This window comes from Erpetoichthys calabaricus, chromosome 17 (genome assembly GCF_900747795.2).
Source record: "Erpetoichthys calabaricus chromosome 17, fErpCal1.3, whole genome shotgun sequence".
Taxonomy (NCBI): Eukaryota; Metazoa; Chordata; class Cladistia; order Polypteriformes; family Polypteridae; genus Erpetoichthys; species Erpetoichthys calabaricus.
The window spans coordinates 94,603,749-95,530,661 of NC_041410.2; the positions used below are offsets into that span (position 1 = coordinate 94,603,749).

Genomic DNA, 926,913 nt, shown 5'->3' on the forward strand with positions numbered 1-926,913 from the left:
TGTGTGCCAATTCTTTTCGTCTGAATCTGAAATCACAACAGCATGGTGTTAGAAAACATGATGCCCACAAGCCTGTTGCCGCTGAGTCTACATCAGATGGGCATGGAGAAGGTCTAAATGGGCAAATATTTGCATAAAATACAGCACTGTGTTTAAAGGTTTGTGCCTTTGAGATTTGTGTTGCCCCCCCACTGCCAGTTATACTGGGTATTTTCTGACTGAGCGTTCAAGTTACCCACCTTAAAGTGAAAAATGGCACAGCAGCCTAACAGGGATGCCACTGCTGTGCCCACTCCTGCTGCTCACAAGGCTGGCATCATCTAGTTGGGGGTGATTGTAGGGCACTAAGCTAAATCTTATTTCAAGGAGTGTGCAAGAATGCCCAAACGCCCGACTGTGTTTCTAATAATAAGGAAAAAATTCCCCATCGTTGGCTAGTTGTCCTGTGTTGTTTAAATATGGCTGGTTTGTTGTGGGCATTTAACTAAGCTTCGCCATGAACTCCTTCATGCCCACATCATAATGAATAGAAAGTGATTCTTGCTGAATTGTGATGCCATATGCTGCCAAGGTATCCTGTGTGAGGCAGGGCATCATTCAGTGCTTAGGTGGGGATGGTGCCACAAGATCAACCCTGAAAACAAAACAATTACAGCAAAGATTATCCAGGTAAAAGGCAAAACTGCCAGGGGAGATTAATGCTTCAAGCTGGCATAGTGTCCTGTGATAGGGATATCATGACTGGGTACTGAAGTGCCAAGAATGGACAGTAGAGGGCATAGCCCGAAGCTTCAACATCAGTGTCTTTGTTTCTGTTACAAACTAAGCCACACATGGCAGGCATTGTGGTGCCACTTGCTGCCAATGAGATCACCATCCCTCAAATAGGTAGGAGGGAGGAGCAGGTGTGTGAGCTACAGAGTTAATGCCATCTTAAGGTGGTATAATGATGTCCAGGCTCTGTAGCAATCCCTTTACTGTCCTCCTGCTTTTGGCACAACACCCTGTCAAGCCTCTCTGGTAGGTGGCAGCACACATTGCTAGGGTATGACTGAGCTGTAACTTATGCCCCAATCCAAAGATGATGCAGCAAAGCATAGGTGCCTGATGTGCAGAAAGCCAAAACCTGGTAGGATGCCACTATGCTACTATTAGTGTGCCCTGACACTAAAGTGCTGTAGATGGGGTGAGTGTTGGCACTAGACCTCAACATTATAGTCTTCTTTTCCATTGCAGGTAGACATTTTGTGTGCCCCCTGGTGGATGGCATCACTCTACACTTTTGTAGGGGGTGGAGCAGGTGCCTGAGCTAAAGCCCTGGCACAAACCGCACGGCGCCCAGGTACTCCACTACAGGACTTATTCCTTGTTCTGGCAGAGGGTACCCTGTCTTCATTCTCTGTTTTTACAGCAATAACTGAGCTACAAGGGCAGCAGCCCCCTTTTAGATTTAAACAAGTCCATTACATTCCTTGCACCTGACGGGCAAATATGTCTTTGCTTATACCGATGAGTGATGCCAGGAGCTGGCAGGGCGCCCTGTGATATTTTCACTGCTGCTATCAGAATAGCATCCTGAAGAGTGTGAGGGGCATGAAGGGGAGCAGACAGCTGAGCTTCGCCAGTAGTGTGCCCATTGCCTTCTCAAAGCTGAGACATGGCAGACCTTGCAGCTGAACAGTGCTGCCAGTGTGTGTGTTATGGCACATTGTCCATGGGTTTGTCTCAATTGAATATCTAAAGGCAGAATGTCTTTGCTGAGGGATGGAGGATGGCAGATACTCCTTCATCAGGATGCTGCATTTCTGTGGTGGCAGTGGTGGTCAGAGCCGTAATTTGGGGGCAAATTACTACCCCTCAGTGAGTGTCACAGTGTGTCTGAAGGGAGCCCACAGTGACTGATGTTATAAAATAAATGAAGGTTAATATGGTCATCTAAAAGTACGTGCCATTAAAATGAGTGGACTGCAGATGTTTAGAAAGATATTGTGCCTGACTATCACTAGTGCCTTCAAGCAAGTCCTCCTTTCTTCATGCTGTGACATATTCTAAATCTTATTGACCCCTTATCTGGGTCTGCCTTGTCCAACTGGGGGTCACTTAGTGGGTGCCAACCCCAGACAAGGCACCAGCTCATCAAAGGGTTGTGACACCAAGCTAGTCTGAGCAACGCCACCTCGGATGTGGGCGGGGTCAGATGTCAGTCTTTTCTGTGGGACAAAAGGTGGGAGGAGTCATATCAGGCTCCTACCATATATGGAGGTGGCAGTGGATTATTTATGCTCAATGTCTTTTTGACACAACATGGGGGTCTGCATCCCTGAAAATAAATTTTAAAATCATTTTATGGTGTTAGAAGTCCCTCAGTTTCTGTTTCTGGGTTTGCAGGGAAATGAGCTTTAAATTTAGAAGATCCCTATTGGAGTGTTTTCTGGATTTTAACCTGCTGTACTCTCAACTTTAAATCCCCCACTTTACAGTAGCAAAGAATATCGACTGTGTGGGTGAGGTGAAGTCGAGTGGGCATGGGCGTGGTGACTACGTTAGAAAGGATACGGAGAAACAAGGCTGTCAACTCCACCATGAAGCTGCGCTTAATGACGGCCTTGGTGAGTCGATTTAAAGTGTTTGTATTTATTGTTCATGAAGTCCACACACATCTAACATGGACATGGCAAGGGTCTGCAATCCAACTCCTCCCACATCTGACTCCGCCCCATCTGATGACCATGAAAAGGGTCTGAAAAGGTGGCTGTAGCTCTCATCTGCTGATGGCAGTCATGACCCATTTTTGAGAGGAGTGCGGAGATCAAACGATTTAGTAAGAAGCCATGGGAAGGAATGAAGTGATGTCAGCCTGCCATACAACTGGAAAAGAAGAAGAGGAGGAGGAGGAAGAAGTGAGTCACAATGTGGCCGTGGTGATCGTTATCACAACTCAACTTAATTGTACTTGATTTATCCATCAAAGAAAAAAAGACCACCGACATTTGGAGGCGTAACATGGCTAACGTTGTAGGTGCCGCGGACTGCGGTTATACAGCGAGGGAGATGTGATGGCAGTCCACTGTACCTAAATGTCACTAACGACACCCCCATTCCAAGGTGTAAGGCTGGATTAAGACCCCCTACAGGCCCCTCAACAGAGAGTTGATCAGCACACGGACTGAGTCGTTTAGTGCAGTGCGGCATTTCTCACTTTTGATTTTGGCACAAGACTTGATCGTCCCCCCCCAACTACGCCCCCACCCCTTGGTCATTTCAACTTGAGGGTTTGATCATTTCAGTGTGCAGATACGGGGGGGTTTCAATGGACTGAAAAGAAAAGGCCGTCACAGGTCACTAGCCTTGCCACCAGAATGCCCTGATGATAGATGCACTCCCCCCACAGAGTACTTGGTGCAGCGTTCCCTTGAACATCCTGATACTGCACCCGCTGTAAAGATGCCATCATTTAATTATGCCGACAGCCAGCGGAGGTTGATTTTACTCTTTCTGTAACTCTATGTGGCAGTAGATGGCGCTATGCCAGTGCTCAGACTGACACGGGAGGCTCTGATAAAAACACAAATGTTCTTTATTTATTCTTTGCTCGTCTGAAACATCTTCCCCGTCCCAAAGCACAAAACACACCCCAATTCTTAGTTCTCTTCGCTCTACCTCCACCTCTCCTCTCCGGCAAGCTTCATCCACTGCCACCCGACTCTGGCCCCTTATACTGGTCACCCAGAAGTGCTCCAGGTGCTCGTTGACCTACATCTGGCAGCACTTCCTGGTCCCACACGGGCTCAGGAATAGTTGCAGCACACCCTGGCAGTGCCACCCAGATCCCAACAAACTCCATTTCCCATGAAGCCCTGCGGATGTCCAAGGGACTGCTGCCATCTAGCGTTCCGTGAGAGGTGCTCCCCCGGTGTTTCCAAGGTAGAGCCATCCTGGCCGGGCAAGGGCCCCGGCCATCGATGACATCTGTCACGTTGATCGTTCTTTCTTTGATCGATAAATTGATTGCAGTTCTGACAAAAATCACAACTGACATTAAATAGATGGGTCGAGAGGGACATCTGTGGACCTGAGTTGCAGGGGACCCTGAATGTGGGGTGGGCCAGATGGGCAACTCCTGCCACACAGGAAAGGTTTTACAGCAGGCAGTGTGGTGTGGGGCTTTGGATTTGAGGCTGTGGGTTCGAATCCCACTCCTGCCATGGTGTGACCCTGAGTGAGTTACTTTAACTGCCTGCGATCCAAATGGAGAAACAAAAAGAAATGCAAGCAATTGCACCTCTCATGTGTTGTAAGTCACCTTGGGTGAAGGTGTTGGCCAAATCCTAATTAATAATAATAGATGGGTGTGGTTACCACCCTTTAGTCTTAAATCGCTAGTAATGATGTTGTTCATTGGCTCAGTTCACTAGTAATTCTATTGTCTGATTATTCGACCATCTTTAACATAACATTACTGCACCAGCATGATGCGGTTGGTCTCATTTTTTGCTAACAGCCTGACTTCTGGCTTTTCCATCAGCGCACCTCGGGCCTTGTGTAGAATTCCCACTAAAACATGGCGTACCGACAAATCCAGAAATGTGCGTATGCACAAAAAACTTCAGATGCATAAAACTGTGCATTACGTAAAGTTCTACGCGGTTTCCTCTTAAAAATCCCAGTCAACGTGAATTTTAACGCACATGCACGCTCCTCCCAGAATTACACTTATGTGAATATGCAAGTCAAGACAGTGTTCAGGGTTTTGTTAAAAGGCAATGGCAGAAGCCCCATTGTAACTGGAACAGCACGTTAAATGCTTCGTATTCTGAGTGCTCCCTGAACCAGTCGTTAATCGCTCTGTGCTTCTTAAGCGGCTTTCTCTTTTACCAACCCAACAGGAGTGCACAGGCAGTGACCGCCTCACAGAATACGTTTGTGAGATTACAGCTCTCTGGACATTTGAGAATACTAAGACGTGTACTCGATATGAGTTTATCAATGAAATGCATTAAAGCATGTATTAAACACGTGGGGGTTCAGTGGCGCCCCATCCTGGGATTGTTCCTGCCTCGCTCTCAATGCATGCTGGGACCCGTGTGACCCTGACTGGAATCATCTCGTGCCGTAGTACTGTCTCAGTCAAACGTACTAACCCACAAGTCCCCTCCTTCTGTTTTCTTTCTCCAATAAGCGTCTAATAAATGAAAAATCAGCTGTAAGTTTAGGTTGCCAGTTCTTCAAAACATTTAAGGAACATTGAAAAGTCCTTGTTATACACGTTTAATTATTCCATCCATCCATCCAGGGTCGTGCGAATCCCAGCAAGCATCGAGCGCAAGGCAGAAGCCCTCCCAGGACGGGGCGCCAGCTCATCGCAGGGTGAATGTGAGCAACACACATACACCAAATCACCTAACCTGTGTGTCTTTGGAAGGAAGCCCACCAGGAAAACATGCAAACTCCGGGCAGGGGATACCCCCGATGTGACCCCCTTACTGCAAGGCGGCAGTTAAGTTAACAACTGATCTGTAAAATGTAGTATACTGTACATCTTTTAATGCATTTCACCATGAGAATGATATCAAGCACACATCCTAGTACTGTAACAGCACCAAGAGGATAACTCTTGGAGATCAAAATCGACTTAGAAGCCGTCATCATCGGTAAACGTGTGCTCTTCTGATTCTTCCATTTGTGATGTCTTCTAACAGCGCTAATGCAGCTATGGTAGTTGGAATAGTCTGGCCATTCCGTGCACCATTGTATTGTTATGATTACAATCAAGTGAATTACATTTGTAAAGGACATGCAGTTCATTTCAGTGTATTTGATAAAGCCCACATCATGGATGCTAATCTAAAAAGAAAGACAAACTGCACAGAAAAAGTGGCACTGCTCTGACGCAAGGCGCTGCCCATATACAAAACCAAGCAGAAACGTGCGTACGTAAGGTGTGAGGCTGCCGTGTAAATGTGTGTTAGTTTTTACACATCTCGGACCGGGCGTACGCATCATTTATACGTGAGGCCCCAGGCCTTTTATGCTAATGCTCTGACTCCACCCACTGCTGACCCCGCCCCACCTTTTCTCTGCAAATGCATTTCTTCCCCTTGAGATCTCAGCCTCCAACATGCTGCATCTGCGCCGCTGTGACCACATGACAACGACAGCAGCCCACGGGTCAATGAGCGGGGTCTCCACTCGTTCTTCATCAAGTCCATGCACTCTCTCGTGTAACGCCTTACTTATCTGGCAGGGGTCTGCCATCTGACTCTGGGCCATCCTGTGGCCACTGCGTGATGTGCTTCTCCAAAGTTGCCCTTTAGAATAATCGATGCCTTTCATGAGTAAACATGCCCAGTGCTAGGACACTGGCGGTCCCTGTGCACACACACACACACACCCATCGTGTTCCCTCCTCACTCGGTTTGTTTAAACGCCGGCCCACAAGGGTTAAACAGAACTGAAATAGCCCTGGCTGGCCGCTTATTCCCAGAGCTGCGCCGCACTCTCCATCTGGTTTGTGTTAGCGCAGCCGAGATCGGCTCTGTCACTGGAGATCAAGGGGGTCCCGTGACTCACGGCTCTCATCGGCTAGGCCTGGAAGTTTCCATCCCCTGACTCATTCCGCATGTCCGCCTCCCAGTTTAGTATGTCATGTCCTGCCCTGTGCCCACTGCGCCACATGCTTTATACACATAAACACGCTGTGCCCAAAGTGCAGCCACTTAACTCTTTGCATGCCAGCACTCCTGTAATTTCTATTCTGGGCAGCAGGGTCAGTCAGACTTCAATGTGCAAAAGATATCAATGAAATGGTGCCTTAAAAATATTAAAAGACCCCCAACTGCATCACACCCTCCAGAACACAGAAGAGCTGCCCCTTGAGCCTGGTCATTTGCAGCGTCTGGGGGAATCGGCCATGAGTGGTGATGGCGACGAAGGCCTGAACAGAAACATTAAAACTGTAATTGAGGGACACATTCCTGCCATTCCTCCATATTCCAAATCCCATTTTATTGTTTTTTTTTTCTAATGTAGAATTCCAAGGGCCATTGCAAAACCTGGCAACAAAGGGCACAAGGCAGTAACCGGTTGGCACAGGGCACACCCATGGTCACTAGCACTGGTCCACTCATTCATCCATCTATCCAGATTTTACGCCTTTATTAAGTTCAGGGATGTTGGCAGCAATTTATGGAAGGTGAACACCAGCCCAGGATGAGGTGCCAGTTCTGAGCAGGGCACATTCATGCCCACAATGTCCCATTCACCATTGAACCTAACAACATGTCTTGTGGAAGTGGGGAGAACGACACCAACACAAAACAAAAGGGGGGGGGGGATCCGCATTGGTGGTGCCAAAGCCCAGGATTTGAACCCAGAAACACTGGAGCTGGTAGGTGGCAGCACTAGCCACCAAATTCCGTTGATTTGTAGGTGGAAACAGGTGGTTGCTAAGGAAAACCACATGGTTACAGTTAAATCGGGGGTCCTCAGGTGATGAGACGTTGTGGTCACAGGGAGGTAAAGCCTTTCCTGGCAGCAGCTGGAGGAGCCCACCCTGAGTGGGATGCCAGTGCCAAGTTGACTTTTCTAATCTGCCTAACATATGGTGGGATGTACAAGTACCGTATCACCCAGGGCTGGCCCAAGAATTGAGCCCAAGTCCTGGGGCAGTAAGGCAGCAGCACTAACCACTGTGCCCACAAGCCGCCTGCCTTCCAAAACGGAGGACTGGCAAAGGGCCCACGTGATTTCTGCCCCCTCCGCCATTGCTGAACTCTCCATGGTGACATTTATTTCTCCGTTGCTTTGTTGCCTCTTGATGAGCCCTGCTGCTTTTGTTTTTTTATAATGATGTTGTTCTGTTAATGTCACATCCTGTCACATTGATAAAGCCACATCATTCTAATTCAGGGTCACGGGGGTCCGAAACTGTCCTGGCAGCATTGGTCACAAGGCAGGACCAGTGCACTCTCACACAGCGAGTTAACTTAACCTGCACGTCTCTCTACCCAAAGTACCCGTCAACAACCCACATGGGGAGAACATGCAAACTAACCACTGCGTCACTGTGCCACCCTCTTGGGAAGCTTCTGGATAAACACTGCAACAGTTAGAAAGGAGCTGCATAAAATAAGTGGAGACCACCATGACAGCTGAACCACATAAACAGAGTGGTCACTTCTTTATTTGTGCTGCACCCTAAATATGTAGGATATCTCGCTCTATAAAAGGCACTATACATAAGTAGGTTTGTTTTTATTTCTTATCAAAGTCTAAAGTCCATCGTTTCCTAAGTCCGTTCAGGGTCTCGGTGAGCTGGCGCCTCCATCAGCACTACTGGCCTACTGGCTGCAATGCAGGAACCAGCCCTGGATGGGACGCCAGCCTATTGCAAATGTCAAATTCTTAATAATAATAATTCTTTGCCTTAATGGTGGTACTGGTCTTATGAAGGGCACTATAATGGATTGATGGCTTCTGTGAAGCGAAACTGCTGAGGTGCCATCACTCTTTACAACTGGCAAAACCCAAAAAAAACCAACTAAACAGGACAGCCTTGGCCCCAGTAAGCGGGCACGGCGGGTGGGAGACAAATGTGAAATAAGACACCAGCATTGGGGTGGCAGCTGCCCATCGCTGGGGTTCAAGGAGCAAAGACAGATGGCATAAACTAAAAGAACATGAAAATGCCCACCATCTTAGGCAGTGGGCCAGTAAAAGGACTGGGCTGTAGATGCTTGACAAGATAGTTTACTTTCCTGTCGTTATCGTCCTCTCCCTCCTGTACAATTTGGCACGTCAGTTTATTATCTGGGCCTGCTCTTTAGAACCTGAGCCCGTCCCAGCAGGAGCCCACCCTGGACAGCAGAGGGGGGCACACACACACCGCCAGTCTTGGAGGTGCCAGTGAACCCTGCATGCAGCTCACGGGTTGCATTATTAGGACTGACGTTTTATTTCATTTTTAGCCTGAAAAAGAAGATCATCATCTTGGCACCGTTTCCAGGACAAGAAGCAAACACCCTGCAGGTCCTCAGCTGGCATCTTCTTCAAATACGCGTCAAATGCCAGGGAAAGGACGACTCTAGGACGCTGGCCTTGGTTGTAGAGTTTCAAACAAACAAGCCATATCTGAAAGAGGCAAACAGAAATAGAAAGATTAAAATGGGCAAAAGAACACAGAGAGTGGAGAGAAGAGGGCCGCGGGCGTACAGTACGCTGGAGTTTGGTGTGTGTGCAAGACAACTGAGGACCTGTAAGGCATTTGTTTCTCCCACTGCACACTCCACTCTCCTTCTCCTTGTATGCAGTTGTCCATCTGCGTCTTCCCCTTTCTTTTCTACCCTGGTCAGATCCCAATTGCTCCCCAGACAGTGAAAGACACCTTCTATGAAATCTTCAGGTATTTGGCAATCAGTCCCATGGCAGGGCCTTCATTGTGCCAACCAAACAACAGACGAACATGTTTCTTACATAAGCCGTTTCATTTTGGCCATTTTTGAACCCAGAGCTGACCTTTAGGATTGTCAGGACCTTGTAATCCAACTGAACAGAGTGACATATCTCAGATGTGCGAATGCCATGACAGAGGTTTCTCTAATAACCAATTGGCAATTCAAGTGACAAATTAAGGATAAGCTGAGGGACACTGAAGCGCCGGCTGCTGAAAATGGGGCGTGGTCCTCACATGTGAGTAATAAATTAAAAATCAGCCATGTCCGGCGCTAATAGCCATTAGTAACGCTAGTAACGTCTTGGCTGTGTTTTCAAATCAATGAGCATTTCTGGGCGTGTCCAGACTTCCAGGCGAATTATTAAGTTCGTTAAATTCAAAACCTAGCAGTCAGTCTATTAGGGGTGTCAGCGCTCACCTTTATACAGTTATGGAGGTCTGTCCAGCACAGGAAATAGCCCAAAAACTTCAAGTTAGCCACCAGGATGCAGAATAACAAGAAAAAATCGCCTCCAAGCTGGGCTCGCCTTGCGCCTTCTCGGCGGTGAGCCGTTGCCCTTTTAAGAGCGCGGAGGGGGCGGGGCCATGCTGTGTTTGTTTGTGCCTGGGCGCGGGTGGGCGCTCTCTCGCGCAGGCTAGCTCGGGCACGCGCTGTCAGTGAGCGGCGGACGGGCTGCTGGATCCGTGGAGCTCGGGACAGGAGCAGGAGTGCAGGTAGGGCTCATCTGCTTATTTAATCGATTTCAGTGTTACTTTTTGTAAGAAAAAAAATAAACGAAATTAAAAATGATAACCTCCTGCGCTTGGCGAGGAGCTGCCTTTATATCCACGGGGAAGCGATGGAGTGGTCGCGCGTCTGCCCAGGGTGGGAATGAGTGAGGGAAGCACGAGCGTGAGAAGCAAAGCAATGTCCTGGAGCCCGAGTGTAGCGGACGAGTGATAGATGGTGTGCTACAATGCGCTCACTCCCCGACGCCGCACGAGTTTGTTTTATGCGCTCCGTGTAGCTGTGAAGGCGCGCGCTCTAGTGGACGGGCGCGCGCCGTCCTTTTGTTACATTCTCCGTGTTTTGTACTTTTCACGTTGCAAACTCTTTGAGCCCAATCGGGTGAAGTGAAACATGAAATCTCCGATCGGGACTGGATCGGTGCAAACTCCAGTTTTAAAAATGCATCTGAAAAGCCAGCGGCGCGCAGGGGACCGCGGCTCATTATCGACGTCGGAAAGACCGTTACATTGTCGGCTCGCCCCCCGACTAGACGCTGCCCCAGATTGTCTCATCAAATGGCGAACGGGGTGGCCCGCGTTTGGAGTTTTGGTGTGAAAACTGCAGGCGCTGTTTAAACGAGACCAGATGTGATGTGATGGACCTCGGAAGAAATTGAAAATAAAAAGAAAAAAGGGCGCAGCGAATGAAGCGCAAAGCTGCTTCGACACTTTCTGTAACACCAATAAGCGGGCGTCATCTCGCTTGGGTCTGCTCGGGGGGAAACGCCGGGCTCTCTGGGACCCCGAGTCACGCGCTGAACACTCCCACCCCACCCCCCCACGTCCACAACCGCTCAGATTGAACGACCTCGTTGGGACAGTTTGGGAAAAGTGGGCGAGCGGTGATCTTTGTGCAGACTGTTTAAACAGCTTTTCAAGGCTGAACACTGCGGGGTGTGTGTGTGTCCGATACAGATGTTTATCATTAGCCATCCCGCCGGTCCGGGGCAGGCTGTGCCCACCCGCCCCCTGTACCGGCTCCAGCCCGCCCTCTTCCTCTTCGTTTGGTGATGCTTACTCCTAATTACCAGCGAGGTCGCCCACACGAGTCTGCCTGTCCTGCTCGGGGAACATGAAAATGAATCGTGACGTTGGACTTCATCGGCTCATTCATCCCTCCGTCCGTTTGGTGACCCGCGTGTCCGCTACGTTGGTTTGTGTTTCGATCGACTGAGCTCGGGACCCTCTGCTGCGAGGCGCTCGGGATGTCTGGACCCTTGGACATCAGTTTACTTTTGATGGCAATAGATCGATGGAAATACTGAAGTTTAAAAACAAGAGAATTTTAGAGAATAAAGAAAAAAGGTGGAGGGGAGGAGAAATAGAGAAGTCGCGTGAGAAGGATGAATGAGAACAGGTGGGCCAAAGGCCGGGGAGACCTGCTGGAGGAAGAGTGGGGTGGACTGAAACACCCAGGAACGTTTAAGAGAAGCACAAGAGTATCCAGGAGGTAACCGAGAAAAATGGAGAGAATCGTGTAACTCGGTGGGGCCTCAGTTTAAGACGAGCCCAGAGTTACGAATGAAGAAAATGAAAAGTAATCGAGTTTGGGGACAAGAGAATCCTGTGGCCGTCACGATGGAGAACCGGCACCGCGATTTAGAATAACTGAGAAGAAAAAAAAACACATTCATAAACCCGAGAGCTGCCAGAGCTACACACATGGACAGCAGGACCCCCAGAAACTGATGCACAATGTGGCACCTGCCTGTGGGAAAGGTAACGAGGAGCTGCGGAGTGAAGTGGTGGGAGCGAAAAGGGGCGAGGACGGATGGGCCGAGCGATATTTCCGAATGTGTGCAAAGAAATCTGTTATATAGCGCCTTACACTTACCTGTTATATGGAATCTTTATTTAATTATTTTATAGGTCATTGCATTTCTTTCTATTATATAACGCCTTCCTCTCTCTCCTTGTGTCTCTGTCTACATGTACTGCATATATGAATTTCGTTTCATGTCCGGGAATCGCATCCCTCGGTTTATATAACTGATAGGCCAGCTTCGTACGATGACGTCACTATACAGCAGAGGAGCATCAGAGAAGGTGTCCGTCGTCTGTCTGCACATGGAGAAGGCCGCCTAGCACTCCGACCCTCCGCCATCTCGAAATTGTATTAAGGGAGTCCAGAGGCTGGAAGAATGGATGGACCGACAGGCAGATGGTGTCGCCGTCTGGTGTCTAAGACCTTGAACTACCATTAACAAAACAAATGTATGTGGCAGTAAAGCCGCTTGGCTTGAGACAGATGCAGACAGATGGATTATCAATATGGGTATCCGTGTGTGTGTAGCGTTTTCTTCAGTGCTGTTCATCAACATTAATAACACAACCTTAAACGTATGCTTATGATTTCTATTTCAGATATTGTCCCGTTAGACTCTAAAGGGGAGGGTTGACAGTTCAGTCAGACGTTATAAAGCGCCTTTCGCAGTGCGCACCTCAAGTGGAGGCCTGAAGAAGTTAAGCGAGCAGCCCGATGGACATAAGAACTGAGCGGGGAACCTCGTAGTTTATTCATTAATGTTCTTCTTCTTATTATTATTATTTATTATTATTATTACTGTATTAACAAGCTCTTTTCAAAGCCATTTCATGCAGTTATGAGCTGTGAGGACCTACAGAGCCTGCAGGGCTGAACACTAAGAGAGGCGATGACGATGATGAATATTAATATTATTATTATGGTCAGAGTACACACCCTGAATGTAATTATTATTAATAGTAGTATTAGTATGACAATTATTAACAAACGTATTTCATTCAGTTGTGGTTGGAGGGCACAAAACCCGTCGCAGCAGCAGTGAGCACCGCAGCAGTACCGTTATTATTATTGTTGTTATGATTATTATTATTATTATTAAGTGGCTAGCGAATCAGTCAAGTGGGTAACTTTGTGACGATGGCTAATTTATTATTATGATTATGAGCGTTGTCTTTTCAAACCCACTTTATTCAGGTGTGGGTTGCCAGAGCCTACCCCAGCCGCATTGGACACTACGATCAGCAGCAGTGTTATTATTATTATTATTATTATTATTATTATTGTTGTTTTTATCTATTCTTATAATAATGGATTTTTCTGATGTCTTTTATGCAATGCCGTGCTTATGAGCTCCAGCTGTTCTGGTGTCACGCAGGCAGATAAAGCGCCTTGCTCAGGTCACACTGGGCTCCAGTTGAACTCGTACACTTGTGGTGGTCCCGTGCCAGCGGTCACTCAGCTGAATTCAGTTTAGTCTTCTGTGTCTGCACACGGTGTGGTTAGGTGTAATTGCTAATGGGTGGGTGCGTGTCATTTAGGGTCTCGGGCACCTCTGAGATGCCACGTATTGTGCTCACTTTAAAAGGGTCCGAGCTGAGTGACCCCGGACTCTTGGCCTGCTACTACTGGACCCCTCAACAGCACCTTTGTGATGACTGAATGGTCAGCCAGTTGCATTGCAACACTTTTAAAGGGGCAGAGTGACTGGGGATGGGGGGGGGGGGTTTATTCACAGAGATGCTTGCTGGATGCTCTCCGCCCTTTGCCAGCGATCTGGGGGGTCTTGACGTTCAGCACCAAGGAGGGACTTTTGGTTTGAGTGACAAGCCCAAGCAGCACCTGTGTCACCTACAGAGATGTGATGCCCACTGTGGTGCGTCAGGTGTAACCAGGGACCACTCGTAGGGGTCTGCATTCATGATCAGGTGGGCCTTCATCACTGGCCACCACTGGTGTTGAGTGCTGATGCAGAAGGGCGCAGGGTCTTTGTTAGTGACAAGCTCCCTTCATTCTTAGGAGTAATGACCCCCTGATTATTTTTTATTTTATTTCGCCTTATGTAATTTCTTGTATTAGGAATTTGTTAGTTTTCGCATACCCCTTGAGGTCAGGGCGCAGGGTCAGCCATCGTACAGCGAGCGCCCCTGGAGCAATTACAGGTTAAGGGTCTTGCTCAAGGGCCCAGCAGAGTAGGATCTCTTTTGGCCGTGACGGCGACAGGGGTGCAGTCCAGATTCAGTATAGCAGGACCCTCGCCCCACAGATGAGGAGATCCTGTCACCCGTTATGTGACCTTTTTTGGCAGGCCTGGACTAACAAACAGCCCCTCAGAACACGTGTGGCCCTTGCTAGGACCCCAGTGACACTTTTTGCTCTGTTGCCTGTGTGGCGCGTCACCTCCGCAGGGGAGCAGATGCACAATGTGTGTGTCTGGAGGGGCCACAGGACAGCGAGTGGTCTGCACCTGTCTGACCCCACGGGTTCAGTTCATTCAGGCACAAGTCATTCCATTTGGGGGTTCTGTCGTCTGAGCCAAAGGAGAAGTCCGCAGAGGGCCGGGGGGCTAATCAGGCTTCTGTTCCTCACTGTGGGCTCCTTCCACATGTATCGCCCACCATTGGAGTTTGCTTGATACCAATGACCTCTGTGGCTTCTGGACCACTATGTGTTGTCTATCTGCTTATCCATCTCCAGTGGTTTCAGAAAGTATTGAGACCCCCCTTATTTTCTGCACACTTTGCTGTGTAATGGGTTTCATTTTAAATGAATACGTTTCACATCTTTGCCCATCAGTCCACGTCTCGGTAAGCCCTAATGACTCGGTGACAACTCCTTTAACAATCGAAACAGAAATCTCTACTTCAGAGGAGAATTCAGACCCTACTTTGTAGCTTGAGGTCTGCTCGGTAAGTCTCTACGAGCTTCGCACCCCTCCATCTTCCTGGCAGATCCCCTCAGGCTCCGCTCCATTGGGTGGGAAGAGTCTGAACTTCAGGTGTCTCCTCACATCTTCAATGGGGTTCAAGTCTGGGCCCCTCGAGGACACTCGGATCGGACCCTTGTCCCAACGCCACTCCTGTGCTGCCTTGGCCGTACCCTTCAGGGCCCCATTCTGAGGGGGGTGCACTCCGGAGCAGGTGGGCCACATTCTGACCAGTCTCCCTGTACCCCCCCCCCCCAGACCCCATGCATGCTTCATTATAGGGGTGGGATTGGGCAGACATGCCTGGTCTTCACCAGACGTTGTGTGTAAAGCTCACCGTTCATCTCGTCAGACCACAGAGTCTTTGTCCCTCCTGCCCTTGTCATCCTTCCTTTACTCGAGAGGGGCTCCCGTCCGGCCCCCCTACCACAGACGCCTGATTGGTGGAGTGCGGCTCAGCTTGTTGTACTTCTGACGGGTTCTCCCATCTCGGCAGAGGACCCCCGAGTGACTGTTAGGCCTTTTGGCTACTCGGTTTGGCCAGGTAGCCAGCACTATGAGGGGTCCCGATGGTTTCCCAATCCTCAAGGCCCCCGATGGTTTGGTCCCCTCGCCCTCATTGATGTCTCACCATTGTGGCCGTCAACAGAGAGTCCCTCTGCCTTTTTAGCTTGTGTGTTGTCCCGGTATGCAGAGTGAATTGTGGATCTCTCTCTCCTCGGGTCCTCGTACCCCCTTTCTAAACGACAATGTGCAGTCCATTCAACGGGCCACAGGTGGGTTCCTGAAGTTCTAGAAACATCTCAAAGAATCGGGAGGCGCCTGAGCACAAAATCTGGAGGGCAAAAGCCGAGAGGGTCTGAATTAGGGATGAGAGATTTCAGATTGTGATTTTTAATAAACGTGCAAACCTGTCTGAAAACGCGTCACTTTGTCACTGTCTGTCACGGAGTGTGACTCGATGGGCAAAAATGTCAAATGTGATTCATTTAAACTGAAATCCACAACACAGTAAAGGGGTCTCAAGCCTCTCTAGACAGACAGAAACCACACAGTGGTCCAGACACATGGAGGTCATTAGTATCAAGTAAACTCCAGTGGTGGGTGATGCACGTGAGACCACCTTGTGACAAACTGAAGAAGCCCCTGGTTACTCAGCGGACTTCTCCGTGGCCTCAGATTTGGTTAATTGCCTCAGTTGCTCAGATGCAGTTTGCACTGCAGGACCCCCCAGATGGAATGACTTGAATGAACTGAACCCGTGGGGTCAGACAGGTGCAGACTGCTGTCCTGTGGCCCCCTCCAGACACACGATGTGCATCTGCTCCCCTGTAGAGATGACACACCACAACGACAACAGAGCAAAAGTGTCACTGGGGTCCTAGCGTGGGCCACACAAGTTCTGTTAGAGTGTGCTGTAACACTGTCCATCTTGTATATAGCGCCGTTCATATGTACCTGCCTGTCTGTCTGTCTTATATAGTGCCTTTGCTACGTGTCTGTCTGCCTCTGCCGCACATCACACGGACATTCGCACACACCGACGCCCTTCTCCCTTTCTTTCACCTTGCTAATGTGTTACAGACCGTGGCGGGCGATGTTAATTTTAGTAGCCTAATTACTGGTGACGAGAGTCATTTGCTTTTGTTAAAGACTCTTTGCGACTTCGACACTGACGAGCGCGCGGGGGTCCCCGCATCAATTCTGCGGCCTTTTCCACGCACACGTGCCTTTTTTTTTCCATTGCGGCCTGAATTTGAGCGCTCAGGTGCGGCGCGCCGCCGCCGGCTGTCGTGCGTCTGGGAGACAAAGCGGCCGTCTAGGGGCCTGGCGCGCGCTCCCGCGTTCGCCGCTCCACTCCACACCTCTGCGCGCCGCCGATCGGGGCGCCTCGTCTGCTCCTTCATTTTCTTTTCGGCGGCTGGCGAGGCTGGCGAGGTGGGTTAAACCGCTGGGTCACATCAGCGCGGCTTGGCTGGGCTGCTGAAATGAAACGCCGCCTAAAGTGCACAAAGTAACGGCGCTTCACTGTCCCCCTCGTTTTGGTGGCGTTGTAATCATCACAATGCCCGGGATGCGCGTCGCTTTCAGGATGGGGAGCTGAATTTCGAAGACCCCCTCGTTATAAATTAATCCCACACCCAGCCTGCCGAAAGAAACGAGTTGGGGTAACGCGGAGATGATGCACTTCAGAGAGCCCTAAGCACACGACTTTGGACGAGCTGCATTTTTTCCATGTACTGTAAATAGAAATTGTTCTTCCTTTTTATTTTTGGCAGCCTTGTTGGGTTACTTTGGGACTTTCTGCTGAGAAAGTGGAGAATCCTACTGGACTTCTGCCAGACCCCTGTGCGACACAGCTGGGCCAGCAGTCGAGTGGGAGCCTCTGGATGTTAGTGGCCGGTCAAGGGGGTCGACAGTCAGCTGCTCGGTTGGAGTAACGCTGTGCAGTGCGCGGTGTTCGCCAGCAGGCGGGGCTGCTCTTGTTCCAATATAAAGGTCGCAACCGTCGGGGTCGGCAGGGAAGCGGGGCACGACACTGGACGGGACGCCAATTTAAGATCGCAGGCTGGCCGCGTTGCCATTGATATTTTATGAACTAATGTAGCGCCTTTCAGAAGGAGCTGCTTTATGGGTGTTACACATTCACTTGGGCAAGAAGACGGCGACGAGATCGTCAAGTCTGACACGTCCTGTGACCAAAAGTCGTGTAATGCGACATTGGCTTTAAATGTCCCAGCCGAGTTCAAATGGGGAATCAGCAGCGGCGTTACGTTTTTCTGTATTTTTATTTAGGGCCTTTTATCACAGGGTGTGTAATGAAGTGTCACAGTGTGGCACCTCATCAGAATAACTTAAAGCCACACACACTTCCCGCTCTGAAGGAGAGAAATCGGGAAAAGATAAAGGAATTAGACCTTAAAAATAAACGAGATGGACATTCAGAGTATTGACTTTGAACTTCACCACCTCTGACGTGGCTTTACGTAACACTGTTGGCATTTGGTGCCATATCAGCTTCTTGGGTATTATGGTAAAAGGCACTACAGGTATATAAAGTGACAAAAGTAAAACCTCACATACCGGGGGCGAGGCATGGGGTGCCACTCGTCAACACGCACGTATAGCCAGTAAGTAAATGACGTGTAACGATTGATAATATGAAGGGGAAAAGTCGACGGAATGGAATAAAAAAAATCGTGTCTCAATAGTAGCAATTAATAAAGTCTATCTATCTATCTATCTAATCCTGCCAACTACGCTAATCTATCTATCTATCTATCTAATCCTGCCAACTACGCTAATCTATCTATCTATCATTATATAGTACCTTTCACATCTATCTATCTATCTAATCCTGCCAACTACGCTAATCTATCTATCTATCTATCATTATATAGTACCTTTCACATCTATCTATCTATCTATCTAATCCTGCCAACTACACTAATCTATCTATCTATCATTATATAGTACCTTTCACATCTATCTATCTATCTATCTATCTAATCCTGCCAACTACACTAATCTATCTATCATTATATAGTACCTTTCACATCTATCTATCTATCTATCTAATCCTGCCAACTACACTAATCTATCTATCTATCTATCATTATATAGTACCTTTCACATATATCTATCTATCTATCTAATCCTGCCAACTACGCTAATCTATCTATCTATCTATTGCCAGTCATACTACACGAGCATACATGAAGAGTGGCACAAAGGTTGGAATCCAGGCAGGTGTGCTTCCTGTGATGATGATAGCATAGGATAAGACCCCTCAGTGGTGTTTACTTCAGGGGCACCTGGGGGGGCTGCAGCCTATAGATTAGATTAGTCAGTCAGTCATTGTCTAACCCGCTTAGTCCTGAACAGGGTCATGGAGGTCTGCTGGAGCCCCTCTCAGCGGGCATAGGGGGCAGACCCTAGACAAGGTGCCAGTCCATCGCAGGACGCACACACCTGGGCCAGTTTAGGATCACCAGTCACCTAACCTGCATGTCTTCGGACTGTGGGAGGAAATCCACGCAGACACATGAAGAACATGCAGACTCCATACGGGGGGGGGGCGCAAACTCTGGTCTGCTTACTGTGGGGCAGCAGTGTAACTACTGCGCCACTGTGCCACCCCCTAGATTAGAGCAGATACACTTTATTAAACTGATGGGGACATTCAGATGCATACAGCAGGAGAAACATAACATAAAGTCGCAGGACAAATAATAACAGCCGATTAATCAATCAATAGATAAACTTAACGAGAACATCGGGTGTAAGCACTGAGTTTTCTGATAGCATTGGGCAAAAAAAAAGACCCCCAGAGGCGCTTCTTAGCACACTGTGGTGGAATGAGCCTGTGGCTAAAGGAGCTGTAAGAGACAGCGCCCCCTGGAGTAGCAGCCGTTGGGTGTAAGGCAGAAAGGAGCCCCCCGGATGCACTGCCAGCTCATAACCCCCCATATCTATCTATAATATATATCGACTAGTGGTGTCCTGTGAGGGGCTTGTCATGCCATCATCACCGTGATCACACCATACAGTGTGCTATTGGGGGGCACTGACACAGACAGAGGGTTTGTCTTGTAAGTAATCGGCTCCAGCTGGCACACCTGAAGGAATTGATGGCATCAACATTCAAGGCTTCGTGAAGTTCCACTGCTGCAGAAAGGCTTTAAGCTGTTAATCCGTTACGTGTTCCCTTTTTGTATAATCAGTAAAACGATTTTATTTTTTAGTTTTGGTAACCTAAACACGTTTTTTGACCCTCTGGCAGTTGTTCGCTTTTCTCTTAAGGTTATTCACAGGACTTGAACTGCTTACATTTCAATTAAAAAGGAACAAAATGCAGGTGTTCAAAAAGTGGACTTCCTGCGGCAGCCTCTGCTACTCGGCACGGGGATGCTGGGCGTAAGCGGGCACCGTGTGGGCTGGGCACTGTGTGGGCCAGGCACCATGGCGTAATGTTGAGTGTGACCACCATGTGTCGTGGTGTTAGCAGGACGGTAGCTGCAGTCAGACCACCAGGTGGTGCACACGTTAGCTCATATTCTGCGTTGGCACAGAGTGCGGGAGGCAGCACATTTAATAAGAAATTGGCAGCACAAGTCTGAGATTAGAGCGACTGGCACCCCCCTTTCTCTGAACCTGCCACGTTTCTGCCTTCATCAACAATGGGGTCCTTCGGTGTGCCACACAATCCAATGCCAAAGGCTGCCCCCTGCATCCCACCCATCAGCTCTGTGTAGGGGATGCACAAAACCTGTTGGGGAAAGGGGGGGGGTGTGTGTTTGGGGGGATGCAACCAACCTGGCAGAAGAAAGCCCCTGTAGTGCAGAAGTGTGTGAAACAGTGGAAGAGGAGCAGGTTTGGAAGTTCTCCTGTAAGTCTAAATGAGGGCCCACTGCATACGGACCCCCTGTGCCGTCACCATTTTATATTCCTGCCCATGCTAACATGCAGGGGAGCTTCTTGGCAATAAAAGGCGCTCTATATAATATATATATCAATATATAAATGCAGACGTGCTGCAGTAATGGAGTAATGTGGCATGAGGGGGCCTGAAACAGAAAACTCGAGCTAGTTGAACACCCCCACCCCTCCCCCCCGGGTATTTGGTTTTATTTCCAGAGTGCAATCCCAATTCACACGTGTCACCGTTTACATGTCACACGAGTGGCTCTTTGGAAATGGGGACACAGACTTTTCATGGAGGGAGGCGGGCAGATGGCGCCTTTCATTTCAGGATGAAGAGCTGCTGTCAGGCTGGCATCACTCCTCTCCGCCGGTGTAGCTGAGATTCCAGATGTGCAGGGCATCCCTTCAAAAGCTGATGCTCTTCTCTCCCTGACTGCCTTCGCCTCCCCCCCCCCATCCCATAAGGAGTTTGCCTGGGGACCAGAACGGTGACAGTATGATAGCAAGTCCTGCGTGATTTGATTAATGACCCGATGCGAAGCCGCAAATGTCAACCTGACTGGTGCTGGTGGTGAAAAGAGGGGCCGGCGAGCACAAAGCAAACCATGCTGCGTGGAGTGAAGGACATGGTGGGCAAATACAATTTTTAGGTTAGTACAGCCATAGTGGGGTTTGGTGACAGTGGGACAATGCTGGATCTTGCAGTCCCCTGATGCTGAGCAGTCGAAGCAGAAATGCCTGGATGGTGACAAACCACTGAGGCTCAGACTGCAACCCCATTGGCTGGGAAGTCTGCCAATGTCCGATTAGGAAGACGGCTGGAAGGCCCGCCTCCACTGTAAGAGGAGGAGGTGCCATTTTTGGCTTCCGTGATTGGTGGATTTCTCACCCAGCATGCCACCTTTGAATCTGTGGTCCTCATATTAACAGCTGGATGACAGTTTGTCCCCTTCTTTCTTATGGGGACCCCGAAGAATTTCGGTGGGCGTGTGCTGGACGTCACCACCAGTGCTGCACAGAGGCTCGTTCTGCTTTTAGAATCTGCTGTCTTCTTTCTCTCACTGGCTTTAATACACACAGTATCTAAGACACACACACACACACACATTGAAAAAGCAAACGATTGTGTCCGTCTGCCACCCGATTCCTTGTCAACCACATGACGTTTGATCCTGGTCTTGAGTCACAAGTTTATGACAAGACGCGCAATGGTGCAGCACAAAACAAACGTGACAGACGGCAATCTTGGTGAAGTCCGCGCCTTTCTTCTGCCAAACCCATCAATATGGTGACGGGGTGAAAATGAAAAAGGGCAGCGACGTCTGCTGAGCACGAGGCAACTTGCAGAAGCCAATTAGGTGACAGAAAGAAGAACAGCAGCCTTGTCATCTGGTGCTCGTCACCCACCTGAGGCGTGGCAACCTGCTGGGGCAGCAGTGGAGGTCTGCAGTATTTGTGACAGGGATGGGTGTTGCCCCTTTTCTTAGTCGGAATTCCTGGGGGACGTGTGTTCTACCAGTATGCTGGGTGGGAGTATCCCTGTGGTGGAGGTGGGTCTCCCATTTGTCTTCCCACAGTGCAGCATGGGAGCCGTAGTTCTGATGGGTGGCCCTGCTGGGGTACTTGGGTGTCACCATGGGGATGTAGCAGGGAAGACCACTTGACCCAGAAAGGCTTCCTGGTGGTAATGTTGTTGTTGTTGCAGCAGAACTCCCAGGCCCAGGATAAAAAGGCAGGCGTCGCTGCTCCTCCATCCACAGGCGAGTTGGCATCAGAAGAGGACAAAAGAAAAGAGGAAGAAGCAGCCTGGCTGTGGGGGCATTTTGACAAATAAAATAGTCATTTGAACCCAGGACTTGGGTTTGGGGGCTCTCTTAGCCCCCTACTGGCTACTATATGCATACTGTGTGTGTGTAGATGGACAGATATGTACAGAACAGGCAGGAACAGATTTATTACCCTTCTTGATGCCCCCCAGGCCAGTAATGGGCACAGGGTGTGAGATCTGCAGGAGTTTTAGGGACGGCAGACAGTCTGGACCTCCCCAGTCACACTCTGTGGTATTGGGGGGTCTGACGTTGGCACTAGGAGCTCCTCGGGGGTCCCTGCAGACCTTTGAGTGCTGGCCAGCTAACCCAGAAGGCCTCTCTGTAAACGGTTTCCTAATTCTGTCCGTGTACAGGGGGCTTGGAGTTGGGAGGAAGCGGCGGGGGGGCAAACTACTTAAGGTGTAAATAGGAAGGCCTGGAGGCTTTGATTTTTGTTATTTTCAACCCCTGTGGGTATTTGCTTTGATTTTTCCACCACAAGCGCCCCCCCATAGTCCGTGATACACACACGTATGTGTATTGGGCAGACCACCCTGATTAGCTGGCCACTATAATGGAAGGACTAAGCTTTGTATTCCCGGGCCACAGGGGGGCAGCACCTTTTGGGCTCCCACAGGGGTGCCTGGGAATTGCAGTTCAGACAGCCGATCTTGTCAGGGAGCTTTGAGTGTTTTGTCAGGACCCCCCAAACCCCTTGCCCCCGTGATTCCATGTTACGCTCCTGGCACTTTTATTTTTGAGCCACCGTGACTCGAGTAGAGGAGTTTGCAGTGGTAAGCACTCGCCTGACAGTCTGGCCGACTTTGGTCTCGTGCAGTTGTGTGTGAGAGCCCCCCCTTAACATGAATGCTTTTTCTACCCAGCATTTCCAGTTCAGCTCCTGTCCTGGTAACACCGGGCACAAGGAAATGGACCAGCTCTGGGTGGGCTTACCAGTGCATCGCAGGACCCGCTCACACAAGCGTCCACACTCTCACGCTGGCGGCCACTGAAGCGGACATTCCTCGTCTCCAATAGCAGACTCACTGGGGAGGCTAAATAAAAAGCCACTAAGAGGGTCTCTAATCCGGGCCTTCGAGTGCCCAAGACCCCTTTAGCTTGGGGTTAATTCCACCATTTAATAAACTGCAGCTTGACATCTGGCTGACCTGACCTACTGAGGCCAGATGTGGCCGTCCACCAAGGCCTGCTAAATGTCTTGCAGATTCCTCCGGAATGCGCACTCGTTCTGCACCCTTTGATTTCGAGGACTGGAGTTGGGACCCCCCCCCCCCCCCCGACCAAGACAGTAACTGGCTGTGCCGCCCCTCATCTTCGGTTGTTTCACCAAAGTGGACAATGAAATTCTAGAGACGCGTGTTTAGAATGAGAGGCAGGCAGGCAGGGTGCTGTTGGTGATGCCAGGCCATCACAGGTCTCCTCATCTGCTGTGCCAGCTCTGCCAAAGCCACCAGGAGCGGAGGCCAGGTGCCCCTCCCCATGTGACACACGAGCTGTGCAAAAGGACCGCAGCCGTAAAGGCACCGGATTTAGGTTACCCATTGAATTCATTTGAGCCTCTGGCTGCTCGTTCGGTGGTTGGTGCGTCGGCAGTTGGAATGGCACTGCACTTTGGGTACTGCGAGAGTGCCACCGTGCTTGGGTAGCATATTTAGCAAGGAGACCGTCGCTGCACAGGTTTGCACGTCTCCTTTGTCTCTCATATGCAAGCCGTGTATTCACACCGGCACAGCGCTGGGCAGACTCTGCACAACTCGGCTAAAGCGACTTTTCTAACAGGTGGAGCCGCAGGAGTGCGCAGAATCAGCTCATCTCCTGGCTGCCCAAAGTCCCCAGCTTGGTCACCCTCACCAGGTGATGTTTATCAGGACCCTCGTATCGTTTCACATCATGTACCGTCTATCCTAATGACCCGGGGGGGGGGTTTCAGAGAGCCACTTTACCCCGACTGCTGGCGAGTGGCCCTTAAATGGACCTCCCTCCACTCACACAGGGTCAGAGTTAACCCATATGCTACAAAATCCCCACCCAGAGGCACCATGGGCCGACCCGAGGCCGAGGTCCACATGTGAGTTTCTCTGGGAGACACGTCTGAAGTGGCCCAAGTGCTGAGGTTCAGTGCTGGCCACACGTAAGGGTCAGTGGGCTTCAGCAGTAGGGAGATGCATCTGAAGTGCTGGGACGGCACCTCCCAGCCCCCTTTCGAGCTCGTGGGACTGCTTTATGGTTGGCTTCTCCTGGTATCTCTGCCTATTCTCACAGTCTGTGGCCACCCGTTAGGTCTAAACCTCGGAGCACCGCACAAACTCCATCTACCAGGACATTTTGAGGAGTCTGCCCTGCTTGAAGCGAGCCATTGTACGTGTGATCAAGGGGCCCACCAGTGTTACTGCATTGGGTCGACAATCGGTTGTTCTTCTCCCAAACCCATACTGTAGATCTGGACCACCTGAGGAGTGCCCCCCTTCTCGGGTCCACAACAAGATCGATCTGAAAGTGGCCAGAGCTGTCATTTATTTTAGCACTGCACAGCTAGATGAACTTGCTTGTGCCTCTTCATGCTTCAATGCCAGAGCCAAAGTCCCCCATCATGCCTAAACATTCAGTTAAACTGGAGACTTAAACTGGCGCAATGGGCACATTGGTTGGCATTCGCCTCAAGATGCAGTGGTGTCCCGAGGGTTCGGGATGGATGAAGTCACAAGACTGAGGAAAAGAGAAATGTCATGAAAAACTGGCACCCTCATTCCTCCTTACTGGACAGTTGGCACTGCAGAGGAGCCGCCGGCCCACCCGATCTCTCAATGCTTGTCAAGCTTGAATCTCCTTGTGCTTGAAATCCCGCTCTGTAACGCAGCTGGTGATGGTGTGATTGGTGCCACTCGTTAAGCGCAGCCACCCTGGCAGAGGCGCAGTGACCCTAATGAAAGGGTTAAACCTTCATGTTAAAACGCACAGGGGAACAGCCCACCTCTTTAAGCGCCTCGGCTGCTAAACTTCAGCAGCAGAGGTGACGCCCGCGACGGCACTTCCACGGATGTGTGATCTCCGCCGTGGCACTGCCATCTCGCCATCACTACACGTCTCGTACCCCACCCAGCCCCCTCGCTGCTGCTGCTGCTGCTGCCGCCGCCCGCCTCTCGCTTCACATCGCGGGTATTTTTGTCTCTTGGCTCGCGAACTGAGTGGCTGAAACGAGAAGAAAGCCTCGGCTCCCGGGGCCCAAGCCAGACCCACCCACTGGCCGCTCTTAATTTAGCCCGAGGGAAAGCGCTCTTGTTTATGTCCTCGATGTCTCTGGCGCCGGCCAGCGTGACTTACTGCTTGCGTTTCCTGACTTTCTCTCGAGCGATGCTGGCCGAGTCGGCTTTACATTCCAGAACGGAATCGGCCGCAGCATGTGTGTGAAAAGACCCCACTGAGGACATTTTAATAAAGCCACGGGGTCGGGGGGTCTCCGCCGCTAATGGAGCTCACAATTCATTTCTTTTAGCTTTTTTTTTCTGAAAGGAAGCGGGGGGGGGGGGGGGGAAATGGGGGCAAAGTTCAATGCAGCGCTCCGTCTGGAAGCAGTGCAGCGTGAAAGGCGCTATATCAAACAAAGATGGCGCAGCGATGCTCCACTTCTCGGCTCGCTGTGTTTCAGTCCCCAGGGTTATTCCAGTGATGTCCTGACTGCTTTGTGTCAGCCGCTTAAAGACCTTCATGTATGATGCATCTACAGAGCGGATTGGGGGGGCGACAACACGTGGCATGTCATCGAGCTGCTCGGGTTGATTTCAGATGGCCTGAGCTGGCATCACGTTGGAGCAGGGGGGCTCACCGCCTCCATCAGAGCGAGTAACTTTATACGCATTCTTATTGATATTACATAGAGAGTGGCGGGTTGGGGGGTGTCTGTATGGGTGTGGGTGGGTGCCATGCTATAAGAAGACCAGGGGGCTCATATCCTGCCAGTGTGGAGTTGGCGTCTCCCCCCCCCCCCAGTCCAAAGTCATGCAGGCTAAGTGGGTGGGCATTTCTAACGTGGCCCCTGGTGTGTGTGGTGGTTGGGTGGTTTTGACTGGCACCCCATCCAGGGTTTGCTCCTGCCTTGCACTGTATGCTCTCTGTGATGGCTTCAGCTGCCCTCCAACTCCGCTTAGGGTAAGGCAGGTTTAGAAAATGGATGGATGTGTGTGTCTCCACCATGAAAGGCGCTATAAAAACAGATACTAATTACAGTGGCGTACCTGGGGGGGGGGGGCAAGGGGGGACATCTGTCCCCGGGCGCAGCATCCCGAGTTGCGCCGAATTGATGTTCCCCATTGCATTTTGCCAAACAGGAGGGGGCGCAAAATCTTCAGTTGTCCCCGGGCGCTGAAAACCCAAACTACTCCTCTGAGTAATTAATCCTTGGCCCGTGAGAATCTTAACGCACTGGACTCGATTTGTGTTCTCCCCAGCCCCCCCAAAAACACACCAAGTCGCCTATCGTGCCAAATAAGTTTACTAAATTAAGCCGTCTTTGTTGCCTTGAGATAAAATGATTCAATGGCGCCCTTTGTGTTAAACGTCGTCCTATGCAATCGCGTTTTGATTCTTTCGCTTTGTGACTGTGACCAGGTCACGGAATCCATCAGTCCTTATCGTCAACATTAAAACAGGTCTGTTTATATAGCGCCTTTCATGTTGGGCTGGGCTAAAAAAGAGATGAAGTCCTTCTTTGACTGACTGAGTCCCTGAGCAAATCAGTAAATGTGTCCGAGTCCAGATGTGTGTGTGTATAGCGCCTTTCAAGTTCAACAGCACAAAATAAAATTAGAATGAACGAATGAACTGTTACCTGAGTCACTAGATGTTCTTTTTTTGGCTCCATGTTAAAATGTCTCTGCTGATATAAAGAAGCATATATAGCGCCTTTAGTGTTGAGAGGGACTAACTAAAGATGAATCCACTCTTCAACTGGCCCCCGAGTTAATGTACTCAACTCTAAAAACTTAAAAGGTTTTATTATGAAGGGAGATCTTTAAAATAAAGCTTAGATCACTGAGTAAGTCGTCCCATTCATCATTAAAATGGCCTCCGTTCATGTAGGGGGTGTACGGCACCCTTCAGTGTGAGTGATATGAAGGAGAAGAAAGCAGTGGGCCGTGCGGCGGTGGGCCTTTTCACTCCATGCTAGCAGTCACATAAAGATGGCAAGACGAAGCAAAGTGAAAATCGGTTCGTTTATCACTGAATGCTTACGGAGCAATTAAACCTCCGCCCAGTTCCAATGAGCAAGTGTATATAGCGCCTTTCGTGGTGAGCAGCACTTCATATGATAATCGTTCATTTATCGACTGTGTGGCCGACAGCCTGTCACTGAATCTGTCTGACTAGCGCTGACGATCGTCTCTGTGCTGGTCACATGTATCGGCTGTCCTGAAAGGCGCTATACAACACCACCATGGCTGATCTGGCCTAGCTTTGCCGCCCTCAGGATGTCACCTGCTCTTCCTTTTCCCAAAGCAATCTGCCATGCCTTTTAATTATTGTTTTCACGTGACACAGCGATTACGTTTGGGACCTGTCACCAAACACCCCCCCCAAGCCCCCTGCCAGTTGGTTTCCCATTCAAATTCACAACAAGGATGGGATGTCCGGAAGTTTTTCATTTCACATCCTCTGAGAATGTCAAGATTGCTGCCTTTTCCGTTAACTCCTGAGCCTGTGCTAAGCACCGTGCCGCACGACCCCCCCCCCCCCTCTCTGGGGGGCACTCGGCACTCTCTTCGGTTATCACACACACACACACGTCGGCGCAGACTGTGACGAAGCGCAGCTGACGTGTGGGCTGCTGGCAAGTGTGACATGTCATCAGCATTCCTGCACTCTGATAAATGTGCAAACACTTTCAAAGCCGTGACCCCCCCACCACCCCCCTCCGCTTTGGCAACCCCCCCCCCACCACCTTACTCGACCCCTGGCACTTTTCTGCTACCCCATCTCTGCTGAGAAGGCCATGACAGAGATGTTTATCAGCCATTTGAGGTGTTCGGGCCTGCGGCGCTCATGTCATAGAGAGGACGAGTGATGTGCCACTGCTCTCCAATGCCTTGTCCTGTGCCGTGTGCGACACACCTGTGGCCCATCCTTGTGAATTCGATTGCAAATCTATGACTTTGTGTTTTATATTCACTAACGGAGAGAGAGAATCGGTTTACAAATATTTGACATGTCCTGCCCCGCCTGTACCCTCCTGTACTGTTCCTCGCTACCTCAACCTCTCCTGCCTGGCACCTCCCCTCTCAATTGCGTTCCTGTTAAGCCCGCTGCTCGTACTCTCATTTTGAGGTGCTTTGCCCGCCTCCTCTCCACGTTCTGGCTGCCCCCAATGGTAGACAGATCCTAACGTTAACGTTTGGTGTGCACCGTTTGTTTGGAATGCATGTAGTAATAAAATGCATTGCACTTGTCATTCCAAAATATTGGGGCATCAGAAATGTTTGTAGTCATAAAATACATGACTACAAATGTTTGTGATGCACCATCTGTTGGAATGATAGAAACACAGCAACTGGACAGAGACACAGACGGATGTTCTTTAATTAAGATATATTGATTGACACACACAACAATAATCTACCGTACAACACGTCTCCGCTCTCTGGTGCCATGATTAGTGGCATGATTAGAACCCCACCTTCAAACTTGCCTTGTCTTTCTTGCCCGAACAATCTCTGCATATATTTGTTGATAAAAGACAAACTTTATATTACAGCTGGAGTGTTTTGTAATCGTATCTGGAATGCCGTGCGTAGTGCTGGCCTCCATCTCACCAGGGTCAGGGGTGTGGGCACCTGTTGTGGGCAGCCTACAAATAGGCTGAACTTTAAATGGCCCGTCCACTGCGCAGCGCTCTCGTCTCTGCTCCCATTTCTCTCCACCATGTGTCATGAATGCCAAAGCTTCTTGCGTCCATCAAGATTACAGCAATGGCAACACGCCAGCTTCTTCACTCTGCACTCTTACTCCAGCCCGCTTTTTTTTTTTTTTTCCATGAGGGGCAGCGCCAGGGAGTTCTTGTTGGGTTTTGGCAGACGCTGCCCTGTGGCAGAGAAGAAAGTGGACTTAATCCATTCCCACGGTTCCTCTGCAGCATTTCCTGGCCACAGCGTGAAGGTTGCCAGTCACTGACGGCTCTCCTCTGCCTCAGTTACTTACCCTCTTGAAGAGGTCCTGCTGGCCGGGGGCCACACACAAAGCCCAAGGGATAACAGGTGCCAGTTGGCCCGCCCGTTCTCACGAATGTCCTTGAACCAGCAAGCTCGTTTGGACACACGGCCAGGCCAGCCCCCCAACAGTGGCCAAGATCAATCAAGTCTTTTATTAACTTTATATAAAAAAAAAAAAAGTCCAGTACACGGCAGGTTCTAGAGTGCCAAATAATTGAACATACTTGCCAACGTCACAACTCAAACGATTAGTACATAACCACAAGTCTGTGAGAGTCCGCTATGTGCCGACGACCATCTGCCTGCTGAAAGTCGTGGCACACTGCCCGGTGGGCAGCCCTAGCGATGCTTCATATGCTTTCTGTGGCCCCACACTTCAAGTGGACAGCTCACATGACACGTCGGAGGAGGTGGCCCACATGGGCATTACCCAACATGCCAAGATGTTTAATGAGCGTAAAGACCCTTGCTCCGCGGGTGGGAGTGTCAGTGCATAACATGGCAGGGCTTAGAGCTTTTACTGCTTTGAACCAAATACGTCGGGTGGGTAGCATTGCTGATCATTAACATCACAGGAGCTGGGCATTGGTAAGGAGATGGATACCCGCAAGTGGGCTGTATGGGCATTAGTGAATATGTCCAGGTATTTAGAAGAGGCAGTGATACACCTTGGGTGGGCAGCACAGGAAATATACAAGGACTGCAGGGCTTAATCACACACTTTCATGGGCATTAAGTGAACATGCCAAAAGTCTTTAAAAATCGTAACAACTCCCCAGCAAGTGGGCACCTGTGGCAAGGCAGTGCAAAACATGCCAACACTTTGAGTTTTTTTGGTCAGAATCCAGTAAGTGATGGTAAATGTCAGGGATGATGTGCTGCACTACAAGTGGGCACCATTTCCCTAATTTGTATAGAGGAATATTACAAAGTAGGCTTTGTGCCCTCGGAACCAACTTACCCAAACTCTTCTAGAACACACACACACACACACACACACACACCACGGTCATTCTTTACTGCTCTGATGCTGATCTTTCTGATCATAAAGCAGATCATTACGATAACATCTGACAAGGAGAATTCATCATTAATTGCAGAATTCCGGTATTTGAGGGTTCCTGTAGAGCACCCCAAAAACTAATTGGCACATCGTCCTCTCATAACAGGCTTCAGTTTCAAGACTGGTGTTTTTTCCGTCCAACCATTTTAGCTTTAAGACCGTCCTCAAGGAACTGTGACACTCGGACAGACCCCCGCTGTCATTGAGATTTCAGGGGACCCTAAAACGCTGAGGTCCATTGAAAACCGGAGATTTAAATTTTTGACGAGTCTACGGCTTTCGTTCCTCCTCCATAGCTGACAGGTTACAGTGGCTGAGGGTGCAAAGCAAAAATGTGCAAATAAGTAAATGCAAAGTGAAAAGTGACAACCAATATATAATAACAAAGTGAAGTGCAGGCATAAATTATAACCTGTCTTGTGGAATATGTCTTTGCTGCTTATTTCTTTATGTATTTATTTCATTACGTCTTCATTTATTCCCGTAAACATCTACTCCGTTGGGCCCCATTTGTAAGGCCCTTAACCTGCAACCGTGTCGTCCGGGGTGAGACGTTAATCTGCAAGCAGGTCCTCCAATTTAAAGGGAACACCTGGGGGTTGGTGGCAGGATTGGCATTCCAGTCCGGTGTGGCACTGAGGTGTCACCTGCTGCACTCGGGTCCCAATCCGGGTGGTTCATCGTGTGGTGGGTGCAGTAATGTGCCATCAGTCAGTGCTCCCCACCACTGCGTTTATTTCAGTGACGCTGCACTCAACACAAAATAAAACTGTCAGTCAGAACTGAGAGGGCGGGCTCTAGGGAGTGCTGTGTTTTGATTGGTGAATCATCAGTAGATCTTTGGCCATCAGGGGTCACACTAACAGCTAACACTTTAGGTGTGGACTCCGGATGATGAATTCACAGCTTTCTGAACTGAAGTAGCCGATTGGTGCAGAAATTCTGGGCGTCTTGTTTTTGCATTATATCGGCCACTTTGTAGCGGTCCAGTGCCGCTAAGATTCACACCGTCAAGAAGATGGGGATTTATTTATTTTTATGGAGGAGATCCCAGGGACGCTCCCAGCCTTGGCCCGACCCGTACACACTCACAAACAGAGACAAAATAATGCACACTGGAATCAAACAACAATTAAAGAATATAATGAAATAAATGAAAACAATACCACACCTGTATCCCTACAGCGATATTACATTAAACACACAAACAACCCCCCACAGCAACCGCAGCGGATTTAATGAAATGATGACGATAATAAGTCCAGAGATCTACGTTGAAAGGGAATGAAAAAAACAGTCCTACCGTTAGTCCCTGAAAAAGTGAAGACAGGTGGACGGTTCAGGAGCTCCTTTTCTTGCTGGAAGGCCATGAATCCACTGTCCGTCCTCCGCACACAGGTAGATGGAAGACAATCCAGACCCCAACAACGAAACAATCCAGGACACGACGACTAAATACGGTTAATCCGACAGACAGGCACACAGAACACAGTTTACAAAAAAAAAAAAAACACTCTTCCTCTTTTTGGACACCGGCCCTCATTTTAAGAGCCACTCTGGCCACCTTTGACCCCAACAGCCCCTGCACCCCAGACAGAAGACCAATTGCAGCAGGGACTGCTGGGAGATGCAGTTTTAACTTCTAGCAGCACTGCTACAACTTTTGCATGTGCTTTACTGACACTTCACCAAATAAAAACCCGGCAGTCGCCAGAGCCAATGTTGATGCCTGTAAATGACAGATTTCATTTCAGGACATATTGCAATTTGCATGTGTGTCACTGGAGTAAATACATAGCGGAATAAGCAACTAAAATGTGTTTCCAGACAAATGTAACCATGTATGATAATTTGCTTTATCGACACACTTCACAATGCATGCACTTGCATGTTTATTGAATTCATTCCCCCCCCCCCACCAGATATTCCTCCATATTTTTGAACAAGCCCAGGTCTTCAGTGGTGGCTCTGAGTTAGGGGTCTGCACTGGTACTCGGAAGGTTGCCAGTTCAAATCCCCGTAAACTCCAGAAGTGACTCTGCTCCTATTGGGCCCCTGATTGAGGCCCTTAACCTGCAATTGCTCCATCCTGGGTAGGACGTTAATCTGCATCCAGCCCTGCAAGTAGGCCAACCTGGGGGTTGGTGGCAGGATTGGCACTCCAGCCACCGTGTAAAACCTCATACTGTTCCTCACACCATTCCACCTGAACTAGTGTGGTGCTAAGGTGTCACCCGTTGCATGGCTGCACTCGGCTCCTAATCTGGGATCCTGAGTTGGTTTGTCATGTGGTGGGTGCGCCAATGTGCTGTATCAGCGCCTGCTCCTAACCCCTCTGTCTCTCCAGGTCTTCACTACAGTCAATGACACCTCCAGGGAGGCAGCACTTTACACTACCCAGTGTGCCAGGGATGGGGGGGGGCTCAGGTGATACTTAATTGCAGGGGTCTTGGCTGTCATGAATTGTCTGCCCAGGCCTAATGGACTTTGTCAACGTTCTTAATGATTAGAACAACTTCCCCAGACGGGCAGCACTAGCCATGTTTATATGTGCCACGCATTTTGACTCCACCACAATTGGTGATACGAGTCGTCCAGGTGTTTCCTGTCACCCCCAGGCGGGCAGCATTTAAGATGTGCCACAGCTTGCACTTCACAATTGTAGACCTGACGCGTCTCCCTGTGCGCCGTGTCCAGCTTTACCGCCATATGGAGCCTTGACTTGTTTGGAATGAGTTTTTAAAGCACTGCAGCTCATCCGACCAGCCCTTCCAAGATCATTTTCTTACCCGTTGATCCAACTTAAGGTCACAGGCAGCAACTTGAGCAGCACGAGTTTGCTAGAACAGAAGCACTGACGGGTAAAGTAACTTGCACAGGGTCACACAGCGAGTCGGCAGTGGTCACCCACTGCGCCCGACAGTCACTTCAGTTGCTGCCTTTGTCGTATTTCGCAGTTGAAGCGGCTCACAGATGGGCACAGCCGGTGAGGATTTTCAATTGAATTCTGATTCATGTGCTTCTTCATCCCTCCCTGAAGTGAATCCCAGCACTCACGCCTGATTGTACACCATAAGGATGTATGTGACTTAATATAGCGTCTTTCATAGTGAAAACTTCCCTTTAATTGTTTCCATTTGCTAAGATGCAAGGACTAGCAGGTCACTCTGGGTTACACTGCAAGTAATGTGACATCTTTAAATATTAATATAGTGTCTTTCATAACGGACGTCATCCCATATGTGCAAAATGTTTTCATGTTGCTTCAACGTGATAAAAATCGGGGGCAATGAATGAATGAATGAACCTGTGATTTATATAGTGCACACTTACTCAAGTCACAGGATTCCTACAGTATAACACATCACTCTACTCCCGGTCTATAATAATTGGAATGGGGGGGGGGGGGGGGGGGGGTGTTCGGGGGGGGTATGGATGAGACCCAACCAGAAGCATTGTGGTTTGCAGTGTGGACACTTTAGCCACGTAGGGGGGCCATACTGCCCTGCCTCTTGAAAGCCTCAAACCTCCAATCTGGCAGAAGTAGTGGTGCTGTGGTTAGCAAAAAAAAAATGTCTGCTGATTGTAGAGAGCTGCACCCCCCCATTCATGGTGCTGTGATCCAGCTTTCCAAAATGCACAGCTTCCCAGAAATCCAGCAGTGCTGCTGGTTAACACTCCCACGGAGGAGAGCGTGATTCAGTCCTACCCTGGTGGTCTGGTTGCTCACATGATAAAGGCAGCGTGCCCACCTTTGCCAGCATGCTTGTTTATTTCATACTCCTTTCTCGTCTGGACTGTTTTAGCTCTCTGGAAGAGAAACAGGGGAGGATGGTGGTCCCTCCTGTCAAATGTGTCTCCTCTGAGGGATCTTTGTCGGGGGTGGGGGGGGGAAGTAGTAACAGTTCATGGACACCATGTACAAGCCAGCTGTGTCAGGCCAAAGTAATATGAAAGCTGTGATTGCGTTCAGGATTCTGATTTAGGCCTTTAGAGGTGAGGTAATGAGGATCGGTCAGTTCCGAGTTTCCATGTTGTCACCGACGGGAGTCACTCGGGGGGGCCTCCGCCTCCTCGGTTTTGTGGAACCAGCAGCTTATGCAGTTAACGGGAATCGACTCAACGTGATACCAGAACATTGCAGCCAGCTGCTCTGGGCAATCATTCAAACTGGAGAGCGGGACTTCTCCTTGACGACACAATTACATATTGTGTAGTGCCTTTATGAACCACACCTCAAACAGTTTCTCTCAAACCATATGGTGCAGCGCTCTGATTGATTAATCTGCCCATTTCCTTCTCTTCCAGGAAAGCATCCATTCACTGCTTATGAAACCCCGGGCAATGGAAGTGTGAGGCAGCAGAGCTAATGCCTGCGCCGCCATGCCACCCTCATCATACTACATCAAATAAAGAATATTAGAGGTGCTTTTGGCAGACAGAGAGGGCACATGCTCATTCTGACCTGATGAGACATTTCTTGCTCTCAGGTATTTTAACAGTCTGCCTTTGGCTTGTCTGAATGGATGCCACAGTCTGACTTTGTCAAATGCCGACCCCGACTTCAAGGGGTCACTCACTGCTCTGAGAAGATCCGTTTGACGTTTCTGCCTCCTATTGTCTGATATTATGTTACAGTTATGCCCTGAAGAGGGCATCTTTTAACTGAAGAGATATTCTGGTCTTCACCCTCAAGACGGCAGCGGTTTTATAAACTGCTACCTGTATTTCGATTCCACCCCCCAAGAGGGCACCACTTGTATAAAAGCTATTCCAGACTCGCCCTCAGGAGGGTGCCTCTTATATAAAAGCTCGTCCAGTCTGACTCTAAAGAGAGCATCTCGGATATAAAAGCCCTTCCAGTCTTCTACAGTTCACGCGGGTTCTTCATTTAAAGATACACTTGTCTGAAATAGCAGAACAGCTGCACAACTGGTATCCCATTTCTGCCCAGAAGGGGGTGCCAATAGCCTAAAGGGACCCTGCAGTCTACCACTTTGTATCTGAAGGTTACAAGGACATTGCAGTCTTGTCCTGAAGGGGGGGGGGGGGGGTCACTTCTCTATCCATCCACCCAAACTTCTATCAAACTCCATAAATCAATTTCACAGGCTACCATGGCAGCACTGGGCACAAGGCTTGACTGGGCATAATGGGTGCTGGTCATGCTTACATACACTAGTCTAAGAGTCTCCATTAGTCCTAAACTGCATGTAAGCACAGACAGAAAGTGCAAACTCCACATAGTCCTGGGTTCAAATCATGAACTGGTGACACCTCCCCATTCTTCATACTGTTTTAACAAATTCTTTAATATGATTTTTCACCAACACTTTAAGGTGCGTCTGTACTTTGCAGACTTTAATAACGCACCATCAATGTGAGAAGGGGATCCCCCTGACCCCCCCACCGGGAGGCACCATGTTTAGTTCAAATGCAAACACATCGGCCCGGGACTTTGCCTTCTTTAGACAAAGCTGGCCAACTGCTTGGCTGTGAGCAGGACTCCTGCTTTATGTCAAGTAGACAGATTTGAGGGGCTGCCAGCCGCTTCCCTCTTATCTGGGGCGACATGGATGAGAGCGAAAGGCTGTGGGGGGGGGGCTGTCATCTGAGGTTTGGGGTGGTGATTGAAAGCAAAATGTTAAAATGGCCATATTGTTGAAGTGAAATACCAGCAAAAATTAGTTCAGATCCCACTCCTGACACCCTATAATGCATCACCTTGTCTGATTCTAATCATCAAAGACACCGGATTTATGCACACTTTGGGGCAGTGGTCACAATGACAGGGGCTACGTATATTAGCACAATCAAGTACAAGATGTGGGCTGAGCATTTGTGGTTTTCTTGCACTTGTATGAGCAGAAGGTGAGCACTGCCCTAAAGAATCTTAAACTTGGTGCTGCAGTCGCTGAATATCAGCCCAGCCAGCTTATTCATTTGAAGCCAAGTGAACTTGTCACTTAATGTGATGACGGCTGTAGCCCTGTGTATATTTCATAGTTTCCATTTCTGTACGTGAGAGTCTCCTCACTCTTGATTCTGCCTGCTCCAGTACGCTGACTCATTCAGGTTCTGAACCGTAAATGATTTGTCACGTTTACGCCTATACTGTAACAAGTTGGCAGCAAGCAGCAATCCTTCATTCAATCCTTTTAATTTCATGCGCCATCATCACCCAGTGCGGATGAAATTTCTGAGGTGCTAATTAAACTGGCAATAAATCACAAAGATTGTTTGCTGAAAAAGCTAAGCGCCCATTTTTATGAGATGTAAACAAAACAATCATCCAGGTGACCACTCAGATATTGGCAGGATCTAATTGACACACACATGAAGTTACACAAGTGGCCACAAGAGGGCGCGCAAGAAACTCCGGAAGTTCCTGACGTGACACTCGAAACGACATAAACCCGCCAAAATCTTGCTAGCGGATCAGGGCGAAATGCACCGCTAAAGAGGGGGATTCTTCCAAAAAAAAAAAAAAAAAACACGGCCCCAAAAACCCCCCCCCCCCCCCCCCCCCCCCCAAAAAAAACACGGCCCCCAATATCCTCCAGCTAGCGCCACTGAAAACGCAAGAGAAGCAACCTCTTAATGAAGGGCTTAAACGCAACATTGAGGGTAACGTTTCAAAATGGAGGTGTCAAGTGCAACAATCGATTCAGTGTTGTGGTCAGCTTAAATTCTGGTATGACATGTTTGACTTTTACAATTGTTGTTTGTTTATTTAACTTTCAATTAGTAATGTTCACTTACTTTAGTTATTCGGTTAGACTTGCAGTCTGAACTTGGAATCGTTTTGGCCTCTTCAGTTCTTCATTCAGTGTCCGCGTCGTTAGAGAAGTTTAATATTACGGGTGTACTGAATTAAGAAATCGGCATCTTCGGTGGTTCTTCGTTATCATGTCGCTCAAAGGGACGTTTTTTTCCAGCCTCATTTTAATTGCGCGTGACAGCACCGCGGTTATTTTAAAGGAAAATTCTAGAGCTTTTTTTCCCCGAGCAAAGTGCCCTCCAGTTCTTTAACCCGCGCTTTATTCGGATTGGCTCGTCGTAGTCTCGCGAGGTCAGACGCGATTCTTGCACGAAAAAAAACAGTCTGGGACAACACGCTAAAACTGCTTTCAAATACAAGGAGCGGATATTGTGAGTTGTAAAAGTAATAATGAGCCTTTAAGGGCGTTATTAAAAGATGATCGTTTTCTTGCTGTTACAGGATATTGGAATTTGTTATTTGGAAAACAAATTGATTGGTAATAATGCTGAAGATACCCATTAAGTGCAGTATACTAATAAAAGTTTGAAGCGGTCACAGAGAGTCTATGTCATAGACGATCTTTCATCGAATGTATGCAACAAATACTCGAGTTGTTCAGCGATTTAAAATTAATGTAGATGATAAGTATACTTTTTGTGACAGTATTCTTGAAACTATTCTACGTTTACAAACTTACATTGAAAAAGAGGTTAATGTGGATATCAGCTTTGAAGAAATAGATAGATAGATAGATAGATACTTTATTAATCCCAATGGGAAATTCACATTCTTCAGCAGCAGCATACTGATACAATAAATAATATTAAATTAAAGAATGATAATAATACAGGTGAAAAAAACAGACAATAACTATGTATAATGTTAAATATTAACGTTTACCCCCCCCTGGTGGAATTAAAGAGTCGCATAGTTTGGGGGAGGAACGATCTCCTCAATCTGTCTGTGGAGCAGGACAGTGACAGCAGTCTGTCGCTGAAGCTGCTCTTCTGTCTGGAGATGACATTATTTAGTGGATGCAGTGGATTCCCCATAATTGATAGGAGCCTGCTGAGCGCCCTTCGCTCTGCCACAGATGTTAAACTGTCCAGCTCCATGCCAACAATAGAGCCTGCCTTCCTCACCAGTTTGTCCAGGCGTGAGGCGTCTTTCCTCTTAATGCTGCCTCCCCAGCACACCACTGCGTAGAAGAGGGCGCTCGCCACAACTGTTTGATAGAACATCTGCAGCATCTTATTGCAGATGTTGAAGGAAGCCAGCCTTCTAAGGAAGTATAACCGGCTTTGTCCTTTCTTGCACAGCGCTTCAGTATTGGCAGTCCAGTCTAATTTATCATCCAGCTGCACTCCCAGATATTTATAGGTCTGCACCATCTGCACACAGTCACCTTTGATGATCACTGGGTCTATGAGGGGTCTGGGCCTCCTAAAATCCACCACCAGCTCCTTGGTTTTGCTGGTGTTCAGGTGCAGGTGGTTTGAGTCGGACCATTTAACAAAGTCATTGATTAGGTCCCTATACTCCTCCTCCAGCCCATTCCTGATACAGCCCACGATAGCAGTGTCATCAGCGAACTTTTGCACATGGCAGGACTCCGAGTTGTATTGGAAGTCCGATGTATATAGGCTGAACAGGACCGGAGAAAGTACAGTCCCTTGTGGCGCTCCTGTGTTGCTGACCACAATGTCAGACGTGCAGTTCCCAAGACGCACATACTGAGGTCTGTCTTTAAGATAGTCCACGATCCATGCCACTAGGTATGAATCTAATCCCATCTCTGTCAGCTTGTCCCTAAGGAGCAGAGTTGGATTGTGTTGAAGGCGCTAGAGAAGTCTAGAAACATAATTCTTACAGCACCACTGCCTCTGTCCAAGTGAGAGAGGGGATCGGTGTAGCATATAGATGATGGCATCTTCCGCTCCCACCTTCTCCTGATATGCAAACTGCAGAGGGTCAAGGGCGTGTTGAACCTGTGGCCTAAGGTGGTGAAGCAGCAGCCTCTCCATGGTCTTCATCACATGTGATGTCAGAGCAACAGGCCGAAAGTCATTCGGCTCACTAGGACGTGATACCTTTGGGACTGGGGTGATACAAGATGTTTTCCAAAGCCTCGGGACTCTCCCCTGTTCCAGGCTCAGGTTGAAGATGCGCTGTAGAGGACCCCCCAGCTCCAATGCACAGACCTTCAGCAGTCGTGGCGATACTCCATCTGGACCCGCTGCTTTGCTGGCACGAAGTCTCCTCAGCTCTCTGCTCTATGCGCTGTTGTTATTATGGGTGGGGATGTTTTTCCTATGCTGGTATCAGCAGAAGGATGTGTGGAGGGTGCAGTACTCCGAGGTGAGAGTGAGAGTGGGTTAGGGTGGTCAAACCTGTTAAAAAAGTTGTTCATTTGGTTTGCTCTCTCACGTCTCTCTCAATGGTGGTACCCCCGCTTCGAGCTGCAGCCAGTGATGATCTTCATCCCATCCCACACTTCCTTCATGCTGTTATTCTGCAACTTCTGCTCCAGCTTTCTCCTGTACTGCTCCTTCGCCGCCCTGAGTTGGACTCGGAGTTCCTTCTGCACGCGCTTGAGCTCATGCTGATCACCGTCTTTAAAAGCCCTTTTCTTCTGATTCAAAAGGCCCTTGATGTCACTTGTAATCCATGGCTTGTTGTTAGCATAGCAGCGTACTGTTCTTACTGGAACTACAATGTCCATACAGAAGTTGATGTAGTCAGTAGTGCAGTCAACAACTTCCTCAATGTTCTCATTATGAGATCCCTGCAGGATATCCCAGTCTGTAGTTCCAAAAACATTGTCTCAGAGCATTCTCAGCCTCCGGGGTCCACTTCCTGAATGATCGTGTGGTTACAGGTAGGACTCTAACTTTTGGTTTATAGTGAGGCTGAAGCTGAATCAGGTTATGATCTCCTTTCCCAAGTGCAGGCAGTGGGGTGGCGCTGTATGCGTCTTTAACGTTTGCATAAAGTAAATCAATAGTCTTATTTCCCCGGGTGTTACAGTCTACATACTGGGAGAATGCAGGTAATGTTTTGTCCAGCGTCACATGGTTAAAGTCTCCAGCGATTAGCACAAGCGCCTCAGGGTGCTGCGTTTGTAACTTAGCAACAGCGGAATGGATGATGTCACTCGCTGACTCCACGTCTGCCCAAGGAGGAATGTATACAATAACAACAGAATGACATGGATATAACAATGACAATAGATATAATGTTAAACAACAACCCCACTGAAAATAATGAAAAAATGTAATTAACTTTATTATTAAAGTGGCAAGTTATTATATACATTAAACGAAATAGCCTGAAATAAATCTAGTGTGGGAATATTTTAAAATGGATGTAAAAGTGGAAAATAAGTCGTTGACACTTTTCATCAGCTGTATTTGTTTTTATTCTGTGCCTCTGATGGTTTTTTGTTTGGAGGTGACCTGTGATGTGAGCTCCTGTTTGGATTTTATTTGTTGTTGTTCATTTTTTGAGTAAGTATAATATTATTGATAGTAATAATAATAAAAAAAATTTGCTAAAATTTGACTTGAAATATCAAGTTCTGATATGATTTATATAAATGGTTATACAAAAATAATTCTTACCTTGGCAGTTTCTCTAGATTTTCTATTAGTTTTGGTTTTAGGTTAGAAAACAAGCAAGACAACCTTTTTGATTAATGTTATTATTATGTTAGGTAATTTTTGTTTTAATCATAAATGTTCTCCTTATTGCTCAATTTTCCGAAATGACTTGAATGATTCTTTCTGTGCCTTCAAGTATGTAAAGAAAGGAACTGCTGAAAGACTGGCACATTTAATCTTGGAATACAGTCTGATAGATTTTTAATAGTTCTTTTGATTTATTGTAGTTTTTGATTCATTCATTCACATTCCTTAGTCTTAATAATAATTCATTACATTTATATAGCGCTTTTCTCAATGCTCAAAGCGCTATCCACACAGGGAGGAACCGGGAAGCGAACCCACAATCTTCCACAGTCTCCTTACTGCAAAGCAGCAGCGCTACCACTGCGCCACCTGTGAGGACAGTCTTGCGCTTTATATTTAAGTTAGGCCTGCATCTTTCATTATTATAATTTAAGATGGTAAATTATATTGAAAGCTGTGCATCACTGGTTGTATGTCAATATAAAAATGTTAAAACAACAAAACCCCCACTGAAAAGGCTCCTCCCACAGGGCTTCCTCCTGTACACTCGCTCCGCCCCCATTGTCCTCCAGTCCGTGCACTTTACATATTCGCGTTTGCAGTGTCTCATTTCTATTGGAAAAATACTTTAAGTATAAAAAGACAGGGGAGATAGAAAAGAAACTGATCAAAACATTTAACACTAAGAGAAAATAGAAAGGTAAAATCACTGTTTTCAGTTCTGGAGCTCAGTAGTACACGATAACTGATGCTTAATAATTAATGAGCACGAGGACAGAAGAGGGAGACGGACACACGTGTGGACCGCTAGAAGTGCTTCTGTCTGCTATGATATCGGTTTGTCATTTTGACTGTTACATCTTAGAGAAGCGTTGTGGTCTGCTAATATGCTATGCATTAAAACACATTCAAGCATGGCATACTGGCATTTCCAATTATTACACGGTAATGTTAACTCTCTTTACTCATTCATTTAAATGTGTAGTTCGGGAGAATAATGGTAGGTTGCTGAGATCCATTTCAGGTACTAGGGGCCTTCGCCCCCTGCTTGCTTCACTCGCCAAACCCCTCCAGCCTGCGCTACACACCAGCCACTTCACGTCTCTGCCGCTCGCGTATGTGGATTTCACTTTCACCAAACAACAAATCTTTAAATTCTCTTCATTGTGATAAAACACTAGTTTTCCCAAATGGCAACACAAATTAGACGATCTACAAGTCTCCGTCTTAAAGTTTAAACCCAAACGATACATTCAATCTCTTTTTGCTGTTCCGTTATTTCACCGAGTAACAATTTCTGTTTGTTAGTGCTAATGCGATCTTTACTATGTTTTTTGAGACTTTCGAATTTTAGTACTTTCATAATTTCTAACCTGCTCTGCATGTGTACCACGCCAACGTTTTTGAACCTCTTTATGACGTTCTACTTTGTCTTCTATGCTTTGTGTTTTATTTCTGACACTACTTGGAGCTGAGAGTGCAGGAACTGTCTGATAATAGCATTCACATGAATGAGAAGTGATTGGACTGTGGGTGTGGCCGTAAATGTTTGAGAGGAGGGCAGAACTTGTCAGAATCTCTTGGCCAAAAGTCTCGTCTCGCGGGACCTGAAATTATCTCAGAGAAAGTCTTGTCCCAGGATTTCCCTTTATCATAGAGAGATATTATTAAATAAATAACTGCTGCATTGTTGTTCCAATAAACACTCTGTATTTTCAACTTTCTTTCTCACTGTATACAGCATGTTTAGCTGTCTTTTGGAGATCCTCAGAAATCTCAAAATCATAGCAGTATGTTTGCTGATTAATTTATATGACGCGCTTGCTGACATCTGAATTCTGAGTTCACTTGAAAGGGCAGGTTGGGCTCTACTATAAGAGACGTCAACTGCGCCTCTGCTCAGTCGCTTTTTGTTTCAGACTTTCCTGTTGCTGTGCTGTTAAGAAACACATTGAAAAGTCCTTACAGCCCTCCCTGCGCCTCGCCTCCCTAATATGATGTGGTCGCCGAAAGAAAAAAAATAATCCTGCATTTCACTAAATTGTACTGCAGTTTTTATTCATAATGTTGCAATGGATTAAAACTTATTTTTTCCATTTCTGCTAGCAATCATTTTAGCCAGAATATGGAATTAATTTGGTTTCATTCATCTCAGAAATACTCCTGCCTATTTACACATTTATTTTAAGTAACTATACCTGTATATACTGTACATATAACAGTGCAGCAAGCTAATTTAATGTTATGAGCAGGTATGAGGGTACAACTTTGTACTCTGAACAGTTAGTTTTGTGTTTCTCTTTTTTTAAAGGAGCTCCTCTGTTTCGTCGTGAGGTTTATACGAATGTTGGAAAACTGCTGCAATTCGGATGTTGATACGTGGTATGGGTATAAAGAAAGGACTTTCCACAAAGGTGTTGTTCAATAGTGGAAATGTTAAAAGATTTCTTTTCTTGTACCAGGGAATTGTCAAAATAATTGGAAGGAAGAGGGATTTCCCAGAGATTGGGATGTCTGCTACTGCTGGACTGCTATCAGTGTCATTAGGCACATTTACTGCATTGGGCATTTTGAGTATTGAAATCTCATCAGATCTCTTAATGGGAGTCCTTTTCACAAGGAATGACACACAGTTTAGCATCTAAACTGGGGGGGGGGGGGGGGGAATGGGGGGGTGTTTGGAGATCCTTTTTGACTGGTTGTCCTAGCTAGGAGGGGTCACTGTTAGTTGCATCTTCACCAGCCTCTTTCATCAGTTGTAGGGGGGAAAATGTCTTGCTGCTGGGGCCGGTCTGGTTTGGCTCTTTCCTTCAGCATGCATTTCTGCTGTGTAAGGTCCGTTTCCCTGTTCCTTCTTCTCCTTCCAGGTTGTCTTTGATAGAGTAGTCTCTCAGCAGGTTAAGGACACATCTGTGGCATCCGCAATTGTCCTTTTTTTTTTTTTTTTTTTTTTTTTTTTTTTTTAACCACATTAGCATGAGGAAGGGAAGTTCCTGGTGACCCAAAGGGTGTGTTTCACACATCACATGAGATGACAGGAATATTATGTTTATCTATTCATCACCATACAAGGTAAATACTGACCTCTACTGTACCAGAATGTAGGGTAGGTCTCTTTATATGCTAACAGGGCAGCATCTAACCCGTCAGAAACACACAGTCTTGTATAGTAACGCTTGGATCTCCAACTCCATCCCATCCCGCATTCCACGGTGAAGAACTCTCCGCTCTGTCCCACACATCCTGCTCCACCCCATTCAGCTGGCTGCAGCTAGGACCATCTGTCTGTCCCAGCATATGACACTGCTGATTCTTCTACACAATGGGACTTGGGTTTGGAGATGCTGTCCTCTAGTGGCCTCACCTTCCACCTCCAAGCTCACAGTGCCTAGTTATTCAGATAATAGGACAAGCCCCCTTGGTCCCAACACTCTCTTTGCGGGGTGCGGGCACCCCCACCTTCTGCTCTTGAAATGTCCAGTTGTGCATAGAAACAGACACTCTTACTTCAATCCCAACCCTGCCCCTTCTTCTCCCACTCACTAATGTCCAAACCATTTGCTTTGGCGGTAGAAGCATTGTATTACTCATTAGCAAGCGTTCCTTATTGTAGAAAAGAGAGAAAAAAAAGCCACCCCCCAAAAGAAAGGTCAGGTGCCACCTAGTTTACATCTTAAGTGCCAACCAGTGTACTGAACATGTCCCTTTTGCTCTTCTTCTTAGGACTTTACTCGACCCTGATGGGCTTCTCCCACCTCTACACTCGCAGCATACCATTTGGAACCACTGGGATGGTGGTGAGAGTGGCCCTGGGGGGGCGTTTGGTCTTTCTCGCTTGCCTTGGATGACCAGGGGTCTCACAATGAGTGAGGTGCCACATTACTTAGGCTTTAGCCCCCGAAATCCATATTTTGATGGGCTGGTTGGATGGCAGCCTCCTTGGTCACATTTCACGCAGGATCACTTCCCTTCCGAGTTCTCTCCTCTTTTGGCCGTGTTCACATGACAGTGCTTGAGTGATGAGCCTGGGTCTGTGACTCACTTTTGGCACGACACGAGTATTTGCAATATGTGTGGCTTTCCCATCCACCAGCCTGCCAGCTCCAACTCTGTGACTGTTTTCCGGAGTATACATGACATGATGGCTGCTTGTTCTCGCTTCCAGCTCGACTCTCCCAAGCTGCTGGCTCCATCGCCGATGCACAGCTTGCTCTTTTCAGGCCAGGCTTCTATTAATTTTTTTTTTTTTTCGCCTTCCTCTCTGAAGCACTCGGGCTCCTCGCCGCTGGACCCTGCTACTTCACAGACGGGCCTCACTCATCAAGTCCTGCAGGAATTCCTCTGAAGTTCCTTTACGATTTGAAACAGCTGCTGGGTGTTTGATTGCACGGTGGCCCATCTCCCTCTGCAGACAGGTGCCTTTCCACCAGGATGCAGCCCCTTTTGCACCCGTGGATTGGGTGCCGTTTAGCCAGCCAGGTCACTTCTGATATTTCTGATGGCTTTGTGTGGAGGACATGCTCGTGGCCAAGTGTTCAGATGCGAAATCTGCACTCCCAGTGTAAAATATCGAGATACGGTTGATATTAGAATAATGAGTATTTGTTTCACAATAAACCTGATTCTGTCTGTGGCCTATGGATTTGTCCTGAAGGAGTCTGATCCTGACTGTTGTCTTAGGCCCTGTACCCTGGTGCCAAATAATCTGTGTTTTATGTTATGGCTTTATCACAGAATGCCCTTAAGATTGTTTAGTACTTCAGATTTAAAATCAGCGAGTCTGATATGGACTGGTAGTTCAAAGTGTGAAGCTTTGATTCAGAGGAATCCTTATCCCGCCTGTTGTGGCCATTTTAACTTGGTGTCAAATGATCTCAAATTTGGATGGCCGTAAGTTGCTTGTTAAATTCATGGAGCCTGATATGCCCTGTTTGTTAAGGTGCGGGGGTTTGATTTAGAGAAGCCTGATCCCGCCTGTTGTCTTGGGCAGTCTAACTTGGTGTGAAATTTATCTCAGATCTGGGTGTCCGTAGGTTGCTTGTTAAAATCAGAAAGCCTGATATGGTGTGATTGTTAAGGCATGAGTGTTTGATTCAGAAGAGTCTGATCCTGCCTGTTGTCCTAAGAAACTTGAGTTTTAGTATCAAATAATCTCAGATGTGGGCAACCATAGGTTGCTTTTTGTTTTGTAAAAAGAGGGCCCTCATTTGGTTTAAAGCTTCTGATTTTGTTTTAGAGGAGTTTGACCTTGCCAAATCACAGTAGTTTGCAAACGGGTGAAGGAGCCCGATCATGCTTCTTCACGTACACACTGCTCTTCATCCTGGCGTCTAACAATCTGAATTTTGGATTACTTCATGTGATCGTGACTTTGTCACGGAGGGTGCTTAGTATTGGCTTAGTATTAGTCGGGATACTAAGACTTCATTTAGAGAAGCCTGATCGTGTCTGTTGTCTTGGACTGCCTAACTTGGTGTCCGATAACTTGGATTACCTCAAGTGCTTATGGCTTTGTCACAGAGGATCTTTAGTATTGTTTAGTGCTTTAAATTTAAATTTAAAATTGTAATGCTTTAAGTCACTTCACAGGAGGTCCTGATCTTACTTGGTGAGTTTCTGGTTCATCTGGCTTTGTGGTGATTTTGGCTTTAAGGAGTCTGATCCCGTCTGAATGTTAATGCTTACATATCTGACCTGGAGGTGCCTGATTCTGCATGGTAATTTGAACCTGCATACGTTTCTGTCAGGTAATTCAGAGTCTGGCACATTTATATAAAAAGAGTATTTCCTGTACTGGGGATGTGACTCTTTATAAGCCAACCAATGCTGACGCTGTGTGGTAATCGAGACACGGGTGTGTGTTGGGGACGCTCATTCTGACTGATAATTCAGAAACTCTCATTTAATGTTAGAGAGGCCTAGTAATTCAAACACAGGGACCTGAGTGTCAGAGGCGCATGGTCCTGTCTGATAATTCAGATCCTGATGCACTTCTATCAAGAGTGCTAAATGCCATATGAGCTGTGATTCTTCTACTGTATATCCGAGCACTTTTAATGTTAATGCTGGGTGATACTGATAACAAAAGTGTGTGAGGAGCCTGATCCTGTCAGATAATTCAGAAACTCTCAATTTGTATCCGAGGAGGCTAATAATTCAAGCACAGATACAGACGTGTCCGAGGATCGTGACTAGTGATTCAGACGCTGGTGCGTTGGTATCAAAAGTCCTGGATTCATCAATGAGCTGTAACTCTTATACTGGATATCTGGTCAAGTTTAATGTTGGTCCTGTCTGATAATTCAGAAACCCCCAGTTTGATAATCCAAATCACCGGAGCCTGATCCTGCCTGAAAATTCATACGCTGGCACGTGTGTAGCTAGTCAGTTACTCTTTTACGTCTGAGGGACTGGCACAGATGTCAGAGTAACCTGATCCCGACTGTATCTTCATCTGACAAGTGACAAATATTGTGACCTGAGGCTTGCAGTTGTGTTTTTAAACATCAAATGATGCCAATTCTGTTTAAGAGGAGCTTGGTCTGGCCTGATCTCTCCACCAGCTTGAGTATACCTCACAAAATTCATATTATACCATACAGGATGATATTTGACACGCCATAAGTCTGATCCCGTATGGCATATGAAGTTTGCACCGAGTCTTCTGAGGGGTCTGCTTACATTGCACCTTTCCTGAGTCTGACCTTGTGTGTCTGCTGCCGTTTCCAGTGAGCCTGATTCTGTCTGACGTCTGACTTCCTCGGTCTCTCCACTGTCTGATGTCTGTAAATCTCGGTTCCTTCTACCGATCTAGCCTTATCTCTGAGATGTGATGTTTACGGCTTTCTCCCAGAGGGGCTCTTCCTGTTTTCTTTTGACCCTACCCCCCCACCCCCCACCCCCCCCAAAAGTCATAGGAGGAGAATCTGATCCAGTCTTAGGAATCAAAGAAGCCCGATTCCTTCAAAGAGTCTGACTTTGTGATCCTGTATGATGGCAGGATCGTGTCTTATGTGATCGGCAATGTGTGGAAATTGGCTTAGAGACGCCTGATCCCAACTGAGCCGTGATGCTTGTAGCCTTTTTCCCAATTTCTCAACAGCAGTGGAGTCTTTTTTTATTTTTATTTTTTTAAGCTGGGTCTGCTTCTGCTCACACACTTCCCGTTTTGCCCTCAAGGTGCCACATCCCTTCTGATCACAGATGCTTACTTGTCACATTCTGGGTGCCCTCGGAATCCCACTGATTGTTCTCCGCTGTAGAAGCCCAGATGGTAACTTTCAGGATAATAAGGCCTGTTAACCCAAGCACTCTGGATGCATTCCAGGAACATCTGGAAGTAAAAATTCCCGTAAAGTGCAATTCAGCAGTTTGTACGATTTCTGGTGGGACACAAGAGACTTGACATGGAGAGAACACGATGTAGGAGTTGGGAATCATTATATTCTGTTGAAGAAAGGAGGGAAACACCCTGGAATTTACACAGAGATGTCTGCGAGCGATTGATCCTGGAGATTCCAGACTCCATGAAATCAAAAAATGCCAAGCAGCTGTGCTGCCTTCATCTTTCATTAGGATATCCCATCCCCGGTGCCTAATAACAATAATGCAGAGCCTTTATTTGAAGGTGATTTCATAAGTGCAGACCGTAAGCCGTGGACCTGCCGTCTTGTAACATTTAGTTAATAGTGCATAGAGTGCCTTTCATTCGCCGTTTACACTACTAAGCTAATGCAACTACAGTCATATGAAAAAGTTTGGGAACCCCTCTTAATTCTTTGGATTTTTGTTTCTCATTGGCTGAGCTTTCAGAGTAGCAACTTCCTTTTAATATCTGACATGCCTTATGGAAACAGTAGGATTTCAGCAGTGACGTTAAGTTTATTAGATTAACAGAAAATATGCAATATGCATAATAACAAAATTAGACAGGTGCATAAATGTGGGCATCCCAACAGAGATATGACATCAATTCTTAGTTGAGTCTCCTTTTGCAAATCTAACAGCCTCTCGACGCTGTCCTCCTATAGCCTTTGATGAGTGTCTGGATTCTGGATGGAGGTATTGTTCACCATTCGTCCATACCAAATCTCTCCAGTTCAGCTCAATTTCATTGACAGCCTGCTTCAAATCATCCCATAGATTTTCGATGATATTCAAGTCAGGGGACTGTGACGGCCATTCCAGAACATTCTACTTCTCCCTCTGCATGAATGCCTTTGTAGATTTCCAACTGTGTTTTGGGTCATTGTCTTGTTGGAATATCCAACCCCTGCGTAACTTCAACTTTGTGACTGATGCTTGAACATTATCCTGAAGAATTTGTTGATATTGGGTTGAATTCATCCAACCCTCGACTTTCACAAGGGCCCCAGTCCCTGAACTAGCCACACAGCCCCACAGCATGATGGGACCGCCACCAAATTTGACAGTAGGTAGCAGGTGTTTTTCTTGGAATGTGGTGTTCTTCTTCTGCCATGCAAAGCGCTTTTTGTTTTGACCAAATAACTCAATTTTTGTCTCATCAGTCCAAAGCACTTTGTTCCAAAATGAGTCTGGCTTGTCTAAATGAGCATTTGCATACAACAAGCGACTCTGTTTGTGGTGTGAGTGCAGAAAGGGCTTCTTTCTCATCACCCTGCCATACAGATGTTCTTTGTGCAAACTGCGCTGAATTGTAGAACGATGTACAGATACACCATCTGCAGCGATGTTCTTGCAGGTCTTTGGAGGTGATCTGTGGGTTGTCTGTAACCATTCTCACAATCCTGCTCATATGCCGCTCCTGTATTTTTCTTGGCCTGCCAGACCTGCTGGGTTTAACAGCAACTGTGCCTGTGGCCTTCCATTTCCTGATTCCATTCCTTACAGTTGAAACTGACAGTTTAAACCTCCGAGATGGCTTTTTGTAGCCTTCCCCTAAATCAGGAGACTCAACAATCTTTGTTTTCAGATCTTTGGAGAGTTGCTTTGAGGATCCCATGCTGTCACTCTTCAGAGGAGAGTCAAAGGGAAGGAAGCACAACTTGTAATTGACCACCTTAAATACCTTTATATCTCATGATTGGACACACCGGTCTATGAAGTTCAAGGCTTAATGAGCTCATCCAACCAATTTGGTGTTGCAAGTAATCAGCATTGAGCAGTGACAGGCATTCAAATCAGCAAAATTACAAGGGGACCTACATTTGTGCACAGCCACTTTTTCAAATTTGATTTAATTTCATACAACTAAATTCTGCTTCACTAAAAATCTTGGTTTGGAAAACACCCCAGTACTCAGATGTTCCTAGGAAATGAAAGACATACCACTGTTATCTGTTTTTGTTGAAAGGAGAGTCAATTTTTATGCAGGCTGAGAGGGGTTCCCAAACCTTTTCATATGACTGTACATACACAGCGAATTAAAATGTATCTTCAGATGGCGCCAGTAAATGACGAAGCGGTTTGAAGCAAAGCACTGTACTTTCAGTTGATCGGGCTTTATTGTACAATATGCAATACAATGCAATTTATTTTTATATTGCACAAGAAGTGCCGCAATGGGCTTTAACAGGCCCTGCCTTTTGACAGCCCCCAGCCTTGACTCTCTAAGAAGACAAGGAAAACTCCCAAAAAAAAAAAAAATGGAAGAAATCTCGGGCAAGCAAGGCAGTTCAAAGAGAGACCCCTATCCAGGTAGGCTGGGCGTGCAGTGGGTGTCAAAAAAAAGGAAGACAATATATACAATACACAGAACAGAACACAAGTAATCCTCAATACAATGTAATAGTAAAATAAAAATATTGCAAGTATAGAGCTGACTTTAACAGGAGATGATATCCCATAATACAATTTTGGATTTGTTTAGAGTCCTGGAGACTTCGGCCATTAAGCTGCCTTCCCCCTATTGGGCATTCCACAGCTGAAATAGCGCTGGGCCAGCCAATCCAATGAAAGGACTTACCTACCTGCCGATTCCTGTGAACCTCCATCAGAGATGACGTTACCTCAGGCAAGCAAAACAACTTGACAGGTGGGCCGTGGCACCAGTATATAGTGCCTTTCATACACTTAAACAGACTTCTAATTTCAGTGACTTGGTCTTTGTTGTACACTATATAGTGCCTTTCATATGCCTGCATAAACTGTACATCGTGACTCACTCAGATTAAAGGCGCACACACAAAAAAAGGAAAATTGTTAGAAATAGAGCATTGTACTTTCAGTCCATTGGTCCTTATTGTATATAGTGCCTTACATAGTGCCACTCATACACCTTAATGAACACCATAGCACATTACAGTCAGGCTAATTGCACACAAAGAAATAGAGAGCTGCCTTTGAGTCACATGGCCTTTACTGTACGGTATATAGTGCCTTTCACACACCTGCATGAACTGCCTTAAAGCTGCATATTCATACAGTCTGATTTAATGGCGCACCCAAAGAAATGAAGGCTGATTATTGGGTTTTCGGTCATTTTGTCGTTATTGTATATAGCGCCTTCACACACCCACTACACTGTTGTGTCAGAGCTGGAATGACTCTGAACAACGCTGTGTTGGGCTATCCCAGGTAGCAGTGGTGGGATTTTCCCTCGTGTACCTTCAGTTATTTAGAATGCCATCAGTTGTAAACTCCCAACATACCCCAAACCCCCAATTCCCAATCGCTTTTGGGCTCCTTAAGGTTCAGGCGCAGACAGGATGTGCAGCTCCTCCTGGTGTTAGCCACTTTAAAATCTTTATGCATGGAGAACCAGTTCATGCTAAATGGCAGGCAGTATGGTGGGGTGGTTAAGACTTTGGAGTTCAAGCCTTGAGGTTTTGTCTTCAGATCCCACCGCTGACGCTGTGTGACCCCAAGCAAGTCACTTCACCTGCCTGTGCTCCAGCTGGGAAAAACAAAAGAAGTGGAACCCATTGTGTCTTAAATAGTGCAAGTCGCTTTAGATAAAGGTGTCAGTCAGATGAGGTAATAATAATTAAAATTCATATACCCCGGGTTATAAGTCACACTCCTGGGGGTCACATTGCCCCTTGCAGCTTTAGGTTATTTACGCAATATTTTGTATAGTGCCTTTCATAGTAAGATGCATTCAAGGATGGATGACTCATTGGGTTCACTTTGGGTGTCAGCAGTGGGATTTCAACTTGAGGTCTTATTTTCTAAATGAGGATTTATTTTATAAAGCAGTCAAACGCCACCCCAGAGAGATCTCGGGTGGTCTCAGGTAACTGGTGGTCCTCTGAAGTAGCGCACTCACAGATGTTTGCACTGGACTTTGAGTTTCCCTATCCAGCTGGACTAGAACTCTGATGGCTTCTAGTCTCATTACAGATGCCATCCTAAATCAGCCCACATGATCGGCTAGGCAGGTCTGATATCGCCAGCATTGTGTTATTACTGTAAAGGTGTGTGAAAATGGGTGTCTTCATGCCAGCGGTGCCCACTTTGTGATGTTGGAGACACCAATTGGCTGCTTTGTAAAGAGACCCTTGATGTGGCTCCAAGAACAGCAGAAACTCGACGACATCAAAGCCACCTAATCGGCACTGTGTCTGGATGGCTCAGGGTCCAGATGGGACAGGGCTTCACACGCTCTCCCACATTTCACAACAAGCATCCTCGTCAGCCCCTAGTCGTTAAGACCACTCAGCTTGACTGGGTGTTGCTACCCAATTCACTTCTCAGTCTTTATGTAATACAGTGCCTACTATACAATACTTTAGAAACATTGGAACCATGCAAGGCCCTATATAAAATAAGATGTGATCAGCAGTCACTGCAGCAGTGTAAAATGAATGAACAGTAAGTAGTGTGATATGCACATAAGATGTACTTTAGCAACATGCGAAAAGGTGCTATATTAAATTAAACTTAATTTACCGTCTGACCGTCAGTGAGTCACTGCAGCAGTATAAATGCAACAAAAATTATAAAATGTTGAGAGTCACACATAGGATACAAGATAACCTAGCAACATGGAGTGCCATGAAAGGCGCTATACAAAATAAAACTTGACTTACTCTTGTGATTATCGGTGAGCCACTGCAGCAGCATAAAAGTGCCCACTAAAGTGGCCCCCAAAGTACTCTCCACACACAGTGGGGGCACTGCCAGTCAGAGTCACTCACTGGCCTTAAACTGCAGGTTTGGCTTACTGACATTTGTGCCACACAGCCACCCAGAGCTAGTAAAGGAATAAGAGCTAAGGAGGTGTAGTCTGCCCCCTTGTGGCCAGCAGAGGGATCACATTTGCTTTGTTTTTCTTTTGGCGCCATTTTGCTCTTCTTCCTGCCTTGTTTGTTTCAAAAGCCATTGATGATTGCTGGCATGGTCTCCAGATGCCCCCTGACACTGCCCTGGGTAAGCAGGTTAGAAAAATGAATGAATTAACTTTTCATTGTTTCTTCAGCCTGGTTCAGCCATCCATTATTTATTTTTTTTTCTTTCATTTTTTCATCTCATTCCCATCTCTGCAGCGTTCAACACAAAGATGGACCCAAACGCCTGGCTGGACACCAGTCCATCATTGTGGGGCTCATTCATGCCCATGCCCTTCCCATGCCCAGGCTCACGCTCGCCCATTTATGGAGAATTTGAGCTCCTAAAGCTTCCTCAAGGTGGCGCTTGGATGATTCAGAATAGGGGGGGGTTCTGTTCAGATGAAGGGTGAGCAGCAGCAGAATGGCAGGGTCCTGTGACAGAGGGTTAGTAGGGTCCATTTGTTCGGTAGGATGGGTCACTTGGCATGCAGGTATGGGTTTTACTGTTTAAAAGTCTGTGCTGCTTGTCCACGAATGAAGACGTTTCCTGATTCCCTAGAAAGACTTGTTTGGGATGCAAGTTTGGCACCGGAGTTGGGAGTGGGGAATTAAAAATGAAAAAAAAAAAAAAATTTTACATAAAAATAACGTTCTGGCAAAAGCGGAGTCACACGGCCTGCATTCCTCTTCACTGACATTTAAATCCAAAACCTGAGCTGCGTTTTTCTTTTTCTTTTTTTTCTTTTATTTGTTTTGGATTTCTGCCCGCTGAGCCATGTGGTCTTTTTAGGTACTGCTGTGGACACCAAGGCGCTATATTGGCTGTTGGTGTATGGTGGACTGAGCCAACAGCTGACTTTTCAGAAGAAGGTGAACCCACCCCCAAACCAGCATGAGCTCACCCAACCAGCACCCCCCCCCCCCCCACCTCAAAGCCTGGCCTGCCAATAGCAAATCCATAGAATGCGTGTGATGTCGCTGCCAGCGTCTCCCGCCATTGGCTACGCCCTTTCCCTTTCTCTTATTAAAACCAGCTGCCTCCCTCTCGACGGGTATAAATGCCTCTTTGTGACTTAAGGCCGCATTCCGCGCCTGGCATTTTTTTTCTTTCCAGCTGTTTTCCTCTGCTTGCTTCTTCCTCTGGAGAAATCAAATGGGCTGACTGCACTTTGGAGAGCAAAGAAAAGAACAGAGAAAAACAAGGGGCTGGAGCATACAGAGTCTGACCAGGGGTCTGGGATTAGTCGTGGAGTGGTGGGTTGAGCATTTCTGCCCCCTTAACAAAAACAATTTAGGAAATGTGGCTATTCTGGTAATGGATGGGTGCCATTTAAAAAGTCAAAGACCGGGAAAGGCACTATAAAGGTGTGACTGATCACTAAACACTCAGCATGGCAAATTTCTTCCTAAACTGTAAGGACCGGTGCCCTCTTGTGCACAAGTCTTGTGCTTTTCTTTCATTTTCACTATAAAAGGTGCTATATAATTGACTCCATTTAATACTGGCACTTCTTACTCTAGCAGATGATGCAGATTTTGGTACTTTGGAATGGTGGGAACATTAAAGGGCACTATAATCAACTCTAAGAGTATGTTTTACTAGGGTGGCATGGTGGTAGTGCTGCTGCCTCACACCAAAAAGAACAGGGTTTGAGTCCTGGGTGTTTCCCGTGCCCATGAAGGTTTCCTCCCACAGCTCAAAGATTTGCAGGTTAGGTTAACTAGCCGTCGTGTGTGTGTGTGTTCACACTGAACTATTTAAGGCGCAATATTAAATTAAAGTTGACTAACCATGTGGCCATGAATAAGCATTTTGTAAAATCTGATACTGCCACATGTACATAAGCTACAGTACTTTGGCCAGCTAAGCACCATGTAAGGCGCTATATAATGTAAACCTAATGAGTCAGTTCAGCAACATATTCCTTCTGGATTGTAACAAAATGTAGTCTGCACTAAAATGTCCAAGCCAGATATCTTCGGCTATCATGAACCTGGTAATATGCACTATGAAGTGAAGGATAATGATGGGCACACAAAGGTGCTATATGACATTAAGCTTAATTAGCAGTGAGAACGTGGAAAATCCATGCAGTGTCTCGACTGGGATTTGAACCCAGGGCTCTCACACCATAAAGTAGGAATAAATACTTTGTAATACCTTGCTGTACACGTAGGATAGCAGTACTTTAGCAAGATGGTGCTGTGAAAGGTGCAATGTAAAATAAAGTATAATTGACGACATGGCCTTTAGTGAGTCACTGCAACAGCATACAATGTGTATTAATAAAGTGCTGTGATACACACATAAGACATACAGTACTTCAGTAACGGGGGGCACTGTGAAAAGCACTATATAAAATAAGAATTGATTACTTGGACCAACAGTGAGTCAATGCAACAACATACAGTGTGTAAGAATAAAGTGCTGTGGCACACACGAGATACTATATACACTACTTTAGCAACAGGGGCGCCATGAAAGGCGCTATATTAAATAAAACTGGATTAACCACGTGAGTCACTGCAGAAAATTACGTCGTGTGAGACATGCGGGCCATGAAAGACGCTATAATTGATAAAACTCACGTGATTATCAGTCAGTCTCTGCAGCAGCGTAAACTGCCTCCAAAGTAAGTGCAGTGAGACACACATAAAACATAACGACTTTAGCAACACTGACGTCATGAAAGGCGCTATATAGAATGAGACTTGATTAACTGTGTCATCGTCAGTGAGTTATGTGAGGCCAAGACGAAGAAGTATTTTGTAATATTTGGTTCTGACACACGCACACATAAGCTGCAGGACTTTGGCAAGATAAGCGTCATGTAAGGCGCTATATGATGTGAATCTAGTTTTAGTAAAATCAGAAATTCTGAACTGTAAATAAATATTGGCTGCATTACAATTTCCAAGTCAGATGTATTTAGATGATGTGAACCTGGAAGATAGTACATCAAATAAAGGGTAATGATGGGTACCCACAAGGCGCTATATAAGGCATTAAATTTAGTCAATAGCGTGATTGTTTCGGAGTTTATGAATTTGTATTCTCCTCGCTTATCTTGGTCCTGTGTGAGTGTGTCAGTGGCTCTGGTGGGCTGCCGCCCCGTCTAGGGTGGGTTCCTGCTTAGCTCCCCGTCAGAACGAGAGCGGGGCTGACTTGTAAATCGCCCTAAAAGGCGCGCGCTGGTCCGCCGCGGACGCCGAGCCAACAACTGATGGAAAACATTAACTAAACAAAGCGGCCGCCGGCTTCACTCGTCTGTTCCGCGTTGCCTCCTCGCTGCTCCCACGTTGCCGTGCACCTTGCCCGATTTCTTTTTTTGGTAAGAACTTCACTAAACGATGTGATTCTTGGTGAGGCTGCCAAGTCCGCTGCCAAACAGCATTAAGCAAAGGAGAGTTAAGAAAAAAGCAAGACGGCGCTGGACGCTGGCCAGCGATGTTAAAGGAGAAGCTGATCTCCGGAAAAGACGGGCGCACAACGGAAAAGGCAAACTCTGAAGTCTTACAGCAGCGGCTGGCCGTGTCTGAGCCCCGCTGAATTCTCCTTCGGGATGTCCAGAGTGACCCCTGTGGAAACCCGGACATCTCCTAAACCTGACTAGGCGCCTGCAGGATCAACTGTGTGGTGACTCTGGTGGTCAAACCCCGACTGAAGCCTTCGAAATGACTCTGTTCTTCATTCTGAATGAAGTTTTGAAAATGTGCGAGACCTTTGGTCAGTTGTCATTGAGCATCTTGAAACAAACACGAGTGACCTTTTACAATCTAAAAATCTTACGCTTCATCTCTGTTGTCACTCAGATGTCCCCCACTCTATATGAAACCCCACATAATACAACCTTAAATTGAATTTCTGTGGCCACGTAGACTGTTCAACATAACCTCTGGTTATCCAGACTGTCCAGTCAGAGAATTGTGTGGCTATTCAGACAGCCCATTAGATTCAAAGGATGTCACTTAGGCTGAACGCTTAACACTTGACTCCTGCAGTCACTCGGACTACCCACTGGACTTCGAAAACTTCAAACCTGATATTTATCATCAGGCCGTCTGCTGCTGGACAATGGCCAGCTTTGAGACTAAACCTTCTGGTCATCCAGGGTTCCCACTAGTCTCAAGTCTCCCAGACATTAAAACCTACAAGCACCCATAAGTACCCTGCATTCTTTGGTCATACTGACTACCCACCAAATACTAAAAACTTAAAATCTGATTTTTGTGGTCACTCACTTCAACTCACACAATTTCAAGTAAGGCACACTGCCAACTTAGATCCGGTGGTCATTCGGTCTATTCAACACTATGAAACAATCCTTATGGTCACCTAACACTCCTGCTGGACCTCCTTTTGGCAACGCAAACCTGTCAAGAAACTTCTAGAAAACTTCAGCCTGATTCTTGTGGTGACTCGGGCTGCTTGCCACAAACCAACTCCAGCAAATGCACATTCGGCATCTTCAGCTTGATCCATACGGTCGCGCAGACTTTTGCTGGACACTAAACACAGAACACGTGATCTTCATGGTCAATCAAACTGGCCCACGTATGCCTAAGAAACAGCCCCGTGGTCACTCGGGCTACTTGCAGGCACTGAGCAACTTCAGTTTGAACTTTGTGGTGATCAGCTGCACGTGTTATGCAAAAAAACTTCAAACCAACCGCTGTGGTCACTCAAGCAAGCTGCCCGTCGGACCAAGAACCGTGAATTTGGTCTCTGCGGTGATCTGACGGCCCATCTTGTACTATAAATCTTCAATCTCTCGGAGGTCATTCTGGCTGCCCGTCGGATCACGCATCATAAAATTTGTCCCTGTAGTGACCCAGACTGTTCCTCCTGGTCCTGTGGGTCCCGGTTGTGCCTTACCGGCCATGACCTCTTTTCACGCTGATTTCCTCGGTCATTGTCCGCGCAGACAGCCTCTCCAGCTGCTGCCGTGCGGTGTGCCCGAGCCTCTGCCAGTTTTCGCAGCCGCTGGTTGCCCTGGTTAAGTAAACACTCCGCCTGCTGCAGGGCGTCCGCTGCACCTCGTCGCGTGTCGGCCTTGAGATGTGACAGCGGTCGTCTGCGGAGCGCCGACAGAAGGGCAGCACATGTGTGTGTGTGCGCGCGCGCCCGAGTTAGCCGTTTGTAGAACGTGCTCGTGCATGTTTTTGTCTGCTGCACTCCCTCGGGGGAAAAATAAATACCCCAAAACCAAGAGGTCTGCCAGCCCATAGTGAAGGGGACAAGGTGGGAAGCAACTGCAGGTCTCAATTATACTGCTGTGTTAAAGTGTTTAAATATTAAAGGCCAGTCGTGCATTTTTATAGTGACTTTTATTCTGCACTGACCTACACAGTGACAGGGACTGAGGAGCACTTCGACAGACTAATATAGGGAGACTTGGACTGTCACCAGAGAAGACAGCAAACCGGTGAAAACCTGAGCTAGGGGGCGCTATTGTGCACGGCAACGGAACTTCACGAGTTGATCCCAATAAATTCATTCTTAATAAAAACACGACTTATAAATCTGCTTTCAATCATTTTTTGAGTGTTTTTTTTAATTTGGACTGCTTGCGATCTCTTTAGTTTATCTCTCGTGTGCAGGGCGACTTCAGCCAACGGTTGTGTTTTACTGGCGTAAACTTTACCGAGCCGAGTGGTCCGCTTAATCATCCGTGTGAAGGGACCCCCCAGGTTCAATAAACAGCCTGAAGTGTAAAGAAACGGTGAAGTGAAGCGCGGGGCTATACGGGTGGGCTACTCGGCCCAATGTCTGTGTGAACGCTTTACGCCATCCACGTGTCCTCTTATCCTTGTGACTTGTCTCTGTGTTCACACTTTTTCGAATATATACATATTTAGTTTTTTGACAAATGTATAAAGTTGTCCTGGCGGGGATGTGGCTGTCTGTAACGGGCTTATAATAGTAGCGTGGCTTCGGAAAATCGGGAGTCTTTTCAGAATAACCACCACCAGACGAGGCAATTTCTTTTTTATTTTCTGTTCTTCAACTGCAGAAGAATCCATTGCCAATTACTCCATATAGCATCTTATGTGTTCAATACTTTACAAATGAACGAGAGCAGGCAATCCATCCATCCATTTTCCAACCCGCTGAATGCGAACACAGGGTCACGGGGGTCTGCTGGAGCCAATCCCAGCCAACACAGGGCACAAGGCAGGAAACAATCCTGGGCAGGATGCCAACCCATCGCAGGCAATAACGGTTTGATATAACGTCTTTTATTGCAATTGTTTCTAAAAGGAAGACGTTTTATTTATAACACTATTTAGAGTCTTTTAAAAAAGTACTGTCGCCTTCTGTATCGCACATTTAATCTTTGGCTTTTTCTTAAGTCGTCAAGGATGAGTAAATTCTAGCGTACGTTCTTCGTAACACTTTTCCAGCAGCACGATGGTGTCTCCTACTCCTAAAAAGCAGTAAAAATGAACAATACTTTGTATAGTGTCTTTCACAGACAGCGTTTCTGGGTCAGCAGAAGTTTTATTTACAGTTAACTTTTTGAGTATCTCGAGTACCACAGAGCGTCTTTCAGCTCCAGTGCTTTGTAAAGAAGGCAAAAACAATCAGCCTTTGTCTGATAATATGCAGCCGGCTTACACAATCAGGAAACATTGAAAGGACAATCTACTTTATAGCGCCTTTCACTGTCTGGGCATACCAAGGGCAGTTATTTTATTTGCAGCGCCATTCTAGCTTCGTGACTTTAATGAATAAAAAACCGTCAATCTACTATATAGCGCCTTTCATTATCAATGTTTCTGTGCAATTTATTTACGCATTTAATGGTTTATGTCCAGTTCCATTACTACACAGTGTTCAGGCAAAGCAATGAAATACGCTATATGGTCTGTATAACACGTTTCATTTTAATTTTTTATTAAAAGCAATTCAAGATTGCTAATATTATTTATTTATATCACTTTTCATTTCTTGGTGTTTCTGTAACGTAATTCAAATGACCAATATTTTACATAGTGTTTTTCATTTTCAGTGTTTCCAAAAAATCAAGAATGAGCAATCTTGCCTCCTATGTTGTATACTGTATAGCGCCTTTCGTTGTCGGCATGTCCTATAAATTTGGGGCGGACTCGTCTTATTCATCCACTGTTTTTCATTCTCAGTGTTTCCGAAGTGCAGCCAAGATCATTAATGATTTATATAACTTTATTTCTGCCCTGCGATGGACTGGCGCCACGCCCACTGTTCTTTCTGTCCAGCGCTATTTCGATAGGCCCCGCCCCCATGCCGATGAACTGGATTTAGCAGGTTTGAGAATATTGGATTGTAACTGAGTAGAAAATTCATAAGTCACATGTACAAGTATTAGTATTATTTTGATATATAGTACCTTTCATCACAGGCACTGTACCTTTATTTGACTCTCCAGTGTTCCCTAACCGTAATATTAATAATAATAATACATTTTATTTATTTGTAGACACCTTTCTAAACACTCAAGGACACCAATAGATAAAACACAGATTATAAACAAAACTAAAATACAAAAATTAAAATCAGACAGAGCAATTGTAATCAAAGAGAAAAAGCAGTCTTTAACAAATGAGTTTTAAGTTTAGATCTGAAATGTGAAAATTATTCAGTATTTCTAAGCTCAGATGGTAGTGAGTTCCAGAGCTTGGGAGTAGAGTAACTGAATGCTCTGCTCCCCATGGTGGTAAGACAGGTGAAGGGGACAGTCAAGTGGATGGAGGGAGAGGATCTAAGGGTACAGGAGGGAATGGCAACATAGAGGAGGTCAGACAGATATGGAGGGGCGAGGGTGTGGAGAGAGTTACAAGTTAACAGAAGAATTTTGAATTGAATTCGGAACTGAACTGGAAGCCAGTGAAGCTGCTGTAAGACAGGAGTAATATGGTGAATAGAAAGGGTTCTAGTAATGATGCAGGCAGACAGCTGAATTCTGGACCAGTTGGAGCTTATAAAGAGATTTGCGAGAAAACCCAAAGAAAGGGGAATTGCAATAATCCAGACGAGAAGTAACGAGGCTATGAACAAGGATAGCAGTGGTGTGAGGAGTGAGGGAGAGGCGAATACGATTAATGTTACGCAAGTGGAAATAAGCAGACCGGGAGATGTTATTGATGTGGGACTGAAAGGATAAAGTACTGTCAAGGATGACACCCAGACTCTTAACCTGTGGGGAAGGGGAGACAGGGGAATTATAAATAACAAATGAGAAATGATCAGTTTTGGATAATGTTGATTTTGTACCAATGAGGAGAACCTCAGTTTTGTCACTATTTAATTTAAGAAAATTTGAAGAAAACCAGGATTTGATTTCTGCTATGCAATCAATAAGTGAGGAGGGTGGAAAGAAAACAGTAGGTTTGCTAGTGAGATAGAGCTGGGTGTCCTCAGCATAACAGTGGAAGCTAATGTTATATTAACGAAAGATATTACCAAGGGGAAGGAGGTAAATAATGAAAAGGAGGGGCCCCAGGACAGAGCCCACCTGAAGTAACAGCGGTGGGTTGGGATGTGAAAGTTTTAAGTACAACTGAGAGGCAGAGCTGCAGCTCCATATTCAGCTTCACGCATTTCTTGGACTTTTGATGTGAATGTGACAGATCCCCCTTGTGTGCCAAGGAGTACACCTCTGCTGGGCATGGGTGGGCACCTCATTTGTAGTTAACTGCCTCTCTGCCGGTCGGGTCAGCGCAGCCATGAGTGTCCATCCAAGGGTAAAGTAAAGCACTTCTCTCTCTCTGCTTCTGTCTTTTAGGTTCATTACTGGGTTTGAAAGAGCGTGAAGCCTGCATGAGACTGGAGATTTAATGGTGTGGTTCTGCTGGACAGCCTTGTGTTACAAAACGTGAATTGCCATCGGGACTTGTGGAAACAGGTAAGTTGGTACCACTGTGGGATTGTGGCTCACCTGTCAAGTAGAATGGAAATATCCGAGGCCATCTGCTTTAAGTATCACACAGTGCTGAACCCTGTGAGTAATGTTGGGGTCAGTAGTGGGATTTCACACAATTCCTGCATTGAAATCCTGTATCTTCTAATCATCCCAGACATGCCATGAGTGGGATGTGGGAGAACCACAAGACAACACAGAGAAAAACCCACACAGACACAGGGAGAACAACCACACTGCACAAAGGTGACGACTGAACCGGGATGAGGAATTAGGAAAGAAATCAAGAAAACCTGCTTAAGGCTGTCAAGGTGGTTTAGATGGATTAACATGAAAGGAATTATAAAAGAGAGGATGAATAACATTAGATAGAAAAGGCACAATTTAATACAAGAATATATGTAGTACTAGGGTGTTGTACCGTGTTAGCCATTATGAATGTAGAGAAAAGCCAAGCAAAATGACACCTTTTATTGGCTAACTAGAAAGATTACAATATGCAAGTTTTCGAGGCAACTCAGGCCCCTTCTTCAGGCAAGATGCCTGAAGAAGGGGCCTGAGTTGCCTCGAAAACTTGCATATTGTAATCTTTCTAGTTAGCCAATAAAAGGTGTCATTTTGCTTGGCTTTTCTCTACATACAAGAATATACAGACAGATGTGTAAGGCAGTATATAAGAAATAGATAAATGTAAGGCACTATGGAATAGATGGAAATACAGACAGATATGAGACACTATAGAACAGATAGACATGAAAGACATTTTATACAAACATGAAAGGTGCTATATGATAAATATAGAATATATTATTATAGAATAGATAGATATGCAAGGCACAACATATGATCAATTAGACTGATGCAAGGCCCTACATGATAGATGTGGAAGACATTAAATAATAAACATGAAAGGAGCTATATGATAGATATGTAAGGCAATATATAATCCATTCGCTAAATAGACAGATATGCAAGACACCATATATTATGTAGATGAATGTGGAATACAATATGTAATAACCACAAAATGTGCTCTATGATAAGAAAAAGGCAATATATCACATTAGAAGAGTCAAGTTTGATTATTTTTTATTTCTTTATTTTTATGTTGATTAAGTTGAGTTCGCCGGGTGGTCATTTTTTCATTTTCCGGCCCGATCCTTGTGGACGGCATTCTTGTCATCAGCACTTTCTTCCTGTTGTACCTTCTTGTCTCTGCTGGAAGGTCACCCACCATTCTTGTTGCTGGCGGACAGGATGGCCGGTCAGGCGATTCCTTCCGTTTTTCAGGATGGCTAGAATTTCGATACGAGGGGATTTTTTGACTCGGGAGATGTCAGGCTAAAGGGAAAAAAAGAAAGCCCAGACAGTCCGATCCTGATTTTGGTATCCTGACTGACCCCCTGATTATCTTACCGGACTTGGAAAACAGCAGCCGGCCGGTGACCTCCAGCAGACCTCGCGAAAAACCTGAGCCAAGTGCAGACAAACAAGAACTTGAATCATGTCCATCAGATGAATGCGTCCGAGCACGAGATCCTTTTGGGGGGATGTGGGAGGTGGCAGTCACAAGCCAGACATTGACTTCCGCCAGGCTGAGTCTGGAATTTAGCGGCCGGCAGCGAGGAGTGCGGGAGGCCGTCTGACACAACGTCTGGGGCGTCATGTCCAGAAGCAGAGCTCGACGCTCTCGGGGGGACCACAACGGTCAAGAGGAGGACAGCGTGCCTTTCGTATTAGCGGAGCTCCGCTTAGGGCAGAAACAAAGCGGGGGATGCTCAGGTCATTCCACCAAACGGCTTTAAAACGCCTCAAGAACCGGAAAGATTTGGGGGTCAGGTGCTACATGGCTGGGATTGCACCGCGGCGCCGCGACTTTCTGAAACAGCACTTCATATCAAGCCGCTTTAATAAATGACCCGCCCTCCTATAAAGCTCGAGCAGTAATTGGACGGTTTGCATTTCAATCAAAGCCGAACTGCTGGCTGATTGGTTGAATGCTTTAGCTTGGCTCAAAGACTATCCAATCAGCTCTTTCACGCAATTTGGTGCGTACCTGCATGTCCAGCGTTATACTGAGCTTAGCGGAACTCAAAAAAAAAAATAAACGATTCAAAGTGGCCAAAAGCTAAGGATCTTTTTTATTTTTTCGAAAAAATACTTAGGATGGTAAGGCATCCGAAGTTCAACGGCATGCCAGAACACAAAGAATTAGAAACCTCTTCCCCGGCGGGTGACTCCCTTTGCCGTCTTGTCACTGTACACACTTTCAATAAAGACTGAGGGGAGCTTTTCATTTAGTATACGCCCTTTTATATAGTGCCTTTCACTAGTAAAGTTTGAGTTATATCATGGAATGCTTATTACTTTGCACATCGTTTTGTCTGTCAATTCTATAGTGCCCATCATATCTATCAATCTACTTATCGTGTATATCATATAGTGCATTTTAACCCTATGCTGATTGGTCTGTTTGTGTCCTAATGGTTCTGTTCCTGTGTTCCGTATACCCGGTATGTGATGATGATGATTATAAACTGATATTTCTGAGGATGGATAGATTGCAGTCCCCTCTCCTCTCTTCTATTTTTTTCTCTTCTTTTCCTGCCCCCCTTTAACCTTTTCATTAATCAGTCGACATTCTGCGGTGTCACAATAATAAACATTTTCATAAGGAAAAAGGTGCATTCCATTCTGGCGGACTTGACAGAGGGCTTGTGTTTCCTGGCGGGCTGCCCGTAACAACTTCGGCACATCCTCCAGGGGTGCGCTGCATTGTCGACCCTGAAGGTGGGCTTTTCATACCCCCACTGGGATCCAAGAGCAGAACGGCATGTTCTCGATGGTTCCACTTGCCAGACCCTACCCCCACAGAACCCCACCTACACTCCCCCTCCCCCCAAATCAACCACCATCTCGGTTAATTCTGTTGATTTCTGCTCATTTCAATGACGACTTCCTCCAGTTAAAATAACAGAAGGAGCTCAGCAGCTCATGCAGCTCACCAGCTGTTATATTTTAGGTCATCTCAACTCTCAAGCGCCCCCTCCTGGTTAAGAATTGATTCTATTGAAGGCGTTCCTAAATAAACACTTGAGTTTCATACCCTCAACAATCTGAATGCCCACCCACCTCCAAGTGCTTTCTGATCTACCAGACAAAACAGGAAGAGGAGCATCCAGTTGCAGAAGTGTGCCCCCCATTAATGTCACACAGCCTCAGTCGCACCTCTTATTATGACCGTGCCCACTAGGTGGCTCTTCTTGTTGGCATATATTCCAAGTTGATTTTGTGGTTTCCCTCCTCTAGTTGGTGGCTTTTTCTCTTTGATCTGTTGTCCTTTGGATTGGTGTTGGTTTGACTGGCAGCATTAATCGTCCATTAAGTAAATCTGTAGTTGAAAATAAGATGATAATATAAAAGAATGAATAATAATCTGAAATGCCAAGTGAATGAGGGGATAAACTAATAATAAAATGAATCAATTCATCCAAAAATAATGTATAGGTTTACAAAGGTCATACTGTCAAACATCTAGTCCAGTGAAATTCTTCATCTTGTGTCCACTATCTAGCGTCATTATTAGTGAGGGTATTGATCAATAATTAATACACTTAGTATGAATGAATGAATTTGTCAAGTAAATTCAACAATATGGCTCTGGAAAGGAAGCAAAGAGAGGAGTGAGTGTGGGAGTGAGCGAGTGTGCTCTGAAGTTGACTGGTATCCTGTCCTGAGTCTTCTGCTACTGCAGTGGGCACCAGCTACCCGTGAGCCTGTAATGGGAGGAGTGTGTTTACTGAAGAATAAATGAATGGGTGGATTTATTAGCTGATTTTTCAGATGCTTTAATCCGTACAAACACAGTGAATGATCGTATATCCTTACCATGTCATCTTCTAAGCCCGCTTAATCCTGAGCAGGGTCCTGGAGATCTGGAGCCGATCCCAGCAAACATCCAATGCAAGGCAGGAACAACATTGGAATAGGGTACCAGTCCATCGGTGGCTGAACACATTCCCACCACACACCCATATTTCAGGGGACATGTTAGTGTCGCCAGTCCACCTAAACTGCGTCATTTTGGACTGTTGGAGGACAACGGACTGCCTCGAGAAAACCTGGACACAGGAAGAACATGCAAACTCCACACAGGGAGGGTCCGGGACACGAACCTGGGTCTCTTTACTATGAGGCAGCAGTGTTACCACTGTGCCACCATGCAGCTTGTGACTGCATTTTGTGTGAATTAATTCATTTCTTAGACTGCTTTTTATTATTTATAAGTTTATAGAGTTGTTATTGTAATTAAGCAATAAAGCGTTCAATTCATATTCCATTTTCATGGCTTTCTTTCCATCCATTTTTCAAACCAACTTAATCTGATTTATAGATGAGAGGGTCCAGCAGCATTACATAAAAACCAGAAACCTACCCTGGGTGGGACGCCAGCCCATCACACAGCACACTTGCCAGCTCTGGGGCAGATTACAGTAAACGGCTACACCAGTGTGGAGTCAGAGGAGCAGTGAAGGAGCAGGCGAGAAAAGCAACAGGGACACGGGGAGAAGACGAAAAAGCCACAAAGCAGGAGCGGAGCCTGAGAGAGTATGGGGAGGGGGGGCAACACTGGACCACCCAGAGGATGAGGACCATGATGATGATGAGTATAAACTGTGCACATTTTAGATAGAAGAATTTAAAGTAATAATGACAATAAAAAAATATGATGATTATTATTAGTATTATAAACTGAACTTATTTTATAGCAAAGGATTCAATATAATAACAATGCAAATGTGACTATTATAAAATGAGCCCATTTTAGATCAAAGTATTTAAAGTAATAATTAAAAGCAAATTACTTAATAATATTATTATAAAATGAACACATTTCACATTTTAGATCGAAAGATTCAATTCAGTAATAATAATAAACAAATATATCATTCATAATAAAATGAGCCCATTTTAGATCAAAAGATTCAATGTAGTAATAACAATAAACAAATACAGTATATCTTATTTAATTATTCTAATAGCAGGGGCCCATTTTAGATCAGACTCTTCAATGTTATAATACTCAATAATAACAAGCATGACTGCGGCTCTACCACTGTGCACCACTGAGGCTCCGCCTTCTCTGTCCTGTTACCCACAAGTCCAGGCTTGGGCGCCCTCTGCTGGCCAGGCACTTCTCAGGCTCAGCTGTGCTCTTTCTTTTGCAGTGACCCCTGTCAGTGTCCAATATTGGTGAGGACAACAGCCCAAAGTGTAGACTATACCTGCTAACCCCCCATGGTTAATTTTAACAAGTATTAGAGCCCCCTGTTCTGGTCTGTAGCTGGGCAGTCCCCTTCCTTCCTTCCCCTATTAATGTCCTTCTAGGGTTCCCATTCACCGAGTTCCATCCTCTAGACTCTAGAGTTTCACATTACCTGCTTCCCCTAGTGAGTTCAATGAAGTCAAATGCTGACTTCAAGCCGCTCCATGATGCACTGTCATAAACATGCAGTATGCCTCAGGGGTCAACGGCGAGTTCAGAAAGTCAGACTATTTACCAAACTACACCCTGACCATCTGACTGCTCGTCACACTAGTGGACTGCTGGTGGACAAAGAGTTGACCTTAAAGAAGCACCAGCACCCAAACCCTGCCCACTGTAGCACCCTCATGTGTTTCATTTAGATGGAAGTGTCCGCCCTGAAAGGCACTATATGCATGAGAGTGTCTTCAGAATGAGGTCAGTGGTCCCCTCCTCTGAGTCGCTGCCCTTTCCCTAACCGTGGGTGTGTTTGTAAACAGCATGAGCGCATTCCGCTCTGGGCGCGGTGTGTGTATTTTGCAGTCACTCCTAATTGAGGCCAGAAGCTTTTTTTATTTATTTCTTTATTTTTTTTTGGGATTTGCACGCCCATCCGCTCTTCACCCCAGGGGATCATGGGAGGAGGCTGAGTCAGGTTCAGCCAGCTGTGCTGCATGCATTCCCGGAGCAGCAAGGCCACTCGCCATCACCACCACCAGCAGCTTGTAAACAGAATCTGGAGTATCAATAAATGTACTTTAGGCACTTTATAATGCCTTCTAATATTTCAAAGCAATTGTCCCCAAATTCTCTTCACTCGTGTGGCACTCCTTTCACAGGTCGTCCCTACTGGGCTGTGAGGACATGAACTTGGGTCCGCAGCCCACAAGGACCAGCTGGTCCAGCAGAACTCGGCCTGCCCAAGTGGCTGATACAGCTGGGGTCTGTGAGGGCGTCTCCTAAAATGGCTGCACAGCTGAACTTTATTTTATATAGTGCCTTTCACAGGGACAGCCATTTCTTTTATACAGGACTTTCTGCATTCAGCTCTAACAGGCTGCTCTTTACAGAGAACTCCGTAACGCTTTATATAAATATTAAAGTTTGAAACACATTTTGTAGAAAGCTACACTATATAGTGCCTTTCATGGTGACCTCAGACATCAAGCACTGACCTTCACTTAATAGAAGGTCTGTTTACTGAGCTCTTAGCCCACGCCTGGACGTTGCCTGTGTGCAGTCTGCATGTTCTTCCTGTGTCTGAGAGGGCTCTCCTCACCCATCCCCAAAGAATAGCAGGTTAAGTTGACTCCAGATTGGCTACAGGTGGGCCCTGAGGTGGTCTGGCTACCCAGCCACAATTGGTCCCATCCCATTTCTCTGAATTTGATTAAGTTGGTTGGAGAGTTTGAACTTCTGGATGGACAGTGGCCACCTCAGGCGCTGGACCCTAGGGCTGAGAGGTGTCTGCACTAGGCGCTGTGCCAGATGTTTCCCCCAGTATTTCTAGAATATTCCTAAGATGCTCCCATAGTAGTCATTCTTGGCTTTTTGAAAGTGTTGAGGCAGCCCAGTGGCAGAGGAGTGGGACCAGTGGCCACTAGGGGACAGACTCAAAGCCATCTTCTCCTGCTGGCCTTGCAACCCACAGCTATTGGCTCATATGGACTCAATCTGGGCTTTAACTGCTCATGAGATGTTCTTTGTAATGCGCCATTTAGCAAAATCAGACTAATTAGATACTGAAGCAGGGGCAGTCGGGGTCTCTGTTCAGTTGCATTACTGGTTTTCTTCCAGTGTGCCCATTAATTCACTTTGACCAGGAGAATGCAGAGCCCAAAGATCTGAAGGCCTCAGCAGGAAATGCGTTCCAGCGGCCACCACCCTTCCTCCTGCCTTATCAATTTTTCATCTTGGGTTGTGGAAGGATACAATCCCCCCCCCCCCCCAAAATGGAGCCATTGGGTGGGACCACCCTCAGAGGGGGGAGGTCAGAGGTCACTGCTTGAAGCCTTTCTCAAACAATGTGCGCTTTCATTAGCTGCTGTGTGGCCACGGGGGCTCCCGCGCCAGCTTCCGAAACACAAACCGCGGTGTGGTGGGGATGTTTATACGAGACCACATTACTGATCCGACCCCGCTGAAATTGTTGGAATGGGACTGCTCTTGGGCCGGAAAAAGGCGGGCTGCACCTCTCCTTGGCTGACTTGAGCATTTAAGTAGTGTTACACCTTTAGCTTTGTGCTGGGAGCAAATAAGCTCTCTTGAGCAGGAAGCCCCCCAAAAATCAAACCATTGACCTTGAATGTGACGTTAATTGACTTATGAGCTCCCTGTGCTGCATCCCTGGGGTAACTGCGACTGATGTCTGTAACAAGAAGATGTGGTGCAGCTCTAGCTCTGTCTATCTGACTCCATTCTGAAGGTCTGAGAGTACCCCGTAAGTATAGCCAGGGCAGCACTTCAGATTGTCTATGCACAGCATCCAGAAAGACCACCATGCAGCGTGTGGGAGTTTGGGTCATTGGGCTAACCCCCCCAACCCCCCCCCCCCAATTTTATTTGTCTGAATGCTTGTTTGTGTGAGTATGGAGACAAAAGGGCCCCCTCTATTGTGTGTGCTTGCAGTAGTGTTGTGAAAGAGGAAATGTGGTACACCAGTGGAAGGAAAGGGTGGGGTTAGGAGACCCCCTGCTGTTTGTAATTAGAGCTCCCTCTGCTGTATGTGTGTGGTAGTGCAAAGGAGACTGATGAGCGCCTCAAGTACCCCTCTCTACGGGACAGAGGATGTGGTGCGGTTTTAAGGTATATGTATTCAATTCTCTAGTAATGATGTTGTTTAATCATTTATCAGCACATTCTGCCCCCCTTTTGTATAAGAGGGCAGGGGGAGGCCTCATTATATACCAACAGTCTGCCATCTTCTCCCAACTCATGTCTGTCAGCTGTCGCCTTATCTTATATGTAACACTTGGACATCCCACTCTGCCCATCCCATGTCCCGCAGTGAGGACCCTCTCCAGTAGCACATGGTGTGTGCATTTTACAATTAGGGACATACAGTGTGGTGCTCCCTCTAGTGATTGTGCTATAAAAGAATACATCTCTCAAAATGCTGGGTAGAAATGGGAAAGACTGGTGTTTGAATGGACATCCCCACCATAAAGTGTGAGAACACCTCCTAGTGTACACCTGTGGTACTTCTGAACAATTCTCTGGTCTTGTAAAATGAGGAGTCCTAAGAGCTCCCTCTAGTGGCTGCCTGTCACAATCCTTCCTATGAATAAGATTACCTGAGAGCTCCCTCTAGTGTGCAGCAGAGGGGGTGCTGAAATTGAATAAATGTGCCTCTCACATTTGGGGTATGGAGGCTTGAGTTGCAGCCCTCCACAGAGCAGTGTGGTGAAGAGCAGACTTTAGGGACCTTTAGATCTTGACTTGATGTTACAGTAATCTGAACAATCTCAGTGAATAAGATGGATAAGCTTATTGCACTCCGTCTAGTGGATGCCTCTCACAGTCCTTTCTATCGTGGAAAATAAAGGCCCAACAAGTTCTCTAAAGTCCTGCTGTCCACCACCCTACTCTGTGGTGGGCTGCAACTCAAGCCACTCAACCCACATCCTCCGCTTTGGCTAAACCACCACAAAGTGTCAAACTCTTACTGAGCAGAAGCAGGGTCAGTCCGAGGTGGCCGAGTACCCCACCATACTTACAGGATCCCAGATGAGTTGTGCTGGCAGGTCATTAGAACCTCGAGGACCCCTTAAGTATGGTGTGAGTGACCACTCCATAGTTAATGAGTGAAAGATCATCCTTGCTCCGCCCATTACCCTAACTCCTCCCCCGACTTACAGGACCGCTGAGGGTTTTAAATGACTCTGGGATCTAAAGAATGCTGCACATCTGGAAACCTCACTCTGCCTTCATTAACTCTGAGCCCTCCTGAGACCCGGAATGTAAAAGCCTTGAAAAAGTCGGGGGAAGAGGCGCCATAGCATCAACCGAGCAATCAGCCGCAGGGACATCAAAGGAAAATCGTGTTGGCCGAACTGAACTCGTGGCCACCGAGCGCAATCCTCGACTCTCCCCTCTCCTCTCCAAGCATGCATAGCTGGTTATTCATGGCTGTATGAAAGGCACTATATGGAGCGACTGTAATCTACGTCAGCCTCCCATATAAAGATAAAAACCATCAGGGATTAATCATTTCCCCCGGTCAGGTCAGGTCAGGCTGGGTGCTGCGTGTTATGAAACGTGGCTTTGGCTCTTGTGATTGACCCTCCAGCGCTCACATGGCTGGAAAAAAAGGACAGGGAGCAGCACGTCGGAGGTCAGCTGATGCCACCTGCTGATCAGCTGAGAGCGCGGGCAATGCCTCATCACACAAACACACAAGGGGCTTTGCCGTTAACCCCCTCACTCCCAAGATCCTCCACCAGACCAGTCTTTTATGTGGCACCCATCCAGACTGGGCTTGAAGGAGGGCTGTCACACAACTTCAGGCAGGCATGCAGTGGGTCACCTCAAGCTCGTCACCTCTTCCCTGCGCTATGTGACCTCCTGTAGGCGACCCTCTCATCTGCCACGTGTGGTGCCCTTTTCTTTAAACATTTTCACATTTTTACCAGTGTGATGCCCAGAAGAAGCATCCCATTATGACAATCAGGTTGGACTTTACTCCTTAGTGTTGTCACTGTGAGCTCCCTCTAGTGTGTGGCTGAGAAAGTGCTGACATTGAATAAAGGTGCCTGTCAAATTTGGGGCTAGGGGGGCTTCGGTTGCTACCCTCCCTGAAGTAGTGTGGTGGGGAGTAGGACTTTAGGGATCTCGGTTTGTTGTTTGCTGAATCTGAGGTCGGCTAGTTGGGGCTGACTGTCTGCATGTGTGACCCGCTCTTAATGAGGTATGAGGGCGCCCTCTAGTGGATGCCTGCCACAGTTCTTTCAGTCAGTGAGCTCCCTCCAGTGTGCTGCTGCAGAAGCACAAATAATTCTCTCCACCTGGTAAGGTTATATAATGGATGGGTTAGACTGGTGGCTCTTCCCAGAGGGTCCCATAATTCCGCATGTTAGCAGTGCCCATTATGAGGTAGGACAGCACCCCCTAGTGGATGTCTATGCGTGTTCAGGGGACCTTTATTGTGTGGCATTCCCTTCAAGGACAACGATTAAGAGCTCCCTCTAGTGGATGTCTGGATTACTGCCAAAAAAAGGCCTTCATGGCACACTTAGTGGCACCCCACTCTCCAGGCCAGAGTTAGCATTGAGAGCCCACAGCAGGAGTGCCAATGGCCCCTGTTCTAGGTGTGGAGAGCTTCTGGGAGCACCTGCTACTGTAGGCCTGCTGGATTTCTTGCACTGCTTATGCGGAGTTGTAGATCAGAGTGACAGCTTCTCTTTTCTGTGGCGTGGGAGTTTGAATGGTCACTAAGATCTGGTGACAGTACCCTCTATATTTATGTTGGGTAGTGGTGAGCAGGTGTGGGGGACCCCTACACTCTATGCAGGGTCCAGGGTTATTCGGGAAGTAAAGCAGCCCCTGTGTTCATACTGGCAGGCTAATGTTGAGAGCGCCCTCTGTTGGTGCACTTGGGGTATTGTGGGGAGCATTTTCAAGATCTTGGTGAATCTGTGCAGAGAGCAGGCAGGCAGGTTCTGTTGTGTGCCTGCTGTCGTGTCTTTTGTAACACCAACCTGCTCATGGATGCCATATCTCCTCGATCAATACAGATTGGGCTTTTGTCTCTTATTGTCCTCACTGTGTGTGTGCCCTGGGATTGTGGAAGACACTGATTAATGCTTGCAGCTGCCTATTGCTTCCTCCAAATTTCTGCCAACTCCCCCTCGTGTCAGGTTCAACGACGTGTGTAGGGATGTCCAAAAATAAACTCTGGAAAAAAAGTCCCACCCGAGTACTTTGGCCCAGTCATCTGCGCACAATGCGAGTCTCGAAGCTCGCCTGCTCTTTGCACTTTTCTTTGTCTCGTTGCTGCCCTCTTGTGGTCAGCTGTGTTATTGCACAATATCTCCAGATAGATGGATACTTTATTAATCCCAAGGGGAAATTCACATACTCCAGCAGCAGCATACTGATAAAAAAACAATATTACATTAAAGAGTGATAACAATGTAGGTATAACAGACAGTAACTTTGTATAATGTTAACGTTTACCCCCCCGGGTGGAATTGAAGAGTCACATAGTGTGGGGGAGGAACGATCTCCTCAGTCTGTCAGTGGAGCAGGACGGTGACAGCAGTCTGTCGCTGAAGCTGCTCCTCTGTCTGGAGATGATCCTGTTCAGTGGATGCAGTGGATTCTCCATGATAGACAGGAGTCTGCTCAGCGCCCGTCGTTCTGCCACAGATGTCAAACTGTCCAACTCCGTGCCTACAATAGAGCCTGCCTTCCTCACCAGTTTGTCCAGGTGTGAGGCGTCCCTCTTCTTTATGCTGCCTCCCCAGCACACCACCGCGTAGAAGAGGGTGCTCACCACAACCGTCTGATAGAACATCTGCAGCATCTTATTGCAAATGTTGAAGGATGCCAGCCTTCAATTTCAATCCGATAGTTTCCTTCCATGCCTCGTCCTTTTGTGGGGTCCCATACTGCCCAGTTGGGTCACTGCATAGCGTGTCATTCTCTGTTGCCTCTCTGCATCACTGTGCTTTGTCTGCAGGTCTGGGGGTCTCACTCTCCACCAGCTGTATTGCTGCCCAGCAAATCTGGTGCCTCACTCCATCCAATAGTTTAAGTTTTGTGCCACTTCTTTCCAAGGTCTCTTACTCATCCGTCTATTTCAATGCACACCTTGACAGCAGATTGTCTTATGGTGTGTCCCACCATCAAGTTGTTTCATTCCACACAGTGTCATTATTGCCACGTGACTCTTGGATGTGCTGTTCCACATGCTAATCCGCAGACCCTCTCAAGCTCTGTCAGGCTGGATGGAGACCGCCGGTGGACGGTGATATTCAGGTCTCTCCAGAGATGCTGCGTGCAGGGGCTCGAGCTGGCTGCTCAAGGACATTCCCAGAGTTGTCTCTAAGCTACTCCCGTGTTGTCCAGTAGGAAGGTAAAGCTTTGGTCCAGTCTGAGGTCCAGAGCACATCTTCATGAAGGGCACCTTTGGACTTTGCTCCATTCAGCTGCCACTCAACGCTGACTTGCCTCCCAGTCCCTGGTAGTGCACAGGTGACGGACGATGCCTGACTTCCTCCAGACATGACGTCAAGCTTGGTTTCATCAGACAGGACAGTCTTCTTCCTCACAGTCAGAAAGTCCTTGAGGTGCCTTTTTTGCAAACACCAGGTGAGCTTTCGTGCGTCTTTTACCGAGGAGAAGCTTCCGACTGGCCACCTCTGTCATGAAGTCCAGGAGGCCAGTGGAGTGCTGCAGTGATGGTTGTCCTTCTGTGGAAGTTTCTCCCATCTCCACACAGGCTCAATGGCCCTCAGCCTCAGTGACTATGGGGTTGTTGGTCTTCTCCCTTACTGAGACCCTTCTCCCAGGATTGCTCAATTTGGCTGGTTGTTCCAAACTTCTCCTCCATCGTCTGCTCCATCTTTGCACATCCTGTGTGTCTTCCCACATCCAGCTGTCTCCTGTCCTGAAGTGTCACAGTGGGATGGGGGTCTTACTCTCCCAGCTGTGTCACTGTCACTTCATCCATTTCATTCCATATCCCACCATCTCCTAGTACCTCGCACCATCCATCTGTCAAATTGCATGCCACATGGTGTGTCACTCCATCCAGGTGTTTTATTTTGTACCGCTTCTCTACGTGGCCTCTTACCGTGTCCTTCTGTTTCATTGAGAAGGGTCCATCTGCAGACCACCCACAGCTGTGTGATTCGGCCAGTCAGAGTGCATGTTTATGATATTTTTGATTTACTTGACGATTGTCATTATTTGAGCCAGATGACCCTCTCACAACCTTAATCTTAACCATAATGCAACTGGGTGTTCTCAATGGAGTGGCGCTCTGAAGGTCTGCAGCTGGACTTGTCACTGCCTTCTCACTTCTCTGGTTTTCTTCGTTGTGCGCCGTCTGGCAGTGTCATCCCACGTCACATCTTTTCCCAGCCTGTCACTCCATCCAGCTATGACATTTCACAGCACGTCGTCCCCCGGTGTGTCACTCCATCCAGCTGTTTCCCTGAAGTGGTTGTCCTCTCTGCTGCCCTCTTGTGGCCGTCTGTGTTATGGAGTCCAACTGTTACGCACGCTCCATCGTATGTTTCTCTTTTAAATTCCTCTCGGTTTTTCTAAGTTTATTAGCCTGGGTATTTTCTTTTTCCACTTGACTCTTGAATTTCTTTAAAAGGGAAAATAATAAAACAAAATGACAAAGGCAGCGCCCGCCGCCTAGCTGTGTGATGGCTTGATGCCATGTGGTGGTTTGGGTCTGGCAGCCACCCTTCATGGAAACAAAATGAAAAAGTAAAATTAACAACAACAGCAGCAAAGCAAAGCAAGGCAAGGCACTGTGCTCCACCCTCACTTGAGTACTGGGGGGTTTTCTAATATTCAGATCCCCCCGCCAAAAAAATCCTCTTATCTGCTGTATTCAGATTCCCCTTCCTAGTCTGACCTCAAACAGGCGAGGCCATACACGTGTCCTGCCATTGTAGCCCCCCAATCCACCCCCCCCCCTCCACTACCACCACAGAATGGCCTTCACAGACAAGCAGATTTCAAGCTGGTCACTTGCCCATAGTAAGGGGGGGCTCACTTTCCGGCTGTCTCTGTCTCTAAAAATCACTGAAACCCACCCAGTCCACTACATTTCAGTAATTTCACATTCATTCTCCAGATCTGAAGTGTTTATTTATTTGTTTATTTATTTTTTTATTTTTGGGGATTCCTACTAGCTGATACGGGGCGCCCTCTGGTGGTCAGCCTTCAAGCACATCCTGATTTTTAACTCATTGACTGCCAACTATGAGAGTTTTCTGTTCCGTTCACTGGAATAGATTACTGCGAGGTGGCCACCATGCCACCACCGATGTAAAGTGTTATGCCTGAATAACACTCAGGACAGTATTCTGCTGCCATCTAGTGGACAAAATAACATCATGCTGCTAAAAAAAATCATGAATATTTTTATGTGTTTTACCACATTAAGGTAATTCGTTAATATTCATGAGTGGGGCAGAGCCTGGCATTTAAACAGAAAGCTGTAATGCCCGTTTTAGAACAAACTGAAATTTGAGGCAAGCAATTGCAGTGACAAAGTGAATTGGTCATCAAACATTGACATGGATAGTGAAGTGATGCATACGGCACTGTACCACCAAACCGCCGTGATATGCCTGGTAAATTCGGCTACCATGGTGCAAGTAACTGCGTGGAAAAAATGTAAAATGACTGCAATCAAGGTGGCACGGTGGTGCAGTGGTAGCGCTGCTGCCTCGCAGTAAGGAGACCTGAGGTTCGCTTCCCGGGTCTTCCCTGCGTGGAGTTTGCATGTTCTCCTCATGCCTGCGCGGGTTTCCTCCCACAGTCTAAAGACATGCAGGTTAGGTGCATTGGCAATCCTAAATTGTCCCTAGTGTGTGTGTGTGGGGGTGTGTGTATGTGTGTGCCCTGCGGTGAGCTGGTGCCCTGCCAGGGGATTTGTTCCTGCCTTACGCCCTGTGTTGGCTGGGATTGGCTCCAGCAGACCCCCGTGACCCTGTGTTTGGATATAGCGGGTTGAATAATGACTGACTGCGATCAAGTGGAAGGACAAGAAAGACATTAGCCCCACTAAGTACCTGTTAACAATGCGAGCAACTGTCAATGTTCTTGTGTGCGAGTCAGTAGGCCTGGCACTGTGGTATAACACAAGGGGCGCGTCGATCATGCGGGTCAGGCACTGGCATTCTGCCCTCTCAAGTTCAAATGTAAGAAAAGTGTGCAAGGAAACTCTCTGGTCTACGGTTCTGATTGTCACGTCGGGCTGTGCGTTGGTGACACACATGTCACACTAAGGACGAGTACTAAATCAGCATCACTACAGCAGTGGACACCAGACGGACCCTTCCTACTGGGCTCATGTCAACATTTTGGTATTTGCACATTTCTAGTATGTGTAATGTTTTTTCTTGTTGAAACAAAATCCAACATTTTCTGGCTCGTTTTTTCCGGGGGTAAACATCCATCCATTAAATGGGGTGAGCCATTCAAGTCATGTGACAGGAGCCACCAATCTGAGATCAAAAGGATAAACAAGTCACATGTCAATTGCAATAAAACAAATCGACATATACACAAAATACAGTGTCTACAATTTAAATTATGCAGCACCGCTACGCGATGCCTGGTTAACGCCTGGGCGAGTAAAGGACTGGAAGGCAGGGGACGATTTCGTCATGTCAATCAAATTTTAAGTTTGAGTCATTTTTTTTTCCCCAGGTTGCCATTTAGCATTTCTTCAAGTGTCCAAGCGTGATCCTTTGCTTTGTTCCTCATTCCAGGGCCCAGAAGAGACCGCTGCAAGAGTCGAAAGTGAAGCAGGAGCTGATGACCAGAGACCCTCAAGATGGCACAAGTGCTTCACATGGACCACAGCTTTGCAGGTAGCGTCTTTTGTGATTTCTGTTCGGAGATCTCCTAACGGTTTCCTTTTAGCGAATGCTGCTGGTGGTGGTCTTGGCGTGGTAGCCGGCAGAGGTAGTCATCCTCCGGTTATGACCAGGTTCTGATTTGGTTGTAAGGCTTGTGCTCAGCCCTGTCAATCATTAACCATCAGTTATTATTAACCGGAAGGCATTTTGAAGTCCTAACAAAATTTTAGGCTCAAAGTGGAAATGTCATAGCAAAGTCAGCAGCTCCCAAAGATGATGATGACATCTAAAGTGTTGACTTTCGAAATACCTGCCTGAATATGTAAATCTGATTTTTCCATTTTTAGTAAAGTTAGTTAGTGAGCACATTTCTGAACCCATGTATTAGTTGTCAGGTAATCACATTAGTCAATACTCTGAAGTAAGGATTTCCACCTCCTCTTTAATGGTGCTTTCAGCTTTTTTTACTTTGAGGGAAACCAATAATTTCGAGTGGTAGACGGTGGGGGGAACACTCAGATTGCACAAAGTGTCTTCATCATCCTCTCTTTCTCTATCCAACCTTTTAGGGAAATCCAACCCAACGTCCCCCACTGCTTTAAGAGCCAAAGAGCAGGACCTCCCTTACTCCGTGGAGACTCCGTATGGCTACCGGCTGGATCTCGATTTTCTAAAATATGTCAATGACATCGAGAAAGGAAACACAATCAAGAAGGTCCCGATTCACCGGCGGCCCAGGTACAGCTCGCTGCCGAGGGGCTATGGCTACACGGGCTCCTGGTGGACATCCACCGAGTCGCTCTGCTCGAATGCCAGTATGGACAGCCGGCACTCTTCTTTCTCCTTCTGTGCTCCGGGCTATTATGGCTCCTACCGGCCCGAAAGCCGACCCCAGTTCTTAGCCGGAGGTTTCAATCCACGGGTGGAGAAAACTCTCTTGGATGCTCGGAAAAAACTGGAAGAAGATCAGACCGACTCTAGTGGGAGGCAGCGAACGTTCTCCAACTTGGGAAGCCTGCATGGAAGTGTGTCAGGGTCTACGAGCTCCTTGGTGGGCTCCAGTCTGAACCAGTCATTCTCCAAATCTCAGAACGGTTCCCAGTGTACAGGAGGACAGTTCACACCCATGAGCTCCGGTCTCTCAACCCCGGTGTCTCCCACTCCAGCTCACCTACAACACGTACGGGAGCAGATGGCATCCGCCTTGAGGAAGATCCGCGAGTTGGAGGAGCAGGTCAAAATGATTCCTGTCCTTCAGGTCAAAATTTCTGTCCTCCAGGAAGAAAAACGACAGCTGAGCGTTCAGCTCAAGAGTCAGAAATTTTTGGGACACCCCATGGGATTTGGGAAGGCCCGGCCAAGGGGAGAGCTTTATATCGATATTCCTGAAGAAGAGCACGGGCCAAAGAGCGGGGATGTCACCTCGCCCACATTAGCAGAAGGTTCTCGACAGGATTCGGGCTGTGAGATTGAAGACACGGTCATCGTTGGAAGTGACCGGCCGCGGGTTGGTGCAAAGGAAGTGAGGTCTATTGGGGTGGGAACAGACAATGAGGGCAACGAAGGTGCAAAGGTCAGAGGAAGTTCAGAGAAGGTCGGAGCATTGCTGCGGCATGCGAATATCTCTGTGACGGAGGAAGACTTGGGGTTGTCGTGCGCAGCAACGGAAGCGGAAGTGGAACGTCTGAAGGAAAACACGGATGGCCTGAAGAGGAAAATGACCGTGCTGGAGACGCAACTGAAGAAAGCTCTTCAGGAACTCCAGACGGCCCAGCAAAGGATCGAGCAGCAGGGGAAGCAGATAACTGAAAAGGAGCGGGACGCCAAGTCGTCGGTGGCGGATGCTGTCATCATGACCAGCATTGGATGGCAGGACCTCCAGGAGTCCAGCAATAATTCTGGGGAGGCGGCGAGGCTCCAGACTGTTGTTTCATTTAACCAGCCGCCACAGAAAAAGGAGCAAAGGACGGTGGGCATTCAGGTGTACACCCTGGAGCAACCCATGGTGGTCGGGGTGCGGAAATGCCAAGAAGTCGCACTTAAAGGTAACATAGCTGAGTTCATCCCACAGGCCATGAAAGCAGAGGACGTTGCGGGCCTCTGCTCGTATGCATCCGGGACGAGCCTTTCATCTGAGCAAGCGAGGACTCCATCCGAAAGGGAGATGGCGTCGGCCGTCGAGGTGCCATATGTCACTTACAGGTGCAGCGAACCCCCAGACACGGGGTCAGCCAGCAGCGGGCAGAAGGTGGGTGACCAGGAAACGAAGGTGGCGGGAGACGGCACTGAAGAGAACAAGAGGAATTCTGGAGGAGGTCACTCTGTCGGAGGTGAGGTGCCTGGGGTTGGTTTGTGTTGCTTGGTCCTCAGTGTTCTCACCCACTGAACAAAACTGCCGCCGTGTTTTCCTTTAAGCACTCATTCTTTTAACAGGCACTTGTCGCTTTCTCTTCTCACATTTGAAAATTCAGTTAGTTTCAGGGGTCTCAATGATATTTCTGTGGGTATCAAAAAACTTTCCATTGGCACCCCAAAGGGGGATTTCATTTCTGGTTTAGGAATACACTAAAGTAATGGAGCTCTCGCCTCCTAGTTGTAGCACGCACAGGCCAATCGCCGTCAAGGACCACTGTAATGCAGTGCGCCCTCTGGTGGCATTTCTTCTACTTGGTCGACTACCAGGAAACTTCACCTTTTACTAGTCTGACATTTTACTCCAAATTAGTGGACTTCTTTCCAGTCTTCAAGTTGACAACCCAACCTAATGACACGAGTGCAAATCACGTCATAAGCATTTGACTCAGAGCAAACTTAAGGGGCTAACCCCAGTGGTTCACGAGCAATCGCGTGAAAGATGGACAGGCCTTACCATTTCCATATACAGTATATATATATACAATATATACTAGGGGGCTTCACCCACTGCTTGCTTCGCTCACCCACCCCCTATCCCAAGGGCCTGCATTACGCGCCAGCCACTTCGCATCTCTATGCCACTCATGTTGTGAAGAGGGGGGTTGAACGCACCCCAAGGAGATGCGGTCGCTCCTCTGAAACCCCCTGTTAAACGGTGATACAATGGGAAACACATACAATTTTTTTTTTACCTCCTCTTTGCTCGATCAGCTGCTGGATTGTTGCTGCTGCCGTGTCTTCATCTCACACAGCGCACTTCTGTTATATCACCTATGTCCTTATGTTCGATCTCTTTTCGCTTTTACCTTTTCGCCAATATCGCATTGAATTTCGATTCCATATTTGGAATTACATCATGACAAGACAACGTATAACTGCCCGTGAGTGAATATCGTTTCTTTCTCTCTACACTAACTGTGTCTGACAATAGCATTCACACAAATGAGAAATGATTGAACCGTGTGTGTGGTTATGTGGGTGGGACTTTTTCAAATGTCTCTGCATAAAGTCTTGAAATTTTCTCTCGCGAGATTTCACTTTCACCAAACAGCGAATATTTTAATTCTCACGGATACGCCTCTTCATTGGGAGGCAACACGAATTTGATAATCTACATGTCTCTGACTTAAAGTTTAAATCCGAACAATATATTTAATCTCTTTTCGCTGTTTTTTGAGACTTTTGAATTTTCGAACTTCCATTATCTCTAACCTGCTCTCCATGTGTATAGCGCCAACGTTTTTTAATTCTTTATGACGTTCTACTTTGTCATCTACTCTGTCTTTTATTTCTGGCTCCGGGCCTGGTTAATCTCTTGGCACAAAGTCTCGTCTCACGGGATGTGAAAGTGTCTCTCTGAGAAAGTCATGTCTCGTCTCCTTCCAACCTTCCAAGATTTTTTCTTATATGTATATAATATATGTGTGTGTATGTATGTATGTATGTATGTATGTATGTATGTATGTATGTATGTATGTATGTATGTAAATATACAGTATATATGAAATTCATCCATTTTGAATAATTGCAGTGTTGCAATGATAATAATTTGAATAATAACAAAAATAACATAGTAATAATACAGTAATCATCATCATCATCATTAAAACTGCCCATCTTCTTTTAACGTTTAATGTGCCTTCTAGAAGTGAGCACATGACCAAACATGGGAGTGAGTGATTCTGTCCACTTTATAAACCCACACAAGTAATAATACTGTGATAATAAAAACATCATCTTTCAAACTTACAAGATCAACTGCTGCTCATTTAAAATGTCAGTAGTGCTTTATGTGTTTTTTTAAGAATTATTTAAGAATTTTTTAGAATTAATATTTATGATTGAATTAGTCTATCCATTTTATGAACCTGCTAATTCCATTCCCAATTTCCAAATATTATTATTATTATTATTATTATTATTATTATCCATCCATCCATTTTCCAACCCGCTGAATCCGAACACAGGGTCACGGGGGTCTGCTGGAGCCAATCCCAGCCAACACAGGGCACAAGGCAGGAACCAATCCTGGGCAGGGTGCCAACCCACTGCAGGACACACACACAAACACACCCACACACCAAGCACACACTAGGGCCAATTTAGAATCGCCAATCCACCTAACCTGCATGTCTTTGGAATGTGGGAGGAAACCGGAGCGCCCGGAGGAAACCCACGCAGACACGGGGAGAACATGCAAACTCCACACAGGGAGGACCCGGGAATCGAACCCAGGTCCCCAGGTGTCCCAACTGCGAGGCAGCAGCGCTACCCACTGCGCCACCGTGCCGCCCCTATTATTATTATTATTATTATTATTATTATTATTATGTGAAGGGCTCACAGAAATGAAAGGAGTTCACCCCGTTGGCTTCAGCTCTCTCTCTGTCCTTTTCAAGGATGAATGGCAGAGTGAATGACTGGCACTTTGACGATTCCCCACTAGGTGGCACTCCTCCAGCCCCTACACAGCACTAATGACCTTTTTGATCTTCTGATTTTCCCACAGACAGCACCCGGGAGCTCCCCATTGCCGTCTCTTCAAAGGAGGTGCGCGAGGTCCTCCAGAGGTGCGAGGTGTCCTCCTCGGTCCCCGTTTCCAGCTTGCCTGTGGTCATGGATGCCGTTGGGGCAGTGCAGCTGGTATCCCAACAGCCAGTTCCGTTGTGCCAAAGGCTAAGGGAGGGTTCTGTATTGCCCAGCGTTTGTGCCAGTGAAGAGCAACAGGAAATTGGTAAGAAACTGGATTTTTTTCCTTGATGGTAGGTTGGCATAATCTGGTTTGAATAGAAAAGCTGGTAGTGCCGGCAAGTGGCACTTTCTGAATATATGAACATCTTTTTTGGAGTCTTGATGTTTATTCTTTAACAGCAATGCACACTCAAAGCCTTTACTGTCTCGGAATTCTGCTTTTACTCTTATATTAATTTTGGGGGGAAAGAATTTTTAGAGTTTGCTAATGTTGCTTAATTAATATTGGGGATAGTCGGCTATTTTTATTACCACCCTGTTAGAAATGCTGGCATCAGTTTGTGGCAAAGTGGATTACGTGCTCATTTGACACTGTTGCTTGCATTGGGGTCATTTTACATGTAGGCCACTGTCACGCGGAGCTCAGGTCTACCGGGCACAGAGCCCACCACATGGCACTCATGCTGCATGCCAGCCTTAAAACAGGTTTGTACTATTTAGAAATTGATAACAAAATGGCCATAAATGTACACTATGCAAGGAAGCTTGTCTGTAGCAGCATCCAAATAAAACCTCAGGAATACAACATCACATTTGTAAAAGTGATGAGGGCACATCTGCGGTGTTTATGACAAGTTGGCGCCCATGATATTATCTAACATTGTAAAACACAAAGGTGGCATTTCAGCAAGCAGCCAGCTGACCCCAAACCTCCTGGGTGTTCGAGATCAACTGTCATGTTCTGCCCACCCGGGCACCCCTGAATTTAAGCTCTCAGAGATCCCAGATGCTCTGATGTTTTCACACTCCAGTGCTGATTTCCTTCCTGTCTCTTCCAGCATCACCAGCAGACCCCTTGAAATTGACCATCACGAAAGATGAAGAGGAGTCCCCGGGCAGCTCGGAGGCCACTGTGAAGAACGTGCACTTTGTGGGAGTCAATGGCGGGTATGTTGAGGTGGACCTGGCCCTGGTTTCCATTTTGTGGTCAAGGTTACAGAGTCCTTGTTCTTTTTGTCATGGTGGTCATGTGAAGTGCACTTCACCAGCCCCCTTGGCTGCCTCAAGCAGAGGAGTTTAAGGATTTCAGATTCTTGTTCACGAGTGAGGCAGGAAGGGACCAGGAGACTGGCAGGCAGATCAGAGCGGCGTCCACAGTCAGTCAGTCACTCGGTCACAGTGAAGTTTCTGCTCAGCTCTTGGTTTATGTTCCTATCCTCACTAAGATGACGAATGCCAGTGTGAGTGTAATGAACTGGCATCTCATCAAGGTCATCCCAAGATCCTGAAATGGGAACAGCAGATTTGGGAGGTGGGTTGATGTTAAGGAGCAAACAGCTGCATGTTTACACCCGTGTCTCTGCCCGACAGTTACGAGAGCACGTCCTCCGAATCGAGCTCGACGAGCTCCGAGAATGACAGCTCCGAGAGTGAGTACCACGAAGCCAACGAGAGGCTGCCCGAGTCCCAGCAGTCGGCCGTCAGCGACGAGCCACCAGTACAAGAGCCATCGGCCGCCGGGGCCCCTCAACCGGAGGGGGTCCCCTCTACAGCACAGAGCCCCCCGGAGCAGGCGGAGGCGACGGCAGAAAGCGTGGACAACAGGTACACACGACGAGGGCTGGTAACGCCACCTTGTGGGCAGGGCCGTCTTAACAGCGTTATAGGCCCGCTGGGCAAAGCAGTGCACTGGGGCCCCCTACCTGCACAACCACTCTGTAAGGAGATTAGCGTGGGGCCCATGCATTAAGACGCCCCCTAACTGGCTTGTACTGTTAAGTCGAGGACTGCATGAAACTAACGCAGTGAGCTCTGGACTGAAGGCTGCAGATATGAATCCTGAGAGGGCGACATCACCTACCAGCTCGTATGCCTGTGTTCTTTATACAAAGACCCCAATGTTTCTGCTCAAATCTGTGCTTGTGTAGCACCTTTCATATGGCATTTCTAGAATAATCCACATAACAGGATGGGGGGGGGTGTTTAGCTTGGCAGTGTGTGCCCAGGTGTCCAGCTGCGATGGACAATTCAAGACGGGACCAGTTAGACACCCCACTTCAGCCTGTGCCTGCTCTTTGCAGATTGCCGTACTTTACTTTATCATCTAATTATAAGCTGCTCCCCCAAAGCAGCCTCTGATGAAGAAGTCAGCAGTCCGCACTCATGGGCTCCTCAGGACGGGCCTCGGCCGAGAGGTGATGACAGTATGAACGCTCACCCCAAACCCTTTGTGCTTCTCTTCCCCATCTGTAGGTTCGAGCTCAGTGAGGGTCTGATTGCCGCTTGCATGACGCTACAGAAGTCCCTCGGGGTGCCCAACGCCTTCGGCCAGCAGGACGTGGTAAGAACTGTGCCAACCCAAACGTATCTGTATTCCTTGATAACCACACAGCGGGTACTGCTGCCTTCAGCACTCTTTTTCCCAGCAGCACCCCCTAGAGGACAAAGCCTGCAGAACATTTCCATTGCCCAGCACGGTCTGTGACGAGGTCCACCAACGCTGTGCCACACGAGGCTTTTTCATGAACGGTGCAGCTGGGTGACCTTTGGTTTTGTGACCCAACACAAAAGCAGTCACGATGAAAGGCGCTATATAAAAGCTGTTTATGTTACGTAGATGAGAACAATCAGCTTTAACTGGGCAGCTTTTAAGCATTTAAGGATTTTTTTTTGGTGTGCTCCCCACATACGGGTCCTGAAATGCTGTTTTATATAGCGCCTTTCATTCACAAATTGCCCTTTTAACACACGATGTGGACTTTCAGAGTGAACTGATTTATTTCGGATCACCTGATCAGTACAAGGTGGTCTTCACAAAGGTGAACTTACAGCTGGAATTATTTTATGGTGTCTTTAATTATGGACACTAACTCAAAGGGCTGATCATATATACATTATCACGTTTCTATTTGTAGTGTTAGGGGTCTCCGAGTCCCTCAAGGCCAAGCAGCAAAGGGAGGGGCAAGTTTAGCCCTGCTGGTTTTTTGGTTTTAGTGACCCTTTAAATTATATAGCGCCTTGTATTGCCCAGCACCATCCCACTGCACATTTCACACAGACTGCAGAGCTAACACTGAGCCGTCTTGTAGTTTTCAGTTTACTTCAATCTGATATAGCACCTTCCATAGATGACCCATCCCGGACATTTCATATGTCACTTGTCATTTTAAAGTTACGTTGCCTGTTTGTGCTCCCCCAGTAAAGTTAAAGGGTCTGTTGGTTACCTTGCCAGCTCGTGGTCTTCTTCTAGTTTTCATTTTCTAGAGTATAGTGCCTTTCACAGTGAACACCAAACCAAAACACTTCACGTTACGTTGCCTGTCCATCCATTACCAGCAATTCAGAGTCCTGGGAGGCTGAGGCCCAAGGCAGGAGCCCACCCTGGGTGGGACGCCAGTTTAGGGTGGCACTCTGACATGGCCATCCTCTCTATGGGATGTGGCAGCAAATCAGAGTACCCAGTGAAGAACCGACATAGACACGGGGGGAACAGGCAGACACCTCACGGGACTCCGACGTGGGGCTTTGCAGCAGCAGCAGCATAATGTGGAACTGGTGAAAGCGGATCTTGAGAATTTATCACTTTAATACAATGCATTATATAGCGCCTTTCATGAAGGTTGTCACGCTAACATACTGTGCACTCATATTTTAGCATTACACAGTGAGACATCAACAGGCACTTGAACCTTCAAGCATGGGGGTTTCATATAGATAGATAGATAGATAGATAGATAGATAGATAGATAGATAGATAGATAGATAGATAGATAGATAGATAGATAGATAGATAGATACTTTATTAATCCCTAAGGGGAAATTCCCATACTCCAGCAGCAGCATACTGATAAAAAACAATATTAAATTAAAGAGTAATAACAATGCAGGTATACAGACAGACAGTAACTTTGTATAATGTTAACGTTTACCCCCCCCCGAGTGGAATTTAAGAGTTGCATAGTTTGGGGAGGAACGATCTCCTCAGTCTGTGAGTGGAGCAGGACGGTGACAGCAGTCTGTCGCTGAAGCTGCTCTTCTGTCTGGAGATGATCCTGTTCAGTGGATGCAGTGGATTCTCCATGATTGACAGGAGTCTGCTCAGCGCCCGTCGCTCTGCCACAGATGTCAAACTGTCCAGCTCCATGCCCACAATAGAGCCTGCCTTCTTCACCAGTTTGTCCAGGCATGAGGCGTCCCTCTTCTTTATGCTGCCTCCCCAGCACACCACGGCGTAGAAGAGGGCGCTCGCCACAATCGTCTGATAGAACATCTGCAGCATCGTATTGCAGATGTTGAAGGACGCCAGCCTTCTAAGGAAGTATAGTCGGCTCTGTCTTCTCTTGCACAGAGCATCAGTATTGGCAGTCCAGTCCAGTTTATCATCCAGCTGCACTCCCAGGTATTTATAGGTCTGTACCCTCTGCACACAGTCACCTCTGATGATCACGGGGTCCATGAGGGGCCTGGTTCTCCTGAAATCCACCACCAGCTCCTTGGTTTTGCTGGTGTTCAGTTGTAGGTGATTTGAGTCACACCATTTAACAAAGTCTTTGATTAGGTTCCTATACTCCTCCTAAAGCCCACTCCTGATGCAGCCCACCATAGCAGTGTCGTCAGCGAACTTTTGCACGTGGCAGGACTCCGAGTTGTATTGGAAGTCTGATGTATGTTGGCTGAACAGGACCGGAGAAAGTACAGTCCCCTGCGGCGCTCCTGTGCTGCTAACCACAATGTCAGACCTGCAGTTCCCGAGACTTTTAGCTGATATGATAACACGTTGTGCTTCACCTAGTCAGGATTTGATACGGTGCCTTTGAAAACTGCAACAGCGTTTTCCATGTAAGTCACACGTGACGTCCAACAAGGGCACCGATTCATCAAGGAGCCTCCTTGGCATTGCCAAGGAAGATCAGGTGGATTTCTTTGATTTGCATTTGATATAGCACCTTTCACAGTCAAATGATCACCACATACGTCCGCTTTTTTCTATAAAGAAACAACTTACTGTGAGGGTCACACTGGGAGATGGAAGTACAGTACATGTGTGACCCGAGCTTTCAGCCGATCATGTAGCGCCTTTCATAGCGGCCACTGTCCAGCGTGAAAGCACAAAGAGAGAGACTCACTTCTCGCCACGCGGTCTGATTTTTATATCTGATACTAGGGGGGTTGCCCGCTGCTCCCTTCGCTCGCCAAAATATAACCCCCCCGGGCACTTCGCATCTCTGCCACTCGCGTTGTGAAGAGGGGGGCTGAACGCACCCCAAGGAGACGCAGTTGCTCCTGCGAAACCCCCTCTTACACGGTGATACAATGGGAAACAACAGTTTCTTTTGTTTGTTTTCCTCCTCTTTGCTCGATCAGCTGCTGGTGCTGCCGTGCCACGTGATCTTCATCTCGAACATTTCAAAGCCTGTACAGCAGCTGTCCTACTCTTTGTCTTTTATTTCCGGCCCCGGGTGGGCATGGTTAAATCTCTTTGCACAAAGTCTTGTTTCGCCGGGCGTGAGTTCTTGATATTTTTTAGTTTATACTTTAAAAACAGAATAAGAATCTGAAAATCTAACAACATCACATTAAAGTTCGATAAATTCTGAGAAGAATGATACCAGACATATATATGTAGGTTTTAAAGTAAGCCAGCTTTAACGTGACAAAAATGTGACATAAAATCGTTGCACAAAATTGTTGCACTTTCAGGCTTAGGATTTTATATCTAGAGAGTAGATAAACAGCCTTCATTTAATATAGCGCCTTTCTATAGGCACTGCTACAGAGGGGACTTCCTTCTAATGCCCTTTTTTTGCAGCTTGGCTTCTCACCCAGGGAAGCATCTGTGGGAACAGAACTGGCACAGTTTGAAGCCATATCGTAACACCAGACATGTCATTTTATAATCGGGGTCACTCAGTGACATTTGACCCATAGGTGGTCCCACTCAGTTTAGAGGGTCTGTTTGGTTGTTCCTCCCACATGCGCTTTGGCTCACTGTAGGTAAGGATGCCCAGCACTAGACTGGCGCCCCTCACATGACCCCATATTGGATAAGGAGGTTCAGAAATTTAACAGATTTCCGGTTTTGGGACTCAGCAGCCAAGCCGTGAACATGTCTGTCTTTTTATTGTTCCCCCCCCCTTAGAGACTGGCTTACACTACGGTGCTACAGGAGTGGCTGCGGGTCTCCTGTCACAAGGCGGCCGACCCCAAGGTGGTGTGCCACTACATGACGGTTTTCAAGGCCATGTCGCCACAGCTGCTGGAGTTCATCGTCAACATGGCTGACGGCAACGGCAACACAGCTCTGCACTACACGGTGTCGCACTCCAACTTTCCCATCGTCAAGCTGCTGCTGGACACAGGTAACTGGTGGGCGTCTTGTCGGGAGGATCATTCACAGTCGTGTCCATTTGGTCCTTTGCTGAAAAAAAGGAAAGTGTCCACAAGGGACGTCATCAGCAAGCATCACCACCAATGATGCCACACACTGCCACCTGTCTGTGTGGCTGACTCTCCCAGTGAGAGAATAAGAGAACGTGTATGAGCTCACTGCTGCCCCACCGTGGATGTAGCGGGTATTACAGGACTTGCATACCCATCGCCTGCTCACAGATTGCCACCCTGCTTCTTTCCTCAGGCCTCTGCACGGCAGACAAGCAGAACAAGGCCGGCTACACCCCCATCATGCTGACAGCACTGGCCGCCTTCCGCTCGGACAGCGACCTCGAAACGGTCATGCAGCTTCTGAGGATGGGGGAGGTCAACGCGAAGGCCAGTCAGGTGACATATCCTGCCGCCCACCTCCGCCATTGCCTGGCATTTGAGTCTCTACATTGACCACCGATCGTCTTCTCTTCTGTTTCTCTGTAGGCCGGACAGACAGCTCTGATGCTAGCGGTCAGTCATGGCCGCATTGACATGGTCCGCGCCCTGCTGGCCTGTGGCGCAGACGTCAACCTACAGGACGATGATGGCTCCACTGCCCTGATGTGTGCCTGTGAGCACGGCCACGTGGAGATTGTCAAGCTTCTCCTGGCCGTGCCAGGCTGCGATGCCACTCTCACAGACAACGTAAGTGTTACATGCAGCAGACTGTCAGGGCTCAGCGGTATGAGGGGACGTCAAGTGACCACCCGTTATGGTAGCGGTGTGACGACTGTAGTAATGGTCATTTAGAGTCAAAGGACAGCACCAGCGCTTCATTAGTCACGGTGGTCATTGTGGTCAAGTCCAGTTTGCCATTGGTGTGTATGGTCAGCATCAATCTGTGACTGCAGTCAATGGTCATTTCGAGTTCACGGGCTGGCATCAGCGCTTCATTAGTGACAGTGGGCATCTGAAGCTGCCCACTGTGGTCCGCACTAGCTGGCCATTATGGCAAATGTTTGGTAACAAATGACAACCTGTGGGTCACCAGAGTTGCCCCTTATTGTTAGTAGACCATCATTACAGTGGGCGACCTTCATTAGTTTGCTATTACAGCTGGTGTTTGAGTCCAGAGTATGGAGGTCAACACCACCAGTGGTCAGTACTGGTCAAACATAATTGTCACATTAATTAAGTGGGCCTAGCCCACCATTCTGGTCACTGGTCAGCTCTCATCTTCCATTATGGCCAGTGGACAGTGAGCAGCTTTTGACAGTCCACCCAGCTGTAAGTACTGGTCAGCCCTCATAGTCAGCGGTCAGTCAGTGGCCATCAGCAGGAAGTGATCGGTGCCAGTTGACTGTAAGACCCGTTAACCACAACAAACAATGTGCCAGCACAGGCAGTGGTCAGCAGTAGCCCACCATTCCAGTCAGTTCAGCTTGCTGAGTCAATCATTGTGCCCGTTATACTTGGTGCCCCTTTGCCAGTCACTGACTCAGATAGAGGGCAGGGGGCACCAGGCACAGAGTGGAGTGTGTGACCGAGGGGGATAGAGAGAGAGAGAGAGAGAGATGGGGGGGGGGGCACGCTACTGTTAAGGTCCAGAGTGGACTTGTCACTGACCTCTCCTCTGTCCATCTTGTCTCTAGGATGGCAGCACTGCTCTCTCCATCGCCCTGGAGGCCAGCCAGAATGACATCGCTGTCCTGCTTTACGCCCATCTCAACTTCGCTAAGCCACCGTCTCCGGTAAGTTGGCATCGCCATGGCCGCTTCTAATGGACGGGATAAGCAGTTTGTGGTGGGGGGGGGGCAGGGTGGGCTTTTTTTTTGTGATGTGGTTGTTCCACCAGAAACTGCAGGTGTGACTTCCGACATGTGGCCCGGCCCCCTCCGCTCTGTGCCTTCACCTTTCATTTATAGCGCCTTTGCATCACACTGCTGCCCTCTTCTGGTTCTGTGCATGTTGTGGGGTGGTCTATCTCAGCACACGGGGGGGGGGGAGGGATGGGGTGGAACAGGGATTTTGAGGTAAGGCGTGAAGTGCTCATTTATACTGGCGCCAAAGAGAGGCGACGTGTCGCGTGTTGATTAACGCTGGCAAGTAAGAAGTTCATTGAACTCTAAAAGTGACACAAAACACTCAATATACCTACGAATGGCTAATTTACACCCAAAGGGACACGAGAGCTTTGACAGGGCCAATGCTGCACCGCAGGGGAGACGGTTTTCACTGGGCGAAGCGGGGGTCCATGTCCAGCTACGGCCATTTAACATTCGAACCAGGTCTAACCAGACTAACCCGTCCATCCTAACACTGCACTCGCTTTATGGTTACTGGTGCTCTCCGAATACGACACGGTGGCATTCTGGGACAGCCGGAGATGGCATTTACTGCACCTTCAAAGGCGAAGAAAAAAGAATAATTCATACGATTAACACACGATGGGAGAAATCAAAAAGTGAATGACACACGTGCTTTTATATGATGACATCACTGAATGGGGAGGGGCTGACGGCTGGCCACGCCCACACACGTCCCTACCCCTTCAGGCATTCCACAGCAAGTCCTGAGTGGAGGCAAAGCCATTGACCTGTTTAGGTGGGCCATTGCCCCCTGAAAACACACACAGTGCGCTGAATACACTGAAGATTTTCTTAATCCTTCTGAAAGTCAAATAAATAAACAAATAAATATTAAGTTTCTGGGAAAAGCCAAATAAAGTGCTATTGATTTTATAGTGCCTTTCATATCTGTCTAGCTAGTCTTATTTTATACAGTGCCTTTCATATCTATCATCTATACTACCTTACATGTCTGTTATATAGTGCCTTTCCTAACTATCTACTTATTGTATAGTGCCTTTTCTATCTATCTGTTATATAGCGTCTTTCACTACTACCTCTCTCTCTTTCTGTTTTTGAGCTGCTGCTGCCTTTGGGCCGAGTTCTCCCCGTGGGGTCTCCAGCTTGCCATTTTATCTTCTGTGTACCACCTGAGGTGTTTGTGCAGCCCACTGCTCTCCGACATTTCTGGTGGTCCACTTCCTATTCTCTGCTCAGTACTGACACAGGCCCAGGTGTCCCGAGATGTGCTGGCTGCCCGGCTCTGTGGCTGCCACCTTCTTCTTCTTCTTCACAGACTCTAAAACGTTTTTGTAACGTCACAGGCAGCTCCTGGTGTTTTGGGGTGGGTGGGGGGGGGCTCTCGGATTGGTTACTATTATGGGATGGTCATCTCCTGTTGACCTGTTCAGCATTTGAGGGTTTGGTCTTCATGCCCCTCTCTGTCCCTCTCTTTGTATTTTATTGCTGTGTTGATGTTGTTTAGCTACAGTAAGTACTTGGCAGCCTTTGTGGTTATAAAGCCCCCGCACTGAACTTAATGTCTCAGATCCCCCTGAATGCGTTACAGAGGGTGACCTTTGGAGAGGGTCCAAGATAAAAGAAACAGCGGCAGACATCACAAGACCCCAATCTGGAAGCGAGGATTCATTTTTAACTGTAAGATTGTGGACCCTCTGAGTTTCAAGTGTCCCCCTTCTTCTTCTTCTTTCAGCTGCTCCCGTTAGGGGGTGCCACAGCGGATCATCTTCTTCCATATCTTCCTGTCCTCTCCATGTTGCTCTGTCACCCCCATCACCTGCATGTCCTCTCTCACCACATCCATAAACCTTCTCTTAGGCCTTCCTCTTCTCCTCTTGCCAGACAGCTCTATTCTTAGCATCCTTTTCCCAATATACCCAGCATCTCTCCTCTGCACATGTCCAAACCAACGCAATCTCACCTCTCTGACTTTGTCTCCCAACCGTCCAACTTGAGCTGACCCTCTAATGTTCTCATTTCTATTCCTGTCCATCCTCGTCACACCCAATGCAAATCTTAACATCTTTAACTCTGCCACCTCCACCTCCGTCTCCTGTGCCACCTTCTCCAGCCCATTTTACACAGCTGGTCTCAGTGCCGTCCTGTAGACCTTCCCTTTCACTCTCGCTGATACCCATCAGTCACAAATCACTCCTGACACTCTTCTCCACCCACTCCACCCTGCCTGCACTCTCTTCTTCACCTCTCTTCCACAATCCCCATTACTCTGTACTGTTGATCCCAAGTATTTCAACTCATCCACCTTCACCAACTCTACTCCTTACATCCTCACCATTCCACTGACCTCCCTCTCATTTACACACATGTATTCTGTCTTGGTGGTCCTACTGACCTTCATTCCTCTCCTCTCATATCTCCACCTCTCCAGGGTCTCCTCAACTTGCTCCCTACTCTCACTACAGATCACAATGTCATCAGCAAACATCACAGTCCATGGGGACTCCTGTCTAATCTCGTCTGTTAACCTGTCCATCACCATTGCAAATAAGAAAGGGCTCAGAGCCGATCCCTGATGTAATCCCACCTCCGTCGTTAATACCACAGACCTCACCACAGTCACACTTCCCTCGTACATATCCTGTACCACTCTTATGTACTTCTCTGCCACTCCCGACTTCCTCATACAATACCAGCAGCTGCTCTCGAACCCCCCTGTCATATGCTTTCTCCAGGTCCACAAAGATGCAATGCAACTCCTTCTGGCCTTCTCTAAACTTCTCCATCAACACCCTCAGAGCAAACATTGCATCTGTGGTGCTCTTTCTTAGCATGAAACCATCCTGCTGCTCACTAATCATCACCTCACTTCTTAACTGAGCCTCCACTACTCTTTTCCATAACTTCATGCTGTGGCTCATCAGTTTTATCCCCCTGTAGTTACTGCAGTCCTACACATCCCCCTTATTCTTAAATATCGGCACCAGTACACTTCTTCTCTACTCCTCAGGCATCCTGTCACTTTCCGAGATTCCATTAAACAATCTAGTCAGAAACTCCACTGCCATCTCTCCTAAACACCTCCATGCTTCCACAGGTATGTCATCTGGACCAACAGCTTTTCCATTCTTCATCCTCTTCATCGCTGTCCTTACTTCCTCCTTGCTAATCCGTTGCACTTCCTGATTCGCTATCTCCACATCATCCAGCCTCTTCTCTGTCTCGTTCTCTTCATTCATCAGCCTCTCAAAGTCCTCTTTCCATCTGCTCAACACACTCTCCTCGCTTGTGAGTATGTTTCCATCTTTATCCTTTATCACCCTAACCTGCTGCATATCTTTCCCACCTCGGCCCCCCTCTGTGTAGCCCACTGGTCCTCCCTCTTTAGTGTCCAACCTCTCATACAACTCATCATATGGCTTTTCTTTAGCCTTCACCACCTCTCTCTTCACCTTACGCCTTATCTCCTTGTACTCTTGTCTACTTTCTGCATCTCTCTGACTATCCCACTTCTTCTTTACCATCCTCTTCCTCTGTATATCCTCTCCTGTACTTACCCATTCCACCACCAGGTTTCCTTTTCCTCCTTCCTCTGTCCAGATATCACGCCAAGCACCCTTCATGCTGTCACCCTTACTACATCTGCTGTAGTTTCCCAACTGTCTGGTAACTCTTCATTGCCACCCAGTTCCCGTCTCACCTCCTCCCTAAACTCAACCTTGCCGTCTTCCTTTTTCAACTTCCACCATTTGATCCTTGGCTCTGCCCTCACTCTCTTCCTCTTCTTGATCATTCTACAGACCACCATCCTATGTTGCTTAACTACACTTTCCCCTGCCACTACTTTGCAGTCTTCAATCTCCTTCAGATTGACTCTTCTGCATAGGATGTCATCTACCTGTGTGCATCTTCCTCCACTCTTGTACGTCACCCTATGTTCCTCCCTCTTCTTAAAATACGTATTCACCACAGCCGTGTCCATCCTTTTGGAAAAATCCACTATCCTCTGACCTTCTTCATTCCTCTCCTTGACACCATACCTACCCATCACCTCCTCGTGTCTTCTGTTCCCATCACCAACATGTCCATTGAAATCCTCTCCAGTCACCACTTTCTGTCCCTTGGGTACGCTGTTCATCACTTCATCCAACTCACTCCAAAAATCTTCTTTCTCACCCATTGCACACCCAGCCTGTGGTGCATACACACTAACAACATTCATCATCACACCTCCAATTTCCAGCTTCAGAATCCTCACTCTGCCTGACACTCTTGTCACCCCCAGGACACTCTTGACATGCTGTTCCTTCAGAATAACTTCTACTCCATTTCTCCTCCCATCCACACCATGACAGGACAATTTGAACCCCCTTCCGATCCACTCGCATAAAGAGACAAATAATAACTGACGTGGTGGTGGTCCTGAGGTGCACGAGGGTCGTGTGTCACTATGTGTGTTTGATGCAGCGGTGGTCTCTGCCATAGGAAGGTTCAGTGGTCACTGTGCAGTTAATGGGCTCACTGCTTTGCCACTCTTCAGCCTGGTAGTGCGGGGCATGCGGGGCTCTGAAGTGGCTACCAGAGGGCAGAGGAGTAGAAACGCGGTGGCCGAGGTGGACTGCAGTAGGTGACGGTGGCGGTGGCTGAGCACCAGGGACTCTCTGAGCCGTTCTGGTGACACGCTGGGGGGTCTTCCTGTTCTGAGAGGTGCAGCCCCTCTGTGACGCGATGACAGACTCTGTTGGGGGAGTCGCGCCATCTTCAGGCTCCTTTCTCGGCCATCGCTGCCGTGTTTGTTGCACGCTTCACACCCACAGCCGACAACCTCAGCATCGGCAGTTAGCCCAACAAATCACATGAAGACCACCGAGAGAATAGAAACTGGGGGTCCGAGTCCTAATCCTGCCCACTGCATTATAAAATGTCACAAGAACCTTTTTCTTTTTTTTTTTTTTTCTTTAAGGTAACCCAGAAAGCCATCCAGTTCGGGACATCCCCCCCATCAGACTCCAAGTGAGCAGCCATCGGCCCCTGAAGACGGACCCTGCTGCGCTGCCCACTCGCCTCACTTGCACGACGTCTGCTCAGCAGCTTCACCACATTTCCTTCATAACTGCCTCGGTGACCCGACCACCAGCAGAGACCACCGACACACGTGGGCACAGCAATAACACACGGAGAAACCGAAGCCAGGATGCCCACCGCAGTGTTGCTCATGCCAGCCTCCCGTTACACTTCGGTCTGTCGGGGGGCGCCCCATTCTGTCGGTCCGTCTTCATTCTAAATGACCCCTCAGACAGGCGGCACCTTAACAAGTCGTCCATCACTTCGGGCTTTGCCTGGGTCGGCCAACCGGCCTGGGCGCCTCGTGTGAGCTGTAACAGCCCCCCCCAAACCCCCACCTCTTTGGTTTCAAGAATGTACTCGAGAAGAAATCCTACAGCAGTAGATTAATAAGACGATGTCTGCTTTGTTTTATTGTGTTAAACGCAAATCCACAATCTTGTTTTCTATAACTTTTGAGATGCAATCCTCCGACGTTTTCTACGAATGCCAGTCCGCGTATTTTGAGATTGGGACGCCTGTGTAATCGGATCACTTTATATTTGGATTATTTAACTCTCTCTATATTTTTAGCATGTTATTAAGTTTTTAATATATATCAATTATATAAATATATATGTTACACAAACTGTGTTGGTATTTGTTGTATAATTTTGATGTGTTATTGCAATTTTTACTTAGAGGGTCTTCCAAAATGAACCTGCAGAAGCGCCTTTCAGAAACACGAGATGACCTGGCAGATTCACTTTGCTTGTTCGTAATATAAACTCACAGTCCCAACATAAAGCCCACCTACAGAAACACACAGGTGGGCACTGCCACCACGTTCTGCCATTTGATTTTTTTTTTTGTCCCTGCGCAGCACCAGCTCCACCCAATCACAAATGGCGGCCGTTTGCCCGTCACAAGCTGCAGCTCCTCAGTGTCGCCCCTGATGCCCCATCTGTGCCCCTCAGCTCCTGTGCCCCTAGGAAGGCTTCGCTTCTGTAATCGACTTCCCAGTTAAAACTAAGCCTTTAATTGAGAGGCGACCCGTTGGTCAACTGCAGGAATGGGTTCGTTTAGCTCAGGGTCCTGGCTCTTTAGAGTAAACGCGGTCATTGATGCTTAAAACAGGACGGCATGGGACGGGAGTGCAAAACAAAACAGCCCTAAAGAGTCTCATCCTGCGGGTGAATCGACACAGCCACAAACATTTAAAGCTGGCACGACGGGCTTCCAAATAAAACCAAACGCGTCATCCCCGGTGTTCTGTGGGCCGTTGTGGACACTCGCGATTCGAGCCTCTCGGCATCAGGAGTCACGTCACTGCGGGGAGCTCGGGTCTCCACCTTCTGCTCCATCACACTGGACATCGAGTCAGAACCTGCAGGCAGTGAGCATCCAGCACACAGAGGTCATCCACATCTGCACTGACATCTAATATCTAAATCTCAACATATTTATACAAATAGTTTTAGAAAAAAGGAAAGTCAATATGCAAATGAAAAACCTCCAACGCTGGATCTGTGTAAATGCTGCCCTCTTGTGGTCTCATAGACAATTTCAATGAAACCTTTTCTTAAATTTTTGAATCCTTTTCCAGTCTTTTTCAACATGGAGGCTGTTAAGGCTCATTTCAGGCAATCGTAGCCTCTGCTGTTTGCGTTTCCATGTGCTGATTTTCTCTTGAAGAGATTTGGCTGGCTGGTGAGGGGGGCACCACGGTGGTATGGGACATGAGAAGGACCTGTCATGAGGTGTGGAGAGGTCGGTGGTGGCGCACCTGGCAATGAGAGGTTATTGTCATACAGCAGTCTGAACAGACAGTGACCACTAGGGGCAGTAGATCATGTTCTGTTAGTTATTTTCAAGAAGATATATGTATTATTATGGGATTTCATCATAATGTATTGCTTTTTATTAACTTGGGGTTCCATTTAGTATGTAATATCAATTGGTTATAGAGGACTGAGGGCGCGTTAATTTCATTTCTAAGTATATCACAATTCTGAAAACAAAACCTCCAAATATTATCCCAATACAAACAATTTGTACAATTCAAAAACAGTGTAGTTTATTTATGAGAGGGCGCTGAGCCGTCACCTATGGCCATGAACTGTGTTTATTGACCGAAGCAGTAGATCGCAGATACGAGCGGTGAAAACGAGTTTCAGGGTTTCTGGGCTCAGCCTTCCAGAAGGGGTGAGGAGCGCAGACGAGGATGCCTTCTGGACGCCGGCCTGGGGAGATGTTTCTGCCAACCAGGAGGGGACCTCGGGTTAGACCAAGGCTGGGTGGGAATGAGTCGGGGTCCCCCTGGGGGATTTGGAGCAGGTGGCAGGAAAAGAGAATTCTGGGTGTATTTGCTTAGACTGTTGCCCCAATGACCCAGACCAGATTCGCTGCAGAAAATCAAAGAGCGGGTGGATAATTTTACCCCGTTATTTCTCAGTGATCACATGTAGGCTACGTAGTGTAGTAACCACTGACATACGACATTGATTGCTGTGCTCTGATGACTAACAAACACACACTGGGGCTAACGTAGAGTCGACAGTTCACCTAACCTGTACGTCTTTGGACATTGGGAGGAAACCGCAGCTCCAGGACTACCAGAAGCAAACTACGCAGGTCACGGGAAGAACAAGCAAATTAGTGGGAGGCAGCAGCGCAACCACTGCGCCGGCGTGCTGTCTTGTCAGCCCGGATGTCACATTTTAAAATGCTGATATCACAATTAGGAAACTTAATATCAATTTTTAAAACGCCGATATCTTGTCATTATCAAATTTCAAAGACCTACAATATCAGAAATTTGAATTTTGATGTCAAGAAAGACGATTCAATTCTGAAAAGGCTTCCCATACGCGAATCCCGTTGTCTACCCAACGGCAGATAACAGGCAGATTTCTCCACCTCCTCTAAATCCTATTGGATAGTCTTAGCAGCCTATCGGGTTCTAGTACTGGGCGGTGTAGTCCCGCCTCCTCTTCGCCCATTGGGTGCAGTCAGATTATGTGGAAAATTAGTGGAAAACGGGCTCACCTGTGCGGGGGGCGCCGCCTTCGACCTTTCACGCTGGCCGGTCAGACGAAACGCTAGGAGTTGTTTTGTTTTTGTTATGAACGTTAGTGGTTTTACAAAATTATTAAAGTTTAGTTGAGGAGAGGCGGCTGGGACCTGCTTATTTTTTCTAATTTTTAAACCTAACCCAGAAGAAAGAAGAATTCGGGTCACGTCAGCAACGCGAAACAGGTAATTGTTGTTATTATTATTATTATTATTTGTATTATTACAGTAAGTGCGCCTGTGCTACTGTGGTTGTTGAAGCTAACAGAAGGCGCTCATCCGAATGAGCCGTCAGCACGGAAGGTTAGGTGACAGGTGACAGGTGACAACACACGCAGAGCTGCAACTGAGCAGAAAAATGTAAAACTGGAACAAGTGGACAAATGTCGAGTCTTCTGACTGGCACGCATTGTTTCATTTACTTTGACGTGTGTGATGTGCATGTCGTTTAGTTTTGAGGTGAGGTATCTGCGTACCCATTGTGTTAGTAAGGAAGGCTTCTATTTGGTAACGAAGCCGAAGTTTTAAATTCAAAGTTATAATCGTGATGACGCTGCCAAGAAGACAGGTGTGTGACACACTGACACAGTGGACAGGTCGAGCTGTTAGATCTCGAGTTGTATTTCTGAAGTGATCTTTCCAGATTCCAGTAACCCTGCTGTGCTCTGCGAGACACTTAAGGCGGGTTTCTACCCACAGTTCCCAATTTGGTATACAGGGGCAGAGGCCGAGGTCACTTACTGACTTAAAACTGTAGTTCATTTATTGTTACAAGGTAATAATCCAATCGACATGCGACATCTCCCGTTTTGAGGCCCCACACCGAAGGGGAGGCCAGTCACCACGAACTGGGACTCCTCGATTGAGCTCACCGCTCGTCTTTAGATTTGTGAAGCACAACACCAAGTTAAAGGAAGGACGTGTGGACTGCACTCGAATCACACGGTGTGTTCGAGTCAAGGCCCCCATGAGCTCTGCCTCCTTCGAGATGCACTGGACTTGTTTCTGTTCAGGTTGCTTCGCCGCGTTAGGAGCCTTAAATAACGGGACTGTTTAGAATGTGAATATGTTTAAGTGACTGTTTTATTTGAATGGGTCTCATGGATGGGAAACAATGTTTAAAATGCTGCACATTCGTGATAAAACCGCTGTTGACGTAAATAACCATTTTATAGCCCACTCCCCCCACATGCTCTAGTGCCTTTGTTCGTTCGTGCGTGCCAGTGGCCCGGAAAACGTAACAGTATGGTACACTCATGCGCTAGCCCGTCTATGACTTCGGCTTCAGTTGTTCCCCTCCTAAGGTTAGTTCAGCAGGGGGCGTTTCTATGTCAAAGTTTAATTGGAAGTTAGCGCAGAAAGGGGCGTTTCTGTACGTCTATCTGCGAAGCCTATTGGAGATTCTAGTAACAGGCGTTTCTTTCCGTTCGCTTCTAAATTCTATTGGATATTTGACTAATGGGCGTTTCTGCTCCGCCTCTTTTAGCTGTCAGTAAAACGCTGACTGCGCCACCTCCCACATGCTCTTAAGCGGGGAATGAAAAGGCGAAAAAGAGCGAAACGCTAGGATTTAAGCAAATGTTTGAATCGGGCTGCTGCTGCTGTTTGTTTTACAAAAACATTATAATGACTAAGTAAAGAAGGAGGAGATGATTAACAAGTAGTGAGCTGGAGGTCCTGTATTGTCAATTAATCATAAATCATATTGAAGAGAAGAACAAGAAATTTGACAAACGAGAGAACACTCAGTCCATCAAGCGCATTTGTTTAGGTTTTCCAGTACTGTATATATATTTATTTAGTGTTTTATGTGGATATAATTTTGTATCTAAGATTGTATATTCCCTGTTGCTTTTTCTGAATTCCTTTAAACGCTCTTTGAACATGGGAAAGGCGCTACATAATTAAAATGTACTATTATAATTTTTATAGTTTTTATTTACCCCACTTTACAAATGCATAATGCTCAGTTTTCATATTATGACTGACTATTAAAAGTAAGTGTTGGTTTCTGTTTTTCCTTCTTTTGCAGGTCATATTTTCTGAGGATGGTAAGAAGGGGGATTCGAACCCGCTGCCCGTTTTATCTCGGCTGCTGGATCTGAAGGCGTTTATCGTAAAGAGCTACTCTGTGAGGCCGTTTCGCGGCGGAGTTTCAGCACTTTTAACAACTCGCCTCTCCGTTCACCTGTCAAATAAAATGGTCTTTCTGGTCTTCATTCATCTGAGTGGGTCCTCCTCGACTCGGGGCGCCCCTTCTGTGGTCGGTCTCGATCGCGGGGCCGACTCGGTGTTGGCTCTTGGGGTCGTTTGCTTATCTCGCTAGGCCACCACGGGGGTCCCCTTTAGGAGAAGGGTCTAGAAATCATTTATACCGTTAATTCTCCGGTGGCCACGCAAATATAAAGAGGCTGTTTCCTATTTCAGTTGCTGCTATGATTTGGGGGGCAGACTCGAACCCGCACTCTTCTACGTTGCATGAGCGGTCTAACGGGTTGAGCTACCGAGTCTGCTTGGCGAGTACGCCGACCAGACGCATTTAATGTTAGCGAGAGGCCTGCGGACCCGTTAAATAAATGGCACGGCCCCTTATCCCTGCTGGAGAGGACGGTGCTCGAACCCTGCACCTTCTCCCGAGAGATCTGAATCGGCTCGTTTAGCTCGGTGAGCTAACTCTCCTGTTGTGTGACTCACGAAATCTCCTATATCATTGACAGAGTGGAGGGCGCTAGAAATAAACGGACATTTTGCACTTTCGGCGGTTGGTCGTCTCGATCGCGGGGCCGACTGGGTCTTGGCTGCTGGAGTCGCCGGTTTGTTTCGCTAGGCCACCACGGGGGTCCCCTTTAGGAGAAGAGTATAGAAATCTTTTATACCGTTAACTCGTCGGTGGCCACAGCAAATAAAGAGACGGCTTTTTATTGTAGTTGCTGCTATGATTTGGAGACAGACTCGGACTCGAACCCGCACTCTTCTACGTTACATGAGCGGTCCAACGGGTTGAGCTACCGAGTCAGCTTAGTGAGTACGCCGACCAGACGCATTTAATGTTAGCGACAGGCCTGCGGGCCCCTTAAATAAATGGCGTGGCCCCTTAATACGTTTGGAGAGGACGGCGCTCGAACCCTGAGCCTCCGCTTGTAGGCTGACTCGGCTCGTCTATCTCGGTGAGCTAACCCACCGGGGTGGACGTCATCAGAAATCTGTTAGATCATTGACAGAATTGGGGGGGGCGCTGCAAATAAATGGACACTTTACATGTTATGTCAGGTGAATCCTACGGGCCGCCTTCGGCTCGGATCTGCCCCTTTAACCGGGGTGGTCGCTCTCTTTTCACTATAAACTAATTTTATTGCCAACCCCTTCTAATAAAGAGACCGCATTCTCTATTAACACCCGGGCTGGGATCCGAACTCGCGCACCGGTGGGTTATATCAACGGTCTACCCGGTTGAGCTACCGCAACGGAGTCGGCAATCTGACGGTCAGTCGTACTTTATACCAGCGACTGGTCAGCGGACCCCTTAAATACATGAGACTGGCCGGTGTTGTAGTGGGTGGGTTGAATTAGCCCGTTTACCGGGGGGAGCTCATTCACTGTTGCGATGTCTTTAATATCATTGGAAGTCGGAGTGCACTGCATGTAAACTGGCAATTAAGAAATAATTTGAAGTATGGGGGCTTGCCTTTCGAAAGGGGGCGCTTATCCTCCTGAGCTCCTCGCCCACATCTCCTAAGTGACGGGCGACACCGGACGACTCAAAGGGCGCTCGTTACGATTTGTTCATGTAAACCGAACAGCGACGGCAGACAGAGGTACACATCTTTCAAATCCTAACGTTTTGCTTTTTAAAGGGGTCAGTCAAATAATAACTAATAATACGCCCCCCTTACAGAACCCCAGTTTGATATTCCATCCCTGCGAGCGCAAATCCCCCCCACCAGGTCCGGATTTGAGTTTTCATCGCCCCTAGGTAATATTCGTCTGGCGCCCCTTTTTTATCATCCATCCATTTTCCAACCCGCTGAATCCGAACACAGGGTCACGGGGGTCTGCTGGAGCCAATCCCAGCCAACACAGGGCACAAGGCAGGAACCAATCCTGGGCAGGGTGCCAACCCACCGCAGGACACACACAAACACACCAAGCCCAATTTAGAATCGCCAATCCAGCTAACCTGCATGTCTTTGGACTGTGGGAGGAAACCCACGCAGACACGGGGAGAACATGCGGACTCCACACAGGGAGGACCCGGGAAGCGAACCTCAGGTCTCCTTACTGTGAGGCAGCAGCGCTACCCACTGCACCACCGTGCCGCCCTTTTTATTATTTATTACTATAAAAATGAAATTCAAGCGAAATCACATTACTTAAATAATAAAAAAAAATGTTTTTGTCTAAACTGTGGCGCCCTGAGGCGATGGCGTAGGTTGGCCTCTTTGTAAATCCGGCGCTGCCCCCCCACTAATACAGTGGGACCCTCAGCGACTGAATTCAAGTAACTGGGCTGCAACTAAGGACTTGTGACTCGCCTTGTGTGAAGAGTTCATGAATATTAATAATTAATTATAAATAATTTAGCTCTTCACTGATGAAGTCTGATTGAAGAACAGGAGCCTGGCGCGTCTGTTTTTAATCCATTGTTCATCTTTGTGTTTCATATATTTATGTTTATTTGGTGTTTGATGTGGATGTTGTTTTGTATCCCATTTTATTTATTTCCTGTTATTTATTTTGTAAAGCACTCTCAGCCTGGGAAAGGCACTACATAAATAAAATGTATTATTAATATTATTACATTTGTGAAATTGATAGCATTTGCTTCCCTTTAGAAATGCAAAGTAGCCCGTTTTCTTTATTATTATTACTAGGGGGCTCCGCCCCCTGCTCGCTTCGCTCGCCAACCCCTGGCGTTGGGACATGAGAAAGAGTCAGATGTATGAATTAGATATAGAATAGTGTGCAGCTTTGGATGATGCCCATAGAAAGAACAAATAGAGTGTTTGTCATATATTAATGTTTTATTGGAATATTTCTTTGTATACAACATTAGCAGTAAAGATGGTGTCTTGTCCTTGAATGAGTCTTCCTTGGCATGGATTATTTATAATTTTAACTTTAACGTCAGATGAACGGCGAACACGTGAGAAGGCAACATAAAGTTGTCCATGTCCAAAAACGGGTTCAGAGAGGTAGATGCCAACCTTGTCCATGGTTTGTCCTTGTGATTTGTTGATGGTCATGGCAAATGCAGGTTTAATGGGGAACTGTCGGCGTTTCAATGTAAAAGGTAATTCTAGCTCAGAACTTGTAAGGTCAATTCTAGGAATGAGAACAGTATTGTTAGCATGTGATCCTGTAAGAACTGTCGCTTGAATAACATTGCGTGTCATGGTGTTGACGACTAACCGTGTGCCATTGCATAAACCCTGTTTTGTGTTAAGGTTTCTTAATAGCATGATTATTGTTCCGTTTTTAAGGGCAAGGTCGTGTTGTGGTAATCCGGCTGGGTTAATAGTGTTCAAATATTCTAAGGGGAAATTTATATGTTCATTGTCGTCATCAGAGTCAACTTTGTCTGAGCTTAGAAAGATCTGTGTCTCTCCAGGAAGTAATGAAATGACTTGGTTATTAATGTGATTAACATTAATATTTTTTGGACATAATATAGTGCGTTGTGTTAACAGGGGTATTTGGTCTAATGTGATTGCTGTTCCAAATATCTCTTTTACTAAGTCGTCTGAGATAAAGGATTGTGGAATGGAAATAATATCTGGGTGAAGTCCATCTGTATTTGTGAGTGTACCATTTCCCAGTTGTGGGGGGTGGTGAGGATTGTTGTTGCGCGAGCGTCTTCTTTCTTTTTGTGTTCCTGTGTCTTGTTTGAATCCCCCTCTTTGTGTGTGTCCCGTCCGTTGCTTGTAGGGTCTGTGGGGTGGTCTTCGCTCGCCAACCCCTGGTGTTGGGAATGACAAAGAGCGTGATGTATGAATGAGATATAGAATAGTGTGACGGTGTAGATGATGCAAAGAGAAAGCAAACAATAAAGTGTGTGGCACAGTGTAAAGGTTTATTTGAAAATTTCTTTGTACACGCCGTTTAAGTGTAAAAGGTAATTCCAGCTCAGAACTTGTAAGGTCATTTAAGATGGTTATTGTTGTGATCAGAGTCAAGTTTGTCAGAGCTTAGAAAGAGTTGTGTCTCTCCAGGAAGAAATGGAATGACTTGGGTATTTATGTTTTCCACATTAATATTTTTTGGACATAATATAGTGCGTTGTGTTAAAAGGGGCATTTGGTCTAATGAGATTGCTGTTCCAAATGTCTCTGTAACTAAGTCGTCGCAGATAAAGGCTTGAGGAATTGTAATAACATGTGTCTGAAGTCCATCTGTATTGGTGAATGTACCATCTCTCAGTTGTAATAAGCAATTGTTATGATCTGGTTCTGGACATCGTATCTTTTTTACTAACTGTATCTTTTGAAAGTAATGCCAATTGTCTGCGTATTTTAAGGTGCACTGAACAATAGCTGAGTGCATGGCATCTGGAAGAATAGCTAATCACTGTCTAAAATCTCCTCCTCATAAAAGTACCTTTCCTCCAAATCGAATATTATTATTCATAAACGTTTGTAGAAGTTTATGAATGGTGTTGAGTAAGTGACTTCATGCCATTGAACATTCATCAATAAACAACATTTTTTCAAGACGGATGTCACGTGCAGTGCCACCGTTAATGTTCACAGTGGATACCGATTTGTAGGATCTAATGTAGTTGATAAAGATTTAACTTTCAGGTACATCGTCAGTTATAAGCTTCTGTAGATATTCAGTATATGAATGTAAAGAAGGCAGTCTAATTTGACCCTTTTGACAACAACGTGTAAATGTATAACTTGTATTGCCAGTTGTTTCTTCAGGGAAGTGAACTGAATGACAATGACTGCAAATGACATTCATTAATCCGAATGAATTTTCCCGGTGTATGTTTTGCTTGTGCCGTTTGAGAGGCGCGTTGTTGCATGTGTAGTATTTAGGACGTGTTGTTTTGGAGCTGTAATCGATTTGCCTGTGCTGTGTGAGAAGCCCGTTGTAGCCTTCGCTGCCATTAACGTATGTCTGAGACGGGAGGTGTTTCGTTTTGAATCCGTGCCTGTTGCGATGCAGCACTTTGATTGATAGTTTGCGTCATGTGGATCTAGGATGTAGATTTGTGCATATTTGCGTTGTTGATTTGTTTCAGGGTGCACTGTTCCAATGCGATGCAGTATTTGTGCACATATGCGAAAGCAGTATGGGCCATTGCCTTTTGGTGGCCTGATATTTACTAAAAGCAAATGAACTATTGTAGGATCTAACGCAGTTCATAAAGTTTTTACTTTTAGGTACATCGTTAGTTAGAAGCTTTAGTTGAGCTTTGCGTTTTTGGAGTCGAGACATTTTTTCTTATGGATGTGTGGGGGGGATCGTTGTTGCGCGAGCGTTTTGTTTCTTTATGTGTTCCTGTGTCTTGTTTGAATCCCCCTCTTTGTGTGTGTCCCGTCCCTTGCTTGTAGGGTCTGTAGGGTGGTTTTGTGTTCTTTTTTTTGGTCTTCCATGGGCTTGTTGAATCCCCCTCTTGGTGTGTGTCCCGTCCCGTCCCGTGCCTGTAGGGTGGGGGGGGGGGGGGGGGGGGGGGGGGGGGGGTATGGTCGTGCCTTGCTATTGTGCGCTCGTCTGTTCTTTTTTTTTTGTTGTGTTTAGTTTCGTGTGCAATGTGTTTCGTGCTTTCCCCTCGTTTGAGTACTCTGTAATGTTTTTTTTCCTTATTTTGGTGCTTGTTGAGCCTCACTTTTGTGACTCCTTTCTGTATGTGCTCACTCCTGTCTTCTGTGCTCTTGTCGGACTCTTTTTGCGCCTGCGTCTCTCGCGGACCCTCATCCACCTCTCTCGCCCTCTTTTGTCCGCCTTTCTCGGGTCCTCAGCCGACTCTCGCGGACTGTTTGTTGCGCCGGCGCAGTACGTCTTTTTGCAGCTACGGCCCATGGCCGGATGTGCCTGCGTCCATCATCCGGTTTAGCATTCTCGGTTAGTAATATGGATTATTATTATTATTAATAAAAGTAAGCAATTGGTGTCTGTTCTTTCTTCCAATAAAGGACGAAAAGCAGCTTTTCTTTTAATGAGGCTAAGAGGTGAGATTTGAGCTCCTGGCTGGTGGTCTGGTGCAGAGCTGCTTCTTGGACCCCCGTTACACTGGAGCTGCAACACTTTTAAGAACCAGTCTGTCTGTTGACGCTGCAAATAAAAGAGAGTAATGCTCACCATCGCTCTTCTGGACCCCCTTCGTCTCGAGCTCCATTGCAGGTCCACTTCATTCTCGGGGGTCGTTCTGTCAAAGCCTTAACTCCTCCGCCAGCATATCCGAGCTAAACCCGCGGAAAGACAGTCGGCTGAATTCGGGTCTCCTTTTAGATGATGCAGTCTGGGCCGGCCGGCAGGGGGTGTCACTTCAGGTGGACCCCCCAGGACCATCTTCTTTTAACCTGGGCACTCAGGGTTCAGACAAACACCTAACCTGCATGTCTTTGGACTGTGGGAGGAAACCCACGCGGACACGGGGAGAACATGCAGACTCCACGCTGGGAGGACCCGGGAAGCGAACCCAAGTCTCCATACTGCGCCACCGTGCCGCCTCCAAGTAATTAGTTAATTTTTTTATTTGATTATATATATATACACACTGCAGGTTAGTGCATTGGCGATCCTAAATTGCCCCGTGTGTGTGTGCGCTGCGGTGGGCTGGCGGCCTGCCCGGCGTCTGTTCCTGCCCTGCGCCCTGTGCTGGCTGGGATTGGCTCCAGCAGACCCCCGTGACCCTGTAGTTAGGATATAGAGGGTTAGATAATGACTGACTGACTGATTAATTAATTGTATAAATGTATGTGATTAATCACGAGTAATCGCATCTAACATTAAAACCTGTAGTTACAAAATTAATACATAAAGTAAATACACACCGAAAAACAAAAGTAATGTAGAATCAACACAATGAAATTAAAAATAAAATAATGGCATGGTTTAAACTGAAATTCCTTCTTCTTTCAGCTGCTCCCATTAGGGGTGCCACAGCAGATCATCTTCTTCCATATTTTTCTGTCCTCTCCATCTTGCTCTGTTACCCCCATCACCTGCATGTCCTCTCTCACCACGTCCATAAACCTTCTCTTAGGCCTTCCTCTTCTCCCCTTCTTTATCAGCTCTGTCCTTAGCACCCTTCTCCCAGTATACCCCTCATCTCTCCTCTGCACAAGACCAAACCAACACAACCTCGCCCTCAATGCACCCTATAACATGTTTTCCCCAGGTCCATAAAGGCACAATGCAACTCCTTCTGGCCTTCTCTAAACTTCTCCATCAACATCCTCAGAGCAAACATCACGTCTGTGGTGCTCTTTCTTGGCATGAAACCATCCTGCTGCTCACTGATCATCACCTCACTTCTTAACTGAGCCTCCACTACTCTTTCCCATAACTTCATGCTGTGGCTCATCAGTTTTATCCCCCTGTAGTTACTGCAGTCCTGCACACCCCCTTATTCTTAAATGTTGATAGTCTGACTGTCCACCACACTACTTGGTCTCTTATTCCAAGTGTCTGTCGTTTTTTGTGTAACACTTCCTAATGTTTGTGCGAAATTTCCCCTTCACAAGTTTCCAACTGTGTCCCCGTGTTCTTGTTGAACTCATTTTAAAGTCACCGTCTCAATCCACTGCACTAATTCCCTTCATCATTTTAAACACTTCACTCAGGTCTCCTCTTCATCTCCTTAAGGCTCAGCTGTTTTAATCTTTCCTCATCACTCATCCCTTGTAGCCCTGAATCAGCCCAGTTGCTCTTCTCTGGACCTTCTCTTGTGCTGTTATGTCCTTTTTGTAGCCTGGAGACCCAAACTGCCCCAGGACTCCAGATGAGGCCTCACCAGTGTGTTATACAGCTTAGCAGAACCTCCTGTGACTTGTACTCCACACATCAAGGCGCTATATAACCTGACATTCTGTTAGTGTTCAGAAGGCTGTTGGGAAGTCGATAGCTTAGAGTCCACTATGACTCCTAAATCCTTCTCATAAGGTGGACTCTCGATTATCTGACCACCCATTGTGCATTCAAACCTCACATTTTTACTTCCTATGTGTAATTCTTTACATTTACTGACATTAAATTTCATCTCCCATAAATCTGCCCAGGCCTGTCTGCTATCCAAGTCCTTCTGTGATGATATAACGGATTCCAAATTATCTGCTAATCCACCTATCTTGGCATCATCTGCAAACTTAACCAGCTTGTTACTTATATTCCTATCTAAATCATTTATAGATATTAGAAATAGCAGCAGCCCCCCAGCACTGCCCCCTGCTGGTCACCACTCTTAACGCTGGCCAATTCTGATGAGGGTCCTCACACCATCACCCTCTGCTTCCTGTGTCTGAGCCAATTCTGCACCCATCTAAAAACATCACACCCTGAACTGCCACTTCTTTTAATTTGATGCCCACCTCTCATGTGGCACCTCATCAAATGCTTTCTGAAAGTCCACATCAATAACTTCATGAGCTCCACTCTAATCGTATCCTTTTGTTTCCTCCTCATAGAATCCCAGCCTGTTAGTAAAACATGACCTCCCTCTTGTGACGCCACGCTGACTGCTCACTAACACTCCTGTCCTTGCCAGGCGTTGCTCAGGCTTATCTTTATATATAATTCGCCAGTCTCCTCACTCACTCACGTCCGTCCGAAGCCGAATGCGCAGTCGCCTTCTGTGCAGCTGCCCGAAAAACCTTACGAGACCGACATCACAGCAGGCGGCGCATTTACGGCCGCGAAAATTCAAAGAGAAAGGCGACTTCGATTAAAGCTCTGGAGGCCTGAAAGGCGATTATGACTACAGCTTGAGACCTAATTACACATTCATTCAATACACCGATATCAGGTTTGTGGTGCTTATACTTACTACTATTACACTCGTGCCAGTTTTATCTTACGTTGTCGAAACGGACTCCTTGTCTAGTCCTTAATCATTCCTTCCATTAATGTTCCTGTGATGTTTCATGTTAAGCTTACTGGCCTCTAGTTGCTCTGATCTGCCCTGTCTCCCTTTTTCTATAACGGGATGATATTTGCCATTTTCCAGTCCTTCAGAATCTCTCCAGTGCGCAGTGACTCCCTAAACATAAGTGTCAAGGGTTTATATCTGAACTCATGGGCCTCCTTAAGAACTCGAGGGTAAATATGATCTGGTCCTGGTGATTTGTTTGATTTCAGTTTATTTAATCTGAGCAGCTCTCCTTCCTCTATAATTTCCAAATCCCTCAGTACCTCCTTAGTAGTCCCTGTTACCACTCTGAGGTTATCCACTTGCTGACTTGTGAACACCTCAGACATATGTAAGTTTAGGGCACCTGCTATTTCATTGTCTGTGTCTTTTAATTCCCTTTTACTATTTCTGATGCACTTCACCTCCTCCTTGACTTTTCTTTTACTACTAAAATACTGAAAGAATCTCTGAGGGTCATCTGTCTCCTTCTCTGCTCTGTTCCTCTTTTAGCCTCCCTGATATCCTTCTTGACGGTTGTCCTCATGTTCTCATACGCTCTACGATTCACTTTGCAGTCATTAGTCTTATATGCCTTATAAAGCAGCTTTTTCCTTTGCAACTTTTTAAAATGTTTATTAATCCACTGTGGAGGTTTTTTTTTCATTTCCTATTAATTCCAACTTTAGGTCTGTATCTGTCCTGCATTACAAGTAAAACATTTTTAAACTTGTCCCACTGCTCCTCGACGGTCTCCACACTTAACAGCTTATCCCAGTGTATCCTACTTAGACTGTCGCATCTGCTCAAAATTAGCCCTACCAAAGTTCAACTTAACAATTTTAGTCTTTGTATCTGCACTCTTACAAAATACGGAATTGTATTACATTATGGTCACGTGACCCTAGTGGTCCAATCACCTCTACACCCTCAATTCTATCCGGATTATTACAAAATACTAAATCCAGACAGGCTTCACCCCGTGTCGGTGCTTTACATACAGAGTTAAAAAACAGTCACTGAGTACCTCTAAAAACTCCTGCTCTTGTGCTCCTCCACCTGCAAGGTTATCCCAGTTCATATTTGGATAATTAAAGTCCCCCATGACTATAATATCCCCCTGTAAACTTGCCTTTTTGATATTACTAAAAAGGTGTGTGTTGAAATGACTGTCTGCTTTGGGTGGTCTATAACACACTCCTAAAGTAAGACCTCTTTCCCTAATAATTTCCAGGCAAAGCCACACGTCCTAACTAAGATGGGGCTCATCATCCAACTGAAGAGGACTTACATTTAAATCCTGTTTGGCATAAACAGCCACCCCACCTCCTTCTGTCCTTCCTACTAAATGTGTATCCCTCTATGTTACACTCATCCCCATCTTTGTTATTTAGCCAGATTTCTGTTATCTCTATAATATTGTAATTATGCTCTGCTACATACGACTCAAGCTCACTTACCTTATTTTTGATACTTCTAGCATTAAGGGAAGCTGTTTTTAATGTGTTACTCTTTCTACATTTAAATGTTTGCGCAGAATTTACATTACTACGCATTTTTATTTCTAAGCCTGGCCTGTCCTAAACTCCCTGTCTCTCCCCCTAAACCTCGCCCTTTAAAGCAGGCACAACTGGCTTCAAAATAAAACCAAACGCGTCATCCCCGGTGTTTCGTGAGCAGTAGAGCAACAGACCCTCGCGTTTCAAGTCTCGCAGCACTTCTCCCTCACACACTTCTAGGAAGGCTCCGCTTCTGTAATCGACTTCACAGTTCGAACTAAGCCTTTAATTGAGAGGAGACGCGCTGCTTTTGTTGAGTCAGACAGCGCCCTCTAGCGACAAAGACCCCGACACTACAGAGACTTGAATCTTTTTATTGATTGCACATCAACGAGCTGTCCCCGTCTTTGAAGACGGCTGTCACATGGAAGGACACAGGGCGACAATAACAAATAAGCGCTACAAACAAGACCACCGCGAGGAGACCCCGCAGGTCAAGGCAACAATCAGGCACAACAGTGGCCATCGTCGAAAGGATTAGGAATTAAAAGAAAAAAGTGTTCCAGATGGCAGAGCGACCACCAGAGCCGTCGGGTCAAAGCCGACCACGCGCTCCACGCCGTCACACGGACCCCCCCGCGACACTCCGCAGCTTCAGGGCACCGGCCGAGGGCGACTCCCGCTTGAGATGAAGGGACGAGCCGAACGCCTGCCATCTCTCCGCCTCGCTGGACATCTCGCACTTGCACTCGTAGACCAGCGTCACCCGCCGCTCAAGGACCCTCCTGCCGTCCAGGCAGCGCAGCGGGATGCTGACCACCCGGGTCTTGATGGGGGCGCAGCGGGAGCAGGTGGTGGCGCTCGCCTCCTGGGCCTCGGGGACGTACAGGGAGCTGCAGCGGCCGAAGCACAGCTTGTTCCGCAGGGTCACCGCGTCACATCCAGGAGCGGAAAGGCGCTGCAACGACAAGAAAAGTGGACTTGGTGAGTGGTCGGCGGGGGGCGCTGAGGTGGAGCTTGTGTTTAAATAAAGCCAACTCGATTTTTGTTTTAAGTTTTAAGAATTCTTCACCTTCAGAAAGAGCCCAGTGAACTCCGGACCCCGGCACAGACCGTCATGTCGGCCTCATTCCGCAAACACCCCGCTTTATGGCGCCGCACTTCTCTCTTTTGTTTAAGTTAAAACCAAAAAACACAAAGAAGGCCCCTTTAATATTTCAGGATAATTAAGAGTAGAAATAAATAATAATAAAAAAAAAACATGGACTGCCACAGGATTTCACCCACCTAACTTCAGTTTCCTGGAATTCCAATTCAGGTGGAATTCTGGCGTTTATGTAAACTGCAAACCCAATTCGTCAGATGGCTTAGAAACGAGGAGCACCTCAGCTGGGCTCGCCACCATTAAAATGACAAAGGCGGTGTATGAAGACCCCGGGGACAAATAAAGTCCATCTCTTATAGTGCCTTTCATATCTATCATATATCTATTGTCTATTATATAGTGCCTTTCACATCTATCTATCCATATATATCTGTCTATCGTATACTATCTCTTATTATTATAACTTTACCCTTGCACTCTATGTGGGAGAAACTGGACAAACACTCTGCCAGAGAATGAATTTACACAGGTTCCACATTAAACATGGCAACACAGATGTTCCTGTAGCGGCACACTTCAACAGCCATGGACACTGTGAGATGGACTTTAAAGTCACAGGGCTTATGGGCAACTTCAACACACAGCAAGAAGAGAAAAGAATGGGAAGTTAAACTCATGCTAAAATTTAATACATTACAACATGGTTTGAATAGAGACAAGAGTTTTATGGCCAGATATGAGGATTGTTTGCATCTCTCAGACTGACACAGACAACCTGTCTACAGACCCATATTGTTTTGAAAAACTCATCAGAAACTTCAAAAGACTTTTTTGGACAGTTATCTTATCCAAAGATTTTGACCATACATTGTTCTCTTTCTTGTTAAATGAACCCTAGCCTGAAGGAATCTATTAATTTTTTACATTTAAGATTTCTCACTTAAAGATTTATCAATGTTGTTTCTTGTCCTAGTGTGTATATAAACACGGGGAACTCCAGTTTCTGTATTACATGTTGCCTGAAGAAGGGGCCTGAGTTGCCTTGAAAGTTTGCATATTGTAATCTTTTTAGTTAACCAATAGATAGATAGATAGATAGATAGATAGATATTTTATTAATCCCAATGGGAAATTCACATTCTTCAGCAGCAGCATACTGATACAATAAATAATATTAAAGAATGATAATAATGCAGGTGAAAAACAGACAATAACTTTGTATAATGTTAAATGTTAACGTTTACCCCCCCGGGTGGAATTGAACAGTCACATAGTTTGGTGGGAGGATCTCCTCAGTCTGTCAGTGGAGCAGGACGGTGACAGCAGTCTGTCGCTGAAGCTGCTCTTCTGTCTGGAGATGATCCTGTTCAGTGGATGCAGTGGATTCTCCATAATTAATAGGAGCCTGCTGAGTGCCCTTAAAATGGGGCAGAGTGGTGGCTCTGAGGCTAAGGATCTGCACTGGTATCCCGAAGGTTGCCAGTTCTAATCCCTACTCTGCTGGGCCCTTGAACAAGACCCTTAACCTGTAATTGCTCTAGGGGCGCTCGCTGTACAATGGCTGACCCTGCGCTCTGACCCCAAGGGGTATGCGAAAACTAACAAATTCCTAATACAAGAAATTGTATAAGGCGAAATAAAGAACAAAAACCAGGGTGTCATTTTGCTTGCCCCCCCCCCCCCCCCTTTGGATTAATCATTTATTTAACCTGTTAGGCAGCCCATAGGACGAGTGGTTTGCATGTTCACATGTATGTGTGGTCTTTGCATGTTCTCCCAGTCTGCCTTGGGGTCTCTGATGCCAGTCCTTGCCAGGTTGGCCGACTCTTTTTTTTTTTATTCACCTGCCATGCTGCCCACAGCTGCCTGTTACACACCTCATGTACCCCCCAACCCCACACAGACGCGTCAGCTCACCTGTGAGAAGGAGATGGCAGTGCAGCCCCCCTCGGTCGTTTCTTGCTCCTTTAAGTCCACAGGGGCCGTAAAGAGGTCTTTTTTGATGGCTGCCTTCCACATTTCCAGGCCTTTTCTTTGCTTCTCTCCAGGTTCTTCGATGGCGGGTGCCAACGGCTTGTTTAACTGAGACAGAGCAGGTCCTGGTCTACCCAGGGCTAAAAATGGTGGCAGCGGACCCCTGCCCAGCGCCCGGGGCCTGTCGTCAAGTCGCCTTGTGAAAAGAGGAGACATCTTCAGGAGAGCAGAACTGGCCTGGACGACTCTCACTGTGCCTTGCAAGGGCTCGTCGTAATTGCTGCCAGTGCCTGAGGACACCATGTCTTCTTCATGGGCAGCAGTGTGCCCCCCAGGCGAGTGGGCACCGCTTAGGACTGCCATGAAAAGCAGCTGGACAAAGAGGAGCGCCATCTCTATGCTTCTGTCTTTTTCTACAATAAAGTCGTTCCTTTTCTGTGTAGCAAGCTTCCTAATAATTTAATCGTCAATAAATACTAAAGTTCAAGGCTGCTTACGGCAACCCTGCAGTCGTCTGTCTGCTGTTGTAGGTTCAAGGACCCCCTTTTATAAGGCTGCAGACAGGCCAGAGTGTCAAATCTGCCTCCTCTGCAACTGTCCTGTCAGCGGCACCTGCTTAGCAGCCGGCACTTTGAATTGTAAAGTCCAGCAGAGCAGGATGTGTATTGAGATGAGGGTCCTAAAGGGGGCTGGGGCCCACTACGCGAGATCAAGGAGCTCACACGCTCTTCACACAAGCCTGACATAAAAGACTTGGCCGTGCCAACTAATGAAGCATCAAAAGGTGACCCTCCAGCTGGGCACACCATTATCGGAGCAGCCAAACGCGGGACGAGCCACAGGACAGAAGAACGAGGCCACGTGGCGGTCACTGGAGCCAGAGAGAGGACAGCCGGACCCCCAGAGCACCGGACACACTTGAGAACCAAAACGCACTCGGAGTCGCTGAACCACAACCAGGAAATCAGTCGATACTCAGGAGCGGAGGAGAGCATCGGATAATGAAGTGAACCGTAAAGTCAAGTAAAGAAGAAAACAACAACGTGGGCAGTGAGCCACAACAAGAACAAGGACCCTCAGGAATGGGGGACATCACATTGGGAGACAAGCTCACCTCCGAGGTCAGGGGGCAACCATGGTGCACCCTTAAAAAGGAAATCACAGCCACTGACCCAACAAGCTATCAGTGACTGATAGATGGATAAGGCGCTATATAAGAGACAGAGATAGGGGAAGACACTATATAATAGATACATACGGTAGAGAGAAAGCTATGGAAAGGCACTATAGAATATACAGAAATAGGAAAGGCACTATATAAGAGATACAAATGTTCTACAAAATACGTATGTACAGTAGATATTGGAAGACACAATAGAACAGGCAGAACAGCAAGAAAGAACTAATACATAGGGAATGGCGCTATATAAATCAACAGAGTAACAGGCAAGACATCATCATATAACATATACTGTATGAAGGCCCTATGAGACAGATATTGATGTGGGAAGACATTATATAATAGTTAGGCAGAACAGCATAGATAGATAGAAGTTTATTTGTCCCCAGGGTGGAATTTGGCTTTTTACATATGTTCTTTAAATAAATAAATAGATAGATAGAAATTAAAATGCACTATATAACTAATACATGGAATAATCAGATATGGAAAAACATTTTATAATTGATCAATAGCTATGGAAAGGCACTACATAACTGATAGACATATAGATAAGGCACTATATATCTATCTCCATTATACTGTATAGTGCCGTTATGCCTGACTGCTTTACGGTATTTCCCATATCTACAGTATCTGCCCCGTACGGTCTTCATATCTGTTAGACATATAGATTTGGAAAGGGACTATACAACAGATGTACAGATAGATGGAGCTCTGTGGTTGTCACTAACAAAGACAATCAGAACGCACATGTTGATATCTCAGATGATTTCGTTTTTTTTTTTTTTGTTTCATTCTGTCATTTACTGGTCAGTTTAAACGTTTAATTACATTTTTGTTATGCCTTATTGCGCTTTGGATTAATAACTACAATGTATTGTGCTGCTGCTGCTGATGATGAGGATCTCACAAACCTGACCGGACTTGACGCACGTGATCGTGTCAGGTTTGCGTTGCTATGGTGACTTGCTCTGCCACCCATTACATGTCCTGTTGATATTCCCTAAGCAGAACCGATGAGCAGGACAGCTGTCCCTAAAAAGATGCCAAGAAAAAAAGGAAACGGAGTAGCAACGATTTTACCAAAAAGGACTGAATCATTACCACTTTACAGTTTGGCTTTGTACGCTCCCATCGTGCGAGATGTATAAACAGGCAACCGTGTAGTCCCCCTTCTCTTTTTAGGACCCAAGACAGACTGCCAAAATGGCGGCCTCCGTAGTTGGTCGGAGTGCGCTATGGACACGGGGTTTTGTCAAACGACTTCGACTTTTACCGTCGATTCCCAGCCCTTTAGCAGCTTGCGGTACGATACTCAGGGTGGCATTCTATAACCCCAGACCTCTGAAACTAAACCTCAAAACCCCCTATATACCAGACCGGGATAGTGAGCGCACTCCGGAGTGGCAGAAGAGCCGCGAATTTGACCGTAAACTGTACGGGCGACATGGCTCACTGTCCGGTGTCGATGCCGCCGTGCTGTGGCCAACTCCGGAGAAACTGGAGGAGATCGAAGCGGAGGAGCGGGAGTGGCACCCGACGCTAGAGGCGATGCAGAAAAACATCGAGCTGAGGGAAAGGGAGCTGGAGAAGAAACGCCAGGCCAGGTAGGGGCAGAAATCGGGCAATATGGAGGAACACGTCGGACAAAATTAAATAATCACACAAAATATAGAAGTACTGTGAAATGTGACAAAAAATAAATAAGAAATGCGAGTATAAATAATTGTCACGATATATACTTTTCTTACGTATTTGATGCATTTACTCCGTTTGGACATTTTGTGTCATTAATAAAATACATTAGTAAAACCATTTATCCATTAACATTAAAAAATAAAAACAATATACGCACGAGAGTCACATCAGCTAAACCATTCAGTACAAGAAGGATCCAGAGATTAACATTAGAAACTGGTAAGAGAAAGATAGGTAGAGCCGAGAACCTTTCGTTTTTATTGCCTGTGTTTTTTCAAAGTGCCATTTTAATGACCAAGAGGAAGATGTAATAGAAGTTCTAACATTCTGCAGTTTAGGCACATGTGTGTAATATTTACCATGTAAAGATAGCACATTTACAATATTTTATATCTCTTTAAACTACATTTAAACAAACTGGGAAAAGTTTGTCGATCATTCTAAAAAGTAATAGAAATGTCATCCCAAAATATAATAAAACAAGTGCAGAAGTAAGAGGGCTGTGAGAGGGCGTCATCTTCGGCTTTACAAAAATTACACTTGGGGGATATATTAATAGTACACTTATGAATTAGTTGATTAGCTGAGTAAAATATCTTTAATCAGTTAAACAAAATATATATATGGTACACACCAGGCCGTTTTCCAAATTATGTTCACAATAGTGGAACTCAGTTTAATGGGGACAGAGAATAAATTATCCAATGTGCGTTGCATTTTTGATCTGACAGTTATTGCATTTGCGGTCTGAAAATGGAACCCTATTTATTGAAAGAATCTGAGCCTGTTTTCAATCAGATAAGTAACATGAGTTTATAAGTAATACAAAATTTACTGGGAATTGCATAAATAACCTTAAAAAAAAACTACGCTTAGAACAATCCAGATGAGAACAGGCCATTCAACCCAACAAAGCTCACCAGTCCTGTCCATTAATAACATCAAGTCACCCTTTGAAGGTCCTTGCAGGCCTACTGCCCACCACACTACTTGGTCACTTTTTCCAGTTGACTGTGGTTCTCCCTGTGTAAGCAAACACTTCCTATTGTTTGTGTGAAATTTACCCTCAAGTTTCCAACTGTCTTCTTGATGAACTCATTTTAAAGTTGGTCCATTGAACTAATCCCCTTCATAATTTTAAACACTTCAGTCAGGTCTCCTCTTAATCTTCTTTTGCTTAAATTGAAATGGCTCAGCTCTTTTAATCTTTCTTCATAACTCATCCCCTGTACCCCTGCAATCAGCCCAGTTGCTCTTCTCTGGACCTTCTCTAGTGCTGCTATGTCCTTTTTGTAGCCTGGAGGCCAAAACTGCACACAGGACTCCAGATGAGGCCTCACCAGTGTGTTATAAAGCTTGAGCAGAACCTCCTGGGACTCCACACATCAAGGTGCTATATAACCTGATATTCTGTTAACCTTCTTAATGGTTTCTGAACACTGCTGATCAGCAAGTTCTTGGCAAGAGTATAACTGACATTATAAAGGTCAGACACAAAGCATATCCCTTTATCATACCATTGTTGTATGAAAATAAATTTCCAGATACAATTTATTGATTATTCGCGATGAAAGCTGAGAAGTTGTGCTTGCAAGTAATTTCTCAAAAGTCTAAGGCTTATTTTATTCTCTCTTCATTTCTTTATTTCAGTGACACAACATGAAATAAGCCCTGAAATGAGAATCATCACTGCCACTCATCAAAGAGGGTGGGATCTAGCAAGTAGTGCTTTTTGATTGGTGAATCATTCCACAGAGTGGACGCATGTGTTTTGCTTGACTTGGGAATGTTGTGGCTGTGCACTGCGGATACAAGTGCAAGAAAAAGATGCCCAAAATCATTGTGCGAAGCAGCGATTTTAATTCAAGAACCTCCAGATTCATCATCAGCAGTGTGTGTCTGGAGTGTCTGCTGTAAATTTGGCATTTACATCCTTGCTACCAACAAGTCACCAGTCAAAAGACAGTACTTACTGTAGCCTGCCTTCACTACTTTGGCGAGTGGCAGTTTACTTTCAGGGATTAGTTCATGTTGTGTGCGGTGTCACTGAAATTAATAAATGATTACATTTGTAAAGAAATAAGAAAAAAATATATTTCATAACTCATTTAATTATTTACATTCACATTGTACAGTACTTTTACTTATTTGCATATTTCATTTCACCTTTTGTCACGTTTTACAGTACTTTTGTTTGCATATTTGTTTATTTACTTTTGCCTGAAGTATTTGTCAGTAGTGCTAAAGTCATACTGCACCCCTTCTTCAGTGTGTTGCTGTGTCAGAAAGATGACAGCAGCAGCAGTATGGCACTTCTTAACATGGGAGGGTTGCTGTCTCTCGGCCTCTGCTGTGCCCTCCTGTTACAGGGTGTCCAACTAGTAAGAGTAATTTTTAAGTATTTTGAAAATGGTGGTATTCTGCTGTTCCATTTGTTCAGCAAATTTAGTGCATCACTGTCATTATGAGTTTTAAGACTCCTGAAATGGTGGTCCAGGGTGTCCATCAAATCTTATTTTCATTGACCCTACTCCTTGGGGACAGTGACGTGTTCCCTTCATGACAGTATTACAGTTGTTTGAAGCTTTCTGTGTATTGTGAAAATGCTTTTTATTTAGGCCATTCAATGTAAAAATGGATAAAACAAATGACAAATCCAAGAAAATGAAAAGAGTACAGGTGCCAGTCATAAAATTAGAATATCATGACAAAGTTGATTTATTTCAGTAATTCCATTCAAAAAGTGAAACTTGCATATTAGATTCATTCATTACACACAGACTGATGTATTTCAAAAGTTTATTTCTTTTAATGTTGATGATTATAACTGACAACTAATGAAAGTCCCAAATTCAGTATCTCAGAAAATTAGAATATCAATTAAGACCAATGCAAAAAAAGGATTTTTAGAAATGTTGGCCAACTGAAAGGTATGAACATGAAAAGTATGAGCATGTACAGCACTCAATATTTAGTTGGGGCTCCTTTGGCCTGGAGTACTGCAGCAATGCGGCGTGGCATGGAGTCGATCAGTCTGTGGCACTGCTCAGGTGTTATGAGAGCCCATGTTGAATGAATCTAATATACAAGTTTCACTTTTTGAATGGATTTACTGAAATAAATCAACTTTGTCATGATATTCTAATTTTATGATCAGCACCTGGAATAGTGCTCAGCGTTAATCTCAAGGAGTACTAGCATGGCAGTAAATTCACTAGTCCAGCAGATTTAGCCCATTTAACTCATTTCATCCACCTTTCCTCACGGTTTCCCTTAAGTGCCCTTCAGCATCACTATTATGGTTTCTTAGTTAACCTTCCTGAAGAGTTTGTCCCTCTTACTTGTCACTCCAATGGATTATTTTGGGTGCATTGCCATTTTCCTTTTTGAGACAGAGCAGAAGACAAACCTCATTCTATGCCTTCTGCAACTGCACTCTGATTAAATACAGTGGATTTAGTACGCGTGCAAACTGCCCATCGTTTTCCGCACTCATTTTTGTGTTGTAGACTTAATTTTAAATGGAGAGGTTTTGCCTTTTTGTCCGCCAACTCATAATGACAAAGTGAAATGTTTTCAGGAAGGTTGGCAAATCTATTAAAAATTGAAATCTCTCAACAAATTCAGCACATTGTAGAAGCCCCTTTGGCAGCAATCCCAGCTTCAAGTGTTCCTGGCAGGTCTCTACGAGCTTTGCACACCTGCATTTGGGAAGTTTATCCCATTCTTCCTGGCAGGTCCTCTCAAGCTCCATTAGATTGGATGGGAAGTGTCCGTAAACTGCCATCTTCAGGTCTCTCCAGACATGTTCTATGGCAGGGGTTCTCAAACTCAGTCCTGGGGGACCCTCTGTGGCTGCAGGCTTTTGTTCCAACCAGATTCACAATCAGTGATAATAACTGATCTCATTTAATTACCTAGTCTTTTTTCTCTTCCCTTAATCTACATACAGAAAAGCACAACTGTACGAGTTTTAAATTTCTAAAATTATTTTTTTTAGCATCTTTAAATGATCAAGTCATTTGTTCTGTTACTTTGACCTTTTTCCGTTGTATCCTAATAATAATTAAAATGAAGCAGACACCTGGGAGAACAACGCTGAATGATGAAAGGCTGTAAGTATGTTAGCGTCAGACCTACTACTTTGTAAATAATGGATTAAACAACATCTTTGGAAAGAACAATGAAAATACTGTTTAAAAAAACTACACAAGTGCTTAGTACATTTTAATAAAAAATTACCAAGCTTAGCTTCATAATTTTTCATTACTCCAAAACATAGATATTGGGTAATAACAGATCACTTCATTAGGCTAGTAGTCCAATTAAAAACAGAAGTTGGTTGGAACAGAACCCTGCAGCCACAGTGGGTCCCCAGGACCGAGATTGAGAACCCCTGCTTTAGGGGGCTTAAATCTAGGCCACCCAGACTTGTCCTGAAGTCACTCCAGCATCACTTTGGCTGTATGTTTTAGGTCCTTGTCGTGCTGAAAGCTGAACCATCACCCCACTCTGGGATGGTGTGCACTCTTCTTCGAGGACCTCGATGTATTTCAGTGCATTCATCCTTCTGTCAGTTCTGACCAGTCTCCCTGTCCAATGCACCTCCATGCTTGACCATAGGGATGGTATTAAGCAGGTGATGAGCAGCGTCTGGTCTTCATCCAGATACTCCTCAGATTTCTGCCCAAAAACTTAATTTTTGTCTCATTAGACCAAAGAATCTTTTTTTCTCTCCTTATACTTTGAGTTGAAGCGGGCTATCCTATTCATTTTACTCAAAAGTGGCTTCCATCCAGCCATTCTCCGATAACACTTAACTGATGGGAGTGCCGCTGAGATGGTCAACCTCCAGTCCCGGCAGAGGACTAGTCCTAGTGGTCTCAAAAGGTGGAATACAGGATACAGTCAAGTTCTCATTACGTCTCAAGGATGTCTCTGAGCACATTTTGGAGTGCTGCAGCAAAGGGTCTGAATTCTTCTGTGAAGAAGAAATTTTAGTTTTCGGTTTTTAAAAAAATTGCAAACTTTTCTGAATATGTTTTTACTTTGTCATTATGGGTTATTGAGTTCAGATTGATGGTCAAAGATGTCACATTTATCCATTTAAAATTAAATCTACAACACAGTAAAATGTACATAAAGTGAAGAGGTTTGGATACTTTCTGAAGCCATTGTACATCGATTTAATTTACCCTGCTACTACACTTTTATCTTTACATTTTGTTAAGTCTAACGCCAGTAGCTCAGACTATCCTCTTTTTGTTTCTTACACTACATTTTGACTTTCAGAGAAAAATTAATTGCTGCAAACATGGAAAAAATGCCAAAAATGGTAGAAGACTGGCGCCAGGAGGCCCGCAAATTGAAGGCTAAGCAGCGCGAGGAGAAGGCCCGTCGGGAGCGTCTGCTGGCAGAAGCTAAGGAACGGTTTGGTTATGCTCTTGACCCTCGAAGCCCGAAGTTCCAGGAGATGGTGAAGGAGATAGAAAAGGAAGAGAAAAGGAAAAAGAAACTGCTCAAAAGAATGAAGGGAAATTCCAAGGGTGAAGCGGCATCGACTGACGTTAAGCAGGCCGTGCAATCCACATAGAGAGAGCGCGGCTCACTCCTCGCCCATCGGAGCTGTGAGCATCGAGGTTTGCACTGCCATCTTGGTGCCTGCTGTTATCACTCAGATGTTAGGGACACATGTTTGCAGTGTACCGCTGGACTGTAGTGCACTCTTGCAGATTAATTTGGAAAGACCATTTGGATTGTAATGTCTTGCAATGCCACATTCTGCTTTCTGTACTTTTACTATAGCACACAAGATAACTTTATTTAAATACCTTTTATCCTTGTGATGTACAGACACTACGAGTGTTGACAAGTCTAGCTGACCTCATTCTGTGTACAGTCTCTGTAAGAGGAGTGGGCATTTTTTTCTGCCTCATATGTTGTGGGTTTATTTATACTGTATATAAACAGAGAATATGGTAACCTGGTCCATTCACGTGTTTGTTTTCCTTGCTTGCATGCTTAACTCTGAACTGAAATATTAAAAAAATCAGTATTACTTCACTTTTCCAACATGAACCATTGTGAAAGAAATGCACTTTTATTCTGAAAAAGTGTTCACGAAGGCACGCTAAAGCCTAAGGTTCTTTTTATATTAGTGGACAAGTGCTTGAATTATTAGCCTTGATTTACATGTACACACCACAGTACTACAAGGCTGGTACTTTAGGCATTTACTGTATTAACATTTTCACCAACACAAAACACAAAACTGTAGAAGCTAAAGTGCTTATTGTGAACACTTCTTCACGATAAAGCAGTTATTAGTAAGAACATTTTAGTTAAACAAGATGAGCTGTAACATAACTAACAGTCAAGTTTGTGTTCTAAACATATGGTAATTCAGTCCGTATCCCTAAAGCCAGCAGTACATCACACAACTCCTAGCTGAAGAGGATGTCACACTTGCAAACAGCAGTTGCTGGGTCTCCTTGAGAGTACACAACTAGGAATTGCAGAGGATGACAAGTTACAAGACTCCATAATGTCTTTCCAGCTCAATACATTATGACAGCAAAGTAACCCTTTTCAGCTCGACAAACTTTTTGTTCTGGGAGGTGTCATCAAAGGGTAAAGTCCCAATAATGGCGGACTCATGAAACAAGAACTTATGTAATAAGGTTCTGTGTTCAAAGTCAAAACAAAAATGTTACCTGATTCTTCACAATGGTTCTGACAGATGAAACACAGTGTTTTGACAGCTTCAATTCATTTTTTCCTCTAAGGACCAAATTGTTACACATTTTTGGTACTATGCATATTTGTAGTTGGTGATGAGAATATGCATTTATATACAGTGTGTACTTTGATGCTGTGCCGAGACCTATTAACTGGAACAACTTCAGTTTCCTACCAACACAGAAATCAGCTTTTTGAATGGAGTTGTCTTAGGAGAGTCTGCACTGATGGAAAACAGCACACTGGGTGTCTTCACAATGACACACAGTTCTGCGGTGGCACTAACTCCTGTTTAGTATACACAACTTAGCCTAAATTTAGTGACATTCATTTTTTATGACTTATTAATTTCTTTTATGATTTAACAATATGAACTAAGTTTAAACCAAAACCTAATGCTGTATGTTTGTGCAAAGACTTGAAAAACGGAAACATTACTGTCAAATATACCTTTTTGGTCTCACAGTTACATTCTTTTAAGTGCTGCACTCTGCACATATGCTTCTAAATTGACCATGTTGATGTATTCTAGGGTGGCATGAAGGGTGCAGTTGCTTTATGCCTCTATGTGGTCCTGGGTTTATACATCTCTAATGTGGAGTCTGTACATTCTCCCTTTGTGGGTTTTCCTGTTGCATGTTGCTTACACATGCAAAGCAAGGACTTAACTGTACTCTGCACAAGAGATAATAAACGTGAACATCCCAAAAGACATGCAGGTTAGGTTGTTTGCTGGCTCAAAGTTTGCCCTGAGTGTAGGTTCAGGTATTCTAGTGTTCCCTGGACTACCTGCCCAATACTGCCAGTGTAAGGGTTGACCTCCAATGATGCTGGACTGGTACAAGTGTGTTCAAAAATTAATTTGTTTATACAAGGATAAATCAAAAAGTAAAGGCAATTTGAAAGTTACACAGTAACCGCAACAGATAGAAGTAGACACACTACAACATGTTCACAATGGCTTAGTTGGTAGTTTAAACAAGCACATAATATCGCTCTGGCATTAATCTAAATGAGACCAAGGTCAAATGAACATGGACGCTCCACTGGGGATCGCACTGTTGTTGGAACCATGTGTCGTAGTGACATATCTTTGGACAGAGGGAGTGGAAGCTGCTGAAATTCACAGAAGGATGCTGGCTCAGTATGCAAGTGAAAGCAGCAGGACTCAAAGCAAAGTTTATGATTAGGTATAGAGATTTTTAAAGTGGAAAGAACTCCCAAGTGTAACCAACAAAACTCCATCTGGTCAATTATAAACATTACACACACAAGCCCACGTCAACATGGCCAATGCCTTCATCTCAGAAAATCGACAAACTACACTGTTGTTGTTGCAAATTTCGGTATCAACTTTGGCTTATACCATTAGCTTCAACCTGAGCATTTTAAAACAACCCATAAGCCATCGTGAATTTGTTGTATTGTGTCATCTTCTATCAGTTAGTGGTTACCACGTAATTTTCAAATTGCCTTTACTTTTTGATTTACCCTCGTAGTATAAGACACAATGGAAAGATGAACAAAACAAAATGTCCAAAGAATGATCAAATGCTCAAAAATCCTAAGAGGGAATAAATATCCAAAAGAAAAAATACTGAAGACATTTGGACATTTCAAGTGCTGAACCTGATTTTAAAAAGGACCCAAGGCAATATAAAAAAACAAGTTTAAAAAAACCTAAAATGATAAATAGCTTTACTGTCTCCTGTTGTTAAAATCAATTATATTTAAACTGGAGCAAAGCTACTGTTACAATCAATATGAGTAACTCATTCTGCACAATAAGAGGTGTATATCTACTTTACGCCTCTGACACTAAAGGCATGTAAAAGGAAAAAGATTCTTTGTAAGATTTATTTTATGAATTAATTACAGAAGGTCAAAAATAGAAGGCTCAAAAATTTGATGAGGCTTAATAAATTAAACATATACAAGATTATTCACAAATATTTGCACTTGGCCAAATTTTCTTAAGGTGTAAACACACATACATACACACATACATACATTCACACACATACAAACACACATCAATAAAATCTGCAATTTCAATGCCCAATAATCCTGTTACCTTCTAAATATCTTCTGTGCACCCCAGTATCTTGGGAATAATTAAATAAATGTAAATGTCTGACCCCGGATTGTACAGGATGCAGGATTTATTCTTTTAACAATCAAGCCCCAGGTCTGGGGCAGTTGTGAGGAAGTTCTCATTCATAACATTTCACAACGGATGTCAGAGTTGGCACTTTCAGTTACACAGAGGCTAGACAGTGCAGTTATGTTTGCAAAGGGCGTATTACTTTGCCTCTAAGGACCTCAGAAGAGGTCTAATAATGGTTTCATTTACAATCTAAAACAGATTTCAAATACTGTGCATAATACACCAACAGATGTCAGGTTTCTGTTGGTTGATGCAGATCAGTGATGCCTTAAAAAAAGTCATTGTGAGCTCCAGGCTCCCTCTATCAAGGAGTAATGATAAGACCTCTGTGTGATACAAATAAGGTAGGAAATCTACAGTAACTGTAAAACATAATAAAAAGTCGGAATCCTTGAATGTGTATGACAAGAATTAAGGGCTCTCCTTAAGCTTTTGCGCCTGTTAATTAGGTGAAAGCCATGTAGCCTCTCACTTGCCCATGTGAACCTTAAGACCGAGGGTGGTGAAAGCAAGTGACAGAAGAATTGTGCACCCCTTTTTCTTCCCACCCCTTTTCCGTTATTTTTTTCCTCGACTGCTACTATGTGCAGAAGTCCTCCTAGGAAAGTGTGACAACTGTTCCTTTACAGTTCGCTGCTGGGGCCCTCTCCATTCTCGTGGGGCTCAGCTTTTAATTTGGAAAGTGCTGCATGAATACGAAACAATGTCCGAGATTCCATTGAGTAGTCCTTGTAGTTACTCCTGGCCAAAAACAAAAGAAATAAAAACAGTGTTGTCAGAGCTTGCTGTCATTATTAGAGTACAAGGGGAAAAGTATGTAGAAAATGATTAGGAAGAACTACTTCAAAGTAGCTGCCTTTTTTTAAAGAATTCTTCTAAAACTTAAACCAGTTTAAAAAAAAAAAAAAACTTCTGGTTTAGCAGACTTTTTCAGAACCTTTGTTTATTTTAGCTTCTGGTCCGACTCTATCCTTCTGTAAAGGTTTCCATCACTTGGAACAGGACCAGGGGACCTGACCTTGTTTCTTCAGTTTTAACACACAGTCTATTAAGTATTCTAAACTGGTTTCTGCATATGTTCTGCAAAAGTCATATGAAAATAAAGAGTATGCCAGACCAAGAAGCTGCTGCATGGGCCCAGACTTGAGAAGAACGTCAATGACTCTAAGACACACCATGGAAGCTTTAATCCAGGACTGTCATTTTCTCATTTTGCCTTTTTCTTTTCTGTTATAAATTGATCCCATTCATCCAATGTACCAAAGTATCATATTGTCGAACACTTTCTGATAGTATTCACAAGAAAGGTGCTACAGCATATACAACAGATTAAAACTAAATATTACTGACAAAATTAATTATCAGATTACTCACTTGGCTCGCTGCAAACTTTTAATTGCCTCTTCCTTACGTCCCTGTTTGATACGCAGCAGACTTAGTTCAAGCATAGCATTGGGAACCAGATAATGGTCAAACCGAATCTTTTTCTCACTGTTGGGGGTTAAAAAAAATGTTAGTATGTGTAGGGGGTATAGATTAGAGAATGTTTCAGCAGTGCCTGGCTATGGGGTACATGGCATAGCAGAATGTGTATCACAGGAAAGATTTCAGAATACAACATGGCTTCATTCTTAAAATGTACTGAAAAATGGGAAATTGTAAAGAACTATTGGTATACAGTTATGCCAAGTATCTGAGCTTCTACAAACAGATTTTTAAAAATTTAAACACATTTCAATTAACAGTATTTGTTTTTTTTAATTTAAAAACACAACCCAATCAAGTGTACATAGTATAATATTACAGAAAATGAACCTACGTTAAAATCCTAGTTAACATTTAACCACCCACCTTACCTATTTTGAGAGCTAGTATGTCCAAAAACTGTTATGAGACAATTCCTCATTTATATCAGACCCCAAAAACATAACAAGAGAGAGACAGAGGCCAGGACGGCTATTTTAAAAGGACATTTATGTGCAAACTCATTAATTGGGCAAGACACGGTTTTCCCATTGAGTTATGGACTGTAAGCAGTTTAACATATGAAAAAAAACAAGTATATTGACATTGACCATCCAGTAGTTGTTGTTTTTTTTTTTTTTTGAAAAATAAATGTTGACGCCTTTACTGTGTGGCATGAATACTACTTACTGTATGAAGCATGCCCGTTAATAGAAAACAATTGTAGCCATAGATGTCTGAAGGTGATTACAATGTTGCAAGACTGATGTTTACAGGTACAGCAATTTAAAAAAATAAGAAGAAACTAACTTGCCTCTGAATAACAGAAGAGAAACACTTTTCTGCCTGGCTGATATCACCTTGGTGTTTTAAGCAGAGTCCTTTCAACAGAGTGATAACACAGCTGTCGTCAACTGAATATTCATTAGCTGTGGAGCAGAAGACAAAACTCATGTGGAAGACTTCAGAATAAAAACAAAAGTTTCTATATATACATTCAAACATTCATATGTCATACTGAACATTTTAGTACTTTTTTTTTAATATATGTCACTATTAGGGTTGGGAATTGTCAGGAAACCGACAATATACTATCACTTTGTTATTTGGGTCACAATTCAATAATATTGTGATTATGTTTTGTAATATATTGAAGTATTGTGATTCAATTCTGCAATTAATGGCAACTTACTCCCTTTTTTAAAACTGTCTAACTGAAGGCAAAAGAGAAACTGCATCCCATCCATCCATTTTTCAAACCATTTTACCCAGTGAACAGTCACATCCCAATAGGCAAAAATATCAGTCTGTTACACTTAATCAGAGAAAATTCTTAACCCAATCCATATGACTTAATCTCATTTTTCACAGTGGAAATCAGTGTCAAGTGTCCCAGCAATCTCCATTGTAAGATTAGGAATATTCAGTTACAGTACTTAAGACACTCACATTGGCACATAATCTGATGACCGAGGCTTATGAGATGAGCCCTTATGCACATAGTACAGCTCATACCAGCTAGAAATGGACATTCGAACATATCCTATTTAAAATATTGTCTTAACATGCAGTATACAGATGTGAATTTAAAATTCTTAGGGGGTCGATGCTTTTCATTTTCTTGGTAAATTACTTATATATAAACACAACATATATTCAACATTTGACTGTTCCCAAATACTAAAACAGTTCCATGTTACTCATGGGGAAAAAGTCATGTAATGCTTCCTATCAAATTAGTTTTTATCCTTTGCCAGTCAACATGGTGATGCATTTTAACCAGTCAGGACCAATGCACACAAAACCTCCATCAAAATCTGCAAACGTGTAAACTGATGTAGTTTCAACTCATCAGGTTGTGAATTCTACAAAAAATGATATCATATAATTCAGCCTTCAGGTCCAGATGACACAGTGTACTTGACTTTAATATGCTTACAAACTGCATGTTTCAGGTTAAACTCTTTTTTTCACTTTAATATTGTGAAAACCAAAATTAACTCAAACACACAACTCAAATAGTACTGGAGTATTTTGGCATATAAAAGATGTGAACAGTAAAGGCTGGTGGTGTGTAATGGGCATGGGGAATGTTCTTTGATCTCATTAGATTTCTCAATATTAAGTAAGCATCCATTGAATGCCAGGGTACTTAAACATTATTTTTTTTAATTTAATTGATTTTATTGTAGAAACAACAAACATTATTGATCACACGCATCATTCTATTGACATAGTCTATCCACTTTTCAAATGGATACTTCCAGAAAGGAAAATTTGCCAGTGTGATTTCAAGTTACATCAATGAATGCCTTTACATTCCTCAGGGCCTAAATCCAACAAAGTACCCTTTGGAATTAGGTGGAATGGGAAATATATAGGTAGGAAACAGGTGATGTTATGGAGTCAGCATGGATCAAAACCCTCAAGGAGGGTTTCCAACACCTCACTGAATCCATGCCTTGAATTCAGAACATTATGTGGGCAAAAGGAGGCCCTATCGTCTTTAATAAAATCCCTGTGTGCGTCCAGGTGTCCGTGTGTGTGTGTGTGTCTTCTGGTGAAGTGCGCATGCGCGGGGCATGGTGCGATGCGTGATATTACTGTCAGAGAAAGTTTCAGGCGTTTTATGGAACTATAAACCAGTATTACTGCAAGAGGAAATTAAAGGTACACAATACAGTGACGCATACTACAGCCACATACAAGCCAGTATTGCTGTCAGAGAAAAATAAAGGCATATTACCGACGCACACGCCTGTATTACCGCCAGAGAAAATTAAAGGTATATTACGGACGTACAAGACAGTATTACTGTCACAGAAAATTAAAGACACACAATACACAGTGGCAGCCCACGAAGGACGGTCAGCTCAGCAAGTAAACATCAACAAAAGAAAGAATGAAAGAAAGAAAAATACGACCAACAAAAAGAATGAAGTCAAAGTCCCTTGCCATTTAATATAGACTGTTCCTACTAATGTTTATGCACTACTGTTCTAGCGCCCGTTATTGTAACGGGCTTAATGACTAGTTTAGTAATATATTGGTGTGGCTAATAACGTGGTTGCTGTAATTTGCAGCAGCTAGAGGACATATAAGAATTGAAATGGTACAAACTAAAGAAGCCCAACTGAAGACATTGTGCTGTCCAAAAATGTATTACTACGGCCAGAGGTGCTAGGCTTTCCTATGAGCAACATTTCTGCACATACAAATGGCAGCAGACCTCACCCTGGAAAGTCAGATTTAAGAAATATGTGCTTTTTTTGAGTCTACGTAGAGGTCAGATCACAGTAAATGATCACTAATCGGAGCACAAAATTCTACAGTATTAAAGAAAAAATTGCCAGATCAGCATGCAGTGCTGCAGACACAGTGCCATGGCGTGAGATTCCTCCAATGCACACTAAAAACTCTCGTCTCCTTAGTTTGGTATACCTGAACAGCCCTACTCTATTCTTATTGCATCTTTAAATTTCTCAAATTTCAAACACACATATTAACATTTAAATTGATTTATTTGGCTGACACCTTTATCTAAGGTGACTTGCAACACTGAAATACAATTGGTTTTATTTCTTTAGTTTTTCCAAGTGGGACATAGGCAGGTGAAGTGACTTGCTCATGGTCAAACAGTGTGTCAATTGTGGGATTTGAACCCACAGCCTCAGGGTTTGAAGTCCAAAGCCTTAAATATGACAACACACTACCTTTCCAATCATTCATGAGTTACCAATTTCAACACACAAGTTGAAAAGACAAATCTTTGCACATTATGGAAAATATCTCATGGTCAAGATATTCGCAAAATACACAAGCTTACATAAATTAAGCCAGATGGAAAGATTACTTAGTATAAAATGGAAGACAGGTCATGTCTAACATTGTGTGTAAAGAATTTTTTCAAAATACATGATTAAATAAATTTCAAACACATTTTCTTTTTCATCCCAGTCATATGATGAGCAATGAGACAAAATAAAATGCTCAGTAAAAATGTATCAGAAGTGAGCTGGAATTTATGGTACTCTATTTTTCTGATGTTAAATATTACCTTGAGTGCCTCTCATTCACATAGTCCATAAGTTCACTTAGCCTTATGCTTGGTATTCACTTTATTATTTATTAATTCTGGTGTATTTGCATAAGACTGAATATTTTACAACAACAAAGTATTTGGGAACTGGGAAGACCAAATTATCACAGTTAAAATGAATAAAAACCTCATAAATTAATACATTCTGTTCACAAAAAAAAGAGAGGTCATACAGATATTTTATAATGATGCCTACCTGGTGTACTCTGCAGCAGACGTTCTGCATCCAGCAGCGTCTCCAAAATACCATCTGTCAAGACCCTACATTTCCCAACCATGGTGAAACCATTCCATATATACATCATCTCCTGAAAAAAATCCATATATCCATTTCATTCAGTAAAACTCACAAATTCTTCAATACCCAATTAAGCAGACATATTATAACACATTCTTACTAAAAACAAGAAAACACAAGCCAACTCACATTCTTTTTCTCCCAAGTGTTTATGAATTTCTTGTAATATATTTTGTAGGCTCAAAATGTCACTATTATATGCACATATTCCTTTGGATAATATTGGGAAAACCAAAGTATATATCAGCATTGACAACAAACTGTTCCAAGTGTATAAATGTCCTGAAGTTTGTGCCCTACTGGTATTTTTTTTTGTTTGTTTGTACAAAGTAGCATTAGAAAACATCAGACGCATATGTATGAAGCTGCTGCTGTGTGATTTTAGGACTATGCATACTGTCACACACGTGCGCAAGGTAAACAGATTATGTGCTCAAATGTCGGACCTGGGGTTGGTGCTGCCTTCTAACTCTTTCTCCTTTTGTCCCGCTGACCAACACAAAGATACCTCAGCATAATTCCTCTTCCAGTCCTCAGAAGCCCCTTTCCAATATCATTACTTCCTCTTCTACTCCTCAAGGTCCCACCGTACCATGACGTCATTTCCTCTTCTGGTCCCCAGGATTCCACCATTCCATTTTGAACTTGGTCTGGAGAAGACCTAGTATTAATCTTTTCTTTTTTTTTTTTTGCTTGTGTGGCAAGCATACAGGGTGGAATCCCCAAATCTTTATGGTCTCTTGTGTCTCTATATTTTACAGTAGTTAATTTTTAACATATCTGTTGCCTTACATTAGCTTAAAAAACATCAAAAGAGCAATTTTATTTAACTTCATACAACATGGTGTAATGCAGGGTTGAAATATATTTTGGCTCTCTGTACACCTCACCAGATCTAGTCAGTTTAGCGTTAGGTACTTCTTGAGGTTGGGTCTTTCAATAAAAACTAATAGACTAAAAAGAATAGTGAGTGCAATGGTTAATATTCCATTAGGGGCTGAAACACAGAGCACAATTAGATCATAGCAAGGTGAGTACATCAGAAAGCAGGCCTAAGGCCAAAAAAAACCCAGAAAATGCACAAAAGACAAGGCTGCAAACTCGAACTGAAATGATATTAAAAATGAGCTCTTACTATGAACAGGGTGCTTAAACAGCACTCACGATTACAAATAACTGTAGTATGTGAAGTTCTAGCTTGGTGGACAAAGAATTGTGGCATGAAAATAACTCAAAGCTAATGTTAGCAATCAAATATGATTACAAAAAAAGCAATAGCAATTGCTACTAGATTCTATCAATGTAACCATAGTTACAAAGACCTATACATTTGTATGTTCAAAATGTCTTTCACCTACAGCCAGCTGAATCTGGCAGATTCAAGACATGAGGATGATCAGATATTGCGTTATTTTTATTTTATTTGATTTGCTTAAATCCTAATAATGCTAAACTTACAAGAACTGCAACTACATACTTCAAATCTGCATTTGTGTATTTACAAAAATGCTACCACTGCAATTTTTATTTACAATATGAAGTTTATATATATTGTTTTAAAAAACCTTATTAGCCCACGTTGCCTCTTAAAAATATCATTATAAGAACTAATGGAATATTGAGCCTACTGTAATAATCTTTTCTCCACCTGGAGTAATTCACTTAATAGTTATTACGGGAATGAATGAACCATTATAAAGCCCTTCTAAAGTAAAGTAGTTACATGAATGAACCAAGGAAGAGAGCCTTCTTTATGATTTAATTAATTTTCTAACAGGAAAACAAAAACAGACAAAAACAAAACAGCGATGATTTTAAGTCGTTTTTTGTGCATTAAGGCACCATAATTATATGACAAAGGCAGGGAGAGCAGACTGAATGGAAAGGATGACATACGAATCAGCAGAATACATATCCATAAACAGATTGTATTCTGTTCTGTACATTTCACAAAGGACAAAATATGAGCATGAAAAGAGGTCAGCATCAAAAACTATCAAAGCTATCAAGGTAGGCTGTGGTTCACATTAACTGTAATGGACAAAGAAAGTTCATGAAATGCATTAATACATGTAAACAACGCTATGATGGAAAAAGAAAAGACTACTCCAGACTTAAACAAAGGCAGAGAATTAATAAATAGTCAAACTGATATACAGAGAAATTAGTTCATATGAATTTTCCAAAGACATAGTATTTTTATTTTCTAAACAAATGTATATGAAAATGCATTAAACACAGATACATATTATTAAACACAAGCACCTTTTAAAATCTATACACATTTTCAGGTCTTATTTGAAATAGTAAAACGTAGCATTGCAGTTTCTGGTGTTTGATGTTCAGGGAGGTAAAAGGCATTCCAGAGATGTTTCTGAGACCCATGATTAACAGACTTCCTACTTCACATCTTATCAGAGGGGCTAACACTCTACAAAGGCGAGTGACTCACCAACACAGGCACTGGAAGTTTCACAGGAGAACTTGCTTTGTAGCGCCGTGCTTTGCGAATTGCAAACTTTTCAGTAGGAGGGGACTTGCCAGCAATCTTCTGTTTGAATGTAGGCACCTGTCTAGGAGAGTGGTGAGAATGGCATAAAATATGGTAGATGTAACAGACAGCACAGAAACAAAGCAGCTGTGAGCAGTTGATAATGATGTATATTTATAAAACTGAAAGTGTGATGCCTCATATATTAAACAGACATTTATATCCAATTAATTCTTAAAATTTTAGAAGAAAATTAAAGATGACAGTAAAATTCAGAATGTAATGCACACTGTTCCAGTAATTGGTTGACACTGTGACATGAGTTATGTCTTGCTCAAGTAACAAGGATTAGTAAACATTTGTCAAAGTCTCTCTAAGCTTCCTTCCAGGACAATTCAGGTGAGCAGCACCACATTACACTAGTTGACACCTCCATGAGTTTTTCCTACTGAGATTTATATGGAAGTGCTACATTATAGTGGGCTTTAGTGTAAGATGATCATACAATTAAGTGTTGTTTTCTTAGGGCTTATGCAATAGTGCATACTTTAAAAAGCATTTTATTAAAGAGACTGAATAATTCCTTCATAAAATGTGCTGTGATAGTGATCAATTTGAAAAACACTTTACAAAATAATAATTTACTGACCGAAGAATACGTATTTATCATTTTATTCCTTTCTACAATCCAGTTTTCCTACCTGAAGAGTTCAACCTCATCTTCTCCAAAAGGTCTTGCTTCATTTGGTGGCAACATGCTTAAGTAGGCTGCTTTCATATACACATACATAGCCTAAAAACCAGAAAGTGGACAAGTGAGAAACTACTACAGCTACCGGCACGAAGAAACAATAGCTACCTCTGTATACTGCAGTATTTAAAAGTAAACTGCTTAATAAAAATACCTTGGACCATCGGCTCTCCTTGCTAAGTAAATCTGCATAGAAGTAGGCCATCCTCCAGTTCTGCTTGAAGCTGTAACACCACATCAGCTCCCAGAAACTCATGTGATGGAACTGCTTCCAGGCCTGCTGGGCAGCACAGCCATCTTCAAAGCGGGCAATTGCCTGCAAGAGACAGCAGTCATATTTCTGAGCACTTCTAATACCAAAACGTACCATAAGGAATAACTGACAAAATAATTTAAACACTATTTGAAAGATTAAAGATTAATGATTAACATTTAGCAGCAGTGTTTACCATGAAATCAGTAACCTGGTAATGGCCACCTAACTAAAAATGATAAAAGAAGCACAAGTCTGCCAAAATAACAATTAACAGTTAAAAAGGCAAGCTCATATATCTGAATTGTCAAACGCATGTAAAGCTTAAGGTAATGTAACCTATCTTGTGAGAAGACTCACTATGAAAGAGATTATAAAAAGGAGTCCTCTAAAACGTGAACATTGTTTGGTCAAACACTCTGCAGGTACACATCAATCTGAAAGAATATCCTGTCCTTTATAACAATGCAATGAAGTGAAAGCTTTCATTCAACTGAAAATTTTGCATCTCAGAGAAAAACAAACATGAGAGCAAAACCAGAAACATGCACCTCACATTCAAGGAGTATGTTTTAACAGAACACCCACCAAATCTGAAACACCTGCTGGATGAATATGAAAGGGTTTGAAAGCACACATAAAACACTATCAGTAAATGAAGGGGGGGGGGGGGGGTATATGTTTGCTGTCATAATGGCTAAAGTGTGTCCTACCACATACTTAATTTCAATGCTCTCTTTACAGCATAATCCAAATTCTTAATTACTTTCTTTTTCTACTGCATAAATTAGATCCTCTGAACAGTTCAACAATATAAGGATATTAACTCCTTCCTTAATGTCAGAACTAGCTTTTATTAAGCAATAACTTTAGTTTTATTATATTTTACTTATGGAACAATTACTACACAGATGAGGTCTAAAAATTAAATCTTTTATTTGTTTATGTACCAGGTTATTTTATTCCCAATCCTTAATCCTTATCCAGATTATCTTCCCAAATATCTAGGTATTTACTGTGTATATTCTCAAATACTTTATATATCAGGCTCCAACGACTTCAAACATTTGCTATACTATTTAACTCATGACTTAGTCTTCCGGCAACAAAAGATATTTACATTTTTTTTATTTTCAAAATGTTTTACTTTTACGTCTCACATTTCTTTTATTCACTGCAATAAAGGCATTTCCCATGAGTAAATATTAAATAAAGAGAGAAATAAGAAAATCAAAGGCAAGTCCAGACCCAAATAAATGTATTGACAAGTAACAATGAAAGAACAACATTAAAATACCCTGAAGCACAATAAAGTGTATTATAAAGGAAATGGAGAATACAGCATGTGAATATGGCCAGCGTGAGTCTCTTCTATTTTGGCATTTAGGCTAAAGAATGGCAGAGACAGCCATTGATAAACCCCTGAAAATAAGAATGATATGAAAACGTGCAAGTAGAAAAGAAGGTTTGAGATGAAAAGAAGATACAAAGTAAAGTAACACAGAAGAAAAGAAGGCCAGAAAGAGGAATGTAAAAGAATTAGGAACATTTTAGGCATGAAGTAAGTCCTTGGCTTCTGACACAGGCAGATGTAATTTATTTGAGCTATTCTGGAACAGAAAATTTCTGAGGTTTTATTTTCACACTGTTAAGTCTTTAAAACCTTCCAAAGATACATTTATAGAAAATATATTTTCCAATAACCCTCACAAAGTTATGACTCAAATGACAAACTGATAGATTAAAGCTATGAATAAAAATTCTGAAAGTTATGGTATGAAAAATATCTTGCATTAATTCTGCAAAGTTTTTAAGGCTCTGGATTTAGCTACAAATTATATTAAATTGGATACCATAGTGTTTTTTTTTTTTTTTTAAAACAAGATTAAACTCTTGTATTCTTTTTTTTGACCACAGACAAAAATACAAATATAAATACGTAACATTTTTTAAGCACCTGCTAAACACACACTTTACACGTATTACATTTTAATAACAGTGTGCTCTTTCACTGCTGTTTATATCTCTCGGTTTAATTTAAAGCCATCCAATTAACAACAAACAAAGGGGATCAACGGGTAGCATGGCAGCACTAAGCTCGGCCGCCTAACAACTCCAGCCAGATTAATCCACATCTTGGCTCAGTTGCTATCTGTGTGAAGTCTGCAATAATTTACTGGATGTTTCGTTAGGGTATATTCTGGTTTTACTTCCATATCCAAAACACATGTACAGTATGTAACTATAACAGGTGACTATTTCTGGGGTTTGGAGTGGAAGTAATTTTATTGTACTTCCACCCCATCCGATAATGGTTATTGCCTTGCATACAATATTGCTGGGTTGAAGTTTGGCTCATCATTGCCCTATAATTATATTATGTGGGTTCTGAAAAATCGATGGAACAGAAAGAGAGCAGATGTAAGAATTTCAGTATTTAATAATTCTACTTAGTACAACTCAACAAAAGGGCAGAATGAAGTAATTAAAGGAGCAGCAATAACAATGGACCTATAGTGGTGGTCAAGGTTAGTCTTTTTATTACCCAGAGCCACAAGGATTCAACAGGCTTGAAAACAAATTAAACTAATACCTGATCCTATTAAATTATGCACATAAAAACTCTTAACTGAACTGCACTGAGAAAGTTCATGTCCCTGAGCAAAAGTAACATCAGAAAGACACACAAAAAGATTTCTAAGATAATCACTCCCATGGCCCCAGAACCAAACATTTTGTGGCTATTTTTTCTTACCTCATTAATGTTACCTTTAATTTCCTGCAGTCTGCCAGAAAAGAACAGGAATATGGCCCCCTACAAAGGTAGAATACCAAAGAACACAGGCATGATTACTAGTCAGGCCTTTTTTTATTTTATTTTAAATTTGTCAAAATAAAGGCATGTGGACATGTCTTGGTTTTCTTTATAATAAACTTTTCAGTTTTCCTATTTAATCAAAAAAATACAGATTGAATAAAAATTGCAAAAAGATGGCTATATATTTTCAGATGTTCCAGTACACATTAACTATAGCAGTATCACTAAAAAGCCTAGGTTCTAACATGGTTTGTATCATAAAACCAGATGAGTAACACACCGTTCAGTAATATATTTTCAAGGTTTAACATGTTGTATGCCTCCTTATAAAATAAATGTTTTTACTATACTTATATAATTAAACCTTTAGAACCTTTACAACTTAACACAGAATTTTGTTATATGTAATGCAGCATACAATGAGTCTATAGAAGTACCTTTAAAATGATACCAGCTGTTCCTAGATAAGATTTTTACACATGTTAAGTAAAATTAAAACTCCACCCTTTGCTGGCACTTATTAAACACCACTTGACATGTTCAGGACTTCATAGTGATGGGTTTTATTTTATTGCTTTAGCAACTATGTGTGAGTATCTTCACAAGGACCCCATTTACGGTATACATTACATTTGAGGTGAACACAATAAGATACGTATTATACAGGCACATGGTGCCATTTTTTCATGAGTCAGGAATGCTATTTTATAAAATTCTTAACAAAATAATAAACACATATATGAAAAATACATAGATTCGTGTAAAAAAAAAAAAAAAACAAGGTGAAGGTAGATCCGATGTTCTTCCTGTATTAGCTTACTTTGGGATAATGGCTCAAGTAGGGCTTGATTAGATTCTCTGCCTCTAATGTGTCATCCTCCCCTGTCCCTGCAAAAAAGAAAAAAATTAAAAATAAACAGATAAAACTGGTAGCATATGATGAAATTTTAAAAAACGCACTTGGATCAATCATGTCAGCAGCCAAGCAAGCCTGTGCTATTTACGGAAATTGACCTCGGAATAAGTAGGCAGCACCCTATCAAATTCTTTTAGAATTGGTAGTATAAAAATCTGAAAGACTGGCCTGGCACATCTCCGAACTTTGACTAACTATCCTTTCGCACACAACACACTGTTATGAGCCCAGTGACTAGCACATATCTGGATTCACAGTGAAACTTGGGAGTTTTGCTTAGCAAAAAATTCACAATGAAACAGTGTTTCACAATAAGTGAAATTCATTCAATTAGCATAAATATTATCATCTTACCTGCTATCTCTTTCAATTTTGTGCAAAAGTACGGCAACATTTATTGCGGTGTACAGTGTTGAAAGGGGACCTCAGCTAGAGAGTACTTAACCTGCAAGTACTTTGGTGGTGCTTCTCTGCTGCTAAATTCCCTGGGCCAGGGTAAATTGCCACCAGTGAGCTGCCAGAATGTTCCTGGCTTGGATCGGCTTACAAATGTGGGGAAAGTGAGCACAGATACTATTGCCTCTGACCCCAAATGCAACGCAGAGGTGGCAGTACGAATGTGCAGGCAAGCAGTGCACAAGGCAGATGAGACTGCCTGGAGTCAGATGGAAGGAGTCATGAAAGACTGGGGTGGCACTGGATGGCAGCTAAGGAAGGAGATAGCAGTTTTGGCTGCAGAATAACCCTTATGGAGCAATATTACTTCTTTATCACCCCAAAAACTTAAAACCCACAATCCTCATTGCAGTTAATTTTATGTTTCCCAATTGCGAAACCTCATGCAAAAATAATTTTACAGGAAATTTCACAAAAAGAAACTTGTTCTGTTCATCTCTAATCACAATTCAGGGCTTTATATCCTAACTTCATCTACTTGACATTCGAGCTGTATGAGGAATATATACACAATATGCTTGGAAAAAATGTTTCCATACCAAGAATGAAGGTGATGTAAGTGTAATAGCAGAGCAGGAGCATGGTGCACAACAAGGAACGCAGGTTTATGGAGCTGGCTCCTTCATGTAGTTGAGACAGACCATATTCCTGCATAAAAGACAGCACAAAATAATCAACCACACTGCATGACCAACTTAGGAATCTTCTGACGATATTTTTACTGTAAACTGTCAGAAAAACAGCACTTTTCAGTCAATTGATTGTACCCTCCCATGTAAGTATGTATTTGGATGCTTTCTTTTGTATTCAGAGTAAATTTTACAATAAAGAAAATAATTTAAAATTAAAACTACAGTGTTAGAGAGTCTCAACAACTCTTATCAAAATAATCTAGTGGGAGATATTCACAGCCAGCCAGTCATTAGCTCTTCTCAAATGATGATGAAAAGGAACACACTTGGTCAGTGTAAGAGAAAAACTTGCCATAGCAAAAAATAGACAAAATATCATTGGAGGTTAACATACAGTAGGCTATGTGCAGTTCATCTTGGACAGAACGAAAGTCACCATATCATTGATTTCGTTTAATTACTTGCTCACAAAATTCCAGTTGGTGAATACTGATACAGTACTGCCCTTTTGAGAGTAGTAATAAACAATCAATAACTGTTTGTTTTTCTTTCAATAAAGACCATGCTTAAAAATGCAGAACTATCGATTATTAAAGCAGGCAATGTTACTATACCTTACTCCCAGAAAATCCAGCAAACTCTAGAAGCTTTAATATTCGAGGAGGAAAAAGAGACAGGGTCTGAAAGTGACGAAAACAAAATGTAAGAACAGCATTTAATTAATAAACTTAGTCAAAATTATCGTGTATACCGTAACCAAGAGGCAGAAATTAATCAAATCCCGATTTAAAAAACAACCTATTTTAAAATACACAGTGAACAGCCACTTTATTACACTTACATAAGCAAATAGCCTTTCATTCATTCTTGCAACAGTTTGAATTCATCAGGTCATGGACTCAACATTGTGTGGCACAGTAATGCAAGCTCATGTCAGATCTAATATTAGCACAGTAGCCAGTGATTGTTCTTCACTCCAAAATAGCCCATTCCATTTCACTTCATCAATCTGACTGAGAACTGATGACTTGGCAATCCACTGCATTAAGATGAATTTATACTACCTGGACACTGTTACACAACTTTCCTAGCCTTTCTGGTAGAAAAGTATATTTGCATACACAACTGCCTCAGAGAGGTAAATGAATTGTAAACTATCATGACAGGCTAGATGTATTATGGTTCTTTTGGGTAGTTTTACCATGGTTTGGTTTCTGTCCTACTATTCCACTCTGTTCTTTACCTAAAAAAAAAAATAAAAGAAGACTCTTCAAAAAAGAAAATGTCTTTTGATGACAATTTTGTGAAGCACTCGTGAGTTCTGGTTTGCCTTTTTGTGGTTTCTGTATCAAGAAGCTTAATTTGCACTATAAAACAAGCTCCATACTATTGCACTATCAAAACAAGTTTGCATCAGTCCTGGCAGGATTAATACATTACTTCAAAAGGCTTTTGCAATATTATTGTCCTTTCATCAGGATATATCGACAGAAACTGAAAATTTCAGACTAGACAGACATATCTTCCAGTGCCGTGTTTGTGTTCTTTAGCCTACTTGCTTAATTACTAATGTTTTTATTGCTGACATTAAAAGGCAAACCCATTGGGTTATGCATTCTGATGTTCCTCTTTCAGCACTCCATCTGTACTTGGTTGTTAGCTGATCAACTGTAGCATGCCTGGTGCTCCCCTCAAGTCTTACTCCAATGTCCCATTTCTTTAAAGGTTAGTTTCTTACTATAGGATTCATGTTTATCAGAGATGGCAAATTCTGGATATACAGAATGAGTGAAAAACTCCACTAGCGTAACTTTTCCTGATACAGTTCATGCTGGAATGTCTAAAACACACTACTACATCAAATATAAAGCCACAAGTACACACACTCTCACAAACAAAAAAGTACACACACACACACAATTAATAACTTCCTATCTGCTTTGTGTGCACATTCAGAACAATTCTGTCAACGGGCTGAACAGTCAATTACACTTGAGGGGCAGGCATACTTAATAAACCTGAACAAAATATTTAACTGATTTATGAATAAAAAATTAATACACTAGATAAAAATAAATTTAACTGAACTGAATTCTCACCATGAAAACACAAGAAGAAGAAAAACAAAGCTTCCACAGACTCTAGCTTAGCCTACATGCAGGACAGTGATATTACTATATTTTAATATACCTAAATATTTCAAATGGATGCTTGGGTGCCATGCATAGCTAATTTCAGGAAAGAGTGAAAATGTGGCACACATCTGGTTAGACATTGGAAAATGTGCAGTGAATTTGAGCAGAGGGTTCTTTCAAAAGGATTTTGGTCCACCTATTTTTCAAAACTCACACCTGTTCAGTTTTTCTTAAGGGCTATGCTAAAGTTGAAAAGTGTATGCAGATACAACTTAAACTATATACATCCTAAAAACTGTTCCTATGCCCTTTTCATTACTCGTTACAACATACATTATTGTGATATACCTTTTGAGCAAGATACTTGACAAATGAAAGGAGACTATTCAGTTCATTCAAGATAAGGTATGCTCATTTTTTGATTTAGCCACCAATACAGTCTAATCCATTCAATTTCACCAGCTGCAATTAATTTGCAATCACATCAGGATCACCGTATATTTAAGAAAATAATGGCAGCAATCAGCTATCTTTATCTGTTGTCTCAGTCAAACATTGAAAAACTTACCATCTATCTCTTTTTTGGCACCATCATAATATACATACATGTTCTATTTACAACATATATAATGCATACAGTACACAAACATGTATCTCAAATACACACATGCACACACAATTTGCAAGGAACAGTTTACTTTTTTCTCTGCATCTTAATGCTTTATGTAGATGTTTTTAAACTACTTGTGTAACACTAATAAAGCACTTAAATTAAGTACTTTTAATTTATGTAATTAGTTTTTCTTTGATTTAGAAAAAGACATACCAAATTAAAAGCCCCAATCCCCAATGACACCCCTCCTTGCAAGTGTATGTGGCTAGCTCCTTGTTGGAAATTCTGGAACTGAAAAAAATTATGGAGTTCCCTGGAGGAAAAAAAAAACAAACAAAAAAAAACAAACAAACAAACAAACAAAACAGCACAAGATTATGAATGACGATGTCTTAATAAGAAAAAACAATAGACAGGAAACCAAAGGTCACTGTGTTTTACATTACATTTGCATCCCGGTTATACTAATGACAAGCAGTTTTCTACAAACATATTAGCTTTAGTCCTGCTTGCTTAGTCTTTAAAAAACTGTACTGGTAAAGTTTCTTAAAGTATAAAAAAAGTTTTTAAATTGCATGATTTATTCATTATGCACTAATGGTTTGCCACATACCATTAGGTCAATTTAAGTTAATGGCAGAGTTACTTTGTAAAAGTTTTGATCTGAAGCTCTAAAACTATACTGTACACTTTTTTTTTTTTTTTTACTTTTTTTATTTTATTATCTTAAGGATTTTGTTATAATGCACATTTTACGGACCAGTAAAACAAACAGTATTATACTTTATCCAGATAAAATGCCACCTTTCCTGGCAGTATGCATTAAACAGTAAAACAAGGGAGAAAACAAAGAGCCACAGAATTAATAGAAACAGGTTATCTTCAAAATCACACAATAAGTGTGTTTTCAAAATGCTCTCTCTCAAATAATCACATTCCCTTTGTTTTTCTGTTCCACTCTGGTGTCTCTTGCATTACAATTTTAATTTCCTATTTCACTGATCCATCCCCCATACCATTACACTTTAAATCAATGTAATTATGATTAACTCATACTTACTTGTATATCATGTAACTGTTACGCACTTTAATTCCACCCTTGATAAAGCTCACCATATTTTCATCCTTAAGAAATTTTAAGAACACAGAATTATTAACTTAAAACTACAAGCTGCTGTTACTGTGCACAGTTTGCAACTCTTACCTGTAGAAAAGTAAGTGCTGCTCTCTGAAGCAAACATTCAGCATAGCAAACTTCAGCATGCAGTTCCTCTGTGATAACAAAAACATGTAAGTATTTGCACTTTTAGCATTTGCTGTAATAAATTACCTCTGACAATTCTTAACAGTTAAAACACAGAATATTACACATACTGTAGGTGTTCATTGTGCTGTTCTCAATTGCAAAGTAAGTGGAAGTTTAATAAAGATAAAATTATGTTTTCAGCCTTTACAGGGGAAAATAGATAAACATATATGGAAATTTAGAAGTACAATGAGACTAAGACACTTAACTCTATGTCTACTTACATGCAAAAACTCAGTGGGATGGGTGTCTGGTTTGGAGAAATTTGCATACTACAGCATGAGCTCTGTAAAGTCAGTCACCACTTTATTAGGTATAACTGCTAATTCTCTGAATGGGACCTTGCAACAGAAAGGCCATAGCAACTTAAGACAAAGTTGGTTTCCACTCTTATCAGCTAAAAAAAATAGGAAGGTGTGGCTACAATGGGTAAGGAATCATCAAATCGAGATAAAAAATGTCTTCAGTTAACAAACTAAGGTATGGAGATGGTAGAGTCAGAGCTTAGTGAGGCCAGTATGAAACCATGGAGACATCTTGCTTTGTGCCAATGGTACAGGCTAGTAATAATAGTTTGTCTAACTTGTAATAGAAGCTGGTTCTTCATCTTGTCTTTTACAATTATTTCAGTTAATCTGCCTGTGGTGCAAACCAGCCTATAACTTGCTAGACTTAGGCCTAAATATTTTTATTATTTAGCTGGACAACACTTGGAAAAAAAAATGTAAAAGTTTGTATTTACCAGTTTTTAAAAATTATGTACCGATTGCTCATCTCTACTGTCAGCATTAGGGACAAGTTACTGGTAATCAACATCATCAAGAGTTATAATTTGTTTTTGTGTCCAGTAATACACTCTTATACTAAATTATTTTTTTTAGAAACAATGTCAGTAAAAGAATACTTTATAAGAATGATTATTATTTGAAGACAATGCAACACCAAGGCTTAAGGAAAGCAAAGGTGTTATACATTTTTTTAAATGTTGGTGCAAGTCAGGAGAATTTGAGGTTAAAAAGCACAAAGTTCCAGCTAAAATGGAAACTTTTAGTGAGATTGTCTCAGCTTATACCTTCTTCTAGTCACTTATACTTAGACAACATGATTTTATTACCCTATATTCTAATTAAGGCCAAAGCATAAATAACTGCAAACTTTTGTAGAAATGGGTTCAATAGTTTTCACAAGATACTCTTAACGGACAGGGTGAACAATGTGTGCATATATATATATATATATATATATATATATATATATATATATACAGTGGTGTGAAAAACTATTTGCCCCCTTCCTGATTTCTTATTCTTTTGCATGTTTGTCACACAAAATGTTTCTGATCATCAAACACATTTAACCATTAGTCAAATATAACACAAGTAAACACAAAATGCAGTTTTTAAATGATGGTGTTTATTATTTAGGGAGAAAAAAAATCCAAACCTACATGGCCCTGTGTGAAAAAGTAATTGTCCCCTTGTTAAAAAATAACCTAACTGTGGTGTATCACACCTGAGTTCAATTTCCGTAGCCACCCCCAGGCCTGATTACTGCCACACCTGTTTCAATCAAGAAATCACTTAAATAGGAGCTGCCTGACACAGAGAAGTAGACCAAAAGCACCTCAAAAGTTAGACATCATGCCAAGATCCAAAGAAATTCAGGAACAAATGAGAACAGAAGTAATTGAGATCTATCAGTCTGGTAAAGGTTATAAAGCCATTTCTAAAGCTTTGGGACTCCAGCGAACCACAGTGAGAGCCATTATCCACAAATGGCAAAAACATGGAACAGTGGTGAACCTTCCCAGGAGTGGCCGGGCCGACCAAAATTACCCCAAGAGCGCAGAGACGACTCATCCGAGAGGTCACAAAAGACCCCAGGACAACGTCTAAAGAACTGCAGGCCTCACTTGCCTCAATTAAGGTCAGTGTTCACGACTCCACCATAAGAAAGAGACTGGGCAAAAACGGCCTGCATAGCAGATTTCCAAGACGCAAACCACTGTTAAGCAAAAAGAACATTAGGGCTCGTCTCAATTTTGCTAAGAAACATCTCAATGATTGCCAAGACGTTTGGGAAAATACCTTGTGGACTGATGAGACAAAAGTTGAACTTTTTGGAAGGCAAATGTCCCGTTACATCTGGCGTAAAAGGAACACAGCATTTCAGAAAAAGAACATCATACCAACAGTAAAATATGGTGGTGGTAGTGTGATGGTCTGGGGTTGTTTTGCTGCTTCAGGACCTGGAAGGCTTGCTGTGATAGATGGAACCATGAATTCTACTGTCTACCAAAAAATCCTGAAGGAGAATGTCCGGCCATCTGTTCGTCAACTCAAGCTGAAGCGATCTTGGGTGCTGCAACAGGACAATGACCCAAAACACACCAGCAAATCCACCTCTGAATGGCTGAAGAAAAACAAAATGAAGACTTTGGAGTGGCCTAGTCAAAGTCCTGACCTGAATCCAATTGAGATGCTATGGCATGACCTTAAAAAGGTGGTTCATGCTAGAAAACCCTCAAATAAAGCTGAATTACAACAATTTTGCAAAGATGAGTGGGCCAAAATTCCTCCAGAGCACTGTAAAAGACTCATTGCAAGTTATCGCAAACGCTTGATTGCAGTTATTGCTGCTAAGGGTGGCCCAACCAGTTATTAGGTTCAGGGGGCAATTACTTTTTCACACAGGGCCATGTAGGTTTGGATTTTTTTTTCTCCCTAAATAATAAAAACCACCATTTACAAACTGCATTTTGTGTTTACTTGTGTTATATTTGACTAATGGTTAAATGTGTTTGATGATCAGAAACATTTTGTGTGACAAACATGCAAAAGAATAAGAAATCAGGAAGGGGGCAAATAGTTTTTCACACCACTGTATATATTATATATACATATATACACAGTACTGTGCAAAAGTTTTAGGCAGGTGTGAAAAAATGCTGTAAACAAAGAATGCTTTCAAAAATGGAAGTGTTAAGTGTTAATCATTTATTTTCAATCAACAAAATGCAGTGAATGAACAAAAGAGAAATCTAAATCAAATCATTATTTGGTGTGACCACCCTTTGCCTTCAAAACAGCATCAATTCTTCTAGGTACACTTGCACACAGTTTCTGAAGGAACTCGGCTGGTGGTTGTTCCAAACATCTTGGAGAACTAACCACAGATCTTCTGTGGATGTAGGCCTCCTCACATCCTCCTGTCTCTTCACATAATCCCAGACACACTTGATGATGTTGAGATCAGGGCCCTTCCAGGACTTCTTGTTATTCTTTACGCTGAAGATAGTACTTAATGACTTTGGCTGTATGTTTGGGGTTGTTGTCCTGCTGCAGAATAAATTTGGGGCCAATCATACACCTCCCTGATGGTACTACATGATGGATAAGTATCTGCCTGTATTTCTCAGCATTGACAACACCATTAATCCTGACCAAATCTCCAACTCCATTTGCAGAAATGCAGCCCCAAACGTTCAAGGAACCTCCACCGTGCTTCACTGTTGCCTGCAGACACTCATTATTGTACTGCTCTCCAGCCCTTCGACGAACAAACTGCCTTCTGCTACAGCCGAATATTTCAAATTTTGACTCATCAGTCCAGAGCACCTGCTGCCATTTTTCTGTACCCCAGTTCCTATGTTTTCGTGCATACTTGAGTCGCTTGGCCTTGTTTCCACATCAGAGGTATGGCTTTTTGGCTGCAACTCTTCCATGAAGACCACTTCTAGCCAGACTTCTCCGGACAGTAGTTGGGTGTACCTGGGTCCCACTGGTTTCTGCCAATTCTGAGCTGATGGCACTGCTGGACAACTTAAGATTTTGAAGGGTAATAAGCTTGATGTGTCTTTCATCTGCTGCACTAAGTTTCCTTGGCCGACCACTGCGTCTACGATCCTCAACGTTGCCCGTTTCTTTGTGCTTCTTCAAAAGAGCTTGAACAGCACATCTTGAAACCCCAGTCTGCTTTGAAATCTTTGTCTGGGAGAGACCTTGCTGATGCAGTAGAACTACCTTGTGTCTTGTTGCTGTGCTCAATTTTGCCATGACATGAAACTGTCTTCCACAACCTCACCTTGGTAGCAGAGTTTGGCTGTTCCTCACCCAGTTTTAATCCTCCTACACAGCTGTTTCTGTTTCAGTTAATGACTGTGTTTCAACCTACGTGTGACATTGATGATCATTAGCACCTGTTTGGTAGAATTGGTTGATCAGACACCTGACTAGAATCCTACAAAATCCCTGACTTTGTGCAAGTGTACCTATAAGAATTGATGCTGGTTTGAAGGCAAAAGGTAGTAACACCAAATAGTAATTTGATTTAGATTTTTCTTTTGTTCGCTCACTTTGCATTTTGTAAATTGATAACAATAAACAATCATTATTTATATTTTTGAAAGCATTCTTTGTTTACAGCATTTTTTCACACCTGCCTAAAACGTTTGCACAGTACTGTAATATACATATATACATATACACACACACATACATATATATACATACATATATACACACACACATATATATACATACATACATATATATATATATATAAACATACATATATACACACACACACACACACACATACAGTCATATGAAAAAGTTTGGGAACCCCTCTAATTCTTTGGATTTTTCTTTATCATTGGCTGAGCTTTCAAAGTAGCAACTTCCTTTTAATATATGACATGCCTTATGGAAACAGTAGTATTTCATCAGTGACATTAAGTTTATTGGATTAACAGAAAATATGCATCATAACAAAATTAGACAGGTGCATAAATTTGGGCACCCCAACAGAGATATTAACATCAATACTTAGTTGAGCCTCCTTTTGCAAATATAACAGCCTCTAGACGCTTCCGATAGCTTTTGATGAGTGTCTGGATTCTGGATGGAGGTATTTTTGACCATTCTTCCATACAAAATCTCTCCAGTTCAGTTAAATTTGATTGCTGCCGAGCATGGACAACCTGCTTCAAATCATCCCAAAGATTTTCAATGATATTCAAGTCAGGGGACTGTGACGGCCATTCCAGAACATTGTACTTCTCCCTCTGCATGAATGCCTTTGTAGATTTCGAACTGTGTTTTGGGTCATTGTCTTGTTGGAATATCCAACCCCTGCGTAACTTGAACTTTGTGACTGATGCTTGAACATTATTCTGAAGAATTTGTTGATATTGGGTTCAACTCATCCGACCCTCGACTTTAACAAGAGCCCCAGTCCCTGAAGTAGCCACACAGCCGCACAGCATGATGGAACCTCCACCAAATTTGACAGTAGGTAGCAGGTGTTTTTCTTGGAATGCGGTGTTCTTCTTCCGCCATGCAAAGCACTTTTTGTCATGACCAAATAACTCATCTATCCAAAGCACTTTGTTCTAAAATGAGTCTGGCTTGTCTAAATGTGCATTTGCACACAACAAGCAACTCTGTTTGTGACGTGAGTGCAGAAAGGGCTCCTTTCTCATCACCCTGCCATACAGATGTTCTACAATTCAGCGCAATTTGTACAAAGAATGATGTACAGATACACCATCTGCAGCAAGATGTTCTTGCAGGTCTTTGGAGGTGATCTGTGGGTTGTCTGTAACCATTCTCACAATCCTGCGCATATACCGCTCCTGTATTTTTCTTGGCCTGCCAGACATGCTGGGTTTAACAGCAACTGTGCCTGTGGCCTTCCATTTCCTGATTCCATTCCTTACAGTTGAAACTGACAGTTTAAACCTCTGAGATATCTTTCTGTAGCCTTCCCCTAAACCATGAGACTCAACAATCTTTGTTTTCAGATCTTTTGAGAGCTGCTTTGAGGATCCCATGCTGTCACTCTTCAGAGGAGAGTCAAAGGGAAGCACAACTTGCAATTGACCACCTTAAATACCTTTATATCTCATGATTGGACACAACTGTTTATGAAGTTCAAGGCGTAACAAGCTCATCCAACCAATTTGGTGTTGTAAGTAATCAGCATTGAGCAGTGACAGGCATTCAAATCAGCAAAATTACAAGAGGACCCACATTTGTACACAGCCAGTTTTCAGATTTGATTTAATTTCATACAACTAAATACTGCTTCACTAAAAATCTTTGTTTGGAAAACACCCCAGTACTCAGATATTCCTAGAAAATGAAAGACATACCACTGTTATCTTTTTTTGTTGAAAGGAGAGTAAATTATTATGCAGGCTGAGAGGGGTTCCCAAACTTTTTCATATGACTGTATGTATGTATGATATATATATATATTTTATATAATTATATATATATAAACCATATTTAAATGAAGGCCATCCTGGACTGGGTGCCACTCCATCACAATACTGTAAAATAATATTTTTTTTACATTTATATAGTGCTTTTCTCTACTCAAAGCACTTTTCATAATGAGTGGGGAGCCAATTCAAGTACCAGTAATGTGTAGCATCCATCTGGATGATGTGACGGACGGTGGCCATTTGTACCAGTACGCTCACCACACATGAGCTATTAGGTAGGGAAGTGGTGACAGAGATAGCCAATTCGATACAGGGAATGATTTGGGGGCCAGAATGACTAGACAATGGTGGGCAATTTAGCCAGGGCATCGGTATACACCCTGCTCTTTACAAAGGATGCCCATGGATTTTTTTTTATGACCACAGAGAGTCAGGACCTCGGTTTTACGTGTCATCTGAAAGACAGCTTCATTTCTACAGCACAGTGTCCTTGTCACTGCACTGGGGCATTGTTATCCACATTCAGACCACAGGGTAAGCACCCCCTGCTGGCCTTGCCGACACCTCTTCCAGCAGCAACCCACGTTTTTCCAAGATGGTCTTCCATCCAAGTACTAGCTGGGCCCAAACAGGCTTATCATTAGGTGCATGTGGTGTGGATGCTCATGTCATGCTGATAAAGTATATTCTAAATAAAGTAATATACAAAAATATAAAGCAAAATAAAAACCACAGGTCATTTTCTTACATGAAAACAATAACATCATAACTGACAATTAAAGCCTATGTTACATTAAATGTCCTTTCCAGCAATTTTCAGTGGTAGCCTTTTTTTTTAGGGCACACTCCCATGAAGCTGATCGCATAATGTGACTCACTATGATAAAATCAGAAAGGTTTGATTATGTCTATAGTTGGAGGGGTGGGTTGTGTGTGTGCAGGGGAGCTGACAACCAATGAAGGCTCATCCGGAAATGGAATGTATAGAAGGCAGCGACGAAAAATAAGAAACATAGGAGTTTTGAACTTCGCAAAGAGAAGAGAAGCTCATCTGTCTGATGTCTCTTATTTATGTATTAAAACAGAATGGAAAAAAGAAAATTAGTGCAGAGACTGGGGCTACACTTGCTGTACCAGCTAAATCTTTCGTACAGCGCTACTTTCGCTTCACCAGTCAATACAAGGGCTTTGGTCCTCACAAACAGAGGAGAGGCTCATCTGTCTGATGTCCTGTGTTTTACATATCATAACAAAATGGAAAAAAGAAATAAAGGACCAGGATAGCTGCTGAAGTAGCCACAGCTATTATCCCCTTACACAGTGCCAGTTCTGTCAGGCTGTACGCTAATGGCTGTCACAATGGCCAGTTGATTAAGTGTGAAATAGGTAGCGATTTTCAAAAGTTTAAATTGACATGGACTGGCAACGAGGTCAGCGACTGTGGGGGGAAATCTGAATGCCCAACAACAAGAAGTCATGTAATGCGACATTAGCTTATACAAAACACAAACCCCTGTGCTCAACAGAGGAAATGTAGCCTTTTTATCCTTTATATTGTTGGTATAAATTAATATTCAAATGTTTTCCCCAAAACCAGTCAAAGAATGGTGCAATGAATGAAGACTTGGTGTGACAAACCGTGAAAAATGGTGTCCTGTTCCTAAACACAAACATGTGTATACATTGTGTGGTAGTAGAAAAGTTTCACATATGCCACAGTAGTCCTGCTCGACCAGAATGACAATTAGTGTTTATAGAAAGAAAAACTCAGACTTACCTTCTGTATATGTTTCTCCTGTGTTTTTATTTACTAGGCTTGTAATCGACCCAACCATAGAGGACTTCTTTCTGAACCTTGGCACATTTACAAAAAAAAACAAAAAACAAAAAACTGCCTAAATATTCAATCAGGTGGCTTGTCCATATTTTATTAAAAGGAAAAACTACTGTATTATTATATTTAGCTGAAGAGAGCATAGTGTGCAGTTAAATCATGTGCATATCACAAATACCCCAGCTTCACTCTCACTATCTGTTTCTATTACAATGAAAAGTCTTTGAAAGGGATAAGGAAAATAGCATATTATTGCAGGCTCTGTTAAACAAAGTTCTCCATTTTACCCTAGGAACTGATATATCTATGCTTGCTTACATGCTTGTCAAATTGCTTCCCTAGATGACTCAATTTATCAAATTCAGGAAAAATTAGAGCGGCCAGATGTTTGGTCAAGTGTGAGTTATGTGCCACTTTAACATGGCCTCCAGAGAGGTATAGGGATGAAACATCCAGGTGGAAACAGTAATGGTTTTCAGCCATCATCGAATTATTTTTCTAACACCTTTGATGATTAACACTGTTTCAAAGTTCTATACATTTATTGTGTAGGATAACATTTCTTAACTGGCTTAGTCAAAGAGACCCAGTGGGAATTACACCTGCAACACTGAGTGAGGATTCCAGTCCAGTTCCTCAACCAGCATACAGTATCACCCTAGTGCTTCCACTATTCATGTACAGTATAAAAAAAAAAAGAAAATACAAAATTAGTGATCAATTCAGTGGCTGGGGAGCTGGGATGACACATGGCAAAAGCATCTCGGATAAAAAGTGCAAGACCCCAAATAGCACTAACACAAGAAAAGTAACTTCAAAGATGTCTCATATACTACAAATGAGTTAATGATAAAGGACACAAGCCTCTTTTCCAATTAGCTTACTTATGACAATTTAACTTCAAAAATGCCTCCATCACCCTCTACTCATATCTAAAACTCTGCCATAGCATCTGCTTTCATGCAGTCGAGAATGACAAACGTTTCAGACATGCTAATTCTTCAGCCAATCACCCTCCACTCAGCCTTCATCTGTTATGTCAGATGAATGCAATTGGTGGTGTGATGTTCCAGGTTAAGAGCGGTAAGAATAATTGTATATTGCAAATTATACTTCGGTCTCCTCAGGAACAGTGAGATAGAGTCATTTATGTCTGATGTGAAAATATTGACACTTGATCTCTTCCACAATTAAGCTAGGCCACCCAAGTTAACACCTCACAAGGAATTCTCAAGTCAGATTATCTCTAACAAGGACAATCTGCCATGGCAACATGACTTGACCTTTACACGAGAAGAACCCATCATTGGGACTAAAGTTCTAATTACCACCCTTTTAAGATTAATAACAAAGTGACACTTTGAAGATAATCAGGACCCTCTGTGAAGACGCATTTTATGATAGCTATTCAAAAGAGCATAAAGGAAACCTGTTAGTTAAAAGAGAGGTAAATGATGCACTATGATCAAGGAAAAAAACAGAGTACTAGAAAGTTACAAGTAAACATGACCTGACCACAAAGAATATGAAAGCATGATGCATATAATTATATACTATTTCAGGTCTGAACATTACAAAATTTTGAAAAAAATGAGTAAATATTAAACAACAATTACAGATTTCAATTCAAAGTGACAAGATTAAGTTGAATTTTAGGGCTATCCACTTTTGACATCTTTTTGTTTTATTGTTTCTTTCTTATTGCCCAAGAATTAGTAACCCTAAATATATCAGTGCTAAATAAAATAAGAAACTAATGTATGTGTTTAGATTGATTATAAGCAAATGAAAAATACTATTCCTAATAGTTTTACTTATGAAAGTTGACAGAATCTAAAATGAATGAATAAATGATCTTTTTCAAAGCAAGATGGAGTATTTTAAGTGGCATGAAGCACCACTTTAATATGCCGCTACTTTTTAACTTATGGGTTGTGTTTTTATTTTAATTTTAGATTTTATTTATTTACCTCAGTCCAACAATTGTTTTTTTCTGTAAGTGCTCTCCTGGTAGCAGGAGAATAGGAAGCATCATTTAACATTATAGTTGAGAACATACAATTACAAACTGCACAATTAAAATACAGTGCACTGTACTAATGGCATAGCATTTGCTTTCATTCAGCCTTGTAAATGCAAGTTATACACACCAGACTTTGCTTATTGTTGTAAACATAGCAATAAAGAACATTATATTCACTACACAAAACTTCATATTATATACACAAAGCTCATTCTCCCCAAAATCTTACTGAGATGGATTGTTGTGACTAATGAGTTTTATTTTCACTTAATTCTTCTAATTTTATAGAGCAGATTACAGATATGTAAAACTGACTTGGCACATGTTTTCAAACAATTAAGTTAAAAAAAAGCAGTTCTCTGCTTTCTGTGTAATTCTAATAATGTAACCATGGAAACTAAGAACTATATTTATGCCAGTTTAAAACAAATTAGTACTTCAGAAATTGCTTATACAGTAGATAACAATGTCTGCTCCAAGAAAAACTTGCAAGAGATAGATTACTGCATCCTGTTGCAGTAAGTTTTACTTTCACTTAATTATCACTAGTATAATTGTGAAGATTGTGAAACAGCAACATATGCTTGCATTTATACTGGGCTGTGTGTGCTTTTACAGGCAGCTGTACAAACAAACCATGAGCTCAACACTTCTTTATCATAAACTAGATCCACGGGAAACAGGCAAAGTAATTCAATTTATCTATTAATAAATCCAAAAGTTGGGACAAACGGAACAATCCAAACCAGAACAATGCTAGTTGGTTTCTGTTTATTTCCTTTCCATTATTGATAGTGAGGATGGGGAATAGGGAAGAATAGGCTGGTGGCAGAGGTGTCTTCTAAATAAAATTATCTTAAAATTCACAGGAAGATGGTAATCTGGTCACAATAAACCCTGGTGTGCTATGACAATCTAAATATAAATGCAACTACCAGACAGCAATGCACTGAAATCACTAGAAACAGAGCAGACCACACTAGGAAAGTCCAAAAAGCCACAGACTTATTAAAATGTCCAATAGAAATATGTATGGACATTTATTTCTACATACATTTCAGTGATAAAGAACTTGCATATCTGGAAAGCCTCTGGAGGCTGAGGTTATTATAAAGGTTTCTTAATCTTTTATTTTTTTTAAAGTAATAAATTGTTTATTAAGCAGTGTACCAGTAAGAGTTATCTCAGACAGAGCTGTTACAGGAATTATGATTACTGTGATTCAAAACCAATAAATGATCAAAGATTTTAGTACAATAATATCTGAACAAGATACATTCCCAAAACATGTAACCCAGTCACCAAGATGCCCGATGATTTCACTAACAATTCAGATCTTGACTCGGGTATATTTTGTAATTTGTAACTGTAGAGAAATGAGAATGTTGAGACGAATGTGGGGAATACAAAACAGAATAAAAAAAATGAGGCAATCAGAGGTACAACAAAACTGGGAGAGACATCTAAGAAAGTACAAGAAAAAAGTAAGTTGAAGTTATATATATTTGTGATAAAGAGGGGCAATGAAAATTTGGGGAAAGAGGGATGGAAACCGAAGTACAAGGGAAAGAAAAAGCTAGAAAATCCAAAGTGGAGATGAATGGATAAAATAAAAAGATTTTCAAGGTAAAGGTTCAACTGGGGAGGAGTTGCAGGACCATGCTGTACGGAGAATATCACAGAAGTGGGAAAAGATGAAGAAGATTAACTTGAGAAAGATGTACAATTTTGAGTTTTAATAGGCCAGGTTTCATACAAACTAATAAAGAGTGGATTTTACAATGGATTGACCTTAATTGATTTTTTGAAAATGTGATTGAAAGGCCCTGTTCTTAATGTTGCCTAAGATCGTCTCCTGGTACACTGTTGTAAAAGCACTGGTATAGCTAGGAGATACCTACAGATCATTGTCACAGCTAGAAAAGTATAATTTCTACATTAGATACTGAGGCAATATCAGGAAAGTAGACCAGGTTTTCTTATGACAGTATTAGTAATCCGTAATGTCATTTTAGATAGCTACAGGGAGGCAAGACTCTTTCTATGTTTATTTACTGAATTCTTCAGTTTAATTTGATTTAAAGTGTAAGCATGCTAATAACAAGACAAAATGCTGGGGTAAAAAGTTTTATGAAAATATTTTAAAATTCTCTTAATTAACCCATATACATAAAAAGATGCTTGGTCACAAGGGCATTGCTCATAAATTTTACAACATTTGCCCAAAGGCATTTGACACAGGTTGCTTGTTTACCTTCTGAAATATGTGGTTACTGACAAGCAAACTAAAATGAAAAGCCCCACGCTTTGAAGTGTAAATTCTAAATGCACACTAAATTGCCTCCATGAGTGGGTATGGTTGTCTGCACGAGTGTGTCCTGTGATGGGCAGCATCCAGTGCTGATAGAAATAACCTCTGTTCCCAGCAACCTTAAACCAGCTAAGCAAGTTTGGGATTTTAAGATAAAATAATGCTTAAAATGAGGAAGAATTACTTCCAACCCAACTAAGAAACATATACACACTTGATAATAAAGGACTGTAAGAGTTTGGCTGGTCTGTGAAATCCTAATTAATGATGATTGGACTTAATGGGCAGACTGTCAAAATACCCATAACTTTATTGAATCCACTTGTCCATCATCAACAATGCAGGCTGTAGGTGGCAGTGTAATGGTGTAGTTTTTGTTTTCATGATACAAATTGGATCCTACATAAAAAGCAGAACAAATCTTAAATGCCACAGGATTCCAGAAGACTACTACTGACAAGGTGCATCCCTTCATACAACAGTGTCCCTAGCTTGTGAGTGGGTTTTTCAGTAGGAATAATGCTCCACACCACTATGTTAGGAAAGCTATGGCATGGTTCATGATCAATAAAACTTATTCAGGCTGAAAAAAAAAAAAAAATCTCGCCAGTGACCACAGCGCCATTTAAAAAACAAAGTATCTTTGGGTTTAAAGAGACGTGCTGTTGGAAATCAAGATCCACCATTTAGGAAGACGTTTGAGAATCCCTCAGGAAGTTACAGGATAAGAAATTCAACACTTGATTATTTACATGATGTGCTGGAAAGAAGCCACATGACCTCCTGACCACTAGAAAAGACAAAATTCCTCTTTTTAAAGAGCATGGATATTTTCATTTAAGAAAACAGGCAGCTAATAAGCTGTTGCAGAAACCAGGCCTTTTAAAGATTACACTGCGTTGGGCCAAGGGAGGGGGTGGTTGGTACATGGACAAATGGAACAACTACAGTCAATTTTAGTCTGGTGTTTCTATAGCCAAAACAGGGCTGTCTATAACCACAGAGGCAATTCAGATTGTTGCTTAGAGAGAGAGTCGCAAAGCTACCTTAGAGGCCAGTGGTCTCACTGAGTAAAGTAAAAAGGAGTATTGGGGTGAAGTGATCAGAGTGCAGTGAAAAGGCCCAGGCTTTAAGAGAGAGAGAGAGAGAGAGAGAATAGACAGGAGGTGATTTTTTGGGGTAAGAGAAATACAATACAATTTATTTTTGTATAGCCCAAAAATCACACAAGAAGTGCCACAACGGGCTTTAATGGGCCCTGCCTTGTGGGTAATTGGGAAAGCCACCCTTTTTTTGACAGACAGACATTTGGTAAAGGGAGGTCCAGATGGATACCAAAGTTTTGATTCATTATCAGTTGCAGTTTGTTCTCTCCCTGTATACCCCTCTTTTATGTTCCGTTTCATTTAACATACAGCAAATACAACATGTTTAATTACTTTTGGCTGTCTCAAGAGCGTCATATGTTGCAACTCTTGTCACACAGTATGTACTTAATAATAATCATTCAAAATATGTTCTTTGAATCAGGATAAGGAACACTACATACAAGACTGAAATCCAGCAGAGTTTCTGTGACATTTACTGTAGTGAATCGATATAAAATATTTTCAAGCACTGACAGGAGCTTTGGGATAACTTCCAGTTTGAAAATTCACAATCCACATAAGGTTTCTCTCTTGGAGTTTTACATTTTATTTTCTGTCCTTTAATTTTGTAACCTCAACTAACAAATCATGACAAACAGGCCCATAGTGGCTAAGCTTATATGAGCGCATTTCAGTGTAGCAATTTCCTTTATGACCTTTGCTATTTTTTTAGTTAAGGCCATCTCTTATATACCGAGTTCACTCTTAAGCAACATATTCTTCACACTTTTAAGCTCTCCTTCATAAATCAAAACAGAAGTAAAGCAGCAGTAGTTTAGTTCCACTCCTAGGCTCAATTTCATTTCTGCAGTACTTGCAACATACCTCTGACACACATCCTGTGCTTCCTTCATGACACTGCCTGCAGTAATGATGTCAGAGTGCTCAAATGTCATCATGGCTTGCATTTCCAAAATGATGGCATAGACAAGGGCATGATACATGCTTTGTTTAATCCTGTAGGAAGAGGAAACAAGAAGTCTAGACAGAGGTCCAAAAACATTGGTTATGATCAGGTTATAAGCATTTCGAGCCAATGATTTTTGTAAGTATGTCTCTATAAACAAAATGCTTTATTAAAATTTTCTTATACATTTTGAGTCCAAACCAGAGCTGAAGCCAATCTTTGCAGATAAAAACAACTACTACCGTCCTAGTAATTTTGAGTAAAATATTCAAAAATAGCCATTTTCATACAGAATTATTATAAAGTTAATTGATTAACATTTATATTTATTGTGCCTTGAGTCAGAGACAAACAGTACGGTAAGTATAGAGTTAGAGCTTCTGACGTTGAGCATTCAGTCAATCTTGATTATTCATAATAACTTTTGCAACAAGGTGCCATCTCACAAAATGTAGCTTTTAGAAATAAATATTAAGGTACCACATAGACTCTGACAGATAAAGTGACTCAGTCTAGGTCACACAGTAAGGATCTACACATGCAACATTGTGATTTCAAATACAACAGTCATCACTGCACTTTACACTACAGACAGGTAAAAGCGGTATGTCAGGGACATATTACAAAACTAGCAGGAATTAAACTTAGCCACTTGCAGCCAAAATTTGGTAACTTTCAAGGTGACAACAATTCAATACAATTTAAAGATAGCCAATTTAAGTACCAGGTATATAACCACCTTAAGATATCACAAAAAAATTAGAAGTGGTATTTCACCCAAACACTCTGTGGCTTCTAGTTTGTATCTTTAAACACACTGCCAAATTACATTTCTGGTCCCCAAGAGATCTGACGACAAATAAAAATGATTCCGTTTTCATGCTCCTGCTACAACAATGCACGCTTAGATAAATTACAGCTGATACACTTTAATGAAGTCCAAATGTGCCTGGAACAGAACACACCTCTAATAACTCAGCTGTATTTTGTAAATGACAACAGCATAATAAAAGTCATCTCATTTTAGTAAGTGGGGAACTGAGTGTAAAGGTAGAAATTTTCTCTTTTACACTCCTATCAGTGTATACTTCTTAGGATATAACCTGTTGTAATCTGTGAATCTTGCTCTGCACTCTCTGAAAAGTCAAAAGGACAGGACTTTGCAGTCCCACCCATATTTACCTCCTTGCAGGCAATCACTGCTGTGGGGTGTAACCTAAGCAAACAGAACTGTATCCTGGTTAGAGCACATGACAAAACTTCATTCCTGATGCTCATTTTCTTTCAGATGCACGAGTCATGTCTTCAGGTGTTCAATATAACATTACCTTCAGATTAGTTAGCTGGACTACTCTGTTGGTACTTTCAGTAAATCACAGAGAGAAAAGTCAAGCAAAATGACACCTTTTATTGGTTAACTAAAAAGATTACAATATGCAAACTTTCAAGGCAACTCAGGCCCCTTCTTCAGGCAAGATGTAATACAGAAACTGGAGTTCCCCGTGTTTATATACACACTAGGACAAGAAACAACATTGGTAAATCTTTAAGTGAGAAATCTTAAATGTAAAAAATTAATAGATTCCTTCAGGCTAGGGTTCATTTAACAAGAAAGAGAACAATGTATGGTCAAAATCTTTGGATAAGATAACTGTCCAAAAAAGTCTTTTGAAGTTTCTGATGAGTTTTTCAAAACAATATGGGTCTGTAGACAGGTTGTCTGTGTCAGTCTGAGAGATGCAAACAATCCTCATATCTGGCCATAAAACTCTTGTCTCTATTCAAACCATGTTGTAATGTATTAAATTTTAGCATGAGTTTAACTTCCCATTCTTTTCTCTTCTTGCTGTGTGTTGAAGTTGCCCATAAGCACTGTGACTTTAAAGTCCCTCTCACAGTGTCCATGGCTGTTGAAGTGGTCCACAATAGGAATATCTGTGTTGCCACGTTTAATGTAGAACCTGTGTAAATTCATTCTCTGGCAGAGTGTTTGTCCAGTTTATCCCACAGAGTGCAGTGTCAGGACATTTCATGCAGAGAATTAGGTAGACCACATTAGATGATCTGCAGGAAAATTATCCCTTTATGTGATGTGCTAGTCGGCAGTGTGGTATAACTATACGGTCTGTATTATAAATGTGGGCACATGTTTTACATCTTTTCTGTAGGCAGGGAGATGTGCCATTTTCTGTTGGTTCACTTAGGGAGCTTCGGACAACTAGTTGCTTAAGGTTTGGTGGTTGTCTGTATGTCAGGAGGGGAGGTTCAGGAAATACATTTTTCAAAGTCAAAAGTCAAAGTGAACTTTATTGTCATCTCAACTATATGCAAGTATACAGATAGACGAAATTGCGAAGCTCAGGGTCCACAGTGTAACAACATGACGTGCAAATAATAATTTAAAAATAGAATTAAAATTTAAATTAAAATTAAAACACAAACAAGACAAGACATTGCACAAAGACAAGACAAAGACAAAGAAGTAGCAGCAATATTGATGTGAAAGATATGTAATATAATAAATAAATAATAAATAATAGATAATACAGAAATTATCAGTGTATGATAATTGTTGTTTAAGATATGTGTAAACAATGACAGGTCAGAATGTTTCACAGCAGAAGGATAACAAGAGTGTCAAAATACTTAAAGGTCAGTAGGAGATTTTCAGTTCTTCTCTACTTGCACACTCATCTTTGCAGGACAGTGGTTCACATGTATAAAAGTTCTGTTTTTAGAGGTGGTTGAGGCTGTGTGGAAGGTCCCAGGGGGCAGCCTGGTGTTAAGGAGTCTAACAGCTTGGGGGTAAAAACTCATCTGCAGCCTGGCAGATCTGGCTTTGATGCTGCAGTATCTTCTCTTGGATGGCAGTAGTGTGAAAAGTCCATGTGAGGGGTGTAAGTCAGTGTTTGGTCCTGAGTTGCCTCGAAAGCTTGCATATTGTAAATTTTTTAGTTAGCCAATAAAAGGTGTCATTTTGCTTGACTTTTCTCTACATTCATAATGGCTAACACGGTACAACATCCCAGTACTACAGTAAAGCACATGGAATTAAAGCAATTCAATTAAGTACACGGAATGGATAGCAATGGTCAGCCATTTTTGAGAAGATAAAAGGAATGCACAATGTTATAAAAGACAGCATGCTTAAACAAAGATGTATGAACAAGACACACAACACAAAAGGAGCATGTAATCAATCACACAATTAACATTTTCTTTGATGTTTTGCACTAAGTCCCCAGAAATCATGTGTTATACACTATGGTTTATTTTGAATATCCTGCATTAATTACTATAGTCCAGTCCCATAATAAAAAGATGACACTCTGTGGGTGAAAACTCTTGCAACACTGTGCATTAAAAGGAAAAAAAGAAACAATTTCTTTTAAATTGTGGACAAGGTCATCAGACTGTCTTATTTGATATTACTATGCTAATCCCCAAGTTGAAATTATCTTGTTTTTCTTTTTTGTTCTTTATTTCACCTTATACAATTTCTTGTATTAGGAATTTGTTAGTTTTCGCATATACCCCTTGGGGTCAGAGCACAGGGTCAGCCATTGTACAGCGCCCCTGGAGCAATTACAGGTTAAGGGTCTTGCTCAAGGGCCCAGCAGAGTAGGATCTCTTTTGGCAGTGACGGGGATTGGAACCAGCAACATTCTGGATACCAGCACAGATCCTTAGCCTCAGAGCCATCACTCCGCCCCAATAACACCTTTTGGCATTATCTTTGGGAAACAGATGAATGATATCAACAGTTTAGTTGCAATAAGCACTAGAATTAAAATTATTTTTTGGTTTCATTAATATAATCAGTATAATTTAACTCTATGTTTATTTACATACTAGCAAAATACCCGCGCTTCGCAGCGGAGAAGTAGTATGTTAAAGAGGTTATGAAAAAAAAAGGAAACATTTTAAAAATAACGTAACATGATTGTCAATGTAATTGTGTTGTCATTGTTATAACTGTTGCTGTCTTTTATATATATATATATATATTATATATATAATATACACACACACATAAACATTTATATACATATACATATATATACATATCTACATATACACATCTACATATATATACACACATACATAAACACACACAAGACTTACTGACTGAAACGGGCTTTCATTGACAATCATGTTACGTTATTTTTAAAATGTTTCCTTTTTTTTTGATAACCTCTTTAACACACTACTTCTCCGCTGCGAAGCGCGGGTATTTTGCTAGTATATATATATATATATATATATATATACACATATACACACATACATGCAGTTTTAATAACACAGAAATCAATATAAACATTAACATCATTATCATATGAGAATATGAAGTAATATATAAGAAGCACTTTTCATATAAATATAAATTATTAAACAGTAAAATCTTCTTCTGTAATTTGCTACCGTGGCAATTTGTGTGTCTGTCCAGGATTTTAAATGACCTGTAGCTCGCAAACCGTTTCACCTATACACTTGAAATGTGGTACACATATAGTACGTCACGTCTACTATCCGCTTTATGGGTGATGATTGTTTTACTCTTTTTATGTTTATTTTATTTTATTGTAGAATCAACTCCTATCTGCGCAGAGCAGGGCAGCCGTGGGCGGATGCGTATGGTGTATTCACTCCATGTTATCGTGCATTGCGCTGTCAGTGGTATTTTGATAAAAGAATTTGAACAACATATAAGAAGCGTATAAATTATTAAACAGTAAAACATTAACATTTAAGAAGTAAAGTTACATTAAGTACTACTGCAGTGCCTTTGGGTATACCTCATTTTTTGTTTGCCCATTACATGCTTAAATGTATACATTTTTTGGTGCACCTACCCGAGAACACGCGACATATAACCGAGCGTGGGAGAAGCATGGATTTTAAACACGCGTTGAGTTCATCTGCTGGTCTCCCTCGTGGAATAACTGGTAATGTTTGAGTAAAATGTACAGCGAGTAAAACGACATTACCTCCTATTTTTTTTTTTACGATCTCTGAGATCTTGCTTTTTTCGGTTCAAGGCTTCATAAGTTCTTTTATGTTGTATGGTGTACTTATCCCAAACCATCATCTTTGAATGTTGCAAGACTTTCACCTTGTATGTAGATCGGGGTAATTACATTCATTGCATTCCTAGTCTGAATCACAATCTGATTGTATGGGTGGTTACCTGCCAGTGTAGGGTTGCCACCCGTCCTTTGAAATACGGAATCGTGCCGCGTTTGAGAATGAAATTGCACGTCCCGTTTTGAATCAATACTGGACGGGATTTATCCCGTATTTTTTTTATCATTTTTTTTTTAAAGCAGCGTCTCATGCAAATCATCCCACACGCATTTTATGAAGATGCCTCCTTTCCTACTTTTGATTGGGTAATACTTGATGTCATCGTTAGTTTGATTGGTGTTTTTAACTGTCCAGTGAGGAGGGCGTGTCTTTTAAGTACAGTCTGCAAAGTGTTGGCACTGAGATGTGGCGTCAGCGCCATAGTTGAAGCCCCTAACGTTGCGGTCAGCAAGTCGGCTAACATCCGCCATGTGCCGTCTTTCAGTTGCGAGAAGCAGATCATAGAATGGTTGAAACTGTTGCCCCTAACGTTGTGCCACGGCGTGTGGTTCGTTTATACCTCGTGTCCTCTCATTAAACTTTTATCTCGCGAATATGTTATCGCAATCCGCAGCGGGAGCGTTTCTATAAACTTAATTTAAACTTACGTTTTACACCGTGCTTTGTTTCCCTTATGAACATGCTTGTATGCTTAACTCGCTCCGTTCTCAATTGTTTAATTAATTTTTTGCTCTTCGCTGTTTGCGGCTCTTCCTCCATTTCCCCCTACTTCGTTCTTTTATCTTGCGAATATGTTATTGCAATCCTTAACGGGAGCGTTTCAATAAACTGATTGAAAATAGTTTTGCATTTACCTTTTTAGTAAAAGGCGAGCTTTTAAGCCTGAGAAATCACCCCGTAAATGCACACGTTTAATTGGACATGTGTTAATATGTATGGTTACACAGTATTAAAAGACAGTGAACAACGTCAGTTACCTTTCTTCCTGCGTTTGATAAAAGGTGAGCTTTTAAGCCTGAGAAATCACCCCGTAAATGCACACGTTTAATTGCACATGTGTTAATATGTATGCTTACACAGTATTAAAAGACAGTCAAAAATTAACGTCATTTACCTTCGTTCCCGCGTGTGACTCGTGCTGTAAATGTCTTCCTTGTTTTTAGTTCACGTGATTACGTAGGAGGCGTGATGACGCGATACGTGACTCCGCCTCCTCCATTACAGTGTATGGACAAAAAATATGTTCCAGTTATGACCATTACGCTTTGAATTTCGAAATGAAACCTGCCTAACTTTTGTAAGTAAGCTATAAGGAATGAGCCTGCCAAATTTCAGCCTTCCACCTACACGGGAAGTTGGAGAATTAGTGATGAGTGAGTGAGTCAGTCAGTCAGTCAGTCAGTCAGTCAGTGAGTGAGTGAGTGAGTGAGTGAGTGAGTCAGTCAGTCAGTCAGTCAGTGAGGGCTTTGCCTTTTATTATTATAGATATTAATAAAAATAAAAAAACTGAAATTCAGCTCATACAAATTATATGCATACATGAAAATTCTTATGAAGCAAATATGAAAAATTCAAAATGGCTTATTTTATCAATTCGGAAGGAAAAGTGGGAACCACTGTCTACAAGCCACCAAGTCATAGTGTATGTGAAGAAGCAACCTCTTAACTCACTCTGGCATTTAGTCTGTACAGTGCTTTCTCTTTCTCACCACAAAAGGTACAGGATTAGAATTTTAGAATGTTAAAAAGTGCCATCCATTTATCAGTAAAGCTGAATAGTTTTCATCTGATCTTGTGCATTCTATTTAGTATCCTATGTTTCTTTCATATAGTCATGTTAGCTGCTTTAACTCCTAAGCAATAATATGCAGTAAGAAAATGGGTGTATAAAATATAACATCTGAAGTACAATGAATGCATAAAAAACTTTTTTCTTCAATGGGCACCACACTATATTATCCAATTTTAGTTCATTTAACCTCTCATCAGAATAAACACACTGCATAACCATTGGTGCTCTAGTCAAAAATGGTTAAGGTATCAGCTATCTTGTACTTGTGCAGTTAAATAAAGATTTCACAGTTCTCTTTTGTTATCAAGAAAGATGTTCATTTTAAATCTTCTGTTAAGAGAGACCTAGAAAATTGCCTCTTAATTTGACACAAATCATAAAGTATTGAATAGACAATTGCTTGAAGCAAAGAAAGATACAAGCCATGCAACAAAAGCTCACCTTGGAAACAGCTTTGCTAAGCTTTCATCAAACTGGTTGTTAAGAAAGAGATCCAGAGCTTCCATGCATTCTTGAATGCTGGACTGAAGGTTTGGGGTAATAATGCTGCAGAATAAACAGAAAATGTCACGATTTTTTTTAAAAAAAAGCTCATTCTTATACTTTGCATATAAATGATAGAGTCTGGCTAAATAGAAACTTCATATTTAATTAAAGAATCACTAGCCTACAGATTTTCAATTCAAATTGCATTTTACAACATACTTCTTAACAGCAGTGTATTGGCCTTGATTTGTATAATCATATGGAACACTTCTTAAGCATTAGCATCTAACATTTTTGTATTTCCATGTTTGTCAAATTACATTCTTTACCTTACAAATGCTGACATCATGGACAACCGCTTGTGGGGAAAAAAAAAAAACAAAAAAGGTGACAGCATGGGTGATTACACAAACGTATGTTAAAGATTAAACAAATGACTGAATAGGTTTTGATTGGTCTGGTGCTATCCATGAGCAAATACTATGAAAGATAAAGAGCTTTTATGGACAGCTTCTAAGAATAGGGAACAGCCAGAATTTTTCCCCTTATGGTATTAATAAGAAGTCTGATGTGCACTACGAATACAGACCGCATTATACAATATATAGCATAGCATTATTATAACTACTTGCAACCATTAACATAATATATAAAAATATACACTGTCTAAAATGATATTTACATGACAGGATGGCACTCACTTTAAACTTGACTAGTAACAAGCTGAATAAAAAACACAAGAGAAAATATCTTAAATAGTTCAGAGCAACAAAAAAGAAAATGAGTTGAACAGAGTTACGTATGCATTTCTAGGTTTTCTGAAGATATGCTTATCCCCAGAGATTTGAAGGTCTGATTAATTGGGGACTCTACAATGGCCCAAGTGTCTGATTTGGACTGACAGCGTGTTCAGGGAGGATTTCAGCCTTTGTATCAATTGCAACCAGCTCATTCCACTTTTAATGATGTAATAGAAAATTGGGGTTAAAAAAATTAATGAAGTGCAGTGGATCCCAAGTTCAGTCTTACTTAAGGGGCCCTGTGGCTGTGAATTTGTGTTCCAACCAATTCCACAATCAGTCCATTTTTACCTTCAACAGATCTCATTGTTTAGTGAGCTATTATTTATTATTTCCTTATTCTAAGAAATTCAGTAATTAGGGAATCAGTAATCAGGATCCAATTAGGGAAGGGCTACATAATAAGCACAAACAAATCAGAGTACCATTAACAGTCTGCATTTTTAAAGGTCCACATTGCAATGCTGAGCGGATGTTTTCAGAAGTATCCGACTCTGGAGAGCGTTTTCAAAAGTCTCAGTTTTCAAGTGGTTCACAAAAGGTGAAAACAAAGACTAATGTTTGTGTTTTTAAAAGAAAACATGGTTGTGTGGATGTAGTTTAAGTATGGATTGCCCTTTTATCTATCAGAGAGGAGAGTGTGCATATGTCTCTGTGAATGGTGTAAGCATTTCCTTGAACATCCTAACTTACAATTAAGAGATGTTCAAATTGGAAAGAAAAAAAAATTAGAATACTTCAATACAGTATCTACTTTGAAAGGTGCTACCTGTATATATAGTTACCTGGACAGGTTCACTGTTATTAACTATATGAATACTGTATTTTTGTTTCCCAACAAAGCATTTAGGCAAACAAGAAACACAATAATGTTGGTAATCTAATATATTAAATTATTTTTTCAAGGTTACTGGTCTAATTAAAAAAAAATATACATGTATTTACTTGCAGCTAATGCTAATCATCCCATGTAGAAGATACCCCTGTATAAGTAAAGACCCATCAAAGGAATTGGGAAAACAAACACTACTAGTATTTTCAGTTATCACACAAAGATAATACAACTTCTGTGGTGGGCTGGCGCCCTGCCCGGGGTTTGTTTCCTGCTTTGCGCCCTGTGTTGGCTGGGATTGGCTCCAGCAGACCCCCATGACCCTGTAGTTACGATATAGCGGGTTGGATAATGGATGGATAACACAACTTCCATATACCCTAGGAAATTTCCAGATGCTGTGGTAATTAAGACTTTTAGATATCCAATAGCATTAGCTCCTGCACAAATATGAGTAAATGTCTTCTTCAATGAAGAACCATAGATATAGTTACCTCAGTAACATTTTGGTAAAACTGGGTGAATAGGAGATGATAACGTGTTAGGTGGAACGGCTTTTTAAAGATATTCTGTTTATTTTAGATATTAAGTCAGTATGAAACAACAAATTATGGCCAAATGACCTGTTGCTCTTATCAAAACTGTTCTGTAAATGTGATTTTTTTTAGATAACCAAGTTTCAAAATATTTATAAATAAATCATTGTGATTGCCTAAAATGTTTAAATGAGGAACAGAGTTTGGTCCAACTCTGCTTTTATAGAGACGGAGGGTTTATAAGGAATCAACAAAGGTTGGGACACGTGTAGGACTTGCCTGCCTCAACCTTCAAGGCTTAATTATTATCTTCCAGTGATGCCGAAAAGTTAGTTGTTAGCTCATTACTTGTTCCCTGCAGAAGGCCTTTTTGTGTTATTCTGAAAATGACATTATTTTTCCAGTTTTTGGGAACTTTTTTTTTTTTTTTTTTTAAATATCTGACAGTTTTACTGCTTACCTTTTTACTATTTCATGTACTGGATTCAAACTGCATACATTTCAATAAAAAACTGGAAAAATGGGGGCATTCTAAAATTGTTAGCCAGCAGTGTAAATATTTAGTTTATGCCTGTAGAAAGTGAATTAGGGGTTTGGAAGGAATACACTTCCTAGGGACTACATGCAAGAGCCTCTTAGGTCCCAGTGGCATCTGATGCGTATTGCAAATGAAAATGTTAAAAGGTAGCTAGATGGAGAAAATAAATCTGAGATTGGACAAAATGTGAAATGAGACAAAAATAGCTATGGTGGAATCATTAATATAAGAAGGTGAATGATAAGACATGTATCAAGGTTGAGTCTAATTAATGAAGAACAATATTAAAACAAACACAATTCACTGATGGTGTTAGACTTTATGAGTCCCCCGATCTTGAGATCAGCCATCTCTTCACAACAGCCGGAGAGTCAACATCCTGACTAGCAAGTTGCTCCTACCTGATAACACCTTGGTTAGCATGACAACAAAGAGAATGTTTCTCTGTTCAGTTTTGAAGAAATGTGTTAATTGGAAAAAATAATCTTTTTCTCACACGCAAAAATATTAATCTTAAAAGTACATTAGCTAATGTCATCAATGCTTAATGCCAAGTTAATCTGTGGGTTGGTAAGATATCTGCATTCCATGACTTTGTTGTATTGCACCCTATTCTGAACAGCTTTTCATGCTTTTCCAAATAACATGCCAATGAGATTAATTTTTAAATTGTTCTAAGCATTTCTCAAATAACATTAGGGGACCAACAGGGCAGCTGTCAGACTATTTCTTCCAGGTTTTGCAATTACTGTATATATGCTATATGGGCCACTACTGTCATGCCAGTCAAAAGACTGGTTGGGATATTTGAAGCTCATAAAAATTCAGTTTTATCCACCTTGATTCGAAAGTTCCGTGTACACCATATAAAACCAAAAAACATTTAAGTAGTTGCCTTTAAACACTGATTGTTACAGAAAAAAAAAATACTTTAAATATTTCTCCTCAATCCTTTCTCACATCTTCTTCAGTTTTTTACAACAATTATGTTTATGGTGCGTCAAACAAACACATCTGTTAGAATTGCCCGTTTTGAGCTAGTGACTGTATAAAAGACATGTGGATTATTTAACACGAGTTACGCAAGTTTTTTTTTTTGGTTTTTCCGTGGATGTTTTTCATAGTATTTGCCTCTGTCCAGTGTTGGTCACCTATCGATCCTGTGTGATGACAATCTCTCTTACATACTTTCTCCAAGAAAGCACGAGATTAAAAAGTTTTCTCAGGCACTACTACAAAATACATGGAGTACACCACTGGTCAAAAGTTTTAGAACACCCCCATTTTTTCAGTTTTTATGAAAATGCATGCAGTTTAAATGTATTAATGTTTCATTAAATCAAGAATGGCAAACAAAAAATAAATCAAGCAATCATTTGGCATACAAAATTGTATTCAAATTTTTGATTCACCAAAGTAGCCACCTTTTACTGATATAACAGCCAAACTGTGGTAACCTTTTTGATTCAGAACGCAAGTCACCAACTCTGTCTGCTTCCAGCAAAAGAACACCAGACCATCACACTTCCTCCTCCATGCTTGACAGTTGGTGTCACACATTGAGGAGCCATCCTTTCACCAACTTGACGGCATACAAACGCCCTGAGTGATGGAGATTTCACATTTTGATTCATCGGTCTGTGCAACTTTCTTCCAGTCTGCAGGTGCTGAGGAGGCTCCTGTCAATCATGGAGAATCCACTGAACAGGATCATCTCCAGACAGAGGAGCAGCATCAGTGACAGACTGCTGTCACCGTCCTGCTCCACTGACAGACTGAGGAGATCGTTCCTCCCCCAAACTATGCGACTCTTCAATTCCACCCGGGGGGGGTAAACGTTAACATTATACAAGATTATTGTCTGTTATACCTGCCTTGCACTCTCCACCTTGCTTTTTTTTAATTTGCACTCTATTTTTATCACTCTTTAATGTAATATTGTTATTATCAGTATGCTGCTGCTGGAGTATGTGAATTTCCCTTTGGGGATTAATAAAGTATCTATCTATCTATCTATCTATCTAGTCCACAGCCAGTATTTCAAGGCCCTATTTTCTCCTTTAAGGAATGGCTTTCTCACTGCCACTCGCCCTGTCAAAACTGCAGGATAGAGTCTCCTCTTCACAGTTGAAACCGAGACTTGCTTTTCTTAATCACAGTTAAACTGAGCTTAAAGCTGTTGTGCTGTGAGGCACCTACTGAGCAACCTGGTGACCCTCAGAAATTGTCTTATGATTGGGTTGTGACTTAGGGTCTGCCAGATCTCTTCCAGTTTTCAATTGCCTTTGGATTGTGTAGGACACCACGCTACTCACTGACACTTTTGATTTTTTTTTTTTTTTTTTGCAGTTTCTCTAAATGAAAGGCCTTCACTTATAAAAGTAATAATGCTCTGTCTCATTTAATTTGTTAATTGCTGTTTTCTTGCCATTATCACTGGAATTCACAACTTTCTACAGTGTACTATAATCCAAGTAGTACTTCAGAGAGAGTAGAAACACAGTCTGTTCCAACTCTGATTTAAGAAAGACAGAGGGGTTTTAAGTAATCAACAGAAGTTGGGACACTTGTGCAAATTGTTTGCTTCAACTTGCAAGGCTTAATTTACCTTAATTGCTGCAGAACATCTGCAGGTTGCAACCTATTAATTGATTGCTGAAGAAAACCCTTTTGTAATATTCTGAAATTTCACTTTTTTCAGTTTTTGCTAGCCCAGCAGCTTACAGCTTACCTTTTCACCATTTTAGGTCATTCATTGCATTTCATATAAAGAAAAACTGCGGTGTTCTAAAACTTTTGTCCAGTAGCATATGTAACATATAAACAAAAAGAAAAAATTTTTGGGAGGAGTATTACTTTAAGGATATGATTTGTTCTCAGCCTAAACCTGTGAAAGATTTCCAGCATTTGGTCCCAGCAGATCTGCACTGCCAATGCAGCATTTATAATTCATGTTCTATTTACCTGTATCTACCACTTTATATTTGTCTAATTTAAAATTCAATTTTTCTAAGAGTCTGCCTAGTATTGAAGATTATCTAGGGCTTTCTGAACTGTTTTTGTCCCTGTTCCAAATAGGGGTGTTGACAAATTTCACAGGTTTCTGTACATATAGGTTTGCAGGATCATTATTGACATATCAGAATTTACTTCATGTGATTAACATAGTATATTCTAAAAGAGTCAAGAGTCCTGCTAAGTTACTTACATATGAATGATTTCACTAGCATTCTTGTCCCACGTGGAATGTTTTGTCTTTGTATTTCTTTTTGAATCGTGCCAATGAACCTGCTAGGAATCCAATTTCATAACACTGACACTAAAGCTTCTACCTTCATGATTCAGAGTCTATTATTTTTAAGTTTCTTGTGCCTAAGAAATATGAAACTCAATCTTTAAACATTTTAAATTGCTTTTTACAATGTTATGCAAACTACTACAAACCAAGGAAGTTTTTGTTATTCAAGCAGATTCTGAAAGGATCTTTTTTTCTTGTTACCACAAGTTAATGCTAACAATTTTATGTGAAACAATATCACATTCCAAAGCTGTAGTGTTACTTTATACCTTCCAGAAAAAAAAAAACTCCAAAAAGTATTTCTTAACATGCAAAATGGGAGTGTCAGGTGTAAAAGATCATTCAGTTTATTTGCTTAACTCCCTGTGAAAAATTAAAAGTGGATGCATTCATGTACTCGCAACATATGTGATAGGAGGAGGTCATCGTGCCAGTCCTCCATATCCAGCACATAAAACAAGAGACAAAAGGCACAAAAATATGGAAACTTGTTTAACTAAGTAACACAGATGGAAACAAAAAGGGAGAACACAAAGTAACGGAAGATCAAGAATAAACCCCGCTAGTTTTCTGGGCCCTCTGAAGCTGAACTTGAATCTCGGTCTATTTGGTTGGGTCTTCTTTTATTCTGTCCTGACCTAGGCCTCTCTTTTTGATATTATTTCAGTGAGTGTTTACCCTGCTCTCCTCCTGATTCTGCCCTCAGGTGGCCTCTGACTCAAAGGTGGATGTATACCCCCTATCAAGGTCACTTCTGTTCAGGGGTAGCCTGCTATTTGCTCCAGGCGTCTCTGCACCCTTAAGTGAGGTCTCAAGACAACACAAAAATCTGCTCGTACTACCTGATGAGCAGCATGGTCCCACAGACTCCCTCATTTTCTCCACACCCTCACACTCTCTGAAAAGAAGAGTTAGACAAACCAGGAAACTGCCAGGTCATCTGCCATTCTGGGTGAAAAGTACATGCCTTGCTCCATGCCGCTTCACATTTTTTCACATTGGTGCTCCTGACTATCACTCTTCTGGGGCATAATAGATAGATAGATAGATAGATAGATAGATAGATAGATAGATAGATAGATAGATAGATAGATAGATAGATAGATAGATAGATACTTTATTAATCCCAATGGGAAATTCACGTACAAACTAGGGGCAATCCACTCTCAGCAATGTTTTTGTGGCCCCATTCACATATGCAGAACCCTTTCTGCTGAAAGTGTAGCTCTGTCTTACTCTCTTCTGGAGGCTATCAGTAGGTTTTTGATATCTTTTCAATCTCTGTTGTTGCCCTTACCCATGAATCCCTCGTGCCAGCTGAGCACCTCCTTACAAGTAATCTAAACAACATTACTATAAAGCATCTTAAATACACACAAATCCTTAACACCACATGGCGATCAAAATCAATACAAAAGGATGATTGATAAATTCCTGCAGTGCAAAGAAGATAGCGGCAAGTGGTACCTCAACCTTCCAAATCTATGAAAAGATAATCAATTGAAATAATCAAGAAATTGATATTTATACTAAAATTAAAAATCAGGCTATAAGATCTACCTGCCCAGTATGTGCACGCCTAACACAGCAATTTTGGACAGTTTCCACACTTCATAGAAGTAAAAATGTCCTCAGAATATCTGTGTTGCTGTAAAGCAGCCTAGTGCTTATTTTTATTTATTTATAGTTATATAACTTTCTTTTATATAAATATTGAATATGATTATTAAGCCAATAAGGTATTTTTTGAATTTGTTTGCACACACACATCAATTCCAATACACATCAATCGGTTTTCTAAATCTCAATTTTTAGGGTTGATGCAGAGCCCAAAAATGACAGAAACTTATTATAAACAGCACATCAGTCCAGTTTACAAGCTCATGCCACAAGTCTCACAATGGTCCAATTTTGATTTGCCATTTAACTACCAGCACACTACTGTGGGAAAACGATTTTGCAAAACACCTGAACGTGAAGAAAAGTGTGCCAAACCAGATGCAAATACAGAGCAGCAGCAAAAAGTGTTTACTCATTTATTTAACCCACTTAATCCAAAAGCCTATTCCAGCTTCAACAGACTGATGCAAGGCAGGAGAAATGCTGGATATAGTGTCAGTCCAGGGCAAAGCACACTTGTGCATATAGCCACATGTCTACTGAGATGGGACAGAAGAAGAATGAACAAATTCCATAAAGGCAGCAATTTAAACCCCATCACCTGGAATTCTGATAACCACTGCCAACTTTTTTTTTTTTTTTTTTTACAGATCATAATTGTATCCAAAAATCTAAAGTGCATGCCAATGTCATGTCCATATTTTTTTCTGATGCAAGTTGGGGGCCACACTGTAAGTAAGTGGGTTGGAGTGAACTGGCCTCCTTTTGCTTTATAATCCTTTACCATTATCATTAAGATGCCACACTGCACACATCAACTACTGTACGTTTTCTCACTGAACAGCACAACCTGAAAGTCCTTTACAGGTATAGTTTAATTGTTTCCGTTTCTAAAAATGGAACTTGCTTGTTACCTGATTCAAGCAGCATCACTGTGAATCAACTGTAGAGATTGATCATCAGCCTAGTGCTTTACTTGTCACTTATAAAAAAGTGATTTACCATTTATTTTTCTATATGTGGGAGGCAAAGTCTATCCTAACAGTAGTCAACCCTGGATGGAGCACCACTTCACTGTTTGTCACACCCACACTTATGATAAATCCAAACCATGCCGATGTACCTAAAAGTATGGCAAGTCTATTGTTAAAAAAGCATCCAGACAGTGAGAGAACATACAAATTCTAAAGAGGAGGCACTGATAAATCTTCTACTGCCATTTCCTGAACTTTCTTGCATTCAGGGCATGAAAATTAAACACAAGACTGGCAAAATCCTGAATGGAAGACTTCCCAGTTAGAGCCCACATATTGATACTATGGGGAATTTCATTAAATACTCTGGGTGTTGTCCTAATTAAACTGTCAATTCCAAGAGTACAAATTACATGTAAATGACACCATGCTATTCAAGTGGCTCAAACTTTGCCTGATTCAGAGGGTAGTTTTACCTACAGGGAAGCTGGGCCCCATTAACTGTAATACACCAGATGCTAGCAGTCACGACACTATAATATGAACATCTATCTTTACAGGATATTACAAAGTACTCCGCCACGTCATGATATACACACGATATAAGAGCGCACACGCATGTATGTGTATACATCTAGCAGATGAAAAAATTCGTTTTTCCATATACAATGGCTACGTTAAACGTAACCGCAAGAAACAAATCAGACATAATGAGAACACACACCTTGACCGAACAAGCTATAATCTGAAAGGTATAAGTAATTAAAAAAGACAAGTTGGGGACACAGCTCCCGTCATATGGGCCCGTACCTGTCCGCAGCAGGTGACTCTCGGCAGTTGCTGGACATCTTTCGTCGTCTTTAAAAGTAGGGAAATCTTTTTGACGAGGTAGGAATCCCATACGTCGGGATTGCCTCCTCCGGGCCAGCGTCACTAAATAATGATTTCTTGTTTTTTCGACGTTTTCTTGTTTATTGTGTTTTCACTTCTTTCTTTCTTGTGCAATTATCTTCTTTTACTGAGCTGACAAACCACCTGCGACGCCGTCTCTAATGGAACTCCGAGAATCTCGAGAACTGCAGCTTGCTGGCACGAGCGCGAGAGCGGCATCGAAAGAGGGCGCGCGCGCGCACGCCTGAGCAGGCTATTGGCAAGCTGCGCGTGCGCACAAGTGAATAAGTGAGAGACCGGCGCGTCGACCACGAGCGAGTGATTCATCTTTTGACATACGCTTCGCTTTCGTCCTAACTTTTCTACACAATTTGATAAACTTCGCAGTCAGTAAGACCGCATCATGATTGTATTAACACTAAAAAAATGTCTGTAATTGTAATATGCCCTTGTACAACAAAAATAACTAATCTCACTCTAATAACTCGTGTCTTTATTTTTAACGGGACATGTGTTTTATTTTTATAAGCCTCATTTATAAAAACGAGTTGAACTGCAACACAAAAGACTATGCAATTAAACACAAAAATTAGTTCAGTATATCTATATAATCCTAAATGCTGATTTCTTTGGTACTTCAAGTTCCTAAAATTAATAACATAAATAGTAATTCAATATGAACATATAATGTCATGTATACATACACTGATGAGGAGGAGGAGGTCGGCAGCGTGTGCTGATACAGTAACTGCAGAAATTATTGGGAACACCTGTACACTTGCTTATCTGTGCAATGATCTAATTAACCAATCATGGGCACCAGCACCATGTAGAAAATACAGCAGATGTAGGCCGGGAGCTTCAGTTAATGTTCATATCAAACACCAGAATGGGGAAAATGTGATCTTAGTGATTTCAAACACAGCGTGATTGTTGATGCAATATGGGCTGGTTTGTGAATCTACATAGCTGCTGGTCTTCTGGTATTTTCACACAACAGTTTGTGGAGTTTACCCAAAATGGTGCGAAAAACCAAAAACATCCAGTGAGCAGATGCAAATGCCTGCTTAATGAGAGCGGTCAGAGGAGAATGGCCAGACTGGTTCAAGCTGACAGAAAGGGTACAGTAACTCTGATAACCATTTTGCACAGCTTTGTTGATTAGAAAAGCATCTCAGACTTCACAACACATCCAACCTTCAGGTGGATGGGCTACCACAGCAGAAGATCATTTCGGGTTCCACTTCTGTCAGCCAAAAACAAAAAGCTGAGGCTTCAGTGAGCACTGGCTCACCACAACTGAACGGCTGAAGACTGGAAAAACGTAGCCTGGTCTGAAGAATCTCAATTTCTTCTGAGGCTCACAGATGGTAGGATCAGAATTTGGCACCAAGAACATGAATCTATGCACGCATACTGCCTTGTATCAACACTCCAGAATGGTGATGATGGTGGTGGTGGTGTAATGGTGTGGGGAATGTTTTCTTGGCATGCATTAGGCCCATTAATAACAATCAATCACAGCTTGAATGCCACGGCCCATCTGAGTATTGTTGCTGACCATATGCATCCCTTCATGGCCACAATTTGCCCATCTTCTAATGGGCACTTCCAGCATGACAATGCACTATGTCACAAGGCATACTGGTTTCATGAAAGTGACAATGAGTTCAGTGTCCTTTGGCGGCCATGCCATTCACCGGATCTGAATCCAGTAGAACGGAGATTCACCGCATGATTGTACAGACGACAAATCTGCAGGAATTGTATGATGCAATTATGTCAACATGGACCAGAATCTCAAAGGAATGTTTCCAACATCTTGTGGATTCCTGTTTTGAGTGTAAAATGGATGCCTACCCAGTATTAGTATAGTGGTCCTAAGATTTGCATAGTTAGTGTATAAAACAAAACATTATTAAAGAGTATGATCTTTATGAAGCAGGATTCTCTCTTAAATACTAAACACTGCCAAAAGAGATCCTACTCTGCTGGGCCCTTGAGCAAGGCCCTTAACCTGTAATTGCTCCAGGGGCGCTGTACAATGGCTGACCCTGCGCTCTGACCCCAAGGGGTATGCAAAAACTAACAAATTCCTAATATAAGAAATTGTATAAGGTGAAATAAAGAACAAAAAAAAAATAACACTTTATCTCAGCTTTCTTCACAGGCTTGAAATAACACCCTGGAAAAACAGTAAAAATAAGAACACAGAAATCACAGAGGACTGTATAAGAATTTCAAACCACAACTCCATGTAACAGTAAATCAGAGAATCTACTGTGGATGAAATTTAGCACCTATAGCAACTTGTACAATGGTAGATAGTCTTAGAATATTATCAGTCTTATACCATTCTTGGACTTCTTCAGAAATATGCAGGAGAGTTTGGTATTTGATTAATAGAGAGGGTTTAGGAATGGGGTGGTGGGGAGCATTATATTGGAGGGGCAACAAGGAATAACAGCTTTAGGTTAGCAAGAACCCAAGGGATGAAAAGCAAGCCAACATAACCATAGGGTGTTAGACACAATATTGAGAAACTAAAAGAACCAAAATTAGAGGGAAACTAGGATCCTAATGAGGAGGTGAGAGTATCAATTTAAAATATAGGAGACTTCAGTGTGGATGTGACCAGCAAGGCTCATTAGATTATTCTAAGCGTCAGTATAGGTGTAGCACTTGGACCTCACCACAGTGAAGCTAACTTATTGGGCAACAAAGAGCACATCTAAGGCCATGCGGTGCCCTGCCTTATTTATTTCATGAGCAGCTTCTGTGTCATGTTAGAAACTGCCTGTGCCGCAGGTATTTTCTTTTGTTCTTTGGCCAGGTGTCCATCTCCATACATAAGGAAAGCAATTATAAAAGAAACATAAAGTATAGTTTTAGGGTTTATGTTTAAAAGGAGCAGAAAAGACAGGAGTAGTGAAGGGTGACGTAAGGAACAACTCAGACAAGAATGTAATAATTAGACTAGCACATACGGGACTGAGAATAAACATACAAGCCACAGATAACATTTTGAGCTACTGGGGGAGGATACAATACATAGCAAAGGGAAGATGAGGAGGAAATAGAAGTAGGAGGGGGAAATGTCAAAACATCACCATTCTTATTGTTATAAATATAAAATACTCCTGTGTTGTGTTCCTGGGTAAAGCAACTGGCACAACAGTTTTGTTGAACAGCGTTGTCTCCAAATATATATTTTTTAACCACCTGTGAGTGTTCATTAGTGATTTCTTCCACAGAACAAGAAACTCAGCTTGTTGTTTAAAAGGTACATCAATGCACAACTTCACTTTCAAGATCAGGAATCTGAGGTACTGCAGTAGCAAATAGTTTGAAACAAATGGCAGAAGATTTAGACATTTCCTGTTATTGTAACTGAAATATGGAAAGTGTTGCAATATTTTTTGGGCAACCTTCTTAAGATGCAAAAAAAAACATCAATACAAAGAATGAGAGAGGTCTTTGTGTGAAGGAATGCATTTAAATCAGGCAAACTCTTCCTCTATTAGTGCTGGATGGGCAGGGTGAACTAGTGGGTAAAGTCCAGTGCAGGTTCAATACCCCACCCTTGACTCATTGTGTGATCTGAATAAGTCATGAATTAACCTACCTGTGCACATACTAGAGAGACACAGAGGTGTGTGGGGTCATTAGCATCACATCTATACAAGTTTAGTCTATCCTGATCTTGAATAATGACATCACACAAATGAAAAATAAAAATGAATAATTTCTTCTGCAAGAACTCACATCCCATACCTTTAATACGAGTCAAGGATTCTGTGTTTTGCAGAGTTTGGTATCATTAACTGCATTTAGGCGACTTTAGAGTACAGTAGTTATTATTAGGTGTGGTGATAATAATAAAATCATTTCAAAATTAAAATCAAATCAGCTATGATTTGTCCAAGGGGAACGGAGTGGAGTTATAAGGAAACTCTGCAGACACCGACCGACACTGAGCAGACGTGAGCACCGCCGTCACTGATCAGTGTTTCTCAAAGTATTAGCTTACTCCCACCCAAGGGTGCATCAAAGTGATTAACAAGAGGACTTGCAAACAACTGTTAGGCTTTCTATGAATACGCAAGGTCCAACTTCTCATGTAAATGTTGCATATTAGTCTTGTTAGTACTTTTTAAATAATAATAATAATACATTTTACTTTATACGGTACCTTCCCCATGCTCAAAGGGCAAAACAAATGTTCAAAAGAATTGAAATGCATTAAAAAGTCCCACAAATAACATTAGACAGCAGCTAATAGAAGAAGCCAGTCAGTCATTTTCCAACCCGCTATATCCTAACACAGGGTCACGGGGGTCTGCTGGAGCCAATCCCAGCCAGCACAGGGCACAAGGCAGGAACAAATCCCAGGCAGGGTGCCAGCCCACCGCAGGGCACACACACACAAGGGACAATTTAGGATTGCCTGTGCACCTAACCTGCATGTCTTTGGACTGCGAGAGGATACCCACGCAGACACGGGGAGAACATGCAAACTCCACACAGGGAGGACCCAGGAAGTGAACCCGGGTCTCCTTACTGCGAGGCAGCAGCACTACCCACCGTGCCACCCATAATAGAAGAAGCTGATTAATAAAACAAGTCTCAATTAAAAACATTCAGTGCTGCTGTTCAAGACTAAAAGGGGCAGTTAGGGTTTGTAAATCTTAACAAGTAATTTTAATTAGGATGCAACAGAAACCTGCCAACACTGCAGTCCTACAGGACCAAACCTGAAGGCCCCAACTCTTATTTCCTTAATGGATGCCAAGCAACTGAAAAGCATGGAGGTCACAAAGGCTCTTGTATCCCAATTTTTACATTAAAATAAAGACTTTTCCACAAATTTTTTGTTAGGAATTTTAGCTTTCCAGTTCAAGAACTTTCCTGACCACAATTCTTGCTTTGCCCTTCTTGATTTTTAAATAAAACTTTCAATGATTGACTGACTATCGCTAGTCATTTGGTTTTGATTCCTAGTTTATGTTTACCACCTCCGCCACTCACACTTTGAAAATAACTGACCTAAAATGTTCTTTATTTTCCTTTTTTTTTGTCCTCCCAAAGAGATACAGGCCTCGGTTTATTCAGTGGCACACTCTAAAGCCCTGAACAAATTGCTTTACCGGCTTCTTTTACTTTACATTGTGAGTGTTTTGTTAAACTGTTCATTGTGAAACATGTTATGCAGGAAACAAAGGCTGAGCAGGTGAAGGACTGGCCGGGCTGCTTGCTTACACATTGTTTGAGGTGCAAGAGTTGCTAATTTTTGAAAAAGGAAAACATGCAAATTTCTACCAGGGAATCTGGTAGAACTTGATGTGCTGGTTTCTTATCTTTGTGTTCACGTCTTTTATAGACTTTAAAACAATATCATATCAAGTGTTCAAAACTGAAAGAAAAACAATCAAAACATACATGGTTGCAGTAGCATGTCTAATGTATGAAAAGTGGAAAAAAATGAAAAGGCTGCTGCTAAACTGCCTTAATGAACAATGCTGACAGTAACACATCTCTCTATATATAAAATCCAATGTCGGGTTGTCTGTCTGTCTGCTTTCATGAGGGAACTACTTAACAGATTGAGATCGGGTTTTTTTCAATAATTTGCTTGAACATTCCAGTTGATTTTGCGACTTCTGTCATCGCACTAAGTAGCACAGTTCACTCGCAGGAGCGATTTATTTGCGTTAATCTGAGAGAGAGGCTGTTTGGGGAGCGTGACGTCAGGAGTGGGGGCCCTCTTCACTCACGCGCCAGCCTCCGTTCGAATTGGTCTACCTCTGGCCGCGTTTTAGAGCACACCTTGCCTCCGCTTAGCTAGTGATACCAATTTGTTTATTGATTTTTAAAGTTTGTCATGTTTCACTATTATGCGGGTGGTGCAGCAGGGGACAGCTAGTATCCTCTTTAATAAAATCCCTGTGTGCGTCCATGTGTCCGTGTCTTCTGGTGAAGTGCGCATGCGCGGGGCAGTCTTTAATAAAGGACATCATTGCTGGGGAGAGTGCTGATTGGGTACTCACGGCCACGCACATAAAATCCGTTGCTGGGGAGACGCCACACATACAATAATCAGCTGCACGCCAGCACAGATTAAAATACTTGCTGGGGAACTGCACAGTACTTGGTGGAGAGACGCTACAGCCACGATTATCAGCTGCACGCCAAACATTACATCAGTTCCTGGGGAGACTCTGCTGATTGCCCACTGTTGTGACAGAAAATCAAATGCATATTACGGACAAGGCGGAAGTACAGGAAAGGGCGGAATGAGTGGCAGAGTCACCAGCCTCTAGCAGATGCTTCAAAGGCTGCCTGACGCGTCACACAAGACAGAGAGGGTGGGACCTATAAAATATCGTGCGGCCGATCCAATTGGATTTCGGGAAATGAGGGAGCACCTAAAACATAAGGCACGAAAAATCCAATCGGGTACTGATACGCGGAGACCAGCTTCCCCAAAGACGTGGGATTAGTGTGTGTTGTTGTGCAAGTGTTCACTCTGAGGATGTCACATTTGCGATTAAAAAGCTTGGCCCGGTAAAGTGTCCGTCGTTGAAGGGGTTTTCCTAAATATACGAATTTTCATGATATTACAATAGGATGACTTTTAAAAGTAGATTTATTTTCGCGCACATAAAATCCGTTGCTGGGGAGATGCCACACATACAATAATCAGCTCCACGCCAGCACAGATTAAAATACTTGCTGGGGAACTGCACAGTACTTGCTGGAGAGACGCCACAGCAAGCTAAAATAAAGAGAGGCAGGATAGGAGATCTTCAAACAGACACAACACATCAATCAACTGCCACAGAGGAGAGGATAAATGTAATATTAATTATACTTACTGTATTGTCATATACATATCTATTTTATTTTTATTATTTTACTTTAGGCTTCTTGCAAAAATATTTTTGACAAAAAAAAATTAAGACAAGAAACAGAATGAGGTCAAGGTCCCTTGCCATTTAATATAGACTGTTCCTACTAATGTTTATGCACTACTGTTCTAGCGCCCATTATTGTAACGGACTTAATGTCTAGTAATATAAATAAAATCATAAGCTGTTTGTATTCATTTGTTTGCTCATCAATCACACAAAAACAGCTGAACCAATTTTAACGAAGTTTTGCATGTGTGTTGCCGTTGGTCCAACTTAAAATTGAGGATACAGTATACGGCATATTGGGGTAAGGAGTTGTAATGGGAGGCAGGAAACTGAAAAACCAGTGCTGACCAGTGGGATCAACAGTAGCAGAAGTGCACTAGAGTTGATGGCAGGACGCTGTCATCAATGACCACAAAGTTTCACAGCAACCAAAGCACAATCTCATCTAAGACCACAAGTACAGCATTTTCTTCTCTCAATTAATCTGGGACACGATTTCATTGTCTCACTGGATTACAGTTTTTGTCTCATCATGGGTTATGTTTAGTCATGTTGAATTTCCAAATGACATTTTTTTTCCCCATTTATTTATATCCAGACAATGCTGGGTACTTCAACTAGCGTTTTAAAAAATGGGCCGAAACATCAAATATGACAACTACCCCAAATGATCTGTATGGACTCTTTTAAGTATGTTCTCGGTATGAACTGCACTTGATCACTATGCCTAACACTGGTGTGGATAAGCCGCGTCTGTCTATCACGCACTTTTTAACCTCCTGGTGCCAAAATGAATGTTGACTAGCACATGCAAGTAAGAATTTCACTGTGATAATACCAACACTATTAAGCTATAGGACTATAAAAGCCATGCAGCTTGTGTTGTGAAAGTACAAAATGATGCTGAAAAGATTTGGGCTTGAAAAATACAAGACAGTATGTTTATAACTAACTGACTATATTGTTAATATGCAATATACTACATATTGCGATGGAGCAGTTGGCTGGCAAAGGGTTACTACAGTAAAAAGTAAATATAAAAGGAGGGCAGTTATATGGAAGATCTTCTGGAGGAGAAGATGACACACACACTGACATGGAGAACATACCTCCTTATACCAATGTAGGCAGACTGGAGCCACAGGACCTGTGGAGGATCTACCATCTGGTGTTCCAGGTGCAATGCCCAGGGGGTCCGTGATTGCAAATTGCCTTTTACCAATACACCCCCCATCTCATTGAAAGTATTGATTATCTGTGTGCCAAAATGACCATGGAAGAAATCATTCGATGACGAGCAGAAATAAAGACTGAGAAATACTGCACTACATTAAACAACCCAGTGCGTGTGTGCTGAATTTTTAAAAGTATGATTACTTTTAGCTCTCCATTAAGGAGTGAAGTCACTCCCGTGGTGGTCTTAATCTGGTCTTGCTCAGGACTGACACCTTAACAGGCATTAGGGAGTTGGAGAAAGAGAGATCAAGGGGGAAGCAAGAACCCAGAAGGCCTCAGACAGGCAGGTGACAGAGTAGGGTCTCTAGTTAGGAAAGTTGGCACCAATATGAACCATGAGGAACAATGGAGGTGTAGCGAGAGGCCTCAACATAGATGGCAAATTGTGACAGAGGAATGGAATGGAAGTTACTGTGTTGCCTAATGAAGAAGAGGAGAGGCAAGAGAACAGCTGCCCAGGAGATGTGGCCTTTTTAAGGTTACTAAGGGCTTGGGTAATGACACTTAGGGACAGCTAAAGAAAATCTTGCCTCTTGTCCTTGAATCATCAATTGGCCTTGAAGTGACTTGAAGCCAGTGTCAAGCAAACAAACTCATTATATAAATCAACCTAACTTTTTTAGCAAGATCTAATTTTATGTTTTGGTCATTTCCAATACAGAAAAAATAAAAACATGAACAAGCCCCTTTTTTGTTAGAGAGGGTTTTACCTTACAATAATTAACCACGCACTTAAACAGGTAAGAATTGTTCTCTCTAGATCTCAAATTACCACACTTTGTCAGTCAAATATCACCAGCTCCAATTGATCAAACAGGTGACCAAACCAGTTAGAACCGGTTAATCGTGTTCGTGGTGTCAACACTCCCATCTGTCTGTTGCTGCTACTGTGGGATACGTATACATACCAAGACAACCAGGACTTGACTTGTCAGTTACCGGCAGGCTTTTACATCACTGGGATTCATATTACTTAAATATTTTATGACACTGATGCCTGGTTAATACCCGGCTGGTCCACAAGCCTAATGCCACCGATATACACTCACCGGCCACTTTATTAGGTACACCCTGCTAATCTCAGGTTGGACCCCCTTTTGCCTTCAGAACCGCCGTAATTCTTCATGGCACAGATTCAACAAGGTGCTGAAAACGCTCCTCAGGGATTTTGGTCCATATTGACATGATAGCATCACACTGTTGCTACAGATTTGTCAGCTGCACATCTACGATGCCAATCTTCCATTGCACTGGTGGATAGAGATCTGGTGACTGTGGAGGCCATCCGAGTGCAGTGAACTCATTGTCATGTTCAAGAAACCAGTTAGAGATGACTTGAGCTTTGTGACACGGCGTTTTATCCTGCTGGAAGGAGCCATGGATGGGTACACTGCAGTAATAAAGGGATGGATGGACATGGTCAGCAACAATACTCAGGTAGGTTGTGGCATTTAAGCAACGCTCAGTTTGCACTTAGGAGCTTTGTGACACAGCGTTTTATCCTGCTGGAAGGAGCCATGGATGGGTACACTGCAGTAATAAAGGGATGGATGGACATGGTCAGCAACAATACTCAGGTAGGTTGTGGCATTTAAGCAACGCTCAGTTGGCACTTAGGAGCCCAAAGTTTACCAAGAAAATATCCCCCACACCATTACACCACCACCACCAGCCATAACTGTTAATACAAGGCTTGACGGATCCATTCTTTCATGTTGTTGACACCAAATTCTGACCCGACCATCTAAATATCACAACAGAAATCAATACTCATCAGACCAGGCAATGTTTTTCCAACCTTCTGTTTTCCATTTTTGAAGAGCCCTTGTGAACTATAGCCTCTGATGCCTGTTCTTACCTGACTGGAGTGGCACCCGGTGTGGTCTCCTGTTCCTGTAGCCCACCTGCTTCAAGGTTCGACGTGCTGTCCGTTCAGAGATGCTCTTCTGCATACCTCAGTTGTAAAGAGTGCTTATTTAAGTTACCAGTCTGGCCATTCTCCTCTGACCTCTGCCATCAATAAGGCATTTTTGTCCAGAGAGCTGCTGCTCACTTGATTTTTTTCCCATATTCTGTAAACCCTAGAGATGGTTGTGCGTGATAATCGCAATAGATCAGCAGTTTCTGAAATACTCACACCAGCCCATCTGGCACCAACAACCATGCCACGTTCAAAGTCACTTCAATCACCTTTCTTCCCCATTCTGCTGCTCGGTTTGAACTTCAGCACGTTGTCTTGATAATGTCTACAGGCTGAAATGCATCAAGTTGCTGCCATGTGATTGGCTGATTAGATACTCAAGTTAACAAGAAGATGAACAGGTGTACCTAATAAAGTGACAAGAGAATTACTGTCTACACCCAAAAATCAGCTTGTGTTGTTTTAATAACACTTACAAAAGTAGTTAGATGTTTATTCATTCTTAACATTTGCCACAAATCCTTTGATCCCCATTTCAGGAAAGAATAATTAACTTCCAGTGATTACTAGCTAAACTCACTCCACCTCCAGAGATCAGGAAACAACAGAAAGCCATGAAAAGAGGCATCAAGTGTTAAAACCCTGGCTGGAGTACGTTTGAGAAAATGAAAGACCTGAATAATACTTAGCAACACTCCTACCTGAATTTAGTCAGAGAAATGCATGTTTGTGGCCTGTGGAGTAGAGGCAGGTGTTTTACTGACTTCTATAGTGTTATCTTACGCCCACTACAGGGAATGGAAATTCTCAAAGATAATTTATATTCTAATGTGAGGTAGCCGTAACTGTTAGCAGGTCTTCTATATTTACGATCAAGATTTAATTTATTTCATAAATCATAAGTTAGGCATCATTCTTTGTACACACCATAGACTAAAGCTCAAACTTAAAATTTGCCATTATCATGTGGTGCTCTACAATTTACTTAGGAAGAGTAGTGGAGTCTTCTGGGTCTTTGTTTGGCCATTCATTGTAACATGAAAATTCAAACACAATCCTCTTATACTGTACATTTATCGGAGCCGGACTTCTTAAAATATGCGGCACATACAAGGGCCCCTCTGCTACCTGCATACACAGTGGATTGAGAAAGGCTTCAGACCCCTTCACTTTCTGCACACTTTATTGTGTTGTAGATTTAATTTGAAATGGAGTGATTGTCCTTTTTAGTCCATCAATCTACACTCAATAACCAATATGACAGGGGTGGAAACATGTTTTCTGAAAGGTTTGCAAATTTATTAATCAAAAACTGAAATTCTTATTCAAAGAAGTACTCAGACCCTCTGCTGTGGCCTCCCAAAATATGCTCAGGGCTATCCAGTTTTCTTTAATTCTCCTTGAGATGCGTCTAGGAGATGACTGGAGTACACCTGTGGCACACTGAATTGACTGGACAGCATTTAGAAAGGCACCCTCGTTCCTGTGTATAGAAGGTCCTACAATTCACACTGCATGTCAGGACAAAAACCCAGCCATGATGTTCAAGGAACTCTCTGTAGATGTGTGGGATTAAATTGTGGTGAGTTAAAGATCATGGCAAGGAGATAAAGTCTCAAGTGTTCAAAGGAGCAGAGTGGCTTATGGGTTACTGAGTGTAGATTGACTTGCAACAATGGCCAGTTTATCCAATTAAAATTAAATTTACAATACAAAAAAGTGTGCAGAAACTGAAGGGCTAGGAATACTTTTCTGACTACAAAATCGATATAATTCTTGTTCAAATATTGCCTGTCAAAATCTTTTCCTGGTCATAATTACATTTTTGGAACATACATATTATTTATGGGCTTTGTACTTTTGGTGCTACTTTTAGTATTATAACTATTTATTGATATTGATGTTTTGGCATTGCCATTTTGTGTCCTTATGAACATGGCTATGGCCATATTATTGTTAACGATGATGACTGTTGCTAGCCGCATGATTCTAATTTGATATGGTACACAACATTCTCACAATACTGCTCTTAAACAGAGTCTCGCACACCTCACAGTGTCCAATAAACAAGCTCACGTACACTGCCTGCCCAAAAAAAAAGTCACCACCTGTATTTAACTAAGCAAATAGGTACGAGCCTCCTATTGGATAATTACTGCATGGGCGATTATCTTTCAGCTGGCAACAAGTTATTTAACCCCAACAGGTGCAATGAGTTGCTTCTCATTTCTTAAACAACCGTGTCGAAAGACACATCTCGTGGTCGTGGAAAAGACGTTAGTCTGTTTGAGAAGGGTCAAATCATTGGCATGCATCAAGCAGAGAAAACATCTAAGGAGATTGCAGAAACTACCAAAATTGGGTTAAGAACTGTCCAACGCATTATTTAAAACTGGAAGGATAGTGGGGACCCATCGTCTTTGAGGAAGAAATGTGGCTGGAAAAAAATCCTGAATGATCGTGATCGGCGATCACTTAAACGTTTGGTGAAATCAAATCGAAGAAAAACAACAGTAGAACTCAGGTCTGTGCTTAATAGTGAAAGTAAGAGCATTTCCACACGCACAATGCAAAGGGAACTAAAGGGCTTGGGACTGAACAGCTGTGTAGCCGTAAGAAAACCACTAATCAGTGAGGCAAACCGGGAAAAAAGGCTTCAATTTGCTAGGGAGCATAAAGATTGGACTCTGGAGCAATGGAAGAAGGTCATGTGGTCTGAGTCCAGATTTACCCTGTTCCAGAGTGATGGGCGCATCAGGGTATGAAGAGAGGCAGATGAAGTGATGCACCCATCATGCAAGATCTTGGTGAAAAATTAATGCAACACTGGATGGAACTAAATCTTGTGACACTGCAGAAGCTTATCGAAACAATGCCACAGCGAATGCGTGCCGTAATCAAAGCTAAAGGCGGTCCAACGAAATATTAGAGTGTGTGACCTTTTTTTTTGGTGGCGACTTTTTTTTTGGCCAGGCAGTGTATATGCTTAGTCTTCATTTCCTGGTTCACCAGACAAATATGCAGTAGTTCATTCGGATGAGCAGTTCCATCCACTCATTACATTCACCCATTTCCAAATATCCAGCAAGAAGAACTTAAGCAACTGAGCTGAATGAAGGCTCTTTAGAAAGGTGTTGGAGGTACGGCAAGATCAGTTAAGTCCACTGCCTAGCTGACCATTTGCGTTGCCTTCTCTCTAGGACGTAGTCCTATTCCTCTCACAATAGTTGTCAAATATGAACCCTCAGAGATTGTTAATAGGAAACACTTTTCAAACATTAGTGCATCTATCTTTGTGTAAGAATGTGGACAGCGCCCACCACTTTGGTTTTATCAGTTTGCTTTATCATCCAAACCAAGCAGTGGAATTTTTCTTTTGAAACAGTATACTTCAGCACTCATTACAAACACATCATTAAAAGTACAGACTTTGGCAAAGGGAAAACCCTCAAGACAAACAGATAAGCAGCTGACAAACTATTGACAGCATTCCATCAAGGGAGATTGCTTCTCAGAGGTCATCTAATGCAGTATTGGTGTTCAATCATACAACATTTTCCAGAAAGACAATAAAGATAGCTTTTACAGTGTCCACATTAGATGGTCAAGTGTACCTCTACATTTACAGTCCCCTTCACAATTATTGGCACCCCAGGGTAAGGTGAGTAAGAAGAGGGAAAATATGATCATACTGAAAAAAATGATAGAAATCCAACGTTTACCTGAAGTAAATTTATTCTAAGAAAAAGAAATAAGTTTATTCATCCATCCATTTTCTGCCACTTTCCCATTCCGGGTCTCTGAGACAGCAGTCTAACCAAAAACACGAAATAGCTATTATGAACAAAACCACCTGTGCCATGAATATTGGCACCCCTTGAAATTCTTATGTACAAAGGGTAACTGAAGCAGGTTTTCCATTTATATCTGACGTTTGTGAGAAGTCAAGAAAAATGGCACCTTTTATTGGCTAACTAAAAAAAAAAGATTACAATATGCAAGCTTTCGAGGCAACTCAGGCCCCATCTTCAGGGGTCATTTGGCTTGACTTCTCACCACATTCATAATGGCTAACACGGTACAACAGCCTAGTACTTATCTGACCTTTCTAAGTTTATCAGAGTGTGTAGAAACTTTCAAGCAGCAATCCGTGACTTGCTGTGTCACTGGGGTGGCAATGAGGTGACACATAGGCCAAATTCCCTTATTCATTCGTCAACAGGGGGAAAAGATAGAAGAACACACAATTCAAATGAGGGAAAAGCATTCTGATGTTAATAAATCAGGGAATGGCTATTAAAAAAAACAGCTCCTTGTCTGAAATGCCCATATCTATAGTTAGGGCAATAATTAAGAAGTTTACATCAACTTGAACTGTCACAAACTTGTCTTGAAGAGTACTCAGGTTTATTTTGCCTCCACACACAGTGAGCAGGATGGTAAGAGAGGTTAAAAAAAAAAAAATCCTCAAGGATGACTGTTGGAGAAATACAGAAAAAAAATTGGCATCTCAAAGTCACCAAGTCTCCCAAAACTAACATCAGACGTTACCCTCCATGCCAACAGATATCTTGGAAGGCAAGCCAGAAAAAAAGCTTTTCCTCATTTAACCACAAATGTCAGCTCCTGGAGTTTGCTAAATGCTACTGGAACATTGATTGGAATTGTCTTCTATGGTTGCATGAAACAAAAATGTAGGCTTTTGGCAACAAATACTTGGTTAACATCCTGGTACTTTGGGTTTGTTAGTTTTCCTGACTTTTGATTTTGTGCTGTTTGCAGTGTTTTGAGTTTGCCATTATATCTCCTGATTCTGACAAATAATGTGTTTCTGTTTACTAATGGCAGTAAAGCTATTTGTTCTTATTTAGTGGTTTTCAAGTTCAGGGCCCTCATGGCTACAGGTGTTGTTCAAACTAATCTCACAATCAGTGCTTCATTCTTATTTACAGTAATTGCTCTCATTGTTTAGCTACCTGGCCTACCAGCATTTCAAAGAAATTCATAAATATCTGTATTCTTGTATATAGGTTTACATGCCTACACTTCTTTTTTTCCCATTTTACCCTTTCTGTAAAGTTTGCTCCCTTAATTATATCCAGTTGCTGATGATTAGAACATAAAAAAGTCTGAACAATGACAGAATGACATTCAGTCTTTTTGTTGTTTGTTTGTTTAGCTAATAGCTAAGCTGTCTCAATGTTTCTTCCAGCTCCTTCTCAAAGGTTGTCAAGGCTTCTGCTTCAACGCCATGGCTTGGTAGTTTGTTCCAGATACCCACAATCCTTTGCATAAGAGAGAGCTTCCTGGCTTCAGTCCTAAATTCACTTCCCCATAACTTCCACTGATGTCCTCAAATATATTATTCACAGTTAAATGAGTTAGTAAGCCAAACTTCGATCATCTTCGACACTGCGTCCCTGCCTGTTAGAAAGCAACCACCACTTCCCTCTATCCTGTGTCACTTCCTTCAGGTATCTCCCTCTTGCTTCCACTATCACCATTATCTTTCCACCTCTTTTTTTGGCCTTCCTGATTTTCTCATTCCTACCAGAATCCATCTTTTCGCTCTTCTTGCCGTCTGTGATTTGTCCATGCACCATATATGTCCTGCCCATCTTTATCATTCTCGATAGGTCTATTTCAATCAGATCCATTTGATCTGTCTTTTCTCTCAAACCCTCTTTACTAATTGTTCTTGGCCATCTTATTCCCATAATCCGTCTAAAGCATCTTCAGTCAAACACATCCAGCCTTCTCTTAATTGTGTAGCTAAATGTTCAGTTTGCAGCTCCACCCAAGTCCACCAGCACTACTAGTGTGGTACAGACTCTTAATTTTGTCCACAGTTTGATGTCTCTGCGCCTCCAAAGTCTTCATTCTACCAATCCTAATCTCTTTGTCGTGTTCATCCCATGGCCGCCTTTCATCTTGATCTCACTTCCCAAATATGCGAATGTCTCTATTCTTTCCAGCTCTTGACCTTTATATTCCAATCTGTGCATTTCTTCTTGTTCATCCATTTTGTGTTGGCTAAGCTTATATTTAATTCCAGCTTCTCAAATACTCTCAACAGCTCTACTAATTCCATTACGCTCACTGCAAGAAGTGCTGCATTGTATGCATATTCAAGACCCCTCAACGATGCTCTGGAGATATTTAGTCCACCCGCCACTATCATCTATTTCATCAAACTCTCTGAAGACACAGTCCAACGCCAAGGTGAACAAACATGACAACAGAATACATTCTCGTCTTACTCCTGCTCCTGATCCCAAACCACAGTTTCACAGTTCAAGGTTACTTTATCAATGATGGTTAGCAATGACAAGCCCAGACATGGGTGCGCACAACACTGAATGCTAAAAGGGAGCAATGACTTCACTGCTGTTTTCGCTTTCCTGCTCATTAAGAAACCTTTTCTTAAACCATTAGCAGAGAAATGAATGTAGTCATTGCTCCATTTTAGGACTCAGTATTGGCCACATTTGGATTAAAGAAAAGGAGCAAAATGTATATAAAAAGGATGAATTAAAAAGGAAAAGAAATCTAAGCATTTAAAGCTTTGGTAAAAATATAAATAGTTTAGAATTTCTTAGAATAAGGCAAAAAAAAAAAAAGGATGATTTGGAGTTCGGTTGAGAAGCGCAGACATCCGGGAGAGGCACGGAGTAAAGAACTTTCTGCATCAAGTGGAGCCAATTGAGGTGGTTTGGGCCAACTGAATGCCACCTTGTGGGAGGAGACCCTGGGGAAGACCCAGGATTCACTGGGAGGATTACACCTCCCAGATGGGCTGGGAAGGCTTCAGGATCTCACAGTGTGAGCTGGTTAGTGTGGCTGGGGAAAGGGACACATGGGCCTCACTGCTAAGACTGTTGCCCCCACAACCCCTTTTCTGATGAGCGGGGTGGAAAAAGAATGAATGAATGAATTACAATGGCACCATTTAAATGTAAGAATGATGCACCGATTGTGACATTTATTGGAATGAAACCCTAAAGCCTCAGAGGTCCCCCAGGACAAAACATAAAGAACCATCGTGCTAGTCTTGTGTATTTGCTCTTACGCATATTTGTTACAAACTGAAAATCCTGTGGGTTTTTTTTGTATTTTAATCACATTATGACCCCCCCCCCCCCCCCCCCCAAGTGCTGAATTTGTTCTGCCGCCAATTCTGTTTTGTTTTTATCCCCACCAACTTCTGCTTTTAATTTGACTTCATTACGTTGGCTGTTGTTTCAGAGTTTGTTTAGTGTCAATCCAAAAATTGGAAATTTGGGTTTGCTAGATTTTTATTGGAATGCATCAAACATTTGTGTGTGTTAAATTGGCATACTTTAGCGTTTTAAGATTTTTATGCTTTTCATTACAATTTCCAGGTGTTCTGGTTATCTAAGCCGTTATTTACGTAAAAGCAATTAGTGAGTTTGGCACTCAAGTAGTCACAACCTTTTCACTATCGTCTACCCCCCATGTCTACTGTGTTCGTCCTCAATTGTCATTGCTAATTATTTTTCCCCAGAAAAAGACAAAAGACCGTTAAACAATTAAAGTTGTAACAAAAATTTAAATATTTCAAAATTTCTTAACAATATAAATCTCAAACGACTGCACGTTTCTGAATGCAGAATAACAAAAGCAAAACTAATTTAACAATGAGATCAGTTAGAGGTAAAATAAACTCACTGAATGAGAAGTGGGTTGGGAGAAAAGCCTGCGGCCACCATGGGGGGCACACAGGGCTGAACTTGAGAGCCACTCATTTAACTGTTTCTGTGTCTACTCGTGGCGGATGTTTTTTTTAACAAGTGTCACTGAAAAGGGGTGAATGTTTAAGCAGCTGGTTATTACCTGCCTTGAAGTAACCAAGAAAAATCTGTGTCTCTCTGCATGAAAATAAAAGACAAAAAATAAAAATATCTGGATAAGCCAGGAGAGCTTTAAAAAGGAATTTACATTTTTGTACTATTGTTATAGTTTTGGCTCTCTTTCTCAAGGATGGGGCTTTATTTGTTTCAAGTCTAGTTTTGTTAAATTTGACTTGCTTGTATGGAATGTTGTTTGATTCTAATAAAATAAAATGTTAAAAAAAAATCAATAAATAAATAAAAGGAATGTGTGTAAGCACCTTTACCACCGTAACATTACGAAAAGTGTTGTGATTGACTTCAACACAAACATGACTCACAAACTGGTTTTTGCACATTATTAAATCGAAGTACACAAACGCACATTCCTTTCAGTGCCATGCCTTCTTTTATTTAACAGAGGCTAGCCACGGGTTCTTTCTTTGTATTGTTCCTCTGTCTCGCAGAGCTTGCTGAACGGGAAAAACACTCATTCCTGAATCCTGTCTTGAGATTCCAAACCATTCCTGAAAGGCCTCCCCTAACTCATTTTGCCTAAACTATGAGCTTTCTCAATTACCTTGCACACCAAACAAATGGGCTCCCCTGAGACAGAAGAATGCTGCATGTTAAAGTCTCAATCTTTCTTTGCAATTTTAGGTTAGGTAGACTTTATTATCCCAGAGGGAAATCTGTTTGCAGGCAGCAAAGTACAAAACATAAGGCAAAGAAAATAAGCCAAGACACAAGTGACGACTAGTGGTATCATAAGTACACACACTCAGAATTAGTACAAAGAAAAATAATTACCTTTAACAGACTGTAGAATAATAATCCAGAATTCAACAGCATCCTTACAGGTCACCAGGGCTGTGGAGTTGGAAGCAATTATTGGGTTACTGGAGTTGGTAAAAATGTGTCATCTCCGACTAAATCTAAAATCTTTATATAGAATACGCTACCATGGTTGTCTGTTTGTCTGTCCAGGATTTTAAATCACCTGTTGCTCGTAAACCGTTTGAACTATTGGCCTGAAATTTGGTACACATATACTAAGTGACGTCTACTATCTGCTTTTAGGGTGATGATTGACCGCCATGGTTATTCACTCTTTTCATTTTATTGTATAATCAACTCTTGGCAGTGGGCAGCAGGGTGGCCATGCGGCACATGCGTATGGGCGCCGTTATCATCTCTACCACCTTCGCTGTCACTTCTCCTACCTCTTCGTATCTTAAATCATTTTTGAGGCAGATTGAAGACTTAAGCTCCAGCTTAAGTGAAAAATTAAGGAAAACGTACTAAGTAATTGCAACACAAACACTGACTTAATCAGTTTTAAGGTGAAAAGATGCCGATGGAAGAAGAGTATAAGCGGGCCGCTAGGGTGGAGAAAAGAAAAAGAGCTGCTCAGGAAGCAGCAAGCGCATCAACCTCTGAACAAACGAATGATAAACGTACAGAGAAAGAGGATGAAAACTAGGAATGATCAAGTCAAGCGTATTCACTGCACGTTATCAAGCAGTGCGCCGTTACTGGTTGTAATATAATGTGTTAAAATTTCTAATTTTTGATTAAAACTATTTTTTTCTTTTCAGGATACATTTTAATTTACGTTGAAGACTGATTTCTACTTTTTTCCAAATTTGAAAATATGACAGATTTATGGCAGTTTAAACCCCATGCACAAATTCACACTGGCAAAAAGAGTTATAAAAAAAGTTGCCAGATTTTAAACACTTCACAATCACAACTCATGGGAAATGTTATCTGTTGTCCATGCATTGTACAAAACAATTTATAAAAAAATATGTGATACAAAGATCATCCGAAATGATGGCACCGACTGTACAAGAGCTCCAAATTTAAAAAGACAGACACTCGCAGCGTTCTCATCCAACAAAAGTGTTAGAAGTTGTACCTGGCAATGATGAAATGAAAATGCCTTGGATCTCAAATGTTGTGTGCTTTCAATCAACACAGTAAACATTTTAGTCAAATTACAAATGGAGAAGTCAGAGTTGAAAGTTTTGTGCACCGACTCCATAGTCCTGCAAGTAACCAAAATCCAAAATGCGTATAGCTCTGGGAATAAAAAGAATTCTTCAATCTGCTGTTCTTCACATTTAGGAACCTAAGTCTGCAGTCCGAGGACAACCACTGAAATTTAGGAAAAAGAAAGAGGATGGCTACTGTCTAACAGAAAGCTCTGCTGCAAACCAACCGCTACTTCTTTACAATGCTGTTAATATTCTTAATAATGAGCTTGCCAAGCCAACATTTAAGAGCAAATGTACAAACATATTCAACATTAGTGTCATTATGGTTTTGTGCACTTTAGAGGAGTTGAGTTTCTTAAGACAGCATAGCAATTTCTGCTCCTTCCTACAAATGTCCTTCATGTTGAATTGCGGACACTGAGCAGCAATAGACTTCAGAAGTAACATCTCCCCCGAGACACAAACGAACGAACTCTGTAATGACATTTCGGGTAGAATGGCTTGTGCTGACATTTAGATGCCCCAACAGCCTCATGACTGATTACTTTAGTCAATGTAGTAATATTATTATCACGTGTATAGAGTACACTTGTATGTCTGACCAGCATGTTTGTCAATTTGCCGCTTTTCAGCACGACTGTGAAAACATAAGGCCTAACACGCACAGTATTCAGTGACAGCTGCTGTAAGCAAAGTGGCGCCCTTAACTGCGTCCATCCTTCTGTTTTGTTTTCACCAGGCAGTCCAGAGGTGGCCTTCATCAGTTCAAGGTTTTAAAGGGTGACATGGCAAGCACAAATTCACAGTAGGAAGTGAGTAACACTTCAGGACATCTCACTGTAGAAAGTGGAGGAAATGAGTACCAAGAGAGAAGTGCAACTGGGCCAGGAATCAACTAACAACCATTATTCCACCCTCTTGACGACTACCTGGTACTTGCTGTATGTCATTATACTGTATGTTAGGTTTGCGTATTCGTTACTTATGTTGATTGTTGTGCAGCAACCTACTCTTTAGGGCACACGAGACCAGTGCTTTCCATTTTAGATTTACATTTATTTTCTTTGCAGGACTGAGCAGATCAGCAGCTGTTGTGCTCCAGTGTGTCTGGTGTCAAGCAGCTGTGGGTGCTCAAAATGCCAGGGTGTGCGAACACTTTTTATAAAATGGGTTTATTTCATTTATTAAAGTTATCCTAATCTGTAACTAGGAGTTCTGTCCCTCCTTTTCTACAAGTTTCTGTTAAACACAAAACTCTCTCAGCAGAGCCCAAGAAATTCTCTCTCATGGATTTCCACATGTTGACCACCCTCCTCCATTCTCCTCTGTTGTATACTTCTTCACCCGATAGCCCTTTCTCCATTAGTTCCCACCTCACACAGTCCATCCACTCCATTCTCCTCTGTCCCAACACCTCCATATCCACGATTCTTCTCCTCATGTCGTTTCCCCTCTCTTCCAATTAAACGCTCATACCACACTAACCGTCATTCCTCTATTTTCTTTGAAATTTCCCCAACATTACGTAATCTCGAATTCTGTCATGCCTGGTCTTATCAAGCTTTGTTACTCCACACATCCATCTCAACATCCCTATTTCTGTAGCATCCAGTTTCCTTTCCTGTACCTTTTTTAACTGCTCAGGCTTCCAATCCATACCATAAGGCTGGTCTGTCCACTGTTTTATATACTTTACCCTTCACTCTGGCACTAATTCTTCACTTACATATCACACTTGACATTTCTTTCCAATTTTTCCAACCTGATTGCATTCCATGGTTTATTTCTTGATCTAACCCTCTCTCTCAGTTATTGTCAATTAGAGATATTTGAACGTCTCCACCCTTTTACACTCGTCTCCATCTCATTCTTGTCCCCTAAATCTTCTGGCTTTTTCCTATTAATATTAAAGTCTCTCCTTCATAGCATCTCCATTTCCCTTCTCACAGTATTCTTAATGATGCTTCAACAATGTCTTTCACAAATATTATGCACCTTGCAGCCTGGTCTACTATAACATCCATAACCAGAGTAAAAAGATAAGATCTTAATGATAATTCTTGGTGTAATCCACCCCTAACTGTTATCTCTACACCGCTCCGGATTGTATGGATGGGACATGTATAAGGACAAATCAAATGCCACATCCTATTTGTTGCATTACTGCATGGTTTTCCACAGTGAACGTTTCCAGATCTTTAATCAAAACCTATTATTAGGGGGAAAAAGACCTTATGAGAACAAATCACACAATTTATTGATGCACAAACGTCAGTCATTCTCCAACCCACGGTCACAGGGGTCTGCTGGAGCCAATCTCAGCCAGCACAGGGCATGAACAAACCCCGGGCAGCCCACCGCAGGACACGCACACACTAGGGACAATTTAGGATCACCAATGCACCTAACCTGCATGTCTTTGGACTGTGGGAAGAAGCCCACGCAGACACGGGGAGAACATGCAAACTCCACGCAGGGAGGACCCGGGAAGCGAACCCGGGTCTCCTTACTGCGAGGCAGCAGTGCTACCACAGCACCACCGTGCCGCCCTGGACAAACATTTTGCTGATTAAGCAATTGCCCCCTTAGACTGACTAACTGATGGACATTTCCTCTCATTACTACTCATAGCTCTGTGGAAGGATTTGGGTCCACTGTGACTTTCAGAAATGCTTTCCCTTTGTAACGTTCTTTAACATTCTGCTACATGTAGGCCCCCTCACACACATCTTTAACTATCCTCCTCAGGTACTCCCTTCTCTCTCATACATTTCCACATTTCTTTCCGGGATCTCTATCATGTGTTTTCTCGAGAAAAGCCAAGCAAAATGACACCTTTTATTGGCTAACTAGAAAGATTACAATATGCAAGCTTTCGAGGCAACTCAGGCCCCTTCTTCAGGCAAGATGTAATGTGTTATGTGTTTTCTCTAAATCTATAAAATCCCAAAGGTGCTCCTCTCAGTTTCTCTATTTTTCCATAGTACTAGGGTGTTGTACTGTGTTAGCCATTATGGATGAAGTGAGAAGTTAAGCAAAATTACACTTTTTATTGGCTAACTATAAAGATTACAATATGCAAGTTTTCGTGGCAAATCAGGCCCCTTCTTCATGATTACATCTTGCCTGAAGAAGGGGCCTGAGTTGCCTCAAAAGCTTGCATATTGTAATCTTTATAGTTAGCCAATAAAAAGTGTCATTTTGCTTAACTTCTCACTACACCTATTTTTCCATAATCTGTTTTAAGATGAAAATCACATCCATTGTAAATCCAAACTCCTCTTCTCCTCTCATCACCTCTATTTTCATCTTTTTATCCATTCCTATATTTTCATTGTATTTGACATCCCCTCACTATGTCTATAACTTCCCCAAACCTGGAGGTCTCCCTTCTTCTTATACAGAGACACACGAATGACAGTGATAATGAGAATTAAATATGCATGACCAGTGTGGATTTATAGGAGTGCAAAGCTGACCACAGTGATGCACTGAAAATCAATAATCCTTATTGCTGCCTACTACGCCAGAGGACTCTATGTCTAAGCATAAAGTCTGAGGAGCTCAAGATGTCTGTACAAAGTCAATGAAAAGTGAAGGCAAAGGAAGTCACCCACTCGGTGCCTTGCAACTTGCACATGTGACAAACTCGGCACACAATCTGGAATCACTGATGAGTCTGCCATGCACACACAAACACAAACCAGAGAAGCTGAAGGACACAGGAAGAACACGCAAACTCCACAGTGACAACCACCACCAGGACCTTAGTGACTGGGTCTGGGAGACATCAATGCTACCCCCTGTGCCAACATACCAACCTGCAGACTTTCAGTCAAATAACCTTAAACAACTTAAGCTGAACACTGATGGAACACAAACTTTGTGATCTCCACCAGGATGGAAGCATACAGCACTCACTTAAGGCTAAGACTGCTTCGTTCATGGGACTGCATAAAGCATGGGTGGTGTCCCTCCCATTTATTTAATAAATACTAAAGGGGCTTCTTCTTAGCCAAAGTCCATTGCTCTACCATGTGACAAAGGCGGACGTCAGGAATCTGATGAATCAGTGGGAAAGCCCATGAATTTTGCAAACCAGGAGGAACGCGAGGGGAGTTGGCGATAACTCATGGAGTGTGACTCGACCACAATCAGAACGCTGACTAGAAAAAAAATAATAAAATAAAATGTGGTTTGTGGATTTGTCTTATACACGTTAACTCTTTGCTCGCCAGCTCAGAAGTCAGAACACAATTGTGAGCCCGTTAAAATATTTGCATTTCTGGATTAACTTGACTTAATGACCAACTCTTTTGGTGGCACGGTGGGGTGGGATGGTTGGGGGTGGGGGACACCGCAGTTATCAATCTCTGCTGCCTCATAGTTTTAGAATATGGAGTTTGAATCCTGTGCAGGTTTTCAAGTACGTGTGTGTGTGTGTGTGTCAGTGAGCCCATAAAAGACTACTAGGACAAGCTTCAGCCTTTTAAAATATTAGCAGGGTTTGTTAAAGTTAGAAGATTTGATTTTTAAGATACACATTTTTTTTATTTCATCCTTCATGTTTAAATTTGTATGGGACATGCATAAGGAAAAAGCAAACACCACGTCCAATCTGTTGCATTACTGCATGGTTTTCCATAGTGAATGTTTCCAGATCTTTAATCAAAACCTATTATTAGGGGGATGGGACCCTATGAGAACAAATCATACAAGGTTTTGGTCATTACTTTAGTTATGCACAAATGTTTTGCTGATTAAGTATTTGCCCCCTTGAAATGACTAACTGATGGACATTTCCTCTTATTACTACTACACAGAGTCACTGTAGAGAAATTTGGGCCCACTGCTGCTTTCAGAAATGTGTTAACTTTGCAGCTTTCTTTAAGATACTGCTACATGTCAAAGGGGTTTATGCAATGTCTTGACGTTTTTTTAATTCAGCTCTTTTGGTGTTAACTGGCTTGGGTGTGCTCCAATTTCAGCTCATGGACAGAGAGCCTGGCATTATTTTAAAGAATCCCCTAATCGAGAACAGTGTGCATACTCCCTTCAATAAGGGCCCATCATGCTGGTCCATACATAAAGAGGGCAATGTTAAGTCATTGGCCCAATGAGGCCACAGAATCATCTACTTGTATTCTGTAAGACTTCAGGCCATTGCTCATCTTCATATTAGTAACCAGTAGTTTTCACTGGTGCACTGACAAGAGTGTGGTGACAAATGTGAAAAATAATGCTAAATAAATTTTAAAAATTTAAGGTAAATTAAAGCTGTCCATTGGTAATAATTTCTCTATTCTGTATACAGTAGACATACAAATGTAAATTTATTTAAGAAATAAGTCTCAACTTTAACACATTAAAAGGGCTTTGCTCAAAGTCATGTCAGTGCCACCATCTAGGAAACAAAAGGCGATATGTTGACCCAAATTAATTTTAGTCTTTTTTTACTTCAGTTAAAATTTATGAATATTTTATTCATACCATTTGCAAGTTTAAAAACTACGACTAAGTTAAAATTGTGTACCAAACACAAGGCTGCTTTTCATGGCATTGGCTTGTGGATATGAATTACGATTCAATCAAAGGTGACTTGTGGGAATTGACACAAATTCTGAGGTCAGGAACATGGGACACTGAAGGGGGCACAGGAAGACAAACAAAACTCAAGGAGGGCACCAACAAGCAACTACAGGCCTGACGTTCAAGTTTTTCAGGATAAAAACACAAGTGTAGGGCGCCAAAAAGGAAACCACTGGTCTGGTACAACACTGTCGTCCATTTGCCACATGACACAGACATCAACCTCACCTATGCAACTAGTTAATGAAATGGAAGGAAAACACCACACCTGTGGCCCTCCACTATTGGAATTTGACACCCCTGCCATTGGACTGCTACCTGGCAATCCAATAATAGGGATATGAAGCACTTTAGCATATGCAAGAGAGTTTATATGGCAGAAACAAAAACACAAGAAAAACATCCATCCCTGCCTTTATACACAATGGAGCATGCAATTTAAAATCACAGATAGAATAATGGAGTCAGGATGTACCAGCAAATTCTACAACGCATCAGGATATGAAGTCGAATTTGTATCATGCAATGCAAAGCAGTTTTAACTAAACAAGTAGACATACACCAGAACTGGCACTCTGTCCAGGTGTTGCTCCTGCAGTGTGCCACATTGCTTGCTGTGAAAGGCTCCAGCAGCTCCGATACTGTGCCCTGGATAAGCAGGTTAAGAAAATGAATGGATGGAAGGATGGATGTACACTTGAACGGCTGAAGATAAAACAACTTTGTGTTTTAGAAAACGCAAGTTAAAAATTCTGCCAATAACACATTTAAGATTTGGTGGCATGGCTTGATGTGAACAGCTCAAATATGACAAGCCAAGACCATCAACTGAGTTAATGCAGTCCTGTAAACAAAAATATGACCCATGTGCTGAACTAAACAAATGACCTCAGTCCTTAACGGTAATGGAGATACCACCTCCTACACCATCTGAAAGGTCCAATCTTTGTTCAGTGAGAGTTGATGTGTTTAAAGAAGGCATAAAAAGACTTATAATCACATGTGCCGTTTAAATCTTTTTACCAGAACCTAGATGAAGTTTAATTCACATTTTAGCTCAGTTTAATTATGCAATATACAAAATTGTAAGGGGATGGCAAACCTTTTCTCCCTTCTGTATGAAATGTTCAATCCCACTTCGGCGACATGCACTGTACTGTGCTCCTTTCAGACCTAAATCATAATACAAGAATTCAGACACACATGTAAGCTCCATGGATTAGGACAGCTCAGTGACATTACAAAATCAAACACTAATCTCCACACCCCTCCTGCTAGTTATTTATAACATCTCTCTGCACTTGGGTGTGCTTTGATGAAAACACAACACTCGCATGTAAATAATGACTTGCAGTTCTCCAGAGCCAGTCCTTAAATTACTCATTCATCATTCCCTTCGGCAACAATAGAAGAGGCATGAACAAGTGATTATGGAAGCACTTCTCCCCAGTCACATTTTAAGTTGCCCTGCACATTCTGTAAATGATCAAAGGTTGGCAATGGGCGCCTGATGGAGAGCTCCAGCTATTAAACACCCATATTTTGTTTACTCTAGCAGCCAGATTAACCCTTATGGTAAGCAAAGTGCAGGATAGCAGGCCCCTCAAGCAGAGGGCTGAACACCAGGCACAAATATAAAAAAGCACTTCTGGCATTTTGTTTAAAATCTAATTACACTGAACAACAACTCTTTTCAAAAATGTTTTGCATCCTGAAACATTTTTGGTGATTATGATAGCCAGCTTCAAGCTGAACACAAACATAATTTCAGATTGACTCTGTCAAACTGGAATTTAAAGAAACTTGAAATAAACCATTTTGAATTTAGTGTGTTTAACCACTTAATGATGCTGACGAGTTGCATTATTCAATAAAGCTGAAAACAATTAATAATTCTTTGCATTTATATAGCGCTTTTCTCACTACTCTAAGCGCTCAGCAATTGCAGGTTAAGGGCCTTGCTCAAGGGCCCAACAGAGCAGAGTCCCTATTGGCATTTACGGGATCTGAACCACAACCTTCCGATTGCCGTGCAGATCTCTAGCCTCAGAGCCACCACTCCGCACTCGGCATCTTCCACTTATATCTTTGTCCAGCACTGATGAACCCCTCTTTACCACCTTTGCAACGTCCTGGTAAAACCTTTCACCATGTCTGTCACTGAACTGCACCACGATTAGCTGGTAAGAAGTCCGAGTTGTGAATGCAGAAACCGCAACTTTATCAACGTGCTGCACTTATTGATTTTGTATGCTTGAAGCATGTTGTCAACCAGCCTGATGGAGTTTGGTGCCCTATAGTCACCAAGGAACTTCTCAACATCATCCTTGAATGGCTTCTATGTGATTTCAACTGGCCTGACTAGCAGGTCTTTAAACCGCTTGACCTTGATGACATGTCTGACTTGTGGATGAACAAAAATGCCTTCCTTCATATTGTCATCAGTTATTTGTGGAAAAATCTGTCTGAAATGTCAAAATACCATCCATGTTCCATTGCTTTAATAAACTTTTTCCTCATTTTTAAATGAACTGGGGGCCAAAAATGTCTTAGTTGGGTCAACAAGTGGTTTATCTACCCTGAAACCGAATTCTTCTAGACCAGAAATTTCGTTTAAATGTAATGACACTCTTTGTCACGGCTGTCCCATTCACAGTAATTGGGGTTTCTGAGCTGCAGGGTCACAATGTTTAGATCAGCACAGATGTTCCAGTTGTTGCTGTACGCTTCGATAAAGTTTTCATGTTTTGTAGGCTTCTCTCATATGTACTGCATTGCCAATGGGTATTGTGCTAAAACACAGGGGCTTAATAGTAACAAATCAATAAAAAGATGTCACTTTTGTTGGTCCCACCCACAATCCAAAGCTGCAACTGGACTAAAAAAAGTGCTTACTTTGTGGGCAACATATTAGTAGATTTAAAATAGAAATGGAAGTCATAGAAATATAAAATTGCAAAAAAATAAAAAAATTATGTGGTAATAAATTCTAAAGGTTATTTTTGTGATTGATACCCCCAAAAGTGTACAGGAAGCAAAATCGGTGTTGTCCAGTGTTTATGCCACTCACTTAATTCTAGACAATGAGAATGATGTATTGAGAAGTGGAGAATCCTTCGCAGTTCAAATGTATAGCAGTAATGAAAGGTTACCGAGAATCCAAGAAAGCAGCAGGAAACACAGACCAAGTGAGCCAGGAGAGATTTATTTTTTTACAACACCTGACCAAGACTGGGTAATTCTAACAAATTTGTTTTTCTTTGTGTTCCAATAGGGGTTTCTCTTATCTTTCTATTGGCTAATTTTTGATAAAATATCCCCTTCCTCAGGTGAAGAATGCAAAGACCACTTGTATGCCTTTTACACCATTTCAAAAAGCCTGTGGAAAATTTAATGAATAGTAATAAGACAAGGCAAACGTAAAGGCCAGCAAAGATACCACAAGACAGCAGTACAGCTGGGTGAGAAAAAAACATTTACTGAAAATGAAAGCTAAGGAATTTGGGGGTTTGGGAGAAATGATCCATTGAGAAACCTGAAGAAAACAGAAGCATGCAAAATACACAAAAAGCAGAAAAAAGAAACATTGGATAGATTGCAAAAATTAACAAAATCCCTGAATTGATTTTTTGAACAGCGTCTGGTTCATTTTAAATAAGTGGCTTGTAAATTAACAGGCAAAACAATGTATTTTTCACAAGAATTTGTACATTTCCTCAGTACCAAATGTGTTCTAGCCCCTTACAAAAGTAGAATTATTTTCAGCTGAGTTTTCTTTTTTTTTTTTACAAAAAAAAAAAAAAAAAAAAAAAAAAAAGTCCAGTTTGAATCCACATTTTCTCATCAGAAGTTTTTCCTGAATGCCTTCTAATTATCAAAAATGTCAATTATTTCACATAAACCTAGGTGGGACAGATTAAGGATTTACGCTATGTAGGTTAAACAGTGGCCCTTCTGAAAATTGCTCCGTATGTAGAAATGATGTTGTCAGAAGTGCCGACAGAATGAATGGAGTATTGGAATTTAGCAGAATGTAATGGCTAACATGACATCTAGTGGATACTACGTGTCACTGACATATTTTCAACTTAAAATTCCTTTAAATTCAACTTTAACTATAAACCAGGAATGTCAAAGTCTGATCCAGTTTTTCAGTTCAGCCATTTTCTTAATTAATAGCCAAGTACTGCTGCTAATTGAACAGACTTTTTTTGCCTTTAACTATAACTGATTTACTTTTTAAAACTCAAAACCCTTAATTGCTTTTCTTAACAAGAAGCCAACAATAATGAAATGAAGAGCGAACTGAAAGATAACCAACTAACTTGATCCCATTAGCACTTCTCTGTCCATCGTGTGACATCTGTTTTAAAAAGAATATAGGAAAAGAAAAAGTGAAGGTCTGCAAAAAATAACTGATCTGCTGAGTTCCACAAAACATTTAGATGGGGCTCTCAAAGAAAAAAAAAAAACAAAACAAAATCAACCTATTTCAAAATGTCTAGTTTCAGTGTGAGAGTACTAATGATCTATAGAATTAAAGTGCATCATTAACAGCAACAAGTGGCTTCTAATTAAGAAATTGAGTGAAGTAAAAAATGATGGCCCTCCATTCCAGAAACTGAGTTTAAGATCCCTGGGTTAGCTGCAAATCTGCTTAAGGAAACAGAAAAAATGAAGGATTCTAAATCTTAAAAAGCAAATCAATTAAAATTAAAGGCACATGAAGTAGGTGTCATTAGTAATGAGAACTGGCTACTAAAGAATCAAAAGCTTCAGCCACTACAGCCCTCCAGAATCCGAGCTTGACACCCCTGCTCTAAAAGTTCTTGTTCTATTACGGAACTGCAGGATGTACCGCTGCAATCAAGATCAACCCTTGACAAGCTGCCAGTCATGTCACAAAATGGCTAATCCCTAATATATAATATTCTATGGCTCATAAAAGTGTAATTATCCTTATCTAAATTAAAATACATAAACAACCTGAGGTATTTGTAAAAGAAAAGCAGATTTCCTATCAGAGAAAGCAGGTGTGTGCTATGTGGACGGCTTCATATTATACAGTTCAACATATTTAATCCCACTATCACGGTAGGTGTAAAGTGTGTGCCGGAGTGCTAAAAGGAATCAATCATAGTTAATAATTTCAAGACTGGCATATAAAATAGGGCGTGGCCAAAACAGACGGCCAAGACTAACACTCCTTACATGTAATAAAACAATGTACAGTGGCAACACTTGTTAAACATCATTTAGGAACAAGCTTATTGTAAATTTGTTTTTTTTATTTACTGTTAACAGATGTAGGAAATAGCCGTGTGTGAAATAAATTATAGAAAATCCACAAAATAGTGTGTCCCATTTTAAAATGCAATAGAACCTCTATATTAAAAGTATAACACAGAAGACTGGCATATTTAAAAACAAAATGAAGCCTTCAGCGATTTCATGAATACATTAAGGCACTCCCAAGGTGGGGAGATCTGCAGATCAGAGTATTGGCATCAAATCCAAAAAAAACAAGCATACAGAAGTGCAGGCGAGGACAAAGGAGTTCATAAGCTTCGAGGCAGCAATCCACTTAAGACAACAAACTTCAAAACAACTGCAGTTAACAAAGCTTTAGTATGTAAATGATATGCCATGTACATCTCATTCTGTCATTTCTTAGAAGATGGCAGAAACATAGTGAGTTTTAAACTGCTATATCCTCACCATTTTACTAATCCTTTCTCATTTTAGTGTACGTACATCATCACATTCATTGTGTCCCCTCCTAGCCATTTTTTAACCTGTGACTGTAATGTATGTATAAACCTAGGTTTTCAGTGCGGCAGAAAGTTTGACTGGACTGATATTACAGTCCAGACACCTCAGCCTTGGCATGTTTGAGGATAAAGTACTTTTTCATGGAATATCTACTCATAAATTACTATTTATTAAAGTCATAAAATGTTAAGAGAAAATCAGATTGTTCATTGAACAAAAAAATGTTCTTTCAGACCATTTATACTGTATTAGAATGGTATGAGAATCTATAGATACTGCATAAAAAGAAAAACACAGCACTGTTTTGCTAAGACAATTCACAGGTTTGCACAATCACCTTAAATGCTGTAAACCCAAATTTAACAGACCAATGAAGTATGACAAAAGAGGGAGATTGATTTACACCTGAACGATTTGAAATTTACAGATGTTTTACTTCAATGTCCTTAAATTTTGTCTAGTGGCAACAGAAGGATCATGATAAGCATATACAAATAACAGAAAAAAAACCTTATGAATACTTAAAGATGAATATTAAGGCTCGTTTCCATGTCCTTTCAACATGTGAAAAACACTAGGGCCATTCTAATCTTAATGGACTCCAATGTCGGATTACTGGAGAGCTTGAAGCATCAATCCTTTGCTTTTCCATTCAATTCTTGTTCAGCGATGTCAACGATAAATTTAAATTCTCTCCAAACAATATAGGGTAATGGCCATAAACCCATTTTATATGAAATGCAGTAAAGGAACCTGAAGTGTCCACAATTTCCTAGGATTTCTCTTTTTCCCTTTTTAGCCAAGATTTCAGTCAAAAAATTCCAAAGCTGAAAAATGTTCAGGGCTTCTAAAAATGATAAAAATGTGGGGGAAACTAATTTAATCTTCACATACAGCAGACTATGAAAGATTTTCATTTGTAGATATTACTAAAAAGTGTTGCCCTCTCCTATTACAGTTTTATAATTTTAATTTATTCTATTTTTGCTTTTTAAATAAATGTAACCTTTGATAAAAAAATAAATGTGGGATTTTTCTCATTCATCATCCAAGTTCTGATTCAAAAGAAAGTTAGCAGCAAGGTTTTCATTCTTCTCACAGGCAAAGTAGGCTTGGATCACCAAATTTTCAGGGAAGCCAAGGGCTTTTAACTGTAAAACAAAGAAAACGAACACAGTGAAAACTATTTTTTTTAACCAATCTCTCTTACCATTCTGGGCTTTCTGCACAGAAAGGACTTGCATTAAAAGGCATGACAGTTCATCGTATATTTTATACAGATATTTCTATTTTCTCATGAAGTAAACTTTTGTTCATGGTTAAGATCAATGCAATGTGCTTAATGCAAGCAGGAACTCTCATCTATCTATTAGGCTATCCCTGTTTTATTTCCTCTGCTCTTTCAAATTTTTGACACCAAATGTTATGTTCTAAACAAAAATCTAATACTAGATAAAGGGTACCTACCAACTTATGCTGTTTATTACACTAACAAATTCATCCGAAGGTCTGTAAAACATTGCCCTCTAGCAGTGAATAGCTGTTGCGGCACTTTTAGCTGCGATGACTCCAATCCAGCCTTCCTCCAACTCAAAATCAGTCACATACATAACTGTGGAGAACTTTTAGCTCTCTGTTCCTTGCAGACACACTGGTAGGTTGTTGAGCATAAACTGCTCATTTCAAGTCCTGCTACTGCATCTCTATTGGGTTTAGGTCTGCAGTGTGACTGGGCCAGTCCAAAACTTTAATTATGCTACTTTTCAGCTGCTCACATATTTGATTTGCCATTGTGCTTTAAATAGCTGTCTTGCTGCATGATCCACCTACACTTTGGCTATAGCCCATGGGCAGATGACCAGACATTCTGTTTAAAAAATTTCAGATAAAGAGCTGATTTCATGGCTTCTTTAATTATGGCATGTTACTCATGTCCTGAAGCAGCACCTCACCACCACCATGTTCAACTGCCAATGTGACATTCTCACAGTGTAATGCTGCAATTGCCCTATGCTGGACACAATGGAACCCATGTCTGAAAATATCCACTTTTCCCTCATCTGCACAGAAAACATTCTGCCAAAAGCATTGATCATCTAGGTGCTTCCTGATAAATGAGAGATAAGCATGTACATATCTTCTTGGTTAATAGTGATTTCTAACCTTACTATGCTTCAATCAATCCTATTTTTGTCCCATCATAAATACTGACCTATGCTTGGGCAACAGAAGCTTGCTGTTCTTTGGAGGTGTTTTTAGGATCCTTTATGACTTCCTGGGTGATTTTAAGCTATGTCCTTGGGTTTAATTGTGACAGGCTAGTAACTGCTAAAAAGATTCCCTTCTCTTCCAAGTGATTTTGATTCAGAGATAGCTGAACTGCAGTGAAAACTGTTAAGTACCAGTTCTTTAGAAATGGATTTGTTACCGTGTAGAGAGTGATTGACATCAGTATCTTCATTATCGTTTTCAAAAAATTTATTTCGATGTTGGCATCACGTGCCCATAAAGGTTTTGTGCCGACAACTTGTCTCTCATGGTAAAAACCAAACCAAGTAGGGTTTACGTTGCGCAAATCTGGCTGTGTTCAATCGTCTCACTCTAATTATCCCTTTGGTTTGGTTGGCTAGAAAATAGGGCAATTAAGTTTACATGAGATAAATGAAATAAGTAAAAAATAAAATGTTTATGTTTCACTTATGTGCCGTTTAACTACTATTAGATTTTGGTTGAAAACATTCAGTGTCATAAATTTGCAATAACAGAAGGAATCAAAAAGGAGGCAAATACTTTTTCATGGTACTGTTACTTATTGACTTTGAAATGGCTCTTAAAACACCACTGTAAGACTGACTTGTATGAGTTAACCAATTAACTTTGAATTAATTTTTACGGATAAAAAAAAAAAAAAAAAAAAAAAAAAAAAAGACTACAGTAAATAATGAAAGCATTACTGGTATTCCTGAGCAGTAACATTTGGATATCCAGAGTACAAGTAAAAAATTGTGTGTGTGTGTATATATAATATACAGTATGTGCATGCAAGATAAATACAAACCTCATACTAAGTTTCAAACTAGGGTTCACTGATAGTTGTGAGATATATGAATACATTTTCTTTTATATACAAATTATAAATTCAAGTTATGTGCAAAAGTTTGTAGGAAAATAATGTCATATTTTATATGAAAAAAGTACACAGTATAATAAAAAAAAATTACAAACTTGTCATTATTCTACCTATTTTCTTGAGATTTGTTTAAACTTTACACTACAATGCAAGCACACTTACCCGCTCAATGGCTTCTTTTTCTTGTGGTGTAACCTGGATGTAGTTAACAGGAGCTGCATCCTCTGCCATAGCTCCCAAATCCCCTTCACTTTCACTAATATCAGCCAAGTCACCTAAGGGCTCATTCAGCATTTGGATGAAGAGCTCCTGGTGCTGACTAATTTGCTGTGGGGAAAAAAAAACATTTTTTAAGCATATATTTTTAGATGGTATACACTGTTTAAGCATTAAATCATAATGGAAATACTGGTTTTAGCTGTGTTAGGCTATGTTTTCATTTACAAGTGTATACATTAGTCTCAGTTTTCGCCTTTCATCCATTGTACCCCAGAGTTTTTAACCCCTGGTGTTTTTAACAGAGCTGCATATTTCTGAAAATGCCAGCACATCTTTGCAGTGTACATGTTTCAAAAGATATTTTTGATAAAACAGACCCTAATCGTGCTCTAATTGGTTTATGCTTATTGAACCAAGCTAAGCACCGTCAACATCTGCAAGTTCCATTCACCTGGACCGCTTACCGACATCACCAATAGCTTTCACCATAACAGTCACCTGCTTGTGAGACCCTTTATTTCTTTCATTTATATGCTAAACAGTTTAGAGATTTCCTCTTAGACAGTACTAAGCTCTTCATTGATCATCACAAGTTAAATTAGAACAGAAGGCTGCAATCGTTCTGAACAGCCTACTAAAGCCCATTAGACTGTTCTCCTGTAGAAAGATCAAATATGTTTAATTCATACTGGCACTGGCAATTACAATAATCTAGCAGTAAGTACATAAAATAATTAATAACAGGGCATTGTAAAATGTCTTTACAACTCACCTTTATATTTTTTTACACCACTATTAGCCGTATGTACTCCAAAACTGCCCTTTGTACATCTGAATGTATGATGTTGCCATTAATAACTAATTAAAATACAAATACAGCTAATATTATTAATTGAAGAGCAGTGGAGCAGTTATCAATGCTGTGTTCAAATCCCAGGTCTGAACATAAAGCTGTCACATTCCCTTCTTGTGCACATAGGGTTTTTGTCATGATCATCCCAGGTATGTGTGGTAACACTGATTGAGCAAAACTAGACGGAGAGTGGGTGCATTCCCTGCAACGGACTGTCATCCTGATTTGCATACTGCAGCCAGAAGAGGATTTGGCTCCCTAGGAACTTGAATAACCATACACAGATCTGAGAGTAGATGGGAGTAAAACAGAACAACTTTCTTAATCCTTATATAAATTGAATATATAGTAATTTTAGAGTTATGATATGTATCAGTATGGCAATCATAACTACACACAAAATAAAAAAGCAACCCGGTTTGGTACACCAACCACCTGACATGCAATCTGGGCTACATGGAAAAACACTACTACTACTACTACTCTTAAAAACGTCATTCCTTAAAAAAACATGCATATAAAAGAAAAACTGAAGAATCTCTCTTGGGTCTTAAGGGAACAGTATGGACATTAACAATGAAAATCTGGTGTTTAAAAAAAAAAAAAAAAAAAGAAGTTAGGATGTATTAGGCAAGCCAGAGAGATCACCTGTAACAGTTGGGGGTTTTCACTTCCCAGCTGCTGCAGAAGAGCTGGTAACAAAGCTGGGTTCTGCTGAATCACTTGTCTCATATTTTGAAACTGAGACTGGTCTCTGAGGAATTCTAATGGGTTGTCACCTTAGGGATGAAAAAAATAAGTAAATAAGTCACCTGTAAAACTAACAACTGTTAATTTGTTATTTGGATATAATAAGCTGTTTCTACAGAAAAAAAAGTGTTTATGCAGTATCCTAGTTTTATATATGTATTTTATTACTACTCTAAATACATATTTTGTATCATACTACAATTTACGAATGGAAATTAACTTTCTTCCTTAAGTGGTATAAGCAAATATACAGGCTTCAAAACACAGAGGTTGTATTAAGTGGGTGAGTATTCAAGATAAGCTTTACACAAAGAACAATGGATTTTTATATGGACACTCACAATTTTTTTGCTTGTAAAAACTCAGATATTTATCATTAATGAATGTACATATACACAATTGTAAGAGCCAATTCTTAAACCAATGTTTAATTTACCTAAGGTTTTTGCTTCATTTGAAGAGAATATAGTTTTCACATAGATAATGGAAGATTCTAGATTTCCCCTATAAGCTAAACAGTTAATGGAATGACCTTAATGTTAATATTATTCCTTTGTGACAATACAATGATATCAGATTGTAGTTAGAAAGCCAGAAAGAAACATGAATTTGTAGACAAAAAGACATTAAGGGCATACAGGTTTCTGAACATATGTATATACTGTATGTCAAATGTTTGGTCTTAGTGTATCATTAAACAGAAGTGCTTTTTCTTTACTTGTGTGTATTATCATCTTTCTTCTTTATTTTTATGTGAACTGTTTGGTTTGAATTAAAGTAAAACATTTAAAATGAACACATTAGGACTGTTTTTTTTTTTGCATGAGGAATCCTACTAACTCCTGGAATGTCTTTCTGGGAGTTGCATTTAGAACTATTTTGAACTATACGGAAACCCTTAACAAAAACAGAACCTATCTACAATTGATTATTCCAGATCAGTTTATTTTTATATATTGTACATTTTCATGGCACACTAAGTTTGTGTACGTATAAAGTTACAAAACTACCATGTAATATGTACATGAATGTTTATACGGTGTGTGTGTATAAATACCTGTAATGTCGTATATAAAAGCACACATGGTATATACTGTACATTTTATGAGCAAAGGCTATTAAACTAAGGCCAGCTGTCTAAGAGAAAAAGGGAAAGAAAAACAAATTCAAGTCTATGTACTGTAGATACTCTAAGAAAAAAAAAAAAAAAAAAACTATTGGGATCCAGGATCCTTAGAATGTGACTTTGCTTTTCTTTACCTGACTTACAGTATCCTTGTTTAACCTTAAAATGTTTTACCACCAAAACCTGTGTATCTATAATTAAAATCACCTTCTTTGCTAACATAGGCACCATGAAGGCAAACATAAGAAAATGTGCACTTTCACTACTGCACAAATCCAAGTAAGCCTTAAAGGAACATTTTTTTTTTAATAAAATATTTTTCATGACATTTAGACATACAACTGCAACTTCCTCCTAATAGTGCCAGAAAAATGGCATCATAGGGTCTACCAAATCGAGTGGCACTGTCTTTTCATTTCATAACATGTGCTCCATCAAAGCACTTCAGTGTCCTCATGTTTGTGAGCATAACTGGCAATGCTGAATTGGTCGAAGATGGATGCATGTGTGTTACCTAAAGCAAAATCTGGCCAGAGCTCCTACATTTTCTTTTATTTGCTGGCAAAAACATCTATGGTTTAGTGATCCCAAAGGAACTGAAGTAGGTCTTGAAAAATGAATGAGTGACCGAAACAATTAAAATAAAAAAAAAAAAGCGTCAATAAGCATACCTTCTGAAGAAGGGTTTTCAGTAGATGCTGGCTCATCTCGTCTTGGAGGTGTTTCACGTACTGGGCTGCCAGGAATACCCTAAATTTAAAATAATTGCTTATAATACACTTATAAAATTAAGAAAACAAATTGCTGAATCTTTGGCATTGCATAATGCAAGATAAACATTTTTCATCAGTGTTTTCCAAAATTGTAGTTATTTTATTTATCCTAGCACAGACATTTGAAATATGCAGATATCTGAAACCTGCTAAATAAAGTGAATTATGTTATTTTCCTTAATCAAAATGATGCACTGCAGGCCTTTACTGTATTTTATGATAGATATACAACATCTAATTGGCCGGCAGCCATACCCCTGCACTTCAAAAGCTAAGCTTGTACGTGAATCTCAATGCCCAAGAGTAGTGACAGCAAAACTATGCTGTAAAAATGCTCCCATTCTTCAGTTGAGGAGTAAAACCAAGGTTCTAACTCTCTAGGGTTATAAAAGAACCCTGGGCATTTTTCAAAAAGAGCAGGGGGAACATCGATGTCCTGGCTCAATTGCCCTCCATGGCCTTGTCATTCTGGCCCTCTAATCATCGCCGGTCTTTAATTGGCCATACATCTCTTTCACCCCTTCACCACCTAATAGGTAACGTGTGGTGAGCGTACTGACGCGAGATCAGCTGCCATGACATCATCCAGGTGCATGATGCACATTGATGTGCATGATAAAAGCGCTATATAAATATTATTATTTTAATTGCTAAACCATGAATGAGGAAAAAAAAAAAGAAGACTTCTTAGTTTTCCCTGCGGTCCATGCCCAGAAATCCTTCAGTAAATTAAAAAAAAAAAACATTCTTATTTACAAAGATATTCGTACTTGTAAACCTAAAGTTAAAACAAAACCTTTGTGATTTTTTTTCAGCTTCATCATAGAAAATTAAAATTCACAGTTTTAAAGCAAACCATTTGTGACTGCAATCCAAAAAGGGAATGATCCAATTTTTAATATTGTTAAAAAACACACTGCATTTTTATTGAATAGCATTAATTCAAATGTGTATCACTATTTACAAACTTTTAAGAAGAATACCGAGACTCCTTCAACATTATACATTTTTAACTGGTAACACAATCTTTAGCATGCATGAGTCTCTCTAAATAATACAATTAAAACACAGGACAAGTATTTTGTTGCTACTAAATCCCTTTACTAAAAGTAGAATCTCACTACATAAACTTACAGTGAGAAGGTACTCTACAGCTCGATGAGGATTGTTGAAGCTGGCTCTTAAAGCAGCTACCACCTGCTCACGTTCATAACCCATTGACATGATCTCTGTCAGCATGGCCTCGTACTCTGAGCCTGTTACTGCACAAGCCAAGAAAAGTAAAATTAGCTCACCCATTTCAGAACAAAGGTATTCTGCTACTGCATCAGAGGACAGGTGCAACAGAAAATAATCCAGTTCAATTACGTAATAAACTTGAGTAAACTGTGGACTTGGATGTGATGTGAATATGACCGCTTTGTGGGGGGGGGAGGGTAAAACACAGAAAGGCTTGGCTTAAAACAATGATTTCTAACAAATGTTTCATATTTATAAGTCACATTTTGAGTTCTGATTAAAAAAAAAATCTTAGGAGAATCAGCCAAGGAACAACTCACGTTACTGAAGAGCTTCTAATGCTACTTATTACCATGGAGACATAGCTACAATCTACACAAATTTCCAAGTTTTATTTCTTTCTGTTTATACAAATCAGCAAGTGGCTGGCAACAGCTATCTCTAAGCACATACTAGAATAGAATCCGTTAAAAGAAAAGAGTTTAAAAAAAATGAAAGAATGGAAATTTAAAATTATGTACATGCATTCAGAGCAAAAATGCAATCTATACAATCTAGATCCCCAGCTCTGTCCCACTACGTAGAATCACATACTTTTATCAAGACACGAAGTTTTTAATCTGTGTAAATGATTCTGATTAAATCTGAAAATAAACTTTAAAGTAGAAATATGGCTTTAAGGCTTTGGACTGCAAACCCTAAGGTTGTGGGTTCAAATACCACTACTGACACTGTGTGACAATGAGCAGTCACTTAACTTGCCTGTGCTCCAAGTAGAAAAAAGAAATGGAACCAACTGCATATCTCTAATGGTGTAAGTCACCTTGGACAAAGGTGTCAGACAAATAATAAAACAAGTCTGAATTGTTCACTTGTCAAAAGCTAACTAAATGAATACACATTCACAATCATTCCTGGAAACTCACTTCCACTTTTTAAACTGATCAAAATATTGTTTAAAAGCTATGTCTATGTTACAGTGGCTCAAAATTATACATAGGCAGGAGAAATCAACATTACATTTATTGATCATAATGCAAGCAACTTACAAACAGAAGACAACAGTACCTTTGTATTCACATTTTACAGCTGGAATAACCTCCTCAGAGTCATGCAGTAAATGAGTAGAGAGCACAGACTTGGTATATTTGTGCCTTACAGTCTAGTGCCTTCACCACTGGGTAATACTTCCTCACTAATGTTGCCCATACAAAGAATGACAAACAGTAGACATTAAAAGTGCTGCTTTAATCACATAAGCTAAGTTTATATAGCAAATCTTTCCACCCTTATAATATAGAAGATCTCACAATCTAAAAATCTAATTTCTTGCAACAAATCTGAAGTCAGAATTAATCTTTATGACTTCTTACTATCTAACAATACAGGCAGCTGCTCTTGAATAGCTTAGTAAAGGCATACAATTCAGAAATATTTCAACGTGGCCGTTTCCAAAACAGGGAGAAATAAAAACTTCTTATAGAGTTCATTTCTGAAGTTATCAAGTTGCTCATATATGCCATAAAAGGATTATTCTAACATATTGGGTGTGTAGAAGAAAAATAAAAGCCAAACTTTATTTCAATTCCCCAACCTTGTAAAGGGCTCCTGAGCTGGCAAGTAATCATAAGGAGCAAAGATGGCAACAGGAGGGCAATGAACAAAAGGAGATATATACACAGATGATATCCTAAGGCAGACAACGGAGTCCTTCTGTATGCCTATATGCACTAATAGGTACAGCAACACAACACTATGTCTTAGAAATGCTGCTCTAAGGGCAAATTAAGCATGAGCATTTTAGGGTAATGAAGAGAAGGAACTTAAGTCAGACAGAACAGCACATTTCTTTCAGGCCCGGAGCTTATTAGTGCCCCTGTGAACTAACAGCTTTGTAGGTTATAGAACAAACCCAACACCAGAAGTGATTTGAGGCCTTGATAATGGAAGTAAACGCCATAGAATATTCACCATCATGCCTCACAGCAGGTAGACAACGAGGACTTTGCTTGCTACGTGCAAGAAGGATGCCAGATGCTAAATTATTAAGTGTAAACATACAGGTCAGTAAGAGAGTTGTGTTGTTTCAAAGTAGAGTAATTTTGCTACATGCATGACTTGCTGATTGTGGATACAACCACTAATAACGGTATCTAGCATTTAATAAAATTATGAGTGAAGAGTTGGAAAGGAAATGGGAGTCAGTTGTGCTCAATAAATCCAGAATACACAACAAAATTTAAAAGAACCAAGGAAAAATGGTTAATATCCGCGTCTGTGTGCAGTGTCCAAGAGAAAGTGAAGCAGTGGTATTAAGGTGCAGTTCGTGCTGAAGATGTAAACAGATGAAAATGGAAAAAGCAAGACTAAGGAAGAACAGGCAGGTGTGAACTGACATGGTGATAGATAGCAAGAAAAGAATACATATTGTCCCAGGGCTGTCACATTCATAAAAGAATATCAAATATAACTGAATGTACTGTATATAACTACATGGATACGCAACGTTGAAATTAACAAATGAACTTACTTTTTATTGTTCTTGTAGCTCAATGAAGCCAATTTATTTACTTCAGCTGTACTGTGGCTCACATGAAGGTATATATGGAATTCAAACAACCATGTATTTAAAAATCTATTTACTTTATAAACTCTTTACATTTTTATTAAATAAAGACTAACGTTTTGTCGTATTTTAGTAAAGAATCATTAATCAAAAGTAAACTTTATTTTTCTGCTGGACAAAAATGAATCTGTGGCTTTCTTTTTAGAACTGCCTCATCTATAGTACATACTAATATAAAAAAAATCCAAGATGGAAAGTGCAGAATTTTTATTTGTTACAATATGTTGTTTCTGTAAAGACTCTACATAGGTGCGATACAGCTGAACTCTCTCATCTTAAAGCAATAGTCATACACTATAGTTTGATAATATTCCAACAAACTTGACTATTCTGAGCCAGATATAGATATTACACAAGAAAGAAGGCTCAAGTGTAAAATAATAGAATGTCCAAAAAAAAAAAAAGTAAAAATTCAGGGTCTTAATAGTATACATTGTAATATTAATAATGACACATTATTTATATAGCACCTTTGCCATACACAAAGTGCTTTGTGATAGGAAGCAGAATGTGAATATAGCTTTCCTCAAGAAGCATGCGTATGGCTATAATTACTGTCTCAATTACCACTTACCTAGTGCTGAAGAAGCATCTTGTCTCACAGCACCTTCTGAAGACGAAGTAACACTAACACTTTAAAAAACACAAAATTAAAAAAATTTAAAGCAAAACCAAATACACAGATGTGTAACAGGAAAACAAATTGTTTCCAGAAACCTACAATTAAAAGGCTCTAGCATAAAGTATACCGCAACAGTAATGCAATTCTCAAATTCTGCTACACATAGTAAGGTAAATGTGCGTCAAAAAGGTTGAGTGCTTATGCACTAACAACTGCCATAATCTGCATTTTTCATAAAATATATAATGAAAGTAACAAAGAAATGCATTGCTGCCCAGCTATATATGGTACATCTCATCTTTTATTTCTGCAGTGCTACTGAATATAAACCAGCATGGCTATAAGACTGATTACAAGAGACCCTCTGAAATCACCTTTAAATGATTTCAGATGGGTCCTACCAACTTCAGCAATCGGCTACATTAAAAGGTAGTGTCATTAAATTCTGTGTTGTCAAGACACAAATTAACCTTAACTCCAGTGTTTATTTTTATTTTTACAAAGATAGAGCAGTTGACCTATAATTAAGTGTATCACATACTTAATGTAACACAACCTGTTACTTTCATTTAAGGTATTTCACACACTCTGCGCAAGAGCAGTTTTTGAAGTATTAATAAAATCAAAAAATTGTAATTTTAATTCAGAGATGTTTAGGGTTAAGACAGAAGTTTTCAGGTAAGTTATTTAAAGTAAGTTTAAAGTAAGGTAGTTCTACTCTTTAATCATTGCACTGCAGAGTAGCAACATGAAAATATGAATTTCCCTGCACTCTGTACATGTGACAATAAGGACCTTATAAACATTGGTATGTGGCCCCAGTTGAATTAGCACATTACAAAAAGCTTACTAAAGCTCAATACAACACCATATCAAGATTAAAACCCAAAATGTGCTTGAAGGATTATGAAAAAAATGAATCCCCCTACTTTATTTGCTGAATACTCATATGTTATGTATGTAAAGGTATTTTCATTGAAACATGAAACCTGCAAAATGATGACAATGTCACAAAAGCCTTGAAATTGGTTCAATAATATGGAATATGGGAACAGATTTTTAACACTAACAGAAAAATTCTCTAATCATATCTTTTACCATATACTTATTGTTACATAAAAGATTCCCACGTTACCTGTCTGACTCAGACTGAGCAGGAGGACTCTGCTCTTTTTGTTTGTCTTCATCAGGAGGGATGGGTATTGCTGCTGGGGTTGGTACAAGGGGTTGTACAACGGGACATTCCTGTAGAGGAACTCTGACCACATCTGTTGACTTAGACTGTGCAGCTGAAGCAGATTTTGGCTATTAATGGTCAAAAACAAGAAATGATGCAGTATTTTCCTGTTAGTAATTTGTGAGCGTTTTGAAATGAGCTAACTACTAGCAGAATAAGCACGTTAGCAGTTACAATGGGAGAAGGAAAGCATACACTTTTGACTCATTTCATTTTAATACACTCAAGAAAAACTTTATTCCTGACAAAAGTTAACACCTTTTTGAAACAACAGGCTAGCAGCAAAAGCTAAAAAAGTCATTCAGTTTAAACTACCATGATTCAAAATGCTCTCCTGTTACGTTATGTGCTTATTAATGAGGTTTAGAAAAATACTGCAATGGATAACTATCAAACAAAAGATATACTAAAAAAAAAATATGAAGCAGTGATACACACTGACAAAAACAGGGTGACCCTATTGCAACATAAGGAAGTGAAAACATGTTTTCATTTCTATTTAGTTCAATGAGCTATACAAACACGAAAACACTAAAGGCAAATTTAGAATGAAGGGCTATGAAATACTGAAAACTTACAGTTCTGTGCAAATTAAAAAAAAAATCCGATTTTCTCAAAACCACCACCTCCCCACGGTTCAAACTTTAGCATCACATGGAACTAGAGATTATTCTTGTAGCAATAGGCATTACGCCATGGATGGTATGTCATCACATCACAGGACATAGTCACTCATGATTATTAAAAGCAGGTCACATTACAGTCATCAATCAACATAACTGCATGGCTTTGCATACTGGCAGGAGCTAAGCAGGCAGAGAGGGCGAAAACATCAAGAGCCAAACAAGGGCCCAAGTACTGTGAAGCAATAATTTGATCAACAGTCTAATTAGGTCACTGATCAAAAAAAATAAATCTAGATAACCAAATCTTTTAAAACCAAAAGATGACCAAATAAATAAAAAAATCTGTTAAAACAGCTGTCTAAATAAAACCATTTCAATGTAGAGTCAATTGATTATACATTTATAAAAATTACTAAAATATCAGAACGCAAGCACACATATACAATTGCACGGTACCTTTGCCACCATAACCACTACAAAGTTCTTCTCATCTATTTTATAATCTTTGATGGGTGTGTCATCCTGCAGGATTTTTCCAGCATAAATCAGTTTTTGGCCTGCAACAGGGAAGCATTCTTTCCCCTTCTCTGCTTCAATCTTCTCCTTCAAGTCTTTAACCTATTGAACCAAGAAGTGAAAAAATCAGCCTTAAATATTTTCTGTAAGAATAATTCCTGTTTAAACTTACGGTATTCTGTATTAAATTTTGACAAAAATGCACCATTCGGTCAAAAACAAAAAAAAACCTCACTAATCTTATCCATCCAAATTCTCCAAAATAGCATCACGTTATGTTTTGAAGGTCCCTAAAGGTCTACTTTCTACTACACTACCTGGTTACTTACTCCATGTGCCTATAGGTCTTTGTGTGATGAAAAACTTTGTAACATTTGGGCAAAATCTGAACTTAATATGTTTCCAAATGCATTCCCTTGTTCTTGTTGAAGGCTAGGGGGTTTTGCCCCCTGCTTGCTTCGCTCGCCAACCCCCCGTCCTGCACTACACACCAGCCACTTCATGTCTCTGCATTTCACTTTCACCGAGCAACAAATCATTTACTTCTCGCGGATACGCCTCTTCACTGGGAAGAAACACGACTTTTCCCTGATGGCAACACGAATTAAACAATCTACAAGTCTCTGACTTAAAGTTTAAATCCAAACAATATATTCAAACTCTTTTCACTGTTCCGTTATTTCACCAAGTAATAATTTCCATTTGTTTGCGCTAACGTTACTATCATTTTTTTTTTGAGACTTTTGAATTTTACTACTTTCATAATCTCTAACCTGATCTTCATATGTATCGCGCCAACGTTTTTGAATTCTTTATGACGTTCTACTTGTCATCTACTCTTTGTCATTTATTTCCATCCCTGGACGTGGTTAAATCTCTTGGTACAAAGTCTCGTTTCGCAGGACTTGAAAGTATCTCTCTGAAAAAGTCATGTCTCGTCCCATGCTAAAAAGTCACGTCTTGTCCCAGGATTTTGTTTATATAATAGAGAGACAGTATGGAAGTATAGTACAGAACTGTAACTGCGCAAGAGATAGTTTTTTTATTATTTTATTTTTATTTACCATAGACATACATCCAGCTCACATGTGAAATTTAATGTGAAACAGCAGCTTGAAGGTCTACTGCCCAACAAATCAACTGCTAGGTCAGAGGAGCTCAACCTTTTTGGCCTTAGCACACTTAACTATTTTTATTCAGTGATAACCTTTTATTAGCATTAATTTTAATGTAAACTAGGCAACATTCTCCCCTGAATAGCAAACAATAACATAACAGTAAATACATATTCAACATTTAAATATAATGTATATAATAAATGAAATACAGATAGTACTTCAAAAACAACAACACACAGGTGTTTAATACTGAATCAAATTTAGCGTCCATCTGTCTTTTTCATGGGTGCCCAGACTTGTCTGATTTTCGCAGGTTTGTCAGAATCAGGGCTATGTGAAGAGAGTACAGAGATTAATGTGTTTTAGTTTGCAGGTGGCTGACTTGTCTAGGACTTCAATGCACAAGGCAGGATGTGCTGTTCTGCAATTGTGTGTGCCTTTTGATATTTGGCAATTTGAAGTGCAATGAGACAATAAGTAGCATTCCTTTTGGGGTGTTGTACAAACACTAGAATGTTTTTGTGAAGCCTTAAGATTTTTATTTGAAAAAGTCAAATGATTTACTTCTGTAAGTACCACGCTTTGCTACCAAATGTCTGTATGCTTTCACTTGGTGGTAGCACACCAAGGTCACGGCTCTCCACTCTTTGCAGTAAAAGTAATTCTATACTTCATAAAATCTGGGTTGTACTTTATGTTCTTTTAACATTTCTTCTTAGTTCAGGTTTTTGTGATTAATCCTGTGAGGCTGATACAGAATTGGAAGAGTCTGGACAGGGTGATGCTAGTGGGCATTTGAATAACTGGTCCATGGCTGCTGGCCTTCTTAGGGTGTACTCACACAGTGCCTGAACATGTTTATCTGCACGTAACCCCCTAAAGTCTACTTCGTTTCACTAGTGTGATCGCTTTGTGCCGGGCCAACCGTACCATGCCCTGGTCGGCTTGGAAAAGGTGGGCCCAAGCATGGTTCAGTAGGATTTGAGAACAGTGTGATCACTAAACGTGCTCGAGCACGGAAAACAGACATGATGTCAATGATGCGACAAGTCAGATAGTGCAATTTTCATTTCATTCAATACCATTTGAGCTAAAAACAGGTTTCTATTCTCACCTTACACATGAACGTGAGTTGTAGTTGGCAAGAAAAGCTGCAAATTCCTCCCTTAACTTCATGTCACCATATAAATCTTCTCGTATGTGCAACATGATTAACACCAAAACGCTGCATGGCACACTCAATAAATCTGTAAGAGTGCAGAGAGTCATCCTGCCCTACCCGACTCCAAAACAGCCACAAAATAAGTGAAACCATTTTGACATGCATGCTGTCACTGTGCTTGGATCTTGTTTTGGCTTTACGCGAGGTCTCATGGTCATGACGAAAGCGTGCCTGGGCACAGAACATTAAGCGTAGTGTAGGTGCAGGCCAGCGGGGGAGTGGGGACAATCACGCTTAGGCATGGCACGGAACAAATGTGCCTAGTTTGAGTACACCCTTAATGAAGTGTGCAGTGTAAAGCAGGTTGTCAGTTGCACATTACCGACTTATGTCAATCTTTTCAATTCCTCAATATGCAGGAGCGAAATGTCCTGTTGATTGGATGCAGAATTGAAATCTGCAATCAGCAGCCCCATAAAACATTAAAGCGATCACTGATTTTTTTCTAGGAAGCCCAGTAACTCATGGGTTAAGAAACACTACACTAGGACACAATATCTAATCAGGCAACAATGAACAAAGACGTAAAAAAGTAAAAATTGTCTAATAGGAAGAGAGAATCACTAACATGTATAAATTAGCCAACATTTCCTATCCAAAGTAAGCTATAAACAAGAAAGACCTAATCATTTTTTTTTTTTTTTTACAACAACTGAAAACAGTGTTAGTGTCTCAATGCACTGGTTTACGACAGTCCAACTCCTTAGCCACCAGAGGTCCATAACACCACAGTTACTAGCACTGGAAAACATTTAGCACATCAGAATAGCTGATCAACAGCAAAAAGGTCTCCTCTCCCCTACGCTCTTATGAGGCTTTCCAGATGTTCAAGTTGAAACTTACTCTGTATATTCATGAGCAAACATTAATTTTTTTTTCTTTAACTTTAGTGTAGGTCACATCTTTGTTCCCATAAAGAAACATTCTGCCAGAATGGTAAAGGAATGTTGGAACTCTCACAGATAAATAAGCCTGACGTTAGTCCACCAGTTTGTGCAGGTTTCCTATTTACGGCTAATGCTAATTGCAGACTGAGTGTATGCTGGTCCAATTAACCACAGTTCCAAAAAAAAGTTTTATTTAAATGATGAGGTCCAGTCAACTTGGAAGAGGCAAAAGTGATTTCACTGAGGTATTTTTTTAAAATCTGTTGCTGAATGTACAACTGCACATAAAAACTTTAGTGTACAAAATTTAAATAAAATGTTTAAATGTAGCCTTACATTGTGTGAATGCACTATAAATGTTAAAAGGGATACTCCACCCAGAAATTATCATATTTTTTTTTATGTTACCTCATGTGATTCTGAAATAAAAGCTGTGAAAGATTTTGAAACTCATTATTTCATGGAGAACAGAAATAACAAAGCTTCTAATAGAATAGGAGTCTACGGAAACCAATGCTGGACAACAGTAAACCACATCAAAAACATCCATAAAAGAAATCTCACATTAATCGTGTCACATAATCCACATGTCAAGTCATCCAGTCAAATGCTCTCAATTCAAAAGTGTAATCCTGTTTAAACACATTCTCTGTTTGTGCACTACTCTAGTTTTCCTAAAGTATTTATTTCATAATATTTTAGCAAAAAAAATGCATGTGTTTTGCACATTGTGAGCATCTGACTGGATGACTTGACATGTGGATTATGCGACACAAGTAATGCGAGATTTCTTTCATGGATATTTTTGATGTGGCTTACTGTTGTCCAGCATTGGCACACAACTGGATAACTTGACATGTGGATTATAACACACGAATAATGAGACTTTTTTTGCACGTTGTCGATATCATTTGCTGTTGACCAGCATTTGATAATATTTTTGGGGAGAGTACTCCTTTAACAGTGTCTAGTAATTTAATATTGTCAATTAATTGTACATTCAGTGACCGAGTTCAGATGCAAGAAAATAAGTGATCTTAAAAATCTAGCAGTTCAATCCAACACCAGTAAAGAACCTCTGATTAACTGCAGCTACTTCAGGCCAGAAAATACCAAGAGCTGATGCTATTCAACTGCCTCTGGTGACGTGAAATTGTCCCAGTATGCCAGAGTGTGCTAAATGATTATCTGGCATCTTCTACAGGGTTGGTTTATACTTTGCACCCACTTCTGCCCAGTCAGGCTGTGGATTCCGGCAACCCTTTTCTTAAAGAAACAAGCAATAAATCACTAAATGTGACCAATAAATGTATACAACACATAAAATCAAGCGTATGTTAATTCCATAGAACAATATAAAATGCAAGATACACAACAAGGTGGCTCTTGAGCCTTCGTTAACTACTCCCCGGGTTGAAGAAGGCAGAGAAAGAATAGGGGCAAGAGAAAAGGGCAGAATACAAATTTGAAATTAAAATGGAGAAAATTGAATAGAAAGTTCAGAAGAGAGCAAGGCGTATTGTAATAAGGTTATATATGAATGTGTTTAAGGGTTTTCTGCATCAGAATGTACCTGAAAAATACAAAATAAAACAAGTATGTAGACATCAGCATGTGACTAAGTGATTGGCAGAGCTGCCACCTGCAGCCATGAAAAAACTCACAGCCTCCCCCACATAAAGCTAACCAATCAAAACTCACGACCGCCCCCACACACAGCTAACCAATTTCTAGAATTAGTCATAAAATTAAAACTGGTGACTAATAATAAAAAGTTTAATTCTGTCCCAGGGACCATGGAGGCTGCAGGTTTCCAGTCTTTTCTTGTTTTGCCTTCTAAACAGACTTGTGTGAAAACGTATCGGCACCCAGCAATTTTGTACTGCAGATTGTCTCTGCATGTGTTAACAGACCAATACAAGCAATCAAATAATCTAAGTTGAGTTCTAGAACACAGTTGTGCACTCACAAACATAACAGGCCATCTTAGAGTCGCCAAACAGTGTGACCTGCACATCCTGACATGACATAGGAAAGCAAGAGTACCTGGAGAAATCCCTCAGAAGCAGGACACTGTCACAGTGAGTCAACAGCGCCCACCACTAGGACACAAACAGGGGTTTTTTTCCGTACGTCGCTTAAATCATCCAAGATCAGGCATCTGATCTTGGATGAGTTAATGCCGGTGAAACTCATCCAGGATAAGTCGGTTTTTCAAACGCAGCCATGTAGTAGATTAGTCTAGCTGGATCTAATCATCCGAGATGAATGCGCGCGCCCGCACTGAGTGAAAAGCCCATATATATTGAGTCTAGAAAACATGATCAGCAAGTCTTTGATAGGCTGCAACAAAATGATGAAAGAACGGGCGCATTTTTTTTCCACACAAGCTGTGTGTGTGTGTGTTAGTTAATTAGTTAGTCAAAGGATTTCAAGATTTAATATGCACAAGGGGTAACACTGCAAAAGCAGCCCAAACCAGAAAAGACGGCTGGCAAAAAGTGGCCGACAAATTAAACGCATGTGCATCGTACTTACTGAAAGCAGCATTTTATTTCCTATGTGTCAGGTTAATTATTATTTAATATGTCATAATTCCAGATCAAACGTGAGCACAAAGAGAACACGGGAACAGGTTAAAGTGAAGTACAAGAATATACTTCAAACTGGTAAAAATTGGTATATAACTATTTAAAGAATTGTGGACATAAAGAATCATATATTATGTAAAGAACATTAATTTTAAAGCTAATAAGAAGGCAAACAAGCAAAAAACAGGTAGAGGTACACGCGGTCCAGACCTAACCCCTGCAGAAGAGTTGGCTCTCCAGCAAAATGCCCATCGCCCCGTTTCTGAGGGCATTCCAGGGGGAAGCTCCTCCTCAGAACCAGTGGCAGAATGCAGTGGTCACTTCATTTCAGGTAAAGGATGGTCATTGCATATATTTGCTCTCAAAGTGTGCAATATGTATGTTCCATATAGCCCTCTTTTTTGGATGGGTGAGTTGCAGGGAATGTCATATCCCTAGAACCTGTGTCTGACCAATGAGATATTGACAAAGGTCAAATATTTGATGAAGACACTGTGTGATTTCAATCACATTTGGAAATCCTGGGAAATGAGAATGTTAGGCTGAAAGTGAGATTCTATATGGAACTGTGGGAGTTTTTGCCTGTGTGTTGCCTACCTGCAATGGCATGAAACGCCTCTTTTATTGTCTGCACATGCAGGTGTCCAGAAAACACTGAAAACCCGAAGGAAATATTTCAGAGCAAAACAGACTTTACGAATTGCCTGGCAAACTGCACAGTTAGATAGATTTTCCACATCGCCTACAGTATATAAAAAAAAATGCCGCTTGCAAAAAACCTCAAAGCAATGCATACTGTCTGTGTGGTTGTGAGAGCCTGACTTCGCGGAGTTTGACTTCAAATATAAGGTCCTAATAAATTTTTGAGGTACAATATTCCCCCTCGGCTAAAGCGGTATCTTTCGAAAAGAATTTCCTCCGGGAGCAATAAAGGAGCTTGCCGATCGCGCAAAACACTCTCTATATGAAATTCTCTTCTTATAATTTGCGTACCGATATCAATTGGTCACTCATTAATGAACGGTGAAGCCATGACTGAATGAATTCCATGAACGGACACTGATTACCTGTGTGAGCTAATCCTTGTTTACATCAAACAAACCTGCTCCGAGCAGGTTTGAGGATTTGGATGTGTTGCTATGACAACACATCCAGCAAGAGTTTCAAAAACTGACAGATCCAGGATCAGGTCAAATCGTCAACAATTACATCCGGCTAAACGAGTAAAACCAGGTACGAAAAATACCCCCCTGGGGGGTATTTTTCGTACGTCGCTTAAACCATCCTAGATCAGGTGCCTCATCTTGGATGAGATAATGCCAGTGAAACTCATCCAGATAAGTCGGTTTTTCAAACGCAGCTGTGTATTAGATTAGTGTAGTTGGATCTAATCATACGAGATGAATGCGCGTGCCCGCGCTGAGTGAAAAGCCCATATATATTGAGTCTAGAAAACATGATCAGCAAGTCTTTGATAGGCTGCAACAAAATGACGAAAGAACGAGCGCATTTTTTTTCACACATGCGGCGCAAGAACTTTTACTCGAAGGACACAAAGAATTTCAAGATTTAATATACATAAGGGGTAACACTGCAAAAGCAGCCCAGACCAGAAAAGACGGCTGGCAAAAAGTGGCCGAAAAAATTAAACACTAAGTAGTGTACATTGTACTTACTGAATGCAGCGTTTCATTTCCTATGTGTCAGATTAATTATTATTTAATATGTCATAATTCCAGATCAAACGTGAGCACAAGGAGAACATGGGAACAGGTTAAAGTGAAGTACAAGAATATACTTCAAACTGGTAAATATTGGTATATAACTATTTAAAGTATTGTTGACATAAAGAATCATATATAATATAAAAACATTAATGTTAAAGCTAATAAGGAGGCAGACAAGCAAAAAACAGGTGGAGGTCCACGCGGTCCAGACCTAACCCCCGCAGAAGAGTTGGCTCTCCAGCAAAATGCCCATCGCCCTGTTTCTGAGGGCATTCCAGGGGGAAGCTCCTCCTCAGAACCAGTGGCAGGAAGCAGTGGTCACTTCATTTCAGGTAAAGGATGGTCATTGCATATTTGTCCTCCATGTGTGCTATAGGTATGTTCCATATAGCCCTCTTTTTTGTTGGGTCAGTTGCAGGGAATGTCATATCCCTTGAACCTGTGTCTGACCAACGAGATATTAACGAAGGTCAAATATTTGATGAAGACACTGTGTCTGATTATTCATCAGGAGGAGAGGTACATTTTCCAAATAATGTTTGACCAAACGCCACTCTGATCAGTTCCATGTGCCCCAATCACATTTGGAAATCCTGGTAATGAGAATGTTAGGCTGTTTGCGGGATTCTTTATGGAACTGTGGGTGTTTTAGCCTGTGTATTACCTACCTGCAATGGCATGAAACGCCTCTTTTATTGTCTGAACATGCAGGTGTCCGGGAAACACAATGAAAACCTGAAGGAAATGTTTCAGAGCCAAACAGACTTTACGAATTGCCTGACAAACTGTACTTTTCGATAGATGTTCCGCATCGCCTACAGTATATAACAAAGTGCCGCTTGCAAGAAACCTCAAAGCAATGCCTACTGTCTGTGTGGTTGTGAGAGCCCGACTTCGCCGAGTTTGACTTCGAATATACGGAGCTAATAAATCTTTGAGGTACAATATTCCCCCTCGGCTAATGCGGTATCTTTCGTACAGAATTTCCTCCGGGGGCAATAAAGGATCTTGCCGATCGCGCAAAACCCTCTTTATATGAAATTCTCTTCGTATAATTTGCGCACCAATATCAATTGGTCGCTCATTTATGAACGGCGAAGCCCTGACTGGATGAGTTCCACGCACCGTCACTGATCACGTGTGTAAACTAATCCTTGTTTACATCAAACAAACCTGCTCCGAGCAGGTTTGCGGATTTGGATGTGTTGCTATGACAACACTTCCAGCAAGAGTTTCAAAAAACCGACAGATCCAGGATCAGGTCAAATCGTCAACAATTACATCCGGTAAGCGAGTAATCCACGTACGAAAAACACCTCCCAGGTCTGAATGAGGGTTGCTCATGTATATCTTGGTGGACCTCTGTGGCTGCTGGTTTTCCTGTTTTGTTTTTTTCCCTTTTATCTTAACACTAGACAAAGAGCCCATTTCGACAACTTAAGATGAAACGGGCACGAGTTTGTGTCAGCAGTGTATGAAGAACAAATGATAAGTAACGAAGAAGTTGTTTTGTAATGATTGTAGTCCGCTTTACTCATTACTGTCCAGGCTTGTACTGTTAGTTGATGAATTTTCCAGGCCTATAGTATAATATTGAATGATGAATGTTCCAGTGCAATATGGAATAGTAATAAGTATAAGCACCACAAACCTGATATAGGTGTATTGAATGAATGCGTAATTGAATCAGAATGCGTCATTAGGCCTCAGGCTGTAGTCGAAATCGCCTTTCAATCCTCTAGAGCTTTCATCGACGTCGCCTTTCTCTTTGAATTTTTGCGGCCATAAATCCGCCGCCTGCTGCGATGTTGGGGTTGGATGTCGGTCTCGTAAGGTTTTTCGGGCAGCTGCGCAGAAGGCGACTGCGCATTCGGCTTCAGACAGACATGAGTTGAGTGAGTGAGGAGGCAGGCGAATTATGTATTAAGAATGGTTTTCAACAGGATGCCTCATTCTGTTCAGTTTGTACTATAAATTACATTGCAGCATTTATTTTTCTTTCTACGATATGAATCTCAGAATTTAGTTGTCATTTATAATGCCTATAACAATTAATTTTACTTCATTTTAATTTTGAATTTACTTCAATTCTATTATGTGTCAGCCAGGATCGTCAATTAACGGCTCCAATTAACAATAAGCCAACACAGAGTAAGTAGAAATATCAAGTTGCCCTACCCAATAGTAACTCATTCTGTGTCAATACCACTTACAACTGTTCATCTAAAATATTAATATAAAGAAATAAAGAGAAAAATCAAAAGTACTGATAATTCCTGTTTATAATAAAGAAATGTTTTTCTCACAGCATTAGTAAATAGAAGGAGGCAGTTGATCCAAGCTTATTCAAGGCAGGACAAATGATCACAAAATAAATTTTCATGAATTACTTCAAGGATTTTCACAGGACAAACACTTGAACAGGCTTGCCCATGAAGTATGGCAGCTGGGGTGGGCTCCCCAGGCACTGGGGGCACTGAACCTTATTCCTCTTAACTTAACATCTTTAAAGTTCCTAAGGTTAATCTCTCTATTATAATCAAAAAAATCCTGGAACAAGACATGACTTTTTCAGAGAGATACTTTCGTGTCCCGCAAGATGAGACTTTGTGCCAAGAGATTTAACAACGCCTGGGGCCGGAAATAAAAGACAGAGTAGATGACAAAATAGAACGTCGTAAAGAGGTTCAAAAACGTTGGCACAATACACATGCAGAGCAGGTTAGAAATAATGAAAGTACTAAAATTCAAAAGTCTCAAAAAAAATGATAAAGATCGCATTAGCACAAACAAACGGAAATTATTACTCGGTGAAATAACGGAACAGCGAAAATAGATCGAACATATGGAAATAGGTGATATGACAGAAGAGATTGTTCGGATTTAAACTTTAAGCCGGAGACTTGTAGATCATGTAATTTTTGTTGCCATCAGGGAAAAGTAGTGTATCTTCCCAATGAAGAGGCGTATCCACGAGAAATAAAAGATCCGTTGTTTGGTGAAAGTGAAATCCACATACGCGAATGGCAGAGAGCCGAAGTGGCTGGTGTATAGCGCAGGCCGGGGGGTGTTGGCGAGTAAAGCCTCCTAGTAAATAAATAAATAAACCTACCATTACTAGCACTTCATCCACAAATTTACTATTTAGCGAGTCTGTTCCTCGAAGTATTTGGTTCCCTGAACCTGTCAAGCTGAAGCCATTTAAAGGTGCCAAGACACTAAACACATAGATTAAGTGGGTTTAGTTTGCTACAAATTCAAACGAAGTTCTTAGGTGGGATGCTGTTAACTGATCATTTTAATGTTATTTTGTCAGGCTAATCTTTGACAAGGCTAAAATTAGTGACTTATTTTTAGCTAAAAGTCTCTAGTAACAGGAAGATGCAGTATTTTAAAATGTATACATTGACATGTGCCATCAAACCTGCCAAATAACTCAAAAAATGAATGTCCTATTTCAACTTCATTTGACTTTTCCCCTAGCCTAATTCACTGGCAACATGGCACTCATCTTTTGGACTGGAAAGGATGAACTATACATTTTAAAGCCAATGTCACATTATACGTCTTCAAATCATTGGGTAAGACAGTCGTTGCTGATCTCATCACCCGATCATGTCAATCCACAACTGAAGATCGATAGACAGGAATCACATTATTTTAAAGAGAGCCCCGAATAGCAAACACTAGTCTATTTAAGGGGATGGTTAATCTGAAAAATCACATATTCTAAGAACCTGCATCCTCTTAAACATAGCGGCCTGTGTGTATACAGTCCAAAGAACCCTATGATGTTACTCTCTGTGAAATATATAAAACAAGCCACGTAACCTGTCGATATCAGGTAAGAGAATAAAATGGTGTGTCTGAACCACGCTTGACCGATGCTCTCTCCATCAAAAGTGTTTCCATAAAGACAGCGGGTTAGAAAATGGATGGATGGATGCTTCTCAGACTCTACCATTATTTTTAAGGTGCCTTGCTCGTCTCCCTTCTACTTTTACACTTCTCCAAATCTGAAGGCAACTCTCACTGTGCCGTAGGTCACATGCCTCCTATGCGTTGTATATCTCATACCTGCACCTACCTATTGCTGACCAATCAGTGGAATCACACACACAAACAGATCTTAGTGTTTAAATATATTGTAGGAAAGACAGTGACTGGACTGATGTAACAATGACTCAGCTACCAAGCAAGAGGGTTTCTTTCCCATCTAAGTCGAATGTGCACATGTTAGGGGACACTACAACAATTCAGCCCAACAAGCTCATTCTTCTTTTTCAACTTCTTCCTCCAAAATAACATCAAGTCGAGATATGACGGTCCCTAAAATGTCCGCCTCTCCATCGCACTACTTACTCTAAAGTGATGCCCTGTGATGTACACTGACCATGTGGAGTCTGCATGTTCTCCCAATGCTGTGGGGCACTTTATACTCCACTTATTGCTCCCCAAATCTGATTCACTAATTCAGTGGTTTCCAAACTCGATCCTGGGGACCCATTGCGGCTGCAGGTTTTTGTTCCAACCAACTTCCGTTTTTCATTGCACTCTTAGCCTAATTAAGCGAGTCATTAATTTTCCAGTTTCTGTGTTTTGGTGTCAATATAGAAATTACAAACTAAGTTTGGTAGAGTTTTATTAAAATGTATATGGGGAATATGTATTTTTTTTAAGTCGTTAACGGTATTTTCAACCCAATTTTTATTCTGCTTTTCCAGGTGTTCTGGTTATTTAATTGATTATTTACGAATTAGTGAGTCTGACACTGAAGTTGTGCTATCATTATCCCAGGTGTCTGCTGTGCTGGTTGTTAATTAACAATATTAGGGTTAAATGAAGGGAGCAAACTACACAGGAAAATGAGAAAATAATCGGAAAACAACAAAAGAGAGTTAAGCATTTATAGCTTTATAAAAAAAAAAAATAGTAGAAAAGGGTACTAGCCGTCCATGCAGTACACAAGTACCTGGAAATATTTCTAAATGTCTTATGAATGTAAAACCGTACTGTTGTTTTTCTGAATACAGAATAAGAGAAGAGTAAAAAAAAAAATCCAACTAATTCAATAGGGTCAGTTATCGATTATTAACACCGATTGTGAATCTGGTTGGAACAAAAACCTGCAGCCACGGTAAGTCCCCAGGATGGAGTTTGGGAACCACAGCACTAATTCACTACCACATGCCATGGTGCGCGAACTGGGTGTAAGCGTGCGCCCAACAATGGGTTGGCTGGCTCCGACAAATTCAGAACACAGAAGGGCTGCTGGTTGGCAGGGGTCCCGGGTTGAGGGCGGGCAAACAGAACACGTGACGTCGGCTACGGAACACGGAGTCGCCTTCGTTAGCTAGTGGATGACAAGACCACGCGCTGTAACGGAGCGGCACTTCTAACGTTTGATGTGACTCAGCTATTATTGTTGGAACGAATGAATAACAGGCCAGGGGAAAAAAAACGGGTATTGCCTGCGTTAGCCACTCACGAAACGATAAGAGGACTTTCACGATGTCTCGCGTAGCGTTAGAAATAGAAAAGAACTTGAGTCTGTAGCCGCACAGATTGCTTAAAAAAAGTGCAGGCACAAAAAATGTTATTTATAGTAAACCCACACTAATGCGATGAGTCAATAAGAAACCACATGTGGAAAACAAACCAAACACCAAAAATAAACGAATAAATTGAGCTATCTAGCAAATGACGAGAGGCGGAAATTGTCGAGGCGAGCAGCGCGTGTTAATTCGGCTTCTGTTTGTTTTGGGTCGCCGTCCGCGCGGGCTGTCACGCGCTGCGCTCGGCTCGCTCACCGTTTGCTCCGGTTCGATGTCAATCTTGATAGTTTGCTGCTGGAGGGTTTTCAAGGTGATCTGCATGACGCTGGTGCTCCAGTTCCGCTCACGGCTTCTCAGACCTGTCCACTCCGTTCGGGTCTTTGACCACACGAGCACGTTTTCGCCCGACTGTGCGCTAAAGAACTCGTCAGCAATGGTGAAGTACAACAAACAGCACACTCAACCAAGTTAAAATAAATCCAGTGGCGCTCATCTCATCGACGCCATCTTCCCGATGACGTCAGTGAAGTCCGACAGGCAGGACGGTACCTTTGTCACGTGATAGGGGACCCATGTGCGAATAAACGATGCGTACCAAAGTAAACGTGGAATATGAAGATCATTTTATAGAATGCAATTTTTATAAAACGGCGAGCGAGTTAAACATATATGTATATACACACACATATATATATATGTGTTTATGTGGTTATGCTAGTTCGTTGAAATAGCAAGAAATAAATATCAATGAAGAGTGTGTATCATTGAATGGAGAGAGTAAATTCACACAATGGAGCATACGTGAAAGAGCCTCCTGTTATATAGTTAGTGTGCACAGGTGTGGATTAGTGGGTTGGATAATGGATGGATGAATTTTCACCAAGGTATTCATTTTCTGTTGCACATATTAACTTATGTTAAGGAACCCTTGGCTTTTGTTTAATTTTCTATTTTTACATCTTCTTTGTTCTTTTTTCGTTATCATTCATTGTTTTTTTATAATATTGTTCTGTTCATTTTTTGTTTAGTTATTAATTGCCTTACTGAGAAGTTCATTCATGCATTTATTTCTAATAGGATTGACTACTGCAATGTGTTATTCAACTTTTAGCTAATACAAAATGCTGCTGCAGGAATCATTGCTCAGACCAGAAAATACAAATGCATAACTCCGGTTCTCAAGTCCTTACACTGGATTTCAAAATACTCTTTTTAACAAATAAAGCATTATGGCCATGGCCCTGCTTACTTATCTGAAATTATCATTACTTACAAACCAGAGCACACATTGAAAACTCAGGATGTCGGCATACTTAATATTCTATAGATTAATAAAAATAACAGTAGGAGTTTGATCGTTTAGTTATAGGGCCCTGAAACTGTGAATCTGACTGCTGATACAAAAGGAGCCCTTTTGGTCTCGGACTGAAGACTAACTGCTTTAGTCTAGAATACCCTGACTTGAGCTGCAGATCAACTGTGTATACTGTATCTCCGTTTGTTTGTAATACAAGGCCCTGTTCGCTTCGCTCGCTAACCCCCGGCCTGTGCTACGTGCCACCCACTTCACGCCTCTGCTGCTTGCGTATGTGGATTTCACTTTCACCAAACAACAAACCTTTCAATTCTCGTGGATACGTCTCTTCATTGGGAAGAAACACTACTTTTCCCTAAAGGCAACACGAATTAGATGATCTACAAGTCTCCACCTTAAAGTTTAAATCCGAACAATATCTACATACTTCTGTCATATCACCTATGTCCATACAGTATATTGCTCTCTTTTCGCTGTTCTATTATTTCACCGAGTAATAATTTTAGCACTTTATCTCTAACCTGCTCTGCATGTGTATTGCACCAACGTTTTTGAACCACTTTACGACATTCTACTTTGTCATTTACTCTTTGTCATTTATTTCCGGTCCCTGGTGTGGTTAAATCTCTTGGCACAAAGTCTCATCTCGTGGGACGTGAAATTATCTTTCTGAAAAAGTCTTGTCTCATTCCAGGATTTTTTTATATAATAGAGATACGATGTCAAAAATCTATGTAATATAATATATTTAAACTGTTAGTAAGCCTCCTCTATTCTGCTTCTGTTCTCAGCATCTGGCCCTTGGTGCCACTGCCCAACCTCCAAGCTGTACTCCTGCCCATGGAAAAGTCATCTGTGAAACTGGGAGCCTTGGAATCATCTGATGGAAAGATTCTGTCATCAGACTGGACAGCCAGCCAGAGGCGTCCATAGGGGCCTAGGGCTGACCAACCCCACGTGGAGCCAGTTACGTCAAATACTGTTACTGGTATGTGTGGACTTTATAAACTTGCGTGCGACTTTAATAAAAATAATGCTAACATACACCAAATTTTCTCATTACAGTATTCTGCTAAATTTTTGCAAGATAAACTCTATCTATCTATCTATAACACATGGACTTTTTCAAAATATAACGAGAATATAACTTGACAAGTCCGCTCAAACGGGACATGCAGACCTCAAAAGCGGTGCCCCCTTAGGCACGGGGCCTGGGGCAGTCACTCCACTTTCCACCCTCAAATGCCACTTTTGCGGTAAGCACAGGCAGAAGCAGGTGGTAAGCAGCCAGTTGGCCGAGGACTCCAGGACTATGACCATGTTGGACTTTGCCTTTGACTTTCTCTCATAAAGTTTTCATCTCCTCTGTTGTCAATTGGCCGTAGTTCAAAACGTAATGAATGGAGAGATATTGTTGATTTCGTTTTGTGTGATTTAACAAATCTGTATCTGTATATGAACTAATTCCGTATTTGGTAATTAATATAATCTATACTTGTGTTTTACGAGAGAATGTGGTTCACAGTCCTCTGCGCCTGCACTCATTATACAAAAATAAGTTGTATTGTATTAAATAAATGGGTTGAAACTGCCTTCCCCACTAGTCTGCCATTCACAAATGTCCTAAATATTTATGAGAGGACTGTGGAAGAAAATAAGTCACAACATCTTAATTTGGCAAAAGGAGATTTTTAATAGCTTTAATGCTGATCTAGAACTTTAACATTAAAGTCCCCAATAACACAATGAGCACTCTATATAGCTTGAAGATCTTTTCCCCAACTCTTGCCATTCCATAAATCAATGTCAAACTGCTTAGTTCATACCAACAAGAACTGGGTCATGTCTGGTGACTGTTTTGTGACCCTTAGTTAGCAAACATTTATCAGCTTTATTGCTTACAGAGATCATTAATTGTCTTATCAGTAACATCCTGTCCTTAAACTCCAAGATACCGTTTTAACAAAAACAGAATCCAAGTCACATCACCTTCACATAACACTAATGACCACCTGTGAAAACATTTAATAAGTATGATATACTTAATAAGTACTGTACCTATAAAGATTTGGTTAAAACCTAAAGAAAATAATGAGTATGAAACTATTTAACATACATGACACCCAGTTCATTACGACAACGTGTATTTTCCTAGTGATAGGATTTAAAGTTAACAGAGCAGAATGCAAACCCTGAATAGACACATATATCCACATAGATGCAATATAAATTGAGCAAATATTCCTCCACATGACCTTCTTCTTCCTTTTCATCTTTTCCAACCCTTATGTGGGGTCGATGTGCGTGATCAACCTTCTTTATATAGCTGGAACCTGCACCTTCGCCCCAGTCAGGCCCTTTTCCTTCAGCTCTTATTTTACTTTATCCGTCCGCCTCCACTTTGGCCTCCCTTACATTTTCTTCCCCTGAACTTCCATTCCCATCATTTTTTTGCCCACATGTCTCTCTTCATCATATATCCATACCACTGCAACCTACTTTCCTGGACTTTCTCAGATGTCTCTCACACTTTTGTTGTCCCTCTGATTATCTCATGTCTTATTCTGTCCATTTTTTTTGAGTAACTCCACACATCCATCTCAACATTCTCATTTTTGCCACATCCAACTTCTGCTGCGCTCCCACTACTGTCCATGTATCAGCTCCATGCATCACTACAGGCCTTACACAATACTCCTAAAACCTTCTTCCAATTGTTCCATCCACACTGCATTCTGTGGGTTTTCTCTGAATCTAATTCTCCATTTTGGGCTACCGCTGATCCTGCATATTTAAACATATCCACTCTTTTCAATTGCTCTCCCTACAGGATAACATATGAATCCTGATCATCATGAAACCTCATATATTCTGTCTTCTTCCTGTTTATCTTCAGTACTCTGTTTTCTAAAGCCCTTCTCTATTCATCCAACTTCCTCCTTTCTGGTGTTATGACAGGACCTACAGCTAAAGTGTAATGTTGTAGATAGAAAGTATAGCTTAGTGTCAAAGGCAGTCGACTTTTTAAGTGACACGGTTGCCATTTCAACTGCTTTTGCTTAACTGTGTACCACTGGGCGTCATACTTGCACTGTAAAGAAATATCTATAAACAGTTATACATATTTGGGCACAATTTGGACATTTTCACCTAGGGGTGTACTCACTTTTGTTGCCAGCAGTTTAGACATTAATGGCTGTGTGTTGAGTTATTTTGAGGGGACAGCAAATTTACACTGTTATATAAGCTGTGCACGGACTACTTTACATTGTATCAAAGTCTCATATCTTCAGTGTTGTCCCATGAAAAGATATAATAAAATATTTACAAAAATGTGAGGGGGTGTACTCCCTTTTGTGAGATACTGTAGCTCACTATCCTTTAAAAGCAGTGTTTTTCAACCTTTGTGTTGTTGCAACCCACTTTTTCCTTATATACTGTAAGTGTCTTCACGACCTACCTTGCTAATCTTGCACGATTGCCAGCTTGGGGGTAATGGGTTGGTTCCCCTTGGTGAATCAAGCACGATTGTCTGGGGCAGGGGTAGGCAATGTCGGTCCTGGAGAGCCGCAGTATGTGCAGGTTTTTGTTCCAACCCAGTTCCTTAATGAGAACTCAATTATTGCTGATAAAGCACATATTGCTTAAGTGACATTTTGATGCTTCATTTTAGTGGTCTCGCTTGTTAAGGTTCTCCAACCTTAACTGCTTATTTCAATCTTAAACTGCTGCATTCAGTGTTTTAATTGCTCCTTATTAGCAATAAGATGTACAAGACAAAGCAGCCAGCAGTTCTCCAGCTAGCTTTCTTTCCAATTACATCTGTGTGTGTTCATCATGCAATGTTTGATTTAATAAAACACTTAATAGAAAAATGTGACAGACTGAAAATGATCTGTTTTAGGCTTCAAATCATTTGGATGATATATCCTTGGAAAGGAAAAAAATCTACGATATAAGAGCCTTACATTGCACAGACTAAAAAGCCATAAAATTAAATAAGGTCTGAGATTGGCAATGATTGGTTTCTAATTAAGCAATTGGGTTGGAATAAAAACCTGTAGCCACTGCGGCTCACCAGGACCGACATTGCCTACCCCTGGTCTGGGGCATGTGGTCCAGATTGATACATCTGGTATGACAATTAGAGCAGGAGGGGATTGGGTATGATCATCGGAGCAGCGACCCGCTACCAGTGTAAACTGTAGCAACTTGTGACCCACCAGCGTGATGCAAAACTGGGTCACAAACCAGTGGTTAAGAAATGCTGCTGAAAAGGAACCGTGCGCTGTTGCTGCAATTGTTTGAGTTCATATGCGACTTTGCAGGCTTGTGGTTTTGCTAGGCTCCCCTCAAGGAATGATCTGCTTAAACTGTATAATTCACTACTGACATCACATCTGAAGTATTATGTGCAGTTCTAGCCATCACAGTACAAAGACATAGCAGCACCTGAAGCTGTGCAGAGGAGAGCAACCAAGTCTAACCCTGGACTTAAAGACATGTCGCACAGTGACAGGCTCAAACAATTAAACCTGCATAGTCTGAACAGAGGAGACTGTGTGGGGACCTAATCCAGGTCTTCAAAATCCTCCAAGGCATTGATAAAGCAGAATTCCCTCAGCTTAAGGGTGAATCACATAATCAAGGACACCAGTGGAAATTAAGGGAAAGTGCATATTAGGACTGAAGGCAGGAAGCACTGCTTTACAAACAGAGTTGTGGGAATCTGAAATAAACCACCAAGCCATGGACCTGAAGGAAAAACCCTGACAACCCTTAAGAAGGATCTGAAGGAGACATTGGGACAGTGTAGCTATTAGCTAAACAAAAAAGTCTGATGGATTAAATAGTCTCCCCTCATTTATCATATTTGTTATTTTCATATTTCTTTTGTATGTTGCAGCTTGTTGGCACTGTTAGAACAGAGTGTGGTCGAGTGGTAAAAACATTGGACTTCAAACCATATATTGCCGGTGTAGACCTGCTGAGGGGCATAAAAGAGTGCTGAGAAAAAAGTAAAAACTAAAGCAAGTGCATAAAGAGACAGGAACACGACATTTATTACCACCAATGTGTGCTACGCAAGAAAGTCACTCCATTACAGTGCTGTCACTCGGCTACCTACTGGCAGGCCCCATCTTTGGCAGCACATTCTTTGATCGATGACAGTAGTCCAATAAAATCATTTTGTTCTGTTTAAACAATATTTTCAGTATATCATGGTGATGCAGGCCCAACAGTTTATGGAAAGCATACATCTGCATGCAAGTTCCAGTCTCTGAACTTACTGTAATTTGTTCTGTACAGGATCACAGATGCTGTAGCCTCACTTATAAAAATAAAATATATTGCAATATACCTAAAACTGCCAAATACAAAATATGCAGTTCAGTCAGTCAGTCAGTCATTTTCCATCCCGTTATATCCTAACACAGGGTCACGGGGGTCTGCTGGAGCCAATCCCAGCCAGCATAGGGCGCAAGGCAGGAACAAATCTCGGGCAGGGCACCAGCCCACCGCAAGATATATGCAGTTCAGATATCTATTTTTAAGGTTATATTTGAAATATAATAAAATGTAGTTTTCCCTCAATATATTGCATATAATATACAACAGACTGTTTGGTTCTGTGTTTCTGAAATATTATTTATGGCTTTTGTTTTTGTATTTTTATCACTCTTTAATTTAATATTGTTTTTTATCAATATGCTGCTGCTGGAGTATGTGAATTTCCCCTTGGGATTAATAAAGTATCTATATATCTATCTTGCCCGGAAAAAATTAAACACAAGCTTCCTAATGAATCCTATTTATTGGTGCCAGCACATGTAGGATGCGATGTATTCCACACTAAAACTTGTATTATAAACTACGTGTTTTTTGAGATTTCCAGAATTGTTAGAACGTTACAGTACTACCAGTTTGTTAAATGCACATCTCTTCAGTATTGGTTTCTAGAAGTGAATACATCTATTGTCAGGCAGGCAAACAATTTTAATTTATAAATATAAATATATCTGGAATGCTACAGCCTGAGTTCTTTAGCAATTTTTGTATTATGTTACGTAGAAAGTTAATGTACTATTATGTAAAAATGTATTATACAAAAACTGCAATAATTAACATATTTTACAGTATTCCAGAAGTATATACAGTATATACAGAAGATACTGTAGTATATTTATCCTTGTTGTAACACATTTTAAAATATACTCGAGTTGGCATCAATATATTTTAAAAATATATTTTAAATGAATTTCATTTGTGTAAATCCGATCCAAAAGGTAAAATGTGCAAAGCCGAAACAGGCCCTTGACGGGATGCTAGTCCTCCTCCACACAAATTGGCGATTTAAAATTAAACACGATATCCCATTGCAGATTAATCAACTGTGAGATCGCAAGGTATATAACAGGTTGAGTCAAAATTATGTTAACATTTGAAAGGAGGAAACAATTTATTCACAAAACATACTTCATATGTGCAAGATGATTTACTGGAATGTCTAAACCTGTTCGCCATCATGTTCAACACATGTACCACTTAAATTGTCAAAGGAAATTGTTAGTACTGTAAGTATATTCCGTATTTTTTTTTTCACCGTGGCCCTAATACGCTTCCGTAGGGGTGCGGACTATTTAAGTGACATTTATTTTAATATTTTAATGAAATTCTGACAAAGTGATTTTTTTAAGTTAACACAGTCTGTCCTTTGTATTTCTTTCTCTGAAATGAGAATTGACATGCAAGTTCGGTAAAATGGATGGATGTTTTAACGTAGGCTGCGTCGATGAAGAACTACGGCAAAACTGTTAAAGCTGAACATGGACACATACAAATCCCAGAATGCATTGCTCTTCCAGGTGTGCAACAGTTCTCGCACACAACCAGACGTTTATGAGAATCGCAGGATGGGAAATACCGCTTGGACTACAAATCCCAGAATGCATCACCCAGCACTTCCGCTCTTGTAGTTTGTAAACACAGCGATGCAGAGTCTGTAAGGGGAGACACTTCAATAAGAAGAAGCAACACGATGCGTTAGCGTTTCAGTGACATTTTCCGTTTGGGGGCGATGGACTGAGACAGTACCTCAGACGGCTTTAAGTAATACAGGATCACCGTTTTTTGTTCTTCGTTATTGTGCTACATCGCATCTACGTACTGATATTTGTTTTTCTCAGAGCAAATCATTCCAGTCGTCCTTCTTCGCCCTCCCCCTCCTCGGGGGGAAAGAAAATACAGCAAAAACGCCAACGTCCCTTGTCCCTCTCCGACGCTAGAGCCACTGGCGCTCAATGGGGAACTGCCTGTCGTCTCAGACCGCTGATGATCTGTCACTGCTGAACGAGTCGGACGGTGCCAGCCTTCCCGGAGAGCCGCCTCCGCCTTACCAGGTGCGGGTTGTGGGACAGTGTACTTAAGAGAGACCGAGGATTTCTCGGGAGTGGACGGGGTTGTCAGCAGGCTTGACGCTAAGATTCGGTCGACAGGGTCCTCGGGTTCTGTGCAATGAGATAAAAAGAGGTTTACAACGGGCAGATTACACGAGGTGTATTCAGGAGAAAATGCGGCATTAAAGCGGCTTACCGCGGCCTGGAATGCGCACTGCAATTCTCCCGTTTGGGAGGCACCTTCATGCAGCGTTTAGACCTTTAAACGGAGACATTTAAATATACCGTACACGTCCATCTTAAGGTAATTTAAATCACCGCAAACACACGTACGTGAGCTGAGGTGAAGGCAGCAACATCCGGCGTTAAAAACTAAATTAAAGCAGCCTGCAGATCAGATGTCAGGCGTGGCTCTGGTCCCATTGGCTGCCCTTACACTCAGAATGATTGGATCATCGCGAAGTCATCTCTTATACAGCGCCTTTTATCCCTCAAAATGTGCGCTTTATATTTTATTTTATTTTATTTACACATTTTATCGCAGGAACGTTTTTCTGTAGTATATTTTCATGGTAAGCAATATGCTTTACAGCAATACCAATACATGCAGAGGTTCATCAGTAAGTCTGTGCTGAGGAAGTAGCCTGTGTTTTGGACGAATGTGTATTTTGTTACGTCATCGTCTTTTTTTTTTCTCTCGAGAGTGACTCTTTCAATCGTGTACAGTATATTGCTTTTGTGGGAGAAAGTACTTAATAGTAACATGTAGCAATGCCATTTTTTTAAGTCAGTGTTTAGTACTTTTTGTGAGGAGACTTATCCTAAGACATCTTTAAGTAGTTTATACGCATTTAAATTTTCTAGTTATTGAATGTTTATTTTTTACCTGATTGTACAGTGACCTTGAGTTTTTTGAAAGGTGCTTCAAATAAAATGTATTATTATTATTATTATTATTTATACAAAAGGTTTCTCCAATAACCCATTACTATTGGTACCCGCCTAATGAGGGATACGCCAAAGGAGGTAGGGCACTGAAGAAGTGGCTGCTGAAAATGGGTCATGTGTGAATAATGGATTAAACATTAAGCATCAGTTCTTGCAAGCAATAATAGCCTTTAGCCACACTAGTTATGTCTTGGCTTTATTTTTAAATTAATTTAATAGTATCTTGATTTAAAAAAAAAAAAAAGTATCGATTTGCTATCAAAAACTTGAAAATATTTGAGTGATTTCAAAATTTTGAATGCTAGTGTATGTGTGTGTGTGTGTGTGTATATATATATATATATATATATATATATATATATATATATATATATATATATATATATATTTAGATCTCTATAGATATATTATCTTGTATGTATATATGTGTATTAATACATGTCTATAAATATATATCATATATATGTGTGTCTGTGTATACATTTATATATAGTGAAACGATACCAATAAAAGGTGTGGGGTCACTGGCTGGCACTCTGTATAATACCAACAAAGAAGAAGTAAGGGCATACATAATACAGCAAAAGAATGAGACCCTCGGGTGTCAGCACTGACTTCCTCAACCTGGAGAAGAAGCTTTCTAGGCCTCCAAAGTGACACACTTGGATGCCGGTTCACAAAGGAACACCGATATTTGGCCTCCGCCAAGTTAAATTGGTGACTGGAGTGGAAGGGATGGGTCCTCCAACCCGACGTTGTGTCAAAAGTAACATCATGGTCCCTCCTGATTATCTTTCTCGGTTCTAAGAGTGGAAAAGGAGTTCTAAGAGTGGAAAAGGAAAGACAGTTCGCTCGGGTGTTGCACCATTCTCCTTTGTCATATTTCCTACCATTTTAGCGTCCCTGAGACACCCCTCGCTACACACTAGACACAATATGGTAGCATTCCGACTTGATTGCATTCTATGGGAAACTGGTGGGGGAAGAAATCTGCTAAAACGTATGCAATGTCCTGGCTTCAAAATTCAAAAGATGAGTTTGTGCCAACTAGAAAGATGGCTTACTTTTCCTTTTAAGCGTATCGAATAAAACTATTTACTCCAGCACTAAAGAAATCTGCTAGAATTACTATAACCATAACTTACTTGCTTTTCCTGAAGTGGTGCTGTCAAATTGAAAAGGCCATGTGGCCTCCTAATGGCCGAGGTATTGTTCTTGCTGTAGGGCCTTTTTCCACCTCTGACTCCCTGTCTGGTTCTGAGTAAGTCTGAAAATAGATTTAGCCTGCGAATCACTTCAGCCACAGTAGATGACAGGCAAAAACATGGAGACAAGTTCTGTGTGCTTCTAATACAAGCTGGAGAGGTGCCATATGAAACCACAAGGTTCAGTGTCCTTCTGGGACTCGCCGTGTGACCTTGAGTGAGTCACTTAATCTGTAGTTATTCACATTACATAGATATGGAAATGGCTGTACTCTACCAATGATTGAGATTGTGTTCCCTGTTGAAATGTGTTTTAGATGTGTAAGGAAGTGTGCCATTGACCTACTGATCTTGACTGAAGCTCATAACCTTTCAGTTTTCACACCTTGAGAAAACTCTACTATAAAATGGATTTTTAAAAAGTGACAGGGTAAGGTGTTGACTGAATAAATGTAAGAACATATAAGTGGAGAAAATATGGATTAACTTTGCAAGAAGTCTTAGTATTCAGGGCGCTACATGGCAGTGACTTGCGTGGAGACCTAGCAGCTTCTTACAGCAGAGCTCCTCTGTTTTGATTGTATTCTTATTCATCCATCTCTGTTTCTCTCTGAAGGAGCATGCCCAGGTTCCAGTGTACCATCCTACCCCAAGTCAAACCCGACTTGCCACCCAGTTGACGGAGGAGGAACAGGTTAGAATCGCCCAAAGGATTGGCCTCATCCAGCATTTGCCCAAAGGAATCTTTGATCCTGGCTCTGAGCCTTCAGAAAAGAAAGTGAAGGAGTAAGTAATCAGACATTTCTCTCTGGCTCCGTATTATTTGTGTATTTTAGGAAGATGTTACATCGACAAAGGATTGAGTGAGTACTGGCAGGTACTTGTGGGGCAACAATATACAGTGCATCTGGAAAGTATTCACAGCGCATCACTTTTTCCACATTTTGTTATGTTACAGCCTTATTCCAAAATGGATTAAATTCATATTTTTCCTCAGAATTCTACACACAACACCCCATAATGACAATGTGAAAAAAGTTTACTTGAGGTTTTTGCAAATTTATTAAAAATAAAAAAACTAAGAAAGCACATGTACATAAGTATTCACAGCCTTTGCCATGAAGCTCAAAATTGAGCTGAGGTACATCCTGTTTCCCCTGATCATCCTTGAGATGTTTCTGCAGCTTCATTGAAGTCCACCTGTGGTAAATTCAGTTGACTGGACATGATTTGGAAAGGCACACACCTGTCTATAGAAGGTCCCACAGTTGACAGTTCATGTCAGAGCACAAACCAAGCATGAAGTCAAAGGAATTGTCTGTAGACCTCCGAGACAGGATTGTCTCAAGGCACAAATCTGGGGGAGGTTACAGAAATATTTCTGCTGCTTTGAAGGTCCCAATGAGCACAGTGGCCTCCATCATCCATAAGTGAAAGAAGTTCGAAACCACCAGGACTCTTCTTAGAGCTGGCTGGCCATCTAAACTCAGTGATTGGGGGAGAAGGGCCTTAGTCAGGGAGGTGACCAAGAACCCGATGGTCACTCTGTCTGAGATCCAGAGGTTCTCTGTGGAGTGAGGAGAACCTTCCAGAAGGACAACCATCTCTGCTGCAATCCACCAATCAGGCCTGTATGGTAGAGTGGCCAGATGGAAGCCACTCCTTAGTAAAAGGCACATGGCAGCCCACCTGGAGTTTGCCAAAAGGCACCTGAAGGACTCTCAGACCATGAGAAAGAAAATTCTCTGGTCTGATGAGACAAAGATTGAACTCTTTGGTGTGAATGCCAGGCGTCATGTTTGAAGGAACCTGGCACCGCTCATCACCAGGCCAATACCATCCCTACAGTGAAGCATGGTGGTGGCAGCATCATGCTGTGGGGATATTTCTCAGTGGCAGGAACTGGGAGACTAGTCAGGATAAAGGGAAAGATGACTACAGCAATGTACAGAGACATCCTGGATGAAAACCTGCTCCAGAGCGCTCTTGACCTCAGACTGGGGCGACGGTTCATCTTTCAGCAGGACAACGACCCTAAGCACACAGCCAAGATATCAAAGGAGTGGCTTCAGGACAACTCTGTGAATGTCCTTGAGTGGCCCAGCCAGAGTCCAGACTTGAATCTGATTGAACATCTCTGGAGAGATCTTAAAATGGCTGTGCACCAACGCTTCCCATCCAACCTGATGGAGCTTGAGAGGTGCTGCAAAGAGGAATGGGCGAAACTGGCCAAGGATAGGTGTGCCAAGCTTGTGGCATCATATTCAAAAAGACTTGAGGCTGGAATTGCTGCCAAGGGTGCATCGACAAAGTATTGAGCAAAGGCTGTGAATACTTATGGACATGTGATTTCTCCGTTTTTTTATTTTTAATAAATTTGCAAAAACCTCAAGTAAACTTTTTTCACGTTGTCGTTATGGGGTGTTGTGTGTAGAATTCTGAGGAAAAAAATGAATTTAATCCATTTTGGTATAAGGCTGTAACATAAGAAAATGTGGACAAAGTGATGCGCTGTGAATACTTTCCGGATGCACTGTAGTACCAGTAGGACATCCCACAAACATTCCGGAAGGATTCATCATGGAGCTGCAAATGTTCCTTGAGTTTGTCGATTTTGAAGTCTGTGTTTGGAAGTGAGTCTGCAATGGACTGGTATCCTATCGAGGTTCAGTGCCTTTCTTGTGTCCTAGGTTACAGGGAGAGGTACTTCACTGGGAGAAGCGAACTGGATGACTTCCCAAATTTCCCACGTTACCATGCCAGGATAGAGTATTTCCTCATGACATTTGTCATTTTGGTGTGGCATTTTCCATGTTTGGTTTCTACCGGACTGTTTTGCTTGGCATTGAAATTTCACATTTGCCAGTTCTGCTTGACATTTGCCATTCAAGTTTGACATTAATTTAATATTATCATTTGGGTGACATCTTTATCAAAGGCAGCTTTCAACATTTGAGACACAATTGATTACATTTCTTTGGTTTTACCAATTGCAGCACAGGCTGGTGGTCAGCCCATGTCATTAGTGGGATTTGAACCTATGCGGTGCTACAGCAGTCTGTGTTAATATTGTTATTAGCCAGTTTTGGTATATCCCGATCCACCCGTTTTTAATTTGATACATATCGGTGTGTTCCCTAGCTTCCTCTTTTTTACTGGTGCTGCTTTAGCCTTAGCTTTGCCTCCTGCCATGGGTTAAAGAGATTATCATATTTTTACCTTCATGTTTGTCAATGCTAATCACATCCTGATACTTTGTATGACTTCTTGCCAGAAACCTACAATAAAGTATACAGATTCTCGGCCTTTGACTTCCATGGTGAGTAAAGCCATCTGTCCACGTTCACTACAGGCAGCAGGGCAACACACACTCCGTACGGACTGGGTCTTAAGAGAGAAACCTCACAAATGTGGTGTGCGGGGACAGAATTACCCACAACCCGCCAGGTTTGAAGTCCAGTGCCATAACCAGTACACCATCCTGCCTGCCTGCCTGCCTATCTATGCTGGAGCCGAGCCTTGATTTCCATAACACAAGGCGGACATTTAGACCGTTATGCCATCTAGTAAATGACATTTCTCATTTGTTATTGACATTCGATATTTCCAATTTTAGCCGAACATTTCATTTCCACTTTGAATTTTTTTTTTCTTTTTTTCGACAAGTATTTGCCATTTCAATGGGGAAATTTCAGCATTTGCCGTTTTCACTTGACAAGTTTTATTTTCATTTGCCATTTAAATTGGACGTTTGTCGTGTTTTGTTTCCTATTTTACTATTTCTCCCTGACATTTGGCATTAGAGTTTGAAATTTACTATTTCTGCTTGACATTTGCCATTCAAGTTTGACCTTTATTAATATTATCGTCATTTGGATGACATCTTTATCGAAGGCAGCTTTCAACATTTGAGACACAATTGATTACATTTCTTTAGTTTTACCAATTGCAGCTCAGGCCGGTGGTCAGCCTGTGTCATTAGTGGGATTTGAACCCATGCACTGCTGCAACAAGCTGTGTTAATATTGTTATTAGCCAGTTTTGGTATATTCCTACCCACCCATTTTAAATTTAATACATATCGGTATGTTCCCTAGCTTCCTCTTTAGTATTAGCTTTGCCTTCTGCCATGTAAAGAGATTATCATATTTTTACCTTCATGTTTGTCAATGCTAATCACATCCTGATACTTTGTATAACTTCTTGCCAGAAACCTATATTACAGTATACGGATTCTCGGCCTTTGACTTCCGTGGTGAGTAAAGCCATCTGTCCACGTTCACTACAGCCAGCGGGGCAACACACACTCTGTACAGGCTGGGTCTTAAGAGAGAAACCTCGCAAATGTTTGAAGTCCAATACCATAACCAGTACACCATCCTGCCTGCCTATGCTGGAGCCAAGCCTTAATTTCCATAACACAAGGTGGACATTTAGACCATTATGCCATCTAGTAAATTACATTTCTCATTTGTTGTTGACATTTGATATTTCCAATTTAAGCCGGACATTTCCACTTTGATTTTTTTTTTTCTTTTTCGGCAAGCATTTGCCCTTTCAATTGGGAAATTTCAACATTTGCCGTTTTCACTTGACAAGTTTTATTTTCATTTGCCATTTGAGTTGGACGTCTGTCACTTTTGTTTCATATTTACTATTTCTCCCTGACCTTTGGCATTAGAGTTTGACATTTATTGTTTTTGCTGGACATTTGTCATTTCTGCATGTCATTTGATTTCCCAAGTTCCATTTTCTTACTGAGCGGCTCCCCCTTACCATTGGCTTTTTAAGATCTGATATCTGCCGTTCACCCTTTCGATAAGACGCAACGGGCACATTTCACATTTCTGCTTTCTCTTTACAGATGCGTTATCTGCATGATGGACTTCGAATATGGAGACCCAATCAGGTTCCTGCCTTGCTTGCACATCTACCACGTGGACTGCATCGATGACTGGCTGATGCGTTCGTTCACCTGCCCGTCCTGTATGGAGCCTGTCGACGCAGCTCTGCTCTCTTCATATGATAACTGAGAGGCCCGAGCCGAGAGGCATGCCGGCACAGCTAATCGCTCACACCTGCCTGGACTGCCCCCTTCAGCTCTACGGTTTTACTGAAAGTGGGCAGCGTCACAATGTAAGGTTGGAACGCTGCAGGAGGAGAGGAGTGTAGAGTGGCGTCTCTCAATCTGCCTTTGAGCGCACAGCACCAAAGTGATCCTCATAAGTTGGGGTGGGTGGGTGGGTCGGGGGGATAGAAATAGTAATAATTTATAATAACGCTGCTCTTAGACAGACTGTGATTACTGTTACATTTGACCTGAATGACTTCAAATGCAAGAGAGGTTTCTTCCTCCGTGGTGTGAGGAGATGAGAATGGATTGCACTACTAAATATTGATGATGTCTTTTTTTTTTTTTTGCCCCCCCCCCCCCAGAGTGTTCGTGATGCATATATATATATATATATTTTTTATTAATGGGTAAGAATAGTGTAGATGGATTTCTTTCAGCTGTCTATAAATTCTGTTTGTAAGATGTAATTCTACAATTTTACATGCAGGGTGTTGTAGCATAAGCACGCGCCACCACGTCTGTCACACGCTTTAATGATGCTGTGTGTCACCAGTCAGACGCCTTGATGGGTGCGACGCATTGCCTGTCCGCCTCATGATTTCCTTCAGAGGACACGTGAGCATTTCAGGTTTGCCCGTCATATATATTTCCTTGTTGCATCCGTCCGCGTCTCTCCCTATGCTTTAAACAGCTGTGTGTGTGTGTAAAGTTTACAGTCTTGGGCTGTTTGATTAAATAACAAGGAAAACCAATGGTTTCAAAATGTTATCGGCTCCTTTCCTCTTCTGCGTGAAACATCTTGAGATTGAAACAAAAACAAAAAGCCACATTTTCAGGAAAGGAAGGAAATAATTAGCTTTAGTAGGTTTAGCGTGGCCCACGATGGCGGTCTTACAGTGGAATTAAATGGAGGACGGACTTCCAGATTAACCGGAAAGAGCTGCCAGTCAGTCAGCATTGTCGAGGGCTCGCCTGAGGACAGACGCATGAGGGTGCTGCTCCTTAACCTGTGTGTGTGTGTGAGACAGATGAGCCACTACACATTTGACACATGCTCTGCCAGTGTTTCTGTGACAGTCATATAAATGATGGGATGGGCTGTGGACGTTGCACACGGCGTAAACTTGTAAATGTGTAATATTGTAAGATGGAGAAAATGTTCAGGGGTACTCTTGGCATCTTTACCCATCACGTATGTGAACCTTTTATTTGAAGAATTTTTAGAACTTTTACATTGACCGACTTGCTCAGGGGGTCTTGTAGAAAGTCGATGTGCTTTTTATGTAGAACCTTGTGCCCTATGCCAGCTGGGATAGGCTGTGGCGCCCCCTGTGACCCTGTTCAGGACTAAGCGAGTTTAAAACAAATAACCGACTGAGCTTTCTATAGTGGACACCATCCCAAGGCAGTTGTCGTGCTAAGCTCAAATTCTTTTACGCTGTGAGGACTGTTTAGATAACGAGATACGCTCAGAGCTGCACGGTAAGGCGAGTCAAGGGGTTTAACCCTTCTGATGTTATGGGGGGGGGGGGGGGGGGCTTTCCTGTAATGAGTCCAGTTAGTTCCATAGTTGTACAGTTTGGACATTGAAGAGATGAGAGGCGTGTGGTGGAGCAGCAGGAGGGAGTCCGCGTTGGGGTTGAAGCTCATCGCGTTTTACACTGAAATCCACCGCATGCCTGGGCCGTCTTCTCAAATTGTCCTCCCACAACCCCAGTTTGATGGCAGCTCCAAATCAGCCACTGTGCAAATGTCAATGGGTGTGTCGGCGGCACCGTAATGGACTGACGTGCAGGCCGTGAGCGAGTAGCATGTGTAATTATTTTCATATATTGCGTGTGTTTGTGTAGAGTGCACCATTCTCAAAGTACTCTGGGCCCATCACGCTTTTCACATTTTGTCAACGGCCTTATTTTAAAATCGTCTAAATTTTATTTTTTTTTCTCTCCTCAAGCAACACTCACTCCTCTGAATGACAAAGTGAAAACAGAATTTTATACATTTTTACAAATTTGCTTTGGCTCAGGTGCATCCCCTTCTGCTGACAATCGCTAAGATGTTTCTACACCGTGTTTGAAGTCCACCTGTGGTCAGTTCAATGGGCTGATTACAAAAGGCAATTCCTACAGTTGGGCACAAACCAAACGCCGAGGTTGGCGAATTGTCTACAGAGGTTAAAGACCCGCATTGCGCTGAGACTCTCAACTGTGGAAGGCTGCAATGTCTGCAATACTGAAGGTCCCCATGGGCACAGTGACCTTCATAATTCATAAAGGACAATCAAGACTCTTCCTAAAGATGGCCAACTGACCAAACTATGTGCCTCTGTGACAAGGAGAGGTGACTAAGAACTTGGTGGTCACTGTGGCTGACTTCGAGAGAGCATCCAGCAGGGCAGTCATCACTGTAGCACTCCTACCGATTTGGGCAGAGTGGCCAAGATAAGACATGAAAGCCCACTTGGACTTTGCAAAGAGGCACCTAAAGGACTCTCAAGACTGTGAGAAAAGAGATTCTCTGCTCTGATGACCCCAGGGTTGAACCGTTTGCTTTCAGTTCTAACCGTTAAGTCTGGAGGACAGCAGGCACCGCAGATCATCCAATGCAATACAAACCCAATGGTGAAGTGGCAGCATTAGGAACTGGGGGACAAGGCCAGTTTGAGAGACAACTGAGCAAACTTCTCTAATTAAACTCCTTAACTTAATCAAAACCTGCTCTGGATATCAGACTTGACCGCTTGGTCACCTTCCAGCGGGACAAAGCCAACACTGGAGTGGCTTAGGGACAACTCTGTGAATGTCCTTGAGTGGCCCGGCCAGAGCCTCGAACTGAACATGTCTGTGGAGACCTTAAATATGGCCGTCCGCTCACCGTCTCCATCCAGCCTGACAAAGCCTGAGGGGATCTGAGAGAGGAATGGCTGACAAAAATCCTCAACGCCAGGTGGGTGAAGCTTGTGGTGTCGGACTCGAGAAGACCCCAAGTTGGAATTGCTGAACAAAGGGTCTGAATACTTGAATCGGTGTCAGCTCTGTTTTTTTTATTTTTAATAAATTTACAAAAATCCCTGAAATCGTGTTTTCACTTTGTCATTTCGGTGAATTGAGTGTGGCGTGATGAGAGATAAAAAAATTAATTTAAATGGTTTTGGCTCAACGCTGCCACATAATAAAATGCGAAAAAAGCGAAGGACTCTGAACGTGTGTGTGTGTGTTCACTACCTGTTCTTCCTGTCTAAGATGGCTTGAAATCAAAGTAATCAATGTACCGTTAATGTGTGCAGCTCACCATGTAATGCACGGGTCTCTGTCATGTACCATTTGGTATGGGATCCATAAATGCAGTGCTAATGTTTGCATTTCGCCATCTGGTGGAATGACAAACGCAGTGCATATGTCTCTGTCATGCCCTATTTGGTATGAGACTTGTAAAAACAGTTTTAATATTTGTGATATGCCATCTCTTAGAATGACAAATACAATGCAGATGTCTGTTATATGCCATTTGGTATGGGAGTTGGAAAGTGATGTTAAGGTTTGTGCCGCGCCATCTGTTGAAATTACAAGTGAAATGCAGATGCACCATCTTGGCATAACAACTCCAATACATTTTATTACTTAAAACGTTTGTGATGCGCCGTCTGTAAGAATGAGAAATGCAGTGCATATGTCTCTGTTATATGCCATTTGGTACAGGAGTTGGAAAAGCAGTGTTAATGTTTGTGATGCGCCATCTTTTGGAATGACAAATGCAACGCATATGTCTCTGTTATATGCCACTTGGTATGTGAGTCTGAAAAGCGTGTTAATGTTTGTGCTGCGCCATCTGTTGAAATTACAACCGCAATGCAGATGCACCATCTGTTAACATGACAACTGCAATACATGTTATTACTAAAACGTTTGTGATGCAGTGTCTGTTGGAACAAGTAATGCAATCTATATGTGTCTCTGTTATATGCCATTTGGTATGGGAGTCGGAAAAGCTGTGTTAATGTTTGTGATGCGCCATCTGTTGGAATGACAAATGCAATGCATATGTCTCTGTTATATGCCATTTGGTATGGGAGTTGGAAAAGCGTGTTAATGTTTATGCTGCGCCATCTGTTGAAATTACAACCGCAATGCAGATGCACCATCTGTTGACATGACAACTGCAATACATGTTATTACTAAAAACGTTTGTGATGCACTGTCTGTTAGAACGAGTAATGCAATCTATATGTGTCTCTGTTATATGCCATGTGGTATGGGAGTCGGAAAAGCTGTGTTAATGTTTGTGATGCGCCATCTGTTGGAATGACAAATGCAATGCATATGTCTCTGTTATATGCCATTTGGTATGGGAGTTGGAAAAGCTGTGTTAATGTTTGTGAAGCACCATCTGTTGAAATTACAACTACATTGCAGATACGTCATCTGTTGGCATGACAACTGCAATGCATTTTCTTACTAAGAAATTTTTGTGATGCACCATCTGTTGGAATGACAATTGCAGTGCATTTTATTACTAAGAAATGTTTATGTGCCAACTTTTGGAAGGATGGAGATATGTTAACCAGATGGACACACATACACTTTTATCCTTTTATTATGGTGAATGTATATTTGCACAGTGGTTGAAACTGAGCTGTTGCATTTTCTTTATTTTATTTTTATAGCCTCTTTGTATAGTGATCACCAAGCACTGACCTACTGGCCAAATGATTACGGCAATACAAAATGGGGGTTTTAGAAGGTTAAACAACTTGTTTAGGTTCATGGAGAGAGAGATGTTGGTGGAGATTGAACTCTGTGATTTTTATTAAGCACCTTTCTGTAGTCGACGCCATCCCAAGGAGAGCTTTCCACCTTGTAAATGTGGCGGCTGTTACGCGCTTCATTTTATATGGCGCCTTTCACCCTTCCATATTTGTGTAGCTGAGGTGTCAGCCGGCCCCGGGGCTTGCCGTTGAATTGACATCCTTGTGCTTCCCGTACCGGCCGGCTGAGTGAAGGCATGAGGCTAGGCACCCTCGGCCATAAGCGTTCAGTGCGAGGCGCATCTTCACATCCGTCTGGATTCGACCTCAAAGCTGATTACTTGTTGCGGTTCCTATTTATTTTTATTATTACTTTTGTAATCCCTGCCTTTCTTTGAATGCTCGTTTCACGACATGCATTCATTTAATCACAGAAGCCCCCTGGGGTGGTCTGTGATGTGTGCACTGGTCACCGGCCAGTGAAACGACTTGCTACGGGTTTGTACAGTTTTGGTCCGAAATGAGGTTTGAATGACTTCAGTACAGCAGCTTCTCCCCACGCCCAAAAGTTTCAAATCTACTTTAATGTGTCTGTGAAAGCAGGACCGTTCTTAGGCATTGGCAAATTAGGTGGGGGCCCCGCCAAGCGCTTTTTTTTAAACCAAATAGCCTACAATTTACAGGTCCATATATTTCAGAAGTGCAAATTTTCTCTGGTGGCGGAATTATCAATATGGTTACGCGCGAGCAAAGAGGGAACAGTGACGACGACCCCAGTGGGAGGGCACTGATCATCCACCTCGCCTGCCTCCAAGCGTCTGCGCAACAAATCGATGGCGCTATAAATAACGGAAGCTGGGAAGATAAAACCCATTTCAACAAAGCGACTCGACGGTGGGTGGTTTGCTCCGTCTGCTCTGCTATAATTATACATATCGGCTATCTTTTCCGTCGACTAGTCGTATTATCATTAGCTTGTATTCATGTTCACGAGTTCTATCTGGCACTAATGTAATCAAGAACACTGGTCTATGGTCTACTGTACCATCAATATTTTTGTATGTACATGTGAGTAATCATTAGCTAATAACGCCACTTGATTTTGTCCTCCCTGTTTGAAAATGAAGCGAGCTCATCAGTCTGGTGCTGCTAAACGTAAGAAAAAAGCCGCTGAACAGGCGTGTGCTGCTTCGCTCTGTTGAACTTTGTCGCTCGCAAAGATGAAGGTTCTAGCCTTAACATAAATCTCTCGTCTGAGGTCCATTTTGCAACTTCACAATTCAGTTTTATCCTCCGCTCCGGGGGGAGGCGGACCCCCCCCCCCCCTAAGAACGGCCCTGGTGAAAGTGAATGCCGGTCTTGTCTGCATTCTCGCTCGGGCTCATTTTTCTTATTGCATACAATAGAACAGCCCAGCCGCTAGGGGGCCAACCTGCCTCGTTTTTAAATCTCATTCAATTGTGGTAGACGACGCACACTTTACTACACGGATGCGTTCCCAAAAGATGGAGAAGAATTGGCCTTTTAGTTCTTCATCATGTAAGAATTGTCCTCATTATTTGTTTCAATTAACAACGAGAGGACGCGGACGCCATTATCAAGTCACTCAAAGTGAGAGCTTCTTATCAGCCAGAGGGCGTCTTTCCACAACACTTCAGTACAAATAATCGGGAAAAGTGAGCGTAAAACTCGCCTTTCATAGCGAGCTTCATCCCAGGTCGAGCGAGTTTGCTTTCCCTTATTTCACCTTTCCTCTCCCACCTTTTGGGGTTCACAAAGGAGATCAGCAGTGGCAACTGAACTGGAGAAGCGAGCGCTGTACACTTCATCGCTTTGGCCGAAAGGGGGCAGCACTGCCCCGCACAGACAGTTCGTGACAAGACGCTGTATAGGAGGCATACCTCCTATTGGTGCAGTGTGTAGGGACTTGCAGAGGACATCAGGGGTAGATATTCATCATTGTGTTTTATATAGCGCCTTTCAAGGGGAACCCCATCTCAAGACGTTTTACCGCTCGAGCAGGTTTGTGGTCTCTTATGCGACTCCCTCAGGGTCACACTGGGATTCATCAGTGGGAAGTGAACTGGTAACCTTGTGCTCTACAGTGTATCGCTTTTGGCCAAAAGGGGGCAGCGCTGCATGCCAAGGCTTCATATGAAGGATCTTGCAGAGGACGTCAATGGGAGATGTCCATCCCTTTTATATGGCACTTTTCACGGGAAACGCCACTTCAAGGCTCTTTGTAGCCCCAAAGTGAGCACCAGAAGGCAGGTCATGTTTTTTAGTGTTTTAATAAGTTGGCCATTACGGAGGACACACTCCTTACAACAGACACTGTATATAAGTGGCAAAACCCACGCATGCTTTATTTTACAAATCTTCTCAAGATGCTTTACAAATTGCGACCTCTGAACGTGCCGTTAAGGCTGTTTGACCCCCGGAGTGTCGCTCAGTAAGTTAAAAGCAGGTGTTATACGCGAATCCTTGTGCTTTTAGCCCACCTTATGCCACTGCACTGTCCCGTCTTCATACGACTATAATAGATCGGCACAGCTGGGGTCCAGTCCGGTGACGTGACTTGCTCGGGGTCACACACGGAGTATAGCACCTTTCATAGCAAACGGAATCTCATAATGGTGAGCACAAAGTGTAAAGAGACTCACTTTGGGTGATACGCTGAATTTTTATAGTGTCTTTCATAGACAATACCATCTCGAGGCACGGGTTTTCATATCTTTAGTAATGCAGCACCGGCTTGTTAGGCGACTCACTTGGGGTCAAGCGGTCAGTCGGTGTGACTGTGTATATAGCGTCTTTCACAGTAAACGCCGTCTCTAGAACTGATCACTTTCTGGTTACAGGACTCGATTAGGGTAGCGGTCATGGCTTTGGACCCTGAGTTGTGGGGTTCAAATCCTGCTATTGACAAAGCATGACCATGAGCAAGTCACTTCAACAAAAGAAATGTAACCCAATTGTATCTCAAACGTTGTATGTCTCCTCAGACAAAGGTGTCACTCAAATAAATAACGACAATGTGCTACAGGCCACACCGATAATTAACGCATACTGTATATAGCACCTTTCATAATGAACTCCATGCCAACGCATTTTGCACTTTTTTCTTTCCTTTTTGCACATGTGACTCACCATAAAGGCGTCACACAGCTCCGTGCTTTTCAGGTCAGTCCCTTAGCCACTAGGGGGTGACACTGAAATTCCAGGAGGCCGAGCTTTGCATTGGGCTGTCATGAACTTAAAAAACAAGAAGCTAAATGGTGAGGGGCTTTCAGTTATGGGGGGGATTTAATAGGATTACAGTGGGTATGCCCTCCGCGAGCCAGTTTGAGTCCTGGAGGTCTGCTGCCGTTGCCGAAATTGCAGACAAATTGTATTCCATGTTTACGATATTCTTTAGTACTAGGGTGCTGTACCGTGTTAGCCATTATGAATGTAGAGAAAAGCCAAGCAAAATGACCCCTTTTATTGGCTAACTAGAAAGATTACAATATGCAAGCTTTCGAGGCAACTCAGGCCCCTTCTTCAGGCAAGATGTAAACTGATTCTTAAATATTGGCGCATTTTTGTGTTGCCTTTGATATCAAAAGACCGGACTGGTTAGACTGCTTACTTCTAAAACACTCACCGCCAGCGATCTGACCAGAAGTGAATATAATGAGGAGTCAAACACGAAACAGTAAAATACACAATAACTGGAAAACCCGGAGTATCAAAGAGCGGACCAGGACTGTCCACCTTTAGCGCAGAATGTCACCTGTGTGTCCGCATCAGCATCTCTATACTGCCTGTATGTGTGGACGCTTAGTGCTTGGTAACGGGATGTTTTATTTACAAGCCGCAAGTCGAGACTAGCCGAACAAGTCCATTTAAATTATTATTACATGGCAAGACTTTAAATCGATAGCGAGTTGAGTGGCCGTGATCGCGCTTTACAAATCTTGTTGGCCCAGGTTTTGTTTTTTTTTTAATTCTTCAAATGACTCCTTAAAGATAGCCAAACATAATTTTGTATAGTGCCTTTCATAGTAAGCACTGTTACACGTGTTATTATGGAGGAGTGTTTCGGACAATTTTAATAATAATTCGTTTTATTTATAAAGCGCCTTTCCCATGCTCAAATTAAAATATGATAATTTATAAAAGTACTGCTAATTGTGACAATAAGTAAATTATAACAACAAACGCGAGTATAAAGAATAATGTCACAAAATACAGCTTTATTGATTGTTCTTAATGTATTTATTTGGTTATTTCTTCCTTTCAGTGATGTCGCACGAAACGTGAAATGTGCACTGCAATGAAAACTGACATCGTCATAGGTCAAAGCTTAGTGGGCAGGCTCTATAGCGAGTTCAGTGTTTTGATTGGTGAATTATCTGTGTTTTGATTGGCAAATCTTCCGCAGAGTAGACGTATGCGCTTTGCTTGAATGGTGGGCGCTAAGCGAGTTCTGTGTTTTGATTGGTGAATCAACCCGCAGAGCAGACGTATGCGCTTTGCTTGAATTGCGGGCTCTAAGTGAGTTCTGTGTTTTGATTGGTGAATCAACTCACAGAGCAGACGTATGCGCTTTGCTTGAATTGCGGGCTCTAAGCGAGTTCTGTGTTTTGATTGGTGAATCAACTCGCAGAGCAGACGTATGCGCTTTGCTTGAATTGCGGGCTCTAAGTGAGTTCTGTGTTTTGATTGGTGAATCAACCCGCAGAGCAGACGTATGCGCTTTGCTTGAATTGCGAGCTCTAAGTGAGTTCTGTGTTTTGATTGGTGAATCAACCCGCAGAGCTGACATAGCCGGTTTTCTTGACTTGTAAGAGCCCCCTGTCTCAAAGTTGTGGCTATAAACGTCGTATACGAGTGCAAGAAAAGTTGCTCAGAATTCCCGGACTTTATTTTAAGAAACTTTGAAATTCGTGGTTAGTAGTCGGCATCTGCAGCGTCTGCTGTAAACGTGGCACTTGATGGCCGAGTTTCTGTCCGCTCTATCGGCAATTCACCAATCAAAATACAGTACTCGCTAGAGCCCGCCCTCTCAACGTTGACAAGTGAAAGTGACAGTTTTCATTTCAGGGTTTATTTCAGGTGTGCGGCGTTACTGAAATAAATACAGAAAGAAATAAACAACAAAACATATATTGCGTGCATATTTAATGATTTATACGCAGATTTCATGCTGTTATGTAATTGTTGTCACATTTCACGGTACATTTATTAATTTGCTTATCTAATTTTGTCCGAAATGTGCTCTCCTCATTTTACCTTGCTGATCAGCCGATTGGACAACAACTGTAGCAGGCAGAAAATGGAATGCGAATAAAAGCAGAAATCTGTCATTTTTTGACTTTGATTGTATTGAAAATAGTAAAAGGGTAAGGAATGTATTGCGTTCACACTTTTTGTGTAAATTCTTGTTTATTCTGAAAACGGGACTAGGCGTGTTTACCGCCCCACCTTTTCGTACCACCTACGCTACTCGTTTTGGTGCCTCGAGTTCTGCGACTGGAATTTTATTTCCCCGATTTTTTTTCTGCCTAATGGATGTCCCCGTTTAAATGAGTGCTGATGTCGTCTGTAAGGCTGCAGAACGCGTCTGAATTCTTCAACGCTGCCGGCGTCTTCACAGATGTGTTTGAAGGAGAACTGCACACAAAGTGAAATAAATACGCAAATAAATGAAACGCATTGTGAAATGTGACAATAAATTCAGTAATGACAAATTATAAATAAATATGTCATGAAAAATTATTTTTTGTTGCTTCTTGTGTTTATAACGCTTTGAAATCCCATTTCAGTTTTATTTTTCGTCCGGTGCCTTCTATATATCAACATACGTCATAATGAAAGCACTGTTATCTGTGAATCTCTGTGCCTGTGCAGTTGCTACATGTCTGTCATATGCCGTTTGGTATGGGATTCATAAGAGCAGTGCTAATGTTTTGTGATGTGCCATCTGTTGAAATGAAACATACAATGCATTTTATTACTACACCAGCTGTGCTACCCATCTAAGAAAAATAGTCAGTATAGACCTAAGCGTTAACGTTTGCAGTGCACCATGCAATGTGTATGTTATATACCATTTGGTGTGGGATTTGTAAAAGCAGTGATAGTGTTTTTTAGATGCACCATCTGTTGGAATGAAAAATACAATGCATTTTATTATTAAAAGTGTTTGTGATGTGCCATCGTTTGTAATGACGGAAACATAACAAGTGGATGGACACACAGACACCTGTGCTTTTATTCAGGTGGATGAATTACAGAATGCAGTGCACCATCTGTTGGAATGTAAACACTAACGCTAAATACGTCCATCAGAGAGTAACTGCTGGACGGACAGAAATCAGCTTAGCCAACTTAATAAAATGACAAAAGTGTCTGTCTGGTTGCGAGGGTTAAGAGGAAAAAGGTTAAAATACTCAAAATGTGTACAAGAAAGGTGAAAAAAAATCAAAAATGATTAAAATACTAAACAAGGGCGTACAAATAAGAAACGTGGTCTTATCATTCTTTTCTGTTGTCTGACGTTATATGCCAGAATCAGTGGTGGGGTAGCAGCTTTGAGGCACACACTCAGGCCACACGCACAAGGGTTACAGCTGTGATCCTGACAATGGATGAGTGAAAAATAACAAGAAATCGACGTGCACATCGGGAAACCAAAGCCCTGAGTCAAGTGGTCTAAAGCCACAAAGTCAGGCCAGTGAGGTAGCAACCAGCAACAGTGCATTCACCCCCCCAACGCCAAACAATATGATTGTAAGAGCAGGCGGCTCAATGAGTGATGCCAAGCAAAGGCTGAGAGGGATCAGGCGTGTGGACAATCTATGGATCAAATACAAAAGTTGATTATTTAACCCGTCTTAAAAGCAAAGAGCAGTTGGTGTTTCATATACATACACAAATACTAGCAAATATATATACATATTGTGGGGGACGGCCGGCACCTTATCCTGGCCGGGACGCCCCTGAAATGGAAGGATGAGGAAAGGCAGCTTTTTCAGGACACCGCCTGTTCCAAAACACTAGATGGCAGCTCCCCTGGAGCGTAGCAGTGCCCCAGATTCCAGCAGGGCATCCTGGGACTTGGAGTCCGGTTTCTCAGCCCTGTTGGGTGCCGCCCTGGGGGAGAGCTGTGAAAGGACCTGAGGGGAGTCATGCTTCCCTTGCAGCCCGGAAGTGCTTGGGAGTCATGAGGACGGAAGCCCCACAGTACTTCTGGGCTGATTTAAAGAGTTGGGAATTCTCCATCTGACCCGGAAGTGCTGGCAAGTCACGTGGGAGGAAGAACAGCAGCGCGTCCGGTTCGAGGACTATAGAAAGGACTGCCGGAAACCTGGCAAGGGAGCCGGAGTCAGGAGACAAAGAAGGAAAACGAGTTGTGCTTTTGTGCCGTGTTTGTGGGACGGTGTTGTGCCTGTGGGAATGGGGAAGGCGTTGCCCGCAGGCAAAGAAAGAAAGAAAAGTTATTTGTTTAATAATTGTGCCTCCCGTGTTGGGTCAGGCATTGAAAGCACTTTGAGCTACATTATTTGTATGAAAATGTGCTATATAAATGTTGATATAGCGCCTTTGTCACTATATATATATATATATATATATATATATACACACACACATATACACTGTGAGGCCACCAGGGGGCGTACAGCCGCCCTAACCCAGACACACACAGGCAGAACACAAGTTCAACACAACACCCTGTTTATTTACAGCTTTAAGTGCACAATCACCAGCACCAATACTAATGCACAGTCCCTTCTTGCCACCAGTCCGTCTCCCTCTACTCCTCCTCAGGCTTTGTCCTCTTCCTCCCGACTCTGGCCATCAAATGGTGGGACTAGCCCCTTTTTATAGGGCACCCAGAAGGACTCCAGGTGCCCAAAGAGCTTCTTCTGGCCACACTTCCAGGTGTGTGGCAGAAGTGCTGCCTAATAAGGCCCTGGAAAGGTCCATGCCCGTGACCTGTGGCCCTGCTGGAAACCATGGGGGACTGGCCTCCGTCGGCCCGGGAGAGAAACTGTCCTAAAAATACTCTCTGCCTCGGTCCTTCCACACACTGGACGTCCCGGTCAGGCAAGAGATCCGGCTGCCCACCACAATATATATATATTATATATAATGTATATGTGTAAATATAAAATGTATTTATATACAGTATATACATTTTTTATGCTAGAGTGCTTGTCATGATGTGTTATCTCAGAAGTTTCAAGGTCAGGTAGTTAAAACTCATGACTTACGGTAACATGTTGTTGCGCACACGGAGGTGAGAATGTCACTGGACTCTGTACACGGGTCAACTTTCTCTAAATAATAAATAAGCATATACCAACTTTTATGGTCCACATTACCAGCACAAAAGAACAAAACATCTTTGTCTTTTAAAAATGCCCCACAATCAGAAGTCATCTCCATGGGTTCACTGGGCTGACCTCCTGTGGATGATTATCTGTCGTTTTGCCACTTTCAGTTGCCAGACAGGATTTTTAAATGGCTGCGCTCTGCTTTCATCATCACAGAATCGCGGTTTTGTACGTTTCTTTGAATGTTACGGAAAATTCCCAACTTGTAAATTGGTAGGACATCCCATCCGGGAGGCGGTGGCCCGCAGTCTGGACTGTAACGTAAACCTCTTTAAGGGTCAGGGACGCTCGTCGGTGTGGCTGGACCGGACTTTGTCTGATTCTTTCTTTTCTGAAGACTGCTTTGTTTTTACATTTGCTCTCCTTTAATTTTTATTTTAGCACAAAGTAGCTGACGGTTTTCAGCGTGACTGTGGCGTTGTTTTTCAACTCGGACGACTTCATCCATTTTATTTATTTGGGCGTAGCCTGTTATAACTTGGCATCCCACAGAACACAAGTCCCGAAAGCACTTCCAAAAATGCCCACTAGAGGGGGACTGGCCATCAAACCCCAGCTAGATATAAGGGCAACCACATGATCTTCATAAAATAAAATGCTCTGTAACGAAACAAAAGAGCAGTAGAGCACTAAAGGAGTCACCAGTGACAAAGGCAATCTGACAGCAAATAAAGTCCCAACACAGAATCCAATGGCATAGTCAAAAAAACACAGCAGGACGTCAAAAATCCAGAAAAATCACAAAAAGCACTAAGCACATCAAAGACTGAGGAAGTCACCAACTCCGGAGGGCATACACAACGAACTGCAAGGGATTGTGGGATACTCTCCACCTCTGTAGGACTGGGGGTGGGACCTTGCTGTGTCACCATACATCATGGGGAACCACTCACAAAACACAAGGAATGTAACGGGCGTACATACTGTACATAGACTACAACAAAGACTAACAATTATGCATTTAACAAACAAATACTAACACAAACAAAACAAAAAATAAATAAAGATAATACAATAAAGGAGGCTGAACCCCAGCCTTGAGGGGTCGTGGTTGAGACATCTACCTCGTTGAATGGGTGAGCCATGGTGGGACAGCAGTTTGTGCTTCTGCCTCCCACATCCAGAGCACTGTGTTGAGTTGTGGCCCGGTCACTAACTGTGTGAAGTCTGTGTGTCGTCCTCTTGTTCCAAAGCTAATCACATAAGTACACCATAACTTTGCCAAACAAGAGAAAACCATTCAGCCCATCAAGCTGATCCGGGCAGCTAAACTTCCAGATACTTTAGAACTTGTCAAGATTTCCACTTCTCATTCCACGTCACCTCGATTTGTTTCAGATTCCCATGACCCTTTGTGTGAAGATGTACAGGAATTCCTGGTTTCAGTCTTCAATGTGCTTTCCTTAGTCTTCACTAGGTGTCTCCAAATATCACATTCACTCTTTCATTGACAGAATTCTGCTGGATCAACCTTATTGAGGTCTCTGAGGATGTTGAAATCCCCACACAGCCCTCTCTGCTTGAGACTAAAGAGGTTCCATTTGAGTTGGTCTGGCATCCCATCCAGAGTTCAACTCCTACCTTGGGCACACTGCCAGAGGGATATGCTCCTTGTAGAGGTTTCACCGACAAGAAATTGCTCAGGGTCAAACAGAGCGAACAGCCATGGACCTGGGGACTCATAATCAGTAAACCAAATCTTATGGTTGAGCTAAAGGAGAATTCTGTTGGCCAATCGGATTTCTAGCCAGATTTTATCCAGTTGTGCTGAAGGAGAACTCCATCGGCCAATCTGTATCTAGCTGGAGCTTATTGAGTCATGTTAAAGGTGAACTCCCTTGACCAATAGGGTGTCTAGTCTTGAGTTTATCTAGTTGTGCTGAAGGAGAGTTCAATCGGCCAATCAGATTTTAACTGAACATATCAAGGAATCCTAAAGGACAGCTTAGTCAGCCAATTGAATGTTTAACTAGAACTTATCCAGTTATCCTCCATCAGCCAATCAGGTTTCTGGCTGGAGTTTATCCAGTAGTGCTGAAGTTATTCTAAAGTAAAAACTCCATCAGCCAATCAAGTGTCTAGCAGTGAGGAGGCATTTTCATTTGAACCCGTGTCTCTGTCACAGCTCCTCCCCTCACATGTCTGCACGCTATTTGTACTCGGGGAGACTCCCTCTCTCGGCCACTTGTCCTCCCTAACACGGCAGCAGTGAAAAGCACAATTGTGAGACCTTTTCGTTACAAGACAACTTTGCTTGGCAGCTGCGCTAAACCGGAGCTCCTTTGGTAGAGTGGCACAGAAGGCTGTTTTGTACTCCCCAGGATGAAGCAAAGCAACTGCCATAAGGAAGATGAACAGCTGAGAAGGGGGACATAGCCCTGTGAAAGTTCCTGACACAAACAAACGTTAACGCCAGGTGTAAAGGATACCACCAAACTCCATTTATTGAGTAGCAAAATGCTTTTGTCATTTACCCTCCAAGCACACAGACACTGAGAGGAGTTCAAAAATTCAATACAGGGATGCTGCTGGTTCAAGTTGACACTAGCATGTTGCCTCCATTCTGAATGGCTTATATCCACAGATGTTCTGTGGGATTTGAGACCTGACAACCATAGGGATGGCAGCTTTAAACCGATTTTGCTGTTGTGTTCCTCAACAGTTCAGAGAATTTCTTGGTCTTGGGGCATGGAGTGTCAACCCAGTGAAAAAGATGAGTGAAATGCTACCAGGAAGACAGCCACCTGAATGAGGTCACTCATTTTATATTAAGGAATCTTACACCACCATAGACCCCAGGATCTACTCTTCACCTTCACTATTGCCGATGACCTTTTTGGACCGAAGGCAGAAACAGCACTAATACTAATCGTCATACTAATTTTGTTTTTTACCCAGATCTCCAGTGTCCTGTGACACTGTTGTCCTTTACTAGCAAGAATGGATGTCAGTCCAGCTATTGGCCCCAAATTGCATCCATGCCAGGGTACAAGGAGTTGGGGCATTCTGTTAATCCTCTTTCAGTGATGGACTGCATCCGATTGCATGATGACCACTCACCGTTAATGCACTCCTCACACTGTTGTGTGTGAAAAACCACCAGGACCCCACAGCTCTGCTGTATTCAAAGCCCCTTGTTAGATGTACACAACACACAATTCAGTGGCATCTACCCACCTGCCTAACAATCGGCCCCTTTACAATTTTAGTGCTTAATGAACAAAATTTTTCCTGCCAATTCTTGCATAAATGTTTGGGTTTCATAAATACCAAGCACATCAGTGTGGAACAAGGCAAGCAGGGTCCTGGGGTAACCAAGCATATGTATTAGGGAATACATTCAACATGGCATTGGTCTTCTTTACATTTAATAAGGCGTATTTGGCACCACCTTGATTATGAACTCTGGCCAAAGCAGACTGCAGTTCCTAGCTAGGAACGTTGGTTGTAATTCTTTTTGAACATCATCTTAAGTTTTGACGAATGGAAGCAAGTTCGTTTGTCCTTTCAACTCCGTTTCAGACATTGACTGCCCAGTGGCATATTCCATCTCTCAGACAAAGACACCTCTTCAGCTGCGCCTGCTTTTAAAATTGGGGTACTGCAAAAAGAATCAACAAATAATGCTAACAAGCCTACTGGGCAGATAGTACAGCCATATTGACCAACACTTCCCAAAAATGCCCCACAGCTATGCCCAGTATCTTGTTGATTCCAATTCATAGATTAGGTGGAGGCAAGCAGGGCACGAGTTTCACATGTCATGTGGGGTCCAGCCATCGCTACAACTGGTGACAATGAAAACTTGCCATGGGAGAACCCCACACTAAGCAATGCAATGGAAACCCAGAAACGGGAGATGGCCTTTAACACAACCATGGGTGCCCACCACAGACCTCCACACAGGCCAGACAGCTCATGCTTTTTTTTTTTTTTGCTTTAACAATCGGTGAAAGCGGTTTTGGCATGAACATCCAAGAATACATGGCACTCTGATAAACCTGGAATAATTCAAACAGCAAGAAGGAAAACCTCAATGTAGTCAAATAAGTTTATTGTTTTTTTTTTTTAATGGAATGACAGCCTCTGGTGTTGCTGCCAGCTCCACAGAGCCGAGTTATGCCACATGAAGTTTGCATATTTTCCTCACATCTGCCCAGTACCAGTGGACTGGCATCCCATCCTGTGAAAGTGACTGCCTTGTGCCCAAAACAGCTGGGATAGGTTCTGTGATCTAAGCACCCTGTAATCGATTTAACCAGCCTGGAAAATTTAAAACATGATGGATGTAGGTGCTTGGCCACTTCTGGATACAACAGAGCAGCAGGGCTGCCTTATCTTCACTCCAATCAATTTATAACTTGAGAACTACCTGATACAAGCTAGCCACTTCAACATTCAATACCTTAGTCACTGATTACATCAATGTCACATCACACAGCTTGTAGGTGTATGGGGTATGTCAGACTTGTCGACTACTGTTGCTGATCTTGCTGTGGGACCATGTTATCATGACTGATAATCATCTTTTTTACCAACTTCGTGCTGACTTTCCACTCCCTTTTTGTGATAGTCAAGAACGTGCTGCCTGATGGAGCCAGTGGTGTATGAAGGGTTAACAGGTACAGCAAGTTTAGCCACAGTCTTACCCTAACCACGCGCCCCCTCCCCTCACCCAATGCTATTGTGGTACATAGAACACAAAACGACAGACAGCCAAGCCTCTCTTCTGTGTGTGAGGACCAAAACAGTGATACAGTGTTTACCCAAGACCTGGAAATGGAGCATTAAAACCGATGCACTTGGAATGCTGTAACAGCTGGAAACTGCAAAACAGGTACCAAACAGGTAATGACTGCAATCTAGAGGCAAAACCTGGTGTTAGTGTAAAAAAGTTTTGACATTTATAGGAAACCCTCACTTCAGGGACCATTAAGCCACAATCTTTTAGAATAATGCCTGTCAGCATAGTTAAATGCACATGACAGCCTTGCAAATGTTAAAAAGAGTGCCACACATAAACCTGAAAACATTTGCATGTAGGTACAGTGAGGCGTAGTGGTTAGGGGCTTCAGATGTCAAACCCCGAGTCTGTGGGTTCAAATCCCACTACTGACCATGAGCTAGTCTGCTTGCCTGTGGTCTAATTGGGTAAAAAATGTAACCAAGTGTATTTCAGATGTTATAAGTTGCCTCAGATAAAGATATCAGCAAAGTAATAAGTAAAATGCCTCTACCTCATTCACAGTCTGGGTTACATAGTGCCAATCTTACCGATAGTTCATAGCTGGCTGGAATACTCCCGCTTTCAATGAATCTAAAATAGGATTAAGTGAGTTAATAAAATTGAAACACAAGACAAAAGTCGTACTATTTAGTAGCCAAACATTTTCAGTTTCTAATATAATTCTAATGCCAATCTCTCAACAGCATGTATGGCCTATTAGTTGAATGTCCCTATTATACAGTTATTATCAGCCTCCTACAATGTACACTTCAACATAATGGTTACCAGCAACAAATCACAAAAGATAAATTCATATATTTAATTATCGGTAGCATAAGAATAGTCAAAAAAAACAATTATAACTCCCACTTACTTCACTTTACAGGTAAAATTAGAATCCAAATATTAACAGTACGCAAATGAAATTTGCTTCAAAGTATAAAGGGTGCATTAATTACAGATTTCCTCCAGGAGGAATGTATAAGCATCATGATCTTCCACATCTGCACCTCATTCCTGTAGGTGCATCAAGACAGAAGAGCAGAGCAGCATCTCTGTTCAGGTCTGTCACCACAGGAGCAGCCTTTTAGTATTCATCACGGTGTTAGCACAGGTGTGGTTGGCAAGGCAGAGTCCTCAGTAATGATGGCATGCATAAAATACTCCAACATCATGTGAAAATCAGAAGGATATTGAGACTGAATTGATATTTTTAATTGTTCCTCCCCTGACTAGGAAGGCCATCCACGTATGGATTGATGTTACCATCAAACAGCAAAGGTAAGATTAAATGGAGCTGTCATTTGTGCTACTTCACATCTTCAGGAACATAACCTCTTTCATGTTTAGCATCTCACTTTTTAAATTTAAAAAATTCCTATCTGATCATCAGGTTACCTTCTCCATTCACACCCACCTTCTCCTAAACAGCCTCTAATGATGGGGGAAAAAATCTACCTCATCCCACCAGGCACTTAAGCTAAGGTGATACAAGGAAACAGTTATCTTTGGATAAGCATTACATCTGTGACCATAAAGAATAGTCAGTCAGTCATTTTCCAACCCGCTATATCCTAACACAGGGTCACGGGGGTCTGCTGGAGCCATAAAGAACATGAAATTGGAAATATCAAAAATGCACAATTCTCCCAAGCTTTAGATGTAAACTAAGATTTGTCTTTCTTGTTCCATTGCCTTCCATTTTAGATACCCTGTCTAGGTTGTGAATTTCAGAAGAAACAACACCTTAACACTGTTTCTCTTTGAAGCTTACCAATGCTAACAAGGATATTTCTTCAGTTATAGATTTCTGCAAAAATGAGACCCACCTAGATTTTTAGTTTTGTCTTGGAGAGGGTTGGAATGGAGAGATTTGTATTCCATCAATAACAAAACAAGGATATCTCCTTTTAAACTTCCAGGTCCCAGATATCCTTGGCTTCAATCTTACTTTTCCAGGTCATATGCAATAATCATCATCTTCCTAGAAGGAGTTTAACATATGTGATTTCTTTCTAAAGGAAAAGATATGAAACACACTCATCCAAGTCGTACAATGCTTGCCTCCAGTTAACACCAGCAAGCTTCATTTGTCTGAGTGCCCCACTGCTTATTAATTGCTCAGCAATTCAATTTTACTCCTTTCTAAACTTTCAGCCTGCTGCACAAATGACAAGCAGAATGGTCCAATTTACCACATTTATGTTGGAGCAGCAGAGCACTGTATACTTTCACAAACCAAGTACCAGGCAAAACAAGAAAACAAGAAAACAAGGCAGATGCAGTTTACTAGCTATATGACAGGCTTGGGTACAGAAATGGGAGGCAGGGGAAGACACTTGCATTTAAACCCTCCTCTCCAAGAAAGCAGAAGAGACTGGCGGTAAAAACCATAATACTATGATAAGCACAAGAGGAAGAGGGGAAAAAAAAGAAAAAAAAAAAAAACTTGAGTCAAATCTTCCCTACTCCACTGCCAAATTCACCCTGATGCAACTTGCCAACTGGCATATTCAAGCTGTTCTGTCCAGTATGAATACAAGCAAATGGAGCAAATAGATCAAGTCTTATTTAACAAGTGGCCTGGTTTTATCATCATCACCACACTGATGTGCTTTGTATTTTTTCACCTCTGCCATGTATTTGGCCCAAGCATCTCCCTTAGCTGCGTCACCCTAAAAAGAAAAGGAAATTGGACAAACATGAAACTTGTTATTCAGACTTTTTTTAACATTTCATTTCCTATGAATTTATTAAATATTCCAAACAAGCAAAAAGCATAAGAGAAGTCACAATGTCAATAATGAAATAAGTGGTTTCAGGAACTGAAATGAATTCACCTACTGAGAGGACAATGCTTCATGCTGCAAACTAAAGGCAGAATGTAGTGTGTCAAGTGAGATAGGTAGTGATGGCAGTTACTTTTATTACAGTTAAAAGGCTGGCTCCATAAAGAGTTTAGATGACCCAAACAATGTTACTCTGTGGCTTCAAGATATACCAAATCAACCAGTCTCCACAATAGGTTTTTTTACAATTTCATTCATCATCTCTTCAAGTCCAAATACCAAAACACCATAATGAAAGTAGTTACTCTCTTAACTGACTCCTTATTTCCTTATATTATTTTTTTTTTTTTTTTAAAAAAAGGGAAACAATGTTTTGGTTGTGACAACTGAAACGGTAAATGTCAACCAACCTTCCTTCCTATTTTTTTTAATCACAGGAATCATCTTTACCTATTTTCTACATATGCTAATGGTGCTGTACTATTTACCAAAATCATTTCTACCTTGCGTATCTAATCTATAATGAACACCCTTTTCTATTGAAAAGCGGTAAGTAAATTAAAATGAGCCTTACAACTAGACACATTAAGTATTGGACTAAAAAATGTTTGGGATTGTTAGGTAACACTTAAAGGATCACTCCACCCATTTTTTTTTTTTTTTTTAAACTTTTATATGTTACTTACCTCTTTCATATTGCGGCCAAGAGAAATTTTAATTTCATGTTTTCATGCAGAATAGAGAGAAAAAAGTTGATGATATAGAAGCCAATAGAGACAAATGTGTATAATGGCAAATGATGTGAAAACATGTCCATTTAAAAAAAATAACTAATCAGCACATATCACAAACAAGAAGCTAACACACCTCATGGGAATGACTTTTTGAAATGAAGAGACTCTTGCCCAATGAATAAGGCTTTAGTATCCGGATTATGATGTGTGCCAACTGTTCAGGAAGTATACACTTAAGACTATTTCAGCAAAAAAGCATACATGTTGCCCATTTTGAGCATTCAACTGTATAACTGATATGCAGATAGCACAACACAAGTAATGAGATTTTTTTTTCTTTTTTCCATTTTTCACGTCATTTACACTTGTATAGCACTGTCACTATTGCCTTGTATTATATCAAGCTTTTAATCTCTCCATTTTGCATTAAATCACGAGAATAAAGATTCTTCCCGGCCACCATGACAAACTATACGAGAAAAGTAATACATAAAAAAAAATTGGGGAGGACTATTTCTTTAATGATTTTTAAAAGAATACTGGCAAAATAACTAAAATGTGTATTAGTGTTTAGCTGGCTTCTATTATAAGGCTGAACTTTATTTTAGTAATTCAACCACAAGCCATTATTTGCATACTCCTGTATTGCCCTTACATTGTACCATATAATCAATACTTTCAGCACCTTTACATAAGCAACACACTTTATTACAATGCCCTGGATTAGTTATGTTTCCCTTCTATTTTCAAGTGGCTGTTACATAATGTATTACTATTTGAAACACTGTTAAGATAATTCTAATTTAACTGAACTCACAAAATTCTGAAGCTCTAAACTGCAGCCCTGCTCCACAAAACGTAAAAATTAGGCCAGCACATTGAACATACACACTGAATAAAAATGTCCAAGTACCTCTGTCTCCAACTTTTGCTTCTTGGCAACCATCCCTGTCTTGAGGGCTAGTTTGGCTCCACCTCTCCGCTTGCCCACCTGGGTTAAGGGACAGAAGACTGCAACCGTTATTCGAACCCTTTCAGTTGCACTGGCAATGTTGACCACTACACAATGGAACAGGGAACCTATCATTAGACAGTTATTTTCTTATGCAGCAGTTTCTTTCCAGTACAAGCAAACAATGAAGGAGGAAAGTTAATGTCAGGGTCTGGGGGTTGCAGTGGAAGGAGGCTATGTGGTTACCCAGTTTCAAAATAGTCACAGAAAGATCACTGCATTCACAAATTTACTATACGCCATAAAAAAATCTGATTATAGCTAATATCAAAAGCTTGTTAAAAACCCAGTTGTACACATCCAAACACATTAAGGACCCCTTAGTCTTCATCAAGATTTTCCATATGTATACCTATAGATTATTATAGAGTGCCTTGAAGATAAAATTGATAATACATGTATACCACAGTTTTAAAAAATCCAAAATAAAAATCAAAGTAATCAATGAGGGATATACCAACAAATGTAAATCAATTACTGTCCTACCTGTACTTCAAGGTGTCCCAAATAACAGTTTTAACATGCAAATAGGATAAAGAGGGTAGGCAGCTATGGGTACTTGCTTGCTGAAAGCCCATCGCTCCCAAAAATACACATACAAAGAAAATTATATTGACAGATGTGCATACTGTACTGAAGAATCGGCCTCAAACAGGAAGTAGCCACTGCTGAGAGGAATGGCTGAACACCTAAGGTTTGTTCTATCAATACTGTAGCAGGTGGGACACTAGCACACAGCGTGCCTTTCAATCTACTTTCCTTTTTCTGTCACTGTATTAGACAGATTGTTAGTTGTGAAGTTAAAAAAAAATAAAATGTAGCAACCTACAGTAAAGTGCAACAGGGACTTGGATAGGATAGCTTCACATGGTGAATAGCAACTACAAGCAAAGCCAAGATTTTACACAATGATTACCACCTTTATTCCCTGCAGCTGTGACCACCACAGTTCCATTAGCGATTAGAAAATCCTTTGATCTTTTCTTAAAATATATATGATTTGATACTGATAACACAAAGGAAGTTTGAGAAAGTGAAAAATACTATCAATCATACTATTAAGCTACTAAGCACATAAATTACTAACGTGGTAGTGAGCATGCATTTAAATGCTGAATGTTGTTCTGTACAACTCTAAATGACTAGCCTGTTAACCTCTTATTTCATTTTTAGTCCATCTTTCTTAATCTACTTTACAAATGAAATATCAAACTTGCAACTAGCGCCCTTTCTGGAAAAAATTCTCTCTCCATAATCTAGTACTGGACATAGCAGTTTCAGAAAAGAATGGATATGACTTCGACCTGGTTAAAAAAAGTCTCTGGACAAATCAGAATCTATCAGGCAAAAAATCTTACAGATTCTTAACAGTACTGGAGCGGGTGGATGTTCTACCTACTTTATGACACTTTAAAGTAGAAACTCTGGGAGTTAAATTACATTACTTTACAATTTCTTGTGTACATGTTAATGAAAACATAACAATGCATCACTAAAACAAATTTACCACATGACTGAATTAAATTCAGCATGGTGACTGAGGACATGTGCCTTGACATCATATCTTGCGTAGCATACTGTGCATATATATGAACATGTCATTTTGTCAGATAACATTTAGTCAAAATTTGGCAATTTTGTTATACTGCATTTTAAGTTTTACAAAATAGCCTTTTCTCCTTTGACTCTGATGAAGACAAAGCAGACAAACAAGATAATTAACGACTAATTCCAAACAGGCCATCAAATACCAAGGCACTTGCTGCTGCACTTGGAAACCACCAAAATTTGTCATAAAGGACATTATGGTGCCATAAACTCTATTGTGAGAAAATTGCAAAAGTATGATTTTTGACCAGCGGGAGGACGAGTCCTGCTAAATGTTCTGCTCCTAAGCTTGAATTTGCCATTTTGTGCTTGACAAGTTTTGGATGCTTCCATTTATGTTGCAGACACAAATTGCCGTTATATTTAATTCGACATTTCTGTGTATAACTTAATGAACCTATGTTTTTCTATTTTTTCAATTAAACGCTCTAGGTTATTCTTAAAAGTTAGGGCAGCAACAATGATGTAATGAACTTAACATTTTCATAGCACAAAGTCCCAAAAAATGCCCAAAATGCCCACTAGAGGGGTACAAACTTTAAAACCCCCCTATTCACACAAAAGGCAGCCAAGAATCTTTCTAAATTAAAAGGTTTATTACTCACAAAAATGCTCTGTAACAAATTGTGTTAAGAACAGCACAAAATGCACAGAAGGCTGTACCTTCGAAATAGGCAATCCAAATAGCAAACACAGACCCCAATATGAAACCCAAGGCATAAAGCCACAACAATCCAGGAAAAACAAAAAGCACAGAATAAACACTGGAGAAAACTTACCACATCACAAGCGCATTTACAATGAACCGCATGGGACTGTGGGTGGGCTGAAGGTAGTCCCTTGACATGATGGGCATTGGAGAACCATTCCCAAAACACATGGCAAAAAAATTATTTGACACAAGGAAACCGAACAATTAACAATGCTGAAGTATAAAATGAGCAACATTGCCATAAAAGACACATCTGAACCCCAGCCGGGTAAGTAACCATGGCTTAAATATTACATATGACAGCCAGTCATCACCTTTTCAAGCACCATATAACTTCCACCTCTGTAGCCCTCAGCACATCTCCTATGTAACAGGGCTTTAAAATTTTCAAAAATATCTCAATTCTAAAATGTCTAACTGGTAACAACCAACTGAAAAACGTACTTTAATATATTTTTTACAAATTACCTTCCTTTATACATTCAACTTTGAATCCCACTTACTGCATATTACGTTTTCATGATAGTTGTTGCTTCTTACGAATTCGAGTAAACAACACTTAACTCCAAGTCCTGCATGTTCATTTGAGGCTACTCTCTGCAGTAAACCACGCCATGCCAAACAATGGCAGCAGACACGTGAAACTATGTTTACGTCCATAGATCTGTATGGGCCTTGGCAAGAAGCAGGGGGCACACATAATTCTCTCACGATTCAAATCCACAAAATACCACTAAGCAAAACGTGCCAATCCCCCCACATAGCCTCCGTGCCACCAAGCACACCCCAACCCGGTTTGGACTGGCAGGTTCCGAACAGACGGGTCTCGTTTCTCGCCCCGTAATCAATCAGATTATGCAAACTGTCGGAAAACTAGCAAACCAAACCAAACCAAACCCCCTTACAATGCTTGTCACGCCCTTCTTCTCTGGCGTCTGGCTCCGGGTGGCCTCGTCTCCATCGACGCCGGGCTGCTGCTGGTGCTCCTCCTGCTGCTCCCTTCTCCTTCTTTCTTCCTCCATTTTCTTAAAAAGCTCCAGGAAGCTCCCGTCGTTAGCGAACACGTTGGCCCCCGGCGCTTTGTGCTCGGAGCTGTCGGGGCTGCCGGGGCTACTCGGGCCGCTGCTGCTGCTGCTGCTACTACTACTGGAACTGCTGCTGCTGCTGGAGTCGCTCCTGTCGCAGTTTTTCCTCGCGTTTTTATTAGAGGAGTCCATTTTTGAGCTATGAAAATTTGACAATGACCGGCTCATAAACGTTAAACACGCAAGCCCTTATAACCACTCCGATATATTAATATAGTATATAAATTTAAACAGCCTGATCAAACTCTACTTCCCTGTTTGAAATAACCGACGTGCATTTCATCTAAAGACCCAGATTCTAGAAGATTCTCCCTTTTCTGCTCCCCCTGCACAATTGCACGGGGCCGCAAACGAAGTACAAACACTACTTTATTGTTTTTGTTAGTCCGAAATCAATTTAAAAAATAAAAATCTTGTCTCCCTTTATCGGAAAGAATTCTCGAACGCGTTAAAATACCGGTACTTGGTGATACTTTTTTTAACCTAATCTGTATGATTATTTTTTTAGAAGTTTCTCTCCTTCCCCTGATCGGCGGCCATCTTGAAAACAAACAAGTCGCCAAACCCGGCAGCGCTCCAGCCTGGATTCCTCAAAGCGTTAATGTGACGTCACGACGCTTCAACGCTGCGCACGCTGCAAGGAGGGTGTTTCGAATGCTTCCGGAGCCAAAATGGCGTCGATACGAGCCAGTTTCGTAAAAGTCGGCAAGTTCAATTGTCTTTCGGTTTTCTGACCAATCATTTTCAAGCGTGCCGGTTTTAGGGCGGGATGCTTGGTGAGACGGTGAAACTGACAAATCGATGAACCAATCATGCCAATAGAGATTTTCTACTGTGAGGCGAGTCAGAAATGATGTAAATATATAACGCTAGACTTATGTAGGATTTTAAAATTATTATTATTAATAATAATAATGCATTTTATCTTTAAGTGCCTTTCATAACATTTAAGGACACTGTACATAAATTATTAAAAAACAATACAAAAGATAAAACGGTCAAGATTAAAAACATAAATTATATAGCCAAAGATTACAAAATACAATCAGCACATAAAAGCTTCTTTAAAAAGCTACACCTTTAGATTGGTTTTAAAAGCAGCAGTTGAGGAAGACTGTCTTAGATATAAAGGCAGGGAGTTCCATAATCTGGGTACTGCAGAACTAAAAGTTTGATCACCCAGAGATTTGCATATATTGTGTGGGACAAGAAGAAATTCAACATCAGATGACCTTATGTTGTGACAGGGCAAGAGTATTTTAGCATGTTTGAAATATAGACAGGACTGTTGCCTTGTAGAGCATTATATGCTACCAGAAAAAAAATTGTTAATAGGCTGCCAGTGCAAGGAAATCAGTGAAGTGGTTACATGTTCCCAAAGTTTAGTGTGTTATCAGATTCTGGCTGAAGAATTCTGCATATGTTATAATCTAATTAGAACTTTGTCTGAAGCACCAAAGAGCAGAGAATTACAATACTCAAGCAGTGACAAAAGCATGAATGAATATTTCAACAACATGATCAGTGAGAAAAGATCTGATTTTAGATTTGAATCTAAAACAACCCCTAAGTTCCTGACTTCTGAGGAAGTGGAGATGGTGCAACTATTAATATCAATGCTAAAGTTGCTAGTGGATTTAAGAAGAACCTTAGTACCTATGAACAACACCTCTGTCTTTTCTCCATTAAGTTTTAAATAGCTGTGATACAACCAAAAATCATTGTGACCAATGCACTCAACCAGTGAGTTTAGTGGGAAATTGGAGGTAGGCACCTAGATCAGAGTGTCACCTGAATAGAAGCGAAATCCCAGACCATACTGTTTAATAATATCACCCAGATGGAGAAGATAAACATGGAACAAAGAACACCCTGTGTAACAGGGAAAGGGAGAGGTGAGGATTTTGGGGCTATAGAAGATTGAAACCAATCCGGGGGTACATCTGTGAGACCTAAACAAGTCTGTAGATGTTGAATGAGTACAGAATGGCACACTGTGTCAAAATGCTCCTGAAAGGTCTCAGAGTATTAAAATAGAACAGTTACCATGATTAGCAACTACAAGATCATTGACAACCTTCACCAAGGCAGTGTTATCACTGTGTTTATCCCTGAAACCACATTGACATGGTTTTAACAGCTGGTGCTTTTCCATATAAGAAATTAACTGGGAGGTAACAGTTCTCTTCAGTACCTTAGCCAAAAATGGAAGGTTGGAAATTGGTCTATAATTAGACAAATTGTCTTGATTCACACTTTACTTTTTTAGGACTGGCATGACAGCAGCCACATTGCAATGGGTTACTACAACACCAGATACAAGAGACAGTGGAGTACATAAAATAGGCATGCAAGCCTTGAGTAAAGCACTAGGATGGAGTCCAATAAGAAGTTGGACGGCGTAAGTATTTTTAGAAGTTCACCGACCAAGACACTGGAACAAATGGGCCAAATGTGTGCTTAGGACCACTTTCAGCCCCAAATCTTACAGATAATGAAGGTCTAGTTTTGGTGGTGGGTGGTCCATGCTGTTCATGGATGGACTGACCTTTCTTATTGTTAAACTGATATTGATTAAACATTTGATGGTTGGAAGAGTTTATAAATAGTGGAAAATAAAACACATGGATTTCCCTCACCAATATTAATAATGTTAAAGAAATACTGTACATAGCTTTAGACAAGAAAATTGACTGCCTGTAAAGTGAAATGTAGCCCATAGGGATTCATGCATTAGGTAATAATGCAGAAAATTTAAAGTGAAGTTTGTAATAAATTAGTGTAGCTGCCCCAAATGGAGGATTTCATGTAAGATAAGACAACATAAGGAAAGATAAGATAGGATAAGAAAAAATTCCTTTATTGTCATTGCATAAAACATACAATGAGACACTACCTGAAACGATGCTCAAAACTATACTTTTAAAAAGCATGCATCTGATATTCTCACATAGACGGCTTACACATCACACAATTGTCAGTATAGGCAAATGTTTTTTTTAAGAAAAAAAATAATAATGATAAATGTTATGTTTCACAATTATTTCTATGAGGTGTGTGATTTCACTACAGAATTTAGTGTAGTAATCGCTTTGAGGTAGAGACTGTTCATTAGTCTTGTGGCCTGTGCTCTAATGGACCTTCTGTTTATCATCTCTTCTCTGAGGGGAGAAGTTCAAACAGTGAGTGATACGAGTCCTTTATGATGCTGGATGTCTTCTGCAGACATCGTCAGCTGCTGAGCTGTTGCCATACCACACAATTATCCCATGAGTCAGGAACAAAGAGAGAAAGACACCAAAAGTTTTCCTGTCAGATCAACCTTCCAGAGATTTCTCAGGAAGTCAAGTTGCCATTGTGCTTTTTTTAACCAGTGTCTTTGTGTTTATTGATCATGTGAGATCTTCTGAGATGTCTAGAGGCACTGTCCCCTCTATGACTGTTTATATACAGTGGCTGGTGGTCATCCTGCTTCTCCCTGAAATCAATGATCAGTTCTTTAGTTTTTTTGGTGATAAGTATTAAGTTATTCTGTGTACACCAGTCTGTCAGTCTACGTACCTCCTCCCTGTAGGCAGACTCCTCGCCATCAGTCTCCATCAGCACCTTGAGCGAGTTTAGCAGACAGCATAATCTTGACCAAAGCGTTGGTAAGTTAATGTATGGTATGTAGCAGAATGTCATTTTTGAAATGAACTAAAAAGCTAGTCTGCCAGGACAGATTGTATTATTTAAGTGGCAGAGGTCCAATAAATGGCTTCTTCTAGGGTTGATCAAAAGAATAGTCAAATTTGTTCACAGAAGCTATTAAAAAAAGACATTGGGTCAGTCACCTACAGTATGCATATGGGGCTAAACCCGACTTAAAATCGAAAAGGCAAAACTATAATAAGAGTTAAAATAAAGTCTAAATTAGTGTATGCTGCAGTGTTCAGTGGGTGGCACGGTGGTGCAGTGGTAGTGCTGCTACCGCACAGTTAGGAGACTCGGGTTCACTTCCCAGGTCCTCCCTGCGTGGAGTTTGCATGTTCTCCCTGTATCTGCGTGGGTTTCCTCCGGGTGCTCCGATTTCCTCCCACAGTCCAAAGACATGCAGGTAAGGTGCATTGGCGATCCTAAATTGTCCCTAGTGTGTGCTTGGTTTGTGTGTGTGTGTGTGTGTGTGCCCTGCAGTGGGCTGGCGCCCTGCCCGGGGTTTGTTTCCTGCCTTGCGCCCTGTGCTGGCTGGGATTGGCTCCAGCAGACCCCCATGACCCTGTAGTTAGGATATAATAGGATAATGGATGGATGGATGGCTGGATGCAGTGTTCATTAGAAATGCAATGATTTATTTCATGACATGGACATACTGTAGATAATAAACAAGAAGAGTTGCTTCAAATTATGAAATATAAAAATGTGTGATTATGTTTAAACTGTAAACATTCTTGATTCTAGGAAATCTTTCATTTTTCACCCTCTGATAGAGGTCTATAGGGGGCTAGATCCCTAGTAAAAGATCAAAACTCAAAAATAACCTCATATTTATAATAATTGACTTTAAATGTTACCCTACATGATTATGTTTGAAATGTGTAATTTTTTTTAACTTTTTGGGTGTGGCTCATTAGAGGGCTAGGACCACCAGTAAAGAATCACATGCCAAAAATATCATCATATTCATGATCAGCAACCTTGAAAGAGCATGAAACAGCATTCCACATGTATATAACCAATCCCCATTTTGTCAAAGTTTTGTGAAGTTTGACCCCTCATATCCCATTAGGCTGGTGAACCCCTGGGGTTGGTTGATGTGACAAGCACAACTTGTTATTCTGATCATTTTGGCCAAAGACAATTGTTTTACTTTTTACCATAAGGGTTCCTTTCCTGCGCAAACATGGTCCAAAGATGGCCTTAAAATGTTTGTGTTTTTATCTAGAGGGACAAAGATAGGGGGAAAACCCCAAAAAACTTTACTTGATGTGTTGCATAACTAGAAATCAAGACAAGTCAAACGCTATATCACATGTGGGGTTCTCTTGTACTGGTGAATCAAAAAAAAAAAAACTGATATGATTTCATGCGCTCATAAGTAGTTATGGATGACAGATCATTTTTAACGACTTAATCCTGGTAAAACAGAAATCTTATTAGTTGGTACCAAATCTGTCCTCTTGACCCTTCATGACGCTGATGGGATCCTGTTTGAACCCTCAGCATCAGTCCATAATTTGGGTGTCACCTTTGATCAGCTCCTTACTTTTCCACCACACACTAGCTCAATAGTATGGACAGCTTTTTTTCATCTTCACAACATTGCTCATCTGCATTCTTTCCTCAATGTGAAGGATGCTGAAACACCAATTCACTTACAAGACGTTAACTTACTCATTGTACCTAAATACAGCTTAGTAACTATGGGTGGTAGAGCTTTCAGTGTGATGGCCCCCTAAATTTGGAATGCTCTTTCTGTTAGCCTTTGCAAGGAAAAATCTATTACTCATTTCAAACACCTGTTAAAGACACATCTCTTCAATGAGTATTATTCATTTTCTTGTATGTAATTTCTATTGTTTTGTTATTGTTTTTATTGAATTGTAAAGTGCCATTGAGTGTATGAAAGATGCTACATAAATAAAATTTATTATCATTATTGTTATGTGTTCTTTCATGGACAAGATCCTTTTCTTTAATTCTGAAAAATTCAAGCACTCATTAACGAACATGGCCATTTTTTTATAGTATAACTATGTTATATTATATTTCATTTATACACTGCTGTGATAGGTAGCATTTATTTATATTTAAACCATACAGTGACCCTCAATTTGCTTAAGTGGTTCTGAAAATATTATGTCGTGTTATGTGGAAGAAAGTGGAGCAGTGTGACCTGCCCCTGATGACTTGGCCGGTGCAGTTTGGTGACTCATTAACCTTTATGTCCACAGCACAGAAGACCATATTCATGCCTTTAGAATATTGTGCAATTTTACTGTTTCATATGAGCTGTTTTCAAATGCAAGGTCATCTCCATTTATACAGCTGCATTTTGCATGTATGCTCTTGAAATCTTTGTAGGATACTTTCATTTTTTAAATACATGTATATTGTTTGGCCATCTTTTTCAAACATTTTTGTTAATCATTTAAAGCATAGTGTTAACATTATCTTCTTTTTAGAGATATGGGGTGGGTAGGATGTATTCAAGATGCAGGACACACTTACTCATGCTGGGTCAATTTGGAGTTGCCAATCAACCTAACAAGCATGTCTTTAGCAGGTGTTACAGAACCCATGGAATCACTCAAAACGCATAGAAACAGAAGGGACAATGTCCAGCGTGGTCAACTCATTAAACACAGTCTCTGGTTTAAAGTGTAATTTCACATTCTACTTTAAATAATTTCTCCATGTTGACCCTTCCCTTTACACTGAATGTGCTGTAGATGTCTTAGACCGTCTAAACAGGTCTTCTGCCCTTCTGCTCCTTTTTCAATCTGTTTTACCTTGACATTTGTGTTTAGCACTCCTGCTAGATGGATTCAGCATTTTTGGTTTGAATCCCTGCCCTAGTCATTCCTGGTGTGGAGTTGGGATGTTCTGGTTTTGTAAGCTATTCTGATTTTCCTGCCACATACCCTGATTAAGTCATCAATATGTGAGTGAGTGTACACTGTAATTGACTGGTGTCCCATCTGGGACTGGTATCTGCACTGAACCAGATGCTGCCATGATAGACTCCAGCCTCTAGTGACAATGTTCTGGATAAATGGCTTAGAAAATGGTTGGAGCGTTTATTTGATTTGTTATACTTTGTTAATCCCCAAGGGGAAACCAAGAGCCCATCTTACACATCTCCCCAGTTGCTAAAGCCCATTGGGCTAGAGTGCTGGCTTTGGATCTGCTCACAGAGCTGGTGGGGTGGGGAGATAATGTGGCATGCGTGTTGGCTTTGACACTGGAGAAGCAGAGTGAGGTGGAGCTGGGCAGTGTGTATGAGTGGGCAAAGGATCAAAGCAGCTGGGTGTGCAGATAACATGAGGACTTCCAGGCAACAAATTTTAGTGTGTCAAGAAATGCAACTGGGGCTCCTCCATACTAACAGCAGTACACCTGCATAATTTCTCACTGGAACTGGAACTGCCAAGTCAGAAGTTTTTTTTTTCTTTTTAATTTTCTACTTTTTTAGTAACAATCTATCTATCTATCTATCTATCTATCTATCTATCTATCTATCTATCTATCTATCTATCTATCTATCTATCTATCTATCTATCATAAACTGGCTAATTGTATTCCCTGATTTCTTGCACCCCCCTATGTTGTTACAAAACGTGTAACTTAAACAAACAGGATTTTCAGATCTATTTAATCAGCATTCGTTTTACTGAGCTGTAAATTGAGGGAGGCCACCCAGCCTAGAGTCTAAGACCTTGGCCTCTAAACTACCAGGCTGTCAAATGAATCCCAATCTCTGATACAGTATATTAAATACACATGAGTGAGTCACTTAATTTTTCCTGTGCTTCCAAAGAGAAAAACATCCATGAACAATTGAAGAAAGCTCTATTCTGAAAAAGAGTGAGGTAAGGCTGTTCTCCTTGTCATTCCTATCTGGAAAAGGAAGGATGATCGTCTGGATTGCAGCAACTTCAGGAGGATAACACTGGTCTCGGTGCCGGGTAAGGTCCTCGCTAGAGTCATCCTCAATAGGATCTGTGATCACTTGCTCACCTACCAGCGACTGGAGCAGTGTGGTTTTACGCCTAAGAAGTCTACCATCAACTGTATCCTGGCACTGAGGATTCTCAGGGTCCTGATAAAAACCAAGATCCAGGCCTTTAATGACCTCTTGGGCACAGCCATCAGCAATGTGTCTGTCTGAGGAAAGAATGTCAACCTCGTTGAGAGGTTTACTTACCTTGGCAGTGACATTCATGTCTCTAATGACTCTTCCTATGAAGTCAGTAGACAAATTGGGAGAGCATGGGGGCGGGTCATGAAAAGGGATGTGTGGCGCTCCTGATATTTCTGCAACAAAAACAGACCATGTGTCTGCCTGGTGGGTTACCAACCAGGATCCCAAGCTGTTTTGTCATGTGGTGGGTGCAGCAACGCACTGTATCAATGCATGCTCCCCAACCTGACCTGACCTGTTTGTGATAAAGATATTGAAATGACAGATCATCTGTTTCATGCATATAAATTTTCTAAAATCTTCTACTTTCACTGTGAAAACTGAAATCTGAGTTATTGAAAAGTTTTTATATGAAACCATTACATTTTGTTTTTTTTACTGTAAGATTTGAATTATCAAGATGTGTGTTTTAAGATTATTTACCTTATTTTAAGAAGTATCAATAAGTACATTCTCTGCTTACCCCATTGGCTAAATAAAATCAAAACAACTCATTTTTCCCTACTTTTTGCATATGCATTTTTCCATTGTATTGGTTAATTGTAAAGAGAATATCATTTTTGCTCTTATTACGAAAGACAATAAACTCTGATTACGCAGTAATGCAGTCATTTTTTGAAAATTCTTTCTGCATAAGGCTAGATGTACGAAAATGAAGACATCCTTCATTGCTTCTCATAAGGAACTCAGTCGATTTTGTTTATCCCTGCAATTCATGAAAAATGCCAGTTGATTACTTACTTAAAGTTAATGAACTTTACTATTAAAAAATCACAAGAGTAGTTTTCCATTTTTTTCTCTGTCTGTAGCAGGATTTTCTCATCCCATGTTTTGTTGCATATTTGTTACATTTCCTTTCTTTCTTTTCCACATATGTCTGTCCGTTTCTTTTTTTTTCTTCTGTTTTATGTTTTGTACTTTTTCTGATGCAAACACATTTCCCGCTTGTATAACAAAGTCTACCATATCTAACCTATGTTCTTTCTATTACTTATACATTTCAGATTTCACACTATGCCAGGAGCTTTAAGTATTTTATTTTCTCTTTGTAAATAATCTGAGCTATTTTTATTGTATATTTTCTGTTATTATTATTATTTAAATAAAAATTTACGGATGCGTAGTATTAGTATTTCAGCACCCTTAATAGTTTCTTTTAGTTTTAGTTTTTCATTTCGGTTTTGTTAGTTATTTTATTTCAGTTTACGAATTTTTTTAAGTAACTGTTTCAGTTTTGGTTTTAATTAACGTTAACTATAATAACCTTGATTAGTGTTTCAGCACCCATTTTTGGACTGTATTGTTTTTCTTCATTTTCTTCATCAGAAAGGCACACTGATATGTCAGTGTCTCCACTCGAAACTACAACCAGACCAGTTGTATAAATGAATGAAATTGCAACTAGTAAAATAATTCTTGTAGAATTTAAATAATGTCTATTAGTAAACTACTCCAGAATAATAAATGCTGGCAAAGAGTTCCTTACTTTTTTTATTAAACACTTTTCTGCTCCCCTGTATTTTTCATGTTGGTACATGCGAACAGACTTCCGTACTTGCTCTTAATTGGGCGTGATCATAGGCGTGGTCACACGCACTCTTGTTTACTGAAAGCTGATACTGTCTGTCACAGCTTGGAGCCAAAATGGCGAACATTGCACTTCCGTTAATGGTCAAGGGGCGCGCGCAGGCTCCCTGTACACGATCCGCCAAGCCGGCAAGATGGCAACGTCAGTGGAAGATGAGTTTGAAGACGCACCAGACGTGGAGCCGCTGGAACCAACTCTGAAGAATGTAATCGAGCAAAAATCACTAAAGTGGATATTTGTTGGAGGGAAAGGAGGCGTGGGTAAAACAACGTGTAGGTAAGTTGTTAAAACACGTCATTGTGTGCACTATGTGACACTGTAGTCTACACCGGGTTTCGTAAGCTTAAAACGAGCCCGGTGGAAAACCATTTAACGCGGTAATACATTTTATGAATTTTGAATTGTTTATGTGTCCGTATCAATAAAGAGCGATTACTTACGTATTAATGTTGAGTTTTCTCAACAGTACACTTAGACGTTGGAGCCTAAGGGGTTGGCCTGCATATCCCGAGATTGCCGCAAACAGTGCCTAGCTATGTGACCCGGTGCAGCTTTTTTTAGTGCTCCATTTCTGTCTGAAAGCAGAATTCATGCAACTGAAAAGTGTCATTTAATGGTGTTTGTCGTTAAAAATTATTGTGTAAAAGCTTCAGACATTGAGGACGTAGCAATAACGATTCAGAAAGACCTGGCCAAGCTTCAAAATTGGGAAGTAGCAAAGTGTAACACGTTGACAAAAGGAACGTCAATTTAAGGGTTTACGTTGACAGCGTTTTCATTGTTTAAGCAATATATAGAAGCGATTAAAAAGGCAAATAAAACATTAAGTTATTTTTTTAATTGTTGACTACAAACTGTAGGACGTTATATACTTAGACTGTATAATGCGAAAGTGAAACCACACCTGAAGTATTGTATGCCGTTCAGGTCACTCACTGTGCTACAAAAGAGACACGGCAGCACTTGAAGCTGGGCTGAAGAGAGCAATACAGTGCATCCCAGAACTTACGGACATGCTGTCCTCTGACAGACCCAAAGAATTGAACCTGTTTAGTCTCGAGCAAACGAGACCTAAACCAGGTCTTCAAAATCTTCAAGAGTGTATAAAGTAGATCGAGCAGAATTCTTAAATCTTAACAGTGATTCACATAAATGTAATGAATTGTTATTATTATATTTGGACTCTAGTGGAAATTAAAGGGAGTGCATTTAAGACTGAAGCCAAAGTTTCTTAATCCCTAAAAAGTTAAAACACCGAGTACGTTTGAGAAGGCGGAAAAGGGTGATTATCATGTGTGTGAGCAATAGAGAAAGACTTGAAATGTATGCTGAATTACTGGTAAATTTATGATAGTGTGTGTTGATTGGAACGCAAAGCAGGGCATACAGGAGTTGTTTTTCATTCCAAGCTAGCCTGGTGTGAGTTCCTGAATGTCTGCTGATTTAGAAGATTTTCTTGAGGGTGTATTTGTTGCCCAGTACTAAAACTGAAAGTTAGGTAGTACCATGCCAAAAGTCTTGACTTCTCAAACAGCCTTCTTGTTACAATCACTCCTAATCTATTAACGGCGGCATTTGGTGTATTCCTGGATGGTATTAAGGTTCATAATGGTAATTCGATTTTAATAACCTATACCACGCTACTGGCATGCAGAGTTTTATCTCCTTCAACTGGAAGAATCCCAACCCACCTTCTATAACTGGGTGCATAAGCACTGTTCTATATTATCATAAATGCAAAAAAAAAAAGAAGTAATTATTTTTTAGAGGATATGTCCAGAATTGTTTGAAAACATGGCAAGAATTCATTAACGTTATTTTAGATTAAGCATGCTGGGCCTGTTATTGATGCTTATGTTTTTATTTTTTAATCTAATTTAAAAACTTTTTTATATTTTATACACTTATGATTCTCTTGGCTGAGACTTTGAAGTTTTGTATTTCTATTGTTCCTTTGTTTTCTTTGTAAACAAATGTATACTATGTTATGTTTTATTGAGTAATATGGCATTGTATTATTCTGGTTTTTGACAATAAAATGTAAAAAAAACAATTGCAACTTACCACGTGTAGACGTTGTGGTGATGTTATTGCCTGTCTCCTAAATGAAGAACCTAGAGTACAAGTTTCATACAACAAGAGTGGACCATACAGTTCATCAAGCTCTTCTGGTAGTTAATGGCTAAGTTGTTCCCAATATTATGTACAAATACCTTTTTACCTGATGAAGAGCTGGAAAAGTCTGAATATCATGCTTTTTATTTATTTATCATTGTTTTGTTTACATTGTTCTGTTTTTTTTTTTTTGCCTAGATTCCTTTTAAGAAACCACTCTGATTCTTTTATGTACAAGGCTAGCGTTTCTACTTCTGTGGAGCAATAGCCTCTACCCCTCTTCCCTCCAGGTCTTCATCTTGTACAGTTAAAATAAAACCGGAGGTGTCTGTCCTTACAAGCCTTTCTGTCCCTTTTTCATTTTGATTCTCAAACGGTAATTGGCTTTGTATTATAACGGTTCATGGACACCCCTGAAGTTTGATTTCTGTAGCAATGCTGCCGTCTGTAGTTCTTATTTTTTTTTCCCCTCCCTGTTGTTAACTGGCCATAGTCAAGTTGTTACTGGACAGATATTGTTAGAATCCATTTTATGTTTTATCAGTTTAAAAGTACTTTTTCTTCCTGTTTAAACAAACCTTTGTCTTACATATATTCATTTTGAAATTAGTAATGTGTAAAGTTTATAATTGCATTTACTTGTGAATTCAGTCAAGAGTGGTATATACCGTAAAAATGAATTGTATTTGCCATCATTGAAGACTTTTTTTTTTTTTTCTCCTTTCCATCTTCTCCTTTGCTGTTTTCTAAAACTTTGTTCTAGGAGTAATGTTCAGCAAGTGACACCTCTGTATGTTCATCTTTTCATAAATATCTTCAAAATTTAGAACATCCTATTTGCTATAGCTTGTCTCAAGTTATTGAAAGGAATATTTTTATATTTTGATACATTAGTCCTCTTGGCATTGTTTTGTTTTCCCCTTAATATCTGTTTTTTATTCTTTTCCTTGGATAGTTCATGTGCCAGGAAATCCACCTTCTCTTCTGTCCAGTGCACCTGCTTTGTTGTGTTTTCTAACTGTTGGTCTAAGTTTCTTAATAATCTTCTGCTCTGGCTAAGTTGTCTTTCTGTTTCTGACAGTTGTCTTAGTAAGTCTTTTATTTTTGCGTTATGTGGTTTCTCAGACTGACCTTGTAGCTTTGTTTTGTTTGTATCATATTTTAATGCTTCTTTAATTCTGTCTTTCTTTTGGACTAGATTTACCATCCTCTCATTTAGATTCTGGATTCCCTCCTGAATTCCTGAGAGCAAATTGTAGCCTACTTGATTAATTTCTTCCATTATGGTCCTTTGTCTTCTTAGTATTTGGTAATGATTATAGCAGCATTCATGGAGGGCACAGGTCATAACACAATATTTCTGCAGAGCCGCTGCTGCTGCCTGAAGTACAGAGACAACAGAGGAAATTAATCTGTGCTGTTAAGCAGGAAACTCGAAACAAAATGTACAATTTTAAACTCAAGTACAAAAACTGTTAAAAATTACTTCTCTGTATGACTACATATCTAATTTTAAAATTACATTTTATGTATTTTTCTGATGGAATAGTCCTGATTTAATAATAATAAAAAAAAATCTCGGAGTAAATCTTATTTTAGACATTTCAAATATTTTTTTCTCAAATGTTAAAATTTTCAAAGGACTTGATCCCCATTCTGGCCTGTATGTAGTTGTCGAGTATTAAAGACCTGCTGAGCATTTTTTCCCTTGTCTCTAGCATTTTGTTTGCTGACTTGCACAGTGTTTTGAAAAAGAAAATGAGTAACATGCAAATAAAGCTTAGATGTTACCCATCCAGCATTGAAACAGAAAATGAGTAACATGCAAATAAAGCTTAGACGTTACCCATCCAGCAAAGGAAATTCAAGAGAATATCTTCAGTAAAATAACTAAGTGAAATAAAAAAATGCAATGTTTAGCTTCAAGTCCAATTAAACTGAAACATGCAACACTGGATAGAAAATTATTTTCTTGATATCACCCAGCTGTTCAGTTTTGCTAGTACTTGGTTTGAATCAAGTGACATTGCCCTCTAGCCACGTAAGTTTTTGTTCAGTGATTTTGGTATGTTGCTTAATGAGGTCTAATAATTCTAGGTATCTACTGAACTCCAGAAGGAGATATTTAAAATTGTTCATTGCCCATTTCCTCCCAAAAGTTTACAATTTTGGGAATGAAAGGCTAGCAGACGCATACTGAGATCAGTTTATTAGAGAAAGAGGCCATCTGTTTATTAGAGGCCCTGCATGTACCTGTCAGTTGCTTGTATGTTACACATTACTTAATCTTATGACCAATAGATTATCGATTTTGAAGTTTGTATCTTATAGTTGTTAAATACCTTTTTGTGTGTGTGTGTGTGTATAATATAAATAAATAATTTTTAGGTAGTGTTTAACCTTGAAACCCTCAGGTACAATCAACTCCTGCCAGAGCAGTTTACAGCTCACCTCATCCTCTATGCACCCTTCTTTGATTTGCATGCTTGTTGGGGTTGAGTCTCTGACTCCATGGTGGCATGTATAGTGGATGGTAAGAGCAACCAGAGCAGCAGTCCAAAGCAGCCCTATAGCTGCAGATGCGCTGGTATCTAATGGGCAGTCTACTACTGAGCGATTCTTCTCGTATTCAGAATCTGGTGAGGAGAAAAATCTGAAAACCCGCACACCTGTAAACATTACCCTTTCACTACAAGGTGGTAAATCATGAAAATGATGAATTCAAGTTGGGTGCAGCCTTTATATATGCTGTAATGTTGCTATGCAACAATAAAGCCCTAGATGTTTTTTTTTTTTTTTCTTTTCTCTGAAGAAGAATAAGGCAAATTAGGAAAATCATTTGTACATTTGCATTCTTTTTATCTTGTCTTTGGTTTAGTGGTAGCAGAGTTGCCCGATGGTTAGTCCCGCCACAGCACAGTTTCTTGCATTTAAATTCTGGCCCAGTTGTACATCTTGCCTGAGGAATTGCTTCAAAAGCTTGCATATTGTAATCTTTTTAGTGAGCCAATAAAAGGTGTAATTTTGCTTAATGTGTCTTTTCATCCAGCCAGGCAAAGTTTTATTAACAAAATAGTAATGTGTTTGTTTTTCTCTGCAGCTGTAGTCTAGCTGTACAGTTGGCCTCTGTAAGAGAGAGTGTACTCATCATCTCCACAGATCCTGCTCACAACATCTCTGATGCCTTTGACCAAAAGTTTTCCAAGGTGCCAACGAAGGTTAAAGGTTATGACAATCTTTTTGCAATGGTTAGTTAAATTTCTTCACTTTCATTTGATTTTTCTGTTCCTTCCATCATGTTTATTAACCTAGCCTTTAAGCCAAAACAGAAATGATCTGGGGTATTAACAGGCAATTAAAATGTAATAGTCACAAACGGTTTGTCAGTAGTTTTACGGGTTGTCAGTTCAGTTACTTGCAGTCTATTCATGGTAAGAGCAAAGGTGTAACAGCAGACACAAGGGCATCTGTTTTAATTAAAAGTGAATTTTTAAATTAAAGCTTAATATTTCATTAATGGGTTTAAAAATACCAGCTAGAAATTCTGCATGCAAAATTTTATGTGTCCTTAATTGGGGAGTAGAAGTGCATGTTTAAATGGTATTTGTTGCATAAGAAAGAATTGAATGCTAACAACACTTCATTTAACAAAACATTAACAAAATTTACATTCATTACGATTCTTGAACAGTTAAAGGCAAAAACATGGGATAGACTTGGTTCAGTCAAATAAGAAAGATTAGTGCCTCAGTAGGATTTTATTCTGTTTCTCAATTAAAGATGGATACCCAGGCGATTGGAGTCACTAAAACACAGACTTGCTCCTGCTTGTAAGAATCAAGAGAATGAGATCAGTTGACTGTCTAATTAACTTAAACATAATTGTATTTATTGAACTGAAGTAAAGTATCTAAAAGTAATTCTTGAATGGCACTGTTCTCTGTAGTCTTGCTTAGAATACCACACAGAGTCTGAAATGCAAGCAAAATATACAGTGTTTTACTAATTTCAAATATTACTGAAATAATTATACAACAAATTGATACACAGAATATATAAATAACTGATAGCCCATTATGTGTTGAATGTTGGCCATATAAGATCAAGTACAAGTAGAAGTGTTTGCCTTTTTTCCAGTGAAGTATCTTTGGCACTTCCCACGGTAGTTCAATACATGGAACCACTGCATCTTATCCATGTCATATTTTGAATTCCCATGTCCGTATGATATTGTTGTGTTTTGAAATGAAATAGTTTGTAGTCCTAGAAATAAGCAGACATTATTGTTGCTTTCTAAGGAAATACTTGGAGTAGTAGTCATCAACAGAATTAATGTCCATGCTGTTGCTCGATACTAGAAAGCTTTACAAACATCCAGGACACTGGCCTCTTACATTATCAGATGTAGAGATTATCTACATTCTGTTTTAGTGGTCAATATTTACTGTCATGCATTTTTTTTGTGGTGTGTTATGAAGTGTTTAAGCCTGAGAACAAAATGTTTTATCAAAGACTTGTAAGGCCATTCAGCAGTAGCAGTGACTCTCCTCTTAATTGAGTACAGCACCCATTAAGTCCAAAAAAAAACTTTAACATTCAAGTTACAAATTGACATTGCATGTGTACTTTGTATTTGAAGGTGTGTGAAAACATTACAGTGCACAGATAGCATACCCGACTGCATGAAAAAGCTAGAATGAATAGTTGGCTTTCTTTGCCTGTGTTTGCGTCTGCCGTAAGAGCATTTGTGTGATTTGATACATGCAAGTATGTGTGATTCAATGCATGTGCCAGCACTTCAATATAGATGCATTTATATATATATATATATATATATATATATATAATATAATTTCCTAAAAGGTACCTCACTTGTGGCAAAGTACCATGTTCCTTCGGGCCCTTTATGTTCACAGAGAAACCCCACAATTCATTCTTGCATTTGTATACATTGTGTTTTTCAAAAGCTGCTCACGCAGTCCACATGTGCCACCTCGCATATTCTTCTATTCCCATGGTGGATTGATGGTGCTGGTGTACTTTATACTATAAATGTGCGAAAAGATTCAAATGGTAACTGAAGTAACTGGAGTACTGATGGTTTCCACATTAGCGATCTATTTCTGATCTATTTTTATTAAATTTCTTAAAAAAATATGAGTGATTACAATAAGCAAAGAAACAATATTTATATAGCTGTGTATATTAGAGTGAGACAGCAATTCACATTTGAGTAGCAATATAAAATGCATGTGAGTTTGTGATGTAGTACATATGCCAGCATTTTAGTATAGTTGTACTCAAATCACTCTTTTTAAAAACCTTCACGTTACATCGGTCCTTCCATTTTTTCAAAGAACATCCATGGTTCATTCTTCACCTTCATTTTCCAACTTCACCCTTGTACCCTCACCTGCTACATTGCGTCAGAAGGTAACAGAGCACCTACACCCATCATGCGTGTCTCTTTTGCAACAAGTAATTAAGGCGTATTCTTAACATACTAAACTGTGGTAAAAGTGATATATGAAAATCTGTCCCGTTATGACAAATTTCTACTGGTGTCCACAACTAAACAAGAGTAATCAGTATTTTATTGCACTAATGAAAGACAGAAATTAACTTTGATGTGTTTATATATGTATGTACAGTTGGGTCCATAAATATTTGGACAGAGAACTTTTTTCTAATTTTTGTTCTGTACATTACGACAATGAATTTTAAATGAAACAACTCGAATACAGTGGAAGTGCAGACTTTCAGCTTTAATTCAGTGGGGTGAACAAAACGATTGCATAAAAATGTGAGGCAACTAAAGCATTTTTTAACACAATCCCTTCATTTCAGGGGCTCAAACGTAATTGGACAAATTAAATAACTGGAAATGTTCATTACTAATACTTGGTTGAAAACCCTTTGCTGGCAATGACAGCATGAAGTCTTGAACTCATGGACATCACCAGATGCTGGGTTTCCTACTTTTTAATGCTCTGCCAGGCCTTTACTGCAGTGGCTTTCAGTTGATGTTTGTTTGTTGGCCTTTCTGTCCGAAGTTTAGTCTTCAACAAGTGAAATGCCTGCTCAATTGGGTTAAGATCAGGTGACTGACTTGGATATTCAAGAATTTTCCACTTCTTTGCTTTAATAAACTCCTGGGTTGCTTTGGCTGTATGTTTTGGGTCATTGTCCATCTGTATCATGAAACGCCGCCCAATCGATTTGACTGGATTTGAGCAGACAGTATGTCTCTGAACACCTCAGAATTCATTCGGCTGCTTCTGTCCTGTGTCACATCATCAATAAGCACTAGTGTCCCAGTGCCACTGGCAGCCATGCACGCCCAAGCCATCACACTGCCTCCACCGTGTTTTACTGATGATGTGATATGCTTTGGATAATGAGCTGTTCCATGCCTTCTCCATACTTTTTTCTTGCCATCATTCTGGTAGAGGTTGATCTTGGTTTCATCTGTCCAAAGATTGTTTTTCCAGAACTGTGCTGGCTTTTTTAGATGTTCTTTAGCAAAGTCCAATCTAGCCTTTCTATTCTTGAGGCTTATGAGTGGCTTGCACCTTGCAGTGCACCCTCTGTATTTACTTTCATGCAGTCTTCTCTTTTTGGTAGACTTGGATATCGATACACCTACCCCCTGGAGAGTGTTGTTCACTTGGTTGGCTGTTGTGAAGGGGTTTCTCTTCACCGTGGAAATGATTCTGCGGTCATCCACTACTGTTGTCTTCCATGGACGTCCAGGTCTTTTTGCGTTGCTGAGTTCACCAGTGCTTTTTTCTTTCTCAGGATGTACCAAACAGTAGATTTTGCCACTCGTAATATTGTAGCAATTTCTCAGAAGGGTTTTTTCTGTTTTCGCAGCTTAAGGATGGCTTCTTTCACCTGCATGGAGAGCTCCTTTGACCGCATGTTGTCTGTTCACAGCAAAATCTTCCACATGCAAGCACCACATCTCAAATCAACTCCAGGCCTTTTATCTGCTTAATTGATAATGACATAACGACGGACTTGCCCACGCCTGCCCATGAAATAGCCTTTGAGTCAATTGTCCAATTACTATTGAGCCCCTGAAATGAAGGAATTGTGTTAAAAAATGCTTTAGTTGCCTCACATTTTTATGCAATCGTTTTGTTCACCCCACTGAATTAAAGCTGGAAGTCTGCACTTCAACTGCATCTGATTTGTTTCATTTAAAATTCATTGTGGTAATGTACAGAACCAAAATTAGAAAAAGGTTGTCTCTGTCCAAATATTTATGGACCTAATTGTATGTAAACAGATAAACACACTGGCACATTAAGACCTGGCCAGGAGGAAAGTGTCATAGAAAGATAATGGTAAGAGGTACAGAATTAGTTGGTAGCAATTGATCAAATGTAATGGCCAAATTAAGTCTAAATTTAAAAACAAGTTATTAAACAATAGTGCAACATACTGTAAATATTATGCTCGCACTTCAAATGCAGAAAACTGCTGTACATTTTCCTTTACATTCATATATTACACTAGGTAATGAGGCTGATTTCAAAAGAATGGCAGAAAAACTAAACTAGCTTACAATTTGATAGTACACTAATAGGATCAATACATTTGAAACATCTAGGGCATATTTTGGCAACAGGTCTATACAGTCTCAAAATTGTCCTTAATTAAAAAAAAAGTTGTTTTTCCATTGTGAATGGAGAATAACTGAAGGTACATATAAATTGTTTGTGTCTTAGAATCTGTCAGCTGCTTTTTTTTAGTATATTTTATAGGATGTGTGAAAATAGAACTTCATTTACTTTTGGGTTTTGTGGGTTATTTCTGCACTGGAATTTCTTATGTGTTTTTCCTGTCTCCTTGCAGGAGATAGACCCCAGCCTGGGTGTTGCAGAGCTCCCTGACGAGTTCTTTGAGGAAGACAACATGCTTAGTATGGGAAAGAAGATGATGCAAGAGGCAATGAGTGCATTCCCGGGAATTGATGAAGCAATGAGCTACGCGGAGGTCATGAGGTTTGCTTTTTTTGCATTTTTGTGCCGTACTGTATTTCACGGTAGTTAGTGAATTATATAAGGCATGTATGCTACTCCTAATCCGTTATGTTCTTTGAGATGCACCAGTAATCTGTTGATTGGGTGAGGTACTGTGGCTGTGAATGTCCATTGTACATTTTCTTAATTGGAGGTAAATTGGTTCAAATTTAAGTTCTTACAAATTAATTTTCTATTTCTTCTTGTACTTTACAAATGTAACTAACCACAATAGTATTTTCAGACTCTAACTGGTTTGTCACTATCTCACTTTTTAACCAATGGCTTCTTAAAGCCAATTGGTTTATAAAGTAGAACTGGGCTAGATTTTGGATGCTGGTCTGGGTTGTAATGGAAGAATTAATTGCGGTGACCTAAGATTTCTGAGTATAATTGGGAATAATGTAAATGGGTCCTGGGGGAAAAACAAAGCAGTGCCTCAAGACTAACCTTGGAGATCATCCATACCCTTTCAATTTTCACATTGCATTTTGTACTTTTTATCTTTTGGTTATGTATCTTACTGCTAACTGTAGGAGGAGAGACTATTAATTCTGTTTTGTATCTCCCCCAAGGTTGGTGAAGGGCATGAATTTCTCTGTGGTGGTATTTGACACTGCCCCTACTGGGCACACATTGCGCCTTCTCAACTTCCCCACTATTGTGGAAAGGGGGCTGGGCAGGCTGATGCAAATTAAAAACCAGATCAGTCCATTTATATCCCAGGTATGTTTTCAGTTTTTTTAATTTCAGTTTTCTTTATTTTTGCATAACACTTCATACTGAGTGTAGATATAGAGTACTGTAACAAGCATGCAGGTACAAATGCAAATCTTACCAACAATGTAATGAATACATAAACACACTAATTTGTTTAAACAACTTAGAAAACAAAGTTTTGAAATAATTAACATAAATGGAGCCCAATAGTATGCATCCATTAGCTATTTGTTATGCAGTCGCTCCTCAATGTGATCTAAAGGGCTTTTTCTTCCTTTTTAAGAGTTTCTTATATTTGAATTAACATAAATATCGTTTGCTTTGTTTCTTTTTGGAGGTGCTTAGCTTATATCAGTGTCTTTTATATTTTTAATAATTAATTCTAAAGATATTTAGTTTGTGTCCTTTCATTTCTTTTAAAATTAGAGTTTCTCTAACTGCAGTGTCTCATGGGCTAAATAGGTCTTTTATCTTGTATTGCTCAAACAATGTGAATCAGATTGTTTACAGTAAGGTCTGAATCATATTTTATTCATAATTTTACTTGTGCTTAGTAGTGATATACTATTGTGAAATATATAAAATCAAATCACACATGGTTAAATGCTTGAAAATGTACCTATGCCTGGTTATAGATTTATATCCTGCTGCAGGCTTAAAGTGTGTGATATTTATTGTCATTGTTTTAGTTAATAAAGAAAGCTGTCATGCTTTAGTTTGCATGATCCATATGGCTATTTGTGTTAATTGTGAATAGTTTAATAAGCAGTAAACATTCCTTGCTGTTATACTGCTTTGCTTGCTGTCAGACTGCAGTCTTAGGATTTCTGATAGCACGTACTGTACTTCTCAGAAGTAAAATCCGATGTTTCTGTTTTTGATAACTGGAGGTGCTTACCTTTTTACATTTTCATGTACAATTTTTTTTTTTTTTCAAAGTGTCTGCCTTAGGAAAATATTTACTAAGAAATGTGAACAGAAAGCCTTGAAAAATCGAACAACTGAATATACTCTGTTTAAAACTGCTGCTTTTGTAGATTGGGGGTGGGGGACGGACAGAATCCGTCAGTAAATGCTTTATTGCCAAAATGACATCATTTGAGAGGATGTAAATCTGGTGAAGCTCATACAAATATGACATCAGTAGAAACTTGCCATTTAACAGTAATCATCATTGGCCACCTGACCTCAAACAGCTACTTTAATACAAACAGACATATTCATCAAAAAATTGTAGGTAGCTTAGAGAGACAATATGTTCAGTTCATGATTCTTACAGTTTGTAGGTAAGTTCTTTTATGAAATCTGGTAGTCCTGATCTTGATTGTTCTAAACCATTTACTAGACAGGGTGAACAGTTTTTGTCTGGGTGTGGTGGATTAGAATCAAACATGATGATTGTCTATTTTATACTGAAAAAGTAGGATGAACTCATTGTGGACAGATGACACAAGTGATTTTATAAATGGTGAACATCACTCTCTGTCTGCTTGATACACGCAGAAGAGAGGTTGTTACATTAAACAGATGAAGATTGTTATATAAAGCTGATGGAGAATGTCAAAATACTTTGAATACTGGGCATTGTTTCATGTGACGAACTGCTTTAGCTGCCTACTGTGAGATGTGTAGACCCTCCATGTACACTCTTGAACTGGCAAATCATTTATGAAGATGACAATATCTTTGGCCTCAATTACAGTCAATTATTGATTCTTAAATTTTCTTGACTTTTAAATACAGACTGTTTTTAGGTATAATTATTTAATCTGTTATTTTTATCTCATTCCTCTACAAAATTGTCCTTGTCAAAGATGAGACCCTGAAATTTGATGTCATCAGTAAACTTCACCATTCTTACATAATCACTGTTACATTGACCCTGTGTTAATGACGGAGCATGGCATCCCATGGATCCAAGTTTCAAAAGTAATTGATGATTGTGGTAGATAGCAATTGAGTTGTATCTTTACCAAAGTGGATTGTAGTGGTGGTATGTGTAATTGTTTTTAAAAAAAAACAAAAAACTGTTCTATCTGTGACTGTCTGTGCTTCTTAACAGATGTGTAACATGCTGGGTCTAGGTGATATGAATGCAGACCAACTTGCCTCCAAGCTGGAAGAGACACTACCTGTTATCCGGTCAGTTAGTGAACAATTTAAGGATCCGGTAAGCAACAGAGGCAATTTTTCCTTTTTTTTTTACTGGGTGTTACAGAGTTAGAGTTAATCACATTAAATAAAATGGTTTAAAATAGTTGTGTTCAGCATAATTTATATTTCATTACCGTGTAATTATGCTGTGTGGTGATGTTTCTCTTATGTCTAGTGTAAACCCCACATCTCTGTGCCACAGAAATTATTGGCAAGAATTTGTACTGTGCAAATGTGAGGTGTTTGTTTTTTTTTTGAGTATTCTGTGGATGGGATGGGTAGGTGACTTGTGCAGAACTGCAGATAAATGTAAGGGTCAGGCTTTTGCACTTTTTTACATTTTTTTTTTTTTAAAGTACAAGTTACATGGCTAATCTCCATATGTAGTATGTTCTAAGGTTTTGCTGACAGCAAGGGGCTCCCTATTTGCATTTTTAAGTTAAAATGGTGTGTTTTTTGTTTTCTCTGTATGGTTGCCTCTAGTGGCACTGTTCCTTTGAATCAAGTGCTTTGATAAGCAACACCTTATTTAGCAACTTTCCCCCAGCCATTTTTCCTATATGGGGACGATGTCTTAAAGAAAGTTCTAAATTTTGTATTTTAAAATGTATTATAAATGTTTTTAAGTCCAATTTTAATGCTTGATGATCATTTTACTTGTCCAAATACAGGTTTTAAGGCAGCCTCAATAACTTTATGAATCCTCTCTTTGTCCATTTTGTACTTCAGGAGCAGACCACATTTATCTGTGTGTGCATTGCAGAGTTTCTGTCACTTTATGAGACGGAGCGGCTCATCCAGGAACTGGCCAAGTGCAAGATTGACACACACAACATTATTGTAAATCAGCTGGTGTTCCCAGATCCAGACAGGCCTTGCAAGATGTGTGAAGCAAGGCACAAAATTCAATCCAAATACCTTGACCAGGTTAGTAGACTACTGTTAGCTCACCATGTTTCCATTCATTTATAGTATAACAAAGATTAAAAAGTAATTTTAAGTAATGTAATTAATATTTACTTTTTTAGATTCAACTTTTTTTTAGCTATTTGACTTTTTTTGAAAATTGCTGAAGTATAATCCTTCCCATTGTAATCTTTATTACAATAAAGTTCAATGGAAATACTGTACTATTATAAACACTATTGTAAACACTTCAGATGTCATCTACAGTAAAGTCTGACAGTTTTAAGCACAAACAAATTTGCAGTAATAACTTTCTTAATCACACAGCCGTGTGACTTAAATCTGTGACCTTGTAGTTGTCTTAATTCTTTTAAACCTCATATTAAAATGATTAAAATAGGTGTTTTTGGGTGCTGTTAACCTTTCAGTCACATTCTACGCACATTAAAGTCTCTTTATTTGCTAATTTAATAATTGTTTGTCATGACAAATTTCCTTTTGGTTCGCCACTCCAAATCAAGCTGGACTTGTTGGTCCCTGGTATTAACTTGAAGAAGGATACTTGTGTATTTCTAATACTGGCATCTGTTTCAGGAATGATGAAACCCAGAAACCCATGGTATCCCAGTTGCTTTTTGGTAGTTCTGATGAAAGATGCATCATGAAGGTTGTGCCTAGCCTTTTTTGGCACATTATTTTCAGGTCCTGCTGTTTTCTGATCTTGGTCACTGATGCCCTCTTGATAAATGAGGGTTATTTCCTTCTTTTTAGATGTTCTCAAATGTGCAGCACTAATATGATAAAGGCTCATTTTATTCATCATACATGTGGCAAAAAATACAGAATAGGCGAGAAATACTCTTTAATATGTAAAAATACTAGTAAGACACCTAAATGCATATTTTAATCCTTTACTAAGTCTCGGTATTCTTCATCTGGTAGAGGTAAAGTTTTAAAATGAAAGAATATCGAGTAAAAAGATCCCTGAAAGCTGTAGAGACCCTATTGTGCCCATAAAATGCCCATTATTCCAGTGACTAATGGAGCAGACAAGTAGCAGAAGTTTATTCAACTTCAAAAACACGGATTGAGCTGTGTCTCACTGTGTTAATTGGATATTGAAGCACATGTTGTGTCCATCTGTTTATTTGCACTTTTTTGCTGAATCTCTGGACCTCTGTCTATCACTCATGTGTACTTTATCTCTTAAATATAAATGTCATCTTAATGACTCATTTCCTTGAAGAGGTGTCTGTGTGTGCATCCATAACATTCAACAGACTTAAGTTCCAAACTGTGGCTTTGTAATGTTTTCTGAGGGTGTAGACACAGGGCCTGTAACACATTGTTAGGATGCACTAGTTTAATGGAACAGAAGTGTTAATTATTTATTATGGAACCTTATTTAAAATCTTAGCTGTGCAGTGGATTTTGTATTTATTTATTTTGTGTAACTCATTAGCAATGTTTTTGTCCACCTAGAATTTTTTGGTTCCAGAGCTATGCTTCAGGAACACTACTGTGTTCAGCTTCAGACACAATAAAATTAATTGCACTAGGTGAGCACGACGGAGAGGTCTGGAAGTTTTCAACTTGATAATGGTTTTGTTTTGCAGACTGCTAAAAGACACTCACTAGATAAAACAAATGGATTAACCAGCACTAATGGTCAAACTCCCATAATGACTTTACTTTTTCTGGTTGAATTAAATCCTGGTTGTTTTACTATGTGCAAGTAGAATGGGGTTGTGGTAAATGGGGAAAACAGTAAAGAAAAAAACAGGTTTTTAAAAGACTGCTTATCAGTATTTTTTGTACTTCGTAACCTACCAATGATGATTACAAATCAAAAAAAAGTTGAAGCCATTTTAAACTTAAACGAGAAACTAGTCTAAAAATAATCTCAATTCTTTCTTATGTAGTATTACATTTTAAAGGCAGAATTTATGTAATAGTGGTTGTTAGGAATGCTACTGAATAAGAGTAATTTATAATACATAGTAGATTTCATTAGGAGAAGTCATGACCATGGATTACACAATACCTAGTATTCTATGGAGTAGCAGGATTTTTAGCATACTATTACTTGAATATATTCAGTAGAACTTATAGTGTACAAGTTTTTGTGTTTTTACAATGAAAGATATTTTATTAATTTTACATAGAGTAATACGGAACATCCCCCCATTGAGTTACAAATTTCTTTTGATCATTTTCCTTTCCTTTTTTTTTTTTTTTTTTTTCTTTTTCCAACATGTAGATGGAGGATCTCTATGAAGATTTCCATATTGTCAAACTTCCTCTTCTTCCTCATGAGGTGCGGGGGGCAGATAAGGTGAACACATTCTCCAAACAACTCCTGGAGCCCTACAAGCCCCCCAACAACTGACCGTCTGTAGGAAGTTGAACTGGTGTCCAGTGCAGGGATTTGAATCACACCAATGTCCATTCCCCTGCCTTTTTGTCTGTATAGCTGCTTTGTCACCCATGGTATCCTATTTATTTTTTATGGACATGCCTGCTCCTTCTCATTCTTTAATTATTGTCATCTTGGCTGTTTATTGTACAGTTGTACAAAGTGATGATAAGCGGATTTTTGCCACTTTCTTTGAAATTAAAAAAAGATTTGAGCACATCTGGTTACAACTGTACCTTCCTGAATTTATGGTATGCTTCTAATGGTTTAACATTTACAGTTAAATCCCAAGCACCTGCTGCCTGTGTTGTATGGGGAGACCATTTACAAATGTAAAGGTGATTTTGAAAGGGTCTGAAAGTTTTCTTCAACAATGAAAACATGAGAGTTGATGGTTGTACATTCACTTACATTTGTAAAAAAAGATTAAGGGTGTTTGTGGTGTGTTGTTGTCATCTTCTTCCTTTTTTTTTTTTTTTTTTTTTAATAACTTTAAGAAATGCCTCTGTGATGTTTGAGGCTGCCAGTGGTTGCTTGGGGAATAAAATGTTTGGTGTTTTTTTTAATTTTTTTTTTTTTTTTTTTAAATACACTGTAGTAAGTCAAAATGTCACACTCTTCCACTTTTAATTAAAAATCTTTCTTTTAAACACTAAACTTCAGAGCCAGAAAAACAAGTTTTAATTGTCTGTTTCCTCTGCATGGTCATGAGTGAAGTGGAAAGTTTATAGTTGGCATTGTCACAAACTTGAAGACTGGAATCTTCATAGGTTTTTACTTTAAATATTAGGGACTGGTGACCATTTTTTTATGAACTTTCTTGGGTATATCTATACTATAGATCCTTATATTTTAGTAATTGTATCAAAACACTCAGGTGTCGCAGGTTCATGCAGGAACAGCGATAAGCTTCTGTCTGCAGGCCTGCTCCCTCTAAAGCTTGTTTCTCAGTTGTTCAGGCAAGCGGATGTCTGCCTTTGGAATTTTTCTTTGCAGCCCTGACCTGTGTGTTCTCTCCTTTACAGAGACACATCGGCTAATACAGTAATGTACTTCTACTGCAGCATTGTAATCAGCCTAATTATCCTACTAACTTGTCATCTGATGTACAGATTGGGGTGTATTGTTAATAAAGGTTTCTTTTCATTGTACCCACACCAAATAGTAACTCCATATTAGTTTAAAATTTGTATCTGTTTGAAAATTCTTTGTTTGTAGGTGGATTATGGAGAATGTGGAAAGCCTTTTTGTTAGCATAGTAGAGCACATTATAAATGCTGTCACTTACACTAACAGAGAATGACCATGCCATAGTTATTTTTACAGATTATGAAACTAATTCCTTTCTCTGCTGGAATTGTGTGATTTTTTTTTTTTTTTTTTTTCTTTAGTGATCATTGAATCAAATGCTTATTCTCTAAAGATAAAAGCCCATCCCACACTTGACATGACGTGAAACCTGCAACCTCTTAATTCAGTGTCTGGTTTGTTTTAACAAAGCATTTTGTGAGTCCTGAAAAATAAGCAACAGTGCATAACCATTCTTTTGGACTTTAACCCAGAATTAAAGCTGGTATACTGCAAGAACATAAGAAGCCTTCATTTACGGACTTTTCAGTTGTGTCATTCATTCCTCATTCAGACATTTATGTTGTCTGCACCTTTTATAACAGAGTATGTTCCCTTGTATTGAAAAACAGAGAAAACTGCATTAATGATAAATGCATGAGCCCCTCTTTGCAATCAAGCTAATAAACAGACCACCAACTCTTATCATTTCTGTGCTTGGTCTCATTTTTGTCATTAATAAGAATGCTTCTGTTATGTACATTTAAAAAAACATGAAATTGTATCTTGTAACACAACTTGGGTCTGGATTATCTTACTTTTTTTAAGATTTTGTGCAGTACTCAACACTTCATGAAACAGAATTCTAAATATATTTTTGTATGACATGATCTCTTCGAAGACCAAAAGCAAAAGACTATGCTTCTGCTATCTTGACTTGATCTGCTAAAACCACAAGTTGCTGTTGTACCAGCTTTATTTGTTAATTTGTATTCATTAAATGGATAATTTCTTTGTATACAGTAAAATCCTTACAGAGTAAAGCAGGCTTCACTGAACGTATCCATCTGCTAATACCTGAGTGTTTTTTAATTGTCTGACATTCCAGCATCCTATCTGGACTACGTCATGATGATGGAGAACTGTATGCTCCAGGATTTCCTGAATAAATAATATGGATATTAAAGCAATGGTTACTTTAACTTTTTTTTTTCAAGCAGATGCAATAGTTTTGAATTTAAAAGTGCTATTCATTGCACTGTTATCTGTTCTTAGCCAGATGAATGGTAAATAATAAGTGCAACATTTAATGCTCATTTTTGATTTTTAGAGGTCCTTTCTGCTGTCTTTTGATCCCCCTGCTTTTCTACTGAATTTACATGTTGTAGTAAATAAAAGCTTCATATTGGAAAATTTTAAATGTAACATTCTGAGTGATGGCTCCTAATGGGACAATTCAGAGGCAGCCTTATGTAAATTAACTGTGTTGTTTAAAAAAAAAAAATACACTATGAAAGAAATGCCATTTCATTATATTTGGAGCAATGTAATACCTACTTTAAAGTTGCTTCTTTAAAACAAAAATGACAGCAAATCTTTTAACACTAAAAAATATTAAGATGATAATTCTCTGCACTAACTTTTTTTTTTTTCCCCTCTTTCGCAGATGCAACCTTAAGCTAACTTAATAAAATCTTAAATCACTTTTTGCGTGGATTGAGCAGCAAATCAATGGTAACCCTGTGCTTCATCCTAAACTCCTACCAGAAAATATGAGAACAACTGGCACAAATGGTAACTCCAGCATTTCCCATGGAACGTGAACACAGTGTTCTAGTTTGATATTATTTAATTCAACTGAATAAAACTCTACTGAAGGTAGTCGAGGGTTTCCCCACCTTCTCATTCCTATGTCAGTCTTGTGTCTTCTGGCATCATCTCTCAAGCTCTCTGACTTCAGTGAGTCTGGTGTCCTACCGTTGCGGTGCCACTGATCTATTTGAACACCACATGGGCAGCGGATAAGTGGTTTATATCTTACCTTCTTTATTTTTGTGCTTAAAGTGGTAACACTAAACAAAGGTGTGATGGCCCTTGCGACATCCACCTGCTGTCAATTGCGCTGGCAGGTGCAGCAGATGAAGATGATGATGTGTTTATGTAGCTTATAAGCCAGTGCCTAGTGGGCGTATCACAGTGCAATGGAAAAAAGTTGTTCATTGAAGGTCTTGGTCAACCTTGATACCTTTTCGATTTTAAGAATTTGTTTTACATATTTTTTTTAATTTAATCTTAAACATTTATAAAGAGAAAATAAGTAAATATAACATTTTTTATTATTTAATATAGAGAGGAATGTGATATCCATTATCCTCCTCTGACAAGTAATGATTCCATAGAATCAGTAACAGATTGCACTGAGATTTATAACAGTGATGCTAAGCAACTGCACCCTGTAATCGTTGACCAGTCCCTCTCAGAAGGAGGAATTGTCCCAAAACCCTGCAGAGCAAAGAAGCACTGCTTTAACTCTGTAATAGATTCAAGATTTCTTTGTTTGCCTTTTGTTCTAATGCACATCTAGGAAAACTTAACTGAATCTGTCCAGTCAGGTACTTGAAATATAGTACTGGTCACCCATATAAAACCAACAGTGCAGAACACTTGTATGACTCCATAATATGCTGATTGATGTTTAATTTATCTTTAATGTACAGTTTACTTATGTTAGCCATGGTAAAAATTATTGAGATTGTTAGACTTCAGAGGGGTAAAAACTATTCTTGAGCTGAAAGGTGCTAGCTTTAAAACTCTCATACCTGCACCCTGAATTCAGTTTGAAAAACAAGACAGTGCCAAGGGTACATAGTGCTGCACAGAATGGCATCTGTCCTACTGCTGCAGTCTTTGGTATGTGTATATGTGGACTCTGTTTGTGGGAAGGATGGAGCCTAGTGATATTGTGTGTGTAGTTGTGGATTTTTGTAACTTTTGGGTCCTGCCACAAAAATCAGATGGTTTTATTTCTACATTTTCTGACCTTTGTTTTTCTTTGCCCAATTTGTTGTTGACTTGCTCTCATGTTTGGATCGTTGACTTCCTCCATGAGTTAGTTTGCTTTTAAAGAAAAGTATAGATAACCTGTTAAATTGTCTGATTCAGAACAGAGTTTATTTCCTTTGAAAATCGTATGTTGCCAGAAGAGCCTTACTAACTCTTACTTGCCCTCACTACCCAAACAGAAATTTTGGTGTGAAGATCATTTTTTTTCCCCCACTCCCATTGAATATATCCAGGGAACCCTGTAAGACCATTCAGTTGCTTTTAAGGTGAGCAGCATTGTTGTTCAGAGTGAGTAATGATCTCCACCTTCATACCTCCCATGGGTTGAATTTCTTTAGCTTGTTCTGAGCATTGACAACAAGGTCTGTAAATAGGTAGACAGTGTTGTAATAATAATTCATTATATTTATATACCTGTAGTGCTTTTCACACAGGGACCTGGGATGTGAACTAATGATCTCCTTGCTGCGCCGCCTGTGTTCTGTGTATTCCCTTCTCTAAAGATAGAGCTTGACAGGTTAGGAATTGTACCTCTGTGGTGTGACAGAATAGACAGACTACAGTGACCTTCTACCCTGAATTACTCCAGGGTGTTTCCTATTCAGTTCTCACCATGACCTACGTGGGAGATTCCCTCATTCTGTTGCTAATCCCATAGTACTGTAACTATAATTTACCTTAGGATAGTGTTCTCTAAAGATAGACTCTTGAAAAAAGCAATTGTTTAAAACATGGACATTAATTTGATTCTGGAAATTAAAGTAGTATGCAGAAGGTTAAAACCTTTTTGTGATCAGTTCATCTTCTGCTCACTTAACTATTCAAAGTAACAGACATTTTAAGCAAGGGTGACCAAACTTTTGTATGCCACTGTATTGCAAGCTGTATTGTAATCTTAAGTAATTATTCATAATATCCTTGCATCTATTCATTTTCATGTCCTCATATAAACTATAGGAAGGTTGGTACCTAGCCTGGCATATTAGATGCAAGGTGAAAACCAATGCTAGATAAGGGGACAGTCCATTTCCAAATGCTCTTGCATACACACAGACATACTGGCCCAGTTTGGGACGGCTAGTTAACCATAACATGTATGTCTTTGGGATATGGGAGGAAAACCTTAAAACAGGCAGAGGGAGAACTTGAAAACTGCATACTGACAAACTGCAACTGGGCTGGAATTCAAAACCAGGTCTTTGGGGATGTGAGGATGTTGTGATATTCACAGTGCCATTGTGCTGCTCCTATGTTGGAATGAAGACTAAAAGTTTTTTTGATGTGTGTGTTTACTTTTTGTGCTTCTTTTGCAGTGCATTTTAATGTACGGCTTCTGGAAAATATGAGACTGAGGAGATTCCAGGTGGTGTGTATGTGTGTGTGTGTTTTTATTTGTTTATTTTATTTTATTTTTTTAAAATATATCTTTATAAATTGTATCACCTTACTATTGGATGTCATTACTACTGTTACATATTTGTACTTCTAAAAGAACCATCTTTCTGATTTCATATTTTTCTCTCACGTCTGTGTTTCTCAACTATGTAATGAGCTCATATTTTTATGCAATTTGGCAATTTGACTTTCAGAAATTATTTCCTCGTGTCTCAAGTCTATACTTTTAATGGTGCCACCCAGTGGCCACAATTAGAATTATTAGCCTTACTCAGGGGAATCTGTGTATGTCACTTTTGAGCATGTTTATGGACCTCTTGTTCTTAAATGTCACAATGTTAACATGGATTTTTTAAGTATTTAAAAGCAAGTCTTTTTTTCACCTTTGGCCATTTTTACTGTTTAGAGGAATTCAAAGTAAGTACAATTAAAGGATTTTATTGGAACTCATAAGAACTCATGAGTCAAATAAATAAAATAGATCTGTCAATTAAGCCACTTAAGATAAGCAGTAAATTAATCAACCACTAAATCACCCAGTCACCAGACTGGGGTTTGAGAGGCTATTCCTCAAGTACATAAAGGTTCAAACCTACTCATTTTGGTTTTTCCCCATACAGGTTACTGCGGTGCACCATGCAAGGACCCAAAGAAACCTTGGACCATCTCTAGAAACCTGGTGGAGTAACTCATCCAACTGAAGAAGGTTAGATAATCAGAGTAAAGTGTATCTATCTATCTGTTTGTCCATTTTCTATTCTGCTACTCCAGCTCAGGATTATGGAGGCACTGGTGTCTAGCTTGGCATAACTAAGTGCAATGGTTTTAGGTAGGTGGAGATATGTTGGGTTTATAGGAGGATTAGTAAACCAAAGTAAGGTGCTTTGGAATTTATCAGCCAATCCCAGACAAGGCACCAGCTCAGCAGCAGGCTGACTTATTCACACATTCATACTCAACAATTGCCAGACGAATTGTCTACTTAAGACTTGAAAAACCAGAGACCACAAAGTCTACTTTGATGTGGAAGTCCTTCAGTATTATCTGACGGAGCAGCCACGAGACTGCAGTTTTATAGGGTTATTGTGATACAACTTTATCGTCCATCCATTTTCCAACCCACTAAATCCGAACACAGGGTCATGGGGGTCTGCTGGAGCCAATCCCAGCCAACACAGGGCACAAGGCAGGAACCAATTCCGGGCAGGGTGCCAACCCACCGCAGCAACTTTATCATGCAAATTATTATTATTTTTTTAATTTGTGGGTGTGGATGTTTATATAGTTAAGAAATACCAACAACCAGACTGGCAGACATGCTAGAGTACAGTAGAACATTATTATTTCTCTAGAACAAAAAAAAACTTTTTTTTCCTCAGTATCATGAAGTCTGCCTAACCTGCAGACCATATAGAAATGTATCCAAATTCTAAACCCACTTATCTGAAGTAGGGTCAGGGGGAACTGGAGCCTATTGCAGAAATGATTGGGCAAGAGGCAGAAGCAATCCCCTGAAGGCACCAGCCCTTCGCAGGGTGAGCACACACATCGGGGCCAGTTTATTATGGCACTGCTGAATGTTTTTGGGCTGATGGAGGAAACCCAGGTGGACATGGGAGAACATGCAAACAGTGTACAGGGAGCAGCCTGGAACTTGAACAACAGTCTCCTTTTTGTGAGGCAGCAGCACCACCACAGTGACAGCATACCGCCCCCACATAGAAATCCCAAGGATTAAATAAACACAGAAAAATTGTTATTACTATAGTGTCTGTAATGCAAAAGTCAGGACTACACCCAAGGTCAAAAAAATATAGCTAAAGTTGGGGTTGGCTAGGCAGAGATTTGATTAGTCACAGCTCAAAGACTGGCCACTGATCACACTATTCCTTCTGAGAATAATGGAAATTGAGATGCGGTGTATCCTGTAGGGAAGAATAGAGAAGAGACAGAGAAATAGAATTACAAGCAAATTTGCCATATCAGCAGGGAAAGAGACTCTGCTTCCCACTGTTTGAAGGAAAAACAAACCGTGCTGGGAATCCCAAGCATTTTCTTCCATTTCAGATATCCTCTTGACACATAATATTTAAAGGCATACTCTACTCAAAAATGACATTATTTTAATATGTTACTTAACCCCATATAGTTGGTAGTGATCACTGAGAAAAAAATCATCTCATGTTTTTGTGGAGAAAAAAAAACAGTTTCTGATGGAACTAACACTGGGCAATGGCAAAAACTTAAAAAAAATGTCCATGGGAGGAAAAAGAAAAAAAAATCCCATGTTACTTGCGTCACATAATTCAGTTATCCACTTGTATGCTCAAATTTTTGCTCAAATATTTTTAAATAGTTAATTCCACAATAAACATCACCAAATCATCCATCCATCCATCCATTATCCAACCCGCTATATCCTAACTACAGGGTCACGGGGGTCTACTGGAGCCAATCCCAGCCAACACAGGGCGCAAGGCAGGAAACAAACCCTGGGCAGGGCGCCAGCCCACCACAGGGCGCACACACACACCCACACACCAAGCACACATTAGGGACAATTTAAAAATGCCAATCCACCTAACCTGCATGTCTTTGGACTGTGGGAGGAAACCCACGCAGACACGGGGAGAACATGCAAACTCCACGCAGGTAGGACCTGGGAAGCGAACCCAGGTCTCCTAACTGTGAGGCAGCAGTGCTACCCACTGTGCCAATGTGCTGCCCGTCACCAAATCATATACCGGAAAATAAAGCATCATGGGATAAACTTTTTGAATTGAAGACCTGCCTCTCCCCATTATTCGTTGGTCAAGAGTCCTGCCTTGACCATTGGTTCATTTACTTCCTGAACCTGCTTAATCTATTTTAGGACTGCGAGAAGCTGGAGTCTGTCTCGGCATTAGTGGATGCAAGGCAGAACCCAACATGCCAGTCTATCACAGGGCACAAACACACCTAGTGCCAAGCAACCTGATTTTCATGCCTTTGATGTTTGGAAAGGAAAACTTAGGCACTCATTGGCTGGGCCAGAATTGTAAACCAGTTTCTTAGAGCTGTGGGTCAGCATTGTTAATTAAAATTCCAATGTACTGCCATCACAATGAAACAGAACTGCATGGAGAAGTTCACTGTGACGGTGTCATGTTGTTTTATGGATTGTCCACTTCCGCCGCTCTTGGCGGTAATGATGGTTGAGAGAGAGGGAGAGATGGGTTTCCACAGAGCTTTTATGTATCTCTTGCTCTGTCATCCCTTCCAAATAAAACAGATTGGCAGCTCTGCTCATTCCATCCAAAATTTTTGTAAAGGATAAAAACAAGCTAAAAAAAACACAACCAGCGCCCTTAACAGCAATGTTCCAGTTCTTTTCGCTCAAAGTTGTGCAACTTTTCAGGCGGCTGGCTGCCTTAATCAGAAGGCAGCCTTTCAAGATAGCACAGTTCATTCTTTACTTAAGATAATGACGTGCTGCGCATGCAGTCAGTTGTTCTAATCTGGACAGATTTATTTATTCCAGGTGAAATTACATTTTGTCTTTTTGCCTCCCTGAGAGGAACAGAAACAATGTTAACAAAGTATATTTCATTAAACAGAAAACATGCTGATATCTGCCCCGTGGATGTGCTTTAATTTTTCCAAAAAACGGACAGACGGAGTGCTGTAAAGGTGAGACTTGGAGTTGAGGTCCCCAGGGGATTTGCCTCAGTGCCACTGCTGCAAGTTTTCTTTTTATATTTTATTTTATTAAAATCAAAAAAACATTCCACACATGCAAGTCAAGTTTAACAAAACTGGTTTGAAACAAATCGACCCCCATCCATGAGAAAGAGAGCTAGTTCAGCAGAGTAGCACTTTAATAACAGCAAAGATATGTCAATAAATAAATTAAGATAGAATAGAAAATAGAGGAGAGAGAATCCCCTTCCTCAATGTAAATGCTTATTCTAAAATTTTATTGATCAGATTCTGCCAGGTTTTGAAAAAAGGTTTGTACAGATCCTCTAAGTGAGAATTTGATTTTTTTCAATTTTAGATAATATATAACATCAGTTATCCACTGACTTAAAAGAGGTGAGTTAGGATTCTTCCAGTTGAGCAAGATAAGTCTACGTGCCAATAGTGTAGTAAGGGCCATTGCAGTTTGTTTGTCCTTCTCCATTTTAAGCCCATCTGGAAGAACACCAAACACAGCTGTTAGTGGATGAGGAGGGATTGGGATGCCCAGGCTGTCTGAGAAGCATTTAAAAGTTTTTGGGCCCAGAAGAACATGTGGTCCAGTGAGGCTGGAACTCGATTGCAACATTTGCAGGTTGGATCTTGCCTGGGACATATTTTTGACAATTTTAAATGAGACAGATGCACTCAATATATAATTTTAAGTTGAATAATTGTATATTTGCGCTTATGGGGCTCGGGTGAATTCTGTGCATTGTTACCTTCCACTCCTTTTCTGAGATGTTGAGTGAGAGTTCCTTGTCCCACTGTACTCTGGGATCTTTGAAAGGGAGGGACTTTAAAATGTTTTTATATATTACATTAATGCTGTTTGAGTCCTCAAAACTGATCAAAGTTTTCCTGTCTAAATAGAAAAAAAAATGTCAGTAAGTTTTGCATGTCTGGATTTGGGCTAATTGTAGTAGTCTTGTAATTCAGGACCGAAGAGAGAGAATTTGTTTCATGGGAATTTCAGGGACTCATTTCAGGGAATTCATGGCTTGGGAATTACTTAGTCCAAGAGCGCAAAGCCCTGCAGGGTGTGGTGCGTTCAGCAGAGTACATCTTAACATCAGTACTTCCATTTCTGTAGGATCAGGGCAATTCAAATAATTATGGACTCGACCCACCCCAGCAAAAGACTGTTCAGCCTGTTCAACTCAGGCTAGCAGCTATGTAGCCTAAAGGCAAAGACAGAGAGACTCAAGGAGGTTTTAGCCTCAGTCCTTCAGAATCCTGAACTCCGACATGCCAGCAAACATTCAAACCTGAAACTCCCTTCAACTTACTGCACAGCCTCTTTATACTTTAACTGTTTTTATTGTTTCAGATTTTAACTTAATTTTAATATAGATTAGCTTAATTTAGTTAAAATTGATTTTGCAAGTTTTATTTAATTGTTTTATCTTTTTCTTAATTGTATTTGTATTATGGTGTGTTTGCTTTTGTTTGCACAGTCTTGCAGTAGGCCAGCTTTTTCATTTCACTGCATGTTGTACCTGTGTAACTGTGTGTGTGTGACGAGTACAACTCTTGAATCATTTAGTGCATTGGAATAAGCCATGCCTTCTGACTTCTAGGATGCACCAGCAACTTCACGGGACATTCTCCAATGCAGTGATTCAAAGTACTTGCTGTGCACCAAACGCCGCCTCACTTGTGACCGGTAGAGTGTGAGTAAAAACTCTTGTCATTTATGTACATTTTTTTACAGTCCATCCTAATGTTTTATTGGTCATTTTAATTGCTTCAGCATGTCCCCTGAAGGGTGAGTGGATTAGTGAACATAAACTTTCTTGGTAATTTTAGTCTTGCAGTTTCATGCCTGCCGTCTTAATAATAAGTTTTAATAAGTTTTATTTATGTAGCGCCTTTCATACACTCAAGGACACTTTACAATTCCATAAACACATTAACAAGACAATAGCTTAACTGGTCATTCAGAAGTGTCCCAGTGCAAGGGTGTGAGTAGTTCTGTGATGGACTGGTGCCCCGTGAAGTTGAATCCTGCCTTGTGCCCATTGCTGCTTGAATAGGGTCTGCCTCCCCACAACCACAAATTGTTATATTACATTATTATGTATTGATTATACACCTGATAAAGCATTAACAGCTGAAATGTTCTTTTCCTTGTCAGTATGGAAGTCACCTTTAACATTTTCTTCTTTTGCAGATGCACACTGACATAGCCCTGCACTAGCTATTATATATTGTCCATGTACAATGTATGTTCATTTTTTGTTAATGCTATTGTGTTTTACATATTGTACCTTACCTTCAAGGCTTTTTTAAATTTTTGGTTTAATATGACAGTTTGCTAAGGAGGGTTGGTTTGTTTGTGATTTCTTGGTTCGTGATACCCACAGTCTTTTTGAAGGTGTCCCACATACTTTGTGACTCTTTAATTGCTCATTTAGGGGATTCAAAATTTTAAAGTAGGGAAATAAATTTTAGTCTTGCAGTTTCATGTCTGCCATCTTAATACGTTTTAATAATAGTAATTTTTATTTATGAAGCGCCTTTCATACACTCAAGGACACTTTACAATTCAATAAACACATTAACAAGACAATAGAAATTACATACAAGAAAATGAATAATACTCATTGAAGAGATGTTGTCTTTGTCAGGCATTTGAAATGAATAATAGATTTTTCCTCACTAAGGCTAAGAAGAAGAGCATTCCAAGTTTTAGGGGCCATCACACTGAAGGCTGTGCCACCCATAGTTTCTAACCTGTACTTAGGTACAATGAGTAAGTTAGTGTCCGATAATCTTAATGCACGAGCAGGAGTGTAAGGAAGCAGCATCTCAGACAGATAATGAGGGGCTAAACCATAAAGGTGAGAAGAATAATTTTATATTTGATTCTTGAAAAGTCTTTTGGTCTTGTTTTGGCAGACGTTAGTGTCTTGTAAGATGCAAGACTCAAGGTTTCATGTGCATACATCAGAAGTACCCAAAAAGATGGAGGAGCCTTTTAGGCTTTGCTTTGGCTCAATGTTAGAATAATCTGTGAATTTTTCACAAAAATATTAATATTTTGATGGTTTATTTTAACTTTATACTTGAGATAGTTTTTTCTTATGGTCATGGCCACTTTATGTACTGTACTTGTTTTCATTGATGGCTATATACAGTTTGTAGCAATGACCCTCATTGTTAGCCATGATGTTCATCACCTGGAGTCACTGCACTGCCCCATAAAGAGATGGCAGTGCCCATAACCTGAGGCCTGAACTTTAAAAAAGGATTGACTCATTTAACAATGAAAGCACTTAGTATTAAATGGGAATTTTGGGACTGGGACTTTGCTTTCTTTTTTTTCTGGTTTTGTTTCCTGGAACGCGTTTTGGCACATTGATGTTCTTACTTTAGTCACTGAACCTTTCTTGTTTCACTGTCCTTTGGAATATCCCTTTAAAGTTGTTAATTTCTTTGCCGCTTTCCATTTAATACCTACCAAGAAAGATAAGAAAAGAAAATGTGATTAGCACAAAAGAAATCAACTTTAGATTGAGTGACTGTCTTTATAGTGTTTATTCCCTTATTGTCTTATTCAGCAAGGAGTTATTCATTTTCTGTACATTTTGTCCAGTTTAGGGTTATGGGAGTCCATCCTGCAGTGGGCACAAGGAAGGTAAAACATTATGAATGAGTCAACTTCTAGATATAGTCACATGTGGCCAGTTTAGAATCACCCAGAAATGTGACAAGCGGGACTGCGGTGATGTGGGAGAAAAAGAGAGAGAGAGAGAAAAAAAAAAAAAGAAACACCAGAAGGAAAGGCCTGGAAAATTCCAGACAGACAAGGGTTCAAACCCAGTATGCTCAGTCCATGAGAAAGCAGCACTGCCCACCATGCCACCCTTATATGTTTATATGGTCCATGTTGACAGAGTGCCGTTAATCTCTTACTTGTGTGTGCTAATCAGCATGCACTTTGTCGCCACTCTCCGGTGCCATGATTAGTAAGGAGAACTGCCTTACCTCAAAACTATGTTATATTTCAAACATATAATACACTCGCAGATTTACCTGTCAAGGACAGGTAATAAAATAAAAATTAAACGTTTGATATCTCTTGCCCTATGTATACCTTATGCGTTCCTTGTATGTCTTTCCTTGGTATCCTTGTGTGTCTGTACCACTCCTGTCCCACGCTTCCTTTCTTAATCATATTCTCATAAAGCCTGCTCCTCAGACCCCATCATTTCAAGGTGCCTTGCTATCCTCCTGTCCACTTTTTGACTACCACCGATGCTAGATGGGCCCCCATTATCACTGTGGAAACATCATTCATATTCTTGTAAATATTTCCCATCCTTGTTGTGCCTTCTTGTGTGTCTCAGTGTCTCTTGCTCAGCACTTCCTCTGTCAATCGTATTGCCAAAATCAAACTGAGCAATCAGACTGCTCAGAGGGGCTGGACTCACACAGACAGACAGTAGTGATTTATTATACAGTAGAAGATAATAAAAACAGTAAAATGTTTGAATTAATAGAAATAGGCATTTCTAAATAAAAAAGATATGGGTACATTGGAAAGAATTCATTGAATTTAAAAGCCAAGGCAACCAAATAATTGAAGTGGATTTGTTATCGTGAAAAATCTGGAGAGAACTATCAGATAAATAATTAATAAATACAAAACCCAAGGCGGGTAAGCATGCGCAATACTGTCCTGACCAAATTGGCAATGTTCAGAAGACTGGCTAGTAAAGGTGAAAAATGCCTGAGAGTAATTTGCCATAAAACAGAATCTCAAAGTCCTGCCTTATAAGAGTGTAGAATAAAGTATAGGAAAGATGGAACAAACACAAAAAAAAGGTTAAATCTAGACTAGAACGAGAAGAGAGAATTTAAAAAAGAGACTATACACAATAACAGATGTGGTAAATTATATGATTTGGTAGGCAAGAAATCCACTTGTCTACCATGCAAAACAAATTTCCTGTAATTGGAATCATACAAAGAACAGAAGCAGAGGTTGAAGAGCAAGCAGTTAAGGAGGGAAGGAAATGGGACTGATTAAAAACAAGAGAAGAATGGGTGTTAACAGAGCAAATGGCAAACAAATGGATTAGGGCAAGTCAAATACAGAAAAAGAACTGTAGATTAACATAAAGACTGTAGTCTGACAAATACAAGAAAAGGTGCCATTATCCCAACAGATTAGATTTGGTAGTTTACAATGACGGAGAACTGAAAATAGAAAAGTTAATGAGAAGATGAACATTATTTGACTGTAAGTACTAGATGAGAAAAAGTTATGTCCACATAGTACCCCACTCCTGTTCTACTCCATTTCCAGGTTCTCCACATGGATTTCAACTGATGGTTCTAGATGATGCAGTTACCTCGACTGGTGTTATGATTGTGTGGCTCCACCAAATTCAAGAGAGACTTCAGTTCAAAAACGAATCCTTAATTAAAGGTATAAATGAAGCCTGGATGTAAAATCAGAATGGCTCCAAACTTGAGAAGCAGGTTTTACTCCCTGCACTGGCCAAAATGGACCAGCCTGAAAATCCAAAAGGAAGAGTGAAGCTATGAAAACCACTGTCTCCATGATAAAAACAGTGTTTCTGTATTTTAAGATTTTTCCTTATCAAAATACAAGAAGAATCAAAAATGCATTTTAACAAAATAAAGTCTATGAGCTAAAAGATCAAAAAAATGTTAAATACACAAATCCAAGCAGGATAAAAAGCACCAATTAGCAACAAAAAAACAATAGGAAGGCCAATGCCTCAGCCCTGGCACTGATGCTTTAGGACAAGTGGTGGTTCAGGGACAAAATTCAAAATATTAATTAAAAGGGAATAAATATTTTAACATACATAAACAAAAAAATTAAGCACACTGAAAGATTTTAAGAAAACTAGCTTATAAAGAAACAATAAAGTAAATAGAACAGGAGACTAGAGCCAGGGAAGAAACACTGGCTTCATCATGACAACTCGGAACAGCAAGTTGGACTGGCATGTGTCCCAGCCTTACACTGAGCACTGCTGCACAGCATGATAGCTTAACTGGTCATTCAGCAGTGTCCCAGTGCAAAGGTGAGTAGTTCTGTGATGGACTGGTGCCCTGTGAAGTTGGATCCTGCCTTGTGCCCATTGCTGCTTGAATAGGGTCTGCCTCCCCACAACCATGAATTGTTATATTACATTATTATGTATTTATTACACACCTGATAAAGCCTGAACAGCTGAAATTTTATGTCTTTAATGATGTGTTCCTTGTCAGCATGGAAGTCACCTTTAGCCTTTTCTTCCTTTGCAGATGCACACTGACATAGCCCTGCACTTTTATATATTGTCCATGTACAATGTATTCATTTTTTGTTAGTGCTATTGTGTTTTACATATTGTACCTTCAAGGCTTTTTTACATTTTTGGATTAATATGACTGTTTGCTTGTAGATGGTGTCCCACATGCTTGGTGACTCTTTAATTGCTCATTTAGGGGATTAAAAATTTTGAAGTAGGGAAATAAATGAGCTGTCAAACAGCCAAAATGATTTGACGCGCATCGGTGTTCCACATCCTGACGATGTCTCACAGAGCGGTGCGTAGACAGCTTATGTAAGTGTCCTCTCATTTTTGTTAGTAGAGGTCATGAGCCTAAAGTGTAAGTGCTTCCCAGTCCCTTCTGTTTTATCTGAATCTTAATTTTAATCCCCTCTTTTGAGTTTCTTCTCCATTTCCCTGGTCATCCACCTTTTAGTACTCTTTTTCATCTCTTACAGCTTAGTATTGTCTTCCTGTGCTGACTGTTCCGTCTCTCTGATGTCTTCCGTTCTCATTTAGAAGCACAGTCCGCTATTGGTAGCACCTTGAATTACACTTGCCATTATCTTTTGCCTTTTATACCTCTACTAACTGTTATGAGACTCAGGGTCCGGGAATTCTTGTGAGTGAACTAAAAGAGTGGGAAATAAGAAACACGAGACAAAAATCGTTGTTCAGGCCAGGCAAGGTTAAGACTAGAAGATCACAATCATAACCCAGTGAACAAAGTACAGGGGCAGAGCAAAAATGAAAGTCCAAAATAGTTTAGAACTAAAACAAAACCTAGCACTAGGCCTGCTTGTAATAAAGCTGTCGTTTAAGGTTTTTATGTGTTGTTTATCCAACTGATGGATAACTTGGACCGGGGCTGTCACCAAACTTATACTGTCAATTCCCAGATAGTTCCGGTCATTACATTTCCCACAACATGTGAGTAAAAGAATAGGAATTAAAATAAACAAATAATTAGTGTATGCTAGAACATTTATATTCTGGACTCCTGAATTTCATGCAGTCTGCTTGATGAAGGCCTCTCCACACCTTCATTAAACATTTGTTCTTAGTCTTGTGCCTAAACTTCATTTGAACTGATTAGATTTAGATTTTATGTCTTGCATATACGCACACAGTTAAATGCAGCAAAGCTAAAACAAAAGCTCAGCCCCCTCTAATTGAGAAAGGGCCACCTTATGTGTAAAACAGATGGTCAAGAGATCCTGTCGTCTAATGGGTTGACACTGATTTCTCACACATTATAATGTCTTCAAGTGTTCCTTTAAATCCAGGACAATGGCATACTGGCTTACTCTTCTGCCTCACAGCTCCAAGGTCTGTGTTCACATCCTGGCCCAGTCAGTGTCTGTGTGTTGTTTTTTCAGAGTGCTGCAGCTTTCCTTCTACATCTCAAATACATGCAATTTAGGTTAACCGGTGACTCAAAACTGGCGTGAGTGAGTTTGTGTGCCCCTTAAATGGACTGATGCTCAATTCTTGTGCTCCATGCTCTTGGGACAGGCGCCCTGTGACCCTGTATACAATTGTATAATTGTGTTTAATAAATAGATGGGTTCTACTCTCCAAAACCTATCCTATTCATCCAAGAATCCATCTAGAAGATGTGTCCAACCAGCATAGAGAAGGTAACTCATTAAAACAGAGGCCTTCTCCTTGGACATTGAGCTAACACATGTCCATCAGGTATACAAAGAAATAGAAGATAGAAGTGAGACAGTAATGCTGGAGCATGGACATCTTGCACAGGAACCCAAGAACAGTCCTCTGGAGTGTTCCCCTTCTAGTGAACAAGATATTCAGTTCCAGAACTTTGACATCAGGAGTCCAAAGCAGACTGAGTCTCAAATTGAATACGTGACACAACACCATAAAATAAACCAAAATACATATATAAAATGTGTTAATTGTTACAGAAACATTCCGAAAAGCAAAGAAATTAATGCAAACAGGTCTAAAGTCCAACAAACATGAGCAGGATAGCTATTACTTCAGACCAGGCCCATATGGAGTACAATGCCACAGGCAGCCACAGCTACAGTGTCCATGGGCTCTACCCCCTTGGGCTCAGCACATAAAGAGCATGAACAATATTGAGCCTAATTAGTACACTTTGAAATTAGAAAAGCATTCAAAAAACTTAATAAAAGGCAAAATGTGAAATACAAGCACCAAAAAATATTTTAATAGAAAGAAAAAATCACAAGATTTTCCATAAATAGTAACAAAACAGACAAGCTAAAATAAAGAACATGATGATGAATAATGAGATGATAGATGCACCCTCCATTAAACCAAAACACACAGCTAGGGTCTGAACTCCTGACGTTGGAGCTGTGAAGAATCGCTAAGCAGAGCACCAGTGTCAGAATTAACTGATTAATTATAAATAACAAAGATGATTCATTCTGTAAGCATTTATCTGCCCACAACTTAGTAGAGATCCCTTAAGGAGACATTCCAGTCACAGATCCTTTAGGACTTAAGGCCCTGTACATCTGTATACTACCATTTTCATCCCATCCATTTTTCTTCGCATGATTGCTCAATTTTTCCCACTGTCCTCTTGGACATCAGTTTTTCTCCTGCTGTTCTCAATAGGATAAAATTCCAGGCTCCAGAATCTTGGGCCTCACTAATGTTTAGAGAGCGCAGTTGGAATTTGTCCATGAAATGTGCAAACATTTTGCATAAATATCTTTTCTCATCAATCTGTTGCTTTTTCTGGAGGAACACATTTTACAGCATCCATCTGCATTTCATGTGTCTCAAATGAAAATGCAAGTAACAATTAAGAAACAGAGTGTCTCTCTTGTAATTGTCATCCCAATTTGATCTTGATTATTGTTATAAACTTATTTGTGACAAAGTGTAACATAATGGCTTTAGCTTCAGTTACCTGGCTGTGTATTGTTTTCCTAGAGTCACTTCCTTTTCCAGATTCAAGGTGTCTCCATAGTAAATGCTCGTTCCATTACCCTTCTTCATTCGTGAGAGCATGTCACTGATGATGCCACTAAGGACTCTGAAGACCTGGACGAAGCTCATAGATGTAAGTGGTCACTTTGAGTGCCCTTGTGTCTTTTTGTAGTTTGGTTTTTCAGAATTACTCGTGGCCCACCAATGTGATGTCTCAATAGTGCTTTTTATGGAGTTTGAGCCGGACATTCCTTAGCAGAATATTGTCCGTCTCTGGTGAGGAATTTGTTTAGGGTGCCACCCCATTCTCCACTGCTCATTCTCTCTACAAACCTGAGGTCTGGGATTACAGAACAGCCCACACTGGCCATTCAGGCTTCTAAATGCAAAAGGGGGAACTCTTACGCAGCAGCTGCCGCAGCACTAGGCTGTCTCTTTGTCTGCCTCACTACACTGGCCAGTTGGGCCATCTCTTTGTGTCAAGGTCAGACATTTAACATGTTCTAGTAGTCTCCCTCGTGCCTTTGTTGACCTATAATGTAAACTTTAAGCATTATTGAAAACTGTTGTGAGATCATTTCAATGAATTAAAAGGTGGAGAATGTCAACAACATTGAAAGTTGTGGTGACTTTAATTGAAAAATATTGAATGGTGTGGTGTGAATGTCAACATTGATGAAAGTGACATTGACCCTAATTGGAAAAACTGAATGGTGGGGGATCTCCAAATAGCTAAAATATGCTAAATGTTAAGGTTATTAACATTGATGAAAGCTGCTGAATGTTGGGTCATGTCAACATCGATCAATGCCACTGAGAGCTGGGGAATGTCAACATTGATAAAAGTTGCAATGACTTTAATTGGAAAGACTGAATGCTGAAGGATGTCAGCTTTGCTGGAAGTTACTGATTGGCTGGGGATGCTGACATCAATGAAAACAGCTGAATTTTAGTGGATGTGCAGATCTTTGAAAGCTGCACTCACATTAGTTGAAAAAAATTGAATGGCAGTAGATGTGGACATCAATGAAAGACGCTGCATGGTAACATCACTGGAAGCTGCATGGATTTTAATTGGAAGATTAATTGGTAGGGGATGTCGGCCATCATAGAAAACTGCAGTGATTTGAACTGAATGAATTGAATGGTAGAGCATGATGGCACCATTGAAAGCTGCAGTGACTTTAATTAAAAGTGACTTAAATGGCGGAGGATGATGACATAATTAAAGGCTCTACTGCAGTTACTCTTAACCGATTGAATAATAGCAGGTGACAATATTGTTAAAGGCCACTCTGATTTAATTGATTGAATTAAATAGTGGAGCATTTCGACATGGCAGATAGTTGCAGTGAATTTTAGATGAATGAACTGGTGGAGGATGACAACATCACTGAACGCTGCTGAATGAATTGAATGGTGGAGGAAGGCGATACTGTTAGAAGCCGCAGTGAGTTCAAGCCAACAAACTGAATGTGGAAAGACTGTGATACTGTTGAAAGCTGTCAGGAGTTCATTTGTGTGTTTAAAAATGGTAATCACAGCTGAAGCAAGTTTCATCAAACTACCTGAATGGTAAAAGACTATGACATAACCAAAAGCCATTGTTGGTTTAATTGAATGGTGGTGGGCAGTGAAACCCTTAAAAATGGCAGTGAATTTAAGTGAGCTATTTGGATTGTGAAGTGACAGCTAAGATTAGTTCAGTTGAGAGAATTGAATGCTGGAGGATGATGGAATCTTGAAAGTCACTGTGGGTTTAATTAAGCAAATGGAACAGTGGAAGATGTTCAGATTGATGAAAACTGTGCTTATTATAATTTAACCAAACTGCTTTAAGAAACTTGAGTCCATCATTAAAGAATGATGACATCACAGGAAGCCACAATAAATGTAACCCAACAAAATGAGCGGTGCAGGAAGATGACGCATTTCAAAGTTGTGTTGATATTTCAAGTAAGTGAACTGATTGAATGGTAAAGAATAATGAGATTAATGAAAGCCAAAGCCAGTCTGATTGATTTCATGTAAAACTTGTGTGCCTGGGAGTCTGGTGACAATGTTACTTAAATTTTGATTATAACTACATGACTTTTTTTTATAGAATGGTTATTTATGCAAGGGTAGCAAAACGAGCAGTTGCAGGAGGCCCCTGTACATTACAATGCCATGTTGTAAATGGGGCAGTTAGAATGTTTTATAGCCTGCCAGCAACATAAGAGAGCTGATAAGGAAAGCCAGCAGGTGGCGCTAAACAGCTCAGGCTGTTGGCCCAAACTGGAAGCAAAATGGAGTCTGAAGAGCAGGGCCTTAAATGATTACCTGGGCTTGCGTTTGTGGTTGGGGAAAATGGCCACTTCCTCTCTGACTTTACGTACATTCTTATTCTGGTGTCATGGGCTTTGGGCACAATGTAGGGGCCCACCCCAGATGATGTGAAGCTTCAAACAGTCTATTGGCAGGGAGATTAGTAAACTGTGGGTGCCATTTATTCATTCGTCTAAAGTGCAGTACTTCCAGGATAAAGTTGGGTGTTTTGAAATCCATGATAACCCCTATAGAATACTTGAATGTCTTTATTGGTTTATCCAGGACTTGTGATAGGCTTGAGCCAATGTGACTACGAAGTGTTAAGCACCTAAATTCTCACCCATGTCCTCCCATAGAGTGCTCTGGTGGGTGTCCTCTGTCACATCAGCTGAGCCTGCCTGCACCTCCTGGTCCATTAGAATATTGAAATGGCATCATAAAATGGTTCAATTTGGTGTCTCACAAATTAATGAACGTCTTCCATCACTGAATTGTCTTGAAAAACTTTAATAATTGGCGTCCTGTGATCTCCTCCAGGGTCAGACTGAACTCTCCCTGGATCTGGTCTGCTTGTGCGTCCTCAGGCTGTTATTAAATGGGAAAGATTTGTTTAAAGAGCCTTTTGTTTAAATCACCTGGGCGTCCACTGGCATGGCTGTTTGATAAACATGGGGCTGTTTTCAAAACTTTGGGATAGAAAAGATGAGCTTTGTCTGTTCTGGCAGCTGAGTGGCACCAAACAGATACAGTTGAGGGCTTCTAGTTGTGTCCCTGCGTCAAGCCAGCCTAACCTCTCAGAGGAACATGTGGCTCATTGTGTCACAAAGGAAACTTTAAGTCTCTGCTTTCTGTTGATCCCAAAGTGTCCCTAAGCCAAGCCACCCTGACTCCTAAGAAAATCATCTGCCACATTGCATTCGTTTTAGGGCACTCAGTCCACCATTCAGCATTGTTATCACTCCTTCAAGTGGACCAGGGGTTAATAAACTTGAATCCTGTGGTGTTCACTTCACGTCTGATAGCTGATGAGCTTCTAATTTTGCTGCCCATTCTTGCAGGCATTAGTTCTGACCTCTGAGCCAAAATGCTTCACAGTTCAGCCAATGTCACCTTATGCAACACCTTGTCGTGGGGTATATCAAATTTACCAACTGCAGTTGCTGATTGTTGCCAGACCTTGATTATTTAAATGACTGGAAATTGCTGGCCATGTTACATTTTCTGACTGAATGCCGATCTTCCAGCACTGTCATACTCCTCGTTTGTTGTGACAGCCAATAACATGTTGACTGATGGAGCTGGCGCTGAACAAAGGGTTAACTGCTGTGGTGAGTTCAGCCATAGTCTTGGGTCATTTTTTTTTTTTTTTCCTTCATTCTGTTTTAGTACGTAAACCACGAGACATCAGAAAGACAAACCTTTCCTTATTACTCATCTATACTTTTGTTTGTGTTGTATTCCTGATGGTTGTCAGCTCTCATGCACACAGAGCCCACCCTATGACTAAATACAAAACCAAACCTGTTTGGGTTGAGTTACTGGGAATACAGTGGTCCCTCGCTATATCGCGCTTCGTCTTTCGCGGCTTCACTCCATCGCGGATTTTAAATGTAAGCACATGTGAATATATATTGCAGATTTTTCACTGCTTTGCGGATGTCTGCGGTCTACAGTACGTGTGCTTCCTCAGTTGATTTGCCCATTTGAATTCAAACAAGGGACGCTATTGGCGGATGGCTGAGAAGCTACCCAATCAGAGCACGTGGTTAAGCTCCTGGGTGCTGTGCTAACTCTCGAGCGTCTCGCGACCATTCTACGAATGGCAAAAGATATCCACACATCAGTTGAAGAATGGGACCCGCAAATGATTCGTTCTTTGAAATTTAAAAATGCTCTTGACGGCGCCACGGAAGTGTATAGGAACCTCTTTACACAAATGAAAAAGCAGCACCAGCAAAAGCCCATTACGATGTTCCTTACATGCAAAACACTGCCTAGTACGCCTTCAGTGGAAGAAGACGACGGCGGTGCTACACAGTCGCCTGAAGAGGCTCCTTTAGAACAGCTGTGACAGTGCAGTAAATGTCATCGTTATCTGACAAGTTGGTGAGTACCCAAAACTATTTTTCTACGTACTTAGTACATGTATGTACGTTTATTGTAACTGTGCACACATTTTATACAATTTTTTCCTTGCATTGTAGGTATTTATTGCCGGTGGCCTGTCTATCGTAATGGCTGTAACAAATGTGATATCGGAGATGCTCTACAGTATCTTTAAAATAACATTTTGGTTTTATGTACAGCATTTACATGTTATAGATTTTTCACGTATTTTTATATTACCTACTCAATTACAATATGTTTAAAACTGTATTACGTATTAAATAAAACTCCTCAATGATATACGATACGTATGTTTGTGAGTAGTATATAAACTGTGTTTACATACATAATTTCAACGACTCTTACCTAATAACTAAGAGAATATAAAGGGTTTATGCTGTATAACTGTACGGGGAATATTTATAAACCATGTGGGAGAGTTTATAAGGACTTAAAATATATAAAAATAACCATATAAACATATGGTTTCTACTTCGCGGATTTTCTTATTTAGCGGGTGGCTCTGGAACGCAACCCCGCAATGGAGGAGGGATTACTGTATCTGACTACACGGCAGGCAGTCATGGGAGTGAGCTGCCAACTGTCTCTGATTCGCTAAGATTATGCAAGTGAGGGCAATGTCTGAAAATGGCTGGGAAAAGTCACGTAATGGGATGTGGCCTTTAGATGTCAATGTCATTTGGAGTTTCTGAATGCCTTCTAATTTCTCTAAATGAATTGGGGGGTTTATGGGTGAGAACTATTGGTAAGAGATGTGTATGTGTGTGTGGTGAGTAGCAAATCTCAGACTTTGTGCTTCCTCTTTCAGTGGAGAAGAAAGGGCTGGCCATGGAGACAAGTGAGGAAGACCTGGAAAGGATGTGAACCACTAATATAGTGCATCCCACACTTGATGTTGTCCTGCTGCCTTTTCTTGTTCTTTCTCCTCCAGTTCCTAACTGAACAGGGGCTGTGGAGTACATAAGGTAGGCTTATTCATGTTTACTGTTCAGAAAAATGAATTTGTGCCTTTTGATGTAACAATATTGATGTGATAAACCTATAAATCCGATGGACTGGTGCTTTTCCAGGGCTTGTTGCAGTAAGCTTGCTGGATAGGCTCCAGCTATCTTCCAACCCTGCTCAGGATTGTTATGAACTTGAGATTTTCCAAGCAGAAAAGTTCTAAACAAAAGCTGAAAATGGGGGGGGCTGGGGGGGGGGAATTAACATCAAACTCTAGCTAGTCACACAAAAAGGACAACAAAGAATATTTATAAATAAAAGATTTAATTTTAGCCAAAATGCTCTGTGGCAGAAAAATAGGCTGTGGGGAGCACAAGGCAGAAGACACAGAAGGCAATGTGTTCAAAAGGAAATCCCCCAAAACAAAGTCCTAATCCGAAATTTAAGAGAGGTGAAGGTTAGAAAAAGCACAGGTTCAAAACTCAAGATAATCACAAAAACACGGTAGAAACACTCCGAGGGAATTCACCTCACCGCAAGAGCATTCACAATGACCCCTCGGGGACTGTGGGTTCTCTCGCTGCCTTTTTAGAGCTGAGGGCAGCCCCCTTGACAGTGATGGCCATGTGGTCCCACCTCTTAAGCATAATAAAATGTGCTTAAACGTAAAGAAAGTAAATGATCAAAACTATTAACATGAACAAAATCGACGTAAACATGGCATTTGAAGCCCAGCCTGGGAAGGATAAAACTGAATTAGAAAATGGGTGGGTGGGTGGGTGTTCATCATAGTGCTGACATGTTGCATGTTGGTGCAAATAAGAATTTCACTGTACTCTGAACAAGTGACAGTACTACAGTTACACCCACTATCACTGATTCTGTTTGGCTCGAGGCTTACCTGCCCCACCACCAAAGGGTGACATTTAACCATACATTTCGATTTTCCATTCACAGCAGGCAGTGTGTCGTAGTGGTTAAGGCTTCAAGTCCTGAGGCTGTGGTTCGGATCTTGCTACTGACAGTGTGTGACCCTAAGCAACTCTCTTCACCTACCTGTGCTCCATTTGGAAAAACAAACAAAATAAATAAATATAACCATTTATATCTCGGATGGTGTAAGTTGCCTGAGATGAAAGCGTCAGCCAAGTAATAATAACTAAGAGTGGGGGACAGTGCTGCCTCCTTGTGGATCCAGTTTGCACAACCTCACATTTATTACTGGAAATCCTAGCTGACAATCTTGAGGATCTGTTGCCCCTGGCAATCTCACTACCAAGCCCAGCTTCTCTAGATAAAGAGAAGTTCTATTTAATTCCTTTTAGGAATGCTTCTGCCTATAATTTGGTTAAGCAAGTGGTGTGCGGCCCACTGGCTACGACATTCAACTTGAATCTCAGGGCTGCCCCAGTTCACTCTCATTCTTTGACTTTCAGCATGATGTTGAGTGTGTCACCTAATCTTTACCCCTACTGTACACAAAACAGTTTTACTATATCTCTTGTATTTCTCATACACAGCCACAATATAAAATAAAGAGGGGTTCTTTGGTTAGCATGAAAGACACTATATAATAATACAGGCAGCTGTAGGATCTTCATCTGAAATGTGCTGCCTGCCGTGAACAGTTCTTAGAATGCCTTGGGCTCACAAGCCAGGGGATCAGTTGGATTCCATTTCCCTCTTGGGTCCTGGCCAAACACATTTCAATGAGCCTGCTACACCCCCAGCAACCTCCACTAACTAAACTTTGACACGCTGGGAGATAATGAAACACTAATGTGTACGGTGTGTGTGCAAATCCCACAAGGCTGGCCGATGAGCGTTCAAATCCTGAACGCAGATCCATCTGGGGCAGAGTGGCTCCACCACACGTGTATTTAAGTGCTTGACAGAATCCCTTCAGCAAGAAGCTGAATTATGTAATGTCTGCGCTGCTCTTAAATATCGGTTTGATAGCAGCTGCTCGGCCCGAGAACAATTACATTAATAATCGTTATGGCGGCTGCTTGCTGCCTTTTTCCAAAGGGACTGAGGATTACAGCCTTGCGAGACCTCAAGTGGCCTTAATACAGCTGGGGTATGTGGGCCTGCTCTGTGTGTGGGGGGTGATAGGAAAGAAAGAAGGATGGAATGGGGGCCTCAAGAAGGACTCAAAGAGAAGATGTGAGGGCCTCGGGGAGGAGGAGGAGAAATGGAGCATAGCACAACTCGGATATGTCTGCATCGCAAGAGGAGTTCGGAGAGGAAGACCTGGGGAGATTAAAAGGGAGGCACTCTGGGTGGAAGAGCCAAAAGGAAGATAAGGGGGGGGACCATGATGGAGAGGAGGAGGTATGACTTTGAGACAGGACTTGAAGAAAAAGGTGGTTAGGAGTTTGAGAAGGACAACTTGGTCCCGTGACCATGCCCCCTCAGAGCCTGCGTTTGAAGCCAAGGAGGAAAGAGCGGGTGTCTGTAAGCTGTGATTAGTTGGCCGCGACACAGCCTGGAGGAGAGCTCCTGAACAGCTGGGCGCCAGCGTGCTGTTATCCATTTGGCTTGTCGACCTCTGCATTAGCCGCTTTGGCATACTCTCCCAGGGAGGCTGCATTCGTGATGTCGACAGGGTTGGGCAAGAGGGCACCCTCAACGCTCTGACTGTGCGGGAGGAGTAGTGGGACAACTGCTTGCCAAGATCCTCGGCAGACGTCAAAGGAAACGTGAAGAGAGTGGACGTGTGGAGTATGCTGGCAGCCTCTGAGCTGACACTGAGGTGTATTGTATTGAAGTATAAAGCACTTCAGGGAGTTGATCAAGGCTGTCTCCATGCTCGCTCCTAAGGAGCAGCACAGATAAGTTACAAATTTATAAGCATGCAGACCCACACATGCCATTGTATTACATGGCTCCTTTCGTAGTAATGCTTCTGTGACTTCAAAGAGGTGAAAGGGATTGAGTAGATACAGTAAATGGTTTGCGGGAGAGGCTGCTGTTGAGCTTGAATTTGAAGGTGAAGAGCGTGAACAGCAGGGGGCGCCACTGGTCTACATTAGTGTTTGATGAGTGCACCTACACGACTTATGTGCACAGGCCACATGGAACTTGGAAAGAAGAGTCTTTAGAAAAGACATCTTGGGCCAGCCAGGAACAGGCCTGAGAGTGAGTTGGACCACGTAGGGTTAGAGCCAGGGCTAAGGGGGCACTTGGTGCCATACTAATGGAAAGACAGCCACAGAACATTTCATTCTGACCTTTTAAACGTAGCCCGCTAGAGGGTGCTTTACAGGAAATGAGTGAAACCCATAAATGGAGCCTGTCAGATTGGGGTGGAAGGCACTGGACCTAAAACAAAAATGGTCAGAAGAGGGATGGAAGAGAGTGTGCTTTGAATGAACGACTAAGTGGAGGTCGTCTTCCCCCTCATTTTCCATCCTGCCCATCCATCCATTTTCTGATCTGCTTATCCTAAGCAGGGCCATGAGGAAGCTGGTGCCTATCCCAGCAAGCATTTGGCAGGAGGAGGCAGGAACAATCCCAGTACATGGCTCCTGCCAGTCTATCACAGGGTGAACACACAGACCTCAGGGGTCAATTTAGCAAGACCTGACCACCTAAGTTACATGTCTTTGGACTGGGGGGGAAGCCCATGTGGACTTGAGAAGAACATGCAAACTCCACACAGCGAGCACTCAGGACTTGAACCACTATGACAACCATTATACCTCATTTAATGTCTTTGCTGAAACAAATGTGTCATCACACACCATCCACTCCTCTCCTCTTTTGCTTGTAAAGTGAGAGATGCCAGCCAGTGTTGAAAAAGCTTTTTGTAACCTTGGAATTGTAACTTACTTATGATGATGAATGTGGTCACCTTGTCCTGTCACACTTTGTCCCCAAACAGTCCCCCAGACTGATTTTTGTTAGATTACATTGACCTCTTTTGTAAGTCACTTTGGACATAAGCATCTGTTAAACAAATAAATGTAAATCTAACTCTTTGGAATGAAGGAAGTGTCTTGAGAAACCCACGTATACACAATTAAAAGTGCCCACTGAGGATGATGTTGCACCCTGCCCCCTCTAACAGTGCCATCCAGAGTGCCCAGAAGCATTGTGTTGACTGGATATCTTTATTTAGTGCCTTTCACAACGTATAACATATCAGACATTGAATAGCATGCACAGTACATTCAGTGACAGTTTCTACCCACAAGTCATAAGGCTGCCGAACAGTCCACCTGAAGACTTCAAGTATTGCATGTATGCATATGTTGCATGTTTTGTATACTTTTATTTATTTATTTGGTTGTAATTTTGTAGAGTTGCAAGTAAGAGACTTGGCCTGACAGAAGAGTAAGGCCAGCATTCAAACTGGAGTGTCAGACACTAACATATGTTGAACCATAGCAGGAGCCACGTAGGACGTTGCAGATAGGAGGCGCTTCTGCTGTCCTCCTCGCTCTTAATTTGTCTCCTAAAATTCACCGTCATGTTTTTCCAAAAAGCACCTACTACTCAAACAACACACGATTTCTTTTTGTAGTAATAAATCCGGCTATTCTGATCAGTGTTAATTTCCGGAGAGCCATAGCCTTGTGTGTTTGGTTTCGACAGTCAAATCGGCTTACGGTCAGGGGGCGGCTTACGAATGGCCGGCTACTGGTCCTGGCGGCAGCACAAGAGGGGGCCTGCTGTGTCGGCCAGAGTACATCACAGAGTGCAAATCAGCCTCATGCCGGCTGCTAAAGTGGCAGGGACTCCTCTAACGAGACACCGGCTCGCCTTTTAACAGCCGTTCCTGTGGAGATCGTTCTGTTTTGCCAGTCTTCCAAATTACCGTCTCCTGCCTTCAGGGCTTGTTTGGATGTGGATGGAATTCCGGTCAAAAGAAAATCCTAATTAAACAAGAAAAAGGAGGGGTTAGGTGCTGTAAGTTCTAGCCATGGAGGGGCCTGCCGCTGCATCTGTCGCTGTGAAGTTTGCGTGTTCCCCCTGTGTCTTTGTGGGTTGTGTTTTAAAATGAATTGCTGGCCCTTCCGACTTGAGTGTGTGAGTCTACCCAGTAGTGTGCTGATGGCCTGTCCAGGCCTGACTCCCTGAACTGGGCAAACGTGTTAAGAAATGGGTGGATGACTTGAAGCTTGAAGGGGTCTTTTCATGAGGTGGACTGCTTTGCTGATTTCTCCCAGTACAGTGAAAGTGTGTCTGTCAGGACTGGCATGCATCCAGTCCAGGTTTGGCTGCTGCCTTGTGGTACTGGGATCGGGTTCTGCTCCCAAAGACTTTGATGTTCAGATAAATGCATTCAGAAAATGCATTTATTGTTTATATTGCCCATTTATCTTTTTTTTTCTTTTTTTCCCTGCATTGGAATGGCACCCTGTCCAGGTTCCCTACATCCTAGAATTGTTGTGATAGACTCCAATTGCCCAATGACCCTGCTCAGGACAAAAAGTTTGGAAGATAGATGGGTGAATGGACAAAATAGAGCCTGTGATGAACAGGGGTACTGCCCACTGCTTCTGAGGCAGGTGCCAGGCTCCGATAAAATAATAGAGGGTGGCACAGTGGGTGGTACTGCTACCTCATTTACCCCAGCGTCCCTGGTCTGAACACCACACCCAGTAACCATCAATCTTGAGGTTGTGCGTTCTGCTCATGTGTGTCTGTGTGTGAATTTTCTTCTCCCATCCCAAAAATTGCACCGGTTAGGTTAGTGGGTGACTCCAAATTGCCACAAGTGTGTGTGTGAGTGAGTGAGCCATGTGGGTCATGCCTTGGACCTGATGCAGCCTCTGTGAATCTGATTTGGGATTGGCAGATTTAAGAATTTTCTGGTGTTATTTTATTATGTTATGGAGTCAGAAAAACACGGGTTCTTAATGGGTTCTTTAGTAGATTGTGCTGTCCCTTTGCTTGACAAGATGCTCTTTCTTTTTGCAACAGGATTCTTCACGTGTGAAGTTGGTTCTTTTGGATTTAAAAAGGTTCCTAATGTGTGGACAAAGCAAAAATCTGTAATGTCTAGTAGGCAACCAGGTAGAACTCAAACCCACTAGGATTTCACAAATCTGTTATGAATTCATGGTGAGTTAGGGAGCCTCTTCAAATCTTCAGTGTGAGTATAAGAGGGTGAGGAGACTTGCCTAGAGAGGAAAATGTGACTTTTTACAGAAACTCACTAAACAACTAGATAAAAGTGTGTGTAACTATATATGTAAATATATATATATAATGGCACGGTGGCCTATTGGTAGCACTGCTGCCTTACAATAAGCAGACCAGGGTTCATGCTGTAGGTCCTCCCTGCATGGAGTTTGCATGTTCTCCCCATGTCTCTGTGGGTTTCCTCCCACTGTCCAAAGGTTTGATGAGTTGGCGACGCTAAATGGGCCCGTGTGTGTGTTCACCCTGAATAGACTGGCACCCTGTCCTGATTTTGTTCCTGGATTTAATTTGATGCTGACTAGAATGCACCCCCAACCTTGAGACCTTGGTCTGGATTAAGCAGGTTAGAAAATAACATGACTGTGGTCTGAATCTACATCAGAATGACAAAAAGGAAGGAAATTTAAAAACAAAAGCTTATGTCATGGAACTCCCAGTCCCAGTGAGGAGCTATAATGGGGTGTTGTGGTCGGTACAAAGGACCCCCAGTGGCATTTTTTGACACACTTCTGCTAAATGACTCACTGGATGAATTTTGCAGTGTTAAGTGTGTCACAGAGAGAATGTGCCATGTTGTTCATAATGGCACTCAGTTGTGTTGTCATTCTCTCCTCCTCTACTACCTCCAGGGGGGTCCAGAGTGCCCCCTGTAAATGAGCCTGCCTTAATTAGCTTGTTGATTTGGTGGGCCTCTCTTGAAGTGCCATTCAAGGTCCAGCACACAACAGTGTCCATCACAAAGCTGTAGAAGGTGTAGAGTAGGTCACTACCCAGATTAAAGGAGCACAGTCAATTACTAAGAAGAGTCTGCTGTGCCCTTTCTTCTCAAGTTCCTCTGTGTTATCTGAGCAGTGCAATTGGTGATTGAAGTGGACCCCCAAGTACTTGTAGGATTAGGATTGCACCACCTCTTCACCCACTCCTTGAATGGTAACCGGGTGTAGAGGTTCTTTGGTGCTGTGAAAGTTAATAACCAGTTTCTTGGTTTTGCTAATGTTGAGTTGCAGCCAATTTGTTTTGCACCAAGAAACAAAGTCGTCGTCAAAGCCCCCTACCTCCCTCCCCCCCCCCAACTCCTCTTCTCCCTCTTATCAATACACCCCATAAGTGTAGAATCTTCTGAGAATTTCCTCTCCGTGCCTTGACCTGCTGATAGACGTACATTCTGTGGTGTACAGAGCAGAGTGAACAGGAGACGGGACTGTATCAGAGAGCCTCACAAATGGCGGTCTGCCCGACAGATAGTCCTTTATGCAGGACATCATAGCTGGCCATCTATTAACAGGTTTGTAGCTGGGAATAACATGGTGAATCAGGTTGTGGTCACATCTGCCCAAAAGAGCCAGACATTCACACTATCAGGCATCTTTCACATTTAAACGGAGCAGGTCCAGCTTGTTGTTTCTATGAGTGAAACATGACACAAACTGATGAAAGTGTGTCATTGTTCCTTCCAAAGTCACCAGGTTGAAGTCACCACATATTATAACGGCCAGGTCAGAATAAGTCATCCTTAAAATGTTGGTGAATCATTTCCGTTATTGTCCTCATTTGTAGTGGTAGAGGTAGAGGTTGGGAGCATACGCTGATAGAGCATTGCTGCTCCCACCACACGACGGACTTTTGCAGGATGAATAGAAACATCAGTAAGAATGATGGGACTCGTCTACCTGGGCAAATAGCATGTGGACAAATTCCCAAAGCCAGAATTTCAATGCCTGAATTACAAAACTGTGGTTTTCACTGTAATCCGCTCCCTTTATCACCATTCCTCATTCACACAGATCACCAGTCCCCTTAGGGCCACCCGCTGAGGCAGTGTGAATTTAATACAGTCAAGCCAAGTGGCTTATTGTCATACCATCCATATATAGCACCTTTCAGAGTGACCACCATCCAAAATTGACAATTTGTATGATACAATTTGGTACTTTTTCAGTGCGTGAGGAGACTTGCCTTGTGTCACACATTGAAGTGGTGTAAATTAATATACTGTATCCCAACACTCTAAAGACGACTGGCTTACACGGCTCTGGGCTCCCGAGCTTGGTTCCATTTTTGACAAAAAAACGTTTCATTTTGTGGGCGGGCCTCTTTGCATGTCAAGTTGGTTCTTTAGGCTTTGCTGACATTCCTGATTACACAGGGATGGATCTACCAGGTGCATGCGCAGGGGCCCCGTGATGGCAAGGGGTCTTCTTAGCAATAAACACCAAAGCATGATGAAGTAATTGAGTCCTCCATGTGCAGAAATGGCCAAGGGGATGAAACCCCCAACCTTAAAGTGATTGAGTATCTGCACGCCGAACCCCACTGTGGGACATACCAGGCAGCATTAAACGATCGGGGTGTCCGCACGCTGCGTTGTTAGAAGTATCCTCGGCTCTCTGTTCAGGAACAAAGTCCCCCAGGGGCTTTCTTGATCTTGGCTTGCTGATATGTGGACAAAACAGAAATCTGTCATATCTAATCGATGTAGCCACGGGCCACTAATAGATCAAGAAGTTCAGAACTGAGCTCAGTGATCATACACAGGTAGAGTCCTGTTAAAATCAGGAGCTCGCTGGCACTTCACAAATGTAGTATTGTCTGCCATGAAAACCACAATCAGTTCTAATTCCATCCATTTTCCAAACCGCTGAATCCGAACACAGGGTCACGGGGGTCTGCTGGAGCCAATCCCAGCCAACACAGGGCACAAGGCAGGAAACAATCCTGGGCAGGGTGCCAACCCACTGCAGGACACACACCAAGCACACACTAGGGCCAATTTAGAATCGCCAATCCACTTAACCTGCATGTCTTTGGACTGTGGAAGGAAACCGGAGCGCCCGGAGGAAACCCACGCAGACACGGGGAGAACATGCAAACTACACACAGGGAGGACCCGGGAAGCGAACCCAGGTCCCTAGGTCTCCCAACTGCGAGGCAGCAGCGCTACCCACTGCGCCACCGTGCCGCCCCAGTTCTAATTCGCCAGAACTTAATATATGGGAATTTCACTTGATAGCTTTGGTGCTGATTATAACAGAACACAACATCACATTGAAATAACGCGAGTTAGAGAGCAGCCATTACACACCCTTACATTTACACTCATGCAGACCCCTTCATCTGAAAGAACATGGGACTAAGTGTTTGGACAGGCTAATGACAAGTTTGCACGAAGTGTTCATGGCTCTGGTAACAGAATTGTTAGGGTGTCTTTTTGGTCCAGTTGACCTGAGGGGAATTTTTCCAACAAATGGATAAACGTGTCTTCTGGAAGTTTTTGGTGGATGGGTTTTATTAGGGACCAAAAACAGATCCACTATGGCAACGTTTCTTGATCTTTTTTTGATGTTGCGACCACCCTTTCCACATGTAAGTGTCCTCACAACCCACTGTTGGGAGGGGTTCCCCCATTTTGAATCGAAGAGTGCCGTCAGAGCGGGGGACCCCTCTTGGTGAATTAAGTGAGTCAAAGGTGCGGAAAGACATCGTGAGGCTTGGGTAACCCACCGCGACCCCTCTACATTATAATGAATAGGAACGGCCCATTGCTTGAGAAACATCTCCCTGATGAACCACTTTGCCCCCTTGATTTTTCTGAGTGTCCTGTTTAGGTCTTGTTCTGTGCGCCTGACCCGAATGGCCGCCGGCTCAGCTCCAATCGCTGCAGTGCGGGACATGCGACTCGGGCCAAACACGAGCGCTGCTTCGAACGATGTATTTAACAGAGGCTTTCAAACTTGCTTGATAGCGGATATTTAATTATCGCCCAAGGTGCTTTCCGCTTTGTAAGATAATGACTTCATAAGGTGACAAGTCACAAGCAGGGAGACCGTTTATGATGCGGTTTAAATAAAAGCTGAGTGGATAAGCGCAGCTGTGCGCCATGGGCTCGGACGGGCACTTTTATCTTCTTTTTTTTTTTGCCATTTTCGCAAATGATCCTCTTTCATAATCCGTCAATGATTACAGAAGTACCCGCGAAATTAACATGTCAGCACACCGAAAGGAAAGTTTAAAATCTCCTGGTTTAAGAAGTTAAGGCTTTGGAATTTGGACTTCAAATCCTAAGGCTGCGGGTTCAAATCCCGATACTGACGTGGTGCGACCCTGAACAGGACAGTTCACCTTACTGTGCTCCGAATAGAAAAAAAAGAAATGGAGACGAGGATATCCCAAATATAAATAATAATAAAAAGACGGGATGGCTTGTTTGAAGCGAGTCGTGAGCCACAGGACGCACTCCTGTCCACACGCACGTTTTCTAAACTCAGTTGATTTCTCTATATCGCCCTCCACTGAGCGCATGCGCTGAGCACTTTGAACAACTTCTCATGTAAAATGTTGATACCAGCTGTGATATTTTACGGATTTTGTAATTTTGTTTCAGGCCTCCGACAAAGCAATTCTTAGTAAGTGTAACGCAAACAAAAAAAAGGGCTCAAAAGCCGGTTGATTAAACGAGGAGCCGACCACCCGCGTCAAAAAAGGGTCGGTGTGAGTGGAGGTGCAGGACTGATGGATACGCGCCACGAATTGGAAAACTACGACGAGGCTGACCTGCTATGGAAATGAATGAGGCCGAGGTTTTGAAGCAGAACAGACCCAGGACGGGACTACAGTTAGCCATTAAGTAACACGTCGTTAGCTGCTTAGAGAGGAGAAGTCAAACAGTCTCCAAAGAGAATGACCAATACCGAAGTGACCGCGATGAAAATATTATGCAAAAACTCCACTAATCAGGGGCAAAACTCCACAGCAGTGCACCAGACATGGCCAGTTTTTAAGCCGTAATAGCCAACTGACAGTCGCATAAAACAATGGTTCTCAACCTTTTTTTGAAATCTACGACCGACTCATTTTTTCTACTTGTTTCCATGCGGGATCTCGAAGTTAATCGAAGACAATCGACAGTGCTGGGCTGGGGTCGGGGGACTTGGTACCCTTCTTGGCGATCGCACCAAAGCTCAACAAAGCTTAATAAAAAATACCCCCGCAACCTGCACTCTTAAAATCCTGTTGTTTTTTTTAATGGAACTTTAAAGTTATTTACCCGGGTTGTAGGATTCGTCATCTCTCCATTTCTTGACAACGCACCATTTTATTCTGGGAAGTGTGTGTACATATGCAGTTGGTTCTTTGTGCTTTGAAAAACCTAATATGCAAAGAAAAAAACGAAATCGTTTAATGTAGCGGTGGGCTGCAGGACACTGACACTTAGCCTGTGTTGATAATCCTTTTAAAACCATGACCTTCACAAATTCTGTTAACCATATTTCATATTTGGAGCCTATGTTCAGATCTAATATAAATGTATGGTTCTTTTTTCTGGAACCAAAATTGGTTCCTCTTTTGAATCTGGCACTTTTATTTTATGGAATACATATCTGAGAAGAAAGCCCCTCAGAACGGGGAACCGGTAAAATGAATTGGAGCTCAATGGGTAGACTGTGCTGGTGGTAGTAAGCGCCGATTCTGTTGCGCCACCAGGCAGGCCGCACAAACGGAACACAACATTGAGATGAAATTGGTCATGGACGATCCCCACCCCCATGCGAATGAATCGCCTTTAATGCGTATTCGCACCCTCACCTCCTCACGTAGCTAGGCTTATCTCACTCTCGATCACTCCGCCCTCAGGTGATTGGGCTTCCTTAAGTGGCCCAGAGGTGGACTTTTAGGTAGGGTAAACGCAACCACGCCTAACCATTAACTTTAAGCGGAGTCTGGAGAATGAAACGCCACCCGGAATCGGCAGTTTTAAGCATTCCAATCTGTTCGACATCGGTTATCATCTGTCCTAGAATAAACTAGAACTAGCCAGCGTACCTAACCAACGCCCCCTGTAAGTGGGGGTGTGAACGGGGCGGCGCACGAGCGCTCCGAGAAATTCAAAAGTGCGCACGGGCTGAGCGGACAGAGAAAAAGCGAGCGGTCGGGCGCGTTAAGAAGACTGGAGAGAGAAGGGGGGGTCTAGTCTAAGGATGCGCTGTTCGCGATGATTTTTATTTTCCCAAAGCTTGACTGGCTCATCTGCAGGAGGACACGCGGGCAGGTAAGATGAAGAGACCATCGCCGATGTGCGTGGACCCGTCACGCAGTTTATAGCAATGTGTTTTGTGGCTGGCATTAATGCGTCTGCACGTTTCGCCGTTGTTGCGCCGATTGTTTGTTTTTCTGTCAGCCCCCCATGGTGATTAGGAAGTTGGGGGACGGATGTTCCATGAAAGTTAAATAAAAAAGCTCAATACAATGAAGGTGAACCCGAGTCTGTAGTGTTAAGTTACCAAAAGCAGCATCCCTGTAGCGAGTACAGTGTCTAGAGACAAAGCCCGAGTGAAAGGTGGATCTCTCCTTGTCCACACCTTCATCCGAACCGCCCTGAGCGGCGCCTCTTTTCCCGGGTCAGCACTTCGCTCGCTGCGTTTGTCGTTTACATATAAATAATGGTCGGGAAAACTCGAAAATGTCCGTTGGGGGGTGATGGGGGAATGCACCCTCAAAACCGATCGCAGTAACAGTTTTTTTTTTTTAAAACTTCTCATTTCCACACATTGGCGGCTGTGAAGAAGGTGCTGCAAGCGATGCCAGCCGGTTGGAAGTCCGAGCTGGCCTGGCTTCTTCTGGTGTAACTGAGGAGCGTCCGGGTTTCAAGGGCATGTAGATAAGTGAAGCGGCCCTCTTCCCTTACTCGGATCTTTCCTACGCTTTTTTTTCCCCCCAGTTTTGGCTTCTGGGCTTCATGACTCCTCAAAAACCAAAAACTGTCTGTAGCACGAAAAGGTAAACGCGTCGCCCCCGATTTCCCTCCTTCAAGTCCCGAAAAAGCCGCCATCAGCCCTCAGGGTCTTCGAGTTTGGTCGTACGAATTTGAAACGTAAAGTCCGGAGGGGTCTGGGGTCCCCCGTGGACTTCTCGTGCTGTTGACTAGACTTGTCAAAACGCCGAAACGGGAGAAACGAACGGCGCTGGGCTTACGAGCATCGGGGGCTAGAAGTACGTTGGGGTAAACTGACCACAAGTGCTGCTTCAGTGTTCCTATGAAACTCCAACTGTCGTAATCGACACGCAGCATTTCACGCTTCCGCCGGATCTTCTCGATCTTCTGGCTCCTTCTATCCCAATGAAAGTGGGATTGGGCCGAGGGGGTCCATAGTGTTTTTTTTTTAAATGCCGGAACGACATTTTACTCGTATACTTTCAGAGTTAAAGAAAAAAGGTAAAACGATAACCGTAGGCTGATTGCATGCACGTCAGTTCACATTTAACGCTCCGGGTCTTCTGCTCGGCTCAGGTGTGCACGACTGCTGTATAAGAACGTGGAGTGGCCGTAAAGCCTCAATGGCAGAGGATGGGATTTTTGCGTAGCGTGTATTTACATAAGAAACGCCCCCCCCCCCCCCCCCCCCCCCCCCCCCCCCCCCCCCCCCCCCCCCCCCCCCCCCCCCGCCCCCCCCCCCCCCCCCCCCCCCGCAGCGACGCTACAAATTGTTCCTGAAGACCCCCTGCACATTTGCACTTAAAGATGGCTATCGGGCTCGTTTTTGTATTCTGAAGGTTTATTTGTGGTGATGGAAGCTGATTGTCATGGTGGGTTGTTCTCGATGACCTGCTGCACACCCAGTGGTCAACCTGAAGCGCCTCAGTTAAAAATCGGATTGTTGATTTCGGTAGTTCATGACTTGTGTGTTTTAATTCTGTGGTAAATTACTAAACACCCCGGCCAGGGCATTAGGCGCTGAAGCGAACGAGAGAACGTCGATTACTGACATAAACCGTCCGCCGCTCTGAGCTGCTCTCGCGCTTCAGCTTCCAGTCAGTGGAGCGATGGGGTCTCTACTGGTATCTGGAAGGTTCAAATCCCATTGCCGCCAGAACGGATCCTATCCCGTTGGGCCCTTAACCTGAAAATTGCTCCGGGATGCTGCACACTGGCCCCCCAAAAGTCCTGTGAAAAGACTCTTTCTCCTCGGATATTAATAGTTTGTAATGGCGCCCCTAGTCAATTAATTAAAGGGCTTCAGCCCCTGATCTTCGAGAGCGCCCCCGTAAAACTTAAGTAGTCTGCCCAGGCTCGAGAGAACTCCAGGAGGGATGCCCCCCAAACTCGGGGGAGTGAGCTGGGGGCTGAGCCCCTAATTCGTACTGATGGTAGTGACGCACTTGCACCGAATTTGTCCACTTTATACTTGGTGGGACAATACTAAAAGAATTTCAGTCGAGCTTTTATGTAACGTCTGCCATGATCATCAGAACACTGTATTTCCTTGCGCGCAGATAAAAGAATTTGGAAAGAAATGTGCGGGTACTCTTAAATTTTTAAACTGAGCAGAGGAGCGAAATTTTTTTGGGGGGTAAAAATGAGGGTCGCGGACCCCCGTGTGGGGCGCCACCAGTGCACACTTGAAAATGAAAAAGAACAGATGTTCAGAGCGATGCAATTGGACGAACCCAAAAGACCCCCCAGCATATAAAGGGTCCAGAAAGAACTTTTACTATTTAGATCACCAGCACACGGGATACGGTAAACAACCACAAGATGACCGATTTGTGAAAACAGCGATGGTCTCCTGATTTTAAGGACTCGCGCTGCAGGCTCACTTCAGGTTTTCTTAATATGCAGCCTGCCATACATTAAAGTTTTCCGTTTTTCAGAGAACCAACTTCATATGCAAAGAACCCGCCTCAGATTTAAATGGCGCTTTGCCCAACCAAAGGTTCATGAGGAGCCACACAACCCGGTAAGGAGCTGCGCTTCTTTCTTTACGTTATCCTTTCTTTTCTAATTTTTTTCTTTCATGGAGGTTGGGCCATCATCGCTTCAGAATTAAGAATCGCATTATTTTGAGATACAATTTCGATAGGGCAGGTGAAGTGTCGTCCTCAGGCTCACACAGTGTCCGCAGTGGAATCTGAACCCGCATCCCTCAGAGTTTGAAGTCCAAAGCCTTAACCCCCACGCGTGAAATTCTTCTCTTCGATTAACGGGCGCCTCCGTCCGGGTTGGCCGTGAAGACGCACTGCATGTCCATTTACAGCGTCGGAGCCATTAAAGTGAACGGTTGACACCAAACGCGAACTAAACTCGGGCCCTGCATTTTACCGCGTTTGTGGTTTTCACGGCGGCTCCAATGGACTCCTCGAGTTCGGGAGATGAGCTCACGTCCTGCGCTGCGGCCCCGCATTGCAAATCGGACAGGCTGCGCGCTCACACCTCGCGGGTGTTTTGTATAATTAAAAAAAAAACTAAACCGGTTAATAACAAAGTCAATACCGTTTCTTCTAAAGCCGAACGTCCCGATCCTTCATTTGGAGGTTCAATGGGCCGTAGATGAGGCTGAAATATTTCTCCTGTTTGCCACCTTTGAAGAGAGACCAACAGCATCGCTGACGGGGTGCACTCGTGGAGCACTCGGCCGAGCGTTTCCCACGGTCCCCTCAAATCGATTTCAGACTTACGACGTGTAAGCAGAGATGGAGTTTAATTGCAGTAAAGCCAATCCGATTTTAGTAAGAGCGCAGCGTTAACTCCATCCAAACTAAGCAAAGTCCTCACGTGCACGTCTCCTGTAAATCAGTACGCCATCAATTACGGACTCGTTTTACTATTTTCAGACTCCGCTGGAGAGCGGCCTCTTCAACTTGACTTGTAGATTTTTGTATCCTTGTTTAAATCGACGCTTGAGTATTTTACATTTTTATTTTTAAATGACCGCAACGTCGCGCGCCGCATCCCAATGTGCCGCCAATAAAACGTCACGTCAGCCACCACACAACCGAGGCTGGCATCTCTGCAGCCTGGAGCTCCAGGTAGGTGGAGCTGACTTCATAGACAATCTCGAGTTGGCTAACCCTCACTTGTGACTAGGCGGGGCTCTGCAGCGAAACTTTATTGGCTCCACCTACTTGAGCTGCCCGATGGAGCTCCAGGGTGGAGGCTCAGGGTCAGCAGAGAAATCTTTTTTTATTAATGTGGATTTTATCAAGAATATCCGTGTATGGTTGCTATGTCTCTGTCATTCCAACAAATGGCCAGGGCTGTTTCCACCATTAGGCATTTGCCTAGGGCCCAGATCCTAAGGGGGCGGGGCCGCTGCATGGTTTAGCTACTGAACAGTCAGTTGGCACCCTAAGCTTGGCCTACGGTGCAAAATAACCTACCACTGGCACTGCTTTTGTGAAATCCCAGAGCAAGCGAGACATTTTGTAGTGATTCATTTTATGACTACAAATGTTTGTGATGCACCATTTGTTGGAATGACTAATGCAGTGCATTTTATTACTGTATGCATTGCAAAATACATAGCAATAAATGGTGCACTGCAAATGTTAACACTGGGGTCTTTGATGGCTTAGATTTCAACCAGTCTTGGATGGGTTGCACAGCTAGTTTGTAGTCATAAAATCCTTGCACTTTTCATTCCAACAGATGGTGCAACACAAACATTAACGCTGCTTTTATGAAGCTCAAACCAAATGGCTTATAGCAGCAGACATTTGTCATTAATGCATTTTGTCAGTGCCAATATTTGTCATGCGCCATTTGTTGAAATGACAAATGCAGTGCAGTTTATTACTAGATGAATTACAAAACACATACCAGAAAAAAATGGTGCACTGCTAATGTTAATGCCAGGTCTACGTTGGTTACTTAGATGGGTAGCACTGCTGGTAATTTTAATAGACAGAAATGTCTCTTTTTGAAGTAAAAGTTCAGAACAAGGAAGCTCATCAGGCGCAGGCAGGACCACCACACATGATTGAGCATCCACCAACCCACCCCAACTGTTCAAAACCGTTAGACTGATCCCAGACACCTGATGAGGTGCCTGCACTTTCTACCTTTTTTTATAAAAATTAAGACGTGTTTACAGTGCATCCAGAAAATATTCACAGCGCATCACTTTTTCCACATTTTATTATGTTACAGCCTTATTCCAAAATGGATTAAATTCATTTTTTTCCTCAGAATTCTACACACAACACCCCATAATGACAATGTGAAAAAAGTTTACTTGAGGTTTTTGCAAATTTATTAAAAATAAACAAACTGAGAAATCCCATGTCCATAAGTATTCACACCCTTTGCTCAATACTTTGTCGATGCCCTTTGGCAGCAATTCCAGCCCTCAAGTCTTGTTGAATATGATGCCACAAGCTTGGCACACCTATCCTTGGCCAGTTTCGCCCATTCCTCTTTGCCAGCACCTCTCAAGCTCCATCAGGTTGGATGGGAAGCGTCGGTGCACAGCCATTTTAGATCTCTCCAGAGATGTTCAATCGGATTCAAGTCTGGGCTCTGGCTGGGGCCACTCAAGGACATTCACAGAGTTGTCCTGAAGCCACTCCTTTGATATCTTGGCTGTGTGCTTAGGGTCGTTGTCCTGCTGAAAGATGAACCGTCGCCCCAGTCTGAGGTCAAGAGCGCTCTGGAGCAGGTTTTCATCCAGGATGTCTCTGTACGTTGCTGCAGTCATCTTTCCCTTTATCCTGACTAGTCTCCCATCCCCACAGCATGATGCTGCCACCACCATGCTTCACTGTAGGGATGGTATTGGCCTGGTGATGAGCGGTGCCTGGTTTCCTCCAAACGTGACGCCTGGCATTCAAACCAAAGAGTTCAATCTTTGTCTCATCAGACCAGAGAATTTTCTTTCTCATGGTCTGAGAGTCCTTCAGGTGCCTTTTGGCAAACTCCAGGCAGGTCGCCATGTGCCTTTTACTAAGGAGTGGCTTCTGTCTGGCCACTCTACCATAAAGGCCTGATTGGTGGATTGCTGCAGAGATGGATGTGCTTCTGGAAGGTTCTCCTCTCCCCACAGAGGACCTCTGGAGCTCTGACAGAGTGACCTTCGGGTTCTTGGTCACCTCCCTGACTAAGGCCCTTCTCCCCTGATCGCTCAGTTTAGATGGCCGGCCAGCTCTAGGAAGAGTCCTGGTGGTTTCGAACTTCTTCCACTTACGGATGATGGAGGCCACTGTGCTCATTGGGACCTTCAAAGCAGCAGAAATTTTTCTGTAACCTTCCCCAGATTTGTGCCTTGAGACAATCCTGTCTCGGAGGTCTACAGACAATTCCTTTGACTTCATGCTTGGTTTGTGCTCTGACATGAACTGTCAACTGTGGGACCTTCTATAGACAGGTGTGTGCCTTTCCAAATCAGGTCCAGTCAACTGAATTTACCACAGGTGGACTCCAATGAAGCTGCAGAAACATCTCAACGATGATCAGGGGAAACAGGAGGCACCTCAGCTCAATTTCGAGCTTCACGGCAAAGGTTGTGAATACTTATGGACATGTTATTTCTCAATTTTTTTATTTTTAATAAATTTGCAAAAATCTCAAGTAAACTTTTTTCACGTTGTCATTATGGGGTGTTGTGTGTAGAATTCTGAGGAAAAAAATGAATGTAATCCATTTTGGAATAAGGCTGTGACATAACAAAATGTGGAGAAAGTGATGCGCTGTGAATACTTTCCGGATGCTCTGTATTTTGCCACAAGTATAATAAGCAAAGAAAAAAAAAAAAAAAAAAAAACTTTTCCGGTCATTTTCAATGTCGTTAACAGAACTTCTGCACGGTTTCAGGATTTCAAAGTTTTAAATGTGTCATTGTGAGATTTAACTTCTTGTCAATGTATGCTGTGAACGACTTGTGAGAGGTGACCTGGGATGTGACGTAAATACAGAGAGGGAGGGTGTGGCTAAAAACAAGCTGCTTTGTGATTCGTCGGGGGGGGGCCCCCCTTCCCACACCTGAATGACAAACTCCGCCCACATGCTTAGGAGTCCACGAGGGGGTCCTCTTCATGGATGGGGGAAACCCGCCTGAAACTTCACGAGGAAAGCCCATCTGGAATGGCAGGCCATTGGGTGAGAGCGGCTGGCGCGGTCCACTCGTGTCGTACTGTCGTTGCTGCTTCTCGTCGTGAGTTCTCTCCACCTGCAGGCGAACGCAAGTCGGGTTATTTCTTTGTGGATTTTTCTTTTTCTGTTTTCTTATTCTAATTCAGAATTTTGAGTTTCCTGTATTTCCCTTTGCTTTTAGTGCTATTGTAAACATTTGTGATGCACTAGGAGCACAGGAAAGGCGCTATATTAAAAAAAACAAAAAAACAAACTTATTATTAAAATGCCCCAAATTCTGAATTGTGACGTGACGCTGACCCTACACCCCAGTCAACTGTATGAAATAAAGATAAGAAGTTGGACTTGGTCAGCCACAAACGGCATTGCATTTGCGGGGTCTCCATGCACTTTCACTATGTGGTGTGGTGGGTTTTTTTTTTTTTTTTTTTTTTTTTGCACCCCTACCCCTTGCCCATCGGTGGGCTTAAGCCAGTTTCAGGGGCCAGCAGTGTGAGTGCCCTGCGCCAGACTACTGTCCAGGCTTGGTGCCCACCTTGTGCCCTGTGTTTTACAGCTTTGGGCAGAATAAGTAGGCTCTTAAATGGAGGGCCGCATCATGCGAGTATTAAATCTCCTGGAAGCGCTTCGGCTCCGCTGGCGTGTTTTGACGCGGGTGGGTCGCTGGGTTTAAGGATTCCGGCTGCCACCCAAATTAAAGTGGCTTGTTCGTTTTTATTCCAGACCTCCAAGGTGTGACGCTGCCTCCCAGCTTATGTCTTCATAAGATTTCTGCTGCTGGCTGACTGAAGTCACAAACCTTGCCAAGTGTGCCACCATGACTGTCACCTACACGGCCAGGGTAGCCAATGCCCGCTTCCTGGGCTTCTCCAAGTTGCTCTTGGCATGGAAGGGCAGCATCTACAAGCTGCTCTACAAGGAGTTCCTGGCATTCTTCTTCACCTACGTGGCCCTGAGCATCAGCTACAGGTGAGGCCAGAAAAGTGGTGGCCCTCAAGTGGCATCTGCCACCTATTCCAAATAGTGGCACTGTTTGAAGGCTGCTTGGTTAAACGTGCCAACCCTAATTGTTTTGTCTCCTTTAGGTTCTTCCTGACTGATGACCAGAAGCGGTACTTCGAGAAGGTGGCCATCTACTGCGACCACTATGCCAACCTGATCCCTATGTCTTTTGTTCTTGGTGAGTCTCCGTCTCCTTGGCCTGCTTACTCTCCCTTGTGGGCAGACACTCAAGGTGCTTTGTCCTCTGCCAACAGGTTTCTATGTCACCCTGGTGGTGAACCGTTGGTGGAACCAGTACACCTCCATCCCGATGCCAGACCGCCTGATGTGCGTCATCTCGGGCACCGTGCACGGCGGGGATGAGCGGGGCCGCCTCCTGAGGCGCACACTGACGCGCTACGCCAGCCTGTCGGCTCTCCTCATCCTGCGCTCGGTCAGCACGGCGGTCTTCAAGCGCTTCCCCACCATGGACCACGTCGTCGAGGCGGGTAGGTCTTTAATGTTTGAAGGAGGAGCCACTGTGTGCTAGCCTGAGGGTGGGGCCACGGGATGTAGACAGGGGGTGTGGTCTGCAGGTATCCATGGGGATTCAGTGCACAAAGGGGACCCCCTTCGCAGATAAAGCCCCTCTGCGGTGGAATGACTTTCAGCTGTGTCACTCGGGACTTCACATGGACATTGATGGCACCTTTTACTGTATTTACACCGATGGGGTCTGCCTCGGATTCTGAATGCGAGTCTTGGCACCGTGTGACCTGACGGAGACCCCGGGTGGTACACGGCCGCTCATTTTGAGGTTTAACCCTAAATTTTAGCTTTTCACTCCAGTGGGGTAAAGAGCGGCGACCTCCTCCATCCTACACCACAAAGCACTCGGCTGGAATGAGCAGCACTTCTGTCTGCTGTGGGCTGGGCGCGTTAGTCTGATGCCCACCTTGTGTCGATGCACTGGCTATGCTGCCCCCCCGCTATATTTTAGCCCAGCCCACCCTTCCCTTTTTCAGATCCACTCAGCCCAGGGTGCAGCCTGTGAAGACTCGCTCAGGGGCCAATTGAGGGGGTGCAGTGAACATGGCCGCTAGTGGTGGGCTTCCAAGTCACTTTGATTGGATTTTTTTGAACTGCCCATTTAAATCAATTTTGGTTCTTCAGGGTCATCTGAATTCATTTAGTGTAACGTTTGTGGCGCCACGACCCAGTTTAGACATGCCACTGTGTTCACGGGGGTCCACCCGCCGTCTGTGAAGTTAGTGCTATCGTCGATCACCAGAGTGTGCGAGTGTTGATTTGAGTGCCTTCCCGTCGAGGTGAATCCTCCTGTGGTGCTGTGGCCCACCATATGGGCCATGCTGGATTAGAGGCAGGTGCACATGGGAGGTCCTCGACTGGGTCCCCTCCACTCATTTAGTTTATTTTTAAAGCACATTTAAAACAACCCTGTGGTGGGCTGGCGCCCTGCCCGGAGTTTTTTTCCTGCCTTGCGCCCTGTGTTGGCTGAGATTGGCTACAGCAGACCCCCGTGACCCTGTAGTTATGATATAGCGGGTTGGATAATGGATGGATGGATGGATTTAAAACAACCAATGTTGACCAACGCTGCACACTACACCTTAAATGGATAAGTGTCTGTGAATCTGTGTGTCTGGCCAGTTGCTGTGTCTGTCATTCCAACAGATGGTGCATCACAAACATTAACACTGCTTTTGTGAATCCCATTCCAAATGGCATATAGTAGACTTCTGTATTCCAACAGGTGGCACATCACAAACATTTCTAGCAGTGTGTGTGTGTGATGCACCCTCTGCTGGAATGACAAGTAAAATGGATTTTATTACTTCATATGTTTTATGTGCCATCTGTTGAAATAGCAAATGCAATTCATTTTACTACTTGCATGCATTAACACACTGCATTCCAACAGCTGGTGCACTGCAGTCAACACGAAGGTCCACCTTTGATTATGTAGACGTCCCGTCATCTTAGACGGGTGGCACGGCTACTCCTTAACACGCCATCACAAGTGAATGCACATTGCGCGAGTCGTCCTCGGGTAATGATTTAGTTGGAATTTGAAAGAATTTATGAATGATGCAAAGTCTTTCCATTCAATGAGCTGTGAAAAGTGTGTGCTAAAGTAAAGCAAATTGCTACAACTTGGAAGTTTCAGTTTTGTGTGACTAACTTGTTAAATATATAAAGGGACACAAACATCAATTTTCATATTCCGTTTTCTACAATACCAATAATGAATTGCACAAACCATGCTGTTGACGCACCCTAATATAAAGGTGCTGCTGTGCCACACTCGCGTGACGGCCGATCAGTGACGGAGTTGTTGTTCGTGGCTGGCCAGGCGGGCGGCACTTGCCCTTTAAACACAAGAGGTTGATGGCGTCCCACGTGATTGAGATGTTTGTGCACTGGGGGGCCCTTAGGGGGCAAGATGACCTGAACCTACAGATCCTCAAACTCAACCCATTGACCAGGCCAGAATTTGAACCCAGGTCTTTGGAGCTGAGTGGTGTTGGCACTGACTACTGTGCTGGCCCGCCTGTCATATGGATTCTGTTCAGCCAGGGTGCTCTCTGTGTACAGTTGGCATGTTCTCCATGTCCGTGTGGTGCCACCAGGTCCTCCAGTTTCCTTCCATAGTCCAAAAACGGGCAGGTTGGGTGAACTGGCTGGGAGGGTGGTGGTGGTGCATGTGCCCGATGTCCAGGAATTATTCTTGCCTTATGCCCGATGACTGCATGGTTAGGCTTAGCAGCCTACAGGTTTAGCAAATGGACATATGAAAGTGCACTTTTTCCACTGTGGGTGGTTTGTGGGGACACATTTCAAAATGCTGCTGTGGCACACCCGATACCCGCAGAGCAGCCAATGTGTGGGTGAAGGCTGCATTATTCAGACTGTAGTGTGTCCAGTGGTCACCGATTTGGAGTTCTACTGGTGTGCATTTATACATCTTTCATAAAACGCAGACCCTTAATATTTTTTTTTTCCCCCCAATTTCTGGTGTTTGGAAGTTGAAGTTTGTTCGCACTCGCAGTGAGATGTTTAGCAGAATGACGCCTTTTATTGGCTAACTGAACAGATTACAACATGAAAGTTTTAAAGGCCGCCCGGGCAACTCGCACTCTCTGGAGTTTGCTTTACAATTAGTGTGGAGTGAGCGCGCCCTTTTGTGGACGTATCTGGTACTGCAGTCTTGACGGCATGGAATCTAAAGCGTGCGAGTCCGAGCGGAGCTGCGCAGGTTTAGTTAACAAATCTTCAACCTGTTAAAAAATGGCAGAAGTACATCATCTTCTCTTAATCGGTTTTCACACACATTACTGGAATAGACATATTGCAGATCTTCACGTTCCTGCCACTACTTCTCGATTTACATTCTTTAATTTGTGCCAACCCTTGCTAGGGCAGAACTGTGGTGGGTTGCCAAGTCTGTTCTCCATGGGTCCCACCAAGGGGACGCCCATTTTGGAGAATGTGGTCTGATCGTTCTCGTGTCTCGGCAGGGTTCATGACCAGAGATGAACGCAAGAAATACGAGGGTCTGCGCTCTTCTCACAACAAGTACTGGATACCCTGTGTGTGGTTCACCAATTTGGCATCCATCGCTCGCAAGGAGGGCAGAATCCGAGATGACCAGGCGCTCAAGCTGGTGCTGGAGGTAGAGTAATCCCAAGTCAGAGACCACTCTGGAGGGCTCACTCGCCTGTGTGTGGGTGGGTGGGTGGGTGATGTTGCCATGTGACATCCCCACCCAAAGTGCCACATGGGTTTCTTGACCCCTTTTCTCATTTTTCAACTCAGGAGCTCAACGTCTTCCGTGGGAACTGCAGCATGCTCTTTCACTACGACTGGATCAGCGTTCCTCTCGTCTACACGCAGGTGGGGGTCTCCCTCTAAATGTCCGGTGGGCACCTACCACCCTTTGTGGCAGGGAAGAAGTGGGCTGATTGATTTAAGTTGCCAGTTTTATTTTTTTTTGTTCTGTCCGCCCTGCAGGTGGTCACCATTGCCGTCTACAGCTTCTTCTTCGCCTGTCTCATCGGAAGGCAGTTTCTCGATCCCACCCGGGGCTACCCGGGCCACGACCTCGACCTTTACGTTCCTGTGTTCACCCTGCTGCAGTTCTTCTTCTACGCTGGCTGGCTCAAGGTGAGTGGTGTCTGGGGGGGCATCTTTGTTTGCTGGAGTGGACTGGTGAGGAGGCTTGACGGGCACTGTGCCAGTCTTAGTGTTTTATAGTGGTGGGCGCAGGGCACACCTTCTGTTACAGCAGCCCCTCGAGAGACCTCGGTGATTTTAAGATGCTAGGCACAAATCTTTGGCTGAGGTGGTCCGAGGGCTGAACATTTCCAGTAGGTGAGCTGGTGACGCGGTTGCCCACAGGTGGGACCCTGCCCTGGGCACATTTTAGGTGATCTGTGTACAAATGGACATTTTGTTGAATTCTGGCCTTCTTGGTCCATCCTGGTCCAGAGGGTGTCTTGTTGGGGGCCTGAATTCCGTTCCTTTTCTGAAGTCTGAATTGGAAGACCCCATTGCTACCATCCAAAGGCCCAGAAATGCTGAAAGCTCTGGACGCTGTTGGGCTCTCACAGCTGGCGCTGTGAGTGGCAGAGTGGGGTGGTGGTCCCCATGTTTAATAAGCAGCCCTTACACCAGGCTACTGGAAAGGAGACCCCGCCAAGTCGTGGAGCATCGGGGCCAGAAGGGGCGAAGTTGGTTACATCCTGGCCACGGAATGGAGGAGCGGCTCTTGACACCCATGAGTATACGGGGGGGGGGCGGCCCGGGGCTATGGGATTACGACCCAGTCGGTCTACGTGTGTGTTATGAACTTTGAGAAGGTGTAAACCCGTGCCCCTTGAAGGATTCTGTGGGGGTCCTAAGCCCTTAAAGGTTATTTTAGTTAGAGTGGCGCCCACATAGTCGAGGGGAGCCTTGGCACAACTCTTGGCGGGTGGGGGGACGAGGACAGGGCTGTCCGGTTTGTGATTGTCCTGAATGGGATATCGTGGTGCAGCCAGAGAGTGGCGGAGGTCCTGTTGGGTGGACCTTGAATTGCGTCCCCACTTTTTGCAGATTCTGTGACTTTCAGGACACGTTGGGACAGTTTGTGACCCCCACGTGAAGTGGCAGCAGTGAGGTTTGGCACCTCCAAATCTGAGGCTGTGGTCCTCTCAGGAGGAGTTGTAGTATCTCGGGGTGGTCTTCATGAGTGGGATGTGACGGTGAGATGGACAGATGAATCGGGGGAGGAGCGGAGCCAGAAGGGCAGAGCTCAGGATAAGGGGGTCCAGCCATCTGGAAGGTACCCCAATGAGAGTGGCCCCCCACTGATCCAATTTCCACCACATTTTAACAAGACAGCACCAGATAGAGCAGATGTACCCCGTCGTGGTTTACGAGTGCCAACCCCAAGTCTGTGCCAACACTCTCTCTCATGTGCTTCAGGTGGCAGAGCAGCTGATCAACCCCTTTGGAGAAGATGATGACGACTTTGAGATCAATCGCCTCATCGATCGAAACTTCCAGGTCAGTCTGACTGCATTAGTGGAGTGGGCAGAGAAAAGGCGCTTGGTGCCAACAGGGCCAGCGTTTAGTGTTGGGTTGAGGGTCAGAATTATCTGTTGAGTGGCAATGCTGGTGCCACCTGAATCTGAACAGATCTGCTATTTGCTGGCTGCTTCTTGAAGCCAAGTCTGGACTGAATGCCAGGGTGAGGAGGCTGTGGCTGAAGTCAGACTTTTGGTGGGGTGGTGGCACTGGCCATTGGCAGAACTGGCATTTGAATGGACATCCCGGCTGAGGGTCTCCTCGGCCACCATAAGTCAGTTGTAATTTGGTACAAGCTTGAGTGGTCCATTGGGCAGGGAACATCCGTGATGAGACGTTTAAACTCCACAGGTCTCCATGATGGCCGTGGACGAGATGTACGACGACCTGCCGCTCATCGAGAAAGACCGCTACTGGAACGACTCGAACCCGAGGCCACCCTACACGGCCGCCACCGTTTTCGTCCTGCAGAAGCCCTCATTCCAGGGTTCCACCTTTGACATGACGTGAGTTTCCTCGTCTGATTGGGTTTGGTGCCCGTTGAAGCCTGGCTGGCACTAAATGGGAGGGTGGGAGCGTAAGGTGGCCCACTAGGAGTCCGAGTCACTTGGAGGGCTCTTGGCACCGTCTCTCGTAGCCATGGACTGCGATGATGCAAGGATGATTTTATACTGGCAGTCTCCTGCTTTTAAACTCCTGGGTAAGCTGGCATCCTTGTGCAACTGCCAGTGATGGGCACTGGGGGCTCTCCAGGTTGAGGCTCCTTTTATACACCGCTTGGCTTGTCACTGTATCCATCCTGTACAGTACTGGTTGGCATCTAAGATGGGCACTAGTGAAAATCCTCCCATCCTTTGCCACAGACGTGTTTAGTGGGTGCTTCAAAGCTTCTACCCACTGGGGCATCTGTCACTAAAGTGGGCACACACTGGAGGCACCAGGCTGTATACAGAGCTTTCAGTGACCAGCTGCTGGTGCCACACACTTGGTGCCAGTGTGCCCGACTTTCTGCTGACCTTTTTTCTTTTTCCCCCTTCCCAGAATTCCAAAGGAGGAGATGCACTTTCAGCCGCTGGAGGACATCGACGAGAACATGGAGGACCAGGACTGCAGCGATGTGCCCGGGCTCCACCACAACCTGCCGCTTTTCAATCGCCTCCTGAGTGCCGCCCCGTCGCCCGCCACCCTCAGCAGTGCCCTGAGCCGCACAACCGCCCGCCGCCTACAGCTCCTCAAGCGGCACCCCAGCTCCGGCTCCGAGGGGGGCTCCATGTACTCGTGCCTTTGCCAGGACACCCAAAGCACCGTTTGCAGCTGTGGTGCCTACAGCCAGCACCCGCCAATCAACACCATTAAATTCGTGCGAACGGACAGCGAGACCCAGGATGGCGAGCCGGCCTCGGATGGGCATGTCCCCAGCAGTGCCGTCAATGGGCAGGATGGCAAGGTGGCGACGGTTGAGCCTACCGGTGAGGAGGAAGGCCACCAACTGATGCGCTCGCCAGTGGAGAAGCTGGAAAGTGAGCTGCTGCGGGTGCCCGTCAATGGCGAGAAGCCGGGCTTGGCTGTGACACTGATCGAAAGCTTTGCCCAGCCAGTTGCCCACCACGATGGCTCCGTTCAGGACTTCTTGGCTTTCCAGAATCAGCAGAACCAGCTGGCGAGCAGGAGGGATGCAGTTGTGGCCCAGCAGGAGAAGCTCCTCCAAGCCAGTGAGACTCTGCTGTCGTTCGCCCCTAGTGGTGGACTTTATAATGTGCAGGAACAGCCGCCACCACCAACGCTGGCACCAGCGCCACCCCCTCAGTGGACAACTCTGGACAAGAGCAGCCTGCGCCTCCGCAGTGTCAGCATGGGCTCCGACTTCAGCATCACGCTGCCGGTTTGTGATGGACACTTCTGCCCCCTGGAGGCAGACAATGGCATTTATTAGCCGGAGGGGGTGGAAGGCCTGGTTTTGTTCTGGTGTGGCATCCCACCTTTTAAATGGACTCGGATCTACCAAGTGGATGAACGGAGTATCAGTGGGGGTCTGTGTGGCTTGGAGGGAAGTCGCTGTAGTTTATAGATTTTCCTCCGGACCCCTGAAAACCCCTTTTTACATGGATCAGGGCTTGGGGGGGTCTTGGGTTGGGTCTGTCCTCGTACACCACACCAAGAAGAAGGACTTTTTAAAGGATAGAGGTGATGGTGCGGCCACGGACTGTCCTGCTGGCTTTCGGGACACTACATGGCGGGCTCCTCTTTAACGGGCCACAAAGAAGCAGATTTTAATTTAACGTGAACTGGTCGGCTTGAAGACCCTAAATGAACAAGGTGGGTTTTTAGCTATAAAATGACTGCAATTCCTAACACAAACTGTAGATGGTGCTATACTGCTGGTCCTGGCAGCTTTTACAGCCTGAAGGGGGCACCAGAGCCCGCCTGCCATTGGGGGTTTTCTTTGAGTACTGAAGGAGAATTTTTGCACTTTTTGTTTTTCTGACCATTTTGATACAATAAACTGTCACTCTTGTAAACGTCTGGTGACATCCATGGGTACAGCTGGTGCTGGGTGACAAGGTTTGTTAAAATTGCATTTTTTTTTTAAGGGGGGGGGGGGGGGTCAGGAGAATGCCAGTGGGAGCAAAATGAGTACACGGAGGTGAACCACCCAAGCCATGAGCCCACCAGAAGATGCAGGGGGCACTGAAACACCCCAGTGCATCACTGAAATGGGTTGGCATGGGCAGAAGCAAAATGCCGCTCATGTTTGTTAAATTCCTTTCCGTTTTTTTTTATGTGTAAGGTAAAGGCGTGCCCAGGATCCTTCAAACTTAATCGTGGTGGGGTGGCCAAGGGGTGACGTTTTTGTTACACAGCAAGTGTGGTCCAGCAAAGGGTGTGCCGGTGCCAGCACAGATGATGTAGTGATGCCATATTGACTACAGCATTAGAGGGACCCGGCGGGGTGGCGAGTATCGAGTTCCAGCCGTACCTGAGGACTTGATCCTGAGTTGCGTCCGCTTGGGTGTGATGTGCTGTATCCATGACTGGCTTTGCTTGTAACCCTTGAGCCTTTCATTAATACGTCTGTCACAATCAGGGACACACACACACACACACACCCCTTCTGTGTATTTGGTGCTTGACTTCATCCTGCCTGTGTGGACATCTGATGATCCATCCTCATCCTCATCATCACCAGCACTATGGCTCGCTTTGAGCAATGACTCCGTATCGGTTCTAAAACCGGCTTTGTCCCTTTTTGTTTACTATTGGGTTTCTGGTTCAAGGCTCCACCCTCCTCATGAATATTGATGAGTTACCAGAATGGAGTCAGACTGCATGAAAGTGTTCATGATTTTTTGTTTTCCATCCACCAGGTGGCAGCAGAATGAGAGGTTTACACGGAATTCTGAGCCCCAGTCAGACTCGGGGTTAATGCCAAGGCAATTATTCAGAGTGGGCCTCTCTTCAGCCCACTGTGCATTTTGGAGGGGGGGTTTGGGGGTGACGGCCAGCTCTTGGTCCATTTGTCCAACCAAAGAAGCTTCATTGTGGGAAGAGGATGTGCAGCTAACAACGAGGGAACCTGAAAAGTGTGACGGTGACCACTGGAGGTGGGCAATGGCTGTTAATGGTGGTGGCGGGCAGTGCGAGGGGTACAGAGGGCTGCTCCCCCTTTAATTCAACAAACTCATTCTGTAGCCTCACTCGGCCAAACCGATGGGTAGGTCATGGCTAACAGAGGTGCCAGGCTGCACACGGCCATTTGGATAGAAGAATCTGGAAATAAATTGGCCAGAGGGAACATGCAGGACCCTTCCACAAGGGGAATACTTTGGGACCATCCAGGTGGGGTAAGCTTCCAACCCACCCAGCGGCTACAGGTGTGGAGGGAGTGGGGACCATTACCATCTTAAGAGGTGGATGCCAGCCCTGTGCCCAAGTGAGTGCCCTTTAAGGTCTCTCCTTCTGCCCTTCAGCTGGACCCCACACGGCTGGCATTTAAACTTCTGTAGTCCAGGACACAATAGGAACCCCAGTAAAAGGCCTGAAGGGCCCATCATGAAGAGATACATATTACTGGCCAAGGTGGTCTTACCGGGTTGCCAGAACCCGACTCTCTCAAGTCTCCATTTTAGTGAAGAGAGAATCGGATGTCATCTGGAGAGGGGGCACAGCTCTGGCAGGGGGCGGGAAGGGGGGCACCGGTCACCTCCTCCCATCGGCAGTGGGAAGTGAGTGCAGCTGCCTCAGCTAAATGGTGAATAATGTTGGCCTCTGAGCGGGGTCATGAGCTGCACTTGGACCCCCACACTCGCACCACAGTTTCAGTTTAAATGCTGCCACCTGCTGGTTTTACGTCAGTCACAATAAGAGACTTGTAGCTCTAGGATGGGGCAGATTTGCCAGCTGCAGTAATTTAACAGGCTGGACATTGCTGGCTGTGACAAATTTACTGAATGTGTTGTGATTTGGCACCACGCCCCTTTTTCTGACAGCCAATGACTTGCGGCCTGCTGGAGCCAATCAAGTTCAGGTAGCGGCACCACCCACTTTTCTCTTTTTAGCCATTCTGCTGTGGTACATAAAACAGGAGGCAGCAGACGGATGAGCTAACGTTCTGTTTGTGAAGCCCTCGTCACGCCATGCACTGCAGGATGAGCGCACACACACACACACACACACACACACACAGAGAGCCCACCCGGCCCATCCCAGTACACAAACACCTTCAATGGGGGGGACCACTGACTGCCTCCAACTCACTAAGATTACGTAAAGGAGGGCAACGAATTGTGCTGGAAAAGTCCTCTAACACAATGTGTCGCGACCCACCACAAGTGTCTTTGGGACTTTAGGGGGGGCAGTACCTGCACTCATCCCCATCCCCCGCTGGGTGAATCAAAGACCCTCTGCCCAGGGCCGTGTTCCCCTTGGTGAACTGTGTGCATCAGAGCTGCGGTCCGAGATCTTCCACCAGCATAAAGAAGAGGCACCTGTGCCCCCAAACCGCCACGGGCATCCCCAACTCACTTTGGGGTTGTGACCCACTGCTCTAAGGTGGCACCAGTGGTTGCGTTTATCTACTTCATCCTCTTCCGTTGCGTTTTCTGCTCCGGACCTTCAAAGCGCCATTGCCCTCTTCATTGCTCTTTCCTGTGTGCGTTTATCGTTTATGAGAGTTGTGTTTTCATGGTTTGTGAATAAGTAAGTGCACCCCCTGAACGTTTCTTCTTTTTAACACCCGAGGTCCCGTTGAGGTTTGATCTTCACGTTAACTTTCTACTGATGAAGGTGAGGGCTTTGGCTCTAACAACATGTGTTGCCCCCTCAAGCGGATGGTCTACCCGTCTCTGACGTGGCCTGGCAGCAGGTGCAGAATCCTGTCAGCTGATGTCTGGGGGGGGCGGGAGTTGCCCCCTGACCCCCAAACACCAGCATCACCGTGGACTCAAATCCAGGCTTTGACTTGGCCACTGTGGGACCCTCCATTTGTTTCAATTCAGGCAGTTGGTGGTGGGCTTGCTGGTGTGTTTAGGGTCCTCGCCCCAGTTCAAGAGACACTCGTGTCTGAGCTTCACTGTTCTGATCGGTGGTCTCCCGTTATCCTCAAAGCCCCTCCTATAGTGGGGATTCTGGTTTAAAGTTGATCAGTTTGAACATTCGATATCTCGTCTTCATAGTGTATTCAACTGAATATACGGTAGGTTGAAAAGGATTTGCAAATCATTGTATTCTGTTTTTATTTACGTTTTACACAACGTCCCAACTTCACTGGCATTGGGGGTGTAAATCAGCACTTCAGTACGCAGAAGAGGAGCAAAAGTCACGAGAGACTTTAGTGACACGTGTGACATAATGACACTTGGACACCAAATATCATTTACGAGAAGCAGGGGTGGGTGAAGTCGGTCCTGGGGGGCCGCAGGTTTTTACTCCAACCCAATGGCCTAGTAAGAAGCCCTCATTGCTCAAGTGACACTTCTGTTCCACTTTAGTGGTCTCACTTGTTAACATTTTGAACCCTTATTGCTTATTTTAGTCTCAAACGGCCGTATTCTCTGATTTTAATTTGCTCCTAATTAACAATAACATGCAAACGACCACAGAGAGCAGCACTTCTCCATTTACACCCCTGTGTGTGTTTATCCTGCACTATTGGGTTCAATGAAATACTTGGGAGGAAAGTGAAGAGAAAAACGTGAAGCACTGAGAATCACTCGTCTGTTTTAGCCTTCAAATCATTTGGATGACATCCTTAGAAAGGAGAAGAAAAATCGAGGAGATGAGAACGAGGCGACACGGCGGAGTTAAAGCACCAACCGGCCATGAAATGAAATTATTGGCAAGAATTGCTTTCTAATTAAGCAACCGGGTGAGAACAAAAACCTGCAGCCACCTTGGCCCTCCAGGACTGGGACTGAGGACCCCCCGATTTAAAGCAAAAACGTTTAAGTATGAATGTATGTGTTAGCATTTGAATGTCAAACGGAAAATTGCGATCATCTCGAAAACTGGTCGTTTTATCGAAAAAATGCAAGGCGACAGAAAATGCTTCACATGTGGCGCTTGAGTGTAATATGATGGGAGATGATCACATTTTTAATATTTTTGGGGAAACATTTCAGGTAAAATAGCACTTCTGGTTAGCGGAATTGGCTCAAGAGTTGATAGAAATCTGCGTCTTGTACCAAATACGCGTACGCACAACGTGGTTGACACCGCAGTGAAAGCGCACTCAGGTTATCGCGTGTGACGGGCGGCCGGGACGTCCCTTCTACTTATGTTCCGGGGAGCAGCCATGGGCTCCTCAGTACCTCCCCCGGGACACTTGGTGGCAGCCTCCCTGGGTGACCTTGGTGCCTCAGTTAACCGCAGGGCTCCATGGGAGATGGAGTTCTCCACAACCCTGTGGGGATCTGGGGTGGCTGCTACATGGACACCTCTACAGCCCCACCTGGAAGTGCAATTAGCAACAGGTGATCAAGCACCTGGAGCACCTCCGGGTGGGCCATAAAAAGGACCGGCATCCACCACTCAGGAGCCAGAATTGGGAGGAAGAGGACGAGGTGGCCTGGGAGGAGTGGTGGTGCCAGAGGAAGGACTGGATTGGTCTGAAGTGCTTGATTTGGGACTGCGTTGTGTCTGCGGGGATTACGGGGAAGACGTGCCCTCCAGCTGAAGAAAAATAAAAGTGCTTGTGTGTTGTTACGTGTGCCTCTGTGTCAATCTGTGCCAGGTCGGGCGCTATATATCGCCTTTTACAGTGTTTACACACACACACAATTCCACAAATGCTATTTTTGGACTCAGGGAGGTCTAAAACATCAAGATCCATCAAAAATCTCAAAATCAAACTTCTGGACGATTCCAATACTGTCCACGCACTTTGTAAAAAGTGAAGGACTGAGCGCCGGCCGTTCTCTTCCAGGTCCAAATCACCGACACCAGTTCCTTGACAAGGGTGGTGGCTCCTAGACTAGGGGGGTCTGCAAATCAGAAGGTTGGCGGTCCCAATCCCCTAAACGCCAGAAGCGGCTCTACTCCGGTGGGCCCTTGAACAAGACCCTTAACCTGCAATTGCTTTGTCCTGGCTATGACGTTAATCTGCAGGCAGGTCCGCCAACTTAACAGGGAAAGGCTGGTGGCTGGATTGGCACGTCAATAAACCTCACCCTGTTCCAGTGTGGCACGGAGGTGTCACCCGCTGCAGTTGGGTGGTTCGTCGTGTGGTGGGTGCGGCGACGTGCCATCAGTGTATGCCCCCCCCTCTCTCTTGAGCAGACATGACAGAATATGAAAACACAAACACCGCTAAGTTAGATGCATTACACGCAAGGATCGGTTTCTACTAATAAAGAGATTGAGTTGGAACAAAAGTCTGCAGCCACTACAGCCCTCTAGGCCCAACTCTGCAGCCCCCCCACGATCAATCGATTTTAAATCGATTACCCAGGATTTCTCCACGTTATTCTCCACACTGTGTGCCAGTTCACCTTCATCATTTCCCCTTTGACCAAGTTAGCCAAACTTGTCCAGTGTGGTAAAAAAAAAAAAAAGAAATAAGGACGGCAGAATCCACGCGCGGGCGGGCACAGAAACCAAAAAATCAGCGCGTTCTAAATTCCAGTTTATTGAAAGTGCAAAGAGGGGGAAATGGAAGGGAGGGCTGCACTGCTAGGATTTAAAACTCCTCTCGTCCTCTCACGTTACCCATACACCAATTTAAAAGAAAAAAAAAAAAAAAACCTGCTAAATAAATAAATAAAAAGGTGCACCTCAAAAGGAAAAGGAAAAAAAAAGGCACCCTGCCATTGCTCTACATAAAGCGCCACATCCCAGAGCCGAAAAAGAGGAGCAGACAGAAGAGCTGGGGGGCTCAGCTCAGTCAAACGGATGGCTTCCTCGCTCCTGGCACTCAGCGCGGTTTTGCTCGACGGATGCCCTGCTGAGGACACACCAAGTGGCACAGACGCTCCGGTTTCTTATAAAGCTCCCATAGTGTCGTAACCCAAAAAACAAAACAGAAAGTAGCACCGGTGGTCAGCAGGGGGCAGTGTGGGCGTCAATAATAAAAACACAAACGAGATCAGCTGCTTACGTTTAAAACCATCCACCCATTTCATGGGTCCACTGGGGGAAACTTAAAATCAAAGCAGCAAAAAGATTAAAATATTAATAATAATAATTTGAATGAGCTTAACACCGCGGGGCGAAATTAATTTTTTTTTTTTTTTTTTTAAGTGGTTCTTTGGTTAAACAAAAGATGATTGTCTACAAAGCACACCACGGGCACAGTGAGTGGGTGGGTGGACCGCCCTTCCTTTACGGCTGCCGCTCTGTCATTACGGGGGGGGGGGGGGGCTGACATTAAAAGGGAGGTCAAAGGATTTGGAAATCTGCTTAAACAAAAAGTAAATTCCCACGCGGGATAGTTAAGTTTGAAACCGTAGGCAAAATGAAAAGAAAAAAAAAACAAAAAACCAAACCAGAACTCCCATTTAAGATAGACACCTGTGGGCCTCGTAGTGCTGCCAGCGGGCCACACGTGTGCAGACCACCCGCATTACCGGGGCGGCTCCGGCGTACTCCAAAAGTGAAGGGACAGAGAGAGAACTTCAGGAAGGAACATGGCAGACAACTGGCCGTGAGGGAAACGGTCAACGTAAAGATGGCGGTCACACTGAAGAGCACGAGGATGGATGAAAACGTTCAACGGGGCACATGGCAGCCGCCTCTGTAGGCCTCGCTCACGCCACACGCTTACCCACGCAGTCCCCTAGAATCTCATTCCGAGGGGAGGAAGGTCTGGGCTGCTGGTGGTCTTCACACCCATTGCAGCTCTCAAGACGGGCAGCTCATTTTTGCCCCCAGCACTGTGACGAAGCCCCCTTAACTAACCTAAGAAGAAGACTGTAGTGTTATCAGGTCCACCCACCCCATGCAGCAGCAGTGGTGGTCAGAGATGTCCGTCCAATGTCGCCCCTAGGAAGGTGCATGGAGTCCGCTGTCCACTCGAGTGAGCTGCTCTTCTGCGTCAGAGTAAGAAATGGGCACCACTGCGTTCAAGTGAAGTCTCATCGGCAAGGTGGGCTTTTATCTGGGCAGCGTCTGCTGCAGCCGAGAGAGGTGTCCCCTTCGTGCATTGGTGAACTGTCTCTGTTGTGCCAGGAAGGACTGGGCCTGTCCTGGGGTGCCAGCTCGGTCCTGTGTCACCCGGTGCTGCAGTGCCATCCCCTAAAGAGAGAGAGAGAGAGAGAGATGTGGAAAGCTCCATTCAATCACTTGGAGAGACCAGAAAGGATGCCAGTCTCTGCGTGTCCAGATAGCCCAACTCTATCAAACGCACACGGCGGGCAGCCGCTTCACTAGGGCCTTCAGCCAATCACAGGGCTGCAAGTCCAAACTGCACAGCATGCAGGCGTTTAACCCAACGTCCAAGTGGACGAGACGCGTCACCTGAGCATTTCTGACTGTGGGATGGTTGGTGGTGCCAGCTTTCTGCCCGCTTGTAGAATTTACAGAAAATGTGATGACAAAAAAAACAAAAAAAAAACAAAAACCCCATCCAGCGAGCAGCAGTTCAGTCGGGGGGGGGGGGGGGGTTGGGGGGGACGGCCATCAGTTAATCCTCAAATGACAAAAGGTGAGGCTACCACGGGTAAGAGACCACCAAGAATTGGACAGGATTATAAAAATGTCTCCCGCGTCTTCATTTGTGCCATGATATAAAGACGGCTGGGTCAATGCCTGATGCAAACCCCAACAAACTCATGCAGTCGTCCAAACTTGGGCCAATCAGATGGGCCGAATAATGGTGGGGGAGCATTTTCTTGGCACACATATGCTCTCAATACCAGCTGCGCGTCATGCGACTGACATCGTGTACCCGTAGCGTTTTCTGTAACCAACAGCCATCTCCTGCTTTCTCAGATGGATAAAGTGCCACGTCACACAGCACACCTCATCTCAAGCTCATTCCACCAGCAAGACGGTCACTTCAGTTTACTACAGGGGCCTACACAGACCCCCCAGGTGTTAACCAACTACAGCATTTCTAGGTTGAATTGGATCAGGGGTCTGATAAATCTACAGAAGGGACAAGATGTTACCGCGTCAGCACAGACTTAAATTACTAAGGCTGGTAGAAGGGGGTCTTATCGGGCACTAAACGAGTGGACCTAACATAGCGGCCATAAAACAGAAAATTGGGAGGGGAGATAAAAAGCAAACGTCCCGGTGCTGCCGCCTGCCCAGGGGGACACCTGTTGGGTTTTTTTCACGCTGGCGTAATTAAACCATTAAGGGCTGCAGAGGGCTGTGGTCCAAGTGTGTGTATGTGTGTGTGTGTATTATAGGGTGGTCCAGATCTAACTATGCAACTTTTAATACAACGCAATAATTGCATAATTAGATCTGGACCACCCTGTATATACTTATGGCCATTTTCTTCTGGGATATCCTGTGAACAACGAGTCAAGTTTGGTTTATGAAGACCCCAGAGAATATGAATTTTAATGCCCATGGTCACTGTCCCTGTCACTGTCACTGTCAGTATTCCTCAGGTGATTTGTACTTTTCTCCCCCACCATCCCAAAACTGTCCAAGTCAAGATGACTTGTAAACATCCGTCCATTTTTCCACTACAAGCTTGTGTGAAAGTTGGCTGTGCTGCCATCATTAAGGGCAAGGCATGAACCAACTATGAATGGGATGCCAGTCCACCGCACTCCCACATGCCACACCAATCTGGAGTGACACATTTAACAAACAAATATGTCTTTGGGAAGGAGGGAGGACACAATGGGAAACCCAGGGGTGGGACACACAGAGAAAAAGGCAACAGGATTTGGATACGGAGCCACCAAATAAATAAGAACAGACTTTCCAAAGCGAAGCCCACACTGCCCCCCCCCACCATTTCTAATCCTGCCAAGGACTCACCATGTTGTACCAGGCGCTGATGATCAGCTTCTCCTCCTTTTCATGGCGGCTCTTTGCTTTTTCAAAGTCATGCTATGGGGGTGAGAAAAAAAAAAAAGTTCCAAAGGAGGGTCAGCTAAGCAAACTCTCAGCAGTAAGTTCTAGAAAGAGCAACCAAGGACGTCTGGCAGATCTCCACTACTTCACGTTTCCCTTTGTTGGAAACACAAAGCCTCCTTGGCAATGGCAGCCTGGGCACAAGAGGCCTTGGTTGCCTTTTGGTGTCAAAGAGCAGTGAGAGGGCAGAAATGGCAAATCACCTCCAGATGCTGCAGCTTTTTCTCCTTTTCTTGTAGTTGATTTTTTAAGGCCACCACCTCAGGGGCTACGACATCGGGCTGTTTGGCGTCCAGAGTTTTGATGACCTGTTCAGTGAACATAAATAAATAAATAAATAATAAGACAAATCCATTAAGAAAACAGGCTCCTTTCACCAGATCTTTCTTAACGCATGGGCACGCTGGGCAGTTGCATAGGGGCCCCATGCTAATCTATGTATGTCGCGACTTGCTGAGTGGATGTGTAGGTAGGTGTCCCAGTGCACCGCTTTGCCCGGCGGGGGGCCTATAATGCTGTTAAGATGGCCCTGCCTTTCACTCCATTGCTACTTACAGTCCGCGCTCTCTCCACATATCGGTTACATCGCTCCTCCATCATCTTCAGGTCGGCGTCCTTCTTCTTTAAGATCTCCTGAAGCTCATCGATTTTCTTAGCAGCTGCAAAGAGAGCCGAGCAGATGACTTTCATCAGGATGGACGTTTTATTATAACTTGTCTTAGTGATGATCGTATATATGGGGGTACATTACATCCGCTCACTCCTTCACGCATTCTAACACGAGATCAAAGTCCACAAGCCTGCCCACCCGCCCACACGGACTCACACATAGTGGCACAGCATGCTGGCCCCACTTACAGTCATATGAAAAAGTTTATGAACCCCTCTTAATTCTTTGGATTTTTGTTTCTCATTGGCTGAGCTTTCAGAGTAGCAACTTCCTTTTAATATCTGACATGCCTTATGGAGACAGTAGGATTTCAGCAGTGACGTTAAGTTTATTGGATTAACAGAAAATATGCAATATGCATCATAACAAAATTAGACAGGCGCATAAATGTGGGCCCCCCAACAGAGATATAACATCAATACTTAGTTGAGCCTCCTTTTGTCCTCTAGACGCTGTCCTCCTGTAGCCTTTGATGAGTGTCTGGATTCTGGATGGAGGTATTGTTGTCCATTCTTCATACAAAATCTCTCCAGTTCAGTTCAATTTGATGGACAGCCTGCTTCAAATCATCCCATAGACTTTCAATGATATTCAAGTCAGTGGCCATTCCAGAACATTGTACTTCTCCCTCTGCATGAATGCCTTTGTAGATTTCCAACTGTGTTTTGGGTCATTGTCTTGTTGGAATATCCAACCCCTGTGTAACTTCAACTTTGTGACTGGTGCTTGAACATTATCCTGAAGAGTTTGTTGATATTGGTTTGAATTCATCTGACCCTCGACTTTAACAAGGGCCCCAGTCCCTGAACTAGCCACACAGCCCCACAGCATGATGGAAACTCCACCAAATTTGACAGGAGGTAGCAGGTGTTTTTCTTGGAATGTGGTGTTGTTCTTCCGCCATGCAAGCGCTTTTTGTTCTGACCAAATAACTCCATTTTTGACTCATCAGTCCAAAGCACTTTGTTCCAAAATGAATCTGGCTTGTCTAAATGAGCATTGGCATACAACAAGTGACTCTGTTTGTGGTGTGAGTGCAGAAAGGGCTTCTTTCTCATCACCCTGCCATACAGATGTTCTTTGTGCAAATTGCTCTGAATTGTAGAACGATGTACAGATACACCATCTGCAGCCAGATGTTCTTGCAGGTCTTTGGAGGTGATCTGTGGGTTGTCTGTCACCATTCTCACAATCCTGTTCATATGCCGCTCCTGTGTTTTTCTTGGCCTGCCAGACCTGCTGGGTTTAACAGCAACTGTGCCTGTGGCCTTCCATTTCCTGATTCCATTCCTTACAGTTTAAACCTCCGAGATGGCTTTTTGTAGCCTTCCCCTAAACCAGAAGACTCAACAATCTTTGTTTTCAGATCTTTGGAGAGTTGCTTTGAGGATCTCATGCTGTCACTCTTCAGAAGATAGTCAAAGGGAAGCACAACTCGCAATTGACCACCTTAAATCCCTTTATATCTCATGATTGGACACACCTGTCTATGAAGTTCAAGGCTTAAAGAGCTCATCCAACCAATTTGGTGTTGCTAGTAATCAGCATTGAGCAGTGACAGGCATTCAAATCAGCAAAATGACAAGGGGACCCACATTTGTGCACAGCCACTTTTTCACATTTGATTTAATTTCATACAACTAAATACTGCTTCACTAAAAATCTTTGTTTGGAAAACACCGCAGTACTCAGATGTTCCTAGGAAATGAAAGACATACCACTGTTATCTTTGTTGTTCAAAGGAGAGTCAATTATTATGCAGGCTGAGAGGGGGTCCCAAACCTTTTCATATGACTGTAAACGTGACAGTGCTGTACGAGGAATCACCGATAAACTATGACGTGCAGCTCGACAGTCCACAAAACAACAGAAAGTTCACATCAGGTTATCTGCTCCATACTGGTCAGTGACGAGACGGAAATGCGTTAAAGTGTGCAGTGAACTCGGAGGCCACTTCATCAGGTCCAGCTTTCCAGTGCTGGATACGACCAACATTGGCCTCCAGCACAGCCAGAATTCCTCAAGGCTTGCAATGTGCTGAAAACACAGACAGGTTGCACGCACAGACCCACAACCTCACGCCGTTCATCTCAAATGTCACCCGACCATCTGCATGGTGCAGCAGAAATCAGGACGCAGCAGCCATTTAACAGTCAACTGTCGCCACAGAGGGCAAGTGGAGCTACAAAAACCAACTGAGGGTGAAGTCTGGGATACCAAAAGGAAAAAGAATTGGCTATAAACACCTTAAATAACACTTAATAAACCTGAATGTACCGAAAATGTATATTCAGATCACATAACCACTTAAAAAGTAGCTTTGTCACAGACAGCCTATTTTCCAGTCTTCAGTTGCCCAGTTTTGTTGATCCTGTAGCCTCACTGAGGGGGTCCGCTGCTGCCAGCCGTCTATTTAAGATCTGCCACACTACACGCTCAGAGCCGCCCTTCTGCTCGCCACTCTTGAGAAACGGTGGCCTTTCTGTCACTTTGAACAAGTCTTTCGATTCGAGTCTGACCACCCTGACCTCGTCTTTTTTGCTCACTGAACGTTTCTGGTACAAAAAAACGAGGAGGGAAACTGGAACCACCACCACTACCACCACCAATCACATCCCAGTCAAAGCAGCCATTCTGACAGTTGTGTGAAACGACCACATCTGCAGGCCACAGATCAGGGTCTCTGCACCAACAAGCGAGCGGACTTAATAAGGTGGGCGCCGAGAGTGCGTCACATCACACGACCCCGTACTTGACACTGTGGTAGAGAGCACCTGAAATGCCATGGCCGTTTTAAAATTTTCTAGCAGCATGCAAATATTAATGAAGTGAACGGTTGCCTACTGGAGCTGTCCACTTTAGGTTCAAGGCCATCAATGTATTCCCGTTTCTTCTGCAAATCAGAATGAGCTTCATGGAGCTTCGCCCTTCAGAAAAAGAAAGCAGACAGGAAAATAAAAACGTTAAGATTACAAAGACTTGATATGAAATCCAATAATATGACTTATCCAGTGTCCCTTTAACCCCAAGAGCGAGGGCATTCAACTTTAAATTTTAGAGGCTTAGTTTTCCTTTACAATGAGAACGACTGGTCCTTATCTTAAGCAATTTAGAAGCAGAAGACACACAGTGAAAGTTCTAGAACATTCTAGAAGAGGACGGGCCATTCAGCACAACAAAGCTCACCAGTTTTGTTCACTTATTTCTGTCAACATAACATCAAGTCGACTTTTGAAAGTCCCTAAAGTCTTACTGTCTACCACACTACTTGGTCAGTTAGGACACCATATTTGGGTTACTAGAAATAGAAACGTTGTCCTATTTTGTTCACGAGATTTAGTTTATCACTTCCTACTCTTAGTGCTTATTAAGAACACAGTTAATTAAAACGTACGAAAGGGCAGAAAACAAACCGTACTAATAAATGACTTTGGGAGTGTCAAATCAGAAACCTTCCTGCGGGTCACGGGGGTCTGCTGGAGCCAATCCCAGCCAACACAGGGCACAAGGCAGGAACCAATCCTGGGCAGGGTGCCAACCCACCGCAGGACACACACACAAACACACCCACACACCAAGCACACACTAGGGCCAATTTAGAATCGCCAATCCACCTAACCTGCATGTCTTTGGACTGTGGGAGGAAACCGGAGCGCCCGGAGGAAACCCACGCAGACACAGGGAGAACATGCAAACTCCACGCAGGGAGGACCCAGGAAGCGAACCCAGGTCCCCAGGTCTCCCAACTGCGAGGCAGCAGAGCTACCCACTGCGCCACCGTGCCGCCCAGAAAAGAATCCCCCCCTTTGAAATATTCCAATTTTTTTGCTTTACAGCCTTAAATGAAAACACACAAACTGATATTTTTCCAGCTTTACTTACTCAATGCAATCTCTAACATCCAAGTGAAAGATATCACAGCTACAGTTCAGAAGAATTTAAAAAAATCAAAAACAAGAAATCATGAGTTTAATAAAGGACCCCCCACTCCTAAACTCAATCAGGTGTAAGTGCCCACCATTTCCATTGCAGACCCTGGTTACTGGCTGTGCTCGATTGTAATGAGTGTGATTAGTGAAGCTGTTCCTGGAGCATTCATTCCCTTCCTTGGTAGAGCAACTGACAGCACACAACTGACTGTGGGTGGCAAGTCACTTTCAAAAGATCTCAGGGATAGAGTTGCGGACAGACATAAGGCAGGAGATGGAGACACAAACATCTCAAAGGCTTTATCAATCCCAAGGAGCTCAGTAAAGTCCATCATAAAGAAGTGGTGAGTGTTTGGTACTACTAGGACCCTCCCTGGATCCTCCAAACTGGATGGAAGAGCAAGGAGGAAACTGGTAAGAGAGGCCACCAAGAGGCCAATGGCTACTTTGAAGAAGTTACAGGATTTCATGGCAAAGAGTGGTCATGTGACCATGTGACAACACTTTCACACGCGCTCCACCATTGTGGCTTGTTCGGGAGGGTTGCACTTCTCCAGAAAGGCCACATTGAGGCTCGTTTGAGCTTTGCCAGAATGCACCTTGAAGATTCTGATGCCACGTGGAAAAAGGTCTTATGGTCAGAGTAGGCCAAAATCAAACTGTGTGGCCTCAACACCAATGCAGCTCACCATCCCCAACACACCATACCTACAGTAAAGCATGGAGGGGGCAGCATCCTATTGTGGGGGGCCTGGGGCTCTCGTTAGGGTAGAAGGAAAAAATGGATGGGCAAAATACCATCAAATTCTTGAGGAAAACCTGCTACCCTCTGCCAGAAAGTTGAAGATGGGCAGAATGTTCACCTTTCAACACGACAACGACACAAAGCACACAGCAAAATTGACCACACAGCGGCTGAAGGAGAAAAAAGTGAATGTCCTGGTGTGGTCAGTCAGAGCTCAGAGCTAAATCTGTGGAAAGATTTGAAGATAGCAGACCACCAATAGTCACCATCCAATGTGACTGAACTTGAACAGTTTAACTGTAAATAAGAGTGGGGGGCAAATATCTAGATGTGCAAAGCTGATAGAGAAGAACCCCAACAGACTCAAGACTGTCATTAAAGCACAAGGCGAGTCAACAAAATGACATTGACATTGGGGGGGTGATCCTTTATTAATCTCAGTAAGTCTTGTTTTTGATTTTTTATAATTTTTCTGAACTGTAGCTGTGATATCTTTCACTTGGATGTTAGAGGTTGCATTGAGTAAGTCAGGCTGCAAAGAAATATTAGTTTGTGTGTGTTTTCATTTAAGGCTGCAAAGCAAAAAATAAAAAGGGAATATTTCAAAGGCGGGGGATTCTTTTCTATACCCACTGTACTTATTGTCTTATCACTCAAACTGAAAGGCCCTTTCTGGGGGGAGAAAAAAAAACAACTACCTGTCTATTGTTTTCAATTTTTAGATCACATGCAACAAAATTGGAGTTTGAGAAGTCAGAGTCCGATTTAGCAATAATATGCAAAAAACAAAAAAATAATGCACACAGAGTATTTCCTTTGCGCATTCGCTTTACTCTCTCGTCCAGTGTCGACACTATTCCAGACGTTGTTTTCTCTACACTACTCACGCACACGCAGGGATTCAATGTCATGTCAACGAGTCTCTAAGTCCTCCTAGCAAAGAGGGTCTACCTATAATGTACCAGCAAGTTTCGTCAATGTTTACAGCTGATTATCGACATCCGCACTGAAAGAGTTAACTTCTTCTTCTTTCAGTTACTCCCGTTAGGGGTCGCCACAGCGGATCACCTTGTTCCATATTTTCCTGTCCTCACCATCTTGCTCTGTCACACCCATCACCTGCATGTCCTCTCTCACCACATCCATAAACCTTCTCTTAGGCCTTCCTCTTCTCCTCTTACCTGGCAGCTCTATCCTTAGCACCCTTCTCCCGTTATAGCCAGCATCTCTCCTCTGCACATGTCCAAACCAACACAATCACACCTCTTGGACTTTGTCTCCAATTTCTAATCCTGTCCATCCTCGTCATACCCAATGCAAATCTTAGCATCTTTAACTCTGCCACTGTCTCTAACCCATATACCATAGCTGCTCTCACTACCGTCCTGTAGACCTTCCTTTTCACTCTCGCTGATACCCATCTGTCACAAATCACTCCTGACACTCTTCTCCACCCTCCATACACTCTCTTCTTCACCTCTCTTCCACAATCCCATTACTCTGTACTGTTGATCTCAAGTATTTAAACTCATCCACCTTCGCCAACTCTACTCCCTCATCCTCACCATTCCACTGATCTCCCTCTCATTCACACACATGTATTCTTTCTTGTTCCTACTGACCTTCATTCCTCTCCTCTCTTATCTCCACCTCTCCAGGGTCTCCTCAACTTGCTCCCTACTTTCACTACAGATCACAATGTCATCAGCAAACATCATAGTCCATGGGGACTCCTGTCTAATCTCATCTGTCAACCTGTCTATCACCATTGCAAATAAGAAAGGGCTCAGAGCCGATCCCTGATGTAATCCCACCTCCGTCACTCCTACCACAGACCTCACCACAGTCACACTTCCCTCATACATATCCTGAACAACTCTTACATACTTCTCTGCCAATCCTGACTTCCTCATTCAATACCACAGCTCCTCTCAGTCACCCTATCATTTGCTTTCTCCAGGTCCACAAAGACAATGCAACTCCTTCTGGCCTTTTCTGTACTTCTCCATCAACACCCTCAGAGCAAACATCACATCTGTGGTGCTCTTTCTTGGCATGAAACCAAACTGCTGCTCACTAACCATCGCCTCCCTTCTTAACTGAGCTTCCACTACTCTTTCCCATAACTTCATCCTGTGGCTCATCAATTTTATCTCCCTGTAGTTATTACAGTCCTGCACATCCCCCTTATTCTTAAATATCAGCACCAGTACACTTCTTCTCTACTCCTCAGGCATCCTCTCACTTTCCAAGATTTGCCCTGAAAGAGTTAACTAGACGTGACAAACACCTTGGACCAGGGATGTTGAGTACAGTGCTCGTGAGCGAAAGTGCTGCAAGTGACAAAGGGCCTGCAGCTGCACTCTGTTGAACAGACGTCAATTTGAGGACGCTGCTGCCCTTAAATCTAAGCACCACACAGATGGTCTGCTATTTATCAGGAGCTGGGCCAGCTAGTGAGTAAAAACCATCAACCATAGTTATTATTTCATTAGACTGGGACCATCTAATCTGCACATTGATTGTTCTGATGGGATAAGAGTCAATGCTGAGATTGATATGACAGAGCCGCTGGTCCTACGGCATCGCTGCTGTTCTCCAAGTCACCCCAGGGACAAATAAAGTATACAGGTGCTGGTCATAAAATTAGAATATCATGACAAAGTTGATTTATTTCAGTAATTCCATTCAAAAAGTGAAACTTGTATATTAGATTCATTCATTACACACAGACTGATGTATTTCAAATGTTTATTTCTTTTAATGTTGATGATTATAACTGACAACTAATGAAAGTCCCAAATTCAGTATCTCGGAGAATTAGAATATGAATTAAGACCAATGCAAAAAAAAGGATTTTTAGAAATGTTGGCCAACTGAAAGGTATGAACATGAAAAGTATGAGCATGTACAGCATTCAATATTTAGTTGGGGCTCCTTTGGCCTGGATTACTGCAGCAATGTGGCGTGGCATGGAGTCGATCAGTCTGTGGCACTGCTCAGGTGTTATGAGAGCCCATGTTGCTCTGATAGTGGCCTTCAGCTCTTCTGAATTGTTGGGTCTGGCGTATTGCATCTTCCTCTTCACAATACCCCATAGATTTTCTATGGGGTTAAAGTCAGGCGAGTTTGCTGGCGAATCAAGAACAGGGATACCATGGTCCTTAAACCAGGTACTGGTAGCTTTGGCACTGTGTGCAGGTGCCAGGTCCTGTTGGAAAATGAAATCTGCATCTCCATAAAGTTCGTCAGCAGCAGGAAGCATGAAGTGCTCTAAAACTTCCTGGTAGACGGCTGCGTTGACCTTGGACCTCAGAAAACACAATGGACCAACACCAGCAGATGACATGGCACTCCAAACCATCACTGAATGTGGAAACTTTACACTGGACCTCACGCAATGTGGATTCTGTGCCTCTCCTCTCTTCCTCCAGACTCTGGGACCTTGATTTCCAAAGGAAATGCAAAATTTACTTTCATCAGAGAACATAACTTTGGACCACTCAGCAGCAGGCCAAAGGTGAGACGCTTCTGACGCTGTCTCTTGTTCAAGAGTGGCTTGACACAAGGAATGCGACAGCTGAAACCCATGTCTTGCATACGTCTGTGCCTGGTGGTTCTTGAAGCACTGACTCCAGCTGCAGTCCACTCTTTGTGAATCTCCCCCACATTTTTCAATGGGTTTTGTTTCACAATCCTCTCTCCAGGGTGCGGTTATCCCTATTGCTTGTACACTTTTTTCTACCACATCTTGTCCTTCCCTTCACCTCTCTATTAATGTGCTTGGACACAGAGCTCTGTGAACAGCCAGCCTCTTTAGCAATGACCTTTTGTGTCTTGCCCTCCTTGTGCAAGGTGTCAATGGTTGTCTTTTGGACAACTGTCAAGTCAGCAGTCTTCCCCATGATTGTGTAGCCTACAGAACTCGACTGAGAGACCATTTATAGGCTTTTGAGTTAATTAGCTGATTAGAGTGTGGCACCAGGTGTCTTCAATATTGAACCTTTTCACAATATTCTAATTTTCCGAGATACTGAATTTGGGACTTTCATTAGTTGTCAGTTATAATCATCAACATTAAAAGAAATAAACATTTGAAATACATCAGTCCATGTGTAATGAATGAATCTAATATACAAGTTTCACTTTTTGAATGGAATTACTGAAATAAATCAACTTTGTCATGATATTCTAATTTTATGACCAGCACCTGTAATCTAATAAAGAGCTACATTGAAAGTGAAGACCAAGGTCCTGCTACATCAAGGATGAGCCAGCGGTCAAGTCCAGGAAATCTGCCTTTCAGCGTGTAGGAGTCCACTCATTCTAGCATGGCAGCTCACATCTGATTAAAGTTTCAACCCATTTTACAGAGAATGGAGTGCTTTCCTTGTGAATGGTAGTGAATGAATGGTTCATCACTAGACAAACTTGTTGTGTTTCCTAAACAGGATCATTTAACCAAAAAGAGTGCTTTTGAAACAATTTAAATGGCAAAAACATAAAGCACAAAAACGGGGGAAAAAGGGACCTCTGATGAAGCATGGAGGCAGGAAGAGAAATCATTGGCAATGACCAGCAGCAGACAAGCTCACTCACCAATAGTCAGGGATGGCCAAATCAATTCTAAACTAAGAAAGAGTTAGCATGTGGGGAGAAGGATTGTCAACTTACAAATGCTCATCTAGTTTCCTCTTCAACAGCAAAGACTGAAAAAGAAAAACAAAGCAAGTAAGCCACTGGACTAGAACTGCTTAGGCGAGAATGAGACGGTAAAGTTAAAATAAATAACTAACGGAGGCAATCAAAAAAAAGCATGCAGATATTGGAGAAGCCATACTCACAATGGCCTGCTGGATTCAATGGCAAGCGATCAAGCAAGTTAAGAGACAGGGGAAGAAGACAACAAGGTTATGGTTTCAATGAGGAAAAAACAGAAACACACATTCAAATTCATCACTTTAAATCAGCACAGAGTCTGAATGATCGACATCTCCTGTTCATCACTTGATCGGCTCATGCAAAAAATAATGAATTGCTAATAAGAGATGATATGCAAAATCGCAAAAACATATTAGTCGGCCCATTGGAGCTAATGTCCACGACAGCATTCTAAAATTTCAAAGCAGGGGAGCAAAAAATAGAATAAAAAAAAAAAAAAAAAAAAAAAAAAATTTCACACAACACTCATCAGGAAAAAGCTCAGTCAAGAAAGGCACCATAATTCACTTCAAAAAGATTATTAACAGAAGCCTTTAAGCTGATAAACTTGATTCACCGCCACTTCAGTTTGTCCCAATCCACGCAGAGACCACAACAACAAACTACTTTGATAGGACAGCATGTCAGGCTCAGGGGGCGGAGCTTGTCGGAAGGCTCTGGAAGAGTTTTGCTATCTATCTATCTAAACTGCCATCTATAGTTAAGGTGACCGGATTTTCCCCCAGTGCAGTATGGGAGTGGTGTGGAAACTGAGTGAAGACGACAAGGTTTGGGGAAAAAAGTGATGGTGTGTGTGTGCTTGGATGGGACAATGGCGGAACGTGTGACAACTTATCTTGTTGGTATAACTAACGCGTCTCATGAACATCGAATCCCAACAACATTTATCTCTATAGCACATTTTCATACAAATGACGTTCCTCAAAGTGCTTTACAGGATGAAGAAAGAGAAAAAAGACAAAATATATAAGAAATAAAATTAGGCAATACTAATTAACATAGAATAAAAGTAAGGTCCGATGGCCAGAAAAAACAAAAAAACAAAAAAAAAAAAAATCTGCAGGGGTTCCGAGGCCACGAGACCACCCAGCCCCCATCTAGGCATTCTACCTAACATCAGTGACCTCGATCAGTCCTCATGGTATTCAGAGTTCACATGGAAGAACTTGATGATGACGGTCATGTGGACTTCTGGCCTTTAATCCACCAATATAGGGACAGCATGATGCTTTGATCGGGTGGTGGCAGATCGCACAAATGTTTTTTTATTAGTGGGTATACAGTCCAGCTCTGGAAGGATTCAGGTTCAGAATAATAAGAAAAGCCATCTAAAAACAGGCTCACTATGAGAGATTGGCCACCAAAAGCCAGCTCCTCTGGTGTGAACTTTCGGAAAGTTGACTTGGTCTTGAGGCCCTGCTTTTATGGTCGAAGCTCCACTACACGCGTCTCCGGCCTCCCTCAGCTGACCTTCCAAAACTGGCATTATGGTGTGACAGAAGGTGCTGTGCTCATCAAAACGCCAACCGTCCCACTGTCCCTGGAGCCAATCAGGACAGCTGGAAACACCCAAATCCAGAAGCGAGGTCCCACCTCTCCAAGACTTTGATTTCTCTGCTGTAAGACAGAACTTACAAATCTCACACTTACAGTGTGTCATTTATGTTAACAATACGTACACATATGAGGGGCGGTCAAGAAGCTCCCAGAATTGTGATATAGCGGGAGAGTGAGAGATCAGATTGCGCACACATTGTTGTGGAGGAGAGTGCAGTACGTCTGTAGATTGGTTTTGACGTGTAGTTTTATTTTAATTTACCGTTTGAGTGTGCATAGTCAGTCATTCGGTGCGATGTCACAGTTCGAACAACATGCTAACATCAAGTTCACGTGCAAACTGGGGACTCGTATGCTAGCAGATTTCCCCCAATGACTATGCCCACGTCTAACTCAAACAGTAATTAAAACAATTCTACACGCCGAAACCAATCCAGACCTGTTGTAACTGGTCTACAGACTTGCTGCGCTCCCCACCACAACAATGTGTGTGTAATCTGATCTCTCACTCTCCCACTATATCACATTCTGGAAACTTTTTTGACTGCCCCTCGTACAACACCTCCATATAAATAGGAGGATGGCTGGCAGAGCCACACAGGGCACACAGGCTACATTACTAGTGCACCAGTGGAGCAGACATTATGTATGTCAAGCCAATAATGAAAGGATGAAAAGATAATTAAAAGAGTACTGTAAACCGTTAACTAGTGTCACAGGAGGCTGGGGGCCAGACCCAGCCGGGATATCTGGAAGGACAGCGAGGCAGTCAGTATGTCCCCCGGGCAGCGAGGGGGCAACCGCCCTGGATAAGCAGGGGACCACGGGGATGGATCAAGGAGGCACAAACCCATGGGGGCCTGTGGCTACTGCCAGGGGGTGCCCTAAGTCTCTTAAAGCCCGGGATCTCTGCACTCCGCCACACCTGGGAAGGTGGGGGAAGATCCTTCCAGCGACACCTGGAGTGCTTCCGGGTGCAAGGGCAGCACTTCCGCCACACCGGCGAGGTGCTACCGGAAGAGCATCATCAGGCACCTGGAGCACATTTGGGTGGAAATAAAAGGGTCCGCCCGACTCCAATCTGAAGTCGGGTGGAAGGAGGACGGAGCTCAGAGGAGAGGAGTGGAGGCGGACCAAAAGAGTAGAAGCATAGAGAAGAGGCCAGAACTTTGTGGGAGAATAGTACAGGGAGTACTGGGTTGTGTGCGTCACTGTATATAGTATGTACAATAAATGTGTGTGTGTTTTGGAACCTTCGGTGTCTGCCTCTGTGTGTCCGGGCCAGCTTCCACACTAGTAAAGTCTAATATTTCATAACAGACCGCTGTGGTACGTCTTACAGAAGTTCTCTCTTAGCTGGAGGTGTCAGCCTCCTCATTTGCAGTTTGAGTTTCACTTCAAGTCACCTTTCACGTCAAAGGCCAGCTGATTGATTACATTCTGTCTGTTATAGATAGAAATGACGTGATGAGCGATTCAAGCAAAGCACTGCATGCAAAAATTGTCCCCCTGCACAGTGTCTACATAATTTACTGTAAGAAGACATTAGCATTGTTTAAAAAAAAATAATAATAACTGGACAACTTGGGATTTTTGACAGATAAGTTGGGGCGCCCACACTGGAGCAGATGTAATGTGATGCCTACAGAGTCACAATCTCACTTGTAGTAAAGTCACGAGTACTTCTCTTCAGCCACCCACCAATGCACAAGCACGTGTCGGAGCCCATTTTTTAAAACACAAGTAAATTATGTGACTGAGAGGTGGTCACTGCTTTACCTAAAGTGACGATTGAAATTGAGAGGCAATACGGGATAAAGCAAAAAGAAGATTAAAAAAAAAAAATCCCTGAAACGTTCTCGTACACTCAGATATAGGAATGGATATTTGAGAAGTAAACCGTAAGACAAGGATTTTATTTTTACATTATGTACAGTACTGTGCAGAAGTTTCAGGCAGGTGTGAAACAATGCTGTAAACAAAGAATGCTTTCAGAAATGGAAGTGTTAATCATTTATTTTCATCAATCAACAAAATGCAGTGAATGAACAAAAGAGAAATCTAAATCAAATCAATATTTGGTGTGACCACCCTTTGCCTTCAAAACAGCATCAATTCTTCTAGGTACACTTGCACACAGTTTTTGAAGGAACTCGGTTGGTAGGTTGTTCCAAACATCTTGGAGAACTAACCCCAGATCTTCTGTGGATGTAGGCTTCCTCACATCCTTCTGTCTCTTCATGTAATCCCAGACACACTCGATGATGTTGAGATCAGGGCCCTGTGGGGGCCATACCATCACTTCCAGGACTTCTTGTTCTTCTTTACGCTGAAGATAGTTCTTAATGACTTTGGCTGTATGTTTGGGGTTGTTGTCCTGCTGCAGAATAAATTTGGGGCCAATCATACGCCTCCCTGATGGTATTGCATGATGGATAAGTATCTGCCTGTATTTCTCAGCATTGAGAACACCATTAATCCTGACCAAATCTCCAACTCCATTTGCAGAAATGAAGCCCCAAACATTCAAGGAACCTCCACCATGCTTCACTGTTACCTGCAGACACTCATTATTGTACCGCTCTCCAGCCCTTCGACAAACAAACTGCCTTCTGCTACAACCAAATATTTCAAATTTTGACTCCTCAGTCAAGAGCACTTGCTGCCATTTTTCTGCACCCCAGTTCCTATGTTTTCGTGCATACTTGAGTCGCTTGGCCTTGTTTCCATGTCGGAGGTATGGCTCTTTGGCTGCAACTCTTCCATGAAGACCACTTCTGGCCAGACTTCTCCGGACAGTAGATGGGTGTACCTGGGTCCCACTGGTTTCTGCCAGTTCTGAGTTGATGGTACTGCTGGACATCTTCCGATTTCGAAGGGTAATAAGCTTGATGTGTCTTTCATCTGCTGCACTAAGTTTCCTTGGCCGACCACTGCGTCTACAATCCTCAACGTTGCCCGTTTCTTTGTGCTTCTTCAAAAGAGCTTGAACAGCAGATCTTGAAACCCCAGTCTGCTTTGAAATCTTCGTCTGGGAGAGACCTTGCTGATGCAGCAGAACTACCTTGTGTGTTGTTGCTGTGCTCAATCTTGCCATGACATGAAACTGTCTTCCACAACCTCACCTTGGTAGCAGAGTTTGGCTGTTCCTCACCCAGTTTGAAGCTGTTTCTGTTTCAGTTAATGACTGTGTTTCAACCTACGTGTGACATTGATGATCATTAGCACCTGTTTGGTAGAATTGGTTGATCAAACACCTGACTAGAATCCTACAAAATCCCTGACTTTGTGCAAGTGGACCTATAAGAATTGATGCTGGTTTGAAGGCAAAAGGTAGGAACACCAAATATTGATTTGATTTAGATTTTTCTTTTGTTCGCTCACTTTGCATTTTGTACATTGATAACAATAAACAATTATTATTTATATTTCTGAAAGCATTCTTTGTTTATAGCATTTTTTCACACCTGCCTAAAACTTTTGCACAGTACTGTACATTAAAGAACCATCAACAACAAATCAAATCAAATTAACAATATATTGAACAATGTCACACACGTGCGAGTAGGAGGCAGCTAAAGGGCTTAGAGAATGGTAATGACTCACCCGACCGGGGGTGACGGGGTGCACCGACTCTCTTTCTAAGTTCCCTGCAGACCTTTCCCGAGAAATCCCGCCAAGTTCTGGTGCCTCAACTCAGGACACGTCACTTGCTGTCCCAGCCCCGAGGTCAACATCACTTCCACAAGACTCCCTATAAAGCCTCACCCCCCTCCTCCAGATGGCAGTTCTGTTTTGGACTCAAGTCTTGTAAACTACTCTGGTCTTACAATTCTTTCATTTTTCAGCCAGGAACATAAAAATACGGGTGGCTGCCCCAAACCTTTAGCATGTCTGGAGTCACAACAAATTATTATAAAAGTATTCTGCAGCTGCATGAATAAAAAAAGTACCACTTCCGTTTAGCGGAAATAGCTCAAAACGCTGATAGAAAATCTACATTTTGTACCTAATACTTGTATGCAAAATTTGGTTGACCTAAGTGGACTCGTACTCAAGTTATTGTGTCCACACAAACACATATACATAATTCCAATTTGGACTCCGGGAGATCTAAACCATCGAGATTAAGCAAAATCTCAAAATCGAATTTTTGGACGATTCCAGTACTTTCCCGAGCCATCCAGCCATTTTGACAAGTGGTCCTCCTTAGGGTCACCCAGTGAGGACAGCAGTCGAAGAAGGAACAACTGAAGCGTGGAGGTGGATCAAAACAGCTTCTAAGAGCTCACCTAGCTTGTTGGCAATTAGCTTTTGATTTCTAGATAAACAACAAAAATTAACCAATTTATTTCAATCATTGAAAGCATTAGACGTCTTACATCCTCCGCCTTGCTGTCTTGCTCCTGCAGTGCTTTCTGAAGTTCCTCCACTTGGCTCCGGAGTGCAGTAATTTGCTGCTGGTTCAGCCTGAGGCAAAAAAAACAAAAGTTTATGAGAATACAATTATTACAAAAGTCATTACTTGAGAAAGCCATACTGGTGACATTTGGGCTAACATTACATTTACTTAACATCCAACAGTGTAAGTGCTGATAGAATACTGATGAAGTCCATGCTGAAAATTAAAAGCATGACAGTTAGTAGTCGGCCAGGATGAGGACGTTCTCCTTGGCTTTATCTAGACGTCTGTAGGCCAGTGACTACTACATTGGGCCAGACTTTGCTTCTGGCAGCATGAGACGTAATTTTCAGGTTGTGAGAAGAAACAGGCGGCTAATGGATAAGATGTGGGACTAAAATAAAACAATGACTTAATTTTTTTGAAGTTGTTGCAGATGCCTGAATCATTGTTTTTACGCTGTATTAGAACAGATGTGATGAGAGCAGGCCATTCAATCCAACAAGCCTGTCCGTCCTCTTCAGCTCGGGTCTGCAAAATGACTTTGGGATTTGAAGATCCATAAAGTCCTGCTGTCCACCACTCTGCTTGGTTATTCCATGTGTCTGATGGGGGGTCTTGGCCTCTCCTGGCTGGTGTTCAACTTCATGTTGTTTTTCTATCATTGTTCATTTTTGATTCTTTTGTATGGGTTAATTAGATTTGTTTTATATTTTAATGCCCTCAGCTATTCTACGCGTGTTTTGCAGGTTGCCCCACCATGGAGCGGGACCAAACGCCAATCACTGCAAGAACCCCCCACCCCCCCATAAATCTGGAGGGTCATCTGGATATCCTGACAGTTGGTTCATTGTGAAGGCGCTCTGGAGCAGCTGAGTTCTTGTCTTTTTCTGTGCCTTCTGCTTTTCTTGTGAATTTCTGGATTTTTGATCCTGTGGAAGAGAGGTGACAGAGAGTGGTGGCAGGGTGGAGAAGCGTGTCAGTAGTGATTTGTGACAGACGGATATCAGCAAGAGTGACAGGGAAGGTCTACAGGATGGTAGTTAGACCAGCTATGGTATATGGGCGGGAGACGGTGGTACTGGAGACAGAGCTGGAGGTGCCAGAGTTAAAGATGTTAAGGTTTGCATTGGGTGTGATGAGGATGGACAGGATTAGAAATGAGGACATTAGAGGGTCAGCTCAAGTTGGACGGTTTGGAGACAAAATCAAAGAGGCGAGATTGTGTTGGGTTGGACATGTGCAGAGGAGAGATGCTGGGTATATTGTGAGAAGGGTGCTAAGGATAGAGCTGCCAGGCAAGAGGAGAAGGGGAAGGCCTAAGAGAAGGTTTATGGATGTGGTGGGAGAGGACATGCAGGTGGCGAGTGTGACAGAACAAGATGGACAGGAGGATATGGAAGAAGATGATCCACTGTGGTGACCCCTAACGGGAGCAGCCAAAAGAAGAAAGGAGAGCTCGAGTCACCAACAATGGAAGTTTTAAGTGATACCTACAAGCAATTTGTGTAAGTCCTGTTCTAGACTAATAAAATCAATCCTGTGCTCCGAGTTTAGGATCATTTCTCCCCCTCCTTAGACATCTGTTATCAAGCTTATTAGACCACCACTTCTGGGTTCACCAGTTTTTGTGACATGGTGTACGTGTGCTACTCCGCTCTGTGCATGTCAAGTTCACTTCCACCCTCGCCTGACCACATCAAGTGCAGTTACAAGCTTTTTGGTGGAGTTTCAAGAGGTTATTAATGTTTCCTGCTTGTCCTACCTACTGTCTCTTTGAGCCATTATGAATTATCAGTGCCTTGGTAGTATTCTCTCACCAGATCCTTTCATTGGATTGACTGTTTGGAGTGTGACATTGGTGAACAGAGATGCTGTATCCTTGAGGTAGGATTTATCACGTTAGTAAATGTATGGTTGTGCATTTCCACAAGCTGGGACATAAAGCTGGTGGTGCGGACAGTCTTTTCATTCTTCATGACACAAGTGACAAGATGAAACTAGCTCTGAAGCATTTCAACAGTGTAATCATTCATCTGCCGGGTTACCTGTTCTCCGTCTCCAGTCTGTTCTGGCTACGCCGAGACTCCTCCAGCTGGCTCTGTACTTCACTTAGCTTCTGACGGGAGGCTTCTTCCTCTGTACAGAGCGTTTTGTTTTCCTGCTGGAGTCGCACAATAGTTTCTCTAATTGGAAGATAATGGAAGAGAGAAAATATGTAACGTTACAAAATGAAAAAGATGAGGAAAAAATGAATAGGATTTATTATAAGGAAGTAAAATACTTGAACATGTCAGCTTAGAGACTACAGAGGTGAAAACACGTGAGAAAATCATTTCTAATATATAACATCACCCGTGCGCACAGATTATTTGAATGAATGAATTTAAAACTTTGAACACTAATTAGCAGGAGTTAAGATACCTCACTAAGTATAGCTGGGCCCTTTCATTTTAAGTGTATGATTATATATGATGAATGTCTTACTTGAGCTCAGCAGGCATGATCTCAGCTGTAAGATTCTGCACACCCTCATCACACAAAGAATCTTCTATAAAAATAATAAACATAAGACAGTCATCCAGTTGATCAGTGCATGACACGCTAGGAAGACTGTCACAGTCAAACAATACAGATAAGTTCTAAGAGCAAACCATTTGGTGAGACCACCTACAGGCAACACCCAAAAGTTCTTTATGTAAAACATTTGTATGGTAAGCCAGGCCTTGTGTGAAATGTTCCCTGCAAGGCTCTGCGCTGGCTTACCTCCCTGACGAAGATACTGTGGCTGGAACTGCACAAAGCACATGTCATCAATCCTTTCTCGCAAGGCGTCCCGGTCCACCATAAGTCGCTGAAACAACGAAAAATCAGCTTAGTAAATACAGTAGACCCCCGCAAAGTCACGGTTCAGGGTTCACAGACTTGGTCATTCACTGATTTTTCCTTAGAACCTAACTTAATTGTTAGCGGAAAGCACAAATATCCTCTGCAATTTTTTGTGGCTTTTTTCGTGGCAATACTGTGCTGTAGAGAGAACTGCGGCTTAGGATGGTAAAAGTAGCCAATAGAATTTGAAACTGCAACTCCCAGCAGTGGATCTGATTGGTCTTCCGCCGAGAACAGGAAGCAACCATTGAGGGAAATGCGGTTTGGGATGGTGAAAGTTGCCAATCCGAAAGCATTATTCATTTCTCCTTGCTGCTGGTTGACTGCTGCCCTGTGACGAGTCTCCAGCTGAGTGTCCTCGTGCTTTCCTTTTTGTTATTCTTAAACACACAAGATGTCGGCAAAACGCCCTGAACCTTCTAAGGCTTCTTGCACTGAGCCGAAGCACTAGAAGAAGTTTAAAACACTCCAGGAGAAGGTGGAACTACTGGATTTGCTCCGGGAACTAAAAAGTTATAGTGGCGCGCTACTGCAGCATGGATTAATGAAAGCACCGCGCGCTACATAAACAAGAACGAAGCAGCGATCTGGAGTACTGTCTCTGTACGTTTCTGTGATAATGCCAAAAAGGTAACGACCATAAGGAATACAAATATCGTCAGGATGGAATCTGCCTTGGCATTGTGGATCACCGACTGCACGAAGAAGAACATCCCCTTGGACGGTAACATCATCCGTGAAAAAGCACAGAAATTGTACCCACAGTTCGCTACAGGAGACAATGTAGCAACTTCCCATTACAATGTTCCTGAAACCTATAAAGAAAAGCAAACACGAAACCCCACCAGAAGAAGACCCATCCAAAGATATGACTCTTCCTGAAGCGCCTGAAGAAGAGGCGCCACCCTCGGAGTTTTAAATCCTCATCATCATCATCAATATTATTCATCATTGGTGAGTACCCATACATTTTACTGTATTTTAATTAAATGAAAATATTATGTATTTACTCTACTTATAACAAAGAAAACAACAGCACCTACCAAAGAAAACGCACTTGCATGAATTACAGTATGTATAGCGGTAACATCGGTATTTTACATTCTAGCACCGCGGCAGACATAGCAGTACCGTACTGCACAGTATACGGGTTTACCTTTACATTCTAGGTAATGTATTAAGGTAATTTTTTAGGTAATGTATTAAGCGGAGTTTGCAACAAAATCAAAGTGCTTTGGGAGCATACTGTATTTAGGGTTTAACCTATAAAAATAGGCATTTAAAAGGCATTTTTTAACCACACCCAAAAGTCGTGCTTTTTGACAATTCGCGGGTGCTCTAGGAATGTAACCCCTGCGAATTTTGGGGGTGTACTGTACTCACAGATCAGGCCTGCTGTGATGCTACACTAAATTAAGCAGAACGGAGCAGATTACAAAAGTAAGATAAAATCATGCTTTTAGAAGGGTGCATGATGTGGGGGTGTTGAACTCCGGGCCTGGAGGGCCGCAGTGGCTGCAGGTTTTCATTCTAACCCTTTTCCTAATCAGCGACCAGTTTTCACTGCTAATTACCGTAACTCCTTTTTCCCTTCATTTTAATAGCCCTGTTTTTAAGGATTCAGTGCTCTGAATTGATTCTTTGGCTTCAAACAAAAATGAGATATGAAACAAGCCAACAGATGACCAGCTAAACTGGGGCTCCAAACTCCAACCAATTTCACTCCAATCACTTACTTAATGAGAAGCTGATTCTTGCTGTTAATTAAACCCGTTACTTAATTCCATGGCGTGTTGCTGCTCTCATTCTGCCACAGCAGACATTTCCAAAACTGTTGATTTTCTGTTTTTTCTAAGAACACCGTCAAGATGTTTTGGTGAACCTGAGGGATCAACTTTACTGAGACCTTCACCTTTCTTTACTTTCAGATATTGTGTGATGGGCACAGGTGAGCTGGTCATGTGGTGGCTTGTTTTGTGTCTCATTATTGTTTGGCAGCTAATTAAGGAAAAAAAAAGTTAATTAGGAGCAAAAACTGGTCACTAATTAAGAAGATGGTTAGAATGAAAACCTGCAGCCACGGTAGTCCTCCAGGACTGGAGTTCGACACCCGTGTCCTAAACGATAACCTCAAACAGCATTACCACCGAGGTGCTTCAAAATTGAACTCAAAGAAAAATACATCTGCATGTCAAGGCTTTCCACCTGGAGACCAACATGCACCAAGTGGGTCTTGGGTACATTTTAGAAGCATCTAACCAACCCACCATATTCTGAAGTTACTTATTTCTGCACACTCTTTTCAATAAGCTATTAAAGCATCCATGGGACTAGGGCAAGAACAGTCCCGGTGCCAGTCCAATACACATGGACAGCGTTACCCAGATATGGACTGACGAAGAAGCAGAGTTTGTCTGATGTGTAATTAGTCATCGACAGTGCACAAGCACTAGGACCAACATCTTGTGCTCAACAAATCTGCTAAAATACACTAGTGAGCATAAGTGAAACCAATATGGACATCGAGAGTTCTGGGACTTTTACTTCGGAGAACTGATCCCTTTTTTATACCCACTTTCAAAGCCAAATTATCATCTACTGGTAGCATAAGAAGGGCATAGGGGTCTTCTAGCAAAAAGCAGAAGACAGCAGCAGCAAGTGTGGAGAAAGTCACGGACAGTACCCATCACTTTTCTCATTTTGGAAGGCACACAATAGGGAGGATCTTTGCACTCCTTGGAATCTCATCATTTAGTCCACTTTTTCCAAATTGTTAATAGCAGCAGTAACCAGTGACGTGCAGTGAGGTTCAAGGCTGGTGAGGCACGGACTCCTTCACGGTCAGATTTACAAATATATGAACCCCAAAGATTAGCTTATTCACTACTCAATTGGCAGCCTGCATATTGACTACTGGTTGTGTTTCATATCTCATCAGTACTCTACACATACAGGTAAGGCGCATATTTGGCTAAGAAATAACGTTACATTTATTGCGGAGAGAGCGCATTTGCTCGGCACCCTCCATGTGTTCTAAATTTGCTGTTGCAAGTCCACAATTCCTACTCATTTAATACAAATGAAAGTATTGAGTGGTGGATTTCAAATTTGACTTTTATTGAAATATTTAGTTGTTTTCAAAAGCTTTTAATTTTGATGCTTTAATCGTTTTTAATACCGACTGTTTAACAAGTACTGTGACTGTGTGCAGATGGTGCAGACCTATAAATATCTGGGAGTGCAGCTGGATGATAAATTAGACTGGACTGCCAATACTGATGCGCTGTGCAAGAAAGGACAAAGCCGGTTATACTTCCTTAGAAGGCTGGCTTCCTTCAACATCTGCAATAAGATGCTGCAGATGTTCTATCAAACAGTTGTGGCGAGCGCCCTCTTCTACGCAGTGGTGTGCTGGGGAGGCAGCATTAAGAGGAAAGACGCCTCACGCCTGGACAAACTGGTGAGGAAGGCAGGCTCTATTGTTGGCATGGAGCTGGACAGTTTAACATCTGTGGCAGAGCGAAGGGCGCTCAGCAGGCTCCTATCAATTATGGAGAATCCACTGCATCCACTAAATAATGTTATCTCCAGACAGAAGAGCAGCTTCAGCGACAGACTGCTGTCACTGTCCTGCTCCACAGACAGATTGAGGAGATCGTTCCTCCCCCAAACTATGCGACTCTTTAATTCCACCAGGGGGGGTAAACGTTAATATTTAACATTATACATAGTTATTGTCTGTTTTTTTCACCTGTATTATTATCATTCTTTAATTTAATATTATTTATTGTATCAGTATGCTGCTGCTGAAGAATGTGAATTTCCCATCGGGATTAATAAAGTATCTATCTATCTATCTATCTATCTATCAAAAGGTCAAAATTTAGTTTTTACATATTGGATTGTTTTTTTTCTTAGTCTGATCCCATTTTTTTTATAAAAAATAAAAAAACCCGTTTCTGGTCTTACCTTTATTTGTAAATGAAGTCCATGCACCTATCCTTCTCCACGAAAATCTCCGTCACTTTCAAGTAAAAATCCTCCTTATTTTCCTTTAGTTTTACAAATCACTATCTTTTATTTTGGCAGTCAGTCGGAACAAAAAATAAACGGACCGCTGCAGTGCCCTTGACTTTCTGATATCGCTAACTTATTTGCACCGCTGCGTAGAAGAACAGCAGCAATGAGCACCTGTTCAGCTCACATGCGCCCCCTTCAGGGTGTCACGGTACTGTTTGCCTCACCCTTGTGCCTTCTCACTGCGGTTTAATGTCCAATCAGCAAGACTAAATATGTCACACACATTCATTAAAGGTATTAGCCAGACTGTGGAAAGTCAGGGTGTATAATAAACATGTCTGCACACAGAGGGACAGCAACAGGCAGGCACCAATGGCAGACATCAACCCCACGTGTGAGGGAGAGTGCAGTCTGAGGGGAGGTGAGGCTTGTCGCTGCCGCACCTCGTGTTTCTCCCCTGTGTTTGAACAGGAAATGCGGCAATTCAGTGATTCGGACTATAAAAATGATCAAAATTATTGGAATCGTATAGAAAACAAATTTATAGCACAGACCAGTGGACACATTTATTTTATGTTATCACTAGACAAAGAGCCCGTTTCGACAACGTAAGATGAAACGGGCACGAGTTTGTGTCAGCAGTGTATGAAGAACAAATGATAAGTAACGAAGAAGTTGTTTTGTAATGATTGTAGTCCGCTTTACTCATTACTGTACAGGCTTGTACTGTTAGTTGATGAATTTTCCAGGCCTATAGTATAATATTGAATGATGAATGTTCCAGTACAATATGGAATTATAATAAGTATAAGCACCACAAACCTGATATGGGTGTATTGAATGAATGCGTAATTGAATCAGAATGCGTAAGTAGGCCTCAAGCTGTAGTCGAAATCGCCTTTCAGGCCTCTACAGCTTTAAACGAAGTCGCCTTTCTCTTTGAATTTTCACGGCCGTAAATGCGCCGCGTGCCGCGATGTCGGTCTTGTAAGATTTTTCAGCCAGCTGCGCAGAAGGCGACTGCGCATTCGGCTTCGGACGGACGTGAGTGAGTGAGTTACATATAAGATTATTAGTTTTTTTTACTTTTCATGATGACAGGTGAGGGCCACCCCTGACCGAATGTTCACACCCCTGTCAAGTCACTACAAGTGACCTTTCTTTTTAAAAATCAGTTTATTTATCCTTCATGCTTTTGTTTTGATTCAAGTGTCTCAAAGGCTGAATTATGTATGCATGATACCTGGAAGCGTGGAAACCACCCAAAATGAAAGAAACAGTAAATAATAAAATAATATAAAATGATCAAACCCACTTAATCCAAATTAATGTCATGGGTAATAGCACTGCCAAATGGATCCAGCTATAAAGAAATCCATTCAATTCTTAAAGCCTGCCATTACTAAATAAATCAAAACCAGACTGAATGAATAATAAAATTGTAAAAGCCGTTCCTTTAAATGGCAAAGAAAGGGAATCGAGAACTCACCTCCTTCTCCTTGAGCAGAGCCTCGTACTTTAGATGGACGTTCTTGTACTCAAACTGCCACTTCTCAGCTTTGATTGCTTCTGAAGAGTGCTTACTGTGCAGCTCCTGAATCTTAAATTAAAAAAGAAAAAAGGTTCAGTTCCTCCCCAAATGCAATGGGTGTAAAGCAGAAATGAGGACACCACGACTACATCTGAACTGGGACGGCAGTAAGTGCAAAATGAAGCTGCCATTCACACGCCCAATGTTAGAGAATAACCAACTGTTATCTGCGCTGTGGAAAGGGGCTTTCCAAGAGGCTAAGGGGACGAGACGCCATACCGGAAAGTACCTGTTTCTTATAAATTTCCAGCTGACTGCGGGCGCTGTTGGCTTTCCTCAGCTCTTCTTCCAGTTCGCACGTGCGCTGCATGTACACGGTGTTCCTCTCCTCCAGGAGCCTAACCTGTCTCCGCAGATCCCCAAGATCTTCCAGCTTCTTCTTATAGGTATCCACCATTGCCTCTAAGCGGTTCACTCTGTCGGACGAGTGCCTGTAAAGCAATTAGAAACATCTTAGTATTATAAAATCAACAAAACGCGCTTTATCTAATTTTACCTGAAGATGTTTCTTTATGTAGAACATTATAGTAAAAGCCAGGAGGGTTTGGCCATTTTGAAAGTATCAGACAAACACTCAATGGATGAAGGATGGTCTCATGTTAAAAATGCGCATACAGTGCTGCGCAAATCTTTATTCCCACATAGCATTACAGTCGTTATGGTACTGATGTCAATACAGTAGAGTCTTGCTTATCTGATATTCCGTATTATCCGACGTCCCACCGCAAAAAAAAAAAAACAAACAAAAAAACACATCAATCAGCAACAAGAACTGCAGGTTGCGAGCGTGAGCGTAATCTATTTTTTGTTGCTAAGTTCATTTTTTCAGCTAATTTTTTTCTGTTGTTTTGTTGTAAAACATGACTATTAGGTTCATAATGTGTAAAATTATAACATAGTTTGACGTTTAATAGGCTTTTTCGTCGCTTATCCGACGTTCTGCTGGCCCGTTTATGTTGGATAAGCGAGACTCTACTATATAATGATCTGTCAAAGCAATTCAAACTGTGCAAGTGTTACGGTTTATTGAAAACAAAGAAACAGCTGATCTGTGGATCTGCTGAGTCAGCTATGATGGATGGCCAAGAGCATTACCCAGATCACCGTGTTCAGGGCATTATCTCCCTCAAGACACTAGAGGGCAGCCCCCCTGGGCTGCTACAGCATCATGGATGTCGGGACTTAGTTTGAAACAGCACTGCTGGGCTCCGTTGGTGCCGCCAGGGGGTGCGCTGCAGGGTCCCTGGAGGAACCTCTTCTGCCACACCCGGAAGTAGGTCGAGAAACACCTCCAGCACTTCCGGGTGTGCTATAAAAGGAGCCGCTTCACCACCAATCAGAGAGCGAGACTCAGGTGGTGGAGCAGCAGAAGCAGATGAAGATTGTGTTTACTTGTATCTGGTGCTGTGTACTGTGGGGAACAAGAGAAAGACGCTTGCCCATTGAAGAATAAACGTGTGCGGTTATGAACTTGCGTCTCAGCCTGTCTGTGTTGGGGTTTGGGGAGCAGTACACCCCCTGGTGGACTACACAGCCTAATCAAAATTCAGGGGACCTGCGGGATTCAAACCCAAAATGGTCATCAGGCCACTGCGGGGCATGCTTATTTATGCCACTTTAAACTGTTATATAGAAAAAGTTCCACCTTAAAAACAACTGCTGTTCAGAGTTAGACTGGTTGGTCTTCGAACCTCCGTCCAGGGGGTTTTTATCATCTCTTTCTGCGGTTATGCACAGGAGATGCAGATGGTTCTGTAAAGCACTTTACAATTAAACCCGCTAAGAAATGCACTGTACAAATACTGTCTAAACATGGCGTGACTACTCATTAGGAAAAGACAGACATGCAAACCACTGAGCATGACGATGGTGCGAAGACCAGGAAGGATTCCCCCTCAATGACGACTGGGGCTTTCACAAGGTAACGGCATAAGTCCATTTTTATTGTGTAGCCACTAACGGGCTAAGCCAAACATGGATTCAAGCTGAAGCCAACGCCAAACGTTCAAAGTGGGTGGCAGGGTGTTACACTGGCAGGGTGTTACACTGGTCAGCGCTGCTGCTGGGTTCAAACGAGTTTGAGTGGTCACTCCAGGTCTGTGTGCGTCTGCCCCACATTTCAAACACAGGGTTGTGTTTACTGGAAACTCTACATTGCCTTGGCATGAGAAAGTGTGCCAGGCAGTGCAATGGCACCCCCTTCAGGGATATTACGTGTCTTACACTCCAGTCTGCCTGACAAGCACAATAGATTATTAAGTCAGCCTACGTGGAATAAATGATGATTTGTAAGATAAAATACTTGACTTTTACTCACCGGAGGATGTCCATTTCATCTTTGAGGGACTGCGCCTCTTCAGCTAGGCTGGTCAGCTCTTCATTACGATGCTGCAGCTCTGCCACTTGGCGCTCCAACTCCTCTGCTCTGATTTGTAGGTCGTCTTTGGAGGTGTCCAGCCTGTAACAAGACCATCAAATAATACAACACCCTGCAATGCAGCTACACCCTAGGCGGATGCTTCAATTGTTTTTTTGTGCAATATTCCAATTGATGCGGTGGTCTGTTGCGGACAACCATAATGAGTTTCTGGCTTGTCCTCCTAGTCACCCAATCATCCTCTACCTCTCTGCGAGTCTGAATTGGACTGTCCTTTGTGAGAAAATGAATACATTTAGAAGCTCTTAATAACTTTAAAGTCTGTACGCAACGTCTAAAGGAAGTGTCTCAGTAATTAGATTCACTGTAATGGAATGTGCAGTTGTCTATTAACCTAAATCAGCACTGCCTCCCAACTTTGTACCTAATGCTTCTGGAATGGGCTCCGGAACTTCGCTTCGAAAGGATTAAGTGGGTTTGAGTATGTCATGTGTGAACCCTGGGCACATACAGCCACCCCAACCTGACACAGACAGGCAGAACACAGGTGAAGCACACGGCACCCGGTTTATTGTCAGTTCAGCACACAGGGCCCAAATCACCAACACAGTGCCACCGCCTCCACTCCTCCTCAGGCTTTGTCCTCTTCCTCCTGACTCTGGCTCCCCAAATTGTGGCAGCTGTCCCCTTTTATAGAGCACCCGGAAGTACCCCAGATGTTCCACAGTCCCCTTCCGGGGGAGACAGCAGCCCTCTAGAGGAGGGCTCAGCCGTGCTCTATACGCCCCCTGGCGGTGACTATGGGCCCCAGCAGGGCTGAGCTTCCCTGCTCCGTGGCACCATAGCAAGCCAGGGGGACTGCCCTCCGTTGACCAGTGCAAGCTCCTTCCCCTAGTCCTTCCATTACGAAGGTGTCCCGGTTGCCCGTTACACGTTATGACCCAAAGTCTAAACACCAGTAGCAATTCTGCTTCACAATCTGACAAACCAACACTAATGGATGAGTGGGACCCTTTAAGCAAATATTAGAACAGATATGACACAATACTAGTGCTTAAAGTCAGGACTAACCTCAAGGGGGCGCTGTTAGGAAAACGCACATCACAAAATACTCAATAGAAGGTTTAGTTTTCTTTCTTGTTCTGCTTCTGTGCCAAAGCTGTGACACATTAAAGGTTAACAGTGAGTTTTGTTAGCCACAGCTGCACTTTGTTCTACCAATTGCCTGGCGCTGAGGTCAGTAATGTGCAGCAGACGAGGAGTGCAGGGAGATTAAGGAAACCTGAGGTATGAGCCCCGGCAACACTGCCTGCTTCTACCAAATGGGGACCTTTTTCAGTATTACAAAGTAACTCATCTTCTACATTCCACGTACACCATTCCCTCCATAAGAGAGGCTATCACAGCCACAAGTGACAGTCTGTCTCATGCCAGAAACAAGGTGACCATCTGACCTGTAATTTTCCTCCTGCAGCTGTTCCAGTTGGCTCTGTAGCAGAAGCAGCTTCTTACTGGTTATGGTGGTGGTTTCATCGAGTGGTTCGGACCGCTGCGTTCCGTGTTTTTGCAGCTCTGCCAGCTCAGACAACAAAGCGTTCTTTTCCTCCAGTATGGTTGAGACCTGTGGCACAGACATATCAATGGATAGACTTGGCTCAAAAAACAGAAAAAAGTTACTGAACACCACCTGGACTGGTGAGACCTCCCTAGGCCGGTACTGTGGATATTCCGCATTAAGAAGGCAAACAGAACATCAAGTTATATAGTGCCTTGATGTGTGCAGTACAAGTCCAAGGAGTTTCTGCTCAGGCTTTGTAACACACTGGTGAGGCCTCATCTGGAGTCATGGGTGCAGTTTTGGTCTCCAGGCTACAAAAAGGACATAGCAGCACTAGAAAAGGTCCAGAGAAGAGCAACTAGGCTGATTACGGGGGCTACAGGGGATGAGTTATGAGGAAAGATTAAAAGAGCTGAGCCTTAAGGAGATGAAGAGGAGACCTGACTGAAGTGTTTAACATTATGAAGGGAATTAGTCCTGTGGATCGAGACGGTGACTTTAAAATGAGTCCATCAAGAACACGGGGACACCGATGGAAACTTAGGAAATAAAAATGTGAGGTCTGAAAAATACAAACGGACAGTCGGAAAATCGAGAGTCCACTTTATGAGAAGGATTTAGGAGTTGTAGTGGACTCTAAGCTATCAACTACCAGACAGTGTTCAGAAGCCATTAAGAAGGCAAACAGAATGTCAGGTTATATAGCACCTTGACGTGTGCAGTACAAGTCACAGGAGGTTCTGCTCAAGCTTTATAACACACTGGTGAGGCCTCATCTGGAGTCCTGTGTGCAGTTTGGGTCTCCAAGTAACAGAAAGGGCATAACAGCACCAGAAAAGGTCCAGAGAAGAGCAACAGGGCTGATTCAGGGCTAGAGGGGATGAGTTATGAGGAGAGATTAAAAGAGCTGAGCCTTTACAGTTTAAACAAAAGAAGATTAATAGAAGACCTGACTGAAGTGTTTAAAATTATGAAGGGAATTAGTGCAGTGGATCGAGACGGTGACTTTAAAATGAGTTCATCAAGAACACGGGGACACAGTTGGAAACTTGCGAAGGGCAAATTTCATGCAAACATTAGGAAGCTTTTCTTTATATAAAGAACAATAGACATTTGGAATAAGCGACCAAGTAGGGTGGTAGACAGTAAGACTTTAGGGACTTTCAAAACTCGACTTGATGTTTTTTTTTTTTTTTAAAGAAATAAGTGGATAGGACTGGCGAGCTTTGTTGGGCTGAATGGCCTGTTCTCGTCTCGATTGTTCTAATGTTCTAAATGACAACCCTCTTGTGTTGCACACAGCTACCTGAACATGAATTTTTTTAAAAATTATGTAACTAGGATTACTTTTAAAAACGTCTTATAACTTGAAGGACATAAAGCTCATACTCTTTTATAATACGTTTCATCAGGATGAATGCCTTTGGGATTAAACACAACAAAAGATTATTTAAGGCTCAGTATTTCTAGTAAAAGGAGGGGATTAAAACACAAGCTGGAAAGTGCAAAGAAGCTCGTCATAAAATAGACTTGCAGGCCTTTAAAGACGAGGTGTGCTGTTCTATGAAGTAACTGAAGCAGAGGAAACAATGTCCCGTCGCAAATTTAAAAGGATATTTGATAGCACTCTTTAATAATTACACAATCTCGAAGATTAAAAAAAGAAAGCCATCACTTTATTCTTTAAATCACGAAGGGCATGCTGTGCAGAGTGATCTACAGACTCACAGACACGTCTGTTATTTACTTTCTAATTTTTGTTACCTTATGAGTGATTTTTTTTTTTATTTTTTAAGAAATGCTACTCAACTGATCACTCTCTCGTTTGTTCAGTTAACCCAAAACTGAGGGAGATGGTGACTGTTGCACCTTCTTCTATCTGTACAGATTTTACATGCAGTGTTCAATGGCATTTAACTGTAGTGTATGTTAATGGGGATCAGCTCAAGTTGGGCGTTTGAAAGACAATGTGCAGAGGAGAGATGAGGGGTATATTGGGAGAAGGGTGCTAAGGATAGAGCTGCCAGGGAAGAGGAGAAGAGGAAGGCCTAAGAGAAGGTGTATGGTTGTGTGGAGAGAGGACATGCAGGTGATGGGTGTAACAGAACAAGATGGAGAGGTCAGAATGATATGGAAGAAGACGATCTGCTGTGACAACCCCTAATGGGAGCAGAGAATTCACTGTGTTGTGAATCGTCTTTCAGCACAACAGCGCTGTAATGGCAACATTCAAAAGAAATGCAAGTAAAGGTCTCGTAAAGATACCTAGAAATACGTGTCACAAAAATTTAGCAACACACGTTTGATAAGAGACTGGAGGACCTTAGATGACCAAGTAAGCCAAATGGACTCAAATATTTAGGTTGTCTCAATATCCATGTTGTCAAGATTTCCATTTCTACTCCGTTTCAGATTTCAAATGTCCATTTGTATCAAGAAGTGCTTCCTGGTTACAGTTGTGACTGCACTTCCCCTAAGGCCTGGTTTATACTACATGCGCCTGTGGGTGCAAGAGTTGGACGGATTATACTTGCATGCGTACTTTACGCAAATCTGGAAGATTCCACCAGGTGACAGTGTGAGATATCATCATGGTGAGCAGAGGCTTCACTGTGTTGTGAATTACCTAAATTCCGAGGACACCTTGCCACAACATCTCTAAAAAGGATGGAAGTTTAATGATTAGATCCATCAATCCAATGATGTGCCCATTCCAGCTAGTATCGGGCACAAGACAAAAACAATCCCTGGACAGGGCGTCAGGGAATACTAAGCACTCACATACACTGGTGTCATTTTAGCGTCACCAAACCTGCATATCTATGGAAGGAAACCGGAGCATTCATTATTTAAATGAAGATAATAATTTATCTGTAAAATGTAATATACATCGTTCAATGCATTTCATCATGAAAGTGATATCAAGTATAAATCTAAGGATTCTAAATGTGCAGAGAGATGGAATATCATACATTAAATGTGGTGATTGCTGCTGTCAGTTCAGAAGGAAGCCTCGGCAGCAGGTAGTGATTAACAACTGGGTCAGTTTGAAGATGACGTTTACGACGGTCTACTTTAATGATAAAATAAACTACGAGGTTAAAGTGGACATTTCTGCGATTAAAGCCGAAAAAGCTGTGTCCTTACTTTTTTTTTTCCCTCCGTGGTTCAAATACGGCGCCATACATTCTGATGATGTTGTGAAGGTGTAAAAAAGACGGCACAGAAGATGGTATGCGAGACTTTAAAAATGTATCGTGTCATCACGTTGGGGAATATGCAACGCTTGAACATAAAAGCACCACGAATCCATTTGTATGTTGGCATTTTGCTTCACCACATCGAAGCAGGCGCATCAATCCAGCAGGATCCTCAAAGCGGCTTTCTGTCACATGTAGATAGTAAACAGAGACCCTGACGTCACGCTCTGACTTGATCACACTGCGCCTCCCTGGACTTTTTGCTAGTACTACAACTCAAGCATGTGTCGTGTTAATTTTTGAGGATGTGCCTCAGAGGACACATCAAATGAGCGCTGGGAACGCGTGGCAGCCATGATGTGTATAAATGGGCCTTCAGTCTCCTCCGGGGTGGGCAGATGCTGTTCTACTTAATCGAATGGATTTTCAATTGACTGAGGACCTGGATGAAGGATCCACACAGAACTGAGCTCCGTTGGCCTGTCACAATAAGATGAGCCCTTCAGTGTATTTCTACAAAGAGTGACAAATAAGCCCTGGTGGGCAGGAGACACCTGATGTGGTGGGGTACTGACTTTGTAAAAAATAAATAAATAAATCCAGATGCTTTGAGAAGTATCCCTCTGGCTCCTTTTCTGATGCCAAATAACAGATTCTACCACTAGAGTCAGCCAACTGGTGCCACCTGAAAAGAAATTGTGGTTTTATTACCTGGTTAGTAAATGGACAAAAACGGCATGCTGTGCCATGCGCATCAAGATTGGCGCTCCACTTTATTAAAAGTGAAGACCTTGCAGCTTTAGCAGACCGTGTTACAGGATGCTCATGCTATGGTCACACAGAACTGCTCGACAGGAAGCAGCCAGCGCGGCTCAGATGGAGAACATTATTAAAAATGAACAAAAGAAAACTTAATTTTGAGACTCTATGAACACGAGCACAGGAGAGGTTATCCTCTACTCAAAACGTGGGCCAGAAAGCTTTCCTCGCAAAATGTGTGCGTTCTAATCTCATAACATCAAGGGCGACACTCGGTGGGGCAGTGGAATCCCATGTCTGGTCCTCGTCATCGTCTCTCTGGGTCTGCGTATGAAGATAGATGTTGGTTTATAATGAGGATTCTAAAAATAGACCCCATGCGAGTGTGAGTGCATCAGTGGGCCGTTAGATTAGATCAGGTCTCATCTAGAGTTTGTTTCCAGCCCTCTGCCCAATGCTGCCTGGACAGGCTTTGGAATCCTGCAACACTGAACACGACTAAGTGAGTTTATGAAGCCTAACAAGACATCAAGCCACCAGGCACTCTTGTGGACAACTTGTCGTACTTGCACTGCTGCTTTTCACTTTCCCCACAAATGTTTTAAAGCTTATATACACACCCAGTGGTCTCCACGTGGCACGCTTTGAAGACGAGGCCAACATTTGACTGATTTCACAGTGACGTGTGTGTGTGTGTGTGCTGAGATGCAACTGTGTTTGTGGTAACCCCCTGCTTGGCACAGTAAAATGACAAACTTTTTGAGATTGAGCAGATTGGCTCCAGTACCTTACAGTGAGTATAGAAAAGACCCCCCCCCCCCCCCTCGAAATATTCTCATTTTGTTTGCTTTATGGATGTAATGAGAATGAATTAAAATTCATTCAAAAGAAGTTAATTAGCAGCAAAAACAGGTCACTAATTAAGAAAAGGGTTAGAATGAAAAACTGCAGCCACTGGGGTCCTCCAGGACCGGAGTTGGAGACCCCTGCTCTACAGTATGTAAATTCACATACTTATTATGTACGGTGGGTATAGAGAAGAATCCCCCCCCTTTGAAATATTCCCATTTTTTTTTTGCTTTACAGCCTTAAATGAAAACACACAAACTCATTTTTTTTCTAGCTTTACTTATTCAATGTAGCCTCTAACATCCAAGTGAAAGATATCACAGCTACAGTTCAGAAGAATTTTAAAAAATCAAACACAAGAAATCCTGAGATGATTAAAGGTTCACCCCCTTCCTAAACTCAATCAGGTGTCAGTGCCCACCATTTCCATTGCAGTTACTGGCTTCCTTCCCCCTGTGATCATTGTACTCCGTGTGATTAGTGAAGCTGTTCCTGGTCCATTCATTCCCTTGCTTGGTAGTGCAACTGACAGCAAACAGCTGACTGTGGGTGGCAGGCCACTTTCAAAAGATCTCAGGGATAGACTTGTGGACAGACATAAGGCAGGAGATGGAGACACAAACATCTCAAAGGCTTTATCAATCCCAAGGAGCCCAGTAAAGTCATAATAAAGAAGTGGTGAGTGTTTGGTACTACTAGGACCCTCATTGGATCCTCTAAACTGGATGGAAGAGCAAGGAGGATACTGGTAAGAGAGGCCACCAAGAGGCCAATGGCCACTTTGAAGGAGTTACAGGATTTGATGGCAAAGAGTGGTCATTGTGTGCATGTGACAGAAATTTCACAAGCGCTCCACCATTGTGGCTTGTTCGGGAGGGTCGCACTTCTCAAGAAAGGCCACTTTAAGGCTCGTTTGAGCTTTGCCAGAATGCACCTTGAAGATTCTGATGCCAAGTGGAAAAAGGTCTTATGGTCAGATGAGGCCAAAATCAAACTGTTTGGCCTCAATACCAAACGGTACACCCAGGCAGCTCAACATCCACAACACACCATACCTACAGTAAAGCATGGAGGGGGCAGAATCCTGTTGTGGGGGGCTTGGGGCTCTCGTTAGGGTAGAAGGTAAAATAAATGGGGTAAAATACTGTCAAATTCTTGAGGGAAAACCTGCTGCCCTCTGCCAGAAAGTTGAAGATGGGCAGAATGTTCACCTTTCAACACGACAACGACCCGAAGCACACAGCAAAACTGACCACACAGCGGCAGAAGGAGACAAATGTGAATGTCCTGGTGTGGTCAGTCAGAGCTCAGACCTAAATCACAGTGAAAAATCTGTGGAAAGATTTGAAGATAGCAGACCACCAATGCTCACCATCCAATTTGACCGAACTTGAACAGTTCTGTAAAGAAGAGTGGGGGGCAAATATCTAGATGTGCATAGCTGATAGAGAAGAACCCCAACAGACTCAAGACTGTCATTAAAGCACAAGGCGAGTCAACAAAATGACATTGACATTTTGGGGGGGGGGGTCCTTTATTAATCTCACTAGGCCTTGTTTTTGAATTTTTAGCATTTTTCTGAACTGCAGCTGAGATATCTTTCACTTGGATGTTAGAGGTTGCATTGAATAAGTAAACCTGGGAAGAAATTTTTAGTGTGCGTTTTCATTTAAGGCTGCAAAGCAACAAAAAAAAAAAAAGGGAATATTTCGAAGGGGGGGATTCTTTTCTATACCCACTGTATATTCCACAGATGGAGTGTTTGTTGCATTACTGTCATCCTAAAAGTCACGTGCTGGACACATCACATTGTAAAGGAAAGTTTAATGACGTCTTCGTCAGGCTAGTTAATGACAATCAACATCATGTACTGCTTAGCATAGAAGGAGTTAGAGGTGAGCCGAAGGGGAAGCACGCAGAACACAAAATACACGAGAGGCTCATAGGCAACATGACAATGACGGCAACGAATGGGCGAGAGCGAAGCAGCATCCTGTCGGGACACGGAGCGAGTTATAGCAAGGCCACGGGCATGCCGGAGTGTTAGCTTGTCAGAGGAGAGCAAACTTACCTGAATCACCCCTGAGGTACGGTCAAGTCGGACAACTGAAGCCTTTCAAACTGTACATTTATAGAACAAACAGACCGCTTTACACACAACCAGAGGCAGGGAATAACACTTCAATGCCCAGTGGCACTCGACGACAACAAACTGGCCAACTTTCTGCATGTGGGTAATCCTAAAAATCACCTTTAAAAATTCCAGCACACACACCTGACTTCACTACAGGGCTGTGGCGCACACTGTTTTAACACACACACACAGCAGAGCTGGTGCACTTTGTTCTGCAGCCCACCTAGTTGGATTTCCAAGTGCCCTTCACTGTTCATTTGTCAATTTCTAACCAATCTGTTATATTTCAGAGCCACAGGGACCTGTGTGTTCAGAACCAGGAGTTTCGTGTGATGGGCCTCCACTCAAAGAGTTGGTGCCTTTCCCCGGCAGCCTCAGGTGACCTGAAGAGCACAACTGCATACAAAGCCTTTCCTTCATCTCTCGGCTGCTCCCATGAGGGGACACAACAGCGAATCATCTTCTTCCATATCTTCCTGTCCTCTCCATCTTGCTCTGTCACACCCATCACCTGCATGTCCTCTCTCACCACATCCATAAACCTTCTCTTAGGCCTTCCTCTTTTCCACTTACCTGGCAGCTCTATCCTTAGAACCCTTCTCCCAATATACCCAGCATCTCTCCAAACCAACGCCATCTCGCCTCTCTGGCTTTGTGTCTCCTAACTGTCCACCCTGAGCTGACCCCCTAATGTCCTCATGTCTAATCCTGTCCATCCTCGTCACACCAATTGCAAACCTTTGCATCTTTAACTCTGCCACCTCCAGCTCTGTCTCCTGTTTTTTTGGTTTTGTTGTTCACATATTGATCTGGCAAAATTTTTATATCAATTATATACACAACTGCATACAATGTGAATTTCCCCTTGGGATTAATAAAGTATCTATCTATCTACAAATCAATACTCGTTAATTTAATTGGGCCAAACACTATTTAAAAGTTGAAGTCAGATGCACATTCCTACACTGTAGAAGAAATCCAGTAGTGCAAGGTGACCTCTGTATGGTTTTACCCATTTCATTTCTAAAGCAAAAGAACTAAACCCTTGGCATACCTCTGCCAGGATAACACGGGCGCAAAAAGGCTGACACTTGATGCCTTTTCAACTTCAATGTAGGGGCCCATACATGCTTTCCCAGTGTTTGATTATTTTTTATTTGTTTGTTTTGTTCCTCTATCACAGGGGCAGGCAGTGTCGGTCCTGGAGGGCCGCAGGTTTTCATTCAACCCAACTGCTTAATTAGAAACCAATCCTTGTTAATCTCAGCCCTTAATTACTTTTATGGCTTGTTAGTCTGCAATGTTAGGCTCTTGTAGATTTTTTTTTCCTTTCCAAGGATATCATCCAAATGATTTGAAGCCTAAAACAGATCACATTTTTCTATTAAGTGTTTTATTAATTGAGCACCCACCAATGTAAATAGAAACAAGTTAGATGGAGAACTGTGGGCTGCTTGGTCTTTACATCTTATTGCTAATAAGGAGCCATTAAAACAGGGAATGCAGCTGTTTAAGACTGAAATAAGTGATTAAGGTTGAGGAACCTTAACAAGTGCAGAAAAATGTCAATTGAGCAATAACTGCTTCATCAGCAATAATTGAGTTCTCATAAGAAACTGGGTTGGAACAAAAACCTGTAGCCACTGCGGCCCTCCAGGACTGACATTGCCCACCCCTGCTCTATGATCATCGTCAGCACTACACCCCACAATGGGCCATTCGTTTATAATGCAGGCTTTTCATTCCCACCCACAAACGTTTTCAAATCTTGCTCCTCTTCATCCTCATGATTGTCCTCTCAGTATCTTTCCTTGGGTGTGAGTTGCTCATATACAGAGAAAAAGAGCCATTTAATGTGGTTTTGTGAAATCCTCGTCTTGCTCATCTCACAATTTAAAGGCTTTCTGCCAACTTCTAACTATTTAAAGACTGACACCTTTACTTCTCCCAGTTATGCTCATATGTGAGCGAGGTTCCCGTTACATGGCCTGGTGACAAAGGCCCTGGACGTTTAAAGCACACTCATTTTAGTTTCACACTCGGTATGTGACCTTCAGCAAACCACATAATCGGATTATCATCTCCATAAATACAGACTTGCCTTTTGCTTGGTAAAGTAGATGGTGCTGAATACAATCAAGAAATGAGTCAGTAGCCAACACCAAAAGTGTGCCACAGTAAGGATTACCACACGAAGACAGCTTGGTCAGAATGGCCCATTAACATCAATAACCTGTAGTACAGGCCAATGCCAACTACACCCAACTTATAGGGTCAAGCGCCAACTGAAACTAAGTTTTAATATCATACCGCATACAATCAGTGAGCCAGCGGTAAGTGGTTCTAATAAATGTGCTCACAAAAATCAAACCCACAACCAGCATAGCTAAAAATCCAAATGTCTGCAAGTGTTGACTCAGGGCACAAACAAACAGCATGCAAACAAATACCCACGAGGGCCGCCTTACCTGCTGCTCCAGCTCCTGACACCGCTGGGATAGATCATCTTTTTCTTCTATTTCTTCACTTAGAAAATAGTATTTCCGAGACTGAAAAGAAAAAAAATAAATAAAGATGTCTAGCTGTTACGCTATGCACTATAACAAGGATCGAAAGCCAAAAAAAGACAAATTTTCAGCTGGGTAAAGGGCATTGACGCTCTCAACTCAAATCACACCTTTACTTCTCCAGTCAACACAAACCTGCTCAGTCTGTCAGGAAATTTCTTACAAATATAAAGAGGCCTACAAATTGCTCTCATTAGTATCTGTGTACAGGGAAAGTGGATGTGAAGGAAAGCGGTTCAGAACAAGGAGAGTACAGACTCGGTTACCTGGTAGTCAAAATCTCCAAATGTCTCTGGACTGACAGAGTCCACGGTGTCTTTTGTGAGCAGCTGCATGAAACAAACATAAAATAAGATGAGGAAAACATTTTCCACGCAGCCTGCAGACATTCAGTGAATTTTTCCAGTTCGATTTTGACAATTAGGATTCAGCACTTCTAGGGGGAAAAATAATGCATATTAACATGAGGAGATTGAACAGACAGCCATGCCATGCTGTAAATTCAGACGACTTAAACCTTCACCTTTAGTTAAATTTCATTATGTTAAAACTTTACAACACCAGAAAAAACATGACAGTTTTACTGTTCGGCAAAACAAAAACTATTTGCCCACTGACGTGCAGCAGAACAGACTACTGTAATTTTAAATGCCAACTCTGGCTTGGAGGCTAAGGATCTGCGCTGGTATCCAGAAGGTTGCCCGTTTGAATCCCCTTTACTGCCAAAACGGATTCTAATCTGCTAGGCCCTTCCCTTAACCTGCACTTGCCCCAGGGGTGGTGTACAATAGCTGACCCTGCGTGCCAACAACAAGGGATATGTGAAAAATAACAAATTCCTAATAAAAGAAATTATAAAAGGCAAAATAAAGAACAAAAAAAAAAATCTAACTGTACCTGTAATGACCGCACCACAAACCAGAACACCTGAGGCGTAGTTAACATTATAAGCAATTTCTAAACCCTCGTAGTTTGTTTTGCCAAATGTTTAAAGGCAAATAAACCAAAGCATTTAAAACACCTTCCATAACTACACAAGACAACCACGTACTCTGATCTTGAGCCTCACGATAATCTTACATTTAATGTAAGAATTGTAACTTTAAGCAGATTAATCATTTTGGTGCTACCCACTCGTTTCTCTTAACTACAATAGTAATGTATAGAAGTTAAGGCCTTGGAGTTGATTTAAACCACAAGGTTTCCACTTCAGTTGCTGCCTGTGCTTCACTGTGTGACCCTGGACATGTCATGTGCTCCGCATGGAGTACACACACGGAGACAGTTGCGCTTTACCTTAAACTTGTAGGTCACTTTGGATCAAGAGGTCAGTTTAAACACATAAAAGTACCGACTGCTGGTGTGTATTATTTGACGTGTTGTTCTGCAGGCTGCTGTCAACATGTTGCTTTTTCCTTCCCATCTTTGGCCACGTCGTGTAACAGAATCACATTTACATTTGGTCACGTGACACCACTAATCCTTACAAAACTGGGTTCATTACCAAATAAATAAATAATCGGGAGTGGTCTCCCCTCGACTTTCTCATATACTCAGATATGGGATAGATATTTGAGGAGTAAACAGTAAGACAATGATTATATTTTTATATTATGTACATTAAAGGACCATCAACAACAAATCAAATCAAATTAATAATATATTGAACAATTATTATAAAAGTGAAGTTGAATAAATCAATCTCTGCAGCTGAATAAATAAAAACGTTTCCACGATAATTTTATTTTGCCGAACAATTCGTGTAAATCACCACTTTATCATCACAGTAAGTTGAAGTGGGTCAAAAGTTGCAAGAGACTTTTTAGTGATGTGCGTGACGTAATACTTGGACACAATTTCGTTTCCGTAAAGCAAAAACGTTCTCAAATATGTATGTGTTAACATTTGAACGTCAAACGGAAAATTGCGATTATTTTGAAAACCGGTCGTTTTTCGAAAAAATGCAAAGCGACAAAAAAAGCTTAGAACGTGGTGCTTTACCGTAATATGATGTGAAATTATCACATTTTTAAATATTTTTGGGGAAACGTTTCAGGTAAAGTACCACATCCAGTTAGCGGAAATAGCCCAAACGTTGATAGAAATCTACGTCTTGTACCTCATACTTGCATGCACAATGTAGTTGACACCTAAGTGAAAGCGTATTCAGGTTATTGTGTTTACACACACACACACACACACACACACACACACACACACACACGCTGACATAATTCTGAAAATGGTATTTTCGGGCTCAGGGAGGCCTAAAACTTCGAGATTCATCAAAACCTTGACATCGAATCTTGGGACGATTCCAATACTGTCCCAACATTTTGTATACGAGAAAGTAAAAAAAAATGAAGAAAGCACACCAGACAATTCCAGACAGCTTAGGTCCTGATACTACATTAACAATTTTTGGCTTTAGATTATTCAAGGCCTTCTGGGATTTTACTTTCTCCAAGCAGTGTGAAGCTAAAATTTGCTTTAGGCTGAAGGTTTTGTCTCCATTGTCTTCAGCACATTCTGCACAAGTGTCAAGTACGCACTTTTGGAACTATTTTATATTTCCATATGACATTCACATATTTGCCTCATCCGGTTCCTCCTGCTGTGATGAAATGCTGTGACACATTAAACAGAACGCTTCAGATCATCTGGGCCACCTCCACTTTGCTCGTCATCACAGCTAGTCCACAGACGACACCAAGTCCCCTTGGCACTTCTTACCTTCCTTCCAAACATGGATAACAACAACTGTACCGGTTATAGTACAGCATCCAGCCAGCTCATTCTCATTAAAACTGACCATCAAGCCCCTGGACATGGGAGTTAAACTACAGTTGCAAAGGCTGGCAGACTGACAGCTTCACTTCCTCCATGATGACCCTCAGTGAGCTCGCCTCGAACTATGTAGCCAAACATGGCTCAATTTGCAGACGACACTCTCACTGGCCCGATCACAACAATGAGGAGACAGCGCACTCCCATACCTTTAGATTTAGGGACTATCATTTATCCTTAGATAAAAAGATGCTTAGCGTTTGCTCGGACCCTTAATGGTGCACAGCTACTAAGCCCATTTGGAATTACTAATTGAAAGAGAATTTGAGGAAAAGCAACACACAGAAAGGTGGATCATGCCAACTCCACAAAGACCATGAAATGTGGGACTCACGCCTAAGATTTGGGACCCTTCAGGTGCCAGTGCTAATCTCTGAGCCACTGTGCTGCCAAGTCTTTCTGTGTTTACGCTAACAAACTAACTATCAGTCTACAAAATGCTTTGAATTGGACAACAAAGACACATAAAATAAAATGGCTCTTACCTCCTGGATGGCGGTCATTACAACATGCTGCACAGACTCCTCTAAAGTCATGATTTGCTCAATGTGCTCTGCAAAAAAACATTTAAAAATAAAACTACGATGTATTATCGAGTTTATTATTCAACCGTTTCAATGCCTCCACTAACCACAGTGTTAAATGTGCAACTAAACCTAAAAGGATTGTTAATCCGGAAGTCATCCTGATCAAATCATCTTACGGCCTCACAAATACGTTGTTCCCAAGACTGCCTTGATGGAGGACCACTCAATTCTTCATTTTCTGTTTATTTTTTATGTAACAACAGCAGCACTCATGTCTGGAACTCCAGTGTTCTGTGCTCAGATCGCACGCCCAGTTGTTGCCCATGTTTGGTCACATCTGTATGGCGTCTCTTTTTGAGAGTTCCAACGTTTTTCTCCAACCTCCCAAACCTGTTTTTTAGATTAGCTGGAAATTCTAAAGTGGCTTCTTTTGAGCGTGTGCAGATGTTCAGGCGAGTGCTCAATGCTGCCAGGTCTCACAATGGCTTGGATTAAGCAGCCTAGTTGGCACATAGATAGGCACAATAACAAAAACGTATTGCTTAAAACACACAAGGAAAAAACCCAAAATCAAAGAAAACACGGAGCCTTACGAGTTAATTCTGGTTTTGCAAGATTCCCCCAGAACCAAGATTCGGGCCTTTAATGACCTCTTAGGCACGGCCATCAGCAGAGTGTGTGTCTGCGGAGAGAGTGTTGACCTCGTCATTGAGAGGTTTACTTACCTCGGCAGTGACATTCATGTGACTCTGGTGACTCTTCCTATGAAGTAACATTGGGAGGTCGCTGGAAAGGGGTGTGTGGCGCCCCCAATATCTCTGCAAAAGGGCAAAGGTCCAAGTCTTTAGAGTCCTGGTGCTTCCTGTCCTGCTATATTGACTGCGAGACATGGACGCTATCCAGTGACCTGAGACGAAGGCTGGACTCTTTCAGTGCTGTGTCTCTTCGGAGAATCCTTGGGCACCGCTGGTTTGACGTTGTGTCGATTGAGCGGTTACTCGCAGTGTCCCAAATGAGGCACATGACCTGTACTGTGAGGGAGCGTCAGTTACGGCACTACGGCCATGTGGCGCAATTCCCTGGGGGTGGTCCTCATTGTTGAGGACCTGAATGGATGGAGCAGGCCAAGGGGACGCCCACAGTACACCTGGCTCTGGCAGATAGGGGGTCACTTCCGGTGGGTGGGACTGGACCGCCTGTCTGCCAGGGGGGGTTGCCAACTGGGATCCTGAGCTGTTTCGTTGTGTGGTGGGTGTGCGGCAACTCTCTACACTAGTGCAAGTTCCCCAACCTCACCAACCCATCCAGCACATTTAATGCCACACTGGTCAAAGCTGCTAAGCACAACCTCCCCAGGCCGTATAGGATCTGCTGATGTACCCGGTGACATGATGGGCAGATGGAACAGGTGGATGGCACCCTGAGCCCAGTCTGGCCTCATCTACCAACACCTATTATGAGCAAGCATTGAGGAAAGAGAAAAACGGATTCTGAGTGACGGCTTTTTATCCAGAATAGTAACCTGAAGCCATCTCTTCTCGGTTTATATAGCCGAGGAGTAGATTAATAAAGAGTAGACAGACAAACCCTAAGGATTTCAAAAGTAGATCACAGGACAAGGCAACCGAGATCACTGATTCTAAGCAAAAGGAGCTTCTAACAAAGAAACTTGGAAGAAACAATGTACTTCAAGAGAAATTAGAGTTTTGTCAGTTCTGCCTTATGCATTCACTGCCTACAGTATTACTGTTATGTCTTTTAAGTCTTAAGAAGGGGCCTGCTGTGCCACGAAAGCCTGCATAGTCGAAAACCTCTCTTCAGGGCTTAGAAGCCCAGATCAGTGTCACAGCTTGTCATTTCCACATTTTAAAAAGACAGAAAGGGAGGTGCAGAACCTCAGGAAAAAATTCCAATGTCAGTTTTAAGACACAATGTCCCATTCGTGTCATCAAACCTGCTTAAACCAGTTTAATGTTGCTGGGGCCAGAGCCTATCCAGTAAGATTAGCTGATTTTCTTCAACTATGGTATAAAACTATTTGACTGGGGTTAGCACCCGTGCGGGAAGAAGCGGATCGTCACTTGGCGAGCATGTTTTAAATACTTCTGAGAAGGGACTCCTATAAGCAAACCTCGGCAGTGTGGATCGGCTTTTATTGGCCTATAATGACAAAAAACACAAAAGAAAACGCTCAGTCAAGCCATGAGGCTGCTTACCGTGCTTCTTTTCACAACTTACAGCACAGCCCAAGACCAGCTGTACCAGCTTCCCCAGCTCAGTCACATCGTTGAGCTCTCCTATGCGGTTAACATCAGGGAGATGATCGTCGGAGATCTGCTGAAGGAGAACCTGGAGAGCAGAGAAAGTTTAAATTGTGTTGTACAGATAGACAATGGTTCCCAAATTCTATCAAAAAAAATGTCCACTTGGTGATGTGAGCCTGATGGTACTAACAGTGTGAGGCCAACTTTCAAACGATCTGTGAAGTATTACGAATTGTCCTTAAGGACAATCATTACATGAACTAATCAAATCACTGAATATTTACCATGAAAGCACTCATAAATTGGAGGGGGGGGGGGGGGGGGGGGGGGGGGCGAGTGTGGCAGAATGCAGACCCCACAATGTCTGGATTTGATAAAGTGAGCTTTAGAAGTTGTATGAGAAGTTGCTGCATTGATAGTGGAGTGACAAGGAGGAACAGTATGAAACCAGGCAGGCAGAACCACATAAAACTGAACATTACTAAGATGAAGACAAAGTGGCGGATCCCTGAAATCTGGAAATATAATGAGGAAGGAGGAGGAAGTGAGGCAGACATTCAAATCCCTTGGGGTCAGACTGGACTGGATGGACAACAAGCTGTACAAATGTAGACCTTCCCTAGTGGTTTGTCAGGCACCAGTCCAGATTGCCAATGTACCGTTCTACACTAGGGTGGGCTCAGGAAAGAACAGCAGGTGCCAGCTGGTCAGGAAGGCCACCTTATAGCACCCCCCCCACCCCGACACACAGCAGGTTAGAGATGACAACAAAATTAGACAACGTCATAGTTATTAACGTCCACTCAGTTGGAGTCATCAAGGGGATTGGCAGCGGTCATTCATGGCCTCACTAAGTTGTACCCACACATGGACCTCTATTGGCCTGCAGGTGCCTGTTAGTTCAATCTAAAATCCTAACATGGCGCACGGTTCTTCAACCAGACAGCTTCCCTTGCCTTGCATCTGACCAGCATCCTTCATCCTGCGACAGGTGAGGAGGCTCCACGTGACTTTTTCAAACATCACCTGACGGGCCACATGGGCACAAGGTGCTCACTGCCGGTGAATTACACTCTCAGGCCTGGCAGCAGGAGTGGGTCCCAGTATCCCCAATCCAGGCAACATTCTCTGTGGCTTATCAGCGACCATCATAAGGATCTTTAATGGATTGCTCTTTATCTGACCCCACACCTTAGACCAGTTTGCCATGGGTTAACCGGTCGGAAGCAAAGACCACAGACAACAAACTTACCCACAAGGCCACCAACAACCTGAAATGCCACCATGCCCAGATCCCAGTCCTAGGAGAGGAATGAAGTAACCATCTGGTTCAAATACCCTCATCACTGAAACATCGCCAGTCACTCAGGATCAAAAACACCCTGGTATGTAAAACCTGAAAATAGCCATGAAAGTTATGACTCACTTCTGTCCCCGCGGGTCTTCAGGCCCACCTAAATTACATTTAAAAGAACTTGAAGAGCAAGAGTGCAGCTCTATACGTTGTCATATTGTTTTACTGATCTCTTTTGCTTTGTTCAAAATAGAAGGACTGTGCCACTGCCTGTAAGGCCAACTCTTCGTCTCCAGTGAATCAAATCTAAAAGGTGGAAGACGTCAAGGACGAGGAAACTCCACACAGACAACTGGCCGTAGGATCTAAATCCTTGAGGCAGCAGTTTGAACCACAACACCAGCATACCACAATCATATCATGAAACGTACCGATAAGATGACAGAGACAGGAAAGAGGCGACCAAATCATAACCTGGGCCATCAAGAGAAAAAAGCTCACCAAGTACTGCTCGAGAACACCTCACACGTTTATTTCTTTTTGAAAATGTTTCTTAAGAGTTGTATTGATAAGGATAGAAAAGATATAAATAAAAAAATCCAACGAACTTGTTGCCGTTGGCAAATACATTTTTTTTTTTTTAATTTGACTAGTAGAAACAATTCAAATTGGAAACTCGAGAAGCAGTTCTGCACACAAAGGGTTGTGGGTAAATTGGGGGCAAAATACCGAAATGGAACAACTTAAAAAATGTGTTAAGAAGCTGCTTTATGGGATTTCCTGGATATGGGCTAATAACTAACCAGACTGAATGAATGGTCCTGTCCATTTTTATAAAACAAAGGAAATTCTCAAGGCACTTACCTCGTGATAATATTCCAGCATGCTCTGTAAAATTTTCTTCAGGTTGCTCACCTGTTTAAAATACACAGTTGGTATTCAGTTGACACTTTGATGAAGTTTGCACAGCACAAGTAGAGTTTAGCCAGGTGAAGTGATTTGCTCAGCCCTTTCCACACACTCAAGGGGCATAACTATCCAAAAATAAAGGGTCTTGGGGGGATACCACGGCCTATCTAGCAGCACTGGGAACATCTTCAGAAGGTAAGAAGCCCACCCTGCCTCAGCACTTTTTCAGACTTTGTGCGCCTGCTCTCTCTTTCTTTTAGGGCGGAGTGGTGGCTCTGAGGCTAAGGATCTGTGCGGGTATCCAGAAGGTTGCCGGGTTCGCATCCCCATCACTGCCTACTCTGCTGGGCCCTTGAGCAAGACCCTTAACCCGTAAGTGCACCAGGGGCGCTGTACAATGGCTGACCCTGCGCTCTGACCTCAAGGGATATGCAAAAACAAATTCCTAATACAAGAAATTGTATAAGGCGAAATAAAGAACAAAATAAAAATAAACAAAAGATCCACGGTGGCCAAAGACGCACACTGCTTCTGTTACGTGTGTGCCCTCAGACTGCCTAACTCTGGATTACCTTTATGGCCAAAGACTTCTATGAAGTCCAAGTCTTTAAAGCAAATGTTACCAGATTTTTATTTCAAACACTAAAAGCTTGTGCTAAAATAAATGGGAAAATTGACAAAGGCAGAGACAATACATTTAGCCCATAATAAAACTGAGGATTCAGGCTTCATGATACAATATTCCCAAAATGTTACATCTCTCTATTATAAAAGAAAATCTTGACATGAGACTCTAATCCCCGCCCACAAGAGATTTTTTCAAGTCCCGCCCTCCTCTCAGCCACACCCACAGTTCTCTCATTTCTCATTGGTGTGTATGCTTTTGTCAGACTCAGTCCCTGCTCTCTCAGCTCTTATAAAATTGTGATGTTTTCCTCACTTGAAGTTCCCAAATAAAGAAGACGTATTATGTCCAAATCTTACTGATGAATTTCATCACAAAGGGTTATCAACAGAAGAAATGAGTACACGGGCAATTCTAGAGAAACGAGGAAGTCAAATGAATTAACGCAAAAATTGTCGATCGGTTACACATTAAACTGATTAAATGCGTATCAATAGACTCTGCTGAAACAGTTGGTGGTGATGGTGCAGAAAACATCAACTTACAATATCACAAAGAATATCTACAACCGTTAACACCATCTGGTCTTCCTCTGCACTAATTACTGTAGAAAGAAGGATGTATCGTAATGTTATTATGTAATTTATGTCTGAGGGATGGGCTATGCAATAGGACAAGATTAGTTGGATTCAAAATTGGTTGAACAATTAAGAGGCGACAAGAAAGGTCATGTAGTACATCTTCAGGTGATATAGACACCAAAGACAATCTCGATATGCCACTCATATTAAAACATTTATAGTTTCCCGTTAGAATAGCTTTTGCTATGACAACAAATCGCAGGGACAAACATTCGAAAAAGTCAAGTTTATTTATTAGAGAGAAAGAAACGATATTAACTCACGGGCAGTTATACGTTGCGTTGTCACGATGAAAGTCCAAACACGGAATCAAAACTCAATGCGCTATTGAGGAAAAGTTAATTCAAAAAAATGTTTTTACTGAAGTTTTACTGTTTAAAAAGTATTTGTGTGTTAATTTCAAAGCCAAACAGAATGAAAACGTATAACGGAACAAATACCTCGAATGCAACATGAAACCTAATTTTCTTTCAATTTATTAAGTTTTACTTTTTTACTATGGTTAATTGTTCGCTTCTGACATGTAAAATTTTAACAGGCGACAAGAAAGGTAATGTAGTATAAATTTTTACATTTTCCTCAATTTAAGTTCCCAATAAAAGAAGACGTATTGTGTCCAAATCTTACTGATAAATTTCATCCCGAAATGGTTATCAACAGAAGAAATGAGTACACGGGCAATTCTAGCCCCGAGAAACGAGGAAGTCAAATGAATTAATGCGAAAATTGTCAATTGATTAAACGACAATGACATTTAAAATTTTAACAGGCGATAAGAAAGGTAATGTAGTCCATCATCCGGGGATAACAGACACCAAAGGAGATCTTGATATGTCATTCATATTAAAACATTTACAGTTTCCCGTTACAATAGCGTTTGCTATGACAATTAACAAATCACAGAGACAAACATACGAAAAAGTCGGTTTACTTATTAGAGAGAAAAAAAAAAACGATATTCACTCACGAGCAGTTAGACGTTGCGTTGTCACGATGCAAGTACAAACACGGAATCAAATATCAATGTGATATTGACGAAAAGTTAATTCCAAAAATTGTTTTTACTGAAGTTTTACAGTTTAAAAAAGTATGTGTGTGTAAATTTCAAAGCCAAACAGAACACAAACGTATAACGCAATTTTCTTTCAACGTATTACGTTTTACTATTTTTTAATACGGTTAATTAATCTCTATAATGTAAAATGCATATGTAACAATTCCGATGAAAATAATCTGTTTAAATTGTACATCCACATTCCCATACGCGAGTGGCAGATCCACGAAATGGCTAATGCGTAGTGCCCGTCCGGGGGTTGGCAAGCGAATTGAGCAGAGCCCCCTTGTTTTCCTAAAAGAATTGTACTGTATTTTTAGTGTTACTTATTACTATATATAAATAATAACACAGCAAAATAAAACCAAATACTAAAATTTTAAAGTTATTGTGAGGTTTATTTTTTTTAATACAAATAATCCTAAATATTAACATAAAATAAATTGCTATTATGTAGACATGTTGCATGTTGATTAGCATGTACTCTATACACAGGACCATCAATAATGACCCTATAACTTGATAAGATAACATTACAGCAGTTCAGCACCATCGAAATTTACATTTTTGTCTTCCAAGTTAAAGTAATACTGCACATGAAAATGATTTCTTTGTTATATACCCCATGTAGTGTGCAGTGATAGTGAAGAAAAAATTTTAGTCTAATGTTCTAATGGAGGACGGACCTAAGAAAGTTTCTGATAGACTGGGAGACAATGGCGACCAACACTGAAAAACAGCAAACAATATCAAAAATGTCTGTGAGAGAAATGTCACATAATCCACACGTTAAGTCATCCAGTCTTATGCTCACAACCTGCAAAATGCAAACATTTCTTGCTAAAATATAGTTAAATAAAAAAAAAACATAATCCACAAAATGAAAGTAGTCCACAGACAGGAAGCCCCTTCCTAAGGGGTTGTGCTTACTGAACTGAAGGCCTGCCTGTCCCGCTCATTCATTGGTTAAGAGTCCGGCCTTCCTGCCTGAACGCTTTACTGACATGTTAGCTATGGCTTCTGACCAGAAGAGCTTAGGATAGCACATTTTCCCCTTTAACAAAAAAATGAGAAGGTCAACACTCTACAGGAAGCGGAGAGCTCTCTAAACCCAACAACATCCACTGCACTTGACACACTGGGAACAGACGTTTGATTTGACCAGAAAAGAAAACGTTTGGGGATTGAGCTGATTGCTTTCTTTCCATCCCGCTAGAGCAGGGGTGTCGAACTCCAGGCCTGGTGGGCCACAGGTTTTCATTCAGACCCTTTTCCTAATCAGTGACCAGTTTTCACTGCTAATTAACTCCTTTTCCCTTCATTTTACTAGCCCCGTTTTTAAGGATTCAGTCCTCGGAATTGATCCCTTTCTTCATTAACACTAGAATTAGGGGGGGTAGTTGGGATGGTGAACGCGGCTGAGAGAATAACAGAATAAAAAAAACAAAGCTAACCTTTACAAGTATTACAAATTACACCGGCTGTTACAGACTGGAATCAAATGTAAGTTTTTATTCTAAAATAGTAATAATACGAGCAACTCAGTTCTCAAAACAGACTCGTCCAGGATCGAACCCGTGAAGCTTTGATTACCAATCAATAGCTGATACCATTGCGCCACTGAAGCTGTCGTAGCAATTGCATATCAATGTTGCAGGTAAACGTGGGTTGTTTTTCTGCAGTTATACTTTTGAATAAAAGTGCATTTGTTCTGTTATATTTGTACCTTTTGTGAAAGTGTTTCTTTGATATTTGGAATTCAGGCTTCACACATTATATACTTCATGTCTACATTTTGTCAATTATTACCAAAACATGAAAAACATTTCTGTTTTAACGATATGTTTACTGTACATAAATTGTTGTAGACACGGAACACACATGAAATGCAAGTGTTCCAAATAACGATATAATATTTATAAAAAGGTGTCATTTTGCTTGACTTCTCACTCTATACAACTCTAAGCAACTGACAGGCAGATAAACAGACTTGAGGTGAGACAACTGTGCGGGGTGGGGGGATGCGATAGTAGGCTGCTTGCTGTTTGCTGCTTATCCACACATTTAGAAGACAAAAGACGCTGACGGAGAGGTGCGAAGCGTTTTAAGGTGGGACGGATCTACGAGTTTTTTCGTAGGCTCTGGTAATTCTAGTGTTAAGTGACAGCCAAGCAGAAATGACAGATGAGCAGCTAAACTGGGATTTCAAACTCCAACCAATCTCTTAATGAGAAGCCGATTCTTGCTGTTAATTAAACCCGTTATTTAATTCCATGGCTTCTTGCTGCTCTCATTCTGCCACAGCAGACATTTCCAAAACTGTTGATTTTTATTGATTTTTCTGTTTTTTCTAAGAACACCGTCAAAATGTTTTAGTGACCTGAGAGATCAGCCGTACTGAGACCATCACCTTTCTTTATTTTCAAACATTGAGTGCGTGGTACAGCTGCTCATGTGGCTGCTTGTTTTGTGTCTCCTTAATTGTTTGGCTGCTAATTAAAGAAAAAGAAACAACTAAGGGGCCTGAGTCACGTTAATTAAAACTAAGGCAAACAAAGTTAATTAGCAGCTAAAACTGGTCACTGATGAAGAAGATGGTTAGAATGAAAACCTGCAGCCACTGCGGCCCTCCAGGACTGGAGTTTGACACCCGTGCGCTAGAGGATTGCTAACCGGCCCCTAATTCCTGAATCAGTTATCAGTGACAGGTGTATCAAAGACTCGATTCTCCCAGCTGCCCTAGAATACACCATGAGAACTTCTCCGGCACAATGAGGAGTCTGTGCTTTCGCAGTCCCCATAGAGTTCAACTTGAAAACAAGCTTATGAATGGAGCAGTGCATTTATACAACGATGTTGTGATTCGCTGCACTCGTCAGAGGATGAAGTGTGTGTGTGTGTGTGTGTGAGCGCAGAATCAGCCCACTTTCACGTACAGTAACATCAATCTTGAGTCGATAACTTCACCTCACATCAACGTAAAGACGACAAACGTCTCTGCCAAGCTGCAGCCGTTTTGGCGAGTTATACTTTAGTTTTAGTTTTTCAATCAGATTTTTAAAATCCCGTGCATTTTAAGGAAGGGCTTTTCATTCCAGTCATGTGGCAATATCATGTAACAAGGCCACAGTCCACATTGGCAGCACTGGTGAAATTCAATATGACAAAATTCTGTCTGGATCTTCTACTTTGACAAAGTGGCCCACCACCTGCCAAACTCGTTATTGATAATAACGTTTGGACCTTGTAAGACAGCTAAGGTACGTTACGACTCTCCGCAGCAAACAAATTAAAAAAATGACCAAATCTTTTACTTCTTCAAATTAGAAAAACAATTAAAGGGGAAAAAAAAACAAAATCAGGACAATCCACCATGATAAATATGTAATGGCTTTGAGAAGCCAGACTGGAGTAAAAACCTTTTTCCTGTGCTATAAACAAGTCTGTCATTAGCTTGAGACGTTGCACAAACAAGCCTGGGAGTTCAAACAAGTTAGTTTGTTTTGTGCCGCCAGCTATTTGAAAAATGTCTGGAAACTGAAGCGACTGAAAGGACCCCTGTTCATTTAATTGGGTCGGTTGGGTGGGGGGGGTTAACGCACATTATTATGCCACTTCTGACAACGGTAAAAAAAATTAGGTGGTATAAGAGAAACTTCGAATGATGCGTCAAAGGCTCAGACTGTGAAACTCTAAGTGTGCCGAGGGTCCGTACTCTTGAAAAACGTTAGGCAGTCAATCACCGTGTCACGTGTAATCACTGAGACATCCTTAGAAGTGTGAACAAGTGAAACCCGCCAAATCCCTGGGAAGTGAGGGGGTAACCATATGGGAAAAGTGGCTCAAGCCTCCATGGTGGGGTCAGAAATCCTGCAGTTTTTTGGCTTACAGTGCCATGTCACAGACCAAGAGAGGTTGGGACCATGGGCATCGCCGCACGCAGCACACGATGAGCCACCCAGATTGGGACCCGAGTGCAGCCGTGCAATGAGTGACACCTCAGCACCACACTGGACCAGTGTGAGGTGTTTAATGGTGGCTGGAGTGCCTACATGCAGGACTGAATGCAGACTAACGTCATACCCAGGATGAAGCAATTGCAGGTGTCACACACGGGAGGCAGCTAAAGGGCCGGGATGTGGCAGAGTGCACCAATTCTTTTTCTCGCTTTCCTGCAGACCATTCACGGGAAATTCCACTTGGCCCTGTTGACGTCGCTTTCGGGTCCGAACCTATAGATGAAGACCTTTCTGGTTCCGGCTCCCTTGATGTCATGTCTGGGCTCGAGCCTATGGTTGAAGATCCTTCTGATCCCGGCCCCTCTGACGTCACTTCCTATCCTGACCTTTAAAAAGCCTCCACCTTTCCCCTTTTCCCTCAGTTCTGTATTGGACTCTGGTTTGTGCACATCAGTGCTATCATTTGTTTTTCCAATTTAGCAGCCAGGAAAACAAATATATGGCTGGCTGCCCCAAACCTTGCTATGACTCGTGTACGAGTTTGTGGTTAACAGGTTAAAGGGGCTTTCTCAAGGGCCCACTGAAGTAGTCCCTTCTGGCGTTTTACGGACTTTGAACAGGCAACCCTTCTGATTGCTGGCACAGATCCCTAGCTTCAGAACCACCACCCTGTCCCAGAAACCACAGAGACCCCAGACAAAATACAGAAAACAAAGAAAATGAGAAAACAAAGAAAATCAATGTCGTTACCTTCAACCTCCAGTTCTGACCCCGCTCTTCTTTAATGCGGCCCAGCCATGCCTCATTGAACCAGGAGGGATCTCTGTTTCATTAAAATGAAAGAATAATGTCAAGAGGACGCAGAAAGATTCACAGCAGATAAAAGCGAGACAGCGCCCTCTATTGTTCTTGTCAATTCAAAAGCCTCTCGGGCACAGGCTTCTGAAAGCCTCATTATTTTAACAAGACAATATTTCACGTAGCCAATAATTAGGTTAGGTTTACACACTAACCACAATAAAGTGCTTTGGAGCAAGAAGAGACCTGCTGGGTTCTAAAACTTGTTTTTAAGCCAAAATCTACTATTATAACCATGAAATACTTTACACTGCGGACATTAACAATGGAGGTTGACAATTCAAACATATGATACACTGCCTGCCATAGTGTTTGGGACAAAGACACATTTTTTTTTTTTTTATTTACCCCCCTATACCACAGTTAAAAATTATAAAATCAAACAATTCATTTGTGATTAAAGTGCACATTGCAGACAGTCATTTATGTGGAAGTGATAACACTTTTCCTATCAACATTATGGAGGGCACAGTAACAAAAACAAAGTGTCCCATCCCTACACAGGCCGAGCGTGAAGTCAGAAGATTACACCATAGTGTGTGTGCCAAGTGTCGTCGGACGTCCCATACCAAGCCAGACATGGCCTCGTAACACCTAAGAGAACTGAAGCGTGCCTACCTGAAAAGAGCAAAATAAAAATTAATAAAATAAGTAAAACTTACATTCTGTGCAGCACGTGGGCGATGGCGACGCCATTAGTGAGGTCTTCTTTAGAGGTACATGAGGGCACCTGGAACGTCTTCAGCTGGCACAAAAATAAGAGAAGGGTCATTGAAGCCACACTGCTTATTTGTTTTAATCACCAGGGGCCTCATGTATAACGCCGTGCGTAGAACTCACACTATAACATGGCGTAAGCACAAAAGCGGGAATGTGCGTACGCACAGAAAAATCCAGATGCAGGAATCTGTGCGCACGCAAACTTTCACGTTCTTCCACTACATAAATCCCGATCAGCGTGAAAAGTAACGCACGTGCACGCGCCTTCTGTCCCACCCCAACTCCTCCCAGAATTACGCCTCTTTGAATATACAAATCAATATAAATAGCCTTCTGTGAAAAGACAATGAGAAAAGCACAGAGGAAAATAAGAATTTCAGCGAATACCAAGTGGAGGCAAAGGAAAAACGTACGATTTGTTGGTTTAAACAGTGGTATAATCAGCAAAAGAAAGTTGATCGAGTGACAGAGTGTCGGAGAAACTCGAAGGCTCAAGTTCACAAAGTTGCACAGTGCCCGAAATAAAAAAAAAATCACATATCAAAGTCGGCGTGAAAAGGCAACTCGTAGCCCACCGTCCGAGTGTCATATGAAAGCTTATTAGGGTACAGAGAAAAAAAAATAGGCGCACAGTGGGAAAAAAGCACGAAATGTCAACTGTAATCTCGAAATTTCCACTTTAATCACGTAGTTTGTTTTGTCATTAAAGTAGAACATCATAAACTTCATCTTAAAATCATTTAATTTACTAGTTTCTCAAGTAGCACATTAAATGCTTTGTTCTGTATTTGATCTTCTATGTGCTCTGTGTATGTGAATCACTACGTGCTTCCGTTCTTTCTCTTTCTCCGACAGGACACAGAATCCATTATATTCGTGATATTACAGCTCTCTGAATAATTAAAATACTGAGATGTATACGTGATATCTTTTTCATGATGATAGGAATGAAAGCATGTTATTAAACATGGGAACACGGTGGCGCAGTGATTGTTCATATCTCACACAAGAGGCTTGCTGTGCCATGTGCGACCTTCGATGAAATAATTTATCACAGAAGTACTGTCTCTTTCAAACGTACTAACCTCCAATTCCTGTACTTACTTTTCTTTCTCCAAATACCCAATCGCCACACAATCAGCTCTGTAATAGACGTTAAGCCATCTGTAAGCTTAGAACGCAGATTCTTCAAAACTTTTAAGGAACATTGAAATATCTTCGTAATACATGTTTAATTATTCTATCCGTCTATCCTTCCAGTGTCGCGTCAGCACCAGCAATAATACAGCGCAAGGCAGGAGCTATCCGTGAACTTGCTAGCGCTGCGGCACCGTGTCCTCACATGTTTAATTATTAACAATACAGATTATTTAAATAAAGGTAAAGTTTTATCTGTATACTATAAGCAACATATTTTGCTGCATTTCATCTTAAAAATTATATCGTCATCATACGCGCTTTATAAAGTGGCGCAGGTTGTGCAATATTATAACTGTAGTGCAAGTTTACAGTGGAGTACCAGTAATTGTACTTATAAGTACAAACAGTTCTACAAGGCGCACTTGATTGAGTGCGTTTATAGTTCTTGGGATGAAACGGTTTCTGAAATGCGAGGTCCATACAGGAATGGCTTTGACGTCTTATGCCGTGGTTGAGGTAGTGTGTGCTTGAAACTGTATACCGATAATTCTCTTTCCGATCAGCTGCTGCTGTGATTCCCCACTCAGATACAGTGATATAAATACTCCGAGTGGTGCAGTGAGAGTAATATGGAAAAAGATGATCCGCTGTGGCAACCCTTAACGGGAGCAGCTGAAAGAAGAAGAAGATGCATTGAGAGTAACAACGCTAAAGCAGTTATGGTATTTGGAATACTATGGCTATTCCCTGGACCATTATATTGCTGCAGGTTAATTACAATCAGATGCATTACACTAATAAACAATATGCAGTTAATTTCAGTGTATTTATAAAGCCGCGTCAGGAATGTGGATCTAAGAAAGGGTGATCACACAGGAACAGTAGCACTGCTTTGATGCTGGGTGCCGCCAGTCTGCAAAACCGAGCGGAGAAATTGCGTACGCCAGGGTATGAGGTACCGTGGAAATATGCGTGGCTTTACGCCAAGTTTAGGCTTTATACATCGCGACTTGAGCGTGGAAACGTTCGTACGCAACATTTCTGTGCGTACGCACCGTTTATACATGAGGCCCCAGATGTTAACACTGCATCAAAAATACTAAACCTGATTAGATCATTATGGGATTGCCTATCCCAAAGGTATCACAAAAAAGTGCAAGAACCAAACCTATAGAGTGCACCACCTCCATAGACTGTGATCTAAAAATATTATAATACGCTACCGTGGCTGTCCGTTTGTCTGTCCAGGATTTTAAATCACCTGTAGCTCGCAAACCGTTTGACTTGAAATGTATTACACATATACTAAGTGACGTCTACTATCCGCTTTCGGGATGATGATTGACCTCCAAGGTTATTCCTATTTTTATTTTATTGTAGAATCAACTCTCGGCAGTGGCCAGCAGGGCGGTGCATGCATACGGGCGGCCATTCTCATCCCTACCACCTTCGCCGTCACTTCCTCTACCTCTTCATATCTTAAATAATTCTTGAGGGAGACTGAAGAGAAGAAGCCGACCACAAGGGTGGAGAAAAGAAGAAGAGCAGCTCAGGAAGGAGGAAGCACATCAACCTCTGATAAACATACAGAGAAAGACTAGGAATGCTCAAGTCAAGTATATTCACTGCACGTTATCGTTATAGCAGGGCGCCGTTACTGGTCTAGAAATATTACTGTTAGCTGAAGCAGATCACCATTTGGGGACGCAGCCTTCCAGCTTACTAGTCAATCAATGGCGTCCTAATATCGTCTAAGTAGCTGGTCTATGCACACATCTTGGGAAGACAACAATTCCTATTCAGGACCTTGCTTTGACTGAATTCTGAGAGACAGAACATCTTACATATAACATACCCAAAATCTGCTAATCAGACACAGGATCATGAAGGGCCAGAGCCATCTGCCTGGTTACTTATTTTTTACAAGTTCAGTGAGCCTAACCAGTGCAGACATATTACTTATTGCCACAACAGTTTACTGGTTATAGTGACAAAAGTTAGTGGCCAATCTGAATATATATGCTACTGGTCAAGCTGTCAAAACACGGAATAGAATAATTTAAAAATATTTGTAATCTCTTGCCCTACGTGCACCTTCAGTGCCTTTGCCCTGTACCCGTGTGTGTCTGCAGCCTGACCCCTGTCCTCCTGACTGGCACTCCCTCTCAAGCACACATTTTTGTAAACACTGCTTCTCAGACTCTGTCATTATTTTTAAAATACCTTTCTTGTCTCATCTGGTTTTATATTTCTCGTCTTTGATGCTGACTCTCAGCGAACCTCCTATGCATTTACTTCTCCTTATGGGTCTCACATTTGCAATTCCTCTTTTGATCGCATCGTCAAAGCCAAACTGACCAATCAGATTGTTCTGAGGGATTGGACACACAGAGACCTTAGTGTTTTATTATATAGCAGATGGTCAAATGGCAAAGAGAAACAAAGAGTCTAGCATGGACACCTGTAGGGCAGGGGTACTCCATAACAGTCCTGGAGGTCCACAGTGGCTGCAGGTTTTCATTCCAACCAGTTTCAGAATAAGACGCCAGGCCTAACAGATGATAAAACTTTGTATTTAATAATATAGCTTGTTAATGCTTTCATTCTAACAAAACAAAAACTGTATTTTTTGTTTTCTGAAACCTTTGTTCATATGTTTTGTGGTTCTTCCTTTCTCTCTCTCTCTTATTTATTTCAAACTTTTGTTAACACTGATATGATACATGCAGACAGGTTTAAATGGAAGGAGACAGTTCCTTTGTGGTGTGTGCCTCATTTTTCACTGATGGGTGGTAAAGAACACGGGCAACAACTTAAACCTAAATGCACCAATTTAAAACTAAAGTTGGCAACTAAAGGTTCTGAATTGTAACAAATAAGATAACTAAAACTAAGCAAAAAAAACTGCTTTATTGGGAAATAAACGGGTTCTAAATAAGAAATTGGTTAAAGTGAAAACCTGGAGCAACTGAGGTCTTCCAGGACCGGAATTGAGCACCCTGCCCTAGAGGCTTCAAAGCAAATCAGCTGCATACAACTTCAATGGGAGGGAAGACCACAGAGAAGCGTCCTCGGATCTCTCAGCCCTTGCCATTGAAAATCACCGCCATCCCCACGGAATTGGATACCACGGGAAACAGCAGCCAGAGGTGTGCGCGCGGGCGAGCGGACACCCGCCTTGTTCATCCTGCGCTATCAATGGGCTCTCTGTGCTCCTCTCCGGTCTGGATCAACAGGTTCTTTTAACCCTTTAGCACCTGATGCCGCTCGTTTTGCTGTGCCCCCCTTTGAGTGAGTGTTTTTATGGCAGTTCACGGATTAAACGTTCTCCCTGTTCAGGCCGGTGCACTAAGTTTTCTCGTCCTAATCAACTAATACAAGTCCACCTGACCCCCAGTTCTGTTGACAGAGGTACGTGCTTCACATCTGGTTTATCTTTTTTTTTATTTTTTACACTAGCGATAACCTCCTCCGAACTGTAGTTTAGCCACTTGCATAATAACTGGGCTTTAACTGATTTGGCGGCCTTTGTTAAAAGCCGGGCGTTGAAGGAAGCGAGTCAAGCAGCTCACTTTTGCTCCTCTCCGGTAAAGCCAGCAGGCCGTCGCTCGTCACAGAGCAAACTGCCGCCCAGACCTTTGCTCTGCCACCTGTTATCCGGCTTGACGGCAAAAACAAACCCAACACGTACCCAGCTGAGCAGCGAGTCGCACAGCTCCGCTTTGTTCACACTCATGGCGGCGTCCCTCCTGGCGCTTGGACTTCACTGCGTGCCTGGATCTTTCTTGGAACGGCTTGCCGCCTCCTTTCTCGCTCTACCAGCGGCGACCACTCCCGGCGTCTAAAAAACTCATTCTCGGTCGGAGTTTGCCAAAAGGTGCATATCAGTGCGGCAGGGCCACAGGCGGCTTCCGTAGGCTGACGTCACCATAGCAACGCAGCTGTCCTCCGCGAGCCTGAGCGGAACTCGACTAATACGGGTATTAATTTAGGTTTGTTTTATTCTCTTAAATATCAAGCCAGTTATTAATTACTAACGTGCGTTACTTTCGAATGATTACAATTTACCCGGTGCAGGTGCGTTAGTGTTTTGCGACCTGCGATCAGCTGTCATTCCGTCCAGGTTTGATTCCACCCGTGTCACTGATGCTGCTGGGATAGACGACGACAACAAAATCGCATAACGGGGCATGGATTTTATGAAGGTTGTTTTTAATTTAAAGACTATAAAATATTACAGCAAACTGCTCATTTTATCTTATGCCAATTCCGAAGTTTTTTCTTTTTAGTTATTCTGGTGTTTTCTGGGTAATTGTACTTTGGGGTTTAAAATATTTTATTTTTATCGAACTTCTGTAAAATCCAAAATTTCAACCTGACAAAAAGAAATATATCTATCTATCAAAAATGCATTTTTAACCGCTTTAAGTATTGTTCAGGGCTGAAGTTGGCCACTTATTTGGATTTTCCGTTTCACCTCACTATCTACAACCAGCCAACCAACCAAACGGTGAATCGTCCCCCTAGTTCTTGATTCTTAAATGAACTGGTTTAAAGGTGATAACGTTCTTTGCGTTTAATTTTTGAAGTTACTGTCAATGAAATGTGGAAGTGCGGTCACCTGCGATTTTAAGACCGTCTGTCCATTCATTTAAAGTACCCGTATAAGCAATGCTCAAGATCAGCAACAATAGTCAAATCCGCCGGGGCATTGAAACAGTGATTGGTTTGAAGTAACGGGCCCGAAGGGTGCCACAAAAAACATTTCCTACACCATTACACCAGCAGCCTGTGACACTCATCAGACCAGGCTACGCTATTCCAGTCTTCACGTTTTGGCGAATCTGTGCCCACTGCAGCTTCAGCTTTCTGATGGTGGCTGACAGGAGCGGAACCCGACGTGGTCTTCTGCTGTTGTAGCGTCTCCATCTCCAGGTTCGACTGAGATGCTTGGACCAGTCTCCTCTGACCTCTCCCATCGCCGGAGCTTTTCTGCAGTACTGCCACTCACTGGATGTTTTTTTTTGCACCATTCTGAGTAAACTCTTGAGACTGTGGTGCATGAACATCCCAGGGGATCAGCAGTTACAGAAATAATCAGACCAGCCCATAATGCTACGGTCGAAAGCACTGAGATGATGTTTGACGTGGACATTAACTGCAGCTCCTCACCTGCATCTGCCTGGTGTTCCTGCCACTTGATTTGCTGATTACTGTATCGACGTACAGGTGTACAGACGTTTCTAATTTGGTCAGTGATTGCGTGTGTGTATAGATATATATCATATATACTCTAAACGTATATCTACAACTTGTCAAGTAAGTAGCCGCCGTGGTACAACGCCGACGTCTGAGGTTCGATCCTCGCATGGAGAAGCAAAAGTGCGTACACCTGATAGGCTCAAATTAGGGCGAAACACGTGTCGTGTACTCTTTGTATTATCTGGCAGGTACTAAACATCACATATATGTATGCAGGATATAAACATGAAGCAGTTCATTCTCTTTTGTTTCACTAAAGTTTAAATGCGGGGTAAACAAACTGTACTGAGAGTACTACAGTACAGTATATCATTCATAATAAGACCACTAGGTGTCGCCGCATGTAATAATCTCAAGCCCACTTAGTCCAATTTAGGGGATGTGGGATGGACTGAGCTTTATCACAAAGACCGCGCCAGTCCACTGCAGGACCCCTTTACACACACAGCCACAATTAATGTGACACATCTTTGCGAGTGTTTTGAATTAAAAAGAAGAAGAAGAAAAAAAGACAATAGCTGGAGGAAAACCCACAGAGGTGCGGGGTGATTATGCAAAGTAAATGGAGAGAAGACCTTGGTGTGGAATTTGAACTGCTCTTTTTATCTGCATCAGAACTTTTCTTTCCGTTTAGTCATTCTGGTGCGTTGAGGTTTGTTATTTGACATAAAATATCCTTCCATCCATTTTCCAACCCGCTGCATCCAAACACAGGGGTCTGCTGGAGCTAATCCCAGCCAACACAGGGCACAAGGCAGGAACCAATCCCGGGCAGGGTGCCAACCCACTGCAGGACACACACAAACACACCCACACACCAAGCACACACTAGGGCCAATTTAGAATCGCCAGTCCACCTAACCTGCATGTCTTTGGACTGTGGGAGGAAACCCACGCAGACACGGGGAGAACATGCAAACTCCACGCAGGGAGTTTTATATTTACATCACTTAGCAGACGCTCTTATCCAGAGAAACTTACAACAGTGTTTGTTAGTTTTTTTTTTTTCGCATACCCCTTGGGGTCAGAGCGCAGGGTCAGCCATTGCACAGCGCCACCTGGAGCAATTACAGGTTAAGGGCCTTGCTCAAGGGCCCAGCAGAGTAGGATCTCTTTTGGCACTGACGGGGATTCGAACCGGCAACCTTCGGGATACCAGCACAGATCCTTAGCCTCAGAGCCACCACTCCGGACCCAGGAAGCGAACCCAGGTCTCCCAACTGCGAGGCAGCAACGGAGAAAAATGTATTTCTATCTATCTGTTTGTCTATCTATTATATAGCACCTTTCATGCATATCTATTATACTGTATTGTGCCTTTCATATCTATCTTTATTATATAGTGCCCTTCATATCTATCTATATTATATAGTGCCTTTCATATCTATCTATCTGTCTATTATATAGTGCCTTTCATGCATATCTATTATTATTATATAGTGCCTTTCTTCTATTATATAGCGACTTTCATATCTATCTATCTGATATGCATGAAAGGCACTATATATCTATTATACTGTATAGTGCCTTTTGTATCTATCTATATTATATAGTGCCTTTCATATCTATCTATTATACTGTATAGTGCATTTCATATCTATCTATATTATATAGTGCCTTTCATATCTATCTATTAATCTATCTATTATATAGCGCCTTTCATGCATATCTATCTATTATACTGTATAGTGCCTTTCATATCTATTATATAGTGCCTTTTATCTATCTACATAGCTGCTATATAACACAGAGCGTACGCTCGGTGCTCTGCTGTTTGTAATTTAGCACGTGTGTAAATTAGGGAATGCAGGTAAGATGGCGTGGGGGGGGGTTGGGTGTAATCAAGTGCCAGGTGGAGAATGAAGCTTAAGAAGGCGGGTAGGATGGCATTTGTGTACACACATTCCAGTTAATGGGACAGTGTGTGTGTGTGGCAGCGGGTCACTTTGTTTGGCTGCAGAGCAGATTTTCTAGCAGAGTCGGCGGCTCACTGGAATGAGTCACGCTGTCGCCATTCTCTTTCGCCTGAGTGCCGCCGAACAGGAGAGCTGGCAGGAGTTCAGCTCCGCTCCCATAATGAGGCCAGGGGGGTGCAGGGTATTTACTTTGGGAAGTGCAAGGAGCCACAAATTGTTGCCCATGAGTGACTAAAATGTTGCATGTGGTAGAAAACAATTTATTTGTGGCCTAACAAAATGAAAAAAAAAAAAAAGGCTGCAAGCTGAGGTGTTGGCATTGGCGTCTGCTCTTTCATGTTACGGTTCTTTAATGGCTCTTTACTGGGTTGTGTTGGTTCCATTGCTTGACAGATAACCGTTTCATTCCAGGTGCGGTTCTTTGCATGTGAAATTTGTTGTTTTGGCTTTGAAAAGCTCCCTAAAGTGTGAACAAAGCAGAAGTCTTTAATGTCTGGAAGCCTACTTAGCAGGTCTGAACAGACGAAGAAAACCTGACGTTAGTCTTGAGTTATTGGTAGCAGTGAGAGTCCTTCTAAAATCAGGAACTCACTGGGATTTGAGAAATCTGGCATCAGCTCTTCCTGCTTATTTATGAAACCTGCTACAAATCTGAATACAAAGCTCTTTCTGGAACATTCATTTGGATGGAAACCACCCAATGCCATCACTTAAGATTGTAGGGCACTGAGGAGCAACGGCTTAGGGGCTAACCTGAGCCATCAGGATCGTCACTTCATCAGACCAATGGATAGGAAAGGCACAATAGAGCAGAGCCCTGCCATGGACTGGCACCCTGTCCGGGGTTTGTGCCTTATGCTAGCTGGGTTAGGCTCCGGCACCCCCTGTGACCCTCTTTTTGCCAAGCCAGTCGGTGCGTCATGATGTCTGCAACTGGGTGGCAAGATGGACAAAGACACAGGGACGAGGTGGAAAGGAGGGAAGGTCTGATACAGAGAGAGAGAGAGAGAGAGAGAGAGAGAAGGTGATGGTAGGGGTGCAGCATGTTGTGGTGACTTTGGAAGATTGTCATTGTCATGTTTTTGTCCCCTCTTTGCTATATTGCTGGCTGTTCTCCCCACAAGCCACCCAACTGGCACATCGGAGACCAAGGCTCACTCGTCCCGGCCCAGGAAAGCAGCTGATGTTTGTTTTGCCGCACTTTGTTCTTCCTGTGATTGTTTCTCCCTTCTGTGTTTCTTAGTAGTTAATCACTTAGGAAAGACGACCCACCAGACCCTCGACGGCAAAGAGCTGTCCAGTAATGTCTGGGGAGACTCGGGCTCATCTTCTCTAATCTGGAGAGATCCCTCCCTTGCACATTTTTGAGGTATGAACAACCCCCCGGCCCCCCCCACCCCAATTTGATAAATCTGGCATCTGTGTGCGTTACTCCGACATACAGGGGGGCACTTTCTGGTGACAGCACCCAACTTTGGGACTCTTCACACCCCGCAGAAAAACCTCGTCTGCTCATTTCGAATGGCTCACCTGTTTTGCCTTCTACTTGTGGCTAATCGAGGAAGGCCCATCTGTCTGAGGACCTTATGTGAGGGGGTACCCTTTGTGCACCCCCACTTCTCTTTACATCCTTCAATGGTGGTATGTGCACGGGGAGACCCTGTATGTATTGTGCCCCCCCACAGTCCTCATGTGTCTCTTGTGCCCCCCACTTCTCTTTATATCTTTCAATGGTGGTATGTGAATGGGGAGACCCTGTGTGTTTTGTGCCCCCCACAGACCTCATGCATCTCTTGTGCCCCCCCACTTCTCTTTATATCCTCATCTACAATGGTGGTATGCAAACTGGGAGACCCTGTATGTATTGTGCCCCCCCACAGTCCTCATGTGTCTCTTGTGCCCCCCACTTCTCTTTATATCCTTATCTACAATGGTGGTATGCAAACTGGGAGACCCTGTGTTTTTTGTGCCCCCCACAGTCCTCATGTGTCTCTTGTGCCCCCCACTTCTCTTTATATCCTTTAATGGTGGTATATGAATGGGGAGACCCTGTGTGTTTAGTGCCCCCCCCATAGTCCTCATGCGTTCCTTGTGCCCCCCCACTTCTCTTTCTCTTGTACACTGTATGCCCAAATGCAGTGAAGTGTGCAGCTGCCCGGCCCGTGCCACTCTTCTCTCTCACACACACACACACTTGCTGGTGCAAACCGCCGCCTCTCACTTCCTCGAAGCGTTTGTGCCTCCTGAGCCGCCACTGCCTTGCAGCGTGGTGATCGCCACTCCAGCCACCACAGCCACCGCAGCCTTCCTGGCAGCCCGCAGCACTTTCTGGTAACCTGGTGAGGGCGGATGAGTAAACAGGCGAGTGAGATTTCAATCAGGGAGTTCTCTCTAAACTTGCAGGGCCCCCCCCCCCCCCCCCCCCCCCCCCACAAACCACACCACCCTTCCCCGAACCACCACAAGGCATCTGTCCGAGAAGTGCAGAGAAGGACACTGCTGACCTTCCACTAAAGCCTCCTGGCCGAGAGGTTATGGCTGCTCAGGGCTTTCTGACTGAGCTGAGTAAGAGAAATCCCTTGGACCTCGTGAAAGGCGCTATATAAAATAAGACCCAACCAACACCTACATTCGTGCCGACTAAGGACGCTGGCTGTTTTGTTTGCTTGACAGCACCTGTTCTGCTTTTCAAAGCTTCTCTTGGATCTTAAAAATGTCCAGTCTGTGTTATTATAGCGCCTTACAGGGAAGCACAACCACTTACTGATAAGAAACCCAAACTTCTCCAAGTGGCTTAGTCCGATTCAGAGTCATGGGGTTGGGTGGGCAGGGTGACAGTCCTTTACAGGGCTGAAAGGCACTGCAAGCCCCCCGCACTTCGGGACAGGTAACCCACCAGAAGCTCAGCATGAGTGGGCCCTGGCAGGATGACTAGGAAAAGCTTGGGTGTTGGTGAGGCCAGAAGGGGGTGCTTACCCTGGGGTCTGAATGTGAATCCTGACACCCCAGCGCAGTGACAGTTACACTGTGCTTCAGATGGCACTTAAAACCGATGTCCTGACTCTCTGTGGTCATTAAAGATCTGCAGTCATCCTTTAATAATAATAATAATTCATTACATTTATATAGCGCTTTTCTCAGTACTCAAAGCGCTATCCACACAGGGAGGAACCGGGAAGCGAACCCACAATCTTCCAGTCTCCTTACTGCAAAGCAGCAGCACTACCACTGCGCCACCTGTGAGCATATAAGAGCAGGGCGTACCCCGATGTCCACTCTAAATTGCCCACCCTGGCCCCCTAATGATCCTCTATCCCTTTGTTGTCTTTCTCTCTCTCCCTCACCCGTTCACCACCTAAATGCTGATGTGTGGTCAGCATACTGGCGCAGGAATGGCCGCTGTCGCATCATCCAGGTGGGTGCAACACATTGGTGGGGACTGAAGAGTATTAAATAGTTACAAGAGCGCTATATAAAGTAAAAAAAAAAAAAAGTAAGGACGATGGATGTTTATTTGCTTGAAAGCATCGTAAAAGAAAATATCTTAGACATGTCAAGGTAGGATATTCTAGTGCCTTACAGGTAAAGTTCAAGTACTTTCTGTTAAGAAAGCAAACATATCTAAACAGCTTAGTCCAATTCGGGGTCATGGGGGGGGGGGTCTCGACAGAAAACATCTATGGCCAGGATTGAAAGGCACTATATGACTTTTTTTGGCTAAATTGGTCCTAGTGTGTGTTCATCCTATGGGCTGGCGTCCTGTCCAGGGTGTGTTCCTGCCTTGTGCCCTGTGCTATCTGGGATTGGCTCCAAACTCCCCGCTGCGGCTCTGCTCTGGATAAGCAGGCCTGAAAACGGATGGATGGATGGACTAAATGTATATATAAAAAAATTAATTAATTAAAAGACCAGAGAATGTGCTATTCCAAAAGCAGCCACCAGGTGTCATCAAAGGGTAACACAATCCAGATTCTTCTAAGCAACTGTGGCAAAAGTCCCAACAGGGTGTAATTGCAGAGCGCAGTACCTATGAGGTCAGTCATGTGACACCCCAACATCACCAAACGCCCTCAACGCCAGTCACAAAACATCCATCACATTAGACCAGGGACGTGCGGTCAACGGAGTCATCATGAAAAGTAAAAAAAAAAAAAAATGATAACATAAAATAAATGTGTCCACTGGTCTGTGCTATAAATTTGTTTTCTATACGATTTCAATAACTTTGATCATTTTTATAGTCAAAATCGTTGAATTGGCGCGTTTCCTGTTCAAATACAGGGGAGAAACGAGAGGTGTGGCAGCGACGAGCCTCACATCCCCTCGGACTGCGCTCTCCTCACACGTGGGGTTGATGCTTGCGATTGGCGCCTGCCTGTTGCTGTCTCTCTGTATGTCGCCAATATAATGTTTGCAGACACGTTTGTTATACACCCTGACTTTCCACAGTCTGGCTGATATCACTAATGAATGTGTGTGACATATTTAGTCTTGCTGATTGGACATTAAACCACAGTGAGAAGGCACAAGGCGAGTGAGGCAGACAGTACCGTGACACCCTGAAGGGGGAGCATGTGAGCTCAACTGGCGCTCGTTGCTGCGTACGCAGAGGCGCCGATAAGTTAGCGACATCAGAAAGTCAAGTGCACTGCAGCCAGGGCCGGATTTATATGAAAAGAGGCCCTAGGCTATTCCACTTATGAGGCCCTTTCACCTTCCATTTTTAAGTTTGTAAATTACATGAGAGATAATAAAATATGTAATACGCGTTGATCTTAACCAATACATTTTTATGTTTGTTTATTAGTCATATGCGTAGAATTTCTCCTTATTTTCGGTTCAGTGTTTTAGTGTTCACTGTTTTTAGAATAGTGTAATTTTAATTTTGCTAACAATTTGAATGTAGGCCCCTCTTGATCTTGAGGCCCTAGGCTGAAGCCTAGTTAACCTATAATAATAATAATAATAATAATAATTCTTTGCATTTATATAGCTATAGGAAAATCCGGCCCTGACTGCAGCGGGCCGTTTATTTAAATTTTTTGTTTGGTGTGACTGCCAAAATGAAAGATTAAGATTTTTAAACCTAAAGGAAAATATGGAGGACTTTTACAAGAAAGTGACGCAGATTTTCGTGGAGAACGACAGGGGCATGGACTTCATTTACAAATAAAGGTAAGACTATAAACGGGTTTCAATTTTATAAAAAAAATGGGATCGACTAAGAAAAAAACAATCCAATATTTTAAAAACTAAATTTTGCCCTTAAATAAAATATTCTTTTGTTTTTCATGTTATCCTTCTGTTGGACAGTCTGTATTAAAATTGAATAAAGTATCAGAATTAAATGCTTTAAAAAACAACTAAATATTTCAATAAAGGTCAAAATTGAAATGGTTTTTTTTGTACACCCTCTACACTTTCATTTGCATTAAATGAGTGTGAATTGTGGAATTGCAACAGAAAATTTAGAACACATGGAGGGTGAGGAGCAAATGCGCTCTCTCCGCTCTCCCTCAATAACGCTATAAATGTAACATTCTTTCTTAGCCAAATACAGTCATATGAAAAAGTTTAGGAACCCCTCTCAGCCTGCATAATAATTTACTTTCAACAAAAAAGATAACAGTGGTATGTCTTTCATTTCCTAGGAACATCTGAGTACTGCGGTGTTTTCCGAACAAAGATTTTTAGTGACGCAGTATTTAGTTGTATGAAATTAAATCAAATGTGAAAAACTGGCTGTGCACAGATGTGGGTCCCCTTGTCATTGTGCTGATTTGAATGCCTGTCACTGCTCAATGCTGATTGCTTGGTTGGATGAGCTCGTTAAGCCTTGAACTTCATAGAGGGATTTAAGGTGGTCAATTACAAGTTGTGCTTCCTTCCCTTTGACTCTCCTCTGAAGAGTGACAGCATGGGATCCTCAAAGCAACTCTCCAAAGATCTGAAAACAAAGATTGTTGAGTCTCCTGGTTTAGGGGAAGGCTACAAAAAGCCATCTCTGAGGTCTAAACTGTCAGGAATGGAATCAGGAAATGGAAGGCCACAGGCACAGTTGCTGTTAAACCCAGCAGGTCTGGCAGGCCAAGAAAAATACAGAAGTGGCATATGTGCAGGATTGTGAGAATGGTGACAGACAACCCACAGATCACCTCCAAAGACCTGCAAGAACATCTTGCTGCAGATGGTGTATCTGTACATCGTTCTACAATTCAGCGCAATTTGCACAAAGAACATCTGTATGGCAGGGTGATGAGAAAGAAGCTCTTTCTGCACTCACGCCACAATCAGAGTCGCTTGTTGTGTGCAAATGCTCATTTAGACAAGCCAGATTCCTTTTAGAACAAAGTGCTTTGGACTGATGAGTTATTTGGTCAGAACAAAAAGTGCTTTGCATGGCAGAAGAAGAACGTCGCATTCCAAGAAAAACACCTGCTACCTCCTGTCAAATTTGGTGGAGGTTCCATCATGCTGTGGGGCTGTGTGGCCAGTTCAGGGACTGGGGCCCTTGTTAAAGTCGAGGGTCAGATGAATTCAACCCAAGATCAACAAATTCTTCAGGATAATGTTCAAGCATCAGTCACAAAGTTGAAGTTACGCAGGGGTTGGATATTCTAACAAGACAATGACCCAAAACACAGTTGGAAATCTACAAAGGCATTCATGCAGAGGGAGAAGTAGAATGTTCTGGAATGGCCGTCACAGTCCCCTGACTTGAATATCATCGAAAATCTATGGGATGATTTGAAGCAGGCTGTCCATACAAAATCTCTCCAGTTCAGTTCAATTTGATGAAGAATGGTCAACAATACCTCCATCCAGAATCAGACACTCATCAGAGGCTATAGGAGGACAGCATCTAGAGGCAAAAAGGAGGCTCAACTAAGTATTGATGTCATATCTCTGTTGGGGGGGCCCACATTTATGCACCTGTCTAATTTTGTTATGATGCATATTGCAAATTTTCTGTTAATCTGATAAACCTAATGTCACTGCTGTAATACGACTGTTACCATAAGGCATGTCAGATATTAAAAGGAAGTTGCTACTTTGAAAGCTCAGCCAATGAGAAACAAAAATCCAAAGAATTAAGAGGGGTTCCCAAACTTGTTCATATGACTGTATGTATGTATGTGTGTGTGTGTAAAGAAATGCTGATGAGATATGAAACATAACCAGTAGTCAATGTGCAGGCTGCCAACTGAAGAGTGAATGAGCGACTCTTTTGGGTTTGTATATTAAATCTGACTGTGAAGGAGTCCGTGCCTCACCAGCCATGAACCTCACTGCACATCACTGGTTACTGCTGCTGTTAACATTTTGGAAAAAGTGGACTAAATGATGAGATTCCAGACAATGTAAAGATCCCCCCCTATGGTGTGCCTTCGAAAATGAGAAAAGTGATGAACATTGTCTGTGACCTTCTCCACACTTGCTGCTGCTGTCCTCTGCTTTTTGCTAGAAGACCCCAAATTTTTTTTAATGTCTAAAATCCATTACTTAGAACAAACACCATTTTGCTTGTCCCCTTTCACTTACATTTATTTTTTCTTTTCAGTGTTTTAGCTTTGAGCACACACACAAAGTCTGGCCAATTTGCTAATCCACTGTAACCCATCACCATTTCACCACATTTTAAACTCTATTTTAGGTTCTTTACCTTTTTTTAGGCTCATTTGTTTCCTTGTCCTTCTTTTATCCTCCATTCTTCCACTACTTCTTTTTCGCATTTCTGTAACAATCTCTGAATTGCTATTTTCCTGTTATGAATCACCAATTCATTTCTCCACCACCACATATGTTCCTGTATTATATTGATTATTTTCCATTCCCTTATTGGCATTTTTACATCCAAGTCCTTCCCTACTAACCCATACAACACACCTTCTTTTGTGATCACCTCCCTTTCCATTTATTTAACACCACATCCACACATCTTGTGCCTTTTTGCAGTTCCAAAACGTATGCGCTGATGTTTCAACCTCTGAGCAGTTTTCCCTCGGACATATGGAACTTTTCGGGACTCTCCTTTTGTACGTGGCCGCCTGCGTCGGTAGGATTTCATGTACTGTCATCCACCCGAGGTCTTCTAGAAGACCCCAATGCCCTTCTTATGCTACCAGTAGATGACATCACTGCCTTAGACTGTGGTGAACTTTACGGCCCCGTTGCACTACGGTTAAGATGAAGGTTGTGGGACGGTTATCTCACTCAAAGTGACTGACCTTGTGGACATTACCTGACCTATGTCATAGGTATTGCAGGCTGCAGTTAGACCCTTCTCGCCAAACGTTCCTTTGGAAATGTGAGTGACAACGACAGGGGTGAGGCGTTCAACTCGCACAAATTCGAGCCCAAACCCAAACCAGAAACCAGCCAGGATGAGGCACCAGTTGGTCACCTGGCTACTCCATCCCACCCCACAACACACACACACAAGCAGCCAGTTTAGAATCATTAGTTAATTTCATTTAGACACCTTTGGGAAGGTGGGAGGAAAAGCCGAACAACTGCAGAAAAACAATGCCGACGAGTGGAGAACGTACAGCTTTCAAGCGGAGAACTGAATGCACGTGGAATTTGAATGCAGGACCCGGAATCCATAAGGTACCCCAAAAAATAAATTGTAGCCTCATACACTGTTTTGATTTGGCTATGAAAGTCGCTGTAGGAATAACCGCTCTGGAAAAATTAAACTGGTTAAAAAAAAAATAAGTAATGCCATCCCTAACATGACCACCAGGTGTCAGTAGAGGGTAACAAAACTCGGTCTCCTGCTCGCTGATGTCATCGAAGTGTTAATTTCAAGAGATGATAATCAGAAGTGTAAGAAGACCCTTCCGCCCCAAACCCGTGACAAATGCACACCCACGCCCCCCTCCCCACCAGCCGAGTCACATCTGCTCCCTTATAAGGGGATTGTGATGCACTCAACATCTTCAATTCACCTTCTCTCAAAAGTCAAGCCAAGGTGTTTAGTGGTGGGAGGTAAATAAGTGAAAGGCAGATGTGGAGGTGCAGCACGTGTGGGGAGGTGTGGATTAGTGGTTATGGTGGGAGATGAGCCACGGGAACCGATGATAAGGACCACCTCCCTCCACCCCCATTAATTTCAGCAATTGTGTGACACTTAAAGGTCACATTAGAACAATACTGACATTGCCAATCGAGTCACATCATATTAAACGCAGAAATCCAAGAGAAAAATGCATGATGTATGGGGCCAAAGTCTGGACACTCTGGTGGCAGAAGTTGGATTTTGAATAAACAAATATTCCAAATTTTTTTTGGACTGGTTTGTCTCAAGAGTCCTTAGTAGTTCATGGGGAACACCTGAGTGGCAATTTGGTGACACTTCAGGTGGTCCCTTTGGGCTGACGGCCTCGAATATAAAGTACAAAGACCCAGGCTCGATCCCACCGCTGAATCACTTCACCACCCAAGTTCATCTAAACAAGCGCAGTGCACTTATGAAGTGGCAGACTGTGAAAGGCGCTATATATATTCGCACCAGTGATTCCCTTTGTCACCGTGTGCCCTGCCAGCGCTCAGCCTGTTTAAATACGGAGAGCACTGCCCTCAAACTGTAAAATCCAATAGGATAGTCTTCACTCTGAAAGGCACTATATAAAATAAGTAGCAATCCCCACCAAAAAAATCTTCATGTGCCTTGGGATGGGACGCAATGTGAAAGGCACTACATAAAGTCGCAAATAGAAATTCCCACCAGGACTCTGAATCCTGCAAAAATAGCATCTAACTGTGAAATCAAACAGGAAGGGGCTCACTCTGAAAGGCACTATATTAAACAAACTGTAGCCCACCACACACCATGTGCGACTCTGAACAGTCCCACCAGTGTTCACTGTACTGCAACTGTGAAACCAAACAGGAAGGGGCCCACTCTGAAAGGCGCTATATTAAACAAGTAGTAATCCCCACCATATGCGGCACGGAGGAAGTCCCACCAAAATTGTAAAGAATGGAAATAACTGTATAATAAATGAGGGGTTATCACTCTGAAAGGCACTATATAAAATCAACATTAGCAATCCACATTAGCGCTACCCTTTATGACCCTGAGACATGAAAGCTACTGCATGTAATGCCATTAAATTAAATGGGCAGGAAAGATGGCATAGAAAACAATAAATAACAACAATAACAATAAATGGCAGGCCTCACTAATCATCTGCGTGTGTGGCAAGTGTTAGAAAAGTGCCGTGGGATGGCGACGGACTATGAAAGGCACTATACAAAACTGCAAGTAGCAGTCACTGCTTGTGATTCCTTCTGTCACTGGGTGTCCTGCTAGTGCCCACAATGTCAAAACATGTGACTGTGATGTCAAAAGGGAAGGGGGGGTACAACTGTGAAAAGAATGGCTGGTCTGAGCAAACCCCCCCCCACACCTTTACATCACCGTGTGACAAACTCACTGATGAAATATGGAAGTAAGTGCACTGTACCTGTAAAATGCAAACAGGACTAGGCCTCATGATGAAAGGCACTATATAAAAACCACACGTAAGGCTCTCCCAATACAGAAATGTGCCAACAAGCGCCCTGCACCTGTAAAGAACCATGGGATGCTTTTCGCGATATATACTGTCCCTTCCCTTCCCTTTAACGGCCAACACGACTCTCAGTGACTCCGCATCCAGTGGTCTCGGACTGAACTTCTGAAGCAGGCTGGCATGCTGTCTGCCATGAAAGGTGCTTTTTAAAATCCCAAGGCATCGTGTGCCACCTTGAGTGAGTCAGTCTGCCCACGTTCACAAAGTGCTGTGCGCTCCTGCAGGTGTGCCCCCCCCTCCACCCGTGAGTCACGTGACCTGAATATTGGTTATATTGTATAAACATGAAGGCAAATATTCAATAACTGCACCAAGTAAAGCGCCCTGGGATGGTGTCCACCAAGTGAGTGGCAGGAGCTCAGGAAACAGATGGACCAACACCAGTCCTGCTTTATCTGTACAAAGTGAAAGGCGCTTCATAACAGCACAAAGGCTGACTTTTATTATTATTATTATATTTTATCCAACATCCAAGATACACTTGCTGTCATTTCTTTGGTTTCTCCAATTGGAGCACAGCCAGGTGATGTGACTTGCTCAGGGTCACACTGTGTCACCAGCTGGATTTGAACCCACAGCCTCATGGTTTTAAAGTCTGAAGCCTTAACCACTACGCCACACTGCCTGGGCAGACTGGTCCTGAGATGGTGTCCCTTTGTAAAAGTGTGACATTAAACAGGTGCCACATGGCACTGCAAGGCTGCACACTCAGCGCCCAGACAATGGCGAGCCTCACATACTCTTCAGTGTCTTCACCAGGACAGTATGATGGTGCTGCCCACACATTCTGGGCCTTGGGTTCAAAGGCCGTGACCAAGCACTATCCTTGTGGAGCCTGCATGTTCTCCTCACCTCGTGTAAATCTTTATCTGGCTGCTCTGGATTTCTTCGTCTCGGCTAACTGGTGTCTCTAAACTCGTCCAGGACTCCTGTGACAGGGGGGACGACATCTAATACTGCAAAGATAATTACACAGTTTTTAAATGATCACAACTTATCAGACCCCTGGAGGTTTCTTAACCCAAACTCAAGAACATATTCGTTCTACTCACCAGTGCATTATAGCTACTCAAGAATTGATTATTTTTTTATAGATAATAATTTCCTGCCTACAATTAAATCATGCAAATATGACACAATTGTTATCTCTGACCATGCCCCTCTAGTCTTGGAGCTAAAATCATTAAGCCCCTCACACTCACCTCGCAGATGGCGTCTTAACCCTCTTTTATTGGCAGACGAGAACTGCACAGAATTTATATCCAAACAAATCAGCTTCTTTCTAGAGACAAACACGTCCACAGAGGTTTCTGCAGGAACACTCTGGGAAACTTTAAAGGCCTTCTTAAGAGGCCAGATTATTTCATATCTTTCCCATAGAAATAAATTAGAAACCAAGAAAGTGTCAGAGCTAAGAAATGAAATTACTAGAATAGATGAAGAACAAGCCAGGCGTCCAAGTGAAGCTCTTCACAGGAAAAGGCAGGCCCTGCATACAGAACTTAACATCTTAACAACTAAAGAAACTGAACAACTTATTTATAAGTCTAGACAGCATTACTATGAACACGGAGAAAAAGCTAATAAGCTTTTAGCTCAACAAATTCATAAACAAGAAGTTCACAATGCAATACCAGTAATCACCAACAAGAATGGAGAAGAAATCATCGACCATAATAAAATAATGCACACATTTAGAGATTACTATAAGTCTTTATATTCCACTGAGCCCAAAGAAGACAACACGCAATCTAATGCATTTCTGGATAATTCACAAATACCACAAATAGATGCTTTAAGTGCTGAGGAACTGGATAAACCTCTAACGCTAACAGAATTACTAGACGCTATAAAGTCACTACAAAGCGGGAAATCATCAGGCCCTGATGGTTACCCCGTAGAGTTTTATAAGAAATTCTCCACTCATCTAGCTCCACTCTTATTGGTAACATTTACAGAAGCTAAAGACCACCAAATACTACCTCAAACATTTCAACAGGCATTAATCACCGTCTTTCCTAAACAAAATAAGGACTTGTTACAATGTGCATCATATAGACCAATTTCACTCCTGAATAATGATGTTAAGATACTCTCAAAAATCCTAGCTAGAAGGATGGAGAAAGTGCTGCCCTCGGTAATATCACAAGATCAAACTGGATTTATTAAAGGCCGACATCTATCTTCAAATCTCCGACGCTTGTTTAATGTTATATATTCACCAGCAAAATCAAACACCCCAGAGATATTACTATCATTAGACGCAGAAAAGGCATTTGACATGATCGAATGGAATTACCTTTTCACTGCATTGGAGAAATTTGGTTTTGGCACGAATATTTGTGCTTGGATCAAACTACTGTATACCAGTCCAGAAGCTTCAGTTTGTATTAATAACATTTGCTCAGACTACTTTAAACTAGAACGTGGTACCAGACAAGGATGTCCCTTGTCGCCACTGTTGTTTGCAATCGCTATTGAACCACTGGCGGTTCACTGCCAAAATTCTTATCAGGTAAAGGGGATTGTCAGAGAAGGACTGGAACAGAAAATTTCTCTATATGCAGATGATATGGTCTTATATATATCGGACCCAGAAAACACTGTCCCTGCTGTTTTAACAGCACTAACAGAATTTCAAAAGATATCTGGTCTTAGAATTAATCTGAATAAAAGTATACTCTTTCCAGTGAATTCACAAGCATATAATATTAAATTAGACACCCTACCTTTTACCATAGCAGATCAGTTTAAATACTTAGGGGTAAATATCACAAGTAAACATAAAGCTCTTTATCAACAAAATTTTGGCGTCTGTATGGAAAAAATTAAGCAAGACTTGCATAGATGGTCAACTCTTCATCTCACTCTAGCCGGAAGAATTAACATTGTTAAGATGAATATCCTTCCTAAACTTCTCTTTTTATTTCAAAACATTTCAATATATATCAATAAATCGTTTTTTAAACAGTTAGATTCAATAATAACCTCATTCATTTGGAACTCAAAACACCCACGTATCCGAAGAGCGACCCTACAAAGACCTCAGGCAGAAGGTGGCATGGCTTTACCTAATTTTTAGTTTTATTACTGGGCAGCAAACATACTAGCCATAAAAACCTGGACACAAATAAATGCACATACACAGGCTTGGTCCGCAATAGAAGTAAAATCCTGTAGTACTTCTTTATATTCCCTGCTCTGCTCTCCAATAAATGAAAGTTATCGCAAATATACTAATAACCCAATTGTGCTTTACTCACTCAGAATATGGAACCAAATTAGGAAGCATTTTAAGATGGAAAATCTTTTATCAGTGGCACCTCTGCAAGAGAACCACCTCTTTCAACCTTCGCAAGTATATCCAATTTTTAATACCTGGAAAAGTTTTGGGATGAAAATGCTCAGAGATCTTTATATAGACAACATATTTACATCTTTTGAACAATTACGTTCAAAATTTAACCTCCCAGCTACACATTTCTTTTACTATCTTCAAATTAGAAATTTTGTTAAACAGAAATTGCCCGATTTCCCCCACCTTGCACCCCCCACAATGCTGGAAAAAATACTGCTCAATTCCAAGGAAACAAACACTATTTCCGCAATATATAAAATCTTATTAGAGTCCCTACCTTTCAAAGATCCAAGAGGACATTGGGAAGAAGATCTCTTAATCAATATATCAGAAAAGGAGTGGAAGGTAGCAAAGCAGAGAATTCACTCGAGTTCTATATGCGCAAAGCATAGAATTATTCAACTAAAAATTATATATCGAGCTCATCTGTCTCGCTTAAAACTGTCCAAAATGTTTCCAGGCCAGGATCCAACCTGCGAGCGCTGCAACCAAGCTCCTGCCTCACTGGGTCACATGTTCTGGGCCTGCACCAAACTAACATCATTTTGGACAAAAATTTTTAAGTGCCTCTCAGACAGCCTTAGTATCACAATCCCTCCTAACCCACTAACAGCTGTGTTTGGTGTCCTTCCAGATGGACTGGAATTGGAGAAGGACAAGCAAACGGTGATTGCATTCACTACACTCTTGGCACGCAGACTTATTTTGTTAAATTGGAAGAATCCTAATTCTCCTCTTATAAGTCAGTGGGAAACCGATGTTTTATATTATTTGAAATTGGAAAAAATCAAATTTTCAGTTAGAGGATCTGTACAAAATTTTTTCAAAACATGGCAGGATTTAATCAATATTATTTTAGAATAAGAGAAATAACTATTATTGCATTTAACTCCCTTCTCCATCTCTTATTTATATAGATATTTACTTCTCCCCTTCTTTTGTCTAATGTTGCCTTATTAAAAAGCTTAAAGAAATTTTCCTTTAGCTAAGCTCTCCTTCTCAGGGGTGGGGTTTGATTTGTTTTCAAATTTGTTGGGTTACAAATTGATCTGTTTGTATGGAATGATTACAATGAAAATTAATAAAATAAAAATATTAAAAAAAAAATAAACTCGTCCAGTGCCAATGCCATCCTATCCCACAGGCCCCTGTCCCATTACCCTATACTTGGGTCAAGCAGATCTCAAAATAGATGGATGCCTTAATTCTTGTATTATCTGCTTTTCAAGAATGTGTTTGTATGAGGAAGCAGTGATGAGAGGTGTTTAAACACGCCCGGGAGCAGCTTGTCTCTTTCAGTTCATCCCAGGTGTGTCCGTGTGCCACTGCAGATTCACACACACCTCTCACTCAAGTTTCAGCCTTTTGTTTTGGCCATTTACTGGCTGGCAGTTGTAGGCTTTGAACACAAGGGGGCAGCCTTTACACTCCAAAGTTTTTTTCTGGATTTTTCCATTCATGTTCCATATGAGGAAGGCTTCACAAAAGCAAAGTAACGTGTCCAAAGCCCTTGGAGTGTGTCTCAGTCTGCACCCACTTAGTGTCCACCTGTCCACAGTTGCAGGTAGGATGGAAAAGCCAGCGAAGTCAGCTGGTCACCACAGTGCACGTCTGGGGTTGTAGTCCAAGATCTGAGAGACAGACACTCTTTATGTTATGGCCGAGCTCATATACACAAGCACAGGCGAAACATACGTGCTCCGGCTGCACAGGCGCAGAGATGCCTGCACTTCCTGTTTGGGAACTGAGGGTGACCGCGCCCTTTTCCTACGTGCCCACCTGCTCACCGGCACACCTGTGTGTTGCAATACACACACCGCTCACTTCCTGCACGTTCCTGTCTGTCATTCCACCTGCCTATGGCAAATTTCTCTAATCCAACCCAAGCAGAGTACGCTGCCCCACTTTCAGCCTCCGGAGAAATGCAACCCATCAGAGAGTGCGACAGCAGTACTGGGAGTCAATGGCTGGGCAGAGGCCACTAGTGAGCAACACCCCACACACTGGGCCATACCACCACCCAGACAGGATGGAGGGGCCCGAAGGAGTCAGGGGAATGGAAAATGGGCAGAGCCTCGGAGAGTTCTAGAAGGACTAGGGGCAGCTGGGTCCACATCTGTCTGTATGTCTATCTGTTATATGCATTACGTAGTGCCCTTCATATCTATCTATCTATTATATAGTGCCTTTCATATCTATCTACCTATCTTATATAATGCCTTTCATATCTATATCTATCTATCTACTGTATCTATTATATACTGTAGTGCCTTTCATATCTATCTGTCTATCATATAGTGCCTTTCATATCTATTATATAGTGCCTTTCATATCTATCTATCTTATATAATGCCTTTCATATCTATATCTATCTATCTACTGTATCTATCTATTATATAGTGCCTTTCATATCTATCTATCATATAGTGCCTTTCATATCTATTATATAGTGCCTTTCATATCTGTCTATCATATAGTGCCTTTCATATCTATTATATAGTGCCTTTCATATCTTTTTATCTATTATATAGTGCCTTTCATATCTGTCTATCATATAGTGCCTTTCATATCTATCATATAGTGCCTTTCATATCTATCTATTATATAGTGCCTTTCATATCTATCTATCTATCTTATATAATGCCTTTCATATCTATATCTATCTATCTACTGTATCTATCTATCTATTATATAGTGCCTTTCATATCTTTCTATCTATCATATAGTGCCTTTCATATCTATCTATCTATCTATCTATCTATCTATCTATCTATCTATCTATCTATCTATCTATCTATCTATCTATCTATCTATTGTAAGAGCTAGCCCGGCCACAGACAGACACGACACCGCAATGTCCAAACACACACGTTTATTCCACTATTTACAAAACTATTTACACGATTGCACTCAGTCCTTGGTCCTTCGGGCCTTGCAAGCTCCGTCCTCTTCCACCCGACTCCGAATGGAGTGAGGCGGCCCCTTTTATAACGCCCCTGATGTACTCCAAGTGCCTGATGAGGAACTTCCGGCAGCAGTCCCCAGTGTGGCGGAAGTGCTGCCCTTGCACCTGGAAGCGCTCCGGGGGTACACCATCCCTGGTCTGTCTGCACTTTCTGGTGCATTGCAAGCGCTGTCCCCCAGGGTTCAAGGACCATCCAGGTGCCCAGGGAAGAGAAGTGCCACTCTATCTATCTATCCATCCATCCATTTTCCAACCCGCTGAATCCGAACACAGGGTCACGGGGGTCTGCCGGAGCCAATCCCAGCCAACACAGGGCACAAGGCAGGAAACAATCCTGGGCAGGGTGCCAACCCACCGCAGGACACACACAAACACACCCACACACCAAGCACACACTAGGGCCAATTTAGAATCGCCAATCCACCTAACCTGCATGTCTTTGGACTGTGGAAGGAAACCCACGCAGACACGGGGAGAACATGCAAACTCCACGCAGGGAGGACCCAGGAATCGAACCCAGGTCCCCAGATCTCCCAACTGCGAGGCAGCAGCGCTACCCACTGCGCCATCGTGCCGCCTCTATCTATCTATCTATGTTTTTTTATCTAAACTATTTTATAGTGCCTTTTCTACGTGTCACTTGTTGCTTGACCAGTTGAGGCCCAAACACCCTACTAAAAACAGCACATGAAGTTTCTTTACTGAGGCGCACTGAAGGCTTATAATTAAACTATCTTTAAAATGTTTTTTTTTTCAGTCACTTCTTGTGTAGAACAGGGGAACTCCTTTGGTCATTAAGCTGTGAAAAGATTCGCTGCTGTATGCCACTTTATACATTTTTCCAGTAAGTGGTCTGGAATGTACTGTATGTAAATTGAGCATGTAAATATTTTAATTATAACATTTCAACCACAACAAACAACTTGACATTAACGACATTAACAAAACTCACCCAAAAATAAAAGTTTACCCCAAATGCTTTTAATTGCAGGACGGAATTAAACAAGTCCATTCCGTCATACAGTTTTTATTTGATTGTATCCATTTATTATACAGCATATTGTCTTCCATTTCTATCTGTCTGTTTATCTACAATACCAAGTCTATCACTGTCTATGTTTTACATTGTGCCTTTCCTATCAAAGGGACTATTATCAGATATGAAGTATGTTTCATAGAGTGCTTTACCAATGTATCTATAATACAGTGCCTTTCACTATCCATCAGTCCATCCATCCACCCATTTTCATAACCCCTTATCCGGGGGCAGGGTCAGGGGGCATCTGGGACCTATCCCAGCAACCATCAGAGACCCCTGGACACTTTCACTATCGGTCTGATGTTGTTATACACTTGCCTTCATATGTATCCGTCCATCTATTTTATATAGTGCCTTACTCATCTATCTATCTATAGTACTTTGCCTTTCACTGTCTACCTTATCTAATATTATGCCCATTATGTTTTTGTTATGTAGTACCTTTACTATCTATTATTTAGGTTAGACTATTAGATTAGACGCAACTTTATTGTTATTGAACACAACATAAGTACCAAGACAATGAAATGCAGTTTTGCATCTAGCTGTAAGTGGAAATAGAAATTAATTGAAATTAATCAAATAAAAATAGAGACAGCAGTGAGGGATTGTACAAAGACAAGAATAAGAGTACAGTATATACAAAAGGATCAGAGAGAGTTAAATACAATATAAACAGTGTACACATCTATCTGTCTGTCTGTCTGATTAGCTTATTTTACATAGATAGATAGATAGATACAAAAGGCACTATCTATCTATCTATCTATCTATCTATCTATCTATCTATCTATCTATCTATCTATCTATCTATCTATCTATCTATCTATCTATCTATCTATCTATCATATAGTGCCTTTCACTCTATCTATCCATCTATCATATAGTGCCTTTCTATCTATCTATCTATCTATCTGTCTGTCTGTCTGTCTGTCTGTCTGTCTGTCTGTCTGTTATATTGTGCCTTTCCTGTCTGTCTGATAAGTCTATTTTATACAGTGCCTTTCACATGTACAAATCCATGGCTTGCCAGAGACAGCTGCAGTGATCCATCTCCCCTTCCCTTCAAGCGAGGTTAATGAGTTGAGGCGAGGTTTATTTCATGACTAATCATGAATCACAATTTCACCTTTTTTTGACAGCGTTTCTTGGCCTTTTTGCAGATGTCTGTTTTAAGTTAGCGCTGGGACGTGTTGCCCCGGTAGTCACAGTTTTTTTGATTTATTTATTTATTTATTTTTTTTTTAAACAAACCAGCTGCACTCGTGTGTTTCTCCACAAAGTCTTGTCTTATAAATAGCACAGCCCTTTCTGTAACGCAGAAAACAGCAGAGCCATTTCCTCTTTCTGTACTACGTGAATATCTGATCTCCTTCAAGTGTAGCTCTTAAGACGCCTGTAAGTTGTGTGTTGCTGGCTTATAGAAACCGTCCAAAAGTACTGGACCAGTGCAGGAGTGCTGATGGAAGGGCATCTGCATTTATAATGGCAGTATTCTGGTGAGACACATTTCATTTTACCATGAAAGAATAGTAGAAAAATGTGCCAAATAAAAATTAGCAGCAGTCACAATGAAGGGCTGACATTGTCAGAACAGAATATCCAGTAAGTAGACGATGAACACAAGGCAGGACTGAAGCAATAGACAGACCGGCCAACCTCACTTCTATACACCTTTCCTGATGAACATCACAAGGTATCTGACATAAAGATTTGAGAAGTAGCGAGTCCAACAGGGTGCAATTGGGGACCGCCTTACCTATGAGGTCAGTCACGTGACGTCCCAACATCACAAAACATCCTCAACATCCGTCATGAGACGCTCATCATGTTACACTGTGGCTAACATTAGGGGTGTAGGAAGATGATCCCATTTGGGCATTTTGTGACTGACATGGTGGGCATTACCTGACCTACGCATCTCAGTGAGTCAAGCCATTAACACGGAGACCCACCTTGACCCATCTGTTGAATTTGTCAGTTCAGAACAAAATGCAAAAGACTAAAGACAAAAGAGTCTCTGCTGGAAAAGGTGCACTTTAAAGAGCCACTGATTCCCAAATGTCCTTGTGTGTCTCTTAGTATTATGGTGGGACAAAGCCAAGGTATGCTAACTGGTGCCCAAATATGATGGCCCCCCACAAGTTAACCTTGAAAGGGTTTAACGTTAGAAAAAATATCTATTTGCTTTTAATGCCATCGTTGATCATGCCACAGTTCTTTTCAATGTTTTGTTTTAATGATTTATTAATATTACTACCACTAATAATAATAGTATTCGTTGAAATAAGGTTATTGAAGAAACGTGAACAAGTGATGTCTTTAAACAGACAATGCAGATATGGAGGTCAGATGTGGGGTCTTCCCACTTGGCTCCTGCCCTGTCCTGCCCCCTTAGAATGAATGCTGCATTTCAGAGATATTCATAAGCATCCTTACCTTCTGATGATTCTCCACTCTTTTGCGTATAATGACAGCTCACAGCCTTGTCTTCATCTACTGAAGATCCAGAGTGGTGGCTCCGAGGCTAAGGATCTGTGTGGCTATCCAGAGGGTTGCCGGTTCGATTCCCTGTTACTGGCAAAAGAGATCCTACTCTGCTGGGCCCTTGAGCAACCCTTAACCTGAAATTGCTCCAGGGGTGCTGTACGATAGCTGACCCTATGCTCTGACCCCCAGGGGTATTCGAAAATTAACAAATTCCTAATGCAAGAAATTGTATAAGGTGAAATAAAGAACAAAATAAATAAAATCTCATCCTTGCTGGTGCAGTGCTAATGAGGGTCACCCAATCTCCATAAACAGTTTAGGAAATTAGTCTTTCTTCATCTAATGCTGGTATAGTATCTCTATTATGCTAAAAAAATTATGTGACGAGACTTTTTGGAAGATTTTTTCAAGTCCCACAAGTCAAGACTTTGGCCATGAGATTTTAAAAAGTCCCGCCCTCCTCTCAGCCACGCCCACAGCCCTCTCACCTCTCATTGGTGTGAACGCTTTTGTCAGACTCAGTCCCTGCTCTCTCAGCTCTTATAAATTATGATGTTTTCCTCACTTGAAGTTCCCAATTAAAGATGACGTATTATGTCCAAATCTTATTGATGAATTTCATCACAAAGGGTTATCAACAGAAGAAATGAGTACTCGGGCAATTCTAGAGAAACGAGGAAGTCAAAGGAATTAATGCAAAAATTGTCAATCGGTTACACATTAAACTGATTAAATGCGTATCAATAGACTCTGCTGAAACAGTTGGTGGTGATGGTGCAGAAAACATCAACTTACAATATCACGAAGAATATCTACAACCGTTAACACCATCTGGTCTTCCTCTGCACGAATTACTGTAGAAAGAAGGATGTATCGTAATGTTATTGTGTAATTTTTGTCTGAGTGATGGGCTATGCAATAGGACAAGATTAGTTGGATTCAAAACTGGTTGAACAATTAACAGGCGACAAGAAAGGTCATGTAGTACATCTTCAGGTGATATAGACACCAAAGATGATCTCGATATGCCATTCATATTAAAACGTTTATAGTTTCCCGTTAGAATAGCTTTTGCTATGACAATTAACAAATCACAGGGACAAATATTCGAAAAAGTCGGTTTATTTATTAGAGAGAAAGAAACGATATTCACTCACGGGCAGTTATAAGTTGCGTTGTCACGATGAAAGTCCAAATGCGAAATCAAAATTCAATGTGATCTTGAGGAAAAGTTAATTCAAAAAATTGTTTTTACTGAAGTTTTACAGTTTAAAAAGTATTTGTGTGTTAATTTCAAAGCCAAACAGAATGAAAACGTATAACGGAACAAATACCTCGAACACAATATGAAACCTAATTTTCTTTCAATTTATTATGTTTTACTATTTTTTTACTATGGTTAATTATTTGCTTCTGACATGTAAAATTTAACAGGTGACAAGAAAGGTCATGTAGTACATCTTCACTAATGACATTAGACACCAAAGACAATCTCGATATGCCATTCATATTAGAACGTTTACATTTTCCCGTTAGAATAGCTTTTGCTATGACAACAAATCACAGGGACAAACATTCGAACGTTAACAGTTCCCTGTTAGAATAGCTTTTACAAAGACAATTAGCAAATTGCCCTGCGGTGGGCTGGCACCCTGCCCAGGGTTTGTTCCTGCCTTGTGTCCTGTGTTGGCTGGCATTGGCTCCAGCAGACCCCCGTGACCCTGTAGTTAGGATATAGCGGGTTGGATAATGGATGGATGGAATTAACAAATCTCAGAGACAAACATTCAAGAAAGTCACGAAATTTACTCATGGGCCGTTATATGTGGCGTTGTTACGATGAAAGTCCAAACACAGAATCACAATTCAATGCGATATTGACGAAAATGTAATTAAAAAATAAAGTTTTTACTTAAGTTTTACAGTAAAAGTGTAAGTTAAAAAAGATTTTGTGTGTTAATTTCAAAGCCAAACCGAACGAAATCACTCTAATGCAACATGAAACATAATTTACATTCAAATTATTACGTTTTAATATTTTTTAATATGGTTAATTGCTCGCTGTAATGTAAAATAGTTTTATTATGCATATGTAACAATTCCCATGAAAATGAAAATCTATTTAAATTGTACAACCACATCCCCATACGCGAGCTGCAGAACCGCAAAGAGACTAACGCATAGTGCAGGCCTGGGGGTTGGCAAGTGAAGCGAGCAGAGGGCAAAGCCCCCTAGTCTTCTTGATTTGCGTTGCCTGTAACATTCATCATACAGATATATCATCATCGCCTTCATCGTCTTTATGGATGTCAGCTGTTTTAGTATGGATTACGTCCCCATTATCCCTTGTCATAACCAAATCATCACTAGTGTTTCCTGCTCTTCCTCTGGTTATGCATTCTCAGTTATCTTTTGCTCTTAACATACAACGTACAGACATACTGTACAATCACCACGATCTTTACGGGTCTCAGCACAGATAAAATCTTTCCCTTGAAACATCATGACTGTAGCCTCAGCCAAAGGCTGAAGATGTCTTCCGTATCTTCACCTGTTGTTCTAGTTCTGCTAGTACTCCCATTATGTAAAATGTGAGTGACCATCCTTTAGTTTTACACTGTAACAAAGCGTAAGGAGGGTGTTTACAAAAGCAAGGCAATATATAAAATAAAGTCTGTGTGACTTTTGGTTTGACTGTAACTATAAAACCCTCAGTGTCCTCATCGGTCTGTGCTAAAGAGACGCCCTGCGGGGCCATCCTTATTCGTCTTTAAGGTCAGTGCCTGTCTAACTGTAAGTCAGTAGTATAGCAGTGAAGATTCTTCTTTGCTCGTCTGACCAACATGCGAGTGTCTTGTACAAAGCTCTATCACAGTACGCTTTGCCCTTTTCCGAATAACTGAGTTCCTTTCCTTATCTGACATTCTAGTTAAAAAGACATTCTCATCATCAGTTCAGACTGATTCAGAGTCGATGAAGGCTTCGTTTTACTCACCAGTCCCTCCTCCTCCGTCTTGTCCTTACAAGGCACACGGAAACATCAGGCAGCGCTGGACAAATGGGGTCCTCTGATCTTGAGGTCTGGTGGGAAGGAAAGAGAATTGAGAGATGTCAGTGGAGGATGGGAGGTGTGGGTGGGGGGCTTCATCACAACCTGACCACAAAACACCGTGAACAGGATAGTGAGGACCCCATGCACTGCACAGGAAAAGCCAAATACTACATCAATGCTGACTTTAGATATTTTACATGTATGCACTCCACTGGCTTAGCTTATCAACCTCAAGTTCAGTGAGGTGCACACCTGAGTAAAAGTATGGAGAGAACACTGAGGGCTCAAGGGCCTGCCCAGCAACCCGGAGACAGGCCAGTGGCACCCGGCACAGAGACAATATCATCCATCCATCCATTATCCAACCTGCTATATAGGGTCATGGGGGTCTGCTGGAGCCAATCCCAGTCAACACCAAGGCAGGAAACAAACCCCGGGCAGGGCGCCAACCCACCATAGGGCACACACACACACACACACACACACACCAAGCACAATTTAGGATCACCAATGCACCTAACCTGCATGTCTTTGGACTGTGGGAGGAAACCCACGCAGACACAGGGAGAACATGCAAACTCCACGCAGGGAGGACCCGGGAAGTGAACCCAGGTCTCCTCACTGTGAGGCAGCAGCGCTACCACTGCGCCACCGTGCCGCCTCTGAGAAAATATCACCTGATCCAAAAAGAAATATTGAGCATATCAAGAAAAAGTTTAAAAAAGTGTGACCATACCAACTAAGTCAAGTTTGCTGTATACATTCTAACAGCCTTACCACCTGTGCTTTGGAACAGGTAACCCACCTGAAGATAAGCATGTTGTGCCCCAGCCAGTACTTGGACGTACTGCGAAGAAACCCAAACTCATCCAAGTATCTCAGTCCAATTCAGAGCCACACAGGAACCTCAGCAGCAGAAAGCAGCGGTGGTCAGGGTGACAGTCCTTTACAGGGCTGTAAGGCACTACAAGCTGCACTTCAGAACAGGTAACCCACCTGAAGCTGGGCATGGCCAGTACTGGGATGGGAGAACATGGGGGGGGGGTGTCGGATGGGTGCTAACCTTGTGGCCTGTGTGTGGATCTTAATGCCCCAAGTGCAGTGATGATGACAGTGTGCTGTAAACACGGTGCCATCTTTCGGATGAGACCAAAAACTGAGGTCCTTACTCTCTGTGGGCATCATTTAAAAAGAGTGGAGTGTAACCCGATATGCTGGCTAATTCACCCATCATACAATACAATACAATACAATTTATTTTTGTAAGGCCCAAAATCACACAAGAAGTGCCACAATGGGCTTTAACAGGCCCTGCCGCTTGACAGCCCCTCAGCCTTAACTTTCTAAGAAGGCCAAAAAAATCCTTGTAGGGGGAAAAAATGGAAGAAACCTTGGGAAAGGCAGTTCAAAGAGAGACCCCTTTACAGGTAGGCTGGGCGTGCAGTGGGTGTCAAAGAGCAGGGGGTCAATACAATACACAGAACAGAACACAAGTAATCCTTAATACTGTATAAAAATAAAAATATTATAATAAGAACAGAGCAGAATTTAACAGTAGATGATATCCCATCATATGAGCCCTCATGGCCTTGTCCATTCCGGGGCCCCCTAATCATCTCCTGTTTCTAATTGCCCCTTTTTACAGGTCTGCGTTTTCTTTCTTTCGGGAGGCCTAAGCTCTCTTCCAGTTAACCTAAACAATGGCAGTATTGTGAAAGAAGAGCTTCTGTAGTTCTAAACATAAACATCCTTGCCCGAGTTTCGCCAGCTTTCCCACTGATGACACACAGTAAAGATAATTTACCCCAGCAGTCAAAAGAGATAAAAGACCACCATTTTAATACACCATTGTAGCTTTTCTGTTTGCAGCCAGCACCTTAAATCTGATGAGTGCGTAAAGTTTACCTGCAGCCTTATGACTGACAACTGCCTTATTAACTGGGTCAGCTTGGGTGGGCAACTGCTCATCTCAGAGTTGAGGGTCCGTGCTGACAGAAAACGGCGCAGTAGATGCCGTCTCAATGGAACATCACCACACAGCGGCACCTGCTCCTGGTCAGTATATACAACTTAATGTAACAACAATGTTATTACATTATTTTTTTCTGACTAATAATATGAACCGTAAGTTGTATGAGGGTGTTGTACCGTGTTAGCCATTATGAATGTAGTGAGGAGTCAAGCAAAATTACCTCTTTTATTGGCTGACTATAGAGATTACAATATGCCAGCTTTCGAGGAAACTCAGGCCCCTTCTTCAGGTGAGACGTAATCAAAGTAAGTTTAAATTCTGTATCTGTGTGTTTCATGACAGGAACTTAACAACTCACGTAGAAAACCTTTGAAAACAATGTGATGATAAATGATCAATAGGCAAACATGTATCAAATTATGGTTATTTTTTGGTGCACTAGGGGGTTCTGCCCCCTGTTCGCTTCGATTGCCAAACCCCGGGCGGGCACTACGCGTTAGCCATTTCGTGGCTCTGCCGCTTGCGTATGGGGATGCGGACGTTCAATTTAAACAGATTGTTATTTTCATGGGAACTGTTACATATGCATAATAGAACTAACTATTTTACATTAATTAACTAACGTAATAAATTGAAAGAAAATTATGTTTCATGTTGCGTTAGAAGAATTTGTTCTGGTATACGTTTTCATTCTGTTCGGCTTTGAAATTAACACGAAAATACTTTTTAAACTGTAACATTCAGTAAAAACAATTTTTTCAATTAACCTTTCGTTAATATTGTGCTGAATTTTGTTTCCGTGTTTGTACTTTCATCATAACAACGCAACGTATAACTGCCCGCGAGTGAATTTCATTTCTTTCTCTCTAATAAATAAAATGACTTTTTTGAATGTTTGTCCCCGTGATTTGTTAATTGTCAAAGCAAAAGCTAATGGGAAACTGTAAATGTTTTAATACAAATGGCATATCAAGATCTCCTTTGGTGTCTCATATCATTAGTGAAGATGGACTACATGACTTTTCTCATCGCCTGTTAAAATTTCACATGTCAGAATTGTTCAAGCAATTTTGAATCCAACTAATCTTGCCCTATTGCATAGCCCATCACTCAGACATAAATTACAGAATAACATTACGATACGTCCTTCTTTCAACAGTAATTCATGCGGAGGAAGACCAGATGGTGTTAACGGTTGTAGATATTCTTCGCTGATATTGTAAGTTGATGTTTTCATCTTCCTCACCATCACCACCAACTGTTTCAGCAGAGTCTATTGATATGCATTTCACCGATTTGCTGTGTAACCGATCAACAATTATCGCGTTAATTTGTTTGACTTCCTCGTTTCTCGGTGCTAGGATTGCCCGTGTACTCATTTTTTCTGTTGATAACTCTTTGGTATGAAATTCTTCAATAACATTTGTACATAATACGTCTTCTTTTATTGGGAACTTAAAGTGAGGAAAACGTAAAAATTTATAAGAGCTGAGAGCGCAGGAAGTGTGTCTGACAAAAGCGTTCACACCAATGAGAGAGTGAGAGGACTGTGGGCGTGGCTGAGAGGAGGGCGGGACTTGAAAAAAATCTCTTGGCAATAGTCTCGTCTCAAGATTTTCTTTTATAATAGAGAGATTACAGCTGAATTTCCTTGTTAATTCTATTTTACAGTATACTGATGGCTGCCAAAACGGAGTGAGCTGATATTAATATACAAAATAACAGGTTTACGGAAAGTTAACAGACTTGCCTCAATTGATTATAAAAGAATTCCTCTATTGAATTGTTGCTGTCTTTGTGCAGTTGTGATGCGCTCCTTATGTAATGCGTTTAAAAGATATTTTTTACATTGCAAAAATCGATTATTGGAAGTGGAAGTAGAGAAGTGGAATACACGCCATCCATTGCTGGCGAACTTACAGATTTTCCTGTCAACGTGTCACTTGTGAATTTTGTGAATCGGCTAACTGTCTCTCATACCTCCTCACCGCCTAATAGGTTTTGTGTGTTAAGTGTACTGGCACAAGAATGGCTACCTTTGCTGGTGGTAGAAATGGCTCCCCTACTGTCCATGTACAGTACTTTTAGTGTCTAGGAAAGAGCTGTATAAATGTAACTATCTATATAGCAATACGTCAACTTATTTTGGAAAGTTTAATATCGTGAGGTGCCCTTACCGCTCCGTTTGACAGCACACATCATCACTACAGTTGGGGCGATGAGGTGTGCAAAGAATACTGCACGAGTTGAAGTTCCACCCCTACAAACTGCAGATTGTGCAGGAACTCAAACCCAATGACCACATGTCACGTCAACAGTTTTGTGAACAATTGTTGGCTAAAGTAAACGAGGACGCCAGTTTCATTAACAACTTGTGGATGTCGGACGAAGCCCATTTTCATCCATCCATCCATCCATCCATTATCCAACCCGCTATATCCTAACTACAGGGTCACGGGGGTCTGCTGGAGCCAATCCAGGCCAGCCACAGGGCGCAAGGCAAGAACAAATCCCGGGCAGGGCGCCAGCCCACCACAGAGCACACACACCCACAGCACACACTAGGATCGCCAATGCACCTAACCTGCATGTCTTTGGACTGTGGGAGCAAATCCACGCAAACACGAGAGAACATGCAAACTCCGTGCAGGGAGGACCTGGGAAGCAAACCCGGGTCTCCTAACTGCGAGGCAGCACTGCTACCCACTGCGCCACCATGCCGCTCAGCCCATTTTCACCTGAATATGTCAACAAACAGAATTTCCATTACTGGGCACAGGAAAATCCTTTTGAGCTTCACCTAGCGTCCATTACACAGCACCAAGGTTACAGTATGTTGTGCTGTGTCACTGCATGGTGTCATAGGCCCTTACTTTTTTGAAAATGAGGAGGGCATTGCAACCACAGTTACCATCCGATCGGTATGCTGCCATGCTTGAAACATTTTTTGTGCGGAGGTTGCAAAACTTTGCACATCTGAATATAGAAAAACGTGGTTTCAACAGGAGGAGCCCACTTACTGCTCGACAATCGATGGCGGCCTATTCGACGACTGTTTGGAAGGCGCGTCATTTCACGCAACTGTGACATTCCATGGCCTCCGAGCTCCCCAGATCTCACTGTTTGTAATTTGTTTTTTCTGTGGGGACATCTTAAAAGCCAAGTGTACCGCACACGTCCTGCAACCATTACTGAACTGAACAGGAGGACTGGAGAGGAAATCGCTGGCCTTCCTCTTGACATGTTATGTCGAGCAATGGAGAGTTCCAACCACAGGCTGGCAGAATGTGTACGGAGAAATGGACAACACCTTCAGGATGCTTTCTTCAAAACAGAAAATGAATATTGATTACCATCATTAATTGTATATCCTGTACAATACATTTCATCATTAAATGTATTTTGTAATGTGTTTATTCGTGCATTGAACATCAATTGAAAATTTCCCGTTTCCCTGTGCCACCCTGGCGTTCAATGCCTTCAAAGCATTTATTGACCTGCTGTATTTCTGTTTTGGTGGCCTGTGCCTAAAACTCAGTGCCCTACCTGCCCTTAATAAACAGACATCACTAGTGCTAAATCTGTGATTGATATAGTATGTAACATGTGATTGGTTTCGCTGGCCTGGACCCAATGCTGTTTTTCAGTCAGTTGTAGTTTGGTTTCAGAGCAGAGAGTCTATTCTGTTCATGTTAGTCTGTCTGTTGGAGCGTACGGCCCGTGGTGGCACTGATATCTTCAGCCTGGTGTTTGACGGACTAGTGTGTCAGCATCGCCGCTGTTCGTTTAATTTAAATCCTTTTGACATAAAGGCTTTATTAAAATTGCCTTCAGAAACAAGACTGGGATTGATTTGATTTTATATCGGAAATCTGAACTGACTAGTGGCGGCCCACAGAAATCCACCTGCCTGGCTTAACCCTTCGGCCCTGGATTTTCTGTTTTTATGGGAAAAATGATTATTTCTGCAGTAGGTTGGCACCCTGCCCATGATTGGTTCCTGCCTTGTGCCCTGTGTTGGCTCCAGCAGACGCCCGTGACCCTGTGTTAGGATTAAGCGGGTTGGATAATGGATGGATGGATATTCCTCTATTATTATACACTAGCTAACAAATACTTCAATACTTCTTGTTTCACTTCCGTGTTTTGCCGACTGTATGCCAGTCTCTCCAGTCTGCGCTAACAGTAGCGCGCCCGGTTCCGACGGCTGCAAATGTGCCTGCTCTTTACAGAAGCAGTGGCATATTTATGTACTGGTAACAGGATGTCTGGGCTGAAAGGGTTAAGATTTTGATTGGCTGGCGGCTCTGAGTTTGCCTGTTTTGCCAGAGTTACAGTAAGCAGGCCAATAAGTTAAAAAATGTAAAGTTAACTGCCAGTTAAAGTCTGTTAACTGTACTTGACTTGTTTTGTACAAATTGAATGTGTTTATGCTGTAACGTTTCATTACAAACAATTTAAAATATTTGACTTTGGGATGAGTAAGGAGACCTGGGTTTCTCTTCCCGGATCCTCCCAGCGTGGAGTTTGCATGTTCTCCCTGTGTCTGTGTGGGTTTCCTCCCACAGTCCAAAGATATGCAGGTTAGGTGCATTGGCGATCCTAAATTGTTCCTAGTGTGAGTGCGGTGTGCGTGTGTGCCCTGTGGTGGGCTGGTGCCCTGCCCTGGGATTTGTTCCTGCCTTTGCCCTGTGTTGGCTGGGATTGGCTCCAGCAGACCCCCGTGACCCTGTAGTTGGATAATCGATGGATGGATGGATGGACTTTGGGATGTGATCTAAATTCAGCAATACAGTGGTGACCCTAATAAATTGGATTCTTCCATCCGTCCATCCATAATCCAACCCACTATATGCTAACTACAGGGTCACGAGGGTCTGCTGGAGCCAATCCCAGCCAACACAGGGCACAAGGCAGGAAACAAACCCCCGGGCAGGGCGCCAGTCCACCGCAGAAATTGGATTCTTTAAAAAATTGAATTCTTTTTTTTTTATGGTTTGCTGTGCCCAGTATCCCCCAATTAAAGGTCAAGCTCCCCCCATGCTAGCCAGTCATTTACAGTTCTGACCTCATGATTTGCCACGCTTTCCTATTTTTATGGATACCCTGTGTTTGTTTCCCCCCCCCCCCCATAATTACCTGACACTTCTTTTTTTCTAATGAAACCCCTTTTTATAATTTTAGCCATGTTTCTCGTCACATTTATTTGGAGTGATACCTGGGGAAGCTCCTTTGGCCAACAGGTTTTTACTCCAAGACCCCTTCTCCCTGTTTCAACCTGGTGCCCTGGCAAGTCCCTATGCTTTTGGGGATATGGCGACCATAACTGCCGTGCGAAGAAAGATAATTAAAGCTGCACTGAGTGAACGTGCAGGTGTGCCGTTCTCTTCGAAATAAATGCGTCTTCATAGCTGGCAGTGGCTCGCAGTACCAGCATTTTCGGTAAGAAATCATTCAGACAGAAAACAGGTGGTGTGTTTTTTAGATTGACTGCCGTGTCTGTCTCAGAGAGACACGTGTGATCAGGCCCGAGAGTGTGCGGCAGGCGTTAAATCTTTCAGTGCGATGCCCTATAAGGGCACACAGCATTGTGTAATCACAGCCTGTTTACACTCCCCGACGAGATCTCCTGGCACGACATACTGAACCGGGGGGGCAGCGGGGTGTAGCAGCAGTGGGCTCACCCAGTGCTGCCTCCGATGGTAGGTCTCTTGGCGTGCCAGCTTTGGTTTATTGAGACTTCCATATTACAACGTCTACATCTAAAGAGGACAAAATGATACGGTGGTTAGAGCTAATGCCTCAGGGCTCTGGGGATGTGGGTGTGAGTTTGTGTAAGACGCAATGACATCCAAAAAAAAAATTTAAAAAATAAAAATAAAAAACTGGTCAGATTACTTGAAGACGCTCACTAGGCTTGGTATGAGTAAGTGGCATGTACAGTATGTGTCCTCTGATGGGATGCCATACTATTCCAGTGTACTATTTCTACTTAAACCCAATGCTTCAAAGATAAGCTTTCCGCAACCCTCAAACTGATTAAGTGACTTCAGAAAATGGAAGGCTGGATTGAGGAGCCCCTAAAATGAAGGGATTGTGTTCAAAAAATGCTTTAGTTGCCTCACATTTTTATGTAATCGTTTTGTTCACCCCACTGAATTAAAGCTGAAAGTCTGCACTTCAACTACATCGGAGTTGTTTCATTTAAAATTCATTGTGGTAATGTGCAGAACCAAAATGAGAAAAAAGTTGTCTCTGTCCAAATATTTATGGACCTAACTTTAGGTGATATGAAAAACGTATGTAGATCTTGTTCGGCTTTAACATTTAAGTCGGAGACTTGTAGATCATTTAATTCGTGTTGCCATCAGGGAAAAGTAGTGTGTCTTCCCAATGAAGAGGCCGATCCGCGAGAAACGAAAGATTTGTTCTTTGGTGAAAGTGAAATCCACAAACGCTACAGGCAAAACATCCACATCTACAATAATCTATTTGCATTTGCATCATTCAATGCTCAAAACGTAGATTTGCACGATTCTGGACCACACACTATGAGAATCTGTGGTCCTGCAACAATTAAAGCTACGACAAGTTTAATTTTGAAGAAACCACAATTCGCTCAGGTTTATATTTATGATCGCGGAGAAGCAACGCAACATAGAATTCAAAAGAGTTAAACGATCGGATGTATTAGAAATTCTTCAGGCAATAATGGATACAAATCCATACGTCCAAAAGTATCGCACTTTACACGAAATTTATCTGAAAAACACGGACAAAGAAGTTTTCTTGGGTTTCTGTATGAATCCGAAAGATCACGCTCGCATATATAATAAACCAACGTGTGAGGAATTGTCAGCGAGAATAGTTTCGAAAGATGGAGATCTCAAAGACAGAGTTGATATTCGAGTTTATCCAAAAGCACAGCACGATTCATCACAAGCGGTAGATCTGGGAAATGACGAGCGCGTAGGGCCTGCATGGGGGTTGGCGAGCAAAGCGAGCTGAGGGGGCAGAGACCCCTAGTCTAATATAAAATCAAATCAGTCCCCGTCTTGTTTCTGAATTACCGTGAGGTAATCAAAGCCACACACAATAAGCTGAGTACAAAGTGCAAACTGCCAGCTCCGCCTTCCAGGTCTCCAAGCTGGAAATGTCACCCACAATTCCCTCCATGGTTCTTTTAATACAGGCCACCACTGAGTGTCATAACTGCCCTATACTAGTGATGATATGTCAAGGGGGCACACGCAAACACTTGCCTGCGCACCCTGTAAGGACGTCTGTGTTTGCATCGTCTTGGTAAGGCTGGAAGAGGTGCAGAAAAGTTGGTCTTCACCCTCAGTTGTGACTCAGGAGACGGCCTCAGGCCTCTCCAAAATCCACTCGGGTATTAGGTAGTGAGGCAGTGGCTACTCACCGCTGGGCAAAGTGTCAGCCTGTCAAGCAGAATCGGCCTGCTGGGAAGAGGAGACACCCTTGCGGTCAGAAGGTTAGTCAGTCATCTGAAGCGAGTGGCTTAACTGCTGTGATGGACAACACGCATGTGTGGGCTTTCTGGGTGGGCTTTATGTGTATGAGAGGCCAGCCATATGCCACCACCACAAGAAATGGGGCAAAGATCTCGCCCAGTAGACAGGCAGAAGATGCCATTGCTAGAGTGGGTACACTGGCATCCTGGCTGGGTTGGGCCCAGGAACAATACATGGCCGGGAAAACAGTGTAATGGAAGGACGAGATGAAACTATGGGCTTCCCCGACGCAATAGCAGGCAGTTTCTCTGGGCAATTGTACCCATGCAGATACCCACAAGGCACACTGGATATTATAGTCCCCTGGAACACCCTTGTCGGGTTCTGTTTGGGTCCACCAGGGGATGCTACAGGGATTCCTCATCCCTGTTTTATGGGAGTTCCGTTTGACCTGGAGGTGCTTCCATGGGGGCATGCCTTGGCACCAGAAGGGTCTGGGATAAAGGAATCTGCTCAGGCAAGTCAGAGTTGGGTGGGAGTGGACAAAACCTGCCTGGGAGGGGAAGAAAGAAAAGAGATAGCGTGAAGAGATTTGTGTTAATTACATTTCTGGAACCTCCATGGACGGAAGTTTTGAAAATTAAACATCTTTATTTTAACGGGACTTGTGTCTGCATGGGGTGGGGTACTCTCTGGTGACCTCTAGGGTCCACACAGGCTAAGACTGTTTAGATTTTTCACCCTGTGTATAGAGCATGAACCCAAATTTGAGCCCCTGAGGCCTAGTGGGGACACACTCTGAAGCGAGTGTCACCAGCCTGAACAAAGAGGAGCCAGTTAGCACTGAGGTGACGGTGTCTATCTGAGAGTGAAACGACTCTTTAAAAAGCAACCCCAGGGGTCCCCCTGCTTCACTGCTATACTCTGCCAGACTCCCCACTTAAAAGACCAGGGAGTCTGACATTAACACGAGGACATTCACTTCAGGGATCAGTTGCCTGAAAAACGGCTTTCTCAAGTCTCTTCACTCGCTGAACACCCCAGTGTACTGAGCGCTGTGGAGATTATAGAACGTAAAAAAAGGAAGTGTCAGGAAAGTGTGAATAAATACAACTACGACATCTTTGAAGGAAACAAAAAAATTCAAGGTTTACCTCAAAGCTGTTAAATTGTCCAATCTGGAGCACACAGCTAAGAGTCCGGCAGGTGTTACTGCTGTCTGAGTTTGTGTGCGGAGGCTGGCCACATGTGTGCTGATGGACTTCCAGACTTCGCCAAGCTGTGTATCCCGCTAAAATATAAAAAGACAATATAAAAAAAATCAAAAATATAAAAATATATATATATATATATATAAAATATAAAAAGACAATTTCATTAACCCTTCCATAGGCATTAAGAGAAGACTTTCAATTACAATAGGAAGGTCAATACAAGTTTGGCAAAGCCGTGTGAGCCCGGTGAAACATGCAATAATTACAAATACCGTATGAAGAAAATGCAAGATAAACACAAAAAGACAAACATCATGCAATAGATACAAAGACATTCACATGGACACGGTGATTTAATGTGCAAATTCCAACTGTGCCAGCTTAGCCACACTATGAAAATGTTCATTGCACTGGCAAATGATAAAAGAAGATGTCTGAGAACAGGTCCATCACAAGTGGCAACAAGGAGGAGGAGAAGCGAAAGTGGAAAAGACAGTTACAGTCGATGAAAGCAAATACTAAATTATACAAGAGAGCAAAACGAAACAACCTCGGCAGCAGCAGCGCGAACCCCAGTAGACTGGCCTGAGATGAAGAGCGTGCGGCCTTGTTTGAAATACGGAGGCTGAAGGCCTTCTGCAATATTAGCAGGCACATCATTCTGAAGTTTTGGTACCCAATACTTAACAGACTCTAATTTGATTTATTCATGAAAAATGAAGAAGGCCTTCACCTTGAGAGTGAATTGTACACCATGGTATGGTGGCACTAACACGTTCTATGAAGTTTAGGGGAGGCTAAACCATTTATTAATTTATATGTCAGAAGGAAGATTTCTAAATCGGCTCAAAACAAGCCATGTGATTTAAGAACTGGCATTACGTGGGCATATTTCTGTTTGTTACAGTTAGGATCTTTGAGTTAACTGTAGACCATCAACTTCACGGTTCCAACAGTCTGGACAGGAAGTGTTACAACTGCGTCAAACAAATGAATGAATGAGACTTTGAGAATCCTGCGGCTTAAGAAACCACCTTCAGTTGGCAGCACTTCTGAACTGCAGAAAGCTGGTTTTAGAGAGCACAAAAAGAGCTTCACTAGACTCTGTAGGCATGGCAGTAACCACCCTGAAAAGCTACAACGGTAACAACTAAAATCAAACCTGTGACAAACATATCAGGTATAATCAGCTATCTCACAATACACCAGGCCTTTCCTGTCTACCCGTCTGATTTCATATATAATGCCTTTCCCATCATCTTCTCATTTTATATGGGGGATTTCATATCTATCTATCTATTTTTGTGATCCTGCCGACTATACTAAATTGAATATCTAGTTGTCTGCCTATCTACCAAAACTGGTCCTGGGGCTCCTGATGCTTGTCATTTTTTGCACAGTCAGAGAGACTATGTTTCACTGTTTTGTGATGTGCATGAGGCTTAAACCTTTTTGTTATAATCCAAAAATAAATGAGAGATTATGGGGACTGAATATAGTGGGATGGATTTCTTTTTCGGGTGGAGGGTAACAAAAACAACAGGGAACAATGTGAACCTTGTAAATTTTTATTATAGGTCAAGCAAAATTGAATATATATAAAACTCGCTAAAAAACATTTGTGGGTCTGGGCTTCGAGATGCAATTGGGATTTTTAAAATGCTGTGTGAAACTAGAATCTTAGTGGATTTTATTTTTTATTTTTTTAATTTACAAAGAATATTGAAAAATTTAGGCATATATGGTGCGTGAATAATGTGCTATGTGAATGTGTTGTGATGAGTTACACATTGTGTTCTAATTTGTTTTTGCCTCCCTCAACATACTTAGTTGATCAGAGTGGTGTAAGAATAGCTATCACTCACCTGTGGGATTGCTCATAATAATGTCATGTCATTTTCTAACCTGCTTAATCCTGAACAGGTTCACAATGAAATGTTATGTTTTGGACTCATCTGCCATATAATTATAAATATTGTGAGATGTTTACGTAGTTTTAATTATTTTTACAGTAGAAAAAATCTATCTATGTAATTTTGTGATCCTGCCGACTATATTAAAATTAATATCTATCTAATTTTGTGATCCTGTCGACTATACTAAAATTAATATCTATATGTAATTTTGTGATTCTGTCGGCTATACTAAAATTAATATCTATCTATCTATCTCTCTATGTAATTTTGTGATCCTGCCGACTATATTAAAATTAATATCTATCTAATGTAATTTTGTGATCCTGTCGACTATACTAAAATTAATATCTATGTAATTTTGTGATCCTGCCGACTACACTAAAATTAATATCTATCTATCTCTCTATCTACTGTATGTCATTTTGTGATTCTGCCAACTATACTAAAATTAATATCTATCTATGTATCTATCTCTCTATCTATGTAATTTTGTGATCCTGCCGACTATACTAAAATGAATATCTATCTATCTATCTATCTCTCTATCTAATTTTGTGCTCTTGCCAACTATATTAAAATTAATATCTATCTATTTAATTTTGTGATCCTGCCGACTAAACTAAAATTAATATCTATGTAATTTTGTGATCCTGTCGACTATACTAAAATTATCTATCTATCTGGTGCCTTTCAATATTTATCTATTATATAGTGCCTTTTATATCTATTTCTCTCTCTCTCTGATATAGTCTGTTTCCCATCTATCTTGTATAGTGCCTTTCATTATCTATCTGTTTATCAACTGTATCTATCACCTTACACCATCTTGTGCCATAATATCACTTACACAATCTGACTACCACGTGATAGAAATAAATACAGAAGCCTACCATTGAAAGGCTGGCTGGAGAGAGCCACCTACCTAAAACAACATGTACCAAACTCTGCTGAATTCCTCCATATTTATTCTATAACACGCTGTCACTCTTTTTAGTAGATTGCTCATTGTAACTTTTCATCACAGAGTGCGTTTATAAACGGGGATCTCCATTTTCCACTTTGTGCCCTGCCTGTCCTGGCCAGTCTAGTTGACGTGTCCTGGTGTAACCCACCCACATTATTACCTTTTGTTTTGCTTGATGACTTTACCTGAGACTTTTGTCCAGAGCTCTCTCTGCCTTCTGGAGTTTTTTGGTTTTGTCTTTTCTGTCCTCCCTGGCCATCAGACTTTACTTTATTATACCATCCTGACAGGGTGCCAGTCCTCACAGTGGGCCAATGTATATTCACTACTTAGCGTAACACACTCGCCTTTGAACTCACAGAAAGAAAAAAAAAAAATGATGGTCTACGTAGAAAGACAATGAGTCACAGATGTGAACTCCAGAATGTAGTCTGAGACTAAAAATAGGAAAGCAATGGCCAACTGGATTACATAGAAATAATTTGCGAATATAAACTGCTGGGCTTGCTGATGTCTGATCTTTACTGCTTTTAACGAATTATGAAGGGGTGCAGCGCCATGTCCGGGCTCTCCTGCCCCTCACAGACCTTATCCTGGTGTTTTTCTGCGCTTTGGTCAGGATGGCGGGTCACGCGGTGTTTGTTTACAGACTTTTATTTCTGCTCCGTATCCAGAGTGAACATTTCTGTTTTGCTTCTCCAAAAACAGGACGTACCGTAAATGAAACAGTCCTGTAAGACAAACAGCAATTGTCCTGACAATGCTAAAACAAAACTTCAAAGCGTCGCTGGAATGATAAAGGCAATGGGCCGCAGCGCGACAATCTACAAAGCGAGCATTTGCAGAAATGAAAGAGGAAGGCTGAGACTTTAAGAAAAGAATCCTAGAAATGCATGCCTGGAATGTAAAGATTCCCACCGCGGAGCTCCCAGGTGTGAGGCGTGTCTCAAACTCAGATAAACACGCGGTGTGTGCAGCTCATAGGGCTGGAGGACATGGGAGGACACAAAGCGCACCCTCAATGTGCAGACGGGAGCAGCTCACTCACCCTCTCGGTTGTGATGGGGCGCACAAGGGTGGGATCTGTTTAAATTAAAGGGCTGGGCAGGAGCGATACACAACACAAGAAAACACCAGCGGGGGAAACTGCGAAAGTGTGTGACACAAATGGCTGTGGTGGTCACATGTAAGACGTTATAAAGTACCCACTTTATATGCTACGATAAAGCACTTTAAAATGTGAAATGTTCTCCATTATATAAAGAAAAATGTTCTTACAGTGTTAATTGTGAAAGACACTCCATGATGATGGTATTCATTGTCTAATGTATAAAATAAAAAAAAGTCATCTTGATCAATGTGAAGACTTCTAAAGTGTGTGAAATGACATGACATGGCAGTCATATGAAAGGCACTATATGAAGTCAAGTACCCAATAATGGGGCTCACTTTGTAGCATGCAATAAAAAGTACCTTAGAAAAGTGAAAGGCTCATACACTACACTATATGAAATGATGGTGCCCACTGTGAAATGTTCAAAACAAAACGGCTACGGTCTATAAGATAAAGTTGCTCTGTCATGGTGATCAGTGTGAAAGGCACTATATGAAATTAACGGTTTGGTGCTCACTATGTAATGATAAAGCATTTTAGAAAAGTGGCGCGTGTGTGCTACTAAAGTGTATGATGTGCCCTGGTATGGCGATAAAGTGATAATGGTGCTCACCTGCTAGTGTACTAGCCCCTTAAAAAGTCAAATGTTCGGCCTTAAATGAAATATAATTCTTTGTTATGGTGGTCATCATGAAAGGCACTATACAAAACGGACTGACACCCTTTCAAACCCCCCATGGTTTGTAGACTACAGTTATGAAGTGCAAATAAAGATGCCAACTCAAAGTTATACTTGCTTACACTTTAGATTCATTTTAATACAGTGATGTGCACACTGCAGAGCCTCACACACACACACACACACAGAGATGCGCACACGCACAAACACAGACACACTCACACACCCAGACACGCACAGAGACGCACGCACGCACGCACACACTCACACAGAGATGCGCACACACACAAACACAGACACACTCACACACCCAGACACACACACAGAGACGCACGCACACACTCACACACCCAGAGATGCACACAGAGACGCACGCACACACTCACACACCCAGACACGCACACACTCACACACACGCACACAGAGACATGCACACAGAGACGCACGCACACACTCACACACACGCACACAGAGACATGCACACAGAGATGCGCACACACACAAACACAGACACACTCACACACCCAGACACGCACACAGAGACGCACACACACACTCACGCACACTCACACACCCAGACACGCACACAGAGACGCACGCACACACTCACACACCCAGACACGCACAAAGAGACGCACGCACACACTCACACATACGCACACAGAGACATGCACACAGAGATGCGCACACACACACTCACACTCACACACACAGACACGCACACAGAGACACGCACACAGAGACAAACACACACAAACACACGCTCTGTCACACTCACACAGACACGCACACAGACACACATGCACACACACATACTTACGCACACACTCATGCACACAGAGATGCGCACACACACAAACACAGACACACTCATGCACACACTCACACACGCACACAGAGACGCACGCACACACACTCACACACACGCACAGAGACACGCACACAGAGACGTGCACACACACAAACACATGCTCTTTCACACTCACACAGACACACTCACGCACGCACACACAAGCCAAACCAAAATGTCAGCACTTCACTGGTGGACTCACTGGCACACCACAGCCTTCTTTCAGCCCCCTCCTCCTCCTGCTGCTCTTCTCCACCACACAATCAAACAAAAGCAAACAATATTCCGGTTTATTCCTGCTTGGACCAGAGCTCTTGATAGGTTTATTATCGGCTATAAAAAGAAATTACAGTGCAGGAATTTTGTTTTCAGCATTCCTGTTGCTGGCCGCTGTGTTGTAGAGATGAACTCTGTCGGCTGCCATTGCTTAGTTGCTGACTTGGTCCACTCGTGGGACCTTTTAACAGCTCCCACACTGCCCACCCTTCTTGTGCTTCTGTGAAGGGGGGACTTTCTCCTTCTTTGCTCCAAAACAATGCTTTGCTTGTCCAATGTGGCCACTTGAGGGTGAGATGATAAACCGCCTAAACTTTATGACATGAACTGGTTTGGGGGCCATCAGTGTGCATTAACATGTTTAAGATGGCAACCTGCACAGTAAACACACAAGCAACTCTGTTAACACAGCAGAATCCCCCAGTAGCTCAGATGCCACCCGTCTCGGTCCACTTTCGGTGAACAGTGGCCACTGGTCAACAGTGTTAAGCTGACTGATGAATTCTTGAAGATGGAACTATGTGATTATTACGCCTTCAATTCCTGCTCTACTCTGTCTTTGTGACTTAATGTGCTTTGGGTCACTGACTAGTCACAACTGAAAAGGGGGGCCGATCCCACTTCTAATAATAATAATAATAATAATACATTTTATTTATATCGTGCATTTCCCATACACCAGTGTGTCCATGACTTTTATTTTTTAGTTCCCCCCGCCATCCAGTCGGCATCAAGCACTGCTACAGAAGAAGCTTGGTCATCTCCTAAATAAGCTTGACACGGTCATATTGGATGCTTTCATTATTGTTTTGTGGGCTTTTAGTGAAAGATTTGGATAAAGAATTTGTCGATTCTGTTTTATTATTATATTATTTATTTTTGTGGAATTGTGTGACTTGTGGAACTTTTTACAGAGAGGCACATGTGCGCCCTTTGTATTTCAATTTTATTTGCCACAGGTGGACTCCAATCAAGTTCTACACACTTCTCAAGGAACAAATTAAAGCAAACAAGAGCACAATGTGAGGTGCCACAGCAAAGGGTCTGACTACTAATAGAAATGAGAGATTTCAGTCAGTCATTACCCAACCTGCTATTTCCTAACACAGGGTCACGGGGGTCTGCTGGAGCCAATCCCAGCCAGCACAGGGTGCAAGGCAGTAAACAAACCCCGGGCAGGGCACACACACACGCCAGGGACAATTTAGGATCGCCTAACCTGCATGTCTTTGGACTGTGGGAGGAAACCCACACAGACACGGGGAGAACATGCAAACTCCACGCAGGGAGAACCCGGGAAGCAAACCCAGGTCTCCTAACTGCGAGGCAGCAACGCTACCACTGTGCCACCATGCCACCACTTTGTCATTGTGGGGCAATGTTGACAAATTTGTCCATTTTAAAATTATATCTACAACACAATTAAGCGCATGGGCCTTGAGACTTTGTGAATCCACAGTAAATATCAGACCACCACCGTGTGCCCATTGGCAGCTCCCTGCATTCAGAAGACAATCACAAAAGCGGACATTTGCCCGCTGGTCCTGTTTTCTCGATTGTATTTTAAAGTTTCTTTAAATAAAGTGCTTTAAAGTCAGTCCCTCTCCTACAGTTCCAGGCTCAGTGAAGTACAATATAAAGTGGAGTGGTTTTTGACATCGCGTGTTCTCAGGTTTTTAATAAAAATCTAATGCTAGATAAAAGGTACCTCAGGGAGTAAATAACACATTTTTTTATCACTTGTGTCATTTATTGCACTGAGAGTGTCACCGAACAAGTAGCATGGGAGAAAAAAGGCTAAGGAGTACATCAGATGGGCTGATGTGTGCTTTCTATTAAAGAGAACGGAGTTCGATACGTTAATACATTCTTGTGGATTACGGTTCTTGTGAAGGAGAAATTCCCAGAGCTGACATTCACGGATGACTTCAACGTGTTATATAGATAGCTGCAGGAGACGACAGGTTAGGTTAGGAGTGGGTGCTGATACAGCGCCACATGACAAACCAACTGAGGATCCCAAATTAGGACCCGAGGTCAGCCATGCAACGGGTGACACCTCAGCACCACACCAGTTCAGATGGACAGCACTTTAATTTACAGAACACGAATTTTACCAATCAGCAGTCAGTGGTCACTTGTGAGCTGCTTTTACCAAGAGTGACAAGAGGGGGGAAGAAAAAACTGATACGTACATCAGAAATGACCAATGTGTGATAATCAGAGAGGAGGTGGTGGAAACTGGCACAGGGCACCATGAGGTCACAAGAAATGTGTTCACTGCACCCTGTCAAAGTAATGTATCCTCGTCAGCCATTTGTCACACTGAACTAGAAATGTGTGACTGAGGCCGGTAACACCAGTGTGAGATGACAGAAGGAGCTACCAATACTGTCAAACTTCTTCTTTCGGCTGCTCTCATTAGGGGTCGCCACAGCAGACCATATCTTTCTGTCCTCTGCATCTTGTTCTGTTACTCCCACCACCTGCATGTCCTCTCTCACCACATCCATAGACCTTCTCTTAGGCCTTCCACTTCTCCTCTTCCCTGGCAGCTCTATCCTTAGCACCCTTCTCCCAATATACCCAGCATCTCTCCTCTGCACATGTCCAAACCAACGCAATCTCACCTCTCTGACTTTGTCACCAATCCGTACAACTTGAGCTGACCCTCTAATGTCCTCATTTCTAATCCTGTCCATCCTCGTTACACCCAATGCAAATGTTAGCATCTTTAACTCTGCCACCTCCAGCTCTGTCTCCTGTGCCACTGTCTCCAGCCCATATAACATAGCTGGTCTCACTACTGTCCTGCAGACCTTCCCTTTCACTCTTGCTGATACCCGTCTGTCACAAATCACTCCTGACACTCTTCTCCACCCATTCCACTCTGCCTGCACTCCCTTCTTCACTTCTCTTCCACAATCCCCATTACTCTGTGTTGTTGATCCCAAGTATTTAAACTCATCCACCTTCACCATCTCCACTCCCTGCATCCTCACCATTCCACTGACCTCCCTCTCATTTGCACACATGTATTCTGTCTTGGTGGTCCTACTGACCTTCATTCCTCTCCTCTCTAGAGCAGATCTCCACCTCTCCAGGGTCTCCTCGACCTGCTAACCAATACTGTCAGACATTTCTTGGTAATTCCAATGTTCTCATACGTTTAGCTATGGCTGTCATTGTTGCTTTATATGGGTATCACAAGAAAACAGAATTAAAAGCAGCTCCTCTTGGGAGAGTTTATCTTGCAGAGTGCCAGAGATGTGGAAGATCTGCCTTCAAAGGCTTAATGGAAGTAGTATTGACTTGTTGCAAAGATCTTCTCGTTACTCAAATGTGGCACTTGGTGCCACTGCCCACCTGCCTGCCTAAGGTAAAGTCAGCTCTGATGGAGATCACAGGAATTGTAGGGTAGATGGGGTCTTTTCATGGGATTGGCTGGCCCAGCCTTGGAATGGCCAATAGGGGGAAGGCAACTTGATGGCCGAGGTCTCTAGGACTCTGACCAAATCCAAATCATATGATGAGATATCATCTACTGTTGAATTCTGCTCTGCACTTGTAATATTAATATTGCACCAGTATTCTATTGTATTGAGGATTACTTGTGTTCTCTTCTGTGTATTGTGTTGTATTTAAAGAAAACAGCAATGAAATAATGTCTTCAAAACAACAATAAAAATACAAACCAACATGAGGAGCCATACCACATGAAGAGCTCATCCACCTGAAGCTAAGCATGGTCAGGCCCAGGCTGGAGAGGTGCTGGTGAGGCCAGCAGGGTGTGCCTACCCAGTGGTCCGAATGTGAATCCCAATGACAGGGGACACTGCGCTGTGATGAGACGCAAAACCGACGTCCTGACTCTCTGTGATCATTAAAGATCCCTGGGCATCCTCCATAAAGATGTCCTGGATAAACTGTCCACCATGGCCTGGTCATTCTCTGTCTCTGATTGGTTAAATATCTCTCACCCCCTCACCACCTAACAGCTAATGTGTGGTGAGCATACTGGCGCGAAAATGGCTGCCGGTGCATCATCCAGGTGGGTGCTGCACATTAGTGGTGGCTGAAGTGGCTCTCTACTCACTGTGCAAAGGACTTTGAGTCCCTTAAAAAGCACTATATAAATGTCATGAATTATTAGTATTATTAGGATGAATGCAAATGATAAATCAGTAAGCAGACTTTAACACAAATTATTTATGTGTTCCTAAAAGGCCTATAAGAAATGTTAGTGACAGGCCACTATGCTCACGTGTGTGCTTCATCTGCATGCAGAATATCCCTTCAGTTAATTTACAGTGTCAGAGTTGTGCTTATAAATATAACAAAAATGAAAAGGTGTTATATTAAATATACTGTATAAAGATATAAATGGCCCTTATTAAACTACAAATAAAGCAGACTGAACACAAGTAATGATACCTTTGCTTGAACTGAAATGGTTCAGTTTGCTCAGTCTTAATTTATTGAGCTTCTATAAACAACTCGCTCATCTGTGTATCTATCAATTATATAGTGCCGTTCATTTCTATCTATCTATTAAATAGTGCTTTTCATGTCTATCTATCTTTCTATTTATTATATAGTGCCATTCATTTCTATCTATCTATCTACCTATTGTGGGAGATGGCCGGCTGTTCATCCCGGCCAATACCCCCAGGCCGCTAGATGGAGCCCTCCCTGTAGCATGGGAGTTCCCCGAAGACCAGCAGGGAATCATGGACAATGGAGTTTTTATTCCCAACCTTGCTGGACACCGTGGGGCCCACCAGAGGACGCTGCAGGAAGGGCTCAAAGACTTATATGTGCCCTATAACCCGGAAGTGCATCGTGATCACATGACCGGAAGGAACGACGTGCTTCCGGGTTGAAGAAAAGGACTTTTAATCTGACCCAGAAGTGATGAGGACTTATGGATTGTTGGGCTGGAACCACTTCCGGGTCAGGGGATATAAAAGGACTCTGGGAAAGCCCAGACGCTGAGCTGAGCTGGGAGGAAGGGTGGCTAAGTGTCTGGGAGAGGAGGATTGGTTATTGTAGTGATTATTGTATTGTATTGTATGGGTAGTGTGGAGTGGAGGGTGTTTTGTGCACTTTGTTATTATAAAAATAAAAAGTCTTGGACTTTTACCTGGTGTTTGGCGTGGTACCTGAGGGTTCAAGGGAGCTCTAACGCCCCCTACTGTTACACTATTATATAGTGCTTTTCATGTCTATCTATCTATTATATAGTGCCTTTCATTTCTATCTATCTATCTACCTATTATATAGTCCCTTTCACTCTATCTATCTATCTATTACATAGTGCTTTTCATGTCTATCTATCTATCTATCTATCTATCTATCTATCTATCTATCTATCTATCTATCTACCTACCTACCTACCTACCTCAAGGCCATTTATACTTGGGCACAAACAGCTGTAGACGTGGCTATGCTCAGACCACAAGCCCCCTGGTGTGTTTATAGCACCAGCATTCAGTGTGTGTCACTGCGTAGCTGTAAAATCTCCTGGCTTTTCCCCCAAACGTTTTTTCTTTTCCTTTACGTATTGATCTCGCAGATATATTTCCATTTCTGCCTGCACAGCCTTTCATCTTTGCCCACTGTCTGGGTGATTTTGCTGTTTCACTATTTGTGTGCGTTATACCTTTGGATTATATAGGTGCAGGTAAGCACTTCACACAATTGTCCCCCCAAATGTCCCCATGCTTTCGTGCTTAGTGCTTGTGCAGTCAATGCACACAGGACCCAAAGGTCAACAAAATTCTGGAGGCATGTGGTCACCCACACAAGGGTCCGTGCACCACGACTGTTGACAAAATTTACGTCACGCACATCCTAGTGGACCCTCAGGGTGATGCAGGCATGGAGAGTACAAGCAGGTCTTCACTCTGTATAATGGCTCCCCTACTGGCCGTCTATCTTACCTATCTGTCTTGAAGATTTCTCATCCTTGAACCTCCCATCCCACGTAATCCCAGATGTGCTCCATCAGATCAGAAGACTGTGCAGGCCATTGGTGTAAACTGAAGTTACTTTCACGCTTATAGAATCAGCTTGAGATGATGGCACGTTATGCAAATGAAAAAGGCCAAAGAGCAGACATAGCAGAATGCAAAGGGTCAGCAGCAAAGGGTGGGTATGCTGTGGCATTCAGAATGAAGCTCAGTTTTTTATGTCTGCCAGCTTGCTAGATCTTGACTGGCACCGTATCAATAAACACTGAGACTGGCTTCCTCTCAAGCTCGCTTAACGATGATGTAGTCTAACTCCAATTAGCACATCTGGGGCTGGTGTGTTGTTTTTCTGTTTCTTGTTTTTCACAGAAACAACACAGCAGCTTTCATTAGCAAAATGTTGGGCTGCATGACATGCTCAGTAATACCCCCTGTTTTACTGTGAAAAAAAAAAAAACAAACCTTTGTGGTTAGCTAATTTGCACATATGGGCCTGATTACTTGTGGAAGGACCTCTGCTGGTAACAGGCTCACTTCCCTGATGCCGGCAAATCAGCTGACTGACTTTCAAAGGATGCTAAACCTCGGAATGGCGTTTCAATTCGGTCCATGGGGCTGTTTGGCAGACGGATGAAAGACACGTGTAACTGTAACGTATCACCTTTTACATTTGCTCAAAATCTGCTTTGCCTTTAAAATTGTGTTTCTGGCACTTAATTGCACTTGTGGTTTCCTTCCATGGGAATAAACAACCATTAATGCCGTTTATTACGGGCTTGCTGACCAATGTGTTTTGATTCCTCAAATGCCCGTTTCTGCAGTCTTAACAATGGCCCTTTCACAAGCTTCACACTTTTAAAACACCAGGCCTGTAAAGTTCAAGGCTCGATGGCTCTGCTTACTTTGAAAGGTGCTATCCAGAAAATGGGACCCAGTGACGAGCCTGAAGTTTAGTGCTCTGCAGCTATGGATGTCCACACAGACTGACAGAGACCTCCACTCTCTGCGACTGCCAGCATCCACACCACCTGCACTTCAGAAGAGCTCACCCACCTGAAGCTAAGCCTGTTCGGGCCTGGCCAGTACTTGGATGGGAGACCATCTGGGCAGGGGAGCAGCTCGAGGTCGTGCCACTCGGAGTGGGGCTTCAATTTGCCACCCTCTGAATACATTAACCTATTTAAATAGAAAATTAAAATGACGTATAGAGAAAAATTAAGATAATTAAGAAAATTTCATATATAGAGTAACAGCAATAATTTTTCACATCTAATTATTTATAAGCATTGTGGCAGGAGGCTGGGGGCCAGACCCAGCCGGGATGCCTGGAAGGATCAGGAGGTGATCTATACATCCCCTGGGCCACGAGGGGGCAACTGCCCGGGATAGCAAGGGGACCATGGGGAAGTAGCAGGGAGGCTCAAACCCGTGGGGGACCCCCCAAGCCTCATGAAGCCCAGGAGATCTGCACTTATGCCACACCTGGGAGGGTGGAGGAAGGACCTTCCAGCAACGCCCAGAGTGCTTCCAGGTGCTCATGCGGCTCTTCCGCCACACCAGGAAGTGCCACCGGAAGAACATCAGCATGAATATTGAACATTATTATGTTGAACATCCGAGTGAATATAAAGGGGGCCGCCTTCCTACAGTCGGGAGCTGGAGGTGGACGAAACTCCAGCAACAGGAGGAAGAAAGGAGGCCCACAGACATTTTGGAAAGGCCTGTGATTAAGGGTTTGGAAAGTGCGGGAGCACTGTGTGCTGTGTTGGGACTTGTGTGAATAAATGTGTGTGTTTTTGTACTTATATGTTCGGACCAGTTCTCACAGCATCAGCTAGCCAAGAATATAGTAAAGACGCACTGATAAGCCGTGTTCTAATTATTAGTTTAATATAATTATGTTGCGAAAACCAGAACTGGTGTGGTGTACAAGTGATAGGTGGGGATGTTTTCTGGGTAGAGCCAGAATGCATTCGGATTGATAACTAAACGAAATTATAAATTGTAAATTAGTTGTTTATCTTCCTAGAAATTGTAATGTTTGTTTATTTTTGCTATTGCCTCATAAATTTTAACTGCGGTGTCTGATGCCGTCACAGGACAGTCTGAAAATGATTTTTGAAGCATTTGTGGATAAAAATCAGAGAATTTTACTTTGTTCATTCACGAGTGATATTTTCCCGAACCCTGCTGTTTACGCACAAATTATACTGAGCCTTTTGGCCAATAATGCCCCTCCACCCGCCCCTAGCTACGCCACTGCATGTAGGAAAAGCTTGGGCTGCAGCTGGAAGAGGTGTTGGTTAGGCCAGAAGGGGGCGCTTACCCTGTGGCCTGAATGTGGAGTTCATTGCCCCAATGCAGCAACAGGGACACTAAGAGACACTGTGCTGTAAAAATGGTGCCATCCATCAGATGAGATGTAAAACTAAGGAGTTGAATCTGTGGGCATCCTTTGTAAAGAGCAGGGTATATTCCAATGTTCAGGCTAAACTGCCCTCCATGGCCTGGTCATTCTAGCCCCCTAAGCATCCCCTGTCTCTAACAGCTAACACCTAACAGCTAATGTGTGGGGAGCGTACTGGTGCAAAATGGCTGCCATCATATCACCCAAATGGATGCAGCTCATTTAAAGCGCACATTACAAAGTTGTCTAAATCGTGTTTCTTCCATCTTCAAAATGCTGGGAAATTAAGGCGCTTTCTAAATAAGCAGGATTCTGAGAAATTAATTCCTGCATTTATTTCTAGTGGCGGCACGGTGGCGCAGTGGGTAGCGCTGCTGCCTAGCAGTTAGGAGACCCGGGTTCGCTTCTTGGGTCCTCCCAGCGTGGAGTTTGCATGTTCTCCCCGTATCTGCGTGGGTTTCCTCCCACACTCCAAAGACTTGCAGGTTAAGTGCATTAGCGATCCTAAATTGTGCTTGGTGTGTATGAGTGCCCTGCGGTGGGCTGGCGCCCTGCACAGGGTTTGTTTCATGCCTTGCACCCTGGGATTGGCTCCAGCAGACCCCCGTGACCCTGTAGTTAGGATATAGAGGGTTGGATAATGGATGAATGGATGGATTTATTTCTAGTAGGATTGACTACGGCAGTGCGGTGTTCCATGCTTCCACTGGGATCTCTCATTAGAAAACATCATGTTAATTTTCACTCGTATGCAGATGACACCCAGTTATACCTTTCGTTTAGACCAAATGAAGTTTTGCCGATGTTGTCTTAATTAGTTGTGTTAGTGAATTAAAGGAGTGGATGGATGAGAACTACTTGTCGTTAAACACCGATAAAACAGAGATGTTAATTATTGGAGGTAATGATGCCGATCGCAACACTATTTTGTCAACATTTCATTAATTTTACTGAATCAGCCCGCAATCTCTGAGTTATCTTTGACTCTAGTATGTCATTTAAAGCACACATTATAAAGTTGTCTAAATCGTATTTCTTCCATCTTAAAAATGTTGGGAAATTAAGGCGCTTTCTAAATAAGCAGGATTCTGAGAAATTAATTCCTGCATTTATCTCTAGTAGGATTGTCTGCTACAATGTGGTGTTCACTGGATGTTCAAACTGTTCATTATACAGCTTCCAGTTAATCCAAAATGCTGCTGCGGGAATTATTACAAAAAGAAGAAAATACGAACACATAACTCCAGTTCTTAAATCCTTACACTGGCTCCCGGTTAAGTTTAGGGCAGATTTCAAAATCCTCCTTTAAACATATAAAGCATTAAATGGCCGAGGTCCAGCTTACTTGTCTGAACTTACAAACAAGAACGTACATTAAGATTTCATGATGCCAGTCTGCTTATGATTGCAAGGATTAATAAAATAACAGTGGGAGGTTGAGCTTTTAGTTACAGGGGGCCCCTAAACTCTGGAATGGTCTGCCTGATACTATTAGAGATGCCCCTTCAGTCTCAGCTTTCAAATCCAAGCTGAAGACTCACGACTTCAGTTTAGCACACCCTGCCTAGAGCTGCTGATTAACTGTACAGACTGCATCTCTGTTGTTAGTCATTAGCACTTAAACATAAGTAACTAGGGGGCCCTGCCCCCTACTCGCTTCGCTCACCAACCCCCGGGCGGGCACAACACGCTAGTCACTTGGCGGCTCTGCTGCTCGCATATGGGGAAGCGGATGTACAATTTAAACAGATTGTTATTTTCATGGGAATTGTTACATATGCATAATAGAACTATTTTACATTACAGCGAGTAACTGACCAACGTAATAAACTGAAAGAAATTATGTTTCATGTTGCGTTAGAGGTATTTGTTACGTTATATGTTTTCATTCTGTTTGGCTTTGAAATTAACACGCAAATACTTTTTAAACTTACATTTTTACTGTAAAACTTCAGTAAAAACTATTTTTTGAATTAACATTTCGTCAATATCGCATTGAATTTTGATTCCGTGTTTGGACTTTCATCGTGACAACGCAACATATAACTGCCCGTGAGTGAATTTCATTTCTTTCTCTCTAATAATTAAACCGACTTTTTCGAATGTTTGTCCCTGTGATTTGTTAATTGTCATAGCAAAAGCTATTCTAACTGTGTGGATGCCAGCCCCGGACACAGACAGCCAGACACCGGAATGTCTACAAAAAGCACACGGTGCCCCTGCACCACACACCCTCTTCAAGGGCCCTCCAACAGTCCTGAACCGCCTCCTCTCCTCTCCTCCGAGCTCTGTCTTCTTCCTCCCGACTGCAGCTCCTGACTGGAGGAAGGTGGCCCCTTTTATGTCCACCCGGACGTGCTCCAGGTGCTCCCTGATTGACTTCTTGCGGCACTTCCTGGTGTGGCGGAAGTGCTGCCTAAGCACCCGGAAGCCCTCCGGGTGTCCCTGGTATTCCTTCCACCAGCACCTCCGAGTGTGGTGGAAGTGCTGACGTCCGAGGCTGCACAATCGTTCGGGCGACCCCTGGCGGTGGCCACGGGCCCTGATGGGGTTGAGCTTCTATGCTTGAACCCCATGGTCCCCATACCAGGCGGGGCAGCTGCCCTCTCGTGGTCCTGGGAAGGCACAGTCCCTCTCCTGGTCCGTCCAGGCATAGCAAATGGGCACAACCCCCAGCAGACCACCACACTGGAAACTGTTAACGTTTTAATACGAATGGCATATCGAGATCTCCTTTGGTGTCTAATGTTACTACCTGACCTTTCTTGCCGTCTGTTAAAATGTTACATGTCAAAATTGTTCAACCAATTTTGAATACAACTAATCTTGTCCTATTGCGTAGCCCATCACTCAGACATAAATTACACAATAAAATTATGATACATACTTCTTTCAACAGTAATTCGGCCGGTGAAAGACCAGACGGTATTAACGGTTGTAGATATTCTTCGTGATATTGTAAGTTGATGTTTTCATCTTCCTCATCATCACCACCAACTGTTTCAGCAGAGTCTATTGATACGCATTTAACCAACTTGCTGTGTAAACGATTTACAATTTTGCTGTAAATTCGTTTGAATTAATCGTTTATCGGTGCTAGGATTGCCCGTGTACTTCACCCTTTGGGATGAAATTCTTCATTAAGATTTGGACATGATACGTCTTTAATTGAGAACTTAAAGTGAGGAAAACGTTAAAATTTGTAAGAGCTGAGAGCACAGGAACTGAGTCTGAAAAAGCATTCACACCAATGAGAGGTGAGAGAACTGTGGGCGTGGCTGAGAAAAGGGCGGGACTTGAAAACATCTCTTGGCAATACTCTCATCCGGTGGTGTAGCTGGGGGGGGGGGGGGGGTTGGTGTCAAGGGGGGACATCTGTCCCCGGGCGCAGCATCCAGGGGGTGCCGAATTGATGTTCCCCATTGCATTTTGGCAAACAGGAGGGGGCGCGAAATCTTCAGTTGTCCCCGGGCGCTGAAAACCTTAGCTACGCCTCTGGTCTCATCTCAAGATTTTCTTTTACAATAGAGAGATTTGATAGTCATAATTTGTTACTAACCCTCACCTATTCTGTTTCTCTTCTCTGTACTCAAATGTGGCACTTGGTGCCCACCTGCCAAGTTGTTTTGCCTGCCCAAGGTAAAGTCATCTTTGATGGAGGATCACAGGAATCATCGGGTAGATGGGACCTTTCATCGGATTGGCTGGCCCAGCACTGACTCAGCTGTGGAATGGCCAATAAGGGAAGGCAGCTTGATGGCCGAGGTCTCCAGGACTCTAAACAAATCCAAATTGTATTATGGGATATCATCTCCCGTTAAAGTCTGCTCTGTACTTGTAGCCAATATAATGTATTGTAATATTTCTATTGGACTATTGTACTCTGTTGAGGATGACTTGTGTTCTGTTCTGAGTATTTTGTTGTATTGACCCCCCCCCTTTTTTTTTAAACTCACTGCACCCCCAACCTACCTGGAAAGGGGTCTCTCTCTTTGAGCTGCCTTTCCCAAGGATTCTTCCTTTTTTTTTGGTTGGAGTTTTTCCTTGTCTTCTTACAGAGTCAAGGCTGGGGGGCTGTCAAAAGGCAAGCACATTGTGGCGCTTCTTGTGTGATTTTGGGAAATATAAAGATAAATTGTATTGTACTGTATTGTATGCTGCAATTAGTGGTGGTTGAAGTGGCTCCCCATTCACTATGAAAAGCGCTATATAAATGTGACGAATTATTTTTAATCTTATTATCTAGGTGAATTTAAGTCAAAATTCCATTGTTCTTGTAGTTTCTTAACTTTAGGGCCAGTGCTGTTAAACTTCACCTTATTTCTTCACACCATTGGTGCCAACAAGCATGGCCTAGAAAAGAGACCAGGTGAAGAGTTATGGGGGCTATTTGGATTTATCAAGAGCAGTGGGAAGGCCACAATTTCCTCTTTAGGTTGATAACAGGCAGCGTCTTACTATTCATAAACGCATAATCAAAAAATAACACAGTCTAAATTCCCCCCCCCCCCCATTCCTGCTGATATTTTTAAGATGACAGACAATACCATAAAGGTCACCGCCACCTATAGAGCATGCGTGGTTTTGCTCGAGAATGGAGTGCAACTCAGTACAAAGTAAACTTCCAAGGTATCAGATGTTAACAGCTCTTCTTGAAATCAAATGGCTAAGTCGTAAGGAGGAAAGACCCTTTAGAGTTACGATAAGACAGGCCAGGTTTACCTGCTGAGGTGACTGAGTTCATGTGCCATGACATTCAGTGGAGGACAGCAACACTCACAGCTCGCTCACACACTCCAGTAGTTTCTGTAGCATGCACTGTTTTGTGTTTTGTTTCCATATGAGTAGTCTGGGCCAAAAAAAAAAAGAAAGAAAGAAAAAACAACACTTGACAAACGACCTTTCAAATTTTCCAAGAAACTGAAAAGTGGCAGCTGCCGTTCAAACGCCCAAAACCCAGACCACAGCCCTCGGCTGTCATTAAACAGCTCCAAATGCGTCTCCCAAGTGACCTTAATTATATGGCAGCCTCGTCTCTGGAATCCGCCGATCGCTGTCAGTCAGACCTGCGGCGCACTTCTCTGGAGAGGCCTGAGTCAGCAGCTCTTGCTCTTACAGGTCTGTCATCGTGACAGTGATCTACTGTGGCAGGGGGGCACAGCACGGGACAGTTTCTTTACTGCAGGAGAATGGTATCTAATTGGAAGGCCAGTTGATCATTTCTATGGTCCTGTCCCAGTTGGCACTGAGGCTGCCCCAGTTGGGTCCTTCATTAGTTCTCGTCACAATGCTGCATTCATAATGTTACAGTGCAGAAGGGCAATAAGAGCTTTCCTTGTAAGTGATAGGAAGATAGGAACAGAAGTAACAAGCTGGTGAAGTTTGCAGATGATACCAAGATAGGTGGATTAGCAGATAATTTGTAATCTGTTATATCATCACAGAAGGACTTGGATAGCAGACAGGCTTGGGCAGATTTGTGGACGATGGAATTTAATGTCAGTACATGTAAAGAATTACACATAGGAAGTAAAAATGTGAGGTTTGAATACACAATAGGGGGGGTCTGAAAATCGAGAGTCCACCTTATGAGAAGATTTAGAGGACTCTAAGCTATCGACTTCCCGACAGTGTTCAGAAGCCACTTAGAAGGCTCACAGGTGATATAGCGCCTTGATGTGTGGAGTACAAATCACAGGAGGTTCTGCTCAAGCTTTATAACACACTGGTGAGGCCTCATCTTGAGTACTGTGTGCAGTTTTGGTCTCCAGGCTACAAAAAGGACATAGCAGCACAAGAGAAGGTCCAGAGAAGAGCAACTAGGCTGACTCCAGGGCTACAGGGGATGAGTTATGACAAAAGATTAAAAGAGCTGAGCTTTTATAGTTTAAGAAAAGGAAGATTAAGAGGTGACCTGACTGAGGTGTTTAAAATTATGAAGGGAATTAGTGCAGTGGATCGAGACTGGGACTTTAAAATGAGTTCTTCAAGAACACGGGGACACAGCTGGAAACTTGTGAAGGGGAAATTTCACACAAACATTAGGAAGTTTTTCTTTACACAAAGAACGATAGACACTTGGAATAAGCAACCAAGTAGTGTGGTAGACAGTCAGACTTTAGGGACTTTCAAAACTCAACTTGATGTTGTTTTGGAAAAAATAAATGGATAAGACTGGCGAGCTTTGTGGGGCTGAATGGCCTGTTCTCGTCTCGAGTGTTCTGTCAGTCGGTCATTCTCCAACCCGCTATATCCTAACACAGGATCACGGGGGTCTGTTGGAGCCAATCCCAGCTAACACAGGGTGCAGGGCAGGAACAATCCCCGGGCAGGGCGCTAGCCCACCACTGGGCACACACACACACCAAGCACACACTGGGGACAATTTAGGATCGCCAATGCACCTAACCTGCATGTCTTTGGACTGTGGGAGGAAACCCACGCAGACATGGGGAGAGCATGCAAACTCCACACAGGTAGGACGCAGGAAGTGAACCCAGATGGGTCTCCTTACTGCGAGGCAGCAGCGCTCCTACTGTGCCACCCTAGAGTGTTCTAATATTCTAAAGTGGGGGCACCCACTGGAATAATTTGGAGAAAACTTTGTTACCCAGAGTAGCTCTGCTAATGTAATAATAACCTGAACCTCAACAAAATGAAACAAACGTAAGGGTTGGGGTCCCCAACTGAGATCCCCATTTCATAGCAGCGATGCTAATGGGACATGAAACAAAAGCAGCTCAAATCTGTGTAAGTTTGTTTTACCTTACTGAGTTTAGTTGGCTCAGTCCAGTGAATGAACACCAATGTCTGGGTGGGTTGCCTCTTATGTAGTCGGAAGACTGTAAGGTGCTGGGGCTTCTGGGGTGGCAGGAAGCGTTGTCAGGGCTCATCAGAGATCATGTCATCCACCCTAGTGCTGAAAGAGGGAGAGAAGGTTAGAAACGGTGTCCCCCCACCGTGTACCTAATGAGCAGAGCCCACAACACGCTCCTGATGCACACGTGTGTGACACTCTCATATCATTCAGTAATCTTATATATAAACGTCTACGCGCGAAAGTCTGTCCGGCCCGGAAGTGAAAGGTGGAGTCGGGGTGAGGGCTTCGCCTCCGAGGATACACAAGCAAGGCCAGCACGTCAGCAAAGCGAAACCTCCAAAGAAAGACAAAGTCACTTAGCAGCTAATAAAGGAGCAAGGCAAGCACGGCAGCAAAACGGTATCCCCTTTACTTTTCCACCCATCCATCCATCATCCAACCCACTATATCCTAACACAGGGTTACGGGGGGTCTGCTGGAGCCAATCCCAGCCAGCACAGGGAGCAAGGCAGGAAACAAATCCCCGGGCAGGGTGCCAGCCCACCACAGCTTTTACTTTTCCTCCCGCTGCTAATGCACAAACGATGCGAGCACATCGGCAACACGAAACCTCCTAGGAGAGAGACGCCCCGAGTAGTTCCTTCCAATTACCTGACATCTCTACATTTCAATTTTTTTTTACGGACTTACACAGCTAGTATCAAATAATAAACTGACAAGCCCAAAATGGCACATTTGTACTCCCGTTCTATTTGGAGTGATGTGACACATACTTGACATTTAGCTTGCTTTTTGTGTAGACCACGCAGCAAAACAAAAGTGGCCATGTGATTCTCCTAAAACGCCAACCAGAAATCCACACAGACACATTGGGATGGTGTGACATCAGAAAGCTGCAACTCTGAAAATTCCCAAAGCCCATCAAAGGAGCTTTTGTGCAGATCAAATCGAAACCCAACAGCAACCTCATATTCCTTCTGAAATGACGGCTAGAAACTAAAATGAACAAAATGATATTGGAGTGTAAGACGCCATCAGTGGTAACTTTGAAAATTCCCAAAGCACAACAACGCAGAATTTCCACAGGCAGAGGAGCAAATCACAAGCAACAGGGAATTATCACATGAACAAAAACGACATGGAAGGTGAGATGTCATAAGTCAGAAATTTCCACAGTACGAGAACATAGCAGTCGTCTTCAGAGTTCATGCTAAGCAATGCCTGCTAAGTCAAGTCAAGTCGGGGAGCAGGCACTGGTTCAGCGCGTTGCTGCACCCACCACACGACGAAACAACTCGGGATCCCCCCAGGCAGACACGCGGTCCAGTCCAACTGTCCGGAAATGACCCTCCCTCTGCCACAGCCAGGTGTTACGTGGGCGACCCCTTGGCCTGGTCCAGCCACTCGGGCCCCCAATAATGAGGATCTTACGAGCTGGATCACCCTCGGGTAATGGCGCCACATGGCCGTAGTGCTGTAACTGACACTCCCTCACAATGCAGGTCATGTGCCTCATTCGGGACTCCATGAGCGGCACAAAGTCAAACCAACGGTACGCAAAGATTTTCTGGAGAGACACACGTGAAGGAGTCCAGTCTTCGTCTCAGGTCACTGGAGAGCGTCCATGTCTCGCAACCATATAGAAAGACGGGAAGTACCAGGACACTAAAGACTTGGACCTTCGTCCTTCTGCATAGATATTGGGAGCGCCACGTACCCCTTTCCAGCGACCACATGCAGAGCCACACTGTGAGGAAAAACACGTGAAAAACTTCAAAAGACTTTGTCATAAGATCTTGAGCACACCCTCGTTCTAAATGAATCGTAGGTTGAAGAGGTCCATTGTTAATATCTGATGTCTCACGTAAGGTTTTCGAATCATGTTTCTTTCCTAGTGTGTATATAAACACAGCGTCTCTGTATTACGCCTTGCTAGAAGAAGAGGCCTGTGCTGCCTCAAACGCTTGCCCATTGTAATCTACGCAGTCATTTTGCTTCACTTCTCATTGCATCCATAAATGACTAACACAGCACCTCGCTCTGCTACTACTGATTTAATAGCAAGGGCCCTTTCAGCCGCTGATCGGGACGCAGATGTCCCAGATGATTGTGTCTCACCGCAAATATAATGGCAAGCTTTTGTCTGCACTGCTGTACACGACATCGGATTTGAGAAAATGTCACTGGACGAAGAGTGAAATGCTGCGCCCTGTCTTGACCTGCTGTTCTGTCAGGTATCTATGAACAGATAGGATGAAAGATAAATAACTTTGTAATCTGTCATCCTATGCGTAAGCACCTATATATAGAATGAAAGAATAATAATTTGGAATGCCAGAAATGCTCAAGATTTAACAATGTGTAATTCTGAATGTAATAAAGAATGCTGTCAAAACAAGCTGAGCCCCCAGGAGTGATTTATGTGATGTTGTGCCTTAAATTATTTCTTTCATTTACTTGTAGAAACAAGGCCTTGTTCATAGCCATCATTTTAAATGAACCCGTGGCATGCCTGCTTTAGGATCCTGTTCTAAAACTGATCATTTCTCACAAACAGAACTGGACTTCATACAGAAAAACCACTTAAGAGCATTAAGGTCACCTTCCCATTTTGGAAGTGACTGAGGAATCGTGGGAAACGGAGTTTGTATCCCTACAGGCTCATCACAGGCTGGCGTAGCAACACGATGACACAGGCCGCAAATCAGCGCATCTGACTTACCTTTAATGGTGGCAACATATCTCTAATTCTGACGTAATGAAGCATGTATCATACATAACAGGATTACATTTCTTTCGGTTTCAAGGTCTGGCAGATGGTACTTTAGCATCAAAGGTTTGACCGCCAGGTTAACAACTGTACTTAGCCCCAAGCCATATGTGTCACGCACCTCATTTTACTTATTTTGTTTTTACGATCAAGTCCAGTGTATCACAATCTCCACTCATTTCCAATTATTTACCTCAAGTGTATGGTGTAGTTTTTCATGGTATTTTTTATTTTTATGTCCAGATCTTGTTGTACTTTCCATGACATCATCACATGTTGGCGTCACACTCTTCCCCAGAGTAATTTGCTGTGTCAACTGAGAGATGTGCTAGACGTTGCGTCCATGGAGTGTTTCTTTTCCACTCCTCCACTGTCAACTGGCTATCCATCCCAGGTCTTTATTCTGTCAAGATTTGTTCATATTAATCAAACTGAAAGTCTGCTTTATTCTGAAGTTGGTGTGTAAATTGTTGTATGGCTTGGCAATTTACCGATACTGCATTACAAGTTGAAATATGTGCCCATGCTCTGGGCCATGTGCTCAGTGAAGAGGAACTCGGACCTCACGGGAGGTTCGGGTCAAGAGCACCGGAAACAAAACAACACGGAGAAAGGATGAGAGACGGCAGATGCCTTAAGGCCTGTTCTTCTCTCTGTCATCCTGTCTCTCCGTCTTCTCTCTCATCACGAGTGTAAGGCGAGTCTCTAAAGATGAACGTGATCAGCAAGGTTCTGTGACGAAAGGAGCACCCCTTTCTTCTCAAGTGTCCCCAGGAGATGAGACCTGACAGAATCATTTTGCTTCCAGCTCTGGGCAAGGAGGAAGCTAATGGCGTTCACACAAACCCTGACACTTGTGCAAGTACGCTCATTAGTGTAGGGACTGAGCATTTCTTTTTCTTCAATCTAGCGATATAACGCTGTTCCTCTTTGGTGCAGTTTTGCAGCCATCTTCACCACAGGGTGACTACTCTGATACTAAACTGAAAGGGCCGCTGGCTTGCCAGACAGAACTCGTCACATGACACTCACCGACTCGACCAATCACTACTCCTCTCTCCCACCTTCACCATTTCCAACGAAAATATAAAAGTGCGGAAACTTTGTGAACAACCCTCGTATATGGCACCTGTCTATGGTGAACACCATCCCATGGCGCTCTATACAAAAACTACAGAGCTCTAAAATAGTGAATTGTAAATCATATGCTAAGATGTCTGTCTGTATGTCTGTCCGTTTTTCATTAGAGAACTACTTAATGGATTTAGATCGGGTTTTGTTCTAGAATTTGCTTGAACATTCCAGTTGATTTTGCGACTTCTCTCATTGCGCTAAGTATCATTGTTCGCTTGCAGTACCGATTTATTTGCGCAAATCCAGGAGAGACGCAGCGGACCGAGGTCCTCCTCACTCATATGCCAGCCTCGGGTCGTGTCTTACATCCGCTTAGCTAGCGAACGAGAGAACTACTTCACGGATTTAAATCGGGTTTTGTTCTAGAATTTGCTTGAACATTCCGGTTGATTTTGCGACTTCTCTCATCGTGCTCAGTATCATGGTTCGGTTGCAGGAGTGATATATTCATGCTAATCCGAGAGAGAGGCTGCGGGTCGCGTGCAGTGTGGTTTTGTTTAAAAATTACACTGTCATGATCCTTGTTTCTTGTTAACCCAATTGGTTCGCCCTCACTAGTCTTAAGGGTTCGATTTTTGATTAAACCTCTTCCCCTCAAAACAATAAATGAGCAAAACAGGTTCTTTGATGTGACATGGGGTGTCATTGGTCAAACAACAGGGCTGTGGGACAGTGTGCTAAGCATGCTATCCAAATTATAACTGCAAACAGAAACAGCGGAGGAAAAAAACACGAATATCGTTACACAGATGAACACCGCTTGTTCAACACCTCACCCTGTCCTTGAAAGCAAAGTACAAGACCCCACAATGACCAGAAACTAGAAGTTCATCACAGTATAAAGTTCTAACCCTCTCTTTAGTTCCCTGAAGTGAACTGACCTCTTCAATGCTGAAGACCACTCGATGAACATGTCGTTTTATTCAGCAGGTCGACACAAGGATTTTTTCCTCGATTTTTCCAATATAATTGGTTTTCACTGGCATGAAGAAAGGAGTAAGTCAGCCTGAGGGAGGGGAGCAACTGAAAGGGAAAAACACAGAAGTAACCATAAACAACACGCGCACTGACTTAAGCCTGCCACTATGGGGCACTGCCACATGCACTGAGCAACACCAGGAGACCACTGAGAACGAAGGTGGCACAAGGTGTAAGAGACTAAACCAAGTTTACGACATTTGTTTGGGGTTACGTCCCTGAGCTTGTCGTTCTGGTGATTTGGATTCGTGGAGTCACCAGCATCGTTTCAGAGCGTAGAAGCCCAATGGCCACTAAACTGACTTACTGCTATCCATCATCTTTACGCCTTGGAACGTTGTGTTCTGGTAAATTGTGCATATTGCTTTGCAGTGTAACTTAAGCCAAATACAAAATGATTAATTGTTTTGGAATGTTTTTTTTTTTCCACCCACTTTAATCATGCACTTTATTTAAGGCTTTAAACCTACGAGTTTCAAACTTTCCACGTCAAATTCTTCAAATTATGGAAACTGATAAAAATGGATGAAAAGGGTTCAGTAAATGGAATGACTGATGGGTTTTATTCAACGACCTACTCTGTCAACTGCAGCTTTTAGTATCTTCCATGGAAAAACTATTAACCGAACTGCTCGAGTAATTTGTTTGGCCTTTTTTGCAGCATTTACACTAAAATAAATGACATTACATCTTCAGCAAATAGACCACTCAGGAGGAGAGGAGAGGGTGGGAGCGCTGATACAATCAGTAGGTGGCATATAAACAACATGGTGTGACCAATGGCAAAAACCTATTCCTAGTAGTTTTATTTGGTACTTACTCAGACAGCGGAGGTTGCAGCACAAAACGAGAATCAAAATCTTAAAAGATGAGTGGACTTTAACTCTCTGGGCAAACTATTGACAGCAGACTTGGATCACGAATGTGTACGACTTAAACAAAAAGTGCACCTCTTTCTTACTTTTCAAGATCCTTCATTTTTTAACATTGTGATTTACCACATGCAACTCCAAGCTCTTAAATGGCAGACACTTTATCAATGGACCTGCCTACGATAGAAGCAGAAGAGGTTGTGATGCCCCAAGTGCCCACAGCCTGGGCATCGTTCTGTTCCCGGTATATTGATAGTGATGAACTTGAGGGTGGACAAGGCGTAGAGGCGTCATTTCCAGTTTCCCAAAATCGAGCAGCTACTGAGCCACGTAACAAAAGACATTTCAGCCCAATAAAGTTTGTTTTGAAAAGGTTTAGTGAAAATTCGGTACTTTTCTATTATTGTGACGCAAATCGGTGGAGCCACTGCCCCAGTTACTTAATTTCTGGATTTCAAATTCTTAGACTGGCCTACCCCAACCACAAATACTAACCTTAAAGTTAGTAGGGGTGGAGAATAGTTACAGTCGAATGAAAAAGTTTGAGAACCCCTCTCAGCCTGCATATTAGTTGACTCTCCTTTCAATGAAAAAGGTAACAGTGGTATGTCTTTCATTTCCTAGGAACATCTGAGTACTGCGGTGTTTTCCGAACAAAGATTTTTAGTGAAGCAGAATTTAGTCGTATGAAATTAAATCAAATGTGAAAAACTGACTGTGCACAAATGTGGGTCCCCTTGTCATTTTGCTGATTTGAATGCCTGTCACTGCTCAATGCTGATTACTTGCAACACCAAATTGGTTGGATGAGCTCGTTAAGCCTTGAACTTCATAGACCGGTGTGTCCAATCATGAGATAGAGATATAAAGGTATTTAAGGTGGTCAATTACAAGTTGTGCTACCCTCCCTTTGACTCTCCTCTGAAGAGTGACAGCATGAGATCCTCAAAGCAACTCTCCAAAGATCTGAAAACAAAGACTGTTGAGTCTCCTAGTTTAGGGGAAGGCTACAAAAAGCCATCTCGGAGGTTTAAACTGTAAGGAATGGAATCAGGAAATGGAAGGCCACAGGCACAGTTGCTGTTAAACCCAGCAGGTCTGGCAGGCCAAGAAAAATACAGGAGCGGCATATGAGCAGGATTGTGAGAATGGTGACAGACAACCCACAGATCACCTCCAAAGACCTGCAAGAACATCTGGCTGCAGATGGTGTATCTGTACATCGTTCTACAATTCAGCGCAATTTGCACAAAGAACATCTGTATGGCATGGTGATGAGAAAGAAGCCCTTTCTGTACTCACGCCACAGTGTCGCTTATTGTATGCAAATGCTCATTTAGACAAGCCAGACTCATTTTGGAACAAAGTGCTTTGGACTGATGAGACAAAAATTGAGTTATTTGGTCATAATAAAAAGCGCTTTGCATGGAGGAAGAACACCGCATTCCAAGAAAAACACCTGCTACCTACTGTCAAATTTGGTGGAGGTTCCATCATGCTGTGGGGCTGTGTGGCTAGTTCAGGGACCGGGGCCCTTGTTAAAGTCGAGGGTTAGATGAATTCAACCCAATATCAGCAAATTCTTCGGGATAATGTTCAAGCATCAGTCACAAAGTTGAAGTTATGCAGGGGTTGGATATTCCAACAAGACAATGAGCCAAAACACAGTTGGAAATCTACAAAGGCATTCATGCAGAGGGAGAAGTACAATGTTCTGGAATGGCCGCTGACTTGAATATCATTGAAAATCTATGGGATGATTTGAAGCAAGCTGTCCATCAATTTGAACTGAACTGAGATTTTGTATGGAAGAATGGACAACAACACCTCCATCCAGAATCCAGACACTCATCAGAGGCTATAGGAGGACAGCGTCTAGAGGCTGTTAGATTTATAAAAGGAGGCTCACTAAGTATTGATGTCATATCTCTGTTGGGGTGCCCACATTTATGCACCTGTCTAATTTTGTTATGATGCATATTGCATATTTTCTGTTAATCCAATAAACTTGATGTCACTGCTGAAATCCTACTGTTTCCATAAGGCATGTCAGATATTTAAAGGAAGTTCAGCCAATGAGAAACAAAAATCCAAAGAATTAAGAAGGGTTCCCAAATTTTTCATGTGACCTATAGGTCCCTAATGTTAATGTTCCCTTTGGGTGCCTAATCTTAAAAACGATAATACGATTTGTGTCATGATAATAGAAAAGTACCAAAAATTTAAAGCAAAACAGTTCACACAAAAATGAAGAAAAAAAAAGTTATTACATGCGCAGAATGAAAGACAAAAAAGGGAAGAATGTTTCTTCTACAAACTTAACTTCTTCTTGTTAAACTTCAGTTGCTTTGTATACTTGAAGGTTGTGTTATTTCACGATGGCAAATTTACATATGCTTTACTTAATACATTCAGTGTGTTCTGTAAGTTACGGGATATGGCTTGCAAACAGTTTGCCCTTCACGCCTTATCAACTGCAAGGCAAATCATAAGCTGGGACTAGCCTGAGGTCAGTGGGACAAGAAATAATTAGAATATTCTATTTATAATTTAGCTTGTTGGGGTTATGATAGACCCTCCCATTGACTATGCGCTAATATACAGGCATATATCTCTTCTCTAAATATATCAAATCCAATGTCTGTATGTCTGTCTGGTTTTCACGAGATTTAGATTGGGTTTTTTTCTAGAATTTGCTTGAACATTCCAGTTGATTTTGCTACTTCTCTCATTTTGCTAAGTATCTTAGTTCGCTTGCGGTACTGATTTATTTGCACGAATCCGAGAAAGAGAGGCCTCCGTTTGAGTCCCTCTACCTGTCGTCACGTGTTGCAGCGTACCTTACCTCCGCTTAGTTAGTGAACAAAAGAACTACTTAACGGATTTAGATCTTTTTTTTTCTAGAATTTGCTTGAACATTCCAGTTGATTTTGCGACTTCTCTCATCGCGCTAAGTATTATAGTTCACTTGTGGTACTGATTTATTTGCACGAATCTGAGAAAGAGAGGCTACATGCTGAGGGGAGGGGGAAGCGTGACGTCAGGAGTGAAGAGACGGACTACCTCTGCGTTTTGGATCGTAACTTGCCTCCCCTTAGCTAGCGATACCTTTTTTGTTTATTGATTTTTAAAGTTTGTCCTGTTTCAGGTGGAGCCGCGGGGGACGGCTAGTATATATATCACATCTAACATCTGTCTGTCTGCTTTTCACAAAAGAACTACTTAATGGATTTAGATAGTGTTTTTTCTATAGTTTGGTTGAACATTCCAGTTGATTTTGCAACCTCTCCCTTCACGTTAAGTATTATAGTTCACTTGCTGGAGCGATTTATTCACATTAATCCGTGAGAGAGGTTGCAGGCTAAGGGGTGGGGGAAGCATGACGTCAGGAGTGGGGAGCCAGGCAGGACCCTCCACACTCACATGCCAGCCTCCGTTCGAGTCGCTCTACCTGTCGCCACATGTTGGAGCTGTCACGCACACGCGCATAGGGAACCATGTAAAGACCCAATGAGCAGCGTAATATATCGCGCCAGGGGACAAAGGCGGGGTACTAACCTTTCTTTTGTTTTCACAGAGAGACAGAAACAACACCGCCGTAGTCTACACGGAATTCCCTAACCACACGCCACCACTTCCGCATTCCACCATTTTTCCCCTGGTCCACCTTAGATGATGTCATGGCTCCCATACAGCACCTCGGTTCCTTCCCAGCATTCTACTCATCTATTTCCGGTCCCACCCCATAAATGTTTCCCCTCATCATATGCATGCTGTCTGTTGTATGCTTATGCAAAAATCACTGACCTTGAGAAAAAGTTATTGCAAACTGTACAGTATACGGGGCCGGAAAAATCCCAAACCTTTATGCTCTTGTTGTCTGTTTATTATAGAGCACACCTTGCTTCCGCTTAGCTACCGATACCGGTTTGTTTATTGGTTTTCAAGGTTTGTCCTGTTTCACTACTACACGGGGCACAGCTGTGTTGGACAGCTAGTTTTAACATAAATAAGACGATACTTCCATCAATTTAACATAACCTAAAAACTAACAAATAGCTCTTACACAAGGACAATGAGGACACAAACAACGAGACTGGTGCAAAATGCTCAGTGCACTTATTTGCACAAATCCAATGGCAGTGCCTATATTAATAGATATTCCGTAACAACAGGGCCATCATGAGAAAGTTCAAATCAATTAATAAATAGTTTAATTGAATAGATAAAACCAGGAATTAAACCAGACTCCGAATTCTCCCAGGGCCTTTCTTTCTTTTCCCCTCGTCTCACTCTGCTCACCGCTGACGAATGCGGTCCTTGATCACCTCTCGTCCCTGCCACCTCTGTCAGTACCCGCTGGGACACTCAAGAGTCCTATTCCATCTTTTTAAATGTCTTATAAATGTACAAATCACACTGCTGTGCTTTACTGAATGCAGACTGAGCAACTAATTAAATGAGATCAATTTGTGGACTGACTGTGAAGCTGGTTATAAACAAAAACCTGCAGCAGCAGGGGGGTCCCTAGGACTGAATTTGAGAACCACTGAAGCAGGGCAGTAAAGATCAATCGTGTACATAAAAGGCCAAACAGGAAAAAGAAATTGTAAAGTGCCTCACACAGGCAAATGTTTCATTTAACGGTGTCCCAGAAGCTGCCAATAATACAGATCACATTTCTTATTGCTGCTGCGAGTTAAACACCTTAGATTAAAAACGTTAAAATGAAACTGCTATGATAGGAGTGATTTCCAAATAGCAAGAGGATGTGAAACCATGATAAAGACCCATAAAAAAGTAACTAGGGCCTTGGAATAGGCCTCACCCCATGCAGTCTGACTACCCAACTCCACAGGCAGGCTTCACAAAAATATCAAAAAGGCCCTTCAAGAGTGAGGAACTGTAAAAACCTCCAGCTTGGAGGGACATGGCCAATGTAAAAGTTTTATAAATGATGAGATTTATCAGAAAATCACAAAACAGGCACAAAATAGTGTCACACGTGCTGAGGGAGTGTGTTGGGGGCTCTGAGCATGAAAACATAGCAAGGACGGGTTGGGTGACAGCTCATGTACTGACCTCTTCCAGCTTCCAGTTCTATGAGGAGCATGGACGACACCACCAAAGGCTTCTGGGAGTCCCACCTCTTCAGGCCCCAGATCCACAGAAGTGCTGCGTCAGCCCACAGCAGCGCTATAGAATATACCTGAAAGGCAAACTGTTATTTTGTGTTCCTCCTTTTTTTCGTTACTTTATTAACTTCGCAGCTAATAACTGGGGATCTTAGGGAGAACCCAACACTTCACAGTGTCTTGTCCTGTTTTCTCCAACAATGTTAAAAAGGCAAAGAAAAAGGAAAAAACAGATTTGTTTACAAAGGCAATCCTAAGCAAACAACTCCAATCTGAAATCCAGTAAACTGTAATTCGAAAAACAGAAGTAAGAAATCCAGAAACCAGAATTATCAAAGAAGAGTATTACTTACAAACTCCAACAACAGCCAATCAATAAACCACTGAAGGACCTGCTCCGTGGCCTCACATATATATGACACATAAGGGGTGGGCCCAAGTTTCTTAACTGGCAACCAAGGTTATTATAGTTTTGCCTTTTTATTTAGTTTTTATTTCTATATTTTTTCTGACCTTACTTGGAAATTCAGTTTAGTTTTAGTTTTCCTTCATTGTGCATTTTTAGTTTTAATTTAGTTTTTATTTCACAAAGACATTTCTATTTTATTTTTTATACCTATTAGTGTCAGTTTTAGTTTTAGTAGTTATGGTCTGATTAAAGAGCTACTATGGAGTTTAGTTTTGCGTCACAATCAGAAAGCACTGTTCACTTAACGGGTTAGGATACGAGCTGTGACACCAGAGGACGCTGTCACCAAGTAAAAGTACTAGAAATATTTTTAATTTCTTTCTTTTCGCTATTGTGCCACAGTAGACACCACCATCACCCCAATAAACAATAAATCAATAATTAATAAATCTCAATAATACAATCCTCCTCTCCCAGCAGCTTCGTCACCCAACCTCCCGACTCCGGCTCAGCTTACTGGGTCAAACATAGTCCTTTATAAAGTCCTTGACCCGGAAGTGCTCCTGTCCTTCTGTCCATGCGATTTAATAGCACTGGCATTTTTCTTCAGCCGGACGTACTTCTGTTCTTCCGTCCCTGTGACTTGGGAGTACTTCTGGGCTATAGGGAAAACAAAAATCCCCACGTCTCCCTGCAGCGTCACACGATGGCACCCACGGTACCCAGCAGGGCTGTGAAGTCGAACTCTATCTCCCATGGTGCCCTGCAGGGAAGACACTATCTTGCGCCTTGGATGTGTCGGCCGGGATGAGTTTAGAAGGTTACTACACGACATCGTTTACAATCTGGTTTTGTTTTTGTCTGGTAAAAACAAGCATAATCAAACCTAGATACTGAATATGAACAATTTTATACAATTTTATAATTTTTAAAAATATTTTCTATGTCATTTGTGCTGAACAAATGTGCGCTGATTGTTGCCATCTTTTTCTCTTTTATTGCCCAGAAAGGGCCAATTTGTAATGAAATTTAGGTGGATTTTAAGGTTTGAGGGTTTTTTTCTACTCTAAATGTCTATACCACACAACATATTCTGCTCCAAGGCAATGTGCTTATAATGAATGCCTTCAATATTGCATTCAAAAATCTCCCATACTGGGCTTTGTTATTTTGTACCAGCCATATTGACGCAAATGCTGTGTGAACACCCGTTTAAAGTTACAAGGGTTAAAGACTAATGGCAAGAATATTCATTTAAAAACAAAAACTAAAAATATTTTTAGTAAATGATTATTTTATTTCAGTCAGTCTTTCCAGCTACTTTAATAGTTTAGTTTTAGTTTTTCATTTCGGCTTTGTTAATTATTTTATTTCAGTTTACGAAAACTTTTTTAATAATAGTTTCAGTTTTGATTTTAGTTTTCATTAACTATAATAACCTTGCTGGCAACATAACGGACAGTTAGGGTGAGGTTCCGACTCAAGGCTGTATGCTCCCCTGACCCGCTAGATGGCACGGGCTTCGGCACCTATTTGGACATCCTCAGGGAATGCTGGGAATTGTAGTCCGGTAGTACAGCCCTACTGGAGTCCGTGGGTTCTGTTAGGGGGTGCTGTGGGGTGTTACACTCCCGACTGTTTGGGACCTCTGTATGTTCTTCCAAAGGGTGAAGCCCTGGCACCAGAAGTACTTCCTGGGTCTTCAATAAGAGAAGCCACACTGCCTCGTCCAGGTGAGTCAGAACCAGGAGAGGAGACAGGCAACACTCACCTGGGAGGAGCAGCAGTGAAGAGGAGAGAAGGAAGAGTATTTATAATTGCTGTGTGGAGACATTTCTTTAAAAAAAAAACCTTGTTTTGAACCCAGGACTTGTCTGTGCATTTGTGTTTGGGGCTCTGTAGCACGCCCTGTTGATCACAATAGGCTGGGGGCGGACCTTCACTGGTGACAAGAGGACGGCAACGCCTCCTGGGGGATTCCACTGACAGAACCAACCGAACATAAAAAAAACAACACAAAACACATAGAAACAAGTTAATAAATACAACAATACTAAGAAAATGTATACAAGTAATGAAAATACATACAAATAATAAATCAGAAATAACAAAAGAACTGAAAATAAATATAAGCCGTGTGCTCCCTGCCTAAAACTACTGTGCTTGAGGAAAAAGAGTGAAGGATTTTAAAAAGCAACCAGGAGAAAAGACAGAAATGGGTTCAATACCAGGAGATCCAAAATTATAGCAACCACAACCAAATATGAGACAGGAATGAGGGCAAAAATATTGAACCGGATAAGAGTGTTAAGAAAAGTATGAGTAAAAGCCAAGAAAGACTTGAATTTGAATACGGATATGACCGTGAGGTGAACTTTTATCCCGTCGGATATGTGATTGATGGCGCATGACCTCAGAGGATAAACCCCTAACAATGGGGAGCTCAAAAATGGCGGTGGAAACGATCCAAAAATTTTTTTTCACAAAAACAAAAAACTAAGCCACAAGGTGAAAAACTAAGTGTCACCACCAAAATCCTCGGGGAACAAAACACCCAAACCGAGTGCAAATTTGAACCAAAACAGCCAGGGAGTGGTGTAAAAAAAGAAAAATTAACTAAGACAAATTACACAACAACAGCATTTATTTCTAGAGCACATTTTCATACAGAAGATGTAGCTCAAAGTCCTTTACAGGATGAAGGAAGATAAATATATATATATATAAATAAAATTAGGAAATACTAATTACTGTATATACTCATGGAAAAGTTCTCCTGCGGATAAGTCAGGACTTGATTTTACCGTAAAATTTCCAGTATTTTATAATGTTGGTCATATAAGTCGAATGCAGAAAACCTGCGCTATTGGTCCAAGAGATTATTTTATGCTAACGCCAACCCGAGAGAGTAACCACGGAGCACACGGCCCTTTTGTTTTCTATGTATTGTGCCTACATTATGGAGAATCCACTGCATCCATTAAATAATGTCATCTCCAGACAGAAGAGCAGCTTCAGCGACAGACTGCTGTCACTGTCCTGCTCCACAGACAGATTGAGGAGATCGTTCCTCCCCCAAACTATGCGACTCTTTAATTCCACCAGGGGGGGTAAACGTTAATATTTAACATTATACATAGTTATTGTCTGTTTTTTTTTTTCACCTGTATTATTATCATTCTTTAATTTAATATTATTTATTGTATCAGTATGCTGCTGCTGAAGAATGTGAATTTCCCATTGGGATTAATAAAGTATCTATCTATCTATCTATCTATCTATCTATCTATCTATCTATCTATCTATCTATCTATCTATCTATCTACATGACCACACGGTAATACCAGAACTATTCCAAAGCGACGTTTGCACTATTTAGTGTTTTTTGTGTTGTAGTGGTGCTACATGATTAATGTCGTCATAAATGTATTTTGTGCTGAGTCCCGTCTTTCGTAGCTTTGTCCTGTTTCCATGATGTGTGTGTGTCTATGTAAATATGCTCCCCTGGAAACAATGGGGGGAAGGATAACACTGTGGAATTGTGCCCCTCACAATAATTAGTAGATTCATACCTGGTGGAGGCGGCACGGTGGCGCAGTGGGTAGCACTGCTGCCTCACAGTAAGGAGACCTGGATTTACTTCCCGGGTCCTCCCTGCATGGAGTTTGCATGTTCTCCCCGTACATACGTGGGTTTCCTCCCACAGTCCAAAGACATGCAGGTTAGGTGCATTGGCGATCCTAAATTGTCCCGAGTGTGTGATTGGTGTGTGTGCCCTGCGATGGGCTGGCGCCCTGCCCGGGGTTTGTTTCCTGCCTTGCGCCCTGTGCTGGCTGGGATTAGCTCCAGCAGACCCCCGTGACCCTGGATGGACACCTGGTGGCATGGATAGAGGATTATTTTACAGACAGACCTTAGTATGTGCGTCTTGGGAACTGCAGGTCTGACATTGTGGTCATCAACACAGGAGCGCCGCAGCGGACTGTACTTTCCCCGGTCCTGTTCAGCCTATATACATCGGACTTCCAATACAACTTGGAGTCCTGCCACGTGCAAAAGTTCACTGACGACACTGCTATCGTGGGCTGCATCAGGAGTGGGCAGGAGGAGGAGTATAGGAACCTAATCAAGGACTTTGTTAAATGGTGCGACTCAAACCACCTACAACTGAACACCAGCAAAACCAAAGAGCTGGTGGTGGACTTTAGGAGGCCCAGACCCATCCTGGACCCCGTGATCATCAGAGGTGACTGTGTGCAGAGGGTGCAGACCTATAAATACCAGGGTGTACAGCTGGATGATAAACTGGACTGGACTGCCAATACTGATGCTCTGTGCAAGACAGGACAGAGCCAACTATACTTCCTTATAAGGCTGGTGTCCTTCAACATCTGCAATAAGATGCTGCAGATGTTCTACCAGACGGTTGTGGCGAACGCCCTGTTCTACGCGGTGGTGTGCTGCGAAGGGACGCCTCACGGCTGGACTAACAGGTGAGGAAGGCAGGCTCTATTGTGGACACAGAGCTGGACAGTTTGACATCTGTGGCAAAGCGACGGGCGCTGAGCAGGCTCCAGTCAATCATGGAGAATCCACTGCATCCACTGAACAGGATCATCTCCAGACAGAGGAGCAGCTTCAGCAACAGACTGCTGTCACCGTCCTGCTCCACTGACAGACTGAGGAGATCGTTCCTCCCCCGCACTATGCGACTCTTCATTTCCACCGGGGAGAGTGCCTCACACTCTCCACCTTGCACTTTTTAACTTGCACTGCGCTTTTATTGCTCTTTAATTAATATTGTTTTTTATCAGTATGCTGCTGCTGGAGTGTGTGAATTTCCCATTGGGGATTAATAAAGTATATATCAATCAATCAATCCATCATAATTGGTTCTGTCAATTCCATCACCTGCATCTGATTATTTCCTATTTAAACGGAAGGACAGAAAGAAAAACATCTCGTTCTCCCAGACCACCATTTCATTACAGAGTCAGGAGAAAACCCAGATTCAAATCATTCACACTTCTGTCTACCTGCCACTTTCAAGGCCCAACAACAACATCTTTGTACCGCAAAACCCCGGGGTTCTGGATCACGTCATGTACCGAGGATGAGCACGGTGAGACTGTTTCTTGTTGTTTGGGGATAGGAGCGAGTCATCATTTTCATCCGTGTAATTTCTGTAGGACTGCTTTTCCAGCTGAACCAGGTTCACAAACATTATACATTTTCCGTGAAATCTTCGGGACTTTTATGTTCGCTTCATGCTTTCTGTGTGTCTTAGTGATGTTGTGTTCAGTGTGGGGTCGAGGGAGGCTTTCTATTCTATATTAACTTTGTGCTGCGTCTTTTCTTTTTAATTATTACTTTCCACTGGACACTTTTGGGGTTGAATGTTACGTCGGGGTTGGTTGGCGTACACCGAAAAAAGTATAACATTGATGTTGTTCATTCAACGTAAATTTCCTCTTTCAATCAACTTAAGATTAGTCATTTGGTGTTGTAGCTTGAAATATTTGGTTTCAGAGCTCAATCAAAGTAAAACAATTTGTTTGTACCAAAGTAAGTTATGGTGGAGGGAATAAACATAAAAATCCTATTTTAGTTAACCTAATATTTTAGGTTGTTCGTGTGCTGTGTGCGAGGGGCCGTTTGTATTTTCTTCAGGTTGAACTTTCCAGCGTGCTGGCTTTCCAACTGCTAACAAAGAAGAACACTTTCCTGAGTGGAGTGGACGTGGCTATACAGGTCTGGTCATTTTCAGCAGCAGACTTTTATAACGGAGGATTTCTGGTAAGTAACCCTGTTTCTCAACTATTAAATTTAAGTATAAGAACTCGTAATAAAAATACTTTCAAGAAATCTGTAGAAACGTTTAATAATTTTTTGTTGCATATTTAAGATTTACACTGCAAAATGCTTGTGTATTTGCACTAGATTTTTAAATAAAAGTAAAAAGTACAGCATTGAAATGTGTTATGTTCATAATATTTCTAATAGCATAAAAACAGGTTATGACCAATAACCCATTTTAAATTGTAACAACTTTAATAGATTTACTTCAGTATAAAACAATTTAAATACACCCATTCACTCTAAATGATTTGCCTCAACTTAAAAATTGTGGGTTCAATAAGATAAAAAGAATTATATTGGTTCAGATTGAAGATATTAAGTGTGAATCACCACCTTAATTATTTTAAGTTGAATGGATGTTATACTTTTTTTCAGTGTAGGATATATATATTGTTTGGAGTTTATTCATGTCTTTCTTTATCAATATATACTCACTTTATAATTTTACATACTGTTTGTTTTTTGGCTTATTTTTGATCGTCGATTGGGGAAGTTTATTTGGAAGAACTACCGTCCTCAACTTGCCAGGCCACGTGTCTTGGTGGTGTAACTGCCGGTTTTGGAGAATGAGTCGGCCGTTACAGTATCTCACACCCTCTTACACCTTTATCGTAAGAGCATCCCTTGTCTACGATGGAGCGTTCGATCAGATGAAACTATGAAGCTGGTTTTAAATTAAAAGTTGTTGAAGTGGCGAAAGTAATTGGTAACTGCGCTGCTGCAACAAAACTCGATGCGTCTGAGAAACTGGTGTGAGATTGGAGGAGGCAAGAAGATGTAAAAATGTAAGTGTCGCATTTTTGAACAGGCGTAGAAGTCGGGGTCTGATTTTGTGATCGATTTTTCGGGTTTCAAGACCCCGACTTATACACGAGTATATATGGTATACAAAAAAAGAAAAAAACTCCAGAAGGCTGGGGGAAAAAAACAAAAGCTGCAGGGGTTCCAGGACAGGAGACCACCCAGCGCAGCCCCCTGTAGGCATTCTACCTAACATAAATGATCTCAGTCAAATCAGAATCAGATTGTCTGGACCAGATGTGCCAGGGTGCTTAAGGAGCTTAGTGAGCTGATACAGCCAAGTGAATGTCTGTGGAATATTCTAGAAGCGCATATTTCTTATTAATGTGGTACACTGCTTACTATTCCATGGGCATACTGCTGGTTGTGACGGTGACATTCTCTGGTGTGTAAGATCTGACCAAACCTGGGCACTGTAGAAGACTGCGACGGTCGCACCCGCCTCATCATGACGGACGCCATTCTTGGTCCAATCTTCAACACGGCTCCGCAAATTCTCTGACGTCAGAACTTGACAGCTAAATTAATAAAAAAACAAAAAAATGACAAGTTAGCTTCCGTATTACAGAACTTTATTTACTTTTGTTAGAAACAGGATGAGGTGATGGTGTTCAAAGGGCAGACTCCAAGTTGTTTAAAGAGACTTTGCCCTTTAGTTCCAAAATGAGACTCTGGAATGTCATTGTGGTCTGAGGTGTCTGGGCCGATCAAGCGCTTCTTTCTCTTTATTGTTTGTTTATCTGCTATTTTCACCCAAAGAGTAAAAGACAGAGAGAGATAAGAGAGTAAGACTCGCCAACGACTGGGGGGCAGTCGGGGAGTTTCTGCCAGGTAGCCGCCCTCTCAGTCAGACATCAATCCAAAAAAATAAATAAGAAAAAGGAAGGAAAGCAATCTCCCAGTCTGTCTGTGATGCTCCGTCTGGCAAACACGCTCGAGGGCAGACAGAAGGAGCTGCTCACCAGAGTTGTTCAGGGGGTCAGGCCGGCGCTCGGTAAACACCTTTCCACCCCGCTGAGCCAGCCTGAATCATGTTTGATGCTGAAAAAAGGGAGAACGTCTCACAATACGCTGCCTATCTGGGAAAGAGCTCTGTTTACAGATGCTCCAGAGATGGCTGCCAGTTCCCAGAGATTTTGTCAGAAGAAGTGCAAGTTTAAACACGGTACTATTGCAAAGATTCATTGGGCATGCAACGAAAAACAAGAGATCCTGATGATAGAAACGTACAGTGAATTACACTCTCAAGTAGGCAGCAGACACGCAGCGGCCACTTTGTTAGGTCCTCCACCATACAGCCTTCTACACCAAATTACCAATCAAGTGTCTGAACACGAGAGAGACACGTACATTACAATGGACAAGACACCAGATCAGCACGACTGTGGGTGCTAGACATGGTTGCTCTAGCTGCCCTCCTGGGATTTTCAAACACTTCAGTCTCTTAGGGTTTATAGAGAATGAGATGATAAACAAAAAAACATCCAGTTCTGTGTGCCAAAACACCTTCCTAGTAGTCAGAGGAGAGCGTGGAGAGCCATCTAAGCTACAAGAAAGCCCACAAATACTGAAATTCACAGTTGGTGGGCACCTCTGAGCAGTAAATGCAATGGACCAATGAAGCGGAGAAGAAGCCATAGCAGCAAAGGGACCCACCAATGACCTCAGGCTACAGTGGGCACCAAAACTGGACTGGACAAACACCTGGTCTGATGAATGTCAACGTCTGCTGAGACATGCAGATATAAGGATCAGCTTTTGGTGCCAACAGGAGGAATGCAAGGACCCATCCTGCCTCGTATCATCAGTACAGGCTGGTGCTGGTTGTGCAAGGGTGTTGGGAATGTTTTCTTGGCATGCGTTAGGACTCTGAAAGGACTACTCCACCCAGAAATGGTATTTTTGTGTAAGTTACTTACTCCATGTAGTTTGATGTGATGCCTGAGAAAGGTTTTTAATCTCAAGCTTTCATGCGGAATGGAGAGGACCAAGTGTCTGATATAACAGGGGTCTATGGTGACCACAGCTGGACAACAGAAAATAACAGAAAGCAATACCCAAAATTCCATGAAAAAAAAAAAAAATCACGTTTCGCATAATGTGGCTGGTGGGCAGCACGGTGGCGCAAGTGGTAGCGCTGCTGCCTCGCAGTAAGGAGACCTGGGTTCACTTCCCAGGTCCTCCCTGCGTGGAGTTTGCATGTTCTCCCTGTGTCTGCGTGGGTTTCCTCCCACAGTTCAAAGACATGCAGGTTAGCTGCATTGGCGATCCTAAATTGTCCCGGGATTTGTTCCTGCCTTGCACATGGGATTGGCTCCCGTGACCCTGTGTTAGGATATAGCGGGTTGGACAATGACTGACTGACTAGCATAATCCATCCATCAAGTTGGCTGGTATGCATTTTGATTTAAATATTGTTAAGTAACGCTCAGAACACGCTTAGATTTGACTGAGCATTTTAATTACAGCCCTGTCCTCCCCACCGCCACCCCTAACCCCTCACTGGTATACAGTCCAGCCCAGTAAGCACTCATTCACTGGCTAACACTGCACTGCATGTGACATCAACATCAAGTGTGCACTGAGAGAGAACTAAAGATGAAAAATGCAAGTGAAAACGGGATCAGCCTCGTGCCGTGCGTATCCGAGATGCTTCAGCCAGCAGACGGTCAAGTCACCCATGCTGACTAGCGATAAATACTCGTGACGGCTCACGTTATGAACAGAAACGACAGTTCAAATGCTCATTTGCACCTGAGCCTCTTCCATTTCCCTACACAAACGTGTTTTCTGGAGGTGCTTTATTGAACAATATTTGAGCCAAAAATGTGGCCTCGTCTGTTATGTATTTGTTTATTTATTTAATTTACTAGGGGGCTTTGCCCCCTGCTTGCTTCGCTCGCCAACCCCCCGGCCTCCGCTACGCTCTAGCCTCTTTTGCGGTTCTGCTCCTCGCGTATGGGAATGTGGATGTACAATTTAAACAGATTTTTATTTTCATGGGAATTGTTACATATGCATGAACGCAACGTATGACTGCCTGTGATTGAATTTCGTTTCTTTCTCGCTATTAAATAAATCGACTTTTTCGAATGTTTGGCTCTGTGATTTGTTAATTGTCTTTGCCAAAGCTAAACTGTAAACGTTTAAATACGAATAGCATATCAAGATCTCCTTTGGTGTCTCATGTTAAGCCCTGAAGATTTACGACATTACCTTTCTTGGATACATCCTTCTTTCTACAGTAATGGAAGACCAGACGGTGTTAACTGTTGTAGATATTCTTTGTGATATTGTAAGTTGATGTTTTCATCTTCCGCACAATCACCACCAACTGTTTCAGAAGAGTCTATTGATGCGCATTTAACCAATTTGCCGTTGTAACCGATTGACATTTTAGACGTTAATTTGTTTCACTTCCTCATTTCTCTGTGCTAGGAGTGCCCGTGTACTCATTATTATAGACCCAGTTGGCACGCCAGCCTACTTTGGGACTCGTTTCAGTTCTGTCACTCGGACCGCAGGTGAAAGACTGCATGAATGAGGATTCTGATCTGAAGTCACTAATTGGCAGACTTGAGTTGGACATAAAAGCAATACAAAGCAGAAGAGAGAAACTGTACCAGGATATGAAGGATCAGGACGTACGTTCAATAATTTTGATGTAAAGTTGAATGAAACAAGACCTGCGCTGGAGACACTGTGAGTCAATGAGTGGACACTTGATTGGTGGATTATGAGACACGAGTAACTCAAGTTGTTATTCATAGACATTTTGATATTGTTTGTCATTGTCCAGCATCAGTCACCATAGACACCTATTATATCATAAAATTTATTATCTTCGTTTTGCACAAAAACATTTTTCCAGGCTGTAAGTATAAACTATATGGGGTGTGACCACATGAGGGCGCCAGAGAGCCCCGAACCACAGTTCCAGTAATATGCCATACGTAAGCAGAAGAAAATAAAGGATTTTTTATTTTTCTCCCAGGCACTTTCTCAATCCTCTCCCAATCCCAAGCCACGATAATACAATAAATGATAAATCAAAACAATTCTTCCTCCTTCTCCACCTCGAGTTTCGCCCAATGCCTCCCGTCTCTGACTCCCCGAGCCATGGCAGTGGGCTCCCTTTAAATTGAACCTGGGAGTACTTGACGTGTGATCATCTTCTTCCATATCTTTCTGTCCTCTGCATCTTGTTCTGTTACACCCATCAGCTGCATGTCCTCTCTCACCACATCCATAAACCTTCTGTTAGGCCTTCCTCTTTTCCTCTTCCCTGGCAGCTCTATCCTTAGCATCCTTCTCCCAATATACCCAGCATCTCTCCTCTGCACATGTCCAAACCAACACAATCTGACTTTGTCTCCCAACCGTCCAACTTGAGCTGGGCCTCTAATGTCCTCATTTCTAATCCTGTCCATCCTCATCACACCCAATGCAAATCTTGGCATCTTTAACTCTGCCACCTCCAGCTCTGTCTCATTTACATTACATTTACATTTACATCATTTAGCAGACGCTCTTATCCAGAGCGACTTACAACAGTGCTTAGTAGTCTACGACTGTTCTTCAGTCTTTAAGGCTAGGATTAAATCTACTGTCATTAAACAAGTTACCGCTGACCAAGTTGTATACAAAACCCTGCTAGAAGAAAATAGTTAGTTAGTACAAAATTTTTTTTTTTTTTTTTTTTGAAAAAAAGGGTAGAAAAAAAAGTATGGGGACTTTAGTCCAAGTGCTGTTGAAAGAAGTGTGTCTTCAGGCAACGTTTGAAGACAGTGAGGGTCTCCGCTGTTCGTACAGCGTACTGTCTCCTGTGCCACCGTCTCCAACCCATATAACACAGCTGGTGTCACTATCGTCCTGTAGACCTTCCCTTTCACTCTTGCTGATACCTGTTTGTCACAAATCACTCCTGACACTCTTCTCCACCCATTCCACTCTGCCTGCACTCTCTTTTTCACTTCTCTTCCACAATCCCCATTACTCTGTACTGTTAATCCCAAGTATTTAAACTCATCCACCTTCGCCAACTCTACTCCCCTCATCCTTATCACTCCACTGACCTCCCTCTCATTTACACACATGTATTCTGTCGTGGTGGTCCTACTGACCTTCATTCCTCTCCTCTCTAGAGCATATTTCCAACCTCTCCAGGGTCTCCTCAGCCTGCTCCCTACTATCGCTACAGATCACAATGTCATCAACAAACATCACAGTCCACAGGGACTCCTGTCTCATCTCGTCTGTCAACCTGTCCATCACCACTGCAAATAAGAAAGGGCTCAGAGCTGATCCCTGATGTAATCCCACCTCCGTCACTCCCACCGCAGACCTCACCACAGTCACACTTCCCTCGTACATATCCTGTACAACTCTTATGTACTTCTCTGCCACTCCCGACTTCCTCATATAATACCACAACTCCTCTCAAGGCCCCCTGTCAAATGCTTTCTCTGGGTCCACAAAGACGCAATGCAACTCCTTCTGGCCTTCTCTAAACTTCTCCATCAACATCCTCAGAGCAAACATTGCATCTGTGGTGCTCTTTCTTGGCATGAAACCACTGCCCTGCTGCATAAAAATAAAAAGAGTAATAAAAATCATCAATCCCGAAAGCGGACAGTAGAGGTCACATAGTATTTGTGTACCAAATTTCAGGTCAATATGTGAAACGGTTTGCAAGCTACACGTGATTTAAAATCCTGGACAGACAAATTGACAGCCAAAGTAGCGTATTCTATAAGAAGATTAGCAGCCAAACAATAATGAGACCCAAAACGTGACCAGCTCACCTGCGCCCATCACACAATATCTGAAAATAAAGAAAGGTGACGGTCTCAGTAAGGCTGATCTGCTCAGGTCACCAAAACATCTTGACGGTGTTCTTAGAAAAAAACAGAAAAATCAACAGTTTGGGAAATGTCTGCTGCGGTGGAATGAGAGCAACAACACGCCATGGAATTAAATAACGGGTTTAATTAACAGAAAGAATCGGGTTCTCGTTAAGAGATTGGTTGGAGTTTGAAATCCCAGTTTAGCTGCTCATCTGTCATTTCTGTTTGGCTGTCATTTAATGAAGAAAGGAATCAATTCAGAGGACTGAGTCCTTAAAAACAGGGCTATTCAAATGAAGGGAAAATGAGTTAATTAGCAGTGAAAACTGGTCACCGATTAGGAAAAGGGTGAGAATTAAAACCTGCAGCCACTGCGGCCCTCCAGGCCCAGAGTTGGACACCCGCGTTAGTAGTAAACAGACATCGTTTCCATGTGTCTAACCGACGTGCCAATGGCTGCGACTGACTAGGGTAGCTGAACATGTGTATCACAGTCTGACTCATGGCCCAGAGCGCTGTCATTTAAGACAGCTGTTTGAGGTTTTGCTCTCTATCGCTCTATTTTCCTTCTGCAGAAAAAAAAAATCCCCTGGCAAAAAAAAAAAAAAGCTAAATTGAGCTATGAGGAAACGCAGCTCAGCCTCCATCCTGGGCATATTTCTCAAGACGTTTCCAGAGGCAGATTTAAGATGGATTATACTTGTTTATAAAAAAAAAAAAATAAGTGGCCTAGAACTCCGCAGGACCAAAGGAACTTTCCAACCACCTGTCTGGAAATGTGAGCGGCGCTTCTCAAACACAGTGCAGCCAGTCTGAGACTTTTAAAAATATCCCAACTTGTGGAGACCGTCTCGTTTTTAAGAGGACCGGCTGGCTCTGTTTTAGGACAGACTCTCTTAAAGTGGAATGGGGACGTTTGGTCCGCGATATTCAAATCTCTCGACGCCACAGGCCACTCACCTGCTGCTGCTGGTTTTCATATTAAATTGCTTTTAACAGTATGAACTGTATTGAAGTTTAGTCATGTCAGGATTTCACCTCAAATCACTGAACGCTAGAATGACAAGGGAAGGTTCAACTTAATAAAACTTGAAAGGGAAGATCACATTAAAAAAGCTGCCCACAAACCTGATAATGACATTAGTGACAAGCACAACTGTTGTAATAATTGCTACACCGTCATATAAAGAATTCCTTCCATACCATTAGTAATCTTGGCAACAACATCAGGAGATACCGGTGGGGCGTCTTAACACCATCATAGGCCCCCAGGTGAAGCAGTCTGTTTTGATAGCAAAGCAGAAACATATATAGTGTGGAAACTGGCCCAGACACAGACAGGCAGACACTGATGGTTCACCCAACACATGTTTATTATACTGTACATATTTACAACAATAAAGTGCACACACAACCCCAAACTCCCCCAAAGTCCAGGCCTCACAATGCCTTAGCCTCTTCAGGTCCGTCTCCACTCCTCTCCACCAAGACTTTGTCTTCTACACTCCCGACTGCAGCCAACAAATGGAGGGAGGCGGCCCCTTTTATCCCCACCCGGATGTGCTCCAAGTGCCTCCCGATAACCTTCTGCCGGTACTCCCAAGTGTGGCGTAAGTACCAGCTGCACACCCGGAAGCACTCTGGGTGTCGCTGGTCTTTTTCCCCCCAGCACTTCCGGGTGTGGCGGAAGTGCTGAGTCCCAGGGCTCCTCAGGCATTGGGGCGCCCCCTGGCGGAGACCACATGCCCCTGTAGGGTGGAGCTTCTAAGCTCTGTTCCTGTGGTCCCCAAAGCCACCAGGGCGGTCGCCCCCTCGTGGTCTGGAGGAGGCATAATCCCTGATAGACATCAGAAACATTGTGGGCCCCCCCGGGAAAGAAAGTACTTAGGTGTCACTTAGTTTTAGTTTGAACTGACCTGAAGTGTTTACCAGAGGGTGGCTTTTGAAACAAAGTGATAAGACGGGTGATCCTTAGTGACAAGAGATGTCTACAGGTTGGCAGCAGATGGGAGAGCACAGCCAACTATTTTCTCAGCAGACCTCACAACACGCTGTCATTTAGTTTTTGGAGTGTGCCTTTACTGAACCGAATCAGACAACAACAGAATGGGTCATTTTGAATTTACTATCGTGAAGAGCACTAGGGTGTTGTACCATGTTAGCCAATAATGGATGTAGTGAGAAGTTAAGCAACATGACACCTTTTATTGGTTAACTATGAAGATTACAACATGCTAGCTTTCGAGGCAACTCAGGCCCCTTCTTCAGGCGAGATGTAATTATCAGGATGTTACGTCTCGCCTGAAGAAGGGGCCCCGAGTTGCCTCAAAAGCTGGCATATTGCAATCTTTTTAGTTATCGTGAATAGGAATAACGACGTGTTACCCAGCCTATGCTGGGAGTGCTAAGAGTGCAAAGTTAGGGTAGGGTTTGACGTAACCCAAGGGCTTGTAAGGTGTTACAGAGGAGAGGGAAGGGACACAATTACAGGAGGCTGACCTCGGAGGACTCGCAGGAAGACTAAGTATGGTCTGAAAGCTCACCCACCCTCTCAAACTAGCCAGGAAATGAACCCCCTTGCTGAAATGGCCTATTTGCTTACTATAAAAATTTGTTTCAGTTTGGTCTGTTAACAGATATTTACTCAGATTTGTTTTATCATTGAGGCTTCCATCCATCCACCCCTGTTTTTAAACAATTTTCTTACTAGACTAGCTATGTAAGCCCGTGCTGTAAAAAGCCTGGGGTCCTAGAAACTATTGAAATCGTCAGAAAAAAACTGAAAGGTAGAGACGTCAGGTAATTGAAAGGAACGACTCTGGGCGTCTCTCTCCTAGAAGGTTTCATTTTGCCGATGTGCTCGCATCGCTTGTGTATTACCGTCGGGAAAAAAGTAGAAGGGATACCATTTTGTCGATGTTAGCAGCTAAGCGACTTTGTCGTTCTTCTGAGGTTTCGTTTTGCAGACGTGCTCGCATTGCTTGTGTATTAGCGGCTAAGCGACTTTGTCTTTCTTTGGAGGTTTCGTTTTGCCGACGTGCTTGCATCGCTTGTGTATTAGCATCGTGAGGAAAAGTAGAAGGGATACCGTTGTGCCGATGTTAGCAGCTAAGCGACATTGTATTTCTTCTGAGGTTTCATTTTGCCGACATACTCACCTCGCCTGTGTATTAGCAGCTAAGCGATTTTGTCGTTCTTCTGAGGTTTCATTTTGCCGACACACTTGCATTGCTTGTGTATTAGCGGCTAAGCGACTTTGTCTTTCTTAGGTTTTGTTTTGTCAATGTGCTCGCCTCACTTCTGTATTAGAGGCTAAGTGCGTGACTTAGGCAAGCGAAGTGCTGGCCTCACTTGCATATCCTCGGAGGCACAACCCTTACCCCGACTCCACCTCTCACTTCTGGACCGGACAGACACACACACACACTTCCACGCCTAGACGTTTATATATAAGGTATATTTAACTTGACTCCTCTGTCTGTCTGTTTGTTTGTCTGGGTCAAATCTTGCAACTGATGTTAAACCCACTTTTGGGTTTCTTCAAATTTTGCATACGTGTTTAGTATCGCTGACAATACAATAATCTGTCAAAACTGATGCAATTAACACATTTTGCCGTAATCAATGTTTATGCGATTCCAATTAACGCACACACAAACAATGACGGAGAGTGAAATAGTGTGATTTGATCGGAAGGTTGCCGGTTCGAATCCCTTAAACGCCAAACTTGACTCTACTACGTTGGGCCCTTGAGCAAGTCCCTTAACCTGCAATTGCTCCGTTAATCTGCATCCAGCCCTGCATGTTGGCCCTGCAGGGAAAAACCTGGGGGTTGGTAGCAAAATTGGCACTCCAGCCACCATAAAAAACCTCCCAGTGTTCCACTCCATCTGAACTGGTGTGGTGCTGAGGTGTCACCCGTCGCATGGCTGCACTCGGGTCCTAATCTGGGATCCTGAGTTGGTTTGTCACGTGGTGGGTGCGCCAATGTGGATTTTGTGCAAATGGGCCCCAATTTAGGGTGCAAATTGGCCACCCTCTTTTATCAGCGCGTGCTCCTAACCTCTCTCTAGGAGCATACAAGTGAGAGACGTATCGGATTGCCCCCATTTGCCTCATCCAGTTAGTGGAGTCGTTAATACGCGGGCCGACTTTATTTGTTTACTCTTGTGAAGCAGTCCCCCGTGATGATCGCGCTGAGGGAGTGTTGACGTAAGCTTGCCGTTCTGTCGTCGATATTTTTTTTCGCAGCGACCGAGCGCTAACCCTATAAGAGCCTGAATAGAAAAACAGAGACCAAAATATCATTCTTTTTAGTATTCAAATAATTCTGCAAAGAAGATATATTATGTAACACGTTTAAAGAAGCTTCTTGTTCATGAAAAATGATCAAAGAAAAATCGTTTGCAAAATACTCAAAAACTAAAAAGTAAAGTAAAATGATTTTATTTATTTTAGTTATAAATGCACTAAAAAGCAAAAAAATATTTTTTTCTTTAACCACAATTTTCGTGGTTACAGTACATGTGACTAAATAAAATTGTGGGGCGCACATAAATGAATTAATTCAATCAAATAATAGAATAGTGACTTTCACCATAAAATATATATAAAAAAAAACCAACAACATTGTAATTCCCCACCGTGCTAAACAAATTTCAAAAATTGTTTGAATCAATTTATTTATGTGTGCCCCACGATTTTATTTAAACACAAAAATTGTGGTTTATGAAAAACTTCTTTTTTTGCTTTTTAGTGCGTTTATAACTGAAGTAAACAAAATCATTTTACTTAACAAAATATGTTTTTATATATTCTTTAGTCGCATGGCACGGTGGTGCACTGAGTAGCACTGCTGCCTCGCAGTTAGGAGACCTGGGTTCACTTCCCGGGTCCTCCCTGCGTGGAGTTTCCATGTTCTCCCCGTGTCTGCGTGGCTTTCCTCCAACAGTCCAAAGACATGCAGGTTAGGTGCATTGGTGATCCTAAATTGTGCTTTGTGTGTGTGTGTGTGTGTGCCCTGTGGTAGGCTGGCGCCCTGCCCAGGGTTTGTTTCCTGCCTTGCGCCCTGGGATTGGCTCCAGCAGACCCCTGTGACCCTCTAGTTAGGATATAGCAGGTTGGATGATGGATGGATATTCTTTAGTGTTTTCACTTATTTTCTGTTAGGCAAAGCCGACTGGCAGAGGCCCGAGGGGCAGACACAACTGGCTCAACTGGCCTATCTGGGAATTTCCCAGGAGATGTTACAAGGCTCCAGATGGATTGGTCAGTGCAGTTTGTTTTTTTGCAATCATAATCCTCACAAGGAAAAACGGAATACAAATTCATGATGACGGTAACCGGTGCCATAAAACCGCGAATTAGTCTCAGGTCGCTAATCACAACTGTCCTGCCTTTAAGCAGAACAACGGTCCGAGGGAAAGTGCAGTCATCTAATCTCAAAAAACACAAATCCGCAGAGCGATTGTCAAACACTGCTTCTACCTTTGGTCTTCAGTGCCCACTTTGCCTACGAGGACCCTTTTCGGCCAACTGGAAGTCAGAGGTTGCTCCTAACGGACATGTCATTTAATTTGGAGGACGATTCCTACTCCCACCTGACCGCATTTATTCACGTCAGGAGAATTTAAAACGGCTGAAAAATTTAGGGAGGTGAAGTGTATTCATTTGCATCTCTCACATTTCAACTTTTGTATACACAACCCCCCCCCCCCCCCCCCATTAAACTAACACAGGTGCAAATGGCCCCACTTTAAGTGCTCCATTGCTGCCTGCCTTGTTATTTGCACCTCATTGTTACTGGTAGTTAGTTAAAGGAAGTAATTAAGGGCTCAATCTTTACAAGCGAGTTAACTTAAATGAAGCACAAAAAGAGAGACTGCATAGACGTCTGAACTTTAAAAGCAGCGACTACTTAAACAGAATTAAAACCGCACAATTAGTATCTGAGATCACAGACAAACAGCTGGAACAAGCAATCTAATGAGAGAGAAAAAAATCAATGAACTGCCGAGAATGGCTTCCAGTTAAAACACATTTAAATAAAAATGAGATGCGTCCAGCACAGTACTTTCCCTTTCCCAGTAAATCATTGCAGGCCAAGTGCAATGAAATCATTTCTCATTGGAAAAAGTATCCCCCTTCCCAAAGGTGTTCTAGCTGAGGAAGAGAGACATGCACACAAAACAGCAAATCACAACCTCTGTAAGAGAAACGTTAAATGGGCACTTAGCTATAGAGTTGTGTTTGCCATACGCTGGCGTTTCAAACAACGAAGAGGCCATGACATCTTCAGTGCTACAAAAACAATGACCAGGAACCAAACCTCCGAGGAGGAAAGAAACAAAGAAAAAAAGAAATGTCACTGGGTGAAATGTCTGGTGTGTCGGTTGAAGGTGGCAGCGCCATCCTGAAATACGTTGTCAGCTCAAAGCACCGTGTGGAATCATTTCTTCGCTGAGGTGCACACGCAGTACTGTGGCTCAAAGCCTGCTCACTGTTTATGTGCCGCACCATTTTTAGATATTCACTTACGGATTTACCTGATAAGCTCGCAAAATCTGATGTTGGCGTATTGCTCAAATGGAAACATTTTTCACTTCTCTGATTCTCTGTATTGACCTTTCTGTCAACATAATGGCTGAGCTCCATTGAGCAGCCAAACGCTTGTCACTATAGAGTAAATAGAGCTGTTATACCGTTTCACATACTGTGACTACCAGGGGGCGCCACCGAGCTCCAACCCCCAGACACACCTACACAAAAACAGTCCTGGGTGCAAATAAAATGGTTTTTATTTATCAAAACTACCTTCTAACAGGTTTCTTTCTGTCAATACAGCACAGCAAATCAAACGTTTTCTTCTCCTTTCTCTTCGACGACTCCTAGGCGAGCATTTGTCCAACTCCTCTGCCAACTCCATCTTGTCTGGCTGAGATCAGGCAGTTTCTGTTATCCACGACTCAGGAGTGCTTCTGGTGCTACGCCATGGCCCGTTGGAAGCACTTCTGGGTCTCCCGAAAGTCCCTGAAAGTAGGGATTATGAATTTCAACCACTCCCCCTTGCTACCCTCATGGAACTACAGATCCCAGCATGCCCTGTGGGTGTCCATGTGGGAATCTCAACCCAGGGATTCTGCCATCTGGTGTACTGGGGGAGAAAATGTTTCAGCAGTGTTCATCTCCCCCAGTCTTTCTGTTGTACTGGCCTCCTGGCCAGTTAGGAATCTTTGTTCAAACCTGGTCAGGCTGCCAATCCATGTGTGCCATCCATTACAATATGAAAGGCAGCTCACATGCATTATAAAAAAAAGAAAACAACATTCAGTCCATCATGTGCTTTTACATGTACAGATGGCTACCAATACCAGGGGTCCCCAACTTCGGTCCTGGAGGGCCCCAGTGGCTCCAGGTTTTCATTCTCACCCTTTTCTTAATTAGTGATTTGTTTTTACTGCTAATTCACTTCTTTTGAATTTGTTTTATTTGACTTGCTCTTGAAGACTCAGACCCCTTAATTGTTTCTTTTTCCTTAATTAGCAGCCAAACAATAATGAGATACAAAATGAGCCAAAACAACTGGTGTCCATCATACAATATCTGAAAATAAAGAACGATGAGGGTCTCAGGAATGTCGATCTGCTCAGGTCCACAAAGCATTTGAACAGAAAAGAGAAAATCAACAATTACAGAAATGTCTACTAATGCACAATGAGAACAGCAACAAGCCATGGAATTAAAGAGCGGGTTTAATTAATACCTGATTAAGCAACTGGTTGGAGTGAAATTGGTTGGAATTTGAGGCCCTGACTGAGTTGGTCTTCTGTTGGCTCCGTCACTTCACATTTCATTTCTGTTTGGGTGCCATTTTACGAATCTTACAAAACAAATCAATTAAAATTATTTCAGAAGAAGTTAATTAGCAGCTAAAACAGGTTACTAATTAAGAAAAGGGTGAGAATGAAAACCTGTGTGAAGCTGCCACCGTTAGCTTACGCATATGCTTTTCTGTTTAGTGACTGCATGTCATTGGTGTTCCGGTACAGCCAGGATTGTTCCCTTGGCTCAAGTTTGTTTCTTGTTCATTTCGTTTTTGTGTTGTTATTAAAATACAATTTTGCAGATAACGTTTTTAACTCTGCTTTTGTGTTTTGGTAATTGTATGATCTTCTTTGTTGTTTTGTTTCTCTGTAGTATTTTTTTGTGATCTGCCCTGCCTCCTGTATGCAGAGCCTAAGGAGATATGGGCCCACTTATTTATCACGCTGTGGTTACTGCCCCAGCAGTACTTGAGCTGAAGCCTTAGAGTGTTCCACAGTTTCGACATAATAGTAGTGTTTGTGGTTTGTACTCGATTCTTAACTTTGTTTATTGTACTCGTTTGGATTTACTTGATTTTACCAGTGGCTCGTGAATACGATACAGCCTCTGGATTTCATTTTGGATGTACAGTAATTGCCTGTTTCTGCTTTTTTTAGCCTTGCCTTCTGGTTTTCGTTATCCTGTAACATCTCCAGGGCGGCACGGTGGCACAGTGGGTACAGCTGCTGCCTCGCAGTAGAGACCCGTCTGGATTCGCTTCCTGGGTCCTCCCTGCGTGTCTGCATGGGTTTCCTCCCACAGTCCAAAGACATGCAGGTTAGGTGCCTTGGCGATCCTTAATTGTCTCTAGTGTGTGTGTGTGTGTGTGTGTGTGTGTGTGTGCGTGCCCTTCCCGGGGTTGGTTTCCTGCCTTGCGCCCTGTGTTGGCTGGGATTGGCTCCAGCAGACCCCCGTGACCCTGTAGTTGGGAAATAGCGGGTTGGATAATGGATGGATGTAACATCTCCTCAATAAATCTTTAAATATAAAGTAACTTGCCTTGTTCTGTGTTGGTTTCACAGTTTTCATCTCAATTTCTGAGGGTTTTACTATTTAAGAGCCTTTTGGGCCTGGCTGCCTTGGGTGAAGCCTATTTTGGGGTTGGACTCAGCTAAGTCCTGGACTGACTGGTGGTATCTGGAGACCTACTCAGCCTTTCTGTGTTTTGCGTAGAATAATTTCACTGCGTTCCGCCACCCTAACCCCGACACAGACAGGCAGAACACGACTTTGGCACACACAGCACATGGTTTATTATGACAGCTGTGGAATGGGAGACCCGGACACAGACAGGCAGACACGTTACAAGCCAACACCACACGTTTATTTACAACAATACTATTTACAAAGTCCATAACTGCACCAACCACAATCCCCACAGTCCCAAAGTCCAGGCTTCCTTCAGCCTCCTCTCTCTTCGTACTCTCTTCACCCACCTCCTTCTCAGACCTCGTCCACCTCCTCACCCGACTCCAGCCTTGATTGTCGGGAGGTAGACCTTTAAATAGGCAGCTGATTGCTGACCACACCCATCCACCTGTGACACAGCACACACAGTAAACCAGCACCAAGACCAACACAGTCCCTTTTCCAGCCAGTCCTTCCTCCACTCCTCTTCAGGTTTTCTCCTCTTCCTCCCGACTCTGGCCAATCAAAGGAAGAACTCCATGTGCCCAACGAGTAAATAGGGCTCTGCAACTGTCCATGGGCACCCTGGTGGCAGCCACAGGCCCAAACAGGGTTGAGCTTCTATGCTTATGACCCGTGGCCCTGCTGCAAGAAACGTTCTTAAAAGGACATCCTCCTGTGGTCCTCACAGACTCTGGCCGTCTGCCACAACTAAGCGCAGGTCCACATCCATAGAAAACATAACAATCGTTCATTAAGCCAACTGTTCTCCGAATGCAGACATAGTTAAACTGTATAGATGTGTAAAGTACCTTGAGATGGCATTAGCTGTGAATGGTGCTGTACAGAATAACATGTTAGTGCAATAAACACAAACAAAAAACAAATAAAAATATACATCTCTTAATACTTGATTAAATACATGAATCCAATTAAATGATATTTTGGAAATACAAAGGATTCTTGGTGCCTGTTTAAAAGATGCACCCAGTTCAAGCTTAGGCAGGACGCATTCAGAAGTACCAAAGGTGGCCAATTAGGCCAAACGATATGCAAATTATGTGGTTTAGGAATTAAGGAAAAAATAATAGGCAAAGCGAACTTCTGAGCCTGAGGGCAGGAATTTGATTCTCCTGTGTTCATTTATTAGTTAAATATGCACATCAAATATGGATCGAGGGGCAATTTTGTAAATGAACAATATTGAAATAGAGTTAAGGTGACTGAGCCAAATAGGCCAAATGCGGACTAAACATTTTCAAAGAATTAATGACAATAGCCCAAGAGCTGACGCGCCTGTCCATTCACATAACAATTTAATATGACAATAACACTCATCGTAAACAAAGTGACCTTTAAGCTGAGAAAAGGTGGTCTTTAAAAGTTAATAACACCCTCTGGCATGGCTACGCTTACGTAGGACTACTTAGCCCAGTTTGGTTTATACCCTTTGGCGCTGCTCCGTATCATTCCATTTTTATTATCGGTTAAGAAAATGAGCTTTGCAAAACATAAAGCTGCATTGGCCACTCTGTATGGAAGTGGGGGGGGGGGTCCCTTGACCTCGGAATACTCTCATCTTATAATGATATTACAATTAAAAAGTCAGTTCACCAACAAAAGTAAAAAACGTCCTTTATTAGTTCAAAGTAAGACCCAAGAGAACAGCAACATTCATTGGGCGTCTGTCAATATACGGTTTATATAAAACTTTTTTTTACAGTAAACACCTTCTGAAAGTACCTTAAATAACCAGAATAATGCTATTTTTTTTTATTTATTTTTTTTTTTCTAGGTGAAACTCCAGGATGTTGAGTGACATGCTTGGAGTCACACACACCGAGCAGGGATTAGAGCTGAACCTGCAGGCCTTGTGATTCAAGTAGGCCACACAGACCCTCACTTATGCAAAATTACCTTCACAATGCACTCCATCTGTAAAACAATAACAGCTTCAAATAAATAAATAAATAAGATTTCCTTGACATCTGCACTTGTAGCAGCTTGTTTTCAAACAGCAATAAGTCGCTTTAAGAAAGGCCGTATGGCCACCAGTGATCCTCCTGGGAACTAGAAGTAACTCCCTTTTCCTGACAACATATACTCAAGTGAATGGACCAGAAGTGTTACAGTCGTGTGAAAAAAATAACTAACCCCTTTAATTTAGTGCCAGCTGTGCCAACAAAACTTTATCCCACTGTAGGCAAACTGTACTTCATGCTGCAATAGACATCTAAGTTCAGTGAGGGCTTGTCGTCCATTCCATACCAGCACACCTCAAATGGTGACTCTCTCAGACTTGCGCTCTATCAGCGTACCGGACACACCTGCGCGGTTCGGCTCACATTCTCGGATCACTGAAACACAAGATGAATATCTAGCCCTGTCTTTGTGTGAGCCTCCTTTACAGAGAACCTTGTCTGTCTTCCTCGGATTAAACAGCTGTAATTCTTTCACCAGCTCAGTTCTGCTGGTGCTGCCTGCCTTTGGTAAAGGGCCACAGCAACATTCGTTCTCCAAAAACAACTTCAGTAGAGGCATCTAACCACCAGTGATAGACAACACCTAACACACTTTTGTCGTTTTGAATTCAACCAAACAAAATGAGCCAACATGCAGAAGCCATGTGTGAAGTTTTAGGCCCACCCTATGATTCAGTAACTTCCATCCATCCATCCATCCATTTTCCAACCCGCTGAATCCGAACACAGGGTCACGGGGTCTGCTGGAGCCAATCCCAGCCAACACAGGGCACAAGGCAGGAACTAATCCCGGGCAGGGTGCCAAACCAACCGCAGGACACACACAAACACACCCACACACCAAGCACACACTAGGGCCAATTTAGAATCGCCAATCCACTTAACCTGCATGTCTTTGGACTGTGGGAGGAAACCGGAGCACCCGGAGGAAACCCACGCAGACATGGGGAGAACATGCAAACTCCACGCAGGGAGGACCCGGGAAGCGAACCCAGGTCCCCAGGTCTCCTAACTGCGAGGCAGCAGCGCTACCCACTGCGCCACCGTGCCGCCCATTCAGTAATTTATGAAACCATAATACAGTGGTGCCTCGGTTTGCGGGCATAACTTGTTCTGGAAACACTCGTATATCAAAGCGAATTTCCATCCATTATCCAACCCGCTATATCCTAACACAGGGTCACGGGGGTCTGCTGGAGCCAATCCCAACCAACACAGGGAGCAAGGCAGGAACAAACCCCGGGCAGGGTGCCAGCCCACCACAGGGTACACACACACACATCAAGCACACACTAGGGACAATTTAGGATCGCCAAGGCACCTAACCTGCATGTCTTTGGACTGTTGGAGGAAACCCACGCAGACATGGACATGCGAACTCCGTGCAGGGAGGACCCGGGAAGTGAACCCAGGTCTCCTTACTGCCAGGCAGCAGTGCTACCACTGCGCCAACCGTGCCACACAATTCTACTTTTATTTCATGCTGTTACACCTTGGACCCTGAGCTTCGCAATTTCGTCTGTATATGTGTATAAGTTCGAGATGACAATAAAGTTCGCTTTGACTCTGACACAGGCCTGCCCGTACCCGTGTGATTTTGTAGGGGCGAGTTGCAGACTAGATGGACTGAGTTTGCTGGGTATGTCAGACAACATGAGCGGTGGTCAAGGGAACACACCATGACAGCCCCCAACTCTCTAAGATCATGCAAGTAAAGGCTGTGACTGAAAATCACCAGAATTGCCGTGTAGCGTTACAGGGCCTTTGGTGTAGAATGATGGACTTATGGTTATGTGGAAATGACCTGGCAACACATCTCAGGCAGATGAGCAGCCACAGCTGCTTCGTTTAGGTAATTTTAGGAGTCTTTTGTCCTCAGCATGCTGTTTCACACAGAGCTGTCTAAGTTTCTACCATTCCACCAAGGTGTCAGTTCTTCAGTCGATTGGAGCCAATTAGCAGTGCCTACCTTAAACTGTATTTTAATTTAATATCCCAGCAATGCAATAATATACTCTCTCACATATGGACTTCTGCAGACTAGCAACAAAGTAAAAATCTCATTTGTTCAACAGAAGTTCCACTGACCTGATAGTTTGAATTTGGAGACTGTTAGTTATGCTCTCGTCTGCAAAGTCTTAGACTTGGTAAGGGGTACGTACTTGTCATAGGACCGTGAATTCACTTGATGATCTTGAGGAAGACAGTTGCTTGTTGCGTCTCTCCTTACGGCAAGAGATATAACATTTAGACAAATGCACAAGCACAACAAAAACATGAAATATAGAAGAAAAACTCAAAGATAGCACCTCTCCAAGGAGTCAAGTTCAAGTTGGGGAGCCTGCACTGGTACAGCGTGTTGCCGCACCCACTACATAACGAAACAACTCGGGACCCCGATTAGCAACCCCCCCAGGCAGACACGCGGTCCAGTCCCACCCTCCGGAAATTACCCTCTATCTGCCACAGCCAGGTGTCACGTGGGTGACCCCTTGGCCTGGGTAGCCACTCAGGTCCCCAACAATAAGGATCTTACGAGCTGGATCACTAACTGGGAAACACGTCACATGGCTGTAGTGCCATAACTGACGCTCCCTCACAATGCAGGTCATGTGCCTCATTCGGGACTCCATGAGCAACACAAAGTCAAACCAATGGTACCCAAGGATTTTCTGGAGACACACACATGAAGGAGTCCAGTCTTCATCTCAGGTCACTGGATAGTGTCCACGTCTCACAACCATATAGCAAGACAGGAAGCACCAGGACCCTAAAGAATTGGACCTTCGTCCTTCTGCATAGATCTCGGGTGCGCCACACACCCCTTTCCAGCGACCTCATGACCCCCCCCACATGCTCTCCCAATCTGTCTGCTGACTTCATAGGAAGAGTCACCAGAGACATGAATGTCACCAACGAGGTAAGTAAACCTCTCGATGACGAGGTCGACACTCTCTCCGCAGACAGACGCACTGCTGATGGCCGTGCCCAAGAGGTCATTAAAGGCCTGGATGTTGGTTTTTATCAGGACACTCGCAAGCCCAGACACTCAGATTCCTCGCTCAGTCTCTCGAGCGCCGCGATCAGAGCCTCCATTGACTCTACGAAGATCACAGCATCGTCAGCAAAGTCAAAGTCCAAGGAATAACAGATTAAAAAAACGTTTCTTGCTTTTGTTTTGTGCTACTCTCTTTATAAAAAAGGGTATTCAGTGTAGCCCTGTGGACTGTAGACAATCAGGGTGCCAAGGCGCCTACTCATTCGATGGCCCTCTGCAAGTTACTCATACTTAGCATATGATTTACAATTCACTGTTTTAGAGCTCTGTAATTTTTGTATAGAGCACCACGGGATGGTGTTCACCATCGACAGGCGCCATATACGAGGGTTGTTCACAAAGTTGCCGCCCTTTTATATTTTCGTTGGAAACGGTGAAGGCGGGAGGGAGGAGTAGTGATTGGTCGTGTCGGAGAGTGTCATGTGACGAGTTCTGTCATGCAATTTTTGTGGGCAGAAGGTGTGCCGGGAGCAGAAATTCATCTCCGCATGTGTGCTCAGTAGGGGGGATAAAGTTCTGTCTTGTCGACTCGTCTATGACTGGATTGAAATGATCCATAATGGCCGCACTAGTGTAACGGATACAGAGCGCTCTCCGGACGTCCAGCTACAGCCACGATGTGACGTGAAAGCAGCGGTGCATCGGTGGCTACGCGCTCAACCAAACAACATTTTTTGCTGATGGCATTAAAAAGTTGGCACGACGCTGGGAAAATTGCATCGCAAAGGAAGGTGACTATGTTTAGAAAAGTGATGTCATTTGTTTTTGAAATTCTTAATAAATAGTTATAAAAAAATGTGCGGAAACTTTTTGAATGTCCCTTGTAAAACAAGCCCCCCCTTTGTTCATGGTGTTGAACCGAACACTATGGCCTTCCTCTCGTTCAACCTGTCTGATGTCCAAGGTGTCTGCCGTGTGCCTTTTCCTACATAAAACTGAAATGCAGAAGGCCAATACTTTAATGTTTGGAGCTAAATGAAGGAATCAAATCTTGAAAAAGTAAGATTTCCTTTTCAAAAACTTTGCTGCAGTTTGGAGCACTCAAAACACAAAGTCTTTATTCATGTAGAATAAAATTTACACGAGCAATCTTGCTCAGAATTACTCTCTAGCCTGTGCCAACCGCTTGCTTAACGAGCTGGAAGGAAATATCAAAAGTGGTGCCGTTACCTCATGTTATGTATTTACTCTCGGCTGTGGGAACAGCTATTTCCTCTTCATCTAACACCTGTGACTTGGACATGAAGGTGCATTTCATTACCTTTTACTAGATGTTAGTATTTAAACACAGGAAACAAACTTGAACACAAAGCAAAAGCTATGGGAATCTAAAACCACAGCACTGACCCAAATGAGTCCTACTACGAGACTGCCGTCCCATATGGAAGTGCTTACGTTTAGCAAATTCTCAGCGTCTTCCGCTTCTTCACTCGTCCACTACATTTGGCTTTTTCCCTTCCTGTTATTATTTTGCTCCAACTGTTGTTTGTGGCGCATTTCTAACAGCTGCACGCTCTCAAATCCCTCAGGTGGTTAGCGACCCTCGTGTTCACCCAACAGAGCTCTAGCCACATGTTTCCAATGAATGTGTCAGCTGTTTTCGTTCTACAACTACTGATAACGTCTACCTAATATACTTTATCATTTTTCTTTTGGATTTTTTCCCCCAGTTATTTTAATACTCATAATGTACCGATATATGGGGCTTTGATAGTAATACAAAAAAAAGCTTTACTTAAAGGATGAATTTCAGATATCCTTTCCCAAGGCGCTTTGCAGATTACCCATTTTAAACAGCCACACAACTGACGCGTATGATGTGTATAAGAAAAAAGACACCGCTGTTAATCAAAGTACGAGTCGTTTAAAAGAGACAGATACTCACTTCACTTTGCATGTGTGTTACTCTCCACGTTTACTCCCTGACCTATAAATGTACTGTAGAGCACTGATGCTCAATGGCCGCTATATGGAGTCCACTCATTTCCTACCAGACATGGATTCAAAAAGCTGCCAGAAACATTCATAGAGATTTGAGGCCATGCTGACTCACTCAAAAGCATCACACTGTTCACGGTCGTGTTTCAGCCAGGGTGTGTTCCATGACTTACGTTGATTTTCCTTTTCTGCCTCTATTTTAAAGTATTATTCTTCATGTTCTTATTATCTGCGGTGGGTTGGCACCCTGCCCGGGATTGTTTCCTGCCTTGTGCCCTGTGTTGGCTGGGATTGGCTCCGGCAGACCCCCGTGACCCTGTGTTCGGATTCAGCGGGTTGGAAAATAGATGGATGGATGGATGTTCTTATTATATTTATGTATTTTTGTAACCATTGTTTTATTTAATTATTATTTACTATCTATGTCTGACATGATCTCCTGTGTCTCTTTCGTTTTGTGGGTGGAACCATGACATCACAGCTGAAGGACTGCCCTCAGCCTTAATATATATACAGTTAGGTCATAAATATTTGGACAGAGACAACTTTTTTCTCATTTTGGTTCTGTACATTACCACAATGAATTTTAAATGAAACAACTCAGATGCAGTTGAAGTGCAGACTTTCAGCTTTAATTCAGTGCGGTGAACAAAACGATTGCATAAAAATGTGAGGCAACTAAAGCATTTTTTAAACACAATCCCTTCATTTCAGGGGCTCAAAAGTAATTGGACAAATGAAATAACTGGAAATCAAATGTTCATTTCTAATACTTGGTTGAAAACCCTTTGCTGGCAATGACAACCTGAAGTCTTGAACTCCTGGACATCACCAGATGTTGGGTTTCCTCCTTTTTAATGCTCTGCCAGGCCTTTACTGCAGTGGCTTTCAGTTGCTGTTTGTTTGTGGGCCTTTCTGTCTGAAGTTTAGTCTTCAACAAGTGAAATGCCAGCTCAGTTGGGTTAAGATCAGGTGACTGACTTGGCCATTCAAGAATTTTCCACTTCTTTGCTTTAATAAACTCCTGGGTTGCTTTGGCTGTATGTTTTGGGTCATTGTCCATCTGTATCATGAATCAATTTGACTGCTGTATTTAGCTGGATTTGAGCAGACAGTATGTCTCTGAACACCTCAGAATTCATTCGGCTGCTTCTGTCCTGTGTCACATCATCAATAAACACTAGTGTCCCAGTGCCACTGGCAGCCATGCACGCCCAAGCCATCACACTGCCTCCCTCCACCGTGTTTTACAGATGATGTGCTATGCTTTGGATAATGAGCTGTTCCATGCCTTCTCCATACTTTTTTCTTGCCATCATTCTGGTAGAGGTTGATCTTGGTTTCATCTGTCCAAAGAATGTTTTTTCCAGAACTGTGCTGGCTTTTTTAGATGTTCTTTAGCAAAGTCCAATCTAGCCTTTCTATTCTTGAGGCTTATGAGTGGCTTGCACCTTGCACTGCACCCTCTGTATTTACTTTCATGCAGTCTTCTCTTTATGGTAGACTTGGATATCGATACGCCCGCCTACCCTCTGGAGAGTGTTGTTCACTTGGTTGGCTGTTGTGAAGGGGTTTCTCTTCACCATGGAAATGATTCTGCAATCATCCACCACTGTTGTCTTCCATGGACGTCCACGTCTTTTTGCGTTGCTGAGTTCACCAGTGCTTGCTTTCTTTCTCAGGATGTACCAAACTGTAGATTTTGCCACTCGTAATATTGTAGCAATTTCTCCGATGGGTTTTTTCAGTTTTCGCAGCTTAAGGATGGCTTCTTTCACCTGCATGGAGAGCTCCTTTGACCGCATGTTGTCTGTTCACAGCAAAATCTTCCACATGCAAGCACCACACCTCAAATCAACTCCAGGCCTTTTATCTGCTTAATTGATAATGACATAACGACGGACTTGATCACACCTGCCCATGAAATAGCCTTTGAGTCAATTGTCCAATGACTTTTGAGCCCCTGAAATGAAGGGATTGTGTACAAAAAATGCTTTAGTTGCCTCACATTTTTATGCAATCGTTTTGTTCACCCCACTGAATTAAAGCTGAAAGTCTGCACTTCAACTGCATCGGAGTTGTTTCATTTAAAATTCATTGTGGTAATGTACAGAACCAAAATTAGAAAAAAGTTTTCTCTGTCCAAATATTTATGGACCTAACTGTATAATATACACAAAATACACACAAAAGCCATCCCCTGCAGCTCCACACATGTAGAAGTGAAACAGGACAGTGAGGAGGACCTTGCCCAGCTCACCACTCCTGACATCACACGTCCCCATCCCCTAGGCCCGGAGCCTCTCTCTCGGATAAGCGCAAATTTATCGTTCCTGAAGCGAACTGTGATACTTAGCGCCATGAGAGAAGTCGCAAAATCAACCGGAATGTTCAAGCAAATTCTAGAAAAAAACTTGATCTAAATCCATTAAGTAGTTCTCGCAAGAACAGCAGACAGACATACAGTTGGATTTGAAATATATATATATATATATATATATATATATAAATACAGTGTATTGTAACGGGCAACGGGTCCCATGCCCGGCCAGGATGCCCCTGCTGCATATAGTATGTTCTGGGGGAGCAGCCGTGGGCTCCTCAGTACCTCCCCCGGGATGCTTGGTGGCAGCCTCCCTGGGTGAAGTTGGTGCCTCGGTTTCCCGCAGGGCTCCATGGGAGATGGAGTTCTCCACAACCCTGTTGGGACCTGGGGTGGCCACCAGGGGGTGCTGCATGGATCCCGGGGCCACTGTGGACACCTCTACAGCCCCGGGTGGGCTATAAAAAGGGCCAGCATCCACCACTCAGGAGCCAGAATTGGGAGGAAGAGGACGAGGTTGCCTGGGAGGAGTGGTGATGGTGCCAGAGGAAGGATTGGGAAGGTTGTCTATATTATTTGAAGTGCTTTGGGACTGTGTTGGGCCTGTGGGACACGGGGAAGACGTGCCCCATGGCTGAAGAGAAAATAAAAACTCTTTGTGATTTTACACGTGCCTCTACGTCAGTCTGTGCCAGGTCAGGCGCTATATTGCGCCTTATTACAATATATATATATATATATATATATTCATAGCATTCGTAGTCTGAATCACAATCTGATTGTATGGGTGGTTAACTACCAGGTAACGCTTGTGGTTGGTCTGCAAGTCGGCAAACATCTGCCACAGTGCCCTCTCAGTACAATCTGATTGTGATTCAGACTATGAATGCTATGAATGTAATTACTCCGATCTCCAGGCTGTCAAATAAACGAACCACACGCCGTGGTGCAATGTAAACAGGCTTTGCCTCTGACGCTGATGTCCGAGGTTCGATCCCCGAGAGGGGGTGAAGTGAGTGTGTACGCCTGATGAGCCCAACGTGTTGCGTACTCTTTGTATTATTTGACAGTAAACTATGCAACGTACAGTATGTATATATATCACTTCAAACGGATACTCAAAAACATTCATTAAACAATGCCTACACAGAAGACGCCAAAAAACTCAGCAAACAATTGACTCGAACCAGACCCCCCCATCCCACCTGGTACTCACTTCCTTATCAACACAGTGTGTCTGAAGGTGCAGTGCGCATCTTGGCCAAATCAGGCATCAGAATAGCACACAAGCCTGCAAACAATCTGCGCACTGCCCCTTTCAATGCTAAAAACAAGAAATCGACAGCAGAAACACGAAATGCAGTTTACAGCATTCCATGCAGTTCTTGCCCAGCGGTATACATAGGACAAACATTAAAAAGAATTGCAACTCGCATACAGGAACATCGCAACGCCGTTAGAAGGAAGGACTCACGATCACAGATCTATACGTATACAAAATCAACAGGACATACATTTAACTGGGACAACGTACAAGTAAGATTTAAGGCCAGTACTAAAAGTGCCAGAGAGCTGGCTGAATCTTGGCTATCAGACAAAAACGCCATTAACAGACATTTGGACATAAACCCAGCATATGCAAACTTAAGTAGAACATGTTCATAATAAATAAAATATTATGACCAATACCCCCCCCCCCCCCCCCCAATTTTGCTATATATTGCCTTTGATTCTTGTATGTCTAAGCATTATCTTCTGAAGAAGGCTCCTGGTAGGGGCTGAAAGCTCAGGAATAAAAACTATTTTATGATATGTAATTCATTTTTTCACCCTTTGTGGATCTCCAGCTGCAAATATGCAAGCTGTATCACAGACCTTCACTTCCATATATATATATATATATATATATATTAGTCACACACATGTGCATGCGAGGCAGCTAAAAGGGACAAGAGGTAATTCCTTGCCAGGCCAGGGGTTGGCGGGGGTCTGTGCATCCCTCCATGGATATGCATCCCCAGACCATCACTGACCCACCATCAAACCGGTCATGCTGAACGACGTTACAGGCAGCATAACATTCTCCACGGCTCCTCCAGACCCTTTCACGTCTCAGGGTGAACCTGCTCTCATCTGTGAAAAGCACAGGGCACCAGTGGTGAACCTGCAAATTCTGGTATTCTATAGAAAATGCCAATCGAGCTCCGCAGTGCCAGGTGGGCAGTGAGCACAGGGCTCACTAGAGGACGTCGGGCCCTCAGGCCACCCTCATGAAGTCAGTTTCTGATTGTTTCGACAGAGACATTCACACTAGTGGCCTGCCTGCTGGAGGTCATTTTGTAGGCTCTGGCAGTGCTCATCCTCTTCCTCCTTGCCCAAAGGAACAGACAGCAGTCCTGCTGAAGGGTTAAGGACCTTCTATAGCCCCGTCCAGCTCTCCTAGAGTTAACTGCCTGTCTCCTGGAATCTCCTCCATGGTCTTGAGACTGTGCTGGGAAACACAGCAAACCTTCTGCTCATGGCATGTATTGATGTGCCATCCTGGAGAAGTTGGACTACCTGTGCCAGCTCTGTAGGGTACTGGTGTGGCTTCATGCTACTAGTAAGTGACACTGACCACAGCCAAATGGAAAACGAGTGGAAAAAACAGATGAGGAGAGAAAAATGTCTGTGGCCTCCCTCCACCTGTTAAACCATTCATTCCTATTTTGGGGGTCGTCTCATTTACGCCCCTCTAGTGCACCAAAGCAGCTGAAACTGACTAACAAGCCCCTCTGCTACTTAACTGACCAGATCAATAGCCCAGAAGTTTCATTGACTTGATACTATACTCTCATTCAAAAGTTTGTCAGTCAGACAGACATTGTCCAACCCGCTATAGCCTAACACAGGGTCACGGGGTCTGCTGGAGCCAATCCCAGCCAACACAGGGCACAAGGCAGGAACAAACCCCGGGCAGGCCGCCAGCCCACCGCAGTCATTCAAAAGTCTTCCTTTAATTTTTTTGAGCAGTATATATTTTGTTTATTAGCGTTTAATAGTTGCCTTTTTTTACAAAGCCTCAGAAGGCTTACTCATCCCACGTACCTGTAGCTTCACTGGATGGGACGCAAGATAAGCGCAACGTACAAGTACATACCGCAATGCTGAATAAACCGTCCAGCCCCGTAGGCTGTTTGGGTGCGAGGTGGCAGCCTTTGCTGTCGTGTCGGCTTTTTTTTTTTTTTTTAAACAGTGTGGCAGTTTATTTTTCGTCGAGTTGTATGTGACTTTAACCGCCGCCGCCTCCTCCCTCCTTCTCCTCCTCCGCCTCCTCTTCTTTACGTTCTCCCATCTCCCGCTCTGCGCTCGTGACGCGCGACTCTCCCAGCATGCTCTGCGCAGGTGGGCGCGCGGCACTCTGATCCTTTTTAGGCGCTTGAGGCGGGTCTCGCGGGATTAAGAGAGGGAGAGGGAAAAAAAAGGCATCAAACAAAAAAAAAAAAAGGAAAACAGTTCCCGTAAATCGGGAAGAGGGGATTTTTCGGAACTCCAGTGAGTCATCACTTTTTCTTTTTATGGCAGGCCTCGATTTTTTTTTTTTGGGAGAAACTTAAACCCTGTGACTCCCGCATCCCAGCGGTGCTCAACAACGGCAGCAGCCAGAGCAGCAGGAGCAGCAGCCCTCCGGCTTCAAAACGCGGCTAGCGGCGCTTCTCGCAAACGGCCCAGCCCAGTCTCTCCGGGAACTGACAGCTCTTCTTACAGGAGGCGGGCCTCACCTTTTAACCAGCAATTATCGCCTGCCCCGCGCCCACTGCCTATTTTGCCACCAGCTTTCAAGTGCCCACCTGTAAGTTGTTCCTCTATTTGCCCCCCTGCTGCCCTCCCCACAACCCCCCTTTACGTCTTTTTTTTTTCAGTCTGTGTTGCCACTTCTTTCAAAATGCTCGATGCCAACTCTCTCCAGTGCCCATTCTGCCAGTCCTCTAAACCGGTGGTTCCAGTCAGGTCCCCCCAGGGTATCACGACAAGGTGATTTTTTTCCCCCTCTTATACTTTTTCGGCAGTCTTTTAAAAACTTACATTTATTAACAAGATCCTACTTACAGCTAAGCTCTTACACTGCCTGTGTTTTTAAAACGTAATACAACATTACGAAGCCATTTCAAAATCAGCCTGTGTTTTTATTGAATTAAAGTGTTTTTTATACATAATATATTCACAAAGATGGAACTGCCAAGCAAGAGGAAAAGAGGAAGGCCAGAGAGGAGGTTCATGGAGGTAGTGAGGGAGGACAGGAAAGGAATTCAGTGTGGCTGAAAATGATGTGAAAGACTGGGATAGATGGAGACGGACAAATAGCTGTGGAGACCCCTAAACAGGAGCAGCCAGAAGAAGATATGCACACCAGTAACGCAAAGTTGATTGACTCACTATTTCCTGTTTAGTTAAAATGCTGAAGTTTGGCAGGATGGTACATCTAGGACAGTAGGTGTGTGCTAAGAAAGGACATCTCGATATAATATCATTATTTAGGGGTAAACCCTAAATACCCCAAAATCTCAACAATGCCTTGATGGATTTGATTGAAATTTAGGGACGTGATTGAAAAAAGAAAATGAGCCAACATCGATAATTTTTTTACTCATAGACTATTGTAAATAGTATGATAATGTACCTGCTATGTGTTCTGCTGATGGGGGGGCGGGGGGGGCTTTATGCAAATGAGGGATGTCATAGCAGAAGTGAACGGCACCATCAACAACAACAAGAATGGTCCAAAATCACACAGGGAGCGCCTCAGTGAGCTTTAACAGGCCCAGTTTTTTTTTATACACCCCCCTGCCCCCCCCCCAACGCTTTGATTACCTAAGAAGAAGACAACCCTAAAAAAATAGGGTAGAGGGGCAACTGAAGGAGGGGTGGAGTCCTAGACAAAAAAAAAAAGGGATGTGAGCACATTTGGTGTCTACAGTCAGGTGTGAAATGGAAGGAAGGAGAGGTGCTGTTGACCACCGGCACTCATAGATGCGTATCAACTCTCATCTATATGATATATGATAGATAGATAGAGAAGGCGCTATATGATAGATAGATAGATAGAAAAGGTGCTATATGATAGGCAAATAGATAGAATGATAAAAAGAAAAGGTAATATAAGCGAAACCTAAAAACTCATCTTTTTAGAAAGTCATTTTGTTAAAGTATTTTATAGACTCTTCTGTTCTTTTTTATTTTATTATTCTATTTTTACTCTGTAGCACTTTGGGATTGCTAAAATATAAAGTGCAATATAAATAAAATTTATTATTATTATTATTATTAATATATGATAGAAAGGGTGCTATATGATAGAAAGATAGATAGATAGAAAAGGCGCTATATGATAGGTAAATAGATAGAATGATAGAAAGAAAGGGTGCTATATGATAGATAGACAGACAGAAAAGGTGCTATATGATAGATAGACATGCAAAACAATAGATGGTACATACAATAATGTCAATGCAGTGAGAATTGTGCAAATAATGCTACTACCAAAGTGATAGGTGGCACATAATGTCAGAGTGACAGATACTAAGGTGACATGGCTCATGCTGATAGGGTAATAACAAAGGGGGGCTCTCCAGTGATGACCAAGCGGTGAGCTCTCAGATGTTCAGTTTGTTGTACACAGCTGACACATCTAAACAGCTTATGAGCAGAGAAGGAGTGTTGGATTCAGAGCTCAACTGCCCCCCCCCCCCCCCCCCCCCAATCTGTAAAGAGTTGAAGAGTCTAATGGCTCTGGGGACAAAGGATGTCTTGTATCAGTCCATAATGCAGTCCTTTGATAGCCTCCTACCACCAAACAAACTCCTCTGCTTGAATACTGTGATGTATAGTTGGTGACATTTGTTGTCCATAATAAATAGCAGCTTGCATAGTGTCCTCCTCTCTGCCACTGTCACCAGGGAGTCCATTTCCATTCCCACCACAGACCCCGCTCACCGTCCCTCTTCTTCAAGCTTTTTTTTTTCTCCAGAAGCTCTTCTTGAATTCTTACCTTCATCTTCCCAGTTCATGTACTTTGGCATCTTTTGCCATGTTTTGCCAATCACAATTTGAAACTGCCCAGTATTACCCGGCACGCCCATCTCTCTGATAACAAGGTTCCAGCTCCCTTTTAAGCTTCCTAGTGCTGCCATGAATTTCGTCCCCACTGCCCATTTTGCCGTCCCCTTGATAGGCTCTCAAAGTGCCCAGTGCCACTTGGCAGCCCCTTTTTTCTCTCTCTTATCAGACTCTCCAGTGTTACTTTTGTAGGAAGTCTTCACCCTTTATTTCTTAATTTGGTGTCCAGTTTTCATACATGCCCAGTGCCACCTGATCTCCTTGTCTTCATGGTCACTTATGTGCTGTCCGTGACACCATCCTTTTCTTAATACTTGCCCTTCAGAAGCTTGCCAGTGCTACCAAGAATCTCTATCTTTTCTAGAGAATTTCACACTCCGCTGCCCATTCTGCCTCCCCCTCCCACACCCCTGTGAAAGTACCCAGTTCCACCTGGCAGCCACCTCTCCGTGGGAACTTCCAGTCTTTCCTTGAAGTCTTTCACTTTCAAACTCTCAAGTGTTGGCTGGAAACCCCACTTCTGTTGATACGTTTTGCCTGCTGTGGTCCATTTTGGCCTCCTGACCCCCACACCTTCCCACAATAGCCACTGTCACTTGGCAGCAGCGAATCCCTTGGCACTCTGCGTCCTTCTTTCAGGTTGCCCATGTTCACCCTGACCATTGTTTCGCTCTTGGCTTCCCATTTTGTGTTCCTCACCCAGTACCTGTAAATGCCCAGTTGTGTTGTGCCAGCCCCTTCTCAAGTAACTTACTGCCAATTGGCACCTGTTCATTAGGGGCTTTCATGCCCTATGCATAAGTTTTTAAAAAACCAAAGTGTCCCAGGCTGTCTTAGCCTTGGGGGAAGTTTCCCTTTCTGTTTCCCAATTTGAAATCATTACCCCTTCCACTACCACCACCACGTACTGTCCGAGTGCCCAGTGTAACGTGCTTGGGCACCTCCACTGCCCAGTTTCCACCCTAATAGTGTACAATGGGTACGGCTCCTTATTAAAGTCTCCTTTTCTGTCACAGCAGCACTGCACAGGAGTCATTCCTTAGTAAGAAGGTCACCCTTTGCCTCTCGTTCTGCCATAAACGTGAAGTGCTTGGTGCCAACTGGCCACCCAGTCATTCTGGGAAATTCCAACTTTGTATAACTGAGCTGTCCTGCCAGCTCTTCGGTGTCTCACTGTTCAAACCTCTGTAGCCCCGTTTCTGATGCCCTACTTTTAAAAAGTGCCCAGCCTGCCAGCTCCTTTAGTGCCCTAACAGACTCTCCGACTGCTCAATGCCCACGTGCCCTCCCCACAGCTCTCTGAAGGAGTTGAGGCTTTGCAGCTGCCCATTGGTAAACGTAATAAGAGAGTGCCAGCTGCTGAAAACGGTGATAGATTTGACCCTACATGGTCAAATGTTTGAATTTCACATCTGGCTTAGGGGCATGAGCAGCGGGCACTTTGCCTGTGAGAATGTGTATCCCTGTAAGGTACAGTCACTTCAAAATGGTTCATCAATCACCTCTGCCACTCACTATTTTTATGAAATTATACCCAGGGCATTTCTGCCTTTTTGCCAACCCCACAAAGTCTACCCAGTTAGATCATCTTAGTTATTTGCCCACCACATCCTCTGCTGTCCCCTCTTTGTTCAGTAGAATCTAACAATGTGAACAGATGAGCCTGTGGTGTTGTTGCCGTGCCCATCCCTCCAATTCGGCTACTGCCTTCAGTGCTAGTGCCCACAGGGCTCTCTGCCTACCTTCCATCTTGGTTGCCACCCTTCTTATTCAGCTCTCCTCACTGGTGGTGACTCCCTCAATTTCAGGTGGGCCCGTCCCAAATGCCTGATCTTTTCTACCGACACGTCCAGACCCCCAGTTTTCTTAAAACATGCCTTCTGCCATTTTTTTTTTTTATTTTCAGTTTTGAAAGTTGCTGCCAACCTTGCTACCCACTACTGTTCCCCCTCCTATAAACAAAAAGATGCCAGGACAATGCTTTTGCATGGGGTGCTCCAAGCTTCATCCCACCAATCTGTTTGAGTCCTGCTCTTGTTTCACTGCCTGCCTGTGCCAGGTGTGCCAACCAACCCTGATGCTCCCCACACTGAGAAACGGACCCTGCTCACACCCTATCAGGTCCCCTGCCAGCTGCCTGCGCCACCATCAACTCCAAACTCCAGGCCAGTAAAATCTGCCCCGCTGCTTCCCTCCTGGCCGCAGCCTTTTGAAGTGGAAGCCTGATGGCTGACGAGCAGGCGGGGTCCAACTTTCCTTTTTCTGGAGAGCGTGAAGTCATCGCTCTGCGGCCATTTTATGGTCTCCGAGTGTTTGGGCGTGTGGGTGTGTGAAAACATCGGGCTTGGCCACTCGCTGCGGGACTTGCAGATGAGATCATGGAGTGTGTGTCCTGCACTTGTGACATTCGGCCGTGCCGACGCCGATATAGCGCTCTTCACTGCAGACGGCTCCTCGGTTCAAATCCAGGCCTGCTCGCCGTCGGACTGCGTGTTTTAAGGTTTGGACCGACGGTTCCTCCCCGGCTTTAGTTTGCTTTCTTTTTATTTATTTAATTTGTTGTTTTTCTTGAGACTCTTTTGTGTTTTGTGCAGTTTTGGTTTTCTTTCTTTACAAAGGTCAGGTCAGGTTGGGGGGCTTGCACTGGTACAGCGTGTTGCTGTACCCACCACATGACAAAACAACTCGGGGTCCCAGTTGGTAACCCCCCAGGTAGACACACGGTCCAGCCTCCCCCCCCTGTGCTACAGCCAGGTGTTATGTGGGTGACCCCTTGGCCTGGTCCAGCCACTTGGGTCCTCAATGATGAGCATCACCCTCGGGTAATCGTGCCACATGGCCGTAGCGCTGCAACTGACTCTCCCTCACAATGCGGGACATGTGCCTCATGAGCAACACAAAGTCACACCAGCGGTCCCCAAGGACCCTCCAAAGAGACACACATGAAGGTGTCCAGTCTTCATCTCAGGTCACTTGATAGCGTCCATGTCTCACAAATAGGAAGCGTAGGACTCTAAAGACTTGGCACTTTGCCCTTTTGCAGAGATATCAGGGGCACCACACACCCCTCTCCAGTGACCTCATGACCCCCCCATTGTGACTTCATAGGAAGAGTCACATGAATGTCACTGCCGAGGTAAGTAAACCTCTCGACAAGGTCGACACTCTTTCCGCAGACAGACACACTGCTGATGGCCATGCCCAAGAGGTCATTAAAGACCTGGCTCTTTGGTTTTTATCAGGACCCTCACTTAGTCTCTCGAGCGTCCCAATCAGAGGCCCCATCAACTCTGCGAAGATTACAGCATCGTCAGCAAAGTCAAGATCAGTGAATCTCTCTTCGCCAACCTATGCCCACCAGCCACTGGACCCCACGACTCTGCCCAACACCCAGTTCATGCCAGCACTGAACAGAGTAGGAACAGAACACACCCCTGACGGACCCCAGAATCAACTGAGAGGGTCTGCCTCCACTCTGCACAGCCCACACAGTTCCAGAGTGCAGTCCGGCCAGGATATCCTGCAAAGTATCCATGAAGTCTCACGATGTCCCACTGGGCAGCTCAATCAACCGAATCGAACGCTTTATGAAAATTGACAACAGCTGCAAAGAAACTCTGCAGAAATTCACGTTTGCGCTCCATGAGAACCCTTAGTGCCAGGATGCGGTCGATGGTCGACTTCTTAGGCGTAAAACCAGACTGCTCTGGTCGCTGGCAGGTGAGCAAGTGATCAAGCATCCTATTGAGGACGACCTTAGCGAGGACCTTACCCTGCACCGAGAGCAGTGTTACCCCCCTGTAGGTACCCCAATCCAGGTGATCACCCTTCCCTTTCCAGATAGGGACGACAAGTCCTGTTTACCAGTCAGTTGGAATGACACCTGAATGGAAGCAAAGATTTCTTGCAGCTTCACCACCAGCCTGGATACCACAGATCCCTGCAGCCCTCCTTACCCTCAGACGGCTCACCACCTGTGCCATCTCAGTGAGACTCGGGGGTTCAGCCTCAAGAACCGCGGACCCTGAGATTTCCGACATCCTCACCGGAAGGTCAGCTTTAAACAGCTGCTCAAAGTAGCCAGCCCACTGGGTCACAACTGCAGTATCAACCGTTAGGACCGTCCCATGTACAGAGAATTCCAAAAGCCTCCTGACCCCTTCACTTGCTGCCCACTTTGTCTTGTAGAATTTGTTTTAATGGGAGAAATCGGCTGTTTTTGCCCACCAGTCTACACAATCAGGGCTATTCTTACCAGTTTGGGGGCCCTATGCGGTTCAGAATTGTGTAGGCCCCAGATGTGCAGGCCCTAGATGGGGGAGGAGCTCAGGAAGATGTTCTAATAAAATGTCCGGAAAAGGCCTTACATGACCAGTAGGCCTACACGTATGCTTGTGTGTATGCAGAGTGGTATAATATTGATTTTGTTCTGGATCTGGTAATATAGGGATATTTCATGATTTTATGGGGATCTCTCCGAATGAATCCGAAACTAATCTCTAAAATTCACATTGGTTATAGTGCATTTGGCAAAGTTACGACGGCGTGACAATATTATTAGGGATTTAGGTAAAGATTGCAATTTGGATAATAAATTATCATTGTTAATAAGACTAAGAGATGCACTGAACTGAATTTCCTGGGACTGGCACAGACGGCTGCAGTGCCAGGGGCATGACATGGGCCCACAGCCCGACAAAAAAAAAAAAAAAAAAATTGTAAGTCAGGGCCGGGCTGGGGGCCTTACGCGAATGCGTAGTTCACGTATGCCTAAGAACATCCCTGGCACAATCTACTAACCCGACAGAGCTCGAGGGATGCAGAGTGGCGTAGTGTTTAAGGCTTCGGACGTCAAATCCTTAGGCTGCGGGTTCAAATCCCACTGCTGACACTCTATGAAGGTGTCACCTGACCTGCCTGGGCTCCCATTGGACAATAAAACAAAAGCAATGGCAGCTCAAATGTTGTGAGTCACTTTGGCTAAAAGCCTCAAGGAAAGGAGAGGATCAGCAGGGGAGAAGAGCAGGAAGTCCCCAAATCCAGGGGTGCAAAGCTTGTCAATTCAAACCCAGGAAGACCTCAGGCGGTAATCGCTGCCACAATAAAGGGTCCGAATACTCATCTCCAGGGGATATTTCTGTTTTTACTTTTAATATCTTTGCAAACATCTCGGAGAGCCTTTTATTTGTTTTATCCTTCTGGAGTTATCAGGGTTGTCTGAAGAGGGGAAAAAAATGGAATTTCAAGGACTTCACCCCAAGGCTGCAACACAATAAAGGGGGTCCAAAGGCAAAGGGGTATGAAGGCTATCTGAAGGTGCTGTACATGTCAGATCGAATATAAACATCCGGATGGGGAGGGGGGGTGTCCCACAAAAACGTACCTGTGACTACACCTGCATTTGGTGATTTGATCAAACTGGACGGCTCCCTCACTGCTGACAGGTCCCATCATGGAGGCGTCTGCTGGGTGCCAACTTCGTGAATCCTGGCACAGAAGGTGCGGCCGGAGCTCATCCCGGGTTACAAGTCTGCTGTGGGTGGGATTGGGGCAGGCGAGGTGGACCTGCGAGAAGACACCTCACTTACCGGTTCCACTTTTCCGGCACTTTCTAAGCAGTTTATGGATTCCTAAAAACTTTTCATGCTGTCCTCTTTGAAAGCTTTACAGCCTTTTTCTCGCCGGCTCGAAGACTTTTTCCCACTCTACACACTCCGTACACACACACACACGTGGATGGATGTGTGTGTGTGTGTGTGTGTGGATGTTTGGGTTAAGCGAGCGCGTATGTGGCTGTGCATGTGCCCCCGCAAAGCCCCCTCGTGTGTGTCTGGAAAATCTTAGGCAGAGCGAGACCAAATTTCAGACAAATGTGTAAGAAGAAATCCGCATTCCCCCCCAAACCCTCCCCACCCCGCCGCTCCCCCAAGTGCAGTTACAGATTAAGCCGCCATTAGCGGGATTATTTGGGCAGCTGGGAGGCGCATTCCTTTCTCGCCATCGCTCTGTGGTGGGTAACCTCACGGTGGGCGGCAATAACACGCTCGCCGCGTCTCCCTTTGAACTCCCCGCCGCTTTGTGGATGAGCCCAATTATCTCCGTGCTTGGACGGACCCTTTGACTCATCGCCTCGGGAACCGCCAGACAACTGAGGCGCTCTGTTCGAGTGCTCGTCGTGTCGGTGTGCGCGCCTCAGCCCTGAAAGATGTCGTCATAGCAGCCGCCGGTATGAAAGCAGAAGAGCCGACTTGACATTCAAGTCAAACGTAAAGCGGACTTTAGTCGCAGGGGATGTCAGGCTTGACGACTGTGTTTGCTGATCTTGTCGCCTTACAGCATTAGAAACTGCAGGGGGATCTCAAATTAGGCGACTGTGTGCTGAACCTCCGTCAGAGTGGCACTCGCCCCCTTTTTCTAACAGGCTTGTTGTGCTTCAGCAGGAGCCCCCCCCCCCCCTTCTGCCTGGGGTTCAAAATGTCTGTTTTGTTGGTTCCCCTATGTTAACGCTGTGATCGTAATAATAATTCTTTACATTTATATAGCGCTTTTCTCACTACTCAAAGCGCTCTCCACACAGAGAGGACCCGGGAAGTGAACCCACAATCTCTTTACTGCAAAGCAACAGCAGCACTACCACTGCGCCACCTGTGAGAATCTTCTGTGTTACTGGTGTTTTGTGGGTGGTCCCTCCTGGCGGGTGGTCCGATTCCTCTTCTATAACCCTTTTGTCCATTTTTGATTCTTTTGTTTATGTTACTGTTTGCATTATTCTGTGTTTTTTTTTTTGCTTTGCGCCAGACACACCCCACCCTAACCCTTCTTCTATCGTCTTTGGGGGAGGAGCAAAAGCTTTTGATTGGTCCAAAATTTTGATCTCCGGTTTTCAGTGGATCTCGACGTTTTAGGGTCCCCTGATATCTCGATGATGGGTTTGTGTGTCTGTCTGTCTGCGTGCGTGCGTGCGTGAATCACAGGTTCTGGAGGACGGAAAAAACGACAAACTCGACACTGAAGCCTCTTATGAGAGGACAATGTGCTGATTAGTTTTTGAGTCAAATCGGGCAAGAAGAAGAGCCCTCATATACCGTAATTCTGCAATTCATTAGGAATTCTTCTCGTCAATTGCTATCGTAATGACCCATTTTAGGATCAGAAAGATCAACATTAGAGCGGTACATTACTTGAAATGTTCTAGAAAACTTGATTCTCAGGTCACAAAGCCTACTGATGTTCCCAACCGAATTTTTATCAGTGTTTTGTATCATTTATTTGCTGTGTGTCTTGTGGTGGGGTTCCCCAAGAGGCGGGGGCCACCTGCCCATCCCATCAAGGGACTGGCCTCAGGCCTTATAAAGACAGAGGAGAACCCACAATCCTTTGCGGTTCACTGAATGTGCTCGAGGTGTGGTGAGCTCGTCTCTGTATCTTTTTCTCTTTTTGATGTTGTGCCCTTTTGACCGGTCACTTTGTCCACTCTATGGATTTCCGATTGGGACTTTGGTCACCTTTTGAAAGCATTGCTCTCTCTGCCATTGTGCTTCTCTGTTAACAGAGCTTTTGTAAAAATAATACACCTTTTTATTTACATTTTCCCTTTTTTTCTGACCAGCCAGGGTTTTTGACAGTTTTTCCCCCTTCCAGTGGGCATGTTGAGTAATTCTGCGATGCAGTGTGCCCTGAGAATTCTCTAGTTCAGTGTTTTTTGACCTTTTGGGTGTCACGGTCCACTTTTTCTTATGTAAGTTTCTTTGCAACCCACTGCCCCCCCCCCCCCAACCCCCTTGGTGAATGGAGTGTGATTATCAGAGCATTGGGGGGGGGGTCTGGAGGGTTCCCCTTAATAAATCAAATGCAATCATCAGATCGCTCCCCCTTGGTGAGTTGAGCACTTGTTCTCCTCTCTTCTCCCTCATCTGCTCTTCCTTATTCTTTATTTCTGAGTCCCATCTCTTCCAAGTTGTGCAGTTTATGCTTGTGGTTGCCGGGGTCCGCGCACAGCATTGTCCAAAGTGCGATCAACTCTCCATTGAGGAGCTAAGGCGCCGTTCCATTTGAACTGGGAAGTCAGAATTTCCGAGTTGCCAGTAGGATTTTTCAATTGAAACGATACCCCCCCCCCCCCCACCCCACAAGGCGAATTTCGTACTCGGAATGTCGATAAAGCCTCACCGATCCCAACCCTCGAAATCCAAGATGGCGGCACTGCATCTCAACAGAAGTGACAGCTGGGGTCTTAGCGTCTCATTACACACACCACTGTTCAGCCCCTCTCTCTCTCTGTGGACTTGTTGCTGCGATGCTTGGAGGCGCAAAATTCGACATAATGCGTTGTTCGGTCATCGTCCGTATTCTGAAAGAGCAAGCACAACAAAGGTCAGTATTGGTTTTCCAAGTGTTTTACTGGAACACAGTCAGTTCGGGTGTGAGTTCATTCCCAGCTCCGCCTTCCGCCTTCCGAGGTAAATGAAATACAGCAAAAGTCACCCAAGGCCCTATGGGTGGTGGTGGTGGTGGGGTCTTAATCCAGCCTTGTCCCTCTCAGTGATTTTGGCACGAGAACAGGGGATCATTTCACAGAGGAGGAGGAAGATGAGAAGGCTCCTTGCCATCATGGACCCCTGGACACGCACCCAGAACGCCTTGATGGTGGATCCACCCTTGGGTTCGGGGTGGGGTGGCACTCACCTCTTTCTATGGAGGAATATTTCAGACAAAATTAAATAAATATGCACATAAATATAAGGACTGTGACATGTGACAATAAATAATAGCGCAAATAATTAAACGTGTCATGAAGCACGTATTCTTTATGGCTCATTTCCTGATGTGTTTATTTAATTCTTTCTTCATTTGTTTATTTCCGCGACATTGCACACAACATGAAATAAGCCCCAAAATAAAAACTGTCACTTTCACTCATCAAAGTTGAGAGGGCGGGGTCTAGTGACTACTGTGTTTGGATTGGTGAATCATTGGTAGAGCTGACATTACCCTTCAAGTGCCACCAATTTAGGGCCACTTGTGGAATGGGCGTGCCTAAAGATAGGCGGGGTCAAACATTTAACTCCGCCTGTAATTGATAGACGTCACACATTTGGCTCCATGCTAGACTGGAAAGACGTGAACTTCACACAAATGATGAAAGTTGCACGTTTCTGTAACTTGGATTAATAGCCGGTCGTCATTATTTGAGTCAGATATCCCTCCTACAAGCCTCGGCTTAACCATAGCATAACCAGGCGGCGTATCGCCAGTGACAGCTGCCACTAGCAGCGTGTACAATGGGGCGTGGCGCCCGTGGGTTGTGGGCGGAGCTAGGTTTAGCCCCCGCCCGGTATTCTTGTTTACAGCAGACACTGCAGATGCAGACTCGTAATGATGAACTGGGAATTTCTTGCATTAAAGTTGCCGCTTCGCACGCTAATTCTGGCCAACCGTTTCTTGCACTCGTGTCCGACGACGTGCACAGTCTCGGGAGTGCCAAGTCAAGCAAAACAAAGCGTATACGCCCACTGAGCAAGGGATTCACCAATCAAAACACAGAACTATCTTGAGCCCGCCCTCTCAAGTTTGACGAGTGACAATAACAGTTTTCATTCCAAGGCTTACTTCAGGCTGCGTGGCATGGCACTGAAAGAACAAAAGAATCGATTAAAGTCTATTTCGTGACACATTTAATCATCAATACTCACATTTTATGTTGTTATTTATTGTCACATTTCACAATACCCTTCTTAATTTTATTTTGTCCGAAATATCCCTCCATCACCTTGCACCACGAGCCCCTCGCACACAGCAGCAGCACCTGTTGAGGTTTTCTGCCGCCAGAGCCCGCCGCTCCTCAGATGGCCGCTCGTAATTAAAGAGATTTCCATTTGTGCCGATGTCAATGCCGGCTCTCTTGACGGCTGAGTAACGGTTGAGTCAGGCTTGAGGGGGCCCGTCACGTATCGCACGTCACTTCGCGTTTACTTCACGGTGCCGAGGCACTGATCAATCAACTCGGTCGTTCCTCTCAGAACGATCGCCGCACCCGTCCATTTTCTATAGCCAGCAGAGCCGCCGGTGCGTCAAGACGGTAAGCGATTGTGGCCTGGGGAGCGCACCAGTTAGGTCAGCGTTTCTCAACCTTTAAGTATTTTTGATCCGAGTTTTCATAACAGTTTTAATCGCCCCCCCCCCCCCCCCCCCCCCAACGTTTTTTTGAAAGGAGCTCACTAATACCAATTTGTTCTTTTTTAATTAATGCTATATCCATCCATCCATCCATTTTCCAACCCGCTGAATCCGAACACAGGGTCACGGGGGTCTCTCAGAGATGCATATTTTGTTATACTGTACCTACTTAACTTTTATTCACATTTATCTAACTCTATATTTATTTTTCTAGTATCAGAATGTAGTTTAAGTTAATTAGTTTTGGTTCCAATAGAAATATTTTTCATATTTTCGATTCTTGTTTTGTTTTTTTCAAATCTTCGTGCCCCCCACAGGTTGAGAACCACTGAGTTATGTGAACCCGCAGGTGTTTGGGATGTGAGAGCCGGACCTGACTATTCGAGAACATTCGCACGTCACTTTAATGTGCCAGCTACTGCGCCGAGATGTGGCTTTAGGGGGATAAGAAGGGCACGTCCTGAATCGGGAGTTAAGAGTTGGTCAAAATCGGTCTTTATGATTAAAGCAGTTAAGAAGGAGCTTGCGCTGCGCTAGCGTTGCCACCATAAAAGACTGAAATGAGGAGCTCACTGAGCTGTCTGTAGCACCGATCCGAATCAGACTGCAGTGTAAACGGATCAGCCCAATCTCAGAGTCACCCCTTAGCAGCTGAAAGCGATCAATGCAGAGGATTAGGAGGAGCCCGATATCTGTGTGGAGTTTGGATGTTCTCCTTGTGTGCACCTCTTTAAGTTTTTCCAGCACATGGACCTTCCTGTTAACTCATACAAATGAGTGGGAGTTTCTGCATGAGCCGACCCTGGCAGAAGCTAAACTGGCATCCTGTTCAGGGTTGGTTTCTGCTTTGTACCCGATGTGCCAAGAATGATCTAGAAACTGATGACAGGATACAAGCAGAGCAGCTGACTGAGATGGGACAGAAACTGAGATGGAAAACAAGAAAGATGGTGGGGGACAGTAACAGACCCAGTGTGAAGAAAGTCATGGACTGCAGCTGACCACTGAGAGATCAAGGGCAGGACCCTCAAGAGAGCAGATGGGACAGCAGATGACCACGTGGAAGGTGAAAGGACATTCAAAGAGCAGTGAGATAGCTGCTGGTCATGTGGACAAATACGGAGTGTAGAAGGGACAGTAGTTGACCACAGGGTCTTGGAGAAGACTTTCATACAGAATGCAGAAGGAACACTAGCCGACCACATGGACAAAGAGTTGACATTCAGACAGAGAGCACAGGGACGGCAGTTGGCCACATGGACACTGAGAAGACTCTCATTTGAAGTGCAGAAAGGACAGCAGCTGACCGCTGAGATAAAGGGAGGGCACTCGGAATACAGAACGGGCAGCAGATGACCACAGGGACACCAGAAGGACACTCAAAGAGCAGTTAGGTAGCAGTTAGTCATATGGACACAATAAGAAAGCCAACTGGAAGAGAAGCCTTTCATTCAGAATGCAGAAGGGACATGAACTGGCCAAACGGACACTGAAAGGACACTCAGAGAGCAGTGAGAGAGCTGCTGGTATGGACACTGGGAAGACACCCATTCAGGGTTTAGAAGGGACAGCAGCTGACCATGGAGGTCACGAGAGGACACAATACAGAGAAGAGACGGAAGGCAGCTGACCATGGAGATGTGAAAAGCGAAGGAACAGAAGCAAACCGCGCGGACACGGAGGAGATACTCATTCAGGGTGCAGAAGGGACAGCAGCTGACCACAAGGACAGGACACCCACACAGAGAGCAGAGAGGGCAGCAGCTGAGGGATTTGAAGCTGCGGCCGGCTAATCTGTCTGTCACTTTGCATTGCGGTGGTCCGCGTGGCTTTTCTGATTGGATTTGCTGTCTGTCAATCCCACGGAGACGCCGTATTGTCTCTGATGGCAGTGCATGCTCATTCAAGTTGACAGCCTGGTCATTACTGCTCGAGTCCAGTAGGAGAGCGTGCGGTGGGCCACTTTTGTAACTTTTTCTGTCTGACAAGTCCTCGAGCGTCGGCCCTGCTGACCTCGAGTCACTCAGAGATGAGCTGGCCACTGCAGGCCTAATCACTCCCACCCACCTCTCCGCCCCTCGGTCCTAGCGGTAGGCTGCACTGACCTTTTGTGACCCCGCCGGGCACCCACGGAGTTCAGCATGAGTCACTCCACATCTGGCCATTAACCTTTGTTTCTTGTTGCCTAGACACCTTGGGGTGAGCTTCAGTTCACCCTTCGGCCCTGTCCGTGGTGGTCCTGAGGAACGGGGTGGGCTGCACAGTCTCACTCATTTCTAGGTGGGGGGGGGACAATAAATGACAGTAAGGGTGTGAGCCACAAAACTGGGCACAGCAAGGGACTGACCACAGGGTAGCACACGAGGAACCACAGATGAGAACCCAAGAGGACCAGCAGGTGACCACAGAGCAGAAGGAAAGACAGGAGGGGAATATCACAGGTGGGTAAAATGGCCACCGCAAGCATGAACTGCACAACTTGGAAGGGACAGGACTCCGAAATAAAGAATAGGGAAGAGCAGATGACCACGATGAGGGAGAAGAGCAGGGAATGAGTGACGACATAACAAAGTGAGGCAGTTGACCAAACACGGAAAGGGAGGTCACTCAGACCAAACATGGAAAAGGCAGAGGTTGACCTCAAAGATGGTGAGCAAAATGTAGCTGAGAGGACAGCAGATGACCACAGGGCAAAGTGGCACCTGGCTGGTGACCAGAAGGGATGAGACAGCAGATGAGAACCCAGCAACTGTCCATAAGGAAGAAGAGAGTGACCAGATAAGAGAGAGGAGACAATCATGCAGAGAAAGAGAGAAGAAAGACAGGCAGTTGACCACAAAGAAGAAGACAGAGAAGAGCAGGAGTAATTAGGAGGCAGACACGTCATTTACATAGAAGGGACAGCAGTTGGCCGGTGGCAAGAAAAGACTCCAGCAAATGTCCACAAGCTGGGAGGAACCGCAGCAGACATGACGGCAGGCGAGAAGAAGGCAACTGACCAGTCAGCCAAAGCAGGTGTCCACAAAGTACACAGGGAAAGTGATGACCGCTTGTCCCTTATTTGTGGCCTCCGGGACTTGAACCCAGCCGGTGATTCAGCCCTCCGGTGTTCACGACGTTCCCCCCCATCCCTCGCCCGTAAATTTAGCAGACGTGGCTTAATCAGCGAGGTAGGGCCGTCTGAGTTATGGACGGCAAAATGTTTTAATAAAAGCAAACTTGGGTCTCAGACTCTGGCAGTTTACATTCCAAGGAAAAAAACAACAAAGAGAAGTGACAGAAAAAAAAAAAAAAAACAAAGACGAGGGAAAGCCGTCGTGGAGTTTAATGAAAAGGCGATGCGAGTTCTGAGAGCAGCGCTGGGGTCCCGTGACTCAGGCGCATTCCACCGGCATGAAGCAGCCTTCGGGCTCGTAAAAGATCCCGGGATGGGAAAATCCGCCTGCACTGGAGGAGCAGCGGCCTGCAGGAGCCAACGCTGAGTAAGAGTGCGGTCACTCTCATGGGAAAGTCTCCCCAGGCCCCTCATGTTGAGGAGGAGGAGGCGAGCAGGAAGCACCTTAGGATCTGGAGAAGAAGAAGATGAAGAAGATGAAGAGCCCACGATGGCAGCTGCCCTACCTGAACTGAGAGATTCTCCATAGGTGGTCAATGGACCAAAGAGACTTTAGAAGCCTAGACAGTTAGGCATGGGCTCTTGCAGAGGGTGTCACCACACATCTGTCCCCTCCGAGTGACACTTGACAGATAGATACATTGGGGGCTTTCTTTATGTCATCCCATCACCTGAGTGGTCACCAGTGTTGAGTGACCCTCACGGAGGCCGTGATCATGGCCACTACATGTATGTGGCTTTTAGTGTGTCCAAGAGAGTGTGTCACATACTTGAGTGACCACCTCCTGTCAGTCAGCTAATGACCACCACGCAGGGGGTTGGCTTTTTTTTACATTAAATTGTTCCCAAAAGGGTTCTTTCTTGTGACTGACCACCCGGTGGATTTGTTTTTGATGTCCGCCAGATGACCAGTGGATGTTGTGTTTGTTTTTCTTATTTTGCAGAGTGACCATCCAGTAGATGTATTCATTTATTTATTTATTTTTCGGTAGTGTCCACCTTTTGGCAGACCACCAAATGGATTCATTCTTTAATTTCGTAAATAGTGTCCGTCTGATTGACCACCTGGTAATTTTATTCTTTTTATTTTTCAGGTAGTGCCCACCTTTTATGACTGACCACCCAATAGATTAAGTTATGCTATGTGTCAGATGGTGGGCATCAAACTGACCACCCGGTAATTTTATTCTTTTTATTTTTCAGGTAGTGCCCACCTTTTATGACTGACCACCCAATAGATTATGTTTTGCTATGTGTCAGATAGTGGGCATCAAACTGACCACCCGGTAATTTTATTCTTTTCATTTTTCAGGTAGTGCCCACCTTTTATGACTGACCACCCAATAGATTAAGTTTTGCTATGTGTCAGATAGTGGGCATCAAACTGACCACCCGGTAATTTTATTCTTTTTATTTTTCAGGTAGTGCCCACCTTTTATGACTGACCACCCAATAGATTAAGTTTTGCTATGTGTCAGATAGTGGGCATCAAACTGACCACCCGGTAACTTTATTCTTTTTATTTTTCAGGTAGTGCCTACCCTTATGGCTGACCACCCAGTGGATTTAATTTTCTTTTTCGGATAGCGTCCACCTTTTATGGGACCACCCTGTAGGGATATATTTTCTGAGATGTCAGATCGTGTCCAGACCTTAGCTAACCACTTTTTACTTTTTTTTCTCAGACATCTGGGCTGACCACCCTACAGATTTGCTCTTTTTTTCTCTCAAAGAGCGTCCATCCATCTTGACGTCCCTTCTTCTTTTTTGATTTTTGGGGGTCAGGGGCTGTCTCTCTCTGTCTGGATTGACCACTCTGTAGATTTGTTTCTGTTAATTGTCAAAAGATGTCCAAATTCATGGATACTTTGCAGGATATCCTGGCTGGCCTGTCCACTGGTACTGTGAGCTTTGCAGAGTGGAGGCAGCACAGTTGATTCTGGGGTCCGTCAGCGGTGTGTTCTGCTCCTACTCTGTTCAGTGCTTGTATGGACTGGGTGGTGGGCAGGGTTGTGGGCTCCAGCGGCTGGGGGGCATCTGTTGGTGAAGAGAGATTCACTGTTCTTGACTTTGCAGACAATGCTGTGACGTTCGTGGAGTCAATGGAGGCTCTGATCGGTGGTCTCGAGAGACTGAGTGAGGGGTCTGAGTGTCTGGGCTTGTGAGTGTCCTGATAAAAACCAACAGCCAGGCCTTTAATGACCTCTTGGGCGCGGCCATCAGCAGTGTGTCTGTCTGCGGAGAGAGTGTTGACCTCATCATCGAGAGGTTTACTTACCTCGGCGGTGACATTCATGTCTCTGGTGACTCTTCCTATGAAGTCAGTAGACGGATTGGGAGAGCATGGGGGGTCGTGAGGTCACTGGAAAGGGGTGTGTGGCGCTCCTGATATCTCTGCAAAAGGACGAAGGTCCAAGTGTTTAGAGTCCTGGTGCTTCCTGTTTGTGAGACATGGACGCCATCCAGTGACCTGAGACGAAGACTGGACTCCTTCATATGTGTCTTTACAGAAAATCCTTGAGTACCGCTGGTTTGACTTTGTGTCGCTCATGGAGTCCCGAATGAGGCACATGACCTGCATTGTGAGGGAGCGTCAGTTACGGCACTACGGCCATGTGGCGCCATTACCCGAGGGTGATCCGGCTCATAAGATCCTCATTGTTGGGGACCCGAGTGGCTGGACCAGGTCAAGGGGTCGCCCACGTAACACCTGGTCATTTCCAGAGGGTGGGACTGGACCGTGTGTCTGCCTGGGGGGGGTTGCCAATCGGGACCCCGAGTTGTTTTGTCGTGTGGTGGGTGCGGCAACATGCTGTACCAGTGCAGGCTTCCCAACTTGACTCGACTTGAGTTTTACCTTCCAATCCCTACTTCTAATTCTGCCTTTACCAGTATCAGTTTTATCGATTGCCAGCCTGGGAACAGCATCCACAAATCAAACACAGGCTTCCTAACTGTCTACTAGTGAAAAATGTGGGGATTTTCCTGAGACCTGGCGATACTCCGAAATACTCACAGCATGCATCATCCCCCCCCACCCCGAACCCCCCTGCATTTTTAAATCTACCCAGGAGGCCTCGAGTGGAGTGAGAGTCAGTCTTCTCGCTGGGAAGTTTTCCCCATCCGGGCCTTGCAGCTGTAAGCCTTCCTCAAATCCCCGAGCTGGAGGTGTACAAACAAGGGGCTTAAAATCACAACTGCATTCTGAATGGCGGCACACTTTCCTTGTTTGATCCCGACTCTGGAATAAACTCTTTAACAAATCCACTTGCAAATACCTTAAATACCAGTGGAAGCCCTGTAATCCCGCTGCTTTCCTTTATTTCCCCTCGTAATGTTACGTCATCTGCTCTCTTCCACGGGACCACAAATCCCAGGAGATCTTGGGAATTGTGTGTGTTGGCCGGGATACTGGGCCGCTCACACCGCTGGAATACGTGCTTTGATACTAACGAGACAGAAATCAGAAACGCGGGACACTCGCAGCGGCAGCTCCTCGATTGCTTTCTCGTCTGATCATCTGGAGGAGGCTGACCTGCTTTATCCATTGTTCCATCCTGTCTGGAAGACGGTAATGTGGTGTAGTAATTTGGGACCTGGAGTCTCCCCAAATGGCCGCTGGTTCAATTCCCACCTCTGACTCACTTGGTGACACTGAGCCAGCACTTTAAAATGCCTGGGCGCTGACGCTACAAAGTTGACGGCTGTGCGGTGGACCCTGCCATCGGAGGGGCTTCACCCTAGCGAGGCGCTATAAGGTTTACTAGGATGAGAAGCGCCTGCTGTCTTACCGCTCGGGGGGCTCACTAGCGCCCTCTGTCTCATCTTGTGCTCTTCACTTTGACATCTGCCTCTTTCCGTCTGTTCCTTGGTGTTTTTTTTAACACTGTGTACTCCTCCCCTTTTGAAAAGGCGACATATGAAAGAAGACCACTCAGTCGTTCAGGATATTTCTGACTTTCCTGCCACCTTGCAACGAGTGCAGAGGCAAATAATGAAGTGTGATGTCTGCAAGTAGAGAAAGGCGACCCCAAAAACGACTGCGAGATCAAAGCGTGCGAGTGTCAAAGCCAAAACCGGAGACAAAAATCAAAAACCAATCGAAAACCAAGAGCAGAGAAGTCGCTGACGGCCTCCCCAAAAAAAATCACTTGGCACAAAGAGGGATTTGAAAAGAACGCTGGATGAGGACGTGACGCCCTGGAGGACCTTATCGTGTCACGGCCTCGGAGGACACGCCCCTAACCGCGAGCGCATTCACCCCAATGACGGGAATAGCGGCAAACGTGGAATCCAAATTGGCGGGCAAAATGATCCCAAAAAAAAAAAAAAAAAAAAAATGAACCATTGTGAACAGTAGAGGGCACCACCGGGCGCAAAACCCCAGAAACGCAAGACCAGACACAACTCAGTTATGGTAAATTGTTGTAGCCAATGCACAGACTTACTCGTTTGCTCTTCCTCTCTCTCGCTCCTCCTCTCCTCCAAGTGAGTTTCGCCCCCGCTGCCTCCCGATTCTCTCACTGAAGTGTGGCGGTGGGCTCCGGGAGTACTTCCAGTGGCACGCTGGCTTGTCGGAAGCACTTCTGGGTCATACAGAAACAATGGAGGTCCTCGCCTGGCAGTGCCCTCTATTGTCACCCAAGGACCTCTACAGGGCTGCACTTCTGGACTCCCAATTCGCATACAAACTGGTACTATACTTGAGTGGGACACTGCCACCTGTGGATCTGGAGGATGAACTGCTCCCGACTTCCATCCTCTCATGAGTCCATCCTTTCTTCCAGGAAACCATGCCAGGATGGGTAGCATCCGTAATTAAGCCATCCTTCCATTTTGGTTTCCCGGCCAGGCAAGAAATCCTCTTCCGTCCTGGCTGGGATGCCCGCCCTTCCTCCTGGACACTTACACCATCCAAACGAAGGAGAATCGCCACAATTCAATGTCAGAATCAAACTCTGTGACTCAAAAAAACAAAGCAAGTGTCAGATTACCAGAATCGATAAAGAAGAAGATATAAAAATCCTAAAATGAAGGCTGACCCGCTCCTCGTATACTGGAAAAGGCAGTTTATTTTTACACGTGGGCTGAGACCCTAACTCCATAACCCACAGGTCCATCCTATTCTTTGTCAAACCAAAAATTGCAAACCGCGAAAATCATTTTTGAGAAACACAAAAATTCTTTACACCAGAAATCCAACCGGAGCTCACAGCAAATGAAGAGAGACCCTAAGGGCTGACCTTCATCGCGTCACATCACTGACGTCACGCTTCTCAAGATGGTTCCACAAGGAGTCAGAAAAGATGTTAAAAAGTGCTAGCATGTTAAATATTGGACGAGCAGGGATGAATTCAAAGGAGCGCTGAATAAATTTGGCCTTTGGATTGACTCCTAACAGGTGACTTCACGGTACGGAACTGAAGCCTTCACTCCCAGTGGCCAGGAGCAATGCCAGTCCATTGTCATGACCACGCCCATTTCTTATAGATGACCACGCCCCCTCTCGCAGATGACCACGATCTCCTTTGCTGTCAACGCCTGCTGCTCTACCACAGACATTAAAGCCCAGTCCTGCCTCTTGAGGATTAGCCAGTTTAGGCTTTAGTGCTTTGCGAGTCTCTTGCAGTTTCTGATGCATTCAGGACAAGTGGAGCGCTGTGCCCCAATCTTCCAACAGATGGCGCTGCTATGCAAACCTGAAAATTAGCCTCAATAACATTGTTGAGGCCGACTTGCGGGCCTCGAGTGTGGGGTGAACACAAGCGTTCAGCCCTGGCCACATGAGACCAAAGGTTTTCAGGTTACACTTATGGGGGTCTCCGTTCAGTTTTCTTGCCCATCGAATTGAGTCTGTAAGTTGGCTCTCAGACTGCGTACCCGCTTCCATTTTGAACTGCATGGTGAATCACGTCATTGGTTTATAATCACAATGATATATTGTTGTATACACATAATGTTGGTTCTATCTAAGGAATTAGCAGGACACATGAGACTGGTAGCCACCAAGTATTCAAAGAAGGCCGACAATAAAACATCCATCCATCGTGTCCTCGGGCCAATGAGACGCAGCAACCACCGATCAGCTCATCTGGGTATTCCTAGCGCCAATGAGAGCCCCAAAACCCCCCATCTTAATTCTAATGAGACAGAAGTCCATCCGTCCACCCAAAGTGTCCGAATGCTAATGAGACACTGGCTCCATTATCTGCTCATCCACTGTGTCCCAATTCTAAGGAGCTACACAATCCATCATCTCCTCAATCCCCTGTTTGTTAATGCCAGTGAGACTGTGGATCCATCAGTTTCTCAATCCGGGCTGAAGCACCAGCACCATCAATGCACTAATGTCCTAATGCTCACGTGACCTGGGCTCCATTGTCCATTCAACCGCCCATCCATTATGTCCTGATGCTAAGGAGACACAATATCCGTCCATCAACCCAACGTCTCAACCTAATACAACCCAAAAGCCATTCATTCATCCATCCACCGGTTCATTGTGCGCTAACAGAATAGAGAAACAGATTCCACTATCTATCCAGTGTGTGTCCTAATAATATGGAGGCCCTCAATCCAGTTTCTCATCACACTTTCCATCATCCACTGCCTTGTAATGTCAATGTGACAGAAGATCCATGAGCTCCTCAATCCAGGGTGTCCTAATACTACTGAGGCACCAGGACCATTGGCCCATCTTCCTTGTGCTAACAGTCTCCATTACCCTTTCACCCACTATGTCCCGATGCTAAGGAGACACAACATCCATTCGTCAATCCAATGTCTTAAGCTAACGAAACTTAAATTCTGTTCATTCATCCATACATCAGTCCACTGTGGGAAGAACACACAAGTTCCGTCATCCATCTGTCTAATGTATCCTAAAATTACGGGGATACGCAATCCTTCCACCAATCAAATGTCCTAAGCCAATGAAACTCAAAATCCATCCATCCATCTGTCCACCATGTAGTGACACTAAAGAGACACAGACTCCATTGTTCATCCATCCATTCATCCATCCATCTGTCCGCCATGTTGTGACACTAAAGAGACACGGACTCCATCGTCCATCCATCCGTCCACCATGTAGTGACACTAAGGAAACGCGGACTCCAATGTCCATCCATCCGTCCACTATGTCCTGATACCAAGGAGACGCAAAATCCATTCTCTCCTCAATACAAAGCTCTCAATGGTCTTAATTGGAACTTCCAGTTCCCCTTCTGTGCTCATCACACAATGGTCCCTTTAAGGTGTCATTCTGTAAGTGGGTGGTCCTTGATAAAGAGGACCTTCCAGTGACGGTCGGCAGATTAGAAAGTGGGACATGCCACCTGGCGCGCCCATTCTTAATGATACAGGAGGGTGAAAAGGCCTGTCACATGACCATCACGAGATGCCAAGCTGACCGGGTCCCATGACACGGTCCGCCTGCCGCTTCCTCCTTTGGCACCTTTGAACGGGTGAATCACGATGGAAAATATCTGCGCCGCCCGGCTCCTCTCTCTTCTTTTTTTTTTTCTCTCCCACTCCTTCATCGTTTCTTCCTCCCTCCCTCCTTCTCCTCTCTCTCTCTCTCCGTTTTGAACGTGTATCTCGCAAATCTGATGTTACCGCTTCCTTCTGCTTTGAGGATGTTATTGAGAAATTTGACAGTTTGACGTAAAAGCAGAATGAACTCGATGACTTGGATTTCCTAAATAACTGGGGAATTTTTTAACCTTTGATTTGCCAGAACTAAATCGAGATTTCTCTTCCTCTCTCTCTCTCTGTCTCGATCGCTGCCTTTGGTAGCCTCAAGACTTCTTGGTGAGACTCTACAAGTTTTGCACACCTGGAGGAGGTGGGCAGTTTATGCCATTTCTCTTGGCAGATCCTCTCAAGTTCTGTTAGATTGAATGGGATGTGCCTCTAAACCGCCATCTTCAGCTCTCTCCACTCCTGTTCTATGGGGTGTAAGTCCGGGTCACTCATGGTTGTGTCGGCTGTACGCTTCGGGTCATCATCCTGCTGATAGACAAACCATCTCCCCAGTCTGAGGCGGTGGGCATCCTGGAGCTGGTAATTCCTTAAAGGGCCCCTCTGTATTGGGCTGCATTCAACCAAACCTCAGTTCTTACGAGCCTCTCCATCCCTGCAATTCCACGGCATGATGTTGCCACCACCATGTTTCACCGTAGGGATGCTCTTAGGCAGCTCCTCATTTTCACCAGATGTGGGGCTCGGGGTTCTGCCCACAGAGTTCAGTTTCTCTCTCTTCAGACCACAGAATCTTCTTCCTTGTGCTGTCAGAGTCCTTGAAACGCCCGTTGCTCTTCTGTGTAGCCACTCCACCATAAACGCCTGATTGATGGAGGGCTGCTGAGATGGTTCTCCTGCCAGCAGGTTCTCCCATCACAGCAGAGGACTTCTGGAGCTCAGTTAGAGTGACCATTGGGTTCTTCATCACCTCCCTGACCAAGGCCCTTCTTGCCCGGTTACTCAGTTTGGCCGGACAGTCCGCTCTAGGAAGAGGCCTGCGGGGTCCAAATTTCCTCTTGAGGCCACTGGGAACACTTAGAGCTGTGGGTTTGATGATCTACACCTCAGCACAATGTGATCGTGGAGGTCCATAGACAGTTGCTTGGACTTCATGGTTTGATTTTTGACCTGATGTGCCTTTCTAAACGATGTCCCGTCAGTTCAGTGGGCCGCAGGTGGTCGGCCATCAAGTTCTAAAAACATCTCAAGGAGAATTAGAGCAAACGGGATGGGACAGCAGAGGGTCTGAAGACTTCTAGGAACGAGACATTTCAGTTTTGAATACATTTGAACCCCATTCTGAAGGCACGCTGTCTCTCGGCCATGGTGGGTGATCGAGTGGAACAGCACATTCATCCGTTTAGCTTGAAGGCCACAAGACGATAAAGTGTGCAGAAAGTGAAGGGGCCTGAAGACTCTCTGCATCCACTGCATGTGTGGTAAGGTAACTAGGAGGCCCACCTTAGCCTGCCTGAGGTGGCGAGGGGGTCCCTTGAATCACTTAAAAGAAAGTACAATGAGAGGACGTCGAGGAAAGTACAGTAAAAAATTAGACTTTACAACACTGAACAAGAAAACCTCTCGCTGTATTAGGTATGTAACAGAGAATATCACATGTAGGGAGCGTACAAAATAATAATACAAGACAGCACTCGACATACAGTAGTAGATTAGGTAAGGCCAATATTATTAAGAAGGTAACACAGCAGATTAAGTAATCCTTATGAGTAATCATTAATAATATTATATTAACTATACAGTAAGTAATCCCAGTAGGTTAAGAATTTAATAGAATATATCAAGCCTAGCAACAAAGTAAATACAGTAACATAGTATATTAAGTATATAAAGTAGTTTACTTTGTAGTCCTAGAATATTATGTATGTAATATAATATATTAAATAATCACAGAGCATTAAGTATACAATAAATGATATTAAGTATATAACATTGCATATTAAGTAATCCTAGTATATTAAGTATTTAATAGAGAATATTAGACAAACACAGGAACACTGAGGTTCAGCCCCACAGGGGAAGCAGAAGTGCGCACACCCGACGAGCCCCGGGTACGTGTCGCGTACTCTCTATGTTATTGGGCAGGTCCTGTACAGCATGTCTGGGAGGGGGTGTGGCAACTGAGAGGGCGGGGCTGGTGTCTGCTGATCGACTGACCAACCACAGGCGCTCCCTGGTAGGTGACCACCCAGATATCAGATTGTGATCAGACCCCAAGATGTAATGAAGTATATTACATTATCCTAGTATATTTATATAGTTAGGGCGGCATGGTGGCACAATGGATAGCGCTGCTGCCTCGCAGTTAGGACACACGGGTTTTGCTTCCCGGGTCCTCCCTGCGTGGAGTTTGCATGTTCTCCCCGTGTCTGCGTGGGTTTCCTCCCACAGTCCAAAGACATGCAGGTTAGGTGCATTGGTGATCCTAAATTGTGCTTGGTGTGTGTGTGTGTGTGTGTGTGCCCTGCGGTGGGTTGGCGCCCTGCTTGGGGTTTGTTTCCTGCCTTGCGCCCTGTGTTGGCTGGGATTGGTTCCAGCAGACCCCCGTGACCCTGTAGCTAGGATATAGCAGGTTGGATACTGGATGGATGGATGGATTTATATAGTTAGCATACGAGAATTGTTTAATTTATGCTATTTTATATATACAATATGTCTATTATATATTAGAGTATATTAAGTGATTCCAGTATACTAAGTACTGTACATAGTATAGTATATATAAATGGTTAAGTACATTATATAATAAAGTATGTTCTAATAAGTATATAACAGTATGTTAAATAAACCTAGTATACTAAGTTATATACTGGAATTACCTAATATACTTATATACAGTGCATCCAGAAAGTATTCACAGCACATCACTTTTTCCACATTTTGTTATGTTACAGCCTTATTCCAAAATGGATTAAATTCATTTTTTTCCTCAGAATTCTACACACAACACCCCATAAGGACAACGTGAAAAAAGTTTACTTGAGGTTTTTGCAAATTTATTAAAAATAAAAAAACTGAGAAATCCCATGTCCATAAGTATTCACAGCCTTTGCTCAATACTTTGTCGATGCACCTTTGGCAGCAATTCCAGCCTCAAGTCTTGTTGAATATGATGCCACAAGCTTGGCACACCTATCCTTGGCCAGTTTGGCCCATTCCACTTTGCAGCACCTCTCAAGCTCCATCAGGTTGGATGGGAAGCGTCGGTGCACAGCCATTTTAAGATCTCTCCAGAGATGTTCAATCGGATTCAAGTCTGGGCTCTGGCTGGGCCACTCAAGGACATTCACAGAGTTGTCCTGAAGCCACTCCTTTGATATCTTGGCTGTGTGCTTAGGGTCGTTGTCCTGCTGAAAGATGAACCGTCGCCCCAGTCTGAGGTCAAGAGAGCTCTGGAGCAGGTTTTCATCCAGGATGTGTCTGTACATTGCTGTAGTCATCTTTCCCTTTATCCTGACTAGACTCCCAGTCCCTGCCGCTGAAAAACATCCCCACAGCATGATGCTGCCACCACCATGCTTCACTGTAGGGATGGTATTGGCCTGGTGATGAGCGGTGCCTGGTTTCCTCCAAACGTGATGTCTGGCATTCACATCAAAGAGCTCAATCTTTGTCTCATCAGACCAGAGAATTTTCTTTCTCATGGTCCGAGAGTCCTTCAGGTGCCTTTTGGCAAACTCCAGGCGGGCTGCCATGTGCCTTTTACTAAGGAGTGGCTTCCGTCTGGCCACTCTACCATACAGGCCTGATTGGTGAATTGCTGCAGAGATGGTTGTCTTTCTGGAAGGTTCTCCTCTCTCCACAGAGGACCTCTGGAGCTCTGACAGAGTGACCATCGGGTTCTTGCTCACCTCCCTGACTAAGGCCCTTCTCCCCTGATCGCTCAGTTTAGATGGCCGGCCAGCTCTAGGAAGAGTCCTGGTGGTTTCGAACTTCTTCCACTTACAGATGATGGAGGCCACTGTGCTCATTGGGACCTTCAAAGCAGCAGAAATTTTTCTGTAACCTTCCCAAGATTTGTGCCTCGAGACAATCCTGTCTCGGAGGTCTACAGACAATTCCTTTGACTTCATGCTTGGTTTGTGCTCTGACATGAACTGTCAACTGTGGGACCTTCTATAGACAGGTGTGTGCCTTTCCAAATCAGGTCCAGTCAACTGAATTGACCACAGGTGGACTCCAATGAAGCTGCAGAAACATCTCAAGGATGATCAGGGGAAACAGGAGGCACCTGAGCTCAATTTGGAGCTTCATGGTAAAGGCTGTGAATACTTATGTACATGTGCTTTATCAATTTTTTTTTTTTTTAATAAATTTGCAAAAACCTCAAGTCAACTTTTTTCACGTTGTCATTATGGGGTGTTGTGTTGTAGAATTATGAGGAAAAAAATGAATTTAATCCATTTTGGAATAAGGCTGTGACATAACAAAATGTGGAAAAAGTGATGCGCTGTGAATACTTTCCGGATGCACTGTGTATAAATATATAATTTATTTATTTATATTTAATATACTGTTTTTTATATACACACACACACACACACACACATATATTAGTCAGTGAGTCAGACAGTCCTTCTCCAGCCCGCTGTATCCTAACACAGGGTCACGGGGGTCTGCTGGAGCCAATCCCAACCAACACAGGGCGCAAGGCAGGAACCAATCCCGGGCAGGGTGCCAACCCACCGCAGGTCACACACACACACACACCAAGCACACACTAAGGACAATTGAGGATCACCAGTGCACCAAACCTGCATGTCTTTGGACTGTGGGAGGAAGTCCCGGGAAGCAAACCCAGGTCTCCTAACTGCAAGGCAGCAGCACTACCACTACGCCACCATGCCACCCTCAAACATATATCATATATATAAAAACAATATATTAAATAATCCTAGAATACTAAGCATAGTACAGTCTATTGAATAATTCCATTTATATTAAGTATATAATATAGTTTATATACTGTAAGCTGGTAACAAATAGTGGGTTAGAAAAATTAATGGATTAATGGCTATTTAGTGTATAAGGTAGTCTTTTTCTTCTTTTTTCGGCTGCTCCCGTTAGGAGTTGCCACAGCAGATCATCATATTGATTTGGCAAAATTTTACACCGGATGCCCTTCCTGAAGTAAACCTCCCCATTTATCCGGGCTTGGGACCCGCACAAAGAAGCACACTGGTTTGTGCATTCCCTGTGGCTGCGTACGGGGTATATAACTGAACAGATTAACCAGTATTAGTGTATTAAGTCATTTCGGTACATGACGTCTACAATATTAGGTATATCACCCACTATATGAAATATATCATAGCGGCTCTAAGTATATTTCCTCCTGAGTAATACTGGTGAGGACCCCATGACCCCTACTTGCGGTGGGCCTCACTTTCCTAAGCGGCCCCTCACGTGGGCTCTTCTCGTTCGTCACCAGCTTTGTTTGTTTCCTGACGTTGCTATGGCAACAGCGACTTCCTGTTTGTCTGATTTTTTTTTTCCCCCCCTTGCTCGGCCTGCGCCTCTCCAGCATGGCGATCTCTCCGCCTGACACCAAATCTGTCTGTCTGGGCCAGTCGGCCTTGTAATTTATTTTTTATTTTAAAGAATCTGAACTGCCTGCCTCGGCTCGTCTCCACCTCCTTCAGCACGTCACACCGGGCTCGAGTGCCGCCTCACGCAAGGACGTCCAGAGCTGACAGTGGCCTCTCCCTCTCCCTGTCCGTCGGGCTTCACCTTTTCCTTTACCTTTTCCCTCACAGTTTTTTTATTTTTGTGTAATTCGTTGTGAATGATCTTCCTTTTTTTTGCCACTTTGACCTGCCCGCTTGTTTGCACTTTAGCTTTTGTCTCATCGTGTGTTGAATTTCATAAAGACGAGCTTTTCACCAATTTATGTTTATTTGGACCCTTTTCTGATAATTAAATGGATCCAAAAGGGGGTGTCTCGTGTTGCTAAACCTTGAAAGTGCAAGTGTGTACCTTTCTTTCAATCGCCCCCACCCCAAAACTGTAACACACCCACCTGAGTGAGCGTCATGCTTGCAAAACTGCATGCAAAACAAAGTTTAGCGTCAATTTCTTGAAACTGCATGCGTAAAGAAATCACCGCCTGGCATGTTGTGGCACTAAATTACACCTCCGCAGCAGGGCGAGAGGTGGGCCGCTGGACATGGACACGGTGGTGGCGGCCTGCGCCATGTGGGTCAAATGGCCGGCATGGAATCAGAAATGTCGGCAGCAATCACGGCTCCTGTGTAATGGATGGCATTCTACGTGAAAGGCGCTATATAGCTTAAAGAGGACATGGCAGAGTCACACTGCAGCTTGGCCCAAAAACAGCAGCGGAGCTCACACTTGAAATCGTCTCCACTCTTCACAAAACCCGGGGACAGAAATTAAGATGAAGACGCGCAAATTGTGCAACAAAAAGCATTCAAGCAAAGCGAAAGGAGGAAGAAGAAAAGTGAAATACGAGAGGATTGCAGCAACGGCGGAAATGAGTGGAGGGTTTCATAGAAAGAGGTGTGGGGGCTGGGGGTGTGGAGAAGGGAGAGAGAGCTGAGCGACCACGTGAATTTGGGGGGCGCTGGGACCCCCCTGGTCAGGTTGCTAATTCTACTTTGTTGGAATGAATGGTGCTATTTTATATAGTGCCTTTCTTAGCCAACATTATCAGAGGTAGAATCAATGAATAATATATCATCACTAGCCTTTATTTTATAGAGTGCCTTTTTAGCTAGAACCATCTCAGGGAAAAATCAATGAATAAAATCTCATTATTCAACATTATTTTATACTGTGCATTTTCTATCTAGAATTATCAGAGGTAAAATAAACGAATGACAAATCATTATTAAACCTTACTTCATATAGTGCCTTTCCTAGCTAGAATTATCTCAGGTAAAATAAATGGAAAATATATTATTATTAGACTGTATTTTATATAGTGCCTTTTATAGCCAAAGCTATCCCCAGTAAAAATCAATGAATATCTCAATCCATCCATCCATTTTCCAACCCGCTGAATCCGAACACAGGGTCACGGGGGTCTGCTGGAGCCAATTCCAGCCAACACAGGGCACAAGGCAGGAACCAATCCCAGGCAGGGTGCCAACCCACCACAGGACACACACAAACACACCCACAGCACACACTAAGGCCAATTTAGAATCGCCAATCCACCTAACCAGCATGTCTTTGGACTGTGGGAGGAAACCCACACAGACACGGGGAGAACATGCAAACTCCACGCAGGGAGGATCCAGGAAGCGAACCCAGGTCCCCAGGTCTCCCAACTGCGAGGCAGCAGCGCTACCCACTGTGCCGCCTGAATATCTCAATATTCAACATTATTTTATATAGTGCCTTTCTTAGCTAGAATTATCAGAGGTAAAATAAATGAATGATAAATCATTATTAAACTTTATTTTATATAGTGCCTTTTTAGCTAGAACCATCTCAGGAAAAAATCAATGAATAAATTCTCATTCTTCAACATTATTTTATATTGTGCATTTTCTATCTAGAATTATCAGAGGTAAAATAAATGAATGACAAATCATTATTAAACCTTACTTCATATAGTGCCTTTCCTAGCTAGAATTATCTCAGGTAATCCATCCGTCCATCCATTATCCAACCCGCTGAATCCGAACACAGGGTCACGGGGGTCTGCTGGAGCCAATCCCAGCCAACATAGGGCGCAAGGCAGGGAGCCAACCCACCGCAGGACACACACAAACACACCAAGCACACACTAGGGCCAATTTAGAATCGCCAATCCACCTAACCAGCATGTCTTTGGACTGTGGGAGGAAACCCACGCAGACACGGGGAGAACATGCAAACTCCACGCAGGGAGGAACCGGGAAGCGAACCTCAGGTCCCCAGGTCTCCCAACTGCGAGGCAGCAGCGCTACCCACTGCGCCACCGTGCCGCCATATCTCAGGTAAAATAAATGGAAAATATATTATTATTAGACTTTATTTTATATAGTGCCTTTTATAGCTACAGTAGAGCTATCCACAGTAAAAATCAATGAATATCTCAATATTCAACATTATTTTATATAGTGTCTTTTCTAACTAGAATTATTACAGGTAAAATAAATGAATGATAAATCATTATTAAACTTTATTTTATATAGTGTCTTTCCTAGGTACAATTATCAGAGGTACAATAAATTAATAGTATATCATTATTAAACTTTATTTTATATAGTGCCGAATTATCACATAACAGAGTAAATAACAACAACAAGTTGTAATCCAACTGATCTGTAAATGACATTAATGTTATATAGTGCCTCTTGGGTGGGATGACTGGATGGGGGGGGGGGGGGGGCGTCATTCTTTCTTGTCTTTATATGCTTTGATTTTTTTTTATTGCTGCCCGTGCCCTTGCTGCTCGCTTTCATCATTTTCTTAATAAACACGTATAGCGCCTTTCAAATCAAACTTATGGTTTTGAGCGCCGACTGTGATTTAAGGTCACTCAGCTCGCTTTCGGAAATCTTTTACCGATTGAGCATTCTAACGGATAATGATTGACAAAATTAAGCTTAGTAAAAACGTTAATAAGTGAAGCACCAGTTAAGCCAAATGGATCACGTCTGTGGTTATCGAGTTCAGAGTCACAGAACCAACCCTGGACACCAGGACGCCAGTGCGACACACGCTTTTGGGCTCGGGGACAAATAACAGTTTGACATGCCAAGACACACACAAGCAGGAGACATTTACACTTCGTTTCATTTCATTTCTTTCTTTTATTTCTGCCAGGCTTTTGAAGAACACCCAAACAATGGGCTTTCGCTTTTCTATTTCATATTTTGCTGTTGCGTGTTTCTCCTGCCGTAGTAAACGAGATGAAAGGCGGCGCGAGTTCAAAGCTGCCGCTGGAATTCTTTACGTGCGCGCGTCCCATCGCGACCACATCAAATGGAGAGCAGCGCGGCGATACGCAACTCAAAGCCACATCTGACATCGCGAAGGTGTCGAGGGCCTCGCACACCCACACACACACACACACACACACGCACACCCACACACACACACAGTGTTTACTCCGCTGTGGCAATCGAACACCTACGTGAGGGGTGTGGGGGTCGAGGGCGGCTCACAGCAGACCAGGGCGCCCAGGCTGACTAAGCTTTGTTTAATCTATCTATCTATCTATCTATCTATCTATCTATCTATCTATCTATCTATCTATCTATCTATCTATCTATCTATCTATCTATCTATCATATAGTGCCTTTCACAGAAAACAAGATTCTCAGATTGTTACCAGTGGGCATAGAGGTTCCCTCAAAAGGTTCCTTAGAGTCCCATTGATGATTTCCTATTGGGGCTCTTTGACCTCTGTGACCCCCAGAGGTGACTAGGGTGTTCTCACGAGAGACTCCATGGGTTCCTCTTTAATACGTCCTGAAGATTCCCTCAATAGGTGCCCCATGACCATCTTCCAGATTGTCCTTAGATGTTCTCATAAGAAGCTTTGTCTTTTCCTCTTCTGGAGGATTTTCGTAATGGGTGCCCCATGGGCATGCAAAGATGGTCATTAAGGATAGATTTGGGAAAATCCAGTCTCCCCTTAGGGAGGCAAGATCTACCAGGTCTTCAGGTGACCACTGGAATGACACTAAAGTGACGGTTGCGGTCATAGCGCTATATAATAATGTAGAAACATCACAGGAAGCTCTCACGGAGGGGCTACTAGTTTTGTTTGTGGACTGATTCAGGTTTCTTTTTTTTGCCTACATTTACTAGTCTTAATAGAACACATGAGGGGTTGGTGGCTGATACCCTTTGTGGGCCAATGGTCCCTAGGGGGTTCTTCTCTTGACCCCTTCTCATTGCGTGGTAGGGAGCTGGTGAGGATGAACCACACCTTTGAGAATCACGGCTTCAGAAGCCGTCCAGGCAGCTTCTGTCCCAGACAGCTCCAAATTTGGAGCGTTTGAGTGAAAATGGAAAGAGCCCAAGAGGAACACCCTCCTGTCGTACTGGGTGGGGCGCGCTCTTCTGTGTGCTTTTATTTTAATGGGATCATTTTACTGTCTACAATGACACGTGCTGCCCGAGTCGTCTAAACCAGTCTGAGCTGTCTGAGGAGAGGAAGACAAAAGGCGGGTCTCAGCCAACCTCATTACCCCCCCACTCCCATCTCAGACAGAACAGGCTCTCTGAGCACAGAGGTCTCGGCCCGGCAACGCCCCAACATCTTGTCTTGACGTCCGTGTCTAACGCTGCCTGGTCAGCACTTGGCATACCGTATCATTACAAAGATAAAAAAGGAAAACGACGGGCAGCTGGCGGGTGATGAGGTCTTCGAGCCGGGCAGCCATCAAACAGAGCAGCTTGCAAATGTTTGCCTGCTTTAGGGCCCAAGAGCTATTAGTGTGAAGCCTAATCTCCTTCTACCACAGGCAGACATGGGCACGGTGCCCAGAAACACAAAAACTTTGTGAGACTCCCACGCCAACAGGAAGTCCAGGGGCACTACACCTGCATACTAAAAGAGAGAGAGGGAGATAAAGGGCCTGGCAGTACACCAGACCCCAGAGGCCTGGCAGGAGCACTCCAGCTTGAAAATGTCCAACCCAGGACTGAAAGAGAGACGCCCATGCCCAGGAGACACAGAGGCATGCCAGTCTCTGGACAGATGACTTAGATAGATAAATAGATAGATGGGCCTTCTATCTATCTATCTATCTATCTATCTATCTATCTATCTATCTATCTATCTATCTATCTATCTATCTATCTATCTATCTATTATATAGTGCCTTTCATATCTATCTATCTATCTATTATATAGTGCCTTTCATATCTATCTATCTATCTATCTATCTATCTATCTATCTATCTATCTATCTATCTATCATATAATGCCTTTCATATCTATCTATCTATCTATCTATCATATAATGCCTTTCATATCTATCTATCTATCTATCTATCTATCTATCTATCTATCTATCTATCTATCTATCTATCTATCTATCTATCTATCTATCATATAATGCCTTTCATATCTATCTATCTATCTATCTATCTATCTATCTATCTATCATATAATGCCTTTCATATCTATCTATCTATCTATCTATCATATAATGCCTTTCATATCTATCTATCTATCTATCTATCTATCTATCATATAATGCCTTTCATATCTATCTGTCTATCTATCTATCTCTTTTATATAGTGCTTTTCAGATCTCTATCTATCTATCCTATATTTTGCCTTTACTCCATCTCTCTAATACAGTGTCTTTCATCCATCTATTTTATATAATGCTTTCATCCTTCTATCCTTCTATCATATAGTGCCTTTCCTGTGTCTACTTTAAATAGTGCCAATCTAACTCAGAGTGCTTTTCATCAAGTAAAATACACTATGTAAACTATTGTTATAATTACTTATAATTTGGCAACCCTTTATCCAATTTCTTTTGTTTTTCCAATTAGAGCTCAGACAGGTGAAGTGACTTGCTCAGGGACATAGACAGTTGAAAGGCACTCTATAAAGCAGATGAATGAAAGGCATTCTGACTGTATATAGTGCCTTTCATCTATTTTCTATTGTACCGTGAATCCATCTATTTAGCTATTTGATATGACATCTATCTATTATTATATAGTGCCTTTCATATCTATCTGTCTGTCTGTCTGTCTGTCTGTCATGCTTAGGGACTTTCATCCGTTTATTTTCTTTTATTTTACAGTGTCTTTCATCCATCTATTTTATATATTGCCTTTCATCTAACTACCTAAGGTACAGTAAAGAATTACTATATACAGGTATAATATATCCTACATAGAGTACATAAATACTGTATAATAATCAAAGTACACACACATGTACATGCTATAGAGTATACACATTCTACATATGCAAAAAACTATAGAGTACACACAGAGACACAGACACACGATACTATATATAGTTTACACCTGCATAAATTAGAGTATACATATACAGTATATAAACTACAGTGTGCATTTAGTATAATAATATACTGTACAATTATCTTGTGTCATTTCAATTTTGATCCTAAAATGAAATCTTAGAGTGGATGTGTCATTGCCAGTGACTGCCGTGAGTCAGATGTCAGTTGGATTCTTTATCCGTTTCATTGCCTTTGCCTGTGTTGTGGTGCTTGGCTGTCTTTGTACACTCAAACTCTGACCACAAAAGATTTGTTTCTCTTCTTCTGTGTCATTTGAACATTTTAAAAAGTGCATTAGAAAAAAAAAAGATTAAAAGCTGTATATGTACAATATGTATATGTATGTGCACAGAGATATAGTTTATCTATCTATTGTGGAGTGCTTTTCATATCTGCTTATTATATAGTGCCTTTCACACACATCTATCTATCTATTCTATATAATGTCTTTCTGGTTAGTCTATTTAAATTGTTAATCTTGCCTACTACGCTATCTATCTATCTATCTATCTATCTATCATATAGTGCCTTTCACTCTATCTATCTATCTATTCTATATAATGTCTTTCTGGTTAGTCTATTTAAATTATTCATCTTGCCTACTACGCTATCTATCTATCTACCTATCTATCTGCTGGTGTTCAATGACTGGCACGGTGTTGCCCTGTCAGCCCTGGTCAGTATTCATTTCTTGCCAGTTTTTAACTCATTGGTCACTGTGGCCCTGAAGAGCCTCTCAGGTGGACCGAGGACAAAGAGTCAGTTGGCCTTACTTGCCGTTATGAAGGAGGTGACATGAAACTTGCTGGCTTTTGTCCCAGCATGTTGCCAGTGCTCCTCTCTGGGTCTCCCATCCTGCCTCTTGTTTAAATGAGTCAATGGAAGTGACTTGTTGCCATTTTTACTACCTAAGCCCTTTCAGGGACACCTGTGTCATTAGTGGCCGGAGGGCACATGTGTGTTGTTGAAGGCCTGGGAGATAAAGTGCTCACCAGAGCAGCTGGAACACTTAAACTTTCTCCCATTCTCACGGATTCAACATGACAGACACTTGGTGCTCGATGTAACTGCTGGTGAAAACACAACAGCCTGGCATGGGGTGGACGTGGCGCCACTCTAAAGGGGTCTGTCTTTACCTGATGTTTTAATTTCTAAATGGGTCTGGACAATGCACGGGTGGACAGATGTCTATTTTAGATCATGAACGTTCTTCATTATTTAATCCTTAAAATGTTCAAAACCAAACTTCTGTCCTTTGATTTCTGGTGAGTCCAATGAGCCATTCATTCGCAGACAACTCTACAGCGGTGATCCTGGACATGAAATGGCATCAGGTGAAGATCTAGCGGCAGTGATGAGGGGTCCAGTTGGGATGACGCTGTCCCCCTACAGCTGTAGATGTGTCATGTAATGCGCCCTCTAGTGGCTAATGTACCCAGTTCAGCTTCCCTAGGCCTACACCTTGTGTACCAAGGTGTCAAAAACAGACTCAGGTACAGTGGTCACTAAGGAGAAGGCACCACACCATAAACAGCTCGTCTTTCTTGCTTCACCCGTTCTTCATATGCCGTTCATCTGCTTTTTTCAGATGGAAGTGAGACAGATGAAGAAGAGGAAGTTTTCTATCAAAAACATGGAAATTTGTGCTATTGGAGGAACTCTTCTTTCAAAAAATAAAAAAAGGAAAAAGCCGCAAAGGCCGCCTGCCATGCGTCACTGTCCCCGCAGGAATGGCCTGCTTCCTCTGTTCCTCTTTCCTTTTATTTTTAACCACGGTCACTCACGAGGATTCTGCTTTTTTCCGGCCCTCTGCCACTTCCTGCTGCCCACTCAGCTCGGCCTTGTTTGGGCCTGTCGTCGTAAGACCCTTAGCCCACTGGTTGTGCCCCCAGATCTCCAGGTCTCGCTGACCTGTCTCCCATGCTTAGGGCTTCAGCATTAAAAAATGACCTGAAATTTGTGGTTCCAGGTCAAATTCAGCCAGGAGTGGAGTGGGCAATGTCAGGCAGGAAGTCCATCATTCTCCTCATCCTCTTTTCTTGGCCTGTTGAAAACACACGATCAAAAATGATCGGAGATGGTGGTACGGTAATGACCACCTCATCTGAATGCATCGTCAATGTAAAGCCCCCAACGTCTGTAGTTTCAGGCCACGCCACTCTTCACGCTCAGTGGGCCTGGGGGTGGCCATGCATGTTACAGGGGAGGTCCCCACACGGTGAAGAATCCCTCTGGGCAGAAAAGTCCCTGGCGTTCTGCTTTACCGTTATATGCAGCCTGGCAATGTGTCCAAGCAATCAGCCAATCATTCTCTTTGTTTTTATGATAGTGCCTTTCACAGTGGATCACTCCGGTCCTCCATGGCCTCCAAGACTTCATGCGCTTCCATTGGTTACTTAGAGAAGGATGGCATGGCCTGAGAGTGAAGATGACTGCGTGAATCCACAGCATGTGGCACAACCGATGTAGTGGAACGCCAGGTTTAAAGTTTCAGGGCTCTCTACTGAGACCCTACTCTTCGAAAGCTGGACCAACAAAAAAAAAAAAAAAAAAAAAAGAGGAATACCATATTTAAGCTCCTCAAGGTCAAACCTCTGGTGCCAAGCAACGTGAAACATCGAGTTTCACTGCCAATTCAGTTTTGGTGGAATCGTTTCACTCATCACTATTAGGAAAGAGTAACAGAGCAGCCTAACTGTTCTCCACATTACGCCATTGATCAACCAGAGGGCTTGTGATGTCACCCCGCCTCCTCCCTGCTTCAACCCCGCCTCCAACCCGCTTCCACCCCGCCTCCTCCCAACTTCCACCCCGCCTCCTCTCTGCCTCCTCTCCTGGGGGAGGAGCAAAAAAGCTTTCGATTCGTCAAAAATTTTGATCTCTGGTTTTCAATGAACCTCAACGTTTTAGGGTCCCCTTATAACAAAATCATCGATATCTCAGTGATGGGTTTGTGTCTGTCTGTGTGCCAGTTTCTTGAGGACGGTCCGGAGCTAAAATGGCTGCACGGAAAAAAACCAAACTCGAAACTTCAGCCCGTTATGAGAAGACGATTAATTTTTGAGCCAAATTGTGCGAGAGAAAGAGAAACCGTCAAATAACGTAATTCTGCAGTCAATTATGAACTCTTCTCATCAGTTGCTATCATATTGACCTTAAAATTACTGAAATGTTCTAGAAGAGCTCCGACGCTCACGTCCAAATTTTTCTGTTTTAAACTTTGAGTTGTCTTATCGCGCCAACGAGCGTTTGTTCTGTTCACTTAAGTCTGAAAAGGGAATTTAAAGGAAACGGCCGGGCTGGCACCCCAACTTTTACTTTGCTTGCCCCCCTCCCTTGCGTGACGACAAATGTAAACACAAGGTGAGCTGTTGGGGTCCGTAGAGAATCCCCTTTTAAATTGTGACTGCACAAGAAATGAAAAATAGATAAAGATAACGCCATATGCGATGGCTGGCAGCGCTTCTCAGGATGTAGGAGCACCGCGCATGGATGCTGGGTGGGCAATGAATGCTGACTTCCCCCCCATGCCGGTCTTGTATAGCGGCTGGAGAAGAAGGGGTGGAAGTGACATCACGGTTTCACTAAGAAAGGAAGAGGAAATGACATTGGCCCCAGTGTCCCACTACGATCCTTCCCTGTCGTAGCCCCAAAGACACCCCCTTCATGCACTAAAACCTTAGTGACCATCAATAAGCAGGGTGCCACCATTGTCACGATTCCTTTGCAAAATTCTGTCTAAATCGATACATTCAAGTTTGGGCTTTTTGAAGGTTTAATTTCCAGGGTTTAGGTGGTCAAGTGACTTGTGGGGGGTTAACATCTCACTAAAGTCACTCCACTTCACTATTTGAGCACTTAGCACACCTGGTAGTGCCCAGTCATTGGGTTTAGACCAAGCAGTGCCCTAGAATGGGGGGGGGGTATACAAACCGCACTCAAGGCGTGATGGGGGTGCCCGTCCACCGGCTCAGTGACCCACTTTTCACGGTGCGAGTTGCTCGGAGCCCAGCCAGGGTGCCGCCTCAGAGAGCTCATTGTTTTCTTCTTTTCTTTCTGTTAAAAGTGCGGCACCTGAGGTGTGCTTTCTATCTCAGGCGGCGGTTTGCACTTCCTGACCCTCCGAAAGGCACAAGAAGTAAAGGCTGCCGAGTCATCCGGAACTTCCTGTGCTAGCCAGAACACCGAAAGTCCTTGGTCAGGTGACGAGCAAAAAAATCATGCCGGGCGCACGCTCTCGTCGGCATTTTCAGTTTGAGCTCCCCGTGAACTGCTGCGTGGAGAGAAATGAATAAGACCTAACGGTTTGGGTGTCGGCCGCTCTGGGCAAACTGGTTGTTGAAGTCGGTTAAAAAAGTTGGGCGAAAACTGCGCTGCAGCCGCCCTGGCAGAGGAGCAAAAGAAAAGTTACCCGCGTGAACTGCGTCTAGTGCGCGTATGCTGATGTCTGTCAATTCAATGTAGTCGTACGCAGTAATCAATGCATAACTTGGGTAGAAAATTTCTATATTCATTTACTGTTAGGCTAATAATGGAGGGTGGGGGTACATGTGAGGGCACCCTGTGACAGACTGGCACCCTGCCCTTTCACTCAGGATGATCTCCAGTCCTCTGTTGTGACCCAGAATAGGATCAAGTGGGTATGTTAAAAATCTGCCAATATCTCTCTCTCTCTATATATATATATATATATTGTGGCGAGCGGCTGGGGGCAGTACCCAGCCGGGACGCCTGGAAGGACCGGGAGAGGGACCACAAGAGGACAGCCACCCTGATTGGTATGGGGACCACGGGAACAGAGCATGGAAGCTCAGCCCTATAGGGGCCTGTGGTCACCACCAGGGGGTGCCCAGATGCCTAAAGAGCCCTGGCCGTCAGCACTTCTGCCACACCCAGAGGTGCCGGCGAAAGCTCATCAGGAGGCACCTGGAGCACGTCCGGGTGAACATAAAAGGGGCCACCTCCCACCATTCGTCAGCTGGAGTCGGGTGGAAGAGGACAGAGCTCGGAGGAGAGGAGTGGAGGCGGTCAGAAAGAGAGGCATTATTGGAAAGGCCCGGACTGAGAGTGATTGGTGCAGGGGCACTGGGTCGCACGTACACCGTAAATAATAGAAAACGTACAATTAACATGTGTTTGGGTTTGAACCATCGGTGTCTGCCTGTCTGTGTCCGGGCTGCTATCCACAATATATATATATATATATATATATATATATATATATATATACTGCGGTGGGTTGGCACCCTGCCCAGGATTGGTTCCTGCCTTGTGCCCTGTGTTGGCTGGGATTGGCTCCAGCAGACCCCCGTGACCCTGTGTTCGGATTCAGCGGGTTGGAAACTGGATGGATGGGATATATATATATATATATATAAATAAAATCTAATGTCCGTCTGTCTGTCTCTCCGTCCATCTGCCCGTTTTTCACGAGAGAGCTACTTAACAGATTTAGATCGTTTTTTTTCTATAATCTGTACACCCCTGACACAGTGCATTTCATATCTCTCTATTATAAAAAAAAATCTTGGAAGGAGACGAGAGGTGATTTCCTCGGAGAAACTTTAACATCCCGCGAGACAAGGCAGTGAGACAAAAGGACAGCTGCTGTACAGGCTCTGAAATGTTCGAAGCCCTGCGCGACATGCAGATCATACAGCAAGCCAGCAGCTGATCCGCCCGCATCTCCTTAGCGTGCATCCAGCCCCCCCATTCACAATGCAAGTGGTAGAGACGCTAAGTGGCTGGCGTGTAGCGCACCCCGGTTGTGCGCGAGTGAAGCGAGCAGGGGGCAAAGCCCTCTAGTTTGTCTATATATCCATTATCCTGCCAACTATACCAACATGAATATCTATCATGTAGTGCCATTCACATATCTCTCTATCTCTGTCTATCTCTCTCTATACGTATAAAATCCAGCATCTGTCTGTCCGCTTTTCACGAGAGGACTACTTCACGGATTTAGATCAGGTTATTTTCTAGAATTTGCTTGAACATTCCAGTTGATTTTGCGACTTTCCTCATCACACTAAGTATTATAGTCAGGCCTGAGGAGAGGGGGGTGCAGTCCAATACATCCCATAGTTTTTATTATAAATTGAACATTTATTTATTTATATGTATTTCAGACCCACATTTCTAATTCACGTCATATCCAGTTTCTTTAAGGGCTGTTGATTGCCCCCTCATTGTCAGCTCCCAACACCCCAGTTCTTTTCACTGGCCCCTTATTTCTATGTTCTGAACATTCTTCACATTTCTTTTTCTACTGGTCTGTGGTAGGAGCTGCCAGAACAGCCGGGATGGACACTCATCTCATTTTTTTTTACAACCAATCTGCAAATGTCACAAGTTCTCCCGGCCCTGCCGACCAAATGCAGCCCTCATGTGAATGTGTCAACACAAATGTGAGGCGAGCGTTCTTTATTTTTTGTCATGTTTCTATTACATTTGCTTTGCCGCACTGATTGAGACTGAAAACCAGCAACTGGAGGGAACGTGGGAGTGGGATTGTTGAGCATGAGCGTTATTTCACGCTTCCACACATATGACACACACGCAGATGCAGTCAGAACGAGAGTGCCATCGCCATCCTTACTCCAGCCAGACCGCCTCAAGACTGTGGTCCTTGTGTTCTTCATCTGAGCTTTGCAAAACTTTCACGTAGTTCTTCTGTTCATGGCAGATAGATAGATAGATAGATAGATAGATAGATAGATAGATAGATAGATAGATAGATAGATAGATAGATAGATAGATAGATAGATAGATAGATAGATAGATAGATAGATAGATAGATAGATAGATAGATAGATATGAGAGGCATTATATGATAGATAGATATGAAAGGCACTATATGATAGATAGATAGATAGATAGATAGATAGATAGATAGATAGATAGATAGATAGATAGATAGATAGATAGATAGATAGATAGATAGATAGATAGATAGATAGATAGGAAAGGCACTATATAATAGATAGATGGATAGGAAAGGCACTATATAATTGATAGATAGATAGATAGATAGATAGATAGATAGATAGATAGATAGATAGATAGATAGATAGATAGATAGATAGATAGATAGATACTATGTTATATAAAATATTTAGGTTTTGACAATGCAAAGCCTTTTCATGACAAAGTTAACATTGAAAGGCACTTTATAGAAAAGGGACAGAAACAAACAGAGAGAATCAACAGCAGACAAGGTCAGGTGGCCCACTGCAAATAGACGCCGTCCTCCACTTTGTGACAAATGTGACGCACTGGGCGGACAGTCTTAATTGTCACCTGAGTGCACACCTTGTATCTGACTTCCCATTGGCTTATCACCATTGCATCAGGTGAGATCCACACACAAGTGGAGAAACGGCTGAGTAAACGTCCTGTTTAGGACCGGGAAGCAAACACACGGATGGTCAGACACCTCGGCCAAAACCCAAAAGGCCAACACTGTTAATAAAGCACAACCAAAGTCTTTAAGCCTAAATAATTTCTTTTAAGCACTGCATTCCTAGCCCTGCAATCAAACGTTGTAAATAGAGAATCCAAAATCTCGGATGCCGGAAGAAGGGTGACATTGCAGTGATGTAACGCCATTGGTGGTCACAAAAGGCTCAAAAAAGGACGCGGCCTTGAAAAGCAAACGCCAGGCCTGCTCTTTACTCTACCAGGTCAGCACCGCACTATTAGGGCTCAGTACTTTAAGCAGCTCAAGAGGCGGGCGTCAAACCTCCCACTAAGCGAAGGCAAACCGACTGAATGGAAACGACCAGGAGAGGAAACGTCAAACAAGCCAGGAAGTTGTAAGCCAAGAACCAAAGTAAGAAACAGGAGCCGAGAATCGGGAGTCTGAACACCTAACTACCTGTGCACTACCATACACTCTCGGGGGGGGGGTTTGTTTGGTTATCCCCAAACTTTGATGTTGACGCACCTAACGTGATGATCCTTACTGGTGAAGTAACTCCACTCAAAGATTAGCACTGGGGTGAAGTACCGGTGGTGAGGGGTGAACTTCTAGCTCACCAGTGGTCTCCTCGCGGTGGGAGCCCATTTTGAATGGAGACACACAGCAATTCACTTGGCGACGAGGATGGGATTTGCTGTGTGGACGAGTGGAACTTAGTGGTGATGCGGCACAGAAAAGGCACAATGTCGTGATTTCCATTTTCTATCATCTTTTTTGGAATTCTCTGTGTCTTTTTAAATTGTGCTGTGAGCCACAAAGAAGTAGCACATTTTAAACGTTTATTCTACAAAAACGCTACAAGATTAAATAAATTTCATTACGACACAAGAAAGGGGATACCAAATACATTTTTTTCTCATTGTGTTTTAAAAATGGCGTCTTCAAGGTGGTGGCCATCATTAGCCATACGCTCTTCGAGTCGATTTCTGAACGCTCGTGTGACTCGTTCAGCCATTTCAAGGAGAAACGTGGCGATTTAGTGGCGAATAGCATCCTTGAGGGGCTTCAAGATGTTGAGGTCGGTGTGTGTAGACCTTCGATTTGAGATAGAAATTGTACGGAGCGAGTTCAGGTGAACATGAAGGCCACCCGACATCGCCATGCAGGGAGATCGGCTTCCCCATGCATCTCCGTGCAGGCCGTGCGAGCTGTTGCTCCAGCCATTCTCCACATCCATTTCTTCCAGTTCTCTAGCCTACAATGCCAACTTCTGCAACGGCACACCAAACTGTAACACATGTGCTCACTGATGAAATTCACGAGGGTTGGTTTCACCCCAATAGCGAAGGTTTTGCTTATTTACGCAAATCATTCAGATGGAAATGTGGCTCGTGGCTGACGTCACATGACGATGGCATCTCGAAGACCGGTTTGCAGAATTTTGGCACACAACTCTCTAGGACTCTTCCAGTCTCCCTCAGCAGGTTCCTGCACTCCCGTCATTTTGTATGGATGGAAATGAAGGTTCTCGTGCAAAATTCTCCTCAAAGACGTGTTGGAAATGCCGAAGGCAGACACGTGCTGAACGTCTAGCTGACTGCAAAGTGGATGCCCTTACAGCTTGGATGTTTTCAGGTGTTCATTCGAACAAACCAAGGACGGCCTACAGATTTTCCATTGTACCCGTCTGTTGAAGTTTAGAATTGTTTTTCTGATTTGGGACATCACCGTGAGGAGGAATGCTGAAGTGCGTTCGGAAGGTGTGATGCGTAGTGATGATGATGATGGATTCGTTGTTTTTGAAGAAGGCTTTGACAGTCGAAAGCAACGGTGCACACCGGTCCAAGACGTGAGGCCGACTGAAAATGACGAGGAATCGCCTATCAAAGGACCCCCCACCCCAACCCACCTCACGCAATGGCCTGGAGAAATGGGGTACTTCATTTTGGCTCACTCTGTATTTTGAGGGCTTTCCTTCACAGAGAAGCGATTTCTGACATGAATGTGTAACCACAGCAGTGCTAAACAAAAATATAAAAATAATAAGAAATGATTAGAATAGTTGACACTCAGAGATTGCACCAGAAGAATCTGGAAAGCATGAGGACTTCCAGAAATGCACTGAAGCAAAAATGGCATGAGAATGGAGGAACGTCAACCACCGCTCCGTGTGCTCACTTATTCCATGTGTCTTATGGTTCCCTGCGTGAAGGAAAAACTTGGTCACCTTCGCGCGAAATTCACGCCTCACAAGTTTCCAGCCGTGTCCTGACGGTTCGTATTGAAAAGTGTTTTAAAGGAACAGCAGGGATCCACCACAGCGGCTCTCTCCATACCTGCTGCACCCCTCGATCTGCGTAGCTCCGCGCGAACAAGCGAACGTCATCTCATTTGGGTTTCATCTTTTCCCAATAAACGCTGACCTCCCGTTGACGTTTGTAGCCTTTGGGATTTTGTTTTTTTCCATTTCCTAAACACCCCCCCCATGCCACTCCTTACTGTAATTTGATTGTCACAGTCAGTCACCTCTTTGTGATTAACACCATCTACAATACAATAACATTTATTTTTGTAAGGCCCAAAATCACACAAGAAATGTCGCAATGGGCTTTAACAGGCCCTGACCTTTGATAGCCCCCCAGCCAAGGAAAAGACCCCCAAAAAAATGGAAGAAACCTTGGGAAAGGCAGTTCAAAGAGGGAGACCCCCTTATCCAGGTAGGTTGGGGTTGCAGTGGGTGTCAATACAACACAATACAAGAACAGAACACAAGTAATCCTCAATAGTAAAATTATAATAATAATAAAATTATATAATAATTATTATTACTAAAATTACATATTTTATATTAAAATCACTATTACAAGTACAGAGCAGAATTCAACAGTAGATGATATCCCATCATAGGATTTGGATTTGCTTAGAGTCCTGGAGACCTCGGCCATCAAGCTGCCTTCCCCTATTGGCCATTCCAAGGCTGGGCCAGCCAATCCGAGGAAAGGACCCCCTCTACCCGATGATTCCTGCCATCCTCCATCAGAGCTGACTTTACCTTAGGCGGGCAGTGGCACCAAGTGACACAGAAGAGGTGAGGGTTAGACCGATGCTATCTGTCTTTCTGAATGTCTACTCTATGATTTTATCCGTCTTTTGGGATTATTTTTTTTTTGTCCACCTCTTTGCCGTTCAAGACCTCACTTCTTTAGCCCCCTTCTGCGCCATTGGCATACTTTGGCCCATTTGTCCTATGTCTTGTCTAGCAGTTGTACTTCTGTCAGTATACAGTAAGACATTTAATAAAGGACACTTTCTCCTTCAGGGTTAGTCTTCCTCATGTGAGTGCCATGGACGACAGACGGGCAACCCAGGCTGGACGACAGCACGACTTAGGGAGAAAATGGAAGGTGCCAGGGTGATGGACAAGCAGAAAATGGAGGCCAGGAGCAGTTCCATCCCCTGTATGTCAGGTGGCATTGGTCTGCTGGGGGAGTCCCGGCTTGGACAGGACTTCATGGGAACTGGAGATCCGTAAGTATAGCCCTGTCGGGTACCCTGGGACCCCTAGCACCTAACCTATGAAGGATGGAACTGTTCCTGGCCTCCATCTTCTGCTTGTCCATCCCCTGCCGCTTTCCATTTTATCCCTAAGTGCCAGCCGGGATGCCCCTCTGTCCCCTATGGCACTTGCACTTTATTTCCTGGTAATGCTCTCAATAAAGGGTGAAGAATCTGCTAAGCAAACGAGCGCTCATGCATCACAGTGTAAAAACAGCACAGCATGCCAGTTGGAAGGGGGGTCTTGTGAACTCTCGCACCAGCACAGGGTGCGGTTTGCCGAGTGCTGAATCAGGTCAGCCTGACAAATGCAAAGAAACTGTGGTTTGTGAGAATGCAAGCGGAGGGACTTTGTCCGGGAGGCAAGCAACTCCCCCAGTGCAAGTGCAGCTGAGTCAACAACTGTTTCTCGCAAAGGCCGCCTGCCCCGTTTGCCTCTTACCACTCCAGCGTTTTTTATTGCGGATTGTCCTGGCTGCCTCCTGGAGATAAATTGACGGGTCCATTGCTTTCTCATCAGAGGTGACCTGCCAGTCTCAATCCAACAATCAGTGATAAGCGACACGGCAGATTTTTCATTTCACGAAACTGAAATTTGCTTTGCATGAGTCTTCTCAATTGCAAACATCATCAAAGTGATGTTTATTTGGGGGTCCCTAAGGGTTATTCCAAAGCCAATTAAAAAACGATGTCTCCTTCGTTGGCCACAATCCAATTGCTACTCAAACTTTTCACGGCTCCTTCCGTGTGGCTCTCTTCTGCCTCCACACTGCTGGTTCCACCTCACACGGATCGTTCTGGGGTCTGTGGAAACTCCATCTGCACTGAATCTCCACAACTCTGTTAGGACGATCCAAGTGAGAATCCTTTCTGGAGGCTCATCAGTGGGCACAAACCCCGAACCCAAGGATTGTAGCATTTTAGATTTCATGAAAGTGAATGAATTCCCTGTGATGATGGCTCTGCTCACATCCTGCTGTTTGATGTCCCTGATCTCATAATGAGGGTTGTTGAGATGGTGACTTGGATCCCTTGATGGAGTCTGACGTTGATGAGGTTTGGTGTGACGGTCATGATGGAGTCTGACCTAATGGCTCTGCTCTCATTAGGATGGTTTGTGATGCTGATTCTCATATTCAACCTTAAACCACATTGTTTAACATGAGGACCATCAAACCTCACCACCAGGTTGATTTAATTATGAGACCAGGGTAACAATGGTGGTGACAATACTCTTGTCTCACAATCAGCTTTGATGTGACAGTCCTGAGGTCACGATGGAGTCTCATCTGATGGCTCGATTCCCGTTACGATGTTTATTCTGGTTGTAAGTGAAGTTTAAAATGGTGACTCCCATCACTAACTTTTCAATACCTGGAGATGTCATGAAGTTTCACCTGATGGCTCTGCTCTTATTGGGAGGTTTGTTTCGATGTTCCTGGGTTTATAATGAGAATGGTGGAGGCGACTCTGATCCCTCAATGGACACTCTCTCAGAATGACAATCAGTTTGTAGCCCTGTTCTCCTGATGAGTCCAGATCTCAAAATGACATCTGCGATGGTGGTCCTCTTCTCACAAAGATATGCAACTCAGTACCCTGTCCTCCTGGTCACATCTAATCTCTAGGCCCTAATTTCATGATGAGGTTTCACGATGGGCCCTGCTTTCATTATGAGATTTTCAGCCCGATGAGACTTGAGGTAGTAATTGTTCTTCCTGGATATTCCTGTCTTAATGATGGAATTGAACTTGGAGGCCTTGTCCTCATGATGAATTTTGTCAGAAGGTCCTGGTCTCATGATGAAATGTGAGGTGGTGACTCTTTGTTTCTTGATAGTCCTGTTCTCATGATGGCATTTGACCTGGTGGTCCTTGTCTCGTGATAAGGAGATGACGCATGGTAGAGTCTGACACAGCTGTTTTACTCTCATGATGGAATTCATTTTGTGGTCCTAAACTCCTCATGAGCCTTCAGCTGGAGGTTCTGATTCCACAATATGTTTGACCTGCAAGGCCTGGTCTTTTGATGGAATCTGAACTGATGGCTATGATGGTATATTTGATGACAGTGGCCTTCTGACGAGGTCTGACCAAGTTTGATATGATGGCCACTCACAGATGGCTTCATCTGACACTTCTAGCCTCACAGTTAGGTTTGAGAAGATGACCGTGTCATGATGAGACTGAATTTGGTGACCCTGTCCATTTCATGAAGTTTCACCTGGATGTCCCTGATTTCTGAAGAGACTTGAGGTCATGACTTGTGTTTCTCGGTAGTCCTGTTCTCATGATAGTGTATCGACTTCCATCCATCCATCCATTTTCCAACCCACTACATCCTACCACAGGGTCACGGGGGTCTGCTGAAGCCAACCCACCACAGGACACACACACACCCACACACCAAGCACACGCTAGGGACAATTTAGGATCGCCAATGCACCTAACCTGCATGTCTTTGGACTGTGGGAGGAAACCGGAGCACCTGGAGGAAATCCACGCAGACACGGGAAGAACTTGCAAACTCCACACAGGGAGGACCCGGGAAGCAAACCCTGGTCTCCTTACTGCGAGGCAGTAGCACTACCACTGTGCCACCCAGAAACTTCCTCAAAATGCAATATGAGGACAAACACAAGAACCTCCAACTCTTAGTAAAAGACAATTACAAAGAGGTTCAGAAAATGGACAAAACCTTAGCCCTAATTTGAACTCCTTTGATGGAGGTGTCTTTAACGCACAATAAATGAAACCACCAGACTAAGGTAAGACAATTAGACTGAGTAGATATTATGTAAAATCCCAAACAGAATTATACACATCCACCCCTTTAGCAAACTGTACAGGACATTGAACTGAACAAATACTAATGTGTATGACCCCACCCGTGAATCACTCCTTCATAATTACTGTAACTGCTGTCATACACGTGTGATTGGGAGGCAGCTAAATAATAGCAGTACCACATCAGACCAGGGGGTGGCGAGCTGCACTGACTCTCTCTCTCTAAATCATCTGCAGACCATCCACGGGAAATCCCGCTAGGTTCTGGTGCCAATGATGAAGTCACTTCCAGTTCCGGGGCCATTGATAACATCACTCCTTGTACCGGTGCCATTGAAGATGTCACTTCTGGTCCCCGAAGACATCACTTCCTTCCTTTATGCGAGGTGGTTGGGTTAGATCTTCGTCACTACTGAAGACATCACTTCCGGTCCCCAAAGACGTCACTTCCTTTTGTGAGGTTTAATGGGGGTGGGGGGTGGTTGGGTTAGATCTTCGTCATTATTGAAGATGTCACTTCCGGTCCCCGAAGACGTCACTTCTGGGTCTGGCTCTATTGATGACATCACTTCCTATACTGGCCTTAAAAGCCGCCATCTTGCCTCCATACCATCAGTTCTATTCTGGACTCTAACCTGTGAACATATCTCAACAATTTACCCATTTTGCAGCCAAGGCATATTATACGGGTGGCTGCCCCAAACCTTTGTGACATCTCTTGGTCGTTTTTGTGACACTGTGCAGAAAAACATGCAAGCAGAACAAGTAAATGAGACCAAAGGAACAGGACTACTTACAGGCAGCACATACATATATATGTATAAAAGTACAAGTCACACCCGCGCCCCGCCATTCACATTCCCCAGTCCCTTATTTGTCTTTGGTTCCAAACAGTCAGGGTGTTTCATCGTTAAAACCAGCACACTGGTAAAAATGTAACTGTCACGTTTCCGGTCTGCAAGATAAAGGAGCGTTCTCACCATTTTTGGAGATAAGTCCTTTCCTGGCCACCAAAGTCCACCTCACCCAGGTGTATTGGCGTTAACATGTCCCCCTCAAGAGGTAGAAGCCAGCCCCACAGATCACAGGCAGCGCCATGCACACCGATGTCCTCCGCTGGTCAGCCAGCCCGAGCCATTCTACACGTGGAGTGTCTATGTCTTTCGGATGGCTCCCTTTTTAATCCTCTCTCCAAGCTCCGTCTCCTCCCCTTTGTTTTTTAAACTCTTACGACACACACATGCAAGGACCCACAGGCGTGGTCTGGCCCCCCCAGTCCCCTTAAAATATTCCATACCTAGGACATATAGTCCAACGAGAACAAAGGGCAGAAACGGATACAGCACATGCAATATGTAACGTTCAACTTGGAGCTCCTGCCCTTCTGATGAGCTCTGACCCGGAGGACCTGATCTTACAATGAGGGTCAAGGTGGTCACTCACAATGGCGTTTTAACCTTTTGCTACTGCTCTCAACTTGGTGGTTGTGATTTAATGACGGTCTCTTGATGGAGTTCAGTTTGATGAGAATCATCCCTCGTGATGCTGTCAAACCAGTGGGCCTCTCATGCCACCATGAGCTTAAACTACCCACTGCACAAGTGGCCTTCACATGTTTTGCAGATAATAACATTTTCCCTTTGGAAATGGAGGATTAGTGCCAGTATAGAGAAGCTAGTTGGCATTATTCAGAAAGTGGGATGATGCAAAACAGAGCAATCAAGGAACACAGAAATACTTGGAGGAGATAATATTAAAAAGAAGACCAAAGGTCCAGATCAGAATCAGAGCTGAATGCCCACACAGTGCCAAGAGCCTATTTCATTAAATAATATTAATAATGAGGTTTTGGCCAAAATGGCTACTTCTAGATGCAGAGTTTGACCGTCATCTGGCCCTGCTTTTTACCTTCTTTCACAGGATGGATCTGCTCCTCAACCCCACATCTTGTGCCACAGGCTCCCCGGTGCATTTGAGAGATCCTCATGCCAGCCCTCTGCCTTAGAAGTGAGCCACAGAAGAGAACTGAGAGGTGGGGGTTTCATGGAGGAGCGAAAGAAACTGTTAAGAGATTCACGGGAGGGTCCCATCACGGCCAGCCCAGTCCAGTCCTGGGTTGAGTCAGGCCAGTCGTCCGGGACAAAGCTGAAGTATCAACTGAAAGCCAGCAGCGACGATGTGGTAAGTGAGGAGGGGCCGCTTATCAGGGGCTGCCATCACCGAGGGAAGGTTTTCTCTACACGAGAGCTTCTCGTTTCTGAGCTAAGGGGAAGAACATTTAAACGAACTGCATGACACCTCAGCGTTGCGGTGGGCCTCAGAAGAACAACCTCACCCTTCAGAAATCCCAGAGTGAGACCTTTTTTCAAACAGAAAAATAAAACGCTCAACAGTTGAAGACCACCCTCACTGTCCCAGACCCACCCGAGCCCCCAAGCATGCAACGAATGACTAAGCCGATGACTGAGCTGCTCCTGGCCGTTCTGACTCTACACCCTCTTGATGGCTTTGGCCCTGAGCTCCTGTCACCGTGAGATTAACCAAATAAAAAAAGGAATGAAAATTTATACACCTGAGGAGATCAGCATGCAAAAATGAAAAATGAAAATGAAGGCCGACTGTACATCCATCGATTGAACCTGCAGAATTCAATTTCTGGCTCATTTTGGGGGGTGACAATCCCAGACGGGACGACCAGTTGGTCTCTGCTCAGACTCTCACCCATTTTAGACTGAATGTCTAAATCTAACATACTGGGGGCACGCACACAGTGAGACCACTCTGAGATTTGAACTTGGGCTCCTGGAGCTGTGAGGCAGCGGTGCTAACCGCTGGGCCATCAAACATAGTCAGTTCTGGCAAGAATATGTCGGCCCACCGCTTTATTTAATATTGTGCCTTTTAAAGAGCACATTACCACTCAATGCCTTTAACAAAAGTAGACACTGGGGTATTATAGGCTCACCGGCCACTTTATTAGGTATCCTAACCCAAATGTCTAATCAGCCAATCACATGGCAGCAGCTCACATTGACATCATCAAGACCACCTGCTGAAGTTCAAGCTGAGCATCAGAATGGGGAAGAAAGGGGACTGAAGTGACGTTGAGCGTGACGTGGCTGTCGGTGTCAGACGGGTTGGTCTGAGTGTTTCAGAAAGTGCTGAACTACTGGGAATTTCATGCCCAACCATCTCTAGGGTTTACAGAGAATGGTCTGAGGAGAGGTTAGGAGCACACACTGATACAGCGCATTGCTGCACCCACCATACGACAAACAAGCTCAGGATCCAGATTCGGAATGGGTGATACCTCAGCACCACACCAGTTCAGATGGAGTGGAACAGTATGAGGTTTTTTTTATGGTGGCTGGAGTGCCAATCCTGCCACCAACCCTTCAGGTTTTTTCCCTGCAGGTTGGGGGGCCTACATGCAGGGCTGGATGCAGATTAAGGTTAAGGGCCTTGCTCAAGGACCCAACAGTGAATTTGTGAATTTCCCCCTGGGATTAATAAAGTATCTATCTATCTATCTATCTAACAGAGCAGAGGCCCTTTTGGCATTTACCGGATTCGACCCGGCAACCAGTGCAGATTACCAGTGCAGATCCCTAGCCTCAGAGCCACCACTCCGCCTGAATGGTCTGAAAATGGGAAAATAGCCAGTGAGTGGCTGGGAGAAAATACCATGTTGATGCCAGAGGGTAGAGGAGAATGGCCAGACTGGTTTGAGCTGATAGAAAGGCCACAGTAACTCAAATAAGCACTCGTTACAACCGAGGTATGCAGCAGATCATCTGTGAACGCACAGCACGTCGAGCCTTGAAGCAGGTGGGCTGCAGAAGGAGGAGACCACACCGGGTGCCATTCCTGTCAGCTAAGAACAAGCAACTGAGGCCACAATTCACACAGGCTCAGCAAAATTGGAAAATAGAAGATTGAAATCACGTGGCCTGGTCTGACAAGTCTCGAATTCTGCTGCGACATTCAGATGGTGGGGTCAATAACATGAAAGCAGGGATCCATCCTGCCTTGTATCAACAGTTCAGGCTGGTGCTGGTGGTGGGATGGTGTCGGGGATATGTTCTTGGCACACTTTGGGCCACTTAGTACCAATTGAGCAAAGTTTAAATGCCACAGCCTACTTGAGGATTGTGGCTGACCATATCCATCCCTTTTATAACCGCCATCTTCTTATGGCTCCTTCCAGCAGGATAATGCACCGTGTCACAAAGCTCAGATCATCTCCAACTGGTTTCTTGAACGTGACAAGGAGTTCACTGCACTCAAAAGGCCACCACAGTCACCAGATCTCAATCCAGTAGAGAACCTTTGGGATGTGGTGGAACGGGAGATTGGCATCATGGATGTGCAGCTACCGTGTGATGCTCTCAGGTCAGTATGGACCAGAATCCCTGAGGAGTGTGTTTACGGCACCTTGTTGAATCTGTGCCATGAAGAATTACGGCGGTTCTGAAGGTAGAAGGGGGTCCAACCCAAGACTAGCAGGGTGTACCTAATAAAGTGGCCGGTGAGTGTATATTAAAATTTGTTACCCTTACATAGTCTAGCCCTATATAGTGCCTTTCTCAACCTCATATACTGCATGAGTCAGGATTAGCTTCTAATTGGTGGATGTATTGTCCCAGTTTTTATAGTGCCTTTCAGCAGGAGGGCCATCGATAGTGTCATTAATGACACACACGCACAATGCATCACCTTATAGTGGCTTTGACAGCTGCACCTGCTGTGCCAGTTAGTATTATCTGCCCTGAATATCAAGTGCCAGGCCTGGAGGAGATGAACCCGATCCCAACAACACTGGGTACAGCCCAGACAGGGCACACAGCACATGTAAAACTACTGGGGGGGGGGTGTCATTGGCTGTGCCACCACCTAATGTGGCTGTGCACTCCCCCTGAATGAGCAGAGGACGGTCTCTTTGTTTTCAGCTCCTGTGTCTCTACTTGGCTTTGTCTCGCCCGTCGAGGCCCGTGCCACTCAGAAAGTGTAATCCACCAATGCGCCACCCCCTCCACTGTAAAGGCCACAGATGGTCAGCTCTTATTTTTCAAGTAGAAATACCACAGAAAAGGTCAAAGTGACCTTTAAACCTCATTTGGCACCGAATGCGTTTGTCTTTCATATTGGGATGTGAATCACAGCCAGTGTGGCGAATGTGAAGGCTGCAATGAAAACCTGGGTGTGCAGTGGTCAGCAGGACCTGGCGATGCCCACGCCGTTCTGACAGGCTGGGTCACATCTGACACTTGGGTGACACCCGTAAACTAGAGGGAGTTGAAGGGAGGGGCCACTGAACTGTTACACAGGATAGGTCAGAGTCACTGCCTGCTGGCCCTCAAGGGCAGCCCCCAAGAGTGACATTGCATGTGTGACCTGGTGGCCCTACTCTCATGGTGCCACTTGTCTGGGTGAAACTACTGTCACAGTTAGCCTTGATCTGGTGACCCTGCTTTCACCGCTGTAACATCCTAACGGGTTGTGACCTGATGTGCCTGCTTTGTTATTCCAAGTCTGCTTTCTTATTATGGGATGTCTCTGATCTGATGAAGGCCTTCAGTCTCATGACTCTGATTTAACGTTGCAGCCCAGACCTTCACTTTGGTGCTTAATCTGACAGCCCTGGTCTAACGACTTGGTGGTCCTGACCTCAAGATGCTGGTCTGTATCTTAACGACCCCATTTTCATGATGGCCTCTCACCTGGTGGCCCTGGTTTCATGATGGCATTTGATCTGATGGTCCTGCTGTTATTGGAGTGTTGTACCTGCTGCCAGCGCTCATGTTGGCATTTTACTTGATGGCTTGGGTCTTCCTATGCTGTTTAACCAAATGGCCTTCATTTCTTGATACGGTTTCACTAGGTAGCCCTGGTCTAACTACGATATTGAACCAGTTGACCCATCCTAATGATGGACTTTGACCTAGTGGCCCAGCTGTTGTGATTGGGCTAAACTTGACGGGCCTGATCTCTCGAAGGCAGATGATGGACTTTGTCCTGGTAGGCCTGCTCTTATGATGGTGTTTGATAAGGTGTCCCTGCTATGGAGAATACGTTTAATTTGGTGGCACTGCACTTATGATGGTGTTTGACCCGATCTTCTCCCTTCCATGTTTGATTTTAATTTAATGGCTCTACTCTCATTGGTGGTCTTGGACCTGCCGGGACAATTCTCATGAAAGGATTTGATTGGATGCGCCTGGTCTTACTACCATGTTAATCTGATGCCCTTGGTGTCACGATGAGCTCTGACCTCATGACTCGTCACTATTGATGTTGCTTCGTATGCTGTTCATCCTTTCATGATGAAATTTAACTTGCTGGCCCAGTTCTTTCTACTGTATGTTTCCTCACTGTAAGTCCCTCTTCACCAATGATGACATTGGTCTCCTGATATTACTTGACTGAGTGACACTATGGGGTTATGGGGTTTGACCTAAAGGTCCCAGCTTCATAAAGGCCCTGTGGTCCTGTTTTGTAATCTTTCTTCTTGGGGTTGGCCACATTCTCATGACAGTCTTGTGGAGTCATGACAGCCGACAGTCCGGTTTCACTGTTGCGTTTAATGTGATAGGCCTGGCCGTGAGACAGACTTTGACTTGGAGGTTATACTTTCATGGTGGCCCTACTCTAATTATGGAGTTGCCGATGGAAATCAGATGTGTGATGTTTGACCAGGTGACCATGGGATGGAGTCTAACTGGACAACCTTGGTCTTGTTAAAAACTGGACTTGGTTTCATGCTGGCTTCTACTGTGGTGATTTTATTTATTACGATATTAGGCCAGCAAGGCCCGCTGGCCATTGATCTAGTGGCCCTGCTCTCTGTGACCCCGTTCTATTAGGGTGCTTGATCTGAGGGCCCTTTTTTTTTGTTGTTGTCCCGAGTCCTAAAATGGCATTTGACTTCATTGTCTTTAACTCAATAGTTTTGCTCTCATGGTGGTCTTTTGAGTTTGGTGGCCCAGTACTCATGATGGGGTAGCCCTGGTCTTGCTGTGCACTTTGACCTGATCTAGTGACGCTGGTGCTCACGTTTGACTTGATGCCTCTGTCCTTTCTCCCATGGTGGTCCTGCTCTGTCTCAACGGCTCCCTGATTACCTGTCGGCTCGTGTCAAGTAAAGCGTCTGTTCTTTGAATTTTCCTGTTTGTCTGATCTGCACTAACGGTAGTCTGTGCCTCTCTCGCTCACCTTCCTGTTTTGCACAATCTTTTATTTTTCTGCCGTTTTGTTTTTATGCTCTCCTCCAGTCTTATCACTTTTCTTTTCTCCTTTCTATGGCCTTTCACTTTCAGTCTCTTCCTGTCTGCCTCTTTTCTCTCTGTCTCTCTCTGTCGCTTTCAAGTTGCAGTCCCCTGACTGAATCTGAGCACCAGAGAGGAAAAGCTTATGTTCTGACAGGCGGGGGGGGGGGGGGGGGGGGGGGGGGGGGGCACAATGACTTGGTGGGCACAGGTGGCTTTTCTTTTACGTGGCGTCTTTTAGTAGAATTACTCAAACAGAGCACTCCGAGTAAGGCCGTGTGAGTGTGTGCCTGTCTGCAGATAGACTTGCAGGAGCCAACGACATTCCTCGAGCCGCCGCTAACCAACTTCTCCTAAGTTCATACATGAGTATCTGTCACGTTTTCTGTTCTGTTCTATTCTGCTCATTTCGCTTGGCTTATTCATTTTATCATTAATGACAGTAACATCACCAGGACGCTGTTGTGACTGGCGAATTTTCTGGAATATTCCGACGGCTGCGGCCGTGCTGTTTACAGTCGTTACGGCTGACCCTGTAGGAAGTGTGCACCTGTCCTTAAACGGACCTTGAAAAACCAGCGAGATTTCTGTGACTTCTTTTCACGTGACATGCGACATGGAAATTTCCGGAAGTGGCTAATCTAACAGTATTTTAGCAGGAAAAACATGATTAACGTGAGAGTTTTTAGTTATTTTTTTTTTTATCATGGATAGTTTGCTGTTGTTCAACGTGGGTCTCCATTCAAATTGTTGCATCGTGGATTTTGTGACGTCTGAGCTCCGTGAAAACGCTGCTGGGCTTCAATTTCTACATGAAAATGTCTTGTTTTTGTTGACGTAGTTTTTCTTTATGACATCAATAAAAAAACTGATTACACTGCAGAGAGCTGCTGCCAGTGCCTTGACGCCAACTTGTGTTTCATCTGTTTGGCACTAACAGACATGACCCAGATGGCCCCGCCATGCTGCTCCGGACCAGGGGACAGCAACGGCACTCGGCTTGTTTGATTCAGGTTCGTCCTGAGTGGGACTGTCGGCGCTGCAGCCTGAAGCTCAGGACGTCTTGCTTCCTGAACAGTTTTTGCTGATTGTGACTGATTGTGACAAGTACCTACTGGGTATGCATAAATATAGTTTTGGTTTTACTCTGAGGAATAGACATTTATATGTTTACTGACAACAACGTATTTAGTCCCGTTTATGTTTCGCATAAGCTATTAAATTCAACAGAATTCAAAGTGTTTTGCTCCTGATTTTCTTTCGTAGTCAATGTCTGGTGCATCACGTTGCAGTGTCCCACAGTAGTCAGCAAGCATTGATGGGATTCCAGTTGCCCTGGTATCGTCTCTCCATCGTAGCAACGTCCTGGTGAAACCTTTCACTGTGTTCGTCACTGACAGCACCGAGATTTGTGGGGAAGAATTCCAAGTGTGAGTGTTGGAAATGAATCTTGAGTGAGATGTTGCACTTCACTGTCTTGTATGCTTTGAGAAGTTTGTCTACCAGCTGAATGGAGTTTGGGGCTCTGTAATTGCCCAGAAAATTGTCAACAACGTCTTTGAAGGCTTTCCAGGCCCAACTAACAGATCTTCAAACCGCTTGTCACTCATAACATGTCTGATCTGGGGGCCAATAAAAATGCCCTCTTTGATCTTGGCGTCAGTTATTCTTGGGAACATCTGTCTTAAATAACGAAAACCTTCGCCTTCCTTGTTCAGTGCTTTCACGAAATTCTTCATGAGTCCCAGTTTTATGTGATGAGGAGGCAAAAATATCTTTGCCAGGTCGACAAGCGATTCATGTGCCACATTTTTCTGTCCTGGAACTAACTTTTTACGGAGTGGCCAAAACTGAAGATTTCTCTGAAACGGTACGTGATATTTGATGTGATATTCATGATCAGCACCCAAAAATCTAGAAGAAACCCCCAACGGTGTTCAAGAAGCAAAAACTTTATTGTGCAGCGTTACAAAAAAAAAATGTTTAATTAATAAAAAGGTTTTTAACAAGTTCAGGAATGTGGTGTGTACTGTCAAGAGGTGGAAGGGCAGGGAATGAGGAGTCAGAAGATGAAAAGGCAGAAATCGACATATCAAGCCAACCAGAAAAAAACAATTGCGAGTTCCTTTGCTGTAAATCCTAAACCAAAACACGCTGAGCTCTTGGGGATGCATCCATAACTTGGACAACATGATCCACCACAATTGGTGGCATATGGTGACGCTGATAGCAGCAGATGATGTGACTTTCAGGTCATGGCAATGGGAGCACAAAGTGGTGGCACCCAATTAGAAATACAAAATGCTGTTGCGGGTAATACAAGACAAATGATAATTAATTTCTAAAACTCCAAAGCGATAATTTAGAATAAAACCAGTCATATAGTTAGAATCCTCATATCCCGAAATATCGAAAACTTTCTGAAGCCTGGAAAAAGAAATGTTCAGATTCCCAGAAATCGTCCCATTGTGGCTGTCTGCAGACCAGCTGCTGACCCAGACGCGAGCGCCTGCCTGTCTCTAAATAGACCTTCAAGAGCCAGTGAGATTTTTCTCTCGGTGTCTCTAACCAGACTCTCCTAAATGCTCAAGTGTGCACGCCGCTCTCACGTCTCTACAGCGGCCTTCACCCGTCCTCTGTCCGACACGTGTCCTACATGTACAGATACCCTGCGGCTGTCTCTAACCAGCTTCTTGCCCATCTCCTACGTGTGAGCACGGTCAGATTCTAGCGAGTCCTCTTGTTTCTCCGACACCCGGCTGACTGTTTGTGTCTGCCCAACTCCTGCAAGGTATCGGTACTCATCAGCGAGATGCCGTTTTTTTCTCTCTTTTCACAGCTGATTCTAACGAGCTTCTGAAAGAAGCCCCACATATCATTTCAAAGGGAGTGAAACCTGCAAAGTCGCTTGCTGCGTGGCACGGCATTTTCAGATAGGAAGCCGATGTGAGACCAGAGAGATTTGCATGCTTACTCAGCCGTTCTCAGAAGGGAAAGAGCAATTCTGCTGCACTGGGCCAGGGGCGAGGCACACTTTCTAGTTAAACCAGGCGAAGCTCATTGTTTAGACACAGCTTTGCAGATGGCTTCCGTTGGACAAGTCAATGACTTGGCTGGATGCCCTCTGACTTAACCCATTGACAGTTCATAAAAATGACATGTGGCCCTGAGAAAGAAAATGTGTGGCTTCACCAGCTTCATAGGGCAATGGGACCAGATAGGAATAAGAAGGAGGAGGGGAACACAGACCTAAAATAATGAAACCCATAGAGGATGATGATGATGATGATGATGGTAGTGGTGTGTTGGCTGCCCATAATGATTGGTGCTTCATCTGTTACTTGGTAAATTCAAGCTAATATCCATCCATCCATCCATGTTTGAGATTCAACTAAGTCCTGGTGGTAGCAGGTGCAAGGGGTTAAAAGAACTCAGAAATGGCACCAGTGCACTAATAGGGGACCAGTTCAGACTCACAAATGAGCCCCACACAGACCATTAGGACATGGGAGGGAAACCTAAGTAACCAACAAGAACATGGGGGGATCCAGGGCTGCTGCTCAGTTTGCACCCAGTGTTGCTGGGACAGACAAACCTTGAATTGACTAAGTGGGTAGAAAAAATCCTGACGACCATTACCTGGCAATCATCTGCATTGCCAACTCCCACCCTCATTTCTACTGCCCAGTCCAGCAGGCGGGCACATGAGAGTATCAAGGGAGGCACTATTTTCATTGAGCAGTTACTGAGGTATGAATGGTAACATTGGAGAAATAATGTGGAAAATGATGATGATGGGGATGAAGACAGGGATGAAAATGATGAGGAAAATGATGATGATGAAGAGGATGCGAATGATGAGGATAGTGGTATATTGATGAGACTTATGAGGAGGAGGAAAATAATAATGATATGGATGATGATAAACATGATGTTAATGATGAAGATGATGATGGTGTTAATGATGAGGTTAAGGAGGATGATGACAATCACAAAAATTATGAAGGTAAGGATGATCATAATGCTAATGATGAAGATGATTTTGATAATGACAAGTATGATGACAACCATGATGCTCATGAAGATTATGATGGCGGTTAGGAAAAGGAGGAGGATGAGGATGAGGATGATAATAATCATGCTGCTAATGAAGAAGATTATGAATGTGCTGAGGAGGTGGATGAGGATGATGATAATCATGCTGCTAATGATGAAGATGATGGGGGGGATGTTAATGCTGATGCTAATGATGAGGGTGATGATAATAAGAATGATAATGGCTTCTCCCAGTATAGGATAAAATCCAGATGACACTGAGTAAGATTTAAGTGACTTCAGGAAAACTGTAGTACTAGGGTGTTGTACCGTGTTAGCCATTATGAATGTAGAGAAAAGCCAAGCAAAATGACACCTTTTATTGGCTAACTGGAAAGATTACAATATGCAAGCTTTCGAGGCAACTCAGGCCCCTTCTTCAGGCAAGATGTAATCAATGCAATCAACATTACATCTTGCCTGAAGAAGGGGCCTGAGTTGCCTCGAAAGCTTGCATATTGTAATCTTTCTAGTTAGCCAATAAAAGGTGTCATTTTGCTTGGCTTTTCTCTACATTCAGGAAAACTGATAGCTAGACCTTCAAGGGGTAGTTTCACTGGCTGGCATTGCTCATAGCCAAACACCAGGAATTTTGTTCTTTCTACCCAAGCATTTCCTTATACCTCCTCACTCCCATCATAAGGTGACCACCCTCTTCATCATCATCATCCACTCCTTGCTATGATTCTGACTAGCAGTCATGCAGATTAGAGCAGCAGTCCCACCAGCAGTTTCACTCATCCATTTGTCAAATTAAAATGATAATGACAACGGATTGCAGCCTGTCCTGAAAAGCACTACACACAGGGCAGGATGCCTGGGCCCACCCCTCACACACCCCCCACCCACAGAGGTCAATTAACATAACCTGCAAGTCTTTGAAGATGCTGCAAGAAGATAACCCCATGTGGACTAACCTCTCACAGGCTGTGTTACTGAACGCAGGTCCAGCAGGTCCCACAGCACCAAGCTCCCCCCCCACCATTTTTAAGGCTTTATGCAAATGAGGTGGGTGTGGTTTCCTAAAGCTGTTCACATCTTCATCAGCTATTGGTAGAAATCAAAACCAAGGATGTAAATCTCAATATTTCTGTCAAAAAGCCCACTGCCCACAGGGTCACATTGAGTGCTGAGTGTTGGGTCGTTTCAGAGTTTCTCTCAGCCTGGCACTCTATCCTCTGGGTGACTGAATTGCCAACCTCTTACTCTTTTGGGGTTCATGGCCATCAGGACGTGCCACGGAGATTAATCTGATTTAGCCAGGACTCAAAGACCGATCTGCTGATGAAGCCTGTCTGGAGGTTCTGCCAGGTGCCCCCCCTTATTCCTCCCTTCCCGTGTTTATTTGCCTGCTCGCTGCTTGCTGGAAAGGTCTGTGTGTGCCGAAAGGCTCCTGCCTGTGAGTGCCATAGTCTAATTAAAGGCACCTTCATTTAGAGAGAGAAAAAAAAATGATGGCTCCCAACGGCTGTGTTATAATGAAGGGAACGCGACCTTCTGGAGTGCTGATCTGGCCATCTGCGAGCACTAGAAGATCCACCCCCAGCCAGCCGCCATCACCCAACTGCACTGCCTTGACCTTCCTACCTGACTCACTACTTGTATAAAGGACCATCGGGGGGGGGGGGGGGGGGGGGGGCTTTTTGATCAGACAGAATCTTCTAAATCCTTCTGTATGTGGTTGAGACCCCTGAAAGTTTACCTCCCAACCAGGTCTTTCAGTACCCCCCCCCCCCCAACTTGTTATGGAGACACAGTGACACGTTAAGTCCACACAAATGAGACACACCAGACTGTTAACCCCCCCCCACCCCCTTGCCCCCTAAACCTACCCACCAGCCAATCAGAACTCACTAAACGGAGGGGCTTTCCAAGTGACTGTCCACCACCCCCAACCCAAGCTCATCAATACAAAAGCATGTAAAAATAATCTAAAAAATGGCCAGCAATGAGAGTGTGGGGGTCTCCCAAGCTTTAAATTCTTGCACCGACATGGCTTTGTGGTCACAACTGAGGAAGTGAGTACTGACAAGGGGAGACGCACACATTCTTTATTTATTTTTTATTTCCTTTTGTTATTTTGGGGCACAGAGTTGGGCAGTGCTTGGTCCCAAGGCCTCAAAACTCAGGAGTCCCGGTTCAAATTCCTGCCCCCGTCCCTCTGGGACAACTTTGCAGCATTCCCAAGACGTGCCAACCAGTTGAATTGGCAACCATAGACAAAAGAGTGCCATTCATTTATCCATTTATTACAGTGCCTTTCATCTGTCTATTTAGTGAGTGCCTTTGACATATGGATCTGTTTTATACAGTGACATTCTTATTTATCTATCTAGTTTATACAGCGCCTTTCACTAATCTACCCATCTTTTTCTATACTGCCTTCCATTTATCCATTCCTTTAATAGACTGCATTTTATTTATCTGTCCATCTAATTTAAATAGTGCTTTTCATTTTTCTACCTATTTATAAAATCTTTCATTTTTCTATTTTACAAATAATAGTGCCTTTCAAATAAATATCCATTTGTATTATATAGTGCCTTTCATCTATCTATCTATCTATCTAATCCTGCCTACTACACTAAAATCTATCTATTCCTTCCTACTATACTAAAATCTATCTATCATCTTGCATGTATATCTGTATATTATATAGTGCCTTTCATACCTATTATATAGTGCCTTATCTATTTATCTATTATATAGTGCCTTTCATCTATCTGTCTGTCTATCATCTTGCATGTATATCTGTCAATTATATAGTACCTTATCTATCTATATATTATATAGTGCCTTTCGTCTATCTATCTATCTATTTTATAGTGCATTTCCATCCATCCATCCATTATCCAACCCACTACATCCTAAGTACAGGGTCATGGGGGTCTGCTGGAGCCAATCCCAGCCAACACAAGGCGCAAGGCAGGGAACAAATCCTGGGCACGGTGCCAGCCCCCTGAAGGACATAGTGCATTTCATATCTATTTATCTTTTATCCTGCCATCTATGCCAAAACTAATATCTATATTTTGTCACACACGTGTGCATGGGAGGCAGTCTAAGGGTTTAGCTGAGGGTAAGCAACAGAGACTGGGGTTGGTGAATAGCACTCATGCCCTTTCTCCCTTTTCCACAGATCTTCAGAAGGGAAGACTGCTTATAAAAAAACTCCACCCACTTCTGGCTCCAGACCACACCCCTCTACTGACCTCACTTCCTTTCCTATCCCGCCTCTTCCTGCCAAGAAAATAGAAGAATGAACCCACCACTCATCAGATCAGTCTGATATGACTCAGTCATTTATGACTACTCGTGATCATATTGTGTTGTAGCAATAATATACGGGGTGGACTCCCCAAACCGGGAGGCACGGTGGTGCAGTGGGTAGCGCTGTTGCCTCACAGTAAGGAGACCTGGGTTCGCTTCTCGGGTCCTCCCTGCGTGGTGTTTGCATGTTCTCCCCGTGTCTGCATGGGTTTCCTCCCACAGTCCAAAGACATGCAGGTTAGGTGCCTTGGCGATCCTAAATTGTTCCTAGTGTGTGCTTGGAGTGTGTGTGCCCTGCGGTGGGCTGGCGCCCTGCCTGGGATTTATTCCTGCCTTGCGCCCTGTGTTGGCTGGGATTGGCTCCAACAGACCCCCATTACCCTGTAGTTAGGATGTAGTGGGTTGGATGATGACTGACTGACTGACTGACTGACTGACTGACTGACTCCCCAGACCTTTATAGTTGTTCTCTTCTCTTGTTTACACTATCTGTCTGTCTATCTGTCTTAAACAGTATCTTTCATTCCTCTATCTGATTATAGTGCCTTTCATCACCTACTTATCTTCTTTTTATGGTGCTTTTCATTTATCTGTCCATCTATTTATTTAACATATTAGTTTCCATTGAACTGTTTCAGACGGTGCCTTTCACCTAGCCATCTCTTATATATAGTGCCTTTCATCAATGTATGTACCGGAGTGTCTTTCCTATCCAAGCCTTCCTATGTGAACATCATTTTAACCCTTCAAAGTCAGGTTTCCACTTCTTGTCTTTTTCTGCCCCATTTATGCTGTCACGGGTGACACTGAGGGCTCTTTTGAACAGAGAGGCGCTGCCAGTGCTTTGACGCCAACTTGTGTTTCATCTGTTTGGCACTAACAGACGTGACCCAGATGGCCCCGCCATGCTGCTCTGGACCAGGGGACAGCAGCGGCACTCGGCTTGTTTGATTCGGGTTCGTCCTGAGTGGGACTGTCGGCACTGCAGCCTGAAGCTCAGGACGACCCTAAGTGGTCATGCCTGGTCCCTTGGGCCGCTGTGTGACAATGAGGGGTGAGTGTGCTAATGCGACCCAATTAGAGTGCTGCGCTGGCGCTCGCTCTGCCGGCTGAGTCATCATCTTGTCCGTAGTTATTGCTGCTTGGATTTCTACACAACCAAAAAATTAATAAATAAAATCCCACAACAACAGCATTTTATCTCATCAAAAGGAACCTGAGGCCACGCCGTGTGCACACTGAACAACACAAACCTCGCCTTAGTCATCTATAAAAGCAAAAAACATGAGCCTGAAGGGAAATTAAAAAATGATAAAGCAGAGAAGCCAAATTGGACTTACTGTATTTCTGAGATCAGAGTATTAACATGACTGAAGAGCAAGAAATGATGTAATGTCACCCACTCCTCTAACCCCGCACTCAAATCAGTTGAATTCTGACATTAAGGGGCTTCATACCACCCCGGCTGATGAAGGACTTGATGGCACTTGTGTGTCCTGGCAGTGTGGGCAACAGGGGTGGGCTAAACAAATAAATGACACATGAAGCTGGGTGGGCACTCTTGCTGACCCCTCTGCCCAGGGTCAGAATAAAGAGTTCATTTGGCATAGGCATAGGATGGCAATACAGTATGTCCTTGAAGGGAGAGGATGACCGTAAACCTCTGGCTTGAAAAGACAAAGGTAAAGCAGTACCTTCATAAATTAAGAATCGATTCCTATGAACACAAAAAAAAGGAAAAAATAAAATAGCAAAACTGGTAGGCCTAAAAAGACATCTGCAGTCAAACAAGTTTAATTTAATAAACGTGCGACCAGAAACCAAACGGCAAGTAAAAATCCACCAAGAAACCAGAAGATCAGAACAGGCCTCAATTCTCAATGGCTCACTGCTGGAATCACCTTTAATATGATGATGGGGGGGTCCTACAGATTGACAGCATGGTGACCCCGCCTTTTCATTTTTTAAATCTTTCTGTAATTGTTTTTGACAAAGTATACAGTACATCTATTCTGCTCTTTTATTGCAATTCTGCCATTTAACGGAGTAACGGAAACCCCATTTAGGTTTTTATTATGGGCGCAATCTTTATCGGATGTTTGTGTTGGTAGCTGCCATAGTGACATTACCCAGAATTACCCAGGTGAGCGTGACATGCAGCGTCACTGGCGCAGTCCTGTAGAGATGCCACATCATCTCCGACTATTCTAAGCCTTTGTATTAGAGAAGGCGCTTTCTGGTATAAAAGCCTTCAATGTCTGACATTTAAACTTCGATTCTTGGTTAGCATACTGGGTGGCTAGAATTCTGGTGGATGAGCCGGGCTTGTTCTCTGACTACGTCTCGTCTCCTCGACCTTTGAGTTAAAAACCGTTCCTGTCTCTTTTGACAAATGCATTCTTCTAGAACATTAGAACAATCCGGACGAGAACAGGCCATTCAGCCCAATGAAGCCCACCAGTCCTATCCACTCATTTCTTCCAAAAAAACAGTGTGATAAAGGCGCTATATGAGCACACACAGGAGGCACGCGTGTAAAAGAAATAAACTTTTATTTTCTTCTCCTGCAGGCACAACACAGTCCCACAAACACCAAAAAGCATAAGCACAAATAATCTCCTCTTCACCACCACTCCTCACCGGCAAGCGTTGTCTCCCTCCTCCCGACTCTGGCTCCCTGGCTCCTTTTATAGTCCACCCAGATGTGCTCCACAGGCTTGGTCACCCTTGAAGAACCGCCCAGACGGGCTCAGGAACCCCTGCAGCACCCCCTGGAGGCCACCTTGGGTCCCAACAGAGCTGTGGAGAACTCCATCTCCCATGGATCCCTGCTGGAATCTGAGGCACCACTGCCACCCAGGGGGGGCTGCCATCTAGCGACCTGGGGGAGGTATTGTGTAGCCCATGCTTGTTCCCCCGGAGCATATACTGAAGAGGCGTCAGCCATCCACCACAACATCAAGTCGAGGTTTGAAAGTCCCTAAAGTCTTACTGTCTATCACCCTACTTGGTTGCTTATTCCAAGTGTCTTATCGTTCTTTGTGTAAAGAAAAACTTCCTAATGTTTGTGTGAAATTTCCCCTTCACAAGTGTCCAACTGTGTCCCCGTGTTCTTGATGAACTCATTTTAAAGTCACCGTCTCGCTCCACTGCACTAATTCCCTTCATCATTTTAAACACTTCACTCAGGTCTCCTCTTCATCTCCTTAAGGCTCAGCTCTTTTAATTTTTCCTCATCACTCATCCCCTGTAGCCCTGAATCAGCTGAGTTGCTCTTCTCTGGACCTTCTCTTGTGCTGTTATGTCCTTTCTGTTACTTGGAGACCAAAACTGCACCCAGGACTCCAGATGAGGCCTCACCAGTGTGTTATAAAGCTTGAGCAGAACCTCCTGTGACTTGTACTCCACACATCAAGGCGCTATATAACCTGTTAGCCTTCTTAATGGCTTCTGATCACTGTCGGGAAGTTGACACCTTAGAGTTCACTATGACTCCTAAACCTTCTCATAAGGTGGACTCTCGATTTTCAGACCCCCCATTGTGTATTCAGTCCTCACATTTTTACTTCCTACATGTAATTCTTTACATTTATTGACATTAAATTTCATCTGCCCAAGCCTGTCTGCTATCCAAGTCCTTCTGTGATGATATAACGGATTCCAAATTATCTGCCAATCCACCTATCTTGACATCATCTGCAAACCTCACCAGCTTGTTCCTTATATTCCTATCTAAATCATTTATATATTTATTAAAAATAGCAGCGTCCCCCGCACACTGCCCCCTACTGGTCACCACTCTTAACATCGGCCAGTTCTGATGAGGTTCCTCGCACCATCGCCCTCTGCTTCCTGTGTCTGAGCCAATTCTGCACCCATCCACACCCTGAACTGCCACTTCTTTTAGTTTGATGCCCACCCTCTCATGTGGCACCTCATCAAATGCTTTCTGAAAGTTCACATCAATAACTTCATGAGCTCCATTTGTCTGTTGTCACTTGTCCACTTCTTGTCTACTGCTGACATGATGCACATTGGGTGGACGTCCAAGTAAGAATCGCACCGCGCTGTGCATGTGTGACAACTCCAGTGACCACACGTGTCACTGCCATGGGCCGCTTGCACTGACCGACTGTGGCTGAACTCTCAAACTGAAGCTTCCACATAAACATTCTAACAGACGGGGCCGGCGCGTCTTCAACGGCCGCAGCAGGCATTGAGGAAGTTGTCGTCCCAGCCCAGGGTGCCACCGCACCTCACCTACCTCACACTTTGCCACCTTGTTCTGCTTAGCAAGGCTGTGGAGGATGAGGAAGAGGAGGAGGAGGAGGGGAGCCGCAGTGCGGTGCAGTCTGAGCGATTCTGCTCTCATAATGACTCGATAACTGACTTGAAGCAGCAACAGTAAATTATGACTGAGCAGAAATAAAAGAAAAGAAATCCTGCTGATTCATTCCTTCAACTGACTCCGCTGTGTGAACTCCTAGCGTTTCAGGTGGCTTTGTGACAAAGGGACCTGGACAGGAAACCTCAGCTTCCCGTGGCGTGTCTGACAGAGTCAGCCGGTGAAGCTCTGTTGTGCTTTCAAAAGGCTGAATGCTGGTGACGGTGCCTGCTGCACCGCTTGTTTGGGGCCTGCGGGTCTCCTCTTTATTCCTGCTGCATATGGCGAGCAGCACAGCGTATCAGGGCAGGGCACAGGTGGCACTACCACCCAGCAGCCCAAAGTGAGGCCTTTGAGGCTCATGCAGACATCTTGGGAGGTCACACCAGTGAAAGACCTGCAAAGCCTACGTGTGTTGTAAGTCACAACTGGAATGTCCCCTCCATGCCGTGCCAGTCCTACCCTATGGCTGCAGCTCAGCACACAAAGGGACGTGCGTGTACAGCACAGGGCAACCACACTCAAGCCAAAAGTCACACAAGTGTATGCATGTGCACCTGAGCACGATGACACCTGCACACAGTGGGCCACCGAGGGAGAGGGCATGGTTGGGACATTATCTCCCCTGAGACACTAGAGGGCAGCCCCCCCAAACCTCAGCTTGCTGCGGTATTACGGCATGCTGGGAGCTGGACTTTGGAGCAGCCCTGTTGGGTTCTGTGGGTGCCACCAGGGGGTGCGGCAGAAACTGCTGAGCCCTTTGTGGAAGTGTTTCCACCACACCTGGAAGTAACGCCGGAAGACGGTCAAGGAAGATCTGAAGCACTTCTGGGTGCTCTATAAAAGGGGAGGAGTGGAGACCGAGAAAGAAAGAAAGAAAGAAAGAAAGAAAGAAAGAAAGAAAGAAAGAAAGAAAGAAAGGATTGTGCTTATCTGGTGCTTTGTTCTGTGCTGCTGTGGGGAACACAACAAAAGCGCTTCCACACGGGTGCTGTCTGTTGTGTCCGGGGTTTGGGGAGCTGTACGCCCCCTGGTGGTCCTCCACAGACATGTCATAATCACAGAGGCTTACACATACAAATGTATGAATGCTTACAAACACAATGTACAAACAGGTACACAACAACAGATACACGCCAGCACATACTGACATGCACACAAATTCATGGCGTACACCTGAGTTTGCATACACATATAGGCCTACAGGGTGGTCCAGATCTAACTATGCATTGCATTGCAATAAAAGTTGCATAGTTAGATCTGGACCACCCTATAGACACATGCATACTTATTATATACTAGCCGTTCCCAGTGGCTCCGCTCATGTAGTGGTGAAACAGGACAAAGTTTAAAATTCAATAAGCAAAAGGGTATCGCTAGCTAAGCGGAGGCAGTGCGCTTCCGACACACCAATCGTGACGCCACGCTTCCTCCTCCCCTCGGCCCGCACCCTCATTCTCTCGGATTAACGCGAATATATCGCTCTTGTAGGCGAACTGTGATACTGAGCGCGATGAGAGAAGTCGCAAAATCAACCGGAATGTTCAAGCAAATTCTAGAAAAAAAAACCCGATCTAAATCCCTTAAGTAGTTCATCCTCTCGTTCGCTAGCTAAGCAGATGTAAGACACGCCCCGAGGCTGACGGGTGAGCGAGGAGGGCCCCGCCCCCTCCCCTCGACTCGATGCGTAGACTCTCTCTTGGATTCGCGCAAATAAATTAATACCGCAAGTGAACTCTGATACTTAGCCGGATGAGACAAGTCGCAAAATCAAGCGGTATGTTCAAGCAAATTATAGAAACAAAACGATCTTAATCCGTGAAAAGCGGATAGACCTACAGACAGATAGGCGTTGGATTTTTATATTATATATATATATATATATATATATATAAAGAGAGAGAGAGAGACAATGCTTATAAAAACTCTTCCCCCACTTGGAAGTTTTCAGTGTGACATTAACAAGTCTTTATTTGCTGATCATTGTTAAAAAAAAGTCCAATTAAATCTTCTTTGATTAAATGTTGTATAACATTAAAATGTCAAAACATCGAAGAGGGTATTGAGGACCCCTGTGCTTTGAAGTACAGGTACACAGTTACACATACAGACCCGTGGCGCTTGTACTGAAATCTGCAGCTCGCAGTCACCGTCACCCGGCACTCGCATGGACGCACAGGCGTGTCCTGCACATGCGCACTCTTAGCTTCTGACCTGTGCATCCCGGCATGCTGGACGTTGCCGCCGTAAAGACATCTTTGTATAAATGGGTGACCCAACCGCCGTACTTTCTGGAAAGCGACTCGAGATAAAGTAAGATTTGTTCATTACTGAAACTAGTCAAGCAGAAGTTTTAAACTGTAAGTAGGACTCAAAAGTCCAAGTTAATGTAGGATCTCTCCAAATTTTATATATAAATAACAACAAAAGTTCTTACAAACTGAGTGATTTCTGTTGCAATCATTAAAATGAGAGTCAAGTAACTGCAACGTCAACGTGAAGCAGTGGCATTGAGCACGAACGGACCTCTTTAATGCTTGTAGCCTAAATAAGTTGGGTGGGCGTTAATAGGAGACGCGAGAGACCCAAAAATGAAGGAACAAATCCGTCCCCTTCTTAAAGTGAATGTTCCATAACGGGAACACGGAATTATAATTAATTTAAATAGAAACCATTTCTATGAAGGATCTCTGACATCCCCGTTGTTGTTCAAATGATAACTGAGCTACTCGAAAATTGACAGTTAGTTTAACAATAACATCAGCCATTAATAAAATCCCCAATGAATGAATAAATAAATACATAAAGTTTAATAAAGCGTTTTGCCTGGACTTTGTCACTTCTAGTTTCACATTCTGTCCTTTTATTTATTTATTTTTTGTTGTGATGCACCGCATTAGGTGGGAAGACATGCGAGCAACACACGTGACAAGGTCAAGGAACCACTGCAGCCCACAACAAGCCCCCCCCCGCCCACCCCCCTTGGGTGCTGCCGCGAGGACGTAGCTGTGGAAATGACTGAGCCTGGGACGGCGCCCTACGGATGTCCAGTCCTGCCCCAGTCGGTGGGCTGCAGCCAGACGGTGTAGATAGACGACTGAGTGTTACCGTCGTTCATTCTTCATAGACGTGAATTCCGGTAAAGCAGATGAGCCCAAGTTTGATATACAGTATAGATTTGTGCAGCCTGTTTGCTTTCTGTTTTAATATTACAGTCACGAATGTAAAAGTAAAAGTAGCCGTTTGAGTTATGCAGCGAAGTAAAAGGGAAAGTAAACAGAACATTTTATAATTAGCTTATGCAGAAATATTCACACACTGACACTTGCACACGCGGGTATAACCTGTGCCTACTGTCACAGACCCCCAAATGGGACGCCTCTTTGCTGAGAGGACCTGGGGAACAAGTGAGGGCAGAACATTACCTCCCCCCAGGACGCTAAATGGCATACCCCGTGGGTTGCAGTGGTGCCTCGGACTCCCGCATTGCTTCATGGGAGATGGAGTTGTCTACTTGGGATTAATAAAGTATCTATCTATCTATCTATCTATCTATCTATCTACAGCCCTGTTGGGATCCCAGGGGGCGCTGCAGCTGCCCCTGAGCCCGTATGGGCGATCCTTTCACCCCACCTGGAATTACTGCCGGAAGTAGGTCATCAAGCTCCTGGAGCACTTCCGGGTAACGTATAAAGTCGGGAGGAAGGTGGACAAAGCTTGCCAAGGAGGAGTGGTGGAGAACGAAAAGAGAGAAAAGGAAAAGAACAGAGAAAGAGAGAATTGTGCTTACTGGGACTGCATTGTGGCTCGTGGGAAGACGGGGAAGACGATGCCCACAAGTGAAGAAACAAAATAAATAGCCTTGTGCTTTTATAAGTGTGCCTCTTGTGTATGTCTGTGTCGGGTTGGGTGGCTGCTACGCCCTCTACTGGTGTCACACTTCGCACAAGGCCCCGCAGTCCCATGGTGAGCCCATCACCAACCCCAAATACCCTACTGGCCAAATGACAAGGGGGTCAAGGATGGAATGAGCTTAAAACTGTGGTGCTGTAAAAGGAGCCACACATCCGAAAGACCCCAAGCCTTGAGTGAACAGATTAACTGGCACTCCCATATCGAGAAAGAAAAGGTAGACAGGCAAAACAAGAGGTGGGCAGCGTGGGGAGATGGCACATGGACTGATGGAGAGCTGAGGCAGACTTGTGGTGGGTAACCCAGTATGGCTGAGCTTCTTCACAGCCAGGGCCCATCTTGTTACTCTTCCATCGTAGGGTGGTCACCTACTGAATACACACAACTGGGGGTCTTCCCTGCTTTTATCATGCCAGCCTGCCAGGTCACCATGAGCCTGGTACCAAGATCCTGCAGTAGTTGCTTTACTTGCAGCACAATATGGCAGAGAGTAGAGTTTTAACCAGAAGGATGGCAAAGGCCACTCACTGTCTTGTCGTCTGCATAGCAGGAGCAGAATGGAGTACCTGGAAGAGCACACATCTCCTATAGCTTCCCCCTGCACTGCTTCAGCACCTGCTTTGGGCGAGGCCATTTGTGGAAGCTGCTTTTTTAGCCAAGTACAGAGAAGGGAGTGTAAAATTCCAGGCATCGCCGATACCTCAATGTGCCCAACAGGGCAGATAAACAGAAGAGCGTGCAGGCCTCAGCATGACTAGAGCGCCATGCCAGGAGTGAGGCGTCGCCCAGATCATTGGTAGAGAAGGATTTACTGGCCTAGGTGACAGACGACTGAAGGGACACTTAGTGTGGCCACTCCTCTTATGACATTGCTTAGAGATGATGGCCGAGCCGCAGCACACTGCTAGGCAGGGCTGAGAAGCCGGTGACTGTTGGCAGCTTCTGTACGTGTGCCCAACAATCAAATCATGAAGTCTCAGTAAAGAGAGGAGTGAAGATGGACAAATGGTGTGGAAAACCAGGAACACACAAATCCAAACTCCACACACACGTATGTAACTACAGTCTCAGTCCTGAAGAAGTAGAAACAGCCATCAAGTACCATGACACACCAACGAGAAGACAAATGAGAGGAGTCAACAGGCGGGCAAGGGGGGCGACCTGGGCAGGAGTGAGTCACAGAAACCTGCAGATAAGGCCATAAAACCTGGGAAAAGGTTACATTTGGGATGAGTCAACGGGTAGAGGCAGCTGTCTTGATGGGACGTGCAGCGATGGGAGCAGCCAGTGTTACTAGTGGCAAAGAGCAAAGTGTGACAGATGAATAACCAGCTACATGTCCATCCATTCTCTGAACCCAGTTATAATAATACAGGATTAGCCATTAGACAACAGGCGGGAGCCAACCCTCGACAGACGGACAAGCGACAAAGGTGGGCAAGGGGGCACCCAGACTATTAGGAAAAGTGAAAGAAAAAAGAAAATGGTGCAGGCAGGATTGGGTTAATTTGAAGGCATCATCATGTTAAATGGACACAAAATGAATAGATAGATAGATAGATAGATAGATAGATAGATAGATAGATAGATAGAAATGAAAGGCACTATACAGTATAATAGATAGATAGATAGAAATGAAAGGCACTATACAGTATAATAGATAGATAGATAGATAGATAGATAGATAGATAGATAGATAGATAGATATGAAAGGCACTATACAGTATAGTAGATAGATAGATAGATAGATAGATAGATAGATAGATAGATAGATAGATATGAAAGGCACTATACAGTATAATAGATAGATAGATAGATAGATAGATAGATAGATAGATAGATAGATAGATAGATAGACAGATAGATAGATAGATAGATAGATAGATAGATAGATAGATAGATAGAAATGAAAGGCACTATACAGTATAATAGATAGATAGATAGATAGATAGATAGATAGATAGATAGATAGATAGATAGATAGATAGATAGATATGAAAGGCACTATACAGTATAATAGATAGATAGATAGATAGATAGATAGATAGATAGATAGATAGATAGATAGATAGAAATGAAAGGCACTATACAGTACAATAGATAGATAGATAGATAGATAGATAGATAGATAGATAGATAGATAGATAGATAGGATAGAAATGAAAGGCACTATACAGTATAATAGATAGATAGATAGTATAAAATAGGCTCCTGTGGGTGTTTCTAATGAGAGGTCGATTCCTATTCCATAGTTTGTGCGACCCTCGCCATGTTTCCTGGCTGTCACTTCACTGTCCAAGTCCCTCCGTTCCGCCATCAAGTGCACGAGGAGCTGCGTGTCGTTCACATCAAGTCAGTGTCTCGCATTTTCATTTCTGGTTTTACTACTGCACTGTGTTTTGCTGTCCACCATTAGGGGGCGCCTCTGGTCGGGGTGTCAGAAGAACACCCCCAACATTCCTTCTTACTTAATTGTGTTTACGATCGTTAAGGGAGGTGGAGGGGGTGGAGGTTTGGTTTAAAATTTAAAACATATGCCTCCTGGCACATCACATCCTACTGTGGACCTCTCCTGGGTTTTGACATAACGCTATGCGCTCACTTTAGCCCCTCAGTACATTTGAATTGTGATCTCCTGTGACCGCGACCCCGACACAGATTAAGCGGGTCTCAGAGTGTTGTTATCTGCTTTCCCCCTCGCCGAACGCCTCAGACGCAGTGCTGATTAATTCCTCTAAGGCGCACCTTTTGCGCGTGCGTAAAGCTCGAACCTCTAAGCAGCCTCCACCGGGCCGACGTTACCACAAAGTGCAGCAGCAGCAGCAGCGCGCCTTCTCCACACCCTCGTGATGAAGACTGTAAATGGCAATTCATTGGCGATGGCCTGCAGGTAAACGGGCACATCGCGACGGCCCACGAATGCGCCACTTCAAACAAGTGTGAGCTGCCCCTTCCCACGACCACGCCGGCGCAGACTGCAGGTGTGGATGAATCAAAGGCTCATTAGCATACGGGGGAGACAGCGCGCCTCTTCATGCCGACGCACAGGTGCGCTGCCGCCGAGCTGCGTCTCACTGCAGGTGACACCTGGGACAGCCAACAAGCTGAAGGCGCAACACTTTTCCTGGAGCAACGAGGTCACGACAAGTGGGTGCGGTTAGGTCTGAGCGTAAAAAAAAGCGAATCTGACAACAGAAGACAATAATGAACACAACAGCGATGACTGCAGTCCCGAGGGGCCATTTCGTAACAACAGTGGCCAGTCCTGCAGGGCAACTCTTGTTGAAGTAAAGCGGGCTAAATAAAAATAAAATATTCACTTCAGCCATCCATTTAAGGCACTTCAGATCATTCCGCTCAGTTACAGCCACTGCACTTCCATTTTTAATAGTGATTGTCAGTTTAGTGCCAATTTTAATGCCATTGCGTTTAGAATAAAATCATATTTAAGCCATTAAAGAGATGGCCATCAATTCATTCCCAGCCATTTTCCCCCCTTCCCTATCCCGGCATCCGATTTCTGATAACGTGATAATCCATAATTTTCGAGTCTAATGTTAAGAATTCTTTTAATTACAATGATAGTGCAAGTAACAAATTTTATCTGAGCAAATGACCGCTAAAACTACAGTGATGTCCGGGGTGACCCAAACTGGACTTGAGGGCGCAGATAAAGGATGAAAAGTCTGATGAATGAATGGATGGACGTCATAAAGACAGCATTTTAAAAGTAATTTCTACCCTATAAAATATGGTAATAAGAATTATGATCTGTTTTTGATCTTGCTTAATCCAGTTCAGGTCGTAGGGAGAGGGAGCCTCTCCTCGCCGCATCGGGTACAAGTTCAGGGCACAGACACACGCGCGCGCACACACACACCAGTAACTCACACTAATCCCACTTAGAGTCACCAAATTACTAATAATTTCAAATAATACATTTCTAACCATTTTTACCAGACAATATTGTCACGATCTCGATAACAGCTGTAAATGAGAATGTTAATTAAAGCAATCTATTTATTGGTAGTACAGGAAAAAGTGCGGTATTTATTCTTCAGTTACTGTTAATTAAAAAAATACATCCCTGCATTATAGACCTTTCTTAATCCAAGTCACGGTTTCAAGGGCTGGAGCCGGTGGAGGGGCGCGAGTGCATATATTCACTCATGTCGGGGGTTAGTGTAGAGTTACCGTTACTTTAATACAAACATCTCATTGGTAACGAGAGAAAAATCAGAGCCCCTGGAAAAAAACGAGCACAGACACGGGTGGGACGTATGCGAACACCACACGGTCAATGTTCCCAGTGGGATTTGAACCCCGAGCAGTCCATAAACATAAGAAAATGACGAGATCTGAGATTCAATAATTGTACTGCAAACAGTCTGTGCATAGCTACTGGCGTGGTTGTACTAATAGTGATATATGTGAAAGGCGCTATATCAGGTAACGTTTGATTAATATTCTGGAAGATCCTGTATGCCACCTGTTTAGTACCCCCACTGACCCCTGTGTCTCAGCACCTGCCCTCCAGACATGTAGAAACAACTGCACGTACACCTATAAGATTGCAGCAAGACGGCTTTCACTATTAAAGACGCTATATAACATCTCAAGGCTGTAATTTCAACCCCAGTGACTTATGTCTGTCAGGGGGATGCATTCTATCTGCCCGCACTCCCATTTTGAAACAGAGTAAAGAATAAAAAAGGTATCGTACCTGTGATTTGGAAGTCGCTTTGGACATACACGTTAGCTTAAATACATGGAAACGTAGACGCGTGGCTTCTTCTCCTGACACCCGCAGTGCAGGACAGCTAGCAAAAAAAAAAAATAAAGTGACGTTATGGGAACGCTAACAGTGTGGCCAGAAATGCACAGCAAGATCGCTGGCGCTAAATTAACACTTCCAAGTGCATATATGGCAGCGCTTTTGCCATACATAACACTTTTAACGCTTATTTAACCACTATGAGATCATTAAACACTGATCATTCCGCCTCAGGCAATGATAACAAAAAATGAAAAACGGAACAGTAAGGCACTATTAGACAGATACAGTATGTATGGCAGTATGCACAAACAAACTATAGGTATAAAATAGATGGATACATTATGAGGCGATACATAAATAATAATAATAATAATAATGCAGTTTATTTATATAGCAATTTTCATATGTTCAGAGGCCTTCGAAATAATTCAAAATGAACAACAGGGAATATACAACGTTGTATACAAAATAATATTCATAAAGATAAATACAGGAAACACAAAGCTTTGATTTAGAATAACAGATAATGCGGGCAGCACGGTGGCGCAGTGGGTAGCGCTGCTGCCTCGCAGTTGGGAGATCTGGAGACCTGGTTTCGCTTCCCGGGTCCTCCCTGCGTGGAGTTTGCATGTTCTCCCCGGGTCTGCGTGGGTTTCCTCCGGGCGCTCCGGTTTCCTCCCACAGTCCAAAGACATGCAGGTTAGGTGGATTGGCGATTCTAAATTGGCCCTAGTGTGTGCTTGGTGTGTTTGTGTGTGTCCTGCGGTGGGTTGGCACCCTGCCCAGGATTGGTTCCCTGCCTCCAGCAGACCCCCGTGACCCTGTGTTCGGATTCAGTGGGTTGGAAAATGGATGGATGGATGGATAACAGACAATAAAGATAGCTTTGTAAGGCACTATATAGTAGATCAATAAGGTACTACATAATATAGATTAGCACCCTGTCCAGGGATTGCTCCGGCCTTGTGCCTGATGCTTGCTGGGATAGGCTCCAGCTTCCTCCTGACCATCCTCTGGATAAGTGAAGATGGATGGACAATATAATAGGCAAAGCGATAGATAGATAGATAGATAGATAGATAGATAGATAGATAGATAGATAGATAGATAGATAGATAGATAGATAAGGAACTATATAACAGATGTACTTGTCCTAAGAGAAAATTAACAAACAAAAAAAAATCAAATCGGGTTGGTATTTTTTTCTCTCGTGCTATATAAAGAAAGTTTGGTCATTTATATGACGTATCGACTCCTTATCTGACCGTATTGCATAAGGTGCTGTCGATGAAGGGCTACGATAGTATATATAGCGCCTTGCCCAACGTCCGTCACTACCTGTTTGGAAAGGTCGTTTTCAGGAGTCGTCAAAGGCCGAATGTGCAGGTTCCATGAATTTAACAGCTGATACCGCACGAGGGCCGCGTGGTCTTTGAATTTCTGGGCCAGTTTTTCTTCGGACATTTCGGTTTTTCTCCCATACCCCATTGGAGACACGCTGGTTAGGTTGACTGGCGGTTCTAAACTGGCCTGCTATGAGGGAGGTGGGTGCCTACATTGTGCCCAGCAGTGCTCGGGTTGACACAAAGACTCTATCATAATTGTTGTAAGTCGTGTTGGATAAAGGCGTCAGCCAGCTAAGTAAATGTGCGTATGTATATATGTAAACTAGACAAATGGGTTAAAAATTTGATGGCTGGATATAAATACTCGTGCATAATAAGACCGAGTGGGCATTTTAATAAAGTACAAACAACAGTGATAATGTTTAAGGCTCCTGTGGTTGATGATTAGCAGTGTGGAAAATTAACACAAAACAGACAACTTAATAAGTAGCAGGAGCCAGCTTGAATGTTACGAGATTGTTATCAACTGAGAAAATATGTGCATCCCATATCATATGAAAATTGAGAATTAAATGACTACTTTCTTTAAGCTAGATATAATTCACGCTGGTACCATAGTAGCGACACAGCGTGCTCACATCACTTGCTGATTGGCATCAGGACTGGCGTCAATTGCACCTACCTTAGAGGTGAGTAGGCACCGACTGGCATGAAGTGATGATGCGGTGCATACCCACACATGTACAGTATATACAAATACGGGGTATACGGCGTATGTGTTGCGTACCCCAACCCACGCCCCCAAAAAAACAAACAAGAAGACACCCGTGTATACAGCTCTTTCACTCCTATGAATATATTATTAAAATACCTCTAGAACGGAGGCCCAAAAGCAAACCTTACACCCCCCAAATCATCGCGACACCCCCAAAGCAGCTTGTTTCGCCCTTGTATGCACGCGCCTGTTCGGTATTAACGTGCATACCGTATATCTATCCATTTATTTCTGATTTGGATTTTCACAGGTGTACGGACCACGTCACAGATACCGACACAGACAAGCACGCACGCACGCACAAGCACACGTATACCCACACACCGGTTCAAGACAACACGCCGCTGTTTAGTGTTTGGACCTTAGCTTTCACGCACTGTCCTCCAGGATCCGAAAAGTCTGCTGATGCAGTGAATGGCGTCCGTCCGTCCGTCATTTAAAACTATTGTATTTATAAGATGTGGCGCTTCGGTTAATGCACACAGTGTTAGCACCTGCTGAGGTTTGCTAGTCTGGGCTTTAAAGGATTGCCAAAGAGAAGAAGACGGTGAGGCACTAGAGGCAGCACGTCTCCGGTCGTGTGCATTTAATATCTCTCATCGGGCAAAGATAAAAGAAAACACATGATAGATTGTTACTACGGTTATCTTCCCCTTCTAGTTTTTATTTTTCGCTGTGACAGGACGTTCGGTTCAATCTGACAGCGGAGGAACGTCGAGCTCTACCGCCCACTAACATCGCCCCGCCCTCCGAAGGCGGGGTCTCGATTTGTCAGCGCGCCCACATCCGTAAAGGAAGTGATCCTCCCCTCTCCTTATTAGGAATCTAGCAGCAGGACCGGATGCGAACTTCCTCCTACATGAGGATTGTCGCGTCGCTGAGGATGTGATCGTACGTGCCCAGGTCAAGTCCAGCCCAGCCCATCCCAGTCCGGGGATAAAGGTTAACAAGGCAGTAAATAGTAGGCCGCCCGTGCAGCGCCCAGCTTCTCCATTCCGAGATAAGATGACATTTGCATATACCGAGAGCTGCGTGTCAAGAATCACGACTTCCAGGTTCACAAGTGGGGTGACTCCTACTGATTTTTGAAGCGTCTTTGAGGATTCTTGAAGCTCTGGCAGACAAAATTGAAAATAGAAAAATGTAATGTCAGTGTTTTATGGCAATGGCAAAAATATTGAAATTTACAAATTCTTAATAGCAGGTTAAAATGCACCAGCAGATAACTCAGGTTCATATTGGGTGTGTGTTACAAATGATGTCAAATGTGTATTGTAGGATAAAGGAAGGTGCGACCATGTTAAATGCCGGCCGCAGATCATTAATCAGAAATAATCAGCCTGCAGAATGCTGAATAGCATGACAAGTAAGAATTTCACTGTACTCTAAGAATGACCTTATGAACCTATAAACCAAATTTAAAATATAACATGAAAAACACATTTATTAACCAGACCAACAAACTAAAAACGACTTCTTCGTTCTATAATATGGAGCCTCTTCTATCTATCATCCATGTAGTGATCCACTGGCCAGTCCATTAGAAGGGGACATTAAAGCAAACACCCGAAAGGCTTAATATCAGTCAACACTCAGACTAGTATGCCCGTCTTTGGGGTGCCAGAGGTAAACCTCTGCAGACACAGGGAGCAAACAGCCATGATCACATAATGGAACAAAAGCAAACCTGCACTGGGCCTGCTTAAGGACATTTTGGAATCACCAGTTAGCCTAACCCATGTGTGTCTGGGAATATCAAACCAGGGGAGAGTGCTGGCAGAAATTAAGAGAATGTACATGGCATAGCAAGAACAACCGGCACGGGATCTGAACGAAGGATGACTTACCCCACAAGCAACAACATCGGTCACTGCGATGATATTTTCACGTGAGAACTGATACTTTCATTCAAATTTATTTAACACTTGACAGGGTGATTAGTTAGGCTACTGGAACTCCAGAGGCAATCAGGCCCACCCGCCAGCCCAGCCATCTCAGTCCCTTTGTGTTTCACTGGCTCTTCTCTGGTTTCCTCGCACATCTAAAAATATTGCAAGTTAAGATGACGGACAAATCTAAATTGCTTGGCTCCTTGAATTGCACAATGGCAGTTTGGAAAAGTTATGTCAAGTTACGTTATGTTATGACGGACAGTGGATCTGCACTTGAGTGCGACTTGAGTGAGATCAGCACTGCACTATCCACCCTGATGGTTTATTTAAAAAGTTTATACCATACCTATACAAAACTCGAGCTTTCTAACATGTTTTGAAGAACACATCACCAAACTCTTTGGAAAAAGTTCAGGATTAAATGGTAAAGACAAGTGCAGCCTCACATATCCAGTGTACTGACCTCAAACCCTTCACCTGGTCTCCATTTGTCTGACATTTAATCAGTTTCCCTCGTGGATGTTCTTCCCACATCCCGAGGCTGCCCTGCCATGGATGTTCTACACCCCTTCCAGGGTCTGATGTGTCCAACGCTTCTGGGATTGACATCGGCCTCCCAAAAACTGTAAGTGAATGTGCTTCTATGAAAATGCATTTTATACTCCTTCCAAAATATTAACAGAGGAGGTTAGAAAAAAAACCCATAAATCAGATATAACATACAGTATTTTATTAGTAATTCTGCGTCAGCGTTGATAATGTGTGAACCATTCAAATCAGTATGTATTTTAAAGCTCTTCATATTCATCTACATTTTGGTGCAGCCTTTTCCAATTATCTTTCTACCAATTAAATTGTGCCTTTCATATTCATTTATCCATCATATAGTGCTGTTCTGTCTATAATATAGTGCCTTTTCTACCTATCTATCATATAGTGCATTTTTTATTTATTCTTCTATCATATAGTGCTACTCTGTCTATAATATAGCGCCTTTTCTATTTATCCATCATATAGTGCTACTCTGTCTATAATATAGCGCCTTTTCTATTTATCCATCATATAGTGCTACTCTGTCTATAATATAGTGCCTTTTCTATTTATCCATCTATCGTATAGTGCTACTCTGTCTATAATATAGTGCCTTTTCTATTTATCCATCATATAGTGCTACTCTGTCTATAATATATTGCCTTTTCTATTTATCCATCATATAGTACTGTTCTGTCTATAATATAGTGCCTTTTCTATTTATCCATCATATAGTGCTACTCTGTCTATAATATAGCGCCTTTTCTATTTATCCATCATATAGTGCTACTCTGTCTATAATATAGCGCCTTTTCTATTTATCCATCATATAGTGCTACTCTGTCTATAATATAGTGCCTTTTCTACTTATCCATCTATCATATAGTGCTACTCTGTCTATAATATAGCGCCTTTTCTATTTATCCATCATATAGTACTGTTCTGTCTATAATATAGTGCCTTTTCTATTTATCCATCTATCGTATAGTGCTACTCTGTCTATAATATAGCGCCTTTTCTACCTACCTATCATATAGTGCCTTTTCGTTCTATTACAAATTGCAGATTTGTCTAGAATAAAGTTCATTTCTATCGATCTATTTATCATATAGTGCTGTTCTGCCTATATTCTACTGCTTTTTCTATCGTTCTATCTATAGTGCTGTTTTATCAATCAGTCAATCATATGGTGCCTTTTCTGTCTATCACATAGTGCTGTTCTGTCTAAAACATATTTCTTTTTCGTAACTATTTATCGAGAGGCTAACCCACATTTACGGTATGAAGAAGCCATTTGCGCTGTATTTGCTGTTTTCAGATCCGTTATAAAGGTTTTTGGGGGAAATACGCAACCAGCTCTATTACGTCACTCGCCCTTTAAAAGTGTGTGAAAACATCGAAAGGCCAATCAAGAGAAAGCCAAAACAAATACGACAGAGAGGGGAGGCAGAGAGAGTCACCAAACCATTAACACATCAATTAGGCAGCAACCACAACGGCGGGGCAAACGCGCTCGCTTTTTACTTTCCCCAAACTGTCCTTCCATCTGAGATCCCGACTTCCAATAAGCGGCACGTCTTTCGCGACGGGACTCTCCTCCCTCGCCGCAGGGATGGCACGGCCTGGCGTGGACGTGTCTGGATACGCCAGCGGAGGGTGGCCGGGAAGGCACTGCGCTCGCCAACCCCGGTAACACACCTCGTTGATCGGGTGTGGCTTTTAGTAGTCTTGGTGACTTTTTTTTTCTGTAATTTATTCTTGTGATCATACGGGTTTCTCCAGCAAGTCACATGTATGAATGTAAGTTAATGGAATAATATTAAGTGGGCACACTTTGTACGTTTGTTTAAAATTTGAGATATGTATCGATTAAAAAAAAAAATCCGAAGAAAAAAGGATGACTGGAGAGATGAACGCTACCTCAGTAAAGTATTGTGTGTGGATTTAAGATCCACGTCACGGCCCTGATTTCCTTGTAGTAGCGCTCATCAAAGTGATGTTCTAATAATCCTTTCGTATGAGGATGAGATGATAGCGGATGGTGCAAATCTCCTTTGGTCAGTTCAGCACGTTATATCACTTTATTGTCGAGACCACCAAGCTGCACAGAGGTGCGATTTAGCCCACCCAATTAAACCTCCTACAGGGGTCAGTCTTGGACCTTCCAAATAGTGTCTGTGTGCAGTTTGCATGTTCTACCCTTGTGACTGTTTGTTTGTTTGTCTTTTTCTTTTTTTCTTACCAACACATAGCCGGTTTTGGTTGTGGATCAACAAGTGTGGTACCCAGAAATGTGCCATTCTAAGTGCTGGTGTCCCTTCCAGGATTGGCACTTAATTTGAGCAGCCGGGACTCTCATTGTCTACATGAATGAATAACAGACGCAGTGGATTATCTGATATATTGTGCTACACATGATGTGTGCCTGTGTATGTGCCCAATAATATCTGAAATTGCTCTACATTGCACCCTTACACACACAGAGAGGGTGACTTATAAATATGCATTCACATATCATTTAATTCAGGGCTTACACTGAGATTATGATAGTGGGGAAAAGACGATGCTTGGCATTCTGAGGAAATCTGGTTGAAGAGGTGGGGTCGGGGAACGAGATTAGTTTACGGAGGTCCCTTCTTATCATTAAACTACAGAATAGTTTGGTCAGATTTACATTATAATATTTATTAGCTGCTGTGATTGTTCCTGTCTTGTGCTCAATGTTTCCTCGGATAGGCTGCAGATTCCACACATCCCTACTCTGAAGAGGTGGGCCTGTAAACATTCAAAATGGAGATTTCTGTTCATTCAGAACCCAAAGGGCTGGACTATTCATGACCAAACCAAATCCCTTCATTAGTTTATATTATTTATCCATTCATTTTCTAAACCTGTCTTATCCTCAGCAGTGTTGCTGGGAAGCTGGAGCAATCTATAAACAGGACACCAGTCCATCTCAGCTTAAATACATACACATAAAAACCCATGTGGACACGGGGAGAACATGTAAACTGCACACAGAGAACACTGGGACGTGAACCCTGGCACCACTGTGCCACCCATGGCCCTGTATAAACTCATATATGATATCACCAGGTGACTCAGTTTAAATTCCAACTAGTTGACTGTCTTTGTGGAGTTGTCTAGTTCTCTCCATGTCCCCATTATTTTTTTTAGTAGACTCTGGTTATTACATCCCAAAATGTGCCAGTTCAGTTAATTGGCAAGTCTTGACCCAATTTGAGTGAGTGTGTCCTGTAATGGAATGAACCTCCACACTCCAGACCAAAATGGTATGGGGGCGGGGGGGTGGTTGTGGTCTGAAACACTTTCTGGTGCATGGTGTGATAATGTTTCATAGATTCAACAAGTAAAAGTGTATCTGACAGCATGGGTGTGAGGTGCTTGGCATGATATTTAGGGCGTAATGACCCCTTGTCGCCAGGCTTTGAGCCTCTGAGCAGTCCTGCCTTTGGCTTGTTGCTGCAAGGATCAGCTCTAACTCCCTGAGATACTGTAATGGAAAATCAGGACGGATACAGTATATCCATCCATTATCCAACCCGCTATATCCTAACTGCAGGGTCACGGGGGTCTGCTGGAGCCAATCCGTATAGTTTTCTTCATATTATGTGCATTATTGTGTATTTTATGCTCGTAGTTTTCACAGTGATGTAAATGACCACCCTACACATATAAGGCTTTGAAGACCTTTTGAGTCATGTTGGTTGCCTACGTGCTTTCTGAAAATAGTCGACATTTAAACAACGGTTGTAATTTACCAAAACAGACTGATGTCTTGGTATTTATTAGTTGCTGTGATTGTTCCTTCCTTGCGATCGATTCCTGTCGGGATTGGCTCCAGCTTCATCGCGACCCTACCCTGGATAAGCGAGTTTAGAAAATGGATGGATAAAAGCCACAGTGCGCTACTTCCTTAAGCCGTCGTTCTGTGAATTTCGAGGTACAACTAAGCGCCTCGACAGTTAAAAGACCACTCAGCTGGTAATTCAAGGCCAAGAATACATTTAGCGATAACAGATATAGCATATACCAGCAACCCTTTGTTTTCAAACACTTGCACGGCATTAGTCAGCAGCCATGCCAGACACTTTAAGCCCAAACTTTTCTTTTCGCTTGGATGTTTTTAAGCTCGTGATCACTGCAGGCGTGTTAATGTACAGGATTGTCAGGGGAACCTTGCACCCCGTTTTTTGTTATTTTTTCTCACCCTCGCAGCGTGGCACAGGGAGACGGCGCCCTGAAACCCACGGCTGAGAGGAGCTCGAGTGCCTCCGATGCCCACACGCGCGATCCAACCCTCGGGCTTGTTTACAAAGCCATGCAGTTCCTGGCAATGACGTCAGGAGCCACTGACGTATCGGACAAAGGCCGGGGCGTGGCGTATGTCAAACCCGCCGGGGAGTCAGACCAATGGGACGTGTGGAGCGCGGATGGCGGGGGTATAAAAAGAGACAGCGATGGCATTCCCGCAGTATAGAAGGCACCCAGCGCAAGTGCTACAGATCTCACGGCTGGGAACACAGATTTGTGTCATTTTTATTTTGTTGTCGGACTCTTGTTGCACTACACGGTTTAGCAGTCGCTGTGGATCTTTGATAAGAAGAAGACGGACAGAGGATCGCCATCCGAGACGAGCTTTTTTCTTCTTTGCTGATCGAAACTGAAAGGTATACGTCGACTGATACTGTGCGATTGACATTTACTTGGGAATGTGTGCTTCCTGCTGTGAACCGTAAAATTACGCTTTGCTGAACTTTTTTAAGCTGCCAAGAGCGAACTGCTTGTCCAGGCTAGAGTAAAGTTTGTGTGAGGACTTGCTATTTAAAAAAAAAAAAAAACTGAGACGAAACAAGCAAAGTTTTGCCATCTTAATCCAGCTGTAAGTCGGTGTGACTATACAGTTAGTGGGCACTTCCTTTGAATGCCCGCTTAAAAAATAATAAGGAAAGAAAGCAGCTTCATTGTGGCACTGGTTGGATTTCGCCGGCACCGCTAGCATTTCCTTCCCAGATAAACTCGCCTGCAGCCATCAGCATCGCGGCTCTCTGTTAAGTCTCATATGTCTACAAAAATGGAACAACTGTTTTATCCTGACGACTCGTTTCTTTCTGCTTATGGCCACCATGCAGACGCTGCTATCCCAGACTACAAGCTGCTGAAGCCTAATATGAGCCTGAACCTGGCCGAGCCGTACCGCAGCCTCAAGTCGCAGCTGAGAGCCGACGCAGACGGTTTCTTCCCGACCACCCAGGACGTGGGCACCTTAAAGCTTGCCTCCCCTGAGCTGGAGCGGCTGATCATCCAGAACAGCAACGGGGTCATCACCACGACACCGACACCTGGCCAGTATTTCTACGCGCGGGGCATCACAGAGGAGCAGGAAGGGTTTGCTGACGGCTTCGTGAAAGCGCTGGATGAGCTGCACAAAATGAACCAGATGCCCCCGCCCAACGTGTCGATCGGCGCTGGCGGAGTCACCACATGCGCAGTCGCCTCCAGCAGCTACGGCGCCTCGCTACAGCCAGAGACTCCCGTGTACACCAACCTGAGCAGCTACACCCCGAGCACCAGCCTCAGCTCGGCATCCAGCTTTCCCACAACCACTATTAACTACCTGCCTCAGCATCACCACCACCACCACCACCACCCGCAGCAGCAGCAGCATCATCCAGCGGCGCTTCCCTTCCAACACACGCTGCATCCGCAGAGGCTTGTCACTCTCAAGGAAGAGCCACAGACCGTACCCGAACTGCAGAGCAGCGACGGCTCGCCGCCCATGTCTCCCATCGACATGGAGAACCAGGAGCGCATCAAGGCAGAGAGGAAGCGCCTGCGCAACCGCCTGGCCGCTACTAAGTGCAGACGGAGAAAGCTGGAGCGCATCGCTCGTCTCGAGGAGAAGGTCAAGAGCCTGAAAACGGACAATGCCGGACTGTCCAGCACGGCTTCAGTGCTGAGGGAGCAGGTGGCGCAGCTGAAGCAGAAAGTCATGACCCACGTCAGCAGCGGCTGCCAGCTCATGCTCTCCTCCAAGATGCAGGCTTACTGAGCCCCCCATCCCCAAAAACCCAAGAATTTAACGGGAAACACTGGAGCTTAAAGACTGGGAATCAATGTTTTAATTGTGTAAAACATGACTAGGAAGAGACTTTCGCTTCTGCGTTCGCGGGAGCTGCTGGCTACAAGAAAGAGTAGAAGAACATTATTGTAATGTTGCTAAAGTGACTATCCTTGTTGAGCCATTTTCACAGTATGTTTCATTTTGCAAATGAGCAAACGAGAAAAAGTGCGTTCTTCTGTGTACTGAAGTACGTGGACACGGTTCTAAAAAGTAAAAGTACGACTGGTACGTCTTGTATATAAATTTGTAAGCAAGTGCTTTCAAGGGGACCATTTTGTAATGTATGCGCGTGCGCATGTTTTGGAACAAGGGAGATTTATATCAAATATATATATTGTCCTGTTAGCAGGCGATATTAAATACTGAAAACACTTTAAAGGATCATGTGCAAATGTTTAATATTGCAACCATCCGACTCATTTCAGTAAACCTATTTTGTGGGTCAAGTTTGTTTTGTTTTCAAATGCTGCATTTTCATGTTTTAAATTATTGTTTTCTCCAGGGTTGAGCCCTAGATGAAATGTTTTATTTTCTGTTTACATTTTTTTTGTTTTGTTTTTGTATATGAAATATTTAAGTAAAATTTCTGATCAACGTGAACTTGTTGAGTTCTTTTTTTATATACTGTCTATGTGGTCCTGTTAAATTATTTAAGCAACTGTGGAGTGAAACAAACTGTCAAGGAGTTCCACCCACTCAAATCTTAACTGAAGTGGTGGGAACGTGGAAAGGCGAATCTCCATAATACTTGCAATTAATAAGAAATGCCTGGCGGCAAATTCCATAATATTTGTTACGTACATCCAATACGTTTCGGCATAGGGTCGCGATCCAAAATGCAACCCGCCAAAGCAGAAAACTGATCTGGACGGGATGCTGGTTCAGACCAAGGCACAATCAAACGGTGGCAGGGAGAGGCGAATTCACACCCCCCAAGTCCAATATGAATCTGCATAATACATTTTATTAATATAGCGTCTGTCCTTAACCCATTAGAACATGGAAAACTCCCTGGGTGGAACGCTACTGCATCGTTGCACACGTTAGCACCGGAAGGGGTCCCTGTCCACCGAATCTAATTATGATAACGCCAGTTCATTTAAAAGATTTCAACTTTTTAACGGCTTGTTTTGGTGTGTTTCCCAAAAATTGGGGGAAGGGAGCTCCTGAAAATACACTTCTTGCTCTAGGAAATGAATTCAATTGGCGGGGTGGCAACGTTGCGCGCTGACGTCAGTGCGTCGGGGGCTTTTCCTATTGACGCACGGCTGTGTGCCCATATATGGCTGTTTTTAACTACCGGTGACGTCACTAGGGAGCTTTCCGGGAACCCCCGCCCACGTTGCCAGTTACAGAGTGCTGTTTTCTGTGTCAGTAACTTCAAAGCGCTGCTAGAAAGAAAAGAAATAGAAACGGGGGAGTTTCCCACGTATCTACTACAGCGTACAGACGACCTTCTAAACAACAAAGATTAAAAAGCAGCGATAAAAAAAGTTTGCAAACAGGAAGCAGAATTTCCAGCTACACAGCAGAATTCAATCGATACCTACATTCGTGCGTGTTAACACCTAAAATAATTCTGAGTTCTTCAAAAAAACAAGAAAGATTCCACTGCCTTGTGCGCATGGCACTTGTGGTTTTTCGCACGCTGCCTTTTTGATGGGCTTGCAGACAAAACGTGATATGCAGGTAGATTTGTAATGGATAATCTCCGAGTGGTTCGATTCCTGGCTGGGCGATCGCGTAGGTTTTAACCGCTACTTACTATAAGGTTGATTGGCAGGTGCAAGTCTTCTGAAATTTAACTGTTGTCCCATCCTGGATTGGTTCCTATTTGTGCTTTTTGCCTCCGCCCTTAACAAATACCCGGGAAAAAACAGTTTCAGAAAGATAATTGATTATCCACGGGGTGACTGAACAAAAAAAGAATACCAGAAAAGGAAAGAGTTAAATAGCATCACAAATTTTGTATACCGCAAAATCATATGGGCACGGATAAAGGCAGCGCGGGGCGGCGGTCAGTCCTACCTGCGCTTTAACTCATTCGCAGGGGGCCAGTTGTTTGTGCTCAATTAACCTAACGGGCACGACTTTGTGACGTGAGAGAAAACCAGAAAAATCTTCACAGCTGGGAGAGTTTCTCCCAAACAGGGCTGTGATTCAAATTCAGGACACCGAAACTGGGAGGCAGGAGCGCCAACCACCGTATCACTAAAAATGAAACACGCTGCCTTTAATCAGAAGAGGAACAGCAGATGACTGTTTTTAATTTAGAAGTAGACCTCCGCGTGGAGAAGTTCTTCCAGTTCTGATCGAGCATTACTGTGACATGAAGACAATTTGGGGGATTATTATTGAGTTACATTTACGTAAATATGCACAAAAGATCAAATGTAGCCACTTACTTCTAATATAAGTTTGTATTATAAAGCACAGTGATTGAAAACGAGCCCTTATTTTCTCCAGAATTCACTAGAGCTGAGATCCCTTAGACGTTTTATGACTTTAGATAATGTTGGTTCTCCGTGTCCCCAGCAGTAAACGACAAATTAAAACCAGAACTCGTGGAAAAAAAAAGTCTTCTATTGGATGGGTAGAGCATAAGGAGGCAGCTAGGGGGCACAATGCACTTCACTTCACGGGAAGTACAGGCTTACGTCAACCGAATGTCACAAATCTTGTACAGTAGTGTCTTAACACTTACTGGGGGCTTCGCCGGGGCAGGGACGGGTGTTGTGACCTCGGAGCTGGGCAGACTACAATTAATTGGGATAGAATTTGAGGTAGGGGCCCACGGTGAGCTGCAGGGGCATTCAGGTAAACTCCAGTTCCTGAGAAGTTCATCTTGAAGAAACAGGGGCAGGTGTGTCATGACTTGGGAGGCAGATCACGTAGCTGACGTCTCTGTTATATTACTTTATTAGTGCAATGCCCTTATGCTGCACTCTGCCTACTTCCAAAGATAGTCGGGGTGTGTGACCCTCGCACACACTTCAGGAAAATTAAAGAAGAGTTTGTCATAGAGCTTAACGTTGGGTTAGCCAAGCCAAGCTTCAAATTTTGGAGGCAGCCAGATGAAAAACAGATGCGAAAAGACAATTTATTAAATATGTAGATAGTATGAAAGGCACTGAATTAAATTAGAAATGGGACAGAAAGAAAAACAGCTATGAAAGGAGATATATAAGATAGATATGAAAGGCACTTTACTATATAAGGAATGAAATGAAAATAAATATGAAATATGTTGTACGAAGAAAGGTACAATAGGTGCTATATTAAACAATTAATGAGACCAACAGAAGTTATAACGTGTGCTGTATTAGATAGAGATGTAACATGAACTGTACATAGATAAATAGACATGAAAGGTACCATATAACAGGTATGATTGATAGATAGAAAAATACATAGATGGATAGATAGATAGATAGATAGTGTAGTAGGCAAGATTCAAAATCTACAGTACATAAACTGATAATTATATTATAGAGAGATAGATAGTGTAGTAGGCAAGATTCAAAATCTACATAAGTTGATAATTATATTAGATAGATAGATAGATAGATAGATAGTGTAGTAGGCAAGATTAAAGATCTACATAAATTGATAATTATATTATAGATAGATAATGTAGTAGGCAAGAATCAAAATCTACATAAATTGATATATATTATAGATAGATAGTGTAGTAGGCAAGATTAAAGATCTACATAAATTGATAATTATATTATAGATAGATAGTGTAGTAGGCAAGATTCAAAATCTACATAAATTGATAATTATATTATAGATAGATAGTGTAGTAGGCAAGAATCAAAATCTACATAAATTGATAATTATATTATAGATAGATAGATAGATAGTGTAGTAGGCAAGATTAAAGATCTACATAATTGATAATTATATTATAGATAGATAGTGTAGTAGGCAAGTTTCAAAACCTACATAAATTGATAATTATATTATAGATAGATAGTGTAGTAGGCAAGATTCGAAATCTACATAAGTTGATAATTATATTAGATAGATAGATAGATAGATAGTGTAGTAGGCAAGATTAAAAATCTACATAAATAATTATATTATAGATAGATAGATAGATAGTATTATAATAATTAGGGAATAAGAAAGAAAGGAAAATATGAAAGATCCTGTATAAAAACATAAGAAAGACACTTCAACAGATAAATACAGTAGATATGAAACATATTATCTTAAGTATGCAATGAAATCAATAGAAAGAAAAATATTAGGGGTGTTAGATAGATAAACTGATATGAATGGTGCTATATCTAATAAGGGACAGAAGATATGTTAAAATGGAATCCCATATATAAACAGATAGATATGAGAGGTGGTTTGAGATAAAGATTGATGTGAAAGGCATTATACTGTATAGGGAATGAGAAAGAAAAGATATATTAAAGATACTCCATAATAGCTATGAATGGTGCTATTTTAATAAGAATAGAGATCAATAATAAGACAGTTATAAAATATGCTATAATAGATAGACAGGCAGATAGTGAAAGGCACCATAAACTTTAATAGCCAGATGAACAGTGAAATGCCCTACATAAGATAGATAGACAGGGAAGGCACTACATCATAGATTTAATAGTGAAAGGCGCTGCCTGATAGATATGTACTGGAACAGTTAGATGGATAGTGAAATGCACTAAATAAGAAAGACAGAGAGACAGATAGGAAAGGCACTATGTAGTCCACCGTATCAAAAAGACGAGTGTCCATGTGTCTGTCTGGTTTCTATGTCTCTGTCATTCCAAAAGATGGTGCACCACAAACATTAACACTGGTTTTACAAATCCCATACCAAATGTCATATAACAGAGAGACATATGCATTGCAAATGTTAACACTGTTGTCTGCATTGATTACTTCAAGTTCAATCCATCTTAGACAGGCGGCACAGCTAGTAGATGCATATACACGGGTAGGAAAAGCACTTGATATAATATATATAGCAGTGAAACACATTATGTAGGTAGATGGGGAAGGCACTATATAATGGATATATAATAGCAAAAGGCACAATATAATATATGGATGTATAAACAGGAAAAGCAAATAGTCAATGGCATTCTATAAGAGATAGGAGAGTCACCATATAATGGATATATAATAGTGAAAGGCACTATGCAGATAAATAAGACAGGCACTATCTTAAATTTGGAATAAGTCCGATCAAAAGTGAGATATGAAAGGCACTATAATAAATCATGCCTCAGACACATACAAAGAACAGTATGAAAGGTGATATATAAGACAGATAGATGAGTGGACAGAGCCAGCTTTTCCAGGGTATGGTCACAGGACAGCTAGACAGATACAGATCTACATACTATGGATAAATAAAGACAATTAAAGAGGGCTGACCATTGGCACAGACGCAATAAAGGTCGATTCATCTGCTGAGCTTTATCAGATGAATGGTTGTCCTTAAGTGTATTCATTTGAGGTGTAAGGCTATGTAGGTGAGCAATTCAAATCAATTGTTGACTAATGTTGCTCTGCAGCAGGCACTGTTTCAAAAAAAGAATTTTTGGGAGGAAAAGACAAAAAACAACTCACTTGTACATATGGAAGAATATGCAGACTCAGCACAGACTGAGATTTGACCCCTGCATGTCTGCGTTAATGAATCTCTCGGTCTTTATTTTTTTAGAGTGCTTTCCACGGACAGCAGCCTCTCAAGGTCCTTTAGTTTTGGCCTCTGATGTCTTGAAACATCAATTGAAGCAGAAGTGACGTCTGGATGGAGCGGAGAACACCGCTTGAACATTTTGCCTTTTGCTCCATAAAGCATGCACAGCACCTGGTAGCTCTGAAGCGCCCCGCCACACAACTCCCCGCCATTGAGGCCGTTGTTTTGACTGGACTGCAGATTATGGTGAAGTCATCTGCATACTTCTGAGAGGGGCTGCTGAATGAGGCGTCCACGAATGCCGGGGCCCATCATGTTTTATGCTGCCTTATCAAGCTCCTTCAGCACACTTTAATAAGGTGGCTGGCTAGAGTTCAACTGACATGATGGGGATCAACCAAACTTCTGAATATCAGCAATCACTTATCATTAAATGAACACTAATATATATAAATCGTGCCAACAATGGGACACAAAGTCAAAGTAGGGGCCGACTTTCTAGTATTCGGCTTTCACTTTGTGGTCCCCTCTCATTGCGGAGCTCACTAATACCTACTTGAGGACTCCCTGGTGGTCGTGACCTTTGACTTTTGAAGGCCGTGATAATGTTGATTTTCACGTGTCACATGACTTCAGTTGCCCTCACTGCACCCTCTAGTGACTCATGGGCATTGTTAGAATAGTCCAGAGGCCTCCTTGGACAATCAGATGGCCTGCTGCTTTGATCTCTGGTTACAATGACAACTTGAATGCTAAATCTATCTCCATCTTGAGCACTCTGGTGGTCTTCACCTTTGATTTATGATTTCCAGGTTTTCCTCTGGTGATGCTGACCTTTACTTTTTAGGGTGTTTAAGGGGTTAATGCTTCTGACTGCAGGATGCCCTGCTGGGCTTGACGTCTTAGTTCATACTGCTCTGGTGTCCCTGGCCTGTGGTGTCAGGGTGCCATGGTGGACCACACCTTTACTTGTGTCTTTGGGATCCATCAATGAACATAAGCAGCTCCGGTCATCCTGACATCTGACTTCAGGTTGTGGTCCTGAACTCTCATTCTCTGCTGTCATTGGCCTGAGACATTCTGGATGTGGTGGCTCCCACAAAGATCCCACAATGCACTTCAGTTCACATGTTCCATTACAAAATCTCGGTGACTACCTCCTGTAAGCTCTCATCACTGGAAGCGTCGCCTATCCTGGTATCTGACTTTATGGTTTCTTTCTGAGGACACTGACTGCAGGATCTTCTAGTGGCTCTGAGGTCCAATTTCCTCATTGTGTGGTGGCACTGCCTGGGGACTTCAGGGTACTGTGGTGACCATAAGGTCAATATTATCTTTAGAATCCCCCAGTGCACCCCGGCTCACTTGTCACATTAAGACACAGTCGTCACCACCACAGCTGCCCTCACTGTGATCTGTCACATTAGGAACTTATGATCCCCATCACATCCTCCACCGCCACTCTCTTACTACCAGGTGCTCTGGTTATCCTGCCATCTAAACTTTAGGGTGTTCTGGTGATTCTGACCCTTTCTTGGTGCCTACAAACTCTGATTTCATAAAGTACTGGTGGCACCACCTGGCGACTTCAGAGAACCCACAACATGCAGGATCTCCTAAATCACCTCAGCTCAAGTCTAACAGTGGGGCATCTTAGTCACCAGTACCTCTGCCCTGTCACTACTGGGAGCTCTGGTTAACCTGACCTCCACATTCATGATGTCCTGGTGATATATAAACATGTAGAATTCGGTCACATTAGGACATTATGATCACAACCCTTTCACACCCAGCTGTTGTCATTTCTTGATGTTCTGGTGACTCTGACCTTCATGGTACTGTGGCACACGACTTCAGTAGTCTCCTGAGAACTGGTGTACCTCATCTCACGTATCACATCAGGACATCTTGTACAAACCGACCTCGAGATGTTGCTCAGCTGGAACTTCAGGCCACCCAGATGTCCCTCACATCAGACTTCTGGATGTTTCCTTCTGCTGCCTTTTAAATTCAGCAGACTTGGTTGGTTAACGCGTGTGATTTTTATGTGATTTACGTGATACAAAAGCAGCAAGAATACTAGAAATGCCAATGGTGACTGCACAGAACGCACACATATATATGGGCAAAAGGCGCGTCTGTGAGCCGTGACCGGGACTTTAAAAGCACAGCAGCTGTTCAGATTGCAGTCACGCCTGCCCGCAGGCTTCTTGGCAGGAATGTCCTAGGGGGGAACCGAAATGAATGCCCGGTATCATCTGTGGTGGGTTGGACCCTCATGTTTAACAGTTGAGGAGATTGGGCAGCAGCAGCTGGCACCCAAAAAGTGAGGCTGAAACTCTACACCCCCCCCGAGTCATTACGCTGAGCGAGTGCAGGGAAATACACACACTGGACGAGAACAAGGAGCCTTTATAAATAGCGAGGAGGCACTCACTGCTGAGGAATGTTTGGCTTTTTAGACGGGTGGGCGGATGGCAGCTGCCAATGCTGGAAATGTGTCGCCCTAAAAGAATCCCAAAACTTTCTCTCTCATGAAAGGAAGGAAGGAAGGAAGCAAGTTGGCACATTAGATGGCTTGGCTCCTCATGTGCTCACTGAGAAGAGCCTGTCAAGGCACAGAGCGCAGCCTCCTTCTACTGGATTGGTTTAAAAGTAATAACGTTATGTCTGTGAATACGCCCTCAGTACATTTCTGGGTCAGGTTCGAAGGAGTTGCTGCAAGGCCAGTCCATTGCTGGGCACAAATGGGGCTGATTTTGAGTCTCCAATTAGCGCAACCTACAATCCTTTGGGGATGCGAGAGAACCTGAAGGAAAGTCCACGCCAACTGGGAATTGCAAACTCCACACAAACAAGCAGCAGGCAATGGAACTTTTAAGGCAGCGGTGCAAATCTGACACAATTGTTGAGCGGGGTTTGCTTTCATATCTCTTTATTATGTAAGAAAATCTTGAGACGAGACTATTGCCAAGAGATTGTTTCAAGTCCCGCCCTCCTCTCAGCCACGCCCACAGTCCTCTCACCTCTCATTGGTGTGAATGCTTTTGTCAGGCACACTTCCTGCGCCCTCAGCTCTTATACATTTTGACGTTTTCCTCACGTTAAGTTCCCAATTAAAGAAGATGTACTATGTCCAAATCTTGTTGAAGAATTTCATCCCGAAGAGAAATGAGTACACAGGCAATCCTAGCACCAAGAAACGAAGTCAAATGAATTAAAGTTAAATCAATTGGTTAAATGCGTATCAATACACTCTGCTGAAACAGTTGGTGTTGATGGTGAGGAAGATGAAAACATCAACTTAGAATATCAGCGAAGAATATCTACAACCGTTAACACTGTCTGGTCTTCCATTACTGTAGAAAGAAGAATGTATCATAATGTTATTGTGTAATGTATGTCTGAGTGATGGGCTACGCAGTAGGACAAGATTAGTTGCAGGTTAGGTGCATTGGCGATCCTAAATTGCCCCTAGTGTGTGCTTGGTGTGGGTGTGTGTGTACCCAGGGTTTGTTTCCTGCCTTACACACACTCACACCAAGCACAATGTAGGATGGCCAATGCACCTAACCTGCATGTCTTTGATAGATAGATAGATAGATAGATAGATACTTTATTAATCACAATGGGAAATTCACATTTGGACTGTGGGAGGAAACCCACGCAGACACGGGAGAACATGCAAACTCCATGCATGGAGGACCCGGGAAGCGAACCCAGGTCTCCTTACTGTAAGGTAGCAGCGTTACCACTGTGCCACCGTGCCGCCCCAATTTCAAACTAAGAAGATTTTAATCTGGACCTGAATGTTTTGCAAGACAATTGAAGAAAACGCCAGCTTCTGCAGGGTCTTGGATATTCCATGGGTGACTGTAGAGGTCAAGGGTTTGGAGGGTTGTAGTGGTGCAGGGTGGGCTTGAGGAGGATTCAGGAACAGACAGTGTGTTAAACCTCTACCTGACCCTGTGACTCTTGGGATGGTTGACATACACAATCACAGTTTATAAGAATGAAGGTGGACACCAGAGAAGCTGCCTGGCTTGGATCGAGTGAGTTCTCAACGCTCCCTCGAGGAGGGCCATCTGAAGGACACACCACTCTCTGTCAGGCTTGCAGTCTGTTGTGCAGACCTGTGGTTTTCTTGGTTGCATCATTGCTTTGCAGATAACAGCCGGTCCGGTAAGTTAAGTCCCAGTAATTGGCACTAAGACACTTGTCCAACCTGTATTTATAGGAGCAGATGCCCAGCAAAACAACCCAGGGCAGGCTGCTGCTTGTTAAAGGCCTTGTTTATTTTTCTTGAGAGAAAGTTGCTGTCATGTTGGGTCCGGCGATGGGTTCTGCACATACCTTTGACTCTGAAAATTTAACCTGTTGTGCACATTTCTGATTGTTTGAGAAAGAAATTTGTGGCGGCCTTAACTATAACTGTCTGTAATATGGCAGGTCAGTCCTTAAGGTGTGAGGGGGGTCTGCTGTAGCACCCCCTACTTTGGGGCATTGCACCTAAACCTTGTACTCCGTAATGTGAGGAAGATGATTTAAAATTATTTAAAGGTGATGCAAGATTAGTGCCAATGCACACTGCCTGAAACAGCCATAGGGCACTTTTTAAATAATCTGTTGAAAGAATTGATACGTTTAAGCAGCAGGAATGTGCAATTCTGTACTAGCGTCAGAGCATGGAAGCCATCACACACTGGATATGCCGAAATGGCGCTGGCTAGAAACATACAGTATGTATATTTTTATGAGGGGCATCCATTATCCAACCCGCTATATCCTAACTACAGGGTCACGGGGGTCTGCTGGAGCCAATCCCAGTCAACACAGGGCGCAAGTCAGGAAACAAACCCCGGGCAGGGCGCCAACCCACTGCAGGGCACACACACACACACACACTAGGGACAATTTAGGATCGCCAATGCACCTGATCTGCATGTCTTTGGACTGTGGGAGGAAACCCACGCAGACACGGGGAGAACATGCAAACTCCACGCAGGGAGGACCCAGGAAGAGAAACCCAGGTCTCCTAACTGCGAGGCAGCAGTGCTACCACTGTGCCACCGTGCCGCCCTCTGCGTCTGTAAGTTTCATTTTATTATTTCTGCTGGATTAACTTTGTACCCCCCCATCTCACAGACACTCTTTGATGTCGTCCATCCCTTTCTCTTCAGTAACTATAAACACATTAGCATGCGCATCCTGATGTTATGTTTTATTGCACATATCAAGAATTGATTGGCTGTGTGTGATGAGGAGTGGCAGGCCCGGCGGGGGAATGGGGGGCATGGCCATAGTTCAGGGTCACTGGATTTTTCTACGCTGGCATCATGTAAATGAACAGCACAGTGGGCAGGCTGATAATCGCTGATATTTTTTAAGATTTCTCTTTTTTTCTGTTTTTGGAACTTGCGTCCCATCTGAGGGATTGCCCCTCACAATGAGGGGAAGCTGTGGGGGGGTTTCATAAAGAAGTTTCACTCGAGCTGCGTTTCTGTTAGGTAACTTGATGAGGCTAATTACACGCTTTAAAAGTCACAGTAATTGTTTCTAAATTTCACCAGCAAGCTGTTGCCTGGTAGTTAACCCTTCATTTACCGGCACTCTGTACAGGACCGTCCACTCGTGTGGGTGGGCCGCTGACAGGCAGCTGTGCTCACTGAAGTACTCCCTTTCTCTGTCACATGGGCTTAGATCCTTCCGATAAAGTTAAGGGGGCTGGAAGAAATAAATAACGTCAACAGAACAGAACAACAGACGCTAAAGGGTGCTTTCTTTTTACCATCTTGTGCGGAAAACAGCTGCTTTGAATGTAGTTTTATGGCGCCAGCAGTTAATTAAGATTAATCAAGCTACATTAAACCTAAGAGTAAGTTAAAATAGCGCTACTCACACAATGACACCACACAGCAGACCGCATCTCCGCACAGAGCACAGAATCATGGGTGTTGGTACCAGGGCAGTGCCAAGAACAAGGTGAGGGCTTCGCTGGCTCAACTCCTGAACTGCAGCTTCTTTGGACTCTTTGTAAGCTGATACTGAATCATATTTACTGTTAACAACAACAACCACCATCATCGCTGGGAAACGAACGCTTTCAGCTGTAACTGTAACCATTCTGTACCCAGGAAGAGTTGAATTCATTGTTATATAGTATCATGTCCTTCATCGCTCCCACTTTTGATGCACACCAATTTGCTTACAGGGCTAAAAAGTCTACTGAGGACGCTGTTGCTGCTGCTCTCCATGCTACCCTGTCCCATCTGGAGCACCAGGGGAGCTACGCACGTCTCCTCTTTATTGATTTTAGCTCTGCTTTTAACACCATCCTCCCTCACAGATTGGTGAGCAAGCTGCTAGCCCTGGGACTCCCATATTCCACCTGTCTATGGATTGAAGACGTCCCAACAGACCGTACACAAAGGGTTAGGGTGGGCGCTCACATCTCCTCGGCCATCAACATCAGCAGACGGCCCAGCACATCATCAGCTACTCTTTACCCTCTCTGGATGAACGGCACAGCTCTCACTGCCTCAGGAAAGCGGAAAACATCTTGAAAGACCCCTCACTCCCCGCTCATGACATCAGGCAAAAGATAGAGGAGCATCCAAACAAAGATGAATAGACTGAATAGCAGTTTCTACCCTGTTGCTATCAGGGCACTGAATGCCACCTCATCACCTCCAATGCAGCAGGGCAATAGAAGACATCTTGTGCAATTAAGGTCTTGTGTTGAATGTTTGTGTTCTACCTCATTTCTTCTTATCCTTTCCTATCCTTTTGTAATTATATTTATTTATATTTTGACACCGCAAGGACTGCACCTAATTTCTTTGTATTTGTTACAGTGACAATAAAAATATTTTGATTCTGGTAAACCATAAAACAACTTATAATGGACTGTATAATAAACTGTACATCTATCACATATATTCAGACCGACTTAAACCAGTAGCGATAGTAGGGCGCAGGCTGAGGAGACCCTGAAGAGGTGGAGATCTGCTCTAGAGAGGAGAGGAAGGAAGGTCAGTAGGACCACCAAGACATGTGGGTGAATGAGAGGGAGATCAGTGGAATGGTGAGGATGATGGAGGGAGTAGAGTTGGTGAAGGTAGAGGAGCTGAAATAATTGGGATCAACAGTACAGAGTAATGGGGATTGTGGAAGAGAGGTGAAGAAGAGAGTGCAGGCAGGGTGGAATGGGTGGAGAAGAGTGTCAGGAGTGATTTGTGACAGACATGTATCAGCAAGAGTGACAGGGAAGGTCTACAGGACAGTAGTGAGACCAGCTATGTTATATGGGCTGGAGACGGTGGTACAGGAGACAGAGCTGGAGGTAGCAGAGATGAAGATGCTAAGATTTGCATTGGGTGTGACGAGGATGGACAGGATTAGAAATGAGGACATTAGAGGGTCAGCTCAGATTTGATGGTTGAGATACAAAGCCAGAGAGGCGGGACTGCGTTGGTTTGGACATGTGCAGAGGAAAGATGAAGGGTATACTGAGAGAAGGGTACTAAGGATAGAGCTGCCAGGCAGGAGGAGAAGAGGAAGGCCTAAGAGAAGGTCTATGGATGTGGTGAGAGAGGACATGCAGGTGGTGGGAGTAACAGAGCAAGATGGAGAGGACAGGAAGAGATGGAACAAGATGATCCGCTGTGGCAACCCCTAATGGGTGCAGCTGAAAGAAGAAGTAGTCAATTCTGCCAGGATCGAGCACAAAGGGGAAACTGAACCTGGATGGGGGTCCTAATCCATCACAGAACCCATTCAAGCACACACTCAAAGAACCAATTAATCTTACCCAAGTTCCAGCCTCCCTGGTCACATGTTCTGGGCCTGCACCAAACTAACATCATTTTGGACCAAAATCTTTAAATGCCTCTCAGACAGCCTTGGGGTCCCAATCCCTCCTCATCCACTAACAGCTGTGTTTGGGGTACTTCCAGAGGGGCTTACAGTTGAGATGGACAAACAAACTGTAATGGTCATTACTACAGTATTAGCACTTAGACTTATTTTGCTCCACTGTAAGAATCGTAGCCCACCTGTTCTGAGTCAGAGGGTAACTGATGTTATATACTATTTGAAACTGGCAAAAATCAAATTCACACTGAGAGGATATCTGTACAGAACTGTTTCAAAACCTGGTAGGATCTGATCAGTAACATTTTAGAATAAGCATTTAAATTGAGAAAGCAGGTTCCCTCCCATCTTTAACTCCATTTACCATATATACTCGTGTTTAAGTTCTCCCGTAGATAAGTCGGGTTTGATTTTACCGTATAATTTCTGGTATTTTATAATGTCACTCGTATAAGTCAAATGCGGTAAGCTCACGCTATTGGTCCAAGAGATTACGATATGCTAATGCCCACCTGAGAGAGTCACCACGGAGCCCACGGCCTTTTTATCTATGTGGGTGCGTCAATGCGCTGTATCAGCGGGTGCTCCTAACCTCTCGCTCTCTATTGTGCCTACGTGACCACACGGTAATACCCGCACTATTCCGAAGTGATGTTTGCACTGTTTTGTGTTTTTTGTATCTCACATCCTCATACACCTTTATCGTAAGAGCATCCCTTATCTAAGATGGAGCGTTCAATCAGAAGAAAATATGAAGCTGGCTTTAAATTAAACGTTGAAGTAGCGATAGATATTGGTAACTGTGCTGCTGCAACAAAATTCGATGCGTCTGAGAAACTGATGTGAGATTGCAGGAGGCAAGAAGATGTAAAAAAAAAATTAAGTGTCGTATTTTTGAACGGGTGTATAAGTCGGGGTCTGATTTTATGATTGATTTCAAGACCTGACTTATACGTGAGTATATACAGTTTCTTTATTCATTTATCTGTTTACTTATTTTTAACAGCTTAAAGTTTTACTCTGCCGGCTCTCCTAGCTCTCTTTCTCAGGGGTGCGGTTAATTTATTTCTTTTTTTTTTGTAAAACTTGAGTTATTTGTATGGAATGTTATTTCATTTTAATAAAATCAATAAAGTCAAAAAAAAATAAGAGGACCAATCAATCTTACCCAAAATACCCTTGGAAAAGTAGCAGGATGCCCGGACCCAGCACAAGGAGAACATCAAAACTGCACACTGGTGATACTGGGCATGGGAAATGAACCCAGGATGGCAGATCTGTGAGGCAGCAGCACTAATCACTGTGCCACCCTGTAGTTGCTTAATCCAATTCAGGGACACAGAGGGGCGCAGACCCTTAGCATCAGATATTAGGTAGTGGCCAGTTCTGGACAGGGTGGTAGACCACCACAAGTCCAGCTCATCTTGGAACTGCCAGTTAAGCAAACCCGCTGGCGTACTGCAGGAGGAAAGCCATACAAAGAGGGAAAACATGCAGACTGCATACAGACAACAACCAAGCGTGGGATAGACACGCAGAAACACCAACCACTGTGTCTCTCTAATTAATAAATACAATAAATTTCAATATTGCACAGCATATTTGACAGACACCTTTTTGACAGGTGACTCACAGCATTTTTTTGGCCGGTACAGTGATTTGCTCAAAGTCACACAGCATCAGCAGCAGGATTTGAACCCACAGCCTCATGGGTAACTGTCCCAAACCTTAACCACTATACTAGATACTTGGTTTTTCCCTGAGGGTAAGTTTAGCCTTTACAGAAGATCAACATAGAAATAAAACAATTCTAAACCGACACCATTTGAGTGTCTCTCCTTGGTCAGTCACACTCTGTTAATGACAGTGACTGCAGCTCAAAAAACTGACACACCGTGGGACTGGAGGACAACAAGGCAGAAAGCCAAAAAAAGAAGACTTGGAAACGGTCAACCAAAACACTTACTATAACAATCAAAACCAATATGGACTCTAGCAAGAGTAGGTGAGGTTAAAACAAAGCATGGTGTGCCTTGGGTTAAGTGCTGAGGCCAGCAGGACTGCTTTAATATCAGTGGGGCGATTACTCCACAGCAGGAGTCTCCAACCTTATATCCCCCTCATAGCTTATTCAACCGAAACAAACTGAATAATCATAATTAGATTCACCTGCAAGTGCATTATGTATGTCTGAATGCGTTTTCTAGTGTATCTCACACTATTGAATTAAGACATGAATGCTGTCAAAACAAAACAATGCAATTCCAAATCCACAGATGTGACCTGTTCATTTGTCATTGTGTTCCATGTCACTATGTGACATTATTCACAGGTCCAGTGGCATGTGTGATGTGTTATTTAGTCAGTCAGATGACTCAACAAGAGAGGTGTATGGCGGAGTGGAGCCACTGAGGTTCACTCTTCTGGAGTCATTTCAATGTTCGTCTGTCAGTCTTGTTCTGAATTTTGATTTCATGACATTCACGTCAGACTCACAGAGATGTGGAGACCCAAACAAAGCAGACATTTTCAGAGCTGCTTGGTGAAGATTCTTATAGTTATCAGGCTTTATTAAGCTCCAGAAATGCTGAGAATGCTGTTGAGACTTTAATTGCACATTATTTTGAAGGTTTACTAATATATACAGTCATATGAAAAAGTTTGTGAACCCCTCTCAGCCTGCATAATAATTTACTGTACTTTCAACAAAAAAGATAACAGTGGTCTGTCTTTCATTTCCTAGGAGTACTGCGGTGTTTTCCGAACAAAGATTTTTAGTGAAGCAGTATTTAGTGGTATGAAATGAAATCAAATGTGAAAAACTGGCTGTGCACAAATGTGGGTCCCCTTGTCATTGTGCTGATTTGAATGCCTGTCACTGCTCAATGCTGATTGGTTGGATGAGCTCGTTAAGCCTTGAACTTCATAGACAGGTGTGTTCAATCATGAAATATAAAGGGATTTAAGGTGGTCAATTACAAGTTGTGCTTCCTTCCCTTTGACTCTCCTCTGAAGAGTGACAGCATGGGATCCTCAAAGCAACTCTCCAAAGATCTGAAAACAAAGACTGTTGAGTCTCCTGGTTTAGGGGAAGGCTACAAAAAGCCATCTCAGAAGTTCAAACTGTCAGTTTCAACTGTAAGGAATGGAATCAGGAAATGGAAGGCCACAGGCACAGTTGCCGTTAAACCCAGCAGGTCTGGCCGGCCAAGAAAAATACAAGAGCGGCATATGAACAGGATTGTGAGAATGGTGACAGACAACCCACAGATCACCTCCAAAGACCTGCAAGAACATCTGGCTGCAGATGGTGTATCTGTACATCGTTCTACAATTCAGCGCAATTTGCACAAAGAACATCTGTATGGCAGGGTGATGAGAAAGAAGCCCTTTCTGCACTCACGTCACAAACAGAGTCACTTGTTGTATGCCAATGCTCATTTAGATAAGCCAGATTCATTTTGGAACAAAGTGCTTTGGACTGATGAGACACAAATTGAGTTATTTGGTGAGAACAAAAAGCGCTTTGCATGGCGGAAGAAGAACACCGCATTCCAAGAAAAACACCTGCTACCTACTGTTAAATTTGGTGAAGGTCCCATCATGCTGTGGGGCTGTGTGGCTAGTTCAGGGACTGGGGCCCTTGTTAAAGTCGAGGGTCAGATGAATTCAACCCAATATCAACAAATTCTTCAGGATAATGTTCAAGCATCAGTCACAAAGTTGAAATTATGCAATGACCCAAAACAGAGTTGGAAATCTACAAAGGTATTCATGCAGAGGGAGAAGTAGAATGTTCTGGAATGGCCGTCCCCTGACTTGAATATCATTGAAAATCTATGGGATGATTTGAAGCAGGCTGCCCATCAAATTGAACTGAACTGGAGAGATTTTGTATGGAAGAATAGACAACAATACCTCCATCCAGAATCCAGACACTCATCAAAGGCTACAGGATGACAGCATCGAGAGGCTGTTAGATTTATAAAAGGAGGCTCAACTAAGTATTGATGTCATATCTCTGTTGCGGTGCCCACATTTATGCACCTGTCTAATTTTGTTATGATGCATATTGCATATTTTCTGTAAATCCAATAAACTTAACGTCACTGCTGAAATCCTACTGTTTCCATAAGACATGTCAGATATTAAAAGAAAGTTGCTACTTTAAAAGCTCGGCCAATGAGAAACAAAAATCCAAAGAATTAAGAGGGGTTCCCAATCTTTTTCACATGACTGTAATATATAAAATCCAATGTCTCTCTGTCTGTCTGTCTCTCTGTTTGCTTTTCACTACTTCACGGATTTAGATCGTGTTTTTTTCTATAATTTGTTTGAACATTCCGGTTGATTTTGTGACGTCTCTCATTTTGCTGTGTATCAGAGTTCGCTTGCCGTACCGATTTATTTGTGCAGCGGGCCGAGGGGAGGGACCTTTCTCACTCACTTGCCAAGTTCGGGGTGTGTTCCTTAACTCCGCTTAGCTAGCGAACGAGAGAACAATTGAATTCAACTTTGCTTGATATTTAAAATAAAGTGTTACTTGGGTCTTGATGAGTTTGAGTCCGGATATTCTCTTAAGCGTATGCCACATTGAAAAGATAGATTGCAATTCAGATTGTGGATCGTGATTTTGTGTTAAAAGGATCGTGATATGATTTTTTGGAGAGATCACCCACTCCTAATTTAACTAATCAAGTTTTCAAATTTATGTAGGATTCATTAGGATTCTTTAGCGAGCGACTTGGAAAGGGGTTGTGAGCTACTGGTAGCTCGTGAGCGACGTGTTGGAGACCCCTGCTCCACAGTTTGAGACCCCTAGGGGTGCAGCAGCCTAACATAGCCTCGACACTTCAACCAGCTGAACTCGAGACTAAAGTGTTGGTAAGGTATAAGGGGAGGATGAGCCATGTCGTCGAAAGGACCATTTTAACAGGAAGCCATCTTTAAAATTCTTGTGCTTTTCTTTCCCTTTGCCTCTTTACTTTTTCCACCAACATGGGCTTTTGAGGGCACTGAAATCATACTTTGCATTTAATTAACTAGATATTATTTGAAGTGAAGTATTTTAAAATATTTTTTGATTCATAACTGGGTAGCACCAAGTTGAGTGATGTGTACAGTATGGAGAGGGTTCAATGCTCAGCTAACTTTTATTTTGATTTTTTAGTCGCTAACACACCGATGCACGCACAGGTGACCAACCAAATATAAAATATACCACACAAAGAAACTTCTGCAGCTCATCGTTGTGTTCATCTCTCACTCCACTTTCCGCTCTCTCCTTTCTAACTGTCTGTTCTTTTAACTAAGTGGACAGGGTGGTACACCACCACAAGTCCGGCTCATCTTGGAACTGCCAGTTAAGCAAACCTGCAGATGTACTGTAGGAGGAAAGCCATACAAAGAGGGAAAACATGCAGACTCCATACAGACAACAACCAGGCATGGGATAGAAACGCAGAAACATCAACCACTGTGCCTCTCTACTTAATAAATACAATAGATTTCAATACAACTGTCCACTTTTAATTGACAGTCCAACAACTGGTAACACGGAGCGCCCTAAAGAGTCTGGCGTCACAAACAGGAAACCAACAGACGAGGCCTTCCTCTTCCAAGGGGACAGTCTTGTGACCCCCCGGGGCAATTAGCTCTCTAGGCGGACTTGTTATGTTTGATTGCTATCTGGGAGGTGTCCCAGCCTCTCCTAATTGTTCTTCAGGGAGTTCCGCACACGTACCTTAAATAAAGACTTCTCTTTCTTTATCTTAAAAAAAAACGACCTTCAAAGACTGAATCGTCACTCTTTATTAACGCGACATTAAATGTTTAAACTTTCACATTATATACACTCCGTGGCCACTTTTAGGCTCCTCCGGTTATTAGCTCAGATAGTTACTGTGGCTTCATCTGACTCTAAATAACAAAGTGACCCACTTAAGAAGTTTTCTTTTTTATCTGACCAAGACATACGCGTATGGCATAGTGCCACATGGGACGGTCCCAGCTACCCTGGCAGGATTTCCTTGTATTACAGTCTCAGAGTACAAGAACATAACCTGTAGCGGTGCTACTTGAATGTGAAACTGCAACTCCCAGCAGTCCCTGCAGTAGCTCTGATTGGTCTTCTGCTGACGGTGCAGGGGCTGTTGGGATCAAAGGATGTCAGCGTGGCTTTTAAAAAGGGGGCCGGTGATCAAAAGAAAAAAGTTTTTTTTGTAATTTGTGTTTCAAGTTCCTGTCTGTCTGCCTTCTGTTGGGTTACCTGTACTTATTCGTTTTGGTCCTGGATCGTTTCGTGGTTGGGGTCTGGATTGTCTGTCATCTGCCTGTGTACTTGAGGACTGTAAGTGGATTCATGGCCATCCTGCGAGGAAAAGAGCGCTCCTGAACCCGTCCACCCGTCTTCACCATTTCAGGAACTAGCGGTAGGACTGTCTTTAAATTCCCATTCAACGTGCGGATCTCTGGACTATCGATCTTCATCATTACATTTCATCCATTGCCGTTTTTCATGGACTTTGCTGTGTGTGTTTGGTTTGTCACGATAAGATGAACAGGGGTGGTATTGTTATTTTCATTTGTTTTCATTACATTCGTTATTTGCTGTTTGATTACCGGTTTGCTTTGTTTTTGTCTTTGTTTGTGAGTGCGTGCAGGTTGGGCCAAGGCTAGGGGCGTCCCAGGAATCTCCACCATAAAAATAAATAAATCACCGTCTTCTCGATGGTGTGAATCTTAGCAGCACCGCACCGCTACAAAACAAAAAAGCATCCAGTGAATGACAATTCTGTTAACGAGAGAGGCCAGAGGAGAATGAACAAGTCAAACAAAAGCGGGCGTCAAGACCCCAAATCTTCTTTTTGAATACACAATGCATTGGGCAGCGAGGCAGATGGGAGAACAGAACTTTGCTTATCTCTCCTGTCAGCTAAGAATAGGAAGATGAGAATAAGGTGCTGCAATCAGAATAATACGTTTAATGTCACTGTGCTCTGTACAAAAAAATATTTTATAAATCCACTCATATGTACAGGCCAGGCCAAAGTTAGCACACAGGGGCTCTCAGCATTTAGAACTGCTAGGCATGCATTTGAAGAGAGAAAGGTACAACTACGAAAATGGGCATTGTACGATTTCTGTATGTTAGAGATGAAACTGAATCTCCTTGCCTTGTTTGGAACCTAAGTAAGGGCCTGCACGTGGAGAAAACAGTATAAAAGACTTGGATAGCAGTGAAAAGCCTTGAAGCCGACGGATGGATGGAAGATTACATCATCCATCCTGAAAAAATGGCAGACTGTATACATCGAGGTCCCACCTTGATAAAGTCTTATCATGGCTTCCCGTCTGTAATGTCGCGTAAATCGTCATTAAAGAAAGCTAAGTTATTTTCTCTTATGTGATTTCTTACCGCCATATCACTATGGGAGAAATATTGCCTTTTAATATTATATCTTTATAGTTTTGGGTTATTTAAAACGCCGTAATTACAAAAGAACTTATTCCGACTAGGGAGCTATCACCCCCTACAGGAAATAGGTGCACATGGAATCACCAAATAAAATCACCAAAGACGGGGAAACATGTCACCTGATGCCGCGAATCTTGATTTCTGCTGTGATATGCAGATGGTGGTGCACAAACAGCGGGAATCTACAGATCCATCCAGTACTAAGTTAACAGTACAGACCGATTCGATTGTCATTTGAATTCTACAGAATACCTGGGCCTTATTACAAGGCCATGGCCTGACCCTTTCCAATCAAGTCACAAAGCGTGCGTCTCAAGCCGCTTAAACAAATACGACATGCACAATCCCTGAATACCAACTCAACGGATCGCCTTTGGGATGAGGAAGGAAGGAAGGAAAGTCCAAAGCCAAAAAACTTGATGGAAATGTGTTGGCATGGACAAAAATCTCTAAGCAATATTTCAAGCACTTTTATTGAATCCATGTCCCCAAAAATCCAGACTACTGTGAAGCCAGACGAGAGTCTTTACCTGATACTAAGCAGGTGGGCCTAACAGAGTGGTCACTGTGGGTGTGAATGTCTAGGTATGTGTATCGCCTGGCCCTCTTCATCCTGTGCATGTATCTCATATGTGCATAATATGAATGTGCAAAATTCAATTCAATTTAGTTTCATATAGTGCCCTGCGCTGAGTGCTGTGACAAGTTCTCAGGTGAAATGCAAGTATAGATTTTTACAAATTACTAAATACAGAATTAGTCCAATATTTCAGAATGCCTGTCACTTGACACTCCAAATCATAACCTTAGATCTTCAAATGAGGGTCTGCTTAGAATTCCAAGAGCTAAATTTAAAAGAAGTGGTGAGGTGGCCTTCTGCTGTTACGCAACTCAAATCTGGAATACGCGTTTACCAATAGAAATTCACCAGGCTGATACGGTGGAGCACTTTAAAAAACTGCTAATAACCCATTATTGTAACACGGCTTTCTCACAGCTTCATTTTAGTGAAACGATGAAGTCAAACAAAAAATTGTCGATCAGTTACACGGCAAATTGGTTAAATGCGTATCAATAGACTCTGCTGAAACAGTTGGTGGTGATGATGCAGAAGATGAAAACATCAACTTACAAAATCACGAACAATATCTACAACTGTTAACACCATCTGATTTTCCATTACTGTAGAAAGAAGGATGTATCCAAGAAAGGTCATGTAGTTCATCTTCAGGGGATAACATGAGACACCAAAGGAGATCTCGATACGTCATTCGTATTAAAATGTTTACAGTTTAGCTTTGGCAAAGACAATTAACAAATCTCAGAGCCAAACATTCGAAAAACTCATTTTATTTAATAGAGAGAAAGAAACAAAATTCACCCACGGGCAGTTATACGTTGCGTTATTACGATGAAAGTCCAAATACGGAATCAAAATTCAATGTAATATTGACGAAAATTTAATTAAAAAAATTATTTTTACTGAAGTTTTACAGTAAAAGTGTAAGTTTAAAAAGTATTTGTGTGTTAATTTCAAAGCCAAACAGAACAAAAAGGAGATAGTGAATCAGGAAGTGCAACGAATTAGCAAGGAGGAAGTAAGGACAACGATGAAGAGGATGAAATATGGAAAGACAGTTGGTCCAGATGACATACCTGTGGAAGCATGGAGGTGTTTGGAAGAGATGGCAGTGGAGTTTCTAACCAGATTGTTTAATGGAATCTTGGAAAGTGAGAGGATGCCTGAGGAGTGGAGAGGAAGTGTACTGGTGCTGATATTTAAGAATAAGGGGGATGTGCAGGACTGTAGTAACTACAGGGGGATAAAATTGATGAGCCACAGCATGAAGTTATGGGAAAGAGTAGTGGAAGCTCAGTTAAGAAGTGAGGTGATGATTAGTGAGCAGCAGGATGGTTTCATGCTAAGAAAGAGCACCACAGATATAATGTTTGCTCTGAGGATGTTGATGGAGAAGTTTAGAGAAGGCCAGAAGGAGTTGCATTGTGTCTTTGTGGACCTGGAGAAAGCAAATGACAGGGTGACTGAGAGGAGCTGTGGTATTGGATGAGGAAGTCGAGAGTGGCAGAGAATTACGTAAGAGTTGTACAAGATATGTACGAGGGAAGTGTGACAGTGGTGAGGTCTGCAGTAGGAGTGATGGATGCATTCAAGTTGGAGGTGGGATTACATCAGGGATCGGCTCTGACCCCTTTGTTATTTCCAGTGGTGATGGACAGGTTGACAGACGAGATTAGACAGGAGTATGATGTTTGCTGATGATATTGTGATCTGTAGCGATAGTAGGGAGCGGGCTGAGGAGACCAGGGAGAGGTGGCGATATGCTCTAGAGAGGAGAGAAATGAAGGTCAGTAGGAACAAGACAGAATACATGTGTGTAAATGAGAGGGAGGTCAGTGGAATGGTGAGGATGCAGGGAGTAGAGTTGGCGAAGGTGGATGAGTTTAAATACTTGGGATCAACAGTACAGAGTAATGAGAATTGTGGAAGAGAGGTGAAGAAGAGAGTGCAGGCAGGGTGGAGTGGGTGGAGAAGAGTGTCAGGAGTGATTTGTGACAGACGGGTATCAGCAAGAGTGAAAGGGAAGGTCTACAGGATGGTAGTGAGACCAGCTATGTTATATGGGTTGGAGACGGTGGCACAGGAGACAGAGCTGGAGGTGGCAGAGTTAAAGATGCTAAGATTTGCATTGGGTGTGATGAGGATGAATAGGATTAGAAATGAGGAGATTAGAGGGTCAGCTCAAGTTTGATGGTTGGGAGACAAAGTCAGAGAGGTGAGATTGCATTGGTTTGGACACGTGCAGAGGAGAGATGCTGGGTATATTGGGAGAAGGGTGTTAAGGATAGAGCTGCCAGGGAAGGGGACCAGACGAAGGCCTAACAGAAGGTTTATGGATGTGGTGTTAGAGGACATGCAAGTGATGGGAGTGACAGAGCAAGATGCAGAGGACAGGAAGATATAGAAGAAGATGATCTACTGTGGCAACCCCTAACGGGAGCAGCCGAAAGAAGAAGAAGGAGGATTACTCGCTGTAATGTAAAATAGTTAGTTCTATTATGCATATGTAAGAATTCCCATGAAATTAAAAATATGTTTAAATTGTACAACCGCATCCCCATACGCGAGCGACAGAACCACAAAGAGACTAGTGTATAGCGCCTGCCCAGGGGTTGGCGAGCAATGCGAGGAGGGGGCAAAGCCTCCTAGTCTATATATATGTGATTCAGACTACGAATGCCGTGAATATATATATAAAAGTCAATGTGTGTGTGTGTGTGTGTTCCAGCATCACTTCCTAACAGCTGGAGCGATTTTCATGAAACTTGGTACACGTTTCTCATTGATCGACTACAAATACTGTAGTATGAAATCAACCTTAACCCCACCCCCTTCTGGGTACCATGAGGGGTTATCTTGCAGTCTTGTATGCATGTTATCATCCAGTTGACACACAGAACGACCACCAGAGGGCGAACTGGTGGTGACTGCCAGAATTCTTTATGTCTGAGCGCCACCACCGCGCCTGCCTGTTGCTTTTGAAATTAAATTGAGTTGGCCGGTTCTGAACGTCAACTGGATCATTGTTTGTTAATTTATTTTTATTTTTAAAGTTGTGTTTTTTTTAATTACATTTTTCTCAAACAATTAAAAAAAAAAAAACACTTTATTTTCCTTCTGGGCAATGCCGGGTATTTCAGCCAGTTTTCAATAATTTCTGTTTTATGCTGGGGTGGTGCAGTGGTTGGCACTGCTGCCTCACAGATCTGGCATCCTAGATTTGAATCGCCCACCTGGTTGTTATCTATGTAATGTTTTGTGTTCTCCGTATCTGAGTGGGTTATTCTTTCATACCAACCAAATCCAAAAGTGTTATGTACACTGCTAACTCATATTTGGCCTCAATGTGAGTGTGAGTGGACCCCACAAAGGCCCTCCATCCAGTTCTGATAGGATATATCCCACCTTCCCCACCCACCCAATCACTCTGAGGCTGTATGGATCTCAGTCGAGGCAGACTGTCCCATGGTAGATAGATAGATAGATAGATAGATAGATAGATAGATAGATAGATAGATAGATAGATAGATACTTTATTAATCCCAATGGGAAATTCACATTCTTCAGCAGCAGCATACTGATACTGGTATGGGGGAACTCTGACACCCCTCAGCTCCAGGGGGCTGGCTTCAAATCCTGGCCCGGTCACCATCAGTGGGTTTGTTCCCCCCCCCTTTTCTTTAAGCTGCCCTCCCATAAGTTAGTGATGTGACACTGAATTGACTCTATAAGACTGACGGGCAGAGCGTCTCAGATTTGTTTCTGCCCCGTGCCCAATGCTGTTAAGATGCCCTCCAGATCCACACAAAGCTAAAGTTGAATTATTAAGTGCGTGCAGAGGAGGATGGACACGGCCATTACTGCAGAAAAGTAACGGAGCGGAATGATGGTGAAGATACAAAGAATGGGTTCACTGTGCTGAAAGATCCATAAAAGATGTTACTACATAGTTGCGTAGTGTCACTTTCACAGGGAACACGACTCACACTTTGACATGCCACCACCTCTCTGGAGGCAGAAGTTATATTTTGAAATATTCTTTTACCTTTTTTTTTTTTTTTTTTTTTTTAAAGAGCCCAAGGAATAAAGAGTAGAGTGGGGGTTGCCTAGTCTTTTTTTCCATGTAGGTCTTCTTCATATGAATTCCCCTTTGTCTTCTCATTAAAGACTAAACGCATGCCGTGTTGGGTCCCGAGTCAGGACAGCAGGAGGCCACAAGCCACAAACTGCGCCCGTGACGTCAGACACGTAGCGTGAGAACACACCTTCTCTACCCCGTTTCCATTAACCCACAGCAGACCACTTGGGAAAACAAAACGACAGTTCTAAGCCGCTGACAGCCAGGCAGTTGGCAGACATGACAAGTCGTCACTGCTCAGTGGCGTCAAACGGCTCCCCGGTCTGAACTACTTCAAGAGTGTGTCATCTGCACGTAGAAAATTGATTGTTTTTATGCTTATGATTATACATTATCAAATCTTCCTAAACCAGTTTGAGGGTCACAGAGAGTGGAGCCCATCCCAACACCACAGGACACAATGGAGGAAAGTAAACATAGACAGTGTGCCAGTCCATTGAAGGAGCCACTCAAGATCAAATTCAGATTGGGCCAATCTAGTGTGGCTAACAAAACTAAACATGTGTGTGTCTGGGGACGGAGGAGGACAAGCGGAGTATCAGGAGGGAAAAACACACAGACAGAGAGAGAACTTACAAACTCCACATGGGCAACAACCAGGGGCAGGGATTAGACTTGTGATGTCTGGAGAGATAGACAGATAGCTAGAGAGATAGATAGATAAATAGATAGATAGATAGATATGAAAGACACTATATAATAGATAGATAGAGACATGAAAGGCACTATATAATAGATAGAAAGAGTTGGACCTTGGCTCCATTAACAGAAGGAAATCAAAAAGTGAGAAGGAGGAAATGTTCCTGTAGTGGGTTAGGTGGGACAGCCATCCCATGGGGCAGTCAGGGTCTTTCTCCGGTTAGGTGGCCCCGATGGCATAGTCTTGTGTTGTTTTAAGTAGATTTTGTCCTGCCTTATATGCACACTATAGATAGATCCACATGTACAAATAAATATTAAACAGCGTATTCAGGAAGTATTTCTACCCTTTCTTTTTTGTCACATTTTGTTAAGTTGCAGCATTATTCTAAAGTCATTTAAAGTCATTTTTCCCTCAACACCCCAGAATGACAATGTGAAAACAGGACATTATAAATTTTGGCTTATTGGTTAACTTATACTGGCGCAGAATGGCCGACGTTGCTTGATCCAGGAGAGCACTACACGTTGGTAGTGGTTGAAGTGGCTCTATGAAAAGCACTTTGAGTAGTGAGAAAGGCGCTATATAAATGTAACGGATTATTATATCATTATTATTTTGCAAATTTATTAAAAATAAAAAAAAAACTGAAATATCACCTTGACACACATTTTCTGACCCTGTACTCAGTACTTATCTGAAGAGCCTTTTGGCTTCAGTTCCTGCCTGGTGTCTTCTCGGGTCCGACAGGGTCTGCTTCGCCCACCTGGACTTGGGGATTTTCTGCCATTTCTCTCTGCAAATCGTCTCAAGCTCTACCAGGCTGGATGGAGACCTATTTGGTGATCAGCTCTTTTCAGGTCAATCCAGAGATGTTCGATTGGGTTCAAATCTGAGGTTTGGCAGGAGTACCTCAGGACATTCAGAGAGTTGTCCTTAATCAGTCCACTGGTTTTCTTTGGCTTATGCTGCTGAAGGATGGATCTTCAGTCCAGTGTCAAATCCACAGTGCTCTGTGCAGGTTTTTATTAAGGATATCTCTGTAATTTGCTCCATTCAGCTGTCACTTCACCATGTCTAGTCCTCCAGTGCCTAATGCTGCCACCACCATGCTTCTCTGTTGGAATGGTTTTGTGCAAGTGATGACCAGTATCTGGTTTCTTCCAAACATGACACTTAGAACTGAGGGTAGTCTTGGTTTAATCAGACCAGAGCATCTTGTTTCTCGCAGACTGGCAGCACTTGAGGTGCATTTCTTGCCAGCTCCAAGCAGGATTTTTCGTGTCTTTTACTGAGGACAGGAATCTGTCTGTCCTCTCTGCCACAAGGCCCAGATCGGTGGGGTGTTGAATTGGCGGTCATACTTTTTGAAGTTTCTCCCGTCTCCACACAAAATGCTATCCGGTACTCACCCGGAGTGACCACTGGGTTCTCGTTCAGCTCTCCCACCACGGCCCTTCTCTCCTGATTGCTCAGTCTGGCCGGGTGGCCAGCCCTAAGGTGAGTCATGCTCGTTCCAGACTTCCTCCATCAAAGGCTAATTGGGAACCTTCAAAGCTGCCTAATTATTTTGTAGCCTTCCACAATCCTGTCTCTTGACCTAATCCTGTCTCTGAGCTCCGCAGGTAGTCCCTTTGACCTCAGATCTCGGTCCAATCAATTCAATTGGCCACATGTGGACTCCAAACATCTCAATGATGATCAATTGAATTGGTTGCTCCTGAGCCAAATTCCAAGTGTCACAGCAAAGGTTCCAAATACTTGACAGTTTGGTATTTTCTTTGTTTATATGTAATAAATCAGAAAAAAAACCCGAAAAACTTGGCTATCCTGTTTTCGCTTTGTCATTCTGGGATGTTATTTTTTTACCCACATCATGTGATACTTAATATTAAATATACATATATATACACTAGGGGGCTTTGCCCCCTGCTTGCTTCGCTCGCCCACCCCCCCCCCCCCGCCTGTGCTACATGCCAGCCACTTCATATCTTTGTCGCTCGCGTTTGTGGATTTCACTTTCACAAACAACAAATCTTTTAATTCTCATGGATACGCCTCTTCATTAGGAAGAAACTCTACTCTTCACTGATGGCAACACAAATTAGACGATCTACAAGTCTCCGACTTAACATTTAAAGCCAAACAATATCTACATACTCTGTCATATCACCCATGTCCATATATTCGATCTCTTTTCGCTTTTACCTTTTCGTTAATATATCGCATTGAATTTTGATTCCATGTTTGGAATTCCATTGTGACAATGCAATGTATACCTGCCCGTGAGTGAATATTGTTTCTTTCTCTGTACACGAACTGTGTCTGACAATAGCATTGACACAAATGAGAAATGATTGGACCGTGTGGTTATGTGGGCGGGACTTTCCCAAATCTCTTTGCATAAAGTCTTGTCTCGCTGGGCTTGAAATTCTCTCGCGGGATTTCACTTCACCAAACAACAAATCTTTAAATTCTCACGGATATGCCTATTTATTGTGATAAAACACTACTTTTCCCTGATGGCAACACAAATTAGACGATCTACAAGTCTCTGACTTAAAGTTTAAATCCAAACAAAATATATTCAATCTCTTTTTGCTGTTCCGTTATTCCACCGAGTATTAATTTCCGTCTGTTTGCGCTAATGCGATCTTTACTATCATTTTTTTGAGGCTTTCGAATTTTCATACTTACATTATCTCTAACCTGATCTTCATGTGTATCACGCCAACGTTTTTGAATTCTTTACGACATTCTATTTTGTCATCTGCTGTTTGTCTTTGATTTCCAGGCCCTGCGCACTGGTTAAATCTCTAGGCACAAAGTCTCGTCTCGCGGGACATGAAAGTGTCTCTCTGAGAAAGTCACGTCTCGTCTCTCTTCCCAAGATTTTTTTTTTTATAATAAATACGTGTTATATAAATGCAGACTTCAAACTGCTTTCTGAATTTTAGTCTGTCATGTTTTCTGATGCCGTGCGATGGACTGGCATCCTGTCCAGGGTTTGTTCTGCCTTGTGCCCTGTTCTAACTGGGATAGGCTCCAGCAGACCCCCACGACCCTGTTTAGGACTAACGACTAATGGGTTGAAAAACAACTGAAAATGTTTTCTGATTTTGCATAAGTTACTTCAAGCTTCTTTGCACTGTTATTGTGAGAGATGCTGACGCACATCTTCTAAATACACCATATTGCCAAAAGTATTGGGACGCCTGCCTTTACACACACATGAACTTTAATGACATCCCATTCTTATTAATATGGCACTGGCCCACCCTTTGCCTTCTGGGAAGGCTCTCCACGAGGTGTAGGAGTGTGTTTCTGGGAATGTGTGACCAGGACAGCATTGGTGAGGTCAGGCACTGATGTTGGACGAGAAGGCCCGGCTCGCTCACAGTTTCAGTTCTGTTGTGTTGAGGTTCGGGCTATGTGCAGGTCAGTCAAGTTCCTCCACGCCAAACTCGCTCCTCCATTTCTTTATAGACCTTGCTTTGTGCACTGGTGTGCAGTCGTGTTGCCATGCCATCCCCAAACTGTCCCGACAAAGTTGGGAGCCTGAAATTGTCCAAAATGGCTTTGTATGCTGAAGCATTAAGAGTTCCTTTCACTGGAACTAAGGGGCCAAGCCCAACCCCACACCATACTTTACACTTGGCACAATGCAGTCAGGCGAGTACTCGCTAACTCGTTCATTGGATTGCGTGATTCATCACTCCAGAGGACACATCTGCACTGCTCTCGAGTCCAGTGGCATCTGGTGGGCTTTACAATTCTTTGCATTGCACTTGGTGATGTCAGGCTTGGCTGCTGCTGCTCGGCCATGGAGACCCATTCATTCCATGAAGCTCTTTCTCTACGCTGCACTGTTCTTGAGCTTTTGGAGGTCACTGCAGAAAGTTGGCTACTTCTTCACTCGGTGCGCCTCAGCATGCGCTGTCCCTGCTCTGTGACTTGATGTGGCCTACCACTTCGTGGCTGAGTTGCTGTTGTTCCTAATTGCTTCCACTTTGTTTTAACACCACTGACAGTTGACTGTAGAATATTTAGCAGCAATGAAATGTCATGAATGGACGTATTGCACAGGTGGCATCCAATCAGGGTACCATGCTTGTATTCACTGAGCTCTTGACAGCGACCCATTCTTTCACAAATGCATGCCTATAGGTGCTCGAGTTTATACACCTGTGGCCATGGAAGTGATTGGGACACCTGAATTCAATGATCTGGAGGGGGGGGGGCCCGAAACGTTTGGCAATATCTTCACCATATATTCCCGTGCCTGCTTCACTGGCAATGGTGGCACAGTCATTAGGGTGGCTACTTCACAGCCCTAGGACATGGCATTCTAGCCTGGTCACTATCAAACCAGATGTGACATTGTCATAATCCCTCTGTGTTTGTGTGGGTTTGCTTCCCACATCCCAAATGGTTGTGACAGCCTTTTCATTCGTGTGTGTGTGTGCTTTGTAATTGACTGATGTCCCGTCTCGAGTTGGATCCTGCCATGTGCTCAATGCTGTTGGGACAGGCACTGTGTGCCCTTGATCGTCCAAATAATTAAGAAGGCGCAGTAAATACCGATTTGGGAGGGTCATAGGGGACTTCAAGCCCAAATGAACAGCAATGAGTGCAAGGCAGGATAACACCCGATAGGGGGGCACCGATCCATGACAGGAAACGCAGACATGAAGCTAGCAGGTGGGAGGAGACCTGAGGCTCACAACCGAAACAAAATCCCCAAATCCACCCCCACCCCATAGATTTGGGTTTATCACTAAATAAACCTTTGCCACCAAACAAATTCAGCCCTGACCTTTCCAGTAAATAGTAAAGGTCAGGGTTCTCCTTCAAAGGCGAAAAGAAAAGAGAAGTTCAACGCGAACACACTGCCTCGCCTCTCGTGCTCCGCCGCCCTCATTTGTGGTTCGCAGGGACCACTTCTGAGTCACCTTTAAATGTAAAAAACTTTACTTGAGGGCAATGCAGTGGTGCAGTCTTGTAACACTCTAGCAATGCGGCTCCAATGTTCAAATCTCCTGGTGTCGGCCTGGGTTTTCTGCCATAAGAGCGCTGTAGTAGTGCGTAATGATATGGGCACTATGGACTGGTGCCACGTGTGTGTGTGTGAGTAGACACAGGTCTGGTTAGCATCCTGCACCTCATGTTGCAGGGGATAGACTCCAACCCCACCATGACCCCCAAACTAATTTGAAAAGAGCATATAATTATTATTTAAGTAAGGCGTAGTACAGTGGGCGAGGTGGTCAGAATTGCGTCCTCATATCTGTGAAGTCCCGGGTTCAAATCCTGGCCTGATCAGTGTCTGCTTGGACTCTACACATTCTGACGGTGTCTACATGCGGTTTTCCTAACAAGTGTGTGGTTTGTTAACAAATACTTGTTTATATTCTTTGCTGGAATCCTACAAATATTTATCCTAATAAAAACTAAGGGGCTCCGCTTCACTCGCCCACCCCCGGGTTTGGTTAAACAGATATACAATTTAAAGAGATTGCTATTTTCATGGGAATTGTCACATATGCATTATTTTCACTTTTACTTTAAAACTTTAGTAAAAACAATATATGGAATTAACTTTTCTTCAAGATCGCATTGAATAAAAAAAAATCTTGGAAGGAATCAAGACGTGACTTTCTCAGAGAGACACTTTCACGACCCACGAGACGAAACTCTGTCTCAAAAAAAGGATAGGAAAGTTTGCATTAGCACAAACAAAAGGAAATTATTACTCGGTGAAATAACAGAACAACGAAAAGAGATTGAAAATATTGTTAGGCTTTAAACTTTAAGTCGGAGACTTGTAGAAACGATATTCACTCATGGGCGTTGCGTTGTCACGATGTCATTCCAAACACGGAATCAAAATTCAATGCGATAGACGAAAAGGTAAAAGTGAAAAGAGATCGAATATATGGACACAGGCGATATGACAGAAGTATGTAGATATTGTTTGGCTTTAACATTTAAGTCGGAGACTTGTAGATCATCTAATTCGTGCTGCCATGAGGGAAAAGTAGTGTTACTTCCCAATGAAGAGGCATATCCGCGAGAATTGAAAGATTTGTTGTTTGGTGAAAGTGAAATCCCGCGAGAGAAGACTTTATGCAAAGAGATTTCAAGAAGTCCTGTCCACATCTAAAACATTTACAACCACACATGCGGTTCAGTCATTTCTCATTTGTGTGAATGCTGTTGCCAGACAGAGTTCGTGTAGAGAGAAAGAAACGATATTCACTCACGGGCAGTTATTCATCGTGTTGTCACGATGGAATTCCTAACACGGAATCAAAATTCAATGCGATCTTGACAAAAAGGTAAAAGCGAAAAGAGATCGAATATATGGACATAGGTGACATAACTGAAGTATATAGATATTGTTTGGCTTTAATGTTTAAGTCGGAGACTTGTAGATCATCTAATTCGTGTTGCCATCAGGGAAAAGTCGTGTTTCTTCCCAATGAAGAGGTGTATCTGCGGGAATTAAAAGATTTGTTGTTTGGTGACAGTGAAATCCCGCGAGAGAAGACTTTATGCAAAGAGATTTGAAGAAGTCCCGCCCACATATAAAACATTTACAGCCATGTACACGGTCCAATCATTTCTCATTTATGTGAATGCTATTGTCAGACACAGTTCGTGTAGAGAGAAAGAAACGATATTCACTCACGGGAAGTTATTCATTGCGTTGTCACGATGTCATTCCAAACACGGAATCAAAATTCAATGCGATATTGACGAAAAGGTAAAAATATATGGATATAAAATAATATAAAATATAATATATATAATATAAAATATATGGACACAGGTGATATGACAGAAGTATGTAGATATTGTTTGGCTTTAAACTTTAAGTCAGAGACTTGTAGATCGTCAAAAATGTGTTGCCATCAGGGAAAAGTAGCATTGCTTCCCAATGAAGAGGCCGATCCGCGAGAAGTAAAAGATTTGTTGTTTGGTGAGAGTGAAATCCACAAATGCGAGCGGCAGAGACGTGACTGGTGTGTAGCACAGGCCGGGGGGTTGGCAAGCGAAGCGAGCAGCGGGCAAAGCCCCCTAGTAAAATTTAAAAAAAAAAAAAAACAATAGTGACAGATCATTTCTAAAAATGTTAGAAGCTACAGAGATGAGCAGTCTCTTACTGGACCCAAGAGCAGACCAAAATAAACAGTAAAAGATAACAAACAAAATGAAACAATAAAGACTCCAGGGTCCTGGGCATGTTCTGCCTGTGAGGGCTTCTCTCCCACATCCCAATCAGGAGTATTAAGTTAATAAACAACTTCAAAGTGGCACAATATGAGCAATCATGGAGCGACGGACTGGCACACCATCTTGGGTTGGTTCCTGCCTTGACTCCTGCCTGTCCCTAAACTAGATTAGTGGGGTAGTAAATGGAGAGACGTCCAAATTAATGCATCATTTTTTTTTGTATTCTAATAATTGCCAGAGTTCACACCAGGGCTGCACATCTTCATATCAACAGATGACTCAGTTATTGTTCGCCCTTCACACGCGGACAGTCACGTATCGTTGTTAAGGTCACTATTGTCACGTGTACAGAGTCCAGTGAAATTCTTTCTTGCCTGTGCTAATAAACATGCAACGCATTTCCACTCCCCAGCAGCATGATCAGTGAGAAGAGCTACCTCACCTCAAACCCTCCGTCGTCTGTACGTGAAAACAATCTCAGACAAATGTGAAGTCAAGCTTGATGTACATGAAGAGAATTCTGAATATGTAACATTAAACCACATTTACAGTACATATCAAGTTAAACTTGACATGTGTGGAGTGAATAATAAAAAAGTAAATTCAGAAGTCGGGCGATTGTTCCTTTTTACATCTAAATACTTCTAAAACCAATGAGAATTTTAATGGTCCCCTCCGTCTCAGGAAAAGAAAATCCGAGCACATTTTTCCAGTTTTGATGTCACTACACTGGTTACCTGTATCATTCAGGATTGACTTTAAAATTCTGCTTATGGTTTATAAAGCCTTAAATAATCTCGCCCCATCTTATATATCGGAATGTCTGACGTCTTATATTCCAAATCGTAACCTCAGATCCTCAACTGAGTGTCTCCTTAGAATTCCAAGAGCAAAACTTAAAAGAAGTGGTGAGGCGGGCGGCCTTCTGCTGTTCTGCACCTAAAATCTGGAATAGCCTGCCAGTAGGAATTCGCCAGGCTAATACAGTGGAGCACTTTAAAAAACTGCTGAAAACACATTACTGTAACATGGCTTTCTCATAACTTCACTTTAATTTAATCCCGATACTCTGTATATCCAATTCATTATAATAACTATTCATGGTTGCGCCACCACCATCTTCTCAAAGTACCGTAATGGTCCAACAGAGATGGATTAAAAGCCAGAAGTCTGCATGACCATCATCATCAAGTCCTTCCGTGAGAACCCTAAAAACAAAGAGGACTATTTCATTTATGTTAGGTAGAATGCCCAGAGGGGACTGGGTGGTCTCATGGCCTGGAACCCCTGCAGATTTTATTTTTTTCTCCAGCCTTCTGGAGTTTTTTTTTGTTTTTTCTGTCCCCCCTGGCCATCAGACCTTACTCTTTTCTATGTTAATTAATGTTGTCTTATTTTAATTTCTTATTTTGTCTTTTATTTTTCTTTTCTTCATTATGTAAAGCACTTTGAGCTACTTATTGTAAGAAAATGTGCTATATAAATAAATGTTGTTGTTGTCTCCTCCTGGCTATGACTTTAATCTGCATCCAGCTCTGCAAGGAGACCCTTCAACGTACAGGAACAACTTGGGGATTGGTGGCAGAATTGGCACTCCAGCCATCATTAAAACCTCCCAGTGTTCCATTCCATCTGAACTAAGTGTGGTGCCGAGGTGTCACCTGTCGCATGGCTGCACTCAGGTCCTAATCTGGGGTAGTTTGTCATGTGGTGGGTGTGACAGTGCGCTGTATCAGCGCCTGCTCCTAACCCAGGGGTGTCGAATTCCGGGCCTGGAGGGCCACAGTGGCTGCAGGTTTTCATTCTCACCCTTTTCCTAATCAGTGCCCAGTTTTCACTTCTAATTAACTTCTTTTAATAGAATTGAATTTAAATAGCCGTATTTTTAAGGATTCATTCCTCTGAATTGATTCCTTTCTTCATTAAATGACAGCCAATCAGAAATGAGATGTGAAATGAGCCGACAGATGAGCAGCTAAACTGGGATTTCAAACTCCAACCAGTCTCGTGGTGGCTCTGAGGTTAGGGATCTGCACTGGCAATTGGAAGGTTGCCGGTTCAAATCCCGTAAATGCCAATAGGGACTCTGCTCTGTTGGGCCCTTGAGCAAGGTCCTTAACCTGCAATTGCTGAGCGCTTTGAGTAGTGAGAAAAGCGCTATATAAATGCAAAGAATTATTATTATAATTATTATTAATAAGAAGCCAATTCTTGCTGTTAATTAAACCCGTGATTTAATTCCATGGGTTGTTGCTGCTCTCATTCTCCCACAGCAGACATTTCCCAAACTGTTGATTTTTCTGTTTTTTCTAAGAACACCGTCAAGATGTTTAGGTGACCTGAGCAGATCAGCCTTACTGAGACCATCACCTATCTTTATTTTCAGATATTGAGAGAATGGCACAGGTGAGCTGGTCATGTGGCTGCTTGTTTTGTGTCTCATTATTGTTTGGCTAATTAAGGAAAAAAAGACAACTAAGGGGCCTGAGTCACGTTAATTAAAACCAAGGCAAAAGAAGTGAATTAGCAGAAAAAAACTGGTCACTGATGAAGAAGATGGTGAGAATGAAAACCTGCAGCCACTCCGGTCCTCCAGGATTGGAGTTTGACACCCGTGTCCTAACCTCTTTCTCCTTCTCCTCCCAACAATTATAAAAGGGCTGCCAAACATTTGGGGTAATGATTGCTAACAGCATGACGTTTGATCTAAATACAGGACAAATCAATAAAAGGAGGTAGAAATGGCTGTCCTTCCTAAAAAAAAAAAACTCAATTGTGCTTAAGCAGACAAAACTGTGATGAGCCTCATTTTTAATTCGTTTATGGAATCTGCTGTTATGTTGCATTTACAGGTGCTGGTCATAAAATTAGAATATCATGACAAAGTTGATTTATTTCAGTAATTCCATTCAAAAAGTGAAACGTGTATATTAGATTCATTCATTACACACAGACTGATGTATTTCAAATTTTATTTCTTTTAATGTTGATGATTATAACTGACAACTAATGAAAGTCCCAAATTCAGTATCTCGGAAAATTAGAATATCAATTAAGACCAATGCAAAAAAAGGATTTTTAGAAATGCTGGCTAACTGAAAGGTATGAACATGAAAAGTATGAGCATGTACAGCAATCAATATTTAGTTGGGGCTCCTTTGGCCTGGATTACTGCAGCAATGCGGCGTGGCATGGAGTCGATCAGTCTGTGGCACTGCTCAGGTGTTATGAGAGCCCATGTTGCTCTGATAGTGGCCTTCAGCTCTTCTGAATTGTTGGGTCTGGCGTATTGCATCTTCCATCCATCCATCCATCCATTTTCCAACCCGCTGAATCCGAACACAGGGCCACGGGGGTCTGCTGGAGCCAATCCCAGCCAACACAGGGCACAAGGCAGGAACCAATCCTGGGCAGGGTGCCAACCCACCGCAGGTATTGCATCTTCCTCTTCACAATACCCCATAGATTTTCTATGGGGTTAAGGTCAGGCGAGTTTGCTGGCCAATCAAGAACAGGGATACTATGGTCCTTATACCAGGTACTGGTAGCTTTGGCACTGTGTGCAGGTGCCAGGTCCTGTTGGAAAATGAAATCTGCATCTCCATAAAGTTCGTCAGCAGCAGGAAGCATGAAGTGCTCTAAAACTTCCTGGTAGACGGCCGCGTTGACCTTGGACCTCAGAAAACACAATGAACCAACACCAGCAGATGACATAACACCCCAAACCATCACTGACTGTGGAAACTTTACACTGGACCTCATGCAACCTGGATTCTGTGCCTCCCCTCTCTTCCTCCAGACTCTGGGACCTTGATTTCCAAAGGAAATGCAAAATTTACTTTCATCAGAAAGCAGCAGTCCAGTCCTTTTTGTCTTTAGCTCAGGCGAGACCCTTCTGACGCTGTCTCTTGTTCAAGAGTGGCTTGACACAAGGAATGCGACAGGTGAAACCCATGTCTTGCATACGTCTGTGCATGGTGGTTCTTGAAGCACTGACTCCAGCTGCAGTCCACTCTTTGTGAATCTCCCCCACATTTTTGAATGGGTTTTGTTTCACAATCCTCTTCAGGGTGCGGTTATCCCTATTGCTTGTCCACTTTTTCTACCACATCTTGTCCTTCCCTTCGCCTCTCTATTAATGTGCTTGGACACAGAGCTCTGTGAACAGCCAGCCTCTTTAGCAATGACCTTTTGTGTCTTGCCCTCCTTGTGCAAGGTGTCAATGGTCGTCTTTTGGACAACTGTCAAGTCAGCAGTCTTCCCCATGATTGTGTAGCCTACAGAACTCGACTGAGAGACCATTTAAAGGCTTTTGAGTTAATTAGCTGATTAGAGTGTGGCACCAGGTGTCTTCAATATTGAACCTTTTCACAATATTCTAATTTTCCGAGATACTGAATTTGGGACTTTCATTAGTTGTCAGTTATAATCATCAACATTAAAAGAAATAAACATTTGAAATACATCAGTCCATGTGTAATGAATGAATCTAATATACAAGTTTCACTTTTTGAATGGAATTACTGAAATAAATCAACTTTGTCATGATATTCTAATTTTATGACCAGCACCTGTATTTGTTAATTTCAGGGATCAATAACTATCTGAACAAGAGTAGTAAAAGAGTGGTGACTTGTTGCATGTTGATCAGCACATCCAAGTAAGAATTTCACGTGACGGTGTTGACCCTACAAAGCAGGGGTCCCCAACTCCAGTCCTGGGGGGCCCACTGTGGCTGCAAGTTTTTGTTCCAACTAGATTCATGATCAGTGACAACATCTGATAGCACCGTCCATCCATTATCCAACCCGCTATATCCTAACTACAGGTTAGGTCACAGGGGTCTGCTGGAGCCAATCCCAACCAACATAGGATGCAAGGCAGGAAACAAACCCCAGCCCACCGCAGGGCACACACGCACACACCAAGCACAATTTAGAATCGCCAATGCACCTAACCTGCATGTCTTTGGACTGTGGGAGGAAACCCACGCAGACATGGGGAGAACATACAAACTCCATGCATGGAGGGAACGGGAAGCGAACCCGGGTCTCCAAATTGCGAGGCAGCAGCGCTACCACTGCGCCACCGAGCTCAATTAATTAGCTGGCATTTTTTTTCTCTTCTCTTTAAGAAGAAAGCACCGCAGCATGATTTATACATTTATAAGACATTTATGAATATTTCCATTGTTTCCCTAGAGATTTAAATGCTTAACTCCCTTTTGTTGATTTCATTATATTTTGCCCTTTCTCTGTGCAGTTTGCTCCCTTCATTGTATCTTAATAACGACAAAAACAAGCAAAGCAGACCGCCCGGCAAACAACACGGAATAACCAAAGGCTGCAACTACTTTAGCATTAGATCCACTAATTAGAAAATAATGGATTAATTAAACAATTAGAACACCTGGCAAAAAAACAGAATGAAAGACAAGATGAAAATATTGTTAAAAAGAAAAAAAATACATTATTCCCATGTAACTGCCATCGGACTTTACTTTTCTTTGTTAATTAGTATTGCCTAATTTTATTTTTATATATATTTTTGTTCTTTCTTCATCTTGTAAAGAACTTTGTGCTCCATCATTTGTATGAAAATGCACTCGATAGATAGATAGATAGATAGATAGATAGATAGATAGATAGATAGATAGATAGATACTTTATTAATCCCAAGGGGAAACTCACATACTCCAGCAGCAGCATAATGATAAAACCAATATTAAATTAAAGTGTGATATAAATGCAGGTATAAAGACAGTAACTTTGTATAATGTTAACGTTTACCACCCTGGGTGGAATTGAAGATTCACATAGTGTGGTGGAGGAACGATCTCCTCAGTCTGTCAGTGGAGCAGGACGGTGACAGCAGTCTGTCGCTGAAGCTGCTCCTCTGTCTGGAGATGATCCTGTTCAGTGGATGCTCCATGATTGACAGGAGTCTACTCAGTGCCCGTCGCTCTGCCACGGATGTCAAACTGTCCAACTCCGTGCCTACAATAGAGCCTGCCTTCCTCACCAGTTTGTCCAGGCGTGAGGCATCCTTCTTTATGCTGCCTCCCCAGCACACCACTGCGTAGAAAAGGGCGCTCGCCACAACCGTCTGGTAGAACATATGCAGCATCTTATTGCAGATGTTGAAGGATGCCAGCCTTCAAAGGAAGTATAGCCGGCTCTGTCCTCTCTTGCACAGAGCATCAGTATTGGCAGTCCAGTCCAATTTATCATCCAGCTGCACTCCCAGGTATTTATAGGTCTGCACCCTCTGCACACAGTCACCTCTGATGATCACGAGGTTCATGAGGGGTCTGGTCCTCCTAAAATCCACCACCAGCTCCTTGGTTTTGCTGGTGTTCAGTTGCAGGTGGTTCGAGTCGCACCATTTAACAAAGTCCTTGATTAGGTTCCTATACTCCTCATGCAGCCCACGATAGCGGTGTCGTCAGCAAATTTTTGCACGTGGCAGGACTCCGAGTTGTTTTGGAAGTTGAAATGCTGTTGTTACAAAGGCCCCACAGAACTCTAAGTTATTACAGTGTATTGTTAAAATATTCATATCTGTAGCAAGTCAAGTGCATGCTCTTATTATAACAAAATTCCTTGTCTCTTGGTTTATATTCATATAGTCGTAAAGCAATGTTTTAGGTTTGTACTTCCCTGTTGCAAACAATTTTCCTTCAGGGATAATAAAGTCTACCCAAGTAGGGCTCTTGTTCAGAAAGTGGACGCCACTTGGTTGTTTCACAATAATTAATATTAGGTACTGTATATAAGTACGTTTCACATTTCTGTTATTTTAGCCCTAAAATAGTGACTTAACATCAGGGACCTATTTTATTGACCTTAAGGTTAGTGTTTGGGCAAAGGGAAGGTCGTCTCAAGTGGCGTCCGCTTTCTGAACAAGACCCCCAAGTAGTAGTAAGTATCCATCTTCCTTGTACTTGGCACTTCGTCGGACGGCTGGTGTCAAAAGAATCTTCATATTAAACAAACAGACCACATGCTTGATGTGCTGAGAAGTCTAAACACATTACAAATTACTTTGGAGCGATATTATAGAAATCTGGCAATGCATTGACTATCATGAACATAAGTATTGCTTTTGAATATGCAAATGTATACAATGAGTCTGTAGCCTGTATCTGGACTGAACTGGTTTAAAAGTGGGCAGTTAACGGACCCCCAGTAATGCAGGCTCACTGCATCACAAAGCCAGTTATGCTGCTTTCCATAGCTGGTCTCCCCTTATTCACTTATCCATACAGTACAATCATTTCAAGTACGAGTTTTATCCTGTTCAATTTCACAGCAGGGCGTGGGGCAGGGCCGCACCTTAAAAACCAGTAAATACAATAAATTCCAGCGCTAGCTAGTCTAATCACATCCACATTACCCTTGTAGAGAAGTCATTCTGGCATTCCAGCCTCAGACATCCTTGATACAGAATGTATGTCTGCTTAGCAGAATGTGCTGTTGGAGGGGACGGGTGCGCAGTCTGGGGCTATCAGCAGACATTCAGTTCCTTAAATCACACACTGCTGAGTTGGTTGGTGTGATGGGATGGTGGCGGTGGGCTCCGGATAACCCTGAAAAAGTGGCAGCTTGAGATGAGGGATGTGGGTAGCAGGACAGGATGGGACAGAATGTTTGAGGGGGACAGTCTGCCTCCAGTTTGTTAAGTTTTTCAAGCTTCTTCACTCATCACTTCAATAATTCACTGACCGTTTAAAGCACGTCCACCCAAAGGACCAAAAGAGATTCACCACATTCAAGCACCACTTACACTCTGAATTGTGTAACACAGATTAATAAGGAAGCATAGCATTTTTGATTGGTATCATTTGGGTGAGGAGGGCCACAGTAGCATAGCGGTTAGGACTGCTGCTTTATGACTACAGCAAACCAGTTGGGTTTTCTTCCATCACTAGGAAGTTAGGCTAACTGGAAATTTTAAATTGACCTTAATGGGAGTGTGTGTTTACGCGTGAGAAAGAGTGCACTGGACTAATGTCCAGTTGAGAGTTTGTTCCTGCTTTACAACAATGCTGCCAGGATAGTCTCTGACATCCCAGACCCTGGACACAGTTATACAGATATAAGAATGTTATGAATGTTGGATTAATTGGAAAACCTAAAAATTGGTCCAATACAAGTATTTTTTTTTTTGTTCTTTATTTCGCCTTATATAATTTCTTGTATTAGAAATTTGTTAGTTTTCACATACCCCTTGGGGTCAGAGTGCAGGGTCAGCCATTGTACAGTATCCCTGGAGCAATTGAAGGTTAAGGGCCTTGTTCAAGGGCCCAGCAGAGTAGGATCTCTTTTGGCAGTGACGGGGATTTGAACCGGCAACCTTCGGGATACCAATGGAGATCCTTAGCTTCAGAGCCACCACTCATCTACTATTTGTAGCTGTGCCTGGTCATGGACTGGTATCCACTCAGGGTTAGCTAATGCCTGATGCTAAAAGATGAGACATCAACCCCATGCAATCCCAAGTGAGATAAAAAGGAATCAGTAATGAATAGATGTGACATATAATTAACTAATAAGCAAGGGAATCAAAAAAAACAGACAGCAACCAGGGCCAGGCAGTTAAATGCACATGACACTGGAACCCCAAAAAACGTGAATTCTCAGTGCAAAGATCAGGCTTTTAGGAGTACAAGTATTCTGAACTAGTCTATTACGTGTCCAGTGTAACCCTTACTTGTATGTGCTAATCAACACATCTCCACCTTCCAGTGCCATGATTAGTGAGCATAACTGCCTGATCTCAAACATTTGGTCTTCCTAACCTGACAACTCTCAAGACACAGTTTTCAACACTCTTATGTTTTACACTGACAGGTCCTACAATACTGTCATCCTGTATACAGTAAATATACACATAAACATTAAGATGATCCAGTAAATATTTAGACATATTCTATCCGTTATATCATTACAGAAGGATCTGGACAGCAGACAGGCTTGGGCAGATGAAATTTAACATCAGAAAATGTAAAGTATTAGACATAGAAAGTCAAAATGTGAGGTTTGAATACACAGTGGGCGGTCGGAAAATCGAGAGTCCACCTTATGAGAAGGATTTAGGAGTTATAGTGGACTCTAAGCTATCGACTTCCCAACTATGTTCAGAAGGCATTAAGAAGGCAAGTAGGTTTACACAAAGAATGGCAAGACAATTGGAATAAGCGACCAAGTAGTGTGGTAGACAGCAAGACTTTGGGGACTTTCAAAACTCGACTTGATGTTGTTTTGGAAGAAATAAGTGGACAGGACTGGCGAGATTATTCTAATGTTCTAATATTAAGATAGTGCAGCTCTTAATCTCTGACCTATAAACTCACTCCCCTAATGTATTTGATGTGAAGCCCACCCCACCTATACACCATTAGTTTTTTCCCCAGACCTTTCTGAAGATTCCTGATTAGAATGTAAGCAGGCTTCTCTTATTTTACATACATGGCACTCTATCACAATGCCCGCTCATGCGCACACCCTCAATGCCGCCGGTTTAGAGGGGCTGATTAACCTAGCAAGCCTCTATAGACGTTCCAGTTCAATTATTGCCAAGTGCATGGAGCCCAGTGAAACATGGGACCAACATGCAATACATCACTCCTTATCAATAACATGACGTGGCAAGTATGGCTAGTCAACTGTGGATCTTATCCGTAAACTTTTCCCCCAAATACAAAAAAATTTTATAAAGAGAACTGATAGTCAAAAATGAACTTCTCAATGGCAAAAAGGAAAGGAAAGGAACAACCGAGTGAGGTTATGAGCAGGACAGAAGGACTTAACTTGCCTTTTATTTATTGGTGTTTGCACCCTTTAAAAGAAAATCCAAAGACAGGGGAGAACATAAAAACTCCAAGGGGACAAAGATTGGGTGAGGGAATCAAACCCAGGACACTAGATGTGAGCAGCAGCACTAACCACTACACCAGCATGCTACCTTTTCTCACTGAATACACAAAGTATAATTGCATTTACACAGATGACAGACTAAAGTTAAAACTCACACCAGCTGTGAACAAGTGTGAACTCTGTAATGGATGGGCAATCCACCCAGGGTTGTTACCTGCCTTATGCCCAATAATCTCGGGGTAGGCACAGATTTGACAAAGTATGAATGTTTTACTTAGATATCACCTTGTGCCTTTTTGTCAAAGGCCCCAACTCGGCTAACTGCTGAATTTGGATAAAAAAAAAAAAAAAATACCCGGAACCTTCTCATCATTAAAGTTAAAAACTGTTCCACTTTTATGTATCTATAAACAGCAAGGTGAAATTCAGAGCAAGTCTGCACATCTTAACCTCTACTGATAACACAGGGAAAGGAGGAATGCAATTAAAAAGCTGCAACTCTGGCTTTCTATGGCCTTCAAAGCACCCATTTAAGGATCAGCTGTGGTTCTTCACTGGGAAGAAAATAATAATAATATTGTGTGGAGTGGCTAAGCAAAGCCTGGCCACCAATCAGCCCATCTGACCAGCCACTAAGGCCCCAATTGCAGCCTGCAGCAGGCACACCCTGACCCCAGCGAATCCAAAAAGTGCTGCTTCATGATGAACATGTATTAAGCAGCAATTAGACGTGCACATGAGGGAGTTAACGGCAAGACTTGAACGGCTCCCACGCATACACACCTTCCCACCCAGTGGGGGAAAAAAGGTCAGCATGTAACCAGCTGCCCTAAGCGGCTGCGCCAGGCTTCCAGCCAAGTAAACGGCCGCAGCCCACTCTCAAGTTTCTTTAGAGGTCACTGAGAGAGCTTCACCAAGAGATGTGTGCGTGTGATGCAACTCTTGAGCGGATTCTGTAAAGTTGCATCGTTTGCAGAGACCCTGCATCATCACCTCATGAGTGGTCTGCACTTAGCACCAGGCTAGAAGTGAAGTAGCCTGAATCACTCAGCGTAATGACTGGAATAGACAGGGGCACACTCACCAAGATGGCATTTCCAAGAAACTCAGCGTGAAATCAAAAGAAGCCAAAACGATGCAGCCATTTTACTTAATGTTGATTGATAAAACCAAGTGGCCAGCATAAATTTAATTATGCTTCTTTAAATATGCTCAACTGGTATCAAAAAAATAATACAAAGGTGCTTCAAGAGCAGGATGACACAGTGATTAGCAGATCTAGCTCACAAATTCAGCATCCTAAGTTTGAAGCCCATGCCTGGTGAAGATTACAAGTTTTCCCGTGCTTGCACAGCTTTTCATTCCACATGCCTAAATACACGGTTTAGGTTAACCGATGATTAAATTGCTTCAGTGGGTCACATTTTCCTACTAGGATAGGCTCAGACCCCTGCTTGTCTAGCTAATGGCATTTATTCAAATACAGTTCTCTTAATGTCTCTTATGTAAAACTTGGCAACTCATTTAGGGGTTACCCAATGAGAAGGTTGTAAGGATTAAATCTATATTCTTAAGGTGCACAGTTTGCTGCCTCAGCAAGTGGGTCATGGTGCCCGTATTTTTTTTTTTATGTAGTCCATATAACTTAAAATGAAAGCATTTTGTTTTCTCTATTGAGGGACCAATGAATTGGCACACTGTTGAGGTTTAACTCCAATCTTGCACCCCTTACTTCTGAATTTGGGAATGTATGCATGTTTCCAGAATTCTTCATTACACCTTCACGCTCCTTTGATGTAGAGAAAAGCCAAGCAAAATGACACCTTTTATTGGCTCCTTTTATGTAATTTGGGTGATATACAAGAATTACATGCTCTCTTCCGTGACAAAATGTCTGATGCTGCCAGAACAGGCTTTGGCTTTAATAAAAAGATGGGCAGATAACTACTTCACCTTCAAGGGGATGCAAAGCAAGAACACAGTGTGGCCACCTAGTGGCTAAGGTGTTGCACTACATTAGCATAACATTGCAGGTTTATTCACACACCACATACGGGGATGATTCAACAAAGGACTGAACACTTTCAAAAAGTATCTCTCACTAAATAACTTAAGAAGCTATAGCCTGAAACAATTTGTAGAGGAACTGTCCGTTTTTTCTAAAATCTTCAAAAGGCAAATGTATGCTGACCCCAGTACCACCTCACCCCCCCCCCAAATGTATCACAGCACACATTCTGTAATCTAATTCATCCCAGACCCTTTGAAGAACATCATATTTGGCAGTTGACATGGCAGCCACAATGCATTCCTTCATTTTCTTAAATGCCAAAATATGGGAAAAAAAAATTAAGGGTAATTCTAGCACATGGTGCACACTAAATGTCCATATGATACTTAATAGTTTGAGTAATACATTTTTGAAAGTGTTCGTTATGAATTTTAATTAAGCAGGTTCAAGAATAGTTATGTTCATTAATTACTTTTTTAAATGACTATAAAAGTAGTCAATAACAAACAATCCTAGCTGCCGTAACCTCACACACACACTTAGCAGACGGAGTCAGGATTGTGTTTAGTGCTGTGGTCTCCCAAGTACAGAATTCTGGTTCCAAAGCCCCCAGCTGGTTAGTATCTGTGTGGAGCTTGCTTGTGCTGCCTGTTTCTGTGGGCCTTTATCAGGGGACACTGTTTTGTTTTTTTTCTCCTACACCCTAAAGCCAAGGGTTCACCAGTGATTCTAAAAATTGGCCCTGAATGTCATTGGCCATCCAGTGTTGGTTTCTGTTACGTACCTAATGCTGCTGGAATGATGAACCCTAAATTTTAAGTTTTTTTTTAATTTAGCAGAAGCCTGTTTTTACAAAAACAAATCATAATATATTTGAGTGATTAGAAAGAGGAAAGTTAACAAGAAATAAAAATAAATACATTTAAAGTACAGGACATGCATTTAAAAAATGTTGCATTTGAAGTAAATGTGTTTTTAGCGGTTTAGTGAACTTTATCACAACTGCAACAGTTGCCTCTTTTGCTAACCCTGGTTACCAGTGTGTCACTCCATGCCTACAAGTGTTTGTGGATAGTGCTCAGTATAAAAGGCGCCCTATAAACACCATTAAATGCAACAGCTGACTAAATCACCTAAACAGAGAAGCTTCCACTTATAAACCTTTACAACTTAATTTACTCAGGAAAGAAAGATGCTATATACATAACAGACTACAGCACAAGCACATCATTCTGCCTCTTCAAGCAAAACACAATTGTGCCACACACCCCAAACCCCATTTTGTGTCTGAAATTGCATTATCTCCCCACATTACCTCGGTGTCAATACTGTGGCACTGCTGGACTTCCACTTTCAGTACCTGATGAATGGTGACCAGCGTGAGTCCTGCAAGATTTCTGCTTTGATATTCCCAATGTGCACCAGTGGAAGACTCAAATATCACACTTTTGAGTATTTAAAACAAAACCCATTTTACATTGTTTCCACAAATTATACTTCTAAACGTGACACCTTGAAATTGTACTATAGTTTTACTAGGAGAGGATATTTGAAGCCTTAAAACTACTCAGAGTAAAGTCAATTTATGTTAACTGGGTAATAGCCATATCTCTCAAGAATAATCTTCTGTGAGTGTTAAGTTTAGATTTTGTTATTTAATGCCATTTAAACCATCTGTCAATCATTTTAGCTGCCCAAGTCAGTACCAATCACAAGAAACTAATCCCACCCAGGCTAGGGCACACTCTTATACACACCCACCGTGAGTGGCCAGAAATCATTTTAGGGCCCTGTCCGTCTCAGTTTCATGTCCTCAACCAGAGAGGCTGACCACAAAATTAGGGCCTTAGAGGCAGCAAGCACCAGCTTATCCAGCTGGGTTGAAGGAAACTTCCCAATTCTAGCAGGCCATCTGAATTTTGACAACAAGTGTGGGGTTGTCATTTTATACACCACATTCTCCTTCAGGTCAGCCTCACTGCCCCTCATCACATTCGCTCCCCCCACTGTGTGATCCCAAATACGGACGTCTTAAGACATGAAGGGGAGACGGTCAGGGCCCAAAGTGATTTTTCCAATCTGAAGATGCCAATTAAACCGCAGGACAAGGAGAAAACTGGAACAACCAGAGGAGAATATGCCAGCCTGTGAGGTTGCACAGATATGGGAGAAACGAACCATTTTCACAGAGGCAGTGCCTAGGCAGAATTTAAACTTGTTATACCAGTGGTGAATAGCAGTAGCACAAAACACTCTGCTAACATGACTATTATTTGCTTTCATTTTACTTGTAATTTTATTACATTCATTTTATGTGACAGTACATTAATTGAAAAAGGTAGTATCTAAACCAGGGCTGGGCAAAGTCAGTCCTGGAGGGCCGCAGTGGCTGCAGGTTTCTGCTCCAACCCAGTTGCTCAAGCAGAAAACAATCCTTGCCAATAATTAAATTTCCTGGCTTATTAGTGCTTTAACTCTGCCATGTCAGGCCATTCTCATATCCTAGATTTTTTTCCTTTCTAAGGCTATCATCCAAATGATTTGAAGTCTAAAATGGACTCTCTCACTTTTTTCTCTTCACTTTCCTTCCAAGTATTTAATTATACCAAATAGTGCACGATATACAGATATAAAGGGTAACAAACTAAAAAGAGAAATGCTGGTTTTTTTGGTCATTTGCATCTGATTGCTAATAAGGAGCCATTAAAAACTACGAAAACAGCTGTTTAAGACTAAAATAAGCAATAAGGGTTCAAAATCTTAATGACCGAGACAACTAAAGTGAAGCAGAAGTGTTACTTTAGCAATAAGTGCTTCTTATTAAGCAACTGGGTTGGAGCAAAAACCTGAAGCCACTGCAGGCCCTCCAGGAATGACTTTGCCCACCCCTGCTCTAAACAGTACCTTTAGTCAGCATCTGCACAGTCCAGCTACAACTTCATGTGCCTATGATTTGAAAGTCACTTTAATACATTTATATAGCTCCTTTCCCGTGCTCAAGGCACTTCACAGAGCTTAAGAACGGCAGGGTATACAGTATATAGCACTGTACTAAACCAGATAAAGAGTACGATAGTAAATTCAGAGGATAAAAGCCTACCAGACAACAATTAATGGTCTAGCACACACACAGGTTACATGAGCAACTTGTCAGAAGTAAACAGAGGGGTAATAAAGTCAGGTAGAGTTAAAAGCCTTCCTGAACAGATGAGTTTTGAGTGGTTTTTGGATACAAGCACCTGCTATGTGAATGAAAGCAATTTAAAGTTTGTGTCAAGTAGAGGATATAAAATTCAGTTAGAAGTAAAACATGCAAATAATGAATTTGCATTAAAAAACTGAGCAATTTGCAGTTAAATGCAGCTTTAGACTTACTGTAGAGGTAAAAGCAGTCATAAATTGATTATGCACTGCCCTCTAGTGATCTTTGGGCAAATAACACAAATGTTCTAGGAAACTTCAGTTTTCATTCAGTTTTTCAATTAACAAACCACCATTTAAATTATAAATTTACAATTAATCAAATGGAAAAATTTGTTATTCCATTCAAAGTTGTTTCCTGTCTTGAGGAACTAAGCCTAGATGAGAAAAAAATGTTTTGCTTTCTTCCTTGATAATTAAAAAATGCAGTAAGATTAAACAGATTTCACAGATTAACAGTCCTGACGAGATGGGAGCATTAAAATATTTGGGACGGAAAACTGAACAAATCCAGCTGTTCTTTTGTCACTACAGCATGATCAGGAGCTGGTGGCTAACACAGCCATATTAGATGCATGGTAGGAACCAATCCTTGACGAGATACCAGTGAGAACTGATTAAAACGAAATATACGTAGGTTTTCAAAGGCTGATAATATACAAATATCGTACAAAATTACTTAAAAGGTGGTACAGAGAATAGCATTACTGCCTTACAAACACAGCATCCCAGTTTTGAACCCAGTGAGGAATGTACATGCTCTCCTTGTGCATATGGGCATTCCTCCTATTCCCAAATATGGGCTTGAGGTATATAGAATGAAAACTCTTAAATCTGATCCTGTGATAGAATGCTGCACAAACCAGACACTTGTGTCTTCCCTTCAGCTATCAGATTCAAAGGCAAAGACCACTACCTCAGACTTCATCCCTTCCAGTCCTTTGCTTTGAAAGGACCAACTGAACAAGAAGTCATTTTGGACCACAAGTCCTCAAATGCACTACAGAGTGACCTATGAAGCAAATTCCATTAACATTTTCAAGCCTAAAAGCCAGCCATTACATGGGATTCCTCTGGTTCTTCAGCCTTTGTATTTTGTCACCGTTTCATGCCCCCAGAAAACACAAAGGGCAACGTTTTTAACAATGTCTCATTCTTGTAACAGTCTCCAGGACATTCTACATTTAGGGTACAGTTACCACTGCACTTCATTTTTAGCACATATCTAATTTTTGGATAGTTCAAATTTATTTTGCAAGTGAACTCTTATAAAGTGCACTGCATTCACAAACTAAAAACAGGTTTGTGAAAGACGTGACCTAATAAAACCTCCATTAACACCAATAGTCTGCATAGTTTTCTGTGCATTACAACTGCAAATTAATCCGCTCATTACAGCAAAGAAAGTAGGCTGGAGGTAATGCTTTGAGTGCAGTTAACAAGTGCCATAAATGTAAATACATACCTGTTCACGGAGGAGCCAGTACTGATGGGAAACGATGTGGAGGGAATTGTTGCAAACTACAGGTTGGACAATTTCAGAAAGTTGATATAAATAACATCTTTCGATGCATGTCTACAAGACTCAAACACTTAAAATCACATCAACTCTGCCGAAAATATGTAGAAATTGGGCAGTACTGGTTGGTGACAGGCGTAGAGTACCACACAGTATATAACCCTTTTGCCATTGGAAAGTCAGGGCGTATCTATTGACTATGCAAGGCCTTGCATTATTATGTAATGTCAGACAACATCAGGCTGCCTCAGGTACTTGACCTTCAAGATGTCCAGCTGGCTAGGGAAGATTCTATACAATTCCAATTCAAGTATTAAAATACAGGTCATATTCAAGTCACATCTTGAGGGATAAAGAATTAGTTTTGTGAACAGTGAAAACCACAAAAACATCCCAAATTGAGCATTTTGAAACAGAACTGATTCTCACTAATAAAAATCTTTCAAAGTAATTCATACTTAAAGTAGGGGGAAAGGGGAAAAAAAAAAGAAAAACATCATTATCACATCACACTAGACTTTAATTTTTAAGCACCAACAGTTGAAAAAGTTAATACTGCATAACATTTCTTTAACTAGTTTTTGTAAACTTTGCTTTCTAAGTGCTTCAGCAATATGCAAAATAGTAAACTTATTGAACTAACGGATGGGCATAAGAATCAAGAAAAAAACCCTTGATCACACCCTGGGAATTAACAGTAACTATTCAGTGCTTTCCATCAAACAGCAGCTTTTGATTGATTTCAACAGAAGGCTACAAAAATTAGTTCTGTTGGGAAAAATATTCCTTGCTCTTCTGAACATCAGGAATAATAGTGTCACTTCCAGGTTTCCAACCAGCAGGGCACACTATTTAAAAAAAAAACAAAAAAAACAAAAAAGCATTAAGGAATCACATCTGTCAGAGGAATTTGACTCCTACTAAGCATTGTTTCCACTGAAGAGAGACAGAAAACATCCAAAAACTTGAAACCATCTAATTTGAACACTAAATATTAATCACAAACCTATTTCCCTCAAAACCTACACCAACGTGGTCATACACACACCCCATGTAAATAGACAAAAGTAGTCAAATCTCAGAGGGACTAGACAATGATTTAAATCTGTCCCTGGAACCTTAACTAAGCAGCACTAGATATTATGCTACAGCAGTCCTAAACACATGGAAACACTTGCAAAAGCATAAATGTTTTTACCTTCACCGTGCTTATCTGTATGTTGGAAAGCTTGCACTAGCCGAAGTGTCTCATCCACAGAACGTCCCACTGGCAAGTCATTAATTGTGATTTGTCGAAGAATGCCCTTTTCATCTATCACAAAAAGGCCCCTAAACATCAGGATGAAAATAAAAGTTTCCCCTTGGTAATTAAACCCAAATTAAAGAAAGAGCAAGAAAAAAATCAAAAGTACTTTATGCAAATCTGCTTTTGCCAATTTAAACTGTTCATGCAAACTTAAATTCTACTTCAAGCTTCCAAAACAATTTCAACTTTATGAATAAACACTGAATTCAACCAAAAGATTGCCGCTTTAATACCGATGCCAAGAGGGATCAACATCTACATGTTTATTTTGGATTACTAAAAAGCCACATTTACCAGTTACTTTAATAATCCTGTTGTACAAATGAAAAGATTCCTTGTTCCCTGCACATTGATAAAGTCCTCTATTGTTTCAAGTATTGCAGATTTGTTAGCTATCTGCATGAACAACTCACTTTAGGTCATGCCACAATAGTCTGCTCTGGCCAGTTCTATATTTAAATATCCCTACATCAATTGCAGGCATGTGAAGATTGCTCATGCTGAAAGACTTGTTTTTCAGATAGCCTTCCAGATATGGACAGAGGACCTTTTGGAATATTTTGGCACAGCTTCAAAATCCCAGTTCCTCCTACAGTGAAAAGTCACGTTACCAGTGAGCATTAAAGCAAGTCAAAAACCACAGTACTTCAATAAAGTCTGGCTGTGAGGAAAAATTATTCAGTGTAAACAATACATTTTCCCCATAGACTTGTTGATTTTTGGTAGAATATTTTTAAACATGTCAAGCTAGCAATTTGATAGCAACAATGATTAGCTTTTAAATTTTAAATAAACTCTATACACATCCAGAAAGAATTTGTGGCTTAGGGGACAAATGTTGGCTGTTAATGTTGTACACAAACTATATATATAAAAAATCAGATCATCTTTCCTGCAAGGCTGGGTGACACTGACCAACTCCACTCACTAGTATATGGGCATGCTATCTAACAAGCAGACTAAATGTTTCAACATCCTTTATATCAAAGTGCAGTCAACAAACAAGGGTTAAAAAAAAATCCACAGTAAGCACTTCTAATGCAGAAATGGTATATATACTTGAAACAGTGCAACACAGTGGCACAGAAGTGAGACCGGGGCTCATGTCCCAGGTCATCCCTGCAAGAAATTTGTATGTTCTCTCAATGTCTGTGGGGGTTTCCTCCAGGTGCTCCAGTTTTTACCACAGTCCAAAGACGGGCAAGTTAGGTGGAATAGTGGTGCTACATTGGCAATGGTATATTCATGTGTGTAAATGTGTTTCCCTATGATGGACTGGTTGTCCTGTTCAGGCATTGCCCCCAATGAACCTGCTCTGGATTAAGTGGGCTTAGAAAATATGTTTGGTACTGTAAACACATAGCTGCCATAGTAAAAATGACCCAAAATTTAAATATACTATATTTAGAAATTAACTGAGTCGTTTTGAGGGGCAGTGTGTCAGTGGCAAGGAACAAACAAATATACATACACATACAGTTCCCTCCAAAATTACTGCAGAGCTGAGAAAGATGGGTAAAGGATTATACAAATCCATCTTTTGGTGAATTACCTTGATCTTACAATGAAAAAGTGTGAGAAATCTGACATTTAAACAAATTATGTAAAAACAATCCCTCGTCAAGAAATTATATCCAACTTTTCTCAAGTAAATCTGAGAGTGCAGGAAGTTGCCAAGTAGTGAACTGTGGAATCCTGTGTCATGGAGTATAAATTAGGCAACACAAAGGCCAAATTTCTTTATTCATTCATTGATATGGAAAAGATGAGGGAAAAGTGTTTTGACCCTCAAGTCAGAAATAGCGACTCCCTGAAAACACCCATCCATCCATCCATCCATTCATTTTCCAACCCGCTGAATCCTAACTACAGGGTCATATCAACAGAAATATTTAAAAAGTTCAAATCACCTGCAATTGTCTCTAACTAGCCTGGAAGAGGACACAAGTGCCCCTAGAGACTGCAATGAGGATGGTATGAGTTTTTATAAAAAACTACCTTTCCTTCTGGTTTACTTTGATCAACCTTGGAGTAATTTTGTGGAGGATTAAGTACTGAAAGTATTCATTAAGATTTTAAACATGGCCATTTTAATTTACAAAATAAAAGCAACTGTTGTACATTCTAGAGCCCAAGGCAGAAATTTTTGGGATGTGCCAAGAAAACAAGAGGCTGAAAGAAATCCTAAACTGAAGGAATAAGTAAGCTCCATAGTGTCTAAAACAGGAATTGAACCCAGATTCCTGGCACTGCTCCAAAGAACAGATAGTTCCATACAACTAGGTTTTCCATGGAGACAAGTCTTGACAGAACAGTATGATTACACAGATTAACTGTTAAATGGCTTCTTTCTGTATAAATTGATGAATACTCTTACTATTTAATTTAATTATCCAGCGCTATTCAATAATGTGAAAGGCACCCCCATCCCATTCATTTAGTATGCACAACGAGGTTTGCAAAATATTGACATTAGTAAGTTCCGGAATTCAGGCACAAGAGCAAGTGTTAGCTGCACATAAAGCATAAGCACTGCAGCTTTATAGCTTAACAGAAAGGGACTGATGAAGTGCTTTAAATCGTTAAAAATAACACTTTGATCATTGTGTTTAGCTGGAACAGTATATCCTGCATCTTATTCACACTAAGGAATACAATTTTTCATAATGCACTTCTTTAAAAACAATTAAACATAAACACAAATGAGTAAAGTTGTGTCCAAACTTAGTGTACAATACCTCTACAACAGGCATATAGATAACAAGAAAAGATGGGTGCCCCCCCCCCCCCTCAAAGAAGTAGAAAATGGACCTCAAGGGAAAAGAATCTATAAAGGGTAGTCACACAGTGTAAAATATTTCTGCAGAAAGAAGCACCTGTAAGCAATGCCTTCATCCTCTTTCAGTACCCCATAATCCAGACAGATTTTTTTGGTCAGGTCTGCAACCAGAGGAATGCTCATAGGTCCTAATCCACCTTCTTTACGGCCAACGTTAATCCTGGAAGAAAAGAATTGTATCTTAATGAATTTGAATTTAAACCATCAATAAAAACAGAAAACTGGTCTTGTTACATGTTTATAGAAAAGCATCAGAACATTTTTTTCCAGAAATCTAATCAACCCAGAGCTACACATCTAATAAAATGTTATAATGAGAAATGTGCAAAAGCCCAGATCACTTAAATAATGAGCTATATAATGGCTTATCATTGCACTTTTCCCCAGTAAATTCAGGTAATAAAGGGAGGTACTTCAGAAAACACTCTATGGCAGCTTCATAAAGACAGATAAGTGTGCAGTTGAGAGTCAATGCATTCCAGATAGGCCTATCTTACGGTAAGAAAGTGGTGTTAGGACAGAAAGATAAAACCCAGGCGGAAAGGGGGGGGCATGGAGAGTGTCCAGAGTAGACAGCCTTTTACTCCTCCTGCCCCGATGTCCAAATAACCCTCAAAAAGTAATTCAAGTCCTTACCAAGCAAGGTGACTGAACTGTGAGTCTATTGACACACCAATGACCTCACAGTTGATTTTGTGGAACTCCTGCACATGATCACTGAAAGCCACAATCTCAGTGGGACAGACAAAAGTGAAGTCCAGTGGATAGAAGAACAAAACCACATATTTTCCTAAACAAATTTGAAAAAGAGATTAACTTGTACTTATTTATATATAAAAAAAGCTGTGTGCTTCTTTTCAGCAAGACAAACGGCAGTTAATTTTACACTTCACAAGTACTTAATCTAAATCTTTAATACCAAGGCCCATCCTAGCAGAACTGGGCACCGAGGAAGGTTATAACATTTCAATTCACAATTATTTTTTCCACAGCAATATGCACTGCTGAAATGAACGCTCTCCCCACACCTACAACCGATTACCTCTGTAGTCAGAAAGTTTGATGTTCTTGAACTGGCTGTCTACTACTGCTGTAGCCTCAAAGTCAGGGGCTGGCTTCCCAATTTTGGCATTTCCAGCAGACATGGTGGAAAAAATTACCTAAAAAATATACAGAGATAATGTCAGTATGAACACACTTTCACACGCAAACATACCCTCTCAAAAGTAATGGGATTAGGATTTCTTGGTCGGGTCACATGCAAGTCAAAAAGCAGAAAGAATGGACCAATTTAAAAAAAAATTATTTTCATGTTAAAAACAAGTTCCAGCTAAACTGTCCAGAGAAACTCTTCACACTTCAAAAAAAAAAAAAAAAAGTCATGAATATAATTTTGATAAATATTTAGCCCTCTGGATAAATTTACAAAAATTGTACATTATTACAAACCCTGTGTACAACTACTGAGCTGTGAATAAAACAGAAGTAGGAATTTAGGTCTTTCTCTATAACATTAAAGCAGGCATGTTAACAGTGAGTATGAATATTCATGTAGTATTTGAAAAATATGAGGGGGGGGGGGGGGGTTAGAGAGCATTTACTATTATTTTATAGCACTGATGCCTAAATCCCCTTTTTCATTCTATCCCATACCTCATTTATACATTTAACGTTTGTATTTACTCAGATTAACAGACAAAACACCAATTTTATAGGTGGGCAAAAAAGCAGCAAACAAAATATTTGAACGCCTTAAAGAGCACATTTTCCGAAAAATAAAAAAGACAAAAAGATACAGAATGTGTAACAGTGGGCTGCCGAAAAGGGACTACATGAAAAAGCCGAAACCGACTCTCTATGGCCCTTACGTCCAAAGCAGCTTTCAAACGACTAATAAAATGGAAATAAATACGGAAAACGCTACAGACTAGAAAGCATAACTAACTTACTTAAATTGCAATAAAGAAAGAAAACAAAACTGTCAACATAGGTGTGTACGTGCTAAAGAGTCGGTCGTAGCACCCCAAAGAATAGAAGCATTGACAGAACAGCAATGAACCACTTCATTACCGCTTTTTTCTTTTTAAAGGCACTAAAAGATTAAATAATACCATTTATGCAGTAGGACGGAGTACTAGAACACTACTATGTAAAAACGAACTTTTAAATACGGAGGTCGTCTAGTGAAATTGAGGTCAGATTCCCCGCCCCCCGAAGCTCAACGAGTTCCAAACAAAACTCGTTAGGAAAAGCGTCGACTTTGTTCTTGTGAAAGACTCGCTAAAACAGAACAAACCACGATGTGCTTCTTGCCAAACTCATTCAATAAACGCTCTATTCTTAATTAGAACTAACCTGTTACTCAGTCACTCCCGTTACAGACACCTCCGCAATTAACAGTCAACCCTGTCTTATCTCGCGCGCTCTAGTAGACGCGCCGACTTCCTGTGCGTGATTTATAGCACGCGCACCTTCCCGCCGGCCGCCGTGACCCTAATACGCATGCGTGTCGTTCAGGCGTCTCCTTCATGCCTACAAACATGGCGTAATAGAGCGCAATCAGCCGCACCAGCAACACAAAGGATCTTTTTATAAATGTTAAATGGCCAGTCATAAAAACAACATAACATTGACACATACCATTCTTTTGAAATTAAGTTTCTTAGCTTTAGGAAGAATATGAAACATTTAAGAATGTATATTCAAATTTGATTGATATGTGATTATTTAAAAAGGTTTTTCTTTTGAAAACATAAGTCAAGTCAAGTTGGGGAGCATGCACTGGTACAGTGCGTTGCCGCACCCACTACACGACGAAACAACTAGGGATCCCGGTTTGCAACCCCCCAGGCAGACACGTGGTCCAGTCCCACCCTCCGAAAATGACCCTCTGTCTGCTGCAGCCAGGTGTTACGTGGGCGACCTCTTGGCCTGGTCCAGCCACTCGGGTCCCCAACAATGAGGATCTTAAGAGCCTGATCACCCTCGGGGAAACGTGCCATATGGCCGTAGTGCCGTAACTAACGTTCCATCACAATGCAGGTCGTGTGCCTCATTCGGGACTCCATGAGCAACACAAAGTCAAACCAACGGTACCCAAGGATTTTCCGGAGAGACACACATGAAGGAGTCCAGTCTTCGTCTCAGATCACTGGATAGCGTCCATGTCCCACAACCATATAGCAAGGCAGGAAGCACCAGGACTCTAAAGACTTGGACCTTCATCCTTTTGCATAGATATCAGGAGCACCACACACCCCTTTCCAGTGACCTCATGACCCCCCACTTCATAGGAAGAGTCACCAGAGACATGAATGTCTCTGCCAAGGTGAAAACATAGCAGTTGTATAAATAAACTTGTACAAATGTATTAGTACTAGGGTGTTGTACAGTGTTAGCCATTATGAATGTACCGAGAAGTCAAACAAAAAGTCATTACAATATGCAAGCTTTTGAGGCAACTCAGGCCCCTTCTTCAGGTGAGATGTAATCTGATGTGATGTGAAGAGGGGGCCAGAGTTGCCTCAAAAGCTTGCATATTGTAATCTCTTTAGTTAGCCAATAAAAGGTGTCATTTTGCTTGATTTCTCACTACAAATTTATCATAATGAGTGGAATCTCCAGGGGACCCCTCTCTGGATAAAGTGGGTTTAGAAGATGGATGGATGTAAGGAATCCCACTCGTTGTTGTCTGCTTACTTGAGCCTCGTGCTGCCAGAATAGGCTTTGGCTCCCTCAACCATAAGGGTTAATTGATAGATAGATAGATAGATAGATAGATAGATAGATAGATAGATAGATAGATAGATAGATAGATAGATAGATAGATAGATACTTTATTAATCCCAATGGGAAATTCACATTCTCCAGCAGCAGCATAATGATACAATAAATAATATTAAATTAAAGAATGATAATAATGCAGGTGATAAACAGGCAATAACTTTGTATAATGTTAAATGTTAACGTTAATTGAGTGGGTTCATAATTCAAGCCCACGCAATAAGTAAAATGACACTCAGCAAATTACCTGACAGATCCAAATTCGTCATATGGCTGACATTGTTGAATATGTCATCTGCAAATGCCCACCACTGTGTCATCACACAATTGTTTAATTTTGTGCAATAGCTCTATAAGTGTTGCAAGTTTTACAAAAGATATTGTGAGCTTCACATAACAACACATGTAAAAAGTGCAGCATGTGCAATTTAAGATGTACTTTGTACCATTTTTTTAGCTCACAAGACTTTACGAAAATATTTATTGTAATATTGGACTGCTCTGTGGTGGGCTGCAGGTCGGGTGCATTGGCGATTCTAAATTGTCCCTAGTGTGTGCTTGGTGTGTGTGTGTGCGTGTGTGTGTGTGCCCTGTGGTGGTCTGGCGCCCTGCCCGGGGTTTGTTTCCTGCCTTGCACCCTGTGTTGGCTGGGATTGGCTCCAGCAGACCCCCGTGACCCTGTAGTTAGGATATAGCGGGTTGGATAATGGGTGGATGGATGGATATTGGATCGCTTGATATGCATAATTGCCAGTATATGGAATAATATACTATGCAATAATACTCATATTTTTATATGGGTTTGGAAAATGAGAGGATGGATGGGTGAAGACGCTTTACTTGTTGACCCAAATTTCTGGGTTATGATACGACAATTTGTAGATTTTCTGATGGTTGGCAAATTGATACCTATCTGTGAACACAATAACTGCGCAGCGAGCTCAAACTACAATTCCCAAGAACCTCTGCGCCAGATTAAAAAATATAAATATGCTTTCTTAAATTTTTTTTAGTAAATGCTATAAAGTTAATTTGCTACAAAAGTCTATTATTTCTAATGGCGCTTTCAACCACATGTATAAGGATATAACGCGAAACCCGCGTTATCAAAAGCCAAAGTTCAGGAGTCAAAGTGGCTGGCGGGGCGCGCTGGATACAAATACACCGCCGGTGTGACGTCGAAGTGGTGCTGTCACTTATTTGAAACCAAAGGTATTTGCTTTTACTTTTTCAGGTATGAATAAACAACGTTGCAGTTTTTTTTAGTACGTAAAAAAAAATCACACCAAACTATGTTTATTTGTGTATTTATTTATCTATCGAAACTTTCCGTAGTTACCAATTTATCATTACAATCTGAGACGTTATTTCCTTAGTTAAAATCACTAATGTGTACTAGGAATTAGTATTGGTAGTTTTGATGCAGCATTCAAGGACAACACAGAATACTAAAAATACATATAAAAAGATAAAATGTGAAAATATGATGCAGCGTACAAGGGCCGCATGAATTATAAACAAATAAAATATGATTTAAAAAAGCATTCAGAAACATTTTCGCTCAGCTAATCCAGTCTTGGGTCGCGAGTTTGTCTATTTGGCAAACTTCGAAACGACGACGCGGCGTCCTGGAAGCCCCAAACATCAAGTAAAAATAAATACACTTGTCCAATTTACCTTTTGCTTTTTGCGATTACTTTAGATATAAGAAACGTAAAGGCGTTTTTTTTTTCAATGATGTGTATCTTTGCTCTGTCTGAATGAAATGACTCAAATTGAGTTAATTTAGTTTTATTGCTTTTTCATTCTGCATATTTTACAATAGCAATTTGCAGTATTTTGGCCCATTCTGGCAACGCCACTTTCATCTGACCTCAATATTTTTATACATGGGCCAGAGTAACTCCCAATTAACTTTGGCTGCTTGTGTTCACGCATTCTGATAAACAAAGCCTGGAGGAACACCAAGGTTCAAGCTTCATAAGCTGGCAGCACTGCTACACTGTTGTTGTCCTACACGAACGTTGACTAATCCAGTTCATTAAGGGTCATACCAGCTGCTGATTTTCAGGTCACAGAGCCCTACATGTAAACCTTGTTTGTTGGGGTCCTAAAAAAAATTAAATTGATTTTAATAGACACAGCATGGACTCTGTAACCTCATAAGGTTGCTGTCGATCCATGCATTTTACGAACCCACTTATCCAGGACAGTGTTGCGAGGCAGCTGGAGCCAATCCCAGCAATCACAGGATACAAGGCGCCAGTCCATCTCAGGGACAGTACACACAATTCAAATGCAATGAACTGCTCCCATTACTAAACATCAACCTGTCATATTTAAAAAAATGAGGTGTAATTATAAAAATAACAAAATACCAATCTTGAACACATTGCACACCCTTTTCATTGGTCTTTCCTTTAGTATTTCTTTAGCACTAAACTGTCAACTTTGTGAAAACCTACTAAGCAGTAGAGAGCTTTCAGCTGCCGGCATTTCAGAATTTGTTAATTGTGTATGCAACATAGTGAAACACAAATAGTTTTTGACTTTAGGTGCACTGAATGACGTTTTCCCAGTTTGATGTAGGTAATGGGCTTTTTGGTGTTTTGATATCCTTGCTATCCGTCTACTAGCTGGTGTAGCTTTTGTTTTTGTAGGTGCATCTGATGCCTTACTTAGCAAATACTCAGTTTAAATAACTGTTTTTGCACATGCGCCAGTCATTCTCTTTCCCTTTGTGTGCATTTCTGTTTCTGATGGACTGACACATGTGTTTTGCACGTTATATAGAAAAGTTAAAAACTTTTCCCAACAACATAGCATAGTGTAGAGCAAACTGTCAGGTCCACTCACAAAACGTTCTTCTTGGAATTCACCATCAGAATTGTGTTTCAGAATCACAGACATCAGAAACTTGTCATTTACTAACAGGTACATAAAAAGCAGTCAATTATTTTTATAATTTTTGGAATTCTCAATAGGGACCCTCAGTATATATTACGAGAATCCATAAATCTGACTCTGGTCAGTACAAATTAAGAATTTGTGTAGATTTCTTTTTCAAAAAAGAATTTCAGTAATGTTTTGAGAAATGAAATTGATCTTAACCTTATTACTATTATATCAGCATGTGCCTTATACTAGTCATTACATCAATCATCCATCCATTCATTATCCAACCTGCTATATCGTAACTACAGGGTCACGGGGGTCTGCTGGAGCCAAATCCAGCCAACACAGGGTACAAGGCAGGAAAAAAACCCTGGGCAGCCCACCACAGGGCACACACACACCAAGCACACACTAGGGACAATTTAGAATCGCCAGTGCACCTAACCTGCATGTCTTTGGACTGTGGGAGGAAACCCACGCAGACACGGGGAGAACATGCAAACTCCACGCAGGGAGGACTCAGGAAGCGAACCCAGGTCTCTTTCTGCGAGGCAGCAGTGCTACCACCGTGCCATTACATCAATCAATCAATTAAATTTTATTCATAAACAATATGTACATTTGCTCACAATTGATCTGGTGACCCATCTGATGTTGGTTTCTGCTTTGTGTCCTTAGCTGAAGTTTATGGCACAGGCCCCATAAAATTGAGTTATGTGGGTTAAAAATAATTTAAAAAATGGACCAATGCTCTATTTCAATACACCAAGTTGTTAATATCACACCCGTATAAAATACAAATCAAACAACTGCAAATAATTAACAGAATACCAGAGTCATGTTTTTGACCAAGTGAATGGTCTCAGGTGGAATGTCTGTTTAAGACTGCAATAGAAAAAATGTGTGTCTTTATCTGTACTGTTCATGAGATATGTCTTAACACAAAAGCAAATGGAAATATTTACAGGTGAAAAAAAATAACGCAGAAAGGAAAACCAGGGTATAAGATTTTCATACTTTAGGTGTGTAATTCACAAGGAGAGCAGTTTGCTAGCTTCGCTTTGTATAAATCGTATTGCAGGGCACTTTAATAACTCAGTGACACCTGCCACTCGTCTGTTATCCTTATTCTCACTTGTATGACAAAGCGTTTATAACTTGCTTAATATTTAGTTTTGATAGACCTTTTGGAAAAACAAAAAGATTTGTTTATTTCACATTTTTATTTAGAAAAATCATGGATTGTATAGGTGTGGCCTTTGTGGCAATATAGCTCTTAAAAGATACAACTTAAATACAGTAAATTTATTTTATCCCTAAAAGATTTTTAGATTGTTACTCTTGGATAAGTATGAAAATAGTAACAAAAAAGTCTGCTTAAACATTTTGTTTCACATAATATAAATGGGCCATTTAGGTTGATGGGTTCATGTTTTAGAATTTGTAGATTATACTTGGGCTTTCCTGAGCTCCAGATTTGTTGAATTCATTAGAACACTTTGATCTTTCCAGGGCATTAGCTAACATGGATCTCACTAAATTCGACGAAGATAACTCTAAAAGCTGTCGTGTGGTATCTGCAATACCTGAAGTGTGCAAAACTACAGATTGCTGTCTGGGAATTGATGAAGCAGGCCGAGGACCTGTGCTTGGTAATTATGTTCATTCTCTTTGTGTGGTGCTTCTTGGCTTTTATTTACTTGTTGTATTCAAAATGGAGCACCATAACAAAAAATAGCCATTTTTGTCTCTTAAATTGCTTTTGTTTCTTTTATGAAGTTTGACCATAGAAGTGCTAATTTTGTTCATTGCGTTCAGTAGGAGTTAGGACCCTGTTTATGACAAGTTTTATGCTCTTACATTCTGTTAATACCAGGAAAGAAATACCGTTAAATGAAATCTTGATGTGATAAAACATTTCTCTGAGTCCTTCACCTAGAGGTGGGGTCAGGCAAGGACAACGTTTAACAGGGCGCAAATGGAGTTTAGGTATAGAAAAGATGTTTAAATCACAGTTCAGGATCTTGTCAACCGTGTTTTTTTTATATATAAGCTAATATCTTCCACAAATGATTGCAGTGGCATCTGTTTAACAAATGAGAGGAGACCATTCAGTCTATGAGGCTTGTTTAGTTCCCTATTATCGTAGTTTCTCCAGTCTCCTTGGTGCAGTTTTTTTAAAATCTATCTATCTATCTATCTATCTATCTATCTATCTATCTATCTATCTATCTATCTATCTATCTATCTATCTATCTATTCATTCTAATAGTGCCTTTTACATCTGTCTGTTGTATGTCTGAATCTCATTATTTATTTACATGTTGATATATTTTGATTTTTATTGCAATTTATTGTATTTATATTGCTGTTGCTTTTTTAATAGTTGGTATCTGCTGTATTTATTTGATTGTTACTGCATATTTCTGTATCACTGGGTTTAGCAACAAATACTTTTAATTGTACTATAAGGTGTAGTGATATTGGATTGAATTTGAAGGTGAAGCTTTTTAGACCATTTTTTAAGTATGCTTATTTATTTTGTGAAGATGACTGGTAGTTTTCATAAAAAAAGAGTTTTTGGTGGATTTCTCCTGCATGGATGACTAAATGAAAAGGATAATGAAAAACAAATAACAGGGCGTTTTTACATCTGAGCAGCAAAGGCTGCCTAGGCAGTTAGGGTGGAGTTTTAAGGCTTGCTCTGTTATCTCTTGCAAAGTATGGCCATAGAGGGCAAAGTAAAAACATTGCTATCTTACAGCTGTGAGAGTGCACAGGATAAGAGGCGTTGGGACGTTGCTCTTGATAAATAATGAGAAAAATCCCTTATCTCCCAATATTTTTAATCTTCAATTCAGTTAATTATTGTATAGTACTCTTTATTTCACAAAGACTTAGGGTGATTGCACATATCTGCAGGTATAATGCATTTACATTAAATTAAAAAACATTAAAAAAATACGATATTTATATACATAATTACACAAATTTAATTAAACACACAATAAAATAGAAGCTATCCAAATGATTAACATAAATCATGAGAACATATGACATTAATGTTAAACAATTGTGATTTTATAAATATTTTAAGAAGTATCTGTGTAATACAAAATAAAATGTCATGTGATGATAAAAGACTTTATAACCCTATATTTACATTCCTTCTTTAGAGAAAAGCAAATGATCACATCTACATTACGATTACATCTTGCCTGAAGAAGGGGCCTGAGTTGCCTCGAAAGCTTGCATATTGTAATCTTTTTAGTCAGCCAATAAAGGTGTCATTTTGCTTGGCTTTTCTCTACATTCATAATGGCTAACACGGTACAACACCCTAGTACTACATTCCTTCTTTAGTACAGTATATGTAATGTTTTGCTCTTTGTATGGTGCTGAATTTTCTAGTCTTGAGCCCCTAGTGTCTCAGCATTTTGCATTTTTCATTACAGGGTTCAATTTTTGCTTATTTTAACAGTTCTGCTGCTTGTTTGAATTCCATCCATATCGTTTAAGATGGTATGCACCAAATGTGTTAAACTCAGTTCTTTAAGGGCTTCAGTTGTTGCATGTTTTTGCACTAGGTGGTTTCTTGATTATAACCTAATTCTTGATTTTAATGAAACTTGCTTTTTTTTTCTTGCACTTGAATTTTTTATAAAGTAGACTGTGTATTTTAGAGAGTATCATCGAAATGTTTTGTGGACTAAAGCAGAGTAGTACTTTTAATCGTTACACTTTTTATAGATTATTACATTCTTGATATGCTATTGCAACAGATTCTGTCTGAATATATTATTATACCTACTGTTTCACTGACACCTTTATCCAAGGTGATTTACAAAATTTGAGAGTTACAGTTGGTTACATTTCTTTTGTTTTTCTAATTGGACCTCAGGCAGGTGAAGAGACTTGCTTGTGGTCACACAGAGTAGTGGGATTTGAACTCACAAGCTCAGGGTTTGAAGTCCTAAGCCTTAACTACTACATCAGATTCCCTGCACTATATATGCCACGATAACTCGTTAATTGTTTATTATCTAGTTTTTTGTATCTCATTGTTATTTGGCAAAAAATACAGAAAAAAGAAGCAGTTTTTAGACTTAATGAAGTTGTTTAAGAGTAAGTGAAGCTTTTAAAGGTTAAGAATCTCAATAGATGATTACTGTAAACTGAAATATGTTTAAAAAAGGCTGCCATAAGTGACATTAATTGGCTTCTATCTAAGGAAGTGGCTAGAAAACCAGCAGCCACAGTAGCTTTGTAGGAATTGTATATGACACTGTAGATCTTGGATGCAAAACTGATATTTCTCCCTAGGAACAAATGATTTGTCATGGTGTGTATGTGTGTGATTGTTGCACTCAGTCCTTATTTAATACACTTTGCAGTGAATATGCATTTCACACCAATTTCCACGATAGTAAAAGGAAGGTTTTGGAGAAAGAATTCTTAAAACAATTTAATTCAATTCAGGGTCATTGAGAATGACAATTATAGAAGTCATACAAATTTTGTGATTAACAGCAGCTTTGGCAGTTCCAGACACCTTAACAATCTGATGTAGTAGATGAGTTGATTAGTGAACTTCTGTGTGCATGTGAAGGCATTTTCTACCAGTTATCCCTGTTTTTTCTGTGGTCTAGCAAGTTAAACAAAATAGTATAAGCTATTGATAACACAATGATTAAGGAAGGTGAATATATGAATATAATCTATAAGAAACGCAAAAGATAATGAACAAACAACACAAAACATAAAATCTTGGATAATCTTGATTCTGTTTTTAAGTGCAAGTTTTCTTGTTTTTTCTCCAGCTTAACTGAAGTTTTTTTTGTTTTTTTTCTGTCCTTCCTCCATCTGACTTCATCATCAGACTCATCCTTAGAGACTTGCATCATGATATTGTATATGAGGACGCTACTCTTCTACTTGATATTTATCTCTTAAGATCATATAGATTGATTGTTTTTTTTTCTTTGTTACTTATTCTTTAATATTTTATTCTTTAATGTATTTTTTATCAAATAAATGGATCCATCTGTCATCAAGTGGAAGTGTTTTGTTGCTGCATATGTTAGTTCTGGACTTCTTATCTGTGGTCACAAAATGAGAAAATGAAGTCATGAGACATGAAGTGTAGCATCTTGTGTATTCCTTGCTTTGTGAAGAAGCCTAATATTGAATGTATTTGTTTATTTTAATTAAGTGAATTTGATTTGCTAAATTTGGTTAAAAATGGAATTTATCAGTCCAGGATGAAAAATAGTATTCTAAGGTGTGAATAAAATGTGTATGTTTGCCAACCTCTGCATAAAACTCAATGTTTTTATTATTATTGGTTTTTTTTTTGTTAATTTTTCTTTAGGGCCTATGGTTTATGGCATATGCTTTTGTCCCATATCTATGAAAAAGGATTTGGAAAATTTGAAGGTTGCAGGTAATATAATTAGGATGAAGACCTCTACAACCTGTTTATATAATTTATATTTTGTTTTTTGAATGTTGTCACAATTACATATTCAATCATTTTCATCTCCACAAATTCCAGGGTCACACTGAAATGTAGTATAAAATTGTGATGCTGTACCCTGAATTCATATTTAATTTTGAATTTGGGCGCAAAGTTATAATTTGTTAAAGTGAGTTTTGTATATCCCTGTCAGGGCATTCAGTCATTTGCTTTGCACCCCACATATCTGAAAAGTACATTTATTATTGCAAATGTAGGAATAGTCCCAAGAGGCCAACTCATAAAAAGCAAAGAATTTGAGAAGTGTTGATGTGCCAGTATTTTTCCTTTTAATAGGAAGATCCATTGTTTTAATCTGAGAGTATTTCATGTTTTTTTAAATGACATTTTTTGTTCCTGTCAAATTCAGATTCAAAGACCCTGTCTGAAGATGAGAGGGAGAAACTCTTTGCAAAGCTGAGTGAGGCAAACAGTTATATAGGATGGGCCATACAGATCTTGTCTCCCAACAGCATTTCGACAAGCATGTTGCAGAGGTGATTTGTTTTGTGGTGTCATGTTCATTCAATTTAAAATGTTGTGTAGACTACCAATTTTACCTCTTGTTCAGTGTTTCTCTTCTATATCTTCTATAGAGCTCTGCTATCAGTGTGGCATAATTGTTTTAGCTATAGTGCTGATTTATTTTAACACAAGTATTAAAAAAAAACCAAAAAAAAAAAACATGAAGAAATAACTTCTCAGTTTATTTTTTGGACAACAGAATGCAAGTCACCCCAGTGCATGTACAGTATCTCTAGTATTCCCTGCAGTTCTGTTGATGTTCTTACATTTGCATTATTTGAGATAACGATCAATATGGGACCTCAATGTTCATTTTAGTTTTTGCAGAATTCTGAAAGATTTCAACCATTTTCATAAGGTATTCGTATATATGTCTGTTCACTGTTCATTCCAATGCTTTGTTTCCTTCAATGTTAGTTACTAGTTAGACGTCAATGTTCACATTATCAGTTTTTGTCTTAATTTTTAATAAGGCATTATAGTGGTGCCTGCCTTCAAAAAATCATATGTACACATTACTTTCCATTGTCTTTTTGAATATTTTCAACTATTTTTGTTATTATGTCTTTAAAGCAGGATTTCAAAGTGGACCGTAAGGACCTCAGTAACTAACACATTTTTAATCTTGCTAAGGTTCTAATCAGAGGTTAATTTTATCTTGTAGTTACAATGCTTGCCTAATTTTCCCTTTTTTTAATTTTTCTGATCTCAATACTTGAGATTTAAAAATCACCTGGAATGCCTTTAAATGTTTCATTTAATAATAATAATTCATTTATATAGCGCTTTCCTCAGTACTCAAAGCGCTATCCACACAGGGAGGAACCAGGAAGCAAACCCACAATCTTCCACAGTCTCCTTACTGCAAAGCAGCAGCACTACCACTGCACCACTTGTTTAAGCACTGCCATTTTTAATCTGTCACATAGGTGCTATTGCTTACGATTTTGTTCAGTTATTTCTGTTTAAATAATGTTGTTCTTTACAATTGAACCAATTTGTAATACATGGGTACAATTGTATTTTCTGATATTAATAATGTAAACCTAATTTTGTTGTACACAAATGTGCTGTGTTTTACAGTTATTTCAGCATAAAAGTAAACAATTGTACAGTATTTTTCGGACCATAAGGCGCACTTAAAATCCTTTAACTTTATCAAAAATCGACAGTTCGCCTTATAATCCGGTGCGCCTTATGTATTACCATAAGGCGCACTTAAAATCCTTTAACTTTATCAAAAATCGACAGTTCGCCTTATAATCCGGTGCGCCTTATGTATTAATTCTGGTTGTGCTTACTGACCTCAAACCGATTTTATGTGGTACGCGGTGCTCAAAAATCTGTCAAAATGTTTTAGAATGATTTTGGTAAGCTACGAAGCCGCACCGCTTGATGGATTGTCGGAGCATTATGGCTACCGTAGTCAGGGGCCTTGCGGAGTAATACGTACTGTACTTCAACATACGGTAATATGGTATTACGGTGTGTTTATTAGGACCCCAAAATGGCACTTGTTAAGAGACATGCTTATGAAGCGGATTTCAAACTCAAGGCTATCAGGCATGCAGTAGAACATGGGAATAGAGCAGCTGCGAGAGAATTCAACATTAATGAATCAATGGTACGGAAGTGGAGGAAGCAAGAAGATGACCTGCGCCAAGTAAAGAAGACCAAAGAGAGATGGCCACAGTTAGAGGACAAACTTGAACAGTGGGTTATTGAACAGAGAACAGCAGGTATAAGCGTCTCTACAGTCTCTATTCGACTCAAGGCAACAGCGGTAGCACGTGACATGAAGATCACTGACTTTCGAGGAGGTCCTTCTTGGTTTTTCCGTTTTATGAAAAGACGTAATCTCTCCATCCGCACAAGAACTACCATCTCGCAGCAACTGCCAAAGGATTACGAAGAAAAGCTGGCCATTTTCCGCACTTACTGCAAGAACAAGATCACTGAAAAGAAGATCCGGCCAGAACACATCACCAACATGGATGAGGTCCCTCTCACCTTTGACATCCCCGTGAACTGTACTGTCGAGAAAACAGGAACCAGTATGGTATCTATACGCACCACAGGGAACGAGAAGTCATCCTTCACTGTAGTTCTCGGTTGCCAGGCTAATGGCCAGAAACTACCACCCATGGTCATTTTCAAGAGGAAGACTTTGCCAAAAGAAAAGTTTCGGCCGGCATCATCATCAAAGCCAACCCAAAGGGCTAGATGGACGAGGAGAAGATGAGTGAGTGGCTGAGAGAAGTTTACGTCAGGAGACCGGATAGCTTTTTCCACAAATCTCTGTCTCTATTGATCTGCGAATCCATGTGCGCCCATCTCACAGATACTGTCAAAATCCAAGTGAAGCAAACTAATTCTGAGCTTGCCATCATTCCGGGTGGATTAACCAAAGAACTCCAACCGTTAGATATCGGTGTCAACAGGTCGTTCAAAGTTAAATTGCGAGCTGCGTGGGAGCATTGGATGACAGAAGGTGAACACACATTCACCAAGACAGGAAAGCAACGCCGGGCGAGTTACGCCACTGTCTGCCAATGGATCATGAATGCCTGGGCTAAGGTATCAGTCTCAAGTATCGTCCGAGCTTTCATGAAGGGCGGAATCATCACTAAACAGCTAAGTAACAGCAATGAGACTGACTCGGATAACGACGAGAGAGATCCGGGGATGCTTGATGCTGAAATCGCCCAACTATTTACCTCAAACACTGAGGATGAAGAATTTGATGGATTTGTGGAAGATGAATGAACTGAAAAAGTGAGTGTATTGTTTTGTATTTTATGTTACAACTGAACAATGTTGAGAGTTATTGTGAATGAGTTGAATAAAGTTTGACTTATCTGACTGTTTTGTTTCGCTGAATGCTCTTTATAATCCGATGCGCCTTATGTATGAAAGTAGACCCATTCATTGATATTGCGCTTTATAATCCGGTGTGCTTTGTGGTCCGAAAAATACTGTAATCAATTTACAAGGCACTTATTACAGCCCTGTTTACGTTTTATGCTATTGGGACCCTGCTTTATTAATGCTAACATTTGAAAATTAAAGAAACAAGACTTGACTAAGAAAGTGTTTCGGATGAAGAGGTCTGCCTGTTATTAAAGAGTGTCCCCACCATTTTTTTTTTAAAACATCTACTATCTGGCAGTCAATAATATAGAAGCCTAATACAAAAAAGAATTTAATTTCAATGGCAGATGTAGCCACTGAATCCAAGCTTGGCAGGAGTAAAACCCAGTTTGAGCTCCCTGCTGTTAGACTTTCACATAATCTTTTATCTTTTAATTACCTTGCCAATTGACATTAATTTTGTATAGTCGTACATTGTCATATTTTTATTTAATAATAATGAGATGTTTAGGATCATAATCAATATAGTTATACAGTATGATTTATTTATGTTTTGTGTTCAGCATATACTTTATTTTTGTGTTTCAATGTTAACAGTAATATTGGCTGTTAAATAGAGCAAAATGTAAATTAACTGAATTGAATCTTCTTCTTAGAGCTTGAAATTCAGCCAGTATTACTTATTATGACTATTAAAATGTGAACTTTATATATCGGCCTAACTTTAATTTTGTTACTCTTCATTCTTCTTAGAGCAAAGTATAACTTGAATGCCATTTCTCACGATACTGCTATTGGACTGGTTCAGTATGCATTGGATTGTGGAGTGCAACTTAAAGAAGTGAGCGCATGATTTTTTATATTGTGCTATGAAAATATTGTCTGATTATTTCTTAGCAATGCATTTGGGTAATATTTGAGTGAATTCAGTAAAAATTGACATTTTTTTTCTTTTTACACAGAGCAAGGTCATGACTCATGGGCTAGTTTTTGATATAAAGGTCCCATTTTCTACCTCAATGTAAAAATGTCAAAATTAAAACATTATTAAAATAAAAAAAGCATAATTCCCATTTTATAGTGTTTTAAATGAACTTTTGTTATAATGGCTTAACTTTGAAATGGTTTAAGGTTAGTTATGATAGAGAAGCTGATTTTTGAATGTTAATATGAGAGGTTCAGTGCAGTTCGATTGGCTTATAATAAAAAAAACAAAAGTTTAATTGAGCACGCTTTTCATTGTAATCAAAAGTTAGATTTTCTAAAGATGGGGCAATTATTTTGGTATTTTAAGAAGTGTTTATGAATGATGCCATTGAACCATAATGGGGAAAGAACATCAGCTTCAAATTTCTTTGTAGTATAAATGTACTTGCTAGTATTTATTTCACAAAAGGGGTAAGATTTTATTTGACTATTTTGAAATATTTCAGCTATTAAACGTTAAATTTCTTTAAGGTAACTCGACTAATTTCAAGTATGGGGGAAAAAAAACTGGATTGAATACCCAAGCATTTGGCTAAAGGTTTTTTTTTTTTCTTCACAATTTCACAGCAGGCTTGTTCACAGGAAGTATTTGGTTTTACTGTGTTTTACACTTGTGCTTCTTTTCATTCTTCCTCTTTGCCTATAAGCTCTATTAAGCTGTCTGTTTTCAGACTGTTACAGAATACAGTGCCACATATTTACAGGTACAATTTTGGACGGTATTGTAGATTTACAGGTTATTTTAAGAATTAAGTGCATAATTTTACTTTTATAATTTTGAGTGTTTATTGTTTCATTTTTCCTCCTTCTCCATCTCCATGTTATTTTTTTCTCTGCTCACATTTTTATTTTTTTCTACCTCTTTTGAAGACATTCTTTATTTTTTGATTCTTTATTTATTTTTGTATGTCTCTTTTTCACTTTAGTCCCAAGCCTAGTTTTACTTACCTTTTACTCTAAGGCTCCTCTCTTACTCCTCTCTGACACTTTTTTCTTTCTTTTTCTTATTCCATGCTTTTTTCCATCATTATGAGGCCATTTGTAGCTGATCCAGATGACCATTGAGAGACGGGTGTTTCCAGCTTCTAACGCCATCAACCTTATTTTTTCTCTGCAGGTATTTGTGGATACAGTGGGACCTGCAGAAAAATATCAAGAAAAGCTCTCAAAAATATTTCCTGGTGTGGATGTCACTGTAAAAGCCAAGGCTGATGCTCTTTTTCCAGTTGTTAGTGCAGCTAGTATTTGTGCCAAGGTAAGTGAAACTGCATGAGTTTTCTGTCAAGTCTGAATTTATTCCATTGAGGTAGAACCCCAATTCAAGAACCAACTATGAAATAGCCAACTTGTTAACAGATCGTTATGATATCTTTTAGTTTATACATTTTTAAGATAATTTCATCTTTACAAACCAGCCGTACATTTTTGTTTTTTATTTCTGTCCCTAAAATATTCAGTATATATTCATGGTATCACATCCTTAAGAAATGGTATACTGAAGAGTTCTATCTTTTCAACAGCATTTTTCTAAAGGTAGCCTTTCACAGAGACGTTTCTTTCACTGCATGCAAGTCAAATGTCTTTGCTAGAATAAATATAACTCTGTTTTCTATCACTTCCCTCTTAGTATAGATACATTATTACAAAAGGCACACCATTAATAATGGAAATTTGTCAGAAATGTGCCATTACTGCCACACCTTTTAGATAATTTTAAACCGCAAAAGGATCTCACAAACCTGTTTTCCGATGATGATTTTCCAGTCAACCTTACATAAAGTGCACTTTACTACACTTTGTGCTAGACATTGGCCTTTTCAGTTGAAAATATATATTAAATACATTTCTCTGAAGTTATAATGTTATCAAATTTGTTTATCATGAGGATTTATTTCAAGTTAGACTGTCATAAATCCACCCAGGATTAATCCTGTTCTGTTGTAGGTGTCTTCAAGCTCCCTGCTCCTATTTAAAAGTATACTAACATCATTCACTACTGTATTAAAAGTTAATTAATAAAATGCCTTTATTTATTCATTTACAGCATTTCATTTTGGCATGCAATAAGCCTTTCTATGCTCCCAGCAGGTGTCAGTGTTGTCCTGACTGTTTGAAGTTGAGTTTTGGAAAGCGATGGAAAGGCTTTCAATTTATTTTTCATTTAATTAAACGTTTTTATGTAGTTCTCCTCTGTATTTACAAGCTTAAACCCTTTACTTAAATTTAAAAATATAAAATGGTGACATAAATATATGAAAGCTAAGCAACATTTAAGCATACATTTGTGCTAAAATGTGTAGGATGAATTAAAATCCATACTGACCTTGACTTCTCCAACCGACAATTTAGAAACCTTAATTTGTTACATTAAATAAGCTAAAGTTTAGGATTATAAAAGAAATCAAGGTGACTGGAGATATGGTCATTTGAAACCAAAGTGTTTGAAGAAAACACAAAATAACCAAATAAACCACTCAAGGGTTAACAGTCCTTTGAAAAAAGCATTAGATTTAATTTCTAACTAACTGTGGGCACCCAAAACCTTTAGGTTATCCTGTAGTAGCACATGCTAGTGTCCATAAGTGCTGCATTATCACATAACAGCCTGATGTTGTGTCTGCCATCAGTGATAGTATAGCCTCTCAATCACTCTTAACATCTCATTCATGTCTACATTTATTATACTGTAGGTTGCTCGAGATCGTGTGGTGAAATCCTGGACGTTTATAGAAGATTTAGATGTGGACGCGGAATATGGCTCTGGTTACCCAAATGGTTGGTATTACTTTGTCATTATTACTATGCCTTGCCAAAATGCACTCTTTGAGTAGAAAAGAAAGGTTTGTTATATTGAAATGAAGCTTGTAAAAATGGATAGAGAAAACAACATACAACACACAGAAATAACTCTTTGTTTCAAAATGTTTAATGTGCTTCAGCAATGTTTTACAAAAAAGCTCCTCTTAAGGATTTTACACCTTTATTAACATTATGCACAAATCAAAGCATAACACTGTATTAAAGGATAACAATACAAAGACAAAGTTAGTAATTAAAAATAGGAATGCAAAAAGAATTTTATTGAGATAGAGTAGTACAACGTACGTCATTACAGTATTACCTCACAGTATTTGGACCCTAGTTGGATTCAAAAATGCTTTCAATAGTTCATAAAATAAACTATTTCCACATTTAGCTTTACCCCAAGAACTTTGTTTCCCTTTTAAGGTCCAGTGATATTTTAATTGTATGTATAAAAAAAAAATTCACCATTTTCCTTTATCAGAAAACAGTAAGTGAACAAATTTGTCTTTGCCAGGAGACACATCTAATATACAGTGGATCCAGAAAGTGTTCAGATTCACTTTTTCACATTTTTCTATGTTGTAGTCTTGAGCTAAAATCATTTAAATATATTTTTTCCCCACATCAAGACACACTCAGTACCTCTGAATGATATAGTGAGGGTTTTAGTGTATAAGGAGAAAACCTAATCAAAGATTTTGTTGGTCAAAATGTACAATGCAGTGTGCTATGCTGTTAGTGCAAACATGCAACATGACCCTTGTGAATGTATGCTGGGATTACTACAAACAACTGGCAATGTTCTGAGCAACATTTGCTTTTCTACTATAACTTAATTCGAAGATGTAACATTTAGTAGTAAATATTTGTATTTATTTATTTTGGATAAATTGTTATTTCTTTTATCTCTGTATTATAATAAAAAAAATCCTGGGAACAAGACAAGATGTGACTTTTTCAGAGAGATACTTTCATGTCCCGCGAGATGAGACTTTGTGCCAAGAGATTTAATCACACCGGGGCCGGAAATAAAAGACAAAGAGTAGATGACAAAGTAGAACGTCCTAAAGAATTGAAAAACGTTGGCGCGATACGCATGCGGAGCAGGTTAGAGATAATGAAAGTACTAAAATTCTGTAAAAGTCTCAAAAAAAGGATAGTAAAGATCGCATTGGCGCTGACAATAGGAAATTATTACTCTGTGAAATAACGGAGCAGCAAAAAGAGATTGAGTATATTGTTCGGATTTAAACTTTAAGTCGGAGACTTGTAGATCGTCTAATTCATGTTGCCATCAGGGAAAAGTAATGTTTCTTCCCAATGAAGAGGCGTATCCGTGAGAAGTAAATGATTTGTTGTTTGGTGAAAGTGAAATCCACATACGCGAGCAGCAGAGACGTGAAGTGATTGGCACAGAGCGCAGGCCGGAGGAGATGGTGAGCAAAGCTCCCTAGTACATAAATAAAGGAAAAGTTTTTTTTTTTTTTTTTTATTTATTTATAAGAAATACTGTACAAATACATTATAATTTTTAAACTAAAAAAATAACAGAGAATAGGTTGAGTTCATGTGGAAGAAAACCAGCAGAAATTTTTCATTTATACTATGGGTTCCTTCTTATTTAAAGAACAACGGTCTCATTGTTTTCCAGGATCATAGCTAAAAATGTTTTTATTTCGCAATTACAGTTTTTTAGTTTTGCAATAATATATCATATCTAGAAATGATCCATTCATCTTTGTTTGCACCTGCTTATTCTTTTCTTGTTCATTTTAAATCTGTTCATTATATATGTTATTGTTATTATTTACTTTCTTAGTTCAACAATGTGTTATCCAGTTGTTTCCAAAATCTCAGAAGTTCCTGTATGTCATGACTGCAAACACTTGCTGTAAGATTATGAAACAGTATTTTTCATTATTGGTAGTTTACCTTGAAAGACATTTTCCACTTTATTGTTTTAGTTATACTTATTTCCATGTGCAGTTTAAAAATTTAAATGTTCAATTTTTCTATTTTGTAGATCCCAAAACTAAAGAGTGGTTGGCTAAATACATGGATCCAGTGTTTGGGTATCCTCAGTTTGTTCGTTTCAGCTGGAGCACTGCACAGTCAATTCTGGATAGCAAAGCAGTGCCAGTGCACTGGTAAGTTTAACAAGGAGTTTAATCATGTGATGTGTTATTGATTGATTGTTTATTGGTATATTAGCTTGGACTAAATGAGCTTTACAATAGTAATCCTGGATCTAAGATGTTAATGTTTCTAATTTTAACTGATGTTGTTAAATAATTAAAGGGAAGAATGTTTTTAATTTGTAAACTGGCAGAACCTTATGGAATTTTTAAATGGTGTCATTTGGTTAATCAGGACGTTACAGATGTTGACAGATTAATTGCAGTTCTCACATTAATTAGTGATTCTATTATCTTGGATTCCATTCTTTAACAATCTGTCCCATGTTTTCTCCCTTCATTACTTATTTATTTTTTCCAAGATTTATGTACTTTACCCAGCTTTATAGCTTTCTTTTCTTTTTCATTTTTTTTGATTTAAAAAAGACATGATTTTGTGCCATTACAAAGGAGAATGCACTGTAAGCCGCTAAGAGTGTAGATGTACTTATGAGAAGATGATGTTAGGCCAGCCTCGAAGAAGCTGAACACTACAAGTGCATTCAGAAATCTTTCATAATTTCTGTTTATGTCTTACTACTCCACACCAAAACTGCCATTTTACAGCACATAAATTATTTATTGCAGCTTCTTGCTATCAAAATAGTGTTTCTTTTCTAAAGAGATTAGATTATTAGGTAGTTTTTTTTGAGACGGTACAACTTGAAAAACATATAATTATACTAAATCCTATGAGATTTGCTGCTATGCTGCTATATTAAAGACTATTTTGTTGATTTTTTTCTATAACCACAAAGCCTGATCAGAAGCCACTAAAACTGAAGCATGCCAAATTGGAAATTCCGTATATCCCTTGGGCGAGTTTCTGCTTGAATGCAAATCCTCATTCATCAAGAATAACTTTGTGACTTTGTAGAGTTTTATTAGTTTGTAAAACACATTAAGAAAATCCTGTACATAATGTGCATGTTTGATTTCTCTGCACTGATACATTTTTTTGTTTGTTTCACCCATTTTGAGTTCTTGGCATCCTTGTATACTGATTGAATATTAAATCTGTTCTTTTTCATTCATGCCCCTTATATGAAAGCTTACAAATTTTCTTTTTCCAAAATCTTCATACAACAAATACTTTTTAAAATAAATTCATATCATTTGTAGAGTGGATATCATAATTCTATACACTGTTAATTTCATGTTTTTTTAATGTACAGCCTGAAATTAAGAGTAATCCTGTCAAACCTTTATTTTCAATAAGATGTGGTTAGTAAACAATATTTAAATGAATGAAAAATCTATCATTTTTAGAAAGAATAGTAAACTTTCATTGTCTTCATTGCATGTGTGTTTCCATTGTTTTTAATGGGAGATGGAATTATGCTCAGATTTAACCATTTCATGTACAGAGTAGTGCTGGATAGGTACAGAAACTTTGGCTTTGGTATTAATACCAGAAAACAGATAAAAAAACAGATAACTCTCCAGCCTCGCTGTTGTGCTGCAGTTCATGTCAGTACAAGGAGCAGTTCCACTTAGAGCATCCAGTGCATTGAAGCAAGATTGTCCTGCCTGAAGTCCCCAGTGCATCAAAGTAGGAATTGGGCCATGTGAGAGTCCACATTGTGTCGAAACATGATGTTCCTCTGTGAAGCTTTCCCCCATTCAGTGATTTACGCATCAAATAGCGTGGGTTAGTTTATGCGGTGAATAACATTTACTTCCGGTACCGAAAGTACAAAAATGTACTGTATTGTTTTAAACATTTTTTGTTAATTATTCAGTACCATTATATCATGCAACCCTAGTACAGAAACAATTTGCATTCACTTAGGGTGTCAACTGAAGTCAAAGTCGAATCAAAGCAAAAGGTGCTTCCATAAATTATTCGTTAGTATGCATCCAAAGTATTGAATGTTTTCTTTCGATTAATTTAAGTGTTTTCTGCTTAAAAAATCTATTTGTGTTTCACTTAAATAGTGTTGGCTATAAGACCTTATTAAAAAAGTCTGTCATTTTTAATTTTTGCATAGAGTACCAAAGTTGAAATTACAATAAGGGTGTATATATTTGTGATATTCACTGTATATTGGAACAATAGGTCAAAATTAATTCTATGGTTAAAAGTAATGTTAAAAGTTAGAAAAGTTATTTGTTTTTCATAGTTTTGAAAATAAAAGACGGGTTTGCTCTGTTTTGTGAGGCTCTGGGAATTTTTTGCACAGAAATGTATTTTGATGCTGTAGACAATCAAATTAATTTTTTTCAGAGTGATCTTTCATACATTACTTGATTTGCTAGTTTCTGGTTCACTTTATCATGTTAATCTATGTATTCAGGTCACAGATACTTTTACAGAATTTATTCATAGTGTTGGTGGTTGGGTCAGCAGTGCAGTAGGAGCATACAAGAAAAAAAGGCAATTCTCTGCAAAATGTCATGCTTCATTTCCATGTAATGAGATGCTTGCAATAGGAAAAGTAGAGGTGTATAGTAAAAAAAAAAATGCTATTTGTATATTTTAAAAATGCACTTATATCTGATTATATAGGTATATGGATATATACATGCAAGTATAATCATATTTTCCTTCGTGTATGGATTTTTAGCAGTCTCTTTTCTTGACTTTAAATTTGAAATCCAGATAAGTTTGACTGCTTACTGCAAACTTGACACAGGTATTATGCATGTAGAGCTTAGTGATGGTTGTTCATCTTTGTTTTGAACATAAATGAAAATCTAAAGGTGATTAGATAGATAGATAGATAGATACTTTATTAATCCCAATGGGAAATTCACATTCTTCAGCAGCAGCATACTGATACAATAAATAATATTAAATTAAAGAATGATAACAATGCAGGTGAAAAACAGACAATAACTATGTATAATGTTGAATGTTAATGTTTACCCCTCTGGGTGGAATTAAAGAGTCGCATAGTTTGGGGGAGAAACGATCTCCTCAATCTGTCAGTGGAGCAGGACAGTGACAGCAGTCTGTTGCTGAAGCTGCTCTTCTGTCTGGAGATGATACTATTAAGTGGATGCAGTGGATTCTCCATAATTGATAGGAGCCTGCTGAGCGCCCTTCGCTCTGCCACAGATGTTAAACTGTCCAGCTCCATGCCAACAATAGAGCTTGCCTTCCTCACCAGTTTGTCCAGACGTGAGGCGTCTTTCCTCTTAATGCTGCCTTCCCAGCACACCACTGCGTAGAAGAGGGTGCTCGCCACAACTGTCTGATAGAACATATGCAGCATCTTATTGCAGATGTTGAAGGACGCCAGCCTTCTAAGGTAGTATAACCGGCTCCGTCCTTTCTTGCACAGCGCATCAGTATTGGCAGTCCAGTCTAATTTATCATCCAGCTGCACTCCCAGATATTTATAGGTCTGCACCATCTGCACACAGTCACCTTTGATGATCACTGGGTCTATGAGGGGTCTGGGCCTCCTAAAATCCACCACCAGCTCTTTGGTTTTGCTGGTGTTCAGGTGTAGGTGGTTTGAGTCGGACCATTTAACAAAGTCATTGATTAGGTCCCTGCCAATACTGATGGATGATAAATTAGACTGGACTGCCAATACTGATGCGCTGTGCAAGAAAGGACAAAGCCGGTTATACTTCCTTAGAAGGCTGGCTTCCTTCAACATCTGCAATAAGATGCTGCAGATGTTCTATCAAACAGTTGTGGCGAGCGCCCTCTTCTACGCAGTGGTGTGCTGGGGAGGCAGCATTAAGAGGAAAGACGCCTCACGCCTAGACAAACTGGTGAGGAAGGCAGGCTCTATTGTTGGCATGGAGCTGGACAGTTTAACATCTGTGGCAGAGCGAAGGGCGCTCAGCAGGCTCCTATCAATTATGGAGAATCCACTGCATCCACTAAATAATGTCATCTCCAGACAGAAGAGCAGCTTCAGCGACAGACTGCTGTCACTGTCCTGCTCCACTGACAGATTGAGGAGATCGTTCCTCCCCCAAACTATGCGACTCTTTAATTCCACCAGGGGGGGTAAACGTTAATATTTAACATTATACATAGTTATTGTCTGTTTTTCACCTGCATTGTTATCATTCTTTAATTTAATATTATTTATTGTATCAGTATGCTGCTGCTGAAGAATGTGAATTTCCCATTGGGATTAATAAAGTATCTATCTATCTATCTATCTATCTATCTATACTCCTCCTCCAGCCCATTCCTGATACAGCCCACGATAGCAGTGTCATCAGCGAACTTTTGCACATGGCAGGACTCAGAGTTGTATTGGAAGTCCGATGTATATAGGCTGAACAGGACCGGAGAAAGTACAGTCCCCTGTGGCGCTCCTGTGTTGCTGACCACAATGTCAGACGTGCAGTTCCCAAGACGCACATACTGAGGTCTGTCTTTAAGATAGTCCATGATCCATGCCACTAGGTATGAATCTAATCCCATCTCTGTCAGCTTGTCCCTAAGGAGCAGAGGTTGGATTGTGTTGAAGGCGCTAGAGAAGTCTAGAAACATAATTCTTACAGCACCACTGCCTCTGTCCAAGTGAGAGAGGGATCGGTGTAGCATATAGATGATGGCATCCTCTGCTCCCACCTTCTCCTGATATTATAAAGATATGTTATCAAATTGAAAGGAATTCAGATGTCCAGTGGCACTGTGAAAGGAGAGGTGTCATCAGGAGTGTTACTGTAACAGAGGAATACAGAACAGTCAGATGATCAAACTTCCTTTATGGGAGAGTGAATGGCTTAAATTGACACCCATGGTAAAACCACACCAAATGGTTCCATTATAGCAGTATGTAATAGCAATGAAAAAATTGTCCCAGCACCCATTTATTCGTTTTTTTTTTTTTTTACCTGCTGAGCAAGATTGCTGGGACCTACCCCAGTGAGCATCGGGTACAAGACAGGAAGAATCCCTAAACAGGATGCCAGTCCATCACAGGGTAAAGATGTTTATAAAAATGTGCAATAAAGGGAACGTACAGAAATCTTCAAGCATACCTGTTAGTACTCATGACTGAATAAAATCAAACCAGTACCAAGTGCAGATGGAACAGTGGTGTATTAGTACAGTATGTACTGTGCATGTGGTATTCTTTAGCCTTACCATACTGTGGTTTGTTCTTAACTGTTAGATACTACACAGACTTTCTAGTTTTATATGGTTGAGGAGGAAAGGTCTTATTAGAGCTGTTTCTCAGTACATTGATCATCTTTTTTAAACAATATGTCATCCCAGTGAGAGATGTCCACACCATGCATTTTGCTCAACACAAATGTTTTAAGTTCTTGCATCTTTCCGATTGACGTTTCTTCTTCTTCTTCAAAAAAAAAAAAAAGCCTCAATGCATTTTATATCTGTGAAAATAGAGAATTAGGCTCAGAGCCTTCGACTTCTGTCTTTTTGCACCAACGCCTCCACTGACATGTTTTATCTATACTGCCAGCTGGGCTTTGATGGAAAAAAATGGACCTACATCTTACACCCACCACTTAATTTGTCTTGTTTATGAGGTCTGACAAGCTGTTCCTTGACATGAGGGTTGAGGGATGGTGAAGGCAGAATGAAAAAATATATTTGCATCATTTTTACTTACTGAATTTGAAATATTAATAGAAAAATAATACATGATGTCATTTAACCCCCATTTTAATTGCTTATTTGAGATGAGGCCCTCATCATTTACTCTAAAGGAGTTATCTTTATTTTCTTTTACATTATAATAGATACATCAATTATAAAATGCTCAATGTATTTTTGTGCATTCCTTTGTTTTGTTGTGATAAATACAACCTTTAGGTGTTACTGGAAGTCTGTAAACCAAGCTGTCCTCAGGAGATGCAGTGCCCATTAGAAATGCAGAACAAACAATTGTATTTTACCACAGTTTTTTAAAACCTACTTGTTATACTGGCATGATGTGAAATAAATCAAGGTATGCCACTGAAAAGTGTTATGTTCTCATAAGCACATTCAAGATTAGTGGTGAATATACGTATAGATGAGTAAATTAGTGAACAAACTACAGTATGTGACACACATGTTGATTAATCTTCAATTGTCTCATTGGTCTGGAGGCAAGACCCTGAAGTTTAAAGCACAAGATAGCTTAATGCATGACAAAAAGAGTGTAGGAATCTGTAAAAGTTGGGGATAAGTTAGTATTTTTCCAATAACATGCTTTTCATATCTGCTGCTCAGTTGTCTGGTTGTCAAGAAAACACCGATATGGTAATGGTATGATACCAGAGAAGGCATCTAGACACAACACGGGTTTTAAATAATTTCTCGACTTCAGGTTCTTCGACAAGGGCTCATGGATTGAAATTTTTGGAGTTTTTAGGCATAATAGTATAGTATATGTTTTATTCTAAAAACACAAAATGTTTTTAGAAAGACTCAGAAAGGCTACCAGAAGCATAGTGGGAATTATTGCCTTCAGCAGTAATAAAGTGATTCGAGTCTGCAAACAAAGTTTCAGCTATGGGTGCATATTAAGGATTGCTAAATTTAAATGTTGACACATTTTTAAATGAAACGAACATGTTAAGCAGACATTTAATGTAAAAACAAGCAGAAGATCCCTTTTACATAATTACATTTTTCATTGACATCAGACTTTACTGTTTGGCAGTTACTGAAATGTAGATGTGGTTGTTAAGGAGTGTGGAAAGTGAATAAGGAAACAAGTGCTTTTACTGTGCATGTCTGCCTGTTCTTGGCAGCACTGATCTTTGCACTCAACCTGTTTTGCTGTAAATATCCTGAATGAGTAAATTCTGTTATCTGGAGGTGGAATGTGTTTTTGCTTTTTATACCCATCTCTGACGACATAATTGCTAAACAACGTTGGCAATCAAGAAGTTGTGTGTATTATTTCCAAAATATATTTATTATCCATCTGAGAGACTTAAAAATGAAGCTTAACTTAGCAAATGTTGTAAATTCACTTGAAATGACATTCAAGGCTGTCTTGCAGCCGCCTTGATTAAAGAATGCACACTAAGGTCAAATAATATAAATTCCTGTTAGTATTGCATACAGTATCTGAAATTGTCAGACTTTTCATTTAGCAGCCTTAATCAAGGTCTGTGTATCACACAGGAAGTTTTAACATTTTCTAGTTTATTGCAGCATAAACATTTGAGACTAAACACACAAACCACTGGAGTGCCTGTGATGGTGCATTTATGGAAAGTCACCTTATGAAATTAGCATGGTTGAGTTGGATGAAAAAATTGTGCTTTAAAAGACTTTCTTGTGCCTTGTGAAAATGCAAATGGTGTATATTTCTACTTTCACATTCCTGCCTGAATCAATGGACTACAGTGTCATGTTATTATAAAACTTATTTTGACTAAGGATAATGATTGCCAATTTCATTATGGTTAACCAGCTAAACCCAATCACTGTATTTGTCCCTTATGCAGACATGTCCAGTTCCTCAAAATTTAGTTCATGCATAACTCATTTTGTACATTATTTCCAGTTTTGACTACAGGTACTTAGTTTTAAAACGTTTGCTTTCATTATAAATGTATGAAGCATGTATGGTGGATTTTGTTTTCTTGTTCCTTTACATATGCGTAACATTCTCAAGCCAACTTAAAGCAGCTTATAGTCATGGGGTGTTGGAGCTTGTCTTGGAACATGGCAGAAAACCAGCCTGGACATGATGCCAGTCCATAGCAGGGGTCACTCACAATTTGAAGACACCAGTTTATTTAACTTACACATTTTTAGTAAATCAGACTACTGTATATGGAGGCAGATGAGGTAAAAGGCAAAAAGTGGTTCATCTTTACTTCATGTGACCTAGAAATATCATCTTGTTCTGTAGTTAAGTGCCCCTTGTTGTTGTTGCTATATGTCCCTTTTCAGAGACACATTTTTTAAAAGATAAGATTGCAACATGTGAAAATAATGACAAACTGTTATTAAAGGCAATCCACAGTAGTGTTTGGGTTACTGGCTCTCCAAAAGGGCGTGATGGTAAAACAGCTACACTAGACCAGCGCATCACAATTCGAACAGATAACTCAAGTCATTTACTGTATTTTCCCTTGAAAGAACAGTAAGATCAGGTTCTTTGAAGCAGTCACCCTTTTTATTTTAAAACTGGGTGTCAGCATCATCATGTAATCACATGGTTTTGGTCATTTATCTATATTTTTGACCCTGTAATTACCAGAATGTAGAATATATAGTTTAAAAAAAAGTATTTTTTTCTCAGCGACCAAAAGTGGATGCTCTTGTAGTGACTTGATGCCCACAATGATGTCAAGGAGGGTAGGACATCCATCCATTTTCCAACCCGCTGAATCCAAACACAGGGTCACGGGGGTCTGCTGGAGCCAATCCCAGCCAACACAGGGCACAAGGCAGGAACCAATCCCGGGCAGGGTGCCAAAGGAGGGTAGGACATGTGTAATATATTAATAAATAGCCTAAACACAAAGAACAAAATAAACCAGACATAATAACCCTCTGGACCTACAAGCTCAATGTGGTGGAACCCTACTCACCTCTAGTTTCTCTGTCTGTGTGTGTGTCTCTCTCTCTGTCTGTCCTCTATCCTGGCCTCTGTTTGTTTCATCAGTTGAGCATTTGATGAAGCTCACCTCAATACTCTGTACACATTGAAGATGTGAGCTTGAAAATGCTTTAAGGTCCATCTCTGAGTCACTTCCAGCCAAACCACAGAACCATTTCCAGAGCTGGGGCAACTACAGGTATACTTTTTCACATCACCACCTTACTGGCAGTAATTAGGCTTCAGTTCTCTTTTGACAGGCGATATATCTGAAGCAGCCGTCCTACTGGATTATTTCTTAAGCGAGCATCTTAGTCCCTGATGTCCTATCCTGGGACTGTGTGCTGCCCACTAAAACTCTGGAACTCATGTAACCTTTCCCAGCCTGTCCATGACTGCTCTGTCTGTCTGACTCTCTCTTGTTGAAGAGATTCACTAGCATTTGTTAGGGTAATAATACATATTTCTGTGCAGGCTGCATATCCCTCTTTATTTCCTGCATGCCTACATCTAAAGCCTTTGCGGGGTATCCTGTGCAGTAATAGGTATAATGGGACACTTTTACCCAACTGGCATAAAGCCATACAGTGTCATTGACAGAACATGTTTCTGTCTTCCAGGGCCTTGTTGGGCCTTACTCCTATCCAGTGGTACCTTTTCATGCTAACAGTCCCCATGTCCATTTTGCCATCCATCACAAGCCAAATAATTTTTGTCATTTATCACTAAAATTAAAATATGTGCGAAAAGGATATATTTTCCCACAATTATTGAATAAATGCACTGCAAGGAATAATATTAAGAAGATTAATGGAAATCATTTCTAAGCAGTGAATAAGAATGTTTTTCATATTGTGCTTGCTAAATTTGTGTATTGTCGGTATTGTAAAGCACAGGAAGTAGTTTGGGAAATCAAACTGTGAGCTCTGAGGCATAGTACAAAGTTTTATTGTAGATATCTTTGTTTAAAACAGTTTTAATTAGACAGGTAATTATTTTAGTTAAGAATATTTAAATTACCCCCGTGACCCTGTGTTCGGATTCAGCGGGTTGGAAAATGGATGGATGGATGGATATTTAAATTATCAAATTCTTAAGAGCTCAAATGACATTAGAGAAAGAATACTGCAACATTCTAGGGAAATGATTGTCTACTTAGGGTTTAAACAACATAGAAAACATGAGCCAAAAGTCACATTCCCTCATACAACATTTACAAGCAATGCGAGCTCAAAGCTTCAGAGACTCGTATTTGATTCTTACATTGGTCAGTATATGGATTTTTCACTTCTCCCTATTTCTGCTTGGGTTTTCTCCGTGTACACTGGGTTTCTCCTACATGTTAAACATATGCAATTTATAATTTGGTTAATTGTTGACTATGAACTGCCCTATAATTTGTGGTCAACACGTCTTTGCTCCCTGTAATGGACTGGCATTTTGTTGAGAGTTAATTGCTACTTTGGACCAAATGTTGTCAGGTTAGGCCACGTCTTCTCTTGGTCCTGTAATAAAAACCAAAGCTTTAGAAAATGAATGGACAATTCTACTCATAGCCCTTTGTCTGATGGTAAAGCACAAAAAAAAACCTTTCTTGCTCTAATTTTAATTTTTCCATAATATTTTGTAAATTGGTTCCTAGGGGGAACAGGCTCCAGCGCTTGTATCCCTGAATTGGATTAAGTGGGCTGCGGTGGGTTGGCACCCTGCCCAGGATTATTTCCTGCCTTGTGCCCTGTGTTGGCTGGGATTGGCTCCAGCAGACCCCCGTGACCCTGTGTTCGGATTCAGCGGGTTGGGTGGATGGATGGATGGATGGATTAAGTGGGTTTAAGAATGTTTACATTAATTTTTTATTATGCATTGTCTGTCTTTAATTACAAATCATGTAATCCTTCAGGATCAAACACTTAAGTACAAGAGTAAAGTTTTATATAACTGTAAAAAGAAAAAAACAGTCAAACGTGGGTTTCTGAAATAGGAGATTTAATTTGATGAGGCATAGCTTGTGAAGTCGGCATGCACTACATTTACAAACTAAAGGGCCATGGAGAATAAAGACACTGAAAAATTAAGTGCATAAAGTAAGCAGGTACATTTACTTGACAGTTGATCGAGCTGCCCTGTGGGACATCCTGAGGGTTTGCTGGATTCCTTTGAGGTTGCTGGATATCATGGCCGGCCTGTCCACTGGTACTGTGAGCTGTGCGGAGTGGAGGCAGCAACAGTTGATTCTGGGGTTCATCAGCAGTGTGTTCTGCTCCTACTCTGTTCAGTGCTTGTAAAGACTGGGTGTTGGGCAAGGCCGTGGGGTCCAGCGGCTGGGGGACATCTGTTGGTGAAGAAAGATTCATGGATCTTGACTTTGCTGACGATGTTGTGATCTTCATGGAGTCAATGGAGGCTCTGATCGGGGCACTCAAGAGACTGAGCGAGGAGTCTGAGTGGTTGGGCTTGCGAGTGTCCTGGATAAAAACCAACAGCAGTGTGTCTGTTTGCAGAGAGAGTGTCGACCTTGTCGAGAGGTTTACTTACCTCGGCAGTGACATTCATCTCTCTGGTGACTCTTCCTATGAAGTCAGTAGATGGATTGGGAGAGCATGGGGGGTCATGAGGTTGCCGGAAAGGGGTGTGTGGCGCTCCCGCGATCTCAGCAAAAGGACAAAGGTCCAAGTCTTTAGAGTCCTGGTGCTTCCTGTCTTGCTATATGGTTGTGAGACATGGATGCTATCCAGTGACTGGAGATGAAGACTGGACTCCTCTGGTACTGTGTCTCTCCAGAAAATCCTTGGGTACCGCTGGTTTGACTTTGTGTTGCTCATTTAGTCTAGAATGAGGCACATTACCTGCATTGTGAGGGAGCGTCAGTTACGGCACTATGGCCATGTGGCGCGTTTCCCCGAGGGTGATGAGGCTCGTAAGATCCTTATTGTTGGGGACCTGAGTGGCTGGACCAGGCCAAGGGGTTGCCCACGTAACACCTGGCTGAGGTAAATAGAGGGTCATTTCCGGAGGGTGGAACCTGGACCATGTGTCTCCCTGGGGGGTTGCCAACCGGGATCCTGAGTCATTTCGTCGTGTGGTGGGGGCGGCAACACACTGTACCAGTGCATGCTCCCTAACTTGACTTGACTTGATATTTATACAGTATATACTTTATTTATAGAGTATCTCTGTGGGTTTGTATATGTATTGTATGTATCGCATAGTGTTTTGTTTTTTAAAGAATGTCATTTTTATAAATCTGCATAGCGATGCGACCTTCTCAGCGGTAGGACACTGTATCAAAAAGATTGAATTATTTATAGAACAACTGATATGAAGTCCATACTTTCAACTTTTGTTTGCCATATAAAACTAGTATGTTTGAATTCTAATTCATATTATTTTTTTTTTGTAAAAAATGCAAAAAGTAATCATCAGTTTGAGAATTAAGTGATACTTATAAATATGAAGAGAGATTGCAATCATTAAATCTTACCAACTAACCCTGTATTTACAAAAGTAATACTGCTTTACACAAAATGTCCCAAATGTTAATAACACGTACAGTTTTGGGGATAAAATTATTTGTGTTGGGTGGAATCCTATAATACAGTACAGGCTATATTACTTCTGTTTAGCATAGATTTCTATAGTTAAGTTAATACTGTACAGTATATTAAGTCATTACTTAATTGCGAATGAATTACTTAACTATCATTGATTTATTAAGATTTCGGGGATTATTTTCTTTTCATGTGGTTGTGTTATGCTAAGCAGTGATGTCATGGCCAAAGAAGCAAATGAGAAACAAAGTTGCTCCCATATGCAGAAAAGTGTCTGTGTTTTCATTAACTTGCAACTCAGGGCTGGGGAAGTTGAGCAAGATATGATGTTTGGAACACTCTGCTGAAGGGTGAGAAAGTTGTGTCAATTTAAGCACTTTTTCTAAATGAGCCTCTTTCAGTTAATTGTTCAGACTTTTCTCCTCTCTTGAATTTATTTTATATTTGTTCTGATGGAACTCACATACTGTGCTGCCAAAGAATAACATGGTACACAATTTACAGCTGTCTATCTCACAGTTCACTAGTTGCAATTTAGAAAAATTACATACTGTACTGTATTCTTTGGTTTAATTATAGAAGAGGGAACATGGTGAGGCTGGAGACGAGTGGAGGAGAAAGTCTGGGTAAAAAAAATAAATAAAAACACCTAGAAATAATTCAGAGAATAAGGTTGTATTTAAAGATCTTATATAAAAACATTTTCTGTCAATTTGTGTGTTGGTATTTTATGTTAAATTATGGCATGGCCATAGAATGACCTGTGTAAAATTTGGATGGGTTATTTAATTAATTAGTCTAGTAAGTTAATTAATCTAATTAATTAATTAGATCCAAAACTTCAAAAGGTCCTTATTCTTGGTATCAGAGTGTCTTGGTGTTTTCATTAGAAGTAGTATGATAATTAGGCTAGAGTGAAGTTTGAACTTATCTGTTTACTTTATTAAATCAGTTGTTTCAATGTGGATACAATAGTAAGCTCCAGTAAGCAATTTACTAATGACTGCATTACTTCAGTACTTCATTAAACATTTTGTTGATTTACCTCACAAATGCTGCTGTTGACTCTTCCCCAGGTACAATTTAAATTTGCTTGTAATGTGTGCTTTGCTTTCAAATTGCAGGTTAGGCGAGACTCATCATTTGCAGGGCCTGTTTCAGAAAGTTCAATATGACCCCAAGTCCTTTTTCTCTTTCTAATTCACTTTTATCAAGAAAATAATTCTATAGAATAAGTACTGGAACAAATCGGTCCATTATATAGTGGAGCATATATATATATATCAATCACATATGATTATTCATTGGAAATAATCCGTCTTTTTATAATTCATTTTAGGCAGTTATAGGTCAAACAAGTAGATTGATTGAAAAGCTAATTCTATACCTTTAAAAAGACAAGCAACTGCTTCAGCCTGATATTTTTTCAGTGAAGGCCTGGAGTTCTTCTATAAGTTGTACTATATATTATTAGTTACATGTCAGCTACTTGGACCGTACTGATTAAATTCAGATAATAATAAAAAAAAAAATTGTTTTGTACAGGCCTTCTGTCATTTGTTAATGCGGTGAATCTGTGCCTCACATTCATAATAACTAACAATATTTCTGTTTTCAGGGATGATGATGAAGAGAACGGAGAGAAAGCTGCAGCCAAACAAAACTGCCATTCAATGTTGTCCTATTTTGCAAGGAAGAAATCTGGTGACACAAAGAGGGAGCCGCACCGCTACTTCACTGAGAGGAAGCTGGAGACTGTATCCAGTTTATAACGGGAGCTGATGCAGAGGTGACATACTTATGCAACAGCTGGCTATGTTAGCCATATCCAAGTTCCAACTTTGATCATTGACCATGGGCTTGATCAATGAGGAGACCTTGTTCTGCTGATGTTGGAGTTTTCATTTCTTGTATCTTTTAAAAATGTTTTTAAAGGATATCTTTTTCATCATCAGATCTGATCTTGACCCTTTAATGCTAGTTACATATATATATCGGAAAACACATTAGCTGCACATGAAGTAATTCTTCCCAAGTTTGTTAATAAAATGCTTATTTTTAAGCATTATCAAAAAAACATCAGAACATTTTGACATTGGCCTGTTTAAACCAATTTTCTATTAAATAACAATAACTATTTCCATTTTTTATGCCTAGCCTTCTTTCAGAATGTTTGTGTTGTTCTGCGTATTTTCTTATTTTTTGTATACTGAACTTTTTAGCATCTGAATTCTAGTGAGGCCTTTGAGGATCTGGAGCAGCTTATGAAGCTTGGAGGTGACTGCTTAATTGATCTAAAGTGTCTGTAATGTACAAGTGTAGGTTCTTTTGTGAAACTTTACATTTGCTAATTTTAATTTTTTTTAAATTAATATGTGATGCTTAATAAAAAAATGCAATGAAACAGAACTATACTATGTCATATTAGATTTGTGTGATTTATTGTAGGTAGATTAATGCTGACTATAACTTACCGTGTAGAACAGAAGTGCTTCCAGGTCATCTTCTATTACAGATCTGGTACCGGAGTGTACACTTGGATGTGTTTTTCCAGTCAGCTGATATATTCCAGTTTGAAGAATTTATCTGAATTATTCGAGGTCAGTGTTTTTTTATTTTTAAACAACTGGTTCACCACATTGCTAAGTCACTGGCTCATATGTTAATCATTTGAAGATAATATCAGAATTAGAGTTACAACACTTCATGTTACAGAAAAAATTATTATTACATGATTGAAAATTTTACATGAATTAAGTATAGAACACACAGCAATTGTAGAATTTAAATGCTTCTGTGAGTTCACTTAAGTCCCCAGTAGTCAGGAAGAGCACAAAAATAGTTGTTATGGACATAAAGAAGTGAGAGCATCTAAACTTGGCTGACTGGTTCTAGTGCACTTATGTTGATTTGAGGAAGGAGGTGAACTTGAGGCTTGTCTAATGGTGTTTTTGCATATCCTGGAGAGATGTTCAGACATCACTAAACAGAAGCTGTGTTTCAAAAGGTCCCTCATATCTGGCTTAGAGTAGAAAAAGTTACAATACACAATGTATCAGACTCTTAATTCTATATTTTTGAGGCTCCCAGAATCTATTAATTCAATCCAGCCGGTATAGAATGTGTGGTGTTTTTCAAGGTTTCTCTGATCAAGACAGTCAGAAAACCTTGGTCCACAGGGGCTGCAGTAGCTGCAGGTTTTGTTGCTTGCAGACTCATTATCAGAGATACAGTAGATGGATGGCCAAAACTGAATTATATTCTAATTTTTTGTAAGTCAGATTTTAGCAGTTTTGAGTTGTGTCTAGCAATAAAGTGGTCAAGTCATAATGAGGGCACAAATAATCACAGGCTCAGAAGTGGGAAAAGCATTGCTGAAACCATCCTTTCACAAAAAGGGGGGGGGGGGGGTTGGGTTGATAGGCATTTTAAATTAACTAAGATATTCTTCACACGTCTTGTGAAATTGTTAGGCACCTTGGAAGGCATAAAAAAGAATCTAATTATCAGGCCATGTTTGAGGGACAGGGGGTGTGTACACATTTATACTCTATGACTGACTGGCCTTCTGATTCTGAATCATGATTTTCATGTACCACTGCCAAAATAAGCTTCAGTAATGGAGAAAAAAGGATTCAGAGCGTAGATGAATGGATAGATTGGTAAGCAGGACCCTGGCTTGCATAATCCCACCCTTGACTAAACTCTAATTGAGACCTGTCAGTCAGTCAGTCATTATCCAACCCGCTATATCCTAACACAGGGTCACGGGGGTCTGCTGGAGCCAATCCCAGCCAACACAGGGTGCAAGGCAGGATACACTTGCAGCAATACAAGTGGATTGCTTGTACTGTATTGGTATAGGCCCAACTAATTAAACCTCTAGAGGAAAATAATAAATATATCCCTTACCCTTTGGTAACTGAGATGGATACATAAACTCCAAAATACTTAATTAATATGCATTTATTATTAACAAACAATAATGGAAATCTATATTATTAACCGAAGGTTGTATATATGTACGGACGCAGGATGACGGATGCCGGATGAAGGGCACATCGAAGCGCACGCGCACTGCGACTCAGCACCCCAGAGTCAAACCCAGCGGCTTCCCAGACTCAGTAGGTAGTGCCCAAACAACACAACACAACCTGTAAACTAAACTTCAGGTCACAATACAACCGCCGCCCGAATGCGCACACCACCGCATATAAAACCTTTGTTTAGTAATGTTTACGAAGGTTGTATATATGCACGGATGCCAGACGCAACCTGTGCCAAAAGTGCATGCGCACTCGCACAGCGCCCAACAGTCAAACCCAGCAGCTTCCCAAAGTCAGTAAGTGGCGCCCAAACAAGACAACACAACCTATAAACTAAACTTGACGTAAAGCGTGCACGCCAACAAGTTGCCATGGTGACACATGTAAACATAGACACAGAATAACTAGACGCCTCATGACTAGCAGAATCGTACGTCAACGTCGCTGCCATATTGTGAGTGGCACTGCTGTGGAGTGAAGTAATGAATAATGTGCTGCTTGGGATTGTACAAACCGCTTTACGCTCCAAACCAGATCCCGGGGGATTACATTTCATAGGTAAGGCTGAACAATCGTTTTGGTTATATTTGGCCGTTAGAAAATTCCGTTTTATAATCTTTACTTTAGCTAAGCCAGGCTAAGCTAGCAAAGCTATGCATTTATGTGCTCAAGTGAGCCTCCAAACAACGTTTTGGCTAAACGTATTGAGTCACTATGTAGATTGTTGTTAGCTGTTAACATTTCTCAAACTTGATGATGTTTTTTCTCAAGGAGCACATTGAGGAAACACAGTTTGAAATTGACAACCATCATTTAATGCTCATGTCTTTAGTTGTGTCTGTCTTCCACAAGCTAAGGCTGCACCATATTGCCACATTGAATACTCTCAAATTACAAGATCTGAGTGAGCGAGAGGAGTGTAAGTCTGGAGGAGATCAGTGAGGTTGTGGAGAGCTTTAAATGTTAAGAGCGGTATTTAGTATTGTATTCTGTAGTTAACAGGGAGCCAGTGAAGTTGAGAGAGAATCGGTGTAATATGTTCAGTGGATTTACAACAGCAGGATATTATCCTGGCAGCAGAATTTTGAAGAAGTTCTAAGCGATGGATACGTTTTTGTGGGATGCCAGATAGAATACCATTACAGTAATCTAGACGTGAGGTGACTCGGGCATTAAACAATACTTCAGTACTGTGTTGTGTAAGAACAGGACAAAGTCTGGAAATGTTTCGAAGATAGAAGAAGGCAGTCCCCGAAATGTTACTTATATGGGAGGAATGGTTAATAATAATTATAATTATTTAATAATTGCCATTATTAGTGTATAAATGGATATAAATAATTGCATTTAAATGATTCGCCAAAATCTGTTGTATGTAAACGATACTGTTTTAAACGTTATTGTTTTTTCATCAGAAAACCCAGTTTCCACGTCTACCTGTATTAGTTTAAATGGCACTTTTGCCACTCGCAGTAAGGCTGACGTATCGTGTCTACTGGGAAACACAGTGAACACGGCGTCTATCTATATATGTGTATGTATTTAAACTTGAGGTAGTGGTGACTACTGACAGTGCCAGCAGTCAGCTACTCCAGAGTGCCTGCGGTCAGGGGTTCAATTATGATTCCTAACAGCAAACGACTTCTAGCTAACAACACACCCATAGAAAAACAAAAACGAGACTGCATGGATAAAAACAGTGAACAAAGCTGCCTACAACGCGCTTCTGAAACACCAGAACCAAACGAGTCATGACTCCAAAAAGAAACAGCTTTACTACAAATATATTTATTTCATTAAATGAAAACTTTCTCAGGACGCTCCCACCCCCCATGATCTTACATCCCTACAAAGATCGGAGGGAACAGAAAGTAATTGCCTTTCTTGGATTTGCAATTCTTTAGAGAATCAGGGGTTTACTGGTTCAATGAGAAATGAGGGAAGCAACAGGAGATTAAGACACATATCTGGATGGGCCTGAATGACATTTATCCCTTACTATTACATATTCAGTTCAAAATGAACTCTTTCACTAAAGGAAATCCTTCACCGTAAAGTGTACAGTGCAGTTGTTCTACCTCCCTGAATGCTTAACATGGGACAAAATTAGAACCCTTAGCATGGGCCCATTTCTGTGTTTAGACTGCGAGTCATATACTGATGGCTTCCTCCTGGGAATTTTACCTGTCATGTGACAGTCCATCTCTGAATATACTGTGTGGTCACTGCATACATATACAGTAGATGCAAATCTTCATGTCAGGAGCATGTTAAAGTTACTTGTCTGACAGAAGCTTTGTGGACCGTGAGAGGAAACTAATGCTGGGTGTCCATATTCAGAGGGCACTCCAAATAATTCAAGAAAGTAAAGTAAACAATGCATCACTTTGCCACCCTGAGGCAGATAGTCAGAACTGCAATTCCAAGCAGAACAATGTAGGTTTTTATTAGGAATATGATTCAGTGTTACAGTAAGAGAAGAAAGGTACTAGGTATAGAACATACATACAGTATAATACATGATGGCACCTTGTGCAAGTAGCGGCTTGCTTCCTCCTTATTTAGTTTATACAAAAGACGTTTGAGGGAGATGGTGGCAAACAAGATAGTGTTACGCAGTCCATTCATTGCGCTACTCCTAAATCCAAGGTTAATTACACCGGTACGTTAACTAAGCTCACTCAGAATGGCCTCCTGTTTGGCTGCCTTCTCATGTGTGGCACATTCAACAGACAATTGGAAGTGTATTTTTACACATAAGGATAAAACAGTGGTTCACTGGTTAGCAGCACTGTGTTTTCGTAGCTCCAGAATGCTGGGTTCCAATCCAGGCCCAGGCACTGTCACTGTCACTTTTTCTCTAGTTATCCTCACTCATCCCAGAGACATTCATGTTTTATTGACTGGTAATTCTATGATGCGCTGCATGAGTGAATGTCCTTCAGTGCATCTGCAGTGTGCATTGACATCCAGTGCTGCCGAAGTTGGCTTTGGTTGTCTGTGATCCTGAACTGGATAAGTTGGTCATATAAAGAATGGATATGAAGATAAATCATAGATGATTTACATAGGATTTTCAAGATTGCTGATTCAAAAACAAAATGTGGGTTAAAAGTCTAAGTTCTAATCTTGACAATTTCTTTAACTTTTTGCTCAGATCCTGATTAAAGTGTGAGCTGTTCATGGCACACACAATCGGGGCAGATTCTGGTTTTGGGTGGGCACTTGTGGTCATGATGAGGATATTTAGTGGCGTTCCATTTAATTATATTTACAGGGCTATCTGATAAGCGTGGATATTTTTCCAACCAAGTGCATAATACACATTTTACAAAAGGGAAACAGTCTCTCAGCTATGAAAGATAAACAAGACGACGCCTGTGCTTGCAGGTAATTAAGGATCAAAGCAGTGAATGTGTCGGTTCCCGGTTGGCATTATTATAGCATGATGGTGACACAACAGCACCATAGTGATAAAGCCCAGATTATGTGTTTTTTGAAGCTTAACAAAGCGTGCGTTCTGGCCATCCTTTCCTGTCACCTCTAAGCCTGGTAATCATGCCACAACCTTTTAATAATAAAAGTGGACTTTTCTTCAAGGCCCTGGAAATACCGTGTTTACTAATCCTGTGCATCAAGTCTTCTGCCCCAGTTTCAACGTTCAGGTAATGTCAAACCATTGAAGGGCTGTAGCAGTGGTGCCTTGATATTTACAATGTAGTTTTACCAAGAGAAGCACATTTTGTCGTCACTTTCATGCAGTTATGGGTGCTGATTATAAAGTGACATTTAAGTTGTGTTCTGCTGACTGAAACGGTGAGATGAGCATCACAAAACAGAGCCAATCATTAAACAATTTATTTTTTACAGTCAAGGTACAAACCTTTTCAGAACGTCAAGAAAATTCATTCATTAGCCCCAAGGCCTGGTGATGGGTGCTTGTGCATTTTGAGGCGCTCACCTGTGATGTGTGCAGTAAACAGTGGGGATTAAGAAACAAATTGCATAAAGAATTCCAAATATTGCATGTTGGCATCGGTCAGTTGGGCGTATCTGACAAATCGGTCTGAATCATCAAGACAGTCAGTTCATCACCTTTGCGTCTTGGACTGCCATTTGTGCCAAGTAGCCAATGAGTAAAATGAACTCAAAAAACACCCGAGTGAATTTCACCAGTCTGGTTCAACCTTTTTTCCCCATTGAGATCCGTACTTTAAAAAAAGTAAATAACAGAATTGCCAAACAGACCATGCTAGATTCCTCCACTGATGCACAAGTTGATTTTGCTCTATAAAGTTTGTAAAGGCAAGCATTTTAATGTTAAGAACTAATAAATATCATGTAAAAAAAAAAAGTGCCCTGGCGTAGTGTTCATTATGAAATGTGCTATGTAAATTTAGTTTTGCTTTGTGAATTCTTTGAAGCTCTAATTAAAGAATAAATACACTGTATAGGGATCTAAAAATCATCTTAATAAGACTGCCAGACTTTAAATTGTGCAGTACAGCTGTCATGCTAAGAAGAGCCCATTAACCTAAAATGCATTTCTCGACTAACTATAAAGGGACAAGTGGCTTGCCAAAATCTGAACATATTGATCTTTAGAAGGTGACAGAGCTTACTTGAGTGCAGGGTTAACATTTAGAGACAAACTTGGATGCCACTGAGTGACTATAAGTCACTTTATTTAACTGCCACCCCCACCCACTCCCCTGCTTGTTCTCAGGATGACAGCATGGACTGGTTGCTGGAGGGCTTGTTGAAGTTGATGTTCTAGAAGCCACTGCCACTGCCTTCTATGTCTTCGATGAAGCTGGGGGCCACCGCTCTCCTGTGCAGCCTGTAGCTGGCAGTTTTTTCACCCAGTGATGAAGCTGGGCGGATCTGCCGGCGACAAGATGGCTCATTAAGCTGTTCACCAAGCTTGGTAGTGTCAAGCTCACCATTGCTCGAGTACTCCACTCGTAGCTTCTCTGTAACCTCTTGATCTGAGGCATTGAGATGCAGACAGCCGCAGGAGCTGTCATCTGGCTCTGCTCTGAAGGAGCTGCCAAACATGGTCTCACAGAGCTCTGGACCACCACTGTACATCTGGGAAAGAAGAACCAAAAGATTTGTGCTGTTAAAAGGGGTTGGCGGTGACTGTTACATTTAGGCTGTCTTGCACCCTGCGTCTTTCTGAAATACGGTGCTTCTGTGCAGATTGGTAAAACTCGAACCCACAAACATGCCTGCACTGAGCGCAGCCATTCATAACTCCATGTTTCTTGAAGAGAATCTGTTTACCTCCGCCTCTTTAATCAATCAAATCAGTTTAATGGCTGGCCTTGAATGGACTGTGGTCCCACAGTGAGATATAATAGAGCAGGAGAGGCACACTCAGATCCTGGAGAGCCAAAGTGGCTGCAGGTTTTTGTTCTAACCGTTTTCTTAATGAGTGATTTGTTTTTGCTGCCAATTTAACGTCACTTAATTCATTTGCTATTTAAGACTCAAACCGCTTAAATCAGGGCTGAGCAGCTTCAGTCCTGGAGGGCCACAGTGACTTCAGGTTTTTGTCCCAACCCAATTGCTTCATGAGAAATCCTTTGATTGCTGATGAGGCACGTAGCTCAAGTGACATTTTTCTGACTCATGTTAGTTGTCTCTCTTGTTAGGATTTTGAACTTTTAATTGCTCATTTTAGTCTTAAACAGCTGTGTCCATTGTTTTAACTGCTTCTTATTTGCAATAGGATGCAAATGACAAAGGAGCCAGCAGTTCCACATCTAGCTTGTCTTCCTTTCCACCCACTGTTCGGTTTAATTAAATACTTGGAAACTGAAGAGAAAGTGAGGAACTGAAAATGACTCATCTGTTTTGGGCATCAAATCACTTGGATGATACATGTATCATTAGAAAGGAAAACAAATCTCTGATTTAAGAATTAACTGACATAGTAGTGTTAAAACCTTAATAAGCCATGAAATTAAATAAGATTTGCTACTGGTTGGGTCTGGCTTCTAATTACGCAACTGGGTTGGAACAAAAATCCACATCCAGTGTGTCTGTACAGGGTTGGAGTTGGCCAGGCGGGGATAAATGAATCATCTGCCTCAAGAGCCCAAAATCCTTTGCTAACATGATAAAAATGGCTTCCATACCAAGCATCTGTCAAAGTAATTAACCCTGTAATTCTTAAGTTGGTGTGAGACGAACAGTGGTGAGCTTCATCTAGACCCCCCTACAGCTTCTGCAACATAAGATTCATCGAGGAATTCAGAGATGTTAGCCTTCCTTAGTGCCAGCTTTGGAGTTCCAAGGTGGAATAGGAAGTGGGTAAGTCTGGCCTACATTTCCAAGATCTCTGCTTATCACTTCTATGAAAGTTCTCTTTGTGCCTTTGTGAAGAAAAAGGGAACCTTTTGATTATTAAATTATCTGTTTCTTTGATGTTGAGACAAAAAGGTAAAGAAGGAAGTGTGTGTGAGAGAAAGAGATTTACTTGATTGTCTCACAAAAGCTGGGTGACTCTTGTGATGTGATTGCCTGACCCTAGATAGTGGCTTATGACAGCCACTGTCTGCTGGACTCACAAAACACAACCCAAGTTTTCATAGGCTTCTCTTGAGGCCTACCTGTCCTGCTGAAAAGGTGCTGCTCCCCCCTGCTGGTTTGTCTCCTCTGCTCTTAAATGAAGTCACATTCCCTTTGCTTGATTAGACTGTCTGGGCTGGTATTGATGCAATTCTGAGCTCACCCTGAAGCGTGGCACATAGTGTGATTACTGTAGACACTGTCGCACGTTGTTTTATGGTAGAAAAAGCAAACAGAAGCCAAGGACAGGTACCTGTCTGTAGGTCACACAGTCTATGCTGCAGTTTTGTCCCTGGAGAGTCCAGTTGGAGGTCCGTGTGCATGTTAAGTCATCCTGGCATGCCTCAAACCTAAGGAGCGGAGACATTTTCAAAACACCACATGAATACTAGCACACCATCAATCCTCTGTCAAACCTGCAAATCCAGAGAAGGGTGACAGGTGAGCCTAGAGCCTATGCCAGCAAGCACTGGGCACAAGGCACAAACAACCCCTGGAAAGGGTGCCATTCCAGCAGTAGTACACAGTACCCTTGATTGATTGTTCAGATGTTTAAATGGCAAAAGTAAACCGCAAATGAAAACGGTACAGCTTTATAACACGTTCTGTGCTATCATCTTGTTCTTACTTTGAGATGTGACTGCACCATGGCTGCCTTGTGTTCTCTGCTGTTGTACAGTACACAGTAGCAGATTGTGACACTAAAATAAACTACACAAGAGTACACAGAGCTGTTCCTGCCCTCTGCTCTGTTATTTTTATACAGCAGTGTGCTATGTGCTACTGAACGTGCTTTTTGAAAATACAGTACCTCATGGCATTAAATCTCTATTATGAAACACTGTACGACACACATACTCTCCTCAGTCATGGTAGACGACATAAGGTCGTGTACTGCTTACACTTTGCTGTTACTCCATTTTCTTCTTGTACACTGCAGTGTGTTACAGGCAGCAGTAGCTTCTTATACAGTAAGATGTTATAGTAATCTGCGCTCACACTTTTCCGTATAGCTGTGGTCCTCTACTGTATATCAGATTATATACTGTATATTAAAATACCATATATAATACTGTACTGCTGTTGATCCTTGTCCTAAAGTGTAATACAGGAAACTATTTTGTGTGCTGCTAATCTCAGATATACTGTGCTAGTGCTGTCCTCTCCTTGCTGTACTGTGGTGTTGTACAGTATTAAATATTGCTTTGTTGTTTTTAGCTATTCTGTATTACACTGTGTCATCACTTTAGTGCCTTCTTGGCTACTGTATATTACATAATACTGTACCATGTTGTGCAAGTCAAGTCAATTTATGGTTATCTTCCACTTATTGTAACAACAAGCAGATTTTCCTGGCACTGTCTCGGATGAAATAAAGGGCAGATGTGGTCAGTAAATAAATTCCCTTGAACCAGAATTTCACTGACAAAACCCACCATGAGGAGCAAATTTTGCGTACCTGTGCCAAAGTCTGAGAAATGCCTCCTGGAGATACTTTGCTAATAAAGTGCCTCAAGGGGGAAAAACTGGATGAAACATTGCAGGTGGTCTTGCCCTGTGGAAATGTTGCATTTGTACAAAATATGGTGTTGATATATTCAATGGTGTGGGCTTACATACCAGAAAATCACATTAAGCTTTATGTACTGATCAAAAAAAATGAAGGGAACACTTGATCATCACAGTCTGACACCAAGTCAGTGAAGCTTCAGAGATATCAGTCTGTCCAGTTAAGGGAGCGTAAGCGATTGTGAATCACTTCAACCGAAAGTGACAACAGGTGCACTGGAGAGGCAACAGCAAGAACCCCCCAAAAGGGAAAGGTTTTGCAGTGGGTGGCCACAGACAGTTGTTCTCTCCTTAACCCTCATGATTGGTTCTTCCCTAGTTTTGAGTTTTGCTAGTGTCCTTGTCATTCTTGCTAGCATGAGGCTCTTCCTGCAGCCATTTCAGGTTGTACAGGTAGTCCAGCTCCACCATACGTACCTTTGCAAAAAAGTTGGCTGTGTCTCTCAGCAGAGTCTCCAGCATGGAGGAGATACCAGGAGACGGGCCGTTACACACAGAGAGCTGGACAGGGCATCAGCCCAGCAGCAGGACTGGTATCTGCTCACTCCTTTGTGTGAGGAGGAGCACAACCAGAGCCTACAAAATGACCTCCAGCTGGCTACTGGTGTGCATGTTTCTTACCCAACTGTCACAAACCAACTCCATGAGGGTAGCATGAGGGGCCGATGTCCTCTAGTGGGGACCTGTACTTACAGCCCATCAATGTGCAAATGGCATCAAGTTAGCTGTTCACTTGTTGGCTTGTTTTCTCTCTCATTATTGAAGGGTTCTGAATCTTAACAAGCCAGTCATGAAGACATTCCATTAGCAGCAGTAATTGGTTACTAATTAGGAAACCAAAGCCCCTCAGCCGCTGTGGCCCTTCAGGATCTGAGGTTGACATTCTACTCTGGGGCAGTCCTCTGTACTGAGCTACAGTTATGTATACTGCGGTACAATGTAGCCATTCTATTTTTATTACTTTATCCTATGCTATATTGTGTTTTTTATTATTGTACTAAGCTCTATTCTATCTATCTAATGTTCACTGTGCTGTACATGTTATTATACAAACTATACTGTTTGGTACCAAACAGCGCTGTGTTCGCTGCTATTGTGTAGTATTGCGGGGTCCTGTACAGTATATCACAGTGTATTTCTTTCAGATATGTGCTGTAGTGTTAAACCCTAACCTGCTCACTTACTCTAGGGTGTTGTATATAAAATCTGGTTTTGTTCTTCTGCATTGTTCCATTCTTTGTGATTCCCCCATTGTTATCCTATCTGACCTGGTGTGAGTTTGGTATCCTGTTGTAATTATGCTACATTAGATTTTTTTTTTTCCCCCTCATTTATGGCTTAAAATGTTCGTGAGTGGTGAGCTACACAGTAGTTGCCCAATAAATTCTCTTACCATTGCTGACAGAAGGTGAGGCAGAGAGGCACACCTTGAATCAGATGCAGGCTGCCCATGGTGCTCTCTGAATCTGCTGTCTGTAGATCTTGCCGAGACCAGAGAGCTGCATCAGGTGAACAGTAGTAGAAACAAGAGAGGCGCTTCAGAAAGTCCTCGCACCTGAGAGATGTCAGGTAAAAAGTACAGTAAGAATGTGTGTGCAGCAATACTAGACTGTCCGTTTAGCCAGCCCATGCCCAGACATACTTAGACCAGTCGTGGTGCCTATGATGAAATGGGCCTTTAGTATAAAGTGCTGTGGAAGTTTCACTGTACTCTCCAAATCTCAAGTGCCGAATGTGTTGCATTGTTTTATGTTGTGCTTTAAAGCTGTAAAGTTACATGTAGTGGTTTTTTTTATAAAAGGTTTGTAGGGTCATTATTGTCCCATCTACAGAGTCCAGTGAAATTCTTACTTCAGTGTATTAACCAATATTGATCACACTGTGCGGTACTCTGATTTGTGAGTTTATCTCAAAGCTTCCATATTCCTTACATCTTGCCTGAAGAAGGGGCCTGAGTTGCCTCGAAAGCTTGCATATTGTAATCTTTTTAGTTAGCCAATAAAAGGGGTCATTTTGCTTGACTTTTCACTACATTCATAATGGCTAACACAGTACAACACCCTAGTATTATATTCCTTACCTGAATTAAAGACATTACCTTGGGATGAATTTAACTACATCGCCCTCTGGTGTCTGAGCTCGGGTACTGAGTGTGTCCCCAACTACATCGCCCTCTAGGCATTCTCGTGTACAGAGTACAGTGAAATTCTTACGTGCTTGTGCTAGTCAACATGCAGCAGGTCCATGATAAGCGAGAGGAATTCCTCAACTGGAATCGTACAAGATTTTTCAGGACACATTTTTTGTGTAGTAGTTCATAATCCTGTCATCATTCTAGAACCACAGTATTTTAAAAATATATTAACACGCTGAGTGACTTGAGATTGGTGAAAACTGAATACACATCTTCTACATTCACATTATTTTTACTTCTGCATTGTGACAGGCCCAAAGCCTAAGCAGCAGGACATTTTCTGGGATAGGTATTTATATATATTAGGGTGTACTGGTCCTAATCAGTGACACGTCATTTAGACAATGTTTGTAAATACAAGAAGACAAAACTGAAAATGGTCTTTTAGGCCAGTCATCTGAAATGATTTAGTTTTCTTCCTCACAAATTAGTATTGTACAAAATAAGAAACTGTCTAGTTTTCTGCAGTCCTGCTCTTTAACCAAATTGAAAGAGCTGATTATATAGCAGCGTGTGCCTAGTAAATGCACTCAGATCTAATATATTGTTACTGGTGCTTTGTAATGCTTATTAATACCAAACAAGACATTTGTTCAGGCCTTGTTACATACATTAACCGATTAAGTGACGTAATAAAACAAAACAGTTCATTGGTGTTTTGTTTTATTAAAGCAAACAAACTTTAACTACAATTTAAAATTGATTTCTGATAGAACAGCCTGCTGGCAGTGAATATTAGCATAGAACTGTAGAGAAAATCCTGTGGATTGATAGATGTCCCTGGATTGTACAACAAGTCCTGTATTCTGCATTGTTTAGAATGGCAGAGGGCCTGCATAGCCACTACATGGACTTGTCACCTAAGAGAGAGACAGTGGGACCTGTGTGGTAATTATAGTGTCGTAACTTTTCACAGAGTGACAGACACTCTACAAGAGCCTGATATTATATGCCTGCAGTCCCCATTGCTGATGGAAAGATTATAAATTCAGATTGTGTGCAGTGACACGCATAGCAATAAATATACAAATAAACACGTTGTTAATGAAGCATAAAGAAAATGAAGTTAGATATTTTTGGGATTATAAAATAACACAACTTTCCCAGATAGTCGAGCTACAGGCTGGAGGTCAAAGCTAGTTTTATTTTTCATTGCCGCTAGCTTTAAGTGCCTCGGTGAGATCATGGTCTTTTTAAAATGCAGTCTCCTACCTGGGGCTAGGGCTTCTGCACTGGTCCCAGAGGCCCGAAGTCAAGCCGAGTTCTTCTATCTCTTCTGACATGCAGCAAGCGTCTGTCATAAAAACGAATACAGCCAAAGTTATTTTGACAGTACCAGGGCAAGTGTTGGAGAGAGCTGGCAAGAGGTGGGTGTCTCAAAGATCACCAATGTCATTATGGCAGCCCATGTCACTGTGTGTGTGTGTCACACTCACAAGGTCAGCAATAAATCTGTAAGCCTTGGGGCACAACCTGCCTCAGAGTCCATGCGAGGCCTTCTTCTTTTGTCTGTGCTGAGTCCATGCTGAGGTCTTGTGTGAGAAGCAGACCTTTAGATGCCACAAGGTTACCCGTTTATTGGTTCAAATTGTATCAGAACTGCATTTGTGGCATAAAAATTGTGACTTTTCCTTTCTGTGTGCAGACTTGTGTAACGTTAACATAAACCTACTTAATTAATTTTTGTCTGTTATAATAATGACTAGCAAAACATGTACATGCACATACCATTTGCCTCTTATAAAATCAAACACACAGTGGTGGCTGGTGTTTGTTTGGTCTGTCTTGATTAACTTCAGGTCTTTGTGAAACCCTCTGACACGGCCATCATCTGACAAATTACAGCCAGATAGATTTAAACATTAAATGAGCGAAGAGCCTCTTGGCCACCCGCTGCCACAGAAAATCTACTGGCAATAAACTACCTAAATGGAAACGGCAACACCTCAGGTTTACAGTCGAACATCCTTCAGATGAATAAGGACAAGCCATGGTAACATGGACAGAACACACAGACTGGCCTCACTTTAAACACAAGTGGCGTCTGCTGGTGTTAATTGAACAGCGCAAGGCCAGCAAACAATTGAAAAGATGGTTTCCTACAGAGCTGTCCTTGCTGCATGTGACTCGCTCTGCACTTCTTAGAAATGGGGCAGTCATATTGCCGGCTTCTTTTCCACAAAGGGAAGGAGCCCACCTAGGCACCCTTGGTGGCTTTTTCAAGCTTAGCACTGTCGGGTGGTCCTCCTCGATAGTGGGTGAAGATCAAGCCGTTGTGTAGCCCCATTTTGGTCAGTGTAGCGTCTTCTGCTTGATGCATTCTTAATGTTGACCACCCATTTTTTTTTTCCCCCCCATACTACTGTGGCTACCTTCAAGGAGGCAAATGGTACTGGACTTTTTAGATCTCTTTTCTGACTTGCATTGCATAGCCTTGACTAGAAAAAAGCTCTGAACTAAAAATACAAATGCATGATAAAAAAAAGGGGCGGCATGGTGGCGCAGTGGGTAGCGCTGCTGCCTCGCAGTTGGGAGACCTGGGGACCTGGGTTCACTTCCCGGGTCCTCCCTGCGTGGAGTTTGCATGTTCTCCCCGTGTCTGCGTGGGTTTCCTCCCACAGTCCAAAGACATGCAGGTTAGGTGGATTGGCGATTCTAAATTGGCCCTAGTGTGTGCTTGGTGTGTGTGTGTCCTGCGGTGGGTTGGCACCCTGCCCAGGATTGGTTCCTGCCTTGTGCCCTGTGTTGGCTGGGATTGGCTCCAGCAGACCCCCGTGACCCTGTGTTCGGATTCAGCGGGTTGGAAAATGGATGGATGGATGATAAAAAAAGTCAGCCCTTCATTTTAATGCTGAAAGTAAAGGGCTGTTGACTTCAAAACAATTTCAAAAAACGACCGCAACATCTGGCCGAGCCCCATGAAGACAGTCTGACTGGACTATAGAGGAACTACAAGCTGTAAGAAGGTTTCTGTAGGTGAATTTCTGGAAGGATCATTACTGAAACATGAGGGGTTAGTGTGTAGTGCCAGCGGGTTTGCATGACCCTGTATACCCCCCAAAAAGGACAGTGTCTCAGCAGACTCTAACCTGATTTTCCCCATAGGATAAATGCTTCAGTATACACATTTTCCATATAGTGCGGTTTTTCGGGATCGTAACCCCATGGATAATGAAAATAGACTGTGTGTGAGTGTGTGTGTGTGTATTGTGACGGATGGCAAGACCATTACCCAGCCAGAACACTGGCTGAGTGGAAGGGCAGAGGGAAAGAACCTCTTTGGGACAGTAGCCTCCCTGAAACACTAGAGTTGCTACAGCACCACAGGTCGCTGCAGGGCATGCTGGGAGTTGTAGTTTGGAGCAGCCATGTTGGGCTCTGTGGGTGCCTCCAGGGGGTGCTGCAGCTACAGCTGAACCCTTTGGGGCTCCACTTCCACCACACAAGGATGTGCAACCGGAAGAAGGTCAAGGAAAACCTGGAGCACTTCTGGGTGTACTATAAAAGGAGCAGCTTCACCATCAGTCAGGGTGCGGGAGATGGGAGGTGGAGGACAAAGCTTGAGAGGAGGAGTTGAGGTGAAGAAGAGAAAGAGAGAGGAAGAAAAGGATTGTGTGTTATATTAGTGCTTTTGTACTGAGCTGTAAAGTGGGGAGCAAAAGAAAAACACCTTCTCACCTAAATAACACGTGTGTTGTATTGATCTGGTGTCTCAGCCTGTCTGTGTCAGGGTTTGGGGGAGCAGTACGCCCCCTGGTGGTCCACAATATATATATGAGTGATGAAAAATTAATCAAGTTTTTGTTTTTCTTCCTGATATAATAGCAGTAGATGTGAATTGCGTATTAAACAGTAATTTGGACAGGTCATCGCAACTTTTGCTCTAAATGCAAAATTCCAAACTACCTCCATAACCTGTCAGGTCCATGAAGTTATCTCTGCTCATATTTTTGCCAGTTCACTGTAGCTATTCACAAACTGACTGCTGTTCATTGGTTGATAACGGCCGTCTGAGTCCTCTTGAATCCTGTAAATAAGCTTTTGATGCTCTGGTTATCTTGGGCTCTGCTCTTCATATTCTAGAATGGAAGTCGGCACATTGCACTACTGCAGCCTGTCACAGGAGATGATGCACAATAATTAAGAGTCACGTTTGACTGCAGTTCTCTATCACTGCAATATAAAAATGAGTAAGATTTCAGTTGCAATTACAAGCTGTCATAAAATTACTTTATTAATGGGTTTTGTAACATTAATGTTTTAGGAAAATGTTAGATTCTTAAGTTTTAATAATTACAAATTACACCTGGTAATAAAATGTGCACTTCTCTTCTGATATAATAATCCAGAGATTAATAATGTAATGTTGCAGATTCCAGCTATGCTAATAATATGGACCTTAGTAAAATTATATTTTCTGACAGTTTTTATAATGAGGTTTTGAAATTATTACAGACACTACCTCCATAATACCTCTGTAGGAATGTGGAGTTTCAAACTATTACATATGTCCAGTGTGGTAAAATTTAAAGATCAGTATGTGTTGTAAAGTGGACAGTTCCTCAACAAAATAATCCCCAAAAAAAAATCTCAATAATGCCTGTGGGTTGTGGGGGGGTGGGGGGTCAGACCCTGGCTAGTCATGAGAGGGCAAATATTGATTTTTTTTTATAAATAAAAACATTTATTTTTACAAAGAATGCTCTGAGGCAAAGGGAAGTTCAGAAGAACACAAAAAGGCAAAAGGAGTTGCCTGAAAATCAAAGGCGATCGAAATAACAAACACCGTCCTAATTTGTAATCCAAGAGGCAAAGTCAAAAAAAAAAAAAAAAAACACAGCAAATGGGTCCCAAAAAGCCAGAAAATCAGAAATAATCAAATTAGCAAAAAAAAAAAACACAGGAGAACTCGTCATCCACCGAGCACATTCAAGGGACGGCGGGTCTTCTTCAGCCTTTAGAGGGTAGAGGGCAGTGATGGGCAGGGGACCACCCACAAGTCACATGGGGCATAGCAGTAAAAACATGGATGCTAAGAAACTAAATGACCAACAATATTAACAGACATAAGAATAAGAAATGAACAAAAAGGTCATAAAAATGGCAGGCAGCTGTACCCTGGCTGAAACACAACAGTAATATGAGAAATCCCTGCTGTTTAATTTGAGGATACACGTGATGATACATTTGTGTCCTGATCTATTTAGTGCTGTTTTTATTCTGATGGTTTTGCTTACTTATTTTCTGTTGCCATTTTGAGTCTCATAGCACCGGGCTGTCCCTTTAACTGTTACTAACGTGATGATGTGTACACATGTGATATGTGATATCCCTGTAAAACATGGCAGTGTGGCACAGACTGCATCCTCCCAAAGTGCTGTCGGTGTGAGTTTTGGACTTGGCTTGTTTTCTACAGAGAGGTCACTTTTTGACGCCCTGCGTATGGCTGCTTTCTCTTGTAGTGTGGTGTTTTGTTTCTAATGCTGACCTGGATAGCATTGATGTCACATTTCACATTCCCACTGCACTAGTAATGTAGTCTTTGTTAACTTTGTGTGTGTTTAGAATTTAGGATATGATGATATTTAAGAACCTGCCCTCCATGATAACCTTTGTAAATGTTTATAAAATTGCAGCTCTCCAATGCAGTAATGAGTGTACTCTATTAGAACTTAGATTCTTGTATCTCTGATAACAGATGGGTGATACAAATGTTAGTCCATCTTTAATAATAACATGGAAGCCGATCAAACTGGACTGCTGATTCACTGTAATAATCTGTAAACTTTACAACTCGCAATTCTTACTCACATGATAATCAATGGCAGGCGGTCACTGTACATGTAGGGATCATAAGGTCACAGGCTCATATTGTTACAATAAATTAGTAATATAAAGAGGTAGACTCCAGGAGAGTAGTCGATAAAAATTTAGAAAATACTGTTATTAAACACAGTCTGAAAGTGTTAAGAAACTCCCAATTCTAACAGTGCTTAAAATGTAATTGAGGACTGCCAATAGACAGATGGATTGATTATAAAATGTAGATAAAGACTTCTGATTTTATAACAAAGTGTTTTTTTAATACAGTTGTATACTTGGTGCAATAGTAAATGCAGCCATTTAAAATTGCAAATTCCTAATACTATAAATCTGTGGTGATTTATAAAATCCCTCCTTCCTGCTGGAGTCTTAGTGTCGTAGCACATTTGTGTTTAATGTATGATCTGTCTTCATAACTCTCCACTATAATAAGCTAATAATATATATATTAATAATCGGGCAACACAAGTGGTCATATTGCTACTGCAGCAGTCTCACGGCCTGACGCAGGCGTCTCCAGCTTTGTTAATCTAAACTCTGATAATAGAATATTGCAGGTTGTAACTGTGATAATAATCTGAATGTTGATTTCGGGCTTCAGCTGCTATAAATATTGTGAGTCCAGATATCATTTGACAGCAAATTCCCTGCCATTATAACTCCAACTGTGACGCTTTACAAACCAGAGAGTGTATGAACCCGTCTCCTTCACCCTGACGTTTTTTGTTAGCCCGCAGCTGCTTAAGTCCTCCCGTATTATCTCACAGTAAATCTTCTTATTGGGCTTTTGATTGATTTACTGCTCTAGCTGCGTCTTTGCTGTTGTAGCTAAAATGAGAGTAACTGGATAAAGGGCACCAAGGAAATTAATTAGCTACCCCGATGACCAATTAATCTTTTTTCCACTGATGAGGGGCAAGGTAGTAATGCGCAAGACCGATAATCAAGGCCATTGTACAATTCGGTAAGTCAGCAACCTGTCCTCCTTCCTCTGGGGACCTCTTGGGCCCACCTTCGAATGATTCCGCTTTTAAGGGCAACAGCAAGGAATTATCCGGATTGATTAAGCTCCTCTTCATCACTAATGAATTGCACCACAACCTCTGAAGTAAAGCAAGATGAAATGAAAAACTCACAGGCTCCGTGGTTGGAGGAGAGGTTACGGGTCAGCACTGTGCAGCAAGGAGTACAATGACTGACCACTAATGGTAGCCGCTCCAAGTCCTATCAATATGGCGCCCAGCTATTTCACTCTCATCCTTGTTATGGACATGTAAAGACTGTGACTGCCATTAAAGCAGGAGATGATTAAAGCAGCAATAAGTTGTGGTGAGGATAAGCAAGGATCAGGAAACTGTGAAATGCAAAACAAAACTGAGAAGCCCAGAAACCAAAGGTACAAGATGAAATCAAAATGCAAAAAAAAAAAATAGACACTGCAGGCATAAGACAAACTAAGCTAACAGTCTGTAAGAATAACAAAAGGTTTAGTGTTCACCGAGGCCTAAGGCGTCACACAGTCATGTCCTGTAATGATTGAGGTGATTGATCAACTAGGTCCCCGTGACCCTGTGTTCGGATTCAGCGGGTTAGAAGATGGATGGATGGATGGATGAACTAGGTGTTATGTAAGCCACCTGGCCATCGGGCCTTACTTTATTCTTTGATGCTTGGTATTGCCTAATCTTATTTTTAAATTTTATTTTTTTTGTAAACTTTTCTTTCTTCAACATGTAAAGCACTTTGAGCGACATCATTTGTATGAAAACGTGTGACAGAAAGAAATGTTGTTGTAAATGCAGAAAAGCAAGACGGTGAAAACCTTCATTTCAAGAGTGATCATTAAAAACAGCCACAGAAACGCATTTCTGCACATAATAAACCCCCAAACGGACACAAACACGAGTACAAGTCAGCCTGCTACTAAACCCTATAATCTAATCTGATACGGCACTCCTGGAGTTCACATTTCCAAATATCAGGGTGACATGACGTTGTTTAACACGAGTCTCATCCCAGGTCGTCTTTTTACTTCTTTTACGTTTTGTTTCTTTTCCTTTTTTCCAGTTGGCTCTCCTTCTGTTGTTTCATTGTGAATCCCTTTTCACTTGTCCCTGTGGTGAATTATTTGCTCTCTCTGCTTTGTTAATTGCTGTATATTTCATGATTGTGGAGGGCAAGGTCTCTGAGGCCCTCGTGTTTTAGCAGTGAGTGTCGTGGCAGTACCCAAGGCCTGTCCACTAACCCCAGGCTGCACTCTTCTGCTGCCCTTTTTGCTCTCTCTTTGCCATTGTTTTGTCCTGTGTTGTAGTCGTACTGATGAAGTCGCAATTTGAAAAACTAAACGAAATGAAGTTCTGAATTTTGGCAGATTTTATAGAATGAATTATTTCTTGCTTTCTTTGTTATATTTTGAGTTTCGTGCTTTGCCTTTTTTTGAAATTTGAACTTTGTATTTGGTATTTGCATTCTTTTCACTTTTGAAATTTTATTATTAATGTTATATTCCAGCCACAGTCTAATGCTCAACTGTTTAAAGTTTTTTTTATTTTTGGAACATTATTTTTATGTTCTGTTATTAATTGTATTTTGGGTTTCATTTAATGTATATTGTATTCATGTAATATTGTGATGTTTATTAATTATTGTACATTATGTTTTAGGTTGCTGCCCAGTCTCCTTACTGTGGAGCCTGAGGAGGCGAGTCCACCTGCTTATATAGAAAGGGAAGCTGCATTCCTTAAAGCAGTTTCAGCATTTTGTTTTACATTTGGATTCTATTCTTTTGCAATTGTGCTCTTTTCTTGGAGTTACTGGTTTTAACTCTACTTTGTTCTGAAGGTAATGTTACTGAGATTTCTGGATTTGTCTTCTTTATTTTTGGGGTCTTGCTTTGTTGTGCTTTTTGAACTATTTAATAAACCAGTAATGGCGCACTGCTATAACGATAACCTACACTGAATACACTCGACTGGAGCATTCCTAGTTCTTATCCTCTTTCTCTGTACGTTTACCATTCGTTTCTTCAGAGGTTGATGCCACTTCCTGAGCAGCTCTTCTTCTCTCCACCCTAGCGGCCCACTTCTTCTCTTCTTCCGTCGGCATCTTTTCATGTTAAAACTGATTAAGTCCGTGTTTGTGTTGCAATTACTTAGTACATTTTCCTTAATTTTTCACTTAAGGTGGCACTTAAGTCTTCAATCTGCTTCAAGGATGACTTAAGATATGAAGAGGTAGGGGGAGTGAGCGGCGAAGGTGGTAGGAATGAGAACGGCGCCCCTACACATGCTGCTGGCAAGAGTTGATTCTACAATTAAATAAAATAAAAATAAAAAGAGGAATAACCTTGGAGGTCAATCATCACCCTAAAAGCAGACAGTAGAGGTCACGTAGTATATGTGTACCAAATTTAAGGTCAATAGTTCAAACGGTTTGCGAGCCACAGGTGACTTAGAAATCCTGGACAGACAAACGGACAGCCATGGCAGCGTATTCTATAAGAAGACACCTTTAAAGGTAAAGAATTTGAGTTTTTTTGCTCATCTTTTAAATCAGACATTTTTAAACTGTGTTCCTTCTCCTACTTAAAGGGCATTATTGTACTTTTTAGTGTAGCCAGATGTTAGGGCCTGCCATTTGATTTGAGGCCAGTCTGCCTGGGGTGAGGCCTGTTCAGGAGGTTCAGACCAGCAAAGTGGGCTTAGTGAACTGCGACACCTGCGCTCTCATTCTGTTCTTTGTGGAGGTGGACATCCATAAATGTTATTCATCTTTAACTATTATAATTATTATAACTATTATAATCTCATTGTTGCCAAGTTTGTTTGTTTTTTTTCCCTGATAGATTCCCTCTCCCTGCTGTGGGTCTCATCATAAGACAATGTGTGGTGTGTGTGCAACAGGAACATGTAGTTTAGCTTTACAAATGGAGGAGACAGATGTTGACAATTTGACTTTCTAGAGTCACCGCTAATTCTGTAACAGGCTCTCATTTGTTTGCTCCCATCTGGTGGTGAGTGGTGAAAGCCTAATGCCTGTTAGAAATGGGGGCTGCACAAAGGAGCGACTTGTTTTACTTTACATTTCTTTTTTGTTTTTTGCTTTTGACCAGTTGGTGTTGCCACCTCATAGCACTTGGACACCTGCTTGAATTTCCAGCTGGAGTTGACATCTTCTAACTATTTTTGCATGGGTTTTCTCCAGAGATTCCCATTTCATCCCACAGCCCTAAGACTTGCTGTTAGCTGGACTGGTGATGCTAAACTGGAGTGTGTGTGTGTGTGTGTGTGTGTGTGTGTGCGCGCGTGTGCTTGACTGCCATTTCCTCTTCTGTTGCTTTTGGCACATTACAGCTGAAATAGCCTCACAGTCCCCGCGTATGAATAAGGGAAAAATATGGATTGGTAGAATTTGCTCCTTTCTAAACTCCCAATGTAGGCTTGCTTGACGCTAAACCAAATTAATAACAAATAAGATATTTTATACAAAGAACTGTTTATGATAAGTGACCAACATTATATTTGACTTTGCTTTTTTTTTTCCCCCTTCATGTTTGTTGCTGCCCGAGTACTCACTGCCCGAGTAAAGCTGGCATTCCTGGAGCTCTGGCTCTGGCCCTGGTACATCCTTATGCTTCTCATCCTGCAGGCAGGCCACCTCTTCTCCAGAAGTCCGCCCAAGGAGCATGGCAACTGTCCAGAAGGACGCCAGGGAAATTAAGCCTTTGGCATACATCTTTGTCCTGGAAAGATAATAAGAAAGGAGAGAACTCAGTAGAGCTTTGAGTTTCAGCACCCTGGACAGCCTCAGTGCATTCAGACTGCCCTGCGCCCGCATTGATCAAATGTCACAGAAAAGGAAGACGACCCTAACTGGCACCAGAATCTGAGAGCGACACAAATATGGAAGTAACGGTAAAAGCTTTCTGTCAATGTTCTTAAGTCAGGGAGCTACGACTAACTTCACCAGGACATAGAAGGGCTTGGGAGCTGCTTGCCCTAACTGACTAGGACACGGGTGGGCAATGTGGGTCCTGGGGGGCCGCAGTGGCTGCAGGTTTTCATTCCAACCCAATTGCTTAATTAGAAACCAATCCTTGCCAGTCTCAGACTTTATTTAATTTTATGGCTTGTTAGTCTGTGATGTCAGGTTCTTATATTGTAGATTTTTTTCCTTGCCAAGGATATCATCCAAATAATTGGTTCCTGCCTTGTGCCCTGTGATGGCTGGGATTGGCTCCAGCAGATCCCCGTGACCCTGTGTTCGGATTCAGCGGGTTGGAAAATGGATGGATGGGTAATACACAGATTTATAGATTTTCACACCGTTCCTCATGAGGGAGTGTTAAGGCAAGCTGCATTTGTGCAAATCGGCACACTCATAAAGACCCCGAGTGTGGATGAGCCACAGGTGTAACTCACAAGCAAGTATCACAGGATCAACACACAGGGGGGCATAGTATGCTGAAGGTGGGTGGGGCTGGATGGGTGATTGACAGCAATATATCGCACAGGTATGTATGCTGAGCTCTGTGTTACATGAACATCTGGAACATTCACTTTACAACCCTGGGAAGGGTCCAGCAGGCCGGTGGAGACTCGGGGGGGGGGGGGGGGCATTGGGTAAATAGAGCCTGGCAGAAGATACCCCGGGTATCACAGAGAGAGGCACAGGGAGAGCTGGAAGATGGCGATTGTTCTGAAAGTATGTCTGTGGATCGCTCATTGTTAAACAAATCTGCCTGTTTTGTGGCTCAGCTCTCGTTTGGTGTGTGCATCTCGGCGTTCGTAAGAGTTTTAGTCTTGTTGCGTTTCTGAAGTAGCTACAGTTAAATGCAGCTTAGTGAGATATCCTGTGTGAGCCACTAGGGGGCGTACGGCCACCTTAACCTGGACACAGATGGGCAGGAGACAGGTTTTGCCACTACACACTTTTATTCACAGTTTGAAGTGCCCAAAATACCAGTCAGTCCCTTCTTGTGCCAGTCCTTCTCCCTCCACTCCTCCTCAGGCTTTGTCCTCTTCCTCCCGACTCTGGCCAACTTATGGAGTGAGGCGGCTCCTTTTTGTAAGACACCTTCCAGGTGCCTAATGAGCTTCTTCTGGCCGGGTGTGGTGGACGTGTGACCAAATAAGGCCCTGGAAAGGTCTATGCGCCCCCTGGTGCTGTCCATGGGTTCCAACAGGGTTCAGCTCCCACGCTCATAGCCCGTGGCCCCACTGGAAACCAAGGGGGCTGCCCTTTATCGGCCCGGGGGAGAAAATGTCCTGATAATCCTCTCTCCTTCAACACCTTGGGCGTCTTGGCCACCCGCCACACCTACTACCTTATTTGGTTTTCCTCCTTCTTTTTCCCCTGTATTGAATATTATTATTATTATCTTAGTATCAGAAAACCATAGAACGTCACCATCACTTTCCGGAAAGGTGTACCGCAGGTGGGTGTAGGATGCTTTGTAACTACCTGTCATGTCCGGCTCTGGAGTTGGACAAATTCTTATCCTGGTCAGACTTTTACTACAATTTCTAGAAGTAAGACAAATACGGGCTAAGGTCTCATAAAGCTTCTGCAAGGAGTTTGAATGGAACAGTTGATTGTTAGAAGTGCGGCCTGCTGAGTAAAGTTTCTGCTTCACAGCCCACCCTGAGTGAGTCACTGAACCGGTCAGTAAAATACAGAAAAAAAATAACAGCGATACACCCTAGTGTGCCACCCGAGCTGTTAAAACTGCAGGCCACACGGGGCAGGGGGTCAAAACCAGCAGAGCAGTCAAACCGAGTCGTCACACGCAGAACTCTAAGCGAGGCTTGTAGTCGAAACGTTCAGAGGCGATAGTTAAAAACCAGAACAGGCGTGAAGCTCCTTGTTGAAGTTCCACAAACTCGGACAAAGAGTCCCGGCACGGCACCAGTCACTGATGGCTGCTGGGACACGACCCCTGACAACCGGCCGTCCTGTCATGGCAACGGGACCGATAAATGGCATTGCGGGAATTCGAAAAGAAGATGTTACAAAGATAATTACGAAGAAATAAGAGTGAAGTTGGATTCTCTGTGATTGAACACGTGAGAGCATTGTGAACAGATAGGAAGGAAAGGCGCTATATCCTTTACAAGGTAGGCCAGCTCTACCAGCCAGCCGTGAGAGTGGAGGTCTGCTGCAGGCACTTCAGATTGTCTGCTTACACTGTGCTGTATTTTTGCCTTGAGATGGTGGTCTCTGTCCAAGGCACTATATAAAATAAGGCAGATTGGGAAAGGACTGAATGGACTGTCCTGTTTGAATTGCAAATCCTAGGAGAACGTCGATTGTAGTGACCACCAGAGGCATCCTTCATGATGAAGACCCCGTTTACTGGGACCTCTTGGATGTTGGTGAGGATGTCTTCTTATCACAAGTGTACATTACCTTACTCGTGTGGTGTTATCAGTTAGTCAGCAGGGGGCACCCTTGGCCTATCTGCCCAGTCTTTGCTTTGCATCTGATTTAAAGTATGAGAGGTATTATGTATTACTGTACATAGTCCAGTGAAATTCTTACTTGTGTCATGTCGCCGTGATTGGTGAGTAGGACTGCCTCACCTCTGACCTTCTGTGCCTGACAGACCTCCGCCCGCGTTTGTCATTAAACAGAACGGCTGCTCACTTTGACATTCCATAAAGGTGATGAAAGTTTCACCGATGATTCCACAAACGAAACGGACAAACTCTTAGTTACCAGAATCCCTCGAAAGTCATTTAATATGGGGCTACAGCCTACCCAGACTAAACCTGGCATTTTAAAGGGCAGTAAAGTGTGAGATATGAACAGAAGAGGGCACAGCCATAGGCAGAGTATGTACTGGAGAACAAGCAGCTGTGCCATCTACGGCTCACCTGCTGGGCTGAAATCATCTGCAGCTGTGCCAGCTGCTGGCGCTGATCTGAAAGCCTACATTGGCACAACATGGCTCCCAGGGTCAATGTTGACCTGAGTGGAAACCTCCTGTGAGATTTGGCATCTTCATAATAGAGATAATTAGTCTGGTCCTGAAATTCCATGCTGACAAAGCCTCTGTCTCATACTCTTTTACTGCTGGCAAAATATTACCAAGATCGATTTGATTGAGATTTATGCCAGAGTGCCAGCACAGAGTCAAAAAGAAAATGTCGAAGAAGGACAAGATAATAAGGCAGCCTCCTTCCATCCATCCAACCATTCTTGAAGCCCGCTTTTATATAAAGCCACGTGACCCCAAAGCTCGTTGTGCATTAGACACAAGACTGGGCAGCCCATAATAGAGCACAGCCGTCTGCATGCCAACAAAGCCAACATGCACTGCAGGTGTAGCACCCAGGAACAGCCTACATGGACGATGACGGGGCTGGGCACTGCACCACTACGGTGCCACTGTGGTGCTCAGCAGACGGACAACATAACTGAAATACAACTTGCATGACAAGGACTGAGATCTGAGATGGCACAGCAGAGGCAGCATTGGCACAGTGGGTACAGCCGAGTCGGCCACAGAAGAATCAAAGCACCGGGCACAACATGGACTAATCTAAAGCAATTAGGAGCTGAGAAAATAAGCGAATGGGACACAAGATGATGAAGAAAATGCAAACCGACTGACACTGCAAAAGTCCAAACTTCAACACTGGTAAGTGAAATACACGTTATAGTGCCTTTTATATGTATCTGTTATATAGTGCCTTTCAGGTCTAAATGTGTACTTATTAAATAGCTGACAGTTTCATACCTGTGTCTCTAGCTAGCGATTATACAGTGCCTTTTATAGTCATTCAGGCAGTCATTTTCCAACCTGCTATATTCTAACACAGGGTCCCCCCATCAATGCCAGAGCCAATCCCAGCCAGCACAGGGCGCAAGGCAGGAACAAACCCCGGGCAGGGCGCCAGCCCATACACACACCAAGCACACACACTAGGGACAACTTAGGATCACCTGTGCACCTAACCTGTATGTCTTTGGACTGTGGGAGGAAACCCACACAGACACGGGGAGAACATGCAAACTCCACGCAGGGAGGACCCGGGAAGCGAACCTCAGGTCTCCTTACTGTGAAGCAGCAGCGCTACCCACCGTGCCACTCTCTGCCTTTTATATCTCTGTTATATACTGTGCTGCTGTCTCACAACAAGGACATCAAGGAGATGGCAGTTTAAGTCCCCAGTCCTCCCTGAATGCAGTTGGCATGTTCTCCCAGTGTCTCTCTGGGTTTGTCACGCAGTCTAAAGGCATGCAGATCAAGTGGATTGACGATGCTAAATTGACTCTGTGTGTGTGTGCGCTCACCCTGGGATGGACTGGCACTCAGTACAGCGTTGTTCCTGCCTTGTGCCCAGTGCTTGCTGGGATCGGCACCAGCTTCCCACGACCTTTCTCAGGATAAGTGCCAAAGTGGATGATATCCATCAATTAGTATAGTAATTAATAATTAGTAGTAGTAATATTATATATTTAGCTGACGTCTTTGTCCTTACAGATTCAATGTACATTGTAACGGTTGACTGATATTTTAGAGTAGTAGCTCAGGAAGGTTATGTGACTTGCTCAGTGGCCTTATGGGTAAAGATCCAGTTAATACTGGCACTAACGCGCCTTGCTAACCTGTAGATGGCACTCCTCCTATCTGTATGTTTAGCTGTTATATAGTGCCTTTCATGTTTATTATCTACCTGAGGTGTCACTCATTGCAGGGCTGCACTCTGATCTCAATCCGAGTTGTTTGCTGTGTGGTGGGTGTGCTCTCTCTATTTTATATAGTGCCTTTCACATACGCCTATTTATCCATTCTGTATTGCCTCTCATACCTATAAATCTATTATATATACTGTATTTAACATCTACCTATTGTATAGAGTGCCCTCCATATATGCTTATCTCACCTATATATAGTGCTGTTCATGTCTGTATGCCTGTTGTATCTTCCCATTTTTATATAGTGCCTTTCCTATCTACATACCTATTATGTATCGTATTTCAAACCTGTTTGCCAATCATGGTGTTGGAAGGTGGCGACACATGCGTGGCGTGCTGATTGGCACGTGTGAGTTAGAATCTGACTGGACTCTGTCGGCGGCACATTTAGGGCCTCAGAAACGTTTTAAACTGTTGGTGTCTTCATGTAAGTGAAGCACTGCTGAGATAAGAAGCAAGTCACGAATAGAGTCCACAAATATGAAACACAAGAATCATCAAAAGAAAAGAAAGGATTAAAAGACCGTGCGAGGAGTCTAGCAGTACTGGACACCGAGCTGTCGCCGTTACACAAAATGTGCCGCTTTCAGGGCCTCGTTGCTTGTTTGTTCCCAAGCACACGGTGAGCTCTCGGATTGTGTGACACCGATTACAACTCCAAACAACAAAGCAGCTGAAACCCACCGATTACATCAACATGAAGGCTGTAATTTGACTCGTACTTGTTCAAAAGGCTGCCATGATGATACTAACCCAACTCTTACGTTTAAATAACAATCCGTGATGTCCTAACGAGGATAAAGCCCGCGATGAGCTAAACATCTGGCATTAGCAACAAAACAGAAGGCACCAGGAGTGACAATTAAGTGTCCTTCATACTGACGGTGATCTGAAATGTACATCAGCATTAGAATCTGCTCTGTGCCCACCTGTAGCCCGCTGTGCAGTCCCAAGCAAATCACTGAAGTTGACGATGTGCTATTTAGAGAGATGTGAAAGGCACTATATACTAGTAGTAGTACTAATGTCACACGTGCAGATAAATGTAAAAGGCAGAACCTAACAGATACAGAGATGTGAAAGGCACTGTGATTGATGGATGAGGAGGGCACTGCATAATAGATACTGTTAGACAGACGTGAAAGGCACTATAAAGACACTACACAATATATAGACAAATGAAAGGCCCCGTCCAGATCCACTCCTGGAGGGCCACAATGTCTGCAGGTTTTCCTTTCTGCCACTTTCTAGTTTTAACTCACTTGTTTTCCCTTCATTTTAATTTCTGCGTTTTTCAAGAGTTGGTTCTCTGAATTTCTTCCTTTACCTTAAATGGCTGATAAACAAAAATAAGAGGTGACGTTAGTGTACCAAAAGATGACCAGCTAAGTTGAGGCTTCAGACTCCAACCAGTGAAGCCACTTCTTGTTAACTCAACCCGTCGTTTAATTCCATAGCTTGTTGCTGCTGCTCTCATTTCCAAAACTGCTGATTTTCTTAGAGCTCCGTCATAAGGTCCTGGTGACCCCAGCACATGAACCTTCACCTTTCTTTACTGTCAGATATTGTATGATGGGCGCAGGTTAGCTGGTCATTGATGGCTAGTTTTGTATCTCATTATTGTTTGACTGCTAATTAAGGAAAAAGGAAACAACTGTAGGGCCCGAGTCTGAAATAGCAACTCAATTAAAATTAAGGCAAGAGATGTTATTAGCAGTAAAAACTGGTCACTAACTAAGAAAATGGTTAGAATGAAAACCTACAGCCCTCCATGAGTGGAGCTGGACGAGCTTGATATAATAAAACTATAATAGGCAGATCTAAAAGGCGCTATATAACAGATAGTATAAGAGATATAAAAGACATCAGACCATAGATAGGCGTCATCAAAACTCGGCAAACATTCTGTCGGAAACAGAAGGCAGCAGACGTGGCAGGTCGTTATTTAAACGAATGCTTTAAGCTCTTTTCTAATATTTGATCCCCGTATTTCAGAAGCTGGCATTACGCTGATTATTTTCGGGCTGATGTTATCATCCCTTCACCTTCCTCCACTCAGTTTTTCCAAGGCTCAGTTCGGCTCACGTCAGTTCCATCCCCGCAATACGCCTCATCTTCCATCTTTGCTGAGATGTTTGTGTTCATCAAGCTATCTACGGATCTTTAAATCTTCTTAATTTTTGTTGAATTATTTCAGTGCTGCTCAGTACGAGTTTGTTGCATGAAGACCTGTCGATGATTCCAGGGTTTGTTTGTTTGTTTTTTTTTTGCTTCCGAGAGGACTGAATTACGATAAATAGCGCAGTTCTGATGTTTTAAAAATCGTTCGTTTCTCTCGCTCCACATCTTTTATCTTTTTTTAGAGTAAATTTAAACTCCTAAGTAGATCTGCGTGTCCCTTTCCTATCTCAGGAATGCCAATACATTGAAGTAAAAGTATTAAGAATTTAAAGTTTATCTTCCAAAATGTGCATCTGTAAAAAGTGAAGACGAACAGGTGGGCAGTGGTCTGCGTCCATCGAAATCGATGTGTAAAGGCACTATATAATAGCCCGACATTTGTTAAATATTCTTTTCTTCCGTCTCTCCCACTTCTCCACAGAATAACGGGCGGACTGAGCCGCTCAAATCCATTTTCTTCGAACCGACTCGTCCATTTGCGGAGGCGACACTGCGGTGCGTCGGATCGGGGGGCCGCAGCTCTGTTTATTGATACCCAGTTGTTATTGGGGGGTCTGGATGGTTGGGTAGCAACCGATCGCGACGTGCTGAGTGCCGTCGACCCCGAGCAACACGTTGCAGTCGGCGAGGTGGGGTGAGCACCGCGGCGGCGCACCTCTCAAGTTGAACAGCCGGCGGGTTCGCACCTGTCCGCCGACTGAAAGAGTTGCGAATTGGGACGCCGCGCGATTTTAGGTTACGGCCCTCGTCGTATTTTAATTGTAAACTTACGCCTGACGAGCGGGATTAACCTTTACCTGTGAAGGTCCTTCCGGTCGCTCTGTGCCACGCGAGGTCTTTGCGTCCCGAAGCCAAAGCCGCCGACTCTGTGGATGAACTGCGCTCCTCGAGACTGTCACCTGCCTTCTGTCCCTTTTTATGTGTCGAGCTTTACTGAAGGGCGTCATTTTTTCCCAAACCTGCCCCTTCCCTTCCTCCCTCCCTCTTTCTCCTCCTCCGTCTTTCCCCACCTCCCTATCCCCCCATCAATGCAGCTCAGCGTGTTTTATTAGTCCATCGGCATCAGCAGTATTGCCATTGCAATTTACGGCGCTCCGAGCGCACGGAGAACACCAATGCCATCCATTATCGTCGCTCCCAGCACCGCCCCCAAGCTCTTATCGCGTCCCGCGGTCGGTGATAGGGCGCCCCAGATGTGGGGTGCAGCCGGACAATTAATCCGGGCTCTTTGTGCTGCTGGTGTAATAGCACCGTATTGTCGCATTTTGGAGTGTAATGTGACAATGACACGCGTAAAGCTCTGTGACGGGTCTGATTATAAGGGGCGCTATACAAAGCTAAGATTGATTGGCCAATTATTTCGTCCACCATAGCAGGCATAATTCTTGTGCCCGTGAGAAAGCCATTTAATATGGTAACGGGCAGGCAGACATTTGTGACGTGTACTGATTACTGATATGAAAGTCGCCTTGGATAATCTAAATATTGTTATTAGTAATATTATTTGGCTGACGCCTTTACCCAAGACAACATATGACATGCAACCGATTGCATTTGTTTCGTTCTTTTTCCACAGAACAGCCAGGTGTAGTGACTTACCCAGGGTCACACAGTGTTATTAGCGAGTCACTTCAATATACAATAGCACAGCCTGTGCCTCCAACGGTTTTTGATTATTATCACGTAGAGCTGCTCGGTGACGCAGTGTTTGGCATTCCTGCTGCGCAGCGGAGATCAAATGTGGGAGGAGTTTGAAGGACCGTCCTTTGTTGACGTGGCACTTGCCCTACAATTCCCTTTCTTCCTGCGTGGGTCCTTATCCGCGATTGGTGTTTATGTGTGTGTGTGCGCACGCGCGCGCGGGCACGGACTGACGTCCCAGGATTGTTTTCAGCCTCTCGCCTGATCCTGCCGGACTTGGTAACGTCTTCTGCGACCCACAACTGAATTAAGCGGATTAGGAAATAGAGGGATGGATTACAACATGCAATGTGGTGAAAACGTTCTAATATCCAAGGCGCTATATAAAGTAAGATAATGTATAAAGACTGTTGAACTGTTTCTCATTTGTGCATACCTTCGAATTCAATCTTTATTTTATATAGTGTCATCCCCTATGGGAAAACCGTAATCGATTAATATTCCGAAAACCCGTGTGAGAAGGTAAATGAAAAAAGCAATGGCGGCACTCGAGTACAAGAACAATGGAGCCTTCGCTTTTTAATTTGCGCTGGATCAGGAAGCTCAAAGTCGCATCTTTAAATCCGTCCGTTTGCTCACAGACAACCCCGCAATAAACTGAACTGAAATGAGAAGGTGTTGTAACCTGCGATTGGGCACCTCTTTTAGACCTTCATTCTCAAGGCTAACATAACAGTTCAGGGTGGCACAAAGAAGGAGCCCTGGCTGGGGTGCCAGTCCATCGCACACAACCATACAGAGCCGGTTTGGAATCTTCAGCCGGACTGCAGTGGTTAGTGATTTAGACTTCAAAGCCTGAGGCTGTGGGTCCAAACCCCGCTACTCGCACTGTGAGACCCTGAGCAAGTCACTTCAGCTGTCTGTGGTCCACTTCGAAAAAAAGAGAAACTGAACCAGTTTTTATCCCCAACTGGATAAAGAAGTACATGCGAATGTAACTTAAGGAGCAGCTGGTGAGGAAATCTGAGAACCCGCGATCTGCGTGGAACAGCAGCTACCTGCTGCGCCACCGTACTACTAAACACAATATAACCAAATGATATCCTCGTGTCGTTTTTAGCCTTCTTACTCATCTTTAAACACCCCCAAACAAACCCCCAGTCATTTTCAGCTGTTTCATCCTCCTCCTCAACTTCCTGGCCCCATTTTCACCGACTTCCTAATCTCTGTGGTTGTGCAATCACCCAAATCTCTGCTCATCCTCTCTTGGAGCGCAGCACTCGTTTACTCTGTCACCTTTGACAGTTTCCCTGGCTGCCCTGTTTAGCCCACGGTGCTACTTTTTTTTTTTTTACCACAGCAGGGGTCCATTCAGCCGTCATCAAACCCCCATTTGCACGCCTGAAGTGAGCGGTCGGTGCGTCTCCCCCGGTGTGCCGGTGAGGTGCCCCGCTCCTCAGGTGTTTTCCGCGCAGGTGCCCCCGCTTTCCAGTTCCTTCACCCAAATGACCGGACAGCCGTAAGATGAATCGCCAGGATCGATTGAGCGCTGCGGCTCTCGCCCGTATTTTTTTCTGTCTATTGATTTTTGAGCAGCATGTTCATCTTGATGAGAGAAACCTTCTCCGTTTCCGTTTTTTTTTTTCTTTGATACATTTTGGTTGCCGTGCGTGCTGTGCATTAAGACCCCATAAGGACGTGTGCCTTAAAACTCGTCAATTAATTACAATGACTGGCATGGGTTGCAAAAATGGTCTTCGGTTAGCGCCTGTGTTTGATTTCTGCACTTACGTGACATTTTGTTTTTATCTAACATGCAGCGTGTTTACGGCTTCAGACTTCAGACCCTAAGGTTGTGGGTTCAAATCCCACTGCTGACACTCCGTGACCCGGAGCAAGTCACTTCACCAAACCAAAGAAGTGTCACCAAGTGCATCTCAGATTTTGTAAGTCGCGGTGAGTAAAGGGGTCACCCAAACAAGTAAACGTGAAATGCGTGCAATGTAATCCACTCTGTACAGCCATTCAATTTTGTTTCGGGGGTTCTGGGTATCTGGAGCCTATCCCGATACCTCTGGATGGGACGCCAGTCAAGGGCAGGGCACACTCCGCCACCCCGGCTTAATTCAGTTGGTTTAAAACATTCACACGCCGATCTATCGGATGTGGAAGAAAACTGGAAATCGCATCAATAGTGCGCATCAGACTGGCTGTAATGTTGGGGAAATAAATACACGACATTCGAGTTTCACGATAGTTAATCGTTATGAAAGGCGCTATACACCACGGCCCCCGAATAAGTGGGTGAAGTGGGGGTTTTCCCTCAGCCAATCAGCTGCATTTGGTGCTTTTATTAAATTGCTGGGCGTGTTTGACTAGAAGGGGTGTAGCTTATAAGTTTCTGTGTCGGCTGAAAGTGGGGTGTCATGGTGGCTTAGTGGTTAGCATCAGTGCCCTAGCCCCTGAGACCTGGGTTCATCTCCTGACTCAGTCAGTGTGTCCCTGTAATGCACTGGCGTCCCATCTGGTGGTGTAGCTCTTCCTGTGGGGGTCCTCTCCTAGTACTCCAGCTCGCTCACAAATCTCAGTGATTAGTCTGTGAGGATGGGCGCTGTATAATCTAAATTCACCTGGGTCTGTGAATGCCTGTGTCTTGCAGTAGGCTGGCGTCGCCACCATGACTGGTTCCAGTTTTACACATGATGGTTGCCAAATCCTTCTTGAAGCAGGTTCATATGGCAGAACAGTGGACTTACATCGATGAAGCTGAAGCCTTCCCTGACCCTCCCTACTGTGCACTTCACCAGTGATGTGCCCACCTAAATGCCTTCACACGAAGGGGGGGGGGGGTAATTCATGTAAAGTTGAACAGATATTTGCGGGTTAAATTACCCCTGTAACCACATCAAGACCCTGGAGGCCATCCTCGTGGTGCCCTCCATTTAAGTGCCTGTGCCAAGCGGCTAGTCAGTGCCCTCTAGCAGCCTGTCTACCAATGCACCCTGGAGTCACCATGTAGGATAACAACATGGAGCCGGCTGTGCTGAGTCATTTCAGATTAATTGGAGATTTCAAATACACTCCAGCAGAGGCTCTCGGATTTCTGGGTCATCGCTATTTACAGCACTCACGGGGGCACCAAATCAAGGACACGTCCTGTGCCTGATGAGCCTCAGCCGCTTGCCCTTGCCGCGGCTTTAAAAATCAATGGAGCTCCTGCATTTCCTCGCACTTTGTGGTTTGGGCACCTATCCAAAGTTGGTAAGACTCCTGGAGCTCAAGGTGCCCACCACATCCTGAGTACCCTTAAGGTTCTCAACTGAACCCAAACTTCTCTTACTTGATCCCATGGGGCTGCACTGAAAACGCCACTCGGCACCCCAGGTTAGAAAATCATCACGTTCTGGTCAGGACTGAAGGGTGGCGTCCCGTTTGGCTGGAACGACACCCCCCGCAGGCCACTGCTGGTATGGCTACATGGTGAGCTTCTGTCTGGAGCGGGCAGACCGTGTTCATGGGGGCGTTTGTTTATTCATTCCATCAGCATCGGGTGCGAGGTGGGGGTTCTTTGTAGGACACAAATGTGTGCAGACCTGTGGTACAAAGAGCAAACAATCGATCTTCATCTTCAAAGGCATCAATCACAATCCACACTAAGACATGGCACTTCAACACAATGAGGGGTTCAATTCATGTGACGACAACATTAACACAACACCAGTGCCCTGGCATGAGTGACTGTTCGAGCGAGTATACACTGTGGGCACCCAGATTTGTGTCCTTCTTTATATCCGAGGCTGTCAGAATATCCACCTGACCAGCAAGTCTTTAGAACAAAAGAGGAGGAAGAGGAAGAAAGCCGGACACGGGGAGAACATGCAGACTTCACACAGACAGATAGAGGTGGACCACCATGGCAGACCTGCACAGCGCCTCAATATGTGCTGCCCCAATTAAATAATAATAATAATGATAATAATGAGAATAGCATAGCCTTCTTTCTAAATGAATGAATGACACTTTGATTTGTCCAATCACCCTGTTTGTCAATCTGATTGAATAATTTGTTCATTTTAGTACTTGCTTATTGCTTAGTTTTTGAATGAGTGAATCAAACTCCCCAGCCACAGTCAGCAGTGTCTGCCCCCTCTGATTTGCCCCCTCTGTGCTGCCCTCACTCTGTTTTCATGCTGAGCCCGAGTGGGCGGTTGGTGGTCCCACAGATCTGCCTGTTGTTAATGGCCGCCTCCCTCTCCTCTTTCCCATTTATTCTCCATACAGAGGACTGCAGACTGGTAAGCAGTGAGCAGCGGTGTGTGAAAAACAGAAGCCTCCCTTCTGTGACAGTGACGAGGCTCGGCTTGTCATTTGTCACACTGACACTGACCGAGGCACAGGACCCCGGTGTCAAAGAATGGTCATCATTTGCGTCACTGCCCTGTTTTACCGGATTGCAGCACTGAGCTCGCCCCCCGGCCCCTCCAAGCTCCGCTTGCCCTGTTGTGTTCCCCTAAGATGTTAGACTATAGAAGTCAGAAAAGCACAAAGCACCCCAGCACAGCCTTTAAAAGCAAGGCCTGCGTGTTCTTATTTACCAGCATTGACACGAAACACCAAGGGAGGGTGCTGCCGTGAAAGGCGCTATACTTGAGATCCACTCTCCGCTTGATTTCTGCTCATTCCGTTTTGCTGCTCTCTTCCTCCTTCTCTTTCTCTGTCTCTCTGCAGTAATTCAGGCTCAGCCCTCCAGCAGAAACCCACCACGTCTCCTCGGCCTTCAGGCTACGACGTCCCCTGACAAGTTGTCTCCTGTTTGTTTGCGTGTTGACGTTTCCTTATCGCTGCTTGCTTGGCTGGATCTTCTGGCGGACTTGCCCTTTGTCACACCCACTGATAAACGCCACTTCGCCTCGTTGTGAGGACGTGCTGGCAGTTCGTGTGCCAACTTCATTTGATGCCATTGGTTCAGATGGTCCTCAACCTGGAAGGGAATATCAGGGAGACCAGTTGAGGAAATGAAGAACAGCAGCCGACCTTCAGATAGAGACAGGCAGTGGGGTACCTGCAAGTGACTGGGGGGTGCTGGGGTGTATAGTGAAAGGCACTATATAAAGTGGATTGATGTGAATGGCACTACGATATATGAGATAGATATTAAAGGTACCAAATAAAAGGCAGTAGGTAACAGAAATAAATAAAATGCATTATATTATAGGAAAAAAGGTACCACATACTGTAACAAATCAATAGAAGGCACAATACAGAGAGATAGCGTGGAACGGAAGAATGAACACGGGTTCCAAATTTTGGGGTACCCTATTGAAAAAAAATGAACACAGAAAAATATCTGCTGTTTAAGAATCAAACTGCTGCCCATTAGGCTGGAGATGATCCTGAGTGTATTACTGCATCTCTCTGTCACACCTGCGTCAAAAGACTGGCGGACTGCTGCTTATATGATGCCACACCCCCAAAATGGGCGGCGTTTGGAAGGCTTGTGGGCGTGGTCAGGCGTCATCTGGCTGCAGTCCATCAAAACTGACTGAAAGACGCGGTCCTTATCAACAGCACAGCGGGTTGATAGAGTGCCTTGAACACCAAGAGAGAGGTTGATAGATGAATGGCACTATAGCACACAGCAAGAGAGACAGATAAGAAGGCCATTGACAATAAAGGGTCAGCGCTGCCACCGCACAGACGCAGTATCTTGTCCGTGTAGGGTTTGTCTAGCTAGATGGATAGGTGAAAGGCACTATATAATCAATAGATAGGTATATGAAAAGAGGAGGTTAGGAGCACACGCTGATACAGCACATTGCTGCACCCACCACATGACAAACCAACTCAGGATCCAGATTAGGACTGAAAGACATTATATAATCAGTAGATAGGTATATGAAAGGCACTATATAATACACAGGCGAGTCAAACACCCTCAGCCAGTCCTGAGCACATGCACATTAATGCCAGGCGGCATGCCCCTTGCCCAGTCAGACATCTTCTCCTTCCGTCCTCTCCGTCTCTGGTCCTAACATCCTGCCTTCCATCTGTCATTTCTGGCGTCAAGCACTGCCCTTCCATCACTGAGGCCATTAGCACACAGCGCCCTCTAGTGACACCCAGTGTTCTTGCTCCCTAAAGCTCCGGTCGAGGATGTTGGGATTTATGGGTTTGCAGATTTTTTTCTTCTTCTTCTTCTTGTTTGTCTTCGTCTCAATTTTTCTTGCACTGTGATGACGGTGACATAATCACCTCACGGGTTTTGTGCTTGTCTTTTCTGGCCTCAGCCATGTTGTTTATGGCGTCATTACTCGTGACATCATCACGTGGCCCCTTTCAGAGCGGGCGGCTCAGCGAGGTGCACATCCACATATTGGACTGAATTTCAAATCACAAAGCTCGTGTTAGTTAGGGTCAGGCAGTCCAGACGGTGGTTGGACCCTCCTGCCTACTCTCTTTGGACTTTGGTTCTCATTTCTATATGTTTGGCTTTGGTCCTTCTGACTCCTCTCTCGTATTGTGACCCTTTTGCCCGCCTGTGCCCCTCCTGCCTTTTTTTCGTGACTTGACCTCAGTGCTTGGATGCTGCCGGCTTCATTCACTGCCACTTTGATTGTGCGTGTAAGACCCCTGTTTGTCTCTTAGACTTTTGCTTGTCGTGCTGGTGCCATCTTTATTCTCATTGGGATCCTGTGGCACCAGTCAAGCTGCGGTAGGCCACCCCCCCCCCCCATTGTTCTACGTCACACTACTTTAGAGTCAGTGTGCCCCCTATTGATACCCCCAAGTCAGATCAGGATCTCAGCACTCCTCAGACCGCCTTGGGCTCTTCTCTTCCATCTGGCATTTGGGTTTTGGCCCACGCCCTTGAGCAGTGCCATCCTGCTTGGCTGACTTCCGTCGCTGTCTCCTCAGGGGCTCACATTGAAGCCAGCTGACTCAGTGCGTTGTCCTCTCCTCCGATTTTTCGCTCGGTGCTGATTGCTTGCATTTTAACATGAGTTTTGCGGCCATTTCAGGTCAGACCCCCGAGCAGACTGCTCACTGTGCGCCAGAGGCACCGGTGATACGCGATCTGAGGGGCTCGTGATGAAAGCCAAGCTGCTTTTTAATGTCATTCAAGGGCCGCGGAGGATCTAAATGTTTGATGAAAAATGCAGGAGTAACAAAAGGTGAAAGCAGATCTGTGCCCGCCATGTTTTTCAATCCATAACATGCCAACAGCCACATTAATGACCATCAGGATGGGCAGCACGGGGGCCCACTAGTCAGTGCTACTGCCTCACACTTCCAGACACGGGGTCTGCTTCATGGAGTTCACGTTGTCCTTGGGTGGCACCCCGGCCATCACTGAGGTCACCTTTGACCTGACTCTGGGTGTATTTAAGGTGGTCCTCCGTCTCCACAGTGGTAGTGAGGCACTCGTGCTGTCATGTGTGGCTTCTTATTTCTCACGTGCAATAGAAAGGCCTAGTGACTGTCATTTTATTTAAAAGTGAGTCTTTTTTAGTTGTTGGAGTTACCGGGTCTTTCCTGATGTTCTAAGGTAGCGGCGATGGCCAAATACGTCTTCATTCTGAGCACAGCACGATGGAAGAAGCAGGAATATAAACCGTAGTCTACACACAACAAGACAAAAACCGAGCAGCTCCACTGACCAATGAGGAGAGACCGCCTACCAATGAAAACACTGGATTACGATCATGTGATTAAAATGCTGCGGCTGTGAGATTTAAATGGCAGGTGGTGTTGACTCTTGAAAAAAATAAATAATATTGTGTACGTGAAGCTCAGGAAAAAAGAAATCTAGAGATCGTTAATCGGCGAAAACTTGAAAGATGCGACATCCAAGGTTTTTCAGTCGTGATTGTGCACAGAGGTGATGTCACTGAAGTGATCTCTGGTGTCATTTTTCAGGTTTGGGGCGCTTTTAAAGTCTTATTACTGTTGATGCAACTGAAAATCTCCACTTTAAGGAGTTTCAAAAGTTACAATGGTGTAGCTGGAGGGGGGGGGGGCAAGGGGGGACATCTGTCCCCGGGCGCAGCATCCAGGGGGCGCCGAATTGATGTTCCCCATTGTATTTGGGCAAACAGGAGGGGACGCAAAATCGTCTGTTGTCCCCGGGCGCTGAAAACCCTAGCTACGCCTCTGACGCCAACCCCAAACCACCAAATGACAGCACAACGCCAACGTAAAGGCCACATCAGCCTGTGGTGTGAAGGGGGGTGAGGTCTGCTTTAATGCAATTTGGACTTTATATTGTTGTTCACGTGATATGAAATACAGGCTTTCGAGATTCCACTGGAGAGTCATAACAGTGCAGTAGTTATAATTAAGGACATCTACATAGCACGGGGGTCTCCAGCTCCAGCTCCAGTCCTGGAGTGCTACTGCGGCTGCTGGTTTTCATTTGAAGCCTTTTCATAATTAGTAACCAAAAGGCAAAAGAAGTTAATTAGCAGGAAAACAAAACAGGGTTGTAATGAAAACCAGCAGCAGGACTGGAGTTGAAGACCCCCGATATAGCGCCTTACATAGACAGTGTAGAGCCACTTGAACCACCACCAACGTGTAGTAATCACATGGATGATGAGACGGCAGCCATTCTTGCACCAATGCGCTCAACACACACGGGCTATTAGGTGATAAAGGCGTGAGAGAGAGAGAGATGGCCAATTAGAGACCGGGGATGATCAGGGGGCCGCGGTGGGCAACACAGCCAGCACTCGATGTTTTTAAGGGCACAGAGAGTCAGGTCCTCGGCTTTATGTCTCGTCTGAATGGACAGCACAATACACACAGATGGCAGCATAAGGCGCCCCCTGCTGGCCTCACCAACAGGGCTGTGGAGTCGGGTACCTGGAATTGGCAAAAATGTACCGACTCCGACTCCTAATAAATTTAAATTGTAATGAAAAAAAAATACAGCAAGTTGAAATGTCCCATTTTGTTATTGTCTGTTTTTACCTGCATTTTTATTACTCTTTAATTTAATATTGTTTTTTGTATCAGTATACTGCTGCTGGAGTATGTGAATTTCCCCTTGGGATTAATAAAGTATCTATCTTTTATATAGTGCCTTTCATATCTATCTATCTTTTATATAGTGCCTTTCAGATCTATCTATCTATCTATCTATCTATCTATCTATCTATCTATCTATCTATCTATCTATCTATCTCTATCTTTTATATAGTGCCTTTCAGATCTATCTATCTTTTATATAGTGCCTTTCAGATCGATCGATCTATCTATCTAATGAAGTACTTGTCTGACGTAAGAATAAAGCTCAGTGCATAGTTGTGTTACTACTAGTGTGACGTTCAGCTGACATTCACATTTTGTAATCTGGATTATGGCACGTAACAAAAAGTGTGTTCATTTTATTTCAGGTCTAATGTGTTTACCAAGTTCATGTGAGTGTAATGATGTTGGTGGAGGTGTGTGCTGCGGCCTGATGTGTGCTCAGGGTTTCTTGTCTTTTGTTTAAACTGGCCAATATGGTAGAGAGTCCGCTTCCTAGCCAGTAGTTCTGTGGTTACATGACGTGTGTGTTGCCTTCCTTCAATCAACATGGAAAATACATTAGTATATTAAATACAGAGCAGTCGGAGTCAGAAGTACCGGAAACTAAGGAGTCGGAGTCGAGGGATTTATCTACCGACTCCACAGCCCTGCTCGCCAACACCCTACATGGTCTCCCATCTGAGTACTGGCAGGACCCCAACACACTCAGCTTTAGGTGGATTACCTGCTCAGAAGTGCAGGCGCTGATGTGGCCTTACAGCTGACCCAACGTACCATGTGGAGTTAATGGAGTTCTGTCATGAAGAGCACGAAACTGGCAGCTCTGCTGAGCTTACGCGCCTCTCCCTGACTCCATTATTCATCAAGCCTTCCAGTTCATGGATGGGGGGGTTAAACGTCACTTCACAAAACCACCAGAAACACAAAGAAGTGGCCTTCAGGGTTCAGCCCAGCCAGGAGCTGCAGCAGTTATGGAATCCACTGAGACAAGAAGAATCCACTGTCGACTGGTAGAGGGGGGAGTGGAGATGACGGGGGACAGCCAGCAGTGACAAAGGGTCGACATTAAAGAAGCACATAAAGCAGTGCCGCATACTGCAGCCAGTAGACGAATATAAAATAACTAATCCCGAATTAAAATGGAAGTGGAGAATGAAAGTCAATTCTACAATTATTATCACACGAATCTATAAGGTGGCATAGTGGGTACGACCTTAGTCTTCAGACTCTGAGGCTGTGGGTTCAAATCCTGCCCCTGACGCCACTGCCTGGGCTCCAACTGTTAAAACAAAATGGAACCACGGGGGTCTCTCATGTTGTAAGTCAACTTGAAGAAGTAAATGTACAGTAATTAACTCGGCAACATTCAGACTCGTAAGGCTGACTTCACTGCTGCTGACCCCTGTGCCGCCCTGCTGCTTCTCTCCAAGGACCCCACAGCCTGGGCTCGCTGCCGCATGTCACCTCCGGAGGACGTTGTCTCTCCAGTTTGGTGTTTTCCTTCACTGCATTTGTGGGGCTTTACTTGGAGCCAAATGCGGCAAATATCAGTAGTGACGGCCACAGCCCTGAACAAAAAATGAAAAAGGAGATGAAATGGTGGCCCAGCGTTGAAATGAATCAGAGGGATGAGATTTTTCATTGTGACATTTTGTCAGGAGCTTACCTTGAAGAAGTGACATTAAGGAAAAGTCAAGATCATCGAAGTCACTTAAAGGCTGGGTGTGATGAAGGACGGGGGATTTGGCCGCATAAATTTGTCTCTCCTCGCTTTTAACCCTTTCTCTGGGCCGACCTGCATGCTTTGCTGATGTGGTTATCTGGGCATCGGTCACTCGCCAGCCAGCCGGACCCTCATCTTGTATGTCACCCTTCTGCTTGAGTACACCCGAGAAGAAACCACACGCCGTAATGTGCGGAGATTACAGCACAGCCAGCTGGGGGCGCCACTGAGTATACTGAACAGGCAAAAGAAGACGAAACAAACACAATGTCGCCATATCAGCACTGGATTATACTGATGGATAATTTAAATAACCTTCTGACTGACCAAATACAATCCAACACTCAAAAAATAGCCGTTTGATTGTAATTATGGACAATAATATCAAACCAGAAAGAGGGCTGTAGAGGGAGCTCATAAACATTAAATGTTGCAGAATCAATGTATGTGTCATGCAGCACCATACTGGTTAAGCAAATGAATAAATCAGCACATCTGACGTGTAGGTAAGAAGGTGAAGCCAGCAGAGGGAGCCGCAGAGCCAGCAAGGACTAAGTTAGACGAGGGTGCGTCCGTCCGTCACAAAGGTGACACTGGATTGGATCATCCTGTGCTTTGTGTAGCCTCTACCATTTATTATTACTTCTTATTATCTGGCTGTCACCTTTATCCAAGGCAACGTACAGTACCAGAAATGCAGATACAATTGGTGACATTTCTTTTGATTTTGCAGTTGGAGCACACACAGGTGAAGTGTCTGACTAATGGCCACACAGTGTCAGTAGCAGAATTTGAACCCACAGCTTCAGGGTTTGAAGTCCAAAGTCCAGCTCTTTTATAACTACAATACTCTGCCTGCCATTTGACCTTTCAAAAAGAAATGAACCAAGCAGCCAGCAGAGGGAGCCACTGAGCGAACAAAGACTGACTTAGCCAAGGACGAGGCGCTCCTCCAAACATCAGATGTCACAGGTTTTTAGTTGGTGTGGGTCACTTTTTATTTTATAGGACATCTATCTGTTTCAGTGAACATGTTCAGATACTCAAAAGCAAATCAGTCAGTCAACTGCAAATACACAGTTCAGCCAGCAGAGGGGGCTACTCAGTCAGAAAGGACAGAATTTGCTGAGGCAATCAATGGCAGTTGTTCAACAGAAATGCTGCCAGCTCTGGTGTGGCTGCCTTTTATAGCACCTTCATGAAAACTGAACAGTAAAGATCCTATAAACCAATAAACACACAACTCGAGGAATTAGTGAAATGGAAATGCAGACAGTATAGTTGAGCCAGCAGAGGGCGCCACTGATGTCTTAAGAGTGTGGCTGAAAGAGGAAATGAAATGCTGCAGGTTAAGGATTAGACTGAACTGTACAGTTAAAGTGTACTCACTTCATATAAATGTGATAAATCAGGACAGCAAAGGGAGCCACCAGATCTGGTCATAAATCTGAATCATAGCAGGTGGTCAGTTAGAATGAATCACTCGCTAGTTACTGTAGCACTTAATCAGTGAATTACAAACGGACAGTCAATGTGTTTCAAATTAGTGTTTCTCAACCTTTTTGGTGTGTCTTCGTGTACCACAGTTTACCTCCTTGATGATTTCACTGCCAATTGTGAGAGTTAAGGGGGGACGTCCAGCATGACAGCCAGAGCGGTGACCTGCCAAAACCCATTCACCACCATCATAAACAATGGCAACTCAGGACGGTGACCCAATGGTTAAGAAACACCGTTGTAAAAACACGCACTGAATTCTAATGTATAACTTTTTAAAATGCCTACATATCTATCCATCTATCTCATATAGTGCCTTTCATATCTATCAATGTATGCATTATACTGTACTTTTATAATTAATTATTATGTAATGGTTTTCATACCTGTCTATCTATTGTATAGTGCCTTCCATACAGTATCTATGCATATAGCGCCTTTTATCTATAATCTATCTTATCATATAGTATATTTCATATCTATCTTATATAGTGCCTTTCATATCCTTCCTATCTATCTATTATATAGTGCCTTTCATATCTATCTATCAGACAGTATTTGTCTATCCATAGCCCTGCGGTTCTCTCCACCTCTTTGTGATGACTGCTAGAGACCACTGAGGGACATTAAAAAGGCAGGTTGAGCACATCAGCTGCCTCTTCTAATAAAGTGACCTGTCCGCACTAGGATGCACCTCAGCTGGCAATCCAGAGTTGCCCAATCCTGTACACACCCCAGAAACAATGAAGGTCGTTCAGTCCAGCATGAGCCTCTGATGATGTCTTAGAGGAAGTGTTTTGGGCACAAGAAGGTATTGATAGGAACAAACACAGATTGCGAGCAGAAGACAAGTGCTGAGGTGTGGCACATCTACACATCGTCCTGGCGCAGGACAGCGCTCGTGTGTTGCAGGCTGTTTAACATACATAAGAATGCACTTTGCCGGACTGTAACGACCCCATTCACCTCTGGTGATGCTCAGTCCAACACGTCTACTTGGTCAGCTCCAGTCCTGGCCCTGTGGTGGGCAGTGTTCTGCCTTGTGTCCAGCATTGGGCATTTAGCCCCCACCCCCTTAGGAATGTCTGACAGTGCTGGGTTTTGCTGTCGCTTTATTCCCTCAGTATGCCCTCTGGTGGTCATATGTGCCTAGCACAGGTGCTGCAGACCCACTAAACTGAGACAAGTGTTTTACAGCAGCCATTGATAAAAGTCACAAGGGCAAAAGACGGCAGAGGTGCAAATCAGACAGAAACCACAAAGTCAAGACAGTAAGATGGTGCAGAAACAGCTGGGATGGAAGACGGCTTTGCAGAGACACATATAGCTATGCATACAGTCATGGATACATGTAGTCAAACACACTGCTCAGTCAAGTTTTATATATTTAAGTGTGTATTTATTTATTTATTTTTATATCCATTTCTTGACTTGCTGGGTCACAGGACAGGTGACAAAGTGCCAATCCTTACAAGCACTGACTACAAGGAATGGACCCTGTAGGGGGCGCCACTCCATCACAGTAAAGGAAAGTCTCGGAGATGTGGAAGGAACTCTGATGTTGTTATTTTTTATATAGTGCCTTTCTTAGGACTCCTATTACAACAGCCTGTAGATAAACCGTGTCATTTAGAGATATGTACAGTTACAGTTGTAATCGGTATAACGACTTTCAAACAGAACTTCATACTGTACCTCCATGCTTTACAGGCCGAGCCGCTGGCTGGGGGGTCCTTGCATGCTGGTTGTGTGGCCTTCACAGCCAGCCAAGTAATCAAGCGAATGCATATAACGCCATTGACGTGCAACTCGACACATAAACAATAAGAGGAATGCTTGAGCTAAATGACAGTTTTCATGTAGTGCCTGTGAAGCCAGGCAGCCAGCCAATACAGGGTCTCAGAGCTGGCACCGTTTAGTTTGGATCGCTCCATTCACCACGGGCACAATCCAGAACAGTTGGCAATTACGTGGGTTGCTAAGGATTACACAGAATATGAATTTAATTTTTTTATATAGCACCTTTCAGAGTAAACCTCACACCACTTCCAGTCCAACTCTCCGAGACCCCTACATTAACATCTAAAGCTCATCGAGTGACTTCACAAAGTCAATGTTATATAGTGCCTTTCATTTCGAATGCCCTTCATTTTGAAAGTTCCACATGGACTTGCCCATCCCATCCCAGTGCTGGTTCTTGCCTTGCACCCCGTTCTTCTGCGACAGGCCCTAAACCCCTCCCACCCCCCACCCCCCCACTGGCCTGCCTGAACTGGTTGTTTTACTGGACGCCTGGATGGACGTATCAGTTGCACCTTCTGGCGCGGCCCCTGTAGGTGAGCTGCTCGGTGTGCAGGGAGGCAGTGGTGGCATCAGGACCTCTGCTGCTCTTCCTTCTGATGCTTTCTGGAATACAGGCTTGACCTGGTGAGGGTCACAGGAGGATCAGAATCAGGAGAAGTGTCATATCTGCCACAGAAGCAGAAGCCGCTTGGCACACAAGACTAAAACAAAATCCTTCAGGTTCAGGTGGCTGTCGCCGTGCCCATTTTTATTTCCGGGTTCCAAGACCTCACTGTGCAGCCCAGTCTGGTCATTACTGTAGTATAAGAGTCAGGGACCCCCAAACTTGAGGCAGATAATCCAGGTACAGTCGCCATCCTTGTCAAACACAGTCAGACTTCAGCAGATCCTTTGAAGTCTCCGTTGATGGGCAGCTCAGGCGCCCCTGGTATGGTTTGCTATTGAGCCAGGTGGTCCTTGAACCCAAATAGATGGACAAGCTCCTCGTTCTGAGGACATTAGGCCTGCAGTCCATGACGGGGGCTGCTCTCCTTTGTTATTCTATTTAAGAAGCCCCCGGTGGCTCAAGCCCATTTGGACGCTGGCTTTTTCTCATTGACTCGTTTTACGCAGTTCATGGCCAAGGTGGCTACGGCGTAAGATGATAAGATGGCGATGGTGCTGCCCACAAAATGTGAGGATGCCCCACGCGATGGCATTTTAAGTGGCTTTCTTTGAGGGTCTACCGCCAGTGGGGCTGAAGGGATGGGAGGCTCCATGGTGGTTCCGTCCATACCCGGTGCTCCTGGTGCCCCCCCAACTGTGCGCTTGCCACTTCTTCACCTCGTCCCTTTTTATTTATGCCACGGGAGTCGACGTCAGCCTTAAATCAGGAGGAAGCTCAGGACGTCAGCGCATTTAGGAATAATCTGTCCTCTCCGAGCCGCTTATTAACTAGATTTACCCGAAGACAATTGGATTAGTCACAAGTGTGCAGGGGGCATGCCAACATGATGGCAGGGTGGGAGTCCAGGGTCGACCTCTGCTTAGTGTAGCTGGAAGAAGGTCAGCACTGCAGATGCACAAGGAGGGCCAAGCAAAGGCGACAGCAGGCAGGAACGTGCCCACCCATATGAAGAGGGGGTCAGCGAGCACACGTGGGAATGCTTCCACCTGCGTACGTGCCAACCCCACCGTACACACGTCCATGTCCAGCCCACCTGCCTCGAGTCTATCTGTCAAGCTTGTAGTCTGTTAATCAGCAAAGCCTTAATACCAATAGAAATATTTATATGAAAGGCACTATATTGGAGAGATAGATACGCAAGGCATTAAATAATTAAATGACATGAAAAACACTATATAACTGATAGATAAACACAGATATAAAAGGCACTATATGATAGATAGATATATAGGAAAGGAATTATAGAATTAAACTGACATGAAAGGCACTATATAATTGATATTTATATATATATATATATATGAAAGACACTATATAATAGATAATCCAGGCTGAGTACAGATGGTCCCTCTTTTGCTCTACAAGTAACAGTACTCTGCTGTCATACTTTGTCCCCCATGTCATCATCCCCCCCCCCCCTTTCCGCCACCCACGCCCGCCCCGTCTCCATCTGCTCTTTATTGTACATTCAATTATTCCTCAGATATGCCTTATCATCACAAGTGCGGCGCTTTAGAGAGGCGGAGAGGCCCATTACTTAATTATTCCTGCCGCCTGGTACTCTGGTTGGTCATTTCGATGCCATCTGCTCCCCAGCCTCGAGTGCTTCTGTTTTTATTTACTTGAGTGATGAAATGAATGCCACGTTTGAGTTCGTCAATGAGTTAGCCGGCGCGCTAAGAGCTCTAATGGTTAAAGGAGAGCCCCATCATCGAAGCGCCGGTATCCTAGCAACAGGACGTGTCGATGCTCCGTGTGACCTTTCAGCTGTGAAGGCAAATGCCCTGTTGCATCATGGGTGCGGACAGAGCTTTGAAATGCTTTTGTGCAGCAGGGCCGGGGCACACAGCAATTGGGACAAATGGGAGAGCAGACGTGCCTCGGACTGACGGCAGTCGCTTTTTATGTGTTAGCGTAAGCCGAGTATGGAAAGCTTCGTTATGTCCATCATCAGCTGCATATTTTCAGGTGGTAACTCTGACGATGACGAGAAGGTAGGAGCCCCGGCGTCAACCAATCAGAAATAGGGAGCAAGCAGCTCCAAGTGACAACGACGTGAGAGGGTGACCAGCGGCCAGCACACAGTCATGTCGTACCCGACACACACCAGTTTACAAAGCAGCACAAAACAGACACTCACGAGGAATGCATTTTGGATTCATTTCTTGATTCTAAATGAGATGTTTCAGAGTAATAAGAAAGAATAGCAAAAGAGAAAACTTTTATGAGAAATCCATCATTATGTGACAATGCTTGAACGATTGCTATTTTAATACTTTACATAATCACTTATATAATATGAGAAACAAAAACAAATGCCAGTCATTTGGATTATGTTTATGTGTATATCCTATATTTATGTGCATTACTTTTTCATTATATTTATTTCTGCTATTCTATTATTGCTGTTATTATTACCCACCCCCACATACACACATATACATATTTTTGTGCCGCAATAAAAATTAAAAGGACCCACCTACTAGCAAAAGACATTCTCTGATTGGTGGATGCACATGGCAGTCATACTTAAACTGCTTATTGATTGAATATAATTAAGGGTCTCGGCAAATTGAAGCCCAGCACAATCGTACCATACGCCCTAACTTCCCAGCTCCCCCTGTTCGGATTTGTTTATTGTAGTTTAAAACATATTTTTTGCCAAAAATTATTTCAGTGGTTATTGCGATTATGTAAATGATGACTCAGGAACTCGTTTATTGTAATTGTCGGCAACTTCACTCTGAGTCAGACGGCCACCGTTTTTTGCGCTAATAGTCAAACAGAAGCGATGAAGATTTTATGTATTTGTATTGTTCTTAACGCCAGGTTGTGTGTGTTTTTATAGAATATCGGGGGCGTCAAAAATGTGCTTTGTTTCTGACGACATTATTTAATGTTTCCCATATTTAGGAATATTTCAGACAAAATTAAATCAATCAATTAATAAATATGCAAATACATATATAGAAATAAAAATACATAAAACAATAATAAGAACATGACATGTAAGTATAAATAATTATGTCACAAAATTTGTTTTTTTGTTGATTATTGCTTTATGTGTTTTCAGTGACAAGATCACAACATGGAAGGCGCTTTATAATGAAAATTGTCACTTTCACCCGTCAAAGTCAGGAGGCGGGCTCTAAGAAATTACTCAGTTTTGATTGGTGAAATGACGAAAAAAAGCAACAAAAGGCAAACTTCATGGCACGTTTCATTATGTATGCCCATATATCGTTGTGTTTTTTATTTACTTATTGCCATATTTCACACTACACGTATGTATGTAATGTTGTCCGAAATGCCATAAGTCACCTTCTTTAAATGATGCTATCCTTTCAAGTTGACAGTCTGTTCGTTTTTAGGTATCTCGGGCTCTTTAGCCAAGTCTGCAAACATCTCCGAGACCCTTTACATCGCGTTTTAGACACTTCAAGGAGATCCTCGGGTCTCTTGAAAGAACGTCCTGTCTGCTTACAGACATCTTAAAATACATTTCAGACGCCTTGAAATCAAACAGGAGTTACTTTTTTAAAGATGTTTCAAATGGAAATGAAACTTGTAAGAAATCGGGATGTGAATTTTAGTTATCGAATTAAGTGTTTTAGAAACGTCAAGCGTGAGCTCAGATGAAGCCCATTCGACATATCTGGAAATCACGTCCAGCGCGTTTCAGTTTGTCAGACATTTTTAAATGGCGTTCTCCTCCGTTTGAGACACCTTAAAACGCATTTCCAATCTCATTTCAAGACATCTGAAACCGAAGTAGGCGTGATTTCGAGAGGTGTGAGGATGATTTTGAGGTGTCTGAATTACCTTTCTTGTTATCTCAAAATGCATGAACGTCCTATGGAAAGGAGAGCAAAGGGAATTCGTCAGGAAGCCGTTTTAGATGCCGTGAACTGCATTTCAGACACGTGGAGAGTTTACCTCAAGGTCTCTCAATGTGCATTTTAAAACGCCGAGAAATGAAAGGCGGACACCGCGTCTGGTAACTCAGAGTGACAACAGTGGTGACGTGTCGCACGTTGATGAGCTCATGTGAGGAGGAATTTAACTTGACTCGTACAAATAATGACACTTTAAGCCTATTATATAGCGCCTCTCACGTCTGTCTATCTGTCTTGGTATCTGTTATATAGCACCCTTCATGTTCACCTATAGCTACTCATAGCGCCAGAGAGTGGCAAAGTGTTGCAGATATCTGCAGGTGCGCACAGAATTTAACTGGACACGTGACAATGATGAGCCAATAACAGTATATAGCGCCATTCACATCTCAAATAGTATATAGTACCTTGCATACTGCGGTGGGCTGGCGCCCTACCCGGGGTTTGTTTCCTGCCTTGCGCCCTGTGTTGTCTGGGATTGGCTCCAGCAGACCCCCGTGACCCTGTAGATCGGATATATAGCGGGGTGTATAATGGATGGATGGATGGACCTTGCTTATCTATCTACTGTAATCACTGCGCCAGATATGAGTTTCATAATGATTAGACTAAGAATGTAGCTGGACTCGTGACACTGATGAGCGTGTACGCCTATTTTATAGCGTCTTTCACATCTATCTAGCTCTATGGTATATAGCGCCTTTTATATCTCCCTAAACCTAATCATGGCACCAGAGGCGTGTTGATTAGCCAATGCGAGTAAGAATCGTCACTGTCTCTGCGCATGGGACAATGACGATCCAGCCATAACCCTATTAACGGCGCAATGATGCGAGAACTTGTAATGCACTGAGGTATCTAAAAATTCATTTTAGACTTGGAATTATCAAAAGTCTACAATTCTGTTCTAGAAAAGTTAAATAGCATTTTAAATCCTTTCTGAACGTCGCCGCAGCCTGATTGAAAAGCACCGCTTTACAGGCTCAGAGAATGCAGGTGGCTCCCAGCAGGTGGCAGCAGAGCTCACAATTTGCGGCTTCTTGTGTTTCTCCACAGGAGACGCTCAGGCGAGGCACCCAGCAAGAGGAGCCGGTGAGCGAGACGTCCTCTGAGGAAAGTCCGCGATGCTGCAACGGTTAGTGGTTTGAAGGCACAATGTGGCTTTCTTGTGAGCAGTCATGTCGAGAAATGTGTTATCATTTTTTTTAAGCCCGACATGGATGGCTATGCTGGGCGCTATATTGGTGTGGAGACCTTTGCCCTTCGTCACCTGCTTCTGCATTCTTCAGTTAGAATTTAACTGGGCACTGCACTGCACTGTAGCTGGTGGCTCTTTTTACTTCTTAGCTCCTGCAGCCCATAATTGGTGTTATACCCACTGGGTCCTCCTGCAGACATTGATCCGGGGTGCTCGTCTGCATCTTTGTCAGGCCAGTAGAAGCCTGCTAAACAAAAGTATGACTTTTGGGGGTGTGTACAGTAAATGTGCAGCCAGCTCGTCTGTGCCACCTATCTGCAGTCTGACTCCAAATCCATTTCCAGGGGAGACATCCATTGGGGTCAGTGAGCCCGCTTGGTGCCTCTTGCAAGTGAGTTCTGGACTTCCATCCATTTTTCTAAAGTGGTCTATTCTAGCGTAAGCTTGCAGGTCTGTGGTAGATGGAGGGATGGGATGCCCGTCCATCACAGGGCACATGAATTTATATACAGTTTAGAGTCGCCCACCAAGTTATTCATGCTGCATGGGAGTATTAGGAGAAAAAAAAACAGTTTGAGTTGGGGAGAACACACAAAGTCCACACAGACAGGACTTGAACCCATGTTTCTGTGAGGGAACCAGTTCAGCCACACCCACATGAAGGGCACGTCTCCTTAACTGGGGCAGTCAGGTTTGTTGTTTGTTGTCTCCTCCAGATAACAAGCGAACTCCTTGTGACCATGTGGAGTGCATGGACGTGCTGCGAGAGCTGGAGGAGGAGGTTCAACAAGAGGCGCAGCGGGCGTACAACACCTCACAGGAGGGAATCCCACAGCTGGAGCTGCAGCCGCTGACGGAGGAGCAGGCAGAGGATGGTGGGCCCCGTGTGGCGTCATTTCATCACAAAGCTTGGGCATGGGGTCGTCAGGCAGCACGTGACCCATAAGTGCCTCTGAACTTCCTCAGTGATTACAGAGTTAAAATGTTTTATATAGTGACTTTGAAACTCTTACATGATTATACAGCACATAGAAGTTGTCCTCATCCCAAGAGGCCTGGCCCCAAACTCAAAAGGGCAGGCCTGCGCAGTCCCAGAAATGGGGCTCAGGTTTTTAAAACTTTAAAATACTCAAAATGCCCCTCAAGGAAGAGGATAACCATAAAATCTCTGACTGACAATGACAAAAACAAAACAATGTTTCTTAAATATTAAATCGTTTATGAAATTAAAATTCACAAATCTGATTTGCGTCAGACCAATTTAACCAAACCACATTTTCTCTTTTTTTCACAGCCATCAGTAAGGTCGTTCACAGGTACTGGGCCAGGGTGATCATAGGAGAAGGCGGCTATGCCAAAGTCTACAAGGGATACAGGAGGGACGACAAACTCCCGGTGAGCTCATTTCTGTGACCTCATGTATTTGGTGACAGTCTGTGGGTGTTTGGGGGTTATGGGGCAGAACAAAGGCTCCTCCACCAGTATCCATAGTCCAAGAGCTGCACGGCTCTGCCTGTTGTCCCCATCACTCCAAGCCTGACAGTTCTCACTCATGCAGTCTGGGGCACCGTTGACCCAAATTGAAACCCCTCAAATTGCCACTGTGATGTCCCATGTTGCCTGGTGCTGGTCGGCCTTCTTGGTTATATTTATAGACACAATACTCTTAAATAGCTGAGGGTCTATGTCACTTGGACTAGAATATTGAGCATGAAGGCCACTATTAGTGCCCCCTAGTTAACAAACTAACAAAATTAAATTCTACAAGTTGCACCCACCAGTACACAGGGGTGCAGTAATCAAAAATGGGGAAGAATTAAAAATGAGGCCACAGGGGTGCAGCCAATAAATGACCTTCTAAAGCCAGGGAAGTGCAGGGAAGTGCTGCCCCCTGCAGGTTGCTGTTCACATGGTGGTGGTTCTTTTCACTAATCACTAAAAAACAGAAAACCATGAGATGGGGAAAGTGTTAGGAGTGTAAAGACTAAGGCTGCCTACGTCTGCTTATTGCCTGCAGGTGGCGGTAAAGGTGACGGGCTTCACGGACAAGTGGATCATCCTGGTGAGTGCACTTTAACTGGAATTACGGTCCATAAAGCATGGGATTCTTGGAAAGTCTGTTTTCACCATTGGTCGTGAAAATCAGAAACGGACAAGTGGTCCTGGGTTCAAATCAACTGCCTGGTCACTGTCTGGGTAGAGCTGTCATGTTCTCCAAGTGTCCACGTATGTTCTTCTCCTGTTATGCCGTTTTTCCATCAATGTCCAATACAAAAGTTTGTCAGGTTAACAGCTTGTGACTTTTAACTGGGCCCACGTGACCAAGTGTAAGTGTGCACTCCGATGACTGGCCTCCCATCCACAGCTCATCCATCAGAATGGGGTCCTATTAGGGAATAAGCGGTGTGACCTGTACGGGGTGTAAGATAGTGCCAAACCCCATTAGCACAGTAGTCCTGGGTTCAAATTAAAACCATTTTCCCATCCATCTGTAGATTTTCCATATCTGGTTTATCCAGTGCAAGGTCATAAGTGTGCACCCATCCCATTCTGGGAACTGTGCCATCCCTGCCTTCTTTTACAGCAGTTTAAAAAAATACACAGAAAAAAAAGTTATTGCCATCTAGTGGTGGCACTGTAAATTACACTCGCTCTCAAGCCCACGTATTCTTTTTCAGGGCTGTGAGAATGCAAGGTGGGAACAAACCCTGGACAGGGCGGTAGTCCATAAAGAGTCCTACGCTTACACTGGGATCATTTAGAAAAACCCAACTAACCCGCTTTACTTGGAGTATCCTTATTTCACTTTTCATCTTTTTGCAGAATTTCAGACATGGAAGCTCCAAAGTGTCTGACATTTTAGGGTGAATTCTCTCCCCTCTCACAGTGCCAGAATATCTCTAATAAAATGTGTGGGAGCTTAGAGGTAAACATTAAAGTTGCTGCCATCTAGTGGACATAATGTAAAATAACCTCAGAGGATGTTTTGTTTACAATGGTTATGGGTTACTGGTGCCTGCCTTGCACCCAGCGCTTTCTGGGATTGGCTCCAGCTTCCCTGCAACTCTGCCCTGGATAAGTGGGTTTAGATGATGGATGGAGGTTTATGTGTTTTCATGTTCTCCTCGTATCTGTGTGGGATTTCTCTTTTAACTTCCCACACCCTAAAAGTGTAAATACTGTATTGTGTAGATTGGCAAACTTTCTGCTGAAAGACTGGCATAGAGCTAGGAAGTGTGCCCGCCCTGCACCTGATGCCACCAAGTTGGGATATACTACCCTGTAATAGACTGGTGTGTAGGTTTATATGTTCATTATGGCCATAGCACAGTGGAATTCTATCTCTCATATTCAAAAATGAAGTCCCTCAAATTTCCTGAATGTCCTTGTATTTGGGGTGGCACAGTGACAGCTATGGGTTCAAATCCAGGACCACACTCTCTCTGTGTGGACTTCTCAAGTTCTCTCAGTATCCACGTGGGCCTCGAGCTCCTAAAGATGAAGATGTTGGATTAGGTGACTGACTCTGAATTAGCCCCTGGTTTGTGCCCTGTAAAGAACTGGCAACTGCCCCAGGGGGATGTGCCCAGTGTGCATCCAGTGGGGATCTTTTTGCAATGGATGCATGCCTGAGTGAGAATCTTCTCCAGTTTCTTGACAGATTCAGTGGCATAGTTGGCTGGCTCACCTAGGAGGAGTCTTAGATTCAAATCCAGGTTTATGCCCTCTTTGTGTGGACTCAAGTTCTCCCAGCATCCATGTGGGGCTCCACTCCCTAAAGATTGGATGTGGTTGCTGACTCTGAATTGGCTCTGTGTTTGTGGCCTGTTTAGGACTGGCATCCCATCCAGGAGGTGTGGTTGCCTTGTACCCAATGATGTCTAGTTAGACTCTGCATTCCAGTAATGCATGCATGCCTGAGTGAGGATCTTCTCCAACAGTGGCCGCCTCACAGAACTGGAACCTCAGGTTCATATGCTGCCCCTGGCATTCACGTTATGGACTTCTTAGGTTTCTCGTGGTATCCTCATGGGCTTCTGAAGTTGACTGGTAGCTCTGAATGAGTTCTGTGTGTGTGTGTGTGTGTATGTATGGGTCCTTCCAGGAAGTGTGCCTTCCTTGATAGGCCCCGCCCACCTGTAATGTTGTCTAATGACACTTGTAATCATTTTTTTTTTTTTTTTACGTTTTTGCATTTTTTTCCAGAACTTTCTATAGCCGGGAGAAATATCTGTGTGCCCTCTCTGCTGACACCTAGTGGTGGACTGACGAGTCAAGTAATGGTGCAAGCACATCTTGGGCTGGTTCCGTGTATTTCTTTTACTTTGTACCGCTGTTTGATTTGTCTTTCTTGCTTAATTTTCTTTGAGTATTTTTGCAGTAGTTTGAGCTAGCCTAGTGTGTGCAAGGCACTATATAACAACAATCTGAACTGAAATACACACTTTAATAGGTGACACATGCTGGTTCCCCAGCACGCATCTTCTGTATAATCCACAAAAGCATCTAGAAATTTCTTTGACTCTCCTTGTGAAATTCACAGCCCGGGGAGACAAGCTCCTGCCCCCTAGAGGTCGGCCTGATGAAGATGGTCTCCCAGGAGCCGGCCTGCCCGTCCATCATCAAGCTCCTAGACTGGTGCGAGGCCGAGGACAAGTTTGTCTTGATTATGGAGCGGCCCAAGCCCTGCAAGAACCTCTACGAGTTTGTCATGGTGAATGGCGGCTTTGGCGAGGTGGAGGCACGTCGCCTGTTCCGGCAGCTGGTGGAGGCCCATCAGCACTGCGAGGCGCGGGGTGTCTTCCACCGAGACCTCAAGCCCGATAACGTCATCATCCAGACGTCCACCCATAACGTGAAGCTGACTGACTTCGGCTGCGGCTCCCTGCTCAAAGACGCACCTTTCTCCAGCTTCATCGGTAAGCGGGGCTGAGGGCCAGTGGCGGGCCGTGTGACGACTAAATGGCAGCCCACCCCGTAAGTAACCCTGATGCCTCTCCCTAGGAGCCTACCTGTTTGCACCTCCTGAATGTTTCCGAGATGAAGTCTATTATCCGACCCCCTTCACTGTCTGGACCCTGGCCATCAATCTTTTGTTCATTGTTGATGGCCATCTGCCCTTTGAGAATTTCAAGAGAGAAACCCTCGCCATCCCTGACGGCCTGTCCAGCGGTGAGAATGGAGAGCTGGTGCACATGGCACAAGGGCGTCTATTGGAGTGCAGGCAGTGGGGCACCAGTCTTCAGTTAGGGCATCCCTCAAGCTGGTAGGGGGTAATGTAATGCACAGCCGTTTCGGGGGGGGGGGGGGGGTTTAGTAGCCGTTGGGGTGGTTTTGGCGTAGATGACTCAGAAACCATCTAAAAAAATACATTTGGAGGTCCCATTCCACTGGGTAACTGCAGACGGCTGACTCTGCTACTAAGGTCCTGCCCTGTGCCACCTTTGTCCGTAATGGGGTAAGAAATCCTATGAAACTCCTCACATAAATCCTAAAAGCACAAACAAAATGGAAGACATAGCCTTGGCATGGAGACTAAACATTAACAGTCTGGAGGAAATATAAGAGTCCATGTGCCGTCTGGCTGTGTGTGTCCACTGCACATCAAACACGCAGAATGAGGGAAGGCTCCTCCCACCAGTTAATTATCAATCAAATCCGATTGGCTGATCCACTTGCCAATCCAGTCCGCCCTCCCCCAATGTTTATGAACATACAGGCCTTCACTTGAAAGAACAACCCTGATTGGACCTTTACTTATTAACACTTAGCTTAATTAATAAAACAAAATCACAAGTTATGAAAATAGAAGAATGACATGATGCACCAGCAGCCAGCCTACCTTCCCGTTCACTGGGGTCTCACATCCTAGCCATGGTGGACAGCATTAGACACCACCAGGCTTGGCCTCTGCTTAGACACCAAACAGCTATTGTGGCCTGCCACCAGTAAACTCACCCCTCTTGTAAATGGCCATTTTAGCCATCGGTGTTATTGGTGATATATAATTATCAAGATAATTCATAGGAAAGGCACTATATAAGATAAATAGATAGATAGATGTTTAAAGCATTATATAGTAAATATAAAAGCTACTATATGACAGCTAGACAAACAGATGAAAGGCAAATAATTTGATACAGAGATGGCAGTCATTATATCTCTCTATATATAAAATCCAATGTCTGTCTGTCTGTATGTCTGTCCGCTTTTCACAAGAGAACTACTTAACAGATTTGGAGCGGGTCATTTTTTAGAATTTGCTTGAACATTCTGGTTAATTTTGTGACTTCTCTCATTGTGCTATGTATTGTAGTGCATTTTCGGTTCCGATTTATTGTCTCAAATCCGAGAGAGACGCAGTGGGCCGAGGGGAGGGTGCGGGGCCCTAATCACTCACGTGCCAGCCTCGGGACGTGTCTTACATCTGCTTAACTAGCGAACGAGAGAACTACTTCATGGATTTAGATCTGGATTTTTTCTAGAATTTGCTTGAACATTCCTGTTGATTTTGCGACTTCTCTCATCGTCCTAAGTATCACAGTTCGCTTGCAGGAGCGATATATTTGCACTAATCTGAGGCAGAGGCTGCAGGCCAAAGGGAGGGGGGGGAGTGTGATGTCATGACTGGGGAGCCTGGCAGGGCCCTCCTCACTGTCCTGCTTCACATCTACGTGGCCAGAGCCACAGGGGACGGCTAGTAGTTATTATGAAAGGGGTTTTATAATAAATAATTAGATATGAAAAAGCACTATATAACTGATATATATGGAAAGGCACGATAGATAGATAGATAGATAGATAGATAGATAGACAGACAGACAGACAGACAGATAGACAGACAGACAGATAGATAGATAGATAGATATGGCACTATACTAAATACACAGATATGGAAGGCATTACACAGTAAATATAAAATGTGCTATATAATACAATTAGTAACTTTTATATAGTAATTATTACATAGCACCCATGGGAAGGCACTATATGATAGACATATAGATGAAAAGCCCTATGTAACAGTTACTAAAAGACGTATCAAATATAGACAGATAGAGGAAAGGCACTATATAATATATAGATATGGGATGGCAGTATTTAATTGATACATAGATAAATAAGTACTGTAGATGGGGAAAGGCACTATATAATAGATAACCTTGTGTGTTGGATGGTAAGTCCTCCCTCAAATGTAAGTTCATTTTTCATTGGCCAGCACAGTACTGGACCTGATGCCTGTATGATGGGTGGTGTCTCCAGACCCACCAGGCCCACCTGTAATCTTCATATTCATGTTGCACTCTGAACGCTGGTTTAATTTCTAAATGCCCTCTGAGTATTTTGAAGCACGCAAGAGAGTTTGGACGAAGCACCCGTATTTCCTGATCATGTTCCATGTGTGTCTATGCGTGTCTGCTGGATGTACACATGACTGGCGGGGTCTTAAAACTCGCTGTTTCAATTTGTGTCTTGCTAACGCAGAGCTGAGAGACCTCATCCAGAAGTGCCTGAACGTGTATCCTGAAAATCGTCCCACTCTGGAGGAGATCCTTGAACATCCGTGGATGTGCTAGAAACCTGCACTGATAAATGGAGAGAGGGATGAGAGCTAAAGCCGTGCAGGAGAATCTTCAAAGGAAGTGCATGTGTTTGTCCTCACTGGACACAGAAGTTAACATCCAGAGCAGCAGGGTAAGGAAATGGCAATGACCATCAGAGGTAAGTCTTCATTTTGCTTTTGAGACCTTTGCCCAATGGGTTATGACGTGACGAGGAGGAGGAGAAGGAGAAAGACAAGACATATGTGACAATGATAATGAAGTCACCTGATAAAGTAAGTCTGAGTGAGGCACCAGATCACCCCCACCCCGACATCCCCCAAATCACACAGCCCCATAATAAACTGGTAGAGCAGCTTGGATTGGTGAAAACCTGCCTCCCCACTGCTCCCACACCGGTGACTGCCCTGGATACCCCAGAGTGGACTGGTCACATGCACTGATTTGGGGACTGGTAACTAACTGGGAGTGAGCATGTGTTGGGGCAAAGTGTGCCGAATGGTCACTCTGTCACATGTGAGATGTGGATGTGATGCTGAAAGAGAGCCAGAGTCTCACTAGAAGGCAGCACAAAGTGAGGGTCTCAATGCAGATGATGTGGAAACATACCACAAGATGGAGCCAAAGGGTCCGTAGGAGTGGTGTTGTGGTGCTGGGATGGAGGGGCTCAGTGGGCACATTCATTAATGAAACAACTGAACCTCCTGCCAGGCAACATCACATGAGCAAGGAAGCTTAGAAGTGGAACCCAGAGTGCCCCGCTTTAAAAGCATGGTGGGTCCACAAAGACAAAGCACTGATGCAGACAAAGGTTTGAAAAAATAAGAAAAGCACAAAGTGAGCACACCTGCAGCACAGTTACACGACATGGCATAGCAGGTCTGGAGACCAAAGGTGCCACTCTCTTGTTATACAAGTGACACTGGCATGTGGGGGGTGGGCACAAAGAGACAGGGCACTGCTAGTAATTGTGGGCTGACGTAAAAAGAAAAGAATAAAAGCAACATTGACCAAAGCAAGCACTTCAAGACTAGTGTGTCAGCAGCGTGTATCCATTCACTACAGAGAGAGATGGGAAGGCACTACATAATAATTAAGGCAGATAGATAAGAGGCGTCGGATAGCAAACCGTATATATTATACAGTGCCTTTCTCTCTATGTACTGATCTAACTTAGGGTATCTATGTTTTATAGTGCTTGTCTTACCTATCAACTATGTAGCACCTTTCGTAATTATTATACAGTGCCTTCTGTATCTTTCTGATATAGTGCCTTTCATATCTATCCCTGTTATATAGTAACGCTCTTATTTACTATATAATGATCTAGATATCTATTTTCAGTATCCATCCATCCATCCATTTTCCAACCCGCTGAATCCAAACACAGGGTCATGGGGGTCTGCTGGAGCCAATCCTAGCCAACACAGGGCACAAGGCAGGAACCAATCCCGGGCAGGGTGCCAACCCACCGCAGGACACACACAAACACACCCACACACCAAGCACACACTAGGGCCAATTTAGAATCGCCAATTATTTTCAGTATCTATTTATCAATCTCTTTTACAGTGCCCTTTACACCTATCTGTCTATATATCTTCTAGAGTGCCTTTTCCTTCCTAGTAGTTTTGGCATTTGAAGTAAGTCGCCATTAATAAAAATGTCTAAGATCATAACAATACTCCCTAGTAATAACCATAATATGCAGATTCCTGGGGCTTTGTATTCTCACAGCTTTATCAGTCAGCTCCTTTCATGTACCACTTATTAGTAACAGTTACAAAAGTCAGTCTTTGCAGTATATAGCGCCTTTAAAACCCCAGAGATAGCTAATCTTCAGATGCCTGTACTCAAGTCCAGCCCCATGGTGTTTTTGTGGCATGCTCTTTTTCAGGATTGCTGTTCTGCCCCCTTTCCCCTTCTCCCTTAACTTCTGTGCTTTCTGACTGGCAGTGGGCAGCACCCTCGCCATACAGTTAGACGGAGGTGAGTCTCCTCCATGCCAGCCTTAGTGAAGGAGCTGACGTTCTTTGTCCTGCGGGAGTGCTGACCCGGTGATGTGCGCAGCTCCACCAGATAGGAGGCCTAATTCTACAAAGGGAAGTAAGCGGATTATGTCTGCTCCAGGGAGTGTAAGCTCATCTGTAGCTTGTCCCTGTGTGTCTCTCTCAAACCCATTACTGTCTGCCCCCAAAGAACTCAAATGTGGTTATAATTAGACAGAGGGGCTTGACTGGGATGACATCACCGAGCACTTTGGTGTTCTCCAGTGTAAATGGTTTCCTCCATTTGTTCATTCATGGAAAAATCATTGCTGACCAACTGATATTCAATACCCCCCACCTCCCACCCCCCAGTCATCTTGTGCTCCCCCAGTGCTAGCAGGGGCTCTTAGCTTTCCTGTTGTCTGCAGGTGAGACTGACACACACAAAATGAACACTTTAAACTCTCCTCGCAGACAGGCAGACCCCAGGGCTTTGGAGGAGCTGAGACTTTAATAATTGTTTCTTTACATTTATATAGCACTTTTCTCTCTACTCAAAGCGCTCAGCAATTGCAGGTTAAGGGCCTCGCTCAAGGGCCCAACAGAGCAGAGTCCCTATTGGCATTTACAGGATTCGAACCGGCAACCTTCTGATTGACAGAGTTCTTGAGCTTCTGGTGATGTAGGTGGGCTTTGAGCGGGGACACTTGGCTCCAGAGTTGTAATGTATTTGAATGGATCATGCACTGTGCCTGAGGAACGAGCACTCACTGTGGCAGAACGGCCGTCTCTCACACTGTGACCTCATTTGTCCTCACCGGTCTCCCCATTTCTACTTGAGACTTTGTTGTGTCCTTTTGCCTTTTTAGCGCCTCACAATATTTCAGGCAACTGTACAAAAAGACTAAGAGGACGAGTGAGGGAGGTGAAATATGAAGACGAGTCACAGCTCAGCTGTGTGAGGTGAGGCCAAGTGGGGGAAGTCATGGCGGTTAGCATTGCTGCCTGACAAGAGTCCTGGGTCCAAATCCAGGTATAAAATACTAATGATCCAGGCAGTTAACAAATGAGGCTGATTGAGTGAGTGGTCACCCCGTTTTTTTAGCCCGTTATCTTTTTTATTACACATGCCGAGAGTCTCATTGAATCAGGAACTCGTATTTCACTAAAAACAGTTGCCGTCCCAATTCTTGCTTTCCGATACCTTGCGAAGCTTTTCCCAAATAGGTCGCCTAGTCTTTCGACGAAGCGACCACACGAGGGCGACATTGTGCTTCATTTAAAGACTTTTCTAGTTTTGGATTTTAAAGTCCACGATACTGTATACGAGACGCAAATGGGCGCCATTTGTGCTAATGAAGGGGCGCGGACTCCGGACACCGAGGGCGACACACACCGTCATCAAAGCCTAACAATACAACATTACACGCTATTGACAACGAGGGGCGACGTCCGTCCATCTATCTCGCCTAATGGCTGCGAATAGGCTTCAACCGGCACTGAGGTTAGAAGTGGATCGCCACTTGACCCAATGAGCGTGCAGGATGTGAAATACGTACAGCCGAGGGAGCCATACGAGTGCGTGCCCAGCTTGTATACACATCACACAGTATACCGTACATGTTCCATTCCTTCACACAAATTCTGCATTCACTTTCTCTGGATAACTTAACCTTCAAGTTTTGCGATGTGTGAAGAAAATGGAGAACCAAGATTGGGGTGGGGGTAAGGGATACGTACACATGGGGAGAACAAGCAAATCCCAATGGAAAGTGACTGGGAGGTAAACCTGGGATGTTGGATTTGTGGGGCTCAGGTTACACCTCTGAGTTATTCTATCTATCTATCTATCTATCTATCTATCTATCTATCTATCTATCTATCTATCTATCTATCTATCTATCTATCTATCTATCGCATAATTCCTTTCATATCTGTGCATCTATTATATAGTGCAGTGGTTCTTAATCTGTGGGGCGGGCCCCCCTACGGGGGCGCGAAGTAACAAAAAGGGGGGGGGGGCGAAGATGTGAAAAAAAGAAAACAATCAAAAATATGAAAAATACATCTATTGAAACCAAAACAAATTAACTTAAACTACATTCTGATACTAGAAAAATAAATATTGCGTTAAATAAAAGTCAATAAGAGTTAAGTAGGTATAATAAAATATGCATCTATGATATATCATTAATTAAAAAAGAACAAATTGGTATTAGTGGGCTCCTTTCAAAAAAACGTTGGGGGGGGGGGGGGCGCTATTAAAACTGTTATGAAAACTCACGTCGCAAATACTTAAAGGTTGAGAAACGCTGAAATAGTGCTGTTCTGCCAAACTATTATATTAGTTCTTTCCCATATCTGCATATCTATTTCAGAAGTGTCTTTATATCTATATTAAAGTGCCTTATATCTATAATATGGTGCCCTCTATCTATCTATCTATCTATCTATCTATCTATCTATCTATCTATCTATCTAATACAGTGGTTTCAGAAAGTCTTCATATCCCTTCACTTTCTGCACACTTTATTGGGTTTTAGGTTTAATTTCAATTGGATAAATTTGCCATTTTTGTCCATCAGTCTACACTCAATAACCCATAATGATAAAGTAAAAATATGTCTTTGGAAATTTATTATATTTATTAAAAATTTAAAACTGAAACCTCTCATTCATAAAAGTATTAAGTATTCCTAAAAGTTCAGACCCCTAATTCAGTACTTTGCAGAAGCCCCTTTGGCAGCAATTCCAGCTTCGAGGCTTCTTAGTAAGTCTCTACAAGCTTTGCAGAACCCAAGTGAACAGAATTCACAGATTCGGCAGGGCTAATGCAATTACAAAGGTTTCTCTAATAACCAAGTTGCATTTCTATATGGCTAATTAAGGATAAGCTAAGCTATGGGACAGTTAGTACACTGAGGGAACGTCTGCGGAAATAAGGGGGTTTGCAGTCATGTGTGAATAATAGATTAAAAATCTCTCATTTCAAGCAGTAGCTGCCAACTGAAACACTATATATATATATATATATATATATATATATATATATATATGCATACTGAGGGTGGCATGGTGGCGCAGTTGTAACACTGGGGCTAGGCTCCCACTGCCCTGCACTAGATAAGCTGGCTATGAAAATGATGGGTATGCAGTATAGACTACAGTATATACAATACAGCAATAATAATGTATGTGCAGGTGTGGATTTCATGATATCTTAAAATATTTTAAATATCTCTGTGTAACTTATTTACAGATTAAGGTTATTCAGTCAATTACGGTATTGTTCATGATGAGAATTTAAATAAGACCATTTACAGCCTCCAGTACGTCGCTCTCAGGAAGTCGCCGGTGACTACGGTAGATATTGCGGGCTGTACTAACAGCGCACCTCGCCTGCCCTCTAGTGGTGGAGAAGTGACGAACAAAGCGAGTGAGTTTAGCTCGGTTGTTTGAATTCATTTTCTGGTCCTGGGGAGACACATTACTTCACCTGTCTTGTTCCTGAAAAGCCACGTGTAAACTCCAAGTTGCCAGCACTGTTTTCAGAAAATGGATGGACATGTTAATAACAATAGTGTATAATAATAATAAAAATAGTGATAATAGGGACATAGGAGTGGTGCAGTGGTATAGAGTCTTCAAAACTCCTAGTTAGGTACAGACTGTGTGGAGTTTGCATGTTCTCCCTGTATCTACATGGTGCTTCCTCCAGTATTACTAAGGTGCCCCTGCTACATTAAATGGCATTTTGCCTTGTGGTGGGCTGGCACACTTCTCAGAGTAATTTTCCACCTCATGCTGGAACTTCCAACCCACAAGAACCTACATTTTATTTAGCTGTTGGATGGATGGATGGGTGGATGATAGCACACCCCTCTGTCCACAGAGAAAGTCCTCATTTTATATATATTTCTTAGTTAATCAGGTCAAATCTTTTGTTATTTTGCATGGTTGGTAAGGTGCTATATATAAATGTCTCGTTATCGCCCGTCAGCCTTTTGTCTATTGCTTGGCATCAGATGTGACAGATGAAAGATGCTGTGCCATCACCTTCTGCTCTTGTCGGCTTTGCCTTCGATTGCCCCCCGGACAGCCAGGACTTTGTTAAACAGCGCAGCAGGAAGTGGACGAGATGCTGATTCAGACAGTGAAATGTAAAATAAAAGAAAAAAAATGAAACATGCAAAACGGAGCTTCTGCGTTTATTTGAAGTTAAGTGCATTTCATCACAAAGCAAGTGGATCCCAATTAAATAAAAAAAGAATGGAGGAGCAGCACCGTCTGCAGAGCAGGTCGATAAATGGAATGCTGTGGTGTCCTTCTTGGCCTACATTGGCCTCTAGAAACCCCACTGGGAAAAGCAACAAAGAGAGAAAGTGTTCAGAAAATTAGGGAATCAATAAGTAATGGGGCACAACTACAAAGAGAACCGCTTAATGGAGCCGACAGGAAAGGCACTATAGACCCCTGAGGGTCACGTATCACTAAGGGCTGCACCAGACGGCTCTTCTGTCTGCCAGCACTTCCTTCAAATGCCCACCTCCCCCTAAACAGAGTCATTGGAAAGCTGGCAGCAGGGATGTCCATTTAGAACACACATGGCAAAGTCAGGGGAGAGTGGCACAGCTGTCAGAGCTGCTGCCTCCCACCTCAGGACCCCGAGCTCATTTCTCCATCCATGCGGGGTTTTCATGTTCTCTCTGTGTTCTGGTGCATTCTCTAGGAGTCCTCTGGTAATCGAGCACATCCCAAAAATACACATTTTACTGTTGATTAATTGGCATGAGGGACTGCATCTGTCTAAACAGACCATTTCAGCAAAGCATTCATGTGCGTCAATCAGGAAGATGTTCAGTTCTGAATGTCAATTACTTGTTAGAAAAGTAACAGTGCCAGGGTGCAACGATGGCAGACAAACATAAAATGACAGAAAATACAGTGCAGGATCAGAGGAGGAGTGCTGGATGGGCGTGGAGATTAACAAAGTCGACTCTGTAGTATCAGTAATGCAGATCGGAGCTCACAGGTCTGCTCTACCAAATGCATTTGAAGAAAAAGAACAACACATTTATGTTATTACAGTTGCTTCTTCTTCACAAAAATGTATTGCATATCAGATAAATATATTGAAGTTCTGTATCTTTGTTATTGAAGAAAGTTGGTTTTAAAAACTAAAATATCTGTCCATCTGTTATATAGTGCCTTTCAAATCTATCTATCTATCTATCTATTTAGAGTGGAAAGAGAAGAAAGTAACCATACATAAACAATCAATCAATCAATCAATCAATCAATCAATCAGCATGCCATTCTCAGACTGGCTTAATCCAGTTTAGGTTCTCAGGGTGTCTGCCCCTGCAATGCCAAACACGTGCGCTGGATGAGGTGTCTGTCTATGCCAGTCTCATATTCCACTCACACTCACTCCTCCAGTCCTACTTTTGGATGAAGGAGGAGTCCATAGTACCAGAAAATAAATAAACAAATAAATAAACTGTCCACTCAAACAATGTAAAAGTCGGCAAAGGTAATGGCTGGGTCAGCAATTGAAAAAGCCCAGCAGTTCTGACCACTGCTTTACTGTGTCATTCTCATCCATCCATCCATTGTCTCCCGCTTATCCGAGGTCGGGTCGCGGGGGCAGCAGCTTGAGCAGAGATGCCCAGACTTCCCTCTCCCCGGCCACTTCTTCTAGCTCTTCCGGGAGAATCCCAAGGCGTTCCCAGGCCAGTCGAGAGACATAGTCCCTCCAGCGTGTCCTGGGTCTTCCCCGGGGCCTCCTCCCGGTTGGACGTGCCCGGAACACCTCACCAGGGAGGCGTCCAGGAGGCATCCTGATCAGATGCCCGAGCCACTTCATCTGACTCCTCTCGATGCGGAGGAGCAGCGGCTCTACTCTGAGCCCCTCCCGGATGACTGAGCTTCTCACCCTATCTTTAAGGGAAAGCCCAGACACCCTGCGGAGGAAACTCATTTCAGCCGCTTGTATTCGCGATCTCGTTCTTTCGGTCACTACCCATAGTTCATGACCATAGGTGAGGGTAGGAACATAGATCGACTGGTAAATTGAGAGCTTCGCCTTGCGGCTCAGCTCCTTTTTCACCACGACAGACCGATGCAGCGCCCGCATTACTGCGGATGCCGCACCGATCCGCCTGTCGATCTCACGCTCCATTCTTCCCTCACTCGTGAACAAGACCCCGAGATACTTGAACTCCTCCACTTGGGGCAGGATCTCGCTACCAACCCTGAGAGGGCACTCCACCCTTTTCCGGCTGAGGACCATGGTCTCGGATTTGGAGGTGCTGATTCTCATTCCAGCCGCTTCACACTCGGCTGCGAACCGATCCAGAGAGAGCTGAAGATCACGGCCTGATGAAGCAAACAGGACAACATCATCTGCAAAAAGCAGTGACCCAATCCTGAGCCCACCAAACCGGACCCCCTCAACGCCCTGGCTGCGCCTAGAAATTCTGTCCATAAAAGTTATGAACAGAATCGGTGACAAAGGGCAGCCCTGGCGGAGTCCAACTCTCACTGGAAACGGGTTCGACTTACTGCCGGCAATGCGGACCAAGCTCTGGCACCGATCGTACAGGGACCGAACAGCCCTTATCAGGGGGGCCGGTACCCCATACTCTCGGAGTACCCCCCACAGGATTCCCCGAGGGACACGGTCGAATGCCTTTTCCAAGTCCACAAAACACATGTAGACTGGTTGGGCAAACTCCCATGCACCCTCCAGGACCCTGCTAAGGGTATAGAGCTGGTCCACTGTTCCGCGACCAGGACGAAAACCACACTGTTCCTCCTGAATCCGAGGCTCGACTATCCGACGGACCCTCCTCTCCAGGACCCCTGAATAAACTTTTCCAGGGAGGCTGAGGAGTGTGATCCCTCTGTAGTTGGAACACACCCTCCGGTCCCCCTTCTTAAAGAGGGGGACCACCACCCCAGTCTGCCAATCCAGAGGCACTGTCCCTGATGTCCATGCGATGTTGCAGAGGCGTGTCAACCAAGACAGTCCTACAACATCCAGAGCCTTGAGGAACTCCGGGCGTATCTCATCCACCCCCGGGGCCCTGCCACCAAGGAGTTTTTTGACCACCTCGGTGACCTCAGTCCCAGAGATGGGGGAGCCCACCTCTGAGTCCCCAGGCTCTGCTTCCTCATTGGAAGGCATGTTAATGGGATTGAGGAGGTCTTCGAAGTACTCCCCCCACCGACCCACAACGTCCCGAGTCGAGGTCAGCAGCGCACCATCCCCACCATATACAGTGTTGACACTGCACTGCTTCCCCTTCCTGAGACGCCGGATGGTGGACCAGAATCTCCTCGAAGCCGTCCGAAAGTCGTTCTCCATGGCCTCTCCAAACTCCTCCCACGCCCGAGTTTTTGCCTCAGCAACCACCAAAGCCGCATTCCGCTTGGCCTGCCGGTACCTATCAGCTGCCTCCAGGGTCCCACAGGACAAAAGGGTCCTGTAGGACTCCTTCTTCAGTTTGACGGCATCCTTCACCACCGATGTCCACCAACGGGTTCGGGGATTGCCGCCACGACAGGCACCGACCACCTTTACGGCCACAGCTCCGGTCAGCCGCCTCAACAATAGAGGCACGGAACATGGCCCATTCGGACTCGATGTCCCCCACCTCCCTCGGGACATGGTCGAAGTTCTGCCGGAGGTGGGAGTTGAAGCTACTTCTGACAGGGGGCTCTGCCAGATGTTCCCAGCAGACCCTCACAACACGTTTGGGCCTACCACGCCTGACCGGCATCCTCCCCCACCATCGAAGCCAACTCACCACCAGGTGGTGATCAGTTGACAGCTCCGCCCCTCTCTTCACCCGAGTGTCCAAGACATGTGGCCGCAAGTCCGACGACACGACCACAAAGTCGATCATCGAACTCAGGCCTAGGGTGTCCTGGTGCCAAGTGCACATATGAACACCCCTATGCTTGAACATGGTGTTCGTTATGGACAATCCGTGACGAGCACAGAAGTCCAATAACAAAACACCGCTCGGGTTCAGATCGGGGGGGCCATTCCTCCCAATCACACCCTTCCAGGTCTCACTGTCATTGCCCACGTGAGCATTGAAGTCTCCCAGCAGAATGAGGGAGTCCCCAGAAGGTATGCCCTCTAGCACCCCCTCCAGGGACTCCAAAAAGGGTGGGTACTCCGAACTGCTGTTCGGTGCATACGCACAAACAACAGTTAGGACCCGTCCCCCCACCCGAAGGCGAAGGGAGGCTACCCTCTCGTCCACCGGGGTAAACCCCAATGTACAGGCTCCAAGTCGGGGGGCAATAAGTATACCCACACCCGCTCGGCGCCTCTCACCGGGGGCAACTCCAGAGTGGTACAGAGTCCAGCCCCTCTCAAGGAGATTGGTTCCAGAGTCCAAGCTGTGCGTCGAGGTGAGTCCGACTATATCTAGCCGGAACCTCTCAACTTTGCACACTAGCTCAGGCTCCTTCCCCTTCAGAGAGGTGACATTCCACGTCCCAAGAGCCAGCTTCTGTAGCCGAGGATCGGACCGCCAAGGTCCCCGCCTTCGGCCACCACCCAACTCACACTGCACCCGACCTCCTTGGCCCCTCCCATAGGTGGTGAGCCCATGGGAAGGGGGACCCACGTTGCCTCTTCGGGCTGTGCCCGGCCGAGCCCCATGGGTGCAGGCCCGGCCACCAGGCGCTCGCCATCGAGCCCCACCTCCAGGCCTGGCTCCAGAGTGGGGCCCCGGTGACCCGCGTCCGGGCAAGGGAAAACGGCGTCCAAAGTTTTCATTCATCATAGAAGGTTTGACTGTGTCATTCTTCTCAGATTATTTAGGTCTTCAATTATTATTGCTTCTTGCCTCATTCCTTTTATTTTTATTTTCTCCATATTTATTTATTTTGTTGGTTTCAGGAGAGAGAGAGAGCACTTTGAGCCGCAGGGCCTAGCACAGCGTACTGTATTTGCGGTGAGGAGCACACAGGTCAGAGTGAGGTGCTGGAACGGCTGGACATCGCAGCTCTGACTGCTGTGTAGTCGTGAACTCGGCGCAGCTTCTTTTCGGCGTTGTTCTTATCCAGCAGACATATTGACTGAAAGGTTTTGTGGGCCACCAACTTGCAGGCTTTATGTGAGGCTAAAGGCCGTTTCCCTGGAAAGATTTATTGCGTTGCAATCAGCTCTCTCTCTTTCTTTCTCTCTTCCATTATTGATGGGATTCAGGATTTTGGGGGTGGGGAGGGGGTGTCCTGAGGCTAATGCAAATTTGACTTGTAAAGTTGTTTTAAACGAGTGCAGCACAATCAGAGCAGTTTGGATCAATGAGACGCAAGCTGGTGATCTGCCTGCTCCGATTGAGACCTAAAGTACAGACACTTGGGAAGGAAAAGAAGCAGTCCTTAGCCATAGCCTTGTATTCTCTGGGGATTTCTCTTCGTTATTTTTAATTTTTTTATGTATCTCTGGTTACAGTCTTTAGTAGTACCTCCTGTCTTCAGTATGCCTCCTACTGCAAGTCTTTTGTTAAAGAATTTGTCCAAAAAGATGGCATGTGATCTCCTTCCTAGTCACCCAACTGCTTGTCTCCATTTCTTACCCACCATTCTCTAGTGCAGGTCTGTCCTACTGACCACCCTATCTATAGTCTCCTCTACTTCAGTCCTGTCCAGGTCTATCCTACTGACTACTCTTACCTGTCTTCACTAGTTTTGTCTGGTGAAGGTCTATCCTACTGAACCCTTAAGGCCCACTTGACATCTCTTCAGTGCAGGTGTATCTTACTGACCATGCTATGGACCCTCTACTTTTGTTTGGCGCTGGTGTATCCTACTGTCTTACTAAACACACTCTGCCTAGTGCAGGTCAATGCCACTGACCACTCTGTGTCCCCTAGTATATCCTACTGATCGGATTTCTCCATTGTTTTTCTAGTATAGGTTTATCCTGCCAACTACTCTATCTGTCCCCACTACTTTTCTCCAGTGATGGTGTATCCTATCGATGACTCTGTCTGTTTCTTATACTCCAATCCCATGTAGGGGTCTCTACTACATCAGTCAAGGCCATTCCAAGCCAGCTGAACATCAGCCTAGTGCAGGTGTATCCTACTGACTACGCCACACTATGTACTCACTCCTAGTGTCCTGCTATGCACTCTCTATCTTCTACACTCCACTTCAATGCAGGTCAATCCCACTGACCACTCTGTGTCCCCAAGTCTATCCAACTGATCAGAGCCACCCTGCCTTGCTGATCTTGTCATTACTCCTTGATGTAACTCTCTGTAAATGTCACAGGCATGACACACTCTAGATTCCATGATGCGGTGCACTAGAACATGCTGGCGTCATGTCCGGAAACTGGCATTGCTACACTCTTTCTGCCACACTCCTGTCTCCATGACGCACTCAAGCTGTCTCCTCTATTGGCTCCTGCCATCTGCTTTTCTCTTCAAACTATAGAATGTGATTTTGCCAGCTCATGCATAAAATATTGTGGGCACCCGGGGACCTGCTTTACACAACATGGGTACTACGAGACCTGTGTAAAAAAATGTGGGCAGCACAAAGCATGATTCAAAGATGAGGGCAGCTGGGTATCTGTTTAAAGCCTGTCTGTTTAATGCCCACCAGAGTGCATGATGGACAGAATGTGGGCACAAGGAGGTCTGCCAAAAACTCATGGCCAACAGGAGCATCAGGAGGCCTGGTGGAAACAACGTGGGCACCATAAAAAGTGTTTGAATAAGAAGAACACCACAGAATACTTAAAACATAGGGGCACCACCATGGGCCCTCCTTGAAAATGTGGGCAGTGGGGTGTTTGATTTAAAATAAACGAACATCAAGGTATCTGTTGGGCCACGGAGCCAAAATAAAAAGGGGGCATCACACACACTGCTTAACAGGCACAGCCAACAATGAGCAGCCAAGAAAAATGGGCACAAGATGATGATCTTCAGAAATGCGGCTGGCAGGAAACCTAATCAAAAAGATGCCAGCTTCAGGGTGTCTAAAGAGAAAGAATACGCGTGTCAAGGTGTGAGTTTGGTTTTTATTTTTATTGAATTCGATTCAATTCCTGATATTCCATTTTCACTTTATCATTCTGGGGTGTTGAATGTTGCTTGATGAGGAAAACATAAGAAAATGTGAACAAAGTGACGGCCCTGAAGGCTTTCTGAATCTGCTGTATAAAGTGGCAGTTTTGGACCCCCCCAAAGAGGCTTGTCTGGCTGATGTCTGGTGTTTTATGTACCACACGAGAATGAGAAAAAGGAAACAAAAAATACTTGGCACGTTAGGGCTGAGCTCATCCTACGTGGAAAGATGTCAGAAAAAGGGGCAAAACATGAAACTCTGTCATGTCCTACAGTTTCTAGCTGCGTAATCTGACGAGGTCAGCCACAGCAGTCATCACGTCTGACATCCCCTCCAACTGGAAGTCATGTACTGTGTCATTGGCTTTAGAATTTCACCTTGTGACTCTCCAGCAGCGTGAACAAGGACTACTGGACAGCCATGATGGCCTCCAGATCAGGCATGGGGCCAGCTTGTGCCCAGAAGGCCTGTCGCCCCACCAGCTCCGTGACGGCTGCCCACTTAGTCAGCCGCGTGTTACACAACAGGCCTTCATCTGTCAAAGCGGCCTTTGTTATGGCTCTGAATCTTCAATAATTCAGGACGTGAGAGCACTGCTGAGGTGTGCTGATTTCCAGCTCTGCTGCATGGGAGGTTTTTGTTTTTTTTGGGGGGGGGGGGGGCTTAGGGCCCTTAGACAACAGAACAGAGATATATGAATGTCGTAAATAGCTAAAGGGTCCCAATGTTTAACGTGGCAAAAGGTGAGAAGCTGAAACTCCCAACTGCGTGTAGCGAAGTGCAGGAGAGCGCGTGGAACTGGCTGGGTGTCGCCGTCGAAGAAGCCCCCCACATGTCCCAGAGCCTTACCATACCCCTCCAGACACTTGCAGCTGTGTGCCACAGTCACTTGAGATGCCACCTTTCATAGCCTAAAGACCAACAGCAAAATAAATGGAATATGTGAGCGTGTGCAGATAAAGAGAAACGGCCGGCCGAGGTAAAGAGCTGTAAAGGCCTCAGTGAGCAAATAAAGAAAACAGAGATGAGTGGGGTAGGTAGGGGCACATGGAAGAGAGCTGCATGGGGGGTTGGCCCACACTCAGAACTAAAAGCCCAGTTTGGGGGGACCATGGAGTGGGTTGCCCAGAACACTTGTCCGTGTGTGGAGTCCGCGTGTTCTTCCAGTGTCCGATAACATTTTACACATCCAAAGGTGTGCAACTTAGTCAGGGTAACCGACAACTCTAAACTGGTCCTTTAGGGGCCTTTTTGGACTCCAAGTGGGCTTTCATGTGTCTGGCCACCTCTGTGGTAAAGCCCAGATCAGTGGAGTGTTGCAGTGATGGCTGTCCTTCTGGAAGTTTCTCCCATCTCCACACTGATTCTGTGGAGCTCGGCCAGAGTGACCATCGGGTTCTTGGTCATCCCTTCTACCAAGGCCCTTCTCCCACAGATTGCTCAGTTTGACAAGTTCTACGAAGCAGTCTGGTGGTTCCAAACTTCTTCCATTTAAGAGTTATGGAAGCCACTGTGCTCTTGGGAACCTTCGATAATGAAGATTTTTGTTTTTGTAGCCTCCTGCAGATGTGTGTCTCGACTAAAATCCTGTCTCTAGGCTCTGTGGGCGATTCCTTCAGCGTCACGGCTTGGTTGTTATAAATCAGCTGTAGGACCTTCTAAAGGCAGGTGGGTGTCTTTTCTAATCAGTCCAATCAATTGACGAGACCACAGGTGGACTCCAAACAAGGAGTAGATGATGATCAATATAATGGGGAGTCAGGGCAAAGGGTCTGAAGAAATGGGTCAATTGCATATTTCAGCTTTTTATTTTTTATTGTACTTGGCAAAAATTCTAAAATCCTGTTATATACAAATATATATATATATATATATATATATATATACCATACTATAATACACAAACACCTACACACTGATGAGCCAAAGCAGTCTGTGCACTCCCACATGAAGAAAATGATGTTGAGAATCTCGTAACAACGGCGCATGTCAAGGTCAGGCATATATTAGACGGCAAGCTGACATTCGGCACTCGTAGTCAACATGCAGAAGATATGGACAGATGTTCAGACCTGGGTGACCCAGTCGTGGTGAATACCTACTGACAGTGGTCTGAGGAGGATAAAACCACAAACCATCAACAGGGCGCTGGGCAGCCATGACTCCTTGATGTGAGAAGTTGACGTCTGGTGCAAACCTACAGAAGGCCACCACTGTGGCACAAACTGCAGAGCATTTTAATTTGGGCTACGGAAGTCGTGTCAGCACACGGTGGAGCAACAGCATACTAGGCAGGTGGTCCTAATGTACAGGATGGATAGATAGATAAACAGATAGAAGTGAAAGGCATTATATAATAGACTAGCTGTGTAAGCCTGTGCTGTAAAAAGCCCAGGGTCCTGGAAACTATTGAAATTGTCAGAATAAAAATTAAAATGAAGAAATTTGTTTTGCCAACATGCTCGCATCACATGTGCATTAACGGCAGGAGGAAAAGTAAAAGGGATGCCGTTTTGCAGATGTTACTGGCTAAGCAACTTTGTCTTTGAGGTTTCGTTTTGCTGATGTGTTGGCCTCATTTGTGTTATTAGCGGCTGAGCACGATTTCTGTTTCCTCAGAGGTAGAACCCTTACCCCGACTCCACCTCTCACTTCCGGGCCAGCCAGACACACATACTTCCACCTGTAGACGTTTATATATAAGTAGATGTGAAAGGCACTATATAATAGACAGATAGAAGTGAAAGGCACTATATAATAGATAACTACATGTGAAAGGCCCTATATAATAGATAGATATCCTATGAAGCAGACATATTAACATCATCATCATCTACAAAGCCTGGTCTCCATTCTTTTAAGAGGATGCTTTTGATGCCTACTGTACCAGTGATGGGTGTCTTCCATTTCCTTGCAAAGATGAGCAGAATGGTCTGGTGGACATGGCAGGAAAAAGAGTCAAATATGGTGCTTGGAATGTGCCCAGAGGAGATCAGAGCGCCCCCTCAGGGCTGCACCATTAAAATGCACTGATTTGTCCTGTGAATGGCTTTCAAATTCTTTTTGATTCAAGGGTGCCACCCACTCAGGTAAGATCCGAGTGTTACTGCAGAGCACCATGTTCAGCAAATGAAGCGCAGTTTTAATATCTGAAGGACAGAGAGGTAAAAGTGTTAAAGAGGACTTGTCAGATGACCTGCAGCGTGTGCTCCACCAGCGGCTCCCTCGCTGTCTATAGTGATGCCTACTGTGGGTGTTAAATTCGTATATGCAATCAAGATTATGGATAGAATTCAAACAAAAGGTTTTTCCATTAAAATCTACTTGAGTGTTGTGGAGATTTACCAAGCCAAAGTATTTCACGTTTTTATTTTAGCTGATTTGATGAAATTGTGAACATTTGGTTTTCACGTTAATGTTTTGTGATACTGTGTGCAAATAAAGGGTGAAAAATCTTGGGTCTTGTTTTCGATGGCTGTTAAATCATAAAGTGTGAAAATTGTTGAAGGGTGTTTAGCTTTTAAAAAGCAGTGCATTTTTCTACAGAAAGGCAGAATTTGGACTGCGAATTTCCTTCGCTAAGATCTGTCCTCCATGTGTAAATTGGCACGTATTATTATAATGATTATTATGAACATCATACAATTACACAATGCACACCCCAGGGAGAGTAGATTTTCAAATGCCCAACCTCATTGTCCATACACAGTATAGTGGCCATCACGTTGGACCCTAAATTCCCTTTAGATTACTTAAAGCCTGCGTTGTATTGTGATTTTTAAATGACGTTATATCTAGTAATGTAAGTCATTTAACGTGAATGAAAACCTCCTGGGGTTTCCCCTTTGGGATGTCTGTCGGCCTCCTTACTCCATGTGCCTGTAGAAGGTGCGTGTAGCTGAGGGGTTCAGTTCTTCGTCCAAACGGTGTCCTGCGTGAGACGAAACACAAACTTCCGCTCAAAACTGACCCCGCTGCCCTCACCGTCCCTTTCCTCTCCTCTAATCTTAAGGGACACTGGAGCTCCGCCGTCAATTTCACGGTTTTAATCCGAGAGCAGCTCGCTCCCGCCGCACGGATTAGTGGGCGGGGTCTACGTGGAGCCGGAAGGCTTGCCATTGGTTCCCTACAGCGCAAGTCTGTCCTGTGATAGGCCGGCAATGGCAGCTGCCGTAAACGCGAGTCAGAGGGCCAGCGCAACCCTGCCTGGTTACAGGCGACAGGCCCCAATCCGTCTGTTTTCCGAACCCGCTCCTTCATTCACGTGCCCCCCACAGCATCCAACTCCGGTCGGCTGAGACGTCGTCCTATCCCAGGGCACCCTGACAGACGCGCTGGAACTGACCGACACCCGAGCTATTTAAGAATCGCCAGTCTACGAATAAACCGCGCGTCCCTAAGACGTGATATGCAACCGAAGTAGGGCCTACTACTTAAATAAAAAGTAGTTTATGTTATTAGTATTGCTGCAGATTAATGTGATTGTCTTCTTTGTGGGTTTTAGAAAACGGGCACTGGCTGTTATTCTACATTTTTCTTTGTTATTTTAGTAGTGATGTATTTTTAGTGTGTGTAGTTTTGAGGTTTGTAGCAGTCTATGTACTGTAATTAATAACATTTTTATGAGATGGTGGAATTGGTATTATTAGCATTAGTGGTTCTATTGGCATTATTCATATTTGTATTGGTATCAGGGAAGCTAAACCAAACTAAACAGAAATAGAAATAAAAAAGCACCACACTAGAAATTGTTGCTTTCTTGTGTCCCCAGCAGTCTCGCTTGTGTCATTTCTGTTACAAAATGTCTGAGGGGGGTGATTTGAGCATCTAAGAACAAGCAAAGGGCCGTGATGTCAGCACATTGACTGCTATACAGACAAGGGGAGTCATTTCCAGGGCTTCGACTCTTTCCTCTCCTGATAGACTGTCGACCCCATACTTCCTTCACTGTAATGAATGTTAAACAATGTGCCCTGTGGTCACCCTGTCCCTCCACCAGCTGGCCAAGCAGATACTCCTGTGGGTCAACGCTCCTCCGAAACTCAGCCTGGGGCCTTAGGGGCTACTTGGGGTATCAAACATCAAAGCTGAACTACAATCAGTTGAATGGCCTTTCTATCTATCTATCTATCTATCTATCTATCTATCTATCTATCTATCTATCTATCTATTATATAGTGCCTTTCATATTCTATCTATCTAATCCTGCCAACTACGCTTATCTATTATATAGTGCCTTTCATATCCTATCTATCTGTTATATAGTGCCTTTCACATATATCTACCTATCTATCATATAGTGCCTTTCACATCCATCTATCTATTATATAGCACCTTTCATACCCTATCAATTATATATTGCCTTTCATATTCTATCTATCTGTTCGATTGTGCTGTCATTGTCTGCTTGTGGTCAGACGGGGTCTCTTACTGCACTGGCCATCAGACTTTTGGCAGTTCATTCCATTTTCCCAATGGCATGTTTCTCAAATATCTCGCATTGTCCCTCTGTAATCCTGCGGCTGGACAAGAGGAAGGAGTTTTGATTTATATATTTTTCCAAAGTATTTTGCACATCCGCCCTTTTGTTCCTACCTTCCTTTATGAATCAGCTGATTATGCTGGCTCCCAATGCCAGCGCTGACTGGATAGTGGTCTGTGATCCCTGGAAACCCCCCCCCTTGCTCTCTCATCTCTTTCAAGACCCAATGTGTCATAACATAAAGTAAAGTGATAGTAAGATGACTTGACATTTTATTGTTACGGTACATGTGGGGTGCCACCCATTTTTCTCATCATCCAAACACTCCTACATAAGAGATGATTATTTGCTTCTGATTTGAAAGTAGATTTCTGCATTTAAAGTGGAGAGGAGAAATGTGTAGCCCTGGAAAATATGTAAATGCAGTAACAAGATAAATAAGATAGATACACTTGTATAGGACTTTTCCAGGTGCTGAAAGTGCTGTACTTAGACAGTTGGGAAAGAATACATAGATAATAATAATAATAATTCATTACATTGATCCACATGTCCTTCCTGGACTTGGACAAAGCTTCTGATTGGTTCCCATATGACTTTATTTGGAAGCCCCTCAGAACCCACCGTGTCCCTGAAGCCTACATCTGCTGGACCCAACTCCTCTAAAACAATGACACAAGTGCCACGCAATGCCCTGCTGGTGTCTTGCCTCTGTTTACTATTTGAGTTGGTGTTCATTAAGGGTCACCTCTCTCGCCTTTGCTTTTCATATAATCTATGGAGTAGCCCAGCGAAATGGCACAATGATAGTCCATCTGTTTGGATCACTTCATGCATTTAGGAACCTCTGTTCACTGGATATGTTGCCTCTTACATCACTCCTTCTATTTGCATCTTGATGCCTATGTTCATTGGTCATTCCAGCCCTCTTTTGGATGCCAGACATCATTAAATCCAGTCATTGGTCCATCCATTTATATATACAGAGAGAGAGAGAGAAAGGGAGGGTGAGATACAGCCATGTTGGCCATCCAGATACCACACTACTCTATGCTGATGACGTTCTGCTCCTGAAGGAAACACAATGTGAACTCGAGTCCTACACACAGCAGTGGAAGATGTGACTGAAGGAACATGGCCTGCAACTCAACATCAAGAAGATGGAATACATAGAATGTGGAACACAAACGAATGGAAATATTTGCATTGATGTCCAACCCTTCAATAACGTCACCCAGTTCAAGTACTTGGGCTCACTTGTCTGCTCTGATGGCAACTCTGTTCCCAATGGCAGAACACGAGTCACACCAAGTCACCGGAGTGCTCTGTGACCGGAGGAGGTCGATATTCCTGAAGTCGAAATTCTACAACACTGTCGTCCACTTAGTTTCCTTGTACGGAATGGAATGCTGGCCTGCAATCACGAAGCACAAACAAGAGCTCCATGCTTGATGAAAATGAGATAAAAAGACCCCACTGGACCCTTGGCCTGAAAAGGGCCAAGTCATTAGTCACGCATATCATTGAATAGATGTGTGAAGCCTACCTTCAATGGTATGGCCATGTGGTGGGCCTTTCAGCTTAGTCCAAGAGAAAAGTGGCCAAAGACATGATGGCTGCACCACCTGAAATAAATGGGCAGCAAGTGGACGTCACCCCTGAAGATGTCCTCAATCAGAACAGATAAGAGACTGGCGTGCCAAAAAGCAGACCCTGTGAAGTTGTGGAATAAGCGCTAGGACAAATGGTACAACAGAACATCTCATGAAATCTGTCAAAAGTCAAACAACTGCATAAACACGTATACATGTGTTTATATATATACTGTCTATATATACACTAGCTGTCCCCTGCAGCTCAGCCCATGTAGTAGTGAAACAGGACAAAATTTAAAAATCAATACAAAAATAAAAAGAAATGTAATTCTGGCCAAGAGGAAGGTAGGTACTCTCCAATATCAAACGTTGGCACTGTATCTGATCGTGTTCAGCTCTGATGGGAGAGCGTCCACCACGTGGGGAGAAGAGCACGTGGCAGTGATATCTCTGGTAATGAGCAGCTACCCTCTAAAACACACGTAGCTTTGAGTTCTCTCTCACAAACATCAAACGTTACTCCTTAACAATCTGTAGATGATAATGTCTGCTGAACAAACTGGTATTGCTAGCTAAGCGGAGGTGAGGTGCGCTCCAACACGTGGCGACAGGTAGAGCGACTCAAACGGAGGCTTGTGCGTGACTGAGGAAGGCCCTGCCCAGCTCCCCACTCCTGAGGTCACGACTCCCCCCAGCACACAGCCTCTCTCTCGCATTTACGCAAATAAATTGCAAGCGAACTGTGATTGTTAGCGCATTGAGATGAGTCGCAAAATCAACTGGAATGTTCCAGCAAATTCTAGAAAAAAACTTGATCTAAATCCGTGAAGTAGTTCTCTTGTTTGCTAGCTAAGCGGAGGTAGGATACACCCCAAGGCGGGCTCATAAGTGAGGAGGGCCCTGCCCACTTCCCTCTCCCCATGGCGTGTTTCTATCGGATTCACGCAAATAAATTGCTGCCTCAAGTGAACTCTGATACTTAGCACAATGAGACAAGTCGCAAAATCAACTGAAATGTTCAAGCAAATCATAGAAAAAAACCGATTTAAATCCGTTAAGTAGTTCTCTTGTGAAAAGCGGACAGACATACAGACAGATGTTGGATTTTATATATATAGATATATACATACACATATACATACATATATAAACAGTTGAAATGGCTATGAAAACACACGAAAGAGCAGTCATGACGTGATGTTCATGTTTTTGCTCTCCTCAAATGCTGCCAAACATGTCTGCTGTTACTGTGGCCAAACAACTCTGTCTTTAATTCCTGTGTCCAGAGCACTCTGGTCCTTGCCTAGATGTCCAATGGCAATCTGCAGACTTGCACTAATGTTCTTATACAGTATTGGAGAGCAAAGGCTTCACTTCACGTGCAGGTCAAGTTTGGGCCATCACTTTCTGATTGTAGATGACTTTGAGACCTTTGACAGTTACCAGCAGTTCCTGCCATGCCATTTTGGGGCTCTTGGAGACTTCCTTTAGAGTCAAACGGACAAATCTTGAGCTGAACTTGCAGGTCTGGTCACTCCTGGATAAATTAGAAGTCGTTTGAAATCCACATCACTTGTAGATGATTTTTCTTACAGTAGAAAGAGTGATTTGAAATCATTTGGCGATCTTTTGAAATTATTTGTTGTTTCTGAGGGCCTCCGGGAGATCTTTTGAACTTGTCCTGAAGACACCACACACAACAACAGCTAAGAGAACACCGGACCCTTGATATCTGTGGTTCCACCTGCATACTCCCTAAGGAGGTCCTAATCAATGGCACCTCATCTGAAACACCTGATTCCAGTTTATTGATTTGAAAATGGTGATAAATGGAATGGTGGATTTACTTCATTTCGATTATGAGAATGAATACACCACATCAATCCTATGTTTCCTTTGTTCAGGTAGGTCACTCTTTATCAGTAGGCTCTGCTTGCCTGTTAAAGTATGTTGAAAAAGTCAATGATTTCAATGGGGTGTACTTAGTTTTTCACATGAGTATATTTTAAATAGGACAAGCGCATGGACTGACCCAACTTTTTGATATACTTATGTCCTGACCCGTGGTAACTTTTTGCAAGGAGATATTCTGAGGAATTTATAGCGCGGACTGTCCAGTGGTGACAGAGACAGAGACAAAGAACAATTAGGAGACAACAATGGACAAGGCCACGGTGGGCAATTCAGCCAGGACATCGGAGTACACCCTGATCTTTACAAAAAATGCCCACAAAGGGCTCTTTTATGACCACAGTGAGTCATGTGCTCAGTTTTACGTCCCCCCTCCAAAGGACAGTGGCAATTTTTATAGCACAGTGTCCTTGCTACCACCCTAGGGCTTTGGGATCCCCACACAGACCCCACCATAAGCACTCCCTGCTGGCCTCACCTTTAACTCTTCAAGCAGCTACCCAAGCTTTTCTTAGATGATCTCTCATCCAAGTACTGGCCAGGCCCAAACTTTCTTATCTTCAGGTGGATCACCTGTTCTGAAGTGCAGGCGGTATAAGAAAGAAAGAAAGAAAGAAAGAAAGAAAGAAAGAAAGAAAGAAAGAAAGAAAGAAAGAAAGAAAACATTAAATAACAGCATAATGCAAGTGTTCATTTATTCGTTTCTTCATTGATTAAATCAGACCTTCAGAAACAAAGAGCAATGAATGGTAGCGGAATGCAGATCATTCGTTTATTCATTCATTAATTGATTCGATCATTAAATCAATCATTCAGAAAGAAAGACCAAAGTTGGAGGTGATACACGCGCTGACACATCTGACTGGTGACAGCAGTGTGTGTCCTGTGACTTTAATCGAATGGCGGCTCCTTTTAAATGCAGAACGAGCGTCACCACTCGCGGTCGAGACCACGGCGCTTTCAATATTTTATGCCCGAGCCGTATAATGTGAATATTTTATGATTTAGTCTTGACTGCTGGAATTTAACCACTCAAGGATGGATGTTTTCCAAAGGGCTGTGAATCGGCGACGCCCGACAGGCTCTTTGCGCTCCTGACAATTGTTTTCCATCTTCCATTTACAGCGAAGTGGAATTTGACGTTTTAAAGTAAAATCACAGAGAAAGTTCCCATTTTCCTGGGCTGAAATGTTTACCTTTCGCCTTTCTTAGCTCGAATGGCACACGTAACATTAAATGGTTTGGTACTGGTTGGGGGGAGGCATTTCTTTGAGGGGATTTATTGATTAAAAGTAAATCGATGCTGTATGAAGCTCGGCGCTCCCTGCTCGTGTTACGCTTTTGAACGTCTCTCGTCAAATCCGAGGGATGAATGGGAGGGGAGGCTTAATAAAGGGGCGGGCGGGGGTTGTTCCTTGCCTTTCCTTCCGGATATTTAAAGGTTAAATAGGCATTTTTATATTAGGCTCGGCTGCGGGTGAATGAGGGTAATAGCATCGGGTGTCTGGTATCGTCAAAAGGGGCAAAGAAAGAAAGAAGGAAACAAATAAAGAAAGGAAGGTGGGGAGGAGAGCGCGCGCGCGCACACGTGAGAGAGACAGATCGCGAACGCGCGCCACACGAGCGCCGTTTCCACATCTGAACGCCACGCCAGTGCCTTAGCATCTCTCTTCAAGGAAAGCAGCAGCCGATGTGTTTTAACCCGGATTTATGAAACACACATCACCGTCAGAAGGTTATCCGGCTAGGATTATTGCATTTTGCACACAAACACATCATCGGGACTTGTTTATCGATGTGAAGAGCAGGGATGGAAAATCTGACTTTTAACAGACGACCGACACGAAAACACGCAAAATAACAGAGTGCGTCGGAAAACAAAAAAAAAAAAGGCAGCAGTGGCGCCTGTAGCTGGAACAACCGCCGCATCAGGAGATACAGTACGGGACAATGACCGGTGATGCCAAGTTTTAAGAGGGCCAACATGGCCAGGCGGTGCGGGCATCTTTACCCACAAGTATTCATTGTGAGCGATGCAACACCACTGAACACTTAGCAAGTAAGCATTGTTGCTGACGCACCCTTCGGTTGTTATTGTTACCAGTTATGGTTTCAAGTAGTCAGAATTAATGAAATGTACGGGTGGGCGAGCTTTATTTTTTTGTTTCGCAGTTTAAAATAATGTAACTTTTTTGTATCGAGTTTCTAGGCATGTCTTCTCAATGCACGAAAGTTGCCATAATTACGATTTTGAATATGATGTTGATTATATTGTTGTGCAATATCCGCGAACTCTGGTTTACTTTGACGGAAAATGTAATAATACTTTGTTATCAAAACTCTTTTCCTCATTTTTGAATTTGTGTTTGCTAGGCGAAATGGAAAGGGTCACTTTTGAATAAGCGATGCCCCTTTAGGTTATTCCACTTATTAAAAACTACAGACAGGCATTTTGTCAGATAACGTAGACGTTTCTTGTTAATCCCGGGGGTCCCTCTTTGCTGTACTCTGGTATAAACAATGACAAGTGGGAACGGGAGAGCCGGGACTAAAAACGAAACGAATCAGGGATGGCACTGATTATGTGTCAGATCTGACAAATAGAAAGGTGCTATATGACAGATATGCTATAGATGGAAAAGGAACGATACTAATCATAGATAGACAGATATGAAAGGCAAGGTATAATAGAAAAAACACTATAGGATGGATAGAAAACGTGATAGATAAAAAGGCGCTATGTAAAACACAAAAATACAGGTAGATAGGAAAGGCACTAGATTCAACTAATAGGTAGGTAGAAAAGGCACTATATTAAACACAGCTGGATAAGAAATGCACTATATAATAGAAAGATTTATTGTATTGTATGTAAAACAAATATATAGTTAAGATAGGAAAGGCAGTATGTATATAGTTAGATAGAATTGAAAGGCACAATATACGAGACAGATAAGAATACACTAGATAGATAAAAAGGTACTGTATAAAACTAATATATAGACAGACAGGAAAGGTGCTGTATATATAAAAAAATATGACAGACATATAAGAATAGCACAACATAAATGATAATATGTTACAGAAGATAGGAGATTGACAATATAATAGACAGATAAAAGGCACTATATAAAACAGATAAATAGGAAGGGTGCTACATAAGCCAGATGGATACAAAGGACACCATATAAAAGGTAAACCTCGCTAAATATGATACAGACAGGCAGATATAATAGGCACAACTGAGAGGAAGATCATTTTCAAGCAGCAAAGGCTTCTGCCTAAATCCTTTGACAGACAGATATGAGAGGTCCTCCTTAAATAACAACTGCTAGACCCCTAGCTGGGCGCTATACAAATGAACCTTTAGACAGATTTGAAGGACACCTGGAAAGTCTCTGTATAGACTGAGAAGAACATGTTAGGCCATTGACAGTCCAAGAAGTGAGGCGGTCTCCAGGATCATAAGGAGGTCTAAGTGCTCCAGTATTTGTCATTTGGCAGGTGGCGCCCGCTCTTTCTCTTGTGTCATGACGCGTGTTTCTTGTGTTCCTCTCTCCTGGCCCAGCCGGTCTCTGCAGCCTGTCTGCGCTGCATCTCTCGCACGTTACTGCCGCAGAGGCTGAAAGTGTAAAGTGCTGACGGGACCTGCAGATGGAGATGGACGACTCGGGAATTATCCACCGCAGGAGAGTCCAAGTAAGTTTCAGATTTAATGCGTTGAAGTATGCCATTTGCTTTTTGTTCTGTTGGCTTATTGATATTGTTATTATGTGTTCTGAAAACCTACATGGCACTCTGTATTCCTGTATGATTATATATAATATATATATATATATATATATATATATATATATATATATATATATATATATATATTCACGGCATTCGTAGTCTGTGTCACAATCTGATTGTATGGGTGGTTACCTACCAGGTAACGCTTGTGGTTGGCCAGCAATCTGCTAACATCCGCCACGGTGCCCTCAGTTTGTGAGGAACAGATCATAGAATGGTTGAAATAGTTTACTGTCAAATAAATGCAAAGAGTACGCGACACGTGTTTCGCCCTCATATAATCAAAACCACCCACTTCAAGTAAATGTGGAGCCCAGGGCCTTTGTGAAGTCCATAATGTGTTTATTTTAGTAAACCTCCAAGACTGACATGGAGTCACCAGGGTACCCAATGGTGTCTAGATGTAGTCCAGAATGTCTGAATTGTAATGGGCTACTTGAATGGAGGCGCACCTCTGCGTGAGGTCCTTCCTTCAATTATTGTTGTTGGCATCATTCCGATGACACATCAATAAGTTCAAATTGCACCATAGCACGGTAGGCCGACCACCTGATCTCAGGAAGGCCAACCTTTCAACTCCAGTCAAGTTGACTCACTGGTCTGTATGACTGATGAACAAGTCATTAGGCTTTCTTTGGCCAGTTAAACACTACATGACTTTGAGTCGGAGGACTATTCAAAACGAATGCCTGCAGCTGCTAAATCTCATCACTATTATGATGTCCAGTTACGCAGTTTGGAATCCCAAGGGATGTCAGATCACACAACCCCTCATGACTTCTCACTACTGTTTCAGATTTCCAAAGTATTGGAGCATTTAGATAATCAAGTACGGCACTGCCCGATAGCGCTGGTGGCTGTATGGCTGTTTGCCAGGTATGGGAAGTTCAGCCTCAGTCTCAGCCTGCCTTTTATCTTTTAGCATTTTGTTGTGTTATGACAAATACAAGATGACATACTGGCAGCCTCTTTTTTTGTTTGCTTAGTCTAAATCTCCCATTTTTCTTCTTTCCTTGCCGTCTTAATGTATGCATTGGCTGTCAACTCTCAAACACACACACACAGAGGAGCCTGACTCTGCTATTTACAACAAAATCATGCTGGTCTGACTGCGTCATTGGGGATATCAACCTGTACGGCGGCTGCCCCCAACTCGCTAAGGTTATATAAATGGAGGCTGAGAAAGTCAGGTAGTGTGAGTTGTAACCGCGAGTCCAAGCATTCCATGGGGAAGGTCAGCTCAGATGCCCTGGTGACATAAGCAGTGCCATTAGTAGCCCTCTGGTGGCAGCGCTGAGTATAGCAGACATGCAAACCTAATCCACTATCTCTAGAGGAGGCTGAATGTCCGGTGAGCTGATCCAGTGCTGCTGGGTGACACTACTTTTTTGTCAGAGTGAATATTGTATTTAAAATCTTTGATTGGGGCGGCAATGGGGGAGCACAGTAGGGGGGGAAGTCCCAGCCCTGCATTGCCCTAGGTGGGGTTGACAGACGTCGCCCCTCATTGTTTATAGCGGGTAGTCTGTATGATTAGACTGTGATGACCTGTCCCTTTTAGTGTCCAAAGCATGCGCCCCTTAATGGCAGATCCTTTGCATATATACTGCAGACTTAATATGAAATGAAGTAATAAAATAAAGTTGATACAACTAAACACCCACTGCCATACCAAGCCTGGTTACCACAGATCTTGCACCTCTGTTTCTCATTTTTAAAAGCCAGCTGTCTGTCATGTCTCACACCTTCTTCATCACTTCTACCTTCTCTTCCTCCTCCAACTCACACCTGCCTGAAATTCTGATCAGAATGAGTTTCAAGCTGCAGCCAGGGACTATTCTCAGATACGTCCTGGAGCAGGTCTGGCTGTAGGCACCAGCCTAGGTGTGCCATGCCCCAGGGTGTACCAAACAGTCATTTCATATATGATCATGAGGGTGCCAGTCTCCAAGGGGATTGATTTTCATCTCGTGTTTTGGCTTTGGTAGTGGTACGGTTGACTTCTCAGTTCTCAAACCGTTTTGCTGCTCCTCTTCTCCTGGTGATTATTTCAAATAGCATTAGCATACAAGCCTCACGTCTATTTTTTAATACTGAATCTTTTTTATGTAAATCTTTTTTAAGTTTTTAAAGATAAGGATGAGAATTTCACAAGACAGAAACCCCCGAGTTGTTTCTAAGTGGTACCAGAAACCATGAGCTGGCACACAAGCCCACCCAGACAGGTGAGGGTCCCCAAGCAAGATAAGGTGGTGGCCTACTGGTCAATAATTTTGAGTAGAAATTTCCATCCTTTTGGTTTGTAATTTCTCTGTGATGACATTCACTCAGAAGTGCGCTGTACTGTTTACAGAGCTAGCAGTGTCACCCGATGCTGCACCACCTAAATTTCACAAGTACACAAAGGCTTTAGTGTTCCCCTTTAAAAACTGGGAATCTGTGCTACATCTAATGGAGGAAGATTCAGCAGTGTGGACTGACTAGCCTGTGGTCTTCACCTGTACCAGTGGGGAATATATGCAAAATATGATAGAAACAGCAAATCCACACCAATGAACCTACTGGAAAAGCACAAGCAGGGCTACTCTGGGGGTACCAGGGGCTGTACAGAGTTAGGGCACCAAGTAAATTGTTGAAGAAAAAATAGCCTGTTGTCTTTGTCTGTGCAGATTTGGAGTGAACAGGTTCAACAGTGTGGATTTGCATATCGGACAAACACACATTCAGCGGTATATATTAGAGGATATAGAAGTACAATAATTGATCATACTCAGTAAGTGCCATTAGGGGTACCATTTACACAACTGGGTTGATTGGAAATCAATGTTCCTTTTCACACTCCTTTACATAGATTCATCTATGATGTCTACATAACAGTCAAGTGCTGTGAGTTAGCAGAGCTGGGAATCCACAACACTGCAGTTTAGAGTCTATCCACTAGGAGGCGACATGCCAGATTTGCCTCGCTATTAAAAATCCTCTGTGGTTCTCCGCAGGTTGAAAGACATCAAACAATAAGAGGAGAACAAAATGAAAGAAAAGGCCAGTGTCCTAGTGCTCCATGCAGAAACCATCAGGGGTCCTGGCACGGGCACCTCTGGGCTCTACATGTTGACCCCTGGTGTAGACTGAATGGATCAGCAGCCATTCCTTTGATAATGCCAATCATATTGTCAAAAATATGAAGCTCTTTGATGCCAAGATTCTCATTGAATGAGCATCCTGCTCTTCAGTTAGCATCAGTGCCATCTCACAGTTCCAGTGTCCCAGGTTCAAATTCCAGCCTTACTCCTTATTTTGTCAGTGCAGTTTTGCAGGCTCACACTAAGATGTGTTTGTGTATGTGTGTGTTGGGTTATCTGGCAATTTTAAATGGCAAGTGTGTGCCTAGTTGTGCCCTGTCCAGGTTTGCATCCTGCCTTGGCATTACGTGTCAGCTCCCTGTAACGTTGAAGTGGGCTGAAATATGGATGGCTGAAATTTTTGCCTAGAAAGAAGGAGAGGGGAAAAGGACAATGGGTGTCCTTCTGTGGAGAGAACCTGGTGAGCATCTCATCATGACGGCACTTTCTTTGCCCAACTGGTCACCAGAGAGGGTGGAGTTCTGCTTTAGCTCAGCTGATTAATATGGCTGAATCCAGGGGTCTGGGTTCAAGAGTGGCGTTGCCCAAATAAATTTCATGTTACTGATGCTCCCCCCTAGACCCTCCCTCTGGATAGACTTTGTGCCGTGTCTGAGGAGACCCCTAGCCTGCCCTTTGGAAGTTTGTATCATTGAGATGGAATGATGAAGAGCAGCTCGCCAATTAGGGACCAGAATGGAATGAAAAAACACTGACACAGCCCTCCGTCTAGGTTAAGTCACCTCCCCCCCCCAAATGCACCCCCCTTTTCTGGCCTTTATGGCTCTTTTCCCTTAAATGTTGTGTAGACTGAAGTAGCCACGATTATCTCCTGACTGAATAAATCCTGAATTACTCACCAATCCATTAACATAAGGGTGGGAAAGACAAAAAAAAACACGACATCAGCTAGAATGACTTACGGTCACGTCCTGAAACCCGAGATGAGGTCAGCATCTAGAGTGAGTTGGCGAGAGATGTTGAAGGTGTCCAGATTGTGCTGGGTAGGCTTTGGGGCCATGGCGTTCATCCCTGGAGCCACCAGCCTTAGGGCGGGCATGCACTGCAGTGCTGGCACTTTATTCAAATGAATAAAGATGAAATCGTGATAAAATATCATGATGTACCTGTAAAACGTTTTGTGGTGTATTCAATGTGAAAGGCGCTCTATATATATATATATATATATATATATATATATATATATATATATATATATATATATATATATAATCAAAAATTCCTGAAAATGATCTATACTTGCTTTTCAATCTGAATGCTCCTTCCTTCTTTATTGACAGGCCCTGCTTTAAAATGTATGACGCCAGGCTCAGATGTCTCACTAGATGACATATGCTTTCTGTGACATTTCAGACTTGACAACTTTAGGCGCTTCTCTCGATGACAATCATCTCCTGCGTAATTAAGTTGGCCTCATGACTCTAGAAATGCCCGGAAGCTCCTGGGTAAAGACGCTGTCCCCTGACTCACCCCTAGGTGAAATTCAAACACGCCACGCGGCAAGCGCTCTGCCGGCTAATGAGCGGGCCGTCTCCAAGTGAAGCACCAAAGCTCTGATTGGGCAGCTTGTGTGCCAATCAGCTGTGATCAAACTGTCAGCCCGCAGCTCTTATGTCCAGTTGGTGAAAGGCGTCTGCTCTGGGTGCAATCTGTAGGAAAAACAGATAGCATGAGGTATGCAAAGTCGGGGTTGGTTTGAGTTCTAAAATGTCTGAATTGGCTGCTAATTCATAAAAAAAATACAGGAGGGTTTGTTTACCACATTATGAATCAAGGTTAGCCTACCGGTTATTACTGCTGCTCAGAGCTCTGCAGACTTGGGTTCAAGCCATTGTCTTGTACATTATGGGTTGGGTTTATTGGCAAGTCAAGTGAATGAGTGTGCCCTGCATTGGACTGGCATTCCTTCTAGAGTTGCCTAATGAAAGCTTGGGGCCTTAAACTGAATTTTCTCACAGATGGCCCTGGGATTTTCTTTTTTTGTAAAAGGTGCTATATAAAGGCATATACAGTAAAGAATGCACATGCTGTAAGCCTTTGGATGGTCTGTTGTTTAAAAATGCAACATATACAGTGAATTCTGAAAATATTCAGACCCCTTCACTCTCTGCACACTTCATTGTGTCATATATTTGACTTGAATTGGATTCATTTGCCGTTTTTGCCCATCAGTCTACACTCAATAACCTATAAGGACAAAGTGAAAACCTGTTTTCAAAACGGCTGCAGATTTATTCAAAATCAATCCATCCATCCATCCATTTTCCAACCCGCTGAATCCAAACACAGGGTCACGGGAATGTGCTGGAGCCAATCAAAATCAAGAACTGAAATTTCTCATTTCAAGAAGCATTCAGACCCTCACATTGTGCTCAGTTGCCTCCTGTTTGCTTTAATCCTCATTGAGATGTGTCGAGAACTTGACGGGGGTCCACCTGTGCCGAGTGGAGTTGAAACGCACACCTGTGTATAGAATGTCCCACAATTCACACTGCATGGCAGAAGAAAACCCAAGCCATGATGTCCAAGGATCTCTCTGTGGATCTCCACAGTCAAGCTGTGGTGAGGCATAGATCAGGACAAGGGTATCAAACCGTTTCTAAAGCTTTGAGTGTTCCCAGGAGCAGAGTAACCTCAAGATTTGTGAGAAGGAATAAGTTAGGAACCTCCAGGGCTCTTCCTAGAATTCGCTGTCTGGCCAATTTGAGTATCCAGGCAAGAAGGACCTTGATCAGGGAGGTCGCCTAGGACCCAGTGGTCACTTTAAATAAGCTTCAGAGGTCCTCTGCTGAGCTGGTAGAACCCATCAGAAGGATGACCATCTCAGCAGCACTAAATCAATCAGGCGTTTAGATGGAAGTCACTCTTGAGTAAAAGCCATTTAGGAAACTCTAGGAGTCATTCAAACAGAATTATTGAGCCAAAGTGTTAGTCAGCCCTGCCACAGAGGTCAATAGCCCTCATCTTCATAGCCCTTAGTGGGTATCCCGAACACCAGTGTACAAATATCTGTTTGTGAATTTTAAGGCATGTCCACCCACCTCTGCCCAGACACCTGCACCATCGAGTGACCCATCATTAGTGAAGGTGTGCTTACGCTTTGATGCTTTGCCTGCTGTGTAACATCAGTGGAAAGATGGCCGGTCTGGACTATTCATTCTTTCAAGGATTCCTAGGTTGTGGTTGGGGTTGAGCATCGAGAAAGTTAAGCTTCTCCTGAGAGTCTGTCGACCATGGAAGAGAGTGTGAAATGAAATTACACTTCACGTCTCTCTGCTGGTCTTTCCGCATATCTCAGTCTTCTGCTCTGAACCCTCATGAAGAAGGAAGCCTCTGACACAATCTTGAGCTCCTGATCCAGAACTGAGACTGTCATGAACCCCTTCATACAGACATGAAAATCATCTGAGGGAGCGGAGGGGGCTGCAGGTGGACACGCAAAGGCTCCAGTGCATTGCCAACCTGTTTGTTCATGTCCAGCTCTGACCATAATGCAGACATGTCCCCTTTGTGAGTGACTGAGTCTTTACTGCGGGACTCGGCTCCTCATATCAAGTAAAGATGGTGGACAGCTTAGTGCATTACTGAGCTCATCATCATAGACCTGAACTGCCAGTGACACACACCGTGGTGGTGAGCCACACCAGCAGAATCAAGCAAATCCATTTGAGGCAAGTCCATCATGCGCTACAAACTCTCTAATGATGACACAAGCCCACCTTGTACAACTGACCTCATCACTAATCTTCTAATGATGACCCAAGCCCACCCACTAATGCAGAATGAGGCACATCACATACAACTGACAGTCTAATGCAGAGAGGAGTCCATCTTGTGCCACTAAGCCTCTAATGATGACTCAAGTCCAACTGATCTGCAGAGACGAGCCCATTACCTAAAACTGACCCTTTAATGCCAAGGTGTCTGTTATGCGTAAGTGAGCTCAACATGTGCAGCTAACCCTCTAATGATGGCCCATTTTGAACACCTGACCCACGAACGCAGAGCCAAGTTCCTTGTCTGGAATGGAAGCCCCCAGTTATGTCTTAAGCTCTTAATTAGAGCAGGGTCTCTAAATCCCTCATACAGAACTGATTTTCTAGTGCAAAATTAGCGTTGAAGGCCCAAAGTGGACCAGAGTCAAGCTGAAGCCTTGGTGCTCATCCTGAGTCCCTAAAGAGGAATGGAGCTCATCGTATAAAGCAGAGTCTCTGAGGTCCCCTAGAGCAGAGCTGAGCTCATGGTGAAGAAGTGAGTCCACAGTGCCAGGCTGGGTGCTTAAAGCTCATCAAAACCCTTAAAACATATCAGCTCATCCAGAGCTAAGCCAGCAATGCCAAGCTGGATCCATAAAGCCAGGCCGCTCAGCTAATTGCAAACGGGGTCTCTTACACACAGCTGAGCTCTTCATGTCCAGCCTATCCTTTCTTGTCCAAATTAGTTTATACTGGCAAGCTGAGCCAATTATGCAGAATTGACTCTTTAGCCCACAAGCGAGTTCCTAATGTCTAACTGAGCCCACAATGCCAGGCTATGCCCACTATGTCAAGCTGTTTCTTGTATAAAACTGATACCAGGCTAAGCTTTTTGTGTACAAGTGTGGTTATCACATCAGGCTTATTCTTTAATGCACAGCTGAGCTGCTTCGTGTCAGGTTGAGCCCCTCATGTATAAATAAGCCCACAATGTCAGACTGAGCCCCTTATACAGTGCTGTACAGTGCTTAGACCACAATACCTGGCAGAGTCTCTTGTGCAGAGCTGAGACTACAATGCTAGCTTGGCACCTTCACGTAACGATAAGCCCACAACGACAGGCTGAGTCCTTTATGTCGAGCCAATCCTGTCATGCAGAGCTTGACTCCCTCATGCCACATCACCTCCAGCCGATTTCTCAGTGCACAGCTGAACTCTCTCATGTTTAACTGAGCCCCTTTGTGCAAAGTTGTGCCCCTCATGTAAAGATGAGCTCACACTGCCAGGCTAAGTCTCTCATCTAACGATAAGCCTACTGTGCCACACTGACTATCCCTTGAAGAGCAGAGCCCACAAAGCCAGAGTGAGTTCCTCATCTAAAGATAAGCCAACAGTGCGATGCTGAATCTCTTGTGCAGAGAGAGCTGAGCTCACAATGCCAGACTGAGTCGCTTGCGTACAGATGAGCCCGCAATGCCAGGCTGAACCTTTCATGTAAAGTTGAGCCCTCAGTGCCTGGCTGAGCCCACAATGCCAGGCAGAGTCTGTCATGTCCTGCTGACCCCTTCCTGCACAGATGAACTCCCTCATTTGCCACTGAGCTCCTCGAGCCGAGCTGTGCCCTTTGCAGGCGGTGGGCCAAGTCTTTCATGAAACCCAGAAAGGCAGGAAGACACGACTCTTTAAACTTTGCTTAATTAAATGAGACGATTTCATTTCTGCCACTAATTGCTGCTGTCTGGCATTGTATGTCTGTGTGGGCTGAACGTGCCGTGAGTTCTGCTTGTTGAGGAGCCTCTGATGTCATTTTTTTTTTTTAAGTCTGCTAATAATGCTTTAAATTTAGATAACGTGCAGCTGTGCAGGTGGAAACTTGGCAGTTGTGTGTGCGTGTGTCGCTGAAGTACGTGTGATATCACTTCTCACCACGTCTCCTGATAAACACTGCGCTACTGCCAGACTGTAGCTGGGATGACACTGAAGTCACTCCTCCTCCTCCTCCTCCTTCTTCTTCCCAAGTTGTCCCGTGTCAGGTTTCAGTGACTCAGCAAGTCACATGGTGCCCGCTGCGACACAACAGTGAAGGCTTACTGTTGAGGGTTTGCCACACTGAGCAATTTAAAGTGGAGAACTAACAGTGACTCCCACCTTTGGGTGACGGACACAATGTCGAGTTACTAATGCAAGCCAGGAGCTCCCAGTGTCCTGAGCCCAGTAATAGTTTGGAGCCTCGGACTGCTGAGTAGATGCCCAGCTGTTTACTCCGCTTTGCCAGGTGGTGGCGCTCTTTTTGACACCATTCTCACTACCCTAAGCATGTGATCTTCCTCAAGTGGTCATTGCTACTATTTTATTTCATGCAGCACTAAGCCATATTGAAACCAGATTTGTTAGAGGACTTGGCAGGGGAAGAACTATTAGAAACAGGTGGTGTTAGACCCCTGAAGTCACAGTGGAAAACATTTGGGTGTGCTAGGCTAAGGTTTGTTCTGTTTACACTTTTATCTTCTAACTGGTATTTGAGGGCAGTTACAGTGGATGCCCATTTGGGGCCAACCCAGCTGCCTGCTTCAGACTGACTGGGCTAAGATGAAGTGGATAAACGTCTTCGGCTGTGCCAGCTGGGACTTGGCATCTTGTTAATAGAGAAGAGCAGTGGGAGCAGGCTGCCACTGGCTTCACCCTGCCTGTCAAGTGCCACGATGGCAAATGAAACTGTGAAGTTGGGAAACTTGCCACTAGCTAGAGAATGATTTGTCGGGGCAGTGTCACAATTAATCAATCAAATTTTACGAATCAATTTATAGTAGTTGCTACGGGCCACCAGTCCACCCCAAGTTGCTTCCACCGTTGTGCTGACACACCTGAGATGGAATGAATAAACCTGTGTTAGTTAGACTTATGACATCTCACCACACTTATGGAGGTGGGAATGCATCTGGTGCAGCCCCCCCCCCTAGCAGCAGCTCATCAGCAGGCAGGAGGAACACAGCTGACCACAAGCAGCAAACTTAAACTGCAGATGAAGGCAACAAAAGAGGCTCAGTGAGATGTGACATGTTGTTTGTCATTTTAGTTTTTATGATTTTTCTACCCATCCAAGGGGGGGATGAAATCTAAGTAACTGACATTGACTCCAGCGTTATCATTTGCAGTGTGCTCATCTGGTTCCTATTTCTCTGTTATATGTCACTTGGTACAGGACTTGAAAAAAGCAGAGCAAATGTTTGTGATGTGCCATCTGTTGGATAGCAGAGGCATAGCAACCGGATGGAGAGACACATGCACACACACACACACACACACACACACACACACACACTTACACAGACACTTGTTCTTTGTGGATTCAGAAAGTAACGACTTCTTCACGTTCTACATGCTTTGCTGTGTTGTACATGTAAATTTAAATGGATACATTTGCCATTTTGCCCATCAGCCTACAATCAAAGTTGAAAAGATGTTTTCAGAAAGGTTTACAAATTTAATAAAAACAAAAAACTGAATCCCTTCATTCCCATTAGTATTCAGACGCTTTGCTCTGGCACTCCACATTGTACTCGGGTCCATCTGGTTTGCTTGAGATGTGTCTAGAACTTTAGGAGTCCACCTGTGGCAAATTGAATTGAATGGACATCGCATGTACCTGTGTATAGAAGGTCCCATAATTGACATTGCATGTCAGGACAAAAAGACATGAAGTCCAAGGAAATGTCTGCAGACCACTACAATCAAATTGTGGTGAGCACAGATTGGGTAAGAAACGCAAGAGTTTAGCAAACAAAGTCAAAAAAAGAGAGCGCAGGTCAAAAATCAAATAGCAAAAATGCACAAAAATTACTCACCAACTCCCAAGTGCATTCACAAGGGCTGATGGCAGAGCCTTGACGGTTATGGGCAGATGGTCAAACCTCTTGGGCAGCCACCCACAAAACACACGGAACATAAAAGAAGATAGAGATACATAGAAACTAACTGAACAGCAATATTAACATAAACAAAGGAATCGAAAATGAACAGAAAGGACACAGACATGGCATTTGAAACCCTGGCTGAAATATAACAAGATCAGGGCAAGGACATAAAACCATCTCTAAAGTTTTGAGCATTCACAGGAGCACAGTGGCCTCAATAACTGTTAAATGAAAGAGGTTTGAGACCACCAAGACTAACCTAGAACTGATCTTCTGGCCAAACTGAGTAACCAGGCAAAAAGGGCCTTGATCCGAAAGGTGACAAGAACCCAATGGTTATTCTAACTGAGCTTCAAAAGGAGAACCACTTCAGCAGTACTCCATCAATCAGGCATTTATGGTGGAGTGGCTAGACGGACGTTTTCAGTTCCATACATATAGATATATGTATATGTGTATGTGTACATTCATGTTTTTGTTGGTTTTATGATTTTATTATCTGTACGGTGTCCTTGGGTGTTTAGAAAGGTGCCTTGAAATAAAATGTATTATTATTATTACTACTCCTGAATTAAAGGTATATGACCACCCACTTAGACTCTGACAGCATGACAAAAACCATTGTCAGGTCTAATGAAAGAAAAATTGAACTCTTTGAGCAGAACTCCAAGCAGTATTTCTGATGAAGACCAGGCACTGCTCATTACCTTCCTAATACCATCCCTGTGGTGAAGCAAAGTGGTGGTAGCATCATGCTATGGTGGTGCAGCGACAGCCAGACTGGTCAGAATTGAGGGCAGGATGAATGCAGCCAAATACAAAGAGGGCCTGGAAGAAAACCTGCTCCAGAGTGCATACCAACGTAGACTGGCAATGGGATAAACTGCCCAAATCCAGGTCGGCAAAGCTTGTAGAGACTTACCCAAGATATTCGAACTTGGAATTGCTGCCAAAGGAGTTTCTACAAAGTACTGAATTAATGAAGGAAAAAAATGCAGTTTTTGGATTTTTAATAACTTCGCAAACCTTTCTGAAAACACGTTTTCACTTTGTCATTATGGGTATTCAAGTGAAGGTGGATTGGAAAATATGGCAAATGTGTTGTCGATTTAATCTCAAAGGGATACAAGAAAGTGTGCAGAAAATGAACGGGTCTCAATACTCTCTGTGTCCACTGTATGCACTGTACAAACTGTGTATGCTTTCTGAGTGTTGCCCTTGTGTTCTGTGGGTGGGTCTCAAGAGACGGGTCCACCGTGATGTCACTGCTAAAGGACGGTCCACGGCCTATGTTTTCAGGCTGAGGCCAGAGGTCTGGTAGATTCATTAGAATCTTTAGCGCAAGTATTATTTGGATTTTTGGTTTCTGATTATATTCCACCTTCTCATAATGCATTTGTACAGGCTAGGCTTAGCTGCCCAGTCACACAGTCAAAGATTTGGAATCCCACTTCTACCACCATAAGCTGGGTTGAGCAAGTCACTTGATGAGCCTGCAGCCAATCTGTATGCTACACATGAGATGTATCTTGGTAAAGTCCTCACCAAGAAGGACGCTAAGTCAGTAAGGCCAAGATCGCCCCCCCAATGTACCTTTCCTGCCCTATGTATGACCCCAATAACTTGGGAAAAAAAAAATCCTAATCTTTCCAAAAGAAAGTTTGGGAGTAGTAAGAGTTAATGCACTACCATGCACTTGTTTCACTCCAGCTCTTCAAACTTTTATTTCTCTATGGAGCCTTTAAGATGTCTGGCTGAGATTTTATGGGAATTTCGTGCTTCAGTTCCTGCTATTCTCTTTTACTATTTTTTTGCCACATCATGTTGTCTTAGGCCAAGATTTGGCTTTTTTTTTGTCATATTGCTCACCAAAGCTGTGTAATTTTCCATAATCAGAAGAAAAAGGACAGATGTGTGCCATGCCATAGGAAGTCAAAGTTTATTTTTGTCTCTCTTGCTCACTCTCTCCGTCTCTCCCTGGTGGTTTCTAATTCCTCTGTGGGCGCGTCAAACATGATTTCATTCCTAACGAGGTTGCATGGAAATTTCTCGTGCGTCTTTCTCTTGTTTTTTTTTTTTTTTCTCTTCTCATCCAGGGTGAGATGACGAGATGTTAATAGGCTGCCGCTAAAATCAAAGCTTTGCATTAACACGAGTCACAGGAGGTAGCGCACATTCTCAAAGGGACAGGCGCCTGGAAAATAAAAACGACTGCTGCTCTGATCCTTGTGCTCTTCTACAGTTTGTGCTATCAGTGCTGTGACTTACTTCGCTCTTCCTGGTGGTTTCCAATACCCCTCCCAATCCTTATAACCCCCTAATTCCTCTGAATCCACTGGTCCCCTGACTCCATACGTTTATGGTAGGCAATGCAAACGCAGCCAATGGTGTGCAAAAGTCACTTGCTGTGGGGATCATCCTGTATCTGGACCAGAGCTCAGAGAGAAAGGACAGCCACTGTTATGGTGGGCATTTATTCATATTTTTTTATCATTTTGAATGATCTTACACTCATTTGGGGGGGGGTTTGGAGTTGTAGTATCCATTTCTAAGATTTATTTTTAATAATAATAATACATTTTATTTATTTGTAGGCACCTTTGTAAAGACTCAAGGATACCAAACAATAGATAAAACACACATTATAAGCAAAACTGAAAATACAAAATTTAAAATCAGACAGAGCAATTGTAGTCAAAGAGAAAAAGCAGCCTTAAATAAATGAGTTTTAAGTTTAGATTTGAAAAGTGAGAATGAATCAATGTTTCTAAGCTCGGAAGATAATGAGTTCCAGAGCTTGGGAGTAGAGTAACTGAATGCTCTGCTCCCCATGGTGGTAAGACAGGTGAAGGGGACAGTCAAGTAGATGGAGGAAAAGGATCTAAGGGTGTGGGAGGGAATGGCAACATGGAGGAGGTTGGACAGATATGGAGGGGTGAGGGTGTGGAGAGACTTACAAGTTAACAGAAGAATTCACTGCGGAACTTAACTGGAAGCCAGTGAAGCTGCTGTAAGACAGGAGTGATATGGTGAACAGAGGGGGTTCTAGCGATGATGTGGGTGGGCAGCTGAATTCTGGACCAGTTGAAGCTTATAAAGAGATTTGCGAGAAAGACCAAAGAAAAGGGAATTGCAATAATCCAGACGAGAAGTGACAAGGCTATGAACAAGGATAGCAGTGGTGTGGAGAGTGAGGGAGAGGCGAATACGATTAATGTTACGCAAGTGGAAATAAGCAGACCGGGAGATGTTATTGACGTGGGACTGAAAGGATAAAGTACTGTCAAGGATGACACCCAGACTCTTAACCTGTGGGGAAGGGGAGACAGGGGAATTATCACTAACAAATGAAAAATAATCAGTTTTGGATAATGTTGATTTTGTACCAATGAGGAGAACCTCAGTTTTGTCACTATTTTTCACTTTACTATTTACTTTTTCAGTAGTTTTTGATGGCATCTTGTAATTTAACAATCACCTGCATGTTTGTTTACTGTGACTAACTAGGACAGCCTTCCATGTTGTGAGGGGCCGTGTACTCTGATGTTGTTAACCGCGGGTAATCCATGTGCAGGCTAAAAGGTTGTTTCAAAGAGGATTTCTTTATCCGAGATGTGGATTCAAAACCCTTACTTAATGACTTTGCTGAAACTTTTCTTCATGGTATTTCCGGTTCTTGCTTTCCTGGACACATACTTTTGACTTCGATTTTTGTCTCCTGCTTCTGTTCTTGAGCTCCTGGATTTGACACCTTTTCTATTTTTATATCAATTTCCTGGTTTTCCTCAAAAATCTCCTGTCCTCCTCTCTGACAGATCAGCCAGAAAGTCAAAGATTTCAATCCCAGTTTTGCCACTATAAGTTGGCCACTTAACAAGACTGCAAACAATCTGTAAATCTCTCTGTAAACTGTCTTGTGTTGTATATGAGATGCTTTTGTGATTCCTACTAAAACAAAAGGCAAAAACCAGCATCTGCCCTTATTACAGATCTCAGCCCACTGGATTGCACTCGCTGCAGGCAGTCTTGCCTCAAAACTCAAATGGCAGGTTTCCTGCACAAACCTGAAAATAGGGCTACGACTTTTAAATATCAATGGAGAAAGAGCCATGAAATCTTCAGGTCTATGAAAACAAAACAAAGTTCCAAGAATGTGTAAATATTTTGGAGGGGTTACAAGTATAATAAAAAGAACTAAGGCAGTTAAAAATGAGGAAAACCAGCAAAACCAAGAACATTAGCTTAAATTAATGCAGGGGCCACAAGGCAGGAATTCCAAATGAAGCAATAAAATAACAAAACACGAATCAGAAAAACTAAATATAATGCTGAAGACACTGGAGCTTTACATTAAATTCTACGAGGGCCAGCAACCCATCTGCCTGCTCTAGTGACTCTGCCTCCTTTGGCTCAACATACAGGAGATGGGGCAGACAACGGAAAACAAAATACACAATTAACTAACATTATACAAAATAATAAAAAAATAATGATCACAATACATTATCACATTAAAAGGGAGATTCATTTTAAAAGAAAATGCAACCCAAATTTTCTGATTTATTTTTAATATGAAGCTTTGCGAGCAATAACCATTGTGCGTTAATAATTATAATTCTTTACGTTTATGTAGCATTTTTCTCACCACTCAAAACAATGAGTGTGGAGTCACTTCAACCATCACTAATGTGCAGCACCCACCACAATGATGTGATGGCAGCCATTTTTGTGCCAGTACGCCCACCACACATTAGCTGTTAGGTGGTGAAGTGATGAGAGAGAGAGACAATTAGAGATAGTGGATTATTAAGGGACCAGAATGACTAGGCTGAGGTGGACAATTTAGCCTGGACATTGGGATACACCCTACTCTTCACGAAGGGTGCCCAAGGATCTTTGATGACCACAGAGAGTCAGAACCTCGGTTTTACATCTTGTCCAAAATATGGCGCCAGTTTCTACAGCACAATGTCCACGTCACTGCACTGGGGCATTGGGATCCACACACAGACCACAGGGTAGGCACCCCCTGCTGGCCTCACCAAGACCTCTTCCAGCAGCAACCCAAACTTTTCTTCTCCTGTTTGGTCTCCCATCCAAGAACTGCCAAACGAAAGCATAAAATCTTTCAAACTATAAAGACACTTGTAAGCAATGTATGGTACTTACATAAGTAAATTGTTCAACCTTTTTCAAAGTCTTGAGGCTTCAAAAAAATCACTCCAGCATGTTTGTATAACATACCAGCAGGCACTCTGCACATTGTCTCGTTGCACATCAAATATAAGGAAGGGCACACAATTACAGGACAGCTGGCCTCGCTTTGTGCAATGGATTTGTGCACTGAAGTCCTAGACAAATCAGCCACCAGCAAACTAAAACACGTTTGTCTCTTCACTTGCCCCTGATTTCGAAAAATCAGACAAGGCCAGGTAGCCAAAGAAAAAGACAACTGGACACTAAATTTGTTTCAATTTGGCTTGTTTACATTCAAATGACTGCTAATAAAGGGTCATCACTGAACAAACCTCGATAAAAATGGGTCTCAAGGCCAAAAAGGTTGAGAACCACTAATCTGGAATACATGATGAATAAATGTCTCCTGCATGCTCTGGTACTCTATCTTGTTATCTGAGGTCCTAGAAGTAAAAGGTATTATAACATGTGAGGACTATTGCAGGGATCTGGGGGCATTTTGGTTGGGTCCATATAATTAAATATAAAAGGAAGAACAGGATCACCCCAGAACCCTACTATGAAAAAACAGACTGAAAATCGCTGGAAAGGTTGTGTAGTGCGACGTCTCCCTTAATGTTTGTGCATCTCTGCACCTGTGTACAAGAATTTAGCACAAATGTGTCAAATGGATGCGCTCACATGCGTCTTTTTAATGAACACGCTTGTATGTGTGAGCATTGCGCACTGATTTGTGCTCACATGCATGTGTATGCATAAGAATGTAGGAGCAAAGTGCCAAATGCAAAAGCCAATAAATAACAGAAGTCTGAGCTAAAAACAAAAAAAGTAGGACATGGAGAGGCGTGAACTCGAGAAGCTGCCAGACCCCTAAAATGACAGACACACATATGTATTTTTGGTCTGAACTCGTGTTTACACAGAGAATCCGTCTCGAGGGAGTATTCAGGAACTTGGCAAGTAAAGGAGGGAGATGGAGGTCCTGGCTGACACTCTGAAATGCCATTGAGCATCAAGAGCTAAAAAACTCATTCCTTGTAGATGCTAAAGTACTCGAGACCCTCGGGATACTGACACTGACAACGGAGGAAACCGTGGAGTGAGTGTCTGCTGTGGCATGTTCTATATTCTTAAGGCTGACGTGGGGGCACTTGAAAGATGCTGTGCTCTCGTCGGTTGTTAAAGTCAACAGAAATAAAGCTGAGTAACCACCAGGAGGCAGACCTCAATAAGACTGGGTCAGCTTCTCTTCCACGCTCAGCCACTGTGTTGTGAGAATATATTTGGCCCCTTCTGCTTTTCTATGCATGCTTCGCTGTGAATTTGGTCCAGTCTTTCCAAAGGTTTCAGTCAGGTAATGGAGAGAGTCTGAGGAAAATAAAGGACATCATGGTGTGTGTCTTCTTTTATTTGTCGGTGATCAAGCAGGTGCACAGTGCAGTGGCGTGGCAAGGCTTTTATTCCTGGCTCATGTTAATTGTTCTATGTTTTGTTAGATGTTATTCTACATCTTAGGCTGTCGTTCATGCTTCTGTCAATTATGTGCTGAATATTAATTTAGCAGCAGCTACATATTGGAAGGACCTGGGGTAAATAGTGGGCAAAAGAGCTGGCAGGGGCGTGGCCAAAAACACAGACACGTGAGTCCAGGGAGAACAAAGGACACAAATGGGAGGGGCCAGGGGCAAATAGTAAGCACAAGGAAAGGCCCTGGACACAGTTAGGAGGATCCAAGAGAAAATAGCACCTAATTCTGAACACATATCATCTAAACATAGACAGCTTGAGATTAATTAGTCTCCCTAGGAGTGGAGGTCCTGCCAAAATCTTTCCAAGACCAATGTATCACAATGTAAGATTTTTAAAAATTCATCTGTAAGGCTCTCTCTCACCTTAACTATTTTACATTAAGAAAAAAGGAACCTGTGCTCACTAAAAATAACCACAGTGAACATTGTTGGCTTGAGAGAATGCACCTGAATGGGCCACAACAGTGCTAGGAGCGTCTTCAATGGACAGATGAGTTAAAAATGTTTTGGATGAAATGTCACTTTAAAATAACCTTACCCCAACAGTCAAGCATTGGGGCAGCTGTGTCATCATTTGGGGATGGACCTGGGAGATGTGTCCTCATTGATGGGACCTCAAACTTAGCTCCTTCTTATCATAGGATTCAACACTGGAACATTTTAAAGTCAAAGTCCAGACCTAATTACTTTGAAATTGCTAAAACAAGCAATTCATCTATTCAAATCAAGAAATGTCATTTAAATCGTGCAGGGAAGACTTGGCTACACAAAACTATGATAGACAGAGAGGCAGTCACTGAGTCTGGATTACCTTTTCACGTGGGCATTTCATAGCTTTATTTAATGAAACATTAAACATTTAAAATTAAAAACATACTATTCTTTGTTTACCCTATGTGTAATATTAGACTTTGATGGAGGATCTGACTTGACTGAAATGTCAAATAATAATAAAGTATAAAAGATACCTGTCTATCTAGTATAAGTTGTGACAGGGCATTTCTGGGTGCCACCTTACTTGAAACAAAACAGTCATAAGCAGACTTCCCTACCAAACATATCAGGCTTATTAAAACTAAGACACAAGAGAATGTTAAATAGTGGAAAACAAAAAGTTACATATATAAACAGAAAAGAAATCCTTATTGCTACGCTGAGACCACCGCCAAAAGATGAACGGGCAGACCCACAAGCACACAATTCAAAAATACTGCACATAAGCATCTATATGACAAACAATCTCCCAGTCACATCTGTTTATATCGAGATGGACACACTACCTCCTTCACAGAAAGAGTCCTTGCTCAGCTGACTTTACAATTGAAAAGTTACATTTGATAACAGGCAACTGGAAATCAAACTCAAATCCACCCAAACCACTTTAGGGACAGAGACTTGCTAAAGAGATCCATGTGGTTCTGTGACTCCTAGCAATCACCATGGTGCCCTCAAGTCTCTCTGTGTCCATGAGCCTTTTGAAAAGAGTTAGGGCCCAAAGAACAGTAACTCTCAGGGCACAATACTTTCTGGCTCAGGTAACCCCCTTTTGTGGGCCTGCTTGTATTACATTTCCCATCCATGTGAGCATGAGGAGGATGGCAGGTGTTCTAACAGGTTCTAATCCATCACAGCTTTATCATGGGTCCTCCTGACATAAGACATACGGGGTCCATCACCCACCAACTCCCTGTTTCCTACTCATCTTTACCTTTCATACCAATCTTACCCTGGCAACTTACTATGGCAGAGTGGCGGCTCTGTGACTATGGATCTGTGCTAGTATCTGGAAGGTTACTGGTTCAAATCCCATTGCTGCCAGAAGGGATCCTACTCCGTTAGACCATTAACCTGAAAATTGCTCTAGGGGTGCTGTACAATGGCTGAGCCTGCACTCTGTCCCCCAAAGGTCATGTAAAAAGACAATTTCCCCTCTTGAGATTAATAAAGTGTATCAAAAATCAAATCCTGACCCTGTTTGGTCTCCTTTCACAATATCTATCTATCTATCTATCTATCTATCTATCTATCTATCTATCTATCTATCTATCTATCTATCTATCTATCTATCTATCTATCTATCTATCTATCTATCTATCTATCTATCTGTTATATAGTGCCTTTCATTTCTATCTATCTATCTATCATCTCCTGGGTGACAGCATGTTCCTTGGTTAGTGGCCATCCTCTGACTTTTTCCCTAACTGTGTGATTGTTAATTCTGTCATGAGCCAGTGGCACAAGGGCAGTAGGACATACAGTAAGTGCCTCATAAATGATGACAAGAGCATACGCTCTTGTAAAAAAGAGAGACAAGAGAGCCATAGACAGGTTACAAATGAGGACAGAAACAGCAGAGAGACAGGCTAAACAAAAAGCTCTTCATTAAGAAGCCAGGGCGCACACAGTGGAGTCTTTTCATAGTAAATGCAGGTTTTCCTCTTTGGGGTGCACAGAGAGAAAGTGCTGGATTAGCAACCCCCACTTGGCTGCTTTTGTAATACAGTATGTGTGCTTTCTTCATATTTGTTTGCATGTCACTTTGAGAAGGAGACACCTTCAAAGAAATACTGTACCTGTAACCTTATGTCTTCTTACAGTTAGGTCCATTAAGTATTTGGACAGTGACACAATTTTCGTAATTTTGGCTCTGTACACCACCACAACAGATGTGAAATAAATCAGTCATTATGTGATTGAAGTGTAGACTTTCAGCTTTAATTTAAGGGGTTTATTACCAAAAATATCATATGAGCCATTTAAGAATAACAGCCATTCTTCTGCCTAGAAGCCCCCTAACCCCTTCACACCCCTCAATTCCAGGGGCTAAAAAGTATATAGATGTTTGACTGACAAGCTGTTCCACAGCCAGGTGTTAGCAGTGCCCTCTGGAATAGATGGTTATGAAAGGCACTTTATTCAATAGATCTGTTCCTTTAGAGGATCATTGAGCCAGAGCCTATTCTCAATTAAAAGAGGAGTGACGTGGGATGAAAATGGCAGAGCGAGTGAGAATGATGAGCAGTCTCGACAGGACCACTTTGTATATCTGTTTTAAACATGCACTTGCCCTCCACACCTCACCTTTTATCTTTATTTTATCCTTCAGAAAATTTTTTATTAGAGTCAGTGCTAAATTGGGCCCTAGTGTGTGTATCTGTGTGAGTGTGTGTTTTGCACTGTCCAGGAGTTGCTACTGCCTTGCGCCTGTCACTTACTGGGATTGGCTCCAGTTTCCCCATTACCCTGCTCATCATAAGCGGGTTTGAAAATGGATGGATGGCTTAAATCTGTGGTACTTGCATGCCTTTTCCTCATTGCTTCTTGCATTTTTTTTCTTTCAGAAGGACCTGCCTTTATCTAGGAAAAGCAGTGGGTGAGTACTTTAATTAAATTTTCATATGTCTGCACCCCCATATCCTCCAACCCTAATGCATGCCTGCCTCATAAAGTCTATGCCTCTGAGGTTGACATCTTGCCTGACGATGTGATTGATAATGCCTTGCTGCTGGTCACTTGTTATTTTATTTATAATAATACAGACACCACTTAGGCTTTTTCACAGATGGCCCTCTGCTGGTTGTTCTCTCTCACTACAATACACAATCCCAGGTGAATCTCAGTTTTTCCCTTGGTCTTAAATGTAGGGTACAACTCAATTCCCAACCCTGCCAAGTACACTCTGTGATATGTGCACTGGATAGCTGAACTGGTTGTCGGCTCATAGTGTGAGTGGCACCACCTAGTATTCCATCCAATCATTTGTAAGATTTACACAGGAGTATGAGGGCCAGAATCTCTTGTTGCTTTTAAAACCTTCTATGCCTTATAAAAATTGAAGAAGACATGTGCTCGGTAGACTTCAGAGAAAACACCACTTTCCCTGAAAGAAAGTCTGTTGGTATTGTGCCCACTATTCACTGTACCAAGCTGATTTGATTGCTGGGTATGATCGCTTTTAAAAGATCAATTGCTTGCAGATACAGACAGAACAGAGGTGGTAGTTGGTTCAAGCAGCAATGACTGATGTCAAAAAGGGACTCCACATGTCAGCACTGCTGTATCCCCCCACACCAAGGAAAGCAGGTATAACATGAACAGTCACTCAGGAGGGGATTTGTGGTGTTGAGAATGTGCTTTAAACTCTACCAGTATGCTTTCTAATAAGTTGTTCACCCTCAGGAGCACATGACCAATCACACGGCACTCCATGGGGAGTCACTGAATTGCTCTCATCCTCACCCAGTGGGCCTCTTCATTAGGTGCTCTATAAGATGTCTTTAAAGATAGCCCTGCTGTGTGCTCTAGAGGCACCATTTTGCCACCCCATTGCAATCACATCTGTGTATAAAGTGCTTTAAAAAAGCCGTTCTGCTGCACTTCAGGCCTCTGCCGGTGCTGTTCTGCAGCAGCTTAAAACCCCAGAAATCTGCTCTTCAGCTGCAGTTCCATATCCCCATTGGCTGCTTTCCGATCCCTACACACAGTTACTCTCCTGCACTGAACTCCCAGAATGCTCCTCTTAGGCAACAACTCAAATATTCTTCGAATGGACCTCTTTTGTAGTAGCTAAGAGCTGATCTTCTGCACAAAGGTAGAGCTGAAAAGAATGTTGTTCTGTGGTGGGGATAGAGGTTCTAGAATGGAGTCCTGTTATGATTTTATTATGCTTGGCATGCCAGAAAGAATATTTTATGCAGCAGCTGGGTGAAAAAGTCAAAACCAAGGAAACAGCCAAAAACCGAGAAGTTAGCTGCACTGCCACCAAGGCCAAATCGAGAGACGAAAAATCAAAAATTCAAGCCATTCAAAACCTGGAGAAGCAAAAGTAATAAGATTTCAAGGCACAAAAAGAATTGCTTTGAATCCGCAAATTTGGATAGCAAAGTGCTTTCAAAGACGACCTTGTAAATCATCATGTTGTTGATTGGAGGTCACAACCTCTGAAAACACGCCCTTAACAACATGAAAAGCTGCCCTAACAACAGAATGTCAAAATAGCAGCAATGATGAATAAACAAAAATGGCAATTGAAATGGACCAAAATAAAAAACAAAAAGCCTGAATTAGAAAAAGCTGTCCTGATTCAGGGAGGTCAGAAAAAATGTAATGATTTACTTCATAAGATAGAAGTACAAAATAAACAAGAATAGCTGCATCATATATTTGAAATATTAAATGTGTGCTTCAATTTAAATGCTTAAAGTCTAAATATTCTCAATTGTAATAGAAATATGTCATTTTTCACCCTCTGATAAGGAGAGCCCTCTGACTATCTAACCAGAGCAGAACAGGCTCAGGAGTAGGAGAGCATTGGTTCAAATTCTGCCTGTTCCTTGTTGCACGTCTCATCTTTGCTTTTCTAAAGTGATTGCTGCCTTTCTTGATCAGGGCTGTATAACCAGAAAATACAGTCAAAAAGACAAGCCAAAAAAATTCTAAATCAAAAATCCATCCTTTCACATAAGCTTAAACAAAAACTTAGAGTTGATATAAACAGTTGAAGCTCAAGATCAGCACACTAAAAGTCAAAAAAGGAACGTGCTTACTAACTTTCAAGATTCAGCTTATTTTGTTGTGGTAGGGTCCTAGAGTGACCCTATTCCTCTTTATACTTTTTATTATGTGAACCTTAACTGAATGCCTCAATTTCCATATTCTTTTCACAGTGTCAAAGTTGACTGCTACTGTAGTCCAACACTTTCCACTGTCTGTGACCCCAGGCAATTAGAGGGGGTACCAGAACAGGCAGGAGAGAATGTTACACATTCATTCATGCTTTATAGATAATATGCCCAAATGAGTGTTGGTAAAATAATACAAACTGATAAAAAGCAGCTCATCTTGCGTGAAATATGTTTACTACCAGGTGACTCTCCATCTTAGTAAGATTAATTATTTTCTTGTCTTGCCTGGTCTGGCCCTTGATTGTTTCTCTTCAGGCAGAAACAGACAGCATGGCCTGTCTGCACAGGACGGCACAGCAAATTAGAGAAAGTGAGTTTCTTTGTTACGTCTGTCTTTGTGTTGGTCCGGCTTCCTTAATGCGCTACCTGGACCAGTGGCATATGTCCCTGCTTCACTCCAGGCCTATTTAAGCAGATTCAGACCCCATTCCAGCCTATGCTTTCCACTTGGAAGGAGAAGGAGTGCCATAAATTCTACCTATCCTTCTTATTCCAGACATTCTTCCTGGAGGTATGGGCCCATAGAAAATAAAGTGTCCCTGCATACCTAGCCCACTCTGATCAAAAGGTCTTATCTGATCTAGTAGGGGTATAAATATGCAAGAGCAGCAACTGATTATATAGCTTCCTATTTAAAAAAATAAATAAATAATAAAAATAAACAAATTATATATATATATATATATATATATATATATATACATATAGGGCGGCACGGTGGCGCAGTGGGTAGCGCTGCTGCCTCGCAGTTGGGAGACCTGGGGACCCGGGTTCGCTTCCCGGGTCCTCCCTGCGTGGAGTTTGCATGTTCTCCCCGTGTCTGCGTGGGTTTCCTCCGGGCACTCCGGTTTCCTCCCACAGTCCAAAGACATGCTGGTTAGGTGGATTGGCGATTCTAAATTGGCCCTAGTGTGTGCTTGGTGTGTGGGTGTGTTTGTGTGTGCCCTGCGGTGGGTTGGCACCCTGCCCGGGATTGGTTCCTGCCTTGTGCCCTGTGTTGGCTGGGATTGGCTCCAGCAGACCCCCGTGACCCTGTGTTCGGATTCAGCGGGTTGGAAAATGGATGGATGGATGGATGGATATATATATATATATATATATATATATATATATATAACCATAATTAATATGCTAGATATTATTCTCTATTTCAGTCTGTAATTTCAGATAACAAGGAAGGCATTGCAGCAAACAGTCACTCCAGTGTGTCACAGGTTACAACCTCCAAGACCATAATCCTAACATCATAGCAACGCAGTCACAAAAGGGCGGGCCCTATTAAAAATAGCAAAGAAAAAAACAAATAAAAACAATTTATGCACCTCAAAACAAAAAGCAAATGTTGGATTGTAATTCCCTGGAATTGACGAGTAACTCTTACCTATAACCCCAAGGAGACAAATGGAAAAATGAAATAAAAATAGCAATCATAACAACACCTTTCACCCCTCCTTACACAACTCTATACAGTACTTTGCGCTAAACATCAAAGGGAATCCAACAGTTCAATAATCCATAGGCTCGAAGAAGCAAGTCGTCACTTTGGTTATGTATTTTTTCTCTTTGCAGTGCGCAGTCAAGAAGAACATGGCCATCTGAAATCAAGTGAAAATGCAATTTGGTACTTGGACATTAAGAACACATTAGGTTCATCTCAAGCTGATTGAATGCTCCCCAGACACTTGCAGAGCACAATAAACTTCACAGCAGATGGACCAGGGTCTGCGCTTTGTGAGCTAATATTGTATTTAGGACACCTCCCCCTCTCCAGTGATAACAAACCCCGCCCACTTCCACCATTCCACCCAATCACTGTGACAACCTCTTACCTAACTGCCCACCCCCATCTTATACACCCTCACAGCTGATGTGCAAATGTTCAGAACTCTGTTCAGACCTCACTTAGCAGTTTGCCTCCAGCTACTGCCCATCTTCAAATCCTCTCCATTAAAGCCCTGCACATTTTCTCTACCCTAGCAGTGTAGGCAAAATTCATCTCAAAAGGACATTGTGGTGGACGCTCATCTGCCCCTGCAGCCTCACCTGACCTGGCCATGCTAACCCTGAGAATCCTCCTGCGATGCTCCTAGCGGGTGATGTTATCATTTCACTACTAATTGCTCCCGTGTACAGCATTGTGAAGCTTGACATGTTGGAGAGGCTGACTGACTGATTGACTAATTAACCCACAAGAGGCTCTGTGGATCAGATTGGAGAGCTTCTGCCTCGTCATCTGGGAGTAAATTTCAAGTCCCAGCTTCTGAGCTCCACTATATGAACATGGCACTTAGGGCCTTGTGGGCATTGCACATGTGGTTAACTGTTTCTTTCAAACAGTGATTCTATAAGTTACTTTAAAAGGCACTAAGAAAGGAAGTATATGAAATAAATTATCCTCCATTCATTGTTGAACCAGCTTAATACAGTTAAGAGGCACCTGGGTTACAGGCTGTCCCACCAGGAACACATCCTGGATGAAGCATTTACTGTAAAAGATGCCATCCGACCATTTCTGTAGTCAAGAGGCAGGAGACCAAGAACCCACCACTGATAAAGAACTAGGGAAAAATCCTATAGGAAATAAACTATGGTTCATTGAATTGGTTTGAGAAGCTCTTGATGGCAGAACTCATTGTGAAACCATTTAAAATATTTTTTTTATTTGAATTGTTTTGGGAAATGCTTCCATGTAGTCATTACAAGAGGTGCTCTATAAAATGAAGTGGGGTGCAGTGGTTCCTAGCCAGCGTCCTCCGTTCCATTCCAATGCATGTCCTCCCCAACCCCAAGTCTGCATGGCTCTTCCTCTGGTTACTCTGATTGTCTTGTCACATCCCCAAAGATGTTAATTGATGACTATTAATTGATTGTGTTTGAAGTAGTGTTTTGTGTTAAAGGTGCTATATAAAGTAAGAAATGTATTATTAATTACTTTAAGAAGCATATGGAGGTGGCGTTCACTATTTAAAGGGCAAACGACAGGAAAACATCCACACTTACAGAATTTTTTTTTACATGGCCTGTTTTGCAAGATATCCTGTTCCACTTCATATTTCTTCTATCAGGTGGGAACACACTGGACTGGATTTTCACCATTGCTAACATAGGCATCGCTTTCTGGAGGTGGTCTATTTTAGATTGTACACTGAATCCACATTTTGCACCAGTGTGCAGGCAATATAATGTAGTTGGCATCTTCACTCTTAAAAATAATGGCTCTTTACTGAATTGTGTGCATCCTTGTTGAACCATCGCTTGACAAAGAACCACTTCATTTTGGGAAGGCTTCCTTGCATATTGGGTCTTTCTGAATTAAAAAAGTTTCTAATATGTGGACAAAACAGAGATCTTTAATGTATAGTAGACTAGACAAACTGATAGAAAGGCTAGTATAATCCTGGGAGTCAAGCTGGACTCACTGGAGGAAGTCGTAGAACAAGAGGTCACTCAGGAAGCTACTTACTATTCTGGACAATGACTTTCATCCTCTGTATGAGGTTTTGACTAAACAGAGGAGCACATTCAGTAACAGAATGAGAAAACTGCGCTGCTCAGCCAACAGGCTCTATAATGAGTGTCCCCTCAGCCAAGGTGGTATTGTTCCCTTAGGGTTGAATGGTACGGAGCCAGTCTAGCAGATATCTCAAAAGTCAATGACGCCATGTGTGGTATACTGTGCCAAAGTCTGACATAATGTACTGTGATATTTTAACTTATTTGTATGTGCAATTATAATCACTTTAAACTTAGTAAATACCTATATTTTGTTAATTTACTTATAGATATAATTCTTGTTATATGTGTATTTGAATCTTGTTAGCATATGTATGAATATGATCATTCTTGTTATATGTATATCTGTGCCTTTTGTGTCTGCTGCTTCAATGCTGCAATTTTCTAATAAACCTGTTAAGGATATAAATAAATAAAGGTTCTTTCTAGAATCTTCATGTGGATGGTTCTACTGGGAACTAAAAACGGCTCCCCTGAAGCACCACTCTGAATAACCACTTGGGCACCTTGATTTTTAAGTGTTTTCATTCCCTTCCTGTGTACTGCACAGATCCCCCAATGGGTGAAACACCACAAAATGTTACCAAGTATCTGTGTTGGGCAAAATTTGTTGCCACAAAGTTCACATTACTCTAGACATTGCTATTCTGTATCAACTGTTTCATAACTGTCATCAATTTAAAGGTGCTGCATACCTGAAGAATGACATGTTCTTCCCATATAGCGATCCAGACCCACACCCCCGCTGTCCACTGTCACCTAAAGCCATAAACACTGCATAAGTAGGGCTCTGGGTTGGGGATGCAGAGAGATCACTGCCTAGTCCACTACCAGATTCAGAAGGCTCAATTCCTACATCTTTTGCCCCCTGTGCACCCTGCTAACCTGATCTTTCTAGAAGGCATGATGGTGAACATTGTTTGAAGCTTACTCCAGACAGAATAAATGGGTTTCCTTTTTTCGTTGTATTATTCACACAAAGGATTAAAAGCAAAACACGCTCCCTCTGATTAAGATTTTACTGAAAGGCTACAATATTAAGTGTAATGTCTTCTTAATGGGACCCTGGGGTTGGTGCAGTGTTGTGGTTGGTCCCTGTCCGTGGTACTAATATTTAGCTTGCACAGTCCCACAGCATTTATGGCTTCAGTAAGGGTATTATTAGCACAGTTACTCATGGTGTCAGGGTGGGATGATGCTCTGATCCACTCTGTTCCTTTTCTTTTTCCCACATTCTCCTCACTTGAATTGAGACTATAACTCTGTCTAAAGCATTGAATCTAAAAGTATTAGACATGGAAAGAGAATACTGAGAAACAAAAGGACAACCTACTCCTTCTACCCAAATCTGCAGTAAAGAGAAGCAGAAAAGGAGGGTAGTGGGGAATACAAACCTCCACTATGCAATGGAATAAAAGGCACAGGCACCTGTGAGATACACCAGACAAAAACATCTCCAGTGTTAAACTAACTCTTGCAAAGTTAAACTATATATATATATATATGGAAACATTGTTTTAAGTGTTAACAGAGCTATTTTTGCTGTGTATTGTGTAGAAAAACAAAGGAGCTCAGATTCTAATTTCCTTATACAGTGGGTGGGGACTAATAATAATTAATTTAATTATATTACATTTATATATTTCTAACCTACTCAAAGTGCTTTACATGCTGTACACAGTGGGGAACCACTTCAACCACCATCAATGTGTAGCATTCACCTGGATGATGTGAAAGCAGCCATTGTTGTGGTGGTATGCTCAGTGCATATTAGCTTATAGGTGGGGATGAGGTGAGGGACAGGGGATGATTAGCAGGCCAGAATGACCAGACTGTGGTGGGCAGTTTAAACCAGGACATGGGGAAGCAGCCTACTCTTTTTGAAAGATGCCCAGCGATCTTTAATGGCCACAGAAAGTCAGGATTGTCTGTTTTATGCCACATCTGAAGGGTTGTGCCAGTTTTTACAGCACAGTGTCGCCTTCATTACACTGGGGCATTAGGATCTACATACAGACCACAGAGCAAGTACCCCCTGATGGCTTCACTAACACCTTGTCCAGCAGCAACCCAGGCTTTTCCTAGTTGGTCTAAATCTTGTTTATTGAATCCATTCATTCATTTTTCAGGGCTGAGGGGATACAGGAAGCCCTCCCTGGATAGGGAAGCCAAACTGTCTTTATAATGGAAATAAAAGCATAGACGACTCTCACCACACAAACATGCAATTTTTAATATTGAAGTGAAGCTGACTGAATTTCCAAATTCCTCATTCATTCAATCACAACCATCATTTTCAGAACTAAGGGACATTATAGCATAGATGGCTCTCATTACTCAGATATACAACTATCAGTGTAGAAGTAAGGCTGATTTAAACTCCAAATTCTTCATTCATTCCTTTTTCTAAACCCACTTATTCTAATACACAGCAGCAGAAGCTTCATTACTGGTGGAGAGAAACAACAAAGGAGAAGCCAAATGCAGCTTTTTAAGTGATCGGGATAAATAGCAAGGGTACATAAATAACAAACCTCTTCTGTGCGATTATAAACAAAGCAGCAATGCAGACCCCCATTCCAGCATTCTTATGGATGGCAAAAGTGGCAGAGGAAACAAATTCATTCACTAGTTTATTTTAAAGCACATTTTTCCTATTCATTGTGATAGGCTTCTTTTTAAGAGTCTAAGAGTGTATCCCTGCAGTGTGTGTGTGTGTGTGTGTGTGTGTGGGTTGTTGGTGGGGATACAAGGCAAAAGCCATTTCTGGAGGGGATGCCGGAAGAAAAGTGACAGAAATGGAGTGATAAGTCCAACTCCTCATATCCACAGTTAAGGAAATGAATGAAAATTCATTCATGCATTCATACACTCAGTTAATCGTTTTTGTAGCCCTTAAGGGTCAAGGATACCAGAGCCTAGCCCATTAGTAATGGCACCCAAAAGGGCCAATTTAAAGTCGCCAATAAATCTGACACGCAATAGACATCATAATTTCAAATGCATTATAAGCGGAAATTATAATAAAGAAATCAATAAACAGAGGTCTAAGGAGAGCAAATGCCCCCAAACCACACACACGATGCAGAGTCCTTATTTCCTCTTTAATTTCCCTGTTTCTTGCTCTCCGCCTTGCACTGTCATTTCAAACCATTTCATCATGAATCAACCGCCTGCTTCTTAGCACCCCACCCCTTACACCCGGTGTACCTCAATTGGAATTCAAGACGCTAATTAATGGAGAGACACTAGGATGTTTCTGTCCCAGCTTTACGTTATGATGATACGCAAGCATTACAATCTTAAATAATTAACCGGATCGTAAAACGTAGCCAAATAACTGTAGAAGACGATAAAGGAGAGAGTGAGGCAAACATTCCCGTCTCCTCTGTCTCTGTCTGCTCTGAGGTAGATTTCAGAGCAGTCCCGCTCCCCCCGGAGACGGCTCTTATCACCTCACTCTGGCTTCTTTTCCTGCGCTTTCTGCCATTCCCTTTGAGAGCCGCACAGGAGACGAGAGCCGCTTCCCCCCTCCCCTCCCCATCCTCCCCCCTTCTCTCTCCATTCGCTCTTTCTCTTCTGCCTCACTGCCTGCCTGTTTTCCATTCAGAAGTCACTTGCTCGCACAGACGCCAGCACAATGTCATCTCTAAGGGACCATGTCTGATTCTCTCTGGACAGTGCTGTCGAATTTCTCTATGCCTCATTTCTTCGACAACAACATGTTTCGACGCACCAAAAGGTAACGTTCGTGCGCGGCACACCGGTTTTCAGCCTCCAAGTCCTGTTGTGTCCTGTCTGTCCTGACGTTCCGGTCGCAGTCTCCTCCGTGCTTAAATTAATTATTGTGCATTACAATGCTGCCCGTCACCTCCGTGCCCGTGCGACCACCAGGAGAGGAACCACAGCGACACTTCTTTAATTATTAATAGGGAGTCTCACCGCGTCTGTCCCTTGCTTCCCTATACACAGTTGGTCACTATAAACCTAAGAACCTCGGCAGGGAGAATTGAACGATGGGAGAAATTCACGAGAATCACGAGGCCAACTCCTCACGCGTATGTGCGATGAAACATTTGTATACGAGGCGGCGGTTACTCAGATGAAAACATACGGCTGTGTGCTGGAGGCTGAGCGAACTGTCATCATTGGCCTCGACAGGAACGTGCTTGCTGTCTGGCTGTCTGTCCGGCCGCTGACCCAGCTACATATTCATTATCTATCTATCTATCTATCTATCTATCTATCTATCTATCTGTAATAATAGAAAGGAAAGGCACTATAGAAAACTGATATTAGATGGGCACTACTTAAAACAGATATGCAAGGCTAAGTACAAGACAGATATATAACAGACATGAAAGGCACTATTTTGTATCTACCTATCTGTCTGTCTGCCAGCTAGCTTATATAGTGCCTTTCATCTTTTTAAGATATTGCTTGTCTATCTTTCTATCTAGTACCTTTTAATTATATCTACGCGTCTATCTCTATATGTATATGCAGCTAGCTGTACATCACATATTCCCTGCATGTCAGCAATTAAATGTGGTTGCATGTCTACTTCTGGGATAGCTAAGATGCATCCTCCCATTGTCTGGATGGAGCACACGTTCTCCTTGTGTCTCTATTGGCTCCTCACATTGGCACATCCCGTGTGAGGTGAACTGACGACACCTAACCAGCCCCGTTACTGTATGTGTGTGTGTCCCGTTATGGACGTGTACCCTAGACAGGGTTGGCCTCCTCCTGGATGTCTCATTCTGCTAGTCTGTGTTTGTTTAAGGGTACCAGAGTTAATCTTTTTTTTGTGTTCTTTATTTCGCCTTATACAATTTCTTGTATTAGGAATTTGTTAGCTTTCGCATACCCCTTGGGGTCAGAGCGCAGGGTCAGCCATTGTACAGTGCCCCTGGAGCAATTACAGGTTAAGGGTCTTGCTCAAGGGCCCAGCAGAGTAGGATCTCTTTTTTGGCAGTGACGGGGATTCAAACCAGCAACCTTCAGGATACCAGCGCAGATCCTTAGCCTCAGAGCCACCACCCCGCCCAATTATTGCAATTTGCACTTTAAAATTGTTTTTTCCAACTGTTGTTTTTATTATTGCTTATTATTTTATTGATGCCTTTATCCAAGACAGCTTACAACATATGGTTACATTTCTGGTTACATTAGTGGGATTTGAACCCAGAACTCACAAAGGGCAAAGCCTCAACCACTACACCATACTTACTGTCTGCCCAAATTTTTGCCATCACCACTCAATCTTTTTGTTGGTCCAACCTCTGGTCGAATTAAGTGTCACTTGAAGGACTGAATATCAGCCTGTCCTTCTTGCAAGTCATCCTTTTGTCTGACTATTTTAATTGTCGCTATATACCTGTTGTTGTCCATTATGAGTGAATCTTTCTGTCCTTTGGCTGAAAGTGGCACTTTAGGTTTTGATCTTGGTTGGTAGGTGTCTCCCCATCAAATTGCAGTAAATGTTATTAAGACTGATCTCCTAATGTCGGTTTACTTCCCCATGGTGTGTTTTTCTGTTACAAGTGTCAATGTTTTTTTTTTAACTTTATTCTAAGGAATTGCTCTGTCTTTTCATCTATATATTCATCATTCTTATTTGTTAATACAATGTTTACATTTATATTTTGATGAATATTCAGCCATTCATTTCCTGTACTTGCTTAGTCCAGCTTTAGGGTTGGTGCACTCTTAAGAATACTGGTACAGTACTGGAACTTTACCGTGTTTGTGGTTGCATTGCTTGATAAAGAACCACTTAATTCTGGGAAGGGCTGTTTGCATGTGAAATTTGTTGTTTTGGCTTTGAAAAGCTTCCTAAAGTGTGAACAAAGCAGAAGTCTTTAATGTCTGGAAGCCTACTTAGCAGGTCTGAACAGACCAAGAAAACCTGACGTTAGTCTTGAGTTATTGGTAGCAGTGAGAGTCCTTCTAAAATCAGGAACTCACTGGGATTTGACAAATCTTTTATCCGGCTATTTATGGAACCTGTTATAGATTTCAATAAATAAAGATTTGCTTCAGAAACATCATGTGGATGGTTCTTTTGGAAACCAAAAATGGTGCCGTTATGGCATCACCATGAAGAGGCACTGAGTTTTTCAGAGTGTGGAGCGGAGTAGCAGACAGATACAAGACTCCATCAAAATCTTTTCAAAGCTTTCCACTGCCCATTTGCACATGCAAGGCTTGAACCAGCCTCAGATGGGATGCCATTTCATGGTGGGTCTATTTAGATGACTATCACTTTCTCAATCTCCTGTCACTCAGTGTGTCTCTCAGATTGCCTCTCCATTATCGGTTTATCTTTGTGTCTGGGTGTTTCCATTATTCACTGAAAGATTGACTGTCAGATTATCTTTCTGTACTTTTTGCTGTCCATTTTCTGTACCCATTTAATCAACCCTGGCACCAGTTCCTCGCAAGGCACACCCACACTCAGTCACACCAGGCAGATTCAAAGTTGCTAATTAACTTAATTGTTTGGGATGTGGGAGGAAGACTGGAGTAGCAGGAGAAAAACCCACGCAAACACGGGAGAACATATAAACGCCATGTTGTGAGGGAGGCAGAGCACCCCGCAGCTCTTCTTAGTTTGCAACATTAAGTTTTTTTATGTACTTAAATATATGTACCTATATTTTTGAATATTGTGTTGGCTTCTCATAGCAGAAAATGATATTCTTATGATCTGTGTCTCTCATTCTCTGATTGTCACTTTGCCACCTTCAGTCAGACAAGTGCTTTAAATGTCTGGAGGAGGTGTGCCGTTTAAACCCTTTGGGCAGAAGGTACCTGTGCCTTGCTAATCAAGTTCAAGCATCGATCAGCCAGCCTCTTATGTCCGTCTGGCCATGTCTCGGTTCGCGCCTGCTTGTGGAAGTTACTTTTGCTTGTCACCTGTTAGAGCGCTCGCCATGCAGCCATAAACAAATCGGATGAGACGTCCAGGATGTGTTTGGGTTCCCAGATGAAGGCTCCTGTGAGCGCTTGCGTGCGTGTGCGCCTTATTAATGGGCGGCACGTCAGCCCTGGTCTCTGAGGGAGCGCGGTGCCCAGGTGCGTTCCTTGCGGGAGAGAGATTGCTGCCGTCTAGGCTGAAGGCGTTCTGTGTTTTTGCAGCTTTTCTCCCCTTTTTCTTTCTTTACAGGCGATTTAAAAAGTACGAACAAAGGAGAGCCAGCGTGAATCTGTGTCAGGTTTAATGGAACGCGAGTCTCACGGGAGGAAGAAAGCGCGTGTGCGTGCGTGCGTTGATGTGAACGAGGACCTCAGGGTCGCAGTGTGCGTGTCGGCACAAATATCCGGCATTGCCTCAATGCGCCGAGCTTACCGTACGAAACTTGTAACCATTGTTATGATGAGCTTCTGTTTTGTTTTTTTGGCAACAGGGTGGCCGTGGGAGGGCTTCTGCTGCTCAATGCAAATTGCTTCTTTAACAAGCTAACGTGTTCTTAAAATCTCTTGGCAGACTCCCCACCACAAATTAGCCTCAGACGCACCTGTCATATTCACCTTTTCTTCAAGCCTTTTCAGACAACAGTTTCAATATGCTGCCTTTTTATTTCAGAATGTTCAAAATAAGATGCAGGGACAGATGCTTTCCGGAGCGCTAATGAGTTGGTGATAAAGCAAGCCGCTTTGGTATTGCCGATGTCAAAATATTCATGAAATGAGACAACGGCTTGCGCTCAATACTGTTTCTGTAAAGAAGCTATAGGGCGTGGGGGCCGGCGGCCACTGCAGATGATGTGGTGGTCTTCAGCAATTCAGTACCAAAAGGGGGCCCATCCCAGAAAGGCTTTGACAGAAACATTCAGAAGTGTTTCACTGACTCCCTCTGTCGAAGGATCTCTAATATGTATTGTACATTTACCAATAAGCATTACGATTTCAAATTTGCATGTTAACACGGAGTGGACTGGCACGGGGGTAAGGCGATAATGTGATGAGCTGGTATTAGACCCGCAATGGGGATTTAACAAAGATTAAGTTGGTACCAAATGAAATATGAACTGGTACATGATCTACTGTGAACTGGCAATACAACTGCTATAGAGTCATAGCAAACATTTGATAGGCCAGTCTCAAACATGTTATGGACTGTCACAATGTAAGTTATTATGGTCTGGAAGCGGAGCTGTAGGTTGGTATTAAATCTTTTATGGAATGATAGAAAACATTTTATAGGTTGGCATTAAAATGCTTTGTTGCATGCTCTTAATGAGCTATTGACTGGCACTGTATACATTGTGGACTAGGACTAAACCTGGTATAGAGTGATAGCAGTGTCAAATATGCTGTGAACTGGCACTGCATATGGGCTGGCATGGCATTAATTGGGCTTTCAAATCTTACTGCATATGCAAAAGCAGTAAAGAATGTATAGTTGAGTGATAAACTGGTATTAAGCCTGCTAGGTTGGTTTTAAAAATGCGAGGGTTGACATCAAATAAACCATCAACTGGCTCTGTATAAGGGATAGAGTGGCACAAGTTGTGTGATGGACTGGCACCATAAATGTTATGGACTATAATTAAACTGGCTACAGATTTATAGTAAATATTTTATATACCAGTATTAGATATGTTATTGGTTGATACTAAATGAACTGTGGATTGGAAAAATATATTGTCTTAAAGACATGCATGTATTTCTAAGTTGAATAAGCAATTCTAAATGAATGTGAGTGTAGCTGTGTGCCTTAAATGGACTGACATCCCACACCAAGGTGGTTCCTCCTTTGCATTTGATGCAGCCAGGAGAGGCTGTGGCTCCTCATGACCCTGCACTAAATTTTGCAGGTTTGAGAATGTCATGCCATTTTAATTCAGTATAGCTCTGAACTTGGACAGTGCCCTTTGTTCACTATGGAAAGGCTCTATACGCAATAAAACATGCTTGTTTTTTTCTCCCTGTGTGTTTAAGCAAATCTCTGTATTTGTATGTTCTTATTAGGGTGTCAGTATTTTGTAAAGTTTGTAATCGCATATACCTGTGAACTTATTGCATCACTGTGAGACTGCACTCAGTGAAGAGCACTATACAAAAATAAACAAATGCTATTGTGTCATTTATAAGTATGCATGTAAACAGTCGGATTGTGGTTGTGATTGAGTATGCAGAAAGACACTATATACAATAAAGATTGATTGTTTCCATTATGATGCACTGTGACTGACCAAAATTTCATTCAGGATGACACCCCCCCAACATCTCAGTTATCGTAAACATAATTAAAAATGAAGTAGATAGATAGATAGATAGATAGATAGATAGATAGATAGTGAAAGGTGCTATATAATACATACATAAATAAACAGTACTTTAATTGTGGCAAGGGGGAAATGTAGCTTTTTACAGAAGTTCAATAAATAAAATAAACATTATAACAAACAGCAACAATCCCCTCAAATTCCAGAATTACTACAAAAATAAATCTTCAGACTTAAAAAAGCAGCCAGAGCCACTGTGAGGCACTATAAAGGCATACTGCTGTAGGTATAAAGGAGCCCCAACAGCGGTTCTGAATAATTGATTGGCTAAAAGTGGCCAGTGTGTCAGAGAGAGGATATGCACTATTGTTCATAATGGCTATCAGTTTTATTCTCATTCTTTCCTTTGCTACTACTTCCAGAGTCAAGGTCAGATTAAGACCCCCCACAGGCCCCTGGGTGTCTTGCCTCCTTAACAGAGAGTTGATAATATTTGTAACAACTCAGCGTGTGCTTCCCTGGGTCATTTAATGCAGTACTGTATTTTTCATTTTTGATCTCATCAGCTTTTCCATCATGAACATTGTTGGGGGTGTGTGGATATTCCTTAGTTTCTTTAGCATTCTTGATGAAAAGACCCCTCGCCGTCACGAACCTCTGGTTGTGTACCCAGAATGCCCTGATGGTAGACCCTGTCCAGATGGCATCTCATTAGAATTGCAATTAATTTTTAATTATTAACAACTAGGGGACTTCGCCCCCTGCTCGCTTCTCTCGCCAACCTCTGTGTTTGGTTTTCCAGATACACACTTTTAAGATTTTTTTTCTTTGAATTGTTGCTATTTCATTAGTTTTACTTTTATTTCAGAACTTCTTTAAAAACAATATTTGGAATCTTTAGAGTCCCAACATGCTGAATCTTTTAAATGAGGACTGTGAGACTTTGGTTTAATGACTTTGTACCATAATTCAGGATAGGTTTCTCTGTTTGGAATTTCAGCTCAGACAAAACGATCGACATCATCAGCAGTTAATATTTTTTTTTTGCAAAGTAACCAATAAATGCATGTGAGGTAAACCCTGTTTTTGAAATTCTCTGATGTAAACTTCAAAGTCTTAAAATATTTACATACTTCAGACATATCACCTGTGTCCATATATTCAATCTGTACTTGCCTTTTCGTTATGTCTCACCCCCCCCCCCCCACCTCATCAATCAATACCTCGCTGTCAGTCTTCCGTGCTGTACTCTGCCCTCCCTCAATCGAACCTAACAGTCACTCCAAAAAAAAATGCTTCAACCTGGAAGGAACGCTACAATACTTTCGAATTTTCCTGCTTTCATATTCTTTACCTTTCTCTGCATGTGTATCGCGCCATCATTTTTTTTGAGCCTTTCAAATTCCACTGCTTTCATAATCTCTAACCTGTTCTGCATGTGTATAGCGCCAATGTTTTTGAACGTCTTTATGAAGTTATACTTTGTGTTTTAATTCTGAGCCCGATTGGACATGCTTTTTTTCAGTTCCACTTGTTCCAGGCTGATTATTACTTTCCTTATTTTCTGAATTTGCACCTCGATTATCCATCCATCCATCCATTGTCCAACCCGCTGAATCCGAACAGGGTCACGGGGGTCTGCTGGAGCCAATCCCAGCCAACACAGGGCACAAGGCAGGGAACCAATCCTGGGCAGGGTGCCAACCCACCACAGGACACACACAAACACACCAAGCACACACTAGGGCCAATTTAGAATCGCCAATCCACCTAACCTGCATGTCTTTGGACTGTGGGAGGAAACCGGAGCCCCCGGAGGAAACCCACGCAGACACGGGGAGAACATGCAAACTCCACGCAGGGAGGACCCGGGAATCGAACCCCAGGTCCCCAGATCTCCCAACTGCGAGGCAGCAGCGCTACCCACTGCGCCACCGTGCCGCCCACCTCGATTATTCTTTTTCTTTTTTGCATTTTTTTCTCTGCAACGCTTTTGAGTCTCTTTTCTCCGCGCTGCACTTTCTTCTTCGCTTAGTCATCGATGTTTCATCTATAACATATTGTCCTTATACGCTTTATATGCACTGAGAGCCCTGGATCTGTGTGTGTTCAAAGCCTTGACATGACTGAGTTATTGCTGCCCGTGGTCTTATTTGATGCTGGTTGTAAGTAGGGCATCTCTTACAAGAATCTCATGTTCTACGTCCCCGCAAGACGGTCCTGGGTCAATCTCTTGGCACAAAGTCTCATGTTTAAGGTCCCCGCGAGACGCTCCGTGGCCAATCTCTTTTGTCTCGCAGTCTTTTAAGTGTCTTCCATGATCTTCACGTGAAGATCACGTCTCGTCTCCCTAGTCATTCTCTCCCAGGACTTTTTTTTATAATAGAGAGATAAGGTCTTTCTATAGTAAACAACAATTACACTCTAGTAGAGATACTGACATTGTCACCAGTGGTTCATTCATTCATTTAGGGCTGGATTGGCACTCTCATGAGAGAAAATAGTTCAACATTTTAGCCACTAGGTGGCCACACTGCCTGCTGTGTAGGTTTCTTCTTCACCATAAAAAACACTGTTCACTCATATTCTGATTGTACTGTAAAATTGTACTGTAACAGTGGAAATGTGGAGCGGCGGTTGGTACTCTTGCTTCACAAGTCCAACATCTCACATTTAATGTCTGCACACAGCTGTAGTCTGTGTGGATTTTGCATGCTATTCCTGTGCCTGCGTCTGCATTTCTTTTTTTCTTAAAGACATGAAGATCATGTTAACTGGCAAGTCTAAACTGGCCTGAGTGTGAGCCTATGTGGGTATGTACTGGTGTACAGTACTGTCCGTTCTGATTTCCTGCCTTACATCAGGTGTTTCCAGGATAGGCTTCAGTCTCCTGCAACCATGAATTGCATTGCGTGAGCCTAAAAACGTACTGTATGAATGTATGATAATACAGCAGATCATTATCCAGGTGAAACTGTGCTTTTTTGTTGCCGATCAATGCTGGTGGGAAGTGCTATTCTCTCTCTCTGTCACTGCCATGTTGACACTTTTATTGGGAATGGATGGATTTCACTTTTGAAGGCCACCTCCTTCTGAGAGCTTTTACTTACCTACTGAATTTTTGTGGCGTCACAACATCTTACAAATGCTGTAGCTACTGTATGTCACTTGAGTCTGGACCCTGGGTGCAAATGCAATGCCAGGAATGTAACCTGAGAGTCATCACCGAGCTAGTAGGCTTCCCTAAAAGTACAGAAGAAGACATTTGGTGACTTGAGCAGGTTGGGCTTGTTTTGAGTCCAGTGTCAAACCAGTGTTTAAAGTATATAGCGCATTTCATGGTGAATGCCATCTCTGAGCTCTTTATTGGTACTGTAGACAAGACTGCTGCCTGCGACTGATTTATAAATCACAATAAAGTCAGACGAGATCTCTTCTAAGCCTCTTCTCTGCCAGTCACAACACAGAAGAAGGCAGTGTGAGACACTGACAGGAAAAGCTGCCTGCAGCAAAGTGCTCAGAAGCCTCCAGGATGTAATCCTTTAAGGAACTCGCCACTGATTTCCTTGTTCGATCGAGTCTTTGGTCATGAGATGCAATTAAAGAGCAGAAAACAAGCCATTTTCTGGCCAATCAATGAGGCTCTGCTGTTGTGTGTGTCCCAGAAGCCTTTATGGCTTTCTTTAAGGGGTATATCTGTCAACAAAAGGCGCCTACTAGAGCCTTAGGGTGGCATCTGCTTGAACTTCTTTACCAGGAATGGAGTTTTAGGTAGCAGACTGGGAAAACAGCTTTGTGTTTGTGCCCACTGTGACAGGCACTATAAGGACTGAACTTGTTTGACAGATTGATAGAGACCTGCTCTGCTGCAATGCTGGGTTGCATTCTGGGCTGTTTCGTGCTTGGCAACTTGGTGTAAAAGTTAAATTGACAAGGTACCTCAGGAGAAATTGATATTTATGAATGTTAATAGAAAAATAAAAATGAAAAATGCAAAGTTAGCCCAAAATAAGTTACAGATGTGGTGTCTTTCAACAATCGATTTATGCAGTTCATCTGTTATATGCCCTTCTTGTGTGTTCATCTGTTTGATATCATGTCCTTCATATCTATCTGTCTATTACATGATGTCACTCTTGTCTAATTGTCTAATATACCACCTTTCATCTATGTATGTGTCCAATAAGTACTCTTCATATGTCTATCACTTATATAGGTGCCTTTTAAAGCTTTATCTATCCTAGAAGGATTTTCATGTCTATCTAAATTACATGCTACATAATGCCCTCCTTGTCTGTCTGTCTACCTAATGTAGTGCCTTTCATTTACACTTCTGTCAGATAGATAGATAGATAGATGTGAAAGGCATTCTGTCTATCGATCCTGTATAGTGCCTTCTGTATCAGTCTTATGTAGTGCTTTTCATATTGATCTATTCATTTATCTATCACTGTAACTTGTTACAAGTAACTTAGTATGCTGCCCATCTTCGTCCATTTTCAAATTCACATTTCGGCACAGCAGAGAGAATTGGTGCCTAATAAGACTCTATCAGTTGCCTCTCTTTGTCATTCTCTTTCTCACACTACCTGTTTCTTCAGTACCCTCTTTCCCTTTTTTGTCGTGTTTTTCCCTCGTATCCCTTAACCTCTACGCCCACCTTTCTTTCTCTTTCACATTCTCTCTATTTTACGTATTGTTTATATTTGTTATATACCCCCCACCCCAGTTTTCCTCCATAACAAGAAACACAAGACCGCGATCTTTCGTGTGCGTAATGACATAGACACACATAAATGTGTGAGTGTGCTGACGTATATTTCACAGCATATTGACCTAGATGTTCACATTTTGGGAGTGTCCTCAAAAATGGCAGACATATTATAAATAAGAAAAGTCAAGTTCACATTCGGCATCGCGTGGTGGGGGCTGCACGTACTGAACCAAGTCATTTGTTCAGAGTTACCGAACCTGGATGTCTGCCGCCGGCTCTCACTCGCCTGTTCCGTTTCACGCATCGGTTGCCGGTAGTTTATTGCATTCGGAGGCACGTTCACTTTTAGTTCGTGCGCAGATGCGCTGGGAGCTATCGTTTTATTCAGATGTCCGTTGGTTTTTCGGACACGCCAGCTCTGCCTCTCTATGTATGCAGATCGTCTGAGTCCCAATAAGTCTTTTTTTTTTTTTTTTGCCGAGAGTCGTCTTTTGGTGAATTTGTACGAAGCGGTCATCGTCGGCACCGCTGATTCCTGAATGATACTCATTTATTGGCACTCATTCCTTCTCGACCCAGCCAGCCAGCGAGCCGGCCAGACGCGGATCATAACTGCAAATTTCCAATGAGAGTGCAATCCCAGAAAGTCCCTGCAGTGGAAGAGCAGCCTCAAGTTTACAAGTCATTGAGCACGGGAGCAGAGAAACAACATCGGGCCTTTCATCAGTTTAGGCATGCCTACCAGACCTGCGCATGTCCGGTTTGGTGGGCTTAGAGATGTAAGGCGGCGCTAGTCAGATCTTGGAGATCAGGGCTCATCTTTCTTTTTTTTTCTTTGGAAGGATCACAACGTTTTGTTGCTGCATCAATAAACCGGTGATCTCCTGGTTTTACAGAATGCACTATTTGCATTGCTGGCCCCATCTAAATAGCCTAATGCCCTTTCAGACACTCCTCTTACACTAAGTAGTGGTGGTAGTAGTGTTCTAATGGTAACAGATGACAGTCACTCAGGATCTAATTATTAAGTCAATCATTGCATTATATAGACCATATAGACCATGTTTCAGTTTTCAATACTTTTCACAGCAAATGTCATAATAAGGTATTTTAGTAAGAAAACTAAATTAAATCCTATACTGGTTAGTCTTGCTACAGACTAATTTCAATAATAAAGGTATATATCTCAAATAATTATCAAGCCTTTAAAAATTCAAGGAGAAGTTTCAATTAACCTCTCAGAAAAGGAGTGGAACTCAGCCATCCATAGACTCTTATTCTACCGTATATTCATCAAGCATTCCATAATACATCTAAAAGACTTTATCAAATTTATCTTTTTGTCTAAAATGTACAAAACTTGTGAGCAATGCCATTCAGGCCATATGTTATGGGAATGCACTAAATGAACATCATTTTGGACAAAAATCATTACACACTTCTCAAATCGCCTTGGTGTCTCAGCCACTCCTGATGCATTAATGGCGACATCCCGGATGTCATTAAAGTGCACAGAGCTAAATCGATTGTAATAGCCTATACCACACTCCTAGCACGCAGACTTATCTTAGGAAGAATCCCAGCCCACCTTCTTGAACTCTATTGGTTCTATACTATCTGAAATTAGAAAAAAATAAAATATTCTCTGTTAGAGGATAAGTCCAAATCTTTTTAAACACATGCCGAGTGTTCATTATTGTTTTTTAGGATTCGGATGTTCGGCCTGTGATTTTTTTTTTCTCCTTTTGTATTCCAATTTTTCCTTTGTTGTCTCGACTGATTTTGAAGGAAATAGATGTATCTGTTACTATTATTTGTTTGATTGAGTAGTATGCCACTGAAATGTTCTACTTTTTGAAAATAATAATGAAAATTTATATATAAACGTATAACAAAAAAATCTGATGAATTGACGATAACTCTGTAAGTCTCGTCTTTCATCAAATCCTAGACATGCGCCTCTTGAAAGTCTGCCTTTGGCTCATCTTTACTTACAGTAAATCTGCCTTTGATCTGCCATTCTTTTTAATTTTATTTCTGATATAATTCTGTCATAACTGGACATGCTTCTGTTCCTGACACTCACTGCAAAAAGCACTACGCACATCTGATGAATTGATATAACGGTTAAAACATGCAGGTTTAAATATAGTAAAATATTGTAATTAACCCTTCTTAACAATTTAAAGAATATGAAATATAACATAATAAAACCACATTCCTCTGCAATAGGGCATAGCGCTTCCTAATGGTGGGGGTCAAGTGATGAGTGTCATTGTCAGCACACAAGTCACCAGCCCCTCATAAAACCTGTCCTGCACAACATTAAACAGCTAACTGTCCAAACACAGCTGCTTCACAGATAATATGACACTGCCGGGTGCCATTTGAATAGTAATATCGTTAAGTGTCTTAATGCAGCCATCATTAGTAGTAGTGACTATGAAAGGCACTATAAAGAGTTTATGTGTATATGATGATTTACACCGGCAGCACATCTTGATTCCATTTGACTTATACTATCAAGTGTCTATTCATGGCCATCTTTGAGGGTAGTGACTATGTCAGGCGCTGTAAAGACTTGATATATTCTGCCAGCACTGCTTGCTTCCTTTCTGTTTCAAAATGTTCCCTGTCTCTTGAACCCGCTTTGTTCTCTCATGCCAGATATGATAGCACGCTTTTTGATTTATAATATTAGGTGTTTTTGTGATGCTATACAAAGGGCTATAAAGAATGTATCTTGATGGCTATTTATACCTAACCTCTTGATTCTATTTGGTTTATAATATTACGCGTCTTTCTTCTGCCTTCTTTCAGAATAGTGACTAGGAAAGCACCTGTAAAGAAAGCTTCTCAAAGGCTGAATTTATTCTGCCAGCTTCCATTCTTTTTTGAGTGTCCATTGTCTTTTGCATTGTCTTTGTGCTCATGTCCAAGCTGTGCAATGAGCCCGCTAAGATTGTGGGTTCGCTTCCCGGTTCCTCCCTGTGTGGATAGCGCTTTGAGTACTGAGAAAGCGCTATATAAATGTAATGAATTATTATTGTTATTATTATTATTATAAGAAACGAGGTGATTGGGTAGGAAAGTGGTAGCATAAACCAATGGGAAGCTCTGGGTGTGATGGAGATGTTTTGAGCCAGCAGGGTTCACACAGTGAATGTCATGTTCCTGCCAGGCTGTGTTCTCTGGTTCATGTTTATTTTCCTTTTTTGTGCCTTGTTGTTGTTTAGTTTACATTAATGTTTTTCATATGTTGTAATTATATCGTTTTGTTCACGTTAGCCTGTTTATTTACTAATTACTGTGTATATTGTGTTATTCTCCTATGTTTCTTATACTTTGAGTGTGGGTCACCCTGACATCACTGCTGCTGGTTCCTTCAGCTGGCTCTATATGATAGTCAGAAAGAGAGACCTAATAGTGGATTGCTGAGTCTGTTTGTGTTTACTGTTAGTATTGTTTTTTTCTGTGATTATTCTGGTTTATTGGATTTTTTTTCTCTTCTGTTATTGGATTTTCTCATTTGATTGCAATTTTGGACTTGTTTGCTTTTTTTCTCTTTTGTGTACTTTGCTGTAATTTTTAATTTGTTAAAAAAATCTTCATTTTATAGAGATTCATCATTTCCTTTTCATTCACAAGTCAGAGGTTTGTGGCTAATATATTTTGGGACTTTCTTTGTATTGTGAATTTTTAAAGCCATTTTCCCCACAGCCTGCAGGTTATAATAATTAATGCAGTATATAGTAAGTATAGAAAGTTTTATTTTTTTATTCCTGTCTGGTTCCTTGTTTATGTAATACAATAAGAGATGTCACATGTCCACAGGATGTGGTGGTATAAGCATACCAGTGGTTTCAAACATGTCTCACCCATTGGTCGGAAAGAAATCAGTACAAACAGTTCTAGAGTTAGTTAGCTTCCTAACAAGTAGGCCATAGTGTCAGGTTTCACGCCCATTTATTGAAGATTTTCCTGCCTATGGCTTTGTTTCTTGTTTTGCCCTTGTGTTTTGGTTGTCTGATCATTTTGCCTGTTTCGGTACTGACCTGGTTACTCTCTTTTGATGTTTTTAAGCTCACATAATCATCTCCTGGTTATTTTCCTTAATTCTTGGGCATGGAGTCTTATTACAGAAGTAGCAGTTGGGGACTGACTGACATGGGGTGAGCCTCTTCTGGGCAGGATGGTGAAGGCCTGCAGTGTGGGTCATTTGGAGGCCTCACACACTTTTGCCATGCCTGTGACTCTGAATCACAACAGAGGGGTGAAGGTAACAAGCTGTAGAGTGTCGAAGATAGAAGTGATGGGATGCCAGCTGGCTCTGCTTACTTGCTTTGGTTACATTGACCCATTGACCATTAGCATAAGGGTGATGCCAGTACATCCCTCTGACTCAGCACCCCCATTTTAGGCCACCTACCCCATGACCATCCATCACTCATACATGTAGCTGCGTGACACAGGGCTGTTTGTTACAGAATTAGAAATATTGTGTGGCACTGTTATGTGCTGACATTTGTATTTTGTCCATCTTTTTCTACTAGATGTTGTGTTCTCCTTTTATTTTTTTGTATTTTCAGCTATGCTGAAATTTTTTCTAACATTTAGTTTGAGCTGCACTGTAGTTGTGTTATATTTGACTTTGTATTACGTCTTTTCCGACTCCATTTTGAGTTTCAGTGGGTGCAATCACGTTGTGCATGTTTGCTATGGCATATCACTGCTCAGATGACTGGAGATGCACAGTGTGTGATGTCTTCAATGCTACGTGATAAAAGGTCAGAGTTGTGCATATCCTGGTCTTCCAAGATCATGGATACATCATAAAAATTTTTTTCAGTCTTTTTGCGATTCTGGTTTTTGACTCTTACAAGTGAGGCATATTGTTTTGGCTTCAACGTCTGATACTAGTCTTCCCAGAAACAAACCACAGCCTGTCTCAAACACTACACCTTATCTTCTAGTCCCTTTCATCTTCTTCCTCCATTAAAGTAGGCATAACAGGCTCATAGAAGCAGCAGGAATCAGAATGGCCATGTAATGGCCCCAGTATTTTCTGCTTAATCTCTCCCTTCCACCAAAGTGAAGAGTAATTAACTGTATAGAATGGAGGCCTGGTGAGTCTGAGGTTGTCAGGTTTGTCATGTGCTACACCCAGTGTGCTGCAGTCTGGCAACACAACATGCAAATTCCAAAAAAAATGAAGCCTGAAGTATTAATCAATGCAGAAACGTGGAAAGTTCTGGCACCCTATAACATAATTTAAGAACAGTAGCGTGCAGCTTATTCAGCTACATTTAAACCTGCCAAGATGTTCAAGAAAGACAAGCGAAGCATCAAGCCCCCCCACCCACCCCAAGTATGCCCATCTGCACAATCATCGCTTGGCAACTGTTCCCTGAAAGTCGTGGTGGGGGGTGCTGGAGTGACCAGGAAGAACAGAAATGGAAAACCAACACGACAGCAAGAACAAGGCACCAGCGGGGACAGCCCAGTGCCGTGTCATACAAAGTGTGAAACTATGGCAGCTGTACACGTGTGTGTGTGTGTGTATAGGGTGCAGAGGTGTGGCAGTGTGCATGCATGTTTGACATTTAGTGTATCTGTGAATGAGTCTGAATAATCCTAAGTGTGTATGAGTGTACATATGTGTGTACGTGCAAGCCGCGTGTGTGACTTAGTAGCACATGTGAGTAGCTGTGTACAGTAAAAGTACCTGTGTACACTCACTGAGCAAAGTCTTAGGACCACTACACTAATACTGAGTAGGACCTCCTTTTGCTCTCAAACTAACCTTAATTCTTCATGGCATGGCTTCCATAAGATGTTGAAAACATTCCTTTGACATTCTGGTTCATGTTGACATGATTACATCATGCCATTTCTGGAGATTTGTCATTTTCAGATTCATGATGTGAATCTCTCATTCTGCCACATCCCAAAGGTATTCTCTTGGATTCAGGTGCAGTGACTGGGAAAGCCACTGAAGGACACTGATCTCATTGTCACGTTCATGAAGCCGATATGAGATGGTGACTTTTGCTTTGTGAGATGGTGCACTGTCATACTGAAAGTTGCCATTAGAAGATGGAAAAGTTGTGGTGATGAAGAAATGTACATTGTCACCAACAATACTCAAGTAGGACACAGTAAACGGTATCCTTTTTGCAATTCCTTTTTGTTTTGATTGCAAATAGTTTTTTGGACTGTTTTGTCCATCATTCTGTGCTTTCGCAGTCACCAATATTTTGATCTCCTGGTTGTTAGGGTAGCATGTCTCTGAGGTCATGACCTTTGATCACGACACAATGGGATAAAAGCTCACCCGTGAAAACACTTCCTTATCCGAGCTGTGGATTCAATGTCTAATTCTTAAATCACTAATACTTTCTTGCTATGCTACTCTGGGATTTTGACTTTGGTTCTTGCTTTTGACCACAATTTTTACCGTTACACCTTGGTCTTGTTGTACATTCTTTTTGATCTTCGGGTTTTGACCTCTTTCTGGCTTTTGGCAAATCTCCTGGCTCACTCTCAGCAGTGGACAAATTGGACCAAGTTAAAATTTCAAAAAGGAGAAGGAAACCGTAAACCCCCTGTCCCATAAAGACAGACTTTTGTCCTCTTAGTATATTTATAGAATTTATTACAAAATATTTAAAAAAAAGAAGAGGAATCAAAATGGTTATCTGAAAAGAGTAAGCCACAATGTAAACAAAAACATGTCCATAATGCAAAGACAGAATCCAAAGTCCTATGCAGTGTTCATAGACATTACTTACAATAATAAAGAAGGGGTCAAAATCTAAAAACAAGAGAGAGACAAAAACAAAAAATTAAAAACATGAGTGTACAGAAATGCCTCTGTGTTGGCACTGAGGCTTCGCAGGCTGAGCTATGCCTGGGGTGACCCCTAAGCTGCACTGTCCAGAGGCCCCTACCCCTTAGGCTCAATATAAAAGGGACAGGAACATAATAAAAGGAACTAATATACACATAATCGACATAGTACAAAAACTGCAGAAATAATAAAACAAAAAGAAGGCATAAAAATGTTCAATAGCATAATTTACAAGATTATATTGTATTACTAGGGTGTTGTACCGTGTTAGCCATTATGAATGTAGAGAAAAGCCAAGCAAAATGACACATTTTATTGGCTAACTAAAAAGATTACAATATGTAAGCTTTCGAGTCAACTCAGGCCCCTTCTTCAGGATTTCATCTTGCCTGAGTTGCCTCGAAAGCTTGCATATTGTAATCTTTTTAGTTAGCCAATAAAAGGTGTCATTTTGCTTGGCTTTTCTCTAAGATTATATTGAAACGACAATGAGAAGAATAAATGAAAGCAAAAGACACTTGAGCTGGACGAAAGCCTAGCTACACAATAACAGTTTTTGTGGTCGTCCTGAACAGCCTTCTTAGGTTTAATCAATGCACAGTCATAACCTGTGTTTATTGTTTATGTAGCATCAACAGATTTGTGCACAGGGTTCATTACAGATAATTTAAAACCATCACAACTGTTACCAGGGGTCACCAGCTCTGTTCCTGGAGGACCACCGTGGCTGCAGGTTTTCATTCTAACCCTTTTCTTATTGAGTGACCTGTTTTTGCTGCTAATTAACTTCTTGTGAACTAATTTGAATTGACTTATTCTTGAAGACTCAGACCCCTTAATTGTTTCTTTTTCCTTAATTAGCAGCTAAACAATCATGAGATACAAAATGAATCAAAACAACTGGTGTCCATCATACAATATCTGAAAATAAAGAAAGGTGAAGGTCTCTGTAATGTCAATCTGCTCAGGTCCCCAAAACATTTCCACAGAAAAGAGAAAATTCAGAAATGTCTGCTAATGCAACACGAGAGCAGCAACAAGCCATGAAATTAAAGAATGGGTTTAATTAACAACAAGAATCAGCACCTAATTAAGCAACTGGTTGGAGTGAAATTGGTTGGAGTCTGAGGCCTGACTTAGCTGGTCTTCTGTTGGCTCCCTCACTTCACATTTCATTTCTGTTTGGGTGCCATTTAAGGAAAGAAATGAAGCAATTCAGAGGAACGATGAAGAAATTCAGGGGAACAAAGCTTAAAAAAGCAATTCAATTAAAATGAATTCACAAGAAGTTAATTAGCAGCACAAGCAGGGCACTCATTAAAAAAAGGGTTAGAATGAAAACCTGCAGCCACGGTGGTCCTCCAGGACCGGACTTGGCAACCCCTGTGTTACACCATCCATGCAAAAGTGTACAGAAATACAATTGTTTGAAGGGAAAGCCATCACAATATTTCTCTGAGACAGATTGGACCATCCTAAATAGCTCATCTGAGAAAAGTAAGTTGTGTTCCTTAATATGAGCAACTGGAATGTGGATTGTGTGTCCTGAGTGCCCAAGGAGCATAGAGGCAGGTCTAGGCATGTATGGTAACTGATGTTCACAGCCATTCAATCACCTTGTTGTGTCGCCCCACACCCCAGCCCTGTTTATACGAGTACCTTTGACCTGATGATGTCATGTGCTGCACATTTCTGGTTGACCTTACCCTAGCAATTGAAGAGTAACTGTCAATACAAAGATCTCAAAATGACAGTGCCCATCGGAAAAACAAGATGGCAATTCATCTCTAACATTGTTAAGAAAAACGTTAGTACCAGAAGTAAACTTAAGCACTGGGATCGTCCCCAAAATGACATTTGAAATATTTTTAGCGATCAAGAAACCATTTAGAAAAATTGAAAACAAAAAACGGATCATGACACACAGAATAGGCTTGCATAGAGGGAAGAGGTGAAACATACTGTATAATAAGAAGGGAAGGAACTGGGGCCCACAGTGGGCACAGTTAGGCACCACAAAGGGGAGAGGAAGGGTCGAGTGACCAGGTGGAAGCAAACTGAAGGGTCACCTCATTTCATTTGCTTTAGAGGTCATCACTTGTGTTAACGCTTTGTGGTATGAGATGTCCCACAGTAGGAAAGGTGCTGAATAACACTTATAAGCCTCTTGGAAACACACACTTTTCTATAAGCTCTTACAAACAGCATACCCATCTTGATTTTTCAAGTAATGGTAACTCAATCAGTCTTGACAAGTAACAAGTAAAATAAAAAACATGTATCAGAGCACACAAGGATATGGTTCAGATCATTAGGAAGGCTACTGCTTACTAACAATGGCCCTGCTATTGTGCCAGAGAGGTGTGTTTTCCTTAAATAGTTCAAGTAACAATGACTTCTGGCAGTGGCGGTCTGCTGATTGCCAGCACTGTTCAATTTTGAGTAGCAAATGTTAATTCAGTTGGCATTCTGTGTGTGTGTGTCAGAATGCTACTAGCACCAGCTGGGCAGAGTTTGATTTTGTGGTTTTTTTTTTTTGTTTGTTTCTTCCTGCAGTTGCCGAACAAGTAACAGGAAGAGCCTGATCCTGACAAGCACTTCACCCACTTTGCCTCGGCCACATTCCCCACTGCCAGGACACATAGGTAAGTCTGAGGAATGTAAAACCATTAATTGAGCCTTAAAACATTATAAAAATTGCTATTAGGCCAAGTCTGTCCTGATGTATGTGCATACTGCTCTAAGTTACCACAACGGGGCACTCGGCTGACCTTTATGGGGAACAGTGTGTCACTTGTCTGTATTTTTTATAGTTTTGTCCTTAAGTTTACGGTATGGTTATTTGTTCAGGGTTGTGGGATAAAATCTCCTGTAGACCCATCAGCCTATATTTTAGTAATCATAATGCTCGAGTACAATCTGAAGAAGCAAGTAGAGAGGCACAACTTTAGATTTGTGCTTTCCTTGATTGGTAATGATGAGGAATGTTTCTTATTGGATTGATCTGCTATTGCACCCTAAACTTTACACACACAAAAGGCACACACACACACTCACAGACTATCGACACAAGCACTGATTATCACTGATTATATGAGTGATTCTTACACAGCTTATCACTCCTGAGTTCTCCACATCAGGTTAAAGTTCATTACAGTCCTACTGAACAAAAACTTGTAATTGTGGCAGATTGCAGCTTGTTTTTATTATAGTGTTTGTATTTCCAAAATTGTGATGTATATTTCTCCATTACATACCCCAGCTGAAACAGAACTATTACTGACTGACATCCATTCTCCTTGTATTTATTTAATTTTAGACATACACATTGAGGGGGCTGCCTAGTGACACAGAACTTCCATATTGGCTTTCTGTAGTTGCAGACTTAATCAAATCAAGAGGCACTTCACTGGCGCAGAAAGCTTCCCAGAAGCTCTGATGAAAGAGTTCAATAGAGGAAACATGATCAAGAGGCATGAAATATTATACCATTGACAAAGATGCTCAGTCCCGCCACCCCATCTCCCACACACACTCACGCACACCTCTCTATCAGAAGCTGACAGTCAGGGAGTAAGAGCTCCTGTCTGGTCACCTCATCATACAGAGTCAAGCAGAACTCCGAGCTCTTACAAGAGCCAATCAGGATGAAGAGCTCTCTTGTGAAACTCATTCAGTCCAGAAATGGAGCTTTCACATGAAGGCCTTCCCCCATTCTCAGCAAGAACCTATTAATGACAAGACCCTCTGTTTTGCAGAGCCAATGAGACATTGAATCTCTAACACTTCACCTTATATTAACAAGAGTTAATCAGAAACGCTTGCCACTCCTCGTCTCTCTGGTTAATCAAATAGAGCCAATCAGAAGATGGAGCTGTGTCAGTTAAGTACCTCCCCTTATTTTAACCTGAGTCAATCATTAGCTAGAATGCTTACATTTGGCTCCTCCCCTGCTTTCAGAAACTGAAGCTCTCCCTTATGGGTGTCCCCAACAATCAACTAGGAACCAATAAGGATAAGGAAGTCTTTACTCTGACCTTGCCCACCTCCTCAGTCAGAGCCAATAAGAAGTAAGAGTTCTCCTACTTACACCCTTCCCTTCTATTACTTATAACCAATCAGATGGCAGCCCCTCTTTTGTGTTGACAAAAGCTAGGGATCAGATGCACTTCCTCTACTGCAGATCCAATTTTATTTACAGGTTTCCCAGTTTGCCTGAGAAATTGCAAAATCATCTGGTTTTATCTCCGCCAGATAACCACTCCCCCTCCAGCAAACAATGTCAATCAGATCTAAGAGTCCTCCACTTTCTGCTGTTCATCCTTTCAGCCAAAGATTTTGAGCATTTGCTCACAACCGTCCCTTTCTCATAATCAAAGACCAGTTAGGCTGTTGACTTTTTCAGCCTGATGCTGTATGGCCCATCAGCCAGAACCAATCAGAATTTTGCTCTCTTCCTCTTTATCCAACAGAAACCAATTAGGGCAAAGAGCTCTGCCTCTCCCAGAACAGACCTCTCCAATCAACTTCAGCGAGAATCAGTTATGGTTCCACCCTGGCTTAAGTTTATTGCTTGCTAATTGAGTCTTTTTAATATTTAAGTATAATTTTGAATGCTTTGTTACTAATTATGTTTTGTTTTTGTACTGTATGTGTTTTTAAATGAATATGGTATTATTTATTTATTCTTCTCTTTTTTTATTATGCTAAGTTTCTACAGTCATATGAAAAAGTTTGGGAACCCCTCTTAATTCTTTGGATTTTTGTTGATCATTGGCTGAGCTTTCAAAGTAGCAACTTCCTTTTTAATATATGACACGCCTTACGGAAACAGTAGTATTTCAGCAGTGACATTTTTATTGGATTAACAGAAAATTATGCAATAACCATCATAACCAAATATAACAGCCTCTAGACGCCTCCTATAGCCTTTGATGAGTGTCTGATTCTGGATGGAGGTATTGTTGACCATTCTTCCATACAAAATCTCTCCAGTTCAGTTCAATTTGATGGACAGCCTGCTTCAAATCATCCCATAGATTTTCGATGATATTCAAGTCAGGGGACTGTGACGGCCGTTCCAGAACATTCTACTTCTCCCTCTGCATGAATGCCTTTGTAGATTTCGAAATGTGCTTTGGCTCATTGTCTTGTTGGAATATCCAGCCCCTGCGTAACTTCAACTTTGTGACTGATGCTTGAACATTATCCTGAAGAATTTGTTGATATTGGGTTGAATTCATCCGACCTTCGACTTTAACAAGGGCCCCAGTCCCTGAACTAGCCACACAGCACGATGGAACCTCCACCAAATTTGACAGTAGGTAGCAGGTGTTTTTCTTGGACGGCAGTGTTCTTCTTCTGCCATGCAAAGCGCGTTTTGTTATGACCAAATAACTCAATTTTTGTCTCATCAGTCCAAAGCACTTTGTTCCAAAATGAGTCTGGCTTGTCTAAATGAGATTTTGCATACAACAAGCAACTCTGTTTGTGGCGTGAGTACAGAAAGGGCTTCTTTCTCATCACCCTGCCATATAGATGTTCTTTGTGCAAATTGCGCTGAATTGTAGAACGATGTACAGATACACCATCTGCAGCCAGATGTTCTTGCAGGTCTTTGGAGGTGATCTGTGAGTTGTCTGTCACCATTCTCACAATCCTGTTCATATGCTGCTCCTGTATTTTTCTTGGCCTGCCAGACCTGCTGGGTTTAACAGCAACTGTGCCTGTGGCCTTCCATTTCCTGATTCCATTCCTTACAGTTGAAACTGACAGTTTAAACCTCTGAGATAGCTTTCTGTAGCCTTCTCCTAAACCAGGAGACTCAACAATCTTTGTTTTCAGATCTTTTGAGAGTTGCTTTGAGGATCTCATCTGTCACTCTTCAGAGGAGAGTCAAAGGGAAGCACAACTTGCAATTGACCACCTTAAATTCTCATGATTGGACACACCTGTCTATGAAGTTCAAGGCTTAACGAGCTCATCCAACCAATTTTGTGTTGCAAGTAATCAGCATTGAGCAGCGACAGGCATTCAAATCAGCACAATGACAAGGGGACCCACATTTGTGCACAGCCAGTTTTCACATTTGATTTAATTTCATATAACTAAATACTGCTTCACTAGAAATCTTTGTTCGGAAAACACCGCAGTACTCGGATGTTCCTAGGAAATGAAAGACATACCACTGTTACCTTTGTTGTTGAAAGGAGAGTCAATTATTATGCAGGCTGAGAGGGGTTCTCAAACTTTTTCAAATGACTGTACTGTATGTAAAGTTTTTTTGTTATTGGCCCAATCTCTTATGTGAAGCCCAAGGAGGCTGGGCCACCTATTGATGCAGATGGGGGTCTGTCCCAGCAGGTATTTAAGGGGGAACTGAAGTTGTTATGCCAGCGTCAGCTTTTTATTTCCTCTGGTGTCCCACCTTTGATTTTTGCTTATGGATTTTCTGGCTTTTTGACTCCTATATCTCATTTAAGGTACTGTTTCTTGGTTTGTCAATTATTAGAACCCTGTAATGGGCTGGCGTCCTGTCCAAGGATTGTTTCTGACTTGTGCCCAATGGTTGCCTGGCTAGGCTTCAGCTTCCGCAAAACTCTGCACAGGATAAATCAGGTTTAGAAAAATATATGGATGGGTAGATTCATTATTGGATTTGTATGCTTTTAGGTTTGCCCAATATTCACTCTATTTTTGATACTGCTTTGTTTTGTTTTTTTTTGCATCTTTTTTGAATTGTTTAAAATATTAGAAAATTAGCACCACTTTACCTGATTTAATTTGGCCAGAGGTTTTTCTACATTTCTTTTCTCTTTTTCCTTTTGATATCGTGAACATTTGGGTATTTTCATGTACACTAAATGTTAGCTCCATTACTGGGCCTAAATAAGCCTGAAGCATGCCGTTTGTATAGGAGTTATGCTACCTGGGGTGAGGCCTATTCTTGGGTGCTCACACCTGAATCGGGGTTGGTCTTTTCTTAGGGTGTCCTCCCCTTTCTGTATATTTTTGTGGCAGAGAACACAACAAAACCAATCAAAAATTAGATCCTCACCTAACCCTACCCCACCTCTTTTGTCAGTAATACTTAATAAAAATGAAGAATTCTTCATTATATTCCTATTCATCTCATCAGACAGGGCCAATCATAATTTGGATGTTTCATGCAAAAACTACCCCTTCCATCTACCAGAGACCTACTAGTTGTTTTCCTACCTGTCCCATCACCGATATCCAATCAAAAATGAGTTTTGTTTTTCAAGTGCACTCCATACTGCAAAAGTGTGATGACACGCTGGTGACGAAATATTATTGTGTGGAAAATAACCATCAGATAGCTATGTGAGGCCAGAATCGTAGCCAGACAGAAACAGATCAAAGCCAGAAAAAAGACAAATGAGAAGACAACCAAGCACGAGGGCAAGACAAGAATCAGAAGTCAAATTCAAAAAGACAATCAAAACTGGAAACGGTAGCTGACACCAGGGACTACTTGGATTTGTAACAAATTATGCTACAATTCACGAACAAAGACTTTCATCTACGTAGGAACAGAGTATGATGTGACCATCAGCATGCTTAGAGTGTCTCATTCCATGACATAATTGACATATCAGGCGCGGTCAAGTGACATTTTAAGCCATGTCACATAAAGAAATAAAGAGAATGGGAATAAAGTAAAACGTTTCTACTTCACTCCAAAATGATCTAATAATGAATTCTACAGGGTAAAAAAAAATGACGATAATGATGATCTGGACTTTTGGTTTTTTATTTTTATTAATTTATTTTTTTATAACCTTTTGCTTGACCTCTAAAAATAACTGAGGTAGCATTTTGGGGGCTTTGCTTTTTGATTTAGGAGGTTTATGAAGACATTTGTTTTGTTTTTTTGTTTGGAAAGCCATTTTGTTTTTACCATGCTATCCCTGTTGTTTGCCGTTTGTAATTCAGGCAGGGAGTGTTTGACATGTGACGTAATTACTGCAGAGGTGTAAAGGTCAACGCCATATGCTCCTTTACTGTCCAAGTTTAAAAACTAATTCAAAATATGAAACTCTAGCGTCATTGTTGTTAAAGATAACTATGATCGCTATGAAATCGCTATGAAATGGTTTCTGTTTTTTGACTTTGATTTACGTCTTGTGTTTTGGCATAGGCTACACTAAATATTCTGGTATTTGACTCTGTTACATCTCTCGATTTATGATTTTATGTCATATCCTGGCCATTGTTTATATTTGATTGTCATCTTCCCAGTTTCAGCTTTGCCTCATTATTACTATTGTTTTATCTCATTGTTTCATCCTACTTAAAACGTATGAAGAGTGTTAATTATTACAGAAAGGATGTGAATCTTTTAAAAGTCCTTTAAACTACCCTGCCTAGAATAAGCCTCACCCTAGGAAGCCTGCCCACCCCCCAAACTCCACAGACCGGCTTCAGCCTACACAGGCAAGAAAAGGGGAACTGGTTTTTAAAGTTCAAAGTATACTTTAAATGTTCCAAAAGATGCCAAAAATGCCTTTCTAGGGAAAGGAAAACATACTGTAAACTTCTGCCCACAGAAAACCAATCCAAGAAGGAATCTTTATAAATATAAGATCTGCCCACTTTCAGGCTTGACATATCTCCAGTCTGGACTTGCTCACACCATCAAAATTTACAACACTTCTAATGACTCCCCCTCTTTTATTAACCAGAACCAATCAGTACAAACTTCTTCTACTCACACGATGGCCACCCCAAACACCTAATGCAATCAAAAGCTAAATATGTCAGTTAAAAGAACAGCTACTGTAATTTGACCAGAATGAGTTGGGACTGACTCTCTTTCAAATGCAGCCAATGAAGACCAGCATTAGCTTACAATGCTCTCTGTTTTTCCAGTATGTAAAGCTGCTTCTACAATCGGAGGGCCATTTGTAACCATGTGGATAAGAAACATGAAGCACTGTTGCGATTAGTCATTTAAAAAGTGTATGAAGTACAGATAGCCACAGGTGGTAGATACGTGAGCAGTTAAATATGTTTCAAGTTTATCTCCAGATTGAAAGCAGTACTTCTCTTCACCTTCCCATATATTTTTTAGAAATCAACCCTGATGTTTGTAATGACTACCAGAAAGTTTCACCAAAATGACCAACAGAGACAACCCACCTATGGCCTGTTACTGCAACTGTGCTTATCTCGTCTGTGGTCTGTCTGAAACTAGAAGCTGTAGGCGTCAGATGTAACCTACAAAACTGAATCTCAAGTTGAATAGGAGACAAAGAGTGCACATATGAGGAGAGTGCTCCACATGGAGTGACGTCATCAGTGACATCCCTCAGGAGTCTGTCCTTGGTTCATTACTTTTTCCTGATTTATATTAATGGCAAAGATTCCCATATGGTTAGTAAACCTGGGACATTCCTGGATGATACTAAAATTGGAGGAATGGCAGACACTGAGGAGGCACCAAAAACAATTCAGAAAGACTTCGATAAGCTCCAGAGCTGGGTGAACACTTGGAAAATGCAGTTGAATGTAGAAAAGTGCAAAGTACTCCACGTGGGTAAAATGAACCCTAATTATGAAACAAACTACCGAGTTATAAATAAACAACCCTGTTGGACAGAATGGTCACCTGTTATTTGTCAAATTTCTTATATTCTTATTGTCATGGAACTTGAGTGTGTGGAAAACGTTTTTGGGCAATATGAGTAAACTCTGGCTAAGAGCCGGAAAAGTGCCGGAGCTGAATAAAAGCCTCAGCCAATCCCATTATGGTCAACTTGACTGCAGTTAAGCACAACCCCTCATCTTATTAGAGAGTAATTGAATTAAAAACAGACAAAAACAACTGCCAAATATTATGGAAGGAAGAAGGCCAAAAGAAGTGTATCACTTGTTCAGTGGTCCTCTTGGAAAATATACTTAGCTCATTTGTGCATTTTTTTAATATATGTATATAGTTTGCCAAGGAATGGAAAACGAGTACAGCAGAATACACACTGTATTAATTGTCAGCTCTAATGGGTGTCCCTATGAATAAAAGAGGACAGTGAAAGTAATTTGCTGGGAATCAGTGAGCCCAATTAATAAGAAGAAAGCAAAGAGGGGTAATGAGGAGGCCATTGAACATGACGCTCGACTTCTCAGTGCAGGCCTCAGACATCATTCTTTTGTTTCCATTACTCAGGTTCACTATGAATCCTTGCCCAGTATCCCTGCAATCTCCTCATCCTTTCTTCCTGCAATGTACAGTGGACGTTGGAAGACCACACCTTCATTGCTTACCCACTAATTTCAAAAAGCTTCCGTGCTTAATGACATGGATCCCCACATACATTTCTTTGCCAGAAAAACTACATCATCCATTCATTCCTTTTACAGACCTGTTTACTCCAGAATACTCCAAAGCATGAGATGCCAAATAGGAATAAATCCAGAATGGGATCCCACTTCAAAACAGGGCCAAAGAATTTCCATGATATGATTCAGTTAATAATAATAAGTTACACTTATAGAGCGACATACAGAGTAAAAAAAAAAATTTACACAGAAGACAAAAGTTTGTAGAAGAGGAAATTTTTCAGTTGAGATTTAAAGGTGGAGAAAGAGGAGCAATCTTGGAGAGACTGAGGAAGAGAGTTCCAGAGTTGAGGGGCCATAACACTGAAGAACCTGCCACCCAGGGGGGAGAGTCTGGTGCGTGGGACAGTAAGGAGATTACTGCTCGAGGACTCGAGAGAGCAACAAGGAGTGTAAAGAACTAGGAGCTGAGTGAGGTAGAGGTGGGCAAGGTTATGTAGGGATTTCAAGGTGAGAAGCAGAATCTTGCATTTAACCCTTGATGGAGCCATCAGTTAATCAAATTGTAGAAGGATGCAGTGGGCACTGTTTGTCTATATGACCATTTCTTCTCATCATCATCATTATTTCTGGTGCGATGGTCAAGGAGACACAACAGGCATGTGACAGGGTCAGGCTGCTCCATGTTACCATTGATTAAATGAACTTTTAAGACTTAATGATGGTTAGCTTATGTCAACCGCTTAATTCAGTACTGGGTTACTGCAAGTTGTGCCCTGTCGTGACAGCCCTGGGCACAAGGCAGAAAAGAATACTCAGCAATAGTCCAGCTCAATGCCCATGCGCACACTTGATGGACTAATTCAGAGTAGTCAGTCAGTTTAATGCACTTGTCTTCTGACTGTTATTGAACATAAGAGAAGACCAAGGTACAAATAAATAACTTTTAAGTAATACAGTGGCTTTCTGTAGCAAACACCATTCCAAAGCACCAGATCCATAATACAACTTACCACACACACACACATATATATATATATATATATATTTATATATATATATATATATATATATACACACACATATACAGTGCATCCAGAAAGTATTCCCAGCGCTTCATCACTTTTTCCACATTTTGTTATGTTACAGCCTTATTCCAAAATGGATTAAATTCATTTTTTTCCTCAGAATTCTACACACAACACTCCATAACGACAACGTGAAAAAAGTTTACTTGAGGTTTTTGCAAATTTATTAAAAATAAAAAAACTGAGAAATCCCATGTACATAAGTATTCACAGCCTTTGCTCAATACTTTGTCGATGCACCTTTGGCAGCAATTACAGCCTCAAGTGTTTTTGAATATGATGCCACAAGCTTGGCACACCTATCCTTGGCCAGTTTCGCCCATTCCTCTTTGCAGCACCTCTCAAGCTCCATTAGGTTGGATGGGAAGCGTCGGTGCACAGCCATCTTAAGATCTCTCCAGAGATGTTCAACCGGATTCAAGTCTGGGCTCTGGCTGGGCCACTCAAGGACATTCACAGAGTTGTCCTGAAGCCACTCCTTTGATATCTTGGCTGTGTGCTTAGGGTCGTTGTCCTGCTGAAAGATGAACCGTCGCCCCAGTCTGAGGTCAAGAGCGCTCTGGAGCAGGTTTTCATCCAGGATGTCTCTATACATTGCTGCAGTCATCTTTCCCTTTATCCTGACTAGTCTCCCAGTTCCTGCCACTGAAAAACATCCCCACAGCATGATGCTGCCACTACCATGCTTCACTGTAAGGATGGTATTGGCCTGGTGATGAGCGGTGCCTGGTTTCCTCCAAACGTGATGCCTGGCATTCATACCAAAGAGTTCAATCTTTGTCTCATCAGACCAGAGAATTTTCTTTCTCATGGTCTGAGAGTCCTTCAGGTGCCTTTTGGCAAACTCCAGGTGGGCTGCCATGTGCCTTTTACTAAGGAGTGGCTTCCGTCTGGCCACTCTACCATACAGGCCTGATTGGTGGATTGCTGCAGAGATGGTTGTCCTTCTGGAAGGTTCTCCTCTCTCCACAGAGGACCTCTGGAGCTCTGACAGAGTGACCATCGGGTTCTTGGTCACCTCCCTGACTAAGGCCCTTCTCCCCCGATCGCTCAGTTTAGATGGCCAGCCAGCTCTAGGAAGAGTCCTGGTAGTTTCGAACTTCTTCCACTTACGGATGATGGAGGCCACTGTGCTCATTGAGACCTTCAAAGCAGCAGACATTTTTCTGTAACCTTCCCAAGATTTGTGCCTCGAGACAATCCTGTCTCGGAGGTCTACAGACAATTCCTTTGACTTCATGCTTGGTCTGTGCTCTGACATGAACTGTCAACTGTGGGACCTTATATAGACAGGTGTGTGCCTTTCCAAATCATGTCCAATCAACTGAATTTACCACAGGTGGACTCCAATGAAGCTGCAGAAACATCTCAAGGATGATCAGGGGAAACAGGATACACCTGAGCTCAATTTTGAGCTTCATGGCAAAGGCTGTGAATACTTATGAACATGTGCTTTCTCAGTTTTTGTATTTTTAATAAATTTGCAAAAACCTCAAGTAAACCTTTTTCATGTTGTCATTATGGGGTGTTGTGTGTAGAATTCTGAGGAACAAAATGAATTTAATCCATTTTGGAATAAGGCTGTGACATAACAAAATGTGGAAAAAGTGATGCGCTGTGAATACTTTCCAGATGCACTGTATATATATATAATATATATATGTATGTATATACACATACATACAGTCATATGAAAAAGTTTGGGAACCCCTCTTAATTATTTGGATTTTTGTTTATCATTGGCTGAGCTTTCAAAGTAGCAACTACCTTTTAATATATGACATGCCTTATGGAAACAGTAGGATTTCAGCAGTGACATTGAGTTTATTGGATTAACAGAAAATATGCAATATGCATCATAACAAAATTAGACAGGTGCATAAATTTGGGTACCCCAACAGAGGTATGACATCAATACTTAGTTGAGCCTCCTTTTGCAAATATAACCGCCTCTAGACGCTGTCCTCCTATAGCCTTTAATGAGTGTCTGGATTCTGGATGGAGGTATTGTTGACCATTCTTCTATACAAAATCTCTCCAGTTCAGTTCAATTTGATGGACAGCCTGCTTCAAATAATCCCATAGATTTTCGATGATATTCAAGTCAGTGGACTGTGACGGCCATTCCAGAACATTGTACTTCTCCCTCTGCATGAATGCCTTTGTAGATTTCCAACTGTGTTTTGGGTCATTGTCTTGTTGGAATATCCAACCCCTGCATAACTTCAACTTTGTGACTGATGCTTGAACATTATCCTGAAGAATTTGTCGATATTGGGTTGAATTCATCCGACCCTCGACTTTAACAAGGGCCCCAGTCCCTGAACTAGCCACACAGCATGATGGAACCTCCACCAAATTTGACAGTAGGTAGCAGGTGTTTTTCTTGGAATGCGGTGTTCTTCTTCCACCATGCAAAGCGCTTTTTGTTATGACCAAATAACTCAATTTGTCTCATCAGTCCAAAGCACTTTCTTCCAAAATGAATCTGGCTTGTCTAAATGAGCATTGGCATACAACAAGCGACTCTGTGGCGTGAGTGCAGAAAGGGCTTCTTTCTCATCACCCTGCCATACAGATGTTCTTTGTGCAAATTACGGTGAATTGTAGAACAATGTACAGATACACCATCTGCAGCAAGATGTTCTTGCAGGTCTTTGGAGGTGATCTGTGGGTTGTCTGTAACCATTCTCACAATCCTGTTCATATGCCGCTCCTGTATTTTTCTTAGCCTGCCAGACCTGCTGGGTTTAACAGCAACTGTGCCTGTGGCCTTCCATTTCCTGATTCCATTCCTTACTGTTGAAACTGACAGTTTAAACCTCTGAGATGGCTTTTTGTAGCCTTCCCCTAAACCATGAGACTCAACAGTCTTTGTTTTCAGATCTTTTGATAGTTGCTTTGAGGATCCCATGCTGTCACTCTTCAGAGAAGAGTCAAAGGGAAGGAAGCACAACTTGCAATTGACCACCTTAAATACCTTTATATCTCATGATTGGACACACCTGTCTATGAAAATCAAGGCTTAACGAGCTCATCCAACCAATTTGGTGTTGCAAGTAATCAGCATTGAGCAGTGACAGGCATTCAAATCAGCAAAATTACAAGGGGACCCACATTTGTGCACAGCCAGTTTTTCACATTTGATTTAATTTCATACAACTAAATACTGCTTCACTAAAAATCTTTGTTCGGAAAACACTGCAGTACTCAGATGTTCCTAGGAAATGAAAGACATACCACTGTTACCTTTTTTGTTGAAAGTAAATTATTATGCAGGCTGAGAGGGGTTCCCAAACTTTTGCATATGACTGTGTGTATGTGTGTATATATATATATATATATATATATATATATATATATATATATATATATATATATATAATTATAATATATATATATATATAAAATTGTAATATATATATATATATATATATATATATATATAATATATTTTTTATTGTTGGAGAACAGGGAGGTGAAGTGACCTGGTCTCTCTGTACATCTCAGACTACAAATCTACCACTAGGTCATGTCACTTGCAGAATTTGTTTTGATGATTCTGCACATATGGAGTGTATTGATAAGGGGGATGAGACAGAGGAGAGGAGTCAGGGGGAGAACTGTGTTTCTTGGTACAGAAAGAATTGTGTGCAACTTAACATCAGCAATGCCACAACGAGCCCCTTTCCCTCCCGAAACTTCAATGCCCGGCCAGCAAACTGCCATAATCTACATATACACAGTTCAGAGCCTGGGCACTTCTAACCCCCTCCATTCGGAACTGGATACCCATTATTCAATAAGCATTGTTTAGCACAATCTAAAAGCTTAATGATTTTTCCAGTCAATACTGTTAAAGACCTGGCACTGCAAAAAAAAAAAAGATGTGGATTATGAAATTACGCCAGGGCATGAGTGGGCATTTCCAGTTAATGAAAGGGATGTGTGGTCACTGATGCACGGGGGGAGGGGACTGCAGGCTAAGGCAATGTCTCACGTGTGAGCACACGGGCAGCCCTAATACACGGCTGCTCATCTGGCAAACAAAGCAGGAGCTGGGTGGCTGCCTCGAGCAGGTTACATCCCTCACCTGCGTACCACTCAGTTGGTTGGGCTCTGTCTTACGTGTTACTCAGTGCCGCTATAAGACAGGGAGGGACAGGGCAGTGGCTGGGGAAGCTCACTGAAGTGTAGTAGGGGGATTTGCCTGATGTTGTGACTCAGAGGGAGCCATGATCTTTAGCTGCACACCTTGTTTTAGGAAAATATCCAGCATCAATCAACATTTTAACGGAATGTGCACTGAAAGGCATTCTATAAGAACACTTCTCAAGGGTTTGATAGAAGTGGGTACATTCTAGCATCCGCATTCTTGCTGGTAACAGCTCAGCTCCTCCTCTGGGTTCTGACTAGGCCGCCCTTTGTGTGTCGCCTTCTTCTATGATGACCTGTCAGTATGGCTGTGCCCTGCCCTCTACGACACCTGCTGCACTAAAGTTAGATTTTAAGTGGCACCATGGAAGAACCATTCATCGTCCATTTGTAAACCTGCTTAGTGACTTCATAGTCACAGGGACAGAAGCCAGTCATGGCTTTAAACACCAGACAGGATGCCAGTCCATCACAGGGCACACTCATCCACACACCCATGCTCATTAACATACGGCAATTTAGTATGACACACACCTTTAGAGGGCTGCATGATGGTGCAATAACACCTTTGTTGCCTTGCAGTAAGGAGTCCCGGTTTTGCCACCCAATTGTTTCCTGCATGGAGTTTGCATGTTCTCCATTGCTCTAGTTTCCTCCCACAGTCCAAAGATATGCAGGTTAGGTGAGCTGGCACTGCTAAAATGGCCCTTGTGTGTGTGTGTGTGTGTGTGTGTGTGTGTGTGTATATGCATGTGTGTTCTTCCTGTTATGGAGTATCATCATCATCTAATTCTTCCACGTGAAGCCTGAAAACCATAAGGACTGATTTAGATCATTTATGTTTGGCAGAATGGGGGCTGGGTGGTCTCATGGCCTTGGAACCCCTATGCAGGCGCAAGTTTCAGTAACCTGACCCAAGGTCATATCAGGAGTGAGATGTTTGACTGAAATTAAAACTGGGTACCCAGTCTTCACCCATTCGCCCACAAAACAACTCTGAAGGGAACTTTGGGTGAAGTAGCTTCACTCGGGAGCACTGGGTAGTAGCATGAGGCTGAGCTGGGACTCAACTCCTCAACTTATAGCTGTATGGCACTTGGCCTACTTAAAGGGCAGTAAATAGGTGAAACAACTTGATTCAGAGATGTCCACACTTAAAATATTTAATGGAACTGGGAGCCTTATAGTTCTAGAACACTGTGCCATATGGTGTGTTTAAGAGCACTAGTGGATAAAAAGACTTGGCTCAGAGATGCCAGTGTATGCTGTAATTAAACTAGGAGTCTTAACATGTAGAACGCTGTGCCAAATGGTGTCTTTAAGGGCACTGGACTTGGCTCAGAGTTGATAATGCTTACTTGATTGTACTGAAGTGAACCTTGTAAGTTGTAAGTCGCTGTGCCACATGGTATCATTAAAAGCACTGAGCTGGGATCAGATATGCCAATGTGTTGTATATTGTAATTGATCTGGGAGCCTAATAGTCACAGTTACTTAAGCTACCGTGTCACAAAATATTTTTAAGGACACTGCAGAAGCTGGGCTCAGAAATGCTGGTGTATGCTGTACTTGAACTGGGCTGTGCTGCATGGTATGTTTAAGGATCGGAGGTCAGGCGACTTGGCTCAGAGATGACAGTGTGTGCTGTATTTGGTCTGAAAGTCTTGTAGTTGTGGTCAGGGTGCCACACATTTTTCCCTGAAGGTCATTACATGGTGAGCTGACTTGGCTCAAAGACTCACTTGGAGTCAGCATGTAAAAATAGGACTGGCACTGGCACCAGTGGCACAGGGTGGAGTAGAAGAAAACAAACTTAATTCTTAGTTTAGGTGAGAAAATGCAAGCCGTTATATTAAAAAAATACAAAGATTCAGTGAATCCCATTTGTGACCCAAGTTGGTTCACGACATGTCCTGCATGTAGACCCCTTTGATCTGTTAAATAACCAGACGTGTCCTGTAAAAGGTGAGTTTGGTAACAACCTTACAGGGTGTGTCTTTGAGAAGGACAGTTAAACAATCAAAGCTGAAAACACCAAAGCTTGACCAAGCAGGTAGAACAAGAAGGTAAATTCTAGAATGTCAAGTCTTTTTACCCTGTGCACAGACTTATCTGCCCAAAGTCTAATAAAGCATGGCGAGTTCTTTCACAGTGGCATTTGCACAGATTAGCTGGGCTGCTTTCATCTATGGCCTTTACTCTTATCTAATGGTCACTTGCTCTTTCTTGCAGGGAGCAGTCCGCTGGACAGTCCTCGCAACTTTTCACCCAGCGCTCCAGCTCATTTCTCCTTCGCCTCTTCCAGAAGGTAAGAAGTTTGCCCTATAGTACCTTGCCTTGCAGACTGTGACGGAACAGAGTGCCTGCATGTTAATGGCCCTCATAGTGTTGTTTTTTACTGTAACTCGTGACAAAGAAATGTTGTACAACAAACTGGATGAAAGTGAGACAACACTTTAGGTTGGTCACATTCCCAATTATAATACTTTGGGAGATTACTTTCTGTAATGCATATCAGATGTTTATATCTAAGAGCCCCAAACCCCAGACACAACTGGACCAAAGACAGTCACCGGTTCAAAAAGCTTGTTTATTTATCAAAATATTTTCTTGAGGACGTCACTTTCACACAACCACAAATTCTCCTTCCTTCAAACTCCCACTTTATGGGAGTTATGTGGAAATGCCCAAAAGTAAGGGATTCCTCACCCGGCAGCTCCCTTTGGCAGCAACTGAGGAATCCAGCGGGCCTGCCATGAGGTCTACGTGTCCCACACAGCCCTGTGGGTATCCAAAGGTGAGCCACACAGAGAAGCATAAGCACTATGGAGAAAACAAATGGCTTTGGGAGGAAGCCTCCCTCTGTCCATCCACTATTCTTGCCTCTCTGTGCACCCATCCAGACTGGGACGTCCATCTATACCTGGCATTGAGCCTGCTCTGGTATGGCCACCTGCCAGACAAGGGGTCATCATGCAACCTAGATGGAATGCCTGGCTATCCATTTACTCTGTCCTTTCATACAAGCCTCCTGGCTGTGAGAAAGGATGTTGAACCCCTGACTTCCATCCCTTATACTCATCCTTCTTCATGGACTCCTGGTTAGGTAAGGAAAAACCTGTCATCCCAGCCTGGATGTCACCCCATCCATGACACTATAAATCATTTTTGTATAGGTACTTTTGAAAGACATTTCAAATGTTACTTCAGGAAACCCCAGTTATTAACTGCCGCCACTAGAGGACACCATTGTCACCCCCCCACTTTCAATCAGAGAGAGAGAGAGGGAGGGAGGTTTGAGCATGTGCTGATGCAGCATAACAAACCACCTCCTTCCTATCTATCTATCTATCTATCTATCTATCTATCTATCTATCTATCTATCTATCTATCTATCTATCTATCTATTATATAGTGCCTTTCACCTATCTATCTATCTATCTATCTATCTATCTATCTATCTATCTATCTATCTATCTATCTATCTATCTATTTCTTAGCCATAGATCATAGTTGTAACTGCTGGTTTAGCCAGTTTCTTAACCAAAAATCTCACAATATGTACACATATCATTTATAAAAATATTTTTGTTGCCTGTTAATTTGCATCCAGCCCTGCAAGCAGGTCCTCCAACTTACAGGGAAAACTTGGGGGTTGGTGGCAGGACTGGCACTCCAGCCACTGTAAAAAAAACCTCACACTGTTCCACTCTATCTGCACTAGTGTGGTGCTCAGGTGTCAGTCAATGATTAAAATATTAAAGATAAAACTGCATACATAGAATTAATAACAATACAAAAACAAAAGTGGATATAAACCTTTATTTTTTCAATGAAAAAACAGTGCGGAAATACAGAATGGATTAAAATTATTATTGAAATAGTCATGCTGAGTCTGTATTTACTTGTATGCAAATATGCCTTGAGATTTTTGAGGTAAGCAAGAAAGATGCAAGACGAGGTCATTCATGGCAACATGTAGTGAGCACCATCCTTAAACATAACATGGATCACTATAAGAGTAGTGAAGTCAAGATAAGTATCTCAGTCCAAGTGAACATCTTTATATAGCACCTTACAACTAAGCGGTTGCCAGGTTGAACCACTGTACACAGAAACTACAGGAATACCTAAAAGAGGAGCACAGATATATTATGTTCACCATCTAGATTACATAGTCCAGTAATGCTTTTTCAAGTTGTGCAGCACCTTTCTTGTGATAATCAGACTGTACCAATGAACACCAGCAATGAACGTTTGCCAACTGGGTGGCTTCGGGACAGATCTGTCTGAGTGTCCTCGAGTGGCCCAGCCAAAGCCCAGACTTAAACACCACAGAACACGTGAGGAGAGACCATGAGATGGCAGTACACATACACTTCCCCACCAATCTAATGGAGCCTGAGAGGACCTGCCAGGAAGAATGGGATGAACTGCCCAAATACAGGCGTGCAAAGCTTGTAGAGACATACCCAAGAAGATTCAAAGCTAGAATTGCTGTCGGAGGGGCTTCTACAAAGTACTGAAATACTTCTATGAGAGATTTCAGTTATTGCTTTTCAATAAATTTGCAAACCTTTCTGAAAAGATGTTTTTAATTTGTCATTGTTAATTACTGAGTATGGATTAATGTGCAAAATGCCATTATGTATTCTTTTAAAATTAAATCTGTAACACAATGAAGTGTGTAGAAGGTAAAAGGGTCACTATAGTTACTATATTTTTGCTTTATATAGCACCTTTCATTGCAGTCCATCATTCATATGGGAATTGGACTCATTTTCTTATAAGAGGCAATCAGGCAATTGAAGCAAAAACCCATTGTGGGAAATATCAGCAATGACCATCTGGCTATTTAAAAGCTCAAGGCACTTTACCATGATGGCCGATCTTAAAAAGGAACTCAATAAATAATTCATTGTGGGTGATGTGAACAAATGCTGATTTCTGTTTGGTGCCTTTCATCTGTTCACCAACGCTCACTTATCTGATGTCAGCAGACCCAAAAAGGGTACACTTTTACTTTACATAGTGCCCTTCAGTGTGAGTACCATCACAAGAAGCCTATGAAGGTCTGTATTGCTTCAGCAACTGGTTCAAATGCTCCATGATGAGCACCATTCTCAAGTGATCCCAAGTAAATTTATTCCTCAAGCCTGGCCTGTGCCCACTGTGCCTTAAATTATGACATTGCGACCCAACGTATCCCTTTGGTCAGCAGCTTCAATGCTGGCCTCCCCAGTACCTGCCACACTGGATCTCCTTGAAAATGTGAAGTCAGGTCTGCAGCCTCTGTGGTGCTGGAGAATTAGTTGCCACCATGTGGACAGTGGCAGCATTATTATAACTTTCATTAATACATGTTAGCCAAAGTCCCCAAGATAGCTTGATCTCAGCATCATAAGCCATTTGATTTCTGTGAAGATTTAATGCCAGCAGCTCCCATTTTCCTTAAAAAAAGTCAGTGGTGCTACATTTCAAAATAAGCTTTTCGTCCAAATGGTCAGATCAATTCAAAACCTTTTATCAGTCTGGCGCTGCCCACTGATGCCAAAAAAACCCAAAAATGACATCCAAGTGACAGGATTTGAAAGGGTTGCCGAGGACAAGTTATGCTTTTAATGTCAGACTAGGAGCAGTGTCTGCCTCTGGCAAGCCGTTTGTCATTGTTGCCCACCGCCTGATGCCGCCCATGGGGACTGATGTGGAGAGACGGGTTTGAGTTTTTCTTTCTGCTATAATGATGTCCTGCATTTCTCCCTTGTGCAGCCATGGGCACAGAACTGACAGGTAATGTTGACTGTCCTGCAGCTGTCACCTACTTGTTTCTGTCTTCATAGAAGGATGAATTGTGTGCGCTGCTTTGCTGTTTTCCCTGAATTTTGTCTTTTTCTTTGCCCAGTGGTGTTTCTGTGTGAGGCCGTACAGCTTTTGTGATTTGAATGACCTGTACATGAACGTGGCGCCTGTTTGTCCCTTTGTGTGCCGCCTGATTAATTAGTGAAAAACACAAGTGCTTTGGCTTGTATAGCACTTTTCGCTTGCGACACATCTTCCATTTATTAATTTTTTACTTCCTATTTGTATTCTTTTTAAGAAATATAGTAACAGCATTTTAGGTTCCAAGTCCTGGTAAATTCCCAGTCATTTGGGGGCATTCTGTAAAAGTCCAGAGTTATGATGCCTTATAGTGGCCCCTACAGGACATTAGAGCATAAAACATTTGCCAAACAAGAGGTGGCCATTGAGTCCATCTGAGGTGGGTCTAACTGCAGCCTGCAATACCTATGATGTAGCTCAGGAAATGCCCACAACATCAGTCACAAATGCCATTTGAGTCAGATGACCCTTCCACAACCCTAACCCTAGTCACAGTATAACAGGGTCCTAATTATAACTGTAGTGTAATGCGTGACGGGCGTTGAGAGCAAGTTGTGATGTTGGGGCATTATGTTACTGACCACATAGGCACTGCGGTCTGCAATTACACTCTGTTGGTTCATCCGGCTTGTTGTCCCAGCATTTTATCTGGATACTTAATAAAAACACAATTTTAAACATGAGGTCATTTGCTGTCAGCAGGATCCCTGCCAGGTCTGCCTAATTATTTTACATTATCTGTTTGGAACCTTCTGACAAGAGAAGAGATCAAAACAGTGGAAAAAAGGGCCAAAATGTAGGCAGGAATTGTAGAAACAAAACAATGAAGCCAAACAAACTCAAAGTCATCACACAATGAAAAGCCAGAAACTGCAACTCTACTTTAAATTAACTTGTCCAAGAGGCTAACTTTATCTCACCAGCATGTCTTCTTTTACTGAGCAATCAGCTTGTCATAACAGTATGGTTTGACATGAAGAAAGCACAAAACAAAAACAAAACAAATACATTAATAAATAAAGCCAAGCTTTTCTTTAAATTCCTCACAGTCATTTCTTTTGAAGCCTCCCTGCCGTAAATGACAATTTCTGTGACCTCTGACACTCCATGTAGGAGCAGGATGAGAAGAACTTGACTTTGTGCCATTTATTTTAGTGGTTTTGCTTCTGTTGCCTAAAATGGATGTGCCTATCATCTATGGAATGGCTCAGACCCCTGAACCACCTGAACCCACCTTACCACTCTTGGGGTCCTCTTTGGAATGCTTACTCAGATGCCTCACCCTACCTGTGTGATGACAGTGAGGTGGTCAGGCGGGTGTTGTCAGAGGGAGGGCAGTCGTGCTGGGCTCTCTGCTGCACATTCTGCTTATGGCTCTGTGTTTTTGCATTGCAGGGCAGACGGCCGACGCTGGTCACTGGCCTCCTTGCCTTCTTCAGGATATGGAACCAACACTCCGAGCTCTACTGTGTCTGTAAGTAGCACATATGACTTAGAGAAGTGTAAATATTGGGTGGAAATAAAGATACCATCTCTCTTACCCATTGGTCCTCAGTTGGCATCTTTTGACAATTAACGCCATGATGAATACAGCACATTTCACAGTACTTTATATAGTAAGGTGTTTCTCTTCATTGCTCTAGTCACATGAATTATGAGGGATGTTAAATGATCAGACTTTATTTATTTAAGCACCTTTTGTAACAACTACCATTATAAAGCACTTTACACAATCAGTCAGTGCACAGTAATGCTGCCTCACAGATCCCACGTCCTAGATTCAAATTGCCCATTTATTTCTGCCCAGCACTAGTCCTTCATATACACTAAGTCATTCAGGGCCAATGTAGTGTTGTCACCTCCTTACATTTTTATGTAACAGGACAAAAATGCCTGGGGACTCTGGGAGAACATTCAAGTTTCTCCCGGCCAGTGCCTAGCCCCAGGATTTTTGAAGCTGTGTGGCACCAATGCTAATGGCTGCTCTACTATGCCGCCCCACTTTCCAGGTTATTGTTCCTATTTTTTTTATAATGTACTTGATGATCTCCATAACATGCACTTGAGTTCTCCTGTGCTTCTATGGATTTATCGATTATACTGCACGTTGTTTCTTTCTATTGTAGAATTACAGGATGTACTAAACAGAGCATCACAAGGTCACCCTACGGCAGAAAGGCTATAAAGTGTACAACTGCTCACTCAGGGTGGGGTCTGCTCATTTAAAAAGTGAGACCTGTGCTGGCCTGTCAAGTTTCCTCATTTTCCTTTGTGGTTGAGCTGTTGCTGCTCTAGCACATAAATGTTATGTATTGACTTGTGGCAAAGTGGCACCCTCTAATAGTGCCACATTTAAAATCACTGAGCTCTTCAGTACGATCCATTCTATTGCAGATGTTTGTCAATGGAGAATGCATGGCTATATACAAATGTTAACAATAAAACACCTGAACTCATTCATTTGGAGGGGTCTCCAGCAACTTTTGGTCACATAGCGTAAATAGACATCTGGATTTTAGACATTACTGGTGACTGTGGGCGGGGCTCTAGGTCATCTTGGTCCAACAGAGGGACCACCTTGCTGGACAATGGGATTGCTGGGTGATACACAAATGAAAAGACCTTTCCTGTCTTTATGTAGTGCTGGTTCCAGGACCTAATAAGTCACTCATGTGACAGTATTGACCCTATACATTTAAAAGGCTTTTATTTGAAGGCAACACACAGCAGAAGCCAATGAATCTGCTGGAGAGTGCATCCACTGAGCCGCAGCCACAGAGTCACAGTTTAGTAAGCTGCAGAGGCACTACTACAACCATTGCCCAGCTCCTCACACAGACCACCATGCTCTTACTTGGGGTCTCCTCACCTTCTGCTGTACTCATTCTCTCTGCAGTCATCCTGCTCCTCACAAGAAAAGCTTCATCAGCTTCCCTTCCAGCCCACCATGGATGAGCTGCACTTCTTGTCCAAGCACTTTGGCAGCAGCGAGAGCATCACGGATGATGATGGAGGCCGAAGGTCACCTGCTGTGCGGCCCCGCTCAAGAAGCCTCAGGTTAGTGTCCAGTCCAAAGATCTTTACCTGCCCTCAGAACTCTGGTGTTGGGGTGTTGAATTTGCACATGTTGACATGGAATAAGAGCTTAACTTATGGCCTGTCCTATCACCAGGGGCTTTATGCAGTATTTAACATTCATATTAAATAGCTCCTTTTAGACTGTCACAAACAGCTAATTGAATTGTTCATTTTATAAATCGACTGCTGCATCATAAAGCTTTATAAGGTAATTCATCATATGCTACAATTTAGTCAAGCTACATGATAAAAAAATCCTTATAAATTATTCAGTCTGTATTTATATAGTATCCTTCATGACATTATCTGTTACCTACCCTGTGTTATTTGTAGTGTTGGCTAATGTGTTTTCATTAAGAATGGATGTAACAAAATGTATGATACAAATGGGCTGTAACAGGGACAACACTGAACAGCGGCAAACAATATTAAAAAATCTAAAGTTACTTTAATTGCATAATCCACAGGCCAGTTTCAGTGTTACGCTCATAAAATTTAAAACACATGTAAAAACTCCCAGAAAATGAGAGTAGTGCATGAAGGTGAAGTGTGTGCAAGCAGATTCAACCTTTTAAACTGAAGACCCGCCTCACTCGTCATTCACTGGTCAAAAGCTCTGTCTTCAATTTAGGTGCTCAAATACGCTTGAATACAGTATAGCATTGTCTCCCTACTGGTCCCTATTAAGGCAGATTTCTATCAAAAAATTTTATCAATGAAAGTGTGAGATTAAAAATGTTTCTCTGCCATCACTACAAACAACACGGGGTAAGTATCAGATAATAAGCTAATTTGGGTGGAGTATTCCACATTTGTAAAATATCCCTGTATGGATGTGTGCATGATAGTGATCTGTAATGGACTGGCATCCCATCCAGAGTTGGTTCTTACCTTGTGGTTGATGCCATTTGAATGGTCTCTGTAACCTAGAAATGCATCCATCTGATTCAATAATGAATGAATGGATTATCTTCGCCTGCCTGAGTCCAACTGCTATGAGAAGACGACAAAAGTGGAATCTGCACATCCTCATTATGGAGGCCTTTTTAGAGCTCACGGTGTAAAAGGCAATTGTTACTTTAAGGTGATGTCAGGTGGACTGTTCTGCTTCTTTTCTTTGCGACTTTATTTTGTTTTCTCCACTCTCTCTTTCCAGCCCCGGCCGCTCACCATCCTGCTATGACAATGAGATAGTAATGATGAATCATGTGTACAAGGAGCGCTTTCCAAAGGTAACCTCTCAGTCTTTACTTCACATTCAGGGAAATTTTATTTTACATATCATATTCCACAGCTCTTTACACGAAACAATAATGTTCTTTCTATATTTGTACCAGTCAGCATTCGTATGTGCAGTAATTATTACTTGGGGGACGCTGAGAACCAGAACCTTCTGTTTTACTGTATAAAGCCTTGGCCACTAGGGGGCACTCTGGCACCTTGTAAATGTACCCCAGTTTTGCTGCTTCTGCCCTATAATATGGGGCATCTGAAAGCGACTTTCTTCAACAGGAGTATCCCATTTATGTAATCTTAAATTTCTTAAATCCTACCAAGTTGTATGACTCATTCAGATTCACAAAACCAAACAAGCTTCATTTTACATTGCATCTTTCATCAAACTATAACCAGGTATTTGTCATTCAGGTAGCTTAAGAAACTCAACTGGCTAAATGAATGTCTTTATACTGATGGTGCCAGTAACACAAAGCACAAGATATGAAAGATGTGATGTATTTTGCTAAAGATTACAATACCGGCTTGATTTTGAGTTGGAACACCTGCAAAGGATTTCTTAATCTTCATTTTGTATAATGCCTTTCTTCAGAATAAAGTGGTAATAGAGTGTACAGTTCAAGCACAAATTACATATCTCTTAACCAGGTTATCTTTTTTTATATACAGTACAGTAGCACCTTTCACCAACCTGAAAATATGAAGGATTATTTTGGATAAAAATAAACATACAAATAAATAAAAGTACAGTTAAATATGACAATAAATAAATAATAAAAACACGAAATGTGAATCTAAGTGGTTAAAGGTGTCATGAGATATATTTTTGTGCCTTATTTCTTTATGTATTTACTTAATTCTTTTGCAACTTCTTGACTTCAGTGACACTGTACACAATGTGAAATAAGCGCTAAAGCTAAGCTGTCACTTTCACTCATCACAGTTGGGTGGGCGGGTTCTAACTAGTACTGTTTTTTTGATTGGCGAGTCATCGGTAGAGTGGACGTGAACCACTGGACATCAATGGTCACACACAGCAGACTCCTAACGATGAATTCAGAGTTTCTTGAATTAAAGAAGCTGCTCTGCACAGTCAAGTTGTATCCAACGCACACAGTCACAGCTCTGAGCATGAGTTTGATCCTCAGGATTTCCAAGTCATGCAAAGCACATACGTCCACTCAGTGGACAATTCACCAGTCAAAACACAGAGCTAGCTAGAGCTCACCCTCTCAAGTTTAACGAGTGAAAGTGACAGTTTTCATTTCAGAGCATATTTCATGTTGTAAGTGGTGCCACTGAAATGAAGAATTCATTACACATATACATAAAGAAATAAGAAAAAAAAAATTTTGTGACACATTTAATTATTTATACTCACATTTCATGTTGGTATTATTTATTGTCACATTTCATGGTCCTTTTATTTATTTGCATACTTATTTACTTATTCCTCCAAATGTAAAAGGGTCATTTATTCTGTATTTGATATAGTGCCTTTCACTCTAAGAGCAGAATATACAAATGAGGAACAGACAAAGCTGTATAACTGAGTAAGAGTTGCACAATCAACAAGCACAGTATATATTTTATACTAGCAGCGTTACACGGGGTTGTGGAACCAACTACATTTCAGAACTAAACAACGTCTGTGGTCTTCCGCAGTACAGTTTTGTGCAACATTTGGTGCGGGTTTGCATACCAAGAAAAATACAAGCAGGGGTACCTGGGGCTGCCTTGTGGTAGGAGAAGTGACTAAATTATGGAATGAAACATAGCCTGTGGTCTTCCTCAGTACAAATCTATGCACACACAGCCTCCAGTCTTCGTCTGTACAAATTAAGAATCTGTACAAAATTTTTTCAGACACAGATTCAACAGTATGGATTTGCATACTGGACAAACACACACAAGCAGACATTCAGCTTTATGTTTCACATAGCGCCTTTCACTGACGTCTAATGATATCAGGTTACACATTTTTAATGTAAGAACGAACGAGCTGACATCATCTTCTAGATGTGTCCAGTACTTCAAAGCATATGATGTGAACAGTACGGTACATTTAGCATTAGCTTACATTTTGCTAGGCTTTGAAAGTTAAATGACCAGCATTGTGTTATTTGTCCTGAATACAGTGCCTTTCATCATTGGAACAATAGCAGAATGACTTACGGTTTAAGCAAAGACAAGTTATATAACTTGCTAAGATTTACACAATCAACAAGTTAATGAAATATGGTGCCTCTCATCAAATGGTAATCACGCCAAGTCACATAATTGCTATGCAGTGTTTTAACAAACCAAATGACCAATTGACACAGATGATAATTCTTTTTTTTTTAAAGTAGCCAATATCTCAAAGTACAGGGTGAGTCAAAATTATGTTAACATTTGAATGGCAGAAACAACGTATTCATAAAACATATTTCATATGTGCAGCATGATTTACAGGAATGTCTCAATCTGTTCGCCATCATGTTTAACACATTTACCATATGTGGCACATAAATTGTCCACAAAAATTGTATATAAGTATATACATAGCAGTATCATTATTGTTAACATAATTTTGACTCACCCTGTACATTATATAAACAATATGGTGCATTTTCCATCAGATTAGAGTCATGCTGTGCACAGCGTCTTTTGTCCGTGTAGGAACGGTAACTGTACGTACAGTTGAAGTAAAGACAAGCTCATTTGGTAGTGTTCATTCAGTCTTTATGCCTTTCACCAAGCTGTAGTTATACAGTATGTAGTAGTACTAACAGGTAAAACAGCTTGCTTAGTGGAGTTATGGTAGCACCTTAGCCTGGGACCCCTAAGTGGTCTTTGCCGTACCTTTCCTATCAGTCATTTCCCTTTCCTTCACATAGCACTTGTCGTAAATTACACAATTATAATTCCCTTCTGCAAACACAAAAGAACATACCAGAGAGCAGCACAAGATCACATACTGGCTTTTAGACGGGATCCCCAACAGTCAGAGGGGTGCCACCAGCCAGAAGCCCTTTGCACCAAACTGATAAGCAGTCAGTGGGTCAGAGTGTGCTCATGAGCATCAGATGGCATCTTCTCTCTGTTTTCTCGCAAACAAACTCACAAACCCAGGCGCATTTACCAAGATTAATGACAAGGGGGTCAAACTCTGGTCCTATAGGGCCACAGTGGCTGCATGTTTTCCTTCAGGCCACTTTCTTCATTAGCAATCAAGAACTAATGATAATGGAGAGTGCTGCGTCACCTTGATTTTAAATGAGTTGCATTTTAAATGTTTTGTTTTTAATGTACTTAGCAGCCAAAAATAATGGGGGGCAATGCAAGCCAACAGATGACACTGCTAACTAAGGTTCTCATTGGCACCTGTGTCTTTTCTTACAATTTCTGTCACAATAAAATATTTAAGAAAAAGAATTGTCAAGGTCTGGGAAAAACGCATCTGCTGTGGTCCACAAAACATTTGGATGTTGACCGCATGAAAAAGGAAAACCAACAGTTTTGGAAATGTCAGCCATGACAGAATCAGAGAAGTAATAAGCCAAAAAAAGTACATAAACGTGTTTCATTAAGAGCTAAATAGAAATCGGTTGGAGCAAAAATGGTGGCACTCGAGATTGTATGAGACCCCTGTGTTTGCTGGTCATCACTTTGCATCTCATTGTTTGCCTACTGGTAAAGAAAAAAAGTAACAAATAAGAAGTCTGGATTTTGGAAAGCATGTCCATTAAAATTAAGGCAAAATGTTTCTGTTCCTTTAGTAGCAACAACTGGTTACTAATTAAGAAAGTGGCTATGCACTGCGGCCCTCCAAGATCTGAATTTGACACCCCAAAAACAAAGGCACTAACAGCCTTAAATGTAGAACAGAAGACTTCCTGAATGAGGTGTGACATCCCAAGCAGGGGCACAACCATAAGGCCTCCTAGATTTTACTCTGAACTTTGTACTTAACAGTATAGAACAACAACAGACTGACCACTAGAGAGAGAGATCTGTATGGCGGCCATAAATATCTCGTCCTGTGCTTTCCTAGGCAACAGCACAGATGGAGGAACGTCTGTCTGACTTCATCTCATCATTCTCTCCGGAGAGTGTCCTTCCTCTGGCTGATGGAGTCCTCAGCTTCATTCATCACCAGATTGTGGAGCTCGCGAGGGACTGCCTGGACAAGTCTCGTGAGGGAGTGGTCAGCACTGTCTACTTCTTGGAGCTGCAGGAGAACCTCGAGAAACTCTTGCGAAATGTAAGTGCGCCTCTGCTTGGCCGGTGTATTTCTATTTTACACACACTATGTTCATAGTTACTCTTTGTGTTATCATTCACCTTAGTGGTCCTTCTGCTCCATAATGTAAGCTGTCTATAATAATGTACAATAATGACTGTACATAACTGATAAATTCTTGTACGTCATTCTGAAGGTCTTAATAACCTATCACTCTGTATGTCAATGCATTCTTCTACTCACAAGTTCTTCTGCTTGTTCTTCCAGCTCATATGTCTCTTTCTAATTAGCTTGGAGGATCCAGCACTCAACAATTACTTTACATTATTTAAAAGGACTGTATCCATAGATTTACACTGTCTGGGTATTGTTTCTTAAGAGATGAGGATGTTACTTATTGAATGGATTGATGCTTCCTCTCCATAAGTGCTTGTGTCTATCAAAAAGTGGAAACTGCTGTTCAACAAGGAATTTTAAGAAGTATCTGGATGAGACACTGGAACAGCTTAGCTATAAGCTAAACAAACAAGCTTGATGGCCGCCTCTGGCCTCATATTTCAATGAGTTGCATCTTGTCAGGTTTAAAATGTCTCCTTCCTAATAGGATCTTCCTCTTCTCTCACTTTAGGCATTTGAGCGCTCCGAGAGCTCTGAAGTGGCCTTTGTCACTCAGCTGGTGAAGAAGCTACTCATCATCATCTCCCGGCCGGCTCGATTGCTTGAGTGTCTGGTAAGCAACTTATCTTGAATTTATGATGGCCCACTGCTTGGATCTTATCTTTAGATAGCTGCCGGGCTCCCTAATTCTTTGAAGACCTGAGGTAGGATGATGTGCAGGCATCCAGCAAAACTGAATTAAAATAAAACACAAGTACGCTCAGCACCTCAGCTCCACTTAATGCACATACCAAAAGGACTAGTAATGGTGCACTCGATTCTCGAGGTAGCAGGTGAAATATTAATGACCTTAAGCAGGTCACTTTACCTGTCTACCATCTAATTAGAATGTCCTATTCTGGTGGAGTGTTTTTCTGTTGATAATGAAACACTGACCAATCCTTTTGGTGCAAACATGACAGCTCTAAAATCAAATTTTACTCTCAACCAGGGCTACTACACCAACTGTCTAATTTTGATATAGACAGTATATTACTCAGCAAGCTTCTGTATCCCATTAAAGGGATGCAGAAATTGTCACCTGTGTCACTCCCTGTATGCTGCATGCTCCTTCTGCCGAGTTTCAGTACATGCTCCCATCACTAGGCTCTCCTGTCATTTTTAGGATAGGACAAATGTCTGGTGTCTTAAAAGGACAAATGCCCAGTTTGTGTTACTGGCCTATAGTGGTGTATCCCCAAAAGTATTGAAATCCCCAAGTCCATCTTCAGCACGGCCATTCTTCCTTGTAATCTGCCAGTTATTAATGGAGTCCCTAGTAAAGTCTGCTGGAAATCTACATTATCAGTAACCTCTAAGCCATCGACTCTTAGATTGCATGGTCAAGGACTTTCTGACCTAGTCTTATATTTGCTAGGAGTTTAATCCTGAGGAGTTCTACCACCTTCTGGAAGCAGCCGAGGACCATGCCAAAGAGGGTCACCTTGTGAAGACAGACATCCCACGATATATCATTAGCCAGTTGGGCCTGACACGAGACCTCCTGGAGGGTGAGCACTACTCTTATTTTTCTCTCAAGAAATTTTACAATCTGCTTGACGAACCGTCCCATTTGGAGAAAATCCCCATTTCTTAATAAGTCTAGACACACTTCCAGCAGAACTGTTTATTAGTGAAACTGGCCCACCTGAAGTCAAGTGTCGAGGGGCTTAGTTGAAGAGCAGGGTTTCAGACATATAATACAGTACAAGGCAGTACACATTTATTTGAATTTTTTGCAATTACTTTTCATGTGAGAAATAAAAAATCAAAATAAGAGGAGGCCTTCACAATCCTATTACTCTGCACAGGCTTATTCTACAAAAATGAACAGGCTTTATAACTCTAATAAGATTATTTAAAATGAAATGCAGATTGGAACATGGCTGCATCTGTGGCAAGTCAAGTCAAGTCAAGTTGGGGAGCATGCACTGGTACAGTGTGTTGTCGCACCCACCACACGACGAAACAACTCGGGATCCCGGTTTGCAACCCCCCAGGCAGACACACAGTCCAGTCCCACCCTCTGGAAATGTCTCTCTATCTGTCGCAGCCAGGTGTTACGTGGGCGACCCCTTAGCCTGGTCCAGCCACTCAGGTCCCCAACAATGAGGATATTATGAGCCGAGTCACCCTCGGGGAAACGCACCACATGGCCGTAGTGCCGTAGCTAACGCTCCCTCACAATGCAGATAATGTGCCTCATTCGGGACTCCATGAGCAACCGCTCATTCGACACAAAGTCAAACCAATGGTACCCAAGGATTCTCCAAAGAGACACAGTACCAAAGGAGTCCAGTCTTCGTCTCATCAGGTCACTGGATAGCGTCCATGTCTCGCAACCATATAGCAAGACAGGAAGCACCAGGACTCTAAAGACTTGGACCTTCATCCTTTTGCATAGATATCAGGAGCGCCACACACCCCTTTCCAGTGACCTCATGACCCCCCCATGCTCTCCCAATCCATCTACTGACTTCACAGGAAGAGTCACCAGAGACATGAATGTCACTGCCGAGGTAAGTAAACCTCTCAACAAGATCGACACTCTCTCTGCAAACAGACACACTGCTGATGGCCGTGCCCAAGAGGTCATTAAAGGCCTGGCTGTGGCACATTTTGAAATACCTAATAGTGATTTAAAGATACCATTCAAACATCTTAAAGCCTGAAATCAATTTTATAATGTCAATATAGATTTATTACTGCTTGACTTATTTTTTAATCTTTATATGTAAAATGCTAAGAACTGTATGCCCATTGGGCACTGAACCTTGATCTTGGTCTTAATCAAGGGCTTGTGACGTGATACACATAACACGACCCAAGAACTGGAGATGTGGGCTACATCACCCACATAATTAGACTTTGGATTCTTCTAATGGCAAGAGGTGGCATGGCCATGCATCCTGGCTGACAAGGAAAGAACAGTGGTATGGGTACATAGCATTGCTGACTGGAAGAAAACTATGGCGACCTCTGCTGACAATCAAGCACATTTCGTTTTTAGTGTAAATGCAAGTCATACACTCCAAGCGTAACAGAAAGTCATACATGACCAAACAATTGGAGGTGTGGGCTTCCTCCATCACGTTATTGAGCTTCAGGCCCTTCTTACGGCAAGTGACAAAGAACAGGGAGGCAAACACATGGCATGTCTGACAGGAAAAGAACTGCAGCAACATCTGATGACAGTAAGGCACATCAAACTGGCCGCCTGTGAGAGTGCAAATCATACACTCTGAACGCAACAGACAATTGTACACACAGTAAGGGGATGACAATGATGTCAACATGACCTGGGGTGCTATGTTTTGTGAGAAGCACATGAACCACCATTATTCAATATAATATAACATAATATAATATAATATAATGAACATTCAGCACCCATACCCAATCTGTGCAGACTTTGCATGTTCTCCCTATGTCAGTATGGGTTTTCCACTAAGCACTTGTGTTTTCCTTCCAGATCCCCAAAGATGTGCTGGTGATTCCATATTGGCCCCTGTGTGATTGTGTTTGTGTTCAAGAGCAGGTCCTATGATAAGCTTGCAGCCCATCTATGTCTGTTTCCTGCTTTGCGTTCAGTGCTGTTTGAATAAGTTTTTGGCTCTCCTGCTACTCTGAATTGGATTAAGTAGGAGTATTACACTGATAACCACTGATTCCTACCTTACATCTAATGTTACCTGGACCAGCACTGGCTACCTCCTATCCGACACTGGACAAGTGTTTGAAAGTGTATAATATAATATAATATAATATAATATAATATAATATAATATAATATAATATAATATAATACCAGTAATGGCGCACTGCACGATTACATGCAGTGAATACACTTGGCTTGAGCATTTATAGTTTTCATATTCTTTCTCTGTACATTTAGCATTCGTGTGCTCAGAGGTAGATTGAAGACTTAAGATATGAAGAGGTAGGGGAAGTGACGGCGAAGGTGGTAGGGAATGAGAATGGCGCCTGTACACATGTGCCGCACGGCCGCCCTACTGGCTGCTGGCGAGAGTTGATTCTACAATAAAATAAAAACACGAATAACCTTGGAGGTCAATCATCACTCCAAAAGCAGATACACATAGTATATGTGTACCAAATTTCAGGTCAATAGGTCAAACGGTTTTCAAGCTACAGGTGATTTAAAATCCTGGACAGACAAATGGACAGCCACGGTAGTGTATTATATATAAAGATATAATATAATATAATACTAACTAGCTCAAGAATTTTCATACACAGTTTCTTAAGAGCCACCATTTTCTGCCACCCACGTTCTGTATTAGAAGCCAATTCTTGTTGTTAATGAATCCTGTTATTTACTTCTGTGGCTTGTGAGAGCTCTCAATATGCCACTCCAGATATTTCCAAAACGTTTGATTTCCTTTTTTTATTTGAGCACCATCCAAATGTTTTGTGGATCAGAAAATATTTCTCAGACCTTCACTTTTTCTTTTCAAACATTTGAGACAGATATGGTCTAAATAAATGATGGACACACAGAAGCAAATGGGATTAAGTTGGCTAGTCATCTGTTGTCTGGTTTTGTAAGTCTTTGTTGTAAGAAAAATTAATCTTGAAAAGCAAGTCAAATAAAATTAAGTCAAAAGAAGATGTTCCATTAGCAGTGATAATTGGTTACTTATTTAAAAAGTGACTGAAGTGAAAACCTGCAACCCGTGCAGCAGTCCAAGATCTCAGTTTAACACCACTTAATATAATATAATACTTATTTTCATTTATATATCGTTTTTGATATTACAACGCAGCAGTCCCTAAACAAGAAAGAGACCTGAATAACTGGAGATTCCCAGACGACTACCTGGGCCAAAGATGGTACCAGGCCGTACTTAACTCTGGTACACCATCTTGCCATCAGGCGTACTATAAATCAAGCAGAGACAGCCCAATGAAGGTAGATACTCAGTCTCACTGAAGCCTTTGAAGGGAAAAAAGTGGAACATAATTGATAGTGATCCAGATCCCCAGGGGGTGCATGTACTGCGCGCATCAAGCCAGAAGGAGAGCAGAGTGGCGCTCTCAGTGGGTTCCTTTCGTCTGTCCAACTGTTCATTGAGCTGACTAGCAGGCGTTTGAAGTACACAACAAAAGAAGAAAAAAGCTGTCTATGAGAAGATGTTTTTTGCTTTGTTTTTTTGCAGAAGTGGTAAATCTTGAAAGCTATGATAGCGAAGGAGCCAACACCCCAGAGACAGATGATTCAGTCGAGGTACGTCTGAACTGAGCCGCTGTGGACTCGTTCTCATTTTGGGTGAAAGGGGATTGAATTTTTTTCTTTTTTATCTGCTACTACATTTCTAAATAACAGATAGCAAGACAGGCATATACTGTATAAGTGTGTTCTGACTTCAATGGGCACAGTGGCTCAACATGTAAAGTTACTACTTTGCAGTATTTCAACCTTGGTTTACTTGCCATCTGGGTTTCTTCTTGTGGAAGTTGTACTTTTTTGCATTGCAGCTGTGAATGATGACTCCATATTGCCTGGTGTATGCGAGTCCTTTAATGAATTGACATCCCATTCAAGTTCAAAGTTATTGTCACATGTAAAGAGTACAGTGAAATGGTTTGCATAGCAGGATCTTGAATTATTGTTATAGCACAATAATTACACAATTACTGTATTTCTAATGAAAAACTGTCTCACCAGGCACATGGACTTAACTCTGTTCTCACAGGCCTATTTTAGAGATCCCAGGAACTGACATTATCATAGAATTCAGAGATGGGTTATTACTCACACTGAGGTCTGGCGAAATCTTTAAAAAAACAGCTGACTGACAGTCATTTAAATCTTTCTTGATGGAAATACCCTAAATAAAAATAGCATACTGCTGGTCTGGGGTGCCATAATTGTTTTTTTTTACCTAATTATCCATGTGCTCTGATTTTTAGGGTCATGTCAAAGCTAAGAAGCCACCCAGTGAAATGGACTTCCAAAACATTAAGCTCATCAGTAATGGAGCATATGGGTGAGTACATTCCTGCGAAAGCTGTAACGAGGTTCATGCCTGGCGCTGCCCACCCCTTCACACGTGCTGTTCCCCTTTATTAATTCACTAACTGCTTTATTCATGCCAGTCACAAAAGGCTGTCACTTCTGATTTTGCCCACAGAGCGGTGTACCTGGTGCGGCACAAGGAGACCCGGCAGCGGTTTGCCATGAAAAAGATCAACAAGCAGAACCTGATTCTGAGAAACCAGATCCAACAAGCCTTTGTGGAGCGGGACATCCTGACATTTGCAGAGAACCCCTTTGTGGTCAGCATGTTCTGCTCATTTGAGACACGCCGCCACCTCTGCATGGTCATGGAGTACGTGGAGGGTAAGATGTACTTTCAGACAGTGAACACTGATCCCAAACTCTGGACAAAACATTTGCTGTAATTGATAGGGTGGAGTAAAGAGGTGGTAGGGGTTGTCTACTAACCTCATGACCTCCATTCAGCCTCTATCCTAATCCCAGTAGTTCCAATACAAATCTCCAGTGGAAAGGGCTGTTTCCTTCAGACAACAACACCCCATCCATTGCTCCCATTTTTTCTGGACAACTCCCTCATAACTCTCATATATTTCAAATCTGCACCTCCAACTGAGCCTTTCTTCTATCTCCTAGCTCAGTGAGGTTACATCATACAGGTGGCTCAAGCAAACTAGTAGACCCTAACGCTGTATGTGACCATAATAGAGGAATAGAATGGCCCTCAGGGAGATGTACGGGGCATGTTCAGTAGTCTTTGTTAGGACCTTTCTCATTGGTGTCTGTCTATTGCTGCCTATGGATAAAAAGCACACAAACACAACAGCCATACCTATAATGTGCCCTGGCAGCCCTACACTCAAATCTTGTGTTCTTTCCAAGGTGGGGACTGTGCCACGCTGTTGAAGAATATCGGCGCTTTGCCAGTGGAAATGGCTCGGCTTTACTTTGCAGAAACAGTCCTGGCATTGGAATACTTGCACAATTATGGAATCGTCCACCGGGATCTGAAACCTGACAAGTAAGAACATGTGTGCCAGCCCAACACACACATGCAGGCTCCTGCACAGTCATAAGCATTGACATATTGTGATTTAAAATCCTGCAGATAAGGGAAATGCATACATATGCACTTTGTCAAACCTGCGTAATCCACTTCAGGGCCATGGGGGGATAACAGGAAAAATTTATTGTCCACACAGAGAGAACATGCAGACTTTTCACAGAAAACAATTGGGTGTGGGATATAAACCCAGAAGGCTAGTTTACTAGGTCTGAATACTTGTGTCAATGGGATTTTTCAGTTTTTTATTTTTACTAAATTTATAAAACTTCCTAAAATCCTGTTTTTCGCTTTGTCAGTTCTAGGGTATTGAGTGTTGCTTTATGTGGGGAAAAATTAATTTCAATGATTGTAGCATAAGGCTGCAGCATAACAAACTGTGTAAAAAATGAATGGGTCTGAATACTTTCTGAAGGCACTGTGTGTGTATATCACACACCCAATATACTGTAAATACATACACACACCATTTATTATAGTTAAGTCTTTATATTTTTAATCATCTTGTACACTCTCATGTGATATTTATTATAAATCATTCAAAATATTTCACTCCTATCTAGTTTTATATATTTGCTTTTCTAGTAAGATGGTTATTTTTCGCAGGTAGGCCTATAAACAGTGGGCCATCAGTGTTCTCCATGGGGTCCCTTTCTGTCACTGCAGTCTGCCATTTATAAACATTTGGCCCTAGCTTAGCCATTCATTCCCTGTGCCACTCTGTCTGACAAATGCACATACTGGATGTTCAGCCAAGCAGAATTCATCAAAACGTTGTGTTGGCATGGCGTATGTGTACAAAAAGGCCATTGGCATTACGTGTATGCCTTCGTAAGCGACTTTCTTTTCTTCTTCTTTTCTCAGTCTTCTGATCACATCAATGGGTCACATTAAGCTGACAGATTTTGGATTATCCAAAATAGGACTCATGAGCATGACTACCAACCTGTACGAGGGGCACATCGAGAAGGATGCCAGGGAATTTTTAGACAAGCAGGTGAGTGGTAGAATCACCCAAGGCCGCTGTGCATTCAGGGTGCAGCCAAGCATCATAGGAATTGGGAATCTCGATTTCTGCACTTCAGGCACTAAAGCTCCCAGATTTGCCCATTGATGCTCATGGCTTAGACCATTTGGTATAGCAGCAGGGGCACACTTTAGGATGCCAAAGTACGATTTTCTTGTCAACATGTAATGCATTTGCGCTCTAGTAGTGAGGCTTGCACTTTGCTGATGCCAACACAGTGGGCACTATCAGCCTGTCTGAATACCACAGAGATATCAGGGCTCCACCAGAGTGACTTTCTGTGTTGGTTTTTTTCCCTTCTTTCTTTAGGTCTGTGGCACCCCAGAATACATTGCTCCTGAAGTTATTCTGCGTCAGGGATATGGCAAACCAGTGGACTGGTGGGCGATGGGCATTATCCTGTATGAGTTCCTGGTGGGCTGCGTGCCCTTTTTTGGGGATACCCCTGAGGAACTTTTTGGACAGGTCATCAGCGGTATGCTTCTGCCTCTTATAGCCGGGGACTGATTTTCCATATTTAATATCTTGACTTACATTCAGTTCTGTGTATCTACATATGGTGCATATCACTGCTGACAGGACCAGAGCACTCAGACACTGTGTCACTTATCTTTATTTGTCATATGTATAGTGCCCTGCTGCCCAGGCAATAAAAGTATACTACATGAAGGGCAGGCACAGGGAAAGGAACTTACAGGGTACTCTTCAGCAGACTCCTGAATTATTAAGGTGGGACTAATTGGCCTCTGTGTCAAGCTGGCATTGCACCAGTCCCATTCTCTCAAACTACTTGTTGGCACAATGTGGAAGGAGGGTAGGCAGTGTGTGAACACTTATGGGTACTGGGCACTTTATATATACTGTAGAAGACTGGTGGGAACTTTGGAGGGCTTTCCCAACTCTGAGGTTGCCAGGGTATACACTGATGCCCTCTCCCTGACATAACTGAGTCCAGAGATGTGGCTGTAAAAGGCGTTTACCTGCCACACCTTTTCCTCATCCCTCTCTTCACTACATCTATATTAAAACCTTTCTCCCATATCCTGACTGCCTAGTTTTGATGCTGGCCTTGACCCAGCATACCCCTAGTTGACTCTTTAAAAAATCACTTTAAGCGGTGGCACATTCGTGCATCATTGTCCGTAACACCCACTTGGGTCTCTCAGGTGGCCGGTGTCAGTATGCCCATGCATAACAAGAAAACCTTAGCATGGTTTGGCAACGGCATAGTGCCAAGGCCATGATACACTCAAACATTAAACCAGTCTCATACTAGGGTGCATCTAGGAGGCATCTCCTGAGCTCATTAATAGTATCTGTGCCACCCAGCCAATCCGCTTTTCAGTTAGTTCCCAAGAGCTACTCCAGATCCTGGCCTTCACTTTGTAACATCTGAATGTAAAACAAAAGGCTACTGGAAAGAAAAAAGTGTTCACCAAGTGCATCCATCACCTTTCTGTCTACTCAGATGAAATTGCCTGGCCAGACGGGGACGAAGCCCTCCCGTCAGATGCCCAGAACCTCATTTCTGCACTGCTCCAGACTGACCCATTACTCCGGCTAGGAACAGGTAGAGGATTAAAGCAGAATTAGTCTGCAGCTTACCCATCAAGCTCCTGCACCTTTGTTTTCTGCAACTAAATGGAGTTTTGTTTCCCCGTTTCCTAGGAGGGGCTTTTGAAGTCAAGCAACATGCCTTCTTTAAGGAGCTCGACTGGAACAGCCTGCTGCGGCAGAAGGCCGAGTTCATTCCACATTTGGAGTCTGAGGAGGACACCAGCTATTTTGACAGTGAGTTTACTTTCAAGTCTTTCTTTCTTTCTTTCTTTTTCTTATTCAGCCTCCAGATTGCTGTAAAGTTCTGTATTTTGTAGGTTGAGTAGTGATTACTAGATTTGTTATTGATTGGCCTACTCCCACAAACCCTAAACTGAAAACACACACACACACAATCCCTGACTGTAAGCGGTACTCCTGATAGACACTTATTAGCATAGACTAAAGCAAACCAACTGGGTATCCCCAAGACAACGGAGGCTACAGCACCTTATCCCTTAATATCATTTACCAAAGGCACGTTACTCCTTTCCATGCTGCTCACTGTTGGTGCTGCCCCTCCTTTCCTGTCTAACCCTGTGGGACAGAAGTGACAAACTACTCACACCAGATGCCCTGTATTTACTTTATTTCCTCAATATCCCAAGATGTGCACAGAAAGAATAGGAGTTTAATACAAAGCAGTATTTAGTAGCAAATGAAATGAGGCAAAGCTGTAAAAGTAAATGAATAATACCAAAGTCTGAATATAAAGTCCTAATAAAAATTCACCCTTGTCTTAAAAATAAAAAGCTTTACACTGATGAAATTAAAAATCAAATGATACTGTTGCTAAGAATATGAAAGCTGATAACCAGAGCCCAAAAAGGAAGCATCTGTGTGAGAGAGTGAGAGAGCGCGCGAGTGAGTGAGCGACCCCCAGGTGGCACGTTGTTCAGAAGTTATGCTGGGTCTTAGACAGCATTGCTGATGTCCAGATAAATAAGCTTTTCTTCTTACTTGGCCTCTGGCAATCCATTCATTACATAACATTCACCACATTGGGTTCCAAGACACCGTGATGCTACCCACATGTAAATGCCTGATTATTTTAATGGTGGATGGCTCAGCTTAAAGCTTTAATCATGAAAGTACTGCATGTTAAAAACACTGTATCTTGTCAAGAGTCTGTACTGCATCTCTGGGAATGAATCCATACCACAGGCCTTTGAGCTATACTGACCAGTCATTCTAACTTAGGATATTGTTCCCTGTAGGGGGCGATAGCTCCCTAGTTGGGATAAGTTCTTTTGTAATTGTGGCGTTTTAAGTAACCCGAAACTATATACATATAATATTAAAAGGCGATATCCCTCCCATAGTGATATGGCGGTAAGAAATCACATAAGAGAAAATAACTTCGCTTTCTTTAATGACGATTTACGCGGTACTACAGACAGGAAGCCATGACAAGACTTTATCAAGGTGGGATCTCGATGTATACAGTCTGCCATTTTTCGTCGCTTCACTGGAATGCTTTTCAGGATGGGTGACGATATCACCCATCTGTCTGTCGGCTTCAAAGACTTGACTACTGTCCAAGTCTTTTATACTGTTTTCTCCATGTGCAGGCCCTTACTTAGGTCCCAAACAAGGCAAGGAGATTCAGTTTCATCTCTAACATACAGAAATCGTACAATGCCTATTTTCGTAGTTTTACCTTTCTCTCTTCAAATGCATTCCTAGCAGTTCTAAATGCTGAGAGCCCCTGTGTGCTAACTTTGGCCTGGCCTGTACATGCGAGTGGATTTATAAAATAATTTTTTGTACAGAGCACAGTGACATTAAACTTATTATTCTGATTACAGATATACATAGAGAAAACAGTCTAAATATAGACAAAATACATTAATGTATATAATGTACTGAATGCAGAGTGCCATGGCCACCGTTCCTAGCATGAAACATCTGTGAGTAAAGTTTCAGATTTATAGGTAAACAGTTTATGTTCAGTCACAGTTCAGTAGAGCTTATCAGAACAACCTGCAGCAAAAAGCACTTCACTTTAGTTTTATGTAAAATGTGAAGTTGTCGCTCCAGCACAGGTTCATGGTGAAATGCATGATAAAAATCTACTCATTTTTTTGTTTCTTGATAGGGGCCAGTGAGGCGCCGTGGAGCAGAGGTTAGAGTTGCTCCTTCACAGCTCCGTGTCCTGTGTCACATATCAGGCCCAGTCACAGTCTCTGCACAGTTCTTCCAATGTTTATGTGTTTTTATTTCTCCAGGTGTTGCTGTTTTTCTTCCACATACAACTTATTTTTGTATAGTGCTTTTCACCGAGTACAGGTACAGAGCACTGTGAACAATTCTCAGTTAAAATACAAGTGTAGATTATAATTAATTACTAAATACAGAACACACATCACAAAGACATGCAGGTTAAATGAATTGGCACTTCTAAAGTGGTCATTGCCCTGCACTGAGTGTGCCTTGTGTTAAACTGCCATCCTTTTCACAACTGATTCCTGCCATGTACCTAATGCTGCTGGAGGGAGGCAAAGAAAAGAAAGGGTGCTTCTTCCTTGTGGTCCTGTCTGAATTAGACCCCCAGTGTTTCTCTGCATTGATGAAAACAGACAATCCCCTTCATAAAGGCTCAGGCTCATCTAATGCCAAACTCTGAAGGCCCCGCTGTGCGCTTTGCTCTCCTACATGTTCTTTTTGGTTGTTTTATGTTCCCCTAAATAGTAAATTATGTCTGGAATTACGGGAGGTACAGCTTCTATATGCCATGACATTCCTTAAAGGAGCAGGGTGTGCTGTCAGCTACAGGAGTGTTTGCGTACTTTTGTGGCCTTCTTAGCTCCATGTTAGTCAAGATGTTTCTCAGAGTGACATTTTAATGTATGAAGTAAGTAAATATCCACACACTATAGGATCCCAAAGTCACAGTATGGGGGATGTGGACTGTAACTTGATAATCGTAAATTGACTGCTGTAGAGTTCCAGTGGCCAATGTCTGACGGGCTAGCAGAAGTGCTTCTTTAAGCACATACACATTCTCCATGTTTATTTGTCTTAGAGGCACACCTGGAATGCCTTTTGGGCTCCCTTACTCCCCAGGGCCCTCCTTGCCAGCAAAGACAGATGGCAAGCAATGATCAGTGAGCATGAACACTACAGTTCGACAAGCAGAATGCAAACTTTCAAATGACCTTGTTGTCTGCCCACAGCTCGCTCGGAGCGCTACCATCACATCAACTCATACGACGAAGATGACACCAATGATGATGAGCCTGTGGAGATCCGCCAGTTTTCTTCCTGTTCTCCCAGATTCAGCAAGGTAGGGTTATTTTGGGAGGGCATGGTGTGGGATGGGCCAGGGAGGGGTAAAGGGCCCCTCATTTGCTTGCTACCTGTCTGAGGAGGAGGAGTGTGGAACAAAGACTCGATTTAAATATACGCTTTTCTAAACAGCAGTGTCCTACTGGCACTATAACATCAAAAATATTAATTTAAAATTAAGAGAAATTCAATTTAAAAAGTTGAGTAACAAGTAAAACAAGGCCTGATGTCATAATTAGTTCTTGTTTTAATAATGCTATTGCCTGGTAGTGGTACGGTGGTGAAGTGGTTAGTGTTGCTGTTTCACAGACCTTGCGTCCTCAGAGTCCTTGCTCGGTTGTTGTCTGTGTGGAGTTTGGATGTTCTCCCTATGCTGGCTCAGGGTTTTCTTCATATTCTATAGTTTTTCTCTCACATTCTAAAGACACACACACCACAGCCCCCAATAAGGGATATAGTTGCTTGTGTGCATGGACCCACACAATCCAGTTTGTTTCCCACTTTGTGCGTAGATTTCATCAGGCACTCCAGCCCCCTTCTACCCTGAATAGGATTAAGCAGGTTTGCATGGGATGTGACTTTAATTTGTAAGATAATGCAAAGACAATGCTTTTCTATAATCAAACGAGGATCGCATTGATGAAGTGCTACAGTTTTAACAATTTGAGTTTGTAACACAATGCAATTTTTAAGTTCCCCTTGACTAAGGTTATGGGTGACTGCCAAATAAAATGCATTCATAGGGAAATCTATTGCAAAGATCGCAAAACTGTGGCCTGTTTCCTGTTTTTGTTAATGTGGATGAATTTTCCAATTGATTCCAGGTTTACAGCAGTATGGAGCATCTCTCTCAACAAGAACAGAAGCCCACCACGGTGACCAGGCGTGAACACAAAAATCAAAAAGAGGACAAGGTGACCAAGAGGGAGAGTCTGGGCAGCTTTGGAATGAGAGACAAGGGCTGGCGGACCAGCTCTCCAGAGATGTAAGTTCTGTAGTCTGCATGGTTCAAGAGTTCATCCACCTTGTCAAACAGTTTACAGGCCTCAGGGGTCCCTGGAGCAATCAGGACTTCCCTTGAGGCAAGGCTTCAATAGGCTTTCCGTGTTTCTCGTCTCTGAATGAAAAAACATAGCATAGAGTGGAATTGAAAGTGGACGGCAGGGCGGATATGAATCACATTAAGTGACCCTGAGCCAGGATGGCATTAAATGGCTTTAGGTCAGTGGTTCTCAAGTTCAGCCCAGGAGGCCTCACTGTGGCTGCAGGTTTTCATTCTAATCAGTTTCTTCCTTTAATTAGACTCCCACGTTAATTAAGAAAGCAGTAATTTCTCAGTTTGTGTTTTTTGGTGTCAATCCAGTAATTACAAACTGGTTATACAAATGTTTTACTGGTATTTAGAAGCATAAGAATAATAACTATAAGAAAATCCAGTTTTCACTTTTTCATTCTGGGGTATTGAGTGCTGCTTGATGAGGAAAGAAACAAATTGAAATGAGTTTAGCGAAGGGGTCTAAAGAGTTTCTGAAGGCGCAGTATATGAGCCGATTTCTGTCTGTCCAGCGGCTACACTCTATTGGGTGTACTCAGAGTGTGATAAAGGTGCTATATAGCGCCCGACCCAGCACAGACTGACACAAAGGCACGTGTAAAAACACAACAAGACTTTAATTTTCTTCAGCTGGAGGGCACGTCTTCCCCGTGAACCCCCCCCAGCCACAACACAGTCCCCAAAGCACTTAAAGCACAACACACAACTCTCCACCTTGGCACCACCACTCCTCCTAGGCAACCTCGTCCTCTTTCTTCCAATTCTGGCTCCTGAGTGGTGGATGCTGGCCCTTTTTATAGCCCACCCAGAAGTGCTCCAGGTGCTTGATCACCTGTTACTAATTGCACTTCCAGACAGGGCTGTAAAGGTGTTCATGTTGGCTCCAGGATCCATGCAGCACCCCCTGGTGGCCACCCCAGATCCCCACAGGGTTGTGGAGAACTCCATCTCCCATGGAACCCTGTGGTTAACTGAGGCACTATCGTCAACCAGGAAGGCTGCCACCAAGCGTCCCAGGGGGGGTACTGAAGAGCCCATGGCTGCTCCCCCGGAACTTAAGTAGAAGGGGCGTCCCGGCCGGGCATGGGACCCGGCCGCCCGCCACAACAGGTAATATTTGAGATGTACATCTGTTGGAATGGATTTTGCAATACATAGCAAATTCATTCCAACAAATGAGGCATCACAAACATTATCATTGCCATTAAGAATTCTGTATCAAATGCTGTAAAACTGTGGAAATGCACAAACTGACACTATAATTTAAAAGAAATATATATAGGAGTTTGAGACCCCCATGAACAGACCATCACTATGACAGTCAGTGGGCTCCAGTGGGATTATTAGCACTTCCTCTAGTAGCATTTCCTATCATTTTTTCTATTTAACCTTTCCTTTATTTGGTTATGGTGTCAGCTGTATACAGTACACCCTCTGTTGGAATGAAAAATGCAATGCATCTTATTGGTACAAGCGACCAGCGCCTGGAAATGGGTGTATGGAGAATGATGCCCTTGATTGAGCTTGTTGTGAGTGACCTCATAGGTTTGGCAGACCGCAGTTACATTTTGTTGAATTCATTTTAATAAGTGACACTTCTGCACTTTAGATATGGGAGCTATACCAGTAAGGTCCAGCTACTGTATGTATAAAGCCCTTTGATATGGCAACCATTGTAAAAGTCACTATATCTTGTGAGACAGGTCACTCTACCCAGATTTTGAACAATATACTTACACAGGCCCAAAATACTTAAAATAATGGTGTGCCCCATAGGGGGTGTTCTTAGTCCTTCCCAAACATAAATAAGCAACGACAAAAAAAAGGGCGAGTTATTCTAAAAATAAAGCTCACATGGGCCAGTTAGACAAAATAAGAACACAAAGTAGAAATAAACAGAAATAAAGCAAGAAACGTGCTGCTGTCCTTATTAAAGCACCAGCAAGAGGGGAAGCCTCTCTAGATTTTTTATCTTGTAGTGATCAGGATGGAATTCTGGGTTAGATGTGATTGAACCATTAGGATCTAGTGATGATATTTTAATAATATGACACTGTTTTGGCACATATTCAAAACCAAAGACTGCTAAGTCTGATGCCTGCTCTTTCCATGTCAACACCTTGCCACTCGCACAATACTGAAAGCAAAAGTACACATATGTGTGCATGGTCTCGTGCCACAGACTAATAATTTATAACATAGCAAAAATCTGGAATTGACTCTCAAAGTGTAGTGGCAACGGGTTCAAAGAGAGAAATGCAAGATGAACAACTGGGTTTGGAACTCCTCTAATGTGCTTATTTGCAGGAAGCGTCTGTCTGCTTCAGAGTCATCGTACACCGAGAGCGATACCAGCCCACCTTTAGCTGCTCGTCGACGCTTCTCCGCTCTTATGGATACGCACCGCTTTGCATCACCCCTGGAGGGAGAAACTGAGCCTCGCAACAAGCAAACCCTGAGTAAGGCCTCACAGGATGGAGGGCCTTTAGCTGCTGGAACTCAGTCTGAAACAAAAGATTCTAAAGATACCAACGAGGCAGCCATCACCCCTATAAGCGGTATTAGAGAGTTTGCTGCCATCATTTACAGCACTGAATTGTGTGACTGTACAGTATTACAGAAAATAACAAAAATACACATTGGCTTTCCTTTCTTGCAGACAAATCTCCAAAGGCAAGCGACCTCCCTGGAGTGCAAAAAGAGTCAGTGGGCACTGATCCTCTTGCTCCCCGTGCCACCAGTGACTTGGTACTGCGACGAGTGAGACAGCAGCAGCTATCTGGGGAAGCCACAGATAAACGCACCTCACGAGCTGGAAACAAAGTCATTAAATCTGCCTCAGCCACAGCCTTATCGGTCATCATCCCCACAGGTACATGCCCAGAATAGTGTTATTAGTAATTATAGTTTTGGTACAAGACCTGCTAATGTACTCTGTTTCCTGCAGTTGAGCAGCATGGTGGATCACCACTGGCCAGTCCCATGTCTCCACGTTCTCTCTCATCCAATCCTTCCTCAAGGGACTCGTCACCAAGCCGAGACTACTCTCCAGCTGTCACTAGTCTGCGCTCTCCCATAACCATTCACCGTTCAGGGAAGAAATACGGCTTCACGCTGCGAGCGATCCGCGTCTACATCGGTGACAGCGATGTGTATAGCGTCCACCATATCGTTTGGGTAAGTCTGCACTGATTTAAAATGTCACATTTAATTCTTCTTCCTGTCACCACTTATGCAGTTAGGGGATTTCTGGTGGTCTCTGTAACTTTGAACCAAGTTGAAGAAGATATATTAAAGAAATGCTCCCCCAACAATGATATATTTTTTTAATATGTTACTTACCCTGTGTTGTTTGTAGTGATGGCAGAGAAATTTTTTTAATCTCATATGTTCATACAGAACAAAGAAAAAAAAAGTTGATGATATAATAGAATCCAATGATGACCAATGCTGTTCAACAGCAAAGGATGTGAAAAACATCCATGGGAAAAAAAAAAAAATCACATGCTACTTGTGTCACATAATAGGCGTTATTCGTGTGTATGCTCAAAACGTGCAAAACACATACATTTTTCCTAATATATTATTAAAGGTTATTTCCAGAAAAAAAAAAAAATTAAAGGTATTCCCATAATACTGTGTGTTTAAATTGAAGACAGGACTCATGACCAGTAACTGAGAGAGAGAGGAGGATCTTCAATTCAAAATCAGACTATTATGGGAATGCCTTTCCTTTCCATGAATAGGCTTTACGTATTTAAACTAAATTAAAGAGACATTATGTGAAAACTTAGTCTATTGATAAAGCGAAATCAGGCAGTGATTAAGATGGCTCTGGTAAAACCCAAGGTAATAAAAAGGATCTGTGATTAGGCCGACACGCGGTGCACTTAAGGTAACATCATTTGTATTTCGTCAAAGCTCTAAAACTAAAGTGTGTGCAATGTTGTTCATCACTTTATACATCCTGTACTATGACTATGGAAGCTGTTCTGGCAGGAGGTGTTTAGCTGAATGGATTTTCAGGATTTCCAGGGACTTTTGCCTGTAATGTTTTTAATTCCTTGGTAATAATTTTCTCGATTCAATCTTACAGCATGTTGAAGAAGGTGGTCCAGCCCAGGAGGCAGGGCTCTGCGCCGGTGACCTTATAACACATGTTAATGGAGAGTCTGTGCATGGGCTGGTGCATACAGAAGTAGTGGAACTCATTCTGAAGGTAAGAAATAGAGAAAGGCAAAGGGAACAATCACTTTGTTTGTAAGTTTGATAGTTGGGTCACTGCACAAATCCATGTTGTATATATTGTATGGGATTGTATTAACGTGTTGCACCCTATGTATACATTTTTGACTGTCTGTCTTTTTGTTGGTATTTTGTCAAAGTAATCAAGCAATTGTAGGCCAGTAAGCTTAATGTGCATAAAAGGTAAATTAATGGAAGCACTTATTAAGGAAAAAAGACTCAGCTGTACATGTCTGGAACAGGTGTATTAACCATTAGTCAGAATGATTTCAGCCGTGGAAGGTCGTGCTTCATGAATATGCTGGAATTCTATGAAGAAACAACAAAGCAAAATTGTGAGAGGTGCATATGAGATTATCTGTCGCGATTTTCAGAAGGCTTTTAATAAAGTGTTACATGAACAGTTAATGATCTAACTAAAAAAAGTGGGAATATAAGGTGTGGCGTATAGATGGGTACAAATTTGGCTCAAACATAGTGGACGAAGTGTAATGGTGAGGGGTACTTTCTCAGAATTAGGTGATTTTAATAAAAAGTGGTGTCCCTCTTAGGGTCAGTGCTGGGGCTGCTGCTCTTTTAATTTTACATAAATGACCTGGACAAGAAAATAAACAAGTTGGTTAAGTTTTCAGATGATACCAGACTAGGAGAAGGGCAGATGATATAGAATCAGCTGAATTGTTACAGAGGGACCTGGACAGCTTATAGGCTTGGGAAGATTAGTGGCGGGTGAAATCTGATGTAAGGAAATATAAAGTTTTACATGGAGGAAGTGAAAGTGTCAGGTGTGAATACTCAACAGGAGATCTGAAACCTGAAAGTCTCCCTTATGAGAAGGACCTAGGAGTCACTGTGTCCATCAAGAAAGCTAATGAAGTGTGAGATTATATATATCACAATGCGTGGTGTATGAGTCAAGGTAGGTTATGCTTAAGATTTATAATGCACTGGCGCGGCCTCATCTGGAGCACGGTGTACAGTTTTGGTCTCCATATTACAAAAAAGTCAAAGCAGAACGAGAGAAGGTCCAGAGAAGAGTAACTAGGCTGATTCTGGGACCAAGGGGTATGAGCTATGAAAAGAGATTAAAGCATATGAGCCATTTTAGTTTAAGCTAACAGACATCAAGATGTGACATGATCAAAGTGTTTAAAATTAGGCTTCAAGCTTTACAGGTTGATCTTCTACCTGCCAGATACTAGGTCTGCCGCTGGTTCCACTTAATTTTTTTTTGCTACAGGGTCATCAGCCTGGGACCACCATTCATAGATGTTTTGCTTTTTATCTCAGAACATCTCCCAGTTGTGGGGCAATAAATAGGAATGTCTCCCCGAGATCCCCTGCAGCTACCCTATCTGAGGAGTTGTTTGCACCCTAAGTCTTATCCCATTTTCTCAACCACAGCCAGAAACGTCCCTTCTCTGCTTGTTTCGATACCTCCTTTGCTGCTTTACACAGGTTACGTCCCCATAACCCAAGGTCCCTAAGCAGCCATGTTGTTGATTAGCCCCAATGAATCTTCTGGCTTCTACCTGCACCAGGTGTTGCCTTGCTCTCCACCTACCCTCTCTGCATTCTACAATCAGATTGGCACGCTTTGTACTCTTCCTCCCATGGCACTGTGAGTTCGACCTGCAGTGTAGATTTCTCAGCTGCAACCCACAGCACCATACTGGCTACCATGTTGTGCTTCAAATTTCCACCAGGAAATGGAGCTGCCTGCCCAGGTCCACTTCCATTTCCCACCCTACTCCATATGTCAGAAGCTTGGGTGCTGTTCTCCTTGGTGGTCTTGTCTGCAGGCTCCCCCTGCCCAAAGAATTAAATTTTTTGGCAGTTCCCTACCAGGGTCTCAAGGCTTTCCTCAGCTTCTCCACCAGCTCTGTCAGTTTTCTGAGTACCTGGTCACATCCCCACCTGAACCAAACCCGTGTCACTACAGTCTTATAACCTGACAGAGTGTGCTGCAGAGAAAGGAATTAGTACAGTGAATCCCTGCTGTTATTCTAAAATAAATTCTGCAACAGGAACATAGACAGGTGGCTGGTAACTTATTAAGAGCAGATTTCTCACAAATGTTAGAAAGTTTTTATTCACGTAAAGAACCACAAATGCATGAAATGATTTAACAAGTAGTGTGATGGAGAGAAAGATTTTTGTGACCTTCAGATCTCTTATTGATATTACTTTGTAGAAGCTAGATAAAAAAGTATGGCCTGTTCTTATCACAGTTGTTCCAGTGTTCTAACTGTCCTGCAAGTAAGAATTTCATTGAACTATTCAGTATGCGCACATGATGAGAAACTTGAATGTAAGAAACAGCATTTTTCTGTTTTCGTAATGGCAGAGCGGCAACAAGGTGACACTGACTACAACACCTTTTGAAAACACCTCGATTAAGATTGGCCCAGCACGGAAATCAAGTTACAAGTCAAAGATGGCAAGGCGCAACAAGAAGACGGTGGTGAAAGATAGCCAGGAGAGGTAGGTTCCAAATACAGTATCTTCTTTGCTTTTCTGTCTGTCATGTGACTGAACATGCATATCATCACCCACACAATATTTTGACCTTCTCTCATTGTTTCTGTTATATAGCTCCAAGAAGCGCAGTTCTTTGTTCAGGAAGATCACCAAGCAGTCAAACCTCTTGCACACAAGCCGCAGCCTGTCGTCGCTGAACCGTTCTTTATCCTCCAGTGACAGCCTACCTGGGTCACCGACACACAGTCTGTCTGCAAGGTCCCCAACACAGAGCTACCGCTCCACGCCAGACTCGGCTTACCTTGGTATGTAAAATGCCTCCCGTGCCATCATCAAGCTTCACGGTTATGTTAGTGTTTTTCCATCGTGTGTCACATTTTCAAAATTGGTTAGGATAGGAGCCCTCTCAGGGATACCCTGTATATTATTTTTTGGGAAGAGAAGCAACATTTTTCGTCTAAAAGTGTTGCTAAGCTTGTATGGAGATATAACTGAGAATTTTATAGGTTTGCCTCCTGTTGTGACATTGGTTTGAAATTGTGATAAATTGGTTATTACAGTAAAATTGGTTTGGAATTTTGCTGACCCTGTAATTAGCACTATGGTAACCTGTGCTGTATGTGTGCTTCACATTCTTTAAATTGGCATTATTACAAAATTACTAAATTGGACGGTGTAACATCACATCAGGTCTGAAGATCTTGTACCACTCACCTAAGTGAATTCTGAAGCTTTTCAGCCCTTATTGCTAATAACTGGAAATGTATAATGCTTTTTCTTAATGTGTCTGTAAAGGTATACATTTCCACTGAAATCTCCCTTCCTTCACATCTAGGGGCCTCCTCACAGAGCAGCTCTCCAGCTTCCAGCACTCCCAACTCCCCTGCAACATCTCACCACATTCGACCCAGTAGTCTACATGGGCTGTCGCCAAAACTGCACAGACAGTACCGCTCTGCACGCTGCAAGTCTGCTGGAAATATTCCCCTCTCACCTCTGGCACACACACCCTCACCAACCCAGTCTTCTCCTCCACCTTTGCCGGGACACACCATTGGGAGTTCAAACACCACCCAGTCTTTCCCTGCAAAGCTGCATTCTTCTCCTCCAGTAGTAAGACCCCGACCAAAAAGTGCAGAGCCCCCAAGGTCTCCTCTGCTGAAGCGGGTACAGTCAGCCGAGAAGCTGGGTACACCTTTATCATCTGACAAAAAGGTGGTGATGAGGAAGCACAGTTTGGAGGTCTCCCACTCAGAATATCGCAAAGAGTCTTTCCACTCGGAGCTTGGTCTTCAGAGTTTGCTGGAGTCGGAAGGAGAAAATGTGCCTCTTTCCTCTTCTCCGTGTGAGACAGGTAATCTCAAGCAAGTGGCTGTGAGGAAGATAGGCCGGCAGGAGTCTCCCCTAAGCCGGGATGCCTTGTTTATTGGAAGGACCCCGGAAAAATCAACCGAAGGGGTGGTGTTAGAAAAACTGGAAGAAGTGGGCTCTCTATCTTCTGCAACAAGTTCTGGAACGTCAATAACTAAAAAATCGGAACCCAGCCTAAAATCAACCAAAGAAGATGACTTTAGGCAGCCTTCACCATCCAAAGAAACTTGTACTAAGTCAGTTGAGGTCACAAAATCACCAAACCAGGACCCGTCCAAAAGTAATGGCAATGTAGCAGACAGGCTCGCAGCAAGACAAGGGGATCAGTGCTTAAGTAAGCCTCCAGGAATTTTACCAATACAAAGTAAGGCATCTCCACCTACAAGCGCTATTGCCCAAAGCCCACCACAGGAATCACAGGCTGCTTCATCAGTGCATGCTTCAGGGACATTAAATTTAGGAACACTAAAAAGGGGTGTAAAAACTCCAGAAAAGGCACCCCAGGAGGACATCAGGAAGATGGACCCTTTCGACAAGAAGCACAGAGGTATTCAGACAGATACCACCTTCAATGGTACCAGAAATCAGGACAGACCAGAATGTGGTCAGCCAGATCAGGAAACCAAAAAAGCACCCACAAAAATTTCAGACTCTGTTAAAGACAGTCTAACTAGGGACACAAGTGTAGAAGGAACCTCAAAACCAAATAGGTCAGAAATGCCTGCAGTAATAGCATCTATGAACAAATGTACTCCCAGACAAGAGAAGCAAGAAAAAACGGTGGAAGTGCCCACTAGTTGTAGCATTCAGGTCAAGCAGCAGGCGAAACTTAGCCCAGCAGAGGCTGACCGTTGTGGCATCACAGATGAAGTTAAGGGGACTGAAATAACTAATATGGAACCCCCACCTGCAAACTGTTACAAAGCTTTAGAAAAAGAAGGCAAATGGCTTCTAGAAGTAGTGGAAGAGCACACCACCAGTGTCTCCCCATCGGGCAAGTCCAGGCCCTCTTCCTTCAGTGACAAGTCCAGCTTTGTTACCCAGCTGACAACTGTGGCCAAAAATGTGCTGACTCCCATGAAGATGAGTGTCCCAGGAGTGGAAGTACTGAAGGGGAAATCAGCAGAGGACAAAAGAGGGAGCACAGTGGGGAAAGTTGAGACGGGAGCTGGTAGCAGGCCGACAAGTTTAACAGCAATGCAAGGTTTGGCAGTCACCCCCCAGGCTGATAAAACGGAAATTTCTCCAAGACATTAATGATGGCACTTGCTCCTATGGGGGGAGGAAGGAGGATCAGAAACTTGCAAACAAAATGCCTTGTATAGACTGAAGAAAAAGAAATCCAGGTCTGTGTCAACAAGTCAGAGGGAGAACGTGAGAGATTACCAAGTGTGCAAAGATGAATTGTGTATAGGTGCTTCTCTAGCTGTTTCCAATCACGAGTATATTATATATATATATATATATATATATATATATATATATATATATATATATATATATATATATATATATATATATATATATATATATATATATCCAAGAAGCTGACATTGTCACTGATGATGATCTCTGTGTGGTTGCATGTTCTCTGCAGTATACAATGTCAGGAGAAAAAGGAAGCGGTTTACTTACAAATGCAAAATACTGTGAATTCAAAAGCCGAAATGGTGTTAGAATCAGTTTTGCTCAGATGCAAAAAAAAAAAAAAAAACTAGGGATTTTTCTATGCTCTTGCATTGGCCCACCAATTTCAAATGGAATCTATTATTCGATAAATACCCACACTCCTGTCTGCAGTATGCCATTTTACAGCAGGATGTCTGTGCATGGCAAACCAAATTAACATTGATATTTCAAAATGTATTTGAGAGGTTATAAAATGCAGTTTAGATTTTCAAATGTTTACATTTCTTTTGCAAAAGAACATCCCACCACTTTTAACATTTCATGCTCGTCACTTTGACATAGCTCACTTACGTTTTCATGTGAATTTAATCTATGCATCTTATTTAAACAGGATCACAGGAAGTGTCTTGGAATGCTAGAATCGAATCCTAGTCCAGTACCAGTGACACATATCCACACTTGCATCTGCTAATTCAGAGTTGTTCACTAATAGTAACCCAGTTCATTACCAGTAGCTCATAAAACTCACAGAAACAGCAGGCCAATTCAGAGTCTCCAATTGAGCTGATATACTATATGTGCCCCTTGGATGCAGGAGGACACCAGACCACCCAAAAGAAAACTCATAGAAGTACGAAGAGAGCCACTCCACACAATGACCAGGTTCCTAAAGACGCGAGGCAGTAGCACCATCTTTATTAAATTTCAGGATAACTCAAACATATTTTCAAATATATCAGCACTCTATGCAGATGATCATTTATGGTAATTCAAATGCATCATCAGACACTGTATCTCAACATCCGATGCAGTTCATGAAAATCTGAACTCTTCTTCAGATACATCTCTGCATCCCACTTAGTTAATGATGGATCAGATCCATTATTAAATATCCTAACATCCTATGCAGTTCATGATGACTTGAATATGCTGAAACAGTCCATGATAAATCAAACTCTTTATTAGAAATTTCAACTGAAATGCATCGTCAGATAACTCAAAAGCTTATGTAGTTCATGACAGCTCACAATACATTTTTCTGATATCTCAAATAATCATCCTATGCAATTCATAATTAATCAAGTATATTTTTAGACATCAGCATACAGCAACGTTGATGATAAACACAGTGCATTATCAGGTATCTCAGCATCTCATGTAGTTCATAAGAACATGAACACATTTACAGATATGTCTCTTCATTCCACCTAATTCATCATAAATCAGATTAATTTTAGGCACCCCAACATCTTATGCAGTTTGTGATTAACTGAATACACTGATAAAAACTCTTTATTAGAAATATCCAGAAAATACCAACATTCTTCATGGTTCATGGGAACTGAAATACATTGAAGCCAATGTAGTTCATGATAGCTAAAAATACATTTTCTGAAATCTCAAAGAAATCATCCTGTGCAGTTCATAAGAAATCAAATATTTTTTCAAACATCTCAGCATCCTGCACGGTTCATGATAACTGAAATGCATTGTCAGATATCTCGACATCTTTTGTAGTTCATGATGACTTGAATATATTTTTAGACATCTCAGCATACCGTATAGTTCATGAGAAATTCATTATTAGACATACCAGCACCTCACACAGCTCATAACATCTCACAATGCATTTTGAATATATCAAAGGAGCACCCTATGCAATTCATGGTAGATCCAATATATTTTCATACATCTCAACATCTTAAACAATTCATGTTACTCAAAACACATTTTTAGTCATCTCAAAACAGCATCCTATGCAATTTAATGATAGCTCAAATACATTGTCAGATATTCATTTATTGCATTGCTTTTTTCAATTCAGGGTTATTGGAGCTGAAGTCTACCCTGGCAGCACTGCGTGCAATGGAGAAACCTACCCTAAGTGGGACACTAGTCCGTCGCACTTACAATAACTCATGTACAGTCAGTTTAGAGTGAAAAACTAATCCCAACATGCATGCCACTGACAGGAAAAGCAAAGCACTCAGTCAAGAACCCAAGCAGGCAATTGGAAAACACAAAGACACCAACCACACCGGATCCAGGATTCAAACCCAGTCGACTCAAACGGCAAGACAGCATTGCCAGTCACATTGGCAGATATCCGAAATAAATATCCTAAGCTTTGGACATTTTCAGATATCACAGCATCCTACATAGTTCATAATAAATCAAATACATTTTCACATGTCTCAAATTATCATCCTACACATTTCACGATGGCTCAGAAACATTTCTAGATGAATTCATTATCCAGACCGTTTGTGGATAACTTAAAACACATTTTTCAGTTCTTCGACTGACATTCTATGCATTTCATGCTAACTGAAGAACAACATTTTCACATATCTCCAATTATTATCCTATGCATTTTATGATAACTCTAATGAATTTCAAGATATCTCAGATTTTAAGATGCCTGTCAACCATTTTGTGAAAGTACTATTTTGTTCAATATAACTTGTCTGTTTTATCATATTCCAAAAGTATATCATTTACACCATGACTTGTTAATATCATGAAATGCGTATCTTAAAATAAATTTCTGTATCTACAGACGTATACGGTGCTTGAACTTTGGCAAATATCCTTATGGCCAAAGAGAGGAGCAACACTACCCACTTGTCTGATCTTTTTAAGAGATAAAGGCAGCTGGGCCATGGTGGACTTACCATTGTAGTGAGAGTTCAGGTGACATGCCCTTCTTCTCGATTGTGGGCATACACAGATAATCCGAGGTGCACAATACCTGAAAATGGGAAATAATATATTTTAAGATATTAGGCAATGGTTGTGATATATCTGTTGAGATGACCCTTACACAAAGTGAGTAGGCTATGCCACATGCAGGGGAAAGGAACACAAAGAGAAATACACATCTAAAATTCTCAGCAATTCCAGGATTTAAGGAAGTCACATAAAACCCCCATGCAAAACCTCTCAGCACACTGCTTATACATACAGGGGTCACTGCCCCCGTAGTGACTATTGGTCTGGTGCTCAAATCTAAGTGGAGAAGTGTCATTTGATTGAAATGAATTCAACAGAGTGGAAGTGCGGCTCAAAATATCTGTGATGTAACCCACGGCACGCTTACTCAAGGGCATCCTTCTCAACAGGTCCATTCAAAGGTGTTTGTTGCCTGTGTGAATAAAATTAATTGCATTTTTCATTCCAACAGATGGCACATACAACTGACACTATAACCTAATAAAGTAATTTGTAAAAAGGTAAAAAAAATAGAGAAAAAAAAGATGATGGTGGAAGTGCTTTTCTCATTGGCACCCACTGATTGTCACACAGAGGGTAATAGCTGAAGGTCTGGCCACCAGTGTCTCAAATTCAGCATCTGGGAGGCTAATGTGCCCTCTTCATAAGCTGTTAATGGAATTGGGTATTTATTTACATGATGATTTATTCCTGCTCTCATTTTGCTACATTAATGATAGCAGATCCGAAGAATGGTTAATGGACTTGAATGAGATTGTTCTCATTTTTTTTTATTTCCTATATTTTTCTATTTAGATTTTTCTTTGTTAAATTATGGTGTCAGCTTGTCTGTTGCTTCAGTTATACAGCATTTGCTGTAGGATTCTCAATGACAGCGCTAATGCTTGCAGTGCAAACAGAGATTAAGAGGGGACATGATTGAAGTGTGTTAAATTATGAATGGAATTAAGAGTAGATCCCAATTGATAGTTTAAAATAAATTCTGCAACAAGAACACAGAAACATAGCCGGAGCCTTATGAAGGGAGGATTTTGCATAGATGTTAGAAAGTTTAACTTCACACAAAGAACCACAGACACTTGGAATAAATTACCAAGTAGTGTGGTGGAAAGCAGGACTTTAGGGACCTACAAATCTCGACTGGATGTTGTTTTAGACAATGTAGGAAAATAGGATGGAAGAGCTTGTTGGGCTAAATGGCCTGCTCTCGTCACATTTTGTTTTTATAATACTGTAAAAGAAAATGCAATGCATTACATGTGCATCACACATCACACACTGAATAGGCCCAACTGAATGTAACTGCTAGAAGGACAGAAAGTGGCTAATGAAGCATCACATTCATTGTCTGCAATCAATCATACAGGATAAGTGAGGCACACCCCCTAGAGTGATTGTCTTGCCTGTGTAATTCAACTTAATATATGACATTTCTTTGGTCCTTGCCCAAGATCTACTTGGTGGTTTTCACAGTACCCACCCTCTATACAGGCCACCCATTTGTATACTGTAAACTTCATTTCAAGGTGTCTCATAATCACTGTCTACTTTATATCTCATTTAAAACACAGGGCATTTACACAGGAAGTGCTTCTGAGATGCCTATAAATGTTAATTTGGTTTGCCATTTGTTGGGTTCTGACCAGAGATTATGCATTCAGAATTTATAAATGTGTAGTTTGCTGGCGTGACGCCACTTTTCATTCATTTTCAGTTAGCTGGGCTGCTGCATTTGAGAGTCAAACCCAGGGCAATATGACCTTTGGTTTTTGTTTTAGACTGCTGGCTTCCATACTTTTCATTAGATCTCATCTTTTGCTCAGGATTTGTTTTTTTTCCCCTCTCACTGTATCACTCACTAGGGTCCTGGCCCCCCAGGACAGATATATCAAGTAGTGAGGGTTTGATTTTAAGCATGCTCAGCACCCAGTCTTTTTTTTTTTTGGAGGTCAGTGATCTACACAAAGTTACATCATGGATGCCCAGTTTTCTAAATCTCCAAAAATCACCAGACTGAATTTCACAGGATCCCTTTGTTCAAAGACTCAGGACAATGTGCCAGATGGCCCTTGGATCAAATACGAGATGTGCCAACCAAATAGTACCAGTCAGCCAGGTGTGATCCTCTGCCCCGCCTCTACCCGTCTTTTCCATGGGAGGAGTGATAGACATGAATGGAAGGGGCTCAATGCTGCTTGCTTCTAACGGCCCTCGAGAAGAATCCCTGCACCTGTTTTCTGGGGCCCCGTTAGCCATACATCTTACGCTAAGAACACCCTCTCTTTCCTGCTGCCATGCCGAAATCCCTGAGTAGCTCCCAGCAACAGCTATTTGAAAGACTTTTTGGACAGTTGCATGGTGGGGGAGGGCTGAAACGTAAGTGCCTGTGAAAATTGTTCTTATATGGGGAGGGAACAAATATTTAATATGAGAAAAGTTGCTTTGCATTGCTGCCTGGTCCTGTGAAGAAAAGAGGTTACTGAAATTGCTCTTTAGACACTAAGGATATTTGAAAAAGCCAAGGAAACTGTAATATCTGTATAAAGTTGATGTAAAAATTGTTATACAGTTTTCAGGTTATATAGCACCTTTCCTGGAATCATCTCAAAAAACAAGGCAGCTTTGCCTAATAGCTGAAACGTATACTTTTTTCTTTTTTTTTTTTAAACATGCATTTAAGTAGACCTAACAGGGCTGAGGAATTCTCTTTAATAAATTAGAGATGGCCAACCTTCTGCTGCAGGAGGAAAGTGCAAAGGGAGTGAGGAGACAGCAACTCAGTGTTCATTCAGGCTGGTGGCCAGTCAGAGTTGATCGTGAGGCCTAGGCAGATGGCCGATGGTTCATCTCTAAAGTGATTCTGGTTTGAACTGTATGTGGTTTCTTTGCCTAGTTCTCATAAGTGCTCCATCTCTACTTAATGTAATATGCAAACCCAACAAAACATTCCTGGTTTTGGACGCTTAGACATGTATAGGCCACTATGATAGGGAGAAAAGGTAATACTAAAAACAATAACAATTCCATGGATGTTTAATATCTATATTTTGTGACAGGGCACATTTGTGCCAAGGTAGCATAGAACAAAGTGCCAAATGCAAATGTATCAAAACTGAAGGATGTATTAATTAAAGTAAGACTGAGGTAGGAAGTTAAAGGGTGTGAGCAGAAAGTAATAAATAAAAAAGGGCAAAGCAAATCCAGATCTCCCACTGAGGCTGTCAAATTCAGGTTCTTTTTCATGTCTTTTCACCTACCCACCACTAAACACCTCTAAAAAGCTGCCATCCTCACCTCCCATTCTCTTTGCCCTTATCAATAAATCATTGACCACACTGCTTCTAAGTCATGTGAGTCCCTGCCCTAGTTCAAATTATCACAAATCATTCCATGGCCCTGAACTCCCAATGCTACTTAAAGGGACAGACTCTGCCTTCCAGGGTTCCTTACCTGTACCAACTGGGAACACTTTTGCTGCCACTGTTGGCCAGGAGTATTTCCAGTGGACTACTGCAAGTTCCTCAAGGTCTCTGTCCTTCACTTTATAGCACACTGAAAAAATTCTTCATCCTGGGGACCCTCAGCAGTGTAAACAGTTACAATTTCTCCCCCAATAGCCCTGTCTCCTCACACTGGCATTCAGAAGGGCTCTTATGTTGAGGGTTAGGGTTGCTGTCACTATTAATGGCCACATTTATGTGCCTCATCCTTTCTGTTCACTTTTTGTAAATGGTTTCAAGCAGTGCCTGAAGTGGATAAGCACAAGTGATGGCACCTTGTGTTTAATTAAGACTGATGTATTCACTTGAAGAGAGGGAGCGCTGAGCCCCATGACACACTGACATTCGACAGAATTTTGAGCACCACAACGCAAATCAGATTTCTTTGAAGGGGGAGGGAGCCGCTTGGAGTTTCAAAGCTCCTCGATGAGGTGGTTGGGGTTTGTTGGGGGCTACACTTTAAAACACTGCCTGTACCCACCAGACAGTGCTGGTACACAACTAAATATTAAGAAATTCTGGTCCATGCCAGTTTGGACCAGCCCCGCTTCAACCCGTGATTGCAACTTGATGCCATTTTAAAGAAACTAGGTAAATAGGACTGGGTGAGCTTATTGAGTTGTGTGGCCTATTTGCGTCAAAAACTGTTCTAATTTCAATATATTAATTTTAATTTACACTTGTTTGGTGTGTATATGAGTTAAGAGTTGTTCTTCTGTTTCAGCATTTATACTAAAGGGAAGACCAACAGAGAACAACTTTAACTAAGCTCATACAGTAAACATCTGGCCTTGGAAGAGGTCTTTACAAAATCCAGTTCTGGAACTGGAGAATCATGAAATTACTTTTCTCCTTGCCTGCCACTAAACTAGCATTGCACCCACCTCTCACCCATTGTCTTGCAGGTGGTGAGCCAACACGGCGGCTCCACATCGCTGTTATGTGGGTTTCCCACCCCCAGGCTTGCCTCTAGGACTGGGTCCCGGTAATCCTATCCCAGGCAGGGTACACTGTTTTTTTTATTTATTTTAATTTGTATTATCATGAGGGTTGTTGTGAATCGTTCTTTGTCTGACCTTTCAGCCCAAACCTGTTTGCCTAGGGAAACCCTACCAGGAGCACAAAGTTCCAGACAACCTAGATCTGTGCATCCCTGAGGTGCACAAGCCCCGCCACCATGTCAAGGTGACAGTCAGTCCAGGGTGGGGTGATGGTCCCGAGGAGGGGTTTAGCAGTTGATCTTCACCTGTGCTTATGATCTGTGGGTAATGACCAGAAGAATGAAATTGCGAGTACAAGCGGCAGAAATGAGACGTCTTTGCAGGGTGACTGGGCTGACACTCTGAGGTGGTCTGAGCATGTCATAAGGATGGCTCCCCCTAGAGCTTCCTCGGGGACATCCCACTGGGTGGAGACCCTGTGACAGACCCAGGACATATTGGAGGAATCGCTGCGAATTCCCCAGGAAGGGCTGGAATCTGTAGCTGGGAACAGGAAAGTCTAGGCTGACCTGCTCAGTCTGCTGCCATCATAACCCTCACCAGAAAAAGCAGCTTCAGAAAATTAGATGAGACTTTTCTCATTGATGAGATCAAATGTGAAATTCAAGCCTAGAACCCACCTTGCATTGCCTGTTTAAGGTCCCACCCAGTTTAAAAAATTAAATCCATGTCATTCAATGCACACTCCAGATACTATATCAATGTATCAGCCCAGTGGGCTAAAGTCACCTTTACAAAGTGGTTTAGGTAGCAATTTATGTTAGCTAGAAATAGTTTTGGGCTTTTAAAATAATAAAGCAACTATACACTGTGATTTGATTAAAGGGTTTAAGTATTTTGTAGTAGTGGGGGGGTGTATAAGGCCAATCGTTTGTCAGTGAATGTTTCAACTCCACCCACTTATGCATTTTCTATATCACTTATCCTGGTGCTGCATTGACTTGCCATTTCCATTTGTAAATTGTCTGTCAGATGTTTTAGCATAGCCCCTTAGTAGCCCAGATGTTGAACTACAAACCCCAGTGCTGCCATTTCAATCACCACCCCTTACTTCCTGTGTGATCCTGAGAAGGTCACTTAACCTGGCACAGCTTGCACTGTAGGAAAATGGAGACAAGTGTACTGTACCTGTAAAGTGCCTTGGGATGGTGTTCCTTATAGAATGGCACAATATAAAAATAAATATTAGGCAACAAGTAGTGTGGACCCCTAGTGGCCTAAAGTGTTGGTCTGTAACCCATAAGGTTGCTGGGTCATTTCCCAATACCAAATCCTGGTTGGCCCTTGATCGGTCCCTTAACTTGCCAATGCCCCCGATTGTAATCACTTATATCCAAGCAGAAAATGTACATATAAATTCACAAAAGATAAAACAGAGAACACTGGTAATAGTTTGCATCCTTTCACTTACCAGACACAAAAATAACGTCTCTTCCGTGTCAGTTTTGTGTGCCGCATGCTCACAGTCCTCATTGGCAGCTAACAGAGAAGCAGGGCCTCTTTCTCCTTACTCATTCACTTTCCATTAAAACTGGCATTCTTTAAACTTCCTTCCCTCAAGCCAGAAAGGGGCTAATAGTAAAAAAAAAAAATCTTCTGCCAACTTGTATCACAACTGGTAAGAAGGAACTATATGGGACTAAGGGAGTCTTGATGACTTGTGGCCTGGCGCTCAATAGTAGGTTTAATGGTAACAACCTTAAATCAAAAAAAAAAAAAAAATATATATATATATATAATTCCCTTTAATACTTCCAATGAAGTCCGCTTCTCCTTATGCTGTTGTTTGAACACTCGTGTCTCTTTTTCTTTCACGTTTCATTTGTTGTCAATCAAACCGATGTGAAAATGGTTAGTAAGGTAGTCAAGTACACTGTGTGATGTACTGTGAACGAGTTTGCTCACTTTCTTTAGTGACTGCGGTGTCGTGGAAGCCTTTTTCTTAGTGTGAAGTATGTGGTAGGTGATCTTCATTTCCAGTAAAGTCCTGCAAGAGCGGAAGAAAAACATTATTATAGAGGTGGTTTAAATGCACTTTATTTTACACATTATTTATTTATTTATTAAGTATGTATTTATTTGAGAGAAAAAAAAACTATATATATATATATATATATATATATATATATATATATATATATATCCTTAAGACTGTCATTTGTTGAACTGTACTGTATATTTTTGGCCTTTTTCTATTTGCGCATTATTATTGCGACATCATGGGCTTAATTATTTGAGATCCTGTTGTATGTATGTTTTTCTAATGCACTTTTCATGTGACCCAATATGAATATGGTTGATGAGAGGAGAGACACGTATTAAATGTAATAGACAAAAATTATTAAAAAAAAATCTACAGAAAGTCTATTTAAATTGAACTTTTTGTGCTGGATTTATTCACATTGCATAAAAATTGGTAAATGTTTTTCAACTGACCAAAAAGTATATCAGGTGTGGTTTCAGGATGCCACTCTCACAGTCCCCTGAATTAAAAAGAATGCCAAGGAAGGCAAACATTTAAGAAAAAGAAGGGGTTATTACAACTAAAATGTAATAATGCAGCAGGGTACAGAGCTCTAAAACACAAGTTCAAAAACAAAAGCACTTCACATTTCTGCTTGACTAACTCCTTCTACCTTTCTTCCTTCCGCACTGCTCATCCTCCTGCCAGCTGAAATCTTGCCCACTCCCCACCAGACTCTAAGTTCAATAGAATAATGACCACAGGCCTATTTAAGGTCGGATAATAATAATGATAAATAATTACATTTATATAGTGTTTTTCTAACCTACTCGGAGCACTTTACAAATGCAGTGGGGAAACACTTCAGTCACCACCAATGTGCAGAATCCACCTAGATAATGCTACTGCTCCCACTTCTTGTGCCAGTACGGTCACCACACTTTAGCTATAAGGTGCTGAGGAGGGAAACAAATAGTTAGATAATTAGAGACAGGGGATGACTAAGATACAAATGGACAAGGTAGTGGTGGGCAGGAATCGTTTATGACCACTGAGAGCCTTCGATTTACATCTCAATCAAGGGATGGAGCCAATTTTTACAGCACAGTCTCTCTATCACTGCACACACAGAACACAGGGTAAGCGCCCCCTGATGGCCTCACCAACACCTCTACAAGCAGCAACTCAAACTTTTCTCAGATGGTCTCCACTTCAAGTACTGCTCAGGCCCACACATGCATATGCAGCTTCAGGTGGATTACCTGTTGTAAAATGTAGGTGGGCCAGCGGATGTCATTTCTGATCTCCCCTGAAGCACTTGTGGGTCAACCATAGCCTGAACAAAACCCTGGGGTCATCTCACCAGAGCTCCTTCTGGTGGCCCCAGGTATACCTGCCAGTCTCCGGGTCCACTTCTACCAAAAAGGGCCAGTCAACCCTGCAGGGGCCTCAATAGCAGCTTCCTATTGCCACCAGTTACAACAGTGGAGACGGTATAAAGTTTTATTATGCATTTCCCACAGTCCTTCCATTATACTCGTATCCCTGGAATAGTCATTCAAGGGTCTGTCTTGACTGTGTTCCCTTCTGGCATTGCTGCTGGGCTGGTTAAGACTAGTCTCCCTCCCAGGATACCATCTAACACCTGCTAACACAGGCCCTAACTACAATTACCTTCACACACAGAATATGAAAGTATTCACTGTACACTCCTGGTAGCACCTTTTATTGGAGATATGCATCTCTCTGTAGTGTCAGTCTTTAGCCTAATCATTTACACACATAGCCATGCTGGTCTCAGATCCTTTTTTTTTTTTCTTATAAATTGGACTGCTGCTTCTTCTGGGTACCACTATTTATTTTATCACAGAATGAATCCACAAACACACATATAAACACTTTGTGGATGATAAGGTAAGATACGGCTAACCACCCTCTAACCACTTCCTCCACACAGGATATTTACATGTGAGCAAAATCTAACAGGAAACAACAAATATGAAGATTGGTCAACCAGTTTTTGCTCAGTGTGACAAAAAGATCCTCACTAGATAGACAAATACAGTACTGTAGATCAGTCAACCTAATGGTGCTAGAGACCAGCCCAATGAATGACATATGTTTCCTTTAAACTATAATATACAAGGGGGAGTCAAGCTAAAGTTAGAAAATGGGATTGATTAGAAAATGGAATGAACCTTAACAAAACTGATCATGTCATTTCTCAATGCCACCTGCCTGGCAGTGCCTGGACTCCAGCACAATAAAAGGGTTTTGTCTTGTCCTCACCACCACTGGTGCACCTGAGTTATTGTTGAACACTACATGCCGAGGGGTACTACAGTCACAAGAGTGTGAGTTACTGTGACTTGCTGGAGACCAATGTGAAGCCTGCTATTCGATCCAAGCGGCAAGGACTGCTGTCTCAAGGTGTCCTTTTGCTGCAAGACAATGACACACACACACACTGCTAAGAACACCAAGGCTTGTCTGGAGAAACTGAAGTGTGAGCTATTGCCACATCCTCCTTATTCGTCAGATTTGGCACCTTGTCATTTCCACCTTTTTGGTCCGCTAAAAAAACATCTGGGTGGTTGTCGATTCAAGAGAGATGATGACATGAAGAAAGTGGTGCACGAGTGGTTGTGAGGATGAGAGAAAACCTTTTATTCTGCTGGAATCCACATACTTCCTGGCAGGTGGTGCAAGCGCATTGAGAAGGGTGGAGACCTCATTGAGAAATGACATGATCAGTTTTGTTAAGGTTCAATCCATTTTCTAATAAATCCCATTTTCTAACTTTATATGCACAAACCAGTGTGTTTGTTCGTGCCAGTCCCAAGCCCGCATAAATGGGGAGGGTTACGTCAGGAAAATTTTGCCAAATCAAAATGTGAGCAATAATTTTGGATGATCCGCTGTGGCAACCCCTAACGGGAGCAGCCGAAAGAAGAAGAAGAAGCTTCACTCTCCCTCGTACAATATGAAACCAAAGATCCCCTTGGTTTGCTTTTGGAGTTCTGAGATCCTCCATGCACCACAGGTTAAACTGTAGAGCTTTCCCAGTTGGTGCTTTGAGCATGCTACTAGACTGGTGGTTGAGGTCGTTATAGAGCATGCAGTGACATAATGGATTTTCTGATGCACTTTAAAAATAGCCCAAAAAATGGCACACCACCAAATCGAAATTCTTACCCACACAATGCTTTCAAAAATCTGGCAATCCTGTCCTAAGGAGAAACTTGACTTTTACATGATGAAGGGATTATATCTCTTGGTTGGCTTGGAAACACCTAGGAATTACCCAGGCAGAGCTGGAATCTGTAGCTGGGGACAGGGAAGTCTGTGCTGACCTGCTCAGCTTGCTACCACTGTGACCCTCACCAGGAAAATGAGATGAAATGAGACATATATATAATAATAAAATAATAATAATAAATTTTATTTATATTGCACTTTATATTTTAGCAATCCCAAAGTGCTACAGAGTAAAAATAGAATAATAAAATAAAAAAGAACAGAAGAGTCTATAAAATACTTTAACAAAATGACTTTCTAAAAAGATGAGTTTTTAGGTTTCGCTTAAAGGCCTCAGTCGACTGTGGGGCTCTCAGGTAATCAGGGAGGGCATTCCACAGCCTCGGCACCACCGATGAAAACGCCCTGTCACCCATGCTGCTGAGCTTAGTTCTGGGGACTTGAAGAGTGTTAGTGAGTACAGAGCGGAGGGAACGTAAGGAGTTATGGGGGGTAAGGAGTTCCTGTAGATAAAGAGGGGCATGTCCATAAATGCACTGATGGGTAAGAAGGGAGACCTTGTACTCTATTCTGAATGAAACAGGGAGCCAGTGAAGGGTTTTCAGGATTGGGGTGATGTGATCATACTTTCGCACCCTCATCAGGATCCTGGCAGCGCTGTTCTGAATATACTGGAGTCTCTGGATACTCTTGCCAGGAATCCCAATGAGGAGTGCATTACAGTAATCCAGCCTGGAAGAGACAAAGGCATGGACGAGCTTCTCTGCATCTGCCAGGGTGAGTAATGGGCGGAGTTTGGCGATGTTCTTGAGATGGTAAAAAGATGACTTACAGAGATATTTGATGTGGGTGTCAAAAGTAAGTTGGGAGTCCATTCTAACACCCAAATTAGTAACAGATGTGGAAAGAGGAATATTTTGGCCAGAGAAAGTAATACTGGTGATGGTAGAAGAGCGAAGATGATGTGATGTACCAACTAAGATGGCTTCTGTTTTGGATCTGTTCAACTGAAGAAAATTGAGCCTCATCCATGCCTCTATCTCCTCCAGGCAGGTAGACAATGTAGATGTTGGCAGAGGAGCAGTAGAGGAGGTGGGAGTAGTCCTGAGGTAAAGCTGAGTGTCATCGGCATAGCAATGGAACGATAAACCATGTCTGCCAATGACAGTTCCAAGGGGGAGCATGTAGATAGTAAAAAGGATAGGGCCCAGCACAGAGCCCTGTGGAACACCACAGGCGACGTTGTGGGTGTGGGACTTTGCGCTGCCAAGGGCGACATGCTCAGTTCTGCCAGTCAGGTATGATGTAAACCAATTTAGAACAATTCCTGAGAGTCCAATAGTGTATTGCAGGCGGTGAAGAAGGATGTTATGGTCTATTGTGTCAAAAGCAGCTGTCAGGTCAAGGAGGATAAGTAGTGAAGGTGAACCAGTATCTGCCGTCATCAGAAGATCATTGGTGACCCTGACCAGGGCTGTTTCGGTGCTATGGCCAGGGCGAAAACCAGACTGAAACTTTTCAAACAGATTGTTCAGTTTGAGATGATCGTGAAGTTGTGCTGCAACTATTTTTTCCAGAACTTTGGAGAGAAATGGAAGATTGGAGATGGGCCTATAATTGGAGAGAACTTCAGGATCCAAGGTGGATTTTTTCAGTAGAGGTCTGATGACAGCAGTTTTTAGTGCAGAAGGAATATGGCCAGCCAGGAGGGACTGATTTATTATCCTGGTGATAAGTGGAGAGATGGCAGAAATGTTGGCCCTCAGCAAGGGTGAGGGGAAAGGGTCCAGGGAACTAGTAGACGGTTTCATTTTCCTGATGACATCCTCCACCTCTTCCCGTGTGGCAACAGAGAAAGAGCAAAGAGGATGGACGGTCTCAGACAATGAGTCAACAGTTGGGAAGGGCAAGATATCCTTGGTAGAGAGGTGTAAACAGATATTATCAACTTTTTGTTTAAAAAAGTTGATATACATGTTGCATCTGTCATCAGTGGTCTCAGAATGGGCAGGTAAAGGAGGTTTGACAAGATGATTTATGGTTGAAAAAAGTTTTTTAGGGTTGCTGGAGCCATTTCTAATGCATTAAGATGGCGTTACTTCTTCCATTTAATCTGGAGAGGCATGCAAGATGATTGCCAAGAAAGAGCTTCCCAAAAAACTAGCAAATCACATACGGGAAACTGCCCACAATATCCTCAATGCCAATAAAAACCTGCTAAAAAGAACAGGGACGAAGCATGGAAATTACCAAAGGAAAAAATGTGTAACAACTGACACCACAGAACAAACAATGTGGGGATGCAGATTTGCTCCATGAGTACGGAAAAAAAGCACAAAAGACTGTACCACCAGAAAATTAAAAGATGTACAGAAGTATTGTGATATGGTAAATTTCAAGACACATTACCTAAACAGAGAAAATGAAATATGCAGTAAGGAAAAATATGATTGAAGATGCTTCATGAAATGGAAGAAATATGATGACATATGTGGGAAAATAATATCAATTTCATGTGTCTTTGACAGCGAAAACAACATCAAAGAACATGTTTGTAAAAGGAAACAATCAGTTCAGTATATTAAAAGAAGGAATAAAACAAGATAATGCAATAATGCTTCAAAGACCTGGAGAGGCTAAAGGATATGTGCTGGTAACTGGGAGGTTGCTGGTTTGTATCCCCGCAGTGCGGGAGGGAATGCTACACTATTGTGTGCTCAAGGGTGTTGGACAATAATGACCCTGTGCTTTGACCCCAGGCTTCTCTTTGTGTATCTGAAGAGTAAGTTGGAGTGTGCGAAAAATGACAAATTCCTAATGCATTAAAGTGTATATGGCCAATAATGTAAACTTCTTGCTTAATCTTAAAAAAGTTTTAATGGCTTATGTTTTCTTGGTAAATCAGTTAACCCTACTACAGTACCTTGTGTAATCATGCACAGGAAAAAGATAAAACCAGAGAGATTAAAAATTTTTTCATTTCTGTAAGATATGAAATAAAACAAAATTTCCATCCATCATCTAACCCGCTATATCCTAACTATAGAGTCACGGGGGTCTGCTGGAGCCAATCCCAGCCAACAGAGGGCGCAAGGCAGGAAACAAACCTCCGGGCAGGGCTCCAGCCCACCGCAGGGCACACACACACCAAGCATACACTAGGGGCAATTTAGGACCGCCAATGCTCCTAACCTGCATGTCTTTGGACTGTGGGAGTAAACCGGAGCACCCAGAGGGAACCCACACAGACACGGGGAGAACATGCAAACTCCACGCAGGGAGGACCCGAGAAGTGAACCCAGGTCTCCTAACTGCGAGGCAGCAGCACTACCACTGCACCACCGTGCCGCCTAAAACAAAATTAGAACACAAAACTCATTCCACCTGTTCTGTACTTGTTGCTTCATAGGGAGGAAAAGGCTGACCCAAGAAAACAGCGTATTCACCCAAGGGGACAAGGCCAGGGGTGTCCAGCTCCAATCCTGGAAGGTCTCATTGGCTGCAGGTTTTCATTCTAACCATTTTCTTATTTAGTGTCCAGGTTTTGCTGCTAATTAACTTTAATTGACTTGCTATTTAAGACTCAGGCATTATAGTTATTTTTTTTCATTAACAGCCAAACAATAATGAGATACAAAATGAGCCAATACATGACCAGCTAACCTGTGTCCATCATATAATATCTGAAAATAAAGAAAGGTGAAGGTCTCAGTAATATTGAACTGCTCAGGTCCACAAAATTTTCTAACGGTGCTCTTATTGGGACCCCCCACCATGCCCATTTTTAGCCCTCTGGGCTCAAAAATCCCTAATTTTTAGGCCAATTTCAGACCATATTTTGTGCAGAAAATGACTCCCATATGATAAAGAGTCAAGCACTAGGTGTCTTCAGTAAAAATGATCAGAAGGACTTAAGTTTGTGCAGGCCACATTAACTGACCCCATGGGTTCAACACCTAAATAGGATATGAGGGGGTCAAAGTTACTGTTTTTCACAAAACTTTGGAAAAAAAAAATGGACATCAGTGATACAGGCATGTGAAGTGTTGTTTTATGCTATTTCAAGGTTGCTAGTCGTGAATATGACGTTTTTGAAATGTTATTCTTTATTGGTGGTCCTAGCCCCCAACAGATACTCCCAGAAGGTTAAAAATGACAAATTTCAAACATAAGCATGTGGGGTATGATTTTAGACTATTTCAGTGTCACCGATCACAAATATGTGGTTATTTTTGATTTTTGTTTTTCTATTACAATCAAAAATATCCATCCATCCATCCATTTTCCAACCCGCTGAATCCGAACACAGGGTCACGGGGGTTTGCTGGAGCCAATCCCAGCCAACACAGGGCACAAGGCAGGAACCAATCCCGGGCAGGGTGCCAACCCACCGCAGAATCAAAAATATTTAGGCCTTAAACTTTGAATTAAAGCACACGTTTTAATAGTTCAAATATCTGACAACACTATTCTTGTTTTTTTTTTTGTGTGTTACTACCTCATGAAGTAAATCATTACATTTCTTATGACGACCCTGAATTACGGCAGCTAATGCGATTTCAGACTTTTTTCAAGCTTCTTGTTCCTACAAAATCTAAAAAAAAAAATAATTGTAAATAACATATATACTTTTCCAAGGAATTTTTCAGGCAGCAATTTGATTTTGATTACAATAACTGTGAGTTTTGTAATAATATTGAAACAGTTTATCATTTACTTTTCTTTTGTGCTTATTCCAACAAGTTTTGCTATGATTTGCATAAATGGTTATAACCAATACGTTTCTTACCATAACAGTTCCTCTAGAGCAGGGGTTCTTAACCTGAGTTCCAGGATGGGTTTCAGGGGGTCCTTGAGGGTCAGATAAAAATTAACATTTATATTAACTATACAGCCCAGTACTGTTGATTTAGAGTAGATGTAGTAGCAGTAGTAACGGTAATAGAAAACATAGTAGTAGTAGATCTGTTTTAATTTGCACAAGAGGATTATATTTCATAATTATAATGAGTGGCCATCACGTTTTGCATGAAAAAGGAGTGTTTTTTTTTTTTGATTGTTTACTTTAAAGTTTAATAATAATTTGTGTATGTATGAGAAAATCAAATCTCAATAAATAAGGTATATTATATTCATTGCATGCATAGTTGTGTTTATGTGAATATTTCCAAGGAAGGGGGTCCATAGCTTTCATCAGATTCTTAAAGGGGTCTGTGACTCAAAAAAGGTTAAGAATCAATCACTGCTGTAGAGATTATATTACTGTAGGCTTTATGTTAGAAAACAAACAAAATAACTTTTTTTGTTAATGTTCTTATAATTTTAGGAAAATGTTTGATTCTGAAATGTATCTTACAATGACTCCTTATTTCTCCATTTTTCTAAATTATTGAATAATTATTTTCTGCATTAAAGTATGTGAAGAAAAGAACTGCTAAAAGGCTGGTAAATTTACTTAAGGACAAAGGTTTTAAGGATTTTTTAATACTTCCTTTGCCCCTATATAATTTGCTGTATTCTATAACTTTCAATTATTTGGTATTGATATTCATTTTATTTATTCTTAAGTTTTTATGTAAGCTAAGCCTGGTCCTTTATTATTATGAGTACGATGGTTAATTGTATTGAAAGACGCGCGTCATTGGTTGTATAATATGTCAATAAAGTAAATTAGAAAACATTTTAAAAAGATTAGCCATAAAATTGGTAGTTACGATGTTGTAACTAATTATTGCAACATTAAAATTAAGTGCAAAGTTTCCAATTGTATACATTCACCTTACCCGACACAAACTACTTAAGGTCTTCTAAAACGATCCAAGACGCCTCAAACTCCACCAAATTGGCGGCACTGACCCAGTAGGTCAGCTTTGGCAAAAGAACCACGTGGGCGGCGTCTTACATATTTTTTCAATCATTTGCTGGTTTCTTTGGCTATGCTGCCCGTCAATCATTGGACCTCTTCCAATCACCTGTTGGCATTGTGTAGGCGCCAGTCTACTTTGCAGGTCGTGCTGCTCTAGTAATCAGGTGTTTTCAAGCGCGTAACTAACATAGGTCTTCAGAGAATGGGCAGCGTTTTTAACCAATAAGTGTGCAGTATTTGTAGGCGCTATCCAATCAGGATCCAACACTACTGTAGTAGGCGTTCACTAATTTAGGGTTTCTGTCGCGAGGTTTTGAAAAATTAATTTTTTTCGCTAGGGTGGTATTTTGTTAACTAAAGTTTGCGGTAGCCTGTTAAGTCTGGTTTCCCTTAACAACGGATACAACGTACTTTGGTTTATTATAAAGACATTTTATAAAAAGTAACTTTGTTTTTCTCGTGGCTCACGCCTGGCTATAATTTCCGGGCTCGAGACCAGGAAGTGCTTATGGCGGCGGTCCACCATATTAACTTCTGAACAGAACACAGTCACAAAACGAGCACAAGTAACACTATCGAGGGGTGTTTTGGAAATATGGGCTGACGGGCTTGTTGGAGGCTTTAAGTCAAGTGGATCTTGCTTTATTTGTTTTTTTGAAAGTTTCGCCAGGAGTTGTAAATGCACTTGAGAAGGTAAGGAACCGGCTTGTGCCGATGTGTTAAAACGAATTGCAAGTTAAATGTCCAGAGTTGCCCTGCGACTCTTACACGTCGACAGTCGCGGTACGGCGTGTGACTCCTTTTTAAAACGCTTGTCGCGTGCTTACACAAAGAAGGCTTGTATTTACAGTGCGTGTCACAGTCGGTGGATCTAGCGCCTTTCACTTGAAATGCATATGCGGTCGGGTTTGGCACCGTCTCCTCGCGGACCTGAGTTGTGTAAGCGCAAATGGATGAGGGGCTGGAAACACGATCCCCTAACAAAGTAAGTGTTGCCCGCACGTCTATCGTGTTCACTAACGCTTTAATCTGCGTGACCGATCAGCTATTTCTCGTATAGTTTCGTTGTACTATAACCTAATTTTGTTAATATTATGGCTCATAATTGCTTTGGTAAGATGGGTAATTTGTCGCGCTGTTTATAATTGTAAGCGCGTTTGCATTTTAGTGTGTGTGTGTGTGTGTATGTATGTATGTGTGTGTGTGTGTGTATATATATATATATATATATATATATATATATATATACTATATATATATATATAAATGTGTTTTCAGCAAAATGTTGTCTTTCTGTTTTGGGGGGGGGGGGGGTTTGAGAACCTGGTGTTTTCATACATGAGTTTTAACAATCCGCATTTCATAATACAGCGCAGCATAATTGACACGGGACCGAAAGGTGTACGGTACGGCAGTCCGATTATGAAACACTTAGTCGAGCCGAGCCTTTTTAGCGACTCCGGTTATTACCATTTGGTTAGAACGCGATGTGTATTACTCACTGACAGAAATCCTAACTCAAACTTTCAGAACGTTAAAAACACTTTAACTAGAGCGGGCACATCAGCCCAGCAAAGCTCGCCAGTCCTCTCTACTTCATTCCTCCAAAATGATCATCGAGTGAAGTGTTGAAGTCCTACAGTGTATCGCACAACTTCGTCACTTGGAGAGCGTGTCTGTGGTCCTCCTTAAGAAAACTTCCTAACGTTTGTGCAAAATTTACCCTTAGGTTTCTAAAAGTGTCGCCGTGTTCTTGTTGAACTCCTTTTTAAAGTCACAATCTTGATCCACTAGACTAATTCCTTTCATAATTTTAAAACTTCATAATGTAACCTCGCAGTCTCCTTTTGCTTAAACTAAAAAAGGTTCATCTCACAGCGCTCCTTGAAGACCAAAACTGAACCCAGCACTCCAGATGTGGCCAAGTTATTAAGCCCTAAAGTAACCTCCTTTGTCTTGTAGAGTACACTTAGTACTACAGTATAAAACTTAATAAAACACTACACCTAACAATATTGTGTTCATAAGAATAACTTAGCAACGTTTTGGAATTTTTGTCCAGTGCCTCCTGTGTCACTGGTAGGAGGAACCCCGAACATGTAATATACGTTTGACTAGCCCTTAATGTCTAGTTATGCAAGGCATTGGGCTTTGGCCCACTAATTTTGGTCTTCTAGACTTGGAAAAACACTCATTTGTGTGCAGGGAAAAACACTCTTATGATAAAGAGTAAATCACAAGGTGTCCTTAGTAAAAATGATCAGGAGTTGTGAATGTCACATCAGTTGACCCCAGAAGTTCACCTCTTAATGTGATACAAGGGGTCAAAGTCGCTCCTTTTCACAAAACCTTATAAAAATGGGAATTCGTGATATAAGCATATAGTATTCTTGTTTTGTTATGTACTTAAACCTTATGAAGTAAATCCTTGCATTTCTCATGAACACCCTGAATTAGGACTGTTTAGTCTAATTCAGACCTTTCTTAGTTACCCCATGTACAGTAAGTTGTAGTGGTGGCCAAGAAAAATTCTTAATATCATGACCCCTCAGAGAAAGGACATAAAATAAAAATTCTAATTGAACAGGACATTGGACAATGATATGAAAAACATCCATGAGGGGTATAAAAAGAGAATTCTCTTGTAACACCTGTCACATAATCCATATACCTGTTATCCATTTGCATGCTCAAATGTGCAAAATGCATGTGTGGTGTGGTGTGTTTCTTTTCTTCCCCTCTGAAATGTTACTGCCAGAAAGCTCAACATCCAGTATAAGCAGGAGAAGCACAATCCTACGATACAATGCTTTTGAATTGAAGATCTACTATTGGCACGTAGACTTATATTGCTCAACTAGAAGAATCCTAACTCGCTTCTTTTAAGTCGGTGGATTACATTATATTATGTTATCTAGAATTAGAAAAAAATCAAATTCTCACTTAGAGGATTTGTACAGAATGTTTTCAAAACTTCCATCCATTTTCCAACCCGCTGAATCTGAACACAGGGTCACGGGGGGTCTGCCTGGAGCCAATCCCAGCCAACACAAGGCAGGAACCAATCCCGGGCAGGGTGCCAACCCACTGCAGGACACACACAAACACACCAAGCACACACTAGGGCCAATTTAGAATCGCCAATCCACCTAACCGCATGTCTTTGGACTGCGGGAGGAAACCCCACGCAGACACGGGGAGAATATTCAAGCTCCATGCAGGGAGGACCAAGGAAGCGAACCCAGGTCTCCCAACTGCGAGGCAGCAGCGCTACACACTGCACCACCGTGCCGCCCGTTTTCAAAACTTGTCAGGATCTAATAGATAACATTTTAGAATAAGCATTTAAATTGAGGAAGTGGATTCTATTCCATCTGTTTTTATTTACTTATGTACATTTTTTACTGTTAAAGTGCTACTCTGCTTACCTAGTTCTCTTTTGTGGGGTTGATTTGTTTTAAACCAGTTTTGTTAAACTTCACTTGCATGTATTAATAAAATAGTGTAATAAAAAAAAAATCTGCCTCCCTGTCTTTCATTAGACAAGAATCTTGTCTTCAATTCAAATGCACAGGGTTATTGGAATGTACTTTTCTTGTTTTTATTTAACGCAGAGTTTTCCAGAATTTAGTAATGTTTTAGCAAAAAGTACATGTATTTTGCACATTTGAGCATGCAATTCACTAAAGTGTATGTGGATTATGTGACATGAATTACGCAAGCTTTTTTTTTGTGTCTGTTTCCCAAGGGCATTGTCCAGTGTTGGTCACCATTGGGTGCTATTCATTTGGAATCTTTTATATTCTCTTCTCCATGAAAGCATAAGTTAAAACATTTTTTTACCAACACAAGCTACATGAGGCAAGTATCATTTTTAAAACGGCAAAAAAAGTGAGTGGAGTATTCCTGTAACATGCCGCTGGCTGTCTTAATAGCTTTTGAAATCTGTCTGGCAGTTGATAGTAATGAGTCACTGACTCCTAAATCCTTCCCATTGGCAGTACTTTTTAGTTTTCTGACCCCACCCAATTGTGTATTCAAATCTAACACTTGAATACTTCCTTTGTGTAATACTTAAAATTTTATGTTAGTAAATGTAATGTGACACAACTCTGTCAAGTTACCCTGTAATGATTTAAAAGTTTCTAGATTATTTGCCAATCCACCAAGCTTGGTATCCTCTGCAAACTTAACCAGCCTATTGTTTATTCACTCATGTTCTCTGTCTGTCTGTGTGTGTGTGTGTGTATATGTACAGTGAAACCTTAGTTTGTGAGTGTTTTGCAAGACGAGCTAAAATTTTTGATAAACTTTAACTTGATAAATGAGCGAGGTCTTGCAATACGAGTAGTACATATACGCTTTGTTCACCGAGCGTCACGTGGGGATTGTGGGTAATTGTCTCCCATGCTCGTTCTCAGTCGCCGTGCCTCACTCACATAGTCAACATCCGTATGAGCTTCTACTGTTTACTATAGCATGGTGACCTCTGTGCGAGTCCCTGTCATGCACCCCAAAACACGAGACTGAGTCTCAGTACTTTAGCAAAACCAGCTTTATTAAGTGTGAAATAGGAACAGCATGGTTATTTATTGTAGCAGGATTACTGCTCTCCTATACAGGGACACAACAATCGGGCAGGGTCGTGACCAGGTTAGTGGCTAAGTAATACTGTGCTCTTGCATTTCTAATGTTCCTTGTGTCACCCATCGATGGCAGGCGCTTATAGCTTGACTGTGATCTTTTCTGATTCTCTTTTACGGCGAACTGCTACAGCGCTGGGAGCCTGCGGTTGCTTGCTTCTGGATGCTCGTATGTTGTCCCATTTGGGGGGGGGGGAGGTCGGGGGGGTTTAGAAACCTTACAGTGCGTAAAGCTTTTTTTTTTTTTTTTAATTTTGTGTCCAAGTCCAGTGACTGTTCAGGCAAAAACAACTGCCATTGGATAGGTCCCTTGTTAAAGTCGCAAAAAAAATAAGACTCCAGTGAGCAGACCGGTAGAAGGGATTCTGTTAGAGTGAAGATTATGTATTAATCATTTTTATATAAATATTTGTGGGTTGTGAAACGAATTATCTGAGTTTCCATTATTCCTTATGGGGAAATTCGCTTTGATATACGAGTGCTTTGGATTATAAGTACGTTTCCACAACGAATTATGCTCACAAACTGAGGTTCCACTGTATATATAAAATTAAAAATAAGTGATCCCACCACTGACCCCCGAGGGACACCACTCTTAACATCACCCAATTCAGGTAAGATTCCTTACACCTGTGTAACCCTCTGCTTCTTGTGGTTTAGCTAATTCTGCTATCCTCCTACAAAATACACCCAGAACTCCCACTTTTAGTTTTGACGCCCAACCTCTCATGTGGGATCTTATCATTAATCTTTATTTTCAGGGAGCATTTTATGTCCTATGCACCCCACTTATTGAACCCTTTTTGTTGCTTCCTCCTAGAATTCCAGCTAAAACTTGAGTCTGTTGACCTGTTAAGTGGCTTTTGTCGGTGCTGCTTCAGATAACAATGTTCAAATGTGCACACAAAAGGTCAACATGGAGGAGGATTCTGGAAATCAACAAATTTCCTGGTGTTCATTTGCTGACACCTTTTTCTCCATAGCAGTTTTAGATTTCAGTCTCCTTGTCTTAGTAATCTGAGCACTGGCAGCATAGGCAATTCTCTCGGGATAACACAATGGGTCAGGCTTAGAAGATTGCTTTTTTCTAGTGAATATCTCAAGATGCTTTATAAGTGTGACACATTTCATACTTAATACCTTAAGGTTAGTAATCCAACAGCAGCCAGGAAAGCCACTGTTTTCAGTGTGGTTACTGAGAAACAGATGGAGGAAAGAGATAAATGTTAATATTGTCCAGAAAGGCACCATTTACATTGTTTTACAAGTACTAGCAGTGGGTTACAGTGTCTACAGAGCATGGTATTCATGGAGATTTGTCAGAGTACAATATGACAGACAGAGGTTATGAAGTCTTATAAATGGGATTAGTGGAATTTGCACCCATGATGACATTCTGCCTCCAGCCACCTTTTATCATTTTACTTTCAGGCTTAGCCCCCTGTCTGCACTGCAGGTTTGTCCCTTGACCTCCATCGCCTCCATAAGCACGTTGTGTAATGGTTTGTTTCAGCCAGATGCTGACGGTTTAGGTCATGTGTCTCTTTGGTCCTGTGTTGCAGTGAGTGTGTGTTAGAACACTGCTAATGACATCTTAAAATAATGGAACAGTCATTGGTGTTTTTGGAAACTACTTGGTATGTTTTAAAGTTTTTGGTTTTTTTTTTTTAAGATCACTTATACCTTCCACACACTTGCTACTTCATGTTGTGTTTTATTTACCAGTTATAAAATTATTCTGTGTATGTAGGTTTTTGTTTTCAAGCTTGTGGATGAAAATCATGGTTGGCGTCATACAGATTTGTTGAGGTAAGGCCAGTTGCTTTGAGCATTGGTAAAAAGCTCCAAGCGGCCCAAACAGCGAAAAGAATTTCCCATTCCAATAGTAAATTACATCTAATCAATAGTTGATTACATCTTGCCTGAAGAAGGGGCCTGAGTTGCCTCGAAAGCTTGCATATTGTAATCTTTTTAGTTAGCCAATAAAAGGTGTCATTTTGCTTGGCTTTTCTCTCCATTCCAATAGCACATTTATGTTCAGCCTCACTTTCAATGAATGCTTTCATTTCTACAGGCACTGCTCCACTGTATGTCATCTTCTTAATTCAGTATATTGTTATTAAACACGCTTAAGTCCATTGTGCTATACTTTAATTACAGATAAAAAAAAAATGAAAATGCAGTAAACACAGTGTTGCAACACAAATGTCTTGATAATCCTGTATATAAAAGATGGGCAACACACATTTTGTGTATCCCCATGGTTAATGTCCATCCAGTTACTGAGACCACTTACTTCAATCCAGGGTATCTAAGCTTCTCAGATCTCCAGTACAAAGCCTGAACCAGGCCTAGACTAGGTGCCGGTCTATTGCAGGACCTTCACATTCTATTTGCTGAGTTACTTTGGAGTAGCTAGTCCTACATAACCTTCATAATGTATTTGAAGGTAGAAGGAAACTGAACTAACTACCTGGGGAAAACCCACACAGTCATATGGGGAACCTGCAAACCTGATACAGTCACACCTGTAGACATAGGAAGTTATGAATCACTCGGTGGTGTGGTGTGTGTGGTTAGACTTGTTTCATGTTATGGTAAACAGAAGGTGCTGTAAGTAAACACTTTGGTTAGTTCCATTGAGCGTCATTAAATTTGCACCTGCTTCTTGGAGTTTATTCCTTGTAACACATACTCACCAATTCCTGAAATGAAAGCATGTGTGTAGGGGCGTTAATTGCAGCAAGCTTAAGCAGGTCAGTGGGGTAGACGAACGGCTGTGAGGGATCCAGCTTGAAAAATGTCTGGTGTGATTCTTCTCACTGACTCGGTGTGGGAACAAGTGAGCCTTAGAACCTTTTTTGTGCTCTCATAATGCAAACGTTTGGAAATGTTTGTAGTGTTACCAGGAGTGACCCTTAACTCTGTAGGTGCAGTGACAGAAAAGATGATGATGTGGTACATCCAGCCAATAATGCCTTGTTCTGGAGCACATTTAGCCACCGGCTTATCCCAATATGGTGTGCTAGTAGTTTGTATAGGGGACCTACAGCCCTCCGACTCTTTGCCTTCTCCCACTGTGCTAGTGTTCACCCATGCCTGTGATGATGGTTGTACTGGCATACTACCTTTTTTTTTTTTTTTTTTTTTTTTTTTTTTTAAACACTATTCTACATGCAGGTCTGCATCTTGCAAGTATGTAATTTCCTTATTTTATTTTATTTTTTAAACAAAAACATGTTCTGTGTTGCTTCTTGGATTAGTGAATATCCCCTCTGTAATCAATAAATATTGAGAGTTCTTTAGGGTGTTTTTATCAGAGTACAATGCCTTTTACGTCTGTCTAACCTGCTAACACTATCACTACCGCTTGCAGTTGGAACCTTAAACTGATTTAACTTTTTTTTTTTTTTTTAACCAACGAACACATTTTTAAAACTTTATATTCAATAAGCTGTTACCCATCTACCACTGTGTCACACATAAGGCTATCACATGCAAAACTCACTTGTTTTTAGCACTTCTGTTTCAGTCACGTTTCTTTGCTGATCAGGCATGAATGAGAATGATTGTCAAAATGGGTATTAACTTGTCACATAGCGCAGACACATGGTTTGTGGTTTGTTACTTTTTGAAAGCGTTGTCATTGTTTCTTGGCAAAATGCTGTCGGCAAGATGAAATGGTTTTAGATGAGTACACTTTTCAGTCTGCCTCTTTTCTTTGGCTTATCTAACAGCTTACAATTTGAAATAATAAAGGAAATGTAGTCTGTCTAGGCACTCAGTGTTGTCTTCTGTGCTCAAATACTGAGCCAAGGATCTTTTGCAGGCTGTTGTTGAAGGCAAACATGCCTTAGAGAGTGTGACCCCTCAGTAATTAAACTGTCGACTTTGTGCTTTAAAGCCTTAATCTCTGCCAGTGATGTTCGCTGTGACCACCTCAACAAGATACCTGCCAATGTAATAGCTGTAAAAATAAGAATTTGACTATTATGAGCATGTGCATGAATTGCTTTGGCATGATCATTGTGAAAAGCACAATTTGAAATCGAGATGGGATGGAAGTACATCCTTGTATGAATTCCTTATTCTGTTTGTCTGTTTTAATGATAAATGTGTTCTGAGATTTTTTTTTTTTTAATGTAGGGTTGGCATGGGTTTCGAGGTAAGGCAGCAGCATGACTAGCAAGCACAATGACATTATCACATGCAAGTATAAGATTTCACTGAATTATGTACATGTGACGCTAATGACCCTATACATTGTCTTGGTGAGCCACTCCCTATTAAAGCACCAATTCTATTCTTGAGATTGACCCAGAGAAATGAGGAGTGTCATTTTCCAGCTCTCTGCACTGTACTTTGTTTAGTTCCTAAAGGAAATTCACTCAATATCACTGGATTGTTATCGTTTGTCTTTGAGCAGTCAGTGTAAAAAGTATGAAAGGCTGTCTTTGCCAACAAGTTAACAAGGTAAGGTAACAACTTCTGCCAGCTTGCCTTGGCTTAATGTTGTTTAAATTACTGCTAAGATTCTTGAGCCTTTTTTTCCTTTTTCATCATGTTGTATATAAATTTATATTTCCGGAATCTACTTTGTCTCTGGGTCTTCTCTTCCTTGTCTTGGCAGCATTGGGCTTAAGGCCACACAAAACTTGAATGACATACAGTCCCACTGGAGGCCAATCTTGCACCCTGTCACACCTTGCCATTTTAAAGACTTCTGTTAGCCTGCTGTGTCAGTATTTGGAATGTAAAAGGATACATGGCTGAAACACACAGACATGAGAATAATAGGTACACTCTGTGTTGACAGTGAATGGAGTGGACATGAAATCTAAGGTGTGTCCTACTGTTATTTACTTCATGGCTGTCTTCATTCTCATTTCTTGCAGGTTGTTGTTGGCAGTGAAATGTGTAGCTCGGTTAAAAAAGATTTTCCATGCATCCTGCTGTGTCCTGTGACCGAAGAACAATGAACTCTGTGTCACCCAGTTCGGCACAGTACCGAGGCATGGCACCCGATGAGGTCCTGCCTGCAGATTACAGCAAAAAACACCTGATTGGACAGAGTCCGAGTCCCAGAGATGTCAAGAGCCACTTTGCCCACCTTACTGAGGCTGGGAGGTCTAGTGAGCCAGATGAAGTAGACAAGATTAAAGCCAAGTTTATGTCTGCCTGGAATAATGTCAAATATGGTTAGTATTTATTTATTTGGGGGGGTTCCCCTCCCTTCCCTTCTTAATCTGTTTTCCTCATCCACTGATTTCAGTTTCACATTGGGTTTTATCTCTAAACTACTAGCTGCACTACTTAAATTCAGGTTTTTTTCTCTTTCTAAAATGATTTACATTTTTGATGTCGCAAGTGTAAAGTCCAAAGTTGACCACAATCTTGGCTACTCAAGAAGTGTTAGACTGTTGATATTTTATGCTGTGTGTTGTGTTGCAGACCCCCGTGACCCGGGGTTAGGTAATGTCTGACTGACTGTTCTGTTGATTAATATTTTCATAGTGGATCCCATGTCCTTCTCATTGAACACTCTCACTGGCTGTAATCTGATAACCCAAAAATAAAGACTATGGTGGGATGGGTGTGTCCATGACACTTTGCTATAGAGCTCTGACCATTGGGTTCCAGTCTTGGGGAATATCTGTGGCAGGTGGTAACTTTTTTGTTTTTTGGCCATACTGACTGTACCCTAATAATAATGACAATGAATAAAATACACCAGTTATACACAATGATGTAAGGCTTGACACCACAAATTTCAATACTGGTACATGCTGAATTTTATTGGAGTGTAGCAAGCAATTGTGTGTTACAAAGAGATTATTAGCAGCTTTTATTTTTTAAATATCTTTACAACTTGTAATTCTCTTTTCCAGGTGTTGTGTATTTAAGCTGTTATTTGCTCTTGACTACACTAGTGGGTCTGACACTGAAGTAGCTGCAGCGTTTGAGCATTCAGGCTTGTTTGCCCTGGTGTCTACTCTGCCCATCATTGCCATTGTTAGGATACAGTTCGGAAACAGAAGTGAGAGAAGCATATAAAACAGTATAAAAATTGTTCTGAATTTAAGAATGTAAATCTTGACTGCTTCCTTATTTAAATACATAATAAGGGACAAAACATCAGTACTTGCATGGTAAGATTGATTAGAGAAAAAACGACTTGATTTGCATTTCTTTTTCCTTATTTCAGAGACCTGCAGCCACATGTCCATCCCTGACCATACAAATATCACTTTTATGGATTTATTCATATTTAGTGGAATGTGGGGCAGTTCCTATAAAATGGTGTAGCACTGGCACCATGCTGTAATTTATTAAGTCATTATGGAGGAATTCTTCTGAAATGCTCTGTTTGTTTTTAATGTTAGGCTGGACAGTGAAAACCAAGACCAATTTTAACAAAACCTCACCTTTGACGCTTCTGGGCCGAACGTACATCTTGGATAATGAAGGTTAGTGTTCAGAGGGACCTGGCTGTCCAGAGGTGCTCAGGCTTTTGTGTGACCAGCTGGGAGGTCAAGAAAATGAGCCTCTCTTTATGGGTTTCCATAACCTTCTTTTGTAGGTATTTATCTATTACTCTGTGTTCCCTTTTGCATCAAGTGTCTTTTGACCACAGTATCGGACTTTAAAAAAATCTATATACATCACCTTCTGTTCAGTGTACATCTGTGCTATGTAATTGCATAATGATTTGTTATATATTTTTGGTACATAGATTAAAAGAATGAATTATTCCTAATTTCCTTTATTGCTTTGTCATCTTGTAAAGCACTTAGAGTTCCATCCTTTGTAGTAAAATGTGCTATAGAAGTAAATGGGGGTTGTGTTTTGTTTTAAAACGACCAAAATATCTAGTTCAACTCCCATAGTACATTGTAATGACTATATAATTCTTTAACTGTTCTGAAAATGTGGACGTCCTTGCATTCTTCTTTTGTTCGTATGCAGCATTGGTCACAATTTTTTTGTAATGGCTGTGAGGGGAAATATTAATATTGTTAGTGTCAGTATGAAGCTTAAAGGAAATGTGGTATGACATATGGTGGAATGTTTGGATATTTTGTGTTTGAGGAGGGGGAAAAAAAAAACGCACAATGCCTAGTGTGTTATTTACAGAAATATTACCGCTTTAACAGTGTGATATACCTGAATGTGTAATGATTATGAATCCGGTTTGAGTTTCATTGTACCTTTCAGGAAAGGTATTTGCATCTTTAATGTTTCATAAATTTACATTAGTAATTGTTTCTATGTCTGTCCATCCATCCATCCATTATCCAACCCACTATATCCTAACTACAGGGTCACGAGCCAATTCCAGCACAAGGCAGGAAACAAACCCCAGGCAGGGCGCCAGCCCACCGCAGGGCACGCACACACTAGGGACAAGTTAGAATCGGCATGTCTTTGGACTGTGGGAGGAAACCCACGCAGACACGGGGAGAACATGCAAACGCCACGCAGGGAGGACCTGGGAAGCGAACCCAGGTCTCCTTACTGTGAGGCAGCAGCAATACCCACTGCGCCACCATGTCGCCCTTGCTATGTTTATTTAGTTAAAAATATTTGAGTAACACTGCTCTGTATTTGAAGGAACTTCTGGACATGCTACTTATGTATGGCATTTGTGGTTTTAAGTAAGGCATTAAAGGAACAATTTCTCCTTTTTTCTATCTATATTGAGTTGCCAAAATTTATTTAGCTGTCATTTTTATCCATGAAGAATTATAGGTAAAGACATTATCAAGGAACATTTAGACTGCAGTGGTTTGTATTTTTCTTAAACTGAGGCACTGCCCAGTGAAATTAATTTTGACACCAATGGAGTTCATGATGAGAACTAAAGGAAGCTTGGAAAATTATGGTCAAATATCTAAAATACTTCTCCACAGCTCCTTAATGAGGGAACCTGGCCACAAGCAAAAGAACTATTTTTGGTAAATTCGTACAGCCATTACAAAACATCTTGCATTTCAGAATGACATTTATGACACTGTGTGCCTTTAACAATCTAACAGTTCCCTATCCACTAAATATAATTTAAGGTTCTGTAGTGCTGAGGCCTCTCCTGGCGACACTATGTGCATGACCAGGCATTCAGCCTTTACTTTATAAAATGTGTGTGTAGTGCTTTTCATAGCAAAAACCAAAGGTTTTACCCAAATAGACTGTTAATTTGCAAATGCCAGCCGCCTTTGTATCTTGTAGTAAGGCTTGAAAAAAAGAATATATGAAAGTCTTCAGGCACTTTAGTTAAGTGGGGCTCCATTAATAGTAGTTTTGGGGGGGGGGGGGAAGCAATTTACCCCCAAGGGTCCCTGTCCATCCTCCAGCTGTTGATTATGAAAACAACAACAACATTTATTTTATAGCACATTTTCATACAAAAAGTAGCTGAAAGTGCTTTACATAATGAAGAAAAAAAATAAAAGACAAAATAAGAAATTAAAATAAGACAACATTAATTAACATAGAAAAGAGTAAGGTCCGATGGCCAGGGGGGACAGAAAAAACAAACAAAAAAAAACTCCAGACGGCTGGAGAAAAAAAATAAAATCTGCAGGGGTTCCAGACCACGAGACCACCCAGTCCCCTCTGGGCATTCTACCTAACATAAATGAAATAGTCCTCTTTGTTTTTAGGGTTCTCATGAAAGGACTTGATGATGATGGTCATGCAGACTTCTGGCTTTTACTCCATCTCTGTTAGAACATCACCGTGCTTTGAGTAGATGGTGGTGGCGCAAGCTACCACCAAAGTGACACCGGAAAAGGAAACAGAAGAGAGAGTAGGGGTTAGTACAGATTTTAGAGCCTCCATGAATAGTTATTTAATGAATTGGATATACAGAGTATCAGGGTTAAATTACAGTGAAGTTATGAGAAGGCCATGTTACAGTAATGTGTTTTCAGCAGTTTTTTTAAAGTGCTCCACTGTATTAGCCTGGCGAATTCCTATTGGCAGGCTATTCCAGATTTTAGGTGCATAACAGCAGAAGGCCGCCCGCCTCACCACTTCTTTTAAGTTTTTCTCTAGGAATTCTAAGGAGACACTCATTTGAGGATCTGAGGTTAAGATTTGGAATATAAGATTTCAGACATTCCGATATATAAGATGGGGCGAGATTATTTAAGGCTTTATAAACCATAAGCAGAATTTTAAAGTCAATCCTGAATGATACAGGTAACCAGTGTAGTGACATCAAAACTGGAGAAATGTGCTCAGATTTTCTTTTCCTGATTAGGATTGTAGCAGCTGCATTCTGCACTCGTTGCAAACGATTTGTCTTTTTTGGGTAGTCCTGAGAGGATTGCGTTACAATAATCTCGCCGACTGAAAACAAACGCGTGAACTAATTTCTCAGCATCAGAAAAGATCTTAAGTGTTTGATGCAAATGGAACATCGGTAGCCTATTGCAATGTAGTTTGTCCAGAATTTTTCTTTCGTATTATGAGGTTTTCATAAACCATAATGGACTGTTGGCAGTTTTGTGCTTAAGATTTTTTATTGCATCATTAAAAAACAAATCCTAAGGTTACTTTTATGTACTATGAAGCTCCCACATTTCTCTGAAGGTTTTGTTAATGTGTTTGACAGTTCAATATTTCTGAAATCTTAATCTCAAATTATTATGCAAAAGTTAAGTTTGTGTTGTAGTTTATGGAGTGAGACGTCCACTTCATCATTTGAATGTTGGCTACTGTCTGAAAATTCTGAAACAGATGTTCTGTCCCAACTGCATTACTGCTGACCCTCACTGAAACATACTGAGCACTTTCCTCCTGGGCAGTTTACAGCTCTGTGAGACCCACAGCACAGTGACCTTGTATCTGCTTGGAAAATACTGGCCTCTTCCAAAAGCTGTGCGAGCAGCATGTGTGGGGGAGTCCCTATACATTCGGGGAGGGTATCCAAAACCTGAGTGGCATGTTAGCCTTGCCGCAGAAATCCTGAAGTTGTAGCAATGCTTGGGTAGACTGCATTATGCATGATTCTTTGCAACTGACAGCTCAGTTGGTCAAGGCTTATAATTCTTCTGTCTTAAACCAAGTAAAACCACCATTTTTACTGTTCCCGATAATCTAAACCACATTGTATATAACATTAAAATCTAACCATGTTGTGCCATCCATTGAACAGATAACTGGCACAGTGATAACCAAGCAACTCTGATGGTGCTTATTAGCAAAATGTTAGAGAGAGAGAGATGGGGGGCTGTGTGTTTCTTTTCATATATGGTGTCCCAAAGTACTGGTCATAATTCCTATTCTGCAAATTGTTTTCTGCTGCCGTCTGTCTTTGGGTACTACAGTGCCCCTTAAGTGGCACGAAGGAAAAAACTTTCTTTGCGAGAGGGGGCAAAAGTGTTGTATTTTGATGAAATTCAATTATGAATTTCCAAAACCTCTTTCCATGTTGCTTAAAGTTTCTTTATCTGGAGAAGGAAGATCTTAATTCCTAAGCTAAATTCCTTTTGCTGTGCTGGTTTGACTGTTGCATTTAGTTTATATTACATACTGGAGAGGCTTGTAGGCAAACTGCAATCTAAACGAAAACATTTTTAATATAAATGATATGCACCCAAGTATCATACTTTTTTTTATATTTTAGGCATAGGTGTTCATCCCCTGGAGGTAAAGATACAAGCCATGCCAATTTAAGGTGTTGATTTCCAATCAATGTGCTTCATTTATAAATAACCTTTCATTGATTGATATTCCCAACCCTGAGCCTCTTTTTACAAGTGTAGGCTCATGGAAGGACCTAGCCTTGTGTTCTCAGTTTAAAATAAACACATTTGCTGTCATACACATTATAAACCACACACTGCCAGTTGCCTGAATGTCGTTTGCAATGCAGTGTACACTTTCATGCAATTTTTATTAACATGTGGATTTGAATCTGTGGTACTAGTATGGCTCCTGTAGTCTTCCAGAGTATAGTGCCGCGTGGGACCATGGTCTTTGGAGTGCTATGTTATGACACACCGGCGTTACTGCAGAGCTTGGTTTAGATCTCTAAAATGGAATTCACTTCAGAGCTAATTTTCCTTTTGAATCAGATGTTGCTACCCCTTTGAGTGGTGGACTAGTATTTATCATGTCCTGGTGATGCACATTTTGTACATTCCTCTGTCCTGATGTTCATGCTTGGGCTGTCATTACCATAAACCATGGAACATCATTTCTCATCCATTCTCCCCAATGCTGGCCTTTTTCTTATACTTCATATATTAGGACCTTTCAATATTTTCCTGCTAATACACAGGGACACATGCAAGTTAATGGGGCTGACAAGCCTCAAGAATTCTACCATGAATATCTGTTACCAATGTCAAGTTTTATTAAGTACAGAGTACAATGAAATTCTTACCTGCTATGCCTTTTTAGGCAAAATCTGTCCATCTCATAATTGTATGAAGATGTTTGGTGTAATGGTCTTCTAAATCTGTTTTTAACTTTTTCTTTGTAACTCTGCACCTCAGATGCTATTGATCAGTTTCGCAAAAATTTCATCTCCCTTATCTGGCTGACATATCGACGTGAATTCCAGCCGCTAGAGGGCTCTGTGTGGACGACCGACTGTGGCTGGGGCTGCATGCTACGTAGTGGACAGATGTTGCTTGCTCAAGGTCTGCTTGCTCACCTACTTCCTTCAGGCAAGTATGCGACTTAGTAAAACATGGAGACTGAGAATTTATTTTTGGAGTCAAAGAACCTTTTTTGGTGGGCTGTATACTATTTAAATTTTATATATAATATGAATGTGTATGTATAGATGTGTGTATTGTTTGTTTCCAGCCGTGTGCCTGGCATTGCTTCTGCACATACTAAGAATTTTATAATTTTTGTGAGCCTTTTCAGCTAGCAAAGCTGTGTGCTGAAGTGTTTGAAAAGTCAAATAAGTTTGTGTGTGTTTAAACTGCAGAATGTACATCTGGGAACATTTATGGCTGGACTAGTGTGCAGTTCTAGTCCCCAGTGTTTATATTTATATGAAAAAAATTAAAGTTTTTGATACAATGCGTAGAAGAGGACCAACATCCTACTTGTACAGGTTAAGGGAATGAAACCTCTTCAGTCTTGAGCAGAGAAGGATGTGTGGGGATCTTGTCCAGTTCATGATAATCCACAAAGGCATCAATAAAATTGACCCATCAGGCTTCTCCAACCAGTTAAATAATGAAACAAGTACTTGAGGGCACCTAGTGGCAATGACTGATGTCAGGAATCGCGTCTTTACACAGCAGGCCGTGGGAATCGAATACACTTCCAAAATGAGTAACTGAGGCGGAAACTTCTAGAAAGTTTCTGACTGCGAAATGAGACACCTTTGGTGTTAACTAGCAAAGTGAATGTGATGGACTGAATATTTTCATTTTGTGAAGCTTGATGTTGCTGATTGATGTTCTCAAGGTTTTATTTGATGTGATCATGGAAAGCATTACCATTTTTCACCTTTTATAGGCTGCTTTTGGTTTTTAATATTTTTTTTTTTTTCTCCTGTTAATTTCAGGGTGGACGTGGCCGGATGCCTTGCAGCTTACTGATGTTGAAATGGAGGCACTAAAGCCCCAGTCCCCATCCCCATCCAGCCCCGTGCTGGGTGTCCCACATATATTCACATTGCATTCCTCTAGAGACCAGAGCAGATTGGATGGTGTACGACTTCATGGCTCTCCTTTGCATGCTCGGTCAAGGGGGCAAAGCTGGGACCCTGAAGCTGATCACATGCACCGCCGAGTAATTGCGTGGTTTGGTGATCATCCAAATGCCCCATTCAGTGTGCACAAGCTAGTGGAATATGGCAAGAGCTCAGGAAAGAAGGCTGGAGATTGGTATGGTCCCTCCATTGTAGCACATATTATCCGGTGAGTTAACCAGAAGCTATCCCACCCCATCACTTAAGGCAAACCGAAGTTTGGACATGATAGTTGTCAAAATTACAAAGGGAAATAGTATAGTGGTTGCTAGCTATTAACTTTAAGTAGGAAATGAAGGGAGAACAGGGAGAAGCTGGTTAAGGGCACATTTTAAGCAAACTTCACGTAGGGCACCTTTGACATGTGGAATAATTTACCAAGTTGCTGTATTATAGAACAGAACTTCAGGAGCCTTTAAAAAATATACTTGATAGATAAATGTGAATTTGGGAGACTTTCATTACTGCTGGTAAACACTTCACAAATGTATGAAGCAGATTTACTCTGGACACCATGTATAGGTTTGGTTTCCTAGGTTTTACGATTGTGGGTATAACCCTCTAAGGAGCAACATACGATATTCCAGAATAAACCTGACATTACTTTGTTAATTCAGCTAATTACAAATTGAAATTACTTTATTAATCGCCTCCAGTTTACAAAAGATCAGAAAGATTTGGATAGAAATGATATGCTTTTTATGTTTGCTGTCTCTGTAATTAGAACATTTTTCAACGCTATATACATTGACTATCACCCTTCAGTTTGTGCCTTATTTTTTTTATCAATTAATTCGGAATAAGTGTAGTTATTTGCATGCTTTCACCAAAATCTTGTGTTGTAAACGTCATTTCCACACCACTCGGCAGTTCTGTAATTACCTTTGGTCAGTTACCATAGTAACACGAGTCTGTGCAGAGACAGGATAAATTATGTAATTATGGACTAATTACTGTTTCATAGGGGGAGAAAACAGAAAAGCAGGGTCATTTGAATGTATGATGTGTTTGTGGCAGTAGGTGGAAATTTTCCTATTGGAAAAATGGGCATTTTTAAGGATGTGCACCCTATCCTGCAATTCCAATATCTGCTATATCAAGTTTAAACTGGATTTAGACATGTTATCAAATAATCAATTCTCTATCATTGGCAAATCAACTTATTTTACATAAAGTTAGAAGGAAAATTTGATGGTTGCAATAACATGTCACTGATACATTGTTTGTAAATACTGTAGATGAACAATGCTTTATTCCTGTATTTCCTGAAACATTTTACTGGGGTCTGGAAGATGGGAGGCCATTTCAGCAGTATTGGTTTGAACCCTAGACGTCTGTAGCAGTCCATCACCGGGCACACACATATGATCTTGTGCATACCTGTCCAGTTAAGCGTTACCAGTTAGCCTGACATACACTATATGTGAAACTCCGTTCAGGTGTTTAAGCCACACATATTGTTAACAAGTGCATAGAATCAACAGCATAGCCATGCAGACTCCTTTGACAAACATTTGCACTAGAATGAGCCGTACTAAAGAGCTTGGTTACTTTAAATGTGCCACTGTCGTCAGATGCCACCTTTGCCCCAAGTCAGTGTAATTTCTGCTCTGGTCCATCGTAAATACCATTATTGTGAAATGAAAGCATTGAAAAGCCTCAACAGCTCAGCCATGAATTGGTAGACCATGCAGACTCTCAAAGTGGAGTTGCTAAATGCTGAAGCACTTGGCGTTTAAAATTGCCTGTCATCTGTGGCATAATTCACAATGGGAGT

At 42.6% G+C, this 926,913-nt stretch overlaps 17 protein-coding genes and 1 long non-coding RNA gene across 29 annotated transcripts in view; 10 read left to right on the forward strand and 8 right to left on the reverse strand.

Annotated features, from left to right (window-relative positions):
- Window positions 1–10,010: 10,010 nt before the first annotated feature.
- Window positions 10,011–96,854, forward strand: kank2 (KN motif and ankyrin repeat domains 2). Its single transcript, XM_028823867.2, has 13 exons — window positions 10,011–10,165; window positions 61,888–62,007; window positions 77,788–77,889; window positions 78,447–80,207; window positions 82,802–83,026; window positions 83,823–83,931; window positions 84,355–84,588; window positions 85,237–85,324; window positions 89,123–89,342; window positions 89,618–89,760; window positions 89,851–90,051; window positions 90,999–91,097; window positions 96,136–96,854. Exons 3-13 carry the CDS (start codon window positions 77,853–77,855, stop codon window positions 96,187–96,189), a joined length of 3,171 nt encoding a protein of 1,056 aa, XP_028679700.1. The 5' UTR covers window positions 10,011–10,165; window positions 61,888–62,007; window positions 77,788–77,852; the 3' UTR covers window positions 96,190–96,854.
- Window positions 96,855–112,244: 15,390 nt separating this feature from the next.
- Window positions 112,245–115,554, reverse strand: dand5 (DAN domain family, member 5). The gene is made up of 2 exons (XM_028822959.2): window positions 114,880–115,554; window positions 112,245–112,815 (listed from the first exon to the last, which is right to left on the reverse strand). The coding sequence occupies exons 1-2, from the start codon at window positions 115,327–115,329 to the stop codon at window positions 112,480–112,482; spliced, it is 786 nt and encodes a 261-aa protein (XP_028678792.2). The 5' UTR covers window positions 115,330–115,554; the 3' UTR covers window positions 112,245–112,479.
- Window positions 115,555–117,250: 1,696 nt separating this feature from the next.
- On the forward strand, window positions 117,251–123,804 carry gadd45gip1 (growth arrest and DNA-damage-inducible, gamma interacting protein 1). Its single transcript, XM_028823906.2, has 2 exons — window positions 117,251–117,726; window positions 123,110–123,804. The coding sequence occupies exons 1-2, from the start codon at window positions 117,326–117,328 to the stop codon at window positions 123,408–123,410; spliced, it is 702 nt and encodes a 233-aa protein (XP_028679739.1). The 5' UTR covers window positions 117,251–117,325; the 3' UTR covers window positions 123,411–123,804.
- A 2,594-nt stretch (window positions 123,805–126,398) lies between these two features.
- zgc:158403 (tetratricopeptide repeat protein 39A) lies at window positions 126,399–176,506 on the reverse strand. 2 transcript variants are annotated; one of them, XM_028823905.2, is made up of 18 exons: window positions 176,181–176,506; window positions 166,728–166,832; window positions 159,325–159,456; window positions 152,961–153,037; window positions 144,853–144,920; window positions 144,709–144,773; window positions 143,862–143,961; window positions 141,515–141,580; window positions 140,808–140,916; window positions 139,717–139,784; window positions 138,834–138,893; window positions 135,980–136,141; window positions 135,776–135,867; window positions 135,036–135,156; window positions 132,482–132,593; window positions 129,001–129,115; window positions 128,097–128,213; window positions 126,399–127,463 (listed from the first exon to the last, which is right to left on the reverse strand). In XM_028823905.2, exons 1-18 carry the CDS (start codon window positions 176,216–176,218, stop codon window positions 127,346–127,348), a joined length of 1,725 nt encoding a protein of 574 aa, XP_028679738.1. In that variant the 5' UTR covers window positions 176,219–176,506; the 3' UTR covers window positions 126,399–127,345. The 2 variants fall into 2 exon arrangements, with proteins under 2 accessions (XP_028679738.1, XP_051776540.1); XM_051920580.1 differs by having other exon boundaries at window positions 128,097–128,209; window positions 128,997–129,115; window positions 176,181–176,505.
- Window positions 176,507–205,574: 29,068 nt separating this feature from the next.
- On the reverse strand, window positions 205,575–234,880 carry rad23aa (RAD23 homolog A, nucleotide excision repair protein a). The gene is made up of 9 exons (XM_028823899.2): window positions 234,619–234,880; window positions 221,204–221,365; window positions 220,020–220,189; window positions 218,837–218,895; window positions 215,532–215,659; window positions 214,296–214,374; window positions 212,397–212,527; window positions 210,839–211,003; window positions 205,575–208,697 (listed from the first exon to the last, which is right to left on the reverse strand). Exons 1-9 carry the CDS (start codon window positions 234,682–234,684, stop codon window positions 208,584–208,586), a joined length of 1,074 nt encoding a protein of 357 aa, XP_028679732.1. The 5' UTR covers window positions 234,685–234,880; the 3' UTR covers window positions 205,575–208,583.
- Window positions 234,881–242,641: 7,761 nt separating this feature from the next.
- On the forward strand, window positions 242,642–870,734 carry rnf11a (ring finger protein 11a). 2 transcript variants are annotated; one of them, XR_007933761.1, is made up of 4 exons: window positions 242,642–243,078; window positions 245,845–246,014; window positions 250,093–250,394; window positions 870,716–870,734. XR_007933761.1 is itself a non-coding variant. In XM_028822413.2 (3 exons), the coding sequence occupies exons 1-3, from the start codon at window positions 242,980–242,982 to the stop codon at window positions 250,259–250,261; spliced, it is 438 nt and encodes a 145-aa protein (XP_028678246.1). In that variant the 5' UTR covers window positions 242,642–242,979; the 3' UTR covers window positions 250,262–251,799. The 2 variants fall into 2 exon arrangements, 1 of the variants encoding a protein (XP_028678246.1); XM_028822413.2 differs by lacking the exon at window positions 870,716–870,734 and having other exon boundaries at window positions 250,093–251,799.
- On the reverse strand, window positions 268,963–276,682 carry trir (telomerase RNA component interacting RNase). Its single transcript, XM_028823424.2, has 3 exons — window positions 275,917–276,682; window positions 272,593–272,670; window positions 268,963–270,831 (listed from the first exon to the last, which is right to left on the reverse strand). Exons 1-3 carry the CDS (start codon window positions 276,262–276,264, stop codon window positions 270,724–270,726), a joined length of 534 nt encoding a protein of 177 aa, XP_028679257.1. The 5' UTR covers window positions 276,265–276,682; the 3' UTR covers window positions 268,963–270,723.
- get3 (guided entry of tail-anchored proteins factor 3, ATPase) lies at window positions 285,605–302,141 on the forward strand. The gene is made up of 7 exons (XM_028823423.2): window positions 285,605–285,860; window positions 290,800–290,947; window positions 295,560–295,708; window positions 296,302–296,452; window positions 298,509–298,616; window positions 299,330–299,527; window positions 301,767–302,141. Exons 1-7 carry the CDS (start codon window positions 285,718–285,720, stop codon window positions 301,893–301,895), a joined length of 1,026 nt encoding a protein of 341 aa, XP_028679256.1. The 5' UTR covers window positions 285,605–285,717; the 3' UTR covers window positions 301,896–302,141.
- best2 (bestrophin 2) lies at window positions 337,644–353,821 on the forward strand. Its single transcript, XM_028823349.2, has 10 exons — window positions 337,644–337,973; window positions 345,510–345,755; window positions 345,872–345,966; window positions 346,043–346,276; window positions 349,307–349,461; window positions 349,605–349,682; window positions 349,800–349,952; window positions 351,255–351,335; window positions 351,708–351,862; window positions 352,398–353,821. The coding sequence occupies exons 2-10, from the start codon at window positions 345,604–345,606 to the stop codon at window positions 353,287–353,289; spliced, it is 1,995 nt and encodes a 664-aa protein (XP_028679182.1). The 5' UTR covers window positions 337,644–337,973; window positions 345,510–345,603; the 3' UTR covers window positions 353,290–353,821.
- On the reverse strand, window positions 359,447–421,610 carry LOC114668199 (protein Hook homolog 2-like). The gene is made up of 22 exons (XM_028823859.2): window positions 421,384–421,610; window positions 416,495–416,577; window positions 415,725–415,797; window positions 408,651–408,701; window positions 406,445–406,577; window positions 404,187–404,254; window positions 401,121–401,183; window positions 400,756–400,836; window positions 391,242–391,408; window positions 389,728–389,868; window positions 387,640–387,841; window positions 387,309–387,419; window positions 381,677–381,764; window positions 381,398–381,461; window positions 380,959–381,096; window positions 378,891–378,978; window positions 372,904–372,938; window positions 366,400–366,482; window positions 363,441–363,544; window positions 363,089–363,193; window positions 362,790–362,861; window positions 359,447–361,082 (listed from the first exon to the last, which is right to left on the reverse strand). Exons 1-22 carry the CDS (start codon window positions 421,426–421,428, stop codon window positions 360,942–360,944), a joined length of 2,136 nt encoding a protein of 711 aa, XP_028679692.1. The 5' UTR covers window positions 421,429–421,610; the 3' UTR covers window positions 359,447–360,941.
- On the forward strand, window positions 611,481–613,742 carry junba (JunB proto-oncogene, AP-1 transcription factor subunit a). 2 transcript variants are annotated; one of them, XM_028822884.2, is made up of 2 exons: window positions 611,481–611,688; window positions 612,151–613,742. In XM_028822884.2, exon 2 carries the CDS (start codon window positions 612,189–612,191, stop codon window positions 613,068–613,070), a length of 882 nt encoding a protein of 293 aa, XP_028678717.1. In that variant the 5' UTR covers window positions 611,481–611,688; window positions 612,151–612,188; the 3' UTR covers window positions 613,071–613,742. The 2 variants fall into 2 exon arrangements, with proteins under 2 accessions (XP_028678717.1, XP_028678716.1); XM_028822883.2 differs by having other exon boundaries at window positions 611,481–613,742.
- Window positions 663,862–669,993, reverse strand: LOC114667775 (peroxiredoxin-2). The gene is made up of 6 exons (XM_028823217.2): window positions 669,863–669,993; window positions 668,550–668,667; window positions 668,144–668,297; window positions 667,545–667,667; window positions 664,561–664,691; window positions 663,862–664,210 (listed from the first exon to the last, which is right to left on the reverse strand). The coding sequence occupies exons 2-6, from the start codon at window positions 668,650–668,652 to the stop codon at window positions 664,125–664,127; spliced, it is 597 nt and encodes a 198-aa protein (XP_028679050.1). The 5' UTR covers window positions 668,653–668,667; window positions 669,863–669,993; the 3' UTR covers window positions 663,862–664,124.
- On the forward strand, window positions 672,429–703,511 carry rnaseh2a (ribonuclease H2, subunit A). 2 transcript variants are annotated; one of them, XM_028823358.2, is made up of 9 exons: window positions 672,429–672,502; window positions 675,698–675,837; window positions 679,557–679,628; window positions 680,071–680,197; window positions 683,850–683,937; window positions 685,201–685,338; window positions 686,774–686,858; window positions 688,912–689,035; window positions 702,721–703,511. In XM_028823358.2, the coding sequence occupies exons 2-9, from the start codon at window positions 675,711–675,713 to the stop codon at window positions 702,872–702,874; spliced, it is 915 nt and encodes a 304-aa protein (XP_028679191.1). In that variant the 5' UTR covers window positions 672,429–672,502; window positions 675,698–675,710; the 3' UTR covers window positions 702,875–703,511. The 2 variants fall into 2 exon arrangements, with proteins under 2 accessions (XP_028679191.1, XP_028679192.1); XM_028823359.2 differs by lacking the exon at window positions 672,429–672,502 and adding an exon at window positions 672,505–672,524.
- rtbdn (retbindin) lies at window positions 708,269–734,155 on the reverse strand. Its single transcript, XM_028823425.2, has 6 exons — window positions 733,991–734,155; window positions 725,885–726,051; window positions 716,700–716,781; window positions 714,687–714,848; window positions 711,978–712,074; window positions 708,269–710,239 (listed from the first exon to the last, which is right to left on the reverse strand). Exons 2-6 carry the CDS (start codon window positions 726,042–726,044, stop codon window positions 709,922–709,924), a joined length of 819 nt encoding a protein of 272 aa, XP_028679258.1. The 5' UTR covers window positions 726,045–726,051; window positions 733,991–734,155; the 3' UTR covers window positions 708,269–709,921.
- LOC114667462 (serine/threonine-protein kinase pim-2-like) lies at window positions 758,945–759,932 on the forward strand. Its single transcript, XM_051920588.1, has one exon. The coding sequence runs from the start codon at window positions 759,231–759,233 to the stop codon at window positions 759,579–759,581; it is 351 nt and encodes a 116-aa protein (XP_051776548.1). The 5' UTR covers window positions 758,945–759,230; the 3' UTR covers window positions 759,582–759,932.
- Window positions 785,689–889,264, forward strand: mast1a (microtubule associated serine/threonine kinase 1a). Of its 3 annotated transcripts, XM_051920575.1 has the most exons (29): window positions 785,689–786,351; window positions 787,861–787,991; window positions 808,906–808,937; window positions 838,118–838,206; window positions 853,336–853,411; window positions 856,873–856,893; window positions 858,379–858,457; window positions 859,880–860,040; window positions 861,218–861,293; window positions 865,334–865,543; window positions 866,151–866,252; window positions 867,057–867,189; window positions 870,859–870,926; window positions 871,613–871,689; window positions 871,834–872,042; window positions 872,580–872,718; window positions 873,625–873,757; window positions 874,097–874,262; window positions 875,256–875,357; window positions 875,456–875,578; window positions 878,560–878,669; window positions 879,496–879,656; window positions 882,033–882,283; window positions 882,385–882,597; window positions 882,673–882,902; window positions 883,822–883,944; window positions 886,318–886,454; window positions 886,566–886,756; window positions 887,287–889,264. In XM_051920575.1, exons 2-29 carry the CDS (start codon window positions 787,947–787,949, stop codon window positions 889,077–889,079), a joined length of 5,250 nt encoding a protein of 1,749 aa, XP_051776535.1. In that variant the 5' UTR covers window positions 785,689–786,351; window positions 787,861–787,946; the 3' UTR covers window positions 889,080–889,264. The 3 variants fall into 3 exon arrangements, with proteins under 3 accessions (XP_051776535.1, XP_051776534.1, XP_051776536.1); XM_051920574.1 differs by lacking the exons at window positions 785,689–786,351; window positions 787,861–787,991; window positions 808,906–808,937 and adding an exon at window positions 818,363–818,503; XM_051920576.1 differs by lacking the exons at window positions 785,689–786,351; window positions 787,861–787,991; window positions 808,906–808,937; window positions 856,873–856,893 and adding an exon at window positions 818,363–818,503.
- A 9,069-nt stretch (window positions 889,265–898,333) lies between these two features.
- Window positions 898,334–926,913, reverse strand: part of LOC114667700 (uncharacterized) — a 37,802-nt gene continuing 9,222 nt past the window's right edge. Inside the window, exons 1-2 of one of the 2 annotated variants that reach the window (XR_003718774.2) lie at window positions 907,690–907,784; window positions 898,334–898,672 (exon numbers count right to left, since the gene is read on the reverse strand). This is a non-coding gene — a long non-coding RNA (uncharacterized LOC114667700). Of the gene's footprint in view, window positions 898,673–907,689; window positions 907,785–926,913 lie in introns of those variants that run through there. The other variant, XR_007933763.1, reaches the window with a different exon arrangement.
- atg4da (autophagy related 4D, cysteine peptidase a) overlaps window positions 908,067–926,913 on the forward strand; it is a 57,488-nt gene continuing 38,641 nt past the window's right edge. Inside the window, exons 1-5 of one of the 5 annotated variants that reach the window (XM_028823585.2) lie at window positions 908,067–908,465; window positions 917,311–917,613; window positions 918,799–918,882; window positions 923,920–924,093; window positions 924,951–925,305. In XM_028823585.2, coding sequence (XP_028679418.1) covers window positions 917,358–917,613; window positions 918,799–918,882; window positions 923,920–924,093; window positions 924,951–925,305 — 869 coding nt within the window. In that variant the 5' untranslated portion in view covers window positions 908,067–908,465; window positions 917,311–917,357. The remainder of the gene's footprint in view (window positions 908,466–917,310; window positions 917,614–918,798; window positions 918,883–923,919; window positions 924,094–924,950; window positions 925,306–926,913) is intronic. The other 4 variants (XM_051920585.1, XM_051920582.1, XM_051920584.1 and 1 more) reach the window with 4 other exon arrangements.

Bases quoted from the DNA above. Each gene is read 5' to 3' on its own strand.
- zgc:158403 (XM_028823905.2), bottom strand. From the start codon at position 176,218: ATGTCCAGCAACTGCCGAGAGTCACCTGCTGCGGACAG. The intron at 159,457-166,727 runs GTGAGCTTTTGT...CTCTTCCTACAG, and splicing joins TTAGCAAAGCTGTTTCCAAG to GATTAAACAAAGCATGTATC. The intron at 143,962-144,708 runs GTAAGTATGAGT...TTTTTCCTCCAG, and splicing joins AACAGTTACATGATATACAA to GGAACTCCATAATTTTTTTC.
- gadd45gip1 (XM_028823906.2), top strand. From the start codon at position 117,326: ATGGCGGCCTCCGTAGTTGGTCGGAGTGCGCTATGGACACGGGGTTTT. The intron at 117,727-123,109 runs GTAGGGGCAGAA...TTTGACTTTCAG, and splicing joins GAGAAGAAACGCCAGGCCAG to AGAAAAATTAATTGCTGCAA.
- LOC114667462 (XM_051920588.1), top strand. From the start codon at position 759,231: ATGAAGATGGTCTCCCAGGAGCCGGCCTGCCCGTCCATCATCAAGCTC.
- get3 (XM_028823423.2), top strand. From the start codon at position 285,718: ATGGCAACGTCAGTGGAAGATGAGTTTGAAGACGCACCAGACGTGGAG. The intron at 285,861-290,799 runs GTAAGTTGTTAA...TTTTCTCTGCAG, and splicing joins GTGGGTAAAACAACGTGTAG to CTGTAGTCTAGCTGTACAGT. The intron at 299,528-301,766 runs GTTAGTAGACTA...TCCAACATGTAG, and splicing joins AATCCAAATACCTTGACCAG to ATGGAGGATCTCTATGAAGA.
- junba (XM_028822883.2), top strand. From the start codon at position 612,081: ATGTCTACAAAAATGGAACAACTGTTTTATCCTGACGACTCGTTTCTT.
- mast1a (XM_051920574.1), top strand. From the start codon at position 818,421: ATGTCTGATTCTCTCTGGACAGTGCTGTCGAATTTCTCTATGCCTCAT. The intron at 853,412-856,872 runs GTAAGAAGTTTG...TCCCTTGTGCAG, and splicing joins TCCTTCGCCTCTTCCAGAAG to CCATGGGCACAGAACTGACA. The intron at 882,598-882,672 runs GTACATGCCCAG...TGTTTCCTGCAG, and splicing joins ATCGGTCATCATCCCCACAG to TTGAGCAGCATGGTGGATCA.
- rnf11a (XM_028822413.2), top strand. From the start codon at position 242,980: ATGGGGAACTGCCTGTCGTCTCAGACCGCTGATGATCTGTCACTGCTG. The intron at 243,079-245,844 runs GTGCGGGTTGTG...TTCTCTCTGAAG, and splicing joins AGCCGCCTCCGCCTTACCAG to GAGCATGCCCAGGTTCCAGT. The intron at 246,015-250,092 runs GTAAGTAATCAG...TTCTCTTTACAG, and splicing joins TCAGAAAAGAAAGTGAAGGA to ATGCGTTATCTGCATGATGG.
- kank2 (XM_028823867.2), top strand. From the start codon at position 77,853: ATGGCACAAGTGCTTCACATGGACCACAGCTTTGCAG. The intron at 80,208-82,801 runs GTGAGGTGCCTG...ATTTTCCCACAG, and splicing joins AGGAGGTCACTCTGTCGGAG to ACAGCACCCGGGAGCTCCCC. The intron at 91,098-96,135 runs GTAAGTTGGCAT...TTTTTCTTTAAG, and splicing joins TCGCTAAGCCACCGTCTCCG to GTAACCCAGAAAGCCATCCA.
- rtbdn (XM_028823425.2), bottom strand. From the start codon at position 726,044: ATGTATGCCAAAGGCTTAATTTCCCTGGCGTCCTTCTGGACAGTTGCC. The intron at 714,849-716,699 runs GTAGGAGACTGC...GACATCTCTCAG, and splicing joins TGCAGAAGCCCTAGCCCCAG to GTGCGAGGACTTTCTGAAGC. The intron at 712,075-714,686 runs GTAAGAGAATTT...TCCGCTCCTTAG, and splicing joins CTCACCTTCTGTCAGCAATG to GTTTGAGGCATGCCAGGATG.
- LOC114668199 (XM_028823859.2), bottom strand. From the start codon at position 421,428: ATGAGTGTGAACAAAGCGGAGCTGTGCGACTCGCTGCTCAGCTGG. The intron at 381,765-387,308 runs GTGAGTTCTCGA...TCGTTGTTTCAG, and splicing joins CTCTGCTCAAGGAGAAGGAG to CGACTTATGGTGGACCGGGA. The intron at 378,979-380,958 runs GTAACCCGGCAG...TTTTTGCCTCAG, and splicing joins AGACTGGAGACGGAGAACAG to GCTGAACCAGCAGCAAATTA.
- trir (XM_028823424.2), bottom strand. From the start codon at position 276,264: ATGAGCCGGTCATTGTCAAATTTTCATAGCTCAAAAATGGACTCCTCT. The intron at 272,671-275,916 runs GTAAGGGGGTTT...CCCTTAACCCAG, and splicing joins AGAAGGGCGTGACAAGCATT to GTGGGCAAGCGGAGAGGTGG. The intron at 270,832-272,592 runs GTACTTGGACAT...TTTTCTTTTTAG, and splicing joins AGCAAAAGTTGGAGACAGAG to GGTGACGCAGCTAAGGGAGA.
- rad23aa (XM_028823899.2), bottom strand. From the start codon at position 234,684: ATGCAGATCACCTTGAAAACCCTCCAGCAGCAAACTATCAAGATTGAC. The intron at 220,190-221,203 runs GTACCGTGCAAT...GACCATTAATAG, and splicing joins TAGTGGTTATGGTGGCAAAG to CCAAAATCTGCTTCAGCTGC. The intron at 218,896-220,019 runs GTAACGTGGGAA...TGTTTTTTAAAG, and splicing joins GCTCAGTCTGAGTCAGACAG to TGTTAGTGTTACTTCGTCTT.
- LOC114667775 (XM_028823217.2), bottom strand. From the start codon at position 668,652: ATGTCTGCTGGAAATGCCAAAATTGGGAAGCCAGCCCCTGACTTTGAG. The intron at 667,668-668,143 runs GTAAGGACTTGA...CTTTTCTTCCAG, and splicing joins CAGTTCAGTCACCTTGCTTG to GATTAACGTTGGCCGTAAAG. The intron at 664,211-664,560 runs GTAAAAACATTT...TTTTTTAAATAG, and splicing joins TACAGATAAGCACGGTGAAG to TGTGCCCTGCTGGTTGGAAA.
- best2 (XM_028823349.2), top strand. From the start codon at position 345,604: ATGACTGTCACCTACACGGCCAGGGTAGCCAATGCCCGCTTCCTGGGC. The intron at 345,756-345,871 runs GTGAGGCCAGAA...TGTCTCCTTTAG, and splicing joins GCCCTGAGCATCAGCTACAG to GTTCTTCCTGACTGATGACC. The intron at 349,953-351,254 runs GTGAGTGGTGTC...CATGTGCTTCAG, and splicing joins TCTACGCTGGCTGGCTCAAG to GTGGCAGAGCAGCTGATCAA.
- rnaseh2a (XM_028823358.2), top strand. From the start codon at position 675,711: ATGGATCTCACTAAATTCGACGAAGATAACTCTAAAAGCTGTCGTGTG. The intron at 679,629-680,070 runs GTAATATAATTA...TGTCAAATTCAG, and splicing joins GGAAAATTTGAAGGTTGCAG to ATTCAAAGACCCTGTCTGAA. The intron at 689,036-702,720 runs GTAAGTTTAACA...TTCTGTTTTCAG, and splicing joins AAAGCAGTGCCAGTGCACTG to GGATGATGATGAAGAGAACG.
- dand5 (XM_028822959.2), bottom strand. From the start codon at position 115,329: ATGGCGCTCCTCTTTGTCCAGCTGCTTTTCATGGCAGTCCTAAGCGGT. The intron at 112,816-114,879 runs GTGAGCTGACGC...TTGTCGTTGCAG, and splicing joins CTGCCATCTCCTTCTCACAG to CGCCTTTCCGCTCCTGGATG.